This window comes from Dendrobates tinctorius, unplaced genomic scaffold (genome assembly GCF_039654945.1).
Source record: "Dendrobates tinctorius isolate UK_male_01 unplaced genomic scaffold, ASM3965494v1 ptg000211l, whole genome shotgun sequence".
Taxonomy (NCBI): Eukaryota; Metazoa; Chordata; class Amphibia; order Anura; family Dendrobatidae; genus Dendrobates; species Dendrobates tinctorius.
In genome coordinates this window covers 6093401-7246833 of record NW_027361878.1, presented here as the reverse complement: position 1 = coordinate 7246833, position 1153433 = coordinate 6093401, and the positions used below count along the sequence as shown (strand labels likewise).

The window sequence follows — 1153433 nt, the reverse complement described above, 5'->3', positions numbered from 1 at the left end:
TTTGTTTAAATAGGCTATCAAACATAGTAACATAGTTATTAAGGTTGAAGGAAGACTTTAAGTCCATCTAGTTCAACCCATATCCTGTCCTAACTTGCCCTAACATGTTGATCCAGAGGAAGGCAAAAAAAACCCATGTGGCAAACAGTAAGCTTCACATTGGGGGAAAAAATTCCTTCCCGACTCCACATACGGCAATCAGACTAGCTCCCTGGATCAACGCATTATTAAGGAGACTAGTGTATATACCCTGTAATAATATACTTTTCAAGAAAGGCATCCAGTCCCTTCTTAAATTTTAGTAGGGAATCGCTCATTACAACATCATATGGCAGAGAGTTCCATAGTCTCACTGCTCTTACAGTAAAGAATCCACGTCTGTGAGTATGCTTAAACCTTCTTTCCTCCAGACATAGAGGATGCCCCCTTGTCCCCGTCACAGGTCTAAGAGTAAAAAGATCATTAGAAAGGTCTTGGTATTGTCCCCGCATATATTTATACATTGTAATAAGATCACCCCTAAGCCTTCGATTTTCCAAACTAAATAACCCCAAGTGTAATAACCTGTCTTGGTATTGCAGACCCCCCAGTTCCCTAATAACCTTGGTCGCTCTTCTCTGCACCCGCTCCAGTTCAGCTATGTCTTTCTTATACACCGGAGACCAGAACTGTACACAGTATTCTAAGTGTGGTCGCTCTAGTGACTTATATAGAGGTAAAATTATGTTCTCCTCATGAGCATCTATGTCTCTTTTAATGCACCCCATTATTTTATTTGCCTTTGCAGCATCTGCCTGACACTGGCCACTAAATGTGAGTTTGTCATCCACCCATACACCCAGGTCTTTTTCAGTGACAGTTTTGCCCAGTGTTTTACAATTAAGCACATAATTATACATCTTGTTCGTTCTACCCAAGTGCATGACCTTACATTTATCCCCATTAAATCTCATTTGCCATTTATCAGCCCAAGCTTCTAGTTTACATAAATCCTCCTGTAATATAAAATTGTCCTCCTCTGTATTGATTACCCTGCAGAGTTTAGTGTCATCTGCAAATATTGAAATTCTACTCTCTATGCCCCCTACAAGGTCATTAATAAATATGTTAAAAATAAACGGGCCCAAAACTGACCCCTGTGGTACCCCACTGCTAACCGTGACCCAGTCCGAGTGTGCTCCATTAATAACCACTCTTTGTTTCCTATCCCTGAGCCAACTCTTAACCCACCTACACATATTTTCCCCTATCCCCATTGTTCTCATTTTATGTATCAACCTTTTGTGTGGTACCGTATCAAAAGCTTTTGAAAAGTCCATGTACACCACGTCCACTGCATTCCCTTGGTCCAGTCCGGAACTTACCTCTTCATAAAAGCTTATCAGATTAGTCTGACAGGAACGGTCCCTTGTAAACCCATGTTGATATTGGGTCATGAGGTTATTCTTCTCCAGATACTCCAGTATAGTATCTCTTAGAAAACCATCCAGGATTTTACCCACAGTTGAGGTTAAACTTACTGGCCTATAATTTCCAAGTTCAGTTTTTGTCCCCTTTTTGAATATTGGCACCACATTTGCCATATGCCAGTCCTGTGGTACAGACCCTGTTATTATGGAATCTTTAAAGATTAAAAATAATGGTCTATCTATGACTGTGCTTAATTCCTGCAGTACTCGGGGGTGTATCCCGTCCGGGCCCGGGGATTTGTCAATTTTAGTGATTTTTAGACGCCGCCGTATTTCCTGCTGGGTTAACAGGTGACATTTAATGGAGAATTTTTTTTATCCCTGATCATGTTATCCGTCATGGGATTTTCTTGTGTAAATACTGTTGAAAAAAAGTCATTTAGCATATTGGCTTTTTCCTCATCCTCATCCACCATTTCACCCAGACTATTTTTAAGGGGGCCAACACTATCATTTTTTAGTTTCTTAATATTTATGTAGTTAAAGAATATTTTGGGATTATTTTTACTTTCTCTGGCAATGAGTCTCTCTGTCTCAATCTTTGTTGTCTTGATTTGCTTTTTACAGAATTTATTTAATTTTCTGTATTTAGTTAATGCCTCATCACTACCTACTTGCTTTAATTCTCTAAATGCTTTATTTTTATCTCTTATTGCGCCCCTTACAGCTCTATTTAACCATAGTGGTTTCTTCCTATTTCTCGCATGTTTATTCCCATATGGTATATATTCTGCACAGGTCCTATTCAGGATGCTAATAAAGGTCTCCCATTTTCTTTGTGTATTTTTATGTCTCAGGATATCGTCCCAGTTAATTGCACCAAGATCATCTCTCATCCGTTGGAAATTTGCTTTCCTGAAGTTTAGTGTCCTTGTAACCCCTCTACTAGACATCTTATTAAAGGATACATGAAAACTTATTAATTTGTGATCACTATTACCCAAGTGACCCTCAACCCTTACATTTGATATGCGGTCTGGCCTGTTGGTTAATATTAGGTCTAGCAGTGCCCCCCCTCTTGTTGGGTCCTGAACCAGTTGTGAAAGGTAATTGTCTCTCATAGTTGTCAGAAACCTATTACCTTTGCTGGAACTGCAGGTTTCAGTTCCCCAATGTATTTCAGGGTAGTTGAAGTCCCCCATAATAATGACTTCTCCTTGAGTCGCTGCTTCATCTATTTGCTTTATGAGGATATTCTCCATTCCTTCCATTATTTTTGGAGACTTATAACAAACCCCTATCAGTAATTTATTATTTTCCCCCCTCCCCTTATCTCTACCCACAGGGACTCTACATTTTCATTAGATTCATCTATATTACCACGAAGGATGGGTTTTAAGGATGATTTTACATATAAACACACGCCTCCCCCTCGCTTATTTGTACGGTTATTCCTGAACAGACTATAGCCCTGTAAATTAACCGCCCAGTCGTGGCTCTCGTCCAGCCATGTCTCAGATATCCCCACCATGTCATAATTATGTTCCAACAACATTAACTCCAATTCCTCCATTTTGTTGGCAAGGCTTCTGGCATTAGTATACATGCACTTTATGTATCTCTCTGGTTGGAGAGAGGGGGTGGACACTGAGGGGTGGACAAAATCATCACAAAACATAGAGAGGATTTAGTTAAATAATATCAATTTTATGACACATATATAAATTTTATAGAGACATGCAAAGTGCTTTATGGTGAGGTAGATAAAACGTAGCAGCTAGAAGATAATGGCAAAGTACATGGATGACAAATATGGTGCCAGACAGAATAAACGTCTCAGGGCCAAGTTCTGCATGAGATCATGATACTGGTAGCGAAAGGTTCAAATTCAAAAGTGCTATAATAGTAATAACTCAGGGCCTGCATAAAGTGAATCTAATGAAGCAGACAAAGATCACATAGTAGGTAAACAGCCAATTTATACTGGGCAGTATTTTCTAAGCATGCTTCGAGTCCCAAATTTGGGGTTCAAGAGTACAGACTGACTGGTCATATGGCTATATTCCTGACATGATTAAAGTATTAATGCCAGAACCTATGTTTAGGGCACAAATACAGATAGTCCAGTAGCCCGTATACAAGTCATATATGCTTCAATATCAAGCTAATAGCAAAGGATACTGGAGGATCTGTATACCGGCCCAATAAATCTCTATATGTGAAGCCCCAAGAAGTACAAAATAATGATGCCAACCAGACTATAGTGTTTCCAACCAGACTATAGTGTATAAGGCTAAATACCTTGCGACATGATCCCGGCTGGCTGCAGAGACGCCCGTGAGACGCGCTAAAGCCCCGACACGCGTTTCACCGTCCTCGGTTTCGTCAGGTATAGATATAGGTATAGATATAGAAGCATATATGACTTATATACGGGCTACTGGACTGTCTGTATTTGTGCCCTAAACATAGGTTCTGGCATTAATACTTTGAGTATTACAGAAAAATACTTACGGTATTATTGATATTTTTGAAGGAGTCAGAAAAGTAGAGAATTCCATGTCAGAACTTTGCCGACCATCTCCACAGTCCTGCTAATAGGGCATACAGAAAATGCAGAGGTTGGCACTGTGTCAGGATTTTTAAAAGCATAATAATGTGTTGTTATGTAAGTGGAGTTGCTTTTTTAAGCTAATCCTTATAATTGCTAGTTTAGCAGGAGCAGCTATTTCTTTACTGATGTGGACCGTCTGGAAAAAACTCCATACCATGCTGTAATCCCTCTGAGATTCTATGACGTTTTCGAGGCATATTTGCAGTAATTGAATATTTCCATGCTTGAGATGGTACAAACAAGTGTTTGCAATCAACTAAAATGTCAGATATATGATGAAAGGGTTTTTAAGTATGTTAGTAATAATTTACCAGATACATCAATGTCATCAATGCAAAAATGAGTAACTATCTGGAAAAGATCACATTAATTTCTAGTGTATACTGTGATAAAACAACAATGTTCTAGCTGTGGAAAGTGGGAAATCTTCCTGGGATGAACGCCTAGCAATGTCACAAGTTATATGATACTTTACAGATAGATTGGCAGCCTCCTCCCAAAACTCAACCTATACAGTACATATCCTTTTCAATCTTTTTTAAAAAAAAAAGTGTTATCCAGGACTTTGAGTTTTTTGGCCATTGGGCTAATAACTTATCAGCAGGTAGTTGCTGAATACCTGCCTGTCCTGTGACAATCCCTTCTGACTTTTCTTCAACCAGCAGCTCTTTCTCTTCCGGTCTTCGCTGTCGACAGGGCGTCATTGCCAATGTCATGTTGATAGACAGTCGACTCCTAGATGCCTAACTGTGGCAAGCAGGCAGTCAACCAGCATGACATTGGCAGTGAAGCCCCGTCAACAGAGCAGCTCTTTTTCTTCCAGCCTCCTCTGTCAACTGGGGATCACTGCCCATGTCATGCTGATAGGCAGGCAGTTTACTTCTGGATGCCCAACTTCGGCAAGGAGGCAGTCAATCAGCATGATGTTGGCAATGAAGCCTCATCAACAGAGCAGAAGAAAAGGTGCTGCTCTGTCAATGTGATGTCAGCAGAAGTATCACCATCAGGAGCGGGCTGCGACTGCTGTCGGGTGGAACAGATCATTACAGAGCAGAACAGTCAGAGCAGAATGAAGTCCGCCTTTGTGATTTCACGATTTTCAAGGCCGAAACAACCTCATAATTTATAAGAAGCTAAAGGTGGCCTTACTCATTAAAGAAGTTTTACATGCAGGTCTGTAATTCGTGTTACCCAAACGAGAAACTGTTAATTAAAATGAACTAATCCAAAACTATGGCACAAGCACCATGTGTGACAATGTGAGTGCTGTCTGCCTTACCTCTATTGCTTCTCTGATATCTCCATTATGAGCATTTGTGATATATCCACAACATTTACCAGGTAAGTGTCGTAATTCGTGATGAGCGAATCTTTTGAAATTTGAATTCACCAGATTTTCCAAGTTTTTACCCCAAAATTTGGTTTGCATCGAATAGAAATTGCTGTAATTGCTCGTAAAAACTACGCAAGACAAAATTCTCTTTTGCTCAGACAGTAATCTTCACTGCTGGGTTGTCGTACACTGTTTGTACATTTTCGTTAGTGTCTTATGGCTTTCTGGCTCTAAATCTAAGCGGTGAGCTGTGATGTCCTCCAACTATCACGATTCCCCAAAAAATGGCTGCTGCATTCCCTGCTTCTGCTTTTATGTCAGCTATGACAGTTTCAACTGATAGGAAATGCTATTCTATTTGATGTGACAGCTACGGAATTATAGGAAAGCCCACCTTGCCATGCCTTAAATTTTATCTGATCCTTTTCTGGCTGATGCCATCTTATAAAATGTGTAAAATAGTGGTGGCCAGTTTTAGGTGATTTGTGCGAATTCACCATGTTCACCAAATTCCTAAAAACTCTACACAAACTCGATTGGCATCAAATCTATTCTCTGATTTCTAGTTATACTTGTCTAAACTGTGAATAATCTTTTAAGGAGAGTCAGGCAATCTGTAATCTGAAATCTCATTTCCAGACTGGATCCTACCATGACATCCATAATAAGAGACAAAACCTCGCTCTATGATATTGCTCGACCATCCTTTATGTAGTTCTTGCCTGTACAGTTTTGATTAACCTCAATCACCCCAATGTGACGTCTGAAACTGATTCCACCGAAAGAGACGGCAGAAGCCAAGAGACCTTCAGAACTGCAGATCTCATCAAAATGCAAATACAATTTTTTTTTTTTTATAAGAAAAATATTTTTCTTCCATATTTAAATGCAAGGGTTCAGTTGACAGCCATAATCTAATATTCGTATCGGCCAAAGAAGTCCCTCTGTGAATGTTCTAGGAAGAGGAGTCGTGAGATCTGAAGGCTTCATTTCAGCAGTATGTGGCAGCTGAGCAGGGAGCCGAGCCTAGCAAGTCAGCACATTGAATATAAGTTTCCCTCCACAATAGCCCTGGTTGTGTTTTAAATGTGAATATGACTATGCACCGTAATCTCGTATTCTTTTTTTTCCATGTAATTTTACTTTTTTCTGCAGATAGTTCTACCTGAATAGAATTCATGGAAATACAGGAGACATCTTGCTGTGAGGAAGAAATAGCAGGCTTTGAATCAGAACAGATGCTGAGATTTAGAGGAGAAATGTGAAGAATTGCTCTTACAGACTTGATTAGTAGCGGCAGAACGGGGGCTGTCCATGCTCTTGTGCATTTGGTGTAATAGGCTAGAGGTCCACAAGCCAAGCATGGCATTGGAGACACATAAACGAGGAATAATACATTACTCCGAATGCCTGGTGTGATGAAGATGTTAAATGTAGTTATTGAGCAGCACGGAATATTCATTATTTATTTCTCATGAGGAAATGGCTTTATGGTCACTGTGTTTCCTTTTCTTGTGGTTATTATGCCTTGTATCATCCAGTTTGCACCATATTTGTTCTATCAACTGTATAATGATTTCTAATACACAGAAACTTTTATCTCACCGTAAATCCTCCTTTAGAGCACCCCTACCTCTCTCCCCTCATGTAAAGTTACCATATTTAAAAAGACCACCTAAGGCTAGTTTCACACTAGCGTTTTTTTGCGCTGCGTTTGGAGCGCACATCAAACGCATACAAAAAATGCTTGTAAACGCAGCGTTTTTTTGGGACATAATTGTGCGCGGTAAGCCAAAAAAAGCAGCAATTACATGCGTTTGTAAACGTTTTGCATGCGTTTGCGTGATTAGTGTGCATAATGTCACAATCACAGGATTTTACAAATCATTGACCAATTATGACTCATACTCCACCAATTGGACAGCAGTGGGCGTGTGTTATTTGAATTTCTTATCTAGACCCAGTTTACAGCTATTCTTCCCAGTTGCTAGCAGTTTTTGATGAAGACATAGATCCGCGCTGGAAAAGCTTTCACTTCAACTTGGATCTGGACATTAGGATGGCTCAAGCTTACGCAGTTGCTCGCCATGAACAAAGAGAGAGAGAGAGACAGCGAAGACGGCAGCGGCGGCATTTAAGGATTCTTCCTATTGTTGAACTCCGGGAGAACCGTGGAGCGTACCACACCCTCTACAGCGAGCTACAAGCAAACCCGGATAAATTTACGGATTACACACGGATGTGCCAACAAAGCTTTATGTATTTACTTGGTCGTGTACAAGATGTCATCCGTAGACAGGACACACAGCTCCGTCGTGCGATTGCTCCCGAGGAACGGCTCCTGGTCACATTACGGTACGTAACCACTGACTGCATGATAGTATTGGTTCTTTGATGTAGTAGTATATTGAACATAGTTTTGAAGGCTGAAGGAAGACCTTATGTCCATCTAGTTCAGCCTATTTTTAATGCAGCTGTTCTGCATTGTTGATCCTGGGGAAGGCAAAAAACCCACAGAGTAGAAGCCAATTTTCTCCATAGGGAAAAAAATTCCTTCCCCTAAGCTGGGTCAACCATCTACCTATAATATTATGTTATTCGTAACCTTCTATACCGTTACTCACAAGAAAAGCATCCATTCCTTTCTTAATAAAACCCAAGAGAACTGGATCAGAGTACTACAACTATAAAAAGTACTTCTCTACAGTACTAATGGCCATTTCTGATGCAAACTGTAAGTTTGTTGCAGTGGACATTGGTGCATTTGGGCGTGGAAATGACTCCCAGGCTTTTAAGAACTCAGACATGGGACGGAGGTTGTATGGCAACCAGTTCAATTTCTCCATGCCACGGCCTCTTCCCAACACCGAAGGTCCGCCACGGCCCTTTGTAATGGTTGGGGATGAGGCATTCCAGATGTGCCAACACCTGCTCAAACCATACTCCAGCCGGGACTTGGACCACACTAAAAGAATTTTTAATTACAGGTTGACCAGGGCCAGAAGAGCTGTAGAGTGTGCCTTTGGTATACTAGTATCCAGATGACGAATTCTCTCCACAGCCATTAATCTTAAACTAGAAACTGTGGATGAAGTGGTGAAGGCCTTTGTTGGTCTACACAATTTTGTGATGGATAGAGAGCACCCTAGTTTTGAACTAGATGATTTCTCTCCTAACCCCTTGCCAGAATTTAATCAGCACCCTCTACGGTCATCTGTTGAAGTAGGGCAAATGAGGGACCAATTTGCGACTTACTTCACCTCTGATGTTGGACGGGTGGCCTGGCAAGAGCAAATGGTGTAACCTAATTTTTATGTGTTGTGTATGTTAATAAAACACCTGTGTTTATACCTGTATGTTTTTTTTCTTCAAAGTATGATACAACGCCAGGTTCATGACCATATGACGTGTATTTTCAACATCATCTCCTCACTTTGTAAACACACATTAAATAGAGTATGAGGTTGTTTATAACTAGGTTCACCAACTCCAGTCCTCAAGGTACACCAACAGATCATGTTTTCAGGATTCCCTTTGTATTGCACAGGTGATGCAATTATCACGTGAGCAATACTAAGGAAATCCTGAAAACATGATCTGTTGGTGGGCCTTGAAGACTGGAGTTGGGGAACCCTGATTTACAAGGTCTGTCTATAATAACCTTGGATTGTATTCCAAACAGTAAAATGATGTTACAAAACACCGTAGTAGATTAACTGATAAGGATACTCATCAAGGTAACAATAGATAGTCCTTGCAATCAACACCATCATCTTTTACGTTACCTGAGCAAAGACACTGAGGCCATGTCAAAAATGAACGTATATTGAGTTTTTCTTGTTTGCAGATACATATCTCCAAAATTGACACACGAAACATGTGTCATTTCTGGAGCTATGTGTACACAAAAAAGAAAAGTGTACAGCGCAGTGTGTGTAGGCAGCGAAAGACACATTAACCAAACCTTATTTGAACACAAAATATTCAATGTTTATTTTTTTTTTTTCAATAAAATTATTTTCACTTTGAAGGACGTTTGGGAGAAGTGTTGGATACTTTGGGGGTGTGGAGAGAGGATGAACGGCTGGAAAATGAGGAAGGGGTTCTAGGTGAAGGTGCTACTAAATTACTGGAGGTCAGGCATGGTAAAGGAGGAAGGTTGTGAAACATTGGAAGGAGACGGGGGATTGAGTAACAAAAGTCTTTTGTTTTTTCTTCTTTGGGGCAGGAGTCACCTGCCTGGACCGACTACCACCGTGTGACCGCCTTCCATGGCTTGACCGCCTAGAGCTGCTGGTCCGTGGACGATGTGAATAAAAAACAGAATGAGGGTCTCCCCTAGGGTGCTCGGTGGTGGCGCTCCTTGTAGGTGAAATGGTGGTGACGGTGCTCATGGAAGGTGAATTACGCCCGGTGCTTCTGGTGGGAGAAGTGTGGGCGGTGCTCCGATCTCGTGAAGTGGTGGCGGTGCTACTCTGATGTTGAGTTTTGGAGGTGCCATGAGGAGGCGAAGTGTTGGCGGTGATCCTCTGCAGAGTAGTGGTGGCGGTGCTCCTATGAGGAGATGTGGTGGTGGTCCTCTGAAGGGAGGTGGTTGGGGTGTTCCTTGTATGGTGCGGAGTTTTGGTGGTGCTCTCATGCATTGGAGAAGTGGCGGTGCTCCGATCCGGAGATGTTCTTTCTGTGCGAACAGGTGAAGAAGTGGTGACCCAACGAGATTTAGCGCTGGTGGTGCGCCAAGATGTGGTAACGGTGGCAGTACTGGTGCTCCAGACAGGAGCATTGCATGACATGGTGGTGGCGGCGGGGGGTGGAGTGTCCAGCAGCACTCGACATTGGTGTGGTGTAGTGGTGCCCAGCTCGGCTAGGAATGCAGGTGGCTGTGCAGTGATATGCAGCAGAAGTCGGTACTGTGGTGAAGCGAGTCAGTGGTGGCACAGGTGGGAATGACAACACGGACTGCTGCACGTACTGATTCTGCTGCATAGCCTGCAATTAAGCAGTGTTGCAGGCATGTAAGACAGTCAGCTGTTGCTCAGGACGAAGGGTCCTGAAGGTGTTCCTAAGGTGAAGAAGGTGTTCCGCCATGCCCCGTTCAATTTTACTAAAGAAATGGTGCGCTGGTCTATTGAGGTCGGCCTCCAGCCGGTCAAGGCGCTGTGCGGAAGAGTGGAAGAGGTGTTCCATGTAGTTAAAACCACGTTCCATTTCGGACAGTGTCTTGAGACTGGCATGAAAGGCCTTGCTCAAGTACATGAACTCAGGCAAGACAGGCCTGTCCGAGGCCTTCTGCCGCTGGCGGGTAGTGCCCGCATAACCAGTGGCAGAGACCTGGGACAGGGGAACACCTGATTGACCAGCTTCCTAGCCACCAGCTGTCTGTGTTGCTGACCTGCAACTTGCTTCCTGGCTGTCGGATGGCTGGGACGGGTCCGAGGTCGATCGATGAAGAACCGCTCTCGGGACAGGTTGCAGGGTGCTGCTCCAGGTGCTGTGGGAAAAAAAGGTAAACATTAGTATCCAGCATTAACAAGACGGATCAGCTGTGGAATATAAATTAGGGTTAATAAGCCAAAAAAATTTTTTTTAAAAATACAATCTGGTGGCAAGTACTGTTTGTAAGAATTCCAAGGCGTGAGGATACCGATACTTGGTTCTTGTCCTTGCAGAAGAGCCCCTGCGAACCTGTCCCTCAGCACGAACATCAGTGTTGAAACAGTCCTTCATTGAGCGCCAACGTGTGCGGACTTTGTTCACTGTTGAAACAATGGAAAAGAAAAACAAAATTAGGTTGGACAACACAATGATGGTATCTGTATTACCACACACACCTGAGTTGTCATCAATGCTGAATCACCAATAATTCAAATAAATATGCATTCACTATTGAACCTGAGGACACGTGTTTACTGCAAACAGATCTCTTGCAGTAAACCCACATGTATCATCACGATCAAAAGTGAACCATAAAAAAGAGACAGCATTCAATACACAATGCGTACACTATTGAACCTGAGGAAACGTGTGTTTACTGCAAGCAGATCTCTTGCAGTAAACACACATGTATCATCAGGATCAAAAGTGGACCATAAAAAAGACACAGCATTCAATACACAATGCGCACACTATTGAACCTGAGGGCACATGTGTGTTTACTGCAAGCAGATCTCTTGCAGTAAACCCACATGTATCATCAGGATCAAGAGTGAACCATGAAAAAGACACAGCATTCAATACACAATGTGTACACTATTGAACCTGAGGTCACATGTGTGTTTACTGCAAGCAGATCTCTTGCAGTAAACCCACATGTATCATCAGGATCAAGAGTGAACCATAAAAAAGACACATCATTCAATACACAATGCGTACACTATTGAACCTGAGGACACGTGTGTTTACTGCAAGCAGATCTCTTGCAGTAAACACACATGTATCATCAGGATCAAGAGTGAACCATAAAAAAGACACAGCATTCAATACACAATACGTACACTATTGAACCTGAGGACACGTGTGTTTACTGCAAGCAGATCTCTTGCAGTAAACACACATGTATCATCAGGATCAAGAGTCAATGCAGTATCACACAACAGAGAAATACTGAACGCCTTTTTGACAGTTGCAGAGGCGCTGTCCCAGCCCTCCATCAATGCTGCAGCCACTTCATTCCATAGCCGCTGGGTCACCACAATGTCCTTGTACTGCTGGTCACGGCTGTCCCACAACGGGATACGCTCCTGGACAAGGCTGATGAGTTGCTCATTGTCTAGATAGACGTCCTCATCCCGTTGTGGAACCTAGAAAAGAAATACATTTAGAATCTTTGCATTTATGGAGAGTGGTGATGGAGAAGGAAAAAAAAAGAGGGGAGAAAAGCTGGACAGAAAAACCAGAATCCAAAATTTTTTTTAAAAAATTAGGAAAAAACTTTCCTACCGTGCGTCTCCTTCCCGCCGTGCTTTGTGTACACTGCTCCGGCTGCTCACTCTCACTTGGCTGGTCCGATGCTGAGGTCTGTAAAAGAAAATAAATAATTAAACATTTGGACAGGCAGGTATACTTCACAAGACAGCAAACTACTCACCTCACGCTCTGCGTCTGCCAATTCTTCCACTGCTGGTGAGTATTCGGATCCAGAAGACATTCTAGCAAAAGAAAAAAATTAAACATTACTACACATTATATATTTGAAAGCACAGGCTCACAGAAAAATTATACTCACATTAAGCTGCTGTGATCCAAAATTTGATCTCTGGCTGGGTGGGTGTCTTTTCTTCTTGCAGTATGTCTGGAGAGTGATGAGGTGGCACTACAAAGCCCTTCTTTTATCTCCCATGCTCCCAAACAATGTTTTTTGTTGAGGTGCTGAATTTAGACAGTGTCTAGACATTGTTTACTCTGAAATCGCACGTGCTCTCTAAGCGCTGACATGCGCACTATACAGCGCACGTCAGCGCGCAAATAGACTGTAATACTTTTTTTGCGCATTGCGGGCGCATGCGCATTTTTAACAACGTTGGGCGGACCAAAAAATGCAACATGAAGCGTCCGGCGCGTCTGATCGCAGACATGGAAAATGCGCAGTGCACTGAAACGCTGAGGCCTGCGTGCAATCGCTAGACACTGCGCACGCCATTTTAAATATAGGGGACAAATGCGCTGCACGATAAAACGCAAATGTGAAACCAGCCTTAGGATACATGTGCCGAGTGTCCGATTGTCTTTTGACTGCTGACATAATCACCTAATTTTGCAAGAGGAAGATGCGGGTGGTTCAATATGAAAAGTAATATGTGAACAAGCGAAACGCGCGTCGGGGACCCTGGGGTTGCTCTCCTGATTTATTTTCTGGTGCCTTTTATATTGGTAGGTTAATTTTGTCCACTAAACCTGTGTAACATTTATCTGCAGATATCTGCTTACTATGCATTTAGGACTATGCAGCTATGATTGTTAATTATTTCACTGTGTATCAGATTGAATAATTGAATGCATATAACTTTCACCCACATAGGTTCATTTATTTCATAATAAGAACTGTGAGGTCTTAATTGCTGTTGTTGTTGTTGTGGGCTTGTTAACAGATCTGTTGAGTGACATTTTGGCACCAGACACTTTGTCAGTCTTTTGCTGTGATCATTTTATTCTGTGTTCTTATGTATTTTTCATTGTTGTGTATTAATAACATGTTTTGTACTTTTAAAGCATTTAAAGACTCAAAATTTTCTCTTTTTGTAAACTATGGTCATTTTGCAAGAGGAAGATGGTTTTGGAAAAGGCGGGTGGTGTTTATCCTGATGTGTCTCTTGTGACAATTTTTTTTATTTACATTATGTATAGTTTTATGCATAGCAAGTTGTTTTGACATTGCAGTACATATATTCATTTTTTTTTAACATTTTTAGGTTCTCTTTCAGGTGTGTTTTGAAGTGGAGCTGCTTGAAAAAGACATTTTATGCACATACCTAAACTGTTTTTTGGGGGCTGTTTTAGAGTAATACATTCTGTTCTTTATAGAATAGTTTTCAGCATTCTCCTCATCAGAGGGGGGATTACAGTGACAGGTAATACCTCCATAAACAGCTGAAAACACATGATCCACCAATCACAATAGGTGATATCACAGCTCCCCCAGCTTCCCTTTCCTTCCTTCATAATGACCTTTGCACATGCTCATTAAATGCTTCAATGCAAAACATATGGTCACCTCTTTTATCCACTTTGCAGCTGAAGTTAAAAGAAGCTTAAAAAGAATGAACACAATAAGAGCAAGTCGTTTTGACAATGTAGTGCATATGTTCATTCTTTGTAGCGTTTTATAAGCTCTCTTTCAAATGGGTTTTGGAGTGGATCCAACTGAAAAAGACTTTATATTCACTTACCCGAACTGTTCTTTGGGGCTCTATGAGATTGAGACTTTCTGTTCTTAGCAGAAAAGTTTTCAGCATTCTCATTATCATCAGAGGCAGGATTACTGTGACAAATAACATTTCAATGCACAGCTGAAAACTCAGGATCCACCATTCACAATAGGTCATGTCATAGCTTCTGTAACGGGATTAGTGGTGGAACCCCTGTGCCAAAGCCCAAGGAAGGCTTGGAGGGGCGTGATTAGGAGCTTCACCCAATATGACCACAGACACGCAGCAGCTAATGACACTGCAGTCCATGGAGAGACAAGGGAGGTGATCCAGGTGCTACTCCAGGACTGACCTTGGGTAGGAGCGGATAGCTGGAATGGCCCGGGGGAATGTCCCACAGATGTAGGCAGAGAAGATGGCAGGTGCAGACAGGACAGTCTGACGGAGAGATGAGCACTGGTGGGTGCAGCTGGCTCGGCTTTCGTTGAGGTGAGCACTGGCGGGTGCAGCTGGCTCTGCTGCTGTTGATGTAAGCACTGGCGGGTGTAGCTGGCTTTGGCTTAGCTGCTGTTGTGGTGAGCACTGGCAGGTGCAGCTAGCTCTGCTGCCATTGAGGTAAGCACTAGCGGGTGCAGCTGGCTCTGCTGCCATTGAGGTGAGCATTGGCAGGTGCAGCTGGCTCTGCTGCCATTGAGGTGAGCATTGGCAGGTGCAGCTGGCTCTGCTGCCATTGAGGTGAGCATTGGCAGGTGCAGCTGGCTCTGCTGCCATTGGGGTGAGCACTGATGGGTGCAGCCGGCTCAGCTGCCGTTGAAATGAGCATTGGCGGGTACAGCTAGCTCTGCTGCCATGGAGGTGAGTACTGTCAGGTGCAGCTGGCACTGCTGCCATTGAGGTGAGCACTGGCGGGTGCAGCTGGCTCTGAATCCTTTGAGGTGAACACTGGCAGGTGCAGCTGGCTCTGCTGCCATTGAGGTGAGCACTAGCTGGTGCAGCTGGCTCTGCTACCGTTGAGGTGAGCATTGTCGGGTGCAGCAGACTCGGATGCAAGTACAGGGACCTGAGAACTGATAAGTGTGTTAGGAACAAACTCACAAAATTGCACAGGCACCTCCATGTTTAAATAGTAAGAGACCTCCAGCTATTGGCTGGGGACACATTAGAGGAACGCACGTGGCCCCTTTAAGAAAGAGGGCAGCAGCAGACCCGGAAGGGACAATATTGGAGCCTTGGTGGCGAGCATGCTGATGTCTCTGCAGGGAGAGAGGGACTGCAGGCAGAGATGCGGGCGCTACAGCTTCCCTTGCTAAATGCTTCAAGTAAAAATAGAGAATCAGACTCCGCTCGTTGCTGCTAATGTGCATGTGCATTCCAGTGTAAAAAGTGCAAATTTTCATCTTTTTTATTCAAAGATTGTTGTATTAAAAAGAAAAAAAAATAAAGGTAAATATATATATTGTATATATAGACTGTACATAAAAACTGGTACAAATAGTTATTTTCTGATTATACATTCATTTTAAGTGTATACTCTGAAGTGAAAAACTGCATGGGATAGCAGAAACACAAGGCAGGGAAAGAAGCTGCAAAGGTTTGACTGTCTTCTCTTAAAGGGAATCTGTCACCCCATTTTTGGCCTATAAGGTTCAACCACAGCCATCAGGGGATTATGTACAGCATTCTGCAATGCTGTAGATAAGCGCCCGATGTAACCTGAAAGATAAGAAAAACACGTTAGATTATACTTACCGGGGGTCGGGGTCAGGTGCGGTGGGTGTCACGGTCCGGTCCGGCACCTCCTATCTTCATGCGCTGACGTCCCCCTTCTTACTTCTGCCGCGGCTCCTGCGCAGGCATACTGCTCTGCCCTGTTGAGGGCAGAGTAAAGTACTGCAGTGCGCAGGCACCGGGAAAGGTCAGAGAGGTCCGACGCCTGCGCATTGCAGTACTCTGCTCTGCCCTCAACAGGGCAGAGAAATTATGCCTGCGCAGGAGCCGCAGCAGAAGTAAGAAGAGGGACGTCATCTCTAGAAGATGGTAGGCACCGGACCGTAACACCCATCGGACCGGACCGGATCCCCGGGTGTGTATAATCTAACTCATTTTTCTTCTCATTCAGGTTACATCGGGGGCTTATCTACAGCATTACAGAATGCTGTAGATAAACCCCTGATGGCGGTGGCCGCAGCTTATAGGCCAAAAATGGGGTGACAGATTCCCTTTAATTCCTTCTTCCTATCCCTAATGCATCAAGAAGACCACAAACATACTTGTTTAAGAGTGTTTCCCGGTATTAAACTACAAATCTGCAGTCACTCTATGTGACTGCAGGCTTGTAAATCCTCATATCAGGCGCACTGCTCGCTGTTAGGATTCTCTGGTGCTAAGAGCAGGCGGCCATGTAACCACAAGCATGCAATATGGATACACCTGGGCACATTCCAACTAGATTGGTGCAGCTTTGTTCAATGCAAGTGAATCGAATGAAGCCATAATCATTCTAGTTGGATTGTGGCCGGGAGTATGCATATTGTATGCTTGTGGTCACACGACCACTGTTCCCACTGCTAACACCGAAGAATCCTCATAGTGAGCAGTTCGCACGGTGTGAGGTTTCACAAGTTCGCAGTCACATAGAGTAACTGCAGACTGATCAACCGCTATACTTTAAAGCGGTTGTCCACTACTAAGACAACCCCTTCTCCCTCCCAATGTTTGTCCCCAACAAAATAAAAAAGCCTATACTCCCCTCCCGTGCTGGAGCCGTTCCAGCAGTGTTTACACTCATGTTCCTGGGGCTCACATGCGGTAGTTATGACATGCGAGCTCGGTGCCCAGTCACCGCTGACATCACGGTTTCCTCCTTCAGAGGAAGTGAAGGCTTTGGCTTCTGTCTCGCTTCCTCTTGATTATTTATATGTCCGAATGTGGGAACCGATACGCCAGTGCTGATTGGGCTCTGGTCTCATTTGCCATAACAACTTGAGCCCCGTGAATGTGAGTGCCGACACCACTGGAACGGCACCGGCACAGGAGCTGAGTATAAGCTTTTTTCATTTTTTTGTGGTCAAATACAGGGAATATGAACGTGTTGTCCTAGTGGGCAACTCCTGTAAGTATTTTTCTAGACAGACAAATAAACTGGGATTTATGCTGCATTCACACATCTGTGTGTTACCATTCAAGAGAAACAGAACAAATTGTTCTTTTATCTCAGGCGTCATCCTTGTTGCTTATGTGTTTTGTCATCCTTTTTTTTTTTTTATTTCCCCTGAGTCAGGTAGACTTTCTGAACTTCTTTTAGCCATTGACTCTTAACAATGGATCAGTAAAAAAGATGAATGAAACTAGGATGTAACTCTAAAGTGCAAAGTCCGTCCTCCTAGTTTCATCCGTGTCTCACGGATCCCCATAGACCCAGTCTGATCCGCAGGAAGCATGAGAATAGGACATGCTCTTAGTCTCATGGATCCATTTTTAAAACTGATGTGTACATGGCTTATTGAAAGTCTCTGGGTCAGTGTACTGTCCAAGAAAAAAACTGCAGTAGGATATGTCACGTGTATGAGTGAATGTAGCCTTACGGACACAGTGGGACAGATTAAACGTGTCTTATAGTACTAAGCTCTACAGTAAAATTAGATGAGTTGTAAAGTTAAATAATTAAATAGTTTCATTTTTTTTTTGTTACATTTTATTGTGGTCCCTTTAAAAAGTTGTGCCCCCCATTGATTTATATAGACATTTTTTTTACACTGTGTGTAGATAACCGACTAAAGAAATCACATACTTATAAAATGTAAACTGAATATCCTATATAGCACCTATAATTTGCACAGCACTTCTGTTTCTTTGGAGATAGAAAAATTGTTATGCTGTAGATTTCTCATGGAAGCAAAACAATGTAAATGTATCCTTTTCATTGTTTTTTATTTTCATTTTTTTAAACAACTAGTTTCTACAGACTTTTTGCTTTTATTCATATTGTGTCATGTGATTATAAATGGTCCAAAATAAAAACTAGCTAAAAGGGAGTGTCCGCTTTTTTTAATCTTTGTGTTCCAAGTATGCTCTAGAAATAAAAAAAAAAAATAGCCATATGCTCACATACTGATCTCTGACTCCGTAACTTATGCAGTATTTTAGTGACCATAGCAATGATCAATGCGGCAACTGTTTTACTGTGACGTTCGCTCGCCAACCCCAAAATAAGAGGAAAGAAGAAGACAAGCAGGGGATCTGTATGTATATTGTATTTTTTTTAATCTCTAAAGTACACTTGGCCCATTTTTATTTAAACTAAAAAAAGGGACTGGGGAATCCCTTTAACTTTTATGCCTAAAGGCTTGTGCACATGACAAAACCCCAGACAACAGGTGTTGTATGGCAACGTACAAGGGAGCGGTATGGCATCCATATATTCTCAGCAAGGAGCCTGTCACGCCAGTGACTCGCACAGTTTGTAAGCGCCGTCTTACTCACTGTGTGCATAGCTCTGCTTCTCCCAGTGTCAGACCATCTCACTGAGCTTCCTTATGCAGACACTTCCAGCACTGCTAAATCTTCCTGTTGCTGGAAAGTCTACATCTGGCTATTGAGAGGTGCGGCCAGACTCTGCAGGAGTTTAAAACCACTGTTGCACAGTCAACCACTTTTACGTCCCTAGCCTATCCCTTGCCAGCAGTAGATATATTAGGCAGCTCTTCCCTCCACATCTTGCCTGAGCTTAGGTCCTAGCTGCAGTTCAAAACTAATTCACTGTCTAGGTGCATTTTTGTTTTTACCATTATGTTACTGACCCAGCTCCACTCATGACACTCATATTTTATTCCTGTGCTGCCCACCTCAACCTTGGACTGTCTGACCACGTCTCTTGTCTTCGCCCTTTGTGCCTCATATTTGTGCTTTTCACCTGCTTGTCAGATGCTGAAGGTCCGGGTTCTGCTCTGGAGTGGAACCTGGTGACAACCCTAACGGCCCAACTCTATGCTCACCATCAGAGGCTCTAGTGAAGACCAGGTAGTCACTTAGTTATTCTCCACCAGTGTAAGCCCAGCCAGAGGCGCAGTGGGTCCGCACCCACCATCTTCACAGAGTTGCATATTTGGAAATATTCCCCTCTATGGATAGAAACCTCTGTATATACAGCAGCCAGTGGAGTTTTTGCATTTGGAACTTGCTGTCATCATCAGCAAATCACTTTATGGCGCTGCAATATGGATTTGTAGCTTCACAGATAATTGGCTGGTTGCGCTGCTGTCACGGGATAATTACACCATGTTCTCTAACCTAATGGCATTATACATGAGTACAGAAAACTTCACATACTTTCTCTATATCACTTTGTGGTACATAAGACATCATTACGACCAAGAATCTATCCAAGCATTTGGCGTCCTTGCATAATATACTGGAGCCCTGCTTGGTATAATATTATCATACATTGGTTTGATTGTTTTTGCGTTATTGCTGGTATTCTTTGCTCATTTTACAAACTTTCCTGTGTTAATTTTTATTTTTTTTTTTCAATTAAACCTCCATAACAGCAGGATGACTCCTCACCCTAAAATAGAACAGGAAAAAAAGGTACAGCATGTTAAAAAGTCGCTCCTCACCCCCACTTGCTGATGTTTTCCTTGCCTTTCCAAGGACACGACAGAGAGGTTTTTCTTGTATGCTTGTAGCCGGTTATGTGGTCTTGTTGAAGTTCCTGACCTGACAGTTGAGGTTGATCAGACTTTCCGTCCTCAGTAGGCGGAGAGGCAGGCTCTGAGGAGTTCATAGCTGCCGTCCCAATATATACTCTGGTCTAGCTCCAGAGTACCATAAACCAGGGCATGTATCCATTTTATAAATCCATATAGAGTCTGGGAGATCAGGCAGGAACATTTTTTTTTAGAAAAGATTATCCTGCTTTTCTGACAAGGGTTTTCAAAGTAAGTTCACCGGCCTCGCCAGGTCTAAAAGATATATGTATTAATGTATGCGGGTCATATTGTGAAATCTGGTTTTATGCCCGTGATCTCTTTAAGATTTCTATTAGGAGCATGCACTTTGGGTGCTTTTCTTCTGTTTGCTAGGTTTCATATTGCTTTAAAAATATTTGTACGTTTTTGATATACGGTATATAGTCGTTTTTTTATTCAATATTTCAAGAGTGCACCATGCCCTGCATTTAACCACTCCACGCCTCAGCCAATTTCTGTTTTTGCGTTTCCGATTTTTCTTCCCCTTCTTCCCAGAGCTATAGCGCTTTAATTAATCTGTCCACATTGACATGTCAGGGCTTGTCTTTTTTTACGGGACGAAACATAATTTTGGCACTTTTGACTTTTTTTCTGTTTACGGTGTTTACCGATCCGGTTAATTGTTTTTAAATTTTGATAGATTCAGACTTTTCTGATCTCGGCGATAACACATACCGTATTTTTCGGATTATAAGATGCACTCCCCCCTTAATTTGGGGGGAAAATGGGGGTGCATCTTATAATGCGGATATACCTTACCGGCCGCTGGGGAGCAGGGTCCCAGGGTCGCTGCTGGAGCAGGAAAGAGTGGGGTGTTGCTGTAGGCCGCAGGCTGGAATGAGGGGGTGTACTGATGGGCGGCACGCAGCTACGGGTGTCAGCTGCAGGGGCTCTGCTGACATTTTGTGAAAGGCCAGAGCCCCCGTAGTTCCATGGTTAACTATGTGTGGACTCCGGGAAAATGGCTGCCGGGGGAGGAGGGGCACACGCAGATAGGGTTCTCAGGAACAAGATCTTGGGAGATGAGATCTCAGCGCTGAGATTGTGAAGTGGTTAAGGTAACAATTTACATAATAATCTTAAAAAATGGCACTTGCATAGTAATAGGAATATAATGTGTCTTGTACAAGTGTGGAGAGAGAGGCTGCCCATGTAACTTATGCATATTACTTCCAGAGTACATAGGAAAGGTCAGTTGGCTTAGACAAGGGCTTGGTGCTGTTTGCCTACAACACATTTTGGTAATGGCCACAAAGGTCAGGAGACTTATTTATTCTGAATGTAAACCAGAATGAAAAGCGGAAAATATTCCTAAATATACTTATGTCATCATCTGCTTTAGAAAGGAAATCCTATGGAGGGCAATTGGCTGCTAAGCTAATCGGCCTTGGTATCCTGGTTCCTGCACTGCCTTCCAAAGGAGAGATGATTTGTTGGTAATGTTATACTCCTAGCCATGAACACGGGTAATGATTGCTGTAATGGGAATGTATAGATCAGAGAACTTAAACAATAACCCTAATGACTCATTGCAGCCAGTAACTGATTATATAGCAAATAGTTACGAGAATAGAAGAATAATGAGTGGCACTCACCACTGGCGCATTATTTGGTGCATTTTTTATTACAAGGCCATATGAGAATACAGCGTGAAGACACACAGACTTGGCTACAGCTGTTTTGCATCTAATTACGCTTCATCTGGCTCTGAAGCTGGATGAAGCTTAGTTAGATGCGAAACAGTTGTAGCCAAGTCTGTGTGTCTTCACTCTGTATTTCCATATGACTTTGGAATGAAAAATGTACAAAATATTGTGCCAGAGGTGAGTGCCACTAATTTTTCTTCTATTCTCAGAATTTTTAAAGACTGTATCACTGCACAGTAGAGCACAACCACGTCTGCTGTTCTCTTTTAGCCAGCATTGCATACTCCAGTTGTGTATACTTGCGATAGTGCCGGTCTGCTGATCTTTTGAAATGGGTAGTGTTGGAGGCATGACTAGACTAGCAGACCATTGTACGGCAGCACATCGACCTTTTATTCCTATTAGGCAGTGACTAAGGAATACCCAGAAGTTAAAGCTCTCTCTTTACAATACATAAATAACAACACAGACAAATACGTTTAATCACTGCCCCCCCTGATCCCTACTGCAGACTATATAATCCCCTACTGGGACTACACGTTCAAGTGCACAGAATTGGAAGTCAAGGTGTAGCAGTTAATTGACTGCAACATGTTGCTGGCACCTCCGACATTAAGGGTTGTGCATCCTCCAATCCCGTCTGAGTCAGTGACATTGGTAGACTTTAAGTAGATTAGCCCCGAAACCTCAATTAGCACGGCTGTTAATCTCCTCTCTGGGACATTAGCAGAAAGCTTTGCATGAGGAGATAATCATATTTGTTCTGATAAGATATTTTGAACGCCTTGTGCCGGCAGCCTGATGATGCCAGCCACACGGGAGCGATCTGGATGACTCTCACAATGATACGACATATGTGCCCATCTCCGTATATATGGGAATTAATTTAAAAATGATCAAAACACTGACATTTTACAGAGCAAGTCAGTGCAATAATGGCTGTATGTTCTTGGGAGTAAATAGGATTAAATTGCTTTAAGGGTTTTATAGTTTCAGAATTTAGATATGCCAGAAAGATACGTTGGCGGGGTCCTCACTCAATGTAATGAATAAAACCATAATGGAGAAAGGGATGGACCCTTTTGGTTCTCATGAATTTTACCTTGTAGACACTCCAAATGGTTGTGGATGGAGATGAGTGTACCGATACACGGGACTCCGGTCCTGCGTCCAGGTCAGCAGCACCTGGTGTCTAGATGGGAGTCCCGCAAATCTCTTACCTTCTGGTGTCCCCAGTGCGGCTTTTTATTAGCCTGGGCTGGTGAAATTTCATGTGTCACATCACACAGATGACATTGAGCCACCCGTGACAAATCGAATGATGTGACGGGGATGCCGTAAGGTAATAGATTTGCAAAACCCCCCTCTGGCCCCCATTTACTACTGAACCGGATGTTGGATGGGAGTCCCACAAATCGAACCGCTCATCTCTAGTTGTAGATGATAACAAGAGTGACTTATAAGCAAGGGAGACTCAATGTCTACCAGTCTTAGGCCAACATCACACAGCAGGATATGAAGTATTGGATGTTTGACATGTTTGGTACATTTGAAGCTATCCTACCCTCGTTCTTGGAACAGATTCTCCCTTCTGAAGCTTGCAATTGTTTTGTACACTGACACTTGAACTATAGGGAAAATTATTCACATGAATTTTCCCATTGACTACTGTAGGTCTTTGTCTGTTTTGTTGCATGAATTCAGCCACAAAGGAGGATTGGAGAGGTAGATTTTTTTTTACTAGCCAGAGCTGGTGCATTGTTATGTGTCACATTGACAGAGAGGTTTTCCTTATTTAGATTTCCATTAAAAGAAGTGGATCCATGTGACGAATATAAAACCTGACGCGTTTCTGGCACGACTGCCGCTCTTAATCCTATGATTAAGGACAGTCGTCATGCCAGAAATGCGTCAGGTTTTAAATTTGTCACATGGATCCATTTCTTTTAATGGAAATCTAAATAATGTTTTTATCGGATGGATGTGCCGCCGTATTCCCTTTTCTTCTCTTCTAATTTTAGTCAAGTAGTCAGTTCTTGTTGGGAGGTGTGATTTTCTTGCAGTATTGTCTTGGGTTGTGTTGTTTTGGCAGCTGGTGTTTTATGTCTGTTTAGGTTGGAATTACATTTTCACAAGACTATAGTGGTCCGGCCTGAATCATTATGTTCAATGTTTGTATAATGGATAGTAGAGTTGTATTATGTCACGTTGACAGATTTGTCCACAATGGTCGGATAATATCCTGTGCTGGTTTACAATTATGTCGAAATCTTGACATTTCATCAATGGCACATTGCTATTTAACCGCGAGCATATAGAAACTATAATGAGGGTAAAAAAAGAAGGGTCACTAAAGGGCAAGTTCTAGAAAGGATGATCTGTAACACCACTGAACTGTGATATTCAGGTCACTTACAGCCTAATTATAACAATGCCATAATAGCTACCAACGCTCTCCACCTGCAGTAACGTGACCTCCATATCTATATGCACTTGGCCTGATTACGACCATCATTTCCATTTCCCTAAGTAGCATTGTGTCCAGATTACTAGAATAAGTAAGGAGACAATATATGTAAGCTACGCTGAAAAGGCCCAGTACGACATTCAGCCAAGCATCAGAAAATATTCCAAGATCACGGCCATAGCATCCTTAAAATTATTAATTATGGACTGGTCTGCATGCTACATTAAAGAGGACTTGTCTCTCTATGTAATTTCAGTGGTTCCGTATTGTTTATTTATACCTCTATTTCTCCTGAAAATTTTTTTGATAATCCCAGTTTCACACATCCGAGTATCACAGTCTAAGTATGGTCTGCCATGTACGAACAGTCTGTGGGTCTCCTGACCGGAACTCCATTGCTTTAAAGGGGTATTCCCATCTCCAAGATCCTATCCCAATATGAAGTTTTAAATTAGGAAGAGTTTTAAGGAAGAGTTTTAAATTTTGCTATAATGTACATGTTTGTAGGATTTTATATTTTTGTATCAAATCACACTGCAGTATGTTTAATAACATTTTAAAGACATTTTACACATAATATTATATTTATAGTGTTAGAAAAAGGGGAAAAAAATAAATAAATTTGTGTGAAAAATTTGTTTGGAATATTTTTTTTTTTTTTTTTTATAAACTGTTTTTTTATTTGCTAAAATTTTTTTTTTTTTTTTTTTTTTTTTAAAACGTGAAAGGTTACATTTCAGGAAAAAGAAAAAGAAAAGAAAAAAGAAAATTCCTTTTCCATCAGATTTGACAAGACTTTTAGACAGGGGAGACGTAGGGAAAGGTAGGGAAGGGAAGGGCATGAAGGGGTGTTTGACACATTTTGCATGCAACACATCTAATCAGCATATCAAGGTATGTAAATTGTGCTCACTGGAGGTTAAGTTCAGTTGTTCACAAAAAGGTCCCAAGGTGACCATGTCCATTGGTATTTTTCCAGCTGGTTATTGATACATGCGGTGAGGTATTCCATTCGCTTTGTTTCCTGGATTCTCTGCTCCAGATCCTGAATAGTTGGGGGAAAAGTCTTCTTCCAGAACGAGGATATAAGACACTTCGCCGAAGTCCAGATATGTAGGAGCAGTCTGGCCGAGTCCCTTGAGATACCCATAGGTGGGACATTAAGAAGATAGTTGAATGGATCTAAAGCGACCTCAGCCCCCAAAACTCTATGAATCAACCCCCCCACTTCTCTCCAAAACGGATCCAGGACTTCGCAGTCCCAAAAAATGTGGGTAAGAGACCCCTTGTCCAACGCACACCTCCAGCATTGGTCCGGTGTGTTGGGGAAGAGTCTATTCAAGACCTCTGGGGTATGGTACCAATGCATCAGTATTTTGTATTGGTTCTCTTTATGTGTGGTGCATATGGAAGTCTTTGCTGTCCTTTCCCAGATGGTCTGCCACATTTGTCTCGGTATCACTTTTCCCAGATACGTTTCCCATTTCGTCATGTACGAGTGCTGTACTTCCACATGTGAAGAGAGCATGTCATATAGTCGTGAGATTAATCCCTTAGTTGATGGGCCCTGCCTGTAGAGGCCCTCAAATGGAGTAAGTTTTCGGAACGTAGTAGATTTAATCATTGATATGGCTAAGTGACGTATCTGGGCATATGTGTAGAAAGCTTCTTTAGGAAGTCTAAATTTTTCTCGTAGGGCCGCAAAGGGGAGTATTGCCTTGGTGCAGGGATCTATAATATCCACAAAACGAAAGAGTCTTGCTCGGATCTATGGGGTCGTCACACGGCTATCTGAACTGTTTTGTAAGGCTGTTGTGTATAGAAATGGCATCAGTGGAGATTCGGTTGGTGCTAATGAGAAGGCCTTCCTGGCCATTCGCCACACTCGTCTCGTGAGTGCCATGGGCCTCAAGAGACTCGCATCTGTGGCATTTGAGAAATCCCTGTACAATAAGGCAGCCGGGTGGATAGGGGCTAGCCATCCCTGCTCCACCTCTCTCCATCTGTCCACTGGGGTCAAATTGGTCCAGGCAGGGACACGTCTCAGGTGTGTAGCTATGTAGTATTTCCATATATCAGGGAAAGCTAAGCCACCCAATTTTGTGGGAGACATCAACACTTTTTGGGCAATTCGGTGGCGTTTGTGAGCCTAGACATAGTTATTTAACAATTTTTGGATTCGCCGGATCACCAGTCTCGGGATCGGTATAGGTAGTGTCTCCAGCAAATATAGTAATCTTGGATGTATTGTCATTTTAACGGAGGCCATTCTCCCAAAAAACAATAGATGGAGCTTATCCCACTTGGCCAGTGTTTTTTTAAGGTCTTCCAAAAAAGAGGGGAAATTATGGGAGTAAAGCGTTTTGTATGTGTCTGTTAAGTGAATCCCTAAATATTTTAAATGGGTTTTTTTCCAGGTGTATGTAAATGCCGATTGCAGTGTTGCGATGGTCGATGGTTTTAGGTTAAGTGGTAGAGCCTCCGTTTTTGTATCATTAATTTTGTAGCCTGACAGGTTGCCATATTCGTTTAGAATTGAGTGTAGGTTGGGCAGGGAGATCAGGGGATTCCGTATTGTTAAAAGGACATCGTCTGCAAAGAGTGATAACTTATACTCGTGTCCCCCCACCTGAATTCCTTGAATGTCTGGGCTCTCGCTGATCTGTGCGGCTAGGGGTTCTATACAAAGTACGAATAATAGGGGGGATAGGGGACACCCCTGTCTGGAGCACATTATATATGGGGAAAGCAGATTATGACGCGTGAGGGAGCTTCACCGAGGCCTCAGGATTCGTATATAAGCCCTGGATAGCCTGCAGAAAAGGTCCCTCGATGCCAAATCTTTTAAGCGTGGCAAACAGGAAGGGCCAACCTAGCCTATCGAAGGCCTTTTCTGCATCGAGACTGAGAAGCAAGCCCCCCCCCGGCGGTTTAATGCATCTATAAGGTCTATCGTTCGTCTGGCGTTATCCCCCGCTTGCCTATTCAAGACAAATCCCACTTGGTCCCCATGGATCAGCCGCGGGAGGAACACTGATAGTCTGGTGGCCAAGATTTTTGCAAATATTTTTAAGTCTGTGTTTAGCAATGATATTGGGCGGTAGCTTGCACAGTTCGAGGGGTCCTTTCCAGGTTTTGGAATCACTGTTATGTGGGATTTCAGCATCAAGGTAGGGATCGGGTTACCACTGAGGAATGAATTAAATAGAGTCTGCATGTGGGGGATAAGTGTATCTTGGAATACTTTATAGTAAAAATATGAGAAACCGTCCGGTCCCGGGGCTCTTCCATTTGGGAGTTCTTTGATTGCGGAACTCAATTCCTCCATGGTAATTGGGGTGTTAAGTGTGTTAAGAGCTTCCGCGTCTAGTGTTGGGGGTGATCGGACGGTGAGATATTCATTAATTAAATGGGTTCTTGTTTCTGGGTCTGCCGGAAGAGTTGAGGGAAGCGAGTACAACCCGGCGTAGTAGTCCCTAAAGGCATCTGCATGTCCCTGGGGGTCGTATGTCAGATGTCCTCGTCATCCCTGATAACCAAGGGTGTGGATTGCGCCTTTCGGTCCCTAAGTTGTGCTGCGAGAAGGGAGTGGGCCCTATTACCCCTCTCGTAGTATCGCTGTTTAGTAAACGCCATAATTTTCTCCACCTTCCTGATCGCCAGATACTTCAGCTTACCCCTTACAGTTACGATGGATTTTAATTTAGCAATGGAGGGTTTAGTGAGTATGTCTCGCTCTAGTGTTGCAAGCTGACTCGTGAGCTCCCGGTGTTGTCCCTCCGTGTCTCTTTTCAGATGGGATGCCAATGAAATGCAGTTACCCCTCATGACAGATTTGTGTGCCTCCCATTGGACAGACTGGGAGGAGACAGATCCCTTATTTAGTTGAAAGTAGTCCTCTAATTGGCCTTGTAGTTTAGTTTGGTACTTGGGGACCTTTAGGAGATGATCATTAAGTCTCCAATGGCATACCCTCCTGGTTGGGGTAGAGTCACAAACATCCAACAACACAGGGGCGTGGTCGGACCAGGTAATCTGGCCAATCTCGGAATTCCCAGTGATGCGCATTGCCGCAAGGTTCCCCAGGAAGGTGTCGATGCGCGTATGTGTGGAATGTGGGTGCGAATAGAATGTATATTGTCGGGAGGTGGGGTTTGTCACTCGCCATAAGTCAAAAAGGGCATGCTTGTGAATCAGAGCACGAAAGGCTTTTGCTTGCCTGGCTATGTGCGCTCCTGTCTGCCGGCCACTCAGCGAGTATCTATCCCTGACCTCTGAGAACGGGACATTAAAATCGCCACCAATAAACAATGTGGAAGGGAGCTCCCGAGTAACCTTATTTAGGACCCGCTCAAGCAAGGGTATTTGACCTACGTTTGGGGCGTATATGTTGCATAGAACAATTGGGGTTCCTCTCAGTTGTCCAGTCAGAATGATGTATCGACCCTTGGGATCTTTAATAGTCTTAGTGATTTGAATTGGACAGCCATTGGCTATGAGGATAGCCACTCCTGCTCTTTTTTTATCACATGGAGCCGTGTATGCTGTGGGAAATTTACCCCGTGCAAAGTGAAATGAGCCTGTGTCGTCGTGGTGGGTTTCCTGTATAAACGCCACATCTGCCTTTGAGTTCTTTAACTCCTGTAGGGCTACTCGCCGCTTAACATTGGAGTTAAGCCCTTTAACATTTATAGTTATTATACGAATCATGGTTGTGTTTGTAGGTGTTTAGTTGAGAATGGGCTTTGATCTTACCCCGCTTCTGTAGATGTATTTTTCTTATCCCTGCATGGTGGGTCTCCGCCAGACTGCTCCTCGTCGTCGCCGACACATCAGCATGCATCGTGTAAATCAAATAAAGATAAGTCACATTAGGAAAACACATTGGGAAAGGAGGGGAACAACAAATAACATTTAGAACCATCGTTATCGGAATCGGTCTTTCCGGTCTTCAAAAAGTTAAGAAGAACTGTGGTCGAGTGTCTATAATTAACGTGTAAATAACAATAGAGTTGCTCCCGCTAGAGCCGTGGGTGCTCTAGGAGTCGGATTCACTCGTAGGGGTCTGTGAATTCGGCTGTATAACAGAGCCTCCGCTTCCAGACTAGGATCTTTGAACAAAGATGTATATAGAAAAGAAAAAGGAATATACAACTAGCTGTATGCATGTCTGCTCCCCGCAGTCATCTTTAGCAAGTAATGAACAGTATGGCCAACAAGGATTGCTCAATATTTTCAGTGTGGCTGCGCCTTGTGTCTCACTTCTTATGGGCTGCTCGGCCTCCCCCTGCTCCACTGGAACCCGGGGATGTAGGGGAGCGCTGCCTTTTAGAGGATACCCGGTGCCAGACCCCCGGAGGGGGCGGCGACGGGGGAACCAGCCCCCAGTTGGACAACTTCGGCACAGGAATCTCCAGAATTTCGCAGAACTGGGGAAGGTCAGATGTTTCTCTAAGCGTGGCTGTACGACCGTTTTTCCTGGCCGAGAGGCTAAAGGGGAATCCCCATCTATAGAGAATCTGGTGTTCCCTCAGAGTGTCCAGGAGAGGTCTGAGCATCTTCCTTTTTTGTAAGGTCACCCAGGAGAGGTCTGCCAATAATTGGAGAGAATGACTTTCATGTTCTATATTACGTAGCTTCTGTGCCTGCTGCATGATCTCCTCCTTAAGTTTATAGTCAGTGACACAGCAGATGACGTCTCTAGGTGTTTGGGAGGAATTTTTTGGCCGGAGGGCTCTGTGAGCTCTATCTAGGTTTATTTTGTGAGATGGCGGAGCCTTCAGAATTTTGTTGAATATATTTAGTAAAATTATGAATAGGTTTTCCTCTCCGTTATGTTCAGGCAGGCCTCTGACTCTTATATTATGACGCCGTCCCCTGTTGTCTAAATCCTCAAGATGGCGCTGGTACTCACGGAGGGTGTCGTGTTGTGCTGTCATGGTAGCTTGCAGGTCAGCCACATATTTCCTTGTCTCATCATGGTCATTCTCCAGAGCTTCCACTCTGTGGGCCATATGTTGGATGTCCTGTCTGACAGCCGAGATTTCTGCTCTGCAGACATCTTTGATCTCCTGTACCATGGATTGTAAGTCTTTTGTGGACAAGTGTGCCATATATAGCCTCCAGTCCCTCAGGGATATACTCTGTGAGTCTTCATCTGGGGTGCCGGATAGAAAGGCGGCCAGGTGTGCATATCTGGACACAGAGGGGGTGGCAGACAGAAATCTTCTGCAGGTCTCTGTGTTTGTGAGGGGTCACAGTGTCTTCCCCTGGCTGCAGTATTTTGGGGCACTGGGGACTGCATAGCCCCCTGCTGTACTGGTTGCTGCAATGCCTGCGTGCCTGCCAAAGTTTCCATGCTTTCTCCCTCCATGTGTTCAGCTCTCCCCCTCTGCTCCTCTGCATGGCACCGGGAGCCGCATTCCCCCACACCCCCCCTCCGTTCGGCGTTTTCTGCCCCTTATGTGGAGAAATGGGGCTTTGCTGGGCCCGGTAACCCTCCAGCTGCAGCGGCGCAGCGTCACCTCCTTGCACTTCCCGCCTCGCCGCCGCCATGTTACCCGAGCGCGCCCTCTCTGTGGAGGAATGGAGGAACGCGTCCAGAGGTCCCAGCTGAGGGGTGTGCTGTGAGGAGGGTATCAATCGGTCCGGCGGCTTCTGCTGGTGCTTTTTAACCATATCTTGGACGCCACCGGTGAGTCTGTGAACTGTTACGGCCGTTTTTGTAGCTGTGGCTGCGGGGAGTTCCCTGCCACACGTCCTACTCCATCAACATCCGGCTCCGCCCCCCGTTTGGAATATTTTTATATATATACTTTTTAATTGTTTTTTTATGTGAAAATTTTTTTGTGTGAAACTTTTTGTGTAACATTTATTTGGTATGTGAGTTTTGTTCGATTCCTCAGAGTGCAAAATCCTGCATATCTGAGTATCTGGGTGTGTCTGAAAAACAGGCCTTTCAGCCCCCACCCAAAACCATATGCAGGGAGATTTGCTATAAAATGTGTTTAGACAGATCCGTTTATATTCTTGACATTATACCCGAGGAAGACTCTTGGCAGTCGAAACCGGTTGTATTCTATTTTGAATTAAAAATAAAAATCATCCTTGAATCTAAATATCAAGTTCCATCATCATCCTTCAGGAGCGCATATTGCTGGGAAAAACATTCGCCAAGTGTTATAACCTATGAAAGCACTGTCCAGTGCTCTCACTAGTTCCCAGATCTTTGCAGCAAACTGAATGGAAAGAGGAATGGAGTGATCCAGGGATTGGATCAGCATGCAGTATCTCAAAACACCAAATAGGTGAGTGTATTCACACTGAGCATATACCTTTGATAATTAACTACTACACTTAGAAGCTTGCGCTTCCCATTTTTCTCCCTATAATCCCCTCTTGTCTAATATGAAGTTTGTGTAATAATTATTAGCAAATACCTCCAATTAGAAATGTAGTATAGATTTTCTGATTCTCTATGTCTCTTTCCTCTGCAGGCATTACAGGACCTTAGGTATCCATGGTTACGACCACTGATAAGGTGACAGGTTTCTATTGGTCTTGTTCATGGATACCTAAGGTCCTGCAATGCTTCCACATGAGAAATGAGACATAGCGAATCAGAAAAACTACACTACATTTCGAATTGGTAGTATTTGTTAATATTATCATTATTAGACCTTCATACCTATTGGGATAGTATCTTGAAGATGGAAATACCCCTTTAAGTTTGAGTTAAGGGGCTGGCAGCCAGTCTGTACATTGCAGTCTCTACTTTGATGTATGAAACAGGCCAAAATTGACAACTGGGTGTTTCCATTTCTCTCGGCCATGTGGCAAGTCTCTACACACGAACAGTGTCAGACTGTGGAGAGACGGGACCACAATGATAAAGGGAATGGTAGCGTCTAGTTGGCAATTTTATATGCCTTTCATAGAAAACTAACGAGGAAACACAACCAAAGTTATAAGAAAAATTACATAATTATGCTAAATACAGTATTTTCAGACGAGCGATCAGATTCTTTTTAAAGTTAGTCCAGTTAACGGCGCTTAGTGCACCATTGACATGGCACCTTCTGGCCTACTTGTTTTCCTTATATATACACCCCCCTTTCTTTGATTGCCAATAACCAGAGAAGGGCCGAGACTGATGTTAAAACAAGCAGGTGGCAAGGAACAGTCAGCTATTTGGCCACACCAAGGGTGCACCGAGCACATACGCTTTGTTTTAATAGTTATTTTGTGCTGAAAGACTTCCTTTAAGAAAACCCATATTAGCACAAAAAATAAGGAACAAAAGACATTGAGGTCTCCGTTCTTAGTAGCCAGTGCAGACTAATTTATATATTTGGGGTAACCAGACACGTGTATGAGAGAGCCGCAGAAGTTTTATACATGTAAGTTGTTGTATAATTGCAAACAGGATTGCATTGTTACATCATGCAGGAATAGCTTATTTCAAATTGAATCAGTATAGCTGGCATATTAAGCAGGACACATGATTAACCTGTAGTTCTCTGCACTAGGCATTGGATATATTCATATTAAGGAGAAATTTTCTTTGCCGCACACACAGTTAGGTTGTTCCTTTGTTACAACAATTAGATACATATTTACACAATCAAGTAAGCTTATGCAATTTTGTTTATAAGTATTTGTAATTAATCAGAGAAACATTGAGAACAAAAGTCGCTACTATCTGAGCATTTATGCATTGTGATTACTCCATTAAGGATTAGTTAGCCTTGTCTTTGATTATCATGGTATACACATAGTATAGGGAGTTAAACCCAATTGTTATTTACCTTCAGCAGTGTGTATTTCACACTATTTAATCAAAGATGTGTTTCTTCTGCTTTTAGAACTACTGGGTCTTTCCCTAAAAAATATTTAGACAGAAGTTTATATAAATATAGCTCATGAATTTATGCTTAAGAAATAAACACTATTTGGAGATTATTTGTATGTAAACAATTAAAAAAGAAAAGAAAAAAACATTCTGTGATTATGTTGCATAAAGCTTAATTCTGTGAGCATCTATCATTACATTTGTACTCCCTTTTTTTAGAAATTTCCTTGTAAAAAAGAATTTTATGCAATTTATTAATAAATGATTGGTTTTATTGATTCATCTATTTTTCGCCTATTTGCCTTTGTTATGTCTGCACAAATTTGTGGCAGAAATTGAGATATAATATGCTGAATTGAGGTGGCTATTAGTTTTGGACTATTTTGTTATGTATAATTTATATATTTATATAATGGCAATGTCAAAAACTCGCTGCTTCATGGTGTCCCCTTAGTGTATTCTTTACCCCGTCATCAAGATGGATGGATGCTGCGTTCCTCTAGCGGCCTGGTGAGCTATACTTGACCAGCAGTGATCATATTTTAATGCTGTCTACAAAGTGCCTTCATTTATAGCGGAGTTGGCAATGCTCATATTATATTTATCGCTTTCTTTTCTCCCTCTCCTCTATATCAATTCCCAAAACAGACGGCTCACCGATTCTTCCTAGCTGCGCGGGGTTAAGCCTCTGATGCTTGCAGTGGAGCCCCTGCATATTAACACAGGCAGGTACTTCTCTTCTATCGGTGGAGAGGCCGTTTAATCACCGACAACAGTTATGTCTCCCTCCCCATCACTCCAACGTGTCTGCAGATCTAAGGACACTGAATTGGGGGGGTCAAGATGTTGCGTTTAGTTAACAAATTTATTCGTTTCTGATCCCCAAAGAAAATGCATTTTCAAAACCTTCTTTCTTTCCCTATCTCTGCATCGTGTCCCTCTCCTAAGGCGATAAATAAATACAAATCTCTTTGCAGTCCCATTGTGCTGATCTATTGCCACTGTCACATTCCTATTGTTTTATGTTTCCCCTTCTTTCTCCGGTGCGCAAAAAATGTACATAGGTTTTTTTTTTTTTTTCAAAACCTAGGACAGATAGGTGTTTTTCTTCTCCTGTCCTGTAATTTTCGCTGTCAGACGTTTGGGAAATGATTTGTATTTGGGAAGGAAGAAATCGAAATAAAGCCAAATGTGCAGAGAGCAGATGTCTCGCTGTCCTTAATGTGTATGTAATAAGATGGGAGGTGGAGGCACGGAGCCCAGAGGATTGGTAAACTGATGGTCCTCACTCCTTGCCACCTCTCCAATTTTTCACAAAAGTTTCCAACTTCAGAGTGTAATTTCCACCCATGTATCCTGGCCCTGGGGGAAATGTACAAAAACCTGTTATTCATTCATTTGTAACATGGTGTGCACAACACTGGAATATCTGAGATGCCTACTTAGGTGGACGTGGCATGAAGACTTTCTGAGGTGGTGGTGGTATGTTCTCTGAAAGATGTTTTTATATCTAATTTATTTATAGAAAGTCTTTGTAGCAGAAGATGAGATTCAGAATGGTATAACATGACGCCGCCAAGCTCTCTTTTTGCTTCCCTGCTGGCAAGATGATGCCAATTCAACTTGTCATGTAAGATAAGCTAGTCGCTAAACTTTACATTGTCTAAAGATGAAGATGCCATGTCCCTTACAACTACTAAAGATGGCCATACATACTACATGAAAGTTGTCAAAACCTATCATGTTTTTTTAACATGCCCAGCCAAAAACCTAATGTCACGGGGCAGATGTCACGTGAAATAAAGGGTCAGGCATATTGGGTTTCAAAAATATTGGTCCATTGTGGTGTTCTCACAAGAGATAAGCTGACCCCAGCAGTTTCTGGCTCCAACCTACACCTCCTTCCTAATTGAGGACATATTCACACTCAGTTGAGCCAAACATCAATGCATAATGGAAGATTGGAGGAATATTTGATGGAGGTGTATGTCCATCCTATGTCTAGGATTAGAGATGAGAGGATCAATTCTGTCAACTCCAGTCACTGGGACCACTGGAAGGAAGACCTGAGAATCTCCTTATTTTCCGGCATTCCTGGATCTTTTTTGGTGCAACGTTGTGTGTGTGCGTGAGTCACACTGCAATGATGTCACTCCAGCCCAGCTGGAGCCAGCATACCGGTAGGTAAAGAGATGTACACATATCCTATCCAGCAGTCACAGAGTACTGACCTGGTTGATGGTCCAGAGTCATACAAATCAGTTCTCCCCAAAAGATTTGGAATATTTGAGAAAGTAGTGGAATGATGGCAATCACAGGATGGAAAGACATGTTCATGATATGCATATGTTGAACAGAAGGATTAAGCAGCGAGTATGAGGACCACATGCAGAAATCTCCGCACATACACACCTTGCTATCGATGAGGTTATTAATGGTTGTCTGAGGAATGTTCTGCCACGCTGAATGCACTTGTGTAAATCATCAAGATCAGCTGCTGGCAGCTGCCTGTGCAATTGCTGACCGATGTCATCCTAGAGGTGCTGGATGGGGAGACAGGCTACGGTAGCAGGTTTAGGCTACGTAGGCTGCTCACACTGGCCTAAACATGTGGCCTGCATTGTCTTGTTGAAAAATAACTCATGGGACACTTTGGAGAAATGGCCGTACCGGTGGTTTCACAATTGATCCATTCTGTTCTGCTATAAGTGGAATAAGGCATCATATATCAATTCTGTGCAGTCAAACTGTGTCTCCACAAGCCATCTGAAGGCGTTAAGGATCAAAATTACAAAATTATGCCAGTGGCACTTGATTTCTTCCTCTTTTTCCTTTACTGACCTATATAGTGCCATCTTAAGCCGCAGCACTTTACATACATTCTCATAGCTGTAACCATCGGGGCTCACAATCTAGGTTCCCTATCAGTATGTCATTGGAGTGTGGGAGGAAACCGGAGAACCCGGAGGAAACCCACACAAACACGGGGAGAATATACAAACTCCTTGCAGATGTTGTACTTGGTGGGATTTCAACCCAGGACCCCAGTGCTGCCAAGCTACAATGCTAACCACTGAGCCACCGTACTGCCCATATCTCAGAGTTACTGGCATAGCATAGTCTTAGTAAATATTAGAAAATTAGAACGTAAAAGGCGTTCTATGAGCATTTCATTTTGATGACCTATCCTTAGGATATTTTTAGGATAAGTATCGATATCAAATAGGTGGCAGTCCTGGCAATCCGATCGATCCCTGGCAGCCTGGGTGGTTGAGCAGTACTCTGCAGCAACTACCGCTCCGTTCAGTGCTTACATCTGGCTGCTGCCGGAGCTGCTATATGCTAATCAATGGGGGGAGACGGCTGACATGTTGGTTTCCCACTGATCTGATATTGGTTGCCCATCCAACAGATAAGTCATAAAGATCATATGCCTAGAGATTCCCTTTAACATTTATAAGGATAAAAACTAATCTTTATTCTTATGCATCCTTATGCACCCGATTGTTCTTTCCTGACGGTAACTAGATACGGGCTGAATGTTATATGCATTCTATGTATCTTTTAGTGGTGATTGTAAAGCTTTTTTATGCTTTTTTTTACTCTGTATCCTAGCTACAAGGTCGGCTCGTTCTTAATAGTGCATTTCCAATATTCTTTTATATGGTATAATGAATAACCTAAACAATCAGGGGTTTTGAAACAATATAGTACTATATCTGCAAAAGTAAAAAGTACAGACATTCGACAACTCATTCTTGCCTCCTGATTATTTCCAGTGTATTTATTGAGAGTATCTATGTATTTTCTGTTGCTTATACAGCACCGCCATAGCCCAAAGATTGTCATCACTCACATCAGTCCCTGTCCTCCATGAGCTTCACAATCTAATTTTTATTTCTAAAAGAGCCAACTTCATATGAAACCTAGTGCGGGTGAAAATCTGGATTATATGAACTCCATGCAGATGTCTTTGGAAATTATTTTTCATCTTCTCTTCTCTCCTTTCATACTGTTGGTGCATGTGTGCGCTTTAATGGCATTTAAAGGGCATGCTGATAAAGTAATGTGCGCGGAGGGTGAAATGTGGGAGGTTTGTGTGTCTGTGTTCTTCTCTTTAAACTGTTTCCTTCAGGTGTCATAACACTTCTCCACCGGCGCAGCAGATGAAAAGAGATCTGTCTCTCTGCAGCCTGCCAGTGACATTATTAATCAAGGAATGTTTGCCTAGGAACAGGCTTTTTTCCTTGCACATAGAAGACATGTGGAGGATGAAATTGAAATAAAAGGGTTTCACTACAACTTTAGTCAACTAGAAATAGGAATGATTTTAGGACACTTAATCATCACCATCTATTAGGATGAAAGCAGGCAATCGCTATGATAGTCCTATTCTAAAAAAAATTTGAGTCTCATGTTTAGCTGACTGCATTACTAGACCGGATACAATTGTTTCCACTTCTCAACTGAGCGGATAAACAGGTAAGATACTGTCTGCACAGGCTGGAAATGGAGGATGTTGGGGTAGGCCAGCGCCTAGGGCGACATCTCAAGGCGGGTGGGGGACCAAGGGTGTGTAATATAGCAAATTGGAGAAGAGAGTCCGATCACCCATTAGGAGGCTCGTAGTGCAACAAGGGGAAATAGACTACAAATGGAAAATGTCCACCTTCAGAAAATCTTATGAAAAGCAGTAGTTTATTTGAAAAAAAGGAGTCGCAGTTAACGCCGCAGTGCAAAAACACAAACGCGTTTCAGACAAAGTCTTTAGTCTTTGTATAATTGTACAACAATGAAGGCTGCGACTCCTTTTATTGCTTATTTCAAAAAACTAGAGGGTTTTTTTTATATAAAGATTGTTTTTTTTCCCAAGGATATGCAGTTGTATATTAAAATAAATAATTTATTACCTGTTGTGTCACCGAGATTAAAACGGTTCTCCCAAAATCTAAAGGTGATTTATTTGGTTATCTCCATCAGTCCTATAAAGAATTAATGAATGAGGAACCTGAGCTCCGTTCACAGGAGAACTTGGGGATGACGGTTCTTGTTGTCACTGAAGTTCCCAGCAGTCACACTTCTGCAATCCTGTGGACAGATCTTGGGAAATCTCTTTACCAGCACACAGCCCAGTTAAATAATCTACTGTACATATCTTTTATTAAGGTTTTTTTCAATTGATTTTCCACCTTGGTTTTCAGCTTTTGAATATAAACTAGCATATTCTCATTTTATGACAGCAAACTAATATTAGAATTAAATTGTATTTTATATAAAAAAGATAGAGAATCTTTCTTTTAATTTATACCATAATTGAGCTATATTTACGGTACATAACACTGGAAAATTCCTAAAAATGACTTACACTACTTGAAGGATTTGTTGCAGTTCCTCTGCAGGAGGAGCACACCGCTTCTCAGCCTCCTGGCCTCATACTAGCTGGGGTGCAGGCTTCTCTGCTTGATTGACAGTTTGACATTTGGCATGGTTGCCCCCGCTGGTCTAAACTGTGTGTTCACTGATACTGCTATATGAGGAACTTTTGTCTCTGCAACGTCGGAGGAGTGCATTAACACTGAAGTTGACAGGGTGCAGGAGTTAAGTGAGCTCTAGCAATACCTGTCAGCTTCACTGCCGTGCTTACAAGCTCATGGTAAAACAAACCACTATGTATGGACAATTCAATAAAAACAATAGGACACAATATATCTAAAATTCTATATAATCTTTAATAAATCGGATTTTGGCAATTATAAACTTGTGCAAACAAGTGCCAAGGACATACAAAATATTAATCCAAAATCATAACATATATATATGAAAAAATAATAAAAGAGGTCTGTCAAAAGATTGTAATAGATTAATGATCTATCGCAGCATCACACACATATTGGTATAACAAGTGTGCATAAACTATAAACAGTGGTATATTTAAACAAAAAATATATATATAATATATATGGGGAGTGCCGGGCATTACTTTAGAGGCTGTCATTATATCACGGGTATGTAACATCTTTAATCGGCTCACACATTATTGAGTATTATGTTATGGGTTATCACTTTGGGATGTGAGTCTACCACAATGGCATATTATTGATGTAGATTTATATTAGTTTTACAACCCAATTGTGGGTATAATCACTTTTGTGTTATATATATATTTTTTGTTTAAATATACCACTGTTTATAGTTTATGCACACTTGTTATACCAATATGTGTGTGATGCTGCGATAGATCATTAATCTATTACAATCTTTTGACAGACCTCTTTTATTATTTTTTCATATATATATGTTATGATTTTGGATTAATATTTTGTATGTCCTTGGCACTTGTTTGCACAAGTTTATAATTGCCAAAATCCGATTTATTAAAGATTATATAGAATTTTAGATATATTGTGTCCTATTGTTTTTATTGAATTGTCCATACATAGTGGTTTGTTTTACCATAGAATTGAATGGTCTCCATTCAAATTTTGTGACATATCAGGAAGGCTGGTTGATTAGAGCTGTATGAATATTTGCACGAGTTAATTCAATTTATTCATTATATGTGGATTATATGTAGATCGGTGCAATTTTATACATTTTTTTATTTTTTAATTTTATTATTTCTTTCTGCTGTGTTCATTTGTTTGCTAACTTACAAGCTCATGGAAAAGAGCCTGTAACACGGCACATGTTCCGCCTCTACTTCTAGACTGGAGCAGTTGTTGGCAAATTAGGGAACGACCAATAAAGATTAAAGAACGAAAATTGTATTATCTGGCACACAATTATGATGAAAAAGTAAATTGGAAAGTTGTTTGGTTTAACAAATAGTTTGCAATTATTCTTATCTTTTAAGATTTTTAGATAAAACGAGGGGACAGTATAAGTGCAATAGGGTCTTATCCGATCAACCAGTGAAGGATATGGGGATGCGGTAACTACTCACATTGTAAGGTTGTGTGGCCCACAACAAGAGCTAGCGCTTAGGTTGGTAGTCGTACCAGCTGCTGCAACATGAACGGGGTTGGAAGAGCTAACATAATAACCAAGTATTGGAGATGAGTAGGTAAATCTGCACTGCTAGTTCTATATTCACATTAAAGGCCCCAAATGTGGTTTAATAACATGTATGTGGTTTTATTCCCAACGCGTTTCAAGGTTAGCAAACTTCTTCATCAGGAAACTACAACAGAGCTGTTGTGGTTCTGGGAATAATCCTAATGGCTGGCACTGGACTGACCCATCTGATCCGGTTTGTATTTTTTCTACAAGAAGGAATATATATATACGTATGAGCGGATTTTGCATTTTAGAAGTCCACTGTTACCACCCTTTATTAGTCATACTTCTGTTACCATGATAGTCGATGACTATGATTCTTGGGCTCACACTGTGTCAAAGACTTTAATTTCTGACACGGGAATCACAAAGTTTGTCATTGGCATCCATCTGTCTCCTCTGTGTATAGAGGTAATTCTACCAGCAGATTTTATTATTTCGTTTTCATCTTAATTGGTGTGTAGGAGTTAGCAGGATGTCATCGACATTACCCCAGCAGGATTTCGTGGATGACTATAGTACATATACTTAGTATTTAATGTGCTGTACAGAAATCAAGCGGGTTTCCTTGCGCTGCTGGTGGAATCCCACGATTGGGCTCGGAGGATGAGGATGATTAAAATGCCATTTTTATTGAGTGGTTTCGATATCTACGCTTTTCGAAGTAATGCAATTTCTTCCTCAGGATGCAACCACAATCCATATTTAATGTGGATGGATCTTGTATGTGTGTATTTGTTTTGTATCCTAATTGTATTGGTAGGAAGGATGTAATTCTGAATCCTGCCATATTTCAGATAAATCATTTCTTTTTATGATCGAGCATTGAGTCACAATGTATTTTTCGGGTCCTCTGGGTGATGGAGCCTCCTGGGAATGTTGTTAGGGAGATAATAAGAATACCTAAAGTAGCTGAGACATGGATCTGCTTCTCATACCTTCTGTGATAATGTAGAAGTCGCAGTTGAATAGAATATATTTTTCATTTTCCGTAGGATTCATGTGCAGAGGTGAGATACATCAAAAGATATCAATTTTTATATCCCCCGAGCCACATTTCCAGCTCCTGCTGCTCTGGATACTGAGACTCTATACACCCACCATTTAGCCATTACACAATATCTTCTACAGACAATAGTGCACACAAATAGTCCATATAATAATGCTCTTCACATAGTACCACCCATACAATTTAAACAAATCAGTGCTGTATAGTATTGATATATAATATAGCTGTACCAACGATTTTTCCACTTTACTTGCTATTGTTGTGTTTGTACCTTTCCTTTTTATTTAGATAATGCGTGAGATATGACAGTTTGGATCTTCTTCTAAAGAACCCCGTTGTTTTTTTTTCCTAGTGAAAAAGATGTTGCCCACTACTAGGACAACCCCTTCTTGAACAAAATATTTGACCCTAATAAAATAAAAAAAAGCTATATTCGCCTCCCATGCCGGTGCCGTTAATGCATCACACACAACATCTTACCTGACCTATTAATAAGAAGAGGCTGGTAAATAGGAGGAGGTTCACAACGGCCTGCACTCAGGCCCAGGTTGTGCATGCTGCTATTCTTATTTTCGGACTACTTAGTCTGAGGAAAAAATCGAACATGTGCACAACCCCATAGAATTACTTGAGGACGAGTGCTAGCCATCGAAACCACGGATAGCACTCGTCTGATGTTTACGGTTGTGCGCATGAGCCCTAAGGGTTAATTACAGCCGCACTCCCAATACAGTGAGCAGTGACTGTAACTGATCCTGCCCTCATTACTAGAAGCGAGCGGCTGCAGGGAAAATAAAACTTCATGTTCTTCCTGTTGCCGTTGCTCCATTATGGCAGCCAGACATGATTTAAATGCTATTTACCCCTATATCTGTAGGTAAATAGCTGTAGGTTACAGGTTCTCTTTAACCCCTTCATGACCAAGCCTATTTTGACCTAAATGACCAGGCCATTTTTTGCAATTCTGACCAGTGTCCCTTTATGAGGTAATAACTCAGGAACGCTTCAACGGATCCTAGCGATTCTGAGATTGTTTTTTCCTGACATATTGGTCTTCATGTTAGTGGTTCATTTAGGTCGATAATTTTTGCGTTTATTTGTGAAAAAATCAGAAATTTGGCGAAATTTTAGAAAATTTCGCAATTTTCAAATTTTGAATTTTTATTCTGTTAAACCAGAGAGTTATGTGACACAAAATAGTTACTAAATAACATTTCCCCCATGTCTACTTTACAACAGCACAATTTTGGAAACAAAATATTTTTTTGTTAGGAAGTTATAGGGGTTGAAAGTTGACCAGCAATTTTTCATTTTTACAACAAAATTTACAAAACCATTTTTTATAGGGATCACCTCACATTTGAAGTCACTTTGAGGGGTCTATATGGCAGAAAATACCCAAAAGTGACACCATTCTAAAAACTGCACCCCTCAAGCTACTCAAAACTACATTCAAGAAGATTATTAACCCTTCAGGTGTTTCACAGGAACTAAAGCAACGTGGAAAGAAAAAATGGACATTTTAATTTTTCCAACAAAAATTTTCTTTTAGCATCAATTTTTTCATTTTCACATGGGTAACAGGATACAATGGAACATAAAGTTTGTTGGGCAATTTCTCCTGAGTACACCGATACCTCATATGTGGTCATAAATCACTGTTTGGGTGCACGGCAGGGCTCAGAAGGGAAGGAGCGCCATTTGACTTTTTGAATGGAAAATATGCTGGAATATTTAGCGGTTGCCATGTCGCGTTTGGAGACCCCTGTGCGCCTAAACATTGATGCTCCCCCACAAGTGATCCCATTTTGGAAACTAGACCCCCCAAGGAACTTATCTATATGCATAATGATCACTTTGAACCCCCAGGTGCTTCACAAATTGATCTGTAAAAAAAAAAAAAAAGTACTTTTTTCACAAAAATTTTCTTTTAGCCTCAGTTATTTCATTTTCACATGGGCAAGAGGATAAAATGGATCCTCAAATTTGTTGAGCAATTTCTCCTGAGTACACCGACACCTCATATGTGGTCATAAACCACTGTTTGGGCGTATGGCAGGGTCCGGAAGGGAAGGAGCACCATTTGACTTTTTGAATGGAAAATTAGCTCCAATCGTTATCAGACACCATGTCGCGTTTGGAGAGCCCCTGTGCACCTAAACATTGGAGCTCCCCCACAAGTGACCCCATTTTGGAAACTAGACCCCTTATGGAACTTATCTAGATGTGTAGTGAGCACTTTGAACCCCCACGTGCTTCACAAAAGTTTATAACACGGAGCAATGAAAATAAAAAATTTTTTTTTTCCCTCAAAAATGATTTTTTAGCACACTATTTTTAATTTTCACAAGGCTAACAGGAGAAATTGGACCACAAAAGTTGTCCAGTTTGTCCTGAGTACCCCATATGTAGGGGGGAACCACTGTTTGGGTGCACGGCAGGGCTCAGAAGGGAAGGAGCGCCATTTGACTTTTTGAAATGCAAATTACTTCTTATCGTTAGCGGACACCATGTCGTGTTTGGAGAGCCCCTGTGTACCTAAACATTGGAGCTCCCCCACAATTGACCCCATTTTGGAAACTAGACCCCCTAAGGAACTTATCTAGATGCATAGTGAGCACTTTGAACCCCCAAATGCTTCACAAAAGTTTATAACGCAGAGCCGTGAAAATAAAAAATATTTTTTTTCCCTCAAAAAATTATTTTTTAGTGCACAATTTTTTATTTTCACAAGGGTACAAGGATAAATTGGACCCCAAAAGTAGTTGACCAGTTTGTCCTGAGTACGCTGGTATGCCATATGTGGGGGGGAACCACTGTTTGGGCACACGTCGGGGCTTGGAAGGGAAGTAGTGACATTTTGAGATGCTGACTTTGATGGAATGGTCAGCGGGCATCATGTTACATTTGCAGAGCCCCTGATGTAGCTAAACTGTGGAACCCCCCACAAGTGACCCCATTTTGGAGACTAGACCGCCCAATGAACTTATCTAGATGTGTGGTGAGCACCTTGAACCCCCAAGCGCTTGACAGAAGTTTATAACGCAGAGCCGTGAAAATAAAAAATATTTTTTTTCTTCAAAAAAAAAAAAAAGATTTTTAGCCAGCAGTTTTTTTTTCACAAGGGTAGCAGGATAAATTGGACACCAAAAGTTGTTGTCCAGTTTGTCCTGAGTACGCTGGCACCCCACATGTGGGTGGGGACCACTGTTTGGGTAAACGTCGAGGCTCGGAGGGGAAGTAGTGACATTATGAAATGCTGACTTTGATGGAATGGTCTGCGGGCATCATGTTACATTTGCAGAGCCCCTGATGTACCTAAACTGTGGAACCCCCCACAAGTGACCCCATTTTGGAAACTAGACCCCCCAAGGAACTTATCTAGATGTGTGGTGAGCACTTTGAACCCCCAGTTGCTTCACAGAAGTTTATAACGCAGAGCCGTGAAAATAAAAAATACATTTTTTTTTCTCAAAAAATGATTTTAAGCCAGCAATTTTTTTTTCACAAGGGTACCAGGATAAATTGGACCCCAAAAGTAGTTGTCCAGTTTGTCCTGAGTACGCTGATACCCCATATATCGGGGGGAACCATTGTTTGGGCACACGTAAGGGCTCGGAATGGAAGTAGTGACGTTTTGAAATGCAGACTTTGATGGAATGATCTGCTGTCGTCGTTACGTTTTCAGAGCCCCTGATGTGCCTAAACAATAGAAACCCCCCACAAGTTACCCAATTTTGGAAACTAGACCCCCCAAGGAACTTATCTAGATGTCTGGTGAGCACTTTGAACCCCCAAGTGCTTCACAGAAGTTTATAACGCAGAGACGTGAAAATAAAAAATAAAAAATTTTTCCACAAAAATAATATTTTGGCCCCCAATTTTTTATTTTCCCAAGGGTACCAGGAGAAATTAGACCCCCAAAGTTGTGCAATTTTTCCTGAGTACGCTGATACCCCATATGTTGGGGTAAACCACTGTTTGGGCACACGTCAGGGCTTGGAAGGGAGGGAGCACCGTTTGACTTTTTGAACGCAAAACTGGCTGGAATCAATGGTTGCACCATGTCGTGTTTGGAGACCCCCGTGATGTGCCTAAACAGTGGAAACCCCTCAATTCTAACTTCAACCCTAACCCCAACACACCCCTAACCACAGCCCTAACCCCAATACATCCCTAATCCCAACCATAACCCTAACCCCAACACACCCCTAACCCTAATCCCAACCCTAACCATAACCCTAACCACAAGCCTAACCCTAATTCCAACCCTAACTCTAATTCCAACCCTAACTCTAATTCCAACCCTAACCCTAATTCCAACCCTAACCCTAATTCCAACCCTAACCCTAATTCCAACCCTAACCCTATTTCCAACCCTAACCCTCGTTCCAACCCTAACCCTAATTGAAAAATAAAAATAATTTCTTTATTTTATTAGTTGTTCCTGACTATGGGGGTGATAAACGGGGGGGGGGGGGGTTATTTACTTGTCATTCTATTTTGATCACTGTGAGAGTTTATCACAGTGATCAAAATGAATGAAAGGAAATTGCAACCGGCGGGCGCACTGCGCATGCGCCCGCCATTTTCCAATATGGCGGCGCCCATGGTCCGGGACCGCGGGACACCGGGAGCCATAGCGGCACTCGGTGAGTAGGGGGGGCGATCGGAAGGCGAGGGAGCGGAGGGAAGGCAGGGGCAGAAGATGATGACAGCGGCGGCACATCGCCGCTGTCATTCAGTGGTGGGGGGCAGATTGCCCCTGTTAACCGGGGGGGTCGGATCGGTGTCACCAGCCATGTCCGATGCTACAGCAGCGTCGGACATGGCTGGATTGCAATATTTCATCAATTTTCATTGATGAAATATTACTATCACTCTGATTGGCTGTTTCACATTTAGCAGCAAATCAGAGCGATCGTAGCCACGTGGGGGCGAAGTCACGCCCCCCGTGGTGAAGTGCAAAGCCCCCTGTATCTGTGGGTTGGGTGACCTTTCAGTGACCTATGTCACCCGACCCGCAGGGGGGCTTTGGTCGGAATGGCACCGACTTTCATGACGCATACGCTGTGTCACTGGTCATGAAGGGGTTAAGCCATTTGCACAGTTTGCCTTCAAAAGCCTTTGCGTTGCACTGCCTATTACTGGCTGCAATATGACTTAACTGTGAATCCATCAGTGAGCGCCTTTTCACAGGAAAGTTTATCAATCTTATCTTCTTGCTGATCTATGACCACAAAGTTCAGATCAACTTTCATGTGGTGATAAGTCAGCTGAGAAGAGCTCAGAAAAAAAGGAAATAGCAGCCAGGAATACAGATTTGCAACAAAGAGGTGAAAGAAAGAAAATGGTGGCAAATTTTAATGAAATCTAATAGAAAAAATGTTCATTTTAAGTAAAAAATTTATGCATCTGAAAATAATTCAATTGCAGCTGAAGGTGTCCATATCCTTTAAGGTTTTTAATTATACCGACGCCTTTCTGGTTTTTTTTTTTTTTTTTTTTTACACATTAGAGCATGGCGACATCTCTCTCAAAAATCCAGATGTCTGGTCTACTGTAACTTTAGTGTATACAGCTGATGTTATCCGGAAAGTCACAGAACAGAAGGGACTCTGAAATTTCACAATTACAAGCTCAGAGCTGCCAAGATCTTAAAATAATATCAAGGGACACAGCTGCTGAATATGCGGACGTGAACTTAGCATGCACAACACTTTCTTGAAGTGCTCTTGAACACTAAAAATCAGGTTTTTATTTAAAGGGCCACTTAATATGGTGGTAATGGTGGTTTCTGAAAGGAGCCACTCCTTGGCTGGGTCCTTCCCTGGAGGAAGATCTGGCTAGTCCCGTGTTTGAGACTCTTAAATGAGGCTCCACTGACTTTATTTGCCTATTCATATTTCCCAGGGAGCAATGCACCTAGGATTTCACTGTGATTAAGCCGCAGTGTTTTCTTTAACTGGTCTCCCTGAGGTCAGTGATTGTTTCGTGATGACAGCCACAAAATTTTGCACAGTCACGCATCTGGACCCCGAGAGCGTCATAGGCTATGTTGTGAGGCGAAATTTTAATCCCGCGCGTTCTAATTCACCAAACAATTTTGCCCCTATCTACATAATGGGGAAAAAGTGAAAGGAAAAGTGTTGGAGGCAAATTGACAGCTGCCAGATGTGAACAAGGGGGACTTAAAGAATGAGAGCGATGGCGCCAAAGAGTATATACCATACAGTTGCTAAGGTGGGGCCCTGACATGGGATATTCACCACACACGGGGATATGAACACACACACAAAATGCGCCACACACTACCACGTGCTTCACCACATATACCCCCCTCAGCACACATTTCACCACACATACACCAACCTCGCCACAGAAAAGTCGAAACACAAAAGTCGCCACTCAAAACTCGCCACGCTGTCCCAGAGCTGTTTAAAAGATGAAAAATGAGCTGTGATTGGTTGCTATCAGCAACAGTTTTCTTTGTAGACAGTTGTGGTAACTGAGGCCTATTATTCTTATCATTTCTATGGTGTTATCGTCCTTCTGTAAAGCTGGAAATAACACAATTTATTACCGTGCCAACACAGATCACCCTCTGACACAGACAGCAGGGGGAGCCCAGTATAACACAGGATAGGATTAGATACACAGCTCAGCAGTCAGTATCACACAGGATAGGATTAGATACACGGCTCAGCAGTCAGTATCACACAGGATAGGATTAGATACAAGGCTCAGCACACAGTATCACACAGGATAGGACTAGATACACGGCTCAGCAGTCAGTATCACACGATAGGATTAGATATACAGCTCAGCACACAGTATCACACAGGATAGGATTAGATACGCAGCTCAGCACACAGTATCACACAGAATAGTATTAGATACACAGCTCAGCACACAGTATCACACAGAATAGGATTAGATACACGGCTCAGCAGTCAGTATCACACAGGATAGGATTAGATGCACGGTTTTTATGTGCAATATAATCATTATAATTTGTTATAACTAACCACAGTTGGTTACTATGCCCAGGCAACGCCGGGCTCTTCAGCTAGTTATAAATAAATATATATGGCATTGAAAAGGGTGAAGTCTGTTGTAAGTAAATCCATGTTTTTACATGGTTGACCCCCCCAAAAAACAGACCGTTTCCCTTATGCGGTTTCTACAAGATAATGCTCACTGAGCCTCATTCTTTAATCTAAGAGCTCATTCAGGTTTTCTCGTACGAGTTGCAGTCTATAGCAGTTGGCTGCTGGATATTATCGTAGACGACGATCGGGACTTCCAACATCTCTGGTAAGAGGTAATTGTCATTTTTCTATAAACTATTATCCTGTACAAACTACACAAGGGAAACACAACAAGTCTCTGCTTTTCATGGCCAATCTTGTATATGGATATAGCCTGCATAAAATTACTTAGCAAATTATATCCTATGCGTTGCTTATCTGGCACTGTTTGCTTCACAGCTTGTACTATAGCCAAGACCTGCATTCACAGTTCTGCTCATCGATAGGTATTCCTCTTAACAGTTTACCTCCACTGGTAGGGTTGTGCTATGAACACAAAGACCCACAAATGAGACTGACATTATGGTCTATAACTAGCGCTACCCCTATGATCGGGGAGCGAAGAAACCAATGCTAAAATTTGTCCATGGTTTATTCTTATGGTATCATATAATGCATTTAAACAACTTGTAACGTATAAAAAGAAAGCCTAATTGTGCGCAGACTCTGGAGCTGTGGGATATTTCATAGGTTAGTAATGATTCTTTTTATTATTTCATTTAGAATTTTATCCATTTGTTCCTCCAAAAAGTCAATGCCATGTATGTCCCTCTTGGATGTGCACTCACCATGTAGTCCATTTCGCCTTTCTACCCGGATTGCTGAGATATGGCTGTGAATCCACCAGGCTGAGAACAGCAGAATGCACTATGTCTGACATGCATTGTTACTTTGTTTCTCTGCACCTTGTTGGCTCACCTTCCTTCTACTTAAGGCCTCTTTCACACATCAGGTTTTCGCCGTCAGGCACGATCCGGCGCTTTTGACAGAAACCGGATCCGGCGAAATGCAATGCCGGATCCGGTTTCCCCCCCATTGACTTGCATTTGCGCCGGATCGCGCCGGATGGCCATGCGTTTCATCCGGTTTTCGCCGGATCCGGCAATGTGTCGCAATGTGTCGCGATCCGGCGTCTGGAAAAAACGTCTACTGTAACGTTTTTTGTCTCCGGCGAAAAAGCCGGACACGCCGGATCCGGCGCGTCCGGCTTTTTCACACAATGAAAGCCTATGAGCGCCGCAATGCGCCTGATCCGGCGAAAGCCGGATCCGGTGGCCGGATCCGTTTTTTTTGGTCTGAGCATGCTCAGTAGCTCTGCCCACAAGACATATATAAAAGCAAGACAGTGGGACCCACAGCCACACCCAACATGCCACCCAAGAAAGCAACCAAGCGAAGCAGGAGAAGGCAGGAGACCACTGCAGCACCATCAGCACCACCACCACCCCAAATGGAGCAGCAAATAGAACATGCTGAGGAGGGGAGGCCAGCAGCAGATGAGAGACGGTAATTATCAAATCCCCCATTCCTCCAAACTAGGGCCATGGAATATCAAGATATTAATTGGCCCTTTGTTTCTCTTTATTCAACAGCCGCCAAAGAGATGCAGCAGCAGCAGAAATGGCATCACTGGCAGCAGCAATACCCACAGCCATGGAGTCTGGCCATCAACAGGACAGCACATCTTCTTCTGGGAGCCCTCCCTCGCATCGTCAGCGTTTGACGGTAAGTTTTTATTTCCAAAATCCATCATCTCTGTAATATATGTCTATTCATTGCCTTTTATTTCAAAACAGGAATCACAAGATGAAGAGGAGCTCCCAGAAGAAGAAGGAAGGGGTGGACAGACACCTGGAGTGGGCTCACAATTGGTAAGTTTTTTGCATCAAACGCAGAAACACAACATCACACTACACACAACACATAGAAAACAATGTTCTGCAGACCACACACAGCAAACAAATGCCTACATCCAAAGACATAACATTTTTTGTTTTCTTCTCTAGTCTTCCCAATCTGGTGCTCGGCCAAGAGGTCCTCGCAGTGCCTCCCAGGGTCGTCGGCGACAGCAACGCGGCGGTCACCAGCGTGTAAGTATAAATATTTTTGCTTTTTTTTTGCACTTTTTATTTCATTTCTTTTGTGGAGGCTAATTATGTTATTTTTGTCTTTTTCTTTAACAGCTTTCACAGCGTGCTCCCGACTCTGACGGTGAGGATGGAGGACTCGATGTGGACCACCTCATCGATCTCGTCAGAGAAAGGGAGCCGCTCTGGAATATGGCTGACCGCCGCCACGCTGACCTTATCGTTACCCGACGACTCTGGGAGGAAATCTGTTCTCTCCTTGTGGGCCGCTGGGAGGACCTCGAAGCTCGGGCCCAGATTAAAGAGCGTAAGTATATACAGTACCGGTTGCTTGATGTAAACCAGTGTTTCCCGAACTCCAGTCCTCGTGGTCCCCACGGATCATGTGTTCAGGATTTCTATTTACTATGGAAATCCTGAAAACATGACCCCTGGGGACCATGAGGACTGGAGTTTGGGAAACACTGATGTTGTATACTAACCACTCCTTTCTCGTTTCAGGGAACAGAATTGTGAATCGGTGGCGGTCTGTGAGGGATCGTTTCAAGAAGGAGTTCAATAAAGAGATGCGGGCCCCGAGTGGATCTGGAGGACGCAGGAGCAAGTACAAGTACGCACAAGCCCTGTCGTTCCTCCGGGAAACAATGCTCACCAGAAGGTAAATATTACACACCACATGTGAAAAAAATGTTAGATGTAACTTTTTTTTTTCAGCCAGGGCCATACCATGTCAGTATTTTAATTGTTTTTTTTTCTCTTTATTCCACAGCACGGTGAGCAGCACTCGGGAGCCTGCACGATTGGACCCTTCTGAGGCGATCCCTGAGGAGACCGGCACCGAGGGACACTTCGACCGCCCCGGTACATCTGCACCTTCCCAGCCTTCCCACACATTCGACCCATCTGTCCCATCCACCAGCACAGGAGCATCGTGGCCGCCTACATTACATGAAGCTGCTGGTGAGGAGATCGATTTCCCTTTACCCCACCCTTCTGCCCCTGCCACCTCTAGTACACCTGCGGGTACTGGGCGGCAGCGGCAGAGGGGTCAGGAAAAGAGTTATGCGCAAGAGTTCTTGCATCTGAATGCATCTTTCCAGAACTGTCTCAAAGTCTTGTCAGAGCAAATCTCCGCAGGCTTTCAGCAGATCAACTCCAGCATTCTGGAGGTGAAGACACTTCTGCAAACCATGCATTCAGAAGCAAGATCTTCGCCAAACCACACCTTTTTCAGGTCTGTTGTGGAGCGCATGGCAACACTATCTCCTACCCAGCAGATGCATGTAATGCATTCGTGCCACGGTGCTCTACAGCAGGTTACCTCCCAACCTCCACCTCCCACCACTGTAGTTCCTCCACCTGCACCCCCTCCAGCCACTTTCCATCCTCCCCCTCCTATTACATCTGCACCCCCTCCAGCCACTTTCCATCCTCCCCCTCCTATTACATCTGCACCCCCTCCAGCCACTTTCCATCCTCCCCCTCCTATTACATACCAGCAACCTCCCCAGTACCAGACATCTCCCCACTTCCAGCAACCTGCCCCGTACCAAACTCCTTCCCCGTACCAAACTCCTTCCCCGTACCAAACTCCTTCCCCGTACCAAACTCCTTCCCCATACAACTTTCCATCAACATCATCTGCTCCTACAGTCCCTGCCCAACCCTCCACTCCACCGCCCACCACCTCTTCTGCCTCCCACATGTCCACCCATTCTGTAGCTTTTTCCACACCTTCACCTCTAACTGTTCCTTCCCCACCACGATCCCAGTCCTCTCTCCACACACCCAGTGTCGAAGTGTCCCGCAGCCCCTCCAGCAGTATTTCCACCCCACAGTACACAGAGTTGTAATGTTTTTTTTTTGTAATAAAAATGCCCATTGGGTTTAAAACCTTTATTAAAAAAGTTTTTTGCACTTTAAAAACATAAAAAAAAAAAAAATTTAAATAAAAGTTAAATTATCGTTTCACAATGGTTGTCTGTCATTTCTTTCTGCGGCGAACTATGTTTTAAAAAAGGTTAAATACAGGGTATTTCAAAGGTAAAAAGGTATTCAAAACCAGGTATATAACTGTGGGTAAATTTTAGCTTTGTGCCACAGTTGTGTTCCTGGTTGTGTTTGAAGCAAAGTATTTCACCTAAAAAGTTGTGTTTATTGTTGGTGATTTCCTACCAATGTACACAACTTTTGTTAAAAGGTGAAATACTTTGCATAAAACACAACCAGGTACACACCTGTGGCCTAAAGGTAAAAATAGTAAGACCATGACAAGATAGCCAACTTTGGTTGGCAAAGGTATATACTGTTGGTCCAGAAGGTACACAAGTTTAGGGCACAAATCTTTCACACTCTGTCATCCCAGTGTACTCTGCCTTGAGGTGACATAAAGTATAGTGGAAAATTGTCCCTGAAACCGTCACAGAACTTCTAGTGGTAATATTTCCAATGACAACATCCATCTTCGCCAGTAACTTGCTCTTCTCTCCAACCTGCACTTTCTTCTCTACAACCTGTCAAAGAAGGGCTGTAGGAACACGCTATATCTAGTTTTCCAGTAGCCAATCCCGTTCGGAAGGCCAGAAGGGTCAATTTTAAAAACCGGATCCGGCGTAATCCGTCGAAAAACGGATAGAAAAACGGATGAACCGGATGAGACGGATCCGGTTTTGTCTGTCAAGAACAAGACGGATCCGGCAGAAAACCGGATCCGGCACTTCAGGTTTTACAAAACATTTGCCGGATCCGGCATTCCGGCACGACGCCGGATCGCGCCTGACGCCGAAAACCTGATGTGTGTAATTTTCGCTTTCTGAATCATTCTCATGTCCCGTAGTCAATGACACAGTTACAATTACATTGTGTTTGCTTTCTGCTTCTGTATACTTTATGCATTGTTATTTACTATCGATGTTGTTGCTGGTTGGTTTGTTTGTCTCTTTTTAAATATCACTTCATTATGGATGTGACTGAGACATATGACAGGGACTGAGGATTTATTTAACCATCTCCAAATTTTAAATATTAGAGGAAAACTATCTGAAACTTTATATACAGCTCTGGCAAAAATTGAGAGACCACCACATCAAATCCCTGTCATGGGCAGCCCATTCTCCAGACCTGAACCCCATTGAAAACCTCTGGAATGTAATCAAGAGGATGATGGATAGTCACAAGCCATCAAACAAGGAAGAACTGCTTAAGGCTATGTGCACACGCTGCAGATTCACACGCGGATTTATATCTGCGGATCCGCAGGTAAAACCGCAGCTAAAACGACCTACGGTTTTACCTGTGGATTGGCCAGCGGTTTTCCCCTGCGGTTTGACACCTGGACAATGGAATATGTGGCAAACCGCAGTGGAATCCGCAGACAGAATTGACATGTCAATTCTGCGGATTCAAAACCGCAGCTTTTCCGCAGGTGAAAAACCGCAGCATGTGCTCTGCGGATTGTAAATCACATAGACTTATGTGGCGCCCCTGAGGCTCAGTCGCCACAGAGGTACTGCACCTTCTCCTAAGGTGTAGTGCCTCACCATCCAGGTAAGGTGGGAACTCCTTTCCACTCTCCAACACTCGCACCCCACACAACAGGGTAGTTCTGCACAACCACATTGCGGATCAGTGCTTAGAGAGTAGCAGAGCACCTCTGGTGGTTCCCTGCTTGGAACACTTGATGTGCTGGGAGGTGGGTGGCGTTGAGATATATAAAAGTGTGGGAAAGTGTAGGATTACGGGTTCAGTCTGACTGAAGGTCAGTGAGGAAGGAAGCCACTCGGGAGGAGTGGGGATCCCTGGAAGAAGGGATGAAGGAAGGAGTGCTGCAGCTGCCTCAATGGTCTGAGCCAGCTGGCACGGGAAAGGAAAAGAAAGAGAAAGACGTAGAACTGCAACCTAAGCTTCCATAAGAGAGAGAAAGATCAGTACGGAAAGAAGGAGTAGGAGAACAGAGAAGACGTGGTTTGGAAGAGGAACCCTGCCTATAGGTTCTCAGCGCAAGGCCGGGGCCCGGTCCCCGAGGTTGTATGGACACTTATGGTTCTGCAGCAGACACCGGTGGAGTAGTTGGCTGTAAATGCACTACTCCCATCTAAGACTTGGGGCACAACAGCAACACGTATAGAGAGCCGAGACTCAGGTGAAGGGAGTCCCCGAAGTAGGCTACAGCTGTCTGCCATACGAGTAGAGTTCTTGGGAACATCTGACAGGAGGAACTCCAGGGTACCACGGTACTGGAGATCTTCACACTTTAAGGTGCAATAGAGGAGTCATTCAGGAAAGGTACATGTTGGCAGAGTGTTGGAGAGGAGCTTTCCATCTGGCCTGGAGGTTGGCTGAGTCTCTGACCCGGAGGACACGGCTCGGAGGCAGGCACCCTTGTGTACCGCAGACTGTGAGTAAAGTTTTGGAACTGTAAGCCTCGGTGTCCTCCATTTATTCTTGCGCCAACCCGCTCCGCACCGCTACATCTGGGTACCATCCTTTACACTGCCTGTGCCTTTCCACAACCATTACAACTACACTGCCCTGGGACATCAGCCCTGCCTGTGGAGGGCTATACCATCACTGCTGCACCATACCATCTGTCCCAGAGGATCTGTCTGCAGCGTCGGCTTAACCCCTCCCTTGCCGAGCACCACAGGTGGCGTCACAAACTATTCCATTGGCTACATTTCCCCATTACTTGGGCGCCCAGGGCCTTGGACCAGGTCACCGCTGCTGTGACACATCCCCCCTGACACCGGCCTGGTACCGAGTACCCCACGGCCCTGGGAGGGCGACCCAACTTGGCGTCACGAACAGGATGACGAGACCCGATGCCATCGGGTTCTGTGTGCCTGAGATTTGTTGGACTTTGAACTTTTGAAAATGTGTAGAAGACCCAATTTAATAGACTGTGACATGAATATTAAAAATGGCCGCTGGTGCGGAGAAGAAGGGCGTGAAGAGATAGGAGGTCAAAGGAAAAGACCGCGAAGAGTCTTGGGCCTCCCCTGCCTGAATTACTATGTAACAGCAACATGGCCCACCCCCCAAGGGGTTCGTATACTGGCTTGGTATGGAGGCGCTGGAAGAAGACGCCGCCCCCGGAAGGAGGGGCAGGAGAAGCCAGTGGCGGGAAAGGGGCCGAGGCAGGAAGAACACCAGAACGCCATTTTGGAGAGTGAGGGAAGGAGGCCTGGAGAGCGCACGGAGGTTGAGATGGATCTCCCCGGTGCCATGGTTGAAGGCTCCGACCCCGTGGTGGAGATGAACCGCCAGCAACTGGAGGGCGAAATTGCCTAGCTGATACGCCGCCTGCAACTGAGGCAGGAAGCATTATGGACATTGAATCTGCAGCGCGCCCAGGAGGGGCCTACACCTGCGGTACCTGCGACACCGGTACCAGCCGCTGCTGTACAAGACCTTTTCCCGGCAGACCCTGTGGAGCCTGCGACCGTTGCCATGTGACCGGCAATGTGCCCTGTTCCCTCTCTGCCGCTCCTATCGGAGGAGTCATGCACAGTCCAGGGAGCTGAAGCGGAGGAAGACAAGCCCCTGCCCGGACCTGACGTGGCTGCGCAGGTCCTGCCAGCAACCCTCGCGGAGCTGGAGCCACCATTGGCTCCACCACCGTCCCCGGTGTCCCACCGGCGGCGCCCGTTGCCACCATGTCTGCACCGGAGCAGAGGCCACACCGCCAGGAGGCACCAGGTATATACCCCGGCCATCCTAATGCGTTGACCTCCGAATTCACGTTGTCTGAGGAGGGTTTGCGGCAACTTGAAATGGGGCAGTTGGAAGAGTCCGCTGGGGGCGCTAGTCAGTCGGAGATGGGGCGGTGGAAGAGGTCCCTACTGAGAAGGGTACGGCTGGAACAGGCGCGCACGATTCGACATCTTCGGGGAATAGAGGAGTCTCAGTCGCTGTGGAAAAGTGACCTCGGGATCCCTTCGCTGCTGAACCCTCATATAGTTGCTTATCAGCGCCGACAAGCTGCAGAAGCCCTCGGTGCTAGGCCTCGTACCAGAGCAGCGGAATCACCTATTGAGGAGGAACAGTTGATGGGCATTGAGATGCATCATGGGTTCCCTTTGCCACAGCTTCAATGCCCTATAGCCAGAAACCAGAATCAAGATGAAGATACCATATCTGGTAGCGGTACCCAATCGGCTTCCAGAACCCCAGGAGGGGACCAGCATTAGTGAATTTACAGTAAGTTTTGTGACCCAGGAGGGTTAGTTTAGCACCGTTGTGCCTTTTTGTTTGCTCATCATGGTTTAATTTTTGGTTTTCCCAGAGTTGCCCTGTTTGATTGGCAGCGTTTCTGCACTTGGAACTGAGGAGATCATGAATGCTGTATGATCCAAAACTTTTATTGTAAATAGTTGCACCTCTTTAGGTGCCCTCTCTTGGTTTTACATAAGGACACTTTGCGAAGATGATGTCTACCTCAAAGGACACTGCAAGAGATTCCGGCTGGGAGCGGTGTCCAGCACTTACAAGAATATTTGTTGTTGAAAGTTTTAATGCAAAGTATTTTTGATAATGATATATCTTATGAGAGTATTAGTAACTAGGATCTATATATGCAACACAGTTCCACTCCAGGCCAGCAGGGGGAGCTCTGAACTGGAATTCGGGGGAGGAGTGTTCTCTGAGGGCCAAGAGGAAGGAGTGGGCAGTTAGTAAATGGCTTTTGTATAGAGTGAGAAATGTTTTGATATGAAAAGATTTAAATGAAGAGTTGAAAATGTGAATGGTGAACCAGGTATCACAGGTGTCACTTGAAAGAGAATAGAGAATGTACACTAGAAAGAGAAGAGGAAAATGTGTACTAGAGAAGGAAAGCTGAATAATACTGGAGTGATAGTGAGTCACAGATAATAGCACTTAGAATTGCGTAAAGTATGCAAAATTGCACTTTTTGACTTGAAGTTTAGATTGTTAATTAAGAATTGTTGTAACGTTCAAGAGACAATGCCTCCGATATTAGAAAGTTTAGTATAAGAAATGTTTATGCAGCATTATAAAATTTTGTATGTTCCTGTACTGTCAACTTTGTTGTCTTGCAGCCCACGGACATGCTGTGTTTAACGGGGGTGTGTGTGGCGCCCCTGAGGCTCAATCGCCACAGAGGTACTGCACCTTCTCCTAAGGTGTAGTGCCCCACCATCCAGGTAAGGTGGGAACTCCTTTCCACGCTCCAACACTCGCACCCCACACAACAGGGTAGTTCTGCACAACCACATTGCGGCTCAGTGCTTAGAGAGTAGCAGAGCACCTCTGGTGGTTCCCTGCTTGGAACACTGGATGTGCTGGGAGGTGGGTGGAGTTGAGATATATAAAAGAGTGGGAAAGTGTAGGATTACGGGTTCAGTCTGACTGAAGGTCAGTGAGGAAGGAAGCCACTCGGGAGGAGTGGGGATCCCTGGAGGAAGGGATGGAGGAAGGAGTGCTGCAGCTGCCTCAGTGATCTGAGCCACTTGGCACGGGAAAGGAAAAGAAGGAGAAAGACGTAGAACTGCAACCTAAGCTTCCATAAGAGAGAGAAAGATCAGTACGGAACGAAGGAGTAGGAGAACAGTGAAGACGTGGGTTGGAAGAGGAACCCTGCCTATAGATTCTCAGCGCAAGGCTGGGGCCCGGTCCCCGAGGTTGTATGGACACTTATGGTTCTGCAGCAGACACCGGTGGAGTAGTTGGCTGTAAATGCACTACTCCCATCTAAGACTTGGGGCACAGCAGCAACACGTATAGAGAGCCGGGACTCAGGAGAAGGGAGTCCCCGAAGTAGGCTACAGCTGTCTGCCATACGAGTAGAGTTCTTGGGAACATCTGACAGGAGGAACTCCAGGGTACCACAGTACTGGAGATCTTCACACTTTAAGGCGCAATAGAGGAGTCGTTCAGGAAAGGTACATGCTGGCGGAGTGTTGGAGAGGAGCTTTCCATCTGGCCTGGAGGTTGGCTGAGTCTCTGACACGGAGGACACGGCTCGGAGGCAGGCACCCTTGTGTACCGCAGACTGTGAGTAAAGTTTTGGAACTGCAAGCCTCTGTGTCCTCCATTTATTCTTGCGCCAACCCGCTCAGCACCGCTACATCTGGGTACCATCCTTTACACTGCCTGCGCCTTTCCACAACCATTACAACTACACTGCCCTGGGACATCAGCCCTGCCTGTGGAGGGCTATACCATCACTGCTGCACCATACCATCTGTCCCAGAGGATCTGTCTGCAGCGTCTGCTTAACACCTCCCTTGCCGAGCACCACAGGTGGCGTCACGAACTATTCCATTCCATTGACTACATTTCCCCATTACTTGGGCGCCCAGGGCCACGGACCGGGTCACCGCTGCTGTGACACATCCCCCCTGACACCGGCCCAGTACCGAGTACCCCACGGCATTGGGAGGGCGACCCACTTACATTGTACTGTACACTGTCTGCAGAACTGCTGCGGATCTGCAGAGGCCAAATCCACAGCGTGTGCACATAGCCTTAATGTTTGCGCCAGAAGCAGTGTGAAAGGCTGGTGGAAAGCATGCCAAGACACATGAAAGCTGTTTTTAAAAATGGTTATTCCACAAAATATTGATTTCTGAACTCTTCCCGAGTTAAAACATTAGTATTGTTGTTTCTAAATGATTATGAACTTGTTTTCTTTGCATCATTTGAGGTCTGAAAGCACTGCAATTTTTTTTTTTTTTTTTTGACATTTTCTCCATTTGAGAAAAAAACAAAACAAAATTTATCGCTTGGAAATTCAGAGACGTTGTCAGAAGTTTGTAGACTAAAAGAACAATTTACATTTTACACAAAATTTCCCTATGAAGAGAAAAATCAGACAAACTGAACATTTGGAAGTGGTCTCTTAATTTTTACCAAAGCTGTATATATATATATGTGTGTGTGTGTATGTATATATATATACACCAAAGCGTGCAGAAGCACACACTGTGCATCAAGATATACACGAACGTTGAATATATGAAATGTAAACTGCACGCCGAAGACACTCTGTTAGTACCCGAGCATCTTATATGAGAACGTTCGCTCATCACTGATCCTGATCTTTTTGTTATCAGGCTTGCCATCTCCTTTGCGGTCCTATTTTTTTCAAGCACCCATAGGCTTGCATTGCCAATTTTGATCCGAACCTCGGATTAAAACTGGACATATCTCCAAAATTTTCCATGGACCACTCACTCAGAGGAATAAAATCGGACGTCTACACAACCCCATAAAATATCATAGGTACAAGTGTTATCCGTGAAAAACACGGATAGCACTCGTACAAGAAAAACGCGGTCTATGCCCCAAAAGTCTTCACATGCAGGACACACTTCCGGGGCATAGACCGCGCTGGAAAATACTGCCGCATGTGCAGTACCGATTATATGCTTCGCCCACAGTTGGGCAAAGCATACTGCGCAGGTGCCGGAGGCCTTTTCAATGCGCAAGCGCGGAAACCAATGTTATCTGTGATATTCACAGATGAAGATTACGTTCAGCAAGCCGAGGAGGGTGGGAAAGAAGCCGACTAAGCCACGCCCATTGGACCGGACCGCGGCGATTTGCATACATCTACACCAAGATAAAAAAGTTATTTAGGCATCAAAGGTGCGGGGTCAGGGGGAATAAAAAATCCTAATAGAATCCTTATGGGTCGCACAATTGGATGATCTCTTTATATGATATCACTAAAAATGGGTGACAGATTCCCTTTAAACTGATGGGATGAGTTCTCCACCAAATATGGAAGGAGACACCACCTACAAATGTATGCTACAACAAAAAAAATCTGACCAGCACTTCCTAATAGAATGAAGCAAGGGTGAACAGGTGCAGACTGCTGTGACTGCAATGCATGCTCAAAATTCACACTTGATTAATTCTGTTGGGTTGTGCTAGTCAGGTTTTTTATGTAGTATACATTTAGAGGTAGTGACTGCCTCCATATTCAGCTGAGCACTCCTCTCATCAGTCTATGGGGTCAGTCACATGTTCATTTTACATTCAAGTGCTACTCCCGTTTTTCATGGCTAGCACTGAAACCTGTAATTGTGAGTGGGGTAATTCACATTTTCATGCTGACCAGTCCATGCAATATGGAGACAAGTCCGACATTTATTCGAGTGTCAGATCAAAATTAGCAATTCAAGTCTATGGGTGTGGGAGAAAATTGGACAGCACTCAGATGTCATCTGAGTGCGGTCAATTTTTCAAAAAATGTTAGGAAAAGGTGGAGATAGTTTTTATTTCACATGCGAGAAAAATTGATGACATTCAGACCAAACTCTGATGAAAGTCAGATGACCCTTTGATGACATGGCCAGTGTTCACATGCGTGTGCAAATATACAAAATTGAGTTATGCATTGGGATAAAACATTACATTTATTTAAAGTGCATACAAGTCCAAGGTGCCCAAAGACTGAAGAAATGGGCTAGATACACTCCAATGGCGTTCTGTTGAAGGTCTGTTGATAGAGGGTGGGCCATTTATATGGATACACCTGGGTGGGCCGACTTCAAAATGGCCACCATGGTCACCACCCATCTTGAAAAGTTTCCCCCTCCCATATACTAATGTGCCACAAACACTAAGTTGATATCACAAACTATTTCCATTTAATTTAGGTGCATCCAATGAAATGGCCCACCCAGGTGTATCCATATAAATGGCCCAGCCTGTATTCTGATGACACTCTGATGTTCTGTTGATATTCTGATGACACACTGATGACGCTCTGATGACTCTCTGATGAAAATCACTGATGAAGCTTTTGTCTCGTGTGTGAAAAAAACTATCCTAATTGATGCTAGGTCATCAATGAAAGTAGTGGACAACCTATTTAAACTTTGACCTAGGTGACTTTTATCTTTCTTTGCTGCATAGTTTAGTTATGGAAATAAGCATGAGCCCAATACTTTCAACAAAACACAATGCGGCAATCCATGGAAATAAGCCGCCATAATAATATTATGTTCCGCTCCATAAATATACAAATTTAGGAGAAAATAGGGGAGCAAACGAATCCAAGTTGTATAAAAATATCAAAATCCTTTATTAAATGCGAGCACAGACAATATATATAGATATCCAGCAAAGTTGCAGATGACAAATAGACACCAATATTAAGAAGGCAGGTGGGGGTGAAACAAAAAAAAGACTGCACCTGTATGTAACATTAGCCAGGATAGTTTGTAAAATATGCCGACACAAGGGCTGTTACAAATGCCAAATAATCGCCATATAGGCTGGACAAAATATCCTCAGGGCAACCAGCCGATGTGTGATCAGGCAATAGGGCTCATGACGGCAAGCGGAATCCATAACATTCATCATAAGTTACATCATATATCAGCGACAGTCATATGCAAAAAGCTTACCAGGTGGTGTCAAGGAGAAAGCGCCTCCTGAGCGCGAAACGTACGTTGGAGGTTTGTTCCACGGCTGGGGGTAACTGTGCACCACCTGGTAAGCTTTTTGCATATGACTGTCGCTGATATATGATGTAACTTATGATGAATGTTATGGATTCCGCTTGCCGTCATGAGCCCTATTGCCTGATCACACATCGGCTGGTTGCCCTGAGGATATTTTGTCCAGCCTATATGGCGATTATTTGGCATTTGTAACAGCCCTTGTGTCGGCATATTTTACAAACTATCCTGGCTAATGTTATATACAGGTGCAGTCTTTTTTTTTTTTTTTTCACTCCCACCTGCCTTCTTAATATTGGTGTCTATTTGTCATCTGCAACTTTGCTGGTTATTTATATATATATTGTCTGTGCTCGCATTTAATAAAGGATTTTGATATTTTTATACTACTTGGATTCGTTTGCTCCCCTTTTTTCTCCTAAATGTATAGTTTAGTTATGGTCCAGGTTTTGTATAGATAATCCTGATAACATTCATGGTTCTTTCTTCAAGTTCTCCAGATCCTGAACCAATAAGTCATCCCGAAACAGGCAAAAAAAAAAAGTACAGTCAGTGTTACACTCAGTCCTTGTGAGTGCCTGATGAGCAATATTAACTAGCAGCAATTCTACGCTTATATCTCCATGTCCTGTTGGCCATTAACCCCTTCCTGACATCCGACGTACTATCCCGTCCACGGTACCTGGGCCCGTATGACCGTGGACGGGATAGTACGTCTACCGCGATCAGCGGCGCCCACGTGGTGAGCGCCGCTGATCGTGGCCGGGTGTCAGCTGATTATCACAGCTGACACCCGGCACAATGTGTCAGGGGCGGTCACGGACCGCCCCCCGACACGTTAACCCCTTGCACACCGCGATCAAACATGATCGCGGTGTACCGGGAGCTAAAGGGAAGCATCGGCAGGGAGGGGGCTCCCTCCGTGCTTCCCTGAGCCCCCCACGGCAGCGCAATGTGCAGCGCTGCTGCGGGGGGCTCCTATCCTCCAGGCCCCCGAATCCAAGATGGCGACGGGGGCCTTCGGGGACCTGAGGAAGCTGGCTTCCTCAGTGCCAGCAAAGCGCATGCATGAGGAAGCCTTCGGCACTGCCTGTGACAGATTGCTGATCTGTCACAGTGATCTGTGATGTGACAGATCAGCGATCTGTCACAGGACAGTGATGTCCCACCTGGGACTATGTAATAAAGTAAAAAAAAAATAAAAAAAAAATGTAAAAATAAATTAAAAAAAATCGCCAAATAAATTAGTAAAAAAAAAAAAATATTCCCCAATAAATTCATTTTTTGAAAATAATAATAAAAAAAAAATAAAAGTACACATATTAGGTATCGCCGTGTCCGTAACGATCTGCCCTATAAAACTGTCCCATTAGTTAACCCCTTTAGCGAACCCCTTAAAAAATAAAAATAAAAAACGAAGCAGAAAATAATGATTTATTATCATACCGCCAAACAAAAAGTGTAATAACGCACGATCAAAAAGACGCATATAAATATCCATGGTACCGCTGAAAACGTCATCTTGTCCCGCAAAAAACGAGCCACCACACAGCATCATCAGCGAAAAAATAAAAAAGTTATAGCTCGCAGAATAAAGCGATGCAAAAATAATTATTTTTTATATAAAATAGTTTTCATTGCATAAAACCGACAAAACATAAAAAACGACCTAAATGAGGTATCGCTGTAACCATACTGACCCGAAGAATAAAACCGCTTTATCAATTTTACCGCACGCGGAACGGTGTAAACGCACCCCCCCAAAAGAAATTCATGAAACACTGGTTTTTGTTCATTCTGCGTCCCAAAAATCGGAATAAAAACCGATCAAAAAATGTCACGTGCCCGAAAATGGTACGAATAAAAACGTCAACTCGTCCCGCAAAAAATAAGACCTCACATGACTCGGTGGGTCAAAATGCGGAAAAATTATAGCTCTCAATATGTGGTGATGCAAAAACTATTTTTACAATAAAAAGCGTCTTTTAGCGTGCGACAGCTGCCAAACATAAAAAACGCCACAAATAGTAAATCAAACCCCCCGTTATCACCCCCTTAGTTAGGGAAAAATAATAAAATAAAAAAAATGTATTTATTTCCATTTTTCCATTAGGGCTAGGGTTAGGGCCAGGGTTAGGGCTAGGGTTAGGGCTAGGGCTAGGGTTAGGGCTAGGGCTGAGATTAGGGTTAGGGGTGTGTTGGGGTTCGGGTTGGAATTAGAATTGGGGGTTTCCACTGTTTGGGCACATCAGGGGCTCTCCAAATGCAACATTGCGTCTGATCTCAATTTCAGCCAATTCTGAGTTGAAAAAGTCATATGGTGCTCCTTCCCTTCCAAGCTCTGCCATGCGCCCAAACAGTGTTTTACCCCCACATGTAGGGTATCAGCCTACTCAGGACAAATTGCAAAACAATTTTTGGGGTCCAATTTCTCCTGTTACCCTTAGGAAAATAAAAATTTGGGGGCAAAAATATCATTTTTGTGGAAAAAAATGATTTTTATATTTTCACGTCCGAGCGTTATAAACTTTTGTGAAGCACTTGGGGGTTCAAAGTGCTCACCACACATCTCGATAAGTTCCGTGAGGGGGTCTAGTGTCCAAAATGGGGTCACTTGTGGGGAGTTTCAATAGTTTAGGTACATCAGGGGCTCTCCAAACGCACATGACACCCGCAGACCATTCCATCAAAGTCTGCATTCCAAAACGTCACTGCTTCCCTTCCGAGCCCCGACGTGTGTCCATACAGTAGTTTTCTCCCACATATGGGGTGTCAGCGTACTCATGACAAATTGGACAACAACTTTTGGGGTCCAATTTCTCCTGTTACCCTTGGGAAAATGAAAAAATTGGGGACTAATTGATCATGTTTGTGGAAAAAATACGATTTTTTTATTTTCATGCCCGGGCATTATAAACTTCTGTGAAGCCCTTGGGGGTTCAAAGTGCTCACCACAGATCTAGATAAGTTCCTTAGGGGTTCTCGTTTCCAAAATGGGGTCATTTGTGGGTGTTTCCACTGTTTAGGTACATTAGGGACTCTCCAAAGGCAACATGACACCCGCAGACCATTCCATCAAAGTCTGCATTCCATAACGTCACTACTTCCCTTCCGAGCCCTGACGTGTGTCCATAGAGTAGTTTTCTCCCACATATGGGGTGTCAGCGTACTCATGACAAATTGGACAACAACTTTTGGGGTCCAATTTCTCCTGTTACCCTTGGGAAAATGAAAAAATTGGGGACTAATTGATCATGTTTGTGGAAAAAATACGATTTTTTTATTTTCATGCCCGGGCATTATAAACTTCTGTGAAGCCCTTGGGGGTTCAAAGTGCTCACCACAGATCTAGATAAGTTCCTTAGGGGTTCTCGTTTCCAAAATGGGGTCATTTGTGGGTGTTTCCACTGTTTAGGTACATTAGGGACTCTCCAAAGGCAACATGACACCCGCAGACCATTCCATCAAAGTCTGCATTCCATAACGTCACTACTTCCCTTCCGAGCCCTGACGTGTGTCCATAGAGTAGTTTTCTCCCACATATGGGGTGTCAGCGTACTCATGACAAATTGGACAACAACTTTTGGGGTCCAATTTCTCCTGTTACCCTTGGGAAAATGAAAAAATTGGGGACTAATTGATCATGTTTGTGGAAAAAATACGATTTTTTTATTTTCATGCCCGGGCATTATAAACTTCTGTGAAGCCCTTGGGGGTTCAAAGTGCTCACCACAGATCTAGATAAGTTCCTTAGGGGTTCTCGTTTCCAAAATGGGGTCATTTGTGGGTGTTTCCACTGTTTAGGTACATTAGGGGCTCTCCAAAGGCAACATGACACCCGCAGACCATTCCATCAAAGTCTGCATTCCAAAACGTCACTACTTCCCTTCCGAGCCCTGACGTGTGTCCATACAGTAGTTTTCTCCCACATATGGGGTGTCAGCGTACTCATGACAAATTGGACAACAACTTTTGAGGTCCAATTTTTCCTGTTACCCTTGGGAAAATGAAAAAATTGGGGACTAATTGATCATGTTTGTGGAAAAAATACGATTTTTTTATTTTCATGCCCGGGCATTATAAACTTCTGTGAAGCCCTTGGGGGGTTCAAAGTGCTCACCTCACATCTAGATAAGTTCCTTAGGGGGTCTAGTTTCCAAAATGGGGTCATTTGTGGGGGGTTTCCACTGTTTAGGTACATTAGGGGCTCTCCAAAGGCAACATGACACCCGCAGACCATTCCATCAATGTCTGCATTCCAAAACGTCACTACTTCCCTTCCGAGCCCTGACGTGTGTCCATACAGTAGTTTTCTCCCACATATGGGGTGTCAGCGTACTCAGGACAAATTGGACAACAACTTTTGGGGTTCAATTTCTCCTGTTACCCTTGGGAAAATAAAAAAATGGTGACTAAAAGATCTTGTTTGTGGAAAAAATACGAATTTTTTATTTTCACGCCCGGGCGTTATAAACTTCTGTGAAGCACTGGGGGGTTCAAAGTGCTCACCACACATCTAGATAAATTCCTTGGGGGGTCTAGTTTACAAAATGGTGTCATTTGTGGGGGGTTTCCACTGTTTAGGTACATCAGGGGTTTTCCAATCGCGACATGGTGTCCGATCTCAATTCCAGCCAAAAACGTCAAATGGCGCTGCTTCCCTTCCGAGCTCTGCCATGCGCCCAAATAGTGGTTTACCCCCACATGAGGGGTATCAGCGTACTCAGGACAAATTGCACAATAACTTTTAGGGTGCTGTTACCCTTGGAAAAATAAGAATTGAGGGTGAAAAGATCATTTTTGTGGAAAAAATATGATTTTTTAATTGTACGGCTTTATGTTATAAACTTCTGTGAAGCCCTTGGAGGTTCAAAGTTCTCACCACACATCTAGATAAGTTCCTTATGGGGTCTAGTTTCCAAAATGGTGTCATTTGTTGGGGGTTTCCACTGTTTAGGTACATCAGGGGTTTTCCAATCGCGACATGGTGTCCGATCTCAATTCCAGCCAAAAACGTGAAATGGCGCTGCTTCCCTTCCGAGCTCTGCCATGCGCCCAAATAGTGGTTTACCCCCACATGTGGGGTATCAGCGTACTCAGGACAAATTGCACAATAACTTTTAGGGTGCTGTTACCCTTGGAAAAATAAGAATTGAGGGTGAAAAGATCATTTTTGTGGAAAAAATATGATTTTTTAATTGTACGGCTTTATGTTATAAACTTCTGTGAAGCCCTTGGGGGTTCAAAGTTCTCACCACACATCTAGATAAGTTCCTTAGGGGGTCTAGTTTCCAAAATGGTGTCATTTGTGGGGGGTTTCCACTGTTTAGGTACATCAGGGGTTTTCCAATCGCGACATGATGTCCGATCTCAATTCCAGCCAAAAAGTCAAATGGCGCTGCTTCCCTTCCGAGCTCTGCCATGCGCCCAAATAGTGGTTTACCCCGACATGTGGGGTATCAGCATACTCAGGACAAATTGCACAATAACTTTTAGGGTCCTGTTACCCTTGGGAAAATAAAAATTGGGGTGAAAAAATCATTTTTGTGGAAAAAATATGATTTTTTAATTGTACCGCTGTACGTTATAAACTTCTGTAAAGCCCTTGTGGGTTCAAAGTTCTCACCACATATCTAGATAAGTTCCTTGGGGGGTCTAGTTTCCAAAATGGGGTCACTTGTAGGGGGTTTCCACTGTTTAGGTACATCAGGGACTCTCCAAACGTGACATGGCGTCCGATCTGAATTCCAGCCAATTTTGCATTGAAAAAGTCAAACGGCGCTCCTTCCATTCTGAGCTCTGCCATGCGCCGAAACAGTCGTTCCCCCCCACAAATCAGGTATCAGCGTACTCAGGACAAATTGCACAATAACTTTTGCAGTCCAATTTCTCCTGTTACCCTTGGTAAAATAAAAAAAATTGAACCTGAAGTATTTTTTTTGTGAAAAAAAGTTAGATCATTTCTTTTTAAATATTGAAAAAAATTCCTGTGACGCACCTAATGGGTTAATAAACTTCTTGAATGTGGTTTTGAGCACCTTAAGGGGTTCAGTTTTTAGAATGGTGTCACTTTTGGGTATTTTCTATCATATAGACCCCTCAAAGTGGCTTCAAATGTGATGTGGTCCTAAAAATAAAATGGTGTTGTAAAAATGAGAAATCGCTGGTCAACTTTTAACCCTTATAACTTCCTAACAAAAAAAAATTTTGGTTCCAAAATTGTGCTGATGTAAAGTAAACATGTGGGAAATGTTACTTATCAAGTTTTTTGTGTGCCGTATCTCTGTGATTTAAGGGCATAAAAATTCAAAGTTGGAAAATTGCGAAATTTTCAAAATTTTTGCCAAATTTCCATTTTTTTCACAAATAAACGCAAGTTATTTGAATGAAATTTTACCACTAACATGAAGTACAATATGTCACGAGAAAACAATGTCAGAATCACCGGGATCCATGGAAGCGTTCCAGAGTTATCACCTCATAAAGGTACAGTGGTCAGAATTGTAAAAATTGGCCCGGTCATGAACGTGCAAACCACCCTTGGGGGTGAAGGGGTTAATATATACATAATTTCCATAAAATACCGATGTTGGGGTTTTTTTTATTCTTTTTCTCCAGATCTTGGTATGTGCATACTTATGATTTCCTTTCTGCATATATTGAGTAATAGATGACCTGTCTCCTTTTGTGTTAATAGTAAAGGGTCAGGCTGTGTAAAGGACGACTGTTTCCGTCTATTATTACTTCTTAGTTTCTGTACCTGATTACTAGATGTGTTTATAAAGACATAATGAAGACCTGAGTAAATGTGTCACTGCTCATTGTGATAAAGAATGAGTGCGTTTCTCTACCTGATCCTCCCAACATTCAGGGTCACCGCACCTACATAACACATGCAGCATACACTGTCTATTGTGTGCAGCATCCTCATCTGTTTCATTACAAGGGGTAATGGAACTGAGAGAAAAGCAATATATAAGGCTGAATTCACATGTGTGTTTTATGTTCCAAGTATGCAGTTATTTCCCAGACCGTCCGCCCGTCTCCTAACCTGAACTCCGCAGCCTCATTGGCAAATATGATAGAGTCGAGATCAGGAGACCCGGATATCGTGGTCTGCACTTGGATTGCGGGACAGATTTTTCAGACTGACCAGTCCGTGCAATATGTCTGACAAATATCAGTTTTGGAATAGATGTCCTCAAATTTGGCTCTTAAATACATTGGTGTAGATAGCAGTTTATAGCTTACTCAATGACTGCAATATGTGCAGGTCCACCCAAGTCATCACCCCTCCACCATTATACTTAACAGTTGGTATGAGGGGTTATCTGATGTTATTTTGTGTTATGCCAATCATGGTGCAGGGTATTATGGCCAAATAGGAAGCCTATACAAGGAGCAAATTACCTATATAGCAAAAAAAGATCTATACCAAAATATAAGTAGACACCAAATTTTTTTTTTCTAAAGTAGGCAAAGAATCAGTTTGCAGATAATGAATTTTATTAGTAATTCTAAGGCCAAAAAAAAGTTAAGAGCAGCATACTACAAAAGACATGATTAAAAAATATATATAAAACAGGGGAAGGTGAAGAATGCCCTACTTGAACCATATATAGGTATTGCATGATAGGTTTTAAGAAATGAATATATATAAATGCAGGCAATATCTCAAAAGTATGACCAAATATCTGGTTTTGTCTGTGGAGAGGACATTGCTCTAAAACGCTGATGTTTTGTTTAGATGCAACTGTCATGTTATAGTTTGGAAATAAGAAACTTTATCCTGGCAACTGTTGTAAACAATACATACTTGTTCAGTCTTTTCCTAACTGGACTGTTATGAACCTGAACAATTGACATGCAAACTGAAGCCTTGAGAGTCTGAGCTGTAGATCTTGTTTTTTTTTTGTTTTTTTTTGCATTTTCACAGTCTTACCTTGGGGTGAATTTGGTGGGTTTGTCCACTCCTTTGGAAGATTGTCGACTGTCTTGAATGATTTCCACTAATGAATAATCTTTCTCACTGTAGAATGATGGTCTTCAAATAGTTTGGAAATGGCTTTATTACTGTTCCTTCATTGATGACCAATAGCAGTTACTTCTTTAAGATCATTGCTGATGTCTTTCTTCCTTTGCATTGTATTAACACTAACTTGAATGCTATTGCAATTCTAGGATGTATTAATGCAATTCTAGGATGTATTAATGCAATTCTAGGATGTATTAACAGAAGCATACAGTCTAGATCACGTGAAGTCATTATTTCCCTCTACTCCTCTTTGGTCAGACCTCATCTGGAATATTGTGTCCAGTTTTGGGCACCACATTTTAAAAAAGACATCAACAAACTGGAGCAAGTTCAGAAAAGAGCGACCAGAATGGTGACCGGTCTGCAAACCCTGTCTTATGAGGAAAGGTTGCAGGATTTGGGAATGTTTAGTTTGCAAAAGAGAAGACTGAGAGGAGACTTAATAGCTGTCTACAAATATCTAAAGGGCTGTCACATTGTAGAAGGATCAACTTTATTCTCATTTGCACAATGAAAGACTAGAAGCAATGGGATGAAACTGAATGGGAGGAAACACAGATTAGATATTAGAAAAAACTTTTTGACAGTTAGAGTGATCAATGAGTGGAACAGACTGCCACGAGAAGTGGTGAGTTCTCCTTCAATGGAAGTCTTCAAACAGAGGCTGGACAGACATCTGACTGGGATGATTTAGCGAATCCTGCTTTGAGCAGGGGGTTGGACCAGATGGCCCAGGAGGTCCCTTCCAACTCTACGATTCTATGATTCTATGCTACAGACCGGCAACTGCCAAAAACTTCTGCTTTTATTGAGGCGGCCACATTTGTTAGCAAACAATCATGGACAATAGCAGAAGCTGTAGCCAGTAGTGATGAGCGAGTATACTCGTTGCTCAGTTGTTCCTGAGCATGCTCGGGTGTCCTCCGAGTATTTTGGCGTGCTCGGAGATTTAGTTTTCGTCGTTTTGTCTGCATGATTTGTAACTTGCAGACAGGCTGAATACGTGTGGAATGCCTGTTTGTTAGGGAATTCCCACATGTACTCAGCCTGCTACAAGTCGCAAATCATGCAGATAAGACGATGAGAACGAAATCTCCGAGCACGCTAAAATACTCGGAGGACACCCAAGCAACGAGTATACTCGCTCATCACTCTTAGGCCTCTTTCACACTTCAGTATTTTACAATCAGTCACAATCCGCCAGGTTTTTAAAAAAACGGATGCTCAATTTTTTTTTGAGGATCCGTTTTTTTTCCCCATTGACTTGCATTAATGGCAGATTGTGACGGATTGCTGTCCGTTGCATCCATTTTTTTTGAGGATCCGCCAAAAGTTGCTGTCCGTCACCATCCTCAAAGATTTCAAAATGGAGCTTGCAACGTTTTTTTCTCTGGCGGATCCTCCAGACACTCATTTAACCCGAAATTCTTTCTGGGTGCTGGACAAAAAAAATCTCTCTCTCTCTCTCTCTCTCGACCAGCGTTTCCTTGAAATTTCCTCATTTTCAGGATCCGTCTGAAAACGGATCCTGTGCCATCCGTTCACATCAGTTGAGAACGGATCCGCTTGTCTCACTTTTTGGCGGATTTGAACTGATGCAAAACACTGAAGTGTGAAAGAGGCCTTAGCCAGTCATATATTTTGAAAGAAATGTAATAATTAAAATGAATGACTGTCCTTGTAATACATGAACGAGCTGTATCCTCCGCTGTGAGTCAGTGAAGGGGGATCTACAGCAGAGATTCTCAAACCCCCCCCCCCACGTGTTAAGTTTCAGGATTTCCTTAGTATTGCATAGGTGACTGAATTATGAAGGCATCAGAATCTGGCACAGGTTCTCTCTATAGTAGATAGTATAGCATGGACCCCTGTCTGGTAATAGGGTCGGTTATGCAGATCCACTTTCACTTCATTGTCCCCGGGGAAGGGTGAAACTCGCTCCATGGAAACTGTTTTAGTCTATGAACACATTTTTGTTAACTCCGATTCATTACAGCCGCCATATTGTGCATATATACCCCGCTGTCTATATAGATAGCTTGTAAAAGTGTGTCTTCATCATGATCGCCACCCAAGGAAGATTTTAATATCTAATATATAAAGCTCAATGTGGATGTGTGTGTGTGTGTGTATGTCCGGGATAGGCATCTGCACCGTCGTAGCTACAGCCACAAAATTTTGCAGTCACACGTCTGGACCCCGAGAGCGTCATAGGTTATGCTGTGAGGCGAAATTTTAACCCCGCGCGTTCCAATTCACCAAACAATTTTGCCCCTATCTACATACTAGGGGAAAGAGTGAAAGGAAAAGTGTTGGAGGCAAATTGACAGCTGCCAGATGTGAACAAGGGGGACTTAAAGAATGAGAGCGATGGCGCCAAAGAGTATATACCGCACAGTTGCTAAGGTGGGGCCCTGACATGGGATACTCACCACACACGGGGATATGAACACACACACAAAATGCACCACACACTACCACGTGCTTCAACACATATACCACCCTCAGCACACATTTCACCACACATACACCAACCTCGCCACATAAAAGTCGAAACACAAAAGTCGCCACTCAGAACTCGCCACGCTGTCCCAGAGCTGTTTAAAAGATGAAGAATGAGCTGTGATTGGTCGCTATCCGCAACAGTTTTCTTTGTAGACAGTTGTGGTAACTGAGGCCTATTATTCTTATCATTTCTATGGTGTTATCGTCCTTCTGTAAAGCTGGAAATAACACAATTTATTACCGTGCCAACACAGACCACCCTCTGACACAGACTGCAGGGGGAGCCCAGTATAACACAGGATAGGATTAGATACACAGCTCAGCAGTCAGTATCACACAGGATAGGATTAGATACACAGCTCAGCAGTCAGTATCACACAGGATAGGAATAGATACACAGCTCAGCAGTCAGTATCACACAGAATAGTATTAGATATACGGTTCAGCAGTCAGTATTACACAGGACAGGATTAGATACACAGCTCAGCAGACAGTATCACGCAGGATAGGATTAGATACACGACTCAGCAGTCAGTATCACACAGGATAGGATTAGATACACAGCTCAGCAGACAGTATCACACAGGATAGGATTAGATATACAGCTCAGCAGTCAGTATCACACAGGATAGGATTAGATACACAGCTCAGCAGACAGTATCACGCAGGATAGGATTAGATACACAGCTCAGCAGTCAGTATCACACAGGATAGGATTAGATACACTGCTCAGCAGTCAGTATCACACAGGATAGGATTAGATACACAGCTCAGCAGACAGTATCACACAGGATAGGATTAGATACACAGCTCAGTACACAGTATCACACAGGATAGGATTAGATATGCAACTCAGCACGCAGTATCACACAGATTTTTATTAGATACACGGTTCAGCAGACAGTATCACACAGGATAGGATTAGATGCACGGCTCAGCAGTCAGTATCACACAGGATATGATTAGATACACAGCTCAGCAGTCAGTATCACACAGGATAGGATTAGATGCACGGTTTTTATGTGTAATATAATCATTATAATTTGTTATAACTAACCACAGTTGGTTACTATGCCCAGGCAACGCCGGGCTCTTCAGCTAGTTATAAATAAATAGCTACAATATTTAAAGCAAAAGAAAAAAAAAAAGAAAAAACAAACTTTCTTCTACTTCTTTCTCCTTCTTTCTTCTACACCTGCAGACTTGAATACATGCGACCACTAATAAATACATGAGACATTTCTTTTAATGTTTCTTCTTTTACTGGAATATTTTCAGTGTGATGTAGGAAAAAAGTACTTTTTTTTTTTTTTTTTAAATTATGGTCTTGTGTTTCAGCACATAAAAGCATTGTATGGAGGGAGTAGGATGCATTTTGGAGACATCTTTTACATGACTATTGGGATTTGGTTATAGGAGGCTGGATTGCTTTCTGTCAGCCCAGTTCTAAGAGCTGTGAAGAAATTGATGTATATCTTCATGGTTGAAATAAGTGTCTGACGCATCCTACGTTCTGAACATGTCGTCCCCACTGATTATTGGAAATAGAAGTCGTTTCTGAACACTCACAAATATACAAGTATTTGTGACTGTAAAGGATTGGCGGCTTTTGTTTGCACTAATAGTGATAGCATGGTGTAAAATATGCCTCGTTTGCTCATCTTTAGGCTGCTCTCACATAAGCGATCTGCTGCTCTCTGTTGCATTGTATTGGTTAGTCTTCCTGCCCTCCCTATGCACATGTATGCTGGGATCTGTTGAGCATACATGTGTTCAGCATCGGGAGATGAGTTAGCTTCTTCTTACACCTGGTGGCAGTTTATCCCTTACCTAAATTAACAGGGGGAAGTTAAAAATTAACATGCCAATCTTTCTTTCTGCTTATTTCATCTGTCAGGAGGGAGTCGTCCAGTCCGATCAGGAAGCCTTTTAATAGCCTGTTTACACAAGCAGACTGCAGAAAGCAATGACCATGGAGCGATCTGTTGTGGATGGATATAAGGGTCCCGTTTCACTTAACGACGCACCAGCGATCCCGACAACGATGCGACCTGGTAAGGATCGCTGGTGCGTCGCTAAATGGTCGCTAGTAAGCTGCCAAACAGGTAGATCTCTTCAGCGATGCAGCAACGATACAGCGATCCCTGTAACGACCTCGGTGGTCGTTGGGACCTTGTCACACAGCAGCTTTTCAGACGATTCCCGCCTGTGTCCCTGAGTTCAGCGTCGCCAACGAGGTCGCGTGTCGGCGTCAAACACAGCGATGCCCGCTGGCCAGCGGGACACCAGCGTTCAAAAAATGGCCCAGGACATTCGAGCACAATCAGCGATATCCAGCGGGGGGCCGGTCGCCGCTGCGTGTCACATGTAGCGAGATCGCTGGTAAGGTTGCCTTGCATCACAAAATCTGTGACGCCTCAGTGATCTCGCTAGCGATCTCGCTATGTGAGAAAGGGGCTTTAGTTTGCTCAGTGCGCATAAGCTGCCATTGTTCTCGCCAGCACGAGTCATGTTTACACAGGAGGATGCACCTGTCACGGGGGCTTAGTTCAACTAAGGCTGAAATACCCGGGGCCCCTGTGGTGTCCCTTTTACTAGGGGAAACCCTGTCTGACCCTCAACCCAGGGTTTTTGCTGAAGGTGCAAATGCCTGAGCCTCCGACCTTTCCTTATCTCCTGCTCAGCCCTGCACTTAACCCTCCACCCTCCACCCAGTGAGGAGTCACCACCAAAGCTCCCACACAAATAATGACAGACAGGGAGAACTTAAACTGCACTGCGCCGCACACACACAGGAATAAACAGTAATGTGAACAGGGCACAACTAAACACAAATATGGGAAGGAGAAAGGATAACGACGGATCATACGACACCAGATATGAATCTCTCTCTCTTGAACACCTCCACTCCAGACCGGAACCACTTGGTATGAAACACAAGCTATAATCGGCGACGCCCATATGCCAGTATGACTATTTAAAGACCGTGGGCGTGACTAACCTTCCAACCTGGTCTCCAGCAGGATTAACCCCCGAGAGCCTGAAGATCAAACCGGCGCCACTGAGGCTATAGTGGCTGGAGGTGGAACTACCTCTGCCTGCCGGATGCTGTGGTGTGAACAGCGTCCGACATGACAGTACCCCGTCTTCTACGAGGGACCCCAGGGCCCTCAAGACTCATAGGACCCGGCTTGTCCGGATGACGACGGTGAAAAGAACTGACCAGCCGATCCGCATGTATGTCTGAGGCTGGAACCCAAGACCTCTCCTCTGGACCATACCCCCGCCAGTGCACCAAATACTGAAGAGTACGGCGTACTACTCGAGAGTCCACCACCTTGGCGACCTCGAACTCTAACTCGCCATCCACCATGACTGGAGGTGGCATCGGCGTCGTGTCCACCAAGCCTACCACCTTTTTCAATAAAGCCCTGTGAAAAACGTTATGTATTCTGTACACCGCAGGAAGTTCCAACCGATAAGCCACTGGGTTAATGATGGCAGAAATCCTAAAAGGCCCAATAAACCTTGGACCCAGTTTTAAAGATGGGATTTTGAGTTTTATGTTCTTCGTAGCTAACCACACCCATTCACCCACACACAGGTCCGGACCTGGCACGCGTCTACTGTCAGCCACCCGTTTGTACCTGGCACTCATGCTCAACAAACGCTGTTTCACCCGCCTCCAGACTGATGACAATTGGGCTCCTAGCTGATCCTCCTCCGGGACACCCCCGGAGTCACCCTGACGTAAGGTACAAAACTGAGGATGTTGACCGTACACACAAAAGAATGGAGACTCTCCTGATGACTCTTGGCGGTGATTATTTAATGCGAATTCGGCCAGAGGAAGGAAAGTAGACCACTCCTCCTGGTTGTCGGACACAAAGCATCGTAAATACTGTTCTAGATTTTGGTTCATGCGCTCAGTTTGTCCATTAGACTGTGGATGAAACGCCGATGAATGTGACAACTTGATCCCCAACCTAGAGCAAAAAGCTTTCCAAAACCTCGCCACAAATTGCGTACCCCTATCAGATACTATGTCAGACGGTACTCCGTGGAGTCTGACCACCTCCTTCACAAACACCTGAGCCAACGTCTTAGCATTGGGCAAAGAGGACAACGCCACAAAATGCGCCATCTTTGAAAAACGGTCAACCACCACCAGGATGACCGTGTTCCCTGCCGAGGCTGGCAAGTCAGTGATAAAATCCATGGAGATTTCTGTCCATGGCCTATTGGGTACCCCCAGAGGCTGTAGCGTGCCAGCAGGACGGGTTCGGGGTGACTTAGCCCTAGCGCACGTGATGCAAGCTGCCACGTACAAGACCACGTCCTGCCGGATTTTGGGCCACCAGAAACGACGCGATACCAGCTCTAAGGTGCCCTTCACCCCTGGGTGACCAGCCAGTACCGAATCATGGTGTTCCTTCATCACCTTAGGCCGAAGATGCAGGGGTACAAATGATTTGTTGGCGGGAAGTCCTGGTGGTACCTCCTCTTGGGCCTCGGCAATCTCCGCCTCTACCTCAGTCGTGAGAGCCGAGACCACTACCCCTTTCTGGAGGATGGGTACCGGCTCTTCCCGAGGTTCTCCCCCCGGAAAACACCTAGACAAAGCATCCGCCTTGGTGTTTTTAGCCCCGGGACGGTACGTCACAAGAAAATTGAAACGAGTAAAAAACAATGCCCAGCGAGCCTGCCTAGGAGACAGACGCTTGGCCGACTCCAGGTAGAGCAGATTCTTATGGTCGGTGATAACTGTGACCTGGTGAGCCGCCCCCTCCAAGAAGTGTCGCCATTCCTCAAAAGCCAGTTTGATGGCCAACAACTCCCTGTTGCCGATATCATAATTCCGTTCGGCCGGCGACAGCTTCTTGGAGAAGTAGGCGCATGGATGCATCTCGCTCAAGGACGAGCCTTGAGACAGTACTGCCCCCACTCCCACCTCCGACGCATCAACCTCTACCACAAAAGGTTTAGACACGTCTGGTTGCACCAGAATGGGGGCTGAAGCAAAACTATTCTTCAGACGCTCAAATGCACGTATAGCCACCTCAGGCCAGTTCGCCAGATCGGCACCCTTCTTTGTCATGTCCGTGAGCGGTTTGGCGACAGTCGAAAAGTGTTTTATAAATTTCCTATAATAATTCGCAAACCCAAGGAACCGCTGGAGTGCTTTCAGACTCTCCGGCCTCTCCCATTGCAACACCGCTTGCACCTTAGCGGTGTCCATTTTAAAACCGGCTGCGGACACAATATATCCCAAAAAGGGCAACTCCTGGACAAAAAATAAACATTTTTCCAGCTTAGCATAGAGCTGGTTCTCCCGGAGCAACTGTAACACCTGCCTAACATGCTCCAAATGAGTGTCCCGATCGCTAGAATAAATGAGGATATCATCCAGGTATACAATCACAAATCTCCCCAGGACATGAGCAAATACATCATTAATAAAATGTTGGAAAACGGCAGGCGCGGTGGTCAACCCAAACGGCATAACCAGACTCTCAAAATGACCCTCAGGAGTGTTAAACGCCGTCTTCCACTCATCCCCCTGACGGACCCTTATGAGGTTATACGCCCCCCTGAGGTCCAGCTTGGAAAACCATTTCGCCCCCGCTACCTGGTTGAACAAATCCGAGATCAACGGCATTGGGTAGGGATCACGGATAGTAATCTGGTTTAACTCTCGGAAATCCAGACACGGGCGTAACCCCCCATCTTTCTTCTTAATGAAGAAAAACCCCGCGGCTACAGGCGAGGACGAAGGCCGGATGTGACCTTTGCTCAGACTCTCCGCGATGTAGTCTTTCAGAGCTTGTCTCTCAGGACCAGAAATATTAAACATCCTGGCCTTAGGTAATTTGGCCCCGGGTTTTAACCTAATAGCACAGTCATAGGCTCTATGTGGAGGCAGTTCTGAGCAACCCTTCTCAGAGAAAACATCCGCGAAATCCTGCAAAGCCTCCGGCAGGCTGGGCGTCACGGCGGACACACATGTGGCCAAGCAATTGTCTTGGCAGAAACCACTCCATTGTACTATGTCCTGAGTTTTCCAATCAATTACCGGGTTGTGCCTGGACAGCCATGGAAAACCCAGGACCATTTGAGCTGGGAGATTACGGAGGACCCTACATGTAACCGACTCAGAATGTAGGACCCCAATGTGGAGTTTCACCTCTGCCACAAACTCAGTAATCTCCCCTTGAGGGAGGGGAACAGCATTAATGGTCACCACCTGTATGGGGTGAGGAAGTTTCTCGATCTTAAACCCGGCGGTGTGTGCAAACTCCTCATCTATGAGATTGGTGGCGGAACCGCTATCCACAAACACTGATATAGGTAGCTCTCTGCCGGCGATAATAACCTTGGCAGGGAGCATACATTGAGATACCATCATGGAGGATATGCATACGCTCAGTTGGGTCTCCTCCATACCCTCTGAGCTTAACAGTTTTCCGCCGGTGTGACCCTCTTAGGTAGTACCGGGCAAACGTTAACATAATGACCTCCTTTACCACAGTAGAAACATGCTCCGGGCTTCCGGAACCCCGGAGCGCGAGGCTGAACCTGTGCCACGCCAGCAATCTGCATAGGTTCAGGGGACTCATCTACTTCAACCACACCTGCACCTCTGTTTTCCCCCAGAGGTAGCGTCTCCTGTGCCCCCTGACGAAAACGGCGATCAATACGTATCACCAAACTCATGGCAGACTCCAATGATGCCGGAGTCTCATACATCAGGAGGGCTTGTTTCACCCTCCCTGATACCCCATGAATAAACTGGCTCCGCAGTGCTGGGTCATTCCACTGTGTGTCTACAGCCCAGCGGCGAAATTCCGAACAATAGTCTTCTGCCAAGCGCTCCCCCTGGCGGAGGGCGCGGATTTTAGATTCCGCTAGAGCCAGTCGGTCAGGGTCATCGTAAATGAGCCCGAGGGCAGAAAAAACATTATCGACCGAATGAAATGTAGCAGAGTCAGCTGGTAAGGAAAATGCCCATGCTTGGGGGTCACCACTCAGTAATGACAACACCAGCCCTACTCGCTGGGCCTCATTACCTGAGGATATTGGCCGCATGCGGAAGTATAATTTGCAGGCCTCCCGAAATACGACAAATTTGCTGCGATCGCCTGAAAATCGTTCTGGCAGCGGAAACTTCGGCTCTGCACCGATACCTGCAGATGCCGTTTGCACCTTTGCTACTACCAGGCCCTGCTGCTGAACTGCCCCTTTCAACTCGGAGACCTGTATGGACAGCGCCGCCAACTGGCGGGTTATGGAATCTAATGGATCCATGGACTCCTGAAAAAATGTGGGCCGATTATAATGTCACGGGGGCTTAGTTCAACTAAGGCTGAAATACCCGGGGCCCCTGTGGTGTCCCTTTTACTAGGGGAAACCCTGTCTGACCCTCAACCCAGGGTTTTTGCTGAAGGTGCAAATGCCTGAGCCTCCGACCTTTCCTTATCTCCTGCTCAGCCCTGCACTTAACCCTCCACCCTCCACCCAGTGAGGAGTCACACCACCAAAGCTCCCACACAAATAATGACAGACAGGGAGAACTTAAACTGCACTGCGCCGCACACACACAGGAATAAACAGTAATGTGAACAGGGCACAACTAAACACAAATATGGGAAGGAGAAAGGATAACGACGGATCATACGACACCAGATATGAATCTCTCTCTCTTGAACACCTCCACTCCAGACCGGAACCACTTGGTATGAAACACAAGCTATAATCGGCGACGCCCATATGCCAGTATGACTATTTAAAGACCGTGGGCGTGACTAACCTTCCAACCTGGTCTCCAGCAGGATTAACCCCCGAGAGCCTGAAGATCAAACCGGCGCCACTGAGGCTATAGTGGCTGGAGGTGGAACTACCTCTGCCTGCCGGATGCTGTGGTGTGAACAGCGTCCGACATGACAGCACCACAGCGAAAGATGACCTTGTGTGCTGCATAAAAGATCATTTGAACTGGCATTTTCTCAACAGTCAAGTGATCGGCAGCCTGTTTACACTAAAGATTATTGTGAAAAAAGCATCCTTAAGAACACTCGTTTCACAATAATCTTTCAGTGTAAATGCAGTTTAAGGAAGCGATGCACAACCTGCTACTCTGAGCCACATCCAGCCCACAATGTCATCATGTTGTTAGGCGTCTGGATCCTGTTGCTGCACAGCAGGAATCCCAAGCCTTGCCTTCGGTGGTCACTCATTCCTCTTCAGCCACAGAGGAGGCTGCTCAGCAGGCTCGTCTATCCCGGCGCTCTGCTCAGACTAGCACTGTGGGTTTGGTTGCTGCTGCCACCTCTGGTCCAGCTATAGGAACGCATGCTAGTCAGCAGCGAGCTACTCCAGGGACTAAGTCCTCCTTTCGGTCCACTGAGCATGCCCGTGGGACGATCTCTCATTGGAGATCGGAGGTCACATGCTCAGGTCCATCTCCAGCTCGGATTGGACCATCAGGAAGGTCCCGGAAGGATGCTGCTATAAAAGGCTTGCATGACCGCTCGGCCATGCGCTAGTATAGACTCAAATGCTTATGGTGTGTATGATGATGGATGCATGTATCTGGTGACTGACTCATTGGAAACCCCTACCCTTCGTTGTATCTGTTGTTAGGGTCTTGTGGTTAGTCAGCGCCTGTCAGTGTCTAGGCTATACGCCACAGTGCTTCCAGGTCAGCACCTCACTTAGCGCCATATTGTGCCATCCAGCACATTGCACATAAGTACCTCATCTACTGCAGCGCCTGTCAGAGCGGCGCCATGCGCACTTCTGTAGTGCTAAAGTGCGCTTTCCAGTCCTAAGTCTAGGCTGGTTAGTGGCGTCCGCCAGTGCGGCATTGTATGCACTTTATTGCAATACTTCCTTACCTAGTCCTCCCTGGCACCGCAGCTGCGGCGCCGAGTGCTGGTGAGTCTAGAGGGACTCCGACCCTGTGTCTCTTGTGGCAGAGTCCTGTGACTTTACACCAGCGCTCACTTCACCGAGCCCTGTGAGCGTAACAGGCTTCGGTATTTATATTCAGCTGTAGTACGGCTCTGTGAGGCAACAGAGTCTGACTTGTACACGCCGGGTGACATTAACCCGCGTTTGTCCATTTATTGTACCGCCATATAGTGTCTGCCATTATCGAGCAGCAGTTACCATCTCTGCACGGTGGACCCCGGGCTGCGAACGCATCTAAATACCTTATATATTATTTGGTGCATTCCGCCAGCCCCTAACACATGTGCTGCCGCCAACCATATGGTCTTGGCTGGATCTATTTGTTGCTCAAATGCATTTTCCATGATGAAGAATAGCAATTACACTGGAGCAGAGATAGGCAAGTTCTAAAAATGTACTGTGTTGTCTACTCTGAGAGTCCATACCTCAGCAGTATAGGGGTCTCCTGATTTCCTGGTGGCATTTACATTGTGGGCATTGACAGTCTAATTGACTATTTCTTTTGGCAACCAACAGAAATGTGAACATGCCCAGTGGCTATAATATAGCCTGTAACCTTATCTGGTTTCACACATTTGAGTATGGACCCCGATGCACAGACTAGCCATGGGTCTGAACCGAATTCGACTGCCTTAGTGCAGGTGCACATGAGCATATACAGTATATATTCTGTCATCCGAGAGCATCAGGCCAATTCTGCAGATCACACTCTGATAAAACTCTGATCAGGTTCTCTCAGATTTGGAGAAGATGGAAAAAAAATTCTCCATCTTCTCCATTCTGTTAGTCCTTGGAAATCGGACTGCACTAAGATGTCATCCAAGTACAGTATGATGTTTTTCACAGACTCCTTGACTTGCATGGCTGAGTGCATGCTCGAGCATATTGTGATTAAATTGGACATGTGCACAACCCCATAGAATAACATGGGTCCGAGTTTGATCCAATGTTTTGTCAGATCGCATTCGAACTGAAAATATGATCATCTGCATGAGCCCTAATAGGCATAAATAAGGCTGTCAAGTGTGTTGAGGACACAGAAGAGGTTTTCTTCTGATGATTCTTCCATGAAGGCCATGTCTGTGCAGGTGTCTCTGAACAGTAGAACAATGTACCACAAATTTAGAGTCTCTGCTAAATCTTTCTGAAGGTCTTTTGCAGTCAAGTGGAGGTTCTAATTTGCCTCTCTAGCAATCCTACGATCAGCGCTCACTGAAATTTTGCTTGGTCTTCCAGACCTTCTCTTGACCACCACTGTTCCTGTTTAACTGCCATTTCTAAATTACATTTCAAACTGAGGAAAGGGCAACTTGAAAACTCTTTGCTATTGTCTTACAGCCTTCTCTTGCTTTGTGGGCCTCCACCATTCTCATTTTCAGAGTGCTAGGCAGCTGCTTAGAAGAACCCATGGCTGCAGTTTTTTGGCACAAGGTTAGAGGAGGCTGTTCTTTTATAAAGCTTTGAAATTTGCATCACCTGGCCTTTCCTAACGGTGATAGTGAACAAGCCAAAACCCTAACAGGCTAATTAAGTTCTGGAACCTTCATCAAAGTTGTCTGAGCACAGAAATCTCCAATTGAGCCCAAACTTTTGCAACTGCCCATTTTCCTTTTTATAATTTTTTTTTTTTAAAACATGACAATATTGTTTTTTGCCTAAAATTCATAGGAAATGTGTCATCTTTTACTTTAGGCCTTTTAGAGATAATTTCATCTTCAACTTGCTTAACTGTTCACAATAACAGTAATTTTGACAAGGGGTGCCCAAAGGTTTACATGCCACTGTAAGCAATATATTGTAGTCAGACAGCCACTGATTCATTTATGTAGATTACCTATCTATAAAGAGATGGATTTCAATTTTGGCACCAGAAACATGTGATCTGTAAGGAAGGACACTTGCTGCTCAATGACAAGAGTGGATTATAGTTGATATATTAGAAGCTGATACTGCAGTCTAAATTAAAATTTTTCCTTTGATCATGTAATCTGTAGACTTCAGAGCAATAATGTTTTAGGATGAACATTTTATATATTTCCTAGCAGGAATCAATGCTTGTATTTGCTGACGACACATCCTTTTCCTTCATTCTATAAGGTTATTGCCAACTTGTTACGTCCGCTCCTAAGGCTAGGTTCACATTACGTTAAGCAGCCCGTTCAACGCATAGCGTTGACGGGCTGCGTTAACGGTATAGCATAATGCGATCGCGTTATGCTATACCCGCTAGCGCAGATGATTCATCTGCACCAGCCGTGACACAGCCTCAGACGCTGCAGCCCACTTCCGAGGCTCCGTCAGTGAATGACGGCACATCGCGAACGCGTGCCGCTTTACGGCATGCGTCGTGATGTGCCCGACAATGGGGCTGAATGGCAGCGTTAACGGACTGCATTACACCACGTTATACTGACCCCGACAGAAGAGGACACCTGTGCAAAAACAGCTATGAAGACTACAGGAGTGGACACAGACAGAAGAGGCTCCTGTGCAAGAACTATATATGTGCCCTTTGCTTTCCAAAAGATCATCATAATGCAGTGGGCTCCTTTACTTTGTGGGCCCCTGTTTGGCTGCACAGATTGCACCAATGATATTTCTACCTTTGATGAGACATGTTGTTTCCCAAAGGCAGAAATATCGTTGGTTCAGTCTATGCAATTCCTTGGGGTCCTAACAAGTAAGGGAGCCCACTGCATTATGAGGATCTTTTGGAAAGCAAAGGTCCTATATATTGTTCTTGCACAGGAGCCTCTTCTGATTGTGTCTGCTCCCTTAGTCTTCATAGCTGCTGGCAGCAAGACCATATTTTCTACAGTAATGGAGACCAGAAGATGGATAATTCTCTTAAATAAACAATGTTAGAAGTGACAGAATGGTAATAAAAAAAAACTCCTAGAAAATAGGAATGATTTCATGTGGTTTGCTTAGGTTTCTGAGGATTTAAGACAAAACCTTTGCTTTCCCAAACCTTCAATCATGAGTTATGTTTGACTGTAATTCTCTCCTTCTTGTGTGAGAAGTTTGTTGATACAGTATCTACGGGAAGACACTTCCAAATCTTTGCATTTATTTTTCTCTTTCAAAAGCTGCACATAACCTACCTCCATCAAAAGTATCAGCGACTTCAAAGAACCCTGAAAGTTTTGAACTGTTGTGAAGAAACAAGGTATTATTGTAGAGATTCTTCTTACCCAACGTCAGGATGTGCACTTCAGGTCTTGTATTTCTCTAGTCTCAAGCTCATTGATGAGTTCTTCCGTCTATTGTGGGTTCCTCGACACTTATTTCCGATCATTACCTTCTCACTTCATTTTCAACCATCTGGATTTCAGGTTTAAAACTGTAATAATAACACCTATAGATGGTGTATGTGTTATGTCGTATGTATTCCTCATCTTTCACTAAGCATTCACAACATTTGACTAATACTTGACAGTTGTCAAAAAGAAAGAAGATGTTTGCAACTAATGTATACCCTATATACACTATATAATGTATCTCCCACAGGAAACATCCTAACAGGAGTACCGTATATTAAAAATAGACTTCATATAATTGTGAGCATAATAAGATATCATTAAGTGCATTCATCTTTATTTACAAGATTATTACTTGATTGTATTCTCAAACAGAGCCACAGAAATAATATGAAGCTGTAAAAAGAGTGTGAGGCAATAAATGGAAGGACGAGGCTGAAATGCAAAATCCTCCACATGTCTTCATACAAGATGATTATATATGGAAAATCTGCATCAATCGCCTAGATCTGCATAGTTTTTTTTCTGCAGTATGCAAGTGGTGTTTTGAAAACTTTTTTTTAGTTGCCTTGACTTTTAGTTTGCAACAGAATCTACGTGAAAAATCAACAAGCAAAATCGGCCCCTGTGAAGGTGCCCTAACCCGGAAACTAGGAGAGGCTGTTGGAAGAGGCACTGCAGAGTCTGCGGCTTATAGCTTGCAATAAAGTTATTTGTATAGCCTAATCCTGATGGTTACTGTAACACTATTCATTTACAGATACAATCAAAATTATTCAACCACCATTGCAAATTCTGTTTATTACCATCATTTACAAACCTTTAGCTATATACAAAAAACTAATCAAACAAGATCAATTTAAATAGCTCAACGTAATTAATATAACAATTGTTTTCTCCAAACTCAATACCAAATGTGACTTTTAGCAACTATTGCTGTCTCAAAATTATTCAACCTTTTCATGATAAGTGTTTTTAGTACGAATTAATGCTCCTTTGACTGTTGTGACCTGCTGCAAACATGATACATCACCAGACACCAGCTTCTGGCAGCGTTCCTGAGGAATCTTACATCATTCCTCATGAGCAATGGCTTTAACTTAACTAATATTCTTGGGTTTGAAAGCTGCAATCACCTTCTTCAAACCTTTTCAAACATTTTCTATTAGGGTTCAAGTTAGGTTACAGTGACAGCAACTCCAGGATCTTCCAGTATTTCTTCTGAAACCAAGCGTGGGTGGACTTTGAGGTATTATTGGGATCATTGACTTGTTCGAAGGTCCAACGATACCCAGGCTTTATCTTCTTCACAGAAGGCAGGACCTATTCTTCTAGGATTACCTGATGCTTGATCTAATCCCTTTTGCCATCTACACGTAACAGGTTTCCAGTGATAGAGGATGCAAAGCAGCGCAGAATATCCCTGAACTGCTCCTATGCTTCACTGTAGGCATCACTGAGCCACCACCATGCTTCACTCAGAAATCAGGTGGCAAACAGTGACTGCCACATCTTTGTTACATGTACAGTGGGGAAAATAAATATTTGATACACTGCTGATTTTGCAAGTTTTCCCACCTACAAAGAATGGAGAGGTCTGTAATTTTTTATCGTAGGTACACTTCAACTGTGAGAGACACAATCTTAAAAAAATCCAGAAAATCACATTGTATGATTTTTACATAATTAGTTTGCATTTTATTGTATAAAGCAAATATTTGAAACAACAGAAAACAGAACTTAATTTTTGGTACAGAAACCTTTGTTTGCAATTACAGAGGTCAGACATTTCCGGTAGTTCTTGACCAAGTTTGCACACACTGCAGCAGGGATTTTGTCCCATTCTTCCATACAGATCTTCTCCAGATATTTCATGTTTCTGGGCTGTCGCTGGACAAAATTGAGTTTCGTGTCTGGAGACTGGCTAGGCCACTCTAGGACCTTGAAATGCTTCTTACGGAGCCACTCCTTCATTGCCCTGGCTTTGTGTTTCGGGTCATTGTCAAGCTGGAAGACCCAGAAACGGCCCAAAGACTGTGGTATCGGCTCTCCTCAGGTCATTGACCAGGTTCTCCCTTATAGTTCTGGGCTGATTCCTGACCTTAATCAGAATCATCTTTACCCCTCGAGGCGAGAATTTGCATGGAGCCCCAGACTGGGGAGTCATCTTTTGTTTCTTCCATTTTCTAATTATGCCAACAGTTATTGCCTTCTCACCTAGCTGCTTGCCTATTGCTCTGTAGCCCATCCCAACCTCGTGCAGGTCTAGAATTTGTCACTGGTGTCCTTAGACAGCTCTTTGGTCTTGGCCATGGTGGAGAGGTTGGAGTGTAATTGATTGACTTTGTGGACAGGTGTCCTTAATTATGTAAAAATCATATAATGTGATTTTCTAGGTTTTATTTTTAGATTCTGTCTCTCTTAGGTGAAGTTACAGACCTCTCCATTCTTTGTAGGTGGGAGACTTGCAAAACAGGCAGTGTGTCAAATAATTTTTTTCACCACTTTAGGTATTGTATCCAGTGTTTCTTTAACTTTTGAATTATGCTTCCATGTACAGTATCTTTAGGAAGATTTAGTGACTGCAGTCTTTTTGTTTCCTTTTCCTTGAGCAAGGAAATATCTTCTCTTAACTTTTTGGACCGCACTCTTGACATCCCAAGAATATTTGTGAAGTGGATGCCATTGCTCATATGAAATGGGTTACGATCCCTCAGGAACGAGACCAATATCTGGTGTTTGGTTCTGCATCACATTTGCTGCAGGTCTTAACAGCCAATGGTTTTCTACTGTATGTGCCGTGAAATACTGCACGTTACTACAGTGGGTCAGATGCATGAAAATGATTAGGAATTATGGCAAAGATAAGTATGGCTTCATATATATCCTGTGTAATCATCTGTCCAACCCTCTTTCATAAAAAATACCCAAACATCTCGACTGCTTACTGTCTTGTCCTAGCATTTCAATGTGATTCAAGTGAGGATTTTGATTGAGCCACTCCAAAAACTCAATTTTCTTTTAACTCCTTAAGGATCAGGCAACTTTCCATTTTTGTGCTCTTGAAGAAGGCAATGAAGAAGCATTAAAAAGTTAGAGTAAAAAATAAAATGTGTAAAAAAACAAATACATTTAGCAAAAGTGGAAACTGAGAGACTTGTTGCTAAGGAAAGTAAAACAAACACCAAACTATTCTTTAATTATATAAACAGTAAAAAGATTAAAATTGATGGTGTCGGCCCTTTAAAGAACAATGAGGTTGAAATCATAGAGAGCGATGGGGGAAAAGCAAATGTTTTAAATACTTTTTCTCAACAGTGTTCACACAGGAAAAGGATTTGCCAGGGGAAATGCAGAGTGATAATGTAAACTCCCCATTAATTATTACCTGCCTAACCCAGGAAGAAGTGCAGAACCGCCTTAGTAAGATTAAAAGTGACAAATCACCAGGCCCTGATGGCATTCACCCTCGGATATTAAGGGAGTTAAGTAATGTGATAGACAGGCCTCTATTCCTTATATTTAAAGACTCTATAGAAACAGGGTCTGTTCCTTTTGATTGGCGGCAAGCAAATGTGGTACCAATATTCAAAAAGGGGTGTAAAAGGGAGCCTGGAAACTATCGGCCGGTAAGCTTAACATCTGTTGTGGGTAAAATTTTTGAAGGGTTTCTAAGGGTTACCATTATGGAATATCTCAATGTTAATAAATGTTTAACTCCATATCAACATGAATTTATGAAGGATCGCTTCTGTCAAACTAACCTGATCAGCTTCTATGAGGATGTAAGCTCTCAAATGGACCAAGGAGAATCATTGGATGTCATTTATCTCGACTTCTCTAAAGCATTTGACACTGTCCCACATAAAAGATTGGTAAGTAAGATGAGAAAGCTTGGGCTAGGGGAAAATGTGTGTAGATGGGTAGGTAGCTGGCTTAATGATAGAAAACAAAGAGTGGTTATTAATGGTGCATACTCAGATTGGGCCAGGGTTACTAGTGGGGTACCACAGGGTTCTGTATTGGGCCCCCTACTATTTAATATATTTATTAATGATCTAGTGGATGGCTTACACAGTAAAATATCAGTATTTGCAGATGATACAAAACTATGTAAGGTAGTTAACACAAAGGAGGACAGTTTGCAACTTCAGACAGATTTGAGTAAATTGGAGAATTGGGCTGAAAAATGGCAAATGAGGTTTAACACAGATAAGTGTAAGGTTATGCACATGGGAAGGAGAAACAGATGCTACAATTACTTACTAAATGGGAAACTGCTGGGGAAATCAGACATGGAAAAAGACTTAGGCATCTTAGTCAATAAGAAGCTAAATTGGAGTGCCCAGTGTCAGGCAGCTGCCACCAAAGCAAATAGGGTCATGGGATGCATTAGAAGAGGTTCTGGGGACACGAGATGAAAACATAATTCTCCCTCTGTACAAATCACTCGTCAGACCACACTTGGAGTATTGTGTGCAATTTTGGACGCCGGTGCTCAAGAAAGACATTACTGAACTTGAAAGGGTTCAAAGGCGGGCTACTAAAATGATAAATGGAGTTGGTTCACTACAAAACCCAGAAAGGTTATCAAATTTAGGTCTATTTACTCTAGAAAAGAGAAGACTTAGGGGAGACCTAATATATATGTACAAGTATATCAGAGGGCAATACAGAGATCTCTCCAATGAACTGTTTGTACCAAGGACTGTGAAACAACAAGGGGGCATTCTCTTCGTTTGGAGGAAAGACAATTTCTGCACCAGCATAGAAGAGGGTTCTTCACGGTAAGAGCAGTGAGGCTTTGGAATTCTCTTCCTGAGGAAGTGGTGATGGCCAACTCACTGAATGAATTTAAGAAAGGAATGGATGCTTTTCTTGTGAGTAACAGTATAGAAGGTTACGAATAACAGAATATTATAGGTAGATGGTTGACGCAGCTTAGGGGAAGGAATTTTTTTCCCTATGGAGAAAATTGGCTTCTACGCTGTGGGTTTTTTGCCTTCCCAAGGATCAACAATACAGAACAGCTGCACTAAAAATAGGCTGAACTAGATGGACATAAGGTCTTCCTTCAGCCTTCAAAACTATGTTACTATGTTACAGATCCCCTTCTTCCAAGAGTCATTACTTTTTTTTATTTTTCCACCCACGTAGGCATAGGCGGTCTTGTTTTTTGCGGGTTGTTCTTTTGGTTGACAAAAAGTATATTTATAAAAAGTTTGCTTAGGTCGCCATTTTCGGAGATGTGCATCATTTTCATTTGGTGGTCGATGGAGTTGTGTGAGGGCTTGTGTTTAGCTTGTGTTTTTATTAAACCATTTAGGGGTAGATACAACTTTTTGATTGCTTCTTGTTACATTTTTTTTTTGCATAGTTGTGGTGACCAATTTATACCAATCGGGTTAATTATTTTCATATTTTATGAACACAGCGATACCCTATATTAGCATTTTTTAAAGATTTTTGGTAGAAAAGATGGATGATTCAAATGTTTTTTTATTTTTTTATTTTCTTTAATATGTTTTAAAACATGTATTTTTGCTTTATTTTTGTCTTTTTATAGGACGTGAACCAGTGATTGTCCGATTGCTTGTACTGTATACAGCAACACTGTATATGAAACAAGTCACAGTCTCCTATGAGCACCGAACAGAGGGTGGTGTTCACAGGCATACCGTCTTGACAAGCACGGGGGTCTTCAGCAGGCCCCAGCTGTCATGGCAGCCTATCGGCACCCCATGATTATGTTGCGAGGGCAAGCCAATAGGCGGTTAAAACAATGCACACCCAGGCCTATAAATGTTTCGGTCAAAGAGTGTTATTAAAGGCAGATGATAGCTGAACAACACAGGTCCTGAGCCCGCTCCATTTATCCCTCATGGTGGAATACACTGTTACCTTTACTCCAGATGTAACAGGTCTCAATTCTTCCAAACAGTTTGACCTTTGACTCATCAGTTCACGGAATATTATCCCATAAGTCTTGGGGGTCACTTATATATTTTTTGACAAATGCCAGACAAGCCTTAGTATTCTTTTTGGTCAGCAGTAGATTGGCCCATTGTCTTTCTTGTTTTGGAATTGTGTACATTAAACTTAGCTGGGGCAAATAGGGCCTGCAGTTCTTTAGATGTATGTTTGGGTTTTTGTGACCCCTGGGATGAGTCATTGATGTTCTCTTAGGGAAGTGTTGGAAGGCCAGTAAGTTTCAACAGTGTTCAAAGTTTTCCATATTAGGGGTTAATGGCTCTCGATGTGGCTCGCTATGTTTGGCTTCTGCATTTTAATCCCTATAGATCGCGGCATCACTTGTTGCCTTCTAAAGGCTTCAATACCACTTCATATTGCCAGACGGGTCCTCTTTAAAGGGTATATATTAGCAGGTTTTTCATATGGAATCTGTGAGCAGCATGATGAAGGGACAGAGAAACTAATTTCAGCTATGTGTCACTTACTGGACTGCTTGGTACAGTTTTGATAGAATCCCTGTTTGCTCTGCTGCAGATGTAGCAGTGCTCAGACTGCTGAGCCCTGTATAACCCCGCCCACACCACTGATTGTCAGCTTCCTACACTGTGCATTGTTATCAAGCTGCCAATCAGTGGTGGGGACGGGGTTACATTGATTAGCCGAACCTAGTTCTGTAGTGATAATCTCCTGCTGATGAAACACTAATTGTATTGAAACTACAGCAAGTGACCGAGCAAGAGACATCACTAGATTCATGCTCTCTGTCCCTACATTATATTGTTCTCAGATTAAATAGCAAAATGCTGCTGACAGATTACATTTAGGTGACATTTAGATTCAACAGGTCTGACAGTAATCATGGGTGGCTTTGGCTTGTGAAACTTAACCCAGTTGTCAATTGAATTTTGTTAAATGTCTGATTTCGCTAAGGGGGAAAATACTGTTTCACATAGGCCCAGGTTGGTTATTTTAATAATTAGAATTCTCATTAAAAATATTATTTTGTGCCTACCTGGATTGTCTTTATCTTATATTAAAAGTAGTTTGAGGATTTCAGCAACGTGACACGTATGCAAAAATAGAATACTTGCACCAAATTCTCATACATCCATATGTTTTTTTAAATTGGTCAAACGCCTTAAAGTTTTACATACAGAAGTTTTGTGATAATAGAAGACTACTGGGCCTGAATGTGCTCTATATTGCACCAATATGCTCCTTTATTCTGCATTATAAGGATGCATCATCCTGCAGTTCATTAGCCTATACTATATTGCTCTGGGACAGACTGGCACGCCGCTCAGTGGGACACAATACGTACAGGTAGTATAATGCCTTCACTTTGCTTATGAGGCTCCTTGTCCTTTCCCCAGCATCACTCTGACATTTTCCCCTAGGACAGAAATATGTACTCTGCTTGTCCTTCCTAAATATTTTTTAATTTTATTGACATCCCACTTAAAAGAATGAGGCAAGGTTTCCTGCTGCCCTTTTGCACAAACTATTTACTTGCTAACCAGCTTTAGTGCCTGCTGCACTATGCTCAGATTTCCTGCATGTTCACTCCCGCAAGCAGTGGCGTATTGTGACTAGCGGCAGGCCAAATGGCCACTATGGAGTCTGTGAGTTGGGGGGCACAGTGCTGAAGGACATTGCCTCCTGGCCAGTGTTCCAGGTTCAACGACCTCTTCATCCTCAGTTCCCCTCTCCACCTTTAAGTTTGTGCTAGCTAATCTCTGCACAACAGACGTGATATCACCAGATTGTGCCTGCTGCACAGAGCCTCAGTCCTCGCTCTGCACAACACGGAGCAGTGCTTTGATGAAAATGTGCTAGGTGAGTTTTTTCTTCTAATTCTGTTAGTACTTATGGGGAAAAAGTGTGGATATTATACTATATGAGAGAGATTGAGTGAGGGGGTATCATACTAGGGGGTGAGGGATCTGGCAGCCAGACCAAGGTTCTATGAACTTCCTTGGCCACCACTGGAATACTGGCCTGCTGAGCATCTCTTGTTTACACTGTGCTGACTTCATCCCGTGATGGGGCATTGAGGCGGCATCTTACTGTGTTGGCGAGCTGAGGGCATATTATTCTGTGTTGGGGGCACTGTGCTGACTTCATCCCCTGATGGGGCACTTAGGCAGCATCTTACTGTGTTGGCGAGGTGTGGGCATATTATTCTGTGTTGGGGGCACTGTGCTGACGTCATCTCGTGATGGGGCACTGAGGTGGCATCTTACTGTGTTGGTGAGCTGCGGGCTTATTATTCTGTGTTGGGGGCACTGTGCAGACTTCACACCGTGATTGGGCACTGAGGTGGCTTCTTACTGTGTTGGTGAGCTGCAGGATTATTATTCTGTGTTGGGGGGCACTGTGCAGACTTCATCCCCTGATGGGGCACTTAGGCGGCATCTTACTGTGTTGGCGAGGTGTGGGCATATTATTCTTTGTTGGAGGGTACTGTGCTAACTTCCCCGTGATGGGGCACAGAGGCGGCATCTTACTGTGTTGGTGAGCTGCGGGCTTATTATTCTGTGTTGTGGGGCACTGTGCAGACGTCATACCGTGATGGGGCACTGAGGTGGCATCTTACTGTGTTGGTGAGCTGCGGGCTTATTATTCCGTGTTGGAGGGCACTGTGCAGACTTCATACCGTGATGGGGCACTGAGGTGGCTTCTTACTGTGTTGGTGAGCTGCGGGCTTATTTTTCTGTGTTGGGGGGCACTGTGCAGACTTCATCCCCTGATGGGGCACTGAGGTGGCATCTTACTGTGATGGTGAGCTGCGGGAATATTATTCTGTGTTGGGGCACTGTGCTGACTTCATCCCGTGATGGGGCACTGAGGTGGCATCTTACTGTGTAGTGGCCTCCTTTGCTGGGAGCACAGTGGGGTTATTATTATTATTATTATTTATTTATATAGCGCCATTAATTCCATGGTGCTGTACATGAGAAGGGGGGTTACATACAAAGTTATAGATATCGTTAACAGTAAACAAATTTACAATGACAGACTGGTACAGAGGGGAGGGGACCCTGTCCTTGCGGACTTACATTCTACGGGATAGTGGGGAAGAGACAGAAGGTCGGGGGTGCAGTAGCTCTGGTGGTGATGAGGCAGCAGCTCAGGCGGTGGTGAGGCGGCAGAATGGTCATTGCAGGCTGTAAGCTTTCCTGAAAAGATGAGTTTTCAGGTTCCGTTTGAAAGATCCGAGGGTTGTGGATAATCGGACGTGTTGAGGCATGGCATTCCAAAGGATAGGGGATATTCGGGAGAAATCTTGGAGGCGGCTGTGTGAGGAACGAATAAGTGTGGAGGAGAGTAGGAGGTCTTGGGAGGATCGAAGATTACGTGAGGGAAGATATTGGGAGATTAGTTCAGAGATATAGGGAGGGGAAAGGTTGTGGATGGCTTTGTAGGTCAGTATTAGTAGTTTGAACTGGATTCGTTGGGGAATTTGGAGCCAATGGAGGGATTTGCAGAGGGGGGAGACAGGGGAGTAGCGAGGAGAGAGGTGGATTAGTCGGGCAGCAAAATTGAGGACAAACTGGAGTGGTGCAAGAGAGTTAGCAGGGAGGCCACAGAGGAGAGTGTTGCAGTAGTCAAGGCGGGAGATGATGAGGGCATGTACAAGAGTTTTAGTAGATTGAGGACTGAGGAAGGGACGGATTCTGGAAATATTTTTGCGTTGGAGGCGACAGGAGGTGGCAAGAGATTGGACGTGTGGTTTGAATGACAGGGCAGAATCGAGAGTTACTCCAAGGCAGCGGATTTCACGTGTTGTCATAATGTGCATGTGAGTGCAACATTTGTGGTTGAATTCACTTTGGGGGTAACATACTGTGTGTGGGAACAGTTTTGGAGACTTCAGACTCTGATGACCATGAAAGGGGTATCGTATTGGGTAAGAATATTGAGGGGCTTCAGTGGGACTAATTCTGTCCCTCTTTCTTTAAAAGTTGGGAGTTAGCCCTCTATGATCCGCCTACCCCACCATATATATCTTGTTTGGGTGTGGGAGGAGGTGAAAATTGGGACGTTTGCTACATGGTTCCATGATTTCAATGTATACCTTTTCAATTTAAAAAAAACTTCAGAGAACATGTCAGGGCTACTTGTCAGAGACTGATTACTGCCATAATCAGCAATACAGTTATGTTAGATCTTACAGACTGAATCCATCCACCGCAGGGACTCTGCATTACTGAGCTCTGTATTCCAATTTCTATGTAATTTACAAATGAACTGTACATTACTATTACTCAGGCAGATATGATTGTGGTTATCCACATTTTTTTAACATACTTCATTATCAGAAAATCACGTTGCAATCTAAGTTGTTACGGAGATAGTGAGACTTTGTCTTGCTGAAAAGACGCTTTTGATCCCTGCAAGTTAAATTATAAGTTTTCAAGTTGTTGCTTACTAGTAAGAATCATAGTTAAAGGAACACTATTCCTTGAAATGAATATATATATATTAAATAAGCCGTATAGTTGTCCTCACTATTCGTTAGCTTGCAACATTTTTTGTATGATCCTGAAATATTCAGTATAGTAGTCATTTTGCCTAGAAAAAAATGGATTCATCTCTTGCTGATCAGTATATCTTTAGTGTCAAGATGAAGTCCCACCCTTTGTGAAAGCTGGATTGGCTTAACAATGCTTTGTTCTACAGCTGGAAGGCTTCTACTGCATACTGCAGCCAGTTGTCTTACAGCAGGAATGATGGCGGAGCTTAGCAATCTTTTGTCCTACAGCAGGGAGGCTTCTGCTGCAGCCAGTTATCTTACAGCAGGAAAATGGTTGGGGCTTAGCAATCTTTTTTCCTCCAGAAGGGAGGCTTCTGCTGCAGCCAGTTATCTTAGAGCCACATCATGTAGCTGATTGGGTGCATGATTATCGCTTTACTGGGGATAGGATGGCCTCATAATGCACTTTGGGAAGAATGCAAGCAGTGTACTCGTAGTCATCAGGTCTTCAATATTACCTGAATTGACAACCCCTTAAAAATAGTAGTCTGGAACAGTAATATCTGGTTGCAAAAGTGTACATATAATTTATTTCTTAGTCTCTAAAAATGTTGAATATCTTTTTCTAACACAATTGCCAAACATCAAAAATTTTGTGAACTTTCTGTTCTTCAAGATATTTGCTCCAGAGCCAGAAGCACATGACAATGGGAACACTACAGCCCTGATCCACTTTACATTTATATACAATTCGATGGTTCGCTATGGTCTCCCACAGAAATAATTTATACACAATTTTAATATACTGTACATTGATCGATGCTGGGGAAAATACTTGGTTGCACTGCCTTTATATAGAGATAACAAGGTTTGAAATATTTAGGGATTGCCTTTGTCAGCCCTAGAGCATTGGGAATCTTTTTGCACTCAGATTGGTAATGCTGTGAATGCGATTATTAGTGTCTGTCTGACCTTTTCGCCTCTATAGAACATAAAGAGAAAATCATAGGCTCAAGGATAAAGCTTTCAAAATCACTGTGTCTAAAACCATATAAAAAAAAGTCTCCAGTTTGGAAAGAGCAGATCTTGTGAGAAGCCATTTGTCCTTCACTTACATAGAAACAGAGTGGGAAAAATGCTGATACAGTTGGCACTTAGACTAATACAGTCATGACAAGACTGGCAATATTTGTAGAATTCCCCTTGGAGAAGTGGAAAATCAAAGCAATGTGACTTTTCCAGCAGTATGATTGTGGCCTCTGCGGAAGCAAAGCTGTCGATTAGGACTCCCAGGATTATTATGACTCATGGTTCTTTGCATATTCCTCTAGATGATAAATTTAGCCAACCATATTATTTTATTGTCTGATTTTACATGAAATCATTTAAAGGTGGGGAAAAGGGCGACCGTACATTAGAATAAATTTGTAAGTGTAAAGATCTGTGATTTATAAATATAATTTGTATCACTATCATCATCATAATCATCAGATGGAACCCTCAAATAAGTGATTGCTTTTGGGCCCCATGCTGCTTTGTAGAAAAGTACCACAGAACTTCTCTGTGGGAATTTGCTTTTCCTCCTCTTTTGCTGGCCAATCAAAACACTGCCATGCCCACAGAGGAATTTGGTGGTATATTCTCTCCTGAATTGGCCTATGTTTCTTCCAGGTCCTCTGGTTTCCTGCTTCACAGTTTTGTTGATGAGTAGAGTTGCCACAAATTGTTTCCAGAACCCGATCCATTGGCCACCTCAGTAACCTGTGTTTGTTGAGAACCACCTCCTACCTCCCAAAATCCGTGACATTTATTTTGATTATCTGACCTGTCAGAATGTCACATGTGCAATACACTGCAACAATGATGTCATGCCAGGCCAGCTAATCAAAGGAAGAACCATGGATGCCAGGAAGTAAGTGGCGGTTCTGAGGGCTACCATCCAGCTTCCTTGGCTGATGGTCCGGATCTACAAATCTATTCACATTAGCTCCACTTTAGTTAAAGACGTTGTGAAGGGTTAGAGAAAAATTGTAAATTTCCTCCAAAATCAGCGTGACAGGTTTTGTTTGATGTTGCAGCTTAGTCCTTTCCACTTTAATAGAGCTCACCTCTTCAATTTCCTTTTGCTCAGGAGGCGTTCTACTACCCATTTTAACAGAATGCCACCAATAATGTCCTGTACCAGCCCATGGCAACTATATCCAAATTGTGACCTCAGCAGTCACGTGGTGAACTTACTCTTATGGGATATTTGAGCCCCTTGCTCTCCAATGGTTCATCATAACTTGCCCCCAGGTTCTCTAACAATCCTCTGTCTTAAACAACAAGGATCATTAATTCCATCCGTAACATGCAGTAGAATAGTAGGAAAATATTTTTCAGTGCTGTGCACTCCTGTGCAGCTTCATGTACTATGTCTTCCCCTATACTGGTATCAACGACTAGTAGCGCCATTTATTTCTGGCAGCTTGCACACAAAGATGGGCTTTGGACCACTGGGGCATCTGAGCAGGATTGGTAGTACTAGTGAGTTGTCCTTTTTCAGACGCTTGGACGACTTATTTATTGATCTGTTCTTTATAAAAGATTTGTCCAGGACAGTACTTTTACACTGTATATAGAGCAAATTGCTTACAGTCTCTTTATTGCAGCTAACCTCCACTTATACTTATGTTGATAAACTACACTTCCCATGATTCTCACCTACCCCAGAGGATTTCCATCGATTACAACGTGTACTCTGTTACTAAACGATGTAATTCAGTTTAATACCAATAAAATGTCTTAATCCAGTTATTGACACTACCGTAGAGTAAAATGTTAAATATCACTGAAAGAATCTAAAAGGCTCTCTTCCGGCTATATATATTATATATATCACGCCCCCAGTTGGGCAGCATCAAGCTCCATTACCCATCATGTCTCTCTGTCATTGGGAACGATCAATATCCATTAAGTTCCAATTGCGAGCTCAAGTCAGCTTAGAAGTCTGCAATAATTCTGAGCAAATGTCTGAATGCTGCTCTCCAACACTCATCCTGCCAACATATTCAATACTTTTTCTCATTGAACATAACTTAACTTAATTTATGGATTTCTGTGGTTTGATTTCTTTGCCTGTGTGGATTGGACGGGTTGTTACCGACATCTGGTGAGAATTTCATGTCAATAGCGCCTTTAGAAATGCATTTACTTATAAAATTGGTGACGGGTTCAATACTTATTTCACCTGCAGTATTTATGAGCCTTGGGTACCCATGACCGAGGCACAGGTTCACCTCTTAATAATCCTTTCTTGGACCACTTTTGGTAGGAACTATCACTGCAAACTGGAAGCACTTCACAAGACCTGCCATCTTGAAGATTTCCTACTCCAGTCACTAGCTTGCATAATTTGGCCCTGGTCTCAATCCTTACTGTTGTCCATTATTCATCTTTCAACCTTATCAATTTCAAGAATCGACTGTTCACCTGCTGATTTGAAGCGTCTAATATCCAAAACACAAACAGGTCTCTCAGACTAAGTAATGAGAAATCGATCAAGACGATATAATCCAGCTCAACTAGTCCCATAAAAACCTTTTTAATTTTATTGAAAAATTCTATAAAAATAATCCATCCATCGTAGAAGTCACAACCCCCAATGTGGGAAGAAATATATGGGCAGACACATTACGAACCTTGCTGTTCTTAGTCCTTGCATGCCACTATGAACAAAACTCAGCCTTACATAGAACATCCTATCCCAGTCATGTGGTTGTTTCTACTCAATCACATGTAACATTCTTCACCAATCTCACCCCACGATCTTGGAGGATTTCAAAGAAATCATGGAAAAGGGATTACATGAACTGAAAGAAAAAAACAAGAAATGTAAGTTCTGCTGCCAATCTAACTGTAAAATAGAAAAAAAGCCCTAGATGAACTATTGTCCAATAAGGATCTTACATGGACGTCACACGGACATAAAAAAAAAAAAATGGACACACAGATGGCACATAGATGAAAATTTGCTGAAAAAAATTGTCTGAGTCTTCTGAATGAAAAGTTAACAATTTTTCTAAGCTAATCTACATGCTCTCTAAATTCTAGTTATATTTTTTTTTTTGCACAGTCAAAGACAGACATGCAACATTTTAACCCTTTTTCCAGCACATGTTAATTATTTTGAACAGCTGACATGTGCCTCTAACAGCCACGGGTGTAATCGCGATCCAGCAGTGGCTGTTAACCTGTTAAATGCCGCAATCAATCTCTGCTTACTGGAAGTGCATCGGAATTCCCGCCCATCGGTGGCCCCATCACGTGATCGCGGGTCACCGATGGGTCAGCATGACAACCAGAGGGTCTGAAGCTGACCTCTATGGTTGTCATAGGTAGATCGCTATGAGCGCCGCCCGGCGGTCGGCACTCATAGCAAGTGAGGATTTCTGCTACATACAGGTGATTATTATTATTATTTATGTAGCGCCATTAATTCCATGGTGCTGTACATGAGAAGGGGGGTTACATACAAAGTTATAGATATCGTTAACAGGAAACAAATTTACAATGACAGACTGGTACAGAGGGGAGGTGATGTGATCATTGCCTGTGTGTAGCAGAGGCGATCAGACAACTGCAGCTTCTAGTCTCCCATGAGACTATTGAAGCATGCAAAAAGTAAAAAAAAAAATGTTTTTAAAAATATTAAAAAAATGTAAAGGTCGAATCACCCCCCCTTCGCCCCATTCAAAATGAAACTATAAAAAAAAAATCAAACACATATTTGGTATCGCCGAGTCCAGAATCACCCGATCTATAAATATATAAAAAGAATTACGGTAACCTGATCGCTAAACAGCGTGACGAGAAAAAAAGTCAAAATGCCAGAATTACATTTTTTGATTGGTCGCTGCTACACTGCAATAAAATGCAATAACAGGCGATAAAAAGATCATATCTACACAAAAATGGTATCAATAAAAATGGCAGTTCGGCAAACACAAACACCCAGCCCCAAATCAGAAAAAATGGAGACGCTACGGGGCTCTTTTTTTTTTTTTTCTTTATACTAAAGTTTGGATTTTTTTCACCACTTAGACAACAAACATGTCTAGGTTCTTTTTATCTATGAACTCGTAATGACCTGGAGAATCATAATGGCAGGTCAGTTTTCGCTTTTAGTGAACATGGGAAAGAAAAAAAAAACAACTGTGGAATTACCCTTTTTTTCCATTTCACCGCACTTGGAATTTTTTTCCTGTTTTCTAGTACACCATATGTTAAAACCAATGGGGTTGTTCAAAAGTACAACTTGTCCCACAAAGAAGAAGCTCTCACATGGCCATATTGATGGAAAAATAAAAAAGTTATGGCTCTGGGAAGAAGGGGAGCCAAAAACGCAAAATTAAAAAAAGCTTCAGGGTTAAGTGGTTAAAGGATGATGCAACACAAGAAAAAGAGCCAAGAAAAACACTGGTGCAAAACAAGCATTACAGAACATTTTGTTCAATTTGGCACAAAAATCCAACAGCAAAAAAAGAAAGAAAAGAATGAAATAAAGAAACTGGGCTAAAGCTGCACCAGAACTTTATAAATTCTATCAATCCTACATATGGCGACCTCTTATAATGTAAATAATCCGTGGCTATAATACACTGCATTATTGAATATGCTAAATGAGAGCATGGTCTGTGATTATCCAAATGCTCTGCATCCTGAGATGTTCAGAGTTGTCGCACAAGACGTTGACTTTGCAACCAACTGATTTAATTGTGGAGACTTAATTGACTCTTGAAGCTCTTAAGTACCCAATGGGGAGCTTGTTCAATGGGGGGAGGGAATGTTTCATTCACTGCAAGATGCAAACAGGGAAGAAATTAGACTGCCTCACACTAAACCATAGTTTAGACAAACACTGATTATTTGAATATTTACATTTCATGAAAATACTGAGTACCACTGAGAGGGGTGACATTCGTGTCTATTAAATGTTCTTTCTATTTATGAAAGGCTTCCTTTGTGCCTGGCTATATAGGCTATAATACTCACATTAAACTGCTTCTCTTTACAGATGTGTTTGTTGTGACCTAAACATGTTTGTGAACCTATGATAGAAGAACGACTGAATAACAAATCCTTTAATGCAGCACTAGATTAAAAGCTCTGGGGGTTACCTTGCTGGAACACACACACACACACACATTCCGGAGCCGATTCTTCAATTATTCTACATCAGGAGCACTTAGCAGCATCTTACACACATCATACGGTTAATATATGTAATAACTGGAGGTTAAGAGCTTTCTGTACAGAGACATTGTGTTCCTATTACATAGAGGGCTCCGCTCATTATGGAACATTACGCGCAATCATATGATGTATGTAGACCAAAACATCTCATCAACGGAAAAAGAAAACCCAACTGATTGCAGCCAAAAGTTCTCACTCTATGGCTGTAAATATAAAATGTTAAAGGGTTTTCCAGCTCTACGATATTGACAACCTAGTATCATTATCAGACAGGTGAGGATCCAACAACCAACCCCTTATTGATCATCTTTCCTCAGCTCCGATGGTGGCTGGATGTAAACGGTGAACACTAAGATCTGATCACTGTTTAATGGCTGATAATCAGCTCCTATTGAGAAGAACTGGAGTAGAGCTGAAGTTTCCGGCAGTAGCCACTACAGGATGAACGGAGCCGTGCTGTTCAGTTTTGGTCACTCTTTACATCTGGCCACCAGTGAAGCTGATAACAGCTGATCAGTGGGGTTGCCATTACAGTTGGGATAGCAGTCAGCCAACTAGTCGTAAGTTATTCCTCTTTATTCCTAGCGAAGTCTCTTACTGTTTGCATGTTCACTTTTCTTATCAGTTGCATCAATTTATAATGGCATTGCTTGGATTGAAGGATAAAATCTGTGAGTGTAAACATATAAATCTGGCAATATTTATTGGGAAGATGTTAAAATTAGCAACTCGAGAGAAGGAAGAGAGCAACATCATGGTGTCCATTGCAGGAGACCTCCTCATCACCTACGAGTTTGGAGAGGGTCACGCAATTGCAGGGGTGGCCAAATGATAGTCCGAGGGGCATGAAGGCAGCCTGATTGTCCCCCCCCAATGGTGGACCTTACAATTAACAGTCCTTTACTTGAACCCATATCAAGTGCTACTTGATTCTTGTATGCTTTCATTTTCTATGGTTGCTCATTTCCCTTTGCTTTCAATATTTTCGGCAGCACATCCCTATTTACCCAAGAGGATACATTGCAGAGCAATTATAATTTTCCGGCACAAATATTATATGCGATTAGTGTACAAACATGCGGCTGCCGGAAGCTCGTTGGTCATGTCATGATTCGACTGGCAAGTGACCTAGGACCAGGGACACCTTTCCTGGCCCTAACACTAGGGGACGCCCTAGCTCTCCCTGTTCCCCAGGGATACTTCAGATGGCGAAGATGCTGGGGCCTCCACCCTTGTCTTATCTCCTAGAACAGCCCTTCGTCTGTCCCCTTCCCCCACCCAGGGAAGAGGGGGCACTACTGTGCACCACAGTACACCAACCCGACAGACAGGGTAACAAAGACAAGGGTAAACTGAAAACACCACACACACAAAATATACACTCACATATAACAGAGGTATTCACCAGGGTGTGTATTGAGAGGGAAGAAAGCAAAACAGGGAAGGATAAGGAGTTTCCAAGCGTACAAGCCAGACAACAATCACTAATAAACACCTCCAGCTCTCCTTCTCAAAAACCAAGTTCTCCCACTCCAATGTCATGCAACAATTGCTATATCTGACGAGCACTTGGTAATTGAGCCCAGATTTCATAGGGAAAAGGAGTGGATAACCGAGCACAGCTGAATGTAAGAGTTTCCAATATGACCGATTTAACCCCTATTCTGCTGGAAGAAATAAAGACATTTAATACACCGGAGAAGTGCTTCCTCTTAGCGTAGTAGGCATAACCAGACGCTTTGGTCTTCTGGCTCCGCTCCGTTGCGGTAACTCCGTGACATCATCTTTACATTCGACAATGTACGGAATGAACTTTCCTATGTCCAATCATCGGCTAGTGCATTACAAATGTTAATTGTTGGATTTTAACTGTCATTTGTTTAAATATTTCCATTTGTTTTCAGTAGTGTTTCTCGCCCTTCCTGTATTAATTACGGTAACCTACTGCCGGACAATATAGGCGTCGATGGCAGTGTCATGAAATGTAGCTGTTGACTGTATCGTTTGTACAGTAACGCCAGTCTTTAATATGTCCTATTAATCATTAGAATAGGAGTGATTATCACTAATTGCACAAATCACTACAGATCTACCCATACACCAATTATCACTGGATGCAGAAGCGGAACTAATGCGAAAAATAAGCTTTTTAATCTGTCATTGTCATAGACCTTGTTACTGAAAATGGTCATCTTGTAATTTCTTCCTCATCCAGAAATGGACAGTAATGTTCCTCTATCGGAAAGACATTTGAGCAAACTTATCAATTGTATTGCTTCCTTCATTGCCATCTATTGATCTATTGTCACTCGCTGCAGGATTAATTAATGTCCTTGATTATCTCGCACCTGACATTCAAAGAATGAAATGTGATGATATAGAAGTCATCACTGGAGACTCCTCGCATTGTAAAGGCAGTAGACACATGATAATGAACCATCGAATTAAGTTCTTCTCCACTTCTAACACCTGCTAAACTAAGTAAGTGAAGGCATCCATTCACACTCCTCGTACGACGGAAGAACATCGATATATTTTAAGCTTTCTTAATATAGATGGAGTATAAAATACAAAGGTGGAAGCACGATTTATCTCATATTCTGCCAAAAGATCTTAAAGACCAGGACATCATCATGGTCCAACAAGACAATAATTGTATTTGTTTGCATCCCTTCATCTTTTATGAAACCCCAAATACTAACATGTAGGTTGTATAAATACTAATGAGAGTAAAAGACAGGGAATTAATTTCTGGACCAGCCATCGTGGAATTACATTTAGGGAAAATTCATAAAAGACTTTTTAATAACTCGTTTTTTGACTGACTGGAGATTCTCAAACCAATTCAAAGGAACAATGCTCATTGTATGATATCTAGTTTTTTGTATTTGAGCATATATGGTTGTATATGTTATATCTATCCTTTACCTAATACAAAATCTCGTTACAAGTTAAATTGATTATTTGTAAATACATCCTCACCTTTTCTGTTGAAGCGAGATCCTTCATTTTCACAATAGTGTTGTCAAACTCATTTCAGTCTTCTTAAAGGGAATCTGCCACCAATATGTCACCTCTAGACTATTTGTGTGTATTTAGCTCTTTCACAGTCAAGTCCAGCAATACCTTTACATGGCCAGTCCGTTTTTTAGTTAATGAGAAATCAGCGTTTTCATTGATATGTAAATGATGCTGAAGAGCTATGGTAGATCTGAAGCCTCTGTCACTCCAGCTCTATTCCCCACCCAGCACAAACTTTTTCCTCTTGACTCCTTTTCCTGAATTCACACGGCATGGAGTCTGTCAGTCAACAAGGAGGAGGTGGAGAATAGAGCCGGAGTGGGAGAGGATTCAGACCATCAACCTCATTTGTATATCAATTCAAACACTGATTTCTCAGTAATGGAGGAACGGACTGGACCGGTAAAAGTATTGCTGGATTGTCTGTGGAATCATAGAATCATAGAATCGTAGAGTTGGAAGGGACCTCCTGGGCCATCTGGTCCTACCCCCTTCTCAAAGCAGGATTTGCTAAATCATCCCAGACAGATATCTGTCCAGCCTCTGTTTGAAGACGTCTATTGAAGGAGAACTCACCACCTCTCGTGGCAGCCTGTTCCACTCATTGATCACTCTAACTGTCAAAAAGTTTTTTCTGATATCTAATCTGTGTCTCCTCCCATTCAGTTTCATCCCATTGATTCTGGTCTGTCCTTGTGCAAATGAGAATAAAGATAATCCTTCTGCAGTGTGACAGCCCTTGAGATATTTGTAGACAGTTCTTAAGTCTCCTCTCAGTCTTCTCTTTTGCAGGCTAAACATTCCCAAATCCTGCAACCTTTCCTCATAAGACAGGGTTTGCAGACCGGTCACCATTCTGGTCGTTCTTTTCTGAACTTGCTCCAGTTTGTTGATGTCTTTTTTTAAAATGTGGCGCCCAAAACTGGACACAGTATTCCAGATGAGGTCTGACCAAAGAGGAGTAGAGGGCAATAATGACTTCACGTGATCTAGACTGAATGCTTCTGTTAATACATCCTAGAATTGAACTTGCCTTTTTTGCTGCTGCATCACACTGTTGACTCATATTCAGTCTGTGATCTATTAGTATATCCAAGTCTTTTTCACATGTGCTGTTGCTTAGCCCTATTCCTCCCATTCTGTATATGCTTTTTTCATTTTTATTGCCCAGATGTAGTACTTTGCATTTTTCCCTGTTAAAAACCATTCTGTTAGTTACTGCCCACTGCTCCAGTTTATTTAAATCTTTTTGAATCCTCTCTCTCTCTTCTCTAGTATTAGCTATCCCTCCTAGCTTTGTGTCATCAGCAAATTTAATCAGTTTTACCCTCAATTCCTTCATCTAAATCGTTGATAAAGATGTTGAACAATACAGGGCCCAGGACAGAGCCCTGTGGTACCCCACTTGAGACATTCTTCCAACTGGATGTGCAGCCATTTACAACCACTCTTTGGGTCCGATCACTAAGCCAGTTATGAATCCACCTAACAGTTGCCTTGTCCATTCCATACTTAGTCATTTTTTCAATAAGGATTGTGTGAGATACTTTGTCAAATGCTTTGCTGATGTCAAGATATTATACAAAGAACAAAAGAGAAAAGCAATATATCTATATATGGGAACTCCACAAAATGTACAAAAGGTAAATTTTATTTATACATCAATACCTGACACGTACACAAAACATCAAAAAACATTAACCCCTTAATGTCCAATGACGGACACAGTCCGTCATCAGATATTTCCCCTGCTTTGATGAGGGCTCCGGCGCTGAGCCCGCATCAAAGCCGGGACATGTCAGCTATCATGAACAGCTGACATGTGCCCGCAATAGGCGCGAGCGGAATCGCCGTCCGCCCGCGCCTATTAACTAGTTAAATGCTGCTGTCAAAGCTGACAGCGTGCATTTAAATAGCATTTACGGCCGCCGGGCCGGAAATGACGTCACCGCCGACCCCCGTCACGTGATCGGGGGTCGGCGTCATGTTGCCTGGACAACCAGAGGTCTCTATGAGACCTCTATGGTTGTTCCAGGCATATGGCTTTCAGCGCCACCCGGTGGTCGGCGCTGAAAGCACAGCAGTAAATCTACCACATATGGGCGATCTGCTCATCGCCCATATGTAGCAGAGCCGATCGGGTTGCGCAAGCTTCTAGCCTCCTATGGAGGCTATTGAAGCATGCCAAAAGTAAAAAAAAAAAAAATGTTTAAAAATAAAAAAAATTAAAAAAACCTAAAAGTTCAAATCACCCCCCTTTCGCCCCAATCAAAATAAAACAGTAAAAAAAAATCCCACATACACATATTAGGTATCGCCGCGTTCAGAATCGCCCGATCTATCAATAAAAAAAAAAGCATTAACCCGATCGCTAAACGGCGTAGCGAGAAAAAAATTAAAAACGCCAGAATTGCGTTTTTTTTGTCACCAAGATATTGCATTAAAATGCAATAACGGGCGATCAAAAGAACGTATCTGCACAAAAGTGGTATAATTAAAAACGTCAGTCTGGCACGGAAAAAATAAGCCCTCACCCGACCCCAGATCATGAAAAATGGAGACGCTACGGGTCTCGGAAAATTGCGCAAATTTTTTTTTTTTTTTTTTTTTTTTAAGCAAACTTTGGAATTTTTTTTTCACCACTAAGGCCTCTTTCACACATCAGTTTTTTGCCTTCAGGCGCGATCCGGCTTTTTTTTGTAAAACCGGATCCGGCAAAATGCATTGCCGGATCCAGTTTTTCCCCATTGACTTGCATTAGCGCCGGATCGTGCCGGATGGCATTGCGTTTCATCCGTTTTTTGCCGGATCCGGCAACTTGTCTCATTCCGGCGTCTGAAAAAAACGGCTACTGTAACGTTTTTTGTCTCCGGCGAAAAAGCCGGAAGCGCCGGATCCGGCGCTTCCAGCTTTTTGCTACAATGAAAGTCTATGGGCGCCGGAATGCGCCGGATCCAGAAAAAGACGGATCCAGCCACCGGATCCGTTTTTTTAAGTCTGCGCATGCTCAGATCCAATTGGCCAGCCCCCAGGAACAGATATAACCTGCTAGACGGATCCAGCAAAAAAACGGTTCCGTTTCTACAGTTCTTCAAAATTTATGCCGGATCCGTTTTTTCTAAAAATAGCCGGATCCTGCCTGACGGCAAAAAACTGATGTGTGAAAGTAGCCTTAGATAAAAGAGGACATAGACATGTTTGGTGTCTATGAACTCGTAATGACCTGGAGAATCATAATGGCAGGTGAGATTTAGCATCTAGTGAACCTAACAAAAAAGCCAAGCAAAAAACAAGTGTGGGATTGCACTTTTTTTGCAATTTCACCGCACTTGGAATTTTTTTCCCGTTTTCGAGTACACGATATGGTAAAACCAATGATGTTATTTAAAAGTACAACTCGTCCCGCAAAAAATAAGCCCTCACATGGCCATATAAACGGAAAAATAAAAAAGTTATGGCTCTGGAAAGAAGGGGAGGGAAAAATGAAAATGTAAAACCAAAAATACCCCTGGTCATTAAGGGGTTAAAAACAGATTAAAAGATGCAAAAAATTGCAATTATCTCAAATCATGAAATAATGATATGATGATACTCCCACAGCAGAAAACCCCCACATAGCAATAGTGACATTGGGTAAATATCAAACAAGCCACCTCAACATATTGAATATCACAAACAATGTATGTAAAATAGTGTAGTCATACATAGACCAAAAGGTCTGTGTATGTGAGGTGTAAAAAGCCGCTATTCACAGCACCATATGAGCCAAAAAAGAGTTAACAGGGCAAAAAAAAAAAAAAAACCCACACAATTGTTCAATACCTGACCCAAAAAAGGAAAGCTTATAGACCCTGTAGATGCATAGGGACCAGACGATATTCAGCATAAAGATATATGATGCCAGAAAATGCTGGAAGCAGCTGGTGGGGTAAGGGAGTGGAGGGAGTAAGGCCCCACGTGTATCGCCAAACGCTGTGTGGCTTCAGGGGAGGATAAAGCGCTATTTTACATACATTGTTTGTGATATTTAATATGTTGAGATGGCTTGTTTGATATTTACCCAATGTCACTATTGCTATGTGGGGTTTTTCTGCTTTTGGAGTATCATCATATTATTATTCCATGATTTGAGATAATTGCAATTTTTTGCATCTTTTAATCTGTTTTTAATGTTTTTTGCTGTTTTGTGTACGTGTCAAGTATTGATGTATAAATAAAATTTACCTTTTGTACATGTTGTGGAGTTCCCATATGTAGATATATTGCTTTTCTCTTTTGTTCTTTGTATAATGTATTTTTGAATATATCTTTGGTGAACCCACTTTTTAAATAATTTGGCTGTGCCCTCCATCCATATATTATTGCTGAAGTCAAGATATACTATATCTACAGCATTTCCCTGATCCACCCAATCAGTGATTCTGTCATAGAGAGAAATTAAGTTAGTCTGATATGACTTATTAGTAACAAACCCATGCTGACTCTGTTTAATCCCTTCCTGACATCCGACGTACTATCCCGTCCATGGGACCCGGGCCCCTATGCCCATGGACGGGATAGTACGTCTACCGCGATCAGCGGCGCCCACGTGGTGAGCGCCGCTGATCGCGGCCGGGTGTCAGCTGATTATCACAGCTGACACCCGGCACAATGTGTCAGGGGCGGTCACGGACCACCCCCGACACGTTAACCCCTTGCACACCGCGATCAAACATGATCGCGGTGTACCGGGAGTTAAAGGGAAGCATCGGCAGGGAGGAGGCTCCCTCCGTGCTTCCCTGAGCCCCCCCACGGCAGCGCAATGTGCAGCGCTGCTGCGGGGGGCTCCTTTCCTCCAGGCCCCCGAATCCAAGATGGCGACGGGGGCCTTCGTGGGCCTGCAGGAAGCTGGCTTCCTCAGTGCCTGCAAAGCGCAGGCAAGAGGAAGTCTTCTTCAATGCCTGTGACAGATTGCTGATCTGTCACAGTGATCTGTGATGTGACAGATCAGCGATTTGTCACAGGACAGTGATGTCCCACCTGGGACTATGTAATAAAGTAAAAAAAAAATAAAAAAAAAGTGTAAAAATAACTTTAAAAAAATCGCCAAATAAATTAGTAAAAAAAAAATATTCCCCAATAAATTCATTTTTTGAAAATAAAAAAAAACCAAAACAATAAAAGTACACATATTAGGTATCGCCGCGTCCGTAACTACCCGCCCTATAAAACTGTCCCATTAGTTAACCCCTTTAACGAACCCCTTAAAACATAAAAATAAAAAACGAAGCAAAAAATAATGATTTATTATCATACCGCCAAACATAAAGTGTAATAACGCGCGATCAAAAAGACGCATATAAATATCCATGGTACCGCTGAAAACGTCATCTTGTCCCGCAAAAAACGAGCTGCCGCACAGCATCATCAGCGAAAAAATAAAAAAGTTATAGCTCACAGAATAAAGCGATGCAAAAATAATTATTTTTTATATAAAATAGTTTTCATTGCATAAAACCGACAAAACATAAAAAAAACTACCTAAATGAGGTATTGCTGTAACCGTACTGACCTGAAGAATAAAACTGCATTATCAATTTTACCGCACGCGGAACGGTGTAAACGCACTCCCCCAAAAGAAATTCATGAAACGCTGGTTTTTCATTCTGCGTCCCAAAAATCGGAATAAAAAGCGATCAAAAAACGTGCCCGAAAATGGTACCAATAAAAATGTCAACTCGTCCCGCAAAAAATAAGACCTCACATGACTCGGTGGGTCAAAATACGGAAAAATTATAGCTCTCAATATGTGGTGATGCAAAAACTATTTTTACAATAAAAAGCGTCTTTTAGCGTGCGACAGCTGCCAAAAATAAAAACCGCCATAAATAGTAAATCAAACCCCCCATTATCACCCCCTTAGTTAGGGAAAAATAATAAAATTAAAAAAATGTATTTATTTCCATTTTTCCATTAGGGTTAGGGCTAGGGTTAGGGTTAGGGCTAGAGTTAGGGCTTGGGTTAGGGCTAGGGTTAGGGCTGAGATTGGGGTTCGGGTTGGAGTTAGAATTGGGGGTTTCCACTGTTTGGGCACATCAGGGGCTCTCAAAATGCAACATTGCGTCTGATCTCAATTCCAGCCAATTCTGAGTTGAAAAAGTCATATGGTGCTCCTTCCCTTCCAAGCTCTGCCATGCGCCCAAACAGTGTTTTACCCCCACATGTAGGGTATCAGCCTACTCAGGACAAATTGCAAAACAATTTTTGGGGTCCAGTTTCTCCTGTTACCCTTAGGAAAATAAAAAATTGGGGGCAAAAATATCTTTTTTGTGGAAAAAAATGATTTTTTTATTTTCGCGTCCGAGCGTTATAAACTCCTGTGAAGCACTTGGGGGTTCAAAGTGCTCACCACACATCTAGATAAGTTCCGTAGGGGGTCTAGTGTCCAAAATGGGGTCACTTGTGGGGAGTTTCAATAGTTTAGGTACATCAGGGGCTCTCCAAACGCACATGACACCCGCAGACCATTCCATCAAAGTCTGCATTCCAAAATGGCACTGCTTCCCTTCCGAGCCCCGACGTGTGTCCATACAGTAGTTTTCTCCCACATATGGGGTGTCAGCGTACTCAGGACAAATTGGACAACAACTTTTGTGGTCCAATTTCTCCTGTTACCCTTGGGAAAATTAAAAAATTGGGGACTAATTGATCATGTTTGTGGAAAAAATACGATTTTTTTATTTTCATGCCTGGGCATTATAAACTTCTGTGAAGCCCTTGGGGGTTCAAAGTGCTCACCACACATCTAGATAAGTTCCTTAGGGGTTCTCGTTTCCAAAATGGGGTCATTTGTGGGTGTTTCCACTGTTTAGGTACATTAGGGGCTCTCCAAAGGCAACATGACACCCGCAGACCATTCCATCAAAGTCTGCATTCCAAAACGTCACTACTTCCCTTCCGAGCCCTGACGTGTGTCCATACAGTGGTTTTCTCCCACATATGGGGTGTCAGCGTACTCAGGACAAATTGGGCAACAACTTTTGGGGTTCAATTTCTCCTGTTACCCTTGGGAAAATAATAAAATTGGGGACTAATTGATCATGTTTGTGGAAAAAATACGATTTTTTTATTTTCATGCCCTGGCATTATAAACTTCTGTGAAGCCCTTGGGGGTTCAAAGTGCTCACCTCACATCTAGATAAGTTCCTTAGGGGGTCTAGTTTTCAAAATGGGGTCATTTGTGGGGGTTTCCACTGTTTAGGTACATTAGGGGCTCTCCAAAGGCAACATGACACCCGCAGACCATTCCATCAATGTCTGCATTCCGATTCAAACGTCACTACTTCCCTTCCGATCCCCGACGTGTGCCCATACAGTAGTTTTCTCCCACATATGGGGTATCAGCATACTCAGGACAAATTGGACAACAACTTTTGGGGTCCAATTTCTCCTGTTACCCTAGGGAAAATAAAAAAAAAAGGGGACTAAAAGATCATGTTTGTGGAAAAAATACAAATTTTTTATTTTCACGCCCGGGCGTTATAAACTTCTGTGAAGCACTGGGGGGTTTAAAGTGCTCACCACACATCTAGATAAGTTCCTTGGGGGGTCTAGTTTACAAAATGGTGTCATTTGTGGGGGGTTTCCACTGTTTAGGTACATCAGGGGTTTTCCAATCGCGACATGGTGTCCGATTTCAATTCCAGCCAAAAACGTCAAATGGCGCTGCTTCCCTTCCGAGCTCTTCCATGCGCCCAAATAGTGGTTTACCCCCACATGTGGGGTATCAGCGTACTCAGGACAAATTGCACAATAACTTTTAGGGTGCTGTTACCCTTGGAAAAATAAGAATTGAGGGTGAAAAGATCATTTTTGTGGAAAAAATATGATTTTTTAATTGTACGGCTTTATGTTATAAACTTCTGTGAAGCCCTTGGGGGTTCAAAGTTCTCACCACACATCTAGATAAGTTCCTTAGGGGGTCTAGTTTCCAAAATGGTGTTATTTGTGGGGGGTTTCCACTGTTTAGGTACATCAGGGGTTTTCCAATCGCGACATGGTGTCCGATCTCAATTCCAGCCAAAAACTTCAAATGGCGCTGCTTCCCTTCCGAGCTCTGCCATGCGCCCAAATAGTGGTTTACCCCCACATGTGGGGTATCAGCATACTCAGGACAAATTGCACAATAACTTATAGGGTCCTGTTACCCTTGGGAAAATAAAAATTGGGGTGAAAAGATCATTTTTGTGGAAAAAATGATTTTTTTAATTGTACCGCTGTACGTTATAAACTTCTGTAAAGCCCTTGTGGGTTCAAAGTTCTCACCACATATCTAGATAAGTTCCTTGGGGGGTCTAGTTTCCAAAATAGGGTCACTTGTAGGGGGTTTCCACTGTTTAGGTACATCAGGGACTCTCCAAACGTGACATGGCGTCCGATCTGAATTCCAGCCAATTTTGCATTGAAAAAGTCAAACGGCGCTCCTTCCATTCTGAGCTCTGCCATGCGCCGAAACAGTCGTTCCCCCCCACAAATCAGGTATCAGCGTACTCAGGACAAATTGCACAATAACTTTTGCAGTCCAATTTCTCCTGTTACCCTTGGTAAAATAAAAAAAATTGAACCTGAAGTATTTTTTTTGTGAAAAAAAGTTAGATGTTCATTTTTTTTTAAATATTCAAAAAAATTCCTGTGACGCACCTAAAGGGTTAATAAACTTCTTGAATGTGGTATTGAGCACCTTAAAGGGTGCAGTTTTTAGAATGGTGTCACTTTTGGGTATTTTCTATCATATAGACCCCTCAAAGTGGCTTCAAATGTGATGTGGTCCTAAAAATAAAATGGTGTTGTAAAAATGAGAAATCGCTGGTCAACTTTTAACCCTTATAACTTCCTAACAAAAAAAAATTTTGGTTCCAAAATTGTGCTGATGTAAAGTAAACATGTGGGAAATGTTAGTTATCAAGTTTTTTGTGTGCCGTATCTCTGTGATTTAAGGGCATAAAAATTCAAAGTTGGAAAATTGCGAAATTTTCAAAATTTTTGCCAAATTTCCATTTTTTTCACAAATAAACACAAGTTATTTGAATGAAATTTTACCACTAACATGATGTACAATATGTCACGAGAAAACATTGTCAGAATCACCGGGATCCATGGAAGCGTTCCAGAGTTATGACCTCATAAAGGTACAGTGGTCAGAATTGTAAAAATTGGCCCGGTCATGAACGTGCAAACCACCCTTGGGGGTGAAGGGGTTAATCACTTCATTCTTATCCAGGTACTGACATACATGTTGTTTAATAATTTGTTCAAAGATCTTTCCTGGTATAGAAGTCAGACTCACCGGCCTATAGTTGCCTGGGTCCACCTTCTTCCCCTTTTTGAAGATAGGAACAACATTTGCTCTTCTCCAGTCTTCTGGGACTTCTGTTCTCCATGAATTTTCAAAGATTATGGAGAGCAGTTCAAAAATTTCTTCTGCTATCTCCTTCAGTACTCTGGGGTGTAATTCATCTGGACCTGGAGACTTGAATTCATTTAGGTTAGCTAAGTGTTTCCTCACTATATTTCTGTTTATAGATATCCTGGATTCTTCTATTCCCTTAATAGGACAGTGAAGATTAGTTGATGTTACATTTCCTTTCTGAGAGAAAACAGATGCAAAATAGGAATTTAAAAGTTTGGCCTTCTCAACATCCTGTCTTACCATTTCATCATTTTCATCCTGTAGAAATCCTATAGCATCTTTAACTTTTCTTTTACTTTTGACATATCCCCAAAATCCTTTATTATTGCTTTTGACATCTCTTGCAAGCCTCAATTCATTGTCAGCTTCAGATAATCTGATTCGTGCCCTGCAGGTTCTGCAGACAGCATTATATTATTCTTTAGATATGCCTCCCTCTTTCCATTTTATAAACATTTCTTTCTTCCTTTTTAGCAGGTGCTTAAGTTCTGTGTTTATCCATCCTGGTTTCCTTAAATGCTTCCTATTCTTCCCTCTTTTCAGAATTGTTAACGATTGTGCTTTGAGAATTTCATATTTCAGGATTTCCCATCCTTCCTGGACATTTTTGTCCTTAAGCATATCCAGCCATTGGATCCCTCCAATTCTCTTTCTGAATCCCTTAAAATCTGCCTTTCTGAAATCTAACCTTGACGTCTGAGTCTTCACAGGTATTCCTCCTCTAGTTATCCAAAATTCTAAAATAGCATGGTCGCTACCTCCTAGGGTCCCAGCCACTTTTACCTCCTCAACCATTTCCTCCCTGTTTTTAAGGATTAGATCCAAGGTAGCAGATCCCCTTGTTTTCTCCCCTACCTTTTGGAAGATAAAGTTGTCCGCAAGAGAGGATAAAAATTTCCTTGACCTGTTAGTTTTGCCTGAGAGAGATTCCCAACAAATGTCTGGATAGTTGAAATCTCCCATGACAACTATGTCATATTTTTTGGAGAACTCGGCCATTTGATGCATAAAGAGTTCATCCATATCTTCAGCTTGCACAGGCGGCCTGTAGTAAATGCCTACAATGGTGTCCCTTCCATTGTTCTGTCCCTGTATTCTTACCCAAACAGTTTCCACAGAACTCCCAGTCTCTGAAGCTTCAATCTCTGTGCAGATATACGCGTTTCTAACATACAATGCGACACCTCCTCCTCGTTTATCAAGTCTGTTTCTTGCAAATAAGTTGTATCCTTCTAGCCTTGTATTCTAATCATGTGTATTGTCCCACAAGTTTCAGTGATTCCAATGACATCATATTTCTTTTCCTGTGTTAGTAGTTCCAGTTCTCCTTGTTTGTTGCCCATGCTTTGTGCATTAGTATAGAAACATTTTAGTTTGTGATTGGTTTCTCTTTCTCCAATATTTTTATTAATTAGATTCTTTTGTCTTTGTTCTTCCTTTCCACTTCTAATAGCAGAGTTCTCAATAGCATTTGTCAGGTGTATGGCTTTTCTGGCCTTTGCTTCCCTTCCCACATTGTTCTAGTTTAAAGCTCTCCTGATGAGTGTAGCAAGGCGACTTCCAAATACATGTTTTCCAGTCTTCGTAAGGTGCACCCCATCTCTAGCAAGTAGTCCATCGTAAAGGTAATTCACTCCGTGATCCATAAATCCAAATCCTTGCTCACGGCACCATCGACGTAGCCAGTTGTTCACCTGCAGAATCTTATTACACCTCCTTGTTCCATGGCCATCCACTGGGAGGATGGAAGGGAAGAGAAGACCACCTGCGCTCCCAGTTCTTTCACTTTCTTACCTTAGATTTCAAAGTCTCTGCAGATGGTTTCCAGGTCGTTTCTTGCTGTGTCATTTGTCCCCACATGTATTAGCAGGAATGGGTAGTCACCTGTAGGTCTAAAAAGTCCTGATATCCTGTCAGACACATGTTTAATTTTTGCACCTGGAAGACAGCACATTTCTCTTGAGGTTATATCCGGTCGGCAGATAGCGGCCTCTGTTCCTCTCAACAGGGAATCCCCCATGACCACCACTCTCCGATTCTTCTTCACAACATTTTTCTTTCTCCATCCAGGACCTCTCTGAGGGCGTACAAGGTATGCGGTATGCTGTTTGTGGGCAAAGTCTGATCCTGATGTGGAAGAGCTCCCTTTTGAAGACAGTGGACAAAGCACTCAACAAACTTAAATTTGAAGACTGGGCAAAAATTTCAAGGATATTTAACACGCGCCCACATCAAGATTCTTTAAAGTAGGAATGGGAGGAATGGTTTCCCAGAGATGGAAGCTTTTGTTTTAGATCCCAATGAATTGGAAATATTTTTCAGGCACTCTTTCAAAGTAACATAGTTGGGAATCAATGGTCAAAATAGTACACCATATAGTCAAATTACTGTTGCAAGAAATGATGGTCTTGCAGGTATTACACTTTTAGGAAGCTTAAACCTCAACATGGTAACCTCTAATGGCAAATCGACCTCTTGAGAGGATCAGGCTTTTTCAGGTTCTTAATTGCTCCAAGCTTTTGCATTAATAATTGCATTATGAGGGGTGAATTCAACCAAGAGAACAACATTCTTATCCCAAAATAAAGGTGTTTTTTTTTTAATTGTCAATGATTTGTTGTTATATTTACTTTTTTGACAATAAGGGAAATCCACAGTATTGAATTAACTTTATTCTCTCAATTGTATTGGAGTAGTATGGATTCCCAGTATTGATTGTTCCTATATTTTCCTTGACACAGTGCTCTATGACTGAATGAAATACATATAGAGGAATAGAAGAATTTTGACCATGGTGGATTTGAGGTGTTTTTTAGAGTGGATGATGGATGCAGGAAACAAAAGGCAGGAGAAAAGGTGGCTCTTAAGTGGAGAAGCATATAGTCACTTGCATTATTGATTGTTGCAAGGTTTATTGAATCGACAGTGGCCATTTAAAGGAACCTGTCATTAGATTCATGCTGCCCGAATTCATGCTGCAGACATCAGAGCCTTGCTGTGCAATTGCAGTCAGGTATGTTTTACTCTGAAATGCTCCAGTGTTTCACAGACATAATAGTTATATTTTTTTGTCAGGGACAATAGGGAGAGATTTGACTATTGCAGCGACTTCCCTGACCATCTTCTCCACGCTCCGCTCCTGTTGATTGATGGATTTCTTTCTATGTACACACATAAGAGACCTGGAACAGGACAAGGAAAAATTTTTGAAACTATGTTTTTTTGTGAAGCGTTGCAGCGTTTCAGAGTAAAACATACGTGTACAGTCATATAGCTAGGCTCTGGTTCATGTGGCTCATGGTTCGGGCAGCATGAATGTAATAAAGGGCTGAATTTAATAAAGAGGTAGTCTATTTTCAGTAAAGTGTGTAATATGCATAAAATGACAAACTCTGCACTCGTAACTGTTCTAGCTCAGTGCTCATGTACAAGTTGATGGCACACAACGCTGAGCTCAATGACTGGCTGGCTACAGTGGTGGCCTCACGGATGTTCTGGACAGTTACTGAGCTCAGGCGTACGTACCGTCAACCTTTCTGGGTACCCTGAGCTCAGTGACTGGTCTAGCGTGACGCTACTGTTATGGTCTCAACAATTTGGGATGAAAGCAGTGGCGGGAAGTCGGCGCTGGACCCAGAGAGGGTGAGTACCCGATGAGCTTAATTTATGTACTCATGTAGTTTGGGGACTGAACCTTTAAATGCTTCAGATATTTCTTCACTGTACCAGCACAGCAGCAAATGTGGCCATGTCCCTATTACTCGTCATCCTCAATGACATGAATAGACTGAGTGGCAACCAGTGTTAGACACAGCTGCACGTATATGGACGGCGTGACTCCTACGACAGTAGAGTGGCTAAATTGGGCTCTGTTGTCACTTCTATTAGCTGAATAGTGCATGGCCGCTGGGAAAAAACTTGGATACACTGGGCATCAGGGTGGCTCAGTGGTTAGCACTGTTGCTTTGCAGTGTTGGGGTTCAAAATCCCAAGGACAGCATCTGCAAGGAGCTTGTATGTTCTCCCTGTTTTTGCGTGGGTTTCCTCCGGGTTCTCCTGTTTCCTCCCACATTCCAAAGATATACTGATAGGGATTCTAGATTGTGAGCCCGATTGGGGACAGTGATGATAATGTCTGTAAAACGCTGTGGAATTAATGGCACTATACAACTGAGTAAAATAAATAAAATAAATTGATTTCATAAGGATAAGTCTAAGGATAGGTCATCAAAAATTCCAGAAAATCGTATTACAAAGTGCTGAGAAGCATTTAGCTATTAGCAAAAGTGATGTAGTAGTATTAAACACTGGCCGCCTTGTATTATAATTCGAGACATGAGTCTCATTCATAATCTTTTTAGGTAAATTTTTTTTTTTTTTTTTTCTGCAAGCTTCTGTCTTGAGCTGACTATGCCTCTATGGGACTATATGCCGACAATGACTCCTCAGTGGGACCATTTCCCGTCTTTATTGGTATCATTCTGATGGCCTTGCATTACTGAGCAACGAGCAGATTGCCAAGTGCACGTTACAGGCTGATATGAGCGTTTCGTCTATCTGTTCTTGCTCAGTTACAATCAATACAGGCATGACTGCACAGGTCCATCCTCCTAAGTTCTTTTTTATTTCATGAAGAAGGAACTAGGAAAATATATGGATTTCCACTTCCTTCAGGCAACTCCGTTTCTGCATGCATAATATATAACCCGTGTGTTGTGCATTTTATGTTCTAAGGTGGGATCCTGCTTGTCTTACTTATTTGTTCAACTTGAAAGCATCCTTCCTGACATCTTTCTTGCAGTTGACGATGACTTTGAGATATCAGACCCTTCAATGCCAAGGCTGGGTTTTTACTAGTATGTGCAAAGTATAATTCTACCTGATGGTGAAATATTCCAGAGATGACTCTGTACGACCTACGTCTTTAAGCAGAGACTTATTTTTAGAATGACTTATTACTTTTCCTTTTTAAAGAATTTGCCACATAAAATGGTTCCATTCAAGCAACATTTTACTAAGAAGATATATAATATACGGTAATAACCTCTGTAGAACAGCTGAACACTCAGATTTTTTTTTTCATACCTCCTCCATTTGAAGTTAAATCTACTTTTATCTGTTTCAAGGAATTAAATAATCTTCAATAGTCTTATGTATTATGGCTCATTAAAAGGCAGTTTTCCACGAAATTTAGGAACATGGCCTATTTTATGGTCTCATGTAAAGAACTTGGCCAAAGTTGTCCATGGAAGCTAGTCAAGTTCATGCTAAAAGAGAGATGGACAGTTCTCTTCTTATGTGCAAGTAGGGAGAGCTTTTTAAATGAAGTAGTCCCCTTTGTAAAATAACAAAGACTCACTTCCAGCGCCATTCCATTAATGGCAGCGTTGGGTCTTCAAGGAATATCGTGACATTATGTCATGGGAGCCCTGCAGCCAGTCAGTGTCCCTTATTGGGCTGATTGTCAACAGAGCTCACGGGACATGACAGTGTCATGCAATTTTTTGGAGATCGGCACCAACATGGCTAGAAAATATCAGTGAGTACATATTTTTATTTTACGAGGGGGACTACTTAATTTCAAAAGAGGCAGTAGACAACACCTTTAACCATTTTCTTTCAATGGTCCTGCCACCATGTCTGTCTTTTTTTCGTACAAAGAATAATTATGTTACTGTTCTATATTTTTTGAACTATTTCTCGACTTTTTAGTCACATCCAGGTACCTTATTATGTTCATATAGTGCTTTGTGTCCTGATGTCCTTCAGTCATTTTTTGCTAATCCCATTCATCTTCAGTCTCTTCCTCACCTGCATAGATCCTGACCTCGACAGAGATGTTTCTTTTTATCCAATCTGTTCTCCCCTGTCCTGTTATATGCCCAGATCTGCGGAATTGCCGGCATTCTTACAAATGATATTAATTCTTTGTCCCCTCCCGACTTTGCTCCTAATATTCTCCTTTTGTTCTCCCAGTAATTGCCTCGACCATGCCGTCTTGCCTTACTGCTGTAGTCACGTGCTTTCAGATTTGGTTGTTTTTTTTTTCTGGTTTGCTATTCCTCAAAAAGATAGTCAAACTTATTTTCTTTTTATTTATATAGGTTAGTGTTTAGCAATGTTGCCTACGCTTCAGTTAAAGACTCCATAATACACTTTACCTCTAATCCGAACTTCTATTTATCCATGAACAACGGATGAAACTTGGATGGAACACTGAAGTCCACAATCTCTTCCTTTTTTCTTCCGTTTTATATGAGTGCAACGGATGAGACTAGGACGTGCTCGGAATCTCGCAGATCTCACACACGGATCCGTATTTTAAACTGATGTGTATATGTATCTATGAAACTCTGAGTCTGTGTGCTGTCCAAGGAGAAAGCTGACAGCACACAGATGCATCACTTGTATCCTTACATTAAGGGCTCGTGTAAATGGCCAATTATCTCGGATGAGGGCTATCTGTAATTTCCTCGGATCCCACTCGTTCCCATTATATTCTATGGGGCTGTGCACATGTCCCAATTTTTTTCTTTGGCAGTGCAAGTCTATGGGTCCTTGGAAAACATCGGACCACACTCGGATGACATCTGAGGGCTGACCGTTTTTCACAGACTCACAGAATGGAGCAGGGGGAGAAACTTTTTTTTTTCTCTCCATGTCCAAGATTAAATGCTAACTCAGTAGGGGTCCTACTGCTGGGATGCCCACTGATTAGCAGATTACAGCTATAGAAATCTGAATGGCGCATCACTTGACCATGTAGCCTTATGCACTTATTTAAGTTTATGCCGAAAATCGCCAAGCTCCTTATCAATTGGAGAGAAATGGGAGACCGATGCTTTCTGTTAAGGCAATAAATGGAGTCCCTGTGGTCATATGCCCACCGCTGTATGAAAAATACTCCAGGCTGGGATTCCCTTTATAAGAATATTCCTACCTTTTTGGCAATTATTGCTTATTGAATTACAAGCCTAAAGTGCCTTTTTTTCCCAACATCCCAATGACAACACTTCCCGTTCTGGGAATTTGTAGGTTTAAATATAGGATTTATATAAAAATCCTAAGGCCCTACCCTAGGTACAGCTCGTCAGGTTGTGCAATGTGGTTGACATACAAAGAGTAAGATAGGCTGGTCCCAATAAAGGCACATCCCTCGGAATAAATTAGGCCCATCTCTGACCATCCTTGCCAGAAAATCATTTATAACACAAATAATTTACCATTATTATTATTTACAGGTAAACTGTACCTCTTTTTTGTGAGTCCTATTTTGCCCCCCTTTTTTCCCAATTTCCCCACAGCTTCATAATAAAAGGGAAAGCGTTTTCTGTAATACAGCAGAGGAGGTGCCATGGGGGAAATAAGTGGAGAAGCCGCATCCGAGCAATGCCATAGCCTCACAAGTGCACACTTTGTCTATAATTCTGGATGTAGGCTCCCTTTGCATTGTCAGCTCTAACTACCCGTCCTCATCTATATTGTATCGTATCAGTCTGTCATTCTCTTCAGGCGTCTTCCACAAATTTTCTTCTTTAATGTTGATTTGTTTTAGTTGGTGACAGGAAAATTGAATATATCTGCAGCCTTTCCTCAGCCTGCCAATCCATTAGGTGTAATCTATGTGTATTTTTTGGCTTCTTTGTTTTTACTGTCAGTGTAAGGAATAGTTAAAAAGCCATTCCAGCTGTTTTTCAAAGTCTTAAGTTCCATTATATGGCAGTCGGAGCACTTGTGGCTCCTAGTGATGAGTGAACATGTTCGGATAAGGTGTTATCTGAGCATGCTCGGGTTCTAACAAAGTGTCTTTGGCGTGCTCGAAAATGATGTTCGAGTCCCCATGGCTGCATGTGTCGCTTAGGTTCGACGGCCCCAACACATGTAGGGATTGTCTAACAAACAGGCACTTGACATTGTGTAATATATCTTATCAGAGAAATCTGATTCTTTCTCCTCCTGGACTGGTTTTTCATTCTCAAAATTCTCAACTCAAGTATTTTTACCATTACTTGGAGAGGAGCTGACAGTTGGTGCTTATAATGTTTTATGGAGAACTGTAAGTGTATGTGCAAAAATCTGCTGCAAATTCTAATGTGTTGGCAAGAAAAACACAGCACATAAAACATGCGTTTTTGTCATGTTTGTGCATGCTTTGTGATGTGGTTTCCTCCACTCATTAGAATAAGCTGCAGGTATAAATCTGCATGGAAAAAATAAACAGCGTGTGCATGAGACTTCAGGAATCTCATTCACTCACTTTTGCTCGTACTAAGAAATCCTTCAGGTGTTGTGACCAATCTGTGCAGAAAAAAACGAGACAAAACTGCAACATGTGCTCAGACCCTAACATCCGTCTCAGGATGTCTGTGTCTGCCTTTAGCTCCTCCTCCATAGAATTTTAAAAGCACCAACTGTCATCACCTACTTCAATAATGGGGAAATGTGTCTTCACTAAATGCAGAGATTTTACAGGAAGTGAGAGTTAGAGATCAGTCCAGGAGAGGAATGAAGCTAATTACTCTTCTAAGATATATTACAAATTTGTTTATTTTTCTATGTGCTAATGATTTCTGAAATAAGAGTTAAAACGATGGCTACGCTTTAAAAATGTCTTACGTATCAGATATTTGTTGATGGATGCATCTAACGTCGCTTGGATCACTTTCACTGTATTATAGGGTCAGTGTGAGCGCTGTATGGTGCCTACAGTCAGGGAAAGGAAGGATGGAATATATTACATTTTTGCCCTTTGTTTCTTTGGGAGAGAAGACAAGCCACATGTGTGTTGTAACCATGTCCCTTACCTGTACTGAATAGACACATTTATAATGTAAGCCACGTTTTTTCCTCCTGATGCTTTTTGGGATAATCTGCAAGAAAAAAAAATGGTGCCTTGCTTCAGTTAATGACACAGTGCTGGTAAAAATACAATGCCATGTAGAAACAATACGGTGGCATACAGAGTGCCTACCAGTCAGTTCTCCTCCTATGTGCCACTGTACAGTCTGTGTGTGGCAATGCTGTGTACATAGACCATAATCTGGAGGTTATGGAAAATTGTGAGGACAGGATTTTTTTTTTTTTTCTACATGTAAATTAAAGGGAATAAGTCACCAGGTTTTTTTTATCTCATCTGAGAGCAGCATGATATAGGAAGCAACAAAAAAAGCGGTCTATAGGAGCGCTAAAGGAGAGGCAAAAACACTGGTTTCTGCCTCTCCTTTAGCGCTCCGATAGACCGCTTTTTTTGTTGCTTCATATTGAATTTTCCTCTGTGAGGATCAGCGGCAGGAGCAGCTTGGAGGGCAGTTGCTTGTGGGAGAACCTGCGTTTGCTGGGCGGTGCTGGAAGCTCCGGGACCCTTGGTGTTCACTTACGGCTGGGATCGGTCTCAAGATCACGTCCGGAAGCCAGTGAGAGATGGACTGACCAGGAGAGTGGAGGTTGCTGACAGCCACGTACAGTGCCCTTCTGGCTTGTGAGGACACGCTCCCCAACTACCATTCACGTTCACACCGTGGTTGTGCAAGGGTGGCACAACCCTGTAAGGTGAGCACCCTGTCAATTCAGTTAGGGAATTAATTTAAACACAGGTACACTCATTGCGCCTCTCTTTGCATTTTATTTTTCAGCATGATATAGGGGCAGAGATCCTGATTTCAGCGACGTGTCACTAGCTAGGCCTCTTGCTGCAGTTTTAAGAAAATCCCTGGTTTATCTGCTGCATATCTCCGTAAGTCCGCCCACACCACTGATTGGCAGCTTTCTGTACCCTGTGCATAGGAAGAAACTCGCCAATCGGTGGAAAGGGCGGTTACAGAGCGCTTTATTATGTAGGACTACCTGGCAACAGGTTTACTAGTCCTCTAGTGATAATCTCCTGCTAATAAAACAATGATTTTATCCAAACTACAGCAAGCAGCCCCTGTGTGTGATACATCGCCAGAATCGGGGTCTCTGACTCTACATTAGCCTGCTCTCAGATTAGGTGACAACAACCTGGTGACAGATTCCCTTTAAATTGAACCCTCTCCTACTTGAAAATGGTTGATTATGTATGACAGATTACACTCATCTGTAAAATAAAGTCAGAGAAAGCAGATTTATGGCCAAATAAACTATTACACAAGACACATTACAAGGGAATGTCCTATCATCATCATCATCTACCTAGCGAGTTATAATTTTGGCAGGATTTTTCCTTTCATTTTTCCTGTCTTAGAAATTCCCCTGGGGTTATATTATATACTGATGCTGTTTTTTTAATGTATTTTTCTGCTCGGATTAATTGGCACAGAAATGACACAATGCCACGAGAGATCCCAGAAGAATTTGTTTCTACCTCTTTGAGTTCCACGTAACAAAACCGAGAGCAGCATAAATAGGAAGCACACAAGAGTCTTAATTTTGGTCATCCATCAAAATGTTTTGAGTTTCCACCGTTTCATATTCGCATATGCTTGTTTAACGATCCTTTTATTGAGTTTTCATATTTTTATATTAGCATTGTCGTTTAGCAATATAAAACACATCCAGAAATTAGTTAAATGCTAAAAAGAAAAAATAGAAAAAAAAAGCTCATCAAAGATTGCCAGGAGGAAAACATGCACCATCCTACAGACAATCCGACTATAGGTAGCGGCAGCGTCTCAAGGGGATTGACGAAACCTCAGCTTATTCTAGGAGCTCTGAAATCTGGGTAAACTAATCACTTATTCATATCTGGAGATAAGTTCTGCATACTTTTAAAATAAGGCAGATATTGTGGAGTGTCGGGAGAGGGGGCATTAACGCGTTTTAGTTTTCTGCTGTACCTTGTGTTCTGGTTCTTTCTGGGAGAGTTTGCAAAATTTGCATAAAAATGTACTCAATTAAATACTCAATCCTAGAGCTATAAAATTGGTAAATAATTTTGAATCTCGGTCCCAGGTGCTCCCATTAGGGTGCCAAACATTGTTCTACACAGTGTCCCTATCATGAACCACGGGCACTCCATAGTCCGCCACGGCGCATCCATCTTGCACTTCTGAAGATGTGATCCTTGATAGAGAATCTCTGCCGGGTGAAAAGTAAGGATCGCTGGTGCATGGCTAAATGGTCGCTAGTGAGCTGCCAAACAGGCAGATCTCACCAGCGATGCAGCAGCGGTCGGGGGTCGTTACTTACCTGTCAGACGCAGCTCTGATGACGTCTTCCTCCCGTATCCATGCATCGCTCGTCGGTGCCAGCAGGAAGCCGGCGATGAGAAATGGACCAGGACGATCTTGCGCGATCAGCGATATACAGCGGGGAGCCGGGTCGCAGGTACGTGTCACATGTAGCGAGATCGCTAGTGATATCGCTGTTGCGTCACAAAATCGGTGACGCTTTAGCGCTATCGCTAGCGATCTCGCTATGTGTGAAGGGGGCTTAAGTGATACTGTGGGAAGCTGAATAAAACAATAGCTTCTGGAGGCAGATTCTCTGGAAGATCTATCTCTGGCCCATAGATCTTAAGAGCTCATTTACATATTAAGAAAAATGTGAATTTCTCTGGCATAAAACATCAGATCTCCGATATGAAGGTATTGTATTCAGCTTCCTATGACCTACATGCCTATATAGATGACTTAGGAGGTTGATCATACTGACAGATTCCCTTTAATAGAAGTGAGCATTTGGTTGTGGCATTGTTCGAATAATAAGGATTGTTATTGAAAAAATAATAATAATAATCTAAACTAAAAGTGAGCTCTAATCAATGGTTTTAATTTTCCTCCGCATTATTGTTCATCCGCAGAACATTATCTCTCAGTAGATAGCATTACAGATCAGTTGGATATGCTAGGTGATACCTTACAACCATGGTTTGTGATGTGGCAACAGAGTCTAAGGATTTAGCATTAACCCGTATCTATCCGGTACAATTTCTATAATGCTTCTCCTGTTATTCTGTCCACCAGCTGATATACCTTTACTGGAAACTTTTCCAGATTTCTAGTGAATTCACTTAAGGAGCAGCGTATAATGTGAACTGTCGAGGTATAGTATTTGATATCTCATCAAATGTTCAAGAGACCCTTCTCCAATTAATGTCTCTTTTTTTTTTAATAAAGTGCCTGTGCCGTGTTGATAAGACATGGGTCATCAAGTCTCTTCAACTATTTCATTAAAAACCAAGGAATCTTTATTCATGAAGGAAAGAAAAGACAGATTTATCTCCCGTAGAGCAGGCGTGAGGATCTGTGAAGGATGAGGTGGGGGGGAACTACAGAGGACAATACTGGTAGGACATGTCACCAAAGATCATTCCACTATATAGAATATTTACTGTGACGAGTCCTTTGTCCTTCCACATCTGGAGGGTCTCCGTCAGGTCATGGTTTACTCTTCCATGTAGACCCATTCTTTGATGAGATACCTGAAGGATTGCGTGTTGCTGGGAAAATTGAATTGTTTACCGAGTGCATTGCACATTCACCTCTTACAAGCAGGAGGCTCGTTGTGCGTCTCCTCCATTTAGGTAATCAGCATTTTCATTTCCCTCATTTAAAAGGGTCTACGACATTAGTTGGGACTAGAAAGCAATTATCTGCATTACTGTGGCTATTAGTTACCCTGTACATTGAGCGTTGAAATTACATACACTCATGTGTGTTTATAGCTGAAAATCAGGTTCCCTTAACCTCTTTCACCCACTAAAAGAAAATCTATTCTACATTCCAACTTAAAAGTCCTTACTGCAAATCATATATCAAAAGGCTAAGTGTGTATTGAGTTAACACCTTCCATGTCTCCTGGGGAACCACTGACCAATTTTCAGGGAATACCTAAAAGTGGATGGACCTGAAACAAGTCACAAAAAAACTTTTTTAACGTTTTAGGTCCATATACTATATACCGTATCATAATGGAGCCATAATAATGATTTTTTTTTTTTCACTTTTTCTTTAACTTTGTGTTGGGTTGGAAAGCTTTCATCCTTGCTCATAAATTGTTTGACTAACAAATAAAGTTGCACTCTGTAACGCTATAGCATGTACACATGAAATATGTGAAGTTGTAGTGGCATTACTGCTCTAGAAAATAGGGAAAAAAACGAAGATACTTAGCTCATAAATTGGCCAATTCATGTGTGCCCCACATCCAACGACAGGGCGATCCTCTTTGCTGGGAACCTAAAGTGGTTCACCTCCTGGGCTGATAGCCTACATTTATATGAGTCGGTAGGATTCTGCTGTGATTAAAATCGCTATAGGCTGATGGGTGGTGTGGTCGGTCAGTGAGCCTATGTATACAAATATCAAAGACTGACCGTCCTTCAAAAAGGACCATGTGTGAACAGGTGCCTACTAACAGTAGTAGTAGTTAACACCTGGTTTATGATTGGAAGTGATGGTCAGTTTTTGATATTGTATATATAGGCTCTTTGATGACCATTCCACCCATCAGCCTATGGTTGTTTTAATCACAGCAGGATCCTTCCTACCCATATAAATGAAAGCTATCAGCCCATTAGAGGAATGACAATAGGTTAGGTTCTCAGCAGAGGATCGCCTTGTCGTTTTCTGCTGGGTACACATGAATTGGCCAATTTATGCGCTAAATATGTTCGTTTCTTGCTCTTTTCTAGAGCAGTAATGCATTTCCAATTTCACATATTTCATGTTTGCAGGCTATAGCGTTACAGAGTGCAGATTTATTTGCCAGTTATGTATGGAGGTGGCTACTCTTAGTATGCAACTGTTCACTCCTGGTCTCATAAATTATTTCATCGCAATAATCGGTGGGTATTAAGGAATTGTTAAAATTTGCAGAATGCTGAAAAATATTACAAACCTGGCAGGACGGTATGCTGTATGGCAACTGAACAATCGTTTATACGGTTAAATTGGCTCATTTGAAAGGACGCCGATCCACTTGTTAACTGAGAATAACCAAAGCGCCTGAGCATTGACCCTATTTGTTCCTGGGCTTTGACCCTATAACATTGTAAATTAATGGTTCAGGATTAAAGCTCCTGCAGTCTATCAGGAGCAGATCCAGTTACAAGCTGTGTCCTATGGAAAAGATAGTAGTGGTTTATTACCGCTCCTGTCTTGTCTGTTCTCGGTTACATGGCACTTGGTGAATGCTATACCGTAAACGGAAGTATTTGCACTGCCAAAGCTGGTGTAGGCTCTGGCGATTGCATGATCACCTGATCCTAGCAGACCCAGATCAGCTCTGTCAGTGACTTCTGTCACTATCGCAAGCTATTTTCACTGTTACTAAGGAACCTGCGGACGCACCAGTTAGTGTAAAATAAAATTGTTCAATAAAAAAAAATATGTTCCGAAGAGATCTTTTGTGATGTTTTGAGGTGCAAAATTATGTAAAAAATATATGTATGAAACTTCTACAAAAAATAAAAAAGCCCCTCCACTAAAAAAAATAAGTTTTTTTCTCATATAAAATAATATAGCATTTTTAATACAAATTAAAAATAAACCAATAACCTATTAGGAATCCAAATGACTGAAATAACCAGAAGAGCTAATTCAGCAAGTTTCTTGCTATGAAATATAAACAGTAAAAAATATAAACAAAAAATGTTTTGGATATTTGTGGAAAAGAAAATCTATACATTTCACAGTAATATATATGTACACCAAGTCAAGGGGCACCTAATATTCCAGTTTCCACAATTTCAAAGGGGGCATTAGGATAGATTCCTCAATAGGGGAGTTGACTTTTTCACCTGCATAACATTGACCAATCATAAGTAGGTAGCTTTATGCAGGAGAAAAGAAAAAAAGAATATGCCCCCAGAGAAGATCAGAAATGGGTTTCTCTGTGTGATATAGGAAGACATACAATGACACGCAGGTCTGCTCTCCTCCACAAGTCAGACAAATCTCATTGTCAGCATCTACCTTGATTAAAACCGGGAGGGTGGGGAAGGGTGAACAGAGCTGTCTGTCATTACAAACCCCTCTCTATTTATCCTAGGCATTGAGAAGTAATTCCTTAATAGCTAGCACGGGTTCAAACTGATGTATGTGACACTCTGCAGCGATCATCTCACAGCACTGTCAGCTCTGCTCTCATTACTCCTCCCACACTGTTGGTGGTGTGAGATGAGAGCTGTAGAGTACACATACATCACTATGGATCTGTGCCAGCAGTCAGGGCATTACTCTCAGATGCCTGTTATAGATGCAGAGAGGTGTTTGTAAGGATTTACAGCTTTGCTCTCCTTTTTACCTCCTCTTTTAATCACAGTAGATCACAGTAGATCCCAGCAGTGAGATCTGCATTATGTGGGGAGGAGAGCATAGCAGTGTATCATTAGAGTCCCGTCACACTAAACCATGCACCAGTGATCCCGACAACGATTCGACCTTGTCAGGATCGCTGGTGCCTCGCTAAATGATTGATGGTGAGCTGTCAAACAGGCAGATTTCACCAGCGATCAGGACCAGCGAGGATGCTGGTATCCAAGGTAAATATCGGGTAACTAAGCGAGCGCGTCGCTTAGTTACCCGCTTTGTACCTTGGATACCTGCGTGCTCGCGCTGGGAGCTGGTATCCAAGGTAAATCTCGGGTAACTAAGCGCGCGCGTCACTTAGTTACCTGCTGTGTACCTTGGATACCAGCTCCCAGCGCGAGCACGCAGGTATCTAAGGTACACAGCGGGTAACTAAGCGATGCGCGCGCTTAGTTACCCGATATTTACCTTGGATACCAGCTCCCAGCATCTGCTTACAGCGCTGGGAGCTCACTGATCGTTGGTCTCCCACTGCCACACGCAGCGTTGCGTGCTGACCAGCGGGAGACCAAGGATAACAAAATGGCCCCAGCAGCAACATGCAAAACTTTTTAAAGGCTTGTTCACATGTAGCAGAAACATTGGGTGTTTTTTGGTGCATAAAATCTGCTAACAGTTAACAGTTCTGGCAAAGGGGAAGTGAATCCTTGAAAACTTGTGCCAGTGCCCACTAGGCGTTTTTAAGCTGCCATGGAATTGTGTTTAATTTTCCCAATAAACTTTTAGGGGGAACCTGAAAATAGGCATGTAAAAACTCAATAGCATAAATAATAGCAAAAATGTATTTAAAAGAGTTGTCCAGGCTTAGGGCTGAATTCTGCAGTCACTCTATGTGACTACAGATTGGAGAATCCTCACCACGCACTATCAGGATTCTCTGGTGCTGGCGTTTGATCGCAAGAATGTGATTTGCGATTACGCGACCTCACTCAATACAAATGAATTGAGCGAGGCTGGACACGTCTAGTCAGAATGTGGCCGGAAGTATGCAAATCACATATTTTCAGTCACATGACCGCCCACTCTCGGCTCAAGCGCTGTGAAGACTCACAAGTCTGCAGTCACAGAGTGACTACAGACTTGAGCCCCAAGCCTGGACAACCCCTTTAAGTGCAGATTAAATCTGCAGCAATAATGCATAAAAAAGGGGAAGATATTGCAAAAAAAAGCAGCAAATAGCAGATCACTGTTGTGTATTTTGGAGCAGACAGTTGCAGAAAAGCGGGAAAAACTGCAGCATTTTTGCAAGTGTGAACATGACCTGAAGGGGTTTTCAGGATTTAGGTGATGAGGCACAGTCACTTTATAAATGCAAAGTTCTACAACTTTCTAATATATTTTTTTGGGTGGAAATTTGTCAAGCAATTTTTTGTTAGAAAACGGCTGTGGAAATTAATAACATTTTTAGAAATGCTTTGTTGCGCAAAAATGTCGTGTCTTTGGGTTTGTGGAGGTAACATGTTGGCCATGGTCCAGCACGCCCAGACTGAATCACTGTAATTTACACCACAAAAATGGTGGAAATTATAGCAGAAACGTACACCAGCTGATTACGGGAATGTATGTTGTGACTGTGGCGCACAGACAGCTGAACAATGCACATCAATCATTAAAAGATGCATCTTTCAGCTGCCCTTTAAATAGATAAGTGGAAAAGTAGCGGGTGACCCCTTTAAAAACACCTTGAAAATACCATGGAAAATAAGACCTTTTTCCCGCAAAAAAAAGCGCCGTGTGTGACTGAAGCTCAAATCCAATAATTCTTATACATTGCAATCACCCTGTATGTGATGCAATTATACAGTGATAATCACCATCGCCGGAAAGGTCTGCAGATAATGCAGAAAATTAAAATGCAGTATTTAAGTAATGAAGAGAGATTAATAAAACTGCAAATATCACAGAGATTATTATAAGAAGAACTCTTCTGGGAAAAGGATGTTATTACCACCCGTTTTCATCCCTCCAGCTGTACTGAATATTTCCATCACTCCGTCCTTGTTAACTCTTCACTCTATAACTTTGTTGTGATCACTTGGTTGGCACACATTAGTCTGTGCGCCACGTGCCACAAAGAGAACAGTGAAAGATAAGCTCTTTAGTTGGTACGTGCAGATAATTGGTTCATACCCTCCAAATTCTGTGGGGAAAATGTAAGTATTTGATACACTGCTGATTTTGTAAGTTTTCAAAACTGCAAAAAATGGAGAGGTCTATAATTTTTATCTTAGGTACACTTCAACTGTGTGAGAGAGAATGTGAAAATAAAAGCCAGAAAATCACGTTGTATGATTTTAAAATAATTAACTTGCATTTTATTGCCTGAAATAAATATTTGATCACCTACCAGCCAACAAAAATTCTGGCTCTCACAGACCTGTTAGTTTTTCTTTATGGGTGAGTCTCCATGGTCCAGATTGTCGGCGCTTTGGATGGAGCGGAAACCCCGCTCCGCCCAAAGCGCTGCCCCCTTCTCTACGCGCGGTGAAACCGCATGTGCTCATTGAACACATATGGAATCACTGCATCGTATACATAGAGTAGGCTATGTACCTTGCTGAGACTGAGCATCTCCACAAGGTAAACAGACATGCTGTGTTCTAAAAAATGACATGCCACATGTCCGGTTTCGTGAGTGTGTCACCCGTGTATTAGGACTCATAGTGGAGATGGGATTTTATAAAATCCCCTCCACTATGCTGTAACATCTGGATGCTGCGAATTAAACGCTGCGGCTGTACGCAGCATTCAATCCACAGCTATTCCAGATGTTTTCCGGACTGTGGAAACATACCCTAAGAAGCCTCCTACTCTGCACTCATTACCTGAAATAATTGCATCTGGGGAATTCGTTACCTGTATAAAACACACCTGTCCACACACTGAATCAATCACACTCCAATCCCTCCACCATGGCCAAGACCAAAGAGCTGTCTAAGGACACCAAGGACAAAATTGAAAACCTGTACAAGGCTGGGATGGGCTACAGGACAATAGGAAAGTAGTTTGTTAAGCAGACAATAACTGTTGGCACAATAATTAGAAAATGGAAGAAACTCAAAATGCATGCGGCACACGTGCACACTGATGAGACACAGATGACATGTGCCGGTGCCTGGGAAGAAGTTGGTCCGTTTGTGCTGTTCCCAGGTGCCGGCCGGCTGCTGAAGGCAGCTCTCATCATTGAGGAGACAATAATGGGAATTGTATTCAGCAGTAGCTGTGTAACTCCTGTGTAAGATAAAGAATTAAAAAAAAAAAAAAAAAAGTGTGGGCTTCCGCGCAATTTTTATAAAACGCAGAGGGAAAGCCCACAGCTGGGAAGCCGATGGTAATAATCTGGGACAAGGGACAACACCCCATAACGTTCCCAGGCTATTAATAACAGCTCACAGCTGTTTTCTTAGCCTTTCCTGGTGAATTTATGGGGGACCCAAGAAAAAAAATGGTGTAGGGTCCCCCTATAAATTCAGATAAGACTAAAAGATGCCCCCATTGCTAACTTCATAGACATATTGTAAAAAAGACAGCCAGAATAAAGCCTTTTGTTAAAAATAAAAATTACCACCGTTTTACACATTTATTTAAAAATAACAAACCCACATATACTCATTGTACGCCTATTCCATTGAAGCCCTTGTCCTCTGTAAAACACAAAAATAATAAATAAAAATACTCACTTTACACCTCACCCACTGATGTCCCCTATAAAAAGAAAAAAATAGCAACCATATCCCTCACCTGTCCGAAGTGCAGCTAAGCCATACTGTCCCACTCCGTAGTCCATCTCTGCGATATTTGGTTTTCAACATGAACGGGGCTATGATGCAATCGTTCACCATGAAAACCAGGTATACACAGTAAATGGAGGGCACCACCAGAAAAATTTATATTTATACAGTACAGACCAAAAGTTTGGACACACCTTCTCATTCAAAGAGTTTTCTTTATTTTCATGACTTTGAAAATTGTAGATTCACTCTGAAGGCATCAAAACTATGAAATAACACATGTGGAATTATATAATTAACAAAAAAGTGTGAAACAACTGAAAATATGTCTTATATTCTAGGTTCTTCAAAGTAGCCACCTTTTGCTTTGATTACTGCTTTGCACACTCTTGGCATTGTCTTGATGAGCTTCAAGAGGTAGTCCCTGGAAATGGTTTTCACTTCACAGGTGTGCCCTGGCCGGTTTAGTAAGTGGGATTTCTTGCCTTATAAATGGGGTTAGGACCATCAGTTGTGTTGTGCAGAAGTCTGGTGGATACACAGCTGATAATCCTACTGAATAGACTGTTAGAATTTGTATTATGGCAAGAAAAAAGCCGCTAAGTAAAGAAAAATGAGTGGCCATCATTACTTTAAGAAATGAAGGTCAGTCAGTCCGAAAAATTGGGAAAACTTTGAAAGTGTTCCCAAGTGCAGTGGCAAAAACCATCAAGCGCTACAAAGAAACTGGCTCACATGAGGACCGCCCCAGGAAAGGAAGACCAAGAGTCACCTCTGCTGCGGAGGATAAGTTCATCCGAGTCACCAGCCTCAGAAATCGCAGGTTAACAGCAGTTCAGATTAGAGACCAGGTCAATGCCACACAGAGTTCTAGCAGCAGACACATCTCTACAACATCTGTTAAGAGGAGACTTTGTGCAGCAGGCCTTCATGGTAAAATAGCTGCTAGGAAACCACTGCTAAGGACAGGCAACAAGCAGAAGAGACTTGTTTGGGCTAAAGAACACAAGGAATGGACATTAGACCAGTGGAAATCTGTGCTTTGGTCTGATGAGTCCAAATTTGAGTTCTTTGGTTCCAACCACCGTGTCTTTGTGTGATGCAGAAAAGGTGAACGGATGGACTCTACATGCCTGGTTCCCACCGTGAAGCATGGAGGAGGAGGTGTGATGGTGTGGGGGTGCTTTGCTGGTGACACTGTTGGGGATTTATTCAAAATTGAAGGCATACTGAACCAGCATGGCTACCACAGCATCTTGCAGCGGCATGCTATTCCATCCGGTTTGCGTTTAGTTGGACCATCATTTATTTTTCAACAGGACAATGACCCCAAACACACCTCCAGGCTGTGTAAGGGCTATTTGACCAAGAAGGAGAGTGATGGGGTGCTACGCCAGATGACCTGGCCTCCACAGTCACCAGACCTGAACCCTATCGAGATGGTTTGGGGTGAGCTGGACCGCAGAGTGAAGGCAGAAGGGCCAACAAGTGCTAAGCATCTCTGGGAACTCCTTCAAAACTGTTGGAAGACCATTTCTGGTGACTACCTCTTGAAGCTCATCAAGAGAATGCCAGAAGTGTGCAAAGCAGTAATCAAAGCAAAAGGTGGCTAGTTTGAAGAACCTAGAGTATAAAACATATTTTCAGTTGTTTCACACTTTTTTGTTAATTATATAATTCCACATGTGTTAATTCATAGTTTTGATGCCTTCAGAGGGAATCTACAATTTTCATAGTCATGAAAATAAAGAAAACTCTTTGAATGAGAAGGTGTGTCCAAACTTTTGGTCTGTACTGTATGTAAGAGCAAGAGGTCTCATTAGGGTATACAAGTAGACATGTAATTGATCAAGAAAAAGTCAAACCCATAAAAGGGAGCACCTCAATTGCATACGAAATATATATATACCAAATATATGTGTAATACAAAATTTGAATTTGTATTATTCACCCAAAAATACATACAGAGACAGAGCAAAACACATAAAATATAAAAACAATTAAAATTGCATCTGTGTGCAAAGGAGACTCAAGACCAAATGCCACACTTCAGTATAAAGGCAATGGCAAACCACAGCAGGCTCCCATAAAAGGCGCTGAATGAATAAATATAACTGGCTTTAGAAATGTATGCCTACAAATGTACAAGCATGTATCACAAAAAACTTATATAAATATAATATGTGCAAAAAATTGCATATATAGAGAGTGACAAAATTTAACAATGAGTATACAATACCAAAAGAGGGTCCAACAGCATTTGTGATCAAAAACTGGTTTGAAAAAATATCCAGTTGCTAATATGAAACAATGGTAACCCCTCAAAGGGGGGAATTTTATCACTGAGTCAAATGTGAAGGACATATAACGAAGAGAAATGTCCAAGAGATGGTAAGACTGAATAAGTGTGTAAAAACACACTAAGGTGCAGAGAAGATGAGAATCAGGGCTAAGGTATGTCCCAGAAACACGAAAAAAAGCCAGCAGCGCCACCAGAGATAAGGGGAGCCAGTGTGTGGGATGAGAGCCCATGCGTATCACCACACAAGAGGTGGCTTCCTCAGGGAAAAATAGCATGGTGTGTTTAACGTTCTGAAGCCATATATACTCTTTCTGTATAATTAGCACATGGCTCACCTGTGAGGAGGAGGAGCGAGTCGGCGTTCAAGGTGCACAATAGCACATATGCAGGAGAATGACCGCAGCCATCTTGTGCATAGGGAGACGATTGAAATAAAGTTGAATAAAAAACACTTACTGCGCATTCGTCAGATTCTCTGATGCTAGTCTAAAGATGGCGCCGTTATCTCGTATTGGCACTCAAAGAACGCGATAGTACATATGGAAGGGAACAGGCCGCGGCCATCTTGTACATAGAAAAGGCTTGACAATAAAGTTACATTGAAAGTACTTATCGTGCGTGCGTCGGTTTCTCTGCTGTTATTCTTTAAAGTAACGCCGTCATTCCATACACCTCCAAAGCACGGAAAAAAATGCTTACTGCGCATGCGTCAATTAGGCTGAGTTCACATGTGGTGTTTTTTCGCATTTCCGCGGTGGTTTCAACCGCGTGATTTTGCCGAGAAAATGCAAAAAATAAGCATCCCATGCATTCCTATGGGATTCCGCAATGCTGTGCTAATGCTGCGGTTTTTACCGCAGCGGAATCGCTTCGCGGTAAGCGCAGCATGCTGATTAATTTCGCGGAATCGCGGCGATCCCGCACCCATAGGAATGCATTGTTCTGCTTACTTTCCGCATGTGGCTGTGCACACCATGCGAAAAGTAAGCAGAACATTTGCGGATGGTATCCACAGCCCGGAGGAGAAGAGACTGTCCTCCGGGCTTTGGGTACCATATCCCTGTAAAAAATAGAATTTAAACTGAAAAATATTGTTATTCTCACCTTCTGACATCCCGCACAGCCTTCCCACCTCTCTCCACGCTCCCGTTCCCAGTAAGCCTTTGCGAGCGATGACGTCCGTTATCGCGGGATCGCGAAGTCTCGCGGTCATTCGCGCGATGTCATCGCGAATGACCACGAGACGTCGCGATCCCGCGAGAACGGACGTCATCGCGGTAATTGTCGCAAAGGATTACTGGGACCGGGAGCGGGAGAGAGGCGGGAAGGCTGTGCGGGACGTCGGAAGGTGAAAATAACAATATATATTTTTTTATTATTATTTTTTACATTCTATCTTTTACAATTGATGCCGGCATAGGCAGCCTCAATAGTAAAAAGTTGGTCACACTCGTCAAACACTATGTTTGACGAGTGTGACCAACCTGTCAATCAGTTCTCCAAGCGATGCTCCAGATCGCTTGGAAAATGCTAGCAATTCTGCAAGCTAATGACTCTTGCAAAATGCTAGTTTTTCCGCGGGAAAATCGCGGGAATTTAAAATGCGATTTTCCCGCGGAATGGAATTCCGGAATTCTCGCGTTAATTACCACGAGAGTTCCGCTACGTGTGAACCCAGCCTGTATCAGACAAATACTACCATATGCCGCTATGATCTAATGTGTACAAGGGCGCAGCAACCAATATGCAAGAAAACTATATAATCCCTATTACAACCGCGTCATCATCAGAGTGAGTCCCGCAACCAATTTGTTCAAACAGAAATAATTGGGCTACCCTATGCACACAATAAATCTTATAAGAATAATAATGACCGCAAAACAGCAAAAATATATAATCGCCGCGAATGAGTCAATTGCTTAATCGCATAGTGCCGTTATACAATGTGTACATAGAGATACAGACATCAAAAAATGACAATGGCCGCAAGACAACAAAGACATTTATCGCTGCGCATGTGTCAATTGTTCAGTCATATTTTATCGCATAGTGCTGTTTTGCAATGTGTGCACAAAGGCGCTAACGTCCATAAACGTGTTCTTATATATACCCGGCGGAATTGCCATAAAGAAACATAGCGCCACCATTTTGTTCAATCAAAGGCCGGCAAAGGTGTTAAAGGGATTGCGCCACATATAGATTTTGTTTAGGAACTACATGTATTGAATGTTAAATACCACATATTATAAGCGCAAGCGAGAAACTGTTAAGAATTTCCTGAAAAAAATTTTTTTCTTAAAAAACCTTCTGAAAAATGTTTTTTTCTAAAAAATTTCCTCTAAAAAAATCCCCAGAGAGCTTTATGAAATCACATAAGCCACATCTTGATGTAAATATATTACTACCTAAAATGTAGATCTTTAAGGACACAAACAGACAGTCCAGTATATGTGCAAATTTTGCCATACATGAAAAATTACAATGTAGGTCACCATTTTGTTCAATCAAAGGCAGGCAAAGGTGTTAAAGGGATTACTCCACACATAGATTTTGTTTAGGAAGTACATGTGTTGAATGTTAAATGCCACATATTATAAGAGCAAGCGAAAAACTGTTAAGAATTTCCTGAAAATTTTTTTTGAAAAAACCCCTCTGAAAAAATTTTTTTATAAAAATTTTTTCTAAAAAATCCCCAGAGAGTTTTATGAAATCACACAAGCCACATTTTGATGTAAATATATTACTGCCTGAAATGTGGATCTCTCAGGACACAAACAATCAGTGCAGTATATGTGCAAATTTTGCCAAATATGAAAAATTACAATGTCGGCAAAGAGATAACCCAGATACGTACATTAGGGTAAAAATTAAACATTCACAATATCACCCATAATTGAGTGTATGGTAACCAAAAATCATGTGTGCCAATATAAGTCTATGAGTGATTGTCAGCAGGTGGTATGGTGACAACAGATCCCTATGGGTGATCATCACCAAATGGTATGGTGAAAAAGATCCACATAGTATAAGAATACACAAACATAGATATATTAATTTTAAATAGGAGTCATCCTAAGAATGCATAAAAAAATGCAGAATTCTTTATTATGTGGAGAATTGTAAAACCACATATTGAATCAAGAGACCAAACAGGCGCAAAATATAAAGAAGGACCAAATAGAGATCAAGGGCCAATAAGGTAAGCAACAAATTTATGGTATGTGCCAAAAAGATTCAAGGAAATGTATTGCTCAGTTTCAAAATTTCCATTAAGAACGAAAAGTTTTGCTAGCAAGAGTCACAAATGCTGTTGAAAAGGACCCAAGTATTTTAAAAAAAAAAAAAAAAAAAGGAAAATGTATATGTATATACTAGCCGTAAAAAGAGCCAGGTATTATGCCAAGAGTGTAACCATATACAAAGAATTAACAAATGCTGTTGGAAAAACCCATATTCAAGAATAGAGAAAAAATTGGTGATCATGATGATACACATCCCAACAGGTATTTTGTAAATACTAGCCGCAAATTGCGGCCCAGTACTCTGTCAAAGTATGGCCATGTCATGGCCTTAATATTGGAGATGGAGAGTCCTATTAAAAAGCCACATATTCAAAAAGGCAATATACTGGCTACAATTACATTGGATGTTAATAATATGTCCAACATATGTGGACCTATTTTAGCTCCAAGCTCTAAAAATGCAAATCACATTGGAGATTGATGGTTCAATGGAACCAAAAGATCAACTCATATTTGATTTCAAAATTTAAAAGGACCATCTATTTATCCATAATCTACAGAGAAATCTAACTGAATAATGATCAGATGTTAAAATATCAACTGTTAATAAAGTTGGTCCTAGGAGCCAGATCATGAACAGAAATGATCCTAACATGGGAAGAATGTAAGTATTACAAAAATCAATAAACGCAATCCACAATGGACGTAGACCTATATTTTAAGCAAGACAAGAAGGCCCAATCCTGAACAAAGACAGGGCATGTACTGAAGAAATGTCCATGAGGAGATCGTTCATTCCAACAAACAGTTCCAGAAGTCCTAATAGTTGAAACCAGTGTCGCCATGTTGAAAATCTTGCAAATACACTCCACAGGGGTGTTCAATCAAAGATGAAAAATAACCATGTTAATGCTGTTGTAAAGTATCACATTTCTGTATACTGGATACTGTGAAGAAAGAAGAAAATAAAAAAATGTATAAGTCCAAATATCATCAACCATAAAAACCCAAAAAAAGAAGCTCCTCATCCAAGCCACCGGGTGAAGTGCTGTTGAGATTATAGATCCAGCGGGATTCACGACGCAACAGTTCTTTAGTTAAGGCCTCTTTCACACTTCAGTTTTTTGCATCAGTTATAATCCGCCAAAAAGGCGGACAAGCGGATCCGTTCTCAACTGATGTGAACGGATGGCACAGGATCTGTTTTCAGACGGATCCTGAAAATGAAGAAATTTAAAGGAATCGCTGGAGAGAGAGAGAGAGAGAGAGAGAATTTTTTTTTTTCTTGTTTTGTCCGGCACCCAGAAAGAAATTTGGGTTAAATCAGTGTCTGCAGGATCCGCCACAGAAAAAAAAAGTTACAAGCTCCGTTTTGAAATCTTTGAGGATGGTGACGGACAGCAACTTTTGGCGGATCCTCACAAAAAACGGATGCAACGGACAGCAATCCGTCACAATCCGCCATTAATGCAAGTCAATGGGAAAAAAACGGATCCTCAAAAAAAAATTGAGGATCCGTTTTTTTTCAAAACCTGGCGGATTGTGACTGATTGTAAAAAACGGAAGTGTGAAAGAGGCCTAAGCTGTCACCTCGAATGCTGCCCAAAACTTGATCCAGGACCACAATCCACATCCCATTGGGTTTGCTGCCATGATGTTCAAGAAAGTGGCATGCAACCGATGTTATGGGCTTACCTTTTTCTTTGTCAATTTTAGCTTTCCCAATATTAGAAGTATACTGCTGAATTCTTCTTCTAATTTCCTGACTTGTTTGTCCCACAAATAACAAAGGGCATGGACAAATAAGGAGATATACAACATTCCTGGATTTACAATTAGAAAAGATGCGGGTCCTTATTCTTCCTGGAAAGGTTGAGAGATCGACAATATCATTTGCAACCATATAGGGACAGATATTGCAACTTCCACATGGAAAAGTACCTACCAGGCGACTACCTGTATTCAACTTGGTTGTTTGTCTCTTAAAATGACTAGCAGTGAGATGGTCCTTGAGGTTTTTTGCTCTTCATGCAACTAAACTGGGGGAATCGGAAAGGAATGGTCTCAATTTTGACTCATTCAGCAAAATGCCCCAATATTTCCCCAGTATGCCATATACATCTTGCCACTGATTATTATACACCGTTATGCACTACTCATAGATTTCTTGTCTCGTAATTTTGGTTGGAGCAAGTCAGTTCTCTGGCTCTGTCGAGAGTGTTGAAACGCTCTAGAGATGACCTTACGAGGATAACCCCTCTCAGACAGACGGTTAGTGAGATCACATGCTCCCTCATGAAAATCATGATCTGAACTACAATTCCGTCTGACCCTTAAGAACTGACCTTTTGGAAGATTGTGTCGTAGATGGTGGGGATGGAAACTTGTAAAATGGAGCAAGTTGTTAGTAGCAGTTTTCTTGCAATAGATCTTAGTTTCAATCTGACATCCCACTTTGATAATTTCCAAGTCCAAAAACTCCACCGAAGTCGTGGAAAGCGAGGCTGTGAGAGAGATATTTAATGCATTCTTTTTGAGCTCTGAGATAAAATGTCTACACTGCTCCTCAGACCCCGTCCACAAAAGCAACAAGTCATCAATATACCTAAACCAATGTAATACATTGGTTTGAAAGGCCAGCGATGAACGCACCCGCGTCTCCTCCCACCACCCCATGAAGAAGTTGGCATAAGAAGGTGCACAGCGTGCGCCCATCGCAGTGCCAGACACCTGCTTATAGAATGTTCTATCAAAAACAAAATAGCTATTTGATAGGACAAAAGAAAGAAGATCAAGAATAAAAGACTGGTGTCTCCGGTCACCTGATATCTGTTTGTCCAGAAAAAAAGACACCGCTTCAATTCCCAACGTATGGCTAAAATTTTTTCAGGAAATTCTTAACAGTTTCTCCCTTGCGCTTATAATATGTGGTATTTAACATTCAATACATGTACTTCCTAAACAAAATCTGTGTGTGGCGTAATCCCTTTAACACATTTGCCTGCCTTTGATTGAACAAAATGGTGGGTCTATGTTTCTTTATGGCAATTCCGCTTGGTATATATAAGACCACGTTTATGGACGTTAGTGCCTTTGTGCACACATTGCAAAACGGCACTATGCGATAATATATGACTGAACAATTGACACATGCGCAGCGATAAATGTCTGTTGTTTTGCGGCCATTATCATTTTTTGATGTCTGTATCTCTATGTACACATTGCAACTTTATTTCAGTCGTCTCCCTATGCACAAGATGGCTGCGGTCATTCTCCTGCATATGTGCTATTGTGCACCTTGAACGCTGACTCTCTCCTCCTCCTCACAGGTGAGCCATGTGCTAATTATACAGAAAGAGTATATATGGCTTCAGAACGTTAAACACACCATGCTATTTTTCCCTGAGGAAGCCACCTCTTGTGTGGTGATACGCGTGGGATCTCATCCCACACACTGGCTCCCCTTATCTCTGGTGGCGCTGCTGGCTTTTTTTCGTGTTTCTGGGACATACCATTGCCCTGATTCTCAGCTTCTCTGCACCTTAGTGTGTTTTTACACACTTATTCAGTCTTACCATCTCTTGGACATTTCTCTTCGTTATATGTCCTTCACATTTGGCTCAGTGATAAAACTCCCCCCCTTTGAGGGGTTACCATTGTTTCATATTAGCAACTGTTTTTTTTTTCAAATTAATTTTTGATCACAAATGCTGTTGGACCCTCTTTTGGTATTGCATACTCATTGTTAAATTTTGTCATTTGTCACTCTCTATATATGCAATTTTTTTGCACATATTATATTTATATAAGTTTTTTGTGGTACATGCTTGTACATTTGTAGGCATATATTTCTAAAGCCAGTTATATTTATTCATTCAGCGCCTTTTATGGGAGCCTGCTGTGGATTGCCATTGCCTTTATACTGAGGTGTGGCATTTGGTCTTGAGTCTCCTTTGCACACAGATGCAATTTTAATTGTTTTTATACTATATGAGTTTTGTTCTGTCTCTGTATGTATTTTTTTGGTGAATAATAAAAATTCACATTTTGTATTACACAAAGGACGAGGCGGTTGGATGAGGAGCGAATAAGTGTGGAGGAGAGAAGGAGGACTTGGGATGACCGGAGATTACGTGAGGGAAGATATCGGGAGATTAGTTCAGAGACATATGGGGGAGACAGGTTATAGATGGTCTTGTAGGTCAATATTAGTAATTTGAATTGGATACGCCGAGGGAATGGGAGCCAGTGAAGAGATTTGCAGAGGGGAGAAGCGGAGGAGAGAGATGAATTAGTTGGGCGGCAGAGTTAAGGATGGACTGGAGAGGTGCGAGGGTGTTAGCAGGGAGGCCACAGAGAAGGAAGTTTCAATAGTCGAGGCGGGAGATGATGAGGGCATGTACAAGCATTTTAGTAGAATGAGGGTTGAGGAAGGGATGGATTCTGGAAATATTTTGGAGCTGGAGGCGACAGGAGGTGGAGAGAGCTTGGATGTGCGGTTTGAAGGACAGGGCAGAGTCAAGGGTTACTCCGAGGCAGCGGACCTCTGGTACGGGGGAAAACGTGATGTCACTTGTTATAGATAAGTCGGGTAAGAAAGATCTGGGAGATATGGGGGAAAGATGATCAGTTCAGATTTATCTACATTGGGTTTGAGGAAGCGAGAGGAGAAGAAGGAGGATATGGCTGATAGACACTAAGGGATTCTGGACAGCAGAGAGGTGACGTCTGAGCCAGAGAGGTAGATCTGAGTATCATCGGCATAAAGGTGGTACTGGAATCCATGGGACTTTATGAGTTGCCCCAGGCCAAGTGTATAGATTGAGAAGAGTAGGGGTCCTAGAATAGAGCCTTGGGGGACTCCAACAGAGAGAAGGTGGGATGAGGAGGTAGTGTGGGAGTGGGAGACGCTGAATGTGCGGTTGGAAAGTATGAGAAAATCCAGGATAGGGCGAGGTCTTTGATGCCAAAGGAGGAGAGGATCTGTAGTAGGAGGCAGTGGTCAACTGTGTCAAATGCAAAAGACAGGTCTAGAAGGAGGAGTATAGAGTATTGTCCGTTAGCTTTGGCTGTAAGTAGGTCGTTGGTAATTTTGGTCAGGGCTGTCTCAGTGGAATGATGGGGACGGAAACCCGATTGTGGATTGTCAAAGAGCAAGTTAGATGAGAGGTGGGAGGAAAGGTCAGTGTGGACATGCTGTTCCAGGAGTTTAGAAGCGAATGGGAGCAGCGATATTGGGCGATAGCTGGACATGGCTGTTGGGTCGAGAGTTGGCTTTTTATGGATAGGCTTGATTGTGGCATGTTTGAAAGCAGAAGGGAAGGTACCAGAAGTAAGTGATTGAAGTGGTTGAAGAGGTGGGTTAGAGATGGGATAAGAGTGGTGGCGAGGTTGGGGAAGAGGTGGGATGTGATGGGGTCGAGTGCACAAGTGGTGAGGTGTGATTTGGAAAGAAGATGAGCAAGCTCCCCTTCAGTGATGTTGGATAAGGAGGTTATGCAGTTTGGGCATTGGTCTGGTATACAAAGGGGTTGTGGTGGTTGAATAATAAAGACTTGCCGTGTTTGGTCTATCTTGTTTTTGAAGTGCGCGGTGAAGTCGCATGTCTTTGTCTTATGTGGACATGTCTTTGTATTTTTTAACCCTGCAGCTGCTCAATTCCTTTCATTGGGATGGTGCAAGATTCTTGTAACAGTCAGAGCTTATTATACAGTGAATGTGCTGAAATCGCTCCCCTGCTCTTTGACTGACATCCTCCTCTGTACTGTGTGCGGAGCAGGACATCAATTGAGGAGTAAGTGGGGGAGTCATCACAGCGGGCTCACAGCTCAGTGCCCTGGTATGGTCCCAATGACTGGAAGCAGCAGATGCTGGGAGAATATAAGTGAATTTTTTCCCTGTAGCAACATGTTCTATTAGGTAACAGACAAATTTGTAAAATTTTTGCAAAAGAAGGCAGCTAGAAAAAGGACTTGCACTCCGCAGCAGGAAAATGGCAGACAATGTTTAACAAAGACTATTTAGAAGGATATTGACTAGGTGATATCTTGTAGATTAGTAGGGATAGACAGCTGGGACCCTTAAAGTTCCAAAGAATGAGGCTCTGAAATGCCCCAAAGGGTTGGAGCGATGGCCGCATACAGATAGCCGAGTGCTGTACTCAGTTATCACCTGTAGTCTCATAGAGAATAAATGAAGTTGCGGTGTCATACAGGCAGAGCAGCGGTGGTGTGTAGGCACAGCCACCCGTTCATTCTAATGGGGCATTTCATTTTCTTATTCTCAGGATCCAAGAAGATAGACACCCACTAATCCGGACGTTATCACCTATCACAAGGTTAGATGATAACTTTTAATGTTGGACATAACAATGTTGGGTACATTCTAACAATGTGGCCCTTGGAATAAGAAGAAGATTGTGCACCCAGGCTTATGATAATTACTCTTACATATATGATATAAAGTACACTATATATGTGAAGTCTCTCCATGTAGTGGGTGCATTACATGGAAACATTTCTGCTATCAATGTGTGTGTCCCAGTCTGAATGCCAAAATGAGCCTTGGAAAGACAATTTGCTGTGACTCAACGGTGTTTATATCCAAGATTTTCAAACTGCATCTTTGCCCAAGGTGAAGTAAAGCCCAGTTCTGATTCTGGACCTATACTCTGTATGAGATCAGACCTGCAGGACATGGATAAATATGGCATGCAGTGAATATTTAAGAAACAACACCCCAAAATTCGAGAGACTTTCTGCGACAGTTTTTTTGGCCTCCTAATGCGATAGTCTCGTTGATTAATGTGCTCCATTACAGGATGGGAAATAGACTTTTCCAATGGACCAGAGAATAAATGATTTTTTTCTGCTATAATTCATAGAAGATGCACAGTCGAGGAGGGTGACCTGTAGAAGGACCTCTGATCAGCATTTAACACATAGCTCTCATTTCCATACAAATTAAATTTGGGTATTCTCCTATTAATAAATCTCCATATATTTTTCATACATGTGCTATAATTATAAGTGTGGTTGGATCAGTATGTTTAGCTAGTAGAGAGCAAGAATTCATATGATGGTGACGTGGGTACTATCGAAAGTAGATAATTAGCCAGAAATTAGCCCTTTTTCCATTCACGGTGACTTCCACCTGATTACAATATGGCCTCTTCACGTTTGCGGTAATGTGGAAATATTAGTGAGATTGTCACCAGCAATGTTTTGCGTATAGGGTAGCCGAATAGAGAATAATCCAATTAGTTGACAGTGAGGATGATCAATGAGTAGAACACGCTACCACAAGAGTTGGTGAGGTCTCTTTCAATGGAGGTGGTGAGTTCTCCTTCAATGGAAGACTTTAAACAGAGGCTGGACAGACATCTGTCTGAGATGGTTTAGTGAATCCTGCATTGAGCAAGGGGTTGGACACGATGACCCTGGAGGTCCCTCCAACTCTTAACATTCCATGATTCCATGACATGCTGGGGTTAAAGTTGAAAGAGAAGTTTTGGAAGACAAGATAGGATGAGGAAATAACCACTTATTTATCAGAACTTGAGCAGTGTTGTGGGTGCCCTGATAGGTCATGGACACATTGATACAAGTTTTGTATCCATCACCGATGTGAATTGTATATACAGGTTTCATGTTTGTTTGATAGGAGAAGCTTCAGAAATCTTCTCGTATGCAAAAGAAAAAAGCTGATGAAACTCAGCTGGTAAAATATGACAAAAGCGATCCAATCACTGATGAAAATGTGATCCAAAAAATTGATGAAAATATATCTGGTTTTTTTGAAAAAGAGAAAATCACTGACATCAGAATGAGCTCCTATCTTGTAGACACTGGCTTACCCGCACCGTTTTTGAAGCAAAAGGAATATATTGGCCATGTTACTCCAGAAGCTTGTTCTTTGGCATCTTTTTAGTTACTTTTTTTTAGTGCTTTTTCAGGCAGGTAGCAGGCAGGATCCACCTGAAAAAGGCGCGCTGTGCACATACTGAAGCGCTGCAGAGTTTCAGATAAGACATTTTAAGGCTAAGTTTGCAGGATGATTATTTCTTGAATTTTGGATGTTGCAGATTCTCTGTAGCATTTCTGCACCAATTAGCTGAATTCAGTTACTTGCATTTTTATCATTGTGTTTTTATTGTGTTCTTTCAGCCGTGGTTTTTGTCTCCTTTGTCATGTGTTAAAATAAAGCTGCTTTGTTTTGCTTTATGTTACTAAGCTTTGATCAGTCATTACTAATACAGTCCTATGCAGATTACATTCATATTTATTGTGTTACCGCTAAGGAAATGCACTAAAAATGCATATGTCATTTTTTTATCTGTGAATTTTCTTCATCTCCTTTCAAGTGTGCAGGGAAAATTTGCAAATAAAACACTTATTTACTGCACGAGAAATTGACATATTTTAAAAACGCGCCGCAGACCAGTTTACGGTGAATGAAAACAAAGTGGACGTGAGAATTAGAGAAATCCCATCCACTTTTCTGGAACTGTAATATGCTGCGTTCTTTTGTGCGAAAAAACACACCAAACACTCAACATCAAGCCTTATAATCCATCTAGGGACTATGTGGTTAGTATGACGAGTCCAAGAGGCATGTCCCCGACAACTTCTCTCCACTCCTTTCCCCTTGACTGACAGGTCTCTCCCTATGTGTGTATCTTGGGACCTGACCTTGGATTAGTCATCCTAGTCCTATCATCACCGGCTTTCAAAAATATGTTATGCCGCAACAGTTAAGAGTAAATAATCCACGTCTGGTGCAGCGGAATCAGCGGTCAGTCCCTTTAGACTGCTTGGCTATAAGCTACCTCCACTGCACGTTGGAACGATGCCACTGTGGGGTACCGGAGATGGATCACTGCTCCTTTTTTCCCCGCAGACAAAGACAGAGCAAGCTCAATTTTTCCCAGTTTACTCTGAAGTGTTTCTCCTGGAAACTCCTTCATATATTGTCTGCATGGAGCTAGTGTAATAAATGGTATGTCGGGGCCCACCGCTGCACCAAATGTACTTTAATGAAAACACACGCTGCGTAGCCGTAAGATTATCCTATTAGTTCAACAGTTTTTATAGTAAAATTGTTCAGGCGAAAATAATTGTGCAATAAGCAGTGCTGAGGAATTTTACACACTGAGTTGAGCAAACAGCAAGAAGTAAAAATGGCATTGCTTACCTATATGTCACCACGGCTGATAGTAAGCGCTGGGCGGGTGCATCATTAAGTCCTGTTTAATAATGGATGTGTCAGGGCCTGTAGAGGCTTCCGGGATCCACACCGCCAGGTATTGTCTCTATGAGCTGTACGTGTTGCTACTAGTATGATCCATAGACAGTGTTGACCATTTAGCCAATAAAACCAATTATATCTGTGACCGTGATAATTTACTTAGTTATGAGGAAGTGATAGAATTGGATATCAGTTGTAAAGACTGAGCGATTAAAGAATCTTTTTTTCCAGCAATACAAATTGCTGGTTCATTCTCCACTGGGAACCTCCACCATCAACAGAACAAAGGGCTTGTGGTGCAAACTAGAGCGCCGAGGCCCCGTCAATGTCTTTCCAGCCACAGTGGCTTGTTTGGTAGTGTTCACCATTATTGGTAGCACAGCCCAGCCAAAACCTTATGAATGGTTGGTCCACCAACAATTAAAAGTTGATGGGCTTGTCCACCTATGAAGAAATTTTCTTGAAGGCTCTGCAGCTTACTGAATCCTAAGGCTACTTTCACATAGGAGTATTTGGTCAGTGTTTTACATCAGTATTTGTAAGCCAAAACCAGGAGTAGAACAATCCGAGGGGGAAGTATAATAGAAACACGTCACCACTTCTGTATTTATCACCCACTCCTGGTTTTGGCTTACAAATGATTCTGATGTGAAATACTGACCACAATACTGCCTTGTGAATGTAACCTAATGGTGCGTAATGGACACATTGCTAGGATTCAACATTGATTGCCAGTTACAGTAGTCATCACGTGACCACGAGCATGAGATATGTTGATCCGAGTTTTAGCTACTCTGTTCAATAATCTCGGGTTGGATGAGGGCTTATCTTTTGCGTGCCGAGCTGACGTTTTTAATGATACCACTTTTGTGCAGATACGATCTTTTGATTGCGCGTTGTTGCATTTTAATGCAATGTCGCGGCAACCAAAAAAAGTAATTCTGGCGTTTTGATTTTTTTATCGCTACGCCATTTAGCGATCAGGTTAATTCTTTTTTTTTTATTGATCGGGTGATTCTGACCGCGGCGATACCAAATATGTGTAGGTTTTTTTTTGTTTGTTTTATTTTGATTGGGCGAAAGGGGGGTGATTTGAACTTTTATGTTTTTTTTTATTTTTTTATACTTTTAAACACTTTTTGTTTTTTACTTCTGGCATGGTTCAATAGCCTTCATAGGAGGCTAGAAGCTGCTATAGTGGGATCACCTCTGCTACATAGAGGTGATGCTCAGATCACCTCTGTGCAGCAGAATTACAGGCTTGCTATGAGCGCCGACCACAGGGACCTCTGGTTGTGATGGCAAAGCAGCGATGACCCCCGATCACGTGATGGGGGTCATCGCTGCGCGTATTTCCGGGCCGGTTTCCAGAAGTGCCTTTAAATGCCCACTGTCAGAGTTTGACAGCAGTATTTAACTACTTAATAGGTGCAGGCGGATCGCGATTCCACTTGTGCCTATTGCGGGCACATGTCAGCTGTTAAAAACAGCTGACTTGTCACGGCTTTGAGGTGGGCTCACCGCCGGAGCCCCCTCAAAGTGGGGAATGCTACCAGCTTACATACTATTCTGTCAGCTGGCAGTTAAGGGTTTATGAAACAACAGTTTCTAGTCTACATTATGATGTCCGAGACACTACATACATGTGCATAGATGTCAATAGTAAAAGCAATTGTTCAAAAGTGTTTTACAGACGACTTTAGTTTATAATCTATGTCAGATGATTCTCGAATAAGATTCCAGCAATAGTCAGCTAGCATTGATGTACTCCACTTTCCCTGGTACCTTTTCTCCATCAGTGCAATGTTTTGGTGAAATCTTTCACCGTGTTCATCGCTAACGGCACCAAGATTGGCTGGAAAAAAAGTCCAAGTGAGAATGTAGAAAATGCATTTTTAGTGAAATATTGAATTTCATCAAATGATATGCTGTGAGCATGTTGTCCACGAGTTGTTCAAAGTTCGGTGCCCCGCTGTTGCCAAGAAAGTTGAAGGTCACATCTTTAAAGGCTCTCCATGCCACTTGTTCAGCACCTTGCAAAAGACCATCAAAGCTACTGTCATTCATTATATCTCTGATCTGTGGGCCAATAAAAATGCCTTCTTTAATCTTTGCATCACTTATTCTTGGAAATTCCTGTCGCAAGTAAGAAAAGGCTTCCAATTCTTTGTTCATTTCTCTGAAAAAATTCTTCATAAGCCCAAGTTTAATATGCAAAGGAGGGAGAAATATCTTTGCAGGATCAACGAGAGGATTATGTTTAACATTCTTCTGTCCAGCAACCAGGTTTTCGCAGAGTGGCCAGTCCTTTCTGATATAGTGCATTTCTCGTGCACGACTGTCCCATTCACAAATAAAACAACAATACTTGGTATATCCAAGCTGCAGTCCCAGAAGAAGTGCAACAACTTTAAGATCACCACATATGTTCCAGTTATAATTTCTATAATTAATGTCGGTCAACAGTAACTCCATATTCTCATACAATTCTTTCATGTGTACGGCATGTCCAATAGGTATAGAAGGATAGATATTTCCGCTGTGTAGTAAAACAGCCTTCAGACTTAAAATTGACGAGTCAATGAACAGTCGCCATTCCTTCACGTCATGTTCACATCCAAGAGAACCAAACAACCCCAAGACATCGTTGCAAAAGGTTAAACTGTCGACATGGTTGAAAAATGGGTTATGGTCTTCTTGACAACTGCAAAAAAACAGAAACTCTTGTTCCTGATAATTCCGTTATTGTATCCATGATCCCAATAATTCTGCCTGCCTCTTTGACAATTTCAAATCTGTGACCAAGCCACTCAGATCAGCTTGAGTGAACAGATGTGGATTAGATGTAGAAGGCTCAAAGTCTGGGTCTGCAGCAGTTTCATTTTCCACTGACATTGTTAGTTCATCTTCGTCGTCCTCCATTGTCCATACTTTAGGCGACTTTGGAACACGAAGACTTTCATCGTGTGGTACTGGTCTTATGGCTGAAGGAAGATTAGGATATTCTATTGATTTCTTGTTCTTTGCTGAATATCCTGTTACATTTGTAAGGCAGAAGTAGCAATCTGTTACATGATCTCTCTGCTCTCTCCATATCATCGGGAAAGCGAAAGGCATTGATGGTCGTGATCCATTCAGCCATGCTCTAAGTATGTCAGTTTGATTCCTCCCCTGCCCAGGAGATGATGGTATGCTCCGTGCACGGTCAGCCGAATGATTCACTGCGCCTGCGTGGAATTCGCATAGTAAGTGCTTGCATATGTGTAGATCAGCGATTTGTTATTTCAGTGGAAAATTCAGAATGTACTGTTTCTGAAAAAGTTCATATGAGTTTTTAGAATTATAACAGAATATTATAATGTTTCATATAATTTCTCAAAAACCTTACATGATAGGAAAAATCTGAAGTAATTTCTGAATTTCTGAAATCAGCATGAAAAAATTTACCAGGAACGCTCAAAATTGTCAGAGGGACAAAACCTTGGTAAGGCTACTTTCACACTTGCGTTTTTTTGCAAACGCACATAAAAACGCATCATGCGTTTGTGCGCTATTTTGCGCTGACGTGCGCATCACCATGCGCACGTCAGCACGCCCATAGACTATAATGGGTGGTTGGGTGAAAAAAAACCGCATTGCATGCGCATGCGTTTTTTTGGGGCAAGTCGGACGCTCAAAGAATGCAGCAGAGTGCATTTTGTGCGCCTGAGCGCAAACTACAAAAAAGCGCATGCGCGTACAAACGCATGTGTATGTGCACCCATGTTAAGAATAGAAAAAAAAACGCATGCTTTTTTTGCGCAAAAAAGCAAGTGTGAAACCAGCCTTACACAGTGTTTTCAGACCCTTTGATACGCAGTGTGTAGTTTGATCCAATTTTCCAATTTTTCCCTAGGAGTGTCTCTCACGGTAATACAGGCTGGATGTGAACTCTGTGTGTATTCAAGTGCTTCTGTCCTCGCTTGCTTTCATTTAGGCTGAGTTCACACGTGGCGTTTTTTTCGCGTTTCCGCAGCGGTTTTAACCGTGCGATTTTGCCGCGAAAAATAAGCATCCCATGCATTCCTATGGGATTCCGCAATGCTGTGCTAATGCTGCGGTTTTTGCCGCAGCGGAATCGCTTCGGGGTAAAAAACGCAGCATGCTCATTAATTTTGCGGAATCGCGGCGATCCCGCCCCCATAGGAATGCATTGTTCTGCTTACTTTCCGCATGTGGCTGTGCACACCATGCGAAAAGTAAGCAGAACATTTGCGGATGGTACCCACGGTCCGGAGGAGAGGAGACTGTCCTCCGGGCTTTGGGTACCATATCCCTGTAAAAAATAGAATTTAAAATAAATATTGTTATTCTCACCTTCCGACGTCCCGCGCAGCCTTCCCGCCTCTCTCCACGCTCCCGGTCCCAGTAAGCCTTTGCGAGCGATGACGTCCATTCTCGCGGGATCGCGAAGTCTCGCGGTCATTCGCGCAACGTCATCGCGAATGACTGCGAGACGTCGCGATCCCACGAGAACGGACGTCATCGCGGTAATTGTCGCAAAGGATTACTGGGACCGGGAGCATGGAGAGAGGCGGGAAGGCTGCGCGGGACATCGGAAGGTGAGAATAACAATATTTTTTTTTTATTATTATTTTTTACATTCTATCTTTTACTATTGAGGCCACACAGGCTGCCTCAATAGTAAAAAGTTGGTCACACTCGTCAAACACTATGTTTGACGAGTGTGACCAACCTGTCAATCAGTTCTCCAAGCGATACTCCAGATCGCTTGGAAAACGCTAGCAATTCTGCAAGCTAATTACGCTTGCAAAATGCTAGTTTTTCCACGGGAAAATCGCGGGAATTTAAAATACGATTTTCCCGCGAATGGATTTCTGGAATTCTCGCGGTAATTTCCGCGAGAGTTCCGCTACGTGTGAACCCAGCCTTAAGTCCACCAGTCTAACACTGTACTTATTGCCAATGCATGTATTTTTCATCTTGTGGACTGCATTGGGCCATCTATAGTTAGAGATGTTTTCATAAGATGAGTGTTTCCATGGCTATCACTACTGCCCAAGCTTAGCAATAACAGGACCTTTCCTCAAAATCCACATCATGTATATAAATGGGGTCGTTTTGTGCATGGAATTCTGAAACGTCCAGTTTAGATTTTTGTGCTAGGAACATCGATTCTGCATACAGGTGTTATCCCAAATTCTGTCATTGCCTGGACTTAGATGTAAGCATTACATGAATGGTATGGTTTTAATTTACTGAGTGGCTCTGATGGATGGGAAGCTAGAAGTGTATTATCATGACTGATTATCCATCACACAGTGTTATGTAATATTGGTATAATTATATTCTGTCTGTCTTTTTGTCGTTCTTCTTGTTCATATCAATGTGTCCTATATTTTTTTTTTTTAAATTCTTTATTTTCAAGTTTCAATTACACCATAAGACAGATCAACACTTTACAAATGCATATGGTTAAAGATTGTTTAGGCGTCCATCCAAGGTGTAAAAAATAATAAATGGGGAAAAAGCAAGAGGGGGAGGGGAAAGTGGACGGGAAAAAGGAAAAAGAAGAGGGGAAGGGAAAGGAGGAATATATAATAACAAACAATAACATCAAAACAAAGTAGTCGTCGGCATCGACACTAGCAATAAGTGCATGTAATATAAAAGTAGATCAGGTGAACAGTTTTATACGTAACCCTGGAACCAGCCACCCCAAAAATCAAGGCCACCAAATCTAAGCGAGGTTCAAATAGTATCTGATCCCTCTCCTCGAGGGTTGTCCCTCAAATATCTAGTCCACGGGGCCCAAGTCAACACATAACATTTGTGACTAAAGACCTCCCAGCTAGACAGCTCCTCCAGACGAGAAATCTGATTTATTTTGTCACGCCACTCCTCCAATGTGGGGGGAGCGACATCTTTCCAATGAACAGCTATCAGTTGTTTTGCAGCGCTTAACATCAAGGGGAGTAAGCCATTTTTTTTGGTAAAAAATCCTTTGATGGGCACGAAAGAAGAACCTCCGTCGCCCCGAGACTGGTCTTAATTAGCTGTAAATTCTTGAGAACCAGCTCGACACCGTCCCAAAAATGTCTCAATTTGGGACAATCCCAAAATATGTGTGTATGATGCCCTCCAGGATTAAGGCATCTCCAACAAGCATCATTATCAGCAAGACCCCTCTGAAAGAGCTTCGCGGGAGTCCAATGCCACCTGGTCAAAACTTTATAAGAGTTTTCTTGCAAAAGAACACACCTGGAGAATCCCCGTGCACTAGATAGCATCCTAGATACTTGTTCCCCTGTAAACGCAACATTAAGTTCCATCTCCCAGGAGTAAATAAATGAGGGCTTAAAATGTACCCCTGGAGAGATCAGATGTGAGTAAATACGAGACAAGATTTTTAGCCGTGGAAGCGGGAGTTTAATCATAATATCTAACCAGGACCAGTTCGATTTGATCTGGAATTTCTTCCTAAACTGCATGAGCGTGCGTCGAATATGCTGGCACTGGAGAAAGTTAGTTGGTTGACTCGTTGCATTTGATGGCCAAGATCCTCCCTGTAATATTTTATTACCGTAAAAGCTATTCAATGTATCTCTAGGGAGGGTAAACCACAGATTATAGGGATCCTGAAAATCAGAATCCAATAAAAACGGTATCGAGCTAATCGGCGTAAATGTCGAAGGGAAAGTGCTCTCCGGTAACTCCCCCAACATCAATCTCCTGGTACGTAATGTAGTAGATGTTATCTCATCCAGTCTAAGGGTAGCCGGTGGTTTAGCCCTAGTCCATAAATAAGGCAAGCCCCTCGGACCCAACAAAGTCAGATCGACACACGCTCCCTCCCCTCCTTCAGAGCAAGACACTACCTTTAACCATCTGCCAAGGTGAATTGCTTTATAATATACCAAGGGGTCTGGAACTCCCAATCCACCAGAAGAGACTGGGTAAGTAAGAAGCCTATAAGGCAACCTAGCCGGTTTAGATTTCCAGATGAATTTTCCTATCAGTGACTTTAATGACCCAAAAAAGGTCAGGGGTATCTGAATCGGCACCATATTCATGGTATACAAAATGATGGGCATAATATATGCCTTAAATACATTTATGCGACCCAACCAAGATAAAGTAGGTAGGTTATATTTATGCATCAGGTTAGTAACTTTCTTCAATAAGGGAACGAAATTATTTTGAAATAAGTTAGTAGGATCCCTAGTTATAAATATTCCTAAGTATTTGATAGAATCCTTAGCCCAAGAGAAGGGAGTCTGAGTACGAAGAGTGGAAAGTTGGGGATACGGAAGAGTGATATTTAACGCTTCAGATTTAGCTAGATTAATTTTAAAATTGGAGAGGGAGCCAAATTGTTGAAAAATTTTGAAGGATGATCGGGAATGCCTGAGGTGGATTAGATATGAGGAAAAGCAAATCATCTGCGAAAGCTAGCGTTTTAAACGTCCCCGCGCCCACCGTCAACCCCTCTATATGTTGTTCTTGTCGGATACGTTGTATCAAAGTTTCTATAACCAAAATGAACAGAGAAGGGGACAAAGGGCATCCCTGCCTAGTCCCGTTGTGAATCTCCAAACTTTTAGATAAGGTGCCGTTTATCCTGACCCTGGCCGTCGGTTGGGAGTAGAGAGAAAGGACTGCTGCTATATACTGAGGAGGAAAGCCAAACTTAATCAACACCTGCTCCATAAATCTCCAGCACACTCTGTCAAAGGCCTTCTCGGCATCAGTTGACAAGAGTACCAAGGGGACCTGTCGGGTTTTAGCAAACATTATGGACTGTATGACCCTGGTGGAGTTATCTTTACCTTCCCTCCCCCTCACAAAGCCCGCCTGATCCGCATGAATTAATTTGGGTAAAAAATTACCTATTCTGCCCGCTAGTATTTTAGCCCACAGTTTTATGTCCGCATTAAGTAATGAAATTGGTCTATAGCTGGCGCACAGGTTTGGGTCCTTACCCTCCTTCGGGAGAACCGTAATATATGCCTCTAATGATTGCTTAGGGGGAAGCTGGCCTTTCAAATAGGAGTTAAACAAGGTAACCAATTGAGGTAAGAGTGATTTTATAAACTTTTTGTAATATATAATGGGGAGACCATCCGGGCCCGGAGCCTTTCCATTTGGAATGGTGGAAAGAGTATCCAAAATTTCTTTAGGGGTAACTGGAGCGGTCAACAAAGCCTGGCCCTCCGGGGTTATTTTAGGTAAAACTAGTGGAGTCAGGAATTCTCTAATTTTTTCTATAGCTATTATTGGGTCTCGCATGCTATCTGGTACATTTAGATTATATAAGTTATCATAAAAGGATCTAAACTCCTCGGCAATATCAGCAGTCTCGAAAATTGAGGAGCCATCCAGAGACCTGAGTTGTCTAACAAACGTCCTTTCTTGCTGCTTTTTAAGCAATGAAGACATAAGCTTGCTACTTTTATTGCCATGAAGATAGAACCTCTGTTTACATCTCATGTAGGTTTTGGCCGATTGGATATTCAAAAGATTTTTTAGCGAATTTCTTAGATCCGTTAGTTCAGCTAGTGTCTTAGGCTAGTTTCACACTTGCTTTTTTTTGCAGCGCGTTTTTCCCGCAAAAAAACGCATTGAAAAAACGCATACATAAGCATACAACTGCTGCGTTTTTTTCAAGCATTTTTATGAGCATGCATGAAAAAAACTCAGCGTTTTTATGCGTTTGTATGCGTTTTTAGCGCGTTTTTACCGCGTTTGCGTTTTTTTCCAACATTTTTTGGTGGCCCCTCACACTACCCAAACCATGACTTTACTAACCCTAACCCTGACCCTAACCCTAACCCTAACCCTGACCCTAACCCTTAACCAAATCATACTTAACCCTAACCCAAACCCTAAACCCTAACTAACCCTGACCCTAACCCTAACCCTGACCCTAACCCTAACCCTAACCCTGACCCTAACCCTAACCCTGACCCTAACCCTTAACAAAACCATACTTAACCCTGACCCTAACCCTAACCCTAACCCTAACCCTAATCCTGACCCTAACCCTGACCCTAACCCTAACCCTAACCCTGACCCTAACCCTTAACAAAACCATACTTAACCCTAATCCTGACCCTAACCCTGACCCTAATCCTTAACAAAACCATACTTAACCCTAATCCTGACCCTAACCCTGACCCTAACCCTAACCCTAACCCTGACCCTAACCCTTAACAAAACCATACTTAACCCTAATCCTGACCCTAACCCTGACCCTAATCCTTAACAAAACCATACTTAACCCTAATCCTGACCCTAACCCTGACCCTAACCCTAACCCTGACCCTAACCCTAACCCTAACCCTGACCCTAACCCTTAACAAAACCATACTTAACCCTAATCCTGACCCTAACCATGACCCTAATCCTTAACAAAACCATACTTAACCCTAACCCTGACCCTAACCCTGACCCTGACCATAACCCTAACCCTAAACCCCCTTAACTAACCCTAACTCTAACCCAAACCCCTAAATTCCATGGTTTAAAAAAAAAAACGCATATGCAAAAAAACGCATACATGAGCATGCCAGTGCGCACATATGCGCATCCATAGGCTATAATGGCCATTTTTAGCGCAAAACGTGCGCATATGTGCGCATGCGCTTTTTTGCAGGGCCAAAAAATGCAACATGCTGCGTCTGGAAAATCCCAACGCACACCCCAAAAAAACGCAGCGCATGAAAATCGCATACATGCGCTGACCAGTGCGCAGGTATGCGCACCCATGTTAAATATAGGGGAAAAAACGCATGCGCAGGTGTGCGTTTTTTTCCAGCGCTAAAAAACGCAAATGTGAAACCAGCCTTAGTTACTTGAGATCTCTTATGTAATCTTTCCAAAGAACTAATTTGATGTAAAATAGACACAACCTGTTTTGTCCTTTCTTTTTTGAGATAGGAACTCAAAGCTATAAACTCTCCTCTCATAACCGCTTTATGTGATTCCCACACCACAGGAGTAGGTGGGCCAGAGTGCAAATTTGTCTGAAAAAAGAAGTCCAGAGTGTCAGTCAGTCTCGTAATATGGGAATCTGAATCTAATAATGTCTCATTAAGCGACCAAGACCCGGCTGGTCGCGGAAGGGTTTTTATGCCCATATCGAGGAAAATAGGAGCATGGTCCGATAGTGTGATGACGTCTATGGTCGCGTTTTTGACTAATGAGAGGTTGGTTGTCTGTGTCAATATATAATCAATTCTATGGTAGCTACCACACGGATGGGAATAAAAAGTGTAGTCTCTGTCCGAAGGAGAGAGTGTCCTCCAGGGGTCTATCAAATGCAACTTCTGGAAAGAAAGGTGTAATTTTCTCAGTGCCTTTTGGGAAAGGGCAGACTTACCCGTGGAAGTATCTAAAGATGGATTGAGTGGGACATTAAAGTCTCCCCCCATCAGCAGTAAACCTTCAGTAAATAGTTTTAAAGTATCCATCATCCTGCACAACCAACCAACCTGACCCTTGTTTGGGGCATAGAGGTTACATAAGGTAACTTTGGTATTAGCAATAAGGCCCTTCAGTATAATATACCTTCCTTCAGAATCTGAAAGGCAGTCATGTAAGACAAAAGGAACACCTTTTTTAATAGCAATACTCACTCCTCTAGATGCCGACCCCCCTGTACTATGATACCAGGTCGGGTAACGAGATCTGGACATGTCTGGTACTCTCCCCGCTTTAAAATGTGTCTCCTGTAGAAAGATCACACTAGCCTTTTTTGTATACAAAAGGTTCAGTATCTGATTTCTCTTACACGGGGAGCGTAACCCCTTTACATTATACGAAGCCACTATTATAGAGTGTCACCCATAGTAAGTTAGATGTAACAAAAGAAAAAATAAATAATAAAGTGTCACATGCCGACAGACCACAAAAGATACAAAATACAAGGTGAAATAACAGTAACCGATAAATAACAATAACCATCTACCTGCCAGTGGCAGGAGCAGGGGGACCAACGTACCCCCCATGACAGATCAGGGAATCACATCCCCAACACACGAGTAGCACACATTAGCTTGTATAGCAATCAAATGAAAGTGTCAACACCTAGGCAGGCGTCAATCAAGGCAAACACAAGTGAACCAAGCCATTGTAAAATGAAACCAAGAAACTACTGAGTCCAAATGTAAGAAAATGCGACTAGACCCAGTTATACAATATTCAGGGGGGCATCTCTCTTCTTGCCTCAGATTTCCCTCGCTTAGGGGGGATGCGTCTCTTCACTGAGGCCCACTCCCCCTGACCTCCTGTATAAGCGTTGATAGGAGGAGGCGTGCGAAGATCCATATCCAAAGGTAGCCAAGAGGGGATATCAATAGAAGCAATGCCAAAAGTGTCCCATATTTTGCTTAAGTCGACAGGACTTCTCACTGTTACTTGCTTGCCGTCTCCATTTACCGATATTCCAAACGGAAACAGCCATTTATAGAGAATTTTACGCGAGAGTAGTATTTCCAATAAGGGTCTCAGGATTCTTCTCTTTGCAAGGGTCGACGGCGCAATGTCCTGGTAGAGTTGTATGGCAGATCCTTCGTAAGCGAGATTTTTAGCATCCCTTGCAGCAGACAGAATAACATTGGTGTCCACATAACTCAACAAGCCGCAGATCACATCCCTCGGGGGTTCAGAGGACTTAGGCCTGGGTCTGAGCGATCTATGGACCCTCTCAATCACAATTTGGTCGCATTTTTCTTGTGGAATTAGAAGGGCAAAGATATCTTTCGTGGATTTTTCCAATATTTCTGCAGAAACACTTTCAGACAATCCCTTAATCCTTATATTTTTTCTGCGGCTTCTATTCTCTTGATCTTCCAAGGCCAGAAGAGAGTTATTAAGCTGTTCTCTGTGGTATTCCAAATGGTCCCTCATGGCATTAGAGTGGCTAATAAGAGAGGACTGAGATGCTTCAAGGGACTCCACTCTGTTACCAATATGTGACAAATCAGCTCTCATACCGGATATCTCTGTAACCAAAGGTTTTAATGCTTGGGTCAGAAGTTTTTTAAATACTGATCTAGAGAACTTCCCAGAGTCTGAGTGGGTAATGTCACTGCCTGAGACATCTTCACTTGAGTCAGAGTCCTCGACCCGTTCCTCTACCTCAGCATTAGTGTGTAGCTTTTTTGGTGTGGGCCTAGCCGACCCTGATTTATTTTTCAAAAATTTCTCCATTTCGCCTTGCCTGCCTCGATGTGCCCCAGTATCCAGCGATTTTGCACGCTCTTTATTAGATTTGACCATAATGTTAAATTGAAGCGTGCATTTAAAGTCACCACTTGTGCATTTAGGGAAAGTCTATTAATACATGTTCATGGATGAAAAAGACCTCATGCTTCTTAAAGGGTGGAGCGCTGGCATCAGTAAATAAGGCCTTGATATGGTGCCCTATATATATTGTTTCTTACTGCTGTAGTGTGGGGTCAGGCAGGTCCCAGCGTCTCCGGAAAGGGGGAACAGCACCTCCAAATCACCAGTCACTATACACAGCAAGGAGCGCCCGACCCAGCCACCAGGAGCACTCAGCACTGCGGTCACCCTCTGATCACCAGCCAGGCTTCTATGTCCAGCTCACCTCCCTCTCCTCCGGTAAGCAGACCTTCTCCTTTCTTTCTGTAGCGGTCAGCGGTCTCCCCTCTAACATAGGCTGTGGCCCTCCACCTCCTCCAACGGCTCTCCGCAGTCTTCTGGCCCACGCTGCTCAGGAAGAAGCAGGAAGACGCGGCAAAGATGGCGCCCGTCCACCTCCGGCGCCAGGATCTGTTCCCCGCGGCCGCTCTCCTCCCCGAGAGCCGCGGTTTCCTCCACTGAAACCTCAACCGCTCTCTCCTGGTCCAATTCTCTCTGGGGGGCACACCAAAGCCCCCGTTAGGGTCAAAATAGGGCTCCCTCCGTGGCTGGCAGCAGGAGCAACAGCGACACACGTCCTCCCCACAAGCGATCCAGCTGGATTGTCAATGTGTCCTATATTTATCTCTCATCTTTCAATGTGTCTATCTCTTTAATATCTATCTATCCAGGGGCGTACACTGACAACTTGGGGCCCCCGTGCAAGAAGTGTGACTGGGCCCCCCTCCTTTTATGGGACAAAGGTAGAGATGCATATATACTGCTTAAAAAAATAAAGGGAAGACTTAACACAATGTAACGCCAAGTCAATCACTTCTGTGAAATCAACCTGTTCAGTTAGGAAGCAAATAGAACAGACAACAGGTAGAAATGATAGGCAATTAGCAAGACAACCCCTATAAAAGAGTAGTTCTGCAGGGGGGACCAAAGACCATTTCTCTGTAGTCATCCTTTTTGGTATTTGCTTTGTTCAGTTTTGCATTTTGTCATTGCTCTCAGCCCTGCAGTAGCATGAGGCGGTGTCTACAACCCATAGAAGTTGCTCAGGTAGTGCTGCTCATCCATGATGGCACATCAATGTGATCTGTGGCAAGACGGGTAGCTGTATCTGTCAGCACAATGTCCAGAGCGTGGAGCCAGGAGACAGGCCAGTACAGCAGGAGACAAGGTGGGGGCCGTGGGAGGGCAACAACCTAGCAGCAGGACTGTTACCTCCTCCTTTGTACAAGAAGGAATACGAGAAGCAGAGCCAGAGCCCTGCTGAAAGACTTCTAGCAGGTCACTAGCATCCATGTGTCAGCTCAAACTGTCAGACAGACTCAACGAGGGTGGTATGAGAGCCCGACGTCCACGAGTGAGTGTTGTGCTTACAGTTCAACACCATGCAGGGCGATTGGAATTTGCTAGAGAACATCGAGGTTGGCAGATTCGACATCTGCGCCCTGTACTCTTCACAGATGAGAGCAGGTTCACACTGAGTACATGTGGCAGACGTGACAGAGTCTGGAGACGCTGTGGAGAACGCTCTGCCTGCAACATTCTCCGGCATGACCAGTTTGGCATTGGGTTAGTAATGATGTGGGCAGCTACACCCAGGCCCGGAGGTGGGGGGGGCTTACAGGGCAGATAATGAGGGCAATCTGGCCATGGGACTCCCGGAGCCTTGTGCTCCGAGAATCAGGCCAAATTGCCCTCAATTATTATCTGCCCTGTAAGCCCCCCCACCTCCGGGCCCGGGTGTAGCTGCACTGGTTATATGTCCGCCCCTGGATCTATCTATCTGTCTTACAATCTGTCAGAGAGATCTTGAAGATGTCCTACCAGTGCCACCAAATTGTCAGTACAATCCCACAATTCACTGACAAGTGAAGAATAATGCCACCACTACTATTGCTACTAACACATGAATAAACTGGGAAGAGATAAAGCGTAATAGGGTCTTATCCAATGACAATGGAGTGTCATAAAAAGTGAGATACACTCGAACAATACGTGACAGCTGCTGTACAGATACCAGTCGTGAGGACGATCACTGGTACAATGGAAAACGAAGGGCGGTATCACGTATGCGCTGCTGAGATGAAAAATCCTTAAAATCAAATCATTTATTGCAACAGGTTGCATGTCAACACGTTTCGGGGTCACCCAGGGCCCCTTCATCAGGACTAACCTAGTTACTAACCTATTACTATTGCTACTAGGCAGTTTATTGGGCACCTTCACAGTGAACCTAAAGTATATACACATCTGACTCCGGCCTTGCCAGCAATCCTCCAGGGAGAATCCAACACATCGCTGTGAGTGTGTGTATGTATATATATAGTAAATCAAAAATGAAGGCAGCACTCCATATGCTGAAAAAGGTGGCGAATTTATTTAGACCCACATGTGGGTCTGAATAAATTCACTACCTTTTTCAACATATGGAGTGCTGCCTTCATTTTTGATTTACTATTGGATATTGGGGCGAGTATTGAATTTCGTGCCTGCGGGCCTTGTACCCAAAGATAAGTACTGTGCTGTTTCATATATATATATATATATATATATATATATATATATATATATATAGTGAGGTAGCGTTGTCATTCCATCAGGGGATCACTCGCTTGGCAGCGAATAAAACACATCCGGCACCGGGTTTTCATAAAACCATAACATAGTCCATGCGGTTTATTCCTCCATCATAAACCCACAGCAGCAATATACAGCAGCAATATACAACAGCGTAGCGTCCATTACAGAGCTTCACTCTGGTTATCCTGTACTCACACAGGTTATGCACATGTCCATGGCAGGCTCTTCAGCCTCAGCGTTATCTCACCCGTCAGGGTTCCTCATGCGGCTTCACCATCCCGCACACGTTCATTCCCTCCAGGGAACTCTCAGGCACACATCGCCATTGCTCACAGCCACCTCACATGCTGTGAGCCAGGAGACACCTCTCCTAGCGGGACCTTCCGCTCTGGACCAACCAGGTCCCTGCATTCACCCCATGTGACCTACCCTGGCCACCATGTATGGTCCGTAGCCACGCCCACCGGGTCACATAGCTATGACCTCATCACAGGTCACATGGCTATGACTTCATCACAGGTCCTTGACACACTCACAATCTTTTACTATAGTGAACTAAACACAACCCCTGAGTGGGTTTGTAGGTAACTAGGTCAGCCTGTCTCCCTAGTTACCTGGAGACTTCTCCCTGACACAATAACAGCACTGCAGCAGTATCACTGCTGCTCAACACATGCATCAGTCTCCATCTCAAGGCCACCCACCTTGAGATACATAACGGTCCTTCCATATTCTGCTACTCATCCTCTCTCTGGGGACATCCACACAGCGCCCCCTAGCGGACACAGTGGTCATTACACCAATATATATATATATATATATATATATATATATATACACAGTATATATATAGTACCGACCAAAAGTTTGGACACACTTTCTCATTCAAAGAGTTTTCTTTATTTTCATGACTATGAAAATTGTATATTCACTCTGAAGGCATCAAAACTATGAATTAACACATGTGGAATTATATAATGAACAAAAAAGTGTGAAACAACCATCAAGCGCTACAAAGAAACCGGCTCACATGAGGGCCGCCCCAGGAAAGGGAGACCAAGAGTCACCTCTGCTGCGGAGAATAAGTTCATCCGAGTCACCAGAAATCGCAGGTTAACAGCAGCTCAGATTAGAGACCAGGTCAATGCCACACAGAGTTCTAGCAGCAGACACATCTCTACAACAACTGTTAAGAGGAGACTTTGTGCAGCAGGTCTTTATGGTAAAATAGCTGCTAGGAAACCACTGCTAAGGACAGGCAACAAGCAGAAGAGACTTGTTTGGGCTAAAGAACACAAGGAATTACATTAGACCAGTGGAAATCTGTGCTTTGGTCTGATTAGTCCAAATATGAGATCTTTGGTTCCAACCACTGTGTCTTTGTGCGGCGCAGAAAAGGTGAACGGATGGACTCTACACGCTCGGTTCCCACTGTGAAGCATGGAGGAGGAGGTGTGATGGTGTGGGGGTGCTTTGCTGGTGACACTGTTGGGGATTTATTCAAAATTGAAGGCATACTGAACCAGCATGGCTACCACAGCATCTTGCAGCGGCATGCTATTCCATCCGGTGTGCGTTTAGTTGGACCATCATTTATTTTGCAACAGGACAATGATCCCAAACACACCTCCAGGCTGTGTAAGAGATATTTGACCAAGAAGGGGAGTGATGGGGTGCTACGCCAGATGACCTGGCCTCCACAGTCACCAGACCTGAACCCAATCGAGATGATTTTGGGTGAGCTGGACCGCAGAGTGAAGGCAAAAGGGCCAACAAGTGCTAAGCATCTCTGGGAACTCCTTCAAGACTGTTAGAAGATCATTTCCGGTGACTACCTCTTGAAACTCATCAAGAGAATGCCAAGAGTGTGCAAAGCAGTAATGAAAGCAAAAGGTGGCTACTTTGAAGAACCCAGAATATAAGACATACAGTATTTTCAGTTGTTTCACACTTTTTTGTTAATTATATAATTCCACATGTGTTCATTCATAGTTCTGATGCCTTCAGAGTGAATCTACAATTTTCATAGTCATGAAAATAAAGAAAACTCTTTGAATGAGAAGGTGTGTCCAAACTTTTGGTCTGTAGTGTGTGTATATATATATATATATATATATATACACATGTATGTGTATATATATATATATATATATATATATATATATATATATATATATATATATATAGTGTGTGTGTGTGTGTATATATATATGTATACGGTTGAAACCAGAAGTTTATATACACTATATAAAAAGACACATCTGCAGGTTTTTCTCAATATCTGACATGAAATCAGAATAAACCTTTCCCGGTTTTAGGTCAGTTAGGATTACAATAGTTATTAATATTTTCCAATGCCTGAATAATATGAGAGAGAGAATGTTTTATGGCATTTTTATTACTTTCTGCAAAGTCAAAAGTTTACATACATTTCATTAATAATTAATTGGTACCATTGCCCTTAAACTGAATGACTTGGGTTAAATGTTTGGGATATCCTTCCACAAGCTTCTCACAATAGTTGGTCGGAATTTGGGCCCTTTCCTCCTGACAAAACTGGTGTAAGTGATCCAGGTTTGTAGGTCGCCTTGCTCGCTCCGGCCTTTTCAGCTTTGCCCATTCGATTTCAACAGGATTGAGATCAGGGCTTTGTGATGGTCGCTCCAAAACATTGACTTTGTTATCCTAAAGCCACTATGTTACTATTTTGGCAGTATGCTTCAAGTCATTGGAAGACCCATTTCTGCTCAACCTTTAACTGATGTCTTGAGATGTTGCTTCAGTATTGCCACATAATCTTCTTTTCTCATGATGCCATCTGTTTTGTGAAGTGCATCAGTCCTTCCTGCAGCAAAACAACCCAACAACATAATGCTGCCACCCCTGTGTTTCACAGTTGAGATGGTGTTCTTAGGCTTCCAAGCTTCTCCCTTTTTCCTCCAAATGTAACGATGGTCATTATGCCCAAAAAGTTCTATTTTAGTTTCATCAGACCACAGGACATGTCTCCAAAAATTAATGTATGTGTTCCTGTGTGCATTTGCAAACATTAATCTGTTTATTTGTGTTTCTTTTAGAGTAATGGCTTCTTCCTGGCAGAGTGGCCTTTCAGCCCATGTTGATACAGTACTGTTTTCACTGTGGATAGTGACACAATCTTACCAGCTTCCAATATCATTTTCATAAGGTCTTTTGCTTTTGTCCTTGGGTTGATATGCACATGTCGAACCAAAGCATGTACATCTCTGGGACACAGAACCCGTCTCTCTTTTATTATTCTGGCATTTGGCAAATATTAATAATTATGGTAATCCTAATTGACCTAAATGGGAAAGGTTTATTCTGATTTCATGTTAGATATTGAGAAAAAGATGCAGATCTGTCTTTTTATATAGTGTCACACACACTCATGTGTTGGATTCTCTGTTATGAGTGGGTCACTGAGGAGGAGAGCAGGTCCAGGCTAAGCCACAGAAAACCAGAGAGGTTGGTACCTGAGTGGATTGCAGACCCCTGATCCTATCCACACAACTAGCAGTAGCCGTGGAGCGTACCTACGATGATCCTATGCACCTCGGCACAGCCGGAGAGCTAACTAAGCCTAAAGCAGCAAAGGGGAAATCTAAACTGCCCAAGAGCAGACCCCAAAGGAATAGATAGCCCCCAAACATATATTGTCGGTGAGACAAGATGAAAACACAAACACAGGCAGGAAAATAGACTGAGCAAATGATGGGGCCCACATTTATTAGACAGGACAGCAAAGGAAAGACACTGTCTGCAATCACGCAAAAAACTCTGCAAAAAGTCCAACACGTCTGATGCCAAAAACACTGACGTCACACGACTTCGCCCCCCACTATATCAGCACTCTGGTATATTCTGAAAGCAGAGCAAAAAGAGACCAATCTAACAGGGGATAAAACAAACTGGCACAAGCAGTAACATATGGGTGGTGATTCAGCACAGCCCCAGCCGGAGCTGGCTGACCCACACCAAGAAGAAATAAACAAAACCAGATCAATTGCAAACAATAGCAAATAAACCACTTAGCTGAACATGCAGGGACAGACCTAGAGAAATGAGACCTCAGGAGGAACGGGAAGCAAATCACCAGCAGGGATAGAGGGAGTCGGCTGTCTTAAATCCCAATCTGAAACCCCAGATCTCCAATCGTCATCATCATTATCAGGTGGCAAGCCTCTGTCAATCAGATTAGCTCCATTACCTCCAGTAACCACCAGAGGGAGCCCAGAAAGAGAACTCTCAACCCCTCTGTCGATCTGACCAGCTCTACTACCTTCAGTAATAACCAGAGGGAGGCCAGAAAGCGAATTCACAACAATGTATGATGGGTATATGGGCACGGGCCTATGGGATCGTGGATATGTATGATGGGTATATGGGCACGGGACTATGGGATGGAGGATAATTATAATTTTCTATAACTAACCACAGTTAGTTACTATGCCCAGGCAGCGCCGGGCTCTTCAGCTAGTATATATATATATATAATATATATATATACACTCCAGTGTGGTTACCGCCAAACTCTACAATAACCAAAGAAAAACTAGCTGCCACCACCAATCATTTCTTAGTTAATGGTGCGGGTGAGCATAATGAGGCTTCAGGGGTGCAGTTTATAAAGTACGAGGAACACAGTTACTACATTTTATATATTTAATCCATCAATTAGGCCGTTCTTATAAAAAATATACAAACAATGTTGCAAAGGGGACCAGAGAATACAATATATAGAGTCACATAAAAGTAAAAAGGGATTGTAATGAACTCGTACCTCGCCATACCGCTTGATGTCACGGTAATAATGTCGGAGGGATCACACAGAACGGTGTCTTCACTTGCACCAACGTGACGTCCTGCAACCCCCAGGGACACATAAGGTCACCTTGGCACAGTTTTATGCAGATACCCCCCTGTCCCCTCGGGCCCAGGGAGGCATTGCAAGTGAGAGAAAGTAACCCACGCAGCCGCTGATGTGGCCCCACACTAGCTCACAAACCTGACAGGTTGAGATACTCCTTTCACTAGCACTAGTAAAACAGAGCTCTGCCAGCCTGGTAGGACTGCCACCAGTTTCTCGTTAGATATAAGCTCAGCCCCTTAACTGGGTTAATATCGAGCCAGAAATCAGCCCCAGTAGCATGTGACGTTAAAACCGAGAACATGGTGAATTTGTGGCTCGAGTTAAAAGAGCAGCCCAATATTAAATATATTTAATCGCCTCAAAGGCACACAAGGCAATACACTATATACACAATGGTTATACATATACTCGTACAATGGTCAGATATGCAAATACAGATGGTAGTACAAAAGTATAAGCAGATGATACAGTTACCAGCTTGATGTCCGGCTGTTGGATACTGACGGCCACATGGGAGGTGTGGGGCCACTTATTTCTGGTTTCTTAAAACACTGCATGGCATGATCTCACTTGGCAGAGAACGAGAGCCCACATCGTTGTATGTGCACTTAACCTCTTGGTCTGTCATTCTTTTCCCTGCCTTCGAGATGGTCCTTGCACTTACTCTGGCAGCTGAAACTCTAAAACCTATGATGGATCATAACTTCTCTATGGAAGGTCATAGGGCGTCAGTTTTGGTGTCATCAGATCTGTCCTCCTTTACACTTGAAGACCAATAACGGCTTCGCCACCTGGCTTCTTTTAGCTGTTCTATGTATCTCCCTATCCCTGGGTTCTAGATCAGACCAAGACTCCGGCGGGCTTTCGTCCTGTTCCCGAAATCTCAAAACTGTAGCCGGTATACAGATAGGACGTACGATAAGTCCATAACTCCTTATGAAATTGTCAGGGGTGCTTCAGCAGCACCGCCACCTCAAGTAACCAGGACACAGATAGAGTGCACGTGGAGGACTCTTACCCGCAGCCACGGGAGTCCTGGCGTCTAACGTGGGTAGGAGCAGAGTAGCTTGAGGACCTGCGGGAGGGGGAGCAACGATGAAGAGCTAGGTGCGCACAGGACCTACGATCATGTTACCGCAGGGGGCGGGGCTTAGCGTCCTACTACTGCAGATGATATAATATACTCGCTACAGGAATACTGAAGTAGAGGAGAGGGGAACTCAGGTCAGGCAAGCCAGGAGGTCATACACAGGGCGGGCAGCGAGGTACAGGAGGGATAATCACAGAAATGTCAATACGTAGCCAGGGGTCATACACAGAGCGGGCAGCGAGGTACAGGAGGGATAATCCCAGAAATGTCAATACGTAGCCAGGGGTCATACACAGAGCGGGCAGCGAGGTACCTAAGGGATAATCACAGAAAGGTCAATACGTAGCCAGGGGTCATACACATAGCGGGTATAGAGGTACAGAGTCAGAATACAAGAGACGTTAACCGAGACAGGACCGAATCAAACACCAAGCAAGCATACGAAGACAGGCATGAAGCACAGACAGAACAGGGTCAGGCACACTCAGCTAGGAGTATAGACGACAGGGGACGGCTCCTCCATGAGGCTATAAGAACCCTCCCCAGATCCATAGAGAGGCTTCCCAGATTAACCTCTGCACCGCTTAACCTGGAGCCTCAGTAAACCATGACAGAAATTACGGCTGCCATCCTGCTGGGGGAATTCTTTCATCAGTTAATTAGCTTTATACTCTTATTAGGGATCCATCCTGCCAAGAATAGCTTGGTCCCAGCTATCTGCTGGAGGCATGAATTTAGCTTGGCCACCTACTGAGAATGGTTTTCTCTCTCAGCTTCACACTTTGACTATAATCTTAATCCAGATATGATAGCTGATTCGCAAGAAATTATGGCCCCCATATTCTTCACAGGGATAAAAAAAAAGTTACTAGACCTCTTGTCATAGGAATGGCGCAGATCTTGCTAAAGGGAAATTTCTGTATAGAGAATGGCACAGTCCTTAAAGCACGCTGTCTCTCCCAGCACTGGAGTTGGGTTCTAGGCCAGGACATTTTTCCATTTCATTAGAAAAAAATAACTCATTTAGAAATTTTTGGCAGGAACACAGTTGGGACAGGGTTAACAAAAGGCTGTAAAAGTAAATGCAGCTATTAAAAAGATAACATCCAGAATGTCAATTTTTAGCTAAATGACATGATTATTTAAAAAGAGCATGTTAGGGAGGCAGAGTCTCTCAGAAGCAAAGATGGTTTTAAAATTGTGGAAGAATTTCAGAAAAATGTAAAACTGTAAAGACTTTGAATGTCCCACAATGTACAGTACAAAATATCAAAGATTCTGAGAATCTGGAGAAATCAATGAGCTCAAGGAGCAAGACCTATGGCAAATATTGGATGCTCGCGATCTGTAGGCCCTCATGCGGCTCTGCATTACAAACATGCATGATTGGGTCAAGAAAATCACTGCATGGGCTCAGAAATACTTGCAGAAATAATTCTGTGAACATATTTCCCCGAGCAATCCACAAATGTAAGTTAAAGCTCCACCATGCAAAGAAGAAGCCAAATATCAACACAATCCAGAGTTGCTGCAGTCTCCTCTGCGCCAAAGCTCATTTAAATGGACTGAAACAAAATGGAAAACATTCAAAATGTGACATTCTTTATGGAAAATGTGGATGCCGTGGCCGGCAAACCAGGAAAGAGACCATCCAGCTTATTATCGGCACAGAAGCTTGCATCCCTGATTGTATTGGGTTGCATTAGTGCCTGTGGCATGGGAAACTTATATGTAAAAGACTGAATTGATGTGACGCGCCCCAGGGGCCGTGGGATACTCGGTACCGGACCCGTTAACTTCAATGGGAAATTTCACAGTGGCAGTGACCTGGTCCGTGGCCCCAGGCGGTCATGTAATTTGGTGTGTAATTAAATGAGAATAAAGTTTATATGTGATTCGTGACGCCACCTGTGGTATTCTGGTCAGAGGCGACGAGCACTGCAATACCGTTCCCCTGGGACCTTTGGTATGACGCAGCTGAGGTGAAAATGGCTCTCCACAGGCAGAGCAGTAGTCCCAGGGCCATTGAGAGTAGTTTTAGAGGTGGTGATGTAGTGGGGAGTGAAAATGGAAGCAGTGCCGGGTTGATGACGCAGGAAGGAAACAGATGACGCAGTTGAATGCACTTCCAAGACTTTACTCACAGTTCTGTTCACGATACAGATGCCCACTTTAGGGCTGAGTCCTCCAGACAAGGGGTCCAGTCAACTCCCAGGCAAAATGAAGTACACCCTTCCAGCACTCCCTGTCAGTTTGTACATTCCCTTGCCGTTTCCACAATGCTGCCTGCTGCTTTCCTTCCTTTCAGAATCTCAGTCAGTATCCCAGGCCAGCTGCCGTGGTTCCTGTCAGATAACGTGACTCAGGCGATTCTTTGATCCTATGTGGTTGCCTTTCTGGAGATTCACTGTGGTAATTCGCTGTGGCCCATAAAGTAGCCACAGCTGTCAGCTTGCTAGTTAAGTCACGATGTACACTCCACTAGGCTAGGGGCTGAGATCCTTCTGCGACCTGGATCCTTCCCCCACCTGATGGCTGTCAGCGTGGGACGAGCCCCACAGGGAGCACTCTCCACCCGTGCTTCTAGAAGAACCACTGTTTCTTTCAGGGAGCTTTCCTTCAAAGCCAATCCATCCAGTAGCTCCTCCTGACAGGAGCTTCTCCAAACACGTCCTGTCACTTCTGAGGGAACTCACCAACTGACTGCAAATCTCCCACTTTTTTCCTAAGATCCACCCACCTCCCAGCACTCTTCGTGTTCCAAGCAGGAGCCATAAAGGGGCTCTGCTATGCTACGTGTGTGTGGAATGTGGGTATTGGAGTCTGGTCGGGTGCCTCCACCTTAGGCCTGTTTCACACTTCAGTTTTTTGATGTCAGTCAAAATCCGCCAGAGTGTAAAAAAACGGATCCGTTTCTGTTTTGCCACAAACGGATGTCACAGGATCCGTTTTTTGATGGATCCGTTTTTGGTGCCAAGGTGATGAAATTTAAAGTGACATGACTGTGGAAGAGAGAGAGAGATTTTTCGCCACCAGAACGGAATTTGGGGTTAAATTTCTAGCAAGGAAATTATTCCGGGCATGCTCAGTGTCAAAAAGCGGATCCGTTGCCGGATTCCGTCAATAAACTGTTGACAACGGATCCGCCGCCCATAGGCGACCATTATAACGAATGGAGGATAGCGGCGGATCCGTTGCTATCCACTATTTTGACGTAGACAAAAAACGTTTCATTGTCCGTCCACTGAGGTCAGCGGATGCCAAAATTATGGCGCATCCATCAAAAAATGAATCCAACGGATGACCATCCGTCAAAATCCGCCGCTAATGCAAGTCAATGGGAAAAAAAATGGATCCGCCAAAAAAATGGCGGATCCGTTTTTTTTGCAAAACGACGGATTTTGACTGGCAACAAGCGGAAATGTGAAACAGGCCTTACCTGGGTGAGGTGTAGTACCTCTGTGGCTACTGGACCCGCAGGGGCGCCACAGATGCGCAGCAATATATTGAGGATTTAGAATAACATAAGCTCTAAATATACCGTGTCTTTCAGGGATGATCTTGCATATTTCAGTTAGGTAATGCTAAAACACATACAGCATCCATCACAACAGCATGGCTTCGCAGAGGAAGAAGAGTTCAGTGGATGAACCGACCACCTGCAGTTCAGACCTTTCCTCCAATAGAAAACATTTGGCGCATTATGAAATGAAAAATTTGAAAAAGACCCCTAGACTGTGGAGCAGTAAGAATTAAAAAAAAATAAAAACTGGATTACTCTGCGGTGCAGCAGGAATAAAACAAGAGCAAAAACTGCCCACTTTAGACTTAATGACAGGTCCCCTTTAAGGAATAAATCTGTGGCTTTTATAGTTTTATGTGGTCAGAGAATTCCACAGTGACTTCTAATACGTAGGTAATTTACTCTACGGTGGATGTTATCTGATATTAATTATCTAGTTCCATGAGCAATTATCTGTATAGTTCAATAACACATTGCTTAATATAGAGTGCACAAAAGCAAAGACATCAGAAGATCATGAGAAGGTAACAAACCACATGAGGAGATGCACTAATGAATTAAGTTCAGCACCATGGACAGCGGTCACATTCTGCAGAATTATTCCCGAACACAGAGCCATTATGGGAGCTTCAAGATGCTTCTCGTTTCTTATATTTCTATGTAAGTTTAAACTTATTAGTTGTGTGATGAAAAGTTAAAAAACTTTCTAGTCTATTATGTGTTTTAGTCTCTCACTGTTACCTATAGCTTCTGTTATGGTCAGTGAATGAAACATTCTTCTTTGCATCCAGAGAATAAAAAACTTGTCTTGATATTGTGCTTCTTTCTAAATCCGTGACTGTAACCCTAGCTAAAACTACGACTAAGATCCATAGAGAAACTTCAGCAACTTCAGTAGATATCTGTAAAGAGATGACGTCCTTACAGATATGCCATCAGTGAGGAATAATATCAAAAGATAGGGTGGGGAAAAGCAAAGTCAGCTCACCACAACATGCTGGTCTGTAATAGTGCAAGTCCTCTGCACGGAGCCGCCCCAGTGCGGGGCGGCAGCAATCAGCAGAAAAAAAGAAGAGATGTGCTCCAGCGATGAAACAATCCACTGATGTATTAAAAACAGTTTTTTATTTGCTTCGTAAAAGCATGAAAAAACAATGTGGGTAAGGCTAGTTTCACACTAGCGTTTATTCGACGCAGCGCACGGTGCCGCTAAGCCCCGCCCCCTGCCGGCTCCCTGCCCGCCCCATCCGGTCATCGCCGCCTACTATCTCACATGGACCCTTGTGATCTGCACACCCTATCTTTAGCATAGGGTGCGCTGGCCGTGCGCTAGTAGGATTTTGGCGTGCGCTGCGCACTTTTGAAGGTGCGCCCGTGTGCGCCGAACGCATGTTGCATTTCGGCGCACCTTCAAAAGTGCGCAGCGCACACCAAAATCCTACTAGCGCACGGCCAGCGCACGATCTGCGCACCCTCTGCTAAAGATAGGGTGCGCAGATCGCAAGCGTCCATGTGCGATAGTAGGCGGCGATGACTGGATGGGGCGGGCAGGGAGCCGGCAGGGGGCGGGGCTTAGCAGCGCCGTGCGCTGCGTCGAATAAACGCTAGTGTGAAACTAGCCTAACACAAGAGGCAGAAATATGACCAACGCGTTTCAGCAATTAAACCTTAATCATGGTATACACATACACGACGTCATCTAAGTTATATACTCTACCATAGAGTGCATCAGGTGGAAGGTCAATTTCAAATCACACATCAAGAAATTAACCCTTCCTGGTAAAGAAGGAAAATAGACAGAAAAAAAAAATTAAAAAAAATAAACATACGTATAACAACCAGGAAAAATAATTAAAACAAGACACTGAAAAAACAAATATTAATATTGCAATATCAGATCTTGTCTAGAATTCATACCCAATGGGACCCTAGTATTTAGCTTAAAGATCCAATAAGATTCCCTATTGAGGATTTTTCTTTTATGATCTCCTCCTCTCATGAGTCTGAACACGCTCTCTATACCTTTGAATTTAAGACACCTAGTATCTCCATTATGTATATACTTAAAATGTTTGGAAACCGCAGAAATATTTAACGCAGTCGGACTATTGGTGTCTGATATATGTCTTCTAATATGCTTTTTTAATGGACCAGTGGTGCAGCCCACGTATTGTAAGTTGCACTGAACATACTCGACCAAATAAATTGCACCAGTAGTATTGGAATTAATATAACTGCCAATCAAAAATCTTTTGTTAGTAACTGAAGAAGAAATTTTTTTTATTGTAGTCTGCATGTTCACAGGCTAAGCCTTGGTCGAGCCTCAATGAAAACTCTTGGCACAATATACGTTATTTTAGCTGTCGAATAGTAAAACTATTTAAGTGATGTACAATATATAAGAAACAATAATTGTTACATTTTGTGCATGTGGCGTTTATCTCTGCTAATTGGGTAAAGGTGTATTTCAGATGTGGGTCTCTTTTTGGGAAAAAAAAGGCAGCTATTTTTTTCAAATTCTTAACAGAGTAGTCTCAATTTGGAAGTTATCCCCTATCCATGACAGATAACTTTATGATCACTGGGAGTCTGACCGCTGGTACCCCCAGAACTGGGGTTCTGAAGCACTCTGCATGAATGGAGCGGTGGTCAATCATGTGTACCTCCCCTCAATTCATTCTTATGGGAGCCGAGCGCAGCCATCTCTGGTGGTCCCATTAGGAATGAATGAATGGAGCTGCAGTGCACATGATCTACCATTGCTTCATTTACACGGGGATCTTCAAAGCCCCAATTTTCGACATTGTGGGAGTCCCTGCAGTTGAACCCCTAGCGATCAGGAAGTTGTCCCCTATTCTTAGGATAGGGGATAACTTTCTGAACTTGAGAAGACCTCTTTACCAACCACTTTAAATTGTAGTCACTGATCATCATAGATTTTTTCCCCCTTTCTACACTGAAAGGCGTGAAAGCTGTGTTGAAAATCCACAAGAGAAATTGACATGTTACCAATTTTAAAGTCCACATTGAAAAAGTTTAGAACTTTATAGTAAGATATGTAAAAAATCATCTCCTTGTCTAGTACTGGAATTTTCTGTAGATTTTTACTTGCACAAATCTACAATTCCTTCCCGAACGGAGCGTGCCTGTGTATGGCGGAGTCAAACAGTCGATTAGGTCGACAGCTATCTAATGTGAACGTCCGGCTTTAGTGTATTAGATTTTTTGCTCATCAATACATGTTATCACTTGCTACAATTCACTGGGTTGATTTAATTTTAATCTAATTTTTACTTAATTATGTGCCATGTGTTCAATCCTTGTATCATCGAGCTTTCTTCTTCATTTAATGATTTGTATTTATTTTGAGATTCATTATCTGCTTGCCTGGTTATAGAACTAATAATGGATGTTTCTCTATGTTGTCAGGAGGTTTATAATCTGAGGAAAATGGAAAGGTAGAACAGAATGTTAATGGGGTACTCGTTAGGAAAGAAAATGATCTGACATGTTGGACTGGTGAATTCCATGACTGTGGAATACCAATGGCTTTAAGAACGGCCTGAACACCATGGACAATGCTTAGGTTTCCATTTAGTATAAAGTTCCATGCCATTTTAAATTAGTTTCGCCATATCTCCTGCCAATAGTGAAAAGGTTGTCTTTTACAACCATACAACATGGAAGCTTGTGCGACCAAGAAACTTTTCAAAGAGGCTGCCAATATTGTAAAGTTGTGCTTCCTGCTTGCTCAGCTTAATTTCCAAACATCAGTTTTAGTGGAAAATGTGCCCAAACTGGAAGCACACTTCAATGCCCTATGTGAGTATGTGAGCGTAGATACATTTCACCATCAACTGCAACAGGCAGACCTGCTGAAGAACTTCTTCTGCTGTAGAGACTGACCATATGACTGCTAAGCAGACCTTGCAATGGGAGGATGAAGTCCTACATTGGCTTGAAAAAAGTATTAACCACTCCCCCCCTGGGCATTTTTTGTGTTTTGCTACCCCTCACAACCTAAAATTTCACAGTTTTTTTGAGGGTTTGCATCAGTACATGTAAAAAACATGCCTACAACTGTGAACATTTGGTTTTATTTTTATTGTGAGGCTAACAACAAATAGGACAGAATAACTGAAAACTTCAGTGTGCATAACTATTTACCCCTCTGAAGTCAGTACTTTGTAGAACCTCATTTTGCGGCAATTACAGCTGCAGGTGAATTTGTATAAGTCTCTATGAGCTTTCCACATCTGACCACTGGGATTTTTTTGCCCAATCCTCAAGGCAAGACGGCTCCAGTTCCTTCAAGTTAAACGGTTTCCTCTATTGAACAGCAATCATCAAGTCTGACCACAAATTCTGAATTGGATTAAGATCTGGGCTTTGGCCACTCCAAAACATTTATACGTTGCCACTTGATTGTTGCTTTAGCAGTTTGCTTTGGGTCATTGTCTTGTTGGAACGTGAACCTCCGTCCCAGTCTCAAATCACTGACAATAATAAAAAAAACTAGGCACTCAACTTGTAAATATCTTTTCAGAAGCCTTTTATTTTAGCAGTCTGCAAAACGTTTCGGTCTAACATAGACCTTCATCAGTCAGTGACAAGATATGGGACAGATTAAATGCATAGTAAGTCCTCATCATGGAACCATGAGTAAGACCCTCTAGGTCGAAACGCGTTGGTTGGAGACCACCAGAGACCCCATCTGCTTGTATGTCCTTATCCATACTTTTTTCTGTTCGATTTTAAGAATTTACAATAAATGATGTATTTTTAACTGAAGTCCAGCGCTGGAGATTCCATCCTTTATTTTAATCCAGAACATTATCTCCTTTGTTTATCGACAAACCATATTGACCACACTATCTCCTAGTTATACAAAATCTTCCAAGAAGGACAGACCCCATTGCGAGATTTCCCAGCATTTTTTTCAAAATGGGATATTGACTTGGGTAGACCTTTATCAGTTAAAGACAGAACAAAGATTCTCTTATGCACATTCAGGTCATCGCTCTGCTCGACATCGCAGGAAAGGAGCTACAAGATCTTGTCTAGATGGTACAGATGCCCATCAGAATTAAACTCAATTTACCCAACGACACTAGATAAGTGCTGGAGATGTTTAAAAGAAAGGGGCACATTTGTACAGGGTTGGATTAGGGTTAGGGTTGGAATTAGGGTTAGGGTTAGAATTAGGGTTAAGATTAGGGTTGGAATTAGGGTTAAGATTAGGGTTGGAATTAGGGTTAAGATTAGGGTTAGGGGAGGGTTGGGATTAGGGTTAGGTTTGTGGTTAGGATTAGAGTTGGGATTAGAGTTAGGGTTGTGTTGGGGTTAGGGTTGTGGCTACGGTTATGATTAGGGTTGGGATTAGGGTTAGGGATGTGTTGGGGTTAGGGTTGGAGTTAGAATTGAGGGGCTTCCACTGTTTAGGCATATCACGGGGTCTCCAAATGCGACATGGCGCCACCATTTATTCCAGCCAATTTTGCCTTCAAAATGTCATACAGTGCTCCCTCCATTCCGAGCCCCGACGTGTGCCCAAACAGTGGTTTACCCCCACATATGGGGTATCAGCATACCCAGGAAAAATTGTACAACAACTTTGGGGGTCTAATTTATCCTGTTACCCTTGGAAAAATAAAAATTAGGGGCTAAAAAATTATTTTTGTGGAAAATTTTTTTTTTTATTTTCACGGCTCTGCGTTATAAACTTCTGTGAAGCACTTGGGGGTTCAAGGTGCACACCACACATCTATATAAGTTGCTTGGGGGTCTAGTTTCCAAAATGGGGTCACTTTTGGGGAGTTTCTACTGTTTAGGCACATCAGTGGCTCTGCAAACGTAACATGACGCCCGCAGACCATTCCATCAAGTCGGCATTTCAAAACATCACTACTTCCCTTCCGAGCCCTGACGTGTGCCCAAACAGTCGTTCCCCCCCCACATATGGGCTACCAGCGTACTCAGGACAAACTGGTCAACAACTTTAGGGGTCCAATTTCTCCTGTTACCATTATGAAAATAAAAAATAGCAGGCTTAAAAAATTTTTTTGAGGGAAAAAAAATATTTTTATTTTCACGGCTCTGCGTTATAAACTTCTGTGAAGCACCTGGGGGTTGAAATTGCTCACTATGCATCTAGATAAGTTCCTTCGGGGGTCTAGTTTCCAAAATGGGGTCATTTGTGGGGGAGCTCCAATGTTTAGGCACACAGGGGTTCTCCAAACGCGACATGGTGTCCGTTAACGATTGGAGCTAATTTTCCATTCAAAAAGTCAAATGGTGCCCAAACAGTGGTTTATGGCCACATATGAGGTATCGATGTACTCAGGAGAAATTGCCCAACAAATTTTAGGATCCATTTTATCCTGTTGCCCATGTGAAAATGAAAAAACTGAGGCTAAAAGAAAATTTTTGTGAAAAAAAGTACTTTTTTTTTTTTACGGATCAATTTGTGAAGCACCTAGGGGGTTCAAAGTGCTCACTATGCATCTAGATAAGTTCCTTGGAGGGTCTAGTCTCCAAAATGGGGTCACTTGTGGGGGAGCTCCAATGCTTGGGTACACAGGGACTCTCCAAACACGACATGGCAACGGTTAAATATTCCAACATATTTTCCATTCAAAAAGTCAAATGGCGCTCCTTCCCTTCTGAGCCCTGCCGTGCACCCAAACAGTGGTTTATGACCACATATTAGGTATCGGTGTACTCAGGAGAAATTGCCCAACAAATTTTAGGATCCATTTTATCCTGTTACCCATGTGAAAATGAAAAAATTGATGCTAAAAGAAAATTTTTGTTGGAAAAATTAAAATGTCCATTTTTTCTTCCTCGTTGCTTTAGTTCCTGTGAAGCACCTGAAGGGTTATTAATCTTCTTGAATGTAGTTATGAGTAGCTTGAGGGGTGCAGTTTTTAGAATGGTGTAACTTTTGGGTATTTTCTGCCATATAGACCCCTCAAAGTGGCTTCAAATGTGAGGTAGTCCCTAAAAAAATGGTTTTATAAATTTTGTTGTAAAAATGAGAAATCTCTGGTCAACTTTTAACCCTTATAACTTCCTAACAAAAAAATTTTGTTTCCAAAATTGTGCTGATGTAAAGTTGACATGTGAGAAACGTTATTTATTAACTATTTTGTGTCACATATCTCTCTGGTTTTACAGAATAAAAATTCAAAATTTGAAAATTGCAACATTTTCAAAATTTTCGCCAAATTTCCGTTTTTTTCACAAACGCAAAAATTATCGACCTAAATTTACCACTAACATGAAGCCCAATATGTCATGAAAAAACAGTCTCAGAATCGCTAGGATGCGTTGAAGCGTTCCTGAGTTATTACCTCATAAAAGGACACTGTTCAGAATTGCAAAAAATGGCCAGGTTATTAAGGTCAAAATAGGCTGTGTCATGAAGGGGTTAAACTCTCAAAATGGCCAAACAAAAAGAACTTTCATGTGAAACTCGACAGTCTATTCTTGTGCTTAGAAATGAAGGCTACTCCATGCGAGAAATTGCCAAGAAACTTAAGATTTCCTACAACAGTGTGTATTACTCCCTTCAGAGGAGAGCACAAACAGGTTCTAACCAGAGTAGAAAGAGAAGTGGGAGGCCCCGCTGCACAACTGAGCTACAAGACAAGTACATTAGAGTCTGTAGTTTGAGAAATCGACGCCTCACAGGTTCTCAACTGGCAGCTTCATTAAATGGTACAAGCAAAACGCCAGTGTCAACGTCTGCAGTGAAGAGGCGACTCCGGGATGCTGGCCTTCAGGGCAGAGTGACAAAGAAAAAGCCATATCTGAGACTAGCTAATAAAAGGAAAAGATTACTATGGGCAAAAGAACACAGACATTTGGCAGAGGAAGATTGGAAAAAGTGTTATGGACAGACAAATCCAAGTCTGAGGTGTTTGGATCACTCAGAAGAACATTTGTGAGGCGCAGAACAACTGAAAAGATGCTGGAAGAGTGCCTGACACCATCTGTCAAGCATGGTGGAGGTAATGTGATGGTCTGGGGTTGATTTGGTGCTTGTAAGGTTAGAGATTTGTACAAGGTACAAGGGATTTTCAATAAGGAAGGCTATCACTCCATTTTGCAATGTCATGCCATACCCTGTGGACAGCGCTTGATTGGAGCCAATTTCATCCTACAACAGGACAATGACCCAAAGCACACCCCCAAATTATGCAAGAACTATTTAGGGAAGAAGCAGGCAGCTGGTAGTCTATCTGTAATGGAGTGGCCAGCGCAGTCACTAGATCTGAACCCCATTGAGCTGTTGTGGGAGCAGCTTGACCATATGGTACGCAAAAAGTGCCCATCAAGCCAAACCAACTTGTGGGAGGGGCTTCTGGAAGCATGGGGTGAAATTTCTCCAGATTACCTCAGCAAACTAACTGCTAGAATGCCAAAGGTCTGCAATGCTGGAATTGCTGCAAAGGGAGCATTTTTTGACGAAAGCAAAGATTGAAGGAGAAAATTATTATTTCAAATAAAAATCTGTTTTTGAGCCTTGTCAATGTCTGGACGAGATTTTAAATTCATTTGGCCACTTATTTGATTAATAAAAGTATGAGTTTTCATGGAAAACACAAAAGTGTCTCGGTGACCCCAAACTTTTGAATGGTAGTGTAGCATAGTCCTTTATTAGGTATTTTTTTCCGGAATGGGGGTGGTAGAAGAAATCACCCTTCAGTACGTTGCTGCACTGATTGCATTGCAGACAGGGGTAAGTGCCTGTTTTAGGTTTCTGTAAGAATCTTTGTGTCGAACCCTTGTTTGTCACGCCTATATCAGCCCTAATGAGGAAATCATCTTATTGGTCTGGCAGCCCCTGTGGCCTTTCAGAAAAGGTAAAGTATATATACTGACCGACGTGTGACACTTAGATTGCACACAGGTGGACGTTCCCTCACTAAGCATGTGACTTATGAAGGTAATTGCTTGCACCAGAAATTTTTAGGGACTTCATAGTAAAAGGGGTGAATACATATGCACATGCCAATTTTAATTTACAATTTATTCCTATATTTTTCTCACTTCACCAACTTAGACTATTTAGTTCTGATGTAACACACAACCTCGGGTAAATAACATGAGGAGGTGGTTAAATTGCAAATTAGAATTAAAAAGTAAATCTTTTATTATAATTAGTTTAAAAGGATCATAAAATTCAAGCTACAAAACAAAAATGAGACGTGTGCTGGCACTGGGATTACATTCCATGATGACAATATCATATGCACAGTTTTGTAGTCTACTGCGATTCAAAGTAAATAATATATAGTATACTTATTACTAGAGATGAGCGACTTTGGTCGGATCGGGTTTCATGAAACAAAATTTGTTTCAGATGAAATGGGTCCGACTAGGGCGAAAAAAGTCGGAGTTTCGTCCGAAACCCGACCCCAATGCAAGTCAATGGGGAATAAAAGTCGGCATTGAGTGGATGACATTTTGTTTCATGAAATCTGATCCGACCAAAGTCGCTCAACTCTACTTATTACAAGTGCAATCAAAGGATTATTATCTTAGAATGGGTAGTGTCATTGCTATACATAAAGAGAAGTAGTCTATATTGTTATATTAAAGTGCTAAGTGCATCTATAACATGATAAATCTCTATACTAAGAGATACAGGTTTGTCTAGCAAGGACACAGATCATTCTTATTTAAATAGTATATCTATCTGTGATAAACCTTTGAACAAGAGTATCTGCAGAGAAAGGCATTTAGTTTGTAAGAGGAGAGAGGATGAAGTTTCCTCAGAGCTCAGAGAAGGTACTCACAAAGTGGCATGTACATAGTTCCCATGTTCCCATGTGCTGCGTGCTCCTACCCCGACAGCGCCGTTTCACATTTGTGCTTGCAAGCAGTACATTTTCCATGATCATATAGGGCTGGTAATAAGTATAGAAAGCTGTAATGTAGCAACAGTTCAGCGTCCATGTTACTGACGAAACGTATCACTCCCGTAGCTCTGCTGTTCTAAAGTTTAGCTATGGATTTGAATTAAGAAGAAGCAGAGAGGATAATGATACATTATTATACAGTATCAGTTGCCCTTCCCTAATTAATTTTAAACCCAAAATGTATGAGTTTATACCGAATGGATACTATTAATGATGAGCGATAGTGCTCTGATAAGGTGTGATTAATGCATGCTCGGGTACTAATCGAGTGTCTTCGGCGTTCGCTCATCGCTAGATGCTATCCATAGGATTTTAATGAACATATATTTTTTTTAGGGGGATGATGTGGACTGTAATGAATTACTATTTTGCCAATTTGTATAACTTCAACCTCTTTATAACCTATGACATACAGGTACGTCATAAGTCGCCTCCCCTTTTTTGGTGCAGGCTGTGACCGCACCTTTTCAGACACATGACAGCTAATTTCATCATCTGACATGTGCTCCTAACAGCTGTTGTTAACATGTTAAATGCTGCTCTCAATCTCTGACGGCGGCATTTAACTCTCAAACCGGATGCACATCATTAGCTCTGCCTATAGGTGCCCCTGTCACATGATCTTGGGGCGCCGATGAGTTGACATGACCCATGTAGTTGTCATTGCCAAACTGTTATGATCGCCACCCCGTGGCAGCATTTCTGCTAAACATAGCAGGGCTGCAGCACTTCTATGTGTAGTACTAGCGATCAGATGATCGCAGCTTCAAGTCTCCTAAAGAGACTATTGAAGCAATAAAAAGTAAAAAAAAGATTAATAAAAAAAAAATAAAAGTTGAAACGCCACTCTTTTGCCGCATTCAAAATAAAACAATTTTAAAAAATGCACATATTTGCCCGATCTATCAATATTTAAAAGAATTCATCTGAATGGTAAATGGCGTAATGAGAAAAAAAAATCCAGAATTACTTTTTTTTGGTCACCACAACATTGCAATAGAATGCAGTAACGGGCGAGCAAAACATCATAGTTATCCCAAATTGGTATCAATATAAATGTCAGGTCATTGTGAATAGAGGGGGGAGCAGGGTCAGCTGTGACATCACCTACTGTCATTGGTTGATTCTGTGCTTTCAGCTGTGTGTAGTGTTGCTACGTGTCATTGTAATCTTGTTTTTGCTATATACTGTATATATTCGAGTATAAGTCGACCCTAGTATAAGCCGAGGCACCTAATTTTGCCACAAAAAAACTGGGTAAACTTATTGACTCGAATATAAGCCGGGTAGGCCTTGTCCCCTCATACCTATCCTGGTATCCCTGTCCTTGTATGCATGGCTCCCCCATCCCGTCCTTGTATGCATGGCTCCTTATTGTCTATCCTTGTATGCATGGTTCCTATAATAAAAAAAAACAAAAGCATCCTACTTACCTTCCCTGCGCGCCTTTGCTGCACCTCGTTCCGGCACCAGCAGCTCTTCCTGCTGAGCGATCACAGGGCCCCACTCATTAAGGTAATAAATATTCACTCCACGCCTATGGGAGTGGAGAGGCGTGAATATTCATTACATTAATGAGCAGGGCCACATGATCGCTCTGCCAGAAGAGCTGTTGGCGCCAGAATGAACGCGATGCAGCGAGGGCACGTAGGAAGGTAAGTAGAATGTGTGCTGGAAGCCGGCAGCTGCGGCTGTCACTGTGCGCTGTTACAGAGAAATTAATATTCATTTCTCTTTAGCAGCGGCACAGGCTTTAGCCACAGCCATTGGCTCCTCCCTCTGTGACCTGCTGCTCCCCCTCTCCGCCGTCTTTCTGGGACAATTGACTTGTGTATAAGCCGAGGGGGGCATTTTCAGCACAAAAAAATGTGCTGAAAAACAGGGCTTATGCATGAGTATATACAGTAATCTCACAGCAGTTGCGATGTAGGGACAGAGTCCCTGATTTCCACCTGTGTATCAGCATTTGGATTAGCAGTGTGCAAGGTTCGCACCCTCGCTGATTGAAAACCTATCCTAAGGATACGCAATTAATTTAAAAATACTGTATAATCCAGGTTAAAGGGAATTTGTCAACAGGATTTTACCTCCAAACTATATATGTATAATGTACACATAGCTCTTTCAAAGACAAGTTCAGCAGTACCTTTACATGGTCAGTCCATTCCTCCATTATTCAGAAATCAGCGTTTGAATTGATTGCAAATGTCTAAGATTCTGTAACTCCAGCTCTATTTCCTCCTGCTTAACTATCAACATCTATTCTGTGTAACTGCAGGCTAAGGAACAACCAGTCAAGTAGAAAGAGCTAGTGCTGGGCTAGGGAATAGAGCTGGAGTGACAGAGGCTTCAGATCTACCATAGCTCTTCAGCCTCGTTTTCATATCAATTCAAACTCTGATTTCTCTGTAATGGAGGAACAGACTGACCATGTAAAGGTATTGCCGGACTTGTCTTTGAAAGAGCTACATGCGCATGTAAATAATTTAGGGTTGAAATCCTGATGACAGATTTCCTTTAGGCCCTGATCTGCATGGCTGCTAAGTTGTGCAGAGATACATCCCATAGCAATGTATATGTCTTGGTAAATGAGTGATTCTGGAATGAAGAAAAGCATCTAAGAGCACTTGCAGCTATACGTTTGCTAAAGTAATCTGAAATGTCTGAATTTTGATAGATCTTATGGTGAACTAATATTTATATAAAACTTTCCCTTGTATAATATATTAATTTCTATATAGTTTTCAAAGCGATTCTCTGCCACCCTGCTTTATGTCTCTAGTCTATAGTAATGGTTTGCATCTTTTTCTCCACCATTGCTTTCTGTTGCTGCAGTCACTTACCGTATATCTCGGATTTATCGATAATCCTTTTCATGACGATCTCACTGAAGAGTAAATCCTGGCATTAGATGCAGACAGTAGCCGTGTCCTCTTGTGAAGAAGCACAAGGGATTAGCCAGTAATACGATGGGTGTTACCACTTGCAATTAGTTATTCTTCTACTATATCGGTATCTCTGTTGTCCTTATTTAAAGGGAATCTGTCACACTATTTTTCGTCTATCAGCTGCCGGCACCGACATCAGGGGCTTATCTACAGCATTCTGTAATGTTGTAGATAAGCCCCCGATGTAACCTGAAAGATAAGAAAAAAGAGTTAGATTATACTATCCCTGGCGTTCGGTCCAGTCCGATGGGTGTCGCCGTCCCGTCCGGCGCCTCCCATCTTCTAACAGTGATGTCTTCTTCTTTGCTACCTGTCGTGGCTCCTGCACAGGTGCACTGCTCTGCCCTGTTGAGGGTCTGGCGCCTGCGCACTGCAGTATTCTGCTCTGCCCTCAACAGAGAAGAGCAGTGCACCTGCGCAGGAGCCACGACAGGCAGCAAAGAAGAAGACGTTACCGTTAGAAGAAGGGAGGCGCCAGACCACAACACCCATCGGACCAAGACCGGACGGCCCCCCGGTGAGTATAATCTAACTCCTTTTTCTTATCTTTCAGTTTACATCGGGGGGGGGAGGGGAGCTTATCTGATATCGGTGCTGGCAGCTGATAGGCAAAAAATAGGGTGACAGATTCCCTTTAAGGGGATAAATGATCTGTGAAAACTCATAATTTGTTCATCTGTTGTTTTTACATATATATCGGGAAGTGAGCGCAGAGCAGATATTACTATGTGTGATGGAAGGTCCACAGCTACAGGGACAATAAACTGACCACAATAATCGATGAGAAGGGTGACACAAGGAATAGACCCTAGCAGTCATCTTTTGGTGGTATTTTCAACTTCTGGACCTGGAGCCAAGTATTATTCCCAATTCTGGGCACAGGAGAGCACCACTCACTGGTGGTCTAGGTTCATCCATGATATAATGTTATCTGTGAGTAGTTGGGATTATTTCTTCTTACAGGAAATCTATCATCAGAAAATTACCTATTGTCTAAATTAGGTTCTTATTTTCTTTTGTCACATGTATTTTTTACACAAAATTGGCAATATTTACCTTTCACGTTTTCTTTCTCTCTCCCCTTCTCCCTCTCTCTCGCCCTCTCCCTCTCACCTTCTACCTCTTTCTCTCTCCCTCTCTCTCTCCTTCTCCCTCTCTCGCTCTCTCTCCCTGTATACAAGGTGTGAGTCTGCTGTATGTTGAGCAGGGTTGAATGTGAGTCTGATGGTGAGTGACCAGCCAAAATGTGAAAATGTGACCTATAGCTGGGAGAGACAAGCCAGGGTCTGCAGAGAACCATGCGGAATCTGCAACCTGTTCAATGTACATGCTCTAGTTGGCACTGATGGAGCTCGGGCTGAGGGGGATACCGCGATTGGTGGGATTGTGCCTTTTTTGTTTATGAAGTTTGCTCCGGGAGAAAAGACTGTAATCTGTTTGGGTGAGCCCACATTTACATAAATGCGCCCTGCTAAATAAACTGTTTATTTTCTGTGATAACTTTGTGCCCCGAAGAGGCTGTTTTTGGTGCTGAATCCTTTGCAGCGTTATGAAAGCAGTAAAAATGAACATGTTTAGACCAAACTACATATATATTATTTATATTCGTTTACATAGCATATATATATATATATATATACAGTTGTGGCCAAAAGTATTGACACCCCTGCAATTCTGTCAGATAATACTCAGTTTCTTCCTGAAAATGATTGCAAACACAAATTCTTTGGTATTATTATCTTCATTTAATTTGTCTTAAATGAAAAAACACAAAAAGAATTGTCCTAAAGCCAAATTGGATATAATTCCACACCAAACATAAAAAAGAGGGTGGACAAAAGTATTGGCACTGTTCAAAAAATCATGTGATGCGTCTCTAGTTTGTGTAATTAACAGCACCTGTAACTTACCTGTGGCACCTAACAGGTGTTGGTAATAACTAAATCACACTTGCAGCCAGTTGACATAGATTAAAGTTGACTCAACCTCTGTCCTGTGTCCTTGTGTGTACCACATTGAGCATGGAGAAAAGAAAGAAGACCAAAGAACTGTCTGAGGACTTGAGAAACCAAATTGTGAGGACGCATGAGCAATCTCAAGGCTACAAGTCCATCTCCAAAGACCTGAATGTTCCTGTGTCTACCGTGCGCAGTGTCATCAAGAAGTTTAAAGCCCATGGCACTGTGGCTAACCTCCCTAGATGTGGACGGAAAAGAAAAATTGACAAGAGATTTCAACGCAAGATTGTGCGGATGTTGGATAAAGAACCTCGGCTAACATCCAAACAAGTTCAAGCTGCCCTGCAGTCCGAGGGTACAACAGTGTCAACCCGTACTATCCGTCGGCATCTGAATGAAAAGGGACTGTATGGTAGGAGACCCAGGAAGACCCCACTTCTTACCCCGAGGCATAAAAAATCCAGGCTGGAGTTTGCCAAAACTTACCTGAAAAAGCCTAAAATGTTTTGGAAGAATGATCTCTGGTCAGATGAGACAAAAGTAGAGCTTTTTGGGCAAAGGCATCAACATAGAGTTTACAGGAGAAAAAAAGAGGCATTCAAAGAAGAGAACATGGTCCCTACAGTCAAACATGGCGGAGGTTCCCTGATGTTTTGGGGTTGCATTGCTGCCTCTGGCACTGGACTGCTTGACCGTGTGCATGGCATTATGAAGTCAGAAGACTACCAACAAATGTTGCAGCATAATGTAGGGCCTAGTGTGAGAAAGCTGGGTCTCCCTCAGAGGTCATGGGTCTTCCAGCAGGACAATGACCCAAAATACACTTCAAAAAGCACTAGAAAATGGTTTGAGAGAAAGCACTGGAGACTTCTAATGTGGCCAGCAATGAGTCCAGACCTGAATCCCATAGAACACCTGTGGAGAGATCTAAAAATGGCAGTTTGGAGAAGGTACCCTTCAAATATCAGGAACCTGGAGCAGTTTGCCAAAGAAGAATGGTCTAAAATTCCAGCAGAGCATTGTATGAAACTCATTGATGGTTACCGGAAGCGGTTGGTCGCAGTTATTTTGGCTAAAGGTTGTGCAACCAAGTATTAGGCTGTGGGTGCCAATACTTTTGTCTGGCCCATTTTTGGAGTTTTGTGTGAAATGATCAATGTTTTGCTTTTGCTTCATTCTCTTTTGCGTTTTTTCATTTAAGACAAATTAAATGAAGATAATAATACCAAAGAATTTGTGTTTGCAATCATTTTCAGGAAGAAACTGAGTATTATCTGACAGAATTGCAGAGGTGTCAATACTTTTGGCCACAACTGTATATATATATTGTGCTATGTAAAAGAAAGAAAGAATTGCCAAAAAATAACATTTAACATAGAAACCTGATCCATAGGTCATTTTCTGATTATTGCTTTACTTTAACCCCTTTCCGACATAAGCTTAATAGGTGGCCGATGTCGGACACCCTCTCTTTGATGTGGGCTGCTACTCCGTTAAATGCCGCTGTCAAACTCTGACAGCTGCATTTAACACGAGCTTCCGGCAAGCACGTCAGAAATCCGTCCATCGTTGACCCCCGTTACATGATCGCGGGTCACCGATGGGTCGGCATGACAACCAGAGGTCTCCTGCAGATCTCTATGGTTGTCACTGCCAGATTGCTATGAGCGCCACCCGGTGGTCAGCGCTTATAGCAAGTGAGTAATTCTACAAGCATACAGGCGATCTGTTTATCGCCTGTATGTACCTGAGCCAATCCGGTTATGGCAGCTTCTAGTCTCCCATAGAGATATAAAAAAAAAATGTAAAAGTTCCAATCACCCTCCATTCACCCCTTTCAAAATCAAACAATAAAAAAAAAGAAACATACACATATTTGGTATCGTCGCTTTCAAAATAACCCGATCTAGCAACAAAAAAAGGATTAATCTGGTCGCTAAACGGTGTAGCGTGAAAAAAGTCAAAACGCCTAAATTACGTTTTTTTTGGTGGCCACAACATTGCATTAAAATGCAATAATGGGTGATCAAAAGATCGTATCTGCACCAAAATGGTATCATTAAAAACGTCAGCCCGGGTAGCAAAAAATAAGCCCTCACCCAACCCGAGATCACGAAAAATGGAGACGCTACGGGTATCGGAAAATGGCGATTTTTTTTTTTTTTTTTTTTTTACAAAGTTTGGAATTTTTTTTCACCTCTTAGATAAAAAAAGAACCTATACATGTTTGGTGTCTATGAACTCGTAATGACCTGGAGAATCATAATGGCAGGTCAGTTTTAGCATTTAGTGAACATAGTAAAAAAGCAAAAAGAAAAAACAACTGTGGGATTGCACTTATTTTGCAATTTCACTGCACTTTGAATTCTTTTCCTGTTTTCCAGGACACAATATGTTAAAACCAGTGGTGTTGTTCAAAAGTACAACTCGTCCCACAAAAAACAAGCCCTCACATGGCCATATTGACCAAAAAATAAAAAGTTATGGCTGTGGGAAGAAGGGGAACAAAAAACGAAAACGCAAAAACGAATATACCTTCGGTCATGAAGGGGTTAAGGAAACTAACAGGTATAGAGTTTTTTGGGAAATACTCCATGAAAAAAAAAACTTAAAAACTTCATTGGCATGTAAAAGTTTTGGCACCCTGGTCAACATTACTGTTATTTTGTAAAAAGTTGGAGATGAAATGATCTCTAAAAGGGATAAACTTAAAGATGACACATTTCCTTTGTATTTTAGCTAAAACAAAATTGTAATTTTTTACATTTTAAAAATTACAAAAAGGAAAATGGGCTGATGCCAAAGTCTGGGCACCCTGTACGATTAGTACCTAGTAGCACCCCCTTTTGAAAGTATCGCAGCTTGTAAATGCTTTTTTAGCCAGCTAATGGTCTTTCAACTCTTGCTTAAAGGATTTTCATCCATTTTTCCTCAGAAACTTCTTCCAGTTCTGTGAGATTCCTGGGTTGTCTTGCATGTACTGCTATTTTGAGGTCTGGCTCCAGATTTTCAATGATGTTCAGATCAGGGAGCTATGGGGGGCCATGCATGTGCCTTTTGAGGTGATCTGTTGGGGATTTTGACATGTGTTTAGGATCAATATTGATTTGTAGAAGCCATCCTCTATTCAACGTCAGCTTTTTTACAGATGGTGTTGTGTTTAGATCCACCCCCATGCTTAATGGTTGGTGAAATGTTCTTTTCCTAAAATTGTGTGCCCTTTTTTTCTCCACACATACCTTGATCATTGCTGCCAAAGAGTTCTATTTTACCTCATCGGTCCACAGGACTTGTTCGCAAAATACATCAGGCTTGTTTAGATATTCTTATGCATTCTTCTGATGGTGAATTTTATGGTGAGGACGCAGGAGAGTTTTTTCTGATGACTCTTCCATGAAGGCCATATTTATACAGGTGTCTTGGAACCACAGAACAATGTACCACAACTCCAGAGTCTACTACGGTAATTCTTTCTGAAGGTCTTTTGTAGTCAAGCAGGGGTTCTGATTTGCCTCTCTAGCAATCCTATGAAGAGCTCTCACTGAAATTTTGCTTGGTCATCCAGACTTTCTCTTGATCTCCACTGTTTCTGTTAACTGCCATTTCTTAATTAAATTTCGAACCGAGGAAAGAGCAACTTGAATACGCTTATCTTCTTATCGCATTCTCTTGCTTTGTGGGCCTCCACCATTTTCATTTTCAGAGTGCTAGGCAGCTGCTTAGAAGAACCCATGGCTGCTGTTTTTTTGCACAAGGTTAGAGGAGGCTGGGTTTTTATAAAACTGGGAAATTTGCATCACCTGGCCTTTCCTTACGATGAGAGTGAAAAAGTCATAACCCTACCAGGCTAATTAAGGTCTAAAACATCAGTCAAAGCTATATGAGCACACAAATCTCCAAGGGTGCCCAAACGTTTGCATCTGCTCTTTTTTTTTTTGTAATTTTTAAAATGTAAAAAATTACATTTTTTTTTTTTTTTTTTTTTTACTAAAAGACAAATGAAATGCGTCATCTTTATCTTTAGGCCTTTTAGGGATCGTTCATACTTCATCTTGCTTAACTGTTCTCAATAACAGTAATTCTGACCAGGGGTGCACAAACTTTTACATGCCACTGTATCTCGCTAATGCCAACTAGCCAGTTTTCTTTCCTTCCAGGAAAGCGCTAATCTGCACAGTGACCAGGTGGTCTGTTTCCTGGTAGAGATTCTTTAAATCCCTCTCACTGTAAAGGTCAGACATATTGCACACCGTGCATACTAATAACCTCTTCTGTTCAGTGTGTCGTGGAAGAGGATGGTAGGCAGAAGAGACAATGCGGGAGCGTTATGAATCCTGCCGTAAGATGCATGAATTTCCCAGATGATAATTTATTCTCTAATCAATATTTTGTGCCAAAAAATGGTGCATGTCTTTAGTACATTTTGCACGGTTTATGGCTCTTTTTGTCCAAGCCTATTTTTTCTAGACTCCTTTTTAAACTGTCAAGTTACAGTCAGTGTAAAACATATCTTTAACACATAGTAAACGTGATGGAGGTCTTGTACTATACTTTATTTTTCGACATTGTGACAAAAGATTTTTGGTAAACTTAAACGGAACGTGTCATATCCAATAACACTATCTGTAGATATAGGGGTAATCTGCAGGTAAGGCTACTTTCACACTTGCGTTTTTTTGCTGCGCGTTTTTTGCGCACACAAACGGATGAAAAAAATGCATCATGCGTTTGTGTGCGTTTTTTGCGGGTTTTGGTGCATTTTTTTAAAAAAAAACCGCATGCGTTTTTTGCGCATACGTGCGCATTACAATGCGCACGTATGCGCACCCATAGACTTTAATGGGTGTTTTGCTGTAAAAAACGCATTGCGTGCGCATGCGTTTTTTGGGGGCAAGTCGGACGCACAAAAAATGCAACAGGATGCATTTTGTGCACCCGAGCGCACACTGCAAAAAAACGCATGCGCATACAAACGCGTACGTGCACATATGTATGCGCACATATGCGCACCCATGTTAAAGTATAGGGGAAAAAACGCATGTTTTTTTGCGCTAAAAAGCAGCACAAAAAAACGCAATCAAAGTGCCGGGGAGGGAATACAACACACTCACTGTGTAATAAGCTGTGACAGTAATAGCTTTCTGCACCGCTCCCCTAGGACTGGAAGCCAGCGGCTGCAGGGAGGATATAGCTTCATTTTCTCCCTGTAATCACTGCTCCAGTAAGTCTAATAAACAGGATTATTTACTATACCTAGGGTTAACACTATATCCGCATTTAAATAGCTTTTCTGGAGGTGACAACATAGTAATTCTTAGCCAAACATGCGCGGGTGCTAACAGAGTGTTTTCGGCGTGCTCGAAAAATATGTTCGAGTCCCTGCGCCTGCATGTCTCGTCGGGTGTTTGACAGCCGCAACACATTTGAGAATTGCCAGTTTGGTAGCCTATCCCTGCACGTGTTGTAGCTGTCTAACAGCCGCGAGACATGCAGCTGAGGGGACTCGAACATATTTTTCGAGCACGCCGAAGGCACTCATTGACACCTTATCCGAACGCGTTCGCTCATCTCTAATTGCCAGAAGACCAGTGGAAAACCACTAATAAAATTGTGATATAATGAAGTGTTATACAACTTTCTTTGCTCTACTTCATCCTTATGCGTATTTTGTCTTTTGAACTGTTTGGTGTCAGAAATCCCACCCCAGTAATGGCTTGGACTACACGACATTGATCACCTTGGCTTTTAGTAGATCGCTGTAAACACCTTGGAAAATTGATGTACATTACTGCCGGATCCCTGTTGCTTCTCTTTGTACTGTAGCAAATACTTTTAGAAATATCTCAGGACTAACGTGTTTACTTTGCAGCAGTGTATTAGCCTCAGAAGATAACGCTTCACTAGTCTTTTTTTTCCCCTGAAACCCCCCCCAAAAAAGCTGTATTGTTGGAATGAGTCGGCCTTTATAAAAGATTAAACAGAGGCCACTTGTGCAATGACTGTGAGTCTGTTTCTGGCTGTTCTTTCATATTGTTCATCATCGTGCTCCTCTCTTGTGTCTTGGCAGCTGGGAGGATGTGGGATCCTTGGAGTTGGTATCTGGTTGGCGGTCACACAGGGGAACTTCGCCACACTCTCCTCCTCCTTCCCTTCACTGTCTGCTGCCAACTTGTTGATCGCTACAGGAACTATCGTGATGATCGTGGGTTTCCTGGGCTGCATCGGTGCTATAAAAGAGAACAAATACCTACTGCTGAGTGTAAGTATGTTTTTTTGTGGGAGTCATAGAATACAGGATATCCCCATAACGGGAACAAAAAAAAACAGACCGGTGAGAAATACTGATGATGAATTATATCACAAGCATCAAAGCTGTGACATATACATGTCAGATATTACAGAACTGAAATCATACAGAGATACATGGAAAACGTCCATTAGACATGGATTGTATCAAAAAGCTTTAAATAATTCGGGGGCAGTTGTTAAATTAAAATTTTCAATGAAAATTAAGAAATTACTAATAGATTAGTAAGTCATCCTATAATAACATTCTATCCAGCCATTTCGGAATTATTGAAGATCAATACAAGGCACTGCAAATCCATGTATCCCAATGCTGCCCCTATGGCTCCATACTACGAAACTGCACAACACCATATTATGGTGGTATTAGTACCTAAACACAATGCTTCATAGGATCAAATGAAGCATTCATACAGGATTTGACAAAAACTTGCTCTGTATGAAATCAGAAGCAAATAGAGGTTCACTATGACACCCATGACTCCTGTGGGTGCCACATTACTCAGAGCTTTACAGCACAGAAATAGTGCCAAGGGCATAATCCCTAACGTCAACTTTTTTATACTCCTAAATGGCAAAACACTAAATCTAAAGTGTAGGCTACCCCATACTGAGAAACATTTTCAGAAAGATTGGAAATACAAGTGGTTTGTACTGTAGGCCTTAAAGGGGGTTGTCCAGACTTGGGGTACAAGTCTGCAGTCACTCTATGGGACTCCAGACTTGTGAATCCTCACATCACACACACTGTGTGCACTGTGAGGATTCTCCGATGCCGACGTCAGGAGCGGGCGATAATACTTCTGGCCACATTCCAACTAGACATGTGTCCGGCCTTAGTCAATACATGCACACGTCTAGTCGGAATGTGACTGCATGAATGCAAATTGCATTCTCCTGGCATCGGAGAATCCTCACAGCATGCAGTGTCGCATGATGTGAGCATTCACAAGAGACACATAGAGTGACTGCAAACTTGTACCCCACAGCCAGACAACCCCTTTAAGACTGATGCATCAAATTAATTAAGATGCATGTGACTTTTAATGAATTAGGCACATCTTAAAACTGCCATGCACCTTCAACAGTAATGCTGCTCCAGCCAGAGACTGGTGTATATTTGTGGCGCAAATGATGATGAATTTGTCAGTTAAGCTTCACCCCAACCAGTCACCCCTAGCTCCACTAACTTTACAAACGTTGGTAGAATTGGCAGAACTTGGCAGAGTTATGATGAAAACTCATTGATAAATCAGGACCCAAGTATTATATTATCCAAGTTGATGCTGTTTGGGAGTTAACATGTTAGACTAAAGTCGGCCAAACTTTCTGATATTGGAAGCATTGGCCAACACTCTAATGTTTACGATGTTGGGGCAGAGAAGGTCCCGAGCTGCTTACTTTGGATGGTTGATCCTTTTGTTCTCTCTGGAGATGAGCAACTGCCAAAGGGGACTGGCAGAGGCTCTCTCATAGAGAACACAGGGCCTTGCCAGGCATTCCTGTGTATGGATGACTCGGGAAAGAAACCTCTCTCACAAATATGTGTGTGGGACCCATAGGATAGACTATAATAATGTCAATGTGGAACGATAATTGTGGCCAGTTTGGTTGTCAGCGAAAGCAAACGTGAAACAGCTAAATTGAGATTCAAGCATTAGGGCAGAGTAAGGTCAATCCATACACACTCCATAAAAAATGAGGTCATTATGGGCCTGTCCTTGCAGTTCATGTATAATGTATGGTGCTCAGGTTACAATGACATTAGCCTCTAATGATCCTATTTTTCATGCGCTGGCAGGAAAAACCAGACAGGTTGCCATTCATACAGGTTAGAAGATAAGTCAATTTTATAACCTCTTGTCATTCCAATGGTTTAAAGACATGGCCCCAATGACAAATACAATGATTCAGTGATAACAATGCCTTAAAATGATAAAATTGTTTTGTTGTGCCAAGGGCTAAATGATGTACGACAAAAACCTGATACCGATAGATGCCGTATTATCATTTTTTAGGGGATTGTCTGTTGATCATAGAAAGGTATGTAAAATTCTCCAAGTATTGACAGCCTTATTATCAGTGGGATGCGTTGGGTGCTGTTGATGTTCGGAATTTAACGCATTCAGCTCTCCCATCATTTTGACTTTTCCACCTTATAAAAAGATAAACAAGGGTATTAACCCAACCTTAGGCATATTTTTTTTACTTTCCTTCAGGGTTTCATTATTTTTAACAACATAACTAGCAGTCTGCAGCAATATTCTTACCATCAAAAACATCCTATAGGAAACCTGAGAAAACCCATTATCAATATGTTAGATTTGTCAGGAATTATTGAAATTGAAGTCACTCTGTGTGACTGCAGAATTGTGAATCCTCACACTGTGCTCACTACGCGCTATGAGGATTCTCTGGTGCTGGGTCCAGGAGCGTGCAGTCACGTGCCGACAAGACGTGGTCAGTGAATTGAGCAAAGCCAGAGACATCTAGTCAGAATGTGGCCGCATGTATGCAAATTGCATACTTTAAATTACTGTATATAACCACCCCCTCCCAGCGCCGGCATCAGAGAATCCTCACAATGCACAGTGCGTACAATGTGAAGATTATATAGTCACTGCAGACTTGTACCCTTAGGCCCGAACAACCCATTTAAGCTCTCTCCCCATACAAATCAGACTAATGTCAGCCAAACCCGCCAATATTTATATCTATCGTGTATGGAGAGTCCTTGCACAATTAATTGTCAAGGATCAGGATCCAGCAATCTGACTACTGATCCTTTTGTTTTCTTGGAGACATGTCTGGTGGAGGCTCTCTCCTAGAGAACACAGGAGTAGTCTGCCAATCAGGCGCTACCGTCCATGGCCAATATGGCTACCGGTCGAACGATCGACCAAACCATAATTTGTCCAACAGCCTTCTGATGTGTGCAGGGGTTTATCTTCACCTATATAATTGATTTACAAACATTTTTTCCTGAATGCGACTGTCCTTTGAGCCATAAAACCTAAACTATTCACCCCGCGGCACAATATTTCTTAACATAACTTTCGGTTTGGTGCTCGTTCAGGTCAATAAAGTTCTTTATTTTTGCCGTATCGATTCCCTTATAAAAGAGACAGTTGTCTTCTGTTAGCCACAGTTTTGCCCTTGCAATATGTGAGTATGTAGAGCAGAAAGGTTAACCGTGATCTTACAGAGGATGCCAGCCGTGCGACATTCAGCCCTCTCCACTCAAACACCGAGCAACTACAGCATGAAATATTACAGAAGAGAAGTCAGGAGCCAAGGGAAGATCAGGAAATAAAAACACACTTTACAGCTTGCCCAGGAGGCTTCAAGCGGGAACTCAAATTGATTTTACTATCTCTGTACGCACCGCAGAGATGGCGGCAGCACAAGTGTGGTTATTTTGTGATGCATTCGAGGAAGAGGTGGGGATTACGGATGCACATTTCAATTATAACTTGTGACACATCCTTCAATAACAGCCGTGCGGCTTCCACCTTATCCTCCACGAAACATTTCATTTTCTATTTAGAAGCCATCAGTGGTTAGAAAGTACATGGAGAAATGTTGTTTTCTCATCTAAAGTTCTGCTCTCGGTGGCTTACAACACAGGAGTCAGAAAAGGTCACCAACAAAATGGTCCAGTGCAATGTTGCCGGAATTGTTAGCCACTCGTGGCGAGTCGTGGCATGCCACCTACACAGCCCATATTGAGCCAGACATACATGTTGTGATGGGATATCATGTCCCACTAGATGCCATCTATTACAGATTGCTTAACTCTTTACAGTCTGACCTATTTTTGCCTTTTAATAGCAAGCAATTATTTCACTGACCAACTTTTAAGGCCATATTCCCAAGGGCAAATCGCTGCATTTTGGTGCAGATTTGATGCTGTATATTTTAAATGCAATTTTAGTGCAGAAAAGTTGGATTTTTCACTTAAAGTGTAATCGGTTTTTTAAATATGTATTTAGCAAAAAAAAAAAAAAAAACAGTTTATTATCACCCTTAAACATCCATTGGGCAAGAGTTTTCATAAAATCACATCCATCATTCGACTGTTAAAGACAACTGTGGGTTTTTCTTAAAATCCGGAGCAAAAATGCAGTGTTTGGGATATGTAGGAACAGGGCCTAAGAACTTTAATTTTTTATGTATTTCGACAATGTTATATAATGGCTTTTTTCTTTGCAGGATAAGTTGTATTTTTTATTGGCAATATTTTCCAGTGCCTTGTCTTATAGAGGCTACATTAGTGGTTCACATTGCTACCACTAAACAGCTACTCCTAGCTCGTGGTAAGGGGATAATTGGAAATTCCCCTTGCGTGTTAACTGGCACACCCCTCTTTTTGATTGGATTGATCAAGGGACTAATGCCAGACAAACTCTTAGATATTGATGGGTTCGGCCGACTTTCTGATCTGTTTGGGGCCACCAGCCAGCTGATCATCGGGAGAGATATCAATCGCACATTGTTCTCCCAGATATAAGCCACTGGGCTGATGTGTCAGCTGGCGGCTTTCTCATAGAGAACACAGTTCGGCCCAGCTATCTAATGTGTGTGGTTGGTTTTAGCCAGACAGGTGACCTGGGAGAACACCAAGCTGTTTAAAGCGACCCTCCACCTTAGCAATGAAAAGTGACAATACATTTGTTTTGAATGTACCCAATTTACTTGCTTTTAATGGCATTCTGGTCCTCCTGCATCCAAGATGACCACTGCAGCGGCATGGGGTGCACGGTGGTAAATCTGAATCACACCTCTCCTGCCGTTCTTGTGTTGTGGGACCGTTGTTCAGAATTGTCACTTCACCCTATACCACTTTAGCGGCGATGTTGAATTTGGAAGTCCATGAATGCCGGACTCGGCAGAGGAAGGCGCAGGATGGATGACTATAAATGAGCTGTCACCTTTTACCAGGGTTTCGGAGGCTGCTTTGGCACTAGCTCACAGATCCTGTTTACGTTTGGGGCTTTGGATAGCACACGACTTCTTTAGACCTTATGTGGTAATCTTTTCCAATCGTTAGAATGATACTCCACACTCGGAGCGGATAATGCATATTAAAGATTCCCATTTTTAATGCTGCATTGAATGATATAACCTAAATTGTATAAAGTATACACGATAAATATGCTCTAACGTTGAATTGTGGTGATTATCACTGGGGAGAACTCTAGTTACTTACATACCATTAATTGATCCATTTCATTTTTCTAAATTTCCTGTTGCCTAAAAAGTGCCACCATGTTCTACTGCTGTGTACTGAGATTGTCCCTGTCCCCTATAGGATGCAGATTCTAATTTGCCTACCCCCAGCACACACGGTAGAGCCAATTAACCTATCGTTATCGATACAGAGCGTGCATCTATGGAAAGTGTAAAAACAGGAAATATTTTGATATATTATCTTGATGCAGAATATTGACGGACAGACCACCCTTCTCTCTCTTACGCTCATGTCGGCGTACGATGTATTTTCTTTTTCTCTCGTCTTAAAGTACTGAATTTCTATTATCTATGTCTGACAAATATTCAGAAAAATATTGTGAAAAAAGTATGAAACTTATAGCCGTATTTACTGTAGAGTTAGTAAGTGCAGTAGAATCTGAGCAGTCCCCCGCGGCACAGCCTTAGGGTGTGTGCACACGCTGCGGATTCTACTGCGGTTCCGCAGCGGATTTGTCCGCTGCGGATCCGCAGCAGTTTTTGCTGCGGTGTACAGTACCATTATTCCCTATGGGAATTTAAAAAACGCAGTGCAGACGGTGCAGATTTTTCTGCGGTTTCAAAACCGCAGAAAGAATTGACATGTCAATTCTTTCTGCGGATTCCGCTGCGGTTTGCCATCTCCTCCATTGAGGAGATGAAAAACCGCAGGGCAAAACCGCAGGGCAAAACCGCAGAGCAATCCGCAGGTAAAACTGCAGGTCTTTTGACCTGCAGATTTACCTGCGGATTTTACAAAATCCGCGCGGCCATGTCCGCACTGCAATCCGCAGCGTGTGCACGTATCCTTATTACCCACCAAAGTCTTCCTTTATTGTCCGTGAGGCCGGACGGCATAAACACTGGGACTTGCATTGTATGGCGCAGAGGAGTTCTCAGTTACCCTGCTGGCTAAAATAGGGAATCTCTTGGTCATTTAATGGCCTCTATCTTTTATCCTGGCGGGCTGCTCATAAAGAGCTGTCCCTTCTGAACAGTGGGATATTGTATGCGTGTGTTTCCAGCCATCTAATCACCTCCATGTAGTTATTGGCACTAAGGAAGCAGCACATTGCGGATTTCTCTCCTCTCTTAATGAAACTCCTCCGTTCTTGTAAATGTAATTTCTACAGGGAAGAAGTGAGAGAACGAGGATATTGAGGGAACATATTATGTCTTTATTGCTTTTTTACCTAATATAATCATGTAGAAAATTCCCTGCCTACTTTCCAGGAACAGTTTGTGCAGAGTTACCAGAAGACACCCCACTCATTGTGTCTGTAAAGGGTCTGGTTTTAAGTATAATATCAGTAAGGAAAAAACAGAAATATAAGGTGGACAGCAGGGGTGGCTCAGTGGTTAGCATTGTTGCTTTGCAGCTCTGGGATCCTGAGTTCAGAACCAACCAAGGACAACATCTGCAAGGAGTTTGTATGTTCTCCACATGTTTGCGTGGGTGTTCTCTGGGTTTTTCGATTTCCTCCAAAACTCCAAAGGCATACTGATAGGGAATGTACAGTAGATTGTGAGCCCCAATGAGGACAATGATGATAGCTGTAAAGCGCTACAGAATCTGATAAGTAAGCATAATAAATAGTTACATACGGTAAGTAAAGTAAATGAGAGAAACTGTGCAGAAATATAAGAAAATCAGTATCTTATTCAATGTTTTACAGCAGAACTAGAACATCACACAGATTAGTACCCACAATCTTAAAGTACTGTATATAATAAGGAGGTTCTCGCCTTGAGTTGTTGTGATTGTCAGAACTTCAATAGTAACTTTATAACGTATATGGAGGCTGACAAGACACAGAGGTCTAGATCAAAGATCTCCTGAGGCGCAACAGTCCTGGCAATTAGGTCCAATCAATATAAAAATAAAAAAAATATACGTTACTGCATGGAACGTCAGTATTGATATATATTGTTTAAAAATAATGCATTTCAGGAAGCATCCAACCAACAACTAATTAGTATGAAAATAAAGAGCATATGTTATTGCACGTAAGGTGCACTATTGTCTAAAAATAACACGTTTCAGGGAGTATCCCCTTCATCTGATAAAAAAAAGACAAGTGTACCAGGGATTCTCCCAGAAATGCGTTATTTTTAGACAATGAATATCTTCACTGACCTTAAGGGCAGTAGCTTGTTTTTTTTTCTATTTTGGGTTATCCACACTTTTTAATCTTAAATGTTGAATTGGGTGAAAATTTGCATGATTTTGTGAGAAAGTGTTCTCCAGAGCACACACAGTCCAAGAGATGTAGTCGGGAATGGAAAGTTGGGATAGTGCAGAAGAATAGGTGCATTTCATCAGCAAAACTGGAAAAGTACAGGTAGAACGGATAACAGGAGCAAGGTAAGAGGAAGTAGAACTGTAGACAGTTTCAAAACCAAAGAATAGAACTTTGGGTGCAAGAAAATTCCTAAATGAAGGATTTTGTAAGTATCGGAATTGAAGAAATGAATAAGAGGGACACATTAAATATAACTCCACCTCACAGTACACCATATACGTGTTTTACTCTCTTTTTATAACGCTATCATATTCTACATTGCTTTTCAGACATCATTATCACTGTCCCAACTGGGGCTCACAATATAAATTTCCTATCAGTTTATCTTTGGAGTTTGGAATAGACCGGAGGAAACCCACACAAACATGGGGAGAGCATACAAATTCCTTGCAGATGTTGCTCTTGGTTGCATATGAGCCTAGGACTCCAGCGCTGCAAGACTACAATGGTAGCCACTGAGCCACATTGCTGCCTCAGTATATCATATTATATGAATGGTAGAAAAGATGGATTCAAAGAAGGATATCCATTTTTAGGTATAGAAAAAATATGGCGAAACAGAAGAAATTACAAGAAAAGAAGTGTACACTTGGGAATCTTTAGCATAGATATTGTACTGGAAGACAAATCTGTGTTGACCAGCTTAGTTTCTACAAAGAAAAAAGGGGACTCAACATAATTCACAGCTTAAAGTCACTAGTTAAGGGTCAGTCAACTAGGTTGCTATTGGAGGCAGAATATATTCGTAGGATCTCTCTCACATATGTCCTACCAAGCATAAACAACACATTGAAGGTCTGGATCTGGTATCCCAAAAAGTAGTTCATATACCCTTATCCAGATTATCTTTTAAATGCATTGACTTGATCATTCGGTTCTTTTACTTCTCACGTTGGGATGATCATGGCATTCCCAACTTGCAATCAGTTACTATGGGAAGAGAACTCAGAACCTTTGAGGACCTATCAGCATCATTTAATCTCCCTCAACATTTCTATTTCCAGTATATACAATTACGAAGTCTTCTAGCCTCCTTCCCCGAGATCTTGACGCAAAGCCCGCCTTCTTATATCCTACCCTTCATTTTGAAGAAAAAAGGGTGCCACAAAGGTATCACAATCACCTACAATACATTATGCTCCCTGCCGGACCACACCAAACTTCAATACATGTCTAGATGTGAGAAATACTTGGGTTTGTCATTCTCACATGAACAGTGGCAATTAGCAATAACATGGTCTACTAAAGTGAGGCTGCATAAACCATTTAGAGATTATTAAAAAAAAAATCCTTCTCAGATGGTACTTGGCTCCCAAGCGCATTGATCACATGTTCCTCACATGTTCTCAACCTTGCTGGAGGGGCTGAGGAGAGTTGGGATCACTCTTACATGTATGGTGGTCCTGTCCATACCATTTCATGCGGCACTGAAACTCATACTCCCCCCATACCGTCCCTAGCTTTGTTAAACATCGGAGTCACATACCTCCCCTACAACACGAGATAGGTTTGCTCACTAATATTAACGGCAGCTAGACGGGGTTTAGCCTCAAAATGGAAATCCACGTCACTGCCATCAATGGAGGACATCTGGGCAAAGGTAGACTCATATATTTCATTGTTTGCTAGCTCCAGACTGCCAACATGCTGATAAAACCCGACAAAGGTTGGGTCCTTGGCAAGCTATCAGACAGACATTATACCTTAGACCACATCTAACCATCAGCCATCTGACCTAAACACTAATCTAATTTTTAGAGGTCATGACTATTACACACGCAACCTTAAACACAATACTCCTCTTACTTATTGTATTACACTGCATTTGAAACTGTATAATTACCACATGATCACAATCAGTTAATGTTTCATGGACCAATGTATACCTTTCCCTCTCACCCCCCCCCTTTAGTTCATATGATCCCTATTTTTGTACTACATTTTTCCTTGGTTCTTCCCTTTTTCTAGGAACCAAGTCATATGTGATGTACCTATTACTGATTATACTATCTCTGTGCTGACTGTATGACTTGTGACGGTTTAAAACTTAATAAACATTTATTGGTTAAAAAAAAAAACATAATTCACAGCTTAACCCCAACAGAAAGAAAAAAGTGAAATCGGCACCTAGCAAATGCAAATCTATAACATGATCTCCAGCTACAAGTGTGTTATGTATACGAATGTCTTATGTGACCAAAGTCTCTCAGGCCCGGCATTAAGTGCTACCTCTCCTCTCCCTATTATTACACCTGTATCAATGGAAACACTAAAGCTGTGGTTAGGTGAAAAGAAGGGTAATTCAGTGTCTTTTAACCTCCAAGAGCTAATAGTTTTCTGTAATTGCTATAGATGCTGTCAACTATGCCAAATTCAGTGATAGATCGAGAAGGAATAAGACTGGACCATGTCTCTTAAGGCCTCTTTACATTTAGCGATGCACCAGCAATCCTGACAACGATCCAACCCGGTCAGGATCGCTGGTGCATCACTAAATGATCGCTAGTGAGCTGTCACACAGGCAGACCTCACAGCGATGCAGCAGCGGTACAGCGGTCGTTACTTACCTTTCATATGTGGCGATCCTGATGTCCTCCCGCCCGTGTCCACGCGTCGCTCGTCGGCGCCAGCAGGAAGCCCAGCTGGAAGCGCTCGACAAGAAATGGAGCTGCGCGATCTCGCGCGATCAGCGTCAGACAGCGGGGGAGCCAGTTGGAGGTAAGTATCACACATAGCAATACCGCTGCTACGTCACAAAATCGTTGATGCTTTAGCGATATTGCTAGCGATATTGCTATGTGTAAAGCCCCCTTTAGGTTTAGCAGTTAGATAAGAAGAGATTCCTGTAAATGTGGCAAATGTTGATCCAAAACACATCCATTCAATATAATAAGTCCAAAACTGTTTCCATTGATTAAAATCGCCTATACAAAAATTAAGCCTTGAGGTTTACAGATTTTGGACCCCGATATAAGGTTCTCTGTGATGATCAAGCATCCGTTATCAGCGTTAGAAATGCTTAAATCTCGTTCATTTTGGATGCGTTTCGAACCCTGATATCAGTTTCTTAGTTAATTTATTCTGTTGATTAAAATGCAAAAAATACCTTCAAGGTTTTTGCATTTTGAGCCCTAATATCAGGTTCTTGGTTATGACTTTGCGTTTTGAAGCCGATGTCAGGGTTTGATATGCGTAAACCTAAAGGTCATTTTCTTGTAGGTTGTTGGTTGTCCTTATCTATTGGTTGCCTGCTGTCTCCATTTTTGACATATTTGTTTCAATGAGGCTGAATACATCACTGACTCAGAGCACAACTGGTAATACTGGACTTGCCAGACTAATGTTTTTGTAGGATGATGAGATGAAAAGATTTCTATTTTTCCATTCTTGAACAGTTTTTTTTGCAATCCAAACCTGTCAGAAGTCTAACTGAGGGTTAGAGAAAGATGGCTAATGAGGCAGAAGTCAACCATGTATTTGATGAGATGTCCAGAAAAGTGTTGCCGTAATCAGGACTTGTTCAAAAGTCGTGTTAACCTTATTATGTTTTTAATGAAATGATAAAAAACCCTCAAACTTATTATTTTTCTTTTTTCCCCTCAGTTCTTTATCCTGCTGTTGATCATCTTCTTATTGGAGCTCATTGTGGTCACCCTCTTCTTCATCTACACAGATAAGGTAAGCGACATCACTAGCTTCCCTAAAATAATTCAACCTAATACTAGTAATATTAGTTTTGCAAACAGACCTAAAATATTATTATGTGATTTAGTCACGCATAAAGGTGATGAAAGAAAGAATGTTTTACATTTTGAAGCCAGAATTGTTGTCATAGAGTTAGTATAATTTTGGAGTCTGTCTTTGAATGCTTTGTGACTACATCTGGGTTCTCTGGGAATTTTAGGGTCTGACCTCCAGACAGGAGCACTGCAACACCTATAGTGTGCTGATTGGTGGGGGTCCTAAGAGACATCCATATTTAAGTATATTGTAGAGTAAATGCGATGTATTCTCAACTAGAGTTTGTTTGGATTTGGTTCCGAATATGATCGGCATCACCTAGAGGATGAATATTCATGTATCGGGTATCTTCTGCCTACGTAGTGGTGCTTCCATACATTGAGGAAATATGGTCGTGTAGCTGCCATGCTTGTTATCAGGCCCAGTTACCTAAAATGCATCCCACTATACTCACTACAAAGAATCTGTCCTATCCTTTCCGAATATCCCAAGACTAGACTTTGTAGAGCTCGATTTTTGGGATCTCGAGACCTTTAACGATCAGTAAGTTGGAAATAACTTCTCGATTCTGAGAATAAAGGACATGGATTTTGGAAACTCCAAAATATTCTACATTGGCTCATGCATATGCCATAGACTAAAAAAAAAATAAAAATAAACTGCACAATTGATACATGAGCTTGAAAGATCTTGTGATCCTATAAAGTAAGTCAGAAACTGCGGAGAGAATATATCATCGCATTTTCGCCACTCTGATCGCATAGAAACTAAAAGATGGCGAATTAAATGAATTTGCAGGAGGAGCATGAATTTCCTCTTCTGGCATGGAGACAGCACAAAATATGCTAAATTTATTAAGAATAGCAAGCCTTTTACTGAATTAGGCGCATTTTCTTACAACGCTAATCAGCTTAAGGCTGGCAATATGAAGTGCCAATTTTAATAAATCTGCCCTAATACGGGTTACATGCACACAGGGTGAACAAACTGCGGCAAATTCATGGCAGGATCTACATAAGTTGCATTTAAAATATGCTGTGGACTTAACCCTTTATATTGCAAAATATGAGATCTGCAATGGATTCCAGAAAAAGAATAGACACCCAGTGGATTTAACAATTTTGCAAAATATATATTTTTTTTTTAACCCGTTTTTGATGGGCGTCTCTGAGATCCATATATAGGTAACCATGGTTTAAAAAAAGACTGAATGACTACTCTACTACTCTAAAAGGAAATACAGAGTATTTTTATGGAGTTCACCCTTAACTTGTCTGCAAATGTCACAAGGATGATCTCTATTATACAGAGGAATTATTCTTTTGCACACATCACTTGGAATTCTGGATGACATAAATAAAGCGTAAAGACTTTTCTTGTGGAGGGCGCTAAGTTGGCAGATGAATAGGTCATACAATGCTCCCATTGAAAAATTAAATATGAAAATAGCCTTTACACAAAGGAAAAGTGCAGGGACTCTAAAGGGGGTTTTACACATTGCGATATCGCTATAACGTCACCGATTTTGTGACGTTATAGCGATATTGCTAGCGATATCGCTATGTGTCATACTTACCTCCGACCGGCTTCCCCGCTGTCCATCGCTGATCGCGCGAGAATATCCGGCTCCATTTCTCGTCGTCAGCTTCCTGCTGTGACGACGAGCGATGCGTGGAGGCGGGCGGGAGGACGCCAGGATCGCTGTGTGAAAGGTGAGTATCGTGCGCTGCGTCGCTGTTGCACCGCTGTGAGATCTGCCTGTGTGACAGCTCACTAGCGATCATTTAGCGATGCACCAGCAATCCTGACCGGGTCGGATCGCTGGTCGGATCGCTGGTGCATCGCTAAATGCAAAAGGGCCTTAATGCCACCTGTTGGAGTAGCAGTTCAGAGAATTAATATTGACCCTTTAAAGGGCCTTTCCACATGACATAGGCTTATACAGCCAAATACATGTTTTGGCGAGTTATGTCCTTCATCGGTGCAATGCAAGATACCTGGTTGGCTGGGTGAGAGGCCTTCCCAAGGGGGCTTAAGGGGTAAAGTTTCTCCTTAAAGAGAGGCCCAGGTTGGTCATGCTATGATTCATTGCAAAATTAAATATGAAAATAGTCTCTTTACAGAAGGAGAAACTTGACCCCTTAACCACTCTGTCAGAGGCTTCTGACTTAGCTAACCATTTTTCCTGCTTTGCACTGATGAGGCAAAACCCTCAAAACTTGTGACTGCAAAAGTAAATTTCGGTGTGGCTTCTTATCTGAAGTCCAGTGGCAAGGCTGTTCAATGGGTCGATATTGACTTTTAGGATTACTGCTTCCAAGGTTGTAGAGACTCTCATCCAAGGGCCGATTATGCAGATGACACTCTGATCACACTCTCATCCGAGTTTGATCAGAGTGTGAGCGCAGTGTGTTCTGATTCTGTTTGGTGAGCAAAAGATGGAGAAAAACAATTCTCCTTCTTTTCGATTGTGTCAGTGCGTGGAAATTGGATGTCACCTGCGTGCAGTCCAATGATTTCCATGCACTCCACTCATTGATTTGCATGGCTGAGTGTAATCCAATAATTGGATCAAACTCAGACTTGCTGAGATTTTTTCTTGAGATCGAATTGATCTGACGAAAAAATCGGACATGTCCACGGCCCCATATAATAAACATTGGTACAAGTGCAATCTGAAGTTTTGTCGGATCGCACTCGGACAGAAATTATGGTGGTGTGAGTGAGCCCTGACAAGTGGCAATAGAGTATCTGCTCTATTCCACTGTGAAGAGGCAATATGCATAACTTAAAGGAGTTTTCCCACGAACAAAGTACATTTTAATTAATAGATCTTGAAATAATAATTATTTCCACAATTGGATGTGTTTAAATAAAATGTTCCTGTGCTGAGATAATCTTATACATGTGCCCCTGCTGTGTACTGTGTAGTGGCTGTGTCTGACCGTACAGGAACATGGTCTGATCATACCACAGCTCTTGGGCAGGGGTGGAAGCAAAAGAGAGTATACAGACATTACAGCAGCGGATCACAGCTGATTCTTTTTGTGGAGTCAAACACTCACTGCCTCTTTTTAAGCAATGAATTAACTCACAGAAAGAACCAGCTATGACCCCATGCTGTCCTGTCTGTATACTCCTTTGTGTTTGCCCCTTGCCCAGGAGCTGTGGTATGATCAGACCATATCCCTACACAGTCAGACACAGCCATTACACAGTACACAGCAGGGGCACATTCATAAGATTATCTCAGCACAGGAACATTTTTATTAAACACATCCAATTGTGGAAGTTGTTATTATTTAGTGATCTATTGATCTAAATGTTGATTAAAATTAACTTTGTGGGAAAACCCTTTAACCCCTTTGTGCCAGCTGACTTACTATCCCGTCCATATGCCCGGGCAAAATTTGACCATGGACGGTATAGTACGTCATAGCGATCGGCCACGGGTGGTGTGCGGCCGGGCGTCGGCTTATTCTCGGTGTGACAGCGACCGCAAAAAAAAAGTCAGATTTTCCATTCAATTTCTCTCTCCTCTGATGTGATCGCGCATCAGAGGAGAGAGAAATAGGTTCCCCGATCACCCCCCCCCCCCGTACCTACGTTGTCCCTGCAGGCCCCCCTGAAGTCCCCCGAGCCGCCAGCTTCTTCCGTGATAAAATGGCGGGCGCATGCAACTAGCAACAATAGATTTTTTTCCTATTGGTTCATTTTGATCACTGTGATAGACCCTATCACAGTGATCAAAATAAAAAAATAGTAAATCAAACCCCCCTTTTTCACCCCCTTAGTTAGGGAAAAATCTAATATATAAAGCTCAATGTGTATGTCCGGGATTGGCATCCGCACCGTCGCAGCTACAGCCATAAAATTTAGCACAGTCACACGTCTGGACCCCGAGAGCGTTATAGGCTATGCTGTGAGGCGAAATTTTAACCCCGCGCATTCCAATTCACCAAACAATTTTGCCCCTATCTACATAATGGGGGAAAAGTGTATCTATTGGCATCTGCACCGTCATAGCTACAGCCACAAAATTTTGCACAGTCACACGTCTGGACCCCGAGAGCGTCATAGGCTATGTTGTGAGGTGAAATTTTAACCCCGCGCGTTCCAATTCACCAAACAATTTTGCCCCTATATACATAATGGGGAAAAAGTGAAAGGAAAAGTATTGGAGGCAAATTGACAGCTGCCAGATGTGAACAAGGGGGACTTATAGAATGAGAGCGATGGCGCCAAAGAGTATATACCGTACAGTTGCTAAGGTGGGGCCCTGACATGGGATACTCACCACAAACGGGAATATGAACACACACACAAAATGCGCCACACACTACAACGTGCTTCAAAACATATACCGCCCTCAGCACACATTTCACCACACATACACCAACCTCGCCACACAAAAGTCGCTACGCAAAACTCGCCACAGCTGTTTAAAAGATGAAGAATGAGCTGTGATTGATTGCTATCAGCAACAGTTTTCTTTGTAGACAGTTGTGGTAACTGAGGCCTATTATTCTTATCATGTCTATGGTGTTATCGTCCTTCTGTAAAGCTGGAAATAACACAATTTATTACCGTGCCAACACAGACCACCCTCTGACACAGACTGCAGTGGGAGCCCAGTATCACACAGGATAGGATTAGATACACAGCTCAGCAGTCAGTATCACACAGGATAGGATTAGATGCACGGTTTTTATGTGCAGCATAATCATTATAATTTGTTATAACTAACCACAGTTGGTTACTATGCCCAGGCAACGCCGGGCTCTTCAGCTAGTAATAAAATAAAAAAATGTATTTATTTCCATTTTCCCATTAGGGTTAGAGTTGGGCTAAAGTTAGGGTTGGCGTTGGGGCTAGAGTTTGGATTACGGTTAGGGTTGGTATTAGGGTTAGGGGTGTGTTAGGTTTGTGGTTAGGGTTGGGATTAGTGTTGGGGTGTGTTGGGGTTAGGATTGGAGTTAGAATTGGGGGGTTTCCACTGTTTAGGAACATTATGGCGTCCAATCTCAATTCCAGCCAATTCTGCGTTGAAAAAGTCAAATAGTGCTCCTTGCCTTCCGAGCTCTGCTGTGCGCCCAAACAGTGATTTACCCCCACATATGGGGTATCAGTGTACTCGGGACAAATTGGACAACAACTTTTGGGGTCCAATTTCTCCTGCTACCCTTGTGAAAATAAAAAATTGGGGGCGAAAAGATCATTTTTGTGAAAAGAATATTATTTTTTATTTTTACGGCTCTACGTTATAAACTTCTGTGAAGCACTTGGGGGTTCAAAGTGCTCACCACACATCTAGATAAGTTCCTTAAGGGGTCTAGTTTCCAAAATGATGTTGCTTGTGGGGGGTTTTCCACTGTTTAGGCACATCAGAGCCTCTCTAAACGCGACATGGCATCCAATCTTAATTCCAGCCAATTTTGCTTTGAAAAAGTAAAACGACTCTCCTTCCCGTCCAAGCTCTGCCATGCGCCCAAGAACATAAAGGGGTTATAAACTTCTTGAATGTGGTTTTGAGCACCTTCAGGAGTGCAGTTTTCTAGAATGGTGTCACTTTTGGGAATTTTCTATCATATAGACCCCCTCGAAGTGACTTCAAATGTGATGTGGTCCCTAAAAAAAAATGGTGGTGTAAAAATGAAAAATCGCTGTGTAACTTTTAATCCTTATAACTTCCTAACAAAAAAAAAATTGGTACCAAAATTTGGCTGATGTAAAGTAAACATGTGGGAAATGTTACTTATTAAGTATTTTACGTGACATATCTCTGTGATTTAAGGGCATGAAAATTCAAAGTTGGAAAATTGCGAAATTTTCTAAATTTTTGCCAAATTTCTGTTTTTTTTGACAAATAAACACAAGTCATATTAATTTTTTTTACCACTAACATGAAGTACAATATGTCGCAAGAAAATAATGTCAGAATCACCGGGATCCATGGAAGCGTTCCAGAGATATTTCCTCATAAAGGGACAGTGGTCAGAATTGTAAAAATTGGCCCGGTCATTAACATGCAAACCACCCTTGGGAGTAAAGGGGTTAAGGCCACATTGCCTTTCATTGGAATGATCTTCAGCTGCATTGTACATGATTTTTCACATTCCCTCTAGTAGTGGTGATTCCGGTGTACTGTCACTTAGCCTCCTATGCATTAGCTTCTTTATTGTCTGGCCGGATGTATACATAGAGACTCGACTTCCTACAGTCCAACGACTCTGGCACTGAGCAGACCCGGTGACCATCTGTGTCGGTAGTAAGTGCCTTATACAACCTGTCATCAGCAGCCATGCAATGCAGTGACCTGCCATCAATGTGCTCACTTGACATCATAAACTAGGTGTTAAGTTCCTGTATTTGCACTGTGGCGGTAGACATATGTTGCCACCATGGGAATAGCTTTCATCTGTCACATATCATTATAACGGTAGAAATCTGCAGAGCCCCCTGCCTTCCACCATCTGACACCGTAAGCTAATGCATTACATGGCAGCGAGGACCCTCTCCGTCTCTTTTATGCTCACGTCTTCAGGTAAATTGATGTTGTTGTTTTTTGCTGCTGTTTTTTTTTAATCCTGTTCATTGTTTGCAAAGTAATTATGAAGCTGGCATTTGTCAAACACAGAGACATAAGTGGCTGATCTGCATAAATTCAGCAAACCTCGGGAAAATGGAAATAAGCCCGGCATTTGCTGCTTACAAATAAGGAAAATTGTCAGTTTAAGGCCAATTGAGCATCACGAAAAATGTATAGACCAATATGTGCGGAGTCAGCAAGCGAGGAGAGACGCTCAGGATATTCTGTAATGGTACATACTCAATGAGCTGTGTGTAGCTCTGCTCATTTATGGCAGGGGGCAGATATTATTCCACTCATTCATTATTCCCAACCTTTGCTGCTGTTAGTCACATTCTGCATAAAGCCTTTTTTTATTGGCAGCAAACCATCATTAAAAAGGATGTAATATAATAGGTTTGATGTGCGGCACAAAAATACAGCAATGGGCCTGCAGAAATTGCAGGCCAACCAACATGCTGAATGGGAGACATACAGCGCTATAGAGCTGAGCTTCGGGAGAAGAGCTCAGTATATGAGCGAGCAGTCAGGTTACAACAGCTAGTGAATGAAAGCGTTCAAGACATACAGCACTATAGAGCTGAGCTTCGGGAGAAGAGCTCAGTATATGAGCGAGCAGTCAGGTTACAACAGCTAGTGAATGAAGGCGTTCAAGACATACAGCGCTATAGAGCTGAGCTTCGGGAGAAGAGCTCAGTATATGAGCGAGCAGTCAGGTTACAACAGCTAGTGAATGAAAGCGTTCAAGACATACAGCACTATAGAGCTGAGCTTCGGGAGAAGAGCTCAGTATATGAGCGAGCAGTCAGGTTACAACAGCTAGTGAATGAAGGCGTTCAAGACATACAGCGCTATAGAGCTGAGCTTCGGGAGAAGAGCTCAGTATATGAGCGAGCAGTCAGGTTACAACAGCTAGTGAATGAAGGCGTTCAAGACATACAGCGCTATAGAGCTGAGCTTCGGGAGAAGAGCTCACTATATGAGCGAGCAGTCAGGTTACAACAGCTGGTGAATGAAGGCGTTCACCTAATGTATGGAGACTTGATGTATGCTGTGTTTAATGGAAATGTCAATGACAAAAGCAAGATAGGGGTATAGGAAGTAATAGGCTATTAACTTGGGGCACATAATTCTGCCTTTTCTTAGGGTAAATCTGTCACGAGACCTATTAAATTTTTATATTTAGACTCCTACTTCCTGTTCTTTACAGTAGACTTTTCAGTAGTGTCATTATCATCATTGACAGGATTACAATTTTGTAAGGTAACACCTCTATACACAGCTGATAAGGGTCCACCAATAACAATAGGGGATGTCACAGTTCACCTTCTCCCCCTCTCTTCACTATGACCTTTGCACATGGTCATTAGATGCTTCAATATAAAAGATAGGGTCGCAGTCTTTGGAGACAGTGGGTTTCCTGAAAGAACAAGACGTACGAGTCTAGAATAGCCTCTGTGACCAGTTTGAACATTTTTTTTTAACTCAAATAGATTTTTAATAAGAAGAGTACAGCAATATACTTATTACAGAGATATCAACATTTTCTGTTTTTAACTAAATAAAACAAACTCCAACATAACAAGGAAAGCCCACCCCTCCTCCCCACCCCCTGGACAGCTCGCATTATCTCAACAGCATGATCTGTACAAATATATACAATTTGAGACATACAGTTCCACCTAAGAGAGCAGTATGAACAAGCATTCCCCCACATAAAGACCAGTGTGAACATTGCAACATTTCAATATTTTTTTTAATACAAATCGTGATCTGAAAAATTAAAAAAGAAATACATTTAACAGTATGATTTAAACAGTAGGCCTTTTTCTGATGACACATTATTTTTATTATTTTCAGTATGTCAGGGTCTTCAACCCACCTGTGGAATCAAAGCGTTATGGCCAATCACTTAGATGGTTAGGTCTATAGGGCGGTTCTTTGGTCATGCAGCCAGCTCCTGGCCACATTGGGGTCCAGGTAGGTAATGAGAAAATTAGCCCATTATAGCCATACCAGGACATTATCCCATCGCTGCCACCCTAGTGTGTGAGTAGTTAATTGTGGGACCCGATTACACTTCTTGATCTACTACCAGGGGTTTTGCTTTGATAATGTATTTGATAATGTAGTGAAGACCCCAGGTTCCCACAATATTTACATTAAGGGCTCACTCACATCACGGTATTAGCTATCAGATCGCACTCGTACCAGTGTTAAGGCCCCGTCACACACAGCGATCTTGTTAGCAAGTTTTGTGACGTAACAGCGATCTCACCAGCGAGATCGTTGTGTGTGACAGCGATCAGCGACCGGCCCCTCTGCCGGGTATCGCTGATCGCTGTAGGAAATCCCTGGATATTTTTTTGATCGCTGGTCTCACGCTGGCCAGCACGCATCGTGTGACAGGCGGGAGACCAGCGGTCAGCTGATAACTAAGGTAAACGCAGGGTTTCTAAGCACTGCGCTGTGCCTAGATACCCTCTGTGTACCTTAATTACCAGCGCGCTGATGCAGGGAGCTGGTAACCAAGGTACACATTGGGTTTCTAAGTGACACACATCCCTTGGATACCCGATGTGTACGTTAGTTACCAGCTCCCTGCATCAGCGCGCTGATAACTAATGTACACAGTGACGCCGCGCGCTCGGCGTCGCTGTGCTGATCGCTGGTGAAGCTGTCTGACAGCTCACCAGCGATCATGTAGCGACTCACCAGCGATCCTGACACGTTGATATCGTTGTCGGGATCGCTGGTGAGTCGCTGTGTGTGACGGGGCCTATAGTCTATGGGGCCGCACACATGTCCAATTTTATCCTTGGATCAAGTTGCTCTGAGGAAAAAAATCACAGCATGTCCAGGTTTGATTCAATATTCAGATCGCACTCTGCCACACCAATAAGTAGATTGAAAACCTCAGACTGCGGTCAGATGACATCTGAGTGCAATATGATTTCTGCTCTCTGACACAATGGAGAAGATGGAGAAATTTTATTTTCCATCTTCTCCTTACAGTGTGCTCCGATTCTCTCACCTGAGATCAGACTCTATGTGGCCAGAGTGTCCTTTACATAACTAACCCAAAACTCTCTTATGAGAGAACCCATAGCTGTCTGAACCAAGCCTAAAGGGAACCTGCAGCTGATTCATGCGGCCCAAACCACAGGCAGCATCAGCTAGAGCTGGGATGCGTGATTGCGCCAATGATATTTCTTGGTGTTTCAGAGAAAATATAGTCTGTAGAGTCAGCCGAGGACTATAGGAAGAGCCATACTGGTCTGGTACCGGCCTTGGCTGGTGTCTCCTTGTTATATTATAAACCATCGGTGTCTTTTTACACACTAGTCAATATGTCTCTACAACTGTGGACAATCCACAGATTTTGTGATGTTTTCAACTCTTCTCTGGATCCAACATTGAAGTTGAGACGTCCATCTTGCGTTTCCAAACAGTGCACCCTTCTCTGAGTCTTTCCCAATAAACATGTCTTGCAGCTTGGATTTATGATACAAATAGATAAAAAAAATGTCATCTTCACTTATTGATCTGGACTCTGGGAGGTTCATACGACAATATCAAATGGTGAGCCCCGATCTAAGGACTGTGCCAATATAAAGACATTTCCAGGGGAGCCCATGCATTCTGTACGTTGTATTGGCCTCTATGCAATACGCATAGATGCAGATATGATCCGCCTCGCAAAGATCGTGCCGTAGCCCCGCTGACAGGTGCACTGTTTTTTCCTCCCCATTTCCATCCTCTACATATTCCTCCCCTTTATCTGACATGAAAACAAAAAACCCCACAGAATTGTATTACAGCTGAAAGTCCCTTCCCCGGCATAAAAAGAACATAAAAGAGTCAATTGAATCAAGCCTTGAATATATGAAACGCTGTAAAGCATATTTTATTGAACAGTGAGCCGAGTACTGATGGATTAAAATAGTTGCACTCCTCAAAGAAAAGAAAAAAATAAAACTTGAGGCTGGTAACCCACGCTGTACATTTCTATGCCGACAAGGATCACTCAGTCTCTGATCTCAATTCTCCATTTACAGGGAATTGCCACCATTTGGAGTCAGTCATTTTTGATGACTACAAGTACAAATCTGCATTAGCAGTGGCTGTAGTCAATGTCTCTGGTCATCACAGATCTGGGGCTACAACAGGTGTCTCCAGTAATACAATCTAATATTGCGTAGTGGAATTTTATGGGGTTCGTAGGGTCCTGTGTTCTGCTGATTAGTGGGATTCGCCAGGGTCAGATCAGATGAGCATAGTGGTCATGGAGCAGTTGGCCTCCATTGTGGATCCATTGTGTGACTATACTGATACTTCAGATCAACCTATTAAAGTAATGGAGGGTACTGGGGCTAATCTGCAGTACTAGCTTGATGGCCCAACCTAAAAGACCCCAACACATTTATCTTACGTCCACAATCTCAGCGATATTGATGGGATCAGCAAATGGTCTAATGTCTATGGGGGTCTCCAACAGATGATTGTCAGGGAAGATAAGGATCCATCAAGTTTCCATTTCTACAGTGTATGGAGTCCTAAAGATAGAACATCAAATGAGAAATCCACAAAATCCATAGTCTACTCACACATACATTTTTGTAGACTTGCTTTGAAAACGATGCCACGAAGTTTGTGCGTTTTTGTAAGCATATTTTGGCTAGCTTGCCTATTTATACATTATAAAACAACTTTTAATGTGTTCTATAAAGAAGCCTATGACAAGACCACCCAAAACAAACTAAACACTATAGCTAAAGAATGTCACATTTTGGACAAAAATTGACAAAAAAAGCATTAAAATTGGAATTTATTATAAACCATCACTTGCCAACTAAGAGTTTCCAGTCCTCTTGTCACTATGCTGTTGAAACTGATTGTACACAGCCTCGGGCAAGGGCAGTGGTAACACCGAACTGACAATTTATTCATAGATTTACAGGAAGAATGACTGTAGGATAGGTTACCATATAATCGGATTGTTATTTTATGGACAATACGTTTATTTACCAAAATTGTCATGTCGGTAGAGGATACAAGAGTATTCCATGAGGGGCGGTCCATCTCTGGGCAAACACTTATTATTTGCTCCACTTTGTGGTATAATAAAAAAACACTGTATACTTCCATCTCGGAACAGCACCGTCCCCCAATCTTCATCATGCTCCCCCTCTTCCATGTGGTCATGTGACTTCTGCATCTACTCTGGCAGAATAATGAAGGCTGTAATGCATGAACCACAGGATCCCGTCCCACCGATGAAATTCTGTACCAAATGACACACAGAACATGGAACTGTCTGAGACATGCAGAGACCTGTTTTAGGGAGTTTTGCCCCTCATCGGTGCAAAGCAAGAAAGCTGGTTGGCCATGTGAGAGGACTTTTGACAGGAGGCCTAGCAGCACAACACGGAGGTCAATCACATCCTCCTAGTCCACATGAGAGGCAGAGAGGATCTCATGTGAATTAGGCCTTGAAATTGTGACACCCCATTGTGTATAACGCAAAGGTTTTTGTTTTTTAACAGTTTTCAGCTCTGGAATATCTGTTGCATTTTGGAGGAGTAGAGATAATTTGGAGCGCTCGGCCCCTCAACCTCGTTCCAATCATTTGTAGAGTAACTATGATAAATGGCAGCCGGGCAGCCACTCTGAGACAGAAGCCATATTTTTGTTGACAATTAAACTGAGGGGAGACAAAGTCCTCTTGTGTCGTAAAGACCTCGGTCTCTCCGGCAAAGCATCCATCAGGTTTATCTGCCGCCGTGTAACGTAAAAGATTCGGGAATGAATTATGGACTGACAAAGCAGACAACATTAATTTTCCTCCCTAGCTACAAATGCACAAAGCCCTTTCTGTGACATTACCACTGACAGCCCATCTCTCACCATCGCCAGCGTCGTGCCGCGTGGAACCCCACGTAACCAGCGCATTTTCACACGTACACTTAGTACTAGGAGGGATGGGGGACAGATTATTGGTGTTACCTACAGTAAGACAACAGGGATGGAAGATGGTTTATGTATACTGTATGGCCATGAACACCGCAGGGAATACTGCAGATCCAAGGACTATTGCCTCATGAAGTCTTTTTTTCAGATTACAGTAACGGTCATATTGGATTTGTAGTTAAATATTAGATAATTGGATAAGAAGCTACTATTATTTCTATTATAATTTTTATGGCACAAACCATATTATCATGGCTTATTATAATTATGGCTATTATTGTTTTGGCTATTTGTATTATTATGGCTATTATAATTATGGTTATTAATATTATCATGGTTATTATTATTATGGCTATTATTATTGTTATTATTATTGCTATTATAGTTATAATTATGGTTATTATAGCTATTATGATTACGGTTATTATCATCATGGTTATTTTTATTATTATTATTATTATTATTATTATTATTATTATGGCTATTATTTTTATGGCCCAAGCATACACCATGGCTCAGATAATGTGAAAGAAAACAGGATTCAGATCACATTAATATAATATCAGTTCAATATCATATGTAACGGTAACACATACAGAAGAAACCTGACTAATTTACAAAGTAAAAACATTGGAAAATAAGATGAGGTCGAGGCGGACTGAGGTGCACTCGGGCTCACTGGCCATATGACCTGGGTGGTTTCATCAGGAAGGAGATTACATGGCAGGTATGGCAAATTGTATACTTGTCAACCTTGAATTTTTGGGGTTTTTCCTACCTTCCAAGCTCTTATATTTTTAGTTACACTCCCTGTTGTGACCTACCTATACCGTTCTTCATTGTTTTTTTTGTTTTTTTTTACCAGTCTAAAAGGAGATGTCTCATGAAGGATAACCATTAATTCGGAAAAGTTTCTATACACGGGCCGATAATCAGCTGAACCAATGTAAGAACCATTGTTGCCGCGTATCATTGGCCCATGTAAACGTGGCAGCGAACAGCCAACACTCAAAATGAGAATGAATAATCAGTAATGTGAGGCAAAACCTTCGCCTGCCGAGCATCATATATACACTGGGATGTGCTGCTCCTAATATGCATACTGTATGGGGCGCAGAAGGATCGTATTATCAATTGCTCATCCTCGTGCCAGTGTAATAAGATCCTAAAGGGCCGGTCCAGGACTTCACAATTGATTACCTATATAAAAGTCATCTATTGTTAAGTCATGGACAACCCCTTTAAATAAGCGCAGATTGGCATCCCATATGGGGAATCAGTGTAAGCTTACCGTATGACTGGGGCGACTTGGTGGCAAATGTGCAACTAGTAAGTCAGCATCATGGCAGACAATGTGCCAATCATGTCTCTTTAATATTCGCAACGTAATGTGTGTACAGCGTCGGACTGGAACACCTTGGGCCCACCAGAGAAAATCATTCTTGGGGCCCACTATGTAGCTGCATAGAGTTAAATACCAGACCACCAATTGTGCGGTAAAACACGCTAATATCCTCGTATAATATAAGGTTGTACATGTCTTAATTATGTAGCAGGAGTTGGGGTAGCCTCCCTCATAGAATATAAAGCAGCCCCCTCATAGAATATAATGTAGACCCCTCATAGAATATAATGCAGCCATCTCATAGAATATAATACAGCCATCTCATAGAATATAATACTGCCCCCCTCATAGGGTATAATGCACCCCCTCATAGGGTATAATGCACCCCCTCATAGGGTATAATACTGCCCCCCTCATAGGGAATAATGCACCCCCTCATAGGGTTTAATGCACCCCCTCATAGGGTATAATGCACCCCCTCATAGGGTATAATACTGCCCCCCTCATAGGGAATAATGCACCCCCTCATAGGGTATAATGCTGCCCCCTCATAGGGTATAATACTGCCCCCCTCATAGGGTATAATACTGCCCCCCTCATAGGGAATAATGCTGCCCCCTCATAGGGTATAATACTGCCCTCCTCATAGGGTATAATACTGCCCCCCTCATAGGGAATAATGCTGCCTCCTCATAGGGTATAATGCTGCCCCCTCATAGGGTATAATACTGCCCCCCTCATAGGGAATAATGCTGCCTCCTCATAGGGTATAATGCTGCCTCCTCATAGGGTATAATACTGCCCCCCTCATAGGGTATAATGCTGCCTCCTCATAGGGTATAATACTGCCCCCCTCATAGGGTATAATGCTGCCCCCTCATAGGGTATAATACTGCCCTCCTCATAGGGTATAATGCTGCCTCCTCATAGGGTATAATGCACCCCCTCATAGGGTATAATACTGCCCCCCTCATAGGGTATAATGCTGCCTCCTCATAGGGTATAATACTGCCCCCCTCATAGGGTATAATACTGCCCCCCTCATAGGGTATAATGCTGCCCCCCTCATAGGGAATAATACTGCCCTCCTCATAGGGTATAATGCTGCCTCCTCATAGGGTATAATACTGCCCCCCTCATAGGGTATAATGCTATATAGATATATAGATATAGAGTTAGATAGATATAGATAGAAAGATAGATGTAGAAATAGATAGATATAGAGATAGATAGTAGATAATGGATAGAAAGTAGATAATGGATAGATATAGATAGAAAGATTCATAGAGATAGATAGAGATAGATAGAGATAGATAGAGATAGAGATAGATATAAAGATAGATATAGAAAGAAATATAGATAGATAGATAGATCGATAGGTAGATAGATATAGAGATAGATAGAAAATAGATAATGGATAGATAGATAGATAGATATAGAGATACATAGCTATAGATAGAAAGATATAGAGAGATAGATATATAGATAGAGATAGATAATAGATATAGATAGATAATAGATAGAGATATACAGATATAATAATAATAATAATAATAATAATAATAATAATAATAATAATAATATAGACATATATAGATAGATAAAGAGATAAATATATATAGATAGATGGCTATAAATAAAAATAGATATAGAGATAGATAGATATAGAGATAATAGATAGAGATAGATAGATATAGAGATAATAGATAGAGATAGATATAGAGATAGATATAGAGACAGATAGATATAGAAAGATAGATATAGAGATAGATATAGAGATAGACAGATATAGAGTTAGAAAGATAGATAGATAGATATAGAGAGAGATATAGAGATAGATAGACATAATAGATAGATATAGAGATATATATAGAAAGATATAGAGATAGAGAGATAGATATAGAGATAGATGTAGAGATAGAAAGATAGATATAAAGATAGAGCGATAGATATAGATATAGAAATAGATAGATATAGATAATAGATAGAGATAGATAGAGATAGATAGATATAGATAATAGATAGAGATAGAAAGATAGATAGATATAAGAGAGATAGAGAGAGAGATATATAGAGATAGATAGATAGATAGATAGAAACAGATAGAGAGAGCGAGAGAGATATAAAAAAAAACCAAAACACAATACTCACCTCTCCTCCTCGCTCCCACGCTGATCCCGGCTTCAGTGTCAGGAGCTGCCCCCTCTGCCAGACACACAGCGGGTGCGCGATGTAGTGACGTCATCGCGCACTGGCTGTGAGCCAGGAGCAGAGAGGACTGAGGGCGGCGCCGGCCCTGATTTACAGCTGTAGTCTGCAGAGCGGCTTACTGGGCTGGGGGCGGGGCCTCTGGGGGTGGAGACTGTGAAATGATATTCACTGCTTCGCAGTGAATATTCATTTCTCTTTAGCAGCGGGGACAGGGGCTCCTGCCTCCTGACACCCGCTGCTGCTCTGCTGGCAGGGGCCCCCATAGCAGCTGCATGGTGTGCGACACACCACTGGCTGGGGGCCCCTGGAGCAGCGGGGGCCCTAGGCAACTGCTGGCCCTGTATGCCAGCAGGTGCCAGGGCCCACCAGATGCCAGGGCCCACCGGAGAATCCACGGTTCTCCGGTGGGCCAGTCCGACGCTGTGTGTGTACATATGACAACAACACCATTAGTGACAGCACATTTTTGGTGTTCAGTCTGACTCTTAGCACCTCTAGCAACCATATAGTTTGCCTTTGGAAAGCTGTAGCCAGCCGGGCAATGCATCACATAGACATCTCGAGTCAAGCAATGGTTGACTCGCTTGTACAACCTTTTTAAAGGGAATCTGCCATCAGGTTTTTGCCACCTAATTTGAGAGCTGCAGGATGATACAGAGAAAGATATCCGATTCCAGCAATGTGTCACTTACTGGGGTGATTGCTGTAGTTTTAATGAAATCACTGTTTTCTCAGCAGGAGATTCACTGGAGGACTAGTAAACCAGTCCTTCACATACATGAGCTCTGAATAAACCCGCCCCCTGACCACTGATTGGTTGCTTTCTGTATAAACTGTGCATTGGCAGAAAGATGCCAATCATTGATGTGGGCGGGGTTATACAGAGCTCAGAATTCCAGAGAACTGCTAGATCTGAAGCAGAGAAAACTGATTTTATCAAAACTGCAACAACAGCCCAGTAAGTGATACATCGCTGGAATCAGGATCTCTGCCCCCTACATCATTCTACTCTCAGATGGAATTAAAAAAAAAAAAAAAAAAACACTGGTAGATTCCCTTTATGGACACAGTAGAAAAAACTTCTATGAAACTTTTTCAGGAGCTGAGCCAGTTCCATATCCGATGGTGACGACTGCATTCTACAGCTGACACCTTCCTGCTACTGCTGACATTGGAGATAACTCTGTGAATAGAGACTGCATGTAAGTGGTTAGACAGAATGGGGAACCCTCTGTCATCCCATTGACCATCTACCAGTTTGCTGATGGGCTGTCATTGCAGCCGGGGGTCTTATGAAGACCCCTCATGTTTGCTATGTTAATACTCCTGCTAAGCCTTGGCTTTGAGCACTGTGTTCATAATTATGGAAGTATATAGTATCAGCAAGTCTCCATGGGGAATAAAAGAATTTAAATAATTTTGAAAAATACAGGAAGAAATGATAATATATTATAACACAAGAATAATAAGTAAACAGAATTGTTATCCCAGTGTTTGTCATGTCCAAATGATTAAAATCTCACTTTATTTATCCAGCATGGTAACAAAAGAAAAACAAAATTGCTGCTTTGTGGTTATCTGACCTCCCCCCCAAAAAAAATCACACAGTGTGTGTCCCAATATACAGTTGTGCTCAAAAGTTTACATACCCCGGAAACATTTTTGCTTTCTTGGCCTTTTTTTCAGAGAATATAAATGGCAACACCAAAACTTTTTCCCCACTCATTGTTATTGGTTGGGTGAAGCCATTTATTGTACAGGAAAGATGTATATCTTTGTACCGTGTTAGCCAGTAGATAGAAAAATATTCAGGATTGAGAGTCCTCAGTAGTTGATACCTTTTAATGGCTAACTGAAAAGATGGTAACACATTGCAAGCTTTCGAGACTACTCAGGTCTCTTCATCAGGCTAGACTAATACAAAATCTGAAGTCACATATTTATGCACAATACAGCCTAGAAAAAATGCAATAGATAAGACAAGTGACGTGAAGCAGAACTATCAATATGGGAGAGGGAGAAACATAAATATAAACATTGGACCAGTTCATAGATAAGGAGTCTGGATGTTTTATGGTCCTCTGATCGGGGTCTAGTGGGGTCTAGCAACACAGAACTAGACCCCAATCAGAGGACCATAAAACATCCAGACTCCTTATCTATGAACTGGTCCAATGTTTATATTTATGTTTCTCCCTCTCCCATATTGATAGTTCTGCTTCACGTCACTTGTCTTATCTATTGCATTTTTTCTAGGCTGTATTGTGCATAAATATGTGACTTCAGATTTTGTATTAGTCTACCCTGATGAAGAGACCTGAGTAGTCTCGAAAGCTTGCAATGTGTTACCATCTTTTCAGTTAGCCATTAAAAGGTATCAACTACTGAGGACTCTCAATCCTGAATATTTTGCCATTTATTGTCAAACTACTGTGTTTTCTCTTTTTAAATCCTAATGACAACCCAATACATCCATATGACCAGGATCAATAGTTCACATACCCTGGTGATTTTGGCCTGATAACATGCACAGAAGTTGACACAAATGGGTTTGAATGGCTACAAAAGGTAACATCCTCACCTGTGACCTGTTTGCTTGTAATCCGTGTGTGTGCATAAAAGCTGAATGAGTTTCAGAGATCCAGACAGACTCTTGCATCTTTCATCCAGCCACTGACATTTCTGGATTGTGAGTCATGTGGAAAGCAGAAGAATTGTCATCGGGTCTACGGGAAAAGTTAGTTGAACTGTGTAAAACAGGAATGGGATACAAAAAGATATCCAAGGAATTGATAATGCCAGCATTCAAACTGTGATTAATAAATGGAAAATCAGGGGCTCTGTAAAAACAAAACCACGGTCAGGTAGACAAACAAAAATGTTCACAACTGCCAAGAAAATTGTTCGGGATGCAAAGAAAAACCCACAAATATCATCAGCTAAAATACAGGACTCTATGAAAACTAGCGGTGTGGCTGCTTCAAGATGCACAATAAGTAGGCACTTGAAGAAAAATGGGCTGCATGGTCGAGTCACCAGAAGAAAGCCATTACTGCGCAAATGCTGCAAAGTATCTCTCTTACGATATGCAAAACAGCACAGAGACAAACCTCAAAACTTCTGGAACAAGGAAATTTGGAGTGATGAGACCAAAATTTAACTTTTTGGCCAAAACCATAAACGTTACATTTGGAGAGGGGTCAACAAGGCCTATGATGAAAGGAACACCATTCCTACTGTAAAGCAAAGAGGTGGATCGCTGATGTTTTGGGGATGTGTGAGCTACAAAAGGCACTGGAAACTTGGTCAAAGTTGAAGGAAAGATGAACGCAGCACCTTATCAGCAAATACTGGAGGCAAATTTGCAATCATCAGCCCAGAAGCTGCACATGGGACGTAGTTGGACGTTCCAACATGACAACAATCCAAAACACAAGGCCAAGTCGACCTGTCATTGGCTACAGCAGAACAAAGTGAAGGTTCTAGAGTGGCCATCTCAGTCTCCTATTTTGCCAAGAAGAGTGGGCAGCTTTACCATCTGAGAAAATAAAGAACCTCATCCACAACTACCACAAAAGACTACAAGCTGTCATTGATGTTAGAGGAGGCAATAAACTGTGTTAACAAATGGGGTATGCGAACTTTTGATCAGGGTCATTTGGATGTTTTGGGTTGTCATTATAATTTAAAAAGAGAAAACACAGTAGTTTGACAATAAATGGCTTCATCCAACCACTAACCATAAGTGGGAAAAAAACGTTTTGCTGTTATCATTCATATTCTCTGAAAAAAGGCCAAGAAAGCAAAAATTCTGTCGGGGTATGTAAACTTTTGAGCACAACTGAAGTACCAATAAAAACTACAGCTAGTTGTGCACATAACAAGCCTTCACACAGATCTATCGATGGAAAAATAAAAAGAGAGGTTAAGGGTCTCAGAATGTTGTAACACAAAGCAATTTAAAATATATATATACATTTTTTAGTTTGTAAAAATAGTAAACATAAAGAATACACAGTTGGTATCAGCGTGATGGTACTGAGCCACAAAATAAAGCACACAATGAATGCCATTAAATTGGAACCTAAAAAAACAACTTCTCTTTTATTTCATTCGACACAGATTTTTTTTTCACTTTTTTTAAAAATAAATTTGTAAATGGTAAATTATTTAGTGCCATTAAGAAAATACAGCTCTGCCACCATAATAAACAATCTCTTCTAAGCCTATAGAAAAATAAAAAGGTAATTTCTCCAAGAAGGCTGGGATGAACAACCAAAGCAAAACAAAATAGAAGGAGGAATATTAAAGGGAATCTGTCACAGGTTTTTGCTACCCAATCTGAGAGCAGCATGATGTCGGGGCAGAGACCCCGATTGTAGCAGTGAATCACTAAGGCTAGTTTCACACTAGCGTTTTTGAGCGCAGCGCCGGCCTGCGCACGGCCGCCGCTAAGCCCCGCCCCCTGCCGCTCCTCCGCCGGTAGCTCCGCCTACCGGCGCATGACGCTGCATGCGCCCTGCGTCCCCTATCTTTATCACTGGGGGCGCAGGCCGTGCACAGTTTGCGTTTGGCGGCGCATGCGTCCTTTTGACGGTGCGCCGACCTGCGCCAAACGCAACCTGCTGCAGTTTGGTTGCGCCGGCGCACCGTCAAAAAGGCGCATGCGCCGCCAAACGCATACTGCGCCGGCCTGCGCCCCCAGTGATAAAGATAGGGGACGCAGGGCGCATGCAGCGTCATGCGCCGTAGGCGGAGCTACTGGCGGAGGCGCAGCAGGGGGCGGGGCTTAGCGGCGCCCGTGCGCAGGCCGTCGCTGTGCTCAAAAACGCTAGTGTGAAACTAGCCTTACTGAGTTGCTTGCTGCAGTTTTGATAAAATCCCTGTTTTATCTGCTGCAAACCTTCCAGTTTTCTGAATACTGAGCTGTGTATAGCCCCGCCCACACCACTGATTGGTAACATTATGCCTATGAACAGTGTGCACATAATCCAGCCAATCAGTGGTGGGGAAGGGGTATACAGAGCCAATGAATATAGAGGATTACCTGACAGCAGGTTTCCTAGTCCTCTAGTGACAATCTCTTGCTGATAAAATAGTGATATCAAAATTACACTAAGCAGCCCAGTAAGTGACACATTGCCATGATCAGGGTCTCTGTCTCTTAGATTAGGTGTCAACAATCTGGTGACAGATTCCTTTTAACCCCTTTCTGATGCAGGGCGTAATAGTATGCCCACGTCGGAGTACCTCACTTTGATGTGTTTCGGCACTGAGCCCACATCTTTCCCTGTTGTGAGCTCATTTTCTCGTTCACCTTTGATGTCCGATGAACTCCCTCTGCTGGTGAAGGGAGGTCGTGAAACTGATTTGGATGGGAGAGACCTGTCACCTGAACAGGTGGATTGTGATTGGACATCCGGAATCTCTGAGTGGATATAAGGCAGCCCACGCCCTGTAGGGTTGCTGGTGATTTCTCTTCTCTGAGCTCTGGCCTCCAGTTCAGTTCCTGTCTTCTAAAGCTAAGTTTTGCTCTGTTATTGTTCCATGAGATTTTGTCTGATTTGCTTAGTTTTGTGTTCAGCCAGCCCCGGCTGGGGCTTTGCTGAATTTCCATTTTTGTCCCTGATCGGTTCATTCTCTTTTGCTCTGTCTTCAGAATATATCGGAGTGCTGATATAGGGATTTTGAAGTCTAGTGACTTCAGGGCCCTTTTTCCTATCAGACGTGTTGGGACGTCAATGCAATTCTATAAATCTGTGAAAAAATCAGACTGCACTCAGATGACATCTGAGAAATGTCTGATTTTCACAGACCGAAAGAATGGAGAAGGAGGTAAAACCCATCTACTTTAACCAAAGCTGCAAAACCTTAAAAGTAGTTGCCTGGAGTTCTACCTTAAGAATTTCTTCGCTTCTTGCTTGCTCTTGATTGACTGACAGTTTGGACGGCTGGCCCAAAGTATGTACTCTTAGATGTTGCAAGCAGACATAACTTTGCCTCTGCAGAATTGAAGGGGCACTCAAGTTGAATGAAGTAGCAATGAACAGTTGAATGACGATCTGGCCAGCTTGAGAGCAGCGCTTACAACTCTATGCTGTAGAGCTTGTAAGTGCTGCACTGCTTACCTAGGATACCGGCCAGCGCTGATAGACTGCTAGTTGGTTGGTAATCTAGGTCAATAAATAACAGAATTAAAAGTCTTTATATTCTTGAGAATGGAAAAGATTTGTAACAACAAGGAAATTGCATATTTGCTTGTTTTTTTTTTTCAAGCACTTTGCAATTATAACCAATGAAGATAAAGAGACAATCCCTTTGATTTATGTTAATTTATGTCAATGTATCCGAATACAGTAAAAGTATGACATGACATTGGATTTGGTTCCTACTATTTATTTAAATAAGCAAAGTTTGTGTCTTGCCAGCTCCACAATTAATCCACCCCTCTTAGGGGCACTTATTCCCGGACAGTAATGATCCTATGGTAGAAGACAAGACCAAGCACTCTGACTCCATACTTTAAAAACATGCTTTATTTAAGGCTACTTGGATATATATATATATATATATATATATATATATATATATATACACTAGATAGTTGCCCGATTCTATCACATCAGGTATTCTAGAGTCTCTGTTAAAATAAAAAATAGTTATATACTCACCTCCCGACGGCCCCCGGACTCTGTCCCTCTTCTCACCACACTCCCGGCATCTTCCGGTCCCAGTAATGCTTAGCGCGAAACACCGCTGATGACGTTGCGCTCTCGCGAGAGTGACGTCATCTCCAGCCCTTCTTGCTAAGCATTACTGGGACCGGAAGATGCCGGGAGCGTGGTGAGAGGAGGGACAGAGTCCGGGGGTCGTCAGAAGGTGAGTATATAACTTTTATATTTTAACAGAGACTCTAGAATACCTGATGTGATAGAATCGGGCCACCATCTAGTGTATTATACTCCTGTTACACCTGGAGCTGCTGTCACTGTTCTGCTGTTACCTAATGTATTGTAGTCCAGTTACACCCAGAGCTGCAGTCACCGTTCTGCTCTTACCTAATGTATTATACTCCTGTTACAGCCAGAGCTGCAGTCACTGTTCAGACCTTACCAAATGTATTGTACTCAAGTTACACCCAGAGCTGCTGTCACTGTTCTGCTGTTATCTAATGTATTGTACTCCAGTTAATCCCAGAGCTGCAGTCACTGTTCTGCTTTTACCTAATATATTGTAGTCCAGTTACACCCAGATCTGCAGTCACTGTTTTGCTGTTACCTAATGTACTCCTGTTACACCCAGAGCTGCAGTCACTGTTCTGCTGTTATCTAATGTATTGTACTCCAGTTACTCCCAGAGCTGCAGTCACTATTCTGCTGTGACCTAATGTACTCCTGTTACACCCAGATCTGCAGTCACAGTTCTGCTGTTATCTAATGTATTGTAGTCCAGTTGCACAAAAAGAGCTGCAGTCACCGTTCTGCTCTTACCTAATGTATTATACTCCTGTTACAGCTAGAGCTGCAGTCACTGTTCAGATCTTACCTAATGTATTGTACTCCAGTTACACCCAGACCTGCATTCACTTTTCTGCTGTCACCTAATGTATTGTACGCAAGTTACACCCAGAGCTGCAGTCACTGTTCTACTGTTACCTAATTACCTAATGTATTGTACTCCAGAATATGTACAGGACTGTGCCTGTGTAATGAGCAACGCAGCAGTGATGCCTTTAACGGCTGTAACGTGCCTGTACAATAAGCAATGCGGCCGTGTTGCCACGACGACTAAGCAACTGTCGCTGATTGGTCGCGGCCTAACTGCCGCGACCAATCAGCGAGGTGGGATTTCCATTACAGACAGACAGAATTAGACAATTATATAGTAGATATATGGATATATATATATTGTGGTGTAGTGACCACTGTGTCCACTAGGAGGTGCTGTATGGATGTCCCAGGAGAGTGGATGAATGGCAAGATACTGAATGACCGTTATGTATCTCAAGGTGGGTGGCCTTGAGATGGAGATTTATGTGTGTGTTAATCAGCAGTGATACTGCTGAGGTGCTGGTTCAATGTGTCAGGGACTAGTTACCTACAAACCCACCCAGGGGTGTGTGTTTAATAACGCTATTGTAAAGTGTATGTGTGTGTGAAGGACCTGTGATGAGGTCATAGTGATGTGACCCGGTGGGCGTGGCTATGGACCATATAAGGTGGCCAGGGTAGGTCACATGTGGTGAATGCTTGGACCCGGTTGGTCCAGAGTGGAAGGTCCCGCTGAGATGGGGCTTCCTGCCTGATAGCACGTGTGGACGCTGTGAGTAATGGCTGCAAGTGCCTGAGAGTTCCCTGAAGGGAATGAATGTCTGCAGTATGGAGAAGCAGCCATGAGAGAACCCTGACGGGGTGAGATATAACTGTGAGGCTGAAAAGCCTGCGTATTGGACATTGCTAACAGAGTGAAGCTCTGTCATGGACGCTATGCCGTTTATATATTGCTGGTCATGGTTTATGATGTTTAATAAACCGCATGGACTATACTGGTTTATGGAAAACCTGTGCCGGATCTGATTTTGTAGCTGCCAAGCGAGTGATCCCCTACTTAAATGACAGCGCTACCTCACAATATATATATACACTGCTCAAAAAAATAAAGGGAACACTTAAACAACAGAATATAACTCCAAGTTAATCAAACTTCTGTGAAATCAAACTGTCCACTTAGGAACCAACACTGATTGACAATCAATTTCACATGCTGTTGTGCAAATGGAATGGACAGCATATGGAAATTATTGGCAATTATCAAGACACCCTCAATAAAAGAGTGGTTCTGAAGGTGGGGACCACACACCACATCTCAGTACCAATGCTTTCTGGCTGATGTTTTAGTCACTTTTGAATGTTGGTTGTGCTTTCACACTCGTGGTAGCATGAGACGGACTCTATAACCCACACAAGTGGCTCAGGTAGTGCAGCTCATCCAGGATGGCACATCAATGCGAGCTGTGGCAAGAAGGTTTGCTGTGTCTGTCAGCGTAATGTCCAGAGGCTGGAGGCGCTACCAGGAGACAGGCCAGTACACCAGAAGACGTGGAGGGGGCTGTAGAAGGGCAACAATCCAGCAGCAGGACCGCTACCTCAGCCTTTGTGCAAGGAGGAACAGGAGGAGCACTGCCAGAGCTCTGCAAAATGACTTCCAGCAGGCCACAAATGTGCATGTGCCTGCACAAACGGTTAGAAACCAACTCCATGAGGATGGTCTTAGTGCCCGACGTCCACAGATGGGGGTTGTGCTCACAGCCCAACACTGTGCAGCCCTCCAAAGAAATGCCACCCCACACCATTACTGACCCACTGCCAAACCGGTCATGCTGAAAGATGTTGCAGGCAGCAGATCGCACTCCACGGCGTCTCCAGACTCTGTCACGTGCTTCAGTGTGAACCAGCTTTCATCTGTGAAGAGTACAAGGCACCAGTGGTGAATTTGCCAATCCTGGTGTTCTGTGGCAAATGCCAAGCATCCTGCACGGTGTTGGGCTGTGAGCACAACCCCCATCTGTGGACTTCGGGCCCTCAGACCATCATCATGGAGTCAGTTTCTAACCGTTTGTGCAGACACATGCACATTTGTGGCCTGCTGGAGGTCATTTTGCAGGGCTCTGGCAGTTCTCCTCCTGTTCCTCCTTGCACAAAGGCTGAGGTAGCGGTCCTGCTGATGGGTTGTTGCCCTTCTACGGCCCCCTACATGTCTCCTGGTATACTGGTCTGTCTCCTGGTTGCGTCTCCAGCCTCTGGACACTATGCTGACAGACACCGCTAACTTTCTTGCCACAGCTCGCATTGATGTGCCATCCTGGATGAGCTGCACTACCTGAACCACTTGTGTGGGTGGTAGAGTCCGTCTCATGCTTCCATGAGTGTGAAAGCACAACCAACATTCAAAAGTGACCAAAACATCAGCCAGAAAGCATTGGTACTGAGATGTGGTCTGTGGGCCCCACCAGCAGAACCACTCCTTTACTGAGGGTGTCTTGATAATTGCCAATAATTTCCATCTGTTGTCTATTCCATTTGCACAACAGCATGTGAAATTGATTGTCAATCAGTGTTGATTCCTAAGTGGACAGTTGGATTTCACAGAAGTTTGATTTACTTGGAGTTATATTCTGTTGTTCCCTTTATTTTTTTGAGCAGTGTGTATATATATATATTTACAACAGTTTAAGAAACTTTGGAAATGTAGCCACCCCTTTAAACATAAAGAGAGGGACAGATGGGAGTGTTTTAGTGGCAAACCCATGGATTTTTTTAAGTCTTATTTACATTATTTTGAGAGTCACAGATGTTTCTGCAACATAACTGGCAAGTGTGAATTTCTCTTTCTAAAGTTACTTATGAAATTCTACAAGACGTTTGGCTGTGTGTGTGTAAAATAGGTACTTGGTTGCTCGTCATCCAGCTCTGGCGGCTGTGACCCGTCACTTTATCAGAATTTGCAGAGCACATCAGTGGCTGCCACTCATTATTTACATCTCAAGTGCCTCGAACACTATAAATTGAAGTGCATGGGAAATTTAGTGACAAGCAGGCGCATTTCCAGGTTGGGAGTAATTTTATTTTAATCTGAATGCCCAATCCAATGTGTGATTTTATTTATGGATGATTTATGGCCGCATTGCGGGGCCCACGCTGACTCAGACCTTATTGACATACTTGATCAATACCTGTAGTAATGAAATGCAGATATCTATGGTTTCTAGCTGTCTACATACTACATGTGTATTAGATAGTATAGAAGAAAATTCAGTTTGTGACAAATTTATAAATATACATACAATATTAAAGCTCCAATGGGGACAGCAACCATGGGGCTCCATAATGCAATTTTCTCTATGAAACCCCTACTCTGGCCCTTACATTGACCCCTTGTGTCTTGTCTTCTTTGGTCTACCAGCTATGTGTAATAATGTTCCTACTCTCTGCTTGCCTGAATCTATGGTCATGATGACCTCCTCACCTGTAGGTGAACATGGGCTTCCATATTTGCAGCATCTACTCTGTTAGTTGCTCCTAAGATCCTTAAATCCACCATAAGCATTTCAACTGTTGCTGAGCGCTCCTGTGTTATTTGTGGGAAAGCCGCCGACAACGGCTTATCTGCTGGAGGACAAAGTGATCAGTAGTCCAAAACCAGACACTTTGATTGGCATCTCCTGTAATGATCAGTTGGCAGGTGCCACCATACACACCGGACCCTGTTGATATTGGGGCCTTTAGGGTCCATTTACATTCCTAAAAATGCTTGTTGCATGGTAATCTTACAGTCTAAACAGGCTTCCAGACACCTGATGAATGAGAAAAACACTCGGTTGTCGGGTGAAAAGATCTTTTCTGCTGCACTAAAGATCATTGCTCTCGGCAGCTCATTGTCCTGTGTAAAAAAGGAGTCATGCCCCCGAAAACAACTGCCATTACAGGTTGTTCAGTGTTCATCATTAAGTGTTATCCCCCATCATTAACCCCATGGAACTAGGTGATCACTGGGGGTTCCATTGCTTGGACCTCCAATGATCCCGAGATTGGGACTACCACTGGCATGGAGGTGCGCATGTGCAGCTTCCTCTCCATTCATTGGTTATGCAAGATAAGTATTCTTTTTTTTTTAGCCATAACAATCCACAGCATCATTAATGACCAATGTTTCTGTCCATCCCTGGACCTTTTTTAAAGGCCTAAGTAGTGTGTATGGAAACCGTTTTATACCCTGACGCTACTTGACTCAGGTCTTGACAAAGGTTCAGTGATGGACAGAAAGGCTGGCTGTTAATGACGCTGTGAATTTTACCTTATGCTGATCTCGCAATAAAGGAAAACTTACCATGCATTACTTCTGAATGTTGTCGTTTCTACTGTGTTACTGAGGATATCTCACAATCCTTCCAATGAACACCTACCTGAATACTTGAGTGCCAACCATATAGTCTTCCTCACTCCATTCATTGTCTATGGGACTAGACGAGCGCTCCACTTGTCAGTTTCATAGACCATAAATGGAGCGGAAGCCGCGCATGCAGTTGGACACCTCAGGAATCAACAACTTTTTGGGTACAACCCTTTAAGCATGGAGGGCTTGCTGGGCACTTAAAAAAAATTTGGGTCATGTCTTGACTCCAAATCTTCCCCAGTGAATTGGCATGAACTGTTGGCCACTGTCTGTTCTGTCTGGGAAATTCACTTTGATAGTCCTGTTCCTGTGATAAACTGTATAATCCTTACTAACCGATGTTATCTAGTAAACCTTTTTGGTTATTTAACCTTTTTATTCTTGATCAGTCATGACACCGACCTTTGATTGCTGTGAATTATTATTATTATTATTTTTTAGCCATCCTCTTGTCCTTTACAATCTCCGCTAACTGCTCTGTATCCTCCAGTAAATGTCTGTCTTTTTCACAGTAATTGTTCTAGAGAACATTATAGTTCTCCACTTTAAATTAAAGGCCTTTTACATGGGTCCATGATTGTTCGTCCTTGATCATTACCCAGTGATCAAACAACAAAGCGTCCATTTTATGTTGATTGGATCTTTTGACCATGCAAAAAAAATTTTGGTTGTCAGCAGCACATCCCTTTAGATAAAGCAATGTGCTTCTGAAAATGCTGTACAGTGTATCATAGGGTTTAATGAAGGGAAGATAGTCAATAATGCCCATCCACGATTGGCAACTGAAAATGGCGCTCATTACCGGCAGTTTTTGTCTGTGTAAAACAGCTCTCAGTATAGACATTTTTTTTTCTATTAGTGAGTGCACTCAATAAGGAAGCAACAAAAGCTACCGGTTCACTGTGGGTCGGCGGAGTTTTGGTTGTGTATCTAGCTGAAGTTTGGAGCTGCAACCTAAAGTTTAGTCCCTCAGGTGGTGGTCAATGGTTGCAAGATTTTAAACCAGAAACCTCAGTTCAACCCAATAAATTTTGCAGCCATGGGCTACCATTTTTTCATGTGCATGTTGCTGCCATAACATGTCATGTTGAGCCGGCCTTAAAGTATTTATTAACAATTTCACTCTACAGATTTTTTGAAATTGGAATTTAATATTAATGGTGCCTTTTTCAGCTTCTTTATTGTGCATCAAACAACTCATTTTGATCCTGACATATCACTTTCGAAATAGTGATCAGATGTAGTAAAAATGTTGATGGTAAAGTGCCCAAATCAGTGCCTGTAAATGGAATTGCTCAATGGTCAGGCAATTAAAGCACTGATCACTCATGTCTGCTCTCTGCCCCTAGTAATATACTTACCAGCAGCCGTCTCTTCTGCTCTTCCCGGTGCCACGCCGGTCCTCTTCCCGGTGCCACGCCGTTCCTCTTCCACCAATGTAAGTCTATAAGAGCCTCATTCTGCCTCTAGTATACTTACAATGAGAAAATTTTGCAGGAGACTGAGATGAGGGGAGAGAAAAACAGAGCGTTATGCGCTACCTAAGCGCAATAAATGACATATAGAAAACAATCGTGATACATATATATGTATATATGCTCACCTGTGGTGGTTATGCAGGATAGGCACAACACTATGTAGCAGTTTGATCACAAATGGGCATCCAACCTTGTCGTGTGCTGCCCTTCCGAATGGTGTGGAGTTGTGCTGGTCCTGTTGCAGTCACAATCTCCAATGGATATGTGGAAAAAATAAATCGGAGGTGCTCTTCTCTGGTGGAATGAATCCTCAAACAGATGTCAGATGTGAACCGCTCCTTCACCATTCTGGACATCACCCGAAGGAGAGGTTCACATTTGACATCTGTTTGAGGATTCATTCCACCAGAGAGGAGCACCTTAGATTTGTTTTTTCCACATAGACTTACAATGAGAAGTGACTTCTGGATCTCCCATCAAACACCCGAGTGATCTGGCAGATCACAACTAGCAAAAGATGACCGGAGCAGCAATGGCAACCAGATAGTATTTTACTACAGGCTGGGGCTTATATGTGTACAAGTGAGACTTACATACAGTGGAGAAAATAATTATTTGATACCCTGCTGATTTTGCAAGTTTTCATTCCTACAAAGAATGGAGAGGTCTGAAATTTTTATCGTTGGCACACTTCACCTATGAGAGATAGAATCTTTAAAAACAATCTAGAAAATCACATTGCATGATTTTTACGTAATAAATTTGCATTTTATTGCATGAAATAAGAATTTGATACAATAGAAAAGGAGAACTTAATATTTGGTACAGAAACCTTTGTTTGCAATTACAGAGGTCAGATGTCTCCTGTAGTTCTCGACCAAGTTTGCACACAATGCAGCAGGGATTTTGGCCCACTCCTCCATACAGATCATCTCCAGATCTATCAGGTTTCGGGGCTGTTGCTGGGCAACACTGAGTTTCAGCTCCCTCCAAAGATATTCTATTGGGTTCAGGTCTGGAGACTGGCTAGGCCACTCCAGGACCTTAAAATGCTTCTTACGGAGCCACTCCTTAGTTGTCCTGGCTGTGTGTTTCGGGTCATTGTCATGCTGGAAGACCCAGCCATGACCCATCTTCAATGCTCTTACTGAAGGAAGCAGGTTGTTGGCCAAAATCTTGCGATACATGACCCCATTCATTCTCCTTTCACTACGGTGCAGTCATCTTGTCCCCTTTGCAGAAAAGTACCCCTCAATGTATCATGTTTCCCATACCATGCTTCAAAATTGGGATGGTGTTCTTGGGGTTGTAATCATCCTTCTTCTTCCTCCAAATACAGCGAGTGGAGTTGATACCAAAAAGTTCTATTTTGGTCTCATCTGACCTTCTCTCTTCCCTCCTCTGGATCATCCAGATGGTCACTGGTGAACTTCAAACAGGCCTGGACATGTGTTGCTGTCAGCAGGAGGACCTTCTATGACCTGTAGGATTTTAATCCATGACGGCGTAGTGTGTTGCTGACCGTAATGTTTGAGACTGTGATCCCAGCTGCGTTCAGGTCATTGACCAGGTCCTCCCATGTAGTTCTGGGATTATTTCTGACCTTTCTACCAATCATCCTTGCCTCACAAGGCGAGAATCTGGATGGAGCCCCAGACCGAGGAAGAATGAAAGTCATCTTGTGTTTCTTCCATTTTCTAATAATTGTGCCAACAGTTGTTGCCTTCTCATCAAGCTGCTTTCCTATTGTCCTGTATCCCATCCCAGCCTTGGGCACGTCTACAATTTTGTCCCTGGTGTCCTTAGGCAGCTCTTTGGTCTTGGCCATGGTGGAGAGGTTGGAGTGTGATTGATTGTGTGTGTGGACAGGTGTCTGTTATTCAGGTAATGCGTTCAAACAGGTTCAACTAATACAGGTAATGAGTGCAGAGTAGGATGGCTTCTTAAAGAAAAACTAACAGGTCTGTGAGAGCCAGAATTGTTGCTGGCTGGAGGGTAGGTGATCAAATGCGTATTTCATGTAATAAAATGCAATTTAATTACCATATTTAAAAGTCATACAATGTGATTTTATGTTTTGTTTTTTTTTTTTAGATTTTGTTACAGTTGAATTGTACCTACGATAAAAATTACAGACCTCTCCATTCATTGTAGGTGGGAAAACTTGCAAAATTGGCTGTGTGTCAAATACTTATTTTCCCCACTGTATGTGTATAAGTGATAGCACTGCGGGGATGAAATAAAATAAAAAAACACTGGAGTGGTGCTTTAAACAATCCATTTAGACTTTGGTCCACCTGCTTTATACTACCCGACTACGATAAATTAATTGCAATGTACGGTAAAAGAGTTGTCACATGATAAACCACATTTCAAGACCGGCTGCAAATTGTCACGGAAGTGCTAAGCTGCTGCACCGTACACCTTATACACCGAGTGAAGAAACCCTGGGTGTCACTTAAGAGACTTTCATCCATCCGGTGTCATTTGATTGAGACTGGTAGAATACAACATGAAGAGCGCCATTGTGCTCAATACTTGTTTTCTACCAGATATCTGCATTGAAGGTAACGCAATCAATTCATTAGTCCGCCACAATTATTCACGAGCATCCAAACGATCTCATTGTAGCGCACATTCCTACGCTGGTGGATTTTTTTTTTTCTATTCACATTTTCAAGCCAGCGGATTTTTTTTTCCTACTGATTGTTGATAAAAGGAAAAAATAATTGTACTGAGATTTCCTGTCTGCGTATATTCTCGGTGCAGTAAAAGCAGCTCATTCCCTCTGTAGAGGATGCCATAAAGAAGGCAGATGAACAGCACTGAGAAGAATGGGAGATATGCTGACAGGCATACTGCAGGGGAAACGCGTGAAGGCGGAGAAGCTCATGGAAGGCATTGGGGGCCGATACAGGTGTTGAGTGTGTCCCTTAGACCTCTCATCTGCAGATCCCCTCTCCGCAGCGTGAACCCGGCTCATGGCTGCTTGTTGTCAGGGAAGAACATTTCAAGGTTGCCCCTTCTTCAGGGACGGGAATAAAAACAGGAGCATTGATTTGTTTCTATTCCGAGATTGGGAAAGGAGGGGGCGAGGTAAGGTGTTGGAGATAATGACCGAGGTTTTATAGTACTGATTTACTGCTGGCAGCTCACGTCCTTCTAATAGAAATCCTAAAGTGCGGCCTTTATTCACCGCGCCCTCGCAATGGAAGCATGCCCGCACACAATAGATTGCAAGAGCGGTCCCTGCACGGACAGGATCATCCCATTATCCACATCAATTATCTATTATTTTCAATGGGATGAACCTGGTACATAAAGAAAATCCCCAGTCGCGGAGTTAATCGCCTTACATTTAACCATTGTGTGGCCGGGATCTGGAGAGTTAACACGTGATCTGCTTGATACGGAGAGGCGAGATCAAGATTACCTGCGACCCAATATAAAATAAAATAAAAATCTGCCCCTAGAAGAAAAGATCCTCGTATGCACATTAGGCTACAGTCGTCTGAACCTGCCAACATCGACGTGTTCGGCCAACAGTCTAATGTGTATGTTGCTCTTGAAAGATGGTGTTAGGCGACTCGAGATTAGGATCTGACCTGTCCAACGTTTTATTGTGAGATGCCTGGGAGCGGCGCTCTCATAGCGCTCTGCGTAGCCGGGCAAGAAAGCTGCCAGCTGTACTATTGGCCAAACCATTCTTCGTGCGACAGCGGCTTTGTGGATGGGACATTTATGAGAGGAGGATATGGATTTCTGCAAACCTCATTTAGTTGAATGGGAGTGTAATACCTAAATATTCGCAGAGCAAAAAATTTCAGTCTGGACATAGACTTTGATTTGAAGTGGATGAATAGCCCAGTATTGTTTGGATCATTTATCAATGGCCAATTTTCTCAAGTTTTCAGCTCTGCCGGTGAGCGGATGTAAACCGTGGAGCATCTCAACCCTAGACACTGATATGCAATTCTTGGCTATGCCCACTAGGCGGTGTATGGAGCTGAGCTGTTCATAAACAGTTTATCAGCTCTGGCATCGGGCGGATGTAAACAGTTGATTGGTGGAGATGAGGAATGACGGACTTCCCCACCACCACCCGCTGGTCTTTTCCTAAGGATAAGTCATCAGTATCAAAACAGTGGACAATCCCTTTAATATTTCATTTCAGGATTAATTTATTTGTTGACCAGGTCTGAATGCCCTTCAAATTTCTGCTATCCTACTATTGTACATCGCCTATGACCATTCCTTTATATTTGCCTGATCCTTTCCTTGTCTATGCAGAATCATACTGAAACATTGCCTTGTGCAATATTAAGTATTTATAAATGTGAGAAGCCCACATAGAAATAACTATGTGCGTGTTGAAGGATTAGGCTGGAGTCACACTAACCTGCGCAAAATACGTTCCGTATTTTACATGCATAATACGGATTAGTCACCACTAAATAGTGGTCCGTAGGTCATCCGTGAGCAAGGTGAGGTCGCGTATTTTGCGCATGTGTGTATCCGTATGTAATCCGTATACAATCCGTATGGCGAGATTTTCTCGCAGCCTTGCAAAATGGACATTTAACGGTTTTGAGGCCTGCAAACAATTTAAATCATTAGCCTGCACCCTATTTAGACACTCAGAAACAGGTGGCTGCCTCCATTCTGTCCATTTGTCACCTTGCTTTCACGAGGTGTGTTGGTGTTCTTTGTGCAGCATGGCAGAGGGTCTGCGATTCAATACAACTGAGCAGGTTCTCTTTACCTGGCTTTTGTCACGGCGCTTTGGGCAACCATATCCTGTGATAGTGGATCCGCGGAGGAGGAGGCGCATGTGGGTACATCCACTTTTGAGGCAACGACTCACAAGAAGTCATTTTCACCGCCTCTATTCTTCTCTGCGGGAGCATCCGGAGAAATTTTACCAGTACTGTCGAATGAGCATCTCCACATTTGATCGCCTCTTGGAGACAGTGCGCCCTGGGATCACCTTTCAGGACACTAGGATGCGCAAAGCCATATCTGCAGAGGAGCGACTTCTACTCACAATACGGTATGTACTACACAACCACATTCTCTATGTTCATAATGTGTGTGTTAATTTATGTTTTTTGGCCTTCTTGGACAAAGTTTAATACCCTCATCTTTCTCAAAATATGTTTCACCTGACACAGCAGAATGTTACATCTAATATGTCCTGCATATCACTTAGTCATTGTGCCACCAAATATGTGTGTGTTGTTCTCTCTCATTTCCTACCAAGTTTGGTCGGCATGTAACTGATTTTTTTTTACTTTAGCCATTCTAAACTGTACTATTTCTGTTGTTCTACAGCTTCCTGTCCACTGGCCTGTCTTATGCCGCACTCCACCATGAGTTTCTCATTGGGAAGTCAACCATTTCAGGCATAGTGAGGTCTACATGTGCACAAATCTGGACAAGACTCCATCAGGTGGTCCTACCCGAGCCCAGGATGGAAGACTGGTTAAGGATTTCAAGGGACTTTAAGGAGGACTGCCAGTTTCCAAATTGTATTGGGGCCCTGGATGGCAAACATATCAGGGTGCGTATGCCGCCGAACTCAGGCTCCCAATTCTTCAATTATAAACAATACTTTTCTGTTGTATTGTTGGCTCTGGTAGACCCTCAATACAAGTTTATAATTGTTGACATTGGGGCCTATGGAAGGACGGGAGACTCTAGAGTCTTCAATACTTCCATAATGGGTCGGCGGATACGCACCAACCAGTTGGATCTACCACCACCACGCCAGCTACCAGGCTCCCCCGAACAATCAGTCCCTTATGTCCTTGTGGCAGATGAGGCCTTTCAGTTATCGCGCAATGTCATGAGGCCATATCCCCGGCGCCACCTTGACCACAGGCGCAGAATTTTTAACTTGCGCCTATCACGTGCTAGGCGACTGGTGGAGTGTTCCTTTGAGATTCTTTGTGCCAAATGGCGGGTACTCCAGTCTGCCATTCAGTTGAGTGAGCAAAATGTGAATGAAGTTGTCAAAGCCTGTGTTGTTCTGCATAACTTCACCAGGATACATGATTGTTCCTCCTCTGATGGTGTTGTGCGTAGGCCGGACAATGTGCGCAGGGTGAGACCACCTATCATCCCTCAACGTAGACCGCTCTCTGGCCTCAAAGTGCGTGATATATTCACGAATTACTTTATCTCACCTGAGGGGGCAACTTCTTGGCAAGAGAATTCTGTGTCTATGTTATAATTTGTTTCTTTAAAAGTGTGTCTAAATATATATTACTCAAGCCTTTATGATTCTATGACTGTTTCATTGCATTGGTTGGCGTCTGTTAGTATGTTGTGAGGGATAGTGAAAAATCACACAGAGACGTTAACTAGAGTAGACAAATTTTTAGTTTTGCCTTTTTTTTTTTTTGGTTTTGCTTAAAGGCAAACATAATTTTGCCATAACACAAATTTGGCAATGGCCAAAATGACCCTTTGTGCCTTCTTTAACTTGGTGTAACATTAACATTACAGAAAAAAACTGCAACAAACATTATGCAATAACAACATTGCTGCATGCCTACATTAACCTTGATTTGGAAACAAAAGGTGAGCTCCATCACCTAAATAAAGTCAATAAGATAACACTCACATTTCCTCATAATGTTTTCCAATCATAGAAAGATTCCACCATGACAGGCAAGGCTACCTCACATCTTTCACACAGATATTACCTGTCTGTAGAACAGACAATATTTAAGCATGCTATACTGGAAAGGATGAAAATACAAAACTCACTTGTTAAGACATAGAGAGAGTGTGATATTCTGTATGCTGGTCGCCTCAAATTGTTTTACTAGAGATTGCTAACAACAAAGATGACTACTTAACTAAAGGCAAGCACACCTTTCCTATGCGTTAGCAAGTGAATAGTGTATTTTCATCCTTTCATGTAACAGTATAGCGCATTTAAATATTACCTTTTATACACACATTTAATATCTGTGTGAAAGGCGTGAGGTAGCGTTGCCTGTCATGATGGATTGTTTCATATGTTTGGAAAACATTGTTTAAAGATGTGAGTGTTAAATTATGTTCTAAATGTTGGTGAAGGAGAACACCTGTTTTTTTTGTCTAGATTAGAAGCACCAGTTACATGTCACTGGACATCTCCAAACTTTTGAATCATAAATCCTCATATGTAGGGGAAGGGGAATGGGGAGGAACAGCCTGTGGGTGCTGCTGGACATTGTGGGCAACATCGCCCTGTGTGGGGCAATACTGTTGCCCATGATGCTGTAGTTGTCCAGCCTCCTGGGCCTGTTGGTGATACTGGCCAGAGTACTGATGATGGTGAGGGGCTTCTTGTTGGCTATGGTAGGCCCGTGGCTCATACCCACCAACATAGCCAGATCGTCCCCAACCAGGTTGGGACCAGCCTCCAACACTGGGTGGGTACAAGTGGCCATATTGGTGGGGTTGGCTTGAGGAAGACATTTGGGGCTGCGGAATAGAAGGATGGGTAGGGGGAGGAAGGGCTTGAGGTGTTGGCCCACGTATTAGGGGCTGTTCAGACCCTGCTTGAGCGTGCATCTGTGTGGATGGTCTCATGCGCATTAAATTTCTTGGTGAGAGCTGCCACCTCTCCAGAAATTCAAACACCTCATATGGGGTATTGGGGGGGGTGCTTGCATCAAGCAGGATCTGAATACATCCCCTAATACGGAGCCTGACCTCACGGGTAAAGGCACGGAGATAAAGGGTGAGGCTACGTGCATAGGCCTCCTCACCATCATCTGTAGTGACTCTGGACAAGTAATTCAGCACCCCAGTGTCCACATTGGTCCTCTTGAATGGTGACCTGGCGCCTTCTTCTTATTCGCCGTGATGCTAGAGCAGCCTGTGGGGAGGGCCTGATCTGGGCAGTTGGGCTGCTGCTCAAGTTGCCCGGCTCTTCCAGGATGGGTGAGGTTGCAGCAGCAGACCGTCCTGGTGGTGTGTTGTGTAGGGCAGCCATTGTGTGTTCTGGTGATGCCTCCTCTTCAGCCATCCTTCTTGTAGGGGGAGAAGATGGGCCAGCCACCTCATCCCCTACAGGATCTATAATGGGCTCTGCCTCTGAGGCCGTTCCTCAATCCGTAAGGTTGGATTGAGTTCTGTTATGAAATAGAACAGAGGCAAAAATACATCAATATTTTTGTCCCTGTAAAGTATTTGTGTAATGTTTTTGTGTCATGTGGTGTGAGGTATGTACTTACGGTCTCAGAGCCAGAATTGGGGCGAGGAAGTTCAGCCGGTCATAATATATATATTTTCTTTTCACATGTCCAGCATCCCCACTCCTGGACCGCTGCTGACGTTCCCGGCGGTACTGGTCCCGGATGCTTCTCCATCGTTTCATCACATCTTCCACTGCAATGTGACAGGAAAGATTGTCAAAATCACATATTTGAGAAGTCACATTTTCAAACAGTAGTCTAGGCATGGGGCCTTCTGGGGTGTGCGTTCTACCCATGGTGGCATATGTAATTGGGCCGATACCCAGGGTCTCATTAGCTCCACTGAAACTAATTTTATTGGCTAGGAGGATGAGGAGCTTGTGGCCTAACCCGTAATTATGGCTGTGTGAAGCCACGTGTCACATCCTAATGTAACGGCCTCATGAGGCTAAGAAATGTACTTGCACAGGAAGGGAGGTGCTGATTGTAGATTCATTTTATAGCGCGCGCTAAGGTTAATTATATTTTTATGGTTGCACTTACGAATTTTATGCTGCTCATCACGTGGTCTGTCACCAAAGTCATGGTACATCTGGCGACAGATGCGCCTCCATGACGCCTCCTTTCTTGTGCGGTTCGCATAGTTTGCGTCGCCTGGGTCCCATATTTCTGGACGCTCCTGCACCAGGACACTGAGCATCTCCACATTTATGTAAGTGGACGCCATGCTGCTGCTGTACTCCGTGGAGGCGTACTTCCTGGATGTCTGGAGCGGTTTTTGAGCTCATTTGCATGTCTAGGCTTCCTGATGATGGATTGGCCCATTTCCTGGTCACCAGCCAAAAGACCTGCGTATTGCTCGCAGGTCACACTTGTGTTCCGTGTGTAATCCGTATTTTTTGCGCACCCATAGACTTGCATTGGCGTACTACGGGCGTAGTACGCTGACAATCGCAGCATGCTGCGAGTGGCACGCAGCGTAGGATACGGAGGAGAAATATACGCCTGGTGCGAGGGACCCCATAGAGAATCATTGGTCCGTGTCTAATGCGTGCTTTTAGCGCCTCTCACTCTCCCGTATTCCTCGCCAGTGTGACTCCGGCCTTAAGTACAATCTAATGCGTCTGCGTCTGCATTTAAAAGACATTTCTATCTCTGGTTGGGCTCATAGCGTCCTGTCCTGGGAGTACGTGTAAATAGGCACTGTCATATCAACAGACTTTGCAAAAATCAATAGAAAAAGCAACTTTAAGAAACTTTGTAATATATCTCATCAGAGAAATATGCTTCTTCCCCTGCCTCCATAATTCATCAGTCCCTGAAAAGTCACTAAAATCCATCTTGCTCTAGACAAGACAGACTGCCAAGTCACTGAAGAATCAGATTACAGCTCTGTATTAAAGTTTATGGAGAGGGAAAGCAGAGTGGGGGAGAGATAGTAAGAGATACACCCATAGACAAGTGCGGCTGCTTTTATGTGTGTTCTCTCATTCTAAGGCTGAATTCACAGCTACACAGCTCAGTATTGTCGTATACTGATCTCCATGTGGCTTCTGCAGATGTGCTACACAAAGAGGGGAAAACTGCTGTAAATATGGGGATATACAGTAATGGCCAAAAATGTTGGCACCCTTGAAATTGTTTAAAAAAATGAAGTATTTTTCCCAGAAAATTATTGCAATTACTCTTTATTATTTATATGTTTATTTCCTTTGTGTGTATTCGAACAACACAAAAAAAGGCAAATTGGACATAATTTCACACAAAACCCCCAAAGTGGGTCGGATTAACCATTGTGGCTAATGTACATGTGTTTTCTCCCAAAACAATATAAAGTTGAAGTCCAAAAAGTCTATTTTTCTGCATTAGAATGATTTAATTGTAAGACAGCCAGCAGAGATCCTACAACCGTCCATGATTAGTTCATTATTTATGGAAGACCATAGGTTGTATGACATCCATACACACTTAAGATGTGTCCAGTGGCCACAATGTACCACTCCATGTTTTCGAGACCCAGTGCGTGGTCACAGTCCTGCTCGGAGCCATTATTCTCCTTCTGTCTGATGACACTGATTTCTTGATGAGGTGTGAGGCGTCTTTCACCCCTCGCTGCTCTCTAGTAAATCTCTGGGCTGACCTCTATACAGGATAAGGGCCCGCTGGGCACTGACCCGCTGCTGCCAGTCTGCACTGCGGAGAATTGTTATTACATCGTGTGGCTGCTACCCGTCCACCTCATGCCCACACAAATCCAAAACATCCAATTAGCCTCTTAGGATCGCACGTGCAATTTACTGCAACCACATAACTATTAATAGATGGTATCACAAAGCTTCTCTTCATTAGGTAATTACCAGCTGATTTATAGAGAAGCGCAACATTTAACTAAAGCACATTCCGTACTCTTCTCTGACAATGTACCGGCACATTTCAGTCTGGATACAAAGTGTATAGGAGGGAGGCAGTCTAGCCTCTGTTCACACCTAGAGAATATTGCTTTCATTGCATAGTCTTTTCTTTTTACATAAGTCAGAGATATCCACATTTCTTTCCTTTTTCCTTTGAACGAATTAAGTAAGCGCTCATTCACACATCCCATTATTCTGATCAGAATGGCACTTGCATCAGTGGTGCAAGTGCCATCCGTTTTTCTCTTATGTGGAAAAAAATAATTCTCCACCTTTTCCACTCTGACAGTGTGAAAACTGGACCACACTCAGATGGCATCTGAGTGCGGTCTGATTTTTTACGGACCCATTGGCTTGCATTACCAATCTTGATCCAACCCTCCAATTAAAATCGGACGTCTCTTATAGCTTCCATGGACCTCTCTAGGTCCAAGGGAAGAAATAGGACATATGCACAGCCCACTAGAATAGCATTGGTACGAGTGCTATCCATGAAAACCATGGCTAGCACTCGTAGATGAGAATCAGACGTGTGAATGAGCCCTAAGGCTCTGTTCACAGATTCTCTGTAAGAGAATATCACATAAACCGTTAAACAAGTATTGTCAAGTTGTCTCTTGATCAGCTCACAGTTCTGGAGCCTCCTTAGTTCCTGGTTTCTGGTGGGGTGACCATTCCTTCTTGAGTGACATTTCTCAACAGTAGCAGAGCTGTAGCATTAGAACTTATATTCTACTGTAATACATTTAGCTACCAGTGTTTTTTTCTCAGTGTACACTGCTATCACTGTACTTATCTATAGGGGCAGGACAGTTGAACATGCACATGGCTCAGAAATGTGAGAGTCCTCATTAAGAAAACTGCTCTAGAGACTGCCTATGGTGGGGGCCGGTGATTTTGCAAAATGTATAACAGCAGCTTGTCAGGAGCTGAAAGAGGGATGGGAAGTGTCCAGCTAACTGCTGTATAGAAATCAGTGGGCTAGAGAGAGGTGGCTGGGATCTTAGGTGTTAACTCCTCTCCTGGAATGTAACTGCTGTGGCTGCAGTGGCTGAGCGCCATGGAAACAAACTGTAAACCAAGTAAGATAAAAGCTCTGATTGCAGCATAATAACTGAAGATAGAAAAAGTCAATTGAAAACCTGATTAGTTTCATGCTAACTAAAGCAATTTAATAACATGAGAATACCCCTTTATTACAGAGGGTTAATCATAGCAACATTATTACTAGAGATGAGTGGATGGCTTTGCGCATCCCCTAGTCCATGGTCCAGGTCAGCGCTCTCTAGCCGTGGATAGGAGCTGAATTAATTTCCTCATCCTCCATGATTGGCCTATGATTAGCCAGGCTGGCCAGACGTCACCTGTGCACCATAGAGATCACACCTGACGGGCGAATCGAGCCTGAGATTTCCTATCCACAGCCAGAGAGCACAGACATGGACCAGGATTGCGTGAAGTCATCTGCTCATACTGTGATTGTTATCTCTTCCACTATGGTTAATGCACAATGGCGGTGTAGGGTTTGATGCTCTTCTATGCTACATGGTTATGTGCTTGATTTTATGTAGCTTTTATTAAGGCCAAGATGGTTAAACATACTAATAAGACAGAGCGTCCATCCACATAGTTAATGCATTTAGTGTGTAATGACAGCCATACCTAATATGACAGCTCCGCGCAGCTTGGCCTCTTTGCAGCATTTCACAATTCCCCTGACGAGCTGCAGTCCCACATGTAAAGCTGTGTGCTGTCACGGGAAGATATTGCTGCACTTCAATGAATACTTGGTGTGGGTGTCAATAATTGTTGCTTCCCTGCTTATATGCAAACACTATATTACATATGATAGAAGTGACGTATGAGCCAAGCAGGACAGGAGATGGTTACTTGTATGTCACCGAGGAGAACAGTCAGCTCTAGTGGGAGAGATTGGGGCTGAGACTTTTCTTTAGGATCATTAACGATTCCTGATCTTCTTTGCATACAAACACAATTCTAATTACAATTAAGGCTTGTATCGCAATTACATGCTAGGCTTTTTTTTCCTGTCAAAATTACAGCAACCTGAAGGGAAGCCAAACGGACCCCATTACAAAGGATCCCCCTGGCTCCGTTCGTAGGGAATTTCATGTAGGAGCTACATATTTTTCTGTCCCTATAATGGACGTCCTTTAACAGTGTTCTAAGGCTAGATTCACACTATATGTAATACTTTACTAGTATGTATTGGGTAATATACCTTAATGAGAGCCCCAGCGTGAAGTCAGTGAGGTTTATCAAATTTATAAATTGTTGCCTATATGTAGGTTAGGGGAGGAGATGATTTATTGATCACTGGGTACCCCGCCATTCCCAAGGATGTCGTGGAGGTTGAGCATGCACACCTCTTCTGTCACGGTTTTATATTTCCTGTGGCCTAGGGATGATGTGAGTGACAGCTCCGTCGCGCTATAGGATCCTGAGTGTGCTGGACTGTCAGTATTGTGAATGACAGCCCAGTCATTCATGTAAGAGAAGGAACAGCAACAATCCAGGTGAAAGTCGTATCAAAGATTTATTCTGCCAGTATGAAATACAACGTTTAGGCCATATTGTGGCCTTTTTCAAGTACAACAAATAGCACAAATGGTGGCCTTTTATGGTGTGGCGCAGCCAGTCACCACTCCGGTAACACCCATCACATATAATCATACATTAGATACTTATAAATACATCAATCAGACACATATATATTCAATATAGCAGCTTGTCTAAATAATATCAATGATCATCATATTCTTATTTGAAACATCACAAAAATACTCCATTAGTAAACAAAGAATCCCCCAACGAGCCCCCCAATGATCACCATGCATCCAAATATCCATGGAGATGACATGCCAATCACCAACAGTGATACATGGCCCTGTACAATCCACCAATCCATGCCCCCATGATAATGGCGCCAACCCCAAAGGCCAATTATAGGACTCCCATACCTATGTAACGGGAGACTTCCCTCTCTCATCCATATAATAACATCATCAGCAGGAGCTGAGCCATGTCAGAGGCGCAACCCCATGACGCGCATCACCAGGTCACAGCGCATGCGCCGCCCACCCCAACAGGCAAGATCACGTGACGCGTCCAACATACGATTGCTATGTATGATTAGAAATCAAAAGAACTTTGGCCTATTTTAGTGGACTCACTTATTATAGTGCGGTATTGCACTATTCTTTGGCCATTTGCGCAAGTGCGGGGGTTATGGTGCGGTATTGCACTATTTTTTGACCATTTGCGCAGGTGCGGGGTTGTTAGGGGCGTCTCGAGTGACTGCGGCCCCGGGGTATGGTATTCAGGTGTTTTCCCAGTTGTCCCCGTCCTTGGTGATTTGCTAGCTGTGAGCAGTCCAGTGTCAGTTGTAGCTTAGCTTAGTGTGTGCACAGCTCTGTGTCTGATTCTCTGATCTTGTTGCCGAACCTAAGATTTTTTTTGACTATACGTGTGGATTTTCCCTTCTGCTCTTGACGTTCTCCGATTTCAGGTACCTGACCCCAGACTTTCCTGACTATCCGTTTGTCTTACTCCCTTGTCTTGACATATTCTCCTGGCGTCTGACCCCGGACTGTTACCTTACCATGCCTTCTGTACCACAAGCCCTCCTGATATCTTACCTCGGACCTCCTGACTACCTTATCTCACGGCTTGTCCATGAGTGGTGAGTCAGTCACATCTACTGTGTTTATTCTTTATGGAACTGTTTGGTATAGCCTGTCTTTTTCATCTGAATAGGGCTTACAGAAATTCATGGGCTCCCACCAAATCAGCCCAAATCAGATGCATCAAACTAATTTTCAGTAGCAGAAACTTGTGTAACAAGTGTTCCCCATGTAAATTTATCCTCAGGTTGAACATGACATATTACACAGCACTGGAGTAATTTCCCCCCGCGATGTTATGGTGATTTGGCGGTAGTGTGCATTTGCCTGTCAGCGATGCCTTAGAAATGACCTCCATGAATAATTGACTGCACTTCAGCCTGGATCACCATCATCATGCACTAAAGTGTTTCCTACATGGGCCTGGCTTCAATAAGCAGCTTCCAGTGCAGTTGTTTCTCCTACGAGTCCCTCATGCAAGGTGCCCTCTGCAGAATGGTTCGATGCCGCCATTTGTTGTTTTCGGATAAAGCGATATGGGATGAAAGATGAATATTTGCAGAAGGAATTGTAGGTCGTTCTGGGAACATTTCCTTTTTTATTAATCCATTCTTTGACTCTGTGACTAGTAAAGCAGATCAGCAGGGCTATACCTGGACATGGTGCTGCACTAGGACTTTTGCCAGTCTTTACATAGGACTGCTGTTCTGGGGATGGGCAGAGTAAATGGTCATGTCCATCAAAAGCATAAGAACCCCCATCCTTCAGGGAGTCACATATTACTGTTGTGAGACAAATATCTAGAAATGAGCAATTTTATTTGGTCCCTGCCTCTGTCATTACTATTGTACCCCTTTGAGTTAGTTTGACTATTCTAACGTATGTAGTTTTATTTAGTCTTGTGGGCAACCAATATCCCCTCCAGTCTCCACTTTTCATCCATGTTTGGTTCATGTTTTTTTATGTTAAAACCTTTAAAAAATATTGACTCTTTCCGAGGATTTTGTTTCCTTAAATACTTGTATTTTGGACTAAAAATCATGTTTGCATGTGGATTTTTTTAAAAATGTACCATTTTTCTTCTCTAGCTTGTTTGGCACTGTCTATTGCTGGATGCAAAATGAGTTATCTGAGAATCTATCAGTGAGCTCGTTCTGACAGGAGAGTTTGTAACTCTCTAATTATAATTTGTAACTCTCTGTAACTCTCTGTAATTATAGTTTGTAACTCTCTAATTATGCATATACCCCAAGTGTGCCGTGTATAAATGACGTCATGTGCACATACCCCAAGTGAGCCGTGTATTAATGACGTCATGTACACATACCCCAAGTGAGCCGTGTATTAATGACGTCATGTACACATACCCCAAGTGAGCCGTGTATTAATGACGTTATGTGCACATACCCCAAGTGTGCCGTGTCTAAAAGACGTCATGTACACATACCCCAAGTGTGCCGTGTATTAATGACGTCATGTGCACATACCCCAAGTGTGCCGTGTCTAAAAGACGTCATGTACACATACCCCAAGTGTGCCGTGTATTAATGACGTCATGTACACATACCCCAAGTGAGCCGTGTATTAATGACGTCATGTACACATACCCCAAGTGAGCCGTGTATTAATGACGTCATGTACACATACCCCAAGTGAGCCGTGTATTAATGACGTCATGTACACATACCCCAAGTGAGCCGTGTATAAATGACGTCATGTGCACATACCCCAAGTGAGCCGTGTATAAATGACGTCATGTACACATACCCCAAGTGAGCCGTGTATTAATGACGTCATGTGCACATACCCCAAGTGTGCCGTGTATAAATGACGTCATGTGCACATACCCCAAGTGTGCCGTGTATTAATGACGTCATGTACACATACCCCAAGTGTGCCGTGTATAAATGACGTCATGTACACATACCCCAAGTGAGCCGTGTATTAATGACGTCATGTGCACATACCCCAAGTGTGCCGTGTATTAATGACGTCATGTGCACTTACCCCAAGTGTGCCGTGTATTAATGACGTCATGTACACATACCCCAAGTGTGCCGTGTATTAATGACGTCATGTACACATACCCCAAGTGAGCCGTGTATTAATGACGTCATGTACACATACCCCAAGTGAGCCGTGTATTAATGACGTCATGTGCACATACCCCAAGTGTGCCGTGTATTAATGACGTCATGTACACATACCCCAAGTGAGCCGTGTATTAATGACGTCATGTACACATACCCCAAGTGAGCCGTGTATTAATGACGTCATGTGCACATACCCCAAGTGTGCCGTGTATTAATGACGTCATGTGCACATACCCCAAGTGTGCCGTGTATTAATGACGTCATGTACACATACCCCAAGTGTGCCGTGTATTAATGACGTCATGTACACATACCCCAAGTGAGCCGTGTATTAATGACGTCATGTACACATACCCCAAGTGAGCCGTGTATTAATGACGTCATGTGCACATACCCCAAGTGAGCCGTGTATTAATGACGTTATGTGCACATACCCCAAGTGTGCCGTGTATTAATGACGTCATGTACACATACCCCAAGTGAGCCGTGTATTAATGACGTCATGTGCACATACCCCAAGTGTGCCGTGTATAAATGACGTCATGTGCACATACCCCAAGTGTGCCTTGTATAAATGACGTCATGTACACATACCCCAAGTGAGCCGTGTATTAATGACGTCATGTGCACATACCCCAAGTGTGCCGTGTATAAATGACGTCATGTGCACATACCCCAAGTGTGCCGTGTCTAAAAGACGTCATGTACACTTACCCCAAGTGAGCCGTGTATTAATGACGTCATGTGCACATACCCCAAGTGTGCCGTGTATTAATGACGTCATGTACACATACCCCAAGTGTGCCGTGTATTAATGACGTCATGTACACATACCCCAAGTGAGCCGTGTATTAATGACGTCATGTACACATACCCCAAGTGTGCCGTGTATTAATGACGTCATGTACACATACCCCAAGTGTGCCGTGTATTAATGACGTCATGTACACATACCCCAAGTGTGCCGTGTATTAATGACGTCATGTGCACATACCCCAAGTGTGCCGTGTATTAATGACGTCATGTACACATACCCCAAGTGTGCCGTGTATTAATGACGTCATGTGCACATACCCCAAGTGTGCCGTGTATTAATGACGTCATGTGCACATACCCCAAGTGTGCCGTGTATTAATGACGTCATGTACACATACCCCAAGTGTGCCGTGTATTAATGACGTCATGTACACATACCCCAAGTGAGCCGTGTATTAATGACGTCATGTACACATACCCCAAGTGAGCCGTGTATTAATGACGTCATGTGCACATACCCCAAGTGTGCCGTGTATTAATGACGTCATGTGCACATACCCCAAGTGTGCCGTGTATTAATGACGTCATGTGCACATACCCCAAGTGTGCCGTGTATTAATGACGTCATGTACACATACCCCAAGTGAGCCGTGTATTAATGACGTCATGTACACATACCCCAAGTGAGCCGTGTATTAATGACGTCATGTGCACATACCCCAAGTGAGCCGTGTATTAATGACGTTATGTACACATACCCCAAGTGAGCCGTGTATTAATGACGTCATGTGCACATACCCCAAGTGTGCCGTGTATAAATGACTTCATGTGCACATACCCCAAGTGTGCCGTGTATAAATGACGTCATGTACACATACCCCAAGTGAGCCGTGTATTAATGACGTCATGTGCACATACCCCAAGTGAGCCGTGTATTAATGACGTTATGTACACATACCCCAAGTGAGCCGTGTATTAATGACGTCATGTGCACATACCCCAAGTGTGCCGTGTATAAATGACGTCATGTGCACATACCCCAAGTGTGCCGTGTCTAAAAGACGTCATGTACACTTACCCCAAGTGAGCCGTGTATTAATGACGTCATGTGCACATACCCCAAGTGTGCCGTGTCTAAAAGACGTCATGTACACATACCCCAAGTGTGCCGTGTCTAAATGACGTCATGTACACATACCCCAAGTGTGCCGTGTCTAAATGACGTCATGTGCACATACCCCAAGTGTGCCGTGTATTAATGACGTCATGTACACATACCCCAAATGTGTTGTCTAAAAGTCATCGCACACATGCCCCAAGTGTGCCGTGTCTAAGGCTAGTTTCACACTAGTGTTTTGGAGCGCAGCGACGGCCTGCGCACGGCCGCCGCTAAGCCCCGCCCCCTGCCGCGCCCTGCCGGTAGCTCCACCCACCGGTGCATGACGCTGCATGCGCCCTGCGTCCCCTATCTTTATCACAGGGGCGCAGGCCGTGCGCAGTATGCGTTTGGCGGCGCATGCGTCCTTTTGACGGTGCGCCGACCTGCGCCAAACGCAACCTGCTGCATTTTGGTTGCGTCGGCGCACCGTCAAAAAGGCGCATGCGCCGCCAAACGCATACTGCGCACGGCCTGCGCCCCCTGTGATAAAGATAGGGGACGCAGGGCGCATGCAGCGTCATGCGCCGGTGGGCGGAGCTACCGGCGGGGCGCGGCTTAGCGGCGGCCGTGTGCAGGCCGTCGCTGCGCTCCAAAACGCTAGTGTGAAACTAGCCTTAGACATTATGCACATACCCCAAGTGTGCCATCTATAAATGACGTCATGTGCACATACCCCAAGTGTGCCGTGTCTAAATGACGTCATGTGCACATACCCCAAGTGTGCCGTGTATAAAAGACGTCATGTGCACATACCCCAAGTGTGCCGTGTATTAATGACGTCATGTGCACATACCCCAAATGTGTTGTCTAAAAGTCATCGTACACATGCCCCAAGTGTGCCGTGTCTAAAAGACGTCAAGTGCACATAACCCAAGGGTGCCATGTCTAAAAGACGTCATGTGCACATACCTCAAGTGTGCCGTGTCTAAATGACGTCATGCACTTATACCCCAAATGTGTAGTAAATTAGCGGAGAAAAAAAGGAGCAAAGCGATGATTACAAAAGTACAAAAATGTTTTATTGAGTATATTTACAAAACGTGCACAAAGTCATAATGAAATGCCAATATAACACAGATGTATACACACCCAGAAACAACCCCTCACCATCCAAGATGGAACTAATATCCTCACAAGAAGGTAAATAGGGTATTTTATTTTCAGAAAAAGAAGGTCCAAAGAGGGTATCGTCAAATCCTGCTCAATAGCTATGTAATACCGGATATTCGAATTAACAAACCCAGGTCCCAGCTCCAAGTGAGCACAGAGCACAATATATTATCCTGAGAAGCGTTAAAGATGAACCCAATTACAGACATCCATAATAAGAAGCCAAAAGGATGAGTACGATCTCTTACCAGAGGATACAGGAGGGAGAGGGGGAGCGCCTGGCAGTGACCCCCGACGCGCGTTTCGCGGCACTAGCAGGCCGCTTTATCAAGGAGATGATAGCCATATCTCCATAGGACCTTAAAATACCCTGTGACCGCAGTCATGTGACAAGAATCAGCCAATCAGGAAGGCATAACCGGCGCATGCGCGCTGAGGTCGGCCAGCCCTGCTGTACAACACAGGCGTCACGCTGGAGATGGATGCCAGTCAAAGGGACAAAGGCAGCCAAATGCAGCGTGAAGACACCCGCTTGACAGCGGCGCCCGTGCCACCGCAGGGCGATGCGCACAGCCACCTGTGGTTCAATACCATATGAGGTCCAAAATTAATATGCAAAAAGATAAGTAATTTTTTGCAAAAGGGTCATGATAATCAGGACAAACACATTAGAGTATATATATGTAGATAGCAATGAATATTACAAACAAGTAAATGCATTTAGTACGACAACAAAATATGGTCCTACAAAAAACATAATATTTATAGGGACAACACCATCAATACGCATAAATATAATATCATAATTTTATCGCATATATAAGCGGAATAAGAAGTCCCCAGAATTATTACAAACAATAATCCCAAAATTTACAAAAATATGACCATACAAAGGGTCATCGCATATCTGCACATAATACATATACTATCCACAAAAGAGAAATCTATATACATTATGAAGTATATCCAATACAGATGATCATCGTGATGATGGTAATTCACAAAGACAAGATGATTGTTGATTTGGTTACTCATAGGTCCAATTCAAGGCAAAGGTCCAGGACAAATGTGGGATCCACAAGGTCACTAAATGCAAAATATTAGCATACAAAGAAAATTAGTGAAAAAAATTAAAAAATTAAAAAATAATAAAAGCAACACATTGCCAGGGCCAAGCAGGGAGTGTAATGGGGGTATGGGAAGGAAAAGCAGAAGAGAACTATCACACATATTAATATATCAATGTATCAATATAGATTATATTATAGAAAAATGCACACAAAACCTATATTTCAGACAAGAAGAGGGAGTGAAGTCAATAAAACATTAATATGTGGTTATTAAATCCACAAAGATTATAAAAATGGAGCAAAGCTCAACGATTCATTGAGTCCATTAGGGGTCATGGTGTCAAGTTGAACAATCCATTTGACTTCCATCTGTGACAAAGTTTTTTTGTTATCACCACCCCTAATCCCCATATGCAAAACATCAATCCCTCTAATCTTCAATAGGGTCGAGTCACTATTATGACACAATCTGAAATGTTGGGGGAGAGTCTTTAAATCCCCAATATCAGACACTGTCTAGGCCGCGCCAATGTCCCGCACATGCTCACGCACTCGAATCCGGAGTTCTCTTGTTGTTAAACCCACACATATTTTGGGACAAGGACACGTGGCATAATAAATCACGTTTGAGGTTCCACAAGAAATCCTCTGTCTAATTAGAAAGTCTCTTGTCCCATCGAATGAGCTAAAACTAGAGCAGCGCAGGACATTGGCGCAGGCAAGACAGTGGCCACATGGGACTGATCCCTGAAAGGGACCTCTAGCGCCAAAGAAATTGCTAGGGGCAGGAACATAGTGGCTCTGAACCAACAAGTCACCAAGATTTCTTGATCTCTGTGGTGTCATGGAGGGGGAACGGCCCAGGAAAGTCCCCAGGATCGGGTCCGTGCCTAAAACTGACCAGTGCCTGTTTAAAATGGCACACATATTCTGCCACTCATGATTGAGTTGAAATAAAACGAATAATCCCATCGTCATCCATCTTTTTATCCTTCCTAGTAGGATGTAATAAAGTGTCGCGTGGAGTGCGTCTAGCCCTGTCATAGCTAGCTTTAATTAATCTCCGACTGTATCCACGTGCAAGAAATCGATTTTTCAAGTCATTAGCTTGTTCCTCTAATTTGGTGTTAGGATGCGGCAAATTTGTTCCACTAAGAAACTGTCCGACCGGGATGGCCCTGATAGTGGCAGGATCATGGGCAGATGTAGCATGTAAAAATGCGTTGACAGACGTTGGCTTCCTAAAGACGTCCGTCTGGATGTGCCCACCAGAATCAACCTCCAGACGGACATCAAGGAAGTCCACAACCTTGTTGTCAAACACATATGTCAAATGGATATTAAAGATGTTATCATTTACCAAGATGTTACCAAGTGTGCCATCTATAAATGACGTCATGTGCACATACCTCAAGTGTGCCGTGTATAAATGACATCATGGGCACTTACTCCAAGTGTGCCGTGTATAAAAGACATCATGGGCCCTTACCTCAAGTGTGCCGTGTATAAATTACGTCATGTGCACATACCTCAAGTGTTCCGTGTCTAAACGACATCGTGTACACATACCTCAAGTGTGCCTTGTCTAAATGACGTCATGTGTACATACCTCAAGTGTGTCATTTATAAATGATGTCGTGCACATACCCAAAATATGTCGTGTCTAAAAGTCATCGTGTACATGCCCCAAGTAAGCCGTGTCTAAATGACGTCATGTGTACATACCTCAAGTGTGCCGTGTATAAATGACATCATGTGCACTTACCCCAAGTGTGCCATGTATGAAAGATGACATGTGCACTTATCCCAAGTGTGCCATGTGTAAAAGACATCATGTGCACATACCCCAAATGTGCCGTGTATAAATGACGTCATGTGCACTTACCTCAAGTGTGCCGTGTATAAAAGATGTCATGTACACTTACGCCAAGTGTGCCGTGTATAAAAGACATCATGTGCACATACTCCAAGTGTGCCATGTATAAACGACGTCATGTGCACTTACCTCAAGTGTGCCGTGTATAAAAGACATCATGGGCACTTACCCCAAGTGTGCCATGTATGAAAGATAACAATTGCACTTACCCCAAGTGTGCCGTGTATAAAAGACATCATGTGCACATATGCCAAGTGTGCCGTGTATAAAAGATGTCATGTGCACTTACACCAAGTGTGCCGTGTATAAAAGACATCATGGGCACTTACCCGAAGTGTGCCATGTATGAAAGATGACATGTGCACTTACCCAAAGTGCGCCATGTATAAAAGACATCATGTGCACATACCCCAAGTGTGCCGTGTATAAAAGACGTCATGTACACTTACCCCAATTGTGCCATGTATGAAAGATGACATGTGCACTTACCCAAAGTGTGCCATGTATAAACATCATGTGCACATACCCCAAGTGTGCAGTGTATAAAAGACATCATGTACACTTAACCCAAGTGTGCCGTGTATAATTGACGTCATGTGCACTTACCCCAAGTGTGCCATGTATGAAAGATGACATGTGCACTTATCCCAAGTGTGCCATGTGTAAAAGACATCATGTGCACATACCCCAAATGTGCCGTGTATAAATGACGTCATGTGCACTTACCTCAAGTGTGCCGTGTATAAAAGATGTCATGTACACTTACGCCAAGTGTGCCGTGTATAAAAGACATCATGTGCACATACTCCAAGTGTGCCATGTATAAACGACGTCATGTGCACTTACCTCAAGTGTGCCGTGTATAAAAGACATCATGGGCACTTACCCCAAGTGTGCCATGTATGAAAGATAACAATTGCACTTACCCCAAGTGTGCCGTGTATAAAAGACATCATGTGCACATATGCCAAGTGTGCCGTGTATAAAAGATGTCATGTGCACTTACACCAAGTGTGCCGTGTATAAAAGACATCATGGGCACTTACCCGAAGTGTGCCATGTATGAAAGATGACATGTGCACTTACCCAAAGTGCGCCATGTATAAAAGACATCATGTGCACATACCCCAAGTGTGCCGTGTATAAAAGACGTCATGTACACTTACCCCAAGTGTGCCATGTATGAAAGATGACATGTGCACTTACCCAAAGTGTGCCATGTATAAACATCATGTGCACATACCCCAAGTGTGCAGTGTATAAAAGACGTCATGTACACTTAACCCAAGTGTGCTGTGTATAATTGACGTCATGTGCACTTACTCCAAGTGTGCCATGTATAAACAACATCATGTGCACATACCCCAAGTGTGCCATGTATAAACAACATCATGTGCACATACCCCAAGTGTGCCGTGTATAAAAGACGTCATGTACACTTACCCCAAGTGTGCCATGTATAAATAACGTCATGTGCACTTACCTCAAGTGTGCCGTGTATAAATGACGTCATGTGCACTTACTCCAAGTGTGCCATGTATAAAAGACATCATGGGCACGTACTCCAAGTGTGCCGTGTATAAATGATGTCATGTCCACTTACTCCAAGTGTGCCATGTATAAACAACGTCATGTGCACATACCCCAAGTGTGCCGTGTATAAATGACGTCATGTGCACTTACTCCAAGTGTGCCGTGTATAAAAGACATCATGTGCACTAACTCCAAGTGTGCCGTGTATAAAAGACATCATGTGAACTTACTCCAAGTGTGCCATGTATAAACAACATCATGGGCACTTACTCCAAGTGTGCTGTGTATAAAAGACATCATGGGCACTTACTCCAAGTGTGCTGTGTATAAACGACGTCATGTGCACTTATTCCAAGTGTGCCGTGTATAAAAGACATCATGTGAACTTACTCCAAGTGTGCCGTGTATAAAAGACATCATGTGAACTTACTCCAAGTGTGCCATGTATAAACAACATCATGGGCACTTACTCCAAGTGTGCTGTGTATAAAAGACATCATGGGCACTTACTCCAAGTGTGCTGTGTATAAACGACGTCATGTGCACTTACTCCAAGTGTGCCGTGTATAAAAGACGTCATGTGCACTTACTCCAAGTGTGCCGTGTATAAAAGACGTCATGTGCACTTATTCCAAGTGAGCCGTGTATAAAAGACATCATGTGCACATACCCCAAGTGTGCCGTGTATAAATGATGTCATGTCCACTTACTCCAAGTGTGCCATGTATAAACAACGTCATGTGCACATACCCCAAGTGTGCCGTGTATAAAAGACATCATGTGAACTTACTCCAAGTGTGCCGTGTATAAAAGACATCATGTGAACTTACTCCAAGTGTGCCATGTATAAACAACATCATGGGCACTTACTCCAAGTGTGCTGTGTATAAAAGACATCATGGGCACTTACTCCAAGTGTGCTGTGTATAAACGACGTCATGTGCACTTACTCCAAGTGTGCCGTGTATAAAAGACGTCATGTGCACTTACTCCAAGTGTGCCGTGTATAAAAGACGTCATGTGCACTTATTCCAAGTGTGCCGTGTATAAAAGACATCATGTGCACATACCCCAAGTGAGCCGTGTATAAAAGACGTAATGTGCACTTACCCCAAGTGTGCTGTGTATAAATGACGTCATGTGCACTTACCCCAAGTGTGCCGTGTATAAATGATGTCATGTGCACATACCCCAAGTGTGTCGGTGTCTAGAAGATGTCGTATGCACATACACTAAGTGCGCCAATGTCCAAAATAAGTGGTATGGATCTACACTAAGTGTGTTGGTGTCTATAAGACGCTGTGTGCCAATGCCTGAAACCCACAATTTTCCTTCCTTGTGCATGAAGAGTTCTCTTTATGTCTCTGCAAAATCATGAGGGTCGATGCCGCGGGGAATTGGATGTGTGTTTAGTGCTTAGTCAGATTTAAAGTGAGTGTAGTTTATGAGCGTGGTCCCTCGCCCCCAGGTTCACCAGCCTGTCGAGCTGTGCTTAGTCTATTCTGTGCAATGCTCAGCAGCTGTTTGTTTTTGACGGGCCCTCCAGCTTACCGTGACAGCTCGGGGCATGTTCACCTATGCATACAACTGATAGGACTAAATAGCAGATCTGAATGCCAAGCAAAAACCTTGACATGTGGGAAATGGAAGGGGAAGTTGTGCTTTGAATTGCAGCCTCACATAATAGCAGAGCAGGACTTGCATAAAGCAAGATCAGAGGAGAGATCCCTGTTATCCTGGGTCAGATGGTGAAGCCAAAGGCACACGCTTTGTCAGGGGGTTACGATGAGTTCAATATACATTTACTCTGTTGTTAGAAATACTTTAAATGTAATGTATTGTAAAAAAAAAAATACTCTGTAAGTGTTCATTTACTTTTTTTTTTTACTTATTCATACCAAAAGTTGAAAGTTTTTTTTTTTCATATATTTTAAGCCAGTTTGCGCTCATTGAAAACAATTGTTTAGGACCGAAGACATTGACATTTTTTTCTCTGCTGCTAATCACTCGTATATAATTATTCTTGAGACCCAAGGACAACACTGCCAAGCTCAGGGTCTAGGACAGTGAAGGGCTGGGATACAAAAGGCTGTCGTAGAGGGGCATGAGGGCTCTACCACACCTCTATTAGTATCCGAGTTCTCCTGGACGGATTCTGTGGTGGGGTAGGGCTGTAACACCTCTATGGTAGAGAGGTGCATAAGGGGGGATTCCAATGTTTTCATTGGGGCATGCTCATAGGCCTCCGTAAGTACGAAACACAGCGTCTGGTGATGTCCATGAGTTCAAGACTTCAGGCAGTCATTGTCAACAAAGGGTTTTCAACCAAGTACTAGAAAAGAACATTTTATTTACAATTATTTCATCTGTCCAATTACTTTTGGTCCCTTTAAAAACAGGGTGGCACATGTTAAGGAGCGGAAACTCCTAAACCCTTCATCCAATTTTAATGTGGATACCCTCAAATGAAAGCTGAAAGTCTGAACTTCAACTGCATCTGAATTGTTTTCTTAAAAATTCATTGTGGTAATGTCTAGAACCAAAATTAGAAAAATGTTGCCTCTGTCCAAATATATATGGACCTAACTGTAGCTGTGATGTTCAGTCATGTAACTGACACCTACCTGGCATGTCACAATAACTCAATCTGTGATGTCACTGTGCCTCTCCCAATATAAACCCACTTGTGATGTCACTGTGTCGCTTTCAATATAAACCCACTTGTGATGTCACTGTGTCGCTTTCAATATAAACCCACTTGTGATGTCACTGTGTCGCTTTCAATGTAAACCCACTTGTGATGTCACTGTACCTCTCCCAATATAAACCTGCTTGTGATGTCACTGTGCCTCTCCCAATATAAACCCACTTGTGATGTCACTGTGTCGCTTTCAATATAAACCCACTTGTGATGTCACTGTGTCGCTTTCAATGTAAACCCACTTGTGATGTCACTGTACCTCTCCCAATATAAACCTGCTTGTGATGTCACTGTGCCTCTCCCAATATAAACCCGATTGTGATGTCACTGTGCCTCTCCCAATATAAACCCACTTGTGATGTCACTGTGCCTCTCCCAATATAAACCCGGTTGTGATGTCACTGTGTCGCTTTCAATGTAAACCCACTTGTGATGTCACTGTACCTCTCCCAATATAAACCTGCTTGTGATGTCACTGTGCCTCTCCCAATATAAACCCGCTTGTGAGGTCACTGTGCCTCTCCCAATATAAACCCACTTGTGATGTCACTGTGCCTCTCCCAATATAAACCCGCTTGTGATGTCACTGTGCCGCTTCCAATGTAAACCCACTTGTGATTTCACTGTACCTCTCCCAATATAAACCCACTTGTGATGTCACTGTGCCTCTCCCAATATAAACCCGCTTATGATGTCACTGTGCCTCTTCCAATGTAAACCCACTTGTGATGTCACTGTACCTCTCCCAATATAAACCCACTTGTGATGTCACTGTGCCTCTCCCAATATAAACCCGCTTATGATGTCACTGTGCCTCTTCCAATGTAAAGCCACTTGTGATGTCACTGTACCGCTCCCAATATAAACCCACTTGTGATGTGACTGTGCCTCTCCCAATATAAACCCGCTTGTGATGTTACTGTGCCTCTCCCAGTATAAACCCACTTGTGATGTCACTGTACCTCTCCCAATATAAACCCATTTGTGATGTCACTGTGCCTCTCCCTATGTAAACCCACTTGTGATGTCACTGTACCTATCCCTATATAAACCCACTTGTGATGTGACTGTGCCTCTCCCAATATAAACCCGCTTTTGATGTCACTGTGCCTCTCCCAATGTAAACCCACTTGTGATGTCACTGTACCTCTCCCAATATAAACCCGCTTATGATGTCACTGTGCCTCTTCCAATGTAAAGCCACTTGTGATGTCACTGTACCTCTCCCAATATAAACCCACTTGTGATATCACTTTACCTCTCCCAATATAAACCCACTTGTGATGTCACTGTGCCTCTCCCAATATAAACCCACTTGTAATGTCACTGTGCCGCTTCCAATGTAAACCCACTTGTGATGTCACTGTACCTCTCCCAATATAAACCCACTTGTGATGTTACTGTACCTCTCCCAATATAAACCCACTTGTGATATTACTGTGCCTCTCCCAATATAAACCCGCTTTTGATGTCACTGTGCCTCTTCCAATGTAAAGCCACTTGTGATGTCACTGTACCTATCCCTATATAAACCCACTTGTGATGTGACTGTGCCTCTCCCAATATAAACCCGCTTTTGATGTCACTGTGCCTCTCCCAATGTAAACCCACTTGTGATGTCACTGTGCCTCTCCCAATATAAACCCACTTGTAATGTCACTGTGCCGCTTCCAATGTAAACCCACTTGTGATGTCACTGTACCTCTCCCAATATAAACCCACTTGTGATGTTACTGTACCTCTCCCAATATAAACCCACTTGTGATGTTACTGTGCCTCTCCCAATATAAACCCGCTTATGATGTCACTGTGCCGCTTCCAATGTAAACCCACTTGTGATGTCACTGTACCTCTCCCAATATAAACCCACTTGTGATGTTACTGTGCCTCTCCCAGTATAAACCCACTTGTGATGTCACTGTACCTCTCCCAATATAAACCCATTTGTGATGTCACTGTGCCTCTCCCTATGTAAACCCACTTGTGATGTCACTGTACCTATCCCTATATAAACCCACTTGTGATGTGACTGTGCCTCTCCCAATATAAACCCGCTTTTGATGTCACTGTGCCTCTCCCAATGTAAACCCACTTGTGATGTCACTGTACCTCTCCCAATATAAACCCGCTTATGATGTCACTGTGCCTCTTCCAATGTAAAGCCACTTGTGATGTCACTGTACCTCTCCCAATATAAACCCACTTGTGATATCACTTTACCTCTCCCAATATAAACCCACTTGTGATGTCACTGTGCCTCTCCCAATATAAACCCACTTGTAATGTCACTGTGCCGCTTCCAATGTAAACCCACTTGTGATGTCACTGTACCTCTCCCAATATAAACCCACTTGTGATGTTACTGTACCTCTCCCAATATAAACCCACTTGTGATGTTACTGTGCCTCTCCCAATATAAACCCGCTTTTGATGTCACTGTGCCTCTTCCAATGTAAAGCCACTTGTGATGTCACTGTACCTATCCCTATATAAACCCACTTGTGATGTGACTGTGCCTCTCCCAATATAAACCCGCTTTTGATGTCACTGTGCCTCTCCCAATGTAAACCCACTTGTGATGTCACTGTACCTCTCCCAATATAAACCCGCTTATGATGTCACTGTGCCTCTTCCAATGTAAAGCCACTTGTGATGTCACTGTACCTCTCCCAATATAAACCCACTTGTGATATCACTGTACCTCTCCCAATATAAACCCACTTGTGATGTCACTGTGCCTCTCCCAATATAAACCCACTTGTAATGTCACTGTGCCGCTTCCAATGTAAACCCACTTGTGATGTCACTGTACCTCTCCCAATATAAACCCACTTGTGATGTTACTGTGCCTCTCCCAGTATAAACCCACTTGTGATGTCACTGTACCTCTCCCAATATAAACCCATTTGTGATGTCACTGTGCCTCTCCCAATGTAAACCCACTTGTGATGTCACTGTACCTCTCCCAATATAAACCCGCTTATGATGTCACTGTGCCTCTTCCAATGTAAAGCCACTTGTGATGTCACTGTACCTCTCCCAATATAAACCCACTTGTGATATCACTGTACCTCTCCCAATATAAACCCACTTGTGATGTCACTGTGCCTCTCCCAATATAAACCCACTTGTAATGTCACTGTGCCGCCTCCAATGTAAACCCACTTGTGATGTCACTGTACCTCTCCCAATATAAACCCACTTGTGATGTTACTGTACCTCTCCCAATATAAACCCACTTGTGATGTTACTGTGCCTCTCCCAATATAAACCCGCTTTTGATGTCACTGTGCCTCTTCCAATGTAAAGCCACTTGTGATGTCACTGTACCTATCCCTATATAAACCCACTTGTGATGTGACTGTGCCTCTCTCAATATAAACCCGCTTTTGATGTCACTGTGCCTCTCCCAATGTAAACCCACTTGTGATGTCACTGTACCTCTCCCAATATAAACCCGCTTATGATGTCACTGTGCCTCTTCCAATGTAAAGCCACTTGTGATGTCACTGTACCTCTCCCAATATAAACCCACTTGTGATATCACTGTACCTCTCCCAATATAAACCCACTTGTGATGTCACTGTGCCTCTCCCAATATAAACCCACTTGTAATGTCACTGTGCCGCTTCCAATGTAAACCCACTTGTGATGTCACTGTACCTCTCCCAATATAAACCCATTTGTGATGTCACTGTGCCTCTCCCTATGTAAACCCACTTGTGATGTCACTGTACCTCTCCCAATATAAAACCACTTGTGATATCACTGTGCATCTCCCAATATAAACCTGCTTGTGATGTCACTGTGCCGCTTACAATGTAAACCCTCTTGTGATGTTACTATGCCTCTCCCACTGTAAACCCACTTCTGATTTCACTGTGCCTCTCCCAATATAAACCCACTTGTGATGTCACTGTACCTCTCCCAATATAAACCCACTTGTGATGTCACTGTTCCTCTCCCATTATAAACCCACTTGTGATGTCACTGTACCTCTCCCAATATAAACCCACTTGTGATGTCACTGTACCTCTCCCATTATAAACCCACTTGTGATGTCACTGTGCCTCTCCCAATATAAACCCGCTTATGATGTTACTGTGCCGCTTCCAATGTAAACCCACTTGTGATGTCACTGTACCTCTCCCAATATAAACCCGCTTGTGATGTCACTGTGACTCTCCCAATATAAACCCGCTAGTGATGTCACTGTGCCTCTCCCAATGTAAACCCACTTGTGATGTCACTGTACCTCTCCCAAAGTAAACACACTTGTGATGTCACTGTGCCTCTCCCAATGTAAACCCACTTGTGATGTCACTTTGCCTCTCCCAATGTAAACCCACTTCTGATTTCACTGTGCCTCTCCCAATATAAACCCACTTGTGATGTCACTGTGCCTCTCCCAATATAAACCCGCTTATGATGTCACTGTACCTCTCCCAATATAAACCCTCTTGTGATGTTACTGTGCCTCTCCCAATGTAAACCACTTGTGATGTCACTGTACCTCTCCCAATATAAACCCGCTTGTGATGTCACTGTTCTTCTCCCAATATAAATCCGCTTGTGATGTCACTGTGCCTCTCCCAATGTAAACCCACTTGTGATATTACTGTGCCTCTCCCAATATAAGCCCACTTGTGATGTCACTGTGCCGCTTCCAATGTAAACCCACTTGTGATGTCACTGTTCCTCTCCCAATGTAAACCCACTTGTGATGTCACTGTACCTCTCCCAATATAAACCCACTTGTGATGTCACTGTACCTCTCCCATTATAAACCCACTTGTGATGTCACTGTGCCTCTCCCAATATAAACCCGCTTATGATGTCACTGTGCCGCTTCCAATGTAAACCCACTTGTGATGTCACTGTACCTCTCCCAATATAAACCCGCTTGTGATGTCACTGTGACTCTCCCAATATAAACCCACTTGTGATGTCACTGTGCCTCTCCCAATGTAAACCCACTTGTGATGTCACTGTACCTCTCCCAATGTAAACCCACTTGTGATGTCACTGTGCCACTTCCAATGTAAAGCCACTTGTGATGTCACTGTTCCTCTCCCAATGTAAACCCACTTGTGATGTCACTGTACCTCTCCCAATATAAACCCACTTGTGATGTCACTGTACCTCTCCCATTATAAACCCACTTGTGATGTCACTGTGCCTCTCCCAATATAAACCCGCTTATGATGTCACTGTGCCGCTTCCAATGTAAACCCACTTGTGATGTCACTGTACCTCTCCCAATATAAACCCGCTTGTGATGTCACTGTGACTCTCCCAATATAAACCCACTTGTGATGTCACTGTGCCTCTCCCAATGTAAACCCACTTGTGATGTCACTGTACCTCTCCCAATGTAAACCCACTTGTGATGTCACTGTGCCACTTCCAATGTAAAGCCACTTGTGATGTCACTGTTCCTCTCCCAATGTAAACCCACTTGTGATGTCACTGTACCTCTCCCAATATAAACCCACTTGTGATGTCACTGTACCTCTCCCATTATAAACCCACTTGTGATGTCACTGTGCCTCTCCCAATATAAACCCGCTTATGATGTCACTGTGCCGCTTCCAATGTAAACCCACTTGTGATGTCACTGTACCTCTCCCAATATAAACCCGCTTGTGATGTCACTGTGCCTCTCCCAATATAAGCCCACTTGTGATGTCACTGTGCCACTTCCAATGTAAACCCACTTGTGATGTCACTGTGCCTCTCCCAATGTAAACCCACTTGTGATGTCACTGTGCCTCTCCCAATGTAAACCCACTTGTGATGTCACTGTGCCTCTCCCAATGTAAACCCACTTGTGATGTCACTGTGCCACTTCCAATGTAAAGCCACTTGTGATGTCACTGTACCTCTCCCAATATAAGCCCACTTGTGATGTCACTGTACCTCTCCCAATATAAACCCGCTTATGATGTCACTGTGCCTCCCCCAATATAAACCCACTTGTGATGTCATTGTGCGGCTTCCAATGTAAACCCACTTGTGATGTCACTGTACCTCTCCCAATATAAACCCGCTTATGATGTCACTGTGCCGCTTCCAATGTTAACCCAGTTGTGATGTCACTGTGCTTCTCCCAAAATAACACACCAGCCTAGAGTATACTATTAAAAATGATCTTTTAATTAAATCATAGTTTAAAAATTCAGCAAAGTAGCAAAGGCCCAAATCCAAACCTAACACCTACTATCAAGACACTACAAACCACAAGAACACATTCCCATCCTTTAGTGAGAATGCTAGCTAACGTATCTGAATAGTGATGCTAGGACTAAATGAGTAATGGGTCACAGTGCAATCAAGTGAATGAAAAAGGAAGAAACATTGTGGATCTCACCCAGTTGAAGTGCAGACTGTGTTCCGGATCACGTCCATACGGGTAGTTCATCCCTCACTCTGCCCTATCGTGCCCTCTGCAGTTGCTTCTGCCCTAACAAGGGCAGTACCTAAGTGGAACTATTATCTCTAAAAGAGGTTCCCTCCCGACACGTTTCTTTCTCCGTTAGGAGAAATCATCAGGGGAGTGTACTTGCTATTGGGGGGCACCAGCATCAGGGGAGTGTACTTGCTATTGGGGGGCACCAGCATCAGGGGAGTGTACTTGCTATTGGGGGGCACCAGCATGGAGACACCAAAGTTGTTGCAATGTAGAAGAATAAAGTGTCTCTGTGCATATTAAGTGTCTTTGAAAATATCTAAGGAATCCCACAGTGGTGGGTATTCCCTCAGGGTACAGAGTGCTGTTCCCCTGATATCAAAGAGATGGGGTAATACCCCCTCTGCACCCAACACTTTACTCTTCTACATTGCAACAACTTCAGTTTATTTCCATGGTGAGAAAGGGGCGGATTCTAGAGATGTTCTTTAGGTGCAAGCGACAAGAACAGTCAAGAGATTGTATATAGGAAGTGTAGGAAAGATTGGTGTCAAACATAACACTAAGACAGCGCGCCTGCTGCCTAGATGTCAGATTTAGGGAGGATAGTCGACGGCGGGAGCAGAAGTAGTTCAGCTTTGGAAAGGGTGAGCTTCAGATAGAGAGTGGGCATGATGTTGGAGACTGCGGACAGACAGTCACTGGCGTTCTGTAGTACAGCGGGGGTAAGGTCGGGGGAAGATGTATATTGTTGTGTGTCATCAGCATAAAGATGGTACTGAAAGCCATATCTGCTGATGGTCTGTCCAACTGGGGCCGTGTAGAGAGAGAAGAGAAGGGGGCCAAGGACTGAGCCCTGAGGTACCCTGACTGCAAGAGGAAGAGGAGATGACGTGGAGCCAGAGAACAAAACACTGAAGGAGCGGTCAGAGAGATAGGAAGAGAACCAGGAGAGAGCAGTGTCCTCAATGCCTAGTGACTGGAGCCTAGAGAGTAGGAGATGGTGGTCAACAGTGTCAAAATCTACAGATAGGTCGAGAAGAAAGAGCAGAGAGTGGTCACCATTACATTTTGCTGTCAGAAGGTCATTGGTCACTTTGATGAGTGTAGTTTCTGTCCAATGTAGGGGGCGGAAGCCGGACTGTGAAGGGTCTAGGAGTGAGTGGAGAGGTAACGGGTAAGGCGGGAATAGACCAGGCGTTCCAAGAGTTATACACCACATGAACATAAAAAAAGTATGTGCACCTGCCCCATTTCCTGCAGCTGGCCACGTGTTATGTGACCATGTATGGGAAGCTATTTACTACTTATGGCTAGGTGTCTTTTTCACCCTCTCTTATGGCAGTGCACAAAGTAACTGTGGTTTAGGAGCCATAGTGTCTCCATAAGGGCCATACATAGTTGTGCTCTCTGCACGTAGCTTAGCACTAATGCTATATCTGTGCACTGCTTGACATATATGTCTGGACATGCTCACAGTGCATAAGTTATAGTCCCCCATGGCCCAGGTGGACACCATTATTTTGTAATCCTTAGTGCAGGAATATATCAAGACCATTTTTTATTTTGCTACTTAGGACATTGTATGCTGCTGTGCTTTACTATACAGTTGTCCATAGCACAATATACAATCATGTTGGGTTTACAGATACATACATTGTTTACTATAGTAGTTCTCAAGTCCTGGAGTCTTAAAAGGACCATGAAACATAAAAATACATGTTTGAACGAAAGAGGAAATAAAGTTGCCCTGTTTTTAGTCTGTAGTATTTACTGCCAAGATCCTTAAACAGTGCGTCTTGTAGAAATTCTACAGAGAATGTGGGTTAATCAAAGTTCTCTCATTGGCTGGTGGCTGACAAAGCCCACTTCTCTATAAAATTGGGAGGAGCTTACATATATTTAGTCCTGCTGCAGGTGGGCACAGCAGTGAGGCTTCTTCTGCAGTCAGTTGTCTTACAGCCACTCACAGGGCAGTGAGGGAGACGATGGGACATGGGTGGACTTCTGAGGGACACAAAGATTTCCCAGTACTTACCTAATAATTTTATTTAGACAATTCCCTTATGACGTCGTCTTGTAGCCACTACACACATGCTTGGTGCTCACACACGCCGTGATTACTAGACTTGATTTTCAGAGTGGCATCCTCACACTGAGCCGGATATTAATCCTTTATATATAGAGGACAATGTGCGTTTGGTTGCCGGCCAGGTTCATCTGTGGAACTGCTGATAATAGTGGAGTGTTCAGTGTCAGATGTGATAGGAGATTAGGGCAAGTGGTTAAATGGTTGTTCTCTGTTTGTTTCCACACAAAGCGCATTGATTCCCCATCACTCTCAGATCTGCTTTCCTTCATGTTGCCATGTGCATCTTTTGTACAGTCTTTGTTCTGGATAATACTGCCCTCATCAGACCTGTCCATCCTCCCTGATAACTGTGAGTGGCCAGGGAGATTCATCACACTCCCTGCATGGCCGTGCACACAGATTCCCTTTAGGTTTTTGCCTTTTCTTAAATATCTCATTTACCGTAACTTTTACCAAAGCATGACAAAATAAAATGGTGAGTGGAAAAAATATATATTACATATACAGCTTTATTAGCATCTGTAAACATTGCCAGCTTGTTTACTCTCTGTATAGCCCACTATTTCCTGGTTCTTCAGTGTCTACACATCCCAGTATTATAATAATCTTTAATAATCTTTATTTTTATATAGCGCTAACATATTCCGCAGCGCTTTACAGTTTGCACACATTATCATCACTGTCTCCGATGGGGCTCACAATCTAAATTCCCTTTCAGTATGTCTTTTGGAATGTGGGAGGAAACCGGAGAACCCAGCGGAAACCCATGCAAACACGGGAGAACATACAAACTCCTTACAGATGTTGTCCTTGGTGAGATTCAAACCCAGGACTCCAGCACTGCAAAGCTGCAGTGCTAACCACTGAGCCACCGTGCTGTGTATTATCTACTTATTCAGTGTCTGGACATCCTAGCATTACTTGCTTGTTCAGTGACTGCCATCTCAATATTACCGTATTTTTCCGACCATAAGACGCACTTTTTTCCCAAAAAATTTTGGGGGAAAGTGGGGGGTGCGTCTTATGGTCGCAATACACGGTCTAACCTGGTGGCTGGTGGCAGCGGGCGGGGCTCTGCGGTGCGGTGGTGGCAGCAGGCGGCGCTCTGCGGTGCGGTGGTGGCAGCGGGCTGTGCTCCGGTGCAGGGGCGGCGGCTCCGCCGGCATATCTTCGCAGCCCGGAGGCCTCCGCAGTTCCCTTGCTTGCCGCCACCATTTTGCGGTGGCCTCCGAGAGCATGGACGCCGGGAAGATGGCCGCCGGTCCGGGGACGGCGCAGGCACAGCTTCAGATCTCGTCCCGAGATCTCGGGCGACGAGATCTCGTTGCCGAGATTTGAATCTCGTCCCCCGACATCTCGGGACGAGATCTGATCCCGCGCATGCGCCGTCCCTTGCCCGGCGGCCATCTTTCCGGCATCCATGCTCCCGGAGGCCACCACAACATGGCTGCGGCCAGCAAGGGAACTGCGGGGGCCTCTGGGCTGCGAAGAAATGCCGGCGGAGCCGCCGCACCTGCGCCGGAGCACAGCCCGCTGCCACCACCGTACCGCAGAGCGCCGCCCGCTGCAACCACCGCAGAGCCCACCTGCCCCAGCCCCAGCACAGCTGCCCCTGCCTCAGCACAGCTGCCCCTGCCCCAGCACTGCTGCCCCAGCGCAGCTGCCCCTGCCTCAGCACAGCTGCCACCACCGCAGAGCCCACCTGCCCCAGCGCAGCTGCCCCTGCCTCAGCACAGCTGCCACCACCGCAGAGCCCACCTGCCCCAGCACAGCTGCCCCTGCCTCAGCACTGCTGCCCCAGCCCCAGCACAGCTGCCCCTGTCCCAGCACAGCTGCCACCGCAGAGCCCACCTGCCCCAGCACAGCTGCCCCAGCCCCAGCACAGCTGCCCCAGCACTGCTGCCCCAGCACAGCTGCCACCACCGCAGAGCCCACCTGCCCCAGCACAGCTGCCCCTGCCTCAGCACTGCTGCCCCAGCACTGCTGCCCCTGCCCCAGCACAGCTGCCCCTGCCTCAGCACAGCTGCCCCTACCCCAGCGCAGCTGCCCCAGCACAACCAACCTGCCCCAGCACAGAGCCGCCACCGCACGAGCCTGGACCACTGAATGACCCCTGTGACTACTTCTCCACCTGTGCCGGATCCCTTCCCAGGTAAGCTGAATTCGGACTGTAAGACGGACCCCCATTTGACACATTATTTTTTTCCCCTATTTTCCTACTGAATATTGGGGTGCGTCTTATGGTCCGGTGCGTCTTATAGTCCGAAAAATACGGTACCTACTTGTTCAGTGTCTGCACATCACAGCATTACCTGCTATGAAGAATATTGGAGATATAATTTCATGTCAGTCATTTGTAGCCTATCTGGCATGGAATTATAAAACCCCCTTAAATGTGCAGCTGTATAAGAAGCCCTAGCTTAGTAAGGGGAGGGGGTCAAGGCTGCGAATGACAGATCTCACACCTTGAGCTAGCCAGCTCAGAGCGTGACATAGGTTTGCTTTCAATATAGAGTCATGCTGAAGCTGCTAAAACCATTCTAGAAACATAATTCCATAAGGGGTTATTGAGATACTATATGTCCCAGCTGTACATTGTGTACATTTTCGAGATTTCTGGAATGGACCAAACGCCTCCCAGGGTCTCGACCCGTTCTTACACCCCAGGGAGGGGAGATACGTAGAATGGTTATTAGGAGCAAAAAAACGTCTTCCTAGGAACCTGCTATTAAGGAATAATTAATGACTCCTCTTAGGTTCTGGAGTTTTTAGCTGCTAGAGGCAAGGGCATGGGATTTAGGTTCAGCCCAGAGGGCAGGAAGGGAGTGACCCAAAGGGGAATAAAGGCTAGTGTAAGGCCATGTGGTCTCTCTCTCTGTTATGCATGCGGCCCACAGCGAAAGGAGGGTCATGTCGAGTATCGTTCTGTAAAGGACCTAGGAGCCAGCTGGCAGCCCATGCCCCCCTGCGGCCCAGCACACATAGTCGAACATCAACCCAGTAATTTACATGATCCATCTGCTTATGTCTTTTATCCTACCACTATTGTATTTCCATATCTGACCATTGTATATGTATAACCATTGTGTATATAGAGTATTGTCTAGTGTGCCTTTAAGATGATTTGATATATAATTTAACCTTGAGCTGCTTTTATCTCAATCCACACGTCCGTTTCTCGGTTTAACTTTCTATGCTACCGGGGCAGGTTTCTGGCCCAATATAATCCAGTTAACGGACTGTGCTTATTTTAACGAGGAACTGGTGGCAGTCCTACCAGGCTGGTAGCGCTCTGTTACACTGGTGCAAGTGAAAGGGGCTTCTCAGCCTGTCAGGGTTGTGAGCGAGTGTGGTACCACGTCAATGACTGTGTGTGCCACATCCTCTCACTCCCCGTGCCTCCCTGGGACCATATGGACAGGGGACATTGTGTAAAACTGTACCAAGCTGACCTTGCATGTCTCCAAGGTGTGCAGAACGTCATGTTGGTGAAAGTGGGGAGATCACATTACATGATCCGTCTGACGTAATAGTGACGTCAGGCAGGGTGGTGTGGTACGGGTTCATCACTCCTGCTTGTTCAGTGTCTGCATATTCCAGTATTATCTTCCTGTTCGGTGACTGCTCATCCCAATATTACCTATTTGTTCAGTGTCTGTACATCCTAGCATTAGCTTCCTGTTCAGTGTCTGTACATCCCTGCATTACCTGCTTGTTCAGTGTCTGCACATACAAGCATTATCTGCTTGTTCAGTGTCTGCACATCCCAGCAGGACCTGCTTGTTCAGTCTCTGCACATACCAGAATTTTCTGCTTGTTCAGTGTCTGCACATCTCAGCTTTGCCAGGTTGTTAGTATATGCACAGTACACCCCAGCATTAATTTCTTGTTCAATGTCTGTACGTCACATTAGTCTCTTTATATAGGGGCAGTATTATAGTAATTATATTCTTGCACTTGGATGCATTATTATACTCAAGGTAAAATTCAAGCTTCTTTCAAGAACTAAAAAATATCCCCCTATCCATAGCATCAGATCTTAGGAATATATTTTGAGGCATGAATATTCTGACATTGGTACACAATGCTGTGAGCACTACTGATGTGATGGGTACGATTCACTTTAGGGTAAAATTACTGAATATTTTAGATGGGATCCTAGTACTAGAATACCTCACAATGGTTTGTGAAAACAACACGATGGATGCAGGTGGTTAGTGTGAAGCATTAATATACAGTCAGACTCGCTGTTACTCATCCTTTCAGGTCTAGTACTAGCAGCTCGGAACGCGCCATCACTCCAGGATATTGGTAACACAAGATATCTTGTCAGATCGCATCCTATGAAAGGTTTACCTTTGATTTCAGATTCCATTGGATGTACTTACGGAGGGGTTGTTTCTTTTCAGATTGATAGGTACGCACAACAAGATCTGAAGAAGGGTCTGCACTTGTATGGAACCGAGGGAAACATCGGCCTCACCAATGCATGGAGCATCATCCAAACTGATGTAAGTAGCAAACATCCCAGGGCCATAATATCTGCACCTTCTCGAAAGACAATAAGCTCCAGCCCTGTAGATGACTACGTGATTCCAGACAATAAAGATGTTTGGCTAGTACTAGTTTATTTGGCTTTAACATGGAAGGATCTTTTATTACAGAACAATACCTACTTATTAGTAAGGTTCCACAATAAGCTGACCACAAAGTGTCCCCATTGAATCAGTTTTAGTTTGCACTAAAACCAGTGTTAAATTTTGCTGCAGTGCCACCACAGGAGAAATTAAGTATTACATAGCTCCCATTTATATCAATTAGAGATGGTGCAAGTTTATTCACATGTCCCATTCTATAGGCCACATCAGTGGTTTGTGGTCACTGCACGGGAGCGGAGAACCGCCTCTTATATGACAGCATCCACGACTCTTACTTGGATTTGCCATCCTAACATGACATCATCATTGGTGCATAATGCACATGTGACATGACACCAGGCAGTCTAATCAAGAGCAGAGCACGCAGGTGCCATCAGGTAAGAGGTAGTACTATAGCTCTTATGCAGCAGCCACAGACCACTCTCGTGACCGAGGGACTGGGACATGTGAATCGTTTCACACCAACTCTGATATCCATGGTTTATCAGTCTCTATTAACTTTTTTTAGATTTCCCAATAGGGTTTAAGATGTTCATCTGTGGCCCTTAGTTCTATACATATCCAAAATGTTCTATTTAATTTGGAAAAAATACCTGACCAATGTGGTCCAATACAATATACACCAATAACTACAGTAAAATGATCAAATATTTTGTATTTTATTCCTGACAGTATTTTCAGGGTTTATTATAGAGGGACCATGACTGAGGGTGGAGTGATTTATGCATTTCATTGCCAAATTGTTTCCCCAGTATTAATAAAAAGAAGAAAAGGTCATATAAATCAGTAGTATGTGTGCATATATGAAAATACAATCTTTTCAGATGAAAGTTGCATCTCTTCCAACACTATTTCTGTAAAATTTCTGAAATGCTCATCCTCCACAAAACTTTTGTCTTGTGTAAAACAGTAAGTAGAAAGTGGGAGGAGGGAGATGAAGCTGCATAAGGAAGGAGGGGCAGTAGGAGGAGACATCTGATTGGCTGCAGGGCCAGCAGGAGAAGACATCTGATTGGCTACATTTTAGCTCCTGCATCACTTAAAGAAGAACCACCTATTTAACAATCATGGAGACAGAAACTAGCAGAGGAGCCTAAATTACGCCAGTTACACTCACATTTCTAGCTGCGTTTTGTGATAAATAATCTGATACTCTGTATATCTACAGCTGTCTGAGAAGCAATTGTGATTTTTTTTTTTGTTAATAGATGCAGTTTAAGGAGGTCTGACCAACACCCTAGTGAAAAATACAATGAAAAAAATCTGCTAGGTTTACCAGCAGTCCCATGTAAACCTATTAAAAATCATAGTAATATTGTTACTACAGTCAGCAGAGTGAGATAATGGTAGACATGTGATTAAGACAGGTCCAAAGGCAAAAAGGAAGGCAAATTGGGACCATGAAGGTTTTGTGCTTGGAAACATCCGATATGGAATCCTGATGACGCATGTTGACTGTTACTTTCTCTTTGCCCTTGCAGTTTCGGTGTTGTGGGGTGTCAAACTACACAGACTGGTTTGAGGTGTATAATATGAGCCGGGTCCCAGATTCCTGTTGTCTGGAGTTCAGTGAGAACTGTGGCTTGCACTCTCCTGGAACATGGTGGAAAGCGGTAGGTGGTCTTTTATTCACTTACACAATGCAGTTTTACAATGTGAATGCAGGCCGCCATTGAATTGTGCAGGGATCTTGCAGGACAAACTCATACTAGAACTTGTGATTAAGCAAAAAATTAAACATTCCTCTCACTTTTTTATGCCTTGATTCACTACAGGGATGTGCATTTTTTAACTCCTTGTGGGTTTCTTTTTTTTTTACCTGCTTCAATTGGAAAAATGCACATACAACTATACAGGGGCGCCGTTATGTGTCTGAGAGCAGACTGTCAGTCATTACATGTCTCACACTGGTAACGCCCCTTTAATTTAAAACAAGCTCTGGAAGCTGATTCTCATGGCCCATAGATCTTAACAGCTCATTTAGATATTAAGAAAAACATTGATTTTTCTGGAATGAGACATAAGATTGCAGATATCAAGGTATCTTCTATTCAGCTTTCTATGACCTGTATATGCCTATAGAGATGGATTAAGAGAGATAATCCTCTGGAGAGATACCCTTTAATGATGTCAAAGCGAGTTGTATACAGTTAGCTCCACCCAGTGGTGACTGCATGCAGTCAGAATCTGATCTTTACAACTCTCCATTTCTAAGAGAGAACTGTAAAATCCCCGATCCTTTCTTATCAAATAGAAACCTCTGACACAGATAAAGTGAAACATTTATTTTTCTCCTTCGCCTCATTGGGGGACACAGATACTGTGGGTGTATGCTTCTGCCGCTAGGAGGCTGACACTAAGTGAAAAAAAGAGGTTAGCTCCTCCTCCGCCGTATATACCCTCGCCCCTGATGCAGGCGGAAATCAGTTTTTTTGCTTAGTGTCCATGGAGGCACATGTCTGTTTTTTTCTCCAGACTTTTTTTTTGTCTTTTTCCATGAAGATGTGACGGGGCAACGGATCCTATTGAAAGGGTCCGATTTCCCCAAACCAACGGGCGAGTGTCTCTCCACGTATCCTCTCCCGCGTCGTGGGACACAATGCCGGACTTAGCTCTGACCACCCCTAGGTATTGAAACCATGGGCTGTACAGAGGCACAAGACTAGTCTGTGCGGCCCCCACTGCTCCACCAATGCTTAGACTGCGGTGCTGCAAGGTGGCGGATGATCCCTCTCCTCACCCCCTGAATGGGTTAGATGAAGCTAGGGTGCCTGCACCGTCCTATTTTATCAAGGCCCCCTCACCTACCTGCGCTCAGGCTGAAGAGGATCATCGGTGAGGAGAGGGTCTGGGAGGGCTCCTGCGAAGATCTCAGGGCTGGAGCCCCCAGCCGGCAGAAGCCACCGGCCATGCAAGGCTGAGGGTGGCTAGATCGGTTAGTGGCGCCATGTTTTCTGTGTACCGTGCCCCCCCCCCCCCGGTCGGGTAGGGGAAAAATTGAAGTCCCGCCCCTGGAGCTGCACGTCACTTCCGGCGGCCCACCCCGCACTTGGAGGCGAAGAAATTTAGGCCCCAGCTTCGGTGCGCGGCTAGGCTGCAGAATGGAAGCACCGCCCCAGAGCGGTTTTTTACCTGCTGGCTCACTCCCACAGCTAGTGGCGCGCGATTTGAAGGAAGCTGCCAGGACAGGGGGCAAGTGCTGCCCGAGAGGCCACGCTACAGGGAAAACGAGGTGCTACCTCCTCCCCACATCCCCAGCAGTGGACAGATACAGTATGTCCGAAAAGGCAAAGACGCACACGTTCTTTTACGCTGCATGCATCTCTTGTCGGGCTGTGTTTCCGCGGGCACAGAGCAAGCGATTATGCGAAGCCTGCGAATCCGAACACGCCCAGGAGCCTTCCCCTGCGACTGCGACCAATGTGTCAAATCTCCCGTAGTGGGCCCGATCACTGTCACAATCCATGGCGTCGCTTACAAGAGTCCCTTCAAGCCCCAGATAGGGGCAGGGACGATGGCTCGCCGGCCTTAGAGGGAACCTCCACCTCACAAAAGCCTCCGGCCTGCAGGGGCCGCTCTCACTCCAGGCAGACCCGGAGGAAACGAATCCACACGGTGTCGCCCAGTCCATCCGGTGCCTTGGCATCCGTAAGCTCGGCTTCTCCCTCCCCGTCACCAGTGGTTGATAGCGAGCAGACCTCAGATTGCGACCCAGATGAGCCCCTTGACCTGGACACTCCAGGGTCACGTGAAACAGTGGACAGCCTCATAAGAAGCCGTCAATCAGACCCTGGAGATTGAGGATGATCCCGCGCCATACTCACCCGGCCTCCGCTCCCACGCCGCAGTCGGCCTCCGCTCCCACGCCGCAGCCTCTCTCCACCCGACAGCCGCGGCGGTCACCTGAGATGGGCTCACGACCGATGCCCTCCCTGTATGCTATGCGCATGCGCCATAGGCCGCAGACACGCATCCTTCTTGCTTCTTATGCTCCGGCTGAGCCCTGACCCGGAAGCACCTTTTGACCAATGGCTGATCAGACGAGGCCATATCAGGCCGTTTCCCCCTGAGGGAGGCGCCTGATCGTTGTGTTTCCTAGCACACTGGCCTCGCTTCATCGTGTGCTCTCTGCTCCTGCAGTTCCGTTCTCGGCTGCTCTCTGCAGCAGCCTCTCAGTCCTGCTACCCGTGTTCCTGGTTCTCTTCCGCAGTCCTGTCTCCAGTGTTCCTGCCGTCCTACTGCAGTCCTGTCTCCAGTGTTCCTGCCGTCCTACTCCAGTCCTGCCTTCATCGTTCCTGCCGTCCTACTCCAGTCCTGCCTTCATCGTTCCTGCCGTCCTACTCCAGTCCTGTCTCCATCGTTCCTGCCGTCCTACTCCAGTCCTGTCTCCAGTGTTCCTGCCATCCTACTCCAGTCCTGTCTTCATCGTTCCTGCCGTCCTACTCCAGTCCTGCCTTCATCGTTCCTGCCGTCCTACTCCAGTCCTGCCTTCATCGTTCCTGCCGTCCTACTCCAGTCCTGCCTTCATCGTTCCTGCCGTCCTACTCCAGTCCTATCTCCAGTGTTCCTTCTCCTGTCATTCCTTCTCGCTCCAGTCTTCTGTCTCACTTCTTTCTGGCCTCCTGGTTCCAGTCTTGTTCTGTCATTCTTTACTCCAGTCTCACAGTCTTACTCCGGTCCATCCTGAGCCGCCGGTACCGGCTACCGTGGTACTCGAACCCCTGGGCCTGCTCCTAACGGTCCCTGTATAGGGGTCGGTTCCACTTGGCAGCTCGCCCGGGGCCCCTCGGTGCCACAGTCCAGAGGGTCCACTCCCGGGGTTTCCTGCTCCAGACCACCCACGATAACACTACGATCAGGCCATGGACTCTGCCGGTACTACGGCTGCTACCAAGAAAGAGTTGCTATTCCTACGGGAGAATCAAGGTCGCATTATGTAAGTCATGAAGTCGATGGACACCCGTTTGTCGGCCTTACAGATGGCTGATCCTGGAAATGTCACTCAGCTGGCCAGTCTCCAACAGGAGCTGGGTCAGCAGCGAGATACTCAAGCCCACATTTTGTCCTACATGGCCTACTTTGACAGTCGCTTGTCGGCCCTCCAGTCTGCCACTGCAGTGCCGACTCCTCCTCCCGCGTCTACCGCTCTCCCGACGCCCCGCCTCGCCAAACCGCCTCGTTTCACCGGGGATCCCAAGCTCTGTAGGGGGTTCTTAAATCAGCGTAGCCTCCACTTTGAATGGCTGCCGCAGCAATATCCCTCGGATCGGGCCAAAGTGGCCTTCATCATGTCCCATCTGGAGGGAGAGGCCCTGTCCATCTGGAGGGAGAGGCCCTGTCCCGCTCTGGGAACGTGACGACCCGTTCCTCTTGAGTCTCCCGGTTTTCCTGGATACGTTTCGTAAGGTTTTCGATGAGCCGGGTCAGTTAGCCTCTCTCACCGAGTCACTCTTTAACTTACACCAGGGCTCTCTCACGGTCGGACAGTACGCTATTCGCTTTCGCACTATCTCCTCCAAGCTCGGCTGGAATAACGCGGCTTTGGTAGGGGCATTCTGGCGCGGTCTTTCTAGTAGAATAAAGGATGAACCCGCAGGTCGAGATACCCCGTCCACCTTTGAGGACCTTATCTCGCTGGCTACCCGCATTGACCTGTGCTTCCTGGAGAGCGTTCGGGAGTCAGCGAGAGACAGGCGGTCCACCAGGTCTGTTTCTCCTTTCACCCGATCTGCCAGATCCCGTTCGGCCGCTTCCTCTTCCCTCTCTTCGGGTGAACCCATGCAGATAGACCGTCTCAGGTTGGCCGAGTTGCGTCAGAGAGCGAGATGGGCTCAAGGTCTGTGTCTCTATTGTGGTGATTCGTCAAACTATGTCCGCACCTGTCCTAAGAGACAGGGAAACGACTCCACCTAGGTCAGGTAAGAGAGGCCTCCCTAGGTGATGATGATTCCTCTCAACCCCTTACGATTTCTGTGCTTTTGGTTTCAGGAGGGAGGCGGGGTTCCGAGGTGGCCTACGTGGATTCGGGCTCAGCAGGTAACTTCATTCGGCCGGAAGAAGTGGACAAATACCAAATTCCTGTAGTCACTCTAACCCAATTCGGATTGCCACCATGGATGGCAAACCGCTACAGGTGATCGTCACCTTGGTTACTGAAGAGGTGGAGTTGCGAGTCGGAGCCTTACATCGAGAGAAGATAGCCTTTTACGTTTTGCCTAAGCTCTCTCACGCCATTCTACTTGATTTCCCATGGTTAAGAACTCATCAGCCTGTTCTCGACTGGTCTTCTGGGGAGATACTCCGCTGGGGGCACCCGTGCAAAGCTCGCTGTCTGACTCCTGTCCGTCTGGCAGTCGCTCCTCCAGACCTTCCGGGCCTTCCTCCAGCCTACAGCTCTTTCGCCAATGTGTTTGATAAGAAGGAGGCAGAGGTCCTTCCTCCTCACCGGCCGTTCAACTGCCCAATTGAGCTTGTTCCCGGTTCAACCCCTCCCAGGGGCAGAATTTATCCTCTGTCTCCCGCAGAGACTACCGCCATATCTGAGTATGTCCGAGAGAACCTCGCCAAAGGCTTTATACGGAAGTCCTCCTCGCCCGCGGGAGCCGGGTTCTTCTTCGTCAAAAAGGACGGAACTCTACGGCCGTGCATTGACTATAGGGGCTTAAATGAAATTACCATCAAGAACAGGTACCCTCTTCCACTCATTCCAGAGTTGTTTGACCATCTCAGAGGGGCTCGGGTCTTCTCCAAGCTGGACCTCAGAGGAGCCTATAATCTGGTCCGTATCTGTGCAGGTGACGAGTGGAAGACCGCTTTCAACACTCGAGATGGTCATTACGAGTACCTGGTCATGCCCTTTGGTCTCTGCAATGCTCCTGCGGTGTTCCAGGAGTTTGTCAATGAGATCTTCCGGGATCTTTTGTACTCCTGTGTGGTCGTGTACTTGGACGACATCCTCGTCTTCTCGCCGGACCTCTCGTCCCACAGAAAGAGTGTCCGCCTGGTGCTTCAGCGTCTTCGGGAGAACCGCCTGTATGCGAAGATCGAGAAATGTCTCTTCGAACAGACCTCACTGCCGTTTCTGGGATACATTATCTCCAACACTGGTCTAAGGATGGATCCCGAGAAGTTGTCTGCCATCCTCAAATGGCCTCGCCCCGTCGGATTAAAGGCGATACAACGATTCCTCGGGTTCGCCAACTATTACCGGCAATTTGTCTCCCACTTCTCCGCGATCACAAGACCCATTTCTGCGCTCATCCATAAAGGTCTACTCCCAAGGATTGGTCTCCTGAGGCAGAAGAGGCCTTTCTGACCCTAAAACGGGCTTTCTCCACGGCTCTGGTCCTGCATCGCCCTGAGAGCGATCGACCTTTTGTACTCGAGGTGGACGCTTCCTCGACGGGAGCCGGGGCGATACTGTCCAAGAGAACCGCCTCCGGTCGCCTGCACCCTTGTGGCTTCTTCTCGAAGGCCTTTTCTCCATCCGAGTGTAACTACTCGATCGGTGACCGGGAACTTTTGGCCATCAAGTTGGCCTTGGTGGAATGGCTCCACCTCCTGGAAGGAGCTGTCCATCCTTTTGTCATCTTCTCAGACTACAAGAATCAGGCCTATCTCCAGTCTGCCCAGAGACTTAACCCTCGCCAGGCCAGATGGTCCTTATTTTTCGCTCGATTTGATTTCGAGCTCCGTTTCCATCCTGGCAACAAGAATTCCAAAGCCGACGCCCTGTCCAGGGTCTTCCAGCCACACGAATCCACGGAGGAACCTTCACATATCAATGATCCTACTAGGATCATCACCGTGGCTCCAGTGAACTGGCTTACTCCCCCACCTGGCAAGACGCTTGTGCCAGAGAATCTCAAGCGAAAGGTCCTTCTATTGGGGCACACCTCCAAACTGGCCGGCCATGCCGGAAATAAGAAGACCCTTGACCTTATCACGCGTCACTACTGGTGGTCCACGCTTCGCCAAGATGTACTCGACTTTGTGGCTTCTTGTCCATCCTGTGCTAAAAACAGAGTGCCACGGAGACCTCCGTCCGGCTTGTTGCTTCCGTTGCCCGTCCCTACGATTCCTTGGATAAACATCGCCATGGATTTCATCACCGACCTACCCTGCTGTTCGGGCTGCACAGTTATCCTGGTGGTGGTGGATCATTTCCCAAGATGGCTCACTTCGTCCCTCTGCCCGGTCTTCCCTCAGCGCCGGAGCTGGCCAAAATCTTCATTCAACAAATCTTCAGACTTCACGGACTACCTCGACGCATTGTGTCTGACCGAGGGGTTCAGTTTACCTCCAAGTTCTGGCGTTCGCTTTGTAAGCTCATGAACGTTACCCTCAACTTCTCCTCGGCCTACCATCACAATTGGGTCAACTTGCTCCCCTGGGCAGAGTTCGCTTATAACAACCATGTTTGTGAGTCTTCGGCCAAGTCTCCGTTTTTCATTGTGTTTGGCAGACATCCTGGTGTTCCTCTTCTGGTAACGCCTGCCTTCGAGGTACCCGCGGCCAATGCCTTGTCCTCTGAATTTTCTAAGATTTGGGCTGAGATCAACACATCACTCAAGAGATCCGCTGATCAGATGAAGAATTATGCAGACAAAATGAGGTTGGATCCTCCACCGTATCGTGTTGGGGACAAGGTCTGGCTCTCCTCCAAATTCTTCCGATTGAAACTGCCCTCCTACAAATTGGGCCCACACTATATCGGTCCGTTTGAAGTTCTGGGACGTATTAACGAAGTCGCCTACAAATTGAGGTTGCCTGCTTCGCTCCGGATCCCGAACACCTTTCACGTCTCTCTCCTGAAGCCTGTGGTGCTGAATCGCTTCCATTTCTTGCTTGATCCTGGTCCTCAGCCGGTGAGTGCCGATGATGTTTTTGAAGTGCAGGACATTCTCGTTGTGAGGAGGGTTAGAGGTAGGAATTTCTTTCTTGTTGACTGGAAGGGCTTTGGTCCTGAGGAGAGATCCTGGGAGCCTCGGGAGAATATCAATGCTCCCCCGTATCCTCAAGAGGTTTTTTGCTAACCTCCGGGGAGGGCGGCTTAGGGGGGGTACTGTTACACCGCTCCGCCATACTCACCCGGCCTCCGCTCCCACGCCGCAGTCGGCCTCCGCTCCCATGCCGCAGTCTCTCTCCACCCGACGGCCGCGGCGGTCACCTGAGACGGGCTCACGACCGATGCCCTCCATGCATGCGCCATAGGCGCGGCCGCTTCTTATGCTCCGGCTGTGCCCTGACCCGGAAGCACCTTTTGAACAATGGCTGATCAGACAGGGCCATATCAGGCCGCTTCCCCCCGAGGGAGGCGCCTGATCGCTGTGTTTCCTAGCACTCTGGCCTCGCTTCATCGTGTGCTCGCTGCTCCTGCAGTTCCGTTCTCGGCTGCTCTCTGCAGCAGCCTCTCAGTCCTGCTACCCATGTTCCTGGTTCTCTTCCGCAGTTCTGTCTCCAGTGTTCCTGCCATCCTACTCCAGTCCTGTCTCCAGTGTTCCTGCCGTCCTACTCCAGTCCTGTCTCCAGTGTTCCTGCCGTCCTACTCCAGTCCTGCCTTCAGCGTTCCAGCCGTCCTACTCCAGTCCTGTCTCCAGTGTTCCTACTCCTGTCATTCCTTCTCCTGTCAGTCCTCTGTCTCACTTCTTTTCGGCCTCCTGGTTCCAGTCTTGTTCTGTCATTCTTTACTCCAGTCTCACAGTCTTACTCCGGTCCATCCTGAGCCGCCCCTCTCGGTACCAGCTACCGTGGTACTCGAACCCCTGGGCCTGCTCCTAACGGTCCCTGTATAGGGGTCGGTTCCATCTGGCAGCTCGCCCGGGGCCCCTCGGTGCCACGGTCCAGAGGGTCCACTCCCGGGGTTTCCTGCTCCAGACCACCCACGCTAACAAAGCGAGTGAAGCGCCCGCACAGAATATTTTCCTCTCACCCCGAGTTTGAGGACATAGTACAGCGGCACAGAGAACGTCCAGACAGGCATTTCTCGGGTCAAGAGGCACTCGAAACAAGGTATCCGTTTGCTCCAGACCTCCGTAAAAGATGGATGGAATCCCCGATGGTGGATCCTCCGGTTTCGCGCCTAGCCACTAAGACCCTGCTATCCGTCCCTAGGTTTCCTCGATAAGGATCCCACGGATCGCCTTATACAGAGCTTAGCTCACTCAGTATATGAGGCATCAGGGTCAGCACTCGCTCCCTCGTTCGCATCAACTTGGGTAGCCAAGGCTATGATATCATGGTCAGAAACATTAAACAAGGTCACGCAGGATCTACCTGCAGAGATTTCGGAGGTCGCAGGTCAGATGGCGATGACCGGAGACTATGTAATCAATGCGTCTTTGGATGTGGCCAATTGCTCGGCACTTTCTGCCGCTAATGCAATTTCGATCAGAAGAGCCGATTCTTCTTCTAAGGAGTCCTTGACTTCCCTGCCTTATCAGTGCGGCCGCCTATTTTGGGAGAAGTTGGATCAACTTATCTCTGACTCCACAGGAGGAAGGAGCGGGTTTCTCCCTCAACAAAGGGTCAAACCGCTTTTTCGTCACCCGTTTCAGGCACGTTTTCGGGCCTTTCGCAACACCGGGGGGACTACAGCAGCCAATTCCGCTGCCTCAGGCCTCCCCAACCAGGATAAGGGAGCGGCAGGTCTCATATAGAGCCAACCCATTGGGGAGATTGTGTACTCAGCAGCCCAGATTGAGGGGATCCAGATCCCAAAGATCGTCAGCCAAATGACTCGAGGCCTTACCAGACGACACCGGCAAGGTGGGTGGCCGCCTACTCTGGTTTTTCCACGTCTGGGCCGATGTCGCTCACGACGCATGGGTAAAGGAATTGGTGGCCTCAGGTTACAAAATAGAATTTGTCAGATACCCGCCAAGACGGTTTTTTCCTTCCCCGGCTTCCCAGAGTGGATGCCCAGGCAAGGGCTCTATTGAGAGCCATCAAATCGCTCCAGTACAACGGAGTCATTGTTCCAGTGCCGGAACACGAAAAAAATCAGGTGTTCTATCCCAACCTTTTTGCGGTTCCCAAAAAGGATGGGTATGTCAGGCCTGTTTTGGACCTGAAGCTTCTGAACAAATTCATCAGGATCAGACATTTCCAGATGGAGTCTCTCCGGTCAGTCATATCGGCCATGGAGCAGGGAGAATACTTGACCTCAATAGATATCCAGGACGCATATCTGCATATTCCCATTTTTCCTACTCATCAGAGGTTTCTACGCTTCGCCATGAGCGATCTACGTTTTCAGTTCGTAGCACTACCCTTTGGGCTAGCCACGGCCCCAGAGTGTTCACAGAGGTTATGGCAGTTGTCATGGCCATAATGCATTCTCGAGGCATAGTCGTCTTGCCTTATCTGGACGACCTCTTGGTCAAATGCCCTTCAATACGGGCATGCAAGGAAAATGTCAACATCACGCTAGATAATCTTGCCCGCTTAGGGTGGTTGGTCAATGCGAAGAAGTCATCCCTTGTGCCAGCTCAAAGGATCTCCTTCCTAGGAATGATTCTCGACACTCGCCGAGGGTTGGTAATTCTCCCTCAGGAAAAGGTGCAAGTGCTCCGGCAGGGAGTCCGGACACTTCGGCAACCAGTGCCTCATACCATCCGATCCGGGATGAGGAGTCTAGGGAAAATGGTGGCAGCAATGGAAGCGGTACCGTTCACCCAGTTCCATCTTCGTCCCCTGCAGCACGCCCCTTTGGCAGCTTGGGACAAGAATCCCTTCATGCTCGATCTGCAGTGCCGACTGTCTTTTCAAGTCAGGCAGTCGCTCGGATGGTGGTTAACCAGTTCCTCTCTGACCCAGGGGAAACCTTTCCCCCCAAACCATTGGTTGGTGATGACAACTGACGCTAGTCTCCTCGACTGGGGAGCGGTGTTTCGCCACCACACGGTTTCATCACTTTCTAGCAGGCCGCCCCGTCCGGATTCAGTCGGACAACGCCACGACGGTGGCTTACATAAACCACCAAGGGGGCACCCGCAGCAGAGCAACCATGCGCGAGGTGGGGCGCGTTCTGCAGTGGGCCGAAGCAAACCACTCGGTGATTTCGGCTGTCCACATCCCGGGCGTGGAAAATTGGGCGGCAGATTTTCTCAGCCAACAGGGTCTTGCGTCCGGAGAGTGGTCTCTACATCCAGAAGTCTTCCGGCAGATTTGTCAGCTGTGGGGAACTCCGGATGTGGACCTGATGGCGTCCAGAGTGAACGCCAAGGTGCCCACATGTCGCTCGGGCCAGGGACCCGCAGGCAATCGCTGTGGTTCTGCCATGGAACCAGTTTCGCCTCCCATATCTATTTCCCCCGCTGCCACTACTTCCGAGGGTCATCAAGAAGGTCAAGACGGAAGGAGTCCCGGCGATTTTGCTGGCCCCCGTCGAGCGTGGTACGCAGATTAATACAGCTGCTCGCCGACGTTCCTTGGCGCCCGCCAGAGCGCCCAGATCTACTTTCTCAAGGGCCAATTTGCCACCCGAACTCAGGGGCCCCGTGTTTGACGGCATGGCCGTTGAATCTTGGATTCTAACCCAGGCAGGGTTTGGGAGCAAGGTGGTCACTACAATGATTAGCGCCCAGAAGCCTGCTTCAGCACGAATTTACCACCACACCTGGAAGGTGTTCTTCGTTTGGTGTCGAGGCCGCGGTGTTTCTCCGCTGAGATTCTCGATCCCCAACATCTTGGCTTTCCTCCAGTCGGGGCTAGACTCGGGCTTAGCCCCAAGTTCCCTCAGGAGACAAATATCGGCCTTATCCGTCCTGTTCCAGCGCAGAATTGCTACCAATCTGCAGGTGAAGACTTTCATCCAGGGAGTCTTCCACTTGGTACCTCCCTATAAGGCGCCTATGGACGCTTGGGACCTTAACCTGGTCCTAAGTGTTCTGCAGGAAGCTCCATTTGAACCGCTTCAGGATATCTCCTTGAGGTACCCTTCCTGGAAAGTGGTGTGGCCATCACTTCTATCAGGCGGGTTTCAGAACTGGCAGCCCTGTCCTGCCAAGCCCTGTTCCTCACTTTACATAAGGTGGTGCTCAGACCAGCCCCTCCTTTTCTGCCGAAAGTCGTGTCCTCTTTTCACATTAATGAAGATGTTGTCTTGCCTGCATTTTGTCCAGCACCGGTGCACCGTGTGGAAAAGGCTCTTCACACGTTAGACGTGGTAAGAGCCCTCCAGAGGTGCGTGTCGAGGACAGCACCCTTTCGTCAGACGGACACGCTGTTCGTGTTCCCCGAAGGGCGCAGGAAGGGACTCGCTGCCTCAAAATCGACCATAGCCAGATGGATTTGTTTGACTATTCAGGAGTCCTACCGCATTAGAGGTACGCCGATTCCAGCAGGGATCAGAGCGCACTCTACTCGGGGAGTGGGCGCCTCTTGGGGTCTTCGGCACCAGGCTTCGACGGAACAGGTTTGCAAGGCAGCAACCTGGTCCAGCCTGCACACATTTGCCAAACATTATAATATTCATGCTCAGGCCTGCGGATGCGAGCCTGGGTAGAAGGATTCTCCAAGCAGCGGTGGCGCACCTTTAAACAAGAGGTGCATGTAGCTTGGATTGGTGAGTCAATCTCCCACCCAGGGACTGCTTTGGGACGTCCCACAGTATCTGTGTCCCCCAATGAGGCGAAGGAGAAACATGGATTTTTGTGATAACTCACCGTAAAATCCTTTTCTCTGAGACGCTCATTGGGGGATACAGCACCCACCTTATTAGCCAGTTGGCTCTTGTTTTGTTTAAATTTATTTGCATATTTCCGCCCGCAATAGGGGCGTGGGTTTATACGGCGGAGGAGGAGCTAGCCTCTTTTTTTCACTTAGTGTCAGCCTCCTAGCGGCAGAAGCATACACCCACAGTATCTGTGTCCTCCAATGAGCGTCTCGAAGAAAAGGATTTTACGGTGAGTTATCGCAAAAATCCATGTTTTTAACATCTGGTTTAAACAGTTTTTAGAAATGCAATAAATAAAAAAGCTTCAAACAAGAGTTACTAGATAAATGGAAATGTTCTCTATGCAGCTGTCAGGTTGTAAGTTATATAATCTCTTGGATCTGGAAAATGTCTGATTTTCTGGAAAAAAAAAAAAAGAATCCTATTGCTGTTACCTGTAAACTTAATGACAACATAATTTAATTTTTTTTTTCTCAAAAATTAAGGCAATACTAGAAAAATCCCTGCACTTATATGATGATTTACCCAACCATGATTTGCCATGAAAACTTTTGGGCAGACCATCCCGAAGCTAGTTTTAGGCAGCTTGTAATTCATGCACATCTGTCAGGCCCCTCTCTGTTCCACTGACCCCTAACCATAATGCTCAACGGCCACTTCATTCATTCCCTACGAGGCTGCCAAGGACCGCTTCCTACAGCCCTATAGAGCATACGCACGGGGGACAAAAATGCCTCATTCTGACTATTGTTGCAGGTTCCAGTGTTCAATAAACTATCACCTATCTTATAAATAGGTGATAACTTATTTTGATGGAAGACTGCCCCTAAAGGGAATCAGTCACCAGTTTTTGCTCCCCCGTCTGAAAGCAGGGGCTGGTAAAAAAAAAAAAAAAATTATAATAATTTGGTGTAGATTTGTAGGTGTCTGCATAAGCCGAGACTATGCTGCTGCTCACAGATGTGCCTTGCTGTGTTTCAGCCTTGTTATGACACAGTGAAGATCTGGCTTCATGAGAACCTCCTGGCAGTTGGGATCTTTGGACTCTGCACCGCTCTTGTACAGGTCAGTGACAGAGCTAGGGCGCGAGGTCCGGACACTTGGACTGTAGCAGGTCTATTAGATGGTTCATGTAAAGTCCATTCCAGTAGTGACATCTTTCTAATGGTCCCGTATTCTCCACAGAATAGGTTAACTGCGGTGCCAGACATGAGGTATGAAGGCTATGATCTACAGAGCACAGGAGACTGGAATAAAAGTGAATATGGAGGAAGAATGGTGCATTATTTATGAAGCAGACGGCCATTCATGAAAGCAGAAATTCTAGTGTGTAGCTTGGCAGACACTGATGACAAATGGGCTCTGGCTGACCACCGAAATAAAAATATCAACACAACACTTTCGTTTTTTCTTCCGCTTTTCATGAATTGAACTCAAACATGTAAGACTTTTCTATGGACACAAAAGGCCCTTTTCTATTAAATATTGTTCACAAACTTGTGTAAATCTGTGTGAGATCTTCTCCTTTGATGAGATAATCCATCACCTCACAGGGGTGGCACATCCAGATGTTGATCAGACATGATTATTGCCCAGGTGTGCCTTAGGCTGGCCAAAAGGAAAGGTCACTTTAAAATGGGCAGTTTTACAATATTGGGGGTGTCCCAGGGAGTTAGAAAACCAGTCAGTATATGGTGAGACCAGTATTTGCTTCACACAGTGCAACACATCTCCTTCACATAGAGTTGATCAGGTTGGTGATTGTGGCCTGTGGATGTTGGTCCACTCCTCCTCAATGGCTGTAAAGGTGCTGGATATTGGCAGGCACTTGAACATGCTGTCCTATACACCAAACCAGGGAATCCCAGACATGCTCAATGGGTGACATGTCCAATGAGTATACTGCCATGTAAGAACTGGGATGTTTTCAGCTTCTAGGAATTGTGTACCAATCCTTGCACTATGGGCCGTGCATTATCATGCTGCAACATGAGGTGATGGTCGTGGATGAATGGCACAACAATGGCCTCAGGATCTGGTTATGGTATATTGGTGTCTTCAAATGGGCATCAGTAAAATGCACCTGTGTTCGTTGTCTATAACATACTATAACCCCACCACCACCATGGGCCACGCGATTCATAATGTTGACATCAGCAAACCTTTCGACCACACGACACCATAAACACAGTCTGCCAGATGCCATCAAATATGAACATTTGCCCACTAAAGTTACGCAGACGAACTGCAGTCAGGTGGAGACCCTGATTAGGACAACGAGCATGCAGATAAGCTTCCCTGAGATGGTTTCTGACATTTTGTGCAGAAATTCTTTGGTTATGCAAATCGATAGTTGCAGCAGCTGTCCGGATGGCTGGCCTCAGACGATCTTGGAGGTGGAGATGCTGGATGTTGAGGTGCTGGGCTGGTGTGGTTACCTATGGTCTGTGGTTGAGTGGCTGGTTGGATGTACTGACAAATTCTCTGAAACACCTTTGGAGGTGGCTTATGGTAGGGAAATGAACATTCAGTTCACGGGCAACAGCTCTGGTGGACATTCCTACAGTCAGCAGGCCAATTGTAAGCTCCCCCAAAACTTGCCACATCTGTGGTGTGTGATAAAACTGCACATTATAGATGACCAGTCTAAGGCACATCTGTGCAATAATCATGTGTCTGATCAGTATCTGGATATGCCACACCTGTGAAGTGGATGGGACTATCTGGGCAAAGGAGAAGGGGTCACTTACACAGATTTACACACATATGTGAACAGTATTTGACAGAAAAAGGCCTTTTGTGTCCATAGAAAAAATCTTAGATCTTTGAGTTCAGCTCATGAAAAACGGGAGCAAAAAGAAAAGTGTTCTGTTTATTTGTTTGTTTAGTGTAAGTTCTCATATGGTGGGCCCTTTATACAATATACCTGTAGTCTTCTCTTAGGCCTCTTTCACACATCAGTTTTTTGCCATCAGTCACAATCCGTCGTTTTTTTTAAAAAAACGGATCCAGCAACTGATGCCACTGAATCCGTTTTTTTCTCGACGAATGGTCCGAGACGACGGACAAAGGAACGTTTTTTGTGTACGTCGAAAAGTCAAACAGCGATGGATCCAGCGCCATCTGTCATTGGCTATAATGGAAGCCTATTGGCGCAGGATCCGTCGCTGTCTGTCAAAAGACGGAATCCGGCGACAGATTTCGTTTTTTAAAACTAAGCATGCCCGGAATAATTTTTCCTCCTTTAATTTAACCCCTACAGCTGCATTTTCCATTCTGGCACAAAAAAATCTCTCTCTCTCCAGAATTCTATTCCTTTAAAATTCCTACAGCTGCTGCGACGGATCAGTCAAAAAAACAGATCCGGTGCATCTGTTTTTTCACACTTTGACGGATTGCGACTGATTCTAAAAAACTAATGTGTGAAAGAGGCCTTACATAGTCATGTCAGAAAACTCTAGGATACAGAACAAAATATAATACATAGAAGCAAATGTTATTTATTATATCTGCTTAAAAATGCCCAGTGATAGTAAGCAAATGTCAGTAATGTAACTAGCTAATTGTCTCATAGCACAGAAATGATTGCATACACGTAATATGTACAATACGGCAGAAGCAGGAAAACACGAGTCTGGCAAGCTCTGTTGGCAGATTTACAGATATAAAAGAAATAGTTTTGGTAAAAGTAGCATGGAGCGTCAGAGCTGAATAAGGCGACTCATTTATAAAGACCCTTTTTTTTTTTTTTAAAGAAAAAAGCACCAGATGAGACAACTATACAAAAAGGTTGTATAAGCTTAGAAAACAAGCAGCACCACTCTTATCTAATGGTCATTACTGGTGTTGCACATTTGTCTTAATCACATGATGTTTATTATTTTTTGTAAAACTCGTATAACCTTTTCGTATGCATTTACATCCCCAAAAATATTATAATAAATGTTATAAGTAGAGATGGGCGGACACCTGGATGTTCGGGTCTGGCGGGTTTGGCCAAACAGTTACAAAAAGTTCAGGTGCCAGAGCAGTACCTGTAACCGAACCCAAACCCCATTCACTTGAATGGGGGGTCCGAACATCCAGTGTTTGCTACGCTTCATTGTGCATGACAGCGCGGCAAACACCGCTTCTGATCGGCGGGGAAATCATCCCAGCCGGTCAGATAGCCGCGGTTCCCATGCTGTCAAAAGACAGCATGAGCACTGAGCTGTGATGGGAGGTATAAAGCTTACCTCCGGTCACTGGTGTCAGCTGATGGGATTACTGATCCCATCATCCGACACTTGCAGCTGCTAATAACAGTGAGAGCAGGCTCGGCGGATGGGAGTATTCATCAGTTATTGTTACATCGAGTTATTACGTCCGGTCACTGAGGCTCCGTTCCCAGCCTGACTGAACTGCCGTGACCTTGGTGACATCCCCGCTAGCACCGTGAGAGTTTTTTTTAAACTATTTATTTACAGCACAGTTGCGACAGCTGAATACCCCATCCGCAGCTCCTGCTCTCGCTGTTATTAGGGCAGCAGGTGTCGGAAGATGGGATCAGTAGTCCTATCAGCTGACACCAGTGACTGGAGGTAAACTTTATATCTCCGATCACAGCTGCTCTCTCACGCTGTCTTTTGACAGCATGGGAACCGTGGCTCTTTGACCCGTGGGAATGATTTCACCGCCGATCAGAAGCAGTGTTTGCTGCGTTGCCTTGCACATAACAGTGCAACAAACACCCAGTATTCGGGCAGCTGAACCCGAACAATAACATGGACTTCCTGCTGTAGTCCGTGTTCGGTGTCCGTGCCTGAACAGCAGTTGTTCAGTACAGATGCCGAACTTTACTGTTCTGGTTCGTCCATCTCTAGTTATAAGGTAAGATATCAGTAAAGTTGGTTGCTGGCCATATCATGTAAGTTTTGGGGTCTAACTTACCGTAACAAGCTTCATTAAATCTCTTCTAATACATTCTGATTTAGTGACAGGACATTAGTGTCTCTACCAGAACTAAGTTTCTAAGTTTCTCTTTGCCTCTATAGATCCTCGGACTTACATTTGCCATGACGATGTACTGCCAGATGGCAAAAACTGACACATACTACGCCTGAGACATCCACCCTGTCAACTCCCTGCTCTCATTACCGAGATGTCCCCGGGAGGAACTTAATGTGGTTTTCAAAGCAGATCTTCCTTGGTTCTGTTCTTCTTCCTTTTTTTTTGAAACCATCACAGACAGCCTCGAAAAGCACAAGAGCCCTCAAACCTCACAACTTTCTCCAGGGATGGAGGACAGACACCAGGTGGGAAGTGGACAACTCTACAATATAGACCATGATTATGGAACCAAGACTTGGGGAGGGTCCGCTGTGCTTTTCTGGGGGGAAAACCGTGGGTTTTATACTGTTCACCACATGATTAATGGAAGCACATCTTTTGCTGTTCTTTACAACCCATACTGTGTTACACAAGAACTGTGCTGCCTTTCGTGCTTACCGTCTAGTTGAAGTATATAGGCATACTTTGCCAAAAGTTCTAACTGCCATATTACTGCAGTATAATATGGGCCTATATTCACAAGCTCATCAGATGCAGTCCAATGCGGCCTACAGAGAGGTGAATATGGCTTCGTCAATGAAAATATGCCCGTAAACCCCAAGCTCCTGACAACACACCATTCAGGTCATCATTTTCTGAAAACTTATAAGCTGCCATATAATTAGCCTGAAGTCACTGCCACAAGGCTTTCAATGTAATGAGCAAAATCAAAAGAGTTTTCAGTGTGAACTACAGTCTGTGTAGTCTGCCATTGATTTCCGTTTTAGGTTTTTAATAATAATTTCCATCTACAGGACCAGTGAACAATACATAGCAGAATAGCCTCTATGTGTGAATGTACCGTACTTGGGTAAATCTTTACATACCGCAACGCTACATTCACAGCTTGTCCAAAAGTAGCTGCACTACGCAGTAATGTAAATGTGAGGTTTGAGGCCATGTAGGCAACCCAACGGCCTAATTCTGTATGGCCTCGTAGAGGAGCCAGTTGACTGGACCACACTCCACTATATTCGTAATGCATTCTTTCACCCTGTATTATAATTTTAGGATTCATTTTTTTTCTTCATGTCTTAAACTACTCACCTAATGTTGTAGGTGTGATGAGCAATCACATTTTTAGAACCAGTGATGGCATATCTGGCTTGTTTAAAGAAGGTCGGTAATGTGTCCGCACACTGGAAGGCTGCCAGATTTCCATGTGTATATAGAAATAATGTCTTTAAAAAAAAAAAAGAGACATCTATATAAAGATTGATGCAGAAACCAGTGAAAAGACTATGCATTTGTTGGTTGAGACTCTTCCGAGGGGTCCTTGACGGGCATTGCTCTGTTGAAGGATACCTGGAAGTGACACCGGACAGCCGTGTCCAAAGCGTAAAGGCAGCTAATAATGAGCTTGTCCCTTCCATCTCAATGTTTCCATTTATAGTAAAGCACTTATGGTTCGGTTTATATGCTGGCACATCCTTGCCGAGACAGTAGATCGCCGCGCCCTTTGAGGGGTAATTCTTACATCGGACGTCGTTCCCTTCATCCACATTGTGAGTCAATGACGACTGATTCCTGGTAAGATCCCTGCAGAGTTTCTCACTATGTTTCCCTATTTTCAGTGTATATACTTATATACATAATTTATGCAAGAAGTATAGTGAAAATTTGTTCTAATAAAAATGTTTATCAGATGCTGTGTGTGTACTGGGTCCTAGACAGATGTTCCCTGGCCACCGAGAAGCTAATGAAGTCAAGAGTTGATTTATATCCACAGGGAAATTACTCTCAGCACTTATTAAGCCGTGTGTCTAATGTATGTATGCAATGAACACTGGAGGGACTAGAAGCCATGTAAGGGCTCATGCACACCGCCATATGACCGCTCTGCTTTGTGCATGGTGTCAAAGTAAATTGAACTGCTAATGGAGTCCCCTCGTTGTCTGGACGGTGTCAAATCAAAGGTGTTTAAGAGCTTCACCATCCGGGAGGCAAGTGATACAGAGAGGTGGCCTGTAACGGTCTCAGAGCGTCTCTCGTCTCCCTCTATTTCTATAATAGCATATTAGGAGAATACAATACAGCATGAGAAGACGTGGTTACAACCGCTCCACAAGGCTCGGATGTCGTCTCCAATCATAATATAGAAAGTCAGATTGCGTATAGGAGTGCCTGCTAGAGTGTATGGCAGCTCTTTTTCTTTAAAGAGAGCCTGTCACCTTGGAAAGTGCGGCTAATGGGAGAAAATATGCTTATTTCCTCTCGGGAACAGCCGACTTTGAGTCAAAGGGGTGGTGCTGGGAGAGGTTACAGACACCCTTCTTTATACTGGGTTTGCAGCAGCTGTAAGCACGACCAAAGACTTTGGTTGACAGCTCGCTCTGCACAGATGCACTGCACCATGAGCTGTCAATCACAGGACATGCTTACAGCCACCGCACACAGTATAGTGAGCAGTGCTGCGAGATGTGACTGTAATCGCTCCCAGCACCACCCGTTTGACTGAAACTGGCGGCTCCAGGGTGGAAATAAGATGGGTCCGAACTAGTGATGAGAGAATGTGCTTGCATAAGGCGTTATCTGAGCATGCTCATGTGCTAACAGAGTGTTTACGGCGAACTTGCAAAATATGTTCCAGTCCCCCATGGCTTCATGTCTCGCAGCTGCTCAACAGCCACAACACATACATGCACTGTCTGTTAGGTAATCCCTGCATGTGTGGCAGCTGTCGGACATTCGTGAGACATGCAGCTGCGGGGACTCGAACATATTTTCCAAGCACACTGAAGACACGCGGTAGCACCCGAGTATGCTCAGATAATGCCTTATCCCAGCACGTTCGCTCATCACTAGTCCAAACATCCAGGTTGTAGGATCCCAGCATACAGAGCAGGTGGGATCCCACAACCATCCTTATAGTGAAAGAGTGAGATCTCGCTCTCTGCACTAACGCAGCACTGCCATGTGCCACAGATAACGTTCAGTAACAGCTTGGTAAAGCACGCCGCAATGCTGGGTTAGCACAGAGAGCGAGATCTCGCCCTTTCACTGCGAGGAGGGTTCTGTGATACCACTGGCATCGCCCATCTTTAAAGTTCAAAATCCAACTTTTCCTAGAAAGTCGTGCTCTTTAGGGGGAAACAACAGAGACCCCATTTGTTATTTTGAATATTCAACAATCTGAGGCTGCCCACTCTTTTAAACAGAGCAGCCCCCGACTGGTGATAGCTGCTCTTTAAGCATGCATTTTTGGACATTGGGTACATTTTATACTGCCCCTGACTAGTACAACTACTGAGCAGGTCTTGTCCCACTCACCATCCCTGCGGGATACATTATAGTAGCCAGGTTATTCATAAATATGTGACTGACTCATGAATATTCTGCAAGATTTAAGAGGATATTTACTTTCTCAGTGTTCATACAAGTTCTGCCATAGGGTGCATGGTGCTCCTGCTGTACTGTCAGATCTGAGGCCTATAGCATGCTTTGTACATGACTATTGCTTCCAGGGGGAGAAGATCTCCATCCATTCTGCATAGCAGCGGCCCTGCCGTGTGTATGAGCCCTGAGGCTCACAATTCTGCTTTGTGATGGGTCGGGTGCTGTATAAAGTCTGGGCGCACTGCCGGACATGCACTCAGATATACCCAACTATAGATTTCTGGCAGCTGTCATCAGTGTGATTACATTTGTACCTTAAAGAGACATTTGCTTTCAGCAAATAAAGCTTATTTATTGTGTCCTGAAAATGTGTTCAGTTTTCCAATATACCATACTCTATGTTAAAGAGATCTATCCCTGGTAGTTTTACATTCATGGCCCATCAGAAGAATGGTACTTTGACATCCATTCGCCGTGCCTGGTTGCACTTCCCATGAAAGCGACTGAGCAGCAGTACCAAGCACAGCCGCACTTGCATGGACCGTGCTCTGCCAAATCCTGCAAGGGAGTACCACTGGCTGCTTGTAGTTACTTCTAGGGCATCCAGATCTGTCGTGATGATGGCAGAGGGCTCAGCCTCATACAGTGCAGCTATCAGAGGTAGGAGACCCTGTGCCTCTGAGCTCCTCTATTTATTTTTATCCCCTCAATGTAAACGATGGTGGTCGCTATCGAATGGCTGCAAGTGGAAACCATGAGCAAGCAATACTGGAATATTATATCACATTACATTATGCAATGACTCAGTTTTCTAAAAATGTGATCCCACCTCTATATGTATTTTTTAAGTACCTTATACTCAGCTGGTTAATTTGTTTTCTAACAGTAAAACCTTGATGAGATGCCAGCTGCCTCTAAAGAGAGAACATGGTGAACTCCCTATTTATTTCTGCACTATTCCCAGATATCGTCTATGGTGATGGTTATAGGTCAGTACGGTGAAAGGGCGGCACTAATGCACTTACATCCACATAATCTGACAGCAGTCACCGGAGATGGACGTTGTAGTGAGGATACAATACAGGGATGGAGGAGGCTGCAGTGTAAACGCTACTGACAGGTAGTGAGTATGGAGCGGACACACAGGTGTAATGTGCCGCAGACCGGTCTGAGCCAGACAGGATGGATGGATTAGGACCGACATCCGCTCTGTGGCTCTTCTCCTAAATGCTCCAACCCGGCCAGTGATCGGGTGTACAAACGCCCGGTCAGTCACTGTCCTGGGTATGAATATTCTCATTACCATCATATACTGCGGCACCAAATATCCGGTGCAATCAGCACTTAGCATTAAACTAGGCAGTGGTAATGCCTCGGATGCCAATGTGCGCAGAATTAGTGCAAACCTTCTTCCATGCCCTCTGCTATCCTACTGCTTATTAGTGACCGGGAAAAGGAAAAAGAGATGACTTCAGACATGGGATAGTCTGTGGCGAAAGCTTAAAACACATCAAACAGAAAGAGATTTATATTTCACATTAAAACTGAGCGGATATATTCCAAACATGCAAGGCTGGCAGCCGAAAGGATTAGAGGAGATGTAAATGCAGGATATGATATGCCAAGATAGTTATCAGCAGCCGCTCGCTGTACCGCCCCTGTCGGGCAGACTCCAGAGAGACGGAGCCGGGGGAATGCAGCTGAATTGGCATATTATGCACAGCTCAGGTTTATCTGCCGGTTTTACCGAATAAATCCGGTTCTGCAATGTCTGACTCTCGATAACCTTTTTTTTCCTTCCCACGCTGCCTACCTTTATTAATTCAGCATCCTTACAATGGCAATGTCCTTGGACCTGAGCACATCATATATTTTTACTCCTATTTACGGTAAAATTATCTTGGTCTAACAGATACTGAATTTTTAAAGAATAGTTACAGTGCCCATCGCTTGTACATAGTTAAAGTTTTTTTTCAGCCTTGAGGCTCCAGTCCGCAGTCATTCTACACGACTGTAGACTTGTGACTCCCCACAGCGTGCACAGTGAAAGCTGTTAGGATCCTGCGGCACCAGGAGCGGCAGTCATATGGATATGCGATCTGCACACTTCCAGCCTCGCTCAACTCACTTCAGACGGCACCAGAGAATCCTGACAGTGTGCACATTGTGCGCTGTGAGGATTAACAAATCTGCAGTCACATATCGTGATTGTAGATTTGAACCCCAAGCCTGGATAATGCCTTTAAGAAAAGCGCAGAATAATAGCAGGAGACCAACAAGCCAGGTTGCCTTAGCTAAGATATTTAAATGCATGGCTTGAAGAGTGAGTGTAATTTTAGGGCCAAGTGAAGAGAAGTGTAGCTATGACTCTCACCTACTGCTTCGCCTGTAAAAGGCAGCTGGTGCTACACTGTGATTTTGGCCACGACGCAGGTCATGCAGCCAAATATTGCACTATGCTGCTGCTACCACTAATCAAAGTGAATGGGGTCCAACGGTTCTGACTTTTTACTGTGGCAATACCTTGTGGGACACAATCTAACTACATTCACATGCATTATGCCACAATGTAGTGGTCTTTGCCTGCGTAATCTCTATCATGACCAAACACACCGTGTAGCCTCATCTTTAGGCTACGCTCACATGAGTGTATTAAAAAAACAATCCGATTTTCAGAGATAAAAAATATGAATATTTTCATCTTCCGTTTTATGCATCAGAAGTGAAAAATAATTACAAGACCAAAACAGTTTCCCATGTAAACAATAACAATGTATCCATGAAAATCGGATGTTATACAAATGAGCTGTATGGGATCCTTTTTTCTTTTTGCACTCAACGTTGTGAATAAGTGTAAATTGGAAACATGGAAGAGAATATTACATGCTACAGTTTTCTTCACGAGGACATTCGGTCCGTGGAAATAACAGCAGTCATGTGAGCAGCCATATTGAATAACATTGGTGATTTTTTCAATGGGCAGCTCTCGGAAAGAACATAAGGTTGTGTGAACTTAAGCCTCAATGTCGTGGCAGTTCTGTGAATCTACATAACCAGAGGATCAGCAGGAACAATGCTACAGGTCTCTCCCGTATATAGTGCCTGATGGAGTGGGGAGGTAAAAATAAGTTACTGTTTTTGAAAGGGGGTTGTCCCCAGAGAGGCATTGGTGACATGCCACTATGTCACCGTATGATTGCCAGGGGTATGACAGTGATCCTTTTCAATCACTAAAGTGACAGCAGTACTAGAAATGCGCTGTGCCCCCTTGCCTCTTGTCAGCACCACTTGGTTTTCCTTAGAAGCCATAATGTAGTTAGGATTATGGCCGTCTGTTCCAAAAATCTGAATGGACACCGAGCAGCATGGCATTGCTGCTTCCTATTTCTAGTAATTTTCAAGTCTCAAAGTAGCTGGATCTCTGCCCGCTAATCATTGCTGATCGATAATGAGAAGAATGGGTTAAATCCTGCATTGCCCGGATGGAGGAGACTGTTGATGGATGGAATCAGAGACCCAGGTGAAATAAAATGTGGTTTGTCAACGCATTTTGAAGTTTCACCCTTTTTCTTCAGGACAAACCACAATGAGAAGACAAACCACAAGAAGAAGTGTGAAACTTCAAAACTCATTGTTAACTGCATTTTATTTCACAGGGGCCTCTGACTCCATCCATCAATGGTCTCCTCTGTATGGGCAGTGCAGAATTTAACCCATTCTTCCCTAATGTCAACCATCCTGAGATCTCTGTGGGCTCACAGCAGCCTGTTTAAGTGTATTATGCGGTTGTGGTCACAGAACGCTGCCAGGTGAGCAGTTCTCTGAGTCATCGGATACTTTTTTTTATCTGGATATGACCCTATTGCACTAGTGTCTTTCCAACCGACCCCTATAGTTAATCATTGGTGTCACATCATAGCAATGCACAAATGTCCAACAGAATTTTAATATGTAATATGATGTGGGGGCATAGACCCTGATTTCAGTGATGTTTCACTTGCTAGGCTGTGTGGTTGTATCAATAAAATCAGTGATTTATCAGCAAGATATTATCATTACAGGACCAAGTGTTTCGTGCCTCTTAGTCCAACCATGCACCCACCAATGATTAGCAGCTTTCTGTCAATGTACAGTGTACGCAAAATGCTACCAATCAGTGTTGTGGGCGGGGTTATACACAGCTCAGCATTCAGAGCACTGCTAAAGAAAACTGATGTGGATGTCCCAGGACGAGAGTATAAGCATTTCCAGTGTCCTGAATGATTGTAATATGTCTCAAACTGAATGACCGTTATGTATCTCAAGGTGGGTGGCCTTGAGATGGAGACATATGTGTGTGTTGATCAGCAGTGATACTGCTGAGGTGCTGTTACAATGTGTCAGGGACTAATTACCTACAAACCCACCCAGGGGGTGTGTTTAAGAACGCTAGTATAAAGTGTGTATGAGTGGTTCAAGGACCTGTGATGAGGTCATAGCCATGTGACCCAGTGGGTGTGGCTATGGACCATATAAGGTGGCCAGGGTAGGTCACATGAGGTGAATGCAGGGACCTGGTTGGTCCGTTTTGGAAGGCCCTGTCTGGGAGAGATGGGGGGGCTGTGATGGACGTCTGCAGCATGTGATGAAGGAACTATGAGGAAACCCTGACGTGGGTGAGATAACTGAGGCTGAAGAGCCTGTGTATGCCTAACCTGTGTGACCACAGGGATTACAGAGCTGAACTCTGTCATGGACGCAATGCTGACGTTATGAAGTTTATGTTGCTGCTGTGGGTTTATGACGCTAAATAAACCGCATGGACTATAATTGTTTATGGAAAACCTGTGTCGCATCTGGTTTTGTGGCTGCTAAGCGAGTGTCCCCTACCTGAATAACAGCGCTACCTTACAGTACCTAATTAAAACTTACAATGATTTTATATGCTGGATATATAGTTCTTAGGAATTAAATAAATAATTTGTTGTCCTTGCCCGTCAATATAATAGTCACCTGGTCGGTACCCGCTTGGCTTTGAAGCGTATTCTACATTGAGGACAATACCGCTGGAATCTGCACATTATAGTGTCCAGATGCCACAGGGGGATTCTAGTCTAAATACATAAACCGCTGCAAAGATGTGAAATGAAGCACATCCACAAAGATCTCCCGCCATCGTCATTATCGAGTTTGGCCATTTCCTCTAAATCCATGGCCGCAGAGTCAGTGACTTTCAGGGCTACACAGAGAGGAGGTGTTTGATCACATCTGAGTGGGATACCACCGCCTAATCCATGAATCACACAAGGATTCTCTCTTCACACAGGACAAACACGTCTGCCTGAAACATTGCAGATACTGTGGGGAAAACAATACTTGTTCGGAAACATTTTGATTGGAGTGGGAGAATAATGGAACCTGCTGGCGCCTTTTATTCTGTATGCCACAAATAGGGCACAAGCTGTCATAGACGAAGCTTTGTGGTATTTAGGCTTCAGAAAATAGAGGATGTTCAGCCATCTGGACAACATATTTGTCGAGCACGAAAACCAAATCCATTAAACTACCTGCAGGTTAACCCTTACACGACTGATAGACCGATCCTACATAAAATGTCCTGGAAATTGCCTAGAAGAGCTTATCGGTGTGTGGTGGTGCCAAATTCTGGTAGAGAAGGAGTTACTGGCATCACACTGAGGGTATGAATTCCTCTGGGTTGGAGGAGATGTGTTTATTCAGCGGGCTGACAGGCGTATTAAGCTTCTGCGAGGTGTGTTTGAGATGCATTTCATCTGACAAACTCCTCACACTGCGCTGTGATCAATGCTTTCAGGCCTCATTATTCCTGCTAACCTTCAGTTTGTACACAGAGCAGATTCAGCTCCTCTGTATACACATGGAATGCTAGATGAGCAGCTGCCTGTGCCTGGAAGTGGAGCTGGAGGTGAAAAACAAACACCTGGACAGGGCCCTAGGTGTGGAACTGGAGGTGAAGAACACCTGGACAGGGCCCTGGGTGTGGAACTGGAGGTGAAGAACACCTGGACAGGGCCCTGGGTGTGGAACTGGAGGTGAAGAACACCTGGACAGGGCCCTGGGTGTGGAACTGGAGGTGAAGAACACCTGGACAGGGCCCTAGGTGTGGAACTGGAGGTGAAGAACACCTGGACAGGGCCCTGGGTGTGGAACTGGAGGTGAAGAACACCTGGACAGGGCCCTAGGTGTGGAACTGGAGGTGAAGAACACCTGGACAGGGCCCTGGGTGTGGAACTGGAGGTGAAGAACACCTGGACAGGGCCCTGGGTGTGGAACTGGAGGTGAAGAACACCTGGATAGGGCCCTGAGTGTGGAACTGGAGGTGAACAACACCTGGACAGGGCCCTGGGTGTGGAACTGGAGGTGAACAACACCTGGACAGGGCCCTGGGTGTGGAACTGGAGGTGAAGAACACCTGGACAGGGCCCTGGGTGTGGAACTGGAGGTGAAGAACACCTGGATAGGGCCCTGGGTGTGGAACTGGAGGTGAACAACACCTGGACAGGGCCCTGGGTGTGGAACTGGAGGTGAACAACACCTGGACAGGGCCCTGGGTGTGGAACTGGAGGTGAAGAACACCTGGACAGGGCCCTGGGTGTGGAACTGGAGGTGAAGAACACCTGGACAGGTCCCTAAATGTGGAGGTGAAGAACACCTGGCCAGGTCCCTGGATATGGTCACATACACAGCAGGTGAAGACCTTCAACATAGGAAGACAGTTGCTAAACTTTTCTCTAACGCTGGTTTCCAGTTATGGAAACATCAGAGTCTGAAAACTGATACAGACTTAAAACAAATTTTTAACAGTTGAAAGACTGCAGATAATTACTACAAAGCCTGAACAGTGGCGTAATGATTGCGGTTGTGGAGTGTGTGACTGCCCGACCAGGCCCGTGTGGGGCCGGATGGCGATAGCAGCTATTTCAGCTGGATGTCCGATGGGGATGCACATTAGGCTGAAATGTATTGCGGCGCAGAAACCCACCGGGTCACTGCACTGCCATACACACTGCCGGCTAATCAGAGACTGGCAGCTGACATTGGCTTGCAAGTCATTGGTGGCACATGGCAGTGAAGTCATGTGTTGCCTGTCGCTTGCACTTTGACATCAGCCACTCCACCGGCTACAGAAGAGGGCACCGCACGTCGTGAGAGCAGGGAAAGGTAAGAAGAATCGTATATTATGTTGTTACATTTGTTGGGGAAGAGCCGCAGAACACTGACATTATTATTGGAAGGGGCCCAGGATGGGGCACATTATACCACTATGGGGACACATATTGTTAGAAGGGGCCCATGATGGGGGTAATTATACCAGGATTGGGGATATATTACGGAAAGGGGCCCACGATGGAGGACATTATATCAGGAAAGGGAAACATTATAACAGGAAGGAGGCCAGGATGGAGACATTATATCGGGTTGGGCGATATTATTACTGGAAAGGGCTCAGGATAGGGGAAATTATTGCATGAAGGGGTTAGGATGGGGGACATTATTATAGGAAAGGGGGACAGAATGGGGGAAATTATTATAGGAAGAGGCCAAGGATCAGGCACATTGTCACAAAAGAATGTGAACACCTATGTCTTCACAGCATCTGGAACACTACAAGGGCCCACATATCTGGCAAACATTCATGTGGGTACACAGGTGCAAATTTTGCACACAAATCCATCAGACTCTAGTCAGAATCTAGCCACTGAGCCTGAACATGGTAGCAAATGATATTTGGTCTGATGTTAAAGGGAATCTGTCACCAAGTTTTTGCTATTTAATCTGAAAGTAGCATGATGTAGGGGCAGAGACCCTGATTCAAGCGATTTGTGATTTACAGGGCTATTTGTGGTTTCAATAGAAATCACTTTTATCAGCATGAGATTATCACTACAGGACTAGTCTTGTGCCATCTAGTCCTCCAGCTCTGTGTAACCTCAACCCCTACCACTTATAGGCAGCTTTCTGTCAATGCAGACTGCATATAAAAATATGCCAATTAGTGGTGTGGGCTATAAATGTGACGACTCACCATTCAGAGCTCTGCAGTAATGCATGGATTGTATCAAAACTGCAGCAAGCAGTCCAATAAGTGGCATCACTGGAATCAGGTTCCATGTCCCTACATAATGCTGATCTCAGATTACATAGCAAAAAAAGGTGCTGACAAATTCCCTTTAAAGCAATCCTTGGGTTCTTTATAATGGTTTAACATAATGTGATTTATTTGCATATTTTTTATCAATACCTTCAGCACTTCAAGTCCCTTTTCTTTTTTGGCTTGTACTCACTGATGTTTTTTGCGCCAAATTACTCAACAAGCGAAATACAATCCGTACATGCACAGATAAGTGGATTATCTTAGATAACGTACTTCTGCGTTTGCATTTTTTCTTACTTTTTTAGTGCAAATAGTCATATGCTCTGCTAAAGTATTGCAAAATGAGAGCAAAAATGTATTTCATGTATACACAAAATCGCTTTTGGGGGGGGGGGGACACGGGAGTGTATTTGCTAAAAAAAAAATAGCAATTGTTTAAAAAGTCTTAATTGACAAGTCAGCTATAAACATCTGGAAACCCCAAACTCTTCTCCCAATGACGAATGTAAAAAAAGACAAAAAAAATAGGCGAATACATGAAATAGACTTTAGAAAAGGCGCAAATTAAAAGAAGTGATAAGCAAAGAAAAACAAATGAAAAAAATAGGCAAAAAAAAGGGGGGGCAAATGTAGTCATGGATCAGGCCCAAAGTGCCTTGTGGTCTCCGTTTTACCTTCCTCTTCTGCATTGGGTCTTAGTCCCCTCTGCATTCATCTACAATATCCCTACACTTCTCTGTTGGTGAACAGCCTCCCACCTGCTCACCAGCTGTTCACTAAAAAGCCTAGCCCTTAAAATGGCTGATTAACCCCTCTCAGCACTTAGTGTGCTGGAGCAAACTTCTAGGTTTCCGATCACTGAAGATAACAGCATCAGTGAAACATATCTCCCCTGCAGTACTTTGTAAAAGTATGTTGTGACAACGTCACTGGCAATCACATACCTGAGACATTCTCTTAAAAGTCACTGCAAAAAAAAGGCTGCGCCACTGGAGATCCCAACTGACAGAATCTGTCCGTGATCCAATACAACTATATTGTTGGAAAATCCTAAAAAAAATAAGAAAGAAATATGAATCCCATCTGCAATCTTTCTAAGACAGCCATATACCTACCTATGGCCACTGACTTTATCGTAGCTTTGACTCCGTGAGAATGGTATTTAGACATTCACTTGTCATCCGGTCACATCACTCATATATCATGTTCGTAACTTACCTCTTGACTCCATCGTTCTCAATAAATACTGGTTCTACATATTGGATGATAATTATCTTGTACTGTAACATAGAATTACTATTATCAGACCATTATGGCATTTCAAAAGTTAAACTCCTTAGGCATTAGTGCTGTAGAAAACGATTGCTCAGCAGCAGAGGAGATAAAAAAAAAGGCAGTGTAGCAAGGACACTGGCAGGGAGAATTACGATCCAAGTGGACCATCAATTCTAACAGGGCCCGCCTTTACAAATTACACTACGTGCAGGGAATGTCAACCTGCAGTAGGGAGAACCTACTCATACCTTGTGTTAGCACTGGATGACTGCTGAGACGGGGGTACATGAAGAAAAATGCTTTTTCTGCTCATTTTGTGACTCAAATCCTGTATTTTTCACAACTTTTTTTTACTTTGTATCCGAGTTTATGCATGGAGACTAACTGCTATGTCACCTCCTATACACAGCACACAGAGACTGCTCTCGTCTTATAACACCCTCAGAAGCAACAATATAGAGCAGTACTGAACAGAGTAGCTGTGAATCAAGCTCTAAGATAGGTACAACACTCTGTATAAGGCAAGAAAATTCTCCCTGCTCATATCCTTTCTCTAAATCTAATATATAAAGCTCAATGTGGGTGTGTCTGTATGTGTGTATGTCCGGGATTGGCATCCGCACCGACGCAGCTACAACCACAAAATTTGGCACAGTCACACGTCTGGACCCCGAGAGCGTCATAGGCTATGTTGTGAGGCGAAATTTTAACCCCGCATGTTCCAATTCACCAAACAATTTTGCCCCTATCAACATAATGGGGAAAAAGTGAAAGGAAAAGTGTTGGAGGCAAATTGACAGCTGCCAAATGTGAACAAGGGGGACTTATAGAATGAGAGCGATGGCGCCAAAGAGTATATACCGCACAGTTGCTAAGGTGGGGCCCTGACATGGGATACTCACCACACACGGGGATATGAACACACACACAAAATGCGCCACACACTACCACATGCTTCACCGCATATACCCCCCTCAGCACTCATTTCACCACACATACACCAACCTCGCCACATAAAAGTCGAAACACAAATGTCGCCACTCAAAACTCGCCACGCTGTCCCAGAGCTGTTTAAAAGATGAAAAATGAGCTGTGATTGGTTGCTATCAGCAACAGTTTTCTTTGTAGACAGTTGTGGTAACTGAGGCCTATTATTCTTATCATTTCTATGGTGTTATCGTCCTTCTGTAAAGCTGGAAATAACACAATTTATTACCGTGCCAACACAGACCACCCTCTGACACAGACTGCAGGGGGAGCCCAGTATCACACAGGATAGGATTAGATACACGGCTCAGCAGTCAGTATCACACAGGATAGGATTAGATACACGGCTCAGCAGTCAGTATCACACAGGATAGGATTAGATACACGGCTCAGCAGTCAGTATCACACAGGATAGGATTAGATACACGGCTCAGCAGACAGTATCACATAGGATAGGATTAGACATGCAGCCCAGCACACAGTATCACACAGAATAGGATTAGATACACGGCTCAGCAGTCAGTATTACACAGGACAGGATTAGATACACAGGATAGGATTAGATGCACGGTTTTTATGTGCAGTATAATCATTATAATTTGTTATAACTAACCACAGTTGGTTACTATGCCTGGGCGACACCGGGCTCTTCAGCTAGTATATTTATAAGATGCAGGAGGTAACCATATCTCTCTGTGTATGGATTTCATTCTGTAATTCAGAGACCATGTGTTATGATTGTGTAGCAAGTCAGTCAGGAAAATAGGTAGTACACTAAAAACTGCAATGGAACTTGACGATTTCTGTACAGACTAGAAATCCTGATACTGCAGTCCCCAGTGGTTCCTGCGTGAGGAGAGATAGCCCTAACCACAGACTAGACAATGGAAACTTGGACCTAAGCTGTCTGTAAGGTTGTTGAGTGCTTCATGTTCCTCCTGAAGAACCGGAGGGCAGAGAAGAGTGCAAATTACCTACAGAAGGAAAAGTGTGCTGAAAATAAAAAGATCACAGAACGAGTAAAACAAGCCTACTTCCTAAAAAGAAACAGAAGGTAAGTGCAGGGTAAAAAACATAAAGAGCAGATAAAATCCAGCTGATATTTCACTGTCTGGCTTAAACAACAGCAGTATGGCTGGATATCCAAATGAGACTATCACCAGCAAAAATTACCAGCAGGGGGAAGGTATGTAAAGCCGCACTTGAGAGGTGATAGGGCAGACAAATGAGAAAATGAAAACACCTGTTACCCAAAAAGACTGAAGCAAAGATAGCTGAGACTAAACACCCAAAAATAAGGTGCATCTGCTGTGGCTCAGCAGACAGAGAAGCTGACCACAAAGCACAGGCTCAAGGGTTAGAACCCAGATGCATGACACCATGATCAGTGAAGACAGTTGTAATGACATCATGATCAGTGAAGACAGTTGTAAAAGGGAAAGTGGCTGAAAATTAGGGAAAAAAGAAAAATATATCTTTAGATAAATACTGCATATTGCTGAGCTCATATATGTTTGCTAGGTGCCTTCATACTGTGCCTCAGTGATCTTGTATGTCGTTTTTGATCAAAGATACAGTTGTGGCCAAAAATATTGACACCCCTGCAATTCTGTCAGATAATACTCAGTTTCTTCCTGAAAATGATTGCAAACACAAATTCTTTGGTATTATTATCTTCATTTAATTTGTCTTAAATGAAAAAAAAAAAAAAAAGAATTGTCCTAAAGCCAAACTGGATATAATTCCACACCAATCATAAAAAAGAGGGTGGACAAAAGTATTGGCACTGTTCGAAAATCATGTGATGCTTCTCTAATTTGAGTAATTAACAGCACCTGTAACTTACCTGTGGCACCTAACAGGTGTTGGCAATAACTAAATCACACTTGCAGCCAGTTGACATGGATTAAAGTTGACTCAACCTCTGTCCTGTGTCCTTGTGTGTACCACATTGAGCATGGAGAAAAGAAAGAAGACCAAAGAACTGTCTGAGGACTTGAGAAACCAAATTGTGAGGAAGCATGAGCAATCTCAAGGCTACAAGTCCATCTCCAAAGACCTGAATGTTCCGGTGTCTACCGTGCGCAGTGTCATCAAGAAGTTTAAAGCCCATGGCACTGTGGCTAACCTCCCTAAATGTGGACGGAAAAGAAAAATTGACAAGAGATTTCAACGCAAGATTGTGCGGATGTTGGATAAAGAACCTTGACTAACATCCAAACAAGTTCAAGCTGCCCTGCAGTCCGAGGGTACAACAGTGTCAACCCGTACTATCCGCTGGCGTCTGAATGAAAAGGGACTGTATGGTAGGAGACCCAGGAAGACCCCACTTCTTACCCCGAGACATAAAAAAAGCCAGGCTGGAGTTTACCAAAACTTACCTGAAAAAGCCTAAAACGTTTTGGAAGAATGTTCTCTGGTCAGATGAGAGAAAAGTAGAGCTTTTAGGGCAAAGGCATCAACATAGAGTTTACAGGAGAAAAAAAAGAGGCATTCAAAGAAAAGAACACAGTCCCTACAGTCAAACATGGCGGAGGTTCCCTGATGTTTTGGGGTTGCTTTGCTGCCTCTGGCACTGGACTGCTTGACCGTGTGCATGGCATTATGAAGTCTGAAGACTACCAACAAATTTTGCAGCATAATGTAGGGCCTAGTGTGAGAAAGCTGTGTCTCCCTCAGAGGTCATGGGTCTTCCAGCAGGACAATGACCCAAAACACATTTCAAAAAGCACTAGAAAATGGTTTGAGAGAAAGCACTGGAGACTTCTAAGGTGGCCAGCAATGAGTCCAGACCTGAATCCCATAGAACACCTGTGGAGAGATCTAAAAATGGCAGTTTGGAGAAGGCACCCTTCAAATATCAGGGACCTGGAGCAGTTTGCCAAAGAAGAATGGTCTAAAATTCCAGCAGAGCATTGTAAGAAACTCATTGATGGTTACCGGAAGCGGTTGGTCGCAGTTATTTTGGCTAAAGGTTGTGCAACCAAGTATTAGGCTGAGGGTGCCAATACTTTTGTCTGGCCCATTTTTGGAGTTTTGTGTGAAATGATCAATGTTTTGCTTTTTGCTTCATTGTCTTTTGTGTTTTTTCATTTAAGACAAATTAAATTAAGATAATAATACCAAAGAATTTGTGTTTGCAATCATTTTCAGGAAGAAACTGAGTATTATCTGACAGAATTGCAGGGGTGTCAATACTTTTGACCACAACTGTAAGTACACAGGAAAATGAAAACATTCCCCAAGATTTTCAAAAAGAAAAGTGGCCTACTATAGCCTGTTTACTGTTATACATTACCTAATATTGTCCGGATCCCAAATGTGCAACTTTCTGTGATTAAGACTATTACAAGACAACACATACACAGAATATTTCATTTATTCCCTTTTAATTTCAATTATGCAAATTATGTTCCAGAATAGTAGCATTCCCAAAACATATCAGCGTTGTTTCCTTATATATTTATTAAAAAAAACTTCTAGCTCAAAATTTGCAGCATTTATGAATCACATTTTAAAAAAATTAAATTTTGCTAGTTTGCGTCATACAGTTAGGTCCATATATATTTGGACAGAGACAAAATGTTTCTAATTTTGGTTCTAGATATTACCACAATGAATTTTAAACAAAACAATTCAGATGCAGTTGAAGTTCAGACTTTCAGCTTTCATTTGAGGGTATCCACATTAAAATTGGATGAGGGGTTTAGGAGTTTCAGCTCCTTAACATGTGCCACCCTGTTTTTAAAGGGACCAAAAGTAATTGGACAGATTAAATAATTGTAAATAAAATGTCCTTTTCTAGTACTTGGTTGAAAACCCTTTGTTGGCAATGACTGCCTGAAGTCTTGAACTCATGGACATCACCAGACGCTGTGTTTCCTCCTTTTTGATGCTCTGCCAGGCCTTCACTGCAGTGGTTTTCAGTTGCTGTTTGTTCTTTCTGTCTGAAGTTTAGTCTTTAACAAGTGAAATGCATGCTCAGTTGGGTTGAGATCAGGTGACTGACTTGGCCATTCAAGGATATTCCACTTCTTTGCTTTAATAAACTCCTGGGTTGCTTTGGCTTTATGTTTTGGGTCATTGTCCATCTGTAGTATGAAACGACAACCAATCAGTTTGCCTGCATTTGGCTGGATCTGAGCACACAGTATGGCTCTGAATACCTCAGAATTCATTCGGCTGCTCCTGTCCTATGTCACATCATCAATAGACACTAGTGACCCAGTGCCACTGGCAGCCATGCCTGTCCAAGCCATCACACTGCCTCCGCCATGTTTTACGGATGATGTGGTATGCTTTGGATCATGAGCTGTACCACGCCTTCGCCATACTTTTCTCTTTCCATCATTCTGGTAGAGGTTGATCTTGGTTTCATCTGTCCAAAGAATGCTCTTCCAGAACTGTGCTGGCTTTTTTAGATGTTTTTTTAGCAAAGTCCAGTCTAGCCTTTTGATTCTTGATGCTTATGAGTGGCTTGCACTGTGCAGTGAACCCTCTGTATTTACTTTCATGCAGTCTTGGTAGATTTGGATATTGATACACCTACCTCCTGGAGAGTGTTGTTCGCTTGGTTGACTGTTGTAAAGGGGTTTCTCTTCACCATGGAGATTATTTCTGCGATCATCCACCACTGTTGTCTTCCGTGGGCGCCCAGGTCTTTTTGCATTGATGAGTTCACCAGTGCTTTCTTTCTTTCTCAGGATGTACCAAACTGTAGATTTTGCCACTCCTAATGTTGTAGCAATTTCTCAGATGTCTTTTTTTCTGTTTTTGCAGCTTAAGGATTGCTTGTTTCACCTGCATGGAGAGCTCCTTTGACCACATGTTTCCTTCACAGCAAAACCTTCCAATTGCAAGCACCACACCTCAAATCAACTCCAGGCCTTTTATCTGCTTAATTGAGAATGACATAACGAAGGGATTGCCCACACCTGTCCATGAAATAGCCTTGGAGTCAATTGTCCAATTACTTTTGATCCCTTTAAAAACAGGGTGACACATGTTAAGGAGCTGAAACTCCTAAACCCTTCATCCAATTTTAATGTGGATACCCTCAAATGAAAGCTGAAAGTCTGAACTTCACCTGCATCTGAATTGTTTTGTTTAAAATTCATTGTGGTAATGTCTAGAACCAAAATTAGAAAAATGTTGTCTCTGTCCAAATATATATGGACCTAACTGTATTAACTTATTATTTCCTTGGAACCATGATAGACTCACTCAGGTTCATTCATGTTTAAAGTGAACCTACCATCAGGATATTAGACCTCTAACTATTGGCATGTGAGTAAAGAGTCTTTAATCCTTAGTAAATCATTACCTTGCTTGTAGAATTTTATTTTCACATTTTGGAAAACTTTACTACTGAAAGGGGATGTGCCATCAAAAATATATTGTTTATCAACAATTGAACATGTGCTAATATTAATGTTTTTATTTAAAAAATAAATATTAGCTTTAAGTACAAAATATGTATAATATAATTTAATATATTAAAGGTTCCACATTTTCCAGTTGTAAAAACTAAGGGGAGCAGCTGCTGAAATTTTCCATGAAAACCTAATGTATTATCAGTTCGCATTACGACTGCAGTAAAAGTGGGTGGTGTCTTGATGGTTGCAGGAGCAGGGGGCGGACACTGCGCTTCCAGCTCTGCTGTCTCACTCCCTTTTCCCTACCCACTACTGACCTCTAACAAATACAGTAGGTCTCTCTTGTCTCAATGATCTGTCTCTACCGCCCAACTTTGAGCAAGCACTATCATTAAACATTTACTCAAAGGGAACAGCGCATGCACAGTACACTCATGATGACACTGAGAACTGGACTATCGAACTGCGCATGCGCCGCCCCCTCTGATAGATGAACCAGAGCAAGGGCGATGCCTGTGCAAAAGCTCAGGTAGGTCACTGAAAGAAGAGTGACCTGTCTGTCAGAGGCCGGCGGGGAGAAGGAAGAGAAGCAAGAGAACTGGAAGTGCAGTGCCTGTTCCCTGCACTTCAACTCTGGATTTCTCTAAACTATCAAAATAAAACGCTACAAGTAAAGTATGGATTTATTAAGGATGATAGGCTTTTTACTCACATGCCTTTAGTTATTGTTCTAATAACTTTATTTATTCGCTTTAACAGTAAAAGAGACCAAAATGAAAATAAGGCAGAAGTTCGAGTAAGTATATCTAGTACAAGAAAGTACTGTATATACTCGAGTATAAGCCGACCCGAGTATAAGCTGAGGCACCTAATTTTACCACAAAAAAAATGGGGAAACTTATTGACTCTAGTATAAGCCTGGTATGCAATGTCCCTCATCACCACCCTAGTATGCACGGCTCCTCATCCCTATCCTGGTATGCATTGACGCCTCATCCCCATCCTGGTATGCACTGCCTCCTTATCCCCATCCTGGCATGCACTGCCTCCTTATCCCCATCCTGGTATGAATGGCCTCCTCATGCCTATCCTGATATGCATTGTCCTCTCATCCCCATCCTCATATGCACTGCCTCCTCATACCCATCCTAGTATGCACGGCTCCTCATCCTTATCCTTGTATGTATGGCTCCTCATCCCTATCCTTGTATGAATGGCCCCCATCCCTATTCTTGTATGCATGGCTCCATCCGTATCCTGGTATGCACGGCCTCCTCATCCCTATCCTGGTATGCACGGCTCCACATCCCTATCCTGGTATGCACGGCTCCTCATCCCTATCCTGGTATGATTGGCCTACATTCCTATCCTTATATGCATGGTCCCATCCCTATACATTTATGCATGACCCCATCCTTATCCTGGTATAATTGTCCCCATCAAAAACCTTAAAAAAAATAAACCATTACACTTACCTTCCTGTGCTCCCTCGCAGCATCTTGTTCCGGTGCCAGCAGCTGTTTTATGCTTGTAAGCAGCGCATGACAGGGACGTCATGCGCTGCTCACAAGCAGAGCACAGCTGCCAGAATACTCCCCACACAAGAACTATGTGCGTGGAGGGCAGTGAGTATTAAGTTGCGCACACTGTGTCAGCCACAGGGAGGTCACGACTGTCGCTACTTAAGAGAAATGAATATTCACCTCTATCCACGCCCATGGGAGTGGAGAGAGGTGAATATTTATTTCTCTTAAGTAGCAGACACACGTGACCGCCCGACAGCTGCAGGAGCCAGCTTCTGCGGCTGACACTGTGCGCGCTATTACAGAGAAATGAATATTCATTGTCAGTGCAGTGAATATTCATTTCTCTTTTGCATCGGGCGCAGGAGTTAGCCGCAGCAACCAGCTCCTGCCTCCTGTGACCCGCTGCTCTGCCACTGCATCTTCCCCTCCATCTTCTGGACACCTCACTCGAGTATAAGCCGAGGGGGGCATTTTCAGCTAAAAAAAATGTACTGAAAACTCGGCTTATACTTGAGTATATACGGTAATTCTACAATAAAATAAAAAAATGCCCTCCCAATGCATAGTTGAAGTTGTGCAGAAGTTTGATACTCAATATCTTACCAGGGACCCTTAACTAAAACCTGAAGTTGCAGTATTCATCAATAGTCTACATATTGAAAGTAGTTTGTTATACAGAACTTCACGTGAAGTCATTGAGAACTACCGTACTTCCAGACTTCCTTAAAGGAAAAAAAAAATCTAACTTTATGGTTTGAAAGTTTTTTTTAGCTACCGTATTTAAAGTCAGAGAGGAAAGTGCAGAAAGGTGAAGAAATAAAGAATTTAGCGCTTACGCAGGGCACTAGGGACATCAAACCCAAAGTGCTGTGTGAACAGACCAAGGTATGAACTTCCAGCTTCGGTGTCTTCTGTATTGCTTTTAATAAACATGTCCATTCCTTGTACAATCACAGCTTGTTATCCAATGCTTGTAAGATCATAAAAGGTCATAGAAATAGTCCAAGCCTTGTCCCAGCTCCCAGATAGATATCCCAGTTCCCAGCTCCTTTGCAAGGTCCAGTCTCACCTGTATAGACTGATAGATTAAAACGAATTACAAAAAAAATGGTATGAAGAAAAATTCATTGTTATACTGCATTTTTAAGAAGAAATACCTTTCTTTAAAAAAAAAAAAAAAAAAACAGAAAAAAACCCCGAAATCATTGGTGTATCCAACTTCTGTGAATTCCATCATGACAGATCATAGTGTGACTCGGTAATGTGCACGGCCCCCCATGTGCTGTATATGCAGCACCTGGGCATGCTCCCAGATGAGATGGCGGATGGTGTCCTGAGGACCTTCCAGACATGAATCTGGCATCCGTGATCTCCTGGACAATCAGTGGGACTACAGTGCAGGGAACAGGATGCCAATGGCAGACCTGTTGATTCTAGTGTTCTGTAGCAAATGTCAATCGAGCTGAACAGTGCCGGTTACGTGAGCACAGGTCCCACTACAAGACCTTGGGCTCTCATGGAGTCCATTTTCCATGCTTGGCCAGAAACATGAGCAACAGTTGCCCACTGGAGGTCATTTTGTAGGACTCTGACAGTGCTGCTCATGGTCATTCTTGCACAAAGAGGTAGATACCAGTCCTGCCGCTGGGTTGATGTCTTTCTATGTTTGTCTTTCCTAGTGTAACAACCAGTCATGCATCTTGCCATGACGCATATGGATGTGCCAGTAGTGACAAGGATACAAGCGAGATGCAAAACTAGAGCAGAATCAGAGCCAGGATGGATATGTAGAAAGGAATGGTCTGTGACCACTGTCCTCAACACCATTCCCTCTCTTGGGTTGTCTTACTGTCTCCGCTCCTGTTGTCACTTTTATTGTGAATAAATGTCACCTGCTTTGGTTGCATATACAGTTGTGGCCAAAAGTATTGACACCCCTGCAATTCTGTCAGATAATACTCAGCTTCTTCCTGAAAATGATTGCAAACACAAATTCTTTGGTATTATTATCTTCATTTAATTTGTCTTAAATGAAAAAACACAAAAGAGAATGAAGCAAAAAGCAAAACATTGATCATTTCACACAAAACTCCAAAAATGGGCCAGACAAAAGTATTAGCACCCTCAGCCTAATACTTGGTTGCACAACCTTTAGCCAAAATAACTGCGACCAACCGCTTCCGGTAACCATCAATGAGTTTCTTACAATGCTCTGCTGGAATTTTAGACCATTCTTCTTTGGCAAACTGCTCCAGGTCCCTGATATTTGAAGGGTGCCTTCTCCAAACTGCCATTTTTAGATCTCTCCACAGGTGTTCTATGGGATTCAGGTCTGGACTCATTGCTGGCCACCTTAGAAGTCTCCAGTGCTTTCTCTCAAACCATTTTCTAGTGCTTTTTGACGTGTGTTTTGGGTCATTGTCCTGCTGGAAGACCCATGACCTCTGAGGGAGACCCAGCTTTCTCACACTGGGCCCTACATTATGCTGCAAAATTTGTTGGTAGTCTTCAGACTTCATAATGCTATGCACACGGTCAAGCAGTCCAGTGCCAGAGGCAGCACAGCAATCCTAAAACATCAGGGAACCTCCGTCATGTTTGACTGTAGGGACCGTGTTCTTTTCTTTGAATGCCTCTTTTTTTCTCCTGTAAACTCTATGTTGATGCCTTTGCCCAAAAAGCTCTACTTTTGTCTCATCTGACCAGAGAACATTCTTCCAAAACGTTTTAGGCTTTTTCAGGTAAGTTTTGGCAAACTCCAGCCTGGCTTTTTTATGTCTCGGGGTAAGAAGTGGGGTCTTCCTGGGTCTCCTACCATACAGTCCCTTTTCATTCAGACGCCGACGGATAGTACGGGTTGACACTGTTGTACCCTCGGACTGCAGCTCAGCTTGAACTTGTTTGGATGTTAGTCGAGGTTCTTTATCCAACATCCGCACAATCTTGCGTTGAAATCTCTTGTCAATTTTTCTTTTCCGTCCACATCTAGGGAGGTTACCCACAGTGCCATGGGCTTTAAACTTCTTGATGACACTGCGCACGGTAGACACAGGAACATTCAGGTCTTTGGAGATGGACTTGTAGCCTTGAGATTGCTCATGCTTCCTCACAATTTGGTTTCTCAAGTCCTCAGACAGTTCTTTGGTCTTCTTTCTTTTCTCCATGCTCAATGTGGTACACACAAGGCCACAGGACAGAGGTTGAGTCAACTTTAATCCATGTCAACTGGCTGCAATTGTGATTTAGTTATTGCCATCACCTGTTAGGTGCCACAGGTAAGTTACAGGTGCTGTTAATTACACAAATTAGAGAAGCATCACATGATTTTTCGAACAGTGCCAATACTTTTGTTCACCCTCTTTTTCATGTTTGGTGTGGAATTATATCCAATTTGGCTTTAGGACAATTCTTTATGTGTTTTTTCATTTACGACAAATTAAATGAAGATAATAATACCAAAGAATTTGTGTTTGCAATCATTTTCAGAAAGAAACTGAGTATTATCTGACAGAATTGCAGGGGTGTCAATACTTTTGGCCAGAACTGTAACTTGTACTTCCTAACTGGACAAATTGATATCTCTAAATTGTGAATGATTTGCGGTTATATGGAGTTGTAGCAGTGTGTCCAATATTTTTTGGAGCAGTGCATGTAATAGCTTCAAATAATACAATTTCTGTGCAGCATCTAGAGTCCATCCACAATCCTCACAAGAAGGTGCTGAAATCAATGAATCCTGCAGGCAAAATGAAGCTACCGTAAATCACTGAGCTGGGAACTACTCCTGCAATGTAACTATGTAGTGATGGCCATGGCTTACATGGAAGAATACAGAAATTTTAAGTACATATTCACCTTTTACTGCCACAGGGGGATCTGGTGAAAAGGAACCTGTCATCTGATTCATGCTGCCCGCACAAGTTGTCTGGCTGTGCTACTACATGGGGACCATATGACTTGGATGACTAGTCCAAGGCAGATCCCTGGCGGCTTGTTTCCAACTTGTTCTCTTAGACGGACAGTTCTCTCACCGCAGGTAGAAGCCACCAGATACCTACATTGTGCTACTCAGTTGAGATACATAGTCCCCTCTAGACTTTCAGAGCATGTTTTTTATAGTAAAAAATAATCAATAATACAGTCATTGTCTGATTCATGCTTGCCACGGTTTGGGCAGTCTAAATCAGATGACAGGTTCTCAAAGCTTTTTCACCATAATCAAATATTCTGGAGGACCAGTAACTTAGACCCTATACTGCAGGTTTGGATCTGTACCAGTTATGTGTGGTGTGTAAATGTAATTCTAGGGAGATGTCCGTGCCTTAGTGTAATGATTCTGTTTGGTGCTTTTGTGGCGCCCCTGAGGCTCAGTCGCCACAGAGGAACTGCACCTTCTCCTAAGGTGTAGTGCCCCACCATCCAGGTAAGGTGGGAACTCCCTGCCACACTCCAACACCTGCATCCCACACACAGGATAGTTCAGCAGGGCCACATTGCAGCTTTAGGCTCAGGGTGTAGAAGGAGCACCTTTCGTGGAACCCTGCTCCGTAACACGAGATGTGCTGGGAGGTGGGTGGAGTTAGTATAAAAAGAAGGGGAAAGATAGAATTACAGGTCAGTCTGACACAGGTCAGTCTGGGGTGAGTCTCAGAGGAGAGGAGAGAAAGAGCTCACTCAGACAGGAGTGAGGGATCCCTGTAAGAAGGGATGGAGGAAGGAGTGCTGCAGCTGCCTCAGTGACCTGAGCCAGCTGGCACGAGAAAGGAAGAGAGAAGGAGAGACGTAGAACTGTAATCTGCATTTCCATAAGAGAAAGACAAGCACGGAACAAAGTGGAGAGAGAACAGAGAGGAGTGGGTTGGATAGGAACCCTGCCTATAGGTTCTCAGCGCTAGGCCGGGGCCCGGTCCCCGAGGTTGTATGGACACTTATGGTTCTGCAGCAGACACCGGTGGAGTAGTTGGCTGTACATGCACTACTCCCAACCAAGACTTGGGACACAACAGCGAAACTGATAGAGAGCCGGGATTCAGGAGAAGGGAGTCCCCGAAGCAGGCTACAGCTCTCTGTCATACAAGTGAGAGAGTTGTTAGGAATATCTGACAGGAGGAACTTCAGAGTAACCACGGTACTGTAGCTCTTCACATTAAAAGGCGCAATAGGGGAGTCATTCAGGAAGGACACATTGGCGGGGAGAGTCTGATCTTGCCCCGGAGGACACAGTACCGAAGCAGGCACCTGTGTGCACTACGAACTGTGAGTAAAGCTTTGAAACTGCAAGCTCTGGTGTCCTCCAATCATTCCCGCATCAGCACCGCTACATCTGGGTATTAACATCTACACCCTCCCGTGCCCTTACTCCTCCATTGTACTTTCACACTGCCCTGGGGTTACAGCTTCACCTGTGGGGAGCTACACCATCTAAGCTGCGACACACCATCAGCCCCAGAGGATCTGCACGCAGCGTTGGCTAACATCTTACTTGCCAAACACCACGGGTGGCGTCACGAACTTTACCTTACAAACAAACATCACTGCCATTGATATTGGGCGCCCAGGGCCACGGACCGGGTCACCGCTGCTGTGACACCACATCATCCCCCTGACACCGGCCCGATACCGAGTACCCCTCAGCCCTGGGTGAAGCCGGCGAGGCGACCCACTTTCGCTATCACTGTGCTTCCCAAAACTGTAATGCAAGCCTCCAAACGGTTAGTGTGGCACAGTTGGGGAGGTGGTTGTTCCAACTGGCAGATGATATGCTCCATGGGCCGCGCCATGGTACTTCCAATGTCTGGTTTTGGTCTTAGAGCTTATTTCTACTATCTTCAATTGGAAAGAACACCAAGTCTTAGATATCAGATACCTGTTAATGGTATTTTTCAATGCAGACTGAACAATTTAATTTGGGTATAGGGATCTTTTAGAAACATTGCAATGTGTACTGGTTATTGTCTCAATGGGAAAAAAACTGCTTGAAAATTTTTTTGCGACGCACATATAGATCTCAAAGTGCCTTATGGTACTGTGTGCATGAGGTCTTACAAGTCATTTTCTGCTTTCTTGCAAATCAATGTTTTGTTTTACAGCTTTAACAAGTCTCTTCTGTAAAATACTCTGCTCATTCATTATCATATCACATCCATCCCTATGGCAAGAACAGTAGCAGCAGGAGACTTTCTCCTTCCGGTAAAGTGCTACGAATTAGAAGATCGTGCATGATTATATGGAAAGTTAATATCCATGGCTTGGTGAACCTATGTAAATATGGATATTCTAGCAGCCCCACCTCATCCCCTATAGGTAAGAGGAGGACAATGTACTTTTCGGTTTCTCACCTTCAGGGTTGGATAGAAGACTGCATGCTTTCCTCCTTTATTCCTGTAAGAAAACAACACGTCTTTAGAAGCCGAACATTGCAGAGACTGCAGTCTGGAAACATGACACACATCCACTTCAGATGTGTTTGGTTAAACCTTTCCGAGGGGGGCCCAGACCCCAGTTCTCTTTAATGATAAGCCTTGGCTATCTGATGATGGCTAAGAGCCATTTGTTCTACTTTTTGTGGCAATTTTCCCAACATGAAATACAATCAGCCACTAACCAGAGAAAATTACTATAAATTATGGCTGAACGCCAGATGGTTCAGCATGATCTTGTGAACATGGTGGTCCACAGATTTGTGCCCTTTCCCTGTCCATCCTTATCTATCCCATGCAGAGTAGGACGACCCCATGCGGTACTCACTTTTTATATTCCAGGTAGTGTTCCGCAATGTGCTGGTCCCACAGTATCTTCGGCTTATGATCCTTCAGTATCTCAATGTACCTGCAGATCAAACAAGCAGTGGGGTTAATGCGGAGTCAGCTTAACGGCGGCAGATGGGCTTTTTTTCTGCTCATATATTCTGCTTAACATAGAAATAATGGTCTCTGCAGCTTGGCGCTCGCTATCAGTTGTACGTTTCAAGAGAAATTAGTCAAGCATTGAAAGGATGGCATTAAACTTTACCTCAAATACCACCCAATAATTAGCTGCCGCTATGCTTGATTAATGAATGTTTCCTTTTCTAATAGATGAAAGCTTAAGGGCTCATTGAGATGAGCGAGGTACCTGCTCGGATTCAATGAACAGTAAGGCATGGCATTCAATTAGCCCTTATCGCACGACTATCAGCCATGCATGAGGTTTAGGCCTAACCGTTACATTCTATGAAGGTTCCACTGCTCACCCAAATAAAAGCTCAGCCACTGGGGTCTCGTTATACTGGTCCGTCCAGGGGCGCATTCACTGTGTGTACAGCCAGAACCTATGAAGAGGAGGTCTCTACTGACAGGGCTGTTATGCCGTGTTGGGACACGTGACTCTGGTGCACAATCGGCTCTGGCGTCACTCTCTCTGCCTTTCTATGAACTGAACATGAAGAGGAAGCCAGCTCATCCCAGACTTCCTGTTCATGTTCAGTTTATCTGAAGGTGGAGACAGTGATGCCAGAGCCGATTGGCAACAAACTTAAATTAACCCCTTCATGACCAAGTCGATTTTGAACTTAATGACCAGGCCATTTTTTGCAATTCTGACCAGTGTCCCTTTATGAGGTAATAACTCAGGAACGCTTCAACGCATCCTAGCGATTCTGAGATTGTTTTTTCGTGACATATTGGGATTCATGTTAGTGGTAAATTTAGGTCAATAATTTTTGCGTTTATTTGTGAAAAAATCAGAAATTTGGTGAAAATTTAGAAAATTTTGCAATTTTCAAATTTTTAATTTTTATTCTGTTAAACCAGAGAGTTATGTGACACAAAATAGTTACTAAATAACATTTCCCACATGTCTACTTTACATCAGCACAATTTTGGAAACAAAATATTTTTTTGTTAGGAAGTTATAAGGGTTAAAAGTTGACCAGCAATTTCTCATTTTTACAATAAAATTTACAAAACCATATTTTTTAGGGACCACCTCACATTTGAAGTCACTTTGAGGGGTCTATATGGCAGAAAATACCCAGAAGTGACACCATTCTAAAAACTGCACCCCTCAAGCTACTCAAAACTACATTCAAGAAGATTATTAACTCTTCAGGTGTTTCACAGGAACTAAAGCAACATGGAAAGAAAAAATGGACATTTTAATTTTTCCAACAAAAATTTTCTTTTAGCATCAATTTTTTCATTTTCACATGGGCAACAGGATAAAATGGATCCTAAAATTTGTTGAGCAATTTCTCCTGAGTACACCGATACCTCATATGTGGTCATAAACCACTGTTTGGGCGCACCGCAGGGCTCAGGAGGGAAGGAGCGCCATTTGACTTTTTGAATGGAAAATATGCTGGAATACTTAGCGGTTGCCATGTCGCTTTCGGAGAGCCCCTTCGTACATAAACATTGGAGCTCCCCCACAAGTGACCCCATTTTGGAAACTAGACCCCCCAAGGAACTTATCTAGATGCATAGTGATCACTTTGAACCCCCAGGTACTTCACAAATTCATCTGTAAAAAAAAAAAAGTACTTTTTTTCACAAAAATGTTCTTTTTGCCTGTTTTTTCATTTTCACATGGGCAACAGGATAAAATGGATCCTAAAATTTGTTGGGCAATTTCTCTTGAGTACACCGATACCTCATATGTGGTCATAAACCACTGTTTGAGCGCACGGCAGGGTCCGGAAGGGAAGGAGCACCATTTGACTTTTTGAATGGAAAATTAGCTCCAATCGTTATCGGACACCATGTCGCGTTTGGAGAGCCCCTGTGCACCTAAACATTGGAGCTCCCCCACAAGTGACCCCATTTTGGAAACTAGACCCCCTAAGGAACTTATCTAGATGTATAGTGAGCACTTTGAACCCCCAAGTGCTTCACAAAAGTTTATAACACAGAGCAGTGAAAATAAAAAATAATTTTTTTTCCTCAAAAATGATTTTTAGCACACTATTTTTAATTTTCACAAGGCTAACAGGAGAAATTGGACCACAAAAGTTGTTTTCCAGTTTGTCCTGAGTACGCTGGTACCCCATTTGTGGGGGGGAACCACTGTTTGGGCACACGGCAGGGCTCAGAAGGGAAGGAGCGCCATTTGACTTTTTGAAATGCAAATTACTTCTAATCGTTAGCGGACACCATGTCGTGTTTGGAGAGCCCCTGTGTGCCTAAACACTGGAGCTCCCCCACAAATGACCCCATTTCGGAAACTAGACCCCCTAAGGAACTTATCTAGATGCATAGTGAGCACTTTGAATCCCCAAGTGCTTCACAAAAGTTTATAACGCAGAGCCGTGAAAATAAAAAAAAAATTTTTTCCTCAAAAAATTATTTTTTAGTGCGCAATTTTTTATTTTCACAAGGGTACCAGGATAAATTAGACCCCAAAAGTTGTTGTCCAGTTTGTCCTGAGTACACTGGTACCCCATATGTGGGTGGGGGGGAACCACTGTTTGGGCACACGTCTGGGCTCGGAAGGGAAGTAGTGACATTCTGAGATGCTGACTTTGATGGAATGGTCTGCGGGCATCATGTTACATTTGCAGAGCCCCTGATGTACAGTACCTAAACTGTGGAACCCCCCCACAAGTCACCCCATTTTGGAGGCTAGACCCCCCAAGCAACTTATCTAGATGTGTGGTGAGCACCTTGAACCCCCAAGCACTTCACAGAAGTTTATAACGTAGAGCCGTGAAAATAAAAAATATTTTTTTCTCCACAAAAAAAATAATTTTTAGTCAGCAATTTTTTTTTCACAAGGGTAGCAGGATAAATTGGACCCCAAAAGTTGTTGTCCAGTTTGTCCTGAGTACGCTGGTACCCCAGATGTGGGTGGGGACCACTGTTTGGGTACACGTCGGGGCTCGGAAGGGAAGTAGTGACATTATGAAATGCTGACTTTGATGGAATGGTCTGCAGGCATCATGTTATATTTGCAGAGCCCCTGATGTACCTAAACTGTGTAACCCCCCCACAAGTGACCCCATTTTGGAGACTAGACCCCCCAAGCAACTTATCTAGATGTGTGGTGAGCACCTTAAACCCCCAAGCGCGTCACAGAAGTTTATAACGCAGAGCCGTGAAAATAAAAAATAATTTTTTTTCCTCAAAAAAATGATTTCCAGACAGCAATTTTTTATTTTCACAAGGGTATCAGGATAAATTGGACCCCAAAAGTTGTTGAACAGTTTGTCCTGAGTACGCTGGTGCCCCATATATGGGGGGGAACCATTGTTTGGGCACACGTAAGGGCTCGGAATGGAAGTAGTGACGTTTTGAAATGCAGACTTTGATGGAATGGTCTGCGGTCGTCGTTACGTTTGCAGAGCCCCTGATGTGCCTAAACAATAGAAACCCCCCACAAGTGACCCCATTTTGGAAACTAGACCTCCCAAGGAACTTATCTAGATGCCTGGTGAGCACTTTGAACCCCCAAGTGCTTCACAGAAGTTTATAACGCAGAGACGTGAAAATAAAAAAAATTAAAAAATTTTCCACAAAAATATTTTTTAGCCCCCAATTTTTTAATTTTCCCAAGGGTACCAGGAGAAATTAGACCCCCAAAGTTGTTGTGCAATTTTTCCTGAGTACGGGGTACGCTAATACCCCATATGTTGGGGTAAACCACTGTTTGGGCACACGTCGGGGCTTGGAAGGGAGGGAGCACCGTTTAACTTTTTGAACGCAAATTGGCTGGAATCAATGGTTGCACCATGTCGCGTTTGGAGACCCCCTGATGTGCCTAAACAGTGGAAACCCCACAATTCTAACTTCAACCCTAACCCCAACACACCTTTAACCACAGCCCTAACCCCAACACATCCCTAATCCCAACCCTAACCCCAACACACCCCTAACCCTAATCCCAACCCTAACCATAACCCTAACCACAAGCCTAACCCTAATTCCAACCCTAACCCTCTTTCCAACCCTAACCCTCTTTCCAACCCTAACCCTGACCCTCTTTCCAACCCTAACCCTAATGGAAAAATAAAAATAAAAATAATTTCTTTATTTTATTAGTTGATCCTGCCTATGGGGGTGATAAACGGGGGGTTTATTTACTTTTCATTCTATTTTGATCACTGTGGAGAGTTTATCACAGTGATCAAAATCAATGAATGGAAATTGCAGCCGGCGGGCACACTGCGCATGCGCCCACCATTTTCCAATATGGTGGCGCCCATGATCCGGGACCGCGGGACACCGGGAGCCATAACGGCAGTCGGTGAGTACCGGGGGGTGGGAGGGGGCGATCGGAAGCCGGGGGGGAGCGGGGGGGAGACGACAGCGGCAGATCGCCCCCGTTAACGGGTGGGGGGGTCGGATCGCTGTCACCAGCCATGTCCGATGCTATAGCAGCGTCGGACGTGGCTGGATTGTAATATTTAATCAATTTTCATTAATGAAATATTACTATCGCTCTGATTGGCTGTTTCACTTTTAACAGCCAATCAGAGCAATCGTAGTCACGTGGGGGCGAAGCCATGCCCCCTATGGTGAAGAACAAAGCCCCCTGTATCTGCGGGTCGGGTGACCTTCCAGTGACCTAGGTCACCCGACCCGCAGGGGGGCTTTAAAGTCATGACGCCACTGGTCAGATTTGCACCAGTTTTCATGACGCCTATGTGGCGTCATTGGTCGTGAAGGGGTTAAAAAAATATAGAAAAGTGATTTTTAAGTTAAAACATATGTATTTCATTAACCTCATCCCCAAGAGGTGTACATAGCTTTTAAAGTAGTTGTCACTAGTGATGAGCGAACGTGTTAAGGTGTTATCCGATCATGCTCGGGAGCTAGCAGAGTGTCTTGGGCGTGCTCGAATACTATATTTGAGTCCCCATTGCTGCATGTCTCGCAGCTGTTCAACAGCCGCAACAATGCAGGGATTGCCTAGCAAGCAGAAAATCTCTGCAGCCGCAAGACATGCAGCCATGGCGACTCAAGCATGTTGAAGATACTTTATTAACGCATGAGCATGCTTGGATTGCACCTTATGGACCCTGCATAAAAATGGAGAAACTAGTATATACATATACTATATGTCCCGATACAAGTCCTAACATCTATCCAGTTGATATGACATGGAATTGTAGTTACGAAACCAGAGAAGAGCCCCAGGTTGGAGGCCACTGAGATGTCCATTTCTGGAGTCTAATATTGTGTATGGAGCTGCCGTGATCTCCTGTACAGATAGATGAGGGAAGCTGTAAATGAGGACTTGCCTTATACTTGTAATAAAAGAATCATTTCTCAGATTTCGTCTGACAATTTTTTTTATCTAACCTTTCCCTCAGGAAATATCTGATTTCTTTCTCACATTGAAACCGCCTCTCAAATTGTCTTTGCAAAAGTAATTGAACATCCCTAAATGTCATTGTAAATCTCAAGTTTTCTAATGCAATATCTCACAATACAAATGTTGTGTTGCATCTGCAATCTGCTTGGGTCGTGGTATTCTCCCAAAATACGCACTTTCGCTAGATAAATCTAAATAATTGTCTCTGCTCACTTTTCTATTAAAGTTCCATCCATCCTAGAAATGTCAGTACAGTCTGACCTTAAAAATTCCCCTCCACATTCGACCAAGATAAACTCTACACATAAGCCCATGAGTTATCTTGGTCTTACAGATGCTAGTTTTCCTCAAGTGACAAGTGTCACAGTGTCTATAGATGTCTACCATCTTTTCACAGACCGCAAACATAAATGAAATCTTCTCTGTGATACATCCGCACTGATCCATACACAGTCACTATCACATACGGACAGGCTCGGACTGGCCCATAGGGTAATCCCCCAGTCGGCGCCTGTGCAGATCTAGGCCCTCAATACGCCCGTATGTGAAGTACTTGGCATAATTCACTTGATTCACTCTGTACAGAAAAAAGCAGCATCTCCTCATTCATTAACCAACTACCCAGTTAATCATTATATAGAGATATAGGTATATTTCTGAACGGGGGTAGTGTAATATTTGTATGCAGGTGAAAAGTGGGCCCCCAAAGTCAATGTTATTAGTGGGCCATTGGCACCCCAGTCCGACACTGCATACTGTATATACCTTAGGAAAAGTGAAAGGAAATTCTTAGCAGGACTTCATTCTGTTCAGGGATTTCTAGGAACACAATATTGATAATTTATCAATAGTAGATCAGTGGGGCGCCTGGCTCCCAAAGGCGTCGTCGATCAAATCCCTTTCATTACCAGTCACAGTGGCATTGTGCAATGTAGTCAGGGTTGTGAAGTAGGTAGAAATGTACAGACTCCAGCTTCAAAATATAGAAATTACATTTTGTATATGATTAATATTGTATCATCCATTTAGTGAATACATAGCTTGTTGTATATTTAGTTTAAAGTGGTTTTCCGATTTCTCCCCTTGGGTCTTTCCTCCCCCTCCTGGGACCAGCGCCCGAGTCTCCACTGCTGCTTCCGATGTCTGTAGCGATAACGACACATCAACAGCTCAGCAGTCAGTGAGTTCAGCAATCAACTGTGGCAGAGCCGCTAAGCTCAATTGCTGGCTGCAACGCTGTCCACGTGACGTCAGCGCAGCAGCAGCTTGGCGCTGGATCTAGGGAGGGTGAATAAAGTACAGTTTTATCTTTTAAAATATTCTCTGTTCTAGTTCATCCCATGGGTGTTGGATGGGGATGAGGTCATGGTTGTAGACAACTGGCTGGACATGTACATCAAACTCCACCAATCATGTCTTTATGGACCATGCTCCGTTCAATAGATCTCAGTGACTCATTCTGAAACAGAAAAAGGGTCTTTACCAAACTGTTCCCATAAAATTGGAAGCAACAATTGTCCAAAATGTCTTGGTAGTTTCAGACTATTCTCCCAGTAATACATCTTACCTAGTTCTCATGTATCAGCATAACCAATGTCTCCTTCTTACAGCTCATAAAAGCATCTATTCTCCTTTGCGATGACTGGTGCTAAGGATTGTGGCATTCCCCCAAACTGCAGAATTTGCTATGGGCAATCGATTCACTTTCTTTCTACAATTTTACACAGTCTGTGGGATGTCCCATAGCAAACTCCTTTTTCAGACATAGAAACAGCTTGCAAATAAGGTATTTGGAGAGATATTTTTGAAACAAAGATATACACTCACTGGCCACTTTATTAGGTACACCATGCTAGTAATGGGTTGGACCCCCTTTTGCCTTCAGAACTGCCTCAATTCTTCGTGGCAGAGATTCAACAAGGTGCTGGAAGCATTCCTCAGAGATTTTGGACCATATTGACATGATGGCATCAAACAGTTGGCGCAGATTTGTCGGCTGCACATCCCTGATGCGAATCTCCCGTTCCACCACATCCCAAAGATGCTCTATTGGATTGAGATCTGGTGACTGAGGAGGCCATTTGAGTACAGTGAACTCATTGTCATGTTCAAGAAACCAATCTGAGATGATTCGAGCTTTATGACATGGCGCATTATCCTGCTGAAAGTAGCCATCAGATGTTGGGTACATTGTGGTCATAAAGGGATGGACATGGTCAGCAACAATACTCAGGTAGGCTGTGGCGTTGCAACGATGCTCAATTGGTACCAAGGGGCCCAAAGAGTGCCAAGAAAAAATTCCCCACACCATGACACCACCACCACCAGCCTGAACCGTTGATACAAGGCTGGATGGATCCATGCTTTCATGTTGTTTACGCCAAATTCTGACCCTACCATCCGAATGTCGCAGCAGAAATCGAGACTCATCAGACCAGGCAACGTTTTTCCAATCTTCTACTGTCCAATTTCGATGAGCTTGTGCAAATTGTAGCCTCAGTTTCCTGTTCTTAGCTGAGAGGAGTGGTACCCAGTGTGGTCTTCTGCTGCTGTAGCCCATCTGCCTCAAAGTTCGACGCACTGTGCGTTCAGAGATGCTCTTCTGCCTACCTTGGTTGTAACGGGTGGCAATTTGAGTCACTGTTGCCTTTCTATCAGCTCGAACCAGTATGCCCATTCTCCTCTGACCTCTGGCATCAACAAGGCATTTCCGGCCACAGAACTGCCGCTCACTGGATTTTTTTTCTTTTTCGGACCATTCTCTGTAAACCCTAGAGATGGTTGTGCGTGAAAATCCCAGTAGATCAGCAGTTTCTGAAATACTCAGACCAGCCCTTCTGGCACCAACAATCATGCCACGTTCAAAGGCACTCAAATCACCTTTCTTCCCCATACTGATGCTCGGTTTGAACTGCAGGAGATTGTCTTGACCATGTCTACATGCCTAAATGCACTGAGTTGCCGCCATGTGATTGGCTGATTAGAAATTAAGTCTTAACACACAGTTGGACAGGTGTACCTAATAAAGTGGCCAGTGAGTGTATAGATATTGGGTTACTTTAGCCATAACATAACATAGAAATGGATGAAATTTGTGCATCTTGTAAAATAACTATGCTATGCTGTTAATAGTAACAGCCACTATATAGCCCTCTTTTTTCAACTCTAGATTAGAAACTTGTGTTACCACATTCAGATACAGCTCTGGAAAAAATTAAGAGGCCACTGCACAGTTTTATAAAACTCAGCCTCTCTACATGTCTGACAGCCTTTCCATTCCAGTGTCAGTTGAATTCCAGCCAGAGTACACCTCATTCTACTTAATGTGCTTCTGATTAGGTGATCACCTGAACCAAATCTTATTTAACGAACGAAACTATAAAAACCCTGTTGTGGTGTTCACGATCCTCTTGCAATAGGACAAGCTGGATGGCAAAACAAGTGCTAGTAATATCCCAAAAGTAATAGGAATGAAAAAATAACTTTTAACCATGCCAAAGGAGTTGAAAAGAAAAGTCTTGAGTGAGGAAAAGAAGGACTCAATTCTGGCTTTACTAGCAGAGGAATACAGTGAGCGTCATGTTGCCTCCATCCTTAAAATTTCTAAGAGGGCAGTCCATTACAACAAGGTCAAGCAGCAGACATTGGAGACAACAAAGCTCCTGACCGGCAGAGGGAGAAAACGACTCTCCACTGACCGAGATGACAGTCATCTTATTCGAATGTCATTCAGAAACTGCAGGATGACATCAAGTGACCTACAAAAGGAATGGCAAATGGCAGCTGGGGTGAAGTGCATGGCAAGAACAGTTCATAAGAGGCTCCTAGAGGCAGGCCTCAAGTCATGTAAAGGTAGGAGAAAAGCCTTTCATCAATGAGAAGCAAAGGAGTGCCAGGCTGAAGTTTGCCAAAGACCATAAGGATTGGAGCATAGAGGACTGGAGTAAGGTAATCTTCTCTGATGAGTCTAAATTTCAGCTTTGCCAACACCTGGTCATCTAATGGTTAGATGGAGACCTGGAGAGGCGTACAAGCCACAGTGTCTTGCACCAACTGAGAAATTTGGTCGAGGATCGGTGATGATTTGGAGATGCTTCAGCAAGGCTGGAAATGGGCAGGTTAATCTTTGCGAGGAACGTAGGACTCAAGCCGCATGCAAGGTTATCCTGGAAAAACAGTTGGTTCCTTCTGCTCAGGCAATGTTCCCCAACTCTGAGGACTTTTTTTTCCAGCAGGACAATGCGCAATGCCACACAGCTAGGTCAATCAATGTGTGGATGAAGGACCACATCAAATCTCTGTCATGGCTAGCCCAGTCTCCAGACCTGAACCCCATTGAAAACCTCTGGAATGTAATCAAGAGGAAGATGGATAGTCACAAGCCATCAAACAAAGAACTGCTTAAGGCTGTGTGCCCACGATGCGATTTTTAAGCGTTTTTGCCGCGATTTTCGGCGCAAAAACATTTAAAAATCATGTACAGAACGCACCCCATGCATTCCTATGGCATTCCGCACATGCTGTGCTAATGCTGCGCTTTTTTCCGCGGCGGAATCGCATGGTGTGGAGGAGAGGAGACTGTCCTCCAGGCCCTGGGTACCATACCCCTGTAAAAAAAAGAATGAAAAATAAAAAAATCGGGGTATATTTACCTTCCGACGTCCCGCGCTGCATTCCCGGCCTCAGCGTTCCCAGTAATGCCTTGCGGCAAGGTCCTGTGATGACGTAGTCTCGCGTTACTCTAGCGGTCTCGCGAGATCGCTATAGTAACGCGAGACCAACGTCATCACAGGTCTCGCAAGGCATCGCTGGGAACGGGAGCGTCGCTGAGACTGCGCGGGACGTCGGAAGGTAAATATACTCCGATTTTTTTTTTTTTTATCATTTTTAACATTTTATCTTTTACTATTGATGCCGCATAGGCGGCCTCAATAGTAAAAATCTGCTCACACTTGTCAAACACTATGTTTGACGAGTGTGACAAACCTGTCAATCACTTTCCAAGCGATGCTTCAAATCGCTTGGAAAGTGCTTGAGAAAATCGCGGCAAAATCGCGAACAGAATCGCGGTGAAATCGCTCGGAAAAAAACGCACGATTTCTGGGAAGGAGTCCGATTTTCATTGTGCGTTTTAAAACGCCACGTGGGCCCATAGCCTAAATGTTTGTACCAGGAGTGGCATAAGGTCACCTAAAAGCAGTGTGAAAGACTGCTGGCAAGCGTGACAAGATGCATGAAAGCTGTGATTAAAAATCATGGCTATTCCACAAAATATTGATTTCTGAACTCTTCCCAAGTTAAAACATTAGCATTGTTGTTTCTAAATGTATATGAACTTGTTTTCTTAGCATTATTTGAGGTCTGCAAGCACTGCATTTTTTTTTTTTTGTTATTTTGACCATTTCTCATTTTCTGAAAATAAATACAAAATTTAGTGCTTGGAAAGTCAGAGACATGTCTGTAGTTTATAGAATAAAAGAGCAATTTACATTTTACTCAAAAATATACCTATAAAGAGAAAATCAGACTAACTGAAAATTTTGCAATGGTCTCTTAATTTTTGCCAGAGATGTATATACCCTAAAGCCCCCGTTACACACTGCGATATCGCTAGCAATATCGCTGTAAAGTCACTGATTTTGTGACGTTGCAGCGATATTGCTAGCGATATCGCTGCATGTGATACTTACCTCCGACCGCTCCCCCGCTGGTTATCGCTGATCGCGCGAGAAGCTCCTGGACCATTCCTCGTCGGTCACTTCCTGCTGCGCTTCCTGTGGCGCCGACGAGCGACGCGTGGAGCCGGGCGGGAGGACGCAGGATCGCCGCGTCTTACAGGTAAGTAGCGATCCCCGTCCCCAGCGATGTCGCTAGTGAGATCTGCCTGTGTGGCAGCTCACTAGCGACCACCTAGCGATGCACCAGCGATCCTGACCGCGTCATATCGCTGGTCGGGATTGCTGGTGCATCGCTAGGTGTAACAGTACCCTAAGAGGTTTGAATTGGTTCAGAGGAGGAATGCTCTAATGGCTGGAGGTTGTTGGATCCAAGCTGTCGATACACATTAGATGATCATCTGATTTGGCCAATATACATCTTGTATGCATGACTGCCTCTAGACTCTCCACTACAACATATGTCGGGGAGATAAGAATATCAACTCCCTGATCCTTTTGGACCTAAAGACATAAGCCACCATTTTGGATCAGCTATAGTTGCATTTACACTGAAAGATAATTGTGAACGAGTGTTCAGAAAAACACTTGTTTCATGATTATTTTGCAGTGTAAACAGGCTGCATATCACCTGATGAATGAGAAAAATGCTCCATCATTGGCTGAAATTATTTTTTCTCCGATGCAAAAGATCGCCGTTATCGGTAGTGGACTGTCCTGTGTAAAAAAGACACTTGCTGCCGAGAACTATGACAGCCTATCTAATATAAATTGCTCATTGTGCATTGTTTACTTTGGTTTGCCTGTGTAAACAGGATATTGAATTACTGCCTATAGGTAAAAGTTTACTGATTGGCAGTCTTATCGTGCCACCAGTTAGTCCATTTAAACCGACCTTTAGTCCCCTTTACCTAGTGAGATCATATGAATTCTTGGCCGAATCAAGTATGCATGTGTATGTATAGGAGTGTTCGGTAACATAGCATTTGGCCAAACAACCATTGGTAAGCCTTAATTTCCAGACAATGTTTAATCTATTCTACTGATTTTTTTTAATGCTGCATTTTCCATATAACCAGAGCTTCATAAGTAGTTCCAGTTGCCTCTGTAGCAATTCCAAAAGCTGCTCTCACTGAAATTTTGCTTGGTCTTCCAGACATTATCTTGACCTCTACTGTTCCTGTTAACAGCTATATCTTAATTACATTTCAAAATGAGGAAAGGGCAACTTGAAAATGCTTTGATATCTTCTTATAGCCGTCTCCTGATTTGTGGGCCTCCACCAATTTCATTTTAGAGTGCTAGGCAGCTGCTTAGAAGAACCCATTGCTGCTGTTTTTTTGCACAAGGTTAGACGAGGCTGGGTTTTTATAACCACAGATAAATTCCCTAATCTCTGGAGCCACAAATGTAGAGCAAAACTCAAAATTCAAGAAAATACAACTATATCCTCTATCAAGTCACTTATGCAAGAACTAGGAATCAAAAGAGTTTTTCAAGCTAAATATAAAATTTTATTGACACAGCATAAAAAACAGCATCACTGCTAATGCTGGCAAAACAGGGCACAAATAACAAAATTGCACCTTAAAAAGCACATTATCAAATGTTTAACTATACCACATCAAATCAAACACAGAGAATTATTATAGACCAATCCCCGTTTAAATTTTAGCCCAATATAGGTATTAAACCTCAAATGAGGAAACAGGGGATAAAGTGCCTATTGCTAAATAAAGTGCACTAGTGCTGTAATACAGATGGCGTTAAACCTATTGCAAGTAACATGGTGCACAAAGTGCCTCAGTAAACATAAGGTGCTGAAATCACAAGAAAACTTACATGGAGTATGAAATAACGCTGCCACGGCCTGCCATCCCTACGCGCGTTACGCCACAGCATCTGCTTCTCTGTGTTTGATTTGATGTGGTATAGTTAACCATTTGATAATGTACTTTTTAAGGTGCAATTTTGTTACTTGTGCCCTGTTTTGCCTGCATTAGCAGTGATGCTCTGTTTTTTATGCTGTGTCAATAAAATTCCATATTTAGCTTGAAAAACTCTTTTGATTCCTAGTTCTTGCATAATTGACTTGATAGGGGATATGGTTGTATTTTGGGTTTTTATAACGCTGGGTAATTTGCATCACTTGACCTTTTCTAACGATGATAGTGAACAAGCCATAGCCCTAACAAGCTAATTAAGGTCTGGAACCATCGTCACAATTATCTGAGTACACAAATCTCCAAGGGTGCCCAAACTTTTGCATCAGCCCATTTTCCTTTATGAAGTGTTAAAAAAAACAAAAAATCACCATATATATATACATATGGAGATTCAGTGGCGCTTGTGTATGAGTGTAATTCCAGCCGCAAACACTAAGACACCTGTCACAAGGGTGTCAAAGAAATAAGGTAAAATAACTAATAATATTAGTGTGCGCTTGGAACACTCAAAGAAGAGGGAAATCTAAATTGGGTGGTTATAGGAAAAAAAAAAAAAAACCTCTTATAAGTGCTCTTTATGTAGCTGGATAATAGCGAGAAAATAGCAATTAGTAATAGTCAATTGTAAGACCTCAGAAGAAGTGCTTAAGGGAAAAAAGAATATATATAGATGCTGGTGGCAATCTTAGTTCCAACCTGAACAATCACAAACTAAAAAGGCATGAGTGAGGGTAAAAACCTGAAATCACTGAACAGGTTATATACTGCAGGGTAATTCTCCCTGATAGTAGCTTAAAAAAAAAAAAAAGTCAAAGTCAAATTGCAGCCTGTGAACAGCTGTGCAGAGTAGCCGCAATAGTAAATGCACAAGTCAGAGAGCGGTACCTGTAAAGATAATGCGATGCGAAGTCCTCACTCCAGTAAGCGGTGCAAGTTAAAATAGCGCTTTTTGCTCCAGCGCTTGGAAAAGGAGAGGGGGGTTTGTACACTGGGGTATAGACGAGTTACAGGGGCTGCCCCGGCCGGTGGCAGCCTCCTGTCAGTGTACCTCCAGCTGTGGAGCAGACGTGAGCGGCCTCTCGTGCTCCCGGCGTCTGTGAGCTGCTCCAGGTATACAGGACCTTCGTGATGTGAGTCAACACATGACCACGTCAGTTTCACTTGCTGGTGGTTGCGACGGGGACCAATGGACTTTCCAACATGTTTCAAAGACTAACTGTCTTCTTCCTCAGACGCCGGGAGCACGAGAGGCCGCTCACGTCTGCTCCACAGCTGTTACACATTACACATAGGACAGCCCTCCTGTGCACAGCTTTTTCTCATCATATGAATGAAATAAAGGGCCATGACCATGTCTAGTTTACTAACATTATTGTACACTGCTCAAAAAAATAAAGGGAACACTAAAATACCACATCCTAGATATTACTGAATGAAATATTCCAGTTGCAAATTTTTATTCAGTGCATAGTGGAATGTGTTCAGAACAATAAAACATAACAATTATCAATGTAAATCAAAATTAATATCCCATGGAGGTCTGGATTTGTTTGGAATGATACTCAAAATCAAAGTGGAAAATAAAATTACAGGCTGATCCAACTTCAGTGGAAATGTCTCATGACAAGGAAAAGATGCTCAGTATTGTGTGTGGCCTCCACGTGCCTGTATTACCTTCCTACTGTACAATGCCTAGGCATGCTCCTGATGAGGCGGCGGATGGTCTCCTGAGGGATCTCCTCCTAGACCTGGACTAAAGCATCCACCAACTCCTGGACAGTCTGTGGTGCAACGTGACGTTGGTGGATGGAGCGAGACATGATGTCCCAGATGTGCTCAATCGGATTCAGGTCTGGGGAACGGGCGGGCCAGTCCATAGCTTCAATGCCTTCATCTTGCAGGAACTGCTGACACACTCCAGCCAAATGAGGTCTGGCATTGTCCTGCATTAGGAAGAACCCAGGGCCAACCGCACCAGCATATGGTCTCACAAGGGGTCTGAGGATCTCATCTCGGTACCTATTGGCAGTCAGGTTACCTCTGGCGAGCACATGGAGGGCTGTGCGGCCCTCCAAAGAAATGCCACCCCACACCATTACTGACCCACTGCCAAACTGGTCATGCTGAAGGATGTTGCAGGCTGCAGATCGCTCTCCACAGCATCTCCAGACTCTGTCACGTCTGTCACATGTGCTCAGTGCGAACCTGCTTTCATCTGTGAAGAGCACAGGGCGCCAGTGGCGAATTTGCCAATCCTGGTGTTCTGTGGCAAATGCCAAGTGTCCTGCACAGTGTCGGGCATCTGTGGACCTGCATCTGTGGACGTTGGGCACTCAGACCATCCTCATGGAGTCGGTTTCTAACAGTTTGTGCAGACACATGCACATTTGTGGTCTGCTGGAGGTCATTTTGCAGGGCTCTGGCAGTGCTCCTCCTGTTCCTCCTTGCACAAAGGCAGAGGTAGCAGTCCTGCTGCTGGGTTGTTGCCCTCCTACGGCCCCTGTTGTCTATTCCATTTGCACAACAGCATGTGAAATTGCTTCCTAAAGCTCCCTTTACATTTAGCGATGAACCAGTGATCTCGACAACGATACGACCCGGTCAGGATCGCTGGTGCATCGCTAAATAGTCGCTAATGAGCTGCCAAACAGGCAGATCTCGCAGCGACGCAGCAGCGGTCATTACTTACCTTTCAGACGATGATGACGTCCTTCCGCCCGCGTCCATGCGTCGCTCGAAATGGACGATCTCGCGCGATCAGCGATAACCAGCGGGCGAGCCGGTCGGAGGCAAGTATCACACATAGCGATATCGCTAGCATTATCGCTGCTGCGTCACAAAATCGGTGACGCTTTAGCGATATTGCTAACGATATCGCTATGTGTAAAGCCCCCTTAAGTGGAGAGTTTGTTTTCACAGAAGATTGATATAATTGGAGTTAGATTCTGTTGTTTAAGTGTTCCCTTTATTTTTTTGAGCAGAGTACCTAGGAATAGGCAATATCTGAATAGGCTCAAACCATAGTTAAATATGAATTTATTTTACTTATATAGTGTCATCATATTCCCCAGCACTTTACAGACATTATCATCACTATCCCCATTGGGGCTCATATTATAAACTCTCCACCAGTATGACTTTGTAGTGAAGGAGGAAACCAGAGAATCCAGAGGAAACCCACACAAACACGGGGAGAACATACAAACGTCTTGCAGATGATGTCCTTGGTGGTATTGGAACCCAGGACCCCAGCGCTGCAAGGAAACAGTGCTAACCACTGAGCCACTTTTCTGCCCATAAACAAAATGGCTCCAACTGTTACTAGGGTCCCTTTTTCATGTACTTAAAGTGGTTGTCTCATCTTAATAAATCAGTAAAAATGTAAAGTGCTTGTAAAAATGAACAACTTTACAATGAATCCTCTCTGTTCTCATGATTTTTGATTCTATATTTCACTGCTCGCTGTTACTAGCTGGTCTTCTAGGCACGCTGGATCTCTCCAGCCAAGCATCCCTATGCTTCTTCTATGCTGCAGAAGCAACGCTGCCTATGCCTGTAAAATGGGTGAGTGCGCAATTCGGACCCGTGGTACGATCATGCGTTGGCCAGAACTGTAAATCTACAGTAATGCACCACCTCATGGCAAGTAAGAAGGCACGGCAGTGGTTTGCTACTAAAAAAAAAAAAAAAACATGAGAACAACCCTTTATATTTTTAGCATTATTTATGAAAGTTTTCTTTTTCTGTTAAGAGATAGCAGAAATGGAGCAGGTACACATGTAACCATAAATAAGAATCATATAAAATACATAGCAACAGATATCAAACTGTTTCTCCTAAGAAAATAAAAGGCAATACAAAAGAATAGGGATAACAGAGGCACAGTAGTTAGCTCTGTTACCTTGCAGCGCTGGGATCCTGGATTTCAATCTCAGCAAGAAGTACATCTTCATGTTTATTCTCTCTGTGTTTTTGTGGATGTCTGAAAGCCAAGCATTCATTTGTTTTCAACAGGGAGAGAGTTGAAAGCGGCTAGCCAGACACCTCTGGCAGTGGCTTAACTCACCTGAAAATAAAGGACAGTCTAGGTCTCATACCCATCAGAGGTTCAGCCTGTCCTCAACAATGGAATGTTCAGACAACATTCCCTTTAAAGAGGACCTGTCAACAGGTCACAACTGGACAGTTTTTGCACCTACTTTATTCCTGCTGTTCCCATGACAAATCCACTTTTTTCAAATCTGACATATGGTTCCAGAGATTTGGGTCTTTTTATTTTGTGCTAATTTCTATGGTCTTTACTAATAATGTGGCTCACAGGGTAAAAAGGAAACAAAGACACACCCAAGAGGATCCTGTAGGCCAGCTTCTGCCTGCAAGAAGTTGATTGACAGGTCTCTCCTATGTGTGACCATAACTAAAGCCCTGTCAATCACCTGTAGCGGCACTGGACTAGTTTCATCTCTGCCTATGATCCCTGGCCGGATCTTCAAACTATATTTTCTCTGTAAAGCTGCAGCATTTCATAGAAAAATATATGTGACTGCAAACACGCAGCCAGTCTCTCATTCATGCAGCTTGTGGTTTGGGCAGCATGAATCTACTGACAGGTTCCCTTTAAATACATCAAATTCAAATTAGTTAGAGTAAGGCTGGTTTCAGACTAGCGCATTTTACAGGCAGCACATGGAGCCACTAAGCCCTGCCCCCTGCCCACCCCGTCCGGTCATTTCCTCCTACTATCACACACGGCTGCATGCGATCTGCACACCCAATCTTTAGCATAGGGTGCACAGACTGTGCGCTGGCCGTGCGCTAGTAGGATTTTTGCGTGCGCTGCGCACTTTTGAAGGTGCGCCAAGCGCACCAAAATGCAACATGGTGCGTTCGGCACACACCGGCGCACCTTCAAAAGTGCGCAGCACTCCCAACCAGTGGTGTACCTAGAGTCCCATGGTCCTGAATGCAAAATTTGGACCTGGGACTTCACCTATGTTGGTCAGATGTAAGGACCTTTACAGCGTTCTAGACACTATAAAGACATACATGTAAGTGTCCCCATCATAGCACCTTCCTGTAATAATGTTCCCCGTCCTGGCTCCTTTCTGCAATAATGTCCCCCATCTTGGGCTCCTTTCTTTAATTATTATTATTATTGCGCCATTTATTCCATGGCGCTTTACATGTGAGGAGGGGTATACATAATACATACAAGTACAGTAATCTTAAACAATACAAGTCACGACTGGTACAGGATGAGAGAGGACCCTGCCCGCGAGGGCTCACAATCTACAACGGGATGGGTGAGGATACAGTAGGCGAGGGTAGAGGTGATCGTGCAGCGGTTTGGTGGATCGGTGGTTTCTGCAAGTTGTAGGCTTGTCGGAAGAGGTAGGTCTTCAAGTTCTTTTTGAAGGTTTCCATGGTAGGCGAGAGTCTGATATGTTGTGATAGAGAGTTCCAGAGTAGAGGGGATGCGCGGGAGAAATCTTGTATGCGATTGTGAGAAGAGGAGATAAGAGAGGAGTACAGAAGGAGATGTTGTGAGGATCGGAGGTTTCGTGCAGGTAAGTACCGGGAGACTAGGTCACAGATGTACGAAGGACTCAGGTTGTGGATGGCTTTGTATGTCATGGTTAGGGTTTTGAACTGGAGTCTTTGGGTAATGGGGAGCCAGTGCAGGGATTGACAGAGGGGAGAGGCCGGGGAATAGTCTCCTGTCCTGACCTCTTTCTATAATAATGTCCCCTATCCTGGGCCTCTTTCTGTAGTAATGTCCCCCGTCCTGGCCTCTTTCTGTAATACTGTCTCCCATCCTGTACTAATGTCTCTCATTGTAGGCTCCTTCCAGTTATAATATTCCCTGTCCTGCATCTCTTCCTGTTATAATGTCTCCCATCTTGGGCCCCTTCCTGGTATAATCTCCACCATCCTGGGCCCCTTCCTTGTATAATGTCCCCCCGTCTTAAGCCCCTTCCTTGTATAATGTGACCCATATTGGCCCTTCCTGGCATACTCTCCTCCATACTAGACCCCCTACTGTAATAATGTCTCTCATCCTGGCCCGTTCCTGTAAAAATGTCCCCGATCACGGGATCCTTCCTGGTAAACTGTCCCCTCATCCTATAATAGTGTCAACCATCCTTGGCCCCTTCCTAGTATAATGACACCAATTCTGACCCCCATTCTTTGTATAATGATCTTCATCCTGGAAAGATTCTTCTTACCTTTCTCTACTACCATGACATGTGGTGTCCTCTTCTGTAACTGACTTCAGTGTGCCGTTATGGGCATTGCATGACGTCCCTGCCATATGCCACCTTCAGCTGCCAGCCTGATTGGCCAGTGGCATGTATTGCAGCATAGGAAGACAGAAGGTCCTTATGCTACAATATACTTCAGCTGAATGTGTGTCCTCGGACGCACATTCAGATGAAAAAGGGGCAGGCGGGCCCGGTCACAGTTGCACCCTCTACGACTGCATTTGTTATGTCCCCTGCTCCCAACGTGAGAGACATATAACCCTGACGTATAGGATTACCGTATATACTCATATATAAGCCGACCCGAGTATAAGCCAACCCCCCCTAATTTTGCCACAAAAAACTGGGAAAACTTATTGACTCGTGTATAAGCCTAGGGTGGAAAATGCAGCAGCTACTGGTAAATTTCAAAAATAAAAATAGATACCAATAAAAGTAAAATTAATTGAGACATCAGTAGGTTAAATGTTTTTGAATATCCTTATTGAATAAGGAGCCCCATATAATGCTCCATACAGTTCATGATGGGCCCCATAAGATGCTCCATACAAAATACACCCCATATAATGATGCGCAAAGGTTAATAATGCCCCCATAAGATGCTCCATAGAATAATATGCCCCATATAATGCTCCATAGATTATGCCCCATAAAATGCTCCATAGATTATTCCACCAAAAAATGCGCCATAGATTATGCCCCCATAAGATGCTCCATAGATTATGCCCCCATAAAATGCTCCATAGACTATGCCCCCATATGCTACCCCATAGACTATGCCCCCATATGCTGCTCCATAGAATATGCCCCCATATGCTGCCCCCATAAGATGCTCCATATGTTACGCTCACATATGCTGCTGGAAAAAAAAATGCCATACTCACCTCTCCTGCTCAGGACCCGGCACCTGAGATATTCACCTGTCCGGGGTCCATCGCTGCTCACCGCTGTCTGCCGCTTCCTGTGTCAGTGACTGTTCAGCCAGCAGAGGGCGCGGCACGCACTAACCGCGTCACCGCGCCCCCTGCTGCCTAAACGTCACTGACACAGGATGCAGCAAACAGCGGTGAGCAGCGGTGAACCCTGGACAGGTGAATATTGGATATACTTACCCCCTCCTGGCGCGGTCTCTGCAGCCCTGCTTCTCCGACTCCCTCGGTCTCCGGCAGCTTCTTCCTTCCTTCAGCGGTCATGTGGTACCGCTCATTAAACTCATGAATATGCGCATATTCATGAGTTTAATGAGCGGTACCACGTGACCGCTGAACGCAGGAAGGGAGACCGTGGGAGAAGCGGGGGGCTGCAGAGACCACGCCAGGGGGTGTCAGTATGATCTGACACCCCCACTCCCCCTCCCCTGCCAACCCCCAGGTATATGACTCATGTATAAGCCGAGAGGGGGACTTTCAGCCCAAAGAAATGGGCTGAAAATCTCAGCTTATACACGAGTATATACGGTAGGTGTATATGTCTACTTGTAAAAGAAATAAAACATACAGCAGAGGGAATGTCTTTGCGTTAAAAGGTTGTCCTATTATAGCCAATGTATATGGCAGAAACCCTTAACATACACTTCTGCTCAGTTCTTTTTCTGCCACTAAAATGAAAATGACTGTAGATGTAAGAAGAGACAACACAACAATTTCCAAATACTAATGCGCAAATGAAGTTGCGATAGTAAGGACTAATCTCGGATCTGCATCTCAGGGCTTTGATGACAGCAGACCGGAGAACAATCTGAATACTCCTGCCATTACACAGCTAGAAATGTGTGAATGGAGCTGCCGTATAACAATTCGGAATATATTTAAAAACGGCTCTACAATTTCTGAGCTTTTTGTGACGTCCGCAGCTAAAAAAAAAACTAATTTTCACTCTTCTCAACAAATTCGGTGGGTTTTAGATCTGGCCTTTTGAATTTGTGATGAGATTTAATGGCTACGGTGAGAGGAGGCTAAGTCTTGTAATGAAGCTGGATTCTGCAGTCACAATGAAAACAAGACTCTTTTGCGGAAGAAAGAAATTTTTTTTCCTCCCGATATCAAATTCAAATGCACATAAAAGCTGCAAATAAAACTAAAATTGGCCTTGCAGGGATCTAACAGGAACGGAGGAAAAGGTTTGATTCCATTTCAGTTCTATTCTGTCTTTTACAAAAAATGACGGCAAATTAAAATGTAACTGTACCAAGAGATTACCAGCCCTGACACCCAACCCCAGACCACTTGTTGGTTTGAGAAAAGGAGCTCGGTGTGAGCACCGATGGTATACATGGTCATCCGTCTTATCGCTTGTACCGTTTATCCTGGAAGAACCGTGCCCTCCATCGTTCCTCCACAGTGGTGCACCATGTTCCTATATCGTGTTGAGATGACATCAAAAGCCGTCAGTCATAAGAATGTATAATTGTTACGAAAATCTGAGATAAGTAATGCAATCATGGTGGCCACCAGAAGTATTTAAAAGCCTACAGATGAAGTCCTGAACATCCTGGCACAGGAATATGATGGGCAGCACCCATCAACCCATCAGTCTTTCTGACTTAATGACCTTATGGAAGCTGGCAGTGCATTAGTCAGCAGGCAGGGGAAGCCTTCAGAAATATATTAAATGCTTACAATGCGCTGTAATAAGCACAAGCGCGGGATTACGTAGTGGAAATAATGAGCAGAAGTTCTTGTAACAACTCCCAGATTGCTCCTGCTGTCAGCACCTAAGTGCTCGCTTCAAGCTTGGCTCTCACGGAAGCAGAAGAGTCCAGAAATCTCCCACTGCTACATGAACAATGAATGTACAAAAGAAGACTCAAACATTGTTTAGATACCAGCTTTAAGGGCCTGATCCCCCGTTACCGGTACAAGATATAGCCACTGTTAGGATCCAGTACACTGTGCAAATGGGGTAATACGGGAACTAGTCCCATGGCGAGAGATGTGCTGCGACTGTCCAGTTTCTAGCATCTGTCTAAGGGCTACACATCGGAGTAACAGGACCTCCAACATGCAACTATTATTAAAAGTAACCAAGATGACAACTAGATTATAAAACATGAGTCTTCATTAAGATCACATTGATAATAGCATTTTAAAATAGAAGCATAGTCTGGAGGGTGGAAAAATGGCTTTGGGAGAGGAATACCCATAGGCCATTTTCGGAGGTTTGTTGTGATGTTGTGACAATGGAAATAAGGTTGAAGAGTTTGCTGCTGTTTGTCTCTAGTGACCGGCCAGCGCCAGCCCATACTGTATATGCATATGGTCACATCAGAGATAACTATACACCGCAATACAGGACTTTGTAACTGTTGCTATGCAGCGTTGGGGTCCAGCATTAAAATCCCACCAGGAACAACATCTGCAAGGAGTCTGTATGTTCTCTACATGTTTGCGTGGGATTTACAATTGTGTTTGTTGGGCCATTGGTTTCATGGCACAGATTTGTCAACATATTAGAAGAATCTGTGAGTATATGATACCCTTTGCCCCCTTAGTTGACAGGTCTACTTCCAGCCCTGTGCTCGACACAGGCCAGTGTTTCTCATGTAGGCCTCATGTAATGGGGGCTGCTGTACACTTTTACCTTTCGGAAGCTAAGCCAGACCCCTTTTCTGTCATCGCCAACGCATAAACTGAGAGGAGGGCTGGCTAAGCTACTTACAATGAGCAGGTCAGCCAGTCCGCTTCCCACACAGCTCATCAACACAAGAAATAATGTCCTGAGCCAGGTATAAGTCACAAGTGTACAAATTTGTTACTCCATGGACCATACAGGTTTTTATAGAATTGATCTCATCATTTATTATTTTTTGATAGGATATTTCATAAATTCACAATTGGTGAGGGCCTGAACTCTGGGTCCCCCATCAACTCTGAGAATAAAGTGACCACAATACTGAGGAAAGAAAAAAAAAAAAACAGTACCCACTTGTCAAATGTCCCACCAGTCAACTAGTCCCTGAAGTGACCCCCATCCACATGAGCCCTGCAGACAATCACTAGCCAGGAGCCTTATGCTGTACATTCAGGCAGCATCATTGGCTGCAGTGACTATGGATGAACTGTATGGCACATGCCGCAAAGGTAACAGACCACAAAGTAAATAAGGGCCATCAGGAACACAGCGAAGAACAGGCAGAAGATATACCAGGTGGGTAATGGCTATTTTTTTTTTTTATAATCTTACATTTCCCTCTGTAAATGCATTTTCTTTTGGCATGGATAAAAATTTAAGGGTAATATTTTTTAGTTTGCACTGGTTTATTATGAATAAATTGCACTTTATTTAATGGTCTAAGACTAAGTAATATTGTTAAGCTTCAAAATGCATAGTACATACAAAAATCTGAGAATGCACAACTGCTTCTGAATGATAGTTTTATTTTACACTTCCACCCAGTTATTTCGTTGTGTGACAATCATATATGAAGTTTTCAGAAACAGGTAAAAGTTTTAGGAGGTGGGCTACATGGTTACATTCAGGCTTGTACTGGCCCATAGGAGAACAGTAGAATCCTCCGGTGGGCCACCACCTTTTATATGAGCAGTACTTGGCACAATATACTTGATTCAACATATAAAGACAAAGGAGGCATCTTATTAATTTAATGATCTACCCAGTTTATTGCTATAGAAATTTGTGAATGAGGATAAAGTCGCATTTGCATGTTGTTGAAAAGTGGGGCCCTGCAGTTGGTTCCTGGGGGCCTTTGGCACCCCAATCCGACACTGGTGACATGACCTGTCGGAAACCAATAGTTGCAAACAACTAAAGTTGCTCTGAGACAGCAATGTTATTGCATTTCTCTTTAAACATCATGCTGCCATGTAGATCTAGTCTTAATTAAGAGCGCTGGCAGCACGAATGTTTACTAATTCTGTATCTCTCAAGGCTCATGCACACAAGTGTAGCATGGCTCCGCACAACAGATCCCATATGTAGGAGATACAGAAGCCATGCAAATCCCTACCAGGGAGCTGTACGGCTCTGTGCACACGAGTCCTTATTTCCACGTAGCACTCACTGGGATCTCAGTTATCCTGAAAGTCCATTCCTGAGCCTCGCTAGTCACTTACTATACGTTACTGTCCAGGTTTAGGAGAAAACCAGTCAGCCACCATTTCACTCATAACGCTTAAGCATAATACAAACAGACAGGAGAAGAGGAACCCAGAAAAAATGGCCCAACAAAGATGACAGCTTTTATTAAGAGGCAGCAGACGCACAACATTTCCACCTCAGCACCTCGCAAACTCCTCTAATTGTCTGCTGCAGTTGTGTTGCTGTCGAAAATGTATTTTACTGTAATTATGTAATCAGCGGATGTAACGGGAACTAATACCTTCCATGACTTATGAATCCAAAGTTATTAAAGCAGTTAATGAACCTTTAAGGTGTGATTTATCGCTGTGGTGAGCAGGGATGGACGATCGAGTGGGCTGCTCCTCCAAGAGGGATGCGTTAGGTGTGTGTAAGCCCCATGGCATCAACCACCAGCCTTGTGCGATAAAAGCCAACCATTCTAACATTATAGAAATTAATATCGGAAGACCACCACCTTTATTTTAACTGCATAAAGTACTAATAAAAATGGAGGATCCAATACAGAACATTATCTGTCCAGACGTAGCCTACAACAGAACAAGAGTATTTAAAAAGGATCAGTCAACTCTCCTGCAATGTCACCATGAATAGATACTTGTATTATCCATTCAATAATTCTAGGACACCTTTTCAGCTATTTTTTTAATACATTTATTTTTTTTAAATACTTTAGAAACCATAATGAGAAAAAGTCATAAAAAAGCGGTCAGCCCAAGCACTTCCAAAAAAAACACCTAAAAGAGGCAACAAGGCTATGTGCACAAGTTTTCAGAGCGGAAACTCCAAGTTTTGGAGGAGTTTTGAGATTTGGAGAGTTTCCGCTCAGTTTCTTCTCCAATGAATGTTTGCACCTACCCCAAAAGTAAATAAAAACTGCACAAGACCGCCAAACAGTCGGTAGATTGTTTAATATTTGCCTATTGCCTTACAACTAACAAAGTTTCTCCTAAAAAGATAAAGTGGCAAAAAAAAAAAAAATCAGGAAAATCAATAATGTGTTGATTTTCCATAAAAAAATGCTATATTTATGAATCGACACCTACAATGTAGCAATAAACAAAAATCTATGAGTTGGTTCCATAAGCAACAAGGACCATCCAATAATGTTGCCTCTGTCACTAATATATTATGGTATTTTCAGACAATTTACCTCCAGGACTGAAGAGTCCTGCTCGGTATCAGGCGATGCCGGGAGCCACGGGTTGTGGCCGAGGCTGATTCAGTTTGAAAAGCTGAGAACATTGATCTCCACTTCATTAAGTCATCTCTTCAAACATTTCAGGCCATGGTAATAAATCTCAGCTCAGATTAAAATCAATGTTTATTGAAAGTGCCTCTTATCGCTCCTAGGAGCTCAGATGATTTCTGAACTCATTCGCTGCCAGGTAGGTTGAATACATTAACTTCAGATTCTCCAGTCATCCCTCGGCTTTTCATGCGACCTCCTCAGTGTTCTTGCTTGTGAAGACGCACTCCTTATAATCTCATAGTCCTATGACACAGACATTACATGACCTACACCCCAATTACTGGAGAGCCTACATGATAAGCGAATATACACAGAAAATACAGCACGGAGGTCGTTTTACTCAACCGCCCCGTAGATGATATAATTCCTTATGAAGACAGTCCATCTAAAAATGAAAATGGCACCGATCGGCTCCGCTAATCCCTGGCGATCAGCGCCTGGTCTCACAGTGTCAGGAAGGGCAAATCTTGGCTCTGGTTCAAGATGGTCCCACGTGGACCTCTCTGATGTCTGCTTGCCCTAATAGGGTACATGGACACATGTAGTTTTCGAGAGATGACTCCTCTCCACAATTTTTAGCTAAATTCACAATAATCTTTTTGACATTGCACTTTCCATCCATTTATATAGGATCACTAGAGTCTGACTGAGGAGACCCCTTGAATCAGGCCTTGCACCCCCCCCCCCTGTCTTGAATGAATGTAGCGGAGGTGAGCATTCCTTTAATTGTTTATGGGACTGCTTGAGGTCTGTATAAATACGAAAATTCCACATTTTTTTTGTCCTTTTTTTTTTTATTATAACACTTAAAAAAAAATAAAATAAAAATTTCCATAACTGCTTTTTTTCCATTGATTGAGCTGCAGATTTCTTTGAACGTATTATTTTGGGGGTATACAACCTTTTTGATAGCTGTTTAATTTACGGTTATTTTTCAGGAGAAGAGAGGTGGCTAAAAGACAGCAACTTATGAGTTTTGATTTCTTTATGGCATTTACCATACGAGTTAAATAATTTAATATTTTGAAAAACTGGAATTTTAGAGACAAGTATTCCAATATGGGCGCTTCTACAATAATAGTTTTGCATTAAGGTCTGTTAAATACCGTAATCTGCTATGAAGCTCAGCCATTCGCAGGACTTTATAAGAATACCTACGATGTAGACACAACTGCCAAGACAAAGCCATCAGCATCCTGCCATTGCATCGTCTGAGCAGGAGTCGGATGGAGGGAAGTGTCACAAGTGACAGAAGATACCTCCATCTCTAGCATATTAAATTCTGCTATCACGACTAGCCCACAACATCTAAGGGGTTAAATAACAACCCTGATCGCTGTGGCTAGAGGAAGGTCCAGGCTGTATAACACAGCCAGCACCTATCACCCATAGAGTGGGTTCAGCTCATGAGCCTGCTCCATACATCCTACCAGAAAGAGGATGTAGATGCACATTACTTCCCGAATAGAGGTTAGAGGTTAAGGACGCACCTACACACAGAAGGGTTGGGTACCATACATGGGCAATGGGAATGCAAGGAGTATTACAACATTTTTCTTCACAGACTGACACGGTGAAGTTGTAGAGACATCAGTCATTGCCATGATTAAATTTATCAGACAGATTTATGTGGGGGAGTTGGAAAACTTGAGGATTAGCGAGCCCCTTGATGCTTTAAAATCCAATTTCTCCACCTTGTAAAGTCTATATGTGAGCAGAAAGGTGAGCTTCAACTTGTATTTTACTGATCGCTACAACTAAATCTGTGTCAAAGCTCATTAAAGACTCTCTCTAAAACACAGACAGCTAGCTAGTAGAAATATTTAATATTTAAGGAAAGAAAGCATAAGACCACCCTGTTTGTTACAAGACCACTTTAACAGTGAACGTTTACATGCAATTTGCTCCTTCCTCTGGTATCCCCTGACATATGTATTTCTGGAGATACTCTACACCGGATTCATCAAAGTTTTTATTACAAAGTTCTTGCATAAAAATTTTTGAAAATTTGAACAATTTTGGCACAACTGTGAGCTGCGCTAAAATTTTGTGACTTTTAGCGTCCTCACGCCATTTTCACCGAGCTCTCACAAATCCCTAAGGCCCTTTGTTCTCCTCTGGGAGGCCTGGAAACCGGCCCCAACTTGTTTGACTAGCCCTGGACAAGGAAGGGGGTGGGGGGAAAAACAGCAGCTGGACAGGTCAGTTCCGGTGTGGACAGGATGGTGTTCAGACAGCACTTCAGAGAGAGAAGGACCCATTTTATCCTCTGGTGCTAGAGTTTTGGAATCTCGTTTCCCTGGACATTTTATCTGGATACTGGACTGCATTCTTATTCTGGACTAATCTTATCCTTTGTGTGGTGGACTGAATATGGACCTTTTCGTATTTTTAACAACAAGCAAAAGGGCAGCAACACTTACCTGCCCAGGTCTAGAACAAATGCACTGCAGGGTGCAGCCAGCCCATAAAGCAAGATGTTAGCAACACAGGTTGCAAAATACCAGATTAACAGCCACTCTCCACATACCCATTCCTGGAGGGGGTGACTGCCCAGTATACAATTGCACAATGAGGGTCCGCATAGGGTACCGTTCACACAAGGGAACTGCATGGTGTCTGGTTCACAGCCTATTAGTAACGCCCCTACTATTCGATTAGGCGGGCTGGCCAGCACCCTCTCAATGCATCCCAGTGTGAACACCCCTCATACGAGACCAAACGTGTCTGGGCTCGGCTGCACCCCGAAAAATGTAGTGCAAAAAATTTTACCAATTCGTGAGGTATTAGCTGATATTTTGGCCAAAATACTTGAGCCCGTAAACTGCGCCAAAGTTCCTCACGCTTACGGGTCCCTACACTAAACTAAATAGCAAAGCCATTGAAGAAGACTCAGGTCTTCAAAAATTAATTTATAACAAGCAAAAAGGCAGCAACACTTACCTGCCCAGGTCTAGAACAAATGCACTGCAGGGTGCAGCCAGCCCATAAAGCAAGATGTCAGCAACACATGTGCAAAATACCAGATTAACAGCCACTCTCCACATACCCATTCCTGGAGGGGGTGACTGCCCAGTATACAATTGCACAATGAGGGTCCGCATAGGGTACCGTTCACACAAGGGAACTGCATGGTGTCTGGTTCGCCTAATCGAATAGTAGGGGCGTTACCAATAGGCTGTGAACCAGACACCATGCAGTTCCCTTGTGTGAACGGTACCCTATGCGGACCCTCATTGTGCAATTGTATACTGGGCAGTCACCCCCTCCAGGAATGGGTATGTGGAGAGTGGCTGTTAATCTGGTATTTTGCACCTGTGTTGCAGACATCTTGCTTTATGGGCTGGCTGCACCCTGCAGTGCATTTGTTCTAGACCTGGGCAGGTAAGTGTTGCTGCCCTTTTGCTTGTTGTTATAAATGAATTTTTGAAGACCTGAGTCTTCTTCAGTGGCTTTGCTATTTACTTTTCGTATTTTTGCCTGAATAAAGGTCTTGGAATTGTTCACTCTTCGCTTGCTCTGTTGATTGTGGGATACCAGAGAAGGACCCCGTGACAAGTGGCTTAAAGGGAATTTGTCACTAGGTTTTTGCTACCTCATCTGAGAGCAGGATAAGATACCCTGATTTCCAGTGATGTATCACTTTGTTGACTGGGTGCAGCAGGTGTGGCAGAATCAGAATTTTTAGATGTAGCATGCAGCAGAGCTCAGAATGCTAACCTCGCCCACATCAGGCTCTTAATGTATAATAAGAAGACCAAGAAGAAGGAAGTAAAAGGCCCCAAGTAAAAAAGAATAATTTTATTGATAAACAGAATAAAACAAGAAGAGTCAAAAATCGTTCAAACAAGGGAACATTGAACAAGGCAGAGTGACCTCCAAGCAACCTATACCATAAATAGTTAATAGAATCAAGTGAAACTAGTGATACACTCCATAGACCACCACAAAATCAATGTATATCCCATATGAAGGTACAGAAAAATTGAAATACCAGTGGCAAAAGAAAAACCGGGTTCACCAGCAGGCTATAAAGTAATAATGTGGATATGTACACACACCACAGTAAGGTAAGTATGGGGTCAAAGAGGATTAGTCCTACAGAAATAGAAGTGTGCTAAAGTGCATGTGCATAATGAATAGGACCGCTGAATATAACATGACCCCTAAAAAAACGAGGACAAAGACCATACATAAAAGGAATTAACACTAAACTGACGATACCTGTGGCATGAAGGTTGCTGTGGTGTGAAGGTTGCTCTGAGAGGGAAAAACCCAGACGCGCGTTTTGCTTGTCGCTTCTTCCTGGGGGGTCGTAGATGTAGGGAAGTGAAGGTGCTGGCTTTTTAAATGCACCTTCATGCATACAGACAATAGAGATGCATATGTATAACGTCTATTGACAGTGATGTGCTTATCAGAGGAAGAGGCGTGGTCAGACGACTTGGTAAGACAAAGCTAGTCTGGGCAATGATAATATTCTGGTGACAAAACCTTCATTGCAAGCAAACAACACAGCCTAATAAGTGACATATCATTGAATTCAGTGTTTCAGCCCCTGTCTCGTGTTGTCTTCAGATTACATAGCAAAAACCTGCTGACAGATTCCCTTTAAGACTATGTAAGAACACTATTTGACAAGGTGAATGGTTAACCTGGTTGTAAATTTATGCATAAATATTCGGGGAGGGGGGAATAACAAGGGAACAGCAACGCATCAAGTAAGGCCTTATTCAAATGTCTGTTTTCTTCACGTATAAGAAGTGTGGTCCAAATGGCACCAGTATGCGGAGATATAAGGAAAAAAAAAAAAAAATAGAGTTCCTCCACCTTCTCCATTCTGATAGTCTGAGAAAATCTGACTGAGCTTGGATGTCATCCGAGTGCATCCGAATTTTTTCATGGACTAATAGAATCGCGTTTGATCTGAGACTCTGATTAAAATGAAACGTCACCGTGATTTTCTGCAGCCCTTTTGATCCATGAAAACTACGGATAGCACTCATACGAGAAAATCAGAATGCTGAGTGAGTCTTTACAAGAGAAGATGCTCCAGAATTATTTACTGGGATTCTAAATATTCACAAAAACAGAGGTGTCAGGAGCGGTGACAGGTCGTCTCTGATGACTAAGCACAATGACATTTAGCGATGTAAACTACGCTTCCACTTTATGGATGCAAAAAAACATGTTCTGTTAGCAGGTGGTACATGCAGCACTATAGGAGCGCACATTGTCTATTCTTACTATTAATAGACAGTTGGGGTTTTTAACTTTTATTTTCCCACAATCATTGTCCAATGTAAAAAAAAAACAGTTACCAGTAAGTATAAAGTCTAATCACATAAATGACGATAAATCTGCCACTTCCCAGAGCCCCTGCCCCAGAGGTTATGTCTATGACACATATAGATAGCTACGAGACAGAGTATCCCCTGCTGCAACTAACCTGACCCTCAAACAAAAAGAATCCGCCAGGTATTGGCGCAGATTATTGCTTAATTAATCCTTCCTTTATCTGCCTGGCACATTTTAATTGCCGGCACCTCGACTTAACGCTATGGGAAGCTCGCTATTTTATGGAGGGGTGACTCATCTTCCTACTGAAATGCAGAGAAGGTAACAGTAAAAAGGATGAGATCACCGCGGCCGATTCATCATAAACCTGTCAGGCAAAATGACCCTCCTTTTAGTTTTAAAGGTATTTGCATAAAATCTATCTAAAAGATATTTATTGCCTATTTATATCCAGAGATTCATAGATGAAATAAATGTATTAGTTACCATTTGGATCATGCGCACCAACATGACGATCTCTTACGAGAATTTGCTTCTTATTGTGCAAGACAATACACTGAGAATTTTGGATCATTTTTGACAATAAAGTCGTTATTATAAATATCTCGGTCTCCTGATAGAAACTGAGCTATGACCACTTGTTCATTATACAGGGAGTGTGGATTTAATAGAAAAGAACATGACATAATACTTGATGCTTTTGTACTGAACAGGCAACACAAAACTAAACTTCAAAGGAACCCTCATGGGACAGATATTTAGTACTACTGAGCGAACGTGCTGGGACAAGGTGTTATCCGAGCATGCTCGGGTGCAAAACACTTGTCTTCGGTGTTCGAAAAATAAGAAAATAAGTTTGAGTCCCTGCGATTGTTTGACAACTGCAACACGTGCAGGGATAGCTTGTTTTTTAGACAATCCCTGGATGTTATGCGGCTGTCTAACAGTTGCGAGACATTCAGTTGCAGGGACTTGAACATATTATTAGAGCACGCCGAAGACACTCAGCACGCGAGCATGCTCAGATAACACCTTAGCCCAGCACAATCACTTATCACTAAAACCTATAATATAACACTGGGAGTGTCACTCTTTCCGAAGCCTGTATAGACTGCGCAAGCGCAATGCGCAGTCTGGCTCCAGACAGGAGGCGGCATCCAGTGGTTACAGGTAAGAGGAGTGTGTATGGCGCCCGAGATCACAGTACGCGTAGACACTAAATGCATACCGAGATCTCCGGCGCCATACTTACCTGACCGGGAGGAGTGTTGCCGCGGCGCTTCTCTTCTCGCCGGAGACCGAAGCAGGAGTGCGGTCGGAATCGTGCATGCATATAGCGTTATCCGGCGCCATTTTCCTGAAGACACATTTGCAGTGTGTCTTCAGCAATATGGCGCCGGACAGCGTGGTATGCGCATGCGCGTACTCCGGCGCCACACTCCTCCCCCAGGAGAACAGGACATCGCTGGAGCACAGGCAAGAAATGTGAGTATAAATGTTTGTTGGTTTTTTTTGTATGTGTGCAGTTTAATAGGGGTGAGGGGACCATGCATATCAGGATAGGGGGGTAAGGGGACCATGCATACCAGGATAGGGAGTGAGAGGTGGCATGCATACCAGGATTGGGGGTGAGAGGTGGCATGCATACCAGGATTGGGGGTGAGAGGACCATGCATACCAGGATGGGGGGGCGAGAGGACCATGCATACCAGACTGGAGGGGCGAGAGGACCATGGATACCAGGATAGGGGGGTGAGAGGACCATGCATACCAGGATAGGGGAGTGAGAGGACCATGGATACCAGGATTGGGAGGTGAGAGGACCATGGATACCAGGATTGGGGGGTGAGGGGACCATGCATACCAGGATTGGGAGGTGAGAGGACCATTGATACCAGGATTGGGAGGTGAGAGGACCATGGATACCAGGATTGGGGGGTGAGAGGACCATGCATACCAGGATAGGTGGGTGAGAGGACCATGTATATCAGGATAGGGGGGTGAGGGGACCATGCATACCAGGATTGGAGATGAGGGGACCATGCATACCAGAACTGGGAGGTAAGGGGTGCCATGTATACCAGGATTGGGGGTGAGGGGGTACCATACATCCTACGATAGGGATGAGGGGGGCCCATGCATACCAGGATTGGGGGGTGAGGGGACCATACACACCAGGATTGGGGGGAGGAGGGGACCATGCATACCACAATTGGAGGGTGAGGGGACCATGCATACCAGGATTGGGGATGAGGGGACCATGCATACCAGGATAGGGATTAGGGTGCACCATGCATACCAGGATAGGGATGAGGGTGCCATGCATACCAATATACGGATGAGGGTGCCATGCATAGCAGGATAGGAGGAGGCAGCACATACCAGGATGGGAGACCATATACCAATAAAAATACTCGCCACCCGGGCATAGAACGGGTTCATAGCTAGTTTATATATAAACCTCATGTATATTTGTTAGTTATAATGTACCAGGAAGCAATAGCTTATCAAAAACTACAGAGGCGGTTAGAGAAAACCCCATTACCTATACTTTATAGCATAGACAATGGCAAGAGTCTGAATGCTTTTTCCCCCTATGGATCACTAGGACTATGTAGCTGGTGAAACTGGAAGGATGTTCTGGACTGAGCAGCTCCACCCACTGTGCTTTAAACAATTCATTTGCATATGAAGATAAAGAATGCTTCTCTAAGGCTATGTGCACATGTGCGGAATTGCCACGGAAATTTCCGCGGCAATTCTGCAACTCCCCGCTCGGGAAAATCGTGGGAAATTCGCATGCGGAATTCCTGCGAAAAACTAGCATTTTGCAAGCGTAATTAGCTTGCAGAATGCTAGCGTTTTCCATGCGATCTGTAGCATCACTTGGAAAACTGATTGACAGGTTGGTCACACTCGTTAAGCATAGTGCTTGACGAGTGTGACCAACTTTTTACTATTGATGCTGCCTATGCAGCATGAATAGTAAAAGATAGGATGTAAAAAATAATTCTCACCTTCCGACGGCCCCCGATCTCCTCAGCGACGCTCCCGGCATCTTCCGGTCCCAGTAAAGCTTTGTGCGAAGGACCTGCGATGACATCACGCTCGCGAGAGCGCGACGTCATCGCGGTCATTCGCACAAAGCAATACTGGGACCGGAAGATGCCGGGAGCGTGGTGAGAGGCGGGAAGGACTCCGGTGGCCAACGGAAGGTGAGAATAACAATTTTTTTTTTCTGTTTTTTTACAGATTTATGGTACCCAGGGCCTGGAGGAGAATCTCCTCTCCTCCAGACCCTGGGTACCATCCGCACATGAAGCGCTCACTTCACGCATGGTGGGCATAGCCACATGCGAAAAATGAGTGTTTCAATGCAATCCTATGGGTGCGAAATCCCCGCGATTCCGCAAAAAGAATGAGCATGCTGCGGATTTTTCCGCTATGCGATTCCGCAGCAGAAAAATCCGCAGCATTAACACAGCATTGCGGAATCCCATAGGATTGCATGGGAATGCAGCTTTTTGCGTTTTCGCGGCGATTACGTGCGTAGAAAACGCAAAAAAAAAAGCTAGGAGTGAACACAGCCTTAAGCTATTCAATGAATTTTTAAACTAAAAGTATTGCTACCTCATTATGTAGACCTGTTACTACTTTAATACTAATTTCGGAGCTGATAGATTCCTTCCTTTTAAAAAAAAACAATTGCACTATGTTTCAGGCTGCAATCTGCATTGCCTTAATCTTTTTCAGACTTGTGAAGCTCCTAGGTTTGGACTTTTCTTATGCTGCTTTTTCTCTCCTAGTAATACATGCTGACAATAGATCATTGTGTCCAGAGTACTGAATCCTTAACTACGGTACTTGTCATGTTCCAGCACAGCTTCATTCCTGTACTATATTCTCCTACAATCGCTTATTCCTGTGTTGTCAGACGCTGATAATGCGGACTGTGTGATTTCCTTCCTACTCCAGAACCTACCATCTGTTCTCTCGATACACAATGGGTTTAATTCCTTCTACTCACGGGCTTTATTCTCCATCTACACTTTAATCAGTGACAGACATACCATTGATGCAGCCGCACAGGGGCCCAAAGAGGTAATGGGGCCACTACCTCCTCCAAAGCAGGTAGAATTGTCTATTATAAAGGACTATTGGACTACAAAGGGTCCATATAATGTTCTAACACAGGGGCCTCTTCTGTGTCAGCTCCTGACTCTGAGGGTGTGTGCACACGCTGCGGATCCGCAGTGGATTTGGCCCTGTGGATCCGCAAGCAATGTACAGTACCATGTTAGCCAATGGGATTTCAAAACCGCAGTGCACATGGTGCGGATTGTTCTGCGCGGATTTGCTGCGGTTTTAAATCCGCAGCATGTCAATTCTTTGTGCGGATTCCGCAGCAGTTTGACACCTGTTCCATTGTCCAGGTGTCAAACCGCAGCAGAAAACCGCAGGAAAATCCGCAGGAAAACCGCAGGTCACTTTACCTGCAAATCCACGCGGAAAAATCTGCAGGTGAATCCACATTGTGTGCACTCACCCTGATACAGTTTAGCCTAGATCATCTGCTTTCACTGAATAAATGGATACTTTTCCTATTCTCTGACCTGCTATGTACAACTTCCTCTACCTTCCTCAACACATTGCTAAGTACACAATTCATAATAGTGCAGTAAGTAAGGCCCTATGCCTAGGGGTAAAAAGGGCCAGAGTAGTAAAGGACACTGCCATTATGTATATTACATACACACAGAGGAGAGAGAGAGATTTTGTCCAAGATCATATATATCAGTTTTCGAAAATACCTAACAGACTATGCATAAAACATCAAAACAACAAAATAATATTAATAAAGAGAATAGTGGACACAGATGTTAAGGCCACTGTCCATAGAAAAGTCATTCATGGATGGGGAAGACGAAGGGAAAGCAGCATAGAGAATACATTAAAGTGCCAGTGCTTATAAGTTAATACCCATACAGATATGTTTCCTAGTAATCAATATTTTAGGTAAACCGATACTTTCTGTTTAAATGATTAGGCTAACTAGTAACAAGCTGCTGACACACTGTCCTGACTTTGAACTATGGGTAAGAGTAATGGAACTTCATTATCCTTAACACATGCGTTTCCTTATAGTGATAGACTAGCTTGGCCCGTGCAAAATTTTCGCACATTGCTCGTCGGGGGCACAGGCAATTTCAGAAAAAGCAAGCTGGTCAAATGTAAATGTATTTCATGAGCTGATGAACACAGACAGGTATTTATATATGTAGATTGGTAATACAATAAATTGGTTTGCTAATTAGAGGCCCAAAAATGTCTTCCGGTTGAGGTGCCACCTGCAGGTCATTGTGTCTTTCTGCAGGTTTATGAAAATGAATGTTTAAACTCTATTTAGTGATAAAATCGTGAATGTGTGGTTTGCTTGGCTCTTTTCTTGCTGAAGGGAGCATGTTATGAATGGGTAACCGAGGAGGGAAAAAAGACAACAAGCTAAGTCTCAGAAAACCAGAGAAGTTGGTAACTATGCAGATTGCAGATCCCTGATCTTAACCGCTCAACTAGCAGCAGTCGTGGAGCGTTCCTACGATGGTCCTAGACGCCTCGTCACAACCGGAGAGCTACATAAAACATCTTAAATAAGACTCCAGGGTCTGGTTTGTTCTCTCAGTCTGCCCATTGGTCTGGGGATGAAACGCAGAGAAGGATAACTGAATTCCCAGACTGGAACAAAAAGCTTTCCAGAATCTGGAAACAATCTGGACCCCTCTATCGGACACAATGTTCTCAGGAATCCCGTGTAACCGAACCACCTGTTGTAAAAACAAGGGCACCAACTCAGCGGAAGATGGCAACTTTGGGAGTGGTACAAGATGGACCATCTTCGAAAATCTATCACAAATCACCCAGATAAGTCATTCTCTGAGAGACAGGAAGATCAGAAATAAAATCCATTGAGCTATGGGTCCATGGCCTCTTGGGCACCGGCAGGGGCATCAGCAACCCACTAGAACGAGAACAGGGTTTAGACCGAGAACAAGTCCCACAGGACTGTACAAAATTCCTGACATCACAAGATAAGGCAGGCCACCAAAACGACCGACTCACCAAATCTCTGGTACCAAAAATACCCGGATGACCAGCCAATGCGGAGCAATGGACTTCAGACATCACTCTCTTTCTCCACTGGTCAGGAACATACAATCTTCCCATAGGGCAACGCTCAGGTTTATCCTCCTGAAATTCCTCCAGGGCGCGTCTCAAATCGGGCGAAATGGCAAAAAGAACTACCCCCTCACCTAGGATAGTAGTAGGCTCGGTCACATTAAGAGAATCAGCAAAGAAACTCCTAGAAAGGGCGTCTGCCTTAACATTCTTAGTGCCCGGAAGAAAAGAGACCACAAAATTAAAACACGTGAAAAACAAGGCCCATCTAGCCTGTCTAGGATTCAAGCGTTTGGCCGACTCCAGATAAATCAGATTCTTGTGATCGGTGAGGACCACAAATTGATGTCTAGCTCCTTCCAACCAATGTCTCCACTCCTCAAAAGCCCATTTCATGGCCAACAATTCCCGATTCCCCACGTCATACAGTTGTGGCCAAAATTATTGACACCCCTGTAATTCTGTCAGATAATACTCAGTTTCTTCCTGAAAATGATTGCAAACACATTCTTTGTTATTATTATCTTCATTTAATTTGTCTTTATGAAAAAACACAAAAGGAATTGTCCTAAAGCCAAATTGGATATAATTCCACACCAAACATAAAAAAAGAGGGTGGACAAAAGTATTGGCACTGTTCGAAAAATCATGTGATGCTTCTCTAATTTGTGTAATTAACAGCACCTGTAACTTACCTGTGGCACCTAACAGGTGTTGGCAATAACTAAATCACACTTGCAGCCAGTTGACATGGATTAAAGTTGACTCAACCTCTGTCCTCTGTCCTTGTGTGTACCACATTGAGCATGGAGAAAAGAAAGAAGACCAAAGAACTGTCTGAGGACTTGAGCAACCAAATTGTGAGGAAGCATGAGCAATCTCAAGGCTACAAGTCCATCTCCAAAGACCTGAATGTTCCTGTGTCTACCGTGCGCAGTGTCATCAAGAAGTTTAAAGCCCATGGCACTGTGGCTAACCTCCCTAGATGTGGACGGAAAAGAAAAATGGACAAGAGATTTCAACGCAAGATTGTGCGGATGTTGGATAAAGAACCTCGACTAACATCCAAACAAGTTAAAGCTGCCCTGCAGTCCGAGGGTACAACAGTGTCAACTCGTACTATCCGTCGGCGTCTGAATGAAAAGGGACTGTATGGTAGGAGACCCAGGAAGACCCCACTTCTTACCCCGAGACATAAAAAAGCCAGGCTGGAGTTTGCCAAAACTTACCTGAAAAAGCCTAAAACGTTTTGGAAGAATGTTCTCTGGTCAGATGAGACACAAGTAGAGCTTTTAGGGCAAAGGCATCAACATAGAGTTTACAGGAGAAAAAAAGAGGCATTCAAAGAAAAGAACATGGTCCCTACAGTCAAACATGGCGGAGGTTCCCTGATGTTTTGGGGTTGCTTTGCTGCCTCTGGCACTGGACTGCTTGACCGTGTGCATGGCAATATGAAGTCTGAAGACTACCAACAAATTTTGCAGCATAATGTAGGGCCCAGTGTGAGAAAGCTGGGTCTCCCAGCAGGACAATGACCCAAAACACACTTCAAAAAGCGCTAGAAAATGGTTTGAGAGAAAGCACTGGAGACTTCTAAGGTGGCCAGCAATGAGCCCAGACCTGAATCCCATAGAACACCTGTGGAGAGATCTAAAAATGGCAGTTTGGAGAAGGCACCCTTCAAATATCAGGGACCTGGAGCAGTTTTCCAAAGAAGAATGGTCTAAAATTCCAGCAGAGCATTGTAAGAAACTCATTGATGGTTACCGGAAGCGGTTGGTCGCAGTTATTTTGGCTAAAGGTTGTGCAACCAAGTATTAGGCTGAGGGTGCCAATACTTTTGTATTGGCCATTTTTGGAGTTTTGTTTGAAATGATCAATGTTTTGCTTTTTGCTCCATTCTCTTTTGTGTTTTTTCATTTAAGACAAATTAAATGAATATAATAATACCAAAGAATTTGTGTTTGCAATCATTTTCAGGAGGAAACCGAGCATTATCTGACAGAATTGCAAGGGTGTGAATACTTTTGGCCACAACTGTAGTTGCGTTCAGATGGGGAAAACTTCCGAGAAAAGAAGGCACAGGGATTCATCTTAGAAGTCACAGGGTCTTTTTGGGACAACACAGCTCCTGCACCAATCTCAGACGCGTCCACCTACACTTGAAATGGAAGTGAGACATCAGGTTGCCGTAAAACTGGAGCTGAAGTAAATCGCCGCTTAAGCTCCTGAAATGCTGAGACAACCTCAGGAGACCAATTCAGCACATCAGCTCCCTTCTTGGTCAGATCAGTCAGTGGTTTGACAATACTAGAAAAATTACCTATAAATTTACGATAGAAATTAGAAAAACCCAAAAACTTCCGGAGAGCCTTCAAAGAAGTAGGCTGAACCCAATCATAAATGGCCTGTACCTTGGCCGGGTCCATTTCAATAGTCGATGGAGACAAGATAAATCCCAAAAATGAAATCCTCTGTACACCAAAGAGGCACTTCGATCCCTTAACAAACAGGGAATTCTCCCTCAAAATCCGGAACACAGTCCGGACATGTTCCACATGGGAATCCCAATCACTAGAAAAGATCAAAATATCATCCAGATAGATGATCAAAAACTTATCCACAAAGTTTCGGAAAATATCATTCATAAAGGACTGGAAGACAGAATGGGCATTAGAGAGCCTAAAAGGCATCACCAGGTACTCAAAATGTCCCTCCGGAGTATTAAACGCCGTCTTCCATTCATCCCCGTGCTTGATGCGAATAAGATTATACGCCCCCCTGAGGTCAAGCTTAGTAAACCAGCAGGCACTCAACTCTGGAGAATAAATCAGACATCAGAGGTAACCGTCATCTTGTTAAGGGAACGATAATCAATACACGGTCTTCATGAGCCATCTTTCTTGTCCACAAAAAAAAAAAAAACAGCGCCTAACGGTGACGAGGATGGTCTAATATGACCTTCTCCAACGACTCCTTAATATAGGATCGCATAGCATCATGTTCGGGTACTGATAAGTTGAAAAGCCGACCCTTGGGAAATTTACACCCAGGCATCAACTCAATTGCACAGTCATAACTCCTATGAGGAGGCAAAGACGCAGACTTACTCTCACTAAAAACATCAGAGAAATCTGCTAGATAATCAGGAATATCATGAGACTGAGGAGAGGTGGAGAAAACAGGAGCGTCCCTAAGAACACACTGACAACCCCAACTCACCACAGACACAGATTTCCAATCCAAAACTGGGTTATGAGTTTGCAACCAGGGGAACCCCAGAACAATAGTATCATGCAAATTATCCAGCACCAAAAATTTACAATTTTCTTGGTGGTCTGGGGCAACTCGCATTATCACCTGGGTCCAAAACTGAGGTTTATTCTCCGCCAAAGGAGTGGCATCAATACCCCTCAAAGGAATAGGCGTCTGCAGAGGGGTCATGGACAAACCACAACGTTTAGCAAAGTCCAAATCCATCAGATTCAGAGCTGCTCCTGAATCCACAAAAGCCTTAGTGGAAAATGTGGACAAGGAGCAGATCAGAGTAATTGCCAAAAGGAACTTAGGTTGTATACCGCCCACAGCAAATCTGTGTGCAAAACGTTTCTCTCGTTTGGGGCAGACAGAAATAGTATGAGAGGCGTCTCCACAGAAAAAACACAGCTTATTACGTCTTCTAAACTCCCGACGTTGCGCCCTAGACAAAACCCCATAACATTGCATAGGTTCAGACATTTGTTCAAAAGGTGGCAGCGCCTCCCATGTAGTTTTACGTTCACGTAAATGCCGATCAACTTGAATGGCTAATGACATAGAGCCATCCAGACCGGAGGGAACAGGAAATCCCACCATAACATCTTTTACGGTCTCTGACAAACCTTTCCGAAAGAGAGCTGCCAATGCACTATCATTTCATGTAGTAAGGACCACCCACTTTCGGAATTTTTGACAGTACAACTCTGCAGGATCCTGACCCTGGTTTAATGCCAACAGGGTTCTCTCAGCTTGATCAACGGCATTAGGTTCATCATACAACAACCCCAAGGCCTGAAAAAATGCATGCACATTAGTCACAATAGGATTTTTAGGTGTCAGAGAATAAGCCCAATCTTGGGGATCGCCGCGCAGCAAGGAGATGACAATTTTAACCTGCTGCAGAGAGCTCCCCGATGAGTTAGGCTTCAAAGCAAGAAATAATTTACAATTATTCTTAAAATTCAGAAATTTAGACCGATCCCCAGAAAACACATCAGGAGTACGAATCTTGGGTTCAGCAGCATGTGACTGAATAAGGTAGGTGGAAATTCCCTGTACTTCAGCAGCAATCTGCTCCACACGATCAGACAGTTGCTTAATCTCCCATTAGGAAAAAAATCCTCCTACGGCCCCAGAGAAAAAGAGGAAAAAATACATTAAAAAAAAAAAAAAATTCTGACACTTTTTTTTCTTTAACAATTCTTTCCTGCTTTTGAGTACCCTAGAATCTGCGGTATGGCTGGTGATTCTGTTATGAATGGGTAACCGAGGAGGGAAAAAAAGACAACAAGCTAAGTCTCAGAAAACCAGAGAAGTTGGTAACTATGCAGATTGCAGATCCCTGATCTTAACCGCACAACTAGCATCAGTCGTGGAGGAAGAGAGGAAAACTAACTGCCCAAGAGCAGACCCCAAAGGAAAGACAGCCCCCCACATGTATTGATGGTGAAACAAGATGAAAATACAAACAAAGGCAGGAAAATAGGCTGAGCAAACGATGGGGCCCGGCTAACTAAAAAGGACAGGAAAGAAAAGACACTGTCTGCAATCTGCCAAAAAAAGAAAACTACAAAAATATTGTCCAACACTTCTGATAGCAAAATTAACCCTGAAGTCACTAGACTTCTAAACCTATATCAGCACTCTGAAATATTCTGAGACAGAGCAAAAAAAGAGGCCAATCTAATAAGGGACAAAAAGCAGATTGGCAAATACTGATAAATGGAGTGGGAAATCAGCATAGCCCCAGCAGGGGCAGGGTGATTACACAAAAAACTGAATTGACCAACAAGCGCAAGTGTGAACAATAGCAAAAAACAAACAACTTGAGAAGACTGGAAGAGAGCTGAAGTCCAGGACCTGAGAAGCAGACTGAATCACCAGCACCAGGATAGGCGTCGGCTGTCTTATATCCAGTCTGATACTCCAAAGATCCAATCGTTATCTTCCTCATCAGGTGGCAGATCACTACCACTTAAACCAACCTCACTACCTCCTGTCACCACCAGAGGGAGAACGGAAGGGGAACTCTCAACTGGTGGAGCAGAAAATGAGTTCATGACAGGAGCAAGTTCAAATGGTGTATCATTTGTGTGTCTGTGGCGAAGTAATCAGCGAAAAAGCAGTGCATGTTTACAAATGTGTTTGCGTATGTGACTCACCTGCAGTGAAGTGTGCAATCCTCCTGATGTGCCTGAAATAGGTAGGGCAAGCACTTGAGCAAGCTGGAAAGACCCCAAGGCAAATGTTTGGATTTGTTTGTGATGTCTGTATGCAGCTTTGAGGTAGTGTGCTTTGGGGTAGTGTGCTGCCACCTGCAGGTAATTTGACCTTTCAAATGGTGTATCATTTGTTTGTGTGGGTGGAGTATGAATGGAGCAACTGTGCAATTCAACAGGCAGTGCATGTTTACAAATGTGTTTGCATATGTGACTCACCTGCAGTGAAGTGTGCAATCCTCCAATTTGGCTAAAATAGGCTGGGCAAGCAGGTCAGCAAGCTGGAAAGCCCCCAAGGCAAATCTTTGGATTTGTTTGTGATGTCTGTAAGCAGCTTTGTGGTAGTGTGCTTTGGGGTACTGTGGTGCCACCTGCAGGTCATTTTTCCTTACTGCAAGTTTATGAAAATTAATGTTTAAACTGTATTTTGTGCTCAAATTGTGGATGTGTGTTTTGTTTGGCTATTTTCTTGCTGAAGGGGGAAAGTTTACCTTTCACCTGGTGTATCATTTGAGTGTGTGGCTGCAGTATGAACGGAGATACAAAGTAGTCACTGAAAAACAGTGTTTAGAAATCATAGAATAGATACCTCTATTAATGACAGATCATGTTACTTTCTGTTTAAATGATTGGGCTATCTAGTATTGGTTTACCTATAATATTGATCACTAGGAAACATATCTGTACGGGTATTAACTTTGTAAGCACTGGCACTTTAATTTATTCTATTTGCTGCTTTCCATTCACCTTCCCCATTCATGAACTACTGTTCTAGGGACAGTGTGTTTTACACCTGTGCCCACTATTCTCTTTATTAATATTATTGTTGATGTGATGTTTTATGCTTAGTTTGTTATGTATTTTCAAAATAAACTTTGATATATATGATATTGGACAAAATCTCTCTCTCCTCTACCTTCCTGCTAGCATCTCTAGAACTAAACTAAAGAAGAGAGGGGAGAACAGAGAGATACCAAACAGCCAAGAGCAGTGTGATGTCAGATCTATCAGAAGCAACAAGGCAGCCAGCTATGCACACGAGCTACACAGAATCTACAACAAGTTTGTAGGAAATTTTTAATGAACACTATTTAGAAATTTGAATCATTTTGTGACCAGAAAATAAAAAAATCAGTGCAAAGGTGTCCAAAACTTTTAAACGATATTTTATCTAGCATTGTTAGTGAAAACCTGACAAAAGGACAGGGTATATTGGGGTTGCAATCCATTTCTGGAAAACAATTAAAAAAAAAAATACGAATACAAAGAGGTATAGGGTACCCCAATAAGAGCTTGCAAACAGAATATTGCGGTAAAGCAACAAATGAATACTTCATAACTAATGGACTAGGACCATCAATATCAAAAATGTGGTGCTCCAAGTCTCCAAACCCTTCACTTATCAGCTGCATGAATGGGTGTTTGAGAGTCATGGTCTGCTTAATTACCAGAAATGGGAAACTAACATAATACAAGAAAAAAAATAACATCACTAATGAGCAAACACGGTAATAAACTAAATGCAGAAACCACTGCTTATTTAACAAAGTTATTTATTCCCGGCTAGAGGAAGAGAACAGAAAGTCGATGGGAGCGAGGCAGAGGGAGAATGTGTCTTTCCAGCTTTTAATTAAAGTAAAAATGCACATACTCTGGCCCAAAAGGCTTCCTATGTTAGTGTGAAATCCAGCATATCTCCCATGTGATGGTGACTGTTAATTACCAGCCATAATTAGAGAAAGCTGATAAGTGCAGCTTCAGAGAATTACCAACAGTCTGCATTCAAATCACAACACTTGTAACCTCATTGTGACCAGACAATACATATATGCATGTACTATCCATCAGCTTAAAAGGGAAACTGCTATTTACACAGTAACATTTACCTCAATAATATATATATATATATATATATATATATATATATATATATATTACCAGGGATGAGCAAAAACAGCAAAAAAAGATCGATACTTGAATAAAGCTTTTTATTTCATTTGTTAAAAACAGGGATGTCCATGATTAAAACATACGTGACATGGCGTCCGATCTGAATTCCAGCCAATTTTGCACTGAAAAAGTCAAACGGCGCTCCTTCCCTTCTGAGCTCTGCCATGCGCCGAAACAGTGGTTCCCCCCCACATATCATGTATCAGCGTACTCGGGACAAATTGCACAATAACTTTTGCAGTTCAATTTCTCTTGTTACCCTTGGTAAAAAAAAAAAAAAAAATTGGACTTGAATTAATTTTTTTGTGAAAAAAAGTTAAATGTTAATTTTTTTTTTTTAAACATTCAAAAAATTCCTGTGAAGTACCTGAAGGGTTAATAAACTTCTTGAATGTGGTTTTGAGCACCTTGAGGGGTGCAGTTTTTAGAATGGTGTCACCTTTGGGTATTTTCTATTATATAGACCCCTCAAAGTGGCTTCAAATGTGTTGTGGTCCCTAAAAATAAAATGGTGCTGTAAAAATGAGAAATCGCTGTTTAAATTTTAACCCTTACAACTTCCTAACAAAAAAAAATGTTGGTTCCCAAATTGTGCTGATGTAAAGTAAACATGTGGGAAATGTTACTTATTAAGTTTTTTGTGTGCCGTATCTCTGTGATTTAAGGGCATAAAAATTCAAAGTTGGAAAATTGCGAAATTTTCGCCAAGTTTCCGTTTTTTTCACAAATAACCACAAGTTATATGAATGAAATTTTACCAGTAACATGAAGCACAATATGTCACGAAAAAACAGTGTCAGAATCACCGGGATCCATGGAAGCGTTCCAGAGTTATGACCTCATAAAGGGACAGTGGTCAGAATTGTATAAATTGGCCCGGTCATTAACATGCAACAACCCTTGGGAGTTAAGGGGTTAAACATGTATCCGTGCTGACCATGCATTACAACAAAGCGGGGGGAAAAAAAATATTCCCCCCCTTTTTTTTTCTTCCTTCCTTTTCACACATTAATTTCAAGGATCAAATAATGATTTCCAATACCATGCTTACGCATCTGAAATCATGCAAATGAAACGTACAAAACAGCAAGATAAGATTAATGCACATTACCAGGGATATATTTGTAAGCTGCCTAAGCAAGGTAGTCGTGGGCAAGCAGCTGCTCCCACTCGCTCTGGCACCCTACCAACAAAATGTGTCCCAGTCCCGGTTTGCTGCTGTGTGTGGGGTGCATCACACTTACTTCTGGCCCGCAGGGGACACAGTATTCGTAAAAAACTGTTAGGATAAGGCCCAACGGGTTGTCGTCTTCTCCACAGGTACCAGAAACAACTTCAGCACTGGTTCTCAGTATGGATATAGCATCCGTCTTGCTAACTTCTCTAGCACTAGGAATTCTTCTCTACCTTTAGCAGTGCACTAGGATTGCATCACCTCCCGCCCCTAAGGGTACATACACACGCTGCGGATTGCAGTGCGGATTTGCCAGCGCGGATTTTGTAAAATCCGCAGGTAAATCTGCAGGTCAAAAGACCTACGGTTTTACCTGCGGATTTGCCCTATGGTTTTTCATCTCCACAATGGAGGAGATGGCAAACCGCAGCGGAATCCGCAGAAAGAATTGACATGTCAATTCTTTCTGCGGTTTCAAATCCGCAGAAAAAACGCGCGGAAAAATCCGCACCGTCTGCACTGCGGTTTTTTATTCCTATAGGGAATAATGGTACTGTACACCGCAGCAAAAACTGCTGCGGACCCGCAGCGGCCAAATCCGCTGCGGAACCGCAGCATAATCCGCAGCGTGTGCACACACCCTTAGGGTATGAGTCAAACTTTCCCAGTAACTTCACAGGCTGAGTGTTCCCAAAGGCCAAAACTTCCATCTGGAAGTTCCCAAGCTGACAGACTGAGTCACACGGAAGGGATCTTTGGCAATCCACGGCCCCGAGTATAAGGTCCACATTGTCTCCTCAACTGCCCTTGACACTTCCTAAACTTGGCACTAACTCCAGCTCCCCCCTTACTAAACTGGAACGACCGTTACAGTTAACCCTATCTAGGCTAGACAGCAGCCATAAAGGGTTTTACGCTCAGGTAACATATAAAATTATATAAAATAGACTTAACTATTTGGGGTGTCAAGGAATACAACATCATCTCCACCACGCCTACAGATTTACCTACAGAAACAATTGTCCTGCTCATGCGGAAGAGCAGCATCAAACTGGTCCACTGGAGGACAGGAAGATTTTTCGGTTGGCCAAACCAAGGGCATTATCTGATGCAACCTGCATGTAGCTGACAATTGCTACTTATTGCTCTTGTTGTTGTTGGACAACCTGGGTGAGAAGTACACCCTGACGCCTAATCTCTGTACCAAAGAAAATGCTGCCTACTATGGTCACCTGACTGCCAAGCACTCTTTTACAGTGGTGAGCATATTAAACTTAACACTAATTGGCTGCAACACACACACAGAGTAAGGATTGTTTGCTCCCTTTGCTCTCCAGCTCAACCGGACAGTTAAGGTAACTAGCTGTGCTGTAATAAGTGAAGACTGAGTCGTCCATCTGCTTCTGCACTTTTCTTGCTGCTTCATTGTCAGCTTCAGAGCCAAATAACTAATTGCACCCAAGCTCTGTTATTATCCAAGAATGCAGGCCCCCTCCTAACATTAACATTGTAAGCAAGTTTGGAAAGGGAGAGGAAACCTTAATTAGGAATGAAACGGTGAGGATGGGGGAACCCTTAGTCAGTAACGGGCGACATGAGTGGTAGGAAATAGGAGATGACTTAGGACCCCCCTCTCATCCACCACCCATATCACCCCTAATTACATGGAATTGAATAGGAAATAAATGCTTGCTGCTGGATACCTCCACAGGTCATAGCTATGGAGAAACAAAAATAGATTGTAAAAAGCAGACATTTATTATTAATATTTCCATTCACCTAGCAGAACAGTCAAGGTTCCATTATTCATGTCTTGATGTCATGCCACTACAGTCAATTCTCATTACAGACTGATAAAATACATGGTTCAGGTCATTGTTTAACTAAAGCTGCTTTGACCAATTCCATGGATCAGTGACTGCTATTAAATTTAATTCAGAAGTCTGCTGCACTTAACAGTGTATTTATTCATTCTTTCATTATGATGCAGTTAATGAGTCTGAAAAGTCCACCCAGAGGCACCTTTTACTCCTCCAGTATTGATGCAGTGGAAATCAAAATCAAAACTCCATAGCAATACAATTCTCAATTAATTATCTAAAGTTAAACATTCCCCTCCTAATCCAACATGGTAAATCAAAACTATTTCCACAATCAGTCAACCGAGGTTTCCTTAAGGTGCATTTGCATGAGCTATTTTATCTCACGTGGTCAAAAACGTGTCAAAACTGCACAGTTTTACTGCAGATTTCCACTGTTTTGTAAGCGGTTACTTGCTGTCTGATTTCTTTTAACGTTTCACCTGTGAAAAATGCACAGACAATAACAAAATTGCGGTAATTTGGTGTAAAACTGGGGACAGCAGATCAAAGAGGTGTCATGAAAAAGCACCTTTTAATTTTGTGCCTCCATTTCTAAATACAAAATCATCCATCCATCATACTGCAGTGGAACTCTTCTAACCCTGACGCTTTTATAGGATGAAGTTCCTAATCCAACTTTGCATGGGAATATATTGGTAATATGTGGACTACCCTGCCCACCATCTCCTATCGGACATCCTTGTATTATGCAATATGTGTACTACCCTACCCATCTGCTAACAGACACCCTTGTATTTTGCAATACATGTAGAACCCTACCCACCAACTCCTAAAGGACACCATTGTATTTTGCAATATGCGGACTACCCTACCCACCATCTCCTAAAGGACACCCTTGTATTTTGCAATATGTGGACTACCCTACCCACCAACTCCTAACAGACACCCTTGTATTTTGCAATATGCGGACTACCCTACCCACCATCTCCTAACGGACACCCTTGTATTTTGCAATATGTGGACTACCCTACCCACCATCTCCTAAAGGACACCCTTGTATTTTGCAATATGTGGACTACCCTACTCACCAACTCCTAACAGACACCCTTGTATTTTGCAATATGCGGACTACCCTACCCACCATCTCCTAACGGACACCCTTGTATTTTGCAATATGTGGACTACCCTACCCACCATCTCCTAAAGGACACCCTTGTATTTTGCAATATGTGGACTACCCTACCCACCAACTCCTAACAGACACCCTTGTATTTTGCAATATGTGGACTACCCTACCCACCAACTCCTAACAGACACCCTTGTATTTTGCAATATGTGGACTACCCTACCCACCAACTCCTAACAGACACCCTTGTATTTTGCAATACATGTACTACCCTACCCACCATCTCCTAAAGGACACCATTGTATTTTGCAATACATGTACTACCCTACCCACCATCTCCTAACGGACACCCTTATATTTTGTAATATGTGGACTACCCTACCCACCAACTCCTAACAGACACCCTTGTATTTTGCAATATGCGGACTACCCTACCCACCAACTCCTAAAGGACACCCTTGTATTTTGCAATATGCGGACTACCCTACCCACCATCTCCTAACGGACACCCTTGTATTTTGCAATATGCGGACTACCCTACCCACCATCTCCTAATGGACACCCTTGTATTTTGCAATATGCGGACTAGCCTACCCACCATCTCCTAATGGACACCCTTGTATTTTGCAATATGCGGACTACCCTACCCACCATCTCCTAATGGACACCCTTGTATTTTGCAATACGTGGACTACCCTACCCACCATCTCCTAACGGACACCCTTGTATTTTGCAATATGCGGACTACCCTACCCACCATCTCCTAACGGACACCCTTGTATTTTGCAACATGCGGACTACCCTACCCACCATCCACTGATTAACCCAATAGGCAGTCTAAAAATTTTAACTCTGACCCTACACCACTTGTTGTCTATGAGACTGAAAAAAAAGGAAAAATATTTTATGCATTATGAGAGTGACGATCACTAAACTTTTACAAATACACATTAAAAAAATTGTTTATAAAACTAGGGCATTACTGTGTATAATGTTAAGAACTTTCCATTTTTGCTATTTTTCAATTTCTACATTTTTTCCAAACAATCAGCGGGGGGAGTGGAAAGATGTTGCAGATTGTTTCTACTGGTCTGCGCCACCAACATACTGTGCTTAAATTTGGTAATTTAGGCAGACCGGTGCCCCATGCTTATTGATTTCATCTGCTGCACTGGCACAAGCATAGGACAATTTAGTGTCTGGGCCAGATTCCACACTAGATTATACAACCCCAAAATAGACTCATCCCATTATGCACCAAGCTCACTGTCTGGGCAGAGCTCTTCATGACTTTGAACCCACCTCAATGTCTTGGCATAGCTTTTTATCATATAACAAATGTGCATCTCTCCCTGGGCATTGCATGTACTAAATAAAATCTTTGTGCCTCAATTGTAAATTATGTTTTAGCTACATCCTAAAATGAGTCCAAAGAACCAGGCCAAGGTAAAAATCTGTAAAAAAAAAAATATTACGACACCATTTAAAGAAGTCCAAGAAGAAAATAAGATACAATACTCTACATAAAAATGTAACAAGTAAAAAAAGAAAAATATTTTGGTCGTACTCATGTATCAGTCAATACGTTTTATTTTTTTATTTACATCTAAGATAAAGTTTAGCATATGAATCATGTACAGAAGGTCCCGACGGTCTCGTATTAGGGAGCTGTTAATACTCCGAGCTGTTGTATGATGCCCTAGTCTCTGTGCAATGTTCCTGGTTCTGTATATAACTCATGTGATGGAACGTGCCACTGTTTATGCTTAAAAGAATCTATATAAATCTTTGATAAAAAATACAGATTTTTACAGAAGTTCTACTACAGATCCATACAACTTGGTGGCGGATTAGTACACCTATACAAATGGTCATAATGCAGACCATCAGCAAATCCTATGACAGCAACCCGGTGAATAAAAGCTACAAGTCGTTAAAAATTGAAGAATGCAATAAGAGTGGAGTCAGTTTGACCACTGAATTATTTTTCTTTACAATGATCCACAATCCAAAGGGAAAAAAAGTTTGATGTCAGGGATAAAATACCCGATTGGTTCAAACTGGCGGAAAAGAGTTAACAAATCAAATACCAACCATAACTACAGTGTGCATAGGCGATAATTAGCTTGGACTAATGTCATCTGCTTTGCTGCATCGTACAGAATGTAGGGTCAGAAATAGGAGTAAAACAGCCAGTAATGTATCATTCTGTTAGCGGTAATTGGAGTTGGAGCACCACATATACAATCTTAGCATCCAGAGGATAAGACAAAATATACTCAGAGATGTGTCTGGACCAAACGCTATACTGCAAGAACAAGGCAAAAACATAAAAAAAAGTCAGTGCCAGGCATGGTATATGAAGGAGAGGGCAGAAGCATAGTCAGGGATAGAATGCCACTCAGAGAGCCAAACTGAGGAGGAGAGGAAACAGGACGCTAGAGAAGGAGGAAAGATGTCCGGTTTCCTTGGAACTCATCCATGAAAATCACAGATCTGAGTGCGAGATCCATGAGACTCAGGGCAGGTTCTATTCTGACTCGTGTTTGGGGACCAGACTTGGTCATACAAGTCAATGATGATGTGTGGAATGCTTCAGATTTGTTGTGGTTTTGCTTCGGTTTCTCATGGATCCATTGCTTAGAGATCAATTTGAATATAATTTGGATTAAAAAAAAAAACTTCCAGGAATGTTTTTGTTCACTTGCGAACAAATGCATCTCTTTCATGAAAAAAAAAAAACATATTAAAAAAAAAACAAACAAAAAGCAGATGAAACACGGATGTCATTAGGACGTGACTTGGATGACATGACAAAAAAATGTTCCATTTCTCACAGATGGTAAAATTGACACAGATGTGTGAATATAGTCCAAGACCAAGGCAAAAGACAGAGTACAGGAATGTTCATGAGCATTTGTAAGAATTACCTTAATGCTGGGACGATACCTCTCTACTGCACTGATTCTCCTTAACGAGATCTATCTAGTAGTGAGTCTTAAGCTGGCCATACACATTAGACTTTTGTTGGTTAAACCCGCTGATGTCATCAAGTTCAGCCGATGATCTAATGTGTATGGGGGTGCCGGCCAAATGATGGTCACGAGTGATGTCGATCAGACATGTTTGGTTTTGGACTGCCGATCATATTGTTCTCCCAGAGATATGCCGCCGGCGACCTGTCGGTAGCTTTCTCATAGAAAGCACAGGAGCACTTGAGAGCTCCTGTGTATGGGAGTCTCTGCTGAGAAGGCTGTCACCCAAATGATCTTTCATTGACAGGCATCTAATGTGTAACAGAGTAACATAGTTAGCAAGGCCGAAAATAGACATTTTTCCATCCAGTTCACTGTTATCAATGAGTCACCGAAGGAGGAAAAAAACAAAAATACAAGCTAAGTCCAGAAAACCGGAGAGGTTGGTAGCTATCGGATTGCAGACCCCTGATCCTATCCACAACAACTAACAGTAGCCGTGGGGGGTTCCTACGATGCCCTAGACCCCTCGATCACAGCCGGAGAACTAAATAGAACTAAAGAAAGAACGGGGAAATCTAAACTGCCCCAGAGCAGACCCCAAAGCAATAGGCAGCCCCCAACATATAATGACGGTGAAGCAAGATGAAAACACTAACACAGATAGAAAGATAGATTGAGCAAACGATGGGGCCCAAGCTAACTAAAAAGGACAGGATAGAAAAGCTGCTGTCTGCAATCCGTAAAAAACCCTACCAAAAAATGTCCCAACCGTCTGATGGGAAAAACAGGCCCTGAAGTCGCTAGGACTTCAAAAAGACTATATCAGCACTCAGGTAAATTCTGAAGACAGAGCAAAGAGACAAACTGATCAGAGACAAAAATGGAACTCAGCACACCCCCGACCGGGAATGGCTGAACTCCAAAAAACAAAACAAAACTAATAAGTTCAATAGCAGAGCAAAAACTTATCTTTGGGAAGCAGGAATCAGACTGGTCTCCAAGAATCCAGCAGAGAAATCACCAGCGACTCAGAAGGGCGTTGGCTGCCTTATATCCAGTCAGAATTTCCTGTTACCCAGTCATCATCTACCAGATCAGGTGTTTGGTAATCAGCCTCACTACCTTCCTTCACCAGAAGAGGGAGTTCATCAGGCATCGACGGTGAAGGGGAAAATGAACTCACAATAGTACCTCCCCCTTGAGGAGGGGTCACCAAACCCTCATCCATGCCACCAGGGCGATCAGGATGGGCCCGATGAAAGGCACGAAACTATCTTTCGGCATGAATATCGTATGCAGGGACCCAAGAATTATCCTCCTGGCCATAACCCTTCCATTTAACCAAATACTGGAGTCTCCGTCTAGCCAGGTGAGAATCCAGTATCTTCTCAACCTCATATTCCACATTACCTTCAACCAATACCGGGTCAGGCGGTGCCACCACAGGAACTACTGGCTCAACAAACCTCTTTAACAGAGACTTATGAAACAAGTTATGGATCTTAAATGTAACAGGAAGAGCCAATCGAAAACAGACTGGATTAAGAATCTCCAAAATCTTGTAAGGTCCAATAAATCTAGGTTTAAACTTTGGAGAAGCCACCTTCATAGCGATATTGTTTGATGACAACCAAACCATATCACCCACCTTAAACTGGGGACCAATGGTCCTATGCCGGTTGGAAAACCGCTGGGCCTTTTCCTGGGAGAGAGACAACTTATCCACCACTTGGTCCCAGATCTGGTGCATTCTCTCCACCACAGTGTCAACACCTGGGCAGGCAGAAGGCTCCACCTGCCCTGAAGAGAATCGAGGATGAAACCCAAAGTTAAAAAAAAAGGTGACAAAGTGGCAGAACTAGCTCTATTATTTAAAGCAAATTCGGCCAAGGGCAAAAATGAAACCCAATCATCCTGATCAGCAGAAATAAAACATCTCAAATACGACTCCAAAGTCTGGTTTGTTCTCTCTGTCTGCCCATTGGTCCGAGGGTGAAACGCAGAGGAGAAGGACAACTGAATTCCCAGCTTGGAACAGAAAGTCCTCCAAAATCTAGACACAAACTGAACTCCTCTGTCAGATACAATGTTCTCAGGAATCCCGTGCAAGCGAACCACCTGTTGCAAAAACAAGGGCACCAACTCTGAGGAAGATGGCAACTTAGGGAGTGGTACAAGATGGACCATCTTAGAGAATCTATCACAAATCACCCAGATAACAGTCATTCTCTGAGAGACAGGCATATCAGAGATAAAATCCATTGAAATATGGGTCCATGGCCTCCTGGGCACCGGCAAAGGCATCAACAACCCACTAGAGCGAGAACAAGGTTTAGACCGAAAGCAAGTCCCACAGGACTGCACAAAATTCCTGACATCACGAGACAAGGCAGGCCACCAAAAAGACCGACTCACCAAATCTCTAGTACCAAAAATACCTGGATGACCAGCCAATGCAGAGCAATGAACTTCAGACATCACTCTCTTCCTCCACTGGTCGGGAACATACAATTTTCCAATGGGACAATGCTCAGGTTTGTCCTCCTGAAACTCTTCCAGAGCACGTCTCAAATCGGGCGAGATGGCAGAAAGAACTACCCCCTCACCTAAGATGGTAGCAGGCTTCGTCACAACAGGAGAATCAGCAAAGAAACTCCTAGAGAGGGCGTCAGCCTTGACATTCTTAGTGCCCGGAAGAAAAGAGACCACAAAATCAAAACGTGTGAAAAACAAGGCACACCTAGCCTGTCTAGGATACAAGCGTTTGGCCGACTCCAGGTAAATCAAATTCTTGTGGTCAGTAGGGATCACGACTTGATGTTTAGCTCCCTCCAACCAATGTCTCCACTCCTCAAATGCCCATTTCATGGCTAACAGTTCCCGATTCCCCACATCATAGTTACGTTCGGATGGGGAGAACTTTCGGGAAAAGAAAGCACAGGGATTCATTTTAGATGTTACAGGATCTTTTTGGGACAAAACAGCTCCTGCACCAATCTCAGAAGCGTCCACCTCTACCTGAAACGGGAGTGAGACATCAGGTTGCCGCAAAACCGGAGCAGAAGTGAACCTTCGCTTCAGCTCCTGAAAGGAAGAAACAGTCTCCGGAGACCAATTCAGCACATCAGCACCCTTCTTAGTCAAATCAGTCAATGGTTTGGCAATACCAGAAAAATTAGCTATAAATTTACGATAAAAATAAGCAAAACCCAAAAACTTCTGGAGGGCCTTCAAAGAAGTGGGCTGAACCCAATCATAAATGGCCTGTACCTTGGCTGGGTCCATTTCAATAGTTGACGGAGACAAAATAAATCCCAAAAATGAAATCCTCTGTACACCAAAAAGGCATTTCGATCCCTTGACATACAGGGAATTCTCCCTCAAAATCCGGAACACAGTCCGAACATGTTCCACATGAGAGTCCCAATCCTTGGAAAAGATCAAAATATCATCCAGATAGATGATCAAAAATTTATCCACCAAGTCTCGGAAAATATCATTCATGAAGCACTGGAAGATAGAAGGGGCATTAGTGAGCCCAAAAGGCATCACCATGTACTCAAAATGTCCCTCCGGAGTATTAAACGCCGTCTTCCATTCATCCCCATGCTTAATGCGAATAAGATTATACGCCCCCCTGAGGTCAAGCTTTGTAAACCAGCAAGCACCTTTAACTCTGGAGAATAGATCAGAAATCAGGGGTAACGGATACTGATATTTAACAGTAATTTTGTTGAGGGAACGATAGTCAATACAAGGCCTTAATGACCCATCTTTCTTAGCTACGAAAAAAAACCCAGCACCTAATGGTGAAGAGGATGGTCTAATATGACCCTTCTCCAACGACTCCTTAATATAGGATAGCATAGCCTCGTGCTCGGGTACAGATACATTGAAAAGTCGACCCTTGGGAAATTTACACCCAGGGCTCAGCTCAATTGCACAGTCATAACTCCTATGAGGAGGCAAAGACGCAGACTCATTCTCACTAAATACATAATAATAATCAGCCAAATAGTCAGGAACATCATGCAACTGGGGAGAGGTGGAGAAAACAGGAGCATCACTAAGGGCACACCGACAACTCCAACTCAACACAGACACAGATTTCCAATCCAAAACTGGATTATGGATTTGCAACCAGGGAAACCCCAGAACAATGGTATCATGCAAATTATGCAACACCAAAAATCTGCAATTCTCTTGATGGTCTGGGGCGACCCGCATTACCACCTGGGTCCAAAACTGAGGTTTATTCTTCGCCAAAGGAGTAGCATCAATACCCCTCAAAGGGATATGCATCCGCAGAGGTGTCATAGGAAATCCACAACGTTTAGCAAAATCCAAGTCCATCAGGTTCAGAGCTGCTCCCGAATCCACAAAAGCCTTAGCGGAAAATGTGGACAGGGAGCAGATCAGAGTAATTGCCAGAAGAAACTTAGGTTGAACACCACCCACAGCAAATGTGTGTGCAAAACGTTTCTCTCGTTTAGGGCAGACAGAAATAATATGCGAGGCATCACCACAGAAGAAACACAGCTTATTACGCCTTCTGAACTCCTGATGTTGCGCCCTAGACAAAACTCTATCACATTGCATAGGTTCAGACATTTGTTCAACAGGTGGCAACACCTCTCGTGCGGTTTTGCGTTCACGCAAACGCCGATCAACCTGAATGGCTAATGACATAGAATCGTCAAGACCAGAGGGAACAGGAAATCCCACCATAGTATCTTTTACGGTTTCTGAAAAACCCTTCCGAAAGAGAGCTGCCAAGGCACCATCATTCCAGGTAGTAAGGACCGCCCACTTTCGGAATTTTTGACAGTACAACTCTGCAGAATCCCGACCCTGGCTCAATGCCAACAGGGCCTTTTCAGCCTGATCAATAGCATTAGGTTCATCATACAACAACCCCAAGGCTTGAAAAAATGTGTTCACATTATTCAGAATAGGATCATCAGGTTTCAAAGAAAACGCCCAATCCTGGGGATCGCCGCGCAGCAAAGAGATGACAATTTTAACCTGCTGAGCGGAGCTCCCCGACGAGTTAGACATCAAGGCAAAAAATAATTTACAATTATTCTTAAAATTCAAAAATATAGACCGATCCCCAAAAAACACATCAGGAGTAGGGATCTTTGGTTCAGCAGCATGTGAATGAGCAAGATAGGCGGAAATTCCCCGTACTTCAGCAGTGAGCTGCTCCACACGATCAGACAATTGCTTCACCTCCATTGAGAAAGAGAAAAAAAAAATTCCCCCTACGGCCTCAGAGACATAGAGGAAAAAATATACACACAAAAAAAAAAAAAAAATTCTAACTTTTTTTTTTTTTTTTTTTTACAATTCTTTCCTGCTATTGAGTACCCTAGGATCTGCGGTATGGCTGGTGATTCTGTTATGAATGAGTCACCGGAGGAGGAAAAAACAAAAATACAAGCTAAGTCCAGAAAACCGGAGAGGTTGGTAGCTATCGGATTGCAGACCCCTGATCCTATCCACAACAACTAACAGTAGCTGTGGGGGGTTCCTACGATGCCCTAGACCCCTCGATCACAGCTGGAGAACTAAATAGGCCTAAAGAAAGAAGGGGAAATCTAAACTGTCCGAGAGCAGACCCCAAAGCAATAGGCAGCCCCCAACATATAATGACGGTGAAGCAAGATGAAAACACTAACACAGATAGAAAGATAGATTGAACAAATGATGGGGCCCAAGCTAACTAAAAAGGACAGGATAGAAAAGCTGCTGTCTGCAATCCGTAAAAAACCCTACCAAAAAATGTCCCAACCGTCTGATAGGAGAAACAGGCCCTGAAGTCGCTAGGACTTCAAAAAGACTATATCAGCACTCAGGTAAATTCTGAAGACAGAGCAAAGAGACAAACTGATCAGAGACAAAAATGGAACTCAGCACACCCCCGACCGGGGATGGCTGAACTCCAAAAAACAAGGTAAACAAAACAAAACTAATAAGTTCAATAGCAGAGCAAAAACTTTTGGGAAGCAGGAATCAGACTGGTCTCCAAGAATCCAGCAGAGAAATCACCAGCGACTCAGAAGGGTGTCGGCTGCCTTATATCCAGTCAATTTCCTGCTACCCAGTCATCATCTACCAGATCAGGTGTTTGGTAATCAGCCTCACTACCTTCCTTCACCAGAAGAGGGAGTTCATCAGACATCGACGGTGAAGGGGAAAATGAACTCACAACAGTTCACCCTATATTCCATCAGAATAAATCCCCAGATCTACATCCTTCTAAAGAACCTAATCACTGTAAGATACAATTTTTTTACGCTCCAGGAAGACATCCAGGCCTGTCTTGAACCCTTCGACTGAGTTCGCCATCACCACCTCCACAGGCAAGGAATTCCATATTCTCACTGCCGTAACAGTAAAGAATCCTCTTCTATGTTGGAGGAAAAGCCTTCTCTCCTCCAGACGCAGAGAATGCCCCCTTGTGACCGTCACCTTCCTTGGGAAAAAAGAGATACTTGGAGAGATATTTGTATTGTCCCCTTATATACTTGAACATGGTTAACAGATCACCCCTCAGTCGTCTTTTTTCTAGACTAAATCATCCTAATTTTGCTAATCTCTCTGGGTATTGTAGTTCCATCCCTTTATTAATTTTGTTGCCCTCCTTTGTACCTGCTCTAGTTCCATTATATCTTTCCCGAGCACCGGTGCCCAAAACTGTACACAGTACTCCATGTGCGGTCTAACCAGGGATTCGTGCAGAGACAGTATAATGCTCTCATCATGTGTATCCAGACCTCTTTTATTGCACCACATGATCCTGTTTGCCTTGGCAGACACTGCCTGGCACTGGCTGCTCCAGGTAAGTTTATCATTAACTAGGATCCCCAAGTCCTTCTCCATGTCAGATTTACACAGTGGTTTCCCGTTCAGTGTGTAATGGTGATATTGATTCCTTCTTCCCATGTGTATAACCTTACATTTATCATTGCTAAACCGCATCTGCCACCTTTCGGCCCAGGTTTCCATCCTATCCAGATCCATCTGTAGCAGAATACTATCATCTCTTGTATTGACTGCTTTACATAGTTTTGTATCATCTGCAAATATCGATATTTTACTGTGTAAACCTTCTACCAGATCGTTAATAAATATGTTGAAGAGAAGAGTTCCCAACACCGACCCCTGCGGTACCCCACTGGTCACAGCGACCCAGTTAGAGAATATACCATTTATAACCCCCCTCTGCTTTCTATCACTAAGCCAGTTACTTACCCATTTACACACATTTCCCCCCAGACCCAGTATTCTCATTCTGTGTACCAACCTCTTGTGTGGCACGGTATCAAACGCTTTGGAAAAATCAAGATGTACCACGTCCAATGACTCACCTTGGTCTAGTCTATAGCTTACCTCTTCATAAAAACTGATTAGATTGGGTTGACAGGTGCAATTCCTCATAAACCCATGATGATATGGAGTTAAACAGTTACTCTCATAGAGATAATCCAGAATAGCATCCCTCAGAAAGCCTTCAAAGTTGCTTTAGGGGCAACTCTCTTTGAAAAATGCAAAATTGCTAATTTCCAGAAAGAAAAACACACTGTCTGGGCGGTCTGACCCTTTGAAACATTATGCAAGCTATCAAAAACAAAGGCCATCCACATGTAGCTAGCACTTTTTATTTTTGAGCTGTTGCTCCACGACAGTACAGAGTCTGGGAAAGATGATGTGGTCGTCTTTAAGTGGCCCTGGTGACAGAGTTTTTCTTTTGGAAGGAAGCCAGTTTACATTTTATTTGGGCAACGGGCAGCTTCTAATTTCAAATAGGTCAATGCAATTTTGGTTGAAAAATCCAGAAAATCTTATCAATTTGACGGGTCGACAACAATATATGCAGATGTGGCAGTTATGTAAATCTAGTTGTCAAACATTTAATATCTGCAACCTATTAGCGTGATGATTTGCAGAGATTAGGTTAATGAAAGAAGAAATCTAAAAAAGTCTATGTGCTTAATTCTCTACATATGTGTGGATGGGGGTGGGAGGGTCAAGTTCATTTTCTTGACTCATTTCTGCCATTTCCATGAAATGCTTCCAATCCAAAGATAACTGCACCTTCTATTCGGCTGTAAATTAACCAACCGCTAGATATGCAGAGCAATGTTCAGATGTGGCCCATGAGAAATTCATCACCCAGTAAATACCAGAGCTCATTCTGATCTTTTAGGAGATGCTAAATACATCAGTGTAAGTGCAGGCGGCTGACGTTAATGTGTGCACCTGTCTCCAAGCACATACTGGGGGGTAGACACTGAATAATGGTGCAATTGTCGACAGCAAATGCACGTACATAGAGCTAAGCATTGTGTTGGCTTCCTCTTGGAACACCATTTTCTTCTTATCACAGATTAATTGGCTTTTTAGATATTTGGACATTTTGCATGTAAACATTTAAGAGCTAAATGAGACAAGAATTTATGAGAATAAAATGTCAGATTAAAGAGCCAGTACGTCATAAGTGACTCATGTAATCTATTGCGCCAAATGAATGTCAAGGTGATGCATTGGAACACTTTTTGAATGATCAACCTTGCCGCCATTTTTCTTCTTAAAGTGTGTGGCTAGGAAACTCACAATGAGTGCTTGATTCATGGCAAATTTAGAATGGCTCCATCTGAAGCTTATCCAAGCATTTACCTGGATATTTGATGAAGGTTGTATAGGAAGAATATTACTTACATTCTTTTCCTTCAAAATGCCCTTTTTCCTTCATGCTGGTGACCCAGTTGTGCTAGGGAAGCCAATTATGAGAGCAAGCCATTACAAAAATACATCTGCCTGCTGCACTGACAGCACCATGCAGAGAGTCAAAGATAAAATAACATTGCCTAACTTATTAAACTCAACATTTACTATTTCCACTCGTGTCATCTTTAGAAGAAATTGACTCATAGACACAGAGAAAGAAAAGTGCGGTCAGTCAATTAACTTTGTATCTGTGTACATGGGACTGTTATGTATTGAGTCATAACTTTCATTGATTACTTAAGCATTGTGACGACACACAGCATTTTATCTTAATTATCCAGATATCTATTTTCAGTAAAGGCCCCGTTACACATAACGATGTCCCAGCGATCCCACCAACGATCCGACATGATGGGATCACTGGGACATCGTTATGCTGATCACTGGTGAGCTGTCACATAGACAGCCCTTCCAGCAATCAGGACCAGTGAGCAAGCTGGTTTCAAATGTAAACAGGGGGTATCTAAGAGCTGCGCGGCTCTTAGTTACCCGATGTTTACGTTGGAAACCAGCGTCGCTGATCGCTGGTCTCTCGCTGCCACACACAGCGATGCGTGCTGGCCAGCGGGAGACCAACAATCAAAAAATGGCCCAGGACATGATCATCGATACCCGGCAGGGGGGCCGGTCGCTGATCCCCCGTCACATACAGCGATATCGCTGGAGAGGTCGCTGATGTGTCACAAAATCAGCTATCTCGCTGTGTGTGACGGGGCCCTAAGCCAGGAGGCAAAGACTGTTATCTATATGTTGACATCTGAATTTGTGTTTTTATTCTTCAGTTGGTCAAAAGTCTAAAATGTTGACCCTTCTTGTAGGCTACGTTGATACGGTAATTATAAATTGATGAATGGTTGTTATTTTCCTCTTATGTCAGCTCCTACAGTTTATTGACTGCTATCTTTGCAAGAGAGTGATGCAGGGTCTTTGAACAATAGATGTTTGCTTAATATGTTGAGTGACCATTGTGCAAAACAGAGGAGTAAAAACTACACAAATTGAATAAATAGTCAAACAATGCAAGTTAATCTCATTACATTCCTCTTGACCACTGTATGCTGAATGGAAGGACAACAATCGTGAGCTATATAAAGGGGATATGTCTCTGTAACAATATATACAAAAGATCCAGAGAGCCATAGAACCAGAGACTCTTTACAAAGCCACAGTCAGGAACACACTACAGGATAACTGCCAGAACATCATGGCTCAAGCACAAAGGACGCAGATTTGACATTCTACATCATGCCAGTTTAAGGGACCACGGCCCCGGCTGAAAGAATACAGATCTGCTCCACTGACCATCACTGAACCCATGGATACATTTGGGGTAGCCAGGATGTGGACCCACTGGTCACCTGAACCCCGTGGAAACATTTGGGAAATAAAGGAATGGGACCGACCAGTCACATGGCTCCATGGAGATGTTCCGAGAAGCCAGATTGTAACCCTCCAGTCATCTGGCCTTGTACCTCAATGGACTGTCAGCTTCCTAAGCTTGTTGTTACCACCTCTTTGTGTGTGCCACAGGTGGGGGTAGTCGGCCCTAGAATCTCTGAAGTCACCGCGGCTCTAATCCAGGCGAGTCAGCGGAAGGGTGAGACTTTCTAGTTTGCACAATCTTGGGTGTTTTGCTGGGACTGTTCTATGTGTTATTTGCCTGTTTTTTTGGATCAATAACATATTGCTACACTGTTTTACCCTCACCCTGTGTTATCTGAGTAGTAGTATGCCCACGATAAAAGGAGAGCGGGCAGTCAGTGGTAAGATCCCTGGTTCATGCTGTTTTGGCTAGCGGACAAAGGCACCCGCTGAACTGTCTCCACAAACATTTAAAGAGAAAACAGAGAAAAGGCTATGGAAAAAAATAATGGTTCATTTCTTTCCTAAATGCAAACTTGATTGAGTTTCTAAATAATAGTTATAAAAAATGTCCTACTGATTTGCTGCTGCAGAGTCTGAGTAACTACTTCACTTAGTTGGTTATTCCGCTGCTTCTGAATTTATCCAACAGCTACTGCCTTATTCTGTACTCTTTCTGCTCTCCTCCTCTCTATTCTCTGAGGTAGAGATAGCAGCAGAGAGAAGACTGTACACACAGATTGATCAGTGGAAAAGAGATGGGTAGATGGGTGTAGTTGGGTTCCACTTTTTACAGCCAGTTCTGAGCTGATGGGACTGCTGGAAATCTTCTGATTTTGAAGGGACATAAGCATGTGTCGTCTTTCATAATAATAATCTTTATTTAATAATAATCTTTATTTATATAGCGCCAACATATTCCGCAGCGCTTTACAGTTGAACAGTTTCAAACACAACAGTCATAAGTAACAACGTTAACAATACAATAATTAAAGCGAAATAAGACGACCCTGCTCGTGGAGCTTACAATCTACAATGAGGTGGGGGGGATACAAAGCACAGGTTTGTATTTACAATGATGTATTTACAATGACGGTCCAGCCATCTTCAGGGGGTGGGGGTTAGATGGAGATAGTGAATGGGCTACACACACACAAACATGACTTTGATTACTGAATGTGATAGGCCGCTCTGAACAAATGTGTTTTGAGCGAGCGCCTAAAACTATGCAAATTGTGGATGGTCCTAATATTTTGGGGTAGAGCATTCCAGAGGATTGGCGCAGCACGGGAGAAGTCTTGGAGTCGGGAGTGGGAGGTACGGATTAGGGCAGAGGTTAGTCGAAAGTCATTTGCAGAGCGCAGCGGTCGGTTAGGCCGATAGACAGAAATGAGGGAGGAGATGTAAGGGGGTGCCGCACTGTGGAGAGCTTTGTGGGTGAGAACAAGTACTTTGAATTGTACCCTGTACTGAATTGGCAGCCAGTGTAACGACTGGCGAAGAGCGGACGCGTCTGAGAAACGATTAGCCAGATGGACAACCCTGGCTGCTGCATTAAGGATAGACTGGAGAGGGGAGAGTCGAGTGAGAGGGAGGCCAATTAATAGAGCATTACAGTAGTCTAGGCGGGAGTGGATCAGGGCGACAGTGAGAGTTTTTGTTGTTTCCATGGTGAGAAAAGGGCGGATTCTAGAGATGTTCTTTAGGTGTAAGCGGCATGAGCGGGCAAGAGATTGTATATGGGAGGTGAAGGAGAGATCGGAGTCGAACATAACACCCAGACAGCGCACCTGCTGTCGGGGTGTTATTATGGTGCCACCCACAGAGAGGGAAATGTCAGATTTAGGGAGGTTAGTAGATGGTGGGAGCAGAAGAAGTTCAGTTTTGGAGAGGTTGAGTTTCAGATAGAGAGCAGACATGATGTTGGAGACTGCAGACAGACAGTCAGTGGCGTTCTGTAGTACAGCGGAGGTAAGGTCAGGGGATGATGTGTACAGTTGTGTGTCATCAGCATAAAGATGGTACTGAAAGCCAAATCTGCTGATGGTCTGTCCAATTGGGGCTGTATAGAGAGAGAAGAGAAGGGGGCCAAGGACTGAGCCCTGAGGTACCCCAACAGTGAGAGGAAGAGGAGATGAAGTGGAGCCAGAAAACAGAACACTGAAGGAGCGGTCGGAAAGATAGGAGGAGAACCAGGAAAGAGCAGTGTCCTTAATGCCTAGTGACTGGAGCCTAGAGAGTAGGAGAGGATGGTCAACAGTGTCGAAAGCTGCAGAAAGGTCGAGAAGAATGAGCAGAGAATGGTCACCATTACGTTTTGCTGTCAGAAGGTCATTGGTCACTTTGATGAGTGCAGTTTCTGTCGAATGTAGGGGGCGGAAACCGGACTGTGAAGGGTCTAGGAGGGAGTGAGTGGAGAGGTAACGGGTAAGGCGTGAGTATATCAGGCGCTCCAAGAGTTTAGAGATGAAGGGGAGATTGGAGACTGGTCTGTAGTTGTTTGTGCAGGATGGGTCAAGGGTGGGTTTCTTTAGTAATGGAGTAATGATAGAGTGTTTGAAGGAGGAGGGGAAAATGCCAGAGGAGAGGGAGAGATTAAAGATTGTAGTTAGGTGAGTTGTGACGACTGGGGAGAGAGACTGGAGGAGATGTGAGGGAATGGGGTCGGTTGTGCATGTAGTTGGACGAGAAGAGGAGAGGAGCCTGGAGACTTCTTCTTCTGTGATGGGAGCAAATGTGGAGAGTGAGCCAGGGGAAATGCAGGGAGGGATGGGAGTCACTGAACTTGGTGATTGGGAGCGGATTTCCTGACGGATATTGTCTATTTTCTCTATAAAGTGGGAGGCCAGGTCATCAGCGCAAATGTCTGTGATAGGGGCTTGTGCTTTTGGCCTGAGGAGGGAGTGAAAGGTGTCAAAAAGATTCTTGGGGTTGTTGGATAGTGAGGAGATCAGGGTGGTGAAGTAGGTCTGTTTGGCGAGGTGAAGGGCAGAGTTATATGTCCTTAACATAAATTTGAAGTGTATGAAGTCTTCTGGTGTGCGTGTTTTCCTCCATAAGCGTTCAGCACACCTAGAGCATCGCTGGAGAAATCGGGTTTGCGATGTGAGCCAGGGCTGTTTCACTCTGTGTTTGGAGGTTCTGAGGGTGAGGGGAGCTACTTGGTCAAGGGTGCTTCTAAGAGTGTCATTGAAGTGATGTACAGCCAGATCAGGACAGGACAAAGAAGAGATTGGGGACAATGATGAGTGTAGGGAGTCTGAAAGTGTATGAGGGTTAATGGCTTGTAGATTTCTGACTGAATGGTAGGTAGGAGGGTGCTGGGGTGAGCGAGGATTTGTGAGTGTAAAGGAGAGAATGTTGTGGTCAGAGAGGGGAAGCGGTGAGTTATCTAGGTAGGAGATTGAGCAGAGCCGGGCGAAAACCAGGTCCAGGGTGTTACCGTCTTTGTGTGTTTCAGAGGTTGAGAGCTGTGAGAGGCCTAGAGAAGTGGTTAGTGATAGAAGCTGGGATGCAGATGTGGAAGTGGGGCTGTTAATGGGGATGTTGAAGTCTCCCAGGATAAGGGAGACTTTCAGACTTTCATCTGCTGCAGCAAGTATCTATAGGCAACAAATTATTTCTATGGTCCTCAATGTTGCCCATTACTTGGTACTACTTCCAAAGAGCTTGAACATCTTCAAATCAGAGTCTGCTTTAAGCTATGTGCCCACGTGTGCAGAAAATTTCTGCATGAAAACCGGACTTCTTCCCAGAAAACGCAAGTTTTTTTTCTGCGCGTTTTCCACGCGTTTTTTCAGAGCGTCCCCAAACACATAGAAAATAGCTAAAAACGCGGACTTTTCCACCAAATTAATGAGCATGCTGCGGTTTTTACCGCAAAGCGTTTTTTTCACGGAAAAAAACTCATCAATATGTACAAAAAGTGCAAAATACATTAAAATGAATGGCATGCTTCTTTTCAGCGATTTTTAAGTGTTTTTGCCAGTAAAAACGCTTAAAAAACGTGAAAACACTTACGTGGACACACAGCCTTAAAATCTTACCCTGGGATAAATCTTGTTGATGCAGTATAACTACCTTGCAATATAACTGTTCAGTCTTGCCATGATGACCTGTGACATGAAATGATCTTCCACAACTTCACATTTGGTGGAGAGTTTGGCTGTGCCTTACTTAGTTTGGTACCTCCTAAACAGCTGTTTCTATTTCAGTAAATGAATGTTTTAACCTATATATGAAATAACCATTATCACCTGTTTAGTACACTTAGCTACTCATACCCCTGACTATAATACTACAATATCCCTGACTTTTGTGCAAGTGAACCTAGAAGCAGCAGAGAGGTCGTACACACATATTGATGAGTAGAGAAGAGACAATGTCTTAAAAAACAGCAGATCCCACAGACTGTGGATAGAGTAAACCACGCAAACTGCATAGTCTGCCTTGGGAGTAAGGAGAGATCTCACATCTGAGTATGAGAGTGGAAAGTAAAGACAAGCTTTGTCAGGAGCGAGTGCAGTGAAACGCATGTCGGGCTCCTGTGCGTCTTCCTAGCACCCCTGCATGCAGCTCTTCAATACGTAACAAGGTAATGTTTAGACCACCATTGCTATCTTACCTTACCTGATTAGTGGGTCGTATATTTTATAGGTATTAATTTGTCCTGACCACTAATGGATAAATTCTGTATCCATTATGGATTATTGCCACTGACTACACATATGCAGCCTTGTTAGGAGACGCATGTTTCTTTATATACTGCTATCTCCATCACGTGCAGTATTAATTCATTTAGCTGGCACTTGTATTTATTTATCTCTCTAATACCTTGTCCATTTTTTGTATTTTTGCTATAATAAAATTGATTGTTATCTTAGAAATACCCCTTTTTTTGTGATTGTATTTCTTTATGACTACATATCTGGAGTGGAAATATTAATCTTTACTGGGACCTTTTATTATAAGTTCCCAGTGTCTTTTGCTTTTGGTGAGATGATTTGGCTTGGGGGTATGTCCTGGTTAGCCACGGTGACAATTTTGTAGGTGTAGATCCATTACATCATATGTCCAGTTCAACATGAATAATTTGACAAAAGCTCCTTTTTAAAAAACAAGTAGCCAAAACCACATTACACAAACAACTATCTGCAGTCAAACGTTTATGGTTTTGCACACAGTGCAAACTACTGGCATTGTCCCATTTCATTCACTATACCCCATCACCAATGCTTACAATCAAAATCATTCAACCCCCATTGTAAATGTGGCTTATTAATATTTTTTCCAAAGTTTCTGCTGTTTGCAATAAATCAATCAAAGAAGAACAATTTAAATAAATCAATAAAACTTATATAACTAAACTAATATAATAATAAAACTATTATAACAAATGGTTTCAACACAAAATGCAGAAGTGTGAACATAAGAAAAACCATCAGTGCACAATTGGACATAAACGTCTCATGCACCGCAAAGAACCAGAGAAACCAATAGGTCCGTTAAAAAATTCATGCTTTATTAATACAAGTTTATTTCCATATATGAAAAAAAGGACCAATTGTTACAAATAATAAACATGGTGCCAATCTAAAAGACCATACAAGCATTGCAAAATAGCACCAAAAGAATAAAAGGGCGTATTGCATTAAACCACTTAAATCAAGTTGCCCAAAATAGGTGTATGTATGAGGAAGAAAGTGACGAAACGTACGTCGGGGTTTGAAGGAACTTACTAGCACTGCAGCACTTTATCCACTCGTGTACACCACTGATATTTAACTAAGGTAATACGGATAACTCTAAGCTCCTTTTTTTGCTAGGCAATTGCATGGAAATTTACTAAGGTTAAAATCTTTTATCCAGGTATATATGCTGTATTGCATCAAGAGAGCTTCTGCCTTTATACACCTATTTTGGGCAACTTGATTTAAGTGGTTTAATGCAATACGCCCTTTTATTCTTTTGGTGCTATTTTGCAATGCTTGTATGGTCTTTTAGATTGGCACCATGTTTATTATTTGTAACAATTGGTCCTTTTTTTCATATATGGAAATAAACTTGTTTTAATAAAGCATGAATTTTTTAACGGACCTATTGGTTTCTCTGGTTCTTTGCGGTGCATGAGACGTTTATGTCCAATTGTGCACTGATGGTTTTTCTTATGTTATGTATTGAACCTTACATTTGTGGACTTTTTTGATACTTAAGAAGTGTGAACATAGCCTAAGGCCTCTTTCACACTTCAGTTTTTTGTGTCAGTTAAAATCCGCCAAAAAGGCGGACAAGCGGATCCGTTCTTAACTGATGTGAACGGATGCCACAGGATCCGTTTTTTGACGGATCCGCAAAATGAGGAAATTTAAAGGAACCGCTGGCCGGGAAGGGGGAGAAGGAGAGAAAGAGAGAGAGGGGGAGAGAGAGGGGGAGAGAGAGAGAGAAAGGGGGAGAGGGGGAGAGAGAGGGGGAGAGAGAGAGAGAGAGAGAGGGAGGGGGAGGGAGAGAGAGAGGGGGGGGAGAGGGAGGGAGAGAGAGGGAGGAGGAGGGAGAGAGAGAGGGAGAGAGAGAGAGAGGGAGGGAGGGGGAGAGAGGGGGAGGGGGAGAGAGGGGGAGGGAGAGAGAGGGGGAGGGAGAGAGAGAGGGGGGGAGAGAGAGGGGGGAGGGAGAGAGAGAGAGAGAGAATTTTTTTTTTTTTTGTCCGGCACCCAGACAGAATTTCGGGTTAAATCAGTGTCTGGAGGATCCGCCAGGCAAAAAAACGTTGCAAGCTCCATTTGGAAATCTTTGAGGATGTTGACGGACAGCAACATTATGGCGGATCCGCACAAAAACGGATGCAACGGACGGCAATCCGTCAAAATCCGCCAATAATGAAAGTCAATGGGGAAAAAACGGATCCGCCAAAAAAAAAAAAATTGCGTATCCGTTTTTTTCAAAACCTGGCGGATTTTGACTGATTGTAAAAAACGGAAGTGTGAAAGAGGCCTAAACTGCAATGGTACATAACGGTCCATATTATGTGTATTTTTTTTTTCAAATTATTTGAATATACAAATACAAAATAGAAAAAAAACCCAGTAACTATCAGCTTTTGTTTTGCTATTTGCATAAAACAGAATTTTCTACATCCCTGATTAAAACACTACTTAAAAAAGATAGTCTTTATCTTGTGGACAACCTAAGAACTACATGTAAATCAACTTCAAGATGCCCAACTCACATCCTAAGGCTATGTGCACACGTAGTTTTTTGGTTGTGCGGATTTTGTAGAGAAATCCGCAGGCAAACCCGCAGGACAAAAGTCCTGCAGTTTTTCTGTGGATTAGCCTGCGGTTTCACACCTCATAATGATAAGGTGTGAAACCGCAGCGGAAACCGCACAAAGAATTTACATGCTGCGGATTGTAACCCGCGGAAAAATCTGCAGCATGTGCACAGCGGTTTTTTTTACATAGGAAATAAAGGTACTGTACAACGCATCAGAATCTGCTGCGGACCCGCAGAGCCAAAACCGCTGTGGATCCGCAGCAGATTCTGCAGCGTGTGCACATACCCTAATGGGCACAAGCTCTAGTGTAAAGCCCCCGTCACACAAGTTTTGTGACGCAACAGCGATCTCACCAGCGAGATCGCTGTGTGTGACACCTATCAGCGACCGCGACCTGCCGGGTATCGCTGATCGTGCTTGAATGCCCTGGACTTTTTTTTGATCGTTGGTCTCCCGCTGGCCAGCACGCAGCGATGCATGTGGCATGCCGGAGATCAGCGATCAACGAGCTCCCAGCTCGTATCCAAGGTAAACAGCGGGTTTCTAAGCGCCGTGGGGCTTTTAGAAACCCGATGTTTACCTTGGTTACCAGCTCCCTGCACCATCGCGCTGGTATCTAAGGTACACAGCGACGCGCGCGCTCGTCCTCGCTGGTCCTGATCGCTGGTGAGTCTGCCTGTTTGGCAGCTCACCAGCGATCATGTAGCGACACACCAGCGATCCTGACAAGTTCATATTGTTGTCGGGATCGCTGGTAAGTCGCTATGTGTGACGGGGCCCATAGCAGAGTGTAAATATTACATTACCTGACTTAAGATCTGGCATCTGCTGGCTAATTGTTTCTGAAAAATGTTTCACTTTTCCTTACAATTAGATTAAAACACTTCCATAAAAGAGAACAGACATTCTCATACCAATAGGGAATCAGCACAATAACTAATGAACTTGCTTTTGGTGACCCTAGGGACAGACACATTAAAGGATCGCTAAACCTACAAAATATGGTTCTGTGTATGTAAGCCATGCAGGTAACTCATCTGCAGTTGTTTATTTATTGGATCCTTGTCATCCATGGATTTTAGTATAAATGTAATGTAAACTAGACTAACTGCCAGATTTTCTCTGAACAATGCCATCATCTTCCAGACTTTATTAAAGAGGTTCTCATCTGAAATGTTTTTTCAAAGTTTTCAGGTCACTATGATGGCAGAGACTAATGAAAAAAATGTGGATAAGAAAATTGATATACAGTTGTGGCCAAAAGTATTGACACCCCTGCAATTCTGTCAGATAATACTCAGTTTCTTCCTGAAAATGATTGCAAACACGAATTCTTTGGTATTATTATCTTCATTTAATTTGTCTTAAATGAAAAAACACAAAAGAGAATGAAGTAAAGAGCAAAACATTGATCATTTCACACAAAACTCCAAAAATGGGCAAGACAAAAGTATTGGCACCCTCAGCCTAATACTTGGTTGCACAACCTTTAACCAAAATAACTGCGACCAACCGCCTCCGGTAACCATCAATGAGTTTCTTACAATGCTCTGCTGGAATTTTAGACCATTCTTCTTTGGCAAACTGCTCCAGGTCCCTGATATTTGAAGGGTGCCTTCTCCAAACTGCCATTTTTAGATCTCTCCACAGGTGTTCTATGGGATTCAGGTCTGGACTCATTGCGGGCCACCTTAGAGTTCTCTAGTGTTTTCTCTCAAACCATTTTCTAGTGCTTTTTGAAGTGTGTTTTGGGTCATTGTCCTGCTGGAAGACCCATGACCTCTGAGGGAGACCCAGCTTTCTCACACTGGGCCCTACATTATGCTGCAAAATTTGTTGGTAGTCTTCAGACTTCATAATGCCATGCACACGGTCAAGCAGTCCAGTGCCAGAGGCAGCAAAGCAACCCCAAAACATCAGGGAACCTCAGCCATGTTTGACTGTAGGGACTATGTTCTTTTCTTTGAATGCCTATATTTTTCTCCTGTAAACTCTATGTTGATGCCTTTGCCCAAAAAGCTCTACTTTTGTCTCATCTGACCAGAGAACATTCTTCCAAAACGTTTTAGGCTTTTTCAGGTAAGTTTTGGCAAACTCCAGCCTGGCTTTTTTATGTCTCGGGGTAAGAAGTGGGGTCTTCCTGGGTCTCCTACCATACAGTCCCTTTTCATTCAGACGCTGACGGATAGTACGGGTTGACACTGTTGTACCCTCGGACTGCAGGGCAGCTTGAACTTGTTTGGATGTTAGTCGAGGTTCTTTATCCAACATCCGCACAATCTTGTGTTGAAATCTCTTGTCAATTTTTCTTTTCCGTCCACATCTAGGGAGGTTAGTCACAGTGCCATGGGCTTTACACTTCTTGATGACACTGCGCACGGTAGACACAGGTACATTCAGGTCTTTGGAGATGGACGTGTAGCCTTGAGATTGCTCATGCTTCCTCACAATTTGGTTTCTCAAATCCTCAGACAGTTCTTTGGTCTTCTTTCTTTTCTCCACGCTCAATGTGGTACACACAAGGACACAGGACAGAGGTTGAGTCAACTTTAATCCATGTCAACTGGCTGCAAGTGTGATTTAGTTATTACCAACACCTGTTAGGTGCCACAGGTAAGTTACAGGTGCTGTTAATTGCACAAATTAGAGAAGCATCACATGATTTTTCGAACAGCGCCAATACTTTTGTCCACCCTCTTTTTTATGTTTGGTGTGGAATTATATCCAATTTGGCTTTAGGACAAATCTTTTTGTGTTTTTTCATTTAAGACAAATTAAATGAAGATAATAATACCAAAGAATTTGTGTTTGCAATCATTTTCAGGAAGAAACAGTATTATCTGACAGAATTGCAGGGGTGTCAATACTTTTGGCCACAACTGTACAATGATGCTCTGCACTCTTGCATTAAGCTTAGATGAGTAAACAGAGGACTTAAAGGGAATCTGTCACATATTTTTAGCTCTATCAGCTGCCTGCACCGCCATCAGGTTCTTATCTACAGCATTCTGTAATGCTGTAGATAAGCCCCCGATGTACCCTGAAAGAGAAGAAAAACGAGTTATATTATACACACCCAGGAGCGGTCCGGGTCTAGTCTTGGTCCGATGGGTTTCGCGGTCCGGCGCCTCGCATCTTGTAGTGGTGACATCCTCTTCTTGGCTTCCCGTCGCGTCTCACTGCTGCTCTGCCCTATTGAGGGCAGAGAAGAGTCCTGCAGTGCGCAGGCGCCAGACCTCTCTGACCTTTCCCGACGCCTGCGCACTGCAGGACTCTTTAAATAGCAGGCATAACTTTTCATTTTTATATTGGCCACAAGCCCTGGCCTGACCACAGATCTCTCTCCCTGTAGGAATATTCTCATGGGCATATATGAAGCTGTTAGTTCAGGTCAAGAGATACACAATCGCAGGGGATCTATGGACGGAATACAGAGAAAAAACTATGGCTGCTATGTAGAGATGGGCAAAAAATTCACTCCCTAGTTTGGCGTCCACGTCAGTACTCTATAGCGGCAGGACCAAGTCAGTGCAAACGTTCTTCTCCTGTACTCAAAGGTCATCATCCTACAATGGCATGTATAAATTTGTGCACCACTGGTCAAAATTATTGTTATTGTGAACAGTAGCTGCAATGATCTCTAAAAGGCCTAAAGTTAAAGATGACACATTTCCATTTGTATATATTTTCATCTTTTACATTTTAAAAATTACAAAAAGGAAAATGGGCCGACTCAAAAGCTTGGGTACCCTGCACGGTTAGCACCTAGTGCAGGGCCAGACTGGCCATCCGGCAATTCTAGCAAATGCCAGAAGGGCCTATCTGGTAGTGGGCCGCTTGGCTGCTACGTTGTTAACAGAATTGGTGTTCTCAAGACACCCCTAGTGTTAAGAGTTGTGACAGAGCACAAAGTCGCTGACTCTGTCACTTACCCCACCAGGCCACGGGTATCATTAGAAATATTGGTCTTGTAGTAAAACTTGCTTTCCTCGATCCAGGGTAATATTAGTAATATATCCCATCTGGTGCTTGGGACGGGAACAGAATTTCAGCCCCAGTCCATACCTGCCTAGTAGCACCCCTTTTTGAAGGTTTCATAGCTTGTAAACGCTTTTTGTAGCCAGCCAGGAGACTTTCAATTATCGTTTGAGGGATTTTAATCCATTCTTCCTCAGAAAATTCTTCCAGTTCTGTGAGATTCCTGGGGCATCTTGCATCCTCTGCTATTTTGAGGTCTAGTCACAGATTTTTCAATGAGGTTCAGATCAGGGGATTGTGAGGGTCATTGTAAAACCTTCAGCTTGAGCCTTTTGAGGCAGTCTATTGCGGATTTTGATGTATGTTTAGGATCATTATACATTTGTAGAAGCCATCCTCTTTTTAACTTTAACTTTTTTTATCGATGGTGTTATGCTTGCATCAAGAATTTGTTGAAATTTAATTTGCATGTTAAATCTCCCAGAGGAGCATTACACGATGAATAAGCCTCCTTACCTCGATAAGCCAGAGCTGGTATGTCACTCTCCACAAGGAGAAACCTTACTTCTTAGACCCCAGTCCAGAGCCTCTCACCTAGCCAAATCAGTTCTCATACTTTGCACTGACGAGGGCCAATAGCCCGAAACACCGTGACTACAAATTGAGATTCTGATTTGACTTTAATCCTAAGTCATATTACTAGACTCGTTAAAGGGTTGATTGTGAATTGTAAAATCGCTACTTCAAACAGGTGGCGCTATAGAGTTCAAGTCCTCTTTCTCTCTGAAGAGGCAATTTGCATATTGAAATTTAATTGAATCCATTCTTCTCTCTTCCTGTGAAATGTTCCCCGTGCCATTGGCTGCAACACAACCACAAAGCGTGACTTGTTTCCGTAATGCATCAGGCCTTGTTTGATGTTCTTTTGCATACTTCTGATGCTGGCTTTTACGGTGAGGGCGCAGGAGAGGTTTTCTCCTGATGACTCTTCCATGAAGGCCAGATTTATGCAGGTGTCTCTGAACAGTAGAACAATGTACCACAGCTCCAGAGTCTGCTAAATATTTCTGATGGTCTTTTGCAGTCAAGTGGGGGTTCTGATTTGCCTCTCTAGCAATCCTAGGCAGCTGCTTAGAAGAACTCATTGCTGTTGTTTTTTGGCACAAGGTTAGAGGAGGCTGGGTTTTTATAAAGCTGGGAAATTTTCATCACCTGGCCTTTCCTAATGATAGTGAACAAGCCAGAGCCCTACCAGGCTAATTAAGCCTGGTCTAAGTAATCTGAGCACACAAATCTCAAAGGGTGCACAAACTTTTGCATAGCTCCATTTTCCTTTTTGTAGTTTTTAAACTGTAAAAAAATTGTTTTTGCCTATATACAAAGGAAATGTGTCATCTTTAACTTTAAGCCTTTTAGGAGATCATTTCATCTTCAACTTACTTAACTGTTCACAATAACAGTAATTTTGAGCGGGGTACCCATACTTTTACATGCCACTGTACAGATGTACAGTATACATTATATATGGTAAACAGAGCTGGTATTTACCATTGAAGCCATGGCCAAAAGTGTTGGCACCTTTGAAATTGAAAATGAAAGTATTTTTTTCCATAAAATGATTGCAATTACACATTTTGTTATACAAATATTTATTTCCTTTGTGTGTATTGGAACAACACAAAAAAAAATACAAAAAAGGCAGATTGGAGATAATTTAACATAAAACCCCAAAAATGAGCCTGTAAAATTGTTGGCACGCTCAAAATAATATTTGGTTGAACACACTTTGAATAAATAACTGCAATTAGTCGCTTCCTATAACCTTCAACAAGCTTCTTACAACTCTCAACTACAATTTTGTAGCACTCTTCTTTTGCATATTGCTTCACCTGTCTCATCACAGTGGTTCAGGCTATGTGCCCACGTAGCGTTTTAAAACGCACAGTGAAAACCGGACTCCTTCCCAGAAATCGCGCGTTTTTTTCCGCGCGATTTAACTGCGATTTTACCCCGATTCTGTTCGCGATTTTGCCGTGATTTTCTCAAGCCCTTTCCAAGCGATTTGAAGCATCGCTTGGAAAGTGATTGACAGGTTGGTCACACTCGTCAAACATAGTGTTTGACAAGTGTGAGCAGGTTTTTACTATTGAGGCCGCCTATGCAGCATCAGTAGTAAAAGATAGAATGTAAAAAATACTAAAAAAAATAAAAAATCGGGGTATATTTACATTCCGACGTCCCGCGCTGCCATCCCGGGCCTCAGCGTTCCCAGCGATGCCATGCGAGACCTGTGATGACGTTGGTCTCGCGTTACTATAGCGATCTCGCGAGACTACGTCATCACAGGGCCTTGCCGCAAGGCATTACTGGGAACGCTGAGGCCCGGGATGGCAGCGCAGGACGTCGGAAGGTAAATATACCCCGATTTTTTATTTTTTATTCTTTTTTTTTTACAGGGGTATGGTAACCAGGGCCTGGAGGACAGTCTCCTCTCCTCCACACCGTGGGTACCAACCGCACATGAGACGCTTAACTTCCCGCATGGTGGGCATAGCCACATGCGGGAAGTAAGCGATTCTCATGCATTCCTATGGGTGCGGAATCGCGGCAATTCTTTGCGATTCCGCACAAAAGAATGATAATGCTGCGATTTTTTCCGCAATGCGATTCCACCGCGGAAAAAAGCGCAGCATTAGCACAGCATGTGCGGAATGCCATAGGAATGCATGTTCTGTACATGATTTTTAAAAGTTTTCGCGCCGAAAATCGCAGCAAAAACGCTTAAAAATCGCATCGTGGGCACACAGCCTCAATGGGATTTTGATTGGGACTCAGTGCTGGCACTTCAGAACTCTCCAGTGCTTTATTTCCATCTATTTCTGGGTGCTTTTTGAAGTATGTTTGGGGGTCACTTTCTGACACTGGGCACTACATTGCAACCCAAAATCCTTTGGTAATCTTCAAATTTCATTATGCCTTGCACACAGTCAAAGCACTCAGTGCCAGAAGCAGCAAAACAACCTCAAAACATCTTTGAACCTCCACCATAATTGACTGTAAGTACTGTGTTCTTTTTTTTGGTAGGCTTCATTCTCTTTTCATTAAATAGCAGAATGATATGCTTTACCAAAAAGCACTATGTTGGTCTCATCTGTCCACAAGACGCTCTCCCTGAAGGATTTTGGCTCACTCACATACATTTTGGCAAACTGCAGTCTAGCTTTTTGTTATCTGTTTTTTTTTTTTTTTGCATGATTTGTTCCAATACGCACAAAGGAAGTAAACATGTTTATAACAAAACATGTAATTGCAATAATTTTCTCGGACAAAAACTTCATTTTCAGTAAAAAATTCCAACACTTTCGGCCATGTCTGCTTATGGTCACTTTGTGGTGGTAATATTTGTCTTGTTATAGTATTTTGTGGTCATGATCAGTATGGTGGTATTATTCAGTCCTTATGTAGTGGTAATATGTGGTCATTTCGTGGCATTATTATTTGTTCGTTATGTAATGGTATTGTTGATAATATTGGTTCTAAATTTTTGTTCAGTCACAGTATGATGCTATTTGTTTCTTGCCAACTTATTTGCCAACTCTGACTGTATTGTCTATATATACAGTGTGCAGGGATTTGCTCTGGTAGGCAGTGGCAGGTACGCAGCTATGAGGCAACACACAGGCTTAGAGTCCAAACTTCAGTGGTTTAATGACACTTTAAACAGTAAGTAGCAGAAAGTAATGGAAAAAAAACACAAACATGCTCTAACTTGGAGAACCACTAGTCTCAGACTCACCCTTGCATGGGACGGGCTTAACTAAGTGGCTGCCTGGTGAGTGGCATCCGCCAGATGCCATTTCCAGGGCTGCTATGAGTCTAGTCGCAAAAACATTGCAGCAGGTGTAGTCCAATATAACAAATTCAGGCTAACTCCAGCCTAGCTCCTCACAATTTGCACACACAGACCATCTGCCAAAAACAACAAACTCCATTACATAGCCCATAGCCACACCTACAGGTGAGCTAAATATCACATGGACTGATCACATGATCGTGACATCACTGCAGGTCCTCAATCTTAAGGAAAATCCCGGCCAAATTTTATCGTGTTGGGAGAAATATATCTACCATCCAGCACTATACCCTTTGCTGCACCACAAGTGCCATGCAAACATTTTCGGCAGGTGTAGAAAAAATGTTATAAAGTGAGAATGCTTTTCAAAAATACAAATGTTTACAGTATAATTTTATCAATTAACAAAATGCAAAGTGAATGAACAAAAGAGAAATATAAATGAAATCTATTTTTGGTGTTACTGTCCTTTGCCAAAACAGAATCAATTCTTCTAGCTACACTTGCACACAGGTTTTGAAGGAACTTAGCAGGGAGGTTGTTCCAAACACCTTGGAGAACTAACCACAAATCTTCTGTAGATATTGCTTGTACAAATTCTTCTGTCTCTTCATATAATCCCAGAAAGACTCATTGTTGAGATCTGTGGGGGGCATATCATCACTTCCAGGACTCCTGGTTCTTCTATACTCTAAAGGTACTGTCACACTTAGCGATGCACCAGCGATCCCGACAACGATATGACGCGGTCAGGATCGCTGGTGCATCGCCAAGTGGTCGCTAGTGGCAGATCTCACCAGCGACATAGCAGCAGTCGGCGGTCGCTACTTACCTGTCAGACGAGGTGATGAAGACGTCCTCCCGCTCGCGTCCACGCGTCGCTCGTCGCCACAGTAGGAAGCCCAACAGGAAGCTGATCACGAGAAACGGTCCAGGCCGTTCTCGTGCGACCAGCAATAACCAGCGGAGGAGCCAGTCCGAGGTAAGTATCACATGTAGCGATATCGCTAGCAATATCGCTGCTGCGTCACAAAACCAGTGACGTTATAGCGATAATGCTAGCAATATCGCTTAGTGTGACGGGCCCTTAAAATAAAGTTCTTAATTACATTGTCTGTGTATTTGGGGCTATTATCTTCGTGCAGAATACATTTTGTAGCCAATCAGACGCCTCCCTGATGGTATTACATGATGGATAACCCTTGAGGACATCATTAATCCTCTATAAATCACCAACTCCATTTGCTCAAATTATTATTATGCTCTAATTATTGTGCCACTCTCCAAACCTTTGATGAACAAACTGCTTTCTGTTACAGCCAAATATATAACATTTTGACTCAACAGTCCAGGGCACCTGGTGCCATTTTTCTTCACCACACATCCTATATTTTCATGCATAGTTGAGTCAATAGGTCTTGGTTCCATGGTGAAGGTGTTTTCTTTTTCTGCTGCAATACTTTCGCAAAGACCACTTGTGGACAGACTTCTCCAATCAGTAGATGGGTGTAGTTGAGACCCACATGTTGCAGCCAGTTCTGAGCTGATGCGACTGCTGAAAAACTTCCAATTTTGAAGGGAAGCAAGCAAGAAGTGTCTTTCATCTGCTGCACTAAGTATCCTTGGGCAACTCTATTGTCCTCAATGCTGCCCATTTCTTGGTGTTTATTCAAAAGAGCTTGAACAGTTCATCTTGAAAATGAAGTCTGTTTTGAAATCTTACCCTGGGAGAGATCTTGCTGATGCAGTATAACTACCTTGTGTGTTGTTGCAGATGCTCAGTCTTACCATGGTGTAATACCTGTGACATGAAATAGTCTTCAACAAGTTCACTTTTATAGTAGAGTTTAGCTGTTCTTTACCTAGTTTTGAGCACCTTAATACAGCTGTTTCTATTAATGATTGTTTTAATCTAAATATGAAAAATGATCACTATAACCTGTTTAGTATACATCGCTAGTCATACACCTGACTATAATACTGCAAAAATCCCATACAGGCCCATGAAATCAAGCAAGCAGCTAGTGGTTATTGGGGGGGGGCACAGTCTAAAAGTTGCCCTAGTTAAGTCCTTGATCCTAGAGGTATCTGTCCGAGGCTTAACCCCTCTACCTAATGGGGACAGTTGGGAATTAAAGGGTATGTGTCAGAAGATTTTTATTATTTAATCTGAGAACAGCATCATATAGACCAAAAGAACCTGATTCCGGGGATGTGTCACTTATTAAGCTGTGTGCTATAGTTTCAATACTATCAGTGTTTTATCAGCAAGTGCCATAAAATAACAGGTATAAATGGTTGGTTATGGAATTAACCTTATTGTGGTCAGTCATGTACAACAGTTGAAGAATATTAATATCAAACCCATTAGCCCTAAGGGAACGAAGTAAACTCATAGGACGGTATTACCCAATGCTGGTTTATGGCAGTTTTTTCTAACAAAAAACATAGGTGAATCTAAAAGGATTGTAAGTATATAAAACAGGCATTTATTTTATCTGAATGCAATCCTGGTCTTAGTGGAAAATGGAAAAAATGCAACACAACTACAGTTCTTAAAAAAAATAAAATAATTGTGTCTATATAGAATAGAATTTCATAGGTTAACAAAGAGAAGTGACCGGATAATCCCGGTGTTTCCACTCTGAATAGAAGAGGCCTCATTACCTTCAGATTTGCTGTGGATGAGAGCGGGTGTTAATTTTTTCCCCCCTGATTTAGAGCCTGTTTTATTGCTGTTAATTAGTGGATGCGATTGTGAAAGCTGTTATGTCTGATTTTTTTTTAATTATCTAGCGGCTGTGGGATCTCTGAGTTAATAACAGGAACACGGAAAGAGAGTTGTAAAATTTGCTAAGAATATGAGCTCCATTTGATAAATTTCCTTGGCCCGCACGTGTGGTTCTCATACACCGACAGCCTATGTAATATTATCACTAAATACATAATTCAGTAATTTCACTGGGAAAAGCTCTTACCAACTTAGAAATGGTCATTACTTTTTGAGGGGTGTCTGCAACATTTTTTTTTTTAAATATTGCACCACGAATGAAAAAACACAAAAAGATCAGAAAATATCTATACTTGAAAGCATATATAAAATTGCTCCAACACATCTAAAATAATAAAAAGAAACAACTTTGCAAATAGTCTAGAACAGGGCTGGGCAATTAATTTTCCAGAGGGGCAACATGAAAGACTGACTGGCGGAAATAAAATCTACTCAATATTAACATATTAATTAATATAATTATTAAGTATGCTGACACCCCCCATACCATACGAGTCCACACCCAGCCCCCTCTATATACAGTATGATTCCACACAGAGCAGCCCTTATATACAGTAGGAAACCACCCACAGCACCCCCATATACAGTATAAGGACATACAGCCCCTTATATACAGTAGGAGTCTACAGATAGACCCTATATTCAGTTTAATCTATGCAGCCGCTATATACAGTATGAGCCGCAAACATCCCCCTGTATACAGTATAAGCCCTCACATAGCCTCCGTATATAGAAAAAAAGAGTTGAAATGAAAGGTGAACATGATGCTGGATACAGCCGTTTATCTCCATATATAGAATACGAGCCCCCACACAGTCCCCCTACATACAGTATGAGCCCTCACAAAGCCTCGCTATATACAGTAATGAGCCCCCATACCGTCCCACTCCATACAGTATGAGCCCTCACACAGTCCCCCTACATACAGTATGAGTCCTCACACAGTCCCCCTACATACAGTATGAGCCCTCACATAGCCTTGCTATATACAGTGTAAGCTCCCACACAGTCCCCCTACATACAGCATGAGCCCTCACAAAGCCTCGCTATATACAGTAATGAGCCCCCATACCGTCCCACTCCATACAGTATGAACTCTCACATGGCCTCGCTACATACAGTATGAGCCCTCACACAGTCCCCCTACATACAGTATGAGCCCTCACACAGTCCCCCTACATAAAGTATGAGCCCTCACAAAGCCTCGCTATATACAGTATGGGCCCTCACACAGTCCCCCTACATACAGTATGAGCCCTCACCTAGCCTCGCTATATACAGTATTAACCCCCACACAGTCCTCCTCTATAGAATAATAAGCCCCTACACAGTCCCCCTACATACAGTATGAGCCCTCACACAATCCCTCTACATGCAGTATGAGCCCTCACAAAGCCTTGCTATATACAGTAATGAGCCCCCATACCGTCCCACTCCATACAGTGAACTCTCACATGGCCTCGCTACATACAGTATGAGCCCTCACATAGCCTTGCTATATACAGTGTAAGCTCGCACACAGTCCCCCTATATACAATATGAGCCCCCACAGTCCTCCTATATACAGTATAAGCCCCTACACAGTCCCCTATATACAGTATGAGCCCCACACAATCCCTCTACATGCAGTATGAGCTCTCACATAGCTTTGCTATATACAGTGTAAGCTCGCACACAGTCCCCCTACATACAATATGAGCCCCACACAATCCCTCTACATGCAGTATGAGCTCTCACATAGCCTTGCTATATACAGTGTAAGCTCGCACACAGTCCCCCTATATACAATATGAGCCCCCACAGTCCTCCTATATACAGTATAAGCCCCTACACAGTCCCCTATATACAGTATGAGCCCCACACAATCCCTCTACATGCAGTATGAGCTCTCACATAGCCTTGCTATATACAGTGTAAGCTCGCACACAGTCCCCCTATATACAATATGAGCCCCCACAGTCCTCCTATATACAGTATAAGCCCCTACACAGTCCCCTATATACAGTATGAGCCCCACACAATCCCTCTACATGCAGTATGAGCTCTCACATAGCCTCACTATATACAGTGTAAGCTCCCACACAGTCCCCCTACATACAATATGAGCCCCACACAATCCCTCTACATGCAGTATGAGCCCTCACATAGCCTCGCTATATACAGTATGAGCCCTCACATAGCCTCACTATATACAGTATGAGCCCTCACATAGCCTTGCTATATACAGTATAAGCTCCCACACAGTCCCCCTATATACAATATGCGCCCCCACACACGCCTCCTATATACAGTATAAGCCCCCACACAGGCCTCCTATATACAGTATGAGCCCCACACAATCTCTCTACATGCAGTATGAGCCCTCACATAGCCTCGCTATATACAGTATGAACCCCCACAGTCCCAACAACATACAGTATGAGCCCTCACCTAGCCTTGCTATACACAGTATGAGCCTCCAGTACCCCTACATACAGTATGAGCCCTCACATAGCCTTGCTATATACAGTATGAGCCCCCTCACCTAGCCTTGCTATATACAGTATGATCCCCCCACAGTCCCATTATATACAGTATGAGCCCCTACAGCTGAATGGTAGAATAAGGTAGCCGGCAGCTCCATCCTCCACCATTATATTCAGCATCATCTGTATCCTAAGGGTGCAGATAACTGTGAAATCAGGACACCACGCGGTGGAGAGCAGTAGCATGGTGCGGGCGGCATGCCAGTGTTGTCCATGGGCTGGACTGGAACAACCAGAGAGATGGATGTGACCCCCGGGCCGTAGTTTGTCCTGGTCTGGACTACAAACATTTCCCATTTTGTGCTAGCAGTAGCTGTGTCGGCCCATCCTGTCTTGTGCTTATATACTCCTTCCCATTTATTCACCTCTTCTTGCTAAAATACATTAAATGGTAATTACGACTCAATTTGGTCTCTTCTCAGTGTTGAACAAGGTCACAATGTACAATACACTAAATAGAAATAGCTGTAAAATGGACACAAGAGCCACACAACCTACTCATACCCAAATAGGAGGAAAGTGGGTATGTGATAAGGGCACAGGTAAAAGAAATACACTGCACAAACTAACAGACAAATACAAGAAAAATAGGCTTTATTCAAGAAAGCACGTAAAGAACAAACATTTCAAAACAATTGACAGCGTATCATTGTCCAACCTCATTGTCATTAGCTAATTTCACATAGTTTATTATGTCCTCATTTATTTTATTTTTTTCTTTTCATTGCATAATGGTTCAAAAAAACACCTTGAAATGTAAAAGAGCACATAAGCTCTAATTCCACCCAAAGTGCTGCATCCTAGTAAAGGCCCTTTTACATTTAGCGATGCACCAGCAATCCAACCAGCGATACGACCCGGTCAGGATCGCTGGTGCATCGCTAAATGATCGCTAGTGAGCTCTCACACAGGCAGACCTCACAGCGATGCAGCAGTGACGCAGCGCACGATACTCACCTTTCTCACACAGCGATCCTGACGTCCTCCCGCCCTCCTCCACGCATCGCTCGTCGTCACAGCAGGAAGCGACCTATGAGAAATGGAGCCGGACATTCTCGCGCGATCAGCGATAACCAGCGGGGGAGCCGGTCGGAGGTACGGTAAGTATCACACATAGCGATATCGCTATGTGTAAAACCCCCTTAAGTGCCCTGCATAGACACCTTTCCACCCACACATGTGTAATAATAAAAACCTGGGACCCCTAAAGATGTATAATAAATAACACCGCAAAAAAGAGCATACAAGTAGTGAGGAGAGAACATGCTGGGATAAAGTGTTATCTGAGCATGCTTGGGTGCTAACCGATTGTCTTCGGCATGCTCGAATAATATGTTCGAGCCCCCGTGGCTGCATGTCTCGCAGCTGTAAAAAAAACAGAAGAGAAAGCGGCCACCGCTTCAATATGAATCACAGAGCTCTACCATGTGCATAAAGTACAGTACAAGAAGTAACCAAGAGAAAAAGATATGCACAACTTTTGGGATCAACCTGAGCAAATAATCTTTATTACAAAATTACAGAGAGTATATCTACACAAAGGCATAGAAATTAAAACTGTATAAAAGCAATTAACAGCCAAAAAAGGCAGAAGAACAAAGCACTGACCAATATGGTCTAACCCTGGACCATAAGGCACAAATAGCACCTAACCATATCCAAGATAATGGAAGATAATATTTAGGTCACAAAAGCAAAATAAATTACTAGCACACAATAAAAAGGGTAACCCCATATAACGAGAAAATAAGAAATCACATATTTACCTAATGACAACATTTGGCATACTAACAAAGTAGGGCAATGAACAAGTGCCAATACGTATAACTTATACATGACACTAATGTTGCAAAACCCAAAATAGAGTCATTATGCAAAAGCGGATAAAGACAAATGTTAGTTACCCATAAACAGTGGCCAGTAAATGTGAACCTAAAATGTCCAAGTGGTCAGGAGGACATATAATGAAAAAGTGCTAAGTGCGATCCATGGGGAGGTCAGGCCCCACTCGTATGGACACAAAGTGTCTTCATCAGGGGAAATAGAAAAAGACAATCAACCCATGCCTTTATATACCGGTAGCTAAATAATAGGAAAATTACCAGGTGTGAGGCAGCAGGGACGTGTTACATAGTCACAGTATTCATACACACAAACAAGCAGGTTCCGGTTGCCATGTCCAACATGGAGGCAAAATCCCACCCCCAATTTTGCCAGTGCACAATGCGAAGCATCCAAAATGCGCATGCGCATGTCTGTATCCAGCCAAAGGACGCCGTTGCGTCATCATATTCACTCTGCGCAAGTGCCAGAGTTACCATGCCCACAAAGGACGCCAATATACGCATGCGCATGTCCGCATTCAGCCAAAGGACGCCGTCGCGTCATTATAGTCACACTGCGCAAGAGCTGGAGCTACCATGCCCGCAAAAGATGCCAAGACTTCAACAATGTATAGTAATACACAAGCGCCAATGAAGAAAGGCAATACTCACAATTAGGGTGAAAATAACCACCACAAACACAAACCAAAAAAGGATATCCCCAAAACAGGGGCAATTAAACTTATAGTTGTGTGTGTGTGTATATATATATATATATATATATATATATATATATATATATACATACACAGTGGGGAAAAAAAGTATTTAGTCAGTCAGCAATAGTGCAAGTTCCACCACTTAAAAAGATGAGAGGCGTCTGTAATTTACATCATAGGTAGACCTCAACTATGGGAGACAAACTGAGAAAAAAAAATCCAGAAAATCACATTGTCTGTTTTTTTTTCATTTTATTTGCATATTATGGTGGAAAATAAGTATTTGGTCAGAAACAAGCAATCAAGATTTCTGGCTCTCACAGACCTGTAACTTCTTCTTTAAGAGTCTCCTCTTTCCTCCACTCATTACCTGTAGTAATGGCACCTGTTTAAACTTGTTATCAGTATAAAAAGACACCTGTGCACACCCTCAAACAGTCTGACTCCAAACTCCACTATGGTGAAGACCAAAGAGCTGTCAAAGGACACCAGAAACAAAATTGTAGCCCTGCACCAGGCTGGGAAGACTGAATCTGCAATAGCCAACCAGCTTGGAGTGAAGAAATCAACTGTGGGAGCAATAATTAGAAAATGGAAGACATACAAGACCACTGATAGTCTCCCACGATCTGGTGCTCCACGCAAAATCCCACCCCGTGGGGTCAGAATGATCACAAGAACAGTGAGCAAAAATCCCAGAACCACGCGGGGGGACCTAGTGAATGAACTGCAGAGAGCTGGGACCAATGTAACAAGGCCTACCATAAGTAACACACTACGCCACCATGGACTCAGATCCTGCAGTGCCAGACGTGTCCCACTGCTTAAGCCTGTACATGTCTGGGCCCGTCTGAAGTTTGCAGAGAGCATTTGGATGATCCAGAGGAGTTTTGGGAGAATGTCCTATGGTCTGATGAAACCAAACTGACACTGTTTGGTAAAAACACAACTTGTCGTGTTTGGAGGAAAAAGAATACTGAGTTGCATCCATCAAACACCATACCTACTGTAAAGCATGGTATTGGAAACATCATGCTTTGGGGCTGTTTCTCTGCAAAGGGGCCAGGACGACTGATCCGGGTACATGAAAGAATGAATGGGGCCATGTATGGTGAGATTTTGAGTGCAAACCTCCTTCCATCAGCAAGGGCATTGATGATGAAACGTGGCTGGGTCTTTCAACATGACAATGATCCAAAGCACACCACCAGGGCAACGAAGGAGTGGCTTCGTAAGAAGCATTTCAAGGTCCTGGAGTGGCCTAGCCAGTCTCCAGATCTCAACCCTATAGAAAACCTTTGGAGGGAGTTGAAAGTCCGTGTTGCCAAGCGAAAAGCCAAAAACATCACTGCTCTAGAGGAGATCTGCATGGAAGAATGGGCCAACATACCAACAACAGTGTGTGGCAACCTTGTGAAGACTTACAGAAAACGTTTGACCTCTGTCATTGCCAACAAAGGATATATCACAAAGTATTGAGATGAAATTTTGTTTCTGACCAAATACTTATTTTCCACCATAATATGCAAATAAAATGAAAAAAAAACAGACAATGTGATTTTCTGGATTTTTTTTTCTCAGTTTGTCTCCCATAGTTGAGGTCTACCTATGATGTAAATTACAGACGCCTCTCATCTTTTTAAGTGGTGGAACTTGCACTATTGCTGACTGACTAAATACTTTTTTTCCCCACTGTATATAAATGTTATGCAGCGCTATATTGCTGCTGATGTTAAGAGCGAGTTTATTGGAGGGTACAGGGTCTATACGAATACCTTCTGCATGAGGGAAGGAAACCATGTTTCAAAGACATGAAAATGAAGAAGAAACCACTTGTTGTGTACTTGAACATAATACAGGGCACACCAAGTTAGAAAAATAAGGCAGCCACATACATAAAAAGACAATAGACATAGGATAAAGCTAAGAATTATTTGACCAAGTTAGAAAAGTCCCAAATACATCAAATTTAGAGGTCCACAATGGTTTTTTTGCATAATGACTCTATTTTGGGTTTTGCAACATTAGTGTCATGTATAAGTTATAGGTATTGGCACTTGTTCATTGCCCTACTTTGGACTCTATGTTAGTATGCCAAATGTTGTCATTAGGTAAATATGTGATATTTCTTATTTTCTCGTTATATGGGGTTACCCCTTTTATTGTGTGCTAGTAATTTATTTTGCTTTTGTGACCTAAATATTATCTTCCATTATCTTGGATATGGTTAGGTGCTATTTGTGCCTTATGGTCCAGGGTTAGACCATATTGGTCAGTGCTTTGTTCTTCTGCCTTTTTTGGCTGTTAATTGCTTTTATACAGTTTTAATTTCTATGCCTTTGTGTAGATATACTCTCTGTAATTTTGTAATAAAGATTATTTGCTCAGGTTGATCCCAAAAGTTGTGCATATCTTTTTCTCTTGGTTACTTAATGTCTCGCAGCAGTTTAACAGCCGGAACACGGAACACGTGCAGGGATTGTCTAACAAACAGGCAATTCCTGCTTGTGTTGCGGCTGTCCAACAGCAGTGGGAATTTGGACATATTTTTCGAGCACGTCAAAGGCACTCTGTTAGCTCCCAAGCATGCTCAGATAACACCTCCTCACAGCATGTTCACTCATCACTGCATACAAGTTATACTCAAGGCAAAGTAATAGGTGAGTGCAAATATGATATCCCTCTAAGGGTATGTGTACACGCTGCAGATTTGCCTGTGGAATTTTCTGCACAGAAACTGCATCTCTTAGCAGAAAATGCAGCAAAAAATCTGTGCGTATTTGATGCATTTTCAATGTGGATTTTCATGCTTTTTTTTCATGTGGATTTGAATGCGTTTTTGTAAGCTAAATAAAGATCAATTATTCAACAAAAAAAAAAGTTGTGATGTCATTTCTTCGTGCAGCCTCTTATTTTCCATACTCCATTGAAGAATAAAGTTTACACAGATAGATAGATAGATACATAGATAGATAGATAGATAGATAGATAGATAGATAGATAGATAGATAGATAGATAGATAGATAGATAGAACGAACCACAAAAAATAGCCCTTAAAAAGGACGATTAACGACTGTGCTGGAGCAATCTTATGGGTTTCAAATCACTGAAGCTAATAGCCTCAGTGAAACGTATCTCCCCTCCAGCACTATGCCAATGACTTTGTCACAGGGGGAATAATCATTTATGCCATAGTTTGCAGCATATTATGTGTGGTACTCCTTTTTACACTTTGTGGTCACTTTGTCATACTTCTTATTGCACTTCATTGGATATTTGCATACAGTGTTATATATATTTTTCATTAATTGCTGTATTTCAGAGCCTTCTTTACATATATTTTGAATCATAGGTTGAAAGTAAGTATGTATGTATGTTGCATGCATGTGGTATATATGTAGTATGCATGTAGTATATATGTTGTATATATGTAGTATGCATGTTGCATGCATGTAGTATATATGTGGTATATATGTAGTATGCATGTTGCATGCATGTGGTATATATGTAGTATGCATGTTGCATGCATGTGGTATATATGTAGTATGTATGTTGCATGCATGTAGTATATATGTATGTTGCATGCATGTAGTATATATGTAGTATGCATGTTGCATGCATGTAGTCTATATGTTGTATGTATGTTGCATGCATGTAGTATATATGTGGTATATGTAGTATGCATGTTGCATGCATGTGGTATATATGTAGTATGTATGTATGTTGCATGCATGTAGTATATATGTAGTATGCATGTTGCATGCATGTAGTATATATGTTGTATGTATGTTGCATGCATGTAGTATATATGTGGTATATATGTATTGTATGCATGTTGCATGCATGTGGTATATACTGTATGTAGTATGTATGTTGCATGCATGTAGTATGTATGTAGCATGTATGTAGTATGTTTTTTTTTTTTTTTTTTACATTCAACACATAGGCCGGATGATGGGACTACTACTGTCCCATCATTGGCTAATGTGTCAATCACCGTCATGGTAGCAGGCATCGCCCGATGGGACTTGTATTCCCATCGGACGATGCCTGCACAGACCCCCGCAGCCTGCACAGACCCCCGGACAGTCGGCACAGCCCCCCGGCAGGCCGGCACAGACCCCCGGCAAGCCGCTCGGACCCCCGGACAGTCGGTACAGACCCCCGGCAGGCCGGCACAGACCCCCGGCAAGCCGCTCAGACCCCCGGACAGTCGGTACAGACCACCGGCAGGCCGGCACAGACCCCCGGCAAGCCGCTCAGACCCCCGGACAGTCGGTACAGACCCCCGGCAGTCGGCACAGATCCCCGGGCAGTCGGCACAGACCCCCGGGCAGTCGGCACAGACCACCGGCAGGCCGGCACAGCCCCCCGGGAGGCCGGTACGGACCCCGGGCAGTCGGCACAGACCCCCGGGCAGTCGGCACAGACCCCCGGGCAGTCGGCACAGAACCCCGGGCAGTCGGCACAGAACCCCGGGCAGTCGGCACAGAACCCCGGGCAGTCGGCACAGAACCCCGGGCAGTCGGCACAGAACCCCGGGCAGTCGGCATAGACCCCCCGGAAGGCCCGAACTGACAGCGCATCATGATGCGCACAGACCGCGCATCATGATGATGTCATTTCGGCAGCCAATCAGAGCCACAGCAGCGGCTCTTTGCATTATGGGAACTTCCGATTGCGATATCCGATATTGAAAAAATATCGGTACTCGGTATCGGAATTCCGATACAGCGAATATCGGCCGATACCCGATATTTGCAGTATCGGAATGCTCAACACTAGTAAAGAATAATCTTTTTAGTGATATTTATAAGACCGTCTCCACGTAGATGCTTTAAATGATTTTAAATAATAATAATAATAATAAAGTTATGTCTTTGAATTATTTATGGTATGTGTATTCTTTCTTTATACGTTTAATAATTGTATATTTGGCTACAACCAGTATACCTGATTTACACTTGGCTCAGTGGCTTTGGCCAAATTCTGGAGGTTTTCATATAGTAAGACCTGTCAATCACATGGAGTGGTGCCGGGGCGGCATCAGACTAGTCTAGTCTTCAACTATAAACCCTAATGGGATTTTAAAGTATATATTCCGGTGTTTCAGATATAAATCTACCTAGCTGCAATCGTGCAGCAAGGCTCCGATTCATGCGGCCTGGGGTGTGGCAGCAAGAATCAGATCACAGGTTTTTTAAAATCAACTGCCCTCAGATACTAAAATGAGCATTTGAATGTCAGGCAAGAAAAGATTTGAAAACAAAAACAGAAATTTTCAAAGTAAGTACACCAGTCTCATCAGGACAAACCTCTATTTAAAGAGGACCTGTCATCAGGTCAAAAGTGTCAATTTTTTTATTTAATTTTATTCCCGTTCCTTCTCTGCTGTTTTTTTTTTTTTTTTTTTTTTAATTTATTTTTAAATCCACCATGGTTCCAGAGATATAGGTATTTTTATTTAGTGCTAATTTTATGGTCTTTACCACAGAGCTTGGCTCACAGGATTCTCTAGATCAGGGGTGGGGAATCTTTTTTCTGCCATGGGCCATTAGGATATTTATACTGACCTTGGGGGCCGTACAAATTGCGCTCTAACTCCGCCCACAAAGTACATCCTGACACTGGTGTATGTACTCTTTCATTGCAGGCACCTCAGTGTTCAGTAGTGAACACTGCGTGCACGTGCTCACACAGCAAGAAGAAATAAAAAAAAATTAAAGGACCGGCGGCCATCAAAATACAGCTGCCAGACCAAGAACTGCGGTCTCTGGAAATCTGACCAGGGGCCGGGTAAAAGGTAATCAAGGGCCGTAAATGGCCCATGGGCCTGAGGTTCCCAACTCCTGCTCTAGGGCATGGTTTTAGGCTGCTTTCCATAATTACCCTGTGAGAAACGCATCATCACTACTGAGTATAAAGACTCATATCTCCGTTGAGACCCTTTTCTTTCTGAGTCATGTGACGGCAGTTTCATCCAGAAGTCTCTTTTACAATGTCAGTATATAAAGCCTTGTTCAGACGCTCAACACACTTACATTGTAAAAGCTTCAGCCTGAATCGTTGTCCCGTGACTCAGAACAGGAGTGAAGCTGTGATGACCACCAGAGAAGATGATGATCAGTGAGTATAATGCACCTACACCGCACAAACACGTGCACAAGTTTTGGGGATAGAAGCTATTGGGAGTGTTTTTTTTATTAATGTATATACTTTGTATTGTGATATCTCGTAATTCCTAATGAGACGGAACTAGGGAAACTGATCACTTACATCCAGGTTCCTCCACAGATTACTGGAGAAAATGGTGCATTGCTACTAAGGACAAACAGAAGCAGCTGCACATTTTACTGAACTTATTAGGTAATGGTTTTATGCCTTTCCCAGGATCTTATGGAAGCTTTGGATTTACTAAGACATTTTTTTTAATTAAAGGGGTTGTCCCTCTATGTGACTGCAGACTTGTGAATCCTCACATTGCGTGCACTGAGTGCATTCTCAGATACTGAGAGCAATTTACAAACATGTGGTCACCTGCCAACTAGACGTGCAAAGGCCCACTTAACGCAAATGTACTGGGGAGGCACAGGACATCTAGTCATAATGTGGCAGTGCCGGAGACATGCATAGCCTCATTCAATGAAAGTGTATTGGGTGAGACAGGACAAGTCTAGTCAGAATGTGGTCAGAAGTGTGCATATATATGAGGTTCAGTGAACCTCCATGTCCATATATGAGGATTAGTGAAACTCCATGTCCATATATGAGGATCAGGGAACCTCCATGTCCATATATGAGGATAAGTGAACCTCCATGTCCATATATGAGGATTAGTGAAACTCCATGTCCATATATGAGGATTAGTGAAACTCCATGTCCATATATGAGGATCAGGGAACCTCCATGTCAATATATGAGGGTAAGTGAACCTCCATGTCCATATATGAGGATCAGGGAACCTCCATGTCCATATATGAGGATAAGTCAACCTCCATGTCCATATATGAGGTTTAGTGAAACTCCATGTCCACATATGAGGATTAGTGAACCTCCATGTCCATATATGAGGATAAGTGAACCTCCATGTCCATATATGAGGATAAGTGAACCTCCATGTCCATATATGAGGATAAGTGAACCTCCATGTCCATATATGAGGTTTAGTGAAACTCCATGTCCACATATGAGGATTAGTGAAACTCCATGTCCATGTATGAGGGTAAGTGAACCTCCATGTCCATATATGAGGTTTAGTGAAACTCCATGTCCATATATGAGGATTAGTGAAACTCCATGTCCACATATGAGGATTAGTGAACCTCCATGTCCATATATGAGGATAAGTGAACCTCCATGTCCATATATGAGGATAAGTGAACCTCCATGTCCATATATGAGGATAAGTGAACCTCCATGTCCATATATGAGGTTTAGTGAAACTCCATGTCCACATATGAGGATTAGTGAACCTCCATGTCCATATATGAGGATAAGTGAACCTCCATGTCCATATATGAGGATAAGTCAACCTCCATGTCCATATATGAGGTTTAGTGAAACTCCATGTCCACATATGAGGATTAGTGAACCTCCATGTCCATATATGAGGATAAGTGAACCTCCATGTCCATATATGAGGATAAGTGAACCTCCATGTCCATATATGAGGATAAGTGAACCTCCATGTCCATATATGAGGATAAGTGAACCTCCATGTCCATATATGAGGATAAGTGAACCTCCATGTCCATATATGAGGTTTAGTGAAACTCCATGTCCACATATGAGGATTAGTGAAACTCCATGTCCATGTATGAGGATCAGGGAACCTCCATGTCCATATATGAGGATAAGTCAACCTCCATGTCCATATATGAGGTTTAGTGAAACTCCATGTCCACATATGAGGATTAGTGAACCTCCATGTCCATATATGAGGATAAGTGAACCTCCATGTCCATATATGAGGATAAGTGAACCTCCATGTCCATATATGAGGATAAGTGAACCTCCATGTCCATATATGAGGTTTAGTGAAACTCCATGTCCACATATGAGGATTAGTGAAACTCCATGTCCACATATGAGGATTAGTGAAACTCCATGTCCATATATGAGGATAAGTGAACCTCCATGTCCATATATGAGGTTTAGTGAAACTCCATGTCCATATATGAGGATTAGTGAAACTCCATGTCCATATATGAGGATTAGTGAAACTCCATGTCCATATATGAGGATTAGTGAAACTCCATGTCCATATATGAGGATCAGGGAACCTCCATGCCCATATATGAGGGTAAGTGAACCTCCATGTCCATATATGAGGTTTAGTGAAACTCCATGTCCACATATGAGGATCAGGGAACCTCCATGTCCATATATGAGGATCAGGGAACCTCCATGTCCATATATGAGGATCAGGGAACCTCCATGTCCATATCTGAGGATCAGGGAACCTCCATGTCCATATATGAGGATCAGGGAACCTCCATGTCCATATATGAGGATCAGGGAACCTCCATGTCCATATATGAGGTTTAGTGAAACTCCATGTCCACATATGAGGATTAGTGAAACTCCATGTCCACATATGAGGATCAGGGAACCTCCATGTCCATATATGAGGATAAGTGAACCTCCATGTCCATATATGAGGATAAGTGAACCTCCATGTCCATATATGAGGATAAGTGAACCTCCATGTCCATATATGAGGATCAGGGAACCTCCATGCCCATATATGAGGATTAGTGAAACTCCATGTCCATATATGAGGATTAGTGAAACTCCATGTCCATATATGAGGTTTAGTGAAACTCCATGTCCATATATGAGGATTAGTGAAACTCCATGTCCATATATGAGGATTAGTGAAACACCATGTCCATATATGAGGATCAGGGAACCTCCATGTCCATATATGAGGGTAAGTGAACCTCCATGTCCATATATGAGGTTTAGTGAAACTCCATGTCCACATATGAGGATCAGGGAACTACCATGTCCATATAGGAGGATCAGGGAACCTCCATGTCCATATATGAGGATAAGTGAACCTCCATGTCCATATATGAGGTTTAGTGAAACTCCATGTCCACATATGAGGATTAGTGAAACTCCATGTCCATATATGAGGATCAGGGAACCTCAATGTCCATATATGAGGATAAGTGAACCTCCATGTCCATATATGAGGATATGTGAACCTCCATGTCCATATATGAGGATTAGTAAAACTCCATGTCCATATATGAGGATTAGTGAAACTCCATGTCCATATATGAGGATTAGTGAAACTCCATGTCCATATATGAGGATTAGTGAAACTCCATGTCCATATATGAGGATTAGTGAAACTCCATGTCCATATATGAGGTTTAGTGAAACTCCATGTCCATATATGAGGATTAGTGAAACTCCATGTCCATATATGAGGATCAGGGAACCTCCATGTCCATATATGAGGGTAAGTGAACCTCCATGTCCATATATGAGGATTAGTGAAACTCCATGTCCATATATGAGGATTAGTGAAACTCCATGTCCATATATGAGGTTTAGTGAAACTCTATGTCCATATATGAGGATCAGGGAACCTCCATGTCCATATATGAGGATAAGTGAACCTCCATGTCCATATATGAGGATCAGGGAACCTCCATGTCCATATATGAGGATCAGTGTACCTCCATGTCCATATATGAGGATCAGTGTACCTCCATGTCCATATATGAGGTTCAGTGTACCTCAATGTCCATATATGAGGCTCAATGTACGTCCATGTCCATATATGTGTTCAGAGTGGTGGGGCCCATAATTGACCATTACTGCAGTGCTGAAGGTCTATGACATGACTGTCTGCAGAGGACTCCAGAGGGAAGCAACTCATTATCTAAATCAGGGTTCCCCAACTCCAGTCCTCAAGGCCCACCAACAGATCATGTTTTCAGGATTTCCTTTGCATTGCACATGTGATGCAATTATTACCCAAGCAATACTAAGGAAATCCTGAAAACATGATCTGTTGGTGGGCCTTGAGGACTGGAGTTGGGGAACCCTGATCTAAATTATTCCAACAATGATATGGATGTGGTTCTTCAGAGAAGTAATGTCAATACCTGTTTCTGAGTATGTTAGACAGTGGTGCATTGATATTACTGGTTGTGACACAACGTTCCTCCTAAAACCATTACACTATTGCCGCAAAGTCTAGAGAGGAGAAAATTAGTCATGTCCACTTTAAACATTATTGGTATTTCCCTTATTGCTGTCTTTAGGTTTGAGCTGAACAGATGAGATAATGGATACTAAACACAAGGCCTTTCTCTGTCCACGGTGTTGCACTCCTGACCTTACTTGATTGTATTCTATGTTGATAAGCATCTGCTTGCAATAACACTACTCATCTCTACCACCCCGACCTTTATGTCTCCTGCAAAGTAATGAGATGAGGATGACCAAAAGAAATGTCAATCATTGTATAATGCACTTCTGGGCCTGGATTATTAATAGCATGCTATTAAAAGTGCTCAAATCCATTAGCACTGGGAAGGTCGGCTACAGTCAGGCTCAAGCTGCAGTATTCTTATTAAACAATATCTATAAATCCAATTTGCTAAATGTGTTAACCCAGCCCAGAGTTAGCAAATTTTGTAGCTTGTTTTTTAACGCTTACTATCCTGGTAATACAGATTCTCATTCTGCATTCTTGGTAGACTTGATCGAGAAATAATTGAACTTGCTGGAATACAAGCATTAGGCAACGGCACTCTGCGAACAATACCCAAAGTCAACTATCGCTACAAACATATAAATGGGAGATGCTTACAGTTTACATTTTTTATCAAAATCGTTTAAGCCCACGTACTTGCAACAAGTTGAACCCATCTCGGGTGAAACTCTCACTCTACAGATTCACCTCTCCATTTTACCAAACCTCATATGACCTGAGGACGGGCACAATACAACTATATTGCTCTAATTAAAATGAGTCTGGGAAAGATGAAGGGATAATTGTGCACGGGGTTGGAGGTAGCCACATTCCCCAATGCATAATGCAGAAAATCTAGACAATTGTAAAGACAATATTACATTAGCATCCATGTGCATGGACTCCCTTGGTCAAAACTGTATTTAATTAAAGCATATGATAACATAGCTGGAAACTGATCTTTCCCAGTTCCCATATGGCCTAGGCCCATGGAAAGGCTATGTGTTCATATGTTCACTCTTCGGATCCAGCAGCAATCCGTTGCCCAAAAAGTTGTCCAAACACAACTTTTTTGGTCCAGCGTAAAAAAAAAAAAAAACTGATTTCAACTGGATCTGTATTTTTTTTTTTTTAACACTGAAGTCTATGGAAAATGGATCCGTTCATTAGCCATCAGTTTGGTTCCATTTGAAACCGATCCGATACGCAAAAAATGGATCCGTTTCAAATAAGTGTGTGAAAAAGGATCATGTTGAGCAGAAACATCTCACGTTTTGGATATGTTTTAGCTGTGTTCATACTGTGTACATAGCCCGAACCGATCTCTACTTACGATCTTTGGGCTTTTAAGCTGTGTTTACACTGTGTGTGTTAAATGACTGCCAACAAGTTTGCCGTTGGTGGTTGTATACTAAAAAGGTGGACCGCTCTTCATATGAACACTGAACCAAGAGGGCCACTGCTGTTTATACACGATGATACACAGCCAAGAACGAAGCTCTTTTGTGCAATCCAAAAGATCATTTCACCAGACGAACGATAGTCCAAGATAATCGTACAGTGTAAATTGGACTTTAGTCTGGCTAATGAGAACCACAGATATACCAGGAATTACGGCATTAACCCCTTCATGACCCAGCCTATTTTGACCTTAATGACCTGGCCATTTTTTGCAATTCTGACCAGTGTCCCTTTAAGAGGTAATAACTCAGGAACACTTCAACGTATCCTAGCGATTCTGAGAACGTTTTTTCGTGACATATTGGGCTTCATGTTAGTGGTAAATTTAAGTCGATAATTTTTGCGTTTATTTGTGAAAAAAACAGAAATTTGGTGAAAATTTTGAAAATTTCGCAATTTTCAAATTTTGAATTTTTATTCTGTTAAACCAGAGAGTTATATGACACAACCTAGCTAATAAATAACAATTCCCACATGTCTACTTTACATCAGCACAATTTTGGAAAAATATTTTTTTTTTGTTAGGACGTTATAGGGGTTAAAAGTTGACCAGCGTTTTCTCATTTTTACAACAAAATTTACAAAACCATTTTTTTTTTTAGGGACCACCTCACATTTGCAGTCACTTTGAGGGGTCTATATGGCAGAAAATACCCAAAAGTGACAACATTCTAAAAACTGCACCCCTCAATCTATTCAAAACAACATTCAAGAAGATTATTAACCCTTCAGGTGCTTCACAGGAACTAAAGCAACATAGTAGGAAAAAATGAACATTTTAATTTTTCCAACAAAAATTTTATTTTAGCATCAATTTTTTCATTTCCACATGGGTAACAGGATAAAGTGAATCCTAAAATTTGTTGGCCAATTTCTCCTGAGTACACCGATACCTCATATGTGGTCATAAACCACTGTTTGGGCGCACGGCAGGGCTCAGACGGGAAGGAGCGCCATTTGACTTTTTGAATGGAAAATATGCTGGAATATTTAGCGGTTGCCATGTCACGTTTGGAGAGTCCCTGTGTGCCTAAACATTGGATCTCCCCCACAAGTGACCCCATTTTGGAAACTAGACCCCCAAAGGAACTTATCTAGATGTGTGGTGAGCACTTTGAACCCCCAAGTGCTTCACAGAAGATTATAACACAGAGCAGAGAAAATAAAAAAATCATTTTTTATCCTCAAAAATGATTATTTAGCAAGCTAATTTTTATTTTCCCAAGGGAAACCGGATAAGTTGGACCCCAAAAGTTGTTGTCCAGTTTGTCCTGAGTACGCTGGTACCCCATATGTGGGGGGGGAGCCACTGTTTGGGCGCACGGCAGGGCTCAGAAGGGAAGGAGCGCCATTTGACTTTTTGAATGGTAAATTAGCTCCAATCGTTAGGGGACACCATGTCGTGTTTGGAGAGCCCCTGTGTGCCTAAACTTCGGAGCTCCCCCACAAATGACCCCATTTTGGAAACTAGACCCCCTAAGGAACTTATCTAGATGCATAGTGAGCACTTTGAACCTCCAGGTGCTTCACAGAATTTTAGAACGCGAGCTGTGAAAATAAAAATTTTTTTTTTCTCAAAAAATGATTTTTTTTAGCCCACTAATTTTTATTTTCACAATGGTAACAGGAGAATTTGGACCCCAAAAGTTGTCCAGTTTGTCCTGAGTATGCTGGTACCCCATATGTGGGACTGAACCACTGTTTGGGCACACGTCAGGGCTCGGAAGGGAAGTAGTGACGTTTTGAAATGCCAACTTGATGGAATGGTCTGCGGGCGTCATGTTACGTTTGCAGAGCCCCTGATGTGCCTAAACAGTAGACACCTCCCACAAGTGACCCCATTCTGGAAACTAGACCCCCCCAAGGAACTTATCTAGATGTGTGGTGAGCACTTTGAACCCCTAAGTGCTTCACAGAAGTTTATAACGCAGAGCCATGAAAATAAAAAATCATTTTTTCCCTCAAAAAATGATTTTTAGCCCACAATTTTTTATTTTCACAAGAGCAACAGGAGAAATTCAACCCCAAAAGTTGTTGTCCAGTTTGTCCAGAGTACGATGGTACCCCATATGTGGGGGTAAACCACTGTTTGGGCACACGTCGGGGCTTGGAAGGGAAGTAGTGACGTTTTGAAATGCCGACTTGATGGAATGATCTGCGGGTATCATGTTACGTTTGCAGAGACTCTGATGTGCCTAAACAGTGGAAACCTCCCACAAGTGACCCCATTTTGGAAACTAGACCACCCAAGGAACTTATCTAGATGTGTGGTGAGCACTTTGAACCCCCAAGTGCTTCACAGAACTTTGTAACGCCCAGGTGTGAAAATAAAAAATCTTTTTTTTCCACAAAAATAATTTTTTTAGCCCCCAATTTTTTATTTTCCCAAGGGTAAAAGAACAAATTAGACCCCCAAAGTTGTTTTGCAATTTTTCCTGAGTATGCTGATACCCCATATGTAGGGGTAAACCACTGTTTGGGCTCACGGAGCTCGGAATGGAGGGAGCACCATTTGATTTTTTGAACGTAAAATTGGCTGGAATAAATGGTGGCGCCATGTCGCATTTGGAGACCCCCTGATGTGCCTAAACAGTGGAAACCCCTCAATTCTAACTCCAATCCTAACCCAAACACACCCCTAACCCTAATCGCAACCCTAATCATAACACTAACCACAACCCTAACCCCAACACACCCCTAACCCTAATCCCAACTCTAACCCTAACCACAAGCCTAACCCTAATCCCGACCCCACCCACCCCTAACCCCAATTCCAACCCTAACCCTAATCCCAACCCTACTCCCAACCCTAACCCTAACTCCAACCCTGATGGCAGATACTGATGGCAGTGTCCGATCGCTGCCGTCAGTCCGTGGCGGGAGCCGATCGCCCCTGCCAGCCGGGTGGTGGGGTCAGGTTAGTGTTTCCAGCCATGTCCGATGCTACTGCAGCATCGGCCATGGTTGGATTGTAATATTTCATCAAATTTCATTGAAGAAATATTACTAGCGTTCTGATTGGCTGTTAAAAGTGAAACTGCCAATCAGAGCGATCGTAGCCACGTGGGGGCTAAGCCACCCCCTCTGTGGTGAAGTCTAAAGGGTCCTGTGTGTGCGGGTCGGGTGACCTTTCAGTGACCCCGGTCACCGGACCCGCAGGAGGGTGATATATACCATGATGCCTACGTAGGCGTCATGGGTCAGGAAGGGGTTAATGCAGATAAGAAAATAAAGTGGCAATAAGGTCATGTGAATAATGCCTATAGTCCACTCACATTGAGATATTGCATACAAATCAGCAGAAAATACCCTGAACACAAGGTCAGTTTGTTTCAAGAGAGTACTACAAGATCCACCATTGACAGGCTCAACCAAAACAATAGTTCCCAGGACTTAGCAGAGGACAACACCATTTGGAGCACTTACTACTAGGGTCTTTTTCTATTCACAACCTATTAATGAAGATATAACTTGAGTGTTATGAAAAGTGGCAATGCACAAGTTCTCTACAGCTAAAGCGTGGGCCTTCAGGGTAATTTCCCCTGGTGGACCCAAGGAACCACAGTCTGATTTTCCCTGTAGAGACACTGTACTAGCAGGTGGAAGATGTTAGCGCAGGCCCTCATACATATTAGACTGATGTTGACCGAACCTGCCGCTATTGAGGGGTTTGGACGATGATCTAATGTGTACGGGGTCGCTAGCTAAGTGATTATCAGGGAAGATGTCGATCAGGCATGTCTGATTTTGGACTGCCAATCTCACGCAGATAAGCCGCTGGTCAACATGTCAGAGAGCACAGGAGTACTCAGCCGAAAGTGCTCTCCAGTGTATGGGAGAGACAGCTGACATGGCCATTGGCCAAATGAAGGGCTGAAGCATCTTGTAATGTGTATGGCCAGCTTTAATGGTGACCCAGCCAACTTGTAAGTGCAAACTCGTATAAGAACAGACTTTAATCTGCAATGCAGCTCATATCAGCAGAAGAGAGGTAACAGCATCTATTTTCAGGTTCTCAAAGTAAGATTTGCGAACCCTCACTAGAATCCCGATCCATATACACACAATATCTAACATAACTTATCTCTAGCATAATTAGACTGTAGAGAAACATTACAGATAGTTTCTATTAATGCAGGATAGTGCTCGACTCGCATAGTAAGGCTGGAGTCACTCACATCGTAGAAAAATACGGACTGTATTTTACGTCCGTAATACGCATAAATGGTCCCTAAATAGTGCTCCGTCTGTCATAAGTTTTGAGGGAGTGGCCACGTACTTTTCTCATGTAAGCATCCGTATGTAATCCGTATACCTTTTTTTTCTCGCAGACTTGCAAAACGGACATATAATGGAGCCCAATGACAGGTTTTCAAATCCAAACAAAAGACTAGATCTAGACACATAGAATACACACACACACACACATATATATACACACACACATACAGTATACACACACATGTCATTGAGACACACACACACATTATATATATATATATATATATATATTTCACAGAGTTCTTCATAGCAGAATAGCCGCTAATTAAATTGCCGGCTTCTGTCAAATCATTCCCCAGCCCGACATGAAATGACACATGGTTTACATACAGTAAACCATTTCATTTCATGTTTTTTTTTTATATATGTCCCTGACTAGTAATTAGATGAGGGTTTGCGTGCAAAATTTGGGAGGTGTAGTTGTTAATTTAAGGGGTTAATTCGTTGTAAAAAAATGCATGGGCTCCCGCTGTAATTTGTCAACCAGAGAGGTAAAGCAGGTGAGTGAGGGCAGATGTTAATAGCCATGAGAGGGACCATTGTTTTTGCCCCCCCCTTACCGTGGGAAAGTTTCTGACTTTTTTCCTACGGTCATTAGTTCATTCATAGATCAGCTGGGGACTCCTGCTAACATCACTGAGGCTGCGGGGAGTCCCCGGCTGATCTGTGAATGAACTAATGACTGTGGGAAAAAAGTCAGAAACTTTCCCACGGTAATTAATCTCCAGGCAGCCAGGGAGGCTGCGCAGAGCTGAATCAATTCATTTTGTAGTAGATTACAGTGAGGCTGGTCGCATTAGCACCGGCCCTCATTGTAAACTATTTAACCCCTTCTGATGGATTGCAGCGTGGGACATGACTGAACGGCGGAGAGTTAAGGATATTGGTGATTTTTTTTTTGTTATTTTTGTTGCAGGTCATAGTTTTATTTTGGATTAGCAGACTAATAATAACTTGTCAAAAACCTGGTGTTTTTATTTCATTAAAAGACTTTTACTTAATTAATGTCTGTGTGTGGTTTTTAACCCTTTCTTAGTATAGAGTTAATAATGGATCGGTGTCTTATTGACACCTCTCCATTATTAATCGGATTAATGTCACCTTACAATCGAATGGTGACATTAACCCTTTGTTATATTAACCCATTCGCCAACGCTACAGGGCAATGGGAATAGAGAGGATAAGTACCAGAATTGGCGCATCTTATAGATGCGCCATTTCTGGGGTGTCTGGGGGCAGATTTTTGTAACCAGGGGGGGTGCCAAAAACAATGGTCCCTCTCATGGCTATTAAAATCTGCCCTCACTCACCTGCTTTACCTCTCTGGTTGACAAATTACAGCTGGATCCCACGCATTTTTTTATAACGAATTAACCCCTTAAATTAACAACTACACCTCCCAAATTTTGCACACAAACTCTCATCTAATTATTAGTCAAGGACATATAAAAAAACATGAAATGAAATGGTTTACTGTATGTAAACCATGTGTCATTTCATGTCGGGTAGGGGACTGATTTGACAGAAGCCGGCAATTGAATTAGCGGCTATTCTGCTATGAAGAACTCCGTGAAATATATATATATATATCTCAATGACATGTGTATATAAAATAAATAAATATATATATATATATATATATAGATAGATAGATAGATAGATAGATAGATGTATTCCATGTGTCTAGAGCTATTCTTTCGTTTCTTTATTAAACCTGTCAGTGTGATTTTATAGTATAGCGCACTGAATTGCCGGCTTTTCTAAAAGACACCGGGTGCGTATTTCTCGCAAGTCACACGTGTGGTCCGTGTGTAATGCGTATTTTTTGTGCACCCATAGACTTGCATTGGCGCACTACGGCCGTAGTACGCTGACAATCGCAGCATGCTACAATTGGCACGGACCGTAAAATATACGCAAGAATAATACGGCTGATGGGAGCTGCCCCATAGAGAATCATTGGTCCGTGTGCAATGCGTTTTTTTAATGCCTCTCACTCGTCTGTATTCCTCTCTAGTGTGACGCCGGCCTAAAGCTTGTTACTCCTGCAGTACTACGTCACTGCAAAATATAACTGCTGACAACGGGGAGGTTAAAATCTATTAACCAGGAAGATTTTTCACACTTGCTCCTCACTGCTGATGAACACATTAAGCTAGACTCTGTCGGTTTCTGATTAAGCCTATTGACCTAACACAGGAAAACATTATTGCCGAGATCTCTGCTTTCCAGGCTTCGCTCTGCAGCTCCGAGACGTCCCAATACCCAGCTTCATTTCAGAAGACGACTGCAGTGAATAACAATGCTTCCCTCCCATCGCTGGATGTGTATGTCTGGTTTTTGGTATTATAAGAACACTGCCCTTTTTTTGTTGTGTCATCAATCTGGTCTCCATGACCCCGGATATAGATTTCATCACTAGAATTCATCTGTAACACCGTTAAAAAGTAGTCTCCTGAAAATATCTACGGGTGCCATCCAATACTTGGACTTCACTTGGGATAGCCGAGTTATAATTCTGCTCACCTAGGACTTAGGAGTCCAGTCGGCGGTCTCATACAATATTGGCAGCCTTAGGGTACCGTTACACTTAGCGATGCACCAGCGATCCCAACAACGATATGACGCGGTCAGAATCGCTGGTGCATCGCTAACTGGTCGCTAGTGAGCTGCCAAACAGGCAGATCTCACCAGCGACATAGCAGCGGTCGGGGGTCGCTCCTTACCTGTCAGATGAGGCGATGAAGACGTCCTCCCTCCCGCGTCCACACGTCGCCACAGCAGGAAGCGGCCGACGAGAAACGGCCCAGGACGTTCTCGCGCGATCAGCGATAGCTAGCGGGGAAGCCGGTCGGAGGTAAGTATCACACATAGCGATATCGCTAGCAATATCACTGCTGCGTCACAAAACCAGTGACATTATAGCGATATCGCTTAGTGTAATGGGCCCTTTTCTTGTATCAGCGTGCAAAGAGTGATGGCCGGCAATCAGTGACTAGAAACTCCCACTGGACTCCTAAGCTAAGAATTAGCAGGAATTAGAAGGAACAAAATATTAGTTAGACTGAATATCTTACCCTAAATCTATATATCAAAGATCAGATTATATGATCATGGTAACAGGTTCCCTAAAGGCCCCGTCACACTAAGCGACTTACCAGCGATCCCGACACCGATATCAAGGTGTCAGGATCGCTGGTAAGTCGCTATGTGATCGCTGGTGAGCTGTCACACAGACAGCTTCACCAGCGATCAGCTCAGCGATGCCGCGCGCCCGGCATCGCTTGCCATCGCTGTAGAAAATCGAATCAAAATAAAAAATATAGTATTCTCACCTTCCGATGTCCCGTTCAGCCATCCCGCCTCTCTCCATGCTCCGGTCCCAGTGATCCTTTGCATGAATGACCGCGAGACTTTGTTATCCCTCGAGACTGTGACATCTCGCGGTCATTCATGCAAAGGATCACTGGGACCGGAGCGTGGAGAGAGGCAGGATGGCTGAACGGGACATCGGAAGGTGAGAATAACTATATTTTTTATTTTTTTTATTATTTTTTTACACCTGATCGCTGGTCTCCCGCTGTCACACACAGCGATGCGTGCTGGCCAGCGGGAGACCAGCGACAAAAGAAATGTCCAGAGATTTCTTGCAGCGATCAGCGATACCGGCAGGGGGGCCGCTCGCTGATCGCTGTCACACACAGCGATGTCGCTGGTGAGATCGCTGTTACGTCACAAAAGTTGTGACTCAGCAGCGATCTCGCTACCGAGATCGCTTAGTGAGACGGGGCCTTAAGCTCTCAACAGAGGCAGCAACCTAAAGTTCTTCATGTTCTAAAATTACTTCTGTACAAAGTCAGCTCTACGCAGAAGTGGCTGTAACACACAGAAGGAAGAGAAGAATCCGATAACAGACACTGAGATAAGAGAAGGTAGTCACTCAGCTTTCTATAGGCTCTGCAGAACATATAAATCTCATGGTAAGAACGATTATCCTTTCGGCTACCTTATTTCTGCTGCTCAAGCTGGATGTAAATACTGAACGGAGCCGCACAGTGCAGTGGCATGCCATTCAATGTGTAGTGGCTGGTGCTGAGGACTGCAGTTCAGGTCTTACTCCCTTAGGTAGGAACTGATCTGCAGTACCCAGCAGAGGCCACTACACATTCAACAGAGCTGTGCTGTTGAGTTCCATTCAGTGTTTACATAGAACTGTCGCTGGAGCTGCTAACCTCTGATCAATGAGGGTGCTCGGTGCCAACGATCTGATATTGATGATCTACCGTAGGGATAGAAGATCAATAGCATATACCCGGACAGCATGGGCAGATATGTACAGCTGCTATCTATTTGATGGACTTGTTTTTTTGGTTTTTTTAACTTTTAAGGTGTTATCCGAGCATGCTCATGTCCTAATCGAGTATTTTCGGCGTGCTCAAAAAATATGCTCAAGTCCCCATGGCTGAATGTCTCATGGCTGTTCGACAGCTGCAACACATGCAGTTATCGTCTGTTTGTTAGACAATCTCTGCATGTGTTGCGGCTGTTGAACAGACACGAGATATGCAGCCACGGCGACTTCAGCATTTTTTTTTTTTATTAGGACACGAGCGTGCTCCGATAACACCTTATCTCAGCACGCTCACTCATTACTATTTAGATTTGGATGCATCTAAAATCTGTATGCCTGAAGTTTGGCACAAAATCTAATGCCAATATATTGAATGGTGGCATACTATGCTGTAGAGGAAAAAAAAACAATCAAACAGCTCACCACATGTGGAAGCAGGGCTGTGGAGTCGGTAAGCCACAGTTGCGACTCCGACTCCTGGATTTTATCATGCTCCGACTCCGACTCCTTCATAAATGGCCAATTCATAACAACAAATTTACTGTTGTAAAATATTAAACATCGTGCTTATTCAGTTTCTCACCATCATATAAGTAATCAGACCACTTAGAGCAAAAACTACATTAGAATACAATTAGAATATAGCAAATAACTTTTATAAACTTTTCTAAACTGTAAGTAAATATGCAATAAACACTTTTATGCAGTTAATAAGAAGAAATCTATAAATTTGTCCTCAGAAAAAGTATTGCCTCTGTCAGATCCTCCTTCATGGATGCCCTCAAATCTGATCTAATTATTTTGAGAGCAGAGAACAACCTCTCTACACTAACTTGTGTTGGTGGCAAAGCAGTAACCACTCGGGCAACATCTCTGACAATGTCAGGATACAGAGGAATCGCTTGTTGCACTGTTATTTTTGATGAACGGTCAAATTTCTCAATTTCTTTTAGTGCACATGAAAAATTCTGCTGAAATGTACTGGCTGTGTTCCTTGATGGGGATGACTCTTCTTCTATGCGGGAACGTTTTGCACGGTCCTTGTGATCCAAATATTTTTCGAAATTAAATTCTTCATCAGTTGATGATGAGGGTGAAGATGTGGCAGGATGACCAAATTCTTCTTGTTCCTCCTGACTGTTCTGCAACCCTTTCATCCTTACTGCTATTTCAAGCAGAGCTTCTTTTCCTTTACTTAGCTGTTGATCATCTAGAAGAATCCGATGCATTGGGTCTACATAAACAGCTGCCAAAAGAATGTTATTTTGTAATAGTAGCTCCTCTCTCCGTTTCATTGATGTAGCAATGCCACTTGCAATTAACCCTCCTCTTTGGGACAGGCGAAACATCAGGTTCTTCCACTCCTTTAAGAAAATACCTGGAGTTAAGTCCTCTGCTTGTAATTTTTTAATCACTGTAAATGGGTGCTCTAGCAATTTTTCCAGCTCAGTCACCTGATTCCACTGACTTTCATTTAGCGTCAGTTGAGGGTTAGCCATGTCTACAAGAAAGGTTTTCAGTTCAACCAAGAGCTGAATCATTAAGTAAGTACTGCCCCATCGTGTGGCTTGATCAATAATTGCCCCTTTTCCAGCACGTCTCTTCAAAATTGAGTCAACTTTAGGGGTTCTGGCAACAGTAGCCAATTTTCTCACCTTGCCAATCAGTGCAGCAGCATGTCCTTCTTGCAGACTGTCTCTTATAGCCAGCTGTAGCGTATGCACAACACAGCGCATGTGATGAATGAAAGAACATATTGACACAGTTTCAACAAGATCATCTAAACTTTCATGTTGCTGTTCATCTGAAGCAACTTCAGTTTGCTCCTCAGTTACAATACTGTGTTCCTCTATTTTAAACATTTCTGTGTCTGTGGACCCAGAATGTTCTTCTAGCTGCTGGTCACCATCATTACTCTCATTCATTAGCTTAATAGTACTTATCATATTTGAAGCATTGTCAGTTACGACAGAAAGAACTTGCTCTTTTTTAAGTTCATAGTCTTGCAGAACCTTTTCCACCAAGACCTGGAGAAACTCACTGGTGTGATGAGCTTTGGTGTCTTTTACTGCCAATGTCTTGGTAACTATTTCATTTTTGTCACAAACAAATCGGACATTGATGGCAAAATAGTTCACTCTGTGACGTGTGCAGGCATCCATTTTAAGAAACAGAAAGCGTCCCTTGAGAGTTTTTTAAGTTCTTCCTTTTGTTTAAAAGCTTCTTCGATTACTAATTTTCTAATACTCTCTCTCTCTCCAGAGAAACACCAAGCTTGCGGGCCATTTCCCCATTCAGACACATAAAAGCTGGTCGTGAAAATAATGAAATAGGCACACTATCCTTTACAACAAGCTCTATGATCTGTTTTTTAAATGTATCTACTGTCATTGTCACAGTAACTTTGTCACTGACAAAATATCTTGCAACTGATGGCTGCAAAGTTCTCTGCTCCTTTGTTTGGCTGGAAGAGCTGGGCACTGGTTCATTGGTTTGAATGCAGTCTTTCTCATCCACTGCTTTCAGTACTTCTGGATGAAAGCGCTGTAAATGTCTCTTTAGATTAGAATCTCTGGTAGGAGCATTTTTATCTTTGCCTGAATATGCACTCATCTTGGCTTCACAGCATTTTTTTTCGTCTGGATCATTTGTCATACACTGACAGACATAATGTTTTCTATCTTGAGTGATGGTGAAATGTTCAAATACAGCTGATTTAATGTGATGCTTCTTTGACATTCTCAGGTTTTTAATTCTGCATTCACAATCCAAATGACAATTGTTTTTCCTAAAAACAATTGTACAAAATTATTGCCAGGTCGTACAACTGATATAGTGGTCAGTAATACTGTTATTATTCCTCATGTACTCACAGTTAACTGATGCAAAGTTTGTTGAAAGGATAATACTTCTTACAGTCTTCCTCTTCTGAGTAGCAGGCAGCTGTGAGATGCTTGGAAGACGCACACCTAGTATGATCTAGTCTAGAGGAGGAGCTTTACTACTAAGACTTTGCAACACATTTTCACTTTCAGTTTCATACATTGTAAGTAGGGGGGTTGGGGCAGCATGAGGTTAACCAAGTATAAGATTAGATAAGGGCAGTGGAGAACAGTGACACACAAGAAGTAAGAAATGTCTCTATCTCCAGCAGAACTGCTTATCACTGTTGTTCATAGTTTGATAGAACATATATATATATTTGAGTAACATTTATAAAATTCATATGAAAGTTCAATTATGAAATATTAATACATTTTTTTTAAAGCTGGAGTCGGAGTCGGTACATTTCTACCGACTCCGACTCCAACCAAAACTGACTCCGACTCCACAGCCCTGTGTGGAAGTGTTCATCACAGTAACTCTCATTAAAGTCATACATACTAGTAGAAATACACTGGCATTCCATCTTCTTTTCAGCTTTATTTCTTACCAGCAAACATTAAAAACCAATTGGCATGTTAAGTCACTGACGCATTTCGGAGCTTTACGTCCTTACACATAGCTCAGTAATGACGCACAGTTTTGAAACGCATCAGCGAATTGACATGCAGATAGGAGTTAATGTTTGCCATATGCTGCATGCATAAAAAATATGGAAAAAATTTTTAAGGGGCATTTGAGGTTATAAATTATATATATATATATATATATATATATATATATATATATATATATATATATATATATATATATATATATACACACATACATACATACATATACACATACATATACACATACATATACACACACAGTTAGGTCCATATATATTTGGACAGACAACATTTTTCTAATTTTGGTTCTAAATATTACTACAATGAATTTTAAACAATTCAGATGCAGTTGAAGTTCAGATATTCAGCTTTCATTTGAGGGTATCCACATTAAAATTGGATGAAGGGTTTAGGAGTTTGAGCTCCTTAACATGTGCCACCCTGTTTTTAAAGGGACCAAAAGTAATTGGACAATTGACTCCAAGGCTATTTCATGGACAGGTGTGGGCAATCCCTTCATTATGTCATTCCCAATTAAGCAGATGAAAGGCCTGGAGTTGATTTGAGGTGTGGTGCTTGCATTTGGAAGGTTTTGCTGTGAAGGAAACAAGCGGTCAAAGGAGCTCTCCATGCAGGTGAAACAAGCCATCCTTAAGCTGCAAAAAACAGAAAAAACCCATCCGAGAAAATTGCTACAACATTAGGAGTGGCAAAATCTACAGTTTGGTACATCCTGAGAAAGAAAGAAAGCACTGGTGAACTCATCAATGCAAAAAGACCTGGGCGCCCACGGAAGACAACAGTGGTGGATGATCGCAGAATAATCTCCATGGTGAAGAGAAACCCCTTCACAACAGCCAACCAAGTGACCAACACTCTCCAGGAGGTAGGCGTATCAATATCCAAATCTACCATAAAGAGAAGACTGCATGAAAGTAAATACAGAGGGTTCACTGCACGGTTCAAGCCACTCATAAGCATCAAGAATAAAAAGGCTAGACTGGACTTTGCTAAAAAAAACATCTAAAAAAGCCAGCACAGTTCTGGAAGAACATTCTTTGGACAGATGAAACCAAGATCAACCTCTACCAGAATGATGGAAAGAGAAAAGTATGGCAAAGGCGTGGTACAGCTCATGATCCAAAGCATACCACATCATCTGTAAAACACGGCGGAGGCAGTGTGATGGCTTGGGCATGCATGGCTGCCAGTGGCACTGGGTCACTAGTGTTTATTGATGATGTGACACAGGACAGAAGCAGCCGAATGAATTCTGAGGTATTCAGAGCCATACTGTGTGCTCAGATCCAGCCAAATGCAGCCAAACTGATTAGTCATTGTTTCATACTACAGATGGACAATGACCCAAAACATAAAGCCAAAGCAAACCAGGAGTTTATTAAAGCAAAGAAGAGGAATATTCTTGAATGGCCAAGTCAGTCACCTGATCTCAACCCAATTGAGCATGCATTTCACTTGTTAAAGACTAAACTTCAGACAGAAAGGCCCACAAACAAACAGCAACTGAAAACCACCAAAGTGAAGGCCTGGCAGAGCATCAAAAAGGAGGAAACACAGCGTCTGGTGATGTCTATGAGTTCAAGACTTCAGGCAGTCATTGCCAACAAAGGGTTTTCAACCAAGTACTAGAAATGAACATTTTATTTACAATTATTTAATCTGTCCAATTACTTTTGGTCCTTTTAAAAATAGGGTGGCACATGTTAAGGAGCTGAAACTCCTAAACCCTTCATCCAATTTTAATGTGGATACCCTCAAATGAAAGCTGAAAGTCTGAATTTCAACTGCATCTGAATTGTTTTGCTTAAAATTCAAAAATTCATTGTGGCAATGTCTAGAACCAAAATTAGAAAAATGCTGTCTCTGTCCAAATATATATGGACCTAACTATATATAAGAAAAAATAATTTTTTGGCATAGCCAGCTCACCGCTTTGAAGAAAACCAGGAATACTGTAAGTTCAGCCTGTGGTTGTAGTTCACACGGAAAACGGATTGGGATAAATCATTACATGTAAAGGAAATATACACACCAGGTGCTATTTCATATAATATATATAGTGGTGTAGTGACCACTGTGTCCGCTAGGGGGCGCTGTGTGGGTGCTCCTGGACGAACGGATAGCCTTGTCCATAGTGGTAACAGGAGCAGGGTGCTAAAGGATCGTTATGTATCTCAAGGTGGGTGGCCTTGGGATGGAGGCTTGCTTATGTGATGATCAGCAGAGCTGATCTTTCTTTCCAATGTGTCAGGGAGAAGTCTCCAGGTAGCTGGAGAGACGGGTGGAACCAGTTACCTACAAACCCACCCAGGGGGTGTGTTTAAGAACGCTATTATAAAGTCTGTATGAGTGGTTGAAGGACCTGTGATGAGGTCATAGCCATGTGACCTGGTGGGTGTGGCTACAGACCATGTAAGTGAGCCAGGGTAGGTCACATGGAGGGAATGCTGGGACCTGGTTGGTCCGTTTTGGAAGGTCCCGTCTGAGAGAGATGGGGCTGTCTTCCTGACAGCAAGTGAACGCTGTGCTTAATGGCTGCACGTCCCTGATAGTTCCCTGGATGGAATGGACGTCTGAGGTGAGCTGAAGCAGCCATGAGAAGGTAACCCTAACAGGGGATAAAACTGAGGCCGAAGAGCTTGCGTATGGAACATTGTATAACCTGTGTGACCACAGGGCTAACAGAGTGAAACTCTGTCATCGACGCTATGCTGTTTTCTATTGCTTTGATGGTTTATGATGCATGAATAAAACACATGGACTGTGATAGTTTTATCGAAAACCCGTGCTGGATCTGATTATTTGGCTGCCAAGCGAGTGTTTTCTATATGAATGACAGCGCTACCTTACAATATATATATATATATACACACAGTATATATATATATATATATATATATATATACACAGTATATATATATATATATATATATATATATATATATATATATATATATATATATATATATATATATATATATATATATATATATAGTGGTACAGTAAAGGGTGTTTTACTGGATGGAAGATATGTTTCTCCCAGCAGATTAATGTTTGGCCGGGTTTTTTCCTAAAGTCGGGACCTGCACTGATGTCAGGGTCACGTGATCAGCCCATGTGGTGTCTACCTCACTACCTCACTGGTGGGAGGGGTTAGGCCCTATGTAATGAAGGATGGTAATTGCCACAGTGTGAGTGTGTTTCTAGAAGCTACAAGAACTTGTGTGGACTCAGCCTGAAACTTGTATACAGGATTCCCGTGCTGCAGGACTATAGCAACAGGACTCGGAAGAACCCTGGGAATGGCACCTGGCGGATGCCGCAGGACCTGGCAGCCGCTTAGTTACGCCCGTCCTGTGCAAGGGGTGAGTCTGGGACCAGTGGTTCTCCAAGCTGATGTGTGTGTTTGGTTTTCCTTATGTTCTGTTAAGCTGCTGGTTACTGAGTGACAATAAAACCACTGGAATTAGACTTTATGCCTGTGTGTTGCCTCGTTACTGCCGCCCGGCTATTGCCTACCAGAGCGAATCCCTACAATTGGTGGACTGAATGCGGGCACAAGCAGTGAGGCCAGGCTGTTTTTTATTTTTGATTGGTACCCCAGCCTATGTCCTGGGTGAAATGAGTGGCAGAGACCCAGGCGGGGAACTTTCCAGTAATGGAGGCCACGGTAAAAGCGCTCATACAGGCTATGCAGCAGCAACAGGAGGCCATGCGGCAACAGCAACAGGAGGCCATGCGACAGCAGGCTATGCAGCAGCAGCAGGAAACCAATCAGCTGTTGATACAGCATATCACGACAGCGCAAGCAAAAGGAGCTGACCGGGGAATCCATGATATTCGGAAAGCAGTTCGTACAGTGATTCCTAAAATGGAGAAATCTGACGATGTGGAGGCGTATCTGGAGATGTTCGAAGGAGTCGCTGAGAGAGAGAAGCTCCCCCGGGATCACTGGGCAGATGTGCTCCCTCCGTTTCTGACCCCAGGACCGTTGAAAGAGTATCAGGACCTACACCCAGAGCCAAGGGCGTACTTCACGGTCGTCAAGGGTGAGATACTGGCACGCCTTGGGGTAAATGTGTTAGTGCGGGCCCAGCGGGTACACCAGTGGGAGTTTACCCCCTCCAAGCCAGCCCTGTCCCAGTATTATGACCTGTTGCACCTGTTACAAAAGTGGTTGCAGCCTGAAGTGTTGTCCCCCACGGCCATGCTGGACCGCATAGTGACTGATAGATTTTGGAGGGCTTTGCCCCACTCCCTCCAGACCTGGGTCGGACAGGCATCCCCTACTAATGCCATGCAGAGGATAGACCTCATAGAAAGGTATGGGGCTACCAAAGAGTTACAGGGAGGGACCCCCCAAAAGGTAACATGAAGATTCCCTAAGTCCCCGCCCCTGGTTCGGCGAGTGGAGCCCAGGAAGGCCGCTCCGGATGTATCTGGGGAAGTAAGGAGCCCCATAATCTGCTGGCGGTGCCAGGAACCAGGTCATATGAGAGCTGATTGCCCCCACCTGACTGAGCCCATGGACACCAATTTTGGGTACCGCCAGTCCCACTATGCCGAACCAATGTGTGCAATGGGCACCCCGAAAGGCCCTAATATGGAACATTTGTGTCGGGTGGAAGTGGAGGGCACCCCGGCTGTGGCCCTATTGGACTCAGGGAGTCTTGTAACCCTGGTACGAGCCAGCTGGATACACACCAGCGAGTATACGGGTTGGAAAATTGGGGTGTTGTGTATACATGCAGACTTAAAAGACTATCCCACCGCACTAGTGGTAATCAGCACGCCAGCAGGGAGGCGGTGCCACGAGGTGGGGGTTGTGACTAATTTACATTATGAAGTGATAATTGGAAGAGACTTTCCGTTGTTTTCTGTGCTGTGGCCGTCTGCTGTCCCATCCACTGAGCAACTGCCGGTACCAGAGGCAACCAGGTTACATTCTCCAGGAGGGGGGCATGAACCTGGTGGCCCGGAGGAAGATGTACTGGCGGTAGAAATAACCTTCCCTTCGGTGGAGGAGGGAGAGAATTCTCCCATAGAAGTATTGGCTGGAGAGGTGGAAGACTTGCCGCTGGGACCCGAGTTGTCAGACTTGAATGTATCAGGTGACAATTTTGGTACAGCGCAACTCCGAGACCTTACTTTAGCCCGGGCCAGACAAAATGTACTGTTTGTCAATGGGGAACCCCAACAACCTGGGGCAGATCCGGTGCTGCCACGCTTTGAGTTGAACCAGGATTTGTTGTATCGAGTGGAGAAAATACGTGGGGAAATGGTAGAACAATTACTGGTACCTCAGCCGTATCGCAGGCTGGTAATGGATTTAGCGCATGCGCATGTACTTGGGGGGCATTTGGGCCAAAAGAAGACCCTCGACCGAAATCTGAAGCGATTTTACTGGCCAGGGGTTCATGAAGAAGTTAAACGGTACTGTAGCTCCTGTCCAGTATGCCAGGTAACCAGTCCCCAGCCTCACTTTCGGAGCCCTTTGGTGCCTTTGCCAATTATAGAGGTACCCTTCGAGAGAGTGGCCATGGACCTGGTGAGGCCTCTCAATAAGTCGGCAAGGGGACACCAACACATTCTTGTAGTTCTAGACTATGCTACCCGATATCCTGAGGCCATTCCTCGGCGCCACACATCAGCTAAGCTTATAGCAAAGGAACTCATGGGTATGTTTTCACGGGTGAGAATTCTGCAAGAGATTCTAACAGACCAGGGAACCCCTTTATGACAAAAATTATGAAGGAACTTTGCCGGTTGTTAAATGTTAAACAGTTGCGCACATCAGTCTATCATCCCCAAACAGATGGTCTGGTAGATAGGTTCAATAAGACGCTGAAGAGCATGTTAAAAAAGGCAGTCTCCAAAGATGGGAAGGACTGGGATCTCTTATTGCCATATTATTTGTTTGCAGTGCGGGAGGTGCCTCAGGCATCTACGGGGTTCTCACCCTTTGAACTATTGTACGGCAGACATCCGCGGGGCTTACTAGATATAGCCAAGGAGGCCTGGGAGAATCAACCTACCCCCCACAAAAGTGTGACAGAACATGTTGCAAAAATGCAAGAGAGAATGGAGAAAGTCCTACCCTTGGTCCGGGAACATATGGAGGCAGCACAACGCTCACAGAGTCGGGTCTATAACCGGGAGGCTCGGGTAAGAACCTTTAGCCCTGGGGATCAGGTTTTGGTACTGGTGCCTACCGTAGATAGCAAATTTCTTGCAAGGTGGCAGGGACCCTATGAGATCATGGAGAAAGTGGGGCCAGTAGACTACAAGGTACACCAGCCAGGACGGAGAAAACCAGAACAGGTTTACCATATTAATTTGCTTAAACCCTGGAAAGATAGAGAGCACCTTGGTGAGGATAGTCCGCTGCCAGCATTTCAGATGGAAAAGGCTCCCTTACCTCGGGGCGAGACAGAAGAAATCCAACCCGGGGTCAAAATTGCAGATACTTTGTCCCCTAGACAGGTTCAGGAGGTCCAGGAGTTCATTAGCCAAAATACAGATGTTTTTTGGAGCTCCCTGGACGCACCTCCCTAATCCAATATGACATTGTCACAGAGCCACAGGCCAAGGTCCGACTAAAGCCATATCGGGTGCCTGAGGCCCGGCGACAAGCCATCTCGGAAGAGGTAAAAATTATGCTACAGTTAGGGGTCACAGAAGAGTCTCAAAGTGAGTGGGCCAGCCCAATAGTCCTAATACCAAAGCCTGATGGGTCTCTAAGATTCTGTAATGATTTTAGAAAACTCAATGACATTTCAAAGTTTGACGCCTACCCCATGCCCCGGGTTGACGAGTTGATAGAACGCTTTGGGCAAGCACGGTATTTTACAACTCTGGACCTCACAAAAGGTTATTAGCAGGTACCCCTAACAGAGGCGGCAAAGGGAAAAACGGCTTTTATAACACCTGAGGGGCTGTTCCAGTATAAGCTGTTACCCTTTGGTTTACATGGCGCTCCAGCAACGTTCCAACGGTTAATGGATATTGTTCTCCGTCCCCATCGCCGCTATGCCTCAGCCTATCTAGATGATATCATTGTGATCAGCACCGATTGAGAAAGCCACTTAGCAAAAGTACAGGCAGTGGTAGACTCCCTGCGACAAGCAGGGCTAACTGCCAACCCAAAGAAGTGTTCCATAGGGTTGGAGGAAGCCCGGTACTTGGGGTATGTCATTGGGAGAGGAGTTCTCAAGCCCCAAGTAAACAAAGTGGAGGCAATTCAGGACTGGCCCCGCCCTCTCACAACAAAACAGGTAAAAGCCTTTTTGGGTTTAGTGGGATATTACAGGCGGTTCATTCCCAACTTTGCAACCCTGTCCGCGCCTTTAACAGATTGTTTAAAAGGAAAAAAAATCTGTGATGGTCCACTGGAATGATAAGTTAGAGGGGGCCTTTACAAAATTAAAAGGGGTACTGTGTGGTACACCAGTCCTGATCACTCCAAATTTCAAAAAAGTGTTTGTGGTGCAGACTGATGCCTCGGAGATAGGCCTCGGTGCCGTGCTGTCTCATGAAGTTAACAGGGAAGAGCATCCCGTTAGCTTCCTAAGCTGGAAACTAACCCCAGCTGAAACCTGGTACAGTATTGTGGAGAGAGAGTGCCTGGCCATCAAGTGGGCACTGGAAACGTTGCGCTACTATTTGCTGGGGAGAACATTTCGGTTGGTGACAGATCATTCCCCTCTTAGGTGGATGAGTCAAGCTAAGGAGAGGAATGCCCGAGTCACCAGGTGGTTCCTGCCCCTGCAAAATTTTAAATTTTCAGTGGAACATTGTGCAGGCAGACTACAGGGGAATGCAGATGCCCTGTCCAGAGTTCACTGTATATCATGTGTCCACCCCCTTGGGGTTGAACATAGGGGGGAGAGGTATGTGGTACAGTAAAGGGTGTTTTACTGGATGGAAGATATGTTTCTCCCAGCAGATTAATGTTTGGCCGGGTTTTTCCCTAAAGACGGGACCTGCGATGATGTCAGGGTCACGTGAGCAGCCCATGTGATGTCTACCTCACTGGTGGGAGGGGTTAGGCCCTATGTAATGGAGGTTGGTAATTGCCACAGTGTGAGTGTGTTTATGGAAGCTACAGGAACTTGTGTGGACTCAGCCTGAAACTTGTATATAGAATTCCCGTGCCGCAGGACTGTTGCAGCAAGACTCGGAAGAACCCCGGGAATGGCACCTGCCGGATGCCGCAGGACCTGGCAGCCGCTTAGTTACGCCTGTCCCGTGCAAGGGGTGAGTCTGGGACCAGTGGTTCTCCAAGCTGGAGTATGTGTTTGGTTTTCCTTATGTTCTGTTAAGCTGCTGGTTACTGAGTGACATTAAAACCACTGGAATTGGACTTTATGCCTGTGTGTTGCCTCGTTACTGCCGCCCGGCTATTGCCTACAGAGCGAATCCCTACAATATTTATATATATATATATATATATATATATATATATATATATATATATATATATATATATATATATATATATATATATACACACATACACACACGTATACATATACACAGGGTGGGCCATTTATAGGGTTAGACCTCCGTGGGCCATTTATATGGAAACACCTAAATTAAATGGGAATAGTTGGCAAGGTGACCTCCCTCTGGATGGGTCCCTATGCTACAGTAAATATCTCTTTTGAGCTATCAGTATATATATAATATTTACCAGTGAATGAAAGCATTACAGACTGTGTGGCATACTATATTCTGCTTGTAGATGGCCACTTTACTGTTCACTTGGTGGATTATATAGTCTGTTCTGTCAAGCATAGCACTGCATACGTATTAATATATATTTATATATTTACTATTGATTGGAAAGTAATTAAAAAAAAGAACAGATATATATATCTGTGGGTGTAGATGTATATTATTGTTATTTTTCATTACTTTCCAATCAATAACTGAGCCGCACTAACACATTGATAATCCTGTATGATTTACGTAGTTGTCAACTATAGGAATTTCCTGGAACGTTTCCAAGTCTTTCTGAATATTAATACGTATGGAGTGCTATGCGTGACAGAACAGACTATATAATCCATCGCGTGAACAGTGAAGTGGCCGTCTAGGCGCGGAGTATACCCTAAGGTCTGCAATACTTCCATACACCGGCTGAGTGAGAGACAAGGCTTGTTAGTAAGGCATTAATTGACTGTTAGCTGCAAACAAGCAATGTTCAATATGTTGCTTGGAGGATAGAAAAAGCCGCAGCCGCCTTGGAATTTAGTTCCTCCACATTTGCTCTGAAATGACCTCAGAAAAACAGAGCAGCGCTGCAGCTTTAAAGCACTAAATTACTTTGGCTTTTCACGTTAAGTGCAAGCAGAAAATGGCTACAGAGAAATCATCGGGAAAAAGAGCCCAGTAATAAAGAAAAAAAAAAAAGAAAGAAAAAAAAAACAAACACTGATGATAAAGAGCATGTCCACGTAAAATCTCGCCATTAAATACAAGACATTGGGTCATCCTCTTCAGTCAAGTTGTAAAAAGTTTGTTGCAACTTTTCAATGGTCATAACGGGGTCTTTTCTCCCTAATGGCTAAAAGTGACATCCACTAGTGGCCATCAGTACAGCCATTGAGGTTATCAACCAAATGCCACAGACATCAGAATAATGGTGGATCTATGCCGTAATATAGGAATAGATCTGCAGTCATTACTACCGTTCTCCGGATCCAATATCCATCAGTCACTTATTCATTGATTTGGAGAGAAATTTCGAAGAGACGCTGGCAGAGACCGCACTTTTCCATGTAGTCAGAATTGATTAAAAGGGGAGTACAGGTTTATATATATATATATATATATATATATATATATATATATATATATATATATATATATATATGTGTGTGTATACGTAGAATGTCAATCACTAATGTCATAGATGTGTGACTACTGTGGTGCCAAAGTTGAAGCCACAACGAATCCCAAGGCCGAGGGGGTAGCACTATCCATTCTTGATGGAGATGCAGCCCATTGCCATTCTACTTTAGTAGACAGTGACCGTGCATACATTGACACCACAGCACTGGGAATGAAGTATTGCACAACTGCCGAACCTCACCTGAGAACACTTATTACATGACGCATAAACACCAATTCGTAGATAGTAGTGATGAGCGAATGTGCTCGGGTGTTATCCGAGTGTCTTGGACGTGCTCGAATATTATGCTCGAGTCATCGCGGCTGCATGATTCGCGGTGGTTAAGAAAGCCACAACACATGTGGGGATTACTCGTTTGTTAGGTAATCCCTGCATCTGTTGCAGATGTCCAAAAGCCACAAAACATGCAGAAGCGGGAACTCAAACATAATATACGAGAACACCAAAGATACTCGGATAACACCCAAGCATGCTCGGTTTATGCGCTATCTGAGCGCGTTCGCTCGTTACTAGTAGCTAGACTCTCCTTCACTAGGGGTAAAGGAACCGTTTGCAGACCTAGTATCTAAATACCATAATCAGGGCAAAGTGGCTTCTTGGCACAAGACCCGGTAGTCCCCCCTAGTTAAGTCCCTGGATCAATATGTTGTCAAAGTACACAGCTAGAAGTTGAGTTGACAACTACGCAAGCAAAGTAGCAAGATAGAGGATGCAATGAAGGTGTAACTTTAATAATGCAGTTTGCGTTGGGTGACGTTTATGCCAAGTGTGTCTGCATGAAAGATTATCGAATTGGTATAGTGAGAAATTGGAGTCCTTCATGAAATTGGCAGAACGGTAAGGATTACTTAATATTAAGCTGGACAAATACTTTTTTATTGGGAGAGTTTCCCTTAAACCAGTGTTCCCCAACTGGTCATGTTTTCAGAATATTCTTAGTATTGTCCAGCAGTAGCGTAACTACCGAGGGGCAGAGGGTGTGGCAGCCCCAGGCCCACCACTCTGAGGGGGCCCACCCAGAGCTACGCTACTTCTAACTGTATCGGCATGCACAGCACTCTGATATAGTTAAACTGTGCGGCAGAGCAGGGAGACACAATCTCCCTGCTCTGCCGCTGTGGGGCCCGTGAGCCGGGGGGGTGCCAGTGCTGACACAGGACCCATCCAGCAAGCTCAAATGTATCGGCATCTGCTGGGAGCCGATACAGATGAAAGCAAGCTGGAGGAGGGAGTGTCAGCTGACGCACCCCCCCCACCATTCTTCCTCAGCGTCTGATGTTTCAGTGCAATGACGACACTAAGTGGCGTCCTGTGCGCTGAATTGTGCGACGCTTCAGAAGACAAGCTGGCGCTGCGGAGACCAGAGCAGCGGGGGAACTAGGAAGTTTCAGATAAACCTGTATTGAGGACCATGTGGGGATGTATTATACTGTATAGCCAATGGGGGGTGCTTTATACATGAGGGGGGATGCTTTATACTGTATGGACCATGGAGGGGGGATGCCTTATACTGTATGGACCATGGGGGGCGTATACATGGGGGGTGCTTTACACAAGAGGGGGTATGCTTTATACTGTATGGACCATGGGGAGATGCTTTATACTGTATGGACCATGAGGGGATGTATTATACTGTATGGTGTATGGACCATGAGGGATGTTTTATAAAGCATGGACCATGGGGGGATATATTGTACTGTATGGACCATTGGGGGATGTATTATACTGTATGGGCCATGGGGGGATGCATTATACTGTATAAACAATGGGGGATGCTTTATACAGTATGGACCATTGGGGGGGATGCCTTATACTGTATGGACCATGGGGGGCGCTTTACACAAGAGGGGGTATGCTTTATACTGTATGGACCATGGGGAGATGCTTTATACTGTATGGACCATGAGGGGATGTATTATACTGTATGGTGTATGGACCATGAGGGATGCTTTATAAAGCATGGACCATGGGGGGATGCTTTATACAGTATGGACCATGAGGGGATGTATTATACTGTATGGGCCATGGGGGGATGCATTATACTGTATAAACAATGGGGGATGCTTTATACTGTATGGACCATTGGGGGGGATGTATTATACTGTATGGACCATGAGGGATGCTTTATACAATATGGACCATGGGGGATATATTGTACTGTATGACCATTGGGAGATGTGTTATGATTGGGTCACCAAGGAGGAAAACAAAACCAAGCTAAGTCACAGAAAACCAGAGAGGTTGGTAACTACGCGGATTGCAGACCCCTGATCCACACAACTAACAGCAGCCGTGGAGCGTACCTACGATGAGTCTAGACGCCTCGTCACAGCCGGAGGACTAAATAAGCCTAAAGCAAGAAAAGGGGAAATCTAAACTGCCCCAGAGCAGACCCCAAAGGAATAGATAGCCCCCACACATGTATTGACAGTGAAACAAGATGAAAGCACAAACACAGGTAGGAAAATAGGCTGAGCAAACGATGGGGCCCACACTAACTAGAAAGGACAGGAAAGGAAAGATACTGACTGCAATCACGCCAAAAAACCCTGCAAAAATGTCCAACACTTCTGATAGCAAAAAAAAACCCTGAAGTCACTAGACTTCACCCACTATATCAGCACTCTGGCATATTCTGAGAACAGAGCAAAAAGAGGCCAATCTAATAAAGGACAAAAAGCAAACTGGCACATACAGTGACATGAGTGGAAATTCAGCACAGCCCCAGCCAGGGCTGGCTGACCACACAAAAAACTAAATAGACCAAACCAAATCAAATGTGAACATTAGCAGAGACAACTTAGCTTGAGAAGGCAGGAACTGAGCTGGAAACTAAGACCTCAGGAGGCAGGAAAAAATCACCAGCATGGGAATAGGGAGTCGGCTGTCTTAAATCCAGTCTGAGACTCCAGATGTCCAATCCTCATCCTCATTATCAGGTGGCAGGTCTCTGTTAATTAGATCAGCTTCATTACCTCCTGCCACCACCAGAGGGAGTCCGGAAAGAGAACTCAACTCCTCTGTCAGCACAACCAGCTCCCTCACCAGAAACCAGAGGCAGACCAGAAAATGAGTTCACAACAGGGATGTATTATACTGTTGTAACGGGTAATACAAAATCCCAAAGGTAATGTACATAATCAATAGTGGTCGACAGCAATCGTTCCAAGCCACCAAAAGGGCATTAGCCCATGGAACACTCCACTAAGCACATAGATATTCAAAATGAAAAAAGGAGTTTGAGTTCCCAAGATAAGATAAAAAAGATTATTTTATTTATCACAAAACATATACTCAAAATAGACAATTATATGTAGCTGTTCATATGAGAGAGTGTCAATTTACAAGCGACAAAGGTGCAACAGAAGCGGTGTGCCTGGCAGCTGGGTAAAGCACTTAGCAAGTGCAATAATCTCTCAGAGGCCCTATAGGTAGTGATTAGCATGGGTATTGTGATCCCCCAGTGAGGTGTGAAAAAACAATAAAGTAATTCCTTGCAAGCCAGTCCTTAGGTAATAACCCCATAGTCACTACTTACCCATAGCTGGTCAGGTCACCGCACGCTCCGCCCCAACGCGCGTTTCGCGTGGGCTTCTTCCGGGGCCGTTGCAATTGCGTCTGAGAGATTATTGCACTTGCTAAGTACTTTACTTAGCTGCCTGGCACGCCGCTTCTGTTGCACCTTTGTCTCTTGTAAATTGACACTGTCATATGAAGAGCTACATATAATTGTCTATTTTGAGTATATGTTTTGTGATAAATAAAATAATCTTTTTTATCTTATCTTGGGAACGCAAACTCCTTTTTTCTTTTTGAATATCTATGTACTGTTGTAACGGGATCTTCTGTGCTGTAATACCTCTTTACATTACCACCCCATTTCTCAGGAGGTCCACTCTGCTTTTCCTCACTTCTGAATGAAGGGCGCTGGCTCGAAAGGCTTTGTAACATGTGAACATATAAAAGATCACTGCTTCTCCACGTATTTCCAGTGTGACAACCTTTTACTCATCGGTCTCAGAATATATATACATACAGAGGGCAGGACAATCAATATGTGTCGGGCCAGTAGATAACAGGCTCCACTTAAGACGCCAGACGTACATTACAATAGCCGTGGGATTTACAAAGGTGGGGGGAGGTCAGAAGTGGGATATCTCGTTTACCTCTGCCCAGGGGTCGTAGCCGGTTGGTTGCTGCATTAAGGGCATACATCTCACATTACACTTAACATACATGCATCTCCTATTCGAGGTGCTGGGGGGGTTCTGTAACACGGCTCCCCCTTTTCAGCAACGCGATCGGCATACACAGTCTGATCCTTAATGGATCGGCTTGGGGATGACCGAAGTCTATGGAGTTGGTAAAAGTTCCGTTTGTCGACTTAGTCCATCTTCGTTACCATTTTGTTTGCCGGGTCTGTAGTGGACGGTGAAGTCTAGAGGTTGTAGGGCTAAACTCCACCGCAGTAATCTGGCGTTGTCTCCAGAGACCCGATTAAGCCACACTAGGGGATTATGGTCCGTTAGGAGGGAAAACTGTCGTCCATACAAATATGGTTGTAACTTCTTGAGTGCCCATACTACTGCCAGGCACTCCTTCTCCATGGCCGCATAGCTTACTTCGCGGGGCAGTAGTTTCCGACTCAGGTAAGCTACAGGGTGGTCTTGACCGTCCGGCCCGACTTGGCTCAGCACTACCCCCAATCCAAACATAGAAGCGTCTGTGTGAACAAGGAAACGTTTAGTTGGATCGGGTGCGGCCAATACCGGGGTATTTGTGAGGGCGTCCTTTAGCTGGCAGAAGGCTTCCTCACACTCGGGGGTCCAGGTTACCTGGCGGGGGAGGTTCTTACGGGTCAGATCAGTGAGGGGCTTGGCTACGCTGCTGTAATTGGGGACAAATTTCCTATAATACCCGGCTGTCCCTAGAAATGCCATGACCTGGGTTTTAGTGTGTGGGGTGGGCCATTTGGCTATGGCCTCAATCTTAGCTGGTTCTGGTCGCTGTTTCCCACTTCCCACCCAATGTCCTAAATACTGAACCTCTGCTTTGCCCACGTGACACTTGTTGGGGTTCAAGGTGATTCCAGCCTTGTGGATCCTGTCAAATACTGTCTAGGTGATTTAGATGCTCATCCCATGTTGCGCTGTAGATGGCGATGTCATCCAGGTAGGCACAAGCATAGTCCTGGAGACCATCCAGAAGCCGGTCAGCCAGTCTCTGGAAGGTCGCAGGGGAATTCTTCATCCCGAATGGCATAACTCGAAACTGGAATAAGCCGAATGGGGTGACAAATGCAGACTTGGAAATAGCGTCAGGACTGAGGGGGATCTGCCAATAGCCTTTGCATGGATCGATGGTGGTCAAATACTTTGCCCCGCCAGCCGGTCTAACAACTCATCCACACGCGGCATGGGATACGGATCCGTCACCGTTTTCTCATTTAGCTTGCGATAGTTTACACAAAACCGGGTAGTCCCATCCTTATTGGGCACTAACACTACGGGGGATGCCCAGGGACTGACTCTTCAATGACCCCTAATCGCAACATCTCTTGTATCTCTTGTCGCATCCCTTCTCGTACAGACTCAGGGACGCGGAAGGGGGGGTTGTCTCAGGGGGGTCTGATCCTGGGTCTCAACCTTGCGTTGTGCCAGGTGGGTGTACCCCGGTCTCTCTGAAAACATCCTCTGTCGCTGCCTCAACAACGCCTCCACCTGCTGTCTCTCCCGGGGCCCTAGGTTTTCTCCCAAGTGTACCTGGTCCCATGTTTTAGACTGAGTCCTCTCCCCTAAGACATCAGGCAAGGGGAGTCCTGCTAAATCCTCTGCTTTGGGTGCACAGATGGCCACTACCTCTTCAGGGCGCTCCCGGTAAGGCTTCAGCATATTCACGTGGAACATGCGGATAACCCTGGGGTCGTCACAATCGACGACATTGTAGGTGGTGTCGGCTATTTTCCCCACTACCTGGTAGGGCCCCTGCCATGCAGCTTTGAACTTGTTCTGCGTAGTTGGTTCTAACACCAGGACCTTCTGTCCTATCTCAAATGTGCATTCTCTGGCCCTCCGATCGTACTATTCGCGCTGGCTCCGTTGGGCCGCCGGCATGTTCCCACGTACACCCCGAGTCAGCTCCTGTAGGCGGTCCTGGAATTGCAGCACATAGGGCACAATAGGTATCCCTTCTATGGTTCCCTCCTCTTCCCAGTGTTCTCGCACTAAGTCTAGGGGTCCCCTTACCCGCCTCCCGTATAACAGTTCGAACGGGGAGAACCCCGTGGATTCTTGGGGCACCTACCGATAGGCAAACAGGAGGTGTGGCAAGAATTTTTCCCAGTCCCTGTAGGTCCTGGTAAAAGTCCCAATGAGTTGTTTTAATGTTCCGTTAAAACGTTCACACAACCCATTGGTTTGCGGGTGGTACAGGGTGCTTCTAATGGACTTTACGACGCACAGCTTCCACAGTTGGTTGGTCACCTCTGCTGTAAACTGGGTAGCCTGGTCCGAGATCCAACCCGTGATAAAACCTGGAGAAGGGAAGCCGCCACTGTCTCTGCCAGTATGTTAGGTAATGCAACCGCCTCTGGATACCGCGTGGCATAATCTACCACTGTCAATATATACTTTTTCCCTGATGGACTGGGTTTGGCTAACGGCCCTATCAGATCGACCGCTACTCGGCTAAATGGTTCCTCCACAATGGGGAGGGGCGTAATTTGGCCTTGCATCGATCCCCCCTCTTGCCAATGCGCTGACAACTGTCACAGGTCTGGCAGTACTGACGAACATCATAGGTTACCCCCGGCCAAAAGAAGTTTTGTGTCAGACGATGCCTGGTGCGACTGACGCCGAGGTGCCCAGCTAAGCGTATGTCATGAGAGATTCGCAGTAGCTCCTGCCTATACTTCTTGGGAACTACCAGCTGTCGTTTTATAGTGGGGCTCGTCCCTGTGTGGCGCTGCTCTGTAACCCGGTAGAGGAGTCCCTGATGCCATACAAACTGTTCCCCTTCCAGTACTCCTCTCCCCTCCTGTGCCTTCCCACGATACCCCTGTAATGAGGGATCCTCAAGTACCTCCCTTTTAAACTCAGCTGGGGTGGCTCAAGAAATGTGCCTGGCTATGGGAATACCTGTAGGGCTGGGATGTCTTACCTGGGCCTCCTCTGAGTGTGATTCCGCCTCCGCAGCTCGAGCTTGTCTCTGGGTGGTCACAGGATAGGTCTCAGCCAGAGGGGCAACCGAGAATGCAGACAACATGGGCCCCAAGTCATTTCCCAGCAAGTCGTCTGCAGGCAAATCCTCCATCAAGCCGACCTCAACAAGGCCATCCCCGACTCCCCAGTTCAGGTGAATACTGGCAGCGGGTAGTTGATGTATGGCTCCCCCTGCTACACAGACGGCCACTGTCCGGTCCGTCTTCTCTTGGTCCCGGACGAGATGACACTTCACAAGGGTCAAAGTTGCTCCGGAATCTCTTAGTCCCTGCATACATTTCCCATTAACCCACACCGCCTGTCGATGCTGTTGTTGATTATGTGCCTGGGCTGCCTGCATGGGGTCTACTTCATGCAGCACTTCCTCCATCTCTTTCATCCCCGGATTAGTCATAGCCCCCAAAGCTTCGCTCTGGTAGTAGTGTACAGCGGCCCGGTTGACGGTAGCCGTTCCCGCCTTTGGCCACTGGGTACACTGAGTCCGGTTGGGTCATTGTCTTTGCAGGTGGCCCAGCTGATGGCAGGTGTGGCATCGCACCCCAGGGGGACTCTGGTAAGCCGGGGTTTTAGCTGGTCCCCCCGACAATCTTCTGTGGTTTAGGGGCCTCCAGACCCATGGAGGGCCCCTAGTGACAGTCTTTGATCCTGACAACTGAGACCTCCTGACATCATGATGTTCATCAGCCACACGAGCGGCCTCCTCAAGAGAGTCATTGGCCATCTGTCCCGAAGCCATTGTTGTGTCTCGGGGTTTAGTCCAGTAAAGAATCGCTCTAACAAGAAGAGCTGGAGGACGTCCTCCTTAGTAGTTGCTTGGCTCCCTTGTACCCACTGCAGCAGTGACCGCCATAGTTTACAGGCCCATGCAGGGTGGGTATCTGTTACCTGTTTTATAAGTCCGCAGAACTTTTGGCGGTATGCCTCTGGTGTCAGCGCATACCGGGCCAAGATCATTTCTTAGACCCGCTCATAGTCCATACAGTTCTCATCAGGTACCGTGCGATAGGCGTCCGCTGCCCGGCCTGTCAGCTTGCTGGCCAGAACCTGAACCCAATCCTGCGGCTTCACTTGATGAAGGGCACACTGCCGCTCAAAGTCCTGCAGAAAGCCATCAATGTCTTCCTCTGCCTCCCCCAACTGTCAGAAGGCATTATACTGGATTTTTTGTGGCTTACTGCTGACGGTACCTGGGCAGAGGCCAGAGCTCCCCCTGCTCGCTGACTCTCCTCTCTCCGCTCTGCCATCTCCATCTTGGCTAGCTCTATCTTGGCTAGCTCTACTTTGGTCTGCTCTGCCATCTCCATCTAGGATAGCTCTATCCTGATCCGCTCTGCCATCTTTTCCTTCAGATCAGTACGCACATCAGCCATCACCTCTCGTACGATCTCTACTGCAGGCTTTGGGCCATAGAACGCCAATCTGCTCTTTACCTCCCTCTGGAATTCAGTCTCTTCCACGTTCACATTGTGGGGCGCTGCTCCGTCGTGTTCCATGATGGCTGCTATCAAATCCGCTTTTGTTTTGTTGCTGGCGATTAACCCTCGAGCTTCCACCAGGTCTTTTAATGTATTCCTCTTTAACTTCTGGTAGTTGTTTTCCATTTAGTCCCTTACTCCTATAGACGGGGTATCATATCCCGCTGTCTGCCACCAGTGTAATGGGGTCTTCTGTGCTGTAATACCTCTTTACATTACCACCCCGTTTCTCAGGAGGTCCACTCTGCTTTTCCTCACTTCTGAATGAAGGGAGCTGGCTCGAAAGGCTTTGTAACATGGGAACATATGAAAGATCACTGCTTGTCCATGTATTTCCAGTGTGACAACCTTTTACTCATCGGTCTCAGTATATATATATATATATATATATATATATATATATATATACACACACATATACATACACATACATACATACATACATACAGAGGGCAGGACAATCAATATGTGTCGGGACAGTAGATAACAGGCTCTACTTAAGACGCCAGACGTACAATACAATAGCCGTGGGATTTACAAAGGTAGGGGGAGGTCAGAAGTGGGATATCTCGTTTACCTCTGCTCAGGGGTTGTAGCCGGTCGGTTGCTGCATTAAGGGCATACATCTCACATTACACCTATCATACATGCATCTCCTATTCGGGGTGCTGGGGGGTTCTGTAACAACTTTATAGACCATGGGGGATGCTTTAGACAGTATGGGCCATGGGTGGATATATAATACTGTATGGACCATGAGGGGGGGGGAATGCTTTATTCTGTATGTACCATGGGGGGATATATTATGCTGTATGGACCATGGGGGGGATGCTTTATACAGTATGGACTTTGGGGGGATGTATTATACTGTATGGGCCATGGGGACACTTTATACAATATGGACCATGGGGTACATATTGTACTGTACGGACCATTGGGGGATGTATTATACTGAATAGACCATGGGGGGATGCTTTAAACAGTATGGACAATGAGAGGGGATGTATTATACTGTATGGACCATGAGGGGGGGATGCTTTATACTGTATGTACCAACGGGAGATATATTATGCTGTATGGACCATGGGGGCTGCATTATGCTGGATGGACCATGGGGAGATGCATTAAACTGTGTGGACCATGGGGGGATGCATTATACTGTGAGGATCAGGGGGAATGCATTGTGGTGTAAGGACCACGTGGCGATGCATTATGCTGTGAGGACCAGGGGTGGACTCATTATACTGTATGGACAATGGGGGATGAAATATACTGTATGGACCATGGGGGATGCATTATACTATATGGAACATGGGGTGCATTATGCTGTATGGAAGACTGCAGCAGAGAAAACAGTTTTTAATTAAAATTGCAGCACTCGGTAAAATAAGTGACACATCACTGGAATAAGGGCCTCTACACCCACATCATGCTGCTCTCTGTTGGGGTAGCAAAGACGTGACAACAGATTCCCTTTAGTGCATTTAGACTGGCAGATCTCTGCCCATAAACAAGCACCGATTCATTATATACAAGCTAAATTGACTGTCATTTAATGGCTCGTTCACGCGCCTGATACAAACTGTATGGGGACATACTAATCATAACTATGACTCCTCTGTCCCCATACAGAATGCACATTGTTGGCAGCATGTCCCTTCCTCTTATGGGGTGATGTGCTGCCGAGAACAATTTTTTTTTTTGCCGACATGAAAATCAAACATATTATCTATTTAGGCAATTAACATGCATTTTGCTAATTTGATGGCCATCAGCAGCATGTTTGCATGGACGGAAGATACCGGATGCGGCTTCTTATAAACACTAAATTTGCCAATTAAATCGACCCCTGTAAAAGGGCCTTTAAACATGCATAGTCATGGCCAAATAGTTTAGAGAATGACACAAATATTAATTTTTACAAAGTCTACTGCTTCATTTTTTCTAATGGCAATTTGCATATACTCCAGAATGTTATAAAGAGTAATCAGCTTAACAGCAATTACTTGCAAAGTTAATATTTGCCTAGAAAATTAACTTTATCCCCCAAAACACTATTCAACATCATTGCAGCCCTGCCTTAAAAGGACCAGCTAACATCGTTTCAGTGATTGCTCCATTAACACAGGTGTGGGTGTTGATGAGGACAGGGCTGGAGATCAATCTGTCATGAATAAGTAAGAATGACACCACTGGACACTTTAAAAGGAGGCTGGTGCTTGGCATCATTGTTTCTCTTCTGTTAACCATGGTTATCTCTAAAGAAACACGTGCAGTCATCATTGCACTGCACAAAAATGGCCTAACAGGGAAGAGTATCGCAGCTAGAAAGATTGCACCTCAGTCAACAATCTATCGCATCATCAAGAACTTCAAGGAGAGAGGTTCCCTTGTTGCCAAAAAGGCTCCAGGGCGCCCAAGAAAGACCAGCAAGCGCCAGGACGGTCTCTTAAAAGTGTTTCAGCTGCGGGATCGGGCTACCAGCAGTGCAGAGCTTGCTCAGGAATGGCAGCAGGCAGGTATGAGTGCATCTGCACGCACTGTGAGGCGGAGACTCTTGGAGCAAGGCCTGGTCTCAAGGAGGGCAGCAAAGAAGCCACTTCTCTCCAGAAAAAACATCATGGACAGACTGATATTCTGCAAGAGGTACAGGGAGTGGACTGCTGAGGACTGGGGTAAAGTCACTTTCTCTGATGAATCCCCTTTTCGATTGTTTGGGACATCTGGAAAACAGCTTATTCGGAGAAGACCAGGTGAGCGCTACCACCAGTCTTGTCTCATGCCAACTGTCAAGCATCCTGAAACCATTCATGTGTGGGGTTGCTTCTCAGCCAAGGGAATGGGCTCTCTCTCAGTCTTGCCTAACACCACAGCCATGAATAAAGAATGGTACCAGAATGTCCTCCAAGAGCAACTTCTCCCAACTGTCCAAGAGCAGTTTGGCGATCAACAATTCCTTTTTCAACATGATGGAGCACCTTGCCATAAAGCAAAGGTGATAACTAAATGGCTCAGGGAACAAAACAGAGAGATTTTGGGACCATGGCCTGGAAACTCCCCAGATCTTAATCCCATTGAGAACTTGTGGTCAATCATCAAGAGACGGGTGGACAAACAAAAACCTTCAAATTCAGACAAAATAAAAGCATTGATTTTGCAAGAATGGACTGCTATCAGTCAGGATTTGATCCAGACGTTGATTGAGAGCATGCCAGGGAGAACTGCTGAGGTCCTGAAGAAGGGTCAACACTGCAAATATTGACTTGCTGCATTAACTCATTCTAAAGGGCATGTCACACTAAGAGATATCTCTAGCAATATCGCTATAACTAGTGACGTTATGGCGATATTGCTAGCGATATCTCTGTGTCTGATACTTACCTACGACCGGCTCCCCCACTGGTTATCGCTGATCGCGCGAGAACGTTCAGGACTGTTTCTCGTCGTCAGCTTCCTGTGGCGCTTCCTGCTGTGAGGACGAGCGACGCGTGGAGCCGGGTGGGAGGACGCAGGATCGCCTGGTGTGACAGGTAAGTAGCGATCCCCTTCCCCAGCGATGTCGCTGGTGAGATCTGCCTGTGTGGCAGCTCACTAGCGACCACTTAGCGATGTACCAGCGATCCTGACCGCGTCATATCGCTGGTCGGGATCGCTGGTACATCGCTAAGTGTGACAGTACCTTAACTGTCAATATAACCTTTTGTTACTCATAATATGATTGCAATTATATTTCTGTATGTGATAAAAACATCTGACAAACACACACAAAAACCAGAGGGCAGCAGATCATGTGAAAATATAATATTTGTGTCAATCTCTAAACTTTTGGCCATGACTGTAGGCGATCAAGTCATCTTAGAAAATAGCGGACTTTATCCACATTCCATGTAGAGAAGTGGTAGCAAATACTGAAGCATTGGGGTAATTTATAAGGTAAGGGAAATTATTAATTTGCAATATTCCTTGCAACATACAATTAGTGATAAAAATTATCACCCAAACTTATGCACTCTTCCAAATCAACACCATACAGGAGAATAAACTTCCAAAAAAATCAACCAATATCTGGACTAAATGGCGCTCCAACAAATCTTCCATATACTGTATATCTATATTATATATTTTACAACTCCTCCACACACCAAATATAGCAAATGTACAAGGTTCATTTTCGCCTTTCAATATCTATGGATATTTTACAACAACAGAGCCCGCACCCGGCAATCTACCGTTTGTGTGCGCAAGAGCCGCTTGCACTTTTCAATTTAAGTGATCAATTAAACGAAGTAGGCGATAAACACTTAATAACCGGTGATTTTCATAGAAATGAGAGTTCCGACAAAGTCTGTATTTATGACGCTAAGCAAACCTCCAAGACTGACCTTTATAATCAAGATCACTTTACACCAAAACCTATAATAAAACCGTGGCAAACTAACGTAAAAAGGCCAATTAGCGAGACCCCTGACCGGGTATAAATGATACCTCTCCTCCTTCTCTCTGGCACCGGTAAAGCCTTCTTAATAAGACAGGCATGGAAGGCTTTGCAGCATCTCTCTCTGCAGTTAGTCTGCAATGATCGAGTGACCGGTTAAAGAATACAGCTGTGTCTCTGGAGACGGCGAACACAAGCCGAGCAAGACATAAAAATAGTTACTTTCATACAAGCGATATTCCTACCAGACTGAGCAGCAGATACTTTATTTGGGGGAAAGGTGGGGGCATAGGGTGCAGCAACTCTATGGATAATTTATGAGTCTGAGAAGCCGAATACAGTAGTGGAGGTGGGCGTCCGCCAGCAGCGAGCTTCTAATGACTACCCTAGAGATATTTCACCCGCATTAGCGCTTTCTTAAAACATTGTTCCTTGAGAGTAACATCATCCGACAAAAATGGGGAACAATCAGTGCTCTGCGGCACAGGAAAGGGCACCCAGCCCTGTGAAAATACAGGCACCAGGTCCAGCAAGGAGAACGTGAGGATTATGCCCCAACTCTGCCTTCACGCCTTGATCCGCGCACCAAATCATTTCTCCAGGCTGAACTGACGGAAACTCTCATGAGAAATAAGAAACAAATTAATATAACAAGAGTTCAGCATCAATGAAATTACCATTGTCTACAACTTGATTGGGAAATGCTACAGGAAGAGTGCTACTACTTTATCCATCCAAAAATCCAGGAACAACAGAACGGTTGTAATTAAAATGTATCATGATCCCATTGTTAATAAATAAATGCATTAATATTCTTTCCAAAAATGGCAAGTACAGTAAATCGGGAAGCTTCCCTCTTCAAAGAAACCTTGAAAGGCAATATGGCCACTTGCCTAGGGGAGCTAAGGTTACTATGCAAAACTCTTTTTCCCATCAGAATTATGGATCTCTTGATAGAACCTGACAGATCTATAAAAGTTAACGGGCTCTGTCGGGCACCATTGGTTTGGGTCATGCAATGAATCCTAGTTCAGGCTTCCATTTAAATGAAACCATGACACAGATACGGATCGTGCCAATTGTGCCCCTTAAAACTCATACAGGCATAATCTATGTATTGTTTCATTGTTTTGTGGTATCCTTCTCCTAAGCCACCCGGTCTCAGACATGGGCTATTCAACTCCAGCTTTCTCTGGAGGACAACTCACCTATATGGCAGGATGGGCACTGATTTTTCTCACTGCCATGTAAATACTACAACTTCCAAGGTGAACATATTTTTGCTTTCCTGTATACAAGGAGACAGACATACTGACAATGTTCCCCCTTGAAGACACAAGTACTGAATTGGTGTATGATCTGAATTGTGACATGTGTTATAAGTGTTGGTGTTGTGTTCTGCCTGACAGTAGGGAGAGTTTGAGTTAATGTTTGGGACCAGCCCAGAGGGGGCGGGATATGGTGTAGGAACAGAGACAGTGTCAGGAAGTCAGATAGTGCACAGTGTGCAGTAAAAGCAGACCTATGGTCTGACTAGTGAGCAGAGCTGCACGGCGTGGGCATCCGTGACAGAAGTGGAGATGGGCAGTTCTTGCTCAATGTATTTTCGGTACCACTCCGAATATTCTTATATATTTTTTAAATCTTCCACATGGTTTCCAGAGATATTGGCTAAATTTTATGTTTTTTTTACCAAGGTGTTATTGCTCACAGGATTCTCTGGGGTGGGTCTTTAGGCTGCACTGCATAATTACCCTGTGAACCAGGCCCAAATGGTAGAAACTATGAAAATCTGCAATAAATAAAAAGGCCCACATCTTGGGTACTGTATGGCGGATTTTAAGAAAACAAAAAGCAAATTACTCATGGAGCAACAGGAATATAATAAGAGCAAAAACGACACACTTTTGACCTGGTGATAGATAGGTCCCTCTTTAAAGATCTGTCATCTGATCTATGGGGGAAAAAAACAAGTAACACTGATATGGTTCTCAACATAAGGGTATGTTTCCACGGTCAGTATTGGCAGCGCTTTGGACGCAGCTCTGCTCAAAGCGCCGCCCCCTGTTGTACGGCGTGGTGATTCCGCATGTGTTCATTGAACCATGCGGAATCACCGCATCCTATACATAGACTCTTATATTTATCTTACGGAGACAGAGCGTCTCCACGAGACAAATAGAAGTGCTGCGGTCTACAAAGACGCGCCTCATGTCCGGATACGCAGGTTATGTACGCATAATGGATATGGGATTTCATAAAATCCCCTCCACTATGCTGTAACATCTGGACCCTGCGGCTGTACACAGCGTCCACCCCGCAGCATTTACTTACCGTGGAAACATATTCTTAATCCAAGTATCAATAGTGTGATAAATCTGTGATATATAGCATTACACAGCCACAGGTAGGAAACCGCATGCCAAGGGCCTGAGAGTAACATATTGCTTCCTAGCCACTGCATGATATATGGTACATTTGTCTTCGTGTAACCTAAAACCTACCATACTGTAGTTCCAATCTAAACCACATTGTAGACCAGGCCTGGAAGAACAGAAACCTGAGCCACCATGAGATATTAAGGAATTTCTCCATACTATAATAATGTCTCCCATACTGTGTTTTAATCTTTAAAAAGAAATAAATCCATTTATGCACAAGTCAAAATTCTGTAATATAAAGTCTGCAGAAAAATCCATAAAACTAATTAAAATAATAAAACATCTGCATTTTCACATTATCTCACATGCACATTTTTTTGTATGGATAACATGGCCATTACTGTATCAATGGACACTTAGCAAAAAAAACAGTCCTTTCGGCACATTTTACTGTACTCTAATTAATATGATCAATTGCATTTAATATTGTAAAGCCAATGTTTACACTTATTTCAATAGGAAGATTGTGTAATACAATTCCACAAATCCAACAGATATAAGAATTGTATTGAGCTTAGTATGTGCCAAGGCTTCTTATTTACCAAGGGTTTGTCGAAATCTCTAGCATGACTCCCCGATATCATAAACTTATCATATGCATAAGAATATAATCATGGGCACCAGTACAATAGGCGCTTACGTAGGACTGATCAGGGCCCCAAAGCAAAACATGTGGCTGCTGTCATGTGTAGGAAGAAGGCAAAAATAATCTCTATGATGAAACCTAAATGGAGTATTCAGTATATCCCCCCGACCGCTCTTTGATTACAGTATATCCCCCCGACCGCTCTGTGATTACAGTATATCGGCCCAACCGCTCTATGATAACAGTATATCGGCCCAACCGCTCTATGATTACAGTATATCCCCCCCGACCGCTCTATGATTACAGTATATCGGCCCAACCGCTCTATGATTACAGTACATCAGCCCAACCGCTCTATGATTACAGTATATCGGCCCAACCGCTCTATAATTACAGTATATTCTCCCGACCACTCTATGATTACAGTATATCGGCCCGACCGCTTTATTACAGTATATCCCCCCCGACCGCTCTATGATTACAGTATATCTCCCTGACCGCTCTATGATTACAGTATATCCCCCTGACCACTCTATGATTACAGTATATCCCCCCGACCGCTCTGTGATTACAGTATATCCCCCCGACCGCTCTGTGATTACAGTATTTCGGCCCAACCGCTCTATGATTACAGTATATCGGCCCAACCGCTCTATGATTACAGTATATTCTCCCGACCGCTCTATGATTACAGTATATCCCCCTGACCACTCTATGATTACAGTATATCCCCCTGACCGCTCTATGATTACAGTATATCCCCCCGACCGCTCTGTGATTACAGTATATCGGCCCAACCGCTCTATGATTACAGTATATCGGCCCAACCGCTCTGATTACAGTATATCCCCCCGACCGCTCTATGATTACAGTATATCCCCCCGACCGCTCTATGATTACAGTATATCCCCCCGACCGCTCTATGATTACAGTATATCCCCCCGACCGCTCTATGATTACAGTATATCGGCCCGACTGCTCTGTGATTATAGTATATCCCTCCAACCGCTCTGTGATTACAGTATATCGGCCCGACCGCACTGTGATTACAGTATATCGGCCCGACAGCTCTATGATTACAGTATATCGGCCCGACCGCTCTATGATTCCAGTATATCGGCCCGACCGCTCTAAGATTCCAGTATATCGGCCCGACCGCTCTATGATGACAGTATATTGGCCTGACTTCTTTATGATTACAGTATATTGGCCCAACTACTCTATGATTACAGTACAATGGTCCGACTGCTTTATGAATATACTTCACATGTACATTTCTCCGTCGTACACGTGATGTAGAAAAATCCTAATAATGAAAAAAGAAAATGTAAAATCTACTTTTGAAGTGCCCATATACTTCTATCTTTTTGCTTTTGGCAGCTATCTTTCTGCACGACTTCACAAACTGTTCATCTGGAGCAACAAACCTCAGCAAGCTATCCATAAGGCAAAGGTCTGTAAGTCAGACTGTGAAAAGCTGAGATTCCTCTGTAAAGTGGACCTAACACTTGCATGCTGCCCTATCTAACGATAAGGAGGCACTATGAAAATTGCCATGTTCAGCTTACTGAAATCCTGTGTAGAACACAATAAAAATCCCAAATTGTCAGCCTGACAGTGTAAGCATGTACATAGGCTTTAAGCGGATGTGTGATATAGCCAAAGGGTTCTATGGATGCATCCCACATCCATAACCATCACTGCAATCCTTAATTTGTGCATTAAAGGGTGTGTATTTTTTTTTCCTTAAGCTTAGTAGGAAATTCTGATTTACTGGTAATAGCGAGGGTCATCTGTTCAGGTTCTCTTCCTCATACAGAATAGAGTCCTGAATTACATGGACAACCCACTGAATTCAATAGGCACTGTGCAATACTTCATTTCAACTGTGAAGGCGCTGCAAGGAGATTGAACCCGTACGGCTGGGAGTCTCAGTAGGTGAAAGCTTTGTCATAAGATTGTCAAAGTCCTATGTCAGGATGATCATCTGAAGCATACCTCTAAATCACTAGTACGCTACTGTTTAAAAACAAAAAAGTATACAACATGGAATACATTTTTTTACTATACATCCTTATATTGAATACCATAATTTAGTACGATACCACAAAGAAACAGGTATACAGATACATGCTGGCCCAGCGGATATATCGCTTACTAAGTTGCTTGCTGCAGTTTTGATAAAATCACTGTTTTTTTTTTAATCTACCAGTTCTCCCTGCTGAGCTCTGAATAGCTCTGCCCACACCACTCTGATTGGCAGATTTCTGTGTACACTGTGCATAGACAGAAATTTGCCAATCAGTGGTGGGGGGGTAGAGTCATACAGAGCTCATGAATATGGAGGACTACCTGGCAGATTAGGTGGCAAAAACCTGCTGAAAGATTCCCTTTAAATCATCACAATTCCTGAGGGCAGTAAGACAATTCACTAGTGGGCCTAAACTATAACAATATTAGCCCCAAAAGGTAACACAATTTAAGTTGGTTTTGATCACTTTTTTACGTCCGATATACTTTATACGGTAATAGTCATTATATGACAAATGTGCTGAAGAGGCAGAGGCGTAGCTAGGGTTTTGGTTCAGGGGGGCCAAACTTCTGAGTGGGCCCCTAACCACGTAAACTTGATTATAACTGGGTGACGCACCCTAATAGTGGAGGAGAACCTCAGCAGATGACCGCGCTGTTACTGAAAAGAATCTCTATACAAACACCAACACTGATATTACCGCCATATGGTCAGTGGTAGATACCAGTCCTACGGAATATATAAGAGATTACAGCACAGTCATTGATGGTGACTTACCTCTGACAATCTTTCTTATGGAATCGTTCACTTTTCACGTCTTTTCCATCTGGCCCAGTCCAACATGACAACTTTTTTCAGCCAGGACTCAGCCACAGAGATTACAACACAGACACATTTCACATCTCACATTTTCAGCACCGTCCTCATCTATTCCCAACCTACACAAACTCATCCTGCTGATACCCCAATGCTGAACCGCTGCTGCTGTATGTGTCCGTATTACTGCCCATGCCGTGTGGTTCTCTGTGCCCGCTGCTCCAAGTGCCTGCACATCTCCGGAGTAGTAACATCATTGCACTCGTTGTCAGTGTCTGCGTCAGTGACTTCAGACGCTGACAGGGGGATGATGGGAGAGGGAGCGTGACGCTCCTTTTCTCATCACAGTTGAACCTGTAATGACGGGCGGGGGTGGCACTGCTGGCGTGGGGGGCCCACTGCTTGCATCGGGCCCTCCCACCTGCTCAGGGGCCCCATAGTGGATGGGTGGGGCAGAGCAGGGAGATCGATTCTCCCTGCTCTGCCGTAGAATGCACCGGTAACTGTATAGGCGTGCGTAGCTCCGGGTGGGCCCCCTCAGAGACCTCCTCTGCCCCTGGGTAGCTACACTACTATGAAGAGGAGTTATTAATTACAGAAAAATCTCAAAGCAAGATGTACTGTTTTGATGGCATTTCCTCTAATTTTTCCAAGGTCCCTCAGCCCTTGAAGTATTTTGCTTTTTTCCCCTATTCCTTACATAATTATTACTTTAAAAAAAAACCAATGAATCTCATCTAATATGTGATATGCAGTAAAATGAACCCTATCACTACCTTGCCCTGCCCGTAATAAAACAGAGGGAACAGGTAAACCACAAGGAATGCAGAGTGAATATTATTTTATTTCTGTTGATTTGTTACTATATATGGTACCTTCCTGCATGCTTCATAAAAAGCAATTGTTCTCAGCAACAATGTGGGTGAATGACAGTCACAGATCTCCCTTGTAAACAATGGAACGCTGCCAGCCTGTTCTACATGATTGTCTACAACACTTTACATAGAACACTACATCTTATTGTCATGCCAAATTTCAGTATTGATCCTTGTATACTTGAGAACAGTGTATTGTTCTCATATTGTAGACAACCAACAAACCTTCCACAATATAAAGCAATGGGACAATAGAGGCATCAGGGAGACGGTTCTACATATCTGAAATTCTCAACACTCATGGTCGTAAAGAAAAAACCTTCTGTGCTATTTTACTTGGTTTATTTTTCTGTCATCTAAAAAAGGCTCTTTTCAAAAAATTGCAACATCTATAAAGATTAGTGAGGAGCGAGTACACTCGTTGCTCGTGTCCTCCGAGTATTTTGGCGTGCTCGGAGATTTAGTTTCTGTCGACGCAGCTGCATGATTTGCGGCTGCTGGACAGGCTGAATACATGTGGGAACTGCCTGTTTGTTAGGGAATCTCCACATGCATTCAGCCTGTCCAGCAGCCGCAAATCATGCAGCTGAGACGACAGAAACTACATCTACGAGTACGCCAAAATACTCGGAGGACACCCGAGCAATGAGTATACTCGCTCATCACTAATAAAGATTAAATAAAGGAGCTCTAAAAGCAAGGATCACCAAGCTATGACTTGCCTACTTTGGACACATTATATGAAGAGAACAATCACTGGAGAAGGACATCATGATCCGAAGAATAGAAGGAACAAGGTGAAGAGGAAGATCAACAATCCGATGGCTTGATACAATCAAGTTGATGACGGAGAAGGCCTTGGTGGACCTATCTAGGCTTGCACAAGATCGATCTTCCTACAGAGCGTTCATCCATCAAGTCGCCTTGGCTCGAGATCGAGTCGAAGGCCAATAAAAAAAGAGACAAAAAACACTAGTCCATATTGATGGATATGTGGCGCCCCTGAGGCTCAGTCGCCACAGAGGTACTGCACCTTCTCCTAAGGTGTAGTGCCCCACCATCCTCGTAAGTTGGGAGCTCCTTTCCGCACTCCAACACCTGCATCTCACACACAGGATAGTTCAGCACTGATCACATTGCGGCTCATGCTTAGAGGATAGCAGAGCACCTCTGGTGATTCTTTGCTTCATAACACGAGATGTGCTGGGAGGTGGGTGGAGTTGAGATTCATATAAAAGAGTGGGAAAGTTTAGGATTACAAGTTATAGTGCAGTCCAGTCTGACAGAAGGTCGGCGGAGTAGGAAGCCACTCAGTGAGGAGTGGGGGATCCCTGGAAGAAGGGATGGAGGAAGGAGTGCTGCAGCTGCCTCAGTGACCAGAGCCATCTGGCACGGGAAAGTAAGAAAGGTGGAGAGACGTAGGAATGCAACATAAGCTTCTATAAGAGAGAGAAGGAACAGCGCGGAACGAAGGAGTAGGAGAACAGAGAGGAGGAGTGGGTTGAATAGGAACCCTGCCTATAGGTTCTCAACGCAAGGCCGGGGCCCGGTCCCCGAGGTTATATGGACACTTATGGTTCTGCAGCAGACACCGGTGGAGTAGTTGGCTGTAAATGCACTACTCCCAACTAAGACTTGGAACACAACAGCAACACGGATAGCGAGCCGGGTTCCAGGAGGTCCCTGATCAGGCTACAGCTGTCTGTCATACAAGTAGAATTGTTAGGAACATCTGACAGGAGGAACTTCAGGGAACCACAGTACTGGAGTTCTTCACACTAAAAGGCGCAATTGAGGAGTCGTTCAGTAAAGGCACATGTTGGCAGAGTGTTGGAGAGGAGAGCCCTGACTTGCCCGGGAGGTTGATTGAGTCTCTACCCCGGAGGACACGGCACGGAGGCAGGCACCAGTGTGCACCACGAACTGTGAGTAAAGCTTTGAAACAGCAAGCTCTGGTGTCCTCCATTCATTCGTCACTAACACCTTCAGCACCGCTACATCTGGGTACCAGCATCCACACCGTCCTGCACCTATCCTCATCCATAGCGCCTACACTGCCCTGGGACTACAGCTCCACCTGTGGGGAGCTACACCATCTTTGCTGCATCACACCATCAGTCCCAGTGGATCTGCAAGCAGCGTTGGCTTAACATCTTACTTGCCAAATACCACGGGTGGCGTCACGAACTTTCCATATAAACTACATTACAAACATCATCCGCCATTGATATTGGGCGCCCAGGGCAACGGACCAGGTCACCGCTGCTGTGACACATCTCCCCCTGACACCGGCCCGGTACCGAGTACCCCACAGCACTGGGTGAAGCCTGGGAGGGCGACCCAGATACATACACAGATTATGGATGTGTCTACGACCTACAGGCATGTAGACGTACAATGCCAGACTCAGCAGCTGTGTTCCTTGAAATCCACACTAGTGGACTGAATTAATAATAATAATCTTTATTTTTATATAGGGCTAACATATTCCGCAGCGCTTTACAGTTTGCACACATTATCATCGCTGTCCCCGTTGAGGCTCACAATCTAAATTCCCTATCAGTATGTTTTTGCAGTGTGGGAGGAAACCGGAGTACTCGGAGGAAACCCACACAAACACGGGGAGAACATAAAAACTCCTTGCAGATGTTGTCCTTGGTGGGATTTGAACCCAGGACCCCAGCACTGCAAGGCTGCAGTGCTATCCACTGAGCCACCATGCGAATTATCGCAGGAAACAAAAAAAATATTTAGCACATGGTGATGGTGACCTGAAGACTACCTAACTTTAAACAGAATTTGGCCCGGTGATCAGAGGATCAGCCACAGGTCACTTGTCTAATCCCCAGTGATTGCTAGTAATGTAGCATTAACACAATATGAAATGAATGGCTAACCACGTGAGATATAGCCTAGCTGGGTCCATCAAAGGAAGAGTGACTTTCAGTCATCCAACTCTGATATTCATATGTGACGAGCGAACGTTCTCGGATAAGGTATTATCAGAGCATGCTTGTGTGCTAGCCGAGTGTCTTCGGCGTGCTCGAATAATATGTTTGAGTCCCCGTGCCTGCATGTCTCGCGGCTGTTCAACAGCTGCAACAAATGTAGGGACTGCCTAAGAAACAGGTAGTCCCTGCATGTGCCGTAGCAGTTAAACAGCCGTAAGACATGCAGCCGCGGGGACTCAAACATATTATGCAAGCACGCCGAAGACACTCGGCTAGCACACAAGCATGCTCTGATAATACCTTACGCGAGCACGTTCGCTCATCACTAATTGTTATATCTGACTTCATTGCCAGGAGCACACCACTTCCCAGCCTCCTGACTTCCTGTTGCCAGGCAGCGATGTGCTCCTGCTTGATTGACAGTTCAGACCATAAGCATCCTTGTGACGCTGACCTGAATTGTGCTCTCTTCAATGTTGTTACATTAGACAGCTTTGCAACTACAGCATAGGAAACATAGCAGCGATCAAGTTAGCCAGATCAGGAGCTACGGTACCAGGAGTAACAGTGAACAGGCCAGTTTCAGAGTAGTGCTTTCAAGATCTATTGAGAAGAGCTTGTAGGCACGGCCAATGTTCACCCACTTCAGTAGTGGACTATTAACAATAAAATTAAAAATCCATCTGCTCTTGGCTCTTGAGAACAAAGAATATTTTACATAACAAGTAAATTGAGAAGCTGCTTGTTTTTAAAAGCACTTTGCAATCTTTATCTTATAAGTATATGAGAATAAACCTTTATACCATGTTTATATAAAGGCATTGAAAAGAGGAAAGATAATGATTAAAGGGCTCTCTCCTCTTCTATTTGATATAAATGGTTGGTTCTTTCTAGGACGGGTGAGGTGCATGGCTGCATAAAATATAAAGTGCATATATAGGAAGGAGAGAAGTCCGGCTTTCAGGATCGCGCTGTTCCAGTCCAAAGTTCACAAGGAGTTAATCCAAGGACCAAGCAGTGGTTTATTCCATAAACTCTACGCGTTTCGTGTACACACTGTACACTTCCTCAGGAGCAAAGTTTATGGAATAAAAAGAAAGTTATAATCACTGCTTGGTCCTTGGATTAACTCCTTGTGAACTTTGGACTGGAACAGCGCGATCCTGAAAGCCGGACTTCTCTCCTTCCTATATATGCAATTCTAGTGACCGGCTGATTGCTGCAGTTCATCGGATCCTACCCATTTGTGCTTATGGTTGTTGTGTTTCACACAACTGAACCAGGTGAGTGGATCCATATCTGTTGAAACGTTTATATCATTGGATAAGACCCTATTGTGCGCTTCTGTCTCCCCCTTTTAAAATATAAAGTAGCATCTCCAGAAAAAAAGGTTATTGTCTATAGGCAGATACAGACTTGGATGCAAAGCAAAATCTATACCTAGGCCGTCTGCTGAATGACTTCATATGTCACCAGACCTAATGAGTGCCCGCTATATACACCATGTATGCAATAATGGTTACATTGTGTTAGAATAAACCTAATGTGTCTGGATGAAACATATATAAAGTGTTGGGGCCCAGTTCTAAATGATAATTATAGACTATTGTTATACCATTGAATGGATTCTAGATCATTAAGAATAGATTGTAAGCTTATCTGGCCAAAGAATTATTTTTTGTCTCAGAGCTTGCTTATTTGTCACTTTACTTGTGTGTTCAATCTCCAATTGTAATGCGCCGCTGACTACGTTAATGCTATATACAGTTAGTTCCAGAAATATTTGGACAGTGACAAGTTTTAGCATTTTAGCTGCTTACCAAAACATATTCAAGAAAGTTATATAATCAATATGTGCTTACAGTCCGGACTCAGCTTTAATTTGAGGGTATTCACATCCTAATTGGCATAATGGTTTAGGAATTACATCTCTTTAATATTTAGCTGCATCTTCTTAAAGGGAGCAAAGCTAATTGGAGAATTATCTAAAAAGTTCTTTAATGGGCTGCATGAGCTATTCCCTCATTAATCCATCATCAATTAAGAAAAAAAAAAGGTCTGGAGCTCATTCCAGGTGTGACATTTGTATTTGGAAGCTATTGCTGTGAATCCACAACATGCGGTCAAAGGAGCGCTCAATGGAAGAAAAACAGACCATCATTAGGCTGAAAAAAAAGAAATCCATCAGAGAGATCACAGCCATATTAGAAGTGGCCAAATCAACAGCTTGGCACATTCTGTAAAAAGAAAAAAAAAAAAAAGAGCATACTGGAGAGCTTGGGAACTCAAAGAGGCCTGGGCGTCTATGGAAGACAACAATGATTGATGATCACAGAATCCTTTTCATGGTGAAGAAAATCTGCTTCACAACATCCACCCAAGTGAATAAAGCTCTGCAAGAAGTAGGTGTTTCAGAATCTAAGTCTACCATAAAGAGTAGACTTCATGAGAGAAAATAAAATTGAGCTAACCACAAGGTGCAAACCATTACTCAGCCCTAAAAATAGAAAGGCAAAATTAGAGTTTGGCAAAAAATAACATATGAAGAAGCCAGCCCATTTCTGGAAAAGCATTATTTGGACAGATGAAACTAAGATTAATGTGTTCCAAAATGATGAGAAGAAGAAGATGGAGAAGGCTTGGTACGGCTCATGATCCAAAGCACACCACATCTTCTATAAGACATGATGGAGGCAGTGTGATGGCATGAGCATTCGTGGTCAATTGTGTTTATTGAAGTGACTGAAGACAGTAGCAGCTGGATGAATTCTGAACTGAACAAGGCGATAGTTTCTGCTCAGATTCAACCAAATGCAGCAAAGTTGATTGGACGACGCTTCACAGTACAGATGGGCAATGACCCAAAATGCAATGTGAAAGCAATCTAGGAGGTTTTTTTTTCTTAAGACAAATAAGTTGAATATTCTGCAATGGTCAAGTCAATCACCTGATTCAAAACCCATCAAGCTTGCATTTCACATTCTTAAGACAAAACTTAAGGCAGAAAGACCCACAAACAAGCAACTGTCACGCTGTGAATGTTCGTGATTACGAAAAGGTGCCCTGAACCTTCCCTAGGACTGGGGCCCTAACTATCCCTGCTCCCAAAGGTACCTTTAGAGAGGGAGTATGGGCCACCAGCCTTACTGTTCTCCAGCTATTCCCTAAGCTGTTCTCTCCCCCTCCCTAGCAGACCTGGGACAGAAATGCTAATGTATCAACACATAAGACAGACAGGGATAACAGAAAGCAACAAACACTTACCAAAGGTAGAGAGGTATATAGGGAAGGAAAGGAATGTATCAACCAAATGGGAATAGAAAAATGAGGAAAGACTATACCCCAAAACAGCACGCAACAATCTCCAGTAGAAACAACGATCTCCACTTCAGGACGGTGTCTCCAAGTAGCTAGGAAGCAAAGGTTTCAACTGCAAGGAAGGAAAGGTCTGACCAGATTTTATAGGGAGCGGAAATGACTAGGTCAGGAACAGCTGTGAGATGGAGCTGCAAGTTTTTAAACTGCATAGAAAGGGTCAATCTCTTCAGCAGCAAAGGAAACTGAATCCATTTAATATGAAACACAAACACACCGGCTAAATGGAAGATCTGCAATTCACAATACGTAGTGATTTTCTAACTCCAGGAGAATATGACCTGCTTGTGACAGCAACAAGTGAAGTCAGCTGCAGTAAAGGCCTGAAAAAGCATCACTAAAGAGGAAAGCCAGCGTTTGGTGATGTCCATGGCTTCCAGACTTCAGGCAGTCATTGCGTGCAAAGGATTGTCTAAAAAGTTGTCACGTTGAGTGAAGGACAAGTAAGTGAACAACAAAGGGAAAAGGGAGGAGGAGCCGAAACACTAGGGAAGTGAGAAGTAGAGACCCCCTAGGCAGATCTAAGATCACCCTGTCTGCCCTAACTGTCCCTACATAAGTTCTGCACCTATCACCAAGCAGGAACCTAATCCCTGCCTGACCCTAGGCCCTGGTTAGGGAGGGGATGGTGTAGACACTAGTCAGTTCCCACTTCAACTAAAGACAGAGAGGGTAGACGAACGAGGGGAACACTTAGCTTGAGAAGACAACCCAGATGTCACACCAGCAATCCACCAAGAGTCCTCTGAGAAGGAACTAACCGACTGTTAGTACTTCCAACTAGACAGAGACATGTAAGAGCTAACACCATCACCATGCTGCAGCAATTGAATGTATATAAACCTAAAGCACATGTGTGTAATTAGCAGCAGAAGGTGGAGGTAACTGTTGGGTCCTAGAAGAAGAAGGATATCGCTCCCTAACAGAGATGCAAAAATCAAGGTAATCGCAAAGACATTATACAGCTGGATCTAGGATGACTGTCTGTCACACCTGACACACCCATGAAAAAGTAATAACAATTAACATATTTTTAAAGATAAAGTTAATTTGTCCAATTACTGCTTTGTAAAAAAAATGGTTGCAATTCCTAAACGTTTGACAGTATATTTTTGTTCAGACCCTTTAATAAAACCTGAAAGTCTACAACTGTAGATCAGTTGTTTCATTTTAAATATAAAATAGTGGCATGCAGATCCCAAATCACGGAGATACAACCACTGGCCAATTATTTCTGGATGGATCTAACTGTAAAAGATGATTATTATTCATTTGCATGTGGTAGCCAAAATTGGGAAAAAAGTAATCTAAAGGGCTATACTGTAAATATGTGAAATAGGGGTGTAAAGAGAAATTTCTTATAACCTGTAATATCCTGTTCTGTTTAATACAGGTGGCTCAATATCCGCAATGTGTACAAGTAATGTACAAACCATACTACAGTATATACATGCAGGCAGAACTTGATGGGAATGCTGGAAAGCCACAAGTTGTTTAGGCCTGTTCTGCACCATTGGTATATAAGACCAAAAAAAGCAATAAGTAATCTATTTTGTGCGCTCCATCGGGTTTTCAGAATCACAGGTTTTAATGGTAAATCCCCTCAATGTCTGCGGAATAAGCAGCATAATGCGGTGCAATGAGCTGCAGCTTATTCCACCACCAGCAGACGAGTTACCCTGATGCCCGGAGGTCAGGACTCGTGAAGCAGTGATATCTTTGAATTTTACTATGGCAAAGCAGTAAAAGCAGTGGTGCAAATCTGCTTTCTATAGTCATTCCCTAGAGACTGCTCTACTGACTTCTGAGACGCAGGAAAAAGTAACCTGATAGCATTGGGAATAATGGAGATTTTGTGAAGATGTCACCCGGGTGTCTTCACAGTACAGAGTAAATAATAACCCAGTACTACACATTAAATAATGTATGTTTCAATATAGGAGCTGTTTGAAGATCTCAGAGGAGAAAGATGAGCACTAAAAAAAGCATTTGCAAGCTGTTTATCATAAAACTGGGCCAATTAGGACAACCCTATATACAGCAATGATAATGACCTTCCTCCAATTCCACCAGCATCTCCTTCCCCTTACTACTGTAATATCAGATGTGTCATGTTCATATCCAAAGCATTCATCATTTGTGCTCCCAGCATCCACGACCTTGACTGATGTGGTGGGTGAAGAAGAGAAAGTGCTTTGCAAAGAACATAAACCATAATAGGTTGTTTTTCTGGCACCATTATTAAACCCCCATTCTCCCAAGAGAATGCTGATGTAGATATTTTTTCACAGGCTCAGTATGTTTGCATGTTTAGTGTCACACGTTAATGAAAATTTTCCAGTGATATGTCTAGAAAAAAAAATTTGACAACAAAACGTACCACTCATCTCTCTCCTAACAACAGTGAAGTGACGTAAAGAGAGGTCAGTAATTGTTCAGGAAGTAGAGTACAGATGTGACCCTCTTTAGTCTTGGCGTGAGATGTGTCCATCGTTTAGCTTTCCATTCCCAGTATACCTGTCAACTGAACGATCATGTGGCTGACAGCTTTCTCGCAAGATTCCCCAAAGTATAGGGGTGCTCTTGGGTCTTCTATGAGAGCCCCTGACAACCTCCTTTGGAATGCAAATTATTTCCCCACCAAATAATAGGACCCACCATTGAAATTCCAAATGCCAGAACCCTTGGTACTTTAATATCATCTGTTGGGAAGAGTCAGGAGGGCTCCATGTTAAGACCTTTACTGTTCACTTAAGATATCCCAAAATGAGTGGTGCTAGATAACCACTAAGAAATGAAAAAAAAAAAAGTTTGCATCGATCTATGGGTTTTGGAATCACTCCATTAGAAGGACCAAGCTACTTAACATGTGACCACCAACACTGGACAAAGTAGGTGGACCTTCTGGGAGGGAAACAAGAAGACCAATGAGTGCCATAAAAAGCATGTGCAAAAAATAAAAAGAGGGGGAGCGCACTAATGCGGTAAATGAGGGACACCAGCATGTTTAACAAAGGTAATCCACTCACCTGATGTGGTTGTGAAGGGTCACAACCACCTAAGGAAGTTTTGGCCGCTGCAGATCCCGGGATGCAGATAAAACAGTAGAGAAGAGAAAAGCCGGGGTTCGTCCGCGCTAGACCACAAGGAACCAAATGAAGATGCAAGCAAACCTTTATTCACATTCAAGCCAAAGCGTTTCATGGCCTCCTGGCCACTTCATCAGGGCAGCAATGTGGAAAAAAAAGCATGTATTACTAATAAGGCTCTGTGCACACGGTGCGGATTCTGCTGCGGATCCGCAGCGGATTTGGCCCTGCGGATCCGCAGCAGAACTGCAGGTGATGTACAGTACCATTATTGGCTATGTAAAAAAAAAAATGCTGTGCACATGCTGCGGATTTTTCCACGTGGATTTCATGCGGAATAAAAGCAGCAGCATGTCACTTCTTTTGTGCGGTTTTGCTGCAGTTTTCCACCTGCTCCATTCTACACATCCACAGGTGGAAAACCGCAATGGAAAACCGCACAAAAATGCACTAAATCCGCAGGAAAAATGCAGGTCATTTGACCTGCGGATTTAGTAAAATCCGCTCATCAAAAATCAGCAGGAGAATCTGCACCGTGTGCACATAGCCACTCTACAGTCACAGGAGCTTTTATGTAAAAAGTTTTCCGATTGAAAAACCACCATGGTTACTTTCCGGTAGCCGGTTTTTCCGGAACCCATAACAGCACACCTGAGAGAGGGATCCGCCCCGCCAGGACCCTACTGAGATATAAGGGGCGGCACCTCTCCCCCGCTTCAGTTGGTTACAGAGCAGTGAGAGGACGGTTAGTTACATGTTAATCCAACACCACATCACACAAATGCACCCTACTAATCGTGCACTCCCATACGGTGAAAAGGGGGGGGGAATATACGGGTGCTGTCATGGGTTCCGGAAAAACCGGCTACCGGTAAGTAACAATGGTGGTTTTTCCTTCACCCATGACAGCACACCTGAGAGATTTTTGGAGACTTCGAACCACCTTAGGGTGGGACCACCGCTTGCAGCACCCTTCTACCCAAGGTTAAGTCAGCAGAGGAGGATAGATTTAATCTTTAATGCTTAAAGAAGGTTGAAGGTGAGGCCCAGGTAGCGGCCTTACAAATTTGTTCAATCGATACCTCTGCCTTTTCAGCCCAGGAGGTCGCCACAGCTCTGGTGGAATGAGCCTTGATGCCGTCAGGAATCAGAACACCACTAGCTGAGTAGGCTACACTAATGGCCTCCCTGATCCATCATCTGGCAATATTCCCTTTTGAAACCCCATAGCCCTTTCCTGGCACCCTGAAAGGCTACGAATAGGGACTGGGACCTCCTCCACTGGCTAGTGACAGATATGTATTCTAACAGGGCTCTCTTAACGTCCAAACTATGGAATTTTTCCTCCCCTGAATTCTTTGGATTATCGCAGAAGGATGGGAGGATAATCTCCTGACCTCGATGGAAATCTGATGCTACCTTAGGCAGATAAGCGGGGTCTGTTCTTAATATCACCCTGTCCTGAAAAACTTGTGTATAGGGTGGATTTACCGAGAGAGCATGCAAGTCGCTTCGTCTACGGGCCGATTTAAGGGCCACTAAAATGATCATCTTTAGGGTCAGATATGTTATGGGTAGCTGATGTAAAGGCTCGTATGGTTCTTTTGTAAGGGCCTCTAGTACCAGGTTTAAATCCCACGGGGCTATTCTAGGTATTGGGATAGGCCTAGCCCTATGGCAGGATTTGATAAATCTGGCTACCCATCTATTTTCTGCCAAGTTGCAGTTATAGAGCGCTCCAAGTGCAGATACCTGAACTTTAAGAGTGTTTACCGCTAACCCCAGCTGTAATCCTGATTGTAAAAACTCCAAGATGGCACTAATCAGGTGTTCTTGTCCTAACGGCTTACCAAGGAACTGCAGGAATTTATTCCATGTTCTGCCGCAGATATTGGTCGTCACCAGTTTCCTACTCTTTAGCAGGGTGGCCACCAACCCGGAAGAGAACCCTCTATCCATTAAAAGCAACCTTTCAAATTCCACGCCGTCAGGTGGAATCCTTTGACCTGAGCGTGGAATATTGGACCTTGAGCTTGTAGGTCCGGGATTTCTGGCAGAACCCATGGATCGGAGAGGGACATCATTCGTGGCAGAGCAAACCAGGGCCTTTTTGGCCAAAATGGGGCTATCAGGATCACCCTGGCTTGATCGTTCCTGATCTTCCCGACAACTGTTGGGATGAGAGCCACTGGGGGGGAACGATTCAGAGCCCATTCCCCTTGCTTCAGAGTATTGCGGCTCAGGAAATCGGCCTCTATGTTTTCTGCCCCTTTTATGTGCAAGGCTGTTAAGGAGTGTAGGTGTTGCTCCGCTCTGCCAAAAATGTCGCTCGCTGCCTTCATTAGGGAGTGTGATCTTGTCCCCCCTTGGTAGTTGATGTACGCCACCGTTACTTTGTTGTCCGACATAATGCGGACATTGCGACCCCTGAGTAGGGGAATGAAGTGGCTTAGGGCTTTGTTCACTGCCCACAGTTCTCTCAGGTTGGAAGTTGCCCCCATTTCTTGAGGTCTCCAGGAAACCTGGGCTAATAACCCCTTAGGTGTGCCCCCCACCCCGAGGAGCTTGCGTCTGTTAGTATTACGTCGGTCGTCTGTCTGTCCCAAGGCATTCCCGAAGCCAAGTTTGTACTGTCCAGCCACCAGTTGAGAGAGTCCCTGGTCTCTAAGGAAAGCTCCAGTCTTCCTTCTAAACGCCCTCACAGCGATCTTTGTGCTGACAATATCTTTCCCTGGAGCTGTCGGGTGTGAAATTGAGCCCACCTGACCGCCGGAATACAGACCGTCAGGGTACCTAGTAGAGACATCGCGTTTCTCAATGTCATATGAGGTTGGTTTTGGGCAGCCAAAGTCATGTTCTGTACCGTCTCTATTTTGGTATCCGGAAGCAGACACGCCTGCTGTTCTGAATCCAGGATAAATCCCAGGAAGGTCTGTTTTTTTAGGGGCTGTAGTTTTGATTTTTTGAAATTTATTATCCACCCTACTTCCTGTAAGGCCTGTTTCACACTTCCGTTTGTCACCAGACAAAATCCGCCGTTTTGCAAAAAAAAAACGGATCCGCCATTTTGCTTGGCGGATCCGTTTTTTTCCCAATTGAGTTGCATTACCGGCGGATCTTGACGGATGGCCATCCGTTGGATCCATTTTTTTGCAGATCCGCCAAATTTTTGCCGTCCGCTGAAATCATCGAACGGAGTCTGTAACGTTTTTTTGCCCTACGGATCCGCATTTTCCCTTTTTAACCCTGAATCTTCTCTGGCTGCTGGAAGAAATCTCTCTCTCTTCCCCAGGCGCGATTCCTTTAAATTTTTACCATCAGCGGATCCGTACATCCGCCGATCCGCTCACCCCCGTTTCTGTCAGTCCGCCTGCGGATCCGTTTTCCGCTATTTTGGCAGATTTTGACTGACAGAAAAAACTGAAGTGTGAAACAGGCCTAAGGTGTCGGTCACCCGGCCCACTGTGCCGTGCAGTGGTCCTCTGAGCTGCCTACTATAAGGAAATCGTCCAAGTAGGGTATTATGACCGTATCGTGAATCCGGAGGAAGGCTGTTACCTCCGCTATGACCTTGGTAAAAACCCTCGGAGCTATAGATATGCCAAATGGAAGAGCTCTGAATTGGAAATGCCTGAGTATGCCCTGGATATAAAGAGCCACTCTTAGGTATTTTTGGTAATCTGGATGGATAGGGATGTGATAATCATATCACATAATGTGACTATGGCCATAAAACAATCTTGATGTAGCAGCTTTATGGCCGTAGCCACCGATTCCATCTTGAAGGTCTGATTCCTTATCCACTGATTGAGACCTCTGAGGTTTATGATCGTCCTGAATGATTGATCTGGTTTCTTTAAAAGAAAAAGGGGAGAATAGAATCCCCTTCCTTCCTGTGCGTTTGGGACTTCGGAAAGGACCTGCTTGTCTATCAGGCTCAGGATCTCTGATTCCAAGGCCAACTGTTCTTCGATTGCCTTCCTGATAGGGGTAATGACAAACACCGCTTTTGGCTGGCGAACAAAGGGGATTCTCAGGCCTTCTCTTAAGATGCCTAGGATCCAGGTATTGGAAGAGATCTTTTCCCAGGCCTGGGAAAAGAGTGCCAATCTCCCCCCTACCGGAATGCTGGTGTCACTGTGGAGATTTCTTTGAAGTGGAGGTGCCTCACCAAACATAAATCCCGACTCCTTTTTCCTTTTATCTTCCCACCTTCTATCGGCCGGAGGACGACCCCTATTGAATCTTCCTCTCCGAAAGGGCTGTCTCCTCTGATCTGTCGGGAATCTGGGGAAGCGTTTCTTCCTATCGCTTGCCTTTTCCAGGATATCATCTAAGTTCTTCCCAAATAGCAATCGACCATCACAGGGAAGAGAGCACAGTTTAGCTTTTGACTGCAAGTCACCTGGACAGCCTTTAAGCCACAACGCGCGTCTGGCGGCATTTTATAACCCCGCCGCCCTAGCTGTTAACCTCATAGAGTCCGCCGAGGTGTCTGCTAAAAAAGCTGCTACCCCATGCAGGAGATACATATCCACCAATATCTTTTCTCTTGGGACTTTTGCCGCTAGCCTCTCTTCTAATTGCGGCAGCCAAATCATAAGGGAATGCGCCATGCAGGTGCCTGCTATTACCGGCTTTTATCCTCCCGCTGTTGCTTCCCATGCATGCCTAAGTAGGAATCAGCTTTCTTGTCTAGCGGGTCCCTAAGAACCCCTGAGTCTTCCAGAGGCAAGGCCGATTTTTTTGGAGGATCTGGACACCGCTGCGTCAATTTTTGGAACTTTGTCCCATATTTCCGCATCTCTGTGCTCAAAAGGGTATCGTTTCTTAGAGGCGGAGGGAAGAGCCCCTGATCTCTCGGGTTTCCTCCATTCTCTCTCAATAAGCGCTAGGATCTTTTCATTTACTGGAGAGGTCCGCTTTTTCCTCTCTTGAAGTCCCCCAAACATGACGTCCTCTAGGGATTTAGCCGCTTTCTCTTCCTGTACGCCCATTGTTGTTCTAATGGCCTTTAGGAGAGCATCCGTGTCTTCAACAGGAAAACATGGCTTACCCCCCGTGTCGCTGTCTGAGGAGTCTGGGGAGGATGGCTGTTCGGTCTGAGATGAGCCCGAAGAGGAGTTTGAAGGAGAACTAGGGGGATTCTTTTTACCTTTCCTCCCTTTCTTCAACAAGGTTTTAATTGAACCCTCCATTTCTGACCTGAGGGCCGATATAAGATTAGCTGCGAAACTAGGCGCTTCTTCTGCCATGGTTCGCTGAATGCAACTGGCGCAGAGGTCTTTCTGCCAGTCTCTTGCTAGGGGAGTTTTACATATAGCACAGTCCCTATTATTCTTCTTACTTCCCGCTTTTTTAGGTTTTTCCTACGGGGCAAACATACAACAGGGAACCCCTATTAACATAATACTAGCATTCACGAAGATCACTCATCACCCATAATCAAGGGTACCGGACTCGGCGGCTGCATTGGAGCACGTGACCTGTGCTCTTTGGACCTTGAGGAGTCCCCCGACCTGAGGCTGGGGCTACTGCTGCTTGAAAGGCTTCCATGTTTGCGGCCAGAGGGCTGTGAGGGAGGCAGAGACAATGAACGCTCCTGCTCTGACTCCATCTTGCACCGCCAGCCATGCCGCTTGTTCCTCGTTTTAATATGCTGAGCCTCCATCCTGGTGGGTGTCTCCTCCCCTCCCCCCTGCGACCGCCGGCCGCTTCAGAAAGCCGGCCGGCGTCGCACCCGGCGCCATGACACCGTCGCCCTTTGCTGACATCAGCCGGCGCACCCATGATTCTCTGCGCCGCTGACGTTAGTGGCCGGAAGGCGCCCGCGGCTCTCCCCTGCTAGCTGTTCTGGGGATTGAGGTCGCGGGCCCGCGGGAGGGCAGCGTAGCGGGGTCTTCAGGAACCACCGGGATCCCCGCCTGCGCCCACACGAACCCGGAGCCCGAGGGGTCACCGGGGACTGTGCCTCCAGCACCCGACGGCCGGCGCTACAGGTGAGACCCCTGTTCTTCCCGCGCCGGGACGGGCCTGGGATCATTTTTTTTCTTCTCTTCGCCATGATAGGTGTCATGATCCCAGTGCAGGTTTTTGAGCTGCACGTCAGGGGTTAATGTCTGGAGCTCAGTGCAGGTTTTGACCTGCACACCTCGGGTTAATGATTGTGGCCTCTTTTTGGTTCTGGGAGAGCTTCTTAAACCCTTGGGAAGCTTCAATCCCTGTCAGTTATACTTTTGCCTTTGGCCGAGTGTTGTGACCTCCGTGTGCCTGTGCCTGTTTGTTGTTATAGCTTGTTTATATGGTTCTGACCCGGTTCTGTTCCCCGTTGTGTTTGCCTGTTGATTCTGTACTGCGCTACCCTCTCTGTGTATGACTCGTTGCCTGTTATCTGACTACTCTCTGCTCGCCCCTCTTGTACCTTGCAGCTATCTCTGTGTATGCCTCATTGGCTACGTCCTGACTATCCCCCCTGTCTATGCCCCTTGGTAACTTTGTCTCGCAGTTACCCTGCTAGGAGTTCTCTAGCAGCTCCTAGCTCTCTGCAGTTTAGGCCACGCCCCCAGCAGTCACATGCTTCAGGTCCTGCTGTTCTGAAGTACGCACCTATTCGGCTGCTGCCCGCTCCACAGGTATCTTTGAACACAGTTCGCTTTACTCAGGACACGCGCACTGGCTCAGTGAGCAAGCTCAGTGCGGTGTTCCTGACAATAGGCACCGCCACAGTGGGATTCCTTCCAGGACAGGAACCCAACTGAAGCGGGGGAGAGGTGCCGCCCCTTATATCTCAGTAGGTTCCTGTCCTGGCGGGGCAGATCCCTCTCTCAGGTGTGCTGTCATGGGTGAAGGGAAAACAAAATGTATGTATATGTGATCTAAGAAAGAAATGTCATTATTTTTGGGATCAACACTTATTAGACTTTCCAATCTAATCCCCGGCCATAACAAAATTCCCTCCACTTATTTTTTTTTCCTCACTCTCACTTTCTCTAATTTTAATGGCAATGTGATAAATCCCTGAGCTTTAATAATTTATTAGAACATGTGACTTTATTATTCCACAGGATTTCCTGGATATCGCTATAAGCACCAGCATATCTTAATATTTGCGGTTATATGTGTAATGCCATATAAAATGAGACTTAGACCTCAGGGTGACATCTAATTTATTCCTCCATACAAAAAATGGACTATTGTTCAACCATGTGCTAGACCTCGTTTTATCAATTTTTGTCAGTGTGTCTGTTTGTACCATAACATTTTTTTTACAATTTTTTCCTATTAAACAATTAAAAATGGAGAGAATTAAGATAATACAGGCAGTCCCTGAGTTACGAACATCTGACTTATGTACGACTCATAGCTATGGATGTAAGATGTAAGAAAAACAAAGCGAATACCTAATCGCTTGTCTCTCCGTTTGGTCCTCTTCTTTACGTTGTCGCACACTGTACTTTTGGCCTTTTCGCTCTAGGGCAGGAATTCCAGCTGGGTCGAAGCCTCGGAGGTTACTCTGTGTTATAAGATCGTGACGTCAAAATGTTTGTTGCGATCTTATGAAGCACAGTAAAATCCGAGGCACGGACGCGGTTGTAAGTCCTGGCCTATAGTCAGAAGGCTGGAGATGCAGCATGCAATGGCAAAAAGAAGAGGACCAGTTGGCAAGCTAGCCGGGGAGGTGAATAATGAGGCGAGTATTGGTAAAAAAAAATAAACTAATACTCATCTCTCTGGCCGCTCCACTGTTCGCTGTCCAGTATTCGTCTTTCCGCTGTTGTGCACTGCATCGCTGGCCTCTTTGCTAGAAGCCAGGACTTCTGGCAACATCCGGGCCTTTGAGGTCACTGTGCATCATAAGGCTGTGGCGCACCTCTTGACGTCATTAAATCGCGACCTTACAAAACACAGTGATCTATAAGGTCTGGACATAGCCGGAAGTCCTGACCTATAGTGAAGAACTGAAGATGGTGCATGCTATTGCGGATCGAAAACTGGACGGCGGGCAGTCAGCAGCGGGTTTGCCAGAGAGATCGGCGGTAAGGCAAATATTAGGGGGTTTTCTGCCAACTCTGTTGCTACTTACTTACTGTACAAATTCAGGTTACGAAGACACCTACAAAACGCATCTAGTTCATAATCCAGGGACTGACTGCCTATACGCAGATGGAATCCAAGTGCAATATGTTTTTTAATGAGACCTTAGAGATAATATATAAAAAAAGAGATGCAGATTTCATAGAATACATGTGCCCCTGGTATCATCCATCCATCATACATTGCATAAGGCATTATTGCGCCGTACAAAACACATATACTCACTTAGCCATCGGAATTAAAGGTCCATACATCTCATGTGTGACTTCTCTATGACTAGAACAGGCTATAAGGTCATCGCGAGGCTGGTAAGCAGTAAGTTGAATCTCACGTCCCCGGTCTTGCTGTGATATCTGTGCTCGGCAAGTTTATTAAAGGATATAAAGTCAGCCCTTGTGCTGAATGATGTATAGGCAGCTCAGTAAAGCTCCATCCGATGGGGAGCCGGGGACATTAAAATTCTACTCAGGCTTCCCACCAATAACTCCACATCACAGTAAAGGGCTGTAATCCTTGTAGAATATATTAGATGTTCACGGCTAAACCTGGGTTTTCTTTATGATCGTTAGTTTTCCGAGGGTAGAGGCAATCGCGCTCATTTGATGTGTTTATATCTATTGATTAACAGCAGCCACTGTCACATACATAATACAGGAATAAATGAATTTCTGGATAAAATCTTGGCGTGCAAGAACCCAAATACCCATATCACATGGAAAGAACAGGATTACTTGTCGTAAAACTGAGACAGGGATTGCATCTCTTACTGCATCTCTTATACAAAGATTCAATTTATAATCCTACAGAAAGGCTGATACCGTATATAAGAGGCGATGTCTCTGCACATATCACATATGGCCAATATCCCTCTCAACAGTCTTATAATCATGCCAATATCACATATATACATTATGTAGGATTTTAGGTATCCTTCAACATCAAAAATTGTGTTATGGGATCCACCGTATATGCCCACTTTATAGGAAACTTTCTTCCTAACACAAAAGTCGGAATCATATGGCTTAATTTCGTGGTCTATATTAAGACCACAATGCCTGGAATGACCGTGGGTCTCCTGACCCAAACTTACGGTGTCATTTACGGCTATGATGCACTAAGTTCGGGTCAAGAAAGGTCTGCATAGCGATCTTGAAATATGGATGTCTAAACCCGCCTATAGAGAACTGTGTCGCTATAATTTACCAGACCTATCAGTCTCTTGCTTTATCTACATGATCACTATGACAATGCTATTACCATATGGCGGTGGGATTTTGGAATTATATACTATCTGACACCTGAATAGCTGCATTTATACTAAATTATAATCTGGCATTATTTGGGTATCACATGCATTTATCTGTGTGATCTAGTTTAATTTATACACCATTATTTAAGTATTTTGGGGGTAAATAATAGTTTGGTAGCCAATTTCTAAAAACTAGGTTCTGCCTATACGACATATGAATTTGGGCAATCTGTACACAAAGCACTCCCTGTTTTATATCTTGTGTGTGTACATATACATACACGTGAATACATACGCAAGACATACCAGAGAAAAGAACGCTCTCAGTGGGGAAAATGAGAATCTTTTAATTGATACCTTTTAATGGCTAACAGAAGAAAAATAAATTATGTTTTGAGATTTCTTAGGTCCCTTCTTCAAGAGGTCAGGAACAGAACTGTCAGGCAGCATAATAATCAAAATATGGGCAGAGGTCAAAGACAGGAGCAAACTAGCTCTGGGAAGGGGCAGAGAAATAGAAGTTAACCTGAATAAGAAAAGCTGGGAGTTTAGATATTATCAGCCCTGACCATGGCTCAAAAAAGGGAGTAAAGACATCACCAAATACAGGAGTCAACTCTCAAGCTCCCAGTCAAGACCACACCACTAGTCTCAAATTACATTAATCATTAATGACAGGGCAAATGTCATTCTATAAAAAAAGCACAATCTCTATTAAAGGGTGCACACCATTTCATTAGTTTAGCAGTTTTAGACCCCATGCACACTCACATTTTCAACTTTTGGCAAGAATGGTGCAAAATCAACATTTTGGTTTCAGAATTCATGGCTAGTTTACACCAAAAATTGTCAAACTCCTTGATACGTGTGAGCTATCTCCCTGCTCATAGTAGACAGACTTTAGATTAAAGGGGTTGTCCACTATTAAGACACCACCTTCTCAATTGTTATATTGACCCAATATACAATAAAAACAGCCTGTACTCCTGTGCGGTTTCGGCAATGCCGACGCCAGGGCTTCTGTGATGTTGTTCTATAACGTGAGCCTTGCAGACCATCAGCAGACATTCATGGGATGAAACTGAAATGGGAAAAAGTGACAACTGCTGCTGCTCTCTGACATCCTCCAGACGTTCAAAAGAAGTGAGAGTGAAGCAGCCCCACCGGCGGCTCCTGGTTGGCTGCAGAGTTCAGGTGGCATAGCCACATCACGTGAGCCGCGGCACAGACATTCCTGGAACGGCACCGGCCCTGGAGGGGAGTACAGCCTTCTTTTATGTTATACAGGGAGGGAAATATAGCAATTAAGAAGAGGTTGTCCGAGTAGTATACAACCCTTTAAACTAAAGTCTGTCTGATATGACTGGAGAAGTCTATGCAAAGATCACTTCTGAGCAGCGCAATCAATAACCCCACTGCAATTTGACATTTTTGATAAGCATAACACATTTTCATTTTCACAATGACTATTTTTCCAAATTAATAGACATTCTTACATTTTTACATTATTGAGAAATACTGGTTTGAAGTGCAGCCTTTAGAAGTAAAAAGAAAAATCAATTGCATTGATGTGCGGTATTTGTAATTAATTTCCTTTGAATCTAAGGCTACTTTTTCCCATTTACAAAGCACGCTGGCATTCATATTCTGGGTTTCTGTGTGCGGTCTGTATACCATCCAAGATAAACCCATTATGTATATAAGTAATTATTCTCATCCTTCATAGTTTGCTGAAAACCTCAGAAACACTTAAAAGGGGTTGTATTTGCTGCAGGTGTTTCGGCAGCTCAGTTCTATTGTTAAAGGGAACCTGTCACCCCCCTGGGTATTTTTAACTAAAAGAGCTACCTTCAGCAGCACTAAGGCTGCATTCTGTGAAGGTGGCTCTTCTATTTCTGACCCCCAGTAACTCCAAAATATTAACTTTTATAAATAGGTCCTCATACCTGTAATGCGCCCCATAGGTATGGTGTGTCCCCCTGAAGCAGCCGCATCCCCACTGTCAATCATGTCTCGGTAGCGTCTGGGCCCCGCCTCCCATAGCCGTCCATCATGCCCCTGTGCTGCCGTCTGTGCCCCGCCTCCCATAGCTGTCCATCATGCCCCTGCTCTGCCATCTGTGCCCCACCTCCCATAGCCGTCCATCATGCCCCTGCTCTGCTTCTGTTCCCCGCCTTATTCTGTCTCCTATGCCGGCGCCTACTCTGTGAAAACAGTTCTCGGGCATGCACAGTGCGCGCTGCCCGTGAACTGACATCAGGCAATCACGCCTGCGTGATGTGGAGGCCCCAGATCCTGCCCTGGAGTGTGTGTGTTATGATGTATTCACACTGCGGGGCTTGGAATCTGGGGCCTCTGCAACATGCAGGTGTGATCGCCTGATGTCAGTTCACGGGCAGCGCGCACTGAGCATGCCCGAGAACTGTTTTCACAGAGCAGGTGCCAGCATAGGAGACAGAAGGAGACGGGGAATAGAAGCAGAGCAGGGGCACGATGGACGGCAATGGGAGGCGGGGCACAGACGGCAGAGCAGGGGCATGATGGACGGCTATGGGAGGCGGGGCACAGACGGCAGAGCAGGGGCATGATGGACGGCTATGAGAGGCGGGGCACAGACGGCAGAGCAGGGGCATGATGGATGGCTATGGGAGGCGAGGCACAGATGGCAGCACAGGGGCATGATGGACGGCTATGGGAGGCGGGGCCCAGACGCTACAGAGACATGATTGACGGCGGGGAGGTGGCTGCTTCAGGGGGTCACACTATACCTATGGGACGCATTACAGGTATGAGGACCTATTTATAAAGTTAATATTTTGGCATTATTGGGGGTCAGAAACTGAAGAGCCACCTTCACAGAATGCAGCCAAAGTGCTGCTGAAGGTAGCTCTTTTAGTTAAAACCCCCCCTGGGGGGGGTGACAGGTTCCCTTTAATTAGGGCTGAGTTTGAATACTACAAAAAGTCAGGATTGGTTTTGCTTTGGAAGACAGTCACAATCTTTTTATAAACGCTTACAACGTTGTTGAGCCCTAATTCGGACATTCGTTTGTTTCATACATGGGTTTTATCAGTGGTTTCAAGGCTAGAACACATACCCATTATAGTCTACGGGAGCTGTTCATACATCCATGGCTTTTCAAAATATGAAACAGCAAAAAAAAGGATCGAGAAGTGTCCTTTTTTGATCCAAGTTAGAAATCAAAATCAACCATACAAGTCTATAGGTCAGTGGAAATCATGGACAGCCGTTTCTGAAAAGCACCGATTGCAAAAACTGAAGAAAACATGATACAGCACATGGATTAAAGTCAGTCCGTTTTCTCATGTACGTAAAAAAAAAAAAAAAAAGGATATCTGAATGAGGCCCAATTCAATTTTAATTCCAACTTGGAAAAAAAAACCTCAGTAACTAGCTTGCTTCCGGATTGGAGACTTCCATGATATGTAGTTAGATTCTGCAATTTCCCATTGGAGTCCATTTATAGCGGTTACTGAGTGATTAGACCCCTTCGTTAATGGTATTGTTGGGGGTTCAGACTCATGGATAGAGTTGAACGAATATGTTCGGAATTGGTCGCCGAATCTGAATTTGCCATATTCGTGCCATATTGTTATGCTATTTGTGCCCAATTTAGGTTTGACGATCGATTCCGAACATATTTGCTCATTTCTACTCCAATGACGTTTGGCTGTGTTCTGCGAATATTGCAAAAACAATCTTTACCGTTGATCATAATTGGAGCCGAATTTTGAAAAATTCGCTCATCTCTTACTCATGGATCCCAAGAAACCGAACTTTGGCTTTGTCTACATAACTTGTCAGAAGAAGCAGAAACCTCATTAATTTCATAAAACTGTCCAGATATCCTCAACTCGAAATTCGCATCTCATATTCAGAGCACAGGATCAATAGTCATTAAAGCTTTTCCTAAATAAAACAAACAAAATATTAAAGCACCACTCCAGCATTTTTTTTTATTGCACCGCTGAAGTGTGCTTCAAATGTAAGTCCCCTGCCTCCTGTCTGATACTCACCTTCCGGCGTTTTCATTTGTTTTCACCGCCACTCCCATTGGGTCTAGTTTAATTTTGTTGAGTGGTTTTTATTTATTTTCTTTATTAAATTTATTTTCTGTCATACGGTACATGTTATCAATTATTTTATATTAAGACGCCTAGAGAGCTAGTATTCTTGATTTTTCATGTGAATATTGCCCAATACAAAATGGGGCTGGGTTAGGCCTGTTTCACACATCCGACATTCGCGATCCAAATCAGGACCATGATGTGCAGACAGTCCGCGGTTCTCCGGACTAAACTGAAGAGCTTTTTGGCAGGTGCAGACAAGCATATTTTCGGTCCAAATGCGATCCAATGTTATTCTATGGGGCTGTAAACATTAGATTTTTTTTCCTTGGACTGAGCCAGTTCAATGAAAAAAAATTGCAGCATGCCGGAGTTTGTTATGATATTTTGATCATACTCGGCCATACAAGTCAATGACTCAGTGGAAACCATTGGACTGCATTCGGATCACATCTGAGTGCAGTCCGACTTCCACGAAGGGACAGAAAGGAGAAGATAGAGACATTTTTTTCTCCATCTTCTACTTATCCAAGAGAATAAGATCACACCCTGATCAGAGTTTGATCAGAGTGTGATTAGCACAATCGAAACAATTCTCTTGGATGAGAGCATGGGCGGACATACCGCCATTTCAACCGGTGCGGTTGCACCGGGGCCCAGAGACTCCACTCCAGGGGGCCCCTGCAGGGTGCCTAATGATGAGGGCAATATGGTCAGTTTCTCCAGGCCCGAGGCTCCGGGGGGCCCCTGGCCAGATTGCCCTCATGTGCGGTGGGCAGGGAGCGATCCCAGCAGCTACGCTGCCTGCAAGAGAATATAGCAGGAGTGGAGGTGCAAAGATTCGTCCTGCTTCCTGCCCGGCGCCAGCGCTTCCTGTCTCTGACACAGAGAGCAACGCTGCTGGATGACATAGACAGAGTGAGGGAGCGCGGGTGCCGGTGATGCTGCGGACAGGTGCTGTGTGTGTATATATGTGTGTGTGTGTGTGTGTGTGTGTGTGTGTTTGTGGGTGGAGGAGAAGGCAATGATGGGGAGAAGGCCATGATGGGTGTGATGGGGAGAAGGCCATGATGGGTGTGATGGGGAGAAGGCCATGATGGGGATGATTAAGAAGGCCATGATGGGTGTGATGGGGAGAAGGCCATGATGGGGATGATTAAGAAGGCAATGATGGGGGTGATGGGGAGAAGGCAATGAGACGGGTGATGGGGAGAAGGCAATGAGACGGGTGATGGGGAGAAGGCAATGAGACGGGTGATGGGGAGAAGGCAATGAGACGGGTGATGGGGAGAAGGCAATGAGACGGGTGATGGGGAGAAGGCAATGAGACGGGTGATGGGGAGAAGGCAATGAGACGGGTGATGGGGGAGGAGGCAATATTGGGGGTGATGGAGAGAAGGCAATATTGGGGATGATGGGGAGAAGGCAATGATGGGGGTCATGAGGAGAAGGCAATGATGGGGGTCATGAGGAGAAGGCAATGATGGGGGTGATGGGGAGAAGGCAATGATGGGGGTTATGGGGAGAAGGTAACGATGGGGGGGTGGGGAGAAGGTAATGATGGAAGTGGTGGAAATAGCAATGATGGGGTGGGGGATTGGGATGGGAGGAAGGGGGACTTATAATGGCCTTAGGAACAGCGGGAGGTGGAGGAAGACATTATCGCTTATTATGTCTAACACAGTCCCTTAGTATATAGTGTACTCACTATGTCTAACACAGTCCCCTTAATATATAGTGTACTCGCTTACTATGTCTAACGCAGTCCCTTAGTATACAGTGTACGTACTGGTATGTATAATACAGTCCCACAGCATATAGTGTACTCACTAATTCTGTATAACACCATCATTAGTTACATAGTTTCCTCTTTTATTATGTATAACACAGTCTCTTATTACATACCATCCTCTCTAGTTATATATGGTGCCGTCCCTTATTATATAGCTTCCTTTGCTGTTATGTATAGTGCTGTCTCTTACATAGTGTATTCTTGTTATTTTTGTTATTCACAGCGCCCTCTTTTATTACATAGTCCCCTCTCTTTTTAGATATAAAATGACTGCTGATGGAGTCGGTGACCAGATGATCAGTCCATCAGCTCCTCCATTAGAAAGGAAGCTTTCCCATGCTCCATCATCCAACATTGCATTATACAGCTAACAAGACAGGACGGTATGTAATAAAAACAGAGCTCTATATAATCCGATATGTAAGGGACGGTACTGTACATAACAAGAGAGGGCACTGTGTAATGGACAGCAATATACATAATAAAGGAGATTATGTAATATATATATACATGTATGTGTGTGTGGATATAGGATGAGAGGATAAAGGATCATCTGCAGGAGACTCCGTGACTGGCCCAGACATTGCATACCACAAAGATTCAGCCGACAGCACACAGATTATTCAGTTGGATGCACGCTCCAAAGTCCCAGGACCCAGGAACAGTAGTGCCAACAAAATTGTAGAGGGAACAGCATCCAGTCCGGGTGAAAAGTTCAATTCCTTTATTCTGCCATCAATAAATCAGTACAACGTTTTGACCATACAAGGTCTTTTTCAAATACCAGTACTTGAAAAAGACCTTGCATGGTCGAAACGTTGTACTGATGTATTGATGGCAAAATAAAGGAATTGAACTTTTCACCCGGACTGGATGCTGTTCCCTCTACAATTTTGTTGGTCCAGAGATTGCAGTCTGTACTCGGACAGTGAATGTTAGATAAGTGAGACCCAATATCTGCTTTCTGCTCTCGGTAAGATCGGTGGGTCCTGGAGAGGAGGATCCATTAAGTCCTCGAGAGTCAATCCTTGTCATTATGTGACCAGCATTAATATACTGGGGTAACCAGAGGACATTTTCTCTGCTAACAGGTTTTTCAGTGAAAAAGTGTTATTCCAAAACAGTATATGGTAGCTATGAAGACTTTAATGGTAGGGGTATAAAATCGTCAACACCTCATATACATATTTATAGAAGTTTGTAAATGGGATATAAAATGTAATTTTTGTAGCTGCCTATGGCTATATTGCATGAAGTTGTAAAACATATTTGTACCGTGAGCCAAAAATGTTTAGAGCTTCATGAAATTACTTCCATTACATTGGACTACATCTACTCTCCATGTCCTACTAGAGTACATACTGTAAAGTGGGTACGGAAAGTATTCAGACCCCTTTAAATTTTTCACTCTTTGTTTCATTGCAGCCATTTGGTAAATTCAAACAAGTTCATTTTTTTTCTCATTAATGTACACTCTGTGTCCCATCTTGACTGAAAAAAAAAAACAGAAGTGTAGAAATGTTTGCAAATTTGTTAAAAAAGAAAAACTGAAATATTACATGGTCATAAGTATTTGGACCCTTTGCTCAGACACTCATATTTAAATCACATGCTGTCCATTTACTTGTGATCGCCCTTGAGATGTCTCTACTCCTTCATTGGAGTCCAGCTGTGTTTGATTAAACTGACAGGACTTGATTTGTAAAGTCACAAACCTGTCTATATAAGACCTCACAGCTCACAGTTCATGTCAGACCAAATGAGAATCATGAGGTCAAAGGAACTGGCCAAGGAGCTCAGAGACAGAATTGTGGCAAGGCAAAGATCTGGCCAAGGTTACAAAAGAATTTCTGCACTACTCAAGATTCCAAAGAGCACAGTGGCCTCCATAATCCTTAAATGGAAGAAGTTTGGGACCACCAAAAGTCTTCCTAGACCTGGCCGTCCAGCCAAACTGAGCAATCATGGGAGAAGAGCCTTGGTGAAAGAGGTAAAGAAGAACCCCAAGATCACTGTGGATGAGCTTCACAGATGCAGTAGGGAGATGGGGAAAAAGTTCCAAAAAGTCAACTATCACTGCAGCCCTCCATCAGTTGGGCCTTTAATAATAATAATCTTTATTTTTATATAGCGCTAACATATTCCGCAGCGCTTTACAGTTTGCACACATTTTCATCACTGTCCCCGGTGGGGCTCACAATCTATATTCCCTATCAGTATGTCTTTGGAGTGTGGGAGGAAACCGGAGTACCCGGAGGAAACCCACACAAACACGGGGAGAACATACAAACTCCTTGCAGATGTTGTCCTTCGTGGGATTTGAACCCAGGACTCCAGCGCTGCAAGGCTGCAGCGCTAACCACTGAGCCACCGTGCTGCCCTAGGCCTTTATGGCAGAATGGCCCGACGGAAGCCTCTCCTTAGTGCAAGACATATGAAAGCCCACATAGAGTTTGCTGAAAAACACATGAAAGACTCCCAGACTATGAGAAATAAAATTCTCTGGTCTGATGAGACGAAAATATAACTTTTTGGTGATAATTCTAAGCAGTATGTGTGGAGAAAACCAGGCACTGCTCATTACCTGCCCAATACAATCCCAACAGTGAAACATGGTGGTGGCAGAATCATGCTATGGGGGGTGTTTTATAGCTGCCGGGACAGGACGACTGGTTGCAACTGAAGGAAACATGTATGTGGCTAAGTACAGAGATATCCTGGATGAAAACCTCTTCCAAAGTGCTCTGGGCCTCAGACTTGGCTGCAGGTTCAACTTCCAACAAGACAATTACCCTAAGCACACAACTCTGTGACCATTCTTGACTTGGCCAGCCAGAGTCCTGACCTAAACCCAATTGAGAATCTCTGGAGAGACCTGAAAATGGCTGTCCATCAAAGTTCAACATCCAACCTGACGGAACTGGAGAGGATCTGCAAGGAAGAATGGCAGAGGATCCCCAAATCCAGGTGTGAAAAAATGGTTGCATCATTTCCAAGACGACTCATGACTGTACTAGCTTAAAGGGGTGCTTCTACTCAATACTGAGGAAAGGGTGCTTCTACTCAATACTGAGGAAAGGGTCTGAATTCTTATGACCATGTGATATTTCAGTTTTTCTTTTTTAATAAATCTGCAAAAATTTCTACATTTCCGTTTTTTTCAGTCAAGATGGGGCACAGAGTGTACATTAATGAGAAAAAAATTAACTTTTTTGAATTTACCAAATGGCTGCAATGAAACAAAGAGTGAAAAATGTAAAGGGGTATGAATACTTTCCGTACCCACTGTATATTACAAGCAGCTTTACTATCGACATCTACAGATATTGGGGCCAAATCATCAAAGCAATTTAGACAGAATGCTTTCGGAAATTGCTTTGAAAAGTCACAACATTTTTGCGTAGTTTTGAGTTGCACCAGAAATTTCAGATTTTTGTCATTTTCATGTTCGTTTCTCCCAGCTCCACCAAAATAAGGACAGAGTTGGGATAGGATAGAGACGGGGCAGAGGTGTGACACCACAGCTCATCTAATTCATGACAAGCTATGGAATTCCTTAAGCCAGAAAACTTACTTTAGTCTTGGACTGGAGTAAGATTTGTGGCATGGAGCATAGAGGTGCCCACCCCATTAGTCAGACCCTCCTGATTAAGAGACGTGCAACATTGACAGTGGGCATTGACTATTACTTGAATGTTACTGAAAAAATGATAACTGTTCAAACTTCACAAAAGACACAATGTGCAATTTAATCGCTAACATACTTCGTGTTTTGTTTCAATACACACTTATTAATATCTAGAATGTCAGCTGTGTCATGGTATATAAATACTGTAGCTTAAGATACTTTAAGTGTCAGTGTCTCCAATACATGTGAGAACTGTCACCACATGTGTCGGACACATTGACATGTGAAGAGCCCTAAGTGAGTACTGTATGAATATACATACTGTATGAATATACAGTACTCACTTAGGGCTCTTCACATGTCAATGCGTCCGACACATGTGGTGACAGTTCTCACATGTATTGGAGACACTGACACACATAGACCCATTCAAATGTATGGCGCTGCACACATGTCAGTGTGTTTCCCCAGATCGTGTATCTGTGTACAAAACGCGTAGACATTTCCATTTTTTTTTCCAGCAGAATGTGCACACTGATGCTACACAGATGACATTCAGAAGTCATCTGTGTGACATGAACCGGCATCTGGGAAAAGCTTTACAGTTAGCGCTGTTCCCAATCGCAGGGTGCTGAATCCATCTTTCATCATTACTGCCTGGTCTCCCTGTGATCAGTTACACCAGGCGACGCTGATGAGAGTTGTAGTCAGCACTCGCCGCCTGTCAATAGTGTGCTTTAAAAAACGGCATTGGGTCCCCCTTATTTTTCTTAACCAGCTGATGGAAAGCAAACATCTGGGGGCTGGTATTATTCTTCTGAGGAGGAGTCAATAGCCATAAAGGTTCCCAGCCTAATAATAACAGCTCACAACTGTCTGCGTAGCCTTTAATGAGTATTAAAATGGCAGGCCTCCCCAAAAATGATGTGGAATTCCCCCTACATTTAATAAAAAGGCTAAACAGACAGCTATGGGCTGACTTTAATAGGCTGGGAAGGGGCCATGAATATTGGCCCCCTTCCAGACTAATAACCTCAGCCCTCAGGTGCCATAGAAATGGCAAATGCATTACATGTGCCAAATCTGGTGCTTAGCCTCAGCTCCTTCCACTTTCCTAGCCTCCGCGGCCTTCACAGACTCCAGAACGGAATCCTATAGAGAATCTCTGGCATAGGGTGGGACGGGCTGCGGGCTGCTCAGAGCATATCAGTGCCTCCATTAATGTGTATCAATGATTCCAACATCAAATTGCTGCGATTCTGATGACCACATAGAGGTCCAACATCCTAATAGATGGGGAACCCTTAGGTTATGTTCACAAGTGGCCTTTTTGCAGAGTTTTTCCTGCGAAAAAATTCAGCATTTTACAGTACCAGCACAATATATGAGATTTCAGAAGTCTCAAGTACATGCTGCCTATTCGTTGTCATGCAGACTTGAACCATTCAAAGCATTTTTTCAGATTTGCAGCATGTCAATTTTTTCAGAGCTTTGCCAGAATTATTTACCCGTACTAAAAATTGTAAAAAGAAAACCGCACAAGCATGTAAAAAATGTGTTTTTTCTCTCACTGTGTGAAAATGCAAAATGTGAACAGAACCTTAGGGCTTGTTCATACTTGTTCATATGCTACGCTTTGCCGCAAAGGAGATGTCATGCACTTGCTGCTTATTTTTTTCTTGCTGATTTGAACCTTCTTAGAGTATTTTTCAAATCTGCATCATGTAAATCCTTTTGGCATATTTGCAGCATTTTTACCCATTCTAACAAATGGGGAGAAATCAAGTACTAACGCATTAAAAAAAAAAAAGCATGCAAATATGCATGCAGAAAAATCTGCTGCAAATACTCAACGTGTGCACAGAACCTTATATAGTGGCATTCACTGCACATGAAACACAATCAATTCCAGTATATGCTTTTACCAGTTATATCTGAGCTGCGTACAATACAGCACTCTGCAGCAAATACACATCAATAAGGACATTCTTTTGCTTTTCCTGCAGATATTAAATATGCATTTTTCACCCGTTTCCAATATACAGTAATAACCACAATCGGCTCCCAGGATCATCAAGGTCCAGGGAAACAATCAAGATTTATATGGGTGTATAAAATATTAATATTGCAAAACCATAAGAAAAAAAAGCCTCTCAATAAAGGCCCGACAAAAAAACACAGATTATTGCGTAGGAATAAACGTATCGAGCTGCGAGATTAAGTTGTAGTTGCCACAGCAGACATTATATTACCGTGTTCAATATTCTCTTCTCGGGGTTCAGAGAAAACCTGCCGAGCGCCTATGAAAATCAATAGCTGCTTATTACAGGCATACGAAGCTGTATTACTACCTGAATAATCTGCCTGCAATGCACTGTGCACATAAAACTACTTGTTAGGGGCTCTCCGAGCTGCCTGTATGGTATGACCGGCGGAGAACCGGACTGTCTAATCAAAGGGAATCCGCCACTAGGTTTTTGCTATGCCATCTGAGTGGCATGATTTAGGGACAGAGACCCTGATTCCAGAGATTTACTGCTTATTAGGCTGCTTGCTCCAGTTTTGAAAAAAAAAAAAAAAAAAAAAAAATCAGTTTTCTCTGCTGCAAATCTACCAGTTCTCTGAATGCTGAGCTCTGCATAACCCCGCCCACACCACTAATTGGCAGGATTCTGTATACAGTGGCATGGGCGGAGTTATATAGAGCTCAGCATTCAGAGAACGGGCAGATCTGTAGAAGATATGTGATTTTTATCAAAACTGCGCAAGTATCCTAATAAGCAATACATCGCTGGGTCTCTGTCTCTACATTATGCTGCTCTCAGATTACGTAGAAAAACCTGGTGACAAATTCCCTTTATCAGCTGGAGACATAGACCCTTTTAGATACAGAGGCCGATTTAACATGCTGTAAAGCAACGGTAGCACCGTAGGCAGTGACCCACAAAATTCAAACACAAAAGGCTTTTTAATGTGTTGTCTTCACACATAAAAGTCCAATTTCACACAATTGCATATAACTTCAGTGCATATTATCAGTGTTCAGTTCACACCAGCTCATAGCACTCCATAGTACACAGCATCCTTTAGATTGCAGGCACTACACACGCTAGTCCTCCTCTGACTAGTTCCCGTGGGTGTCCTGCACTGCTTGTATCATAGTCTCTACTCACACCCGTACACAATCCAGGATATCCTCTGGATAGCAGCCAGGCACCATATCCACCTGTTTTGCAATCGTTACATGCCAGTCCTCTTTCTGGCACAGGACATCCACCTCTGGTTCACCTCCGGGCACAGGACTGCCCACATCCGAGACCAGTTACCGTGGACGACTTGCATCACTGCGTACCCTGTCAGTGCCAGGCCTATTGGCTCCGGTCTGTCCTGTGCTCTGCACAGCCACAAGCACCAACTCACTCTGGCCCTGACACACCTAAGCCTCACTCAGAACTCCTCAGATCTCACTAACCCTTTCCTGCAGGGTTTTTAACAAAGCAACCTGTGGCTTTCAGCCACATGGAAAACCTGGATCCGGAATGGAACAGACTGCACAAACTACTATCACACGGCAATCTGATTCAAACACAACATCCAGAGTAGGTTTTCCCTACCTCTGTCTTGGACACTAACATGTCCAAGACTAACACTTACTTTTATTATCAGTTTGCATTGCAGTCACTGCTACTCCTGTGACTGCCATGCACACGTATGGTCTTCATACACCTCCATGCATATCCTGGAGAGACTACACAGCGACCCCTAACTGTAATATCGGTCACTACTTCACCATTGCAATCCCAGCTATGCCTGTGACCGCAATGCATTCCCATAGCCTCAATACGCCTCTGTGCGTATCCTGGGGAGAACACACAGCGCCCCCTAGCCGTAACAGGGGTCACTGCCTCGCAATGCAAACAAAAAAACAAAGTCCTCTTTTATGTGCAGGCAGCGAGCACTCTTAGTTCTGTGAAATAATGTCAGGGAATTACTACAATTATCTCGATAAACTAAACTGTAGAACATAACGATCCTGAAGAACATTTTTACCAGCATTTTTTACATTTTCATTATAAGGGATCTTTGTTTCCCTACTTATTTAGTTTTTTCTTATAGTTCTTCAGAACATTGTACTTTATCTACTCACCCCTTAAAGTGAGCAGCATTAATAGTGCAGAAAATTTTGCAGTTTTTTTTTTGCCTACAATTTTTTTTTCTTTCCGGCTTGATGCGTTTCATTGTGGATCAGTGCATATTTTTTTTCAGTTAACATTATGTGGTGTGTGTAAGGTATTGTTAAATATATATGAATTTTTAATAATGCCAGAATGAATAACAAATTACACTATTGTTCTTCTAACGACGTTCACTGTGGGTTATAAATAATAGAATATATGTAATTATAATTATGTCTTTAATTCGTTGCACGGGTTCAGGCTATTATGACTAATATATTTTTATGTGACTTTTAGCTAATAGATTATGTGTCCCATAGCGGGCCTTTTACTTCCAATTATCACTTGTTAACTATAAGGAATTGAAATTCATCTGCATTCCGATACATTTTTATGTGAGCATATAATAGCATCCATACACGCAAAAATCACTTTCAAAAGACCAACACAAGCTATAAGACTGGACCTAACTGCGATTTCGGCTGTACAGCCAAAAACCAACCGCTGTAGCCGCTATAACATTGTAGCATCATGCAAGGGAATCGGTCATGTGAACCCTAAAGAATCAAGTGCTGCGCCGGGATGCCATAGGATAAAAAATTTGCGGGCCTCCCTACTGCATGCCACCGCACTTACTCTGCCACTGACCTGGACCGAAGTCACGTGAATCGATCCGCTCATCTCTAGAAACCAAACAAGGGCTATTGGACAAACTCCTAGTCAATGACTAGCCAGGCGTTGTCCACTATTTTACAACACATCACTACTGAACCCAGGGTGCTGAGCACGCAATTCCTCCGTAATCAGCATTGTGTCCCTTGACGGAAAAGGAATTCTGGTGACTGGCGTAGACATAGTGCTCAATGGCCATTGATTGGCTGCAACAGTCACGTGATGTCATCCGCCAGAAGGGGAAGCTTAGAAATACATGGAACTCTTGTTTTCATGGCCATATTCCTGCAGACTCCAGAATGTCATCTTTTTACAAATTTATTTACAGACATGGTGTCTCTGTATAAAGGACAATGCTTCATTTACTATTTCGACAATAAAAGTGATCCATTTGGCTATACCTTGTGCACCTGTATCAGGTATGAGGAGAAGTTGTGGCAAGACCGACACTCATGAAACATGCCGAATTTCCAATCTTTATTCCTATAGGGTCCCCAAAAAATTCTGCCCGGCTAAAATCCAAATCTACATTTAGAAAGGTCGACATGCAAACAGTGTAGGACTGCAGTGCCAAGGGCCCACCAGCAACCAAGTCCAGGGCCCCACTTTTCAACTACATTATCCTCAATCACAAATGTATCTAACAATGATGGGGGTAGATTGTTACATGCATAAGATGCTGCCTTTGTCTGTACATAGTAGTAAGAGGGTAAGATATGATATCTCTCATGCCTCCCTTCCCTCTGAGTGTCTTCCAGTATTTAATGTTTACAGATACTGTATGTTTTATGATTATTGCCTGTGGTACTGCTACATGTATAACAATGTATTACCGCTCATTACTTATGGTATTGCCCCTTAAATGTGTTACCATTGTATGAATAAGTGTATATCTTGCCTCATGTTCCTGTATGATAATACTGCATGTATATTATGTGTCATTTGTGTTTGTACAGTCAGGGCAAGTTAGTGCATCCTTTATTGGGACATTAGAGGAGGGAAATCTTAGTATATAGTTTCCCCATAGACTGGGTAGTTGTAATAATGTTGCGGGCCACTAGGTGGGGGTATTCTAGTGGGGCCTGTTAGTAGGTTATTAGAGGGTTAATTGTAGGAGGGGCTGCCGAGAGCTAAGGTTAGTGATGAAGAGTGGTTTAGTCAGATGGGGCCAGGGCGCCCAAGAGTCCACATGGGCTAGAGGCCCGGACAGCATGGCAGCCACGTAATGTTAAGTCGTTATTGCCCACGTTACCCACGACTACTGCAGGTCTTAGCAGGGGGTCAGAACAGGAAAAGTAAGATGTGGCATCTTACCACCTGGGCCAATGCTTGTAGGGCAGAAGTTGGCTGGACCAAGGAGATGAAAGAAGTTGGAGCTTCGACGAGAACGGTACAGACGGGCCGGATGCTTCACCAGGGGTCCTCAAGCATAGTGGTTGATGAATTCATGTTTGGGGAGAAACAGGCTGAAGGAAGTGTCAATGTAGTGAGGTCAGACCTGGAAGGAACTGGGAAGCAGTCTAGTACGCTCCGGACCGGGCATGAACTGCACAGAAGTGACAACAAGCAAGGGAAAGATCAGGAAGCAAACAAATGTTATGATGTACCAACTGTGGATGTAATGTGCGAAATCCTAAGTAAAGAAAGTGTTAAAGTTGTCTCAGACTGTGTCTGCATTGATGGGGGTCACCTACAAGAGGGACCGTTATGGCCTGGGAAGTGCCCGGGTGACGATGGATCTGGAGATGCAGGCATGGCGAGGAGCATAGTATTGTTTCATGTAGGAGAAGGGCTGGGCGCAGCTGCCACCAGAGTACAGGTCACGACTACGGTCCTGGCCCTCCCTTACATAGTGATTCAAGTTTATAGTGCCAAGTACTGCTCATATAAGAGGGTGGTGGCCCACCGAAGGATTCTACTGTTCTCCTGTGTGTCAGTCTGTACCTGACCAGGGGCCCACCAGAAGATTCTCCTGTTCTCCTGTGGGCCAGTCCAAGCCTGCATGCAAAAACTACATCTAAGGTATTAAAAGCAGATTGTGATCTTTCTTATGTGAGTTGTGAAACCCCTGCATAGAGCTAAATTCAATCGTTTATCTGTCTGCAGTAGTAAAAGTTTACTCCATATTATTTATAAATTGAGTGGAATGATAAATTAATAATACAGAATACAAAAAAATACAGAAAGCGTCCTATAAATAAGAAAAATAAAAATGTATATATTAACTTCGCAATAATAACATAAAAAAATTTCTACAATCGATATTTGATCGGTGGTAATTTTGCCTGTGAGATAGCATTGATTCCGCACAATAAATCGGCATCAAAACTTGCAAGTCCCCTCCACTGATTACAAGGCCAATTGGCCCTTACTATACAGATGAACAAGTTGTAGTGCCAGGGAAAAATTACCTGTCCGGGTAAGTCACCGTGATTGTAAAAAAAAAAAAATTAGGGGACTTGGTGTTTGCATGAATGTTTTGGCCACTTAGCCCCATCTTTATTCTCACAGAGGTCAGAATCACACTGATCAAACATTGGTGGCATATTCTGAGGATATCTAAGATCATCTATGCTTAAAGGAAACCCAATACATGACTCATGCTGCCCTAATCAAAGACAACATGAATCAGAGCCTGGCGGCACAAATGCATCCAGGTTTTCTCTAAAATGAGCCTTCATTTAAGAAAACATAGACTGAAGATCCAGCCGGTGACCATTGGGGGAGACCAGATTAGTCCAGTGCCGCCCCTGGCCGGCTGCTCCCTGCTCCTCTGTAGTGCTCACTGTCCCACGTGTGTGCATAGACAAAGATCTGTGCCATTACACCACTATAAGTATTAATGACTCTTTCCATTTACCATATGAGACTAGTAAATCCCATCTGTAAATCGTGTGCATTTTTTCCTTTTCAGATAGACAATGTAGCTGCATTTCTAGTTACAAAAAGGAACCTGTTCATTGGTATAAAATTAACATTCTTGTAATGATGTTTTCCTCACCTGTATGGAGAACATTACTGGTTGCTGGGTCAGGATGGCGCTCTCATTAGCGGGAGCAGCTGTGCGATGGGAAGAAGCTATATCTTTATTTAATAGTCACAAATTGTGATGGGCTTACTGAAGGGCTCCTGTGAAAATATTCTGAACTACAACATGAAAGAGCGGATGGTACAATAATCCGGATACAAAGAAAGCTGAAGACAGGCTGCTAATGTAATATATTCCAAAAGCTTTCTAAGTATAAACTACTTATGTTGGCAAATATCATAAGGACGCGATAAGCCACTGACACATCCTCCTCCAATAGTACTGATTCGTTCAGAACAATGTTAAGTCGTTTTTTGCGACTCCAGCCATATATGTTTAACTCTGAAACACTGCCGCATTTCAGAGAAAAACATACGGTACTCTAAAAACTGCCAGGGACCAAGACCATGCTATAGACTAGTCAGACAGGCTGGTCCCCAGCGGCTTCTACCTGTCCGCTGTCCTGACCAGGGTTGTGCGGGAGTTACCGTATCCTCTCTACTTTCCCCAGACGGAAGGACCCTTCTTGAATGCTGCAGCCAGGATCACATTCCTCACCAATCGTTACACCGATGCCTCTACCTTGTGCCAGTCATTACACTGGCTACCCATCCACTCCAGAATTCAGTATAAACTTATTACCCTCACCCACAAAGCCCTCCATAACTCAGCACCACCTTACATCTCCTCCCTTGTTTCAGTATACCACCCTACCCGTGCCCTCCGTTCTGCTGATGACCTGAGGTTAGGTTCCTCAATAGTCAGAACCTCCCACTCCCGTCTCCAAGACTTTACACGTGCCGTGCCAATTCTTTGGAATGCACTTCCCAGGTCAATACGATTAGTCCCCAATCCCCACAATTTTAAGCGTGCCCTGAAAACGCATTTATTCAGACTGGCCTATCGCCTCAACACATTAACCTAATCTATCCCTGTGTGACACAGCCAGATTTTCCGCATCATGTTCCAACATGCTTTATGCATCCATTAGCCCTGTGTGTCTGTACTGTTACATACTCAACATTATGGCTGGTCCATACAATCAGGCCAACTGTTACCACCCACCTTTCGTGTCTACCTCTTTCCTCATAGATTGTAAGCTTGCGAGCAGGGCCCTTATTCCTCTTGGTATCTGTTATAATCTATGTGATTATTGTTATGCTGTAATGTCTATTGTCTGTACAAATCCCCTCTGAAATGTAAAGTGCTGCGGAATATGTCGGCGCTATAGAAATAAAATGTATTATTATTATTATTATTATTCTAAGTTATCCTTATATAACAAGCTCATGCCTTCATATGCTGCATTTTAGTGATTCAGTTATACTGAGACCTTGCGATAAAGACCCGGAATGGGTTGAAAAGTTTAATCTTTATTTGTCGCTAATCTGTTTCAACTGGTTTATGCTTCTTTGATGTGTACCAATCAATTAAGTATCTTGAGGATATCAATTCTGAGAGTGCGGAATATATTCCTTTCTATATATCAGGACTACAACCCACTCCTCCAGGACCTCCATTTTATTTTGAGTGCAGATCAATTATTAACGTCACTGCCCTGGAGTGACAGTTCTCTCTCTATATATGCACATAGGGAGAGAACTTTCACTCTCAGGCAGCGGGTGGGAAGAAGCCAACGGGGACCTACCTGTCCAACTAGTATACAGTGCATCTGCGTACCTGGCAGCAATTAAACTATGTTTTTTCTAAAAAGCTGCAGCATTTCAGAGGTGAACATATATGGCAGGAATCGTGCAGCCACTCTGAAACACAACGCCTGCAGACTACTGGACAACTCATTAATGGCTCCAGGGGCATGCAGGAGCTCCTATCAATGCTGCTCCTCCTCCTGGTATCCTGGCGTTAACAATGGCACATGACCACTCAACCAGAATTGTGGAGACTGTGAAAGATTAGCAGCCGACGACTGGCTGCAGTGGTCACATGACATTGTCAGGAGACCGGTGGGAGCATAGAGTTGAAAGCAGAGAAGTGGCGTCAGTCTGGGAAAGTAGGCATAGTTTTTTTTTTTTTTAACTATGCAGCACCCTGAGGTTATTAATAAGGGGTTGTTTATTAGTGATCAACCCCTTAAAGCTAAGTATCAGCAAATATAGCTGCTACAACAGCAGTTGCCACCATCTTTTCTGCAGCCCTAACTTATATATTTTCTGAGTTAAGAAGATAAAGGAGTGAGGAATGTATCTCCCATCTTTCTCTATATGAGCAGTTTGGTGGCTCAGTGGAGCACTGGATATTGGGTTTGAGTGAATCTGACCAAGAACAACATCTACATGCAGTTTGTATGTTCCCCTCAGGTTTGTGCAATTTTGCTTTAGGTACTTTAAATAGTTTTAGAACATTGCCAAAATTTAAAAACAAACAAACACATAATTTGATTTGAATAAGAGGCCATTTTGTGATGGCACATTCCCTTAAAGGCGCAGTCAGACGATCGCATCATGATGCACTGACTGACCATCTGCTCTTCTGACCCGAATGTGAAGTCTAAATAGAAATAAATGAGGAATTTATCACAATTAGCAATTCAGCACTTCATTTTACTAAGCCACTTCAATTTTGAGAAAAAAATCAGCGAAGGAGCAAAAGGGAAAAAAGTTGCAAAGCTTGCAGTTTTGTTTCAAATTCTACAACTTTTTGACTATAGAAAACAGATAAATTCCCCATAAGATGCTGTCTGTACTGTTGCAAAGGGCAACCGAGTGTGATATGATCGGACCATGTTCCTGATGGTCAGACACAGCCATTACACAGTACACAGCAGGGGCACATTTATAAGATTATCTCAGCACAGGAACATATTTTAACACATCCAATTATTATTCAAAGATCTATGGATTAAGAAAATCCCTTTAAGAATAATAAAATCAGTGTTTACTTAACCTCCAACAGATCCAGCTCTGAATCTGTCTCTTCTAACATTCTGCAACGGTGACATCAAGACTACAGTGCGCGTGACCACTGCAGCCAATCAATGACCTCTATTACTCATACAGTCTACATCAGCATCAGTGATGAGCACCATGATTGGCTGCAGTGGTCACATGCATTGTGTTTGTAATTTCATTGCTGCAGCATGTCAACAAAGACCAGAGCAACAGCAGAGGCACAGCGCTAGACCTATGGAGAGTGAGCAAAAGCTGACTATTTTTAACAAGCATCAACTGAGCACCAGCTGCAGAGAATCAAGAGAGTCCACAGTCAGTCCAGAGAGGTCTAAATGCTTAATCCTGAGACTAAAGTCTTAGTGACCGCTGTAAAAACACATACCAGAGTTGACTGCTGTAAAAGTGCCCGGCCTTTGGGTCTGGAGAAGGGACGGGGGCATTTTAGAGCCCATTCTACTTTGGATAACATTAAATTTGGAGTATGGAGAAGTCGGCTCCCAATGATAACTGGCTCACAAGGTAAGAAATGACACACAGCTCTCTGAGCCTACTTACTTCATTCATCATGAGGTATCCTGCACTGTGTGGCACAAATAATTATCTTATAATTATAATCTTTGGTAACATTTTTCAAACAAAACTATGAATAAATGTTAGACTAAGTTCACCACTTGAATTATTAATAAGATCTGTACAGGAATTCATTTTTATGCATGGACATTTTATAGGGAATGAAGAGCTTGCAGTCATGTCTGGGCCCCGGTACCTGGGAGGCTTCAAAGGCCCCTTTGCCATATAAGAAGAAACCACTAATATAAATGTCACCTGGGCATAGGGGGAAAGACTGATTTTGTAATGGGGCCCAGATACTCAAGTTCAAGTCTTTGTCTTAAAATACATATAAAAAAGAAACATAAATAGGAAAGGGTTCTTTACAGTTAGAGCAGTCAGACTGTGGAATTCCCTACCGCAAGAAGTAGTAATGGCAGACAATGCAACGGATTTAAAAAAAAAAAGGGGCTGGATGATTTCCTCAATACACATATCATTGTGGGTTATAGATAATTTAGTGACTAAAATGGAGAAAGGTTGAACTTGATGGATCCAGGTCTTTTTTTAACCTATGCAATTAATTGCTTTGAATAATTTTTTGAAATCGTGTAAGGTCAATTCCACATAAACGTAATACTGGATTTATACTTTTCATTATTATTACAATGTAATAGTAAAACATTGCACAAAAAGGCTTACAATTGTACAATTCTTTACAGAGGACAATGGCATCGTTTCGTGTGATGGGGGCCCCGCAGCAGATGGCACAGCTTGGCACTCCGTATATTACACAGGTGTGACAGCCTTCTCTTCAGGAGTAATCAATTTAGGTGCTCAGAGTCCATTCCGAAATACAGAAAAGCGCAGCTCTGCCATGGCATCCCCTCCGATGCTGCATCACTGCAATGATTGATGATACATTATAGCTTAGAGAGTGGCCAAGCACAGACACTGAGGTCCTGACCCCCGTGCATGAGAGCAAGGCGTTCACTGACATTTCAGCAGAAGCTTGTTGATCTGGTCTATACAGTCAATTTCTGCGGATTATAGACAAAGCCGTAGAAAGTCATTGCACCAGTTACTGTGACAAAGCAGACATAAGTAGGCGCTGCCATGATACAGGAACTATTGGGAGGGGGCAACACTGAGACGACAGGTCCTAGATTGTGTGCACAACGCAATAATGCAGGAAGCTCACAGCAGTCTCATGTAAAACCAATGAAGTATATCACAATTTGATTAATTTAGCTCCTTGCTCCATTTTCAAGAAAAATATACTCTGCTCTAAAGCTGAGTGCAGTGACTGTCTTCTCCTGAAAATTCAGGGGGCGCTGCTGCTACAGTGGTGGCACCTGAATCTACATGTGTCGCAACAATTTCAATTTTTTTCCCAATGCTAATCCATTTACTAGACAAACTTACTAGACAAGTAAATGGCTCCATCAGGACTATGGTCTGTTGAAATACAGTTTTTCAGTGATTGCGACAGAAACCCCAACGTAGTATTCAATGGAGAGCAATGTATTAATGTGAACCTAGCTGAAAGCACCACGCCAGTCAGTGTTTTTTTTTATTATACAGCTAGAATGGTGCCACTAATTTAAGTTCCTAGCTCCCAGTTTTGTATTACCAGCTGCCATCTTCACCGCTCCGGTTGAGGTTGTGACCAGGTGCATCTCTCCAATGTTTGCTGGGCAATCAAGAAGACACAACTCAATGTAAGTCTATGAGGGCCAGAACTTAGGACTGTGACTTTTTGGTCAGTTAGAAGTTGCAGTCACCAGTTAACGGCGCAGTCGCAAGTTAACGGTGCAATCCCGGGCGGCGGCGGGAAAAGCTGAAGACTGCGGCTAATACTGAGGTCAGGGAACTTACATTACTGGCACCACTCCAGTGCTGAAATAAAATGCCTATTCTAATATGGCTTCTCTCAGTAAAAGAGAATTTAAGGAAGCCGGGGTGGACTAGTCAACTCTGACCGCCTACTCAGGGAATGCAGGGGAATTGTAACAGTGAGCGCATTGAGCACTGTCAGGACTTGGCAATATGCAGCCAGGTGGGCGGACCATAAACTTTTAATTTCGGCCGGGTAAAGCCCTTTAAGCTCTCCTGAATACAATCCTGACAAGTAGTTACATTGTTGCTACAAAGCTGAAGTATAATCATAATGTTTCCCCACGGACACAACCTCCTGCAATGAATAATTAATCTTACATGACACATTCATTACAAATCTCCAGCTCAAAAGCGAATGTGCGATACATATTGGTTCAATATAGTACAGTGTAATGACTGAATCAGAAAACAGAAGGCAACTAAAATATATTATCAGACAGGCTGGAAATGAGGACGTGGCGAGCGATATTCAAAATCTGTAAACAATATTATTAATGAGTATATGCCATTCATTTCCTTAATAGCAAGATAGCTGGAGCAAGTCATCGTACAATTCTGCTTCCTCACCAAAAATAATCAGCTTTCATGGGCCATTTCCCAGCAAATTGACAGAAGGAAAACAAGTAGGAAAACATTGTCTTTAATTAATATGCTCCATTGGATATATATCTCTGAGCATCTACATAATGGAAACCGCACAGAAGCTGCTGTGACTTCACCAGCACCGCGCTCCAAACAATTCACATAAAGTAACGCTAATAAAGCAGCTGCTAAAGTGTATGTGAAACCTTCGGCTGATAGGATGATGGCGGCACAGTGATATCCGGCCACGCAGGAGTGCAATGAAGGGACAGTGAGCAGCAATCTACATGTCCTCATTCAAATCAATGGTTTGCTAAACGCACTTGTTTTCTATTAGCTACTTGATGGCTATAACATTACGTTAATTTATAGTTGTGGGGCCTTAGTGGGAAGCACAGATGAAGCTGAAACACTATTCTACATGGGCATCTTCTCCAAAGTTACAGCTAAGTAACTAAAGACACTCACGTTGGATTCTTTCTTTACAGATACTGCTCTCTGCATCATTGTGGAGCATACATTCACCGTGCTGCCAAATGTATGCAACGCCATACCAGTATAGATGTATGCAACGGTCAATGGCTTTCTGAAAATAAAAAACATGTATCGCGTACCAACAGGGTTGCAAGGTGGTTGCGAGAATTTATAGTGACATGTAAAAATTATCATGTAGATTGCGAATATTAGATGGATAATTAAAAAGGCCAAAGAATACAACAAGATCTATTTTTGCTTCATCGATTACAGCAAAGTCTTCGACTGTGTTGATCACCAGAAACTTTGGAATACCGTGAAGGATATGGGTGTGCCCGAACTTCTGATCAGCCTCATTAGGAACCTTTACATTGACGGAGAAGCAACAGTCCAAATGGAACACGGTGACACGGCCGAAAATGAAGATGGAATCAAAATTGCTGGACGAATAACCAACAATCTTAAATCCGCAGTTGATACAATGTTGATAGTAACAAGCGTGGATGGAATGGAGGAGGAATTATTACAGAGTGCATAGATGGAAACCTCGAACATGAGACTGCTACTCAACACAAAGGAAATAAAGATGTTGACTACTGCCAGATACAAGTGGGACACATTTGAGATAGACAGCGACAACCGGAAGTTGAAAAGGACTTCTACCTACTCGAATCGATGACCACTCGAGATGCAGTGACGACACTGGAAAATCAGCGTGAGAATAGCTATGGGCAAATCAATAATGAAATCAAGGAACATTTCACTGGTGATGAAGACACGGCTCGTTCATAGTCTGGTATTTTCTGGAGTGACATACAGATGCAAAAACTGGACGATAAAGAAACAAGACAGAAGAAGGAATCAACGCCTTTAAACTGTGGTGCTGGAGAAGGACATTATCAATACCATGGATGGCAAGGAGAACAAACAAACCAATTTTGGAACCAATCAAGCCAGAGATGTCACTCGAAGGATCACCAAGCTACGACTTGCCTATTTTAGACATATCACATGAAGGAAGCAATCACTGGAGAAGGACATCATGGTTGGAAGAATAGAAGGAGCAAGGCGAAGAGGAAGATCAGAAACCGATGGCTTGATACAATCAAAATATTGTCAGAGAAGACCCTGGTGGACCTATCTAGGCTTGCACAAGATAGATCTCCCTACAAATCGTTCATCAGTCAAGTCATCATGGCTCCAGATAGAGCAGAAGGAATTTAAAGAAAAAAAAGGCTCCAGTCTTAAAGAAAATCTATCAGCAGGTTTTTGCTATGTAATCTTAGAGCAGCGTGACTAAAGGCAGACAGTCTTATTCCAGCAATATTTCACTTACTAGGCTGTCTGTTTTATCAGCGGGAGATTATCACTACCGGACTAGATATCTCATGCCTTTAAGCCAACTGCTGTATGTAACCCCACCCCACTAACTGACAGCTTTCAGTCAATGTGCAGTGTACATAGAATGGTGCCAATCGGTGATATGGGCGGAATTATACACAGCTCAGCATTCCGAGGCCTGCGAGATCTGCAGCGAGAAAACAGTGATTGTATCAAAATGACAATATGCAGAGAAGTAAATGACAAATCGTTGGAATCATGGTCTCTAACCCTACATTATAACATCAATCATGTGTTTGGGGCAATTAGAAGTATCTCAGTAAAGGAGGAGTTTAGCCCATCTAGTCTTATCGTCAAGGGAAGGTCATTTCAGCAAGCTGTCTCCCAGCCAGAAATTGATTTGATGGGAGAAACAAGGAAAAACACAATGGATGCCATTGACATTATATTTAGAACACATATTCTCTAATAATGTATCTTTTGTGGTGTAGTAACCACTGTGTCCGCTAGGGGGCGCTGTGTGGAGGTCCCAGGGGAAAGGATGAATGGCAGAGTATTGAGTGGCCATTGTGTATCTCAAAGTGGGTGGCTTTGAGATGGAGACTTGTGTATGTGTGATCAGCAAGGACATTGCTGAGGTGCTGCGTTAATAGGTGAGGGAGAAGTCTCCAGGTAACTAGAGAGATGGGCGGGTCTGGTTACCTATAAACCCACCCAGGGGTGGGTCTGAAAATGCCTGTATTAAAAGGCTATGTGAGTGTGTGAAGGACCTGTGATGAGGTCATAGACATGTGACCCGGTGGGCGTGACTTTAGACCATATAATGTGGCCAGGGTAGGTCACATGTGGTGAATGCTGGGACCCGATTGGTCAAGTGTGAAAGGTCCCGCTAGGAGAAGCATCTCCTGGCTAACAGCCTGTGGAGTGGCTGTGTAATGGCTGCCAGCACCTGTCAGTTCCCTGGAGGGAATGAATGTCGGCTGCATGATAAAGGAACCGTGAAGTTACCCGGACGTGGGTGAGATAACTTGGGGCTAGGAAGCCTGTACATGGAATACTGCATAGCCAATATGACTATAGGACATTGCTAACAGAGGGAAACTCTGTAATGGACGCTATGCTGATTATGCTGTTAAGTGAACTGTCTGTTGCTGTGATGGTTTATGATGGTAAATAAACCGCAGGGACTGTTATGATTTGATGGAAAATCCGTGCCGGATCTGGTTTTGTGGCTGCAAGCGAGTGATCACCTACTTAGATGACAGCGCTACTTCACATGTGGTGGAGAAAGCTATGGGCATTGTTGTAGCCTTGTTACTGGAAGCAACAGAAGAGGACTGCAAAGTCGGTTGCTAAGGGCAACGGTTTCCAAAGGCGTATGTTGCAGTGCTGGCAACGCTGAGCCAGGAAGGCTGACGGTTGGGGAAGCCACTGCCCGGCTGTGGTTCTGGAACCGTGGGGCAGCCTAGTGAGTAAGGCACTGTCTGGTTCGGTGAGCCCAGTGCGGCCGTTTCCCCAGGAGAAAAGACTTATAGGATACCTCTGCGGTAGAGGGGTCCGAGAACCTGTGCGGCCAGCAGGTGACGGGCGTGAAAGCCGTGGTGTACTGACCGGGGTGAGTGAGAAAGAGACTGTGGTTTGCTATAGGGTGCCTCTGTGGAGAAGAGGTATCCGAGGACCTGTGTGGCCGACACAGGTAACGGTCTGGTGTTCGTGTGGTAATGACCTGGGTCAGTGGGAAAGACTGTGTTCCTGGAGGGTTTAGTGAGCAAGGTCCTGGAGGGTCAGTGTTGGGAGGATCCCTGGAGCACGTGGTATGACCTTGGACCTGGTGAGGCGTGAGTGTTGGGCAGTCTCAGGTGGAGACGGATGTCCTGAAGAGCACCCGCTGAGCCCCTGGACCTGGTGAGGCCGGTGTGTTTGGAGACCCTGGGAGGAGGGTCGGCTCCCTGAATAGCACCCGGTGCGCCCTGTGTGTTGGACGATCTCAGGCGGAGACGGTACGTCCTGAATAGCACAGACAGGACACGTGAATTTTTTTGTGGTGTTTTTTTCTCTTCTTTTCTCAACTCAGCCTGCGGTGGCTCAGTAGGAGTCACGAACGGGACAAGCGGCTTCCGGTAACTCGGCGGGGTTACGAAGGGGACAAGCGGCTTCCGGTGGATCAGCGGGTCCATGAAGACGGTGCAGCAGGAGCTGTGGCAGCACCAGAAGGAACTGGTGTGGTGTCGGTGATCGGTGACAGCAGGAGCTGTGGTGGTGCCAACATGGACTTGTGTGGTATCGTTAAGACAAACTGTTGTGTGAAATGTGGTCTGAGAAGACTGGTATAATGGACATGGGGAGATCCCGAAAGGGAGTGGAGTCCCAGAAGGGGTCGGTAACCCAAAGCGGGGTGGCAACCCAAAGTGGGGTAGTGGTCCAGAAAGGGGCCAAGTTTGAAGAAATGACAGCACTGGGTGACTCAGTGGGTATGTCTGGAGTACCGCAGTGTGTGTGTATGTCTTGGTCAGAATGTGGGATATCCTTTCCGGATAGTAACGATGGGCCGCAGGTGTGTACCGTGATCCTGTACCAGGAAGGAGTCCCTGGTAAGCTCGACTCAAAGAGTCAGGTGACTCTGACAGCAACTCCGCTCGTTTTATCTCTGACTGAGAAAAACGTCAGAGTTTGCTGCACCCACGGGGTCATTGTGGATTATAAGGTGGACAGAGTCCTGATTGAGATGAAAAAGGGGGAGTGCCAAGGTGGTAGTATGCCACCAAACTTAGTGCATACCTTTGAGAGGCGCCGGGACTTTGTCATATTTGATGATGTGGGGCAGGAGGATAGAGACGTTTCTACTGTGGGGCTAGCAGACACTGAGACGCTGATGCCCCGTAACGTGGACAGGCCAGACGTAGGGGCAACTGGAGAAAGAATGGCGTCGGACGAATTTACTGACCTGACGTCACCTGAAGGGTACCACAGTATGAATGAGAAGGGTGTGGTAAACAAAAAGAGCAGAGCTGACACACAGAGTGCGCCTTGGGAGTTCACCGTACGGTGTGGTGTGACTGTGACGTGTTGTTGCCAGTAGCCACCACTAGGACAGAATCTAGTGCTGTTCTGACTGAAACTCGTGACAGGACTGATGGTAACCTGATCGAGAAGATAACGGAAGTAGAAACACGGTCAGAGGGTAACCGGGGCTCGACTGACGGGACTAACCCAGGGGTACCCTTTGACGATATAATTAAAGAAATAGTGGTGCAACACATGCTGGCCAAAAGAGAACAAGAGCAGGAGATACAGTTAATAAAAGAGACAGTGAAGGAACATCTCGAACGAGAAAGAGTGATGAGACAAATGGCCGAGCACAGAGTGGAGGAGCTCGAGAAAGAAGTCCTGAAGCTCAGTGGTCACCTGTCAACGTGGCACAGCGTGAACAACACCTTAAGACAGGATGTGGAAGGGCTTGAGAAAGAAGTCTTGGAGCTCAGAGGTCACCTGTCAATGTGGCAAAATGTGAACAAGACCCTTAGGGAAGAGATGGAAGAACTCAGAGGAGTAGTAAAAGGTCTTCTGCGGGAGAAGAGCTTGGACGGAGATGTAGAGCGGCCGGGTCTGAGTGATAACAAGATGAAACTGCCGGTACCCATCTTGGCAGAGGGTAGTGAAGAGATGAGATCTCCTGAACTTGGTGAACAAAGAACTGAAGAAGACAGTCACCCAGTCGGGTGAACTGTAGTGAGGGAAGTGTCCATGGTAAAGCCAGAACCTCCTGGCCAGGAAGAGAGCAAGGCCATGAACTTAAAGTCTGTGATAGATGTACCAGAAGACATGCAAGAGGCCTGTGCTGAGGAAGGTGTGCATGAGGCTTTCAAAGAGGCGGTCAAAGCGTGTAAGGTGCACTGGGCACCTGAGACTCGGTAGTTGGTAATAGTATCAGTCAGAGAAGATACATCAAGCCAAGTAGCTGTCTTGAAAGAAATGCATTTGCAGTGTCTCCACTCCAAACAGTTGGTCAGGCAGAGTAATGTGAAAGCTGCTCGACACCTAAAGTTAGCAAGGGAGGCTATGGATCGGCGGGGTTTGCGGAAAGATGTGGTTCCGGTACCCAAAGCTCTGATTAGAAGAATCATTGGAAGATCTGGGAAGGTAATGCAAGACCTTGTGAATATCTCCGGTGTGGTGAGGGTGAGGATCCCTCCTGATGATGAAGACCAGATATCCAGTGAAGTGGGTAGGATTCCCATCATGGTGGTTGGTTCCGTGGAGAGCCTGAGATACTTTCGAATGCTCGTGGAGTATCGAGTGGGGTACCTGCAAGAAATTGAGCAGTTGAGGCTGGACCGCCGGCGAATTAATAAAGTACGGAATACCAGGTGGCGGCCGCCTCCAACCCAACAAGATGTAAGGACCCGAAGGGTTCCACCAAGAAGTGACAGGGCAGGAGGCCGAAGAATGTCAGTGAGTGGCAGTTCGATGGGCCGTACGAGGCTGAGAGACATTAGTTCCTTTGAGACGCTGAGTGGGTCAGACTCAGGCCAGACAGTAGATTCAAGTAAGACGGATGACCATACCAACCGGGGGAGCTGGTCGAAGAACGGAACAAACAGAGAGAGGAAGGAGATGACTAAACAGTGTCTGATGATGCAGACAGACTGTAACTGGAGGGTCAAAGATCAGAACCGATATTCTGACCGCTGGGGGCGGGGGAGGCCTAACGTAGAGAGGAGGCCGTATGACAGATGGAAAAGGTTCTCTCGACCTGTGGGGCAAGGTGTAATGAGTGCCCGGTCTTGAGAGCCTGATGTAATGTTGTGTGTTCAACCCCACAAGTTTGAACAGAGGGGGGAGGTATGTGGTGTAGTAACCACTGTGTCCGCTAGGGGGCGCTGTGTGGAGGTCCCAGGGGAAAGGATGAATGGCAGAGTATTGAGTGGCCGTTGTGTATCTCAAAGTGGGTGGCTTTGAGATGGAGACTTGTGTATGTGTGATCAGCAAGGACATCGCTGAGATGCTGCGTTAATAGGTGAGGGAGAAGTCTCCAGGTAACTAGAGAGATGGGCGGGTCTGGTTACCTATAAACCCACCCAGGGGTGGGTCTGAAAACGCCTATATTAAAAGGCTATGGGAGTGTGTGAAGGACCTGTGATGAGGTCAGTCATGTGACCTGGTGGGTGTGGCTATAGACCATACAATGTGGCCAGGGTAGGTCACATGCGGTGAATGCTGGGACCCGGTTGGTCCAGTGTGAAAGGTACCGCTAGGAGGAGCATCTCCTGGCTAACAGCCTGTGGAGTGGCTGTGTGTAATGGCTGCCAGCACCTGTTAGTTCCCTGGAGGGAATGAATGTCAGCTGCATGATAAAGGAACCGTGAGGTTACCCGAACGTGGGTGAGATAACTTGGGGCTAGGAAGCCTGTACATGGAATACTGCATAGCCTATATGACTATAGGACATTGCTAACAGAGGGAAACTCTGTAATGGACGCTATGCTGATTATGCTGTTAAGTGAACTGTCTGTTGCTGTGATGGTTTATGATGGTAAATAAACCGCAGGGACTGTTATGATTTGATGGAAAATCCGTGCTGGATCTGGTTTTGTGGCTGCAAGCGAGTGATCCCCTACTTAGATGACAGCGCTACCTCACACTTTTTACAGAGAACTAGTTGGTATATTCATGATCCCCATGATACTCTGCTGGCTCCTTTATTATGATACAATGCCATACTGTTTAAAACAACATGGGCGACCATGGAGAGAAGAGGCTGGCGTCTCCTTGCCTGCCTAAGGCTACATTCACACATCCCTGTGACATGTCCGAGTGCTGTCTGATTTTTACTCTGTAGAGCAGAACGTATGTATTCACACATTCGTTAAAATCAAGGATCAGAGAGTGACATCAGTGAGACTCCAGGCAGGACCTATTTCGACCCGATTTGTGGATCAGACTCGGTCATTCAAGTCCACAAGGATCCGTGAGTCACAGATGGAAATTGGACGGCTTCCGATTGGCTTCTGGTTTGCATCAGCATCTCACGGATCTGTTGTTTAGGCTACTTTCACATTTCCGTTCTTTTAATCCAGCGGGCTGCGGCGAAAAGTCAAACCGGATCCAATCATTTGTTTAGGCCGGAGACGGTGCAGGAGAGGGGGAGAGAGTCTTCGGGCATGCGCTCTGCAAAAAAGCGGTCCGGCACTGTTAAAAAACGTTGCAGGGAACTTTTTTGCAGACGCTGGACAGGCATTTTTTGCCATATCCGGCAAAAGCTGGACATACCGCATGGCTATCAGGCGCAATGCGGCAATGATGCAAGTCTATGGGAAAAAAAGCCGGATCCGGTGGCAACCGGCGCCGGATCCGGTTTTTACATTTTTCGCCTGATGCTTAAAAACGGAAATGTGAAAGTAGCCTAGTGATAAGATAGAATAAAAACATATCACCTTCCAATGGTTTTTTATTGGCTTTGGAATCAATCACACCTCTTCAGTGTATAAAAAAAAAAGGAAGCAACAAGGATGAAAGCCGATAAATATAATCTGTCAGATGGTTAGAGTTTATTCAGACTTTTTTCCATGAGTTCTGTCTGTATTTTTCAAAGATCGAACTAGTGTCTAATACAGTCTATGGGGCTGTTCACATAGCGGTGATTTCTTTTTTATGAACCGAGTAGTCCGTGAACAATCCCAAAGGCATGCAAATATCTGGTCAAAAGGGCCATGAATAAAAATGGACTGCCTTTGGATGCCATTTTTCATGGACTGCCAGACAGGAAAAAGTAGAGAAACTCGGACCAAACTCTGATAAAACTCTGAACAGAATCATTGATGAATCTAGGACCGTATCTACCTCCTACATTAACTCGGATGTGTGACTATAGCCTTAGCTTGATTGTCAGTTCTCTCCCTATATGCAAGGATGGAGATGTCTGTCAATCAAGTCAAGCTGGGTGGGGAGAAGCCTGAGCGAACAGCAGTGCGGACACATCTCTCTGTACTCAGCATGTATTATGTTATGGTGGCAATTTTTATTTTACTCACTTATATAGCACCATTATATTCCACAGCACTTTAAAGACATTATCATCACTGTCCCCATTGGGGCTCACAATCTAAATTCCCTATCAGTATGTCTTTGGAGTGTGGGAGGAAACACACGCAAACACGAGGAGAACATACAAACTCCTTGTAGGTGTTGTCTTTGTGGGACTTGTACCCTGGACCACAGCACTGCAAGGTTGCAATGCTAACCACTGAGCCAGCCTGCATATGGACCAAGACAGAGTCAGAGAAGAGCAGTATAAAATGTTGATTTTATAACCAGTAAGTTTTTACTTTCTACATTTAATTGTTCTTTTGTGACTGCCAACAAAAATGAGACGCAATCCTAAAGTATGAGAAGAGCCAGACTTGATCTGCCTGTAGTGATGGACTCCAGCGGCAGCAGAGGTCAATGTGATTACATAATAGTCGGCCTTCCATCTGAAATAACAGCGTGATCGCCTTCCAATAATCACCGTATAAGAGTCTCCTCTCCATCTCCTGAGATTTGGAGCCGGTTTCGATGCTCTGAGGGATGGACTGTATTTGTATAATAATCAGCTGGGTGATTACGGTAAGTGACTCTTGTCATTATGAACGTTCCTTCAGAGGGTGTTGTGCATGAATATCATAGGACTGATCAATCAGCACAGTCTGAAAATAACAATTACTGTAACAGCCATCACCGTAATTGTATGCTGGAGATTCCCGTGATTAGCTGGACCTCTCGGCTTATAAACTCCAGCGTGGACTTACAGGATACACATCGCTGTTTTTCCCCCTTTATTTAAATGCACGTATTTTGGGCTAAAAATGCTCTTTGCAATTGGGTTTTGTTAAAAATGTTGCACCTTTTCACTTTTAAGGCCGTTTTGTTTCCGTGCTCATTGAGGTGATTGATCTAAGAATCAGCCTGGCCAGGAGTTTATAACTCTATTATCTGCCTTTTTCTGAGGTCCTGATGTATGACCAAATCAAAGGAAAGCTGAATGTTCACGTGATCATAAAGCAGCAGAGAGAAGCTCAGTAAAAGACAGATAAGACTATGTGCCCATAGTATGTATTTAATGCTTCAGATTTTATGCAGTCCGTCTGCACCAATTAGCAAATGCTTTTTCTTATATTGCGCTTTTTTTACATGCATTTTTAGAGCATAATTATTTCACTTCATTTATTTGTCTCGGTTCAGTAGTTTAACTAAAATTACTTTGCTTTGGAAACTTTGTTTGCGGATTAACTTTACTGATAAAGTTATCAGCGGATTACATTAATTTTTACTGCTTTTCCGGTATGAAAACACAGGAGTAGTTCAACAAATAAATTATCAGCAAATAAAAATGGAAAAATGACATCGCAGTTCAATTTCTCCAAAATGAAAAAAAAAAAAAAGCATAGTGGGCTAAAGATTTATAAAACTCCCCTCCATTTTGCTTGAGCTGTAGTACGCTGCGGTTAGTCTGCATGAATATGCACAGCAGGAAAACCACAGCATATGCACAGTGGGAACTTATCCGAAAAAAGCCAGAAACTTTCTGACACGACGAGCTGACTGTCAGGTTCTTAGTTACCTAATCCTGCAAAAGTTCTAAAGAAACCTAACTGCAAAAAATGTTTGAGTCCAAAATACATGCATTTCAATGGAATCTGTCACCAGCTTTTTGCTACCCCATTTGAGAGCAGAATGACATAGGGGCAGAGATCCCGATTACAGGGATGTATCAGTTACTGGCCTGCTTGATGTAAATTTCATGAAACCACAGTTTTATTTGCTACATATCTAGCAGTTCTCTGAATGCTGAGCTCTGTATAACTCCTCCCACACCACTGATTGACAGCTTTCTGTTACATTGAGCACAGGCAGAAAGCTGCTAATCAGTGGCGGGGCTATACAGCTAATAAATAAGGAGGACTACATGGCAGCAAGTTTCCTAGTCCTTTAGTGATAATCTCCTACTGATAAAACAGTGATTTTATCAAAACTACATTAAGTAGCTCAGTAAGTAACACATGGATGGAATCAGGGTCTCTGTACCTACATTATGCTGCTCTAAACTTAGGTGACAAAAACCTCCCTTTAAGTTGGGAAAAAATCCCAAAGATGTTAATATCTTTTTAATTGGCCCAATGCGTGGGGACAATATGGCACTTTGCGGGCTGATGTTAGTAACTTACAAAATAAAACTAATATAAACATATATTTTGTGAATAGCAAAGCAATGCAATGAAACCTATAAATAAGATATACCAATTACTGATAAATATAAATGCAATTTTATTGAAATATATATATATATATATATATATATACACACACACATATATATATATACACACACACACACACATATATATATATATACACACACACTTCTATTCAATAAAGTTACATTCAGATTTATCAGCAGTGGTTATATTTTATCACAAACATGGTTAAACCTACCCAACAGAGGAGCCCCCAGTCGGACGTACGTTTCGCCTGGGCTCAGGAGTGGAGGTTAGTTTTAGGGCAGGTTTAACCATGTTTGTGATATTTCTTCTATAACATTTCCATGCTGAGCACTTTTTTTTGCTATGTTTATCACAATATGATGCATCACTGACCTGCCTAGAGATGTGTCCAAATATCTGATGTAATGCTCACAACAATTCTCTGTGTAGCTCCAAATGGGTTTTTATTACTTTTTCTGTGTATTTTTTTTTATTATATTTATATTCAATAAAATTACATTTATATTTATCAGTAGTGGAAATATTTTATTTACAGGTTTCATTACTATGTGGGCTGAACAGGCACTATGTATGACTGTCACAGCGTATGAAACTAGAGGAATATATGGCAATATATTGCTGTATGGGAAAAGGATAGCACAATATGGCTGTACTTGGAAAAAAAAAAGTCTGACATAATGTGGCTAGTGCAGAAAACTTTATATGGGCTCCTTGTAGCACTACATGGACAAAATATGGCACTTTGGACAATAGAATATCTTACATTCTCATCAGATCTCTCACTATTAACCAAAAGCTTCCCGGCCAAATTAAAGTAACAATATACAAGGGAATTGTTAATTTCCCGTTACATTCAGTAAAGAGGCTTCCAAGGTGAAATTGTATTTCAGGGACAGCTAAAATGTTCTCATCTGAAACAAGTGGACATGAGCAGATGCCGTATAGTTAGTGAGACATCTGCTTGTCCCTTAGACCCTCAATGTGACACTTAGCACGAGTGAAAGTTTGACTGACAAAAAGCAAACACTGATCCACTGAAGCCATATTTTCCAGAATTCTTTTGCTTGTTGTGAAACAGTTTTTGGAGTGAAGTTAAACTAAATACGTGAAAGCACCGTCCAAAATGTTGTTATGGCTCTTTGCTGGGATAACCTTTTGCCATCATTCAACGTAAGCATACAGTATTCAAGGGAAGAAGAAACAAGTTGATGGAAACAAACCGGCACAGTAAAAATATATTTTATTAACCTCTTAGTGACAGCCAATTTGGTACTTAACCCCTTCACTACCAAGGGTGGTATGCACGTTCATGACCGGGCCAATTTTTACAATTCTGACCACTGTCACTTTATGAGGTAATAACTCTGGAACGCTTCCATGGATCCCGGTGATTCTGACATTGTTTTCTCGTGACATATTGTACTTCATGAGAGTGGTAAAATTTCATTCAAATAACTTGTGTTTATTTGTTAAAAAAACCCAGAAATTTGGCGAAAATTTTGAAAATTTCGCAATTTTCCAACTTTGAATTTTTATGCCCTTAAATCACAGAGATACGGCACACAAAAACTTAATAAGTAACATTTCCCACATGTTTTCTTTACATCAGCACAATTTTGGAACCAAAAAAGAATGTTTTTTTGTTAGTTAGTTGTAAGGGTTAAAAGTTGACCAGCGATTTCTCATTTTGGCAACGCCATTTTATTTTTACGGACCACATCACATTTGAAGTCACTTTGAGGGATCTATGTGATGAAAAATACCCAAAAGTGACACCATTCTAAAAACTGCACCCCTTAAGGTGCTCAAAACCACATTCATATATAGGAAGGAGAGAAATCCGGCTTTCAGGATCGCGCAGTTCTAGTCCAAAGTTCACAAGGAGTTAATCCAAGGACCAAGCAGTGATTATAACTTCCTTTTTATTCCATAAACTCTACGCGTTTCGTGTAAACTAGGGTGAACGCAAAAAAATCGATGTCGGAATTTTGTCCGTCTGGACCCCACAAAACGATTCCCCTTTCCAGATATTGAGAGAGCCAAAATTTGAGCTCGATCAAACGACGTTAACCCGTTCCGCTCGTCGCTCAAAGTTTGAAAAAATGCAAATTGAGGTATTTTAAGATTTAGGTATTTTGCATAGTCTGTTAGACTATAAAGAATGTGACAACAACATTGCAGAAATAGCCCTGACCAAATTTTCGAACCATTTGTGGTATTTGAATGCAGAGTTGGTGGGATTATCGTTTTTTGATCCCACCATTACAGACAATGAAAAGTTGTTAATGGCTAATAAATTGCTCAGTAGCACAGATGAACCATCAGAGCACTCTAGGGTTGTAAATCCAAAAGTTAGGAAAAAAAAATTAAAAGGGGCAGGAAGTAACCGACCGACTTTAACGACCTTCTGACAAAAGATGAAGAACAAAAGCAATATGTCCTGCAAGTTGTAAGCAAATGCCGAGCATTATATTCTGACGTTTCAAAAACTACTTTAACAAAAGCTCTAGAATAGATTAGATAACTATGTAAAATTATCAACTCATGTAGGTTAGCGTGCACTAAATCTTAAAATACCTCAATTTGGATTTTTTCAAACTTTGAGCGACGAGCGGCACAGGTTAACGTCGTTTGATCGAGCTCAAATTTTGGCTCTCTCAATATCTGGAAAGGGGAATCGTTTTGTGGGGTCCAGGCGAACAAGATTCTGACATTTTTTCCCCCCCATATGAGATCCAGTCACCCTAGTGTACACACTGTACACTTCCTCAGGAGCAAAAGTTACACTGGCATTACATTCAATTCTCCTTATATACTAACTTCCCCAGGAAGTGAGGTAGATGCTCATTGCACTTAAAAAAATTCACACATAACTATCAACATAATGTAAAATCACAAAAATCACTAAAATTCATCTATAAAACACACTTCTATAGAAACACACAAATGTAAAACTTCACACTAGAAAAAACGTAAAACATTATAATAAAATTATGATTATACTCAATAAAAATCTAAATTTCTTGGTACATCATATCAATTAGCAGAACACCATTCACAAATCTCTTATATAACCGCTAGTGTTGAGCATTCCGATACCGCAAGTATCGGGTATCGGCCGATATTAGCAGTATCGGAATTCCGATACTTAGTTCCGATACTTTTTTCATATCGAATACCGGAATCGGAAGTTCCCATAATGCTAGGAGCCCGCTCGATTTGATTCAGCCAATGGGGATCCTCAGAAGTGTGGGCATATCCTGTTAGGCATGTAGGCATGTTAACTACTGGCATGGCTGTGATTGGCTGCTGAAATGATGTCATGATGCACTATAAAAAGCGCTGCAGCCGCCATTTCTGGTCACTCTGCTGTGAATTCAGTTAGGGACAGGCTGCTGTTGAAGACTGTGAGGGACAGTTAGAAATAGCGATTCCACAAAACATATAGTGCTTAACCCAGGCTACATAAACCACCACTGTAGCTTGATTTTCCCTAGCAGCGCTGTTTTCACAGCTGTCTGCAAGGGCTGTGTGAGTGCAGACCCACGCTGTGTAGTGTGTCCTACAGGCACGTCTGCTTGTAGGCCGGCCAGCGTGTGTCTCTGCCTCATACACATTTTTCTTTTATTGCTGCTTTTTTTTTCTCCTGTATAGTGTGCTTCCATACGTATCCATATACGTTGGTTGCAAACACTAAAGGAGTGGACAGCGGAGCCTTTCAGCAGCCTTTCAGTGCTATAGCCCATTTCTCTGCACTGTTTTTGGCTGTCTGATAGGTCTCTCTGTGTGTGAGTGCAGCTCACGTTGCAGTGTGTTCTACAGCCACCGTTGCTGTAGTCCGCTCAGCGTGCGTCACTGCCTCATACATAGTCCTTTTTTTGCAGCAAATTTAGCCAGATTTTTGCTCCTATATTAGTGTGCTTCCAACCGCATCCATTGTCATTGGTTGGTTGCAAACACTATATAGGATTAGATAGAGGAACCTTTTTGCTGGCTTGTGCCCTTCAGGGCCAGCCAGGCTAGTATCACCCTATTTTTTGGAGCCTCATCAATTGCATTGTTGGTTAGATTCCTGCATTGTAATCGCTCCAAAAAGTTTGTGATACTATAGCTTTCAAACTTTGGTCACATCCTTTCCTTTCCCCCCACCCAAAAAAAAAAAAGGAAATAAAGTTCACCAAACACTCCACTTTACAGTTGTCTAGGCCACATTAGATCATATTAAAGTGTAGTACACACACTCTTAGCCAAATTAGTGTTTCTTATACTGGTTAGCAGGTGTTCAGGAATAAGAACACTAAGCCACCCCTTTTTTACTTTTCTGCCTATCTTTATCAGTCTACCAAGATGAAGAAGGCAGGGAGTAAGGCACGTGGTCGTGGCCGTGGAGTTTCAGCAGGGAGAGGACGGGGGGATTCAGCAGGGAGAGGACGTGGGGATTCGGTATCTGCTGCGGCCACCAGTGACCCGGCATCCCCCACTTTTACCAGGCAACAGTCCTTCATGCGCAGCTTTGTAGGACCTCGCCGTACCCCACTGCTGCGTGACGAACAAATTGAAGCCGTTGTCGGATGGATGGCAGCTAACGCATCCACTTCAATGACTTCCGCATCCTCCCAAGGCCAGAGCACTGAAGAGCAACCATCTGTCTCTTCACCACCTGCCAAATTGCCCAGGCAGTCTGAGAGCCCTGGACAGGAGCCATCTCAATCTTTACTTCTGTTCTCAGAATCTGTTGGCTTGGAAAGAGGTGGCCAGCCAAGCAGCATTCTAGAGCGTGAAGAAGAGGGAGTATGCAGTGATGCGCAACTGCTTTGTCCCTCTGAATCTGAAGAGGCGGGTGGGCCAGTGCCTATGGTCAGCACACCTCAGTATGCATCAGATGATGATGAGACTCAGTTGCCAATTTCTGGTGCGTACGGTGCTGGCGAGACAACCCAGGACCAGCCGGTGCTTGAAGAGGGGAGTGGAGATGATGAGGTCCTTGACCCATCATGGCGTCAGCCACAGGAAGGCGGTGGGAGCAGCTCTGAGGAAGAGATTCCCCGAACGGCCAAAAGAGGAGGGAGAGGGCGGGGGCAGACTTGGTTGCCTGTTGCCTCCACTTTGGCACTCGTGAGGAGCAATCCTCTTCCAAAACACAAAACGGGCGCTCCCAGGACTTGCAGTGCGTGGTCTTTTTTTGACACAGTTGCAGATGACATTTGCTTTGTCAAATGCAAGCTGTGTCATCAGAAAGTGAAACGAGGCAAAAATGTGACCAACCTCAATACCACAAATATGTGGAAACATGTGCGTACTAAGCACGAGGTGGAGTTACACAGACACACTGAAGATGTAGGCCAACCTTCAGCAGCACCTACCACCTCTTCAGCTCGTGTTGGGGCCTCTTCCTCCAGCTCACACACAGCTGGTTCGGCTTCCTCACTGGAACGCCATGGAAGAACCACTGCCACTGTTGTCCAGAGACCCAGTGAAATTCCACCCACTGAACCACGTTCGCAGTCATCAGCACCCTCCCAGGCCACTCACCAGCAATCGGTAGCACAGGCATGGGGGAAAAAGCGGCCATACTCGGCAAACCATCCCCGAGCACTGGCTCTGAATGCCGGCATTGCCAAACTACTGGCCCTTGAGATGCTGTCATTCAGGCTGGTGGAGACTGACACATTCCGGAACTTTATGTCATTGGCAGTTCCACAATACAATGTGCCCAGCCGCATTTATTTCAGCAGGCAACCTGTCCCTGCCCTGCAAAAGCATGTGGAGGGAAAAATTAAAAATGCGCTACTAAATGCCGTCAGTAGCAAGGTCCACCTGACCACCGATGCGTGGACCAGTAGCCATGGACAGGGACGATACCTTTCCCTCACTGCCCATTGGGTCAATGTTGTGGAGCCAGGTACAGATCTGGAGAGTGGCTCTGTACGTATTCTGCCAACTCCAAGGATTGCAGGAATGCAGTCTGTACATATTGAGTCCTCCTCCTACTCTAGTTCCTCGGAATCAGCACTGCGTGAGCCTGTTAGGCCAGATATGAGCACAGGTGTGGCCAAACGTCAACAGGCCGTCCTTAAATTAATTTCTTTGGGGAATCGGAGCCACACAGCACAGGAGCTCTGGAATGCCATCAAGCAGGAGAGCGATGTGTGGTTTGTGCCAGCGAATCTCCAGCCAGGTTTGGTAGTGAGTGACAATGGCCGAAATCTAGTGGCAGCTCTGGGCCTAGGCAACCTCACTCACATACCATGTCTGGCACACGTGCTCAATTTGGTCGTGCAGAGCTTTCTGAGGGACTATCCGGATCTTGATGCACTGCTGCACAAGGTTCGCCTAGAGTGTGCTCACTTGCGGCGTTCCAGCATGGCAAGATCGCGCATTGCATCTCTGCAACGCCGATTCCGCCTGCCAGAACATCGCATCATATGTGACCTCCCCACCAGGTGGAATTCAACGTTACATATGTTGGAGCGGTTGTGTGAGCAGCAGGCAGCAGTAATGGAGTACCAGCTGCATCAGGCGCAAACAAGTCGCACTGTGCGCCGGACACACTTCACCACCACTGAGTGGGCCACTATGAGGGACATCTGCCAAGTTTTGCGTGCCTTCGATGACTCCACACGGATGGCAAGTGCAGATGATGCACTAATCAGCATGACTGTCCCCCTCATCTGTCTGCTTCAAAAAACCTTACAAGCACTAAGTGAGGAGGTTTTTGAAGAGGTCGAGGATGAGCAGTCAGAAATGCCATCTGCTTCTGGCAAGTCTGCGCAACATGCTTCCACACAAAGGCCCAGGCAGGGGACACTTAGTGAGGAGGATGACGAGGAGTCAATGGAGGAGGAGGAACACATCTCTCCAGAGGAGGGAGGTACACGAGGCTCTAGTAGTCAGTGTGTACAGCGAGGGTGGGGTGATGCTGAGCAGGCAGAGATGCTGCCTCAAGCTGGGGACAGCATTTCCGGTCCAGTTGGCAGTCTGCAGCACATGGTTGATTTCATGCTGCAGTGCTTGTTAAATGACCGCCGCATCGCCAACATTCTCCACACGGCTGATTATTGGGTGTACACCCTTATAGATCCTCGCTACCGGGACAACTTACAAAGCTTCATACCACAGTTGAACCGGGAGCGAAAAATGCGGGAGTACCAAGAAACACTTGTGCAGGCCATCATGTTCTCCATTCCCCCCACAAGTGTTGCTGGTAGTGCTTTTCAAACCAGCCATGTGGGTAGAGGCAGTGGAGGAAGCTCTGCACAAAGAGGTAGCAGAGGCAGTCCCGCAGGACAAGGCAAGGCCAGTATGGCCCAAATGTGGAAAAGTTATGTGGGACCGCCACAAACGGCTACACCATCACAGACGGCTCCAGTCAGCAGGAGGCAACGTTTCCGTCAGATGGTGACAGACTACTTGTCGTGCCCTGTTAGTGTTCTCCCAGACGGCTCTTCCCCGTTCAAGTATTGGGTCTCTAAGCTGGATACATGGCCAGAGCTTAGCCAGTATGCATTGGAGGTGCTGGCTTGCCCTGCTGCCAGTGTATTATCGGAACGTGTCTTTAGTGCTGCAGGTGGTGTGGTAACAGACCGTCGCACGCGACTATCCGACGATAATGTTGACCGGCTTACTTTTGTGAAAATGAACAAGGCCTGGATCTCACCTGAATTTGCCAGTCCTCTTCCAGAATAAATAATTGGCTGGCAACAGGATCCAGGTCTCCTGTTGTGTTCATGTTTCTATGACCTGAACTTTATTTCCTGGGCTACAGCAATGCCCGTTGTTGCTCAGAAGTGCTGTCCGCACAGACAAAACACTCGCTCATGAGTAAGTGGGGTTCGGTAACGTCAGCTGATCCCCTGCTGTGTGTACGGCAAACTCTCCTGCTGCCTACAACTTCTGACTATCTCTGATTTAATATGTTCTCTGATTTGCCCTCTGTCTCCACTCTGTTTTGAGTATTTCCTCCGGCCTACAACACCGCCTGTTTCTGCTCTCAAGTGCCGTCTGCACAATCCACACTTGTTCCTGTGGTACCTGGGTCCTGTAACATCTGCTCATCTCCAGAGTTGAGCACGGCAATGTCTCCTGCTTTGTCTACATTCCCACTACTTGTAGTGGAAATGTGGACAGAGCAGGAGACATTGCCTGACTCACCTCTAGGGAGAAGCTGCTGTTACAGAACCCCAGTAACACAAGAACAAGTGTGGGTTGTGCAGACGGCATTTCAGAGCAGCAACTGGCGTGGTTGGAAGCCAGAGGAAATACTCGAAACAGAGTGAAGACAGAGGCCTAATTGGAGTACGTTGACAGTTAGTAGTAGTCTAGAAACAATCGCAAACTGCCACCAAGTAGGCCTCAGCCTACTACCTGATTTTCCCTGGGCTCCGACACCGCCAGTTGGTGCTCAGAAGTGCTGTCCGCACAGACAAAACACTCGCTCATGTGTAAGTGGGGTTCGGTAACGTCAGCTGATCCCCTGCTGTGTGTATGGCAAAGTGTCCTGCTCCCTCCACAGTCAAACAACCTCAGATTTACACCTGGCTCCAAGTAGGCCTCGGCCTACTACCTCATTTTCCCTGGGCTCCGACAACGCCAGTTGGTGCTCGGAAGTGCTGTCCACATAGAAAAACACACTCGTTCATGTGAAAGTGGGGTTCGGTAACGTCAGCTGATTCCCTGCTGTGTGGCGGGCAAACTGCTGCTGCCTCCAAATTTTAGCTACTTCAGATTTAAACATTCTCTGATTTGGCCTCTGTCTCCACTCTGTCTCTAGTATTTCCCCTGACCTCCAACACCGCCAGTTCCTGCTCACAGTTGCCGTCCACGCATTCCGCACGTGTTCCTGTGTTACTGGGGTTCTGTTACGTCAGCAGATCCCCCAATGTGTGTCCGCCACTGTCTCCTGCGCTGTCCACCTTCCCACTGCAAGTGGTGGGAATGTGGACAGAGCAGGAGACATTGGCAGACAAACATCAGGGGATCTGCTGATATTACAGAACACCAGTAACACAGGAACACGTGTGGATTGGGCAGACGGCTACTGTACGCATAAACTGGCGGTGTTGGTAGTCACGTGAAATCCTGGAAACAGAGTGGAGACAGATGCCTAATTGGAGCACGTTGACAGTCTGTTGTAGCCTACAAACAATGTAAAACTGCCACCAAGTAGGCCTCGGCCTGCACCCTGGTTCTCCCTGTGCTCCAACAACGCTACTTGGTGCTCAGAAGTGCTGTCCACACAGAAAAACACACTCGTTCATGTGAAAGTGGGGGTCAGTAACGTCAGCTGATCCCCTGCTGTGTGGAGGGCAAAGTGTCCTGCTCCCTCCAAAGTCAAAATACCTCTGCTTTACACCTCGCTCCTAGTAGGCCTCGGCCTGCACCATGATTGTCCCTGAGTTCCAACACCGCCAGTTGGTGCTCGGAAGTGCTGTCCACACAGAAAAACACACTCGTTCATGTGAAAGTGGGGGTCAGTAACGTCAGCTGATCCCCTGCTGTGTGGAGGGCAAAGTGTCCTGGTCCCTCCAAAGTCAAAATACCTCTGCTTTACACCTCGCTCCTAGTAGGCCTCGGCCTGCACCATGATTGTCCCTGGGCTCCAACACCGCCAGTTGGTGCTTGGAAGTGCTGTCCACACAGAAAAACACACTCGTTCATGTGAAAGTGGGGTTCAGTAACGTCAGCTGATCCCCTGCTGTGTGGAGGGCAAACTGCTGCTGCCTCCAAATTGTAACTACTTTAGATTTAAACATTCTCTGATTTGGCCTCTGTCTCCACTCTGTCTCTAGTATTTCCCCTGACCTCCAACACCGCCAGTTCCTGCTCACAGTTGCCGTCCACGCATTCCACACGTGTTCCTGTGTTACTGGGGTTCTGTAACGTCAGCAGATCCCCCAATATGTGTCCGCCACTGTCTCCTGCGCTGTCCACCTTCCCACTGCAAGCGGTGGGAATGTGGACAGAGCAGGAGACAGTGGCAGACACACATCAGGGGATCTGCTGACATTACAGAATCCCAGTAACACAGCAACACGTGTGGATTGGGCAGACGGCTGCTGTACGCATAAACTGGCGGTGTTGTTGGTCACGTGAAATCCTGGAAACAGAGTGGAGACAGATGCCTAATTGGAGCACATTGACAGTCTGTTGTAGCCTACAAACAATCTAAAACTACCACCAAGTAGGCCTCGGCCTACATCATGATTGTCCCTGGGCTCCAACAACGCCAGTTGGTGCTCGGCAGTGTCTTTGGCACGGGGACTCCCTGTTGCCCAGCCTGGTTCCAGCACGCCTGCTCTTTCCGGGTATTGTCAAGGTCACTATGCCACCAATCCGTTGTCCTGTCGTCTTGCGGCCGGGTTAGCCGACTCTACGGTGCCTGCAGTTTAGGTGACTCCTATGTGGGCTGCGGGAACTGGCACTGAAGGCTGGATCCGTAGTGCCAATGGGACATGGACCCCCTGTAGGACTGTGGGTTTCGGTAACTGCGGCCGGCTTGCGGCCTGGCTACTTTGCTTTGAATGGGTACCTTCTGCTACCGACCCGGGTTCCAGCACTGTCTGATGGTTCTCGCCAGAGCCTTTGGCTTAGGTGCCTCCATCTCGGTATCCGAGGTCCAGCACCGTCAGCTGGTCCTTGGTAGTGCTTTCTAGCACAGGTACCTCCTGCCTACTAACCGTGGTCCAGCACCGTCAGCTGTTCCTCGGTAGTGCCATTGGCTCTTGTAGCTTTTGCTACCCATCTGGGTTCCAGCACCGTCAGCTGGTTCTCGGCAGTGTCTTTGGCACGGGGACTCCCTGTTGCCCAGCCTGGTTCCAGCACGCCTGCTGTTTCCGGGTAGTGTCAAGGTCACTATGCCACCAATCCGTTGTCCTGTCGTCTTGCGGCCGGGTTAGCCGACTCTACGGTGCCTGCAGTTTAGGTGACTCCTATGTGGGCTGCGTGAACTGGCACTGAAGGCTGGATCCGTAGTGCCAATGGGACATGGACCCCCTGTAGGACTGTGGGTTTCGGTAACTGTGGCCGGCTTGCGGCCTGGCTACTTTGCTTTGAATGGGTACCTTCTGCTACCCACCCGGGTTCCAGCACTGTCTGCTGGTTCTCGCCAGAGCCTTTGGCCTAGGTGCCTCCATCTCGGTATCCGAGGTCCAGCACCGTCAGCTGGTCCTTGGTAGTGCTTTCTAGCACAGGTACCTCCTGCCTAGTAACCGTGGTCCAGCACCGTCAGCTGTTCCTCGGTAGTGCCATTGGCTCTTGTAGCTTTTGCTACCCATCTGGGTTCCAGCACCGTCAGCTGGTTCTCGGCAGTGTCTTTGGCACGGGGACTCCCTGTTGCCCAGCCTGGTTCCAGCACGCCTGCTGTTTCCGGGTAGTGTCAAGGTCACTATGCCACCAATCCGTTGTCCTGTCGTCTTGCGGCCAGGTTAGCTGACTCTACGGTGCCTGCAGTTTAGGTGACTCCTATGTGGGCTGCGGGAACTGGCACTAAAGGCTGGATCTGTAGTGCCAATGGGACATGGACCCCCTGTAGGACTGTGGGTTTCGGTAACTGCGGCCGGCTTGCGGCCTGGCTACTTTGCTTTGAATGGGTACCTTCTGCTACCCACCCGGGTTCCAGCACTGTCTGCTGGTTCTCGCCAGAGCCTTTGGCCTAGGTGCCTCCATCTCGGTATCCGAGGTCCAGCACCGTCAGCTGGTCCTTGGTAGTGCTTTCTAGCACAGGTACCTTCTGCTTAGTAACCGTGGTCCAGCACCGTCAGTTGGTCCTCGGTAGTGCCATTGGCTCTTGTTCCTTCTGCTACCCATCCGGGTGCCAGCACTGTCTGCTGGTTCTCGCCACAGCCTTTGGCCTAGGTGCCTCCATCTCGGTATCCGAGGTCCAGCACCGTCAGCTGGTCCTTGGTAGTGCTTTTTAGCACAGGTACCTTCTGCTTAGTAACCGTGGTCCAGCACCGTCAGTTGGTCCTCGGTAGTGCCATTGGCTCTTGTTCCTTCTGCTACCCATCCGGGTGCCAGCACTGTCTGCTGGTTCTCGCCACAGCCTTTGGCCTAGGTGCCTCCATCTCGGGATCCGAGGTCCAGCACCGTCAGCTGGTTCTTGGTAGTGCTTTTTAGCACAGGTACCTTCTGCTTAGTAACCGTGGTCCAGCACCGTCAGTTGGTCCTCGGTAGTGCCATTGGCTCTTGTTCCTTCTGCTACCCATCCGGGTGCCAGCACTGTCTGCTGGTTCTCGCCACAGCCTTTGGCCTAGGTGCCTCCATCTCGGTATCCGAGGTCCAGCACCGTCAGCTGGTCCTTGGTAGTGCTTTTTAGCACAGGTACCTTCTGCTTAGTAACCGTTGTCCAGCACCGTCAGTTGGTCCTCGGTAGTGCCATTGGCTCTTGTTCCTTCTGCTACCCATCCGGGTGCCAGCACTGTCTGCTGGTTCTCGCCAGTTTCTCAGCCTTCTTGTACCTTCTTCTACATTTCCAAGATCAAGCTTTTTAAAATTGTCTTTGGTAATCCTTATTGATCTCCATGACGATGACCCTGATGATGACGACTCTGAAGACCACACCAAAGAAGACCAGAAATATGACCCTAAATAATAAGACCAAGAGGACAAAGAACATGAAGACAACCACCAAGATACAGAACAAAAGACAGAAGAACAAGAAGCAGAAGAAGCAAAAGCAGAAGAACAGAAAGCAGAACATTAAGCATAAGACAAAAAATCAGCATAGAAGAAATCAAAATTATAAGCAGAAGAAGACTAAGCAGTAAATGGGGGTGAGTCCGTTCCTCCTCGTGGTGCCCCTGGAAAATGCCTGCTGCTGCAGGCCAAACTGAACGCGGACAAATCCTGTTGTAAATCTTTTGTGACAGGCAGAACGTAAGGTGTAATCTTATAACTTTTATAGATAAGTACTACAGGAATGCCTGTCACCATAAGAAAATGAAGAAAAAGAAGAATAGGAAGAAGATGAAGAAATAGCATATGAAAATTAATAATAGCTGAATAAGAAGAATATGAAGAATGGAAAAAAAAAATTAATGGGAAGAAGGTGAAGAAAAAGTTGATGAAAAAAATGCTACTGCTGCGGATCATGAAGGAGAAAGTGTGGGAGAAGTACAAAAGAAGGTGAAGAGCATGGAAGTTGCGAAACATACATATCTGACTAAATATAAAAAAGTTAACATAGTCAATATCTTTTTAGCTCCGAACGTCTTGAAAAAAAAAATTGGAATTAATGCTATGCCATGTGATTTGAATAAACCACTATGCTTTTAATGTCTCCTCCACCTCCCACAATACATTCTACATGATTCTTATTTGTTTTCAATTTTGTAGAATTAGCCAACAAGGAAATAAAGGCCTTTTTTTAATTCCGATACCGGAAGTCCCATTGACTTGAATGGGACTTCCGGTATCGGAATCGGCGATACCCGATATTATACCATCCGATACGATATTTTTGGGTATCGAACGGTATCGCTCAACACTAATAACCGCACTTATATTTTCCTTTCAGTATTAACCCTTCATTCAACATATTATACTTTTACTTTCCTTATATTTCAGGCAGATGATCATATACTAATTAATGTATGTACTCCTATGCGGATTAGATCCTGCACAGCAGACCCATGCTCTGCACGCAAGAAACTTTTCTGTTCTCTCAGCCAAAGGCTCCACATCTCCAGAGCTGTCAGTACCTTTTCAAGGCACCAGCCAACTATTCCAATCATAATAAAATACCGCCGATTGTATCTCTTTATATGTTAGCGATATGATCATTCCCTTGCTGTAATGTTATAGCATGGACATCACACAATTATCAGATGCCAATACTACTCCAATCATTAGCAGACAAATATGCAGAGCACCAAAATTATTTAAAGATGTCAGATATTTCACTTAAACCGTATGGTTGCAGAGTCTGCAACCTATGAATCCAGTAAATTTCCTTTCTTCTCAGAATGACACTCCTGTTCACAGTGTCTTCTGAAACATAATCAATTGGGGCCACTTTAATACATGGTTTCTTCCCATGTCTTATAGTGCAATGTTTTGATACTCCATGGAACATCAAACCTTCAATTATATTGTGTCTGTGCGAATTCATGCGGTTATGCAGTTCTTGTGTGGTTTTACCCACATACTGTAAACCACATTCGCATTCTATCAGATATATCACAAAACTACTTTTACAATTTAGGGAAAACTTTATATCAAACACCTTATTATTCTGAATTGATCTGAATGTGGTCATATTATGCATAATCATGCCACAACACAGACACCGAGCGGTATTACATTTAAAGACTCCTGTTTTTTTGCATTGTTCATCCCTAATTTTTTCTTTTTTCAGGCGACTGGGGGCCAGTATATTTCTAAGAGTAGAGGATCTTTTAAAGGTTAGTCCTGGTTTATTCGGTAGCATACTCCCCAACACTGGATCATTAAGAAGAACAGATCAATGATCCTGTAAAATGTTCCTAATTTTTTGATTTTGTTTAGTAAAATTAGTTAAAAAGTTTAAGGAGAAACTATCATTCTCTTTTTCTTTTTTCTTAGGATTTACTAGGTCCATCTGTTCCAAACCTGCGCACTCATTATGCTTTTTCTAGCAGTTTTTTTGGGTAGTTTTTCTCAATAAACCTATTTTTCAATTCCTTAGCTTGTGATACGAAATCTGACTCTAAACTACAATTTTTATTAATCCTTTTATACTGGTTCTTCGGGACATTGATTAACCATTTATAATAATGGCCACTATTAAAATCTAACAGACTATTTGCATCACACTTCTTAAAAAAAGTTTTAGTAAAAATCTTCCCTTCTGAATGGAAAATGGTCAGATCCAAATAATTTATACTCTCCATATTATATACCCATGAAAAGGTGAGACCCCAATCATTCCTCTGAATGCTCTCCAGAAATTGTTCTATGTTATTACATTTATTATCAAAGACTATCATTAGATCATCTATGTACCGTTTAAAAAATATAATATGCTCTGAAAAAATGGAATTTTCTATATAAATGAATTAAAAAATGGCCATAAATAGGTTATTGAAAGTTGGCGCTACTTTCGAACCCATTGCGGTTCCGACTTGTTGGTGATATAGTTTTCCCTGAAAGTCAAAAAAATTATTGTGCAGTATAAACTTCATGCTATCCATTAAAAAGGCTTTCTGATTCAATGGTAAACGGGCATCTTCTTTCACATATCTCCCAAAACAATACAATCCTAGATCATGTCTAATATTTGAATAGAGGGATGCAACATCTATAGTCAGAAACATGTATGAGTCTTTCCACACTATATCCTTCATCAAATGAATCAGCTGGGCAGAATCCCTAAGAAAACTTTTCACAGACTTCACATGGAAATACATTATATTATCTACATACGCTGCCAATCCTGACGTGAGAGAACCTATGCCAGAAATGATGGGCCTCCCTGGGGGGGTGGTTTTGATCCTTATGAATCTTAGGAAGATGATAGAAAAAAGCCCTAGGGGGATTTTTCATAGTCAGAAAATTATATTCATTTTTATTTAAAATCCCCTCCTTTTTTCCAGTTGCAGTTACCGTAATTTATTATATTCAGTTACCGCACTCTTATAAATATCCATTGTAACCACTTTATATGTATTCTCATCATTTAATATTCTATATGCCTCTTTCAAATATTCCTTCCTATCTTGGATTACAACTCCCCCCCCCTTATCAGCTGGTCTAATAACCACCTCTGTGTTCTCTTTCAGACTTTTAACAGCCTCCCTTTCTGCTTTAGTCATATTTCTTTCATTTTTATAATCTGCAGGATTTATATTCTCAAAATCCTTCAGTACTAAATCAGAAAATGTTTTTAAATGGTGTCCCTGGTTCTGTATCGGGTAAAAATTAGATTTATTCCTCAATGCAGTGTGTAATATTCCATTTTCAGTCTGCTGTAATGAAACTTCCTCATCTAAAGACACTTTTTTACCACATTCAAGAAGTTTATTAACCCTTCAGGTGCTTCACAGGAATTTTTTGAATATTTAAAAAAAAAAAATGAACATTTAACTTTTTTCACACAAAAAATACTTCAGGTTCAATTTTTTTTATTTTACCAAGTGTAACAGGAGATATTGGACTGCAAAAGTTATTGTGCAATTTCTCCTGAGTACACTGATACCTGATATGTGGGGGGGAACCACTGTTTCGGCGCATGGCAGAGCTTGGAAGGGAAGGAGCGCCGTTTGACTTTTTCAATGCAAAATTGGCTGGAATTCAGATCGGATGCCATGTCACGTTTGGAGAGCTCCTGATGTGCCTAAACAGTGGAAACCTCCCACAAGTGACCCCATTTTGGAAACTAGAGCCCCCAAGGAACTCATCTAGATATGTGGTGAGAACTTTGAACCCACAAGGGCTTCACAGAAGTTTATAACGTACAGCGGTACAATTAAAAAATCATATTTTTTCCACAAAAATGATCTTTTCACCCCCAATTTTTATTTTCCCAAAGGTAAGAGGACCCTAAAAGTTATTGTGCAATTTGTCCTGAGTACGCTGATACCCCATATGTGGGTGTAAACGACTATTTGGGCGCAAGGCAGAGTTCGGGAGTGAAGTAGCGCCATTTGACTTTTTTGGCTGGAATTGAGATCGGACACCATGTCGCGTTTGGAAAGCCCCTGATGTACCATTTGGAAACTAGACCCCCCCACGGAACTTATCTAGATGTGTGGTGAGCACTTTGAACCCCCCAGTGCTTAACAGAAGTTTATAATGCCCGGGCGTGAAAATAAAAAAATCGTATTTTATCCACGAACATGATCTTTTAGTCCCCAATTATTTTATTTTCCCAAGGGTACCAGGAGAAATTGGACCCCAAAAGTTGTTGTCCAATTTTTTCCTGAGTACGCCGATACCCCATATGTGGGAGAAAACTACTGTATGGGCACACGTCGGGGCTCGGAAGGGAAGTAGTGACGTTTTGGAATGCAGACTTTGATGGAATGGTCTGCGGGTGTCATGTTGCCATTGGAGAGCCCCTGATGTGCCTAAACTATTCAAACTCCCTACAAGTGACCCCATTTTGGAAACTAGACCCCCACGGAACTTATCTAGCTGTGTGGTGAGCACTTTGAACCCCCAAGTGCTTCACAGTTTATAACGCCCGGGCGTGAAAATAAAAAAAATCATATTCTTTTTCCACAAAAATGATATTTTTGCCCCCAATTTTTTATTTTCCTAAGGGTAACAAGAGAAATTGGACCCCAAAAGTTGTTTTGCAATTTGTCCTGAGTAGGCTGATACCCCATATGTAGGGGTAAAACACTGTTTGGGCGCATGGCAGAGCTTGGAAGGGAAGGAGCACTATTTGACTTTTTCAACCGAGAATTGGCTGGAATTGAGATCAGATGCCATGTTGCGTTTGGAGAGCACCTGATGTGCCCAAACAGTGGAAACCCCCCCAATTCTAACTCCAACCCTAACCCCAACACACCCCTAACTCTAGCCCTAACCCTAATGGGAAAATGGAAATAAATACTTTTTTTTATTTTATTATTTTTCCCTAACTAAGGCTAATTTCACACTTGCTTTTTTTTCCAGCGCGTTTTTAGCGCAAAAAAAGCATAGAAAAAACACATACAAATGCATACAAACGCTGCGTTTTTTTCAAGCATTTTATGCGCATGCAGGAAAAAAACGCAGCGTTTTTGTGCGTTTGTATGCGTTTTTTGTGCGTTTGCGTTTTTTTTACAGATTTTGGAAAAACCCCCCAAAACAGAAAAAAAAAAAACATTCAACAACACACAAGACCAATGGGACTTCATTGTGGGTGTGGTATGTTAATATATAGACCCTGTCTACAGTATTCTTCACATTTGCTTGATTCTTCTCGTGACCATGGATCTGCGCTGGAAGAGTTTTCACTTCAACTTGGATTTGGACATCGCGATGGCTCAGGCGTATGCAGTTGCTTGCCATGAACAAAGGAAGAGAGAGAGGCAGCGAAGACGGCAGCGGCGGCGTATGTGGATACATCCGATTGTTGAACTCCGGGAGAGCCGTGGGGCATACCACACCCTCTACAGCGAGCTCCAGGCAAACCCGGAGAAATTTACAGATTATATCCGGATGTCCCCAGAAAGTTTCAGGGATTTGCTTGCTCGTGTCCAACAATCCATCCGGAGACAGGACACACAGCTCCGTCGTGCGATTCCTCCTGAGGAACGGCTACTGGTGACATTACGGTATGTAATATTTAAAAACCAAGGGGTGCGGTCTGATGGTTTTTTTTTAAATTTAGTATTCAAAACCTTGGGTAATTAGTTTTCGTGAATGTACTAATATTTTATTTTATAGTTTTTTAAAATAATATACATAAATATTAATTTTACTTCTTTGTCTGTTCACAGATTCCTGGCGACTGGAGAAACCCTATCTTCACTACACTTCCAGTACCGTATTGGAATCTCTACCTTGTCTGGAATTGTTGCTGACACCTGCCGGGCTCTCTGGAATGTTCTTTGTCCAGAATTTATGCCCTTGCCCACCGCTGAAAAGTGGATGGAAATTGCTGACAAATTCTGGACAGTATGCAATTTTTCCAACTGTTTGGGAGCTGTTGATGGTAAACACATACGGATCATCAAACCCAAAAGAACGGGATCTGAGTACTATAATTACAAAAAGTACTTTTCAATAGTACTCATGGCCATTGCGGATGCCGGATGTATGTTTGTAGCAGTGGACATTGGAGCATTTGGCCGTGGTAATGACTCACAGGCTTTTAAAAACTCAGACATGGGCCGGAGGTTGTATGGCAACCAATTTAATTTCCCTATGCCACGGCCTCTTCCTCACACCGAAGCTCCGCCACTGCCCTTTGTAATGGTTGGCGATGAGGCTTTTCAAATGTGCAGAAACTTACTGAAACCCTACTCCAGCCGGGACTTGGACCACACCAAAAAAATATTTAATTACAGGCTGACCAGGGCCAGAAGAACTGTCGAGTGTGCTTTTGGGATTCTTGTCTCCAGATGGCGAATTCTGGGCACGGCCATTAATCTTAAACTTGAAACAGTCGATGAGGTGGTGAAGGCCTGTGTGGTTCTACATAACTTTGTGATGGCTAAAGAGCACCCGACCTTTGAACTGGACGATGATGCTCCTAACCCATTGCCTGAATTCACTCAGCACACTCTCAGGTCATCCGTTGAAGTTGGCCAAATGAGGGACCAATTTGCGGCCTACTTTATTTCTGATGTAGGACGGGTGCACTGGCAAGATGAAATGGTGTAATGTTTTTGTTTGTTTATGGTAATAAAAAACCTTATTTGATACCATTACTAAGTGCACTATATTTTTTAAACTCCAATTAAATAAAAAACTTCCCATGTATAACTGAATTTTTTGATGTTCACACACCTGGGCAGGTAAATACACATATGAGTTAAAATGCAGCATTGCTAGTCTGCGTGAAATATATTGGAAAGAGCAAAGCTGCAGGCCATGAATCAGGAAACCAATTTTTTTCAAGAGAAAATTGTCCAACTAGTTGATAAAAAAGTATGTGATTTTTTCAAAACCCAACCCTCAAAACCCAACCCCAATGAAAGTCAATGGGGAATACAAGTCAGCATTGAGTGGATGAATGTAATCAGCTCAATTCCAACTTTTATTTAAAATTGTGGTAGTGTAGACAAGTTTCTAGAGTTATTACACTAGGCCTTGGAATGACTATACTAGGCCGTGGTATTTCAAATATGAGTATAGTAGGCCTTGGGCCTACTAGTATAGTCATATGTGAAATACCACGGCCTGGTATAGTCATACCAAGGCCTACTGTGATAACTCGATTTTTACCAACTAGGAGCTTGTTTCACGAAAAACAAACTGGTGAAACTTGACAAGTTTCAACAGTTTGTTTTTCATGAAACCAGATTCTAAACCAGATTCTAGTTGGTAAAACTAGAGTTATTACACTAGGCCTTGGAATGACTATACTAGGCCGTGGTATTTCAAATATGAGTATAGTAGGCCTTGGGCCTACTAGTATAGTCATAAGTGAAATACCACGGCCTAGTATAGTCATACCAAGGCCTACTGTAATAACTCGATTTTTACCAACTAGCATCTTGTTTCGCAAAAAACAAACTGGTGAAACTTTTTAAGAAAGAAACTTATTTTTTAGACAAGTTTCAACAGTTTGTTTTTCATGAAACCAGATCCAAGTTGGTAAAACTCGAGTTATTACACTAGGCCTTGGTATGACTATACTAGTCCGTGTTATTTCACATATGACTATACTAGGCCTTGGGTTGGTTTTTAACATGTATTTACCCATCAGTGTGTGTGAGCGGCGCAAACAACATTAATGAAACTTTGTAATGGTGAACCACAAATGTAAATTTATTTTTAATCACAAAAATAAACCAAAAAATTATTTTTTCCGGCGTTTGGGGGCAGATGGTTTCAATTTGGGGGTGTGCAGGGAATATGCAACACTTGCAGTTGAAGACGGTGTTTGAGGGGAAGGGGCAACAAAACTTGTGGGGGAAGGTAGTCCAGTTAAGGGAATTAAACTAGGAACACTTGGAGGAGAGGAAATCTGTTCAGGTACATTTGTTGTAATGGCATGTCGCCGTAGGCTTGTGTGCCTGGACCGACTTTGGCCCAATGCCCGCCTTGATTGATTTTGCCTTGAACTTGGGGCAAATATTGAGTGTAGGTCCCCCGTCTGCTGGGGTGGCTGCTGCTGCTGCTGAGGTGGCTGCTGCTGCTGAGGTGGCTGCTGCTGCTGCTGAGGTGGCTGCTGCTGCTGCTGAGGTGGCTGCTGCTGAGGTGGCTGCTGCTGAGGTGGCTGCTGCTGAGGTGGCTGCTGCTGCTGCTCTTGGTTGGCAGTGCTCGTCCTTGCAGGAGGACTGGTGGCGGCAGTGATGGTCCAGGTTTGCGGAGTGGTGGTGGCAGGGCTACTACATGTTGTTGTAGCGGCAGGGCTGTTCCATGTTTGCCTAGTGGTGGCTGAGCTCCACGCATGCATGGGAGTGGCGGTGGTGCTCCAGACAGGAGCAGCGCTTGCCATGGTGGTGTCGGTGAAGTGACCAGCTGCACTCAGACTTGTGGTGGTGTAACGGTGGGTGTCCTGGCTTTGAATAGAGGTGTCCGTGCAGTGGTATGCAGCACAAGTCGGTAGTGAGGTGAAGCGAGTCAATGGTGGCACAGGTGGAAATGACACCACTGACTGCTGACCGTACCGATTATGCTGCATAGCCTGCAAGAAAGCATTGTTGCAGGCCTGCAGCACATTCAGCTATTGCTCAGGACTAAGGTGTTCCGCCATGCCCTTTTCAATCTTACTAAAAAAATGGTGTGCTGGTCTGTTGAGGTCGGCCTCCAGACGGTCAAGGCGCTGTTCTACAGAATTGAAGCGGTGTTCAAAGTGGTTAAAACCACGTTCCATGAGTGCAAAACCGCTTTCAACTCTGTCGGACAGCGACTTGAGGCTGGAATTAAAGGCCTCGCTCAAATGCATAAACTCGGGCAAGACATTCCTGTCCAAGGCCCTCTGCCGCTGGCGGGTAGTGCCCGCATAACCAGTGGCAGAGACCTGGGACAGGGGAACACCTGATGGCCCAGCTTCCTGGTCACCAGCTGTGTGTGTGGCTGACCTGCAAGGTGCTTCCTGGCTGTCGGATGGCTGGGACGGGTCAGAGGACGTCCGAGGAAGGACCGCTCCAGGGCCAGGTTGCAGGGTGCTGCTCCAGGTGCTGTGGAAGAAAGGAAAATCATTACTACCATGCCTTTACAAGAAGCATCAGCTGTGGATTAGAAAAACACAGATTAATAAAAATAAAAACCCAAAATTTATAATACTTACGATCTCGTGGCAAGGACCGGTCTTAGGAACTGCAACGCGTGATAGTGACGGTATCTAGTTCTGGTCCTTGACGCAGATCCACTGCGAACCTGGCCCTCAGCACGAACATCACTGTTGAAGCGGTCCTTGATCGAACGCCAACGTGTTCGGACTTTGTCCACTGTTGGGAAAAAAAAAAAACAGTGCCGTCAAGGACAACAGTCACTGCAGCACAATATAGCAATACAATACTCAAAGCAGTCACTGTAGAGCCCGATGACACTGTTGGGTTTCCTGCTAGAATATACCTAGCACGAAACCCAACAGTGCCGTCAAGGACAACAGTCACTGCGTCACAATATAGCAATACAATACTCAAAGCAGTCACTGTAGAGCCCGATGACACTGTTGGGTTTCCTGCTAGAATATACCTAGCACGAAACCCAACAGTGCCGTCAAGGACAACAGTCACTGCGGCACAATATAGCAATACAATACTCAAAGCAGTCACTGTAGAGCCCGATGACACTGTTGGGTTTCCTGCTAGAATATACCTAGCACGAAACCCAACAGTGCCGTCAAGGACAACAGTCACTGCGGCACAATACAGAGCAGGGAAATACTCACTAAACGCCTTTTTGGAGGATGCTGTGGTGCTGTCCCAGCCATCCATCAACGCTGCGGCCACCTCATTCCATAGCCGCCGGGTCACCACATTGTCCTTGTACAGCCGGTCACGGCTGTCCCACAACGGCGCACGCTCCTGGACCAGGCTGATGAGCTGCTCATTATCCAGGTAGACGTCTTCATCCCGTTGTGGAACCTAGACAAAACACATTCATTAGAATAATCAAATTTAAATTGAATAAAAAGTTACAAAAAAAAGAAACATAAAAAAGAGTAAAAATAGAAGATAAAAAATAAAGAACATTACAAATCATTTGATACATACATTCCGTATCACCACCGGGACTTGGCTTCGCTGCTCCTGCTCTTCGCCCTCAGTAGTCCCGTCCGCAGAAGATGATGATGATGATGTCTTAAAAAAGTTGAAAAAAACGTAAGAGATTTGGAGTAGCAGCAGATATACTTACCAGATGCACGAAAATAATCACCTCACGGTCTGCTTGCGCCAATTCCTGCCGCGATGGGGAATATTCGGATTCTGAAGACATACTGCATGTAAAAATAATAAAAATCATTAGTACATACATAATTTAAAAGGACAGGCATATAATGTAATATACTCACATTCTTGACGCTGATAAAAGATGGGTTCCTTGGTGACTGTCTGCTCTCCAATCTGTCAGTGTAGTAGTTGCAGAGTTTTGGCAGGCACCTCCTTTATATAGACTTTTTTTTTTTTGACTTTAGAAGTTTATAACTAGTACAACAAGTGGACACCACCAAAAAAACGCAGCGCTAAAAAAACGCATACATGCGCATGCCAGTGCGCACGTATGCGCATCCATAGGCTATAATGGCCATTTTTAGCGCAAAACGTGCGCGTACGTGCGCATGCGCTTTTTTGCAGGACCAAAAAATGCAACATGTAGCGTCTGTAAAATACAAACGCACACCCCAAAAAAACGCAGCGCATGAAAATCGCATACGTGCGCATGCCAGCGCGCAGGTATGCGCACCCATGTTTAATATAGGGGGAAAAAACGCATGCGCACGTATGCGTTTTTTTCAAGCGCAAAAAAACGCAAATGTGAAACCAACCTAAGGGGGTGATAACGGGGGGTTTGATATACTATTTATGGCGGCTCTCACACGCTAAAAGACGCTTTTTATTGTAAAAATAGTTTTTGCATCACCACATATTGAGAGCTATAATTTTTTCATATTTTGACCCACTGAGTCATGTGAGGTCTTATTTTTTGCGGGACGAGTTGATGTTTTTATTGGTATAATTTTCGGGCATGTGACATCTTTTGATCGCTTTTTATTTCGATTTTTGGGACGCAGAATGAACAAAAACCAGCGTTTCATGAATTTCTTTTGGGGGGTGCGCTTACACCGTTCCGCGTGCGGTAAAATTGATAAAGCGGTTTTATTCTTCGGGTCAGTACAGTTACAGTGATACCGCATTTGTCTTTTTTTTATGTTTTGGCACTTTTATGCAATGAAAACAATTTTATATAAAAAATAATCATTTTTGCATTGCTTTATTCTGCGAGCTATAACTTTTTAATTTTTTTTCTGATGATGATGTATGGCGGCTCGTTTTTTGCAGGACAAGATGACGTTTTCAGCAGTACCATGGATATTTATATGCGTCTTTTTGATCGCGCGTTATTGTACTTTTTGTTCGGCGGTATGATAAATCATTTTTTGCTTCGTTTTTTATTTTTTAAGGGGTTCGCTAAAGGGGTTAACTAATGGGACAGTTTTATAGGGCGGGTCGTTACGGTCGTGGCAATACCAAATATGTGTACTTTTATTGTTTTTTTTTATTTAAAAAAAATGAAATTATTATGGGAATATTTTTTTTTTTTTTTATTTAGCGATTTTTTTTTTATTTTAACTTTATTACATTGTCCCAGCAATCTGTCACAGGCAGTACAAAGGCTTCCTCCTTGCCTGCGCTTTGCAGGCATGAGGAAGCCAGCTCCCTGCAGGCCCCCGAAGGTCCCCGTCGCCATATTGGATCCGGGGACCTGCAGGGAAGGAGCCCCTCGCAGCAGCGCTGCACATTGCGCTGCTGTGGGGAGCACAGGGAAGCACGAAGGGAGCCCCATCCCTGCCGATGCTTCCCTTTAACCCCCGGTACACCGCGATCGTGTTTGATCGCGGTGTGCCAGGGGTTAACGTGTCGGGGGCGGTCCTTGACCGCCCCTGACACATTGTGCCGGGTGTCAGCTGTGATAATCAGCTGACACCCAGCCGCGATCAGCTGCCCTCCCCCCGTGAGCGCAGCTGATCGCTTTAGACGTAATATTCCGTCCATGGGAGTTAGGTCCCTGGTCACATGGACGGAATAGTACGTCCATTGTAGGAAAGGGGTTAATGACCAGGCCAATTTTTACAATTCTGATCACTGTCATTTTATCAGGTTATAGGTCTGGAATAGGGATGGGCGAATCTACTCGTTAGGACTCGTTACTCTGCGAGTAGTAGGGGACTCGCAGGAGTCGGTACTCTGCGAGTTTCCAAGCGATTACTCGCACAGTAACGAGTCCAATGCAAATGAATGGCAATCCTAGTTTTTGCAGAGTTTCTTAGCGATTTTGTGTCAGTAGCTGGACACAAAATCGCTAAGAAACTAGGATTGCTTGTATTAAACTGTGAAAAAACTAGCTAGGAGTTCTCTCTCTCTGTTTTGCAGCGATTCCTGTGCTGGGGGATTCCTGTGCTGGGGAGGAGGAGAATGGGGATGCGAGTTTTGCAGCGATTCCTGTGCTGGAGGGGAGAGAGAGAGAGAACTCCTAGCTAGTTTTGTGTGTCCTAGCTGGAGACAAAATCGCTAAGAAACTAGGATTGCTTGTATTAAACTGTGAAAAAACCAGCTAGGAGTTCGTTCTCTCTCTCTCTCTCTCTCTCCCCATTCTCCTCCTCCCCAGCACAGGAATCGCTGCAAAACTCGCATCCCCTCCCCATTCATTAACATTGGACTCGCTAGACGTGCAACGAATAGCGAGTTTCCAAGTCGGACTCGTTACAGCCTAGCGATTCCGAATATTTCAGGATTCGCCCATCCCTAGTCTGGAACACTTCAACGTATCCCACTGATTCTGAGACTATTTTCTCATGACGTACTGTACTTCATGTTCGTGGTAAAATTTCTTTGATATGTCTTTATGAAAAAAAAAATGGAAATTTGGTAAAAATTTTGAAAATTTTGCAATTTTCAAACTTTTAATTTTTGTGCCCTTAAATCAGAGAGTCATATCGCACAAAATAGTTAATAAATAACATTTCCCACATGTCTACTTTACAATAGCACAATTTTGAAAGCATAATTATTTTTTGTTAGGAGTCAGACGTTATAAGGGTTAGATGTTGACCATCGATTTCTCATTTTTCCAACAAAATTTACAAACCCATTTTTTTAGGGACCATCTCACATTTTAAGTGAGTTTGGGGGTTCAATATGACAGAAAATACCCCAAAGTGACACCATTCTAAAAACTGCACCCCTCAAGGTGCAAAAAACCAAATTCAAATAGTTTATTAACCCTTTAGGTGCTTCACGAGAACTAAAGAAATGTGGAAGAAAAAAATGAACATTTTACTTTTTTCACAAAAAATTTACTTTGGAACCAAACTTTATTTTCACAAGGGTATCAGGTGAAAATGGACCACAAAATTTGTTGTGCAATTTCTTCTGAGTATGCCGATACTCCGTATGTGGGGGAAAGCCACTGCTTGGGCGCATGGCAGGGCTCAGAAGGGCGGGAGCACCGTTTGACTTCTTGAACCCAAAATTGGCTGGAATCAATGGCGGGCGCCATGTCGCGTTTGGAGACCTCCTGATGTACCTAAACAGTGAAAAAAAAACAATTCTAACTCCAACCCTAACACAGACCTAACCCCTACACACCCCTAACCACAATCCTAATCCCAACACAACCCTAGCCCCAACCCTTACCCTTTCTCTAACCCCCAACTATAAGCCCAACAAAAGCCCTAACCCGAATGGAAAAATGGAAATAAATACATTTTTTTAATTTTATGTTTGCCTAACTAAGGGGGTGATAAATGGTAAGTTGATATACCATTATTTTATTTTGATCACTGTGATAGGGTCTATCACAGTGATCAAAATGAACCAATGGGAGAAATCTTCTATTGTTGCCGACTGGCAGATATCGGCGGGCACACTGCGCATGTGCCCACCAATTTTTTCCCAGAAGAAGACACCGAGGGCCAGGGGACACAGCTGGAGGAACCGGGGGACATCGCAGATACCGGGGGGCTCTGGGGACCCCATTTCTCTCTCCTCTGATATGCTAGATCACATTAGAGTAGAGAGAAATAAATGGGAAATCTGACTTTTTTTTTTTGCGGTCGCCGTTATTTACCCTGGGCTTGTCGTTACCTCGTCTCTGTGTGCGTGCCAAAGGTAGGATAGTCGACCCTGGGAGATCTGAAGTAACAGCTGCCATTATCTCGTTGAGTCAGCAGAAGGGGGAGACTCTGTAATGGGCACCATCTTGGGATATTTTGCTGGGACTGTTCTATGTGTTATCTGCCCATTTTGTGGTTCAAAAAAAGCATTGCCACACTGTTCTATCCTCACCCTGTGTATCTGAGTAGCCTTTTGCCCACATTAAAGGGAGCGCGGGTATTTGGTGGGACGATCCCTGGTCCATGCGGTTTCAGCTAGCGGACCGGGACGCCTGCTGACCCCCTATGTCTCCACATCTCCACAATGTGCTTTTACCCTTTCCGCCTAGATTCTGTCAATTACAGCTAAGCAAACCGACTACAGCTGCTGAGCTGTGACTGACAGTGAATGGGATGGAGGGGTCAAAGTGCACGACCCCTGAAGAAATTCCCAGAGATTTCACATGCTGCACTCCAAAAGCAATAGATGTGAATATTTCTGCAGGAATTTTTAATCAATTGAATATTAACTACTTATAAGTGCTGCTAGAGAGACAGTTTTTGTCAGTCAGCAGACGTAATTTACATAATAGGTAGTTTGAAAGCACTTAATAGGAAAATCTATTTTTGAGCCTTTTTATTATTTGCCATTTTTTTCTGCATTTTTCTAATTCTGGAAATACCTGCTTGCTAGATATTGTAGCTGAGAAGAATAAGCACAACATGTAAGCATCTCATTGTCCATTCACATTATGTTACTTGACCTTCAGTCTTGCATTGTTTATAAAGCTCTGGCCACAGTACATTCAACTTAATCAGTAAGAGATGTTCTGTCAGGAGTAGGGCTGTAGGGATTCAAAGAGGTTAAAACCAAATATCTGCAGCTCAAACATTTTTACATATAAAGGGAATTTGCCAACACGTTTTAGCTATCTCATCTGAGAACAGCATAATGTAGGCAAAGAGAACCAGAATCCAACGATGTATCACTTCGATTAATGGGTGCAGCATTTCTGATGCAATAAGAATTTTTAGATTTAGCAATGTAGCAGCACTCAGAAAGCTGAGCCAGCCCCCACCGAGCCAGTATTTACATAGTCTATTGACAGTAAACTACTTATCACAGGAGGGGGCAGATACAGGACAGCTAGTCAGAGCAATGATAGTCTCCTAGTGATAAAATTTTCATTATATGTAAATAACAGCACACAGCTTTATAAGTGACATATCCTTGAATCCTGTGTCTTAACCCCTACCTCATGCTGTCCTCAGAAAAGCAAAATCCGGCAGACAAATTCCTTTTAAGTAACTATCCTATAATTTACGAAATTAAAAATGGTCAAATAATTGTATTATGTTTTTCTTCTAACAGCTTTGCTTATTTTTTAGCTTTTAATAAAACTCATTGTAGCTAGCGAGTAAACAATGTACCAAAATTTGGAACCCTAAATAAACTAATATAACTGATACTTTCATACTATGTACAGTATGTTGTATTTATTAGTTAAAAAAAAGAAAATATGGTTCAATAACATTTTCTCAGTCTACATTATTCAATTTCTGAATTAATGCTAAATGCCCCCTGCACGGGGAAAAATGTACTAACAGATAGAAAATGTAATCATTATCTTTTTTACAACTTCAAGAAAATGTTGTGGCACTAAAATAACTCATATTGTACAGACACATACAGAGCTTCCAGTTAGTAATGGACTGATATAAAAAGCTCCTCCCTCTTTCAAACTCCTTAGATGTTTCTGGCGCTCTTGATCATAGAATCTAAGAATTTAACAAAGATCATAGCTAGCTGATGGTATAGGCACAGCTTTTAGGTCAACAAATATATATGTTGCACTAAAGAGGTTGGCCACTACTTTTTTATTTATGGCCTATAGCCTGTCATGACTCTGTTGTCCGGTATCCCGGGACCAGGGGCTCCTTCCCTATTCCTAATGCTAGGGGCGCCCTAGCTTGCTGTTTCTTACTTAGGTTTGATGATGAAGACGCCGGGGCCACGTGCCTTGCTTAGCTCCGGAATCCGCACTCAGTCTGCACCCCTCCCCCACCCAGGGAAGAGGGGAGTAGTAGTTTACCGTAATACACCAACCAGACTAACAAGGTAAAATGAATAGGGATAAAGAAAAATACCAATCATACAAATATACTCACACAAACAGAGGTAAATACCGGGGATTGGAGGATGGGGAAAAAACAAAGTAGGAGAAGGGGATCAGCACACAACCAAAAACCTTGCAATAGTCTCAGATAAATCCCAAAAAATGCTTTGTCAAACAACAAACCACCATCTCCTAAACCATGTAGCATGACTATCTCTGACAATGAGTGCTTGCCAGGGCCCAGAATACATAGAGGAGGGGAGTGACCAACAGTGAACAACTGAGAACCTTAATGCAGGAAAACTTCCAAGAGCTCTCAACGGAGCAGATTGACCCCTGCACTGTTTAATATGAAGGTGAAGGGCTAGGAGAAATCAGATGCTGCGGTCTTCTGTCTCCTCTCTGTAAACCTGTGACATAGGCCATCAATATTCAGTCAGTGGCCATTTTATACATATATCACTAACATAGTCATCAGTTTTTTCCCTATACCTCTTTATATCATATGATGTATTTTAGATTATCATGCACTACTGTTTTTACTTGGACATGCAATGTTTGAGCAATAAAGTTTATATAACTTCCACTACATTCATTCTGACCTTTGCTCGTTTTTTCCTTCTTTTGGCTTCCCCTTTCAGTTCAGATAGTTCGTATCCCAGTCTATCATATATATGCACCCCTATAAATTGCATCTCATTTGTTTGACATTTACTGTGATTAAGGTACTGTATATCATAGGATTCATGTGTGCAAACATCCATGTCATTCTACTTTTAAATGTTTTAACATTTTGTAGTAATGAAAAACATCGGACAGAAAGCATCATCCTTGTGCCAATATCGTCTCTGTAAAGCTAGAATATGTGAAATGGATATAAAGCAATACTAAAATGTCTGCATAGAACCCATCTCATTTACTTCATACTTTACAATCTACTTTGATATTCATTAAATATTGATTTTTAAATCATATGTGCACGATGTGTGGCCTGAATGCCATAATACGGGATGTGAAGCAGAAGGCAATGTCACAATCATCAATATGCATGCAACCTTTCGGTTCTTGGAGATTAACTCTCTTAGAAGCTAAAGAATCGTAAAGTTTTGTATAAAGATAGTCATTACCTAATTTGTCACAACTAGAGCTTGAAAAAGGGTTGAACCGAGCTGAGTGTTTAGTGTGAATGCGGCCATGCGGTTTAGATAGCTGCTTGTTTCACCAGAAGCCTTCAATGGCAACTCCAATACATATGTAATTTGGCTGAGCATGCATGTGGTTTCAACAGGAAGGGATTAATAAAAGCGAGTGCTACAAACCTCTAGTTGGGTCTTACCTTCCAGGGAACAAAAGAATTAGGTGTAGAAAGTCAACATGCCAGATCCTTTGCCTAATGCCTTTAGCTTCTAGATATCAGTAGAGTTCTATCCCATGCTTGGCATTGCCAACATTTTGCAGCATTTTACCAAAATCCAAGATCAGAAGTGAGTGGTTTGAGTATTTCGTGCAGACACACCACCTCCTATCCATTTTTGTTTATTCTAACCAATTTGGTGGTCCCCGATGTCTTGAAGCATGCAAAAGAAAGCTCAATGGAACGGTCAACAGGCTGATCATATGCTGCTTCTTGCTCTATGTGCCTTTAGCAGAAATACAACAGAATTGGGCGGCAATCCCTTGGCAGTGTTACAGCATCTATGCTGAGAAGAGATGACCACCATTCTATAGGATCTTCAAACAAAGCTGTTTAAGTGTTTCGGTTGATTACTCTGTGGCTGTCGCTTCTATGCCCTTAGCATCTGCCTATTTACCTCCGGTTCTCCAGAGTTTTGTCAAGATGGAAAAACACTTCAGGTATGTGCACCCGAGTGATGCACTCAGAAACCTGCATGGAACAGCACTTAAAAATGGTGAAAAGAATGAACTTATGCATTGCAATGTTAAAACAACTTGCCATGCATATACAGTATGTCCTGAGTTCTGGTGTTTATTTTAAGCACCTCAGGCTCCGAAAGCAGTGAAGCAGCTAAAAAAAAGTGAGCTGCCCATTGTTTAGGTTGCTTTCATTTGGAAGCCGTTCAGTACCTTACATATGATGTTAAAAGAAAAAAAACATCAAAGGCAAAGCTGCAGGAAAAAAAAAAAGACCAAAAAGTCACCAATGAAGGACGTTTCAGGAAAGACACCGCCAGGGTTTTCCTGAAGAGTCTTTATCTGGCAAAACTCATCATGTACGCGAGCGACTAAAAGCATATGCCCTAAACTCCCATTAAAAACATTCCATTGAGTAGGGAAAGAAGCGGCTGGGAATTAGGAATGGAATCACAGGACCTCCATTTTCCAAAAGGTGACAGACCCGTAGATGTGACTTACACCTATCACGTATTTCTAGCATATCTTGTGCATCAGCCTACATCTCAAAGATGCGAATACCTCTTTAAGAACTCCTAAACACATTTTTTGATGGAAAGGTTAAAAAAATGACACCATCCAAATCATTATTTGTCATTAAATATCCAGAAAGCTTCCTGGTGTAGTAATTAAATATACTTAGCATCATAAAACAAACTAATCTTTACGCCTGCATCTTATCATAACAGCCTTCAAAAAAAAGAGACCATTCTAATCATAGATCGGATAATAATGAAAAAACAGTTTTGCAAAATAACTAATTCCGAAATGTCAAAATGCGTGATAAAAGCAAGCTGAAAAAAAAATACTGCAAATGATAAAAATGCAAATAAAGACTCGGTCCACGCGGCTAGCTGTAATAAAGCAGGGGCTGCATGGAGTGCTGAATAGACTACTTGATAAAATGACTGTGGCTTTTGTACCTAGCTTGGTAACATCTTATTATTTTTAGGAATGAAACTATACTAATGTTATATATGCTGGATGTCCTTGGTATTAAAAGGAAACAGTTGTGGAAAAAGAACAGAACGTAAAGTCAAATGCAATGTAATCTACGATAGCTCTGAAGAGTAAGCACTCCCACAGTAGAGAGAGGTAGCCTCAGGGCTGCAGAGGGAGAAGCAAAATGTGCACCTTGGTGCCTCGCGACCCTCTCTCGCAGCTGAGTGTGCCTCGCGACCCTTTCTTTAAGCTGAATGTGGCTCTAAAGGTCAGAAAGGTTGGGGACCACTGTTCTAGATTATGAAAAAATACAGGAGAATGAACATTACCATTAATGTTAATTGGAAACTGGGAGAATCTGTTTTAGTGCGTTACATTTAGGCTGTGTGCACATGCTGCGGATTCTGCTGCGGATCCACAGCGGTTTTGGCCCTGCGGATCCGCAGCAGTTTCTGCTGCGGTGTACAGTACCATAATATCCTATGGGAAATGGAAACCGCTGTGCAGACGGTGCGGATTTTTCCACGCAGATTTGCTGCGGTTTCTAATCCGCAGAAAGAATTGACAAGTCAATTCTTTCTGCGGATTCCGCTGTGGTTTACCATCTCCTCCAATGTAGAGGTGATAAACCGCAGGGCAAAACCGCAGGCTAATCCGCAGATAAACCGCAGGTCTTTTGCAAAATCCGCGCGGATCAATCCGCAGCAGAATCCGCAGCGTATGCACACACCCCAAGAAGCCTCAAAACATTTTAGGCACTTGTCCTCTCCAAGTGTAAAAGTGAAAGATGGCAAAAAAGTCTCAATTTCTGAACAGAAAAAAAACTATTAAAAACTTCCTACACAAGCCTACACCACTACCGTGTAATCATACTTCCACAACACTGCAATTGAAGGAGGTTTGAACGGTGCAATAACACAGAATATAATACACCAGCGCCCGGCAATCATAAAAACAATTGAAGAGAAATTATTTTGTACAAATCCAATTCAAACAATGACAAAGATAAAACAACTGGGTAATTTCAACTTTTGAAATGTTCCACCATCGATTTTACAATGACTGATATGAAGAGCTGATGAGCCCAGCAAATATCCTCAGAAGGCCACAGATTTTAATTAAAGTGTAAGTGATAACAATCCCCTGCTATGTAAACACTATGGCAACATACGCTATTATGATGGGACTGTGCCTTCTGGCGCAAAAGTACCGTACATTCTTTATTTTTGGAGAAGCTGGAGAGGACTGAGTGGGCAGCGAGGACTAGATTCTCGAAATAACAAAAAAGGAACATACATGAGGAGCCGCCATTAAACAGTGGGTATCACCAGGTGATTTTTATCGTTGTTACTGTGCATTAAAAATCAATTATATCTTAAAGAAGTTGTCCACTACGTGGACAACTTCTTGTTATACTCTGCTTGGCTCCCCCCAAAAAATAAAGCTTATACTCGCATCCCGTGCTGGCGCAGTTCCCGCAGTGCCTTTTCAGAGGCTCCTGTGCTGTTATTGTGACACGTGATGTCAGTGCCCAATCAGCGCTGGCCTCACTGTCCCTGCCTCCTGTCGAATTGAGCAAGAAGAGGAAGTCCAAGATCACCTGCCGTGTGGACTTCCTCTTCATGTTTGATTTGTCCAAAGGTGAGGACAGTGTCACAGCAACCACACTAGAGCCCTGAGACTGCGACTGCCAATACTGCGGGAACAGCGCCGGCACGAAAGGCGAGTATAGACTTTATTATTTTATGGGGGAATGAGTGTAAACTGTATATAAACATTATCATGTAGAATGAAAGCATATTATCCTTTCTACCCTTTCATTTCCACATTCTATTATCCTATATAGTGAATGTTATTTTTCACTGTTTCTTGGGCAACGAGGCACATGTTAATTTTTTCTCCTTTGTGCAATGTGACGACTCAACATTGCAAGGTGCGTCCGCCGTAATTGCATTTCTAGAGTTTGAAAAATAATTATGTCATCCCTAACCAAACAGATAAAAGACAATAAGTGTTTTGCAGATGACAAAGCGACAGCATTATTACAGCAAATAAGAAACATCCATTTTTCATACGACACAAAGGAACGATTTTTCACTGGGAAAAGCCAGTAATCTTTTTATCAACGATAATTACACGAAGAGGCTGCTGGAAATCCTGCCTTAAATGCATAAAAAGGAGGGCTGAACTCTTGTGCTAGCATATTTATGACCGGCATGCTTTAGCCAATACATCCTTGCTGATCTATGGCCTGAGACCGCAGGCAATCGATCACTACGATTACATGGCTGACGTGCATTAGACAATATATCATTCACCCTGTAACTGTAAAACAAACGCGAATAAAACGGCACCAAATCACGTACATGTTTGTTTTCCTCTTACTTCTTGGACAAGACAGGCCTTTCATTCTTTTCCAGCTCAATGTATACTGATGCATTATAACTCTGCAAGCCTAACTGATCCAATAAATCAAGGAGTGTAAGTTATTATAGTGTATGTTACAATGCCGCTGAGATTGATCAGTAGTCAGGCCTCGTGCTGCCATTTTGCCAGAAGTAGACATATAAGTCTATGTACGTCAGACCGCTATTCTAGCAGAACTGCCTCTTGGAAGACATTTATATTCTGGCTTCACTGGAAACACACCAACATATACTGAATACTGCGCACAATTCGAGAGCTTAAGTTAACCCATTAAGCACAGTTTTAGTCCTTAGGGGTGTGTATTTTTCAAATTTTCATCTAACGTTTTTCTTATTGCCAACACAATGATATGAGGACTTGGTTTTTTTTTTACAAAATTAGTTGTAAGTATTAATGCCATCATTTTGGGGTATAACATTTTTTAAACTTGTATTGTCAGTGTAAACGGACAGGGTACTCTAACTCGCTTAGGTCTCAGGGTCTAAAAGGAGCACAAACATGGCAGATTCAAGGTCCCTCTTTTGGACCACGACTGGCATAGAAACCCAATGCCACAATGATGGGGGTTTGTGCTAGTGAGATACTAGGATAAAAGTAGATGTTGGCGTCAAAGAAGGAAAGCTGGGTGTATGCCCGTGTAAAGGCACAAATCCCCCCGTGTAGAATGTGGGCTTGAGCGCCCTGATCTGGCCACTGGGAAGTGGCTTCAGAGAAGCAGAAGTTTGGAAAGTGGCCTAAATAGAGTTTGGATGCCGCAGCAGCATGGATGGCAGTAGCAGGCAGGCATACAAATGTAGACAAGAAGACAGAGCAGTAACATGGCTCCACATTGGAGTAAGGATAAAGCTGAGAAGAGCACTTGTGAAGTGCAGCCAATGGGACACACAATGGACTTCAGAGACGCTTTGTGAGCCAAGTCGGAGAGCTGCAGAGGCAGTGAGGGGGTAATAATAGAATTGCACAGATAAAAATGGGTCTCCACCAAAGGAGGAGTCTGTGCAGAGATGATAGATGCCAGGTGAGGTATAAGTCACCTTGTAAGCCAATTAGGGGAAGCTATTGAGTGAAAGTTAACACCAGAGATGTCGTGTATCAGGACTAAGTGGCGACGTGCCATTATAGGGCATCTCAGACGGACTGCGGGTGTAATCCAGATCCAGTATGACACAGGCTTTACCGAAAGGACTGAAATGAGTCTTCCCAGTGTTTTTTAGTTGCAAACGTTTAGTTGCTCATCAGCTGGAAAGCTGAAGAACTTCCATGATGCTTACATTAAGCTGTAACCACCAAGCGGTGTGCCTCTTTTTTGAAGTTGTGCAAGCGTTGCCATACCGGCCTTTCTTTCATCGGGTATTCTCTGACCCTCTAATCATTATAGGATCAGAGGCTATGATGATGAAAGAAAGGCCAGTTGGGCAACGCTTACTCAACTTTACTCCAAAAGAGGCACACACCTTGGTGGTTACCGCTTAATGTAAACATCATGGAAGTTCTTCAGCTTTGCAGTTTCAGTGTCGGATGATGAGCTACTATTAGATTTTAATTTTTGTCCATGAGCTGATTCTCGGAAAGAAATAGCATGAACCAAAGTGAAAAGCCAAAAGGTCTATAGATCTGGAAGGCTCGACGCATTCGTGAATAACATGGTTTATTTGAATCGGTGATATCCAAAAGTGGGATATGTTCTGTATGAGCAACCACACCTTCCAAAGTTCTGGTTTCAAAACAGCCAGAACTTTGGCGATAAGGGCGACATAAAAACATGCAAATTAATTTTGATGTATTGTCATAAATGTGTTTCAAGTAAAACACAGTAACATTTTACTCTGCAACTAAAGCAGCTTTTTGGCGTCCCATCAGTCTCTTAAAACTGAAGACAATCAAGTGAATCCACCTGCTGAGAAGTCTCTGGCGCCGGATCAGCCTTTATTTCCCAGCTTGTGATTGAAATCCATATCTCCATTTTAATACAATCACGGCTCAATTTGATTGTGAGATTTACTCCAACTGCTCCTTTGCAGCACAGACACATATACAGCGCTGATTACCTGGCTGTTCCCTCTGGATAATTGAATATGAGAATGGGACATGGGCGGCTACGTATTAGCACCCCAGCTGCTGCTGAGGCACGGATGGACAGACTGGAAGACCCAGGAGAACGCACTAACATTACAAAGGACAATTAAACCTAAATGCAAGTTTATTTAGTGATAAAAATGCAATATGTTCCCTTCATAAATACAATATAATTTATAACTTTCAAAAATGTGCGCACACGTTGTGGATTCTGCTGCGGATCCGCAGTGGATTTGGTCCTGCGGATCCGCAGCAGTTTCTGCTGCGGTGTACAGTACCATTAAAGGGAATCTGTCACCCCTTTTTTGAGATATCATATAATGATATCATTCAATTGTGTGTCACATAAGGATTCCCTTCGTACTTTTGCTTCCCCCTGACCCCGCACCTTTCGTGCATAAATACCTTTATGTCCTTGGCCCCCTTCTTTTCTCTCTCTACACGGCCCCAATTGGACAGACCATCAGCAGATTTGGCTTTCAGTACCATCTTTATGCTGATGACACACAACTATACACGTCTTCCCCCGACCTTACCCCCGCTGTACTACAGAACGCCAGTGACTGTCTGTCCGCAGTCTCCAATATCATGTCCGCTCTCTATCTGAAACTCAACCTCTCCAAAACTGAACTTCTTCTGCTCCCGCCGTCTACTAACCTCCCTAAATCTGACATTTCCTTCTCCGTGGGTGGTACCACAATAACACCCCGGCAGCAGGTGCGCTGTCTGGGTGTTATGTTTGACACCAATCTCTCCTTTACATCCCATATACAATCCCTTGCCCGCTCTTGCCGCTTACACCTAAAGAACATCTCTAGAATCCGCCCTTTTCTCACTATGGAAACAACAAAAACCCTCACTGTTGCATTGATCCACTCTCGCCTGGATTACTGCAGCGCTCTATTAATTGGCCTCCCTGTCACTCGACTATCCCCTCTCCAGTCCATACTCAATGCAGCAGCCAGGATCGTCCATCTGGGTAATCGGTACTCGGACGCGTCCGCTCTTCGCCAGTCCTTACATTGGCTGCCCATTCATTATAGGATCCAATTCAAAGTACTTGTTCTCACCCACAAAGCTCTCCACAGTGCGGCACCCCCTTACATACATCTCTTCTCTCATTTCTGTCTATCGGCCTAGCCGATCGCTGCGCTCTGCAAACGACTTTCGACTAACCTCTGCACTAATCCGTGCCTCCCACTCCCGACTCCAAGACTTCTCCCGTGCTGCTCCTATCCTCTGGAATGCTCTACCCCAAGAAATCAGGACTATCCACAATTTGCATAGTTTTAGGCGCTCCCTCAAAACACACCTGTTCAGAGCGGCCTATCACATTCACTAATCAAAGTCATTCTCTGTGTAAGTGTGCGTGCGTAGCCCATTCACTATCTCCATCCATCCTTCACTCCTGCAAGATGGCTGGACCTTCATTGTAAATACACCATTGTAAATACACACCTGTACTCTGTATCTCCCTCACCTCATTGTAGATTGTACGCTCTCACGAGCAGGGTCGTCTTATTTCGTCTTATTTTGCTTTAATTATTGTATTGTTAGCGTTGTTACTTATGACTTGTGTTTTGAAACTGTTAAACTGTAAAGCGCTGCGGAATATGTTGGCGCTATATAAATAAAGATTATTATTATTATTATTTATTATATCGGTTCAGATGTATGTAAACTGCCGCTGTCCGGTCCGCTGGGAGGGGCTTATTCACCTGCTCCCCCCCTGTCTTGCTCTACGCATTTCTTCTTGCGTAGAGCAAGACAGGGAGGGGGGAAGGTGAATAAGCCCCGCCCAGCGGACCGGACAGCGGCAGTTTACATACATCTGAACCGATATAAAAAAGGTATTTATGCATGAAAGGTGCGGGGTCAGGGGGAAGCAAAAGTACTAAGACAATCCTTATGTGACACACAATTGAATGATATCATTACATGATATCTCAAAAAAGGGGTGACAGATTCCCTTTAAAAGCAATGGAAAATGAAAACCGCAGTGCACACGGTGTGGATTTTTCTGTGTGGATTTGCTGCAGTTTCAAAACCGCAGCATGTCAATTCTTTGTGCAGATTCCGCAGCGGTTTAGCACCTGCTCCATGACAGGTGTCAAACCGCAGGGGAAAACCGCAGGCTAAACCGCAGAAAATCTGCAGATAAACCGCAGGTCTTTTGACCTGCGGATTTAGACAAATCCGCGCAGAAAATTCCGCAGCAGAATCCGCAACGTGTGCACACAACCTAAGGGAACCTCAGCGTACACTTCGGCCCTAATACATGTTTTTTTTTTTTTTAAATAATTTTTCTTTTTTGTCTTGTAGCAGACTTTTGTTCCATATTCTTCAAACTGTGACACGTGGTTCCTGAATCTGGTGCAAAGTCTAAATTTTTTTTCACTTTTTTGCAACTTTCTTGAGCAAAAAGTTGCAAATATTTGAGCAAAAAACAGGTAAATAAAATGGACTCAAAAAAAGGTGTTAATTAAAAGAAAATGGCTAAAATTAAAAAAAAAAACATCAAAAACTGGACATATGAAATAAGAAATTCAGGGTATTTTAGGCAGAGAAACAAATTATAAGAAGGGTCAGGCTATGTTCATACACAGTGTAAATGCCGCATTTATTTCTGGTACTTGTAGCTGCATCTTTTTGACAGGTATCCACTACAGGATATACAATAACAATCTCCTCTGACTATTGCACTTTTGCTGTGTTTTTTTGCTGAATTTTCACCAGTACTCAATGCATCCTTGGTTCAGGTTGGAAGCAGTATTTTTTACTGCTTTTTTTAATCCAGAATATCTATCATACAGCACTTAAAAACACAATTTTTTAAATAATTACCGGTACTTTTTCCGGCAAACTGCAATCCAAAACCAACTTATTTTTCGCAAAGTGCCCTGAATACTGAGGTTCCAGATTACAAAGACAAGTTGTACATTAGTGCGCTATAGAGTTAAAATCAAAGAGCTTGTAAGCATTACACTCGAAGCCTAAAGCCACCATCACACACAGCGAGATCGCTAGCAGAATCGCTGTTGAGTCACAAGTTTTGTGGTGAAACAGTGATGTCACCAGCGAGATCGCTATGTGTGACACTGACCGGCCCCCCTGCCGGGTATCGCTGATCGTTTTGGAATGGCCTGGACATTTTTTTGATCATTGGTCTCCCGCTGGCCAGCATGCATCGCTGTGTGTGGCAGCGAGCTGAACGCTGGTTTCTAATGTAAACCGAGGGTAACTAAGGGCGCGCCTCACTTAGTTACCCGCTGTGTACCTTAGTTACCAGCGTACTGGTGCAGGGAGCTGGTAACCAAGGTAAACAGCGGCTTTCTAAGCGCTGCGCGGCACTTAGAAACCCGCTGTTTACTTTGGTTACCAGCTCCCTGCACCAGCGCGCTGGTAACTAAGGTACACAGCGGGTTTCTAAGCAACATGCGCGATTGTTACCCGCGTCCTCGCTGGTCCTGATCGCTGCTGAGATCTGCCTGTTTGGCAGCTCACCAGCGATTATGTAGCGACACACCAGCGATCCTGACAAGGTCATATTGTTGTCGGGATCGCTGGTACATCGATATGTGTGACTGGGCCCTAAGATACTAGCCACCAATTGTGAAGGTCTGTTCTTAAGAATGGAGAGGATTTTTAATCAAAAGTAAACTTACAAAGTTGTTTGTTTTTACAACCTCTTTGCAATTGTAACCCTTTATCATGATGAGAACAAATCCTTTAATGCAGTGATATCAAACTCAAATACACAGAGGGCCAAAGTTAAAAACTTGCAGAAAGTTGCAGGCCAACCTTGATATTTGTAAAAAAAAAAGTCTACAATTGAGGAAGTTTTTCCTTGTCAAATATAACGATTAACTTTTGGAATTATAGTGGAATAATATAATATGTAATGTAACAGCAGTAAAAAGCATATGGCCCAATGGCATAATTTATATATGTAATAACAAAGGATAAAAAACTTTGAACAAAACAGATAATAAGTGTGATGCAAACAAAAGTGCTCCCAAATGCAATATGATACCCCCACAGTGAACTCCTCTACACGCACAGTAAGATGACTCTACTGTACCACCTCGCTCAGTTCCCCCAACAAATAATGGTTACCACATAACAGTATGATTCTCCAACTGTAATCTCCACACAGCCCTACATACAGTGTAACAGGCACATATAGTCCTCCATACAGTGTAATGGCCCCCACATAGTCCTGCATAAAGTGTAATGGGCCCAACATAGTCCTCCATACAGCATAATGGACCCAACATAGTCCTCCATACAGTATAACGGGTCCGACATAGTACTCCATACAGTATAATGGGTCCGACATAGTCCGCCATACAGCATAATGGGCCCAACATAGTACTCCATACAGTATAACGGGCACAAAGTCCTCCATACTGTATAATGAGCCCATCATAGTCCTGCATAAAGTGTAATGGGCCCCACATAGTGCTCCATGCAGTATAATGGGCCCACAAGATGCTCCATACTATAAAAAGGCCTCAATACTCCACACAGTATAATGGCCCCATATAGTGCTCCATACTGTATAATGGCCTCACACAATGCTCCATACTGTATAATGGCCCCGCATTATGCTCCATACTGTATAATGGCCCCACACATGGTTCCATACTGTATAATGGCCCCACATGATGTTCCATACAGTATAATGGTCGCACATAGTGCTCCATACTGTATAATGGCCTCACACAATGCTCCATACTGTACAATGGCCCCACATAGTGTTTCATACTGTATAATCTGCCCACATAGTGTGCCATACAGTATAATGGCCTCACATTAAAAAAAAATAAATACCGTAGCTACTCTGTTCTTTCCATTCCAAAGCTGATCTGGTCTCTTCATATATCAAAATCCTACCTGTGGGCACTTGCGCCGCAACTCTCCTCAGCCCACGAGGACTGATGGGAGGATGCGTGACCTGATGGGACGGCGCGCGTGCAGAGGACAGTGGCCACAGTGCTAGTGCTAAGGGAGATGGCGAGGGGGTTGAGAAAAGTGGTGGCGGCACTAGGCTTGAGGAGATGGCGCGCGTGCCCACCGGGAGGGCTCTGCGTGCCCCCTCTGGCACACATACCATAGGTTCGCCGCCGCTGCCATAGAGGCTTATCTAAATAAAATGAACAAAGATATGCAAAGCTCAACATCATCTACTTTTTCTTGGATAAGTAAAAGCAGAATTTATGCAAAAATAAATTAAGTGCATCGTAAAAAAAAGCAGTATTTGAGATACATATGGACATGACCTAAATGGGACAATTTTCAGCTTCCATGGGTCAGGATACCAGTAACACTTTTTGGGCCAAGTGAGGTTTCTTCTGCTCTGTGATTGAGTTCAGCAGGTAAGGGATATCATGAATGGCATTAAAATAAGATGGAAAAATATTCCATCATCATGAGATCAATAGCAGTTATCGGATACCTAGAGGCCTCCATCAATACCGAAATGGCCCTAAGGCTGAAGGTAAGTCTCAGGATCAAGCAGTAAAAACAATTGTTCACATTTTTTTTCCCCCAAAAACACAAAGAGCAGAAACATTACAACTAGAGATGAGTGAGCGTGAGCTGATAAGATCTTATCTGATCTTGCTCCTGTGCTAATAGAGTATCTTCGGCGTGCTCGAATATGTTTGAGTCCCCACGGCTCCATGTCTCGTGGCTGTTCAAAAAGCCACAACACATGCAAGGATTACCTGTTTGCTGTCGAACAGCTGTGAGACATGCAACTGCGGGGTCTTAAACATATTATTCAAGCACGTCGAAGTCACTCGCTTAGCACCCGTACATGCTCAGAAAACATTTTATCCGAGCACGTTTCCTCATCACTAATTATAACACAATGCTATTCACCGACCAACCATTTTTTAAAATTTAGAAGTACTAGCTTGGCCTGTGCGAAATTTTCGCTCACTGGTCGTCGGGGACGCAGGCAATTTCCGAAAAAGCAAGCTGGTCAAATGTAAATGTATTTCATGAGCTGATGGACACAGACAGGTATTTATATATGTAGATTGGTAATACAATAAATTGTTTTGATAAGGAGTGGCCAAAAATTGTTTTCCGGTTGAGGTGCCACCTGCAGGTCATTGTGTCTTTCTGAAGGTTTATGAAAATGACTGTTTAAACTGTATTTAGTGATAAAATCGTGGCTGTGTGATTTGTTTGGCTGTTTTCTTGCTGAAGGGAGCAAGTTTACCTTTCAAATGATGTATCGTGCATGTGTGTGGGGCGAAGCAATGAGAGAAAAAGCAGTGCATGTTTACAAATGTGTTGGTAGTGTGCTTTGGAGTACTGTGGTGCCACCTGCAGGTCATTTTTCCTTACTGCAGGTTTATGAAAATTAATGTTTAAACTGTATTTTGTGATCAAATCGTGGATGTGTGGTTTGTTTGGCTATTTTCTTGCTGAAGGGGCAAGTTTACCTTTCAAATGGTGTATCATTTGTGTGTGTGGGTGCAGTATGAACGGGGATTCAAAGGAATCACCGAAAAACAGTGTTTAGAAATAATAGAATAGATTTGTTTTTACTGAAAGTGAAGTTTTCAAATATATTAAATATTTCATACATATACAGCTCTGGCAAAAATTAAGAGACCACTTTCAAATGTTCAGTTTGTCTGATTTTTCTCTTTATAGGTATATTTTTGAGTAAAATGTAAATTGTTCATTTAGGCTATAAGCTTCTGACAACATGTGTCCGAATTTCCAAGCAATAAATTTTGCTGTTTTTTTCTGAAAAGGAGAAATGGTCAAAATAAAAAAAACCCAACAGTGCTTTCAGACCTCAAATAATGCAAAGAAAACAAGTTCATAATCATTTAGAAACAACAATACTAATGTTTTAACTCAGGAAGAGTTCTGAAATCAATATTTTGTGGAATAACCATTATCTTTCATCACAGCTTTCATGCGTCTTGGCATGCTTTCCACCAGTCTTTCACACTGCTTCTGGCGCAAAAATGTAAGCAGTTCTTCTTTGTTTGATGGCTTGAGACTATCCATCTTCCTCTTGATTAGACTCCAGAGGTTTTCAATGGGGTTCAGGTCTGGAGAATGGGCTGCCTATGACAGGGATTTGATGTGGTGGTCTCTTTAATTTGTCCAGAGCTGTATTTATCTATTTATCTATGAAAATGATGCAGTGTTCTTCAGTTAATGCCCGTCCTACCTGTATTGTTTCGCATGCAGAACACAGGTTACCAGGATCTGTTTTGCTGGATTGCAGGACAACAGCAGAGACTTTTATTCCACTACTGGAAGCTTCCCATAACTTTATACTTACATACTTCAAAGAGGCTTTCCATTATAATGATATTATGACCTTAGGATAGTTCATCAGATCAGTGGAGGTCCGACGCCCCCATCAATCAGTCCTTACCTGCTCTATATAAATGGTGTATTGAACCTAAAACAACTGATGTGTCAGTGTATAGCAGCCTCTCCCTGTTACTTCAGATCAGATCTTCACGCCATACATCTCGGGATTTCTGTGGTTCAAAGACAAGTTATTTGAGGACACTTCTGTATAATGGGGGAGCCCTGGCTTCTACAGCTGGCGGTGGGGGTCAACGTTCCAATCTGTTTGGCTTGATGTGATGATTTTAGACAGATTTGTCCAATCTGAACAAACCTTTGAAAAACGATTTGCCAAATATATTATTGTAAACTCCTATTCGGCTGCCAATGTGCACTGGAGGAATTTTAATTCCCTAGGTATCAGCCAGCAAGATACAGAATTAAATGTACGTACGTCAATGACTGAAAACAAACAATTGAAAACTTTTGAAGCAAACGTTTAAGACGTGCATTCAATTTTTTTTTGTTCTTTGCTCACAGTCTGCAATTAGGAAACGCATTTGGCAATCTGATGAGCCGAGAACCCAGTCTGAAGCACGTGGCACCTTCTCCCGTAATGATCAGCAGTGTATAAAATCATTTATGCCGCATTCATTCACAACACACTGTTTTGTTTCTCAGCACTTGGATAATTTGAACAACTATTTGCCCTTTTAAAAATATCAGATTATCACTTATCTTGTGGAAACACATGGGACACCTTTCTTGGTTGTATAGGTTTACAGGATAAAAAATGGCACTATTACTCAGTCTGGTGATGTGGTACGTATGCCAATGTGATTCACAGCTTCGCTAGTCTGCTGGTCCAAGGAAAACATAATCCAGAATACAACGGTGGACATTATTCTGTGCGCCACCTTCAACAAAAAGGATCCATATAATAGATAACATGATGGCGTACTCATGGCTGAGCCTTCTCTCACCGAACTGATAACAGGCAATGTTATATCGCACTTTCCTCAACTGCAATTACCTAAGCTATTAATATTCTATAAAAGGTAAAAAAAAAAAAACACTCTAGGGAGAGCAAACTGTGATTATGTGAAACCTGTTAGTGAGTTACTATTCATATACAACAAAAAAATAATAGTATAACTAAAACAATGGTGTGTTCTAAACAGACACTATATGGACAAAAATATTAGGATACATCTTAGTCACTGAATTCAGGTTTCTTATTTAGAACTACTGCGCCCCAGTTAATAAATTCAGGCCTATTGCCCCCCCCCCGGTATATAACTTCCAGCCCCTTGTCCCTTGTTTATAAAGGCCAGCCTCTCACCCCCACTGCGTAACAGCTGCCCCTTGCCCCCAGTGTACAACCTCCAGCCCCTCGCCCGCGGTACATAACAGCTGGCCCTTTGCCCCCAGTGAACAGTCTCTGGTGCCTCGCCTCAGTGCATAACAGCTGGCCCTGTGACCCCAGTTTATAACCTCTGCCCCCCCGTGCATAACATTCGGCCCCTTGCCCCGAGTGTATAACATCAGGCCCTATTGCCCCCCGGTTTATAACCTCCGGCCCCTGCCATGCCGTCTGCCATTACTACCATGTAACAGAACGGCTGGTGGAGCAGAGCTCACTGATACCAGCGTGGCCCTGAAATAGGAGCCACCGGGGTAACAAGTCCGTTCCTGATATCTCTTCCTTTCTAAATCTTCCCTATCACCTGTGAGTGATATTAATGAGAAGTGGAAGGAACTGCAACAACCCAGCCGCGAAGTGGAGACCCCATAACATTATGGAGCGGGGGACTGAGTGCTGAGGAGCAGAGAACAGAAAAGTCACCAACACTCTGCTGACTCCATAACGGCAAAGTCCAAAATGGGAGCTTCATGGCCGAGCAGCTACATGCAGCTTTATATCACCAAGGCCAAAATGACAGATGGAGTGATGTAAAGTCGCCACACTATTCTGCAGAGTGATAAATCATGCATCTATCTGGTGAATGCCAGGAGTTTGGTAAATGCCAGGCAAACATTACTTGCCTGACTGTAATCGCCAATTCTAAAGTTTAGTGGAGGAGGGATAATACTATGATACTATGGGGTCATATTCCAGGGGTTGTGCCTCTTAGTTCCAGTGAACAAAAATCTTAATACTTCAGCATACCAGCTTTTATCCTAAGTCATGTGACAAGGCTCGTTAAAGGGTAGACATTGACTTTTAGGATAGCTACTTCCAATAGGTGGCACTAGAGTTCTAGTCCTCTTCCTCTCCGAAGAGACAATAAGCATACCAAGACATTTTGGACAATTGTAAGCTTACACTTTGTGAGCCTGACCCTCTCGTCCAACATCAGTGTTTTCTTACCTGGATGAACGGGATAAAATTCCCACAAGCACCCTCCAAAATCTTCTACAAAGTCTTCCTAGAAGAAGCAGCCACTTTAACTGCATAGTAGGGGAACCAACTCCATATTAATGCTGACGAATTTAGGATGGGATGTTGTAAAAAGCTTCTGCAGGTGTAATAATTCCTTTTGCCCATATAATGTATGTGGCAAACAGTCATCAGAAAAATGTACCACTGAGAGCCCACAAAAAGGCTGCAAATTGCAAAAATAATAGAGCTTTGCCATATAGAGTGAAATATGTAGAAAGAGTATAGCATTCATGTATATAACGCTGTAAAGTGTCTGAATGGGCAACGTGAGCGGAGAATCCAGATGGGCAAGGTGCACGCAGAATCCGGATAGGCAAGGTGCACGCAGAAGCTGGATAGGTAACGCAAGCACGAAATACGGATAAGCAACGTGCACGTGAAATGCGGATAGGCAAAGCAGGCGCAGAATATTGATAGGCAGGGTGCGCACAGAATCCGAATAGGCAAGATACATGCAGAATCTGGATAGGCAAGGTGCAAGCAGAATTCAGATAGGCAAGGTGTGAACAGAATCCGGCTAGGCAGGGTGCACACAGAATAGGATAGGCAACAAGCGTGTAGTGTCTGGCTAGGCAACGTTCGCGCAGTGTCTGGATGGGCAACACATATACAGTGTCCAGATGAACAGTGACATGATGGATGCATACAGAAACACGTATGAAACTAACAACCAATACCAACGAGACAAGACCGGGTTGAATGGTAACGAGAAGAATGTGCTGAGAAAGGAAAGGGGATTTAGAAAACCATTAAAGTGCACCTGTCACCTGTTTTGGCCACTATAAGATGCTGCCACTGCCTTTCAGGCCTTATCTACAGCATTCTATAATGCTGTAGATAAGCCCCTGGTCTAACCTGAAAGATAAGAAAAGAAACTTTTATTATACTCACCCGGGGGGGGGAAGCCGGTTCGGTCCGATGAGTGTCGCAGGTCCGGGTCCAGCGCCTCCCATCTTCTTGCGACGCCGCCCTCCTGCTTGCTTCAATCGCTCCCCGGCATCGCGTTCCTGCACAGGCGTACTTCTCTGCACTGTTGAAGGCAGAACAAATTCCTGCAGTACGCAGGCGCTGGGCCTCTCTGATGTTTCCCGGCGAATGCGCACTGCAGTACTTTACTCTGCCCTCAACAGGAAGTAAGCCTGCGCAGGAGTGCGATTCCAGGGAGCGATGAAGCAAGCAGGAGGGCAGCATCACAAGAAAATGGGAGGCGCTGGACCCAGACCTGCGATACCCATCGAACTGGACCGCCCCCCTGGTGAGTATAATAAAACTTTCTTTTCTTATCTTTCAGGTTGGACCGGGGGGGGGGGGGCTTATCTACAGCATTGTAGAATGCTGTAGATAAGCTCTCAAAGGCAGTGGCAGCATCTTATAGCAGCCAGAACAAGTGATAGGTTTCCTTTAATTGCTAAAAAATAAATAAATTTGATTTTCTAGCAACTTTGTACTCTATAAGAATTTTGCTTTAGTAATAATTTACATAAAAGCATGTAACAAAGGAGGCTCCTGTCAGCTGAGCTGCGCCTCTCTCAGGGTGAGATTTCAAGAGATGGTGGGGGTGTCTGTTTGTACTGATAACGTTACTGATATAAATACAGACAAAAACCTTATAAAGGCTTAGTTACTATTTAGCAGTAACTAATAACGAATTGCCAATGCAGACAAAGTAGCAGCCTAAGTTTTTGGAAGGTTCTGGATCATAATTAGCAGGGGCTTTCAATGATTATTCTGTACCAACTAGCCGAGAGGTTACCGATAAAATATGGAAAAATGAGCAAGAAGACTGAAAAATGAAAACTCAATCACCAAGATGGATAATGAAAGTCTGACCAAATTAACCTGTAGTGTTTCATCCTGGTATGAAAACACATAACCCACATTCTGCACTAAATGAGATCAAAGGGTGATACATTTACTGGAGTTAATGAAGTTTTGTGAATTCGCAAACAGTTTCCTATTATAGGGAAGGACAGCGTACATGCATTAGTACAAGCACCGGGACATAATTACGGTTTGCCAAGGGTTCATGGTTAAAAGCTCCATCATGTTTAAAACCTCGTTCATAGAAATTTGAAAGGAGTACTTAGTGTTCCTGGTATCACTTTTCAGCGGTGCAGCTTCACCCTATGCGTAGCACAATTTAATAAACACTTCAGTGTTAATTTGCACTAGTTAAGAAATATGATTAAAGGTAATGCGTTTCGAGAAAATAACCCAATGCTTAACCCCTTAAAGCAGTTGTACCCCCTTTCAAAAAAAATTATGGCTATAACCTATCTACACTAGCAGAACCACTGAGCCCACTGATAGGCTGCAGCACTGTCAACGTGATGTCACCGCTGCAACCACACAACAGACACTGGGGCAGTGGTGGAGAAACAGCGCTAGACCAGGGAATGGGGATTAAAGCTCAGATTGCTATTTTATACATAACAGAGCCTATAAGCTGAAAATCGCTGATAAGGGACATCCATATAACACAAAATCTCTATATATAAAAGTGAATGTATGTATGTATGTATGTATGTATGTATGTGTATCACCAACCAATCACGATGCATCTTTCATTTCACCAGAGCTGTTTAAAAGAAGCTGGGCTGTGATTGGTTGCTATGAGCAACAATTTTCCTTGCAACCAATCACTAAGCAAAGAAGCTAAGCTGTGATTGGTTGTTATGAGCAATAGTTTTCTCACTCTACGACAACACCTCAGCAGACACTGCCATGGTGGGAGAAATCTAGCATCCCCGGGAACATAAGCTCCCAGCCATTTTATGCCCCCCAGAAAGGAGCAAAGAGCACATGACAGAAACGAATCCCCTTCCTTCCCATATACCCATCACACATCCTCCATCCCATAGGCAGATCTTCCCTCTTAAAGGGATCATTGGTATAGAAGTCAGGGCAAATCCATCCAGCACTTTGGTTTTGACCCCAGGACTCTCTTAAAGGGATCCCCGGTATGGAAGTTAGGATGTGGGATATTAGGGGTAGTAGTCCAATGGCTCTTGCTGACGGGATGATGTGGTATATTAGGGGTAGTTGTCCGGTGGCTCTGGCTGACGGGATGATGTGGGATATTAGGGTAGTAGTCTGGTGGCTCTGGCTGATGGGATGATGTGGGATATTAGGGGTAGTAGTCCAATGGCTCTGGCTGACGGGATGATGTGGGAAATTAGGGGTAATAGTCCGGTGGCTCTGACAAGATGATGTGGCATATTAGGGGTATTAGTCCGGCGGCTGTGAGGGGATGATGTGGGATATTAGGGGTAGTAGTCCGGTGGCTCTGACGGGATGATGTGTGATATTAGGGGTAGTAGTCCGGTGGCACTGGCTGACGGGACGATGTGGGATATTATAGTGAGTGTGGCTATGCGGAGTGGGCGGGGCTATACACTCAGCTTTATATATTCTGTATATATAAAATCATTATAATTTGTTATAACTAACCATAGTTAGTTACTATGCCCGGGCAGCACTGGGCTCTTCAGCTAGTAATAATTACCATTTCTCATATGTCTACTTTATGCTGGCCTCATTTTTTTGTTAATTTATTTGTTTTAGGTCATTAGATGGCTTATAAGTTTAGAAACAATTTTTTCAAATTTGTAGGAAACTTACAGAAACCTGTTTTTTTTTTTTTAGGAACTAATTATGTTTCTCGTGGAACGTTAAGTGGCATATATACTGTATTCAAACACTCCAAAAATCACCAACATTTTAAAAAATCTTCCTCAAAGTATTAAAAATAGTATTATTAACCTCTCTGATGTTTCACAGGAATTGCAGCAATGTGGGCATGAAATATATATATGTTTCTTTTTCAGATGATTAATCTTAATCCATTTTTTCTGGCAAGGTAGATAGCCTAACCAAGACAAACAAACCTTAATATCTATTTTTACCTAAGCAATAAAGAGAACATTTACCCTTGTTTATTTTTTTTTCCAATGGCATTAATTCTGAAGAGCGCACTGTCACTCTATTCATTCTTTTGGGAGTGCCGAAGCCCAGCCAAGTGCGGCGCTCAGCTATCTCTGCCGATCACATTTAGTATGAGTGAAGCAAAATTCACACAAGGCTCTTCACAGCCTCAATACATAGGATTAAGGCCCCGTCACACACAGCGAGATCGCTAGCGAGATCGTTAGCGAGATCGCTGATTTTGTGATGCATCAGCGATATCGCTGTGTGTGGCATGCATCAGCGACCGCCCCCCCCGCCGGGTATCGCTGATTTTGCACGAATGTCCTGGGCCATTTTTTGATCGTTAGTCTCCCACTGGCCAGCACGCATCGCTGCGTGTGGCAGCGGGAGAGCAACGATCAGCGAGCTCCCAGCGCTGTAAGCAGACGCTCTGAGCTCGTATCTAAGGTAAATACTGGGTAACTAAGCGTGCGGCGTCACTTAGTTACCCGCTGTGTACGTTAGATACCTGCGTGCTCGCACAGGGAGCTGGTAACCAAGGTACACAGCGGGTAACTAAGTGACGCGCGCGCTTAGTTACCCGCTGTGTACCTTAGATACCAGCTCCCAGCGCCAGCACGCACGTATATAAGGTACACAGCGGGTAACTAAGCGACACGCTTAGGGCAGCATGGTGGCTCAGTGGTTAGCACTGTATGCTGGCTCAGTGGTTAAAACTGTTGATTTGCAGTGCTGGAGTCCTGGGTTTAAATCCCACCAAGAAGAATAGCTGCAAGGAGTTTGTATGTTCCCCCAGTGTTTGTGTGGGTTTCCTCCGAGCTCTCCGGTTTCTTCCCACACTCCAAAGACAAACTGATAGGGAATCTAGATTATGAGCCCTAATGGGGACAGTGAGGATGATGTCTGTACAGAGCTGCGGAATATGATGGCGCTATATATGCAATGCATAATAAATACCTGGGTGCAAACTTTAGTCATTGCCGCCAACATAAACGTCTTCATAGAGAATATAATGACGTTGCAAAAGTTGAGATCCTCCTAGTGATGGTGCAGCCACTTTTATGGACAGGACCAGACACAGCCATTAGAAGACCCCTGTCCGAGGACAATATATGGGCCATTTACGGTCCAATAACTCATCACAATCCACAATTACCCCTGCTTTGGAGGTAGAAGTGGGCCCCTGCACAGGTTGCACCAATGGAGGATCATCTGATGGAGACCACGTTATTTTAGAAATATCGGAGTAAAGAACTAGCAGCACCCCTATTTGACACTAAATGTCGCAAAACTGAAGAGGTTTCCAAACATAAACCAGGAAATGTTTCATTTAGATTTATAAATCTATAAAGGTTCAGACTCATGAAGAGCCAAACAATATGGATAAACTATTAAAGGCTGATGGGGCATATCGCTCTGGAGGGTTATTGATCCGGGTTCAGAGCGGCTCCTTTGATTTCGAGCAGAGGAGAGAAGCTGCTTCGCTGCTGGTGGGGATGAACGGTGACAGCTTGACACTGCTTACAGTTTGGACAGGCAGGGAGAAACGATTTTCCTTCCCTCCACTTAAACTGCTCTCTGAGACAATAGAGGCATCAGGCCCCCACAAGACTCAGCACCAGGCAAATTAAAAGAGATTACCGATTTCAGCACAATCCCCTTCACTCTATTCATATTTAAATGGCTTTTCCAGCAGATAAGACGTTTTACACAAAGCAGGACAAGGTTTTGTCCCAAATCAAATTATGTGTTAACCCGTTTTGCCGCTCGAGTGGCTGTTCTTTTCATGATTATCCAAGAATAGGTACACTTATATCTATATAGACACACACAGCTTTATAGAAGAGCACCGCTAATTGGCAAGGGAAAAAAAATTGGCTCTTTATAATCTTGGTTTTCTTTTTAACTTTTGTAGCTTTTTATTCCCCATCAACGGAAAATTGTTTAAAAAAATGTGTTAAAAATGACTTTATCTAGGACAAGCAGCACCAGAGGTATCTGGAAGCTAATCATCTCCTGCCATTGGATTTATCCAAAATATGATGAGTGTGTAAGTGGAAAAATGGATGAATGTGTGTTAGAGCACTTAAATGTTGAGTCCCCCATCTGAAACTTCGCTCTATAAAGCCCCTCATACACATTAGACAGCTATCTCTCCTGAGACCCCCAGTGGTTGGCGCAGCTGTAAGAGTAATGGACTGTTCTGCTGCATTCCTACCCCTGAAAATAACAATCATGTGCACCTGCCCTTAAAGATGCACAGAAAGTTGTGTTTCTCAGCAGCTTCCCCAACTTATATGCCTTGTTTGCCATGGGTTTCAGACCAGCCGGTTACTGATCGTTCAGTATTTTTTGATTTACCATAGGACACTTAGGAAAAAAGCAAAAACTCCAGGTGAATAAACCCAAACTTCTACAATTGTAAGAAGCCAAGGGAACTCATAATGAGTTGATGGGAAGGGTATGTGTACACGAGGACTTTTTCAGATAGGTGAAACTGCCAAGTTTTTCAAGAGAAAGACCTTCCGGAAATGCCGCAGTTTTTATTCAGGAAGGGTCTATTTTAGCATTTTTTTGGCGTTTCCAGAGAAATTTTTCAAAGTTTTTGGCCACCAGTGGGGTTATTGTGCCGTCTCTTTTGTACTAGCCATTTTTTTTATTATCATTCAATAATTAAGAAATGCTAGCGCTTTTTTTTTTCAAGAAATTATGCTGGCAAAATACAAAAAAAGACACACAATGTGTCTTTTCATCCTTCCCATTAACTTGTATTGCAAAATATAGGGGGTCTTCAAAACAGAAGTCTCCTGAAGAATGGACAGGTCACTTGTTTTAAACTCTTAGTGTCTTAGGAATCCTGAAGCTGTTAGAAGACGCTCAAAAGCCTGAAAATATGGACAGCAAATTGTTTTTACAATTAAATGTTAATTCTTTTGAGCATTTTCTGGGCAATATTTCAGGTGGGTTTCTGAGCGGGCCCACTTGAAAGAGACATCATGTACACGTACTTGAAAACTTAAAGACACAAATAAATTATGGCTTAAATGGAAGCATTGAAGCTTCTCGGATCTGCTGTGCAAATGAACCAAGCGGGACCTGATGGACCACTGACTTATAGGCTTCCATTGAGGATTCCATAATTTTAACGCCAAAACAGTGCTGCATCCTCCGCTCTTCTGTCCTTCAAGATTGATGGAACCAAATGGTAGAATAAAGAGTCTAATAAGCAGGTCACAATACAAACAAGTACAAAAATGTAAACCAAAGAGGAAATGGTGGATACACAAGAATTGTACAATGCCATTGTCTTCCTTCAAGAATGTTAACCCCTTGTTTCCCTCTGCCCAAGGTTCTATGCTACCTTGAGCGCACGCATCAATCTACCTATAATAAGGGCCACCTTGGAAGGTCATGGCATTATTACAGAACACGAAGGCAGGCATTCAGGGAAAAGGTCACCCGCTAGCAAAACAATATCTTTCCAAACCTTGCTTATTATCAGAGATGAGAGAGGGAGAAAGCGTGTGAGGGCGGGAGAGGGGGACAATTCCATCTGCATTCCGCAGCAGCCATGGCCAGAAGTGGGTGCTGGGTACCAGAGTGCATGGTAATTACTTGGAGAGGATACAGCTCCAGCCTGTTAGGCTCATCAGCTGACACATAACAGGGAAGCATGAGATAATTTGCTGCATTTTCTCTCTCATCACTCTACAGGAATCCCTCCCAAATCGTGTAAATCTGCCCGCTGCTGGAGAATATTCAATACTTCATTACACAAGACACACAGCAAAATTACAGGGAAGCAAATTCACCCCATTCAGCTAGTTAGCACTTTTGTTTTAAGACAGGTGAAAAAGTAAATGGTAGTAAGAGCGTAGTTTCATCCCTAGTGCTGCCTTTGGAAAGCCTGCTCTCTTTTAATTCTTTCAGCTGGCCTGCAGTTTTTTTATTTTTTTTTTTAATTTTCTGAATCTGAAGAAATTAGGAAAACAAATAATCATTCTTATTATAATTTTTATTATAAAATTAATTGAAAATCTATTTGAAAGTTAATATTTATAGGGCACACAAACCAATACATACCAAACTGTGCAACCATTTAGGCATGTGTGGGACAAAATGTTGCAAAGTAAGAATAATTTCAAAAATAGAAGTTTTAGGCTAAGTTCACACGTTCCATTTTTTTCTGCAGGCATAACCTGCTCAAAGAAGCTGCCTACAAAAAGGAGGCTTTGCTGCGTTTTTGTTGTCTCTTGTGAGTGCTGATAGAGTTTAGTGCTTCCAAAAAATCATGATGCAACTTCCTTAAGGTGTTAGCACTAAAAAAGCTGCAAAAACTGATACCTGCTTTTATCCTGCGTTTTTGCACTTACTCATTGCTTTCTATGGGTAAAAAAAACACTGAAAGAAGTGACACATTGCAGTTTAAAAAAACGCAGCAGTTTTCCAAAGTCTTGAAAAAAAACAATGAGTGTGCATTAGATTTCTGAAATCTCATAGCCATTGCTGGTACTGTAAAAAGCAGCTTAAAATTTGCATTAAAAAATGCAGCAAATTAAAAAAAAAACAAAACACACAGCAATAACGCAACGTGTGAATATAGCCTTAATAGTTTATTTTAAGCAATTCACAAAATGCAAAGTGACTAATCAAAAGAGAAATTTAATAAAATCAGTATCTGGTGTAACCGTCTTTGCCTTCAAAACAGCATCAATTCTCCTAGGTACACTTGTCACTTGATCATGGTTTTGAAGGAAATCAGCAGCGAGGTTGTTTTAAACATCTTGGAAAAGTAACCACAGAACTCTTGTGGATTTCGCCTGCTCAAATCCTTTGGTCTCTTTCCAGACAGTTTCAGTGATGTTGAGATTAGAGATTCGGTAGAAATATTGTCAGGTGTATGAGTAGCTAATTATACTAAACAGGTAATTATGTGCATCTTGTTCATTTATAGGTTGAAAGAACGTTATTAACTGAAACCGAAACATCTGTGTAAGAAGCCTAACACTGGGTGAGGTACAGCTAAACTCTGCTTCAAAAATGAGGTTGTGAAAGACCGTTTTATGTCACAGCTTATACACCATGGCAAGACTGAGCACAGCAACAAGACAAAGGGTAGTTATACTGCATCAGCAAGGTCTCTCCTACTAAAAGATTTCAAAGTAGACTGGGGTTTCAAAATGTGCTGCTCAAATTGTCTTGAAGAAGCACCGATAAATCAACAACATTGAGGACCATAGATTAAGTGATTAGTCAAAGAAATTTAGGGGACCAGATGAAAGACATATCATGCTTATTTTCTTTCAAAAATTGGAAGATGTCCAGCAGTGCCATCAAGTCAGAACTGGCAAAAACCAGGAGGACACAGCTACACCCATAAGCTAGTGTCTGAGCAGAACTGGCCTTCATAAAAGACATGCATATCAATGCTTTGATATGGAAGAAAGGCCAAATGACTAAACTATGCAAAAGACATAGTGCAGAAAATGGTGCAGAAAAATGGCAACAGGTGTTCTGGACTACTGAGTCAAAGGGTAACATATGAATTAACCTAGAAGTGGGAAACACAGCGCACAATAGGGTGAAACTCTATGGAGGGAGATCAGGAGAGTGCTGGTTATGTTCACCTGGTGGAATTGTGACAGGCACAACTCCTATGAAGGCATGAGGAAAAACAGCTGCTGCTGCCCAGTGGCTGGTGGATATTGGATCCAGTATTGGATGAACACGTAGGTGGGCAGAGCTGCTGGAGAAAAATCAATTCTTCAGAAATGATGATGAGGATAAGGTTTTTTATTCACAACGCGTTTCAAAGACGTACTGGCATCTTTATCAAGTGAAAAACCAAATTCCCCCACAGAGCCTTGATCCCCAAATCATTGAGTCTGTATGGGATTACATGAGGAAATAGAAGGATTTGCACAAGCGACATCCACAGAAGATCTGTGGTTAATTCTCCAAGATGTTTGAAACAATGTCCCTGCTCAGTTCCTTCAAAAACTGTTTGCAAGTGTACTTAGAAAAATTGATGCTGTTCTGAAGGCAAATTGTCACATTGAATACTGATCTGATTTAGCATTTTGTTAATTGATAAAAATAACCTTTTATCACTTCCACTTTTGAGAGAATTTTTACTTAGCAGAATTATTTTCCACACCTGAAAACTTCTCAATTTTCCTGTGAATGTATTGATAGCCGCAGATTGGTCTGGAGACCTCGTGGCCAATGCCATAAAGAGGCTTTCACAACACACTTGTCCTTCTCTCAGAATTATGGCATGGCGTGTCATAATGTACAGTAGATGGACCACTCTAGTCTTCACTCCAGGAACACATTGATTTGGTCATGCAACCAGTTGTGCAGCTGTTTCTCCAAAGTGTCCTGGGACATTTTCAACATGACAATGCAAGACCGCATGTTGTTTGTGCTGTTGTGAGCTACCTGAATAGTCTAAACATGCTACTCAGGCCCACAGAATCTCCAGACATGTCCACCATCTGGGACGTCATTGGTTGGCAATTGCAAAGGGTGCTGCCAGAAGTGGATTTTGATGATTTGCCCAAGTGCATTCAGCACACAATAACATTCCTCAGACAACCATAAACAACCTCACTGATCGAAGCCAAGGCTGTAAGTGCGGGGACTTCTGCTTGTGGCGCTCAAACTCCATACTAAATAATTTGAGATGTTTTGAAAATTTGGTCACCATTTTTTGATAATTTGCACATAAGTAACATGTCTTTCCATCCTAATAGTCAGTTTGCCTTGCATAGTAATCACACCATCCACTTCCACGATAGTCACAACAGAGCTCATCCCTACATCCAGCAGCCAACAGTCTTTAGTATTCTTATGAGAGAAAGATGGAGGCCTGGAACCAAGCCACAAAATCATATGGATTTCTACTTGCTATTAGTGTGTGGTTTTTTTGGGGTTTTTTAAAGAAAAAAAAAATGTCGTACCTAAAGCCAATGGCACAGAAAGAGTATGAAACAGACAAAAAAATGCTGTTTGCTGTGTGTTACATATTTCCTTATTACCTTATAACCCAACATCTGGCCACAACCCTACATGCTACAAAAAAGGTAAGAAAGACAGTAAATAATCCCAGAAACAGAATTCATCATCAAAAAACATTCATAAGGACCGGCAAACATTTATAGCAGTTATTATAAACTGGGGCATTTCACGCCAGTGACCTCTTCACTAAGAGGCACAAACTATGGTATACAAGAACCAAAAAAGCAAATCTACGCCAACAAGAGGCTGGCATACATTTCCACTAAAATTTACGCCACTTTTGAGTGTAAATTATAGTAAATGTGCTGGGCCTTGCCCCTTCTGCAATACTGTGCCCACCTTTTAGAAAAGTTGTAAATGAATGTGTACATGCCGCAAGCATTATAATTTGTAACTTTTGGAATCAGAAAGTGGAGTCAATGTAAAAATAAATGTCCTACACTGAATGTAAAGCTGCCGCATATGAAATATAAACACCTACATAAATCACCTCTTTAGATGGAGATTTGCTGAATGTACTAGTATATTTTTGGAAATCCGTGCCTAGTAACATCACAAAGGACAAAGCAGTATGTATAGTGTTGTAATGTGGAATCAGAGAGAACACACATCACTTCTAATGGCCACATAAATCTCCACAAACCAAAAGGGAACTCCTCAGATTCTCGGATACAATGTTAAAATAACGTTCTAGCCCATTATTACGCCAAATGAGTCTCTGACATTGAGCCAGCCCGTGTTTATGCTTAGGGAGTACAAAACGAGGAATAATAATTTAGGGCAAAAATATAAAAAAATAATCACCCTTCAAAATAATTATACAGTCATTCCGGAGAATAGCTCCCAACCTCCCTCAGATCTACGGCATCTCCCTTGAGTTCCCCATATAATAAAATTATTTCAATCAGTGAAGCGGAGTAAAATAGCATCTAACGAAATACAATTAAATAGATTTGTTCAATCTGATTACAGAAAGTCGTATTCAGAGTGACCTTGCACCTTCTAAAATCACCTCTAGGACATAAGAAATGATAAACATAGAAAAATACAGAAAAAAAATACAATGTATTGCTAATGTACTCAGCATAATTGACAGCTAGGTTCCCACTTTCATCCGGAAAACTCAGACAATTTTTTTTCTCACTTGTAATCCTTGTGCAATATGCAGCAGTTGTTAAAGAGAACCTGTCAGCAGGTTGTCACTATATAATCTGAGAGTAGCAGGATGTAGAGGCTGAGACCCCGATTCCTGTGATGTATCACTTAGTGGGCTGTGTGCTGCCATTTCAATAAAAATCAGTGCTTTATCAGCAGGAGATTATCACTACAGAACTAGCTGTCATGGATGTGCCATTTCTGGGGTGGCTGAAGGCTGGTTTTATTAGTATGAAAAGGGGCCAATATCCAAGGACCTTCCCAGCCTATTAATATCAACTCAGAGCTGTCTGTCTACCTTAGCTGGTTATTAATAATAGGGTAGCCCCAAGTTATTGTTTAGGTTCCCCCTCATTTTTAATAACCAGCAAAGGCAAAGTAGACAGCTGTGAGTTGATATTAATAGTCTGAGATGGCCCATGATTATTGTGCCCTTCTCATAATAATAAGACCAGCTCACAGCTGCTTGTTTTCCCTTCACTGGTTATTACAATAGGGCGGACCACATGCCAATTTTTTTTTACCTTTATTACAAAAAAAAACTGCCACAGAGCTTATTAAATATCTGACGGCTATCTCTCCATTTATCAATCATCCATGTACTCTATAACTAACAAATCTCTATCTTTACATATCTTTCACACCAAAAAAACTTTAATTTCTATTCTGCATTTTATTCCGATATGTGTCACACGGATGGCACATGGATGTCACATGTGTGCACGTGTGCTACACACATTTAATTCGTGCTGCCAGAAAAAAAAAAGACATGTCTGCGAGTCTTGCACACAGATGCAGTGACATGTGTGAGGTGCCATAGATTTAAATGGGTGTGTGTCAGTGTTCGCAGTACGTGTGAAAATGGACAACACACATAATGCAAACACGGACGTGTGAAGTGTGGTCAAAAGTGACCATGCCATCTAAGCAGTTTGACAGAGGAAGGAAATTTTCTTAGTCCAAATACCCCAACATAAAATTGCTGTCCCACTTCACAAAAACGGGAAAAAAATTGTGCAAAAGTAGTACAAATAAAGATGTGAACTTGGTGTTGTCAAGACCACCAGTACTATAAATACCTTGCAAGAATATAATAAGTAATCAAAAAGGTGCATGTATCACAAAATGGTACAAAGGACAACAACAGCATGCCCTGCAAAAAACAGCAAACTCTCACATAGCTATGCTGACAGATAAAGTCACCATATAGCTCTCAGAATAGGGCTATACACAGCTAAAAAAGTGTATTTACTTGGCAAAACTGGAAAATTAAAAGAAACGATACACATTTGAAATCATCCTAATCATACTAACCCACAGAATGCCACAGAGTAAACAGAGTATAGTTAAGAAAAAAAAAATTTTTTTTTCACAAATGGTGCCACTGTTAGCTATAACCTGCAGAAACAAAAGCCTCATATACTGTACTTTGAGATAAAATTATAGGGAATCTGTCACCAGGTTTTTACTATGTAATCAGAGAGAAGCATGATGAGACCCTGATTCCAGTAATGTATCTCTTGCTGATCTGCCTGCTGTCCTTTTGATACAATCACAGGTTTTTTTTTGTTGCACATCTAGCAGAGCTCAAATGCTGAGCTCTGTATAACCCCACCCAAACCACTAATTGGCAGCATTCTGGGTACACTGTGCACAGGCAGAGAGCTGCCAATTAGCGGAGCAAGAGTAGTTGGACAAGAAATCATAATACATCTAATCCTGTAGTGATAATCTCCTGCTGATAAAACTCACAGTCCAGTATGGGACACATTGCTGGGATCAGGCTCTCAGCCCCTACAACATGCTGCTCTCAGATTACATAGCACAAAAAAGATGCTGACAGATTCCCTTTAAAAAGCAAAGAGATGAGAAACACAAATGGATCTTGAGATCTGTGTGAAATTATTACAGATCAGTAATGTCACGGAGTGACTGAACCTGTGTGACACGACCCAATGGTTGGTCGGTCACCAAACAGCACAACACACCAGGGAAACAATAACAACGGAAGGCCCTGTTGACAGGGAACAGGGAATGGACACCTCCTGAACTCTCCTGAGGATGTGCCCTGATCTCACTATCGTTCCTATACGGGTTCTTTCACCCCGTCGCCGAGCAGGATACCTAATCCCTCACTTGCCCTGCTCTTATCCCTAAGTAGGGAACTGGCAAGTGAGAGCACTGGTCCCACTGCTGCACTAATACAACACATAGGGGAAAGTGACAGACACCAAAGGGACAAAGTAACAAAAATATAACACTTAGCTTATATGCGTCGCTGCAAAGAGTGGTCGTAAATGGCTGCACATCCAGTTGGAAGAATGTCTCAAGTGGGGTACCACAGGGCTCTGTCCTGGGCCCTGTATTGTTCAACATCTTTATCAACGATTTAGATGAAGGCATTGAGGGTAAACTGATTAAATTTGCTGATGACACAAAGCTAGGAGGGATAGCTAATACTAGAGAAGAGAGAGAGAGGATTCAAAAAGATTTAAATAAACTGGAGAAGTGGGCAGCAACAAACAGAATGGTTTTTAACAGGGAGAAATGCAAAGTACTACATCTGGGCAATAAAAATGGAAAAAGCATATATAGAATGGGAGGAATAGGGCTAAGTGACAGCACATGTGAAAAAGACTTGGGTATACTAATAGATCACAGACTGAATATGAGTCAACAGTGTGATGCAGCAGCAAAAAAGGCAAATGCAATTCTAGGATGTATTAACAGAAGCATACAGTCTAGATCACGTGAAGTCATTATTTCCCTCTACTCCTCTTTGGTCAGACCTCATCTGGAATATTGTGTCCAGTTTTGGGCACCACATTTTAAAAAAGACATCAACAAACTGGAGCAAGTTCAGAAAAGAGCGACCAGAATGGTGACCGGTCTGCAAACCCTGTCTTATGAGGAAAGGTTGCAGGATTTGGGAATGTTTAGTTTGCAAAAGAGAAGACTGAGAGGAGACTTAATAGCTGTCTACAAATATCTAAAGGGCTGTCACATTGTAGAAGGATCAACTTTATTCTCATTTGCACAAGGAAAGACTAGAAGCAATGGGATGAAACTGAATGGGAGGAGACACAGATTAGATATTAGAAAAAACTTTTTGACAGTTAGAGTGATCAATGAGTGGAACAGACTGCCACGAGAAGTGGTGAGTTCTCCTTCAATGGAAGTCTTCAAACAGAGGCTGGACAGACATCTGACTGGGATGATTTAGCGAATCCTGCTTTGAGCAGGGGGTTGGACCAGATGGCCCAGGAGGTCCCTTCCAACTCTACGATTCTATGATTCTATGATTCTATGATTCTACACCGCAGATATCAACAGCAACAGGACTCTTAACACCAAATGTGGCAGGCACCAGGGAGCGGTTTCTGCTAGGCTGGTCTCCAGAAATGACCTGTATCACCAACAGTCAGCTGATGCATCAGATGACCTTTTAAAGGATGTGGGTGTGGTCACCAGCAACATCAGCTGACCCAGCAGCACTGCAGTAACACCAGCTCGGCAGCGGGGAAAAACTGCATTTAACCCCCGCTGGCCTGAAAGGAAAAAAGTTTTAATGTGAGAAGCCAGATCTGCCACAGATCCAAAAATGTATCGTGACAAGTAATATGTGAAACTTTTCATTGTACAAAGAATAATCAGAGTTCTGTTTCGGGCAAACTGTGGACAGTGGCTACAGTGGAAACCTGACAGGTGCCACCACTGCAAATCCCTATTACATAAGAGATTCTAATGTACGTGAATACAGTTGGGGACATATATGCTATTTAATTGCTTTCCACAGTGTACATATACATATATATATATATATATATATATATATATTTTTATTTTTTTTTTTTAAAGCTTCATTATATGAAATTTAGAACTTACGATCATCTCCCAAAGGACCTTGGATTGCTCAATCTGCCCAGCGACCAGCAACAGCCATGTGCCCCAATCTAGAAAAAGAAGGCACCTTCCACATAAAGTCTGAGAAGGGCTAAAATAGCTGAGACTTTAGTATCTGGCAAACAGATCTTTACATAGCAGGCAACTCTCCAGCCATCATGAGGACGTGAATGCATGAACAAGGTGAGATAGCTTCCAGCACAATAGGAAGAGATTAGTGAGAAAGATTTTCTGTAAGTCATTATCAAGTGGAAAAGTACAACAGAGCACGCTCAATCAATGGTAGTAGGGCAACACAATATGCAAGATATACGCCTGCATAAAAAAAAAGTGAGGGGAAAAAAAACATAAAAAATGTTGCTTGTGAATTCAATATCCTTTTGTATGCTTTAGATTAGTAACAGACAGGGCAAAATGATGGCTTCCGAAATGACAATGTTGTATGGCGCCACTTGATCTCGTACTAAAAAAAAAATTAACAAGTGTTCTTTATGGCTAGCAATCCATTGCACATTTAAGATTGATAGTATTGTATGCAGGGGGCCTGCTGATGCCAGCGCCTGATTCAGCTGGATGTGATGCACATTCAGCAGAAGTGTATGGTGGCGCAGGGACCCTCGGCTCCCTGCATTGCAATATACGCTGACGGCCAGAGACCAGCAGCAGTGTCAGGATGCCCACCACGAGCTGTACATGGCAGTAACATCATGTGCCACCCAAGTCAGCTTACCACACGTTGTGGGAGCGGAGCAAGGTAAGAAGAATCATTTATTCTTTTTTTAATGTGTTATAAAAGAGCGGCAGAACAAACATTATATTTGGAAGGGGCCGAGGATAGGGGACATTTTACAAGTAAGGGGCCCAGGATGGGGCAAAGGATGGGAGTCATTATACCAGGAAGGGGCCTAGGATGGAGAACATTACAACAGGAATGGAGTCGTTATAGCAGGAAGGGGGTCATAATACCAGGAAGGAGCTCAGGAGTGGGGTCAGTATGCCAGGATGGAGGACATTATTATAGAATAGGGGACATTACACCAGGAAGGTGCCCATGATGGGGGACAATATACCAAAATAAGGGACAATGTTACAGGAATGAGCCAGGATGGGGGATATTATTACTGTAAGGGGCCCAGGAAAGAGGACATTATACCATGAAAAAGCAAATGATGAGGGACATTACTATTGGAAAGTGCACATAATTGGGGACTTTATACCAGGAAGGAGCCAGGGATGGGGGACATAATACCAGGAAGGGGCCTAGGATGAGAGACATTATTAGAGGATGAGGGCGAGGAAAGAGGACAGTATTACAAAAAGGAGGCAGGACAGGGGACATTATTACAGAAAGGGGCCATGGTGGTGGACATTATGACAGAAAGGGGCAGAGGACATGGGACATTATTAAGGGAAGGGGTGAGGACGGGGGACATTATTACAAGAAAGTCAGGATGGGGGACATAATTACATAGAGAGTGAATACGTATGTCCTTATATGATCCAGAAAGCTACAAAGGCTGATACAGCTGACTAACATGGAAGTGGAGCCAGCTCGCAGCTCCGGTGTTTCACGGAGCACGCTGGAGGTCACTTTTCAATACAATCCCATGACAGCCTCTTTCTGGCTCTCATAGACTTGCATTAAGGGGGACCAGAGTGGTGCCGAAAAAAGGGGAAGACGCCGTAGGGTGAGTATATGACCAGGGGCAGGGGACTGACATTTAAAATGCCACTCCAGAGTGGTGGTTTAATGATTTGTTTGTGTAATGCAGAAGAAGGTCATCCACCCACGAGAAGATCCTTCTATAAATCTAAAAGTTTATGACAATGGGTTTTCCCACTTAGACAACCGTTATAAGCGTAAACCAAGAGCGGCGATAGTAATGAGAATATAAAATACAGTGAGATTTTCCAACATATTAATCTGACATTACCCTATTAATTACAAAATGTTCACCCTTAGGCTGAAATAAAATAAAGAAGCAGATATTAACCAATAAGTCAGAAGCTAAGCCCTGAAATAGCCGGATTAAGACTGGAGAACGTCAGTGGCTCCCTGTATGTAATTTGGCAGGTAATGCTTACACCTTTCCATTAATAACACTGCGGTGTTATCTGCTGCATGGCTTCACTTTAATGAATAAATAATCAGCTACTTTATTTATCAGAGCGCAGATATTCGCTCAGAACAATCCCCCCTAACCTTTACACACGTAGTACAGATACAATTCCAGAGGTCTCAGCAGAGGGACAGGGTATTCTTCTCAATAAATGATTCAGTAGATTGTTGAAAGGATGAAGAAGGTTAACTCCTTGTGAAACTGCTATTGTGAGGGGTTAAGAGACCTGGTGAACAGTTTTTTTTAAAGAGTAACTAAACTGAACACTTGTTTTTAAAAATATTTATTTAGACACTTTAATTTCCTGGAGGTCAATAGGGGTCCAGATCGCGAGAAGCCCACCGATTGCTCAAAAGACCGCTGAGAAGTGCGGAGCTCAAGAGGCAGAAGTGTAAGGCCTAAGGGTGCAGAAAGCAGAGTACGAATACAAGATCTGTACTCAGCGCTATATATGTGCACTCATACCGGAGCTGTGAACTCCTGACTTCCAAGCTGTGCACTTCTCTGCGGTCTTTTGAGTAACTGTTGGGGATCTCAGGACCACGACCTCCACTGAGCTGAAGGTATTTAAAGCGAATTTGTCAGCAGGTTTTCGCTGTATAATCTTAGTGCAGCATGACTCATTAACAAGGTGTGCTACTTATTAGGCGGTGTTCTGTTGTTTCAATACAATGAATGTTTTATCAGCAGGAGATTATCACTCCAGGACTGGTGCCTGCGTATGTCCTGTTCTAACTACACCCCCAGCACAGATTAGCACCTTACTATCAATATACAATGCACACAGAAAACTTTGGTGTGGGGGATTAGCTTTTTGAGCTCTGCTACACGCTACATCTAAAAACTGTGATTGTAACTACTGCACCCAGTAAACTAAGTGATACATTGCTAGAATCAGGTTTTTTTTTATCTCCATTATGTTGCTCTCAGATGAGATATAATATACCTAGCATCCTTCTTTTTAATCTTTCTGGTGCTGTTCCTCTGATTCGCAATCTCCTCCTCATTTGTAAAAAATGGTTGCCACCTTTCTTCATGCTATTGTTGAGTTTTTCGCAACTGATCGGACACAAAGAGCCGTCTCCCTTCTGTGAATGATGGGAGTCAGCACTGCGGAAGAAGCCTCTAGCAGTTTCTGAATGGTTCTTACAAGGGGTAAAATGACTGAACAGTTGTGGCCAAAAGTATTGACACCCCTGCAATTCTGTCAGATAATACTCAGTTTCTTCCTGAAAATGATTGCAAACACAAATTCTTTGCTATTATTATCTTTATTTAATTTGTCTTAAATGAAAAAACACAAAAAGAATTGTCCTAAAGCCAAATTGGCACTGTTTGAAAAATCATGTGATGCTTCTCTAATTTGTGTAATTAACAGCACCTGTAACTTACCTGTGGCACCTAACAGGTGTTGGCAATAACTAAATCACACTTGCAGCCAGTTGACATGGATTAAAGTTGACTCAACCTGTGTCCTGTGTCCTTGTGTGTACCACACTGAGCATGGAGAAAAGAAAGAAGACCAAAGAACTGTATGAGGACTTGAGAAACCAAATTGTGAGGAAGCATGAGCAATCTCAAGGCTACAAGTCCATCTCCAAAGACCTGAATGTTCCTGTGTCTACCGTGCGCAGTGTCATCAAGAAGTTTAAAGCCCATGGCACTGTGGCTAACCTCCCTAGCTGTGGACGGAAAAGAAAAATTGACAAGAGATTTCAACGCAAGATTGTGCGAATGTTGGATAAAGAACCTCGACTAACATCCAAACAAGTTCAAGCTGCCCTGCAGTCCGAGGGTACAACAGTGTCAGCCCGTACTATCCGTCGGCGTCTGAATGAAAAGGGACTGTATGGTAGGAGACCCAGGAAGACCCCACTTCTTACCCCGAGACATAAAAAAGCCAGGCTCGAGTTTGCCAAAACTTACCTGAAAAAGCCTAAAATGTTTTGGAAGAATGTTCTCTGGTCAGATGAGACAAAAGTAGAGCTTTTTGGGCAAAGGCATCAACAGAGTTTACAGGAGAAAAAAAGAGGCATTCAAAGAAAAAAATACGGTCCCTACAGTCAAACATGGCAGAGAATAGGGTTCTGCAGAACCGCATCCTGACTTTGCACATTCGACCTCCACTCCATTCTTTGTGCTGCAGGAAGCAGTGAAGCCCTATAAATCACTTTTTCCAACTGTGAGTAGCGCTGTCATTCAAGTAGGGGATACTCGCTCAGCAGCCACAAAATCAGATCCGGCACAGATTTTCCATAAACTCATAACAGTCTATGGGCTTATTCAGCAGCATAAACCCATAGAAGCAATATAAAGTTCATATAACAGCAGAGCGTCCATGACAAAGCTTCACTCTGTAAACCCTGTGTTCACACAGGTTGTACAATGTCCAGCATACAGGCTCTCTTAGCCTCACTTACCTCACCCACGTCCGAGTCTCCTCATGGCTGCTTCACCTTACTGCAGACGTTCATTCCCTCCCCTGGGAACTCTCAGACACGTGCAGCCATTCACCACAGCCACTCCACAGGCTGTTAGCCAGGAAGCTCCATCTCAGCGGGACCTTCCACACTGGACCATCCGGGTCCCAGCATTCACCCCATGTGACTCACCCTGGCCACATTATATGGTTCATAACCACGCCCACCGGGTCACATGACTGACCTCATCACAGGTCCTTCAAGCATTTACACACTCTTTACTACAGCGTTATTAAACACCCCCGGGTGGGTTTGTAGGTAACTAGTCCCTGACACATTGAACCAGCACCTCAGCAGTATCACTGCTGATTAACACACACATAAATCTCCATCTCAAGGCCACCCACCTTGAGATACATAACAGTCATTCAGTATCTTGCCATTCATCCACTCTCCTGGGACATCCATACAGTGCCCCCTAGTGGACACAGTGGTCACTACACCACAAAACATTCCCATAGACAAAGAATTGAGAGAAGGCCAAAGGTGCACCTCTGTTCTATTCAGGATGTGGCTCTGCGAAGCCCAATTCTCAGGGAGTCCCCGCAGTAGTACCCACAGCTATCATTTGTGCTATGGAAAGAGGAGAACTTATTTTTGGATTTAACCTTTAGCAATAAGACAGTAAGCTCCTAAGCCCCTTTATAGGCTGTTGCACTCAGTCAGCATGGTTTGTTTTACATGCACAGTACTGTTCAAAATAAAAGCAGTCCAATATGACTAACTACATTAATCACTGTTTTTGGTATAACTTATATTACCACATGTCACACAATTTACCAGTTGGTATATTACCACATGTCACACAATTTACCAGTTGGTATATTACCACATGTCACACAATTTACCAGTTGGTGCAGTAGATTCTAAGAAAACCACCAGACTCCGCACTCATGATCTACAGGTTTTGAGTCTGAGTATTAGAATAATTAATTGAAAGGGGGTGTGTTCAATATAATAGCAGTGTGGAGGTCAATTAGTGAGGTCAATCATTCCGTGAAGAAACAGGTGTGAATCAGGTGGCCCTTACCTAAGGGTGAAGCCAGGACATGTAGTACATTCTCCATCAAGGCCTGAGAAATATGGGTCGTTCGAAAGATTGTTCAGAAGAACAGTGTACTTTTATTAAAAAGTTGATTGGAGAGGGCAAAACTTCAGCTTAAAACGATCTCCAATGCTTTACAATGAAAGCCAAACCAGAGAGACGTGGAAGAAAACCGAAGATTAACAATAATAGCCAGAATGGCAATGGCTCAGCCAATGATCAGCTCCAGGATGATCACAGACAGTCTCAAGTTACCTGTGAATACTGTGACAGTTAGAAGATGCCTGTGTGACGCTAATGTCTTAGCAAGACGTCCCCGCAAAGCTCCACTGTTAAAAAAAAGACATGTACTGAAGCAGACACAATTTGTCAAAGAACACATCAACTGGTCTAAAGAGATATGAAGAAACATTTTGTGGACCGATGAAAGTAAAATTGCTCTTTTTGGGCTCAAGGGCCACAGACAGTTCATCAGACGACTCCTAGACTATGCATCCAAGCCACAGTACACCCTGCAGACAGTGAAGCATGGTGGTGCAAGCATCATGATATGGGCATGTTTCTCTGACTATGGTGCCGGACCTATTTACCACATACCAGGGATCATTGACCAGTTTGCATATAGTAAAAAACTTGAAGTCATGTTGCCTTACGCAGAAGAGGATATGTCCTTGAAATTGGTGTTTCAAAAAGAAAATGACCCTAAACACACTAGTAAACGAGCAAAATCCTGGTTCCAGTCCAACAAAATTGAGGTTATGGAGCGGCCTGCCCGATCCCCAGACCTTAATCCGATAGAACACTTGTGGGGTGACATCAAAAATGTAGTTTCTGAGGCAAAGCCAGCAAATGCCAAAAAATTGTGGGATGTAATCAAAGCATCCTGAGCTGAAATAACAGGTGACAGGGGACAGAAGTTGGTTGACTCTATGCAACATAGATGTGAAGCAATTATGGTTTAAATTAGAAAACAGTGTGCAATGTTCCCAATGCTGGAAATAAAAACTAGTATAAAGATTTTTTTTTTATTAACTCATGTTTTTGAACACACTGCTAGTATTTTGAACATCACTGTACATTATGACTGTGCTTCAAGGCTTGGTGGGGCTGGCTCTAAATTTTGCTATGATTAAAGTCCCAGACGAGTCTAAGGGGATTTGCAACTATGAATCAAGACATTCTTACACTTTTGTTATGCAACAGTCAGATACATTCTGTCTGATATATTCTATAACTCAAGAAACTACAAGAGACTGCACCAACAAACTTTCCCTTTAATTCCATAAAAAGTCACTGGTAAGAAGCGGCTACAAAAGCTGCGGTGTGTGTGATCTTGCCGGTTATTAATGTAGTCTGAACTGACAGTGTAAGCTTTCTGTGCCAGGCTATGTCAGGAGCAAGCTGAGAACTCGCGGTCCCTGACATATGGATTGCTTGTTGGAATCCGACTAGACTGCAAAGAAATATTCAGTGGGATTAGCATGACCTTGGGCAATGTCACTGTCACTTTCTGTCTGTCAAACTCTGTAGTCTTGAGATGGCAGAGTTCCTTCCTTATGTGATACTTTTACAACCAAATTCACTGGTTAAAGGGGTTTTCCGGTTTAATCCGTGTTAGGTTAGACTAGCAGTATAAAATCGGTGAGGGTCTGACTGCTCATAGACAACCCTGATGATCAGCTGTGATCCTTAAAGGTCCCGTTACATTTAGCAATGCACCAGCGATTCCAACAACGATACAACCTGGTCAGGATCGCTGGTGCATCTCTAAATGGTCACTAGTAAGCTGCCAAACAGGCAGATCTCACCAACGACGCAGCAACGATCCAGCAATGCTCGGCGGTTGCCCTTACCTGTCACACCGCAGCGATGATGACAACTTCCGCCTGCGTCCATGCGTCGCTAGTCGACACCAGCGGGACACCAACGAGGAGAAAATGGCCCAGGATGTTCCAGCGCGATCAGCGATATCCAGCGAGGAGGGCCGTCGGAGGTACGTGTCACATGTAGTGAGATCGCTAGCGATATGGCTGTTGCATCACAAAATCGGTGACGCTTTAGCGATCTCGCTATATGTAAAAAGCCCTTAAGAGTACTGAGAATCGGACTCCAACCAATATGATATTGATGACCTATACTAAAAATGAGCCATCAATAAAAAAAAAATAAAACAGAAACCCAACTAATGCTGAAAGTTCTGAATAGAGCTGGTGTGAAATTGTCAAAATAGCACTGTCCATGGAAGCATGGCAACTGTTAATAGGGCTTCCACGGACAGGTTTAGCACAAGCCTCTCTGTTTACTAGATCCCAGGGGTGGTCTTGGACTTCACACTTTAATCCCTGTACAGGGATCCAGACCCACAGAGTCAGCTGCCGCTGGGTGGCGTGAGAAGGGTCATCACTCAGGGTTAACACCAGCAGGTCACAACAGAGACAATCAGAAAGAAAGTGAGTGATCTAAATTCAAGCCAGCCAAGGTCAGAGAACAGAGATAAAACAGACCTATAGACCAGATTAGCAGAACTATTGACTGGCAGTGGATGTCAGAGCTTCAGGGGTTTAAATAGCTCACACACCTGCCCAGTGCTCCCTGAAAGGAGTGTTAAAAATCAGACCCAAACTATCCTCATAGCTCCCTGACAAAGCAGATCCAAAAGTCCCAGAAGAAAAACAGGACTTTTGCCGTCACGCGCCACCAGCAATAAAGGCATGCTGCTGTGGCCAAAGTGGAAATAGAGGAGATACGAATTGGCACAGTTGTTTCACAACTGATGAATACCACCAAGTTCATCAACCACAAAAGAGGTGTGAGACAGCTGGACGGGAGCTGTGAGAAGAGTCACTCAACCTAACAGCACTGGTGGCTCTTTTCTCGATTAGCTGGCTGGCCCGACATCATAGTTACGGCGTGATGCTTATATGACGTCACACCAGGCCAGCTAATCAAAAGAAGAGCTGTAGATGCTGTTAGGTAAGAGACGGTTGATAGGGCTCCCATTCAGCGGTCACAATCTTGCAGCAATTCACCCTATGTGAGTGTCCGTCCCCAGAAAGTCACCACACTGACAATTAGTCAGTGCGGTAATGGAGCAGAATGGACATTCATGTAATAGTGGATGGTATGAGTCCATCAGATCAGAGCCACTACTTCAATCAGTAGAGAATCTCCATTTTCCAAATAACTTTATTAAAGTTTTAAAAGTAACAGTAATGTTTTGCAATGACATTCAGTGTAGACGTTACATTTATACATACATGTGACAAGGGAAGGGAAGGATAAGGGATTCCAAATGGGTTTAAGTTGCTTTATTAAGACATACAAAGGGCAAAACAAAAGGAGGGAAGGAATGGGAAATATATCCATAATGTTATATATAGAGAATAAGTTGAAGTACAAATCTAACTATAACTAACGTGTCGTGTCTCTTCAATATGATTGGGAATGAACAAACCCCATAAAGAAGAGACAAGACAATAACTAACAGTAATATATCCTGCAATATTTTTAGGAGTAAATAAACCCCTATAAATTAAAGACAAGCATACATATAAATTAGTACACACCTGCAAAAAAAAAGTATTAGTATCACTTATTATTGCTTACTGACAAATGCTTATAAACGAGCTAAAGTATTCTCAAAATATACATTATATGCAAACTTGTCGGAGTTGGTCCGAGTAACCAGTACCCAAGGACCAAATGGAGGGAAAGTTCGGTTTTTTATCTCAACTATACTGGTGGAATGAGGATCGATTACTAGTTACAATCGCTTTTCCAGTAACTAATAGTGATCAGCTTTGGGAGTCCACGGTTCACGGAGAACGAGTATCATTTGCAATCTACAGCCTCCGAATGTGCAGAGCGAGGATCCCGTGCAGGCAAAAATGAAACGACAGGAGGAACTATACCAGCCTTTTTTAAAAAATCCAACCCTTCCTCCGGAGATCGAATGACAATCAGCTTGGAGGCGAATTTCACAAGCAGCGCAGAAGACTGTGACCAGTTATAGCTAATACCAGCACATTGGAGATCTTTAGTAATCTGGCAGAATGAGTTCCGTTTTAACACTGTGTTTCTAGATAGGTCCTTAAAAACATGAGGTTCATGAGGTTCTTGTATGGCGATGAGAGGAAAGCAGACTCCTTAGAAACACCCAGAAGGGCATTTCTTACCCAATTGGGGTAGAAAGAAACAATTACATCACTGGTTAAATTAGACGGCAGAGAGGGGGGTCTTTGAATCCTGAAAGTTTTTTCAATTAAATTCTTCCCCTTGGCATCTGGAAAGAGATGACATACCATAGTCGAGATATAATCTTTCAGTTGTGATGAACGAATTGAATTGGGGACACCTCTGACCTTCACATTGTTTTTCCTTTTTAGGTCTTCATAATTAAACACAGAGTTTCTGAAAGAAGTGATTTCCCTCTGAATATTTACCAGAGAATTCGAGATTTCATAAAGGTCCAGAACACCTCTAGAGCACGTTGCTTCTTGATTTACTATAGAAGATTTCATTTCTTGAAAAGAATATTTGTGTAAATTATCAGGAATAGTATCATTGTTACCAGTCATTGCTAAATATATCTTTAAAAAGCCTCTTGATCATTTTCTCTGATGCTTTAACTTTATCGGTAGATTGAGGGACTATTTCTATATGCTTAAATACAAATGATGATGCTAAATGATCCCCGTTTTTGGTAGATTTCCACCAAGTGTCCAACGATTTCAAAAAGACTCCATATATTTTAACCAAAAAGCTTTCAGTAGGATATTCGTCTGAGGCTTGGATATCATCTAGTGACAATATATTTACAGTAGGTGCTGCAGAAGCCACACAGTAGAGGACCTCCAATAATAAGGCATATGACGAGAGCTGTCCAGACTAGACCCCCAACTACTTTATAGGGAGGAAGATGGCTCCAAGGTTAATCCTCACTGCATAGAAATCCTTCAACAATGATCTCTACAGAACAAAATAAAGAAGCCCCCGATGTCACAAGATAGTGGCACTGCTCCATACATCACACAGGTCGCCCTTCTGTCTCCATTAACAAGTACCGTAATATAAAGGACATGCAAACAGTGTTACTAAGCAAGGAGTGACAGAACTAATGAGCACATAGACCGTGTCACCTTGCATGCTTGATGCTGTGCTGCTGTTCTCCGATGCCAAAATGTACCACCTCCCAGAGAAAGTCCAATCCATTAAAGTCACTGAAGTGGAACTGTCCCGTGGATCTCCTAACATTAAATGAGAATTTATGTTCTGAACATAAGGTAACCTAATTACTTCGCCATTGCAATATACGGTCTTACCAGGGGGGAAAAAAGATTACATAAAGAATTATATGCTATTTTAAGCTACTTGCAGGTTGGATGCTCTTGGTATAAGGAAGATCAGATTTGAAGATGTGCACTCGTTTGTATCCTACAGACATCTCGAGTCCCAGTCCTGGTATTCTGCTGTGTGTGACGTGCATCACACTTACTTTAGGGCTGCAGGCCTCTTCTTCTTCTGGGTCGAGGAATCCCTCTTCTGGAACCAGGGCAGCAAATAATCCAGGAGACAAGAGGTTCATAAAACCAACCAAACGATTACTTGGTGAATAGGAGTATTTCCAGGCATATATAGAGGATCAGGCCCAATGGGTTGTCATTTTTCTCCACATGTACTGGATACAACTTCAGCCCTGGTTCTTGGTATAGGTAGAATGTCCCTCTGGTTAACCCTGTCTCAGCTAACTGCAGCCCCACTGTGTATCATCCCTTTATCACATACATGATCAAATGCATTTAACTCTCGAGAGTGTCAGGGAGCAAATCATCAGCCCCCGCCACTGCTACACATACATACGTTACGCCACAATATAATGACATCATGGTGGCCTACTAATCAGAAGATTAATAAGAAAACACCGTATGCACTACTTAGAGAGGTGCACAAGTAGGGTCCCACACCTTGTGTAAAGTAAGAAAGAAATTTGGCACTCATTCATTCAGAAGTTGAGTGCCAAGTTTCTTTCTTACTAATCAGGTGAGGCACCAGGGATGTTGCAGCTAGTAAAAGCTTTGCAGTGTCCTGGTTTAGCAGTCACGGACTACCAAAGTGGCAGGTGGACCTGGGTCCTGATAATCTTTTTTGTTCTAATCTAGTAACTCTTCACAAACACAATTCTCCTTTTAAACCTGGTATTAGATGGACCCGACTGGTGCTATATTTTCAAAATCTCAGAATTATTAACTGTTATTAATGAGCTATGGGGTTGAAGTTATGCATCTGGCTGCCCAGATCACAAGCCCGTGAAAGCACAGTGCAAGTATTAGGACTTAAACCTATGGAAACATTTAGCATACATGTTGATAGGTTAACATGTACACACCATGAAAGTTCTAAAAGAACTCCCCAAAAAACGTGGTCAAAGCCTTAGACATTCTGATGCAGAATATGCTTGGACATTTTTACAGATGCTCAGCGGTGCATTGGCCTTCAGAAATGTATACCATATTTTACGCTTTATAAGACGCACCCCCAAATTTAGTGAAGAAAAAGAGAATTTTTTTATGTTAAATGAAGGTGTGTCTTATAATGCCAGTGTCCGTCTTTCAAATCATATATATGTCCCTCATCTTGGTATCTATATAACCCCCATCCTGGCACATGGCCCCCCCTGTGCTTCTGGTACATTGGCACATTGCCCCCTTGTGCTGGCACATAGCCCCCCATCCCATCCTGGATATGCCCCCCTGCTGGCACTCACATGGCCCCCTCTCTCTATATGCCCCCTGCTGGCATGCACACGGCCCCCTTGTCCCTATATTCCCCCCTGCTGGCATTTAGACGGGCCCCCCATTCCTATATTCCACCCTGCTGGCATTCAGATGGCCCCCCTCTCTCTATATGCCCCCCTGATGGCATGTAAACGGGCCCCCCGTCCCTATATTCCCCCCTGCTAGCATTCACACGTGCCCCCCATCCCTATATACCCCCCTGCTAGCATTCACACAGCCCCCCCCCCGTGCCTATATTCCCCCCTGCTGGCACTCACATGGCCCCCCTCTCTCTATATTCCCACCTGCTGGCAAGCACATGATAAAATAACAAACACTTAACTCACCTTCCGATGATGGCTCTGTGCTCCCAGCTCCCCGTGGCTTTTCCTGTGTCTGTGCCAACATCCTCCTCCTGCGAGGGTGCGCGCAGGAGCTGCTCATTCAGGCACTTCATCGAAGCTTCAGGACCTTCCCTCAGGACTTTATGCGTTGTCCCAGGCCAAGTGTATAGCTCGAGAAGAGTAGGGATCCTAGAACAGAACCTTAGGGGACTCCAACAGAGAGAAGGTGGGATGAGGCGGTAGTGTGGGAGTGGGAGACGCTGAATGTGCGGTTGGAAAGGTATGTAAGATCCAGAATAGGGCGAGGTCTTTGATGCCAAAGGAGAGGATCTGTAGTAGGAGGCAGTGGTCAACTGTGTCGAAAGCAGAGGACAGGTCTAGAAGGAGGAGTATAGAATATTGTCCGTTAGCTTTGTCTGCAAGTAGGTCGTTAGTAATTTTGGTCAGGGTAGTCTCAGTGGAATGATGGGGACAGAAACCAGATTGTAGACTGTCAAAGAGCAAGTTAGATGAGAGATAGGAAGAAAGTTCAGTATGGATGTGATGGTCCAGGAGTTTGGAAGTGAAAGGGAGCAGCGATATTAGGCGATAGCTGGACATAGCGGTTGGGTCGAGGGTTGGCTTTTAAAGGATAGGCGTGATTGTGGCATGTTTGAAAGCAGAAGGGAAGGTCCCAGAAGTTAGTGATAGGTTGAAGAGATGGGTTAGCGATGGGATAAGAGTGGTGGCGAGGTTGGGGAGGAGGTGGGATGGGATGGGGTCTAGTGCACAAATAGTAAGGTGTGATTGGAGATTAGACAATTAAGCTCCCCTTCAGTGACGTTGGAAAGGGAGGTTATGGGGTTTGGGCATTGGTCTGGTATACAAAGGGGTCTGGAGTCACTGATGAAACGCGGTATGAAGCTACTGATGACACATGGTCTGGAGTTACTGGAACGTCGTCTGGCGTTACTGATGATAAATGGTCTGGAGCTACTAATGAAATGCTGATTTGGACTACTAAGGACATTGTTATTAACTACAGTGGGAGACGTATAATGTAGAGGTGGCACTATCGTGTTTCCCTTTAAAACATATCTTGAGTTATCTCATACGAGTAGACATGGATGCCATATGGCAACGTTTACTTATGTCCTTGCTAATGTATGTCTAATGTCAAATGAAAAGCTGCGGCAGCTGCAGGAATTCACTTTTGGGGATAGTTGGAAATGTTCTTTTGACTGTATTAATGGAGAACCGTGTCATTTGTATAGCCTAAATATAGCAATATTTTAGAGACCTGTGTCCAGGGAAATCCTGTCATAACCAGAGGCTTGTTACCAGCCTCAGGCCAATATATACAATCTGCACTACAGGATAGTAGTGGGTCAGATGCATTCATTCAACCACTGCAATAAAACTCACCAAGAAGCGATAGTTGAAATGAGTTCCTTCAGTAAGTTCAGTCTATTCCCTGAATATGTAACATAAGGTTTGACGATGATCATGAATACAATATAGAGTGTAACCTTGCAAATACATTCAGAGTTATTAGTAATCTTACAGTAATTCTTGCTGGTTCACTGGTTCCACAGAGTATTCATTAATGATTTTCATTTTGAGAAGAGTTATGTTTATAACAATTACTGTACAATAATCTGACGCATTAACTGTAGCGCTGCTATACAGGAGCTCAGCCTAGGCTCAGCTCACATTTACATTTTGACATTCCATTTGTTACATTTTTGGGAACAGACAAACTGCGCAATGACAAAAACGAATCCATTGATTGACTTGATGCAAATGGAAACAGTGGGGCCACATTGACCATCACGGGATCTCTCGGGGTTCCTGTACGTGTCAGTTTATAGAACAAAATAAAACGTTTTATTTGAGCTCTTACTTCCATTCTAAAAGTGGTGACATAATAAAACCAAGAAGAACTTCAAAATACAGTGTGGCCTTTAGCTTCTATTTGCATCAGCTATACACAGCCTCAATTTGTTAGTTTTGTTTTGAGAAAAAAAAAAGGTGATCTGTTGCACAAGTTATGCAAACAGAAACTGTGACCCCCGTAGATTACTACGGAGTTTGTTTGGATTCAATGTGTGTGTATTCTTAATAAGAATAAAAAAAGCAGAACTTTTGATTAAAAACTGACACATAAAAGAAGCTTTGTAACATAATCAATGGGACCGTCGATTTCTGCTCACATAACGGATTCCACGGATCACTTAGGCCCTGTGCACACGGTGCAGATTCTGTGCAGTTCTGCAGCAGATTTGGCCCTGCAGAACTGCAGCAGAACTGCACGTGATGCACAGTACCATTTAAGGCTATGTAAAACAAAAAAGGCTGTGCACATGCTGCAGATTTTTCTGCGCAGATTTGGAGCAGAATAAAAGAAGCAGCATGTCGCTTCTTTTGTGCGGTTTTGCTGCAGTTTTCCACCTGCTCCATTATAGAAATCTGTAGGTGGAAACTGCAGGGGAAATCCGCACAAAAACTGCACTAAATCTGCACTAAATCTGCACTAAAACTGCACTAAAACTGCAGGTAAAACGCAGGTCATTTTACCTACAGATTTAGCAAAATCTGCGCGGAAAATTCCACAGCAGAATTCGCACCGTGTGCACATAGCCTTATTAAGTTTGTCTGTAAATAAACAGACAAATGAAATCTCACAACGGAAGTGTGAACATCGCCTAAGATCTGGTGGAGGTGTCAGAGTCTGTTGCTTGTTTCTACCCACAAGCAGCAGAATTTGGAACGCAGCTTTGCTATAATATGATGACCTCATTAATCTACTGCTTGGGGCCCTTGTTGACCCTTGTTCTTCATGTACATGGGTGATATCATTGTCGAACTGGGGTGCCAAGGGCCCACCAGTAACCAACTACAGGGCCCCACTTTTCAGCTACATGCAAATTCGACATTATCTTCAATCACAAATTTGTCTAACAATGATCGGGGTAGATTGTTACATGAATAGGATGCTGCCTTTGTCTGTACATAGTGATTCAAGTATATTGTGCCAAATACTGCTCATATAAGAAGGTGGTGGCCCACCCGAGGATTCTCTTGTGGGCCAGTCCAAACCTGACCAGGGGTTCCACCGGAGGATTCTCCTGTTCTCCTGTGGGCCAGTCCAACCCTGGGTGATATAACTGGGGCAATGTTACTCATAATGAAGCAGGTAACACATGAAGTGTAGGAAAACCCCGGCCATTGCCAAAAAAGTTACATTATGAAAGAAAATACTGGACATACCGTTTATAGCCATAAAATGAGAACATACCAGATTGGAGAACTGAAATCTTACAATTCCTTGGCAAATCTAGTGAATGTTGTTTATGCGCTGGTTAACACACATTAGTGCATACTGCACAGTTATTCCTCTATATATTACCTCCGAAGTCGCCTTGAAAACTACTTTTCATTGTGGCTGTTATATTTATGACGTGTTTATAGTGAGCACTGAGGGAGCTGTTACCATTTGTGTGCAGAATGCTACAATTTATATCAGCAGTGCTGACAAATGGTAAGGTCTGCCGCACTCGCCGGCATCGGGAATATACAAAGGAGCAGTACAATCCTTCTACAACAAAGCAATTCTGAAAGTGCCAATTTTTCAAGCAGATAACGGAGGAGTTGATCTGCCCGAATTTGCTGTTTTGTGCTCGGAGCTTTGCTGATCCCTTCTGAGATACAAATACGTAAAACAATTACAGTAACAGCATCGGAGTCTTTCTCTAAGAGCAGACCGAGATGATCATTTTGCTAAACCTCTCAGAGATAGCAAAAAAAAAAAACAACAACAGCAAGCGTCAAAACATCACATCACTATAGCTATTTCTGAAACCTGAAATTTAGACATTGCAAATAAAACGAGGTGTAGAATTGGAAGGTTTTTTGCTGTAACTCACAAATGTCAGAATTGATAGAAATTTCCTTCTTACCTGCTCCCAAGAATTGGCTCACCAGATGCACCAAGGGCAGAATAGTCCATCCCATAGAAGTGCAACCCAAGGAGGATCTTCTTCCTCCATTTTGACTCGGGGTCTAAAATTTGCACACATGCCTGAACCCATGATATTGGAGAGTTGGGACCTGGCCTAGATGAAAAATACAAATTGTTACAGAGTGAAAACGTTACAAAAATATCAAAAGGTCGTAATTTTTTTTTTTTTATAAACTTATCTGTTAGTTACCTTGTACGCCCGAAAAAAGAAAACGTGTGCAAGGACAAAGAATGGTAAATAAATTACTAATGACATTTTACTAAACTTTCTTGAAATATAAATACTAAAAACAATGACACATCAATGATTCCAGGAGTACAATAACTAAAATTGGTGGGTGAGGTAACTGGTATATATCACAAGGTGCTATGCTCTATGTAAAGTGAAGCAACATACCGTAAATATATAATTAATCGATAATATCCAAATATAAATACATACAAAAATGTCTATACAAAAGTACATCCATAAATAATCATCCAACATCAAATATTAAAGACAACAATCAAATATTAGATAGAAAGAGAAAGCAGGGGTTCACCCACCAAACACCCCATGCGTGTTTCGCTATTGACCCCTGATGAAGCAATTTTGAAGCGCTCGTCAAGTGTTTGGTGGGTGACCCCCTGCTTTCTCTTTCTATATAAAAATCTAATAAACATTGAATATAATGTTGAAATAGTGAATGAATAATTCTTTTTATTACTACTTTGAAACAAAAATAAAACAATGTAACAATTCTAGACAAGTCAGACCTAAGAAATGTATTATCTGGGATAATCATATAGTAAGTGACACCATTTTTCTTAAGGAGCTTTTCAAGTCTCCGCTTTTTTACTTTTCGGCTTACACAGTTTAATGCATATTTTATTTGCAAACTGTTCGAGCATTGACCTCAATCTAAAAAGGGAAAGGCATTGATCGCTTCTTCACATCTGAGCGACTAGCACGGCAGACATGATAGGAAAGAGGGCGAAGGTGCAGTGAGAGGTTTTACTTGTCATTCACATCACTGACGACAGAGCAAAGTAACAAGAGCAGGTGACCGCGTCCATACAGCGGTGGGTGCAGCCTGAGTGCAGCTTAATAGAACATTTTGCAGGAGCAGCTGCAGCCTCTGGACAGAGTCAGGAGTGATGAGGACATTTGAGAGTCATTTTTGCAGAGGCAAGAACATCAATAAAAAAAGACTATGACCATCTGTGCATTGCCAGGTTCATTCCTAAGGGCTTACCTAACCTGTCCATCACACACCGGATGCCCGAGCTGTCCACATAACCCGCTGTGACTTGGAATAATGAGCAGAATGTCAAGTTTAAAAAACTGAAAAATGTGAAAGAATCTGTGCAGGTTCAAGCTCAGTTGTTAAAAAGTCTTCGAAACATAGGGTTACAGGCATTTTAGACCCTTTTTTTAAGTGTGCAGCAAACTCTAAAAAGTATTATACTCACGATCCCTCTTCTAATGATAAATGGTCTCGCATCATTTTGGCCAGAACTGGATGTACAAAGATCGGCTCTGTGCATCCTGTTCTGGCCACATAGATATGCCACTGCTAGAGCTGATCATATGCAAATGCTGGCTGGAAGAGGAGCCGCGGAGGCCGGCAGGGTACCCAGGCAGCATTAGAAGAGGACCAACAGCAATAAATCAATGGGAGTATACTTTTTATTTGTATTTTTTATTTTAAGAGAGGAAGAAAACCCCTTTAGGGCATGTGCCCAAGGCGCAATATAGATGTCAGAATGCTCGCTGGGTTTTTGAAGCAGAAGAAGCTTCAGAAAAATGTCAGTAGGTGTTTTTCATGAAGTGTCTTCTGCAAGAAGTAGGGGTTAGATAAAGGGAGTACGACTACAGGATCAGACGACACAGGATGTATTTGTAGTGTTGAAACCAAAGAGAAGTAAAAGTGTGCAGAGGAGCTAACAATTAGACACTTTCAATCAAGACTATATACAAAATTGCTACCATCTTAAAGGGGTTGTCCATTATTGGACAACACCTTATTAAAAAAGTTGTCTGGTACAAATTGATAAGTTTGCAGTCACTCTGTGAGATTGTAGACTTATGAATCCCCACAGCGCGGTGTTTCAGACCCAGGAACAGAGGGTACGTACGAGTAATACATACTCCTGGCCAGTGGGCACGGCATCGCTTCCATAAACTTGTAAGGAGAAAGGCCACACCCTCTAGTTGGCCACTCCCCCTGGACGTTTGCATCACTAGACGGGGTGCGGCCTTGCTCAATACAAGTGTATAGAGAGCGAGGCCGCGCCCACTGGCTGGGGGTATGTATAACTCATACATAACCACCGATGCTGGGTAAGAAACTGACCAATCCACTCAGCACACACTGCGTGCACTGGGGGAAGTCATAAGTCTGCAGTCTCAGAGATACTGAAGACTTATTGATTTGGACCGGACAACCCTCTAGTCTCTCGAATACATTATGTGGTGTAGTGACCACTGTGTCTGCGGGGGGGCGCTGTGTGGGTGTCCCAGGACAGGCGTATAAGCATTTCCATTGTCCTGATAGGAGTAGGATGCTGAATGATCGTAATGTATCTCAAGGTGTGTGGCCTTGGGATGAAGGCTTGATTATGTGCTGATCAGCAGAGCTGATCTTTCGTGCCAATGTGTTAGGGAGAGCTACCTACAAATCCACCCAGGGGTGTGTCTAAAAACACCTATAGTAAAGTGTATATGAGTGTGTGTGAAGGACCTGTGATGAGGTCATAGCCATGTGACCCGGTGGGCGTGACCACGGACCATATAAGGTGGCCAGGGTAGGTCACATGGAGTGAATGCTTGGACCCGGTTGGTCCGTTGTGGAAAGTCCCGCTGGGAGATGGGGCTTCTCCTGCCTGACAGCACGTGAATGCTGTGAGTAATGGCTGCAAGCGTCTGACAGTTCCCAGGGGAGGGAATGAACGTCTGGAGTCTGAAGCAACCATGAGGTAACCATGATGGGGTGAGATACCTGTGAGGCTGAAGAGCCCGAGTACTGGACATTGCGTAACCTGTGTGACCACAGGGATAACAGAGGGAAGCTCTGTCATGAACGTTATGCTATGGATATGAACTTTATGTTGCTGCTGTGGGTTTATGATTAGTGTTGAGCATTCCGATACCGCAAGTATCAGGTATCGGACGATATTAGCTGTATCGGAATTCCGATACTTAGTTCCGATACTTTTTTCATATCGAATACCGGAATCGGAAGTTCCCATAATGCTAGGAGCCCGCTCGATTTCATTCAGTCAATGGGGATCCTCAGAAGTGTGGGCACATCCTGTTAGGCATGTTAACTACTGGCATGGCTGTGATTGACTGCTGAAATGATGTCATGATGCACTATAAAAAGCGCTGCAGCCGCCATTTCTGGTCACTCTGCTGTGAATTCAGTTAGGGACAGGCTGCTGTTGAAGACTGTGAGGGACAGTTAGAAATAGCGATTCCACAAAACATATAGTGCTTAACCCAGGCTACATAAACCACCACTGTAGCTTGCTTTTCCCTAGCAGCGCTGTTTTCACAGCTGTCTGCAAGGGCTGTGTGAGTGCAGACCCACGCTGTGTAGTGTGTCCTTCAGGCACGTCTGTTTGTAGGCCGCCCAGCGTGTGTCTCTGCCTCATACACATTTTTCTTTTATTGCTGCTTTTTTTTCTCCTGTATAGTGTGCTTCCATACGTATCCATATACGTTGGTTGCAAACACTAAAGGAGTGGACAGCGGAGCCTTTCAGCAGCCTTTCAGTGCTATAGCCCATTTCTCTGCACTGTTTTTGGCTGTCTGATAGGTCTCTCTGTGTGTGAGTGCAGCTCACGTTGCAGTGTGTTCTACAGCCACCGCTAGCTGTAGCCCGCTCAGCGTGCGTCACTGCCTCATACATAGTCCTTTTTTTGCAGCTAATTTAGCCAGATTTTTGCTCCTATATTAGTGTGCTTCCAACCGCATCCATTGTCATTGGTTGGTTGAAAACACTATATAGGATTAGATAGAGGAGCCTTTTTGCTGGCTTGTGCCCTTCAGGGCCAGCCAGGCTAGTATCACCCTATTTTTTGGAGCCTCATCAATTGCATTGTAGGTTAGCTTCATGCATTGTAATCGCTCCAAAAAGTTTGAGATACTATAGCTTTCAAACTTTGGTCACATCCTTTCCTCCCCCCCCCCCAAAAAAAAAAGGAAATAAAGTTCACCAAACACTCCACTTTACAGTTGTCTAGGCCACATTAGATCATATTAAAGTGTAGTACACTCTTAGCCAAATTAGTGTTTCTTATACTGGTTAGCAGGTGTTCAGGAATAAGAACACTAAGCCACCCCTTTTTTACTTTTCTGCCTATCTTTATCAGTCTACCAAGATGAAGAAGGCAGGGAGTAAGGCACGTGGTCGTGGCCGTGGAGTTTCAGCAGGGAGAGGACGGGGAGATTCAGCAGGGAGAGGACGTGGGGATTCGGTGTCTGCTGCGGCCACAAGTGACCCGGCATCCCCCACTTTTACCAGGCAACAGTCCTTCATGCGCAGCTTTGTAGGACCTCGCCGTACCCCACTGCTGCGTGACGAACAAATTGAAGCCGTTGTCGGATGGATGGCAGCTAACGCATCCACTTCAATGACTTCCGCATCCTCCCAAGGCCAGAGCACTGAAGAGCAACCATCTGTCTCTTCACCACCTGCCAAATTGCCCAGGCAGTCTGAGAGCCCTGGACAGGAGCCATCTCAATCTTTACTTCTGTTCTCAGAATCTGTTGGCTTGGAAAGAGGTGGCCAGCCAAGCAGCATTCTAGAGCGTGAAGAAGAGGGAGTATGCAGTGATGCGCAACTGCTTTGTCCCTCTGAATCTGAAGAGGCGGGTGGGCCAGTGCCTATTGTCAGCACACCTCAGTGCTCATCTGATGATGATGAGACTCAGTTGCCAATTTCTGGTGCGTACGGTGCTGGCGAGACAACCCAGGACCAGCCGGTGCTTGAAGAGGGGAGTGGAGATGATGAGGTCCTTGACCCATCATGGCGTCAGCCACAGGAAGGTGGTGGGAGCAGCTCTGAGGAAGAGATTCCCCGAACGGCCAAAAGAGGAGGGAGAGGGCGGGGGCAGACTTGGTTGCCTGTAGCCTCCACTTTGGCACCCGTGAGGAGCAATCCTCTTCCAAAACACAAAACGGGCACTCCCAGGACTTGCAGTGCGTGGTCTTTTTTTGACACAGTTGCAGATGACATTTGCTTTGTCAAATGCAAGCTGTGTCATCAGAAAGTGAAACGAGGGAAAAATGTGACCAACCTCAATACCACAAATATGTGGAAACATGTGCGTACCAAGCACGAGGTGGAGTTACACAGACACACTGAAGATGTAGGCCAACCTTCAGCAGCACCTACCACCTCTTCAGCTCATGTTGGGGCCTCTTCCTCCAGCTCACACACAGCTGGTTCGGCTTCCTCACTGGAACGCCAAGGAAGAACCACTGCCACTGTTGTCAAGAGACCCAGTGAAATTCCACCCACTGAACCACGTTCCCAGTCATCAGCACACTCCCAGGCCACTCACCAGCAATCGGTAGCACAGGCATGGGAGAAAAAGCGGCCATACTCGGCAAACCATCCCCGAGCACTGGCTCTGAATGCCGGCATTGCCAAACTACTGGCCCTTGAGATGCTGTCATTCAGGCTGGTGGAGACTGACACCTTCCGGAACTTTATGTCATTGGCAGTTCCACAATACAATGTGCCCAGCCGCTTTTATTTCAGCAGGCAAGCTGTCCCTGCCCTGCAAAAGCATGTGGAGGGAAAAATTAAAAATGCGCTACTAAATGCCGTCAGTAGCAAGGTCCACCTGACCACCGATGCGTGGACCAGTAGCCATGGACAGGGACGATACCTTTCCCTCACTGCCCATTGGGTCAATGCTGTGGAGCCGGGTACAGATCTGGAGAGTGGCTCTGTACGTATTCTGCCAACTCCAAGGATTGCAGGAATGCAGTCTGTACATATTGAGTCCTCCTCCTACTCTAGTTCCTCGGAATCAGCACTGCGTGAGCCTGTTAGGCCAGATATGAGCACAGGTGTGGCCAAACGTCAACAGGCAGTCCTTAAATTAATTTCTTTGGGGAATCGGAGCCACACAGCACAGGAGCTCTGGAATGCCATCAAGCAGGAGAGCGATGTGTGGTTTGTGCCAGCGAATCTCCAGCCAGGTTTGGTAGTGAGTGACAATGGCCGAAATCTAGTGGCAGCTCTGGGCCTAGGCAACCTCACTCACATACCATGTCTGGCACACATGCTCAATTTGGTCGTGCAGAGCTTTCTGAGGGACTATCCGGATCTTGATGCACTGCTGCACAAGGTTCGCCTAGAGTGTGCTCACTTGCGGCGTTCCAGCATGGCAAGATCGCGCATTGCATCTCTGCAACGCCGATTCCGCCTGCCAGAACATCGCATCATATGTGACCTCCCCACCAGGTGGAATTCAACGTTACATATGTTGGAGCGGTTGTGTGAGCAGCAGGCAGCAGTAATGGAGTACCAGCTGCATCAGGCGCAAACAAGTCGCACTGTGCGCCGGACACACTTCACCACCACTGAGTGGGCCACTATGAGGGACATCTGCCAAGTTTTGCGTGCCTTCGATGACTCCACGTGGATGGCCAGTGCAGATGATGCACTAATCAGCATGACTGTCCCCCTCATCTGTCTGCTTCAAAAAACCTTACAAGCACTAAGTGAGGAGGTTTTTGAAGAGGTCGAGGATGAGCAGTCAGAAATGCCATCTGCTTCTGGCAAGTCTGCGCAACGTGCTTCCACACAAAGGCCCAGGCAGGGGACACTTAGTGAGGAGGATGACGAGGAGTCAATGGAGGAGGAGGAACACATCTCTCCAGAGGAGGGAGGTACACAAGGCTCTAGTAGTCAGTGTGTACAGCGAGGGTGGGGTGATGCAGAGCAGGCAGAGATGCTGCCTCAAGCTGGGGACAGCGTTTCCGGTCCAGTTGGCAGTCTGCAGCACATGGTTGATTTCATGCTGCAGTGCTTGTTAAATGACCGACGCATCGCCAACATTCTCCACACGGCTGATTATTGGGTGTACACCCTCCTAGATCCTCGCTACCGGGACAACTTACAAAGCCTCATACCACAGTTGAACCGGGAGCGAAAAAAGCGGGAGTACCAAGAAACACTTGTGCAGGCCATCATGTTCTCCATTCCCCCCACAAGTGTTGCTGGTAATGCTTTTCAAAGCAGCCATGTGGGTAGAGGCAGTGGAGGAAGCTCTGCACAAAGAGGTAGCAGAGGCAGTGCCGCAGAACAAGGCAAGGCCAGTATGGCCCAAATGTGGAAAAGTTTTGTGGGACCGCCACAAACGGCTAGACCATCACAGACGGCTCCAGTCAGCAGGAGGCAACGTTTCCGTCAGATGGTGACAGACTACTTGTCGTGCCCTGTTAGTGTTCTCCCAGACGGCTCTTCCCCGTTCAAGTATTGGGTCTCTAAGCTGGATACATGGCCAGAGCTTAGCCAGTATGCATTGGAGGTGCTGGCTTGCCCTGCTGCCAGTGCATTATCGGAACGTGTCTTTAGTGCTGCAGGTGGTGTGGTAACAGACCGTCGCACGCGACTATCCGCCGATAATGTTGACCGGCTTACTTTTGTGAAAATGAACAAGGCCTGGATCTCACCTGAATTTGCCAGTCCTGTTCCAGAATAAATAATTGGCTGGCAACAGGATCCAGGTCTCCTGCTGTGTTCATGTTTCTATGACCTGAACTTTATTTCCTGGGCTACAGCAACGCCCGTTGTTGCTCAGAAGTGCTGTCCACACAGACAAAACACTCGCTCATGTGTAAGTGGGGTTCGGTAACGTCAGCTGATCCCCTGCTGTGTGTATGGCAAAGTGTCCTGCTCCCTCCACAGTCAAACAACCTCAGATTTACACCTGGCTCCAAGTAGGCCTCGGCCTACTACCTGATTTTCCCTGGGCTCCGACACCGCCAGTTGGTGCTCAGAAGTGCTGCCCGCACAGACAAAACACTCGCTCATGTGTAAGTGGGGTTCGGTAACGTCAGCTGATCCCCTGCTGTGTGTACGGCAAACTCTCCTGCTGCCTACAACTTCTGACTACCTCTGATTTAATATGTTCTCTGATTTGCCCTCTGTCTCCACTCTGTTTTGAGTATTTCCTCCGGCCTACAACACCGCCTATTTCTGCTCTCAAGTGCCGTCTGCACAATCCACACTTGTTCCTGTGGTACCTGGGTCCTGTAACATCTGCTCATCTCCAGAGTTGAGCAGGGCAATGTCTCCTGCTTTGTCTACATTCCCACTACTTGTAGTGGAAATGTGGACAGAGCAGGAGACATTGCCTAACTCACCTTTAGGGAGAAGCTGCTGTTACAGAACCCCAGTAACACAGGAACAAGTGTGGGTTGTGCAGACGGCATTTCAGAGCAGCAACTGGCATGGTTGGAAGCCAGAGGAAATACTCGAAACAGAGTGAAGACAGAGGCCTAATTGGAGTACGTTGACAGTTAGTAGTAGTCTAGAAACAATCGCAAACTGCCACCAAGTAGGCCTCGGCCTACTACCTGATTTTCCCTGGGCTCCGACACCGCCAGTTGGTGCTCAGAAGTGCTGTCCGCACAGACAAAACACTCACTCATGTGTAAGTGGGGTTCGGTAACGTCAGCTGATCCCCTGCTGTGTGTATGGCAAAGTGTCCTGCTCCCTCCACAGTCAAACAACCTCAGATTTACACCTGGCTCCAAGTAGGCCTCGGCTTACTACCTGATTTTCCCTGGGCTCCGACACCGCCAGTTGGTGCTCAGAAGTGCTGTCCGCACAGACAAAACACTCGCTCATGTCAAAGTGGGGTTCGGTAACGTCAGCTGATCCTTTGCTGTGTGTACGGCAAACTCTCCTGCTGCCTACAACTTCTGACTACCTCTGATTTAATATGTTCTCTGATTTGCCCTGTCTCCACTCTGTTTTGAGTATTTCCTCCGGCCTACAACACCGCCTATTTCTGCTCACAAGTGCCGTCTGCACAATCCACACTTGTTCCTGTGGTACCTGGGTCCTGTAACATCTGCTCATCTCCAGAGTTGAGCACGGCAATGTCTCCTGCTTTGTCTACATTCCCACTACTTGTAGTGGAAATGTGGACAGAGCAGGAGACATTGCCTGACTCACCTCTAGGGAGAAGCTGCTGTTACACAACCCCAGTAACACAGGAACAAGTGTGGGTTGTGCAGACGGCATTTCAGAGCAGCAACTGGCGTGGTTGGAAGCCAGAGGAAATACTCGAAACAGAGTGAAGACAGAGGCCTAATTGGAGAACGTTGACATTTAGTAGTAGTCTAGAAACAATCGCAAACTGCCACCAAGTAGGCCTCGGCCTACTACCTGATTTTCCCTGGGCTCCGACACCGCCAGTTGGTGCTCAGAAATGCTGTCCACACAGACAAAACACTCGCTCATGTGTAAGTGGGGTTCGGTAACGTCAGCTGATCCCCTGCTGTGTGTATGGCAAAGTGTCCTGCTCCCTCCACAGTCAAACAACCTCAGATTTACACCTGGCTCCAAGTAGGCCTCGGCCTACTACCTGATTTTCCCTGGGCTCCGACACCGCCAGTTGGTGCTCAGAAGTGCTGTCCGCACAGACAAAACACACTCGCTCATGTGAAAGTGGGGTTCGGTAACGTCAGCTGATCCCCTGCTGTGTGGAGGGCAAACTGCTGCTGCCTCCAAATTGTAACTACTTCAGATTTAAACATTCTCTGATTTGGCCTCTGTCTCCACTCTGTCTCTAGTATTTCCCCTGACCTCCAACACCGCCAGTTCCTGCTCACAGTTGCCGTCCACGCATTCCACACTTGTTCCTGTGTTCCTGGTGTTCTGTAACGTGAGCTGATCCCCCAATGTGTGTCCGGCACTGTCTCCTGCGCTGTCCACCTTCCCACTGCAAGCGGTGGGAATGTGGACAGAGCAGGAGACATTGGCAGACAAACATCAGGGGATCTGCTGACATTACAGAACACCAGTAACACAGGAACACGTGTGGATTGGGCAGACTGCTACTGTACGCATAAACTGGCGGTGTTGGTGGTCACGTGAAATCCTGGAAACAGAGTGGAGACAGATGCCTAATTGGAGCACGTTGACAGTCTGTTGTAGGCTACAAACAATCTAAAACTACCACCAAGTAGGCCTCGGCCTACACCATGATTGTCCCTGGGCTCCAACAACGCCAGTTGGTGCTCGGCAGTGTCTTTGGCACGGGGACTCCCTGTTGCCCAGCCTGGTTCCAGCACGCCTGCTGTTTCCGGGTAGTGTCAAGGTCACTATGCCACCAATCCGTTGTCCTCTCGTCTTGCGGCCGGGTTAGCCGACTCTACGGTGCCTGCAGTTTAGGTGACTCCTATGTGGGCTGCGGGAACTGGCACTGAAGGCTGGATCCGTAGTGCCAATGGGACATGGACCCCCTGTAGGACTGTGGGTTTCGGTAACTGCGGCCGGCTTGCGGCCTGGCTACTTTGCTTTGAATGGGTACCTTCTGCTACCCACCCGGGTTCCAGCACTGTCTGCTGGTTCTCGCCAGAGCCTTTGGCCTAGGTGCCTCCATCTCGGTATCCGAGGTCCAGCACCGTCAGCTGGTCCTTGGTAGTGCTCTCTAGCACAGGTACCTCCTGCCTAGTAACCGTGGTCCAGCACCATCAGCTGTTCCTCGGTAGTGCCATTGGCTCTTGTAGCTTTTGCTACCCATCTGGGTTCCAGCACCGTCAGCTGGTTCTCGGCAGTGTCTTTGGCACGGGTACTCCCTGTTGCCCAGCCTGTTTTCAGCACGCCTGCTGTTTCTGGGTAGTGTCAAAGTCACTATGCCACCAATCCGTTGTCCTGTCGTCTTGCGGCCGGGTTAGCCGACTCTACGGTGCCTGCAGTTTAGGTGACTCCTATGTGGGCTGCGGGAACTGGCACTGAAGGCTGGATCCGTAGTGCCAATGGGACATGGACCCCCTGTAGGACTGTGGGTTTCGGTAACTGCGGCCGGCTTGCGGCCTGGCTACTTTGCTTTGAATGGGTACCTTCTGCTACCCACCCGGGTTCCAGCACTGTCTGCTGGTTCTCGCCAGAGCCTTTGGCCTAGGTGCCTCCATCTCGGTATCCGAGGTCCAGCACCGTCAGCTGGTCCTTGGTAGTGCTTTCTAGCACAGGTACCTCCTGCCTAGTAACCGTGGTCCAGCACCGTCAGCTGTTCCTCGTTAGTGCCATTGGCTCTTGTAGCTTTTGCTACCCATCTGGGTTCCAGCACCGTCAGCTGGTTCTCGGCAGTGTCTTTGGCACGGGTACTCCCTGTTGCCCAGCCTGGTTCCAGCACGCCTGCTGTTTCTGGGTAGTGTCAAGGTCACTATGCCACCAATCCGTTGTCCTGTCGTCTTGCGGCCGGGTTAGCCGACTCTACGGTGCCTGCAGTTTAGGTGACTCCTATGTGGGCTGCGGGAACTGGCACTGAAGGCTGGATCCGTAGTGCCAATGGGACTTGGACCCCCTGTAGGACTGTGGGTTTCGGTAACTGCGGCCAGCTTGCGGCCTGGCTACTTTGCTTTGAATGGGTACCTTCTGCTACCCACCCGGGTTCCAGCACTGTCTGCTGGTTCTCGCCAGAGCCTTTGGCCTAGGTGCCTCCATCTCGGTATCCGAGGTCCAGCACCGTCAGCTGGTCCTTGGTAGTGCTTTCTAGCACAGGTACCTCCTGCCTAGTAACCGTGGTCCAGCACCGTCAGCTGTTCCTCGGTAGTGCCATTGGCTCTTGTAGCTTTTGCTACCCATCTGGGTTCCAGCACCGTCAGCTGGTTCTCGGCAGTGTCTTTGGCACGGGTACTCCCTGTTGCCCAGCCTGTTTTCAGCACGCCTGCTGTTTCCGGGTAGTGTCAAGGTCACTATGCCACCAATCCGTTGTCCTCTCGTCTTGCGGCCGGGTTAGCCGACTCTACGGTGCCTGCAGTTTAGGTGACTCCTATGTGGGCTGCGGGAACTGGCACTGAAGGCTGGATCCGTAGTGCCAATGGGACATGGACCCCCTGTAAGACTGTGGGTTTCGGTAACTGCGGCCGGCTTGCGGCCTGGCTACTTTGCTTTGAATGGGTACCTTCTGCTACCCACCCGGGTTCCAGCACTGTCTGCTGGTTCTCGCCAGAGCCTTTGGCCTAGGTGCCTCCATCTTGGTATCCGAGGTCCAGCACCGTCAGCTGGTCCTTGGTAGTGCTTTCTAGCACAGGTACCTCCTGCCTAGTAACCGTGGTCCAGCACCGTCAGCTGTTCCTCGGTAGTGCCATTGGCTCTTGTAGCTTTTGCTACCCATCTGGGTTCCAGCACCGTCAGCTGGTTCTCGGCAGTGTCTTTGGCACGGGTACTCCCTGTTGTCCAGCCTGTTTTCAGCACGCCTGCTGTTTCCGGGTAGTGTCAAGGTTACTATGCCACCAATCCGTTGTCATGTCGTCTTGCGGCCGGGTTAGCCGACTCTACGGTGCCTGCAGTTTAGGTGACTCCTATGTGGGCTGCGGGAACTGGCACTGAAGGCTGGATCCGTAGTGCCAATGGGACATGGACCCCCTGTAGGACTGTGGGTTTCGGTAACTGCGGCCGGCTTGCGGCCTGGCTACTTTGCTTTGAATGGGTACCTTCTGCTACCCACCCGGGTTCCAGCACTGTCTGCTGGTTCTCGCCAGAGCCTTTGGCCTTGGTGCCTCCATCTCGGTATCCGAAGTCCAGCACCGTCAGCTGGTCCTTGGTAGTGCTTTTTAGCACAGGTACCTTCTGCTTAGTAACCGTGGTCCAGCACCGTCAGTTGGTCCTCGGTAGTGCCATTGGCTCTTGTTCCTTCTGCTACCCATCCGGGTGCCAGCACTGTCTGCTGGTTCTCGCCACAGCCTTTGGCCTAGGTGCCTCCATCTCGGTATCCGAGGTCCAGCACCGTCAGCTGGTCCTTGGTAGTGCTTTTTTGCACAGGTACCTTCTGCTTAGTAGCCGTGGTCCAGCACCGTCAGTTGGTCCTCAGAAGTGCCATTGGCTCTTGTTCCTTCTGCTACCCATCCGGGTGCCAGCACTGTCTGCTGGTTCTCGCCACAGCCTTTGGCCTAGGTGCCTCCATCTCGGTATCCGAGGTCCAGCACCGTCAGCTGGTCCTTGGTAGTGCTTTTTAGCACAGGTACCTTCTGCTTAGTAACAGTGGTCCAGCACCGTCAGTTGGTCCTCAGAAGTGCCATTGGCTCTTGTTCCTTCTGCTACCCATCCGGGTGCCAGCACTGTCTGCTGGTTCTCGCCACAGCCTTTGGCCTAGGTGCCTCCATCTCGGTATCTGAGGTCCAGCACCGTCAGCTGGTCTTTGGTAGTGCTTTTTAGCACAGGTACCTTCTGCTTAGTAACCGTGGTCCAGCACCGTCAGTTGGTCCTCGGTAGTGCCATTGGCTCTTGCTACCCATCCGGGTGCCAGCACTGTCTGCTGGTTCTCGCCAGTTTCTCAGCCTTCTTGTACCTTCTGCTACATTTCCAAAATCAAGCTTTTTGAAATTGTCTTTGGTAATCCTTATTGATCTCCATGACGACGACCCTGATGACGACGACCCTGAAGACCACACCAAAGAAGACCAGAAATATGACCCTAAATAATAAGACCAAGAGGACAAAGAACATGAAGACAACCACCAAGATACAGAACAAAAGACAGAAGAACAAGAAGCAGAAGAAGCAAAAGCAGAAGAACAGAAAGCAGAAGAACATTAAGCATAAGACTAAAAATCAGCATAGAAGAAATCAAAATTATAAGCAGAAGAAGACTAAGCAGTAAATGGGGGTGAGTCCGTTCCTCCTCGTGGTGCCCCTGGAAAATGCCTGCTGCTGCAGGCCAAACTGAACGCGGACAAATCCTGTTGTAAATCTTTAGTGACAGGCAGAATGTAAGGTGTAATCTTATAACTTTTATAGATAAGTACTACAGGAATGCCTGTCACCATAAGAAAATGAAGACAAAGAAGAATAGGAAGAAGATGAAGAAATAGCATATTAAAATTGATAATAGCTGAATAAGAAGAATATGAAGAATGGAAAAAAAAATTAATGGGAAGAAGATGAAGAAGAAGAAGATGAATAAGGTGAAGAAAAAGTTGATGAAAAAAATGCTAGTGCTGCGGATCATGAAGGAGAAAGTGTGGGAGAAGTACAAAAGAACGTGAAGAGCATGGAAGTTGTGAAACATACATATCTGACAAAATATAAAAAAGGTTAACATAGTCAATATCTTTTTAACTCCGAACGTACTGAAAAAAAAAATTGGAATTAATGCTATGCCATGTGATTTGAATAAACCACTATGCTTTTAATGTCTCCTCCACCTCCCATAATATATTCTACATGATTCTTATTTGTTTTCAATTATGTAGAATTAGCCAACAAGGAAATAAAGGGCTTTTTTTAATTCCGATACCGGAAGTCCCATTGACTTGAATGGGACTTCCGGTATCGGAATCGGCGATACCCGATATTTTTTTCGTATCGGGCGATACCATCCGATACAATATTTTTGGGTATCGAACGGTATTGCTCAACACTATTTATGATGCCTGAATAAACCGCATGGACTGTTATGGTTTTATGGAAAATCCGTGCCGGATCTGATTATTTGGCTGCCAAGCGAGTGTCCCCAACCTTGAATGACAGCGCTACCTTACAATTGAGAAAAGCTTATTCTCACTTCCTACACCAGCGCTTTCCGAACAATATCAGCACTGGATCTCCTGGTGCTCGTGTGACAGTATTATGAGAAGTGAGTGCTGCAGACAATCAGAGACCGCTGACTGGCTGCTGTCTTCAATATTTAGTCACAGAGGATAATTGTGTTGACGGAATAATCATGAGCAGCAGCCGATCAGCAAATGTTGATTGGCTGCAGCACTCACGTGACATAATGAGACCCCGAAGCTGAGATCACTAGACCGACACTGGTGCAGGAGGTGGGAGGTGAGGAAAAGCTTTTGCTACTTTACTGAAAAGACTCTGGCATTTAAGAAGGGGTTACTGAAGTAGCGGACAACCCGTTTAATTTCTTCAAAACTGGGGCGTAGCCTGGTGCAGAACCTTGATCTTGTAACAAAATTGCAAGGTACCGTATATTCATTCCATTGAGCGTGGAGCATCAAAGTCCTGGTAAGAAGGAGATCCCACTAATAAACAAACAGTTTGACCCCCTAATGATTTTGCCCCCCAACCCTTCATACTAGATGGCAGGTACTGAATATAGACGCAGGTTATGAATGTGCATAGAAACTAGACCAATGCAATTAGACCTTCCTTTCACATGTCTAACATTCAGTCTGTAGACCATGTAGCGGAATGTAAATGGTAATATGATATTCTAATATTGGGCTCGTTTCGCAGCTCCAGCAGACAGCGCTGCCATTTCTGCAAATTGTGAGAGTTTCTCAATTTCCTCAATCATAGTCTGGATAAATTAAATATCGCAGTGCAGTTAAATGATTAAATGAACCTGCCTGCGAGTCTCTGTAACCCTTCATAGTCTGCTAAAGGCGCTAGGAGAAAGATGGAGCTGCAGAAGGCTGACTTTTTTTTTTGATTCTGCACTATAATAAATCACAGTTCCTTTAAAAATAACAAGACGATATTTTGGAAAGCGAATGATATTTTCTGTGGGCCATCAACCGGCATTAGGACAAGATGTATTCTCGTGCATGGCTGAAAATAACCTTCTCTTTTCTTAAGTCCCTGGATAACCAGAAACTGAATGATAACTGCGTTCCCAACCTGCATTTCCCTTGAGTTTCTCCGCTCTTCTGTGACAATATGTATTTTATTTATTACTGAGAGATCTGCAAAGTAATATTACAGATAAATCCTCGCATTGTATTTGGAAGTTCAATATCAAAATGTCACATTATTTTCTACATCATTTATACAATTATTGGCTACTGAACACCTAAAGCAATAGTGTGATACTTTCTCTTATGTATCCAGACGGTAAAATATACTGGTTTTCAAATTTAGATCCATATCTGACCAGAGAGTACCCAAAATTCCATTTTTATAGGGGTAAATTAATAAATGCTCCCTGCAGGAATACATGTTAATAGCCTTTATCCACTGCTATGTTTGCCTAATATAGTACACTTATGCCATCAGTCTGGATAACGTAGATTTTCGGTTTAGCTAGGTGTTGAGTCGCACCATGGTCATCTCTCTTGGTGATCAGTAGCCCAACAGGAACAGCGGGGCTAGTGGTGTAATGGCAGGGATCACAGATAACTCTCCTTCTGGCCATATAACCCCTAATATGCTTCCAGCAATTGCAACCGCAGCATCTAAAAGAGGTTGCCTAACATGTTGATCCAGATGAAGGAAAATCACAATGGGACAGACACTAATAGCACCATATTAGGGAAAAAATTCCATATACAGCTATCAGACTAGTTCCCTGGATCAACACCCCATCACCCATCACAGAATCCAATGCCCAACACTTGTAATATTATATTTTTCAAGAAAGGCGTCCAGACCTTTCTTGAATTTTAGTAGTGAATCAACCATTACAACATAATGTGGCAGAGAGCTCCATAGTCTCACTGCTCTTACAGGAAAGAATCTGCGTCTGCGATTAGGATTAAGCCTTCTTTCCTCTAGACCAGGGGTCTCAAACCCGTGGCCCCTGAGGCTGCATCATGCATGCAGGCACTGTAGACTCCTTGATGATCGCAGCCCAATCCAGGGGCCACCTGTCACCACTTAATTTCAATTGAATGTGCATCCTTGGACGGACATTACATTGAAATGTATCACCGCACAGGGACAAGCTCTCTGCACAACAATACCAATGCCAGACGCAAATAAATACAAATAAATTTACATAATTTATACAATGTGATTTTCTGGATTTTATTTTTGATATTCTATCTCTCAATGTTAAAATTAACCTACCCTTAAAATTATAGACTGTTCATGTCTTTGTCAGTGGGAAAACCTACAAAATCAGAAAGGGATCAAATAATTATTTCCTTCACTGTATGTGGGATTTGTTGGTCTATGTTTTATTGGAGTTGGGTTTGTTCCAGCGGGATGAGATGCATCATTTGTGTAAACGACCATGGCATCTAAAATGCAACTGGGTATTTTGTTTCATAAAAAAGATAAAACCCTCAAAATGCATTTTTATTCATGCTTGTGCGAGTGCACAAAAAGGTCCCAATAGGTAATGAGAACGTAGAGACGACTCACAAAAGACTGAAAAAAGAAGAGAAATAGAGTCCAAAGCTACTATGAAATAACAACTTTTATTGTGAAAGACGAAGGGAACAAGACACAAACAGGCATTAAAAGATCAGATGGAAAAATATCAGTCACCGGATACAAAGAAAATCCTGAGCAGTGTGATTCATGGTGAATGGGGGTAAAGGTAATGGATTCCCTCATAGTGAGCGGGCAAAATTGATATAAATAAAACAAAACATACTGGACCCTCCAATCCCCTTTCAATAACCATACCCTGGAAATACAATCCTTAAACGTAATGGAGTGGGGTGGAAGGAACAGATAAACCTATTGCACATAGCCCATTTAAGAAAGGAAAAGGTTAAAACATACCCATCATTATAACCACCAGAAGCACACGGACCAGGAGAGGTTATAATGATGGGTATGTTTTAACCTTTTCCTTTCTTAAATGGGCTATGTGCAATAGGTTTATCTGTTCCTTCCACCCCACTCCATTACGTTTAAGGATTGTATTTCCAGGGTATGGTTATTGAAAGGGGATTGGAGGGTCCAGTATGTTTTGTTTTATTTATATCAATTTTGCCCGCTCACTATGAGGGAATCCATTACCTTTACCCCCATTCACCATGAATCACACTGCTCAGGGTTTTCTTTGTATCCGGTGACTATGATATTTTTCCATCTGATCTTTTAATGCCTGTTTGTGTCTTGTTCCCTTCGTCTTTCTCAATAAAAGTTGTTATTTCATAGTAGCTTTGGACTCTATTTCTCTTCTTTATTCAGTTTTTTGGGTATTTTGTTTGTAGTAATTTGTTCTGTGTTTTTCACAGCTTTTCCCAGGTTCTATATGGATTTTCAAGCACATGATGGCACGTGGCGTGCACAGATTAATGATGTATTTAAAGACAGAAATGATGGGGGTGTAAATGGGTCAAACAGGGACCTGCAGGAGGTCATCCACCAATTTAAGGATCTACTCAGAAAGCGGACACGCATTTGGTAGAATCATGCATTTTTGGAAAGACACCTCCAGAAAGGGCTCATCCAGAGAGGTCTCCGAATCCAGGTGATTCCCTCCTTCCCGATACAAGAGGAGTCATTAACTAATTGGGAAGAACTCCCCAGCAATTGCTCCAATGGGTTCATGGAGTTTCTACAGGAAATTAATGTTAATTCTCTGGATAATCTAGAAGCTAAAATTGAGAGTCTACAAATCACTATACAAAAGGGATATGACAGGTGAAGCCCTTAAAAAAACTTAACGATGTAACTGATGCAGAATTGCAAAAATGGGCCCATGAGATACAAGCCACCAAGTCTAAAAAATTTAAGAGAGACATCCATGACAAACAAACATCTAAGGAATGTAGATGACAAAACTACAATGATTGATCTCGCTCACAGTACAGAAATGGTTCACACTCAAGGTCTAGATCAGATCAACGTCTACTAAGTCTAACATATCATATGACGAAGTGTTATCCTAAACGAGCCCACATGCAGGTCAAACCACCTTAGATTCCTCTATTAAATGAATTGTGAAATGCTCAAAGGATAAAGGCCCTGTGGAAAGCACAACAGCTGGCGGTTCCCGGGGGGGGGTTACAGGTACCGTACCTATCCACTCATAGCCTTTCCGATGCATGTTTGGAAGTTTTAGGTAGGGGCCTAATCTTTTCTCCCACTAACTCCTTTAATTATTTTGCAGTTCTGAAGGATTTGCAATTATTTTCCAACATGCTCATCTTGAAGAAATTACACAGTAAAAACCAGTCCTCGCGGGCATCTTTGAGTTAAATTGAGAAAGAAGCACTACAAAACTTGGACGACCTCCTTGGTGATCAGTCTACATCACACCAACGCAGGTTTCCATCTTCTATTATGCCCAGATTGATGAGGTTCCCCCCTTGGTCCATAAGTCCGGCTATGGAAATTTTTACTAGACTTGTATCTGAGGATTTTAGGAAACTTTCCTTGAGACGCAGGCTTGGCAATCTTACACACAAACAATGACAAGGCATTACACAAGTCCAATCTCTCCAGGATGTTGTCTTCAAACAGGTGGACATCATGACCTGGCCAAATGAGAAATACGAACAAGAGGCTTCTTGCCAACTCAGGGATCCAAAAACGTATACCAAACTTTCATGTAATCCAGTGTTTTCCTTCTCACTCCAACTTCAGCAAATCCTTGTCAGAGCTTGAGAGGATGGTATTATTGATAAAAAAGTGTTGGAAGGATTAACGGTCAGGGTTCCTAAAGTCCCTACCTTTTATCTCTTGCCCAAAGTCCACAAAGATGCCGTCAACCCTTCCGACCGTCCTATCGTCTCGGGGAAGGAGGAGTTTTGTGACCCTATTTGTAGATTCATCGATCACTATCTTAAGCCCCTGGTTGAGACACTATGATCATATGTCTGCGACATAACAGACGTCCTGGCACGAGTTGCTGGCATCTTTGTGGACAAAAATACTCTACGTGTCACCACAGATATTGAAACTTTATATACCTGCATCATGGTCTGGACGTGGTTCGCCTCTTCTTGGGGACCTCCAGCCTGGACAGCCCTTTGTGTGAGCTCATCCTCGAGTTGCTGCATTTTGTCTTCACCCACGTTTTTGCATTCAAGGAAAAAATTTTTACTTGCAGAAGCATGGCACGGACATGGGCGCAGCCTGTGCACCCTCATACGCTAATCTCTTCCTTGGCTCTTGGGAGAGATTCCTTTTTGGCGGTGCGGTTGCACCGGTCGCTTCCCATGTGCTGTGCTGGCTCAGGTATATTGATGACATCCTCATGCTGTGAGATGGGATGGTGCAGCAGCTCGTGGACTTTACTGAACATCTCAATTTGAACTCATGTAACATCAGACTGATATACACCGTATGTTTCGGATTATAAGACGCACTTTTTTCCCCCAAAATTTGGGGGGGAAATGGGGGTGCGTCTTATAATGCGGATATACCTTACCTGCCACGGTGGAGCAGGGTCCCAGCTGGAGGAGGAAAGAGTGGAACATTGCTGTAGGCCGCAGGCTGGGATAAGGGGGTGTTCGGATGTGCGGCGTTCCGCTGCGGGTGTTCGGTGATGCGGGTGTCCGATGCTGCTGCGGGTGTCAGGTGCTGATGCGGGAGCTCTGCCAACATTTTGTGAAAGGCCAGAGCCCCTGCAGTTCCATGGTTTCCTACGTGGTGGACTCCGGGAAAATGGCTGCGGGGGCGGCGCATGCGTAGATAGATGGAGATCTCGGCACCAAGATCTCGGGAGATGAGCTCTCAGCACAGAGATTGGGCAATACTCAGTGTAAAACCCTCCTTGGGCCACTTCTGGGTGACTTTCCCTCTATGACCTCAAGGAGGACAAAAAAATCTTAATGACCTCCTTGTAAAAAGTCACTACATCCCGGCCAATACTAATCAGTTTGGAACAAGAGGTCCTGTCCTGGGGTCCTTTCCATGTGGCCACTGTCTTGCCTGAACTGCTCCACATTCAAGTCTTCAGATGGCTACAGACATTTTCAGATTAGACAGCGTGTATCATGCAGCAGTATTAATGTTATTTATTAGGCCACATATGACTGCTCCATGATATATGTTGACTTCACATCCAGAGAGCTTCGCGCACGGGTGTGGGAGCATGTGCGGGACATTTGTGAGGTCAAGACAATGGGTCAATCCCCCTGACCTCAAAACTATCCCGCCCACCCACCATTTTAAGGCTTATCATAATTGTGATACTAAATCACTCATGGTTAGGGGCGTAGACAGCATTCACATGGGTGTTAGAGGGGGCAACAACAAAAAACTCTTGGCCCAGAGGGAAACAAAGTGGATTGTTACACTAGACACTATGACACCAAAAGGGTCTTATGAGACTCTCAGATTTGCCTCTTTCCTATAGAGCACGCACTCATTCATTTATCTCTACATATGTACCCAGTTCATGCTTCCCATCCTATATCCCGGATGTTTTGATTTTAAACTTTCATCTTTATTCTTTTTGTATTCTCTTTATTAAATTTGTTATGTCCTTATTAGCTAGAGCCATGATTGATACATGGTGCTATCATTGACCTTTTGCTGTGCCCTCCAAGTTACTATGATTCCCAGTGACGTCCTTCTGAAATGCCATAAACACTGCAACAGAAGTGCTGAGACTGCATCTATTTATAATTACTTGTATATTCACGCTTTGTATGTTATTGATGGCCAGTCTTACATTGCTCTGTTGCTTTTTATATGTCGGGATTACTGTATTATCTTTTATTTCTGAAACCCGGTCTCACACATGAGATCACGCCTTTTCTCTTATCTTTCTGCTGGCGATCCACGCATCAATATCTCCATGCTTTCTGCGCACGGCCTTGGGTTGTGACCCATGTCCTCCCCACGTGCGTGTGCGATGATGCTTTATATCTGAATGTCAAGGTTTGCTCAGCTTGTGGGATTAAGTAGTTCAGAGGTTAATGTGGACGGCCTCACTCTGAGATTCTGGGAGGCTTTTTATAGCCTCATTGTGGGCTCATTCCTCGTCGCTTATATTCAGACCCTTGGCCGAGTGTGTGTGTGACCCTGGTGTGCTTTGTGACTGTGATACTCTATGCTTGTTTGGTTCTGATCCAGTATTGTCCCCGATACGAGTTTTGCCTGTCCCCTCTGGTACTGTGTTGCTATCTCCGTGTATGACTCTTGGCTTACGTTCTGACTACTCTCTGCTTGACACTCTGGTACCGCGCCGCCCTCTCCGTGTATGACAACCCTTGTTTGTCTGACCTGCGTTTCCCTCGCCTCTACTACAGAATCCCTGTAGTAGAATCCTACAGTCAGTCATCTCCAGCAGTGGGACGCTAAGCCCCACCCACTGCGGTCACATGATCGTAGGTCCTTGTACTCCTTTCCACCTTTAGTGTCGCAGGTCCTGTTCTCGGAACTTTCCCTGCAGTTTCGGACCCCGAGCCCTCCCGTAGTCTGGGTGAGTTACCCTGCTCAGCCGCGGCAGTCTGCCAGCGCTGACAGGATCCTGATATTATAAGCGACCGCACATTTTTTTTTAGAGTTGGGGAAGTTGTGTATATTTTCTGAGCAAATTAGCACTATGGATCCCCTGCAGGCTTTGGCCGATCAGGTCAAACATCTAACCCAAATGTTCTAAAATCTCAATGTGGAACAGCGCACAATGGCCCATACACAACAGCAGTTGGTAGACACCGTGCAGGGGGCCATGGCGGCAGGGTCTCCTGGTCCCGGCAATAGGGACGTATCTGTGGGATCCCCTGAGTCTCCGGTCAAATTGCCCGACCACTTTTCAGGGGATAAAAAGGAGTTTATGTCCTTCAGGGAGGGATGTAAGCTTTTTTTTTCTTTGAGGCCCCGTTCCTCTGGGGACGAGTTCCAGAGGGTGGGGGTTATTATTTCTCTGCTGCGGGGTGCCCCCCAAGCTTGGGCTTTCTCTCTGTCTCCCGTCACCCCCGAGAGAATGACAGTGGATGCCTTTGATGCCCTGGGCCGCATATATGATGAGCCTGACAGAGTACGTGTGGCTGAAGATATGGTCATGAGTGTGCATCAGGGTAAACGCTCGGCTGAGTAGTTTTGTGCGGAGTTCCAACGCTGGGCTGCGGAGGTCTCATGGAATGATGCCGCCCTTCAGGGCTTATTCCGCAGAGGCCTGTCCGAACAAGATGCTCTGGCCCTCCATTCCCCACCTGACACCTTGGAGGATGCCATTACTCAGGCCGTGCGTATGGACCACAGACTGCGGGCTAGGGGTGTCATGCATTCTGAGACATCCCTATTCTCCGGCAGCAAAGAGACCGGTGCTGCCCATGAACCCATGGAGATCGGTGCCACTTCGGTCAAAGAGAAAGAGAGGAAACGCCGCCGCGAGAAGCAGCTCTGTTTTTATTGCGGGGAGTCTGGTCATTGGAAAAAGGATTGTCCCTCATGCCCATCGTCCTCCAAGGCAATGGGAAACGACTAGGTCTTGGTAGTGATCGAGGAGGCTGCCCCGACCTTCAGGTACTTTTTTCCTCATGTTCTAAAGGTTTGCTAAGGGTTGAACTGTTGATAGACAATGTCCGTTTTTGTTCTACAGCACTGGTGGACAGTGGTTCATCACTCAACCTTGTCAACTCTGAGGTTGTTTCCCAATACCAGATAGGGACAGTCAGGCTTTCCACACCACTTAAAGTCGTGGCTATAGACTCATCTCCTCTTACCCGAACTGGGATAATTTCGGTTTCTGAAAAATTTACGTTGAAAATCGGTTCTTCCCATGTGGAAGAAATTGAATGTTTTGTCATGGACAAATTGCCAGCAGGACTGGTGCTGGGCATGCCGTGGCTTCGGTGCCATAACCCAGTGATTGACTGGGAATCTGGGGAGATTGTTAAGTGGGCGTCCAAGTGTGCTGATTGTTACCATAAATCAATTTGTTGTATGAAAATAGCAAAACCTGTCTCTGTGTCCTCTACTAGTCTGGAGGGTATTCCGGAGTGTCTGAAAGACTTTGAGGACGTGTTTTCTGAGAGCGAGGCCAAGGCGTTACCCCCTCATAGGCCATTTGATTGTGCCATCGATCTGATTCCAAATTGCCCAAAGCTCACCTGTCCAATCTCAGGCCCCGAGCGCCTAGCTATGAAACAGTACATTTCTGAAAGTCTCCGTAAGGGGCACATAAGACCCTCGGTTTCCCCGGTTGCAGCTGGATTTTTCTTTGTTAAGAAAAAAGATGGCGGCCTATGTCCCTGCCTCGACTTTCGTGAACTAAATAAAATTACTGTCAGGAACACATATCCCCTACCGTTGATTCCTTATCTCTGTAACCAGCTCTCCGGTTCCAAATGGTTTTCTAAACTGGATCTGGGAGGGGCTTACAACTTAATAAGAATACGAGAAGGGGACGAATGGAAAACTGCTTTCCTTTCATCTGAGGGGTTGCTTGAAAATCTAGTAATGCCTTTTGGTCTCACCAATGCACCCGCAGTGTTTCAGAATTTTATCAATGTGGTATTTTCGGATCTTATTGGCCTTTTGTAGTGGTATACCTAGATGATATCCTGATATATTCTGTTGACGAAGTTTCCCATTTGTTGCATGTTAAAACAGTGCTTCAGAGGCTCAGAGAAAACCAATTGTTCGTCAAACTCAAGAAATGTTCCTTTTTTGTTCAGGAATTGTCATTTCTAGGTCTGATAATTTCACCTCAGGGGTTTTGCATGGATCCCAAGAAGGTGCAAGCTATTGTGGAGTGGGTCCAGCCCCGGGACCTTAGGGGACTCCAGCGCTTCTTGGGATTTGCGAATTATCGCAAGTTTATTAAAGGGTTTTCTCAGGTAACTAAGCCTCTCACAGAAGGGGGCAGATGTCAGAAACTGGTCCTCATTGTCACGGTCACGTGTGTCTGGACGCAGCGAATACCGCAAGGCGAACCCATAAGACACACGTGACCCTGGATACACCGCCTCCAGTGGGGCGAATTTAGATATTACACGTATATATAAAGTAGTCTGGAAACCCCGCCCCCAGTAAGGCGAATTTAAATAATAAAGGGGGAACCTGGGTAACATTAACAATGGTGGGCCCTGCAATAGGGAATAGGGAAGTGGAGACCTCCTGAACTCCCCTGAGCCAGTGTCCCTGCACTCCTAATGTTCCCTATGCCGGTTCCGCACCGGGCGACGCACAGGAACCTAAAAACCTTAGCTCGCCCTGAACCTAAACCCTCACTAGGGAATTGGTCGGTGCGGAAACTAATCCCACCATTGCACTAAACACACGAGGGAAAATGACTAATACAGGGGAAACACCACTTAGCTTTGCTCTGTTGCGTACGCTCCTAGCAACAGAGCCCACCACCTGCATCTTCTCCTCCACCCGTATCCATCACCATAACTGGATCCTTCACCATAGTGCAGCCTTGGAGCAGAGTCCACCACCAGTTGCAGCTCCAGTAACAGAGTCCCAAAGATGAGTTCAGCTCCTGCCCAAAAAGTCAAGTATGCTTGAGTCCAGCTCTCAGCAACCAAGTCCCGCATGCTGAGTGCAACTTCTCTCCATAGCCGTCACTCCATCAAGCCATGCAAGCACTTCCTGCCAACACCATAAACTGTGACTCCACCACGCCATGCCAGCCCTTCTTGCAGACCACATAGCTGCCACTTGTCCCCTCTGGCTGGGCTGCGCAGGACTCATGTTTAGCTCCTTCCTCACCCAGGCTTCCTTGTGAATGACTAACACACAATATCACCAACAGTGATTGAACAAACCTGGCTCCCTTTTATAGCGCCTCACACCTGATTTATAATTACGTGCACTAAACCAAAGAAACTAAAGTGCACTACCACTCACCACCACCGGGGCAACTTAGAATGAACGACACCACGTGTAATAATTCTAATGGCCACCGGGGGCAATCACTTTGGCACCTAGCCAAAGGGGAAAAAAAGTTAACTTATTCATTTAATCTGTCAGATCCACGCTGAATCATGACACTCATCAGCTAAACAGTCCTTTCTGACGCTAAAAAACTTTTTCTCATCTGCTCCTATCCTGGTCCAACCGGATCCTCCCAAATCATTCGTGGTCGAGGTGGATGCTTCCGAGGTGGGGGTGGGGGCAGTTTTGTCACAAGGACCAGCTACTCTGACGAATCTCAGGCCCTGTGCCTATTTTTCTAAGAAATTTTCTCCAGCGGAGAAAAATGATGACGTAGGCAACAGAGAGCTTCTGGCTATTAAATTGGCGTTCGAGCAATGGAGGCACTTTTTGGAGGGGGTGGCTCACCCTATTACAGTTATCACTGACCATAAAAATTTAGAATACATCAAATCGGCCAAAAGACTGACTCCCAGGCAAGCCCGCTGGTCGCTTTTTTTTTTTTCCAGATTTCAGTTTTCAATTACCTTTCGGCCAGGGTCTAAGAACGTAAAGGCTGATGCCTTATCACGTAGTTTTGAGCCGCTATCCACCCCAGATCCGCCGTCCCCCATTCTTCAACCCAGTCTCGTGGTTGCCGAGGTGTCGTCGGAATTGGAGCAAGAGATTGTGGGGGCTCAATCTTTGGCTCCAAGCTCCAAACCTGTAGACAAATTGTTTGTCCCGCAGCATTTGCGCAACAAACTCCTGTGGGAGTTCCATGATTTAAAGTTGAGTGCACACCCTGGTATAGCTGCCACACGGGAAGTAGTGGCAAGGGTCTTTTGGTGGCCTTTAATGGCCCCAGATGTCAAGAAACATGTTGCATCATGTGGGATATGTGCCCGTTCTAAGAGCTCGAGTTGCCGGCCGGCCGGGGAATTGGTGCCTTTGCCAGTCCCAGGAAGGCCATGGACTCATTTGTCCAGACTTCATCACCAACCTTCCATCATCCTGTGGGTATACTGTTAGGCTAGTTTCACACTAGCGTTTATGAGCCCCGCCCCCTGCCGCGCCCCCGCCGGTAGCTCCGCCCACCGGCGCATGACGCTGCATGCGCCCTGCGTCCCCTATCTTTATCACAGGAGGCGCAGGCCGTGCGCAGTATGCGTTTGGTGGCGCATGCGCCTTTTTGACTGTGCGCCGACGCAACCAAACTGCAGCAGGTTGCGTTTGGCGCAGGTCGGCGCACCGTCAAAAGGACGCATGCACCGCCAAACGCATACTGCGCACGGCCTGCGCCCCCAGTGATAAAGATAGGGGACGCAGGGCGCATGCAGCGTCATGCGCCGGTGGGGGGAGCTACCGGCGGAGGCGCGGCAGGGGGCGGGGCTTAGCGGCGGCCGTGCGCAGGCCGTCGCTGCGCTCATAAACGCTAGTGTGAAACTAGCCTTATTTGGGTTGTGGTGGACAGGTTTTCTAAATTGGCACATTTTGTACCCATGACAAGTTTAATGTCAGCAGATACGCTCTCTAGACATTTCCTGTCCCAGGTGGTACGCTTGCACGGGGTTCCCACTAATATTGTGTCAGACAGGGGGACTCAGTTTGTGTCTAAGTTCTGGCGGGCCTTCTGCAAAAAATTGGGGATATCTCTGTCTTTTTCCTCAGTGTATCACCCAGAAACCAACGGACAAACTGAACGCACCAACCAGTCGCTTGAACAAATTCTTCGGTGCCTGACTTCTACCCTGCAAAGCGACTGGTCTGATGCCTTACCATTAGCTGAATTCGCCTTCAACAACTGGATAAACCAATCTACTGGTAGGTCACCATTCTGTACTAATTATGGGATCAACCCTCATTTTGGCAAATTTTCTCGGATAGATTCTGGTTGTCCGGGGGCAGAGGACGGGGTCAATTGTCTCAAGGACCTTTGGACAAAGGTTCGTGTAAATATTTCTAAGGCTCAGAAGAAATATAAATGTTTTGCAGATAGGAAAAGGGACGCTGCTCAGACACTGTCTTGTGGGGATAAGGTGTGGCTGTCCACACGAAATATAAATCTTCGACTGCCCTCCACCAAAATGGGGCCTAAATTTATTGGCCCCTATGAGGTCATCGAAGTGGTGAACCCGGTAACCTACCGCCTCCGTCTTCCTCCCTCCTTAAAACTCCATAATGTTTTTCACAGGTCTTTACTTAAACCCTTGGGGTCGGTGAGGGAAGGCACTGACACTGTTCCTTCTCCAATTTTGGTTGAGGGACATATGGAGTTCGAGGTTCAACATATTATGGACTCCAGGCGGGTTCGGGGCTCTTTGCAGTATTTCGTACATTGGAAGGGGTACGGTCCGGAGGAGCGGTCATGGGTACCAGCCAGGTCAGTACACGCTGACCGTCTGGTTCGTGCGTTTCATGCCCGGCATCCTGGGAAACCTGGGGGTCCGGAGACCCCCCCGTTGAGAGGAGGGTACTGTCATGGTTTGCTCAGCTTGTGGGGTTAGGTAGTTCAGAGGTTAATGTGGACACTCTGAGGTTCTGGGAGGCTTTTTATAGCCTCATTGTGGGCTCATTCCTCGTCGCTTATACTCAGACCCTTGGCCGAGTGTGTGTGACCCTGGTGTGCTTTGTGACTGTGATACTCTATGCTTGTTTGGTTCTGATCCGGTTTTGTCCCTGTTACGAGTTTTGCCTGTCCCCTCTGGTATTGTGCTGCTATCTCCGTGTATGACTCTTGGCTTACGTTCTGACTACTCTCTGCTTGACCCTCTGGTACCGCGCCACCCTCTCCGTGTATGACCCCCTTGTTTGTCTGACCTGCGTTTCCTTCGCCACTACTACAGAATCCCTGTAGTATAATCCTACAGTCATCTCCAGCAGTGTGACACTAAGCGCCGCCCACTGTGGTCACATGATCGTAGGTCCTTGTACTCCTTTCTACCTTTACTGTCGCAGGTCCTGTTCTCGGAACTTTCCCTGCAGTTTCGGACCCCGGGCCCTCCCGCAATCTGGGTGAGTTACCCTGCTCAGCCGCGGCAGTCTGCCAGGATCCTGATACTGAAGCTGCGGTCACTGGGACTTGCAGGACGTGATGTGCACGCGCCATGGGAGCCTCGATCATTGGTCCCGGAAGCCAAGACCCGGAGAATTTCTAACATTGGGAGGCGCTATACACTTATTTCTCAGCGCCATTAAAAAGCAGCGCTGAGGAATAAGTACCCTTAACTGCCGCTGTTAAAAGGCATATCGGCGGTCGTTAAGGGGTTAAAACGTGTTACCAAAATAAACCGCATTCATGTTTCACCTTCGTGTGTGATCGTATCTTGGAACCTTGGGTAGCGCGGATTCTGAACCATCACATTCCTCATTTTTTGCAAGTGCATAACCTTGGATTTATCTACCGTACATTAAACTTCTATTGCCATTTCTCAGCCCAAGCCTCCAGCTTACACAAAACCTTCTGTAATATTAAGTTATCTGTGTTGATTACCCTGCAAAGTTTTGGTTCATCTACAAATATTCAATTTCTACTCTGTATGCACCATACAAGGTCATTAATAAACATTTTACAAAGAAGAGGGTCCAATACTGACCCCTGAGGTATCCCACTGAACCACAATTTGTTTCCCTATTTTTTCTCTTAGTCTCATTCTCATTTTATGTACCAACCTTTTACATGGCACCGTATGAAACACCTTTAAAAAGTCCATATAGACAACAACCACTGCATTTCTGTGGTATAGTCTGGGACTTACCTCCTCATAGGAACTCCACTGAGCTAATATTAATAATCTACACAAAGGATAGTTCATCAATATAAAAGTACTGGACAACTCTTTTACACCTACCCCACATGGAATCCCCATTCTCAAGATTGCTGGGGATCCCAGTGGGACAGGAAATAAATGTTTTTCATGGGACAATCCCTTTAAATGGTAGAATATTGCAATATATTTTAAGAACGGAGTAACTGAACTTGTTTCTTCCAGTCCCTTACTAATACACAGTCAGACAAGGAAACTCAGTTAGCCTATAATTGGCAGACTTTTTTGCAATTAAGTGCAATGCGTAAGGAATTTCTAGTATTTTCCTGAAGCCCATGAGAATCTACATGAGCAATTGTAATTGGTTCCCTATAAGTTTATGAGAAATATTAACTTTTTTTTTACCTAGCTGTTTATCTCCAGGTTCCTTATGAAATATGTTTACTACATTCCAGATACCGTAACTATTAAATATTATGTGTAATTCACTACTCACCTATGAGGGTTTGAATAGTCGTAGGTCATTAGACTAAAGCTGTCAACAAATGGAGCCAAAAGGTCAAACTCCTTTTTCCCAAACATGCCCAACTGGTCAGTTCTAAAAGAGAAAACAAGAATATTGTACGGTTACATTCTCACAATCATTAAAAGGATGAACATTGCTGTTGGTACTACCACTAGCTTGGATATGTGCGATACACAACTAAAGAAGCTGGGGGGAAAAAGGAGCCACACTAATCATTCAGGAACTTAGAATCCTAATCGGCCCCTATAAATAAACTCTCAAAATAATGACATCTTTGGATATTATCCATCAACTTTTTATTGGCTTTGCTGTAGGAGATCTAACTGTAACAATAATGAAATAAGGGCTTTGAAAAATTAATAAAACAAAAATAAAGAAAAATCTATAATTTGCCAATTCAGTTGAATTATTCCAGGTGCCCCAATTGACAGGTTGCCTCCCCTGCGACAGGTTCAGAAGATGTATCTCCACTGAACACAGAATAACATTTACTGCATTGACACATGAACAGAGCCATTTGTTAAAGGGAATCAGTCAGCAAGTTTTTGCTATCTAATTTAGCAGTTGCATATTATTAGGCAAGAAATCCTTAATAGAGGGATATATCACTTACTGGTCTGATTGATGCATTTTTTATAAAATCCCTGCTGTTTTCTATGCTATACATATAGCAGCAGTCAGAATGCTGGGTCGTGTATAACCCCGCCCACATCCCTGATTGGCAGCTTCCTGTGTACTTGGTCAGCAAGCTACCAATCAGTGGTGGTGGTGGGGTTACACGGGTTTGCTGGAGTGTCATGTATGTGAGACCTAGTCAGGCAAAGATAATATACAGCTAATAAAACACTGACTTTATTGAAACTACAAGACACAGGATAGTAAATTGACACATCCCTGGAACCAGGGTGTCTTGACCTATATTACGCTGCTTTCAGATTAATAGAAAAACTTCCTAGCAGATTCTCTTTAAGGTGAAAGATATAAGGCTCAGTTCACTAGCTACGCCAGACCACCCGTGCAAAAAACTAGAAGGGGAAATGTTGTACCCTAGTACCCTAGACAGGATCTGCTTCCTGACAATCGGGTCACGTGGCATATTTGAACTATATTAGCAAGTTAAGCAACAAACTTTCCAACTACATGGAGAGCTCCTTTTTAAATTATGTAGTCTCCATTGTAAAATAAAAAATACAACAATTCAACAGGACTGTTCCAGCAATGTAAATTTGTTTTGCCACGCGAGCCCTGGAACCAATGAATGGCTGCTATTGGGCTTCTGCGCTCTCACTTCCTTCAGACAAACAAACAAACAAGCAAAACAAGTGAGTGGCATAAAAACGACACAAGCATGAGCCTTTGGATACCCAACGGTGACATCACTGGAAAGGCGCCGTTTCCAGGAGGTCAGTATATTTTATTTTTATTTTACATTGGAAACTACTTCATTTAAAAGGAAGTTGTAAAAGTAGCAGACAACGCCTTTAAAGCTCATTTACGTATGTTTCGGGGGCACTGGACAAACCCTTTAATTAAATGTAGTAGCCCATTGACTTGATTCACATTTGCTATGACACTGACCAGGAAAACACAGTCATGGCTAGACATCTGATCATTTTTAAAAAGCAGAAACAAAAGATATTGCCATGGTCATTATTCTGTTCTATTTGCTTTCTGCAACATCAGTTCTAAATTATTTAATCGGAGACAGTTACACTTTAATTCGACCATGGTATTAGCAATGCAAGACACTACGAGGAACAGTAAAAGTTCGCGCCAACACTGATCTCAAAACACAAAATAATTGGCGATGTCTTCAGTTCATAAGTTGAAAACCACAAGCCAGGACACTGTGGGAAAGAACAGGCCTCGGGAAACTCATAGTTTGTTAGAAATTGATTTTAATTACTCACAAGGGCACACAAATAAAGGATAATTAACGTGCGCATTAGGTTTTATGGCAGGCAGTATTATTTTGTAGATTGAGAGATCACGGATGTGAATGATGCTGGTAGTCTATCACAGTGCCTAAGGGAGGGTACATGAAGTTCGGATAAAAGACTGGTATAACACAGTGATCAGCTTCCCAGCAGAGACCACTGCGCTGCCTTGTAGAGTAACAGGGCTTGCTGTGCACCACCTTGTCAGATTAATTTACTGCAAATGTTACCGTGCAGTTCCTACGCACGATGGATACATCTGTAATAGGTACAAACAGATAGGGGAAGTCAAGGCTCACACACAAAAATGGGATTTTTTTTAAAGTACTGTACAATGTGGGATTACATACATACCAAAGAAAAATAAAAACAGGTGGTTTGAGTATTTATCTATGTAAGAAAAAAACTGCTAATATATTATATGAAGCAAGGTCATATAGACCAGCAGTGGAATCAAACTACATAGAAAGCCAACATAGCAAATTGTACATGTACAGAGAGAAAGGTCGGTCCAAAGTTAGCCGGTCACCTCGCTGAAGCGGGGTTTGCAAATGGGGATTCCCTCTTTATTATGTTTATATGTCCTAAAAGGGCGTTTGTCCCAACATTAGTAATCAAACTATGTAGATCATAGAAAATGAAAAAATCTATGAATAAGGTACCGTATTTTCCGCTTTGTAAGACGCACTTTTTTCCCCAAAAAATTTGGGGGGAAAACAGGGGTGCGTCTTACAAAGCGGACATGCCTTACCTAGGCTGTGATCGGGGGCGTCCGGCGGTTGCTGGCCGCTGCTGCGGGTGTGTCCGGTGCCGCGTTGTGTGCCCGTCGATGCCCGGGGCTCTGCCAACATTGAGCGACAGGCCAGAGCCCCGGCATTTCCTCAGTTCCCTGTGTGCCGGTAAAAAGGTGGCCGCCGGCGCGTGCGCAGATGGGATCTCGGGACCCAGTTCTCGAGAGATGAGATTTGAAATCTCATCTCTCGAGAGGTGGGTCCCGAGATCCCATCTGCGCACGCGCCGGCGGCCATTTTCCCTGGGTTCCCTGTGTGCGCGCGGTGGTGCCTGCAAAAAAATGGCCGCCGCGCATGCGCAGATGGGATCTCGGGATCCAGCTCTCGAGAGATGAGATTTCAGATCTCATCTCTCGAGAACTGGTCCCGAGATCCCATCTGCGCACGCGCCGGCGGCCATTTTTTTTTTACCGGCACTTCAGCGCACATATACAGGGAACCGAGGAAATGCTGGGGCTCTGGTCTGTCGAACAATGTCGGCAGAGCCCCGGGCATCGATGGGCACACAACGCCGCACCGGAGCACCCGCAGCACCGGCTTCCAACCGCCGGACAAGTGGAGAAACCTGACACCAGCACAAGACTCTGCAGCAGCAACAGCACACATCGGAGCCCCCCCTCATCCCTGAATGCAGCCTGCAGCATCACTCCACGCCTGCCTCCTCCAGCAGCGAGCCTGGGATCCCTCTACACCGCAGCCACCAACCCCGGTAAGCAATAAGATGCAAGGATTATAAGAGGCACCACCATTTTATTAAAAAATATTTTTTTCTTATTTTTCTCCTCAAAAATTGTGGTGCGTCTTATAATCCGGAGCGTCTTATAAAGCGAAAAATACGGTACATATTTCCGTAACCCGTCAATTGTTACCGGGTTTCTATGAAAAGAAAACCGGGTCTTATTTTATTTTTTGTTCCTAAAGATAAGTAAGGGCTTATTTTCTAGGGAGGTCTTATTATTTTCCCCATGAATAATCCACATCTATTCTTAAACAAAATAAATAACATTTATTCAAATATAATGAAATACAATCATGCTGTCACAGAGTGACTGAAACGACTCAACGGTTGGTCGGTCACCAAACGGCACAACAACACAAGGGAACACCAGGGAAACAATAACAACGGTGGCCCTGTTGATAGGGAATGGGGAAATGGACACCTCCTGCACTCACCTGAGGATGTGCCCTGATCTCCCGATCATCCCTATAAGGGTTCTTTCACCCCGTCGCCGAGCAGGATACCTAATCCCTCACTTGCCCTGCTCTTATCCCTAAGTAGGGAACTGGCAGGTGAGAACACTGGTCCCACCGCTGCACTAATACAACAAAAAAAATGGAAAGACAGACAACAAAAGGGACAACGTAACAAAAAATGCAACACTTAGCTTTCTCTGCTGCAAAGCACCACACAGCAGGATAAAGACACCAGTTTGGCTACAGTAGAAACCTGTTATGGATGAATCACCGAAGGAGGAAAAAACAAAAATAATAGCTAAGTCCAGAAAACCAGAGAAGTTGGAAGCTATCGGATTGCAGACCCCTGAACCTATCCACAACAACTAGCAGTAACCGTGGGGGGTTCCTACGGTGCCCTAGACCCCACGATCATAGCCAGAGAACTAAATTAGCCTAAAGACAGAAAGGGGAAATCTAAACTGCCCCAGAGCAGACCCCAAAGCAATAGGCAGCCCCCAACATATAATGACTGTGAAGCAAGATGAAAAAACACTAACACAGATAGAAAGATAGGTTGAGCAAATGATGGGGCCCAAGCTAACTAAATAGGACAGGATAGAAAAGCTGCTGTCTGCAATCCGCAAAAACCTTATCCAAAAATGAACCAACAGACTGATAGGAAAAACAGGCCCTGAAGTCGCTAGGCTTCAAAAAGACTATATCAGCACTCAGGTATATTCTGAAGACAGAGCCAGAGATCAACAGATCAGAGACAAAAATGGAATTCAGCTCACCCCCGTCCGGGGATGGCTGAACTCCAAAAAACAAGGCAAACAAAACCAGAACTAAAGTGTACAAAAGGCAGAGTAAAACTTAGCTTTGAGAAGCAGAAATCAGACTGGTCTCCAAGAATCCAGCAGGAAGATCACCAGCAAGGCAGCAGGGCGTCGGCTGCCTTATATCCAGTCATCAGTTCCTGTGACCCAGTCATCATCTACCTGCTCAGCTGTTTGGTAATCAGCCTCACTACCTTCCTTCGCCAGAAGAGGGAGTTCATCAGACCTCACTGGTGAAGGGAAAAATGAACTCACAACAGAAACCTCTAACACCGACAGTCAGCTGATGCATCAGGTGACCTCATGGTGGGAGTGGTCACCAACCACATCAGCTGACCCAGCAGCAATGCAATTACACCAGCAGGCCAGAGGGGAAAAAACTGACATTAACCCCCGATGGCCTGAAAGGAAAAAAAAAAGTTTTAATCTGAGAAGCCAGATCTGCCACAGATCCAAAAATGCATTGTGACACATGCCATCACATTCTGGAACATCACCACAACTCTCTAAACACTGAATTCCATCATGAATTCCATCCTATTTCCTTTTTCTATATACAACAATCTAATCTTTCTACAGACTGATGAAGAACGATGGGGTTATAACAGTGACTGACAGATGATTCTGTCCCCATATATGTCATATTTATAGGCAGCACATCTATTTACACTGGGCAGTGCACTAACGAGAACAATGGTCCTGATTCATGAAAGGGAACCTGTCACCAGAAAAATGCTATTAATCTGCAGATATACAAAATCTGCAGGTTAAAAGCGTTATTATGCTGACCGGCGCCTGCTCATAGCCTAATACTGTAAGGAGAATATTATCTTTATTCTCCACAGCAGTGTTCCTGTTTCAGTCCTCGGGGTGGCGCTAATTCAGTCACCACTTCGAGTATACAGAGCAGCAGCTGTAACAGCAATCCCGGCACTGACTGACAGCCAGCCCTAATGTTGGGGGCATGGGTACAGATGCCGCTCTGCGGTGCTTGAACCAGCGCCAGCACCACCCTCATCTGAAACTGAGCTCCTGGCCCTGACTGATACTGGCTCTGCACTGGGGCCAACTTTCAGTCAGAGCCGAAGGCGCGGTTTCAGTCACAGGGGTGGCGCAATCGGGTTCAGTCATGCTCGGAGAGAGCAGCAGCTGTAACGGCGCCCTCGGCCATGACTGACACTGGATCTGGATTGGGGCCAGCTGTCAGTCAGGGCCAGGGGAGTGGTTACAGCCGCCACTCTGTATACTCAGAGTGTGACTGAACCAGCACCAGCTCCGCACCATGACTGACCACTGGAATGGTGCTGGAGAAAATAAAGTTCATTTTCTCTCTGCAGTGTTAGGCTATGTGGAAGTGTGAGGCAGCATAAGAACGCTATTAACCTGCAGATTAACCCCATATCTTCAAATTGTGCTTTTTTTCTAGTGACAGGTTCCCTTTAAGACTGGTGTTGTACAGGTCAGTCTTAATTAATGGGGCCCCTGGAGTAAGATGTACCTAATTCATTAAAAGGGAATCTGTCAGAAGGTTTTTGCTACCTCATCTGAGAGCAGCTTAATGTAGGCAAAGAGATCCTGAATCCAACAATGTATCACTTAGATTACTGGGTGCAGTCATTCTGACACAATAAGAGTTTTTAGATTTAGTATGAAGCGGAGCGGAGAGAGCAAACCTCGCCCACATCAGGTTCTGTATATACAAACTGTATAGACAGTGAGGTGCTTATCAAAGGAGGGGACACTTTGGGACCAGGAGGCTGATAAGCCCCTGGTGCTAAAACAATCATTGCAAGTAAATAAAACCATGGAGCTTGATAAGAGAGGCATCCCTGAAATCTAAATTTTCACTCCTACCTCATGCTGTCGTCAGATTACAAAGCAATACTTGCTGACATATTCCCTTTAAGAGGCGCAAAACACTTAATAAATTGACAATCTAAAGGTAGTGTCACACTTAGTGATGCACCAGCGATCCCGACCAGCGATATGACGCGGTCAGGATCGCTGGTGAATCGCTAAGTGGTCGCTAGTGAGCTGCCACACAGGCAGATCTCACCAGCGACATAGCAGGAGTCGGGGGTCGCTACTTACCTGTCAGACGCGGCGATCCTGACGTCCTCCCACCCACGTCCACGCGTTGCTCGTCGGCGCCGCAGGAAGCTGACGACGAGAAACGGCCCAGGACGTTCTCGCGCGATCAGCGATAACCAGCGGGGAGCCGGTCGGAGGTAAGTAGCAGACATAGCGATATCGCTAGCAATATCGCTATAATGTCACAAAAAACGGTGACGTTATAGCGATATTGCTAGCGATATCGCTTAGTGTGACAGGACCTTTACAAGTGTCGTGCCTCCTCTGGCAGAAATGTACATGCACGTGTATTCACACCCTGCACCTATACGTGTATATATGCATACATGCACTGCACATACCTCGTACACATATGTATATATGCAAACACACACTGCACATACACATGTGTATACATGCACACGCAGAACATACCAGCCTCTCTCCTCTTCAGCTCCAGATTTCTGCAGATGAGAGACCTTTGGTAACATCATGGTCACATGACTGTGTGTAGCGCGAGCGTCTCTGCATGATACCGACTCACTCACCGCTGTGGGTATGCGCATGTCTTGTAGATCCCTAGGCATTATGCTTAGGGCACATGCCATCCTAGTGTCCCCAGCCAATGGCTGGGAGGCACTTATTATTTACGGCACCTCCACCTGATGGGAGGTGCCTGTGCAACGTTGTTAGTTTGTTTTTTTCTTCCACTTGCTAGTTCTCAGGTCCCAGTGGTCATATTCCAATATGCCTCCATATCTATCAGCTGTGCCAGCCTTCCTGTCTACTAGCCATGCCTGCCTATCAACCGTGACCACCTGCCAAGATACCAGTCTTACCTGCCAGTACCCAACTGCCCGTGTGTCTGTCATGCGAGTCACAATACTAGCCGTGCCAGCCAGTACTTACAAGTCTATCATTCCTGCCTCTTGTCCCTTAGGGGTCAGCTGCCAACCACCCGAGGTCCGTCCTGAGGTAGAACCAGGTTTTTGGACTTGGTGAGCCACCTAGTAACAGCCCTCCAGACTCTACTTAGATCACGGCACAGTAGTTCCTCCACCCAGTCCGTTACACTATGAAGTCCCAAAATACATCAAACAAGCTTGACCTCAGAATACAAATGCTTTGAACCCAAAGGGCGACTGCCCAGTTTGACTCCTTCCAATGCCAGCCCTGAAAATGGTTTCAGGTGTGGTCAGCTGTCTTTGTTCTTGGGATAGAAAATGAATGGTATTTTTAATTTACATGTGGTTTAAATAGAATCCACTGAAGAGACATTTGCTTGCATAGTATATTGCCTCCTGTTTAAAGTGTACAGCCATGTGCACGTTTATCTATTAAGCTGAGAGCTGCTGGTCGCACATGCTCTGCATAGTGCTCCTCTATGCACTGCAGAGCAGCCAAGAGGAATAGCGAGCAGGGCTGAGGGTGAATTCTCTTGGCTGCTCTAAAAGAAACAGTAGCCCATTATACAGGAAAGATGTATATCTTTGTACCGTGTTAGCCAGTAGATAGAAAAATATTCAGAATTGAGAGTCCTCAGTGGTTGATACCTTTTAATGGCTAACTGAAAAGATGGTAACGCATTGCAAGCTTTTGAGACTACTCAGGTCTCTTCATCAGGCACAGACTAATACAAAATCTGAAGAGTCACATATTTATGCACAATACAGCACAGAAAAAATGCAATAGATGAGACAAGTGACGTGAAGCAGAACTATCATTATGGGAGAGGGAGAAACATAAATATTGCTCCAGTTCATAGATAAGGAGTCCGGATGTTTTATTGTCCTCTGATTGGGGTCTCCTAATGTGTTGTGATGCCCCCACACGGTCTTAGGAGCAAATTCCTTAATTGATGTAAAAAGACATAAATCCATGCGACACATTCATTCCAGCATTGAGAGTGTCAAAGGTCGTCATAAATTTGTACTCACAGACTCTTCTCTCTCTCTCTGAGATGTGAAGTTACCTTTCAATACCAGTAATTTCATATCCATGTTGCTGTGATGAGGCGTACAAAAATGTTTTGCCACAGATAGATCCATTCTTTTTTCTCTTATTGTGACGATGAGCATTCATCCTTGTTCTAAGCTTTTGCCCTGTCTCCCCCACATACAGACCCCCTGTTGGACATTTAGTACAAATAATTAAGTACACCACATTAGATGTAATGCAGCTGAAAGTACCTGGGATCTTGTAGTCCTGATGTGAATTGGGGATCTTTATCTTGTCCGTGGTCATTATAGATGGACAGGTTTTACATTTTTTCTGGTTGCAAGGAAAGGTTCCTCCAGCTGTTGGAGAGGACAGGGAGCTTCTGACAATGATACTTCTTAGATTTGGGGGCTGCCTAAAGCACAGTAGTGGGGGTCTGGAAAAATGGATTGTAATCGTGCATCTTTTTGTAGTAAAGGTTGTAATTTCCGTGCAGCTCCCCTTAGCACTTCCAGATTTGGGTTGTAGGTGACTACTAGAGGCACCCGGTTATTTTCTTCTTTAGCTTTGTAAATGTAGCAGGTGATTCCTTGACATTCTGGTGGCTCTTGTAATTTGGTTTTCAATTGTTCTTGGATGGTAGCCCTGATTCAAAAAGGTCTTTTTGAGGCGACCAAGGTGTTTGTCTCTATCCATGGGGTTGGAACATATACGATTGTATCTGATGGCTTGGCTATAGATAATAGAGTTCTTTATGTGTTTTGGATGGAAACTGTCCCATTTAAGGTATGTTGGACGGTCGATTGGCTTCTGATACAGGGACGTCTCTATTTCATTGTTTTTTAGCTTAATGATGGTGTCCAAGAACAAGTGAGTATAAATTTATGACGACCTTTGACACTCTCAATGCTGGAATGAATGTGTCGCATGGATTTATGTTCTGCTTCACGTCACTTGTCTCATCTATTGCATTTTTTCTGTGCTGTATTGTGCATAAATATGTGACTCTTCAGATTTTGTATTAGTCTATGCCTGATGAAGAGACCTGAGTAGTCTCGAAAGCTTGCAATGTGTTACCATATTTTCAGTTAGCCATTAAAAGGTATCAACCACTGAGGACTCTCAATTCTGAATATTTTTCTAGCCCATTATACAGAACTGACTGCAGGGAAAATGATTGAGTATGCGCGATAGGCAGCCTTCAGCTTAATAAATGGACATAAATAGTTGGATGCCACTTGGGGTTTAGAGAGGATGTCAATTACCTGGACAACCTTTTCTAAAATAAGTAGTCCCACTTGTAAAATAAAAATAACATATACTGGACTCCAGCACCGGGTCTCTTGTGACATTGCTATGCCAAGTGAGCCCTGCAGCCAATCAGTGGCCTATATTGGGCTGTAATGCTCTCACTTCCTTTGGACAAGCGAAAGCCGTGAAAGCGCAGCAGCCCAATAGCAGCAGCTGGTTAGTTGCAGGGCTCACGTGGCATAACAATGTCATGAGAGCCCCGGAACACCCGACACCACTGCAGGAGGCAAGCTTAAAGTATATGTCATTTTTATTTTGAAAGGAGGAACTACTTAGTGGATAACTAACCCCTTTAAATCTAGGTGATCTCAAACTGTGTGTGTCCATCTAATAAGCTAAGAGCTGCTGATGGCACATGTTCAGTAATTTTTCTCAAACCCAGTTCTCTGTAAAATGAGTCACTATTTCCTTTAGCCCTCGGACCTGTACGCTATTCCTCTTGACTGCCTAATAGTACATAGAGAGTCACTATGCAGAGAACTGGCTGTGTAAAGAGAGACAGAGCATGTGTGACCAGCACAGATACAAGTGGATATTGCTATATATTTTAAGCATCAGGTGGCGCCACACTATGTAAGAAAAGGTCATAACTTCTGATTGTTTCAGCTATCAGCAAGAACATTTCAAATATTCATGTTTCTAGCTATATAATGGGTGTGAAGGTGGGTAAACCCCTTACGAGGGTGCACACTTCAGGCTACGGCCTTTTAGCGATCACCTCTGTGGCCAAGACAAGGAAAAGGGTTAATACACCTTATTAAGGGAACTTCTTCCATTCTAGTACTTTGCCTAATAAATTAATGACTGTGCATAGAATCTGTTAATGCAGACACAAGAGATCATGTCTTGCTGTGAAGAACTTTGCCTTGAAGATTGATCTTTTCCATCAATGGTCAGGGCTTATGGTCCAGCAATGGTCCAGAGCGGAATTCCTCTTATGCTCCAGCGACTTGCATGAATGTGTTGACCCACTTGGCGACTGTTTCCAAAAGAAACCAGCAGAACTGAAAATGTATATATGAGCGGTGATGAAGACTTTGCTCACGTTCATATAGAATTTGTTCTTTGGTCAGCCGACATTATGACATGTTTAGTGCCAATATCTGATGTCGGGTGGGGAGTATTGTTAAAAAGTGATTCTAAAAAATTTTTTATAGAAAAAGTGCCATCATTTTGACCAGCGTAACTACTAATGGCCTACTTCGTGGCACATTTAGTACTATGTCCATCTTCGCTCACAACATACGGTATGTAAATAAATGAGCTATGCTTTATATCTGCCATTTTTGATTAATGGGGCCATGATGCGGACCCCTCAAGGCATGTATGCAACAGGTTGGAATCTCAACCAGTAATTTGGTTTTCTTCCCCACAGCCAGATCGCCCACTGACTACTATTATTGGGTTAGATTAAATTAGTCATGGAAAATTGCTTTACCCAATGGATCCAAGTGAAAAAGCCTGTTTAAGAAATGAACATGATGCCACAACTGTCCGATGACCTTATTCACAATGTCACGAGTCAGAAACAAGTTATTCCATTGCATTTCTACAAGGATCGTCTAGTGTTTAGTCCGAACCAGCCTTATTACGGAGTGATGAAATGAGCCGCCCGTCAATTTCATACGATGAAACTTTTTCTTAAGTCTCATAATTGCCAAATTAACTTTTCTTCTTCATCTCCAGAGTCAGAGAAGCTGCAAACGACCTCCGGGTAGTTGTCTGCCTCTGATTAAGTCAGTAATGTCCTTTTTGATAGCGAAGGCAACACAAATCTGCAAAGCTGACAAGGCAGGGAGAACCTGCCAGCATCTCTATGGAGAACAGAGAGAAGCGTTGCCTTATTACTGCTTCCAAGTCAATATCCTATAAAGAAGGCTCTCTCCGCATTAAAATCTCTGAAGTTTAATGAACACCATAGTCACACGGCTTTGGCTGTAGACGAAAATCCACTTAGACAAAAGGAGCAAATACACAAATCGATGACTAGATGTAATTAAAGGGTAGAATCCAGAATGCAAATGTAGGTTGGAAGATTTCCACATGACAGTGAAAATCTTCGGTTATGTATTACATCACGCCATGTAGTGGCGTCTGACAACAATCCTGCTTTTTAAAAGGCGCCTAAAACAGCACAAAGTTGATGCTATAATAAAAGGAAGCCACATAATGGAACCGGATGTAGCTTACAATGGCTCAACTACAGGTATGAATATAAGACCTATGCAAGGTTATTAATAAGGGTATTTCACATTTCATTTTTCAGCGATCTTCTGACAAATACGCCTGATGGATGCAACTTCATAGGCATACATTACTGTTTGTCACACATGGGATCTATAAATGTAAAAAAAAAAACAAAAAAAAAAACCTTTGCCGTGCAGAAGAAGTGAGTGAGTAGAAGCTAGGACAGCATTATATAACCGCCAGATAGGACCCATGGAAAACATCCCGTAACTGCTGGCATCCCTGGCTCCACTTTACATGGTGGGACATCACACATGCTCAATGCCATGTGCGCCGAGTTTTTAAAAGAAATGGATGACGGTAGGTTGGAGGTGGTTCAGAGAGATCCCGTCTGGCTCCTGACCACTGTCAAATTCACTCAAATTTCCTGCCTGAAATACTGCAGTCAGTTTCGCTAATCTGTATACAAGAAGTAAGAATACTTCCATATACCAGTATGATGAAGGTAAAAAATACACTCTTTTACATCAGTTGAATGACTGTCTATGTGTAGATTTTAAAGAAGCACTCTTCCCATCAAAGTTTTTATCCTCTTAATATATTGCAGTCATCATATTATACAGCACAGTGTACTTACAATTGCTCATTTTGCCTTTCTACCCAGTTCATTCTTCCATTTTCCATTAGGTCTATGACATCATTTGATTAAAAACTGACTAAGAGTAAAAAGATCATTAGAAAGCTCTTGGTATTGTCCCCGCATATATTTATACATTGTAATAAGATCACCCCTAAGCCTTCGATTCTGCAAACTAAATAACCCCAAATGTAATAACCTGTCTTGGTATTGCAGACCCCCTAGTTCCCTAATAACCTTGGTCGCTCTTCTCTGCACCCGCTCCAGTTCAGCTATGTCTTTCTTATACACCGGAGACCAGAACTGTACACAGTATTCTAAGTGTGGTCGCACTAGTGACTTAAATAGAGGTAAAATGATGTTCTCCTCATGAGCATCTATGCCTCTTTTAATGCATCCCATTATTTTATTTGCCTTTGCAGCAGCTGCCTGACACTGGCCGCTAAATGTGAGTTTGTCGTCCACCCATACATCCAGGTCTTTTTCAGTGACTGTTTTGTCCAGTGTTTTACAATTAAGCACATAATTATACATCTTGTTCGTTCTACCCAAGTGCATGACCTTACATTTATCCCCATTAAAGCTCATTTGCCATTTATCAGCCCAAGCTTCTAGTTTACATAAATCCTCCTGTAATATAAAATTGTCCTCCTCTGTATTGATTACCCTGCAGAGTTTAGTGTCATCTGCAAATATTGAAATTCTACTCTCTATGCCCCCTACAAGGTCATTAATATGTTAAAAAGAAGCGGGCCCAAAACTGACCCCTGTGGTACCCCACTGCTAACCGTGACCCATTCTGAGTGTGCTCCATTAATAACCACCCTTTGTTTCCTATCCCTGAGCCAGCTCTTAACCCACCTACACATATTTTCCCCTATCCCCATTGTTCTCATTTTATGTATCAACCTTTTGTGTGGCACCGTATCAAAAGCTTTTGAAAAGTCCATGTACACCACATCCACTGCATTCCCTTGGTCCAGTCCGGAACTTACCTCTTCATAAAAGCTTATCAGACTAGTCTGACAGGAACGGTCCCTTGTAAACCCATGTTGATATTGGGTCATGAGGTTATTCTTCTCCAGATACTCCAGTATAGTATCTTTTAGAAAACCCTTCAGGATTTTACCCACAGTTGAGGTTAAACTTACTGGCCTATAATTTCCAAGTTCAGTTTTTGTCCCCTTTTTGAATATTGGCACCACATTTGCTATACGCCAGTCCTGTGGTACAGACCCTGTTATTATGGAATCTTTAAAGATTAAAAATAATGGTCTATCTATGACTGTGCATAATTCCTGCAGTACTCGGGGGTGTATCCCATCCGGGCCCGGGGATTTGTCAATTTTAGTGATTTTTAGACGCCGCCGTACTTCCTGCTGGGTTAAGCAGGTGACATTTAACAGAGAATTTTTATCCCTGATCATGTTATCCGTCATGGAATTTTCTTGTGTAAACACTGTTGAAAAAAAGTCATTTAGCATATTGGCTTTTTCCTCATCCTCATCCACCTTTTCACCCAGACTATTTTTAAGGGGGCCAACACTATCATTTTTTAGTTTCTTACTATTTATGTAGTTAAAGAATATTTTGGGATTATTTTTACTCTCTCTGGCAATGAGTCTCTCTGTCTCAATCTTTGCTGTCTTGATTTGCTTTTTACAGAATTTATTTAATCTTCTGTATTTAGTTAATGCCTCATCACTACCTATTTGCTTTAATTCGCTAAATGCTTTATTTTTGTCCCTTATTGCGCCCCTTACAGCTCTACTTAGCCATAGTGGTTTCTTCCTATTTCTCGCATGTTTATTCCCATACGGTTGTGGTGATGTATGTATTGTGACAAAGTCACTGGTAAAGTGCTAGAGGGGAAATATGTTTCACTATGCCTAATGGCATCAGTGATATAAAACTCAGAGTTTTTCCTCCACCACAGTAAGTGTTGGGAGGGGTTAAGCTAATTTGAATAATGTGCTAGTTTTTATGTGGATATCCATAGAGCAGGTGGAAGGATGTCCACCTTATCTACATCCCAGGGTGTGGTCTGGGGCTTATGCAGCTGGCCTCCAAAGGCTGGAGTGTTCAGTGTCTGGAGTTGAACCCTCCAGAAAAGTTGTAGTGATATAGCCAGGTACTGGTGATGTATTCCTGTATCATTATTGCTTCGGATTGTAAACAGCTGTAGCAATCTAGAATTTGACAAATAACATGCTACATGACTGTGTTAAAAAAAGAATTGTGCCTTCTGGCAAGACAATGATTACTGCATCTGTTTTATACTTTTGCATTTGAATGACTGTCGCTGCCATTTTTGACTCTCTCCTGCCTCATGCTGAGCTTCATATGAGATAGTGATTTGTTCTATATGGTTTCAATACTGTGGCATTAAATCATAAGCGACCAGACGATCACAGTTTCTTGTATCACAAAAAGGGATTAAAAATAAAAAGTTTTAAAAATCTAAAAGAAAAAAAAAAAAAAATCGCCCTACTTCTTCATTTAAAAAAAAAAAAAAAGTAAACACATTTGGTATCACCACATTCATAAACTTTGGACTCTCAAAATTACGAGAATATAAAATTAATTAACCAGTACCGCAAAGAAAAAAAAAACCTGAATTGCCTCATTTTAACATGCTTAAGACAGCTTAAAGAGGTTAACCCTTGGTTTGGATTTTGAATACCAAAATGGTTCTCCACGAACATTAGTGCTACTTTGTAATCTCACAAGTGATATCAGAGACTGAGGACAGAGAAAAGGTGAGCAACTTAGGACTTGTTCACATGCATCTATTTTGATGAGCCACTTCCGTGCAATTTTTCACTTGGAAAAAAAAACCACATCAAAAAAGGTTCTTGTGATACCTTGAACTCTAAAATGATAAAAAAGTCATTCTGAACACTATTTATGTTCTCTGACCCCCTTAAGATTACAGCCAAATTTTGTTTTTACATGTCTTATTTCTCAACCCTCTTCTTTCAAGAGACATGCAGTAACTTTTTTTTTTATATTTTTCCATGGACATAGCTTTCCTGTGGGATGAGTTGAAGTTTTGAATTACACATATCACTTTATTACTGTATTGAAAAACAAGAATATAAATTCAAAATGAAATGAATAAAAGGTAATTCTGCCATTTTTTTTTTATTTTAATGTTTCGTTTTTGCGGAATTCATCGTGTGGCATCATTGTTCATGTTAGTATGAATATACCAATACCGAACATATAGTTCTCTTTTTTTAAATATATACAGTGCCTTGCAAAAGTATTCGTCTCCCTGGAACTTTTCAACCTTTTCCCACACAACATGCTTCAAAACATAAAGATACCAAATGTAAATTTTTGGTGAAGAATCAACAAGTGGGACACAATTGTGAAGTTGAACAAAATTTATTGATTATTTTAAATTTTTGTGGAAATTCAAAAACTGAAAAGTGGAGCGTGCAATATTATTCGGCCCCTTTACTTTCAGTGCAGCAAACTCACTCCAGAAGTTCATTGTGGATCTCTGAATGATCCAATGTTGTCCTAAATGACTAATGATAAATATAATCCACCTGTGTGTAATCAAGTCTCCGTATAAATGCACCTGCTCTGTAATAGTCTCAGGGTTCTGTTTGAAGCACAGAGAGCATCATGAAGACCAAGGAACACCACACCACAGGCAGGTCCGTGATACTGTTGTGGAGAATTTTAAAGCCGGATTTAGATACAAAATGATTTCCAAAACTTTTAACATCCCAAGGAGCACTGTGCAAGCGATCATTGTTATGATTGAGTCACCGTAGGAGGCAGACACAAAAATATAAGCTACGTCCAGAAAACCAGAGAAGTTGGCAACTATCAGATTGCAGACCCCTGAACCTATCAACACAACTAGCAGTAGCCGTGGGGGGTTCCTACGATGCCCTAGACCCCTCGATCACAGCCGGAGCGCTAAATAGCCTAAAGACAGAAAAGGAAATCTAAACTGCCCCAGAGCAGACCCCAAAGTAAAAGGCAGCCCCCAACATATAATGACGGTGAAGCAAGATGAAAAAACACTCACACAGATAGAAAGATAGGCTGAGCAAACGATGGGGCCCAAGCTAGCTAAACAGAACAGGAAAGGAAGGTTGCTGTCTGCAATCTGCCAAAACCCTATCAAAGACATAAGCCAACCAGCTGATATGAAAAAGACCCTGAAGCAGCTAGGCTTCAAAAACTAAATCAGCACTCAGGTATTTTCAGAAGACAGAGCTAAAGGAATTCAGCACACCCCAGCAGGGAATGGCAGAAATCCAGAAAAACAAAGCAAAACAAAGTCTAAGCACAAATGCAAAAGGCCGAGCAGAAAACTTAGCTTTAGAGGAGCAGGAATTCAGACTGGTCTCCAAGGATCCCACAGAGAAATCACCCGCAGAGCAGGAGGGCGTCGGCAGCCTTATATCCAGTCAGTAACTCCACTCAGCCAGTCATCATCATCAGACTCAGGTGTTTGATAATCAGGCTCACTACCTTTCTTTACCAGAAGAGGGAGTTCCTCGGGCCTCAGTAGTGAAGGGGAAAATGAACTCACAACAGTACCTCCCCCTTGAGGAGGGGTCACCGAACCCTCAACCACGCCACCAGGGCGATCAGGGTGAGCCCGATGAAAGGCACGCACCAATCTTTTGGCATGAATATCAGAGGCAGAGACCCAGGAATTATCCTCCTGGCCATGACCCTTCCACTTAACCACATACTGGAGTCTCCGTCGAGCCAGACGGGAATCCAGTACTTTCTCTACCTCATATTCCATTTTACCTTCAACCAATACAGGGTCTGGAGGTGCCACCCCCGGAACAACAGGTTTAACAAACCTCTTCAACAAAGATTTATGGAACACATTATGGATTTTAAATGTGACAGGAAGAGCCAAACGAAAAGAGACCGGATTAATAATCTCCAAAATCTTGTAAGGTCCAATAAATCTAGGCTTAAACTTAGGAGAAGCCACCTTCATAGCAATATTTTTTGATGATAACCACACCATATCACCAACCTTAAACTGGGGACCAATGGTCCTATGTCGGTTGGAAAACCGCTGGGCCTTTTCCTGGGAGAGAGATAACTTATCCACCACTTGGTCCCAGATCTGGTGCATTCTCTCCACCACAGTGTCAACACCTGGGCAGGCAGAGGGCTCCACCTGCCCTGAAGAAAATCGAGGATGAAACCCAAAGTTACAAAAAAAGGTGACATCAAAGTGGCAGAACTAGCTCTATTATTTAAAGAAAATTCGGCCAAGGGCAAAAATGAAACCCAATCATCCTGATCAGCAGAAATAAAACATCTCAAATATGACTCCCAGGTCTGGTTTGTTCTCTCTGTCTGCCCATTGGTCTGAGGGTGAAAAGCAGAGGGGAAGGACAACTGAATTCCCAGCTTGGAACAGAAAGTTCTCCAAAATCTAGACACAAACTGGACTCCTCTGTCAGATACAATGTTCGCAGGAATCCCGTGCAAGCGAACCACCTGTTGTAAAAACAGGGGCACCAATTCAGAGGAAGACGGCAACTTAGGAAGTGGTACAAGATGAACCATCTTAGAGAACCTATCACAAATCACCCAAATAACAGTCATCCTTTGAAAGACAGCCATATCAGAGATAAAATCCATTGAAATATGGGTCCATGGCCTCTTGGGGACAGGCAAAGGCATCAACAACCCACTAGAGCGAGAACACGATTTAGACCGGGAGCACGTCCCACAGGACTGTACAAAATTCCTGACATCACGAGACAAGGAGGGCCACCAAAAAGACCGACTCACCAGATCTCTAGTACCAAAAATACCTGGATGACCAGCCAAAGCAGAGCAATGAACTTCAGACATCACTCTCTTCTTCCACTGGTCAGGAACATACAACTTTCCACTGGGACAACGCTCAGGTTTGTCCTCCTGGAACTCTTCCAGAGCACGTCTCAAATCGGGCAAGATGGCAGAAAGAACTACCCCTTCGCCTAAGATGGTAGCAGGCTTGGTCACCACAGGAAAATCAGCAAAGAAGCTCCTAGAGAGGGCGTCTGCCTTGACATTCTTAGTTCCAGGAAGAAAAGAAACCACAAAATCAAAACGTGTAAAAAACAAGGCCCACCTAGCCTGTCTAGGGTTCAAGCGCTTAGCCGACTCTAGGTAAATCAAATTCTTGTGGTCAGTGAGGACCACGACTTGATGCTTAGCTCCCTCCAACCAATGTCTCCACTCCTCAAATGCCCATTTCATGGCCAACAGTTCCCGATTCCCCACATCATAGTTACGTTCAGATGGAGAGAACTTTCGGGAAAAGAAAGCACAGGGATTCATTTTAGATGTTACAGGATCCTTTTGGGACAAAACAGCTCCTGCACCAATCTCAGAAGCATCCACCTCTACCTGGAACGGAAGTGAGACATCAGGTTGCCGCAAAACCGGGGCGGAGGTGAATCTTCGCTTCAGCTCCTGAAAGGAAGAAACAGCCTCCGGAGACCAGTTTAACACATCAGCACCCTTCTTAGTCAAATCAGTCAATGGCTTGGCAATACTAGAAAATTTTGCTATAAATTTCAGATAAAAATTAGAAAAACCCAAAAACTTCTGGAGGGCCTTCAAAGAAGTGGGCTGAACCCAATCGTAAATGGCCTGTACCTTGGCCGGGTCCATTTCAATAGTTGACGGAGACAAAATAAATCCCAAAAAAGAAATCCTCTGTACTCCAAAAAGGCATTTAGATCCTTTGACATACAGGGAATTCTCCCTCAAGATCCGGAACACAGTCCAAATATGTTCCACATGAGAATCCCAATCCTTGGAGAAGATCAAAATATCATCCAGATAGATAATCAAAAATTTATCGACAAAATCTCGGAAAATATCGTTCATGAAGCACTGGAAGACAGAAGGGGCATTAGTGAGCCCAAAAGGCATCACCAGGTACTCAAAATGTCCCTCCGGAGTATTAAACGCCGTCTTCCATTCATCCCCATGCTTAATGCGAATAAGATTATACGCCCCCCTGAGGTCAAGCTTGGTAAACCAGCAAGCACCTTTAACTCTGGAGAATAGATCAGAAATCAGGGGTAACGGATACTGATATTTAACAGTAATTTTGTTGAGGGCACGATAATCAATACAAGGTCTTAATGATCCATCCTTTTTGGCTAAAAAAAAAAAAAACGGCACCTAAGGGTGACGAGGATGGTCTAATATGACCCCTCTCCAACGCCTCCTTAATATAGGATCGCATAGCCTCGTGCTCGGGTACAGATAAATTGAAGAGCCGACCCTTGGGAAATTTACACCCCGGGCTCAGTTCAATTGCACAGTCATAACTCCTATGAGGAGGCAGAGACGCAGACTCATTCTCACTAAATACATCATAAAAGTCCGCCAAATAATCAGGAACATCATGCGACTGAGGAGAGGTGGAAAACACCGGAGCCTCACTAAAGGCACACCGACAACCCCAACTCACCACAGACACAGATTTCCAATCCAAAACTGGATTATTAATTTGTAACCAGGGAAACCCCAGAACAATAGTATCATGCAGATTATGCAACACCAAAAATCTGCAATTTTCTTGATGGTCTGGGGCGACCCGCATTACCACCTGGGTCCAAAACTGAGGTTTATTTTTAGCCAAAGGAGTAGCATCAATCCCCCTCAAAGGGATAGGCGTCTGCAGAGGTGTCATCGGAAATCTACAACGTTTAGCAAAATCCAAGTCCATTAGGTTTAGGGCTGCTCCCGAATCCACAAAAGCCTTGGTGGAAAATGTGGACAGGGAGCATATCAGAGTAATAGCCAGAAGAAACTTAGGTTGAACACCACCACCAGAAAATGTGTGTGCAAAGCGTTTCTCTCGTTTAGGACAGACAGAAATAATATGCGAGGCATCTCCACAGAAAAAACACAACTTATTACGCCTTCTGAACTCCTGACGCTGCTCTCTGGAAAAAACTCTATCACATTGCATAGGTTCAGACATTTGTTCAACAGGTGGCAACACCTCTCGTGCAGCTTTGCGTTCGCGCAAACGCCGATCAACCTGAATGGCTAATGACATAGAATCGTCAAGACCAGAGGGAACAGGAAATCCCACCATAGTATCTTTTACGGCTTCTGACAACCCCTTCCGAAAGAGAGCAGCCAAGGCATTATCATTCCAGGTAGTAAGTACTGCCCACTTTCGGAATTTTTGACAGTACAATTCAGCAGAATCACGACCCTGGTTCAATGCCAGCAGGGTCTTTTCAGCCTGATCAATGGCATTAGGTTCATCATACAACAACCCCAAGGCCTGAAAAAATGCGTTCACATTAGTCAGAATAGGATCATCTGGTTTCAAAGAAAACGCCCAATCCTGGGGATCGCCACGCAGCAAAGAGATGACAATTTTAACCTGCTGCGGGGAGCTCCCTGACGAGTTAGGCGTCAAGGCAAAAAATAATTTACAATTATTTTTGAAATTCAAAAATTTAGACCGATCCCCAAAAAATACATCAGGTGTAGGAATCTTTGGTTCAGCAGCATGAGAATGAGCAAGGTAGGCGGAAATTCCCCGCACTTCCGCAGCGAGCTGCTCCACACGATCAGACAATTGCTTTATCTCCATTGAGAGAAAAAAAAAATTCCCCCTACGGCCTCAGAGATATAGAGGAAAAAATATACACACTTTTTTTTTTCAATTCTTTCCTGCTATAGAGTACCCTAGGATCTGCGGTATGGCGGGTGATTCTGTTATGATTGAGTCACCGTAGGAGGCAGACACAAAAATATAAGCTACGTCCAGAAAACCAGAGAAGTTGGCAACTATCAGATTGCAGACCCCTGAACCTATCAACACAACTAGCAGTAGCCGTGGGAGGTTCCTACGATGCCCTAGACCCCTCGATCACAGCCGGAGCGCTAAATAGCCTAAAGACAGAAAAGGAAATCTAAACTGCCCCAGAGCAGACCCCAAAGTAAAAGGCAGCCCCCAACATATAATGATGGTGAAGCAAGATGAAAAAACACTCACACAGTTAGAAAGATAGGCTGAGCAAACGATGGGGCCCAAGCTAGCTAAACAGAACAGGAAAGGAAGGTTGCTGTCTGCAATCTGCCAAAACCCTATCAAAGACATAAGCCAACCAGCTGATATGAAAAAGACCCTGAAGCAGCTAGGCTTCAAAAACTAAATCAGCACTCAGGTATTTTCAGAAGACAGAGCTAAAGGAATTCAGCACACCCCAGCAGGGAATGGCAGAAATCCAGAAAAACAAAGCAAAACAAAGTCTAAGCACAAATGCAAAAAGCCGAGCAGAAAACTTAGCTTTAGAGGAGCAGGAATTCAGACTGGTCTCCAAGGATCCCACAGAGAAATCACCCGCAGAGCAGGAGGGCGTCGGCAGCCTTATATCCAGTCAGTAACTCCACTCAGCCAGTCATCATCATCAGACTCAGGTGTTTGATAATCAGGCTCACTACCTTTCTTTACCAGAAGAGGGAGTTCCTCGGGCCTCAGTAGTGAAGGGGAAAATGAACTCACAACAGATCATATTGAAATGGAAGGAGTATCATACCACTGCAAATCTACCAAGACCCGGCCGTCTCTCTAAACTTTCATCTCAAGCAAGGAGAAGACAGATCAGAGATGCAGCCAAGAGGCCCAAGATCACTCTGGATGAACTGCAGAGATCTACAGCTGAGGTGGAACAGTCTGTCCATAGGACAACAATCAGTCGTACACTGCACAAATCTGGCCTTTATGGAAAAGTGGCAAGAAGAAAGCCATTTCTCAAAGATATCCATAAAATGTGTCATTTAAAGTTTGCAACAAGCCACCTGGGAGACACACCAAACATGTGGAAGAAGGTTCTCTAGTCAGGTTAAATCAAAATCGAACTTTTTGGCAACAATGCCAAACTATATGTTTGGTGTAAGGGCAACACAGCTCATCACCCTGAACACACCATCCCCACTGTCAAACATGGTGATGGCATCTTCATGGTTTGGGCCTGCTTTTCTTCAGCAGGGACAGGGAAGATGGTTAAAATTGATAGGAAGATGGATGGAGCTAAATACAGGACCATTCTTGAAGAAAACCTGTTGAAGTCTGCAAAAGACCTGAGACTGGGACGGAGATTTGTCTTCCAACAAGACAATGATCCCAAACATAAAGCAAAATCTACAATGGAATGGTTCACAAATAAACGTATCCAGGTGTTAGAATGGCCAAGTCAAAGTCCAGACCTGAATCCAATCGAGAATCTGTGGAAAGAGCTGAAAACTGCTGTTCACAAACGATCTCCATCCAACCTCACTGAGCTTGAGCTGTTTGCCAAGGAAGAATGGGCAAGAATTTCAGTCTCTTGATTTACAAAACTGATAGAGATATATCCCAAGCGACTTGCAGCTGTAATCACAGCAAAAGGTGGCGCAACAAAGTATTAAGTTAAAGGGGCCGAATAATATTGCACGCCCCACTTTTCAGTTTTTGTATTTCCACAAAAATTTAAAATAACCAATAAATTTCGTTCAACTTCACAATTGTGTCCCACTTGTTGTTGATTCTTCACCAAAAATTTATATTTGGTATCTTTATGTTTGAAGCATGATATGTGGGAAAAGGTTGAAAAGTTCCAGGAGGCCGAATACTTTCGCAAGGCACTATATACATATACATACTCATACATATACAGCTCTGGCAAAAAATAACAGACCACTGCACAGTTTAATTAAAATTAGCTTCTCTACATGTCTGACAGCCTTTCCATTCCAGTGCTAGTTGAATTCCAACCAGAGTACACCTCATTCTACTTAATGTGCTTCTGATTAGGTGATCACCTGAACCAAATCTTATTTAACGAAGGAAAGTACAAAAAACCCTGCTGTGGTGTTCACAATCCTCTTGCAATAGAACAGGCAGGGATGGCAAAACAAGTGCTAGTAATATCCCAAAAGTAATAGGAATGAAAAAATAACTTTTAACCTTGCCAAAGGAGTTGAAAAGTCTTGAGTGAGGAAAAGAAGAGCTCAATTCTGGCTTTACTAGCAGAGGGATACATTGAGCATTATGTTGCCTCCATCCTTAAAATTTCTAAGAAGGCAACAAGGTCAAGCAGCAGACATTGGGGACAACAAAGCTACAGACCGGCAGAGGGTGAAAACAACTCTCCACTGACCGGAATGACCGTCATCTTATTTGAATAGCACTCAGCAACCACAGTGACCTACAAAAGGTCGTAACAGGCCCCTAGAGGCAGGGCTCAAGTCATGTAAATCTAGAAAAAAAAGCCTTTCATCAATTAGAAGCAAAGGAGAGCCAGGCTGAAGTTTGCCAAAGACCATAAGTATTGGACCATAGAGGACTGGAGTAAGGTAATCTTCTCTGAGAAGTCTAATTTTCAGCTTTGCCCAACACCTGGTCGTCTAATGGTTAGACGGAGACCTGGAGAGGCATACAAGCCACAGTGTCTTGCACCCACTGTGAAATTTGGTGGAGGATCAGTGATGATCTGGGGATGCTTCAGCAAGGCTGGAATTGGGCAGGCTAATCTTTGCGAGGAACGTATGAATCAAGACGCATACAAGGTTATCCTGGAAAAACAGTGGATTCCTTCTGCTCAGGCAATGTTCCCCAACTCTGAGGACTGTTTTTTCCAGCAGGACAATGTGCCATGCCACACAGATAGGTCAAGAAATGTGTGGATGAAGGTCCACCACATCAAATCCCTGTCATGGCCAGCCCAATCTCCAGACCTGAACCCCATTGAAAACCACTGGAATGTAATCAAGGTAAAGATAAATATTCACGAGCCATCAAACAAAGATGAACTGTTTCAATTTTTGTACCAGGAGTGGCATAAGGGTCACCTAAAAGCAGTATGAAAGACTGGTGGAAAGTATGCCAAGACGCATGAAAGCTGTTATTAAAAATCATGGTTATTCCTTTTACAAGATATTGATTTCTGAACTCTTCCTGAGTTAAAACATTAGTATTGTTGTTTCTAAATGATTATGAACTTGTTTTCTTAGCATTATTTGAGGTCTGCAAGCACTGCATTTTTTTGTTATTTTGACCATTTCTCATTTTCTGAAAATAAATACAAAATTTAGTGCCTGGAAATTCGAAGACATGTTGTCAGTAGTTTATAGAATAATAGAGCAATTTACATTTTACTCAAAAATATACCTATAAAGAGAAAATCGGACAAACTGAACATTTTGCCACAGTCTGTTAATTTTTGCCAGAGCTGTATATATACACACACACACGTTTGTGTCTAATTTTTTTGAGACCTATTTGAGAAATATTTCTCTGTAGATGGTGCAATGTGAGGGCTTGTTTTGCTTGCGTGATGAACTGTATGTTTCAAAGGTATATTTTGTCTGAGGTGCAGCGATCAAATAGCGATTTTTCCCTGATTTTTTTTCTTTACGATGTTTTCTGTTTGGAGTAAATAATTTTATACTATCATAGATAAGAATTATATGCCTGGCAGTACTGAATTTGCTTATTTTTTTATCTAGTGAAAAAGGTCATTCTATTTTTGTCTGTTTCACTTTTTTAATATTTTTAAAACCTTTTACTATTAGTATTTTTTTTTAACTTTCTTTTTTTTTTATCCCTGTAAGAAACCAACTTGCAATGAATGGTTTGATTTCTTTTTCTATATACTGCACTTAAGTACATAGGACAATATTACAGTACATAGGACAAGAGTACCAACATGGCAGCAATGGGAGTATTCAGCTGTTCCGTTACTGCTAAAGGGCATGTTAAGTTGTACTTTCAATTTTTTCTCCCAAAACAGTGCTTACAAGCTGAACAGAAAAGTGATTGTAAGCACTGACCATGTTCTGTTGTATAGCAGCATTGTTCAATCTTCAAGGCAAAGAGCTGTAAACCAAAGTGTTAATGTTTTGTAATGAGTGAACGTGCTTGGATAAGGTGTTATCTGAGCATGTTCGGGTGCTAACCAAGTGTTTTCATCGTGCTCAACAAATATGTTCAAGTCACTGCGGCTGCATGTCTCACGGCTGTCAGACAATCCCTGCATGTGTTGCGGATGTCGAGACATGCAGCCGCGGGCACTCAAACATATTTTTTGAGCACGCCGAAGACTCTCAAGGAAGGATTAAATTTTTCAGAAGCAGTAAATAGCAAAATTGCTTGTTTTCACAATACCCATTTATGAATCTTTTAGGCTGGTCTCACACTTGCGTTTTTTTGCGCAAAAAAACGCATGTTTTTTTTCCTATACTTTACATGGGTGCGCATACACATGCGTTTGTATGCGCATGCGTCTTTTTGTAGTGTGCGCTTGGGCGCACAAAATGCATCCTGTTGCATTTTTTATGCGTCCGACTTGTCCCAAAAAACTGCATGCGCACGCAATGCGTTTTTTTTTTCATCCAACCACCCATTATAGTCTATAGTCTATAGTAATGCGCACGTCAGCGCAAAAAAAACATGCGTTTTTTTTAAAAACCGCGCGCAAAACCGCAAAAAAATGCACAAAAACGCATGATGCGTTTTTCATGTGCATTTGCACTGCGCAAGGTGCGCAGCGCAAAAAAACACAAGTGTGAAAGTAGCCTTAAAGAGTTAATTTTTCCCCACACAACACATTTATCATATATCCAACAAGGTAAGTGATAAATGTCTAGGTTTGGGGTTCAAGCTTTTAGAGACAGATATGGGTCCCTAAAAGCCTTATGGCATTTTGTGTGGAGGTGTGCACACCCCTTTAAATGTTACGGATGTAAAGATGCTCTGAGAATTGTAGTCCGATATCTTGTATTTTATTATTTATGTTACTTATATCGTTCTATCATATTGAACAGTGATTTACATTGCGTCTTTACAACCTCCCCGTCTTGGCTTTCCCAGCTATAGCTATTTATTACTTATAGCCCATTAGGCCCTTCATCTGATCTCTCTATCTGACACTGTGAAAACCAGCGAAGAGAAAAAAAATGGCTTGACATTTAACAAAGTGTGGAAACCATTTGTCAGTGGAATGGTGATTTGTAGAAGGCGCTGTGGATTCTGCTTGTCAAACTCATATCTTACTTTGCTAATGAGTTTTCTTTATACACACAGCAGCGTTTCATGTGTACACAGATATTATCCATCGCAAGAGCGAGCATTTACCACCTCCAAACAGCGGCTATTAGGAATACTTAAGGAAATCTATCCCCTTGACATTAAAGAGCTGAAATCTACCTCTGAATATCATAAAGCAGTCATCTGCCGTCAGCCGGCTTATATGTCATCTTTATGACTTCGAGACACCAAACAAAATGGATATGTGACGCAAAAGACACAGAAAAGCAATGTCAGCGGTAATGGGCCTGCAGATTAAAAGAAATTATTTATCTTATGAGGAAATAATAAAGCAATAGAATTCTTATTTAATGCAGATACTGCGGGTTTATAAGGATATCCCGTTGGCACATATGGACAACTACTAGTGGCCTTCTTTGGCTAGTTTCACACTAGCGTTTTGAGGCGTAGCGCACGCTCGCCGTGAAGCTCCGCCCCCTGCCGAGCCTCCTCCGGTCAGCTCCGCCTATGGGCGCATGACACTGCATGCGACCTGCGTACCCTATCTTTAGCATTGGATACGCAGGCCATGCGCAGGTATGCTTTTGCCGGCGCATGCATCCTATTGACGGTGCGCTGGCCACACCAAAATGCAACACAATGCATTTGGCGCAGGTCGGCGCACCGTCAAAAGGACGCATGCACCGGCAAAAGCATACCTGCGCACAGCCTGCGTACGCAATGCTAAAGAGCTGACCGGAGGAGGCGTGGCAGGGCACGGAGCTTCACGGCAAGCGTGCGGTGCACCTCAAAACGCTAGCCTTTCTGGAGTCATTAGCCCGCCACTGTATTTCATGAGCTGCCCTTTATTTGAATAGATGCCATATAATACCCCAGTATTCCCTGCAATACCAGTTGATTATTTGGGCTTATAATGCCATATCCATGACAGCTAATTTCTACAACACCCTAATACATTGATCAAAAGTGACATTATACACAGGAGCGCTGTATAGAGTGTACAGTGAACAGGTAATAGAGTGTATAGTGGCACAGTACAGGTAACACACTGACTCATGAGTGACGTCTCTACCTGAAGTCCGTCATCTTTGCTTGTCTTTTTCATGCAGCGCAGACATAACATTTAGATACCTAGAGCCCCGCTTCCACAGAACATTCCCCACTTTTTCCATTTCTTCTACACTACACATCAGAATACAGGCACCCACCATTAATATATAATTAGTTATTATGCAACCCACCAATCCAAATAAAAAATTATAATCCACCACTGCGCCCCCACCAACTACAAATAGCCATTTTCCCCACCTAATAAATATATACATTAATTAGCCCCTGTACTCTTTCCTCCAATTCAATACCAGTCACTGCATCCTCAACACCCCCCCACTATGTGCCTCCCGCTCCCCCGATTCATTATATTTACATGCCCCTTCCGCACCAATTCATTGTCATGTCTTCTTTCTCCCACCCTCTATTCATTATCAACTGCTATCCTGCACATTCAATACATCATTTACTCCTGCCACCCCCAAAATTCATCATCATTTGCTCTCCCCAGGTCCTCATTTAATCTCCCCATCCCCCACCTATAATTCAATTGCTGTCCCCTGTCTCTCACTTCATCATTTGTAGTCCCCCTCACTTCATCATTTGCTGTCCTCCTCCCTCTCACTTCATCATGTGCAGTCCTCTTCTGTTCATGTGCAGTTCCCCTCGCCCCACTTCATTATGTGCAGTCTCTTTCCGTTCATATGCAGTTGTAACAAGGTGGCACGGGGTGGTAGTCATGGGCAAGTCCACCAGGTCGCAATCAAATAAAGCAGCACTCTGTAGCGCCATAGCATGAAAATATGAAATATGAAAATTGAATTGCATTACTGCACTAGAAATGTGAAAAATTGAGGATGTTTAGAGCATAAATTGGCCAATTTGTTACGGTACTGCAGCACAGGACTAGGGTAGGAGGGGGGAAAACTGACTCTGCACTGTGACTAGGTTGATACCCTACGACGGAGTGGGTGACGCATTCCTAGCGAATAGACCCACCGACGATCCTAGGTTAATCTCAAGCAAAGACATATAGATAGGAGGAAGGGGGTCCCTGAAAGATCTAAGGACTGGGTACAAAAACGGGTCACCTCCTAATAGAAAACAAAGAGAAGACTGCAGAAACAAACTGAAAACAGAAACTAAGACTAGCAGAACCAGAGGTCCCAGCACTGCACTAATTAAACGCACAGAAGGCAAAGCAAAGCTCCAAACCAGAACTTAAGCGGATTAACACTGTTGTCCAGCAAGGAATGGGAGACAGGTGCAGGTTAATAAAGGGTGATACAATCACCTGACCCAAGACGAACCCAGCACCAGAGGAAAAAGACCAGCAGCCAGCACACTACAAGAAATAGGCAGATAGTCACAAACTGAACAGATTCTAACAGTACCTCCCCTTTAACGAGGATCCCCCGGATCCTCCAGGCCGAGCCTTATTCGGAAATCTCCTGTGAAAAGCCTTAATTAATCTTGAGGCTGAGACGTCCACAGCTTTCACCCAGGAATTGTCCTTGGGACCGAAACCCTTCCAGGACACGAGATACTGTAAGTCTCCTCTGTGCCACCCGGAATCAAGAATGCGTGAAATCTCAAACTCACAGTCCTCATCAACTGGAGGAGCAGACAGCATCGCCACCTTATCTGACGTGTCAACTTTATTCAGGAAAGATACATGAAAAACTGAATTAATTTTCCAGGACGAAGGAATGTCCAATCTGACCGCTGCCGAGTTGACAATCTGAACCACTTTGAAGGGTCCTACAAACTTAGGCCCCAACTTTTTAGAAGGGATCTTTAAACGCAGATTCCTAGAGGACAACCAGACCATGTCCCCAACAAGAAACCTCGCCTCCCTTCTTCTCTTATCAAAATATTTCTTAGACCTCCTATTAGCCTGATTCAGATTATGGCGCACACTGGTCCAAACCCTTTCCAAATTTCCAGAAAAACTCTCCTCCTCAGGCACTGCTACCCCAATACTAGAAAAAGAACCGAAAGATGGATGCTTCCCAGTACAAAAAAAAAAAAAAGGAGAACACCCAGCCGACGAAGACGTATGATTATTGAGAGCAAACTCAGCTAATGGTAGATATTCCGACCACATCTCCTGATTGTCTGCTACAAAACATCTCAAAAACTACTCAACTTCCTGGTTCTTCCTCTCGGTCTCAGGATGATAACCCGACGAAAATGACAAATGAACCTTAAGTCTGTCACAAAAGGCAGGCAAAAATCGAGCCACAAACTGTGGTCCCCTATAGGAGACAATGTCCGTGGGGACACCATGGAGTCTGTCAATCTCTTTCACAAATGCCCTGGCAAGTGTCTTAGTGCAGGGTAATTTACTGAATGGGACCAGATGACATCTTACTAAACCGGCCCACCACAACCCAGATGACAGAAAAACCCTCAGAGACCGGCAGGTCGGTGATAAAATCCATTGCAAGATGCCTCCATGGGGAACTAGGAACCTCTAACGGGCACAGCAACCCTGATGCTGGAGCATGAGAAGCCTTAGACCTAGCGCACACGGTACACTGTCGCACCCACTTGACGATTTCTCTTAGCCACCCCGGCAACCAGAAACTCCGACCGATAGACTTTCTAGTTTCGGCAATCCCTGGATGACCTGCCAAACAAGACTCATGACATTCCGTAAACAAAGCTCTCCTGATCATTAATAAAAAAAAAACACAACACTAATGCTATTATACACAGGAGCTCTGTATATAGTATATAGTGTACAGATAAAGAGAACCTGTCACTTGCTAAAAAAAAAATAGAGTTAAATATCTTGTAAAGAGCTCCGAGCTCTTCTGATTCTGCCATGTTTTTCCATTTTGAACTGTGGCCACATCCATTACAGAGATATTCACATTCGTTGCTTTTGGAGAGCAGAATGTGAAATTTCTGCTTACAGTCCATCTCTGTGCTTCTTCAGTCGTCTCTGGGGAGATGCTTTCACCCCTCTCTTCCAGACACTCCCAATGACAGCTTGACAGCTAACTAAGCAGTTCAGACACTGCCGAGCTGTGATTGGCAGCATCTAGAAGTAAGAGGTGAAAGCAAGCACCCTCAGAGAAGACTTTGAACACCCAGTTGAACTGCAAGCAGATTTCACATACTGCACTCCAAAAGTAATAATTGTGAGTATCTCTGCAATGGAGTGACACATCGCAAAATGGAAGAAAGCAACAGAATCGGGGATTTTTTCCCCAAGGTATTTTATAAATTTTTTGAGTAAGTTGCAGGTCTTCTTTAACAAGATGCCTATATCTCATTGACTATTGTAAGTGTACAGCACCTTAGACTATAGTTCATGCTGCTAAAAGAGCGAGCTTTAATTGCTCCAGCATGCCAGTCTATAGAATTATAGGTGTTGATTTCATTTTCATACACGAGAGCATATCCGCACCGTAATGAAAGTATGTCAACTCATGGAATATTTTTAATCTCACAACCGGGTTTGAGGCTGGTACTCTTGGCAGTGACACACTGGGTTGGCTTTAACCAAAGTATGGACTTAGGTAAATAAAAGTGGAGTCCCAATTGCTACCATACTGCACCATCTCACAGAAATTTGTAGGATGCATTTACATAAAATAATTTAAGACTGTAAAACAGGCGGTGCTCGACTATGTACAAATCATTATGCTCTTGTTTAATGGTCTCTTTATATAGACTGACGAAGAATGATAAGGAGAGAGCCATCGTTAATAGATTATCGGCAGCACATGTCTTGGTAACACCGGGCGATCTAATCACCTGATAAACGAGCATCATTGTGCTTGTTAATTGTGTGATTTCTGACATGTTTACATCTAGGAACTGTTGTCTGTGCTGCCAGAGTTGATAAATGTGGATGCTATGTAACGTGGTACACGAGGATAGTCATTGGCACACTACTCGTCTCTTACACCCCAGCACTTTACATGAATATAGAGCGATTACTCAGTTGACCCCCTCCCAATGCCGACACTGATAGCACATGGTTAGACCTGTGACAAGAGCACTGAAGAATGTAAATAGTAATTGATGTAAGACCTAAACTCAGATTGACCATGGCGGCCAAGAAATCCCACGGATGTATGAAATACCTGACTGCACGATCAGCACTTATACTTTTTATTATGCTTACCAATATATGCACTGCTCGCTATCTAAAACTCTCTATCTAATATGCACTTTGAGTTTGTAATGAACCTGAGTACATAGAGGAAACCCACACAAACACGGGGAGAAAATACAAATTACTTACAGCATCCTTGGCAGACCCTACCACCTCTTGCAATTCTTTCCCTGAGCCTTTCAAAAGAGAACCTGTCATCAGTCTCATGATTCCTGAACCAACCTAGTCAGACACTTGTTGCAGGATTGAAAGTTGGGAATGTTTTATACTCTGAGCTGCTAGCCATGGACCTAATCAGACTAAGCAGAGACCTGTAGCTCCCGCCTGGCTTTTCAAAGTATGTTTACTCTTAAGGCCCCGTCACACTAAATGATGTCCCAGCGATCCCACCAATGATCCGACATGATGGGATCGCTGGGATATTGTTAGGCTGATCGCTGGTGAGCTGTCACATTGACAGCCCCAGCGATCAGCACCAGCGACGCTGGACGCTGGTTTCTAATGTAAACATCGGGTATCTAGGAGCCGCGCAATTCCTGGATACCCGACGTTTACCTTGGAAACCGGCGTACACGCTGGTTTCCAAGGTAAGCAGCGGGTATCCAGGAGCCGCAGCTCCTGGATACCCGACGTTTACATTAGCAACCAGCATCGCTGATCGCTGGTCTCTCGCTGTCACACGCAGCGATGCGCGCTGGGCAGCGGGAGACCAGCGATCGAAAAACGGCCCAGGCCGTTTGAGCGCGATCAGCGATAACCGGCAGGGGGGCCGGTCGCTGATCCCCGTCACACACAGCGATCTCGCTGACGAGATCACTTATGTGTCACAAAATCAGCAATCTCGCTAGCGAGATCGCTGTGTGTGACGGGGCCTTTAAACATTGCAGTGTTACACAGTCAATGTACCTGGCTGCATTTGTTCAATCAGTATCTGACTTATGCTGCCCATGGTTCAGGCAGACAGAATCTGATGGCAAGTTCCCTTTAAAATCAGTTAATTTAAGGTTAAACTCACATCTGTATTGTAGGATCTAGTCAGAGACAAAGATATTGTACAGTTACTTTACAAAAGGAAATTATATTAAAAAATATGCATCACCATATATCAACAGATTTCATAATGTGAAAACAAATAATTATACACACTGGCGCTGTTTCTAAAAATGGAATAAAATAAAATTGCAGGAGAAGCTGTGAGTGAAAACAGGCACTGTGCGGGTCCTGTTACATAAATTGCAAGCAAAAATCCAAAGTAAAATTCACTGCGCTTACTCTCTAAAAATAATCATGAATTTATACCAAGAAAACATTAAACCAAAAGTATACTGTATAGATAAACCATTCGCTACTAGTGCCAAATAGCAACTGGTTAAATGGCAGACAGCAACTGTGTCGCGTAAAATAAAAATTAACCCCTCACCTCTAACAGCAGAGAGTAGTGAGATTTAACATTCACTGATAAGGTTATAAAATACAGTTTTTTGGGGTCTGCTACTTAATCAGTGCGATACCACAACGGTGCTGTGTAGATTAACAGCCTGCCGCTATTATTAGACAGAGATGCAGATTCTGTGCGCAAAAATCCGCAGACAAATCTGCAACGTGTGAGCTATGTATGTGCGCACGTTGCGGATTTGCTTGCAGAAATTTCTGCAAGGTTTCTGTGTCTCTTGGCAGAAAAACGCAGTGGAAAATCCACACGTTTTTGATGCATTTTTTCATGCGGTTTTGTACAGTGTGTTGCGAAAGTATTCAGCTCCCTGGAACTTTTCAACCTTTCCCCACATATCATGGTTCAAACGTAAAGATACCAAATGTAAATTTTTGGTGAAGAATCAAGTGGAGCAAAATTGTGAAGTTGAATGAAATTTATTGGTTATTTTAAATTTTTGTGGAAAGTCAAAAACTGAAAAGTGGGGTGTGCATTATTATTCGGCCCCTTTAACTTAATACTTTGTTGCACCACCTTTTGCTGTGATTACAGCTTCAAGTCGCTTGGGTTATATCTCTATCAGTTTTGTACATTGAAAGACTGAAATTCTTGCCCATTCTTCCTTGGCAAACAGCTTGAGCTCAGTGAGGTTTGATGGAGTTTGTTTGTGAACAGCAGTTTTCAGCTATTTCCACAGATTCTCAATTGGATTCAGGTCTGGACTTTGACTTGGCCATTCTAACACCTGGATACGTTTATTTGTGAACCATTCCATTGTAGATTTTGCTTTATGTTTGGGATCATTGTCTTGTTGGAAGACAAATCTCCATCCCATTCTCAGGTCTTTTGCAGACTCCAACAGGTTTTCTTCAATAATGGTCCTGTATTTAGCTCCATCCATCTTCCCATCAATTTTATCCATCTTCCATGTCCCTACTGAAGAAAGGCAGGCCCAAACCATGATGCTGCCACCACCATGTTTGACAGTGGGGATGGTGTGCTCAGGATGATGAGCTGTGTTCCCTTTACAGCAAACATATAGTTTGGCATTGTTGCCAAAAAGTTTGATTTTGGTTTCATCTGACCAGAGAACCTTCTTCCACATGTTTGGTGTGTCTCCTAGGTGGCTTGTTGCAAACTTTTAACAACACTTTTTATGGATATCTTTGAGAAATGGCTTTCTTCTTGCCACTCTTCCATAAAGGACAGATTTGTGGAGTGTACGACTGATTGTTGTCCTATGGACAGACTGTCCCACGTCAGCTGTAGATCTCTGCAGTTCATCCAGAGTGATCATGGGCCTCTTGGCTGCATCTCTGATCAGTCTTCTCCTTGTTTGAGATGAAAGTTTAGAGGGACGGTCGGGTCTTGGTAGATTTGCAGTGGTATGATACTCATTCCATTTCAATATGATCGCTTGCACAGTGCTCCTTGGGATGTTTAAAGTTTTGGAAATCATTTTGTTTCCAAATCCGGCTTTAAACTTCTCCACAACAGTATCATGGACCTGCCTGTTGTGTTCCTTGGTCTTCATGATGCTCTCTGTTCTTCAGACAGAGCCCTGAGACTATCACAGAGCAGGTGCATTTATACTAAGACTTGATTACACACAGGTGGATTATATTTATCATCATTAGTCATTTAGGACAACATTGGATCATTCAGAGATCCACAATGAACTTCTGGAGTGAGTTTGCTGCACTGAAAGTAAAGGGGCCGAATAATATTGCACGCCCCACTTTTCATTTTTTGACTTTCCACAAAAATTTAAAATAACCAATACATTTCGTTCAACTTCACAATGGTGTTCCATTTGTTATTGATTCTTCACCAAAAATTTACATTTGGTATCTTTATGTTTGAAGCATGATACAGTCATATGTAAAAGTCTGGGCACCCCTATTAATGTTAACCTTTTTTCTTTATAACAATTTTGGTTTTTGCAACAGGTATTTCAGTTTCATATATCTAATAACTGATGGACTCAGTTATATTTCTGGATTCAAATGAGGTTTATTGTACTAACAGAAAATGTGCAATCTGCATTTAAACAAAATTTGACCGGTGCAAAAGTATGGGCACCCTTATCATTTTCTTGATTTGAACACTCCTAACTACTTTTTACTGACTTCCTGAAGCACTAAATTGGTTTTGTAACCTCATTGAGCTTTGAACTTCATAGCCAGGTGTATCAAATCATGAGAAAAGGTATTTAAAGTGGCCACTTGCAAGTAGTTCTCCTATTTTATTCTCCTATGAAGAGTGGCATCATGGGCTCCTCAAAACAAATCTCAAATGATCTGAAAACAAAGATTATTCAACATAGCTTTTCAGGGGAAGGATACAAAAAGTTGTCTCAGAGATTTAACCAGTCAGTTTCCACTGTGAGGAACATAGAAAGGAAATGGAAGAACACAGGTACAGTTCTTGTTAAGCCCAGAAGTGGCAGGCCAAGAAAAATATCAGAAAGGCAGAGAAGAAGAATGGTGAGAACAGTCAAGGACAATCCACAGACCACCTCCAAAGACCTGCAGCATCATCTTGCTGCAGATGGTGTCACTGTGCATCGGTCAACAATACAACGCACTTTGCACAAGGAGAAGCTGTATGGGAGAGTGATGCGAAAGAAGCCGTTTCTGCAAGCACGCTACAAACAGAGTCGCCTGAGGTATGCAAAAGCACATTTGGACAAGCCAGTTACATTTTGGAAGAAGGTCCTGTGAACTGATGAAACAAAGATTGAGTTGTTTGGTCATACAAAAAGGCGTTATGCATGCGCTGTATTGTTGACCGATGCACAGTGACACCATCTGCAGCAAGATGATGCTGCAGGTCTTTGGAGGTGGTCTGTGGATTGTCCTTGACTGTTCTCACCATTCTTCTTCTCTGCCTTTCTGATATTTTTCTTGGCCTGCCACTTCTGGGCTTAACAAGAACTGTACCTGTGTTCTTCCATTTCCTTACTATGTTCCTCACAGTGGAAACTGACTGGTTAAATCTCTGAGACAACTTTTTGTATCCTTCCCCTGAAAAGCTATGTTGAATAATCTTTGTTTTCAGATCATTTGAGAGTTGTTTTGAGGAGCCCATGATGCCACTCTTCATAGGAGAATCAAATAGGAGAACTACTTGCAAGTGGCCACTTTAAATACCTTTTCTCATGATTTGATACACCTGGCTATGAAGTTCAAAGCTCAATGAGGTAACAAAACCAATTTAGTGCTTCAGGAAGTCAGTAAAAAGTAGTTAGGAGTGTTCAAATCAAGAAAATGATAAGGGTGCCCATACTTTTGCACCGGTCAAATTTTGTTTAAATGCAGATTGCACATTTTCTGTTAGTACAATAAACCTCATTTGAATCCAGAAATATAACTGAGTCCATCAGTTATTAGATATATGAAACTGAAATAGCTGTTGCAAAAAACAAAATTGTTATAAAGAAAAAAGGTTAACATTAATAGGGGTGCCCAAACTTTTACATATGACTGTATGTGGGAAAAGGTTGAAAATTTCCAGGGAGTCGAATACTTTCGCAAGGCACTGTAAATCTATAGAGCTAAACAAAGATATATTAAAAAAAACAACTATGATGCAATTTCCTTGTTCAACCTCTTTTTCATTATCCATTGATGTCCATAATGTCATTACATAACATGTTCAAATTTATAATGTTTACACACACAAGGCAAATATAAGTGAATATATATATATATATATACACACAAATATATATGTCCAAAACTCACACAGTGCTCAGCACGCTGTGTCCTCCGGATCGCAGCCGGGAAAAACACAAAACAGTTCGGTACCAGTTGCCATGAGCGACCGCACTGCCGTGTATGCAGGGGTGCCAGACCTTTTGGCTCCACTTGGCCCTATGTTGCCTCACACAGGGAGTGCTCTGCAGACCAACTGCTCTGTCTCCTTGCCAGAGCAAAACTGACAAACCCAAAACTCTACCTGCAGGTTTTTTTTTCTTTCCTCCAATCTGTGGCCATAGGCCATTTATAAGACCTGGGCTGGAGGAAACAGACCGAACCCCACTACCGTCCTGCAGTCCGTTCCAAAAATAAAAGCCCATATCGGGTTTTCCTGAACAAGCTCCATGGTCAAAATAACTTGACCAGGTTCAAATTTACTTTTATTCTGCCTTGTGAGTCACAGGCACACTGCTGCGACGACAGGGCACACCAGCGGATCTAATACGCTTCTGAGCGCATCCTGGGGGACACATAGCGACCCTCACATATGACACCGGTCACTGCCTCACAAAATATATATATATATATATATATATATATATATACATACACACACATACAGTATATATATATATACAGTACAGACCAAACGTTTGGACACACCTTCTCATTCTAAGAGTTTTCTTTATTTTCATGATTATGAAAATTGTAGATTCACTCTGAAGGCATCAAAATTATGAATTAACACATGTGGAATTATATAATTAACAAAAAAGTGTGAAACTGAAAATACTGTATGTTTTATATTCTAGGTTCTTCAAAGTAGCCACCTTTTGCTTTGATTACTGCTTTGCACACTCTTGGCATTCTCTTGATGAGCTTCAAGAGGTAGTCACCGGAAATGGTTTTCACTTCACAGGTGTGCCCTGTCAGGTTTAATAAGTGGGATTTCTTGCCTTATAAATGGGGTTGGGACCATCAGTTTTGTTGTGCAGAAGTCTGGTGGATACACAGCTGATAGTCCTACTGAATAGACTGTGTGGTGTAGTGACCACTGTGTCCGCTAGGTGTCACTGTGTGGGTGTCCCAGGACAGGTGTATAAGCATTTCCAGTGTCCTGATAGGAGTAGGATGCTGAATGAACGTAATGTACCTCAAGGTTGGTGGCCTCGGGATGAAGGCTTGATTATGTGCTGATCAGCAGAGCTGATCATTCGCGCCAATGTGTTAGGGACCAACTACCTACAAATCCACCCAGGGGTGTGTCTGAAAACGCTGGTAATAAAAGACTATGTGAGTGTGAAGGACCTGTGATGAGGTCATAGCCATGTGACCCGGTGGGCGTGGCTACGGACCATATAAGGTGGCCAGGGTAGGTCACATGAGTGAATGCTTGGACCCGGTTGGTCCGTTGTGGAAGATCCCGCTGGAAGATGGGGCTGCAGTGCTGGCAACGCTGATCCAGGAGGGCTGACAGTCTTGAAAGCAGTTTGATATACTGACCGGGGTCATTGAAAAAGACTTATAGGACACCTCTGCGGTAGAGGGGTCTGAGAACCTGCGCAGCCAGCAGGTGACAGTCGTGAAAACCGTGTGATGTGCTGACCGGGGTCAGAGATAGACTGTGGATTGTGATAGGGTGCCTCTGTGGATATGTGGTACCCGAGGACCTGTGTGGCCGACACAGGTAACGGACAGGTGTTCGTGTTGTACTGACCTGGGTCAGTAAGAGAGACTGTGTACCTGGAGGGTTCAATGTGCAAAGGTCCTGGAGGGTCAGTGTTGGGAGGTTCTGGGAGAAGAATCGGATCCCTGGAGCACGTGTGACCTTGGACATGGTGAGGTGGAAGTGGTGGACAGTCTCAGGCGGAGACGGATGTCCTGAATAGCACCCGCCGAGCCCCTGGACCTGGTGAGGCTGGTGTGTTGGGAAACCCTGGGAGGAGGGTCGGCTCCCTGAATAGCACCCGGTGCGCCCTGTGTGTTGGACGGTTTTAGGAGGAGATGGGCATCCTGAATAGCACACAGACAGGACACGTGAGTTTTGTGTTGCATGTGTGTTTTTTTTTCTTTTCCCTTTCTAGTCAGCCTGCGGTGGCTCAGCAGGGGTCAAGAAGGTGACAAGCGGCTTGCTGTAACTCGGCGGGGTTACGAAGGTGACAAGCGGCCTGCTGAACTCGGCGGGGTTACGAAGGGGACAAGCGGCTTCCTGTAACTCGGCGGACTTACGAAGGTGACACCAGCAGCTGTGTGTGAACAGCAGCCGGAGGTGTCGGAGATCGGTGATGGCAGGAGCTGTGGTGGTGCCAGCAAGGACTTGTGTGGTATCATAAAAGACAAACTGTTTTGGTGTGAACTGTGGTCTAAGAAGACCTGTAGAACGGACATGGGGAAATCCCGAAAGGGGGCGGTGGCCCAAATCGGGGTGGTAACCAAAAAGGGGTGGAGTTCCAGAGGGGGCGGTGACCCATATTGGGGTGGTAACCCAAAAAGGGGTGGAGTCCCAGAGGGAGGCGGTGACCCAAATCGGGGTGGTTCAGGAAATAGCAGCACTGGTTGCCTCAGTGGGTATTTCTGGGGAACCGTAGTGTGTGTGTATGACTTTTGAAGAATCGGGGACAGTCTTTCCAGATAATGACGGGCCGCAGGTGTGTACCATGATGTTGCACCGAGAAGGAGTCTCTGGACGGTTGGACTCAAAGAGTCAGGTGACTCTGACAGGAACTCCTCTCGTTTTCTCTCTGTCCGAGAAAAACGTCAGGATTCGCTGTAAACATGGGGTCACGTTGAACTATGCAGTAGACAGAGTAATGTTTGAGGGGTCCACAAGTGGTGAATGCCAAGGTGGCGGGATACCACCTGACATAGTGTATGCCTTGGAGAGGGGCCGGGACTTTAGTGTGTTTGATGATGTATGGCAGGAGGTTGGAGACGTTTCTACTGTTGGGCTAACAGATATTGAGACGGTGACGGCTCCTGACGTGGACAGGTCAGAGGTAGATGTGACCGGAAGAAGGGGTACGTCTGGCCATCGGACAGATCTGACGTTTCTTAGTGGGTAACTGGAAGGATTACGTGACAGATCAGGGTGACTCAGACTCTGGGGGTGACTGTGGCACTGAGAGAGAAAGGGAGCACAGAATAGAAGAGATAGAGAAGGAAGTCTCTGAGCTCAAAGGTCACCTGTCAAAGTGTGAACAAGACCCTTAGGGAAGAGACGGAAGAACTCAGAGGAGTAGTAAAAGGTCTTCTGCGGGAGAACAGCTTGGACGAAGGCTTACAGGCCCCTGTGCAAGAGTGATAACAAGACGGAACTGCCAGTACCCATCTTGGCAAAGGGTCGTGAAGAGATGAAATCTCATGAAGTTGGTGAGCTAAGAACTGAAGAAGACAGTCACCCGGTTGGGTCAACTGTAGTGAGGGAAGTGTCTTTGGTAAAGCCAGAGCCTTCTGTCCAGGAAGAGAGCAAGACCACGACCTTCAAATCTGTGATCGAGGTACCCGAAGACATACAAGAAGCTTGTGCTGAGGAAGGTGTGCATGAGGCTTTCAAAGAGACGGTCAAAGCATGTAAGGTGCACTGGGCACCTGAGACTAGGCAGTTGGTGATAATATCAGCCAGGGAAGATACAGCAAACCGGGTAGTTGTCCTGAAAGAGATACATTTGCAATGTCTCCACGCCAAACAGTTGGTCAGGCGGAGTAATATGAAAGCTGCTCGACGCCTAGAGTTAGCAAGGGAGGCTATGAATCGGCTGGGTTTGTGGAAAGATGTAATTCCGGTACCCAAAAGTCTGATTAGGAGAATCATTGAAAGACTTGGGAAGGTAATGCAAGACCTTGTAAATATCTCCGGTGTGGTGAGGGTGAGGATCCCTCCTGATGATGAAGACCAGGTATCCAGTGAAGAGGGTAGGATTCCCATCATGGTGGTTGGCTCCGTGGAAAGCCTGAGAAACTTTCGGATGCTCTTGGAGTATCGAGTGGGGTACCTGTAAGAGATTAAGCAGTTGAGGCTGGACTGTCGGCGGATCAATAAAGAGGTACGGAACACCAGGTGGCGACCGCCTTCAACCCAAGATGTAAGGACCCGAAGGGTTTCTCCAAGTAGTGACATGGCAGGTGACCGAAGAATGACAGCAAGTGGCAGTTCGACGGGGCGTACGAGGGTGAGACCTTAGTTCCTGTGAGACGCTGAATGGGTCAGACTCAGGCCAGACAGTAGGCTCGATTAAGACTTCTGTCTGTACCAACCGTGAGAGCCGGTCAATGAGAGAAAGGAGTGTGGTGACTAAACAGTGTCTGTTTGACACAGACATATTGTGACTGGAGGGCCAAAGATCAGGGCCACTATTCTGACCGCTGGGGGCGGGGGAGGCCTAACGTGGGGATGAGGCCGTATGATGGACGGAGACGGTTCTCTCGACCTGTGGGGCAAGGTGTAATGAGTGCCCGGTCTCGAGATCCCGGGGTAATGTGTGTTCAACCCCACAAGTTTGAACAGAGGTGGGAGGTATGTGGTGTAGTGACAACTGTGTCTGCTAGGGGGTGCTGTGTGGGTGTCGCAGGACAGGAATATAAGCATTTCCAGTGTCCTGATAGGAGTAGGATGCTGAATGATCGTAATGTATCTCAAGGTGGGTTGTCTCGGGATGAAGGCTTGATTATTTGTTGATCAGCAGAGCTGATCTTTCGTGCCAATGTGTTAGGGACCAGCTACCTACAAATCCACCCAGGGGTGTGTCTGAAAACGCTGGTAGTAAAAGACTATGTGAGTGTGAAGGACCTGTGATGAGGTCATAGCCATGTGACTCGGTGGGCGTGGCTACAGAGCATATAAGGTGGCCAGGGTAGGTCACATGGAGTGAATGCTTGGACCCGGTTGGTCCGCTGTGGAAGGTCCCGCTGGGAAGATGGGGCTTCCTGCCTGACAGCACGTGAATGCTGTGAGTAATGGCTGCAAGCGTCTGACAGTTCCCAGGGAAAGGGAATGAACGTCTGCAGTAAGCTGAAGCAGCTATGAGGTAACCCTGACGGGGTGAGATATCTGTGAGGCTGAAGAGCCTGAGTACTGGACATTGCGTAACCTGTGTGACCACAGGCTTAACAGAGGGAAGCTCTGTCATGAACACTATGCTGATTATATGAACTTTATGTTGCTGCTGTGGGTTTATGATGCCTGAATAAACTGCATGGATTGTTATTGTTTTATGGAAAACCCGTTACCGGAAGTGATTATTTGGCTGCCAAACGAGTGTCCCCAACCTTGAATGACAGCGCTACCTTACAACTGTTAGAATTTGTATTATGGCAAGAAAAAAGCAGCTAAGTAAAGAATAACGAGTGGCCATCATTACTTTAAGAAATGAAGGTCAGTCAGTCCGAAAAATTGGGAAAACTTTGAAAAAGTGTCTCCAAGTGCAGTGGCAAAACCCATCAAGCGCTACAAAGAAACTGGCACACAGGAGGACCGCCCCAGGAAAGGAAGACCAAGAGTCACCTCTGCTGCGGAGGATACGTTCATCTGAGTCACCAGCCTCAGAAATCGCAGGTTAACAGCAGCTCAGATTAGAGACCAGGTCAATGCCACACAGAGTTCTAGCAGCAGACACATCTACAACAACTGTTAGGCCGGGGTCACACTAACCTGCGCAAAATACGGTCCATAGTTTACAGGCGTAATACAGATGAATGACCCCTAAATAGTGCTCCGTAGGTCATCCGTAAGCAAGGTGCGGTCGCATATTTTGAGCATGTGAGCATCCGTATGTAATCCGTATGGCATCCGTATGCAATCCGTATGGCGAGATTTTCTCGCAGCCTTGCAAAATGGACATTTAACGGTTTTGAGGCCTACTAACTATTTAAATCATTAGCCTGCACTGTATTTATTGGCTCAGGAACAGGTGGCAGCCTCCATTCTGTCCATTTGTCACCTTGCCTTCACTAGATGTGTTGCTGTGGTATTTGCAACATGGCAGATAGTCTGACTTTCAACACAACTGAGCAGGTTCTCTTCAACTGGCTTTTGTCATGGCGCTTTGGCCAACCATACCCAGTGATAGTGGATCCGCGGAGGAGGAGACGCATGTGGGTACATCCACTTTTAAGGCAACGACTCACAAGGGTTAATTTTCACCGCCTCTATTCTTCTCTGTGGGAGCATCCTGTCAAATTCTACCAATACTGTCGCATGAGCCTTGCAACATTTGATAGACTCTTGGAGACAGTGCATCCTGGGATAACCTTTCAGGATAAAAGGATGCGCAAAGCTATATCTGCAGAGGAGCGACTTCTACTCACAATACGGTATGTACTACACAACCATATTCTCTATGTTCATGATATGTTGGGCAAAGTTTGAATTTTTGCCTTCTTGGAGTAAGTTTTAGGCCCTCATCTTAGTCCACATATGTTTCAACTTACAGACCCGAATGTTGTGTGGAATATGTACTGAATATCACTTACTCATTGTGCAAAGCAAGATGTGTGTGTTATTTGCTCTGAACTCTTACCAAGTTTGGTATGTATGGACCTGTTTGTTTTGTAAATATGTGCATTCGACAATCATCCTTTTCTGTTGTTCTTCAGCTTCCTGGCCACTGGCCTGTCTTATGCTGCCCTCCACCATGAGTTTCTGATTGGAAGATCAACCATATCTGGCATAGTCAGGTCAACATGTAGTGAAATATGGACAAGACTATATCAAGTCGTCATGCCCGAGGCCAGGATGGAAGACTGGTTGAGGATATCAAGGGACTTTGAGGAAGAATGCCAGTTTCCAAATTGTATTGGGGCCCTTGATGGCAAACATATCCGGGTGCGTAAGCCGCCGAACTCTGGCTCTCAATTCTTCAATTATAAACAATACTTTTCTGTTGTATTGTTGGTTCTGGCCTACCCTCAATACAAGTTTATAATTGTTGACATTGGGGCCTATGGAAGGACGGGAGACTCTAGAGTCTTCAATACTTCCATTATGGCTCGGCGGCTACGCACCAACCAGTTGGATCTACCACCACCACGCCAGCTACCAGGCTCCACTCAAGAATGTGTCCCTTATGTTCTTGTGGCAGATGAGGCCTTTCAGTTAACACGCAATGTCATGAGGACATATCCCCGGCGCAACCTTCACCACAGGCGCAGGATATTTATCTTGCGCCTATCACGTGCTCGGCGACTGGTGGAGTGTTCCTTTGGCATTCTTTGTGCCAAATGGCGGGTACTCCAGTCTGCCATTCAGCTGAGTGAACAAAATGTTAATGAAGTAGTGAAAGCCTGTGTGGTTCTTCATAACTTCACCAGGATACATGATTGTTCCTCCTCTGCTGGTGTTGTGCGTAGGCCGGACAATGTGCGTAGGGTGAGACCACCTATCAACCATCAACGTAGACCGATCTCTGGCCTCAAAGTGCGTGATCTTTTCACTAATTACTTTATGGCACCTCAGGGGGAACCTTCTTGGCAAGAGCATGCTGGATCTATGTTGGCAGTGTTGGTTTGATGTGTGTCAAAATATATATATTTCTACCCCTTCTGAATCTATGACTGTTGATTTGATTTGGTAAGCGTATTTTGATATGGGTTTGGACAATTAAGACAGAGACGTAAAGTGTAGTTGCCAAATTTTTACTTTTGGCTTTTTTTTTTTTTTTTTTTTAGTTTGTAAGGCAAACATATTCTTGCCCTATGAAAAACTTGGGCAATGGCCCAAATTGGCCTTTTGGCATATTTCAACATTGTTGTTCAAACAAAATTACAAACATATCCTACAACATACATAGTGCAATAACAACATTGCAACTTTACACATTTGTAATCAAAAGTAAAAAAGGGGAGTTATCCATCATCAAAATGAGCTACACAAGATAATACTAACATTTATTCTGAAGGTTTTCAAATCATATTAATAAGCCACCATGACAGGCAAGGCTACCTTACGCGTTTCTGACACATATTACATGTCTGTAATAAACACAATATTTCACCGCACTATACTGGGAAAGTCAAAGGATCAAATTAGAAGACTGACTTGATAATACATAGAGAGAGCATGATGGTCTTGAGGCTGTTTGCCTTGATTTTGGAATATAGTTAGCTGGCCTAAATTGGACTAAGTGAATATGGACAGCACGCCTTTTCTATGCATTATCAAGTGAGTACTCTATTTTGATCCTTTGACTTTGCCAGTATAGCCCCGTGAAATATTGTATTTTTTACAGACATGTAATATGTCTCAGAAAAGCATAAGGTAGCCTTGCCTGTCATGGTGTCTTAATCATATGACTTGAAAACCGTCATAAGAAATGTTAGTATTATCTGTTTTAACTCATTTTGCTGATGGAGAAAACCTCTTTTACTTTGCCTTGGGATTTTAACCACAAGTTCAAACACACTGGACATCTCCTCCCATCGGACCGATTAAGAACACTCATGTACAGTATGGGTTTACTAATTCCATGCTTTTAGTCACTTATAAATTGTGGAATGTTGGGGAAGGAGAAGGCGGAGGAGCAGCCTGTGGTTGCTGCTGACTACTTTGAGCAACATCGCCCTGTGTGGGTGCATACTGTTGCCCATGCTGTTGGTACTGACCTTCCTCCTGTGATTGTTGGGGGTAGTGGCCATAGTAATACTGCTGAGGGGCATCTTGTTGGGGTGGGTAGGCCCGTGTCTCATACCCACCAATATAGCCATGTCGTCCCCAACCAGGTTGGGACCAGCCTCCAACACTGGGTGGGAATAAGTGGCCATATTGGTGGAGTTGGCTAGAGCCAGAAATCTGTTGCTGCTGTTGTGAAGGTTGGGTAGGGGGAGGAAGGGGGTGAGGTGTAGGCCCACGTATTAGAGGATGTTTAGACCCTGCTTGAGCAAGCATCTGTGTGGGTGGTCTCATGCGCATTAGATTTCTGGGGGAAAGCTGCCACCTCTCCAGATATTCGAAAAGCTCATATGGGGTATTGGGAGGGTGCTTGCATAAAGCAGGATCTGAAAACATTCCCTAATACGGAGCCTGACCTCACGGGAAAGGGCACGGAGATAAAGGTTCAGGCTACGTGAGTAGGCCTCCTCCCCATCATCTGTAGTGACTCTAGATAAATTATTTAGCACCCCGTGTCCACATTGGTCCTGCTCTCTTGAACAGCGACCTGGCGCATTCTTCGGCCTCGCCGGGATGTAACAGCAGCCTGTGGGGATCCCCTGATCTGGCCAGTTGGGCTGCAGCTCAAGTTGCCCGGCTCTTCCAGGATGGGCGATGGGGCAGCAGCAGACGGTCCTGGTGGTGTGGTTTGTTGGACAGCCAATGGGTTCTCCTGTGATGACTCATCTTCACCCATGCTTCTTGTAGGGGGAGAAGATGGGCCAGCCACCTCATCCCCTACAGGATCAATCATGGGCTCTGTCTCTGAGCCCGTTCCTCGATCCGTAAGGTTGGATTGACTTATCTTATGAAATAGAACAGAGGCAAAAATACATCAATATTTTTGGCCCTGTAAAGTATCTGTGTAATGTGGTGTGAGGTATCTACTTACGGTCTCAGATCCAGAATTGGGGCGAGGAAGGAGAGGCGGTCGTAATAGATATATTTTCTTTTAACGTAGCCAGCATCCCCACTCCTGGATCGCTGCTGGCGTTCCCGGCGGTATTGGTACCAGATGCTTTGCCAGCGTCTCATCACATCTTCCACTGCAATGTGACAGGAAATATTGTCAAATTCACATATTTGATAGGTCACATTTGCTACCAGTAGTCTAGGCATGGGGCCTTCTGGGGTGTGCTTTCTACCCATGGTGGCATATCTAATTGGGCAGATACACAGGGTCTCTTTAGTTGATGTATGAAATAGCTACACTTAATAATTGGTTTGTCTAGGAGGATGAGGAACTTGTGGCCTAAACCCAAATTATGGCTGTGTGAATCCACGTGTCACATCCAAATCTAACGGCCTCATGAGGAAAAAGGTACATGCACAGGAAGTGGGGTGCTGATTCTATATTCCTTTTTTGTTCTGCGCTAAGGTTACTCATGTTTTGGCTTGTACTTACGAATTTTATGCTGCTCCTCATGTGGTCGATCACCAAAGTCATGGTACATCTGGCGACAGATGCGCCTCCATGACGCCTCCTTTCTTGCCCGGTTGGAATAATGGGCATCACGTTGGTCCCAGATTTCGGGACGCTCCTGCACCAGGACTATTAACATTTCCACATTAATGTAAGTGGACGCCATGATGCTGCTGTACTCCGTGGAGGCGTACTTCCTGGATGTCTGGAGCGCTTTTTGAGCTCATTTGCATGTCTAGGCTTCCTGATGATGGATTGGCCCATTTCCTGTCACAAGCCAAAAGTCCTGCGTATTGCTCGCAGGTCACACGTCTGGTCCGTGTGTAATCCGTATTTTTTGCACACCCATAGACTTGCATTGGCGTACTACGGCCGTAGTACGCTGACAATCGCGGCATGCTGCGATTGGCACGGACCGTAGAATACGGATGAGAAATATACGGCTGGTGCGAGGGACCCCATAGAGAATCATTTGTCCGTGTGTAATGCGTGCTTTTAGCGCCCCTCACTCGGCCGTATTCTTCGCCAGTGTGACCCCGGCCTTAAGAGGAGACTTTGTGCAGCAGGCCTTCATGGCAAAATAGCTGCTAGGAAACCACTGCTAAGGACAGGCAACAAGCAGAAGAGACTTGTTTTGGCTAAAGAACACAAGGAATAGACATTAGACCAGTGGAAATCTGTGCTTTGGTCTGATGAGTCCAAATTTGAGATCTTTGGTTCCAACCACCGTGTCTTTGTGTGATACAGAAAAGGTGAACGGATGGACTGTACATGCCTGGTTCCCACCGTGAAGCATGGAGGAGGAGGTGTGATGGTGTGGGGGTGCTTTGCTGGTGACACTGTTGGGGATTTATTCAAATTTGAAGGCATACTGAACCAGCATGGCTACCACAGCATCTTGCAGCGGCATGCTATTCCATCCGGTTTGCGTTTAGTTGGACCATCATTTATTTTTCAACAGGACAATGACCCCAAACACACCTCCAGGCTGTGTAAGGGCTATTTGACCAAGAAGGAGAGTGATGGGGTGCTACACCAGATGACCTGGCCTCCACAGTCACCAGACCTGAACCCAATCAAGATGGTTTGGGGTGAACTGGACCGCAGAGTGAAGGCAAAAGGGCCAACAAGTGCTAAGCATCTCTGGGAACTCCTTCAAGACTGTTGGAAGACCATTTCCGATGACTACCTCTTGAAGCTCATCAAGAGAATGCCAAGAGTGTGCAAAGCAGTAACCAAAGCAAAAGGTGGCTACTTTGAAGAACCTAGAATATAAGACATATTTTCAGTTGTTGCACACTTTTTTATTAATTATATAATTCCACGTGTTAATTCATAGTTTTGATGCCTTCAGAGTGTATCTACAATTTTCATAGTCATGAAAATAAAGAAAACTCTTTGAATGAGAAGGTGTGTCCAAACTTTTGGTCTGTACAGTATATGTGTGTAATACCAAGACCGAGGCTTAGTAATGAACAGGTGTCAGCCAGATACCCTCATTAATAAGAGAGTTTAATAAAGACACACTCACCAGCCTATGAAGGAGCATTAACATAATTAACCTATACATGCTGGAACAAAACAGCAACTGTCAGAAATTTGCGTGAAAAGCAATATCTGCATATTTTTTTAAAAAAATAATAAATAGGTACACACAGACAGACAGACGCAGACAGACGCAGACAGACACGCACATATTCTCCGCTCCCACACTCTTCCTCCTTCTGACATCATTTCCTTTGACAATTCTGCATTTTTTGAAGCAAATCTGCAGCAAGTACGCAAACCTTTTTACACCTGCGTTTTTGCTGCATATTTGAACGACTCAAAATCAATGGTTGAAAAACGCTGCTAGATCCACAAAAAGAATTGACATGCTGCAGAAAATAAAACGCTGCAAAGAAGGACGGAAATTTACGATCATGTGCACAACACTTCAGGATTTTCCTTGATTAACCTTGCTTTAGTATTCCTTTGCGTTTTTGGAGCATTTCCTCGCGGAAAAAAATGCTGCGAAAACGCAACAAATCCGCATCATGTGCGCATAGACGAAAGATGACTGCAATGATAAGGGTATTCTCAAGTTGTCTCTTGAGCAGTTCAGAGCAATGCTGTCTTCTTATTTCCTGGTTTCAGGCAGGGCAGGCACTCTCCTTGAGTGACAGTTCTGTTGACATCAGAGCTGTATTATTAGTAGGACTTTAAGTCTCTGTGCACACGGTGCAGATTCTGCTGCGGATCTGCTGCGGATTTGCCGCTGCGGATCTGCAGCACAACTGCAGGTGATGTACAGTACCATTATAGCCTATGTAAAAAAAAAAACGCTGTGCACATGCTGCGGATTTTTCAGTGCGGTTTTTGTGCGGAAAAAAAAAAGCAGCATGTCACTTCTTTTGTGCGGTTTTGCTGCAGTTTTCCACCTGCTCCATTCTACAAATCCGCAGGTGGAAAACTGCAGTGGAAAACCGTACAAAAACCGCAGTAAAACCGCAAAAAAAAAAGGAAGAAATCCACAGGAAAAATGCAGGTCATTTGACCTGTGATTTTCGTAAAATCCACACGGAAAAATCTGCGGGAAGATCCGCACTGTGTGCACATAGCCTAAAACTCATCACAAGTTCTACTGAGACACATTAACCCATCAGCAGTTTATTCAGAGTCAACACTATTAGCACTATATTTACATATACTGAAAACAGAGCATTTGAACAAGTGCTCAGGTCCAGACAGTATGAGCCGTGATTAGGAGACTTGATCTAGAAGTTAATGCTGGGGATTTGAAATTTTTATAACTGTCAGGATATGTGAGTGATGGTGAGGGAGGTGAACTGATGTATAGAAATCAATGGACCGGAGAGAGGTGGCTAGGATTTTATACGCTAACCAAACTACCAGAATGTAACTATTGCACACTCTGCTGCCAGGGTCTATGTAGTCACTAGTGTCCAAGATCTATGGAAACCAGCTGTACACAATGCAAGATAAAAACTCTCACAGCAGAATGACAATACATAGAAAAAGCAATTCAATTGCAAACTTGCTTATCTTCATGTTGTCTAACTAAAACACCCTTTTAATTGCAATGAGGCAGCTAAGGTCAAAGTTTAAGACACTAAAAGTAAAAAAAACTTCCAAAAGAAAAGAACAGAAATAGATTAATACAGTATGTATATATATATATATATATATATATATATATATATATATATATAAATAGTACTATTAAATTATATATAGATATGCCAAACATGCATCTTGTGAGATGTGTTATGAATGGGTCACCGAGGAGGATAGCAGGACCAGGCTAAGCCACAGAAAACCAGAGAGGTTAGTAACTAAGCAGATTGCAGACCCCTGATCCTATCCACACATCTAGCAGTAGCCGTGGAGCGTATCTACGATGCCCTAGAAGCCTCGGCACAGCCGGAGAGCTAACTCAGCCTAAAGCAAGAAAGGTGAAATCTAAACTGCCCCGGAGCAGACCCCAAAGGAATAGATAGCCCCCAAACATATATTGTCGGTGAGACAAGATGAAAACACAAACTCAGGTAGAAAAATAGACTGAGCAAATGATGGGGCCACTAGACAGGACAGGAAAGGGAAGACACTGTCTGCAATCACGCAAAAAACCCTGAAAAAACCAACACGACTGATGCACAAAAAAACACTGAAGTCACACGACTTCACCCCCACTATATCAGCCCTCTGGTATATAATGAAAGCAAAGCGAAAAGAGACCAATATAACAGGGGACAGAACAAACTGACACAAGCAGTAACATATGGGCGGTGATCCAGCACAGCCCCAGCAGGAGCAAACTGACCCGCACAAAGCAGAGATAGACAAAACCAGATAAAATGCAAAAAGATTAGCAAATGAACACTTAGCTGAACCATGTAGGAACAGAGCAGGAGACATCAGACCTCAGAAGGCACAGGAAGAAAATCACCAGCAGGGATTGAAGGAAGTCAGCTGTCTTAAATACTCCAGTCAGAAACCCCAGATCTCCAATCGTCGTCATCATTATTAGGTGGCAAGCTTCTGTTTATCTGACCAGCTCCACTACCTCCAGTAACCACCGGAGGGAGCCCAGAAAGAGAACTCGCAACACCTCTGTCAATCTGACCAGCTCCACTACCTTCAGTAACCACCAGAGGGAGTCCACAAAGAGAATTCACAACAGAGATGTGTGCATGCCTTGAACAGCTGTTAGAATGTCAGTGTCTTGTATATTTTGAGGTACCGGATCTATATATACAGCTTGTAATGCTCAGAATCATCGCAAACCAGGAGAGGTATTTAGAGCTCACTGAGCATGCTCTGGCCTGAGCCTGTGATGTGGAGAGAGTTTAGGCCTGAGCTGGCACACCTTAGTAAATATGCCTGTTTGGCTGCTATTATGGATGCAAGTCCAGGACTAGGATCACTACAGCAGGATGTTGCTCCTAGCAACTAGGAAAATGAGTGCTGCAGGAAGAAAGGAAATGGGAGTTGTCTTGGGTTTACCATGACAGAATGGAGCCAGAAGACCGGGGGTGTCTGATTTCACATACTCCTGCACTGATTAGAAGCATTTCACTATCATATTAAACAGTGAAGGTTTCTGCTAGCGGTGCAGAGGTAAATCAGTTCAGATGAGAGCTCTTGCAGCTTTCCTGCTTTGAATGTGTCAGCTGTTCAGTATTGGCCACTCCCCTCTGCTATGCCAATGTTAATTTCATACTGCCTTGTTCTGGAGTTGGAGGTGTTGGTTGTTTGAAGAGGCGTTTGGAATATTGTTCAGAAGTCTGTTGCTTAGCAATTTGTCTGTGTGCATATCCTCATCCTCTCTCCGTTTGATTTTTCCTTCCTTTACTTCCTGGTGTTGCACTCTGTTGCTTGTGAGTGTATATTTGTATGATTGGTATTTTCATTTATCGCTGTACGTCTTCCCTTGTTAGTCTGGTTTGTGTATTCTTATACACTACAACTCTTTACTTCCCTGGGTGAGGGAGGGGACAGATAAAGGATGATTTAGGAGTTCAGCAAGGCATGAGGCCCCAGCGTCCTAACTATCATAAGTAATCTGGGGAGCAGGGATAGCTAGGATGACCCTATCTTTAAGGATATAGAAGGAGCCCATATCCCCAGGATATCCTGAAACAGTGCCTTGACAGGAGCGCAGTGAAAGCCAGATAGATGTTAACAGTAAGGAATTCTATAATTAGGCGGACAGACACAGTCATCTGCTGCCAAGTCCATGAATGACATGAGCATCACTAGAAAGCCAGCGAGGGACAGCGAGAGTTCATGGAGCTAAATAAGTGGCTTAGAAATTGGTGTAGGTAAGAATGGTTTAAGTTCATACGTTCATACAGAACTGGGCCAACTTCTCTGTTGGCTACAGGCGAGACAGTTGTCACGCCGCTCTCACCTGGGGGTGGGACCCCAGGTCCGTCGTCACCACTTCCGGTGCCAGTGCCGCTCCGGTGGTCCTGTCGAGTGCGCTCGCGCACCTCCTATACTGGATCATTTGGCTGGGCGTTTATTCCCAGCATATGTGCACGCCCATCTCTGCTCTGCCTGCAGCCGTTCTCTCTATGGTCCTGGAGGACCTAACCCGGAAGCCCTCTCTATAGTCCTGGAGGACCTGACCTGGAAGAACAAGTGATCATGTGCTATATCAGGCTACCTCTTCTTATGGGAGGTGCCTGATCATTGTTGTGCTTCCTGGCTTGGTCTGCTTTGTCCTTGCCTGCCTGTACTCTGTATTCAGTCATGCCTCTCGGCACACGCTCTGCTCTATGCTCTGCTGTGCCTCCTGGCACACCTTCTGCCTAGCCTTGCACTCTGGTGTGCTTCTCTGCGCACACTCTGTCTAACTCTGTACTCTGACGTGCTCCTTTGCACGCGTCCTGCTTTGCTCACACCCGGGCGTGCTTGTCTGTGCACGCCATACATGCTCTCGTGTATCCGCATTGCACTATCCTGTATCTAGCGCACTCCCGTGTACACTGCTTGTATTATACTGTACACTCGCCCTGTACCGTCCTGTACCATGCGTTTCCCTGTATCCATACTTTGCACGTTCCTGCAGACACACTAACTTGTGTCTCCTGTGAGCCGGCCACCTGGTGCCAGCAGTTGTGGAACCTTACCCCCTTGGGCTTGCCCCTGACTAGGGGTCCTCACTAGGTCAGCTCGCCCTGGGAGGGTTGGTGCCACGACCCAGAGGGTCCACTCCAGGGGTCGTCACAATAGTGGGGACAGGCTGCACGTCAACAGGTGCTGGGGAAAACGTGGTCAGGCGGATGGAGAAGCTTTTAAGCTAGGATATAGAAGTAGGGAAGGTGGTTGTGCAAAAAGAGGATAAGAGTGGAATACAGTATAAGTTAAAGAACATTTCAAGAGAGGGCTGGCACTAGCAAGGAAAGTAGGGCGGGGACTAGGAATAAACATGGATCTAGGAAAGACAAAATGTGCAAATAAAATAGTACCAAATGTCTCCTCATAAATTAAAGAAGTCATGCAAACAAAATTAACAAATTGTAGAGTGCAATATGAGCCCCAGATAATGATGTGGTGGCAATTAAATAAACTTGGCTGGAAGAGAACCATGACTGGGTGATTAATGTTTGAGGGTTACACAGTGTTCAGAAAGGATAGGAAAGATAAAAAAGGAGGAGGGATGTGTATTTCTATGAAATTCAATTTAAGACCTATGGGCTAGATACATGAGGCGTGCTGTTTTATGGATTATTAAATTATCTTAAAGCGCTGTTTTATCTATCTATGCAAGTAAAAAACAATGCAACTAATAAATCAATCCTTACTGTTTTACACTATGGTTGGATATATCTATTTATCCTACAAAAGTATTGCCGGAGGATTATGCTTCTGGATACTGTGTATTGTGGAGGAACGGACATTGCTTCATGGAGGCTTGCACAGAGACATCAATCTTACGAGTCCCCTGACCAGTCTATAAGAAAAATTTTCTTTAGTATGCACTATATTTTCTTTTGAAAATAAAAAAAAGAAAAGAAAAATCCAGTCGCGTTGAGCAGGACTCCAATTTTTTCTTTCATCTTTGATGGGAGGCCAGGGCGAGGCCGTGTCTGAGCCCCAGGTGGATGAGCATAGAGCAACTGGGTGAGCTGAAATCCAGTTTTTGTTAAGACTATAAGAACACTTGACTCTGGTGGACACCAAAATCTGTTACAGAGTTAGAAATAGTATGCCAGGCATATAACAATCACGACAGGAAATGTAAAAATTACATAAAGTTAGCTACCGAAAAATGAATTGCTTACAAATAAATCTGAAGAAATCTTATAAATATATTAATGCCAAAAAGAAAAAAACAAACATATGATATCAGTCATTTAAAAGCTGACAATAGTAATATAATTTTAGAGGACAAAGGGAAGACAGAAATATTACATATGCACTTGTCATACGGATCTGGCTTCAGCAGTTCACCAATGAACTGCTGAAGCCAGATATCATTCCATTCAATTCAATATAATTAACTTAACACAAGAAGCATAGATCTAAGAGCAAATAGAATATTGACAAAGCCAGATGTATTCTCCCACGTGTATTAAGAAAGTTGAGTTAGGTAATTGACAGCTGTATCTCATCTGTCACAAGAAGGGGAGGAGATTTTTTTAAATATATATAACATTCATTATGTAAACTAGGGGGCAGGTCAGTGAGGGATCAGTCAGAAACCATAGAGATGAATAGCTATCCAGAGCACCACATAAAGACCCCCCACAGGCCGCCCCGGGGCACGAACACATCATTAACTCAAAACTGAAAATGAAGATTAAACAACAACCACAAGACGGATTTCATCACCCAGGTATCAATTTAATCAGTATGACGGCGCCGACCTGACCCTGTGTGTAGGTTACTGTGCACAATCCTGACGGCTTCTCTTTAAAGGCAAAATTCATAACAAGTTTTTGATCCATGAATCGCCCAACAAATTTCGGGGTTTAATTAGAATTATTATTTAAACAGTCCTCCTCATCATGCTGTTCACATTTTGACATGATGAGACCAAAGACGACACGTAACAATTGATGAACATTGCGAGGCTACAAACAGGATGTTCTCAGACAGAAGTGGCCACTGAGCTTAGGCTGGTTTCACAGTAGCTTTCTTTTTGCGCAGCGCATCAAGCACATCCATGCGCATGCGTACCTATGTTTAACATGGCGTACGCATGGTCTTGCATTTGCATGCGTTCATCTGCGTTTTCGTGCGCATGTGTTTTTTCGAGGTGTGCGACTAGATGCGCCGGACGCAACATGTTGCATCTTTGGGTCCGTCCAAAGTCGGCAAAAAAATGCATGCGTACGCTTGCGCACGGAATGCGTTAAAACAACGCATTACAGTCTATGGGAATGCAGGCATGCGCATGGACATGCGTACGCCTGCGTTTGCATACGCATGCGTTTTAAGCGTAAACATATCGAGACACTGGTTTAAACTACCCCCTTCCCATGACACATGCCCACTGGTGTCCCATTGGTGGAGTCTGTTTCAAGAATTTTTCAAGGATTTTCCTCCTGTGAAATGTGACACCAAGAGAATGCATGCGCATGTAAAAACGCAAATGTGAAACTAGCCTAAGGCTATGTGCCCACGATGCGCTTTTTAAGCGTTTTTTCCTGAGCAGAAATGCATACCATTGCCAGGAAAACGCATGCGTTTTTTACGCGGTTTTTGACGCGATTTTCATGCGTTTTTTGACCCCAAATAAAGTTGTTTATAAAATTTTTTTTTTAAAAAAAGCCAATATGAGGTAATTTCATTTTCCAACCCCTTTTCTCCATTTTGCTTTCAGGCTGATTTCAAAATGCCTCACGTGCAGGACCAGTGGAGTCTAAGCGAAGAAAACTTGTGGATTTTGCTGCTGACTTTGTTACTGAATCTGCTACACCTACACCACGACGAGCAGGTAACAATGTCATGCAATTTTTTGATCTGTTTAATATTTTATTAATTTTTGACTAAAGTCTATATTCTCTCGTAGGAGCACTCTAGGAGGAAGAGGAGGAGGAGGTGAACAAGAATGTGGGTGCATCCGGGCGGCAAAGGGCCACTTCCATCTCCTTTACCAGGATATACAGAGGTAAGATATATAATGGAAAATAGGTCTATTGTTAGCAGTGTGAACCTAATGGATACTTAAGTTTATTTTTTGTTGTTATGTCACATTTTCATCTGTGTGGTTAATCGTAATTTTTTATTTTTTTTCACAGTCATCCTGAAAAATTCATACAATTCTGCAGGATCCCAATTGAAGCATTTGATCGCCTACTCAGCCTTCTTTCTCCAGCTTTAGATTGTGAGGACACGGTCATGCGACGAGCCATCTCTGCTGTGGAAAGGCTGCTCATCACCTTGTGGTAAGTATTATTTTTTTGGGGGGGGTTTTGGTAACACATTTGGCCCCCAAAAGACTGTAAGACACACTGCCCCCATACTGCTGCCAGCCACTGCCCTTTCCACTGCCCCCACACTGCTGCCAGCCACTGCCCTTTCCACTGCCCCCACACTGCTGCCAGCCACTGCCCTTTCCACTGCCACCATACTGCTGCCAGTCACTGGCCTTTCCACTGCCCCCATACTGCTGCCATCTATATTTCAAATGTGCTATTTACGCCTGGCCTTTTTTTTGGCTTAGCAATGTTTTTTTTTTTTCCAGGTTTTTGGCCACAGGAGAGAGCTACACATCACTGCACCTCCAATTTAGGGTTGGTAAAACCACCATCTCTAGAATTGTGAGGTGCACATGTGCCGTCATCTGGCAGAAGTTGCAGCCCATGGTGATGCCTTCCCCAACCGAGGAGACTTGGCTGCAGGTCGCAGCAGGTTTCAAGTCTGTGGCCAATTTCCCAAACTGCATAGGTGCTGTCGTTGGCAGACATGTGAGAGTGCTGAAGCCACCACGATCAGGATCACGCTTCTTTAATTATAAGAAGTATTTTTCGGTGGTCCTGATGGCAGTGGCTGATGCACATTGCAAATTTGTTGCCATTGACGTTGGTGCTTATGGAAGTACTGGGGATTCTCGGGTGTTGCGAGCATCACAGATTGACTGCAAATTCTTCGAGATGGCGGAACGCTCCCAGCCCCAAGACCTTTGCCGGGTTCCACACGTCCAGTACCCTTTGTGATGGTATCGGATGAGGCGTTTCCTTTAAAGAGCAACCTGCTGCGCCCATACCCACGAAGGGCACTGGATGACCGGTGGAGGGTTTTTAATTATCGGCTGAGTCGTGCACGCAGATATGTGGAATGCACCTTCAGGATCATGTGTAGTCAGTGGCGGATCTTTCACACAGCCACCCAGATGGATACGCAGACCGCTGACACAGTCAATAAGGCATGCTGTGTACTCCACAACTACGCTCGAGAATATGCCACCGACGTAGATGAGGAGTCACACCTGTCTGACTTAAATGCTGTTTCAAATTTGGGTCAAGGAAGGGTATCCAACTCGGGTGTGCGTGTGCGAGAAACCTTCACTGACTACTTCATGAGTCCTGAAGGTGCCGTGCACTGGCAATACTCCTGTGCCGGCGTTGAGCAGCCAGGACAGCAGAGAAGATATGAAGGCTAACTACAAGCAAGCAAGGTCCGTTGTTCTCTAATAAATTTGAAAATACAAAAAAAGTTAATAAAAATTAACTTTGTTTGCAAAATAAAATCTGTTCTCCATTATTATTATGCAATAATAGCGGTTGTTGGTATGGGCAGTTATTGGGGGATGTTGGAAGACATTATGCATAGTGTGGTTAATTTTTTGAATGCCAGCAGCTCCGGTTTGCACTGAAGCACTTGAACTTTATGCTGTAATGAAGATATATTTAATATATTTATTATACTGATTGCCTACCCACCTCTTACTGTTTGATAAGGCCCAGTTTACATACTTTCTTGCTTGTCCGTTACCCAAATTGATTCTTTTTTTGTCCTTTGTGCTGTTATGGGAATGTGTATTTTATGTTATTTTTTTCATTAAATAAAAATTTATTTTCTAACCAATTTTGTAGGGTTTTTTTTTTCTTTTCAATATATACCAAAACTTTGCAAGAATTCCAAAAAAATGGAAGGCAGCTGAGCACACCAGTAGCTAGAATTTCACATGCGGTTTATTTGCACATGTGTAACTTTTCAGTCACAAGTGTGGACTGTGAGCCCGCTCCAAACACCCGCTTCAGACTTGAATCAATAAAAAAAAGGTTTTTGAAAATTCAATCATTAAAAAAACTGGACAAATGCAATGTATGCAATACATACTAATCTTTTTTTGTCCAGCTGAAGACAGATGAGGCCACTGAGGATAAAGTTATTTGACAATAGCCGGCCATACTTCACGCTTGGAACCCTTATATTCCTCACATGAGCGGTCCCATACGGCCGGATGTTTTTCAATCTACAATAAAGTTAAGGTATTTTTTTGGAAATTATTGTGTAGTCAACAATATTAAGATTTTAACAATATCTACTTTTTCACACATCAATTAATATATCCACACGGTAACACACTTTCAAAACCAATATAGACATGTACAGTGGGGAAAAAAAGTATTTAGTCAGTCAGCAATAGTGCAAGTTCCACCACTTAAAAAGATGAGAGGCGTCTGTAATTTACATCATAGGTAGACCTCAACTATGGGAGACAAACTGAGAAAAAAAAATCCAGAAAATCACATTGTCTGGTTTTTTTTCATTTAATTTGCATATTATGGTGGAAAATAAGTATTTGGTCAGAAACAAGCAATCAAGATTTCTGGCTCTCACAGACCTGTAACTTCTTCTTTAAGAGTCTCCTCTTTCCTCCACTTATTACCTGTAGTAATGGCACCTGTTTAAACTTGTTATCAGTATAAAAAGACACCTGTGCACACCCTCAAACAGTCTGACTCCAAACTCCACTATGGTGAAGACCAAAGAGCTGTCAAAGGACACCAGAAACAAAATTGTAGCCCTGCACCAGGCTGGGAAGACTGAATCTGCAATAGCCAACCAGCTTGGAGTGAAGAAATCAACTGTGGGAGCAATAATTAGAAAATGGAAGACATACAAGACCACTGATAATCTCCCTCGATCTGGTGCTCCACGCAAAATCCCACCCCGTCGGGTCAGAATGATCACAAGAACGGTGAGCAAAAATCCCAGAACCACGCGGGGGGACCTAGTGAATGAACTGCAGAGAGCTGGGACCAATGTAACAAGGCCTACCATAAGTAACACACTACGCCACCATGGACTCAGATCCTGCAGTGCCAGACGTGTCCCACTGCTTAAGCCTGTACATGTCCAGGCCCGTCTGAAGTTTGCTAGAGAGCATTTGGATGATCCAGAGGAGTTTTGGGAGAATGTCATATGGTCTGATGAAACCAAACTGGAACTGTTTGGTAGAAACACAACTTGTCTTGTTTGGAGGAAAAAGAATACTGAGTTGCATCCATCAAACACCATACCTACTGTAAAGCATGGTGGTGGAAACATCATGCTTTGGGGCTGTTTCTCTGCAAAGGGGCCAGGACGACTGATCCGGGTACATGAAAGAATGAATGGGGCCATGTATCGTGAGATTTTGAGTGCAAACCTCTTTCCATCAGCAAGGGCATTGAAGATGAAACGTGGCTGGGTCTTTCAACATGACAATGATCCAAAGCACACCGCCAGGGCAACGAAGGAGTGGCTTCGTAAGAAGCATTTCAAGGTCCTGGAGTGGCCTAGCCAGTCTCCAGATCTCAACCCTATAGAAAACCTTTGGAGGGAGTTGAAAGTCCGTGTTGCCAAGCGAGAAGCCAAAAACATCACTGCTCTAGAGGAGATCTGCATGGAGGAATGGGCCAACATACCAACAACAGTGTGTGGCAACCTTGTGAAGACTTACAGAAAACGTTTGACCTCTGTCATTGCCAACAAAGGATATATCACAAAGTATTGAGATGAAATTTTGTTTCTGACCAAATACTTATTTTCCACCATAATATGCAAATAAAATGAAAAAAAAAACAGACAATGTGATTTTCTGGATTTTTTTTTCTCAGTTTGTCTCCCATAGTTGAGGTCTACCTATGATGTAAATTACAGACGTCTCTCATCTTTTTAAGTGGTGGAACTTGCACTATTGCTGACTGACTAAATACTTTTTTTCCCCACTGTATGAATCCATGAACACATGTGCACACACAGACACACAATCACCCCAACATGGCTCTTTCAGTCTACTCTCCGTTACGATGATGATTACCCTAACCCCAACCCTAACATATATATATATATATATATATATATATATATATATATATATATATATATACACACACATACATTTACATACCCCATGTTCAACCCCTCCCCCACAAAAAAAAATTTTTTCAATTATTTTTTCTGCCAGGGCGGGTTAAAAATGTGGAATATATGTGTGTGTATATATATATATATATATATATATATATATATATGGAAAAAGGAATCTGAAGATTATTTTCTTGATATATATATATATATATATATATATATATATATATTTTAGGCAGGGGTGGGTTAAAAATGTGGAATAAATATATATATATTTTTTTTGGGCGGGGGGTTGAAAATGTGAAATAAATATATATTTTTTTATTTTTTTTCGGGCAGGGGTGGATTAAAAATGTGGAATAAATATATATATTTTTTTTATTTTTTTTCGGGCAGGGGGGGGTAAAAATGGGGAATAAATATATATATTTTTTTTAATTTTTTTTTTTGGCCGGGGGGCTTAAAAATGGGGAATATATATATATATATATATATATATATATATATTTTTTTTTTTTTTTTTCCATTTTGTTTTCGGGCGGGGGGGTGGGGTTAAAAATGGGGAATAAATATATATATATTTTTTTAATTTTTTTTTCAGGCGGGGGGGTTAAAAATGGGGAATAAATATATATATTTTTTTTTTCGGCGGGGGGGTTAAAAATGGGGACTAAATGTATATATTTTTTTTTTCGGCCGGGGGGGGGAGAATATATATATATTTTTTATTTTTTTTTCGGGCAGGGGGGTTAAAAATGGGGAATAAATATATATTTTTTTTTTTAAAAAAAAATTTTCGGGTCGGGGGGGGAGGGTTAAAAATGGGGAATATATATGTATATAATTTTTTATATTTAGCTATTTATTTTTTGGGAGGGGGGGTAAAAAACCACACACTTTAATAATAAAAAAATTTAATGAAATAAATACAATTTTTTTTTTAATTTTTTAAATTTTTATTAAACAAAAAAAAAAAAAAAAAAAATGACGTCATGCTGGCTGCACTGCGCAGGTGCCCTGGCTCACCCGAGTTGAACTAATTGGCGTGGGAAAAATTCCCACGCTCCTGAGTTCACCTCAGGTGAACCTGGGAGTCCGCGCATGCACACACCGCACCGCCCGAGTTCACCCGAGCAGCGCGGAAGACAGGAATTATGGGATTTTTTCTTGTCTTCCTGGATTATGGGATGCTCATGGGATGGCATTATGGGATGGGCCGATGTCACTTCCTGTAGTGTGCGTTTTGAGACGCTTGAAAAATTGCAAATGTTTGCTACATTTGCGATTTTTAAGCGTTTCAATACATGTCTATGTAGGTGGAATCACATGCGATTCCGCAAATTAATGAACATGCTGCGATTTTTACCGCTTAGCGATACCGCAGCGGTAAAAATGGCAACATTAGCACAAGGGTATGCGATTTTCATTGATGGTGTATGTGATGCTGTTTTTAAGCGTTTCCGCGGTAGAATCGCGCATTTAAAATCGCCGCGGAAACGCTTAAAAATCACATCGTGGGCACACAGCCTTACAGTGTCGCAGAGTGTTATCAGCAAGTTGCAACAGAGAGACTGGAAGAGTCATAGAAGTAGACGTCCTTTGGCCACATCCCATAATGATGAAAGCTTCATTGTGAATAACGCCTTTCGGAACAGGATGATGAATACCACATAACTACAGGAAAATTTAAGGGAGATAAGAAGCACCCAAGTGTTACATCAGACCATTCAAAACCGTTTCCATCAATGTGGTCTGCGTGCTACACAACCTGCAAGGGTACCTGACCACACCACCAATGTCTCGAATGGGTCATGGAGAATCTATACTGGACACGGGACCAGTGGGCCTCAGTGCTGTTCACTGATGAAAGTAAATTCACAGTGAAAAGAAATGATGGCCACCAATGATGTTGGAGAAGTCAAGGGGAGCATTATGCATCATTCACTGTTATCCATCACCACATGAGCCTCTGGTTGTGGTGGTGTTACAGTGTGGCCAGGTGTGTCTATTCAATACAGAACTGCCAAGACTTTGATAATGGTACAGTGACAAGCCCCTACTACTTGAATTGCATCATTAATCCAGTCATTGTGCCTCTTCATGAACAACACAGACCTAATTTCATCTTCATGGTCAACAATGCTCCAGCTTATTGAGGTTGCATCATTAGGGAATGGCTGCTGGAGACTGTGGTACCTCAAATGGATTGAAAGTCCAAAAAGAATGTTGGAAGCGGCACCAATGTACTCTTGATTCAATCCCAGTAACAGAGGGTGGGTCTTCCGTTTAGGAGCTTTTACAGTTTAAGCTATGTGCACACGTTGCGTATTTGCTTGCAGAATTTTCTGCAAGGTTTCTGCATCTTTTGGCAGAAAAACACAGTGGAAAATACTTGTGTTTTTGATGCATTTTTGTAAATCCATAGAGCTAAATAAAGATATATTATTAAAAAAAGAAAAAGAAAATGAGAATTGCGATGTCATTTCCTTGTTCAACCTCTTCTTTTTCATTCTCCATTGAAGACCATAATATCATTACATATCATGTTCAAATAAAATGTTTACACACACAAAACAAATAAGGGAATAATTACGTATACTAGCTGAAGATTATATCTATAATGATTATATCTATATATATATAAAGCTGAGTGTAGAGCCCCACCCACTCCGCATAGCCACATTCACTATAATATCCCACATCATCCAGTCAGCCAGAGCCACCGGACTACTACCCCTAATATCCCACATCATCCAGTCAGCCAGAGCTACTGGACTACTACCCCTAATATCCCACATCATCCCGTCACAGTCACAGGACTACTCCCCCTAATATCCCACATCATCCCCTCAGCCTGGGGTCAGAACCAGAGCGCTGAGTGGAACGGTCCTAACTTCCATACCGGGGATCCCTTTAAGAGAGGCCTGGGGTCAGAACCAGAGCGCTGAGTGCATTTGCCCTGACTTCCATAGCAATGATCCCTTTAACAGAAGCCTGGGGTGAGAATCAGAGCACTGAGGGATTTACCATATCTTCACTACCGGAGATCCCTTTAAGAGAGGCCTGGGGTCAGAACCAAAGTGCAGAGTGGATTTGCCCTCACTTCCATACTGGGGATCCCTTTAAGAGGAGTCTGGGGTCAGAACCAAAGCCCTAAGTGAATTTGCCCTGACTTCCATATCAATGATCCCTTTAATAGAATCCTGGGGTCAGAATCAGAGTGCTGAGAGATTTGCCCTAACTTCCATACAGGAGATGCCTTTAAGAGAGCCTGGGGTCAGTTCCAGAGCATTTGAAGGTAATTGCCCTGACTTCCATACTACCGGGGATCCCTTTAAGAGAGGTCTGCGATCAGAACCAAAGCGCTGAGTGGATTTGTCCTGACTTCCATACCAATGACCACTTTAATAGACGCCTTGGGTGAGAATCAGAGCGCTGAGGGATTTACACTAACTTCCATACCGGAGATCCCTTTAAGAGAGGCCTGGGGTCAGTACCAAAGCGCAGAGTGGATTTGCTCTCACTTCCATACTGGGGATGCCTTTAAGATGGGCCTGGGGTCAGAATCAGAGCGCAGAGTGGATTTGCCCTCACTTCCATACCGGGGATCCCTTTAAGAGAGACTGGGGTCAGAACCAGAACGCTGAGTGGAATTGCCCTAACTTCCATACCAGGAATCCCTTTAGGAGAGGCCTGGGGTCTGAACCAAAGCGCTGGATGGATTTGCCTTGACTTCCATACTGGGGATCCCTTTACAAGGGGCCTGGGGTGAGAATCAGAGCGCTGAGGGATTTGCCCTAAATTCCATACCGGAGATCCCTCTAAGAGAGGCCTGGGTTCAGTTCAAAAGTGCAGAATGGATTTGCCCTCACTTCCGTACCAGGAATCCCTTTAAGAGGGGCCGGGGTTCAGAACCAGAGCGCTTAGTGGAATTGCCCTAACTTCCATACAAATGATCCCTTTAAGAGACCCTGGGGTCAGAACCACAGAGCTGAGTGGAACGATCCTAACTTCCATACCGGGGATCCCTTTAAGAGAGACCTGGGGTCAGAACCAGAGCACTGAGGGATTTGCCCTAACTTCCATACCGGAGATCCCTTTAAGAGGGAAGATGTGCCTATGGGATGGAGGATGTGTGATGGGTATATGGGCCGGGAGGGGGGGGATTCATTTCTGTCATGTGCTCTCTGCTCCTTTCTGGGGGGCAGACAATGGCTGGGAGCTTATGTTCCCGGGGATGCTAGATTTCTCCCACTCAGTCAGTGAAGTGGGAAAACTGTTGCTCATAGCAACCAATCACAGCTCAGCTTCCTTTAAACAGCTCTAGCGAAATGAGAGATGCTTCGTGATTGGATGTAAGGAAAACTGTTGCTCATAGCAACCAATCACAGCTCAGCTTCCTTTGTGATTGGTTGGTGACACACGCACACATACATTCAATTATATATACATACAGTATATATATATATATATATATATAAACAAGCCCGAGGTTTAGTAATGAACAGGTGTGAGACAGACACCCTCATTAATAAAACGGTACATAAATAAAGGCACACACCAGCCTATGTAGGAGCATTAACATAATTAACCCACATATGCTGTAACAAAAGAGCAACTGTCAGAAATCTGCGTGAAACGCAATATCTGTTTCTTTTTAAAAATTATTTTTAAAAAATTGCGTGGACTCCTGCATAATTTTCTTAACCAGGAGAGGGAAATCCGACGACTGATGTTAATATTCTGGGAAAGAGCCAATAACAATAAAGGTTCCCAGCCTATTAACCCCTTTACCCCCAAGGGTAGTTTGCATGTTAATGACAGGCCAATTTTTACAATTCTGACCACTGTCCCTTTATAAGGTAATAACCCTAGAATGCTTCAATGGATCCTGTTGATTCTGACAATGTTTTCTCATGATATATTGTACTTTATGATAGTGGTAAAACTTCTTTGATATGACTTGCGTTTATTTGTGAAAAAAACGGAAATTTGGCAAAAATTTTGCAATTATCCAAATTTGAACTTTCATGCCCTTAAATCACAGAGATATGTCACAAAAAATATCTTAATAATTAACATTTCCCACTAGTCTATTTACATCAACACAATTTTGGAATCAAAATTTTTTTTTTGTTAGGACTTTATAAGGGTTAAAAGTTTAACAGCGATTTCTCATTTTTACACCACCATTTTTTGGGGGGGACCACTTCACATTTGAAGTCACTTTGAGGGGTCTATATGATAGAAAATACCCAAAAGCGATGCCAATCTAAAAACTGCACCGCTGAAGGTGCTCAAAACCACATTCAAGAAGTTTATTAACCCTGCAAGTGCTTTCCAGGAACTTTTGGAATGTTTAAAAAAAAAATGAACATTTAACTTTTTTTCAAAAAAAAAATTAATTCAGATCCAATTTTTTTTGCTTTACTAAGGGTAACAGGAGAAATTGGACCCCAAAAGTTGTTGTACAATTTGTCCTGAGTACGCTGGTACCCCATATATACAGGTAAACCACTGTTTGGGCGCATGGCAGAGCTTGGAAGGGAAGGAGCGCCGTTTGACTTTTCAATGCAAAATTGTCTGGAATTGAAATTGGACGTTATGTCGTGTTTGGAGAGCCCCTGATGTGCCTAAACAGTGGAAACCCCCCAAAAGTGACACCATTTTGGAAACTAGACCCCGTAAGGAACTAGATGTGTGGTGAGCACTTTGAACCCCCAAGTGCTTCACAGAAGTTTATAACGTAGAGCAGTAAAAATAAAAAAAATCATTTTTTTTCACAAAAATGATATTTTGACCCCCAATTTTTTATTTTCACAACGGTAACAGGAGAAATTCGACCCCAAAAGTTGTTGCCCAATTTGTCCTGAGTACTCCGATACACCACATGTGGGTTGTGGTGTAGTGACCACTGTGTCCGCTAGGGGGCGCTGTGTGGATGTCCCAGGACGAGAGTATAAGCATTTCCAGTGTCCTGATAGGTGTAGGATACTGAATGACCGTTATGTATCCCAAGGTGGGAGGCCTTGAGATGGAGACATATGTGTGTGTGGATCAGCAGTGATACTGATGAGGTGCTGTTTCAATGTGTCAGGGATCAGTTACCTACAAATCCACCCAGGTGTGTGGCTAAGGCCTCTTTCACACATCAGGTTTTCGCCGTCAGGCGCGATCCGGCGCTTTTGACAAAAACCGGATCCGGCGAAATGCAATGCCGGATCCGGTTTCCCCCCCATTGACTTGCATTTGCGCCGGATCGCGCCGGATGGCCATGCGTTTCATCCGGTTTTCGCCGGATCCGGCAATGTGTCTCAATCCGGCGTCTGGAAAAAACGGCTACTGTAACATTTTTTGTCTCCGGCGAAAAAACCGGACACGCCGGATCCTCCGGCGCGTCCGGCTTTTTCACACAATGAAAGCCTATGAGCGCCGCAATGCGCCTGATCCGGCGATAGCCGGATCCGGTGGCCGGATCCGTTTTTTTTGGTCTGAGCATGCTCAGTAGCTCTGCCCACAAGACACATATATAAAAGCAAGACAGTGGGACCCTCAGCCACACCCAACATGCCACCCAAGACAGCAACCAGGCGCAGGAGAAGGCAGGAGACCACTGCAGCACCATCAGCACCACCACCACGCCAAATGGAGCAGCAAATGGAACATGCTGAGGAGGGGAGTCCAGCAGCAGATGAGAGACGGTAATTATCAAATCCCCGATTCCTCCAAACTAGGGCCATGGAATATCAAGATATTCATTGGCCCTTTGTTTCTCTTTATTCAACAGCCGCCCAAGAGATGCAGCAGCAGCAGCAGCAGCACTGGCAGCAGCTGTAACACCACCCACAGCCATGGAGTCTGGCCAGCAGGAAGACAGCACATCTTCTTCTGGGAGCCCTCCCTCTCATCGTCAGCGTTTGACGGTAAGTTTTTATTTCCAAAATCCATCATCTCTGTAATATATGTCTATTCATTGCCTTTTATTTCAAAACAGGAATCACAAGATGAAGAGCAGCTCCCAGAAGAAGAAGGAAGGGGTGGACAGACACCTGGAGTGGGCTCACAATTGGTAAGTTTTTGGCATCAAACGCAGAAACACAACATCACACTACACACAACACATAGAAAACAATGTTCTGCAGACCACACACAGCAAACAAATGCCTACATCCAAAGACATAACATTTTTTGTTTTCTTCTCTAGTCTTCCCAATCTGGTGCTCGGCCAAGAGGTCCTCGCAGTGCCTCCCAGGGTCGTCGGCCACAGCAACGCGGCGGTCACCAGCGTGTAAGTATAAATATTTTTGCTTTGTTTTTTTGCACTTTTTATTTCATTTCTTTTGTGGAGGCTAATTATGTTATTTTTGTCTTTTTCTTTAACAGCCTTCACAGCGTGCTCCCGACTCTGACGGTGAGGATGGAGGAATCGATGTGGACCACCTCATCGATCTCATCAGAGAAAGGGAGCCGCTCTGGAATATGGCTGACCGCCGCCACGCTGACCTGATCGTTACCCGACGACTCTGGGAGGAAATCTGTTCGCTCCTTGTGGACCGCTGGGAGGACCTCGATGCTCGGGCCCAGATTAAAGAGCGTAAGTATATACAGTACCGGTTGCTTGATGTAAACCAGTGTTTCCCGAACAACAGTCCTCGTGGTCCCCACGGATCATGTGTTCAGGATTTCTATTTACTATGGAAATCCTGAAAACATGACCCCTGGGGACCATGAGGACTGGAGTTTGGGAAACACTGATGTTGTATACTAACCACTCCTTTCTCGTTTCAGGGGACAGAATTGTGAAGCGGTGGCGGTCTGTGAGGGATCGTTTCAAGAAGGAGTTCAATAAAGAGATGCGGGCCCCGAGTGGATCTGGAGGACGCAGGAGCAAGTACAAGTACGCACAAGCCCTGTCGTTCCTCCGGGATACAATGGTCACCAGAAGGTAAATATTACACACCACATGTGAAAAAAAAATGTTTAGATGTAACAATTTTTTTTTCAGCCAGGGCCATGCCATGTCACTTTTTTAATTGTTTTTTTTTCTCTTTATTCCACAGCACGGTGAGCAGCACTCGGGAGCCTGCACGGTTGGACCCTTCTGAGGCGATCCCTGAGGAGACCGGCACCGAGGGACACTTCGACCGCCCTGGTACATCTGCACCTTCACAGCCTTCCCACACATTCGACCCCTCTGTCCCATCCACCAGCACAGGAGCATCGTGGCCGCCTACATTACATGAAGCTGCTGGTGAGGAGATCGCTTTCCCTTTACCCCACCCTTCTGCCCCTGCCACCTCTAGTACACCTGCGGGTACTGGGCGGCAGCGGCAGAGGGGTCAGGAAAAGACTTATGCGCCAGAGTTCTTGCATCCGAATGCATCTTTCCAGAACTGTCTAAAAGTCTTGTCAGAGCAAATCTCCACAGGCTTTCAGCAGATCAACTCCAGCATTCTGGAGGTGAAGACACTTCTGCAAACCATGCATTCAGAAGCAAGATCTTCGCCAAACCACACCTTTTTCAGGTATGTTGTGGAGCGCATGGAAACGCTATCTCCTACCCAGCAGATGCATGTAATGCATTCATGCCACGGTGCTCTCCAGCACGTTACCTCCCAACCTCCTCTTCCCACCCCAGTAGTTCCTCCACCTGCACCCCCTCCAGCCACTTTCCATCCTCCCCCTCCTATTACATACCATCCACCTCCCCAGTACCAGCAACCTCCCCAGTACCAGACATCTCCCCACTTCCAGCAACCTGCCCCATACCAAACTCCTTCCCCATACAACTTGCCATCAACATCATCTGCTCCTACAGTCCCTGCCCAACCCTCCACTCCACCGCCCACCACCTCTTCTGCGTCCCACATGTCCACCCATTCTGTAGCTTTTTCCACACCTTCACCTCTAACTGTTCCTTCCCCACCACGATCCCAGTCCTCTCTCCACACTCCCAGTGTCGAAGTGTCCCGCAGCCCCTCCAGCAGTATTTCCACCCCATACTACACAGATTTATAATATGTGTGTATTTTAATAAAAATGACCAGTTTTATGGTTTCAAAGCTTTATTAAAAAAGTTTATTACAATTTAAAAACAGTTTACTAAAAAAAACATTTTTCAATAAAAGTTAAATTATTTTACACTGGTTGTCTGTCATTTCTTTCTGCGGCCAAAAAGGTTAAATACAGGGTATTTAAAAGGTAAAATGGTATTCAAAACTAGGTATATAACTGTGGGTAAATTTTAGCTTTTTGCCACAGTTGTGTTCCTGGTTGTGTTTGAAGCAAAGTATTTCACCTAAAAAGTTGTGTTTATTGTTGGTGATTTCCTAACAATGTACACAACTTTTGTTAAAAGGTGAAATACTTTGCATAAAACACAACCAGGTACACACCTGTGGCCTAAAGCTAAAAATAGTAAGACCATGACAAGATAGCCAACTTTGGTTGGCAAAGGTATATACTGTTGGTACAGAAGGTACACAATTTTGGTTAAGGGCACAAATCTTTCACACTCTGTCATCCTGCCAGTGTACTCTGCCTTGAGGTGACATAAAGTATAGTGCAAAATTGTCCCTCATTACTGAAACCGTCACAGAACTTCTAGTGGTAATGTCATGGTAATCTTGCAAGGTGGTTTCTTGAGAGGTGTCCTCAATGGAAATGGGTTCCTTGCAGATAACAAAATTGTGGAGTACCACGCAAGCTTTGATCACCTCGTCCACAGTTTCTGTCTTGAGGTTGATCGCAGTCAATAGGACCCGCCATTTGGCTGTCAGAATACCAAAGGTACATTCAACCATTCTTCTTGCTCTTGTGAGGCGGTAATTAAAAATGCGTTTTGTTCTTGACAATCCTCTGCTACTGTACGGTTTCAAAAGGTGTTCTGACAGCTGGAAGGCTTCATCCCCTACACAGACAAATGGCATAGGTGGACCAGATGTTTGCGGCAGCGGTCTAGGGGGTGGGAACTGGAAGGTGTTTCCATACAGTTTACGCCCCATGGCAGACAGTTTGAAAACTTGAGAGTCATTGGAGCGGCCATAGGCCCCAATATCAACAGCAATAAATTTGTATTCCGCGTCAGCGATGGCCATGAGGACAATTGAAAAATATTTCTTGTAATTGAAATATTCCGATCCCGATCCGGCTGGCTTTACAATGCGGATATGTTTCCCGTCCACAGCGCCCAAGCAGTTCGGAAACTGACATATCTGAAAAAACTTTTCTGAAATTTCAAGCCACCTCTCTGTTGTGGGCTCTGGTAAAAACTCTTCAGCTAAGGAGTCCCACAGTGCACGGCATGTGTACTTCACTATTCCAGATATGGTGGAAATCCCGAGTCTGTACTGGAAATGCAGTGACGAAAGGGATTCTCCAGTTGCAAGAAATCTGTGGGGAATTAAAAAACAATCAATTAGTTTTAAATCACAGCATTACATACCAAAACTCAGCTATAACACTTGGAGATACAAACTACCACCAACAAGATTGCAGTGAAAGTGTGCTCTGATGCGAGCATATCCAATAAATGTGGCTTACCTTAAAGTCACCATCAGACGCTCTGCGGGTGAAACAGAAAAGCGGCAATAGGTGTCTGCTTTTCTTATGAGGTGTGCAATGCGCTCCACCAAGTAATCAAAATTCTCCATTTTCATCCGAACATATCCAAAAAATTTATCCGGGTTTTATCCGGGTTTCGTCGAAGGTCCATGCAGAGTGTAGAACAGACCCCAAGCGTCATTCTCTTGGCTGTGATGGGGTGAATCCACAAACGTCATCTACGATGCCTGATGCGCTGCTGTCTCGCTCTCTCCTTCTCCAGAACAATCACCCTCAAACGATTCGCCTCCGCTGTAAAATCCGCCAAATTCTTCAAAATATTTCCAATGACAACATCCATCTTCGCCAGTAACTTGCTCTTCTCTCCAACCTGCACTTTCTCCTCTACAACCTGTCAAAGAAGGGCTGTCGGAACACGCTATATATAGTTTTCCAGTAGCCAATCCCGTTCGGAAGGCCACAAGGGGTGTTTTTAAAAACCGGATCCGGCGTAATCCGTCGAAAAACGGATCGAAAAACAGATGAACCGGATGAGACGGATCCGGTTTTGTCTGTCAAGAACAAGACGGATCCGGCAGAAAAACGGATCCGTCACATCCGGTTTTATGAAATATTTGCCGGATCCGGCGCTCCGGCACGACGCCGGATCGCGCCTGACGCCGAAAACCTGATGTGTGAAAGTAGTCTAAGAAAGCTATTGTAAAATGTGTATGAGTGGTTCAAGGACCTGTGATGAGGTCATAGCCATGTGACCCGGTGGGCGTGGCTAAGGACCATATAAGGTGGCCAGGGTAGGTCACATGAAGTGAATGCAGGGACCTGGTTGGTCCGTTGTGGAAGGTCCCGCTGGGAGATGGGGATTCCTTTCCTGACAGCACGTGAATGCTGGATGTAATGGCTGCCAGTATCTGAGAGTTCCCAGGGGAGGGAATGAACGTCTGGAGTATGAAGCAGTCGTGAGGTAAACCCTGACTGGGTGAGATAACTTGGTGGCTAGAAAGCCTGCGCATTGAACATTGCATGACCTGTATGACGACAGGATAAACAGAGTGAAGTTCTGTCATGGATGCTATGCTGTGTATATGAACTTTATGTTGCTTGCCTTGGTTTATGCTGCATAATAAACCACATGGAGTTATGATTTGGTGGAAAACCCGTGCCGGATGTGATTATTTGTCTGCCAAGCGAGAATCCCCTGCTTGAATGACAGCGCTACCTTACAGGGGGTAAATCAGTGTTTGGGCACACAGCAGAGCTCGGAAGGGAAGGAGCACCGTTTGACTTTTCCAACGCAGAATTGGCTGGAATTGTGTTCGGACGCCATGTCACTTTTGGAGAGCCCCTGATGTGCCTAAACAGTGGAAACCCCCCAAATTCTAACTCCAACCCTAACCCCAACACACCCCTAACCTTAATCCCAACCCTAACCATAACCCTAACCACAAACCTAACCCCAACACACCCCTAACCCTAATCCCAACTCTAGCCCCAACCCCAACTTTAGCCCCAACCCTAACTTTAGCCCCAACCCTAACTTTGGCCCCAACTCTAACCCTAACTTTAGCCCAACTCTAGCCCTAATGGGAAAATGGAAATAAATATATTTTTTTATTTTATTATTTTTCCTTAACTAAGGGGGTGATAGGGGGGTTTGATTTACTATTTTTTTTATTTTGATCAATGTGATAGGGTCCATCACAGTGATCAAAATGAACCAATAAGAAAAAATATACTATTGTTGCTGGGTGCCGGCCAGTAGATCTTGGAGGGCGCACTGCGCATGCGCCCGCATTTCTCTCAGAAGAAGCCGGCGGCCCGGGGGACTTCAGGGGGGCCTGCAGGGACAACGGAGGTAATGGGGGGGGTGATTAGGGAACCCTATTTCGCTCTCCTCTGATGTGCAATTACATCAGAGGAGAGAGAAATTAAATGGAAAAATTTGACTTTTTTTTGCGATCACCATTATACCGTTAATAAAGGCGATCGCAACAGCGGACCCGAATTATGTTCTCTGGGGTCTTGGCTACCCCCCCGGCAACCAAGACCCCAGAGAAATTATGACACTGGGGGGCGCTATAACCTTAAACTTCAGCACTGTTAAAAAGCGGTGCTGTGGTTTAAGTACCCTTAACTGCCGTCGTTAAAAGGCGTATCGGCGGTCATTAAGGGGTTAAATGTAAATCTCATCATTCTACCCTGCTCGCGCCGATCGCCGGCAGAGCAGGGGAGAATGACCAGAGCCATTTTCAGCACCAGGCGCCGGGTAACAGCGCTTACTCCAAAGCTTCTTCCCTGGCACCCGTCCGTGTGGTACTGATGCAGCACACACAGCTGTCACACGCTAAAAGATGCTTTTTATTGCAAAAAACAGTTTTTGCATTACCACATTTTGAGATTTCCAGGGTGTGGCCCACTGAGTCATGTGAGGTCTTGTGTTTTTGTGGGACGAGCTGACGTTTTTATTGGTATAATTTTCGGGCACATGACATTTTTTGATTGCTTTCTATTCGGATTTTTGGGAGACAGAATGAGCAAAAACCAGCAATTCATGATTTTTTTTTTTTTTTTTTGGGGGGGGGTTAACACCATTCCACATGTGGTAAAATTGATATGGCAGTTTTATTCTTCGGGTCAGTATGATTATAGTGATACCTCACCTATATTTTTTTATGTTTTGGCGCTTTTATATCATAAAAACTATTTTATAGAGAAAATAATTTTTTTGCATCACTTTGTCCTGACAGCTATAACCTTTTTATTTTTTCGCTGATGACACTGTATGGCGGCTCGTTTTCTGTGGGACATGTTTATTTATATCCGTCTTTTTGATCGCGTGTTATTCCACTTTTTGTTCGGTGGTATGATGATAAAGCATTGTTTTTTTGCCTTGTTTTTTTTTTTATGGTGTTCACTAAAGGGGTTAACTAGTGGGACAGTGTTATAGGTCGGGTCATTATGCATGTGGAGATACCAAAGATTTGACTGACTCAATTAAAGTCAATGAGTCAAAAACGCTGCAGAAACGCAAAAAGAATTGACATGCTGCAGAAAATAAAACGCTGCAAATACGGACGTAAATTTACTGATCATGTGCCCAACACTTCAGGATGGTCATTGCATTACTTGCATAAGTATTCCTTTGCGTTTTTGGACTAATTACGCGCGTAAAAAAAACACACCAAAAACTCATTGTGTGCACATAGCCCTATACGCTTGGATTCAAGATGCTCTGGATATATACAATCAGTTACATAGCATTAGAAAAAGTATGTGGCACTCACCATTGCATTCATAGAGAGAGTCATTTATTCTATGTGACAGTTACAGGACATTAATTATGACGTGCAGGGTATGGAGGCATGCAGAGAGAGAGTGAAGTGGACGACGGCCATTTTGCGTGTCCTGGACCCGTTGAAGCGTTGACACGTGAAACAGCCGTCATCCACTTCACTCTCTCTTCGCATGCCTCCGTACCCTCTCTATGAATGCAATGCTGAGAGCCTCAAATAGATTGGCGTGCACTCTCTCCAGACCTGAATCTCATAGAAAACCTATGGGATCAGCTACCGTACAGAGGCTCCTTAACTCTGTAGCCCAGAACCTCAATGACCTGAGGGCTGCCCTTCAAGAAGAGTGGGCGTCATGCCTCAGCAGACAATAACTCGACTTGTGAACAGCATGAGATGTCATTGCCAAGCTGTAATTGATGCTCAAGGCCACAAGACAAGTTATAGAGACACAGACATTTTTGGGTGGATATACCTAACACTGTTGTTGGCTTCTGTTTCAATAAATTGTTTGATATGAGAAAATCACTATTGCATGCTACTACTTAAAGAGGTTTTCCCGCAAACAAAAGTTGATTATAATCAATAGATCTTGGCATACGGTAATAATAATTTCCATAATTGCATTTGTTTAAAAATAATGTTCCTGTGCTGAGAAAATCTTATAAATGTGTCCCTGCTGTGTACTGTGCAACAGCTGTGTCTGACCGTACGGGAATGTGGTCTGATCATACGACATCTCCTGGCCAAGGGAAGAAGAAAGAGTATACAGACATGACAGTATGGAGTCAAAAATTATTCTGTGAGGTAAAGCATTTCCCTGCCTATTTTTAAACAATGTTTAACTTCAAAGAGAGAATTATTTGCGATCCCGTCTGTATAGTCTATTTCTTCTTCCCTGGCCAGTAGCTGTGGAAGATCAGACCATGTTCCTACACACATATATACATACACATGGCTCCCAAGATTTCAAACTCTGCATGTGCCCCCTCTGGCAGCCATTTCCCCAAAGTTCATTGCAGTGAAAATGATGGGAAATATGGGGACTCCGCCGACACTTTCTGAAAGCCCAGAGCCCGCCGCAGACTCGCACCGCCGAACACCCCCTAATCTCTGCCTGGGGACCGGACCATCGCACTTTTGCAGCCGCCGCCAGCTTCCTGAAGCAGCGACCCTGCCTCCTGGGACTCCACTTCCCCGCACCCACCCCCTAAGCTACTGTAAAATGCAGCAAAGTAAAAATGCTTTCAAAAATAGAAGTTTTAACATTAGTTATGTCATTGTAAAGTGAATGAAGAAAATTCAGTCAAATCAGTAATATTTGGCATGACCGCCCTTTACCTTTAAAGCAGCAGTAAAGAATTAATTCTTCTAGAAACACAAGCATACAGTTTTTAAAGAAACTAGGCAAGGAAGTTATTCTAAACATCTCTGAGAACTAACCACAGATCTTCTGTTGATTTCCCTTGTACAAATCCTTCAAGTAATCTTAGGGTATGTGCCAACGATCAGTAAATGCTGCAGGTTGGACGTTGCGTACTTGTGCAGAATCCAACCCGCAGTGGCCAGATGTTCCAGCATAGTGGAAGAAATCCCATGCCCACTATACATCCACAGACGCCCGGGCCTCACCCACGGAGACTGACGTGGCGTGTCTTTCCAGACTGCAGCATGTCAATTTCTCTTGCAGAGACTCTAGTCTCCGCAAGAGAAATTTCACTCATAGAATGTATTGGACGCGGTGAATCCGCACGGTTCAGTGAACACATGCGGATTCACCTGCATTCAATAGACAGCAGCACTTTGGATGCAGCGAACATGAGCTCTGTCCAATAAGTTGCCACTTACGGATCATGTGCAAGTGGCCTTAGACAGACTCGGTTATGCTGCGATCACGGCTCTGTGGAGGCCATATCATCACTTCCAGGACTCATTCTTCTTCACGCTGAAGATACCGTAGTTCTTATTGACATTGGCTGTATGTTTGGGATCTTTTTTGAGCTGCATAATAAATTTGAAGCCAATTAGATGCCTCCCTGATGGTGTTGCATGATGGATAAGTATCTGATTGTATTCCTCAGCAATGAGGACACTATTAATCACTCCAATTGCTGAAATGCAGCCTCAAACTTGCAACTCCCCTATGCTTCACTGTTGTCTGCAGACACTCATTGTACTGCTCTCCTTGCCCAGTTCTAAAATAATTGCTGTACACGGAACTAGATCTCCTTCATGAGTTATTGGCATCATGCCCAGATCTGCAGATCACCAGAACATTTATGACTTGATCGTAGGATGTCATATTGATAGAACCTTCTGAGACAGATTTCCAGAATAAGTGATAGTTAACTTGTACAATCTCATTTTATCTACCTTTATTTCACAGAGGATTTGCCATTAAACGCTTTGCCGCAGCCTCCCATACCGAGGAGCGAAATATTTCTATGCATATTTCATAGGACAGAACAGAATGTAATGCAAGTCTAAGACAGCCGTTTACCCTTCTAGCAATAAGAGAAGTTCTATTAATAATGTCATTTATTGAAAGTCAATATCCTTCTGGTAAAGCCGACTCTGTTTTATTAGGGATCACAGGGCACTATGTCAGCAATGGCGGATTTGGAACCCTGTTTACAAATCCCTCATATCCTGAGATATTGAAACCTAAAACACAATTTAGTAAGAGAATTGAATTTCAAATATAAAAGGTGAATCTTTTCTATTGGTGACAGGTCTCAAATTTACTTTTATCCGCACTTATAAACTAGGAGTCAATTAAAAAAAAAATCCATAAATCTGAAATACGCAACTAGAATCTAGGTACGAAGAAGGAACCGTAGACATTGGGGTTCATTTATCAATACTGACAAATTCTTACACTGTGCACTTTTAAAAAGTCAACAGTTTTACAGTATTCCATACTGATGATCATAGTCTAACATAAGGAAGCACGGTGGCTCAGTGGTAAGCGTGGCAGCCTTGTACTGCTGGGGTCTTGGGTTTAAATGCCACCATATTTGCAACAAGGTTGCATACTCTCCCCATGTTTGCGTGGGTTTCCACCGGGTTCTCCAGTTTCCCCCCCACGCCCCACAAACTACAACAGATACGAGTGATGGGTACAAGGCCTTACAGTAGACCGAATTCACATGTCAGTTATTTTCTCATATGTAAAATACAGAAGGACATGCAACACAGTGCTGGAAGTCGCTGAGGAGCCATTTAACTGAATGGGCAAGTTTGATCTGCAAATCGGATCAAAATTTGACATACCGTATCTATTTTCAGTGCAATAACTAGACAGCGTAGAGCTAAAATATAAGTTGAACTGTGTTTGTTGTCTGTAGCAGACAGCTCAATTGATGCATATGGCAGAAGACGATTTTCTGCTGTATGCATCAACAGAACAACATTTTAAGTTTCACATCACTGATCTGTCAACAGCAGTCATAAAATATAGCTTAGGTTGGGTTCTCAGGTCTACACTACCTAGTAATTACAAGCTGTGTTGTAAAGGAATGCAGATGAGTTGAGCTTTGCTAAAAGACAGCTAACAATTATGTAAAACCACTTGAGCAGTTGTATTGATATACGGTAGATGGAAAAAGATCAAATCAGCCAGGCAGGGTACAGTGCAGGAGCAGATAATGCACAGAAGCATGAGGTCAATTCTACACTTACTTTTGCTTGATGATAACTCAGAGAGGTTGGGGTAGTCAGTATTCTATGAAGACAGACTTTCCCATTATGGAAATAACAGTTGTCATGGATAAGATTCTATGTAGAAGGGAGGGGAGAGAAAGAAGTGCTGTCTTTAGCGCCTCCCTCTTCCTTGTACATATCTTAAGAGCACCAACTGTCATCTCCAATCTTAGTAATGGGAAAGCCTGTCTTCACTGAATAAAGACTACAGACCACAAAATTAAGAATTATGGTAACGAAAGATCAGTTCCAATGGAGAAGAAGCAAGTTTCTCTGATAAGGTATATTTCAACATATTTTTATTTTCTTGTATACTATTGATTTATGAAATAAAAATTAAAATTATGGCTTCTCTTTAAATTGATTAGTTTAGAAGGAGATGAAGTAAGATAAGGCGATAAGCAAGAATTATTTTCCTTTCTATGGCCATTACCCCAGGGCCTTAATCATGTGCTTGTTGGTAGTCTCTCTTCAACAGTCAACAATATTTCTCAAAAATATGAAAAGAAAAAAAAAAAAAAAACAACTTCACCCTGCATGGGGTCAGTTCTAAAGCCAACACTAAAACACTATACCATTCATTAGCTTTGCTCTATAGAGTTGTACTGGTATAAAATATGCCATTAGCGCAAGGTTATGATGGAAAGGTATAAAAAATACATAAACTAGATAATGGTGTTGACCCTTTATAACGCGTAGTAACCTGGCTTCCTATGAAGACATTTACCATTCTTTCTCCTTGTGAAAGCTGGTAGCAAATACATCAGAACGATAATGAAGTACATCAGTGCTTCTAGCCTTTCATTACATATATGGTCTGTCCACTGACCCAGATCTGTGAAACTGTTTTATTAGCCAGCAGCCTGACAAGTCCCACATCATAGTAATACAGACGTGTGAAATTATCGATTGAAATAGAGTGAGAGGTTAGATACAGGAAGAGAAACATGGCACCAGAATAAAATATATAGGAGGTCAGAGCTTAGCAATGCTGAGATATTTATAAGAAGGGTATTAGGATTCCATTCCAAAAAGTTACCAAAAGTTCAGCCGTATCCTCTCACTCTTCGGTCATGCGTGTTTATCTTTTAATTAGGGAGGGGGGAAATGAGCTTTGGCCAAACCCTTTATAACATTTACAGGCCATACTCCTCTATACTCCACTTTGCACAGTCTCTTGCCTCATGAATGTACGAATAGATGGAGTATCCTTGGGGGCATCCGAAGAATTCTCTGGTAAGCACTGCTTTCCAAAAGATGTTGGTGCCATCCAAGAGATTTATTAACTCTTCCAGGAATTTGGGACATCTGAGGTCTCCCGTTTTACCAGGAGCCTTCTAGATTTCTGGGAGAGTTGGAAAGTATGAGATAGGGATGGGGCTGTGGAGGAAAAAAAACAACGACTGGCAATCATTTGTGTAGACCTGCTAACAGTAATCTGCTCATAGAGGCCAGTGACGTCATCTCAGTGCTTATAGGACTTTTTGCCTTTAACCCCTTAACGACCAGGGGTATTTTTGGTTTTACATTTTCATTTTTCCCTCCCCTTCTTTCCAGAGCCATAACTTTTTTATTTTTCCGTTTATATGGCCATGTGAGGGCTTATTTTTTGCGGGACGAGTTGTACTTTTAAATGACATCATTGGTTTTACCATGTCGTGTACTCGAAAACGGGAAAAAAATTCCAAGTGCGGTGAAATTGCAAAAAAAGTGCAATCCCACACTTCTTTTTTGCTTGGCTTTTTTGTTAAGTTCACTAGATGCTAAATCTGACCTGCCATTATGATTCTCCAGGTCATTACGAAACATGTCTATGTCCTCTTTTATCTAAGTGGTGAAAAGAAATTCCAAAGTTTGCTAAAAAAAAAAGAAAAAAAAAAAAATTGCGCAATTTTCCAAGACCCGTAGCGTCTCCATTTTTCATGATCTGGGGTCGGGTGAGGGCTTATTTTTTCCGTGCCGGACTGACGTTTTTAATGATACCACTTTTTGTGCAGATACGTTCTTTTGATCACCCGTTATTGCATTTTAATGCAATGTCTTGGTGACCAAAAAAACGTAATTCTGGCGTTTTGAATTTTTTCTCGCTACGCCGTTTAGCGATCGGGTTAATGCTTTTTTTTTATTGATAGATCGGGCGATTCTGAACGCGGCGATACCTAATATGTGTATGTGGGATTTTTTTTTTACTGTTTTATTTTGATTGGGGCGAAAGGGGGGTGATTTGAACTTTTAGTTTTTTTAATTTTTTTTTATTTTTAAACATTTTTTTTTTTTACTTTTGGCATGTTTCAATAGCCTCCATAGGAGGCTAGAAGCTTGCGCAACCCGATCGGCTCTGCTACATATGGGCGATGAGCAGATCGCCCATATGTAGCAGATTTACTGCTGTGTTTTCAGTGCCGACCACCGGGTGGCGCTGAAAGCCATATGCCTGGAACAACCATAGAGGTCTCAGAGACCTCTGGTTGTCCAGGCAACATGACGCCGACCCCCGATCACGTGACGGGGGTCGGCGATGAGGTCATTTCCGGCCCGGCGGCCGGAAATGCTATTTAAATGCCCCCTGTCAGCTTTGACAGCGGCATTTAACTAGTTAATAGGCGCGGGCGGACGCCGATTCCGCTCGCGCCTATTGCGGGCACATGTCAGCTGTTCATAACAGCTGTTCATAACAGCTGACATGTCCCGGCTTTGATGCGGGCTCAGCGCCGGAGCCCTCATCAAAGCAGGGGATATGTCTAATGACGGACTGTGTCCGTCATTGGACATTAAGGGGTTAAAGGTAATCTGCTGTAAAAAAAAAAAAAGATATGGGGTTAATCCATAGGTCAATAGTGTTCTAAACCTTCCCAGCAACTACACTGAGAGCCCCGCTGCCAGAGGAAATTAACATTATTCCTCCCGGCAGCCTTTGGCTTTGAGTCATAGAGGTGGGCTGGTGTGTATTCAGTCACCACTCAGTGTATAGTGATTGGCGGCTGTAATCATGCTCCGACACGGACTGACAGCCGACTCAGCATTAGAGTAGCGGCTGTAACCGCACTTCTTTCACTGACTGTCAATTAGTGCCAGGGGGAGGGGGTGGTGATGGTTACAGTTGCCACTCATTATACAGAGATTGGTTTGACTGAAGCCGTGTTGGCCCAACCCCATGACTGAAGGCCGAATGTTGCCGGGAGGAATGAAGTTAATTTCCTACCGGCAGCGGGGCTCTCAGTGTGGGCACCGGGCAGGTTCAGAGCACTATTAACCTGCAGATTATCCCAATATCTGTAGCTTAATAGCGTTGTTTTCTATTTATTTTTTTAACATGACAAGTTCTCTTTAAACCTTATGTGCAAATTTATCATGCTAAGAATAATAAAATCAGCAGGTAATGACCATCCAGCATTGCGTCTCCACTGCCGATCTGGGAACTGTGTATAGGGTGCATCGGCGATGTCACATCTTTAGTGCTGCTGCCTATCCCTGAGCTCAGCAGCTAAAGTCGTTTACATTGGCAGAGCTGCTGAGGTCTTCGATAGGCTGTAGCACTGTAAGTGTGACATAGCCGCTGATTCCTATACACAATCACCGGAAAAACAGTGGAGACACACCTCTGTACCTGAGGGAGAGTGAGTTTCGGCTGATTTTATTATTTTGATCAAGCCCAAATTTGCATAAAAGGACTAAATGGCAAAATCTACTTTAGCTGGGGCAGCCTGCTCCATACAACTTTCGCCATATATACGCATGTTGTGAACGGGTTAAGGACCAGGATTAATATAACGTAAAACATGGTTGTTAAAACCAGTTATCAGAGCAAAGTACTGCAGTGCGCAGGCGCTGGGCCTCTCTGACCTTTCCCGGCGCCTGCGCACTGCGGTACTCTGCTCTGCCCTCAACAGGGCAGATAAAGAACGCCTGCGCAGGAGCGCAACAGAAGCAAGGAGGAGGATGTCATTGCTACAAGATAGTAGGCGTCGGACCCGGACCACAACACACATCGGGACCGGACCCCTGGGTGAGTATAATATAACTCGATTTTCTTATCTTTCAGGTTACATTGGGGGCTTATCTACAACATTACAGAATGCTGTAGATAAGCCCCTAAAGGCGGTGGCCGCAGCTTATATATGAAAAAATAGGTGACAGATTCCCTTTAAAGTCCCCAAAATAGCTTTCTTTCTGCGTTTTTCACTTTCATGTTCCAGGAACCCTAACAAAAATGGCAACTCTAGCATAGACGTTCTTATTTTTTGGGATTTGATTTAGATTTCTATCTTGTTCATTCAAGTTGCATTTTATTAATTGTTAAAAATAAACAATTAAACACTTCTATTTTTGAAGGGATTCATATTTTGCAGCATTTTTTCCATACCTGCCTAAAACTTTTGCACAGTACTGTAAAGGTACTGTCACATTTAGCGATGTACAAGCGATATGACGCGGTCAGGATCGCTGGTGCATCGCTAAGTGGTCGCTAGTGAGCTGCCACACAGGCAGATCTCACTAGCGACATCGCTGGGGACGGGGGTCGCTACTTACGTATCAGACGAGGCGATGAAGATGTCCTCCCGCCCGCGTCCATGCGTCGCTCGTCGTCACAGCAGGAAGCAGACGACGAGAAACGGCCCAGGACGTTCTTGCGCGATCAGCGATAACCAGCGGGGGAGCGGTCGGAGGCAAGTATCAGACATAGCGATATCGCTAGCAATATCGCTATAACGTCACAAAAACCAGTGACGCTATAGCGATATCGCTTAGTGTGACAGGCCCTTAAGTCAAAGACTGAGAGAGTGAAGAGACAGGAGACAGGCCACCTGGTCCTTTTGTTACAGATCAAGGTAAAAAAATACTGCCTACTTTAACCTTTGTCTCCCAAAGTCTGCATAATATTAAAATAAAGAACAAAACAAAACAAAAAAAATGTGTAAATAGTTCTATTAAATAACATGGGTCCTTGTGCCGACTGTTTTTGAAAATGACGTGAAGTAGTACAAATGAGAAAAAAGGATAAGACAGGGATGGAAAAAACAAGACACTAAGCAAAAACAGATGACAATTGGATCCAGGGAGTAGATGAATAATCGTCCATTTTTTGTGGACCACTTACATTTAAAAAAGTGCATAAACGTCATGCTCTGATGTTTCTCACATACAGCACATCATCTTATGGAACCGTGAAGGCTGCAGCCTATCAGTGGCCGCTAACAGGCTGCAGGGTTTATAAACTATATCATGAGATCGCAGGAGAACGAGCGGAGGAGTGGGCCCAGTGCGGGAGGTAAATATTTATTACACTTGGATCATTAGGGAAATTGAAAATTCAATGACCGGAATAAAGGATCGTCAAATGTTATCACAACCATTTATGTAACTATAATAATTAGTTCTGACTTAAAAAAATGTTTCAGCGATTACAACCTGGTTAGATGATAGAGATCATCAACACCCCAAAAGCTTAAGATGTTGGTACATGTTCACAGTAATAGCAATTCCTTAGACATCAATGTAAGCTTTGAAGAGTGCATGGGATAATACCAGATACAAGATGAATGGTGGCTCTCACCGGTCCGTAAAAAATTCCATTACTTAATTACAATTAAGTTAAAACACAGCAGGGAGGTATGTGCAAGATTAGGCACATGGACTACAGACGTTTCGTGCTCGACACGTGCTTCTACCTGGTCCATGGTCATACAAAGTATACAAGGTATGAATGTTTTGCATACAAGACATGGATCATAGAATCATGGAATGATAGATTTGGAAAGGACCTCAAGGTTCATCGCGTCCAACCCCCTGCTCAATGCAGTATTCACTAAACCATCCCAGACAGATGTCTGTCCGGCCTCTGTTTGAAGACTTCCATTGAAGGAGAACTCACCACCTTTCATGGCAGCCTGTTTCACTCATTGATCATCCACACTCACTGTCAAAACATTTTTCTAATATCTATTCTGTATCTTCTCCCTTTCAGTTTAATCCCATTGCTTTTTGTGTTTCTATGTGTCGATGTTCTGGAGGAAATTGTAAATGTAAAAAAAAGAATTACGCAGAGGACAGGCACACGACTCTACAGAAGAATTCAGACCAAGTCTGAAGTCGACAACAGAATCTAGTTTTTCAGGTATTTCATCCATTTACCCGTTACTGAACCTTATTACAAAAGGGAGTGTCATTTGTACAGCATCCCATAAGCATATATTCCAGCTAGAATAAGCATTACAAACATTTTATAGATCTTTACGCCTTAAAACTCATTTGCGGCAAACTGACTTTATTGTCTGGGATGGGATCAATTGTAATCCAATACACAACCAATCACAATGCTGGCTCTCCAATCTACAAATACCTTCAATCCCCCACGAATGCATCAGATCATAGAAACAAGGAGTTCAATACTAACTCACAAAGGAACCTCAGATTTCATATTACCATGAACAATGAGGACTTAAAGAGTAACTGTTAATTTTGTTTTCATAAATCAATAGTAAGCGTGAAAATAAGAAGCTTCACAATATATCTTATCAGAGAAATCTGGTTATTTCTCCACGTGTGAACTCAGCCTTAGAGAGAGTGTGCGAGATAGAGAGAGTGCATGAGACAGAGAGAGAAATTTTCCAGCTCCAAAGTTTGGGTCATCACTGTTTTCAATAGGGTTCGGGTTCAGGTATAGTTCTGGTACACAAACTGAACTTTGGACTAATGTTCAGGTCGGGTATCTGAACCCGAACTTCCACAGGTCAGCTCATGCGTACTCACGTGTCATAATGTCACGCAAATGCCTAGAAATGCATGCCGACATTGCCGGTCTGGAGTTGAGCATAAACTTTTTAATATTATACTAGGACATTTAAGAAGTGGTTGTCAAAGTAGTAGACAATCACTTTAAAAATCATTTTACACGACGAACATGAGTTTTCTTCGTGCTCCCGGTGATCACTGGCCTGTTTAGTTAGGCTCATAATCGGGAAACGGGTGTTCCTAGAAATTATCCGCAGGATGTGCTGCTCGTTCTATATTATTCTTTCTACAGGGATTATTTCTCTTATATATGATAGATGAATCGGCACTGATGTCGAAACCATCCTCTTGGCCGACAGCTACATGTGTGGCGAGTAGGAGACTTATTGACACTGGCAGGACAAGAGCGCAGAATTTTGTGTATCGCAGATGCTTATATTCCCCGTGCTTCTCTGTGCGGAGATCTTATTTGCATTAATTCAACCATTTTCCATGTATATACCCCCCGTCCCTGGCATAATACAGGATACTTAATTCCTAACCATTTTTATTATGTACTGAAACAAAAAAAAAAAAACTTCAATATCTTTCTATTTACAATTATGGGTAAAAAAAAAAAAAAGAAGATATTAGCAATTGCGGAAAATAAAAATGAGCGCGACGTAGAGGAACATCTCAGAAGCTTCCTGCCTCAATTTCCCTTGCAATGATTGCGTGTATAAATTGATTTTGAAAAACAGAAAGGCACGAATATTCTACAAAATCATAATAAGGGTACAAAAAAAAAAAAAGTAACAAAACTCATCTGATGCCAGTTTTACTCTGTCGCGGCAGGAAAGAAAAAAAAAAAAGAGATGGAAAATGTAAATTTGTGCACAATAAATGACAGTATTAGGACAGGGCCAGGATATCTGAGTAACTGAGGAGACGAGGTGGTTGGCTGGTTTGATTAGAGACGACAGAAGGAAAGCAAACGTAAGTAACCTTTAATTATATACTGAGCGGCAGGGTGATCAATTGCAATCAAAAATAGCTGAAGATTATTTTAGCAAAAAACAGCAATTAGAAAATAATGATATGTATTTTAATTATTTGCAGCAGACAGAAAAATAAACTTTTTTTAACAAAAGGATTTTTTCTAGCAGAAATTTAACCATCTGAGGTCTAAACCAACTTCTGTAAAATGAAAATATCACGCTGCAAGGAAGGACTGAAAACGCAGCATAAACAACATGATGTACTTAAGGTTAAACTTTAAGGCTATGTACCCACGTATGCAAAAAAAACCGGACTCCTTCCCAGAAAAAATGTGCGTTTTTTTGCGCGATTTTTTGCTCGGTTTTTGCGTGTTTTATGCATTTTTTACAGGAGCATCCTCCTGCTCATAGAATATAGTTAGAAATGTGGACTTTTCCACAAAATTAATGAGCATGCTGCGTTTTTTACCGCAATACATTTTTTTCGCGGAAAAAACGCATCAATGTGCTCAAAAAGTGCGGAATTCATTAAAATGAATGGGATGCTTCTTGCATGGGTACACAGCCTAAAGAGAATTTGTCAGTTTTTGCTCTGTAACCTGAGGATAGCATGATGTAAGGGTTACAATTCTGAGTTCAGAGATGTGTCACATATCAGGCTGTTATGCTCTTGTTTCCACACAATGAAGGTTTTATCACTACAGTCATGGCCAAAAGTTTTGAGAATGACACAAATATTAATTTTTACAAAGTCTACTGCTTCATTTTTTTCTAATGGCAATTTGCATATACTCCAGAATGTTATAAAGAGTGATCAGCTTAACAGCAATTACTTACAAAGTCAATATTTGCCTAGAAAATGAACTTTATCCCCCAAAACACATTTCAACATCATTGCAGCCCTGCCTTAAAAGGACCAGCTAACATCGTTTCAGTGATTGCTCCATTAACACAGGTGTGGGTGTTGATGAGGACAGGGCTGGAGATCAATCTGTCATGATTAAGTAAGAATGACACCACTGGACACTTTAAAAGGAGGCTGGTGCTTGGCATCATTGTTTCTATTCTGTTAACCATGGTTATCTCTAAAGAAACACGTGCAGTCATCATTGCACTGCACAAAAATGGCCTAACAGGGAAGAGTATCGCAGCTAGAAAGATTGCACCTCAGTCAACAATCTATCGCATCATCAAGAACATCAAGGAGAGAGGTTCCCTTGTTGCCAAAAAGGTTCCAGGGCGCCCAAGACAGACCAGCAAGCACCAGGACCGTCTCTTAAAAGTGTTTCAGCTTGGGATCAGGCTACCAGCAGTGCAGAGCTTGCTCAGGAATGGCAGCAGGCAGGTGTGAGTGCATCTGCACGCACTGTGAGGCGGAGACTCTTGGAGCAAGGCCTGGTCTCAAGGAGGGCAGCAAAGAAGCCACTTCTCTCCAGGAAAAACATCATGGACAGACTGATATTCTGCAAGAGGTACAGGGAGTGGACTGCTGAGGACTGGGGTAAAGTCATTTTCTCTGATGAATCCCCTTTTCGATTGTTTGGGACATCTGGAAAACGGCTTATTCGGAGAAGACCAGGTGAGCGCTACCACCAGTCTTGTCTCATGCCAACTGTCAAGCATCCTGAAACCATTCATGTGTGGGGTTGCTTCTCAGCCAAGGGAATGGGCTCTCTCTCAGTCTTGCCTAAAAACACAGCCATGAATAAAGAATGGTACCAGAATGTCCTCCAAGAGCAACTTCTCCCAACCGTCCAAGAGCTGTTTGGCGATCAACAATGCCTTTTTCAACATGATGGAGCACCTTGCCATAAAGCAAAGGTGATAACTAAATGGCTCAGGGAACAAAACATAGAGATTTTGGGACCATGGCCTGGAAACTCCCCAGATCTTAATCCCATTGAGAATTTGTGGTCAGTCATCAAGAGACGGGTGGACAAACAAAAATCTTCAAATTCAGACAAAATAAAAGCATTGATTTTGCAAGAATGGACTGCTATCAGTCAGGATTTGATCCAGAAGTTGATTGAGAGCATGCCAGGGAGAATTGCTGAGGTCCTGAAGAAGAAGGGTCAACACTGCAAATATTGACTTGCTGCATTAACTCATTCTAACTGTCAATATAACCTTTTGCTACTCATAATATGATTGCAATTATATTTCTGTATGTGATAAAAACATCTGACAAACACACATAAAAACCAGAGGCCAGCAGATCATGTGAAAATATAATATTTGTGTCATTCTCAAAACTTTTGGCCATGACTGTAGGAAATTATCACTGCCCAGATTAGTTCCCTCCTGCCAAGTTGTCCACCATGCCACCTCCACTGATAAGCAGCTCACTGTTAACAGACAATGAGAGAACTTGGTGTGGGCGGAGTTAGCTTTCTGAGCTCTGTTACATGCTATATCTAAGAACTCGGATTAAATCATAACTGCTGCACTTGAAAACTCCCCTTGAAAAAGCACCTAGCGAAACGCGCGTTGGGGTACTGTCACCGTCTGAGGTAATGTAGGCAACACTTCTCCTCCATTATTTATTTCAGTTGTCCCAATTGTCACATTTTTTTGGGCTGTTTTCTTCCCCAGACTATTTCTGGTTACTGCTGCTCATTTGAGCTTTATTTATTCTAGCCTAAAATAGTAGAGAAGAGCGGCACTCACCGGGTAGTGTAGTCAAGGCTTTATTGTAAAAGCATATCAGCCGGAGAACGGGTGCAAAAAGGAGATAGCAACGACGACAGCTCACCATGTAACCTGTAGAAGCGCCTTTGCAGCGCGAAACGATCGTCATTGCTATCTCCTTTTTGCACCCGTTCTCCCGCTGATATGCTTTCACAATAAAGCCTTGACTACAATACCCAGTCGGTAAGTGCCGCTCTTCTCTACTATTTTTTGATATGTGGATTAGTTTATTTTCCATGAATGTGCACCTAAGGGTAAAACAGTTATATTGCCGGCTGCGTCTCTTTTATACCTGTATGATGGTTCGGATGTGTGGACTATTGTGATGGTGCTCACCTTCTACTTCTGTACTTTGTTATTCTAGCCTATACTGCTGTGCATTTTTTTGGGACTTATTTATATCATGGAAGGCCATCTATAATATAACGCTGTAAGCATCACTCTGTCCAAAGCCTTTATAGACTGTGCTAGCACGACGCGCCTGCGCAGTCTGGCTCCAGACAGAATGAGGCAGCCAGCGGTGAGGAGTGTGTATGGCGCCCGGAGAAGGAGGTACCGTACACACTGCATACCGCCATCTCCGACGCCATACTTACATACTTACCTGACCGGGAGGAGCGTTGCCGTGTATCTTCAGCAATATGGCGCCTGACAGCGCTATGGGCATGCGCGATTCCGGCCGCACTCCTGCCCCGGCCTCCAGCAGAACGTGACAGCGCTGGAGCACAGGAAAGAAGGGTGAGTGGAAATGTTATTTTTTTTGTATGTGTGTAGTATTAATAGGAATGAGGGGACCATGCATACCAGGATAGGAGAGGTGAGAGGACCATGCATACCAGGATAGGGGAATGAGGGGGCCATGCATACCAGGATAGTGGGGTGAGGGGGCCATGCATACCAGGATTGGGGGATGAGGGGTACCATGTATACCAGGATGGGGGGGTTAGGGGACCATGCATACCAGGATTAGGGGATGAGGGGTACCATGCATACCAGGATAGTGGGTGAGAGGACCACACATACCAGGATAGGGATGAGGGAGTACCATGCATACCAGGATTGGGGGATGAGGGGTACCATGCATACCAGGATAGGGGGTGAGGGGACCATGCATACCAGGATAGGGATGAGGGAGTACCATGCATACCAGGATTTGGGGGTGAGAGGACCATGCATACCAGGATTGGGAGATGAGAGGCCCATGCATACCAGGATAGGGGGTGAGGGGACAATACATACCAGGATAGGGGGTGAGGGGGCCATGCATACAGGATTGGGGGTGAGGGGACCGTGCATACCAGGATAGGGATGAGGGAGTACCATGCATACCAGGATTGGGGGGTGAGGGGACCATGCATACCAGGATGAAGAATGGGGTGCCATGCATACCAGGATTGGGGGGGTGAGGGTACCATGCATACCAGGGTAGGAATGAGGGGTGCCATGCGTACCAGGATAGGAGGATGGCAGAACATAGCAGGATGGGAGACCATATACCAATAAAAATGCTCGCCACCCGGGCGTAGAACGGGTACATAGCTACACTGCGTGCAGAATTATTAGGCAAGTTGTATTTGAGAGGATTCTTTTTATTACTGAACAACAACTATGTTCTCAATCAACCCAAAAGACTCATAAATATCAAAGCTTAATATTTTTGGAAGTTGGAGTGGGTTATTTTTAGATTTGGCCGTTTTAGGAGGATATCTGTTTTTTCAGGTAACTATTACTGTGCAGAATTATTAGGCAACTTAATAAAAACCAAATATATACCCGTCTCACTTGTTTATTTTCACTAGGTAAACCAATATAAAACAACATTTAGAAATAAACATTTCTGACATTCAAAACAAAAAAAAAAAAATAATCAGTGACCAATATAGCCACCATTAATTACGATGACACTCAAAAGCCTTCCATCCATAGATTCTGTCAGTTGCTTGATCTGTTTACGATCAACATTATGTGCCGTAGCCACCACAGCCTCCCAGACACTGTTCTGAGAGGTGTACTGTTTTCCCTCCTTGTAGATCTCACATTTTATGAGGGACCACAGGTTCTCTATGGGGTTCAGATCAGGGGAACCAAGGGGGCCATGTCATTATTTTTTCTTCTTTTAGACCTTTACTGGCCAGCCACGCTGTGGAGTATTTGGATGCATGTGATGGAGCATTGTCCTGCATGAAAATCATGTTTTTCTTGAATGATACCGACTTCTTCCTGTACCACTGCTTGAAGAAGGTGTCTTCCAGAAACTGGCAGTAGGTCTGGGAGTTGAGCTTTACTCCATCCTCAACCCGAAAAGGTCCCACAAGTTCATCTTTGATGATACCAGCCCATACCAGTACCTCACCTCCACCTTGCTGGCGTCTGAGTCGGAGTGGAGCGCTCTGCCCTTTACTGATCCAGCCTCGGGCCCATCCATCTGGCCCATCAAGAGTCGCTCTCATTTCATCAGTCCATAAAACCTTAGAAAAATCAGTCTTAAGATATTTCTTGGCCCAGTCTTGACGTTTTATCTTATGTTTCTTGTTCAAAGGTGGACATTTTTCAGCCTTCCTTACCTTGGCCATGTCCCTGAGTATTGCAAACCTTGTGCTTTTTGATACTCCAGTAACGTTGCAGCTCTGAAATATGGCAAAACTGGTGGCAAATGGCATCTTGGCAGCTTGACGCTTGATTTTCCTCAATTCATGGGCAGTTATTTTGAGCCTTTTTTTTATCAACACGCTTCTTGTGACCCTGTTGGATATTTGCCATGAAACGCTTGATTGTTCGGTGATCACACTTCAAAAGTTTGGCAATTTCAAGACTGCTGCATCCCTCTGCAAGACATCTCACGATTTTTGACTTTTCAGAGTCCGCCAAATCTTTCTTCTGACCCATTTTGCCAAAGGAAAGGAAGTTGCCTAATAATTAAGCACATCTTATATAGGGTGTTGATGTCATGAGACCGCACCCCTCCTCATTACAGAGATGCAAATCACCTGATTTACATAATTGGCAGTTGGCTTTCAAGCCTATACAGCTTGGAGTAGGACAACATGTGTAAAAAGGATGATGTGATCACAATACTCATTTGCCTAATAATTCTGCACACAGTGTAGTTATATATAATATTCTTGCTGACTGAGCCCGCTGTATGTACATTTGAGTAAGTTTATTTTTCCCACAGACCATTTAAACATTTTCCTATGGGCTTCTCTCGCATGCTTTAGCCTACTTACCTTAATTAGGTGGCTTTTTTTGTGCCTTGTGCCTCAATTTTCTGTAAACTGTTTTTATGGTAATTTTATTATTGTTCCAATAAAATTTTGTCTTTTTATACCTCTATGGAACATAGCTTCTCTCTTTTCCTTTGATTTACAGTTGTATATTGGATGTACAGGAGAAAACAAAATGCCGTTCAGCAATTGTTTTTATGCTGTGTATTGGTTTTACAGAAAACAACTGAAAGATTTGGTTTGTATGTGACCACAAAAGAGAGTTTCCAGTGAAGATAAAGTCATCACGAATGGATCGGTGGGGGTCTGACAGCTGGGACCCACAACAATAGGCAGTACACGAATGCTTGATCACAGCTCCATTCATTATGGGGGTGCCGAAAAAGCCGACCACTCCTGCATACAGAATAAATGAAGCAGGGGTCGGACTCTGTGGATAGGCGATAACTACTCTTCACTGGTAGCCAACATTACAGTAAAAGATAGCAAAGCAGTATCATATAAATTAAAATGATTAGGAGAATATGAGAGCATTGCCCCACTTGTTACCGAATATTAAAGAGAAATTAAATGTGCCCTAAATTTACTGACTGGATGTTAAAGAAAATTAAAGGGTTTTACTCAAAGGGAACTTGTCAGCAGGATTGTGCACAGTAAACTACAGACAGTGTCAGGTCGGCGCCGTTATACTGATTACAATGATACCTGGGTGATAAAATCCGTCTTGTGGTTGTTCAATCTTTATTTCTAGTTTTCAGCTAATGAGAATTTCGTGCTTCGGGGCGGGACTGTGGGCGGGCTGTGTGCGAGGCTTAGTGTGGCGTTATGTGATGCTCTGCTTACATATTCAACAGTACTGGCTTATGACAGGTGGAGGATCCCTCACTGACCTGCCTCCTATTTTTACATACTGACTATAATATGGTTTGAAAAAAAAAATTCACATTCACCAGACGGGCCGGCGACTGCAGTGTAGCCTAATAAGGTGGATAATATGCATATTTTCGTTTTCTTTAGACATATAGTTTTAAAAAAAAAATTTTTCAAACAAAGTGTAGCATCTATTGAGCTCCTTCATCTTGATGAAGCCCATTTTTTTTTTCCCTGCCAAAATGGCGATGGCGCCTACGCAGTAGCATCTATTGGAACCCAATAGATGCTACTGTGGCGGCGCCAATTTGTTTTGGGAAAAAAAAAAAAATTAAACAAAACTATATGTCTAAAGAAAAAAAAATTATGCATATTATCCCCCGTATCATGCTACAGCGCACGCGCCGACATCTACCTGGTAAATGTGAATTTTTTTCTGAACCATATTATATTCATTTTGTAAACTATGGGGCAGGTTGCTGAGGGATCAGTGACCAGTCATAAGAAATACAGATGAATAACTAGTCAGAGCACCACATGAAGAACCCCACAGGACCACGCCAGAGCATGAGCATATCATTAACGGAAATACAGATTAAAAAACATCCACAAAACCGATTACTGCAATTAGTATAACAGCGCCAACCTGACACTGTCTGTAGGTAACTAAGCACTATCCTGCTGACAGGTTCCATTTAAGTGCATGTATTTGAAGCTAAAAACAATTTTTGTAATGTGGTTCTAAAGTTTGCTTCATTTACCATCTATAGCCTCTGTGCTGCACCGTATTTTGCTGACTGTACAATGAGTTAGCTGGGAATCTGTCAGCGATATAATTGAAATTCGAAGTTGAATGTGCAGATGAAGAACGATCCTGTAATTTAAATCAGTGCAACGTTTTTTAATGGAACCCAATTGCAAAAATATTTTTTGCACCAAATACATACACTGAAATAAAAAAAAAAAAATATTGTCCCCAAAGGTGGACAACCAAAGGAGTCAAAAAAAATATATATATTTGTGCGGCCAGTCTAGTGCTTTAATGCTGTTGTGGAGAAATCAGTGGGGAATCAGCCTGCGGCTTTTAGCCATCAACAGGAACTCAATACATTTTAAAAGGTTTTGTAGGGAGGAATACCCAGTGTTTGTAGTTAAATGGCTTTTAAAAAGATGCCTGCCATTAAAATGATCAGAAGTAATGTCACATGAGTGTAACCTTCAGGGTCTGCATGTAAAGGACAAGGTAAAAGGACAGAGGTCATGGGTCTGTCTATACGCAGGGTAGACTTCGTGTATATAAGACCATTTATGTCTCAACATATGAGAGAAGAACAGAAACAAGGAGTAAAGTTAGTGAATGTGATGGCTGACTACAAATGTGCAAGGAGCAGACATTCATCTATCATGTGATAAGAAGATCTGCCTGAATTATGTATTTATGTCCATCAATGACTGCTCGCTGATTTACTTATGCAGTCACCCTTTGTCCTTCACACATGTCCCTCTTATTGTGTAATTGAGAGGCTAAAGCTGGAGTCACACATAGCGACTTACCAGCGATCCCGACAACGATATCAACGTGTCAAGATCGCTGGTGAGCTGTCAAACAGGCACTCACCAGCGATTAGCACAGCGACGCCGCGCGCGCGGCATCGCTGTGTTCGTTAGCGCTGATGCCATATTTATGTCAAAAATAGAATTAAAATAAAAAATATTGTTATTCTCACCTTCCGACGTCCCGCGCAGCATTCCCGCCTCTCTCCACGCTCCGGTCCCAGTAATCCTTTGCGAGAATTACCGCGATGACGTCCGTTCTCGCGGGATCGCGAAGTCTCGCGGTCATTCTTGCAAAGGATTACTGGGACCGGGAGCGTGGAGAGAGGTGGGAAGACTGCGCGGGACGCCGGAAGGTGAGAATAACAATATATATTTTTTTTAAATTATTTTACAGCTGATCGCTGGTCTCTCGCCTGTCACATGCAGCGATGCGTGCTGGCCAGCGGGAGATCAGCGACAAAAAAAATGTCCAGAGGTTTCTTGCAGCGATCAGCGATACCGGCGGGGGGGGCGGTCGCTGATCGCCTAGGGTGACCGCAAAAAATCGATGTCGGAATTTTGTCCGTCTGGACCCCACAAAACGATTCCCCTTTCCAGATACTGAGATAGCCAAAATTTGAGCTCGATCAAACGACGTTAACCCGTGCCGCTCGTCGCTCAAAGTTTGAAAAAATCCAAATTGAGGTATTTTAAGATTTAGGTATTTTGCATAGTCTGTTAGACTATAAAGAATGTGACAACAACATTGCAGAAATAGCCCTGACCAAATTTTCGAACCATTTGTGGTATTTGAATGCAGAGTTGGTGGGATTATCATTTTTTGATCCCACCATTACAGACAATGAAAAGTTGTTAATGGCTAATAAATTGCTCAGTAGCACAGATGAACCATCAGAGCACGCTAGGGTTGTAAATCCAAAAGTTAGGAAAGAAAAATTAAAAGAGGTAGGAAGTAACCGACTTTAACGACCTTCTGACAAAAGATGAAGAACAAAAGCAATATGTCCTGCAAGTTGTAAGCAAATGCCGAGCATTATATTCTGACGTTTCAAAAACTACTTTAACAAAAGCTCTAGAATAGATTAGATAACTAGGTAAAATTATCAACTCATGTAGGTTAGGGTGCTCTGATGGTTCATCTGTGCTACTGAGCAATTTATTAACCATTAACAACTTTTCATTGTCTGTAATGGTGGGATCAAAAAACGATAATCCCACCAACTCTGCATTCAAATACCACAAATGGTTCGAAAATTTGGTCAGGGCTATTTCTGCAATGTTGTTGTCACATTCTTTATAGTCTAACAGACTATGCAAAATACCTAAATCTTAAAATACCTCAGTTTGGATTTTTTTTTTTCAAACTTTGAGCGACGAGCGGCACGGGTTAACGTCGTTTGATCGAGCTCAAATTTTGGCTCTCTCAATATCTGGAAAGGGGAATCGTTTTGTGGGGTCCAGACGGACAAGATTCTGACATTTTTTCCCCCCCATACGAGATCCGGTCACCCTAGCTGTCACACACAGCGATCTCGCTGGTGAGATCGCTGTTGTGTCACAAAAGTTGTGACTCAGCAGCGATCTCGCTAGCGAGATCGCTATGTGTGACAGGGCCCTTACACCACCCCAGCGTTCTTCACAAATAGAGATTTGAACCCTTAAGGCCCCGTCACACATAGCAATCTCGCTAGCGAGATCGCTGCTGAGTCACAACTTTTGTGACACAACAGCGATCTCACCAGCGAGATCGCTGTGTGTGACAGTGATCAGCGACCGCCCCCCCTGCCGGTATCGCTGATCGCTGCAAGAAACCTCTGGACATTTTTTTCGTCGCTGATCTCCCGCTGGCCAGCACGCATCGCTGTGTGTGACAGGCGGGAGACCAGCGATCAGCTGTAAAATAATAAAAAAAATAAAAAATATTGTTATTCTCACCTTCCGGCGTCCCGCGCAGTCTTCCCACCTCTCTCCACGCTCCCGGTCCCAGTAATCCTTTACAAGAATGACCGCGAGACTTCGTGATCCCGCGAGAACGGATGTCATCGCGGTAATTCTCGCAAAGGATTACTGGGACCGGAGCGTGGAGAGAGGCGGGAATGCTGCGCGGGACGTCGGAAGGTGAGAATAACAATATTTTTTTATTTTAATTCTATTTTTGACATGAATATGGCATCAGCGCTAACGAAGACAGCGATGCCACGCGCGCGGCGTCGCTGTGCTAATTGCTGGTGAAGCTGTCTGTGTGACAGCTCACCAGCGATCACATAGCGACTTACAAGCGATCCTGACACGTTGATATCGTTGTCGGGATCGCTGGTAAGTCGTTATGTGTGACTCCAGCTTAAGGAAACTTGTAGGCCATGCAATGCTCCCTTGGGAAATTAAATATACAAACAACCTCCTCCTCAGAGAGGAAGACATGAATTCTAGTGCCACCTATTGGGAATAGCACCCCTAAAAGTCAATATCGACCCTTTAAAAGGACCTTGCCACCTGACTTAGAATAAGAAGCCAAACCAGTAAATCTATGTGAAAATTAAAGGAGTTTCCATGTATTGAAGAAAAAGGATTAAATGGGGAAGCCCATGTAACTGCTGCAGTCAATCACTGGGTTGCAGTATTCATGTAAGCAGACAGGGATAAAAATAGATTGTCTGGGAACAGCAGAGCTGAAGAAATTGAGAATTTATCAGGCCACTATAGGTTTGTGTGTTACATTATGCCATTTCCTTCAGTTAGGCATTTCTGTTCAGACCATGTTGGGGTATGTGCACACAACTTCTTTTTCAGGCATATTCCTCCCGAAGAAGCAGAGTGAAACGCGTGTCGGGGCAGAGGAATGCCCAGGACATCATTGTGCATATTGTCAAACGTATTATATGCAGCAACATGTTCACTATTCACACACACTTACTGTCACCTCGGCACCATTGGTAATACAGAAGTTATTAGCAGTCTCAGTGGTCACCTTATTTAAGGTACTGTCACACTAAGCGATATCGCTATAACTTGTGACCCCTGCGATGTCGCTGGTGAGATCTGCCTGTGTGGCAGCTCACTAGCGACCACTTAGCGATGTACCAGCGATCCTGACAGCGTCATATCGCTGGTACATCGCTAAGTGTGACAGTACCTTTAGTTTTATATGCACATTTTTTGCAGTCATTAAAAATATTGGCGTATCCACTTTGCACTATTTTTTATTTATTTGGTCACATTTGTTTTGGGGCTTTTTTGCATATATCTTGGCTTAATCTAATATCTTACTAAACATATCACTACATATTGATGTACTAAGACATTTGTCTACATAGCCCTTTTTGGGGATTCCCCAGGTTGGACCCCTCTGATATTGCAAACTAAGTGCTTAATTAGTGTTGTATCATGTTTGGATTTGCCATATAAATCACTTTTTGTCACATGATTTTCCATGGTATTAAGTCCCTCTTTTTAATGTGTCTAACACCTTTCTTCTTTTTGTACTTTAGACATTTTTATATATTTTTTGTATATTAATATTATTACTTTTTATATTTAATACTCTTTTTACCGCTGTATTAATTGACTTCTGGTAATATATTTTGTGTGTGTGTGAAAACCTCAAAAAGAGGAAAAAAAAACCCTCCAAAAAATTCAGATACAAACCAGACAGGCCTAAATGCATCTGCACTAACAGGGTGCAGCGGACCCAAGTAAAATGGCAGCTGCACAGGTGTATAAATACCAAATGAAACAGCCAGCCTACAATCAGGGATTGGCTGTGTGGTACACCAGGGCAGAAGAAATAATCCGCATGTGGCAATATTCACACAGGGAATGCAGGGCTTCTGGCTCACAGCCTCTTAGTAACACCATATAGGGGGGCTGCCCAGTGCCAACTAGAATGCATCCCGTGTGAACAGAGGCCACAGTTTGCAGAACCATTTGGGCCCAACTGCACCCTGAAAGAAATATAAAAAGTGCACAAAAAACATATCAATATATGTAAGGTATTGGTTGATATTAAGGCCTTAATACGGAAGCTGGCAAACTGCGTCAAAGTTCCTTACACATTGCCAGTCCTACTCTAACATGAAAACCTCAAAAAGAGGAAAAAATCCTCCAAAAAATTCAGATACAAACCAGACAGGCCTAAATGCATCTGCACTAACAGGGCGCAGCAGACCCTGTTAATGCAGATGCATTTAGGCCTGTCTGGTTTGTATCTAATATAGTTTGTGGTCAGTTTTAATATATTGCAGTACAAAATCCACCTATTGTATGGGTATAATAATTAAAGACCTTCAGCGTTATAATATTCTGCCTGGAATCCGCCTGAAAAACTGCTAAAATCGGCTACAAAAAATGAGCATCATGCACAGCAATGTAAAAGGAATTTTGCTGTGCACATGATTTGTCTTTTGTCACTTCTTTTAACTGCTTTAGGCTTTGAAAACCAAGAAGTAGTTACAAGAAATGACATGTTAATTCATTGGGTGGCTTTCTCTGGATAACCACTCACTATTTAAAGATTGTATAAGTCGCCGTGTGCACATACCTAAAGAGACACAGTATGAAGTCATATGTACACATATCGAATGGATCTGTACTGCACAGCTTTATTCAATGTGTAGCAGCCATTGCCGGGTACTGCAGAACAGCTCCTACTTAAGAGGCTAAGATCCTTTTCCACCGCAGCAGATTATAATAGCTGATTGGTGGGGGTACCGGATATCAGACTTCCACAACTTGATACTGTTGACCTATCCTAATGATAGTACATCAATATCTTAGGACTGGACAAGCTCGGACCAGACAAGCTCGTTAAGCTACAGCCTTGGCCCAGTAGAGAAGCCTGTACAGGGAATATGGCTGCTACACAAAGCGGGCTTACTAGGTGAGGAGGATCCTCAAAGCCCAAGGTCTGGGTGGACACATACTGTTGTGGCCAAAAGTATTGACACCCCTGCAATTCTGTCAGATAATACTCAGTTTCTTCCTGAAAATGATTGCAAACACATTCTTTGGTATTATTATCTTCATTTAGGCTGTGTGCCCACATTGCGTTTTTGTAAGCATTTCCGCAGCGTTTGTGCCGGATCAGACTCTGCAGAAACGCTTACAAGATGCTTCCAATTAATTTGTATACATTTTTGGTTTTTTGTGCCAATGCATGCGCTTTTAACCGCTCAGGAATCGCTTAGCGGCTAAAAACGCAGCATGCACATTAATTTCCGCATAGCTGTGCGTTTTTAGCATTCCCCCAATGTTCCCAGAAAACGCGTGTCAAAAACGCGCGGCTTTTTGACAAACACCCGCGCAAGAATTGCGCGGAAAAAGATGCGCGTTTTCTGGGAAAGGGGATGCGATTCCTGAGCGTTTAAAAACACTAGCGTGGGCACATAGCCTCAATTTGTCTTAAATGAAAAAACACAAAAAGAATTGTCCTAAAGCCAAATTGGATATAATTCCACACCAAACATAAAAAAGAGGGTGGACAAAAGTATTGGCACTGTTCGAAAAATCATGTGATGCTTCTCTAATTTGTGTAATTAACAGCACCTGTAACTTACCTGTGGCACCTAACAGGTGTTGGCAATAACTAAATCACAATTGCAGCCAGTTGACATGGATTAAAGTTGACTCAACCTCTGTCCTGTGTCCTTGTGTGTACCATATTGAGCATGGAGAAAAGAAAGAAGACCAAAGAACTGTCTGAGGACTTGAGAAACCAAATTGTGAGGAAGTATGAGCAATCTCAAGGCTACAAGTCCATCTCCAAAGACCTGAATGTTCCTGTGTCTACCGTGCGCAGTGTCATCAAGAAGTTTAAAGCCCATGGCATGGTGGCTAACCTCCCTAGATGTGGACGGAAAAGAAAAATTGACAAGAGATTTCAACGCAAGATTGTGCGGATGTTGGATAAAGAACCTCGACTAACATCCAAACAAGTTCAAGCTGCCCTGCAGTCCAAGGGTACAACAGTGTCAGCCCATACTATCCGTCGGCGTCTGAATGAAAAGGGACTGTATGGTAGGAGACCAGGGCTGTGGAGTCGGTAAGCCAAACCTGCGACTCCGACTCCGACTCCTCAATTTCCCTTACACCGACTCCGACTCCACGACTCCGACTCCCACACATATTGCTTATATTTAAGTGAAAAATTTATTGTAGTACAATGTGAACCTCAGACATTTAATCATTTTTATGATCCAATAATCAAGATATTTAGATAGAACAGAATATATATTGGTGTACTACCCGGTTTTCATTCTTTTTGGTACAGATACGATATGGATAGACAGATATGGATAAATGGATAGATAGAGCAGATTTCTAATCTGCTTTTGATATTGAAAACATTATCTATGAGCTCAAAAACCTTTCAGGTGATGCGGTTTTTTAAAAAGATGATCAGCTTTTGCAGCTGAAAAACGTATCCTCAAAAAACACAGGAAAAACGCTGTGTGTGAATGTAGCCTTAGATCAGGAATAGAACAGCCATTTATAGGACATTTCATAACTTTCCCAAACTCCTATGAAAAAATATTCAGCACATCCTGCATTGAATTACTGTACCCAATTTATTATATATTTTAGGAGTCGGAGTCGGTCCATTTTATACCGACTCCAACTCCGACTCCGACTCCACCAAAATGAGCACCGACTCCACGACTCCGACTCCGACTCCACAGCCCTGTAGGAGACCCAGGAAGACCCTACTTCTTACCCCGAGACATAAAAAAGCCAGGCTGGAGTTTGCCAAAACTTACCTGAAAAAGCCTAAAACGTTTTGGAAGAATGTTCTCTGGTCAGATGAGACAAAAATAGAGCTTTTTGGGCAAAGGCATCAACATAGAGTTTACAGGAGAAAAAAAGAGGCATTCAAAGAAAAGAACACGGTCCCTACAGTCAAACATGGCGGAGGTTCCCTGATGTTTTGGTGTTGCTTTGCTGCCTCTGGCACTGGACTGCTTGACCGTGTGCATGGCATTATGAAGTCTAAAGACTACCAACAAATTTTGCAGCATAATGTAGGGCCCAGTGTGAGAAAGCTGGGTCTCCCTCAGAGGTCATGGGTCTTCCAGCAGGACAATGACCCAAAACACACTTCAAAAAGCACTTGAAAATGGTTTGAGAGAAAGCACTGGAGACTTCTAAGGTGGCCAGCAATGAGTCCAGACCTGAATCCCATAGAACACCTGTGGAAAGATCTAAAAATGGCAGTTTGGAGAAGGCACCCTTCAAATATCAGGGACCTGGAGCAGTTTGCCAAAGAAGAATGGTCTAAAATTCCAGCAGAGCATTGTAAGAAACTCATTGATGGTTACCGGAAGCGGTTGGTCGCAGTTATTTTGGCTAAAGGTTGTGCAACTAAGTATTAGGCTGAGGGTGCGAATACTTTTGTCTGGCCCATTTTTGGAGTTTTGTGTGAAATGATCAATGTTTTGCTTTTTGCTTCATTCTCTTTTGTATTTTTTCATTTAAGACAAATTAAATGAAGATAATAATATCAAAGAATTTGTGTTTTCAATCATTTTCAGGAAGAAACTGAGTATTATCTGACAGAATTGCAGGGGTGTCAATACTTTTGGCCACAACTGTAGGTGTCAGCATGGTAGGTAGGTGGAGCAAGGTTACTGATAACCGCAGACAAGTACAAGTACATCTCACAATATTAGAATGTCAAATAGTTAATTTATTTCAGTTCTTCAATACAAAAAGTGAAACTCATTATATAGAGTCATTACACACAGAGTGATCTATTTCATGTGTTTATTTCTATTAATGTTGATGATTATGGCTTACAGCCAATGAGAACCCAAAAGTCATTATCTCAATAAATTAGAATACTTTATAACACCAGCTTGAAAAATAATTTTAAAATCCGAAATGTTGGCCTACTGAAATGTATGATCAGTAAATGCACTTAATACTTGGTTGGGGCTCCTTTCGCGTCAATTACTGCATCAATGTGGCGTGGCATGGAGGCGATCAGCCTGTGGCACTGCTGAGGTGTTATGGATGCCCAGGTTGCTTTGATAGCAGCCTTCAGCTCCTCTGCATTGTTGGGTCTGGTGTCCTTCATCTTCCTCTTGACAATACCCCATAAATTCTCTATGGGGTTAAGGTCAGACGAGTTTGCTGGCCAATCAAGCATAGTGATATTGTTGTTTTTAAACCAGGTATTGGTACTTTTGGCAGTGTGGACAGGTGCCAAGTCCTGCTGGAGAATTAAATGTTCATCTCCAAAAAGCCTGTCGGCAGAGGGAAGCATGAAGTGCTCTAAAATTTCCTGGTAGATGGCTGTGTTGACTCTGGTCTTTATAAAACACAGTGGACCTACACCAGCAGATGACAAGACTCCTGAAACCATCACTGATTGTAGATACTTCACATTAGACCTTGGAAATCAAGGTCCCAGAGTCTGGAGGAAGAGTGGAGAGGCACACAATCCAAGCTGCTTGAGGTCTAGTGTGAAGTTTCCACAATCAGTGATGGTTTGGGAAACCGTGTCATCTTCTGGTGTAGGTCCACTGTGTTTTAACAAGACCAAAGTCGGTGCAGCTGTCTACCAGGAAATGTTAGAACACTTCATGCTTCCCTCTGCCGATAAGCTTTTTGGAGATGGAAATTTAATTTTTCCAGCAGGACTTGGCACCTGTCCACACTGCCAAAAGTACCAATACCTGGTTTAAAAACAACAGTATCACTATGCTTGATTGGCCAACAAACTCACCTGCCCTTAACCCCATAGTGAATCTATGAAGTATTGTCAAGAGGAAGATGAGACACCAGATCCAACAATGCAGACGAGCTGAAGGCTGCTATCAAAGCAACCTGGGCTTCCATAACACCTCAGCAGTGTGTAGGGATTCGCTCTGGTAGGTAATGGCAGGGCTGCAGTAACGAGGCAACATACAGGCTTAAAGTCTAATTTCAGTGGTTTAATGTCACTTTGCAAACAGCAGGTTAACAGAAAATAAGGGAAAAACATAAATGTACTCCTGCTTGGAGAACCACTGGTCCCAGACTCACCCCTTGCATGGGACGGGCTTAACTAAGCGGCTGCCAGGTCCTGCGGCATCCGCCAGGTGCCATTCCCAGGGTTGTTGAGAGTCTTGCTGCTATAGTCCTGCAGCACGGGGATCCTGTATACAAGTTCAGGCTAAGTCCAGCCAAGTTCCTGTAACTTCCAGACACACTCACCATGTGCCAAATACCCAAATACCAACCTCCATTACATAGCCCATAACCCCTCCCACCGGTAAGGTAGACATCACATGGGCTGATCACACGACCATGACATCATCGCAGGTCCAAACATTAATCTGTTGGGGGAAATGTATCTCTCATCCAGGAAAACACACTTTACTGTACCACATACCTCCCTCTTATGTTCAACCCTAGAGGGGTGGACACATGACATCTGCATTCCCCTGTAGTCTGCCTGCCCGATGTTCTACTGAAAATTTAAAATTTTGCAGGGACAGGAACCACCTGGTGACTTGGGCATTCCTCTCCTTAGCTTGACTCATCCATGTAAGAGGGGAATGATCTTTCACCAACCGAAATGTTCTCCCCAGCAAATAGTAGCGCAATGGCTCCAGTGCCCACTTGATGGCCAGGCAGTCTCTCTCTACAATACTGTACCTGGTTTCAGCTGGGGTAAGCTTCCGGCTTAGGAAACTAACGGGATGCTCTTCCCCGTTAACCTCCTGAGACAGCACGGCACCGAGCCCTATCTCAGAGGCATCAGTCTGCACAACGAACTCTCTTTTGAAATTTGGAGTGATCAGGACTGGTGTACCACACAGTACCTCTTAACGTTGTAAAGGCCCCCTCTAACTGATCATTCCAGTGGACCATCACAGATTTCCTTCCTTTTAAGCAGTCTATTAAAGGTGCGGACAGGGTTGCAATGTTGGGAATGAACCGCCTGTAATATCCCACCAAACCTAAAAAGGCTTTTACCTGTTTTGTTGTGAGGGGACGGGGCCAGTTCTGAATTGCCTCCACTTTGTTTACTTGAGGCTTGAGAACTCCTCTCCCAATGACGTAACCCAAGTACCGAGCTTCCTCCAACCCTATGGAACACTTCTTTGAGTTGGCAGTTAGCCCTGCTTGTCGCAGAGAGTCTATCACTGCCTGTACTTTTGCTAAGTGACTTCCCAGTCGGTGCTGTACACAATAATATCGTCTAGATAGGCTGAGGCATAGCGGCGATGTGGACCGAGAACAATATCCATTAATCGATGAAACGTTGCTGGTGCGCCATGCAACCCAAAGGGTAACACCTTATACTGGAACAGCCCCTCAGGCATTACAAAAGCAGTTTTTTCCTTCGCCGCCTCTGTTAGGGGTACCTGCCAATAACCTTTTGTGAGGTCCAGAGTTGTAAAATACAGTGCATGCCCAAATCGCTCTACAAACTCATCAACCCGGGGCATGAGGTAGGCGTCAAACTTTGAAATGTCATTAAGCTTTCTAAAATCATTACAGAATCTTAGAGACCCATCAGGCTTGGGTATTAGGACTATTGGGCTGGCCCACTAACTTTGGGACTCTTCTATGACCCCTAACTGTAGCATAGTTTTCACCTCTTCCGAGATGGCTTGTCGCCGAGCCTCAGGCACCTGATATGGCTTTAGTCGGACTTTGGCCTGTGGCTCCGTGACAATGTCATGTTGGATTAGGGAGGTGCGTCCAGGGAGCCCGAAAAAACATCTGTATTTCTGGTAATGAACTCCCGGACCTCCTAAACCTGTCTAGGAGACAAAGTATCTGCAATTTTGACTGCGGGTTGGGCTTCTCCTGCCTCGCCCCGAGGTAATGGAGCCTGTTATGAGCTCATTTTCTCCTTCACCTTTGATGTCCGATGAACTCCCTCTGCTGGTGAAAGGAGGTAGTGAAATTGATTTGGATGGAAAAACCTGTCATCTGAACAGGTGGAGTGTGAGTGGACATCCGGAATCTCTGAGTGGATATAAGGCCACCGACGCCCTGCTGGGTTGCTGGTGATCCTCTCTGCTCTGAGCTCTGGCCTCCAGTTTAGTCCTGTCTACTAAAGCTAAGTTTTTGCTCTGCTATTGTTCCATGGGATTTTGTCTGGTTTGCTTAGTGTTTGTGTTCAGCCAGCTCTGGTTGGGACTGGCTGAACTCCATTTATGTCTCTGATCAGTTGATCTCTTTGCTCTGTTTTCAGAATATACCTGAGTGCGGATATAGTGATTTTGAAGTCTAGTGACTTCAGGGCCTTTTCTATCAGACGTGTTGGACATTACTTTTGGCAGGGTTTTTGCGTGATTGCAGACACTTGCTTTTCTTTCCTGTCCTGCCCCATCGTTTGCTCAGCCTGTCTTTCTGTTTGTGTGTTTTCATCTGTTTTCACCGTCAATACATGTTGGGGGCTGTCTATAGCTTTGGGGTCTGCTCTGGGGCAGTTTAGATTTCCTCTTTCTTTCTTTAGGTTTATTTAGTTCTCCGGCTGTGAACGAGGTGTCTAGGACCACCGTAGGAACACCCCACGGCTTCTGTTAGTTGTTGTGAATAGGATCAGGGGTCTGCAATCCGCTAGCTACCAACCTCTCCGGTTTTCTGGACTTCGCTTGTATTTTTGTTTTTTCCTCCTTCGGTGACTGATTCATAACAAGAGCCTTCTCCATCTGAAAAGCAGGCAGTGGACTATCCCCACCAAGGTTTTCTCTATCTTTCCATGGTTTAAACAAATTAACATGGTAAACCTGTTCTGGCTTTCTCTGTCCAGGCTGGTGTACCTTGTAGTCTACTGGCCCCACCTTCTCCATGATCTCGTAGGGTCCCTGCCACCTTGCAAGGAATTTGCTATCTACGGAAGGCACAAGTACCAACACCCGATCCCCAGGGCTAAAGGTTCTTACCCGAGCCTCCCGGGAATAGACCTGACTGTTGTGCTGCCTCCATATGTTCCCGGACTAAGTGTAGGACTGTCTCCATTCTTTCTTGCATTTTTTCAACATGTTCTATCACACTTTTGTGGGGGTAGGTTGGTTCTCCCAAGCCTCTTTGGCTATATCGAGTAAGCCTCGTTGATGTCTGCTGTACAATAGTTCAAAGGGCGAGAACCCCGTAGATGCCTGAGGCACTTCCCGCACTACAAACAACAAATATGGCAATAAGAGATCCCAGTCCTTCTCATCTTTGGAAACTGCCTTTTTTAACATGCTTTTCAGGGTCTTATTGAACCTTTCTACCAGACAGTCTGTTTGAGGATGATAGACCGATGTGCTCAACTGCTTAACATTTATTAAACGGCAGAGTACCTTCATAATTTTTGACATAAAGGGGGTTCCCTGGTCTGTTAAAATCTCTTGAGGAATTCCCACCCACGAAAACATACCCATGAGTGCCTTTGCTATAAGCTTAGCTGATGTGTGGCGCAGAGGAATGGCCTCAGGATATCGGGTAGCATAATCTAGAACTACCAGGATGTGTTGGTGTCCCCTTGCTGACTTACTGAGAGGCCCCACCAGATCCATTGCCCATCTGTCGAAGGGTACCTCTATAATTGGCAAAGGCAACAAAGGACTCCGAAAGTGAGGCTGGGGACTGGTTACCTGGCACACTGGACAGGAACTACAGTACCGTTTAACTTCTTCATGGACCCCTAGCCAGTAGAACCGCTGTAGAATTTGGTCAAGGGTTTTCTTTTGTCCCAAATGCCCACCAAGTACATGCGCATGCGCCAAGTCCATTACCAGCCTACGATATGTCGGAGGTACGAGTAATTGTTCTACCAGTTCCCCACGTATTTTCTCCACTCGGTACAACAAATCTTGGTGTAGCTCAAAGTGTGGCAGCACTGTAGCTGTCCCAGGTTGTTGGGGTTCCCCAATGACAAACAGTACATTTTCTCTGGCCCAGGCAAAAGTAGGGTCTCGGAATTGCGCCGTACCAAAATTGTCACCTGACACATTCAAGTCTGACAACTCGGGTCCCGGCGGCAAGTCTTCCACGTCTCCAGCCAAAACTTCTATGGGAGAACTCTTCCCCTCGTCCACCGAAGGGAAGGTTACCCATACCGCCAGCACTTCTTCCTCCGGGCCACCAGGTTCATGCCCTACTTCTGGAGAATGTAACCTGGTTGACTCTGGTGCCGGCAGTTGCTCCGTGGGTGAGACAACAGATGGCCACAGCATAGCAAATAAAGGAAAGTCTCTTCCAATTATCACCTCATAATGCAAATTAGTCACAACCCCCACCTCGTGGCACCGCCAAGTGCGGTGGGATAGTCTTTTAAGCCCCCATGTATACATAACACCCCAATTTTCCAACCCGTATACTCACTGGTTTGTATCCAGCTGGCTCGTACCAGGGATACAAGACTCCCTGAGTCCAATAGGGCCACAGCCGGGGTGCCTTCCACTTCAACCTGACACAAATGTTCCATAATGGGACCTTTCGGGGTGCCCATTGCACACATCGGTTCGGCATAGTGAGACTGGCGGTACCCAAAGGTGGTGTCCATTGGCCCAGCCATGTGGAGGCAATCAGCTCTCATATGCCCTGGTTCCTAGCACTGCCAGCAGATTATGGGGCTCATTACTTCCCCAGATAAGTCCTGAGCGGCCTTCCTGGGCTCCGCTCGCCGAACCAGGGGTGGAGAATTAGGGAACCTTCCTGTTACCTTCCGGGGAGCCCCTCCCTGTAGCTCTTTGGTAGCCCCATACCTTTCTATGAGGTCTATCATTTGCATGGCATTAGTAGGGGATGCCTGTCCGACACATGTCTGGAGGGAGTGGGGCAAAGCCCTCCAAAGCTTATCAGTCACTATGCGGTCCAGCATGGCCATGGGGGACAACATCTCAGGCTGTAACCACTTTCCTAACAGGAGCAACAGGTCGTAATACTGGGACCGAGCCGGCTTGGAGGGGGTAAACTCCCACTGGTGTACCCGCTGGGTCCGAACTAACAAATTTACCCCAAGACGTGCCAGTATCTCACCCTTGACAACCGTGTAGTCCGCCCTTTGCTCCGTGGGTAGGTCCTGATATGCTTTCAAAGGTCCTGGGACCAGAAACGGAGCGATGATTTCTGCCCACTAGTCCCGGGGTAGCTTCTCTCTCTCAGCGACTCCTTCGAACATCTCCAGGTACGCCTCCACATCGTCTGACTTCACCATTTTGGGAACCGCTGTACGAACCGCTTTCCGGACATCATGGACTCCCCGGTTAGTTCCTTTTGTCCGTGCTGTCGTGATATGCTGTATCAACAGCTGATTTGCTTCCTGCTGCATAGCCTGCTGTCGCATGGCCTCCTGCTGCATAGCCTGCTGTCGCATGACCTCCTGCTGCTGCATAGCCTGCTGCTGCTGTTGCATGGCCTCGATGAGCGTTTTGACCGTGGCCTCCATTTCTGGAAAGTTCCCCGCCTGGGTCTGTGCCACTTGTTTCACCCAGGACATAGGCTGGGGTACAGATCAAAAATAAGCAAAAACAGCCTGGCCTCACTATGTTTGCCTGCATTCAGTCCACCAATTGTAGGGATTCGCTCTGGTAGGTAATGGCAGGGCTGCAGTAACGAGGCAACACACAGGCTTAAAGTCTAATTTCAGTGGTTTAATGTCACTTTGCAAACAGCAAGTTAACAGAAAATAAGGGAAAAGCAAATGTACTCCGGCTTGGAGAACCACTGGTCCCAGACTCACCCCTTGCACGGGACGGGCTTAACTAAGCGGCTGCCAGGTCCTGCGGCATCCGCCAGGTGCCATTCCCAGGGTTGTTGAGAGTCTTGCTGCTTTAGTCCTGCAGCACGGGGATCCTGTGTACAAGTTCAGGCTAAGTCCAGCCAAGTTCCTGTAACATCCAGACATACACTCACCATGTGCCAAATACCTGCCTCCATTACATAGACCATAACCTCTCCCACCGGTGAGGTAGACATCACATGGGCTGATCACGTGACCATGACATCATCGCAGGTCCGGTCTTTAGGGAAAAACCCAGCCAAACATTAATCTGCTGGGAGAAATGTATCTCCCATCCAGTAAAACACCCTTTACTGTACCACAAGTGCCACAGGTTGATCGCCTCCATGCCAAACCGCATTGATGCAGTAATTGACGCCAAAGGAGCCCCAACCAAGTATTGAGTGAATTTACTGAATATACATTTCAGTAGGCCAACATTTCGGATTTTAAAATCATTTTTTCAAGCTGGTGTTATAAAGTATTTTATTTTACAGATATAATCACTTTTGGGTTTTCATTAGCTGTAAGCCATAATCATCAACATTAACAGAAATAAACATTTGAAATAGATCAATATGTGTGTTAGGTGGGCACCACAATATTTAACACATGAATTACTTAGCTGGGTGCAGCACAGTGCCAAAGATACCAAGGAAAAAAAAAAAAGAAAAAGAAGCACAGAAAAAGCACACTCACAGCCAGATGTGGATATGCAAAAAGGACTTTTATTAATCAAACAAATGCCAGGAAGGCTGAATACATGATAAAAACAATTAAAACACCAAAATGGAGAGGGTGGGCAGGTGAAATAAGAGCATGCTTATGTAAATAAAGCATACAAGACATGATGTAATAAGTAATATTAAATCTCAACAATGCTCTTTTCTCCCAGCAAGTGTGAAAGTTGATATATTGCATTACTTAATTTATTTGTCTCTTATCTCCAAAAGAAGGTCCAAACTATAGCCAATATATAATATATGATTTCACAATAAAGTGAACAATTATGCCAAGTGGACCTGAATCTTAATACACAAGAGGCAATGTGCCTGATACACATGTGGGTGAAAAGAGACAATGTCAATTTTTACCTAGTAATAATGTGTTCAGACACAGCCATGTAATAAACAAAAATCATTCCATCCATATAGAAAAAGAGCGAGAACAAAAAGCAATCAATAAGAATCACATGATATTTACCGAGGGAGATCACACTGCCCGCCAGCACTTGAAATAGATCAATCACACTGTTTGCAATGACTCTATATAATATAGGAGTTTTACTTTTTGCATTGAAGAAATGAAATAAATTAACTTTTTGATGATATTTTAATTTTGTGAGATGCACCTGTAGGTGAGTAAAGGGCCTGTCACACTAAGCGATATCGCTAGCAAAATCGCTATAACTTGTGACGTTATAGCGATATTGCTAGCGATATCGCTGTGTGTGATACTTACCAACGACCCGCTCCCCCGCTGGTTATCGCTAATCGCGCGAGAACGTCCAGGACTGTTTCTCGTCGTCAGCTTCCTGCGGCGCTTCCTGTGGAGAGACGAGCGACGAGCGTGGAGCCTGGCGGGAGGACGCAGGATCGCCTAGTGTGACAGGTAAGTAGCGACCCCCGTCCCCAGCGATGTCGCTGGTGAGATCTGCCTGTGTGGCAGCTCACTAGCAACCACTTAGCGATGTACCAGCGATCCTGACCGCGTCATATCGCTGGTACATCGCTAAGTGTGACAGTACCTTTACAGTCATGGCCAAAAGTTTTGAGAATGACACAAATATTATATTTTCACATGATCTGCTGGCCTCTGGTTTTTATGTGTTTGTCAGATGTTTTTATCACATACAGAAATATAATTGCAATCATATTATGAGTAGCAAAAGGTTATATTGACAGTTAGAATGAGTTAATGCAGCAAGTCAATATTTGCAGTGTTGATCCTTCGTCTTCAGGACCTCAGCAATTCTCCCTGGCATGCTCTCAATCAACTTCTGGATCAAATCCTGACTGATCGCAGTCCATTCTTGCAAAATCAATGCTTTTATTTTGTCTGAATTTGAAGGTTTTTGTTTATCCACCCGTCTCTTGATGACTGACCACAAGTTCTCAATGGGATTAAGATCTGGGGAGTTTCCAGGCCATGGTCCCAAAATCTCTGTTTTGTTCCCTGAGCCATTTAGTTATCACCTTTGCTTTATGGCAAGGTGCTCCATCATGTTGAAACACCAAGGTTACTTACCGGTAGCCGGTTTTTCCGGAGCCCATGACGGCACACATGAGAGAGGGGATCCGCCCAGTCAGGACAGGAACCCTACTGAAGATAAAAGGGCGGTACCTCTCCCTCGCTTCAGTTGGTTTACAGAGCATGAGAGGCCCCCCGGGTTAGTACACATGGTAAACTATCACCACATTATATCTAACTAAAAAACACCCAAACTAAAGTGCACACCAAAGGAGTGAAAAGGGGGGGAATATACAGGTGCCGTCATGGGCTCCGGAAAAACCGGCTACTGGTAAGTAACCTTGGTGTTTTCCCGTCTCCCATGACGGCACACATGGGAGACTTTTGTAGAATAAGACACCTTAGGGAGGGACCACCGCTTGCAGCACCCTTCTACCAAAGGTTAGGTCAGTAGAGGAAGACAGATCAAGTCGGTAGTGTTTAAAAAAGGTGGAAGGTGAGGACCAAGTAGCGGCTTTACAAATTTGCTCAATCGATACCTCAGCCTTCTCTGCCCAGGAGGTAGCCACGGCTCTGGTGGAGTGAGCCTTGATGCCTTCTGGAACCGGAGCGCCACTTGCGGAGTAGGATAACATAATGGCCTCCCTGATCCATCTGGCAATGGTACTTTTAGCTACCCCGTGCCCCTTTCTACTACCCTGAAAGGCTACAAAAAGGGACTGATCTTTCCTCCACTGACTAGTTATTGACATATATTGTATTATGGCTCTTCTTACATCTAATGTATGGAACTTTTGCTCCCCCGGGTTTCTGGGATTGTTACAGAACGACGGCAAGGAGATCTCCTGAGTCCTATGAAACTTTTGGACTACCTTGGGGAGATAGACCGGGTCTGGTCTTAGAACCACTCGGTCATCCAAGATCTGTGTATAAGGAGGACATATAGACAGAGCTTGTAGGTCGCTGACTCTTCGGGCTGACGTTAAGGCTACCAGTAAGACCGTTTTAAGTGTAAGTAGCTTTGGTGACAGCTCTAGTAGTGGTTCGAAGGGATCTTTGGTTAAAGCCTCCAAAACTAGGTTCAGGTCCCAGGGTGGTATCTTTGGGATAATGACCGGCCTTGACCTGCCACAGGACTTAATGAACCGGGACACCCACCTATTGGCTGCTAAATTGCAGTTATATAGGGCCCCCAAAGCTGAGACTTGAACTTTGAGTGTGTTAGTGGCTAACCCCAGTTGCAGCCCCGACTGTAAGAACTCTAGGATAGGTCCCAATGGAGCTACATCCCCTAAAGGTTCCCCCAGGAAGTCTAGGAACTTTTTCCACGTTCTACCGTAGATTTGGGATGTTATTGGTTTCCTACTTTTCAACAGGGTGGAGACTAACCCTGGAGAGAATCCCTGGCGACTCAGTAGCGCCCTCTCAAATTCCAGGCTGCTAGATGGAAGCCCTTCACCTGAGAGTGGACCACTGGTCCCTGGGAAAGCAGGTCTGGAATCTCTGGTAGTATCCATGGATCTGTCACTGACATGAGCCTCAGAAGGGAGAACCAAGGCCTTCTCGGCCAAAAAGGAGCTATAAGAATTATTCTTGCCCGATCCTCCCTGATTTTCCTGACTACTACTGGGATCATTGTTATCGGGGGAAATGCATAGGCCAGGATGAACTTCCAGGGTATTTGTAGGGCATCTACTGCGAAGGGGTTTTCCCTTGGATTTAGCGAGCAGAACTTCCTGACCTTCCGGTTGTGTGCGGTAGCGAACAGGTCTATTTCTGGTCTGCCCCAGGCCTGAACTATTTGTTGGAAGACTCGGGAGTTTAGGGACCATTCCCCTTGTCTTAGATGCCTGCGACTCAGGAAGTCTGCTTGTATATTTTCTGCCCCCTTTATGTGCAATGCTGTGATGGATAACAGATGTTGTTCTGCTAGCTGGAAGAGTAGATCTGATATTTGCATGAGGCCCCGAGATCTCGTTCCCCCCTGATGATTGATGTAGGCTACTACTGCCTGATTGTCCGTCATGACCCGGGTGTGGCGGCCCTGAAGGGAAGGAAATGTTTCACGGCTTTTTCCACTGCCCATAGTTCTTTTACATTTGAATTCTGATCGCTTTCTAGTGAGGACCAGGTCCCCTGTATTGTATGGGATCTCAGGTGTGCTCCCCACCCTGTGGCACTTGCGTCTGTCGTAATGATGTCCTCGACTGGTTTTTGCCACGGGACACCAGCTGTTAGATTCTTTTCTACAGTCCACCAGAGCAGGGAATCTCTTACAGCCACTGAGAGACATAGTTTGCCTTCTAAATGCCCTTTTAATTGTTTCTGCGCTGACAGGACTTCCCACTGTAGTTGCCTTAAGTGGTACTGTGCCCATGTTACTGCGGGTATACATGATGTCAGTGAGCCTAAAAGGGACATTGCGTTCCTCAGTGTCATATTTGGCCTTTGTATTGCTGTGCGAGCTAGGCCTCTTATCTTGGTCACTTTCCTCTCTGGTAGGAGGCAGCGTTGTTGCTCGGAGTCCAATATCAACCCTAGGAAGGATTGCTCTTTTACTGGGGTTATCCTTGACTTGGGGATGTTTACTATCCATCCTAGTCCTACTAGAGTTGCTATTACTTCCTTCACTTGAAGTGTGCAGTGGGATTCCGACCTCCCTATTACCAGAAAGTCGTCTAAGTATGGGACGATCACTATGTCCCTGGATCGCAGAAAAGACATTACTTCGGCCATCACTTTGGTGAATACCCTGGGGGCTGTAGACAGGCCAAACTGAAGGGCTGTGTATTGGTAGTGTCTCACCTGCCCCTGGATATAGAGCGCTACTCTCAAATATCTCTGATACTCCCGATGGATTGGGATGTGATAGTAGGCATCTTTTAAGCCTATCACTGCCATGAGGCAATGCTGGAACAGGATCTTTGTGGCCGTGTTGATTGACTCCATTTTGAAGGAGCAATTGTCTATCCACTGATTGAGTCTCCTCAGGTTGACAATGGTTCTCCAAGAGCCGTCTGGTTTTTGTATTAAGAAGAGGGGGGAGTAGAACCCCTTTCCTTCTTCTTGCGCTGGGACTTCCTGTAGGACTTGTTTTTTCACTAGTCCCAACACTTCCGTCTCCAGGGCCAGCTGTTGCTCTTGGGCTTTCCTTCTGGGTGTTATTATGAAGGTATGCCTGGGCGGACGGATGAATTTTATTTTTAAGCCGTCCTTGATTATATTTAGGACCCATGTACTGGGGGAGATATTTGCCCAGGTGGAAAGGAAAAGAGAAAGTCTTCCCCCTACCTCCGGCCCAATGTCATTGGGGAGATTTTTTGGAGGAAGTGGAGGGCCCTTTAAACATATAGCCCGATCCTCTTTTTTCTTTAAAGTCCCAGCTTTTTCTATCTCCCGGGGGACGACCCCTGTTAAATCTCCTCCTCCGAAAGGGCTGCTTCTTAGGTTCTCCAGGAAATCGGGGAAAGGTTTTCTTCCTATCCCCCGCATGCTCCAAAATCTCTTCTAGTTTTTTCCCTAAGAGGAATTGGCCATCGCATGGAATGGAACATAACTTGTGCTTAGAGGGTAAATCTCCGGGACACCCTTTAAGCCACAGGGCTCGTCTTGCCGCATTTGACAGGCTTGCTGCTCTAGCTGTCAATCTTGCGGAGTCTGCAGAGGAATCGGCCAGGAAAGCCGCTGCTCCGTGCACCAATGTTAGATTAGCTAGAATTTCGTCTCTAGGAACTCTATCCTTGATCTGGTCCTCTATTTGTTGCAGCCAGACCATGAGGGCACGAGCGGTACAGGTACCGGCTATTGCTGGCTTCAATCCCCCTGCTGAAGCTTCCCAGATGTGCTTCAGAAACCCATCTGCTTTCTTATCAAGCGGGTCTTTCAACACGCCAGAATCTTCTAATGGTAGGGATACCTTTTTTGAGGATCTGGCTACAGCCCCATCAATTTTTGGGACTTTTTCCCAGGTTTCTGAGTCCTTCTGGTCAAAGGGGTACCTCCTCTTTGATGTGGAAGGTAAGCCCCCTGACCGCTCTGTCTTTTTCCATTCCCTGTCAATTAGCGCTTTTATTTTATCATTTACAGGGAAGGTACGCTTTCGCTTTTCCTCCAGTCCTCCAAACATTACATCCTCTAATGATTTGGGAGTTTTTTCTTCTTTAAGGCCCATTGTAGCTCTAATGGCCTTGACCAGTTTTTCTACGTCTTCCGTTGGGAAACATGGACGGCCGCCTATATCGCTGTCCGAGGAGGATTCTGAGGACTGCGTAGAGGAAGAGGAGGTGGAGGGGGACAAAGATCTATCCCGCCCCTTCTGCTTTGGCGAGGCCTCTGAATCGGAGCTCCTTCTACGGTTTCTTTTCTTTTTAAGGGCTGCCTTTAGGGAACCTTTCACCTCCTGATGTATTAACTCCTTCAGACTAGTCACCAAATCAGGGGTCTCCTCCTGTATAGTCCTGTTAATACAGTCAGCGCAGAGATCTTTCTGCCACTGATCTGCCAGCGGGTTTTTACATAGGGCGCATTCTCTATTTTTGGTTTTGCTGCTGGCCTTCCTCGCCCCCTAGTGATCAAACAGAGAAAATGGAACCCCATTACCATAAGGGTGACATTCACGTAGATCACTCACCACCGCTGTCAATCAGGGGTACCGATCTCGGAGGCTCCTCAGATGCACTCGTGACGTTTCTCCTGGACGTCCCAGAGTCATGCCGATTGCGCTTATGACTGCCGCTCCCACCACTTGAGCGACTGCTCCTGGTATGTTGGTGGCTCGGCCTGGCATCTGGCGAGAGGTCTTGCTGCTGACGCTGCTACTGTCGCTGCTGCTGACGCTGCTCGTCTTGCCCCACTTCCATTCTGAAGCCTTGGGCATGAGTGCGTCTTCTGTGGTCATCCCCCTTATGTAAGGGGGATCCACTGCACTCTCCGCCTCCTCCGGTTACACCCACAGCCCCTCCCCCCCCCCTGCCATACCGCCGGGATCTCTCTCCACCGATCGGCGTTCTTCACCATGGGCGCCGCCATCTTGGATTGTCGGCGCCGCCTCCGACGTCACGCGGGCACGCCCCTTCCCCAGCGTGCCCAGCGCGTGACCCGGAAGCAGCCGCTCCCTCAACGCTCCAGAGTAGGGAATCACCGGCAGAGGGGGAGAGGGCGGCGCGGCAGCCACGGCAGAGCCCCAGGACCCCCGCCGTGCTGTTCCTGCGCCCGCTCGGACGCTGAGCCCCGGAGGACCCGCGGACGGCGCTTCCTCCATCCCGACGTCCAGCGCTCAGGAGCCCAGCCTGATCTTCTACGCCGGCACGGGAGAGGGGCAGGTAAGTGTGACCTGCTGTCTTCAGCACGGGTCCCTGTCAGGACAGGAAACCCAACTGAAGCGAGGGAGAGGTACCGCCCTTTTATCTTCAGTAGGGTTCCTGTCCTGACTGGGCGGATCCCCTCTCTCATGTGTGCCGTCATGGGAGACGGGAAAAAAGGCATTGTTGATCTCCCAACTGCTCTTGGACGGTTGGGAGAAGTTGCTCTTGGAGGACATTCTGGTACCATTCTTTGTTCATGGCTGTGTTTTTAGGCAAGACTGAGAGAGAGCCCATTCCCTTGGCTGAGAAGCAACCCCACACATGAATGGTTTCAGGATGCTTGACAGTTGGCATGAGACAAGACTTGTGGTAGCGCTCACCTGGTCTTCTCCGAATAAGCCGTTTTCCAGATGTCCCAAACAATCGAAAAGGGGATTCATCAGAGAAAATGACTTTACCCCAGTCCTCAGCAGTCCACTCCCTGTACCTCTTGCAGAATATCAGTCTGTCCATGATGTTTTTCCTGGAGAGAAGTGGCTTCTTTGCTGCCCTCCTTGAGACCAGGCCTTGCTCCAAGAGTCTCCGCCTCACAGTGCGTGCAGATGCACTCACACCTGCCTGCTGCCATTCCTGAGCAAGCTCTGCACTGCTGGTAGCCCGATCCCGCAGCTGAAACACTTTTAAGAGACCGTCCTGGCGCTTGCTGGTCTTTCTTGGGCGCCCTGGAACCTTTTTGGCAACAAGGGAACCTCTCTCCTTGAAGTTCTTGATGATGCGATAGATTGTTGACTGAGGTGCAATCTTTCTAGCTGCGATACTCTTCCCTGTTAGGCCATTTTTGTGCAGTGCAATGATGACTGCACGTGTTTCTTTAGAGATAACCATGGTTAACAGAAGAGAAACAATGATGCCAAGCACCAGCCTCCTTTTAAAGTGTCCAGTGGTGTCATTCTTACTTAATCATGACAGATTGATCTCCAGCCCTCTCCTCATCAACACCCACACCTGTGTTAATGGAGCAATCACTGAAACGATGTTAGCTGGTCCTTTTAAGGCAGGGCTGCAATGATGTTGAAATGTGTTTTGGGGGATAAAGTTCATTTTCTAGGCAAATATTGACTTTGCAAGTAATTGCTGTTAAGCTGATCACTCTTTATAACATTCTGGAGTATATGCAAATTGCCATTAGAAAAAATGAAGCAGTAGACTTTGTAAAAATTAATATTTGTGTCATTCTCAAAACTTTTGGTCATGACTGTAGATTACTGGAAACCGCAGACAACAAGGTGATGTCCTCCACTGACAGGTAGAAAGGTTACTGGAAGCAGCAGACAAATAACTCATAGACGGAGCCCACAGACAGACAGAAGAAGCCCTGATGACTGTGAACTGGAACGGTGTATAGACCACCCAAAAAGTTATTAGCAGGTCTTAGAGCAATATCAACACAGGTGTGTGTTTTGTGAGGAAACACAACACATGGAACGCCGGGCTACTTGCAAAGCCCGATGTGGAGCATAAGAAAATCTAACGGACTGAGGCATGTGCATAACAATGGCTTGGATCTTCAGGATCACAATCCTGAGTTTTAAGGTATGCTGGAGATGTTAACATGGTGGTTACATGGTTTCTATATGGTCCAAAGAGTGAAATTTATGGCAAATCCACAGCAAAATCTTAAAAAAACAAAACAAGCCAACATACCCAAAATCTAAAGAAATATCTTTGCAGCTAAGTGATCTATGTCAAATCACATGATACATAGTGGAAACTATATAAACCAGGACCCTGCACTTGTATTCATCATGTGTGTCCTACGTGATGGCTTGTTGAAATTCATTTCTTCCTGATAGGTCTCAATGGTAGCTTCAATCACCCAGATGAACTTCAGCAATCCCTCATACTTACAATGTGAAGTCATGCAGGTAATAAGCAGCGAGAGAACGTGACTCATTTGATTTTTTTAAGGTGTTTCACAAGAATCTGTGGCATTCCGAATACAAATGATACATAAAAGAAAAATCATTAAATAGAATGTGTGGTTTTTGAAAATCATTTTTATACGCGCTACTAAAGAATTTTCTACATTTTAGCAAGCAATTCCCTCAATCCGAATTCTTATCTATTAGCGGCTACAAAGATTGTTCTCACTCTGAAGGACTCCGCTCATCCATGCATTACATGGACAATACATTAATTAAAATAGGCACGATGCAATGATTCAATTCCCCTGAAGTGGAGCCTCAGGGGACACAACATTTACTGATGGGTTCCCTGTAGACAACAGCTGATCACTGTTGGTCCCAGGAGCAGCTGACAAAGATCAACCCAATATAAAACTAAAAAAAAAAACATAAAACTTAGCAGTACTTCTACTTCATAGCACAGACAGTTACAGGAGAAAAAACCCAATATTTATGTTACAGTATTTATTTTATTCATGGGACAATCCCTTTAAAGTGACCACTCAGCTAAAGCTGGCAATCAGTAACATAGCTACCGGGAGGGCAGAGAGTGTCGTTGCCCAGGGCCTCATGCTCGGAAGGGCCCACCCGGAGCTATGCTACTTTTACGTATCTACAGTTAAACTCTGTGGCATAGCAGGGAGACATGATCTCCCTGCACTGCTGCTATAGAGCCTGTAAGCCAGGGGGACGGTGCCAGCACCGACACCGCCCATCAACCCTTCATCTCAAAATACAACTGTATTGGCATCTTTTAATATCGATACAGTTGAGAGCAATGATGAAAGACGGAGCATCAGCTGACGTTACCTCCCCCAATCATTCTCACTCGACGTCTGAGCGATACAGGAGTGATTACGTCACTACATTGCGCCCACTGCGCTGAGATATGCGGGCAATCCAGAATACTAGCTGCAGAGACCAGAGCAGTGGAGGAACGAGGATGATAGATGCGTATTGTACGTTTTGTTTTTTTTAAATCAGTGTAAACATCATGGTGGCCAGAATGCTGTATGGAGGACTATAGGGATTGCATTATACTATATGGAGGACTATGGGGAATATATGGTTTATTTTACTCATTTATACAGCGCCATAAATTCCACAGCGCTTTACAGACATTATTGGCATTGTCCTCCATGGGGCTCACAATCTAAATTCCCTATGAGTATTTCTTTGAAATGTGGGAGGAAACCGGAGAACTCTGTGGAAACCCACACAAACACGGGGAGAACATACAAACTCCTTGCAGATGTTGTTCTTGGTGGGATTTGAACCCAGGACCCCAGCGCTGCAAGGCTAAAGTGCTAACCACTGAGCCTCCATGCTGCCCATATTATATTTTATGTAGGAATATGGGTGGAGAATTCTGCTACATGGAGGAATAAGGTGAGTACAGTATACTATATGGAGGCCTAGTGGGAATGCAGTATACTATATGAAGGACTAGTTGGAGTGCAGTATACTATATGGAGGACTAGTGGGAGTGCATTATACTATAGAAGGCTTATAGGGTGCATTATACTATATGTAAGGCTATGTGATGGCTATTATAATATTTGTAGGGCTATGTGACAGCCTTTATACTGTATGAAAGCAATTATACAGTGTGAAGATTTGTGTGGGGTCCATCATACTGTGTGGAAGGCTGTGTGATGGCCAATATACAATGTGGAAATGTGTGGGGCCATTATACTGTTTGTAGGCCCAGTATACTGCATAGAGGGCTGTGTGAGGGGTCACAGTTGAGGAATCATACTGTGTTGGGGTCACCATACTTTTCTGAGGAAGTTGAGGGGTGGGTTACAGTAGGGTCATCATACTGTGCATGAAGAGAATGCTGTGGAGATATTCAATGTGGGGGTAGTGCAGTGTTTCTGGGTCACTTTTGTTGACATCATTCCTTAATGAGAGCAATGAAATGGGAATTGAGGGTTCCAGTAGGAGGAAAATTAGAGGGCAAATATTACCACACAGTAGGTGCAGTAATAGGGACATATAAGGCAGCAGCGGTTCAGAATTCGGGTATCAGCAGGATAAGGAGTTTGTGCTGTTTGGGGATAGATGGGGACGGTGCCTGAAATGTGAGAAGTCATATGTGTCTTTGTTGTAATCTCTGCAGCCAAGTCCTGGCTGGAAGAAGTTGTCATGTTGGCCTGGGCCAGATGGAAAAGACAGGAAAAGTGAATGACTTCCCCAAAAAGAACTTCAGCTGTAATTCACCATCTATAACTGTGCTGTAATCTCTTAGGCTAAGTTCACACTTGCGTACCGGGGTTCTGCGGACGGCTGCGTACTTCCTCCCTGAAGCGCCGCCCACGAATATTCGCATATATCCGTATGTCCTGCGTACCCAACGTTAAAGATAGGTATGCAGAAGTAGGCGGACCTAAACAGAAGTGCGGAAGTGGGCGGAGCTTCAGGGAGGAAGTACGCAGCCGTCTGCACAGAGCCCTGGTACACAAGTGTGAACTTAGCCTTACATTGTCTGCAGCACTGATATTTACCACTATATGGAGTCCATATGGCAGTAATATCAATGTTGGTCTTTGTAAAGAGGTTTTTTTTTTTTTAGTAAAAGCTCTGTCATTTGCTGAGGTTCTGATCCACTATTAGGGTGCACCACCATAGTTGTAATCTGGGTTATCTGGTTAGGGGCCCACTTAGAGGTTTTGTCCCCCAAAACCAAACCACTATCTATGCCTCTGCTGGCTATACATATTAGATGGATGTCAGTAGGTCCATCTTTTGGCTGGCAGCCATATCAGCTCAGGCTCTCATACACAGGAGCACTTCTGTGTTCTCCATGAGAAAGCCGTTGCATGAGGCCGGGTTCACACATGCAAGGAATACGGCCGAGTTTTGCATGTTAATACCCGGCACTGCCGCTGGCATTCAGGAGCGGAATGTGCGGCTCCATATATTTCTATGCGGCCGCACGCTCCAATCCGAGTGCTGGCGGCAGTGCCGGGTATTAAGATACGAGACTCGGCCGTATTCCTCGCATGTGTGATCCCGGCCTTACTGCCATAGAAAATAGGTAAATGCAACTTTATGTACATATGGAGTATTGGAAAAATTAAACTGCAATATTGCTACAAGAAAATTACAGAAAAGGTGAATGTACTTAGCACATAATTTGGCCAATTCATGGGAGCCCAACAGCCATGAACAAGGCGCACCTTATTGTTGGACCCCTAACCTGATAAGTCACATCTCTTGGGTTGAAAAGCCTACAATTGATATGGCAGGATGGATCCAGCTAATTAAAACCGCCTTAGGCTGATGGGAGTAGGAGTGCACCTGTCATGAGAAGTATACTACATACAAAAAAACGACTAGCACCTCCAACCATACATCCATGTGCCAAGTACCTTCCCCTTTTTTAATGTGATTTTCTTACAACAATATTTCAACTTAATTTTTCCAATACTTAATATGTAAATTGGCCGGTTTGGTTGACATTAATTTAATGCATTTAACTACGTTTTGTTATATCCATTTCTGGAAAAACTGGACATAAAGGAATAAGGCCAATACAGCTTGCCTCCAAGCGCCTAATCTTCCCTAGTCGTACAGCGTATGGAGTGGGGATATTTCACTGCACAAGCAATTTAGTGATTAAAAACTGTACAGAAGCTGCCTGACAACCCCAAGTGGGGATGTAATCAGTGAAAATGGTTGTCAACCAGTTAACACCAAACTACAACTAAAAGAAGAAATTGATGACTTTTAGGTTAAATTGCTCCTGAAAGCAAATTGCTCCTGGTGGGGCAGCAGAAAACTGGTGACAGTTTACGCTACGATCCTACTAAAGATAATAGTGCCTTGAATGAAACGAATCTTGTCATCAATATTTGGGTCAATCGAAAGCATCAGCCATAATTCATCTGCTTAATTTCTCTTCCCCAGGAGAACGCACAATATTCTTACAGAGACAATGAATTCACCTTTTTTGTCTTTCGGCCTAATGAGGTGATTAGAGCGGCCAGAAACAAAAGAGTAAAAAGGGGGCTGATCAGCGGATGATACAGGAGACAGTCAGCGACAATTTATGATAAGACACAAAGGGCTTGTAAGAGAAAATTGGGAAAAAAAAGTATCAGAGGAAAAAGAAAAAAAAAAAAAAGCAAGAGCAGCAGGGTCACTCGTCAACCATGGTGAAGAGAAAGAAATCAATTTCCAAAGCCCTGAACTGGAATAGTTTCTAATCTGTTTGAAGAAAAGGAGATGATCAAACACTGGGGCTGGTGTTTTATCTCCTTGGATTCAGCCAAGGTGAAGGGAGGGCGGCTGCACCACTAAAGGTTATCCGCAGAGTCTACGGACAGCTTAATGGACTTCCCTCTGAGCAGCGCACATCACAGAGGAGAGGGCTGGATGGACCGCCGCCACCGCTCCTACTCCAATCATCATTTTATTGACACTTTTTCACCTTCATACCGCTGCTGGAGGCGTCAGACTGAGACGCTTTTCTCACCTTGCCCTTGACCTTCGCTGCCATGGGTATTAGAAGTAATTGACATTTTGGAAACAAATAACTGAGTCTTTCACATATGCCAAAGGGAATTACAAAGAATTACTTCTCCGACAATGAGGGGGTAGAAGTGATTGTTACACTTGGAGGAAATATAACAACTACTTGGAAAAGGAGGTGTAAGTTCCCCATGGGTATAATTTCTGATGTGTACAGAAGGATCTGCAGTGCAACACTTTAGATGAGAAAAGCAAGACGACAAATATCAGTTCCTTAGTATCTGTGAAACAGTAAAGGCCCCTTCTCACATAGCGAGATCGCTAGAGAGATCGCTGATGCGTCACGGATTTTGTGATGCAACAGCGATCTCGCTACATGTGACACATAGCGGCGACTGCCCCCCCCCCCCGCTGGTTATCGCTGATCGTGCTCGAATGTGCTGGGCCATTTTCTCATCGTCGGCGTCCCGCTGGCCAGCATACATCGCTGTGTTTGATGGAGGAAAGATTCAACAGTAAGGCTGATATTTGTGAGCAAAGGCTGCAGGTCTGGACAGTTCTGTCTTTACTTACTCGGAGAGGGAATGTTGAACGTGTGAAACTGGCTTTAGAATGAACAGGCAGAATTTAAGAATGTCCGACCCCAATTGTGACCATGTATGACATATACAGTCCACCACTGGTGCAAACAGATAGAAAAGGGCCACTGTGCAAGAAAATTATATGGGCCTTTTGCAGCTCCGAAAAATGCAAACGTGCACCTGCTTTGGAGGTAGAAATGAGACCCCTTACCTCTTGGGCCCCTAAGCAGTCGCACTGGTTGCACCAATAATATGCCCACACATTTTAGGGAAATGAAGCACTAGTATAATCAGCAGAGAACTGTCGATTGAGGAGGACACCCATGATTGGACAAACTGGAATCATCTTATTTTTAGGTGTTTATTAAAGAAAAAAAAAAAAAAAAAAGTTGTTGAAAGTGGACACAAAAGAGCATTGTCCAATATAAAAAGAATTTGGATTTGCAATTAGCAACCTTTACAGCGCAGAGTTACAGGTCAGATTTCAGGGTGGAATTGTGACCTGGAATATTTGGCGTCAGTGATCCAGACTTACGCTAGCAGTGATAATGAGCAGTTCTTGCCACTGACAGCTATTTGTATGCAGCTAATGAGGTGAGTCATTCCGCAAAGTGGGCGTAATTATTAGAGTTTAGCGGCTGAGCGTGTATGATTATATTCTGCAGCCTCAATCCACCTAAATTACACCAGTCGAGATCACTAACTCACAGTTTTATCCTTATGAGCCTTTGGGAAAATTACTCAGTAGCCTTCTATAGCTCTTTAACAGTGACAGGAGTACAAATAAAGCATGAATATAAAGGGCCTTTGGTCCAGAAAGTCAGGGATTGTGGAGATCATAAATAGATTTAAAGGGAACATGTCATGTTAAAAAAATATCTGATCTGCAGGCGGGACTTAGAGCTGATCAGTTTGACATACAATTTTTATAGAGAAGTTTTAGCAAAACTTGCACCATATTCATTAAAGTTCCTGGTGTTTGCGGCCTATGAGTCCAGTGGGCGGTTCTACACCAAGTAAATCCGCCCACTGGAAATTGAGATTAGAAAATACAAATTATACTGAATCTGCTTAGTGTTTCCTTTCCTTCTCTATATCATGCTGAACATAGATCGGATTGCATGTACAACATGACAGGTTCCCTTTAAGGCACGATGTAGACATTCATACAGACAACAATAACCTCCTCTAATGGCACAAGGCTCCTCAAATAATTGCATAAAATGATTTTTATTTCCCCCCTGTTGATCGTGAAATTGTCCTTTCTGCTTTACTTCCCTACTTGAGCCTGACACTGCATTGTTTTGACTCTTACATACATGGAGCTACTTTACAAACCTTTTGCTGTACGTAAATCTTACTGACACGGAGTTAAACCATGACCTCTTCTACAGTCAAATCCAAAAAAAGACTTCAAAATTATGGTGACTTCCAATGAGAACATGCAAACCTATCCTCAAAAGGAATTTTTAAACACCACATCTAACATAATGCTGCACAGATGAAAATACTGAAATATACAGGTCTTGATACTTCAGATCGGCAGCTGAGGTGCTAAAGTTATAGAAAGGTTATAGACAATACAAGAAAAAGCAGCTCAAAAGGAGATCAGATCTCAACAGAGTACTTAGTGGAAGTGCAACTGCAAATGGCCAAGAAGAAATACAAGACATCCTCAAAGTCTATACATTTTGGGCCCAAATTATAATTGTATTTTTGCTTATGAATCTCAAGTTTTTCATGAATAGAACATATACTCATTATAGTCTATGGGGCGGTCCTCATGCCCATGTTTTTTTGTAGCTCAAGTGGCCCTCAAACTAAAATGGAGATATGTTCATTCTTTATTCGAGTCATGGATCAAAATTGCCCACAAAAGTCCATGGATCTGTGAAAAATCACTGACAAGACATATTGTCATTCATGTGCAATCCGGGTGCTGTCCGTTCTTAAAGGGAACCTATCACCAGGTTTGTGTATGTCTGCCCCCAACCCGACCTGAAAAGAGAAAAAGTGCATTTATTATGCACAACTGCAGGACGGTCCGAGGAGGGTCACTCTTCTTGGTCCGGCGCTTCCCTTCTTCTTGCTTTGTGTGGATGACGCGTCCCACGTCATCCACATAGTCCCCCTCGGTACTGTACTCTTGTGCAGGCATACTTCTCTGCCTGACTAGGGCAGAGTAAAGTAAAGCACTGTGCATGCGCTGGGGCTCCTTGACCTTTCCCGGTGCCTGCGCACTGCAGTCCTTCGCTCTGCCCTCATCAGGGCAGAGAAGTACACCTGTGCAGGAGCACGATGCTGGTGAGACTGTGTGGATGACGTAGGAACGTGTCACCCACACGAAGCAAGAAGAAGGATGGCATCCCAAGAAGAAGGGAGGCGACGGACCAAAAAAATGACACCTATCGGACCGGACCGACCCGCAAGTGAGTATAATAAAAGATTTTTTCTTATCTTTCAGCTCGGGTTGATGGCAAATATACAGCATTATAGAATGCTGTTTATCAGGCCTGAGAGGTGGTGATCGTATCTCATATCAGCCAAACTTGGTGACAAGTTCCCTTTAACATTGTAGTATATAAGAGAAGTTTCGCAATTTATTTCTTCAACAGTAAAAATCTGTGATGAAAAACTGATTGATGGTCAAAACTGACACTGTCCAACCACTGATGAAAAGTGGATCTGAAACACTGATGAAATTCGGATTAAATACAGTGAAGGAATTCAGATCATTTTCTTTTGCATACCAGAAAAAAAATCACTGATTTCTGAATGAGACCTTAAAAGGAGTTGTCCGGGTTTGGGATGACATTCTGCAATCACTATGTGACTGCAGACTTGAATTCTCACAGAGTCCACACCGCACGCCGTTGTTATTCTCCAGTGCCGGTGGCGAGATTTGGCGTTCAAGTGACCACAAGTATGCAATTTGCTGACTAGGCATGCGTTGCCCCTCTCAATTCACTTGCATTGAGAGAAAACACACGTCTCATTGGAATGTGACCGGAGGAATGCAAATTGTATACTTGTGGAAACTTAAACGACCACTCTCACCACCCACTGCGCAAGCCTGACAGTGTGCAATATGCGACTGTAGACTTTTATCACAAATGTGAACAACCCCTTTAAGATCCTTTTGGTTTCTCCCCACATTCTTTGAAGTTGCACCTATTTTGAATTCCATTCTCTAGTTTTTCACATGGTGCTAGCGGGGATCTCACCAAGGTCACAGCAGTTCAGCCCGGCTTGGAACGGAGCCTCAGTGACTGGACGTAACCTCAATGACGTCACCACCGGTCTATGAGGCTGCGCTCGCAGCAGCTCATTCACCAGTGGTTCTCAGCCTGGACGGTCGCATCTTGGCACCGTTCAGGTTGAAAACGGTTTATCCCCCAGACATGGATTACGGCGTGGGACAGAATGACGGACAGGTATGGTATATTGTTGTTTTTTCATTTTAATTTTATTACAGGAGATCAAGGGCTTCGGTGGAATTAGGCAAGGTTGTAAGTATGGCTTAATTAAGATTATTAAAGGAGTGTCATTCTTTCAATTAAAGGACTTTATTCTGGCTGTGTTTATATTTACCATGCAACTATAGGATTAGTAATGAATAGGTATCTTATAGACGCTACTCCATTACTAAGCCGTGGACTTGATGTCACCTGACAATAAAAAGGTGACATCAACCCCCACAACTATCATCCAACTTGCCACTGCTACATGGCAAGTGGGAAGAGCCGGCAAAGCACCAGAATTGGCATATCTAACATATGTGACTTTTCTGGGCAGCTGCGGCTGCTATTTTTAGGCTGGGGAGGCAATATCCATGGCCCCTTACCAGCCTGCGAATACCAGCCCCCAGAAGTGTTTTAGCAAGGTTGGTTGTCAAAAACAGGGGGGGGGGGGGGGGGAAGAGAGCCTACGCCTTTTTTTAAATTAGTTATTAAATAATTAAAAAAATAGCGTGGGGACCCCACTATTATTGATAACTAGCCTTGCTGAAGCTGACAGCTGAGAGTTGCAGCCCCCAGCTGTGAATTTTGTCTGGCTGGTTAGCAAAAATACAGGAGAACCAAAGCCGTTTTTTTTTCTTTTAATTATTATTTATTTACAGTGCAGGAGCGGCTGATTAATACTCCCATCCGCTGCTCCTGCTCTCACTGTAATTAGCGGTAGCAGGTGTCGGATGATGGGATCAGTTGTCCCATCAGCTGACACCATTTACCGGTGGTAAACTTTATACCTCTGATCACAGCTGAGTGCTCACGCTGTCTTTTGACAGCGTGGGAACCACGGCTCTCTGACCAGCGGGGATGAATTCACCACCTATCATAAGCGGTGTTTGCCACGCTGCCATGCACATGACAGTGAGACAAACACCTGCTGTTTGGGCAGCCGATCCTGAACAGTAATAAATGACTTCCTGCTGAAGTCCATGTTCGTTGTCTGTGCTGGAACAGTAGGTGTTCGGTACGGACGCCGAACTTTACTGTTCGGGCTCGTGTCCATCTCTAGATTTTATATATATATAAAATACATATATTATACACACACACTGTGAGGTAGCGCTGTCATTCAAGGTTGGGGGACACTCGCATGGCAGCGAACAATGACGTCCGGCACAGGTTTCCATAAAGCAATATCAGAGTCCATGAGGTTTGTTCATTATCATAAACCAATCACGATATGCAACAGCCTTATAGCGGACAGCAGGATATGTTCACACTGGAGCTCTGCTCCCCTTTAGCCCTCCTAGTCACACAGGCTGTGCTTCATCTAGCCAACCGGCTATACAGTCTCTCAGTTGTAGTCCCGTCTCCGGGTTACCTTGCATGCCTCTTTACACTGCAAATTTTCATTCCCTCTCCCTGGGAACTGTCAGGCACACTTTGCCATTAGTCACAGCATCCAGACGTGCTGTCAAGCAGGAAGCCACACGAGACCTTCCAGATGGACCAATCGGGTCTCTGCATTCACCACATGTGACCAGACCTCAGGTACCTTATATGGTCCATAACCACACCCACAGGTGATCACATGGCTATGACCTCACCCAAGGTCCTATTGCACACAGCCACACACAGGCTTTCCTGACACATTGTAACAGAACGTACTACTCAGCAGTACCTCTGCTGATCATTATGATCTTTCAGTATCCTACACCTATCAGGGCAATGGAAATGCTTATACGGCTGTCCTGGGACACCCACACAGCGCCCCCTAGCGGACACAGCGGTCACTGCACCACAACACATACATACATACACACAGTATATAATGTATTATATATATATATATATATATATATATATATATATATATATATACAGTATATATATATATATATATATATATATATATATATATATATATATATATACATATACACACAACGTCAATACTTTACAAGAAGGGGTTTTAGAAAATGGTAAGTAGAGACATATACAGGAATGATCAGTAAGAGTACAGTAAGTAACAGATCTTGTAATTTCCATCGACATGAAACCTGCGAGCAGCAGTATATACTTAACTATACTTAGAAGACACGAAGAAACGAAAAGAGTTAGGGGGTAAATCAGCAATGCCTTAGGGAAATATGGTGTGCAGCTATTAAATGGAAAATAAGCGGAGTAATGGATTTTCCGGGCCGTTACCAAGAGCCTAAAGGGAATTGTAGGATAACGTAATTAGGAGGCACCCGCAGAAAGCAGTTATGGGTCACGGTTTTTTATTGGGTTATTACAGATAAGCAGCCCACACAGTGACTGCATTCATCAGACATAAAGGCAGGTCAGGACCAACATGCAGACTCTTTACCTCGCTCACAAACACCTTCAAAAGGAATGACAGATTTTATCAAAGAGGAAAGAGAGCGGCGTCTACTGCTGAAAGATGCAAAAAAAGGAACGCAATTGTCTAAAACTAAAAAGTCTACAAATAAAAGCAAAAGATCAGTCAAAAGTTTAATGCAGATGCAGTGTTAGCATTTACATATATACAGTCATGAGAAAAACTAAGTACACCCTCTTTGAATTATAAGGGTTTACGTATAGATGTAATAAAAACCCATCAAATCCTTGGTCTTAAAAATAGATACCGTACATAAATCCGCAGATGAACAACAAGTGGCAAATTACACAGAGTCATTATTTCTTTACCAAACTAGGCCAAAATGTAGAAGCTGTGTGAAACATTAGGAGGTATTTGCCTAAATTTAATACCGTCTAAGGACCAGATTTTTTTTTTTTTTTTAATTATGTCCCTATACCTAAAACCATGGAATTCAAAGAGGGTGTACTTATTTTTGTTCTTCTTATGACTATATGTACACATACAGAACATTCAAACAGTATTCAAACCCCCATTAACTTTTTCACTTTTTTTTACCTTTCACTCACACTTACAGGGAATCTGTCAGAAGGTTTTTGCTACCTCATCTGAGAGTAGTCTGATGTAGGAAAAAAGACCCCGAATCCGACTATGTATCATTTAGTTTACTGTGTGCAGCCGATTTGACACAATCAGAGCTAGCTTTAGCATGTAGCAGAACTGAGAAAGCTAACTCTTAAGGCCCCGTCTCACATAGCAAGATCGCTAGCAAGATCGCTGAAACGTCACCGATTTTGTGATGCAACAGCGACCTTGCCAGTGATCTCGCTATGTGTGACATGTAGCAGCGACCGGGCCCCCGTTGTGATGTCGCTGTTCGTGCTCAAATGTCCTGGGCCATTTTTTGATCGCTGGTGTCCCGCTGGCCAGCATGCCTCACTGTGTTTGACGCCGACGAGCGACCTCGCTGGCGACTCAGAACTCAGGGATGCAGGCGGGAGTCGTCAGAATCGCTGTTCTGTGACAAGGTCCCAACGACCGCCGAGGTCGTTATACAGATCGCCGGATCGTTGCTGCGTCGTTGGGTAAATCTGCCTATTTGACGGCTTCCTAGCGACCATGTAGCGATGCACCAGCGATCCTTACCAGGTCGTATCGTTGTCGGGATCGCTGGTGCGTCGCTTAGTGTAACGGTACCTTTAGTGTACATAGCTATAGACCATGAGCTGCTTATCACAGGCGGAGGTGTCAAGTTCAGACTGACGTAGTCCAGCAATTTTAATCACAAGTGATAAAACCTTCACTAAAAATAAACAGTAGCACACAGGGTAATAAATGACACATTCAACTCTGTGTATCAGCCTCTATCTCCTGATGTCTTCAGATTACATAAAGAGAATCTGTCAGCAGGTTTTTTTCTAAATGTTTTTATTGGAAATTTATGTGATATAACAAAAGAAAGTAGCAAGTATTTGTGTAGTATAAAGGAAACGATACACGATTTTCTAACCATGACCAGCTTCCCTGTCCCTGCCAAAGAAAAGCATTGTCATAGTATGATGCTGCGACCACCATGTGTGACAGTGGGGATGGTGTTTTCAGGGTGGATTCACAGTGTTAGTTTTACACTATATGCAGGGTTTTGCATTTAGCCCAAAAAGTTCTCCTTTGGTCTCATGTGACCAGAGCATCTTCTTCCACATGCTATGTAGAGGACACAGCTAGCTAGCATAAAGTTAACACTGCACCGCACCATGAAACCACCATCAAACATGGTGGTAGCAGAATTTTGTGGGGATGCTATTCAACAGCAGGGGCATGGAAGCTGTTCAGAGTTGGTGCAAGGATGGTTGCAGCTAAATGAATGGTAATCCCGGAGGAACTCCTGTTAGAGGCTGCAAAAGACTAGATTAGGGTGTAGGTTCATATTTCAGCAGGACAACAACATCTAGACATCCTGCCAGAGCAACAATGCAATGGTTTAGATCAAAGCATATTTATTATGATACCGCCTCTCACTGTGGTGAATGGCAGCTCAGTCGTCTAATTTGGAACAGGGGCGTGCTGTAATGTCAGTGTGGTGAGTGACAGTCCAGTCACCCAATCAGGGCCGGGGAGTGCTGGGTTTCCTACAGGTGTCTCCTATGCGGAATTATTCCCAGGCTATTTAGATGGCGGTCAGACTCTCATCTGTCAGTTGTAACGCTGCTCAGTTTTGTGTGTGTTTGCTCTTTGCTTTGAGTTGTAGTATTTTGATGATTGTTAACCAACCTTGTATTTGCTTTTGAGCATCCGTTTATCTAGCCCCTTAGTATTGATCTGCTACCTTCTTGGAATTCTGATCCCGGACTATGACCTGACTACGCCTTTGTCTTACCCCTCTGCTTATGACGTACCCTCTTTGATTTCAACCTCAGACTCCCTGACTTGCCCACCTCATGGCTTGTCTGTAAGTAGTGACTAGCATCATGATATTCTTGTGCTTAAATGGCCCACTCAAAGTTCAGACCTAAATCTCAAGACCTGAAAATTGCTGCTCCCTGACACCTCCATCAAATCTAACTGAAATAGAGTTAGTTTGTAAAAAGAAATTGGCAAAAATTTCAGTCTGTAGATGTAGAAAGGTGGTCCTACAAAGTATTGACTCACAGGGGGCTGAATACAAATGCAAGTCTCAATTTTCAGATTTATATTTTTAAAATTAATTAGAAAACCCTGTATCATTTGCTTAACATTTCAGAAATACTTGCTAATTTGTGGTGGTATATCACATCAAATCCTATTAAAGTTCACGAGGTATGAATACTTTTTCAAGGCACTCTATATAGACATACACAGGAATTAGCATTGATGGCCAATTTAGCAACCACTTTGTGTTTGTGGGGATACGATTATCTGGGACAACATTGAAGTGGCTGTAGAAAAGCCTCTAAATAAATATTCTTAATATCCTTGCAGGATATTTTCATGTGTAAAGTCTTTATATTTCTTTTTTATCATTCACTTCATGGTAACGTTGGGTGACAGCCAGTATGTCAATCATTAGTCTTTTGTAAGACTGTAAGTATATGATTACAAGTCATGGATTTTAGGACTTAGGAATGGATTACGTGAATAAATCCTTATTGAATCCGCCAACTCTCCACATTCAATACATATGAATCGGGTTTTTGTAAATTAAAAAAAAAAAAAAAAAATCAGAAAAAAGAAACCTGGCAGATTTTTACCAGTTCTACAAAATAATAAACATGCACATTATATTAGTAGTTTCCGCCCTCTGGAGAAGCAGTGGCGAAACGCGCATCGGGATGATTCATCTACATTACTGTTTGGTATCTATTTATTCTTTGGTCATATTTATACACTGCTCAAAAAAATTAAGGGAACACTTAAACAACAGAATGTAACTCAGAGTAAATCAAACTTCTGTGAAATCAAACTGTCCACTTAGGAAGCAACAATGTTTGACAATCAATTTCACATGCTGTTGTGCAAATGGAATAGACAACAGATGGAAATTATTGGCAATTATCAAGCACAACCCCCATCTGTGGATGTCGGGCACTCAGACCATCCTCATGGAGTCTGTTTCTAACCTTTTATGCAAACACATGCACATTTGTGGCCTGCTGGAGGTCATCTTGCAGGGCTCTGGCAGTGCTCCTCCTGTTCCTCCTTGCACAAAGGCGGAGGTAGCGGTCCTGCTGTTGGGTCGTTGCCCTCTTACGGCCCCCTCCACGTCTCCTGGTGTACTGGCCTGTCTCCTAGTAGCGCCTCTGGACACTATGCTGACAGATACAGCAAATCTTCTTGCCACAGCTCGCATTGATGTGCCATCCTGGATGAGCTGCACTAACTGAGCCACTTGTGTGGGATGTAGAATCCATCTCATGCTACCACGAGTGTGAAAGCACAACCAACATTCAAAAGTGATCAAAACATCAGCCAGAAAGCATTGGTACTGAGATGTGGTCTGTGGTCCCCACCTGCAGAACCACTCCTTTATTGAGGGTGTCTTGATAATTGCCAATAATTTCCATCTGTTGTCTATTCCATTTGCACAACAGCATGTGAAATTGATTGTCAAACAGTGTTGCTTCCTAAGTGGACAGTTTGATTTCACAGAAGTTTGATTTACTTGGAGTTATATTCTGTTGTTTAAGTGTTCCCTTTTTTTTTTTTGAGCAGTGTATGTATTTATTTGCAATGATATCTATGTCTCCCCAAAACAATACTATGCACTTTACAACTCCTCATCATACAACGAGCCTTAAAAACAATACGTACAATGTGTGATAAATGTTGGTTTACTTACCCTGGTGCTACTGCAGGAGGAATCACCAGGATGAACTGAAGTTGAGCCTGGTGAAGCGCTTGCCCAATGTGTGTCAACATGTGAACCAGCTCCCTGCAATGAGGAAAAACAGTCAGAACAGATCAATAAAATTCTATAAAAGGATACATAAATTGCTAGTATTATTAATGGACACGCTCGGCTGCTAATTTTGGGGGGCAGTTATAATGGGTGTATCTACTTTTAACAAAATGTCTCTAAAAGAAAGCAATGGGTTGCAGTGGAAGGCGCAAATTTTCTGACAATTATTATTCGAGTTTTGAGATAATAGAATTTAATTTTTAATTCTAAATTTCTCTTATCTTTTCGACCTTCTCACTTTACAATAAGATCTCTACAGTGCTCATTAGATTACTGTGATACCTAATGTCTATAGTAAGAACTGTCCAAGAGCCTTGGGCGAAACAGAGTGACAACTGCTCTAGGGGCATTTCAGAATTGGACAGATAGGTTGTCAGCATCAAGTCAATCTACCTGACAAACACCTTCATCAGTATCAACGACTACAATAACACATCTTATAATATGAATACATATCTGAACAGGCAAAGATGTGGCCAAGATAGGTTCCCTTTAAGTACTATCACCAGGTTTTTGCCATATGAGGCAAGGACATTACCTATAAGCCCTCATATACAGCATTCTGATATGCTGTATATTGTGATACTTATGTGATATGAATGATGTATGATTGATATTAGAAAAGGTATCCAGATGGTAGGTCACGGGTCTTATTATTCTTTTTCAAAAGTATTCAGTACAACATTACCAGAGACTGGGGATTTGACCGCTGAATGACCTCTTTGAGTACATGATGAGAACATGCAGAAGGAATGTGAAAAACAACCATACAGCGCTTGCGTAACACGAGCAGAGCACGAGTTGGAATGTTCACTGCGCAGCTGTACAGCTTATGTAAACATTACTTGTAGAAGTTGTAGTGCGCAGGACTAGATTCATATCTAGGAACAGTTTGTATATAACCGAGAGAATTTCGACTGGCGAGTAGGGACGTTCCAGGAGACTTATGGACGCATATCTTCTGTGATGGAGTTTTACGGGATATTTCCTCCTCGCCAATCGATAGAGGAGTGATGCTACAATATCCGGTAATATATTGATGCTTACTTTCTCTATGAATAGATGATGTATTGATCATATAATGTTAGACTAGTGCTGCTAAAATTCATGTGCAAATTTATGTTAATTCATTAATATCTCTGATTTTAATAGAATAAAATACTATTGTTTTACTGAGCACAGAGTTCTTGTCTCTTGCCTAATTAGTATATTAGTGAGCGCTATGTATGTAAGGACCATAAGTCCATCATATTGACTCAGTAAGGCTGGAGTCACACACAACGAATAAAAAAATCGGTCCCATTTTAACGGTCCGAAATCGCACAAAGGTATCTTAACCAGTGATGTGTTTTTGATGTGATATTTCTTCATTGATGCAATTTTAATCGCATGTAAGGACCCTTTTGACATCCGTCTGGCGAGATTTTCTCGCAGGATAGCAAAATGGACAAATAATGGAGCCCAATGACAGGTTTCCCCACACAAACGAATTAATAGATCTAGACATATATATATATATATATATATATATATATATATTTTATACATGTCATAGAGACACATTTATACATATATTTTTAATTCATACAGTTCATCAAAGCAGAATAGCCGCAGAAACATTTGCCGGGTTTTGGATATTTATTCTCCTGCCCGACATGAAATGACACATGGTTTACATATAGTTAACCATTTCATTTCATGTTTTTTTTGGTATGTCTATCACTATTAATTAGATGAGTGTTTGTGGGTAAAATTATGGAGTTGTAGGGGTTAATTTAAGGGGTTAATTCGTTGTATTAAATTGCAGGGACTCCTGCTGACATCACTGAGGCTGCAGGGAGTCCCCGTAATTTAATAAAACGAATTAACCCCTTAAATTAACCCCTACAACTCCATAATTTTACCCACAAACACTCACCTAATTAATAGTGATAGACGTAACAAAAAAAACATGAAATGAAATGGTTAACTGTATGTAAACCATGTGTCATTTCATGTCGAGCATGAGAATAAATACCCAAAAGCCGGCAAATGTTTCTGCGGCTATTCTGCTTTGATGAACTGTATGAATTAGAAATATATGTATAAATGTGTCTCTATGACATGTATAAAATATATATACAGTGGAGCAAAAAAGTATTTAGTCAGTCAGCAATAGTGCAAGTTCCACCACTTAAAAAGATGAGAGGCGTCTGTAATTTATATCATAGGTAGACCTCAACTATGGGAGACAAACTGAGAAAAAAAAATCCAGAAAATCACATTGTCTGTTTTTTTTTTCATTTTATTTGCATATTATGGTGGAAAATAAGTATTTGGTCAGAAACAAGCAATCAAGATTTCTGGCTCTCACAGACCTGTAACTTCTTCTTTAAGAGTCTCCTCTTTCCTCCACTCATTACCTGTAGTAATGGCACCTGTTTAAACTTGTTATCAGTATAAAAAGACACCTGTGCACACCCTCAAACAGTCTGACTCCAAACTCCACTATGGTGAAGACCAAAGAGCTGTCAAAGGACACCAGAAACAAAACTGTAGCCCTGCACCAGGCTGGGAAGACTGAATCTGCAATAGCCAACCAGCTTGGAGTGAAGAAATCAACTGTGGGAGCAATAATTAGAAAATGGAAGACATACAAGACCACTTATAATCTCCCTCGATCTGGTGCTCTACGCAAAATCCCACCCCGTGTGGTCAGAATGATCACAAGAACGGTGAGCAAAAATCCCAGAACCACGCGGGGGGACCTAGTGAATGAACTGCAGAGAGCTGGGACCAATGTAACAAGGCCTACCATAAGTAACACACTACGCCACCATGGACTCAGATCCTGCAGTGCCAGACGTGTCCCACTGCTTAAGCCTGTACATGTCCGGTCCCGTCTGAAGTTTGCTAGAGAGCATTTGGATGATCCAGAGGAGTTTTGGGAGAATGTCATATGGTCTGATGAAACCAAACTGGAACTGTTTGGTAGAAACACAACTTGTCGTGTTTGGAGGAAAAAGAATACTGAGTTGCATCCATCAAACACCATACCTACTGTAAAGCATGGTGGTGGAAACATCATGCTTTGGGGCTGTTTCTCTGCAAAGGGGCCAGGACGACTGATCCGGGTACATGAAAGAATGAATGGGGCCATGTATCGTGAGATTTTGAGTGCAAACCTCCTTCCATCAGCAAGGGCATTGAATATGAAACGTGGCTGGGTCTTTCAACATGACAATGATCCAAAGCACACCGCCAGGGCAACGAAGGAGTGGCTTCGTAAGAAGCATTTCAAGGTCCTGGAGTGGCCTAGCCAGTCTCCAGATCTCAACCCTATAGAAAACCTTTGGAGGGAGTTGAAAGTCCGTGTTGCCAAGCGAAAAGCCAAAAACATCACTGCTCTAGAGGAGATCTGCATGGAGGAATGGGCCAACATACCAACAACAGTGTGTGGCAACCTTGTGAAGACTTACAGAAAACGTTTGACCTCTGTCATTGCCAACAAAGGATATATCACAAAGTATTGAGATGAAATTTTGTTTCTGACCAAATACTTATTTTCCACCATAATATGCAAATAAAATGAAAAAAAAAAACCAGACAATGTGATTTTCTGGATTTTTTTTTCTCAGTTTGTCTCCCATAGTTGAGGTCTACCTGTGATGTTAATTACAGACGCCTCTCATCTTTTTAAGTGGTGGAACTTGCACTATTGCTGACTGACTAAATACTTTTTTGCCCCACTGTATATTGTGTCTAGATATATTCATTCTCTCTTTATTTAACCGGTCTCTGTGATTTTACTGTATTGGAATAAAGAATTGCCGGCTTTTGCTAAAGGACACCGGGTGCGATTTTATCGCAACTCACACATCGGGTCCGTTTTTAGTCCCATTTTTTCTCGCCCCATAGACTTGTATTGTCGAATCCGATCCGAAAATCAGTGACAATTGCAGCATGCTGCGATTGTCTCGGTCAGAGGATCGGATGCGATAAAAAAAAAAAAAAAAATCGCATGATGTGAGCTGCCCCATAGAATAACATGGGTTCGAATGCAATGCGATTTTTTATCGCATTGCATTCGTCCGTTTTATTTGCCAGTGTGACCCCGGCCTAAGACATAAATTGGCGTAGTCGGCAGGATTTTTCTTTAAACACAGTTTTGTGATCACAAATATATAGTTGGCACTTTTTTTTTTTTTGCCAATAATAGTGACAATATTTAGGAAACGAAAAGAAAAACAAGATGATGTTGTAGAGGTGCCTGGCTGGACCACGGCACCCTATGATATACTGGAACATGAATTGAGTAGCTCTGGGCTAGCAGAACAATGGTCGAGTAAGCTCAAAGGTAGTGAACCCACTGATGTTGTTGAAGTACTCAGGGGGGTCCCCGCAAAGGCGGGTGATGTAGTGTCGCTTGGGCGACGAACCTGGATCTTGCTCAGTGCATATCGCGCGATGCATGAGAGGAATCAACAGATGCAGAGAATATGTTCTCAGTTCGAACAAAAAGTGATAGAGTTAGGTGGGCAGCAAGTGGTGCTGGATTGTAATACCCGTCTGCTTAAAGATAAGTTGGAACACTATCAGAATGTAGCAGAAAAAGCTGCTATAAAGGTTGCTCAAAATAAATATCGTAAGCGGAAAGGAAAAATCAACAAAGAGAAAGTTTATAAAAGCATAGCCACTGCATCTGTAAATTGGGATCCGGATAAATGGGATGGGGATGTGTGGGATACCTCTTCTTTAGATGACTGGGATCCTGTGATCCAGAGATATTTCAAAAACTATTTCAAGGAGAATCAAAACAATTGCAAAATATTGTAATTATTGTAGCCAGAGCTATAATGGATAACTATCCTACGGAAGCTGACATACCAGTCAATGATAAACCATGATATACTCTCCGTGATGGTATTGAAAGATTGAAAGAAGAAGCTATGCGGAGTGCAGTTTCAGTGTTAGCTGTAGAAGAAGAATATACAGAGTATCCAATGACTGCAAGCATGAGGAGTGGGTTGGTAAAGACTGCTCCTCCTGCATATAAAACTGTGATATTGACCTTAACAGTGGCAATGACAGGAGAACCAGTGAGCAGAGTGATTACTCGAATGAGGGAGTTGCAGGATATGGGTGACTGGAAAGCTGCAGCCCAGGCATCCTCTCCTCAAAATCCCTCCCAAACACACCCAGGTAATAGTAAACCCTATAATTCAGAATGGAAGAAAGAAGGGAACCCCTCTAATCCGGATCGGGTATCCCGGAGGGAAATGTTCCAGGCATTATTGAAAGCTGGAATGAGTAAAGAATCTATAGATGGAAAACAGACAGGTGAATTGTGGAGATTATATAAGCAGAAAGTGTTGTCTGCTAAAAAGGTGGATGCTAAAAAAGAAGTTGGTCAAGAGAAGGAGAAAGCTGTTAAAATTCCAACAGCACCTGAGAAAGTGTCATGGGAAGACTTTAAAACTGTCTATCCTTGGGGGGAACTGGCTGCAGCAGTAGCTACTCGGGTAAGTGATGGCTGGGGCAGGAATGCCTATGAGGCAGCCACGGGAAAAAATTCTGATGAAGAGATATCATAGGTAGCCAGCCAAGCCCCCGTATGGATAAAAAGTGATCAACGTCCATACGTAAATTTAAGTATCCATTGGAAAGGGGGCAATGTACAAAGGGTTCCAGCACTAACTGATACTGGGGCAGAGGCTACCTTAATTTATGGAAATCCAAACAAATTCAAAGGTCCGAAAATTAAAATTGCAGGATTAGGAGGACAAGTTATCACTTGGGTCCAAACACAAGTTGCCCTGAAAATAGGTAATTTACCAATAAGGAATTATCGAGTTTTAGTAGTACCTAGACCAGAATATATTTTGGGAATAGATGTTTTGAAAGGGATGATGCTAAATTTGGCTGAGGGAAAATTTTCCTTCGGAGTCAGAACAGGTGAAATCCAAATGAGACCTGTGGTAGTTGGAAAAGTGAAAATGCCACCTATACATGTTCCCCCAGCTACAAAAATGGTAGCTACGAAACAATACCGAATTCCGGGAGGACATAAGGAAATTACTGAAACAATCAAAAATTTGGTTGACGCTGGAGTAATGCGTACAACTACCACTGCTTGGAACAATCCTGTCTGGCCAGTGAAAAAGAGTGATGGCTCCTGGCGTATGACTGTGGATTATAGAGAATTGAACAAATATACTCCCCCACTAACAGCTGCGGTACCGGACACTATTACTATAGTAGAAAATGTGCAAAGTCATAGCGGTACCTGGTATGCAGTGATTGATTTGGCTAATGCGTTCTTTACAATTCCCATAGAGGAAAAAGCTCAAGATCAATTCGCATTTACCTGGTTGGGAAGACAATACACTTTTACCAGGTTGCCACAAGGATGGCTACACAGTCCTACTATTTGTCACCGGACGGTGGCAGAACACCTGGATGAGTTTCCTTTGCCCTCTGAAATGCAATTTTCACATTATATCGATGATATAATGATACAGGGTAGTGATGAACAGTCAGTGAAGGAACAGTTGTATAAATTGATATCTCACATGCGAAACAAGGGCTGGGAGATTAATGATGCCAAGGTCCAAGGACCGTCTCAAGTTGTAAAATTTTTAGGAATTCAGTGGAACAAAGGACATAGAGAAATCTTGCCAAAAGCTAAACAGAAAATCATCAATTTCCCTACTCCTAAATCTAAGCATGAAACTCAATCATATATTGGATTGTTTGGATTTTGGAGACAACATATACCTCATTTGGGACAGATGCTAGCTCCATTGTATAAAGTGACTAGAAAGAAATATGAATTTCATTGGGGAGAGGAACAACAAACTGCATTTGAAATGGTAAAAGAAGCCATACAACAGGCTGTAGATTTGTGGCCAATGATGACGGGGAGTGTAGAATTACATGTATCAGTGCAGAATTTGTATGACAATTGGTCACTTTGGCAGAAACAAGGGGGAAAGAGAGTCCCCTTAGGGTTTTGGAATCGAAAACTCCCCGATGCTGGAGAAAAATATACTCCATTTGAACAACAATTGTTGGCCTGCTATTGGTCATTAGTGGAAACTGAACAATTGACTTTAGGACATGAGGTTCTTTTAAGACCAGCAATACCCATCATGCAATGGGTATTATCTAACCCTAAAACAAATAGGGTAGGACACGCACAAGAACAAAGTATCATAAAATGGAAATGGTATATTTCTGAAAGAGCAAAGAAAGGTGAAGGCGGGATCGCCTCCCTTCATGAGAAAATAGCTGAGATAGGGGAGGGAGTGAAGTCCCCTTTACAATCTACTATGTTAGAGGAATCTCCTGTCAAATGGGGAAAATCGTATGAAGATCTAACTGAGCAGCAACAGCAACATGCTTGGTTTACAGACGGATCAGCCCGATATGTCAATGGAAAACGACATTGGAAAAGTGTGGCTTATAACCCCAGATTGGAAAAACATCTGGTCATGGAAGGTCATGGTAAAAGTAGTCAATATGCAGAATTGTATGCAATCTTTTTGGCATTAAGTTTTGAACAAGGAATGGAATGCCATCTCTTCACAGACTCATGGTCTGTAGCTAATGCACTTGCAACTTGGATGATGGGATGGAAAAAGTATAATTGGCTCATCCATGGTAAGGAAGCGTGGGGGAAGGAGGTGTGGGAGTTTATAGAAGAAATGGTACAAACCACACCTACTATTGTTTTTCATGTTGATGCACATATGCCTGCTGACTCACTTGACCGTTTGTTTAATTCTGAAGCAGATAAAGCCGCCGCCATTAGGCAAACTTCATCAAGATAAAGAAAAATGGCTGCACGGTACAGCTGTTTGGGCGCACAACAAAAGTGGACACCTGGGAGAAAAGGCCACTTACAGGTGGGCCCAAGAAAGAGGTGTCCCCTTAACCATGGACATAATTAAGCAAGTCATTATACAATGTCCAATATGCCAACATTCACAGAAACGAGAAGTACCACACACAGTTATGGGACACATAGCAAGGGGTCAATTACCTGCACAGATTTGGCAGATGGATTTTATTGGTCCACTCAGTGAAAGCAGGGGATGTAAATACATTTGTACAGCTGTAGATACATATTCAGGACTACTGATTGGTTTCCCCTGCAAAGCAGCTACACAATGGAGTACACTTAGGACTTTAGAGATTATTACCCAATATTATGGTGTTCCATTACAAATACAAACTGACAATGGGTCACACTTCACTGGCCAACAAGTAAAAGACTATGCTAATGAGCATAATATTCAATGGGTATATCACATGCCATACTATCCACAAGCTGTTAGTTAGTGGAGAGAAGTTAGTGGAGAGAATGAATGGGATCTTGAAATCCACATTAAAGAAAGTGCACGGTGTAGAAGGAGAATATGGCCAGTGGAGAGACAATTTAAGTGAGGCATTACAAATCATTAACAACAGGCCTATTACTGATTCCATGACACCACTAATGAGGATGCTGACACCAAACCTTACGGTACATGAGGCACATGTGGTACATACAATTACCTGGTGGAAGATAACTCAAGACACCAAAATCCCTGAGAGGGCAACTCCTTTGTCTGCGGGATTAGAGCTCAGTGCAATAGAAGCGATTGTTGTACCTCCAGGTAAGACTGTTCCAATCTCAACGGGATTAGGGTGTTAGATACCCAAGGGACATTATGGTCAGTTGGCCACTCGCTCTAGTTTTGCTCTGAAAGGGGCAGTAGTGGTAGGAGGAGTCATTGATGCTGACTATCAAGGGGAAATTAAAGTCCTCATAATAAATTTGGGAATAGAGCCATTGGTTATTGCTAAAGGACAGAAAATGGCTCAACTGTTGGTGATTCCAATTGATCTTGCTCAATCAATTGAAGGACAAGCTCCTCTAGAACTGTCTATGAGGGGGGGGATAAAGGATTTGGGTCATCTGATGTGACCAATGTTGGAGCAAAAATTTGGGTACAAAATAGGCAAGGACCGCCATCTGCGGCAGAGGTTATTGCCATTGGGAAAGACCGTACCCTATTGATCATGAGACCAGGGCAGGAAAAGTGGGAATACATCCCTCAAGAAAAATGTTACTTGCGAGAATAACTCTATTTATTTAAATTTTAGATGCTTGTACAGTGGTGCCTTCGAATCCTTGGAGGGCTGTGTTGGGTCGTTGATACATGGACCCCCGGAGTTAAGTTGACTACAGAACAGGTGCCTCCCTTGCCAAGGCCTGGAGATTGGAATCTTTACAATGTATCAAATACTGGAACATTGGTATTCAACATGAACTTGACGCTAATAAACACAACAGCATCGTGGATGTATGGGCCGCTATATGAAGAACCCCCACCCTATGACTATCCAGGACGACGACCATGGCCTTTTACAGTGCTAACGAATGGCACTGGAACTGTACAAGTTGCAGAAGAAGAAAATATTGCTTGCTGGGAGGAAGACATAGACAAACTGTTAATGAAACCTCCAAATGTTGGAATAAATTGGACAGTATTTGCTAATTATTCTGATAAAGGACTAAATGCTACGAATTTTAGTTTTCAGCTAAATAGAACTAAACTAATAGTATGTGCCAATATGACAAATAGGGTAATAGCTATTAACCCTAAGCCAAATAGGACGGATGGTGGTGTATGGGGAGGAGTATCTAGCTTAAGACGGTACTTAAGAATAATTCAAACAAATGCTTCAAAGATTGATCCGGGACATATGAAAAGAATACCAACATCCTGTATAAAAACTGGTACCCAATCTCGGAAAACCATTGTTTCAGTTGTAGTTACCTTTCCTCCCACACACCCATGCCCCATTCAAAAGAAGCGAGCATGGTATGATACATTAATGGGAGCATATGGTACAGTAACAGGAAATTTAAATGGTTTTGATATCGAGGCTTTGGCCAATCAAATGAGTTATGCAGGGAAGGATATACAGAATGCTTTGACTTTACAAGGAAAATGGATGCCTACTATATGGCAGCCATGGACTCAAGCCACCGGAGTAGATCAGTTTTTATTGGCTATGCAGAATGCTTCAAATAATTTTAACTTTGAAGCAGGGTCTAATATAAGTAAAGCTTTGAATTGGACCACTTGTACATTGCAGACCATATATCAAATGCAGCAGAAAACTACAATGCAAACTCAATTAATGACAGGGAATGAAAAAGTTTGGAGGACCGTATTTAATAATACAATTTCAAAAACTTCATGGTTAAAAATTGAAGTCCCTAAAATGATTTGCAGTGATACAAGTTGTCAAGGTATATTATATATATATACAATGTAACAAATCAACAAATAATGTGTAGGTATGTTGTATTACCATTATTATTGGGGTCCCCAGGGTCACAATGGTTTTGGATGCCTACCATGTATGGTATGTATATTGATGTTAACAACAGAACACATGATTTAAGTTTATGTGAGGATACTTTGGACAGAAAGATTTGCAGATTACATTCTACAGTATATGAACCTTGTCTATTTCAAAATACCGTTAACCCCTGGTGAGCGCCGCTGATCGCGGCCGGGTGTCAGCTGATTATCACAGCTGACACCCGGCACAATGTGTCAGGGGCGGTCACGGACCGCCCCCGACACGTTAACCCCTTGTACACCGCGATCAAACGCGATCGCGGTGTACCGGGGGTTAAAGGGAAGCATCGGCAGGGAGGGGGCTCCCTCCGTGCTTCCCTGAGCCCCCCACAGCAGCGCAATGTGCAGCGCTGCTGCGGGGTCTCTTTCCCTACAGGCCCCCGGATCCAAGATGGCGACGGGAACCTTCGGGGGCCTGTAGGGAGCTGACTTCCTCACTGCCTGCAAAGCGCAGACATGAGGAAGTCTGCAGAACTGCCTGTGACAGATTGCTGATCTGTCACAGTGATCTGTGATGTGACAGATCAGCGATCTGTCACAGGACAGTGATGTCCCACCTGGGACAAGGTAATAAAGTAAAAAAAAAAAAAGTGTTAAAAATAATTTTAAAAAAATCGCTAAAATTAGTAAAAAAAAAAAAATATATATATATTCCCCAATAAATCCATTTTTTCAAAATAAAAAAAAACAAAATAAAAGTACACATATTTGGTATCGCCGCATCCGTAGCGACCCACCCTATAAAACTGTCCCATTAGTTAACCCCTTTAGTGCACCCCTTAAAAAATAAAAATAAAAAACGAAGCAAAAAATAATGATTTATTATCATACCACCGAACAAAAAGTGCAATAACGCGCGATCAAAAAGACGCATATAAATATCCATGGTACCGATGAAAACGTCATCTTGTCCCTCAAAAAACGAGCTGCCACACAGCGTCATCCGCAAAAAAATAAAAAAGTTATAGCTCGCAGAATAAAGCGATACAAAAATTATTAATTTTTTATATAAAATTGTTTTCATTGCAAAAAACCGACAAAACATAAAAAAAGACCTCAATGAGGTATTGCTGTAACCGTACCGACCCGAAGAATAAAACCGCTTTATCAATTTTACCGCACGCGGAACGGTGTAAACGCACCCCCCCAAAAGAAATTCATGAAACGCTGGTTTTTGTTCATTCTGAGTCCCAAAAATCGGAATAAAAAGCGATCAAAAAATGTCACGTGCCCGAAAATGGAACCAATGAAAACGTCAACTCGTCCCGCAAAAAATAAGACCTCACATGACTCGGTGGGTCAAAATATGGAAAAATTATAGCTCACAATATGTGGTGATGCAAAAACTATTTTTACAATAAAAAGCGTCTTTTAGCGTGTGACAGCCGCCAAACATAAAAACCGCCATAAATAGTAAATCAAACCCCTCGTTATCACCCCCTTATTTAGGGAAAAATAATAAAACTAAAAGAAAATGTATTTATTTCCATTTTCCCATTAGGGTTAGGGCTAGGGTTAGGGTTAGGGCTAGGGTTAGGGCTCAGATTAGGGTTAGGGGTGTGTTGGGGTTAGGGTTGGAGTTATAATTGGGGGGTTTCCACTGTTTGGGCACATCAGGTGCTCTCCAAATGCAACATGGCGTCTGATCTCAATTCCAGCCAATTCTGCGTTGAAAAAGTCAAATGGTGCTCCTTCCCTTCCAAGCTCTGCCATGCGCCCAAACAGTGTTTTACCCCCACATATGGGGTATCAGCCTACTCAGGACAAATTACAAAACAACTTTTGGGGTCCAGTTTCTCCTGTTACCCTTAGGAAAATAAAAAATTGGGGGCAAAAATATCATTTTTGCGGAAAAAAATGATTTTTTTATTTTCACGCCCAGGCGTTATAAACTTCTGTGAAGCACTGAGGGGTTCAAAGTGCTCACCACACATCTAGATAAGTTCATTATGGGGTCTAGTTTACAAAATGGGGTCACTTGTGGGGGGTTTCCACTGTTTAGGTACATCAGGGGCTCTCCAAAAGCAACATGACACCCGCAGACCATGCCATCAAAGTCTGCATTCCAAAAACGTCACTACTTCCCTTCCGAGCCCCGACGTGTGCCCATACAGTAGTTTTCTCCCACATATGAGGTATCAGCGTACTCAGGACAAATTGGACAACTTTTGGGGTCCAATTTCTCCTGTTACCCTTGGGAAAATAAAAAAATGGGAACTAAAAGATGATGTTTGTGGAAAAAATACGATTTTTTTTATTTTCACGCCCGGGCGTTATAAACTTCTGTGAAGCACTGGGGGGTCAAAGTGCTCACCACACATCTAGATAAGTTCCTTGGGGGGTCTAGTTTCCAAAATGGTGTCATTTGTGGGGGGTTTCTACTGTTTTGGTACATCAGGGGTTTTCCAATCGCGACATGGTGTCCGATCTCAATTCTAGCCAAAAATGTCAAATGTCGCTGCTTCCCTTCCGAGCTCTGCTATGCGCCCAAATAGTCATTTACACCCACATATGGGGTATCAGCGTACTCAGGACAAATTGCACAATAACTTTTAGGGTCCTGTTACCCTTGGAAAAATAAAAATTGGGGGTGAAAAGATCATTTTTGTGGAAAAAATATGATTTTTTAATTGTACCGCTGTACGTTATAAACTTCGGTGAAGCCCTTGTGGGTTCAAAGTTCTCACCACATATCTAGATAAGTTCCTTGGGGGGTCTAGTTTCCAAAATGGGGTCACTTGGGGGGAGTTTCCACTGTTTAGGTACATCAGGGGCTCTCCAAACGCGACATGGCGTCCGATCTGAATTCCAGCCAATTTTGCATTGAAAAAGTCAAACGGCGCTCCTTCCCTACTGAGGTCTGCCATGCGCCGAAACAGTGGTTCCCCCCACATATCAGGTATCAGCGTACTCAGGACAAATTGCACATTAACTTTTGCAGTCCAATTTCTCCCGTTACCCTTGGTAAAATAAAGAAAATTGAACCTGAAGTATTTTTTTTGTGAAAAAAAGTTAAATGTTCATTTTTTTTTTTAAATATTCAAAAAATTCCTGTGACGCACCTAAAGGGTTAATAAACTTCTTGAATGTGGTTATAAGCACCTTAAGGGGTGCAGTTTTTAGAATGGTGTCACTTTTGGCTATTTTCTATCATATAGACCAGGGGTCCCCAACCGCCGGTCCGCGGCCCAGCACCGGGCCGCTGCAGTTCCCTTGCCGGTCCGCGGACACAAGGGGAGCCAAGGGCGGTCAGTGGCGTAGCGGGGGCGGCGCGCAGCAATTCTTAGATTGCCCTCATGTGTAGCGGCGGCCAGGGAGCGATCCAAGCAGCTCCGCTGCCTGCAAGAGGGAATAGCAGGAAGCTGCAATGACCCGTCCAGCTTCCTGCCCGCCGCCCGCGCTTCCTGTCTCTGACTGACACAGAGAGGAGCGCGCCGCTGAATGACGTCATCATTCAGCGGCCGCTGCTGTGTCAGAGCGAGGAAGCGCGGGCAATGCTGCGGACAGGTGAGAGGAGAGAGGTGGTGTCTGTGTATATATAATGTGTGTGTGTATGTATGTCTGTCTGTGTATATGTATGTCTGTGTATTTGTCTGTGTTTGTGTAGGTTAGCCTGGCCCTGGAGGAGATGGGGACATGAGGAGAAGACCGTGATGGGGAGAGAAGGCCATGATGCCTGGGGTGATTGGAGAAGGCCATGAGGGGGTAATGGGAGAAGGCCATGATGGGGGTGATGGAGAGAAGGCATTGATGGGAGTGATGGGGAGAATGCAATGATGGGAGTGATGGAGAGACAGCAGTGATGGGGTGATGGGGTGAAGGCAATGATGGGGAGAAGGGAGTGATGGGGTGAAGGCAATGATGGGGTGATGGAGCAGGCAAGGATGGGGGTGATGGAGCACTCATTCAAAACCTATGGTGAGCTGAGTCACATTATAAATGTTATCATTTAATGATAAGTATGCACTGCTACACTACAACTGTGTTCATAACCCCGCCCCCTTATGACCAAAGCCCCGCCCCTGCCACACCTCCATCCCCGCCCTGCCGGGCCATGGAAGAATGGTCTTGCTTGAAACCGGTCCCTGGTGCAAAAAAGGTTGGGGACCACTGATATAGACCCCTCAAAGTGGCTTCAAATGTGATGTGGTCCCTAAAAATAAAATGGTGTTGCAAAAATGAGAAATCGCTGGTCAATTTTTAACCCTTATAACTTCCTAACAAATGCTGATGTAAAGTAAACATGTGGGAAATGTTATTTATTAAGTTTGTGTGCTGTATCGCTGTGATTTAAGGGCATAAAAATTCAAAGTTGGAAAATTGTGAAATTTTCAAAATTTTCGCCAAATTTCCGTTTTTTTCACAAATAAACGCAAGTTATTTGAATGAAATTTTACCACTAACATTAAGTACAATATGTCACGAGAAAACAATGTCAGAATCACCGGGATCCATGGAAGCGTTTCAGAGTTATGACCTCATAAAGGGACAGTGGTCAGAATTGTAAAAATTGGCCCGGGAGTTAACGTGCAAACCACCCTTGGTAGTGAAGGGGTTAATATCTGTGAATTCACTGTTTTACCTATAACATTCAAATTGTTAGTAGAAATAGCTTCACAAGAAGTTTGTGTGGTAACAGATACCCCTATAATACCAGATATGCAAACTCCCTTTGTGGGATGTTTGAAGGATGTATCCACAATACGATGGGAAAATCAGACATTCTTACTAACTCCTGATCAAGTTAAACAAGAAACGGTTCAGTGGAACCCTAAACTTTTAGAAGTAAACAATTGGGAATTAAATATGACTAAATTAAGAGATGTTATTACGCATTCAGAAGAGGGTATGAAGATGCTTTCTGTTTTAAATAAAACAATACAACAGCATATAATTAGAACTACCATAGTTGTAGGAAAAATTGTAAAAATGGGGTCTATAATAGCTGATGCTACTTCTCATCATTGGTATGTTATATTCATGGGTCATTCTCCCTCAGCTCAAAAGATGCTAAATTGGATCAGTCACCCTGTGTTGGTAATTGCCATAATGGTAATGCTCCTTTCAATGTGGAATTGCTATATGGCATACAAAATATTCTGTAGGAAACCAAAAGTACTGATGGTGACCTATGGAAGTGGAAAATAATTACCGTGCTCAAGGACCAATTGTGATACTTATGTGATATGAATGATGTATGATTGATATTAGAAAAGGTATCCAGATGGTAGGTAGGTGATCACGGGTCTTACTATTCCTTTTCAAAAGTATTCAGTACAACATTACCAGAGACTGGGGATTTGACCGCTGAATGACCTCTTTGAGTACATGATGAGAACATGCAGAAGGAATGTGAAAAACAACCATACAGCGCTTGCGTAACACGAGCAGAGCACGAGTTGGAATGTTCACTGCGCAGCTGTACAGCTTGTGTAAACATTACTTGTAGAAGTTGTAGTGCGCAGGACTAGATTCATATCTAGGAACAGTTTGTATATAACCGAGGGAATTTCCACTGGCGAGTAGGGACGTTCCAGGAGACTTATGGACGCATATCTTCTGTGATGGAGTTTTACGGGATATTTCCTCCTCGCCAATCGAGTCCCCCGATAGAGGAGTGATGCTACAATATCCGGTAATATATTGATGCTTACTTTCTCTATGAATAGATGATGTATTGATCATGTAATGTTAGACTAGTGCTGCTAAAATTCATGTGCAAATTTAGATGTTAATTCATTAATATCTCTGATTTTAATAGAATAAAATACTATTGTTTTACTGAGCACAGACTTCTTGTCTCTTGCCTAATTAGTATATTAGTGAGCGCTATGTATGTAAGGTCCATAAGTCCATCATATTGACTCGGTAAGACATATATATGCCCCCAATTTGGCCTGCAAAACAAGATGATGTTGTTTCATTATACTTACCTACAGGGCGGTCCGGTCAGGTTGGCATCTCTGGTCTTGAACCGTTGTCTCCTCTCTTCTTGCAGTCGCCGTCCTCCTGTCCTGCTATATGTGAATGACGCGTCCTATGTCATCCACGCAGTGTCCAGCATTGAGCTCCTGCACAGGTGCTCTTCTGTCTGCCCTGTCGAGGGCAAAGTACTGCAGTGCGCATGCGTTGATGCTATTTGGCATATTGTGCGCATGCGCAATGCAGTACTTTGCTCTGCCCTTCACAGGGAAGAGAGAGGAGCGCAATGCCGGGGACACTGTGTGGATGACGTAGGATGCGTCAGCCACACGAAGCAAGAAGGAGGATGGCGGATCAAGCCCAGAGATGCCCCACAGGGGAGTATAATAAAAGGTTTTTTTCTTGTCTTGCAGGCTGGATGGGGGCAGATATACAGTATATTACAGTGTTGCATATTAGGGCTGAAAGGTACTGGCCTTACCGAATAAGGGAAAAGCCTGGTGACAGGTTCCCATTAACAGATTCTACGGAAGTGATCTTTGGATCCAGACCTATATGGTTACCAAGCTTTGGCAATACTCGGGTAAGTGCAAAAGAGATCCCTTGCATCAGAAAAAAACAGAAGCCGAAAGACCCCATTGATTATTATGGAGTCTGTCTGGTATGTTTTTTTTTTTTTTCCTAGATTAGAATAAAAAAGCCTGCATTCAGCACTTTGTCTTCTGTTCTAAAAAAGCAGACAAAAAATGGATGGCACAATAACGTTTGGATACTTTTGCTAAATAAAATATTTTTTATATAATTTGCTTTTGTTTCCCGGCATTCAAAGTTTCACAACATTTTTATATTGAGACCAAAGGATCTGCATAACATCTCTCATTTTTTGAGAAACAAGTTGCGGTTTTGGGGCTTATACGCATTTCTGATAATTTTTTATTATGTTTGTAAGGAGACAGGGTGAGCAAATAAAGAATTTTTATTGCATTTTCTTCTTTAACCTTGTTCACCGTACTGGATAAATAAGGTGTTTATTTTATCAAACAGGTCATTATTTTACAGAAAATAATTTATTTTTAATCTGTGTGTGCCTGCCTCACTTAAAGGGAACCTATCGTGTGAAAAAACGCTATGAACTTGCATATATGGGGTTAATCTGCAGGTTAAAAATGTTCTTAACATTACCCATTGCCGGATGGAAATTCACTTTATTCTCCCCAACAGCGTCCGGGTTTCAGTCATAATGGTGCTGCCGATGCGGGTTCAGTCAACGTTCTGTGTTTAGAGATTGGCTGATGTAATCATGCCCCCCACACTGACTGGCAGCAGACCCGTATGCTGAGCTGCTGTCAGTCAGTGGCGGGGGGGGGGAGGGTACAGCCGCCGCTCTCTAACACAGAGCGGTAACTGGACCAGCACCGGCACCACTGTGGTGGGCCACTGGGGAGGAGCCAGATGTTGCAGAAGGGCCAGCTGGGGCATATACTCCCACTAGCAGCAGATAATGATATCTCGGTAGCTGAAGTGGGTCGCTGGACCCCTCAACACTTCCCTGGTGTCCACAACAATTGTCAGTAGCGGGAGGTGGCACTTGTGGATGGTAGAGGACCCCCACCTCCCGCTATTGTAGCGGTGGTGTCTGGGAACAGGTTTTGGAGCGCCTGTGGTATTTGTGCAATCTCAAGCATCCAGACACGCAGGTGAACTTGTAAACATAGCAATTTTACTGAAAGAGGTAACGGGGTACAGTCTCTCTCTTTACGGCAAAGTTCACAGTATATTATGCATATGAAAGTAATGATTCTCTCCTCAGGAATCAAGCAAGGTTATGGCCTCTCAGGGCGGCTGGAGCAGAGTTCTCTTCACTTGCTATTAGAGGAAGTGCTATGCCCACTCCAAGAAATATTACACTGATGGAGGGACCTTCACAGATTGGCTCTCTGTGGAAACACACTAAAGTGTGGAAGTGCTCACGGGTTCGAGCCTACCGTTCCCTATCGCAGGGGGTAGGTTATGCAAGGTCAGTGGCATGGCAGCCACGTGGATCTAGTCCTGGCTAGAAGCAAACAGGATAACCAGCATGCAGGAGAGCACATGTGCAGCTTTATCTCTCCTGACAGGATGCTCCATTGAGCGGGGAGTTACCTCAGGAAGGGTGAGAGTCCTGAGCTGGGAGTTACCTCAGGAAGGGTGAGAGTCCTGAGCTGGGAGTTACCTCAGGAAGGGTGAGAGAGTCCTGAGCTGGGAGTTACCTCAGGAAGGGTGAGAGAGTCCTGAGCTGGGAGTTACCTCAGGAAGGGTGAGAGAGTCCTGAGCTGGGAGTTACCTCAGGAAGGGTGAGAGTCCTGAGCTGGGAGTTACCTCAGGAAGGGTGAGAGAGTCCTGAGCTGGGAGTTACCTCAGGAAGGGTGAGAGAGTCCTGAGCTGGGAGTTACCTCAGGAAGGGTGAGAGAGTCCTGAGCGGGGAGTTACCTCAGGAAGGGTGAGAGAGTCCTGAGCGGGGAGTTACCTCAGGAAGGGTGAGAGAGTCCTGAGCTGGGAGTTACCTCAGGAAGGGTGAGAGAGTCCTGAGCTGGGAGTTACCTCAGGAAGGGTGAGAGAGTCCTGAGCTGGGAGTTACCTCAGGAAGGGTGAGAGAGTCCTGAGCGGGGAGTTACCTCAGGAAGGGTGAGAGAGTCCTGAGCTGGGAGTTACCTCAGGAAGGGTGAGAGTCCTGAGCTGGGAGTTACCTCAGGAAGGGTGAGAGAGTCCTGAGCTGGGAGTTACCTCAGGAAGGGTGAGAGTCCCGAGCTGGGAGTTACCTCAGGAAGGGTGAGAGTCCCGAGCTGAGAGTTACCTCAGGAAGGGTGAGAGAGTCCTGAGCGGGGAGTTACCTCAGGAAGGGTGAGAGAGTCCTGAGCTGGGAGTTACCTCAGGAAGGGTGAGAGAGTCCTGAGCGGGGAGTTACCTCAGGAAGGGTGAGAGTCCTGAGCTGGGAGTTACCTCAGGAAGGGTGAGAGTCCTGAGCTGGGAGTTACCTCAGGAAGGGTGAGAGTCCCGAGCTGGGAGTTACCTCAGGAAGGGTGAGAGTCCCGAGCTGAGAGTTACCTCAGGAAGGGTGAGAGCCCTGAGCTGGGAGTTACCTCAATGGCCAGTAGATGGCAGAAAAGCACATTTATGAGTCATTGGGAATCTGTCAACAAGTTTTTGCCATGCAATCTGAGGGGAGCAAGAGGCAGGGGCTGAGACACAGATTTCAGCAGTATCACTTATCAGGCTGTGTGATGTTTCACTACAATAAATGTTTTATCAGCAAGAGATTATCAATGTTGGACTAGCTGCCCAAGTGCATTGTTGTCTAATCACACTCCCAGCACTGATTAGCAGCTTAAAGTCAATATACAATGTACTTAGAAAGCTACTAATCAGTGGAGTAGGCCGGATTAGCTTTCTCAGCTCTGCTTCATCTAAAAACTTTGATTGTATCAGAACTGCCACATCCAATAATCTAAGTGATACATGACTGAACTGAGGGTCTCTTTCTCTTCATTATATCGATTCCAGATAAGGTACGGAATATTAAAAAGGGGGTCAATTAGTAGTACACTAAACAAAAAACAAAACCTTAAAAAATTAGATTTTGTTAATTATCAGGTTAAAAACCAGGTATAAAAACCAGTGTCATATGTCTGCCACATACAGTGGGTCAGAAATAGTGAAAGGCTAAATTTTCACAAAAAGATTGAATTGATCAAAAAGTCTAAGTCTAGTCTAGCAAAAAAATTATGAACTTTAAAAGGGATAATGTTCTTTGATCAAGAGCCAGTAGCGTAGCTACGGGGGGGGGGGGGGGGGGGCAGAGGGGGCCATTGCTCCCGGCCCCGTCACATGCAGGGGCCCACTGGGAGACATGGCCTCTTTTGTCATTTGGCCATATCGGAGATGTCAGGGAGAGAGCAACACAATGTCGGCTCCCCTGTCTGACAGAATCTGCACAGTGTCAGGTTGCATAGCCTCAATCCCTGCAGTGTACAGTGCTGCTGTCTCACCGGAGGAGCTGCTTCCTGGCCGGCAGCAGCTGCAGTTAGTCTCAGGCACGCTGGGTCCTAGTGCCCTCTGTGTATTGAACTGGACACTTCCTGGTCCTGGCTCACTGCCTGCAAACCTCATAGGTAAGTGGGGATAGAATATATTAAATTCATTCAGTTTTGGCATGTCATGGTCACTGTGGGATAAATGTGAGAGGATGGGGGTATTGTGGGGGCTGAAGTGAGGGAGGGGCAACAGGGCACTGGAGGGTGAATGTGAGAGGATGGGGGTATTGTGGGGGAGAGGGGACAGGACACGGGGGGTGAATGTGAGAGGATGGGGGTATTGTGAGGCAGGGGGGACAGGGCAAGGGGGTTGAATGTGAGAATGGGGATTGTGGGAGAAGGGGGTCAGAGAAATGGGGGTGCATGTGAGAGGATGGGCTGTTCGGGTGTGGGAGGGGGACGGGGGGCTTTTTATAGTTGAGCTCGGTCTTTTATAAGTATTAGTATAACAAGTATAACAATACAGGATAACAGCATTAATACTTTAATAACAGATAAATATTTAAGTATTAGTATAACAAGGATAAGTATTAGCATAAGTGCACAGCTAGACGGCTCTATAACTCATGCAAGGATCGCATTGCAATCCTTGGACTGGCCGGTACCGCTCCTGTCATGAGCGTGATAGCGTGATGGATTACTATGCAGCTGACGGTCAGTCCGAGGATTGCGATGCGATCCTCGCACGAGAAATACGTATGTCTATATGCCCCCTAACAAGTATAACCATATAGTAACCTTGAGCTGAATTCTATTTAATAATAAGCAATTTATTATCATTATAAAGTTATTAAAGGCTCGGGATAATTGTCTGCAGTCACTCTGAGGCTACAGACTGCAAAATCATGAAGGGGTGCGTCTGCCGTCATGAGACCCCAAGACCACTGGTGCGATCAGGCAGTCATGCGACCATGTTTGATATGTGCTTGTGTCGACTAGATAAGTGACCCCCTTGCTCATGTCAGCAATGCTGGGGCCCTTACTACTGTACATAGGGGGACTTCAGTTAAATATTAAGTGGGAACTTAAGAAGCATTATTATTTATAGGGGTAACAGTAGAGTAACTACCGGGTGGCAGACATTACCGAGGCGGCTGTCAGTCAGTGCTGGAGTGAGGTTACAGCCGCCACGCTCTATTAACAGAGCGGTGACTGAATCCATGCCAGCACAACCCCTATGACTGGAAGATCAAGGCTGCCAGGAGGAATAAAGTTAATTTCCTCCCTGCAGAGGGGCTCTCAGTGCAGGCGCTGCATGGTGTCAGAACGCTATTAACTATTATACTGTGTATTGGAGGAGCAGTGGGGAAATCATTATATGTATAGGGGAACTATGGGGGGACATCATACAGTGTACAGGGGAGCTGTGGGATCATCACACTGTGTATAAGGGAGCTGTGGGATCATCACACTGTGTATAGGGGAGCTGTGGGATCATCATACGGTGCATAGGGGAGCTGTGGGCCCAGCATACTGCATATAGAGGAATTATACATGGGGAACTCAGGGGACATTATTCAATGTTAAGTGGGCACTTAAACATTATTGTTATAGGGGCTCTCAGTATTGTGACCATCAAAGTTGCACATAGAGTATTATTACTTTCTAGGGACAAAATTTGGAGGGCACATGCACAGGAAATTAATATTTTCTAGGGGCAATTTTACCATCTAGAGAACACAAAGGAGGCATTATTACGAAGTAAGGGACACAGTTTTGGCATTAGTATGTGGGGCACTTAGAGTAGCTCAGCTTTTGTACCACACAGCTCAGTAATCGGGTATCAGCAGGATGATGAGTTTGTGCAGGTTGGGAATACATTTGCATGTGGAAACACGAGAAGCAATGGGTTGAAACTGAAAGGGAGAAGATAGACATTAGATGTTAGAAAAAACTTTTTGACAGTCAGGGTGATCAATGAGTGGAACAGGCTGCCATGAGAGGTGGCGAGTTCTCCTTCCATGGAAGTCTTCAAACAGAGGCTGGACAGACATCTGTCTGAGATGGTTTAGTGAATCCTGCATTGCTGCATTGAATAGGTGATTGGACACGATGAACCTGGAGGTCCCTTTCCAACTCTAACATTCTAGGATTTTATGATTCTACATGTGAACGGTGCAGGAAATGCGAGAAGTCAGATGTGTCTTTGTTTTAATTTCTGCAATTTCTGCAGACGAGTCCTGGCTGGAGAAGTCGACATGTCGGTCTGGGCCAGATGGTAAGGACGGGAAAAGTGAATGACTTCACCAGAAGGAAAGTCCGCTGTAATTCACTATCTGTAACTGTACTGTAATCTCGTATATGTCCTGCAGGACTGGTATCTACCAATATATGTCACCATATGGCGGTAATATCAGTGCTGGTCTTTGTATAGAGATTTATTTTCAATAACAGTGCAGCCATTTCCTGAAGTTCCGCTATACCACCGTAGTTATAATCATGATTACCTGGTTAGGGGCCACAAGCAGACACAGAAAGAAAAGGGCCCATGTGCAAGATCAATATATGGGCCCTTTGCAGCCAAAGAGCTCCTAAAAATGCAAAATTGCACTTTTTTTGTAGGTAGAAATGGGCCCCCTTACCTCTTGCACCAATGTGTGACCGCACAGATTGCATCAATGATATGTCCGCATATTTGGGGCCCACTCAGATATTTCGCCCCCCCCCCGAGCTGAACCCCTAGCTACGCCTCTGTCAAGAGCACACCGCTCCTTGGTCTCCGAACGTTCTGCTTGCTCGCATGATTGACATTTCGCTCCTGCAGGTCTCGTCGCTGGCCTGAACGGTGCATCCTACGTTGCTGCAAGTGGAGGTCGTTTTACCTTTGCAGCAGTGGAGGAACTGTCCGGCTAGTTTCAGAGTTTCGCTAAGGGCTCTACAGGAAAGAGTTTGCAAGTACATGTTCCTTGCCTTGGAAATCGGCCAACTCTGATAGACTGCAAAGATGGTCGGTAGCCTAAACAATTAGCTGTATACTACAGATTAAAAATCCCTCCATTCTTCAAAATGCACAGAAGCTTAATTAAGAGGTAAATTGCAAAGTCATTTGCTTTTACAAAGCACTTTTGCGATTTTACTCATTTAAAAATAGGAGACAACCCCTTTAATTCTGTCGCCAAGATTTACGGTTTCAATTGATAAATGGAACACGCTGCATTTAGGAAAGAGTTTAGGAATGTACCGCAAGAAATGTCTGATTTTCTTGGCAAATCACAGACGTTCGAAAATAAAAAAAAAAACAAGACTTTGTGCGGTGTGTTTCTTGGCGTAACGGAGCCTTAGGCTTAGCTCAGCGGTAGAGCGTCTTGTTAAATTCAATAGAACCCTTAAGGAATTTAGAACTAGAAAAAATTCTAACGCACTTAAAGGAGTCTGTGCAATAACCCTGGACCCTGGATAGACCATACGTAAGAGGAGAGAAGAGGAAATAAACAAGAACGGAGTTTTAACGGCAGACGACAAGAAAAGAGAAGCCGCCAGCCTCCGACTTCACTTTATATCTGTGTTCCAAATGGCCCGAGGGAATTTTCTTGAAGAGAGAAACTTCTACGCTTTCCTTAAGTCTGTGTAGATTATACTTTCATCATTAGAAATTACTCCATATGCATTTCAAGAGAAACAACCCTCCTGTGATAGAAATAGGCGCAGTCAGACATTTTATTTTATGGTTTTACAGTAACTACTTTTTGGGGGATTTATAGTGAAAAATAACGACGCAGACCAAGAATTCTTCGAGTTTTGTCAACAGGCAGGAAGAGCTGACACTGAAAGACAATGATGGCTTTTCTAATACGTCTGCTAATGCTGGTTACTGTAATTGAAGTCATTTCAGTGACTAATGAAAGATAATTGAAAAAGGTCTGCAAATATTCTGTATACTTTATGTATGCTCTATGATTTGCCACTTTGGAAAAGAGATTGTAGGAAAAGTCATTATGAAACCGCTGGAACTTCTTTAATGTAGACTTTCTTTAGAAATGACTGGCTGTAAATGTAGCTTAAAACAAAAATAATTTTTAATGCAATCTCTATAGATTTACTATAAAATGAAAATGTGGAAAAACTGGAACATTAAGTTTTAAACCTCAAGCAGGTCCGTCAGTCACTGCCATACATATGGAGACCCTGACTTTTTGGAACCCTTCAAAGGAGACGTCTTATTCTTTAATATTGATAGCCTTTCATTAGGATAGTTTAATCAATACCAGATTGGTTGGGGTGCGACACTGGCATCCCAGTTGAACAGTTGTTCTCAGCCGGATGAGCTTAGTTGCGGACCAGGACAGTAGGCCTCCACCAACAGCACAGTGGCCGCAGCTGGGTACTGCACGTGCACCCACTATCTGAATGGGTTTGCAGTTGAGGGAGCTGTGCTCTTCCTTTCTGCAACTAAGCACATAATGCTGGGAACAGCTGATCGGTGGGGGCCAGGTGTTGCACCCCAACCAATCAGGTATTGATGACCTAACCTAAGGAAACGCCATCACTATAAAAGTACTGGACAACCCCTTTGAGAACTAGCAGTTTGACATTTTTGCCCTTTAGATTTTTCCTCCTCTTTTTCCAAGACCCATAAATTTTTTATTTTTCCATTGACATAGCTTGTTTTTTGAGAGTCAAGTTGTCGCTTTAAATTTGTATTTTCTTATATAAAACTTTTCATTTTTATTTTTTAATATTTACATAATGGGGAAATAGGGGCGATTTAAACTTTAATTTTTTTCTTATATTTTGCAATGTTTTTAACATTTGTAGCTAGTCCCCTAATTGAACCTGATCGCTTGACCATCTCCACAATACTCTCCATTACCATTTATAGAATACAGTAGGGAAGGAGCAATCATTTGCAGCCAGCTCTGCTCCCCCTCTCTGAAAAAACGAAGATTCCTCTCCAGACCTCAGGAGTCTGATCAGGTCAGCTGCTTGATTTTAATTAAAGGAGTTTTCCACTAATTTTATATTAAGGTACTGAGAAGTATAGAAGCTAATCTGCAGATCTTGGCAGCAGCCGCTACAAGTTAACGGAACACCGCGATTCCATTTTATTCAGCCACCGGGGATCGTAACAGCTGATTGGATATAGGATTTATAGGATATGTGTATGCTATAAGGGCTGATTGCTGACGGTCACAACACTGGGAACCACATCGATCAGGAAAAAGGGAGTCCTTTGAGAGACCACTGAAGTCTATAGGGAGTGAGCGAAACCACCATTATTGCTGTATTTTGTGATACCAACTGGTTCACCTTTTTTTTCTATCAAACTCCATAGTCTTGAGCACAGACCCCACACTTTTAGTTTTCGGGGCCCATGTTATTATATTCTTAATCATTGAAAATGGGGTGTCGGTGGTGGTCTCCAAATGCTCAGACCCTTAAAAGCTATTCTACCGATTTGTTCACGTGATTCATTCACATTTCTGTTCAGACATCAGCTTTACACATAGTAAAAATGCCGACTATTTGCAATCATGTGAAAAAGAGAAAAAAGCGTATAAGTGTGTAAGAACAGAAGATAAAACCGTTCAGCCCGCATGGTATTAATTGCATACCCTAAATCTGGAAATACAACAATTGGATCTACCTGCGCTGGCGCTGTATGCTGCAGGGTTACCTAATGGGCATAGGAATGCGGCAGCAATTCTCCTGCTGCTTCCCTTTGGTTTGAGCTATGTACTGTCCCTTAGGAAATTCATCTGTAATGAGCCGGGCTGCCCCTAAATGAATGAGACTGCCGTCAAAAGAGGTAGCGCGCCCTCCGATAAGTAATAACCCCCCTCCCTGCCCTCCCCACCCTTGTTACAAAAGAGGCAGGCGCAGTTATTCCCATTAACCTTTATAAAGCTTAAGACAAACGGTGTGTTTGAAATGAAAATGTAAGCCGGGCTCCCCCGGGAATTGCTGGATGTAGGGAGCATTTCAAGCAGCTGGTTGGATAAGTGAGTGGGTGACAGGCTCAGCGGAGATCTGACAGCTCTCCCGGTGCTTGATGCATGAGAGGTATACAGAAGGCACCTGCTCTGGCAGAGCAATGAAATGCAACCCCAGGGCCAGCCCTCATCTACAATCCTTTTATTTCTTTATTTCAAGGGACATTCAATTTAAAGGGGAATTTCATTAAAAGGACTTGTCTTGTTATAAATGGAACAAAAAGGTGCCTAAAACTGTTTAATCTTTTATAAATAATATTACTTTGGGCATCTGTTATTAGGTAAATTATGCTGCACAAATTACATGTAGATTTTTCACTAGCCTAGGTAAAAGTAAATCAAGTCGATCCGCCACTACCATTTTAAAGGGAATATGTCATCAAATTCTTAGCTATGGAATTTGAGAGCAGCATCAGGTAGGGACAGAGATCCTGATTCCAGTGATGTGTCACATACTGGGTTCTTTGGTACAGTATTGATAAAATTACTGTTTTCTCTGCTATAGATGTATCAATGGTCAGAATACTGAGCTCTGGATATCCCCGCCCACATCAGCGATTGGTAGCTTACTTACAGTGTACACAAGAAGCTTCCAAGTGGTGGGGGAGGGGTTAAACAGAGCAGTTGAATAGCAGGCACATGACACCTAGTCTGGCAGTGATAATCTCCTGCTGATAAAACACTGACAACAAACTGATATGCAAGAGACACATCCATTGCATCAGGCTCTCTGCCTCTACATTATGCTGCTCTCAGATTAAATAAAAATAAATTTAAGGTGGAAAGGTAATATATAGGTTTTCAGTATTCACTTGAAGGGTTTTTCCTATTTTTACAAGTCGATGGGTTATGAGCAGAAAAAAAATGCCCAAAGTCATAAACAATAAGGGAAACTTTGGCACAAACAATGATCCAGTGGGAAAAGTAGCAGTACATGATGATGCTTTATTCAGCATTGCTAACTTCTGAGGCTGCCCTACACCCACACTAAGACCCCCTCTGATGGGAGGAAATGAACGTTATTCTTCCCGGCAGCCTCAAGCTTTCAGTACTAGGGGTGGCGCAGGCGCGGGGGTTCAGTCACTGCTCAGTGCATAGTGAGCGACGGCTGTAACCGTGCCCCCGGGAATGATTGACAGTTGTCCCTAATGCTAAGTCGGCCGGCCGTCAGTGCCGGGAGCGCGTTATGTACTGAGTGGTGACTGAAGTCATGCCAGCAACATCTCTATGAAAGCTCAAGAGGAACAAAGTTAATTTCCTCCCGGCAGCGGGGCTCTCAGAGCGGGTGTCGGAAAGTTCAAGAATGCCATTAACCTGCAGCTTAACCCCTTATTTGCAGGTTAATAGCATTTTTTACATGAAAAATTCCATTTAAAATGCGCCACATTTGTTACAGAAGTTCATGCTGTTTGATAAATCTGGATCATCTTTACACTGTCAAGTCTTAATTTATACCACATATTAGTTATCGTAACTTTGTTCCAGAAATTTGTGCAAAAATATTGACGCGTTTTAGGCACACAGTGTTTCAAATTAGGCGACATCTCCCTTCAAGGAAGCCATACCTCTTTGTGGTGATGCCAAGCTCCTTGACAAGAAAGGCACAGAAAGTGTCTATGTCACAAACATCACCCACAGGACGCGGATGTGACTGTAAAGGGGGACTTCACTTCTCACACTCATTCTTCCACTGAACAATAGCAGAAGGCTAACAATAAGTTAAGTGCAGCCCCCAGACTGTCCCACATCCACACCACACTACTTGCTGCCTCCACTCACCATTTTGATAGGCCAGAAAGATGCCAGTCCTGAGTTACACACTAGTACACCCAACTTTCCCAAACACCTGATAGGTACTCTTCTTGCACTTTGGCATATGCAAGCAAACACAACCAGGCTTATACTTTTCCGTTTAGAGCGGAAAGAAACAAAATTATTAAATTTAATATATGAAAAAAGGGTACAGTGCTTAAAAAGTTATAAAAAGAAGAAAAAAATAGTAAGACATACACACAAAGCAAAAACAGCACAAAAAATAAGAAGGATAAATACCAAAAGGTCTTTTAGATTAGATCTATGAAATCTTCTGGCAGAGGAGATCACTACAGAAATTAGGACAGGTCTACACTCCGGGACCTTCCTGCTGGTCCAATCCGAGCTTCTTGAGGACCTGAGCATGTGATCTCCGACCTGCAATGAGAGGTCGTCCTGCGGGCATGCTCAGTAGCCCGAAAAAAGGACTTATTCTCAGGAGTTGCTCACTGCTGACCAGTGCAGGCTGCTATAGCTGACCGAGATGGCAGCAGCAACTGAACTAACAGCACTGGCCTAATCAAGACGCCGGAACAACGCCTTTGCTGAGCAGCCTCTTCTGCGGCCTGGACTGAATGGGAGACCGCAGAAGGCAAGGCTCGGGATTCCTCCTGTGCAGGGGCAGGAACCCGACGCCTAGCAGACATATTTCTAATTTCTGTCATATATTCCCATAGAAACCTCCTGGTAGAATGATAGTCATATCATATATTTACAAGCCATCAAAGTAGACAGGAGCCTAGAAAGCTCTACCTACACTCCTGTACCTTGCTGGCACGGAACCAGTCCAAAATTGTTAGGCACTCCTGTCTACCTTGCTGGCTCTGAACCAGTCCAAAATTTTTAGGCACTCCTGTCTACCTTGCTGGCTCGGAACCAGTCCAAACTTTTTAGACGCTCCTGTCTACCTTGCTGGCTGAACAGTCAAAAATTTTTAATTAAATACAACTGCAAAAATGATTTTTAACCCCAAAACACATGCATTTAGGTAACAAAAAATTTCTACCTTTTCATCACATATATATATATATATGTGGTGAGTGCAGAATAACTGATTCTTTAACAATGCTGGTCCGTGACATCACACATGGAAAAGCAAGCAACATGAATCCATTGGAAATAACCTTCCTGCGAATGTATGTTTCTAATCAGTCGATTTACTACCTTCAACTAGTTTTAGACAAGGTTTCTTTTGGATTAGCCTTTGAAGGAGCTGCCCACATGCAGATACCAACTGGGCACCGATCGATAAAAGTACGCTAAATAATTTAGAAGCAGTGAGACTTGGCCAGAGCTGCTCCTTTTTTGTACTGGCAGCAGGTAAATCATTTACAAAAAAACACAAGACAGCAGTACTAGCACTTTTTTTGGGGGGGGGAGATTTGACATTTGTAGCAAAAAGGTGTTTGAAATGAAACAACAAATCTGTAAATTGGACAAGGAAGGATCTGCCTGATACAAAATGGGAAGCTCCTTCAACTTTCCACTATAGTCCAACAATCATTACAGAAACTTTCATTTTATGAGTGCTCTATAAAACACGCATGACGTAAGCGGCTGTGATGTTCACTATTGTAAGAAGTCTCCAATTATTCTGGCTTGGCCCCTATAATTAGTCCTTATTTCCATATTATTACAGACTGAGGGGTTAATAAGAGGCAACCTCATGGCCACATGTATAGTAATCACCTAGTAAAATAGCGGGAAGTGTAATAAGAAAACTTATTAAATGGTAATCTGTAATCACAAGACCTTATTAACTGTAAATTTCCTCTAAGTAGATGTCACGGGTTTAACGCAACAGAGAGGAGCCAGAAGACAAAACTGTCTGATTTCACATACTCCTGCACTGATTAAAAGCACTTTACCATCATATTAAACAGTGCAGGTTTCTGCTTGCAATGCAGGGGTTAATCTGTTCAGTTGAGAGCTCATGAAGCAATCCTGCTTTGATGGTCTCAGCTGTTCCGTGTTGGCCACTCCCCTCAGCTATATATACTTGCATCTGGCAAATAGGCATTACCAGAGTTAATTTGATACTGTCTGGTTCTGAAGTTGGAGGTGTTGGTTATTGGTAGAGGCGTTTGGAGTGTTGTTCTGAAGACTGTTGCTTGGTGATTTGTTTGTGTGCATATCCTCATCCTCTACTATATGGTACATTTTTGCATGTTTGGTATTTTCAATTATCTATGTAGGTCTTCCTTTGTTAGTCTGGTTTGTGTATTCATATACACAACAACTCCCCACTTTCCTGGGTGGGTGATGGGACAGATATAGGGCTGATTCAGAAACTCAGTAAGGCACGTGGCGCCGACGTCTTCACCATTAGAAGTAATCTGGAAAGCAGAGGTAGCTAGAGCACCTCTAGCTTTAGGGCTAGGGAAGGAGGACCTAGCCCCGGCATATATTGCAACTGTGCTGTGACAAATAAACAGACCGAATATACTCGATTGGTAATATGACCGCATTCTGGTAACTAGCGATCTGCTCCTACAGCAGAATTCCTTTGCTAGGTGAAGAGAATGGGGCATCAGACTGCACTGCTTGCCTGTCAGGATGATGTACAGGGGAGCAGCGCAGTCTGATGCCCCATTCTCTTCACCTAACAAAGGATCATTACATCGGGGCTTGCAGCAGCTGCCAAAGCTAAGTGCAGTGGTTGTGTCTCACACAACCATAATAGGTGAGTGAATTCGATTATCCCTCACGAATATTCCTTTTATCTCGGATAAGACCCTATGTGCGCTCTATACTCCTTCTAGGTACGTTGTTACAGCAGAGTTCGACAGAGAGGCAAGTAAATCTATATTATAGCCCACAACAGTTTATTTAATAATTTATTTTACACAGAATGTACACTGCTGATGCTGAATACAACTCCCATCATTGTTGCCTGGTCACGCTGATCTCAGGGAGACCAAGCAACAATGATTAGAGCAGCCTTCAGCAGCCAGAGACTGGGATCAGCGCGAATTGTACCACTTCTTCCCATATGGACGGCACACAGATGTCACACAAGGAGAGTAAACGGATACACGGATCTCACCAGTACTGGTTTTTCCTGTACAGGAATCACCAGGATGTGTGAAGGAAGCCTAAAGTGGAGTCTTGGACTACATCAAAAGCACCTATAACATGGCAGGTAGATCACACACAGAAATTTCGGATGCTGATACACTGATGAGTGGCAAACACCCAGAAACATGCAGTCTGCAGACAAATTTCTGGCCTAACGCTTTTCATGGGTCTTGTTGCAAGGTTGGTTATAGGGTCAGAGGTTGGCTTCGATACCTTTCCTAGGTCTTTTGTTCTATGACAGAGCCAATTTGTGAGTTCAACAGGCAGTAAGCCTTGAGCAATGAAAGGTTGACAAACACTGAACTGTGGGTTAAAAATCTGGTGCCTGTTTCTGAAGAAACATACAGGTCTTCTGTAAATCATTCCTAGAAGCAAAGAGATCAGACAATTTCAGAATCAAAAGGCGCTGTGCAGCTATTGTGCAAATACCCAAGCGGTGGTAACGTGAGTTGCTATCCCAACCTCACGCTTCAGAGAACTCGCCTAATGCAGAGGAGAGTTATGGCAACACTGACACTTAGTGCCATCACTGGGAATCACAGGGGAAATTACCAGCGCTTGTCTCCGTTATATACTGCTAAGCACTAGTAAGTGCAGATTAACTGCAAATTGCTCCAGCTTGTAAAACGGGAGAGGGTTTTGAAATGTAGCAAAAAATGAGCAGAATATTGCTGGATCATTGATTCTTATGCATCATACAGTCATATCTGGCGCACATAAGATTTGCTTCTCCTATTTTCAGCAATGCTGTTTAGCTTCCAGCATTGATTTATATTGTTATTATGTGTAAAAGATGAGCCTGTGTGAATTACCTTTTAAATATCAAAAATGTCCCATAGTTACAAGAATATATTATCATTGATATCAAACATCCCTTTCTAGGATGCAGAGATGACGCTAAAGGCCGCTATACAAATAGATGAAAGTCAGCTTACGGTGACGATTTTCGGTGGGACCGGAAAACCATCCATTGCGTATGGGGTCTCCCAACTCTCCCCCCACATGATATTTGGGGAGAGAAAGAACGTGCAGATGGAATTTGAACTCCTGATCATTTTCACTTAACAGTGGGTTTGTCCTCTCTCCATTAAAAACACATTAACCCCTTAATGACAGCCACTACGTCTTTTTACTGACCTGAGATATAAGAGAATATCATCCCCATACAGTTGACAATCCAGCAGCTGTCGGCTGTCCACTATAGCTGACAACTTGCTGTATCACAAACGATCAGTGTTGGCACCATCCATATCTGTTTAACCCCTTAGTTGCTGCTGTCAAAAGTGACTACATAGGAAAAATGGTTTATATTTTGTGGGGGCTTCCTCTTTAATCTAATTGACACACCGAGATCATGATTGTGTGGTCCTGATGTTTGCCATAGCAGTTCATGGCCAGATAGCGGCCTTAGAGTCTCCCGGCTATAGCGACCGATTCAGAAGTCAGCGACATTTAGGTGGTAAACACTTTTTCATTCCGGCTAGACCACTTTGCATTAATTCCTGAAAATCACCTGAAGGGTTAATAAACTACCTTACAGAAGTTTTCAATATGGCAGGGGGTGCTGTTTTTAAAATGGTATCACTTTTTGGGGTTTTCCAATATATAGCACCCCCAAAGTCACTCCAAACCTGGATAGGACCCTCAAAAAATAAATTTTGTAACTTTCCTTGAAAAAATGAAAAATTATTGCTACATTTTTAAACCTCCTAAAAGGCTAACAAAATAAATTAGCGTTTTAAAAATGGTGCTGATGTAAGGCAGACATGAGGGAAATGTTATTTATTAATGTTTTTGTGTGGTATGACAATCTGGATTAAACGGATAATCATTCAAAGTTTGAAAATTGCAATTATTTTACATTTTTGTCAAGTTTCTGATATCTACTATATAATTGTCTAATTCTGTCTGTCTGTAATGGAAATCCCGCCTCACTTATTGGTCGCGGCCTAACTGCAGCGACCAATCAACGACAGTTGCTTAGTCGTCGCGGCAACACGGCCGCATCGCTTATTGTACAGGCACATTACAGCCGTTAAAGGCATAACTGTTGCGTCGCTCATTACACAGGCACAGTCCTGTACATATTCTGGAGTACAATACATTAGGTAATTAGGTAACAGTAGAACAGTGACTGCAGCTCTGGGTGTAACTGGAGTACAATACATTAGGTAATTAGGTAACAGTAGAACAGAGACTGCAGCTCTGGGTGTAACTGGAGTACAATACATTAGGTGACAGCAGAAAAGTGAATGCAGCTCTGGGTGTAACTGGAGCACAATACATTAGGCAAGATCTGAACAGTGACTGCAGCTCTGGGTGTAACTGGAGTACAATACATTAGGTAAGATCTGAACAGTGACTGCAGCTCTGGCTGTAACAGTATAATACATTAGGTAAGAGCAGAACGGTGACTGCAGCTCTGGGTGTTACTGGACTACAATACATTAGGTAAAAGCAGAACAGTGACTGCAGCTCTGGGTGTAACTGGAGTACACTACATTAGGTAACAGCAGAACAGTGACTGCAGCTCTGGGTGTAACAGGAGTACATTAGGTAACAGCAGAACAGTGACTGCAGATCTGGGTGTAACTGGAGTACAATACATTAGGTAACAGCAGAACAGTGACTGCAGCTCTGGGTGTAACTGGACTACAATACATTAGGTAAAAGCAGAACAGTGACAGCAGCTCTGGGTGTAACTTGAGTACAATACATTTGGTAAGATCTGAACAGTGACTGCAGCTCTGGCTGTAACAGAAGTATAAGACATTAGGTAAGAGCAGAACGGTGACTGCAGCTCCGGGTGTAACTGGACTACAATACATTAGGTAAAAGCAGAACAGTGACTGCAGCTCCGGGTGTAACTGGAGTACAATACATTAGGTAACAGCAGAACAGTGACTGCAGCTCTGGCTGTAACTGGAGTACAATACATTAGGTAACAGCAGAACAGTGACAGCAGCTCCGGGTGTAACAGGAGTATAATACACTAGATGGTGGCCCGATTCTATCGCATCGGGAATTCTAGAGTCTCTGTTAAAATAAAAAATAGTGATATAATCACCTCCCGACGGCCCCTGGACTCTTTCTCTCCTCTCACCACGTTCCCGGCATCTTCCGGTCCCAGTAATGCTTAGCGAGAAGGGCCGGAGATAACGTCACTCTCGCGAGAGCGCGACGTCATCAGCGGTGTTTCGCGCTAAGCATTACTGGGACCGGAAGATGCCGGGAGCGTGGTGAGAGGAGAGAAAGAGTCCGGGGGCCGTCGGGAGGTGAGTATATCACTTTTTTATTTTAACAGAGACTCTAGAATACCCGATGCGATAGAATCGGGCCACCATGTAGTTCTTTATAAACACAAAACATATCAACCTAAATTTACCATTATCATAAATTATAATGTGCCACAAAAAAACAATCTCAAAATCAATGGGATTTGTTGAAGCATTCCAGAGTTATCAACCACATAAAGTGACATTGGTCAGAATTTTAAAAATTGGCTCCGTCACTAAAGGGCTCAACCATAAGGGGGTGTCACGGGTGTGTCAGATGCACCAGACTGTCGCTCTGCACCTGGCTGCAGAAGGTCTCTGCGTTTGGCATTACAGACGCCTCCTTAATCCTTCTGACTCCTGGATCTAGCAGCAATCTCCCTCTGGCTCTAGTTGATACACCTGGATCTGGGTGTTTATAAATCCCCAGTCTGCTACAGAGAGTCGCCGGTGATATTCACATTGATACCTTGTGAAGGCTTGGAGCTATAGCAGTCGGCTAATTTCCTCTCTTGAGCTGTTTGAGGAAGTTTGGTGTTACCGCTCCGAGTCTGCTCAAACTAAGTTCATTCCCCTTGTCTGTCTATCATTTTGTCTTTAGATGACAGTGAGAACTGACCAGTGCTCATCACCCCCTATCAATCCAGGGCTTAGCTCTAGGGTGATACAGGGCTTAAGTTTCCTGCTCGACGATTGGTGAGGAACCAATTTAGGGATGGTCGGGCAGGTAGGGTGTTATTAGATCTGCCTAGGGGTCTCCACTCACCCTTTCCACAGTGTCTGGGCTTCCTTCCCCTCATCCCTTCATGTTGCACTTATTCTTTTCCACACTGTGGGTGACAGGGGGATCCAGGAAACATAGTTGTCTGTAGAATGAATGTTCGACCATCAGCTATGTCATGTCTATGACCTGCCACCAACCAGCTGTTGTGAAATTATAACCACCACCAGCATGCAGCTGTGGTGGTGGGAGTTGTAGTTTCTCAACAGCTGCAGTGTACAGGTTGTGGACCTCAGCTCTAAGGTTACATCCACAGATTATAGGAATTGTTCTAGTTTTTATCAGCAGATCTTTGCAGGTAAAATCCCCAGAGGATTACAGGATCTGGCAAGTGAAACAGATTTGTAGAAATCTCATCCACATGCGGCAGACATTTTCTGCATGTGTGCATTTTTACTTCTACAGCATGCTCATTCTCTTTAGATTTTCACTGCATAAAGAAGAAGGGGTGAATTTATGGTGAATCTATCCCAAAATGATAATGTAAAACATGCAGATTTTGCTGCCTATGCGCAGCAGATACGTGGGGAAATTTGCGGTGGAAACATTATGGTTTGTGTGAACCGAATTAAACAATGATTCTATCCTCAGGAGACATTGTCGGTTTTGTCCCATTCTGGGGACCCTTTAGTGATCAACTGATTGCTGTGGGTCCAACTACAAAAATCACTCAGCTGTTGGGGAATATATGGGTAGCTATTTATTTTACTTGTGGTAAATCGTACTACTATGGTTGCCAACCATCCAAAAATTTCTGGACAGTCAGCAAAAATAGGGCGGATTTCTGCCTTGTCCGTGAATAAAGTTGAAGGTGTCTGTGAAGCACCCTACATGCCAACATCACTCCTGAGGCTAGCAAGTGATTGCGATGGTCACAAAAACTATGGCGGTGGGGGGATAGGATTCACATTTATTTTGTTATGTTATAAAAAATAATCCAGTGAGACACTAAACCTCCCTCTTCAACATATAGCTATAAGTTACAATTTATCCTCTCGGTTTAAAACACCAAATATAGCATGTATCATTGTGCAAGAATAATGCAAACCGGGGAAATGAGGGAATAGAAAGCTTTCATAAATGCTAAAAAAGCATATTATGCGTCAGAGTCATAGTTTAAAGAAGTGTTCGAGTACCAACCTGGGGACCTAGCACCTCCATGCCCATAAAATAACTACAGCAAACTATAGACTTCCATTATACTTATGTGACCATCTTTGCTAAGAAAAACAGACTTGCATCACGATGCATACAGTCGGGGAAATAAGTATTTGATCCCTTGCTGATTCTGTAAGATTGCCCACTGACAAAGACGTGAACAGTCTATAATTTTAAGGGTAGGTTAACATTAACAGAAAGAATATCAAAATTAAAATCCAGAAAATCACATTGTACAAATTAATTTGCATTTTGCAGTGAGAAATAAGTATATGATCCCCTACCAAACATTAAGAGTTCTGGCTCCTACAGACCAGTTAGACGCTCCTAATCAACTCATTACCCGCATTAAAGACAGCTGTCTTGCATAGTCATCTTTATAAAAGACTCCTGTCCACAGACTCAATTTATCAGTCAGACTAACCTCTACAACATGGGCAAGACCAAAGAGCTTTCTAAGGATGTCAGGGACAAGATCATAGACCTGCACAAAGCTGGACTGGGCTACAAAACTATAAGTAAGACGCTTGGTGAGAAGGAGACAACTGTTTGTGCAATAGTAAGAAAATGGAAGAAATACAAAATGACTGTCAATTGACATCGATCTGGGGCACCATGCAAAATCTCACCTCGTGGGGTATCCTTGATCATGAGAAAGGTGAGCGATCAGCCTAAAACTACATGTGGGGAACTCATTAATGATCTCAAGGCGGTTGCGACCACAGTCACCATGAAAACCATTGGTAACAGATTACGCCGTAAAGGTTTAAAATCATGAAGGGCCCGCAAGGTCTCCCTGCTCAAGAAGGCACATGTGCAGGGCCGTCTGAAGTTTGCCAATGAACACCTGGATGATTCTGTGAGTGATTGGGAGAAGGTGCTGTGGTCAGATGAGACAAAAATTGAGCTCTATGGCATTAACTCAACACCTTCCTCACTGTCAAGCATGAAGGTGGAAACATTATGTCTTGGGGGTGTTTCTCTGATAAGGGTACATGACTACTTCACCGCATCAATGGGAGAATGGATGGAGCCATGTACCGTAAAATCCTCAGTGACAACCTCCCTCCACCAGGACATTAAAAATGGGTCGTGGCTGGGTCTTCAAGCAAGACAATGACCCAAAACATACAGCCAAGGCAAAAAAGGAGTGGCTCAAAAAGAAGCACATTAAGGTCAGTGAGTGGCCTAGCCAGTCTCCAGACCTTAATCATACAAAAAACTTATGAAGGGAGTTGAAGCTCTGAGTTGCCAAGCGACAGCCTCAAAATCTTAATGATTTGGACATCATCTGCAAAGAGGAGTGGACCAAAATTCCCCGACATGTGTGCAAACCTCATCATCATCTACAATAAAGGCTGACTGCTGTGCTTACCAACAAGGGTTTTGCCACCAAGTATTAAGTCTTGTTTGCCAGAGGGATCAAACACTTATTTCTCACTGCAAAATGCAAATAAATTTATATAATTTATACAATGTGATTTTCTGGATTTTATTTGTGATATTCTATCTCTCAATGTTAAAATTAACCTACCCTTAAAATTATAGACTGTTCATGTCTTTGTCATGTCTAGGCAAACTTACAAAATAGGTAAGCACAATACCCAAGCCCATTATCCTTCAAAGGAGCGGGCTACACTCTCAATGCACAAATATATCACAAAGGTTATGTCACTGTCAGGTGACCCAATAACCAAGAGTGTCACTCATTTCATAAAATACATGTTTTATTAAACATTAATTGACAAACAACCATAAAACCATTGCCTCAAACCAACACTTATAGGAAGGAGAAACAGCAAAAGATACAAATTCAATTATATAATGAGTCAAAATTTAAAGAAAATGACTACAGTATCCTGAATAATATAATATGCCCAACAATATACTTAGTATTTATTGATTAGATACATTTTTAATAAAACTATAGAAAATTGCATGCAAAAAACCTGCATAGGTGTGAATAAAATTTACTGCCTTAATTTGAATAGAATCTAACACATAATTCACACCATTGAATGACTATTCATTAATCAGCTGTTGCTGCTGATACACCACCATAGCCTTACACATGGCTGCAGAAAATTGCATGCAAAAACCTGCATAGATGTGAATAAAATTTACTGCCTTAATGTGAATAGAATCTAACACATAATTCACACCATTGAATGACTATTCATTAATCAGCTGTTGCTGCTGCTACACCGCCATAGCCTTACACATGGCTGCAGAAAATTGCATGCAAAAACCTGCATAGATGTGAATAAAATTTGCTGCCTTAATGTGAATAGAATCTAACACATAATTCACACCATTGAATGACTATTCATTAATCAGCTGTTGCTTGATTTTGAGTTGATTTTGACTCATTATATAATTGAATTTGTATCTTTTGCTGTTTCTCCTTCCTATAAGTGTTGGTTTGAGGCAATGGTTTTATGGTTGTTTGTCAATTAATGTTTAATAAAACATGTATTTTATGAAATGAGTGACACTCTTGGTTATTGGGTCACCTGACAGTGACATAACCTTTGTGATATAAACTTACAAAATAGCAAGGTATCAAATACTTATTTCCCCCACTTTAAATGTTTTTGATGGGTAAATCACATAGAATTACAATATATATTTAATTTTGTTACATTTGGCTGCAACACTTCTCCCAATGTAAAGAAGTTGACCAGATAATGTAAGGGCAGACCCATCAAACACTGTACAAGTGTATCTCAAAAGTATAAAATTTCACGTGATTTAAAGAGAGCCTGTCACCAAATTTTTAATGTTAACCTGGACATACTGTGTAATTGTGGCTGCAGTGAGGAATAAAGTTTTCTTTTTTTTTTTCATTTCACCACTCTATTTCGTAGATAATAGCAATAAAATATTTGGCTCCTAATGAGTTAACTTTAGTGAAGTCCAAGTGGGTGCTATTAGATATATTTTTCACTGGGGGCATGTATTTCTTCTCTATGTATGAGACTGACCAATCATAAGAAGGCAGAAATATAGACATGCAGAAGGACCTATGATGATGTCATCAGGGTAACATGACCTGAGTCCATAGGTCTTGCCTGCCAGAGTATCTTCTTAGATATGTCAGTTTATATCACAATCCACCAGGGCTTCAGTAAAATAGGCCCTTACTGTCATGGTTTGAACAGGGTTCTTGCCCTGCACTCACAGGGTTAAGTGTTCGTGGCCTCCTTCTGGATCTGGGAGGGGTATTTATACTCACTCTTTACCAGGGTTCTCTGTCAGCTATATTGTTGTTCTGGTGTGTCTGACCCCTGGTGTGAGTGTATTCTGCCTTGCTTGTTTGCTTCCCGTGTATGACCCGGTCCGTTCCCTCACTCTGTACTCCGTCTCTCGTTTTGGTACTATTGTCTTTTCTGGTTCTGACCTCCTGGCTTGGCTATCGTTACTCCGTTACAGTTTGTCCCTATTGTACAGTCTATTGCCCGTTCTGGTTTTCTGATCTATTGCTACGTCCTGACCATCCATTCTGTCTAACCCTTTGGTACTGTATTGCTATCTCGTGCTTTGACCTCGGCTTGATCTGGTTTCTGTCTCTGTCTATTCCCCTTGGTAACATTGCCCTGTAGTTACCTTTCTAGGAGTTTCCCTGCAGCTCCTAGCTCTGTGGAGCTTAGGCCACGCCCCCAGCAGTCACGCGCTTCAGGTCCTGATAGTCTGAAGCACGCATCGTCACCGCTACAGCCCTGCTCCACAGGTAACTTTGAGCACTGTTTTTGTACTCAGGACATGCGCACTGGCTCAGTGAGCAAGTGCAGTGCGGTGTTCCTGACACTTACGTGCAGTTACTAGAAATTTTTTTTTCTCATAGTATACAGTAGGGAAAATAAGTATTTGATACACTGCCAATTTTACAAATTTTCCCACATGCAAAGAATGGAGAGGTCTGTAATTTTTATTGTAGGTACACTTCAACTGTGAGAGACAGAACCTTAAAAAAAAATAAAAATCTATAAAAGTACATTGTATGATTTTTACAGAATTAATATGCATTTTATTGTATGAAATAAATATTTGATACAATAGAAAAACAAAACTTAATATTTTGTACAGAAACCTTTCTTTGCAATTACAGGTCAGATTGTTTCCTGTAGTTCTTGACCAAGTTTGCACACACTTCAAGCAGGGATTTGGGCCCACTCCTCCATACAGATCATCTCCAGATCTTTCAGGTTTTGGGATTGTCACTGAACAACATTAAATTTCAGCTCCCTCCAAAGATTTTCTGTTGGGTTCAAGTCTGGAGACTGGCTAGGTCACTCCAGGACCTTGAAATGGTTGTTACAGAGCCTCTCCTTAGTTGCACTGGCTGTGTGTTTTGAGTTATTGTCATGATGGACCCAGTCACAACCAATCTTCAATGCTCTTACTGAGGGAAGGAGGTTGTTGGCCAACATCTCACGAAACATGACCACATCCATCTTTCCTTGAATACGGTGCAGTCATCCTGTCCCCTTCGCAGAAGCATGCAAAATGTATGATATTTCCCCCCACCATGCTTCATGGTTGAGACTATAGGTTCTTAGGTTTGCACGATTGGAGTTAAAATCCTGCAGGACACGCAGGATATCATTCCATGACGGCTTAGTGTGTTACTAACGGTAATATTTGAGAAGGTGGTCCCAGCTCTCTTCAGGTCATTGACCAGGTCCTCTTGTGTAGTTCATGGGTGATTCCTAACCTCTCTCAGAATCATCGTTACCCCATGAGGCGAGATCTTGCATGTAGCCCCAGACCAAGGAAGATTGACAGTCATCTTGTGTTTCTTCCATTTTCTAATAATTGCGCTAACCGTTGTTGCCTTCTCACCAAGCTGCTTGCCTATTGTCCTGTAGCCCATCCCAGCCTTGTGCAGGTCTTTAATTTTGTCCCTGGTGTCCTTAGCCAGCTCTTTAGTCTTTGCCATGGTGGAGAGGTTGGAGTGTGATTGAATGTGTAGACACGTCTTTTATACAGGTAATGGGTTCAAACAGGTATAATTAATACAGTAATGAGTGCAGAGTTGGATGGCTTCTTAAAGAAAAACTAACAGGTCTGTGAGAGCCAGAGTTCTTGATGGTTGGCTCCATTACACATCACACTGGAAACTCCCCCTTATATTTAAATATTTAAAATAATCTCTGGGGGCAGAGTTATCTTCCAGGCACCCTCCACCCCGGAGTCTGGAAGAGGTAATTTATACAAAGTGATAAAAGTATTTCTCAGCAACAACACATCGGATATGAGACACACAGAGAGGACTGTTGTCAGCAGTCTATCACCTGTGTGACTATATTATTAGTTTAGATAGGTCAAATGTGGCGACAGATTTCCTTTAAAAATCATACGCGATCTTCTGGGTTTTTTTTTTTATTTTTACATTCTGTCTCTCACAGGTGAAGTGTATCTATGATAAAACGTACAGACCTCTCTATTCTTTGTAGGTGGGAAAACTTGCAAAATCTTCAGTTAATCAAATAAGTATTTTCCCCACTGTATGTCAATGAAACGCCATCTCTCAAACCATTGGGGGAAGTAACCAAATCTGATGGAATAAAATGAAACAAATCTATTCAAAGGCACAGGCTTCTAAACAAAAAAAATAAAAATGGAAAAATAAATATTTTGCTTGTCCATGATCTAGAAAAGCAAATTTACATCTGCTATGAACAGGCAAAGGTTTACACTATAATATACACAAGTTCCTGGCATAAATTATATTAAAGGGGCTGTCCAACATTTAAATATTTTTTTTTCTAGGAATGAATGGTTTTAAAGATAATAAATGGAGGCATACTCGCCTTTCAACACCCCCATGGATCCAGTGCAAGTCCCTCCAAACAAAGCGGATTTCGCTGCTGGAAGTTAAAAGTATCTATGACTGGCTGCAGCAGATGAGTAAGAGTGTGTCATCAGAGGAACATCCGATTATGTGCTCCTCTTGTCACCTAAATGCTGCAGCCAATCACTGGCTGCAGAGGTCCTAGTAACTTTTAAATAAAAAAAACCAAAGCTGCGGGAATGGTCTGCACTGGATCCAGTGGAGTTATGAAAAGCAGGTATGTCTCAGTTTTTTATTTTAAAAGCATTCATGTCTAAAAGTAAAATGACACCAGAGTTCCCCCCTGACTAAAAGAGACAAACGGATTGCACTGCATTTAATAGATTTCTATTGAATTGCAGCCAACATCTGGCTACACAACAAAAAGGGTCAGAAACTCTAGAAAAGAAGCTACAAACCAAAAAAAAAATTAAACAGAAACTCAGGAAAAGAGGCTGTAAAAAAGTGTCACACTGTGAAAAAAGCTGTAAAAAAAAAAAAAGTGTCAAAACTCTAGAAAACAAGCTGCAAAAAAAAAAAGTTTAAATAAGTGGCAGGAACGCAGGAAAAAAATCTGCATAAAACGGTCAGAAACTCTAGAAAAGAAGCTGTAAACAAAACATTTATAAAAAAAACAAGTGTCCGAAACTCATGAAAAGAGTCTGCAAAAAAAAGGCGTCAGTATAAAAAAGTACTATTTTTATGAAAAATTCTGTGTATTGTGAGGGCAGCCTTGTGTTGACAAAAATGGAAAGAAAGGCATTTGTCAATCACATGCAGTCCTTGCTTACTGAACTGCTCTGTGTATAAACAAGGTGGACGACACCATAGTTCCCGGCACAGAGGATAACCAGAACATGTACAGCGGTCCTGAAATTATAGCGTGGCACAATACTGCAATATGTTTTAACCTCACGCTATGCTGCTTTAAGATCTAATTCTCTACAAAACCCCTCTCAGGCATCCCCATTCCTGAATCAGACAGACAAGCATTTGCATTGGACATGATAATGCCCACCCCGCCGTAGATTTCCATCATGTTTCATAGTTCGGGTCTGGATATTGGTCAATGAGAAATGTCTGCATGCGAGGCAGTAATTTATGCTGGCTGTATTTCTCTAATGCACAGTCGGGGCTCTGGAGTCATAAACTAAGCTCTGCTTCAGTGACAAGTGACAGTATCTATCACAGCATTGAAGATTTACTACGCTCCTCACCCGCAAAGTGCCTGCCACCTGTGCCGCACATTGCAGCCGTGGAGGCTCTGACATATGGACATGTAGATGAGAATATGACACCAGCTCCTCTCCACTCCCGATCCCCAAACAACAATTTGTCCTAATTTAGGCCCGCCTTACTCCTTACATTGTGGCAGGAGGAAAAATATGGAGAAGTTCTTTTTCCGAAGAGAGTTTCCAATGTAATACGTAATTATTTTTTCAGAACCATCTCAAATTTAGTGATCAAGTATTGGAAAAATGCCAAATTGCATCCTACAGAAAGTTGTGGGAAGCAGGGTGTGTTGCAGTCCGCGCTGCCGAGATTCACAAATCACCTGGGATACAAGATGTTGTAGCAGTGTACTCCTTTATTTCTTCCTACGCGTTTCGGCACCCTTCCTGGCACCTTCCTCAGGAAGGGCGCCGAAACGCGTAGGAGGAAATAAAGGATCCTAGTTAGACATAAAAGTGGATCTGTCCCCTGAGAATACTGATAGGAGCCATTAAAGAATAGGAGCCGATTCATTAAGACTGGCATTATACATGCTCCCACTACATCAGTCTTGCTACAGTACAAGGCGCCAGATTCATTAAGAGGAGCATGCCACTTCTTAATGATTTGGGCGCATCTTCTGAGTGGCTTGCTCTTCTGTGCGGTACAAAGCGCCGGCACTTTTGATGAATTTGACTGGCGGTCATGGCCACACGTCATCCCGCTCGGGCTAGTTCCTAGTTCGGTCTATTTACGCGGAGCTCATTCAAAGTGGCGTGTGACTTTTCAAAACTTTTGCAACAGCTTTCTTGGGTAAAAGCTCTGATGAATAGCCTGCTGCATTTGTTACGGGAGCACTCCTTATGGATTTCGCTCCAAAAAAAAGCTCTAAATAGGCGCCCAAAAGAATGAGCTTATGCATTTCAACATAAAAACGACTTACTTGCATATGCCCAGAAATTTGAGTGTCTTATCTGTGTTAGATTTCCAAAAGACACCAAGTAGTTAAAGAAGTGACCGAACCGTTCTTCAGGCGGCTTTCACTCTGACAACACTGAAATACCTTACAATACAAGGCAATTGGAGGTCTTTTAGAGATGTCCGGTGTCTTTTTGATCAACGTTTTGACAGAACTATTGCTTGGAAAAACACTAGTAGTTTCTTCATTGCTGAATGGTATTTAAATAAATAAAGAAATGAAAAGAAGAAAGGAAACACCAGCAATAAAAACACCCCAAAAACTGGAAGAATGCTAAAATAAAAAAAAAAATATGATCCTACAGAGAAAAATGGAGTGTAACGTCCAAAAGGATAATTTCTTGAGTACTAAATATTATACAAATGATCAATTCTTATTAAATACAACAAGACATGTAATGCGACATTAATTTTAAAAAAATTCAGTAATGTTGATAATAGGATAGTGATGACACACAAAATACGGATAGCAGTAATGTATCAAGCTATATCAGCATAAAACAAATAAACTCCCATATACATATAGGATATACCCACTTTTTATCCTGTCATAATACAAGATACCAGCCGGGAAATGCCCGGAATCAATTCAATATAACCCCCCGACGAAGCCCAGCACGAAACGTGCGTTGGGGCTAGGGACCCGGTGTGCAGTACCAGATTTCCCACATGGGTAAGCGTGAGGCTATTAACATTTGACTCCTTTGCACTTAGCAATTTAACTGTCATACATATTGGTTCCTGCTGTTTCTGACTGACCATGCACCAGTGACTATATTGAATTGATTCCGGGCATTTCCCGGCTAGTATCTTGTATTATGACAGGATGAAACAGATAGGTCACAGTGGGTATATCCTATATGTATATGGGAGTTTATTTGTTTTATGCTGATGTAGCTTGATACATTACTGCTATCCGTGTTCTGTGTGTCATCACTATCCTATCATCAACATTACTGAATTTTTTTTAAATTAATGTTGCTTTTCGTGTCTTGTTGTATTTTATAAATATTGATAATTTTTATAATATTTAGTACTCAAGAATTTTTCCTTTGGACGTTACACTTCATTTTTCTCTGTAGGATTATGTATAATGGGAGATGTCCTGGTGTTTCCATGTAATTTGGCATCTCTCCCTGGATAGTGTGGATTGATGTTTATAAATATGTTGGATTGTGTTAAATTAAAATAAAAAAATACCTGCAGCCAAAAACATCAAAAAGGCCCTCAGGAAACAATAAAAAAAAAAAAAGATAAAAAAGGCGCTTCAGGAAACATATACCAGCTTTCCCTGAAGCATGTGCCTTTTGAAAAACTCAACTCAATAAGGCACCATGTGCACATACCTTTATGGTGACTTACAATTTGCCGTTTTATTAATTGGACAGGTCATGAATATGATTGTTAAGGTTCCGACATCCGGCACCACCACTGATCAGCTGATATTCACTCCAATAGCAGCCAGATATACGCAATGTATGGGGAGGAACACAGCAGCCTCATACATTACTGAGAGACTCCTGCCAAGTACTGCACTTTACCTCCCATTTGGATCTCAGCTGACCAGTCGGGGTGCTGGATGATAGACTCCCGCCAATCTCATGGAGATGAGCTACATTATGGGTAAACCATCAATTCTGAAAGGGAGCATGTGAACTGAATTATGCTGCCGGCAGCATGAATCGGAGTCAGGGATATATTTCTCGGACACGCTCCGGTGTTTCAGAGTAAACTTATTCGGGACCATAGGAGTAGAAGAGACTAATCCAGTGCGGCCTCACTACCGACTTCTCCCTGCACTGCTCCAATTGATTAACAAGTCTCTTCCCATGTACACGCATAGCAGAAACCTGTCAATCAACTAGAAAATAAGCTGTCAGGGGCTGCATCGGATTAGTCATGTCTCTCACTATGGTCCCCAGTTGGATCTTTGAACTACATTCTATCTGAAACTCCAGAGTGTTTCAGAGAAAACCATACCAGGTTATGGTTCATACTGTCCTCAGTTTGACCAATGATGATCACACATGCCTAGCAGATCAGCCCCATCACTTGGATCCTCTTGCCCACTGGTGGCAGAAGGTTTGTAGCTATAGAGCAGCCAATAAGAACGTCAGTAACTGCTTCTAACCTGCCACAAGCTCATTATGGAGGGTTCTAATACAGAGTAAAAAGTACAGCAGGGGGCACCATCAAAATATTGTGTGATCGTGAGTCAACACCTTTAAGACATATCCTTATTGTTTTGATGATGACTTACGATCCTCCATAGTTATAAACTATTGTCAAACCATCAAAGTGATCTGAACCTGAAATCATCTCTCTTCTATTTGTCACAATTTTTGTTAGCAAAAAGTAGACTTCAGATGAAAGGGGGAATGAGTGTGCCATCAGACTACACAGGGATTGTTTGTAGTCTGTTACCATGGAAACACAGGTTTACATAGAAGCTGTGAACACAGAGTTGTAGGATAGTGTGAAGGAAAATGATCTGAAAAATGTTCAACTTATGTTTTATGCAGGAATTGTAAGACTGATGCAGATAGAGATTACCGAAAGACACAATTCAGGTCTGACAATTCCTATAAAAAGAAATTGTTCATCTCATATGCAAGTAACTAAAGATAAAACATGACGAAATCTAGATGAATCCATTCTATTCTGCTTTAGCTTTCCTGACAAATATTATCTTCATGGAGAAGGTGAGGACGTGAGAGGCTATTATGGCTGAGGCATCAGTAGTAAAGAATAATAAAATCCGTAATACGATGTATCCCAAAAATAAAATATTAGCTATCAACTGATATTATACTAATTAAGCATAGAACAAGTGAGAAATGGTAGCACTCACTAAAAAGACGGCACAATGGAGGTGTCAGATATTACTGATTGCTCAGATCATGGATCCATAAATCATTAACCAGAGTTGTGTACAAAGAGATCAAAACGATGAATGGCAGCACTGAGGATGCTTGTTTGGCATGAAGCAATTCTGACATTACAACTATCATTTCCAGACATACAAGGAGAATGCATAAAAACATGGAGAGAATACTCAACTTTTCTGGAGTTACTTTAAAGGTCACAGCAAATCATAGGAAGCTTGTTTTATGGACCAATCAATGATGAAATACCTGCTCATATGTCCAAGGTACTAGTGTCCTTTAGAAACAACAAATGATATATTCTACCAAAGAATAAATCAGCAATGACTGCAACATAAAATCTTAAAGGGATCTTCCATCATTAGGAAATATATGGAATTTTTTTTTTCCCCTAGAAACACGGACGTTCGTGTCTACAGGCAGCCTGGTATTGCAGGTTATACCAATTCACTGAAATGAGTCCCCATTCAGATGTCTGTGGGTCTTTGGAACTGAACTCATTAGTTTCATATATACCTATGAGGTCACAGTCAAACGACCATATAAATCTGACCAAGATCAGACCGCAATGCAGGGACTGGCCGGCGGCTGAATAGAAATATATGAAGCTGTCAAACTTGGTCAGTCTGTGCACTGTGGTCTGATCTCCATCTGATTTATACGGTTGTCAGACTGTGCACTATGACTGTTGAGTTTAGGTTAGAAGACCCATCACCAGTCCCCAAATCACAGTCTGTACTTGGGCCCTGTTTCCCAAGCGTTCAAACGATTTTGCCCTTCGGTTGAGTTCCATATCAGTAGATATTTTTTATAATCCTGCACAATCCCTTTTCAGATTTTCTTTAATATTGGAGGACCAGAAAAAGGGAGTTAATTTTACACTTCTTGCCAATTTACTACATTAGAAGGGTCTGGGGAATGGGTTTTCGACAACCTCCAGGAGGAACGGAGAAAACCAGCTGCCTGTATGTGTTTTGTGTGCCATCTCTCCTTTATAACTAACAATGGTTACTAGCTTTCCTGTCAGTGCTGGAATAAAAACACTAATACAGGCAGAGAAGATCTGACAGGACCTGTATGCCACAGATGCAGAGAGGTTCATTTTGATTTTTGCCCTTTGTGCACAGTAAGCTTTAATTTGCTAAACAATTTATCTTATCCTACCTGGTAAATTGGATGGATTTGTATTTATCATGGTTGTCTGTGTCTTATATTAATGACCTATACGATGGTTAGGGCCATTTTGAAGCCTACCCATTGTATAGGTCATTAATATGAGACCACTGGGAGAGCGGATATCGGCCCCGGCAATGGCCGGGTATGTGAAATGTATGGAGCTGAGCAGTTCAGTATATGGTGTAATGGCCGCTGCCGAGCATTGGAGGAGCAGTACCCAGACGCAGCCATTAAATAACGTACAGATCTGCTCGGTTTCGGTTCCATATAATGTTTACATCACAACAGATAACTGCTGATTATTGGATGTGCCGAGTGTCCAACATACATGGATCTGACACTGATTAACTTTTCTATTTACAGGTCATCAATTCGCTGGTCCTTAGCAACCCCTTTAATAAAATTTCCAAGTTCACAGTCACTAGATCTACTGCCACTTAGTAAACTGCACAACGAACAAAATACTTACTGCCTCTTCTGTCCTCCCAACTGACTCCAAACTTCTATCACAAAGCCGTCCAACTGTTCATCCTGGCGATATAAAAAGTGTTCGACGTTATGTTAGCAAAGTACAAATGTGCCACACATCCAATAAACACTGATTTTCACAGTTCATATTCACTAAATCATCGGATACAAATTCTACAAAATCTCTGCAATGATGATTTTAAAGGGGCTTCCGATGTTTTGAACAAAGGTTTGCAGTCGGTGTACGTGACTGCTGAATCAGGATGGCGTGTTTTGCACACACTGTCACGATTCCCAGGATTCCTGGTGTGATTTATGAGCTTTGCTTACTAGCGGTCATGTGCGGACTAGATACGTTCAGGTTCTCTAAATAGAAGTGAATTGAGAGAAGCAGGAGGAATGACTGCAAGCATACAAATAGCATACATCTCACTGGGAAGACTGGTGAATCGTAACGGCGTGCTCACCACATGCTGTCACGATTCGCCTACCTGCAGTCATATAGAGCGACTTCAGACTTTTGACTCCATCCTGACCAGCTCCCTTAAAACTATTATTATCTACAGGATGATGGACTAATAATGTTGAAAAGCCTCTAATCAGTGGGCAGCGGGTTTTGGCATAAGATATTCAATGCAAAATAGCTCTTCTAGAAGCAAGAATACTGCCTCTACAGTGCCGCCTATAAGCAAAGTCTTGAAACATGTGGTCAATGACAGAAAATTAACAGCACTCAGCCCGATGTAACGGGAAGTAATTTATGGCATAAGCGGCCCAGGAATGGGGTTAAACAAGCCTACGGCCGTTTCACATGCTAAAGTGCTTCATCAGGGCAAGTCATAACACATGACTAGGACTACTGGCCATATCAGGGAAAGTACCCGGGACTGTTCTGTAGCTGTAACTCCTTATTTTCTCCATAAGGAGAATCAATATCTTATCAGAGCAGCAATAAATACATTTTACACAGCCGAGTACTGATGAGAAACTGTCTAACCTTGGGTAACTCTGGTTTTGGTTGTTAACTATAGTCATTTTAGTTTTCAAATGCATCTGTTGCTTCAGGTAAATTTTCATTATTAGCTGTTAGGGTACCGTTACACCTAGCGATGCACCAGCGATCCCGTCCACGATATGACCCGGTCAGGATCGCTGGTGCATCGCTAAGTGGTCGCTAGTGAGCTGCCAAACAGGCAGATCTCACCAGCGACATAGCAGCGGTCGGGGGTCGCTACTTACCTGTCAGACGAGGCGATCCTGACGTCCTCCCGCCAGCATACACGCGTCGCCACAGCAGGAAGCCCAGCAGGAAGCTGACGACGAGAAACGGCCCAGGACGTTCTCGCGCGATCAGCGATAATCAGCGGGGGAGCCGGTCAGAGGTAAGTATCACACATAGCGATATTGCTAGCGATATCGCTATGTGTAACGGGCCCTTTATGCTTCCATGAGGAATAACACTATTTATGACCGTTACACGACCTGTATCCTGTTTCACCAGTTTTCTCTTATGCTCAATCTCTAATTGGCAGTTCTCTCTGAACTAGTGGGTAGAGACTAGCTGCTATTATGTCTCCTATACACAAAAACAGAGATATTCCTGCTTATGTCTAATACATGTTCAGAAGTAGCGGCAGCAGCATGAAGAACATTATAAAGGAGAACTTAGCTGTGTGAATCCAGCAGTAAGATATGTGAAATCTCTCACTAACAGCACAATTTGCCTGCCACTGCTTGTTTTTCACTCGGCTTCTCTCTCCTCTACAGACTATAATAGGTGTAGTTGACATCTCACTGTCAGATTAGATTTTTTAATGAGTGCATCATAAGTTTAGGAGTTGAAGAAGTGTCTCATAAGAGGAGAAAGAAGCTTATCTGAGGGGATACATTACAAATTTTCTTATATTCACCCGTATTATTAATTTCTGAAAGCTTTTTGAAATGAGAGTGACCACTGGATTCTCTATAAAGAAGTTAGAAGATAAAAACTTTCCTCATTCTGCAGGAGTTATTTTTCCAAACTTTTTCCCAGTAGGCATTGTACTTAAGACGCCCTACCAGCTGAAAATCTGAAGGTAGAATAAATACTTCCAGTGAGCATATTCAGATATCAATGTAACTCAGCACTAGGCCTTCTAGACACACAGGGCCCATTTCAAGTGTTTTTGCCAACTCAAAGCTACACTAACATTTTGCAACTTTCTGCATTTTTACGTCAGTGCCGGTCTGCTTCGTTAAAATGAGAAGTGCAGGGGTGGAAAGGGACAAGGATAAGCCTATTTAATCCAAGAAAATGTATGCCAGAGGTGTAAATTTTGCCAGGAACGTACTCTAGTCCCAGGCTAGAGTAACAGTTCCGGTAGTGGCGCATGTCATCTCTAAGATGCAATTAATTCATTAAGAGCTCACTCCAACATGTCCCTATTAAAACTGGCATACACAGAGACAGTCTTAATGAATCGGACCCGCAAAACTCTTTATTCTTTATCAGTGCCTTCTGTATCATACACCACGTTCCAAATTATTATTCAAATTGGATTTTAGTGTCATAAAGATGAAATTTTTGGATCACTGAAATCAATCTCAAAACACCTGTGATAATTACCGTAGTTTGCCAGGTGAGCCCAATTACAATAAAACTACTTAAGAAGGATGTTCTCCATTATTAAGCAGCAAAAGGTTTCCAGCAATATGGGAATGAAAAATCTCTCAGCTGCAAAAAAGCATCAAATGGTGCAATGCATTGGCCAAGGTATGAAAGTATTAGATATTGCATGAAAACTTAAGCGTGAACATCGTTCTGTGAAGAGATTTGTGACTGATACAGAGCACAGACCAGTTTGTGCAGATAAAGGCATAATGAGGAAGGTTTCTGACAGACAAATTCATCGGACAGTTGCTAAAATACCAGTATGATGCAGCAAACGGGTATGTGGAGATGCTTGTGCCTCTGGAGTCCTGCAAACCTCAAGGTGTAGGATCCTCCAGAGGCTTGCAGTTTTACATAAACCTATTACTCCGCCACCCCTAAATAGTGCTGAAAAGCAGAAATTGTTGCAGTGGGCCCAGACATACATGAAGAGTGATTTTAAAACAGTGTTCTTTACAGATGAGTGCCTTGTAACCCTGGAAGGTCCAGATGGATGGAATAGTGGATGATCATCATTGGAATGCTTGTCCAATAAAATGACTTATACTTTATCGGTTGATCATTTGAACATTACACTCATTTGCATCGACCATTTAGGAAAATCAGAGAAAAATAGCATTTGCATAATTTGGAACGCAATGTGCAAATCCGTTTTTCTTCAAATAGCGAGAAAATAAAAATTATTTGTTAAGGTTTCTCGGTTTTCTATAGTAGATAATGGTGTAAAATTAACAAGGAAAAGCAAATAACAGAATAAAAAAAAAAAAAAAAATCAGCCTGAAGTTGTACTTTGTAATTATCCTTGAAGTGCATGGTTGACGGCTGAGACTAGACATACACCACGAGGGCTTTGAAGTTTATAGAATAAAGCAGCCAACACTCCACACTATTATTTTATATTGTTTTTACAAAACATATTTCAAGGCTAATTCTGTATGTTCAAGAATTTCTGAAAAAAAAATATCCATCTCCTACTGAGTAATTGCGCAGAGGTGGAAATGACAAACTGCTCGGCTGCCCTCAGCTCTGCAAAATTACACTTCTCATAAAAAAAAAAAAAAAATACTTTTCGAATAATATTTTGCAAAACTAAAGTTATTTATAAAAACTATAAAAGTTGTGTGCAGCTGCTGAATAAAACATTAGGGCTTCCATGTAACAGACATGCTCTGTTTCACAGTTTCTGTTTAACAATCCTGAAAAATCTTACACAGTTTGCATAAAATTTCCTTTCGTTGCATCAAAGCCGACAGTTGAAAATTAAAGGGTCTGTGGCAGCTACACCCTTATTAAACGATGTTAGGGTCATTGAGAGCATCCCCTGATCACGACTTCCTTCTGCAAAGTAAGCACTGCTCTCTGCCGATTGCTGGCTTCCGCCTAACAGTGGGGACACCCTCAAAATGAAAAGATGTGTTCAAAAAATGTCCAGGCTGATCTTTTGGGCAAGTCTGCACTTTGGAGGCAAGGAATTCGTGCCATGGGTTTCCTCAGGTCTGATGTATGGTTGTCTTGGCTTCTAAAGTGGCAGTAACAGGAGAAGCTCTTAGAAACCTTTTAGTAGGATTTAAGGGGTTGTCCAGGATGAGATATCCTATGAAACCACTCAATATGAGATTGGTGGGAATTCGATACATGGAAGCTCCACTGAAGAGTCGGTAGAAGCAGTGGCCGGATGTAATCATAGTACAGGGTAGAACGACGCAGATCTGGACATGGTTTAGTGGCCGCTGTCAAGTGCTATACAAGTAATTAAGAAGCTTTGGAGGATTGTTCTCAGTGGGTTTATCCATGAGGATTATTCTTAGGACAGGCATTCAATATCAGATCGGTTGGGGGCACGACTCTCAGCACCCCTGCCGATCAGCTGTTTGAAGGGATTGAATTGATCTGTAGTTCACCAGACTCTTCACGGCTTACCGGGCAGAGCTCCATATTTTTAGCAGCAGCTGTACCCAATATCACAGCTCAGTACATTTGCGTCACATTAAAGTGAATGGGGCTGAACTTCAATGTCATACAGAGCAGCTAAAAGGAAACCATGAAGGGCATGCTGTGATCACCAGAGTACCGCAGCCCCTTCAAACAGCTGACTGGCGGAGGTGCCAAAATTCTGTACCAAACCGATCATATAATGATGGGTTTATCAATTTGGAAGTCCCAGATAATACCTTTAAGCCATAAGTTAAGGCATTATTCGAAAGCTACCAAGCACTCCACGCTAAACATGGCCACACCGATGGCACAGCTAGTGACTAACGCCAAACTACAGTAGTCCCCCCTCACCTTTAGTGATATAGGAGGGATGCTGGATTGCTGTTACACATATTAAAAGGTAAAAGTCCACATATTAACATGTCTTTTTAGGTCAAAACTTAATTTCTTAATGCAATTAAATCTCTTTTAGGACTCAGGCACACAACCAAGTTTCTTGGACGAGTGTTATTTGTTGTTTTCACAGATAACATTTTTACCCATGATATTCTTTTGGGCTGTGTACATGTCCGATTTTACCTCTGACCAAGCACTCCGATGCAAAAAAATTGTAGACATGTCCGAATTTGATCTGAGTTTTGATTTTTTTTATCAAAAACATGTTAAGAAAGCACCCTATATTATTTTCATGCACTGTTGCTGTTTATTCGCTGCAGGGTATTTGCTCATTTTCTTTTTCTCTTGGATTTTGTCTGTTTAGTGGTTTTGACAGATTCTTGGGTATGTGCTGCTAAGTCTACATTGTTCCCATTATTCTTTACAGTAGGGTACACTGCCATACTTTAGCATGCTTGGTATTACAGCTTTGTCTCATTTACCGTATTTTGCAAAACAAAACAAAAATATACATAACTACCCAAACTATAAGACCAACATTTTACTTATCACATGCATAATACACATAAAAAAAAACAATTCCTGAATTTATGCTTTATGTTCATTTCACTTCCCCTCCCCCCCAAAAAAAAAAATACATAAAAATATGATCCACACAGGCTTATGGTCTCCAAATTTGTCACAATCATCCCACAAAAAGTCCTCACACAGTCTGTCAACAGAAAAATACAAAACAATAAGGAAAAAATGGTGTGCAAGTGATTTATGTTAAGGTAGTAAAACACTATTATTATTTATATAGCACAATTAATTCCATGGTGCTGTACATGACAAGGGGGGTTACATACAAAGTTATAGATATCGTTAACAGTAAAGAAATTTACAATGACAGACTGGTGCAGAGGGGAGAGGACCCTGTCCTTGCTGACTTACATTCTACGGGATAGTGGGGAAGAGACAGAAGGTCGGGGGTGCAGCAGCTCTGTTGGTTTTGAGGCGGCAGCTCAGGTGGTGGTGAGGCGGCAGAATGGTTATTGCAGTCTGTAAACTTTCCTGAAAAGATGGGTTTTCAGGTTCCGTTTGAAGGATCCGAGGGTGGTGGATAATCGGACGTGTTGAGGCATGGCATTCCAGAGAATATGGGATATTCGGGAGAAATCTTGGAGGCAGTTGTGTGAGGAGCGAATAAGTGTGGAGGAGAGTAGGAGGTCTTGGGAGGATCGAAGAGTATGTGAGGGAAGATATTGGGAGATTAGTTCAGAGATATAGGGAGGGGAAAGGTTGTGGATGGCTTTGTAGGTCAGTATAAGTAGTTTGAACTTGATTCGTTGGGGAATTGGGAGCCAATGGAGGGATTTGCAGAAGGGAGAGACAGGGGAGTAGCGAGGAGAGAGGTAGATTAGTCGAGCAGCAGAATTGAGGACAGACTGGAGTGGTGCAAGAAAGTTAGCAGGGAGGCCACAGAGGAGGGTGTTGCTGTAGTCAAGGCGGGAGATGATGAGGGCATGTACAAGAGTTTTAGTAGATTGAGGACTGAGGAAGGGACGGATTCTGGAAATATTTTTGAGTTGGAGGCGACAGGAGGTGGCAAGATATTGGACGTGCGGTTTTAAGGACAGGGCAGAGACGAGAGTTACTCCAAGGCAGCGGATTTCAGGTGCGGGAGAGAGCATGATGCCATTTTCCATAATAGATAGATCGGGTAGGGAAGATACGTGAGATGGATTAAAGATAATGAGTTCAGTTTTGTCTACGTTGAGTTTTAGGAAGCGAGAGGTGAAAAAGGAGGATATTGTCACGCTGCCATCAGACTCAGGGCCTGCTGTCCCAGCCTCAGCGCCTGCTGTCCCGGCCTCGGCCACTAGGAGGCGTCGGACTGTCACATCGCCGTCAGACTCGGGGCCTGCTGTCCCGGCCTCGGCCACTAGGAGGTGCCGGACTGTCACATCGCCGTCAGACTCTGGGCCTGCTGTTCCTGCCTCGGCCACTGGGAGGCGCCGTGGTTCGCCCCGAGTGATGGCGGCGTCAGAGAAGGGGCTCCTGCGCAGGCATCTGATGGACGCAGGCTCCGCTCCTCTGTCAATCATGAAGGGGTTGGTGCATCACCATCTGGCCTGGTCCTGGGGGCGGTCCTGATGACATCATCAGTCCAGGAGCCTGTGAGGGATGACCTGATCCCTCAAATACCTTGGGACTGGTCTTGCAAGCCGCCGGATATATTCTTGGTTCCCCTATGTGCTATTGTGATTTGCTATTGTTTGACTCTGACCTCAGCCTGGATTTCTGACCCCTCTACTGCCTGACGATTTTGTACCTCTGCCATTCTACCGGTTTGTGACCTTGGCCTAGATATTAGACTCTGCTACTGCCTGCCGTTTTTGTACCTTGCCGCCCTCCCGGTTTGTGACCTTGGCCTGGATATTTGACTCTGCTACTGCCTGCCGTTTTTGTACCTTGCCGCTCTCCCATTTTGTGACCTTGGCCTGGACTGTCGACTCTGCCACTCCCTGCCGTTTCTTTACCTCCGCTGCTCTCCCGGTTTCTGACTACGTTTTTGGTTCCCCGCCTTCTTCCCTATTGGCGACCGTCCTGCTCCGGCGCACTGCTCCACCAGGCAGCCACCCCCTGGGCCTTGCTACAATTCCAGATCCCTGTATAGGGGTTAAGGGTCTCGGGGTGCTGTCCCTACTGCAGTCCAGATCCGCGGACGGACATCACATTATATCCGGCCATAAAAAAAACAAACTGCTTCTTGTGTATATATCCAACATATACAAAAGCAGTCTCCCTGAACTTTTTTTTCCCCTTCTCCTGTCTGAGCTGATTTCTGGCCTGAACACCTGTTACTTGCTTCAGTGCACAGTCTGGAGGATCACTCTCATCTTCCTGCATAAACATGCTGCAGTCTAGAGACTTCAGGGAGAAAGCTGAACGTCAGAGATCCACACTTCTGGGACATCGGCCCCTGGGCAGCTCTGGCTCAGGTACTGCCCGCAGATGCGGCTAAAGTTTTATTACCTCTCTCTCTTTCATTTGGTCAGAAATCTCTGTGTTTAAAAGCTTATGTGGATAGTGGATCTGAAGGAAATTTTATGGATTCTTTGGCTGCTAGGAATCTGGGTGTACCGCTACTAAGACTTAATGCCCCTATTAAAACCACGGCTATTAATGGCACATCCATTATTCAGGAGGGGGTTAAATTTGTTACTGACAAAATTGCTATGTCTGTGGGAGCATTACATACCGAGCTTATGTCATTTTTTGTGATGGATAATTTATCTTCTGGAGTTATTTTGGGAATGCCGTGGTTACGCCAGCACAATCCTGTAATTGACTGGCACCTGGCTGATGTTGTACGCTGGAGTTCGCAGTGTCAGGATAACTGCATATCATTAGAAGTAAACCAAGTTAAGGTTAAAAACCCCCTCATACCGTTTGCTTTCAGAGATTATGAGGATGTTTTTTCTATTGTAGAATCTGAGAAATTACCCCCACACAGAGAGTATGATTGCCCTATAGATCTGATTCCGGATGCCCGTCTCCCAAAAGGGAGAATATTTAATCTCTCCGGTCCAGAGCGTCAGGCCATGAATGACTACATAGCAGACAGCTTAAAAAAAGGGTTTATTAGACCATCCATTTCACCAGTTGGGGCCGGATTCTTCTTTGTAGAGAAGAAAGATGGTGGTCTCAGACCCTGTATTGATTACGGGGAATTAAACGCAACCACTATAAAGAACTGTTAGGAGTCAGATTTCTGCCCTGACTATGCAGGAATCTAGACCCTCACATCCTGCATTCTCCTGCTCTCTGTCCACTGCAGAAGAGATTGCTGAGGAGATGGCTTTGCAGCAACTCTCTCCGGAGGCTAAGTTCTTCATCCCTTCCTCGGAGCATGCTCGTGGGACGATCTCCCATTGGAGTTCAGGAGTCAGATGCTCAGGTCCTGCTCCTGATTCCATTGGTCTAGCTCAGAGTTCTGGAGACTTCTGGAAGATCCCGTTTGCTATAAAAAGTGCGCATGGCTGTTCCACCATGTGCTAGTATAGTCATACTTGCTGCACTGTGTAGGTTGATGGATGCTTGGACTGGTGAATGACTCATTTGAAACCCCCTTCCTTGGTTATTACGTCTGTGTGAGGGAATGAGCTATAGCCAGTATTAGCGCCAGCGCGCCTATGCTCCATTATCGCCTGCTAGCGTCTGACATCGCGCCTGCGTTTAGCGGTGTCTCTCTGCGGCACTATTCTCTCCGCGCTGCAGTTGCAGCTTATCGGTGCGTTCGCGGTTGCGACGCTTTACTCACAAGTTTATACGGTAGGTCCTTGCAGGTGTAGTGCAGTTAGATAACTACTCCGCTGTTCATCTACCGCTTGTGTGTGGCTGAGTACCTGTGCGGTTAACAGGCTCAGCATCATTGTAGTTATTATTTACTACTTGCAGCGCTGTGACTTCAACAGAGCTTGCTTTGTGCACTTGGGTGTTGGTTAACCCCGTGCACATTACCGCCTTAGTGCTCTGTCTTTATCTAGCTGCGGTTTTTCCATCTACCGCACGGTGGACCCAGAGCGGCGAACACGCTTTATTTATATTTTTTTAGCGTGTTCCGCCGTTCATAACAAGAACCAGTATCCGCTTCCACTCATCCCTGATCTTTTTAATCAGTTAATGGGAGCCCGTTGGTTTACTAAACTTGACCTCCGGGGGGGCATATAATCTGGTCCGCATAAGAGACGGGGATGAGTGGAAAACCGCGTTTAATACACCTCTTGGCCACTTCCTTGTAATGCCGTTCGGACTCAGTAATGCACATGCCGTATTTCAGAACTTTGTTAATGATATTTTCAGAGACATTTGTGGGGTGTATGTCGTCGTGTATTTAGATGACATTTTGATTTACTCTGCTGACCCTGTGACACACGCTCAACACGTCTGTTCTGTGCTGCAGAGACTGCGAGAACACTCCTTGTTTGCTAAACTGGAGAAATGTGTTTTTTTTTGTTGAGGAGGTACAGTTTTTAGGGTACATGGTCTCAGGCAAAGGGTTCCGCATGGATCCTGCCAAGATCCAACCTAATAAAGCTTGGGTACAACCCAAATCGCTAAAAGCGCTGCAGCGATTTTTAGGGTTTGCTAATAACTACTGCAAGTTCATCAGGGGTTTCTCAGAAATTGCCAAACCACTCACGGATTTGACCCGGAAAGGGGCAGACATGGCCAATTGGAACCCTGAGGTGTTATGAATGAGTCACCGTAGGAGGCAAAAACAGAAATACTAGCTAAGTCCAGAAAACCAGAGAAGTTGGCAGCTATCGGATTGCAGACCCCTGAGCCTATCAACAACAACTAGCAGTAGCCGTGGGGGGTTCCTACGGTGCCCTAGACCCCTCGATCACAGCCGGAGAACTAAATAGCCTAAAGACAGAAAGGGAAATCTAAACTGCCCCAGAGCAGACCCCAAAGCAATAGGCAGCCCCCAACATATAATGACGGTGAAGCAAGATGAAAAAACACTCACACAGATAGAAAGATAGGCTGAGCAAATGATGGGGCCCAAGCTAACTAAATAGGACAGGATAGAAAAGTTGCTGTCTGCAATCCGCCAAAATCCTATCAAAACAAGAGCCAACAGACTGATAGGGGAAAAAGCCCTGAAGACGCTAGGCTTCAAAAAGACTATATCAGTACTCAGGTATTTTCTGAAGACAGAGCAAAAAGGAATTCACCTCACCCCAACAGGGAATGGCAGAAATCCAGAAAAACAAGGCAAAACAAAACCAAAACACAAATGCAAAAAGCAGAGCAGAAAACTTAGCTTTTGAGGAGCAGGAATCAGACTGGTTTCCTAGAATCCCTCAGAGAAATCACCCGCAAGGCAGAAGGGCGTCGGCTACCTTATATCCAGTCAGCAATTCCAGTCACCCAGTCATCATCATTCTGCTCAGGTGCTTGGTAATTAGCCTCACTACCTTCCTTCACCAGAAGAGGGAGTTCATCAGACCTCAATGGTGAAGGGGAAAATGAACTCACAACACTGAGGCAATTCAGGCATTTTCCGCTAAAGGAGTGCTTTGTGGCCAACCCGGTTTTGGTTCAGCCTGATCTGGACCGCCCATTTATTGTAGAAGTAGATGCCTCTGAAGTCAGAGTGGGAGCAGTGCTATCGCAAGGCACTGCATCCCTCACTCAGCTTCGCCCATGTGCTTTTTTTCCCGCAAATTCTCTGCCACTGAGAAAAACTATGATATAGGTATTCGGGAATTATTGGCAATCAAATGGGCCTTCGAGGAATGGCGCCACTTCCTCGAAAGCGCCAAACATAAGATCACTGTAATTACTGATCACAAGAACCTGACCTACCTGGAGTCAGCTAAAAGACTAAATCCTAGACAGGCATGGTGGGCCTTGTTCTTCTCTAGGTTTGATTTTTTTAATCACCTTTCGCTCTGGTACTAAAAATGTGAGGGCCGATGCCCTCTCTCGCCAGTTTTTGCCCCTCAGAAGCCGAGGACTGTGAGCCAGTCCCGATATTGGCGAATGGGATCGTTGTGTCGGCAGTGTCTTTGGACCTTCTGGAGGAGATCCGTAGGTCCCCAGAACAAGCTCCTGACACTACGCCCCCCAAAAAATTGTTCGTCCCGGCTATGTTTCGCCTACAATTTCTTAAAGAATCGCATGACTCTGTTCTGGTAGGCCATCCTGGTCTCAATAATACCACCAGATTGGTAACCAGGAACTTTTGGTGGCCGACTGTGGTTAAGGACTGTAAAGACTATGTTTTAGCGTGTGAAGTCTGTGCCCGCGCCAAGTCCCCCCATAATCGCCCTGCCGGCTGGCTCCAGTCCTTGCCCACCCCTGAGAGTCCATGGACCCACATCTCCATGGACTTCATTATGGACCTGCCACCCTCAGATGGAAAAACGTGTATCTGGGTGGTGGTGGACAGGTTCAGCAAACAATGTCATTTTGTCCCCGTCTGGGTTACCTAACTCCGAAACCTTGAGTAAACTGTTCATTGTGCATGTTGTACGTCTTCATGGTGCTCCAGTGAATATTGTGTCCGACAGAGGCACCCAGTTTGTCTCAAAATTCTGGAGGGCATTCTGCAAACACAATGGTATTGAGTTGTCCTTCTCCTCTGCCTACCACCCCGAAACCAATGGTGAAACCGAGCGTACCAACCAGGCTCTGGAGCAATACCTCCACTGTTATGTGTCAGAACATCAGTCCGATTGGGTGGAACATCTGCCATTAGCTGAGTTTGCCCTAAATAATCGATACCAGGACTCCATTAAGACTACCCCCTTTTTCTGCAACCATGGACTGCATCCGCGCTTTAGTTCATTCTCGGCCAGGATGTCGGAGCTCCCTGGGGTAGAGAAAAATATACATCGCTTAAAACGATTTGGTCTGAGGTAAACTCGAACTTGAAAGGGGCCCAGGTTAGACAGGCATCGGCTGCGAGCAGACGGCGATCTAAGGGGCCGCACCTGGGAGTTGGAGACAAGGTTTGGCTCTCTACCAAAAACATCAAGCTTAAAGTGCCGTCTGCTAAACTAGGTCCCAGTTTTATTGGCCCATATGAAATTATAGAGGTGATTAACCCGGTAGCCTTCCGTTTAAAACTTCCTCAGTCATTTAAGTTGCCCAACGTGTTCCACAAGTCTCTCCTCAAGCTGTATCGCTCCCCAATTCACCCTGTCCAGTCCCCTGCTCCTCCTGTTTCGGTCAGGGGTACCTTGGAGTATGAAGTCCAGGGTATCCTTGACTCTCGCCTTGTGAGAGGCTCCGTACAGTATCTTGTACACTGGAGGGGCTACGGCCCGGAGGAAAGGTCCTGGGTCCCCGTGGGGAACATCCATGCCAAAATATTAATTAGGAGATATCATCTCCTTCACCCTGACAAACCGGGTTTTGAGGGTCCGGAGGCCCCTCTTAGAGGGGGGGGGGGGTACTGTCACGTTGCCGTCAGACTCACGGCCTGCTGTCCCGGCCTCGGCCACTAGGAGGCGCCGGACTGTCACATCGCCATCAGACTCGGGGCCTGCTGTCCCAGCCTCGACCACTAGGAGGCACCAGACGGTCACGTCGCTGTCAGACTCGGGGCCTGCTGTCCCGGACTCGGCCACTAGGAGGCGCCGGACTGTCACATCGCCGTCAGACTCTGGGCCTGCTGTTCCTGCCTCGGCCACTGGGAGGCGCCGTGGTTCGCCCCCGAGTGATGGCGGTGACAGAGAAGGGGCTCCTGCGCAGGCATCTGATGGACGCAGGCTCAGCTCCTCTGTCAATCATGAAGGGGTTGCATCACCATCTGGCCTGGTCCTGGGGGCGGTCCTGATGACATCATCAGTCCGGAAGCCTGTGAGGGATGACATGATCCCTCAAATACCTTGGGACTGGTCTTGTAAGCCGCCGGATATATTCTTGGATCCCCTATGTGCTACTGTGTGATTTGCTATTGTTTGACTCTGACCTCAGCCTGGATTTTTGACCCCTCTACTGCCTGACGATTTTGTACCTCTGCCATTCTCCCGGTTTGTGACTTTGGCCTGGATATTCGACTCTGCTACTGCCTGCCGTTTTTGTACCTTGCCGCCCTCCCGGTTTGTGACCTTGGCCTGGATATTCGACTCTGCTAATGCCTGCCGTTTTTGTACCTTGCCGTGCTCCCATTTTGTGACCTTGGCCTGGACTGTCGACTCTGCCACTGCCGGCCGTTTCTGTACCTCCGCTGCTCTCCCGGTTTCTGACTACGCTTTTGGTTCTCCGCCTTCTTCCCTATTGGCGACCGTCCTGCTCTGGCGCACTACTCCACCAGGCAGCCACCCCCTGGGCCTTGTTACAATTCCAGATCCCTGTATAGTGGTTAAGGGTCTCGGGATTAAGTTTAACAGAAATATTATTCTGTTTTGCCATGGAGCTTTTAGGGAGGTGGGTGTAGTACAACAAAGAGGCAGGGACCTTGTCTCCACATTTAAGGGTTAGGACGGTGGCTAGACCAACAGCCCTGACGAAGAAGATCCAAGCACCTTCGAAACGCGTAGGCAATTGGTCTCTCCCAGCCTCCGTTCCCCCTGTGTTCAGTTCCCTGCTCTAGGTGACGTCACCCAGACCACGCCCCCGACACCTCAGCACTGTCAGCGGCGTGTCTCGGCCGGTGCACGCCGCGCGCCTCCACTCTTGGTGAGGTTCAGGTGGGACCCACTTGTCCTCTGCCTGGAGTGTACAGCATTCTCTTTGTGCCGTTGGTGTCTATTACCAGTATCTACATATTCACTGGCTCCCATCCCAGTGCACAGAATCCTCTGCTGCAGCCACTTCTATGGATCTTTTGGTGGATCAGGAATCTCCTTCATTGGATCACCCTACTTACACTGGACCATTCAATCCTTGTAAGGTAGGCAGACGATTCTTTCATCCACTTGTTATACCTCCTTGATCTTTAGTCACAACTTTTGAGATTTTTACAACTTCAGAGCGGTGCTCTTTTGTCCTCCTCCTGTAAATTCCTTTCCTGACAGCCACCAGCACAGAGGCTGTCCCAGCGCCTGCAGCTCTAGTTTGCATTAGGTGGAGCGCCGGTGTTTACTTTTAGATTTCCAGTATTCCACTTCCGCCTTGTCCAATCCCATAGTGCCCCTCACCATATTAACTAAATCTCCCATATCTTCAGAAGAGAAGTAGTATTTCTTGTTATAGGATTTGGTGGTGGAAGTGGAACCGTCATTTTCCCACGCATCCTCTGAGTTAGAGGTATCAATTTCGCCAGAGTCAGATTCCACAGGTGCCGCTTTCCTTTTCTAGTAGGAGGGGGCTGTGGTGTCAGAGTCTGGGAAATGGTCATCATAGAAGTTTGGACTTCTTGTCTGATGAGAGTTTTTATACTGTCCAGTAGGGAGGGCTGCTCTGCACGTAATACATCGTCTGTGCAGGGCTGACAGAGCTTCTTCCTATATGCCGAGGGAAGTCTGGCACCACACAAACACACACTTGCAGCTTGCTTTCTTTTTAGGGTCAGAGGCCTAGTCTCCCTAAAACAGAGAGAGAAGGCATACTAAGTCACCTTAGAGACTACCCGGACAGAAAGGGGGGACCCATCCCGCTACTTACAGTAGGAGGGTGAACGCTGGGCTCTGCAGAAGGAGGCATTAAGGGTTTGTTGCCGTCCACGGTCAGTCTGTCACAGTCACCTGTACAGAAAATGGCCTTACTTGGACGCACCCAGACCAGGATTTAAATAACCGAGGTCCATCCAGCGTGTTCTGTGCTCCTCCTCCCCTCGGTCCACAGGTGGGGGTCATTCCAATCACCCCTCCTTCACAGCTGATTCTCCAGCTGTTCAGCGGCCGTCCCATCCCCCACCCCCGTGGGATTGCTGGCTCCGTCGGGAGACGCCCATCACCCCCCGCTGCAAGGGTCGGCGGTGCTCCAGCCAGCTCTGATGGGGGCCCCGGATCGCTGTCAGCGGCCTGGTAATGCAGTCTGCGTGTGCGTTCCAGCCTCAAACACAGGTGGGAGGCAAACCGGAAGTCGGGCGCCGTTCCCGCCGTCACTTCTGGTGCGCGCGCGGCTCTGCCGCATGGGGAGGACGACACCAGGGAGCTCCAAGAGGACCCCGGCCGCACATCACCGCCCGCTTTACCCCACTGAGGGGGTGCAGGAGGGGCGGGCAAGGGTCCCAAGTGCAGCAGAAGCGGAAATGGGAGCAGCCTTTACACGGAGGAGAGCAGAGCCCCCGACCGTCGGCCACCCGGCATACAGGTAACGGTTATAGTGCCTCCTGTCGCCGACCACGGCAGCACTATCTGGACCATAGGGAACAGGAAAAACACTGGAGGTAGCAGGAAGGGGAGGGTTATTTAACCTCTTGTGCATTTCCTGTCCCCCATTAGGGCAGGGAGACAACCTCCGATACGGCTGTCGTGGAAGGTGACTAGAGAAATATTATATACACACACAGTATATATATATATATTATTAAATATATAAAATAATTTATAAATGAATGCATGCATGTATATATTTACATGACCTTTATTAAATGTAACTGTTTAGGTGCCAAAACCAAATACCTTGATTGCTAATACCTCTACAACAAAGGGGTAAAGTATAATAAAAAACAAAAACACTTTGTAACAGTGGCTGCAATGTACGTCCAGTTCACATGAAAAATTTGGAGAGATTGGTGCTTTTGGAAGGTGGTAAGCACAACAAAAAAAATAAATAAATTGCTGCATCTTACAGGCCAAAACTGACTATGGCAGTAAAGGGTTAATATATCAGTCGTAATTTTTAACCTATTTACATAAAAAGCAAAACAAGGTTGCGGTGAAGGGTCTTCATCTCTTTGGTGTTATATCACGCTCTTTACCAATGGTGCAGATTCACCTGGAACCCCTATATTTAGAAAAAGGCTAAATGAAAAGATTTATTTCCTCCATAACTTGCACATCTGAACTAAGGCTCGGGTCCTTTGAGAAGAGATACAGTCCTTCAAATAAAGTAACATGAAAAGCCGAGCAGACAAAACTTTGAGTGGTGTGAAAGGAAAAACGAGAGGCTTAAGAGCACTACCAAAAATAATAATAAAAAAAGGAAAGGCGGATGAGATACCATGGGTACATTACACAGGACACAAAGACAGCTATGGATGTAGGTTTCCCAATGTGAAGCTTAAAAAAGTCAGAAAAGATCTCATATTCTTCTAATGAATGAGCTAGTTTAGAAGAGGAGCCCATCTTTTCACTACTGCAGTCTTAAAGATATATCTATTATTTCTCCATCAATGTACTCTGTGTTAGGATAAGAACCTGTTTTTGGGGGGACGAGGTTTATTTTTCAATGGGATAAGTCTACAAGCAGGCTTCCACTGTGGAGGACACAAATTCGGCTCCATTCTTTTGCTAAAGGGGTTGAATACAGAGTCAGTGAACCGTCAGTCAACGGAAACATACATGTCCACATAAGCAGTTTGTGGGGGCTGGAACGAGCTGAAGCTCACTCTTGAATGGAGTGGACTTGCGCATGCTCAGGGTCCACTCTGTCCACGGTTTATTGGATTGTTAGAAATAGGTGAGCGCCTAACAGTTCAGTAAGCAATGAATGGAGCCCTCCGCTTCACAGTCCCATCATCAGGAATTCAAAAGCCCTGATTTTGGGATCCCAGCGGTTGGACCACTAGTGTAATCAAGTTATCTCCTACGCCAAGACTAGAAGATATCTTGCTCTTTTGGGAAGAGCCATTTAATATAATTCATATAGGTCAAACATCTTAATCAGAATTTACTAGTCAAACTTGAATGTTTAGAACACAAAAATACTTCTTTCTTTAGCTCCTTTACTTTTCATTCAACTAAAGTGTAACTTAAAAAAAAAAAAGGAAACCACAAGTACAAATATAAAATCTAACCTTTGCCATCTGAACCAAAGCATCGGAGAGATCCTCTATTTCATCTTCACTGCTGAAAACACTCTCAAAGTCCTGGTACGTCCAGCTATCGAACAGGACACGCGGCACTGGAAGAGAAGAGTGCAGAAATCGCTCGGTGACTTGGATAAAGGAACAAAGTACTTCAAAACGACTGTTCAGTCGGAGTTTACAAAACAGTCGACAGCAAGAACAACCCAGCATGCTAAACTATTTCTGATGTAAAAATGATGGAAACCTCAATGGAATCCCAACAGACTTTAAATGATCCTTACATAAAAAATGGTGATCGACCGGCTCCTATCAAGCAAAACTCCCGGTACATACACACATATATGTGACTGTGTGTAGGGTAAGCTGGCGTCCAAAGTAATCCCATATAAAACATTCATCTATCCAAAAAATGATTCATAACTGTTTGATTGATGGCGATTCGACCTCCGACTTTGAGAAGAGGCGTCCCAAAGTCCCCAGTGTAAATTAAGTGTTACTGAGCACGTGCGACCACGGCGCTATTAACGGTCTATTAATTAGTTATGACAGTTAATGGGAGGAGTGGTCGCACATGCTCAGGAACGCTTCATTCGCACAGGGGAGTTTGGACCCCTGTTATGGCGACTGGTCCTGCTGGGACTAATGCACGGATGAAAAAAGTAGATGATGTTCCAGCTCTTTCAGAGTAAAACTGTAAATTCTTTAATATTCCACGATTAAAACTAAAACATTACATGCTCCAGGTCACCACTCAATAGACCAATGAAAAGCGACGCGTTTCCATCGCCTCGGCGACATCTGATGAGATGTTACGGTTCTTAATTGTAACAGTAGAAATGTCATATAGATAGGCGCTTTTTCAATTTGCGGGAGGTACATCCTATATATGATTTATTGCACATGCAATCTTGTATATAACGTTGCTCGAATTGCAATGAATAAATTGTTTGATATTGAAATTTAATGTGTTATTATAATTACTGAACTTTTTTTAAATTATTACTTGATTGTTTACATGTTCTACAATTTGTATAACCGCACCTAAAAAAAAACCACCCTTAGAAATTGAGCTTTATTTATATATTTATAAGTTTTATTATTAGTTTTAGAAATGAACATGTCTGCATGAACATGTCTGCATGTCTTGTGGCTGTTCGACAGCAGCAACATATGCATGGGTTTCCTGTTTGTTAGGTAATCCCTAGATGTGTTGCAGCTGTCTAACAGCCATGAGGCATACAGCCGCGGTGACTCGATCATAGTATTCGAGCACGCTGAAGACACTCGGTTAGCACCCGAGCATGATCAGATAACACCTTATCCCAGCACGTTCTCTGATCACTAGTGAGAACTCCTTTCATGGTCAGTCAAATAAGAGACAGAAGAGGTAGAGCAGACGATGACCGTCATGAGAAGGAAGGAGAAAGCTGCGGACATCCTGCTGAGACTGCATGGAGTCGTATGTAATAAAGCTATTCTTTTTTATCATAGCCGGAGTGTGGTAATAAGCATACGAGCTGCCACAATTCACAGCTCTGATTAACAAAATCATTGAAAATGTATCAAAACATAAAGGTGTAAATAGAGACGTAGAAAGGGTAAGAGGGGGATGCAGCTGCAGCATAAGCACTCGGCACTGTATAAACTTACCCATCTGGGTGCTCTTGGAATTCTTTTTAATGTCTTTTATCCATCCTAAAAGAAAAAAATAACATCATGAAATCTGAAGATGCTTTCCTGTATTTATTAATGGTGATATTGTCTGTGCCACACCTCATCTTTTAGAGCAGCCATATTCAGTTTGGCTCCAATCTCTGCCTGCTCTTTTATACGCCTTCTTTTCTAAGAACCTGGGACAGATGACGCTCGAGCAGCAAAAGAAAATAATTCTAACAAGCTTTCAAAATGTCCATTAGTATCTGGCACAAGGAGAGTGGGTGCAGCACTCTGGGGACCTTTTATCTTACACAGGCGGCTCTTAAGTTACGGTCTCACATCCCGTCACCGGGCAAGTGCACGGAGCAGTCCTAAATGTACAGCGAATCATAAAACCATAAACTACAAATTACATCTATCACAGTAACCTAAAGTCACCTCTAAGATGAGCCTCACTGTCTGGTGACTGATTTTCAGCTCAGGGCAGGCTAGTCATTGGACTAGTACAGGCAAAAACTGCATAATTGGAAGAGAAGATCAGGAACTTCCAACACCTATAGCGCTGGCAGAATGCTAAAGAAAAAGGAACCACCCATTCAAGAAAAGTCGATGGCATGTCAGAGCATGAGAATCACGACAGTTCATAGACAAGTTAGGGCGGTATAAGCACCAAAAGCGGTTTTAAATTCTTGTGGGGGGATTAGGACAGGTACGCTAAAAGGACAATTTTAGCTTAACGCTATCATTACGGGAAGTATGTGATAACTTATGTGATGGAAATAGTTATCGGAAGAGAAATGTAATATTTACAATGTGAATGCTTATAATCTAGATGGGTTTGGAAGCAAAACGTACTCTCCCCCACCCGACTACTGATGATCGACAGCTTTCTGCCTATGCACAGTGTAGTCATAAAGCTGTCAATCAAGGGTTTGGCAAGGTCACTTCTCATCATTGAGAAGACTAGCAGATAAACATTGATTTTCACCAAGGTTACAGCAAGAAGCATAGTAAGAGACATCGACATGGGATCAGGTTCTCTGTCCCTATTTTATGCTGCCCTGAGATTAGGAGGCATACACTTGATGAAAGACTTGCTTTAATATAGAATACATATATATATATATATATATATATATATATATATATACACTCACTGGCCACTTTATTAGGTACACCTGTCCAACTGTGTGTTAAGACTTAATTTCTAATCAGCCAATCACATGGCGGCAACTCAGTGCATTTAGGCATGTAGACATGGTCAAGACAATCTCCTGCAGTTCAAACCGAGCATCAGTATGGGGAAGAAAGGTGATTTGAGTGCCTTTGAACGTGGCATGATTGTTGGTGCCAGAAGGGCTGGTCTGAGAATTTCAGAAACTGCTGATCTACTGGGATTTTCACGCACAACCATCTCTAGGGTTTACAGAGAATGGTCCGAAAAAGAAAAAAAATCCAGTGAGCGGCAGTTCTGTGGCCGGAAATGCCTTGTTGATGCCAGAGGTCAGAGGAGAATGGGCAGACTGGTTCGAGCTGATAGAAAGGCAACAGTGACTCAAATTGCCACCCGTTACAACCAAGGTAGGCAGAAGAGCATCTCTGAACGCACAGTGCGTCGAACTTTGAGGCAGATGGGCTACAGCAGCAGAAGACCACACTGGGTACCACTCCTCTCAGCTAAGAACAGGAAACTGAGGCTACAATTTGCACAAGCTCATCGAAATTGGACAGTAGAAGATTGGAAAAACGTTGCCTGGTCTGATGAGTCTCGATTTCTGCTGCGACATTCGGATGGTAGGGTCAGAATTTGGCGTAAACAACATGAAAGCATGGATCCATCCTGCCTTGTATCAACGGTTCTGGCTGGTGGTGGTGGTGTCATGGTGTGGGGAATTTTTTCTGGGCACTCTTTGGGCCCCTTGGTACCAATTGAGCATCGTTGCAACGCCACAGCCTACCTGAGTATTGTTGTTGACCATGTCCATCCCTTTATGACCACAATGTACCCAACATCTCATGGCTACTTTCAGCAGGATAATGCGCCATGTCATAAAGCTCGAATCATCTCAGATTGGTTTCTTGAACATGACAATGAGTTCACTGTACTCAAATGGCCTCCTCAGTCACCAGATCTCAATCCAATAGAGCATCTTTGGGATGTGGTGGAACGGGAGATTCGCATCAGGGATGTGCAGCCGACAAATCTGCGCCAACTGTGTGATGCCATCATGTCAATATGGTCCAAAATCTCTGAGGAATGCTTCCAGCACCTTGTTGAATCTCTGCCACGAAGAATTGAGGCAGTTCTGAAGGCAAAAGGGGGTCCAACCCCTTACTAGCATGGTGTACCTAATAAAGTGGCCAGTGGGTGTATATATATATATATATATATATATATATATATATATATATATATATATATATATATATATATATATATATTTTGCGATGGAAAACTTCTTTAACGCCTATTAGTTGAGTCAATCAAATTGGCTTCAGTTTAAATCTATGGGATAAATAAGTGTCCCCAACTTAGTTTCTTTTTTTTTGTGAATTTCCTTTATGCTTTTGCTCCAACACTAAACGATAATCCCATCTTCCAACAATGTTTTCAGTACTGTTTGACTTTTTTTTAGCATCTTTGGGCTTAAAGGGGTTTTCCAGTGAAAGCAAGTTATCACCTATCCGAAAAGCAGCTCAGGGAGAGCCGAAATGCGTCGCCTGCGTGAGGTTTTTATTTGAATGGAATACAAATAATCTTGAAGAAAAGAGTGTTGGTCGTCGTCAATGTTCAGCACGAAATGAGATGCTGTCAGTAGACACTTGCAACGCGAGGTTTTTGAGTGTTGACTGCATTTCTATTACTATCCATAGATATTTGATAATTTGCTACCAGTAAGTGACCACCACTGGGACCCGCACTGATTGGGATAAAAATTTCCTGTTCCACCAATTTCAAAATAAAGCAGCAGGATGGATATCTGACTGCTGCTCCATTCCTTGGAGTTGTCAAAAAAAACGAGTGCAGCGCTCAGCCCTACCATAGGGAATGAATGGAGCAGCAGTGGAGCAAGTGCACTGTCACTCTATTCTAGTGGGGATACAAGTTCTGCCGATTAGTGCTGCTTCCAGAGGTCGGATCCCCACCGAACAGTTAGGCTAGGCGATAACATCTTTTCTCACCTTGGTCAATGTCATGCAGTCCGGTCACCTGGTACGACTGTCTACCTTTTCTTCTAATCTGCAACCACACTGGAGAAATGAGGGTGAATTTAGATGCAAATACTTTTGCAACATCGTATCCATGGCCATTCCACTGTGGGCAGAAGAATTGTAAATGGATATTAATAGGCTTTTTTTTTTATTGAATTTTAGATAAAATTGCCTTTATAGACCTGAACTTCTACACTAGGCTTTCATTCTGTACAAAAATTTACATGTGGGTGCAAAAAAGCAAATTTCAACAAATAGTAATAAAGCAAGGACTCCTCTGTAATGTGAACCCAGCCTGACACCTCCCCATGACTTACTGTATCCAGGATTATCTATTGGGGTGGTTCAGTTAGACAAGCTGCCCCAGTACTAGCTGTGTATTACCATCTATGACATGATACTCAGTTTTCAGCAAACTCAAAGGCACTGGACGTCAGCATTACTTTACAACTTTGCTGAGAGCCGACGTCACACTGGGCCGATGCACCGGGCCAGGGGGGGGGACATAGAACAGCTGACCCACCACCAGGTGCAAACCGGGGAATGCTAATTTTGCCCTGTTCCTCATGAAAAGCAAGTGGCATCCATGTCCAGCCACTGATGCTGAGACTGCAGGTGTGCCTGTCCCAGACCAACACTCACCTCTGCCTCTAATCAGAAACCTGGAGGATGCATGGAAGATCTGGAGTGGATGGAGGGGCTTAGGAAGTTTAATTACCTTTACATCCACAACTGCACCATCTAAATTAAGAGACAGGTTTAGCCACAATTGATGGTGAATCCTGCCATACGTGCCCCCAAAAACAGCCTTAGCATCCATGACTTGCAAACATTCTCGGTGTGACACCATGTTATTCTCCATCAGTATTTTACACCACGGTTATGAAGCTTCTATTGGATGGCGGCACAATGACTGAGCGGTACAAGAGTGACATCTTGTGGAAATTTTGACTAGTTACATTATCGGACTCTAGTATGGTGCACTCATATACTGGAGCTGGTAGGCTTCTGTTACACGTGATTTCCGTGATATTAAAATATTTCTATTTTCATAAACAATATATTTTAGCACAAAGCAGAAATGGGGCCGACATGTGACCACCAGTGGCAAAGTCCTGGCTAATTTAGAAATCTCTTTCAGGATTTATAGGGTTATAAACGGCAAATGAGTAAAATCAATCTTTTTAGGAAACTTAATCCTTATCTTCAACACTCTACAGTCCAAAAGTGCATAGGGACCAAGAGAGAACAAGAGAGAAAAGGATAATAGATTAACTATTTTGTGACCAGACAAATTTTCATAGTTGCACTTTACTATTTTACCCTTCCTTTCTTCCATGAGTCATGACATTTTTACTGGCATAACTCTCAAGAACGTCTTTTCTTTTTTTGATCACAAAGTTCTACTTTTGAATGGCAGCATTCATTTTACTATACAATGTGCTAAAAAAAGAGAAAAATAACTTAATATTAGCAATATTAAAATTTTGAGAGTCATTAAAAGGTAACAAATTGCAAGCTTTCTACTACTCAGGTCTCTTCATCAGGTATAGAACAATGTAAAATCTCAAGAGTCACATATTTATGCACAATAGGACAAAGGAATACTGCAATAGATAAGACAAGTGATGTGAAGCAGAACTATCAATGTGGGACATGGTGAAAACAATTGTGACCATAAATATTGGAACAGTTCATAGATAAGGAGTGTGGAAGTTTTATTGTCCTCTGATTGGGGTCTGGTCAAGGGTTGTGATGCCCCCACAAGTTCACTCGATAGTTGATACAGAAAGACATAAATTAATGCGACACATTCATTCCTGCACTTTGTCAAAGGTTGTCATAAATTTATACTCCCAGACTCTTCTGTCTCTCTGAGATTTGAAGTTACCTTTTAATACGAGTAATTTCATGTCCATGGTGCTGTGATCAGGCATACAATAGTGTTTTGCCAAAAGTAGATTATTCTTTTTTCTCTTATTGTGTGACTATGAGAATTCATCCTTGTTCTCAGTTTTTGCCCTGTCTCCCCACATACAGACTCCTAGTTGGACATTTAGTACATATGATTAGGTACACCACATTAGATGTGATGCAGCTGAGAGTACTTGGGATGTTGTAGTCCTGATGTGAATTGGAGATCTTTATCTTGTCCGTGGTCATTATAAAATGGACAGATTTTAAATTTTTTCTAGTTGAAAGGAAAGGTTCCTGCAGCTGTTGCGGAGGACAGGGAGCTTCTGACAATGATGCTTCTTAGATTTTGGGCTGCCTAAACACAGTAGTGGGAGGTCTGGCATTAAGGATTGTAATTGGGCATCTTTTTGTAGTAAAGGTTGTAATTTCCGTGCAGCTCCCCCTAGCACCTGCAGATTTGGATTGTAGGGGACTACTAGAAGCACCCGATTGCTTTCTTCTTTAGTTTAGTAATGCAGGGATGATTCCTTGATATTCTGGTGGCTCTTGTAATCTGGTTTTTAATTGTTCTTGGAAGGTACCACAGGATGATAGCCCTGGTTCAAAAAGGTTTTTCTGAGGCCACGAAGGTGTTCGTCTCTGTCCACTGGGTTGGAACATATACGATTGTATCTGATGGCTTACCGGTAGACAATAGAGGTTTTTTTTATGTGTTTTGGATGGAAACTGTCCAATTTAGGCATGTTTGACGGTCAATTGGCTTCTGATACAGAGACGTTTCTATTTCATTGTTCAGTAGCTTAATGATGGTGTCCAAAAAGTTAATTTCAGTACAAGAGTAGTTGAGTGTTAAGTTGATGGTGAGATTAAATTGATTAAACTGTTCATGGAACGTCTTTAGCTGTTGCTCAGACTCTGTCCAGAAGATTAAAATATCATCAATGTAGCGGTAGTTGGCCAGAGGTCTGATGGGACATGAGGACAAAAAGTCACTTTCAAAATTGGCCATGAAAAGATTTGCGTACTGTGGAGCCATTTCACTTCCCATCACTGTACCAGTTTCTTATAGATAGATATTGTTACCAAATTCAAAGTAGTTGTAGGTGAGAATTAAATTTGTAAGTTCCACCACAGAATCAGCATTAATTCCTGACTCTTCCATGAAGACTTAGCAGGCATTTAATCCATCTTGGTGTGGGATATGAGAGTACAAATATTCCACATCCATGGTGGACACGATGGCTTATTCAATAAGTCAGTTGTGTCCTGAATGTAGCTCGGTGTCTCCTTTACCAGGGGTTTAAGAATATCCTCCACTCATCCAGATACCTGCTCGGTAAGGGTGCGCACACATAAAATAATTGGTCTTTCTGGATTTCCAGATTTGTGGATTTTGGGAAGCATGTAGAATGTCCATATTCTTGGACTCTCTGGTATCAGGTCATCACCGGCTCTTATGGACTGGTCAGGTAGACAAGATACCAACTTGTTTAGTTCCTTCTTGGACTCTCTGGTATCAGGTCATCACCGGCTCTTATGGACTGGTCAGGTAGACAAGATACCAGCTTGTTTAGTTCCTTCTTGGACTCTCTGGTATCAGGTCATCACCGGCTCTTATGGACTGGTCAGGTAGACAAGATACCAACTTGTTTAGTTCCTTGTAATAATCCTGTGTAGGGTCAGACTCCAATTGTTTGTAGTAATGTGTGTTCATCAGTTGTCTGTTTGCTTCCTTCATGAAGTCTGATGTGTTCATCATGAATATTGCACCATGGTGATCAGCAGGATTAATGATGATTTCTTTGTTGGTTTTCAAAGGTTGTATGACCTTTCTCTCCTGGGCACTGATGTTGGATGCTTGTCTTTTGTTTGTGTCTATGACGGTGGATTCTACCAAATGTCGAAAGGAGTCTGTGTTGATTGTGACTTGTAGGTTCACTGCTTCCAACAGGTGTTGCTATAGAGTTCAAGACCTCACTCTCTCTGAAGAGGCAATTTGCATATTAAATCTCCAATAATAATACTTCTGCTTCACGCCACTTGTCTTATCTATTGCATTACTCCTGTGTCCTCTTGTGCATAAGTATGTGACTCTTCAGAGTTTGTGTTATTCTATGCCTGATGAAGAGACCTGAGTAGTCTCAAAAGCTTGCAATGTGTTACCATCTTTTCAGTTAGCCATTAAAAGGTATCAACCACTCAGGACTCTCAATTCTAAATATTCTTCTATCTACTGGCTATCACGGTACAAAGATATAAAAGTGCTTCTCACTAAATTAGAATATCATCAACAAGTTAATTTATTTCAGTTCCTCAATACAAAAAGTGAAACTCATATTATATAGAGTCATTACAAACAGAGTGATCTATTTCACGTGTTTATTTCTGATGATGTTGATGATTATGGCTTACAGCCAATGAAAACCCAAATGTCATTATCTCAGTAAATCAGAATAATTATAACAAATCACCGGCACAGGCTTCCTAAGAGTTTAAAAAGGTCCCCTAGTCTGTTTCAGTAGCTCCACAATCATGGGGAAGACTGCTGACCTGACAGATGTCCAGAGGGCAGTCACTGACACACTCCATAGGGAGGTTAAGCCACAAAAGGTCATTGCTAAAGAAGCCGGCTGATCAGAGAGTGCTGGATCCAAGCATATTAATGGAAGGTAGAGTGGAAGAAAAAAGTGTGGTAGGAAAAGGTACACAAGCAACAGGGATAACCGCAGTCTTGAAAGGATTGTTAAGAAAAGGCCATTCAAAAATTTTGGGGATATTCACAAGGAGAGTAGTGCTGCTGGAGTCATTGCTTCAAGAGCCACCACACACAGACGTATCCAGGACATGGGCTACAAGTGTCGCATTCCTTGTGTCAAGCCACTCATGACCAATAGACAACGCCAGAAGCGTCTTACCTGGGCCAAGGAGGAAAAGAGCTGGACTGTTGCTCAGTGGTCCAAGGGGTTGTTTTCTTTATTAAAGTAAATTTTGCATTTCAATTGGAAATCAGCGTCCCAGTGTCTGGAGGAAGAGTGGAGAGGCCACAATCCAAGCTGCTGGAGGTCTAGTGTGAAGTTTCCACAATCAGTGATGGTTTGGGGAGCCACGTCTTCTGCTGGTGTAGGTCCACTGTGTTTTATCAAGTCCAAAGTCAGCGCAGCCGTCTACCAGGCAATTTTAGAGCACTTCATGCATCTCGCTGCAGACAAGCTTTTTGGAGATGGAAATTTCATTCTCCAGCAGGACTTGGCACCTGTCCACACTGCCAAAAGTACCAATACCTGGTTTACAAACAACAGTATCACTGTGCTTGATTGGCCAGCAAACATGCCTGACCTTAACCCCGTACAGTATCTATGGGACATTGTCAAGAGGAAGATGAGAGACACCAGACCGAACAATGCAGACGAGCTGAAGGCTGCTATCAAAGCAACCTGGGCTTCCATAACCCCTCAGCAGTGCCACAGGCTGATTGCCTCCATGCCACGCCACACTGATACAGTAATTGATGCAAAAGGAGACCGACCAAGTATTGAGGGCAACATACATTTCAGTAGGCCAACATTTTGGATATTAAAATCATTTTTCAAGTTGGTGTTATAAATTATTCTAATTTACTGAGATAATTACTTTTGGGTTTCATTGGCTCTAAGCCATAATCATCAACATCAACAGAAATAAACACGTGAAATAGATCACTCTGTAATGACTCTATATAATATATGAGTTTCACTTTTTGTATTGAAGACCTGAAATAAATTAACTTTTTGATAATTATCTAATTTTGTGAGAAGCACCTGTATATTAATCTGAGCAAAAATAGTAAAAGAAAAGCAAATTTGTCATTGCCTTTTGGGTTCTCTGTATTTATTGCATTTATTGGGCATGTCACCATGATAACACTTCCTGTCCAAGCACTCTTGCAGTGTTAGTGTAGGAACATTGGTCTTGTATTAAATGGGTTGTCTGTGCAAAATAAAACTTTGTCCAAAGAACATGACATGTAAAGCATAACAAAGTCTACCATACTTACTAAAACGCAACCCCCCAGGATCCAGCACAGGTCACTACGTGGTCTGTGCAGAGTCAGGAATTGGGGATGTTACTGTGCCACCAACTGAAAGACTACTGCAGCCTGTGATTGACTGCAGCCTGTGATTGACTGCAGCATTTTATGATTTAAGCTGCTCAAAAGATATTGGACCGCTGCAGTCAAACACACACTGCAACAGCCTGGCGACAAGTGGGATGGTGACATCACAACTTCCTGTGTCTCTGCAGGTCACAGATCGGCTCGCGCTGAATCCAGGCGAATATGACGGAGCTTGTTATTTTTTTTGTTTGAGGAAAGTTTTACTTTGCCTGGACAACCCCTTTAATCATTCAGGTCCTGTCATTCTTCTCCTCCCCTGTGCTAGGTATTCCAGTGGGCTGACATCATGAGAAATTATCCCATGGTAAAAGTTATCAAAGGAGAAGAAGTAACAAGATACATAAGGGCTCTTCTGATGGAATGGACTTTGGGGGAAAAAAAAACAATCATTACATTGGAGAAAACAGCAAAAATTAGTGCGGTCTCTAATTTCTATCATTACACTGGAAATGCAACTACCTATATAATGGGCCATGTTATATAATTTGAGAATATGTGATATAGGAGTGATATCTTACCGGCGTGACATATCCCAGCACATCCCCAGAAACATGGCGCTCCTTGGCCTGTTTGCTGCAGTAACTCTGGTGATGGAGCACGATGTCCTTCGCCTTGATATCAGTGGTAACCAGTCCCCGGGACTGTACTGGAGCATCAGACAGGCGAGTCTAGCACAGGGGTACAGATGGCATACATTAGCACAGACATTACAGGATGGAGACAACTTTATCACTAATGTGTTATCTGCCATTGAGACCACTGTGAGTCCTCTGAAATCTCACAATGACAATGAAATGAGCACATAATGTTCTCCGGGAAGACCAGCCAAAAAAGGAGTACAGTCCTGGAGAAGAGGATACCAGCTGTGCAGCTCTGTGCCCTGATTAACTGGCCACTGTTATTACAACAATCTCAGCTTAAATCAATAGTACAGCTGAATATAAGAAGCTTTGTAGTATGTCTTATTAGAGAAATCTGCTTCTTTCTCCACTTATGATACACTTCTTACCTTCCTCTGTCTCCTAAACTTATCTACTCCAAAAAATAAAGGCCCCCAGCTTAAATCCATCTTTGTCATAACAAGGACTGCTAGCACATCGGGTGTTGCAACTATTTTACTCTATAATGAGGGGAGGTAGAGGAGAAGGGAGGACCACTTAACACAGTGAGGTGTCAGGTTACTACTTCTTTTATACAGTATGGAGAGAGGACAAGTGAGGAGCACTCAGCAAAATGGGGTGTCAGGTTACTGATTCTATTATACAGTATGAAGAGGACGAGAAGTGAGAGTACTCAGTATAGTGAGGAGTCAGGTTACTGCTTCTATTACACAGTATGGAGAGAGGAGGTTGAGGAGAAGTGAAGAGTACTCTGCACAATAAGGTGTCAGGTTACTGCTTTTATTATACAGTATGGAGAGAGAAGGAGGAGGAGAAGTGAGGAGTACTCAGCACAGTGAGGTGTCAGATTACTTCCTCTATTATTCTGTATGGAGAGGGGAGGCGTATTGAAGAGCACTCAGCACAGTGAAGTGACAGGTTACAGTTTCTATTATACTGTATGGAGAGGGGACGAGGACTGATGAGTACTCAGCACATTGAGGTGTCAGTTTACAGCTTATACTATACTCTATCTATAGTGGAGTGGGGAGTGAGGAGCACTCAGCACAGTGAGAAACCAGGCAAAAACAACATAAATAATATTACAGCTTCAAGCAACTATTTTTGCCCACTCCAGTGCAAGATTCACAGCTACACAAGTCAGTAATATGCAATACAGTCCATGCTGTACTTGATTTTGACTAGGTGATGCAAAGAAACAAGGGCAGGAACCTCTGTGAACTGTGTATAGAAGACATCATAGCAGCTAGTCTCTACCCACTAGCTCAGAGAAAACTGAAAATTAGGTATAGAGCCCGCAGAGAGGAAACCTGGTGAAAAAATGCTAGCTAAAACATCATATAATGACCAGAAATAGTGGTATTCTTCATGGTCACGCACAACAGTGTCACCTGAAATGACAGTTATGCTTTAAAATAAACAATTTTAGAATGTTTATACACAAAGGGCCTGATTCATAAAAAGAGAATCTGTCACCTGATTCATACTGTGAGCAGTATGAATCAGATCCTGGCTGCATGATTACTGCCAAGTACGCCTGTGCAGGAGCGCGATGTCAAGCAGACAGTGCGGATGACGTAGGACCGCATCATCCACATGAAGCAAGGAGGACGGCATCGCAAGAAGAAGGAAGGCGCCAGACAAAGTCAAGTGACGCCCCTGAGACCGGACCGCCCTGCAGGTGAGTACAATAAAGGGTCTTTTTCTCGTCTTGCAGGTCGGGTAGGGTGCAAAGTCACCAGCACATAAGAGAACGTCCTATGGCAGCTGCCGAGTCTCACGACAAAGACTTGTCTATGCTCTCAACATGCAACATGCTTATGTGAGCCCCACATTACTGTCCATGTGATTACTTGAAACAACACACAACTCTTAGACATGTTAAAACAGAAGTGCATGCCCTGGAAGTAGGAAGTAGAACACTCAGATTATTGATTTGAAATAGGTGTTCAAAAAAGGATTACTATAAGGGCATTTGGACATCATACTGAACAGGTGGTCCATCACTTGGAACGATCTATGAGCCAGAAGGGAAAGCTATGCTATACAAATGGCTCACACTCCTGCGGCCCTTGGAAACTCTTTTTTTCAAAGACAACTATAATTTTCCCATGACTGTAAAGTCTGCTGATTGCCTGGAACAGGATCAAAGGCGATCAAGTATCTGTTTAATTCTCTAAAAAGTGCAAATGTAATAAATATATGTGTACAGAAATAGAACTCAGGTTATGAGCACACTGAGGCAACCTGTTGAGTTTTTTTGAGCAAAAACACCAAGTTTTTGAGCAAAATTTCAAGAGTCACTCCTTCTGCTCCAAAAACTCCATAAAAAAAAAAAAACTTAGTGTGTACATACCCTAGGGCAGTGGTGGTGAACCTACGGCACGTGTGCCAGAGGGGGCACGCAGAGCCTTCCCAGTGGGCACGCGCGCCATCTCCTCAGGACTAGTGCCACCACCACTCTTCTCAGCCCCCTCGCCTGTGCCTGCTGCTAAAGAAAAATGAATTTTCACTGCACTGGCAGTGAATATTAGTTTCTCTCACAGCGCACACAGTTATAGCCGCAGCCGCTGACTTCCTGCAGCTGCCGGGCTATTACAGGTGACTGCTCATTAAGGTAATGAATATTCACCTCTCTCCACTCCCATAAGCATGAAGTGAGGTGAATATTCATTACCCTAATGAGCATGTACACATGATCGCTTGGCCGCAGATGCTGCTGGCACCGGAACAAGATGCTGCAAGGGTGCGCAGGGAAGGTAAGATTTTTTTTTAATGCTTTTCTAATAGGGGCCATACATACAAGGATAGGAATGAGGAACGATGCATACCAGGATGGGAATAAGGAGCCATGCATACAAGGATGGGGATAAGGAGCCATGCATGCAAGGATGGGGATAAGGAGCCATGCATGCAAGGATGGGGATAAGGAGCCATGCATGCAAGGATGGGGATAAGGAGCCATGCATGCAAGGATGGGGATAAGGAGCCATGCATGCAAGGATGGGGATAAGGAGCCATGCATGCAAGGATGGGAATAAGGAGCCATGCATGCAAGGATGGGAATAAGGAGCCATGCATGCAAGGATGGGAATAAGGAGCCATGCATGCACAAATGGGAATAAGGAGCCATGCATGCAAGGATGGGAATAAGGAGCCATGTATACCAGGATGAGGATAAGGAGCCATGCATACCAGGACGGGGATGAGGATCCATGCATACCAGGACGGGGATGAGGAGCCATGCATACCAGGACAGTGATAAGGAGCCATGCATACCAGGACAGGGATAAGGAGCCATGCATACCAGGACAGGGATAAGGAGCCATGTATACCAGGACAGGGATAAGGAGCCATGTATACCAGGACAGGGATAAGGAGCCATATATACCAGGATGGGGATGAGGAGCCATGCATACCAGGACGGGGATGAGGAGCCATGCATACCAGGACAGGGATGAGGAGCCATGTATACCAGGACGGGGATATGGAGCCATGCATACAAGGAAGGGGATAAGGAGCCATGAATACAAGGAAGGGGATAAGGAGCCATGCATACAAGGACAGGGACGGGAGAGCCACGCATACAAGGATAGGGCTAAGGAGCCATGTATACCAGGATGGTGATATGGAGCCATACATACAAGGATGGGGATAAGGAACCATGCATACAAGGATACAGATGAGGAGCCATGCAGACAAGGATGGGGATGAAGAACCATGCATACCAGAAAAGGGATTAGGGACAATGCATATTCGGCTTATACTCAAAGCAATAAGTTTTCCCAGTTTTTCGTGGTAAGACTAGGTGCCTCGGCTTATACTTGTGTCGGCTTATACATGCATATATACGGTATTTTTTTTTTATGCGAGGCCTTTATAATGCATGGAGAATTATGTTGGCACATTATACAGTATGAAACACTAAATGGGGCCATTATTCAGTATGGAGCATCAAGTGGGGCCATTATACAGTATGGAGCATTGTGTGAGGCCATTATACTGTATGGAGCATTGTGTGGAGTCATTATACAGCATGTAGCACTATGTGGAGCCATTTTATAGTATGGAGCATCGTGTTGGGCCATTATACTGCATGGAACACTATGTAGAGCCTATTACACTTTATGCAGGACTATGTGGGGCCCATTACACTTTATGCAGAATTATGTGGGGGGGGCATTATACTTTATGGAAATCTATGCAGAGCCATTGTATTGTATGGAGGACTTTATATGCCTGTTAAACTGTATGAAGGGCTGTGTGGGAATTACAGCTGGAGAATCTTACTATTATTAATTATATAGCACCACCGATTGCATGGTGCTGTACATTAGAAGGGGTTACATACAAATTTCAGGTATCCCTTACAGTAAACAAACTAATAATGACAGACTGATACAGAGGGGAGAGGACCCTGCTCTTGCGGGCATACATTCTACAGGATTTTGGGAAAGGAGACAGTAGGTTGAGGGGTTGCGGTGTTGGTGAGGCGGTAGCTCGGGTAGGGGTGAGGATGCAGCGGGGTCATTGCAGGCTATAGGCTTTCTTGAAGAGGTGGGTTTTCAGGTTCCGCCTGAAGGATCCGAATGTGGTTGATAGTTGGATGTGTTGGGGCACAGAATTCCAGAGAATTGGGGATATTCGGGAGAAGTCTTGGAGGCGATTAGGTTAGGAGCGAATAAGTGTGGAGGAGAGAAGGAGGTCTTGGGAGGACCAGAGATTATGTGAGGGAAGATATCGGCAGCAGAGTTAAGGATGGACTGGCGAGCTGCGAGAGTGTTAGCAGGGAGGCCACAGAAAAGGATGTTGCAGTAGTCGAGACGGGAGATGATGAGGGCATGCACAAGCATTTTAGTAGATTGAGGGTTGAGGAAAGAACGGATTCTGGCGATATTCTTGAGCTGGAGGCGACAGGAGGTGGAAAGAGCTTGGATGTGCGATTTGAAGGGCAGGGCAGAGTCAAGGGTTACTCTGAGGCAGCGGACTTCCGGTACAGGGGAAAGCATGATATTGTTAATTGTGATAGATAGATCAGGTAAGGAAGATCTGTGAGATGGAGGAAAGATGATTAGTTCAGATTTGCCCACATTGAGTTTGAGGAACTGAGAGGAGAAGAAGGAGGATATGGCTGACAGACACTCCAGGATTCTGGACAGCAGAGAGGTGACGTCTAGGCCAGAGAGATAGATCTGAGTGTCATCAGCATACAGGTGGTACTGGAATCCATGGGACTTTAGGAGTTGTCCCAGGCCAAGTGTATAGATTGAGAAGAGTAGGAGTCCTAGAACAGAGCCTTGGGGGACTCCAACAGAGAGAGGGTGGGATGAGGAGGTAGTGTGGGAGTGGGAGACGCTGAATGTGCGGTTGGAAAGGTATGAGGAGATCCAGGATAGGACGAGGCCTTGATGCCAAAGAAGGAGAGGATCTGTGGTAGGAGGCAGTGGTCAACTGTGTCGAAAGCAGAGGACAGGTCTAGAAGGAGGAGTATAAAGTATTGTCCATTATCTTTGGCTCTAAGTAGGTAGTTAGTAATTTTGTTCAGGGCTGTCTTAGTGGAATGATGGGGACAGAAACCAGATTGTAGATTGTCAAAGAGCAAGTTAGATGAGAGGTGGGAAGAAAGTTCAGCGTGGACGTGCTGCTCCAGGAGTTTGGAATCAACAGGGAGCAGCGATATTGGGCGATAGCTGGACATAGCGTTTGGGTCGAAGGTTGGCTTTTTAAGGATAGCTGTGATTGTGGCATGCTTGAAACCAGAATGGAAGGTACAAGAAGTTAGTGATAAGTTGAAGAGATGGGTTAGGGATGGGATAAGTGTGGTGGTGAGGTTGGGTGGAGGTGGGATGGGGTCTAGTGCACAAGTGGTGAGGTGTGATTTGGAGAGCAGACAATTAAGCTCCCCTTCAGTGATGTGGAGAGGGAGGTTATGGGGTTTGGGTATTGGTCTGGTATACAAAGGTGTTGTGGTGGTTGAACAATAAAGACTTGCCTTGTTTGGTCAATCTTATTTTTGAAGCCTGTGGCAAAGTCCTCAGCAGAGGGAGGTTGGAGGGAGTATACTATGATGGGGTAACCATTATTTGTTGGGGAACTGAGAGAGGGGAGGTACAGTAGAGTCATCATACTGTGCGGGTGGAGTATTTCACTGTGGGGGTATCATATTGCATTTGGGAGCACTTTTGTTTGCATCATACTTTATTATCTGTTTTGTTCAAGGTTTTTTATCCTTTGTTATTACATATATAAATTATGCCATTGGGCCATATGCTTTTTACTGCTGTTACATTACGTATTATATTATTCCACTATGATTCCAAAAGTTAACAGTTTTATTTGATAAGGAAAAACTTCCTCAATTGTAGACATTTTTTAACAAATATCAAGTTTGGTCTCTTAACTTTGGCCCTCTGTGCATTTGAGTTTGATATCCCTGCCTTAAAGGGTTTGTTCTCATCATGATAAAGGGTTACAATTGCAAAGAGGTTGTAAAAACAAACAACTTTGTAATTTTACTTTTGATTAAAAATCCCCCCCCCTCATTCTCAAGAACAGACCTTCACTACAATTGGTGGCTAGTATCTTAGGCTTGCAGTGCAACGTTTACATGGTCTTTGATACTGACTATAGCGTGTTAATTTACAAGTTGTCTTTCTAATCTAAAGTTTCAATATTCAGGGCACTTTGCGAAAAATAAGTGGGTTTTGGATTGCAGTTTGGGCACTTGGTCTCTAAAAGGTTCACCATCACTGCCATAGGGCTTTGATCACAATAGAGCCTTGGATTACGTTCATAACACCGAATCCAGCTGCATGTTCCACTGATTTATGAGATCCATAATCATTGACGGCAGTAATAACACTATAAAGATTGATAAACCCCGACAGACCCCATTAACACGAATGCGAACAGAATCTAATAACGTAGCTTTATAGGAACACAATTTTTTAACAAGTAATCACATGCCACAAAATAGATGCAGAAGAAAGTCACAAAGGGGCAGCTACAAAGTTTTAGGACTTGCCACACAGGCATATTATAAGTGATCTCGACCGCGTACACTGGAATATATGGCATCAACAGCTCAGGTTTATAGGGCAGGCCCGCCACAACGGCTGCCGGAGGAAATGCTTTAACTGTGGTTAGGATTTATGGATACTCTTAACATATCCTCAGTGGTCTGTAACACACAACTACCGCACACAAACGACCTAATAACTGACACTCCGCCTTACTGGGGTATAACTCAAGGTGAGGTAGCAATTACTCTATGGAATGAGGAATGGAATTTGGAATTCTACAAATTAGTTGCACTTAAAAAGGATTGTAGGATTAGAAACATTGCTCTGCTTTTCCCCCTCTGAGGAACAATATCACTTCTGCTACTCAGTCCTATCAACCAAATAATGACCAAGTGCCATACATGCAATTTACTTTGCCGAACGCCTTCACCCAGCCACATTAAAAATTCTATAGGACAAGGTACAAAAGATCAGCTAGTTAGTAAATAATGTCATCCCAGTGGGCTGTTTTCCAATTGATGCTTCATTTTCAGTGGAATATGGCAAAATTAAAAATATAAATCTACAGTGTGTGTACATTTTCTATAAATATATGTACATATTACAAATAGAGAACTATAAAGGGGGAACATGGTGTGCCAAGCATTGAGGTGGCTACATGTACTGAGAGATCCCGCGAGTATCCTGCAAAACAACACCGAGTGTAACTTAAATTCAGCCCTGGTGCTTGAAATCAAAAAGGCACATCCCCAGTACACGATAATATATTGTAATATATTAGTATATTACGATAGATAGATAGATAGATAGATAGATAGATAGATAGATAGATAGATAGATAGATAGATAGATAGATAGATAGATAGATAGATGTTTCCTCCTTAGCATTATCACGCCCACTGATGAAGATGGGTGAAACGTGTTGCGGTGCTTGCATGACAACATCTACACATAAGAGTGGGGAAAATAGGTATTTGATACACTGCTGATTTAGCAAGTTTCCACCCCCCTACAAACATTGGAGAGGTCTGTAATTGTTATTGTAGGTACACTTCAATTGTGAGAGACAGAATCTAAAAATCAAAACCAGAAAATCATATTGCAAGATTTTTAAATAATTAAATTGCATTTTATTGCATGAAATAAGTATTTGCTCACCTACCAACCAGCAACAATTCTGGTTCTCACAGACCTGTTAGCTTTTCTTTAAGAAGCCCTCCTACGCTGCACATAGTACCTGTATTAATTGCACCTGTTTGAACTCGTTACCTGTATAAAAGACACACAATCTGCAAGGAAGAATGGCAGAGGATCCCCAAATCCAGATGTGAAAAACTTGTTGCATCATTCCCAAGACGACTCATGGCTGTACTAGGTCAAAAGGTGCTTCTACTCAATACTGAGCAAAGGGTCTGAATACTTATGACCATTTGATATTTCAGTTTGTATTTTTTAATACATTTGCAAAAATTTCTACATTTCTTTTTTTTTCCAGTTAAGATGGGGTGCAAAGTGTACATTAATGAGAAAAAATGAACTTTTTTAAATTTGCCGAATGGCTTAAATGAAACAAAGAGTGAAACATTTTAAGGGATCTGAATACTTTCTGTACAACTGTACATAGTCACCTTTATAAAAGACTCCTGTCCAAAGACTCAATTAATCAGTCAAACTCTAACCTCTACAACATAGGCAAAACCAAAGAGCTTTATAAGGATATCAGGGACAAGATCATGGACCTGAACAAAGCTGGAATGAGCTACAAAACCATAAGTAAGACGCTGGATGAGAATGAGACAACTGTTGGTGCAATAGTAAGAAAATGGAAGAAATGCAAAATGACTGTCAATCGACATCAATCTGGGGCACCATGCAAAATCTCACCTCGTGGGGTATCCTTGATCATAAGGAAGGTGAGAGATCAGCCTAAAACTACATGGGGGGAACTTGTTAATGATCTTGTCATGATCCAGGATGGGGTTTGTCTTTGGTCTGTCCTGGTCAGACAGGGGTTAATTGTTTCTGCCTCTCTCTGGCAGAGGGCAGCTATTTAATGCTCACTCGACCTAGGTCCGGTGTCAGTTATACTCCTGCCCTTGGCTGACTTAGTTGACCTCGTGCATACGTGTGCCTTGTGCCTGATAACTTGTTGCTTGTTTGGTTTTTGATCCGGTTCTGTCCCTGTTACGAGTTCTGCCTGTCCTTCTTGTACTGCGCTCTCTCTCTGTGCCGCAGGTCCTGTCTGCTTGAACCATCACTACAGTGTTGGACCCCATGCTCTCCCATAGTGTGGGTAAGTCACCCTGCCCTGCGTGGCAGTTTGCAGACGCTGACAGGGTCCTGACATTAGAGTCCTGACAGATCTCAAGGCAGCTGGGACCAAAGTCACCAAGAAAACCTTGACGCTGTAAAGGTTTAAAATCCTGCAGTGCCCGCAAGGTCTTCCTGCTCAAGAAGGCACATGTGCAGGCCTGTCTGAAGTTTGCCAATGAACATCTGGATGATTCTGTGAGTGATTGGGAGAAGGTATTGTGGTCAGATGAGACAAAAATTAATCTCTTTGGCATTAACTTGCCGTGTTTGGAGGAAGAGAAATGCTGCCTATGACCCAAAGAACACCATCCCCACTGTCAAGCATGGAGGTGGAAACATTATGCTTTTGGGGTGTTTCTCTGCTAAGGGTGCAAGACTACTTCACTGCATCAATGGGAGAATGGATGGAGCCACGTACCGTAAAATCCTGAGTGACAACCTCCTTCCCTCCGCCAGGACATTAAAAATGGGTCATGGCTGGGTCTTCAAGTAAGACAATGACCCAAAACATACAGCCAAGGCAACAAAGGAATGGCTCAAAAAGAAGCACATTAAGGTCATGGAGTGGTCTAGGCAGTCTTCAGACCTTAATCCCATAGAAAACCTATGGAGGGAGTTGATGTTAGAATCTGTTCAGTCCTTGCTGGACAACAGTGTTAATTTGCTTTAGTTCTGGCATGGAGCTTTGCCTTCTGTGTGTTTAATTAGTGCACTGCTGGGACCTCTGGTTCTGCTAGTCTTAGATTGTTTTCAGTTTGTTTCTGCAGCCTTCTCTTTGCTTTCTTCTAGGAGGTGACCCAATTTTGTACCCAGTCCTTAGATCTTTCAGGGACCCCCTTCCCCCATTTATAGGTCTTCACTTGAGATTAACCTAGGATCGTCGGTGGGTCTATTCGCAGGAATGGGTGGCCCACTCCATCGTAGGGTATCAGCCTAGTCGTAGTGCAGGGTCAGTTTTCCCCCCTCCAACCCTATTCCTGTGCTGCAGAACCGTAACAGTTGAAGCTCCGAGTTGCCAAGCGACAGCCTCAAAATCTTAATGATTTAGAGATGATCTACAAAGAGGAGTGGACCAAAATTCCCCCTGACATACAGTATGCGCAAACCTCATCATCAACTACAAAAAACATCTGACTGTTGTGCTTGCCAACAAGGGTTATGCCACCAAGTATTAAGTCTTGTTTGCCAGAGGGATCAAATACTTATTTTTCACTGCAAAATGCAAATAAATTTATATAATTTATACAATGTGATTTTCTGGATTTTATTTTTTATATTCTATCAATGTTAAAATTACCTTACCCTTAACCCCATAAGCGGTTTTCATTTTTGCGTTTTGTTTTTCGCTCCCCTTCTTCTCAGAGCCATAACTTTTTTAGTTTTTGGTCAGGCCGTGTGCAGGCTAGTTTTTTGCGGGACAAGTTGTACTTTTGAACGACAACATTGATTTTACCAAGTTGTGTACTACAAAATGGGAAATAAATTCCAAGTGCGGTGAAATTGCAAAAAAAAAGGCAATCCCACACTTATTTTTTGTTTGGCTTTTTTTGATAGGTTCACTAAATGCGAAAACTGACCTGCCATTATGATTCTCCACATCATTACGAGTTCATAGACACCAAACATGTCTAGGTTCTACGAGTTCATAGACACCAAACATTTCTAGGTTCTTTTTTATCTAAGTGGAGAAAAAAATTCCAAACTTTGTTAAAAAAAAAAAAAAAAAAAAAAGAAGATAATTATGCCATTTTCCGATACTCTGCTCTCCACTTTTCATGATCTTAGGTTGGGTGAGGGCTTATTTTTTGCGTGCAATGCTGGCGTTTTTAATTATATCATTTTGGTGCAGATACGATCTTTTGATCGCCCGTTATTGCATTTTAATGCAATGACGCAGAGACAAAAAAAAAAAACAAAAAAAAAGGTATTCTGTCGTTTTGACTTTTTTTCTCGCTACGCGTTAAGTGATCAGGTTAATCCTTTTATTTATTGATAGATCGGGTGATTCTGAATGCGGAGATACCAAGTATGTGTATGTCTGATTTCATTTATATTGGGGGGCGATTTCAACTTTTAAATTTTTATTTTTTATAATTTTAAAAACATTTTTTTTTTACTTTTGGCATGCTTCAATAGTCTCCACAGGAGACTAGAAGCTGCCATAGCCCGATCGCCTCTGCTACATAGAGGCGATGATCATTTTGCCGCTATATAGCAGATTTACTCACTTGCTATGAGCGCTGACCACTGGGTGACGCTCACAACAAGCCGGCACTGACAACTGTATAGAGGTCCCCAGGAGACCTCTGCTTGTCATGCCAACACACCAGTGACCCATAATCACGGTGTGTGTGTTTCCGGCGCAATTGCCGGAAGCGCTTGTTAGATGCCGCTGTCAGCCAAAGCAGCCCACTACTGGACTGGCCCATCTGGTATTTGCCAGATTTGCCTGATATCCAGTCCAGTCCTGACAGTCACACAAAACTGAATGACTGCTATCCAAAAATATCAATCTAAGAAGATGCTAATGACCCGTTAAGGGGATGAAGTAAAATACCCGTTGTAATAAATGGAGAAGTATGGCTTGTTCAGTGTCCCTATGGCCTTCTATAAAGACCATTATACTGATCAGGCCGCTTTCGGTCAGTCTATGCTTGCAGGTTTATAGACAGAATACAGCTTACAGTACACAGCAGCCTGCATTCTGTGGACTGGAAATCATGCATTGTAGGTGTTCTTGGACTTTGGGTATTTCATCCTTTCTGGTTTTAAAAAGGTAAAAGAAATACCTCAATACATTTTGCCTTTAGGTTTGGTATATATGGAAATCTACTTAAGGGTTTGCCAAATGTAAAGGTCCATGCCTTTGTATATGATAGGCCCCATATACCGCGCAGTCTGGCTGGTGAATACTGGTTCTGGAGAGCTCTATAGATACAATCATAAGATTCAACAACAGGATTTCCACCGAATGTAGACACCAAATGTGATGTGAACAGAGTCCAAGTCATAAAGTACATTAGAGAAAATATGTCACGCTGATGACACTTCATCATTATGTGCATTGAAAAAAAGGCAAAAAATTAAGAAGGTTCTTAAATCCACATACACATTAAACTATGGTTGTCCGAATCTGCCAACATCTAAAGTGTATGGGTGCCTCAATTCTCCCCAGATGTCGGGCGACAGGAGAATCCGATTTCACATTTCAACCAGTGATCTTTTTGTTCTCCTGGAGATCACATGCACCGGAGGAATCTGATACAAGGATGTATCAGCTGATCTATAGGTGGCCGGGTGTAGGACCTCCATCGGTGTGATATTGATCACCTATTTTCAGACGAGGTCATCAATATATTCTAACCCATTTAAGCTGCTATGTTTGCATATCAGGGTTTTCTTTTTTTTAAAGTCTCCATTTGTAACGGTCAGCTTTTCCCAGAGTTTAGCCGCACAATGGAAAAGCACTAGCTACTATGATGTTCTCCTGCACTCAGAAGCACCGACTCCCCCGAGCCTATACTTCTGTGATTGATTCTCCTGAACCAGTAGGGGTCCTGATCGGTGTCCTGATTTAGCCCCCATGTTCTCCCTCTTTAATCAATGATCTGCTGTTTTATGAACCATGAGAATGAACAGACGGTCTGCAGACCCCCTCCTGCTTCCACACACAGCAGAGTGATCAGGACGCCATACATATGATTCTAGAATGATAAAATGGATGGGTGTTAATGTCGGCCAGAGGTTGTCCCCTAATATGTCAGCAGAAGAGTCTTTCTATGTCTATGCACACACAGAACCACTCTGCCCCTTTTATTTCTCATGTCTCTAACATTGTTTCAGTGACTGCAGAGATTCTGGACATTTACAAAAAAAAATTAAAAGAAAAAAGATGCATTTTTTATTATGTTACAATTTTTTGTTTTCAATCTTTGTATTGACTATAGATTTAGGTACCGTAAAACAAATGACACAGTGGACATCTTTTAATTCTTAGATTGACGGTGCTGCAGGGAATTTCATTTTTAAGCACTGTCCTGTAAAACCATCATCAAAATAGAGTCTTCAATGATAAATTCCTTCACTGCAGAAGAGCCCGAATCTGCTGACAGATTTCTAGGGAATTGATGGGAAGTCCACTTTAGGTTGGAAAACTCAGACCAGTCACATCCACAAGTTGTGAATGTGAATGGCTCCTTCTATCAGTGACGGATGGGGGTTGCCAAGGGCCCACTTTTCTGTTACATGTAAATGTGACATTATCCTCAATCATAAGTTTACATAACAATGATCGGGGTAGATCATTAAATGAATAAGATGCCGCCCTTGTCTGTACATTGTGATTCAAGACTATAGTGCCAAGTACTGTTCATAGAAGAGGGTGGTGGCCCACTCTTGTACAGGGGCCCACCAGAAGATTCTCCTATCCTCTTGTGGGCCAGTCCGAGCATGACCAGGGGCCCACCGGGGAATTCATCTGTTCTCCTGTTGGCCAGTCCAAACCTGCGTGTGATTGTCTGAAAACGCAGGACACACCTAGCATTTACACACAATTTTCTGTTCCTTAAATTGGACCAGACTAAAGCATGCTGCAAACTTCTCCTACCCATTGAACAGTAAAAGCAGACAGCACTCAGATAACACATGGATGCCATCCATGTGCTGTCCATTTTTTTTTTCACCGGCCCATTGATTTGAACAAGGGAATTTGATGGGTGACTCACTTTTGTTTTGCTTACATGCATTCCACAAAAAGTATATGGACGAGTGAACAGCCTCCTAGACTATGATGATAGGGACGGCGCCGGGCGGGGGAGGGCGACCTCACAGTGCAACCTATGGGCCAGCGTTTTCAGCCCTTTGGCTGTCTCAGCCCAGACTGGAACAGTCAGAAGGCCGGATGTTGCCCGCGCCCCGCACTGTGTCCAGGTCTGCCCAAAGTGGTTTGCTATAACCCATAGAGTTTAGCAGCACAGTGTGACAGTGGGTATGTTATAACAATCTATAAGTAACACTGAGGGACGCCTTATAGCAGTGGCCCTCAACTACTCAACAGGTGTTGCAAAACTACAACACCCAGCATGCCCCGAACTCCTGCAGCCTGGCCTGCTTGTTAGTTTTGCAACTGCTGGATAATCACAGGCTGAGAAACATTGCCTTACAACACACAGATATATCTTCTTATGGAAGTTTCCACCAGTCGGCTGCAGCCTTATCGCTTCACTATTCCACCATCACAATAACTTGGGCTTTTTTTTTGCCGTCTCGGCATGGTCCTTATGGGATTATCTATAGTACAGTATTCTTACCTTTGCCTCAAGCGGCTTGGAAGAAGCTTTCTTGGAGTCTGTCTTTGACAAAGTGGCATCTGCCAAGTGGTAAGCAACAGTCAGCGCGAGCAGAGCACTCAGCAGCTTCATTGTTCCCACCGGACTTCCCTGCAACAAGAATACGAGGACAGTGACACAGCAGATACAAAGCGGAGCCCTGATATTTTTTTTGCTACTGAAGTGTGGGAGGGAGGCTGGCACAGCGCTGGAGGCAATGTCTGGCCATCTAGCCCTTCACTGTGTCTATAAACAGCAATAGGAAAGAAACTGGCACGGATCTGATCCACCATGTACGGACAGCACCAACCTGAACTCATCCACTGACCCAAGAGACACTGTTGGGAAAATGTACATATAATGGAGACTGGCAAAATGAATTCTGTGTGCGACTAAACCCTGAACTTCACTGTAGTAAGTGCGTGGGCAGGAAAATGAATAATCTAGCGCCGGGGAAGTGTAGAGTGGACGCCAATAGCTAGCAATCTGGTTACTTTCCCCGCTTGTCCGTGGGCTGCATTAAAAAATCAGCATTCACCCCCAATAATGGGTTATTTCCATCATCTAATGCTGGGATATGTCATTACTATATGATACCTGGGGGTCCGATCTCTGGGAACCCCATAGATCTTAAGACTTAAGAGGCCGCAGTGCTACTTCTACTCTGTGCCCCTCCAAATTTTTCCCTTAAAAGTGATCCTCCTAGCCACCCGGTAATTCAGGGACCCAAAACTCAATAAAGTTGCAGCAGGAGGCCACAAATACCCTTGAACTAAGAAAAAAATAGTGAAAGGGATTCAGAGCTGAAGCCGCGCTGTGGCCCCTTCATTCTCAGAAACGGTGAGGGTCCCAAAAGTCATTATTAAATGATGGCGTATCCAAGCAATAGACCATCACTTACTGACATGAGAAGGCAGGGAACTGCAAAACCATTATTAGTGACTGTATCTGCTGAAATACTCAAAGAGGAGCCGTCATTTTAATTCCCATTTCATAAATCAATAGGACACATGAAAATAGGAAACTTTGTAATCTATCTTATTAGAGAAAAATTGTTTCTTTCCTCTCCTGGACTGATCATTCATTCTAAGTTTATGGGTAAAATCTGTACTCCGTAAATACAGACTTTGACAATACTGAAATAGAAGAGGACAATTAGTGCTTATAAGACCCAATGGAGAGGGGAGAAGCTGAAGGCCGACAGATATTCTGCTGCTAGATCTCCTGAAACAATAGTTACAGTTCTGCAAAAAAAAAAACTTTATAGTCACCAACTGTCATCTCCTATCTCAGTAATGTGACAATCGGTCTTCACTTTATACAGATTTTACCTATGAATTAAGAATTTTGAGAATGAACGATCAGTCCAGGAGGAGAAAGCAGCAGATTTCTCTGATAAGATATATTACAAAACTACTTATTTTCATGTTTACTACTGATTTATACAATAAATAAGGAGATGGTGACTATTTAACATCTATGGGTGATTTTGTATAACCAGATGCTTCTAATAAGAGGACTTCTTAAATCATTGCATGTTGAAAAGTTAAGTAATTTTCTAAAATTTAAGCCCCAATTCATCAAGACTGACTTTTTTAACGCAGGGATTGGTAGGAAAGAGGTAACTGAACACCTCTTAATGAATCAGGTGACGCTCAAAGGGGTTGGTACCATGCTTGGGGTTGGTGAGACCCCAAGCTTGGCCCCGATAAAATCAAAAAGCCTATACTCACCTCCCATGCCTGCGCCATTCCTGCGGTGTCAGCAATCGCTGTCCTGGGGCGCTTGTGCGGTGTTGTGACACATGACCCGGAGCCCAATCAGCGCTGATGTCACTGTCCCAGCCTTCTGCCAAATCTATTTAAACTAGTAATAGGCCCGATCCTATCGCATCGGGAGTGCGGTGAAATTAACATCTGTGTATGCTTAGTGGTGTGTTACTGCAGCTGCACAAATAAAACATAGACACCACCGCTATTCCCCACGCAGGCGCAGTACAAGCCGCGTCGTTACCACGCTTGCGCGGGTAGATCGTGAAGTTGTGGCTGTTACTGTGCATGCGCGGGAATAGCAGTGACATGAATGTCATTTGCGCAGGCGCAGTTCGTGGCCTTGTGTCACCGCTACTCGTGCACATGAGTAGTAATAACGCAGCCTTGAGGCCACGAACTGCACCTGCGCAAGTGACACTGCCGCGGTGTCTTACGGGATTTGTGGACAACGGCCGGAAGTCCCAACTGGTGATAATATATGTAGATAATTGCCTTGTAATGTTTTCATTTCCTGTTCTGTCCAGATGTCACCGTATCCCAGAATTCCAAGCAGAGGAAGTTCACCGACTGCCATAAGGGACACCCAAGTGATGGGTGCCTCAATATGGAAACTGCTGCTGGTACCAACCTATTGTGCGGTACCACCAGCGGAACACCGTCGCACCACACACACACACACTCACATTCACACACACACTCACACAGCCTCTTGCGCGGTACCACCAGCGGAACATCATCGCACTGCGCCTGTGCAAATTCCATGCAGGCACAGCGATTTCGGTTGATCCCGGCAGCAGATGTGCGACGTGTCTACAGGCAGAGGAAGCCGGTCACATTAAAGGGGTTTTCCTAAAATTGTCTGTGTCTGACCGTGTACGGAGCATACCACATCTCCTGGGCAGGGGAGGAAGCAAAAGACACAAAAGCACAAGCCCCTATCACAGACATTTGTGCTGATGACCTGGCCTCCCACTTTACAGAAAAAATAGATAATATCCGTCAAGAAATCTGCTCCCAACCACCAAGTGCTGTGACTCCCATCCCTTCCTACATCTCCCCTGGCTCACTCTCCACATTTGATCCCATAACAGAAGAAGAAGTCTCCAGACTCCTCTCTTCTTCTCGTCCGACTACATGCACTACCGACCCCATTCCCTCACATCTCCTCCAGTCTCTCTCTCCAGTCGTCACAACCCACCTAACTACAATCTTTAATCTCTCCCTCTCCTCGGGCATTTTCCCATCCTCCTTCAAACACGCCATCGTTACTCCACTACTAAAGAAACCTGCTCTCGACCCATCCTGCACAAACAACTACAGACCAGTCTCCAATCTCCCCTTCATCTCTAAACTTTTGGAACGCCTAGTTTACTCCCGTCTTACCCGTTACCTCTCCATTCACTCCCTTCTAGACCCTTCACAGTCCGGCTTCCGCCCCCTACATTCGACTGAAACTGCACTCATCAAAGTGACCAATGACCTTCTGACAGCAAAACGTAACGGTGACCACTCTCTGCTCATTCTTCTTGACCTATCTGCAGCTTTCGATACTGTTGACCACCATCTCCTACTCTCTAGGCTCCAGTCACTAGGCATTAAGGACACTGCACTCTCCTGGTTCTCTTCCTATCTCTCTGACCGCTCCTTCAGTGTTTTGTTCTCTGGCTCCACGTCATCTCCTCTTCCTCTTGCTGTCGGGGTACCTCAGGGCTCAGTCCTTGGCCCCCTTCTTTTCTCTCTCTACACGGCCCCAATTGGACAGACCATCAGCAGATTTGGCTTTCAGTACCAGCTTTATGCTGATGACACACAACTATACACGTCTTCCCCCGACCTTACCCCCGCTGTACTACAGAACGCCAGTGACTGTCTGTCCGCAGTCTCCAATATCATGTCCGCTCTCTATCTAAAACTCAACCTCTCCAAAACTGAACTTCTTCTGCTCCCGCAGTCTACTAACCTCCCTAAATCTGACATTTCCTTCTCCGTGGGTGGTACCACAATAACACCCCGGCAGCAGGTGCGCTGTCTGGGTGTTATGTTTGACACCAATCTCTCCTTTACATCCCATATACAATCCCTTGCCCGCTCTTGCCGCTTACACCTAAAGAACATCTCTAGAATCCGCCCTTTTCTCACTATGGAAACAACAAAAACCCTCACTGTTGCATTGATCCACTCTCGCCTGGATTACTGCAACGCTCTATTAATTGGCCTCCCCGTCACTCGACTATCCCCTCTCCAGTCCATACTCAATGCAGCAGCCAGGATCGTCCATCTGGGTAATCGGTACTCGGACGCGTCCGCTCTTCGCCAGTCCTTACATTGGCTGCCCATTCATTATAGGATCCAATTCAAAGTACTTGTTCTCACCCACAAAGCTCTCCACAGTGCGGCACCCCCTTACATCTCTTCTCTCATTTCTGTCTATCGGCCTAGCCGATCGCTGCGCTCTGCAAACGACTTTCGACTAACCTCTGCACTAATCCGTACCTCCCACTCCCGACTCCAAGACTTCTCCCGTGCTGCTCCTATCCTCTGGAATGCTCTACCCCAAGAAATCAGGACTATCCACAATTTGCATAGTTTTAGGCGCTCCCTCAAAACACACCTGTTCAGAGCGGCCTATCACATTCACTAATCAAAGTCATTCTCTGTGTAAGTGTGCGTGCATAGCCCATTCACTATCTCCATCTATCCTTCACTCCTGAAAGATGGCTGGACCTTCATTGTAAATACACCATTGTAAATACACACCTGTACTCTGTATCTCCCTCACCTTATTGTAGATTGTACGCTCTCACGAGCAGGGTCGTCTTATTTCGTCTTATTTTGCTTTAATTATTGTATTGTTAGCGTTGTTACTTATGACTTGTGTTTTGAAACTGTTAAACTGTAAAGCGCTGCGGAATATGTTGGCGCTATATAAATAAAGATTATTATTATTATTATAAAAGACAATACTGACATTACAGCAGGGGATCACAGAGGATTCATTTTGTGAGGTAAAATATTTCACTGACTGTTTTTAAACAATATTTTACCTCACAAAATTTATCCTCTGCGATCTCCTGCTGTAATGTCAGTATTGTCTTTTGCTTCCTCCCCTGCCCAGGAGCTGTGGTATGTTCTGTACACGGTCAGACACAGGGGTGAGTGTTTCAATGATTTGCACTATAGGAACACAAAAGCGCAAATAGGGTCTTATCCGATGATAACTTTATAAAATATATAGAATCTACTCACCCGCTGTTGGAGAGAAAAGGCACACAGAATTAGTGATAAGCTGCTGCAGGTCCAAGGGTCAGACAAGTGACCGCCGAAATATCAAATCCTATGGCGCTTGTTTTTGGACTCCGAGCGCTGCTTAATAATATACAAAATTACAGTTGTGATAAAAGATGAATGTTTTATTCCCAACGCGTTTCGAAGTATGAGCTACTTCTTCCTCAGGGGATGTCTGTCATGCCCTGAGGAAGAAGTAGCTTATACTTCAAAGCGCGTTGAGAATAAAACATTCATCTTTTATCACAACTGTAATTTTGTATATTATTAAGCAGCGCACGGAGTCCAAAAAAAGCTCCATAGGATTTGACAGGGGTGAGAGAGACAGAGCACAGGGGGGGACAGCTCAAACGGGACAGCACATGAGGGGAGAACACAGCACAGGAAGGAGAGAGACAGCAGACAAGGGGGATAGCACATGGGGTAGACAGGTCAAAGAAGAGAGCGCAGACGGGAGAAGTCAGCACATGGGGGGGGAAAGAGAGAGTGGATAGATGGGTGAGCACATGGGGAGAGAGATTCTCAACACTGCAAAGCCTGCCCCCATCGTGACATTACCGCCCTCTCGATGCGACAGCAGCGGGCCTCCATCTAGTTCAACATAGAGAGGAAGTCAGATCAGCTGCAGCCCGGAGTTCCTCTTCATGTTCAATTTATCCAAAGTCAAAGACAGAAGTTGGCGCTGACTGGGCGCAGGGCAGCACATGTTATGCAACCCCACAAAAGCCCCAGACAGCGAGTGCCAGCACCGCAGGAAGGTGCCGACATGGAAAGTGAGTATAGGCCTTTTTTTAATTATATCTGGGCTAAGTGTGGGGAATGAGAAGGGGTTATCCTAGTAGTGGACAACCCCTTTAAAGTGGTGTGCGCTTCACAATAAATCTTACTCCAGTCAGCGACTAGAGTAAGATTTGTGGCATAAGGCTGCTCATCATGAATTTGAAGCCTGGTATTGAGCAAAAATGTTGCAACTTTTTAACTTACGCCCCAGTTGATAACCTGTTAGATGCCGCTGTCAACCTCTGAATAACCTTCCATTGACACTGATGGGTTGCCAGCTCAAAGCACAAACAACAAGCCCCCGAACAGCCCCATCAACCAAAAAATGTAAATGCTCCAATTCTCAGAACATAGTGACACAAGTGGAATTTTCATTTATGATTTGTTTCCCCACCAAAATAATGAAAACTACACAAGTTGGGAATCACCGGAATCATACCGACCTAGAGAATCATATTACCTGGTCATTTTTTCTGTATAATGAATGCCGTAACAGATAAATTCCCCCCAAAAAATTCATGAAATTGTACTTTGGCCTATTTTCCTATTTTTCAGTACATAGCACGTTGAAATAAATGGTGTCATTCAACTGTACAACTCATCCTGCAAAAAACAAGGCCTCGTATGGAAGGAGATAATAAAATAATTATGATTCTTGAAACAATGGGAGGAAAAAACAAAAATGCAGAATTCAAAGGAAATCCAGGAAGGGGGTTAAACTCCATTCAACAATGAAGGAACCCTTTAGCAATTTTTGAGGCAAAAAAAATGCTGGCAAAACCCTCAAAAGGATGTCCGGGCATCATTGACTCAAGTGTAGAGTGTCTTCAGAGCAGAAACCGTGTAAACAATGGTCAGGTTACTTCTTCATTGTTTTTCTACAGACCGGCCGAGGGACTCCTCACCCAGGACGGGCCGCGGGACTCCTCACCCAAACTCAACAGCGTCATAGGCATGTATGAAGCTGTTGAGTTCTTTGGAGGCTAACCGTCGCTGCTAGAAAGCAAAATATCCACAGTGCTTACAAGCTCTTTTCTATTGAGCTTGTAAGTAGAGCTGAGCGAACCTGAGCTTAAAAGTTTGGGATTCGTACTGGACAATTAGGCTACGTTCACATGTTGCGTTTTTTTTAATGTAAATTTTAAGCTGCGTTTTACAGTATCAGCAAAAGCTATGACATTTCATAAATCTCATGCACACACGTTGTTTTTTCCTGACTGAATTGGAAAGCCGCCGCCTGTCACTTCATTCAGTGTTTTTTCTCCCATTAAAAGCAGAGTTAGTGCAAAAAAGAAAAGCAGCAAAAAATGGATGTGTGAATAGATCCATGCGGCCAGTATGCTGTCCGATTTAAAAACCAGATGTGTGAATGTAGCCTAATGAACATGGACAGCTTGTGAATAAGCTAGCTGGGGCGGCAAAAATGATTTTAGGTTTATTAAAGGGAATTGTCCATCTTTGGAGAATTTATTTTACTTAAAGTAGTCATCCATAGGGATGGGCGGGTGGGCGTGCTCGAATAACGTGTGATCCGAGTATCTTGGGCGAGCTCGGATAATATGTTCGAGTCTCTGTGGCTGCTAGACAGCCGCAACACATGCGGGGACTGCACGTTTGTTAGGACATCAACAGGAATCCTCCAGGGCTGCGGCTGCTCGCCGCTTTCCTCGAGATGTTCGATATGTCCAGAAGCGGAGACATAGACACAGACGCTGACTGGTCGCAGGCTCTCGTGTCATAGCAACCGCATGTGAGCGCCGAAACCACTGGAATGGCTCCGGCACAGGAGGAGAGCATAGGGGTTTTCATTTTAACATTGAAATTAGTGGACAGTCCCTTTAAATGCATGGATTTGGGGCTAAAAATTATTTTTCAATTGTGTTTCATTACAAATTTTGTACAGTTTGCGTTCTATACTTAATGAGTAAACTGAGCATCCATCAGTGAGCCCGTTCTGAGGGGAGCGTTTGTAGCTCTTTTACCCGGCGTTTTCCGACCTCTCAGCCGATTTACAACCACATCAAAGTTCAACGCGCAGAGAAATAAAAAGCCAAACTGTACAAAACTTATAGCGGAACTCAATGGCAAAAATAATTTTTGGCCCCATATTCTAAAACGTGTGCCCTAAAGGCGAACAACCCCCTTAATTAACAATCCTTCAACTGTACATTAAAGGGAGGTTCCCAGCATGCACCAGCTCCATGTGACAATGACAGCACATAGAAGTCCGCACACCGGGCAGCCGCTCTACTAATACACGGCTTACTCCGGTACCGGCTGTCAGGCAACGAACCCGGAGGAAACACACACAACTTTCCATGTGTCAGCCACAGCAGCGCTTCCGTCATACTGACCTGACCCACTGAGGACGTCGCTGTCAGCTTCTAATAAAGTTTCAGTGACCAAAAAAAAAATCACTTCCGCCCTCACAGCGCAGACATCGCACTAAGGGCAGTGAGCGTGACGTAAGAGGCGCGGCCAGCGTGTGACGGGATTGGCCGTGTAGCGTCACATGACTCCATTGCTGATTATTGATTGGTGCTTGTTAATTGTAGCAGGGGCATGTGCTTTTTCCAGCTCAGTGACTGCAGCATATACATGAGGACTTCTACTGCTCTGCGCTGTGTATTAGTATTGATCCTGATGTATTGCATTAGTGATTAGATTTCCTGCACTACATTAACCATTTCTTGTCACAGCAAATTTTTATTTATACACTTTTGGGGTTTTTTTTATCCCCTCTTTGCAAAAGACCATTATAATTATTTTCTATCACAATACCCACTGAAGAGATTTTTTTTAGACGAATTGTAGTTCCAATTCATTTTACCATACAATTTACTAAAAAAAAAAAAAGTGAGAAAAAATTCCCACGGTGTTGAGGTGGTTAAAAAAAAGGCAATTCCGCCATTGTTTTTTAGTTTAAATGGAGTTTAGCGTGTATTAAAAATGATCTGGCCCGATGATTCTCCGCATCAGCGCAATTACGGTGATAGCGAACTTGCATGGTTTTTTTTATTTTAGTGGTTAAAAAAAAAAACTTGTAAAATAAAAAAATAAATTAAAAAAAATTGGCTTGTGCTCATCTTTAATGGTTCCATTTTTGGTTACATTTGATGTTTTTATTGCTTTTTTGGGGGTAAGGTACAAAAACCACTAATGGACACTTGTGGCATTTTGATTGGACTTTTACAGGCACACGGGACGCGATGATAATGAATATGCATTTTTTTTTTATTTAATATGTTTATTTTGTTTTACAGGTCTTTTGGGTCCAGCTGACATATTTCTTGAGACCATTTTGATTTTTTTTAATTAAATTTTTATTAATTTTATTAATTTTTTTAGGGAGAGGTGGCGACTGTAACACCAAATATAAATATTTTACAAAGATTTTTTTTTTTTTACTTAAATTTTTTCATTCCCTTAATGGGGTTGACCAGTGCAAGTGAATTGAGCGAGACCAAAACACGTCTAGTTGGAATGTGGCCGGAAGTCTGCAAATTACATTCTTGCGGTCACTTCACTGCCGGCTCCCAGTACTGGAGAATCCTGACAGTGCGTACAGTGAGAATTCACAAGTCTGCAGTCTTGAGTGCAGACATGATCCTCAGGCCTTAGTCTACATAGTGCAATATCACAGTATAGCAGTATATAGAAAAAAATAACATACTCCTGTGCTTCAAGAAAGACTAAGATGGCAGCGCCAGGTCCTTCCCTTGACAGCTCATCAGCACTGCTTGCGATCATTGATTAACAGCACCACGTTAATGGATAAACAGCAGTGACCTGACTTAGCTCTGCTCGCTGCAGGTACAGGCAAATGCCAGCTGTGTTAACATTTCTTAGACATTTGTAGGGAAGGTGACCTGACAGACGGACGTGTCAGTAGGGAGAAGGGATGGTTTGTGCACTGTAGACGGATATTGGCAATGACAGAAGGGAAACAGCTGGGGAAGATGGAAAAGGAGTGCAGTACCTAAATTTGACCACAAGATGGCAGGGGGGAGCGTAGTTCAGGACTTGACAGCAGCCTAGGGCTTTAGAAACCTCTTAGGGTATGTGCACACATAGTTTTTTGTCTCTCCGGATTTTGTAGAGAAAACTGCAGGACAAAGTGCTGCGGTTTTTCTGCGGTTTATCTGCGTTTTTTCTGCGGTTTTGCCCTGCGGTTTTACACCTCATAATGGATGAGGTGTAAAACTGCAGCGTTTCTGCACCAAACAATTGACATGCTGCGTTTTGAAAACTGCAGCAAAACCGCGCGGAAAAAAACGCAGCATGTGCACAGCTTTTTTTTATTTCCATAGGAAATAAAGGTACTGTACAACGCAGCAAAATCTGCTGCGTTTCTGCAGAGCCAAAAACGCTGCGGAAACGCAGCAGAAACCGCAAAGTGTGCACATACCCTTAGGTCTGTTTCACACATCAGTTTTTTCCCCGTCAGTCAAAATCCGCCAATTTTTTAAAAAAATGGATCCGCATAAAAAATGGCGGATCCGTTTTTTCCCCCAGAGACTTACATTATTGGCGGATCTTGACTGACGGCCGTACGTCCCACCCGTTTTTGTACGGATCCGCAAACATTTTAGCGGCTCCCGGGCGGATGAGACGGGCCCTGCAACGTTTTTTTACTTTGGCGGACCGCTATTTTGAGGTGCGCATGCCCGGCCGGGAGGAATTTTAACCCATACATGCCGTCCCGGGAGCCGCTAAAATCTCTCTCTCCCCTACCGTCGCCCTGCTCTCCTCTCGTGGCTCGTCCAGGTCCCGCGGCCCCGCTCTCTTCTCGCTGCTCATCCAGGTCCCACGGCCCCTCTCTCTTCTCTCGGCTTGACCCGGTACCGCAGCCCCGCTCTCTTCTCGTGGCTCGTCCAGGTCCCGCTGCCCTGCTCTCTTCTCGCGGCTCGTCCAGGTCCCGCGGCCCCGCTTTCTTCTCGCGGCTCATCCAGGTCCCGCTGCCCCCGCTCTCCTCTCGCGGCTCGTCCAGGTCGCGCAGCCCCGCTCTCTTCTTGCGGCTCGTCCAGGTCCCACGGCCCTCGCTCTCTTCTCGTGGCTCGTCCAGGTCCCGCGGCCCTGCTCTCTTCTCGCGGCTCGTCCAGGTCCCGCGGCCCTGCTCTCTTCTCGCGGCTCGTCCCGGTCCCATGGCCCCGATCTGTTCTTGCGGCTCGTCCAGGTCCCGTGGCCCCACTCTCTTCTCGCGGCTCATCCAGGTCCCGCGGCCCCGCTTTCTTCTCGCGGTTCGTCCCGGTCCCGCGGCCCCGCTACCTCAGCGGTACTTTTTTTTTCATGCCTGCGGTTCCTTTAACATCCCTACATCTACGGATCCTGTCAAAGCAACGGTCTGGTGGCACCCGTTGGTGTCTCGACGGACACGAATCCGTTCTCCGCCTTTTTGGCGGCTGGCAACTGACGGGAATACGTAAGTGTGAAACAGGCATTAGTCATGGGGGGCGGGGAGATAGGAACCCAGGAGGGAAATTCCCGAGGAAGGGGATAAATAGGACAGGACAGGGTTCCAGGCTAGGCTAGTCCCGGGAGGAGCTCAGGAGGAGAAGACTCAGTATGGAGGACAGACAACGGTGGCGAGCTCAACCAGGGTACTGATAGGAAGAGAAAGTCAGGGGGTGGCCCTGACACAAAGAACCGCAGGACAGACGAGGCCCCGGGGGTACCGATTGGACGACGTCCTCGGACTGGTGAAGAGCTGGCGGTAGATAGGCCTAGGGCAGCCCCAGCGAAAGATCCGCGAGGAACGTCACTACAACTGAAGGAAGGTAAAGGTACCCAGGCCTGAATACTGAGAGCTGTAAAGGAGCTGCAGTGTATGGCTACGGTCGTCAGGAGGACGGCAAATAAACTCGGACCTGTTGCAACCAAAATCTGCCTCCGTCTGGTGGCTGTGTCATCTGGTCACGGTAAGCAGTGGACCACCCCACAATCCGGGCCATTACCACACTTTCTCCATGAAAGCCTCTTCATGCCTTTGTCCACGTGGTTTACAAATGGAGATCGAAGGCTGGAATAGAGGTTTATCCTCTTCAGAGATGGGTGCCCATTTTGTCTTGAAAGCAATGATATCCAGATATCTGTCTGTAGACCATATGGGCAACACCATGGAGAGATTTTCACAAGGGAACACTACACTGGTCCTCCTCCCAGGTTTATGGTGTGGGGTGGCATAATGTATGGTAGCTGGACCCCTTTAGCCGTCATTCCAGTTACTCTAATAGTAGTGGTTACATTGACTGAACCACTGGTGTGGCCATTCCTCTAAAGTGACCCTGGAGCTGTTTTGCAACATGACAACACCAAACCACATGTTGCTGGTGATGCTGTGAGCAGCCTGCACAGCCTAAACCTGCTATCATGGCCTGCAGCATCTCCAGACTTGACTCATATCAAGGTTCCCAAATAAAGAGCACCCATATGATGGGATGGAAAAGTTGTGATAACAAATTTTCTAGAAAAGATTAATGAAGTTCTTGAATACGGAGTCCATATTAGTATTCTGGGTATAAAGTGACCAAATTAATTATTTTATGGAGTGTCTAATATTGTACAGCACACAAATAAAAATGTCATACATCCTCCAAATATTGTCCAGAGTCCACATTTTTATATCTGTGTGATTATCAGTGGGTGCATGGCAGTTGGATTTTTCTTTGCAGTGAGTAGCAGGAGTGCGGTAACACACAGGAACATCGGATGTTATACACAGGATAATATGTGACTGGTGTAATATCTGATGTCTGTGGTCACAGTATACATTAGCCTAGCTACTGGGGGGACAGAGGCAGTGGCGTAGCAACTGTTTGTGGCGCCCGGGGCGGTCGAAAAATTTGCCGCCCCTTTGGTCAATGATAATCCGGATTCCAGAAGCATCCGAAGAGCCCACACTACACTCAAAGATATAATTTTTAGTCTGCTACTAAAGGTACAGTCACACTTAGCGATCTACCAGTGATATGACGCGGTCAGGATCGCTGGTACATCGCTAAGTGGTCGCTAGTGAGCTGCCACACAGGCAGATCTCACCAGCGACATCGCTGGGGACGGGGGTCGCTACTTACCAGTCAGACGTGGCGATCCTACGTCCTCCCGCCCGGCTCCACGCTCGTCGCTCGTCTCGCCGCAGGAAGCTGACGACAAGAAACAGTCCTGGACGTTCTCGCGCGATCAGCGATAATCAGCGGGGGAGCGGGTCGTAGGTAAGTATCACACATAGCGATGTCGCTAGAAATATCGCTATATCGTCACAAGTTATAGCGATATTGCTAGCGATATCACTTAGTGTGACAGTACCTTTACTCTGCTGTTATTATTTCTAAATTTCTAGACTTTCATCTTCTTGCAGTTCTCTATATATACACGGGTATAGGATGTGTATGAAATCCAGCAGACCTGTGTATGCGGTCATACATGATGAGAGAGGAACCCCGGCCCCTGCACTCGGCTGGGGGCCACTGTACGGCTGTGTACTTAAGGAGCATCCCCAGAATGACAACCGATGGCGGCGGTGTGACATCACATCACTACGACCATTAGACAGGACGGCTAGATGAGGTCTCCACCATCATCATCTACGACGCAGGACAGAACACTGCAGATGATTGGTGGCATTGGACTGGCTGCAGCGGTCACGTGACACCCCTTCCAGACATTGATGACCATAGATTGCCCAAGACTCTGCTGTGAGCGTGATGAGCGGCGCTGATCCAGGGGGCAAGAATAGGATTTGGGGGTCTCGGCTTAATTATTCCACCTTGGACCCAACAATAAGTGATGGAAATCCCCTTAAACTGTGGTGTAGAGATGAGGAGACCACCCAGCACCGGCCTCACTATCAGGGGGCGCAGAGAATTGCCCCATTTATATCACATCAGGACTACAACCCCCAGCAGACACCCCCACAGTAATGTGCCTGCCCCACACCCCAGGACGCAAGTAATGAGGGGCAGAGAACTGGTGACGGTACAGACCCCAAGGAGCCCTTGTGGGGTCCCAGACGAGGACTGTGGGCTGCCAGTGTGTGCGCCCACCTCCACCTGCCCTGCTGTACTGGGCACAGGAATGGCGCTGGTGTCGGGCACTCACACACCACCGGAGACCTCTCACCTTGTCAGACGGCGGCTCCGCCATGAATGAATGGGGCCTCGGCCCATCCTCCCGGGAAGGCTGCCAGCGTCCCCACTTCCTCCACAGCCCCCAGCGCCGAAGCCGCCTCAGTACCGAGGAGCAAAGGCTGGAGGGGGCGGGACGCTGCTGAACGACGTCACAGCCCGCCCCTTCTATCGATGGCGAACAGGCCGCTCTGCTCAGCCTCATGTGCCCGCACACAGGCCGGCCCGATGCTGCTGCACTGTGCCTCCGCGCTTCTCCCACAGAGGAGATGAATTGCTGCTGCTGCCGCGCCGCCCCCACACACGTGCCGCCTGGGGCGGACCGCCCCCCCCACGCTACGCCACTGGACAGAGGGGATGGTTGCCCAGGGCCCCTTGCTCAGTGGGGCCCGCCTAGAATTAGGCTAAGTGCCCACATTGCAGAAATGCTGTAGAAATGTCCGCAGCATTTCCGCAACTCCCTGCCGTGGGTAAAACGCATGCGGAATTCGCATGTGTTTTCCCGCAAAGCACAAGCATTTGCAAGTGTTTTTAGCTTGCGCAATGCTTGCGCTTTTCCAAGCGATTTGAAGCATCGCTTGGAACAGTGATTGACAGATGGTCATACTTGTCAAGCATAGTGCTTGACAAGTGTGACCAACTTTTTACTACTGAGGCCGCCTATGCGGCATCAGTAGTAAAAGATAGAATGTTAAAAATAATTTAAAAAATCGGAATCGGAATATAGTCACCTTCTGTCGGCCCCCGGAGTCATCCCGCCCCTCATTAGCGCTGCAGGCAACTTCCGTTCCCAGGGATGCCTTGCGACAATGACCTCTGATGATGTAGCATCACGTGAGACCGCTACGTCATCAGAGGTCATTCGCGCAATGCATCCCTGGGAATGGAAGATGCCGGGGGCCGACAGAGGGCGAGTATATCCCGATTTTTTATTTTAATTCTATTTTTTACAGGATTATGGTACCCAGGGCATGGAGGAGAGTCTCCTCTCCTCCAGACCCTGTGTACCATCCGCACATGAAGCACTCACTTTACGCATGGTGGACATAGCCACATGCGGAAAGTGAGCGTTTCAATGCATTCATATGGCTGCAGAATCGCCGCGATTCCACAGAAATAATGGACATGCTGCGGATTTTGCCGCTATGCGATTCCGCAGCGGTAAAATCCGCAGCATGGGAACAGCAACTGCAGAATGCCATAGGATTGCATGGGGATGCGTTTTAGTAGCATTTTTTAAGCGTTTCTGTGGCTCCCCTGAGGATTCAGTTGCCACAGAGGTACTGCACCTCCCCCTGAGGTGTGGTACCCCACCATCCAGGTGTTCGTAACGTTCAAGAAACCGTGCCTCCTATATTAGGAAGTTTAGTATAAGACATGTTTATTCAGCATTACAAAATTTTGTATGTTCCTGTATTGTTAACTCTGTTTGATTTGCAGCCCACGGATGTGCTGTGTTTAATGGGGGGGAATGTGGCGCCCCTGAGGATTCAGTTGCCACAGAGGTACTGCACCTCCCCCTGAGGTGTGGTACCCCACCATCCAGGTGAGTTGGAGGCGCCTAACCACACTCCAACACTCGCATCCCACACAACATGGTAGTTCAGCAAAGCCACATTGCGGCTCTCTGCTTGGAGTGTAGCAGAGCACCTTTGGTGGCTCCTTGCTTGGAACACGAAACGTGCTGGGAGGCGGGTGGAGTTTAGAATACATAAAGAGCGGGAAGGTTTAGTCAGTCAGTCAGTGAGTGAGAGGGAGAGAGTCACTCAGAGACGAGTGAGTATCCCTGGAAGAGGGATGGAGGAAGGAGTGCTGCAGCTGCCTCAGTGATCTGAGCCAGCTGGCACAGGAAAGGAAAGAAGGAGAAAGACATTGGACTGAAACCTGATCTTCTATGAGAGAGAGGGATTAGTACTGAACGAAGGAGTAAAAGGGAACAGAGAGGACGTGGGTTAGAGGAGAACCCTGCCTAGAAGTTCTAAGCGCAAGGCCGGGGCCCGGTCCCCGAGGTTGTATGGATACTGAAAGTCCTGCAGCAGACACCGGTGGAGTAGTGGGCTGTAAATGCACTACTCCCATCTAAGACTTGGGGGCACAACAGCAACGTGAATAGTGAGCCGAGACTCAGGAGAAAGGAGTCCCCGAAGCAGGCTACAGCTGTCTGCCGTACAAGTAGAGTTCTTGGGAACATCTGTCAGGAGGCACTCCAGTGTAACTCAGTACTAGGAGTACTTCACACTTAAAGGTGCTATAAGAGGAGACGTTCAGAAAGGCACATGTTGGTGGAGTGTGGAAGGGAGCATTCCATCTGATCTGGAGGTTGACTGAGTCCCTGACCCGGAGGACTCAGCACGGAGGCAGGCATCTGTGTGTGCTACAGCCTGTGAGTAAAGCTTTGGAACTGCACGCCCTGGTGTCTTCCAATTATTCCTGCGCCAACACACCCTGTACCACTACACCTGGGTATCAGCTTGTACACCGTCTGCACCTCTCCTCTGCCCCTACATCTACACTGCCCTGGGGCTACAGCTCCACCTGTGGGGAGCTTCACCATCTTGGCTGCAACACACCACCAGCCCCAGAGGATCTGCATGCAGCGTCGGCCCAACATCCCACTTGCCGAACACGAACTATTCCATTAACTATAAACCACCATTCAACACTCCTGTTTACTTGGGCGCCCAGGGCCACAGACCGAGTCACCACTGCTGTGACACATCCCCCTGACACCGGCCCGTTACCGAGTACCCCACGGCCCTGGGAGGGCGACCCAACTTGGCGTCACGAACAGTATGACGAGACCCGATGCCATCAGGTTCTGTGTGCCTAAGATTTGTTAGACTTAAAACTTTTGAGAATGTGCAGAAGACCCAGTGTGATAGACTGTAAAATGAATGTTAAAAATGGCCGCTGGCGCGGTGAAGAAGGGCGTGACAACATGGGAGGTCCTAAGAAAAGACTGCAAACTGTCCTGGGCAGTCCTCGAAAAGCGTCCATTCAAAAACATCATCTTCGCAAAGTGTCTATATCTGTAAAACACTATCTTCGCAAAGTGTTCCTTTATGTAAAACCAAGAAAGGGCACCTAAAGAGGTGCAACTATTTACAATATGAGTTCGGATCAATCAGCGTCTATGATCTCCTTAGTTCCATTTCAAAAATAACGCTGCCAATCAAAACTGGGCAACTTAACACACAAAAGGCACAACTGGTGCAACAAACCCTCCTGGGTAACGAGATTTGGAAAATAATGAAGAATCTTTTAATGGTGGTCCCCTCCTGGGGTTCTGGAAACCGAACTGTCTTCATCCTGATTCTGGTTTCTTGCTAAGTAACCTCGAAATTGTGGCAAAGGGAACCCATGGTGCATGTCTATTCCCATCAACTGTTCCTCAGGGATGGATGGTTCTGTTGCTCTGGTGCGCAGCCTAGCTCCTAGGACCTCTACAGCTTGTCGGCTTTGATAGGCAACTTCCTGGGGACTGAGCGGTGAGGGAATCCCAAAGTCACCGTCCCAAAACAATCCAGATCCCCCTCTGACCTGTAGATGTCGGATCGGGCGCGCTGGCTCCAAACGTACCCCCAGCAGCAGGGTCCTCCTCCTTATCAGCCCATTAGGAAGGCCGGGATACACATCTGGGAGTTCCCGGCGGGGTGGTCTCTGCTCCGGTGCAGGATTGGTGATAACAGGCGTTGCCTGGTGAGACACCGGGGACGGTGGCGGAGCCAACGGCGGTTGCGGTTCCCCAGGGGTCGCTGGCAGGACCTGCGCAGCCGTGCCAGGTCCAGACGGGGGCTCCTCTCCTCCCGCTTCAGCTCCCTGGGCTGCATACAACTCCTCCTATATAAGCGGCAAAGAAGGAACGGTGTACGCCGCTGATGGCATGGCAGCTGCTCCAAGCTCCGCAAGGTCTGCCCAGAAAGGTCCGGTGCCACAGCGGCGGGTACCGGTGGAGCGGGTACAGCGGGTGTAGGCCCTTCCGGGGCGCGCTGCCATCCCAGCTTCTCTAAGGCCTCCTGCCTCAGCTGCAGACGGGTGGTCAGTTCAACGATCTCTTCAGCTAACTGCCGGCAGTCCATTCTAAAATCAGGGTTGGAGCCGTCAGCCATGGCGCCGGGGATATGCACTTCCCCACGATCCGCAGGCCTCCTTCCCTTGCTCTTCAAGATGGCGCTCTGGCGTTTCTCTTCCTGCCTCGGCCCCTCTCCCGCCACTGGATTCTTCTGCCCCTCCTTCCAGGGGCAGCATCTTCTTCCAGCGCCTCCATACCAAGCTAGTATGCGAACGCCTCGGGGGGTGGGCCATGTATCTGTCACATAGTAATTCAGGCAGGGCAGGCCCAATACTCTTCGCGGTGTTTTCTCAGGACCTCCTTTCTCTTCACGCCCTTCTTCTCCGCGCCAGCGGCCATTTCTAATGTCCCTTTCACAGTCTATCAAATCAGGTCCTCCACACATTCTCAAAAAGTCAGAGCCCAACAAATTCCAGGCACACAGGACCCGATGGTGTCAGGCCTCGCCATCCTGTTCGTGATGCCAAAATTGGGTCGCCCCATCGCTGGCTTCACCCAGGGCTGTGGGGTACTCGGTACCGGGTCAGTGTCAGGGGGATGATGTGTCACAGCAGCGGTGACCCGGTCCGTGGCCCTGGGCCCCAATATCAATGGCGGTGGTGGTTGGTTGTAATGCAAAGTTCGTGACGCCACCCGTGGTATTTGGCAAGTAAGATGGTAAGCCAACGCTGCTTGCAGATCCACTGGGACTGATGGTGTAATGCAGCTAAGATGGTGTAGCTCCCCACAGGTGGAGCTGTAGTCCCAGGGCAGTGTATAGGTGCGATGGAGGAGTAGGGGCACAGAATGGTGTAGATGTTCATATCCCCAATGTAGCGGTGCTGATGCGGGAATGAATGGAGGACACCAGGGCTTGCAGTTTCAAAGCTTTACTCTCAGTTCGTAGTGCACACAGGTGCCCGCTTCGGTACTGTGTCCTCCGGGACAGAGGCTGAGCCAACCTCCAGGCAAGATAGGGCTCTCCCCACCAGCACTCCTCCAACATGTGTCTTTGCTGAACGACTCCTCTATAGCACCTATTGGTGTGAAGAGCTCCAGCACCGTGGTTCTCTGAAGTTCCTCCTGTCAGATGTTCCTAACAACTCTCTCACTTGTATGACAGACAGCTGTAGCCTGCTTCGGGGACTCCCTTCTCCTGATTCCCCCCGGATCTCTATCCGTTTCGCTGTTGTGTCCCAAGTCTTGGATGGGAGTAGTGCATTTACAGCCAACTACTCCACCGGTGTCTGCTGCAGAACCATAAGTGTCCATACAACCTCGGGGACCGGGCCCCGGCTGTGCGCTGAGAACCTATAGGCAGGGTTCCTATCCAACCCACTCCTCCTCTCTGTTCTCCTTCCACTTCGTTCCGTACTTGTCTTTATCTCTCTTATGGAAATGCAGGTTACAGTTCTACGTCTCTCTCTCTCTCTCTTTCTTCCAGGGACCCTCACTCCTGTCTGAGTGGCTTCCGTCCCGACCGACCTTCTGTCAGCCTGTCCTCCTCAGGGACTTGCCTCAACTCCCCCTCTGGGAGACTGACCAAACTCTCTCTGACGGCCCCCTAAGGGACTGACCCTTCTCAGGGCCTGACCTGTAATTCTATCTTTCCCCTTCTTTTTATACTAACTCCATCCACCTCCCAGCACATCTCGTGTTACGAAGCAGGGTTCCACGAAGGGTGCTCTGCTACCCCCAGCCTGAAGCTGCTAGGTGTCCCTGCTGAACTATTCTGTGTGTGGGATGCAGGTGTTGGAGTTGATGGGAGTTCCCACCTTACCTGGATGGTGGGGCACTACACCTTAGGAGAAGGTGCAGTGCTTCTGTGGCGACTGAGCCTCAGGGGCACCACACTATGCAACGGCAACATGGCCCACCCCCCGAGGGGTTCGTATACTGGCTTGGTATGGAGGTGCTGGAAGAAGACACCACCCCGAGAAGGAGGGGCAGAAGCCAGTGGCGGGAAAGGGGCCGAGGCAGGAAGAAGAATGCCAGAACGCCATTTTGGAGAGAGACGGGAGGAGGCCTGCGGAGCGCAGGGAGGTCATGCCGGATCTCCTTGGCGCCATGGCTGAAGGCTCCAACCCAGTGTCCGAGATGAATTGCCAGCAACTGGAGGAAGAAATAGCCCAGCTGACGCGCAGCCTGCAACTGAGGCAGGAAGCGCTATGGACCTTGAACCTGCAGCGCACCCAGGAGGGGCCTACACCTGCGGTACCCGCCACACTGGTACCCGCCGCTGCTGCACCAGATTCTGTCCAGGCAGACTCCGTGGAGCCTGCGACTGCTGCCATACCACCGGCAGCACGTATCGTTTCCCCTCTGCCGCCACCACCGGAGGAGTTGTACCAGGCCCTGGGAGCCAAAGCGGAGGAAGAAGAGCCTCCGTCCGGACCTGACGCGGCTGCGCAGGTCCTTCCAGAGGCCCCTGCGGACCCGGAGCCGCCCTTAGCTCCGCCGCCGTCCCCGGCATTCCACCGAACGGCACCCGCTGCCACCATGCCTGCACCGGAGCAGAGACCACGCCGCCGGGAGGTTCCAGGTACGTCTGATGCCCCTACATCTGGGAAGGCCCTGGGGTGTACCACGGTCACAGCGGAAGGCCAGGTCATGTTGGATCTGGTCTGGGACCGGAATGCCAGTCCCCCAGGAAAAATACCGGAACCCCTAATGGTGGTGCAGCGGTACCCGACGAACCGGGATAGGTCTCGGGAAGAACGGGAGGAGGAGGAAAATTGGGCTAGCTGCTAAGCAACTATACGCCAGTTGGCAGTCGAGCACCGGGCGAGGGAACAGTGCAAGTTGGCTGTGCTGGGCCCTGACTTGGACCGGAAAGAGCAGGTCCGTGCCGGTCACTATGGTCCCCGAGACTCGGCAGGTTGGGGGCACGTGTTAAATGTGAACCATGAGAGGGGGTTTGGATTCATCCATGACCCCAGCCAAATCTCCAATCTGTTCTTTAACCGGAGGGATGTAGAGCCACACTTGAGGAAGGGGCACCCTGCCAGGAACCTACACCTGGGAGATCATGTGACGTTTACCAGACATGAGGGATTGAGAGGCTGGTATGCGATGAACATCAGAAGGGTCCTGGAGGATCTCATCAAGTCCTGCAGGCAGAAACCGACTACTGCCCCTCCAGCCGCAGTCATCAAACAAACAGTGTTTCTGCCTACCCCTATGTGCCAAGCTGAACCAACACCAGTCCAGCAGACAAATTTCACCCCAATGGAAGAAGATTACCTACGGACTGTTAATGCATTTTTATCCCCTGGAAACAGCCCTAATCACCAGTTTCCAGAAACCCCAGTAGGAGACCACCACTAGCAAAAATAACTAACTCTCGTTACCCAGGAGGGTATTTGCACCGTTGTGCCTTTTGTTTTCCTATCATGGTTTAGTTTTTGTTTTTTCCAGTTGTTGCCCAGTTTTGATTAGCAGCTTTCATATTGAACTGCAGAGATTATGAACGCTGAATGGTCCAGAACTGTCCTTGTAAATAGTTTGCACCTCTTTAGGTGCTCTCTCTTCGTTTTACATAGGTCTTCTTTCGAGGATAAGGACTTCCTCATCTGGGGGCATGGCTCCAACTAAGGACACTGCAAGAAATCCCAGCTGGGAGCGGTGTCCAGCACTTAAAAGAATTATCTTATCTTAAGGACATTTCCAGACTCGTGTCTACCTTTAGCACTTATTGATAATGGTTAATATATTTTTTTAAACAGAAAGATAGAAACTGATAATGTTTTAATGACAGATTTTATAGAGTATAACTGAGAGAAGAAATATACTGAATGTTTACAGAACTTTGAATAAAGATGTTGAGGATGAGAATATAGAATTAAAAAGTACAGGTGACGAACCAGGTATCCACGGTTGTCATCCTACGTCTAGAAGAGACAGTAGAAGGAGGAAAATGTGAAAGATAGTGAAAGGAGATGTGTTGCTAGCAAATATGAATTGATATTGAGTTTGCTTATATAGCCCTTTAAATTAGGTAGCATAATTTAAGATTTAGACAGTTAATTTGTTTGTAACGTTCAAGAAACCGTGCCTCCTATATTAGGAAGTTTAGTATAAGACATGTTTATTCAGCATTACAAAATTTTGTATGTTCCTGTATTGTTAACTCTGTTTGATTTGCAGCCCACGGATGTGCTGTGTTTAATGGGGGGGAATGTGGCACCCCTGAGGATTCAGTTGCCACAGAGGTACTGCACCTCCCCCTGAGGTGTGGTACCCCACCATCCAGGTGAGTTGGAGGCGCCTAACCACACTCCAACACTCGCATCCCACACAACATGGTAGTTCAGCAAAGCCACATTGCGGCTCTCTGCTTGGAGTGTAGCAGAGCACCTTTGGTGGCTCCTTGCTTGGAACACGAAACGTGCTGGGAGGCGGGTGGAGTTTAGAATACATAAAGAGCGGGAAGGTTTAGTCAGTCAGTCAGTGAGTGAGAGGGAGAGTGTCACTCAGAGAGGAGTGAGGATCCCTGGAAGAGGGATGGAGGAAGGAGTGCTGCAGCTGCCTCAGTGATCTGAGCCAGCTGGCACAGGAAAGGAAAGAAGGAGAAAGACATTGGACTGAAACCTGATCTTCTATGAGAGAGAGGGATTAGTATGGAACGAAGGAGTAAAAGGGAACAGAGAGGACGTGGGTTAGAGGAGAACCCTGCCTAGAAGTTCTAAGCGCAAGGCCGGGGCCCGGTCCCCGAGGTTGTATGGATACTGAAGGTCCTGCAGCAGACACCGGTGGAGTAGTGGGCTGTAAATGCACTACTCCCATCTAAGACTTGGGGGCACAACAGCAACGTGAATAGTGAGCCGAGACTCAGGAGAAAGGAGTCCCCGAAGCAGGCTACAGCTGTCTGCCGTACAAGTAGAGTTCTTGGGAACATCTGTCAGGAGGCACTCCAGTGTAACTCAGTACTAGGAGTACTTCACACTTAAAGGTGCTATAAGAGGAGACGTTCAGAAAGGCACATGTTGGTGGAGTGTGGAAGGGAGCATTCCATCAGATCTGGAGGTTGACTGAGTCCCTGACCTGGAGGACTCAGCACGGAGTCAGGCATCTGTGTGTGCTTCAGACTGTGAGTAAGGCTTTGGAACTGCACGCCCTGGTGTCCTCCAATTATTCCTGCGCCAACACACCCTATACCACTACATCTGGGTATCAGCATGTTCACCGCCTGCACCTCTCCTCTGCCCCTGCATCTACACTGCCCTGGGGCTACAGCTCCACCTGTGGGGGGAGCTTCACCATCTTGGCTGCAACACACCACCAGCCCCAGAGGATCTGCATGCAGCGTCGGCCCAACATCCCACTTGCCGAACACCACAGGTGGCGTCACGAACTATTCCATTAACTACAAACTACAATTCAACACCCTTGTTTACTTGGGCGCCCAGGGCAACGGACCGGGTCACCGTTGCTGTGACAAATCCCCCTGACACTGGCCCGGTGCCGAGTACCCCACGGCCCTGGGAGGGCGACCCATTTCTGCTGAGGCAAAAATGCGGCAGAAACGCATAAAAAATGCAACATGGGCACACAGCCTTACACTGCTCTTAATTAATCAGCGTGTATAGCGCGCCAATGCAGTTAAGCCTGCACAGGTGTCAAGAGTCCTGGAGCGGTGACGTGATTGTACTGCGCCAGGACGCTGACATTCTGTCGTGTGTCAGCACTATGACAATGCGTTTCCTTGCCACTGGACTCGTCACGATCCTGGGTTAGATGAGTATATGTTTTTTTTAATGAAGACTTGTGGTGTGCTGCGGGGGCCTCATGAACAGTGGAGGACCCTTATACATAGTGTGAGGGACCCAGAAAAAGTTTGGGGGGGCCATCATACATTTTAGGGACTAATGCAGGGGACATTATACAGCTTGTGGACTAACGCAGGGGACATTATACACCTTGTGGACTAATGCAGGGGACATTATACAGCTTGTGGACTAATGCAGGGGACATTATACAGCTTGTGGACTAATGCAGGGGACATTATACAGCTTGTGGACTAATGCAGGGGCCATTATACAGCTTGGGGACTAATGCAGAGGACATTATACAGCTTGTGGACTAATGCAGCGGCCATTATACAGCTTGGGGACTAATGCAGGGGCAATTATACAGCTTGGGCACTAATGCAGGGGACATTATACAGCTTGGGGACTAATGCAGGGGCAATTACACAGCTTGTGGACTAATGCAGGGGCCATTATACAGCTTGGGGACTAATGCAGGGGCAATTATACAGCTTGTGGACTAATGCAGGGGACATTATACAGCTTGTGGACTAATGCAGGGGCCATTATACAGCTTGGGGACTAATGCAGGGGCAATTATACAGCTTGTGGACTAATGCAGGGGACATTATACAGCTTGTGGACTAATGCAGGGGACAATATACGTCTTGGGGACTAATGCAGGGGACATTATACAGCTTGGGGACTAATGCAGGGGACATTATACAGCTTGGGGACTAATGCAGGGGACAATATACGTCTTGGGGACTAATGCAGGGGACATTATACAGCTTGGGGACTAATGCAGGGGACATTATACAGCTTGTGGACTAATGCAGGGGACATTATACAGCTTGTGGACTAATGCAGGGGACAATATACGTCTTGGGGACTAATGCAGGGGACATTATACAGCTTGGGGACTAATGCAGGGGACATTATACAGCTTGGGGACTAATGCAGGGGCCATTACACAGCTTGGGGACTAATGCAGGGGCCATTATAGAGCTTGGGGACTAATGCGGGGGGCCATTATAGAGCTTGGGGACTAATGCGGGGGCCATTATACAGCTTGGAGACTAATGCAGGGGCCATTATACAGCTTGGGGACTAATGCAGGGGCAATTATACAGCTTGGGGACTAATGCAGGGGCAATTATACAGCTTGTGGACTAACGCAGGGGACATTATACACCTTGTGGACTAATGCAGGGGACATTATACAGCTTGTGGACTAATGCAGGGGACATTATACAGCTTGTGGACTAATGCAGGGGACATTATACAGCTTGTGGACTAATGCAGGGGCCATTATACAGCTTGGGGACTAATGCAGAGGACATTATACAGCTTGTGGACTAATGCAGGGGCCATTATACAGCTTGGGGACTAATGCAGGGGCAATTACACAGCTTGTGGACTAATGCAGGGGCCATTATACAGCTTGGGGACTAATGCAGGGGCAATTATACAGCTTGTGGACTAATGCAGGGGACATTATACAGCTTGTGGACTAATGCAGGGGCCATTATACAGCTTGGGGACTAATGCAGGGGCAATTATACAGCTTGTGGACTAATGCAGGGGACATTATACAGCTTGGGGACTAATGCAGGGGACATTATACAGCTTGTGGACTAATGCAGGGGACATTATACAGCTTGTGGACTAATGCAGGGGACAATATACGTCTTGGGGACTAATGCAGGGGACATTATACAGCTTGGTGACTAATGCAGGGGACATTATACAGCTTGGGGACTAATGCAGGGGCCATTACACAGCTTGGGGACTAATGCAGGGGCCATTATAGAGCTTGGGGACTAATGCGGGGGGCCATTATAGAGCTTGGGGACTAATGCGGGGGCCATTATACAGCTTGGAGACTAATGCAGGGGCCATTATACAGCTTGGGGACTAATGCAGGGGCAATTATACAGCTTGGGGACTAATGCAGGGGCAATTATACAGCTTGGGGACTAATGCAGGGGACATTATACAGCTTGGGGACTAATGCAGGGGACAATATACGTCTTGGGGACTAATGCAGGGGACATTATACAGCTTGGAGACTAATCCAGGGGCCATTATAGAGCTTGGGGACTAATGCAGGGGCCATTATAGAGCTTGGGGACTAATGCAGGGGCCATTATACAGCTTGGGGACTAATGCGGGGGGCCATTATACAGCTTGGGGACTAATGCGGGGGACATTATACAGCTTGTGGACTTATGCAGGGGAAATTATACAGCTTGTGGACTAATGCAGGGGTCATTATACAGCTTGTGGACTAATGCAGGGGCCATTAAACAGCTTGTGGACTAATGCAGGGGACATTTTACAGCTTGTGGACTAATGCAGGGGCCATTATACAGCTTGTGGACAAATGCAGGGAACATTTTACAGCTTGTGGACTAATGCAGGGGACATTATACAGCTTGTGGACTAATGCAGGGGACATTATACAGCTTGTGTACTAATGCAGGGAACATTATACAGCTTGTGGACTAATGCAGGGGACATTATACAGCTTGGGGACTAATGCAGGGGACATTATACAGCTTGTTGACTAATGCAGGGGACATTATACAGTTTGGGGACTAATGCAGGGAACATTATACAGCTTGGGGACTAATGCAGGAGACATTTTACAGCTTGTTGACTAATGCAGGGGACATTATACAGTTTGGGGACTAATGCAGGGGACATTATACAGCTTGTGGACTAATGCAGGGGCCATTATACAGCTTGGGGTCTAATGCAGGGAACATTATATAGCTTGGGGACTAATGCAGGGGACATTATACATCTTGTGGACTAATGCAGGGGACATTATACAGCTTGTGGACTAATGCAGGGGACATTATACAGCTTGTGTTCTAATGCAGGGGACATTATACAGCTTGTGGACTAATGCAGGGGACATTATACAGCTTGTGTACTAATGCAGGGAACATTATACAGCTTGGGGACTAATGCAGGGGACATTATACAGCTTGTTGACTAATGCAGGGGACATTATACAGTTTGGGGACTAATGCAGGGAACATTATACAGCTTGGGGACTAATGCAGGAGACATTTTACAGCTTGTTGACTAATGCAGGGGACATTATACAGTTTGGGGACTAATGCAGGGGACATTATACAGCTTGTGGACTAATGCAGGGGCCATTATACAGCTTGGGGTCTAATGCAGGGAACATTATATAGCTTGGGGACTAATGCAGGGGACATTATACAGCTTGTGGACTAATGCAGGGGACATTATACAGCTTGTGTTCTAATGCAGGGGACATTATACAGCTTGTGTACTAATGCAGGGAACATTATACAGCTTGGGGACTAATGCAGGGGACATTATACAGCTTGTGTACTAATGCAGGGAACATTATACAGCTTGTGGACTAATGCAGGGAACATTATACAGCTTGGGGACTAATGCAGGGGACATTATACAGCTTGTTGACTAATGCAGGGGACATTATACAGTTTGGGGACTAATGCAGGGAACATTATACAGCTTGGGGACTAATGCAGGAGACATTTTACAGCTTGTTGACTAATGCAGGGGACATTATACAGTTTGGGGACTAATGCAGGGGACATTATACAGCTTGTGGACTAATGCAGGGGCCATTATACAGCTTGGGGTCTAATGCAGGGAACATTATATAGCTTGGGGACTAATGCAGGGGACATTATACATCTTGTGGACTAATGCAGGGGACATTACACAGTTTGGGGACTAATGCAGGGGACATTATACAGCTTGTGGACTAATGCAGGGAACATTATACAACTTGTGGACTAATGCAGGGGACATTATACAGCTTGTGGACTAATGCAGGGGACATCATACAGCTTGTGGACTAATGCAGGGGACATTATACAGTTTGGGGACTAATGCAGGGGACATTATACAGTTTGAGGACTAATGCAGGGGCCATTATACAGCTTGTGGACTAATGCAGGGGCCATTATACAGCTTGTGGACTAATGCAGGGGCCATTTACAGCTTGTGGACTAATGCAGGGGACTTTATACAGCTTGTGTACTAATGCAGGGGACATTATACAGCTTGTGGACTAATGCAGGGGACATTATACAGCTTGTGGACTAATGCAGGGGACATTATACAGCTTGTTGACTCACAGAGCCGCACAGCCGCTGAACGCAAATACCTGAGCCTGTTTAGCTCACAGAGCCCGGCAAAAAAGCGCACAGAAAGCGGCTACAGAACTCTACCCCAAGGACACGGGGTTAGAGTTCCTCTAGGCCTTGTGAGCGCATGGCGTCGCTGCCGCGAACGCCGCTATAGACGCTGGCTACGGAGTGTGGAGCACGTGCATTGTGGCGTGCCGAGTCACTGATGGGGACTAATGCCTGACTCCGACTCTGCCCTACCTACACCTAAGCCTGGGCGCTAGCAGGCTAGGCTGCACAACACATGTGTACCAAGGGTAGGGGTTTCATAATGAGTCAGCCACCAGAGACATTCATACGTGCATACATCACTCACTCCTCATGGTCTGAAAATACAGAGTATCCTAGCGCATGGCCGAGCGGCCATGCAAACCTTTTATAGCAGCGAGCGTTCGGGACCTTCCTGGCTTCTCGGATGGGCCAATCCGAACAGGATCCGGACCTGAGCACGTAACCTTCAACCTCCAATGGGAGATCACTCCACGGGTATGCTCAGTGGCCCAACATGAGGACTTAGTCCCTGGAGAATCTCTCTGCTGAGCAGCCTGCATTGCCATAGCTGTGCCAGAGGTGGCAGCAGCAAGTAAACCCACGGAGGTGGTCTGGGCAGAGTGCCGGGACCGACGAGTTTGCTAAGTAACCTCCTCTGTGGCTGAGGAGGAATGGGAGACCGCCAGCAGCAGGGCTCGGGATTCCCGCTGTGCAGAAACAGGAACCTGACGCCTAACATTGCCTTCCTCCGCTCAAATTCCGCAATGTGTGGATGTTCTCCACCGGCTCCCAAGACTCAGCCTCTGGACCATGACCCTTCCAATCCAGCAAATAAAACTTTTTGCCCCGCATCATCTTGCATCCCACAAACTCGTCAGACGACAGGTCTGATGTCCCGGCAGATGGCTCAGAAAACTGGGACATGTGAACCGGCTTAAGGAGGGACACATGAAACGTGTCAGAAATGGCCAAGTGTGGTGGAAGGGCTAGGCGGTAGACCACAGGATTGATCTGCTCGAGGACCTTGAAAGGGCCAATATAGCGCGGTGCGAACTTAGCGGATTCAGCCCGCAGCCTGATGTTTCGGGTAGAAAGCCACACTAAGTCGCCAGGGGCGAAGGTCAGAGCAGGACGCCTGTGTGCGTCAGCAGAGGCCCTCATTCTCTCCTTGGAGGCCCGATAGCATCCTGCGTGCGATCCCAAATATCACGTGCCTCCACCGCCCAGTCTGCCACCCTAGAGTCGGTGGATGACACGGGCATGGGCACGGGGACGCGCGGATGCTGGCCGTAATTTAAGAGGAATGGAGTCTGACCGGTGGAGTCGGTCACAGCGTTGTTCAAAGCGAACTCCGCCCACGGCAGCAAGGATGCCCAGTCATCCTGCCTGGCTGAGACAAAATGTCGCAGATATGTCACCAGGGTCTGGTTGGCTCTCTCAACCAACCCGTTCGTCTCGGAATGATAGGCCGAGGAGAGATTTAGCTTGATGCTGAGCAGAGAACAGAGCTCTCTCCAGAACCGAGACGCAAACTGAGGACCCCAGTCACTGACAATCTTATCCGGCTTGCTGTGCAGGCGGAAGACATGTTTAATAAACAACGCTGCCAGGCCCCGTGCAAAAGGCAGCCGCAAGAGTGGCACCAGATGCACCATCTTGGAGAAATGATCGGTGACCACCCAAATGACGGTGCTGCCACTGGACTTGGGCAGACCCACCACAAAGTCCATACCGACCATCTCCCAGGGCCTGTCCGCTACGGCAGGGGATAGAGTAACCCAGTGGGCTGCTGCCGAGAGGACCGATTCTGGGCGCAAGAGACGATCGCCTGAATATAGTCCCTGACGTCACGGGCCATATGCGGCCACCAGTACGTCTTTGCCAGGAGATCAGAGGTCCGTTTGGTCCCAAAATGTCCCCCCACCCTGGACAAATGAGCCCAAGAGAGGACCTCCGGTCGCAGATGGGAAGGGACAAAAGTCTTGCCTGGAGGTACTGACTCGAGAGCAACTGGAGCCACGGTCCTCAGGCTCTCCGATGGGACTATCAGCCGAGGCTCCTCCTCCTCCGATGACACAATGGAGCGAGAAAGAGCGTCGGCCCGGACGTTCTTCTCCCCGGAGAGAAAATGCAGGGTGAAATGGAATCGGGAGAACAAGGACCATCTGGCCTGGCGAGAATTCAGCCGCTGGGCTGTCTGTAGATAGACCAAATTTTTGTGATCGGTGAACACCTGGAAAGGGTGGCGAGCCCCCTCCAGGAGGTGCCTCCACTCTGAGAAGGCCAGCTTCATTGCTAGCAACTCCCTGTCCCCGATGGAATAATTCCTCTCCGCTGGTGTGAAGGTCTTAGAGAAGAAGAGGCATGGGTGCTTCCGACCTTGCAAGTCCTTCTGGAACAGGACCGCTCCAGCACCGACAGAAGAGGCATCCACCTCCAGAATCAAGGGCTTATCTACATCGGGGCGATGTAGAATGGGAACGCTAGCGAAGTGGGATTTAATAGAAGCGAAGGCCTTGGAGACAGTTTCCGACCACAGTTTGGGGTTTGCACCCTTCTTGGTGAGGGCTACCAAGGGCGTTACCAAAGTTGAGAAATGGGGAATGAATTGGCGGTAGTAATTTATGAACCCCATAAAATGCTGCACCGCTTTCAGAGAATGGGGTTCTTGCCAATCCATCACCGCCTGTAGTTTGGCAGGATCCATGGCCAAACCCTGGGCAGTGATGATGTAGCCCAGGAAAGGCAAGGAGTCCTGCTCAAACACACATTTCTCCAACTTGGCGTAAAGGGAGTTTACCCGCAGGAGATCGAAAACTTTGCGAACATCTCTCCGGTGGGAGTCAATATCTGGAGAGTATATGAGAATATCATCCAGATAGACTACTACCGAGGTGGTAAGCATATCCCGGAAGATATCATTCACAAAGTCTTGGAAGACGGTTGGCGCATTACATAGCCCGAAGGGCATCACCAGGTATTCATAGTGCCCATCTCTGGTGTTAAATGCCGTCTTCCATTCGTCCCCCTCACGGATGCTAATCAGGTTATAGGCTCCTCGCAGATCAAGCTTAGTAAACACTCTCGCTCCCCGTAGCCTATCGAACAGCTCCGATATCAGGGGTAGAGGATACTTGTTCTTAACGGTTATGGTGTTAAGACCCCTGTAATCGATGCACGGACGTAATTCTCCATTCTTCTTTTGGACAAAGAAGAATCCCGCTCCCGCCGGACAAACCGACTTCCTAATGAATCCTCTTGCCAGATTCTCCCTGATATACTGAGACAAGGCTTCTGTCTCTGGGAGAGATAGGGGGTAGACTCGACCCCAGGGAGGCTCAGCACTGGGCAAGAGGTCAATAGGACAGTCGTAAGGGCGGTGCGGCGGAAGAGTCTCTGCCGCCTTCTTGGAGAAAATGTCTGCATACTGCTGGTACGGCTTGGGAAGCGAGGAGAGATCTGCGGGAACCTCAGAGGTAGCGACCTGTATGCAGTCCCTCAGACACCTGCCCTCGCAGGACTTGCTCCAACTGAGGATTTTTCCCGAGGACCACTCTATGTGAGCAGAGTGAGCTCGTAACCAGGGAACTCCTAGGAGGACCTGGTCGATACTGGGTCACCCTCCCAGGGCTGTGGGGTACTCGGTACCGGGCCGGTGTCAGGGGATGTGTTACAGCAGCTGTGACCCGGTCCGTGGCCCTGGGCGCCCAAGTCAACGGCAGATGAGGTTTGTAATGTAGTTTATATGGAAAGTTTGTGATGCCACCTGTGGTATTTGGCAAGTAAGATGTTAGCCAACGCTGCGTGCAGATCTTCTGGGGCTGATGGTGTGTTGCAGCTTAGATGGTGTAGCTCCCCACAGGTGAAGCTGTAACCCCAGGGCAGTGTAAAGGTGGTTGGCACGGGGATGTAGTAGTGCCGACCGGGTAGGAAGCAGACAAGAAACAGCGGGGTGCAATTTCTGTACCTTTACTTGATAACTGCAGTCCAGGGTCCTGATTACAGATGGTAACAGAGCAGGCTAGCCCGGAAGCAACTCAAGGATTCTCTCTCACAGACGGGCTGTGCAGTCTCCTTCCTAGCGCTCATGTGGTGTGAAGCACTCCAGTACTCAGTTACTCTGAAGTTCCTCCTGTCAGATGTTGCTAGAACTCTACTTGTATGACAGACAGCTGTAGCCTGATCAGGGACGCTCACTCCCGGCTCTATATCCGTTTTGCTGCTGTGCCTCAAGTCTTAGCTGGGAGTAGGGCATTTACAGCCTCCTACTCCTCTGGTATCTGTGGCAGGACCGTTAGTATCCATACCACTGTGGAGACCAGACTCCAGTTCTCGCGCTCTCAAGCTGAGGGAGCTCGCCTTCTGCAGCTCAACCTCCAGCTTCTCACTCCACGTCTGCACACTTCACCCTCCGTAGACTAACTAACTATTTCCTCCTCCTGGCCCACAGAGAGCACTCCTCCCCTCAATCCTGGGTCAGAGCTCCCCCTGCTGGCCTGGAGTGGAACTGTGTTGTATGTATGGATTGACTGTGAGAGAGACCCATCATTGCCTCCAAGGCTGGCATTACCCTCCCCTGGAGGAAGGCAAAGCCAGTGTGGCGACCATACTCCTGGGGGCACCACATTCCCCCCTAGTGAAAGTCAGCACTCCTGGGCTGAACAAAGAGAAACATATGAATAATACACAAATACTTAAGCAATAATAATTTGTACAAGATTGAAAAAGGGAAAAAAAAATGTACAAAAACCAAGTGTTTCCAAAAATGGTCCAATGATGACAAGTCCACCATCAATGTCCATGGTCCATTCCTGGGCAAATGGTAACTATTTATACAGAAAGTTTTTGACCACACACAAGTCCTGTGGTTCAGTGTCCATGAAGCAAACTGGTAAAATCAAAAGGGAACTCTTACAGGTTACCTGTAGGCACAAAACTTGGAAAACAGTTACATATTTACATTTCAGCAGTTTCAACATTTACATTTATATGCGGAACCTAACTGGTAGTATTCCCTGTGTGGTACGAGTAGATCTGCGTAACACTGGTGCTGTAGTGTGTGAGGTACTGGGTACACTACTGGAGATTCTACCTGGCACAGGGGTACGTGATTGTCTGTGAACTCTTGGACTCACCAGGGGCACAACAGGTTCACCACTGGCAGGGCGAGGGTTCTCTGGCTCCACTGCTGGTGTGGCTTCTGCTACCTGATTTTCCTGATCCTCTCGAGTCACGTCCTCCTGTGCTTCCACTTGGGGAAATAACAACACTGGTACCACTATTGCATCATTAATTCTATCCCAATTCGCCGGGAATTCCCCAAGCACTGTGCTGACCTTCTCTTCTGCCTCTACAGGTTGGAGGTTATCTGATTCTTCTGCTCTTCCTTTCAACTGGTCAGGGCATAACTTCAAATGATCCCTGGATACCGCTGCTGAGGTCTCTCCTCCACCTTTACTAACAAGGCATACTTTAGTATTATCAAAGTTTGAGGGCAGAATGGTATAAGGTTCAGCCTCCCATTGATCATCCAGCTTGTGCAACCTCCTCTTCCTTTTGAGGACTTGTTCTCCCGGCGAAAAGGGAACAGCAGGTGCTTTCTGATTGTAGAGCTTCTCCTGCTTTTGTCTTGCCTGGGCCAGACTCTTCTCCACACACTCCTGTACTCTTCTGTACTGCTGCTGCCTCTCCTTGTCCCAGTCAGCATCCGGCGACGTGGCCTCCGGCGTGAGGACTCCCATGTCCAAATCCACAGGCAGCCTACCCGGTCTTGCTCTCATCAGGTATGCTGGAGTACAGTTGGTAGAGTTCACTGGAATATGGTTGTAGAGGTCTACCAGATCTGGCAACTTCTCAGGCCACAGATTCCTCTCCTCCAAGGGCAATGTCTCCAATAGGTCAATCACTACCTGGTTCATCTTCTCGCACATGCCATTGGTCTGTGGATGATAAGGTGTCGTCCGGATCTTCTTACAACCATATAAGTTGCAGAACTCATTCACTCTTTCTTTTCCATTCTGTACCTGCGACAGTACCGCTCCTAGTCCCACATTTCTGGCATCTGTGTACAGCAAAAGGGTTTCTCATAATCTGAGTAGGCCAAAACTTCGTCACCTGTGAGAGCCATCTTCAATCTGGTGAAGGACCTCTCTAACTCTTCAGTCCATTCAAAGGTGGAATTTTTCTGCTTGTTCTTCTTGGACTGCCCCACCAGAAGGTTTTGCATAGGGGTAGCTATTTCAGTAAAGCCCTTGATGAATCTTTGGTAGTAGCCTACCAGTCCAAGGAATTGGCGTACTTTATGAAGGTTGCTGGGCTTCAGCCAGTCCTCGATGACTGTGACCTTGTCAGGATCGGGTGCCACACCTTCTGCACTGACCACATGACCGAGGTACTGTACCTTAGGCTTCAGGAGGTGGCATTTGGAGGACTTCACCTTCAGGCCAAAATTGGACAAAGCTTCAAACACTTCAGCCAGGTGTTCCAGATGCTCTTCATAGGTTTTGGAGAAAACAATGACATTATCCAGGTACAGCAGGACCGTTTCAAAGTTCATGTGTCCCAGGCAGCACTCCATCAGCCGTTGAAATGTTCCTGGGGCAGTGCAGAGCCCAAATGGCATATAATTGAACTCACAGAGACCCATTGGAGTGGTAAATGCGGTTTTCTCCTTATCTGCCTCTGCCACGGGAACCTGCCAATACCCACTGGTGAGATCCAAGGTGGAAAAGTAATTAGCAGTTTTAAGTGCAGCTAAGGATTCCTCAATCCTAGGTAATGGGTAGGCATCTTTATGTGTAATTCTGTTAATTTTCCTGTAATCAACACACATTCTCATGGTACCATCCTTTTTCTTTACAAAAACTATTGGAGCTGCCCAGGGGCTACAACTGTCTCTGATAACCCCAGCCTCCTTCATCTCCCTCAACATACTCTTAGCACACTGGTACTGTGTTGGGGGTATAGGTCTGTACCTCTCCTTTATGGGTGGATGGTCCCCTGTGGGGATATGATGTTTGACCCCTTTTGCCTGCCCAAAATCTAGTGGGTGTTTGCTGAATACCCGCTCATACTCTTGTGTCACTCTGTAGACCCCATTTCTCTGGTATGAAGGTGTAGAGTCGGTTCCCACCTGCAGTTGCTGACACCACTCCTCTGGCTGCTTCACAGAACCATTGTCCTCCACCTGATCGGATGAGACCAAAGGATCTGCTGCCTGCAAAGAGTTGTTATTAACGGTGAGCAGCTTAGTAACTGTGGCGTACCGAGGTATTGTGGTCTCCTCTTCCCCACAATTCAGAAGACGTACAGGTACTCTCCCTTTTTTTACATCAACCACCCCTCTGGCTATCAGGACAGTGGGCCTACTTTCGGAGTATACTGGTTCTACCAATGCCTGGTAATCTCTCCCTCTAAGACCTATAGCTGCCCGACACCATACCAACATTTCACATCTGGGGGGTATTGCAATGGGGAAGGCATCACTCACTCTGACGCTGCCAATCTCGCCGCCAGAGAGTTCCACCTGTTGTCTTTGCATCAGGGCTCGGATCTCCTTCTGCAGGACTCTTTGTTCTCCGGAACCAGCAGTCTCAGCCTCCTGTTGCAACAAGACAATAACCTCGGACAGACAGTTTTCAATTACGGAAAAAAAAAAAAAAAAAAAAAAAAAGGGGAGAGGGAAACATGTGTGAGAAATAAAAAATAACATTACAAAGTAAAACACATTTTTTGTGAAAAGAGGGGGGAGCCAAAAAAGAAAACAAAAAAGAATAAAAAAAACAAACAATTTTTTTAAAAGTTTTTTTGTGCATATATATATATATATATATATATATATATATATATATATAAATACAATTATAATAACATCAATAATAAAACATAATTTCTCTTCTGGCATTCAATCCATTGGAAAGCATGTATTTAGATAGAAAATCCAATATGCTTTGCGTGTTAGAAGACGTTTTTTCAGATCTCCACCTCTTATATGTGGTGTTATTCTCTCAATGCCCATGACACGAAAAAATTCAGTACTTCTTTGGTGTTCATTAATGAAGTGTCTGGATGCAGATGAGATGGAGCGATTAATACTGGAAGGAGATAAGATATCAGTTATATGTTCAGATATGCGAGTCTTGAGCATGCGAGATGTGCAGCCCACATATCTCAAGTTGCATTTGGAGCAAACAATCACATATACTACATTTTTACTATTGCAATTAATATATTGTTTTATTTTATGTTCATTACACTTAGTACCATCAAAAAAGGAATGAACATTATTAGAATGTGCACATGTTCTGCATCTGGATGTACCGCAGCGGTAAAAACCGCAGCAGTGTAGCCATGTCCGAGATCCAGTTTTAGAGCTAAAAAAGCTAGGAGACACTATGTCTGATAAGGTGTTGGCTTTTTTAGCAACCACTCTGCAGCCGTTAGATAAAATGCTAGACAGAACCTCATCTTCAAACAGAATAGGTAGATGTTTCAAGAAGAGTGCTTTAACCCTCCGTCAGGCGCAATAGATCTGACAGGCACACAGTAATTAGTTTCACTTCTCTCTCCTTGCCCACTTATCAGAAAACCCCACCCCTCCTAGTTATCTCCTGACTCTACAGGCTCTGTGAAACCTGATATCACAGTGACTCAGCAGACCTTCTAAGTGAGCAGATATCAACACTTTGGCTTCTCAGGCACATTGCGCCTGATTTCAACACAAATTGAAAGGTTAGTATTTTTTTTTTTTATTCATCACGATTGTGTATTTAGCTTGTTTTATGAAGGATTAATGCTAAGTTAGTGTACATAAGTACTGTTTTCTTACACAAAAGGAGGGTGGCTTCTAAGGCACATTGCGCCCTAACACATACTCTTTCTCTCTTGCTTCAGATTTTCTGCTGCAATGGCCAGAAAACAGTATGATTCATCTAAACCCCTTCATTTAGAAGAAATGAAGATTTTTTTGTTAGAAGATGATGAGGAAGAACCAGCAGTAACTGAGGATTTAGAGGAATCTAGTGACATTTCATCTGAAGATGAGGTAGCAGAATGTAACACTGATTCTGGAACAGAGCAGGATGGTGATGACACTGATACAGAGGAAACAGACACAGATCTAGCTTATTATTTGGGCAAAGATAAAAATACAAAGTGGAACAAAAAGGCACCCAAGAACAAACAGCGCAGAGAATCCCACAATATTATTACACACCTTCCTGGAGTTATTGGAAGTGCTAGAAAAGCTAAAACTGCAGTGGAATGTTGGAGTAATCTAATTACAGATAGCATGTTGGAAACTATTGTTCGGTTCACTAACCAGTATATTGACACAATCAAAGAGCAATTCTCCAGAGAGAGGGACATCAAAAACACTGATGTGATTGAACTCAAGGCATTTATTGGCTTGTTATACCTAGCTGGTGCTTTCAGAGCAAATAGGCAAAGTTTGGAGGAGCTGTGGGGGACAGATGGTGATGGCATCGAAAAATTCAGCCTTGTGATGAATCTGAAACGATTCAAAGTCCTGATCCGTTGCCTCCGTTTCGATGATCGAAGTACCCGGACAGAACGAAAAGGTTATGACCGGCTTGCACGAATTCGGGACATATTTCAACAATTTATTATGAATTGTCAAAAAAGCTATTGCCCGGGGCAAAACCTCACTATTGATGAGATGCTTCCAGGTTTCCGTGGAAGATGTGGTTTTCGGCAATATATACCATCAAAGCCAAACAAATATGGAATTAAAATTTTTGCCATGGTTGATGCAAGGATGATGTACACTATGAACATGGAAGTTTATTGTGGAAGACAGCCACCAGGTCCTTTCAATGTGAGCAACAAGCCTAGTGATGTGGTAAAGAGAATTGCTGAGCCAATGTTTGGATCTGGTCGAAATATCACTGCTGACAACTGGTTTACTGACTTTGATCTGATTGATTTTTTAAAAACGAAAAAGCTGTCATATGTGGGAACTGTTAGAAAAAACAAAAGGCAGTTGCCGCCAGATTTTCTATATACAAAAGGCAAACAACAGTATAGCACTATGTTTGGGTTCAGTAATGGAAAGATTTTAGTTTCTTACATCCCACGCGAGAGGAAAAATGTGATTTTGGTCTCTTCATTACATAATGATTACACCATTGATCAAGAGTCTGGGGAGCTAAGGAAACCAGAAATCATAACTTTTTATAATTTGACCAAAAGCGGCGTTGACACTGCTGACCAAATGTGTGGCAATTTCAATGTAAGTCGAAATACCAAACACTGGCCGATGGTAATCTTCTTTACAATGCTGAATGTGGGTGGCATCAACTCACAAGTAATTTACCTCGGTAATGAACTTAAACAAATGCGCAGAAGAATGTACCTAAAACAATTGGCTAATGAACTGGTGAGTGGAGAGCTAAGCCTAAGAAGTACAAAGACGGTTGGAATGCCCCTTGCCCTGCAACACCGGTTGAAGAGATATCGTCCCAAGGACGTTCCAGAACAAACACCGACTCTACCACCTTCTAAAAGACGCAGTTGTACTACCTGCTCATTTGTATCTGGTTTCAGAACGCTTTCTAAATATGACTGCAAAATATGTAAAGAATCAATCTGCCTTTCCCATGCAACTTTCGTCTGCCAGCATTGCTTTTCTAAGTGTACCTGTGCTGCTTCTGCTGCAATTGAAACCACTGAAGATGAGTAGAAAATAATTAAGTAACATCTAAGTGCAATATCCTTTAAGTTTTTTTCCATAATTTTATATTTAAGCAATAGTTAAGTAAAGATAACTGGAGCCTATTTGGCGGTACTACCGAAAAGTGGTACTTTTAGTTTTAATAAGTTTATGGTTAATAAATGTTTTTTTTTGCATCTGATTTGGTGTAATCTCTTTTAATACATTCCTATGAAGGTCACTGACTACTTCTATAGTCCTGAAATTGAAATATGTAGCTACTATAGGTGGTTTTCTGACCTGTGCTTGTCAGGCACATTGCGCATGAACTGAGGAGAATCTATATTGCGCCTGACGGAGGGTTAATGGTGTTAAACTCAGAACTATATTGGATAGAGCAAACCATCTTATCTGGATTTTTATCATTATTATATACCTTTGGCAATAACAAATCATGTCTTTTTTTCTTTTGTACAATTTTCTTTGCTCTATCAAGACACCAATTAGAGTAACCCCTCTTGCTCAGCTTGTTGCAGCATGACTCAATTTCTCCTTTCAGGGCATTGTCATCACTGCAATTTCTAGTGATTCTAGTGAGCTCCCCCACTGGTATAGATTTAATAGTGTGCCCGGGATGGCTACTAGATGCATGTAAAATGGTGTTACCAGAAAGTGGCTTGCAGAATGTAGCAGTGCTGATGACAGCACCTGCAATACCTTTTAGTTTAAGATCCAGAAACGAAATTACATGTGGATCCGTCATAAATGTAAATTTGAGATTGAAATCATTAAAGTTTAAATATTCTATTAGTTCTGGTATGGCAGATACATCACCACTCCAAATAAGGAGTGTATCATCAATGAATCTGCCATACCAAAAAATACTAGACAAAAATGGATTATTGTCAGAAAACAAAATTACCTCCTCCCAGTGCGACATAACAAGATTAGCCACCGATGGCGAATGTTTGCCGCCCATTGATACTCCTCTGCATTGTAGAAAAAAATCTCCATCAAAAAAGAAATAATTGTGAAGCATTAGGAAATAAATAACCTGCATGATATAATCACACAATTCATTAGTATAGTTACTATATTTATGCAGGTGAAATTCCAATGCTCTGATTGCAACATCTTGAGGAATAGAGGTGTAAAGAGCAGTAGAGCAGTTTCTTTTTTTTTTCTTTTTTTCTTTTTTTCTTTTTTTTCTCTTTTTGAAAGTTTTCAATTACATTTGTACCAAGAGTCATCATGGGATTACATTCACGTAGATCAATATCAACAACTATCAGGCCTTGAGATTTCAGCTCTACCCGACCCACTTTGACAGTAATCTCTTTACACCCAATATGCGGCAAAGACTGTCCATTACTGGCAACTACTGTCACTTCATCTGTTGGGCCACAGGTGAGATCAGAATCAGCCCAATATCTTTTATACAGAATGTATGGCATAGTGGTCACCTGGGAGCCAGCGTCCAGCAAAGCTTTCATAGGGATGCCGTCAATCACCACAGGAAGGATTGGTATCCCTCCCACATACTTGGCTCTCCAGTTCCTTGGGCCTGGGGATCCTACTCCTGGGGGTTGGCCCTCTGCCCCAGGGGTTGCTCGATTAAAGGACAGTACCTTGCAAGATGACCTGCCTTGTGATAGCGACGACAGATGGGATGTTCGTCCTGGTCATAGCGATCGTTGTTCCTTCCTCGAAGTGGTGGGGTTCTCCTCCTCTGGAGCCACGGGACACTCTCTGGACTGGAAGCAAGCTGAATCTTGTCTTTGGAGGACACCTGCAGGGACTGCACGGTTTTAGTGAGTGCAGCCATTCCTTTGGTCAACTCCTGGACCTGTAGACATAGCTCCTCACTTGGATCTTTGTCCAGAGTCTGTGCATCAGCCTCCGCAGGGATGGAAGGAAAAGATGGGGCTTCCTGATGTAGGTGATCGCTAGTCGTCTAGGGGGCGCTGGACGGCTGTCAGTGTATTCCTGCAGTACCCGGATAGCCCTGTCCTTAAATTCAGCAAAGTCCACATCAGGGTTTTGCAGGGTGATTATACGCAACTGTCCTCGGTGGGTACTGGACAGGAGTCCTTCAATGAACTGCTCCTTCAACAGTTTATCTTCTTCCTTTATGCTGTCAGGATCAACTTGCTTAACTGCTCGCAGCGCCTCCTGCAGGTTGAGAGCATAGTCCCTGATACTGTCCTGTGCCCTCTGCTTGCAGCCAAAGAACCTCATCTTGATTTCAGCTGCAGGGCGCGTGTCAAAGGTGCTCTTCACCTTAGCCAGGACCTTTTCAACAGTCTCTTTATCAGTGTCCTGCCAGGCTTTCACTTCTCTCAGCGCTGCACCCGTTAGCTGTCCAATCAGGATATTTACTTTCCGGCTTTCAGACAGGGGGTAAACTTTAAACAAGCTGCACAGTCTCTCTTTAAATTCACTCAGGGTATGCGACTCACCCGAGTACTGCGGTAGCCAGGCCGCTCCCGGTATGTAGGGCATATACAGCGGCGTGATGGAGACCACTGCTGCAGGCGCTCCTCCTTGCGGTGCTGCAGGGTTGGCGGCGGCATCCGCCGCTGCATCGCCTTGTGGCGTGGAATCTCCCCCCCCTAGTTAACGTTAGCCAGGGGCGGGGGTTGTGTGAGCTCACCAGCAGCCGCTTCACAGGCCCGACGCTCCGGGCTGTAGGCCTCAGCTCCTCCTCCTCTCGCGCGCTGTCTTCTCTTCCCGCATGGCACTTCACTGCTTCGCGCTCTGTGGCAGGCTCCGCCCATGAAGGCCTGCCCCTTCTTCTTCTGGCGCCAAATTCACACAGTCTTTTTCACATACACGGTCTGTGGCATACAGGACCCAGGGATACCGGGCTCCGTAGTCCTGTTCGTGATGCCAAATTGGGTCGCCCTCCCAGGGCTGTTGGGTACGTGACCCGGTCCGTGGCCCTGGGCGCCCAAGTCAATGGCAGATGAGGTTTGTAATGTAGTTTATATGGAAAGTTCGTGACGCCACCTGTGGTATTTGGCAAGTAAGATGTTAGCCAACGCTGCGTGCAGATCTTCTGGGGCTGATGGTGTGTTGCAGCTTAGATGGTGTAGCTCCCCACAGGTGAAGCTGTAACCCCAGGGCAGTGTAAAGGTGGTTGGCTCGGGGATGTAGCAGTGCTGACAGGGTAGGAAGCAGACAAGACACAGCGGGGTGCAATTTCTGTACCTTTACTTGATAACTGCAGTCCAGGGTCCTAATTACAGATGGTAACAGAGCAGGCTAGCCCGGAAGCAACTCAGGGATTCTCTCTCACAGACGGGCTGTGCAGTCTCCTTCCTAGCGCTCGTGTGGTGTGAAGCACTCCAGTACTCAGTTACTCTGAAGTTCCTCCTGTCAGATGTTCCTAGAACTTTACTTGTATGACAGACAGCTGTAGCCTGATCAGGGACGCTCACTCCCGGCTCTCTATCCGTTTTGCTGTTGTGCCTCAAGTCTTAGCTGGGAGTAGGGCATTTACAGCCTCCTACTCCTCTGGTATCTGTGGCAGGACTGTTAGTATCCATACCACTGTGGAGACCAGACTCCAGTTCTCGCGCTCTCAAGCTGAGGGAGCTCGCCTTCTGCAGCTCAACCTCCAGCTTCTCACTCCACGTCTGCACACTTCACCCTCCGTAGACTAACTAACTATTTCCTCCTCCTGGCCCACAGAGAGCACTCCTCCCCTCAATCCTGGGTCAGAGCTCCCCCTGCTGGCCTGGAGTGGAACTGTGTTGTATGTATGGATTGACTGTGAGAGAGACCCATCATTGCCTCCAAGCCTGGCATTACCCTCCCCTGGAGGAAGGCAAAGCCAGTGTGGTGACCATACTCCTGGGGGCGCCACAATACCTACGGGCATAACAAGAAGAGACAGCATCTCCTGATGAGAAGGAGACAGTGAGAGTCTCAGTGGAGCCGTCTGGTGGCTGATTTGGGACGGGAGTGTTGCACCATTCACCATTCTGATAGTGACTGGTTGAGGTAGCAGGACCAGGGGGATTGCGTGTTGTTGGGCGAAGGCATACGACATGAAATTGCCCTCCGCCCCAGAGTCCACGCAAACCTCCACAATCAGAGTGGAAGAATTGAACTCTAATGCCCCTTTAAACAGGAGCTTGGAGGAGAAAGTCGCTGTGTCTAGTAGGCCCCCTCCGATAACCACTAGACGTGAGCGTTTCCCGACCGCTGTGGGCACTGGTCAGCAACGTGCCCAGTCTGCCGACAACGGAAACAGACTGGAGATACCCGTGCAGGCTGGGACTTGGACCCCGTGCGGGACACCTCCATGGCCTCTGGAGGCTCGGACGGCTGACCAGGAGATTCCAGCGATCTAGAAAAATTTGGCGCCAACCTATATCGTTGGCTGGACTTGGAGCTCTCCAGCCCTCGCTCGGTGAAGCGAACGTTAATTCGGCTGGAGACCGTAATGAGCTCCTCCAAAGTGGTGGGCACCTCCCTGGTATTCAGGGTGTCTTTGACATGATCAGCCAGGCCTCTCCAGAATATAGCTATGAGAACCTTATCTGGCCACTCCAGCTCAGAGGCCAGAGTTCTGAAGAGGATGGCATACTGGCTGACCAGAGACGGACCCTGGGTTAGGGCCAGCAACAGAAGTGCGGAGTCGTGCGTGACCCGAGGTCCCAGGAACACCTGCTTCAGAGTGAGCAGAAAATGGGTGGCACTCTGTACCAGGGGATCCCCACGCTCCCACAGCGGGGTGGCCCACTCCAAGGCCCTGCCCGACAGGAGGGAGGTGATAAATCCCACCTTGGCCCGCTCAGAGGGAAATCGTGTGGCCAGCAACTCCAGGTGAATGGAGCACTGACTCACGAAACCCCTGCATGATGCACTATCACCCAAGAACTTTTTGGGCAGCGGGAGGCGAGACAAGGTCGGGGCAGGGCTGGCTGTAGAGACACGGGCGACAGCCTCTGTAGCTGCTTGAACAGTGACCGAAGTAACATCCGCAGCTGAGGTGGAATGCTCTAGCGCTGCCAACCTACCCTCCAGCTGCTGGATGTACCTGTGCAGTCGTTCGTCCGCCATTACTAGCCAGACCCTGGAGCTAGGATAATGTTAGGGCTGGCGGAACGCACCAAATTATAAATAATAGTAGGTGCGTTCGCAGCCTTGGGTCCACCGTGCAGAGGTGGTACACTGCTGCTAGGTAATGGCGGAAGAATAGAGCGGCGTGAAAACAGTCACACGTGGGTTACGTCACCCAGTGTGAACAGGAGCGAACTCTGTTGACTCACAGAGCTGCACAGCCGCTGAACACAAATACCGGAGCCTGTTTAGCTCACAGAGCCCGGCCGAATAGCGCACTGAAAGCGGCCACAGAACTCTACCCCAAGGACACGGGGTTAGAGTTCCTCTTGGCCCTCTGAGCGCACAGCGTCGCTGCCGCGAACGCCGCTATAGACGCTGGCTACGGAGTGTGGAGCACATGGCGTGCCGAGTCACTGATGGGGACTAATGCCTGACTCCGACTCTGCCCTACCTACACCTAAGCCTGGGCTAGCGGCTAGCAGGCTAGGCTGCACAACACATGCGTACCAAGGGTAGGGGTTTCATAATGAGTCAGCCACCAGAGACATTCATACGTGCATACATCACTCACTCCTCATGGTCTGAAAATACAGAGTACACTAGCGCATGGCCGAGAGGCCATGCGAACCTTTTATAGCCGCGAGCGTCCGGGACCTTCCTGGCTTCTCGTATGGACTGTTACACCCGGTCCCCGTCCTGGCGCTACGTCCAGGCCTGCTGCTACTCTCCGTTCTGGGCACTCACCTCGAGCCTCTCATGCTGCTGCTCAGCGTTCTGTCCTCCCTCCTGCCTCCTCCTCCTGGCGTCCTGTGAGGAGATCTGTAGCTAAGGCTATTAGGGCACGCCCGCCCGCTCTCTTGCCTTCTTAAAGGGGCGGCATGCAATATTCAAAAAATGCAATCAACCAATGGCAGCGCACTGGCTGCTATTTCTGGCCTCTCCTCCATAGGGAGAGCGCTGGAGCAATGAGTATCTATCATTGCTACATCCGGTTCTCATGCTAACCTGTCTGCGCTGCATCTGCAGTCTCTGTGCATTGTCTAATGCTCTCTGTTTCCACAGCGTATCAGTATCCTGTGCTACCTGGTTATATCAGCAACCATCTGGGCCTAAGCCATCCTGTTCCGCCTACAGCCATCCGAGTCCAAGGACTGTGTGAAGGTCACTGGAACCGACTCCTTGCCAACTAACCGGATCCAGGACCCAGCGCATTACGGACTCTGCTCTAACTTTTGTTATCCCTTTTGGTCCCGCTGGGACAGCTGCCATGTGTTCGAGGTCTAATTGGAGGTAGCACCTGTCTCCTCCGGGTATTCCATTCTGGCCCTGCCTGAGGGGCTTTACTACGGGTGCCCGGGGCTCACTAGTCACGCCCCCTTCGGAGCCCCCCGGACCGTGGTCCCAAGGTTCCACTTAAAAAATAAAAGCGAATGTGAACTTCACCATCTCTGCCTCCGCTTCCATTCGTTACAGATTGCTCCGGCCATGGAATCCGCTGGACCCCAGAGGCCTCCGACGTTGGAGTTGTGCCAAGAGGTGACCCGTTTAAGAGATCAACAGGATAAGATCACGACGTATCTACGTAACCTGTACACCCGCATGGATTCTCTGCAGAACCCGGCTGCTCCTGATTCACCTAGCAACACCCAGGTACCTGCTGTCATGACAAGCAAGGGCCCCCGCCTGGCGGCTCCTACCCGCTTCCATGGTGATCCCACTCAGTGTCGGGGTTTTCTCAATCAGTGTACCCTACACTTCGAAATCTTGGGGCATATGTTTGCTTCTGACCGTGCCAAAGTGGGCTTCATTATGTCACATCTAGCAGGAGAGGCTCTCGCCTGGCTGAATCCGTTATGGGAGAGAGGAGACCCGCTGGTTAATGATCTTCAATCTTTCCAAGAAACTTTTCGCAGGACCTTTGATGAACCTGGCCGGGTCACGTCGACCGCTTCTGCCCTGCTTCGCTTATGCCAAGGAACCCTCACGGTGGCTCAGTATGCTGTACAGTTCCGCACCCTCTCGTCTGAGTTATCCTGGAACAATGAGGCCTTGCTGGCTACCTTCTGGGAGGGCCTATCTGGAAAAATTAAGGATGAGCTGGTGGGACCGGACAGGCCTACCATCTTGGATGACCTGATTTCCTTGGCGACCCGGATTGACCTGCGTTTTCAGGAGAATTCCATGGAGATTAAACGTGACAGGAGGTCCTACCACCTGGACTCTAATTCTTCCAAGATGTCTACCTCATCCTCTGCTCCCGAAGCTATGGAGATAGATCGAGTAAGTCTGGCCAGCCGCCGCCAGGAGGCGCGTCGCAAAAATGGAAGCTGTCTGTACTGTGGTAGTTCTGAACACCTGATCCGCTCCTGTCCTAAGAAGTCGGAAAACTCCTGTGCCTAGGCTCGGTAGGAGAGGCCACCCTAGGTAGAGAACGTTCCTCTCCTTCGTTGCAGATCTCAGTCTCCGTGACCTGCGGAGCAATAAAATTTTCTGGACTCTGTCTGTTGGACTCCGGAGCCAGAAACTTTATCCAGCAGATGCTTGTGGATCGCTATCACTTACCAGTTCAGGCTCTTCCCAACCCGTTGCGGGTACCTGCTGTCGATGGCCAGCCTCTGACCGAAACCGTCCAGTTCCAGACTGAGCCAGTGGAACTCCGGGTAGGTCTTATGCATTCTGAAAGAATCCGTTTTTATGTGTACCCTGGTTTGTCTCACCCCTTGCTTCTAGGTTTGCCTTGGTTTCAGAAACATGAACCAGTCCTTAATTGGAGAACAAGCGAAATTCTACGTTGGGGAGATACCTGCTCGGACCATTGTTTAACCCGGATTGAACCAGCTTCACCCCCGGTCCAACCTGCTACCCTGCCTGGATTACCATCCGCCTACTGGTCCTTCTCGGATGTCTTTGGGAAAAAGGAGGCTGAAAAACTTCCTCCCCACAGGTCGTATGACTGTCCAATAGACCTTCTTCCTGGAACATCTCCTGCCCGTGGGAGAGTTTACCCTCTTTCCCAGGCAGAGACTCAGGCTACATCCAGGAGAACTTGACCAGAGGGTTTATCCGAAAATCATCGTCACCGGCAGGAGCAGGCTTCTTCGTGAAGAAAAATGACGGATCCCTGCGGCCCAGTATCGACTACCGAGGACTGAACCAGATCACGGTTAAAAACAGGTACCCTTTGCCTCTAATTTCAGAACTGTTTGACCGTCTCCGAGGGGCCAGGATCTTCACCAAGCTGGATCTCAGAGGGGCTTACAATTTGATCCGAATCAGAGATGGAGACGAATGGAAAACAGCCTTCAACACCCGTGATGGCCACTATGAGTACCTGGTAATGCCGTTTGGTCTAAGCAATGATCCCGCTGTTTTCCAAGAGTTCGTCAATGACATTTTCAGGGATCTGCTTTACACCTGTGTTGTTGTCTACCTAGACGACATTCTGATTTTTTCTACTGACTTGGTCTCGCATCGCAGACAAGTGCGCCTGGTCTTACAGAGGCTCAGGGAGAACAGACTGTACGCCAAGTTTGAAAAGTGCTTCTGTGAACAATCCTCTTGCCTTTCCTCGGTTACAGTGTTTCCTCCACAGGATTAAAAATGGATCCAGAGAAGTTATCGGCTGTACTCAAGTGGCCTCGTCCGTCTGGGTTGAAGGCCATACAGCGATTCCTGGGCTTCGCCAACTACTACAGGCAATTCATTCCTAACTTCTCCACCCGAGTGGCGCCCATCTCAGCTCTAACCCGGAAAGGTAAAAATCCGAAGGATTGGCCTCCTGAGGCTGAGGAGGCCTTTGTTTCTCTCAAAAAGGCCTTTGCTGTCGCACCTGTTCTTCATCGTCCTAACTCCAATGAACAATTTTTTCTTGAGGTCGATGCCTCTTCAGTAGGTGCGGGAGCTGTACTAACCCAGAAATCGTCCTCCGGGCGAATGCATTCCTGTGGTTTTTTTTCCAAGGTTTTTTCTTCCGCAGAGAGGAATTATTCTGTTGGAGATCAGGAATTGTTGGCTATCAAATTGGCTCTGCAGGAGTGGAGGCATCTTCTAGAAGGAGCTCTTCATCAGGTAGTCGTATACACCGATCACAAAAACCTTGCTTACCTCCAAACTGCACAAAGGCTGAATCCTCGTCAAGCCTGCTGGGCTTTGTTTTTTGCTTGTTTTAACTTTGTTCTTCATTTTCGCCCAGCTGACAAAAATATCAAAGCAGACGCACTTTCCAGAGCCTTTCTACCTCCTGATCAAGAAGAACCACAGCACATCATTGAACCCTCAAGGTTAGTCGCAGTCGCTTCTACTGATCTTGCCCGGCTGCCTCCCGGGAAGATTTTCGTGTCAGCTTCTGAGCATACTCGTGTCCTTTGGTGGGGTCACTCGTCCAAGTTGGCTGGTCACGGCAGCCAGAGAAAGACTCTGCAACTCATCTCCCGGTACTACTGGTGGCCTGCCATGGCTAATGACATTCTGGAGTACGTCACAGCCTGTCCTTCCTGTGCTCGTAACAAGACGGCCAAGCATCTACCCGCAGGTAGGCTTCAACCTCTTCCAATTCCGTCTGCTCCCTGGCAACATATCGCGATGGACTTCATCACAGATCTCCCGATCTCATCTGGCTGTTCTGTGGTGTGGGCAGTGGTGGATCGCTTCTCTAAAATGGCTCACTTTGTTCCACTACCCGGTCTTCCAACTGCTCCTGAGTTGGCGGACCTGTTCATCCGGCACATCTTCCGTCTCCATCGTTTCCCTCTCCACATCGTGTCCGACAGAGGAGTCCAGTTCACCTCAAGATTCTGGAGAGCAGTTTGTAAACTGGTAAGAATTTAACTGGATTATTCCTCAGCGTACCATCAGTGGAGAGGACAAATCAAATCCTGGCTGGATTCCTGCGTCACTTTGTCAACGCCCATCATGACGACTGGGTAGACTTACTGTCCTGGGCCGAATTTTCTTACAACAATCAAGTAAGTGAATCTTCTGGAAAGTCTCCCTTTCAGATTGTCTTCGGATTGCAACCCGGAATACCTCTTCCCATCTTCGGATCATCTGGTGTTCCAGCTGCCGATACTTTCTCCGAAGATTTTTCTAAGGTCTGGAGGGATACCAGCTCTGGAGAAAGCCTACCAGCATATGAAAAGGCATGTGTACAAGAGACGTTTGGATGCACCTATCTTTCGCCCCGGATACAAGGTATGGTTCTCTTCTAAGTACATCCGGTTAAAGATGCCATCCTACAAATTGGGTCCCTGGTTCATTGGACCATTTGAGATCTTGAGACAGATCAATCCAGTCTCGCACAAGCTGCAGTTGCCCACTTCCCTACGTGTGCCTAACTCCTTTCATGTTTCTCTCCTCAAACCAGTAGTTTTGAGTCCCTTCTTTAAGGATCCGGGTACCACTCCTGACCCTGTCTCGGAGGATGATGTTTTTGAGGTAAAACATATCCTGGCCGTAAAAAAAGTAAGGGGTAAGACCTACTACCTGGTGGACTGGAAGGGTTTTGGTCCTGAGGAGAGATCTTGGGAGCCTAGGGAGAACATCCAGGCTTCTCTTCTCCTTAAATGGTTCTACGCTGGCTTGAAGAAGAGGGGGTGTAAAGAGGGGGATATGTGGCGCCCCTGAGGCTCAGTCGCCACAGAGGTACTGCACCTTCTCCTAAGGTGTGGTGCCCCACCATCCAGGTAAGGTGGGAACTCCTGACCACGCTCCAACACCCGCACCCCACACAACAGGGTAGTTCAGCAAAGCCACATTGCAGCTCTTTGCTTAGAGTGTAGCAGAGCACGTTTGGTGGCTCCCTGCTTGGAACGCGAAACGTGCTGGGAGGTGGGTGGAGTTGAGAATACATAAAAGAGTGGGGAGATTTAGGATTTAGGTCAGTCAGTCGGAGAGACTGAGGGAGGAAGTCACTCAGAGAGGAGTGAGGAAGGAAGATCCCTGAGAGAGGGATGGAGGAAGTAGTGCTGCAGCAGACCTGAGTGACCCGGGTCTGCTGGCACGGGAAAGGAAAGAAGGAGAAAGACATTGAACTGAAGCCTGAGCTTCCATAGGAAAGAAAGACAAGTACGGAACGTAGGAGCATAAGAGAACACAGAGGATGTGGGTTAGAGTAATAACCCTGCCTAGAAGTTCTAAGCGCAAGGCCGGGGCCCGGTCCCCGAGGTTGTATGGACACTAATGGTTCTGCAGCAGACACCGGTGGAGTAGCGGGCTGTAAATGCACTACTCCCATCTAAGACTTGGGGGCACAACAGCAACACGGATAGAGAGCCGGGACTCAGGAGTAAGGAGTCCCCGAAGCAGGCTACAGCTGTCGACATACAAGTAGAGTTCTTGGGAACATCTGTTAGGAGGAACTCCAGTGTAACTCAGTACTAGGAGATCTTCACACTAAAAGGCGCTATAAGAGGAGACGTTTAGAAAGGCACATGTTGGCGGAGCGTTGGAAGGGAGCATTCCATCTTGCCTGGAGGTTGGCTGAGTCCCTGACCCGGAGGACATGGCACGGAGGCCGGCACCTGTGTGTACTACAGACTGTGAGTAAAGCTTTGGAACTACAAGCCCTGGTGTCCTCCATTGATTCTTGCGCCAACACACCCAGCACCGCTACATCTGGGTACCAGCTTCTACACCGCCTGCGCCTCTCCTCTTCCCCTACATCCACACTGCCCTGGGGCTACAGCTCCACCTGTGGGGAGCTTCACCATCTTGGCTGCAACCCATCACCAGCCCCAGAGGATCTGCAAGCAGCGTCGGCCTAACATCTCACTTGCTGAACACCACAGGTGGCGTCACGAACTATTCCATCCAACTACATTCTACCATTCAATTGCCCCCCATTAATTGGGTGCCCAGGGCCACGGACCGGGTCACCGCTGCTGTGACAACCCATTAGGAGGGCCGGGATATATACCTGGTGCCTCCCCGCGGTGCGGTCTCTACTCCGGTGCAGACATGGTGGCAGTGGACGCTGCTCAGTGGGACACCGGGGACGGCGGTGGAACTAACGGCGGCTCCGGGTCCGCAGGGGTCTCTGACGGGACCTGCGCAGCCACGAAAGGTCCGGGCTGGAGCTCCTCTTCCTCCGCTTCGGCTCCCGGGGCCTCATACAATTTCTCCTGTGGCGGCAGCGAAGGGGCTCCTGATGCTGCCGGTGGTGTAATGGTGGCAGGCTCCACGGAATCTGCCTGCGGAAGCTCTGATGCAGCAGCGGCGGGTACCGGTGTCGCTGGTACCGCAGGTGTAGGCCCCTCCTGGGCGCGCTGCAGATTCAATGTCCATAGCGTTTCCTGCCTCAGTTGCAGGCGGCGCGTCAGCTGGGCAATTTCGTCCTCCAGCTGCTGGCGGTTCATCTCAGATACTGGGTTGGAGCCTTCAGCCATGGCGCCAGGGAGATGTCATGGTTAGGACATGGTTAATGTCCTGTTCTCACAGGGTTAACTTTTGCCGGCCTCTCTTTGGATCTGGGAGGGGTATTTATACTCACTCCAAACTAGCATTCTCTGTCAGTTATACTGCTGTTCTGGTGTGTCTGACCCCTGGTGTGCGTGTACTCTGCGTTGTTTGTTTGCTTCCCGTGTATGACCCGGCTTGTTCCTTCACTCTGTACTCTGTCTCTCGTTTTGGTACCATTGTCTTTTCTGGTTCTGACCTTCTGGCTTGGCTATCGTTACTCCGTTACAGTTTACCCCTATTGTACCGTCTAATGCCCGTTCTGGTTTTCTAATCTATTGCTACGTCCTGACTATCCATTCTGTCTAATCCTTTGGTACTGTATTGCTATCTCGTGCTTTGACCTCGACTTGATCTGGTTTCTGTTTCTGTCTATGCCCCTTGGTAACATTGTGTGGCGCCCCTGAGGCTTCAGTCGCCACAGAGGTACTGCACCTTCTCCTAAGGTGTAGTGCCCCACCATCCAGGTAGGCTGGGAACTCCTTTCCGCATTCCAACACCTGCACCCCACACACAGGATAGTTCAGCAGGGACCCATCCATGCTTTATGCTGGAAAGGTCATAGGGTGCCTTTTGTGGTCCCTGGCTTCGTAACATGAGAGGTGCTGGGGAGGCGGGTGGAGTTAGATATAAAAGAGAGGGAAGGTGTAGGATTTCAAGTCAGTCTGACAGAAGGTCAGTCTGGGGTGAGTCCCAGAGAGAGCAGGCTGACAGCAGGTCAGCCTGAGAGGAGCTCAAGGCGGAGGAAGGCAGTCAGTCAGGAGAGGCTGAGGACTGGTCTTAGTGGAACAAGCTCCCTAGGAGAGGAAGAGAAGGAGAAAGAGACGTAGACTGAAGACTACAGATTCCATAAGAGAGATAGAACAGATCGGAACGAAGGAGAACAGAAGGACGGTGGGAAGCAGGTTGAGAAAGAGAGAGAACCCTTCCAGTCCAGAGAGCACAAAGGCCGGGGCCCGGTCCCCGAGGTTGATTGGATCTTTATGTCCGGCAACAGACACCGGAGGAGTAGTGAGCCGCTAACGCCTTGCTCCCATCATAGACTTGGGACACAACAGCAACTGAGTAGAGAGCTGGGACGCAGTGAGGAGTCCCCGAAGCAGGCTACAGCTGTCTGTCATACAAGTAAAGACTAGGAACACCTAGAGAGAGGCATTCCAGGGTAACTAAGTACTGGAGTGCTTCGCACCTAAAGGTGCATTGGAGGAGTCGTTCAGTAAGGTACATGTTGGTGGAGTGTGGAAGGGAGAATCCTATCCTGCCTGGAGGTTGGCTGGAGCCCTGACCTGGAGAACACAGTGCGGAGGCAGGCAGTTGTGTGAACTGCAAACAGTGAGTAAAGCTTTGGAACCGCATACTCTGGTGTCCTCCAGTTATTCCAGGACCACTACACCTGGGTACCAGCCTCCATACTTTCTGCACCTCTCCTCATCCATTGCACCTACACTGCCCTGGGACTACATCTCCACCTGTGGGGAGCTATACCATCTCTGCTGCACCACACCATCAGTCCCAGCGGATCTGTATGCAGCGTTGGCTTACCATCTTACTTGCCAAACACCACGGGTGGCATCACAAACTATTCATATAAACTTTAGCATCATTAACATCACCGCCATTGATATTGGGCGCCCAGGGCCACGGACCGGGTCACCGCTGCTGTGACACATTCCCGCCTTGACACCGGCCCGGTACCGAGTACCCCGCTGCCCTGAGTGTGCGAGGGCGACCCAATTGTCCTGTAGTTACCTTTCTAGGAGTTTCCCTGCAGCTCCTAGCTCCGTGGAGCTTAGGCCACGCCCCCAGCAGTCACGTGCTTCAGGTCCTGGAGCATGCATTGTCACCACTGCTGCCTGCTCCGCAGGTATCTTTGTGCACAGTCTTTGTACTCAGGACACGCGCTCTGGCTCAGTGAGCAAGTGCAGTGCGGTGTTCCTGACAGGAGATTCAGCATAACCTCCTTGCGCTCCGCAGGCCTCCTCCCGTCTCTCTCCAAGGTGGAGTTCTGGCGTTCTTCCTGTCTCGGCTCTTTTCCCGCCACTGGCTTCTGCCCCTCCTTCTTGGGGCGGCGTCTTCTTCCAGTGCCTCCATACCAAGCCAGTATATGAACCCCTCGGGGGGTGAGCCATGTTGCTGTCACATAGTAATTCAGGCAGGGGAGTCCCAAGACTGTTCGGTCTTTTCCTAGGACCTCCCATATCATCACGCCCTTCTTCTCCGCGCCAGCGGCCATTTTTAATGTTCATTTTGCAGTCTATTAAATTGGGTCTTCTGCACATTCTCAAAAGGTTTAAATCCAACAAATCTTAGGCACACAGAACCTGATGGCATCAGGTCTTGTCATCCTGTTCGATGACATCGGGTCTCGTCATCCTGTTCGTGACGCCAAGTTGGGTCGCCCTCCCAGGGCTATGGGGTACTCGGTACCGGGCCGGTGTCGGCGGGATGTGTCACAGCAGCGGTGACCCGGTCCGTGGCCCTGGGCGCCCAATTAATGGGGGGAAATTGAATGGTAGAATGTAGTGAATGGAATAGTTTGTGATGCCACCTGTGGTGTTCGGCAAGTGAGATGTTAGGCCGACGCTGCATGCAGATCCTCTGGGGCTGGTGGTGTGTTGCAGCCAAGATGGTGAAGCTCCCCACAGGTGAAGCTGTAGCCCCAGGGCAGTGTAGATGTTGGGGAAGAGGAGAGGCACAAGCAGTGTAGAAGCTGGTACCCAGATGTAGCGGTGCTGGGTGCGTTGGTGCAAGAATGAATGGAGGATACCAGGGCTTGTAGTTCCAAAGCTTTACTCACAGTCTGTAGTACACACCGGTGCCTGCCTCCGTGCCATGTCCTCCGGGTCAGGGACTCAGTCAACCTCCAGACAAGATGGAATGCTCCCTTCCAACACTCCGCCAACATGTGCCTTTCTGAACGTCTCCTCTTATGGCGCCTTTAAGTGTGAAGTACTCCTAGTACTGAGTTACACTGGAGTGCCTCCTGACAGATGTTCCCAAGAACTCTACTTGTACGGCAGACAGCTGTAGCCTGCTTCGGGGACTCCTTACTCCTGAGTCCTGGCTCTCTATCCAAGTTGCTGTTGTGCCCCCAAGTCTTAGATGGGAGTAGTGCATTTACAGCCCTCTACTCCACAGGTGTCTGCTGCAGAACCATTAGTGTCCATACAACCTCGGGGACCGGGCCCCGGCCTTGCACTTAGAACTTCTAGGCAGGGTTCTTCCTCTAACCCACGTCCTCTGTGTTCCCTTTTACTCCTACGTTCCGTACTTGTCTTTCTTTCTTATGGAAGATCAGGTTTCAGTTCAATGTCTTTCTCCTTTCCTTTCCCATGCCAGCAGACCCAGGTTACTGAGGTCTGCTGCAGCACCTCCTTCCTCCATCCCTCTCTCAGGGATCTTCTTTCCTCACTCCTCTCTGAGTGGCTTCCTCTCTCAGACTGACCTCCTGACTGACTGACTGAAATTCTAAACATTCCCGCTCTTTTATGTATTCTCAACTCCACCCGCCTCCCAGCACGTTTCGTGTTCCAAGCAGGGAGCCACCAAAGGTGCTCTGCTACACTCCAAGCAGGGAGCCGCAATGTGGCTTTGCTGAACTACTCTGTTGTGTGGGGTGCGAGTGTTGGAGCGTGGTCAGGAGCCTCCAACTTACCTGGATGGTGGAGCACCACACCTCAGGAGGAGGTGCAGTACCTCTGTGGCGACTGAGCCTAAGGGGCACCACACATGCTCAGTGGCCCGACATGAGGACTTAGTCCCTGGAGAATCTCGCTGCTGAGCAACCTGCATTGCCATAGCTGTGCCAGAGGTGGCAGCAGCAAGCAAACCCATGGAGGTGGTCTGGGCAGAGTGGCGGGACTGACGAGTTTGCTGAGCAACCTCCTCTGCGGCTGGGGAGGAATGGGAGACCGCCGGGAGCAGGGCTCAAGATTCCCGCTGTGCAGCAACAGGAACCCGACGCTTAACACACACATTACACCACTGCTCCCACAGAAGTGGACGGTGAGGGCTCACACATTACACCACTGCTCCCACAGAAGTGGATGGTGAGGGCTCACACATTACACCACTGCTCCCATAGAAGTGGACGGTGTGGGCTCACACATTACACCACTGCTCCCATGGAAGTGGACGGAGCAAGGTCACACATTACACCATTGTTCCCATGGAATTAAAAAGAGCGAGTTCATGCATTACGCCACTACGGACAGAGCAGTGGCACACATTTCTAAGGGAGCAGTAGTGTGATGTGTGACCCCTCTGAATATTATTTTTTATTTATGGGCGGTTTGAAATGCATGTTTGACCCCTCTCCATCCACTTCTATTGAAGCAGTGGTGTAATGTGTGACCTTGCTCCCTCCACTACATTACTACTCCGATTGTGCCAAATACTGCTCATATAAGAGGGTGGTAGCACGTTCCTTCACAGGGGCCCACCAGAAGATTCTCCTGTAGGCCAGTCCAAGCCTGCCCACATGTATATTACATGATACTCACCCAATATGGAAGTGTATGTCAGCAGATCTTCCTGTCTACCTCCATCGCTGAAGGTGTTCACACAGGATGTTGTGTGTCATGTGACGCGTCACTGGAAAAAATGTTAGCTGTATGGTACATCAGATTGCGTCCAGGCTCGGACTGGCCCATAGGGTAACAGGGGAATCCTGGCTGTCAACCTGGCTGTCAATCAAAGCACCGACAGCTCAGCACACCCCAGCACAGGATAGGATGACATAGCTGTCCATTAGTGATGAGTCAGTATACTCGTTGCTCGGGTTTTCCGGACCAATGCTCGGGTATCCTCCGAGTATTTTGGAATGCTGAGAAATTTAGTTTGTGTCGACGCAGCTGCATTGTTTGCGGCTGCTGGACAGGCTGAATATATGTGAGGAATGCCTGTTTGTTAGGGAATCCCCATATGTATTCAAGCTGTCTAGCAGCCACAAATCACGCAGCTGCTTCGAAACAAGCTAAACCGTCCAATGCTCGCCGAGTAAAAAGCATATTGGAGCACTCAGTTACTCAAGTGATATCCGGGTATCACCGCGCACGTTTGCTCATCCCTAATGGTTACCCAAGCCCGCACACAACATGATAATCACCACAACCCCATCACACACACATAATAATGGTCACTACTGTTCCCCCACACAGTATGACAGTCACCAATGCCCCCCCATATAGTATGATGGTCACCACTGCCTCTCACATAGTATGATGCTAACCACAGCCCCTGAAAATATTATAGTCACCTCAGCCCCCACCCCCTCCAGGATGATGGTCACTTCTCACCCCCACACAGTATAATATTCACCACACCCCCCACACAGTATGATAGTCCCCCAACAGCATGAAAGGTCTCCACAGTTCCCTATATGGTATTATGTTTTCCCCTGTCCCACACACAGTATGATGATCCACCCAGTCCTTCATATAGTATAATGATTCCCACAAACAGTATGGTGGTATCCCAAATCTCCAATGTACCATAAAGTCCCCTTGCACCGTATGATGGTCTCCCACAGCCCCAATACAGTATGATGTCCACCACTGTCCTACACACATTATGATGGCCACCACTACCCCTAAAGACAGTAAGATGTCCACCAATGCCCCCTTCCTCGCCCTACATTGTATGATGTTCATCATAGTCATCCACACAGTATGGAAGTGGTTGATAGGATAATAGTCATCAGCATCCCACAAAATAGGAAGGTCTCCACACATGGTCTGATGGTCCCCCACAGCCCTAATACAGTGTGATCATAACACAGCCCCAATAACAGTATAATGGTCTCCACACACAGTGTAATGATCCCACCACTGCCATTATATAGTACGATGCAGTAGAAAATAATAATAACGGTCCTAGGAGTGCTGGAAATGAGACCAAGACAAGGATTTTAGTGTTGAACCACAACGCGTTTCAACGGTTAAACCGTCTTCATCAGGTGGAAGTTTTGTTAAGGGAGAACAGAAAGGGACCGTTATTATTATTTTCTACTGCATTTTGTATCTGTTAGGAGTGGCGGAAGGCACTAAATAAAAAATATAAATAAAGTGCGTTCGCCACTCGGGGTCCACTGTGCAGTAGATGTAAAAACCGCTGCTAGGTGAGGGCAGAGCAATCAGGCGGTAGTGTGCACAGGGTTAGATATCACCCAGGTGCGCTTAAGCAATCTCTGTTGAATTCACAGAGCTGCTATTACAAATGATAGCTGTAATAATGCTGAGCCTGTTTGAGACACATGGACTCTGCGGCACACAAGCGGTAAGTGGCCACCGGAGTAGTTATAAATGATGGCACTACATCCATCTGGACCTACCGTAAGTACTTGTGTGAACAGCGTTGCAACCGCGAGCGCACACTAAAGCCGCTACAGCAGCGTGGCGTGGAGAATGCCGCAGGGTAACACCGCAGAAAACACAAGCGCGATGTAGAAGCTAGCAGGTGTGCTTGTGGAACAATGGCGCGCTGGCGCTAATACTGGCTATAACTCATTCCCTCACACAATCGTAATATCATAGGAATGGGGTTTCAAATGAGTCATTCACCAGATCATGCATCCATCAACAAACACACAACAGCAAGTATGACTATACCAGCGCATGGCGGAACAGCCATGCGCACTTTTTATAGCAAACGGGACCTTCCGGAAGTCTCCAGAACTCCGAGCTGAACCAATGGAATTAGGAGCAAGACCTGAGCACCTGACTCCCGAACACCAATGAGAGCTCGTTTCACGAGCATGCTCAGAAGATGGAAAGGACTTAGCCTCCGGAGAGAGTTGCTGCAAGTCAACCTGCTCTGCAATATCTTCTGCAGTAGACAATGAGTAGGAGACTGCAGAATGTGAGGGTCTAGATTCCTGCATAGTGAGGGCAGAAATCTGACTCCTAACATTACCCCCCCTCCTAGGGCCCCCTCCTCCCTGAGCCTTCCGACCCACCAACCTGTGCCCAACTGTGGCATAGGCCTCAGACTCATCCGAAGATGAGCCTAGTGTCCTGGTAGGTGACACAGACAACCGGGACAATCGGAGGGCATTAGGGGAGGCAAGATCACCAGGTTTCAAAAGGGATACCCGGGAGACGATGGGAGCGGGAGTTACAGAGGAACGCCGCCGTGTGTCGGCGGCCGTCGCCACACTCCATCTGGGAAGGCTATTCCGAGCACATGAGGTGCATGCTCGAATAAATTTTTTTATATCCCGAGCCCTGTGCAGCCACCAATATGAACCAGCCAGAAGTTTCGTGGTCTGCATATAGCCCCGATGGCCGTCCGCACCGGACACGTGTGCCCAGGCGAGAATCTTAGGCCTAAGGCGAGGAGGAACAAAGGACTCTCCGACCGGCACAGACTCCGACCATTGTGGAATGCTGTCATCCTGAGAAGCAGCGTGTAGACGGTGACAACTGCAAATGGAATCTTGAGCCGGGCGTGTCTCAAAAATGGCGCGAGACACCTCCATGGGCTCTGGGGATAGAACCTCTGGCTCGGGCAGCTCTAGAGGCTCGAAAAAATTGGGAGCTGGAGTAACTCTCCGTTTGGAGTGAACACACTCCATACCGCGCTCCGAAAAACGGAGGTCAATACGGGTAGAAATGGAAATCAACTCCTCCAAACTGGCAGGAATCTCTCTAGTAGAGAGAGCATCCTTTACGTGCTCGGCTAAACCTCTCCAAAAAACAGGGATAAGAGCCCTATCGGACCACTCCAACTCGGACGCCAGTGTCTGAAAACGGACGGCATACTGGCTAACCGAGAGAGATCCCTGGGTTAGAGCAAGCAGCTGCAGAGAGGTGTCGTGCGTGACCCGTGGACCGAGGAAAACCTGCTTGATGGCTGTTAGCAGATGAGCCGCGGTCCGAATCTCGGGGTCACCACGCTCCCATAAATGTGTAGCCCACTCCAACGCCTTGCCCGACAGTAGACAAACAATAAATGCCACCTTGGCCCGTTCCGTAGGGAACTGCTCAGCCAGCAGCTCCAGCTGGATTGAGCACTGGCTGATGAAACCCCCACACAAGGCACCAGCAACGGGAGGCGGGTAACTGTCGGCGCGCGGGAGGACATGGACATGCGACCAACCGCATCTGTGAGTGCATTTACAGCAGCTTCAGTGGACTGCGCAGCAGAGAGAACTCTCTCAAGAGTGGCCATGCGACCCTCTAGCTGGCAAATGCACTGTAGGATTTGCTGCTGTTCTGCCATCACTAGCCAGACCCTGGCGCTAGTATAATGTTAGGAGTGGCGGAAGGCACTAAATAAAAAATATATAAATAAAGTGCGTTCGCCACTCGGGGTCCACCGTGCAGTAGATGTAAAAACCGCTGCTAGGTGAAGGCAGAGCAATCAGGCGGTAGTGTGCACAGGGTTAGATATCACCCAGGTGCACTTAAGCAATCTCTGCTGAATTCACAGAGCTGCTATTACAAATGATAACTGTAATAACGCTGAGCCTGTTAGAGACACAGGGACTCAGCGGCACACAAGCGGTAAGTGGTCACCGGAGCAGTTATAAATGACGGCACTACATCCGTCTGGACCTACCGTAAGTACTTGTGTGAACAGCGTTGCAACCGCGAACGCACACTAAAGCGACTACAGCAGCGCGGCGTGGAGAATGCCGCAGGGTAACACCGCAGAAAACGCAAGCGTGATGTAGACGCTAGCAGGTGTGCTTGTGGAGCAATGGCGCGCTGGCGCTAATACTGGCTATAACTCATTCCTTCACACAATCGTAATATCATAGGAATGGGGTTTCAAATGAGTCATTCACCAGATCATGCATCCATCAACAAACACACAACAGCAAGTATGACTATACTAGCGCATGGTGGAACAGCCATGCGCACTTTTTATAGCAAACGGGACCTTCCGGAAGTCTCCAGAACTCCGAGCTGAATCAATGGAATTAGGAGCAGGACCTGAGCACCTGACTCCCGAACACCAAAGAGAGCTCGTTTCACGAGCATGCTCAGAAGACGGAAAGAAGGACTTAACCTCAGGAGAAAGTTGCTGCAAGTCAACCTGCTCTGCAATATCTTCGGCAGTAGACAATGAGCAGGAGACTGCAGAATGTGAGGTCTAGATTCCTGCATAGTGAGGGCAGAAATCTGACTCCTAACAGTATCCTCATAGAAGGTTAACTGCTGGAGCTGCGGTGGACCTTTTGCCTTTATTTTTAATTGTGGCCCTCACAGCGCTCCCCAGTGACCGCTTTCTTTTCCTCTGGATTTCATTACATAGTACGATGGTTCCCCATTAAAGTATGATGGTCCCTCACAGCCCCAGTACTATATTATGGACCCATCCATGTATTATTTTGTCCCCCCACATATACCTCCACTAACCTTATATTGAGGACCTATAGTTCATTAGTCATCAAAATGTTAGTTTTGAAAATAACTTTTAAGGTGACATATACAGAATTCTAAGAGGGAAAATACAAACGTCGGCGTACCCGCAAATTGACGTGTTGCATGTGTCAAACACGCATCACAAGACAATTTACACTGCACGAAAAATCACAGTGGGAATCAAAACCTCAAAGTGAACATAAATCTCCTCTTAAAAACCAAATATTTAATTTTTATTCTTTTAAAAAACACCTAACCCAGTGTAGACAGGTACATATACCAAAAGATGCAAAAAATGACTGACCAAAAACACCTGCCTGCCAAAACCCTACAATAGACCTGGTCTTGCTCCTTTCTTGCTGTGGAGGTTGGCACCCTAAAAAATGATTGTTTGGCGCTCCCACTCAACGTAGACTGTCCCTCTCTCCCCTGATTTAACTCTATCAATATAGGTGGGAAAACAATATAGACAAGGAAAGAAATTAAAGGAATAGATCCTTATATAATATTAACCCCTTCCTGACATCAGACGTACTATCCCGTCCATGGGACCCGGGCCCCTATGCCCATGGACGGGATAGTACGTCTACCGCGATCAGCGGCGCCCACGTGGTGAGCGCCGCTGATCGCAGCCGGGTGTCAGCTGATTATCACAGCTGACACCCGGCACAATGTATCAGGGGCGGTCACGGACCGCCCCCGACACGTTAACCCCTTGCACACCGCGATCAAACATGATCGCGGTGTACCGGGAGTTAAAGGGAAGCATCGGCAGGGAGGGGGCTCCCTCCATGCTTCCCTGAGCCCCCCACGGCAGCGCAATGTGCAGCGCTGCTGCCGGGGGCTCCTTTCCTGCAGGCCCCCGAATCCAAGATGGCGACGGGGGCCTTCGGGGGCCTGCAGGAAGCTGGCTTCCTCAGTGCCTGCAAAGCGCAGGCATGAGGAAGCCTGTGCAGTGCCTGTGACAGATCGCTGATCTGTCACAGTGATCTGTGATGTGACAGATCAGCGATCTGTCACAGAACAGTGATGTCCCACCTGGGACTATTTAATAAAGTGAAAAAAAAATAAAAATAAAGTGTTAAAATAATTTTAAAAAAATCGCCAAATAAATTACAAAAAAAAAAAAATATTCCCCCAAATAAATCCATTTTTTGAAAATAAAAAAAACAAAAAACAATAAAAGTACACATATTAGGTATCGCCACGTCCGTATCGACCCGCCCTATAAAACTGTCCCATTAGTTAACCCCTTTAGCGAACCCCTCAAAAAATAAAAATAAAAAACGAAGCAAAAAATAATGATTTATTATCATACTGCCAAACAAAAAGTGTAATAACACGCGATCAAAAAGATGCATATAAATATCCATGGTACCGCTGAAAACGTCATCTTGTCCCGCAAAAAACAAGCTGCCACACAGCATCATCAGCAAAAAAATAAAAAAGTTATAGCTCGCAGAATAAAGCGATGCAAAATTAATTATTTTTTATATAAAATAGTTTTCATTGCATAAAACCGACAAAACATAAAAAAAACGACCTAAATGAGGTATCGCTGTAACCGTACTGACCCGAAGAATAAAACCGCTTTATCAATTTTACCGCACGCGGAACGGTGTAAACGCACCCCTCCCAAAAGAAATTCATGAAACGCTGGTTTTTGTTCATTCTGCGTCCCAAAAATTGGAATAAAAAGCGATCAAAAATGTCACGTGCCCAAAAATGGTACCAATAAAAACATCAACTCGTCCTGCAAAAAATAAGACCTCACATGACTCAGTGGGTCAAAATACGGAAAAAGTATAGCTCTCAATATGTGGTGATGCAAAAACTATTTTTACAATAAAAAGCGTCTTTTAGCGTGCGACAACTGCCAAACATAAAAACCGCCATAAATAGTAAATCAAACCCCCCGTTATCACCCCCTTAGTTAGGGAAAAATAATAAAATAAAAAAAAATTATTTATTTCCATTTTTCCATTATGGTTAGGGTTAGGGTTAGGGTTAGGGTAGGGTTAGGGTTAGGGCTAGGGTTAGGGCTAGGGTTAGGGTTAGGGCTAGGGTTAGGGGTAGGGTTAGGGCTAGGGTTAGGGCTAGGGCTGAGATTAGGGTTAGGGGTGTGTTGGGGTTCGGGTTGGAGTTAGAATTGGGGGTTTCCACTGTTTGGGCACATCAGGGGCTCTCCAAATGCAACATGGCGTCTGATTTCAATTCCAGCCAATTCTGAGTTGAAAAAGTCAAATGGTGCTCCTTCCCTTCCAAGCTCTGACATGCGCCCAAACAGTGTTTTACCCCCACATGTAGGGTATCAGCCTACTCAGGACAAATTGCAAAACAATTTTTGGGGTCCAATTTCTCCTGTTACCCTTAGGAAAATAAAAAAAATGGAAAAAAATGATTTTTTTATTTTCACGTCCGAGCGTTATAAAATTCTGTGAAGCACTTGGGGGTTCAAAGTGCTCACCACACATCTAGATAAGATCCGTGGAGGGTCTAGTGTCCAAAATGGGGTCACTTGTGGGGGAGTTTCAATAGTTTAGGTACTTCAGGGGCTCTCCAAACGCACATGACACCCGCAGACCATTCCATCAAAGTCTGCATTCCAAAAAGTCACTACTTCCCTTCCGAGCCCCGACGTGTGTCCATACAGTAGTTTTCTCCCACATATGGGGCGTCAGCGTACTCAGAACAAATTGGACAACAACTTTTGGGGTTCAATTTCTCCTGTTACCCTTGGGAAAATAAAAAAATTGGGGACTAATTGATCATGTTTGTGGAAAAAATACGAATTTTTTATTTTCACGCCCGGGCGTTATAAACTTCTGTGAAGCACTGGGGGGTTCAAAGTGCTCACCTCACATCTAGATAAGTTCCTTAGGGGGTCTAGTTTTCAAAATGGGGTCATTTGTGGGGGGTTTCCACTGTTTAGGTACATTAGGGGCTCTCCAAAGGCAACATGACACCCGCAGACCATTCCATCAAAGTCTGCATTCCAAAACTTCACTACTTCCCTTCCGAGCCCCGACGTGTGCCCATACAGTAGTTTTCTCCCACATATGGGGTATCAGCATACTCAGGACAAATTGGACAACAACTTTTGGGGTCCAATTTCTCCTGGTACCCTTGGGAAAATAAAAAAATGGTGACTAAAAGATCATGTTTGTGGAAAAAATACGAATTTTTTATTTTCACGCCCGGGCGTTATAAACTTCTGTGAAGCACTGGGGGGTTCAAAGTGCTCACCACACATCTAGATAAGTTCCTTGGGGGGTCTAGTTTACAAAATGGTGTCATTTGTGGGTGGTTTCCACTGTTTAGGTACATCAGGGGTTTTCCAATCGCGACATGGTGTCCGATCTCAATTCCAGCCAAAAACGTCAAATGGCGCTGCTTCCCTTCCGAGCTCTGCCATGCGCCCAAATAGTGGTTTACCCCCACATGTGGGGTATCAGCATACTCAGGACAAATTGCACAATAACTTTTAGGGTCCTGTTACCCTTGGAAAAATAAGAATTGAGGGTGAAAAGATCATTTTTGTGGAAAAAATATGATTTTTTAATTGTACGGCTTTATGTTATAAACTTCTGTGAAGCCCTTGGGGGTTCAAAGTTCTCACCACACATCTAGATAAGTTCCTTAGGGGGTCTAGTTTCCAAAATGGTGTCATTTGTGGGGGGTTTCCACTGTTTTGGTACATCAGGGGTTTTCCAATCGCGACATGGTGTCCGATCTCAATTCCAGCCAAAAACGTCAAATGGCGCTGCTTCCCTTCCGAGCTCTGCCATGCGCCCAAATAGTGGTTTAACCCCACATGTGGGGAATCAGCATACTCAGGACAAATTGCACAATAACTTTTAGGGTCCTGTTACCCTTGGAAAAATAAGAATTGAGGGTGAAACGATCATTTTTGTGGAAAAAATATGATTTTTTAATTGTACGGCTTTATGTTATAAACTTCTGTGAAGCCCTTGGGGGTTCAAAGTTCTCACCACACATCTAGATAAGTTCCTTAGGGGGTCTAGTTTCCAAAATGGTGTCATTTGTGGGGGGTTTCCACTGTTTTGGTACATCAGGGGTTTTCCAATCGCGACATGATGTCCGATCTCAATTCCAGCCAAAAAGTCAAATGGCGCTGCTTCCCTTCCGAGCTCTGCCATGCGCCCAAATAGTGGTTTACCCCCACATGTGGGGTATCAGCGTACTCAGGACAAATTGCACAATAACTTTTAGGGTCCTATTACCCTTGGGAAATAAAAATTGGGGTGAAAAGATCATTTTTGTGGAAAAAATATGATTTTTTAATTGTACCGCTGTACGTTATAAACTTCTGTAAAGCCCTTGTGGGTTCAAAGTTCTCACCACATATCTAGATAAGTTCCTTGGGGGGTCTGGTTTCCAAAATGGGGTCACTTGTAGGGGGTTTCCACTGTTTAGGTACATCAAGGACTCTCCAAACGTGACATGGCGTCCGATCTGAATTCCAGACAATTTTGCATTGAAAAAGTCAAACGGCGCTCCTTCCATTCTGAGCTCTGCCATGCGCCGAAACAGTCGTTCCCCCCCACATATCAGGTATCAGCATACTCAGGACAAATTGCACAATAACTTTTTCAGTCCAATTTCTCCTGTTACCCTTGGTAAAATAAAAAAATTGAACCTGAAGTACTTTTTTTGTGAAAAAAAGTTAGATGTTCATTTTTTTTTTAAATATTCAAAAAAATTCCTGTGACGCACCTAAAGGGTTAATAAACTTCTTGAATGTGGTTTTGAGCACCTTAAGGGGTGCAGTTTTTAGAATGGTGTCACTTTTGGGTATTTTCTATCATATAGACCCCTCAAAGTGGCTTCAAATGTGATGTGGTCCGTTAAAATAAAATGGTGTTGTAAAAATGAGAAATCGCTGGTCAACTTTTAACCCTTATAACTTCCTAACAAAAAAAAATTTTGGTTCCAAAATTGTGCTGATGTAAAGTAAACATGTGGAAAATGTTAGTTATCAATTTTTTTGTGTGCCATATCTCTGTGATTTAAGGGCATAAAAATTCAAAGTTGGAAAATTGCGATATTTTCAAAATTTTTGCCAAATTTCCGTTTTTCTCACAAATAAACGCAGGTTATTTGAATGAAATATTACCACTAGCATGAAGTACAATATGTCACGAGAAAACACTGTCAGAATCACCGGAATCCATTGAAGCGTTCCAGAGTTATGACCTCATAAAGGTACAGTGGTCAGAATTGTAAAAATTGGCACGGTCATGAACGTGCAAACCACCCTTGGGGGTGAAGGGGTTAAACATCTCATAGGTTGCTCTATGGTTATGACAATACAAGAGCACAAACAAACAAAAAATATCTCAAAAACATGCAGAAAGTCTGCCTGCTCAATGGCTATCTGACAGATCTTAATACAATAGTCCTACACAAAAAGACATTATAGCATCAATAGAAAGCATATAGCCCAAAATACAATGGAGCTTAATATGAGTTGAGGATACCCCACAATGGTTACTTAGCAGATCCTCACACAACAGCTCTATATAATAGCATTATAGCATGGATAGAAACAATAGAGCAAATTAAGTAGGACTTAGCATGAGTTGAGGACACCCCGATGCGTTTCCCCGTTGTCACGGTTCATCAGGAGGACTCGCTGCTATAGATGCCGGATGCCATTGTGGGGTATCCTCAACTCATGTTAAGCTCCATTGTATTTTGGGCTATATGCTTTCTATTGATGCTATAATGTCTTTTTGTGTAGGACTATTGTATTAAGATCTGTCAGATAGCCATTGAGTGGGCAGACTTTCTGCATGTTTTTGAGATTTTTTTGTTTGTTTCTGCTCTTGTACTGCCATAACCATAGAGCAACCTATGAGATGTTAAATATTGCATAAGGATCTATTCCTTTCATTTCTTTCCTTCACTATATTGTTTTCCCACCTATATTGATAGTGTTAAATCAGGGGAGAGAGGGATAGTCCACGTTGAGTGGGGGCGCCAAACAATCCTTTGTTAGGGTACCGCTACACTTAGCGATGCACCAGCGATCCCAACAACGATATGGATCGCTGGTGCATCGCGAAGTGGTCGCTAGTGAGCTGCCACACAGGCAGATCTCAACAGCGACATCGTTGGGGTCGGGGGTCGTTACTTACCTGTCAGATCGCGGCGATCCTGACGTCCTCCCGCCCGCATCCACGCGTCACTCGTTGGCGCCACAGGAAGCCCAGCAGGAAGCGCCCGACGAGAAATGATCCAGGACGTTCTCGCGCGACCAGCGATGAGCAGCGGGGGAGCCGGTCGGAGGTAAGTATCAGACATAGCGATATCGCTAGCAATATCGCTGCTACGTCACAAAATCGGTGACGTTACAGCGATATTGCTAGCGATATCGCTATGTGTAACGGGGGCTTTAGGGTGCCAACCTCCACAGCAAGGAAGGAGCAAGACCAGGTTTATTGTAGGGTTTTGGCAGGCAGGTGTTTTTGGTCAGTCATTTCATGCATCTTTTGGTATATGTACCTTTCTACACTGGGTTAGGTGTTTTTTAAAAGGATAAAAATTAAATATTTGGTTTTTAAGAGGAGATTTATGTTCACTTTATGATTGTAATTTCCTTGGCATAATTTTTTGAAAGGGAATCAAAACCTCACTAAAACCTCACCTTGGGAACTTAACCTAAATGTAGCTTTAATCTAGAAGGAAGCAGAAGTATATGGCTTCTCTTAATATGTTTAATACTGTTTTAATCAACTTCTGACTTTGGCCTAATAAACTTCAGCAAAAATTGAAGCTTTTAAAAATAATGGCTTTTGAAATAACTTCTACATGAAAATAGTATTTTACAGTAGCCAAATTTGTGTCCCACCTTTCTTAAGCCCCCGTTACACACTGCGATATCGCTAGCAATATCGCTGTAAAGTCACCGATTTTGTGACGTTGCAGCGATATTGCTAGCGATATCGCTGCATGTGATACTTACCTCCGACCGGCTCCCCCGCTGGTTATCGCTGATCGCGCGAGAAGCTCCTGGACCATTCCTCGTCGGGCGCTTCCTGCTGGGCTTCCTGTGGCGCCGACGAGCGGCGCGTGGACGAGGGCGGGAGGACGCAGGATCGCCCCGTCTGACAGGTAAGTAGCGACCCCCGTCCCCAGCGATGTCGCTGGTGAGATCTGCCTGTGTGGCAGCTCACTAGCGACCACCTAGCGATGCACCAGCGATCCTGACCGCGTCATATCACTGGTCAGGATCGCTGGTGCATCGCTAGGTGTAACGGTACCCTTATTTCTACTATGTGACTATCTTTTATCAATATAAATTATTGTATCTAGTCTACATTTTTGCAGGGTGTTATCACCAGCATGTACAAAGAAAAATTCCACCATCACATATATATTTTACGCAAAAGCTCCAAATCCAAGGCTCAATAGATTCAGACTGGGTGAAGTGATAATCCTTTGTTCTTCAAATGTTATCTACATCAGGGTCTCCTACTAATCAAGGGTAAATTTGCATTACCATGATAACACAATATACTGGAGCCACATTTGTTGTTCTAATTATTTGCTGACATCTTCAAAGAAGTTTAAAGGATCCCTCACTTTACACACTTAGCATATTTTATCTCTTGCTAAAAGACGTCATACAATTAAAGCTTTTTTCATAGTGTTTTTCGGAAATATTTTCAAACTTTCTTGGTGGTGCTTTTTTGTTGCATTTGTAAATGCATTTTATTCTGGCCTTTCTAAAAGGGAACCTGTAATTAGATTCATGCTGACCCAACATTGACAGCATGAATCAGAGAGTGGCAATATGATATGATATATATATATCAGCCTGATGAAGGGACGTAAGCAGTCCCGAAAGCTTGCTTTGTAACAACATTCACTATTATTTGTTAGCCATTAAAAGGTATCATACCCACAAGATTCCTATTTTGTTTCTCTCACTGAGAGCACTTTATATATGATATATATATGACATGAATCATGAGTACCGCAATAGATAGAAATGTCATGTAATATGTGCAAAGGGGAGAACAATCTAGCTTAAGATCCAGGTAATATTAAATGTATCCTTTACTGTAGAAGATTAAAAAATATACATAAAAAACGTAAAAACACCAAAAATCTTAGTGCGTGGGGGGGGGGGGGGTTGGAGAAGACCACATGACTAGTGATGATTGAGCATTAAAGTGCTCTCATGCTTTCTACTCGATAGAATCAAGCAGATCAAGGGAAACTCAAGCATTTTTACAGCAGACCCTCCCAGGAGGTCTAGCGGGTCAGAAAAATCACTGAAATGGATGAGATGGAAAGTGTAAAATAAAATGAGAACAGCATGAGGAAGACGCCTGGACACATCTCTGACGCCTAGTGTTTTTGCTGTGTTTTTGTACTTTCTCATTGCTTTCAATATTGAAAAAACAATCAACCAGTTAATGTAATTTTAACATTTTACTGTCTTATCTGGGTATGTGGTGTGTGTGTGACATGGTCAAGACACATCCTGTTTAATTTATGAAGGAGGGACTCTGAAACTCACAAATCACAGGCGGAAAATGCAAGAACTGCCAAAAATTAGAAGGAAGAGAGACTTCGATACACCCTGTACTAGACATAAAGGAGGGCTTCATACATATTCTGTTAAAATTATTAGGTATTGGGACTCCTACACAAATAAAGCCTGTAAACTAAGTTCAAGGACTTCCAAAAATTTGAAGGAGGGACTCCAATAAAGCTTAGAAAACACGTAAAGGGGAACCTCAGAAAACCTTTTTTTCCCATTATTAAGGAGTGGGACTCCTAGACTGATAAAGCTTATGCACTAAAGGGCATGTCACACTAAGAGATATCGCTAGCAATATCGCTATAACTAGTGACGTTATAGCGATATTGCTAGCGATATCTCTGTGTCTGATACTTACCAGCGACCGGCTCCCCCGCTGCTTATCGCTGATCGCGCGAGAACGTTCAGGACTGTTTCTCGTCGTCAGCTTCCTGTGGCGCTTCCTGCTGTGAGGACGAGCGACGCGTGGAGCCGGGCGGGAGGACGCAGGATCGCCTGGTGTGACAGGTAAGTAGCGATCCCCGTCCCCAGCGATGTCGCTAGTGAGATCTGCCTATGTGGCAGCTCACTAGCGACCACTTAGCGATGTACCAGCGATCCTGACCGCGTCATATCGCTGGTCGGGATCGCTGGTACATCGCTAAGTGTGACAGTACCTTAAGTGCAAAGCCTAGCAAAAAATTAAAGGAGGGATTGCAATACCCCCTGGAAGACACATAGAGGATGTCCTCAGAATAAAGTTTTAACAATTTGAAAAAGAATGGGACTTCTACACTTGTCATGGATTTACCGCGACAGAGAGGGGCCAGAAGACAGTGGTGTCTGATTTCACATATTCCTGTACTGATTAGAAGCCCTTCATCGTCATATTAAACAGTGCAGGTATCTGCTAGCAGTGCAGGTGTTAACCTGCTCGGTTGAGAGGTCCTGGAAGATTTCCTGCTTTGATGTTCTCAGCTGTTCAGTGTTAGCCACTCTCCTCTGCTATTTATACTCATCTCTGACAGGCAGGAATTTCCAGTGTTAGTTTAATACTGCCTGATTCTGGAGTTGGTGGTGTTGACTGTTAGGAGGCCTTTTTTGTAGTGTTGTTCTAAAAACTGTTGCTGGATGATTTGTCTGTGTGTATATCCTCATCCTTTCCTATTTAGTTTTTCCTCCTTTTACTTCTCAGTGCTCCACTCTGGTGTTTGTGAGGGCATATTTGTATGAGTGATATTCTCATTTATCCCTGAACATCTTCCCCTGTTATTCTGGTTTGTATATTTGTATACACGTGTACTCCCCACTTCCCTGGGTGGGGGTAGTGACAGATAAGGGCTGATTTAGAAGCTCAGTAAGGCATGTTACCCCTGAGAGTTCACCACCAGAATGAATTCGGAGAGGAGGGATAGCTAGGGTGTCCCTAGCTTTTGGGATAGAGAAGGAGACTCTGGACCTGGGATCTTTGGAAACTATGCTGTGACAGTGGCACTCCTCTTAATACTGGTAAAGCCTGTGCACTAATGCAAGGCCTAGCATAAATTTTAAGGAAGGATTGCAATACACCCTGGAAGACATGTAGAGGATGGCCACATAATGAATTTTGCTAGAATTTTAGAAAGATTGTACAAAGAGACAGAATTTCTCAATGAATTTGTAGAAAGAAGCGGTCATGTTGTGCATTGCGAAAGAGTTTTATTTGACCAGAAGGAACACTCATTTCCATCAAATGATACTGACATGAGACAACATGAAATAGTACAAGATGGGAAAAAGCAAGAACTTGACTTGTATGAAACTAAAGGTCCCGTTACACTTAGCGATGCACCAGCGATCCCAACAACGATACGACCCGGTCAGGATTGCTGGTGCATCGCTAAATGGTCGCTAGTGAGCTGCCACACAGGCAGATCTCACCAGCGACGTAGCAGCGGTCGGCGGTCGTTACTTACCTGTCAGACGCGGCGATGAAGACGTCCTCCCGCCCGCGTCCACGCGTCGCTCGTCGGCGCCAGCAGGAAGCCGCCAACGAGACACGGCCCAGGACGTTCTCGCGCGATCAGCGATAGCCAGCGGGGGAGCCGGTCGGAGGTAAGTGTCACATATAGCGATATCGCTAGCAATATCGCTGCTGCGTCACAAAATCGGTGACACTTTAGCGATATTGCTAGCGATATAGCTATGTGTGAAGCCCCCTTAAAGTTTTGGTGTGCTGAGTGCAGACTATGTGGAAAATGAAGATCTTACCACTATTTCTCTATGAAAAATGAAGAAACACCCCAAAACAACGTATAGATCAAGAAAGCCTCATTCACTGTAACTAGTGAAGAGCAGAAAGTCAGAGCAGTTCAGTTGAAGAGAGTGATTGGCAGTGTGTTAGCCATCTGGCCAGGAAAAGGAGGACCTATGTGCTCAAGAATTGAGTGGTGAGTCACTATCCATGGCCATTTTCCCCCTGACTCATGTCTAGAGAAAGAATTTTAAAAAGAGTGGGATGCCTACACTTCTAAAACATATGCACCTAATACAAGGGGCAGCAATAATTTAAATGAGGGATTGCAATACACCCTGGAAGACTCATAGAGAATGCCCTCAGAATACATTTTTTGACTATTTAAAAAAAAGTGACACTCCTATACTGGTAAAGCCTATGCACTAAGGGCAAGGGCTGCCAAAAACTAGGAGGGACTGCAATATTCCCTGGAAAACACATATAGAAGGGCCTATAGCAGTGATGGCGAACGAACCTATGGCATGCGTGCCAGAGACGGCAGGCAGAGCCCTCTCAGCTGACACGCGGCCAGGCATCACTGTTCCAGAGCTGCAGCTTCCTGCCTCTCACACATTGAGCTGCGAGGCCGCGGAGCTGAATGATGATGTCATCCAGCCGTGGCCACGCCTCTTGATGTGTGAGAGGAAGTGAGAGGAAGGAAGCTGCCGGCGCGCGGAGAGGTGAGTGTGGCCGCTGTGGTGTGTGTGTGTGTGGTGAGTGTGGCCGCTGTGGTGTGGTGTGTGTGTGTGTGTGTCAATGATGGGGAGAGGGCTAATGATGGGAGTGATGGGGAGAGGGCCAATGATGGGAGTGATGGGGAGAGGGCAATGATGGGGTGATGGGGAGGAGGAAATGATGGAGGTGGTGGAATGGGCAATTTCTACATGAAGGAGATCATGATGGGGCATATTTCTGCATGAAGGTGATCATGATGGGGCATATTTCTGCATGAAGGGGATCATGATGGGGCATTTCTACATGAATGGGATCATGATGGGGCATATTTCTGCATGAAGAGGATCATGATGGGGCATATTTTTGCATGAAGGGGATCATGATGAGGCATATTTCTACATGAAGGGGATCTTGATGGGGCATATTATTACAAGAAGGGGATCATGATGGGGCATTGGGCACGTGTTGGCACTTCGTCATAAATAATTGGGTTTTAGGTTGCAGTTTGGGCACTTGGTCTCAGAAAGGTTCGTCATCACTGGCCTATAGTCAATACAGCCCTCTTCCAGGATGATGATTACTACTGCCCCTCACACAGTACGATGTCCACCACAACCCCCACACAGTATGATGATCCCCAACAGCATGATTGACTCCACAGTCTCCTAATATGTTTCCCCAGTCACACACACAGTATGATGATCCCCCAGCCCTCCATATAGTATAGTAGTCCCGCCACACAGTATGATGATTCCCACAAACAGTATGTTGGTATCCCATAGCCCCAATATAATGTGAAGACCCCCCTCCACAGTATGATGGTCCCTCACAGCCAGGGCTGGCATCACCATCTGGTGCACCTAGGCAAGTGCAGGGGCCCTAAGTATGCAGGGGTCCATCTCGCTGTTGGGGACATCAGTAAGCAATGGGGGCCCGTGAGTCGGGGAAGGAAGGTGCCAGCAGGCATTGGCACCAGGCCTCCGTGCTTTAAATTGTTTCAAATACTTACCTCTCCTTGTTCCCTGCTGGTCACAGGTCCGGTCTCTTCTGCGTCTCCTGACTATGTGACGTCTTAGGTCTTGGGGACCTGTGGTCAGCGGAGAATGACAAGAAGTAAATATTTAATTAATTATGAATGGAGCATTATATGAGGTGCTTTCTCTATGGAGCATTATATGGGGCCCATTCTCTATGGAGAATTATATGGGGCACATTCTGTATGGAGCATTATATGGGGCCCATTCTTTATGGAGCATTGTATTTGGTGCTTTCTCTATGGAGCATTATATGGGGTCCATTATTCTGAATTGTGCAATATATGGGGTCCATTATTCTGTGTGGAGCATTATAAGCTGTCCATTATTCTTTATGGAGTTATATATGCGGCAAATTCTGTATGGAACATTATATACTGCAGGTCAGTTTACGCTGAGCAAAAAAAAGCTCAGTGGGCATCAAAACCTCACCAAAAACTCACCTTGGGAACTTAACATAAATCTTCCTTTAATCTAGAAGGAAGGAGAACAGTACATGGTTTCTCTTAATATGTTTAATACTGTTTTAATCAACTTCTGACTTCTGCCTAATAACCTTCAGCAAAATTTGAAGCATTTAAAAATAATGGCTTTTGAAATCACTTCTACATGAAAATAGTATTTTACTGTAGCCAAATTTGCATCCCATCTTAGTTCTACTATGTGACTATCTTTTTATCAATATAACTATTGTATCACTTCTCACATCACCAATACGTACTGAAGAAAAATTCCAACATTTCATGTTTATTTTACGAAAAAACTCACATATCCAAATCTAAGGCCCAATAGATTCAGATTGGGTGAAGTGATAATCCTTTGTTCTCTAAATCTTATCTATCTCATACTAATCAATGGTAAATTTGCATTGCCATGAAGACACAATATACTTGGAGCCACATTTGTTGTTCTAATTCTATGCTGACGTCTTCAAAGAAGCTTAAAGGATCCTTCACTTTACACACTTTGTATCTTTTATCTACTGTTAAAAAGCGTCATAGAATTCAAGTTTTTTTCATAGTGTTTTTCAAAAATGCTTTCAAAGTTTCTTGGTGGTGTTTTTATTTTGCTAATAAAACAAAATCCAGCTCACCAGAGAAGGCATCTTGAGCATCGGAGCACGGAGACGTCGTGTCTTGGCTCTTGAAATATCAATTCAGAAAAGGTTGTGCAGCTCCACGATGTAGTGAAAATAAATGTTTTATTCACTTCAATAAATTACAGGGTAGAGGATAAAATGTTAGCATAGATAGTGCGTTATCAACGCATTTCAGGTGTCACAGCACCCTTAGTCATGATCAAAGTTTTTTGGTGGTGCTTTTATTTTGTCGCATTTGTAAAATGCACCTTATTATGGCCTTTTTTAAAGGGAACCTGTGATTAGATTTATGCTGACCCAACATTGACAGCATGAATCAGAGAGTGGCAATATGATATATACATGACATGGATTATGGGTAATATATAAATGTAATTTATTATGTGCAAAGGGAAAACAATCTAACTTGCGATACAGGTAATATTAAATGTATCCTTTATTGTAGCAGAATAAAAAGTATATATAAATAATGTAGCACAACAAAATCTTAGTGTGTGGGTGGATTTGGAGAAGACAACATAACTAGTGATGATCGAGCATGAACACAAACGCTCGCGTGCTTGTTACTTGAATCAAAAAGGTCAGATGCTTGGACAGGTTCGCCTCGAATAATAGGAATAATGGAAGTCAATTGGAAACTTGAGCACTTTTCTATCAGACCCTCCCAGGAGGTCTGGGGGGGGGGCCGGGGGCAAAAAATTGCTGAAATGGATGGAAACTGTAGCACCAACAGCCCTGCACGCTTCCTCCCTGCCCTGGCTTAATCACCGCCATGACCCCCGTCCCGCTCTTCCTTCTCCTGCTGCTGCTGCCCGGGGTTTCAGCTCAGCTTGCAGATCCCTGGGCACTGTGCTTAAGGTGCATGCGTGCTCCCACCCTCTTAAAAGGACAGCGCATGCCATCCTAAAGTAACCCCAGCCAATGGCTGGTAGACATTTATTAGATAACACATCTGTACCTGTTGGGAGGTGCCTGAGCAATGTGTATACTTTGCTTGTTGCATGCTTGCTAGTTCTGAGGTCCCCTGTTCTAGTTTGTCTTCCAGTACCTGCCTGTACCTGCGCCATAGCATGTAAGCGCCATAGCATGCAAACATGAAATATGAAAAATGAATTGCATTACTGCATTAGAAGTATGAAAATTTGAGAAAGTTTAGCACATAAAATGGCCAATTTATGTATACCTGGAAGCCAAGGTAAGGGATTTCTCATTTTCCAGGACCCTAACCTAATGCCAATCCTCACTTAGGTTCCCATTCAGATGAAGACTTTAGTCTAAGTGAGGATTGGCATTAGGTACACATAAAATGACCATTTTATGCGCTAAACTTTCTAAAATTTTCATACTTCTAATGCAGTAATGCAATTCATTTTTCATATTTCATGTTTGCATGCTATGGTGCTACAGTGTGCTTCCTATTTTCTTTGAATGTATATGAGTTGGTGACTCTAGGTTAAGCACCTGTTCACACTATGTTTATGCTTGGATGTGACGGTCAGTTTTTTGAAATTTGTATTCATTAACCTTCTGAGTGAGCACTCTACCTGTTAGTCGCAGGCGTTTTTAATCAAAGCAGGGCCACCACCCCTCCACAGAGATATAGATTTCAGTCTAAGGAGAGGATTAACATAGGTTCCCATTCTGATGAAGACTTTAGTCTAAGTGAGGATTGGCATTAGGTTGGGGTCCTAGAAAACGAGAAATGCCTTACCGTGGCTTCCAAGTACACATAAATTGGACATTTTATGCGCTAAACTTTCTTACATTTTCATACTTCTAATGCAGTAATGCAATTCGGTTTTCATATTTCATGTTTGCACGTTATGGCGCTACAGTGTGCTTCCTATTTTCTTTGAATGTACTGTATATGAGTTGGTGACTCTAGGTTAAGCACCTGTTCACACTGTTTATGCTTGGATGTGACGGTCACTTTTTTTAAATTTGTATACCAGCTTGCACCTGCTGTGCTCACCTGTTTACCAGCCTGCATCTGCCATGCTCACATGTATACCAGACATACCAGCCTGCATCTTCCATGCTTACCTGTATACCAGCCGTACCAGCCTACAACTGCCATGCTCACATGTATACCAGCCATACCAGCCTGCACCTGCCATGCTCACCTGTATACCAATCCATACGAGCTTGCACCTGCCATGCTCACTGGTATATCAGCCATACCAGCTTTTACCCGCCAGTGCCTACCTGTATACCAGCCTACACCTGCCAGTGACTGCCTGTATACCAGTCTTACCAGCCTTCACCTGCCAGTACACTGTCTGTGTACTGGTTTCCAAGATAAACAGCGGGTATCTTAGAGCGCGCCGCTCTTAGATACTCACTGTTTACCTTGGATACCAGCTAACTCGCTGGTCTTGATCGCTGGTGAGTCTGTCTATGTGACACCTCACCAGCGATCAGCTAACTATGTCCCAGCAATCCCATCCACGTCGGATCGTTGGTGAGATCGCTGGGACATTGAAGCGTGTAAAGGGGCCCTTAGAGTCATGTTCCTGGTTCTAGACCTGATCTATTGGCTCCACCACACTATGAGAGTAATGCTGCCCCATGCTGAGAGTTCATTAACCAATGCACTCTGCACTTTGAGCTTTTAATACATCAGTTTCCTTCATATTGGTGCTAAAGTGGCATTCATCATGTCCCAACTTACTGAAGAGTCTCTAGTGTGACTCAAACTCCTATGGGAGAGAGGAGATCCTCTAGTTTCCAACCTCCAGTTGCTTCATGAGGCCTTGCACAAGGTATTTGTTGATCCTGGTTGCATCTCCTCTGCAGCTTCTTCCTTCCTCAGATTGCACCAGTGAAACCTCACAGTGGGCCAGTACACCATCCAATTTGGGATGAGAAACGTATATCCACGGCCATTCTTTTAGTTTCTGAGACTGTGAAATGTCATGTCGGAATGTTGAACTCAGAAAGAATTTCTCTTTATGTACTGTCTGGTCTGCCCCATGCCTTGCTTCTGGGCCTACCATGGCTATGAAAACACGAGCGTGTCTTAAGCCCCCATCACACACAGCAGGATCGCTAGCGAGATCGCTGCTGAGTCACAAGTTTTGTGACGCAACAGCGATCTCACCAGCGATATCGCTGTGTGTGACATGTATCAGCGACCCGCCCCCCTGCCAGGTATCGCTGATCGTGCTCGAAAGCCCTGGACTTTTTTTGATCGTTGGTCTCCCGCTGGCGAGCATGCATCGCTGCGTGTGGCAGGCGGGAGACCAGCGATCAGCAATCTGGAGCTGGTATCCAAGGTAAACCGCGGGTAACTGAGTGCGCGCGTCACTTAGTTACCCGCTGTGTACCTTAGATACTAGCGTTCTGGCGCTGGGAGCTGATATCCAAGGTAAACAGCGGGTTTCTAAGCGCCGTGCAGTGCTTAGAAACCCGCTGTTTACCTTGGATACCAGCTCCCTGCACCAGCACGCTGGTATCTAAGGTACACTGCGGGTAACTAGGCGACGTGCGCTTGTTACCCGCATCGTCGCTGGTCCTGATCACTGCTGAGATCTGCCTGTTTGGCAGCTCACCAGCGATCATGTAGTGACACACCAGCGATCCTGACAAGGTCATATCGTTGTCGGGATCGCTGGTGCGTCGCTATGTGTGACGGGGGCCTTAGATTGGAGATCCAAAGAAGTGCTCCGTTGGGGCCAGGCCTGTCAAGAGAGGTGACTTATCCCCATTAGTACTGCCAGACCTCTGGCTACTCCATAAAATTTACCTAGCCTGCCTCCTGCTTATTGGACTTATGTGGCTGTCTTCAATTAAAAGGAAGTGGAGACAATATCACCTCACAGGCCTTAAGATTGCCCTATAGACCTCCTTTTTTGCTCTTCTCCTCCACAAGGCCATATCTACCCCCTGTTCCTGGCTGAGGCCAAAGCCATATCCGAATATATCAAAAAGAACCTAGACAGGGGATTTATCCAGAAGTCTTCCTCCCTGGCTGGAGCAGGATTCTTCTTTGTAGAGAAAAAAGGATGGCTCACTTCACACGTGTATAGATAAAGGTCAAAAACAAATATCTTCTGCCTCTAATATCAGAGCTGTTTGATCGCCTCAAATGTACCAGAGTCTTTAGCAAACTTAACCTGCAAGGGGGGGCACGTATAACTTGATCCGGATACCCCAGGGGGACAAATGGAAGACTACCTTTAACACCCGGAATGGCCATTTTGAATATCGATTATTGCTGCCTCAGTCTTCCAAGGACTGGTGAACGATATCTTCTGGGACCTTCTCTACTGTGTTATGGTTTACCTGGACTACATATTAGAGTTCTCTCCTGATCTGCCCACATACAGGAGGGATGTTCGCCAGGTTCCTCAGAGACAGAGGAAGAATTGTTTGTACGCCAGGTTTAAAAAATGTGTCTTCAAGCAAATCTCTCTTCCGTTCCTTGGGAATATCATCCCTGAGACAGGACTAAGGATGGACCCTGAGAAGGTTTCAGCTCTTCTGAAGTGGCCTCATCCCTATGGTCTGAAGGCAATCTAGTGGTTCCAAGAATTTGCTTATTTCTACTGCCAGTTCATTCCGCATTTCTCTTTTCGGACCTCTCCAATCTCTTCCCTGACCCGCAAGGGTGCCAATCCCAGGGTGTGGACTCCAGAGGCTGAAAGCGTCTTTGTCTCCTTAAAACAGGTCTTTACCTCCGTTCCAATGCTGCACGGAACGGACAACAATAAGCATTTGGTCCAGCGCCTGCGCACTGCAGTATTCTGCTCTGCCTTCAACAGGGCAGAGCAGTGCGCCTGTGCCGGAGCCACGACAGGCAGCAAAGAAGAGGACGTCACCATTAGAAGATGGGAGGCGCCAGACCGCTACACCCATCGGACCAAGACCGGACGGCCCCCCGGTGAGTATAATATAACTCCTTTTTCTTCTCTTTCAGGTTACATCGGGGGCTTATCTACAGCATTAGAGAATGCTGTAGATAAGCCCCTGATGGCAGTGCCAGCAGCTCATGGCTCAGTGGTTAGCATTGCAGCCTTGCAGCGCTGGAGTCCTGGGTTCGAATCCCACCAAGGACAACATCTGCAAGGAGTTTGTATGTTCTCCCTGTGTTTGCGTGGGTTTCCTCCGGGTACTCCGGTTTCCTCCCACATTCCAAAGACCATACTGATAGGGAATTTAGATTGTGAGCCTCATCGGGGACAGTGATGATAATGTGTGCAAAATGTAAAGCGCTGCGGGGACAGTGATGATAATGTGTGCAAAATGTAAAGCGCTGCGGTATATGTTAGCGCTATATAAAAATAAAGATTAAGATTAAAAAGGGATTCCCTTTAATGCTGCGGTATACATGAACTCCTATAGCAATATTAGTAAACCTTGACTATAACTCTGCTATAAACTACACTCTCTCTCCTATAACAACTCTTCCTGAACTGCTTCCTGAACACACTGTGCTGAGCATCGCATTATGGCCGGCCAATCACAGTAATGTCAATAGTCAACATGGCTACAGCACTACCGCGCAATCCATGTATGTTGTCTAACAGGCGCCAAACATGCTGGGCAGGGACTCGAGCACCCGTTATACTCGATCGAGTAGACATTATACATAAGGGAGTGTAGTTACAGGATTGGGTTTTGCAGTTTATGGTGATATAGGAATGAGGCATCAGATTCAGGATTGATTAATCATTTCTGTGGACGCCATTAGTTTGTACAGATCTGTAACACTATGCATGAGCCATGGTGCTCTTAAGCCTAATAAATATGTGTTAAAGTCGTAACATTATACAGATCATTACATTACTGATGCTACACAATAAGTCTCCATATATTCAGAAGAAAACTTAATAAATTTAAAAAACTACAAAAGATAATAAATATAATAAATTACTACGTAAATAATATAATCTATGATGATGTGTAACATTTAGAGTAAATCCCAGCTCCGATGTTACTATGTAACCATTATTGTCATTTGCATTAGAATGTGATAACATTGTGTTTGTACAAGTGGGCGGAGTTATTACCATTCACTGACCCCCTCCCCCAAAAGTAGTGTCACCATCCTATATAAGGAGGCCTCTTCCATCTGCTCCTCACTTCTTACCTGTAGTCATCCAGCAGCAAGGACCACAATGCAGGCCACTTACCTTCTCCTCCTCTGCTGCGTCACCCGCATATTGTCCGCTCCAGGTAAGTCCAGCTCCATTATGTGTATCTATCCTCTTGTCTTACAGCTTCTTTGTAGATGTAATATTTATATCCTAGTATTATATGCTCCAGTGGTGTAATCCTGTAAGAATATAAGTCCAGCATCAATGTCTCCTATTGCTTCCACTAATAACTGTACAGTCCTCTATGTAGAATACCTGTGATACAAACACCAGGGGTAGACCTTGCTTTGGGCACAGCTAGACTGCATTATGTGAATTAACAGAAGAATAAATGCGAAATGTATAATTGTTCCACAAGTGGCAGCAAAAAAAGTGGAACTAGGGGAATAAAAATGTTCTTCATGTGTGAAAGCATTCTAGGACACATCAAAAAGTCAGATATTTCAGCAAACACGTCTTAGTAGAGGAACAGAGTCTGCAATTGTCCTCTCTCAACAGATATATTTTATTTTGCAAAATTCATTTTCCAATTATTCTGTTGTTACAATATTGGAGTTATTCACAGAGGTCTATAGTAATAGTATATATTATGCATATGATATAGTATGGTGTATAGTATATAAAATGGTTGATTTGTAATTTGATATAAAGTATATATACGGTAATATGTATGTACTGACTTTGCACTGGGGCCCAGGTAGATCAAAGTAATATGTAGAAATAGCTAGACCGACAACAAATATATTTACCCAGGCAGATTACAAATATACTGCTCCAAAAATAAAGGGAACACTATTCCATTTGCAACAGGCTGTTTGTGTTCCCTTTATTTCTTTGAGCAGGATATAAATATATATATATATATATATATATATATATATATATATATATATATTACACGAGGGGCGCCTGAAAACTTTGAGGCCCACCCATGAAATCTTTTTTGCATGGTCTTGTTTTGCAATGCAATATGTTATTTATTTAGTTAGTTGAATGGTCTCATGAGCAATCTGGATTTATTTTGATTTTTTTTGTTTCCGTTACAGCATTTTAAAGTTGGGTCGCAAGGCTGAAATATAGAAATGGAGAAGTTGGCAAAGTTCACACATCGGCTGTTGCAATGGCTGCAATTCCACCTTCCACCAAGGTGCTTTTTCATCTGTGGGAATAGGTGATAGTCTGAGGGAGCCAAATCAGGGGAATAGGGTGGGTGCTGAAGCAGTTGGAAACCACATGAGTGAATTGCAGTAGCCTATGTGTGAACTTTGCCAACTTCTCCATTTCCATATTTCAGCCTTGCGACCCATCTTTAAAATGCTGTAACGGAAACAAAAAAAAATCAAAATAAATCCAGATTGCTCATGAGACCATTCAACTAACTAAATAACATATTGCATTGCAAAACAAGACCATGCAAAAAAGATTTCATGGTTGGGCCTCGAAGTTTTCAGGCGCCCCTCGTATATATATATATCCAGGCAGATTACAAATATATACTGTATATGTAACTTGATGTGAGCAAAGTGCCAGAGAGTTGTACCCTAAAAATGTTATGATGCAAATACTGTCTAAAAATGGGTAAGCAAACAATACCAAGCCTAAATACCTAAATATATCTGTGGATGTATACTAGCTATAAGATAACATGTAGAACACAGTGTCTGGCTTCTTGTAATATCTACCATGGTAACACATATACCAAAGTGATAAATGTGCTGCAATTAGTGACGTTTTCGCATAGTAGTAAATTCATGCACTCTATCCAATAATTTTAGCACATTTCCCCCATTGATTTGTTTTATAATCTAATTCTTCCTTCATGAATAAGCTCCAGAACATTGTTCCTTAACACAGAGAGGTGTCTTTAGCTACTAAATATGTCTGTTAATTTTGTAGTCTTTTTTTTTATTACCTGCTGTTTAGTAAAATTGATGGATGCTAACTACTTATCTTTTTAGTTTTTGAAGGATCTGGATTAGGATCTGGCCAGGAATTTGGCACAATAATCGGTCAAGATGAAGGATCTGGCATTGTAATCACTCCAGAAGAAGGATCTGGAGCTATAATCGGTCAAGATGAAGGCTCTGGCTTTGTCATCACGCCAGAAGAAGGATCTGGCGCAATAATAGGCCAAGATGAAGGATCTGGCATTGTAATCATTCCAGAAGAAGGATCTGGTGCCATAATTGGCCAAGATGAAGGATCTGGCATTGTCATCGCTCCAGAAGAAGGATCTGGTGCAATAATTGGCCAAGATGAAGGATCTGGCATTGTCATCACGCCAGAAGAAGGATCTGGCGCAATAATCAGCCAAGATGAAGGATCTGGCATTGTAATCATTCCAGAAGAAGGATCTGGCGCCATAATCGGCCAAGATGAAGGATCTGGCATTGTCATCGCTCCAGAAGAAGGATCTGGCGCAATAATTGGCCAAGATGAAGGATCTGGCATTGTCATCACTCCAGAAGAAGGATCTGGTGCCATAATCGGCCAAGATGAAGGATCTGGCATTGTCCTCTCTCCAGAAGAAGGATCTGGCACTGTAATCGGTCAAGATGAAGGATCTGGCATTGCAATCAATGCAGAAGAAGGATCCGGAACAATAATCGGTCAAGATGAAGGGTCTGGCATTGTCATCTCTCCAGAAGAAGGATCTGGCGCTATAATCGGTCAAGATGAAGGATCTGGCATTGTCATCTCTCCAGAAGGATCTGGTGCAATAATCGGCCAAGATGAGGGATCTGGCATCGTCATCACTCCAGAAGAAGGATCCGGAACAACAATTGGTCAAGATGAAGGCTCTGGCTTTGTGATCCCTCCAGAAGAAGGATCTGGCACACAATAATCTGTCAAGATGAAGGAACTGGCATTGTCATTACTTCAGAAGAAGGAACAGGCAGTGTTTTTTTTTTCTCTAAAAATTAAAATAGTTTATAATATGTAATCAAGGGATCGAGAAAGGAGCTGACTTTTGGACATTAAGGACATTCCCTCTTATGTTTGTTCATATGATTTCTTCTTTGATGTGTTTTTTTTATTTATTATTAATTCTACAGAACCTAAATAAGGCTACATAATACAATCCGCACTGTATTCATGCATTCATCATGTGCCCTTCCTGCAGACCACAGTTGAATGAGAATTCTAGTATGTTGTATTCTTTAATAAAAAAAAATAATCTTTACTATATACGTCATCTTCTTTTATATTAATTTTATTAATAATACAATGTGAAATTTAATAAAAAGACAATCCTTATGTAGGTTCTGAACTTTAGTGATACTGCACTAATGGTGTAATACATCTAGGCTGGTGCTGTATAAGCCAGTCTTGAACCAAATTCCACTGGAGTAAGATGCACCAGATGCATTAAGTAATACTTAATGAATTTGGCTCCTCTTTCATCTATATGTTTACCATTGTCAGACATGTACTGTGGTCACAGACTTCTGCTACAATATATGCCAGAGAGCAAAATCCACTGACACATACTATATATATATATATATATCAAACTGGCCATATGCCTACCTCCAGGACCAGAATAAATATATGTGGACACTCAAAAACAACATTAATCCTACAACAGCTCACGGAGTCATTGTCCAAACCATCACAGTAAAAGTTTTCCAAATTTTATTAGAAGGACAAATTACAAAAATATATCACATGTAATCAAGAGCTAGAGGGACAAGCTACATAGAAGGCTCATGCGTGAAGGATAAAACAACCTTTGGTTATATCTAAGGGAGGGAGCAATAAAAAGAGCTGAATAAACTACACCTCTCAAGATTAAGGCTATGTGCACACGTCCGGAATTCCGGCGGAAATTTCCGCGGCAATTCTGCAACTCCTTGCCGCAAGAAATCCGCATGTGTAATTCCTGCATTTTTCCTGCGAAAAACTAGCGTTTTGCAAGCGCAATTAGCTTGCAGAATACTAGCGTTCTCCAAGAGATCTGCAGCATTGCTTGGAAAACTGATTGACAGGTTGGTCACACTTGTCAAACATCGTGTTTGACGAGTGTGACCAACTTTTTACTCTTGAGGTCGCCTGTGCGGCATCAGTAATAAAAAGATATAAAGTTTAAAATAATAAAAAATCATGATATTCTCACCTTCCGGCGTCCCACGCAATGTCCCCAGGCCTCAGCAATGCTCCCAGCAAGTCCTGTTCCCAGCGATGCCTTGCGACAATGACCTTTGATGACAGAGGACCACCCCCTATACAGGAAGTGTCAGGGGCAAGCCCCAGGGGGTTAGGTACATGAAGGGGATCTTGATGGGGCATATTATTACAAGAAGGGGATCATGATGGGGCATTGGGCACGTGTTGGCACTTCGTCATAAATAATTGGGTTTTAGGTTGGCCTATAGTCAATACAGTCCTCCTCCAGGATGATGATTACTACTGCCCCTCACACAGTATGATGTCCACCACAACCCCCACACAGTATGATGATCCCCAACAGCATGATTGACTCCATAGTCTCCTAATATGTTTCCCCAGTCACACACACAGTATGATGATTCCCCAGCCCTCCATATAGTATAGTCGTCCCGCCACACAGTATGATGATTCCCACAAACAGTATGTTGGTATCCCATATCCCCAATATAATGTGAAGACCCCCCCTCCACAGTATGATGGTCCCTCACAGCCAGGGCTGGCATCACCATCTTGTGCACCTAGGCAAGTGCAGGGGCCCTAAGTATGCAGGGGTCCATCTCGCTGTTAGGGACACCAGTACGCAATGGGGGCCCGTGAGTCGGGGAAGGAAGGTGCCAGCGGGCAATGGCACCAGGCCCCCGTGCTTTAAATTGTTTCAAATACTTACCTCTCCTTGTTCCCTGCTGGTCACAGGTCCGGTCTCTTCTGCGTCTCCTGACTATGTGACGTCTTAGGTCTTGGGGACCTGTGGTCAGCGGAGAATGAAAAGAAGTAAATATTTAATTAATTATGTATGGAGCATTATATGGGGTGCTTTCTCTATGGAGCATTATATGGGGCCCATTCTCTATGGAGAATTATATGGGGCACATTCTGTATGGAGCATTATATGGGGCCCATTCTTTATGGAGCATTGTATTTGGTGCTTTCTCTATGGAGCATTATATGGGGTCCATTATTCTGAATTGAGCAATATATGGGGTCCATTATTCTGTGTGGAGAATTATAAGCTGTCCATTATTCTTTATGGAGTTATATATGCAGCAAATTCTGTATGGAACATTATATACCGCAGGTCAGTTTACGCTGAGCAAAAAAAGCTCAGTGGGCATCAAAACCTTACCAAAAACTCACCTTGGGAACTTAACATAAATCTTCCTTTAATCTAGAAGGAAGGAGAACAGTACATGGTTTCTCTTAATATGTTTAATACTGTTTTAATCAACTTCTGACTTTTGCCTAATAAACTTCAGCAAAATTTGAAGCATTTAAAAATAATGGCTTTTGAAATCACTTCTACATGAAAATAGTATTTTACTGTAGCCAAATTTGCATCCCATCTTAGTTCTACTATGTGACTATCTTTTTATCAATATAACTATTGTATCACTTCTCACATCACCAGTACGTACTGAAGAAAAATTCCAACATTTCATGTTTATTTTACGAAAAAACTCACATATCCAAATCTAAGGCCCAATAGATTCAGATTGGGTGAAGTGATAATCCTTTGTTCTCTAAATCTTATCTATCTCATACTAATCATTGGTAAATTTGCATTGCGATGAAGACACAATATACTTGGAGCCACATTTGTTGTTTTAATTCTATGCTGACGTCTTCAAAGAAGCTTAAAGGATCCTTCACTTTACACACTTTGTATCTTTTATCTACTGTTAAAAAGGCGTCATAGAATTCAAGTTTTTTTCATAGTGTTTTTCAAAAATGCTTTCAAAGTTTCTTGGTGGTGTTTTTATTTTGCTAATAAAACAAAATCCAGCTCACCAGAGAAGGCATCTTGAGCATCGGAGCACGGAAACGTCGTGTCTTGGCTCTTGAAATATCAATGCAGAAAAGGTTGTGCAGCTCCACGATGTAGTGAAAATAATTTTTTTATTCACTTCAATCAATTACAGGGTAGAGGATAAAATGTTAGCATAGATAGTGCGTTATCAACGCGTTTCAGGTGTCACAGCACCCTTAGTCATGATCAAAGTTTTTTGGTGGTGCTTTTATTTTGTCGCATTTGTAAAATGCACCTTATTATGGCCTTTTTTAAAGGGAACCTGTGATTAGATTTATGCTGACCCAACATTGACAGCATGAATCAGAGAGTGGCAATATGATATATACATGACATGGATTATGGGTAATATATAAATGTAATTTATTATGTGCAAAGGGAAAACAATCTAACTTCCGATACAGGTAATATTAAATGTATCCTTTATTGTAGAAGATTAAAAAGTATATATAAATAATGTAGCACAACAAAAATCTTAGTGTGTGGGTGGATTTGGAGAAGACAACATAACTAGTGATGATCGAGCATGAACACTAAAACGCTCGCGTGCTTGTTACTTGAATCAAAAAGGTCAGATGCTCGGACAGGTCTGCCTCGAATAATAGGAATAATGGAAGTCAATTGGAAACTTGAGCACTTTTCCATCAGACCCTCCCAGGAGGTCTGAGGGGGGGGGCCAGGGGCGAAAAATTGCTGAAATGGATGGAAACTGTAGCGTCAACAGCCCTGCATGCTTCCTCCCTGCCCTGGCTTAATCACCACCACGACCCCCGTCCCGCTCTTCCCTCTCCTGTTGCTGCTGCCCGGGGTTTCAGCTCAGCTTGCAGATCCCTGGGCACTGTGCTTAAGGTGCACGCGTGCTCCCACCCTCTTAAAAGGACAGCGCATACCATCCTAAAGTAACCACAGCCAATGGCTGGTAGACATTTATTAGATAACACATCTGTACCTGTTGGGAGGTGCCTGAGCAATGTGTATACTTTGCTTGTTGCATGCTTGCTAGTTCTGAGGTCCCCTGTTCTAGTTTGTCTTCCAGTACCCGCCTGTACCTGCCTGTGCCTGCCTGTATATCAGCCTGCAAAGAAAATAGAAAGCACACTGTAGCGCCATAGCATGCAAACATGAAATATGAAAAATGAATTGCATTACTGCATTAGAAGTATGAAAATTTGAGAAAGTTTAGCACATAAAATGGCCAATTTATGTATACCTGGAAGCCAAAGTAAGAGATTTCTCATTTTCCAGGACCCTAACCTAATGACAATCCTCACTTAGACTAAAGTCTTCATCTGAATGGGAACCTAAGTGAGGATTGGCATTAGGTACACATAAATTGGACATTTTATGCGCTAAACTTTCTCACATTTTCATACTTCTAATGCAGTAATGCAATTCGGTTTTCATATTTCATGTTTGCATGCTATGGCGCTACAGTGTGCTTCCTATTTTCTTTGAATGTATATGAGTTGGTCACTCTAGGTTAAGCACCTGTTCACACTGTTTATGCTTGGATGTGACGGTCACTTTTTTGAAATTTGTATACCAGCCTGCACTTGCTGTGCTCACCTGTTTACCAGCCATACCAGCCTGCATCTGCCATGCTCACCTGTATACCAGACATACCAGCCTACATCTTCCATGCTTACCTGTATACCAGCTGTACCAGCCTACAAATGCCGTGCTCACATGTATACCAGCCATACCAGCCTGCACCTGCCATGCTCACCTGTATACCATCCATACGAGCTTGCACCTGCCATGCTCACTGGTATATCAGCCATACCAGCTTTTACCCGCCAGTGCCTACCTGTATACCAGCCTACACCTGCCAGTGACTGCCTGTATACCAGTCTTACCAGCCTTCACCTGCCATTACACTGCCTGTGTACTGGTTTCCAAGGTAAACAGCGGGTATCTTAGAGCCGCGCCGCTCTTAGATACCCACTGTTTACCTTGGATGCCAGCTTACTCGCTGGTCCTGATCGCTGTTGAGTTTGTCTATGTGACAGCTCACCAGCGATCAGCTAACTATGTCCCAGCAATCCCATCCACGTCGGATCGTTGGTGAGATCGCTGGGACATTGAAGCGTGTAAAGGGGCCCTTAGAGTCATGTTCCTGGTTCTAGACCTGATCTATTGGCTCCACCACACTATGAGAGTAATTCTGTCCCATGCTGAGAGTTCATTAACCAATGCACTCTGCACTTTGAGCTCTTATCACATCAGTTTCCTTCATATTGGTGCTAAAGTGGCATTCATCATGTCCCAACTTACTGAAGAGTCTCTAGTGTGACTCAAACTCCTATGGGAGAGAGGAGATCCTCTAGTTTCCAACCTCCAGTTGCTTCGTGAGGCCTTGCACAAGGTATTTGATGATCCTGGTTGCATCTCCTCTGCAGCTTCTTCCTTCCTCAGATTGCACCAGTGAAACCTCACAGTGGGCCAGTACACCATCCAACTTGGGATGGGAAACCTATATCCACGGCCATTCTTTTAGTTTCTGAGACTGTGAAATGTCATGTCGGAATGTTGAACTCAGAAAGAATTTCTCTTTATGTACTGTCTGGTCTGTCCCATGCCTTGCTTCTGGGCCTACCATGGCTATGAAAACACGAGCGTGTCTTAAGCCCCCATCACACACAGCAGGATCGATAGCGAGATCTCTGCTGAGTCACAAGTTTTGTGACGCAACAGCGATATCGCTGTGTGTGACATGTATCAGCGACAAACCCCCCTGCCAGGTATCGCTGATCATGCTCGAAAGCCCTGGACTTTTTTGATCGTTGGTCTCCCGCTGGCCAGCATGCATTGCTGCGTGTGGCAGGCGGGAGACCAGCGAGCTGGAGCTGGTATCCAAGGTAAACCGCGGGTAACTGAGCGCGCACGTCACTTAGTTACCCGCTGTGTACCTTAGATACCAGCGTGCTGGCACTGGCAACTGATATCCAAGGTAAACAGCGGGTTTCTAAGCGCCGTGCAGTGCTTAGAAACCCGCTGTTTACCTTGGATACCTGCTCCCTGGGTAACTAGGCGACGTGCGCTTGTTACCCGCATCGTCGCTGGTCCTGATCACTGCTGAGATCTGCCTGTTTGGCACCTGACAAGGTCATATCGTTGTCGGGATCGCTGGTGCGTCGCTATGTGTGACGGGGGCCTTAGATTGGAGATCCAAAGAAGTGCTCCGTTGGGGCCAGGCCTGTCAAGAGAGGTAACTTATCCCCATTTGTACTGCCAGACCTCTGGCTACTCCATCAAATTTACCTAGCCTGCCTCCTGCTTATTGGACTTATGTGGATGTCTTCAATTAAAAGGAAGTGGAGACACTATCACCTCACAGGCCTTACGATTGCCCTATAGACCTCCTTTTTTGCTCTTCTCCTCCACAAGGCCATATCTACCCCCTGTTCCAGGCTGAGGCCAAAGCCATATCCGAATATATCAAAAAGAACCTAGCCAGGGGTTTTATCCAGAAGTCTTCCTCCCTGGCTGGAGCAGGATTCTTGTTTGTAGAGAAAAAAGGATGGCTCACTTCACACGTGTATAGATAAAGGCCAAAAACAAATATCTTCTGCCTCTAATATCAGAGCTGTTTGATCGCCTCAAATGTACCAGAGTCTTTAGCAAACTTATCCTGCAAGGGGGGGGGCACGTATAACTTGATCCGGATACCCCAGGGGGACGAATGGAAGACTACCTTTAACACCCGGAATGGCCATTATGAATATCGATTATTGCCGCCTCAGTCTTCCAAGGACTGGTGAACGATATCTTCTGGGACCTTCTCTCTTCGTGTGTTATGGTTTACCTGGACTGCATATTAGAGTTCTCTCCTGATCTGCACACATACAGGAGAGATGTTCGCCAGGTTCCTCAGAGACTGAGGAAGAATTGTTTGCACGCAAATTTTAAAAAATGTGTCTTCAAGCAATTCTCTCTTCCGTTCCTTGGGAATATCATCCCCGAGACAGGACTAAGGATGGACTCTGAGAAGGTTTCGGCTCTTCTCAAGTGGCCTCACCCCTATGGTCTGAAGGCAATCTAGTGGTTCCAAGAATTTGCTTATTTCTACTGCCAGTTCATTCCGCATTTCTCTTTTCGGACCTCTGCAATCTCTGCCCTGACCCGCAAGGGTGCCAATCCCAGGTTGTGGACTCCAGAGGCTGAAAGCGTCTTTGTCTCCTTAAAACAGGTCTTTACCTCCGTTCCAGTGCTGCACCGAACGGACAACAATAAGCATTTGGTCCAGCGCCTGCACACTGCAGTATTCTGCTCTGCCCTCAACAGGGCAGAGCAGTGCGCCTGTGCCGGAGCCACGACAGGCAGCAAAGAAGAGGACGTCACCGTTAGAAGATGGGAGGCGCCAGACCGCTACACCCATCGGACCAAGACCGGACGGCCCCCCGGTGAGTATAATATAACTCCTTTTTCTTCTCTTTCAGGTTAGGGTACCGTTACACCTAGCGATGCACCAGCGATCCCGACCAGCAATATGACGCGGTCAGGATCGCTGGTGCATCGCTAGGTGGTCGCTAGTGAGCTACCACACAGGCAGATCTCACCAGTGACATAACTGGGGACGGGGGTCGCTACTTTCCTGTCAGACGTGGCGATCCTGCATCCTCCCACCCGGCTCCACGCGTCGCTCGTCGGCGCCACAGGAAGCGAAGCAGGAAGTGACCGACGAGGAATGGTCCAGCAGCTTCTCGCGCGATCAGCGATAACCAGCGGGGGAGCCGGTCAGAGGTAAGTATCACATGCAGCGATATCGCTAGCAATATCGCTGCAACGTCACAAAATCGGTGACTTTACAGCGATATTGCTAGCGATATCGCAGTGTGTAACGGGGGCTTTACATCGGGTGCTTATCTGCAGCATTACAGAATGCTGTAGATAAGCCCCTGATGGCAGTGCCAGCAGCTCATGGCTCAGTGGTTAGCATTGCAGCCTTGCAGCGCTGGAGTCCTGGGTTCGAATCCTACCAAGGACAACATCTGCAAGGAGTTTGTATGTTCTCCCCGTGTTTGCATGGGTTTCCTCCAGGTACTCCGGTTTCCTCCCACATAGGGAATTTAGATTGTGAGCCCCATCGGGGACAGTGATGATAATGTGTGCAAAATGTAAAGCGCTGCGGAATATGTTGGTGCTATATAAAGATAAAAATTAAGATTAAAAAGGGATTCCCTTTAATGCTGCGGTATACATGAACTCCTATAGCAATATTAGTAAACCTTGACTATAACTCTGCTATAAACTACACTCTCTCTCCTATAACAACTCTTCCTGAACTGCTTCCTGAACATACTGTGCTGAGCATCGAATTATGGGGTCTTGTATAAGACCCTATGATGCAATGTGGCCGGCCAATCACAGTAATGTCAGAAGCCAACATGGCTACAGCATTACCGCGCAATCCATGTATGTTGTCTAACAGGCGCCAAACATGCTGGGCAGGGACTCGAGCACCCGTTATACTCGATCGAGTAGACATTATACATAAGGGAGTGTAGTTACAGGATTGGGTTTTGCAGTTTATGGTGATATAGGAATGAGACATCAGATTCAGGATTGATTAATCATTTCTGTGGACGCCATTAGTTTGTACAGATCTGTAACACTATGCATGAGCCATGGTGCTCTTAAGCCTAATAAATATGTGTTAAAGTCGTAACATTATACAGATCATTACATTACTGGTGCTACACAATAAGTCTCCATGTATTCAGAAGAAAACTTAATAAATTAAAAAAAACTACAAAAGATAATAAATATAATAAATTACTACGTAAATAATATAATCTATGATGATGTGTAACATTTAGAGTAAATCCCAGCTCCGATGTTACTATGTAACCATTATTGTCATTTGCATTAGAATGTGATAACATTGTGTTTGTACAAGTGGGCGGAGTTATTACCATTCACTGACCCCCTCCCCCAAAAGTAGTGTCACCATCCTATATAAGGAGGCCTCTTCCATCTGCTCCTCACTTCTTACCTGTAGTCATCCAGCAGCAAGGACCACAATGCAGGCCACTTACCTTCTCCTCCTCTGCTGCGTCACCCGCATATTGTCCGCTCCAGGTAAGTCCAGCTCCATTATGTGTATCTATCCTCTTGTCTTACAGCTTCTTTGTAGATGTAATATTTATATCCTAGTATTATATGCTCCAGTGGAGTAATCCTGTAAGAATATAAGTCCAGCATCAATGTCTCCTATTGCTTCCACTAATAACTGTACAGTCCTCTATGTAGAATACCTGTGATACAAACACCAGGGGTAGACCTTGCTTTGGGCACAGCTAGACTGCATTATGTGAATTAACAGAAGAATAAATGCCAAATGTATAATTGTTCCACAAGTGGCAGCAAAAAAAGTGGAACTAGGGGAATAAAAATGTTCTTCATATGTGAAAGCATTCTAGGACACATCAAAAAGTCAGATATTTCAGCAAACACGTCTTAGTAGAGGAACAGAGTCTGCAATTGTCCTCTCTCAACAGATATATTTTATTTTGCAAAATTCATTTTCCAATTATTCTGTTGTTACAATATTGGAGTTATTCACAGAGGTCTATAGTAATAGTATATATTATGCATATGATATAGTATGGTGTATAGTATATAAAATGGTTGATTTGTAATTTGATATAAAGTATATATACGGTAATATGTATGTACTGACTTTGCACTGGGGCCCAGGTAGATCAAAGTAATATGTAGAAATAGCTAGACCGACAACAAATATATTTACCCAGGCAGATTACAAATATACTGCTCCAAAAATAAAGGGAACACTATTCCATTTGCAACAGGCTGTTTGTGTTCCCTTTATTTCTTTGAGCAGTATATATATATATATATATATATATATATATATATATACACGAGGGGCGCCTGAAAACTTCGAGGCCCACCCATGAAATCTTTTTTGCATGGTCTTGTTTTGCAATGCAATATGTTATTTAGTTAGTTGAATGGTCTCATGAGCAATCTGGATTTATTTTGATTTTTTTTGTTTCCATTACAGCATTTTAAAGTTGGGTCGCAAGGCTGAAATATGGAAATGGAGAAGTTGGCAAAGTTCACACATCGGCTGTTGCAATGGCTGCAATTCCACCTTCCACCACGGTGCTTTTTCATCTGTGGGAATAGGTGATAGTCCGAGGGAGCCAAATCAGGGGAATAGGGTGGGTGCTGAAGCAGTTAAAAACCACATGAGTGAATTGCAGTAGCCTATGTGTGAACTTTGCCAACTTCTCCATTTCTATATTTCAGCCTTGCGACCCAACTTTAAAATGCTGTAACGGAAACAAAAAAAATCAAAATAAATCCAGATTGCTCATGAGACCATTCAACTAACTAAATAACATATTGCATTGCAAAACAAGTCCATGCAAAAAAGATTTCATGGGTGGGCCTCGAAGATTTCAGGCGCCCCTTGTAAATATATATCCAGGCAGATTACAAAGATATACTGTATATGTAACTTGATGTGAGCAAAGTGCCAGAGAGTTGTAGCCTAAAAATGTTATGATGCAAATAGTGTCTAAAAATGGGTAAGCAAACAATACCAAGCCTAAATACCTAAATATATCTGTGGATGTATACTAGCTATAAGATAACATGTAGAACACAGTGTCTGGCTTCTTGTAATATCTACCATGGTAACACATATACCAACGTGATAAATGTGCTGCAATTAGTGACGTTTTCGCATAGTAGTAAATTCATGCACTCTATCCAATAATTTTAGTACATTTCCCCCATTGATCTATTTTATAATCTAATTCTTCCCTCATGAATAAGCTCCAGAACATTGTTCCTTAACACAGAGAGGTGTCTTCAGCTACTAAATATGTCTGTTAATTTTGTAGTCTTTTTTTTATTACCTGCTGTTTAGTAAAATTGATGGATGCTAACTACATATCTTTTTTAGTTTTTGAAGGATCTGGATTAGGATCTGGCCAGGAATTTGGCACAATAATCGGTCAAGATGAAGGATCTGGCATTGTAATCACTCCAGAAGAAGGATCTGGAGCTATAATCGGTCAAGATGAAGGCTCTGACTTTGTCATCACGCCAGAAGAAGGATCTGGAGCTATAATCGGTCAAGATGAAGGCTCTGGCATTGTCATCACGCCAGAAGAAGGATCTGGCGCAATAATAGGCCAAGATGAAGGATCTGGCATTGTAATCATTCCAGAAGAAGGATTTGGCGCCATAATTGGCCAAGATGAAGGATCTGGCATTGTCATCGCTCCAGAAGAAGGATCTGGCACAATAATCGGTCAAGATGAAGGATCTGGCATTGTCATCACTCCAGAAGAAGGATCTGGCGCAATAATTGGCCAAGATGAAGGATCTGGCATTGTCATCGCTCCAGAAGAAGGATCTGGCGCAATAATCGGCCAAGATGAAGGATCTGGCATTGTAATCATTCCAGAAGAAGGATCTGGCGCCATAATCGGCCAAGATGAAGGATCTGGCATTGTCATCGCTCCAGAAGAAGGATCTGGCGCAATAATTGGCCAAGATGAAGGATCTGGCATTGTCATCACTCCAGAAGAAGGATCTGGCGCCATAATCGGCCAAGATGAAGGATCTGGCATTGTTCTCTCTCCAGAAGAAGGATCTGGCGCTATAATCGGTCAAGATGAAGGATCTGGCATTGCAATCAATGCAGAAGAAGGATCCGGAACAATAATCGGTCAAGATGAAGGATCTGGCATTGTCATCTCTCCAGAAGAAGGATCTGGCGCTATAATCGGTCAAGATGAAGGATCTGGCATTGTCATCTCTCCAGAAGGATCTGGTGCAATAATCGGCCAAGATGAGGGATCTGGAATCGTCATCACTCCAGAAGAAGGATCCGGAACAATAATTGGTCAAGATGAAGGCTCTGGCTTTGTGATCCCTCCAGAAGAAGGATCTGGCACACAATAATCGGTCAAGATGAAGTAACTGGCATTGTCATTACTTCAGAAGAAGGAACAGGCAGTGTTTTATTTTTTCTCTAAAAATTAAAATAGTTTATAATATGTAATTAAGGGATTGCGAAAGGAGCTGACTTTTGGACATTAAGGACATTCCCTCTCATGTTTGTTCATATGATTTCTTCTTTGATGTGTTTTTTTTATTTATTATTAATTCTACAGAGCCTAGATAAGGCTAAATAGTACAGTCAACACTGTATTCATGCATTCATCATGTGCCCTTCATGCAGACCACAGTTGAATGAGAAGTCTAGTATGCTGTATTCTTTAATAAAAAAAATAATCTTTACTATATACGTCATCTTCTTTTATATTAATTTTATTAATAATACAATGTGAAATTTAATAAAAAGACAATCCTTATGTAGGTTCTGAACTTTAGTGATACTGCACTAATGGTGTAATACATCTAGGCTGGTGTGTTATAAGCCAGTCTTGAACCAAGTTCCACTGGAGTAAGATGCACCAGATGCATTAAGTGATGCATGCTACTTAATGAATTTGGCTCCTCTTTCATCTATATGTTTACCATTGTCAGACATGCACTGTGGTCACAGACTTCTGCTACAATATATGCCAGAGAACAAAATCCACTGACACATACTATATATAGATCAAACTGGCCATATGCCTACCTCCAGGACCAGCATAAATATATGTGGACAATCCAAAACAACATTAATCCTACAAAAGCTCACGGAGTCATTGTCCAAACCATCACAGTAAAAATTTTCAAAATTTTATTAGAAGGACAAATTACAAAAATATATCACATGTAACCAAGAGCTAGAGGGACAAGCTACATAGAAGGCTCATGCGTGAAGGATAAAACAATCTTTGGTTATATCTAAGGGAGGGAGCAATAAAAAGAGCTGAATAAACTACACCTCACAAGATTAAGGCTATGTGCACATGTCCGGAATTCCGGCGGAAATTTCCACAGCAATTTTGCAACTCCTTGCCGCGAGAAATTCGCATGTGTAATTCCCGCATTTTTCCCGCGAAAAACTAGTGTTTTGCAAGCGCAATTAGCTTGCAGAATACTAGCGTTCTCCAAGCGATCTGTAGCATCGCTTGGAAAACTGATTGACAGGTTGGTCACACTTGTCAAACACAGTGTTTGACGAGTGTAACCAATTTTTTACTCTTGAGGTCGCCTATGCAGCATCAGTAATAAAAAGATAGAAAGTTTAAAATAATTAAAAAAATAAAAAATCATGATATTCTCACCTTCCGGCGTCCCACGCAGCATCCCCAGGCCTCAGCGATGGTCCCGGCAAGTCTTGTTCCCAGTGATGCCTTGCGACAATGACCTTTGATGACATAGCGGTCTCACGATACTGCTACGTCATCAAAGGTCATTGTCGCAAGGCATCGCTGGGAACGGGAATTGGCGGGAGCATCGCTGAGGCCTAGGGATGCTGCGTGGGACGCCGGAAGGTGAGAATAACACAATTTTTTATTTTAATTCCATTTTTTACAGGGATATGGTACCCAGAGCCTGGAGGAGAGTCTCCTGTCCTCCAGACCCTGGGTACCATCCGCACATTTTCCGCTTACTTTGCGCATGGTGGGCATAGCCACATATGGAAACTAAGCTGAACAATGCATTCCTATGTGTGCATAATTCATGCGATGCAATTCCGCTGCGGAAAAATATGCAGCATTAGCACAGCATGTGCGGAATGCCATCGAATTCAATGGGTTGCTTATTTAATGCGTTTTTGCAGCGTTTTCGCGGCAATAATGCATAAAATCCGTGGGAATTCCGGACATGTGCACATAGCCTAAGAGTATAAATCTGCTCTAAAGTGCATAGTGCTTATAAGGTACAGAAATGGGACAAATTTAGAAAACCCAAGGTCAAAGGATGGTATATATCAAATTAAATCACAAAAGTATAAAGGTAAATACCAAATCCAAACATCTTAAAAACCAAGGGTAATAGTATCATAAAGGTTGCTCAGCTTACCCATAGTGATGCCTACCAACGTGTGTCCTGAGCAGCCCCAGGGAAGAAACAGCCGGGGGGGTACTTATTATTCAGATGCCAATAGAGGTCTGACCAGCACCATCTTTCGGGAGACCTGCAGTGGCTATATACAGTATAATCCATTTTAGGTTCCCTTGACGAGGGACATGGGCTACTGTGTATGCACTTTAACTTGCATCTCTGGTGTGTTTAATTGTGGGGAGGACTATTATGTCCTACTATATGTATATGTGATGACTCCTGGAGTGGACCCTCTGGGTCATGGCACCAACCAGCCCAGGGCGAGCTGACCTAGTGAGGACCACCCCCTATACAGGAAGTGTCAGGGGCAAGCCCCAGGGGGTTAGGTACCACGACTGCTGGCACCAGGTGGCTGGCTCACAGGAGACACGAGTGAGTGTGTCTGCAGGAACGTGCAAAGCGGGATGCGTGCAAAGGAGCACGCCAGAATACAGAGCTAGACAGCAGATGTGCCAGGAGGCACAACAGAGTACTGGAACGGAGTACAGGATAGAGTGAGTGCCAGGAGGCATAACAGAGTACCAGGCAGAGTGCAGGATCAGAGCGTGTGCCAGGAGGCACAGCAGAGTACAAGGCAGAGTGCAGGTTCAGAGCGTGTGCCAAGATGCACAGCAGAATACAAGGCAGAGTGCCGGTTCAGAGCATGTGTCAAGAGGCAGAACAGAATACAAGGCAGAGTGCAGGTTCAGAGCGTGTGCCAAGAGGCACAATAGAGTACAAGGCAGAGGACCCGAATACAGCGCACAGCCAGGCAGGGACACGGCAGACCAAGCCAGGAAGTACAACAATAATCAGGTACCTCCCATAGGAAGAGGTAGCCTGATATAGCACCTGAGTCCTAGAACTTCCGGGTCAAGTCCTCCAGTATCATAGAGAGGACAAGACCAAAGACAGAGCTGGGCAGAGCGCGCGTGCACACTGGAACATAGCGCAACCACGGAGCTAGGAGCGAGAGGTGCACGTTCGCACCCAACGGGACCCTCGGAGCGGCCGCGGCATCGGAGGTGGTGACGACGAACCCGAAGTCCCGCCCCCAGGTGGGAGCGGCGTGACAGGCGGTGTGACAGTATATAAGATACATGGAGTATGCTCTGACACCATGCAACATCCATCTATCCTACCTCCTGATGAGCTGTGTGGTGAAATGTGTAGAGGTCACATGACACCTGAATGATATGTACCCCCCTCTGGCTGTTTGTTAGTTATCATATATGCTTTATTGACACCCTTTTGATAGACAGGGTTTGACCAACAATATTTCAGTGTAGTTATGTAGTTTTAGCTGGCATTTAGCCACCCTCTATCTCCTCTTATCAATACTGACCCCTGGGATTGGAGTTTATCAGGGCCTCCCAGTGATAGCCATCGTGGAGCAGGGGCGCCATTTCCGCTGACCAGTAGGGTGCCAACCTCCGCTAAACAGGCACGGTGCAGCGTAGGTACAGTTGAGAGGGGTTATTTATCACAGTTTCTAAACAATACAGTATATATCATCTATTATTATCAGGCATGGCGAGTCACCTTACCATTGACCTTATACACATCTGTTTCTCTTTTTTTCAGACTGTCCTTATTTAACTTATTCCCAGTGTTGCGATCGCCGTTATTCACCGAATAACGGTGACCGCAAAAAAAAAAGTCTGAATTCCCATTTATTTCTCTATCCTCTGATATGATCTTGCACATCAGAGGAGAGAGAAATGGGGTCCCCTGAGCCCCCCCGGTACCTCCGATATCCTCCAATCCCTTTGGCACTGTCCCTTAGGAAGAAAATAGCGGGTGCATGCACAATGTGCCAGCCGAGATCTTCCGGCTGGTAACCAGCAACAATAGATTTCTCCTATTGGTTCATTTTGATCACTGTGATAGAACCTATCACAGTGATCAAAAAAAAAAGCATGTCAAACCTCTCCTTTATCAGCCCCTTAGTTAGGTAAAAATAATAAAATAAAAAAAAATATTTGTTTCCATTTTTCCATTATGGTTAGGGTAAGGCTACTTTCACACTTGCGTTTTTTTTGCTGCGCGTTTTTTGCGCACACAAACGCATGAAAAAACGCATCATGCGTTTGTGTGCTTTTTTTGCAGGTTTTGGTGCGTTTTTTTTAAAAACGCATGCTTTTTTGCGCATACGTGCGCATTATAATGCGCACGTATGCGCACCCATAGACTTTAATGGGTGTTTTGCTGTAAAAAAACGCATTGCGTGCGTTTTTTGGGGGCAAGTCGGATGCCCAAAAAATGCAACAGGATGCATTTTGTGCACCCGAGCGCACACTACAAAAAAACGCATGCATACAAACGCGTACAAATGCATGTGTATGCGCACATATGCGCACCCATGTTAAAGTATAGGGAAAAACGCATGCCTTTTTTGCGCTAAAACAGCGTGAAACCAGCCTTAGAACTAGGGTTAGGGTTGGGGCTAGGGTTGAGGTTAGAGCTATGGCTAGGGTTAGGGTTGGGGTTAGAGCTAGGGTTAGGGTTGGGGCTAAGGTTAGGGTTGTGGTGTTGGGGTTATGGTGTGTGGGTTACGGTTGTGGTGATGAGGTTAGGGTTGTGTTGGGGTTAGGGTTGCGTTGGGGTTACAGTTGTGTTGAGGTTACGGATGGGGTGTTGGGGTTAGGGTGGTGTTGGAGTTGGGGTTAGGGTTGTGGTTAGGGTTGGGATTAGGGTTAGGGTTGGGATTAGGGTCAGGGGTAGGGCTGTGTTAGGGTTGGAGTTAGAATTGGGGCGTTTCCACTGTTTAGGTATATCAGGGGTTCTCCAAACACGACATGGCACCCCCTATTGATTTTACCCAATTTTGGGTTCAAAAAGTCAAAGGGTGCTCCCTCTCTTCCGAGCCCTGCCATGCGCCTAAATAGTGGATTTTCCCCACATATGGGGTATCAGTGTACTCAAGAGAAATTGCACAACAAATTTTGTGGTCTATTTTCTCTTGTTACCCTTGTGAAAATAAAAAAGTTTGGGTCTAAAGTAAATTCACTTTTTCCTTCCACATTGCTTTATTATTATTATTTATTTATTTATATACCGGTAGCACCATTGATTCCATGGTGCTGTGCATGAAAAGGGGTTACATACAAATTACAGGTATCACTTACAGTAAACAAACTACAATAAAAGACTGATACAGAGGGGAGATGGCTCTGCCCTTGCGGGCTTACATTCTACAGGATGGTGGGGAAGGAGATAGTAGGTAAGGCTACTTTCACACATCAGTTTTTTGCCGTCAGGCAGGATCCGGCTTTTTTTAGAAAAAACGGATCCGGCATAAATTTTGGAGAACTGTAGAAACGGATCCGTTTTTTTGTTCCTGGGGGCTGGCCAATTGGATCTGAGCATGCGCAGACTTAAAAAAACCGGATCCGGTGGCTGGATCCGTCTTTTTCTGGATATGGCGCATTCCGGCGCCCATAGACTTTCATTGTAGCAAAAAGCTGGAAGCGCCGGATCCGGCGCTTCCGGCTTTTTCGCCGGAGACAAAAAACGTTACAGTAGCCGTTTTTTCCAGACGCCGGAATGAGACAAGTTGCCGGATCCGGCAAAAAACGGATGAAACGCAATGCCATCCGGCACGATCCGGCGCTAATGCAAGTCAATGGGGAAAAACTGGATCCGGCATTGCATTTTGCCGGATCCGGTTTTACAAAAAAAAGCCGGATCGCGCCTGAAGGCAAAAAACTGATGTGTGAAAGAGGCCTTAGGGGGGTTGCATCAACTCCAGTGTTGGTGAGGCGGTAGCTCCAGTAGTGGTAAGGAGGCAGCGGGGATCATTGCAGGTTGTAAGCTTTCTTGAAGAGGTGGGTTTTCAGGCTCAGTCTGAAGGATTCTAATGTGGTTAATTGTCAGACGCGTTGGGGCACAGAATTCCAGAGGATGGGGGATAATCGGGAGAAGTCTTGGAGGCAATTAGGTGAGGAGCGAATAAGTGTGGAGGAGAGAAGGAGGTCTTTAGTTCTTGTGAAGCACTTGAAGGGTTAATAAACTTCTTGAATGTGGTTTTGAGCATCTTGAGGGGTGGAGTTTTGAGAATAGTGTCACTTTTGGATATTTTCTGTCATATTGACCCCCCCAAACTCACTTCAAATGTGAGTTGGTCCCTAAAAAAAATGGTTTTGTAAATTTTGTTGGAAAAATGAGAAATCGCTGGTCGACTTTTAACCCTTATAGTGTCCTAACAAAAAAAATATGTTTCCAAAATTGTGCTGATGTAAAGTAGACATGTGGGAAATAATAATTATTAACTATTTTGTGCGGTATGACTCTGATTTAAGGGCACAAAAATTAAAAGTTTGAAAATTGCAACATTTTCAAAATTTTTACCAAATTTCTGTTTTATTAAAAAATAAATGCAAGTCATATTGAATACATTTTACCACTAGCATAAAGTACAATATGTCACAGAAAACATTCTCAGAATCAGTGGGATAAATTGAAGCACTCCAGAGCTATAACTTCCTAAAATGACAGTGGTCAGAATTGTAAAAATTGGCTTTGTCATTAAGTACAAAATTGGCTCTGTCACTAAGAGGTTAATACTGTCCTTAGGTCCCTTGATGGTATGAAAGTTGTTTTTGCATCACTTATCGCTAGGAATTTTCAGGACAGTAGGGCCAGTCGTCGTTGAGTGGGAGCGCCATTCTCGTATAGGTCTTTTTATAGGGTGCCAACCGACGCAGGTAGGCACGTGTACAGGTCAGGGATTATCTATAGGATGTTTGTCACTTAATTTTGTTTGTCCCTTAATGGTATTTCATTAAAAGATAAATTTTATATCAGTCAACTATTGGGGTTCCTCCATGTTAGCCTTATTCAACTGAATCTCCTACATACAATTGCTTTTGAGTTTTAATAATAATACTGCAATAATACTGCAATATAACAGACAAATACCACCAGACCATAACATATTAGCAATTTGTACAGTAGTGATAATACCATTAAAGTAATCATTAATCAACACCACTGTACTGGGGCTGAAACTGGCACCATACGTGACCATATAATGGTAATGTCAGTTCTATGTGTGTAACTTCTACGTTTTCATCAGTGACATTCTCAATGATCATAGTCATTAATTTTCCATTTTCTTTTAACCCCATTCGACCTTAGACGTATCCATAGATCCATAGGTCCAGGTCGCCTGGTGCTCAACGACCTTGGACGTAGGGAAACGTCCTGGTGATTTTGCGCACACAGTATCCTGAGCGCTCCTGCATTGCTATACCTTATAACTGCAGAAAGTGAAAGTCCCATAGTGGGACTAAGAAAAAACATTAAAGAAAAAGTGAAAAAAAGTACAAATATTTTGTAAAAATTAACAAAATAATAAAAATAAATTGAAAATATATTGTAACCATAAATAAATGTTATAGTGAAATAAAAAACAACAATAAAAGTACACATATTTGGTATCACTAAATAGGAATGACCCGACCTATAAAACTGTCCCACTAGTTAACCCCTTTAGTGAACACCATAAAAAAAAGGCAAAAAGCAATGCTTTATCATCATATCACCAAATAAAAAGTGGAATAAAACACGATCAAAAAGACGAATGTAAATAAAAATGGTATTGCTAAAAACATTATCTTGTCCGGTGAAAAAACAAGCTCTGACTCAGCTCTATCAGCCAAAAAATAATATAGTTATAGCCCTCAGAATAAAGCGCTGCAGAAATAATTCTCTTTTGCAATAAATATTTTTTATTGTGTAAAAGTGCAAAAACATTAAAAAATATAAATGTGGTATTGCTATAACCATACTGACCCGAAGAATAAAGCCGCCTTATCAATCTTACCATATGCGAAACAGCATAAAAAAATTAAACATTCTTGAATTGTTGTTTTTTGTTTATTCTGCCTCACGAAAATCAGAATAGAAAGCGATCAAAAAATGTCATGAGCCCGAAAATGGTACCAGTAAACATGTCAACTTGTCTCACACCAAAAAGCCATCACATGACTCTGTCGTCCAAAATATGTAAAAATTATAGCTCTCAAAATATGGTGATGCAAGAATTAGTTTTTGGAAAAAAAATAGTGTCTTTAAGTGTGTTGACAGCAGTCAAACATAAAAAAATATAAATATATATTACTATAAATCTGGTATCGTTGTAATTGCTCCGATCCAAAGAATAAAGATGTCTAATCACTTATACCACACAAGGAACGGTGTCAAAAATAAATAAAACCAATTCTTCACCTGCTATTGATTTGTTCCATCTGCCTATCAAAGATCGCAGTAAGGCTCAGCGCATATTTATCATGCGCTCTATGCTGAGCTCTTATGCATGGGTTTCTATGTAAATCTCTAAAATATGTGATTCAGAAGGAATGTCTGGCAGAAGAGTCCCTATAATGAGATAGATTGAGGCACTGTGCATGCAGTTTGACCAGTAATCCGGCGGTGTCTGTCTTTTTATTAGGCGTGCATAAAAGTGCCCTCGGCCACAGTTGTGTGCACCTCTGAATAAAAGGACACCACTGAACAGAGGCCAGATGGAGTCCAGAGTAACTCTGCTGCCTCATTATAGTGAATGGATCCCTAGAAGGTTTTTCTGATTACGTCACTCGGATATTTAAAGGAAAATCCCGATGTAAGTGCTCAGCGTAGAGCTGCGGATAAATGTGATCCCAAATGTTATGTAAAATGTTCCCAATAAAAGCTTCAACTCAATCCACAAAAAAATCAAATCCCCACTCAGGTCCGTCATCTGTTAACGGAAATATAGGGAGCTTCCAAGTTACTGGTAGCACAAAGGCTCTGGAAAAGCGAAATGGCCCTCACCCCCAAAAGAAATTCAGCAAATTCTGTGCTCCCAAATCTGTTATGAGCTCATTTTCTGCTCCACCAGCTGGGAGTTCTCCTTCCGTTCTCCCTCTGGTAGTGACAGGAGGTAGTGAGGTTAGTTTAATTGGTAATGGTCTGCCACCTGACGAGGAGGATAGTGATTGGATCTCTGGAGGATCAGAATGGATATAACACAGCCGACGCCCTATCCTAGTGCTGGTGATTCAGTCTGTTTCTCAGGTCTTGGACTTCAGCTCTGCTCCAGTCATCTCAAGTTAAGTTTGTTTTTTGCTAATGTTCACACTTGCTCTTGTTGGTCAACTCAGTTTTTGTGTGGTCAGCCAGCCCGGCTGGGCTGTGCTGAATTTCCACTCTTATTTATCTGTATTTGCCAATTTGCCTTTTTGTCCTTTATTAGATTGGCCTCTTTTTGCTCTGTCTCAGAATATTCCAGAGTGCTGATATAGTGGGAGAAGTCTAGTGACTTCAGGGTTAATTTTGTTATCAGAAGCGTTGGACATTATTTTTGGTAGGGTTTTTTGGCAGATTGCAGACAGTATCTTTCCTTTCCTGTCTTTTCAAGTTAGTTTGGCCCCATCGTTTGCTCAGCCTATTTTTCTGCCTTTGTGTTTTCATCTTGCTTCACCGTCAATACTTGTGTGGGGGCTGTCTTTCCTTTGGGGTCTGCTCTGGGGAGTTAGTTTTCCTCTTTTCTTTCTTTAGGCTTATTTAGCTCTCCGGTTGTGACGAGGCATCCAGGACCACCGTAGGCACGCTCCACGACTGCTTCTAGTTGTGTGTTAATATCAGGGCTCTGCAGTCTGCATAGTTACCAACCTCTCTGGTTTTCTGAGACTTAGCGTTGTGTTGCTTTTTTCCTCCTCGGTGACCCATTCATATCAGAATCACCAGCCATACTGCAGATTCTAGGGTACTCAAAAGCAGGAAGGAATTGTTTAAGAGAAAAAAAAAGGGAAAAAACAAAGAGTGTCAGAATTTTTTTTTTTCCTCTTTTTCTCTGGGGCCGTAGGAGGATTTTTTTTCTCTCCTAATGGAGATTAAGCAACTGTCTGTTCGTGTGGAGCAACTTGCTGCTGAAGTGCAGGGAATTTCTACCTACCTCATTCAGTCACATGTTGCTGAATCCAGGATCCCTACTCCTGATGTGTTTTCTGGGGATCGGTCTAAATTTCTGAATTTTAAGAATAATTGTAAATTATTTCTTGCCTTGAAGCCTAACTCATCGGGGAGCTCTGTGCAGCAGGTTAAAATTGTCATCTCCTTGCTGTGCGGCGATCCCCAGGATTGGGCGTTTTCTCTGACACCTGAAAATCCTATTCTGACTAATGTGGATGCATTTTTTCAGGCTTTGGGGTTGTTGTATGATGAACCTAATGCCATTGATCAAGCTGAGAGAACCCTGTTGGCATTAAGCCAGGGTCAGGATCCTGCAGAGTTATACTGTCAAAGATTCCGAAAGTGGGCGGTCCTTACTACATGGAATGATAGTGCACTGGCAGCTCTCTTTCGGAAAGGTTTATCAGAGACCGTAAAGGATGTTATGGTGGGATTTCCTGTTCCCTCTGGTCTGGATGGCTCTATGTCATTAGCCATTCAAGTTGATCGGCGTTTAAGTGAACGTAAGACTACACGGGAGGCGCTGCCACTTTCTGAACAAATGTCTGAACCTATGCAATGTGATGGGGTGTTGTCTAGGGCACAACGTCAGGAGTTTAGAAGGCATAATAAGCTGTGTTTTTTTGTGGAGACGCCTCTCATACTATTTCTGTCTGCCCTAAACGAGAGAAACGTTTTGCGCACACATTTGCTGTGGGCAGTGTACAACCTAAGTTCCTTTTAGCAATTACTTTGACCTGCTCCTTGTCCACATTATCCACAAAGGCTTTTGTGGATTCAGGAGCAGCTCTGAATCTGATGGATTTGGACTTTGCTAAACGCTGTGCCTTGTCCATGGCGCCACTGCAGACGCCTATTCCTTTGAGGGGTATTGATGCCACTCCTTGGGCAGAGAATAAACCTCAGTTTTGGACCCAGGTGATAATGCGAGTTGCCCCAGACCACCAAGAAAATTGTAAATTTTGCATAATTTACATGATACTATTGTTCTGGGTTTCCCCTGGTTGCAAACTCAAAACCCAGTTTTGGATTGGAAATCTGTGTCTGTGGTGAGTTGGGGTTGTCAGTGTGTTCTTAGGGATGCTCCTGTTTTCTCCACCTCTCCTCAGTCTCATGATATTCCTGATTATCTGGCTGATTTCTCTGATGCATTTAGTGAGAGTAAGTCTGCATCTTTAACTCCTCATAGAAGTTATGACTGTGCAATTGAATTGATGCCTGGGTGTAAATTTCCCAAGGGTCAGCTTTTCAACTTATCTGTACCCGAACATGATGCTATGCGATCCTATATTAAGGAGTCGTTGGAGAAGGGTCATATTAGACCATCCTCGTCGCCTTTGGGCACTGTTTTTTTTTTTGTGGCCAAGAAAGATGGTTCATTAAGACCGTGTATTGATTATCGTTCCCTTAACAAGATGACGGTTAAATATCAGTACCCGTTACCTCTGATGTCTGATTTATTCTCCAGAGTTAAGAGTGCCTGCTGGTTTACTAAGCTTGACCTCAGGGGGGGCATATAATCTTATTCGCATCAAGCACGGGGATGAATGGAAGACGGCGTTTAATACTCCGGAGGGACATTTTGAGTACCTGATGATGCCTTTTGGGCTCTCCAATGCCCCTTCTGTCTTTTAGTCCTTTATGAATGATATTTTTCGAGACTTTGTAGATAAGTTTTTGATCATCTATCTGGATGATATTTTGATCTTTTATAGTGATTGGGATTTCCATGTGGAACATGTCCGGACTGTGTTCCGGATTTTGAGGGAGAATTCCCTGTTTGTTAAGGGATCGAAGTGCCTCTTTGGTGTACAGAGGATTTCATTTTTGGGATTTATCTTGTCTCCATCGACTATTGAAATCGACCCGGCCAAGGTACAGGCCATTGATGATTGGGTTCAGCCTACTTCTTTGAAGGCTCTCCAGAAGTTTTTGGGTTTTGCTAATTTCTATCGTAAATTTATAGGTAATTTTTCTAGTATTGTCAAACCACTGACTGATCTGACCAAGAAGGGAGCTGATGTGCTGAATTTGGTCTCCTGAGGCTGTCTCAGCATTGCAGGAGCTTAAGCGGAGATTTACTTCAGCTCCAGTTCTACGGCAACATGATGTCTCACTTCCATTTCAAGTGGAGGTAGACGCTTCTGAGATTGGTGCAGGAGCTGTTTAGTCCCAAAAAGATCCTGTGACTTCTAATATGAATCCCTGTGCCTTTTCTCGAAAGTTCTCCCCATCTGAACGCAACTATGACGTGGGGAATCGGGAATTGTTGGCCATGAAATGGGCATTTGAGGAGTGGAGACATTGGTTGGAGGGAGCGAGACATCAATTTGTGGTCCTCACCGATCACAAGAATCTGATGTATCTGGAGTCGGCTAAATGCTTGAATCCTAGACAGGCTAGATGGGCCTTGTTTTTCACGCGTTTTAATTTTGTGGTCTCTTTTCTTCCGGGCACTAAGAATGTTAAGGCAGACGCCCTTTCTAGGAGTTTCTTTGCTGATTCTCTTAATGTGACTGAGCCTACTACTATCCTAGGTGAGGGGGTAGTTCTTTCTGCCATTTCGCCCGATTTGAGAAGCGCCCTGGAGAAATTTCAGGAGGATAAACCTGAGCATTGCCCTATGGGAAGATTGTATGTTCCTGACCAGTGGAGAAAGAGAATGATGTCTAAAGTCCATTGCTCCTCATTGGCTGGTCATCCAGGTATTTTTGGTACCAGAGATTTGGTGAGTCAGTCGTTTTGGTGGCCTGCCTTGTCTCGTGATGTCAGGAATTTTGTACAGTCCTGTGGGACTTGTTCTCGGTCTAAACCCTGTTCTCGTTCTAGTGGGTTGCTGATGCCACTCCCGGTGCCCAGGAGGCCATGGACCCATATCTCAATGGATTTTATTTCTGATCTTCCTGTCTCTCAGAGAATGACTGTTATCTGGGTGATTTGTGATAGATTTTCGAAGATGGTCCATCTTGTACCACTCCCAAAGTTGCCATCTTCCGCTGAGTTGGTACCCTTGTTTTTGCAACAGGTGGTTCGGTTACACGGGATTCCTGATAGAGGGGTCCAGTTTGTTTCCAGATTTTGGAAAGCCTTTTGTTCCAATCTGGGAATTCAGTTATCCTTCTCCTCCGTGTTTCATCCCCAGACCAATGGGCAGACTGAGAGAACAAACCAGACCTTGGAGTCTTATTTAAGATGTTTTATATCTGCTTATCAAGATGATTGGGTCTCATTTTTGCCCTTGGCTGAATTTGCACTGAACAATAGAGCTAGTTCTGCCACTTTGATGTCACCCTTTTTCTGTAATTTTGGGTTTCATCCTCGATTCTCTTCAGGACAAGTGGAATCTTCGTCTTGCCCAGGTGTGGACACTGTCACTGTTGTGAGAATTCAGCAGATATGGGACCAAGTGGTGGATAAGTTGTCACTCTCTCAGGAAAAGGCCCAGCGTTTTTCCAACCGGCATAGGACCATTGGTCCCCGGTTTAAAGCGGGTGATATGGTTTGGTTGTCGTCTAAGAATATTCCTATGAAAGTTGCATCTCCAAAATTTAAGCCAAGATTTATTGGACCTTATAAGATTTTGGAGATTCTTAATCCTGTTTCTTTTCAATTGGCTCTTGTTGAGCCAACACCAGCAAGAATTATAATTTACAAACTTCTGAATTTTTTTTTTAACACTTAACCCCTTTATGACATCTGACGTACTATCCGTCCAGGTGACCAGAATCCGTATGACCATGGACAGGATAGTACGTCATACGCGATCAGCCGTGCTGAGTCACCCATCACGGCTGGGTGTCAGCTGATTCTCACAATCACAGCTAACACATGACACTAAGTGCCAGGAGCGGTCACGGACTGCTCTCGGCACTTTAACCCCCGGAGCACCTCAATCAAACATGATCGCAGCATTCTGGGAGCAGGCAGAGGGGCTGTCAGCTCTGACAGCCCCTCTGCCTTTGGATTGGAGACCCCGCGTCATGCCGCGGGGTCCCGATTGCTGCCATGGAGATCCGATATCGTCATAATGACATCCGTGTCTCCAAAGCTGAGAGACTTCCTGTCATGCCCAGCAGGGCTGCCACTAGGAATTTCAGGGCCCCATACTGCCAAAATTTTCATGCCCTTTTAAAATTTCACCCAGGCTCCACCCCAGCTTGGCCTCCACACAACAAAACCTTCCACAGTCCCACTGCCCGCTCTTGCAAAAACTCATCTTCTGCACCACGTTCTCACCAATCTGATATTAACAGTTCCCAGCAGACACCAGATCACATACATAGCCAGCAACTTTTGTTTTGGCCAAAAGAATTTTTAAGCCGCCACCTCGACAAGGTATACTCTTTTGGTCGGACCTTACTCTACTCTAACCTATTAAACATTTCTTAAGATATCCAAAACTCTTTTTAGGTCTATTTTTATTTATTTTTCTTTAAGGGAATGAGACACATATATTTTTTAGAATGACCATTAATACCACATACAGGGGAAAAAAAACATCACACCATGACCAGACCTTATGTTACCACCACATAGTGACCAAATAATACCACATACAAGGAACAAAGACCTCCATTCCATGACCAGATACCATACTACCATCACGTAGTGACCAAATAATACCTCATACAGGGAGAAATACCGCCACACCATAACCAGATCACATACTACCACCACATAGTGACCGAATACTACAATACTGATCATTAATAAAAAACTCAACACTAATGCCATTATACACAGGAACTCTGTATATAATGTCAGTGTACAGGTAATACAGTGATCACCATTAACATTATACACAGAAGCGCTGTATATAGTACATAGTGTACTGGTAATACAGTGATCACCAGTGACTTTATATACAGGAGCTCTGTATATTGTGTACAGTGAATAGGTAAAAGAGTGTATAGTGTCACTGTACAGGTAACACACTGACTCACCAGTGATGTCTCTACCTGAAGTCCGTCATCATTGCTTGTCTTTTTCATGCAGCGCAGACGGCCATAATTTCTTCCAGCTAGGACTTGTCTCTGCATAAAATAACACAGTTACCTAGAGCCCCGCTTCCAGAGCACATTCCCCACTTTTTCCCTTTCTTCTACAATATACATCTGAATACAGGCGTGCACCCACCATTAATATATAATTAGTTATTATGGAATCCACCATTCCAAATATAAATTATAATCCACCACTGCACCCCCACCAACTACAAATAGCCATTTTCCCCACCTAATAAATATATACAGTACATTAATTAACCCCTGTACTCTTTCCCCAATTCATTACCAGTCACTGCATCCTCAACGCCCCCACTATGTGCCTCCCGCTCCCCCGATTCATTATATTTACATGCCCCTTCTGCCCCAATTCATTGTCATATCTTCTCTTTCTCCCACCCTCTATTCATTATCAACTGCTCTCCCCCACATTCAATACATTATTGACTCCCATCACCCTCAAAATTCATCATTATTTGCTCTCCCCAGGTCCTCACTTGCTCTCCCCATCCCCAACCTTTAATTCAATTGCTGTACCCCATACTTCACTTCATCATTTTCAGTCCCCCTCACTTCATCATTTAATGTCCTCCTCCCTCTCACTTCATCATTTGCAGTCCCCCTTCCCCCCTCACTACATAATTTGCAGTCTCCCTCCCCCTCACTTCATCATTTACAGTCCTCCATTCTCCCCCCACTTCATCATGTGCAGTCCCCTTCTGTTCATGTGCAGTTCCCCTCCCCCCACTTCATCATGTGCAGTCCCTTTCTGTTCATATGCAGTTGTAACAAGGTGGCACAGGGTGGTAGTCATGGGCAAGTCCACGAGGTCACAATCAAATAAAGCAGCACTCTGTAGCGCCATAGCACGCAAATATGAAATATAAAAATTGAATTGCATTACTGCACTAGAAATATGATAAATTGAGGATGCTTACGCATAAATTGGCCAATTCATGTGTACCTGGAAGCCACGTTAAGGCGATTCTCGTTTCCAGGACTTAACTTATTGCCAATCCTCTCTTAAACTAAAGTCTTCATCTGTATGGGAACCTAATGTGAATCCTCTCTTGGACTGAAACCTATATCTCTGTGGTGGGGTAGGGTCCTGATGTAATTAAAAACACCTGAGGCTAAGAGGCGGAGTCCTCAGTGAGAAGGTTAATGAATACAAATCAAGAAACTGACCTTCACATCCAAACATAATTATACTAGGTGTGAACATGTGCTTATCTAGAGTCACCAACTCATATACAATCAAACAAATAAAGCAGCACTCTGTAGCGCCATAGCATGCAAATATGAAATATGAAAATTGAATTGCATTACTGCACTAGGAATATGAAAAATTGAGAAAGTTTAGTGCATAAATTAGCCAATTCATGCTGATCAATTGTATTCACGTCTTACAGACACAAGTACAATTGAAGCGCTAAACAAAAGGATTATTGGTGGAGCTGAACACACCGAAGATGGGGAGGGGTATTTACTGCTTGGGGGGCATTTACTGCTTGTGGGGGAGTATTTACTGCGTACTTGGGGGAGAATTTAGTGCGTGTGAGGGTGTATTTACAGTGTGGAGGCGGTATATACTTGGTGTGGGTGGTGTTTACGGTGTGGGGGGTATTACTGTGCGCGGGGATGTGCTTAATGTGTGTGCAGGGTATTTGCTTCCTGGGTGACTATCTACTGTGTGTGTGGGAATATTTACTGGGTGTGGGTGGTGTTTACTGTGTGGGGGGTATTTGCTGCCTGGGGGATATTTACTGCATGTGGAGGTATTTACTGCATTATTATTATATTATTATTTATTATTATTATTTATTTATATAGCACCATTGATTCCATGGTGCTGTACATGAGAAGGGGTAACATACAAAGTACAAATATCACTTACAGTAAACAAACTAACAATCACAGACTGATATATAGGGGAGAGCGGACCCTGCCCTTTCGGGCTTACTTGCTACAGAATGGTGGGGAAGGAGACAGTAGGTTGGGGGGTTGCAGCAGTTCCAGTGATAGTGAGGTGGTAGCTCCAGTAGTGGTGAGGAGGCAGCGGGGATCAATGCAGGCTATAAGCTTTCCGGAAGACATGGGTTTTCAGGTTCCATCTGAAGGATCTGATGGTGGTTGATAGTTGAACGTGTTGGGGCAAAGAATTTCAGAGGATGGGGGCTATTCGGGAGAAGTCTTGGAGGCGGTTGGGTGAGGAGCGAATAAGTGTGGAGGAGAGAAGGAGATCTTGAGAGGACCGGAGATTACGTTAGGGAAGGTATCGGGAGATTAGTTCAGAGACATATGGGGGAGACAGGTTATAGATGGCCTTGTAGGTCAGTATTAGTAATTTGAACTGGATACACTGAGGGAGTGGGAGCCAGTGAAGAGATGTGCAGAGGGGAGAAGCGGAGGAGTAGCGAGGAGAGAGATGAATTAGTCGGGCGGCAGAGTTAAGGATGGACTGGAGAGGTGCGAGGGTGTTAGCAGGGAGGCCACAGAAAAGGATGTTGCAATAGTCGAGGTAGGAGATGATGAGGGCATGTACAAGCATTTTAGTAGAATGAGGGTTGAGGAAGGGACGGATTCTGGAAATATTTTTGAGCTGGAGGCGACAGGAGGTGGAGAGAGCTTGCATGTGGGGTTTGAAGGACAGGGCAGAGTCAAGGGTTACTCCGAGGCAGAGGAATTCTGGTACGGGGGAAAGTGCGATGTCGTCAATTGCTATAGATAAGTCTGGTAAGGAAGATCTGTGAGATGGGGGAAAGATGATCAGTTCAGATTTGTCTACATTCAGTTTGAGGAAGCGAGAGGAGAAGAAGGAGGATATGGCTGACAAACACTCCGGGATTCTGGACAGCAGAGAGGTGACGTCTGGGCCAGAGAGGTAGATCTGAGTATCATCGGCATAAAGGTGGTACTGGAATCCATGGGACTTTATGAGTTGCCCCAGGCCAAGCGTATAGACTGAGAAGAGTAGGGGTCCTAGAACAGAGCCCTGGGGGACTCCAACAGAGAGGGTGGGATGAGGAGGTAGTGTGGGAGTGGGAGCTGCTGAATGTGCAGTTGGAAAGGTATGAGGAGATCCAGGATAAGGTGAGGTCTTTGATGCCAAAGGAGGAGGGGATCTGCAGTTGGAGGCAGTGGTAAACTGTGTCAAAAGCAGAGGACAGGTCTAGAAGGAGAATAGAGTATTGTCCGTTAGCTTTGGCTGTAAGTAGGTCATTGGTAATTTTGGTCAGGGCTGTCTCAGTGGAATGATGGGGATGGAAACCAGATTGTAGATTGTTAAAGAGCAAGTTAGATGAGAGGTGGCAGGAAAGGTCAGCGTGGACATGCTATTCCAGGAGATTAGAAGCGAATGGGAGCAGCGATATTGGGTGATAGCTGGACATGGCTGTTGGGTCGAGAGTTGGCTTTTTAAGGATAGGCGTGATTGTGGCATGTTTGAAAGCAGAAGGGAAGGTGCTGGAAATAAGTGATAGGTTGAAGAGGTGGGTTAGGGATGGGATAAGAGTGGTGGCAAGGTTGGGGAGGAGGTGGGATGGGATGGGGTCGAGTGCACAAGTGGTGAGGTGTGATTTGGAGAGAAAATGAGCAAGCTCCCCTTCAGTGATGTTGGGTAAGGAGGTTATGGGGTTTGGGCATTGGTCTGGTATACAAAGGGGTTGTGGTGGTTGAATAATAAAGACTTGCCGTGTTTGGTCTATCTTGTTTTTGAAGTGCATGGCGAAGTCCTCAGCAGAGATTAGGGAAGTTGGAGGGGGCAGTGGTGGGCGGAGGCAGGGCTGCCACTAGGAATTTCGGGGCCCCATACTGGCAAAATTTTCGGGGCCCCCTTTAGACTCCGCCCAGGCTCCATCCAGCCCCGCCTCCACCACTCGAACTGTCCACAGTCCAACCGCTCTCTCTTGGATAAACTCCACTTCTCACCTATCACACATTAACACTTCCCATCACCAGGTCACACATATAGCCAGCAGCTTTTGCTTTGGCCAAAAGATTGTTTTAAGTCGCCACCATAACAGGGTAGACACTTTTGGCCAGGCCCTACTCTACTGTAACCTATTAAATATTTGTTAAAATATGCAATACAATTTAGGTATATTTTTATTTATTTTTCAATTTCTTAAAATGACCAATAATATCACATACAAGGAACAAATACCACCGCACCATGTCCAGACCACAACTTACCACCACATACAAGGAACAAATACCGCTACACCATGTCCAGACCACATATTACCACCACATAGTGACCTATAATAAGACATACAAGGAACAAATACCGCCATACCATGACCAGACCACATATTACTACCATAGTGACCGAATAATATCACATACAACGAACAAATACCACCGCACCATGAACAGACCGCAAATTACCACCACAAAGTGACCAAATAATAGAATATACAAGGGACAAATACCACTGCACCACGCCCAGACCACATATTACCACCACATGGAGACTGAATACTACAATACTGACATTAATTAAAAAAACATAATACTATGACCATAAGAGACATTATACATACAAGATCTGTACTTAGTATGCAGTGTCTGTGTACAGCTAATATAGTGATCAATGACATTATACACAGGAGCTCTGTATATAATGTACAGGTAACACAGTGATCACCGGTGACATTATACACAGGACCTCTGTACATAGTGTCAGTGTACAGGTAACACACTAACTCACCAGTGATGTCTCTAGGTGAAGTCCTTCATCTTTGTTTTTCATCTTTCATCCAGCACAAATCGCCATCACGTCTTCCAGCCAGGACTTGTCTCTGCAGGAAATAACACAGTTATCTAGAGCTCCGCTTGCAGAACACATTACTTATTTTTTCCCAACTTCTACATTACACCACATGAAGAAAAAAAGGCGACATAGTATCACTCTACACAGTAACAGGACCGCCCCCCCATTTACAACAGTATCCTCAAGAAAATAAAATACATCACTGAAGTAATAATATCCCTTAATTAGCCCCTATGGTAATAATATCCCCCATCCTGACTCCCGTGTGTCTCATTTTTGGCTTCAGCCATATGTTCTCCCATCCCACCCTCATCAGTATCCATTCTGCCCCATATGATCTCCCTCCTGACCAATCTGTCTAAATCGTATCCATCCCGCCCCATGACCCTGCTCCATCTATCTCCAATCATGCCCGGTGTCTCACATTCTGCCCCCTCCTGTGTCTCACTGTCACATTCTGCCCCCTCCTGTGTCTCACTGTCACATTCTGCCCCCTCCTGTGTCTCACTGTCACATTCTGCCCCCTCCTGTGTCTCACTGTCACATTCTGCCCCCTCCTGTGTCTCACTGTCACATTCTGCCCCCTCCTGTGTCTCACTGTCACATTCTGCCCCCATGTCCAGCATTCTGCCCCAGTGTCTTGCATTCTACCCCCAGTGTCCACCATTCTGCCCGCAGCGTCCAACATTCTGCCCCAGCTCACAGCCTGCCCCCATGTCCAGCATTCTGCCCCCAGCGTCCAGCATTCTGCCTCAGTCTCCAGCATTCTGCCCCAGTTTCGAGCATTCTGCCCCATGTCCAGAATTCTGCCCCAGCGTCCAGCATTCTTCTGCCCCATGTCCAGCATTCTGCCCCGTCTCACAGTCTGCCCTCATATCCAGCATTCTGCCACCAGCGTCCAGCATTCTGTCCCCAGCGTCCAGCATTCTGCCCCATGTCCATTCTGCCCCCAGCATTCCTGCCCCATGTCCAGCATTCTGCCCCCAGCATTCTGCCCCCAGCGTCCAGCATTCTGCCCCCCTCATTCTGCCCCCAGCGTCCAGCATTCTGCCTCCAGCATTCTGCCACCAGCGTCCAGCATTCTGTCCCCAGCGTCCAGCATTCTGCCCCATGTCCATTCTGCCCCCAGCATTCCTGCCCCATGTCCAGCATTCTGCCCCAGCATTCTGCCCCCAGCGTCCAGCATTCTGCCCCCCGCATTCTGCCCCCAGCGTCCAGCATTCTGCCTCCAGCATTCTGCCCCCAGCATCCAGCATTCTGCCCCCAGCATTCTGCCCCCAGCGTCCAGCATTCTGCCCTCAGCATTCTGCCCCCAGCGTCCAGCATTCTGCCCCCCGCATTCTGCCCCCAGCGTCCAGCATTCTGCCTCCAGCATTCTGCCCCCAGCATCCAGCATTCTGCCCCCAGCATCCAGCATTCTGCCCCCAGCATTCTGCCCCCAGCGTCCAGCATTCTGCCCCCAGCATTCTGCCCCCAGCGTCCAGCATTCTGCCCCCAACGTCCAGCATTCTGCCCCCAGCGTCCTGCATTCTGCCCCCAGCATCCAGCATTCTGCCCCCAGCATTCTGCCCCCAGCGTCCAGCATTCTGCCTCAGCCTCCAGCATTCTTCCCCATGTCCATTCTGCCCCCAGCATTCCTGCCCCATGTCCAGCATTCTGCCCCCAGCGTCCAGCATTCTGCCCCCAGCATTCTGCCCCCAGCGTCCAGCATTCTGCCCCCAGCATTCTGCCCCCAGCATCCAGCATTCTGCCTCCAGCATTCTGCCCCCAGCGTCCAGCATTCTGCCCCCAGCATTCTGCCCCAGCATCCAGCATTCTGCCCCAGGCCCCCTGGATAGCCGCTCTCAAAAAAAAAAAAAAAAAAATTCTTCTTACCTTGTTATCTGGCTGTGCTCCAGCGGCGAGGCTCCCTCCCTCTCCTAGTCTCACGTGGCACACTGACTGAATGAGGAAGTGGAGGAGCAGAGCAGTGTGTGACATCAGGTGAGGGCAGAGCTGTGGCTGGACCATTGTGCAGGGGGGGATTTCGGCGCTGGCTGGACCATGGTGCGGGGGGGGGCCTGCCCGAGGGGCCCGGGGGGCCCGGCAGGCGCTGAGTCTGAATTTAAAATAAAGCTGCAGAAGCCTGTATAAAATGTAGGGGGGCCCCAGCGCGGATCGGGCTGCCAGCATGGTCGGGCCCCCCTAATCACCGGGCCCCATACACATGTAAGGCCTGTCATGCCCTGATGGCGGCCCTGGGCGGAGGAGAGAGTTAAAAGTATTGAACAACTGTTTGGGGTTGTGGGATAAGGAAGATACAAGAGATGTAAAGTAGGCCTGTTTAGCAGAGGTGAGAGCTGATTTGAATGCATTTGGGTGTATTTACTGCCTGGGGGAGTAGTTACTGCCTGTGAGGGTGTATTTACTGTGTGGAGGGGGTATTCACTGGGTGTTGGTGGTGTTTACTGTGTGGGGGGTGTATTTACTGTGTGGGGGTGAATTTACTATCTGTGTGAAAAACAACACAGCAAAACGCCTAGTGTGAACGTAGTCTTAATGTAAAGAAAACAGAAGAAAAGAGAAAGAAGTGGAAAATATAACTATGCTAGGAGCAGATAAAAATTGTAAGGGAAGATAAAAAAACAAGAAAACACTGAATAAATGAAAATAAAAAAAAAGAGAAATAAACATGAAAAAAATAAAAAGAAAAGAAAAATAAAATTACAAAAAATAAAAAAGGTGAAAAAACAAAGCGAAAAGAGAAAAAATGAAAAATAGACAATAAGTAGTAAAAAATAAAACATTACTAAGAAAGAATAAATAATAATAATAATAATAATAATAATAATAATAATAATAATAATAATAAATAGGAAAAGCCAGATGTGCTCCAGATCCCTAAATTATTATTATTATTTATTGTTATAGCGCCATTTATTCCATGGCGCTTTCATGGGATGATGAAATTCTGAATATAAAATGGATCAAGAAGAGTATACTTTTTTCTTGAATTAGTGTATACTTTGATCTCTGCTACATTCACATAATTCTGATACTGCAGATGAGGGCAATGTCCTATATATTAATATATTTTACTGTATTGCAGTTATCTATTGTTAATTGTACGATATAATAAATGCAACATTGTTTTAAAATGGATATTTTCCAATGATTGTAACGATAATAATTCTGCACATAGACATTCTCAAAAGAAAGACCAAGCCTTGCTTACATTTTCCTAAATATTCAGGGTTTAGGTTTATTAACCTTTTGAACTAACCGACAGCGCTGTAGTTGTTCAATAATTAAATGTTTCATCAAAAATACAAATTGAACGCACACTGCATATATATATATATATATACCAGTAAAAGTTTGGCTTGCATACTCCAAATGTTATATTTATCAATCTATAAAGAAAAAAAATCTATCTATCTATCTATCTATCTATCTATCTATCTATCTCTCTATCTATGTATCATCCCTATCATCTCTCTCCTGATGTCACAAGTGATGTGATGACATCATCACATTCTATATTCCATTGTTGCGGCCTAAGGGAAATCATTGCCTTACAGACTCCCAAGGGTGAGGCAACCCCTTTTGTTTTTCGTGACAAACGAAGCAAAAATTGATTACAAAATGGATAAAGACAGAAGAAGAGCCCAAAAAGATCGGGTTCTGAGAGAGAAGAGAGGAATAAATGAAGAGCAGGTACCATTGTTCACTTTAGGGCAAAAAGACTTTACTCTACTGGACATGGACACTGATGCCTCAGAAATGGCGTCCAAACGTCAAACTCTGGAGAAAATGAGAAAGACCAAAAGACATGAGATCCTTACAGAGAAAAGGAACATGGAGACCCTCATGGAGTCTCACTCTGCAGCCTCCGCTGAGCTTCAGAGGGCCATTATAATCTCTTTGAAAAAAATTGGGAATCTGGTCCCTGAAATACGGAGGAGGAACAAAGATGACATCCTCAATAAGCGGAGAAACATCAGCGCAGAGTTAGAGCTGGAAGAGGTTCTCCAGGAAACACAGAGACATGTCACAATTTCCAGATCTGAAAGTCTGGAGACACAGAACCTACAAAGAGTGGCAGCCCAGAAGAGGATCAGGAACAGCAGAGACTGGGTTGTCCAATGTAGGAGATGTCTCATCTATGCCAAACCCATTATAAATGGGAATGGTGCATTACAGAGGTCCAGGACATCAGCTGAGAACATCTCCATCCCAGAGAACAAACAGCTGAGTGATTCTCCTCCAAACACCTCACCGGATAAAGAGGAGCCAGGTAAGATGGACACTGCTGTGTGTAATAAGACTGGGGTGAGGGGGATTATACTCCTAATATTATGTACAGGCCACAGTAATCCAAAGTGCAGAAAAACTGCCCTTGTTGTCCATAGCAACCAATCACAATGCAGCTTTCATTGTTCTATAGAATGTTAAGAAATGGAATCTGTGCTGTGATTCGTTGCTATGGGCAACAGGAACTTTTTTGCTATTGGACAGTTTGAGTAATGAAAGCCCAAATATTAGACATTTCCGGCTCATTTGCATAATTCTGTTTATAATTATAATATATGCTCTGGAGCTGTATTTGTTAACCCCTTCTTGATGGGGTAATATTTCGTTTTTTGCCTCCCTGCTTCAAAAACACATAACTTTTTTTTAATTTTTCGGCCAATGTAGCTGTATGTGGACTTGTTTTTTTTACTGGACCAAGCTGTAGTTTTGCAGGACACTATTTTATCACTCAATGTTCTGGAAAACGGAAAAAAGGTTCAAAATGTGGTAAAACTGTGGAAAAAAAAGTTTCTTCCATTTTTTTTAACTGTGTTCATTGATTTGTGGTGAAAATGACCTCACAAGATGTTCCTCCACGTCAGTAACAACTATGATAATGCTGAACACGCATAGGGGTTTATAACAGATAATAAGGAATTATATTTATAAATTGGTTCATGTCCCCATTATTCTGAGACTTTGTAACTTTTTGATTTTGATAACTCGATGGAGCTGTGTGATTTTTTGCTTGGCAAGCTGTAGTTTTTATTGATACCTTTCCTGGGTAGACAGAACATTGTGATATCTTTTTATTGCAATTTGTTAGGTGGATACAGCCCCTCCAAAAAATGCAAAAAAAGTCAGGTGGCAGCTATGTAATACAGTGAGCATCTGCCTGGTATGGTGCATGCTCAGCTACTGAGCGCGCTCCATACATTTGCTGCACATCATGACAAACATTTCCATTATGCGTTTGGAAAGGGGTTAATAATCTTGTATCATCTCAGCAGATGGAAGCCTTATGATACCTTGTGACATAGCAGCCATGCCAGCAGAAGACCTTGGTGAAGCTAAAATCTGTATTTCACCCATTAAAGAAATGGTCAACACTCCAGCCATGCCAGCAGAAGACCTTAGTGAAGCTAAAATCTGTAATTCATCCATTAAAGAAAATACTATTGACCTTGCCAGCCTTGAATTCCAGAAAGTTCTTACACACGGACGCTTCGGAAAAGTAAGTGTGAATTTATCCTCCTCCATATTCAACCAATGTATCCTGCACAGATACCCAGGAGGGATGTACATATTCATTACAGGATGCTCATATGTAATGATAATTGGGATAAACTAGTGACATATTACACAGTAATCGATGAGCTTTTGGTCTGATCTGTTGTGATTTTTCTCCAGGTGATCTTGACATCAGATCTGGTCAATGAAGGACTGCTGGCCATTAAGATCATGGACAAAAGATCTTGTAGGGAGGACATTTTCTCTACAGAGGTAGAAGTCATGAGAATGGCTGCTGGATGCCCCTACCTAATGTCCATGCGGGCGTATATGGAGACACAAACCAATTATGCAATATCCATGGACTATATGGCTGGAGGAGACCTGTATTACCACATAGCAGAATCGATGTTGTTTAACACAGAGACAACAAGGTAAATGTCTTGTACTAAATGTTAATAATCCGCTGCCCGCACATTGTAGTCCTAGAGCAATGGACAATGACAACAGGAAAAATAATGACATGAAAAGGATACGTGTGTGATCTCATGTTCTTTGTATTATTGTGCATGTAACCACTGATCCACCCTTCCATTTTTACTCCACAGACTCTTTGCGGCAGAGATGGTGTGCGGACTCCAATTCCTGCATGAACATGGCGTCGTACATAGGTAATCATTTCACCTCCATAAATCTGTCACCTGTGACTCTGTTGTCTCCTTATATATCTATTGTAGAAAGTTCTTTTCATGAATTATCCTCACAATCAGTGTCCGCTCCTTCTCCCTGCAGTGACCTGAAGCCAGAGAACATCCTTCTCCAAGACACCGGACACATCAAAATCTCCGACTTTGGCTTATCAGCCATGAATGTGGTTGAGAATGGCATAGTGAATAAATTTGTTGGCACTAAGGGTTACATAGCGCCAGAGGTAAGGAACCTCTCTGTGTGATTGGTGCCGATAGTAGGATTGAGGGATAATCTGATCCCAATATATCCTGCTCACATCTGATCACAGACCGATCCTCATGGTCTCTTTGTGTAAATCCTGTTCCCGGTATATTCAGCTTCTCTCCAATCTCATGTTTCCACAGATAATGGACCGTGAAGGCTACAACCATCTGGCAGACTCATTTTCATTCGGAGTCATCCTATATATGATGAGTGTAGGTAACCGTCCATTCTATAGCGAAGGCTCAATGGAGGAGTACCACCAGTCTCTGCGTGAGCACATCCCTTATTATCCATCAGGGATCTGCATTAATACGATCCATATCCTAAAAGGGGTGAGTAAGATCAGATGGATAAGGATGATGGGGGATTACAAGAAGAGATAGAAGATAAGATGCGGACAGTCCATGGACATTGTGTAATAACTTATCAGTAATAATATATAATCTAATGACTAATGGTCTCTTTCATTTTCTAGCTTCTTTGCAAAAATCCATCTGCCCGATTTGCCATCACATCATCTATCAGATCCCATCCGTTCTTCCACTCCATAGACTGGAGTGATGTGGAGTGCGGCAGATCCGACTCACCATTCCCATATTACTATGTGAGTACAACACACACGGACATCCATAATGTTGTCACTTCCCAGTAACACACTTACCCACTACACCCCTTATTGTTATATCCCCCAGTACACTGTATATACTGAATGTGAGGAGCTGATTCTCAGACGTGTATATTTCTCTTCTTACAGCAGGAGTATTAGGCTGATAACAATCAGCCCCATTCCAGTAACATCCAGGAATGAAGATTTACATTACTAGGATGAGACAACAAAACTGGACTTTCTCATTTACCGACTTGTGACAAACCTACCGAGCTTCCACCACACAACATCCACGTAGATTTGAGCACCAAACATCCAGGGATTTATTCCGATCGCCATACTTGGGGTCAGGAAGGAATTTTTTTTCCCTTGATATGAGGATAATCCAACAACGAGTCCTCAGGGTTATTTTTCGCCTTCCTCTGGATCAACATAGTAAGTAAATAAAGGCTGAAATTGAAGGACTTCTTTCAGCCATACTTGCTACAGTATGTCACCATCTGGACGACTCATCTATAATGTGGTGGTAAGGAGAAGACTACCAGACATGGACAGACAGAAGGCAGCGGCTGCTCCTTCATCTTCCGGTTATGGACTGAAAGAAGGAAGCGGCTGCTCCTCCACCTACCGGATATGGACAGAAAGAAGGAAGCGGCTGCTCCTTCACTTACAGAGAATGTACAGACAAAAGGAAGTGGCTGCTCCTTATCTTACTTGGCCATGTACAGACAGAAGGCAGCGGCTGCTCCTTCACCTACTTGGCCATGTACAGACAGAAGGAAGCGGCTGCTCCTTCACCTACAAGGCCATGGACAGACAGAAGGCAGCGGCTGCTCCTTCACCTTCCTGCCCATGGTCAGATAGAAGGCCATATGGTTAATCGCGATGCTGGAGGAATCCAGGAGAACTCCAACTACACAGATCACATGTCACACATTCCTGCTCTTCTCTCGTGTGATCCAGACCTGGATGTCCGAAATTGGCACAAGTGCAAACCAAGGCCCCAGAAGCGGAATCATCATCATCTGCTCTTTTCTAAAGAAAGTGACAGTATTTATACACTTTCTTTTATCATCATTGCAAATTAATAACAACTTTATTGCACAAATACATTTTTAAAACATCTATGCTGTTTTTGGTTAGAGTCTTCTCATATACAGACCTGCTTTTTTTATTTTTATGGATATCACCATCAAGACCTGGACAAGGTATTTTGGTGCTTAGGCAGATGAAACCAATGGCTCACCTGAGAAAAGGAATTGGTTAGATGCTATAATAACAGGACTTCTAACGCTGCGGTTCTTCCCTTTAATCAGTCCAATAGCAATCTCTGATGACCACTTCCATTAACTGTTACCTTTTTCACCAAAATATATCAGAAAAAGTAAAAAAAAAAAGTGGTGTACTTTAGAGGTGAGGCATAACAGGGAGGGCAATTTCAACTTTGCCCTGGGCTCTGTTGGACGCGGCCCCCAGTCCCCCTAGCCTTCCCCTGGGCCAGGGGGACACTAATGGTGACTGAGGGCCCACGCCCAAAAGGGCTCAGGGGGAGGCTACAGGGGACTGCAGGCCCGCGTCCAACAGGGCCCAGGGAGAGGCTAGTGGTGACTGCTGTCCCCCCTGGCCCTGTTGGCTGTTGGATGGATGTGGCCCAGTGGGCCTCAAGTCACCACTGAATACTCATTGGAGAAAAAAGGATTTAGTTCAGCTCACCCCTCATTGATGCTGCAGCAAGGTCCGAGCAAGGACACGTCTCCACTTGGACGTCTTGGAATACTTCATAGAAAAAGGAAAGTCCAGCTCAAGGAGTAAAATCCAGAATTTTCTTTATTTATTTAATTAAAATACAAGCATGGCTGCTATAGTCATCATTGCGGTTTTTACCCTGACATGGGATAGCCGCACAGAAAGCGCCTAGGAGGTTCTGTACGTGTTTCAAGCAGTATACACTCTTAGACTCAGACTCTGAGTCTAAGAGCGTATACCGCTCGAAACACGTACAGAACCTCCTGGTCACTTTCTGTGCAGCTATCACATGTCAGGGTAAAAACCGCAATGATGACTATAGCAGCCATGCTTGTATTTTAATGAAATAAATAAAGAAAATTCTGGATTTTACTCCTTGAGCTGGACTTTCCTTTTTCTATGAACCACTGAGTACTGTCTGCAGCCAAGCCTCTTCTCACCACCCGCGGCACCTGGACTCTGGAGACTGGAGGGAGACTCACCCTGCTCGCCCGCCACCTCAACCTGGTCGTCCGGTCTGTGGCCTACCCGTCACCTTGTCCGGTCCGCCTCCTCTGGACTGGGCCGCCACCTTCACCTGGCCATCTGCCGACAGCTTCCACGTGGCACACCGCACGCTGCTCTACTCCAGAATGAGGAAGTGGAGCAGTGTGTGACGTCACATCAGGACCATGATGCATCCGGCTGAAAGCTACAGTGCCCATTTCCGTTCACCCATGCATTTACAACACTGTGGTGTCTCTTTAAAGCACCACAATATTGTTATGCATCGGGGGCGTTCAGAAGCTGCTGCCTGCCCTGAACAAAATGTCGGGGGGATTGAGAGCGGACCGGGGGCCCAAGCGCAGACCGGCTGCCAGCGTGCTTGGGGCCCTCGGCCGGGACCCCCTTTTTCCTCCTAATCACCGGGTCCCATACTGTAGTAAGGGCAGTAATGCCCTGATGGCGGTCCTGATGCACAGTACATGTCAGGAAGTCTCTCAGGTTAGTGCATAGAAGCAACAGTGCTGATAGCTTCTATAGCATGCAGATCTGCATGCTATAGAAGCGATCAGCCTGCACAAAATGAGTGTCCCATAGTTTCAAAAATAATAATAAAAAATCAATATTTATTCCATCAATAAGTAAATATTTAAATAAAAAAATCTAAAGAATAAGAGTACACATATTTGGTATCGCTGCGTCCATAACGACCCGACCTATAAAAATGTTCCACTAGTTAACCCCTTTAGTAAACACTATAAAAAAAGACAAGAAAACAATGCTTTATCATCATACTGCCGAACAAAAAGTGGAATAACACACGATCAAAAGACAGATATAAATAAACGTGGTACTGCTGAAAACATCATCTTGTCCTGCACAAAACAAGCAGCCATATAGCTCCATCATCGGAAAAATAAAAAAGCTATAGCTTTCTGAATAAAGCGATGCAAAAATAATTATTTTTTATATAAAATAGTTTTTATTGTATAAAAGTGCCAAAACATAAAAAAAATGATATAAATGAGGTATCACTGTAATCGTACTGACCCGAAGAATAAAACTGCTTTATCAATTTTACCACACGCGGAACGGTATAAACGCCCCCCAAAAGAAATTCATGAATTGCTGGTTTTGTTTTATTATGCCTCCCAAAAATCGGAATAAAAAGCAATCAAAAAATTTCATATACCTGAAAATGGTACCAAGGAAAACATCAACTCGTCCCGCAAAAAACAAGACCTCACATGACTCTGTAGGACAAAATATGGAAAAATTATAGCTCTCAAAATGTGGTGGTGCAAAAACTATTTTTTGCAATAACAAGTGTCTTTTAGTGTGTGACAGCTGCCAAACATCAAAACCCGCTATAAATAGTAAATCAAACCCCCCTTTATCACCCCCTTAGCTAGGGAAAAATAATAACTAAAAAAAGTATTTATTTCCATTTTCTCATTAGGGTTAGGGTGAGGGTTAGGGTGAGGTTTGGGGTTAGGGTTTGGGCTAATGTTAGGGTTGGGGCTAAAGTTAGGATTAGGGTTAGGTTTCTGGTTAGGGTAATGGTTAGGGTTGGGATTAGGGTTAGGGGTGTGTTGGGGTTAGGGTTGGAGTTAGAATTGGTGAGTTTCCAAATTTTAAGCACATTAGGGGTTCTCCAAACGTGACATGGCGACTGATCTCAATTCCATCCAATTTTGCATTGAAAAGTCAAACGGCACTCCTTCCTTTCTGAGCTCTGCCATGCTCCCAAACAGTGGTTTACCTGTATATATGGGATATCAGCGTACTCAGAACAAATTGCACAACAACTTTTGGGGTCCAATTTCTCCTGTTACCCTTGGGAAAATAAAACAAATTGGATCTGAAGTAAATTTTTTGTGAAAAAAGTTAAATGTTCATTTTTTTAAAAACATTCCAAGAATTCTTGTGAAGCACCTGAAGGGTTAATAAACTTCTTGAATGTGGTTTTGAGCACCTTGAGGGGTGCAGTTTTTAGAATGGTGTCACTTTTGGGTGTTTTCTATCATATAGACTCCTCAAAGTGACTTCAAATGTGATGTGGTCCCCTATATATTGCTTAATATTTACATCCCCCCTCTGGCCAAGACGGATGTACTCCATCAGGCTCCGATTTTTGTATGACAATATCCTGATGCGAAGATATTATGCTTGGGAGATTTCAATATGATTCTTAATTTTTCTTTGGATAGAATGAGTGCCGCAAATCCTAGGCCTGGCAGCCAGGACTCTACTGTCGTGGGTGCTTATAGTGGAGATAGGCTGGATTGATTTATGGAGACAACAGCATCCTTTTAAGAAAGAATTCTCCTGCTACATGTCAGCCGCTCACTGTTTATCCAGAATCGATTGTTATGCCGCGCTCACCAGGAGGCGGGGCTTCGGCCCCGACGTCACTCCCTCTGGTACGGCGGTCCCTTGGGGGTCCCCGTCGTGTGCGCACGCGCAGCTCTCGTCCCCGGGTCTCCTCCATGTCACGTTTGCGCTTGCGCGCTCCTGTCTGTGCTGTATAGGGCTCAGTCCTCTCTATGGTAATGGAGGACCTGACCTGGAACCTGTAGTGGTCATGTGCTTTCTGGCTAGATCCTGACCCGGAACCAGTAGAAGTCATGTGCTATATCAGACGACCCCCCCTAGGGGAGGTGCCTGATTATTCTTGTGCTTCCTGGCTGGGTCAGCTGTGTCCCAGCCTGGCTGTGCGCTGTTCTCAGGTCCTCTGCTCTGTCTGCTATTCTGTGGTGCTCCTAGCACTTGCTCTGAACCCTTGTTGCTTCATGCTCAGTTGTGCCTCCTGGCACATCCTCTCGTATCCTGTCCCTTGTTTCTTGCTCAGTCGTGCCTCCTGGCATTCACACTATTCCTGTGTTCTGTTACACCTCCTGGCACGACTGCTGCCTCATTCTGTACCCTGTCGTGCTCCTTGCACGTGTCCTGCTTTGTCTACCTCCGGATGTGTTACTCGCTACACGCATTATGTGCCCACGTGTGCCCGTCTTGCACTATCCTGTATTCAGCGCACTCCCGTGTATTCTCCTGTGTTCCTTAGTATCCTGCACCCTCCAGTCACACAGTCTTGTATCTCCTGTGAGCCGGCCGCCTGGTGCCAGCAGTCGTGGTATCGTATCCCCTGGGGCTTGCTCCTGACACTCCCTGTATAGGGGGTGGTCCTCACTAGGCTAGCTCGCCCTGGGAGGGTTGGTGCCAGGACCCAGAGGGTCCACTCCAGGAGTCGCTAACACTCTAACAGTATAATCAGGCCATGGACCCCGCTGGTACTGCGGCTTCCGTCCAAAAGGAGCTGACGTTCCTCCGGAAAAACCAGATTAGGATTATGGCATTTCTCAAGTCCATGGAGTCCGGTTTATCTGCCTCTCAGTCCTCTGAGCCTGGGAATGCTGCCCAGTTGGCTAGTCTCCAGCAGGAACTTGCGCAGCAACGCGACTCCCAGGCTCAGATTCTCAACTATATAGCGTCGGTAGATAATCGTCTCCTTTCCATTCCGTCTGTGACTTGTGACATTGTCGAGAAGGAGGCTGAGAGTCAGTCTCCACATCCATCAAGCAACCGGTCTGTGACTTGTGACATTATCAACAGGGGGGCTGAGAGTCAGTCTCCACCTCCGTCAAGTGACCGGCCCAAGGTAATTACCGTGGCTTCCGTCAAGTTGACGCCCCAGCGCCCAGGGAAGACCTTTGTGTCTAAAGGTAACCGTAAAGGTGTGTTATCCTGGGGACATTCTTCTCCAGCTGCCGGCCATATTGGTGCCAAGAGGACACTCTCCCGTTTATCCCACGATTACTGGTGGCCGTCTATTGCTTAGGATGTCAAAGACTTCGTGGCTGCTTGTCCATCGTGTGCCAAGAAGAGACTTCCCAAGCAACCATCCTCCGACAGCTCGCCTCTTAAGGATGAATTGACTTCCAATGACTGCACCACCGCTTCGGCCTCTGAGCATGTCAGTGTGCCTCTGCCGGTTCGACCTGTCTAGGGAATACCTGCTTCCGACTCTCTGTCCGTGGAGTTCTCCAGGGTATGGCAGGAGACCGAATTTTCTCGTATTGAGACTCTGGATCTAATTGGTCCTCATGCAGTTAGGAAGTGTCTGGATCCCGCTCCTAGTGTCAAGGTGCTATTTTCCAGTTCTAGAGAGAGGGGGTTTAAAGGAGGGGCTACTGTTATGCCGCGCTCACCAGGAGGCGGGGCTTCGGCCCTAACGTCACTCCCTCCGGTACGGCGGTCCCTCGGGGGTCCCCATCGGGTGCACACGCGCAGCTCTCGTCCCAGGGTCTCCTCCTCCATGTCACGTTTTCGCTTGCGCGCTCCTGTCTGTGCTGTATAGGGCTCGGTCCTCTCTATGGTAATCGAGGACCTGACCCGGAACCTGTAGTGGTCATGTGCTTTCTGGCTAGGTCCTGACCCGGAACCAGTAGTAGTCATGTGCTATATCAGACGACCCCCCCTAGGGGAGGTGCCTGATTATTCTTGTGCTTCCTGGCTGGGTCAGCTGGGTCCCAGCCTGGCTGTGCACTGTTCTCAGGTCCTCTGCTCTGTCTGCTATTCTGTGGTGCTCCTAGCACTTGCTCTGAACCCTTGTTGCTTCATGCTCAGTTGTGCCTTCTGGCACATCCTCTCGTATTCTGTCCCTTGTTTCTTGCTCAGTCGTGCCTCCTGGCATTCACTCTATTCCTGTGTTCTGTTACACCTCCTGGCACGACTGCTGCCTCATTCTGTACCCTGTCGTGCTCCTTGCACGCGTCCTGCTTTGTCTACCTCCTGATGTGTTACTCGCTACACGCCTTATGTGCCCACGTGTACCCGTCTTGCACTATCCTGTATTCAGTGCACACCCGTATATTCTCCTGTGCTCCCTAGTATCCTGCACCCTACAGTCACACAGTCTCGTATCTCCTGTGAGCCGGCCGCCTGGTGCCAGCAGTCGTGGTATCGTATCCCCTGGGGCTTGCTCCTGACACTCCATGTATAGGGGGTGGTCGTCACTAGGCTAGCTCGCCCTGGGAGGGTTGGTGCCGCGACCCAGAGGGTCCACTCCAGGAGTCGCTAACACTCTAACATCGATCATGCATTTGGAAATAGTGCTGAATTATCGGATCTATGTGAAATGGAGTACCTTCCTGGGGCAGTATCTGATCATTCTCCACTGGTGGTGTACCTTCATCTAGATGGCCCTGGTAGACATAAGAGATTCCGTATACATCCATTTTGACTATCCCTTATTGGGGAGCAAGACAGAATAATAGACCAACTCGATGTTTTTATAACAGACCATGTTGATTTCCCTGATAGGTTGGTGTGGTGAGACGCGCTTAAGGCATATTTGAGGGGATGTGTTAAATCCACAATTTCGTATATTAAAAGGGAGTCCTGTATTGGGGAGCGAAGGCTCACTGAGGAATATAAATTATTGGAAGCCAATTATGTTAATAACCCCTCTGAAAATTCTTTGCATAAATGGCTTGGGAAGGGGAGGGAATATCTGTTATGTTTACAGGAAAAAGCCCAGGGAAAACTCTTCTTTACTAAACAAACTTATTTTGAACTTGGCAACCAGTCAAGTAAATTTTTGGCATACATAGTCCAACAAAATCAAATGTCCCTATCCGTTCTATCCATTAACACGGGGAAGGGAACCCCATTACTCAAGTCTGACCAAATTGCAAACAGATTTGAAGAGATTTAGAGAGTTGTATAATTCTCAATTGAACCATACTTTGGAAGAAATTGATGAGTATTTAGACCAGATTGAGTTTCCTAAACTCTCTTAGGAGGACTAGGCATTCTTGGATAGGGACATCACTTTGGAGGAAATCCAGGAAGCAACCATGTCCCTTTCTAATAGAAAAACTCCCAGTCCTGACGGTATGCCCACGGAACTATATAAAAGATACTTAGACCAGTTAGGGCCGGTCCTGTTGCAGACCCTTTCTGAGGCACTTGCAGGACACTCACTCCCCCAATCCTTTTATGATGCCACTATTGTGGTGATTCCAAAGCCTGACAAGCCTGCTGAGTGTGGTTTTTATTGTCCCATATCCTTGCTCAATACTGATTATAAAATTCTTACAAAACTCATTGCTAATAGACTGAAAGCAGTAATATTGGGCATTATACATGAGGATCAAACTGGTTTTATGCCAGGAAGATCTACCTCCTCTAATATTAGAAGAGTTCAGGTTCTGACGCAGATAGGCCATAAATATAAAAGACCTTGGGCAAAAGCCTCTTTGGATACTGCAAAGGCCTTTGATTCATTAGAGTGGAAATTCCAACAATGTGTGCTTCTGAAATTTGGCTTCTCAGTTAAATTTTGCAAATGGATTGAGCTGCTTTATTGTATGCCGAGAGCTAATATACTGGTACATGGCGTGCCATCGGAATATTTCAATCTGAGCAGAGGGACCAGACAGGGCTGCCCACTATCTCCAATGCTCTTTGCGCTGGCAATTGAACCAATTGCACTTAAAATTAGACAGGACCATTTGGTGGAGGGAATTAATATAAAAATTCTAGGGTAGATAAGGTAGGATTATATGCGGATGACCTGGTGCTCTTCCTGGATAGGATTGAACAGTCCCTTCATAGAGGGATTGACTTTATTAATTGCTTTGGAGAATTGTCGGGTCTTAAAATTAATTGGAGTTGGGTCGCCCCCGTCACAGGGCTGTGGAGCACTCGGTACCGAGCCGGTGTCAGGGGGGATGTGTCACAGCAGCAGTGACCTGGTTCGTCGCCCTGGCCGCCCTATGTCAATGGTGGTGTGTGGTTAATGGAATTGAATAGTTTGTGACGCCACCTGTGGTGTTCGGCAAGGGAGATGTTAAGCCAACGCTGCAGACAGATCCTCTGGGACAGATGGTTGGATGCAGCAATGGTGGTATAGCCCTCCACAGGCAGGGCTGTTGTCCCAGGGCAGTGTAGACGTGGGGACACTTTGATGGTGTAGTGTCCGGCGCAGGGGATGTAGCAGTGCTGGCGGACGCAAGAAGGGGAGGACACCAGGGCTTGCAGTTTCAACGCTTTACTCACAGTTCTTGGTAACCACTGGTGCCCGCTTCCATGCCGTGTCCTCCGGGGAAGAGACTCAATAAACCTCCCGGGCAAGTCAGGCTTCTCCTCTCCAACACTCCGCCAACATGTACCTGTCCTGAACGACTCCGCTATTGCTCCTATTAGTGTGAAGAGCTCCAGTACCGTGGTTACTCTGAAGTTCCTCCTGTCAGATGTTCCTAACAACTCTACTTGTATGACAGCTGTAGCCTGATCAGGGACCTCCTGGATTCCGGCTCTCTATCCGTGTTGCTGTTGTGTCCCAAGTCTTGGATGGGAGTAATGCATTTACAGCCAACTACTCCACCGGTGTCTGCTGCAGAACCATAAGTGTCCATACAACCTCGGGGACCGGGCCCCGGCCTTGTGCTGAGAACCTATAGGCAGGGTTCCTCTTCCAACCCACAACTCCTCTCTGTTCTCCTACTCCTTCGTTCCGCGCTGTTCCTTCTCTCTCTTATGGAAGCTTAGGTTGCAGTTCTACGTCTTTCTCCTTACTCTCCTTTCCCGTGCCAGCTGGCTCAGGTCACTGAGGCAGCTGCAGCACTCATTCCTCCATCCCTTCTTCCAGGGATTCCCACTCCTCTTGGAGTGTCCTACTACTCCGCCGACCTTCTGTCAGACTGACCTGTAATTCTAAACCTTCCCACTCTTTTATATCTAACTCCACCCACCTCCCAGCACATCTCGTGTTACGAAGCAAGGACCCACGAAAGGTGCTCTGCTATCCTCTAAGCATGGAGCCGCAATCTGGTCCATTGCTGAACTATCCTGTGTGTGGGTGCAGGTGTTGGAGTGTGGAAAGGAGTTCCCAACTTACCTAGTTGGTGGGGCACTACACCTTAGGAGAAGGTGCAGTAACTCTGTGGCGACTGAGCCTCAGGGGCGCCACATACTCCCCGTTAAACACAGCACGTCCGCGGGCTGCAAGACAACAAAGTAGACAGCAAAGAAACAGAAACATACAAAAATTTTGTAATGCATAACGAACTTTTCTTATGCGAACCTTCCTAGTATAGGAGGTACTCATCTTAAACGTTACAAACAACTCTCAGATTTTTAATTCTAAGTGCAATTCTCTCTTCAAAGTGCTATTCTCTGTAACACATATTCTCTTATTTTTCAATTTCACATTTATTTTTCTGCTTTCACTGTCTCTTCTAGAGGCAAGACGCTGACCGCAGTACCTGGTCTGTCACCTGTCTACTTTCAGTTCTTTATTCAAATCACTCATCTCTAGATCAGACATTCCTAATTCTTCTATAAAAGCCATTTCTCAGTTACTAATACTCATAAAACACATTATCAAATACTTCACAGTAAAACATTCAACAGTTATTCTTGTAAGTGCTGGACACCGCTCCCAGCTGGGATTTCTTGCAGTGTCCTTTGAGGTAGACATCATCTTCGAAAAGTGTCCATGCAAAAGCATTATCTTCGCAAAGTGTCTCTATACGTAAAACCAAGAGAGGACACCTAAAGAGGTGCAACTATTTACAATAAAAGTTTTTGGATCACTCCAAGTTCATGATCGCTAGTTCAAGTTGGGAAAACGCTGCCATTGCAAAAAACTAGGCAACAAAACCGCTACCAGAAGCACAAAAACATGATAGCAAAAACAAGGCACAACTGGTGCAAACAAACCCTCCTGGGTAACGAGATTAGCTGTAAATTCTTAATGCTGGTCCCCTCCTGGGGTTCTGGAAGCTGAACTGGAACAGTCCTCATCCTGATTCTGGACTTGCTAGCTGCATATACTCTGCTTCCCACAGGGAGAGACGGAGACCGGTTGGGGTAATTGAAAGGGCCATAGAGACGTCCACCGCTATCGGCGATTCAGCTGGTACCGTCACTAATTCTTCTGGATCTGACTCCTCAGTGTCTATTGGGACTGCAGTCAATGGTACTGCAGGCGGGGATCGTCGACTGAGGTCAACTGGGCCATTCCTATCCCGCGGTTCCGCTCCCAAGGCTAGGGTCAACCACGGGGCAGGATTCATACCTGACGTTTCCAGCCGCGGTTCCGGCTCCAGTGCCGGGTGGTAGATGGCAGCAGCCGCAACTCCCGGGGTGACTGGTGGGATAGGCCGCAGTTGAATCCGTTCCAGGGCCAGGTCGGTCTCAGTCGGGGTCGTCGGTGGAGGTCGGTGCAGTCGCGCCCGGTCCAGGCGGGGGAGTGGTCCCGGCCTGCCATTCTGCTCCAGAGCCCTCATGTATCTTCTCCGGACGGGACTCACCCAATGGCAACACAGGTTATAAGGTGGCGGTGGCCGCTGCTGAGGATGCATCAGCGATCGCAGCCTCGGCGTGGGCGGCCTAGGGGCGAGTAACTTCTCCTCCCCCTGTTCTTCTATCTTCTCATCTTCTTTCATCATGGTGTTCTGGCGTTCTTCTTCCTGCCTCGGCCCCTTTCCCGCCACTGGCTTCTTCTGCCTCTCCTTCTGGGGGCAGCGTCTTCTTCCAGCGCCTCCATACCAAGCCAGTATTCGTACCCCTCGGGGGGTGGGCCATGTGTCTGTCACATAGTAATTCAGGCAGGGAAGGCCCAATACTCTTCACGGTCTTTTTCTAGGACCTCCCATCTCTTCACGCCCTTCTACTCCGCGCCAGCGGCCATTTCTAATGTCCATTTTACAGTCTATTAAATCAGGTCTTCTGCACATTTTCAAAAGCACAAAGTCTCACAAATTTCAGGCGCACAGAACCCGATGGCATCGGGTCTCGTCATCCTGTTCGTGATGCCAAAATTGGGTCGCCCCCGTCCCAGGGCTGTGGGGTACTCGGTACCGGGCCGGTGTCAGGGGGGATGTGTCACAGCAGCAGTGACCCGGTCCGTGGCCCTGGCCGCCCAATGTCAATGGTGGTGTGTGGTTAATGGAATTGAATAGTTCGTGACGCCACCTGTGGTGTTCGGCAAGGGAGATGTTAAGCCAACGCTGCAGACAGATCCTCTGGGACAGATGGTGGGATGCAGCAATGGTGGTATAGCCCTCCACAAGCAGGGCTGTTGTCCCAGGGCAGTGTAGACGTGGGGACACTTTGATGGTGTAGTGTCCGGCGCAGGGGATGTAGCAGTGCTGGCGGATGCAAGAAGGAAGGGAGGACACCAGGGCTTGCAGTTTCAACGCTTCACTCACAGTTCTTGGTAACCACTGGTGCCCGCTTCCATGCCGTGTCCTCCGGGGAAGAGACTCAATCAACCTCCCGGGCAAGTCAGGCTTCTCCCCTCCAACACTCCGCCAACATGTACCTGTCCTGAACGACTCCGCTATTGCGGCTATTAGTGTGAAGAGCTCCAGTACCGTGGTTACTCTGAAGTTCCTCCTGTCAGATGTTCCTAACAACTCTACTTGTATGACAGACAGCTGTAGCCTGATCAGGGACCTCTTGGATCCCGGCTCTCTATCCGTGTTGCTGTTGTGTCCCAAGTCTTGGATGGGAGTAATGCATTTACAGCCAACTACTCCACCGGTGTCTGTTGCAGAACCATAAGTGTCCATATAACCTCGGGGACCGGGCCCCGGCCTTGCGCTGAGAACCTTTAGGCAGGGTTCCTCTTCCAACCCACAACTCCTCTCTGTTCTCCTACTCCTTCGTTCCGCGCTGTTCCTTCTCTCTCTTATGGAAGCTTAGGTTGCAGTTCTACATCTTTCTCCTTACTCTCCTTTCCTGTGCCAGCTGGCTCAGGTCACTGAGGCAGCTGCAGCAATCCTTCCTCCATCCCTTATTCCAGGGATTCCCACTCCTCTTGGAGTGTCCTACTACTCCGCCGACCTTCTGTCAGACTGACCTGTAATTCTAAACCTTCCCACTCTTTTATATCTAACTCCACCCACCTCCCAGCACATCTCGTGTTACGAAGCAAGGACCCACGAAAGGTGCTCTGCTATCCTCTAAGCACGGAGCCGCAATCTGGTCCATTGCTGAACTATCCTGTGTGTGGGTGCAGGTGTTGGAGTGTGGAAAGGAGTTCCCAACTTACCTAGTTGGTGGGGCACTACACCTTAGGAGAAGGTACAGTACCTCTGTGGTGACTGAGCCTCAGGGGCGCCACAGAGTAAATCGGTAGTTATGTCAATAGTGGATAATACAACAGTACCCGTGTTGTTTGGGTTGCAGGTAGTACGAAAATTTAAGTATTTGGGCATTGTAGTTAACCAAAATCAGATTAAAACATTGGAGACAATATATACCCCCTCGAGGATAGGATGAAAAAAAAAGTTTGAGATATGGTCTCAACTTCCCCTATCTGTAGCGGGCAAAATTGGATTAATTAAAATGATAATCCTCCCAAAGTCTTTATGGATCACCCCCAGGGCAAGTGGGGTTCTCTCACTTACTCGGTACCGGGCCGGTGTCTTAAAAGGTAAGTGTCGCGGCGGCGGTGACCCGATCCATGGCCCTGGGTGTCCATGGAAAACAGGTGGAATGAAGCTGAATAAAGTTTATAGGTAGGTAGTTCGTGATGCCACCTTTGGTATCTGTTCAGAAGGGGACCAGCGCTGCAGTGCAGATCCTCTGGGACAGATGGTGAGGTGCAGCAAAGATATAATAGCTCTCCACAGGCAGAGCTGTAGTCCCAGGGCAGCAGTAGTAGATGTTGAGGTAGATTATGTAGTGTGAGGCACAGAGATATAGCAGTGCTGAGTAGGTTGGCGCAGGAAGAAGGCAATGACACAGCTGAATGCAATTCCAATACTTTACTCACGTTTCTGGCATAGACACATGCCCGCTTCAGTGCTGTGTCCTCCAGGTCAGGGGTTCAGCCAACTTCCAGGCAGATGGAATACACCCTTCCAGCACTCCCTTTCGAATGTGCCTTTTCTGAACGTCTCCTTTCTAGCGCTAACCTGAAGTACTTGTAGTTGTGAATTACACTCAAGTTCCTCTTTCTTGCTGTTAGTTATAACTCTACTCGCATGACAGGCAGCTGTAGCCTGCTTCAGGGACTCCATACAATCATGTCCCGGCTCACACACTTTGCTGCTGTGTCTTCGAGTCTTAGATGGGAATAAAGTGGTCACAACTTCTATTCCTCCGGTTTCTGCTGTAGGATCATTAGTATCACACACAGCCTCGGATACCGGCACCCGGCCTTTGGCGCATTAAACTTAGGAAAGGGCTCTGCTCTAGCTCTGATCCCAGTTCTCTCTCCTCACGTTCCGTACTTTTCTATCTTTCTTCTGAACAACTGATCCTTCCCTTTCTCTCTCTTCTCTTGCTAGCAGCTCCAGCACACAGGAGGCTTCTGCACACATGTCCTCTCTTCATCCCCCTCAGGGGATTCTGCCTTCATTTCCTGTCAGCTTTCCCCTCTAGTGTAATCTAAGCTCCACCCACCACCCGACACCCTTCATGAACCAAAGCAGCTGCCATAAAGGATGCTCTGCTGTTCTAAGGTGTCTGTGCTGGATGTAGGTGCTGGAGTCTGGTCAGGTGTTACCATCTTACCTGGGGAGTGGGATACTACACCTCAGGATGAGGTGCAGTACCTCTGTGGTGACTGAACCCTCAGGGGCGCCACATTTATATATGTTGGAACATACATCAATTAAGTTCCCCAAGGGTTTCTTTAAGAAAATGCATAGCTTGATGGCAGCATTTATATGGGGCTCATCTAGACCTAAAGTAAATATTGGTTCCCTACAAAGCCCCAAAAGACAGGGTGGATATGTGGTACCTGACCTTTTTTTGTGTTATCTGGATGACCAACTACAATACTTAAAAAATTGGTTAATCAATGATAGACTCAATAACGCAGAGGCTCATCTCATTCATTTTCTGGGGGGGCACAAACCATGGGCAGTATTGGAGGGCTCATACAGACCACCTCAGGACCTGCTGTTTCCACATAGTTTAGCAATGCAGGTTTGGCGGGAAAGTAAGCATACTTTAAAGTTTTCTGATCAGGTCAGAGAGATCCAGATATGGGATAATCCTGAATTTTCCCATCTCCAGAATTTACAGCATCCAAGTTTCTGGAAACAAAATGGTATAACAACGTTCAATCAGATCTTTGAAAATCAAATTTTATTATCATTTGAACAATTTCATATAAAATTTGGAATCCCTCATAGAGAGTTTTATAGATATCTGCAGCTGAGACATGCCACAATGTACCAATTCCCACTTCCTAGAATGCGAATATCTAAATATCCACTAATAGGAATATTGTCAACCCAAGTGTCAGGATCCTGTCAGCGCCGGCGTGCAGCCTCCGCTGAGCAGGGACTCACCCGCACTGTAGGGGGGCCCGGGGTCAGGTACAGCCGGAAAGTACAGATACACAGGACCTGTGGATGCTGAAGTTTAGCAAGCAGTCACAGGACCTACGGTCACGTGACTGCAAGGGGCGGGGCCTAGCATCCTGCTTTCAGAGACTCCGAGTCAGGCAAAACAGAGGTCATACACAGAGATATCAGTAAAGTACCAGGGATGAGACAGAACGGATAGTCAGGGCCAAGCAGAAGTCAAAACCAAACAGACATAGAAGGTACCAAGCAGAATCCAAAGCAATATCCAGAGAACAGACCGAGTCCTACACAGAGAATCAAGCAACCAGAACACAGCACAAACACACTCAGGGGTCACCACACTATGCCAAGGGCAAAAGTCTAACTGACGGGGATGGGAGCATCCTGAGGCTATAAGAAGCCTCTCCCAGAACCAGGGAGAGGCCACAATCATAGCCCCAGGTGTGCAGGTAAGCCTGCACCGGGATCACAACCTTTAACCCCAGAAATGCCAGTCATCAGCACTGGTTCAAGACATTAACCCCACGTGTGCGAGTCAAACCCGCACTGAGATCATGACACCAAGGACCTACAGGTGTGATTTCCTCTCTATACACCTTTTTGTTAAATTCCAAAATTGCTTCCACCCAACTGGCTGTGGAGGATAAATGGAGGCACTTAATCCCCACTATCACTGATGACCAGTGGAATGAAGCACTGGAAGCGCATACGACGGTGTCTCCAGCGGCAAATAACAAATTAATTCAATTATATATGCTACAACAATCCTATTTAACCCAGAGTAGATTACATAAATTCGGCAGAAGAGTAAATGATGAATATCATAGATGGGGGGGGTGGGAGCGGATTTTTGGCATCTCATTTGGGATTGTAGAATTATAAGAAGATATTGGAAGGATGTAATTTTTACACTAGAAAGGATATTGGGATACCAATTGAATGTAGTCCAGAGCTGTGTGTGTTGGGAGTTGTGGATGAAGAAATGTGGACACATTATGACAAGATATTTCTCAGGGAGGTTCTGTTTATGGCCAGGAAAGCGGTAGCGCTGGGGTGGATGGGGGAAGGTCTCCTTCAATCAATCAGTGGAAAAAATGAGTGAACAATAAAATTCCATATGAGAACATATTATACAGAAACAGAGGATGTCCCCAGAAATTTCACAGAATTTGGGAAAAGTGGTGTGACTCACCCTTGACACAATCTCCAATTGCTCTTGTTGGTCAACTCAGTTTTTGTGTGGTCAGCCAGCCCGGCTGGGCTGTGCTGAATTTCCACTCTTATTTATCTGCATTTGCCAATTTGCCTTTTTGTCCTTTATTAGATTGGCCTCTTTTTGCTCTGTCTCAGAATATTCCAGAGTGTTGATATAGTGGGAGAAGTCTAGTGACTTCAGGGTTAATTTTGTTATCAGAAGCGTTGGACATTATTTTTGGTAGGTTTTTTTGGCAGATTGCAGACAGTATCTTTCCTTTCCTGTACTTTCAAGTTAGTTTGGCCCCATCGTTTGCTCAGCCTATTTTTCTGCCTTTGTGTTTTCATCTTGCTTCACCATCAATACATGTGGGGGGCTGTCTTTCCTTTGGGGTCTGCTCTGGGGAGTTAGTTTTCCTCTTTTCTTACTTTAGGCTTATTTACCGTATATACTCGAGTATAAGCCGACCCGAGTATAAGCCGACCCCCTAATTTTGCCACAAAAAACTGGGAGAACTTATTGACTCGAGTATAAGCCTAGGGTGGGAAATGCTCCATAGATTATTCCCCCATATGGTGTCCCCAGAAGAAGCTCCATAGATTATTCCCCCATATGCTGCCCCCATAAGAAGCTCCATAGATTGTTCCCCCATATGCTGACCCCAGAAGAAGCTCCATAGATTATTCCCCCATATGCTGCCCCCATGCTGCTGCTGCTGCATGTTAAAATAAAAAAAGTGACATACTCACCTCTTCGTCGCTGGGTGTCAGGTGCCGGTGTCACTGCTGGCACCTGAGATACTCACGTGTCCTGCGTCCATGGCGGCTCACCGCTATCTGCCACGTCATCAGTCAGTGACGTTCAGACTGCAGGGGGCGCGGCGCGCACTAACCACGTCACTGCGCCCTCTGCTGTCTGAAGTCACTGACCGATGACAGACAGCAGCAAGCAGCCATGGACGCAGGACAGGTGAGTATCCCTATACTTACCCGTCCTGACACTGTGTCTTGAGCCCCCAGCTTCTCCGCGCTCTCTCTTCCTGCCTTCAGCGGTCATGTGGTACCGCTCATTAAAACTCATGAATATGCGCATATTCATGAGTTTTAATGAGCGGCACCACGTGACCGCTGAAGGCAGGAAGAGAGAGTGCGGAGAAGCTGGGGGCTCAAGAGACAGCGTCAGGACGGGTAAGTATGACCTGACACCCCCGCCCCTCCTCCCCCTCTGACCCCCTTTGTATATGACTCGAATATAAGACGAGAGGGGGACTTTCAGCCCAATTTTTTGGGCTGAAAATCTCTGCTTATATTCGAGTATATACGGTAGCTCTCCGGTTGTGAAGGGGCGTCCAGGACCACCGTAGGCACGCTCCACGACGGCTTCTAGTTGTGTGTTAAGATCAGGGCTCTGCAGTCTGCATAGTTACCAACCTCTCTGGTTTTCTGAGACTTAGCGTTGTGTTGCTTTTTTCCTCCTCGGTGACCCATTCATAACACAAATCCAAACGACCCCTCCCTTCCCGGTGTGCCTAAATTGCAGTAAGTATCCACATGTTTGACATTTCTGTAGCAATGAGAGCACCCCTATTTTACGAGTACATGAGTTGGGCACTATGTACGGGTCCTACATTGGTAGTTTGCCTTTTTCACCCAGCAACATCCACTGCTGCTTGTTTCTGGAAAACACCCATGGAGTCAAAATCATCACTGCACTTGTAGATAAATTCCCAAAGGGGTATAATTTCCAAAATGAGTTCACTTGAACAAGGATTCTGCTTTTCTGGCACTTAGGGGCTCTGTATATGGAGTCCGCAAACTATTATAGAAAATTCTGAGCTCCAGGATGCCAATAGCGCTTCATCCCTACCGAGTTTCGCCGTTTGGCTTAGGCCTGTTTCACACTTCAGTTTTTTGTGTCAGTTAAAATCCGTCAAAAAGTCGGAAAAGCGGATCCGTTCCTAAGTGATGTGAACGGATGCCACCGAATGAAGGATTTTAAAGGAACCGCTGCGAGAGAGAGAGCGAGAGAGAATTTTTTTTTCTTCTCTGGCCACCAGGAATGATTTCAGGGTTAAATTTACTCCTGACTTCATTCCTCCGGGCATGCGCTGTATAAAAATGCGGATCCTGCAGTCCAAAAAATGTTACATGCTCCATCCAGGCATCTCGGCGGACGCAAAAAAATTGACGGATCCGCAAAAAAACGGATCCAACGGATGGCGGATCTGTTTTTTTGCAAAAACGGCGGATTTTGACTGATGGTCAAAAACGGAAGTGTGAAACAGGCCTAAGCAGCACTGTGCCGCCACAGATGGGGTATATTTACATTTAGCAAAAATTGTGAGACATATTTTGGTGCAATTTTTACCCATTTCCCAGTGTGAAATTGTAAAATCTGGGGCTCAAATTAAATTTTGGTGGTAAAAATGTAATTATTTTTTTCTTTATTGACCAATGGTATAAAATTCTGTGACCCAACTGTGGTGTCAATATGATTACTGGACTCCTAGGTGAAATCATTGAGAAGTGTAGTTTGTAAAATGGGGCCTTTTATGGGGGTTCTGTTGTTCTGGCACTCCAGGGGCTCTGCCAATATGACATGGCACGCTCAAACCAGTCCAGCAAAATGTGGACACGTTACATTTTTGTGTATCTTGGCGATGTGATAGAATATTGCTATACTCGGGGTACAGGTCATTACAAAGTCAAACTCCTTTTTTATCCAAGATACCCAATGCTTTCCCTCTGGAGCATAAAGCACTTAATTTTTTAACATAGTGAGTTGTGGGATCACTCCTCAGTTTTCTATAAGTTTGTTGATCACTGAGAAGTCTATTAGCCTCTTCCCGATACATTGCCTGACACTCCTGCACCCTCGGGAAAGTGGCATCTTCCCCTGACACGGAACAGGACACTTTAGCAGCGCACAGCCTTGAAGCTTCCAGCTACACAGGTGAGGCAGCAGCTGATCACGTTACAGGTGCACTCGGTGTAGCTTTGCTGTTAGATGTCTATATTTCCATGGAAAGCGGAATGAGCCCTTAATGATTCCAGGGGCATTTAACCTATTTTTTGATAGGAACACATTTTATTTTTGGTGCTTTTTTTTGTCCTTTGTGCTCAGCCAGAGTTCAGTTGGTGTGTAGTTGCCACATATATTATACTAACACAGCCGTCACAATATATTTAATTATTCACATCTTGTATGGGTATTTGTCTGTGTGCTAGTGGTAGGGGGCAGCCAGTGGTATTGGCTGCTAGTTTAGCGCAGCATCACATTTTGTATGATTCAACTATTTGCTAACAGACAAGGTTGGGCATTTTCCTTGTCGTGGTGCCAGCAGCTTTAATTTCCATACTCTAGCAAGGGTCTAAGCGCCAGTGTGACCTTTTTTCTTTGGTTATTTATTAACTATTTTGTGTGATGTGACTCTCTGATTGAAGGGCATAAAAATTAAAAGTTTGAAAATTTGCAACGTTTTAACGTTTTTTGCAAATTTCCGTTTTTTTTTCCACAAATAAATGCAAGTCATATCAGATAAATTTTTACCACTATCATGAAGTATAAGATGTCCCGAGAAAACATTCTTAACATCAGTGGGATCCATTGAATCGTTACAGAGTTATGACCTCATAGATTGTAAGCTTGCGAGCAGGGCCCTCATTCCTCTTGGTATCTGTTATGATCTATGTGATTATTGTTATGCTGTAATGTCTATTGTCTGTACAAGTCCCCTCTGAAATGTAAAGTGCTGCGGAATATGTCGGCGGTATATAAATAAAATTATTATTATAAAGTAACAGTGGTCAGAATTGTAAAAATTGGCCTAATCAGGAAGGTGAAAACAGGCTATGGGGGGAAGGGGTTAACAAAACCCTGCTTTTTAAATCACTTCTACATGAAAATGGTATTTTACTGGAGCTAACTTCGTGTCCCATCTTTTCTTAGTTCTACTATGTGACTATCCTCTATCAATATAACTATTGTATCTAGTCTACGTTTTTGCAGGGTATTACTTCTCACATCACCAGTATGTACTGAAGAAAAATTCCACTGTCACACATTTATTTTTTTACGTAAAAACTCACATATCAAAATCCAAGGCTCAATAGATTCACATTGGGTGAAGTGATAATCCTTTGTCCTCCAAATGTTATCTACATCAGGGTCTCCTACTAATCAATGGCAAATTTGCATTATGATCAAGACACAATATACTGAAGACACATTTGTTCTAATTCCCTGCTGACGTCTCTTTACACACTAAAGCCCCCGTCACACATAGCGATCTCGCTAGCGAGATCACTGCTGAGTCACAAGATTTGTGACACAACAGCGATCTCACCAGTGAGATCGCTGTGTGTGACAGCTATCAGCGACCGGCCCCCCTGCCGGTTATCGCTTATCGTTCCTGAAAAGTCAGGACTTTTTTTGGGTCGTTGGTCTCCAGCTGGCCAGCACGCAACGCTGCGTGTGGCAGGCGGGAGAGCAACGACCAGCGATCAGCGCTCTGGTAACCAAGGTAAACGTCGGGTTTCTAAGCAGCGCGCGGCGCTTAGAAACCAGATGTGTTCCTTAGTTACCAGCGCACTGATGCAGGGAGCTGCTAACCAAAGAACACATCGGGTTTCTAAGTGACGCGCGCGCTTAGAAACCCGATTTGTACCTTAGTTACCAGCTCCCTGCATCAGCGCGCTGGTAACTAAAGTACACAGCGACGCCGCGCACTCGGCGTCACTGGTGCTGATCGCTGGTGAAGCTGCCTGTTTGGCAGCTCACCAGCGATCATGTAGCGACACACCAGCGATCCTGACAAGTTGATATCGTTGTCGGGATCGCTGGTGAGTCGCTATGTTTGATGGGGCCCTTAGTATCTTTTATCTCTTATTAAATAGCATCATAGAATTCAAGTTTTTTTTCATAGTGTTTTTCAGTGTCTTTGTGGTGCTTTTATTTTGTTGCATTTGTAAAATGCATTTTATTTTGGCCTTTTTTAAAAGGGAGAAATCCTATGCAGAGAAAATTAGTCCTCGAAACACAAAATATTAGAACAAGTACATAATTTTATTGAAACACCCAAAAAAAGCTAGCAGCTCTGGAGACAAGATGTGCCTGGCAAGAGCTCCTACCAAAACTGAAATAAAACTGAGGAAAAAAGAGCTCCAAGCAAACAACAAAACTGCAGAAGTGAGCGGGTTACTTCCGGCACCCTCTGATACAGACACAGGGAGTACGGAAGGAAAATAAAAAGACTTTCCTGCGATACTGAGAAGTGGTGAGGAGCGGCCTGTGGAGGCTCAGACGAGAGGAACGGGAAGCCATTCTACCTACAAGCCCTGAGATCTGGAGTGGAAACAGCCTACCCTGCAGAGGTACCGGGTCCCCGAGTTATCTCTCCCACCCCACCCGGGTTCAGGCGGGTTGGATTCCTGGTGCTCACTGCCCTCTCCTGCCTGGACCCCTGAAGGGAGCGCAACGGGTTTTACCTGTGTGGCGCCCCCAGGAGTATGGTCACCACAGTGGCATTACCTTCCTCCTAGGGAGTGTGATGTCATGCTTGGAAGCAAGGAAGGGTTTCTCTGTCAGTTAAACACAACACCCAACACAGTTCCCACTCCAGGCCAGCAGAGGGAGCTCTGAACCAAAACTGGGGGAAGAGCTGCTCTCTGGGGGCCAGGAAGGGGAAATTGGTGGAGTCGTGTAAGGAGGGCAACATGTGTGGACGTGAGGAGAAGAGCTGGGAGATTGAGCTCAGAGTTCAGGCTCATTCCCAGCTATAGCACATGATCTGGAGCCCTATCTCCAAGGTTGTATGGATACTGATGTTCCTGCAACAGAAATCGGAGGAATAGGAAGCTGTAAATGCTCTATTCCCACATAAGACTCGGAGTCACAACAGCGACGTGTGAGCCAGAAGAGAAAGGCTACAGCTGTCTGCCATACGAGGGAGTTCTAAAGAGAATAAGCAAGTGGAACTTCAGTGTAACACTGTACTGCAAGTACCTAAAACTAAGCGCTAGGAAGGAGACTACACAACCCATCTGCCTAGAGAGATTCCTAAGTTGCTTCCAGGCTAAGCAGCTCCTGTGCCATCTGTAATCTGGACCCTGGGCTGCATTTGCCGAGAAAAGTAAAGGTAAAAAAACTGCACCTTGTTGTGTCCTTGCCTTCTTCCTGCAAACTCTCCAGCACTGCTACATCTCTGTGCCAAACACTACACCCTCTTCCTCAACTCCTTCCCTCTTCATCTACTCTGCCCTGGGACTACAGCCCTGCCTGTGGAGGGCTACACCATCATTGCTGCACCCCACCATCTGTCCCAGAGGATCTGTCTGCAGTGTCGGTTTAACACCTTCATTGCCGAACACCACAGGTGGTGTCACGAATCATTCACTCATAAACTTTATTCCATCACTTCATCCCTTTTACATGGGCACCCAGGGCCACGGACCGGGACGCCGCTGCTGTGACATTCCCCTCTGAGGGACCGGACTGGTACCGAGTACCCCACAGCCTTGGGAGGGCGACCCATTTTGGCATCACAAACAGGATTTATGGAGCCCGGAGTCCCCGGGTCCTGTATGCCAGAGACTGTGTTTTATGCCATAGACTATTTGTGCAATTGCCGCCATAACCCCGCTGCTTGGCGCGCGCAGGAAGCCGAAGGGGCGGGCCGTCGTGGGCGGAGCCAGCCGAAAAGCACGAGAAGTGAGAAGCTGAGGCCTGCAGTCCCTGTGTCCCCTGATCATCCAGCCGGTAAGCCAGCGCAACCCAGGGCCTGGCCAAACGTTAACTAGGGAGGGAAGAGAATGTCTGAAGCAAGAGCAGATGCAGCGGTGGACGCCACCGCACCCCTCACAGCGCCGCAAGATGCAGGGGCCAGCGCAGCTGCGGCTCTAATGGCGCCACAGAACCCAGCAGCCAGCACCACCGCCAGAGCGCAGCAGGAACGAGCGCCCACTGCAACAGTCCCCATAATGCCGCTGTCTATGCCCTATATACTGGGAGCGGCCTGGCTATCACAGTACTCAGGGGAGTCACATACCCTGAGTGAATTTAAAGAGAGACTGTGCAGGTTGTTTGAGGTGTATCCTCTGTCTGAAAGCCAGAAAGTGAACAACCTTATTGGGCAGCTAACTGGTGCAGCGCAAAGGGAAGTTAAAGTCTGGCAGGACACTGATAAAGAGACTGTTAAAAAAATCCTGGCTAAGCTAAAAAGCACCTTTGACACCCGCACTGCAGCTGAAATAAAGATGAGATTCTTTGGGTGTAAGCAGAGAGTGCAGGACAGTATACGGGACTATGCTCTTAACCTGCAGGAGGCGCTGCGAGCCATCAAGCAGATTGATCCAGACAGTGTGAAAGATGGAGACAAACTGTTAAAGGAGCAATTTATTGAGGGCCTCCTATCCAGTACCCACAGAGCACAGCTGCGCATCATAGCCCTACAAAACCCCGACCAAGACTTTGCAGACTTCAAGAACAGGGCTATCCGGGTGCTGCATGAACCAAATGTCAGCCGTCCAGTGCCCCCTAGGCGCCCAGCAATCACATACCATCAAGAAGCAGCATCTTTTTCTCTCAGCCCGGTGGAGGCTGATGCACAGACCCTGGACAAAGACCCTTCTGCCGAACTGCGTCTTCAGGTCCAGGAACTGACCAAAAATATGGCTGCACTTGCCAAAACTGTGCAGTCCATGCAGATGTCATCAAAGGAGAAGATCCAGCTGGCCTCCAGTCCAGAGGATGCCCCGTGGTTATGGAAGAAAAGGATCCCGCCACGCCGAGGGAGAGACAACGATCGCTATGACCTGGACGGATGTCCCATCTGTCGTTACTGCCACAAGGCCAGCCACATCGCAAGGTTCTGTTATTTAAGTGAGCAACCCCTGGAGCAGAGGGCCAACCCCCAGGAGTAGGACCACAAGGCCCAAAGAACTGGCGAGCCAAGTATGTTGGAGGGCGACCGATCCTCCCAGTGGTGATTGACGGCATCCCCATGAACGCTTTGCTGGACACTGGCTCTCAGGTGACAACTATGCCATATATCCTTTACAAGCGGTATTGAGCTGACTCTGAACTTACCCGTGGCCCAAGTGATGAACTCACAGTAGTTGCCAGCAATGGTCAGTCTTTGTCGCAAGTAGGATGTAAAGAGATTACTATTAAAGTGGGGAGAGTAGAGTTAAAATCTCAAGGTCTGATAGTTGTAGACATTGATGGACGAGAATGTAATCCAATGATGACCTTAGGTACTAATATGATTGAAAATTGACTTGCCGAGGTTATTGTTTTGTTGCAACAGGTGGCTGAGACTGCTGGTTCCAGTGAACAACGAGTACTGCAGAAGGAGAACAAGGCCCTGATGCAAAGACAGCAGGTAGAACTGTCTGGCGGAGAAATTGGCAGCGTCAGAGTGAGTGATTCTTTCCCCATTGCGATACCCCCCAGATGTGAAATGTTAATTTGGTGTCGGGCAGCCATCGGCCTCAGAGGAAAAGATTACCAAGCATTGGTAGAGCCAGTGTACTCTAATAGCCGGCCCACTGTCCTGACAGCCAGAGGGGCAGAGGGGTAGTTGATGTCCGCAAAGGGAGAGTACCTGTACGCCTCTTGAATTGTGGGGAGGAAGAGGCCACAATACCTCGGTATGCCACAGTTGCTAAGCTGCTTACTGTCAGTAACAATGCAATACGGGCAGCAGAGCCCTTGGTCTCATCCGACCAGGTGGAGGACAATGGCTCTGTAAAGCAGCTGGAGGAGTGGTGTCAGCAGCTGCAGGTGGGAACTGACTCCACCCCTTCATACCAAAAGAGTAGGGTTTATCGAGTGACTCAGGAGTATGAGCGGGTATTCAGTAAACACCCTCTAGACTTTGGGAAGGCAAAAGGGGTTCAACACCATATCCCCACTGGAGATCATCCACCCATTAAAGAAAGGTACCTGTGGCGCCCCTGAGGCTCAGTCGCCACAGAGGTACTGCAGGATACTACGCTCTTGGCCGGGATATACCTCAGGGATCCCTTGGGTCATTCTAGTTCACTCAGCACTACTCTCTCTGGTGGACATAATTATATTATAGTTGGGTTCACCGCTAATTCTCATTTTTAAATACATTTGTTTTTAATTCGTAACAGTTCTTTTATTAAGTTGGTTTTTGGGATTTAAAAACTTCCCCACAAAATTATTTTTAAATAATTTTTTAAATAATTTTAAAACACATCTTTAAATTAAACAATTTGGTTTTATATTTTTCTCTCGCATATTTGCACACTGGGAATTGTGGCAAAATGCTTCTAGTTCTTTCATAGATCTGCCATGTGAATGACAACATAGAAAAAAAAACAAAAAAAACCATCGGTTTAAAATACACAATTTCTCCAAATATAGCTCCTTTTATACACTCCCATTTATCACTACTATTGGTGAAAGGAAACTTTTTGCACACTCTATCTTCACTAGTTATATCACATGAGTAATTACTCTCCACTACTCCTCACCACTGGTAGCTCATCACTCATGATAGCTCAGTGGTGAAGCCGCCAGACATTTGTCTCAAATTCACCACAATGAAACTGGTTCTTATCCTCTCTTGTTACCTTTTTTTTTGTGTTCTACATATTTCATATATTTCTTTTTATTTAATTATAAAAGTCCATATTATTGCATTGATTGTCTGAATAGGATACACAATACTATCACGATCCCGAATATATGTTTTTCTATATATATGTCACTTTGCTTGTCTTTTCCAAATATCTTTATGTGCAGTATGTGCAGGTTGACGCCCTGTTCTCACAACGGGGGGTTACGCCCACACAGCATATAAGGCTGTCATTTGTATAGACCGATCACAACTCTGTACTGTAACCTGAAGAAGAGGTGCGGTTTGTCACCTCGAAACGCGTAGTTTCTGTAGTACATATAATAAAGAACTTGAAAGATTTATATGGATTTCTGAAGAATTCTTATCACTAAAGCAGCGCGGATGCTCAGAAGTGCTTTTCTTGGATCCTCAACTTATGATACCTAGTGGACGCTGTCCACCTGCACGAGCTCTGCAGCAGCTATATGACTGCAACAAACGTTGAGAGTGGTTGTGTCTGAACACAACCCATAAAGGGTGAGTACTCCAGAGTACTTTTATATTTTAATTGATTTATACCAGGTGAAGCCCTATGTCTGCGCCCCCGCCCTTGTTTTCTCTTATACAGTTGTAGCCCATGGGCAGACCCAATAGTCTTTGTGAAAAAAAAAGATGGTACCATGAGAATGTGTGTTGATTACAGAAAAATTAACAGCATTACACATAAGGATGCCTACCCATTACCCAGAATTGAAGAGTCATTAGCTGCACTTAAAACTGCTAACTATTTTTCCACCTTAGATCTCACTAGTGGGTATTGGCAGGTTCCCGTGGCAGAGGCAGACAAGGAGAAAACAGCATTTACTACACCAATGGGTCTCTGCGAGTTCAACTACATGCCGTTCGGGCTCTGCACCGCCCCTGGGACATTTCAACGGCTAATGGAGTGTTGTCTTGGACACAAGAACTTTGAGACAGTTCTGTTATACCTTGATGATGTCATTGTTTTCTCCAAGACTTATGAAGACCATCTGAAGCACCTGGCTGAGGTGTTTGAAGCCTTGTCCAACTTTGGCCTGAAAGTGAAGCCATCGAAATGCCACCTCCTGAAGCCCAAGGTACAGTACCTCGGTCTTGTAGTGAGTGCAGAAGGTGTGGCACCGGATCCTGACAAAGTCACTGTCATCCGAGACTGGCAGAAGCCCAGCAACCTCCATGAAGTACGTCAATTCCTCGGGTTGGTAGGCTACTACCGAAGGTTCATCAAAGGCTTCACTGAGATAGCCACCCCTATGCAAAATCTTCTGGTGGGCCAGCCCAAGAAAGCCAGGAAGAAGAGTCCTACATTTGAATGGAATGAGGAACTGGAGAGGTCCTTCACTCGACTGAAGATGGCTCTCACAGGAGATGAAGTTCTGGCCTACTCAGATTATGACCAACCATTTGTTTTGTATACTGATGCCAGCAAAGTGGGACTGGGAGCAGCATAGGTACAGAATGGCAAAGAAAGAGTGATCTACGCCAGCAGGAAGCTTCGTCCCACAGAAAGGAACCCTGACAACTACAGTTCCTTCAAACTGGAGTTCCTCGCCATAGTCTGGGCTGTGACTGAACGATTCAAGCATTACCTAGCTTCAGCCAAGTTGACCATCTTCACGGACAACAATCCGTTGACTCACTTGGAAACTGCCAAACTAGGTGCACTGGAGCAGCGATGGATGGCCCGGCTGTCTAACTACGAATTCACCATCAAGTACCGAGCAGGGCACAAGAATGCCGATGCTGATGCGCAGTCCAGAATGCCTAATCTGCCAGATACAGGAGAAGACCCTGAGGCACTCGAAAAAATAGAGTTACCTGCCTTCCACCGGCCAATTGCGGCCCAACGTGCCCAAGGAGTGAGAAACAGACGATCTATTGTGAAAGAGGCCACCCTAAATCCTTTGCCTCATCATGACTGGGCAGAAACGCAGGATAGCGATCCCGCAGTCCGCCTGGTAAAGGAGCTACTGTCACAAGCTGACTCACGCCCGGATCCAGATGCTCCTGAAGAAACCCAGCAGTTGTGGAAGGAAAGAGGCCGGCTGTTCCTCTATGAGGGAAAGCTGTGCTAGAGAAGTATCAATGCCCGCACCCATGAGTTGGTCTGGCAAGTGGGATTCCCAAAGAGGGACGCGTCAATGGTCTTGGAAGCATACCACAATGGAGCTGGACACTTCGGATGGAAGAAGTTGGAGGCCTTGCTCCGGGAGAGATGCTACTGGGCTGGTATGAGGAAGGCCATTGAAAGTTGGTGCCGGGAGTGTGGACAATGTAACTTGCACAGAAAGGACCGCAACAGCCAGCGAGCTCCATTGCAGCCAATTATAACTAAACAGCCACTCGAGTTGGTAGTCCTGGACCATGTGATGCTGGTCCCAAGTCGTTCAGGCTACATTTATGCTCTTACCATCGTTGACCACTACTCGAGATTCCTGGTAGTTGTGCCTGTCAAGGATCAAACAGCCAGGACAGCAGCCAGAGCATTCCAACAGCACTTTTGTCGACCACACGGATATCCCGAGCGAGTGCTTACAGATCAAGGTCCAGCCTTTGAGGCAGAAGTGTTCCAGGAATTCTGTAATTTGTACGGTTGCAAGAAGATCAGGACAACACCGTACCATCCACAGAGCAATGGCATGTGTGAAAAGATGAATCAGGTGGTGATCGATCTTCTGAAGACCTTGCCTTTGGAAGAGAGGAATCTGTGGCCAGTAGAGTTGAGCGACTTTTGGTTTTTTAGGGTCGCGTTTCGTTTCGTGAAACCCGACTTTTCCAAAAGTCGGGTCGAGCAAGATCGTCCGATTATAGGGAAAAGTCGGGGTCGTCCCGAAACACGAAACCCAATGTAAGTCAATGGGGAATAAAAGTCGGCAGTGAAAGGAGGACAGGAAACACACCTACAGTGCCCATTTGAATGCCAAAAGCATCAATTCTTCTTACTTAAGCTTGTCAACCTTAATTAACTTCATAATACAAGTTCCGCACTGAAAAATGGGGGTTATTTGGCTAAAGTTGTGGTGGGGGAGGGCTGGCTGCAGGTTTTCATGTGCCCTGGGCGAAAGAGCGCCCCTTTAACACATACCACAACTCATCATGCTCCGATACGGCAGAGAAATAGCGGTATAGTACAATGAAAAATACCTCACTTTTTACATCTCATGACGAGGCCCATCTATTTCTCCATACAGAATCATTGGTCCCATATAATGTTTGAAACAGTATATGATGAGCTCCACATAATGCTACAGTATATGTTGGTCCCCATGGATGAAGCTCCACTGTCTTATGGGCCCAAATAATGCTCCAAACATAATGGGCCCCATTTCTAATGCTCTAGTGTATAATGGGCCCTGTAAATGCTGCTCCAGTGTCTGATGTCCACCTTTGGAATGTTCCAGTGTATGGTGGGCCCCATCTATCATTCTCCAGAGTATAGTGCTCCCCAAAAATTGCTGTCCCAACATTGAAAACAATCAAATAAGTCTCCTCGCTAGGGAATCCCTGTACTAGTCTAGACTCCTCGTCGTCCCCATCTTCCATCTCACTGCACAGTATTTCAACTTTGCAAGTGCTGTGATCCTGGGCAAGCAGGGGGGGCCCACTCGTTGGCGACGGCACTGGCACAGGGACCCTGATAGTACGGTGGTGTGTCTGATGGCGGGTGGGCCGAACCTGCACTTTCATCTGCAGCTTCCTCTTTGTCACCGTGTAAGATGGAACTGTATATGGGAAGGGTAACCTGAGTTTCATCAGGGTCAGATTCAGGCCGGGTAGCGTGCGAGGGGAATGTAGTGGTCTGGGTCAATGTACCAGCAGATTCATCGAGCAGTGGCTGGGCATCAGTGCACTTGTGTCGCCCCCAGGAGTACGGTCGCCACAGTGGCATTACCTTCTTCCTAGGGAGTGTGATGTCATGCTTGGGAGCAACGAACGATCTCTCTAGCAGGTTAACTGATTGGGCGGCGTTAATCCCATGAGTCATGACCCTCCAAACAGCGTTCATGAAGGCAAAGTGTTTGTTTTACGTGGGCAGTATGGTTGCAAAGCTGAACCTTAAAGGAATGTCCAGAAGGGCACCACCAGGAGTGGAGCCTACGGTTAAATTCGACTCCACCTGGGAAACCTCAACCATGCCAGCTACAGAACAGATGCACACATTGCAAGCTTAATTCCGTTAACGAACGAGACTCCGTCATGCCCCGCGGTCCGAGTCCGGCTTACTAGAGGGACACGTGAGGCTCTGGCACATGAGATTGGCCAATAACTGGTGTGTCATGCCCTTACATGTCCGTGGCTGCATGTGCGCTACACTGAAAAGGCCAGCGTTTGTCGCTTACAGGTGCAGATAACCCGCTGAACAACGTTAGTGATGGGGATCACTGATTACAATTATTACCCGCAAACAATGATTTCCCAGTAAGTGCAGGTCAACCGCAGTTCCGGAATTAGGCCTAACCGTCATTCCTGAAAAACTTACGTGTGCAAACCACAGGTGCTGTAGCTTGCTTAACAGCTCGCCAGCCGTTCTCACGCCCAGTATGGATTACACGTGATTGCACAAAGGTGAGAAAGGGTACCGTATCCCCGGATAACATGTATGGATAGCGTACACATTCAAAATATATGTCTATACATCAGGAGGAAGGCTCAGACGGTGTTAGGCCCAGTATGGATTGCACGTGATTGCACAAAGGTTAGAAAGGGTACCGTATCCCCCGATAACATGTATGGATAGCGTACACATTCAAAATATATGTCTCAGGAGGCAGGCTCAGACGGTGTTAGGCCCAGTATGGATTGCACGTGATTGCACAAAGGTTAGAAAGGGTACCGTATCCCCGGATAACATGTATGGATAGCGTACACATTCAAAATATATGTCTCAGGAGGCAGGCTCAGACGGTGTTAGGCCCAGTATGGATTGCACGTGATTGCACAAAGGTTAGAAAGGGTACCGTATCCCCAGATAACATGTATGGATAGCGTACACATTCAAAATATATGTCTCAGGAGGCAGGCTCAGACGGTGTTAGGCCCAGTATGGATTGCACGTGATTGCACAAAGGTTAGAAAGGGTACCGTATCCCCAGATAACATGTATGGATAGCGTACACATTCAAAATATATGTCTATACATCAGGAGGCAGGCTCAGACGGTGTTAGGCCCAGTATGGATTGCACGTGATTGCACAAAGGTTAGAAAGGGTACCGTATCCCCGGATAACATGTATGGATAGCGTACACATTCAAAATATATGTCTCAGGAGGCAGGCTCAGACGGTGTTAGGCCCAGTATGGATTGCACGTGATTGCACAAAGGTTAGAAAGGGTACCGTATCCCCGGATAACATGTATGGATAGCGTACACATTCAAAATATATGTCTCAGGAGGCAGGCTCAGACGGTGTTAAGCCCAGTATGGATTGCACAAAGGTTAGAAAGGGTACCGTATCCCCAGATAACATGTATGGATAGCGTACACATTCAAAATATATGTCTATACATCAGGAGGCAGGCTCAGACGGTGTTAGGCCCAGTATGGATTGCACGTGATTGCACAAAGGTTAGAAAGGGTACCGTATCCCCGGATAACATGTATGGATAGCGTACACATTCAAAATATATGTCTCAGGAGGCAGGCTCAGACGGTGTTAGGCCCAGTATGGATTGCACGTGATTGCACAAAGGTTAGAAAGGGTACCGTATCCCCGGATAACATGTATGGATAGCGTACACATTCAAAATATATGTCTCAGGAGGCAGGCTCAGACGGTGTTAGGCCCAGTATGGATTGCACGTGATTGCACAAAGGTTAGAAAGGGTACCGTATCCCCAGATAACATGTATGGATAGCGTACACATTCAAAATATATGTCTCAGGAGGCAGGCTCAGACGGTGTTAGGCCCAGTATTTGTTGCACGTGATTGCACAAAGGTTAGAAAGGGTACCGTATCCCCAGATAACATGTATGGATAGCGTACACATTCAAAATATATGTCTATACATCAGGAGGCAGGCTCAGACGGTGTTAGGCCCAGTATGGATTGCACGTGATTGCACAGAGGTTAGAAAGGGTACCGTATCCCCGGATAACATGTATGGATAGCGTACACATTCAAAATATATGTCTCAGGCGGCAGGCTCAGATGGTGTTAGGCCCAGTATGGATTGCACGTGATTGCACAAAGGTTAGAAAGGGTACCGTATCCCCGGATAACATGTATGGATAGCGTACACATTCAAAATATATGTCTCAGGAGGCAGGCTCAGACGGTGTTAGGCCCAGTATGGATTGCACAAAGGTTAGAAAGGGTACCGTATCCCCAGATAACATGTATGGATAGCGTACACATTCAAAATATATGTCTATACATCAGGAGGCAGGCTCAGACGGTGTTAGGCCCAGTATGGATTGCACGTGATTGCACAAAGGTTAGAAAGGGTACCGTATCCCCGGATAACATGTATGGATAGCGTACACATTCAAAATATATGTCTCAGGAGGCAGGCTCAGACGGTGTTAGGCCCAGTATGGATTGCACGTGATTGCACAAAGGTTAGAAAGGGTACCGTATCCCCGGATAACATGTATTAATAGCGTACACATTCAAAATATATGTCTCAGGAGGCAGGCTCAGACGGTGTTAGGCCCAGTATAGATTGCACGTGATTGCACAAAGGTTAGAAAGGGTACCGTATCCCCAGATAACATGTATGGATAGCGTACACATTGAAAATATATGTCTATACATCAGGAGGCAGGCTCAGACGGTGTCAGGCACAGTATGGATTTGATGGCCCAGATTACACAGCGGAGGAGCAGGGAGAGGTAAAGATTGCAAATGCTGGGGCCCTGCCCAAGCAAGGGGGGCCCACTCGTGGGCTTCGGTACTGGCACTGGGCCCCTCATAGTACAGCGGTGTGTCTGACGGCGGGTGTGCACCACCACCATCAGAGACACTTGATTGCACTATGAGGGACCCTGTGCCAGTGCCCGCGCCCAAGAGTCGGCCTACCCACCTGTCCAGGGCAACGGCACTCGCACGGTGTCGTGCGCTAGGTGGTGACCCCGGCCATGGGGGGGGGAGGCAGCACAGTTAGGGAGTTTTAGAAAGTGGCATATGTTGATGTTGGACATTCAGCTGATGCAAAAGGCGAAATAGGTGAAGTCCCAGGAAGAGGTGGACCAAAGCAAGCAATTTTTCTGTCACCCTATGTGTCATCAGGGGAAGGTGGGACAAAATCCTTGGAAACCCATGCATGGTTCATTTTAATGAAGGTTAGATCATCCACATTTTGGGTTGACAGACGGGTCCTTTTTTCTGTCAGGATTGATCCAGCTGCACTGAAGACTCTTTCCGATAGCACACTTGCAGCTGGGCAAGCGAGCTCCTGTAAGGCATATTGGGCCAATTCAGGCCAGGTGTCCAGTTTAGCGGCCCAATAGTCAAAGGGGAATGACCTGTGTGGGAGAACATCGATATGGGAGGAAAAGTAGTTTGTAACCATAGTTGACAACTGCTGTCTCCTGTCACTTTCCATCGATGCAGTATTACCAGTTGTGTGAGCGGTATTTGAAAAATCAGTCCACAACATTGTCATGAAACCCCTGTCTCCAACGCCACTTCTGCTGTGTACACCACGAACACCTCTGCCAAGCTGCCCCCGGCCCGTACGGCTCGTGTGAGAACCATCACCGCTGCTGTGTGCTGGGAATGCCTCAAGCAACCGATTTACCAGAGTTGCTTGTTTATTAGCCAATATTAGGTCAAGGTTCTCCTGTGGCATGATGTTTTGTAATTTGCCTTTATAGCGTGGATCCAGGATGCTGGCCAACCAGTAGTCATCATCGTTCATCATTTTGGCAATGCGGGGGTCCCTTTTTAGGATCTGCAAGGCATAATCTGACATGTGGGCCAATGTTCCCGGTGTCAATGATGCACTGCGAGTGCTGGGTGGAGGAGCACTTTCTGGCAAATCCACATCCCTCCAGTCACGCACAAACCCTGTACCAGACCTTGCCACGCCAACATTTTCACTTGCCCCACGAGATGCATCCTCCTCCCCTAAGTAATCATCCCCATCATCATCCTCCTCCTCCTCTTCTTCCTCCACCTCGTCCAGGAGAGGTCCCTGAGCAGACAATGGCTGAATGTCATCAAGGATTCCCTCCTCCTCTTCCTCCTCATCAACATTGGCTGCAGACGCCTGCTCCTTAAGGTGCGTCAAAGTTTGCATGAGCAGACGCATAAGTGGGATGCTCATGCTTAGGATGGCGTCGTCTGCGCTTACCAGCCGTGTGCATTCCTCAAAACACTGAAGGACTTTACAGAGGTCTTTCAGCTTCGACCACTGCACACCTGTCAACTCCATGTCTGCTCTCAAAGTGCCTGGCCGTGTATCCTCCCACAAATGCATTATGGCCTGCCTCTGCTCGCACAGCCGCTCCACCATGTGCAGGGTGGAGTTCCACCTTGTTGCAATGTCGATAATGAGGCGGTGGTTGGGAAGGTGGAGCAATCGCTGCAGCTTCTGCATACGAACGGAGTGTACAGGCGACCGGCGGATGTGCGCGCACAGTCTTCGCACCTTCTGGAGCAGGGCTGTTAACTCCGGATAATTTTTGAGGAAGCACTGCACCACCAGGTTCAAGGTGTGAGCCAAGCAAGGTATGTGGCTGAGTTTTGAAAGGGCTATGGCTGCCACAAAATTACGGCCGTTATCACTAACTACCTTGCCTGCCTCAAGATGTACACTGCCCAGCCATGACTCAGTTTGTCGCTTCAAGTACTCGGCCAGCACCTCGGCGGTGTGTCTGTTGCCCAAACACATCATCTGCAACACAGCCTGCTGACGCTTTCCACTAGCTGCTCGATAGGGGGACACATCGTGTGCAACAGTGGCAGCTGCAGATGGAGTGCTCGTACGACTGCGCTCTGTGGACGAGCTTTCGCTTCTGGAGGAGGAGGAGGAGGGTCGAACGCCTACAGCCAACTGTTTCCTATACCGTGGGCTAGGCAGCACTGTCCCACCACCGCTGTCCCCTGTGGATCCTGCATCCACCACATTAACCCAGTGCGCAGTGATGGACACGTAACGGCCCTGGCCATGCCGACTGGACCATGCATCAGTTGTGAGGTGCACCTTTCTGCTCACTGACTGCTTGAGTGCATGGACAATGCGGTCTTTCACATGATGGTGGAGGGCTGGGATGGCTTTGCGAGAGAAGAAGTGGCGACTGGGTAGGTCATAGCGTGGTACTGCATAGGCCATGAGTTCGCGGAAAGCTGTGCTTTCCACCAACCGAAAGGGCATCATCTCAAACGAGATTAGTTTGGCAATGTGGGCGTTCAAACCCAGTGTACGCGGATGAGAGACTGAGTACTTTCTTGACCTACTCATAGTGTCTGGGAGGGTGAGCTGGACTTGAGAGCTGCATATGGTGGAAGTAGCGGTGGACAGGGCGGACTGAGAGAGGGTTGATGATGGTGATGGAGTTGGTGTTCTTTCTGATGGCCTAGAATCATTCTTTCGTTGATATAACAGTGGGATTCCCTGACTGCTGTGGCCTTGCAACGACACCTGAACATTTGCTGCTGTGCTAACCGGTGGGCTTACAGTGGGGGAAACAATGTAGCGTTGCTGACTACCTTCGTTGTGATCAGTTGCACATGTGGCACTTGAGGTTTGGTGTTGTGTCCACGCTTGCAAGTGCATGCTGGTTAAATGTCTAAGCATGCAACTGGTATTCAAATTTTTCAGATTTTTCCCTCGGCTAAAGGTCTTGGCGCACTTCTTACAGATAACCTTGGCCTGATCATGAGGATTTTGGTCAAAAAAGTGCCACACTGCACTCTTCCTACTTTGGCAGACATTTTGCGGCCTAGCACGCTGTGATCTTTTGACCCTCTGGACAAGCTGTCCAGCAACTCTTTTGATGTTTGGAACCTGTCTTTGGAGTGCTACGGGCCTGCCAGATAACAGCTGTTGCGATGTCGATGTCTGCTGTGGATGCTCCTCATCTGAGCTATTGGAAGCAGCACCCTCTTCCCCCAATGGATACCAATCTGGGTCAACAACTGGGTCATCCATCACCTCCTCTTCTATGTCATGTGCACCTTCCTCTGTGTCACCATGTATGGTGGTATAGTGTGCAGGAAGGGGCACCTGAGTCTCATCAGGGTCAGAATCTGGCTCTGTACACTGCGAGGACAATGTAGTGCTCTGAGTGAATGTACCAGCAGAATCATCCATCAGCGGCTGTGCATCAGTGCACTCCATGTCAGATTCATCTTGGCCTGGGTAATTCACCATTTGACTTGATAATCCAGGCATGGTATGTGAAAACAGCTCCATGGAGTAATCAGTAGTATGGCCTGCGTCATCCTTCAATCTTGGTTGGGGTGAAGGACACAAGGAAAGGTGTGGTTCATGAACATGAGCCTCCAATGACGACTCAGTGCTTTTACTTTTTACAACTGAAGAAGAGGAGGCGATAGAGCTGGAGGCTGAGTCAGCAATGTAAGACAAAACTTTTTCCTGATGCTCTGGCTTTAAAAGCGGTTTGCCAACTCCTAGAAAACTAAGCGTTCGAGGCCTTATGTAGCCAGACGATGACACAGGCTCAACACCTCCTGCATTCGGTCATATTTTGCTCTTGCCACTACCATCAGATCCACCACCAACACCATCATTACCAGCTGCCAACCCCCGCCCAATTCCACGGCCTCTTCCACCAGCCTTCCTCATTTTTGGTAGAAATGTAGACAAAATCCAACAAACTATATAGTAATGTAAAACAAGGTACAAGGTGTCTATAGGACAGGGGAGATTTTGAATTTCTGCAGACACTTGTGGACACTGGACACTTTTGGATTGTGTGAGGCCCACTGATATCTGAGCGCTATGTGACAGGCTCGATGGCACAGCTGTGACCAAAGTGACTAGAGGATAAGGGAGATTTTGAATCTCTGCACACACTTTTGGACACTGGACACTTTTGGATTGTGTGAGGCCCACTGATATCTGAGCGCTATGTCACAGGCTCGATGGCACAGCTGTGACCAAAGTGACTAGAGGATAAGGGAGATTTTGAATCTCTGCACACACTTTTGGACACTGGACACTTTTGGATTGTGTGAGGCCCACTGATATCTGAGCGCTATGTCACAGGCTCGATGGCACAGCTGTGACCAAAGTGACTAGAGGATAAGGGAGATTTTGAATCTCTGCACACACTTTTGGACACTGGACACTTTTGGATTGTGTGAGGCCCAATGAATATCTGAGCGCTATGTGACAGGCTCGATGGCACAGCCGTGACCAAAGTGACTAGAGGATAAGGGAGATTTTGAATCTCTGCACACACTTTTGGACACAGGACACTTTTGGATTGTGTGAGGCCCAATGAATATCTGAGCGCTATGTGACAGGCTCGATGGCACAGCTGTGACCAAAGTGACTAGAGGATAAGGGAGATTTTGAATCTCTGCACACACTTTTGGACACTGGACACTTTTGGATTGTGTGAGGCCCACTGATATCTGAGCGCTATGTGACAGGCTCGATGGCACAGCTGTGACCAAAGTGACTAGAGGATAAGGGAGATTTTGAATCTCTGCACACACTTTTGGACACTGGACACTTTTGGATTGTGTGAGGCCCACTGATATCTGAGCGCTATGTCACAGGCTTGATGGCACAGCTGTGACCAAAGTGACTAGAGGATAAGGGAGATTTTGAATCTCTGCACACACTTTTGGACACTGGACACTTTTGGATTGCGTGAGGCCCACTGATATCTGAGCGCTATGTCACAGGCTCGATGGCACAGCTGTGACCAAAGTGACTAGAGGATAAGGGAGATTTTGAATCTCTGCACACACTTTTAGACACTGGACACTTTTGGATTGTGTGAGGCCCAATGAATATCTGAGCGCTATGTGACAGGCTCGATGGCCCAGCTGTGACCAAAGTGACTAGAGGATAAGGGAGATTTTGAATCTGCACACACTTTTGGACACTGGACACTTTTGGATTGTGTGAGGCCCAATGAATATCTGAGCGCTATGTGACAGGCTCGATGGCACAGCTGTGACCAAAGTGACTAGAGGATAAGGGAGATTTTGAATCTCTGCACACACTTTTGGACACTGGACACTTTGGGATTGTGTGAGGCCCACTGATATCTGAGCGCTATGTCACAGGCTCGATGGCACAGCTGTGACCAAAGTGACTAGAGGATAAGGGAGATTTTGAATCTCTGCACACACTTTTAGACACTGGACACTTTTGGATTGTGTGAGGCCCAATGAATATCTGAGTGCTATGTGACAGGCTCGATGGCACAGCTGTGACCAAAGTGACTAGAGGATAAGGGAGATTTTGAATCTCTGCACACACTTTTGGACACTGGACACTTTTGGATTGTATGAGGCCCAATGAATATCTGAGCGCTATGTGACAGGCTCGATGGCACAGCTGTGACCAAAGTGACTAGAGGATAAGGGAGATTTTGAATCTCTGCACACACTTTTGGACACTGGACACTTTGGGATTGTGTGAGGCCCACTGATATCTGAGCGCTATGTGACAGGCTCGATGGCACAGCTGTGACCAAAGTGACTAGAGGATAAGGGAGATTTTGAATCTCTGCACACACTTTTGGACACTGGACACTTTTGGATTGTGTGAGGCCCAATGAATATCTGAGCGCTATGTGACAGGCTCGATGGCACAGCTGTGACCAAAGTGACTAGAGGATAAGGGAGATTTTGAATCTCTGCACACACTTTTGGACACAGGACACTTTTGGATTGTGTGAGGCCCAATGAATATCTGAGCGCTATGTGACAGGCTCGATGGCACAGCTGTGACCAAAGTGACTAGAGGATAAGGGAGATTTTGAATCTCTGCACACACTTTTGGACACTGGACACTTTTGGATTGTGTGAGGCCCACTGATATCTGAGCGCTATGTCACAGGCTCGATGGCACAGCTGTGACCAAAGTGACTAGAGGATAAGGGAGATTTTGAATCTCTGCACACACTTTTAGACACTGGACACTTTTGGATTGTGTGAGGCCCAATGAATATCTGAGCGCTATGTGACAGGCTCGATGGCACAGCTGTGACCAAAGTGACTAGAGGATAAGGGAGATTTTGAATCTCTGCACACACTTTTGGACACTGGACACTTTTGGATTGTGTGAGGCCCAATGAATATCTGAGCGCTATGTCACAGGCTCGATGGCACAGCTGTGACCAAAGTGACTAGAGGATAAGGGAGATTTTGAATCTCTGCACACACTTTTGGACACTGGACACTTTGGGATTGTGTGAGGCCCACTGATATCTGAGCGCTATGTGACAGGCTCGATGGCACAGCTGTGACCAAAGTGACTAGAGGATAAGGGAGATTTTGAATCTCTGCACACACTTTTGGACACTTGACACTTTTGGATTGTGTGAGGCCCAATGAATATCTGAGCGCTATGTGACAGGCTCGATGGCACAGCTGTGACCAAAGTGACTAGAGGATAAGGGAGATTTTGAATCTCTGCACACACTTTTGGACACTGGACACTTTTGGATTGTGTGAGGCCCACTGATATCTGAGCGCTATGTCACAGGCTCGATGGCACAGCTGTGACCAAAGTGACTAGAGGATAAGGGAGATTTTGAATCTCTGCACACACTTTTGGACACTGGACACTTTTGGATTGTGTGAGGCCCAATGAATATCTGAGCGCTATGTGACAGGCTCGATGGCACAGCTGTGACCAAAGTGACTAGAGGATAAGGGAGATTTTGAATCTCTGCACACACTTTTGGACACTGGACACTTTTGGATTGTGTGAGGCCCAATGAATATCTGAGCGCTATGTGACAGGCTCGATGGCACAGCTGTGACCAAAGTGACTAGAGGATAAGGGAGATTTTGAATCTCTGCACACACTTTTGGACACTGGACACTTTTGGATTGTGTGAGGCCCAATGAATATCTGAGCGCTATGTGACAGGCTCGATGGCACAGCTGTGACCAAAGTGACTAGAGGATAAGGGAGATTTTGAATCTCTGCACACACTTTTGGACACTGGACACTTTTGGATTGTGTGAGGCCCAATGAATATCTGAGCGCTATGTGACAGGCTCGATGGCACAGCTGTGACCAAAGTGACTAGAGGATAAGGGAGATTTTGAATCTCTGCACACACTTTTGGACACTGGACACTTTTGGATTGTGTGAGGCCCAATGAATATCTGAGCGCTATGTCACAGGCTCGATGGCACAGCTGTGACCAAAGTGACTAGAGGATAAGGGAGATTGGATTGCTTTTAAAAAAGCAGTTTGCGGAGCAGTGGGTAAACAGCAATGCCAGCCTGTCAGGAAGCCTTAAAAGGCAGCCCAACAACCAACACCACTGATACACCACAATATAGCCTCCCCTTGCACTGCACACACAGTGACTGGTGTGTTGTGCAGGCCAAATTGCTAGCAGCAGAAGCAGTTTTTTTGTTCTTCTCAGCAGGACAAAAAAAAAAAATTGGGATTGCTTTTAAAAAAGCAGTTTGCGGAGCAGTGGGTAAACAGCAATGCAGGAATGTCAGGAAGCCTTAGAAGGCAGCCCAACAACCAACACCACTGATACACCACTATATAGCCTCCCCTTGCACTGCACACACAGTGACTGGTGTGTTGTGCAGGCCAAATCGCTAGCAGCAGAAGCAGTTTTTTTGTCTTCTTCCCTGCCTAACGCTCTCCCTACAGAATCAGCAGCAACCTCTCCCTATACTGAGATCGGCAGAAGTAAGATGGCGGTCGGCGTGCACGCCCTTTTATACCCCCTGTGACGCCCACCAAAGCAAGCCAATCACTTGCATGCCCTTCTGAAAGATGGTGGTGACCCCTGCCTATGTCATCACGTTGCCCACAGTGTCCGTGGATCCTGATTGGCTGAAAAAGAGTGCAAAACAAACTTTTGAAACGCGACTTTGGCGCGTAAGTCGCCGACCTCGTGGCCGACCTCATCCTAGGGTCGGGTTTCGTTTCATGAAACCCGACTTTGACAAAAGTCGGCGACTTTTGAAATTTTTCGACCCGTTTCGCTCAACTCTAGTGGCCAGAGAAGTTGCCAGATCTGGTAGACCTCTACAATCACATTCCTGTGAATTCCACCAACTGCACTCCAGCCTACCTAATGAGAGTGAGGCCTGGCAAGCTGCCTATTGATTTGGATATGGGATTCCTGACACCTGAAGTGACATCACCAGATGCTGACTGGGATACAGAGCGGCAGCAACAGTACCGTAAAGTACAAGAGTGCGTAGAAAAGAGTCTAGCTCAGGCGAGACTAAAACAGGAAAAGAACTACAATCAACATGCACCTGCAGTTCCCTTGTCACCAGGAGAACAAGTCCTAAAGAGGAAAAGAAGGATGCATAAATTGGATGACCAATGGGAAGCTGAACCCTACACAGTCCTACCATCAAACTTTGACAACACCAAAGTGTGCCTTATCAGTAAGGATGGAGGAGAAACCTCATCACCAGTATCGAGAGATCATCTGAAACTGTGCCCTGACCAGCTAAAGGAAAAGATGGAAGAACAAAACAACCTTCAACCCATAGAAAAAGAAGAAGAAGAAAAGGTCAACACTGTACTCGGAGAATTTCCAGCAAATTGGGCAAGAATGGATCAAGCCATCGTAGTTCCTGTCCTAATCTTTCCCCAGCCTACTGCAACTTAAGTAGCAGAGACTCAAGACAACTCTTAAAATCAGGAAGTTCAGGCAGCGGATGTTATACCAGCAGTGGAGCCAGAGAACCTTTTTTCCCCTGCCAGTGGTGAATCTGTCATGCCCATGGTGAGCCTAAGAGTTCGCAGACGGTTACTACCCAGTTTACCCACACCAGTGCTACGTAGGTCTGTCCGTAGTCCCCAAGGTATTCCACCCCTAAAGTTCCACATATAGATAAGTTTTGTAAATGTTAATCTGTAAATATGCAACGTTTCAAGTTTTGTGCCTACAGAGACTCTGTAACACTTTTTGGATATTTTCTTATGTTTCAATGGACAGTTGGACCACAGGACTATGTGTGGTCAAAACTCTACTTGTACATAGTTACCAACTGCTCAGGAAATGGACCATGGACATTGACGCATGGACTAATCGTCATCAGGACTATTTTTGAGCTTTGGTTTTTGTAATTTTTCATTTTTGATATCTTGTAATAGTTACAATTGTTCATTTGTTAATATGTTTTTGCATGTTTTCTTCAGTCCGGGAGTACTGAATTGCCCTAGGGGGAATGTGGCGCCGCCAGAAGTATGGTCGCCACAGTGGCATTACCTACCTCCTAGGGAGTGTGATGTCATGCTTGGAAGCAATGAAGAGTCTCTCTGTCAGTTAAACACAACACACAACACAGCTCCCACTCCAGGCCAGCAGAGGGAGCTCTGAACCAAAACTGGGGGAAGAATGTTATGAATGGGTCACCGTGGAGGAAAAAACCTAAACAACCTAAGCCACAGAAAAACCAGAGAGGTTGGTAACTATGCAGATTGCAGATGCCTGATCCTAACCACACAACTAGCAGCAGCCGTGGAGCGTGCCTACGATGAACCTAGACGCCTCACCACGGCCGGAGGACAAAATAAGCCAAAAGAAAGAAAAGGGGAAAACTAACTGCCCCAGAGCAGACCCCAAAGGAATAAACAGCCCCCACACATGTATTGACGGTGAAACAAGATGAAAACACAAACATAGGCAGGAAAATAGGCTGAGAAAACGTTGGGGCCCAAACTAACTAGAAAGGATAGGAAAGGAAAGACACTGTCTGCAATCTGCCAAAAACCCTACAAAAATAATGTCCAACACTTCTGATAACAAAATCAACCCTGAAGTCACTAGACTTCTCCCATTATATCAGCACTCTGAAATATTCTGAGGTAGAGCAAAAAGAGGCCAATCTAATAAGGGACAAAAAGCAAATTGTCAAATACAGATAAGTAAGAGTGGAAATTCAGCACAGCCCCAGCCGGGGCTGGCTGACCACACAAAAGACTGAATAGACCAACAAAATCAAGTGTGAATATTAGCAGAAAAACTTAGCTTGAGCTGACTGGAACAGAGCTGAGGACCAAGACTTGACAAGCCAGAAGGAATCACCAGCACCAGAATAGGGCGTCGGCTGTCTTAAATCTAGTCTGAGATTCCTGAGGTCCAATCGTCATCCTCCTTATCAGGTGGCAGATCTCCACTGATTAAATCAGCCTCACTACCTCCTGTTACCACCAGAGGGAGCCTGGAAGGAGAACTCACAACTGGTAGACCAGAAAATGAACTCACAACAGAAGAGCTGCTCTCTGGGGGCCAGGAAGGGGAAATTGGTGGAGTCGTGTGAGGAGGGCAACGTGTGTGGACGTGAGGAGAAGAGCTGGAAGATTGAGCAGAGAGTTCAGGCTCATTCCCAGCTATATCGCATGATCTGGAACCCGATCTCCAAGGTTGTATGGATACTGATGTTCCTGCAACAGAAATCGGAGGAATAGGAAGCTGTAAATGCTCTATTCCCACATAAGACTAGGATGCACAACAGCGACGTGTGAGCCAGAAGAGAAAGGCTACAGCCGTCTGCCATACGAGGGAGTTCTAAAGAGAATAAGCAAGTGGAACTTCAGTGTAACACTGTACTGCAAGTACCTAAAACTAAGCGCTAGGAAGGAGACTACACAACCCATCTGCCTAGAGAGATTCCTAAGTTGCTTCCAGGCTAGCCAGCTCCTGTGCCATCTGTAATCTGGACCCTGGACTGCATTTGCCGAGCAAAGTAAAGGTAAAGAAACTGCACCCTGTTGTGTCTTTGCCTTCTTCCTGCAAACTCTCCAGCACTGCTACATCTCTGTGCCAAACACTACACCCTCTTCCTCAACACCTTCCCTCTTCATCTACTCTGCCCTGGGACTACAGCCCTGCCTGTGGAGGGCTACACCATCATTGCTGCACCCCACCATCACCATCTGTCCCAGAGGATCTGTCTGCAGTGTCGGCTTAACACCTTCATTGCCGAACACCACAGGTGGCCTCACAAATCATTCACTCATAAACTTTATTCCATCACTTCATCCCTTTTACATGGGCGCCCAGGGCCACGGACCGGGTCACCGCTGCTGACATTCCCCTCTGAGAGACCGGCCCGGTACCGAGTACGCCACAGCCCTGGGAGGGCGACCCACCTGCCCAGCTGCTGGCTTCTCACCCGCACTGAGCTGGAGATCTGGACTGCTAGAGCCGGATAGCAGGTGCCTGTTGCTGTGTGGCTGGGGTCCTATCTCTGTGGACTGTCCTGCTGGACCGGGGTCGGGGAAGCCGCTCACAACGAGGTGGCGGGAAAATTTGCGCCCTTTCGAGCCCGGGCTAGCGCCATATTTCCTCGAGCGCCGAGGTGCTGGGGGAGGAGACAGGAGATCGGGGCCGAGAGGGGATTCTGCTGAGCCCGGTGGATAAGGCTGCGATTGTGACCCCCCCGGGGCAACAGAGATATAGCCGCTCGCATCCCCCCCCACATTTAAAACGCCGGCACTTTTAACATCTGCGCAGGGACCAGAGAGTGGAGCCTGTGCAAAAACCAGGCACACTGTTGTCTTGTTGACACCACTCAGAGGAGCTAAAGGAGAGCAGTGGAATAGTAAGGAAATATATCTCAACCCTCAGAACAAAGTGGATCTGAAAAAGGAAGGAGGGAGCGACATCTAGTGGCCATTTGGGGGATTTATTTGTCTGACTCCCAGGTGAAATAGCTGAAAGAACTCGCCAAGCCCTCTCTCCAGGCTCAATATTGGGCAATACAGAACAGTGGCAAACAGCAGAACAACCATATACCAGACTGAACCAATCAAAGAGCTATTAAAAAATTCTATTGAACGACACAGGAGAGCTCAATTTTCTTATACGGAATCAACATTTGACATGCTCTTTTAACCCTGCAGATTGTTGGCAGAGGGAAAATAAAATTATTTTGACATAAACTAGCTCTCAGAGCCCAGCAGCAATAACTATGGGAAAAACCACGGTAAAAACCTTGAAAAGCACCCCTAGAGCCACAAAATCTCTAACGTAAGCAGATGTAGACAAATTTCTGAAAAAACAGGCCTCTTTCCTGCACCCTATTAAATCTTCAAGGCAAACGGACTCTCAAATGGAAGATGACTCAGAAACAGATCTGGAGAGTGATTCAGACAGAGGGGGAGCCATGAAGGATACCCTGCTGACCCGCTCATTTATTACAAGGATCCTCTCAAAAGCTTTGGAACCTATAGAAATAGAACTGGCAGAGATAAAGCAAGACATTTCACAACAAGGTCATAGGCTTGAAGTGGTTGAAAATTACCAGACAACCCTGACACAACACACTAACACTCTCTATGACTGTCTTAGCGAGCATGAAAGCCAGATTCATACGATCCAAACCACGTTAGAAGATCACGAAAACCGCGAGCGAAGGAACAATATTCGCATAAAGGGGCTTCCGGAATCCATGGCTATGGAGGCACTATCCAAAGCTTCAACAGAGATTTTCTCTAATCTCCTATTGGACGATGACCCCAAAGATATTGAACTCATAAGAGTGCACAGGTCTCTACGACCTAGACCTAAACAGGGAGAACCCCCAAGAGACGTGCTATGCCGCTTCCTTGACTACCGTGTGAAGGACCTGATTCTCCGTAGAGTACGCGAAGCACAAGACATTTTATACAAAGGCTCACAAGTAAGACTTTTCCAGGACCTGTCAGCCAGAACACTTAAAAAGCGCAAGATTCTAAAGCCATTTACAGAAGCCTTAATACAAAAAGGCTACCGCTTTCGTTGGCTGTTCCCATTTGGAATTTATATAACAGCAGGAGACAAAAAACTTCAAGCCAGATCATCCTCGGACATTAAAGAAATATGCAAGACCCTAGACATCTCCCTGGAGTCATACCTGGATCTGGAGATGTTTCATTCAGCCTCACACTATCAACACCTGCCAAATCCAAATCCGTGGCAAATGGTGGGGACTCCAAAATCCCAGAAACAAAAGAAGAAACCCGCAAAATCCCCAAACGCAACGGGAGATGAGGGGGCGACATGAACACTCGGACTCCTTGCTAACTCGCTGTTTCGCCATGGATTTTCCCTCTGATTATAATATTCCATGATGGATATTTCTCGAGAATATGACCAATGTCATTGTTTAGTTGCAGAGGTTATCGTCACAACAACACTATTGTATTGAGTTAGGCTCATCCCTTTGGGCTCTGGGTCTCAGAGAAATTTTTCCCTCAAAAAGCCTACAAGAACAATGATCAAGTTCAGTAGAAGTTCTGCTAGTTGTAATTTTTTGTTTGATGTGATATTCATGAATCTCACTATGTTATCTTTTCTTCTTGCTCATTCTGTGTCTCCTGTTTCTTTCCCCTCTCCACCCTCTATCCAAGATCTAGCATCAAGAGGCGCCTGGGACAAAAATGGTCACCGATCCAGAGAAAATTCACCCGCCACACCTCTCATGCCCATGGCTATCCATAATAAGGAATTTACTTTCTCTTCCCTAAATGCAAACGGCCTAAACTCACCGATTACTAGACGACAAACACTAGATATGCTTAAAAGGCAAAAAGTAGACATCTTGATGGTCCAGGAAACACTTTAAATCAGAAAAACTCCCTAACTTTGAACGGTCACAATTCAACTTATGGTACCATGCCACAACAACACAGACGGGCTCTAGGGGAACTTCGGTGGCGATAGCGAAAGGAATTCCGTTTCAAATACATGAAATAAAAGCAGATCCAAACGGGCGATATGTATTTATTAAGGGACTCTTGGCGTGGAATATGTATACTATTTGTAGTCTTTATGCCCCCAATAAGAAGCATTTCAAGTGGCTGCTGGCAACCCTTAGGAAATTAGAAAAATTTAGGGAAGTGACTCTTGTCATAGGGGGAGACCTGAATGTAGCATTAGATCCCCAAATAGACACCACAAAAAAGAAAAGCTCAATATCTCTACGAGATCTGACCAGACTTAAAACAAAAATAAGGTCAATGCAGATGTTAGTTATTTGGAGGTACTTACTGCTGAGTGACAAGGACTTCACTTACTTCTCCCATCCCCACAAGACTTACCACAGATTGGACTACATACTAATCCCGAGAAGGTTACTCCCCAATGCACTGACCTCAAGGATACTCCCAAATGTCCACTCTGACCATTCTATAGTAACCCTCCAAATGACGCTGCCCAAACCCTACTCCCTTAATAGAACATGGCAACTGAATGAGTCGATTCTGACTGATCTAGAAGTACGCACCCGCATATCCAAGGCACTTGAACAATATTTTGTCCAAAACGACATGGAGGAGGTTTCAGCCTCTATTTTGTGGGAAGCGCATAAATCAGTAATAAGAGGGGAACTGATCTCAATCACTTTGTATCTAAATAAGAAACGGCAACATGAAATAAACACTTTATACGAAGAGATATTTGAATTAGAGACCCTACATAAACAACCAGATTCAAAATGGATGACTGCGCTAACTAAGAAAAGACAACAGATGAAGGACATTTTAAACAAAAAATCAGCAAAATGGTACGCTTCATGGCGAACCAGAATGTTCGTACATGGAGACAAAGCCACTAAATTTATGCTTTCAAGCATAAGAAAGCGCCCAAACCACACATACATACACTCAATCAAAACATCAGTAGGACTAAGCACCCAAAATTATGCGCAGATAGAGTCGGAGTTCCTAGAATATTACAAACAACTATATAATATTCGCTCGATAGAATCAAGATTAGATCAACAAAAAAGGAAAAGTCCAATTAGGAACTTTCTAACCCGTCTGAATTTACCTCAATTGATTGAAACACAACAGACTCAGCTGATTAGGCCATTTCGTATGAACGAGCTCCAGTCTGACCTGTCAAAGAGTCCAAAGGGGAAAGCACCTGGACCTGAAGGTCTACCAATAACTTACTATAAGACCTTCTCCTCGATCCTCAGCTCACGCCTGTTAAGAATGTGCAATTCCATATTGGGTAAGGATCAGTTCCCCGCCCAAGCTTCGGAAGCTAAAATTTCATTAATTCATAAAGAAGGCAAAGATCAAGAACAATGCAGTAGCTACAGGCCAATATCGCTACTAAATGTCGACCTGAAGCTATTCGCAAATATGCTGGAGCACAGAATAGCGAAGATCTTGCCGATGGTAATTTCTTTAAATCAAACGGGCTTCGTGGGGGGGAGAGAGGGGAGAGACAATGCATACAAAATTATACACCTTATGCAATACGCGAAGAAGAGCAAACTTCCTCTGGTTTTATTCTGTACGGATGCTGAAAGGGCCTTTGACATGGTAGACTGGACCTATCTAGAGGAAACGTTGTTAGGGTTCGGATTCCTGAATCAGTTAGTCTTAACCATAATGAAGTTATACAAAAACCCGAAGGCCCGCATTGGCATCAATGGCTCACTCACAGACACATTCACTATAAAAAATGGCAGTCGCCAAGGATGCCCGCTGTCACCACTGCTTTTCGTGCTGACAATGGAGCCTCTCCTGAGCGCGATACAGCAATGCATAGAAATAGAAGGTGTAAAAATTGGAAAGCAACACTATAAGACGGCGGCCTTCGCCGACGATTTACTTATCACAATGACAAAGCCACTCAGAAGCTTTCCAGCCCTTATGAAGATATTAGATGAATATGCCAGCATCTCAAACTTTAAAGTGAATGTGTCTAAGTCTGAAGCATTGGACCTAAACGTGACACCACACATCCTCAACAAACTGAAGAGTAAATACCCGTTCACTTGACCCAAAACCTATATTACGTACTTGGGAGTTAAAATAAGCAGAACAGAAAAAGAACTGATAAAGTATAATTATGATCCATTGATAGAACATGCTGTTACTACAAATAGATCATGGAGAGATCCGTTCCTGTCATGGACAGGTAAGAAAAATCTTCTGAAAAGCCTGATATTACCAAAATTCATCTATATGTTCCAAATGTTGCCCATTCAAATACCAGATTCCTATTTGACTAGAGTAAATTCCCTCTTCTCCAAATATATGTGGAGCAAAATGAGGCCCCGAATAGCTTTTCACACACTGACTTTACCTAAAGCAAGGGGGGGAATGGGTGCTCCCGACATAAGAAAGTACTACTATGCCTCGGTGCTAGCACGCTCAGTGCACCTGATTCGAGGTTCCCAGGACAAGCAATGTGTTACACCCGGTCCCCATTCTGGCCCTGCGCCCAGGTCTGCCGCTGTTACACCTGGCCCCCGTCCTGGCGCTGGGTCCAGGCCTGCCGCTGCTACCGTTCTGGGCACTCACCTCGAGCCTCTCATGCTGCTGTTCAGCATTCTGTCCTCCCTCCTCCTCCTGGCGTCCTGTGAGGAGATCTGTAGCTAAGGCTATTAGGGCCCGCTCGCTCGCTCTCTTGCCTTCTTAAAGGGGCGGCGTGCATTTTTCAAAAAATGCAATCAACCAATGGCAGCGCACTGGCTGCTATTTCTGGCCTCTCTTCCATAGGGAGAGCGCCGGAGCAACGAGTATCTATCACTGCTGCATCCGGTTCTCATGCTAACCCGTCTGTGCTGCATCTGCAGTCTCTGTGCATTGTTGAATGCTCGCTGTTTCCACAGCATATCAGTATCCTGTGTTACCTGGTTATATCAGCAACCATCTGGGCCTAAGCCATCCCGTTCCGCCTACAGCCATCCGAGTCCAAGGACTGTGTGAAGGTCACTGGAACCGACTCCTTACCAACTAACCGGATCCAGGACCCAGTGTATTACGGACTCTGCTGTAACTTTTGTTATCCCTTTTGGTCCCGCTGGGACAGCTGCCATGTGTTTGGGGTCTATCTGGAGGTAGCACCTGTGTCCTCCGGGTATTCCATTCTGGCCCTGCCTGAGGGGCTTTACTACGGGTGCCCGGGGCTCACTTGTCGCGCCCCCTTCGGAGCCCCCTGGATCGTGGTCCCGAGGTTCCACTTAAAAAATAAAAACAAATGTGAACTTCACCATCTCTGCCTCCGCTTCCATTCGTTACACAATGGGTAACAATGGAGAAAGAGCTCTCACACTTACCCATCAGACAGCTCTTATTGACCTACTCTAGAGGGAGCTCCCTCCCTTCCAATCCAAACCTGCTCACTCGTTCATTACTAAGGGTGTGGGCGAAAACGCACAGCATTCTGGTACCCCCCTCATCACTAATACTAACGCTATCAGACTTTTTAGTTCACTCTCTTGATACCTTGACTGGGGACGCTCCGCTTGGGCTGAAAACCACAATAGACCAGTTGTTAACGGATGGAGTGCTTCCATCACTCCCAGAAATCTGCAAACTACCCGGGCTAGCAAACATCAACCTCATTCAATACTCCACAATAAAAGAGACATTGAAAAGAATACGCTATAACACAGATCTCACTCGCAAACTCACATCTTTCGAGACTCTATGTTCCAAATTAAACAAACCCACAAAAATATTATCCACAATATACCAAGAGCTCCTTCTTGAAGACCACTGCTTTAAGCGAGCCTTTATAGTAAAGTGGGAAAAAAAAACTTAGGTTACACGTTCTCGCAAGAACAAGTACTTCACATATATAAACATTCCCATAGCCCGACTAAATGTGTTAAAACCCAAGAAAATTCCTATAAGATAGTGTCCAGATGGTATATCTCACAAACACAGTTTCAGGCCTGGCGAGTGAATCTCCACACGAATTGCTGGAGATTTGGTACTGGAGAGGGTGACTATCTCCATTTATGGTGGACCTGTCCAATTATAAAACGCTTCTGGGCGCTCACGGACAAAGTTATACAAGATGTAAGTGGGAAGAAAGCTATCCCAACGCCTGAAGCCGCGTTGCTGAACTTTCCGGTGTGGCCGGGCAATAAGAAATTTTCTACGTTGGTTCATAACATAATAGCGGCAGCCAAGCTTCCGATACTCACATACTGGAAAACCGCTAATACTCCTACGCGCCAGCAATTGCTCTACAAGATAGATCAACTGTATTACATGGCTGAGTTGGTGGCACATGTAAATCTCTCACAAGCTTTATTCCAGGATTCCTGGAAACCATGCATTCTTTTCAGATCGAACATTCACTCAGATTTGTTGCAGGATGCTATCCAGTGATGCCTCTCTTATCCTTACCTCCTCTTCCCTCTCTTTTTCTGTCCTGCTTTCCCCTTTCTTACTATTACTCTCTCTTATTCTTATTCTCTCTTATGTTATTCTTTCTGCTGCTGTCTCAGTCAGTTACATTGAAAAAGTTAAGTACTGGAAATGAACCTGGGATACTTAGATTAATACTTAGTAGTGTACTTTAAACTTCTCAGGTGTCAAGTTAATATTTCTAATATGGTTCTATAATACAAGCTGTAAGTATAATAACTTGAATCGTACGGGTCTTAGTTGGATGTGCTATATTTTTATTAGAGCACCGAAACCCTAGTATGTAACAATGTACCAGTACATTTGATGTTATGCTTTAAAATTCAATAAAAAGAACATTGAAAAGAAAAGAAACACCCCAAAAATATATATATAATATAGCCTAAAAACAGAGATGTATACAGACCATACAGAAAATGCTGAAAACAAACTCTGAGCATATAAATAAGTTGTCTCTGATATTTTGCATCCTAAACATCACCCTGCGGATAGGCTCAATGTAATGGAATGACAAATGCATAGAATTGTAACCTATAGAGATGAGAGTAATTACAGGCCAATACTAGAATCAGAAAATATATAAATACCCAAGTGTATCCCCTTGACGCACATTTCGGCAGTTTTTCCTTAGAAGGGGTGCATTATATTTACTCTCATGTCTGTATGTTATTGCTTACAAATGTTTATATAATGCCTACCTTGACCTTGTGCTGCAATTTGTACCTTTGTCTCTGGATTCTCACATGAGTTATCTAATTTTTGCCATTCATTTATTACATACACTTTCTCCCTTGGGCGTTAACCGAGGCAAACCCCGACACCGTCCAATTACTCTCCTAGTGTCCTGTTTGCACTTCAATTATATGCACCCTGCACTTTATTTACTAGGATTTTTTTTCTCTCAAGGTTACAATTCTATGCATTTGTCAAAAAACGGAAGAAGCACTCCAAAAACAATGAAAAAATATAGGACTTTAATTAGCCAATGTGTGTGTGTGTGTGTATGTAAAAAGCAGCACCAGTTACCGGTATATATCAAAAAAGATGGTGGTGCAAAGCTTCTGGATTGGTAAAAACAAAAATTGGAAAAGGCACTGAAAAATATTGGACTTTGATGGCCAATTAAAAAACCTATAATTTGCATTCTTTTTGGAGTGTTTCTTAATTTTTTTTGTATAAAATATAAGCTATAATATATAATATACTATATGATAAACTTTTATATGTAATCTAATATATAATCGTCTAATTCTGTCTGTAACAGAAATCCTGTGTCGCTGATTGGTCGCGCCCGGATGGCCATGACCAATCAGCGACAGGCGCAGTCCGGACGTGAATTGGGGCTCATTATTCTGTATGGAGCAATATATGGGGCTCATTATGCTGTATGGAGCAATATGTGGGCTCATTATACTGTATGAAGCACTATATGGGGCTTATTATACTATATGTAGCAATACATGGGCCTCATTATACTGTATGGAGCACTACTGTATATGGGGCTCATTATTCTGTATGGAGCAATACATGTGTGGCGCCCCTGAGGGTTCAGTCGCCACAGAGGTACTGCACCTCCTCCTGAGGTGTGGTACCCCACCATCCAGGTAAGGTGGAGACACCTGACCACACTCCAACACCTGCATCCCACACAATATAGTAGTGTAGCAAAGCACCCTTTGGTGGCTCCCTGCTTGGAACACGAAGTGTGCTGGGAGGCGGGTGGAGTTTAGTCTGCACCAAAAGAGTGGGCAGAGTTTAGGATTTAGTCAGTCTGACAGAGTCACTGGAGGAGTGAAGATCCCCTGAGTGGGATGGATGAAGGAAGTGCTGCAGCCGAACTCAGTGACCTGGGTCCGCTAGCACAGGAAAGAGACATTGAACGAAAGCCTGACTCTCTCCATAAGAAGGAAGGATTAGTAAGGAACGTGAGGAGAGGAGGTCTAAGGATCAGGGTTAGAGCAGAGCCCTTCCCAAGTTCACAGCGCAAGGCCGGGGTCCGGTCCCCGAGGTTGTACGGATACTAATGGTCCTGCAGCAGACACCGGAGGAATAGAAGTTGTCACCACTTTATTCCCACACAAGACTTGGGGGCACAACAGCAACAATAGTGAGCCGGGACTTGGTAGCAAGGAGTCCCCGAAGCAGTCTACAGCTGTCTGCCGTACAAGTAGAGTTCATAGGAACATCTGACAGGAGGAACTCCAGTGTAACTCAGTACTGTGAGTACTTCACTATAGGCGCAAAAGGGAGACGTTCAGAAAAGGCACATATGTTGGCGGAGTGTTGGAACGGAGTACTTCATCTTGCCTGGAAGTTGGCTGAGCCCCTGACCCGGAGGACACAGCACAGAGGCGGGCATGTGTATGCATCACAGACTGTGAGTAAAGCTTTGGAACTACATGCCCTGGTGTCTTCCACTTATTCCTGCGCCAACACACTCAGCACTGCTACATCGCTGTGCCTGACACCGCACCATCTTCGTCTCCTCCCTATCTCTTCACCTACACTGCCCTGGGACTACTGCCCTACCTGTGGAGGGCCACAACACCATTACTGCGCCACACCATCTGTCCCAGAGGATCTGCCTGCAGCGTCGGCTTAACATCTTCATTGCTGAACACCACAGGTGGCGTCACGAATCATTCACTAATAAACTTTAATCATCATCCACACACTCAACATTTCCCCCTGGACGCCCAGGGCCACGGACCGGGTCACAGCTACCGTGACAACTCCCATTGAAATCCACCGGGCCCAGCTCCGAGTACCCCGCCTACCTGGCGAAGACCCTGGGGGCGCTCCACATGGGCCTCTTTATACTGTACGGAGCAATATACAGTATGGGGCTCATTATTCTGTATGGACCAATATGTGGGGCTCATTATTCTGTGTGGAGCAATATGTGGTACCCATAATACGACAAAGTAAAGCAAAATTTACTGATTGGGGTGAGGAGTGTTATAGTTTGTGGGCTGGTGGGGTTTGTGTGGCAGGGCTGCTTTTTTGTCCCAGTCCGACCCTGCAATAAAAGGTCAAGATGAAGGTAATTCAGTCTATACTGTCATCATGCACTTATCGTGTGCCCTATATCCCGTCCACATTTGAATGAGTTACATTATCTTGTATATTTTTAAATAAAAAAAATAACATTTTCGACATTCCGTATTTTATCTTATATGACGTTTATAAATATTACTATGAGAAAAGGAAAAAAAAACAAACCCTTACGTAGATGCTACACCATTAGTGAACAACAATAGCAGCAGGGTCGGCAAATATTAAAACGTAACCTTCACTTAAACTCTATAACATTTGCTGTCTGTTTATGCATTGGAGCTAGCATTATGTTTTAGTGTTTAAGTAAAAGTTACGTTTTACTATTTGCCGACCCTGCTGCTATTGTTGTTCTACATTTGGGAAGGTGCTGAGGGTCAGATTGCATCTGAGGTACAGCTTGCTATAATATTACACCATTAGTGAAGCCACACACATTAATAACACAATAATACACACACACTAGCCATACACATCTGTTAACCTATAACAGACTATCATCCCAATAAAAATATAGCAAAATACTGCACTAAGGGGATAATGCATCTTGGCTCATGTTTAATATGTCAGATTGATCAAGGGATGCAAGCTTCATAATGACTTTGGCTCCTCTTCCATCCGTCTGTGCACTAGAGTCAGATATATACTCTAGTCATAGAATTCAACTACAATTTTTGCCACATTGTGACATAAATTATAGTCAATCTATTGCAAATAATGAGGCCACATCCATTCCTTTAGTTTCATCTTTTTATCATAAAATTGGTATAGATGGCATAAAAACACTTTAAACAGATAAAAAGTTGCAACATTTTTGCTCAACTAACTTTTGTGCAAAAATGTGCAACTCATATAATCATTAGAAGAGTATAGACTCACTATATGAAAGGACATCAAGGTGGTCCTGGGTGGGAGAGAAAGTCTTGAAATAACATAGTAACATAGTACTATAGTTAACAAGGCCAGAAAAAGACATTTGTCCATCCAATTCAGCCTATATTCCATCAGAATAACTCCCCAGATCTACGTCCTTCTAAAGAACCTAATCACTGTAAAAGATACAATATTGTTACGCTCCAGGAAGACATCCAGGCCTCTCTTGAACCCCTCGACTGAGTTCGCCATCACCACCTCCTCAGGCAAGGAATTCCAGATTCTCACTGCCCTAACAGTAAAGAATCCTCTTCTGTGTTGGTGGAAAAACCTTCTCTCCTCCAGACGCAGAGAATGCCCCTTGTGACCGTCACCTTCCTCGGTATAAACAGATCCTTGGAGAGATATTTGTATTGTCCCCTTATATACTTATACATGGTTATTAGGTCGCCTCTCAGTCGTCTTTTTTCTAGACTAAATAATCCTAATTTTGCTAATCTCTATGTATTGTAGTTCCCCCATCCCCTTTATTAATTTTGTTGCCCTCCTTTGTACTCGCTCTAGTTCCATCATACAACCCCTGGCAAAAATTATGGAATTACCGGCCTTGGAGGATGTTCATTCAGTTGTTTAATTTTGTTGAAAAAAAGCAGATCACAGACACGGCACAAAACTGAAGTCATTTTAAATGGCAACTTTCTGGCTTTAAGAAACACTAAAAGAAATCAAGAACAAAAAATGTGGTAGTCAGTAATGGTTATTTTTTTTAACCAAGCAGAGGGGAAAAATTATGGAGTGTCTCAATTCTGAGGAAAAAAATTATGGAATCATGAAAAACAAACAAAAAACACTTCAACACATCACTAGTATTTTGTTGCACCACCTCTGGCTTTTCTAACAGCTTGCAGTCTCTGAGGCATGGACTTAATGAGAGTCAAACAGTACTCTTCATCAATCCGGCTCCAACTTTCTCTGATTGCTGTTGCCGGATCAGCTTTGCAGGTTGGAGCCTTGTCATGGACCATTTTCTTCAACTTACACCAAAGATTTTCAATTGGATTGAGATCTGGACTATTTGCAGGCCATGACATTGACATTATGTGTCTTTTTTCAAGGAATGTGTGCACAGTTTTTGCTCTATGGCAGGATGCATTATCATCTTGAAAAATGATTTCATCATCCCCAAACATCCTTTTAATTGATGGTATAAGAAAAGTGTCCAAAATATCAACATAAACTTGTGCATTTATTGACGATGTAATGACAGCCATCTCCCCAGTGCCTTTACGTGACATGCAGCCCCATATCATCAATGACTGTAGAAATTTGCATGTTCTCTTCAGGCAGTCATCTTTATAAATATCATTGGAACGCACCAAACAAAAGTTCCAGGATCATCACCTTGCCCAAAGCAGATTCGCGATTCATCACTGAATATGACTTTCATCCAGTCATCCACAGTCCACAATTGCTTTTCCTTAGCCCATTGTAACCTTGTTTTTTTTTCTGTTTAGGTGCTAATGATGGCTTTTGTCTAGCTTTTCTGTATGTAAATCACATTTTCTTTAGGCAGTTTCTTACATTTCGGTCACAGACATTGACTCCAGTTTCCACCCATTCGTTCCTCATTTGTTTTCTTGTACATTTCCTGTTTTGGAGACATATACAGTTGTGGCCAAAAGTATTGACACCCCTGCAATTTTGTCAGATAATACTCAGTTTCTTCCTGAAAATTATTGCAAACACAAATTCTTTGTTATTATTATTATCTTCATTTAATCTGTCTTAAATGAAAAAACACAAAAAGAATTGTCCTAAAGCCAAAATGGATATAATTCCACACCAAACATAAAAAAGAGGGTGGATAAAAGTATTGGCACTGTTCAAAAAATCATGTGATGCTTCTCTAATTTGGATAATTAACAGCACATGTAACTTACCTGTGGCACCTAACAGGTGTTGGCAATAACTAAATCACACTTGCAGTCAGGTGACATGGATTAAAGTTGCCTCAACCTCTGTCCTGTGTCCTTGTGTGTACCACATTGAGCATGGAGAAAAGAAAGAAGACCAAAGAACTGTCTGAGGACTTGAGAAACCAAATTGTGAGGAAGCATGAGCAATCTCAAGGCTACAAGTCCATCTCCAAAGACCTGAATGTTCCTGTGTCTACCGTGCAAAGTGTCATCAAGAAGTTTAAAGCCCATGGCACTGTGGCTAACCTCCCTCGATGTGGATGGAAAAGAAAAATTGACAAGAGATTTCAACGCAAGATTGTGCGGATGTTGGATAAAGAACGTCGACTAACATCCAAACAAGTTCAAGCTGCCCTGCAGTCCGAGGGTACAACAGTTTCAACCCGTACTATCCGTCGGCGTCTGAATGAAAAGGGACTGTATGGTAGGAGACCCAAGAAGACCCCACCTCTTACCCTGAGACATAAAAAAGCCAGGCTGGAGTTTGCCAAAACTTACCTGAAAAAGCCTAAAACGTTTTGGAAGAATGTTCTCTGGTCAGATGAGACAAAAGTAGAGCTTTTTGGGCAAAGTTATCAACATAGAGTTTACAGGAGAAAAAAAAAAGAGGCATTCAAAGAAAAAACACGGTCCCTACAGTCAAACATGGCGGAGGTTCCCTGATGTTTTGGGGTTGCTTTGCTGCCTCTGGCACTGGACTGCTTGACCATGTGCATGGCATTATGAAGTCTGAAGACTACCAACAAATTTTGCAGCATAATGTAGGGCCCAGTGTGAGAAAGCTGGGTCTCTCTCAGAGGTCATGAGTCTTCCAGCAGGACAATGACCCAAAACACACTTCAAAAAGCACTAGAAAATGGTTTGAGAGAAAGCACTGGAGACTTCTAAGGTGGCCAGCAATGAGTCCAGACCTGAATCCCATAGAACACCTGTGGAGAGATCTAAAAATGGCAGTTTGGAGAAGGCACCCTTCTAATATCAGGGACCTGGAGCAGTTTGCCAAAGAAGAATGGTCTAAAATTCCAGCAGAGCATTGTAGGAAACTCATTGATGGTTACCGGAAGTGGTTGGTCGCAGTTATTTTGGCTAAAGGTTATGCAACCAAGTATTAGGCTGAGGGTGCCAATACTTTTGTCTGGCCCATTTTTTGAGTTTTGTGTGAAATGATCAATGTTTTGCTTTTTGCTTCATTCTCTTTTGTGTTTTTTCATTTAAGACAAATTAAATGAAGATAATAATACCAAAGAATTTGTGATTGCAATCATTTTCAGGAAGAAACTGAGTATTATCTGACAAAACTGCAGGGGTGTCAATACCTTTGGCCACAACTGTAGTTTTAAGTTTCCGGTCTTGACGCTTTGATATCTTCCTTGGTCTACCAGTATGTTTGCCTTTAACAACCTTCCCATGTTGTTTGTATTTGGTCCAGATTTTAGACACAGCTGACTGTGAACAACCAATATCTTTTGCAACATTGCGTGATGATTTACCCTCTTTTAAGAGTTTGATAATCCTCTCCTTGTTTCAATTGACATCTCTCGTGTTGGAGCCATGATTCATGTCAGTCCACTTGGTGAAACATCTCTCCAAGGTATGATCACTCCTTTTAGATGCAGACTAACGAGCAGATCTAATTTGATTATTATTATTAATTTGATGCAGGTGTTAGTTTTGGGAATGAAAATTTACAGGGTGATTCCATAATTTTTTCCTTCAGAATTCAGTGACTCCATAATTTTTCCCCTATGCTTGGTTAAAAAAAAATAACCATTACTGACTACCACATTTTTTGTTCTTGATTTCTTTTAGTGTTTCTTAAAGCCAGAAAGTTGCCATTTGAAATGACTTCAGTTTTGTGCCATGTCTGTGATCTGCTTTTTTTCATCAAAATTAAACAACTGAATGAACATCCTCCAAGGCCGATGATTACATAATTTTTGCCAGGGATTGTGTCCTTCCTGAGCACCGGAGCCCAAAACTGTACACAGTACTAAATGTGCGGTCTAACTAGGGATTTGTTCAGAGGCAGTATAATACTCTCATCATGTGTATCCTGACCTCTTTTAATGCACCCCATGATCCTGTTTGCTTTGGCAGCCGCTGCCTGGCACTGGTTGCTTCAGGTAAGTTTATCATTAAATAGGATCCCCAAGTCCTTCTCCATGTCAGATTTACTCAGTGGTTTCCCGTTCAGTGTGTAATAGAGATATTAATTCCTTCTTCCCATGTGTATAACCTATGTAAGTGTCACGATCCATTTTTGGATCTCTGTCAGTTTGGGCTGCTCACATATAAACTTTTTTCCTTTCAGGCCATCGGGGGTTAATATTCTTTTTTTCCCCCGGTGGCCGCTGGTGTTACTACATGTTTGGTTAGTCTGAGGATGCTGATGGTGACCATTCCCTCCTTCCTATAAAAGGTCACCTGAGGCATCAGCTGGTGTTGGTGATACATTTCCTTTTGGATACCAACCGTGGTGGTTCAGCTTATCTGGAGCAGGGGTGATACTGCTGAAAGCTGAGTTCAGGATCCTTACTCTGCTGCATCGTGCATTGGCATCAGAGAAAGCTAAGTGTTGTTTTTTTTAGTTGATTTAACCCCGAGGTGTCCGTCTTATCTTACCTTTTGTTATATTAGTGCAATTCACTTTTTTCCCTGTCTTACCTCCCGGGGAGGGGGTTGGGGGTTTAGCTCAGGGCTAAACAGGAGATCGGGACAGGTTGGTGACTTGGGCCTCACTACCATTAAGTGTACCCCCAAGTTAAGGAAAGTCAGGACACCCCCTTAGCCTGAGGGGCAGTTCAGGGGCCCAGGTTCCTCGTCCCCTGTTTTCCCACTACTGCATAGTGACATTATCACCAACCGCCCATTTTTTCTGGTGAGCAATGGCCCTAATGCAGATCTGTGTCCAATTGCTCCAGACCCTCACTGAGAAGCGTGGGGTGCTGCGTGGTGTGGTGGAGCAACAGCTGCAGCAGTTGGTGGGGTTCGGGGCCTCAGCTCAGGTTCAGGCTCAACCTGAACCCAAGTTATCTCTCCCAGACAGGTTTTCTGTAGGGAGAGATAATTTTTTGTTTATCAGGAGGCCTGCAAGCTACACTTCAGGCTCTGCCCTCGTTCATTAGGGAGTGTGGAACAGCAGGTGGGATTCATCATATCTCTCCTTAAAGGTGATCCCCAATCCTGGGCCTTCTCCCTGCCGGGCGATTCACCATCTGTATGGTTGGTGGACGAGTTTTTTGCGGCTTTGGCGAATATGCCCCCTGTAGTCCTCGCTAGGGAGGAGGACTCGCTGGTGCAGGCGGACAAGCCCAGGCAGGTGGGAGCAGTTGGTTCCCCAGCGGTGTTGCCTGTGGTTCGTCGTGGTTTGGGGGTATGTTTTTGCTGTGGGCAGACTTGCCATTTTTTTAGGGTCTGCCCGGCTTGCTCCAAAACTTCTGTACCACCTAAGAAGCCGCGTCCCCCTGGTCGTGTGTAGGGAGGTGACCAGTGAGTGTATATTTCCTCCATTTTGCCCTCTCAGTGTACTATATCAGCAGAAGTGGTGGTTGGCGGGGTACCTGAGGGCATACCGGTGTTTGTGGACAGTGGAGCGGGAGTCAGTTTGGTGGACGCTCACTTTGTCCAGGCTCATGGCATGAAGTGTAGGACGCTGGCCAAACCCCTAAGCATCCAGGCCATTGACTCTGTCCCACTGAGCCAGGGGAGGTTGACCTAAGTTGTGGATAATATACATTGCGTATCATAATGAGTCCCTGTCATGCTACGTCTTGGGGGGAATGCCATCACCTATCGATTTAGGCCTCCCTTGGTTGAAAAGACACAACCGGTCATAGATTGGTGGTCTAGGGAAGTAGTCAGCTGGGATCAGTCGTGTGAGGGCTGCTGCCCAGGGGTTACTGTCTCTGCCGTCATTCTGAAACCATCCTCTTCTTCTCCAGTGGGGGAAGCAGAGGTGCTGCCAGGGAGTAGGGGCAAGTCCCAACCCTTAAAATTTGCCAACCCGGAGAGGCGGTGTCCTCGTAGGAGAGGTCGGAGGAGGGTGGTGGTTCCCTCTCTGAATTGTGGGGGTGTGAGTGTGGTAACACAGGGGGACGCCTCTGTTGTCAGTTCCTTAAAGAGTTCACCATCTTGTGGAAAACGTGTGCATGGCAATAAATGTTCAGGTCCAGACCTGTGTGTGAACGAAAAGCATCCAGTGGAACTGTGCTGCTGGGGTCTGGAGTTCTCGGGTGATCGGACCGTATCGGGTGTCGGCCATCCTCAGCCTGGGGACTTACCAGCTGGAGTTTCCACCAGTAATGCCCATACTCAACTCATTCCCCAGGTCTGCGCTCTGGAGATTTATGGTGCCTCCGGAGCATACATTGTCACCTCCATTAGCCCACGTTTGCCATGAACCTGAGAGTCAGGTGGTTGCTGAGGTGAACTCTGGTGGATCTAGGTGTCCTCACTGTAGGCGGTTTTCTGGTGAGGTGCGGTGTTGAGGGTCCAGAGGCCCCTCATTGTAAGGGGGTACTGTCACTATCCATTTTTGGTTCTCTGTCAGTTTGGTGTTATGAATGGGTCACCGAGGAGGATGGCAGGAAACAAAAGAACTCCAAATGCACAAGGAGGAAATCACCAGAAACCACTAAGAGCAGCCAGCTCAATTATATGCTCCCAGCCAGTAATCCCAGGTTCCCAATTATCGTCGTCAGGTGGGAAAGTTCCATCAACCTGGCCAGCTCCACTACTCCCAGTAACCACCAGAGGGAGCAGAGGAAGCTTCGGCTCAGAAGTCCAAGCCAGGGAATTCACAACAGTACCCCCCTTGAGGAGGGGTCACCAAACCCTCATCCACGCCACCAGGCTGATCATGATGGGCCCGGTGAAAGACACGAATCAATCTCTTGGCATGGATGTCAGAAGCAGAGACCCAAGAATTATCCGCCTGGCCATAACCCTTCCACTTGACCAAGTACTGAAGTCTCCGCCTAGCCAGACGAGAATCCAATATCTTCTCTACCTCATACTCCAAACTACCCTTAACCAGTACAGGGTCAGGGGGTGCCACCATGGGACCTACTGGCTCCACAAACCTTTTCAACAAAGATTTATGAAAAACGTTATGAATCTTAAACGTAACTGGAAGAGCCAAACGGAAAGAAACGGGGTTAAGGATTTCCAAACTCTTATAAGGTCCAATAAACCTTGGCTCGAATTTTGGAGATGCAACCTTCATGGGAATATTGTTTATGGACAACCAAACCATATCACCCACTTTAAACCGGGGACCAATGGTCCTATTCTGGTGGGAAAACCGTTGGGCCTTTTCCTGAGAGTGGGAAAACTTATCCACTGCTTGGTCCCAAATCTGCTGCATTCTCTCTACCACAGAATCCACACCTGGGCAGGCAGAAGCTCCCACCTGCCCAGAAGAAAATCGAGGATGAAACCCAAAGTTACAAAAGAAAGGGGACATCAAAGTGGCAGAACTAGCCCTATTGTTTAGCACGAATTCGGCCAAGGGCAAAAATGAGACCCAACCATCCTGATCAGCAGATATGAAACATCTCAAATAGGACTCCAAAGTCTGGTTTGTTCTCTCAGTCTGCCCATTGATCTGAGGATGAAATGCAGAGGAGAAAGACAACTGAATTCCCAGTTTGGAACAAAAAGTTCTCCCAAATCTGGAAACAAATGGGACCCCTCTGTCTGACACAATGTTCTCAGGAATCCCGTGCAAACGAACCACTTGTTGTAAAAACAAGGGCACCAACTCAGAAGAAGATGGCAACTTTGGGAGTGGTACAAGATGGACCCTCTTAGAAAATCTATCACAGATCACCCAAATAACAGTCATTCTCTGAGAGACAGGGAGATCAGAGATAAGATCCATTGAGATATGGGTCCATGGCCTCCTGGGCACTGTCAGGGGCATCAACAAACCACTAGCACGAGAACAGGGCTCAGACCGAGAACAAGTCCCACAGGACTGCACAAAATTCCTGACATCACGGGATAAGGCAGGCCACCAAAAAGACCGACTCACCAAATCTCTGGTACCAAAGATACCTGGATGACCATCCAACGCGGAGCAATGAATTTCATACATTACTCTTTTCTTCCACTGGTCAGGGACATACAATTTTCTCATAGGGCATCGTTCAGGTTTATCCTCCTGAAATTCCTCCAGGTCACGTCTCAAATGAGAAGAGATGGCGGAAAGAACTACACCCTCATTTAGAATGGTAGTAGGCTCGGTCACATCAAGAGAATCCGCAAAGAAACTCCTAGAAAGGGCGTCCGCCTTAACATTCTTAGTGCCCGGAAGGAGACCACAAAGTTAAAACACGTGAAAAACAAGGCTCACCTAGCCTGTCTAGGATTCAAGCGCTTGGCTGATTCAAAATAAATCAAGTTCTTGTGATCGGTAAGGACCACAACTTGATGTCTAGCTCCCTCCAACCAATGTCTCCACTCTTCAAATGCCCACTTCATGGCCAGTAATTCCCGATTCCCCACGTCATAGTTACGTTCAGATGGAGAAAACTTTCGAGAAAAGAAGGCACAGGGATTCATCTTAGAGGTTACCGGATCTCTTTGAGACAAAACGGCTCCTGCACCAATCTCAGAAGCATGTATTTCCACGTGAAATGGGAGTGAAACATCAGGTTGCCGTAGAACCGGAGCAGAAGTGAATCTCTGCTTAATCTCCTGAAATGCCAAGACTGCCTCTGGAGACCAATTCACTACATCAGCGCCCTTTTTGGTCAAATCCGTCAGAGGTTTAACAATAACAGAAAAATTACTTATAAATTAACGGTAGAAATTAGCAGAACCCAAAAACTTCTGAAAAGCCTTCAGAGAAGTGGGCTGATCCCAATCATAAATGGCCTGTACCTTGTCCGGGTCCATTTCAATAGCAGACGGGGAAAAAATGAATCACAAAAACGAAATCCTCTGTACACCAAAAAGATATTTCGATCCCTTAACATACAGAGTATTTTCCCTCAAAATCTGGAACACAGTCCGGACATGTTCCACATGAGAATCCCAATCACTGGAAAAAATCAAAATATCATCCAGATAAATGATCAAAAACTTATCCACAAGGTCCCGGTGTCATGGTTAGGACATGGTTAATGTCCTGTTCTCACAGGGTTAACTTTTGCCGGCCTCTCTTTGGATCTGGGAGGGGTATTTATACTCACTCCAGACTAGGATTCCCTGTCAGCTATACTGTTATTCTGGCTGTGTGTCTGACCCCCATGGTGTGCGTGGATACTGCATTGCTTGTTTGATTCCCGTGTATGACCCGGTCTGTCCCCTCACTCAGTTCTCTGTCTCTCATTTTGGTATTATTGTCTTCTCTGGTTCTGACCTCCTGGCTTGGCTATTGTTGCTCCGTTACAGTTTGTCCCTATTGTACCATCCATTGCCCGTTCTGGTTTTCTGATCTATTGCTACGTCCTGACTATTCGTTCTGTCTAACCCTTTGGTACTGTGCTGCTATCTCACGCTTTGACCCGGCTTTATCTGTTTTATGTCTCTGTCTATGCCCCTTGGTAACTTGTCCCATAGTTACTTTTCTAGGAGTTTCCCTGCAGCTCCTAGCTCTGTGGAGCTTAGGTCACGACCCCAGCAGTCACATGCTTCAGGTCCTGATAGTCTGAAGCACGCATCGTCACCGCTGCTGCCCTGCTCCACAGGTATCTTTGAGCACTGTTTTTGTACTCAGAACATGCGCACTGGCTCAGTGAGCAAGTGCAGTGCGGTGTTCCTGACACCCGGAAAATAACGTTCATAAAAGATTGGAAGACGGAAGGGGCATTAGTGAGCCCAAAAGTCATCACCAGGTACTCAAAATGTCCCTTCGGAGTATTAAACGCTGTGTTCCATTCATCCCCGTGCTTGATGCGAATAAGATTATACGCCCCCCTGAGGTCAAGTTTGGTAAACCAACAAGCACTTTTAACACTGAAAAAAAAAAAATCAGGGAACGATAGTCAATACATGGCCTTAATGAGCCATCTTTTTGGCCACAAAAAAAAACCAGCACCCAAAGAGAGGATATGACCCTTCTCCAATGATTCCTTGATATAAGATCGCATAGCATTATGTTCAGGTACAGATAAGTAGAAAAGCCGACCCTTGGGAAATTTACAACCGGGCATTAACTCAATTGCGCAGTCATAACTCCTATGAGAAGGCAAAGACGCGGACTTACTCTCACTAAATACATCAGAAAAATCAGCCAAATAGTCAGGAACATCTTGAGACTGGGGAGAGGTGGAGAAAGCAGGTGTGTCACTAAGAACACATTGACAACCCCAACTCACCACAGACACAGATTTCCAATCCAAAACAGGATTATGGGTTTGCAACCAAGGAAAGCCCAGTACAATAATATCATGTAAATTGTGCAACACCAAAAATTTATAATTCTCTTGATGGTTCGGGGCGACCCGCATTATTACCTGGGTCCAAAACTGGGGTTTATTCTCCACCAAAGGGGTAGCATCAATCCCCCTCAAGGGAATAGGGGTTCTCAGGGGCACCATGTGGAAACCACAACGTTTGGCAAAGTCAAGATCCAACAGATTCAAGGCTGCTCCTGAATCAACAAAAGCTTTAGCAGAAAATGTAGACAATGAGCAGATCAAGGTAACTGCCAACAGGAATTTAGGCTGTACACTGCGTTTTTCTCGTTTTTCTCGTTTAGGGCAGACAGAAATAACATGAGAGGCGTCCCCACAAAAGAAGCATAACCTATTACGCCTTCTGAACTCTTGACGTTGCGCCCTAGACAAAACCCCATCACATTGCATGGTTTCAGAAGTTTGTTCAAAAGGCAGCACCGCTTCTCACGTACTTTTACGTTCACGTAAACATCGCTCAATTTGAATGGCTAATGACATGGAGTCGTTAAGACCAGAGGGGACAGGAAATCCCACCATAACATCTTTTACAGTTTCTGCCAGACCTTTCCAAAAGAGAGCTGCTAGGGCATCATCATTCCATTTAGTAAGGACCGCCCACTTTCGGAACTTCTGGCAATTCAACTTCGCAGCATCATGACCCTGGTTCAATGCCTATAAGGTTTTCTCAGGTTTTCTTGATCAATAGCATTAGGTTCATCATACAACAACCCCAGGGCCTGAAAAAATGCATCTACATTAGCCAGAATAGGATCTCCAGGTGTCAGAGAAAAAGCCCAATCCTGGGGATCGCCGCGCAGCAGGGATATGACAATTTGAACCTGCTGCACCGAGCTCCCCATGAATTAGGCTTCAAAGCAAGAAATAGTTTACAGTTATTCTTGAAATTCAAAAATCTTGACCGATCCTCAAAAACACATCAGGAGTAGGGATCTTTGGTTCTACAGCATATGATTGAGCGAGATAGGCAGAAATTCCCCACACTTCAGCAGTGAGCTGCTCAACACGATCGGACAATTGCTTAGTCTCCATTAAGGAAAAAATCCTCCAATGGCCCCAGAGAAAAAGAGGACAAAATATATAAAAAAATTCTGACTTTTTTTTTTTTTAATAGAGTCTACGGTTTGGGCTGGTGATTCTGTTATGAATGGATCACCGAGGAGGATGGCAGGAAACAAAAGAACTCCAAATGCACAAAGGAAGAAATCACCAGCAACCACCAAGATCAGCCAGCTCAATTATATGCTGCCAGCCAGTAATCCCAGATTCCCAATTATCGTCGTCAGGTGGGAAACTTCCATCAATGTGAAGCGAAAAAAGGAGAAATATGCAGCACTCACCAATATAGCTGAAAAACTGTGCGTCTTTATTTCACATGAATTCCATCAATAGATATGTGGACATGCAGGACGTTAGAGGAATGCTAGTGGAGGGAGGTGCTGGACAACGGCCGTTTCATGATTACTCGCTTCTACAGGTCCAGGAGGGAGCAGAGGAAGCTTCAGCTCAGAAGTCCGAGCCAGGGAATTCACAACAGTTTGGGCTGCTCACATATAAACTTTTTTCCTTTCAGGCCATCGGAGGTTAACCCCTTCCTGACATCCGACGTACTATCCCGTCCACGGTACCCGGGCCCGTATGACCGTGGACGGGATAGTACGTCTACCGCGATCAGCGGCGCCCACGTGGTGAGCGCCGCTGATCGCGGCCGGGTGTCAGCTGATTATCACAGCTGACACCCGGCACTATGTGTCAGGGGCGGTCACGGACCGCCCCCGACACGTTAACCCCTTGCACACCGCGATCAAACATGATCGCGGTGTACCGGGAGTTAAAGGGAAGCATCGGCAGGGAGGGGGCTCCCTCCGTGCTTCCCTGAGCCCCCCACGGCAGCGCAATGTGCAGCGCTGCTGCGGGGGGCTCCTATCCTCCAGGCCCCCGGATCCAAGATGGCGACGGGGGCCTTCGGGGACCTGAGGAAGCTGGCTTCCTCAGTGCCTGCAAAGCGCAGGCAAGAGGAAGTCTGCTTCAATGCCTGTGACAGATTGCTGATCTGTCACAGTGATCTGTGATGTGACAGATCAGCGATATGTCACAGGACAGTGATGTCCCACCTGGGACTATGTAATAAAGTAAAAAAAAAATTAAAAAAAAATGTAAAAATAAATTTAAAAAAATCGCCAAATAAATTAGTAAAAAAAAAAAAAATATTCCCCAATAAATTCATTTTTTGAAAATAATAAAAAAAAAAACCAATAAAAGTACACATATTAGGTATCGCCGCGTCCGTAATGACCCGCCCTATAAAACTGTCCCATTAGTTAACCCTTTTAGCGAACCCCTTAAAAAATAAAAATAAAAAACGAAGCAAAAAATAATGATTTATTATCATACCGCCAAACAAAAAGTGTAATAACGCGCGATCAAAAAGATGCATATAAATATCCATGGTACCGCTGAAAACGTCATCTTGTCCTGCAAAAAACGAGCCACCACACAGCATCATCAGCGAAAAAATAAAAAAGTTATAGCTCACAGAATAAAGCGATGCAAAAATAATTATTTTTTATATAAAATAGTTTTCATTGCATAAAACCGACAAAAACATAAAAAAACGACCTAAATGAGGTATCGCTGTAACCGTACTGACCCGAAGAATAAAACCGCCTTATCAATTTTACCGCACGCGGAACGGTGTAAACGCACCCCCCCAAAAGAAATTCATGAAACGCTGGTTTTTGTTCATTCTGCGTCCCAAAAATAGGAATAAAAAGCGATCAAAAAATGTCACGTGCCTGAAAATGGTACCAATAAAAACGTCAACTCGTCCCGCAAAAAATAAGACCTCACATGACTCAGTGGGTCAAAATACGGAAAAATTATAGCTCTCAATATGTGGTGATGCAAAAACTATTTTTACAATAAAAAGCGTCTTTTAGCGTGTGACAGCCGCCAAAAATAAAAACCGCCATAAATAGTAAATCAACCCCCGTTATCACCCCCTTAGTTAGGGAAAAATAATAAAACTAAAAAAAAGTATTTATCTCCATTTTCCCGTTAGGGTAAGGCTGTGTGCACACGCTGCGGATTAGGTGCGGATTTATCCGCGCGGATTTTGTAAAATCCGCAGGTGAAACCGCAGGTCAAAAGACCTGCAGTTTTACCTGCAGATTGCTCTGCGGTTTTGTCCTGCGGTTTTTCATCTCCTCAATAGAGGAGACGGCAAACCGCAGGAGAATCCGCAGAAAGAATTGACATGTCAATTCTTTCTGCAGATTGAAAACCGCAGATAATCCGCGCGGAAAATTCCGCAGCGTCTGCACTGCGGTTTTTGATTCCCATAGGGAATCATGGTACTGGGGTCCGCAGCAGCCAAAACCGCTGCGGAACCGCAGCAAAATCCGCAGCGTGTGCACACAGCCTTAGGGTTAGGGCTAGGGTTAGGGCTAGGGTTAGGGTTAGGGCTAGGGTTAGGGCTAGGGTTAGGGCTAGGGTTAGGGCTAGGGTTAGGGCTCAGATTAGGGTTAGGGGTGTGTTGGGGTTAGGGTTGGAGTTATAATTGGGGGTTTCCACTGTTTGGGCACATCAGGGGCTCTCCAAATGCAACATGGCGTCTGATCTCAATTCCAGCCAATTCTGAGTTGAAAAAGTCAAATGGTGCTCCTTCCCTTCCAAGCTCTGCCATGCGCCCAAACAGTGTTTTACCCCCACATGTAGGGTATCAGCCTACTCAGGACAAATTGCAAAACAATTTTTGGGGTCCAATTTCTCCTGTTACCCTTAGGAAAATAAAAAATTGGGGGCAAAAATATCATTTTTGTGGAAAAAAATTATTTTTTTATTTTCACGTCCGAGTGTTATAAACTTCTGTGAAGCACTTGGGGGTTCAAAGTGCTCACCACACATCTAGATAAGTTCCGTGGGGGGTCTAGTGTCCAAAATGGGGTCACTTGTGGGGAGTTTCAATAGTTTAGGTACATCAGGGGCTCTCCAAACGCACATGACACCCGCAGACCATTCCATCAAAGTCTGCATTCCAAAACGTCACTGCTTCCCTTCCGAGCCCCGACGTGTGTCCATACAGTAGTTTTCTCCCACATATGGGGTGTCAGCGTACTCAGGCCAAATTGGACAACAACTTTTGGGGTCCAATTTCTCCTGTTACCCTTGGGAAAATGAAAAAATTGCGGACTAATTGATCATGTTTCTGGAAAAAATACGATTTTTTTATTTTCATGCCCTGGCATTATAAACTTCTGTGAAGACCTTAGGGGTTCAAAGTGCTCACCTCACATCTAGATAAGTTCCTTAGGGGTCTCGTTTCCAAAATGGGGTCATTTGTGGGGGGTTTCCACTGTTTAGGTACATTAGGGGCTCTCCAAAGGCAACATGACACCCGCAGACCATTCCATCAAAGTCTGCATACCAAAACGTCACTACTTCCCTTCCGAGCCCCGACGTGTGCCCATACAGTAGTTTTCACCCACATATGGGGTATCAGCATACTCAGGACAAATTGGACAACAACTTTTGGGGTTCAATTTCTCCTGGTACCCTTGGGAAAATAAAAAAATGGTGACTAAAAGATCATGTTTGTGGAAAAAATACGAATTTTTTATTTTCACGCCCGAGCGTTATAAACTTCTGTGAAGCACTGGGGGGGTCAAAGTGCTCACCACACATCTAGATAAGTTCCTTGGGGGGTCTAGTTTACAAAATGGTGTCATTTGTGGGGGGTTTCCACTGTTTAGGTACATTAGGGGCTCTCCAAAGGCAACATGACACCCGCAGACCATTCCATCAAAGTCTGCATTCCAAAACGTCACTACTTCCCTTCCGAGCCCCGACGTGTGCCCATACAGTAGTTTTCTCCCACATATGGGGTATCAGCATACTCAGGACAAATTGGACAACAACTTTTGGGGTTCAATTTCTCCTGGTACCCTTGGGAAAATAAAAAAATGGTGACTAAAAGATCATGTTTGTGGAAAAAATACGAATTTTTTATTTTCACGCCCGAGCGTTATAAACTTCTGTGAAGCACTGGGGGGGTCAAAGTGCTCACCACACATCTAGATAAGTTCCTTGGGGGGCCTAGTTTACAAAATGGTGTCATTTGTGGGGGGTTTCCACTGTTTAGGTACATTAGGGGCTCTCCAAAGGCAACATGACACCCGCAGACCATTCCATCAAAGTCTGCATTCCAAAACGTCACTACTTCCCTTCCGAGCCCCGACGTGTGCCCATACAGTAGTTTTCTCCCACATATGGGGTATCAGCATACTCAGGACAAATTGGACAACAACTTTTGGGGTCCAATTTCTCCTGGTACCCTTGGGAAAATAAAAAAATGGTGACTAAAAGATCATGTTTGTGGAAAAAATACGAATTATTTATTTTCACGCCCGGGCATTATAAACTTCTGTGAAGCACTGGGGGGGTCAAAGTGCTCACCACACATCTAGATAAGTTCCTTAGGGGGTCTAGTTTCCAAAATGGTGTCATTTGTGGGGGGTTTCCACTGTTTTGGTACATCAGGAGTTTTCCAAACGCGACATGGTGTCCGATCTCAATTCCAGCCAAAAACGTCAAATGGCGCTGCTTCCCTTCCGAGCTCTGCCATGCGCCCAAATAGTGGTTTACCCCCACATGTGGGGTATCAGCGTACTCAGGACAAATTGCACAATAACTTTTACGGTCCTGTTACCCTTGGAAAAATAAGAATTGAGGGTGAAAAGATCATTTTTGTGGAAAAAATATGATTTTTTAACTGTATGGCTTTATGTTATAAACTTCTGTGAAGCCCATGGGGGTTCAAAGTTCTCACCACACATCTAGATAAGTTCCTTAGGGGGTCTAGTTTCCAAAATGGTGTCATTTGTGGGGGATTTCCACTGTTTTGGTACATCAGGGGTTTTCCAAATGCGACATGGTGTCCGATCTCAATTCCAGCCAAAAACATCAAATGGCGCTGCTTCCCTTCCGAGCTCTGCCATGCGCCCAAATAGTGGTTTACCCCCACATGTGGGGTATCAGCGTACTCAGGACAAATTGCACAATAACTTTTAGGGTCCTGTTACCCTTGGAAAAATAAGAATTGAGGGTGAAAAGATCATTTTTGTGGAAAAAATATGATTTTTTAATTGTATGGCTGTATGTTATAAACTTCTGTGAAGCCCATGGGGGTTCAAAGTTCTCACCACACATCTAGATAAGTTCCTTAGGGGGTCTAGTTTCCAAAATGGTGTCATTTGTGGGGGGTTTCCACTGTTTTGGTACATCAGGGGTTTTCCAAACGCGACATGGTGTCCGATCTCAATTCCAGCCAAAAACGTCAAATGGCATTGCTTCCCTTCCGAGCTCTGCCATGCGCCCAAATAGTGGTTTACCCCCACATGTGGGGTATCAGCGTACTCAGGACAAATTGCACAATAACTTTTAGGGTCCTGTTACCCTTGGAAAAATAAGAATTGAGGGTGAAAAGATCATTTTTGTGGAAAAAATATGATTTTTTAATTGTATGGCTGTATGTTATAAACTTCTGTGAAGCCCATGGGGGTTCAAAGTTCTCACCACACATCTAGATAAGTTCCTTAGGGGGTCTAGTTTCCAAAATGGTGTCATTTGTGGGGGGTTTCCACTGTTTTGGTACATCAGGGGTTTTCCAAACGCGACATGGTGTCCGATCTCAATTCCAGCCAAAAACGTCAAATGGCATTGCTTCCCTTCCGAGCTCTGCCATGCGCCCAAATAGTGGTTTACCCCCACATGTGGGGTATCAGCGTACTCAGGACAAATTGCACAATAACTTTTAGGGTCCTGTTACCCTTGGGAAAATAAAAATTGGGGTGAAAAGATCATTTTTGTGGAAAAAATATGATTTTTTAATTGTACCGCTGTACGTTATAAACTTCTGTAAAGCCCTTGTGGGTTCAAAGTTCTCACCACATATCTAGATAAGTTCCTTGGGGGGTCTAGTTTCCAAAATGGGGTCACTTGTAGGGGGTTTCCACTGTTTAGGTACATCAGGGACTCTCCAAACGTGACATGGCGTCCGATCTGAATTCCAGCCAATTTTGCATTGAAAAAGTCAAACGGCGCTCCTTCCATTCTGAGCTCTGCCATGCGCCGAAACAGTCGTTCCCCCCCACAAATCAGGTATCAGCGTACTCAGGACAAATTGCACAATAACTTTTGCAGTCTAATTTCTCCTGTTACCCTTGGTAAAATAAAAAAAATTGAACCTGAAGTATTTTTTTTGTGAAAAAAAGTTAGATGTTCATTTCTTTTTAAATATTCAAAAAAATTCCTGTGACGCACCTAATGGGTTAATAAACTTCTTGAATGTGGTTTTGAGCACCTTAAGGGGTTCAGTTTTTAGAATGGTGTCACTTTTGGGTATTTTCTATCATATAGACCCCTCAAAGTGGCTTCAAATGTGATGTGGTCCTAAAAATAAAATGGTGTTGTAAAAATGAGAAATCGCTGGTCAACTTTTAACCCTTATAACTTCCTAACAAAAAAAAATTTTGGTTCCAAAATTGTGCTGATGTAAAGTAAACATGTGGGAAATGTTACTTATCAAGTTTTTTGTGTGCCGTATCTCTGTGATTTAAGGGCATAAAAATTCAAAGTTGGAAAATTGCGAAATTTTCAAAATTTTTGCCAAATTTCCATTTTTTTCACAAATAAACGCAAGTTATTTGAATGAAATTTTACCACTAACATGAAGTACAATATGTCACGAGAAAACAATGTCAGAATCACTGGGATCAATGGAAGTGTTCCAGAGTTATGACCTCATAAAGGTACAGTGGTCAGAATTGTAAAAATTGGCCCGGTCATGAACATGCAAACCACCCTTGGGGGTGAAGGGGTTAATATTAGTTTTTCCCCCCGGTGGCCGCTGGTGTTACTACATGTTTAGTTAGTTTGAGTCTGCTGATGGTGAACACTCCCTCTTTCCTATAAAAGGTCACCTGAGGCATCAGCTGGTGTTGGTGATACACTTCCTTTTGGATACCAACTGTGGTGGTTCAGCTTATCTGGAGCAGGGGTGATACTGCTGAAAGCTGAGTTCAGGAGCCTTACTCTGCTGCATGGTGCATTGGCAGTAGGGAAAGCTAATTTTTCTTTTTTAGTTGACTTAACCCTGAGGTGTCTGTCTTATCTTTCATTTTTTTATTTTCGTGCAGTTCACTTTTTTCCCTGTCTCACCTCCTGGGGAGGGGGTTGAGGGTTTAGCTCAGGGCTAAACAGGAGATAGGGACAGGTCGGTCACTTGGGCCTCACTACCATCAAGTGTACCCCCAAGTTAAGGAAAGTCAGGGCACTCCTTTAGCCTGAGGGGCAGTTCAGGGGTCCAGGTTCCTCATCACCTGTTTTCCCACTACTGCCCGGTGACAGTAAGGCAGTGCTTACTGTTAGTGTTGGGGGACACTCACTTGGCAGCGGATTAATATGGTCAGGCATGGGTTAATAAAAAAAAACAGTCCATTCGGTTTATTATGCTGTCATAAAGCGCTGAGGATCATGTTACACTTCACATGCTTATTACATTGTCCATAACATTGTTCAACATATGGCTTAAACTTGCAGCTCCTAAACCCGCCGGACCTCTCTGTCCGGTTACCAGGGGCAACCGCACGCCAAACAGTTCCTAATGTTCATGGAGCCTAAAAAGCACCAACAGTTATTTCCCCCTGTCCGGGGTTACCTCTTAGGAGCTCCTGCTCCGCAGACTGACCTCCTGTCAGTCCTGGTTCCTGGGGAAACTGCTGAACTGGGATCACCAACCTTGTGTCCTGTGCACTACCGACAGTCCAGATCCACAGACGGAGGGTAGCTCCCCCCAATGCAGTGTCATAACTGACTCTGCAAACATACGTGGCTTGTCCTGGTGCTATTCAGGACGTCCATCCCCTCCTGAGACCGTCCAACACACAGGCCTCACCGGGTGCTATTTAGAGATCCGATCCTACTCCCAGGATCTCCCAACACACCGGTCTCACCAGGTCCAGGGCTTCACCGGGTGCTCCAGGGATCCGATCCTACTCCCAGGATCTCCTAACACACCGGCCTCCAGATCCAAAGTCTCAACACGTGCTCCAGGGATCCGATCCTACTTCCTAGGATCTCCCAACACAGACCTAACAGGACCTTGCAGCCTGAACCATTTAGGTACACACACTCTCTCCATGTGACCCACCCTGGTCACATTATATGGTCCGTAACCACACCCACAGGTGAGGTATGGATCACATGGTCATGACCTCACTCCAGGTCCTTTTAACACATCCAGCTATACACACACAGGCTTTACTTTGGGCGTTCAGACACATACCCCTGGGTGGGTTTGTAGGTGACTGGTCCCACCCATCTCACCAAGTCACCTGGAAGCCTCCCATTGTAAAACAGAAACCATCAGCAGTATATCTGCTGATTAAAGCACGTTCCAGCTTCCATCACAGGGCACCCACCCCTGTGATACATATCGGCCATTTATAATCCTGCCGCTCACCATTTCCCCATCACAATAAAGGGAACGCCTGCATTCATGTCCTGGGCAACCCATACAGTGCCCCCTAGCTATCACAGGGGTCATTGCATCACACCTTACATATATTATTGTTAAACCGCATCTGCTATATTTTGGCCCAAGTTTCCAACTTATTCAGATCCATCTGTAGCAGAATACTATCTTCTTTTGTATTGACTGCTTTACATAGTTTTGTATCATTTGCAAATATCAATATTTTGCTGTGTAAACCTTCTACCAGATCGTTAATAAATATGTTGAAGAGAATAGGTCCCAACACCGACCCCTGCGGTACTCCACTGGTCACAGAGACCCAGTTAGAGACTATACCATTTATAATCACCCTCTGCTTTCTATCACTAAGCCAGTTACTTACCCATTTACACACATTTTCCCCCAGACACAGCATTCTCATTCTGTGTACCAACCTCTTGTGTGGCACGGTATCAAACGCTTTGGAAACAATCAAAATATACCACGTGCAATGACTCACCTTAGTCCAGTCTATAGCTTACCTCTTCATAAAAACTGATTAGATTGGTTTGACAGGAGCGATTCCTCATAAACCCATGATGATATGGAGTTAAACAGTTATTCTCATTGAGATAAACCAGAATAACATCCCTCAGAAACCCTTCAAATATTTTACCAACAATAGAGGTTAGACCTGTCTCTTTCACACATCAGTTTTTTGCCATCAGTCACAATCCGTCGTTTTGTGAAAAAAACGGATCCAGCAACTGATTCTGCTGGATCCGTTTTTCTCTCATAGACTTGTATAAGGCTAGTTTCACACTAGCGTTCTCGGGCGCAGCGCAGAGCTGCCGCTTAGCTTCGCCTCCGGCCACGCCCCCTCCGGTCAGCTCCTCCTAGGATCGCATGACGCTGCATGCGATCAGTGTACCATATATTTAGCGTTGGGTATGCTGACCGTGCGCTGGTTGTGCGTTGGTCTGATTTTGCTGGCGCTGCGCCAAAAGGGCGCAGCACCAGCAAAATCATACCAGCGCACGACCAGCGCAGGTCAGCATACCCAACGCTAAATATATGGTACGCTGATCGCATGCAGCGTCATGCGATTCTAGGAGGAGCTGACCAGAGAGGGCGCGGCCGGGGGCGGAGCTAAGCGGCGTCCCTGCGCTGCGCCTGAGAACACTAGTGTGAAACTAGCCTTAGCGACGGATTGCGAAGGATGGCTGCACGCTTCATCCATCGCACGACGGATCAGTTGGTAATCCTTTGTCCATCGGGCGGATACAACGGACATAGGAACGCTTTTTGTGTACGTCGAAAAGTCGGATTGCGACGGATCCAGCGCCATCCGTCGTTGGGTATAATGGAGGCCTATTTGGCGCAGAATCCATCGCTGCCCGTCAAAAGACGTAATCTGACAATGGATTCCGTTTTTTACAACTGAGCATGTCCGGAATAATTTCTTTTCCTTTAATTTAACCTCCACAGCTGCTTTTTCCATTGGCTCATAAAAACTCTCTCTCTCTCTCTCCAGAATTCTGTTCCTTTAAAATTCTTACTATGGCTGCTGCGATGGATCCGTCAGAAAAACTGATCCTGTGCATCAGTTTTTTGCAATCTACACAGGATCCGTTTTTTAACCCCTTTACTCCCAAGGGTGGTTTGCATGTTAATGCCCGGGCCAATTTTTACAATTCTGACCTCTGTCCCTTTATGAGGTAATAACTGTGGAACAGTGATTCTGACATTGTTTTCTCGTGACATCTTGTACTTCATGTTAGTGGTAAAATTTCACTCATATAACTTGCGTTTATTTGTGAAAAAAACGGAAATTTGGCGAAAATTTTGACAATGTCGCAATTTTCCAACTTTGAATTGTTATGCTCTTAAATCACAGAGATATGGCACGCAAAAAACTTAATGAATAACATTTCCCACATGTTTACTTTACATCAGCACAATTTGGGAAACAAAATTTTTTTTTGTTAGGAAGTTATAAGGGTTAAAAGTTGACCAGCGATTTCTCATGTTTACAACACCATTTTATTTTTAGGGACCACATCACATTTGAAGTCACTTTGAGGGGTCTATATGATAGAAAATACCCAAAAGTGACACCATTCTAAAAACTGCACCCCTCAAGGTGCTCAAAACCACATTCAAGAAGTTTATTTACCCTTCAGGTGCTTCACAGGAATTTTTTTAATGTTTAAAAAAAAAATGAACATTTAACTTTTTTTCACAAAAAAATTATTTCAGGTTCAATTTTTTTATTTTACCAAGGGTAACAGCAGAAATTGAACTGGAAAAGTTATTGTGCAATTTGTCCTGAGTACGTTGATACCTGATATGTGGGGGGGAACCACTGTTTGCGCGCATGGCAGAGCTCGGAAGGGAAGGAGCGCCGTTTGACTTTTTCACTGCAAAATTGGCTGGAATTCAGATCGGACGCCATGTCAAGTTTGGAGAGCTCCTGATGTGCCTAAACAGTGGAAACCCCCCACAAGTGACCCCATTTTGGAAACTAGACCCCCCAAGGAACTTATCTAGATATGTGGTGAGAACTTTGAACCCCCAAGGGCTTCACAGAAGTTTATAACGTACAGCCGTACAATTAAAAAATCATATTTTTTCCACAAAAATGATCTTTTCACCCTCAATATTTATTTTACCAAGGTTAACAGGACCCCAAAAGTTATTGTGCAATTTGTCCTGAGTACGCTGATACCCCATATGTGGGGGTAAACCACTATTTGGGCGCATGGCAGAGCTCGGAAGGGAAGCAGCGCCATTTGACTTTTTTGGTTGGAATTGAGATCGGACGCCATGTGGCGTTTGGAAAGCCCCTGATGTGCCAAAACTTTGGCAACCCCCCCAATTCTAACTCCAAACCTAACCCCAACACACCCCTAACCCTAGCCCTAACCCTAATGGGAAAATGGAAATAAATACAATTTTTTATATTATTATTTTCCCTATCTAAAGGGGTGATAAAGGGGGGTTTGACTTACTATTCATGGTAGGTTTTTATGTTTGGCAGCTGTCACATGCTAAAAGACGCTTTTTATTGTAAAAATAGTTTTTGCGGTATGATGATAAAGCATTATTTTTTGCTTCGTTTTTTATTTTTATTTTTTAAGGGGTTCAATAAAGGGGTTAACTAGTGGGACAGTTTTATAGGGCGGGTCGTTACGGACGCGGCGATACCAAATATGTTTACTTTTATTGTTTTTTTTTATTTTCAAAAAATGAATTTATTAGGGAATATTTTTTTTTAATTTATTTAGCGATTTTTTTATAAATTATTTTCACACTTTTTTTTAACTTTATTACATTGTCCCAGGGGTGACATCACTGTCATGTGACAGATCGCTGATCTGTCACATCACAGATCGCTGTGACAGATCAGTGATCTGACACAGGCGCTGCATAGGCTTCCTCATGCCTGCGCTCAGCAGGCAGTGAGGAAGCCAGCTCCCTGCAGGCCCCCGAAGGTCCCCGCCGCCATATTGGATCCGGGGACCTGCAGGGATGGAGGCTCACGAAACAGCGCAGCACATCGCGATGCTTCGGGAGTCTCAAGGAAGCATGGAGGGAGTCCCCTTCCTGCGCGCTTTTCTACTATGCCGCCGGTACACTACGATCATGTTTGATCACAGTGTGTCGGGGTTAATGTGTCGGGGCGGTCCATGACCGCCACTGACACATAGTGCCGGGTGTCAGCTGTGATAATCAGCTGACACCCGGCCGCGATCAGCGGCGCTCCCCCTGTGAGCGCCACTGATCATGCTAGACGTACAGTACTATTCCATCCTTGGGACTTAGGTCCCAGGTCACATTGACAGAATAGTACGTCTAATGTAGGAAAGGGGTTAAACACTTTGACGGATTGCAACTGATTCTAAAAAAACTGATGTGTGAAAGAGGCCTTACTGGCCTATAATTTTCAGGTTCACTTTTAGAGCCTTTTTTGAATATTAGTACCACATCTGCTATGCGCCAGTCCTGTAGAACAGACCCTGTCGCTATAGAGTCCCTAAGTATAAGAAATAATGGATTGTCTATTACATTACTTAGTTCTCTTAGTACTCATGGGTGTATGCCATCCGGACCCGGAGATTTATCTATTTTATGCTTATTTAGCAGGTTTTGCACCTCTTCTTGGGTTAAATTGGTGACCCTTAATATAGGGTTTTCTTTCTCTCTCTCGGCATTTCATTTTCCACCGTGAATACTGTGGAGAAGAAGGTATTTAATATATTAGCTTTTCCCTCATCAACCTACAACCATTCTTTCCTTACAATTTTTTAAGGGGCCGTCACTTTCACTTATGATTTTTTTACTATTGATAAAGCTGAAGAACAGTTTGGGATTAGTTTTACTCTCCTTAGCAATGTGCTTCTCTGTTTTCTTTTTGGCAGCTTTAATTAGTTTTTTAGATAAAATATTTTTCTCACTTATAGTTTTTTAGAGCTTCAACGGTGCCATCCTGCTTTAGTAGATTAAATGCTTTCTTTTAATTGCCCCTCTTACTTCTTTGTTTAGCCACAATGGGCTTTTCCTATTTATTGTCCTTTTATTCCCACAAGGTATAAACCGCTTACAGTGCCTATTAAGGATGTTCTTAAACATTTCCCATTTATTTTCTGTATTCTTATTTCTGAGGACATTGTCCCATCCAACCAGATTAAGGGCATCTCTAAGCTGGTCAAACTTTGCCTTCCTAAAGTTCAATGTTTTTGTGACCCCCTGACAAGTCCCTCTAGCGAAAGACAAGCGAAACTGTACAATATTGTGGTTGCTATTTCCTAGATGCCCGACGACCTTCAGATCTGTTATTCTGTCAGGTCTGTTAGATAGTATTAGGTCTAAAACTGCTGCTCCTCTGGTTGGATTCTGCATCAATTGTGAAACATAATTGTTCTTGGTTATTAGCAGAAACCTGTTGCCTTTATGGGCTTCACAGGTCTCTGTTTCCCAGTTAATATCTGGGTAGGTAAAGTCCCCCATAACAAGGACCTCATTATGGGTTGCAGTTTCATCTATCTGCCTTAGTAGTAGACTATTGATGATTTCTGTTATATTTGGGGGTTTGTAACAGACCCCTATGAGAATTTTGTTATTATTTTCCCTCCATGTATTTTGACCCATATGGACTCGACATCCTTATTCCCTTCGCTAATATTCTCCCTTAAAGTGGACTTTAGACAAGACTTTACATAAAGACAAACCCCTCCTCCTCTCCGATTTTTACGATCCTTTCTAAACAGACTGTAACCCTGTAAGTTAACTGCCCACTCATAGCTTTCATCTAACCATGTCTCGGTTATTCCCACTATGTCATAGTTACCTGTAGATATTTCTGCTTCTAGTTCTTCCATCTTGATTGTTAGGCTTCTGGCGTTTGCGAGCATGCAGTTTAGAGGATTTTGTTTTGTTCCAATCTCCTCCCTGTGGATTGTTTTGGAAATGTTCTTACCTCCCTTCTGAGTATGTTGTCTTGGGTCTTCTTTGCCGCACCTCATATCCTTCATCAGTATATTTTCTGCCTTAACCAAAAAATCAGAGGTGTGACTTTTAAAGGAGTGTGTACCAATGGCAAATTCCCAAAAAATGGCTATTAGTACAGAAAGAGAGCCACTCCCAAATAAAATTGGCCATCTGTTAGGGTTGCCGATCGCACTAAATATAAAATATAAGGAAGTGCGATCGCAACCCGGGGTCCACCGTGCAGAGATGGAAACTGCTGCTCAGTAATGGCAGAGCACTAAACGCCTGGGGTTAACCACTGAACCCGTGTGTACAGGAGCGAACTCTGTTACCTCACAGAGCCTCTGGAACAAGTACCAGAGCCTGTTTATCCTCACAGGACTCGGCAAGAGAGTGTTAGTGCTAAGACACAGGACTCTGCCCCAAGGACTCAGGGTTAGAGCCCCTCTAGCCCCACTAGCGCTCAGCACCACAACCGCGATGCCTGAACAGACACCTATAGAATGCTGTGCCCTGTTAGAGGACACAGGGTGCAGCTGAAAACTGCTTACCACACAGCGCAGCTCTGGCGGACGCCACTAACCAGCCTAAACTCAGGTCTGGAAAGCGCATAGGACGTGCACGGCGCAGCACTAACGGATGCTGCAGTACCTGCGGTGCTGTAGTGCCTTAGGTAGATTGGAGCACACAGGCGCTAGCCTGTGTGAGGAGCTGGGAGCACTGCGGCGCTAGGCAGTGCCACACAACTCGGTGCTGACTCTGAACTCTAAATCCTAGTAGCATGCATATCTGTCATGATCCATGCTGGATCAGGACTGATATAAAGCACAGGTAACCTTTTTTTTCTGTGCTTAGGTTTGGCTTTTGCCCCCCGGTGGCCATTAGGATTATTGCACTGTGGTGTCTTTTGTTCTAAATTTGCCCCCCGGTGGTGGTGAGCGACATTGCACTCTGGCACGTTTATGATATGCAGGTGTGATTGCTGGCTCTGCTATAAAAGAGTCACAGGTGTTGCAATCAGTGTTGGTGATAGAATTCATTTCAACCATCCTTGGTGGAGGAAGGAGCTGGAGAGTGTTCCTCGCAGCACTGTCTTAGCCCTGGTGTGGAAGGAGTTATAGGGGATTTCCTTGTTTCTCTGACAGAGCTTGGTGGCAGCATTTCATGTGGAGAGCTGCATTCTGGTGGTGGACTCTGTTCCCGGGAGCAAGTGCAACAGAGTAAAGCGAAGTGGTGTTCCCCTGTTTGTGTTTTCCCTTCGTGTGTATTAGTACAGCGGTGGGGCCAGTGCCTATGTGGCGCCCCTGAGGCTTCAGTCGCCACAGAGGTACTGCACCTTCTCCTAAGGTGTGGTACCCCACCATCTAGGTAGGGTGGGAACTCTCTTCCACATTCTAACACCTGCACCCCACACACAGGATAGTTCAGCAGGGACCCATCCATGCTTTATGCTGGAAAGGTCATAGGGTGCCTTTTGTGATCCCTGGCTTCGTAACACGAGAGGTGCTGGGGAGGCGGGTGGAGTTAGATATAAAAGAGAGGAAAGGTGTAGGATTTCAGTTCAGTTCGCAGAAGAAGGCAGGCGGAGTAGGAAAGGACAGCCACTCAGTGAGGAGTGGGGATCCCTGGATGAAGGAATGGAGGAAGGAGTGCTGCAGCTGCCACAGTGAACTGGGCCAGCTGGCATGGGAAGGAAGAGAAGGAGAAAGACGTAGACTGGAGACTACAGATTCCATAAGAGAGATAGAACAGATCGGAGCAAAGGAGAATAGAAGGACGGTGGGAAGCAGGTTGAGAAAGAGAGATAACCCTTCCAGTCCAGAGCGCAAAGGCTGGGGCCTGGTCCCCGAGGTTGATTGGATCTTTATGTCCGGCAACAGACACCGGAGGAGTAGTGAGCCACTAATGCCTTACTCCCATCATAGACTTGGGACACAACAGCAATTGAATAGAGAGCCGGGATGCAGAGAGGAGTCCCCGAAGCAGGTTACAGCTGTCTGTCATACAAGTAGAGACTAGGAACACCTAGAGAGAGGCATTCCAGGGTAACTAAGTACTGGAGTGCTTCGCACCTAAAGGCGCATTGGACGAGTGTGGAGGGGAGAATCCTATCCTGCCTGGAGTTTGGCTGGGGCCCTGACCTGAAGAACACAGTGCGGAGGCAGACAAACAGTGAGTAAAGCTTTGGAACCGCATACTCTGGTGTCCTCCAGTTATTCCAGCACTGCTACACCTGGGTACCAGCATCTATACCATACTGCGCCTCTCCTCATCCATTGCACCACCTACACTGCCCTGGGACTACAGCTCCACCTGTGGGGAGCTACACCATCTTTGCTGCACCACACCATCAGTCCCAGTGGATCTGCACGCAGCGTTGGCTTAACATCTTGCTTGCCAAACACCACAGGTGGCGTCACGAACTATCCATATAAACTATATTACAAACATCACCGCCATTGATATTGGGCGCCCAGGGCCACGGACCGGGTCACCGCTGCTGTGACACATCCCCCTGACACTGGCCTGGTACCGAGTATCCCGCTGCCCTGAGTGTGAGGCGCGACCCACCTGCACCATCCAGCTCCCTAGCAAGGGATAGGTGTAGGGTGTGCTAGGGTGACAGGTATCCTGAGCGGCGCCCGGTGCGGAACCAGCATATGGAACGTTAGGAGCGTTAGGGACACTGACTCAGGGGAGTGCAGGAGGTCTCCACGTCCCCTTTCCCTATCGCAGGGCCCACCGTTGTAACTGTTGTCCCTCCCCCTTGTCTTTTTGGTTACAGTTACCGGCCTGCGGGCCGTATCACACAGGACAGCTTCACGTGCCGCGTAGTGTTGTTTACCAGCCTGCGGGTCACGTCACACAGGACGGGTCCACGTTACAGCATCAAAGGGAAGGGGTTTCATAATGAGTCATTCAGCGGTTCATGAGCATCCATCATCACACACATCTCTACCAATTACAGTGTATACTAGCGCATGGCAGCGCTTAGTTACCCTTTGTTTACCCTGGATACAAGCTCCCAGCGTCTGCTGTATGGCGCTGGGAGCTCGCTGATCGTTGGTCTCTCGCTGTCACAGGCAGCGATGTGTGCTGCCCAGCAGGAGACTAATGATAGATTTATGGCCCAGACCAGTAGGCATCGATTAACGAGCAACCAACTGATCGTTGTTACGTGTCACACGCAACGATGTCGTTTCGACATGGCTGCAACGTCACCAAACTGGTGATGTTGCAACGATATCGTTCACAATATCGTAACGTGTAACGGGGCCCTTAGCCTGTTGCATAAGAATACAGATTCATGTTACTAAGACCAAATGTAAACAAATTGTATAATAGCAATATTCCTTTAAAGCTGAATATTTGTTATTTATCGGTATTTTCAGATAAAGTCCATTGACATGCGCATTATATTAATTCTGTGTTTCATTCTGAGGCTAAATCCACAGACATACACACTCTAGTACTTTTTCTTGTTGGCAAAATTCCAAGTCCATAGACATGTGCACTGCATGTATGTCTTCTTTATGTGCAAAAAATATATGTCCAGTGACATGAGCACAATGGAGAAGCTGTGAGCTAGCAATTTTTATGATAAATGTATCTGTACAATATCAATGAAGAGAAAATCCAGCTCAACGATGAAGTGAAAACACAGTTCTTTATTCACTCAGATTTTTGCAAAAATAAAGGATAAAATTCAGCATAGTACGGACAAAAAGTTGCGTTATCAACGCATTTCAGGTGTCACAGCACCCTAAAGCCCCCTTCACACATAGCAAGATCGCTAGCGATATCGCTAAAGCGTCACCGATTTTGTGACGCAACAGCGATATCGGTAGCGATCTCGCTACATGTGACACCTCCGATCCGGCCTCGCAATCGTTGATCACGCGAGATCGTCCTGGTCCATTTCTCGTTGTCGGCTTCCTGCTGACGTCGACGAGTGACTCCATGGACATGGGAGGAAGTCATCACCAGAGCTGCGTGTGACAGGTAAGTAACGACCGTCGACTGCTCCTGCATCGCTGGCGAGATCTGCCTGTGTGACAGCTCACTAGCGACCATTTAGCGATTCACCAGCGATCCTGACTGGGTCGTATCGTTGTCGGGATCGCTTGTGCATCGCTAAATGTAACGGGACCTTTAGTCATGATAACAAGCATTTCTTAACAAAGCACTTTTATACTGAAGTCCCCAAAACACACCAGTAAAAAAAAATTAGCATAACTAATTGACACAAATCACTATTATCAATGTCTGTGTCTTGCAAATCTTGCAAACACAAAATAGACAATTGTTCAGGAAAACAAGACTTTTTAAAAATATTATCAGAAATATAACTGTTACTACTGACCTCCTCAGTGTCGTCATTGAAGTGTAATTTAAGAGCGACATTTCTGACAAATCTGTTTATCACATATGGTAGAAAAAAGGCTGAAGTCACAGCTGGGAACAAAAGATAAACCATAAGCTAACAATTTGCATTGCTCTCTTGTCAAATCTGTTGCGGAAAGATTAATAACTAGTGTTGAGCATTCCGATACTGCAAATATTGGGTATCGGCCGATATTCGCTATATCGGAATTCCGATACCGAGTACCGATATTTTTACAATATCGGATACCGGAATCGGAAGTTCCCATAATGCAATGAGCCACTGTTGTGGCTGGGATTGGCTGCTGAAGTGATGTCATCATGATGCGCGGTCTGTGCGCATCATGATGCGCGGTCTGTGCGGGCCTGCCGGGGGTCTGTGCGGGCCTGCCGGGGGTCTGTGCCGGCTGCCAGGGGTCTGTGCGGGCCTGCCGGGGGTCTGTGCGGGCCTGCCGGGGGTCTGTGCGGGCTGCCGGGGGTCTGTGCGGGCATCGTCCGATGGGACTACAAGTCCCATCGGGCTATGCCTGCTACAATGACAGTGATTAACACATTAGCCAATGATGGGACAGTAGTAGTCCCATCATCCGGCTAATGTGTTGAATGTAAAAAAAAAAATCTACATACAACATACATACAACATACATATATACTACATTCATACAGCATACATACATACTACATACATTCTACATTCATACAACATATATACTACATTCATACAGCATACATACTTCATATATACTACATTCATACAACATATATACTACATTCATACTACATTCATACAACATTCATACTACATATATACTACATTCATACAACATATATGCATACTACATAATAGATACATACTTCATATATACTACATTCATACAACATACATACAACATAATACATACATACTACATTCATACAACATAATACATACATACTTCATATACAGTGGGGCAAAAAAGTATTTAGTCAGTCAGCAATAGTGCAAGTTCCACCACTTAAAAAGATGAGAGGCGTCTGTAATTTACATCATAGGTAGACCTCAACTATGGGAGACAAACTGAGAAAAAAAAATCCAGAAAATCACATTGTCTGTTTTTTTTTCATTTTATTTGCATATTATGGTGGAAAATAAGTATTTGGTCAGAAACAAAATTTCATCTCAATACTTTGTGATATATCCTTTGTTGGCAATGACAGAGGTCAAACGTTTTCTGTAAGTCTTCACAAGGTTGCCACACACTGTTGTTGGTATGTTGGCCCATTCCTCCATGCAGATCTCCTCTAGAGCAGTGATGTTTTTGGCTTTTCGCTTGGCAACACGGACTTTCAACTCCCTCCAAAGGTTTTCTATAGGGTTGAGATCTGGAGACTGGCTAGGCCACTCCAGGACCTTGAAATGCTTCTTACGAAGCCACTCCTTCGTTGCCCTGGCGGTGTGCTTTGGATCATTGTCATGTTGAAAGACCCAGCCACGTTTCATCTTCAATGCCCTTGCTGATGGAAGGAGGTTTGCACTCAAAATCTCACGATACATGGCCCCATTCATTCTTTCATGTACCCGGATCAGTCGTCCTGGCCCCTTTGCAGAGAAACAGCCCCAAAGCATGATGTTTCCACCACCATGCTTTACAGTAGGTATGGTGTTTGATGGATGCAACTCAGTATTCTTTTTCCTCCAAACACGACAAGTTGTGTTTCTACCAAACAGTTCCAGTTTGGTTTCATCAGACCATAGGACATTCTCCCAAAACTCCTCTGGATCATCCAAATGCTCTCTAGCAAACTTCAGACGGGACCGGACATGTACAGGCTTAAGCAGTGGGACACGTCTGGCACTGCAGGATCTGAGTCCATGGTGGCGTAGTGTGTTACTTATGGTAGGCCTTGTTACATTGGTCCCAGCTCTCTGCAGTTCATTCACTAGGTCCCCCCGCGTGGTTCTGGGATTTTTGCTCACCGTTCTTGTGATCATTCTGACCCCACGGGGTGGGATTTTGCGTGGAGCACCAGATCGAGGGAGATTATCAGTGGTCTTGTATGTCTTCCATTTTCTAATTATTGCTCCCACAGTTGATTTCTTCACTCCAAGCTGGTTGGCTATTGCAGATTCAGTCTTCCCAGCCTGGTGCAGGGCTACAATTTTGTTTCTGGTGTCCTTTGACAGCTCTTTGGTCTTCACCATAGTGGAGTTTGGAGTCAGACTGTTTGAGGGTGTGCACAGGTGTCTTTTTATACTGATAACAAGTTTAAACAGGTGCCATTACTACAGGTAATGAGTGGAGGAAAGAGGAGACTCTTAAAGAAGAAGTTACAGGTCTGTGAGAGCCAGAAATCTTGATTGCTTGTTTCTGACCAAATACTTATTTTCCACCATAATATGCAAATAAAATGAAAAAAAAACAGACAATGTGATTTTCTGGATTTTTTTTTTCTCAGTTTGTCTCCCATAGTTGAGGTCTACCTATGATGTAAATTACAGACGCCTCTCATCTTTTTAAGTGGTGGAACTTGCACTATTGCTGACTGACTAAATACTTTTTTGCCCCACTGTATACTACATTCATACTACATTCATACTACATAATACATGCATACTACATATACAACATTCATACAACATACATGCATACTACATATATACTACATTCATACAACATACATACTACATACACTCACTGGCCACTTTATTAGGTACACCTGTCCAACTGTGTGTTAAGACTTAATTTCTAATCAGCCAATCACATGGCGGCAACTCAGTGCATTTAGGCATGTAGACATGGTCAAGACAATCTCCTGCAGTTCAAACCGAGCATCAGTATGGGGAAGAAAGGTGATTTGAGTGCCTTTGAACGTGGCATGATTGTTGGTGCCAGAAGGGCTGGTCTGAGAATTTCAGAAACTGCTGATCTACTGGGATTTTCACGCACAACCATCTCTAGGGTTTACAGAGAATGGTCCGAAAAAGAAAAAAAATCCAGTGAGCGGCAGTTCTGTGGCCGGAAATGCCATGTTGATGCCAGAGGTCAGAGGAGAATGGGCAGACTGGTTCGAGCTGATAGAAAGGCAACAGTGACTCAAATTGCCACCTGTTACAACCAAGGTAGGCAGAAGAGCATCTCTGAACGCACAGTGCGTCGAACTTTGAGGCAGATGGGCTACAGCAGCAGAAGACCACACTGGGTACCACTCCTCTCAGCTAAGAACAGGAAACTGAGGCTACAATTTGCACAAGCTCATCGAAATTGGACAGTAGAAGATTGGAAAAACGTTGCCTGGTCTGATGAGTCTCGATTTCTGCTGCGACATTCGGATGGTAGGGTCAGAATTTGGCGTAAACAACATGAAAGCATGGATCCATCCTGCCTTGTATCAACGGTTCAGGCTGGTGGTGGTGGTGTCATGGTGTGGGGAATTTTTTCTGGGCACTCTTTGGGCCCCTTGGTACCAATTGAGCATCGTTGCAACGCCACAGCCTACCTGAGTATTGTTGCTGACCATGTCCATCCCTTTATGACCACAATGTACCCAACATCTGATGGCTACTTTCAGCAGGATAATGCGCCATGTCATAAAGCTCGAATCATCTCAGATTGGTTTCTTGAACATGACAATGAGTTTACTGTACTCAAATGGCCTCCTCAGTCACCAGATCTCAATCCAATAGAGCATCTTTGGGATGTGGTGGAACGGGAGATTCGCATCAGGGATGTGCAGCCGACAAATCTGCGCCAACTGTGTGATGCCATCATGTCAATATGGTCCAAAATCTCTGAGGAATGCTTCCAGCACCTTGTTGAATCTCTGCCACGAAGAATTGAGGCAGTTCTGAAGGCAAAAGGGGGTCCAACCCCTTACTAGCATGGTGTACCTAATAAAGTGGCCAGTGAGTGTACATACAACATGCTACAGACATACAACATACAATACATACATATAGACATACAGTACATATAACAGAGTACATACTCACCATCACTTGTCACTTTGTTCCCCGAAGCCAGTCATCTCACTGTGAAAAATATGAAAAAAACAAACAAGCAATATACTTCCTGATCCGCAGAAATCCACGAGTGTCCAACGACGATCTCCTGCACTGCATCACTGAGAGGTTACTATGGTTCACTGGTCTCACTTTATGGCAAAAGCTGCGTGGGAACTTTCTCACACAGCAATGCCAAAAGTGAGACTAGGGACTATTTTTTTACAGTTGCGGAGGAATACAGTGCGGAAGGATACCTACCTCCCGTCATTGTATTCCTGGGGCCCCTAGAGAGCAGTCGCATCAGCTGATGCTGCTGTTCTCCACGGGAGATTGTCATGGGACACTCGTGGATTTCTGCGGATCAGGGAGTATATCGGTTGTTTGTTATTTTCATATTTTTTTTTATAGATGACACTGGCTTCGGGGATCAAAGTGACAAGTACTCTACAGTATGTTGTATGTACTGTATGTTTATATGTATGTATTGTATGAATGTATTGTATGTATGTAGCATGTAGTATGTAGTATGTCTGTAGCATGTTGTATGTATGTAGTATGTACTATGTATATATGTATGTTGTATGAATGTAGTATATATGTATGTAGTATGCATGTATGAATGTTGTATGAATGTAGTATATATGTAGTATGTATGTAGTATGCATGTATGTACAGTATGTTGTATGAATGTAGTATATATGTAGTATGCATGTATGTATGTTGTATGAATGTAGTATATATGAAGTATGTATGTGGTATGTATTGTGAGGTAGCGCTGCCTTGCAAGGTTGGGGGACACTCACATGGCAGCGAATAATCACGTCCGGCACAGGTTTCCATAAAGCTATATCAGAGTCCATGAGGTTTATTCATTATCATAAACCAATCACGATATGCAACACCCTTATAGCGGACAGCAGGGTATGTTCACACTGGAGCTCTGCTCCCCTTTAGCCCTCCTAGTCACACAGGCTGTGCTTCATCTAGCCAACCGGCTATACAGTCTCTCAGTTGTAGTCCCGTCTCCGGGTTACCTTGCATGCTGCTTTACACTGCTAATGTTCATTCCCTCTCCCTGGGAACTGTCAGGCACAATTCGCCATTAGTCACAGCGTCCAGTCGTGCTGTCAAGCAGGAAGCCACACGAGACCTTCCAAACGGACCAATCGGGTCTCTGCATTCACCCCTTGTGACCAGACCTCAGGTACCTTATATGGTCCATAACCACACCCACAGGTGATCACATGGCTATGACCTCACCCAAGGTCCTATTGCACACAGCCACACACAGGCTTCCCTTACACATTGTAACAGAACGTACTACTCAGCAGTACCTCTGCTGATCATTATGATCTTTCAGTATCCTACACCTATCAGGGCAATGGAAATGCTTATACGGCTGTCCTGGGACACCCACACAGCGCCCCCTAGCGGACACAGTGGTCACTGCACCACAGTATGTATGTTGTATGAATGTAGTATGCATGTAGTATGTATGTTGTATGAATGTAGTATATATATATATAGTATGTATGTATGTTGTATGAATGTAGTATATATGAAGTATGTATGTAGTATGTATGTTGTATGAATGTAGTATATATGTAGTATGTATGTAGTATGTATGTATGTTGTATGAATGTTGTATATATGTAGTATGTATGTTGCATGAATGTTGCATATATGTAGTATGTATGTATGTTGTATGAATGTAGTATATATGTATTATGTATGCATTATGTATGTATGTTGTATGAATGTAGTATATATGAAGTTTGTATGTAGTATGTATGTATGTTGTATGAATGTAGTATGTATGTATATATATATATATATATATTTTTTACATTCAACACATTAGCCGGATGATGGGACTACTACTGTCCCATCATTGGCTAATGTGTCAATCACTGTCATTGTAGCAGGCATAGCCCGATGGGACTTGTAGTCCCATCGGACGATGCCTGCACACACACACAACCCCCGGCAGGCCGGCACAGATGCCTAACAGCCGGCACAGACCCCCGGCAGGTCCGTACAGACCCCGCGGCAGTCCGCACAGACCCCCGGCAGTCCGCACAGACCCCCAGCAGGCCCGCACAGACCCCTGGCAGGCCTGTACAGACCCCCGGCAGGCCCGTACAGACCCCGCACCCACAGACACACACAGTGTCCGCCCACGCACCGCCCACACTCTTCCCCCCTCCCGAACAGGATGTGCAAGTAAAGAAAGGGGTTTTTTAATTGCGATATTTCTGTCCCATTGACTTGAATGGGACTTCTGGTATCGGAATCGGCGATACCCGATTCTTTTTGGGTATCGGTCCGATCCAATCCGATCCGATACTTCACGGTATCGGATGGAATCGCTCAACACTATTAATAACATCAAAAGTTCCTAATGTGGATCCTGAGATGGTATCTCTGTGTATTTTTGTTCTGATCGAAGTTTTCTTCCCTTCCTTCTGTACTTTTTCTTTTGTGTAGAGGAAAGTGTTTTGTTTTCTTGAAATAGGTTTTTTTTTTAAACTTTTCTGACGTTTCTATATCTGAATCAGATGTTACTCCAGTGGAAGGCTCTGGGTCCGAGGAGCTGAACGTAATTTGGCTTGGCATATGATTTGTGCTGGTATTTTGCTTGTGATGTCTCAATATTGGTCTGGGCGATTTGCTAGCATTCACCCACCTGCCCCACTCATGCACCTGTTCGGTGGAGTAATCATGCAAATCACATTCCAGCTTGCACTTCTTAGTATCTATAATTTTCTCCTCAGTTTTTAAGATATTTTTTATTACTTTTCTTAAAAAAATATAATGAATATATAATACCTTGCGTATTCTATGCACAGCTAAGATTTTCTCTTGCTTCTATGTCATGTGAAATTCACATTCTTGTCTGTCTTCACCAGTCAGTTATTTGTGTCAATTAGTAATGCTTATTGTTTATTACTGGTGTGTTTTTTGGACTTCAGTATAAAAGTGCTTTGTTAAGAAATGCTTTTTATCATGACTAAGGGTGCTGTGACACCTGAAACGCGTTGATAGCGCAACTTTTTGTCCGTACTATGCTGAATTTTATCCTCTATTTTTGCAAAAATCTGAGTGAATAAAGAACTGTGTTTTCACTTCATCGTTGAGCTGGATTTTCTCTTTATTGGAATTCTATACGCCAAGACACTGCGGTTCCATGCTCCGAGCCTCATGATGTCCTGATCGATGAGCTGGATTGTTTTATATTCATTTGTACAATATACCTTATACTTTATTATATCTGTTTAAAAGGCTACCATGTCATGGACTGAAGCCCACGACAGGGCAACTAATACAGGTTTAACACAGTATATAGTTAGTTTAATAGATAGCAAGGAATTGAATACTGTATCACAGTAAAACGATATCAACAACCTCGCTTGTGTTTTTAATAGTTATTATTAATATACCTAGGTCAATGGTAAGTTTAATTTGCAGTCCTTTAGATAAAGTTTTTTTGCCCTTAACTAACTTACAGCCCATCAGAGCCGCCGGAGTTTCTCGCGCTGTCACACAGATGACAGTGTTATGAATGAGTCACTGGAGGAGGAGAAAACAAAAATACAAGCTAAGTCCAGAAAAGCGGAGAGGTTGGTAGCTATCGGATTGCAGACCCCTGATCCTATTCACCACAACTAACAGTAGCCGTGGGGGGTTCCTACGGTGCCCTAGACCCCTCGTCACAGCCGGAGAACTACATAAGCCTAAAGAAAAAAAAGGGGAAATCTAAACTGCCCCAGAGCAGACCCCAAAGCAATAGACAGCCCCCAACATGTATTGTCGGTGAAAAACAGATGAAAACACAAACACAGACAGAAAGACAGGCTGAGCAAACGATGGGGCCCAACTAACTAGATAGGACAGGACAGAAAAGATACTGGCTGCAATCCGCAAAAACCCTACAAAAATGTCCCAACCGTCTGATAGGAAAAAAGGCCCTGAAGTCGCTAGACTTCAAAATCACTATATCAGCACTCAGGTATATTCTGAAAGCAGAGCAAAGAGATCAACTGATCAGAGACAAAAATGGAATTCAGCCAGTCCCAACCAGGACTGGCTGAATACAAACACTAAGGAAACCAGACAAAATCTCATGGAATAATAGCAGGGCAAAAAACTTAGCTTTTAGTAGACAGGAACTAAAACTGGATGCCAGAGCTCAGAGCAGAAAGGATCACCAGCAAACCCTGCAGGACGTCGGCTGCCTTATATCCACTCAGAAATTCCAGATGTCCAATCACACTCCGCCTGTTCAGATGACAGGTTCTTCCCATCCCAATCAATTTCACTACCTCTCTTCACCAGCAGAGGGAGTTCATCAGACATCAAAGGTGAAGGGGAAAATGAACTCGCAACAGTACCTCCCCCTTGAGGAGGGGTCACCGAACCCTCATCCACGCCACCAGGGCGATCAGGATGGGCCCGATGAAAAACACGAACCAATCTTTCGGCATGAATATCGGATGCAGGGACCCAAGAATTATCCTCCTGGCCATAACCCTTCCATTTAACCAATAACTGGAGTCTCCGTCTAACCAGACGAGAATCCAGTATCTTCTCAACCTCATATTCCAAATTACCTTCAACCAATACAGGGTCAGAAGGTGCCACCACAGGAACTACTGGCTCAACAAACCTCTTTAACAGAGACTTATGAAACACGTTATGGATCTTGAATGTAACAGGAAGAGCCAATCGAAAAGAGACCGGATTAAGAATCTCCAAAATCTTGTAAGGTCCAATAAATCTAGGTTTAAACTTTGGAGAAGCCACCTTCATAGAGATATTCTTTGATGACAACCAAACCATATCACCCACCTTAAACCAGGGACCAATGGTCCTATGCCGGTTGGAAAACCGCTGGGCCTTTTCCTGGGAGAGAGACAACTTATCCACCACTTGGTCCCAGATCTGGTGCATTCTCTCCACCACAGTGTCAACACCAGGGCAGGCAGAAGACTCCACCTGCCCTGAAGAGAATCGAGGATGAAACCCAAGGTTACAAAAAAAAGGTGACATCAAAGTGGCAGAACTAGCTCTATTATTTAAAGCAAATTCGCCCAAGGGCAAAAATGAAACCCAATCATCCTGATCAGCAGAAATAAAACATCTCAAATACGACTCCAAAGTCTGGTTTGTTCTCTCCGTCTGCCCATTGGTCTGAGGGTGAAACGCAGAGGAGAAGGACATCTGAATTCCCAGCTTGGAACAGAAAGTCCTCCAAAATCTAGAAACAAACTGAACTCCTCTGTCAGATACAATGTTCTCAGGAATCCCGTGCAAGCGAACCACCTGTTGCAAAAACAAGGGCACCAACTCTGAGGAAGATGGCAACTTAGGGAGTGGTACAAGATGGACCATCTTAGAGAATCTTTCACAAATCACCCAAATAACAGTCATTCTCTGAGAGACAGGCATATCAGAGATAAAATCCATTGAAATATGGGTCCATGGCCTCCTGGGCACCGGCAAAGGCATCAACAACCCACCAGAGCGAGAACAAGGTTTAGACCGGGAGCAAGTCCCACAGGACTGCACAAAATTCCTGACATCATGAGACAAGGCGGGCCACCAAAAAGACCGACTCACCAAATCTCTAGTATCAAAAATACCTGGATGACCAGCCAATGCGGAGCAATGAACCTCAGACACCACTCTCTTCCTCCACGGGTCAGGAACATACAATTTTCCAATGGGACAACTCTCAGGTTTGTCCTCCTGAAAATCTTCCAGAGCTCGTCTCAAATCGGGCGAGATGGCAGAAAGAACTACCCCCTCACCTAAGATAGTAGCAGGCTTGGTCACAATAGGAGAATCAGCAAAGAAACTCCTAGAGAGGGCGTCTGCCTTGACATTCTTAGTGCCCGGAAGAAAAGAGACCACAAAATCAAAACGTGTGAAAAACAAGGCCCACCTAGCCTGTCTAGGATTCAAGCGTTTGGCCGACTCCAGGTAAATCAAATTCTTGTGGTCAGTAAGGACCACGACTTGATGTTTAGCTCCCTCCAACCAATGTCTCCACTCCTCAAATGCCCATTTCATGGCTAACAGTTCCCGATTCCCCACATCATAGTTACGTTAGGATGGGGAGAACTTTCGGGAAAAGAAAGCACAGGGATTAATTTTAGATGTTACAGGATCTTTTTGGGACAAAACAGCTCCTGCACCAATCTCAGAAGCGTCCACCTCTACCTGAAACGGGAGTGAGACATCAGGTTGACGCAAAACCGGGGCAGAAATGAACCTTCTCTTCCACTCCTGAAAGGAAGAAACAGCCTCTGGAGACCAATTCATCACATCAGCACCCTTCTTAGTCAAATCAGTCAATGGTTTGGCAACACCAGAAAAATTAGCTATAAATTTACGATAAAAATTAGCAAAACCCAAAAACTTCTGGAGGGCCTTCAAAGAAGTGGGCTGAACCCAATCATAAATGGCCTGTACCTTGGCCGGGTCCATTTCAATAGTTGACGGAGACAAAATAAATCCCAAAAATGAAATCCTCTGTACACCAAAAAGGCACTTCAATCCCTTGACATACAGGGAATTCTCCCTCAAAATCCGGAACACAGTCCGAACATGTTCCACATGAGAGTCCCAATCCTTGGAAAAGATCAAAATATCATCCAGCTAGATGATCAAAAATTTATCCACAAAATCTCGGAAAATATCATTCATGAAGCACTGGAAGACAGAAGGGGCATTAGTGAGCCCAAAAGGCATCACCAGGTACTCAAAATGTCCCTCCGGAGTATTAAATGCCGTCTTCCATTCATCCCCCTGCTTAATGCGAATAAGATTATACGCCCCTCTGAGGTCAAGCTTGGTAAACCAGCAAGCACCTTTAACTCTGGAGAATAGATGAGAAATCAGGGGTAATGGATACTGATATTTAACAGAAATTTTGTTGAGGGAACGATAGTCAATACAAGGCCTTAATGAACCATCTTTCTTGGCCACCAAAAAACCCCCAGCACCTAAGGGTGAAGAGGATGGTCTAATATGACCCTTCTCCAACGACTCCTTAATATAGGATCGCATAGCCTCATGCTCGGGTACAGATAAATTGAAAAGTCGACCCTTGGGAAATTTACACCCAGGGCTCAGCTCAATTGCACAGTCATAACTCCTATGAGGAGGCAAAGATGCAGACTCATTCTCACTAAATACATCATAAAAATCAGCCAAATAGTCAGGAACATCATGCGACTGGGGAGAGGTGGAGAAAACAGGAGCGTCACTAAGGGCACAACGACAACCCCAACTCACCACAGACACAGATTTCCAATCCAAAACTGGATTATGGATTTGCAACCAGGGAAACCCCAGAACGATGGTATCATGCAAATTATGCAACACCAAAAATCTGCAATTTTCTTGATGGTCTGGGGCGACCCGCATTACCACCTGGGTCCAAAACTGAGGTTTATTCTTTGCCAAAGGAGTAGCATCAATACCCCTCAAAGGGATAGGCGTCCGCAGAGGTGTCATAGGAAACCCACAACGTTTAGCAAAATCCAAGTCCATCAGGTTCAGAGCTGCTCCCGAATCCACAAAAGCCTTAGCGGAAAATGTGGACAGGGAGCAGATCAGAGTAATTGCCAGAAGAAACTTAGGTTGAACACCACCCACAGCAAATGTGTGTGCAAAACATTTCTCTCGTTTAGGGCAGACAGAAATCATATGAGAGGCATCTCCACAGAAAAAACACAGCTTATTACGCCTTCTGAACTCCTGACGTTGTGCCCTAGACAAAACTCCATCACATTGCATAGGTTCAGACATTTGTTCAACAGGTGGCAACACCTCTCGTACATTTTTGCGTTCACGCCAACGCCGATCAACCTGAATGGCTAATGCATAGAATCGTCAAGACCAGAGGGAACAGGAAATCCCACCATAGTATCTTTTACGGTTTCTGACAAACCCTTCCGAAAGAGAGCTGCCAAGGTACCATCATTCCAGGTAGTAAGGACCGCCCACTTTCGGAATTTTTGACAGTACAACTCTGCAGAATCCTGACCCTGGCTCAATGCCAACAGGGCCTTTTCAGCCTGATCAATAGCATTAGGTTCATCATACAACAACCCCAAGGCCTGAAAAAATGCGTTCACATCAGTCAGAATAGGATCATCAGGTTTCAAAGAAAACACCCAATCCTGGGGATCGCCCCGCAGCAAAGAGATGACAATTTTAACTTGCTGCGCGGAGCTCCCCAATGAGTTAGTCTTCAAGGCAAAAAATAATTTACAATTATTCTTAAAATTCAGAAATTTAGACCGATCCCCAAAAAACACATCAGGAGTAGGGATCTTTGGTTCAGCAGCATGTGAATGAGCAAGATAGGCGGAAATTCCCCGCACTTCAGCAGTAAGCTGCTCCACACGATCAGACAATTGCTTAATCTCCATTGAGAAAAAAATTCCTCCTACGGCCTCAGAGAAATAGAGGAAAAAATATACACAAAGAAAAAAAATTCTGACCCTTTTTTTTTTTTTTTTTTTTACAATTCTTTCCTGCTATTGAGTACCCTCGTCACAGCCGGAGAACTACAAAAGCCTAAAGAAAGAAAGGGGAAATCTAAACTGCCCCAGAGCTGACCCCAAAGCAATAGACAGCCCCCAACATGTATTTTCGGCCAATATCCATGGCCCCATCCTAGGCTTTTAATATCAGCCCACTGCTGTCTGTTAAGTCTTTGCTGGTTATTGAATATATGGGGTACCCCATGCCATTTTGTGGGGGGTGTCCCCTATATTAACCAGTAAAGGCTAAGCAAACCGCTATCAGCTGATATTAATAGCCTGGGAACCTTTAAGGATATTGTCCGGTTCCCAGAATATTAACATCAGCTCCCAGCCATCGACTTTTCCTCAGCTGCTTATGAAAATTATGGGGGACACCACGCCGCTTTTTTTTTTACTTTTATTCTTTTATTTATTAACAAGCACAGTAACTTATTATCGAATTGCTGATTGTACTGGTCCAGGAAAGCCCAGAATTATAGTACAGCAGGGATCCTGCCTACATAGAGCGTCACAAGAAAGATTCCTCCTGGGCAGACATCTGTCAGCAATTATTTCCACCTTATGACAGCAATATGGCTGACATCAAAATATCCATTAATAAGACTAATTTCACATTTGTGCCTTTTTGCGCAGCGTTTCGTGCGCACTTGAAACGCAAGCAAAACGCTTGCAAACGGATGTAAACGCAGCGATTTTTAGATGCATCAGTGTGCGCATGACAAGAAAACGCAGCGTTTATATGCGTTTTCATGCGTTTTTGCATGCGTTTGCGTTTTTATGCGCATGCGTTCTCTAGGTGTCACATTTCACAGGAGGAAAATCCTTGAAACATACTTCACCAATGGGACACCAGTGGGCGTGTGTCATAGGAATTCTATATAGACCCTGTTTACAGCTCAATTCTTCAGATTTGCTTGCTTTTTCCTTTGTCAACATGGATCTGCGCTGGAAGAGTTTTCGCTTCATCTTGGATCTGGACATCGTGCTGTCTCAGGCTTTTGCATTTGCTTGCCAGCAAGAAAGGCAGAGAGAGAGATAGCAAAGACAGCAGCAGTGGTGTTTGTGGATACATCTGATTATTGAAGTCCGGGAGAGCCGTGGAGCGTACCACACACTCTATTGCGAGCTCCAGGCAAACCAATCAAAATGTAGTGACTACATCCGGATGTCCCAAGAAAGCTTCATAGATTTGCTTGCTCGTGTTCAAGGAGCCATCCGGAGACAGGACACATAGCTCCGTTGTGCGATTCCTCCTGAGAACGGCTCCTGGTCACATTACGGTACGTAATATTTAAAAACCAATGCCTGCATAATTTTCTTTGTTCTGCCATGTACTATTCCAAAGCCTGTAGAATTATTGTTCAGCCATGTAGTGAGCAAAAGCCTGCAGAATTATTGTTATGCCATGTACTAATATTTTTTCATTTCAGTGTTTTACAAAACCCTAGACATAAATATTAATTTTTGTTCTTTCTCTGTTTGGCAGATTCCTGGCTACTGGAGAGACCCTATCATCACTCCACTTCCAGTATCGGCTTGGAATCTTCACTCACCTTGTCGGGAATAGTTGCCGACACCTGCCGGGCTTTGTGGGACGTTCTCTGTCCAGAATTTATGCCCCTGCCCACCGCGGAAAAGTGGATTGATATTGCTGAAAAATTCTGGACAGTCTGCAATTTCCCCAATTGTTTGGGAGTGATTGATGGGAAACACATAAGGATAACCAAACCTGCAAGAAGTGGATCGGAGTACTATAACTATAAAAAGTACTTTTCTACAGTACTCAGGGCCATTGCGGCTGCAGATTATCTGTTTGTTGCAGTTGACATTGGGACATTTGGCCGGGGGAATGACTCACAGGCTTTTAAGAACTCGGACATGGGCCATAGGTTGTATGGCAACCATTTAAATTTCCCCATGCCACGGCCTCTTCCCCACAATGAAGGTCCGCCACTGCCATATGTAATGATTGGGGATGAGGCCTTTCAAATGTTCCAAAATCTGCTGAAACCCTACTCCAGCCGGGACTTGGACCACACGAAAAAAATATTTAATTACAGACTGACCAGGGCATGAAGAACTGTAGAGTGTGCTTTTGGGATTCTTGTCTCCAGATGGCGCATTCTCGGCACAGCCATTAATCTTAAACTGGAAACAGTTGATCAGGTGGTAAAGGCCTGTGTGGTTCTTCACAATTTTGTTATGGCTAAAGAGCACCCTAACTTTGAACTAGATGAAACAGCTGCCAACCCATTGCCTGATTTCACTCAGCACCCTCTCAGGTCATCCGTTGAAGTTGGCCAAATGAGGGACCAATTTGCGGCCTACTTTATCTCTGATGTAGGACGTGTGGAATGGCAAGATCAAATGGTGTAAAATTGTTTTCTTGTGTGTATCTAAATAAAAAAACTGTTTTGATACCTGTACTGAGTGAACTCTGTTTTTATACACTCCAATACAATAATCACCTGCCCAGGTGTACCAATGAATTCAGGATGCTGTTTTGTGCATCATGACATTACTAGGACTCCTGAACAGATGACTCTGCATTCACAAGTTGCATGACCTTTATCATCTCTCCAGTCTGTGTTCAATAATGCAGATTGCAGCGACGGTGGAGATAATACAACTAATATTTATATCACCTGGCCTGATGTTACAAATAGTGATTTTGGGATGCACTAGCATCCTTCACTCTTTATGACACCTGACCATGTGAGTATAAATATTAGTTGTAGGATCTCCACTGTGGCTTCAGGATGCACGCAGACTGGAGAGATGATAAAGTTTATACAATCCCCAGGCCCGGTGTCATGCTGAAGTGAGGATGCCCAAAAAAAGTATCCTGACTTCAGAATGTTATCACACCTGGGCAGGTAAATACACATATGAGTGAACCTCCAGCATCTCTCCAGTCTGCGTGCAATAGATAATGCAGACTGAAGCGATGCTGCAGATGACAACTCATAGGTATAGTCACCTGGCCAGGTGTGATAAATAGTTATGATACCAGGCCAGGGTATTGTAGATATGACGTGTATTTTCTCCACCATCTCTTCAGTTTATTCACCACAGACTGAATAGATGATGTGGTTAATTACAAGGTATATCTAGAACCCCTGGCCTTGTGTCACAAAGAGTGAAATGATGATGGTGAAAACACACCATCCTCAATTCATTTTTTATGATACCTGGCAAGGTAACAATAGATATACCTTGCACTCAATACCATCCTCTATTCAGTGTGTGCAATATTAGCAGACTGAAGAGACTGGTGGGGAAAATACAAGTCATATATTTGTGTTTTTGACAACACATATCTCCAGGACTGACACAAGAAATATGTGTCAGAAATGGAGCTATGTGGTGGCAAAAACAAAAAGTGTACAGCGCAGTGTGTGTAGGCGGCAAAAGACACAATAACAAAACAGTATTAGGGGAAACCAGAATTTTACATTTATTGTAAAAAAAAAATAAAAACCAACACAGTTTTTACTGGGATCGACGTTTGGGGGAAGATGGTAAAAAATATATAAAGTGCTCTCAGTGAGAGAAACAAAATAGGAATCTTGTGGGTATACCTTTTAATGGCTAACAAATAAAAGTAAATGATGTTACAAAGCAAGCTTTCGAGACAACTTACGTCTCTTCATCAGGCTGATATGACAAAATATTTGAAGAAACCTTATTTATATACAGTTTAAGGCTGTGTGCCCACAATACGATTTTTAAGCATTTGTGCCGCGATTTTTGGCGCGAAAACGTTTAAAAAACTCGTACAGAACGCACCCCATGCATTCCTATGGCATTCCGCACATGCTGTGCTAATGCTGCGCTTTTTTCCGCGGCGGAATCGTCTCGTGAGTTCACTATAGCAACGCGAGACCAACGTCATCACAGGTCTCGCAAGGCATCGCTGGGAACGGAAGCGTCGCTGAGACTGCGCGGGACGTCGGAAGGTAAATATACCCCGATTTTTTATTTTTTTATCATTCTATCTTTTACTATTGATGCCGCATAGGCAGCCTCAATAGTAAAAAGCTGGTCACATTTGTCAAACACTATGTTTGACGAGTGTGACCAACCTGTCAATCACTTTCGAAGCGATGCTTCAAATCGCTTGGAAAGTGCTTGAATTTCGCACTCGAAAATCGTGGCAAAAACGAACATAATCGCGGTAAAATCGCGCAGAAAAAAAATGCGCGTTTTCTGGGAAGGAGTCCGGTTTTGAGTGTCCGGTTTAAAACGCTATGTGGGCACATAGCCTAAAGCACATGCTGGTGTGATACATGTACATTTCAATAAACAAACACTGAGCTAGAAGAGAGATTCCTTAATTAGGTAAAATTACATAAGTGGTGTGAAAGTTCTGTGAGATCAAAGGGCTGTTTGGAGGAAATAGCTCAGATATGGTAATGGACCATAAAACCTTCTGACAAATTGAGGCCTGTGTGAATAGAGTCAAACATTGTAATGAATTTGTGTTCCCACACCCTTCAATGCTTATGTGATTTAAAATTGCCTTTTACAATGACAACTTTCATATTGTCTATGTTGTGTCCTGGATCACAGAAATGTTTAGCCACAGGTAAATGGATTTTTTTGTCTGTAATTGTATGACGATGAGACCTCATCCTTGCTCTCAGTCTCTATCCTGTTTCTCCAACATAGAGGCCACCCACAGGACATATATTGCATAGAATTAAATACACCACATTGGAAGAGGAACATGTGAATGTCCCGGGGATCTTATAGTCCTGCTGTGTGTTGGGAATTTGAATTTTGTCTTTGGTCACTATATGAATGCAGGTTTTGCATCTTCTCCCATTGCAAGGAAGATGGTGGCACTTTGGGGGTGTGGAGAGACGAGGAACAGCTTAAAGGGGGAGGAAGGGGTTCTAGGGGAAGGGGTGACAAAAGTAGTGGGGGAAGGGAGCTCAGGGATGGAACTGGAGGCAGGGTGAGACACAGTTTGAGGTGAGGGGGAGGGACGGACAAAGTTTTTTTGCTTTTTGGGTATCCTGTGTCCTGGTGTATCCTGCCTGAACCTCCTGGAACTGTGTGACCGCCTTGACCTGGGTGACCGCCTGGAGCTGGGGGACCTTTGCTGTGTTTGTGCAAAAATTGAATGGGGGTCACCCCTCTGCTGCTGCTGCTCGGTGGTGGCGGTGGCAGTGCTGGTCCAGGCAGGAGGAGTGGTGGCGACGGTGGTGCTCCAAGCAGGAGGAGTGGTGGCGACGGTGGTGCTCCAAGCAGGAGGAGTGGTGGCGACGGTGGTGCTCCAAGCAGGAGGAGTGGTGGCGACGGTGGTGCTCCAAGCAGGAGGAGTGGAGGCGACGGTGGTGCTCCAAGCAGGAGGAGTGGAGGCGACGGTGGTGCTCCAAGCAGGAGGAGTGGAGGCGGCGGTGGTGCTCCAAGCAGGCGTGGTGGTGGCTTTGGTTGTCCAGACAGGAGCAGTGATTGCCATGGTGGTGGCGGTGGAGTGTCCAGCAGCACTCGGCCTTGGGGTGGTGTACAGGTGTCCGGCTTGGCTTGGAATGCAGGTGGCCGTGCAGTGGTATGCAGCAGAAGTCGGTAGTGAGGTGATGCGAGTCAGTGGTGGCACAGTTGGAAATGACACCACTGACAGCTGCATGTACTGACTCTGCTGCATAGCCTGCATGAAAGCAGTGTTGCAGGCCTGCATCACATTCAGCTGGAGATCTGGACTAGAGTGTTCCGCCATGCCCCGTTCAATTTGGTGGAAAAAATGGTGCGCTGGTCTGTTGAGGTCGGCTTCCAGATGGTCAAGGCGACGGTCGACAGCCTGGAAGCGGTTTTCCATGAGGGCAAAACCGCTTTCCAGTCTGTCTGACAGCGCCTTGAGGCCATTCTGAAAGACCGAGCTTAAGTGAAGGAACTCGGGCATGACATTCCTCTCCGAGGCCCTCTGCCACTGGCGGGAAGTGCCTGCAAAACCAGTGGCAGAGACCTGGGACAGGGGAACACCTGACATACCAGCTTCCTGGTCTCCAGCTGTCTGTGTTGCCAACCTGCAAGCTGCTTCCTGGCTGTCGGATGGCTGGGACGGGTCCAAGGTCGTTTGATGAAGGACCACTCCAGGGACAGGTTGCAGGGTGCTGCTCCAGGTGCTGTGAAAAGAAAAGAAAAACATTACTATCATGCATTTACGATAGTTAAAGCGCCAACTCCTGTGGAATAGAAAATCACAGAGTGAAAAACAATACAATACAACAAAATACTTATGCTCTGGTGGCAAGGACCAGTCTTAGGAACGCCAATGCCCGATGGTAGCAGTATTTAGTTCTGGTCATTGCTGCAGTACCACTGTGACCCTGGCCCTCCTGACGGACATCCCTGTCGAAGCGGTCCTTCATCAAGCGCCAACGGGTTCTGACTTTGTTCACTGTGGGAAAAAAAAATAAAAAAAAGTTAGACATTGCACTGTAGGCCAGGATAACACAAATGTGTGTGATACTAGAAACTCGCAGGAGTTACTAGCATCACACACAGTTGTGTGATCCCGGACAAGGTCACTGCCGCATCACACAGCATTGAAATACTTACGAAAATCCTTGCGGACCCAGGGAGAGGGGTTGTCCCAGTCATCCAACATCGCTGCGGCCACTTCATTCCAGAGCCGCTGTGTCACCACGTTATCCGTGTGCTGCGGATCACGGCTGTCCCACAACGGGACTCGCTCCTGGACTAAGTTGTTGAGGGCGTCGTTGTCCAGAGCTCCAAATTGCTCCAGATGATTCTCTCTTGAGGCTGTAGAGTAGTGGACTGTCAGTGCCAACACCTTTTATCTACCCTACCCCTCAAACAATGTTTCTTTGTTTAGGGGGTGGATTAAACCAGTGTCTAAACATGTTTACTCTTACAATGCCTGCGTTCCCATAGACTGCAATGTGTTATTTTGGCACATTCCGTGCGCAAGCGATCGCATGCATTTTTTTAACGACGTTGGGCGGACCAAAAAAATGCAACATGTTGCGTCTAGCGCATCTAGGCACATTCCTGGAAAAAGCGCATGCGCACGATAATGCAGACGAACGCGTGCAAGACCATGCGCCCGCCATGGTAAACATAGGGGCGCATGGCGCATGGGATGCGCTAAAAAACGCTAATGTGAAACCAGCCTTAAGACATCACTAAACGTGAGTAATGGTAAACAGACACCATGGGATGGCAGTCTGAGCGCCCAATACTTACAGTTTGGAGCCACTGTAGACTTTCTGTCACGATGACCCATCCTGTGTGACGTGACCCGCAGGCCGGTAACTGAAACTACAAGACGCAGCACGTGATACTGTCCTGTGTGACACGGCCAGCACTACAACAACAAGACACAGGGAAAGGGGAAACAGTTACAACGGTGGGCCCTGCGATAGGGGAAGAGGACATGGAGACCTCCTGCACTCCCCTGAGTCAGTGTCCCTAACTCTCCTAACGTTCCCTATGCCGATTCCGCACCGGGCGCCGATCAGGAACCTGTCGCCCTAGCACACCCTACACCTATCCCTTGCTAGGGAGCTGGGTGGCGCAGGCAGTGGCCCCACCGCTGTACTAATACACACTAAGGAAAAGCACAAACAGGGAAACACCACTTAGCTTTACTCTGCTGCACTTACTCCTGGCAACAGAGTCCACCACCAGAATGCAGCTCTCCTCCTGAATAGCTGCCACCAAGCTCTGTCAGAGCGACAAGGAAATCCCCTCTGACTCCTTCCACACCAGGGCTAAGACAGTGCTGCAAGGAACGCTCTCCAGCTCCTTCCTCCACCAAGGATGGTTGAAATGAACACTATCACCAACACTGATTGCAACACCTGTGACTCTTTTATAGCAGAACCAGAGCAATCACACCTGCATTATAATCATGTCCTCTAACTAAAGAAACCAGAGTGCAATGACGCTCACCACCACTGTGGGCAAATTTAGAACAAAAGACACCACACTGCAATAATCCTAATGGCCACCGGGGGCAAAAACCAAACTTAAGCACAGCTTAAGAAAAAAAAAGGTTACCTGTGCTTTTTATCAGTCCTGATCCAGCATGGATCATGACAGTACCCTCCCCTTAATGAGGGGCCTCTGGACCCTCAAGACCACTCTTCATCAGGGAACCACCCACAGCGGAGACACCCAGATCCAGAGTTCACGCCAGCAACTACCTGCACGTCAGGTTGATGAGAAATGAGCCCGCTGGAAATGGCAACGTATGTTCTGGAGGCACCACACATCTCCCAAGCGCTGACCTGGGGAACGAGTTGTGTATGTGTATGTTTGGTATGAGCTGGTAACACTCCACAACACACTTCCACTGGATGTTTTTTGGTGGCCACCCACACATGCTCGTTCACACACAGGTCCAGACCTGAACGTTTATTGCCACTCGTTCGTTTGTCACCATTTGGAGAACTCTTTCTGGGATTGACAACAGAGGCGTCCCCCTGTGTCACCACACTCACACCCCCGCACTTCACCAAGGGGTACACCACCCTCCAAGCCCTTCCACCACGAGGCCTGCGCCTCCCAGGGTTGGCCAATGGCGAGGGTTGAGACTTGCCCCTACTCTCCTGCAGCACATCTGCTGCTCTCACTGGAGAGGAAGGGGTCCGTTGAGGAGAGACGGCAGAGACAGTAGTTCCTAGGCAGCAGCCCTCACACGACTGCCCCCAGCTGACCACTTCCCTCGCCCGCCAATCTATTACTGGGTTGTGTCTTTTCAGCCAAGGGAGGCCTAAAACAATAGGTACTGGCATTCCCTCCAAGACGTAGCACGACAAAGACTCCTCATGATGTCCTATACGTAGATGGATATTCTCTACGACTTGGGTCAAGCTCCCCTGGCTCAGTGGAACCGAGTTTATGGCCTGGACGCTAATAGGTTGGGCCAGCGTCCTACACCTCAGACCATGAGTCTGGACAAAGCGAGCATGCACCAGACTGACTCCTGCTCCGCTGTCCACAAGCACCGGTATCACCTCCGGTACCCCGCCAGCCAAGACCTCTGCTGACATGGTCCCTTGGGAGGGCAAAATGGAGGAAATGTATACTCCCTGGTCGCCTCTCTCCAAGTGACCAGGGGAATGCGGCTCCTCAGATGGCCCAGATAATTTGGCGTGCAATGGGCAAGCTTTCAGGCCATGACCAGTCTGCCCACAGTACAAACATGCCGACACCACTCCCCGAACCGTAGGCAGCTCCGAATACAAACAAGCTCCTCCTACTTGCATAGGTTCGTCTGGTTATTTGGCATGCATCGGGCAGGCTCTCATAAAATGGCCAGGCTTCCCACAGGAAAAGCATACCCCACCAAGACGAGCCGCAGACACCGCCTTTTTTGTATCAACAACACCGGGCTGTCTGGGTTCCTCCATCCGCACTGGTGGGTCCTCCTCCCTAGCGAGGACATCAGGGGGCACTTTTTGTATATGTCTATCCCTGAGGCGTCTATCCACCCGGATGGCAAGGGACATGGTGGCCTCCAGCGACCTGGGGGCGGCGTACTGCACCAGAGTATCCTGCAACTTTGGAGACAAACCCTGCACAAATTGACTCCTAAGTGCAGGGTCATTCCACTGAGTGTTAGTGGCCCACCTCCTAAACTCTGAGCAGTACTCCTCAGCAACCCGGACTCCCTGCTTACACCTACGGAGTCGGGATTCCGCCAGGGTGACGCCATCAGGATCCCCATACACAAGCGCCAAAGCCGCAAAAAACTCGTCCACGGACACAAATGATGGTGAATCGTCCGGTAGGGAGAAAGCCCAGGATTGGGGATCCCCTTTAAGAAGGGACATAATGATTCCAACCCGTTGCTCTTCACTCCCTGATGAACGAGGGCGCAGCCTGAAGTACAATTTGCAGGCTTGTTGAAACACCAAGAATTGATCTCTTCCTCCAGAAAATCTGTCAGGGAGGGATATCTTGGGTTCTGGCTGAGCCTGTCTCTGAACCAAGCCCCCAAAGCCCACCAACTGCTGCAGTTGCTGCACCAACCCACCGCGCAGCCCCCTAATCTCCTCAGTAAGGGTCTGCAGCATTTGGGCAAAGGTCTGAACTGGGTCCATGGCTCAGCAGAAAAAAAAAAAGTTGTCGCTTGGTGATAATGTCACAATGACCCGTCCTGTGTGATGCGACCCGCAGGCCGGTAACTGAAACTACAAGACACGGCACGTGATACTGTCCTGTGTGACACGGCCAGCCGGCCGGTACTACAACAACACGACACGGGGAAAGGGGAAACAGTTACAACGGTGGGCCCTGCGATAGGGAAAGGGGACATGGAGACCTCCTGCACTCCCTTGAGTCAGTGTCCCTAACGCTCCTAACGCTCCCTATGTCGGTTCCACACCGGGCGCCTTTCAGGAACCTGTCGCCCTAGCACACCCTACAGCTATCCCTTGCTAGGGAGCTGGGTGGCGCAGGCACTGGCCCCACCGCTGTACTAATACACACTAAAGAAAAGCACAAACAGGGAAACACCACTTAGCATTACTCTGTTGCACTTGCCCCTGGCAACAGAGTCCACCACCAGAATGCAGCTCTCCTCCTGAATCGCTACCACCAAGCTCTGTCAGAGCGACAAGGAAATCCCCTCTGACTCCTTCCACACCAGGGCTAAGACAGTGCTGCAAGGAACGCTCTCCAGCTCCTTCCTCCACCAGGGATGGTTGAAATGAACACTATCACCAACACTGATTGCAACACCTGTGACTCTTTTATAGCAGAGCCAGCAATCACACCTGCATTGTAATCATGTGCACTAACTAAAGAAACCAGAGTGCAATGACGCTCACCACCACCGGGGGCAAATTTAGAACAAAATACACCACACTGCAATAATCCTAATGGCCACCGGGGGCAAAAACCAAACTTAAGCACAGCTTAAGGAAAAAAAAGGTTACCTGTGCTTTTTATCAGTCCTGGTCCAGCATGGATCATGACACTTTCATGACAAACCTGACAACCCCTTTAACAAAAGTGAGAATTCAGCCAGTCATGAAGGATAAAAGCCCCTCTGCCCCAGGTGTGTACCCAGGAGAGCTACAAGCGCACCCCGATGGATTCCTGGTTACAGGGAGTCTGTCACCCCCCAACAATGCCAATAAAAATCACTATTCATATCTGGGACACAGCCCCCTATAAAATCATGCGTAATATCTGCAAGATAAATCTAGGTGTATTTAGTATGCAAATGAGAGCTCTTTGACCACTCCCAGTGTGCACCAGCTCCCTGATTTGCATATTAAATAAGAGATGCTTCGGCAAACATTGTCAAACTGTATTTTCCTGGTGCGATTTCTATATAAATGTCAAAGGTGGACCATCCCTTGAAGGGTTACCCCAGTAACGGTACCATGCCCGCGCACCCGCCGCGGACACCCGCACCTGACTGGAGCCACAGCCGGCAGAATCACATGCACATATGTAAATGTTCGAAGATTCGTCCAATCACGTGACGTCCACAACAGAACCACGCCCCCTCTATATAAGCCGAGGAGGCGGTGCTGTGACCGCGCTTCCTGTGACATCCCTCCGGCGCGATCTATGCGGATCAGTGCGCGGTCCCGTCTCCTGCTCTCAGTGTGAGGTGTAGACGGGGGCGCGCCGGGCCGGAGGAGACGCATCAGTCATAACCCGGTCACGTTACAGCACGGCGCACCGGCCCGGGGCTCCTCCGCTGCTTGTTGGATCCGGGCGTTGCCCCCTTCTCTCTGGGGAAGATGCCTGCCGTGTCCAAGGGAGATGGGATGCGGGGCCTGGCCGTGTTTATCTCAGATATCAGGAACTGTAAGTATTCGGCAGCATACAGAGGAGACATCATTACCTAGCGGGGACCGTTACTGGCGCTGATGCCGGCAGGGGGCGCTCTGCTGATGGTGCTGTATGTACGGCTGGTGTTGGGAATTAGGGGGCACTTATAGTGTAATATCTAGGCCGTTTTATCCAGTGTGACCCCCCCAAGAAGGGGCTGGACTGTGCAGTGTGACCCCCCCCCCAAAAGAGGGCCGGACTGTGCAGTGTGTGACCTCCCCCCCCCCCCCCCAAGAAGAGGGCCGGACTGTGCAGTGTGTGACCTCCCCCCCCAAGAAGAGGGCCGGACTGTGCAGTGTGTGACCTCCCCCCCCCAAGAAGAGGGCCGGACTGTGCAGTGTGTGACCTCCCCCCCCCCCCCCCCAAGAAGAGGGCCGGACTGTGCAGTGTGTGACCTCCCCCCCCCCCCCCAAGAAGAGGGCCGGACTGTGCAGTGTGTGACCTCCCCCCCCCCCCCCAAGAAGAGGGCCGGACTGTGCAGTGTGTGACCTCCCCCCCCCCCCCCAAGAAGAGGGCCGGACTGTGCAGTGTGTGACCTCCCCCCCCCCCCCCAAGAAGAGGGCCGGACTGTGCAGTGTGTGACCTCCCCCCCCCCCCCCAAGAAGAGGGCCGGACTGTGCAGTGTGTGACCTCCCCCCCCCCCCCCCCCCAAGAAGAGGGCCGGACTGTGCAGTGTGTGACCTCCCCCCCCCAAGAAGAGGGCCGGACTGTGCAGTGTGTGACCTCCCCCCCCCCCCAAGAAGAGGGCCGGACTGTGCAGTGTGTGACCTCCCCCCCCAAGAAGAGGGCCGGGCTGTGCGGTGTGCGTGTGACCTCCCCCCCCCCCCCCCCCCCTAAGAAGAGGGCCGGGCTGTGCGGTGTGCGTGTGACCCCCCCAAGAAGAGGGCCGGGCTGTGCGGTGTGCGTGTGACCCCCCCCCCCCCAAGAAGAGGGCCGGGCTGTGCGGTGTGCGTGTGACCCCCACCCCACCCCCCCCAAGAAGAGGGCCGGGCTGTGCGGTGTGCGTGTGACCCCCACCCCCCCCCCCCCCCCCAAGAAGAGGGCCGGGCTGTGCGGTGTGCGTGTGACCCCCACCCCACCCCCCCCCCAAGAAGAGGGCCGGGCTGTGCGGTGTGCGTGTGACCCCCACCCCACCCCACCCAAGAAGAGGGCCGGGCTGTGCAGTGTGTGACTGCCAGAGGAGTGGTAGGGCTGTGCAGTGCAGTGTGTGACCTAGGAGAAGGGCTAGGTTGTGCAGTGTGTGACCCAGGAGGAGGGCTATGCAGTGTGTGACTGCTGGAGGAGGAGCAGGGCTGTGAAGTGCAGTGTGTGGTCCCTGGAGGTGGGCAGCGCAGTGTGTGGTCCCTGGAGGTGGGCAGCGCAGTGTGTGGTCCCTGGAGGTGGGCAGCGCAGTGTGTGGGCAGCGCATTGCAGTGTGTGGTCCCTGGAGGTGGGCAGCGCATTGCAGTGTGTGGTCCCTGGAGGTGGGCAGCGCATTGCAGTGTGTGGTCCGTGGAGGTGGGCAGCGCATTGCAGTGTGTGGTCCCTGGAGGTGGGCAGCGCATTGCAGTTTGTGGTCCCTGGAGGTGGGCAGTGCAGTGTGTGGTCCCTGGAGGTGGGCAGCGCAGTGCAGTGTGTGGTCCCTGGAGGTGGGCAGCGCAGTGCAGTGTGTGGTCCCTGGAGGAGGGCAGCGCAGTGCAGTGTGTGGTCCCTGGAGGAGGTGCAGTGTGTGATCCCTGGAGGTGGGCAGGGCAGTGCAGTGTGTGATCCCTGAAGGTGGGCCGGGCTGTACAGTGTGTGACCCCCTTCCCCCAAGAAAAGGGCCGGGCTGTGTAGTGCAGTGTGAGCCCTCCAGAGAAGGGCCTGGCAGTTCAGTGTGGCTTCCCCGGAGGAGGGCCGGTCTGTGCAGTGCAGTGTGGGAGCCCACGGAGGAGGGCAGGGCTATGCAGTGCAGTGTGTGACTCAGGAGGAAGGTCGGGCAGTGTATGACCCCAGAGGAGGGCAAGGCAGTGCAGTATTTGAGCCAGGAGGAGGGCTGTGCAGTGTGTGACTGATGGAGGAGGGGCAAGGCTGTGCGGTGTTTGACCCCTGTAGGAGGGCTGTGCAGTGTGTGACTGTCGGAGGAGGGGCATGGCTGAGCAGTGCAGTGTTTGACCCCTGTAGGAGGGCTTTGCATTGTGTGACTGCCGGAGGAGGGGCATGGCTGAGCAGTGCAGTGTTTGACTGCTGTAGGAGGGATTTGCATTGTGTGACTTCCGGAGGAGGGGCATGGCTGAGCAGTGCAGTGTTTGACCCCTGTAGGAGGGCTTTGCATTGTGTGACTGCCGGAGGAGGGGCATGGCTGAGCAGTGCAGTGTTTGACCCCTGTAGGAGGGATTTGCATTGTGTGACTTCCGGAGGAGGGGCATGGCTGAGCAGTGCAGTGTTTGACCCCTGTAGGAGGGCTGTGCAGTGTGTGACTGCCGGGGGAGTGGCAGGGCTGTGCAGTACAATGTGACCCCTGGAGGTGGACTGTGCAGTGCAGTGTGTGACCTAGGAGAAGGGCTAGGTTGTGCAGTGTGTGACCCAGGAGGAGGGCTATGCAGTGTGTGACTGCTGGAGGAGCAGGGCTGTGAAGTGCAGTGTGTGACTGCTGGAGGAGCAGGGCTGTGAAGTGCAGTGTGTGAGATCCCTGGAGGTGGGCTGGGCAGTGCAGTGTGTGAGATCCCTGGAGGTGGGCTGGGCAGTGCAGTGTGTGAGATCCCTGGAGGTGGGCTGGGCAGTGCAGTGTGTGAGATCCCTGGAGGTGGGCTGGGCAGTGCAGTGTGTGAGATCCCTGGAGGTGGGCTGGGCAGTGCAGTGTGTGAGATCCCTGGAGGTGGGCTGGGCAGTGCACTGTGTGAGATCCCTGGAGGTGGGCTGGGCAGTGCACTGTGTGAGATCCCTGGAGGTGGGCTGGGCAGTGCACTGTGTGAGATCCCTGGAGGTGGGCTGGGCAGTGCACTGTGTGAGATCCCTGGAGGTGGGCTGGGCAGTGCACTGTGTGAGATCCCTGGAGGTGGGCTGGGCAGTGCACTGTGTGAGATCCCTGGAGGTGGGCTGGGCAGTGCACTGTGAGAGGTCCCTGGAGGTGGGCCGGGCAGTGTGACTGCCAGAGGAGAGGCAGGGCTGTGCAGTGTGTGACCCCTGGAGGAGGGCATTGCAGTGTGTGACTGCTGGAGGAGGGGCAGGGCAAGTGCAGTGTGTGACCCAGGAGGAGGGCTAAGTTGTGCAGTGCAATTGTGTTGCGCAGGAGGGCTGTGCAGTGTGTGGCCGAGGAGGAGGGCTGTGCAGTGCACTTCAGTGTGTGGCCCAGGAGGAGATGGGGCCGGGTTGTGCAGTGTGATCCCTGCCGTGTTATGGAAAATGGGGGATGTAGGTGCCATAATGTGGTGATTGTGCAGATATTTCTGTTGTCAGTATTGGGGAGCACTGTGTCCACAAGCTAAGGGCTCATACTTGCCTGCAAGAGACTCGCACGATTCTTGTCTGAGTCTCTCGCGTGAAAACCTGGCACTGCTGCCAGCACTGGAACCGGAGCGTGCGGCTGCATAGAAATACATGTAGCTGTACGCGCCGGTTCGAGTGCCGGCGGCAGAGCCACGTTATCATGCGAGTCTCTCGCAGGTGAGTATGAGTCCTAAAACTGATCCTTGGCTTTTATTTTCTGATCTATTCTTTGGTATAGCTTTTATTTGCACACTTTTTGTATGCACAGATTTATTGCACGTGAGGTATTGGTAAAAGATGAGATTAGCAACATTGAGGCCGATTTTTATGATCCGTAGTGTGTGATCGCGCTCGCATCCACCGCCAGATGTGTATGATACCGTAGATGGGTCCCTATGTGATGTGCAGGCCGTGATTGTGAATAACACCGGAACGTACATGAATTAGCAGTGGATGATCCCAACAGCCATAGATCGTGGAGAACATCCTGCCCAGCTCTGTCCTTCTACTCCGCCTCATGTGCTTCAGCCATCTATCTCTTGCATCGGTCACTGGGGGAGTGGTGTGGCAGCCTGTGTGGGCGATACTCCACGGTGGTGGGCGTCCCTCTTACCTGAAGTCCTAACTGCCCGACCTGTATGCTGATAACGATATGGAGAAAAGTATCTTCTTAATCACAGAATTCCAGTTTTTTATTTAGTCCTGTTCCCCCCCCCCCGGTATATAACATCCAGCCCCATTTCCCCCCGGTGTGTAACCTCCGGCCCCCGCCTTGCTGTCTGTCTCTACTAACGTGACAGAATGGCCGGTGGTGCAGAGCTCTCAGATGACAGCACGGTCCTGTAATAGGAGCCACTGGGGTAACAAATCCTTTCAGGACATTTCTTCCCTTCTAAGTCGTCTTCCATCACCTGTGAGTGACATTGAGAAGCGGAAGGAACCACAGCAACTCGGCCACGAAGTGGAGACCACATAACGTTACACAGTGGGGGGCCGAGTGCTGTGGAGCAGAAGGCAGAAGTCACCACTGCTCTGCTGCATCCATTACTGCAGAATCCAAACCTCCTTTGGACATTTTGGTCAATTATAGCTTCCATCTTGGTGAGAACTGTTTGGGGTGGCTCTCTTTTTTTTGTTCCAGTGAGACTGCCCAGTGCACAAAGCAAGGTCCGTAAAGGCATAATTGGGGGTGTTTGGTGCAGGAGATCTTGACCAGCCGCACAGACCTCGGACCTCATCCTCATCCAACATCTTTGGGGATGACCTAGAATGAAGATTAAAAGCCAGGTGCTCCCATCCAATGTCTGTATCTGACCTCACAAATACTTTACTGAATGAATGGGCAAAAAAATCCCAGATGCCTCCAAAATCTCATAGAAAGTCTTCCAAGAAGAGCGGGAGCTCTTATAGCTGCAAAGTATTGGGTGATGCCTATGGATTTAGAGTGGCATGTTGTCAGTAACTAAATACTTTTATCCAAATAGTGCATGTAGTAATGCCGCACTTTATCAAAGAGATGAAAATTTGGTCTACCCAGCTCCTGAAACAGCTCTAAGATGAGGACAAGTCAAGGACTTGTGATCGTGTTTGATTGGAGATCGCCATCGTATTCATAGATCTATGGTTGGAGTTGATAGTTTATTCTTGTGCAGTTTTTAGCGCTGTTAGGCACATGACCTTTGGCTATAAAGTGAGAATATCTTCCTTTGCTTTCTTGCATAAATCCAACAAACCACTTTGACCCGCACAGAAACATTGGGTTATTTTGACAGCTGTTATCATGCACCCCATCATATGCTAATTAGCAGGGCTGGTGCATTAGATACTTGGAAAGCGGCCATCCATGTTAGATCAGACATACAGGGTGGACTGCCATGTGAGCAGCCTCATCTTACCTCAGTACCCCTGGTATCTCCAGTATTAGATTAGGTAGACAGGGTGGACAGCAGTGTGAGCAGCCTCTTATTACCCTCAGCACCTCTGGCATCTCCAGTATTAGATCACGTAGACAGGGTGGACAGCAGTGTGAGCAGCCTCTTATTACCCTCAGCACCTCTGGTATCTCCAGTACTAGATCACATAGACAGGGTGGACAGCAGTGTGAGCAGCCTCTTCTTACCTCAGCACTAATGAGTAATCCATTTAGACTATAACTTTGCAAATATCTTGATCACACAATCCCAACATCTCCAGCTACTGCGCAGACCTGTGTATCTCTATAATTATTCACTAATTATTGTTACGATTTTAACTGTTGAGCTGTTTTAACAAAAGTTCCTCCGTTTTAGTCAAGGTGAGTTTTTGCGTCCATGTGACCTCCCTAAATTTGATTACTTGAGCTAACTGCATAATAGGGACCAATGATCCTTCCAGCCGAGATCTTCAGGTTTGAGATGCGGATCTGTAAGACTGCATTCACACGCAGCTGACGTGCTCACAGGCAGAAATCACAGGAGGGCTGCTGCGGCGGTTTTTCAACTAATCTTACCTTATGGACGTTGCGATCAGCCATGTAGTTCTACGGGTAAAACGGCTGTTATCTTCGAAATTAAGTTCTCCTTGACGTGGAGTTCAAGGACTGCAGCACATCATTGCATGTCTACTCTGCTCAGTTTTGTATGCGTGAGCAAAAAATGATCCTTGGCTGTATATATGTATGTGTGTGTGTGTGTGTATATATATATATATATATATATATATATATATATATATATATATATATATATATATTTTTTTTTAATTTCGCTTTGTATGCATTTTGCGGTGCAAGCATAACAATTTCACCACACCGTGCAAGTAAGCCCTTGGGCAGTGTTCATACTTCAGTCCTTTTAGCTGCAGTCATTTACAAACCATGTGGATCTGCTTGTTGGAATATTTTTCAACCGTACCGCAGCCGAGTTGGGCCTGTGAGGTGGCCGTGTGAACGCGGCTTTACAGCCATTAGCTAAACAAGACTTTGTGGGGTAGTTCTGTCTCCATTCTCCCCATTACAGGAGTTGTCCCGTTTCATGCATCTTTAGCACTACCTCTTTGCCGCTGCCCTGGTGTTTGGCTGCAGCCAATTGTAGAGCTCAGTGGCTCTGATGTAGACTGAACAAGCTCAGTGATTGACTGCTGGTATAATGATAACGCTGCAGTCGAACACCGGAGGCAGCGCTGAACCTTCAATGGGTAAGTAAAGCCTAGTTTATTTAAACATCACTTCGCCTATATGCCAAACCTAGTTGAAACTAGTCAACCCCTGTCACCAACGGGGATCTGTCACCAAGTTTTTTTGCCACCTAATCTGAGAGCAACTTAATGTAGAGGCCGAGTCCCTGATTCCAGTGATGTCACTTACTGGGCTAATTGCTTGTAGTTGTTACTTGTAGTTTTCATTATCACTAGAAGACTAGTATAGCTGCTGCCATGTAGTCCTCCTTAGTCATGAGTTTCCTATAACCTCACCCACCCTACTGATTAGCAGCTTTCTGCCTATGCACAGTGTACAATCAGTTGTGTGGGTGGGGTTATACAGAGCTCAGCATTCAGAGAGCTATTGAATCTGCAGCATAGAAAAAAAATGTTATCAAAACTGCAACAAGCAGCCCAGTAAGTGATACATCGTTGAAGTCAGGAGCTCTGCACCTACATCATGCGGCTCTCGGGGATTAGCAAAAATAAGGTGACAGACTCCCTTTATGTCTTTGAGGAAAACTTTTGCAAAACCTTCACTGATCAAGCATTCCCTGAAAGCCACACTAACACATTCATTCACTGCGCTTTGTGACTAGGATCCTATTAAAGACGTTCCGTACAGTGTGATCTGGTCTTTATGGGTTTGACACAGTGTCAGTGTCGATTAATCATGACCCCAGCGTTTGGGGGTTCACTTACTTCCGAGGTGTCTCCCACCTCCCCTCTGTAGCAGGAGCAGAGCGTATAGCGTAATGCTGGAGTGACAAGGCCTTCTGTTCTATTGGATATTCTGACTCGTAAAGCATGGTGTAATCCCAGATTAGACAACCTAAACCTCAGCACATTATAGCCGCCTGTCCGTGTGAGAAGTAAGCTTAAGCATCCTGCGGCGTGTAAGAACCCGCCAGTCCTCCGGGCCTGAGCTCGACCTTCCGGAGATTTGTCTTTCCCACTTATGCCCTAATATTACAGGGGATCCAACTTTCCTTTATTGCTGTGTGATTCCATCATCATATGACCTCAACATGTGTACGGAGTGAGCGGCGGCACCGTGTCTTTTACTTACCAGCCGCCATCTTTTACCTGTGCCACTCCGGTCGGTCTCCAGCATTTTGTGACCTGGTGGATCGCTCCCGTGTGTGTTGTGCGATCCAGAAGTCACATCTCAATGTAGGCCTATGAGAGGCAGAACGAGGATCTCAGACTTGCACAAAGCTTGTGACGTCTGGTTAATCAGAAGTTGTGGTCACAAATATGGCTGTGCGGGACTGGAGAGGCGCTGGGAAGAGTTGAAGATGGCGGCTGATAAGTATAATGCTAGACTTGGGGAGCGTAGATTAGTAGTACCACTCTAGGGCTGAAATAAAAAAAAAAATGTCAGTGGTGCTTTAAGAGTCACTCCCAGCATCTTGCACTAAAAACGCCTCCATTAAAGTTCTGGTTCAAATCTGCACCAAAAGGGGGAAATGCAAAAAACAATGATCCTAGTAGACTACTGATAAAAACAGTGGACGAAATGGTGCACTTTTGCACATGAGGGGGCAAGGGCCATATTGTGATGGTTAGATGATTGGGTCAGAGCAGTCCCAGAGTACCGTAGTGTCAGGTCTTTTGGGCTGTATCAGGTCTTCAGTGGATTGTACCTACCAAAAGTGGTCCAAGGAGAGGCAACTAGTGAACCAGTGACTGGTCGTAAAGCCCAAGGTGATCATGTCTGGTCCATTAGCACAAATTGGCCATGATGTTATACCATGTAGTGACTCGCCGCTTGACAATTGCCTGCAGACCAGACAGTGCCCATGATGACCCTGTCCACCACTGAAAAGTCCAGAATGGGCATGTGCACATCACTACCTGATGGTTAATGGAAGAAGGTGGCCTGGTGTGATGAATCTGGGTTTTGCTCACTTTGGATGGCCGTTTACATGTGTGTTAATTACTTGAAGAAATGATGGCACCTGATACAGTATGAGAAGAAGACCTCCTGGAGGAGGAAATATGATGCTCCAGGCAATGTTATGCTGGGATCCCTGGGTCCTGGATTCAAAATGGACGTTTTTTTAACACAAGTACACCCCTACGTAGCAGTAATATTAGCTATGGCTTCCGTTAGCAGCAGGCAAATGCTCACTGCCAGGATTGATCTGAAGACCATAATGGCGTTCAAGGTGATGACTTGTGTCCAAATCTGACCGAACATCTGTGGGATATGGTGGAAAAACAAGTGACGTCCATGGAGGCCACACCTCGCCGCTTACAGGATATGCTCGCAATGTTTGGGTGATATGAGGGGGACTTGCGCCATATTAGACAGGTAGATTTTGGGTTACACCAGATGGTGGGTTTGGCTACTCGTGTGATGGCGCTATGTTCAGTGACCTAGCATGGTGTGACCAGATAGCTCCATATCAGCACCGCAGTAACTGGAGACACTGCAGATCTGGCCGAGAATAGAATAAACGATGCCGCCGCCATACAATAGACTCGGAACACGTAATCTACATCCAGCAGTCAGCAAACGTCGGCTCCTTCTTCTGCCACTGACATTTACCAGCAGAGAACAGTTATGGGAAATTTGCATAATTCCTTCTAACCCCTGGCAGCAGAGAAAAATATGGTCTAATTGTAGTAATTTACGAGAGCACTTTACCATTAATCTGTTTTGGAGCGGCATTTACTTGGTTGATTGGCGTTACCTGGTGCCAGGGCTGTTGTACCCCGACAACGTTGATCAGAGATTGTAAAGTAGGACATGGTGGACTTCATTATCGTTGGCATGGAGGACCATAGGGACATGGACACCAGAGATGCCGTGAGTATAGCAGAGCTGCACATGACAAAACCGGCTGGCACACTGCCCGTTGACTGACTCTTTACTCCCTGCAGTGCCCATTGCTCACTTAGCAGTTTATAGTGCTTATGTCTACCGTACAATTACAATAGCAACATACAAGCTCTGCGCTTTCAGCAGTAGCAGCAATGTGTGCCGCGTATAAGGCCCATATTAGTTTCCTCTAGCTGAGAATGACGTTGGACATGACCGGTCACCACGTCATGTGATCAGGATTTTGCTCTTGGAATATTATATACTGTTCAGGGCTATGGGCTGGACACTGATCTGCATGAGAATCTGCCTCTAGAGATTAATTTAAATAAAGGGGGGGATTTACCAGTGTGAGACGTGTAGCAAACCAAGAACAGTAGAACAGAACTTTGTTTTCTTACAAACACATTTGCTGCAGCTCTCACAGCTCTGCTCTAATGCAACACTACTTGTGAGATGGAAGGTGAGAGGAACCTGCCGCTAAACAGTTCAGAACAGCTCATTTACATATAAGCAAAACGTGGATTTAACAGGAATGAGACAACAGAACTCAGATATCAACGTGTCATTTTATTCGGCTTCTTATGACCTACATGTCCATGTAGACAGCTTAGGAGGGTTCATCCTACTGACAGATTCTCTTTAACCCTTTATCGACCACCGATATGCCTTTTAACAGCGGTAGTTAAGGGTACTTAGGCTGAGTTCACACGTGGCGTTTTTTTCGCGTTTCCGCGGCGGTTTTAACCGCGCGATTTTGCCGCGAAAACGCGAAAAATAAGCATCCCATGCATTCCTATGGGATTCCGCAATGCTGTGCTAATGCTGCGGTTTTTACCGCGGCGGAATCGCTTCGCTGTAAAAACCGCAGCATGCTCATTAATTTGCGGAATCGCGGCGATCCCGCACCCATAGGAATGCATTGTTCCGCTTACTTCCCGCATGTGGCTGTGCACACCATGCGGAAAGTAAGCAGAACATTTGCGGATGGTACCCACGGTCCGGAGGAGAGGAGACTGTCCTCCGGGCTTTGGGTACCATATCCCTGTAAAAAATAGAATTTAAAAATAAAAAATATTGTTATTCTCACCTTCCGACGTCCCGCGCAGCCTTCCCGCCTCTCTCCACGCTCTCGTTCCCAGTAGTCCTTTGCGAAAATGCCCGCGATGGCGTCCGTTCTCGCGGGATCGGAAAGTCTCGCGGTCATTCGCGCGACGTCATCGCGATCCCGCGAGAACTGACGTCATCGCGGGCATTTTCGCAAAGGATTACTGGGAACGGATGCGCGGGACGTCGGAGGGTGAGAATAACACTATTTTTTATTTTTTTTTTACATTCTATCTTTTACTACTGATGCTGCATAGGCGGCCTCAATAGTAAAAAGTTGGTCACACTTGTCAAACACTATGTTTGACGAGTGTGACCAACCTGTCAATCAGTTCTCCAAGCGATGCTACAGATCGCTTGGAAAACGCTAGCATTTTGCAAGCTAAATACGCTTGCAAAATGCTAGTTTTTCCGCGGGAAAATCGCGGAAATTTAACCCCTTAGCGACAGAGCCAGTTTGCAGCTTAATGACCAGGCCAATTTTTACAATTCTGACCACTGTCCCTTTATGAGGTTATAACTCTGGAACGCTTTAATGGATCCCGCTGATTCTAAGACTGTTTTTTCGTGACATATTGTACTTCATATTAGTGGTAAAATTTCTTCGATAAGTCTTGTGTTTATTTATGAAAAAAATGGAAATATGGCGAAAATTTTGAAAATTTTGCAATTTTAAAACTTTAAATTTTTATGCCCTCAAATCAGAGAGATGTGTCACATAAATTTCTTAATAAATAATATTTCCCACATGTCTACTTTACATCAGCACAATTTTGGAAGCAAAATTTTTTTTTTGTTAGGAAGTCATAAGGGTTAAAAGTTGACCAGCGATTTCTCATTTTTACAACAAAATTTACAAAACCATTTTTTTTAGGGACCACATCATATTTAAAGTCATTTTGAGGGGTGTACATGACAGAAAATACCCAAAAGTGGCACCATTCTAAACACTAGACCCCTCAAGGTGCTCAAAACCACATTCAAGAAGTTTATTAACCCTTTAAGTGCTTCACAGGAACTAAAGCAATGTGGAAGGAAAAAATTAATATTTAACATTTTTTTGCAAAAAATTTACTTCAGAACCAATTTTTTTTTTATTTTCACAAGTGTTAAAAGAGAAAATCAACCACAAAATTTGTTGTACAATTTCTCCTGAATACGCCGATACCCTATATGTGGGGGTAAACCACTATTTCAGCACACGGCAGAGCTCGCAAGGGATGGAGCGCCGTTTGACTTTTTCAACGCAGAATTGGCTGGAATTGAGATCGGATGCCATGTTGCGTTCGGAGAGCCCTTAATGTGCCTAAACAGGGGAAACCTCCAACAAGTGACCCCATTTTGGAAACTAGACCCATTAAGGAACTTATCTAGATGTGTGGTGAGCACTTTGAACCCCCGAGGGCTTCACAGAAGTTTATAACGTAGAGCCGTGAAAATAAGAAATCTATTTTTTTTTCCACAAAGATGATCTTTTCGCCCCCAAATTTTTATTTTTTACAAGGGTAACAGGAGAAATCATACCCGCACAGTTGTTATGCGATTTGTCCTGAGTACGCCGATACCCCATATGTGGGGGGGAACCACTGTTTGGGCGCATGGGAGAGCTCGGAAGGGAAGGAGTGCCATTTTGGAATGCAGACTTTGATGGAATGGTCTGCGGGCATCATGTTGCGCTTGCAGAGCCCCTGATGGGCCTAAACAGTGGAAACCCCCCACAAGTGACCCCATTTTGGAAATTAGACCCCTAATGAACTTATCTAGATGTGTGGTGAGCACTTTGAACCCCCAAGCGCTTCACAAAAGTTTATAAACACAGAGCCGTGAAAATAAAGTCTTTTTTTATTTCCACAAAAGTGATTTTTTAGACCCCAATTTTTAGACCCCCAAAGTTGGCAAATAGTGGAAACCCCTCAATTCTTGCTCCAACCCTAACCCCAACACACCCCTAACCCTATTCCCAACCCTAATCCTAATTCTAACCCTAGTCGTGACCCGAGCCCTAGTCCAACCCTAACCCTAGCCCTAACCCTACCCTAACCCTAATGGAAAACTGAAAAAAAAAAAAAATATATTTTCTTTATTTCATTATATTGGCCTATATAAGGGAGTGATAAACGGGGGGGTTATGTACTATTTTTTTTATTTTGATCACTATGATCGTTTATCATAGTGATCAAAATAATGAATAGAATCTGCCAGCCGGAGCCGGCAGATTCCCGGCGGGCGCACTGCGCATGCGCCCGCCATTTTCAAGATGGCGGCGCCCATCGGAGGATGCCGGCGGGACGTGGGACCGCCGGGAGGGGACGGAGGGCCACGGAGAGGTACCGGGGGGGGATCGGGGACCCTATTTCTCTCTCCTCTGATGTGCGATCACATCAGAGGAGAGAGAAATTAAATGTAAAATCGTTTTTTTTTTTTTTTTTTTTTTTGCGGTCGCCGTTATAGGGTTAGTAACGGCGATCGCAAAAGCGGGGGTCGGTAAAAACCGACCGATTCATGTTCTCTGGGGTCTCGGCTACCCCTGGCAGCCGAGACCCCGGAGAAAATCCGACACTGGGGGGCGCTATTCACTTAAATCACAGCGCCGTGAATTAACGGCGCTGTGGTTTTAGTACCCTTAATTACCGCCGTTAAAAGGCGTATCGGCGGTCGTTAAGGGGTTAAAATGCGATTTTCCCGCGGACTGGAATTCCGGAATTCTCGCGGTAATTTCCGCGAGAGTTCCGGTACGTGTTCACTTAGCCTTAAATCACAGCGCTGTTAATTAACGGAAAAATTAAATGGCGCCCCCCCCCCCCCCCCCCCCGAGATTACACACTGACTCAGGCACTGGTGTCAGGAAATAATCTTACATTGTATGATCTTCAGTGTTCAGTAGTGAACACTGTATGTGTGTGCTAACAGAGCAAGAAGAAATTAATGAGCTAGTGGCAATCAAAATACAGCTCCCTGCCCAAGAATGCGGTCCCTGAAAATCTGCTCAGGGGCCTGATAAATGTCATCAAGGGCCGTAAATGGCCCTGGGGTCTGAGGTTCCCCACCCCTGACGTTAAGGGTTAATTAACTTCTTGAATGTGGTTTTGAGCACCTTGAGAGGTGCAGTTTTTAGGATGGTGTCACTTTTGGGTATTTTCTATCATATAGACCCCGCAAAGTGACTTTAATTGTGATTGTGGTTCCCCCCCCCCCCCCCCCCAAAAAAAAATAGTTTTGTAAATTTTGTTGTAAAAATAAGAGATCGCTGGTCAACTTTTAACCCTTATAACTTCCTAACAGCAAAAAAGTTTCCAAAATTGTGCTGATGTAAAGTAGACATGTGGGAAATGTTATTTAAGTAATTTGTGTGCCATATCTCTGATTTAAGGGCATAAAAATTTAGAGTTTGAAAATTGCAAAATTTTAAAAATTTTCGCCATATTTCCGTGTTTTTCCATAAATAAACACAAGTCATATCGAAGAAATTTTACCACTAACGTGAATTAAAATGTCAGTTTCAGAATCAGCAGGATCCATGGAAGCGTTCCAGAGTTATAACCTCCTAAAGGGACAGTGGTCAGAATTGTAAAAATTGGCCCGGTCATTAAGCTGCAAAATGGCTGTCACTAAGGGGTTAAAAGGAATCTGTCACCAGGTTTTTGCTACCTCTTCTGACAGCAGCATGATGTCGGCAAAGAATCCCAGAATTGCAGATCGTTTCACCCATAATGATGAGTGACCGTGCATGGGCTCTAACCAAGTGACTTTGGCGTGCTTGATACACATGTTCGAGTCCCCGTAGCAGCTTTACTCTACTCGTAGCTGATCGGTAGCCGAAACACATGCAGGGATTGGCTAGCAAACGGGTAATCCATGCATGCGTTGCAGCTATCGAACAGCCAGGACAGGAGACATGCAGCTTCGGGGACTCAAATTTAGATTTCAAGCACACCGAAGACACTCGGTTAGCACCTGAGCATAATGCCTCATCTGAGCACATTCGCTCATCACTAATCGCTTGGTTTACTGAGTGCAGCAGTAGACACTGTCTGAATTTTTAGATTTGGCAATGCAGCAGAACTGAGAAAGCTACCCCCGCCCACACCAGGCTCTGTGTACATAGTCTATTGACAGTGAGCTGCTTATCACAGGAGAGGACGGAATCAGTCTAGCAGTCACATGCACATCAGACCTGGCAATGATGATCTCCTAGTTATAAAGCCTTCATTGTAAGTAAACCACACATAGCTTGATAAGTGCTACATCACTAACATCTGTGTTTCAGCGTCTCTACAGATTACATGGGATTAACCTGCTTTAAAGGGAATCTAACACCTCCAGAAATGCTATTTACCTACAGCTGAAGTGTCTAAATCCTGTTTAGCCAGCTAATTGGACCTGCAGCTACAGGGCGAAAATAGTTACTGTATATTCTCCTTGCAGCCACTCACAGTCCCCAGCGCTGCACCCATGACTGTAACCCTCACTGCTCACGCTACAGTGAGCGCACTGTAATCACTCCCCTGCACTTTGATTGACAGCCTGCTCTGTACACACATGCGCACCCCAGCAGGCTGTCAGTCATTATGCTGGAGGTTGGTGACGGCACTTTTCTCTCTGGAGAAGTTCTCCCTTACCTTTTTTTCGGCGTAAAAGGACATATCGTTTATTTTATCCATTGATGTAGTGTCACATTTATTTTCAACAGACAGGCTGAAAAATAGAATCTGAATAGTTCCCGTATCCGGAACACACGAGTGCGAACATTGCGCTGGAGCAGAAAATGCAATTACACCCTGCTGCCTGGTAGCGGTACCAATCATAAATGTCATCGGACAGCACAGTACTGCGCAGTGCGGCCGTGCTCCAGCATGTCCCAAGGAGCCAGGACTTCAGTCTTTCTCGTTCTTGCAGTTTCTCTGGAATCAAATGCAATGTATTATTCCCCGGTGTCTGACAGTAGTGTACGTCTATTGAATTATCAGACGTTCCGCTAAGTGCCTGCCCGCATGACCACTGCTTTCTCGCTGTGTGGCCAGGCCCGCTTGTTTAATGGCTTACTTTAGGTGTAGTGCTCCTTTAAATCCATCCTCTGAGCTTTTGGCGTTCTTGCGTTGCCTTCATTTAACGCTTCTCTCTTGCTAACGAGTGACATAAGGGGATCCAGAAGGAAACACTTGGGGGCCATATTGGCCCTGGGAAACGCTCGCTGAGAGTAGCCGTCTCTTCCTTTTTAAGTCAATATTACAAAGTGAGACACACAGGTTTTGTCTCTATATACTGTTTGGTGTAAAGGAAGGTTTCAACAGCTCCAGCTGAATCCTCCCAAAGTTTGACAAATGAAGAATAAAACCTTGACCGGAAGGACTTAAGTTTTTCATAGAATTTTTAACTGCTTCTTTTAGGTCGATAAACTCTTTGCCAAAAGGAAAAAAAAAAGGCTGTTTCTTAGCTCCATAGCAAATTAAGACTTAATCCAGTATTTGGGTTTTATGGCATCCGTGGGGTCTCTTTAAATGCAGTTTTTCCTAGCTATTTATTTTTTTCCCCCTTGACATTTCTGCTATAGATTTCTTTAAAAAAATGCATCTTTTTAAAGTTAAGTAAACATGATGGAATAAGCTTGTAGCTAAAGAGGACCTGTCACCAGGTAAAGGGACCAGTTCTTGCTATTATGTTGTTCCTGTTGCTCACTTTTTTTTTTTTTTTAAATACACCACACGTTTCTAGAGATATGGGCCTTTTCAGTTCTAATTCTTTGGCCTCTATGGAAGCGACGAGGCTCATAGGATCATTATGCAGAGCAGCCTAAAGACATGCCCCCGAGGATCCGGTTATCTCTTGTAATTCACTAAAATTGGGACTAAATAAACGTATGGTGGATTAAAAAAAAAAAAGTAATACTCTTTAACAGCAGGAATAAAAGGAGAGCAAAAACTAATCACTTATGTCCTGAGAGGTCCTCTTCTTTTATTTTTTATAAAGCTAAAAAAAATGGGTGTATGAAAGAGATATTAAAGAGGTTTATAAGTTATACCCTATCTTTGACGCATTGATTGTTTGGGGTCTGACAGCTAAGACCCACGTCTTTCCTGAGAATGGGGCTTTGTAGAGCCTCATCTCATGAATCTTAAAAGGGATTGGCCACTTTTTCCTGTTAGTGCAGCTTTCCTCAATAACTGCCCATACAATGGTTGCTGGTGGACAGGTCTGATCACACGCTCCTGCACCAGTGGTCATTTTATACACCAGTGTTGGCCAGCCTCGGAGGATTATCGAACCAAGCAAGAAAGTGTCCAACCCCCTTAAGTGCTCATTCTCCACCTTTGCTCCATTCGCTTTTTATGGGGCTGCTGGAGATGGCGGAGTGCTGCTCTAGTTTCGTTTGTCTCATTGACTTGGGTTCCCCCAGACATCAGGGCTGTGGAGTCAGTCATTTTGGTGGAGTTGTTATAAAATGGGTTGACCCCCCCCCCCCCCTAAATTTTTTACTACATTGGGTTCAGTCGTACAATGCAGGAAGTGCTGTAAATGTTTTCATAAGAATTTGGGAAAGTTCTGAAATGTCCTATAAATGTCTGTTCTGTTGCTGATCTGGGCATTTAGTAGAGATGAATCTGTGCTGCACTTTATGTACATGCTCAGTAGTGAGGCAGTGCTGTGGGGTCATAGATGAAATGAATCTGTGCTGCACTTTATGTACATGCTCAGTAGTGACCAGTGCTGTGGAGTCATAGATGAGATGAATCTGTGCTGCACTTTATGCACATGCTCAGTAGTGACCAGTGCTGTGGGGTCATAGATGAGATGAATCTGTGCTGCACTTTATGCACATGCTCAGTAGTGACCAGTGCTGTGGGGTCATAGATGAGATGAATCTGTGCTGCACTTTATGCACATGCTCAGTAGTGACCAGTGCTGTGGGGTCATAGATGAGATGAATCTGTGCTGCACTTTATGCACATGCTCAGTAGTGACCAGTGCTGTGGAGTCAGAGATGAGATGAATCTGTGCTGCACTTTATGCACATGCTCAGTAGTGACCAGTGCTGTGGAGTCAGAGATGAGATGAATCTGTGCTGCACTTTATGCACATGCTCAGTAGTGACCAGTGCTGTGGGGTCATAGATGAGATGAATCTGTGCTGCACTTTATGCACATGCTCAGTAGTGACCAGTGCTGTGGGGTCATAGATGAGATGAATCTGTGCTGCACTTTATGTACATGCTCAGTAGTGACCAGTGCTGTGGGGTCATAGATGAGATGAATCTGTGCTGCACTTTATGCACATGCTCAGTAGTGACCAGTGCTGTGGAGTCAGAGATGAGATGAATCTGTGCTGCACTTTATGCACATGCTCAGTAGTGACCAGTGCTGTGGAGTCAGAGATGAGATGAATCTGTGCTGCACTTCATGCACATGCTCAGTAGTGACCAGTGCTGTGGAGTCAGAGATGAGATGAATCTGTGCTGCACTTTATGCACATGCTCAGTAGTGACCAGTGCTGTGGGGTCATAGATGAGATGAATCTGTGCTGCACTTTATGTACATGCTCAGTAGTGACCAGTGCTGTGCAGTCAGAGATGAGATGAATCTGTGCTGCACTTTATGCACATGCTCAGTAGTGACCAGTGCTGTGGAGTCAGTTGTGGAGTCAGATTTGGCTTACCAAATCCACAACCCTGTCAGACATAAATGTTTTTCTCAAATCTAAAGAAGGGACAAACCCTTTTAGGGTATGTTCCCACGGTCAGAAAACGCTGTGGGTTGGACGCTCCGTACATCCGCAGTTTCAAACCTGCAGCGTTCAGCTGTTACAGAATAGTGAATAGGGATTTCAACGTATCCCATCTCCACTATGCGTTCAGAGACGCCCGCGGCTCACCTGGGTAAACAGACATTTGGCACGTCTTTTCAGACCACAGTATGTCTATTTATGTTGCGGAGACGCCACTATTACCCATAGGATTTAATTAGATGCGGTAACACCGCATTACCTTTCTAGTCACATGCATATTAAGTGTGGAAACACAGCTTACTTATGCATGTGTACTAATTTAAATAAAGGTGTACCTTGTGACACAGCTGGAAGTTCACCTACGCTGCAGTTCTCGCGATGAGCTGAGCTGACCGCGAGAACTGCAGTGCACATGAGTGCCGGGGACCAAGTTGTCTCCGGTGATCATCTTCAAGCTCCACTGTATCTGGATGTCAGACTGAATGGTGGCATAATGGCACCATTCAGCCAAAGACATCCAGATGTAGCGGAGCTGGACTCGTCGTGGGACAGTAAGTACAGTTAGGTCCATATATATTTGGACAGAGACAACATTTTTCTAATCTTGGTTCTGGACATTACCACAATGAATTTTAAACAAAACAATTCAGATGCAGTTGAAATTCAGACTTTCAGCCTTCATTAGAGGGTATCCACATTAAAATTGGATGAAGGGTTTAGGAGTTTCAGCTCCTTAACATGTGCCACCCTGTTTTTAAAGGGACCAAAAGTAATTGGACAGTTGACTCCAAGGCTATTTCATGGACAGGTGTGGGCAATCCCTTCGTTATGTCATTCTCAATTAAGCAGATAAAAGGCCTGGAGTTGATTTGAGGTGTGGTGCTTGCATTTGGAAGGTTTTGCCGTGAAGGAAACATTCGGTTAAAGGAGCTCTTCATGCAGGGGAAACAAGCCATCCTTAAGCTGCAAAAGCAGAAAAAAACCATCTGAGAAATTGCTACAACATTAGGAGTGGCAAAATATACATCCTGAGAAAGAAAGCACTGGTGAACTCATCAATGCAAAAAGACCTGGGTGCCCACGGAAGACAACAGTGGTGGATGATCGCAGAATAGTCTCCATGGTGAAGAGAAACCCCTTCACAACAGTCAACCAAGTGAACAACACTCTCCAGGAGGTAGGCGTATCAATATCCAAATCTACCATAAAGAGAAGACTGCATGAAAGTAAATACAGAGGGTTCACTGCACGGTGCAAGCCACTCATAAGCATCAAGAATAAAAAGGCTAGACTGGACTTTGCTAAAAACATCTAAAAAAGCCAGCACAGTTCTGGAAGAACATTCTTTGGACAGATGAAACCAAGATCAACCTCTACCAGAATGATGGAAAGAGAAAAGTATGGCGAAGGCGTGGTACAGCTCATGATCCAAAGCATACCACATCATCCGTAAAACACGGCGGAGGCAGTGTGATGGCTTGGGCATGCATGGCTGCCAGTGGCACTGGGTCACTAGTGTTTATTGATGATGTGACACAGGACAGAAGCAGCCGAATGAATTCCGAGGTATTCAGAGCCATACTGTGTGCTCAGATCCAGCCAAATGCAGCCAAACTGATTGGTCATCGTTTCATACTACAGATGGACAATGACTCAAAACATAAAGCCAAAGCAACCCAGGAGTTTATTAAAGCAAAGGAGTGGAATATTCTTGAATGGCCAAGTCAGTCACCTGATCTCAACCCAATTGAGCATGCATTTCACTTGTTAAAGACTAAATTTCAGACAGAACAAACAGCAACTGAAAACCACCACAGTGAAGGCCTGGCAGAGCATCAAAAAGGAGGAAACACAGCGTCTGGAAATGTCCATGAGTTCAAGACTTCAGGCAGTCATTGCCAACACAGGGTTTTCAACCAAGTACTAGAAACGAACAATTTATTTACAATTATTTAATCTGTCCAATTACTTTTGGTCCCTTTAAAAACAGGGTGGCACATGTTAAGGAGCTGAAACTCCTAAACCCTTCATCCAATTTTAATGTGGATACCCTCAAATGAAAGCTGAAAGTCTGAACTTCAACTGCATCTGAATTGTTTTGTTTAAAGTTCATTGTGGTAATGTCTAGAACCAAAATTAGAAAAATGTTGTCTCTGTCCAAATATATATATATATGGACCTAACTGTATATGTTCTCCATAGACAGGTAAGGATATTGTTGCTTTCTATTTTTATTTCTCTTACAGGAGATCGAGGGCTTCGGTGGAATAGGCAATGCAGTAAGTGTGGTTTAATTAAGGTCTATCATTATTTCAATTAACACTTTATTCTGGCTGTGTCTTTATTCACCACATCACTATAGGATTAGTAACGGATAGGTGTCTTAGAAACGCCTCTCCATTACTAATCCGTGGGCTTGATTTCACTGCACAATACAAAATTGACATCAACCCCACAAACATTACCCCACCTGCCACCACTACAGGGCAAGTGGGAAGGTACGGGTAAAGTGCCACAATTGCTTTGGATGTGCCAATTGTGGGTCGGCTGCGGGCTGGTGAGGGCCAAAATCCATGGGCCTTCCCAGTCTGAGAATACCAGGCAGCGCCTGTCTGCTTTTTCCTTGACTGGTTAACAAAAATAGGAGGACCCCACCCCGTGTTTTTTTTTTTTTTTTTTTTTTTTTTTTTCTTCTTCTCTTTAGGGGATTCCACTATTTTTGCTAACCATCCAAGGTAAGCAGACTGCTGTGGCCTGGTTTTATCAGGCTGGTAAGGTTCATGGATATTGGATCTTTACCAGCCTGAAATACCAGTCCTAGTAGTCTGCTTTACTCTGGCTGGTTAACAATGATAGGGAGACCCCATGCTATTTTTTTAAAATTATTTATTTATTAAAAAGGAGGGGACCGCTCTCTGTGCTTTCCTCCACTTTGTGTTATGTACGTCCATCTGTGTCACAAGGTTCACCATTATTTAAATTGGCACACGTGTAGTAAGCTGCGTTCCCACACTTAATATTCATGTGACTAGGAAGATAATGCGGATTTACCACATCTAATGAAAGTGTATGGGTAATTTATGCTGCAGAGACTTGGCGTCTCCACTACATAGACATGCTGTGGTCTGGAAAGACTCACTGCACGTTCGTCTAGGCAGGGATGCCGCGGGCTTCCCTGAACGCATAGTGCGCATAGAATTTCTTGAAATCCCCTCCACTATGCTGTATCATCTGCCTGCTGCGGGTTTGATGCTGCAGATGTGTACAGTGTCCAACCCGCAGCGTTTACTGACTGTGGGAACGTTTTTTCCTGCCCAGAAGCCAACTTTCAATTAGCTTTACCAGTGACCTCAGATGCCGATTTGGTGCAGATTTCACCTGCGCCAAATCGAGAGCAAATACTGAACCCGTTCCTGATCGTGTGCACGTACCCTTAATGATCAGATTTTGAGGATTCCCATCACTGCGTCTCCTTACATTTTTTCCTTCGCACTGACTCTCCTGTCCACCTGGTCCCCTTTTATATTGGTTACCCTTTTAATAAATTGACCTTCCCGATTCTATGGATGATTGATTACTGGATTTCTTTCTTTCCTTGACCAATGATGGTGATATTCCGTATTTCTCACTTTGCTTTTTGGACTGTGGACATTTTTTAGGTTCTGCATGGTCGTTGCTATCTACTGGTTGCATGTGTGTTTGTTGGCACTCAGTCAGCCCCATACAATTGTAGGCTGTCTGTTTGTCTTTCGTCCAATTGTGAGTTGACTGCACTTATCTGTAGGAGCCGTCATGTTATCTCGCATGTACATTGCAGGGACCAACAGACGTCTCCTAATGTCACCTCCTCCAAATACACCCCTCGCTTATAGAAATGGCATCTGAGGGGATAACGCAGCATTGTACCAAGGTAGTGGTCTGTCTTCTGTTCTGTGGTGGTCACTCTGGTGGGGACCAAGCTGGTCCCATTGTATACAGAACCGTTCCATACATTACCTGGGACATTGAGGACTGCCACAATGCAGCTCTAAGAGAGGACGCTCCAGGGTTGTATATGTACAGGGAACACCATTATCTACTAGCACCGCCATGTTGGGAGAGTGTTGTAGTTTTTTTTTTTTTTTTTAAAATGGGGTAATCTGAACTGTGAGGTGAACAGTGCCGGTGACATGACGTCAGCAGGCTGGTGTGCACGCGGTCTTATTCTGATTCATACAACTGATAAGTGATACTTGCCACCAGTGCATGTGACTGGCCCGTTCACCTCCCGGTACCCCCGTTAAATTAGTCTCATGACTGATCAGGGTTAATATTATTTTTTTCTTATTTCAGGTAAAAGCAAAGAAGCGGAAATAAAAAGGATAAATAAGGAACTGGCCAACATTCGCTCTAAATTTAAGGGTATGTACTGTCTCTGGATGCAAGTGGCGCTTTCTTTTTTTCATTCTTCGTTTCTCACACTTTGTCTTTCTATAGTTTTGTGTCTCGCGCTCTTTCCATCACGCCCTTGTCCACTCATCTGTTTTTCTCTTGTTATGCGCTGTCACATTTTCACTTTCTATGTCGCGCTTTCTCACTCGGTCTGTTGCTTTCGCTTTTTCACTCTTTATTTTTTCTGTTGCGTTCTTGCTCTCTCTCGCTCTTTCTATGTTGCGCTTTCTCACTTTCTATGCCTTGCTCTTTTTTATGTTGCTGTCTGTCTTTCTGTCGCTATTTTTCTTATCTTTCTACTTTACGCTCTCGCTCTCTTTTGTTGCTCTTTCTATTTTGTGCTCTCTATGTGGCTGTCTCTATCGTCAGCGTGCTGTAAACAGATGCCGGATTTTGCTCTCTCCTGGTGCTGGTCCTGTATGTCGGTGGTAGCTGGCCCGGCACATGTCTCACTATATACCCTCTGCTTGTATTGCCTGGTTATATATGTATCTGCGGTGTGAGGGCACAGTAATGTCTGTCGATGGGGAATAGAGGAGTTAATCTGATTCCAGAATAGCAGCATCCTAATGTCGTGACGAGAGATCCCAGTGCCATAGCAACGGGGCGGATGAGCCGTCGGCAGCGCTGCAGTTACTCATCCTCCGCTGTCAGAACAAGCTCATTCCTCCACAACACAGGCAGCCGTCGCCAGGTCGTGTCTGGGGGCCGCGCGGAGTAGATCCCACACCCGGCAGTCCCCCTGATTCTGCGCGTACATCTATTGGTCCCCTGGCTTGCTGTAGGCATTGATTACAGTGCATTGTGTTGTGCAGAAATCACCCGGCTGTCAAATCTGTCACTTGGCCTATCACTATGTGTGTGTGGTGTGTGTGTGTATATGATACCAGCACTGTGTATAATCTGAAAATCTGCAGAGGACGGTGGCGCAGAGCTGTCATCCGCAGCGCGTCACTTTCTGAAGCAGATTTCACCCTTGATCTGATATTGATGACCTAGCCGTATGATGAGAGCCCCTTTTTAAAGGCTTTTTTAGCCTTGGGCTACAAGTGTTCAGTCACTATGTGACTACTCATGTGGCATGTGCTATGAAGATGATCTGGTGCCGGCCTCGAGCACGTGGCTGCAAGTGTGTGATTTGCATACATGCGGTCATGTGCTGACTAGATGTGCACAAACTCGCTCAATACAAGTGTATTGATTGAAGCCAGACAAGTCTAGTGGGAATGTGGCTGTAAGGGTCTAAGGGCCCCATCACACACAGCAAGATCGTTGATTTTCTGACGCATCAGCGATCTCCCCAGCGATATCGCTGTGTGTGACGGGGATCAGGGACCGGCCCCCTTGTCGGGTATCGCTGATCGTGCCCGATCGTCCTGGACCGTTTTTTGATCGTTGGTTTCCCACTGGCCAGCACGCATCGCTGCGTGTGGCAGCGAGAGATCAGCGACGCTGGTTTCCAATGTAAATATCGGGTAACTAAGAGCCGCACAGCTCTTAGATACCCGCTGTTTACATTGGAAACCAGCTTGCTCGCTGGTCCTGATCGCTGGAGGGGCTGTCTAACGATGTCCCAGCGATCCCTTCCATGTCGGATCGCTGGGACATCGTTATGTTGGCCATAAGTCATATAGTTGTGGTCACATGACCACCTGCTCCCAGCTCTGGAGGTTTCTTAAATCCACACATCGTGCGCTTTAATCTGTTGATTTTTCTGTTTTCCTCTATGGAAAGTTGTTGCAGGAATTGAATAGACAGAGGTCAGAGGACGTCCACACAGAAAGCTGAGGTTGTACAAATCGGATCGACACGCAGAGAGGTCCCTCGGAAAATCAAAAACAGGAAACGCTGCTAGATAACCAAGATTTCCTTTCTGAAAAAAGTGCAAAGTGAAGTAAAATGCTGTCCGGCTCGGCACGATGCCCTGGAAGCCGAGACACTGACGCCTTCACATTATGGCATTGTGGACTTTGAGTTTTTGAGACTTTATTCAACTGTTTCAAAGATAGAAAAAGGGAGATTTTGCCTTGTGTTCTTCACTGGATTGAAGGATAATGAATAACTTGCTGTGCCCTGAATGTGCGGCATTTGCTTCATTCATTGTCAATGAGACTGCTGGAGAAAGTTGGGTACAGAAGTGCCATAGACAATGAATGGAGTGGAGGTTGAACACACCTCTCTGGCACCTCCACGTAGCAGGTCGCCTCTGTATCCTTGTAGCTGGCCATTGCATCCGCTGATTACTGATTTAAGCCAATTTTATATCCCGGTAAACTTCCACCTGATGAAGACGGATCCTCCGTCGAAACGCGTTGTGGTTTAACCCCATCTCTTGTCTGAGTCTCTTTCCTGCGCTCGTAAGACCGTTTCCACTTTCTCATTGCTCCTATCCTCCATTGGAGGTTCTCGGCTGGAGCTGCGGTGGAGACCTGACATTTTTGTCTGCCCCTGGGTTGCTTCCTAAGCACTCCTCTATGACCGCTTATCACTGACTCTAATATACCATATATAACACATATATAACAGACTAAGATACCGCAAAGATAGTAAAAAATATATATTTTTTTTATTTAATGACTTATTAAAATACTGATTAAAAATAGGGGAGGAGATATACCACAGGTAAAAATCAATAGGTAAGTACCCCGGATAATATCATAGTAAATTCATATTATAACACGGGTACAAGGGACAGATACTCATACACTAGAGTCATACAAGATCCATAGTGTTGGCACTAGCATAGCAATACCCCTTCAATAATAATTCCAATTCACAACTCTATATAAATGCAAGTGCAACCAATAGATACAAAAGATGAATACATATATCCGATGATATTAGAATAAAATAGAGAAAAAAACTGTAATATCTAGTGCCAATATGGTCATACAGTCAATACTGACCCTTATATAGCGTAATAGTTCATGTATATAGTGATAGACAAAATTTATAACCCGCACATTGTTATGGTATAATTACCTTAAGCACCCGAGAACCCACCACACCCGACGCGCGTTTCTGATTTAATAGTGGTGCAGTCTGGACAATACAATAATCTCTCCGAGGATCTGTTTATACCAAGGAAGGTGATGGTCACAAGGGGGCATTCTCTGCGTCTGGAGGAGAGCAGGTTTTTTCACCAACACCACCAAGAGTGTTCTTTACAGTTAGGGCAGCGAGAATCTGGAATTCCTTGCCTGAGGAGGTGGTGATGGTGAACTCAGTCGAAGGGTTCAAGAGAGGCCTGGATGTCTTCCTGGAGCGTAACAATATTGTATCTTACAGTTATTAGGTTCTTTAGAAGGACGTAGATCTGGGGATGTATTCTGACGGAATATAGGCTGGACTGGATGGACAAATGTCTTTTTTCGACCTTGCTAACTATGTTACTAAGGATGTGCTTACAAACGCCCTGCTTTATACAAGTTCTTATTGCCGGACTACTAAAGATTTCGCAGTGTCTCCTGGAGCTGTGGAAGTGACTTCTGAGGTCCTCCATCATGTATCTCCTCCTCCTCAGAGCCGCACATGACCGGCCGTCAGTGATTGGAGCCCCAGGAGTGTCTAGACTAACTAGCTCCGGGTTATTTTTAATCTTTTACTTGTACTTTACTCTCACTTTACATATTCCATTAAAGCAGCGGTATTTCAGATATGACGCGTCTGATAAGTGCAGTATATGGCTGCCTCCTAACCTTTGGAACCATAAGTTCATGTAGTAATGTGCGGTCAGGAGGCTTCCTTATGGTAATGGTGGGGCATGTATACATTGCCTTAACCCGTTCATGACCAGGCAATTTTTTTTCTCCAAAAGCCATAATTTTTTTTTTTTTTTGCTTGCTTCAATAGTTCCCTTAGGACCTATGGAAACTTGAAGCTGTGATTGTCTGTGTTATACGTAGCTCTGCGATATGTAGCATAAATCATGATCTTGTATGAATGCCAGCCCCGGGTCGGCATTCTTAGGAGATTTTGCAATGACATGCACGGGCACCCCGCGATCACATGATGGGCGCCGATGGGCTTGTGTTATGACTTGCTTCCAGTTTGTGAGAGTTAAATGTCGCTGTCGGAGATTTAACATGTTAACAGCCGCGGGTGGATTCACGATCCACCTGCGGTTGTTGGAGGCACATGACAGCTTATCAGATCAGCTGTCATGTGCTGGGAAAGATTCGGGCTCAATGCCGGAGCCCGCATCAAATGCAGGTAGATGACCGTGGACATACCTATATGTCCAAGGTCGTAAAGGTGTTAAAATAAAATATATTTATGTACACTGGCTTTTAAAGGAGTATTATCACGACCAGCACTAAGGTGTTCAGCAGACCCCCGGCTGTCATGGCAACTTATCAGCGCAACGCGATCACGTGAGACTGCCGATGGGCGCGTGGAATTAGCTGCCCCTTCATGTTGGCGCGTGTTAAGTGCTGCAGTCGGAGATTGATAGCGGCATGTTCTATGGTATCAGACACGGGCTGAGCACCACTCCACCTGCGACTGATAGAGGGAAGGGGTTGATGGGAGACCCATCCTATGGAGGATACAGGGGTTGTGGAGCACCGGTACTTCATGTCAGGTCGGCCTTATGTCAGGGCTCCGTTATAGGACCAGGGTGGATCACTAGCCACTGGAAGGACCAACTGAAGGGGTTGTCCAACTTCCCAAAAAATATTCTCAGGATGCACGATGTGTGATATAGCTGGTAGCTTTATTACTACCATTATAATCGCCATCACTGCAGGGCAGGCCCCTCCGATCTCCTGCATCGGCTGCTGCTACATGCCGCAGGCCTCAGCAGCCAAGTGACCACAGAATGGGACATGGTTGACTATGACTTTTGAGAGTCTTTTTTTTTTTTTTTTTTTTTTTTTTTTCTTCCTTCCTTTAATTATCCCTTTTAATGTTGTTCTCCATTTCTGGACATCCCCTTTATCAATGGCCCCAGGATGCTGCATAAAGTCCAAATGGAAACTTCTACTCTTGTCTCCCGAACCTGCTCCGAGTTCAACCCCCTTCCCCGTTTGTCAGAAGACTGGCAGGAGACACTGGGCTGAGGCGCTGCTCCAGGAGCCAAGTGTAGGCCTTCAATAAGGGGGTGTCAAGTAGTGGACTCCTTTTGGGGCAATCATTTTTTGTGCAATAGAGCTTCATTAACACTTTTGCACCATGTTTTTCCCTTTGCTGGCTATAGAATGAGTTAACTGAGAGTCTGTCAGTGAGCTCCTTCTGGAAGGAGATTTTCTAACCCTTGTCTTTCTTTGACGCTTCTGTGTGCTGATTTTTGAACATGAGAAAGTGGAGTTAAACTTTGCCATAAGAGTTAGAAGCTCTTCGGTCAGTATAAGCTCACTGACAGATTCTCAGTTAACTCAAACTGCTACACAAGAGCTATAGAACTATATGAGAACTTTTATTATATAACGAGTGTTGTTACAAATATTTGCCGACGCGGAGATGTCAGATTCTGGGTTTTTGCACAGCGTCAGAACGTGTACAGGGGACTTTCTGTAGTAACAGACGTCGGAGACTCATGCCGTTTCCCACTCTTCAAGGAGTAAAGTCAGCGCTTTATTTTTGTTCATCAGCCAAGCCGACCTCTCCCTGCTGCTCGGTATGTGAGCCGGCTCTGTCGGGGGGCCGCCTGTAATGTAGAAATTCTTTGCAATGCTTAATAATTAATAGCCCTTAAAGGGGTTGTCCTGGCCGCTTTCCCATAAACTTGTGTTTTAATATTCCTCTTCTGTCCACAATGTCGGTAACCCAGCGCTGTGTGCGATCCGTGCACCATACTCGTGGGACTTGCAGACAGACCCCCTGCCGATTATAACGTTTCTCCACGTGTCCTCCTCTTCCACAGGAGACAAAGCTCTGGACGGCTACAGCAAGAAGAAATACGTCTGCAAGCTGCTGTTCATCTTCTTACTTGGCCATGACATCGATTTCGGCCACATGGAGGCAGTGAATCTGCTCAGCTCCAACAAGTACACAGAGAAGCAGATCGTAAGTGGGATTTTTTTTTCCTTCTGCCTCTTCCCCGTTTGCTTAGATGTTGGTGAAGCCGCTGTAAAATGACACTCGGGGTTTTCTGCCTTACTTCACTGCCACTATGGATGGTGGGCACCTGCGGGGACCGGAGGCAGAGGCTAGCACAGCTGCTGAGTGCTTCTAATACATCCCAGATGTCCTCATGAATGACAGTTCACACTTTGCTATAGCGCCACCCAGTGGTGTAAGTAGAATCCAGTGCGCCGCAGTGCAAGGTTTTGACCGCACTTCCCCTCCGCATGTTGGTCCGATGTGTGAACCTTTGTAACCTTCTAAATCCTATAAGGACTATAGTCATGTAGTAATGACCACCATCTTGGGCTCCTTCCTGGTATGTATGTCCCCCATCTTGGGCTCCTTCCTGGTATGTATGTCCCCCATCTTGGGCTCCTTCCTGGTATGTATGTCCCCCATCTTGGGCTCCTTCCTGGTATATATGTCCCCCATCTTGGGCTCCTTCCTGGTATGTATGTCCCCCATCTTGGGCTCCTTCCTGGTATGTATGTCCCCCATCTTGGGCTCCTTCCTGGTATGTATGTCCCCCATCTTGGGCTCCTTCCTGGTATGTATGTCCCCCATCTTGGGCTCCTTCCTGGTATGTATGTCCCCCATCTTGGGCTCCTTCCTGGTACAGTTGTGGCCAGAAGTATTGACACCCCTGCAATTCTGTCAGATAATACTCAGTTTCTTCCTGAAAATGATTGCAAACACAAATTCTTTGGTATTATTATCTTCATTTAATTTGTCTTAAATGAAAAAACACAAAAAGAATTGTCCTAAAGCCAAATTGGATATAATTCCACACCAAACATAAAAAACAGAGTGGACAAAAGTATTGGCACTGTTCGAAAAATCATGTGATGCTTCTCTAATTTGTGTAATTAACAGCACCTGTAACTTATCTGTGGCACCTAACAGGTGTTGGCAATAACTAAATCACACTTGCAGCCAGTTGACATGGATTAAAGTTGACTCAACCTCTGTCCTGTGTCCTTGTGTGTACCACATTGAGCATGGAGAAAAGAAAGAAGACCAAAGAACTGTCTGAGGACTTGAGAAACCAAATTGTGAGGAAGCATGAGCAATCTCAAGGCTACAAGTCCATCTCCAAAGACCTGAATGTTCCTGTGTCTACCGTGCGCAGTGTCATCAAGAAGTTTAAAGCCCATGGCACTGTGGCTAACCTCCCTAGATGTGGACGGAGAAGAAAAATTGACAAGAGATTTCAACACAAGATTGTGCGGAAGCGGTTGGTTGCAGTTATTTTGGCTAAAGGTTGTGCAAACAAGTTGAGGGTGCCAATACTTTTGTCTGGCCCATTTTTGGAGTTTTGTGTGAAATGATCAATGTTTTGCTTTTTGCTTCATTCTCTTTTGTGTTTTTTCATTTAAGACAAATTAAATGAAGATAATAATACCAAAGAATTTGTGATTGCAATCATTTTCAGGAAGAAACTGAGTATTATCTGACAAAATTGCAGGGGTGTCAGTACTTTTTGCCACAACTGTATATATGCCCCCCATCTTGGGCTCCTTCCTGGTATATATGTCCCCCATCATGGGCTCCTTCCTGGTATATATGTCCCCCATCTTGGGCTCCTTCCTGGTATATATATCCCCCATCTTGGGCTCCTTCCTGGTATATATGTCCCCCATCTTGGGCTCCTTCCTGGTATATATGTCCCCCATCTTGGGCTCCTTCCTGGTATATATGTCCCCCATCTTGGGCTCCTTCCTGGTATATATGTCCCCCATCTTGGGCTCCTTCCTGGGATATATGTCCCCCATCTTGGGCTCCTTCCTGGGATATATGTCCCCCATCTTGGGCTCCTTCCTGGGATATATGTCCCCCATCTTGGGCTCCTTCCTGGGATATATGTCCCCCATCTTGGGCTCCTTCCTGGGATATATGTCCCCCATCTTGGGCTCCTTCCTGGGATATATGTCCCCCATCTTGGGCTCCTTCCTGGTATATATATCCCCCATCTTGGGCTCCTTCCTGGTATATATATCCCCCATCTTGGGCTCCTTCCTGGTATATATGTCCCCCATCTTGGGCTCCTTCCTGGTATATAGTGTGTCTACAAGTAGTATTCAACCCCCTGCAGATTTAGCAGGTTTACACATTCGGAATTAACTTGGCATTGTGACATTTGGACTGTAGATCAGCCTGGAAGTGTGAAATGCACTGCAGCAAAAAAGAATGTTATTTCTTTGTTTAATTTTTTTTTAAATTGTGAAAAGTTTATTCAGAGGGTCATTTATTATTCAACCCCTCAAACCACCAGAATTCTGTTTGGTTCCCCTAAAGTATTAAGAAGTATTTCAGGCACAAAGAACAATGAGCTTCACATGTTTGGATTAATTATCTCTTTTTCCAGCCTTTTCTGACTATGTAAGACCCTCCCCAAACTTGTGAACAGCACTCATACATGGTCAACATGGGAAAGACAAAGGAGCATTCCAAGGCCATCAGAGACAAGATCGTGGAGGGTCACAAGGCTGGCAAGGGGTACAAAACCCTTTCCAAGGAGTTGGGCCTACCTGTCTCCACTGTTGGGAGCATCATCTGGAAGTGGAAGGCTTATGGAACTACTGTTAGCCTTCCACGGCCTGGACAGCCTTTGAAAGTTTCCTCCCGTGCCGAGGCCAGGCTTGTCCGAAGAGTCAAGGCTAACCCAAGGATAACAAGGAAGGAGCTCCGGGAAGATCTCATGGCAGTGGGGACATTGGTTTCAGTCAATACCATAAGTAACGTACTCCACCGCAATGGTCTCTGTTCCAGACGAGCCCGTAAGGTACCTTTTACTTTCAAAGCGTCATGTCAAGGCTCGTCTACAGTTTGCTCATGATCACTTGGAGGACTCTGAGACAGACTGGTTCAAGGTTCTCTGGTCTGATGAGACCAAGATCGAGATCTTTGGTGCCAACCACACACGTGACGTTTGGAGACTGGATGGCACTGCATACGACCCCAAGAATACCATCCCTACAGTAAAGCATGGTGGTGGCAGCATCATGCTGTGGGGCTGTTTCTCAGCCAAGGGGCCTGGCCATCTGGTCCGCATCCATGGGAAGATGGATAGCACGGCCTACCTGGAGATTTTAGCCAAGAACCTCCGCTCCTCCATCAAGGATCTTAAGATGGGTCGTCATTTCATCTTCCAACAAGACAACGACCCAAAGCACACAGCCAAGAAAACCAAGGCCTGGTTCAAGAGGCAAAAAATCAAGGTGTTGGAGTGGCCTAGTCAGTCTCCTGACCTTAACCCAATTGAAAACTTGTGGAAGGAGCTCAAGATTAAAGTCCACATGAGACACCCAAAGAACCTAGATAACTTGGAGAAGATCTGCATGGAGGAGTGGGCCAAGATAACTCCAGAGACCTGTGCCGGCCTGATCAGGTCTTATAAAAGACGATTATTAGCTGTAATTGCAAACAAGGGTTATTCCACAAAATATTAAACCTAGGGGTTGAATAATAATTGACCCACACTTTTATGTTTAAAATTTATTTAAAATTTAACTGAGCAACATAACTTTTTGGTTTGTAAGATTTATGCATCTGTTAATTAATCCTGCTCTTGTGTGAAGTTTGAAGGCTCTAACTTATTTGCATCTTATCAAACCTGCTAAATCTGCAGGGGGTTGAATACTACTTGTAGGCACTGTATGTATCCCCCATCTTGGGCTCCTTCCTGGTATATATGTGTCCCCCATCTTGGGCTCCTTCCTGGTATATATGTGTCCCCCCATCTTGGGCTCCTTCCTGGTTTATATGTCCTCCATTATGCCACTGTTCTTTAAGGAATAGAAAACAAATGATTCTGCTCTTCTTCCCCGTCCTACCCCGCCACGTGGCGTCCTCTTCTGAAGCCGGCAGCTGACTTCAGCGTGCAAGCAATGGGCGTGCATGACATCACTGTCGCATGCACGCCGATATCAGCGCTGGCCTCTGATGGGCTGGCAGCGTTTATTGCTGTGCATGGACCAGAAGGATCTGTGCGCTGCAATACACTTCAGATGAATGTACGTCGGAGGATGCACATCCTGTTGGTTTGCCCTGTTGTCAGAGGACCTATCGCTTGCTTGGGTCTGGTTGAGACCTTTGCAACCGCGATTGTTCCGCCCCTGGTGCCACCTAACAGCCTTTCTGCATGAGTGCACCCTAGATCCACTGCCCTATACTATAGGTGAAAGCATGACGCTGCTTCGTCCTCATTGCTTTTATTTTCTTATGCTACGTTGTTAAAAACAAAAAGCAAACCCTTTCCTTTACTCGCCCTCTCCTGGTCCAGCGGTGCTTCCATTGTCTGATGCTGATTGCAGCGCTGACATGACACTGCTGCAGCCAATCAGTGAGGTCAGCAGCTGTGTCCAAGTTGACTGCATGAGACGCTGAGCTCACTGATTGCCTGCAGCGTTGATCTGACATAATTCTACAGACAATAATCCACTCTAGGAGCCGCTGTAAAGGGGGTTTTACACATAGTGATATCGCTATAACGTCACCGATTTTGTGACGTTATAGTGATATCGCTAGCGATATCGCTGTGTGTGATACTTGCCTCCGACCGGCTCCCCCGCTGTCCATCGCTGATCGCGCGAGAATGTCCGGCTCCATTTCTCGTCGTCCACTTCCTGCTGGGCTTCCTGCTGGTGCCGACGAGCGACGCGTGGACACGGGCGGGAGGACGTCAGGATCGCTGTGTGTGAAAGGTGAGTATCGTGCGCTGCATCGCTGTGAGATCTGCCTGTGTGACAGCTCACTAGCGATCATTTAGCGATGCACCAGCGATCTTGACCGAGTCGGATCGCTGGTGCATCGCTAAATGTAAAGGGGCCTTAAGAGACCCATTGCTGGACCTGAGAAGGGTGAGTGATCAGTTTAAACTACAACCATGGGATGGAAAAACCCCTCTAAAGTGAGTGTTTGCGTGGGAATCCAATTTTTTTATTTTTTTAAAGCAGTAGAGCCTTGATTTAACAATCTAAATTAATATTAGAGGTCTTTAATATTGTTATATTGAAGGTCATATCAGTGGGGGATTACCTCCTTGTGCCCCCACAGATCAGATAATTGAGGAAGCTGCATCCCCTTTATTTTCAGGAACAGCGCCATGCATATTTTAGTGGCCGTGGCTGGTACTGCAGCTGAAGCACATTTTATTTTCTACAGGGGTACTAACTATTCACTGGCTGCTTTTTTCAGGGTTACCTCTTCATCTCAGTGCTGGTGAACTCCAACAGTGAACTCATCCGCCTCATTAACAACGCCATCAAAAATGACCTGTCTAGCCGCAACCCCACTTTTATGGGACTGGCTTTGCACTGCATCGCCAATGTCGGGAGCCGAGAGATGGCAGAAGCCTTTGCCGGAGAGATTCCCCGGATTCTGGTTGCTGGGTAAGACCTTCTTTAGTGAAGATACAGTATCTGGATTTTGGAGATTTTTGGTCCTTTCAGATTTGGATCATTGTGCTCTTTTATTTGTGTTGTCAGGCTCTGCTTTGGTTTTAAACCAATTTCTGTGCATTTTCGGCAAGCTTACATGAAGGCATCTGTGAGTGTAAAGTTCATAATGTGCCAGGGGTCTAATTTCAGAAAATATGTAGGTATAGAGAGTATGGTTTCATTGTGTAATCCAGATTTTATTTGTATATGCCAAAAATGTGAAAAGTTGAGGGCCAAATAATGGAGTCCAGAAGACCTAGAGGCAACGTGTGGGGTGCGGTCTCATCATGATGACCTTGTAAGGATTCTTATTGCCAAATACATCCTTAAATCTATCATTGTTACTGATCAGACGATGTAAAAAGGATTAGATTTAGTGATTTGGGGCCACCTAAATGTAGGACTTTCAGGACCATGCTGCATCTCTTCTGAACCGCAGTGTGCCCATCGATGTGCCCACTTTTGTGATGTTACTTCCTTTAGGGACACAATGGACAGTGTTAAACAGAGTGCTGCTCTCTGTCTACTGCGCCTCTATCGCACGTCTCCAGATCTTGTGCTCACCAATGAGTGGACCTCACGGGTGGTTCATCTTCTCAACGATCAGCATCTGGTAAGTGGATTTCGTTGTGATTAGTTATGAGCGAACATGCTGGGATAAGGTGTTATCTGAGCATGCTCGGGTGCTACCTGAGTGACTTTGATGTGCTCGAAAAATATGTCTGAGTCCCTGCACACATCCCCAATGTTGAAGATTGTTATTTTAAGTTGTTGCTGGCAATAGGAAACAACTGGTGCGTCAGTGGCAACGGCCTGGCCGTGCAATATATTTGGGATTACCTCGTCTGTGGCTTATTTGTGGGTTCCTGTCCCGGTGAAAAGTAAAAACCCGAAGATGGTAAGTGGATGCTGGTCAGGAACAAGCGGTGATGGTTATGTACTCGGGTGTCGGGTTAGAGAAGTTGAAAAGAGACGCTCTGGCCGGTAGCGACCTGGATGCTCGGCAGGAAAATGTATGACACTGTTGGACAGCGTGTGACGTCACTGAGCTAGGCTACGGAGCCTGGCTGGAGCCAAAAACAACCAACGCGTTTCGAAGGCAAGTCGACCACCTTCGTCAGGGTTTCCGCCCCCCCCTCCCCATTCTAGCTGCTATATATAGTGTTGTACAACCATACAACTTGTTAACTCCTGATGTGCCGCAGCCCCCGTGAATCAAATGGACCGAAAAGAATCCCAGATACTGAATGGGGTTGAATTAGACAACAAGTAACAAGCACCAGAACCCATTGCAGTGTCACTGATGTGTGTCAACTAGTAAGTTTTTTTTTTTTTTTTATATATATATATATATATATATATATATATATATATATATATATATATATATATATAATATATGTGTATATATGTATATTTTGATTCAAGAAGCCTCTATACTTTAAGGTATGAAATTTATCTCCTCTTTGGGTGTGGATATTTTTTTCATTTGCATTAACCCTCAAAGCACTGCCATTCTCTTTTGTGAATTTGTGGAAAGTGTTGGGGGGGTACCTGAGAAACTTGGTGTAGCTTTTGTTTTGAGTGTCACTGATGTGTTCTTTTATATACGTTTCACACCTTGTAATATGCAGACTTTACATGTAAGAACAAGTGATAAAGGAATTTTTTATACTTATATACTTTATATATTTATATATTGTTGGAAGTAGGAGTGCAGGGTTATGTATTTACCATATAGGTGCACACACCGCTCCATTTTTTTACCACGTTTGAAAGAACCACTTTTCAGAAATATTATTTTTATTGGTGTGATTGTCTAACAAACAGGCAATCCCAGCATGTGTTGCGTCTAACGGCCACGAGACATGCCGCTGCGGGGACTCGAACATATTATTCGAGCATGCCGAAGATACTCTTACACCCGAGCATGCTCAGAAAACACCTTATCCCAGCACAGTCACTCATCAAGATTATTTATGTATCCAATGAAATGATTTGATAGCATCTGCTTAATAAGGCATATGGACACTCGGAAGGGAAAGTTTCCCAATTTCAGGACCACTGTTTTTATTAGTCAAACACAGTGACGCTCTGATTTACACTTGCTCCCTCCCAGTTAAGGCAGGTTGCTGCGGATTTTGGACCACCACCATGCAAAAACCACAAAATCAGATATCGACTTAAGTCCCAAATATAACAAAACTCTCTTAAAAAAGAGGCCCTCTACTATTTACACGAGCGTTAATTGATCAATATTAAAAAGGAGGGCTTATGTCATGCATAGGCCACAAAAATGGGCAATAAGCCGTCTGACCCAAATTTTGGCCTAATGGTTTCACTATCTTGCCGCGGAGGTTGGCACCCTACAAAGTGGTATGGCGCCCCGGCTCAATGTCTGCTCTCCCTCAGTGACCCTACATGACGCCTTTTGAGGAAAACCTATATATGTAAAAGGGGTTTACAAGTTATACTATATTGATGACCTATCCGTAAGATAATTTTAAGATTAGTGGGGGTGTCTCTTGGACATAAATCAATCGGGTAGAAAGCCGGATGTGCAAATTGAACAGGGCCGCACTATACCGCTTAATTCGATGTGTAGCAGCCGCTGCTGGGTACTGTAGAATATGTCCTATACAAGAGGATCCTATGGAGAGGTCATCAATATCCTGTGACTGGACAGCCCATGTACAAGCTAATGCTAGGGCCTCAGTTTACCTGAAGTGTACAGGTTTCTATTGGAATCCAGTTGGAATCCAGTGCGGCAGCGTCCTCACCATGGATCTGGAATAGTGTTTTGTACGCCCATGGCTATGGTAGAAGTATGAAGACCTGCTATAACCCTTCTCTGTGGAGTCCTGGAGCTAGGCAACTAGAACTGGGCTTGTGCCTTCGTCTAAAGCGGATGCCATCTGGTCATATGGATGTCATTATCTGGATTTTTCTTCTTTGTTGACTTGCAGGGTGTTGTGACCGCTGCCACCAGTCTGATCACTACTTTGGCACAGAAGAACCCTGAGGAGTTCAAGACCTCAGTGTCCCTTGCAGTGTCTCGGCTGAGTAGGGTAACGATGAAACTGTATCCCCGTTTTATGACTTTGGGGTTGTTGAGGAGCATAATTTCTGTACGCTTTGGTATAATAAACAAGGGGGTGTGGCTTAGAAAAAGAGATGGCCTAAAGGGGGGGGGGGTTTGCAAAATTGTCCAAAGATGCATTAAATTCATCATCTAGGATGAGCAGTTTTGATGATTTGGGGTCATCTGGTCTTGGTTTGGAGCTGTCCCAATCTATGAATCTAAGACTGTGCATCAGCCTCCTCTGTGCAGTGCCAATATGGTGTCATCCTCACACTTTCACACTTCATCTGTTTCTGCTTGCAGATTGTCACGTCGGCCTCCACAGACCTACAGGATTATACCTACTATTTTGTCCCCGCTCCCTGGCTTTCTGTGAAATTACTAAGGCTGTTACAGTGTTACCCTCCCCCAGGTAATAATTGGTGCTTACACAGCCGCATAACCTAGTAATTGGATGTGACACATTTGTATGAGGTGTCTCGATGCTGCAAACTGAAAACTAAATCATGTCTTTCAGTCTTTGATACTCATCTAACTGAACATATTTGTGCTGAGCGATTTTGATTTTGGGATGGCAGTAATGCAGACAGCTGTAGTGACGGTGCACTCCTTCTGATGTGGCGGTGTAACTGCTTTTGCTTGCAGCATCGGAGAGTGCACAGTTCAGGCCAGCGGTGCAGTGATGCCTCTGTCCAATCAGTGGGGGAGCGCATCGCCATTAAACAAGTAGGAGCTGAGGGGCTGCGGAGCAGTGCGCTCTTAATCGAGAATCTTTTTATACACTTAAAAAGTGGTTGCCCCATGTTCTCGATTAAGAGCGCACTGCTATTAGATCATTACTTTGAATTATACAAAACAATGTAGTACGTTTGCTAACCTCTTAGGGTATGTCCCCAGAGTGGAAAAACAACTTTAATTTGCTCAGGGGTCAGTGGCTGAAATCCAAAGCAGAACCTCAGATTTTGGCTGCAAATTTTCAGTTTTAATTGACGGGGGCTACCTATCCTCTACTGTGTGGTCTTTCTGAAGGATGAGCAATCGGGAAAACCCCATGTGGACCAGTGTTTGGGACCAGTGTAAGGCTCGTAATGGAAGTGACGCTTGTACGCTTTTGCAGCTGACGTTTTGCATAGTAGTTTTGCTCAAGTTCTTACTAGATTTTCTGTTGTATGGTCATGTTCATAAATCTCATAAAGAGGAAACACTTATCTGGTGGCAGTAGTCTTCAGATGTTGGGGGACCTCCCATTCTTGAGATTATGCCTTCTAACCTCTGGACTGATCAAAATTTTGACACCTGTGGGTATGCCAGGGATGTATGAGATGGTAAGAACTATTTAAAGGATGTCTTTAAAGGGAATTTGTTACCAGGTTTTTGTTGCCCAATTCAAGAATAGCATGATGTAGGGGCAGATACCCTGATTCCAGTGATGACACTTACTGGGCTGCTTGCTGCAGATCTCATTTAAAATTTTTCTCTCCTGATCTAGCAGTTTTCTGAATGCTGCGCTCTGGTATAACCCCACTCACATCACCAGTTGGCAACTTTCTGCTTATGCACAATGTAAGCAAAAAGCTGCCAATCAGTGTTGTTGGCGAGAGGTTGAACTATGGGACAGCAGTCATCTAGTGATGATCTCCTCCTAAGTGATTTTGAGCAAAACTATAGCAAGCAGCCCAGTAAGTGACACATTGCTGGAATCAGGGTCTCTGCCTCTACATTGTGTTGCTCTCAGATTACTAAGCAAAACATTCATTTGAAAGGAAACTACACATGAAAAGTGCAAATTAGGGAAAACAAAATTTCCTTTAATGCCTTTCCCTTTTGGAAGTGCATTGAGCAGCAAGGTGGTGTGCTGGTGAAAGGGGAAAAAAACAAAAAAACAAAACAAAAAAAAACCTCTTTTAAATCTTCTACCTGAGCGAGTGTGAACGAGCTGAGTGTGACCTGAGCGTAAGTGCGAACTGTGGTAAGTGTGTGACTTGAGATTCTGTGAAGAGGTGTTTGGAAAACCTATAACAAATACCTGTGTGAGTTGCTGAATTGTAGGTTGCTGAGTGCTTTCTACCTGTTCAATTTTTGGGGGGCTTGGGGGCTTGTTTAACCTATTTTTTCTCTCTACAGGGTTAATCTCTTATTTTACTATCTGTTTTAAGGGTTAACTATATCGCATTTAAATCTTGAGGTGTAACTATATTCACAAGGGGTTAATTAAGGGTGGGAGTTCATACAGTAATTAAGGGTTTATAAGGGGCAGCTGGTTGGGGCTCAACTCCTTTTGGAAGTGCATTGAGCAGCAAGGTGGTGTGCTGGTGAAAGGGGGAAAAAAAACAAAAAAACTCTTTTAAATCTTCTGCCTGAGCGAGTGTGAACGAGCTGAGTGTGACCTGAGCGTAAGTGCGAACTGTGGTAAGTGTGTGGCTTGAGATTCTGTGACTTTGGATTCAGGGAGTTTCCAAGGGAGGTCTTACTGAATTGCTGTTATATTATATTAATACTTTTTTTTTTTTTTTAATTTATTTTTTGCTTATCTTATTGTCTGGTGCAATCCCCATTAGGATGTGCTCCACTATTGCCAATGCCATCCAGTGCACGTCATGCCGCATGTATGCAATCCTTGAACAGCCGGTTGAGGGTGCATACTGCTGTGCGAGATGTGAGCACGTTGTGCATTTGGAAGCCCAGATACTGGATCTAAATGTGCAGCTGGCAACACTGATATTCATAGACAATATGGAAAGGAGTCTTCTGCTCACTGAGCAGACGCTCAATGGGATAGATGAGGGGGGGGGGATGCTAGGTTGGAGCTGCAGGACAATGAAGCAGCTAGCTGGGTGACAGAAGGCGGGGTAGAGGGAAGAGCACCAGGGAGGCTAGTCCTGATCTGGCACACCCCAATAAGTTTGCTAAGTTGGCAGATGAGGGGAGTGTTAGTGCAGGAGTAGCACTGCTGCAGCAAGGCATGTCCTCTGAAAGCCGGAGGAGTGTCTGCTCCAGTAAGGGGAGAAATAGGAGAGCAGGGCAGGCCAGACAGGTTCTGGTAGTGGGAGACTCCATTATTAGGGGAATAGATAGGGCAATCTTTCACAAAGACAGGGATCATCGAACAGTGTGCTGCCTACCTGGCGCTCGCGTCTGACACATCGCTGATCGGGTTGACAGATTACTGGGAGGGGCTGGTGAGGATCCAGCGGTCATGGTGCACATTGGCACAAATGACAAAGTTAGAGGTAGGTGGAAGGTCCTTAAAGATGATTTCAGGGAATTAGGCTGTAAGCTTAAAGCAAGGACCTCCAAGGTGGTATTTTCGGAAATACTTCCTGTACCACGTCAGACAGGCAACGGGAGATTAGGGAGGTTAATAAGTGGCTCAGGAATTGGTGTAGGAAGGAGGGGTTTGGGTTCCTGCAGAACTCGGCCGACTTCTCAGTTGGCTACAGGTTCTACGCTAGGGACGGGCTGCACCTCAATGGGGAGGGTGCAGCTGTGCTGGGGGAGAAAATGGCTAGAAGGTTGGAGGAGTGTTTAAACTAGGGACGGGGGGGGGGAGGGTATTCCTTTTATAGGAGGGGAAGACAGTGCAGCTAGAGACCTGGGCACAAATAATGACATGGGGGGTGAGGTTAGAACAGTTAATAATTTAAGAAAGAATAGAGGTACAGAGAGATACATAAAGTGCATGTATACTAATGCCAGAAGCCTCGCCAACAAGATGGAGGAATTGGAGTTAATGTTGTTGGAACATAATTATGACATGGTGGGGATATCTGAGACATGGCTGGACGAGAGCCATGACTGGGCTGTTAATTTACAGGGCTATAGTCTGTTCAGAAATGACCATACAAATAAGCGAGGGGGAGGCGTGTGTTTATATGTAAAATCATCCTTAAAACCCATCCTTCGTGATAATATATATGAATCTAATGAAAATGTAGAGTCTCTGTGGGTAGAGATAAGGGGAGGGAGGAAAAATAATAAATTACTGATAGGGATTTGTTATAAGTCTCCCAAAATAATGGAAGCAACAGTGAATATCCTCATAAAGCAAATAGATGAAGCTGCGACTCAAGGAGAAGTCATTATTATGGGGGACTTCAACTACCCTGAAATACATTGGGGAACTGAAACCTGCAGTTCCAGCAAAGGTAATAGGTTTCTGACAACTATGAGAGACATTTACCTTTCACAACTGGTTCAGGACCCAACAAGAGGGGGGGCACTGCTAGACCTAATATTAACCAACAGGCCAGACCGCATATCAAATGTAAGGGTTGAGGGTCACTTGGGTAATAGTGATCACAAATTAATAAGTTTTCATGTATCCTTTAGTAAGATGTGTAGTAGAGGGGTTACAAGGACACTAAACTTCAGGAAAGCAAATTTCCAACGGATGAGAGATGATTTTGGTGGAATTAACTGGGACGATACCCTGAGACATAAAAATACACAAAGAAAATGGGAGACGTTTATTAGCTTCTTGAATGGGACCTGTGCACAATATATACCGTATGGGAATAAACATGCGAGAAATAGGAGGAAACCACTATGGCTAAATAGAGCTGTAAGGGGCGCAATAAGGGACAAAAGTAAAGCATTTAGCGAATTAAAGCAAGTAGGTAGTGATGAGGCATTAACTAAATACAGAAGATTAAATAAATTCTGTAAAAAGCAAATCAAGACAGCAAAGATTGAGACAGAGAGACTCATTGCCAGAGAAAGTAAAAATAATCCCAAAATATTCTTTAACTACATAAATAGTAAGAAACTAAAAAATGATAGTGTTGGCCCCCTTAAAAATAGTCTGGGTGAAATGGTGGATGAGGAAAAAGCCAATATGCTAAATGACTTTTTTTCAACAGTGTTTACACAAGAAAATCCCATGACGGATAACATGATCAGGGATAAAAATTCTCTGTTAAATGTCACCTGCTTAACCCAGCAGGAAGTACGGCGGCGTCTAAAAATCACTAAAATTGACAAATCCCCGGGCCCGGATGGGATACACCCCCGAGTACTGCAGGAATTAAGCACAGTCATAGATAGACCATTATTTTTAATCTTTAAAGATTCCATAATAATAGGGTCTGTACCACAGGACTGGCGTATAGCAAATGTGGTGCCAATATTCAAAAAGGGGACAAAAACTGAACTTGGAAATTATAGGCCAGTAAGTTTTACCTCAACTGTGGGTAAAATCCTGGAGGGTTTTCTAAAAGATACTATACTGGAGTATCTGGAGAAGAATAACCTCATGACCCAATATCAACATGGGTTTACAAGGGACTAGTCTGATAAGCTTTTATGAAGAGGTAAGTTCCGGACTGGACCAAGGGAATGCAGTGGATGTGGTGTACATGGACTTTTCAAAAGCTTTTGATACAGTGCCACACAAAAGGTTGATACATAAAATAAGAACAATGGGGATAGGGGAAAATATGTGTAGGTGGGTTAAGAGCTGGCTCAGGGATAGGAAACAAAGGGTGGTTATTAATGGAGCACACTCAGACTGGGTCACGGTTAGCAGTGGGGTACCACAGGGGTCCGTTTTGGGCCCGCTTCTTTTTAACATATTTATTAATGACCTTGTAAGGGGCATAGAGAGTAGAATTTCAATATTTGCAGATGACACTAAACTCTGCAGGGTAATCAATACAGAGGAGGACAATTTTATATTACAGGAGGATTTATGTAAACTAGAAGCTTGGGCTGATAAATGGCAAATGAGCTTTAATGGGGATAAATGTAAGGTCATGCACTTGGGTAGAACGAACAAGATGAATAATTATGTGCTTAATTGTAAAACACTGGGCAAAACGGTCACTGAAAAAGACCTGGGTGTATGGGTGGACGACAAACTCACATTTAGCGGCCAGTGTCAGGCAGCTGCTGCAAAGGCAAATAAAATAATGGGATGCATTAAAAGAGGCATAGATGCTCATGAGGAGAACATAATTTTACCTCTATATAAGTCACTAGTGTGACCACACTTAGAATACTGTGTACTGTTCTGGTCTCCGGTGTATAAGAAAGACATAGCTGAACTGGAGCGGGTGCAGAGAAGAGCGACCAAGGTTATTAGGGAACTAGGGGGTCTGCAATACCAAGACAGGTTATTACACATGGGGTTATTTAGTTTGGAGAATCGAAGGCTATGGGGTGATCTTATTACAATGTATAAATATATGCGGTGACAATACCAAGAGCTTTCTAATGATCTTTTTACTCTTAGACCTGTGACGGGGACAAGGGGGCATCCTCTACGTCTGGAGGAAAGAAGGTTTAAGCATACTCACAGACGCGGATTCTTTACTGTAAGAGCAGTGAGACTATGGAACTCTCTGCCATATGATGTTGTAATGAGTGATTCCCTACTAAAATTTAAGAATGGACTGGATGCCTTTCTTGAAAAGTATAATATTACAGGGTCTATACACTAGTTACCTTAATATTGCGTTGATCCAGGGAGCAAGTCTGATTGCCGTATGTGGAGTCAGGAAGGAATTTTTTTCCCCAATGTGAAGCTTACTTGTTGCCACATGGGTTTTTTTTTGCCTTCCTCTGGATCAACATGTTAGGGCAAGTTAGGATAGGATATGGGTTGAACTAGATGGACTTAAAGTCTCCCTTCAACCTTAATAACTGTTATTATGTTACTATGTTCTATATGTGTCCCATGAGGTTGGCCAATTCCCTCTGTATGTTTCTCACTATCTTGTATCTAGCTGAAAGGGAACTGGCCGCAGCCCAATCCCCATGCTCAGTGGGGGGCAAATCATGTCTAATCCTACCCCTCTTTGTCCTCATGTGGCTGTCAGTCAGAAATGGAATAAGTCTCTGCAAGATTCTTTCAGGACTGTTTTACTTCAGGGGCTTCCAGAAAAGGAATGGGTGCAACTTATCTCCTGTCTAAAGTGACAGTGGTCTGGTCACAGAGACCCCTCCAGATAGTTATAAAGAAGCGTGTACATGTGTCCATACAGATGTGTGTGTGTGTGTTTGTGTCAACACACGTGTCCATACAGAGGTTTTGCGCTGGGTTGTCAACAGGTTTTGCATGGGGGAGTGAACATACGTGTCCATGCAGAGGTTTTGCATGGGGGAGTGAACATACGTGTCCATGCAGAGGTTTTGCCCTGGGTTGCCAGAGGTTTTACGCGGGGGTGTGAACACACATGTCCATGCAGGGGTGTGAAATGCTGTTACTTGTTGTCCCCCCAAAAAATGAACTCGTAGAGCATGTTTATCTCCTGACGTGTCATTTGTGCTCCTCATCTGTGACCTCTAAACAATAGACACACAACGTATGGCCAGGATGCGTTCTGATGCCTGCGTTGTGTAAAACCCTTTGTGATCTGTCATCTGCACATCGTCTCCGCCGCTGCCTGTTTTATATTGGAGACACTACAAAGATTTGGGTCTGCTCACAGTTGTAGAATATTCCTTTCCCAGATTCAATCTGTTACTATTTGGGCCTGTTTCACACCATGTTTTCTGTTATAGTTGACATATTTGTATCTTATCCCAACACTTTACCTCCACTGCCATTTCTCATTTTTGTGTTTTTTATTTTTTTCCGTCTAAGAGCCATAACTTTTTTTCTTTTATTTTTACGTCATCGTTATATCAGGGTTTTTTTTTTTTTTTTTTTCCCTTCGGACAAGGTCTAGTTTTGAATGACACCATTCATTTTACTATATAATGTACTGAAAAGCAGATAAAACGTAAATGAAATTCGTATTTTTCACCATTTATTTGGGTTTTCATTTACCGCATTAATTGTGCTCTAAAATGGCATTTTGATTCTTCAGGTCAGTAAAATTTATGGCAATGCCAAACTTGGATATTTTTTTTAGTAGTTAAAAAAAAAAAAAAAAAAGTTTAAAAATGAAGCACAAAATTGTCGCAGTTTTCTGAGACTGTAGCATTTTTTATTTTTCAGTAATGTAGCCGTGTGAGGGCTTGCTTCATTGCATGGCGGGCTATCCTTTTCAGTGGTATTTTGGGATACCACATTTTGATGACCTTTTCTCCTTCGTCTCAATGGGGGACACAGAGACTGTGGGTGTATGCTTCTGCCGGTAGGAGGCTGACACTAAGTGGGGAAAAAAAGAGGTTAGCTCCTCCTCCGCAGTATACACCCTCGCCCCTATTGCGGGCGGAAATCCGTTTTTTGCTTAGTGTCCTATGGAGGCACACAGTCTGGATCTCTCCAGACTATTTTTTTCTAGTTTACTATGAAGATGAGACATGGGCGACGGATCCTATTGAAAGGGTCCGATCTCCCCAAACCATCAACGGGCGAGCACACGTTGAGTATAGTCTCCGCGTATACTTTCCCGCACCGAGGGACATATCTGGGACTTTTCCCCAGACTTCTATTTTTGTTTGTTATTTTATGAAGATGAGACGGGCAACGCATCCTATTGAAAGGATCCGATTTCCCCAAACCATCAACGGGCGAGCACGTGCGAGTATCCCTCCACGTATCCTTTCCCGCGACGTGGGACATTATGCCAGACTTAGCCCTGTCCACCCCTAGGTATTGAAACCATGGGCTTGCACAGAGGCACAAGACTAGTCTGTGCGGCCCCCACTGCTCCACCAACGCTAGACGGCGGTGCTGCAAGGTGGCGGACGGTCCCTCTCCTCACCCCCTGAAGGGGTTAGATGGAGCTAGGGTGCCTGCACCGTCCTATTTTTTTATCAAAGACCCCCTCCCCCCCTCACATACCTGCGTTCAGGCTGAAGAGGATCATCGGTGAGGAGAGGGTCGGGGAGGGCTCCTGCGAAGATTTCGGGCTGGAGCCCACAGCCGCAGCACGCCTCGCGTCGTCCACTAGCCATGCAAGTGAAGGGCTGGATCCGTCAGGACAAGAATGCTGCGCCGGTCAGTAGCGCCACTTTTGGTACCGCACCCACCCCACCCCGGTCGGGTAGGGGAAAAATTGAGGCTTCGGCTGGAGCTAGGCCGTGGCCGCAAGTTCCGCCCTCGGGGCCGCGTGTCACTTACGGCAGCCCGCCCCGCACTCGGCGGCATCAAAAATCGAGGCCCCGGCTTCGGAGCACGGGTTAGGCCGCAAAGTGGGAGTACCGCCCCTAGAGCGATTTTGTAGGCTGGTGCGCGCCACAGATGTCGGCGCGTAATTTAAAGGAAGCATCCAGGTCGGGGGGGGGGGTGCGCAGGACTGGGGTAAGTGCTGCCCGAGAGGCCACGCTATAGGGAGAAACGAGGGGCTACCTCTTCCCCATATCCCCAGCAGCGGACAGATACAGCATGTCCGAAAAAAAAAAAAAAGGCAAAGACGCACACGTTCTTTTACGCGGCATGCATCTCTTGTCGGGCTGCGTTTCCGTGGGTGCAGAGCAAGCATTTATGCGAAGCCTACGAATCCAAACGCGCCCAGGAGCCCTCCCCTGCGACCGCGACCAATGTGTCAAATCCCCCGGAGTGGGCCCGACCACTGTCACAGTACATGGCGTTGCTTACGAGAGCAATAGAATCCCTGCAAGCCCCAGATGGGGGCAGGGACAGTGTCTCGCCGCCTTTAGAGGGAACCTCCACCTCACAGGAGCCTCCGGCCTGCAGGGGCCACCCTCACTCCAGGCAGACCCGGGGGAAACTAATCCACACGGTGTCGCCCAGTCCATCCGGTGCCTTCGGCATCCGCAAGATCTGCTTCTCGCTCCCCGTCACCAGTGGTTGATAGTGAGCAGACCTCAGATTGCGACTCAGACGAGCCCATTGACCTGGACACTCCAGAGTCACGTGAAACAGTGGACAGCCTCATAGAAGCCATCAATCAGACCCTGGGGATTTAGGATGATACCGCAGCGGCTACGGGGCATAAAGTGGCATCTAAACGAGTGAAGCGGCCACACAGAATTTTTTCCTCTCACCCTGAGTTTGAGGACATAGTGCAGCGGCACAGAGAACGTCCAAAACGGCGTTTTTCTCGGGTTAAAGGGCACTCGAAACGCGTTATCCGTTTGCTCCGGACCTCAGTAAACAATGGATGGAATCCCCGATAGTGGATCCTCTGGTTTCACGCCTGGCCACTAAGACCATGTTATCTGTCCCTAGGCTTTCCTCGATTAAAGATCCCACGGACTGCCTTATTGAGAGCCTAGCTCGTTCAGTATATGAGGCGTCAGGGTCTGCACTCGCTCCCTCGTTCGCAGCAACTTTGGTAGCCAAGGCTATGATATCATAGTCAGAAACATTAAACATGGTTGCGCAGGAGCAGGATCTACCTGCAGAGATCTCGGAGGTCAAAGGTCAGATGACGATAGCCGGAGATTATGTATTGAATGCGTCTTTGGATGCGGCCAATTGTTCAGCACTTGCTGCCGCTAATACAATCTCTATCTGAAGAGCCCTATGGTTGAGGACATGGCGGGCCGATTCTACTTCCAAGAAGTCCTTGACTTCCCTGCCTTATCAGTGCGGCCGCCTATTTTTGGATCAACTTATCTCCGACTCCACAGGAGGAAAGAGCGGGTTTCTCCCTCAACAGAAGGTTAAATCGTTTTTTCGTCACCCGGTTCAGGCACGTTTTCGGGCCTTTTGCAGTGCCATCGGCCATTCTAGGCCGGGCGTGACGGCATTGGTCAGGTGGCGGCTGCTAAGCAGCCTGAGCCTGGTCCGGGACCCGAATAGGAGACCGGGCCGGGGTCATGCGTTAAAAGACTCCAGGTGGACTACGGGGCCCAATTCCGCCACCTGAGGCCGCCCCGACCAGGATAGGGAGCGGCAGGTCATATAGAGCCAACCCATTGGGGAGAATGCGTGCTCAACAGGCCAGGTCGAGGGGACCCAGATCCTAAGGACCATCGGCCAAATGACTCGAGGTCTTTACCAGACAACACCAGCAAAGTGGGCGGCCGCCTACTCTGTTTTCACCACGTCTGGGCCAACATCGCTCACGACGCATGGGTAAAGGAATTGGTGTCCTCAGGTTACAAAATAGAATTTGTCAGATACCCTCCAAGATGGTATTTTTCTTTCTCGCCTTCCCAGGGTGGATACCCAGGTAAGGGCTCTATTGGGAGCCATCAAGTCGCTCCTGCACAACGGAGTCATTGTTCCAGTGCCGGAACACAGAAGAGCTCAGGGGTTCTATTCCAACCTTTTTGCGGTTCCCAAAAAGGACGGGTCTGTCAGGCCTGTTTTTGGACCTAAAGCTTCTGAACAAATTCATCAGGATCAGACATTTCCGGATGGAGTCTCTCCGTTCAGTCATAGCGGTCATGGAGCAGTGAGAATACTTGGCCTCAATTGACAGCCAGGACGCATTTCTGCATATACCCATTTTTTCCTCCTCGTCAGAGGCGGCTACGCTTCGCCATCAGCGTTCAGCATTTTCAGTTCGTAGCGCTACCCTTCGGGCTAGTCATGGCTCCCAGAGTGTTCACAAAGGTTATGGCAATTGTCAGGGACACACTGCATTCTCGAGGCATAGTCGTCTTGCCTTATCTGGACCACCTCTTGGTCAAGGGCCTGTCAATACGGGCATGTGAGGAAGGTGTCAACATCACGCTAGATACTCTTGCCGCTTAGATGGTTGGTCAATGCAAAGAAATCATCCCTTGTGCCAGCTCAGAGGATCTCCTTCCTAGGAATGATCTTCGACACTTGTTGAAGGTTGATAATTCTCCCTCAGGAAAGGCCGCTAGTCTCCGGCAGGGAGTCCGGACACTACGCCAACCAGTCCCTCATACCATCCGATCCGCGATAAGGATCCTAGGGAAAATGGTGGCAGCAATCGAAGCGATACCTTTCGTCCAGTTCCATCCCTCACCCCCCTGCAGCACGCCTCGTGTCAGCCTGGGACAAGATTCCTTTCACGCTCGATCGGCGGTGCAAACTGTCCTCTCAAGTCAGGCAGTCGCTCGGATGGTGGATAACCAGTTCCTCTCTGGCCTAGAGGAAACCTTTCCCCCCATGTCATGGGCTGATAATGACAATTGACGTCAGTCTCGGTTGGGGAGCGGTGTTTCGCCACCACACAACCCAGAAACGGTGGTCGCCACAGGAGGCACGCCTCCCGATCAACTTATTGGGGATACGAGCAATTCGGCTGGCTCTGCAGAAGTTTCATCACTTTCTAGCAGGCCGCCCCGTCCGGATTCTATCGGACATCGCCACGGCGGTGGTTTACATAATTCGTCAGGGGGGCACCCGCAGCAGAATAACCATGCGCGAGGTGGAGCACGTTCATCAGTGGGCCGAAGCAAACCACTTGGTGATTTCGGCTGTCCACATCCCGGGCGTGGAAAATTGGGTGGCAGACTTCCTCAGCCGGCAGGGTCTTGCATCCGGAGAGTGGTCTCTACATCCCGAAGTTCTTCAACAGATTTGTCAACGGTGGGGAGCTCCGAATGTGGACCTGATGGCTTCCAGAGTGAATGCCAAGGTGCCCACATATGTCGCTCGGGCCAGGGACCCGCAGGCATTCGTGGTGGATGCGTTGGTTCTGCCATGGAACCAGTTTCGCCTCCCATATCGATTTCCCCCACTGCCACTACTCCCGAGAGTCAGCAAAGGGATCAAGACTGAAGGGGGGCCGGCGATTCTGCTGGCCCCAGACTGGCCCCGTCGAGCGTGGTACGCAGATCTAAGGCAGCTGCTCGCCGATGTTTCTGGGCGCCTGCTAGAGCGCCCAGATCTACCGTCTCAAGGGCCAATTTGCCACCCGAACTCAGGGACCCTGTGTTTGATGTCAGGGCCGTTGAATCTTGGATTCTAACCCAGGCAGGGTTCGGGAGCAAGGTGGTCACTACAACGATTAGCGCCCGGAGGCCTGCTTCAGCATGAATTTATCACCACACCTGGAAGGTGTTCTTTGCTTGATGTCGAGGCCGCGGTGTTTCTCCGCTAAGATTCTCGATCTCCAACATCTTGGTTTTTCTCCAGTCGGGCTCAGAGAGCTCGGATAGCTCAGTCGGTAGAGCATTAGACTCTGGCTTTGCCCCAGGTTTCCGCAGGAGACAAATGTCTGCCTTATCCGTCCTGTTCCAGTGCAGGGTTGCTACCAATTTGCAGGTGAAAACTTTTCATCCGGGGAGTGTCCCACTTGATACCTCCCTATATGGCGCCGATGGATGCCTTGGTTCTTAACATGGTCCTAAGTGTTCTGCAGGAAGCTCCATTGGAACCGCTTCAGGATATCGCTTTGAGGTACCTTTCCTGGAAAGTTGTTCCCCTAGTGGCCATCACTTCCATCAGGCGGGTTTCAGAGCTGGCGGCTCTATCCTGCCGAGCTCCGTTCCTCACTTTCCATAGGTATAAGGTGGTCCTCAGACCAGCCCCTCCTTTTCTGCCGAAGGTCGTGTCCTCTTTTTTACATCAATGAAGATGTTGTTTTGCCTTCATTTTGTCCAGCACCGGTGCACCGTGTGGAAGAAGGCTCTTCACACGTTAGACCTGGTAAGAGCCCTCCGGAGGTACGTGTCGTGGACGGCACCCTTTCCTCAGACGGACACGCTGTTCGTGCTCCCTGAAGAACGCAAGAAGGGACTCGCTGCCTCAAAGTCGAACATAGCCAGATGGATTCGTTTGACTATTCAGGAGTCCTACTGCATTAGAGGCACGCCGATTCCAGCAGGGATCAGAGCGCACTCTACCCGGGCGGTGGGCGCCTCTTGGGCGCTTCGGCATCAGGCTTCGATGGAACAGGTTTGCAAGGCAGCAACCTGGTCCAGCCTGCACACATTTGCTAAACATAATATCCATACTCAGGCCTTGGCGGATGCAAGCCTGGGTAGAAGGATTCTCCAAGCAACGGTGGCGCACCTTTAAACAGGAGGTGCATGTAGCTTGGATCGGTGAGTCAATCTCCCACCCAGGGACTGCTTTAGGACGCCCCACAGTATTTGTGTCCCCCAATGAGACGAACGAGAAACATGGATTTTTGTGAGTACTCACCGTAAAATCCTTTTCTCCGAGACGCTCATTGGGGGACACAGCACCCACCCTATTAGCCAGTTGGCTCTTGTTTAAATGAATGTGTTTACTTATTTGATATAAGGGTGGTGTTTTCCTTTGGACATGTTGTACCTGTATTAAGGCTGATTTGTTGTCCTCCTACTGCTTTGGCACCAAACTGATTTCCGCCCGCAATAGGGGCGAGGGTGTATACTGCGGAGGAGGAGCTAACCTCTTTTTTTCACTTAGTGTCAGCCTCCTAGCGGCGGAAGCATACACCCACAGTATCTGTGTCCCCCAATGAGCGTCTCGGAGAAAAGGATTTTACGGTGAGTACACACAAAAATCCATGTTTTTGTGAGCAGTATGGCAATCGAAAAGCTGATTTTTTTTTTTTTTTCTATTATTTTACTTTTTACAGTTTACATTATTTTCTATTTTGATAGATTGGACTTTTGTGGATGTGTTTATCACACATGATTTTTTTTTTTTTTTTTTTTGATTTTTTTTTTTTTTTAATTTTATATATTTAATCTCCCTAGGGACTTTGAACCTGCTAACAACTTCTTTTTTTTTTTTTTTTTTTGCACTTGTGCAATCATGCATTATAAAGAAGGCCATGTTGGTCATCAAAATCCACTGCCTAACTGGATGTCGCCAATTAGATGTTGCTGTCAGTGATTGACAGTGGAATTCGATGGTCACACAGAAGTGATCGGAGATGGCTCCAGTCGCTGCTGTTGGAGGCAGGCTGCTGGTGGTATAATAGTCACCACTGCTATATATGGTGCATGCTCAGCTCCCGAGCCTGCTCCATGCATGGATAACTGACATTCAGTAGTTTACATGTTAGGAAGGGATGAAGCCTACCTGTTGTAGGAAATGAATACCACTGCTTATCTTGTAACAGTGACACCTGTCATAGGATGGGATGTATTAGGCAGCAAGTGACCAGTCTCTTCATGAATTTAATGTGTTGGAAGCTAGAAAATTGGGCAGAAGCGACTTTGAGGGTTAAATTGTGATGTCTAGCTGACTGGGCTAGAGCTGCTGCAGGCATGCGTTCAGGCATGCAGTGGTTAGTAGATACCCGATGTACTCGAATAGCTAGTGAAATAATAAGAGGGGCACGAACACCCGAGACTTGTTGATGCACTTGTGAAGCAAAATCTAGCCAATCTGTTGAGAAAGGTCACTGGGTTTTTCCCACTGCTCAGACAACCCCTTCCTAAATACTAAATTCCCCAGTGTAAAATGAAAATAACTGGCGCTGTTCCAGCAATGTTGGTGCTTGGGCTCTCGTGACATTGGCTGCAGTGCTCACGTAGCATAATCTGCGTTTCCTAATGGGCTTGTTAGATTCAAAGAAGGAATTTTTATGGATTAACCGTGCGCTGCCAGACCATCACTCCTCACAAGTTGTGTGCTTTAAAACATTTAATTCCCAACGCGTTTCAAAGTTAAAAACTTCTTCCTCAGGGGATGACGTGTACATGTCATTCCCTGAGGAAGAAGTTTTTAACTTTGAAATGCGTTGGGAATTAAATGTTTTAAAGCACACAACTTGTGAGGAGTGATGGTCTGGCAGCGCACGGTTAATCCATAAAAATTCCTTCTTTGAATCTGATGATTTATGGCCACGGCGTGGTCATTTGGATGTGCAGCAAGCTGACTTTATTCCTTTATGCCTAATACTCTCCTACACAGGGTGAGTATAATTTATTGTTCTATTTTCTCATTTTCTCGGGTAAGACCCTATTGCGCTCTTTTTCTTTCAGTTTTCATTTTACTAATGGGCTTGTTCACTCACACTTGTGAACCTTGCATGTTCTAGTGAAGTGTGCGAGAAGCAGCCCATTAGGAATCGTTGATTGCCTGTATTGCTCGTTAACAGTGGCAAGAGTCCTGGGAGACCCTGGAATGCCATCGGTGCATAAGGTAGATATGTTTTTTTGTGTTTTACACTGGAGAATCTAGTATTTAAGAAGGGGTTGATCGAGGAGTGGACGACCCCTTTCGTCGGAAAGTATCAGTGCAGCATGCACTGCAGCTTACTGTATATAGGGCTGGATGCCATTGACCTGTCAGTGCCTATGCTGATCATTATCCACCTGTAAGAGTGCCTGCAGTCGACATGTGAGCAGCAGACGTTAGCGCTTGAGCACCCGTGATACAGGAGCACCCCGATGCATGACCGAGTGGCGAGCGAGTGCGCTCATCACTAGCGTACAATGTACTCCTCCACCCTCATTTGTTCTCTGGGAGTGCTAGTGATAAAGAGGGAGCTGTACTCTGCTCTCTGATTAGATCTGCTATGATGTCTGATCCATTAGATCACTCCCAACCTTGAGGTGGTCCATACGTGCACTCACAACCTTGTTTGCACTTTTCCGCTGGATGCCACTGAAGCTAGGGTTGGTGCCTGCATGCCCGATTCTCTATACCCTCTGATAAGATGCCTTATTTAAAGAGTAACTAAACTTATTTATTTTTTTAAACAATTCTATCCAGAATGGATAAGTTTGAAACCTGGACTTTGTCTTCGTTCCTGGAAAAAAAATAAATAATTTGCATGTAGATGGTTTCGAAACCCCTGCTTTTACTCCACCTTGTGATGCCCGTGCAGATGAACACTGGGCAAAAGCAGGGGTTTGGAAGTTGTTTTTTTTTCAGGAAATTAAAGACAAATCCTCTCCATAAAGTAACTTGCAAAGTTTCATAAGTTTCCATGCTGAATAAAATTATGTAAGTGAAAGTTTGAGATGTGCTTTAAATCTGTGTCCTGCCATAATTGCCTCCGTGGCTACAATGCTGCGATTTTTACTGCTTTGTGTGTGCTTTAATCCAGGATAATGGGAGAGACCTCTATAGAGTAAGCCAAGCGTTGAGGATGACTCCTCCTGGTGTGGCTGGTGTGTGAGTTACATTACACATTGTTTGATGCTGCTGACACATAACTCCCTTGCAGAGGACCCCGCAGTCCGAGGACGGCTGACCGAATGCTTGGAGACCATTCTAAATAAGGCCCAGGAACCCCCCAAATCCAAGAAGGTGCAGCACTCCAACGCCAAGAATGCCGTGTTGTTTGAGGCGATCAGCCTCATCATTTACCATGACAGGTAAGGGCAGCTTTTAGGTAAACTTCATGTTTTCACCTCACTGCTTATAGCGGCTGTTCAGACATGCCGCTTTCTCTTGGCACATCATCACGTCTTATATACTTTGCCCTGCAGATATCGCTTTACTGTATTAGGTTTTAACACAATATATTGGATGTGAGGGCTTTATAGAAAAGCACAGATACCACTCTCCACATTAATCCAGTCTAGATCTGTCCATACATAACGGATGATGTCCTGCAGCAATATTTGGTGAGTGTGAGGTTGACCAAGACCACCTTACTCCATAGCAATCAACCTCCTGGTATAGCATTGAAATGCCACCTTTATTCAGGTTTTTCCAATTCTGCAGCTCCGAAGGGAGATTTCAACACTACAGACTACCAGGCAATTACACATAGCCCATGTGTTTCTTCTGTCCTGCTCTCCAGTGAGCCCAATCTGCTGGTCCGGGCATGCAACCAGCTGGGCCAGTTCCTGCAGCATCGGGAGACCAACCTACGCTACCTGGCATTGGAGAGCATGTGCACCCTGGCTAGTTCGGAGTTCTCCCACGAAGCTGTCAAGACCCATATTGAAACTGTAATTAATGCACTAAAGGTGAGAACGAGCAGTAGTTTATTCATTATCTATTTGTTCTGGGATCAGGAGAAATTGCTCTACAGGCTTCATGGTGCTCAATGGCCTTCTGCACCACTGGCCAGAAGAGGGTAATGGTACATTGCATCAATCGCCTAAAGCCTCACTGGGAAAAGCTGGCCAGGTACACCGCCGGACTAGCTTATTTTCCAGCTATGGTCCTCAGCCGGCAGTCATGCATCCAGAATCTAATTCCTGCTGCCTGCGGTTTTGGCAGGTAACATGTTCCCTGTTCAAAAAAACAAAACAAAAAAAAACAAGGAAGCTGGTTTATGGGTATAGAATATCTTCCAAAACCCACTGGGAAAAAGTCTGCTCTTACCATGTCTGTTTTAGTAAATGCTTCTTTATCCCGGCATTGTATAAAGAAATTGATAAAAGTGAATATCTTAGTCATTGGGAATGGTACTTTCGACAAACTGTCAATCAATAGTTCAGGCGAGCATCAGAAACTTGGCACACAAATGTGCTTCTTTCGTCTGTCCTTCCCCCTACTCATGCGCCTTTGCTTTTACTATTCACTCTGTAAGTGTACATGGCATCTGTCTTGCCTAAAACAAGATGTAGTTTCTGTCCACTGAGGTATCAGGTTACACCTCCTGTTATACTCTATTGAGCAAGGAGTGGGGAGCAGAGTGAGAAAACAGGCAGAAGGGGACACAGAGATCGTTCTGAGCCCTCTAATACGTGGTTTTACTTTGCAGCAGAGCTGGTTTCAGATCTACACTGTTCAGTACTGCTGTACAATTTCCTCCTTGCTTCTGCTGATTTTAACAAAGCAATGAATCAACGATCACGAAAAAAACTGCAGAAGAAATGGATAATAAAATATTCAGATTATTTAGAAAGTAGGATACAAGTCATATAATGGACAAAGTGTTATTAATCATGTACACAGAGCATAGCAACCCTTTAAGTTTCTGCTTGCCTGTTCAAGGATTTTTCTCTCGAAGACTAATCTGCATTTTACTCAACAGACAGAAAGGGATGTTAGCGTGCGGCAGCGAGCAGTGGATCTCCTGTATGCCATGTGTGACCGGAGCAACGCCCAGCAGATTGTAGCAGAGATGCTGAACTACTTGGAGACAGCTGATTACTCTATTCGTGAGGAGATTGTGAGTGACCTTTTTTTAAAGCGCACCTGTCACTTGCTTAAAGTGTAGTTAAATACCTTGTAAAAGTCCTTGAGCTCCCCTGATTCTTCTACTTTTTTTCTGCTTCGCGCTGCGTCGATGCATTGTAGAGATATTCATTTATTGCTTTTGGAGCGCCATATGTGAAATCTCTGCTTATAGTGCAACTGGCATTTTCTTCAGTCTTCTCTGGGGGTGTGCATTTTCACTGCTCCCTCTGTCACAGCTTGTCAACGTCTGAAACTACTGGATCAGCTGCTGAGCTGTGATTGACACTGTCTGGAAGGGAGGGGTGAAGGAGCACTCTCCATAGACTTATGATGGAGATTTCACATGCTACCCTCCTAAACCAATAAATGTGGATATCTACGCAATGGAGCGATGTAGTGCAAAATGGAAACAGCAGCAAAATCTGGTAACCTCAGGGATTTTTGCAAAATATTTACCGTATATACTCGAATAGAAGCCGAGATTTTCAGCCCAAAAAATTGGGCTGAAAGTCCCCCTCTCGGCTTATATTCGAGTCATATACAAAGGGGGTCGGAGGGGGGGCGGGGGTGTCAGGTCATACTTACCCGTCCTGACGCTGTGTCTTGAGCCCCCAGCTTCTCCCCGTGCTCTCTCTTCCTGCCTTCAGCGGTCACGTGGTGCTGCTCATTAAAACACATGAATATGCGCATATTCATGAGTTTTAATGAGCGGCACCACGTGACCGCTGAAGGCAGGAAGAGAGAGCACGGGGAGAAGCTGGGGGCTCAAGACACAGCGTCAGGACGGGTAAGTATAGCGATACTCACCTGTCCTGCGTCCATGGCTGCTTGCTGCTGTCTGTCATCGGTCAGTGACTTCAGACAGCAGAGGGCGCGGTGACGTGGTTAGTGCGCGCCGCGCCCCCTGCAGTCTGAACGTCACTGACTGATGACGTGACAGATAGCGGTAAGCAGCCATGGACGCAGGACACGTGAGTATCTCAGGTGCCAGCAGTGACACCGGCACCTGACACCCAGCGACGGAGAGGTGAGTATGTCTTTTTTTTTTTTTTTTTTTTTACATGCAGCAGCAGCATGGGGGCAGCATATGGGGGAACAATCTATGGAGCTTCTTATGGGGGCAGCATATGGGGGAATAATCTGGAGCTTCTTATGGGGTCAGCATATGGGGGAACAATCTATGGAGCTTCTTATGGGGCAGCATATGGGGGAATAATCTGGAGCTTCTTCTGGGGTCAGTATATGGGGGAACAATCTATGGAGCTTCTTATGGGGGGCAGCATATGGGGGAACAATCTATGGAGCTTCTTATGGGGACACCATATGGGGGAATAATCTATGCAGCATTTCCCACCCTAGGCTTATACTCGAGTCAATAAGTTCTCCCACTTTTTTGTGGCAAAATTGGGGGGGGGGGGTCGGCTTATACTCGAGTATATACGGTAACTGTTGTGTGTTTTTTTTTTTTTTTTTTAAGCAAATGACTTGTTTGTATATATGGTTTTCTACACAGCAGTTTTCTTTTTTTTGTTTTGTTGTAGGTTATTTCAGTCGTTGACCAGTAGATTGCCTTTTTGTGTTGTAGGTGCTAAAGGTGGCAATTCTCGCAGAGAAGTACGCTGTTGATTACACGTGGTATGTGGACACTATCCTCAACCTCATCCGTATAGCAGGGGACTATGTAAGTGAAGAGGTCTGGTACAGAGTGATCCAGATCGTCATCAACAGAGATGACGTACAGGGTTATGCAGCCAAGACGGTGTTTGAGGTGAGACCTATGAATGGTTGTAACTGTGGACTTATAACTTGAATATTGGACGGCACCATTGAGCAATGCGCATTCACAATTTCTTTTTTTTTTTTTTTTTTCCACTGCTCTTGGCCTCCTTTTTTTTTTTTTTTTTCTTCATTCATGATTAATAATTTTTACTTGGGGTCTTCTTACATTGTTTTTCTACCATTGTCTGTGTTGTTGCCTTTGGATACTTCTTCCTGTAATCAGTTTCCATGCAGGAGCATTGTGCACGGTTTCTCCTTTTTTCTATAGAAGCTTCTTGGTTTAGTTAATGTTTGCTCTGATGTAACGGGGTGGACATGCATGGCAGATACCCTGTGTGACAACATCTCGGTGCATTGGATGATTATCTGATGGGGGAGGTGGGTCATGATTAAGGGCACTTTGCCAGGCTTTTTTCAGATGGACTGTAAATTAGCGAGGTGTCTCTTACTTGCGGGGAGTGCGGTGCTGGTGTCGTCCTTATCTGTTCAGATTGCGGAGGGCAGTAACTTGGCTTGTACCGACCCTCCGCTGCATGCACTGTGCCAATATCACACCTAATGGATTTGGATGACGATACTGCTAGTCCTGCATTGCACTTTGCAGAATCGCCCAAATTTTAGCCTCCGCAGGCTGATGCTGTAGCATGGCGGACATATAGAAAGTGGGTGAAGGCAAAGTTAATTGCAGATCTACCGCCTTTGAAGATGCCCAAAAAGAAGCCATTTTTATTCTTCAAGATATATATTTTAAGCTGATTTTCTTATTTTTCAGGCTTTGCAAGCTCCTGCCTGCCACGAAAATTTGGTCAAGGTTGGTGGATATATTTTGGGCGAGTTTGGAAACCTTATCGCTGGCGATCCACGATCTAGGTATGTGGTACCACTCAACTTGTACCAGTGTTGCTGTTTATGTAATTCTTTTTCGCAGACCTTTTCATTACTATTTACTCTACAGGGTGGGCCATTTATATGGATACACCTGGGTGGGCCATTTATAAAGTTGTATACTAAATGGCCAACTTCAAAATGGCCCCCATGGTCACCATCCGTCTTGAAAAGTTTTCCCCCTCCCCTATACTAATGTTTCACAAACAGGAAGTTGATATCACCAACCACTCCCATTTTATTTAGGTGTATCCATATAAATGACCCACCCAGGTGTATCCATATAAATGGCCCACTCTGTATATTTCCCGTATATTTTCTGTTTGCAGTATTACTTGCATGGTTTTTGTGGATAGGCAATGCCAACGGGAATGTTGAGCTGTAAAGAAATGCCCTCTGGTGGTTGCAAGCGGTGATTTGTTCCTTTTCTCTCTCCAGCCCCCTGATCCAGTTCAATCTGCTGCACTCCAAGTTTCACCTGTGCAGCGTCCCAACCCGAGCCCTGCTCCTCTCGGCCTACATCAAGTTTATCAACCTGTTTCCTGAAATTAAACCCACTATCCAGGATGTGCTGCGAAGTGACAGCCAGCTCCGAAACGCAGACGTGGAGCTTCAACAAAGAGCGGTGGAATATCTACGGCTGAGCTCCATAGCGAGTAACGACATCTTGGTAGGTCATGTGAAGCATTTGGGGATATCAAAGTTTGGCCTTTATCTTATTTATTTATTTTTTTAATCAACTTTCAACAACGAATGCAATTTTTATGCTATTTAAAGGCTACAGTTTTAGAGGAGATGCCTCCATTCCCTGAGAGAGAGTCATCCATCTTGGCTAAATTGAAGAAGAAGAAGGGTCCTAATACAGTTACTGACCTCGAAGACACTAAAAAGGAGAAGAACAGCTCCGACGTGAATGGGGGCACTGAGCCCGCCCCTGTTAGCACATCGGTATGTCATTGTGTAATTCGTAGTGAATCTTGGTTAGGTTCTATTTTTGCTTGTTCTTATAGCATACCCCATGTCTTTAGCCAGAAGTTTTAGTGGTGGTGGGAGAATGAACGGACTGGTTGGTTGCCTGCAGCCATGTAATGGCAGAAATTTCTGCTGCGAGGCTCTCCAGGCTGTTTTTAATCTTATGATTGGTATGTTTTAACTGGTTGTCTGGGCATTTAAATTGATGACCTATCCTCAGGATAGGTCATCAATATCTGATCGATGGGGTCTGACAAATGGCACCCCCACCGATCCTCTGTTATTAGCTCCAGTGGGGGCTAGATGTACATTTTGAATTGAGCAGTACTCTGACATTCAATGTACAGCGACCACCACTGAGAGTTACACTCCTGATTACTGTCCACTTTTGGCCCCTGATGGATCTAACGGCCGATCAGTGCTGTTGCCGGATGTCTGACACCCAACAATCTGATATTGATGTGCAATTTAAAAGATAGTAGTTGTTTTAATAACCTCTACAGACAGACTGGTCCCATTTTACCATCTAGTCTTTGCATCTAAACCCTACATATCCTGAGATTTATGTTGCAAGGCATTGCTTATGGCTATCAGATGGACCAAGGTTGCCTTGACTATATCATCGGTTTCCAACAGAGTTTCGCGTGGGGGAAAACAACACTCAGTGATGCCATCCATTATCCCTCAGTCTTCCATGTGCGCATAAAGAAAAGTTAAGGGTGGACATAGTTTCTAAAAGTAGAATTTTGTTAAAGCAGTCAGAAAGTAAGGACCGATAATATAGAGCAGGGGTCCCCGACCTATAGCTCGGGAGCCACATGTGGCTCGCGGTCCCATGAGTTTTGGCTCGCGGCTGTCTGCTAGCTTGGTGTATTAGGTCCAGGTCTAGCAAACAGGTATGAAGAGTACATCTCAAAATGGTGAACTCTGAGTAGCCTTGCAGAGAAGAGCAGATGTGGATGCACATCTACTGGTCTTAGGGGTTTAGAGATGTTTTAGGTATGGTACGCTGGAGGATGGTACTACCTGTTACATGAGGTGCTCAAAGCTGGATGTGACAGTGTGCTGGGAGTCCTTGATGGGAGAATACTGAATGGAGGTATTGTGGGAACTCCTGGATCTCAGTGTACTGCTTTGGAGTGCTTTCTGTGGAAAAGCTTTGGTTATCATTATACCTGTAATGGGAGCTTTGGTTGACACTACTTTGAAGGGGTGGGAGCTGGATGTGGCTCGCGACCCTCTCTCAGTGCTGAATGTGGCTCGTGACCCTCTCTCAAAGCTGAATGTGGCTCTCAAGGTCAGAAAGGTTGGGGACCACTGATATAGATGATGCAGGAAAGCAGGCTGGATGTGTGTAAAGTGTATTTGTGCTATTAATATTGATCTGTGTACATTTCCTATTTACCGTATGTAACTGAACGGCAGCCTCTTCCATCCATGAGCATCTTTGAGGAGCATCTGGTATGCACGGTGCGCCCTCGTCCAACCTCCCTCCTGACACCCCTCACGCCCTGCAGCCAGTACCCGCATTCTGCAATCAGCCAGCACACGACCTCTGTCTTCCAGGTTCTTTCCAATAGTAGGCATGGAGTGTTATACTGAGCACGCCTATCAGGCTTTATGCCTTACTTTTAGGATAATATATGTAAAGCTATTAGGTTTTGGCTTTTTTGTTTTGTTCTCGGCTTCTTTTCCCTGCTTTCTAATTGCGTACTATGTTTTACAGACGAAACTGACAAGTTTTCCATGTGCTAAAATGCATGCAAGTGCCTTCAAACCCCCTGCTTTTCCCCAGTCACTTTGCCTGTCTTCATCCGCATAGATATCAGAACCTACTCATTTGGAGTACTGATGCTGGCAGTGATGGGTCAGCTCAGCACCTGTGTCTAAGGCTGTGTGCACACGCTGCGGATTAGGTGCGGATTCATCCGCGCGGATTTTGTAAAATCCGCAGGTGAAACCGCAGGTCAAAATACCTGCAGTTTTACCTGCGGATTGCTCTGCGGTTTTGCCCTTCGGTTTTTCATCTCCTCAAATGGAGGAGATGGCAAACCGCAGGGGAATCCGCAGAAAGAATTGACATGTCAATTCTTTCTGCGGATTGAAAACCGCAGATAATCCGCGCGGAAAATTCCGCACCGTCTGCACTGCGGTTTTTGATTCCCATAGGGAATTCCCATAGGCCAAAACCGCTACGGAACCGCAGCAAAATCCGCAGCGTGTGCACACAGCCTTACTAACTCTGGAGATAAGATGCTGTATGAGACTGTTCTGATAAGTAAAAGACTAAGGTGAGAGGTCAGCACCAGTCTCCTCACCACCATCATTCGTACTTCTAAAAATAAAGCAAAAGACAGAGTGCTCCATGTGAAGAGATTGACAACACACATACGGTGGTGGAAGAGGTATTCAACTCCCTTTTGGTAGTTGTGCATACACAGCGCTGATGCTAAACGGTGAGTGATGGTGGTCTTGGAGTGCTGCAGCACCCTCTGCCCGCTCCTGCGGTCCTGCTCTGGTGCCATGATGCAGAGAAGAATGATAAAAGATGGGCGGTGGAGATCCACCAGACGCCACGCTCCTGAGTTAGGAACCACCCAGGTCTGATAAGAGAAGTCAATTTACTTAAAACACAACGCATTTCAGGAACGATCCGTCCCCTTCATCGGGGTAAGCGCCTGATGAAGGGGACACATCGTCACTGAAACGGACGTGTTGTGTTGAATAAATCGACTTTTATCAGACGGGGGTGGTTCCTGATTCAGAGCGTGGCGTCCTGTGGATCTCCACCGCCCATCTTTCATTGTCTTTCACAACATCTGTACTCCAAATGGTTATGTTGTGATATCAGTGCAGCTAACAACCGGCAAATAGACCAGGAGAAAAGCGGCGGGGGTTTGGAAGCCGCTCGCATGTAATTTCTTTCTCTATGTCCCTGAGTTCTGAGTCGCCAATGAGGTCGCTCGTTGGCATCAAACATAGCGATGCATGCTGGCCAGTGGGACACCAACGATCAAAAATGGCCTAGGACATTCGAACATGATCAGCGATATCGCAGCCAGGGGGCCGGTCGCCGCTATGTGTCACATGTAGCGAGATCGCTGGCGAGTCACAAAACCTGTGACGTTTCAGCGATCTTGCTAACAATCTCGCTATGTGTGAAGTACCCCTAAGGCCATGGTCACACGGTCAGTATTTGACATCAGTATTTGTATGTCAAAACCCGGAGTGGAACAATCAGAGGAAAAGTATAATAAACCCAGAAGTGGTGACGTGTTTCTATCACCCACTCCTGGTTTTGGCTCACAAATACTGATGTAATGTAATGACCTAATACTGAGAGTGTGAATGTGGCCAAATTTCTGTTTTCATAATTTTTTTACATCTGCTCTTTCTGGGGGGTTCTGTCCAGTGGGCGGTCCTAGCAGTGATTGACAGCTCTCTGTATGCACACTTACAGAAAGAAAGCTATCAAGTATTAGAAGTACCTTGATCAACAGCTCCTCACAGTATAATTTCCCTACACGTGGTGTGATGGCCCCCCGCAGCTCTCTGTGCATGATGTGATGGCCCCCACGCGTTATATTACATAGCTAATGTTACATGACTCTTTCAAGTTACTTATTATGTTTGCTACTTTCTCATTAACTCTGCGTGACCGTCTATTTCTATAATCAATAACAGATAAAACATCAATAAAAATAGATCAAATCTAAAAGGTTCCATCTGCTTCGCCAGACTTTTGTGGTACAGTGGCATCACTCACCCATAGATTATTATGGTATTGCTTTAGAGGGTTATTCTCAAGTTGTTTCTTGAGCAGCTCACACCTGCAGTCGCCATACTTTCTGGTTTCTAGCATTGTGGCTGCTCCTCCTCGAGTGACCGCTCTGGTGATCAGCATTAGTTGAACTATAAAGCTCAGCATAGATTTTGCTGTAACACATTCAGCTGTCAATGGTTTGTTCTGTTTTCTACTTTACAATGACATATAAAGATAACTGGGCATTTGAAGAAGCCCACCACTCCGGACAGTGAGAGCCCTGATTAGGAGAGCTGCTTTGAAAGCATCATGAGTCCAAAAGTAGAGCGTTTTTGACAGTGCCAGGTTAATGTCGCCTTATGGACACTTATGTGTTAGGGGTGGGAAGCATAATTTAATTACATATCCTGTATGTATTAATGGGGTATAGCCTAATAACACTGCATGGGTTATTGCTGCTGACCCGGCATGGATTGCTCTCTTTGCATTTCACCATTACAGTTTCTCCATTTTTGTTCCCCACAGTCGACTCCTTCTCCTTCTGCGGACCTTCTTGGCCTGGGAGCTCCCTCCACATCCAGTCCCGGAGCTCCCCCTGCTGCCACATCCGGTGGTCTCCTTGTGGACGTCTTTGCAGATTCATCACTTCATGCTGATGCAGCCGCTACAGGACAAGAAGAGAACTTTGAAAGGTGAAGTATAAGTTTGTAAGGAAAAGCCCTGAATGTAATGGAGACATCAACATGATGCTCTTGGATAACTTTTAGTTGCCTGCCCTCCACCAAAGAGTAACAGCATTAATGGCTCCATATGATTCTTAAATCTGGATGTAATTGGCTAGGTATAAGTTCTGGGACTAGGGGAACTAATGGTACTCCGTGTTGCTGCCTCTTTTCCCCCTTGGTTTTCTTTTTTTTTTGCCTCCGATGCCTGATACAGCGATGCCCCAGCGTTCGCAGAAGGGGCATCTGGGGAGCCAGACCCTTCTGTTCAGGAGGCGGATGATTTCTTCTACAAGTAAGCAAACCCACCCTGATCAGAAAGACCCATCCGGTTTCTTTTACCATTCCTCTTTCCTTGCTGAAGTCTGGCCTCCTCATTTTAGGTGTCTGTAGTATTAAAGCAGCAGAGGCATAAAAATGTGTATTTACACTGACGGGATCAAATCAATGGTGTATTATGTTCTCTGCAGAATACAGACGTTGCCTTGGTCTTGGCATGGTCAGATTATGCAAGCCATTAATGCCCTCAGTGACTTGGCGCATTACTGCTGGCGGTCACATCTATGGGCTAGGTATTAGGGCAACTACTGCTTCTATACTGTGCTGCTATCTAAAGGTCGTGTAGTTCCAATGGCAGATCACATCGATGGGGGTCCGTAAGGTATGGTCACATGTGGTGGGTGCACGGGAGATTTTCTATGCAACAAGTGTGCAATTTATTACAGTAGCAGCAAAGTGGATCTGATTTTACCAAATTGCATCCTCGCTCCTGAAAAAAATCGGCAAAGAATTATTTTCGTGCAGAGCACGGATTTCATCCTTTACCATGCAGAGGCTGAAATTGGGGGCAGTTTTGTAGCAACATACATGAGAAGTCCACTTGCAGATTTTGTAAATTTTCTTGCTTGTCCAATGTGGAAATTAGGACTTATAGGTGAACTCAAAGAGGAGATCTACTCTAAGAGAATAAATAGGGCCCCCCAAAATCTCCCCCAAAAGATATGATCTCCTCTTATAGTTTACTGCTCTCTGGCTCCACAGACCCCAATTTTTCTCACTGATTTCTTTTCCCTTTAACAGTATTCAGAAGGTGACAGATGCTGCATATGCCGCCCACAAGGCTAAGCTGGGCTCTGTGGTTCCACCAGTTAAAGTTCCTCCACTGGATTTACTTTCTTAAACCACAATCCAGTTCTCTTTATATTCTCTAGAACAATTTGAATGCACCCCCAGAAAGTAGGATCACATAAGGATCACTGCAAGCCATCCGTATTCCACTCGACGCACCAAGCGGCTTAATCTGACTTTCTTGCTGTTCTAGTTGCTTCCCGAGAATTATCAAGAAACCAGAACTTGGAAATCAATGACGGCCATAATAATTAACACGATGGATTTAATGTTTGTAAAGAGCCTTTGGTGATTTTCCTTCTAAGGGCAGGCTCACACGAGTGTATTAAAAAAAAAAAAAAATTCAGAGTTTTACCTAGAAAAGTCAATCTTTCCTCACTCATCATCCGCGTGCCATCCATTTTTTTTTTTTAAATCACCGCTATTAACCATGTACAAGACCATTTATATTTTCCAATACTACATAATTGTATCTGTAAAAATCTGATGCAGTGTCTCCGTTAGACATCCCATTTTTTTTTTTCGGCCATAGACTTGATGAATTGGCGAGCCTCATCCGATTGACGAGAGAAACTTGTGCATGCTACCATTCCCCCCCCATCCGCCCATCCGGTCAGTGAAAGCAATCGCTTCATCCGCACGGCCTCATAGAATAACCTTGGTCCGAGCACCGTCCGTTCTTTTTCCCCAGACAGGACTTGGACTGATAATAGGGTTGTGTGAACAAGCGGTTTCAAAGGTAACTGGTTTGTGGTACCGGGACAGTGAATCCAGCAGGACGACCTCCTCCTTTAGCGCAGGAGCCATCGGTGATCCGTTTTATATACTTATTTATGACCATTATTCCAGAGCGCACTCTCTCTTTACTCCGGAGTCCGACATACAGGAGCAGTGATGTAGACCCCGATGGGTCCGTGTAAGAAATACATTTTCTTGCAAGTTACTACGATCAGTGAAGTCCCTGCTGCTTTAACCAGGCAACAGTTACATGCAACAAAGCCTCATCCAACCATGTAACGAGCCCTGCACATTCGGGGGGAATCACATTTTTCTTAGACCACCTGATAATTTTTTTGCATGCCTTAAAGTATTTTTTGTTTTAACCACCTGTTTGCTTTCTGCGATCGTACCGATCAAGGAAAAAAACGTGGGATGTCTGTCCACCCCATTCTCCGCTGAGTTCGGAATGCTCGCCTGTATATTCGTTACTTTCACCTCTTCTGATTAAAGTAGGTTTCCCCCTTTATTTTGTGTCTAATGCATATTGGAGTGGATTTACTAAAGTATGGTTTAGGTCAACATGGATAAATGGGAGACCGCATGTTGATTCCTAAAAGACTTTGGTCCCCGTGGGCAATACGGTGATGCTGCAGTCCTAATCATGGCGGTACAACCATGCCTGGAGGGGCTTGTGACCCCCTGAAGAAGCTCTTCAGGATTTAGTGGAGTTTCTGCCCCACTTTAGTAAATTTAGCCTGGTTTTCTGCATTTCTCATCTCCATTGAGAGTCATCCGATGACTTGAGGCTTTGCGCTGTAAAAGTTTTAATGCTTATTTTATATATATTCTTAGGTTTATCTGCAAAAATAATGGCGTCCTGTTTGAGAATCAGCTGCTACAGATTGGCTTAAAATCAGAATTCCGGCAAAATCTCGGTGAGCAATTGGTTGTATTGTTTTATGCCGTCCGTAGAGTAGAATCGCTTCAGCGTGAACACTGCGTTGTGGGAACCACGAGTGCAGAATGGCTGTTTCTGTGCCGCGTGGTTTGTGAAAGCGGAGGCGAGTACGAGAGAGGGCGACTACTCAGTAACTTTAAAAATAAAAAATAGATTTTATGGCCACTTTTGTGATCGGGATCTTAGAAGATCGTGCTGCAATGCAACCTCAAGATGCCTCACACAACTACTGCAGCGACCTAAACGTAAAGGGATCTGAGGACTGTACATTTTGCCATGAAATCGCATATATTTTTGGTCCTTACATTGGGTACATATAGGATTGTTTTAGGAAAATGTTCATCCGCCATTGTGTTACAGCAGATAGGAGCACGGGTCTACACATTTTAAAGGACTTTCCACAAACTATCAGTAGGGTAAGTGATAAATATCTGACCACTGGGGCCCCACTAATAATTAGGCCTGGGGTCAGAAGTCCCCTAATTGTCCTTTCTGCACAATCATGGTGAGGAGTTGGAAAATGACATGGCTGTCGACTGTGCCCCCTCTCCGATCAATGTCTTTGGAACTGTTAGATGTAGGCAACCCTGGGCAATCTCCGTCAGCCCCATAGACTTTGGCGAAGCAGTATTGATGACTGACCACTTTTCTGTTCTCAGTGATTGCGCACCAAAGAGAAATGGAGGATTATGGATCCCCATGCTAGTTATCACCGCGGGGTGCTCACACCTATTGTGTGGGTAGGTGACCAAGTTCTTGTTTTTGTAAAAAATCTCTTTAGAGGGGTTGTCTGGCTCTGCTGACTCCCGCAGCCAAGCTTCCCTGAATAGATTCACATTGGTTTCATGGATGACCTACAATAGTGTGGGAACTTGATAAATGAGATGAGAGGGTTTGGGTGGCTCAGATCTAAGCATTAAAGTGCTGTCTGCCATGCCACTTTATCCTTGTGTGTTATTAGTGCAGTCTTTTCCTGTAGCACCTCCTGATTCTGGATATATAATGTATTGTTGTGGGGTATCACAAATCAGTCTGCAGAACATCGCATTATTCTCATGCATTCAATTGAAGCCCTTCATTCTGAACGTCTCTTCTATTTTCCGCAGGTCGTATGTTCATCTTCTATGGAAACAAGCTCTCCAGTCAGTTCCAGAACTTCACTCCGACACTTGTTTGTTCTGACGAGCTAAAGGCCAATATCTTTTTTGACAAATATACAATGGTCGTTTCTTCGTGCGATTTCGAGGGCCGCTTATGTTGGGATTGTCCTATGAAAAACGTGGGATAGGTGAAAAACGTCTAATCACTGTGGTCCTGAATGAATGGGAGTCCGGGAGCCCCTCGTTCCTCCTCTCTGCTGGTCTACCGTGAGAAGGGATAATGGAGCAGGCGCGGCGCCGCTCTGGCCATGGTCACTGCGACTGACTGTGAAAGCTATGCGCTGCACTCGCCTGTCTTCATGAGTACTGTAGACATTGACAGAAGCAGCACTGTGCGCGCTCGACCACCGCACCGTCCATCTACGGTTATGTAGTGAAGCATCTGCGGCCTCCAGGTGTCAGTGAGGCCCCCAGCGGTCCCACATTTATCCATTGGATAGGTGGGATTTTTGTGGCATAGTCCTTATATTAAATATTCACCATTTCAGAATATCTGAATTCTACTTTTTCATATTAATATGTATCTCATTATTGACATATGTCCACTAGACTTGTACTCATTTTGATCAATGCCCCTTCCCCCACACATTATGTAAAAATTCACTCCTTGACAAATGGGTCCATGTCTGAACCTCCAGTCTAAGCCCGTGGAGCCCACTGTGGACGGAGGGGCCCAGGTGCAGCAGGTGATCAATATCGAGTGCTTGGAGGAGTTTGTGGAGGCTCCTGTTCTGAATATCCAGTTCAGGTGAGAGCTACAGCCATATAATCTGATTCTTCAGTACGAGTCATGCAGTGTCTGTAGGTTGTTGTTGTGGGTGGTTTTTTTTTTTTTTTTTTTCTTTCCCCTGAATATTTTTTTTTGTCAGTGGAAAGTTGTTTGGCTTGGTTTACATGTGGGTAGTGTGTGATGGGGGTAGAATAAAGAAGCAGTGCTGAAAAGTACTCCTAGAACTGATTGTATGAAAAGCATGTGTGGGACTATAAGTAAAGGCCATGCATTGGGGGTTTCCTACTGAGGTTTGAATTCTAAATTGCTATTGATTAACACGGCACATAACTGTACGGACCTCTGTGGGGGCTCATATGGTATATAGGGGCTGTGTGTGGAGTTCATGGTATATAGGTGGCTGTGTGGGGGCTCACATGGTATATAGGTGGCTGTGTGGGGGCTCACATGGTATATAGGGGGCTGTGTGTGGGAGCTCATGGTATATAGGGGGCTGTGTGTGGGAGCTCATGGTATATAGGGGGCTGTGTGGGGGCCCATATGCTATATAAGGGGCTGTGTGGAAGCTTATGGTATATAGGGGGCTGTGTGGGGGCTCACATGGTATATAGGGGGCTGTGTGGGAGAGCTCATGGTATATAGGGGGCTGTGTGGGGGCCCATATGCTATATAAGGGGCTGTGTGGAAGCTTATGGTATATAGGGGGCTGTGTGGGAGCTCTTATGGTCTATAGGGAGCTTATAAGGTATATCGGAGGCTGTCGGCATACTTAATTCTGCTTAATCTTAAGTGATGCAATTAATATAAATTAATAATTATAAAATTGAGTAGAATTAATTTCAGCCTATTGGTGTGGCCCACAACAGTCACGGTCTCTCATGCGACCCCTCTGGAAAATGAATTGCCCACCCCTGCTTTACATGCATCCATTTACCCAAGTATGTGATTTCTCCTGTTTAGATATGGGGGCGCGTTACAGAATTTCTCAGTAAAGCTTCCTATAACCCTGAACAAGTTCTTTCAGCCGACTGATATGGAAGCACAAGACTTTTTCCAGCGCTGGAAGCAGCTCAGCAGGTAAATACCTTTACCAGTCCTGCCATTTCTGTATATTAAGACGTTGGTTAGTTGGTGGCTCTTTCTTCTTCAGATAGTTATGGTGTGTGGTATATTATATTATATTATATTTATATTATATTTTATTTTTTTTCCTAGCCCTAACCAGGAGGTCCAGAATATTTTCAAAGCAAAAAATCCAATGGATACAGAGATTGTAAAAGCTAAGGTTGGTGACGGAATCGGCACATGATGTTTGTTTTATAGTCCTTTTTAAGAACACTGTACTTTTTGGTGACAATAAAGGGGTTCCTCTATTGGACCCTGGGGAAATATGTCTTTCCCTGGTGAACAGCTGCTGCTACTTTTGATGTACTAATGTAAAGCCAGATTAGGCGTAAAGAAACGTAGACTCTTTCGAGTGACTCGTACTGGCTGTCAGGATTCCGCAGAGGGCAGTGTTGCCTCCCAATGTTCGATCACAGAAACCTCTTCATTCTTTTCCCTTTCTTTTTCGGCACTTTTGTTTTGTTAGCCATTTCTCGCTTGTGTTCTACAGATCTACAGACTTTAGTGAAATATTTACATTCTGTTCCATCTTTTCTGTTTTTCCCTTTGTTTTGTTTTTCTTTTTTGTGTCTTTTAGCTCATTGGTTTTGGGCCTGCAGTGTTAGAAAACGTGGACCCAAACCCGTCCAATTTTGTGGCAGCTGGGATTATTCAGGCGAAATCTCGACAAGTGGGATGTCTGTTACGCCTTGAACCAAATATGCAGGCGCAGGTATGTGTGACTTGTGTATTGTAGGACACGGCTTTACACTGTGCGTGCCCCGTGGTTTGGGGACAGCAGCCTGAGCTTGTTAAAAAGGACCTGTCACCAGCTCAGGGGTGTCCAGTTTTTGCTCTTGTTTTCTTCTCCCTGCATGTCCTTCTTTTTTTTTTTTTTTCATATCTGGTTCCAGAGATTTGGGCTCTTTAGCTACTGGTAATTGTTATAGGGGACTTTGCTATCAGAATGATCTCTAAATAAAAAGGCCCACCTCTTTAAACCTTACTGTGGATAAAAAAAAATAATTCAGTATTCGAGGGAGCAGTAGGAATAAAAAAAATAATACTCAGGAAGCAGCAGGAATAATAATAAAAATAAATCCTGAAATACTCCAGTAGCAGAAAAAAAGTAAATAAAAATCCTGCAGTATTTTGAAAAGATGAAATAATAAAAAAAAAAAATAATAATAATCCTGGAATACTCAAGGGAGCAGCAGGAATATGAAAAGGGGGGAAAAAAGGTAAAAACTCTCCATTTTTTTTAACTGGTGCAGGATTTAAATGTTAAATGCAAGTTCCCTGCCCTCAGTCATATACTCGCCCTCCGACACCTTCCCCGTTTTTCGGCACCACTCCTGTCCTACGGTGCAGTCTTGTGACAGTAGCATCTGGCCGGAAGTCAGAAGTTGTATCACAAGCTCTCAATGCGAGTCTATAAGAGGCAGGACGAGGCTGTCATAGACTTGTATTGACGCGTGATCTCTGCGCCACTCCATGAAACACTGGAACGCGGCTGCTGGTCTCCATTTTAAAAATGAATGAAGATGAGATCCATCTGTATTTGATTGTGATGGGCCCAACCTCTGAAACCCCGCTGGGGAAAGTGAGTGGCCACAAATGAACAGCTGACCATGAGTAGTTTATTTCCTCAGAGTTCCACTTTCATGTGACTAATATTGGGTGGTCCTGAGCAGGGGACCCCCCCCCGCCTTTTCAATGTCTATATAAACTTACAAAGCATATGAAAAGGGATTGTCTTATAGACGCATCTGAGCAGAAAAGTTTATTTTTTTTTTTTTAAGTAGCAATAAGGGAGGATACAGAAGTGACACAAAGTAGTTATTAATGTATTTAAACATTTCAACTTTCCTTGCAGAGAATAATTCTAACGCTTTTTTTTTTTTTTTTTTCCTCTATATTTTCTGTTGAACACAGATGTACCGGCTCACCATCCGCACAAGTAAAGAAGAAGTCTCCCAGAGATTATGTGACCTGCTCTCTGAGCAGTTTTAAACCCAAAACATGCTGGTCCCCAAATCCCTGTCTTTGTGATCATCCCTTACTGCCACGTCCTTATCATCTCAGTGAAAATAAATATTACTTCCACATTGTGCATGTATTGTTCTTCTTAAAGGCTCTGCATTGCTGTGTAAGCCTAGGTTATGGTGTCAGGTAGGATTAGGGGGGCATTCTGGAGATTGTGACCAGTACCACGTGTAATGTATGGAATCGGGTGGATTTGGTGTGCAGGTAAATGTGAGATTACTGTATATGTGAGCCATGATAACTACAGGGCTCCACACCTTTATTTCCACACCAAACAACATGTAATGTATTGGGCTACACGTCAATGGTGATTTGGCATATGACCATACTTGCAAACTTTTGAGACACTATCACATATAGTACATATGCCCCTAAAATGGAACATGTAAAGATCTCCAAGCAACTTCTATGGTGGCCTCAAACAGCTCTGTGTGGGCTAACCTGGTCCTGGCATCAGATGCTGACTGGCTTTGGTTGTACTGTCGTCATTGTCAATGATCGTAGGATCATTACCTGAAATACTTTTTCATGGCGACAAACTAGATGGGGAAGTACACAAGATGTGAAGGAGCTTTAGAGTCATAGGGGATAGTCATGATGCTTGATCCATGCACTGTGTGCGCTTTGGCTGCTTATGGCAAACTGGTGGCCCAGGCAGAGACTTGCTATAAGGTCCTTTTTTCCTTCCTGGTAGTGCAAATCTCGACAGGAGCATTGGGACAGAGACGTCCTTAATCTCATAGACCTGGCAGTGGATGAACTCTGGTGTGTGTGGCCTAATAGGCTGTTGGCGTCCTGTGTTGGTTCCAGTGCTAGTAACGATCCATCTCCACCCTTAGTAACTCTTGTCCAAGTCTTTGTAGTAACCCTTTATGCCCCTTTTTTGTATCCCTAATGGGCAATATCCCTTATTTTTCATTAGAAAATTACCAAGTTGATACTCTTCCTACCTTATACCAAATGGACCAGAGCGTCTAAGGCCTCTTCTGCCTTGTGAAGTCAGTGGTATGATGTCTGAGGACCTCCTGATGAGGAGGTGAGGACAAGCTGACAATGCACATTTTAACACTGCACTCATTTTATAATACCACAAGTCCCAGCATAGGATAGACATCATTATATGCACACAATACAGATAATGTTCTCCTGGTATTCACCACGTCCAGACTTGTCCATCATATGTGATCTGTCAGTCCACAGAACATTTTTCCACTGCTCTGGCTTTACACCACTCCATCTGACACTTGGCATTGTGCTTGGTGATGTAAGACTTGCATGCAGCTGCTTGGCCATGATGTTCCCAATGCAGTTTTCTTCCAATGTTCTTACCAAAGGAGTCAGCAGAGGGTTGGATGACTTATCTTCTCTGTTCCTCAGTGACCCTGATGAATTTTACATGGTATAACACTTTGTGGCCAAGTTGCTGCTGTTCATTAATATCACTCATAGGTTATCAGGGAAGATTTAGGAGGGAAGAAATATCCTGAATGGACTTGTTACATCGGTGACTTCTATTACAAGACCGAGCTGGTATTGAGGCTCTTTACTACCAGCCGTTCTGTCACACTTTGGTAAAGCCGGGCAGCATGGTGAGTTTCAAAAGATACATTCCTGCTCTAAGGTCGGGATCACACACAGCGAGATACGGCTGTGTCTCGCAGGTTAAAACCAAGCTCTGGCACCGGCACTCCGGAGCGGAGCGTGCAGCCGCACAGCAATACATGGAGCTGCACACTGCGCTCCGGAGTGCCACAGCCTGGTTTTAACCTGCGAGACTCGGCTCTATCTTGCTGTAGTGTGACACTGGCCTAAGGTTGACTTTCGTGCAATGGCTTTGTGAGCTCCAGTGGATGCACCAACACAGTTATAACGTGAACCTGCAGCAGGATTTTGCTAAGTAAGTTACAGACACTATCAGGTTGGTGTTTCGTTGATTAAAATGATACCTGGGTGAAGAAATCAGTCTTGTGGTTCTTGTGTAATCTGTGTGAGATGTTTTCAGTTAATCATATGCCCGTGCTCCGGAGCAGGACTCTAGGCAGAGTCTTATCTTCATGCTCTAGGCCAGAGAAACCAAGGAAAGACCTGCCCACAGGCCGCCCTGAAGCACAAGAACTGATTTCTTCACCCCAGGTATAATTTTAATCAATGTAACAGCACCAACCTGACAGTGTCTGTAGTTTACTTAACAAAATCCTGCTGACAGGTTCACTTTAAGTCCTGAATCCCCAGTGATGCGTACAATGAAGGTGCAGAAAACTGCTTTTCAATCCCAGTCAAGTGAAAGTAGAAAAATGCAGAACCGAAGAAGAAAAAAAGTTTTCTGGAACTTCCATCAATAAATTTAATCTTTTTATTAGAAATGCTTTTAAAAACCGGAGTATCCATCATGGGAGTAAAACCTTACACATTTATATCATACACTAAGCCCTTTGTCACAGGAATAGCAAATTGCAGTATACTTGTATAGTACGAGTACGTTTTTGAACAGTTATTCAAATATATTGAAGTATAAAAGGGGGAAAAAGTGACTTTTTACAGAGTGATTCTAAAAAAATAAAATTGGGTGTACTCCACTTTTTAGTATGGGCATTTGTATGAGTACTGCGTGATGAGGTTTACCTTTCAGACGAAATGTGTGACCTCCCACTAATGGATTAATGCAGTAATTTGCTATTGACAAGAGGGTTTGTCCACTTAGGACAATGCCTTTACCGGTAAGGCTGGGGCTACGGGTCGGCTTTGTGAGACCAAAGAGAGTTATGTGCCCCTATTACATAGCGTAATGCAGGTGACTTGGGTTGCGTTATGACCCCTTGGGTCACAACAGACAAGTCAAAACCAGATTTTTTTTTTTTTTTTTTTTTTTTGCATCTTGCTTGTCGCGGTTGTTACCCTATGCATTTACAATGCGACGTCCATTCACTTGCATTAAGCTGCGTTGTAGTAGCAGCATAATCGTAATCTGTGGCCACATGACTTGTCAAAGCCAAAATTGCTGTATACCTCCAGCCTATGAGAGCAAAGAGATGCAATAAATGTTGATTGTGTTCAGATTTACTCCATTGTTTCATAGTGTTGACGGTAGATGTAAGTCCGTCGAGTTCATCCTATAACGAACATGATTATCTAGGAGAAGGCAAAACGAGGCAGATGCTAACTGCCCCATTTTTGGGGAAAATTCCTTTCCATCTCCACATATGGCAATCAGACTAGTTCCCTGT

General features: G+C 44.4%; 3 protein-coding genes and 1 long non-coding RNA gene across 15 annotated transcripts in view; 2 read left to right on the top strand and 2 right to left on the bottom strand.

Moving 5' to 3' along the window:
- TSPAN4 (tetraspanin 4) overlaps positions 1 to 293884 on the top strand; it is a 755262-nt gene extending 461378 nt beyond the window's left edge. For all 9 annotated transcript variants that reach the window (XM_073554362.1, XM_073554358.1, XM_073554363.1 and 6 more), the window contains 6 exons: positions 192711 to 192902; positions 204085 to 204159; positions 273223 to 273324; positions 274953 to 275084; positions 288131 to 288214; positions 292183 to 293884. In XM_073554362.1, coding sequence (XP_073410463.1) covers positions 192711 to 192902; positions 204085 to 204159; positions 273223 to 273324; positions 274953 to 275084; positions 288131 to 288214; positions 292183 to 292251 — 654 coding nt within the window. In that variant the 3' untranslated portion in view covers positions 292252 to 293884. The remainder of the gene's footprint in view (positions 1 to 192710; positions 192903 to 204084; positions 204160 to 273222; positions 273325 to 274952; positions 275085 to 288130; positions 288215 to 292182) is intronic.
- LOC141058209 (uncharacterized) lies at positions 240809 to 256648 on the bottom strand. The gene is made up of 3 exons (XR_012222124.1): positions 253381 to 256648; positions 241999 to 242152; positions 240809 to 241896 (listed from the first exon to the last, which is right to left on the bottom strand). It is a non-coding gene; the product is annotated as an uncharacterized lncRNA (long non-coding RNA).
- Positions 293885 to 313749: 19865 nt separating the features above from the next.
- On the bottom strand, positions 313750 to 854731 carry CHID1 (chitinase domain containing 1). Of its 3 annotated transcripts, XM_073554355.1 has the most exons (13): positions 854523 to 854599; positions 846402 to 846530; positions 831656 to 831805; positions 825038 to 825170; positions 821849 to 821893; positions 820187 to 820293; positions 802798 to 802859; positions 753699 to 753791; positions 620066 to 620167; positions 590116 to 590271; positions 319597 to 319677; positions 319188 to 319230; positions 313750 to 313927 (listed from the first exon to the last, which is right to left on the bottom strand). In XM_073554355.1, exons 1-13 carry the CDS (start codon positions 854574 to 854576, stop codon positions 313829 to 313831), a joined length of 1254 nt encoding a protein of 417 aa, XP_073410456.1. In that variant the 5' UTR covers positions 854577 to 854599; the 3' UTR covers positions 313750 to 313828. The 3 variants fall into 3 exon arrangements, with proteins under 3 accessions (XP_073410456.1, XP_073410457.1, XP_073410455.1); XM_073554356.1 differs by lacking the exons at positions 313750 to 313927; positions 319188 to 319230; positions 319597 to 319677; positions 854523 to 854599 and adding exons at positions 537339 to 537594; positions 854611 to 854731; XM_073554354.1 differs by lacking the exons at positions 313750 to 313927; positions 319188 to 319230; positions 319597 to 319677 and adding an exon at positions 537339 to 537594.
- A 223118-nt stretch (positions 854732 to 1077849) lies between these two features.
- AP2A2 (adaptor related protein complex 2 subunit alpha 2) lies at positions 1077850 to 1150276 on the top strand. 2 transcript variants are annotated; one of them, XM_073554352.1, is made up of 23 exons: positions 1077850 to 1078119; positions 1100753 to 1100821; positions 1106715 to 1106857; positions 1112114 to 1112307; positions 1112839 to 1112968; positions 1115322 to 1115423; positions 1115741 to 1115849; positions 1132330 to 1132480; positions 1132912 to 1133080; positions 1134097 to 1134234; positions 1135828 to 1136010; positions 1136794 to 1136891; positions 1137345 to 1137576; positions 1137684 to 1137854; positions 1142167 to 1142333; positions 1142581 to 1142658; positions 1145064 to 1145146; positions 1146276 to 1146365; positions 1146954 to 1147077; positions 1148020 to 1148136; positions 1148275 to 1148344; positions 1148762 to 1148896; positions 1150099 to 1150276. In XM_073554352.1, the coding sequence occupies exons 1-23, from the start codon at positions 1078053 to 1078055 to the stop codon at positions 1150174 to 1150176; spliced, it is 2898 nt and encodes a 965-aa protein (XP_073410453.1). In that variant the 5' UTR covers positions 1077850 to 1078052; the 3' UTR covers positions 1150177 to 1150276. The 2 variants fall into 2 exon arrangements, with proteins under 2 accessions (XP_073410453.1, XP_073410454.1); XM_073554353.1 differs by lacking the exon at positions 1142581 to 1142658.
- The last annotated feature ends 3157 nt before the right edge of the window (positions 1150277 to 1153433 follow it).

Bases quoted from the DNA above. Each gene is read 5' to 3' on its own strand.
- CHID1 (XM_073554354.1), bottom strand. From the start codon at position 854,576: ATGGAAAGTTGTGTGTGTTTCCTCCGGGTTCGTTGCCTGACAGCCGGT. The intron at 831,806-846,401 runs GTAAGAATACTG...CCCCTGTGCTAG, and splicing joins CCAAGCCGCTTGAGGCAAAG to ACTCGCCTGTCTGATGCTCC. The intron at 753,792-802,797 runs GTAAGTATTTTG...TCCTCATTGCAG, and splicing joins TTGGGAGGACAGAAGAGGCA to GGAGCTGGTTCACATGTTGA.
- AP2A2 (XM_073554352.1), top strand. From the start codon at position 1,078,053: ATGCCTGCCGTGTCCAAGGGAGATGGGATGCGGGGCCTGGCCGTGTTT. The intron at 1,133,081-1,134,096 runs GTGAGAACGAGC...TTTACTCAACAG, and splicing joins CTGTAATTAATGCACTAAAG to ACAGAAAGGGATGTTAGCGT. The intron at 1,134,235-1,135,827 runs GTGAGTGACCTT...TTTGTGTTGTAG, and splicing joins ACTCTATTCGTGAGGAGATT to GTGCTAAAGGTGGCAATTCT.